At 39.5% G+C, this 1,153,433-nt stretch overlaps 5 protein-coding genes, 2 long non-coding RNA genes, 1 other non-coding gene and 6 pseudogenes across 18 annotated transcripts; 8 read left to right on the forward strand and 6 right to left on the reverse strand.

The window, feature by feature from the left end:
- Window positions 1–10,849: 10,849 nt before the first annotated feature.
- Window positions 10,850–510,194, forward strand: SPIDR (scaffold protein involved in DNA repair). Of its 4 annotated transcripts, none has more exons than XM_045049879.1 (20): window positions 10,850–11,001; window positions 40,075–40,230; window positions 40,880–40,946; window positions 44,817–45,002; window positions 55,182–55,345; window positions 187,974–188,218; window positions 204,290–204,390; window positions 236,244–236,457; window positions 368,905–369,100; window positions 370,542–370,789; window positions 439,409–439,549; window positions 474,908–474,995; window positions 476,403–476,546; window positions 476,639–476,698; window positions 484,532–484,718; window positions 485,423–485,575; window positions 501,817–501,910; window positions 502,967–503,081; window positions 503,355–503,480; window positions 508,589–510,194. In XM_045049879.1, exons 1-20 carry the CDS (start codon window positions 10,969–10,971, stop codon window positions 508,751–508,753), a joined length of 2,883 nt encoding a protein of 960 aa, XP_044905814.1. In that variant the 5' UTR covers window positions 10,850–10,968; the 3' UTR covers window positions 508,754–510,194. The 4 variants fall into 4 exon arrangements, with proteins under 4 accessions (XP_044905814.1, XP_019678187.2, XP_044905815.1 ...); XM_019822628.3 differs by having other exon boundaries at window positions 10,852–11,001; window positions 503,355–503,408; XM_045049880.1 differs by lacking the exon at window positions 10,850–11,001 and adding an exon at window positions 33,174–33,386.
- Window positions 22,612–23,372, reverse strand: LOC101088138 (annotated as a pseudogene).
- On the reverse strand, window positions 93,328–94,180 carry LOC102899452 (annotated as a pseudogene).
- Window positions 410,237–420,311, reverse strand: LOC123383110. 2 transcript variants are annotated; one of them, XR_006592492.1, is made up of 3 exons: window positions 420,142–420,311; window positions 415,658–415,772; window positions 410,237–410,756 (listed from the first exon to the last, which is right to left on the reverse strand). It is a non-coding gene; the product is annotated as an uncharacterized LOC123383110 (long non-coding RNA). The 2 variants fall into 2 exon arrangements; XR_006592491.1 differs by having other exon boundaries at window positions 410,237–410,798; window positions 420,142–420,309.
- LOC111558600 lies at window positions 426,373–426,476 on the forward strand. Its single transcript, XR_002739695.1, has one exon. It is a non-coding gene; the product is annotated as a U6 spliceosomal RNA (small nuclear RNA).
- Window positions 510,195–510,318: 124 nt separating the features above from the next.
- Window positions 510,319–511,365, reverse strand: CEBPD (CCAAT enhancer binding protein delta). The gene has a single exon (XM_023248495.2). It carries the CDS (start codon window positions 511,273–511,275, stop codon window positions 510,454–510,456), a length of 822 nt encoding a protein of 273 aa, XP_023104263.1. The 5' UTR covers window positions 511,276–511,365; the 3' UTR covers window positions 510,319–510,453.
- Window positions 511,366–562,763: 51,398 nt separating this feature from the next.
- Window positions 562,764–773,538, reverse strand: PRKDC (protein kinase, DNA-activated, catalytic subunit). Of its 4 annotated transcripts, XM_011291282.4 has the most exons (86): window positions 773,351–773,538; window positions 771,784–771,860; window positions 771,599–771,691; window positions 769,621–769,695; window positions 768,767–768,875; window positions 768,106–768,218; window positions 767,917–768,016; window positions 760,913–760,968; window positions 760,802–760,832; window positions 760,153–760,310; window positions 754,927–755,073; window positions 753,209–753,373; window positions 752,594–752,762; window positions 752,205–752,254; window positions 751,449–751,574; window positions 749,755–749,907; window positions 748,159–748,274; window positions 747,431–747,590; window positions 746,370–746,456; window positions 745,800–745,919; window positions 745,204–745,363; window positions 732,453–732,556; window positions 729,815–729,905; window positions 728,860–729,023; window positions 728,005–728,157; window positions 723,435–723,542; window positions 720,218–720,444; window positions 711,978–712,072; window positions 710,164–710,263; window positions 708,908–709,041; window positions 704,942–705,196; window positions 700,515–700,738; window positions 699,579–699,790; window positions 699,022–699,154; window positions 698,429–698,584; window positions 697,381–697,584; window positions 689,765–689,950; window positions 689,286–689,384; window positions 688,037–688,204; window positions 684,832–684,959; window positions 678,831–679,038; window positions 675,884–676,062; window positions 674,075–674,243; window positions 673,761–673,826; window positions 672,348–672,420; window positions 671,104–671,252; window positions 668,415–668,552; window positions 667,863–667,982; window positions 655,804–655,947; window positions 654,133–654,284; window positions 653,442–653,573; window positions 651,835–651,946; window positions 649,040–649,164; window positions 648,805–648,954; window positions 646,965–647,138; window positions 646,200–646,298; window positions 644,986–645,193; window positions 642,839–643,028; window positions 641,035–641,247; window positions 635,821–635,933; window positions 633,485–633,616; window positions 630,361–630,540; window positions 625,375–625,580; window positions 623,103–623,241; window positions 621,790–621,978; window positions 620,868–621,092; window positions 619,538–619,646; window positions 617,843–617,954; window positions 602,389–602,578; window positions 597,174–597,348; window positions 595,555–595,745; window positions 594,603–594,783; window positions 593,641–593,801; window positions 586,456–586,667; window positions 582,840–582,927; window positions 582,589–582,732; window positions 577,795–577,999; window positions 577,325–577,392; window positions 571,110–571,330; window positions 570,717–570,809; window positions 567,489–567,578; window positions 567,207–567,278; window positions 566,930–567,131; window positions 565,890–566,078; window positions 565,189–565,328; window positions 562,764–563,292 (listed from the first exon to the last, which is right to left on the reverse strand). In XM_011291282.4, the coding sequence occupies exons 1-86, from the start codon at window positions 773,502–773,504 to the stop codon at window positions 563,088–563,090; spliced, it is 12,393 nt and encodes a 4,130-aa protein (XP_011289584.2). In that variant the 5' UTR covers window positions 773,505–773,538; the 3' UTR covers window positions 562,764–563,087. The 4 variants fall into 4 exon arrangements, with proteins under 4 accessions (XP_011289584.2, XP_044906062.1, XP_044906064.1 ...); XM_045050127.1 differs by lacking the exon at window positions 646,965–647,138; XM_045050128.1 differs by lacking the exon at window positions 562,764–563,292 and having other exon boundaries at window positions 565,195–565,328; window positions 565,894–566,078.
- LOC109495876 lies at window positions 590,059–591,399 on the forward strand (annotated as a pseudogene).
- Window positions 773,539–773,633: 95 nt separating the features above from the next.
- Window positions 773,634–791,412, forward strand: MCM4 (minichromosome maintenance complex component 4). 3 transcript variants are annotated; one of them, XM_023248352.2, is made up of 17 exons: window positions 773,634–773,687; window positions 774,447–774,530; window positions 774,919–775,083; window positions 775,419–775,582; window positions 775,677–775,778; window positions 775,968–776,063; window positions 776,140–776,235; window positions 777,364–777,502; window positions 779,855–780,075; window positions 782,150–782,270; window positions 784,533–784,792; window positions 785,236–785,601; window positions 786,051–786,178; window positions 787,386–787,593; window positions 788,604–788,832; window positions 789,336–789,469; window positions 790,730–791,412. In XM_023248352.2, the coding sequence occupies exons 1-17, from the start codon at window positions 773,654–773,656 to the stop codon at window positions 790,820–790,822; spliced, it is 2,640 nt and encodes an 879-aa protein (XP_023104120.2). In that variant the 5' UTR covers window positions 773,634–773,653; the 3' UTR covers window positions 790,823–791,412. The 3 variants fall into 3 exon arrangements, with proteins under 3 accessions (XP_023104120.2, XP_006943270.2, XP_019678189.2); XM_006943208.5 differs by lacking the exon at window positions 773,634–773,687 and adding an exon at window positions 774,208–774,284; XM_019822630.3 differs by lacking the exon at window positions 773,634–773,687 and adding an exon at window positions 774,242–774,314.
- A 250-nt stretch (window positions 791,413–791,662) lies between these two features.
- LOC111558579 lies at window positions 791,663–793,960 on the reverse strand (annotated as a pseudogene).
- A 34,758-nt stretch (window positions 793,961–828,718) lies between these two features.
- On the forward strand, window positions 828,719–888,180 carry UBE2V2 (ubiquitin conjugating enzyme E2 V2). 2 transcript variants are annotated; one of them, XM_045049643.1, is made up of 4 exons: window positions 828,719–828,833; window positions 864,468–864,616; window positions 869,413–869,538; window positions 885,792–888,180. In XM_045049643.1, the coding sequence occupies exons 1-4, from the start codon at window positions 828,818–828,820 to the stop codon at window positions 885,936–885,938; spliced, it is 438 nt and encodes a 145-aa protein (XP_044905578.1). In that variant the 5' UTR covers window positions 828,719–828,817; the 3' UTR covers window positions 885,939–888,180. The 2 variants fall into 2 exon arrangements, with proteins under 2 accessions (XP_044905578.1, XP_019678191.1); XM_019822632.3 differs by lacking the exon at window positions 828,719–828,833 and adding an exon at window positions 829,200–829,221.
- A 16,856-nt stretch (window positions 888,181–905,036) lies between these two features.
- Window positions 905,037–912,084, forward strand: LOC101088811 (annotated as a pseudogene).
- A 46,879-nt stretch (window positions 912,085–958,963) lies between these two features.
- On the forward strand, window positions 958,964–960,158 carry LOC123383149. Its single transcript, XR_006592587.1, has 2 exons — window positions 958,964–959,366; window positions 959,841–960,158. It is a non-coding gene; the product is annotated as an uncharacterized LOC123383149 (long non-coding RNA).
- Window positions 960,159–1,036,220: 76,062 nt separating this feature from the next.
- Window positions 1,036,221–1,036,760, forward strand: LOC101090329 (annotated as a pseudogene).
- The last annotated feature ends 116,673 nt before the right edge of the window (window positions 1,036,761–1,153,433 follow it).

Here is a 1,153,433-nt window from a genome sequence, read left to right on the forward strand (position 1 = left end):
AAAGACAGATACCATATGGTTTCACTCATATGTGGATCCTGAGAAACTTAACAGAAGACCATGGGGGAGGGGAAGGGAAAAAAAAAGTTAGAGAGGGAGGGAGGCAAACCATAAGAGACTCTTAAAAACTGAGAATAAACTGAGGGTTGATGGGGGGTGGGAGAGAGGGGAAAGTGGGTGATTTGCATTGAGGAGGGCATCTGTTGGGATGAGCACTGGGTGTTGTATGGAAACCAATTTGATAATAAATTTCATATTAAAAAATAAATAAAATAAAGCTAAAGATTAGGATCAGGGTCAGTTTCAGGGTCAGAGTTCAGTAGATGAGTCAAGCTCAGGTATAAATCAGTGTCAGGATGAGGGTAGGTTTACTTGAGAGTTGAGTAATGATTAGGATTAGTGTTAAGAATAGCCAAATTATGGAAAGAGCCTAAATGTCCATCCACTGATGAATGGATAAAGAAGATGTGGTTTATAAATACAATGGAATACTACTTAGCAGTGAGAAAGAATGAAATCATGCCATTTGCAGCAATGTGGACGGAACTGGAAGGTATTATGCTAAGTGAAATAAGTCAGTCAGAGAAATCAAATACCATATGATTTCACTCATATATAGAATTTAAGAAACAAAGCAGATGAACATATGGGAAGTAAAATTAGCAAAATTGCAGTATTAAGTCCTATTTATGAATAAGTATTTTAAAGATAAATGGATTAAATTCTCCAATCAAGACATACAGAACAACTGAGTGAATTAAAAAAAAAAAAAAGACCCAATGATACATTGCTTACTACTTTAGCCTTAAACAGTGATAGGCTGGGGCGCCTGGGTGGCGCAGTCGGTTAAGCGTCCGACTTCAGCCAGGTCACGATCTCGCGCTCCGTGAGTTCGAGCCCCGCGTAGGGCTCTGGGCTGATGGCTCAGAGCCTGGAGCCTGTTTCCGATTCTGTGTCTCCCTCTCTCTCTGCCCTTCCCCCGTTCATGCTCTGTCTCTCTCTGTCCCAAAAATAAATTAAAAAAATGTTGAAAAAAACAAAACAAGTGATAGGCTGAGAATGAAACGATGGAAAAATATATTTTAGGCAAATGGCAGCAAAAAAAAAAAAAAAGCAGAGGTTGCTACACTTATATCAGACAAAATAGACTTTAAACTGAAAATTATAAAAAGAGAAAAAGAAGATCATTATATAATGAAAAAGAGGGTCAATCTATCAAGAAGATATAACAATTGTAAATATTTATGCACCCAATATTGAAGAACCCAAATATATAAGGTAAAAACTAATAAAGCAAAAAGGAGAAATAAATAGCAATACAATAAGAGTTGGCAACTTGATATCCCACTGTCAACAAGGGATAGAGCATCCAGACAGAGAATCAACAAAGGAACAGTTAATTTGAACAACATAGATCAATGGACCTAACAGACATATACAGATATTCTATCAAGTGCACATGGAGCATTTTCTAGGATAGATCACAGGTTATCCCACAAAAACATCCTAGCAAATTTAAGAATATTTTCCCTGACCACAATGATATGAGGTAGAAATCAGTAACAGGGGGAAAACTGGAATACTCACAAATACACTGATAAAAAAACAACACTATTAAAACAAACAAACAAAAAAACACCCCCACCATTATGACAACCATTGAATCAACGAAAAAGAGGAGATTAAAAGTATCTTTACACAAATCAAAATGGAAATAGAACATTAAACTTTTATAGCACAGCAAAAACAGTTCTAGGAGGCAATTTCACAACAATAAATGCCTACATTAAGAAATGAGAGAAATTGCCTACATTAAGAAATGCCTGGCTGGCTCAGTCAGAAAAGCACGTGACTCTTGATCTTGGGGTTGTGAATTCAAGCACCACATGGGGTGTAGAGATTACTTAAATAAAAAAAAAACTTAAAAAAATAAAGCCTTTAAAAATGAGAAAATCTCAAATAAATAACCTAATTCTGTGACCCAAGGAAGTAGAAAAAGAAAAAAACTGAGCACTAAGTTAGTAGAAAGAAATAATAAAGGCTAAAATGGAAATAAAGGAAATAAAGAACACATAGATATGTACAAACACACATATAAACAGAAAAGATAAACAAAACCAAGAGTTGATCCTTTGAAAAGATATATAGAATTCACAAAACTTTAGCTAAAATTGACAAAAGAGAGAGGAACCAAATCAACAAAATTATAATGAAAGAAGAGATATTACAACAGATCATACCAAAATGTAAAGATCATAAAATGCTACTCTGAACCATTATGTGCCAATGAACTGTACAGCCTAGAAGAAAGAGAAAAATTCTTAGAACATACAACCTGCAAGATTACCAACTTTGGTAAAACCTACCAAGAAATAGGAAATTGAAACAGACCAATTACTAGTAAGGAGATTGAATCAGCAATTAAAAATCTCTCAATGAAGAAAAGCATGGCTTCCCTGGTGAATTTTACCAAACATTTAAAGAATTAGCAGCAATCATTCTCAAATTCTTCCAAAAACTAGAAGAGGAGGGAACGCTCCCAAACTCATTTAATGAGGTCAGCATTACCCTCATACCAAAGCCAGAAAAGAACACTCTAAGAAAACTATCAGAAAATATCTCTGATAAATACACATGCAAAATTTCTCAGTAAAATACTAGCAATCTGAATTCAGCAGCACATTAAATGGATTATTCACTTTCATCAAGTGGGATTTATCTCTGGGATGCAAGAATGACCCAACATATGCAAATTAATAAATATATATCACATTAATAGAAAGAAAAAAATCATATAATCACTTTAATAGATGTAAGAAAAGTATTTGATAAAATTCAACATCCATTCATGATAAGGGCACCTGGATGACATTGTTGGTTAAGCATCTAATTTTTTTTTAATGTATATTTATTTTTGAGAGAGAGAGACAGAGAGTGAGTTGGAGAGGAATAGAGAGAGAGGGAGACATGGAATCCAAAGGAGGCTCCAGGCTCCAAGCTGTCAGCACAGAGCCTGACGTGGGACTCGAACTCATGAACCATGAGATCATGACCTGAGCTGAAGTTGGACATCCAACCAACTGAACCACTCAGGCACCCCAAGCATCCAATTCTTGATCTCAGCTCAGGTCTTGTACTCAGGGTCATGAGTTCAAGCCCTGTGCTGGGCATTAACCCTGCTAAAAAACAAAAAACACCCAACTCCTTTCATGATAAAAAAAACAAAACAAAACAGAAAACTTTTCACAAATTAGTTATAAAAGGAATGGACCTCAACATACCGAGGCTATAATACAACAAACCCACAGCTAACATCATACTCAATGGTGAAAGGCTAAAAGCTTTTCCTTATTCAACATACTACTGGATGTACTAGCCAGAGCAATCAGGCAAGAAAAATAAATAAAAGGCATCAAAATTGGAAAGGAAGAAATAAAATTGCCTCTATTTGCAGATGACATGATTTTATATGTAGAAAATCCTAAAGATGCTACCAAAAAACTGTCATATCTAATCAATATATTCAGTAAAGTCACAGGATACAAAATATAGCATACAAAAATCAGTAGCATTTCCATACACTAACAACAAATTATATGAAAAAGAAATAGATAAAAATTATCTCAATTATAATAGTAAGAACAATCCTATTTATAATACAGAAACAACAAAATACCTAGGAATGAATTTAATTAAGGATGTGAGAGAATACATGACACTAAGGAATACAAGATATCAATGAAAGACACTTTGAAGAAGACACAAATAAATGGAAAGGTATCCCCTGTTCATGGATTATAAGAATCTATGCACATAAAAGAATGAACTAGATCCCTATTGTACAATACTTACAAAAATAACTCAGAATAAATGAACAATTTAGATGCAAGACTGTAAACCATTAAACTTCTAGAAGAATACTTAGAGAAAAAACTCTTTGACATGGGTCTTGACAGTGATTTTTTTGTATCTGACATCTAAAGCACAAGCAACAAACTGAAAAGTAAACAAGTGGGACTACATCAAACTAAAAAGCTTCTGCAGAGCAAGAGAAAAAAGTCAACAAAATTAAAAGGCAACCTACAGAATAGGAGAAAATATGTTCAGATCATATATCTGATAAGGGATATCCAATATCCAAAATATATGGAGAACTCATTCAACAGCAAAATAACACAAACAATCCAATTTAAAATAGGCAAAGGATACAAACAGACATTTTTCCAAAGAAAATATGTGAATGGCCAGCAAATACATGAAATGTTACTCAGCATCACTAATCACCAGGGAAGTGAAACTAAAACTACAATGAGATATTATCTCATGCCTGTTAGAATGGCTATCACCAAAAAGTCAAGAGATAACAAGTGCTGGCAAGGATGTGAAGAAAAAAGAACCCTTGTGCACTATTGTGAGAGTGTAATTTGGTACAGCCACTGTGGAAAATAGTATGGAAGTGCCTCAAAAGATGGAAAATGGAAATACCACATGATCCAGCAATTTTACTACTGGGCATATAGAAAATGAAATCATTATGTCAAAGAGATATTTGCACTTCCATGTTCATTGCAGTGTTATTTACAATAGCCAAAAGTGGAAGCAACCTCAGGGCAGTGTACAATGACAGATGAATGGATAAAAAAGCTATGGTGGATATGGTATACACACACACACACACACAGACACACATATATGGTGTATATATAGACTATTGGAATATATATGGAATATATACTGTATATTACATGTGTGTGTATGTGTGTATATATGAAATAATATTCAGTCACATAAAAGGAGAAAATCTTGCCATTTGCAACAACATGGATGGATCTTGAGGGAATTATGCTAAGTGGAATAAGTCAGAAGAGAACGACCATACTGTATGATCTCACTTTTATATGTAATCTTAAAAAAAGGAACCCCAAACTCATAGAAATATAGATCAGATTTGTGGTTACAGAGGTAGGGGGTGGGAAGAGAGAGAATTGGATGAAGGTGGTCAAAAGATACAAATTTTCAGTTATAAGACAAATAAATACTGGAGATGCATTCTGAAAGCTTTCAAGAATGTAGACCCTAAGAGTTCTCACCATAAAGAAAAAAACAATTTTTTCTCTTTCTTTTTTCTTTTATATCTATATGAGATGATTGATATTAACTAAATTTATTATGGTAACCATTTTAGAATATATGTAAGTCAAATTAGTATGATATACACCTTAAACTTATACAGTTCTACATGTCAATTATATCTTAATAAAACTGGAAAAAGAGATGCTAAAATAGATCTAAGGCGAATAATAAATTATAAAATAATAATAATAAATCTTAGGTAAACAAATAGCTAACAGCTTTTGAGCACTTATCTGGTTATGTCCTAATGTAGGAGGTTAGACACTTATTTTCATTTCATGTAAAGAGATTAATAATACAGTGCCAGAGGTGCCTAGGTGGCGCAGTCGGTTAAGCGTCCAACTTCAGCCAGGTCACAATCTCGCGGTCCGTGAGTTCGAGCCCCGCGTCAGGCTCTGGGCGGATGGCTCGGAGCCTGGAGCCTGTTTCCGATTCTGTCTCCCTCTCTCTCTGTCCCTCCCCCATTCATGCTCTGTCTCTCTCTGTCCCAAAAATAAATAAAAAACGTTGAAAAAAATTAAAAAAAAATAATACAGTGCCTGCACAAATATGTTAGATATTATTATGATTATTGACATTATTGTTGTTCATGATTTTAAGAAGTTTGAGAAGGACTTCTCTTCCTATCCTGAGTGCATGGATGTAGTAGTAAGATGCTTTCAGATTACTATTGTGCAAGAACTTGTTACCTCTACCAACTGCCATCTAGTCAAGAGGTTTCAAAATTGAGCATGCTTCAGAATCACTTGGACGGCATGTCAGAATAGATTGCCAGGCTCCGGCTCCACCCATAAAATTTCTCATTTAGTCAGTCTAGGTCTAGGAGAGGGCCCCCAAATTTTCATTTCTAACAATTCCCCAGATGATGCTGATGCTGCCAGTCCCTGACCACATTTTAAAAAATAACTGTTTTATTGAGATATAAGACAAACAGCCTAAAATTCACCCTTTAAAGTGTACTATTCTGTGGTTTTCACTATATTTACAGTTGTGCAACCATCATCACTCCAGAACATAGTGCACATTTTTCTTAAATTTTCAATCTATATTTTTTGAATGAGTATATGTTCAGCTCAAAAGTCAAAATCATATAGGGGCACCTGGATGGCTCAGTCAGTTGAGCGTGCAACTTTCAGCTCAGGTCATGATCTCATGGTTCATGGGTTTGAGCTCTGCATTGGGCTCACTACTGTCAGTGCAGGGCCCCCTTCAGATCTTCTGGCGCCCCACCCCCCACCCCCCACCCCTTCCCTGATTGTGCTCTCTCTCTCAAAAATAAATAAATCTAAAAAAATCAAAATGCATAAGTCTTATTCCTTTCATGCCAATTACCTGGTTCCTCTCCTCTCTACAGAATAAAACTCCGTATCAAGTTCATTTTTTTTCTTTTATATTTCTAGTATTTCTTCATGCAGACACAAGCAACACAAATATATGTCTTCCTTTGCTTTCATACACTAAAAAGGCAACTCACTATGAACCTTAGTCTGTCCATTGCTTTTTTTAATTGAATATATCCTAGAGATCATTGTGAAGGTATACCATGGTTTATTTAACAGTCTACTTTATGTAAATGAGTATGTCAGTTATTTCTAGTCTTTTGCTATTGCAAATAATGCTGCAGTAGATATCCTTCTATACTTATCAGTTCATGTAGGTGCAGGTATATCTGTAGAAATAATTCCCAGCAGTGAGATTACTAGCTTAAAGGATAAATGCACTTGTAATTTTGAAAAAATATTACCAAATTCCCTTTGACAGGGATGCCATGATTTTGTACTTCCACTAGCAATTTATGAGAATGCCTTTACCCTAATGTGTTTTGTCAAGTATTTAGATTTCAGCCAATATTTTAGGTGTGCGGTTTTAATTTGCATTTCTCACTACTGAGGTGCCACATTTTTCATAGGTACAAAGGCCATTTGTGTCCCTTTTTCAGTGAACACTTTAAGTCTTTTGCCATGTTCTATTGGGTTGTTGGTAATTTTTTCCTGACTTCAAGGGCGATTTATACTTTAGGGGAGTAATCTTTTTATATGAGAGGAGTACCAAATAGTCTCCCTATTGTGTCATTTGTCTTTTACTAGCTTGTAGTTTTTGCCATGCATAAGTTAAGGCTTTTATGCAGTTGAATTTATCAATATTTTCTATTATGAGTAGTGAATTTTGAGTCATAGTTAGAACCCCCCCCAAAAAAAATTATAAATGAATTTTGATCAGGTTTATTCTAATACATTTACAGTTTCATTTTTTCACATTCAAATCTTGTCTTCACTTGCAGCCCACTGCACTCTTAACTACTAGGCTAGAAAAAGATATAGACTAGACTAGCGGATTTCAAACATTCTTTCCCCAAATTTATTATTTTTTTTTTTTAAATTTTTTTTTCAACGTTTATTTATTTTTGGGACAGAGAGAGACAGAGCATGAACGGGGGAGGGGCAGAGAGAGAGGGAGACACAGAATCGGAAACAGGCTCCAAGCTCTGAGCCATCAGCCCAGAGCCTGACGCGGGGCTCGAACTCACAGACCGCGAGATCGTGACCTGGCTGAAGCCGGACGCTTAACCGACTGCGCCACCCAGGCGCCCCAAATTTATTATTTTTTAAGTGAAATCTCACCCTATTTTTAAAACAGAGGAAAGAAAACCTCCCCTGGTGATATAGGAGAGATCCTGTTGTGACTCTTAACCTCAACAGACTCCATGTTCCTTTCATGGAATCCTTAGGATCCTTGTAAGCAGAGTGAAAACCACAAATATCTGCAAAACAAGAACTAGGGCAAAAATTTTGATGAGAAGAGTTAATAGAAAATTTTTCCCACTTGTTTTTATGTTTTGGCATTGAATATTTGTTGATAAGACAGGACTGGGTAGGAATCAAAAATCCATTCTAGCACAGGCTTATCTTTCTTATGGGTAATTCACTTTTGCTGAGTCTCTGTTCAACTGAAAATTCCTCATAATTATACTATGTTATGAATGATATAGTGGAGAAAACATGAACCTTGGTTTCACAACAGTTCTAATCCTAAACACTTTGTAGCTGTGAGACCTCAGACAAATTATTAGAAATAATTATTTCATAATTATTAGTTCATCACAGCAAATATTTATTTGAGTGCTTTGTACATGGAAGACATTGTGCTAAGTGCTGGGGATATGAATGTGAAGAAGAAAGAAATGTTACTACTTTACGGTTCAGAGGTGGAGCCAGATGATAATTATAATAATTGTTTAAATTATGCTTATTAGAACATCTTCAAAGTATCATAGGATATGTAAAAATGAACAGGGGGTTTTAGCTTTGGGAGTTCAAAGAAACTAAGATCAGATTCAGGGTTTTTTGTTTGTTTCTTTTTTTTTGGTTTTTGGTTTTTGAAAATCTCAACTTAAAATTTTATTTTTAAACATATGAATAGTAAGGAATAATATTATAAACCTCCTTGTATCCATCTGTCAGCATGAACAATTTTTAATAGCTGTGTATGAAGTGACATGGCAGAAGGAGGCCAAAGCCTTTCAGGCAAATGGAGTAGCAAATCCATATACCCTGAGGCCTCAGAGTACATTTGGCAACTGAAAGGAAGACTAATATGGACAGCATAGACATCATTAGAATGTTTACATGGAGAATGGATTCTATGTATGTGGTAGATGAGGGCAAGAGTAGATGAGGAAGTACTGATTAGAAGCTACTGGGTAGTTTGGGCAAAAGAAATTATGACCTGGAATATGGCAGTGGCAGCCGAGAATGAGTGGTTAGATGAGAAATTTACAAATGGAAAGTGGGACAGGCAGGACTGGGATAAGGGACACAAAAGTGTTCACGAAAATCCCAGGTTTCAGCATGAGCTATTGGGTGGATGTTAGTGCCACTACTGAGATGGAGAATTATCTTATCTGGGGAGGAGAAAAATTTAGGTTGAAGAGTTTCTCAGACATTCAAGTGGCGATTACAGACAGGTAGTATAATGAGGCTATAGCTGAGTGGCATAGAGAAGTCTGGTGGAGATATATAATAAAGATCCAAAGGATAGACACGATAAATGGTCAAACTGTGTCAGAAGGCCTAATTGAGGCAATAATGGCAAATGAATAGGGAAAATGGATAAATTGCAAAGCAATGTATTCTTACAAAGGCAAAAAAAAAAAAAAAAAAGTGCTTCTTTGAAGCAGAAGACCAAACTCCGCTTCCACTATACTTATGAGGGTACAATGAAGAATCTTTTTCTCTTTCCCTAGCTGATACTTTGTCAACTTACTGAAATCATTGTTTTAGTTTTTTCTACAACAGACGCTTTTATTTTGGAACATTCCTACCTGGTTAGACTTTGTGATCTAATTGGGTTTCTACTCAGTCTTGGCTCCCCTTCCCATTGTATTCCGTTTTAAATTTACTTCTCAAAGTGATGAGACACTTAAGTATACTCACTTGTGGGATCTAAGAAATGGCGGTTGTCTGTCGCTCTCAAGGTGAATTATGGGACCAACACCAACAATATTGATGTCTTCCATGCAAAAAGGTGGTTTTATTAAAGCACGGGGACAGAACCAGTGAGCAGAAAGAGCTGCACTGGGTTGTGAGGAGGAGTGACTGATTATATAATTTCAAGTTAGCAGGGGGCTAGGGATAGTTTAAATCTCTAAGGAATTTGGAAACAAGGTTTCCAGGACCTTAAGGGGCTAGCTGTTGTTAGGAAAAGATCACTTACTAACTATCTAATAAAACCTTAGTCATGAGACCCTTCAGATACGCATCAGTGGGCCATATGCTTGGAGGATGATTGCTAGCATGTGTCTTGGGGAGATAGAAAAAAGGAAGTTTCCAAAGGGAGTTTCATATGTTAACCAAAACTTACAGGATCCTGGAGGTCTGGCTAATGACAAGCTAAGGTTGCCTTTTGCCTCTAACAAAGAATTGACATAGAGGCAGCCAAGCTCCTTGAGGAAGGTCACTCTGCTTGTCTCAACTATTTGTCAATGGGCTGTAAATTTAAGGAATTTTTTCCCCCTATATTTCTTTTACCTTCGTTCTCCACATCAAATATCATCTGGGAACTTGTCAGAAACACACGTTCTCTGGCACCACCCTAGACCTACAGAATCTGAAATCCAGTCATGCCTCGTTACAATAAATCTTGGCGATTTTAATGTCTCCTATATTTGAGAATTTCTGCTCAGGATACCTAACCTATCCCTGGCCCCGCCCCAATACATAGGGAAAGAACACTCCTTTCTTGGGAGTTAGGCAGCTAGAACCATTCCTTAAGTATTGATTATTGAATTTGTAGCGTACTGCGAGTTTTCATGTAAGGTCAGTTGTTGCTTGACAAAACAGACCACATATGAGCTTCTTTTGAAAAAACACTTGGCGGCTGACCCCGCGAGAGGCACCCGCGTAGCAGCTCCCAACCAGGAACTCAAGGACAGCACTGTAGCCTGTCCAGAGTTCGCTCTGCACAACCTCTACCCCAACAAGGAAAGTGCGATAAACGGCGCTAACCCCTTCCCTTTCAGAGCCGGTGAGTAACCGACCACCCACGTTCACAGCCCAGCTTTATTAAACCCATTTGTGCCCAGAAAGCAAGGAGTGGCGGAGAAGCCCCGCCCCACCGCCGACAGCGCTCCAATCCCAACGCGCGCGTGGCGCGTGGCGCGCAGCGCGGGGAGGGCCTTGTGTCCGGAAAAGCCCCGCCCCTCCCCCGAGCACCCGCCAATTGTAGCGCACAGTGCGGCGCGCGGAGCGAGTTCGGTGGCGCGCTGCTTTCCGGCACCTTGAGGAGACAGCCAGCCTTTGCGAAGGCTCCGCGCGGGAGGTGGCTGAGCGTCTAGAGATGCCTGGCGGCGGTACCTCGTGTACCCGGAAGGTAAGTTGTAGACTGGGAACCAGTGCCACGCCAGGCCTGTTCTCTCTGCTTTGTCTTCAGCGGTCTCCCGGTAGCCCTCCAGCGCGTGTGTCCTACCCCCTCCAGTTCCCCATCGGCCAGGCCGGCGGGGCGCAGGGAGCGCTTGGGCTGGCCAGAGGCTATGAGGGGTGAGAGGCAGGCGCTGTGCTGGCTGGTGATCTCTGGCGAGGCTGCGGCTGGTTCTGTCGGTGAGCGTGGATGGAGCCTGCCTCGCAGTGTGCCTCTCCTGAGGTCGGTCTCGCCCAGGTGTGCGGAAACAGCCTCCCGCCGGCCGTCTGGCGCCTCGCCTTCCCGGTGAGATGCGGAGGGCAGGGGGAACCGCTGGAGGTGCGGCGCGGAGAGGTCGCAGCTGGCGAGGTGACGGAAGTGAGCGACAGGAGTTGAATCTGGAACTAGCGTGTGAGCTGTATTTACCCTCGCTAGCGTTTGGCATTGTTTGTCTCTTCTTGACTGTCGTAGAACACATGAAGACAGCGCTGGATGTTGGAATGGATGTGCCATCCGCCACCCCCCCCCCACCCCCCGTTATCTGTGTTGCCACACTTTTCCTTTCTATCCCAAACTGTTTCTGAATCTTTCTATTCCTGCCTCGGTGGGAGAGGAGTCCGAAGCCAACCGCTGCCAAACTGTGTATACCAAATTATACCACAGTATCTGGGCACGGAGTGCGTGTGTAGGAATATTACATTAATGATATGTAAATGATTGTACTTGCATTTGTGAGTACATCTTTTCCTTCCGAAAATTGTGTTTGCTGTGGCCTTTTTAAAGCTGTTTCTGGGGCGCCTCGGGGACTCAGTCCGTTAATCATCCGACTTTGCCTCGGGTCATGATCTCACGGTTGGTGGGTTCGAGCCCCGCATCGGGCTCTGTGCCGACAGCTGGGAGCCTGGATCCTGCTTCACATTCTGCGTCTCCCTCTCTGCACCTCCCCCACTTGTGTTCTGTCTCTCTCTCTGTCTTAAAAATAAATTGAAATATTAAAAAAAATTTTAAAAAAGCTGTTTCTAAGTTCCTTGCTTACAAACATGCTTGTCTCATCATACTAAAATTTAAAAAAGCAAACACAGGGCCTCCTTTTTTGACTTTTTCCTTTTACCAAAAACTTCTTGGCAAAAAAGAGTCCACATATACTGGTTCAGCTTCCTTATCATTGTTATGTTTTTTTGCTTCCGGAAAGCAGAGAAAGATTGTCAGTCTCAATTTTGTAACTGTGTGGAGTAAAAGAAACCTATGTCAAACATACCTATTGATTATGAGACATCCTGATTCCAGATATAGTCAAATGTAAAAAAAAAAAAAATCAAGGAAATATATGAATTTGTTAAATCATGGTCACTCTAGCATTTGACACATTTATCACGTGCTTTTATTGATTGGGGGGGGCGGGGGGAGGAGCATCCCTGTCTGTTGCTTATCCTGATTCCCTCCCTGTCTGGCATCTGCTCGTTTACTTCTCTTTACTCTGCTCCTGCCATGTTCTAAGTTTTGATCTTGTGCTTTTTCTTACTTTACACATTTATTCTTGGCAACCTCATACTTTGACGTTAGCTGTCACAGCTATACAGCTGACTTTCAGATGTGTATTTGACCTTTTCCTTGAGCTCCGTTTAAACTCAGTGTATCATGAAATTATCAATTTCTTACCCTTAATCCACTAAGCCCTGACAGTTTCTCCTGCAAGTTGTTGGCCTCAGTCTACTGACAGTGATGCTTGACTAGGAATGCCCGAGGCACTTGCCTGGGCCCCTGGTTTACTTGTACTGAGCCGTTTTCCCTGACCAGGGCCAGTGTTGTGGGTGGACCAGACCTTGTGGTTATTGTTACGATTGCAGGATGCGCTTCAGCAACAAACATCAGGGACGTTTGAGGAGCAAGATTTACAACTCCCAGGTCCTGGAGGGTACATTGCACACCCACGTGCTACCCAGTGAGGTGGACGGGGGCTAGGGGAAGAGGAGAGCAAGAAAACCTGAGGTCTGAGGGTGGGGTGTCTAGGGTTTTGGAGGTTCATTCTTTATTGGCTAATTTAAAGCCTAAGGGTGGGAATTAGAGTACCAGAAGGGAGAAGTGAAGTCACTCAGATAGTCAGTTATGTAGGTTACCGAGGGTTTTCTGAAAGAGGGACCTTCATGGGTAGGGGCAGCTTAATTCCTGATCTTGTTGCTTTGTGTCATATAACTGGTGCAACGTTTGTTCAAGATGGATGTCTTCTGAAATGGATGCCTTGGCAACCAAAAAATGTCAGGCATTCACAGTACATCCTTAGAAATCCTAGTGTTTGACTTGAGACTCAGTTCTGCCCTCTGATTCTATTAGTTTTCAAGAACTTACCAGTTTTTTTTGTCAATAATTATATTAGTGATCTATTGCTGTTTAACAGATTGTCTCAAAACTGAAGCGGCTTAAAATAAGTGCTTGTTTTTTCATATAGTTTCTGAAGGTCAGAAATCTGGGAATGGCTCAACTGGCTGGGTCCAGCTTAGTGTCTTCTACAAGGTACAGTCAAATAAAGGGTCCACTTCCAGACTCACCAATGTGTTTGTTGGCGAGTGTCAGTTCCTTGCCACTTTCGTAGGGCAGTTCTCACAACATGGCAACTGGCTTTCCGAAGAGAAAGAGACAGGGAGGGGCTAAGCCCTGGTGTCTTTTATAACAGTCTCAAAAGTGACATCCCACCTCTTCTGTCCTATTCTTTTTGTCACATAGATCAACCATGTACAGTGTGAGAGGGGCTACAGAGGATGTGAATGCCAAGAGGTAGGAATGATAGGAAGTGATCCTGGAGGCTAGCTCCCTCAATAGTTTTTTCCTTTTTCCTTTTCTTTTCTGTCACCCTAGGTCAGGCCCAAAGTACTTTGTGTTTGGAGTTTTTTTGTGGTACCAGCCATGTGGCTTCTGTTCCATCTTCAGAGATGACTTTCCCTTAGACACCACTTTAATTAATATTGTTGTTCTTCTGCTTAAGCATTGCACTTCTTATTGTCTACATAATCAATTATTTTGGACCTAACTTGTGCTAAAAGCCTTATAGATGTATTAATTCATTTATAGATGATTCTCTCTCTCTCTTTTTTTTAAGTAGGCTCCACACCCAGCACAGAGCTTGAACTCATGATTCTGAGATCAAGACCTGAACTGAGATCAAGAGTCAGACACTTAACCAACTAAGCCATCCAGGTGCCCCTACAGATGGCTCTCTCTTTTTTTTTTTTTTAACTCATTTAATTCAGCAATCCTATTAGGTACTATTATTAGTCTCATTTTATGGACAAGAAAATTGAGGCACAGTAGAGAGGTTAACTAATTTTTCCAAAGTCACACAGCAGTTAAGTGAAGAAACCAGGATTTGCACTCATGTAGTCACTTCCAGACCTTGCTTTTTTTGTTTAGGCTCTTATAGCCTTTTATTCACAGCTTCCATAATGTGGCCATACCTTATTCCTTAACTTTATAACTTCATTCATTATTTATCCTTTAGGTAAGTAAATGGCTGTTTTCATTTGCCTCTTGGTATTTGCTCATGTTCTTAGTTTGGAGTAATGCCATTTCTTCCATTTTTGCTTACTGGAATCTTAATTATCTGTCAAGTACCACCTCAAATCATCTATCTATACTCATCTATTATCTCTAATGATCCCAGTTGTAAATGAACTTTATTTTGTATTCCTGTGGAACTTTGTATTATTCTTAATAGCTTCATGTCTTATATTATTAGGTTTACTTGTACTTATCCTTATGATGTAGACATTTTAAGATTATGTTCACCCCATGTGCCCCAGAGCACCTGTCATAATACCTTGTACATATTAGGTACCTAATAAGTATCTGATGAAGGAATGAAAATGGTACTAGTTTAAAAGATTTGCAAGTATTCTAGATCTGAAGAAACATAAGGAAATACCTTATTCAGAAGACATGAGTACTAGCCTCAGCTTTGCAACTGAGTAATTTTGTAATTTTGGACAAGCCATATAGATCTTTCTGGACTCTTAAGATGAAAGCTGATATGGTCATGGACTAAAGTGGTAGAGTTGGGAATGGTATTAGGAGAGGACTGAGTTGATTAATTATAAAAAGAAGATGAGATTTGTGCACCTGACATTGAAAGATGAAAAGAGGAGAATCAGTGGTGACTCAGAAATTGAACTTCTGAAAAACGATAAAGTTGAGGGGAATTAGTTGCTTCTTACCTGATGTTAGGATATACAGATAGGTGAAAATTCAGCCCAAGGGAGAGATTGGGCTGTTGGAGAGCAGGCAGTTGCTTCAAAGACTGGCACTATTTTAGTTCTTTTCTTCCTCTTGCCTTAGGCCCCTCACTTCAAGTTCTTTTTTCTTTTATCCTTTGTTTCCTTTCCTTGCTAAATAGCCACGAATGACTGGCTAATACTCCCCTTTCCTAGTTGCTTACCTTTTGAGATTTCCCCATACACCCTCTCACTCCTTTTGCCTCCCCAGACTGAATTATAGCTCTCCTCCCTGAATCGTAGACCTCTTTTCCCACTGAAGGAAAAACCATGTCGGCAACATCCTAAAAAAGAGAAAAGGAAAATTACATCTTCCTGATGGCACCTTCCTTCCCTAATCCTTTGCGTTATCATCACAAAAACTTAATTTCTGGTGCTTCTTGCATAATGACGTGGGCATGATGATAGATATTAACTAAATATAATGTATATGTCAGTTTGAACTGAAGAGTACACAAGGCTCCATTTCAGGTGAAAGTGTTTCTCAAGAAAGGGAGACATTTGCTTCTTTGAAGCCAGAGGGATGGAGCCCGTGGAGAAAGTAAGGACCCTTTACTACAGAGATTGGATTCTGTTACAGAAGGTTAGTATGGAGAACAGGAACATGTTTCCTCCGAGACCATAGGGAAGGAGAGGTCAATAGATGGGAGGTTGGCTGATTTTTACAATGGCAGACTTTAACCTTGGGGAAGATATGATGGCTTGAGCTATGACAGTGACATGGAGAGGTAAAGGGAAGAGTGAGTATGGAATTCATGAATGTATGTGATTGTGTGTATGTGTGTACAGAAGAATGTGTGTAAGCAGAGGACTAGGGAATGATTAAGAGTATTTACCAGCAATGGCCAAGGACATGTAATAAGAAAATAGGAAGTTCTCATTTGTGGGTCTTTTTACGATAGCCCTGTGGATTGGTGATTGGTAAAGTGAGTTGGTGGAAGGAAAGGAATTTTAATGCTTGAAAGGCAACATTGGAGTCGTTGGGCATAGAGTGCAGACGTTATGATAAAATGAATGGACTTGAGACTTAAAGTCTCCGTGAATTCCCAGATATTCAGAGTATTGCCAGATTCACAGATACTCAGTCAGAAACTAGGCCAGGGTACCTTCTTTGTGTGGAAGGTGCACATGATAGTTATTGTCAGGCACTTTTGTTAAAATAAGACCATGCAGAGTTAGTGGCTAGAATATATTTCCTAGCATGAGGAAATACATGAGGAAAATCTTTTTTTTTTTAATTTTTTTTAACATTTATTTATTTTTGAGACAGAGAGAGACAGAGCATGAACAGGGGAGGGTCAGAGAGAGGGAGACACAGAATCTGAAACAGGCTCCAGGCTCTGAGCTGTCAGCACAGAGCCCGACGTGGGGCTCGAACTCACAGCCCTCACGGACCGCGAGATCACAACCTGAGCCGAAGTCGGCCGCTTAACCGACTGAGCCACCCAGGCGCCCCATGAGGAAAATCTTGACATGGTGCCCTTGACTATCTCTCTGACTAGGGCAATATACCTAACATTTCTAAGTTGTAGTTTGTCTATAAAATGGGGATAATACCTATATCTTCCAGCATTAGCATGGAGACTAAATGATGAGAATGCATGAAATGATGTACTGAATGTAAAAGCACTCAATTAATGTTAGTGGTGATGAAAGCAGTTAATAATAAAACCATGATCATGAAAGGATTTTTATATGACGGCAAATCTATTGCATATGCTCTACTACTTTGCCTCTAGATTTCCCTGGAATTACTCTTAGCTTGCTGAAGAAGGACTGGAAAGAGGGCTTTGTTTTAAAGTTGTTCAGTCATGGTGAGAGATTCTCTCATAGTTATCTTGGTAGGAATACCTTACGGTTCCAATTTTAGCCCTTGATAATCTCATCAGATGGCTTACTGGTGGCTCTACTCAGAATCAGGCTACTTAGTATTGACATCTTAGTCTGTCTACATTGTCTTGTTCTTCAAATGGAAGGGAAAGAGAGCTAACATTATCAAAGATGTTCTATATGTCAGGTATTTCACACATATACCTCATTTAAGGGAGAAGATATTCTTTCTTTTTAATCAATAATATATGCTTACAAATAAGATAAAATAGTACAAAATAGTTTCTCATGAAAACCAGCAATCACTGCCCTGTTCTTTCCTGTACTTAATTCTGTGCCTGAGAGGCATTTTTTTTTTTTAAATTGAGATAACTGTAGATTTATATTAAGTTCTAAGGAATAATAGAGATATTACGTATCCTTTACCCAGTTTGCTCCAGTAGTAACATTTTTCAAAACTGTAGTACAATATCCCACCAATATTTTGACATTAATACAATCTAATTATCTTATTCAGATTTCCCTGGAGGTATGTGTATTTACGTTGGTACATTTTTACACATGTATAGATTTATGTACCACCACCACTAGAGATACTGAACCTTCTGTTAGCTCAAGAATCCCTTTGATAATCCATCATACCTACTCGCTTCCCACTGCTAACCCCTGGCAGTTGCTAATCTGTTCACCATTTTAAACATTGCATCATTTCAAAAGTGTTACAGAGATGAAACCATGCAGTTTATAATATTTTGGGATCATTTTCTTTTTCTTTTTTTCTTTTTACTCAGCATAATACTCTGGAGATTAATACTAGTTGTTTTGTGTATTAGTAGTGTTCATTTTTATTGCTGAGTAGTATTCCATGGAATGCACGTACTACAGTTTGGCTCAACATTTTACTTGTTGAAGGACATCTGGGCTATTTCCAGTTTTGGTTATTATGAATAAAGCTGCTGTGCACACTTATGTGCAGATTTTTGTTTGAACATAGCTTTTCTTTTTCTAAGATAAATACCTAAGAATGTAACTGCTGGGTCATATGGTAATTGGATGTTTAGTTTTCTTTTTTTCTTTTTTTAAGATTTTATTCTTAAGTAATCTCCACACCCAACATGGGGCCCAAACTTGCAACCCAGAGATCAAGAGTCACATGCCCTGTCAACTGAGCCAGCCAGGCTCCCCTGGATGTTTAGTTTTATAGTAAACTAACTGTTTCTCATAGTGACTGTACAGTATTACAGTCACACTGGCAATGTATGAATGATTCAGTTTCATAGATAATAAATTTATCCTTTTAAAGTATAAGGTTCACTGATTTTTGGTGTATTCACAGAGTTGGGCAAATATTTCTAACTATAGAACATTTTCATCACCCTGAAAAGAAACCCCATGGCAACCAAAAGCTATTTTCTGTCTTCATGGATTTGCCTACTGTATATATTTCATATAAATGGAATAATATGTGGTCTTTATGACTGGCTTCTTTCACTTAGCGTAACGTTTTCAAGGTTCACCCATTGTTATTGCATGTATCAATACTTTATTTTTCTTTGAAGGTAAAATAATTTTCTATTGTATGGATATATCACCTTAAAAAAATCCATTAGTAGATAGAAATTTGGGTTATTTCCACTGTTTGGCTATTAAGAATACTACTATGATCCTTTGCGTACCAATTTTTGGATAGACATAAGTTTTCATTTCTCTTAGATATAAACCTACTATTATAATTGCTGGGTCATATGGTAATTCTATGATTAAATTTTAGGGAACTGCTAAGCTTTGTTGCAAAGAGGTTGCATCATTTTATAGTCTCACCAGCAAGGAATGAACATTCTAATTTCTCCATATCCTTGTTAACACTTGTCATTGCCTGTCTCTTGATTTTAGCCATCTTAATGGGTAAAATTGTTTTGGTTTTGGTTTACATTTCCATAATGACTAATGATTTTGAATGCCTTTTCAAGTGCTTCTTGGCCATTTTTATGTCTTCTTTGAAGAAATATCTATTCAAGCTATTTGCCCATGTTTTAGTTGGATTATTTATCTTTTTACTGTTGTTAGTGTTCTTTATAAGTTCTTATACCACTCCTATATGAGATATATGATTTGCAAATATTTTCTCCCATTCTGTGCACTTTCTGTTTTCTTGATGGTATCATTTGAAGCACAAGTGTTTAAAAATTTTGAAGTCCACAATCTATCTTTACTTTTGTTGCTTATGCTTTTGGTGTCATATCTAGGAAATCATTACCTAACCCAAGATCATGAAGATTTATTTCAGAGAGTTTTTTCCTAAGAGTTTTATTATTTAGCTTTTACATTTAAACCTGTGGTTCATTTTGAGTTAATTTTTGTGTGTGGTGTAAGGTGTCTAGCTTCATTCTTTTGCATGTGGATATCCAGTTGTCCCAGCACCATTTGTTGAAAAGATTATTCTTTCCCCACTAAATTGTATTGGTTTGTTTGTTTGTTTTTTTGAAATTCAATTGACCATAAATGTAAGAGTTTCTTTCTTTTAAAAAAAAAAGTAATGTTTATTTATTTTTGAGAGAGAGACAGAGCGTGAGCAGAGGAGGGGCAGAGAGAGGGAGACACAATCCGAAGCAGGCTTCAGGCTTCGAGTTATCAGCACAGAGCCCAATGCAGGGCTCGAACTCATGAACCATGAGATCATGACCTGAACTGAAGTCGGACACTTAACTGACTGAGCCACCCAGGCACCCCTAAGAGTTTATTTCTTAACTATAAATTCTCTTCCATTAATTTATGTGTTATCCTTTTGCCATTACCATAGTTTCCTAATTATGGTAGCTTGTGAAGTCTCTTTCTTTTTTATTTTTTTTTTTATTTTTTTTTTATTTCAAGATTGTTTAAATTGTTCTGGGTTCCTTGAATTTCCATGTGAATAATAGCATCAGCTTGTCAGATTCTATAACCAGCCACCTGGGATATTTATTGGATTAAGTCTGTAAATAAATTGCAGAGTATTGCCATCTTAATATTAAGTTTTCCAATTAATGAATGTGGGATGTCTTTCCATTTTATTTAGATCTTTAATTTCTTTCAACTGTATTTTATAGTTTTCACCGTGAAAATCTTGTACTTCTTTAGTTACATTTATTCCTTAAGTATTTTATTCTTTTTCATACTGTTAATGCAGTTTTTAAAAAAATTCATTTTTGTATTGTTCATTGTTAGTATATATAAATACAATTGATTTTTTATATTGAGATTGCATTTTGCAGCTTTGCTGAACTCAATTATTTTATTTTATTTTTGAGATTTATACTTATTCATTAAGCTAATATTTAGTAAGCAAATTCATTTGTATCAAACACAAACAAAAAAACCCCATACAATAACATGAGACAGTTTTAATATACATGGGGAATATAGCATTTGAAATAAAGTCTCCTTTTCAAAGATCAGTGCATCTAGATTGGTTAGCCTACAAAATTATAATCTTTGATTATCAAAACAAAACTAAACAAAAAATGACATTTTAAAAAGAAAGGAAAATAATAGTTTCAAAAGCATAGATTTTTTTTTCAAAAATGTCAAGTAGAAAAGTTAAATATTGCATACCCTAACTGAACAAACGTGAAGAAAATCTTTACATATAGACCTAAAATGAATCCATGCAGTTTTTAAAAACTTACTCTACCTTGTCTTTATTATTTTATATATTCCTAATATATATTTAACAAAAATGATAATGCTTTCAAGATACAGAATATGTAAAACAAGATCATTTTTATCAGTAATTTAAAGGAGAAAAACCCCTAAAGTATAACTCTATAGAGATGCAAGGCAAGCTCTGAAGCAAAGGGTGACCATGATGGTCTCAAAGTAGAAATGTGTGACTTTTATTTAAACTTTAAAATGGCAGGCTGCTGGGCTGCCTGACCTGCTCAGTTGGAAGAGCATGTGACTCTGCATCTCAAGGTCATGAGTTCAAACCCCACATTGGGTGTAGAGATTACTAAAAAAAAAAAAAAAAAAAAAAATAAAACTTAAAAAAAAAAATAGGCCACCTAATTAATCTAGACCCTAGGGAAAGCAGGATGGGACAGGAAGTAAGATCTGGGACAAAAGAGACTAAACTGCTAAGAAAATAATCTTCTTTGTCTTTAGTATCTCTTTTGACTTCTCACTGAGTACAAAGATAAAGAAAAACTACTCATTCCTAGTACAGGGTCAATAAAAAGTAAAATGGAAAAACTTATCTTTTGCTATGTTCCACTAATGTTTTACCTATAAAAATGGGAAGCAATTTAAGGAAATCTATACTTTCACCTTAAGTGAATTAAAGACAATTAAATTTTAAGCCAATCCTTTAACTATAGCAGTAATATTCTATTCTAAAAGAATTGTCTGAGAAGGGAGAAAGTAGGTAGCTATAGTAAGCTCCATGTGCATTGAATCTTTATACTCATTTGTCTTTTAAGGACAAACACATTTTTTTTTTTTAATTTTTTTTTCAACGTTTTTTATTTATTTTTGGGACAGAGAGAGACAGAGCATGAACGGGGGAGGGGCAGAGAGAGAGGGAGACACAGAATTGGAAACAGGCTCCAGGCTCCAAGCCATCAGCCCAGAGCCTGACGCGGGGCTCGAACTCACGGACCGCGAGATCGTGACCTGGCTGAAGTCGGACGCTCAACCGACTGCGCCACCCAGGCGCCCCAGGACAAAAACATTTTAAGTTATCATTTCCTCTTTAATCCTCTAAAATCCAATGCAAAAGAAGATGAATCTAGTCTCACCCATGCCACAGATGTAGAAACAAAAACAGAAAAAGATTAAATGACTCATAAGCTAGGTTATGCCATTACAAAATGGGAACAAAGTCTGACCTTTACTTATTAATGTGTTATAGACACATTAGTAAATATCAATGAAGTGATTAAATACTAAACTGGTCGTATCTTCCATATAACTTAAGATGGAAGGGGAAGCACTTAATGAAAAATATTTAAAATAAAACTTTATAACTCTTTTGTAGGGATTCCTTAAATTCCACTTTTCAACTTTTAATAGGTGTGCTAATTTACACAGGACACATTACCATTTACTATGTAACATTAAAGTTCCCAGTGAAGAAACTGGTCACTAGTGCAATAAGAAGCACCAGGAAAAAAACAAATAAATAAATAAAGGCCAGCCTGTTGAGAATAATGGAGGGGAGAGACAGAAGGAGACTGGGTCCTTTATGACAGAATTTAGCCTGTACTTACTTGGAACCATCTTCCTCCAGACTCTCTGTTGTGAAAGATAATTAAATGTCTTTATTTTTTTTAAGCAAAAAAGAAAAGAAACTGCTCATAAACTCTTATGTAGAATTCATCAAAAAAATTTTTTTTTCTTGGAGCAAAAATGGTAGAAATCCTGGGTTTTCTAGAGACTTGAATGAATATGAAGCTATGAAGGATACACAAAGCTGAAGTACCTGGAATCATTTGGTTGCCTGTAGTCTTCAGCAAGATCACAAAGTACTCAAAGATTCTTTGGCCTTTTCAACCATATTTGCCTTGAAAGTCTTCGTTAATATCCAGTGTTAAGATAGGGATTTCTTGTAGAAAATCAAAGTTGATTTTCAGTGTTCTATGCAGGACTCAGCTTTCATGCTTATAGTGAAGCTTCTGTATATATTCAAGAATGCCTTGGTCTTCATTTCTTTCCCATATTCTATTCAAGCATTTCTCTGCAGTGGCTCAAAGATAACTGATTCCATCCAGTTCAGAGCTTTGGCCAAACTTTAGATTCATCCAGTCATGCCAGTCTTGATAAATTGCCTACTCTGTTTCATTCATGTAGTCATACTGATACAAACTAGATGCAAAACTATGCCTATACCTATATAGAGGTTGTTCAAAAATTGATACAGGCTTTTCTGCATCTTTGAGCGTGCTATTGAGACAAGCAAGCTAGGCTCATATTCGACTGAGGCAGGCATATGATTGGAAGGTAAAAGACTGTCATTCAGGTTTCTCATATATCATCTGAAGAACATTCCCACCACTTTTTTTAAAATGTTAGTTCCTCAAAGTCGTCTTGAGTACTTTGAGCATTGCACCATCTGGCAGCAGGTTCAGGAATCACTTCCCAATCTTTGCAGACCTGTTTAAGAATATTCACAAATGTCTTCCCTGAAGCAATGTTCCTTTCGATGACAGTTTTCTTGGTGCAGGTCCCCTCAGAGCTAGTCATGGGAGATGGGCGTCTTGTCTTGGATGGGGTGGCCATTCTGGTCTTGTGGTAGCCTGAGCACATTGGGCAGGGAGGGGTGGGAAGTGGCCATAGATGTATGTACTGGGGCTCACGCCACCAAAGAACGTGATTTGACATGCAGGCTGAGCTCCCGCCTGCAGCAGCTGAACTCATTTATTTTAATAGTTGTGTGTGTGTATTCCTTAGAATTTTCTACATATAAGATCATGTCATCTCAGAATAGAGATAATTTTACATTTTCCTTTCCAATCTGCATGTCTTTTATTTTTTCTTGCCTAATTTCATTGGCTAGAACCTTTAGTACAATATTAAATATAAGTGGTAAGAGCTGACATACTTTTCTTGATCCTTAGGAAGAAAACTTTCAGTGTTTCACTATTATGTATGATGTTAGGTGAGTTTTTTGCAGATATTCTTTATCAGATTGAAGAAGTATTCTGTTGCTAGTATGTTGAGAATTATTATCATGGAAGGCTGTTGACTTTTGTTAGTTATTTTTTTTACAATTTAATTAGATAATCCTATTTTCCCCTTAATATAGTTTATTACATTGACTTTTGGATGTTACATAAATCTTGCATTCCTCGGGGAAAAACCCTAATGATTATGGTGTATAACCCGTAGTTTATGTTGCTAGATTCATTTTGCTAGTATTTTGTTGAGGATTTTTTTAAATCTATATTTGTAAGAGGTACTGGTCTATAGTTTTCTTGTGATGTCTTTGATTTTGTTATGAGGGCATTTGATTTCATAGTATGAATTAGATATTCCCTCTTCTATTTTTTGGAAGGATTTGTGAAAGATTGGTATTAATGCTTTTTTAAAATGTTTGGTATAAATAACCAGTGTAGCCATTGGAGCCTTGGATTTTCATTGTGGTAAATTTTTAAATTATGAATTCAAGCTATCATATTTATTCATACATGAGTATTTTTATTTCTACTTGAGTCTGTTTTGCTAGTTTGTGTCATTCATTTTATTTCAGTTATCTAGTTTGTTGGCATGCAGTTGTTCTTATAGTGTCCCTTGTAATCCTTTCTGTAACTTTGATAGGACTCCTCTCTATTTTTCGTTCTTGATTTTTGCAATTTGAATTTTTTCTCTTTTTTTCTTGGTTAGTCTACCTAAAGATTTGTTAATGTTGTTGATCTTTTCAAGGAACCAACTCTGGATTTTGTTTATTTTGTTTTAATTCTGTTTTACCTATTTCTGCATAATTGTTCTCATTTCCTTCCTTCTGCTTGCTTTGGATTTAGCTTGCTCTTTTCAAATTTTCCAAGATGAAAGATTTATTAAATTGAGATCTTTCTTTTAAAAAAAATAGGCATTTACAACTATAGATTTCCCTGTATGTAACTACAGCTTTCTTTGCCATGAGTTTTTTTTGTTTTTTTTAATGTTTATTTTTGAGAGAGAGAGTGAGCGAGCAGGGGAGGGGCAGAGAGAAAGGGAGACAGGAGACAGAGAATCCCAAGCAGGCCCCACACTGTCAGCGCAGAGCCTGATGCTGGCTCGAACTCACGAACCACTAGTGGATGACCTGAGCCAAAATCAAGAGTCAGTCATTTAACTGACTGAGTCACCCAGGTGCCCCTCCATGAGTTTTTTAAAGTAACTTGTTGAATTTACTTATGTGTTCTAAACATGTTCCCATTACATGTTGTGTATTTTAATACATTGCCTATTAATAACTAGGTTCTGTAATTTGTGATTTGAAATTTACTTTTTTTTTAATTTTATTTTTAATTTTTAAAAATTTACATCCAAGTTGGTAAGCATATAGTGCAACAATGATTTCAGGAGTAGATTCCTTAATGCCTCTTACCCGTTTAGCCCGTCCCCCCTCCCATAGCCCCTCCAGTAACCCTCAGTTTGTTCTCCATATTTATGAGTCTCTTCTGTTTTGTCCCCCTCCCTGTTTTTATAATATTTTTGTTTCCCTTCCCTTATGTTCATCTGTTTTGTCTCTTAAAGTCCTCATATGAATGAAGTCATATGATTTTTGTCTTTCTCTGACTAATTTCACTTAGCATAATACCCTCCAGTTCCATCTATGTAGTTGCAAATGGCAAGATTTCATTCTTTTTGATTGCCAAGTAATACTCCATTGTGTGTATGTGTGTGTGTGTGTATATATAAGTGGTAAGATATATATATATATATATCTCACATCTTCTTTATCCATTCATCCATCAATGGACATTTGGGCTCTTTCCATACTTTGGCTATTGTTGATAGTGCTGCTCTAAACATGGGGTGCATGTGTTCCTTTGAAACAGCACACCTGTATCCCGTGGATAAATGCCTAGTAGTGCAATTGCTGGGTCGTAGGGTAGTTCTATTTTCAGTTTTTTGAGCAACCTCCATACTGTTTTCCAGAGTGGCTGCACCAGCTTGCATTCCCACCAGCAATGCAAAAGAGATCCTCTTTCTCCTCATCCTCACCAACATCTGTTGTTGCCTGAGTTGTTAGGTCATAAGAGGAAAGTGTATAGCAATCCAGACCTTTTTAAAGAAGGAAGAAAGATCTCAGATACACAACCTAACCTTACGCCTTAAGGAGCTGGAAAAAGAACAGCAAATAAAACCCCAAATCAGCAGAGACAGGAAATAATAAAGATTAGAGCAGAAATTAATGCTATCGAAACCAAAAAAAACCAGAACAGATCAATGAAACCAGAAGCTGGTTCTTGGAAAGAATTAACAAAATTGTTAAATCACTAGCCAGTTTGATTAAAAAGAAAAAAGAAAGGACCCAAATAAATAAAATCAAGAATGAAAGAGGAGAGATCACAACCAACACAGCAGAAATAAAAACAATAATAAGAGAATATTATGAGCAATTGTATGCCAATAAAATGGGCAATCTGGAAGAAATGGACAAATTCCTAGAAACATATACACTACCAAAACTGAAACAGGAAGAAATAGAAAATTTGAACAGACCCATAACCAGTAAGGAAATGGAATTAGTAATCAAAAATCTGCCAAAAAGCAAGAGTCCAGGGCCAGATGGCTTTCCAGGGGAATTCTACCAAACATTTAAGGAAGAGTTAACACCCATTCTCTTGAAGCTGTTCCAAAAATAGATATGGAAGGAAAACTTCCAAACTCTTTCTATGAAGCCAGCATTACCTTGATTCCAAAACCAGAGACCCCAGTAAAAAGGACTATAGACCAATTTCTCTGATTAACAAGGATGCAAAAATACTCAACAAGATATTAGCCAACCAGCTCCAACAATATATTAAAACAATTATTCACCACGACCAAGTGGGATTTATACCTGGGATGCAGGGCTGGTTCAATATCCACAAAACAACGTGATTCATCACATCAGTAAAAGGAAGGATAAGAACCATATGATCCTCTCAATAGATGCAGCGAAAGAATTTACTTTTTTTTTTTTAAGACACATTTATTCAGCGTCATGATCAGACTGATTAATATTTAACAATCAACAGCATGGGTGCAAAAAAAAAAAAATCTACATTAAAACCCTTTGTTGGAATGCTTTAAACTTTCCAGAGAACAGAAACTAAAATAACCTGTTATACAATTAATCACAAATACAGTCCTCAGATTTTTTGTCAATGTACATTGTCTAAAACATGTCTTCTTTGTAGCAGCTAGACCCTGCCATCAGTGTGCTTGGCTGAGTTCACAAATCTGTTGTAACCTGTAGCTTCCCTGTCACTTCTCTGGCTCTCCTCTCCTGCTAAGCCTTGTTTCCTGGCAGTAAACATAGTAAAACCTTCTGCCACTGCCATAGCTACTGCTGCCGCTGGAACCACCAGGGTCACCTTGGTTTTGTGGTTTGGCAAAGTATTGGCCTCCACCACCACAGGGGCCAGAGCTTCTGTCTCCAAAATTTCCTCCTTTCATGGGTCCAAAATTTGAAGATTGATTGTTGTAATTTCCAAAATCATTATAGCTTCCACCATCTCCATAGTTGCTTCCATCATTACCAAATCCATTATAGCCATCCCCATATCCACCACCCTGTTGACTGCCACCAAAGCCACCTCACCCTCTGAAGTTTCCTCCACAACCAAAGTTGTCATTCCCACCAGAACCACCTCCATGACCACCACCAAAGTTTTCAGAACCACTTTGACCTCCTTGGTTGGATGAAGCACTAGCCATCTCTTGCTTAAATAGAGCTCTCCCTACTTCACAGTTGTGGCCATTCACAGTATGGTATTTCTGAATGACAGTCTTGTCTACAGAGTCATGATCATCAAACGTTACAAAAGCAAAAGGCTCTCTTTTTGTCACTGTCTTGATCAGTCATGATTTTAATCACTTCAGTTTTCCCATACTGTTCGAAATAATCTCTTAGATGATGTTTTTTAGTGTCTAATGCCCCTGACAAAAATCTTTTTCACCGTTAAGTGGGCACCAAGTCTTGAGAATCTTCTCTTGAGACAGCCCTCTTTGGTTCTATAACTCTTCCATCCATTTTGTGTGGCCTTGCATTCATGGCTGCATCCACCTTTTCCACAGTGGCAAACGTGACAGACCCAAAGCCTCTGGAGCGCTTGGTATTTGTGTCTGTCATTACCACACAGTCCATAAGTGTTCCCCATTGCTCAAAATGGGGACTCTCATCGGACTCTCAGACTCTCATCGGTTGTTTGAAAGCTCAGACCTCCTATGAAAAGCTTCCGCAGCTGTTCAGGCTCTTTGGGAGATTCTGACTTAGATATGACAGCAGTGGGAGGGGAGACTTTAACGATGCTTACTTGGCATTGTCTACGGGCAGAAAAAGGTGAAATTTACTTCTTTATAGTTTACAGGAATTTTATTTTCTTGTGCCTATTTATTATTTTTTATTTCTTATTTTAGAGAGCGAGTGTATGCGAGCAGGGGAGAGGGGCAGCTCCTGACATGGGGCTGGATCCCATGACCCTGGGATCAAGACTTGAGCCGAAATCAAGGTCTGACACTCCACTGACAGAGCTACCCATGCTCCCTATGCCTATTTGTTATTACACCTATGTGAACCACTATGGAACAACTTAAATTTTGTGCCATAAAAATATTTTTGTGGTAAGGTACTATTTTTTTCGCACTAGGAATATATCAGCAAAAATCCGCCTTACAATTTGAAAGACCTAATTTTATGTTGAATGAGCACAATTTATAAGCTGAAGCATTGCAAGGAGATAACCAGACAGCAGTTAGATGCTCTTGTTTTTTTCATTGTTAATTTATTGTCCTACATGGGTTTCAGATTTATAAAGGCATCACAGGCTCATTGCACTTAATACCTGCAGTGTTTGCTACCATACCACAACTCATTTTCAATACTTTATTACAGAGGATGAGAAATTGTAATGTTTTATTAACAATGCTTCTGGAAATGAATGCATTTTAAAGCAAATAAATCTTTTTGATAGACCTTTTTCAAAAAAGTTTTGGTATATTTTTGTTCTTTCCAAAGCATCTTCTAATTTTTCTTGTGATTTTTTTCTTTTATCTGTTATTATTTAGGAATGTGTTGTTTAATCTCTACATTGTGATTTTTCAGTTTTATTTCTTTTTAGTTTTTAATTTCATTGTGTTCTTGTTCAAGAATGTTATTAATCTCACTCTTTTTAAGTTTATTGAGGTTTGTTTTATGGCCTAAAATATGATCTGTCCAAAAGAATATTTCATGTTTATGTGGGAAGAATGTGTATTATGTTGTTTGAGGGCATCGTCATGATTTCTCATGGGAAGTCAGCTGTTAATTTTATTGAGGCTCGTTTTACATGATAATTCATTTATGTTTTTCTGCTTTTGTGATTTCTCTTTGTTTTTCACCAGTTGGCATGATGTGTCTGTGGTGAGTCTCTTTGAGTTTATCTTAGTTGAAGTTCTTTGAGCTTTTTGGATGTATGATATTTCATGAAATTTGAGGTTTTAGGGCTTTATTCAAGTAAAATTTCTGTTGCTTATTTCTCTCCTTTTCTTCTGAAATTCTTAATTTGCATATATTTGTATACCTGATAGTGTCCCACAGGTCTCAGAGGTTGTGTTCATTTGTCTTCAGCCTTTTTTCTTTCTATTCTTCAGTTCAGATAATCTGTTTTGTCCTGTCTAAAGTTTGCTGATTTTTCTGCCAGTTCAAATCTGTTGAGCCTATCTAGTGACTTCATTTTAGTTTTTGTATTAGTCAACTCCTAAACTTCTATTTGATTGTAATATTTGTGGCGTTTTTTTTTTTGTTGTTGTTGTTAAATAATTGCTACGTATTTATATTTTCTATTTGGTGAGGCATTTTTATAATTAAAGTATTTTAGACATAACTTCCATATTTTTAATTTTGAGCTTATTTGTAATAGTTGACTTAAAGCTTTGTATACTGATTCAAACTTCTGGGCTCCCTCAAGTACATTTTCTCTTGCTTGCTTTTTCCTTGTCATACTTTTCCTATTTATTCATTTGTCTTTCAATTTTTTTGTTGAAAAGTAAAGATTTAAATAATATAATGTGGACATTAAGTTCCCCCACTTCCTCCTCAGAGTGGTGTTTTTGTTGTTGTTGCAATTTGTTTTGTTTGTTTAATGACCTTTCTAGGCTAATTTTGTAAAGTTCGTATATCCTGTTGTGTGTAGTTACTAAAGACACTACATGGTTAGTTTACTTGCCTGTGAATTATTGCACAGCGATTTCTTTAAGTACCTAGAGCCAATAAGTCTTTCATCCTTTACTAAGGGATTCTGTGTTTTTGAGGCATGCGTTCTATACTCTGGCAGTATATAATCAGCTATTACTTTCTCCTTGTGCAGGGAGGGCTTCATGGTTATCCAGAGTTGACAGATTTGGGCTTTCTTAGTTTTTTTCCTCAGCATGGATACAGTTTTGTACATGCAAATAGCATTCTAGATCCCCAGGAATATGTCAGCTCTTTTCAAGCTGCCTATGGACAGCATTCTCCAGATCTTCCTTTTAGGTATATTTGGCCAGTCTTGGTTCCTTAAACCACTATTGCTGCTTCACACATCTGCAATAATAATTTGTTTAGCAATAATTAATTAATAATTAATTGCTGCTGACTCTTTTAGAGACATGCCCTGGGGATAGGACTTTTCCCATTGAATGAGCTGCTGAATCAAATTATAAATTCTGTTTATAAGTTTTTTCCTAAAAGCTGCCAGGCAGGTCAGATTATGATAGTACTCTGGGGATAGGGCCTTTTGAGGAGCTCTAAATGCAATTTCCTCTCTCCTGTGACTGCTAGGCTGCTGGTTTACACAGCTACTCTGGTTATGAGGCTACTGCTTTTCAAAGCTGCCATGAAACTAGAGAGGGGGGTATGAAACTAGGGCAAGTTAAAACACACGACGTTTATTTTTTATGTTGAGATTCAGTTGTTTTTTTGGGTAAATTCTATTCAGATTGTTACAAGTCTATAGTTGTGAAAAATTAGATGGACTATTTTTGCTACTCTTCTTATTCCTTTTATGAAGGAGTGGGTTATTAGAGGTCCTTACCTCTAATAAGAGATTATTCTGCAAGTTTGACCATCACATTTTTTATTTTAGTCACTCTGATAGGTGTGTGTTATTAACTAATTATTATTTTAATTTATATTTCCATGATGGCTAAGGATATTGAATCTGTTTTATGTGTTTATTTGCCAAATCTATCCTTTTTGGTGAAATATCCATTCATGTCTTTTACTTATTTTTTTAAATTGATGTATAATTAACAATATATAGGTTTCAGGTATATAGCATAATGGCTTGATATTTGCATATACTGCAGAATGATCACTGCAATAAATCTAGTTACCATTCATCCCGATACAAAATTACAAAAACTTTTTTTCTTGTGATTAAGATTTATTCTCTTGGCAACTTTCCAATGTGTAGTACATTATTGACTATGGTCACCATGCTGTACATTACACTTCCATGACTTATTTACTTTATAATTGGAAGTTTATAGCTTTTGACCCCCTTCACCAATTTTACCTACCCTCAACCCCTGTCCCCTCTGGTAACCACCGTTTTAGTCACCATATGTACAAGTTTTGTTTTGTTAATTTTTTTGAAAGATTCTATATATAAGTGAAATCATACAGTATTTGTTTTTGTCTTTGTCTGACTTATCTCATTTAGCATATTAGCATATTATATAATATTAGCATAAAGTCCATTCATGTTATCACAGATGGTGAGATTTTTATCTTTTTTATGGCAGACTAGTATTCCATGGTGTGTGTGTGTGAGATGTATATGGTGTATGTGATATTTATCCTTTCTCCATGTTTCTTCAAGTAGGGCATGTATCACTGTCAACTTTCCTTTTAGAGCTGCTTTTACTGCATCCTGTCTTTGGTGTGTAGTATTTCCATTTTCATTTGTCTCAAGTTATTTCTGATTTCGCATTTGATTTCTTCATTTACCCATCAATTGTTCAGTGGCATGTTTAAGCTCTACATATTTGTGAGTTTACCAGTTTTCTTCTTGTAATTGATACCTATTTTGTGTGAAAGAGCTCATACCATTTTGTTTGAAAAAGATGCTTGATGTGATTTTAATATTTCTAAATTTATTGAAACTTGTTTGTGTTCTGACATATGATTTATACTGGAGAGTGTTCGAGGTACACTGGAGAAGAATGTGTATTCTTTTGCTTTTGGCTGGAATGTTCTGTATTTATCCATTAGTCTTTCTGGTCTAATGTCTTTTTTAGGGCTGATGTTTCCTATTGATTTTCTGTCTGGACGATCTATCCATTGATTTAAGAGGACTATGAAAGTTCCTTACTATTATTGTATTGCTGGCAATTTTTCTCTTTAGATTCATTTATATTTAGGTGCTTCTTTGTTGGGTGCATAAGTATTTACAAATGTTATATCCTCTTGTTGGATTAGACACTTTTATCATTATGTAATATCCTTTTTTTTTTTGTCTTTTGTTACACTCTTTTAGAGTCTATTTTGTTTGGTATAACTAGTCGCCCCAGCTTTCTTTTGGTTTCCAATGCATGGAACATCTTTTTCTATCCATTCACTTTCAGTCTTTATGTCTCTTCACACTTAAGGTGAGTTTTTGTAGGTAGTACAGATTTTTTTTTTTTTTAAGTCAATTCAGCCATTCTGTGTCTTATGATAGAATTTAGTCCACTTGCCTTTGAAATAATCATCGATAGTTATGTATTTACTGCTCTTTTGTTACTTGTTTTCTGTTTTGTAGTTCCTCTCTGTTCCCTTTTTCTTGTCTTACTTTCTTCCCTATGGTTTGATGATTTTATTTACCGTTATGTTAAGTTCCTTTCTCATTATCTTTTGTGTATATACTATAGGTTTTTGCTTTGTGGTTATATATATATATATATATATATATATATATATATATATATGCCTGTGCATATATATAATATATGTATATGTGTGTGTGTGTCTATATATATATACATACATATATATATATTAGCCTGTGCATATAGCAGTCTATTTAAAGTTGATAGCAGCTTCAGTTTGAATGCATTTTAAAACTACATTTTTGGGTGCCTGCATGGCTCAGTTGGTTGAATGTCCAACTCTTGATCTTGGCTCAGGTCTTGATTTCATGGTTGTAAGTTCAGGCCCCGCATTGGGATCCCTGCTGGGTGTGAAGACTACTTAAAAAACAAACAAATCAATCTGCCTTTTTATTCCACACACATTCCCCCACCCTGGTTTTTTTTTTTTTTTTTTTTTTTTTTTTTTTTGATGTCATATTTTGCATATTTTTGTGTTTGCCTTACCTGTTTTAGTGATCTTGTTACTACTTTTGTTTTTTAATGTTCACACTAGCTTTATAAGTGATCAATCCACTGTTGTTATTACATATATACCTTTCCTAGTAGGATTTTACTTTTATGTTTTCTTGTTACTAATTATGCCTTTTCTTCTCAGCTTGGAGAAGTCTCTTAATATTACTTCTATTACTGGTTGCATGGCGATGGACTCCTTTAATTTTTTTTCCTGGGAACTCCTCATCTCCCCTACAATCCTGAGTGATAACCTTGCTGGCTAGAGTATTTTTGGTTGTAAGTGCTCCCCCCCCCCCCGCCCAGTTCTTTTAATATATTGTCTCTTTTATCATTTATTATATATATTACAGTGTAGTATAGTATCTTTTAATATATCATATCATTCCCTTTTCCTGGCTGAAAAATCTGCTGATTTCCCATGGGGGTTTCCTTGTACATAACAAGTTGTTTTTTACTTGCTGCCTTTGAGAGTCGTTGTCTTTAGCTTTTGACATTTTGTTTTTAATGTGTATTGGTGCAGCTCTTTTGGCTCATCTTTTTTTTTTTTTTTTTTTTTTTTTTTTTAAATTCTCTGGGTTTCCTGGATCTGGATGTCTTTCTTTACCCAAACTAGTGATATATTCAGCCATTATTTATTCAAACAGTTTTTTTTTTTTTTAATCTCTTTCATTCTCTTCCCCTTCTGAGACCCTTATGGTGCAAATGTTATACCACTTGATGTTGTCTTATAGGTAAGCTATCTTCATTTTTTCATTCATTTTTTTTTTTCCTGATGTGATTAGGTGAGTTCATTTGCTCTGTTTTCCAATTCACTAGTCTTTCTGCTTCATCTAGTCTGTCGAGCCCTTAGTGTATTTTTCAGTTCAGTTATTTCTTCAGCTCTGAGATTTCAATTTGGTACTTTTCTTACCCTTGTTTAAGCTCTTTTTTGAAGTTCTTACTCTGCTTAGTCCATTTTTCTTCCCAGATCAATGAGCTTCTTTATGACCATTACTTAGAATACTTTATCAGGTGAATTACTTTTTCCTGTTTCATTAAGTTTTTCCTAAAGTTTTATCTTCTTTCATTTGGTATATATTCCTCTGATTCCTCATTTTTCTTGACTCTGTTTTTGTGTTTATGTGATAGGCAAAAAGCTACTGCTACCATTATTGATAGAGTGTCCTGGTTTAGGAGATGAATCTTAGTACCATTCAAATTTGTTCCGTATTTTGAGTTAATTTTTGTATAAGACATTAGGTTGAAATCCTTCTCATTGTTGTTATTTTTTTGCTTATGGATATTCAGTTGTGTAGTACTGTATGTATACACACACACACACACACACACACACGTAAAGTTTTGTTTTTTTGTCAAAAAACAATTGAATACTTCTGTCAGTGTCTGTTTCTGGTTTTTGAAGTGTTCCACTCATCTGTGTTTCAGTTTCTTTTTGAAAATCACTGTTTTGATTATTGTAGCCATAAGATAGTCCTTAACATTGGGTAGAGTAACACTTCTCACTTTATTTTTTGTTAAGGTAGGTTGTTTTTTTTTTTTAATTCCAACTACAGTTAACATACAGTGTGTGTTAGTTTCAGGTGTATAATATTATGATTCAACAATTCTATATATTACTCATTGCTCATCATAGTAAATGTACTATTTAAGTCCTATCCACAATTTCCCCCATTCCCCAATTCACCTTCCCTCTGGTACCCATCAGTTTGTTCTCTTATAGTTAAGAGTCTGGTTCTTGTTTTGTCTCTCTTTTTTCCCCTTTGTTCATTAGTCTCTTTAATTCCACATGAGTGAAATTATATGGTATTTGTCTTTCTCTGACTTATTTCGCTTAGCATTATATCCTCTAGGTCCATCCATGTTGCTGCAAATGGCAAGATTTCATTCTTTTTGATGGGTAATAGTCCACATTACATATATGTGTACATATATATGTACACACACCCCTCACATCTTTTTTTTTATATTTAAATACAAGTTAGTAAACATAGTGTCATCTTGGTTTCATAAGTAGAGCCCAGGGATTTATCTATTATATATAACACCCAGTGTTCATCCCAGTAAGTGCCCTCTTTAATGCCTGTTACCCATTTAGTCCGTCCCCCCACTGACCTCCACTCCAGCAACCCTCATTTTGTTCTCTATATTTAAGAGTCTCTTATGGTTTGCTTCCCTCTCTGTTTTATTTTTCCTTCCCTTCCCCTATTTTCATCTGTTGTCTTTCTTAAATTTTACATATAAGTGAAATTATATTTGTCTTTCTCTGACATATTTTGCGTAGCATAATACACTCTAGTTTTATCCACGTTGTAGCACATGGCAAGATTTCATTCTTTTGGATCACTGAGTAGTGTTCCATTATATACATACATATGTATATGCATATGTATATACATGTGCGTATATGTATATATATGCATATGTGTATATGTATGTATATGTAGATACACACACACACACACACACACACACACACACACACACACTACATCTTCTTTATCCATTTGTCGATAGATATTTGGGCTCTTTCCATACTTTGGCTGTTTTTGATAGAGCTGCTGTAAACATTGGGAGGGCATGTGCCCCTCCGAATCAGCATTTTTGTATCCTTTGGATAAATTCCTAGTAGTGCAATTGTTGGGTTATAAGGTAGTTCTACTTTTAATTTTTTGAGGGACCTCCACACTGTTTTCCAGAGTGGCTACACCAGTTTGCCTTCCTGCCAACAGTGCAAAAGGTCGCATCCTTGCGAACATCTGTTGTTTCCTGACTTGTTAATTTTAGCCATTCTGACAGGTGTGAGGTAGTATCTCATTGTGGTTTTGATTTGTATTTCCCTGATGATGAGTGATACTGAGCATCTTTTCATGTGTGTTAGACATCTGGATGTCTTCTCTGGAAACGTGTCTATTGTCTTCTGCTGATTTCTTCACTGGATTATTTGTTTTTTGAGTGTTGAGTTTGATAAGTTCTTTATACATTTTAGATACTAACTCTTTATCCAATATGTCATTTGCACGTATCTTCTCCCGTTCCATCAGTTGTCTTTTAGTTTTGTTGATTGTTTCCTCACTATGCAGAATCTTTTTTTTTTTTTTTTTAATGTTTATTTTTATTTTTGCTAGAGAGAGGGAGACACAGAATCCGAAGCAGGCTCCAGGCTCTGAGCACAGAGCTGAACGCAGGGCTTGAACCAGTGAACTGCGATATCATGACCTGAGCCGAAGTCGGATGCTTAACTGACTGAGCCACCCAGGGGTCCCTGCAGAAGCTTTTTATCTTAATGAGGTCCCAATCGTTAAGTTTTGCTTTTCTTTCCCTTGCCTCCAGAGACTTGTCAAATAAGAAGTTGCTACAGCCAAGGTAAAAAAAAAAAAAAAAGGTTGCTGCTGTTTTCTCCTGTAGGATTTTGATGGTTTCCTGTCTCACATTTAGGTGTTTCATCTGTTTTGAATTTATTTTTGTGATGGTATAAGGAAGGGGTCCAGGTTCATTCTTCTGCATGTCACTGGCCCGTTTTCCCAGCACCATTTGCTGAAGAGACTATTTTTTCCAATGGATAGTCTTTCCTGCTTAGTTGAAGATTAGTTGGCCATACATTTGTGGGTCCATTTCTGGGTTCTTTGTTCTGTTTCTATTCTGTTCCAATGATCTACGTGTCTGTTTTTGTGCTAGTGCCATACTGTCTTGATAATTACAGCTTTGTAAAACAGCTTGAAGTCTGGAATTGTGATGCATCCAGCTTTGATTTTCTTTTTCAATATTACTTTGACTATTCGGGGCCTTTTCGTGTTCCATACACATTTTAGGATTGTTTGTTCTAGCTTTGTGAAGAATTCTGGTTTTAGTTTGATAGGGATTGTGTTGAATGTGTAGATTGCTTTGAGTAGTGTAGACATTTTTTAAAAAATATATTTTATTGTCAAGTTAGCTAACATACAGTGTATACAGTGTGCTCTTGATTTCGGGAGTAGATTCCCATGATTCATCACTTACATACAACACCCAGTGTTCATCCCAACAAATGCCCTCCTCAATGCCCATCACCTCTTTTTCCTCTCTTCCGCTCCCACCCCCAACCCTTAGTTTGTTCTCTGTGGGTAGTATAGACATTTTAACAATATTTGTTCTCCCAATCTGTGAGCTTGGAATCTTTTTCCATTTCTTTGTGTATTACTCAATTTCTTTGATAAGCTTTCTATAGTTTTCAGCATACAGATCTTTTACCTCTTTGGTTAAGTTTATTCCTAGCTATGTTCTGATTTTTGGTGTAATTATAAATGGGATTGATTCCTTGATTTCTCTTTCAGCTGCTTCATTATTGGTGTATAGAAATGCAACCAGTTTCTGTACTTTGATTTTGTATCCTGTGACTTTGCTGAATTCCTGTATCAGCTCTAGTAGTTTTTTGGTGGAATCTTTCAGGTTTTCCATATAGAGTATCATGTCATGTATAAAGAGTGAATGTTTGACTTCTTCTTTGCCAATTTGTATGCCTCTTATTTCTTTTTGTTGTCTGATTGCTGAGGCTAGGACTTCCAATACTATGTTGAACAACAGTGGTGATAGTGGACATGCTTGTCGTGTTCCTGACCTTAGGAGGAAAGCTCTGTTTTTCCCCATTGATGATGATATTAGTTGTGGGCCTTTCATTTATGGCTTTTATGATGTTGAGGTATGTTTCTTCTATCCCTACTTTCTTGAGGGTTTTTATCAAGAAAGCATGCTGTGTTTTGTCAAATGTTGTATCTGAGAGGATCATATGGTTCTTATCCTTTCTTTGATTAATGTGGAGTATCACCTTGAGTGATTTGTGAATATTGAAGCAGCTCTGAAGCCCAGGAATAAATCCCACTTGATCATGGTGAATAATTCTTTTAATGTACTGTTGAATTCGATTTGCTAATATCTTGTTGAGGATTTCTGCATCCAGGTTCATGAGGGATATAGGCCTATAATTCTTCTTAGTGGGGTCTTTGTCTGGTTTTGGAATCAGGGTAATGCTGGCTTCATAGATGGAGTTTGGATGCTTTCCTTCCATTTCTATTTTTTGGAACAGTTTGAGAAAATAGGTATTAAGTCTTTAAAAAAAATTGTTCTATCCCATTATCTTGGTTTTCTTCTTCAAGGATTGTTCTTATCTGTATGTTGGATCCTAAGAGAGATTTAATCACTCTTTCTCTTGAATCCTTTTATTTTCTTCATTGGAGGTGGGTGAAATTTAAAATTTCTACCTTATTACTTTCTATATCTCTTAAGATATTATCTGTGATAGCTACGTGTTCTTGGATTCCTTCCAGTTTAGTCTTTTTTTTTCCTGAGCGGATTTTTTTTTTCCATGTTAAGAGAATGTGTCACTTTATTTTTTGTTTTAAGCCTTTAGTTAATGTATAGTGTAATATTAATTTCAGGAGTAGAATTTAGTGAGTCATCACTTACATATAACACCCAGTGCTCATTACAAGTGCCCTCCTTAATCCCCATTATTTAACCCATCCCCCGCCCATCTCCTCCCTACCAACCCTCAACTTGTTCTCTATATTTAAGAGTCTGTTTGGTGTCCCTGCATGGCTCAGTCAGTTAAGTGTCTGACTTCAGCTTGGGTCATGATCTTGTAATTTGTGGTTTTGAGCCCTGCATTGGGCTCTGGAGCCTGCTTTGGATTCTATGTCTCCCTTTCTCTCTGCCCCTCCCCGACTCGCTCGTGTATGTGCTCTCTCTCTCAAAAATAAACATTAAAAAAAAAAGTCTGCTTAATGGTTTGTGTTTCTCTCTCTCCCCTCTCTCTGCCATGTTCATCTGTTTTGTTTCTTAAATTCTACATATGAGTGAAATCATATGGTATTTGTCTTTCTCTGAGTGACTTATTTCACTTAGCATAATACACTGTAGTTCCATCCATGTTGTTGCAAATGGCAAGATTTCATTCTTTTTTTATGGCTGAATAATAGTCCATTGTGTGTATATACAACGTCTTCTTTATCCACTTATCAGTCAGTGGACATTTGGGCTCTTTCCCTGAGCTGATTTTTAAACTTTGTTTTACCTCTTAGGTTTTGTTACTTCATTTCTGAATTTTTATAATCTGAATGTCTTATTTTCAAATAGTAGGTTACACTTTTTTCTGTTTTATGAATATGTCTTTGTTGTGCTTTCTTTGTGTTTTGGGATGTTATTCTACTCCTTTCTGTTTTTTGTAATAATAATTTTGTATGGGATTTGAACTTGATCTGTTTCTATTGCTTATTTTTATGTTACAGTTTTTGTGAATTTTTAGAAGGCGGCAGGATTCAAAATAACTTTTCTAATTTCTGTTGTTTTCTTGTAGTTTGCAAGTTATGGCCACTTGTTAATTTGTTATTTAGATATTTCCTGGCTCATTTCTTTTCCTCAACTCCACTTGGACCTTTTCTTTTTTGTCTGTACCATCCCTGTGCTGCTTAGCAGATTCCACTGCTAACAGTTTCCCCACAGTATGGGGTCCTGTCCAAGAACGTAGTCCTGGCTCACAAGTACTGAGTATCCTAGACTGCCCCCACTCCTTTGGATCTTCTTGAGTGGAACTCTTGCCCTCACCCTGTTTTAGGTACCATTTCATTCTCAGATCGCCTGCCCCACTTCCTAGTGAACACCACATGTCTCTGTGCTCAAAGTCTCCTTTGCTCCTTCACTTCTCACAGCTTTGCTCTCAGATAGGAGCATATGTAGGACTTTGCAGGGTCGAATGTTTGTCCTTACCCATTTGTATTTTGGAATTTATTCTCTAGTTGTACATGTTTCTGTGCTTTTTGTTTTGCTTTCTTGTTACTCTTTTTTACATGGGGATTCAGAGACATTTAAAAACTATGCCTTCACCATTGCCATTCCTATGTTTCCACATTGTTAATTGTCAAGTTAATATATATTTATGAAGGTGATTTCATTTTTGTTTTTTTTTGTTCTTCTTTAAAAACAATCTCCACAGAGAAAAAGAAATTGGGATATAGAATACCCATCCTTACCTGGAGGGAGTCCACTGAAGTTCAGAAGAGCAGGTCTCAGGACAGTGGGGGCAACTGCCTCTCTCTCTGAAGCATGGCTCAGGTGTGGAGAAGGATTTCAGGACACTTCTGGGACCCTGGTAAAGTAGTTGTAAAATTGTTTCCTTGAGTGCCAAATTTGAGATAAATCTTAGATTCCTGAGTGTTCAGGCCACTGTATTTATATTTCTTTGGAATTCCTTTCCTTATTTCAGGATACAGTAATTACTACATTCTTCTTTGCTCAACCTTGAATTCATTTTTGCCACTTCTTTATGCTAGGCACAACCTTTGTACTTTTTTGTAAATGAAGGTTACATACTGAGAAGTTTCTCAGAAGATAAAATCTTTGAGCATCCTGTTCTTCACAAGAAATATATTTATGAAATGCTTTTATATCCTTAGACTCTTTTGGCAACAAGATATTCTAGTTAATTTTTGTATATGTGCGGATTTTGAAATACTGATAATATAAATGTGTACAAAATGGAATACTATTATAAACTTTTAATGGTTCTCTGTTTAGATTCTGGAAAAATATAAAAATACATTTATATATATATGAGGAGTATGTGCTTTGGGAATACTTACTGGTAAATATAAATAAAACAGGGATATTTTAAGGAGGGTATAGTTTAAGGTTTTGAGTATTACAAAATAGTTTTGGTTTTAGCCCTTGTTATAAATTTCTTCTTCTTCTTCATCATCATCTTCTTCTTCTTCCTCCTCCTCCTCCTCCTCCTCCTGCAGTTGTTAATGGCTGAAAAGAAGATTGTTACAGAGAAGCACCTTGAATTATCTCTGAGACCCAAGGAAGGTAATATTTTTTGTTGATTTATTGACAGAAAAGGTATAAGACTAATATATCCTTCTTTGATTTATTTACTTTCTTTTAAAAAGTTATTTAACATAGTTTGGGTAGACTGTATATTTGTGTTTTCCAAAATGTAAAAAACATATTTTTGAGAAATCTCTTTCTAATCTTTGTTACCATCTATCACATTTTGTCTTTCTTCCTATAAGTAATTATTAAAATTTTTCATGTGTCCTTCCTGGATTTACTCTTAATGTGCAGAGCCTGGTAGGTTAGCTTAGGCTCACAGCCCCAGAATTTAAAATTTCTGATTTGGGAAATAAAGTTATGACCTATTATATAAGGACTGTACTATTTCAGGCAGTGGAATTCTTAACTTGGTGAATTAGTTAGGGAAAGCTTTCAGTTGCAGATACATAGAAACTGTTAGAGTGTGTGAAGAAATGGAGTTGAATTTATCTCCTGCAACAAGAAGTTCAGGGAGTCAGACTTGTTCTGAGTCCGGCAGCCTTAGTGTGGAGTTTGTTCTTGCCGTCATGAGGTGGAAGCTGAATTCTCCGGGCCCAATTCTCAGGAGGAGTGTGGGCTTTGTGGATTCTCTCCAGGTATACTTTTCGTCTGGAAAGGAATCCCCCCCCCCCCCCCCCCCCCCCCCAAGGACCTCAACCTTTGGCCAGAACTTGTTATATAGGGTCACTTCTACTAAAGGGACTTCAGTGAAATTAAATATTTTTAAATATGTATGTTGCTTCTCAAATAAAATTGGGGTTTTGTTAGTAAGGAAAAAAAGGGGATGGATATCAGGGAGGCTGCTGACTGCTGCCGTACTCAGTTACCCTGTGGGTGGGCAGGGAGAGTCAAGGCTTGGGACCTCAGGGATCTCCTTTGGCCCCTTGGTGTCCTGACTGTATCCTGTGAGGGCACTTGTCATATTAGAATAATTTGACACCTCTGTAAAGACCCTGTCTTCAAATAATCACATTCTGGGATGCTGGGATGTTGGAACTTAAACATATGAATGACCTTTGGAGCAACACAATTCAGTCCATAACACCACGTGCTAGCACAATGCCTGCATGCAATGGTTACCCAAAATGCTTACCTGTTGTAACTATTCTCAGTCTAGCTAATGTTCTTCCTAGAAGTCATTTTATCTGTAGTGATTTTATCTATATAAATTATATAAAGTACCTATAATTCAGGGGTTTATGAATTCCATAAATTCATTATAGAATCTGAAAATAGCAGTAGCTTTACTTCCTGTCTCAGTCTGTTCAAGCTGCTATAACAATAATACTACAGACTAGGTGGCTTATAAACACCAGAAATTTATTTCACACAGTTCTGGAGGTTGGAGGTCCAGTATATTCAGTGTCTGGTGAAGACTCACTTCAGGTTCATGACAGTATCATCTTGCTGTGGACTCAATGGAAGAAGGGGTCAGCAATCTCTCTGGGGGCTTCTTTTGTAGACTACTAATGCCATTCATGAGGGCTTCACCCTCATGACCTAATCACCCCCAAATCCCCACCTCTTAATCTCACACATTGGGGATTAAGTTTCAACAGGGTAAATTTTAAGAGATATAAGCATTCAGTCTATAGCATTCCACTCCTTCCTTTTCAGTTTACTCTTCCTGATGCATAATAATATAAGGGTTTGATAATGTTTTTTGCAATATATACACAGTTTAGTTTTTATTAGCTATTTAAATCTATATGGATGAAGTTTAGTTTATTTTTAATTTTGTATTTTGAAGGTAGACAACTTTAGTAATTCTGGGTGTTCATGGCACAAAGTAAGTGTCAATAAATGTATATAATTATTTTCTGGTTTTGTGCCTTTGTAAGTACTGTATTTTCAGACATCATCTTGTCAGCGAATCTCCTTTCCTGATCAACACAAAGTGGAGCAATTGCATTTTTTCATACCTTTCAGACCATGCATTACTTGAGGGAGGAGTTTTCTTATTTTTCTGTTTCCTCAAGGTTTACTATATTAGAGTTGTTATGTAAATATGTATTAAATGAAGCCATTTAACTTCTTTTTTTTAATGTTTATTTATTTTTGAGACAGAGAGAGACAGAGCATGAGCAGAGAAAGGATAGAGAGAGAGGGAGACACAGAATCTGAAGGAGGATCCAGGCTCTGAGCTGTCAGCCCAGAGCCCAACACGGGACTCGAACCCACAAGCTGTGAGATCATGACCTGAGCCGAAGTCGGAGGCTCAACTGACTGAGCCACCCAGGCGCCCGAAGCCATTTAATTTCTGAGCCTGTTTCCTCTTCTGTAAAACTTTAATTATAATATCTAATCTCTTAATCTCATTGTAATGTGTCTAAGGTACTTTTTTTAAGTTTAACATTATAACTCAATTAGATAAATATAAGTAGAAAAATTGATTTTTATGAAGTATATATTCCTTTTCTGATCACTATCAGAAAAATTTTCTGTGAACTTCCTATTACACCAAGATGGAGTAGCCCCATTCCTTCTAGGTTTTCCATCTATCAAAATGGCTAAAATAAAAAGTGGTGACAACATCAAATGTTGTAAGTGATATGGAGAAACTGATACATTGCTGATGGAACTGTAAAATGGTACAGCCACTCTGGAAAATAGTTTGGCAGTTTCTTAGAAGACTAAACATGCAATTACTGTACAATCCAGCAATTGCCTTTTGACATTTATCCTAGAGAATGAAATTGCATTCACATAAAACTCCATGTGCAATATTTATAGCAGCTTTATTCATAATAACCCCAAGTTAGAAACAACACAGATGCCCTTTAGTTATTGAATGGATAAACAAGCTCTGGTGCATCCAAATCATGGAATACTACTTAGTAATAGAAAGAAAGGGTTGCTACATAGAACAACTTGGATGAATGTGCAGGGAATTATGCCACATAAAAGCCAATCCTGAAGGGTCACATAGTATGATTCCATTTGTATATCATTCTTGAAATGACAAAATTACAAAAGTGTAAAAACTGATTCATTTGCAGAGGTTCAGAATTGGGGAAAGGAGGGTAGCTATGATGTGGCTTTAAGAAAGGTAATACAAGGGGCACCTGTGAAGCTCAGTTGCTTAAGTGTCTGACTCTTGATCTCAGCTCAGGTCTTGATCTCCGGGTCATGAGTTCAAACCCACATTGGGCTTTGCACTGGGCATGAAGCCTATTTGAAAAATAATAATAGATAAATAAAATGAAAAGGTAACACAAGATATCCTCATGGTGATGGGATTGTTCTCTGTCTTGAGTGTATCAGAATTAACATTCTGGTTGTGATGTTACGTTTTGCAAAATGTTACCATTGGAGGAACTGGGTAAAGCATACAAGGGCTCTCTTTATTGCTTCTTATGCCTATAGGTGAATCTATTATTACCTCAAAATAACAAATTTAGTTAAATAAAAGTTTGCTGTTAAGTGTTTTTAAGCACAGTACTGCTACCAGGGCTCCCAGTATGGCAAAGGAGGCACATAGAAGCATTTCTGTTGTACAGAAGTATTGGATTTATGGTTTGTCTTGTGTTTTTCTTTTGGTTCATAAAATATTCTAGGAAGTTATACTTCTGTAATTATTTCGCGGTTAATTTTTTGAGTTTCTCTTTGTGCCCCAATTTTCTTGTCTTTTATAACTTATCTCAATTTGTTCTACTTCTTTTTCTTCTTATAATTTGGTTTTAATTCAAAAAATCTTGTGCTGCACATAGAACTTCAGGCAGGAAGATTTGGCATAAGACATTGCTTTCATTATCATTAGAATTTTATTATTTGTGATTTCAGCAAAGTAACATGCATAAAATCTTATTCTGATAAAGAACTATCAGTTAATTGTGTTTATGTATTTTCTTTTCTCTTTAACAGAAACTGCTGCATCTAAGAGTACCAGTGGACTTACAGATATAACATGGAGTTCCAGTGGAAGTGATGTGTCAGATGAGGATAAAACACTTTTTAAATCACAAAGAGATAATGGACATAGTTCTAGGATAGACAGATTTTCTAATAGGAACAAGAATGTTTTATGTACAGAAGATGGGGCCAGTGAAGGTAAAATGAAATTTGTTTCTTACCTCTTTCTGTTATATATTGGGTTCAGTATTGGAAAAAACATCAGTCCTTTTATTAACATTTAGTATTAGTGATGACTATACTGAGTCTTGGCCTCTATGCTCAGCCCTTTAGAAACATTTTCTCATTTAGTATTTCTCACAACAACTCTAAGAGATAAGTATTACAAGTATTATTTTTACAGCTAACAACTTAAGTTTGAACATGTAGAGTTGATTGGGATTCCACTTAGGGTCTCTGACAGCAAAGCCAGGTCTTTCAACTACTGCATAGTGCTGCACCTGTATTGCCTCCTTGCTGACCTGATTTGGGTAAATACTGTGATAGCCAATGTGTGGTAGAAGTGTAATACAAGTTTCTGTTCTGATGGCATTTTATATTGTGGGTTTAAAAAATTTTTTTTTATTTATTAGAGAGAGAGTGAATGGGGGAGAGAGGCAGAAGGAGGGAGAGAATCTTAAGCAGGCTCCATGCTGAGCATGGACACGGGCCCAATCCCACAACCCTGGGATCGTGACCTGATCCAAAATTAAGAGTCAGATGTTCAACCAACTGAGCCATTCAGGGTGCCCCATATTGTATTATTATGTTTTTGACAATTTGAAGGAGAGTTTCTCAACCTTGGCACTAATGCCATTTGGGGCCAAAAAATTCTTTGTTGGGGAGAGAGGGACTTTCCTGTGTAGTGTAGGGTGTTTAATAGCATCTCTAGCCTTTTTTTTGCTAGATGACAGTAGTTCCCCCAGTCCCATTTGTGACAGCTGTGAATGTCTCCAGATGTTGTAAGATATCCCCAGAAGGACATCCCCAGTTGAGAACCACAGACTTTTAGAATTAGGAAAATCAGTCGTTTTACAATTTTTAAAATATAGCTTATCCAGAGTATTTAAAAGTCTTAATGCTTTCAAAATAAACTTTGACTTTTAACTCTTTGAAGTTCATATGAGTTAGGTACTTGGTCAAGGTTAAGTTTATGCAGACAAACTCTGTGGAAGGTCATTTTATTCCTTTGACCACTTTGTATGTCATCTTGGTAACTACCAATTGACATTCTAGTAATAAACAGGTGAAGTGGTATTTTAAGGTTATACATAAGCTGGCAGCTCTTATATTGTTAATTCAATCATATTAAATGATATTCATTGTTATGTAACTCTTGGTTTGTCTTTACACATCTCAGAACATAATTAAAAACTATGCTTTTTATGGGTGGATAGTATGGTATGTGAATTACATCTCATTAAAGCTGCTATTAAAAGAAATAAAAACTGTTTATGTCCTTTATTAAAAGAGATAGTAGTTTTCAAAACTATTTAAGACTAGAAAGGTATTTTGAGCTAATTATATTTGTCATTAGTTAATTTATATATTTGGGTGCTGTCCAGTTGGGGGCATAAATATTTACAATTGCTTGATCTTGGAGGATAGACCTCTTAATATGATATAGTGTCCATCTCTTGTTACAGTCTTTGTTTTAAAATGTAGTTTGTCTAATATAGGTATGGCTACTCCAGCTTTCTTCTGATGTCCATTAGCATAATAGATGCTTCTCCATCCCCTCACTTTCAATCGCAGGTGTCTTTAGGTCTAAAATGAGTCTCTTGTAGGCAGCATATAGATGGGTCTTTTTTAAATTTTTTAATTTTTTTATCCATTCTGATACCTATGTCTTTTGATTGGAGCATTTAGTCCTTTTACATACAGAGTGATTATTGATATGAATTTAGTGCCATTGTGTTACCCATAAAATTGGTGTTTCTGGTGATATTCTCTGGTCCTTTCCAGTGTTTATTGGTTTTGGTCTGTCTTTCTTACTCATAAAGTCCCCCTTAAAATTTCTTGCAGGGCTGGTTTAGTGATCATGAACTCTTAGTTTTTGTTTGAGAAATTTTCTGTCTCTTCTCCTATTCTGAATGACAACCTTGCTGGATGAAGAATTCTTGGCTGTATATTTTTCCTATACATGATGTACTTTGATCTGCTGTGAACCTGATTTGTCTTCCCTTGTAGTTTAAGAACTTATTTTCCCTTGCTGCCTTCAGGATTCTTTCCTTGTCTATGTATTTTGTGAACTTGACTATGATATTATGTCTTGTTGTGGGCTGGCTTTTGTTGAATTTAGTGGGAATTCTCTGTGCCTCTTGGATTTGGATGTCTGTGTTCTTCCTCAGATTAAGGAACTTTTTAGCTGTAATTTGCTCACATAAACCCTCTGCCTCTTTTTCTCTCTCTTCTTCTTCTGGAATTCCTATGATACAAATGTTATCACTCTTTATGGAGCCATTGATTTCCCTGAGTACAATCATGATCCAATACTTTCCCTCTTCTTTTCAGCTTTATTATTTTCCATGATTTTATCTTGTATATTACTGATTCATTTTTCTGCTTCGCCCATCCTCATTGTCATTGCATCCAGTCGGTTTTGTGTCTCAGTTCTAGCATTTTCTTTCAATAAATTTTTTCTGAAGTTTATTTATTTATTTAGAGAGAGCGAGAGGAGGGGGGCAGAGAAAGAGGAAGAGAGAGAGAATCTCAAGCAGGCTTCACACTGTCAGTGCAGAACCCAGCATGGGGCTTGAACCCACCAACCTTGAGATCATGACTCAGTTGAGCTGAAGTCAAGAATCGGAAGCTTAACCAAAGGAATCACATAGGTGCCCCTAGCATTTTTTATTTCATCCTGACTAGTTTTTAGTTCTTTTATCTCTGTAGCAAGGGATTATCTAGTATCTTCTATGCTTTATTCAAGCCCAGCTAGTACCCTTATGATTGTTGTTTTAAATTCTAATTCAGGCATCTTACTTATGTCAATCTTGATTAAATCCCTTGCCAGTACTTCTTCCTGTTCTTTCCTTTGGGGTGAATTCCTCCATCTTGTCATTTTGTCTAGGTTAATTTTTTTTTGTATGACTGTTAGGAAAGCCTTTTCTATTCCTGCTCCTAAGAGTAATGGCTATATTAAGAAGAGGTCCTATATTATCTTGGGCCTGGTGCTACAGGAAGTGTTTGCATGTGCACTTTGCTATTATATTTTGGCTGCACCTTTCCTGAGGTCAGTCTCCTGCATAGTTTCTCCTTGCCTGCAGTGCGGGGTTTTTGGACCTTGTCCACTGTATGGCATGTTTTAACTAGCTGTATTTTGGTCTGCTTGTTAAATGAAACTAGAGCCTATCTCCCTTAGAGCTGAAGCTTTGCAGCCTCTATGATCAGTAGACTAGGTGTGTGCGAGGGGTTTGTGCTGGTCTTCCGGGGGGGAGCAGTCTCCTGGGCTGATTCTCAGGCAGATTTGCTTAGTGGAGATGCCCCTGCAGGGCACAGGGGGCGGGGCTTGGTGTAAGTGGCTCTGGCCACCACTTAGTGGCACTGTTTTACTCACTGAAGTTGGTCAGTGCTGATGGGCAGAGGAAATGATGTCACCCCACCTTCTTATCCCTAGAGCAGAGAGTTCGTGCATACTACTCTTCAGGAAGTTCTCACTTCTCTTATGTCCCTGGTGTCTGTCAGATCCCTGACTTCACCCTGTCTGTGTCCAAGCATCTGTCTGTGCCTGCCAGTACCTCCTGTGTTTTATCTCAGGCATGCAGCTGGCTTTTAAATCTCCAGGTTTTACCGATCTACGTGGCATGGACCTGCACTGATCCTCTGGGGGAGGGTCTTAGCACGCTGTGGCTGGTGCAGGTTTGTCCCAGGAAAGCAGTCGCACAACCACACAGTGGTTTGGAGTTTATGGTAAAGCACAGCAAAGAAGCTGGCAACCAAGGTCTGCTGCCCTCAATAGATGTCTCTGTTCTATGCTAGTGTACAGGGCGGCATGTTGGCTCTTGTTAGCTCTCTTATCCCTTGAGAGGCTGTGCCACCTTTCTAACTGCACCCCAAGAAAGGGAACTGTTTCTCCCCTTGTGACCCAGGGAATCCTCAGACCACACTTCCTGCTCTCCAGCCTCTGCGTCCTTCCCCACAGGAGCACTGCTAGTCCTACCAGGCATGACCCCTGCAATGGTGGGGCTTTCTAAAACTTCTGCAGAATTCAGCCCCTCTCCTTTTCCCAGTTAGTGATTTTGGGGAAGAGTTTTTCTTGTGCAGTCCCCTGGGTGCTGCTTTCTCTCTCTTTCTTTTTTCTTTTGCTCCTTTCTCCATTATCATGGCTCCCTCCCTTTCATGGCATCTGCAGTTCTTTCCTCCTCCAAATCAACTCGTTGTAGCTCCTACCTTCCATGATGTGGCCATTTTTCCACCACTAGATGTATAGTTTGTTCTCTTAGTTCTCAGATCAATTTTTTGGGTGTTTGGAATGATTTGATATTTATCTCTATTCAAGGGAGGAGACAAGCATAGGGTCCCACTACTCCTCCACCATCTTAACTCTTCCTCCTTGAGTTAACTACTTTAAAATGAGTTCACATGGGGTGTCCGGGTGGCTCAGTCTGTTAAGCATCTGACTTTGGCTTAGGTGATAATCTTGCAGTGGGAGGGTTTGAGCCCCGAGTCTGGCTCTGTGCTGACAGATCAGAGCCTGAAGCCTGCTTCAGATTCTGTGTCTTCCTCTCTCTCTGCCCCTTCCCTGCTCATGCTCTGTCTCTTGCTCTCTCTTTCTCTCTCTTTCAAAAATAAATAAACATTCTACTAACGAATGAGTGGGTCAACCAGGCAATTAGAGAAGAAATTAAAAAATATATGGAAACAAATGAAAATGAAAATACAACAATCCAAATGATTTGGGACGCAGCGAAGGCAGTCCTGAGAGGAAAATACATTGCAATCCAGGCCTATCTCAAGAAACAAGAAAAATCCCAAATACAAAATCTAACAGCACACCTAAAGGAACTAGAAGCAGAAGAGCAAAGGCAGCCTAAACCCAGCAGAAGAAGAGAAATAATAAAGATCAGAGCAGAAATAAACAATATACAATCTCAAAAAACTGTAGAGCAGATCAACGAAACCAAGAGTTGGTTTTTTGAAAAAATAAACAAAATTGACAAACCTCTAGCCAGGCTTCTCAAAAAGAAAAGGGAGATGACCCAAATAGATAAAATCATGAATGAAAATGGAATTATGACAACCAATCCCTCAGAGATACAAGCAATTATCAGGGAATACTATGAAAAATTATATGCCAACAAACTGGACAACCTGGAAGAAATGGACAAATTCCTGAACACCCACACTCTTCCAAAACACAATCAGGAGGAAATAGAAAGCTTGAACAGACCCATAACCAGCGAAGAAATTGAATCAGCTATCAAAAATCTCCCAACAAATAAGAGTCCAGGACCAGATGGCTTCCCAGGGGAGTTCTACCAGATGTTTAAAGCAGAGATAATACCTATCCTTCTCAAGCTATTCCAAGAAATAGAAAGGGAAGGAAAACTTCCAGACTCATTCTGTGAAGCCAGTATTACTTTGATTCCTAAACCAGACAGAGACCCAGTAAAAAAAGAGAACTACAGGCCAATATCCCTGATGAATATGGATGCAAAAATTCTCAATAAGATCCTAGCAAATCGAATTCAATGGCATATAAAAAGAATTATTCACCATGATCAAGTGGGATTCATTCCTGGGATGCAGGGCTGGTTCAACATTCGCAAATCAATCAACATGATACATCACATTAACAAAAAATAAGAGAAGAACCATGTGATCCTGTCAATCGATGCAGAAAAGGCCTTTGACAAAATCCAGCACCCTTTCTTAATAAAAACGCTTGAGAAAGTCGGGATAGAAGGAACATACTTAAATATCATAAAAGCCATTTATGAAAAGCCCACAGCTAACATCATCCTCAACGGGGAAAAACTGAGCGCTTTCTTCCTGAGATCAGGAACACGACAGGGATGCCCACTCTCACCGCTGCTGTTTAACATAGTGCTGGAAGTTCTAGCATCAGCAATCAGACAACAAAAGGAAATCAAAGGCATCAAAATTGGCAAAGATGAAGTCAAGCTTTCCCTTTTTGCAGATGACATGATATTATACATGGAAAATCCAATAGACTCCACCAAAAGTCTGCTAGAACTGATACATGAAATCAGCAAAGTTGCAGGATACAAAATCAATGTACAGAAATCAGTTGCATTCTTATACACTAACAATGAAGCAACAGAAAGACAAAGAAACTGATCCCATTCACAATTGCACCAAGAAGCATAAAATACCTAGGAATAAATCTAACCAAAGATGTAAAGGATCTGTATGCTGAGAACTATAGAAAGCTTATGAAGGTAATTGAAGAAGATTTAAAGAAATGGAAAGACATTCCCTGCTCATGGATTGGAAGAATAAATATTGTCAAAATGTCAATACTACCCAAAGCTATCTACACATTCAATGCAATCCCAATCAAAATTGCACCAGCATTCTTCTCGAAACTAGAACAAGCGATCCTAAAATTCATATGGAACCACAAAAGGCCCCAAATAGCCAAAGTAATTTTGAAGAAGAAGACCAAAGCAGGAGGCATCACAATCCCAGACTTTAGCCTCTACTACAAAGCTGTCATCATCAAGACAGCATGGTATTGGCACAAAAACAGACACATAGACCAATGGAATAGAATAGAAACCCAAGAACTAGACCCACAAACGTATGGCCAACTCATCTTTGACAAAGCAGGAAAGAACATCCAATGGAAAAAAGACAGCCTCTTTAACAAATGGTGCTAGGAGAACTGGACAGCAACATGCAGAAGGTTGAAACTAGACCACTTTCTCACACCATCCACAAAAATAAACTCAAAATGGATAAAGGACCTGGATGTGAGACAGGAAACCATCAAAACCTTAGAGGAGAAAGCAGGAAAAGACCTCTCTGACCTCAGCCGTAGCAATCTCTTACTCGGCACATCCCCAAAGGCAAGGGAATTAAAAGCAAAAGTGAATTACTGGGACCTTAGGAAGATCAAAAGCTTCTGCACAGCAAAGGAAACAACCAACAAAACTAAAAGGCAACCAACGGAATGGGAAAAGATATTTGCAAATGACATATCGGACAAGGGCTAGTATCCAAAATCTATAAAGAGCTCACCAAACTCCACACCCGAAAAACAAATAACCCAGTGAAGAAATGGGCAGAAAACATGAATAGACACTTCTCTAAGAAGACATCCGGATGGCCAACAGGCACATGAAAAGGTGTTCAGCGTCGTTCCTTATCAGGGAAATACAAATCAAAACCACACTCAGGTATCACCTCACGCCAGTCAGAGTGGCCAAAATGAACAAATCAGGAGACTATAGATGCTGGAGAGGATGTGGAGACACGGGAACCCTCTTGCATTGTTGGTGGGAATGCAAATTGGTGCAGCCGCTCTGGAAAGCAGTGTGGAGGTTCCTCAGAAAATTAAAAATAGACCTACCCTATGACCCAGCAATAGCACTGCTAGGAATTTATCCAAGGGATACAGGAGTACTGATGCATAGGGGCACTTGTACCCCAATGTTCATAGCAGCACTCTCAACAATAGCCAAATTATGGAAAGAGCCTAAATGTCCATCCACTGATGAATGGATAAAGAAATTGTGGTTTATATACACAATGGAATACTACATGACAATGAGAAAGAATGAAATATGGCCTTTTGTAGCAACGTGGATGGAACTGGAGAGTGTGATGCTAAGTGATATAAGCCATACAGAGAAAGACAGATACCATATGGTTTCACTCTTATGTGGATCGTGAGAAACTTAACAGGAACCCATGGGGGAGGGGAAGGAAAAAAAAAAAAAAGAGGTTAGAGTGGGAGAGGGCCAAAGCGTAAGAGACTGTTAAAAACTGAGAACAAACTGAGGGTTGATGGGGGGTGGGAGGGAGGAGAGGGTGGGTGAGGGGTATTGAAGAGGGCACCTTTTGGGATGAGCACTGGGTGTTGTATGGAAACCAATTTGACAATAAATTTCATATATAAAATAAAAAAAAAACATTAAAAAAATTTTTTTTAAATAAGTTCACAAGTTGTTGACTTCTGTTAAGCAAGTTGACTGTTGGGTAAAAAATAAATGATCCCTTGGAGTGTATCTTATCATGTGTGTAAATGCTGGCTTATCTTTCTCTTCCTTTTCCTTCTCCTCCTCCCTCCCTCATTTTACCTTTAATTACCATTAATCAGTTTCTTATTTTACCCCAGACACTTGGGGCATATGTATATTATTTCCTTTTATATCAACTACATCCTGTAAGCGGAGTACCCTTATTTTATAGAAGGAAATTGGGACTCAGAGAAGTCAAATGGCTTGCCCAGAGTCACATATTTAACAAGTATGCCAATTGATATTATTGGTTGGGATGCGTAACTTGAATGCTGTATGCTTCAACACTGTTCTGGTGCTTACCAAACCTGGCTTCTTATCATAATTTCCAAGTGAACTTTTAAAACAGTATACCTAGGGCATCTGGGTGGCTCAGTTAAGTGTAAGCTCAGCGATCTCATGGTCGTGAGATTGAGCTATGCTGAGCGTGGATCCTGTCTGGGATTCTTTCTCTCCTTCTCCCTCTGCCTCTCTCTAAATAAATGAATGAATGAATGAATAAATTAATTAATTAATTACAAACAATATATTCAGACCTCCTTCCAGCTGTATTGGATTAGACTGTCTGGGCCTTAAGGCCAGAATTGGGATTGAGAGGGAAGAGCTCCTTGTTAAAATTGTCAAACTATTTCGTCTTTAAAAAATCTTTCCCCCTCCATTTGTCTTTTATATAACTTGGAGAAAACTTCTTAACTTTTTGAAGACTCAATTTCTTCATCTATAAAATGCAAATTTGAGTCTAACATTAATTGTCTTGACTGCTTCATAAAAACATTGTGAACAATGAAGTCTTATTAGTTTTGGTTGTGGTCTGTCATTTTCAGGGTAGGAACAGTGTTCTGTATTATCTCCTATATTTATTTGTTTGCTTGTTTTGGTATTGTGAGTGTCTAGAATGGTACAGTAGCCCCTCAGTAGGCACTGATTCTACTGAATAAATGAAGAATGATTGAACAAATGCTACAAAAGTACAGTAGCTTTGAGGACACTTGTGTTCCTCCTCTGCCTTTCTGTGGCTTTCTGCTGTGATGCTTCAGCAACCTGGAGAATTTCTTATGCATTCTAGTGCCTGGCTTCCATAGTAAATGTGTTGTTACATGTGGGAAATAATTGCCATTATGCACCTGCTTCTCTTAGACTGGTCTGACCTCTAGTCTTTTATAATTACTCTAGTGGACTTCTATTTTCTGGAACAACAGTGTTAGATAAAAGAAGACTTCCATTTTTGTTTACTTTATTCCATATTTTTAACTTTAGCTGAAATTTTTCTTTGTTGTTCTTGTTTTTATTTTGAATTTTCTTCAATTATTAAAGCTAGTAAGTTATTTTATTTTAATATGACTTCTATGTGGAAATAAGATTGTTGCTGTCAAACCTCTGAAATAGGGCTGAGATATCTTACTTCAGCAACCTCTGAGTTGCTGAAGTAGCTGTAGGGGGGAATCCTTGCGTTTTGTACTGTAGGAAAGGTTTATGTTATATTCCTCAGAGATACCTCAGAGATTAATTTATCCTTAGTCACTAATTTTATTTCTTTAAATACAGATTAAATTTTGTTATTTAATATATGAAAATAATTTAACTTCCAAATTAAATTTTGCAGAAGTACTACCTAGGTAAAAATGCTTATAAAGTAAACCAAAAAGTAAATTTACTTGTTTCTTTATTGATGAGAAATATATAGAAAAAGTTTTAGGTGAAAATCCTTGAATAAGTCTATTAGTAGAAGACTGATTAAATAAACTGTAGGTTAACTGTGTAATGGAATACTATGTTATTAAAAAGAATGAGGATGTTGCCTGTTAATTGATGTGGGAAAACCTCTGTTAAGTAAAAAGAAATCAAAGTGTATCAGAAAAGAGGAAAAAATAATAATATATTTTATTTGCTTGGATATGCTAGAGAAACTCTAGAAAGATACAAAAACAACTAATGAAAGTAGTTACCTGAGAATTGGAGTAGGGGCAGTAGGAGAAACAGGATGGCTAGAGATAAGAGTTAGGAATATAGTTTTCACAGTCTTTTAATATATTTTTAAAAAATGACTCAGCAATATGGATGTTTTTAACTACTGAGAATTAAATGGATTAATAAATATTAAGGATTTTAAATTGTTTAAAATTGTATTTTTTAGATGAACTACAGTTTATTGACTGGGAGATTGACAGTGACAGGGAAGATACTAGTGAGTATAATGAATTTGAAGACTGTGAGAGTGTTGTGGAAATATCAGACTGTGCTTCTTGTTCAAGCAATCATTCTTCGACTAGTGAAGAGGGGTTCTCTGAGCTCTTGAAGGTAAGAACGAGTTGTCTCAAAATTTTTCATTCTGTTTGTCACATTTGTCCATCATAGCTGTTTAGTGTTTGACTTTTAACTCTTTTTTCCAGGACACTTTTGATTCTTAGGGATTCTTTTATTCTTTACTTCCTTGTCTCTAAATAACATGCTTGTAATGTACTTATAAACACAGTAATTCTCCTCACCCACTCCTCCACCTGCACTTTTGCACTTTTCCCATTCCTCCATTCTCCCAGGACACATATGTCATGGTTTGCTTAGATTAGTATTCAGCATTACGTAATATTCATAGCCATGGCATATATTAATTATGATTATTTTTCCTTCAAAACTTTTCATTTTCCTTGGAGTTAATTACTTTGGGTTTTTGTTTGCCTAGCTTTATTTATTGATATTAAAACTCTAACTTTTTGTCCTCATTTGGCTCTCCTGTTAAGGTTTTCAGGCATAGCATTCTGTCAGTTTTGTTTTCTTGGAGAACTCATTCTCACGGCCTCCTAGCTGCTCTAATTTGTTCCACTGCTTTGTGGATGTAGCCACCCTTTGGTCACTCCTCACCATTTTCCAGTAATTCCCTTTACTTCTCTTCTGTGCAGAGCAACTTTATCCTGGATTCCATGTCTTCCTCTTTCTTGGTTTTTATTCTCAGTTTGATTAAGCACATCTTCTAGGAAAGGATTTATGGAAGATAAATGGCATGCCAGAGATGTATTTATCATACTTTGATAAGTGGCTAACCATTTATGTAGAATTGTAGTTTGGAAATCATTTTTCTTCAGTATTTTGAAGACATTGCTTCATTGTCTTCTAGTTCCAGATTTGCTGTCAAGAAGTGTGAAGCTATTCTCATTCTTGATTTTTAAGGATTTTCTCTTTGTCACTTCTTTTAGCAGCATGATTGTGATATGCCTATGTGTGGTTTTCTGCTTGGAGTTTATCAAGCTTTTTGGGTATGTGGGGAATCAGAGGTCCCCAAGCCCACCCCTAGGTTTGGTAATTCACTAGGAGGACACTCAGAACTTAGTATATGGTCATACTCATGACTATGATGTATTACAGTGAAATGATACAAAGCAAAATCTGCAATTTTTCAAGAATCCTAGTCTAGTGGAGTCACATAGGATACGCTTAATTGCTTCAACAATGAGTTTTGACAACATCTGTAAAGCATTAACCCTAGGGGAGCTCATTAGCGACTCAGTGCCCAGAGTTTTTATTGGGGGGCTGGTACCAAAATTTTAGTACCAAAAGCATGTACCAAAATTTTAGATTTCAAGAAGGAAAACAGGTATTCAAACTAAGCCATATTGTTAGCACGGTTTAGGCAGAGGGAGACACTTTCACCATTTAGGGGAGGTTGGGAACTCTATTGGTGTCTAAATAAGCAGAGGTAGACAAGGACCAACATTGCAAGCAGGCCTTTCTGAGTATACCCTCAGGTCAGCTATGTTAACTTTCTTCTTCGTATGGATTTAAAGTTTTCATCACATTTAGAAAGTTTTTTTGCTTTAATTTTTTTTCTGACTTCCCTTTTCCTTTCCTTTTGGACTACAATTATATGTATATTAATGAGGCTGCTCCATGTTATATCATGGAATCATTGATGCTATATTCATTTTCCCCCCTCTCTTTTTAATTTATGCTGGCTTTTATTGCTATATCTTCAAAGTTTAATATCTTTTTGCTCTCTGTGTCTGATTGTCTGTTAATACTATCCAGTGTATTTGTCATCTCTTAAAGTTTGATATGAATCTTTTTGTATTATCTTGTCTTAACCTCATCATATCTTTTCTATGTTTTGAAAATATAGAGTGTATTTATAATAGTTGTTTTAGTGACTTTTTCTATAACTCTATCATTTGTGTTATTTTTGTGTGTATTTCTATTGATTAATATTTCTCTTTATTGTGGATTGTATTTTTCTCCTTCTTTGCATGCCTAGACATTTTTCAGTGGATACCAAATATTGTGAATTCTATGTTGTTCGTTGCTGGATTTTAAAAAAATTCTTTAAATATTTTGTAACTTTGTTCTCAGGTGCCGTTATTTGGAAACAGTTTCATCCTTTTGGGTGTTGCTTTATGATTTATTAGGTGGGTCTGGGGAGTGTTATGTCACTACCCTCCTGAGCATTCTATGTAATACTAATTATGGGTTTTTCTGGTCTGGCTGGCAGGAGTAGCTGCCGTGGCCTGACACTGGTGTGGCATTGGGAACTGTTCTCTAGATGGTTCTTTCCCTGGTCTAGAGTAGTTTTATTTATATGCACATACTGATCAGTACTCAGCTGAATACTTGAGGTGGATTGCTGGAGTTTGTTGTGTAGCTCTGGTTTTTCTGTTACTCTGTCCTACGAACTCTAGCTACATTTGTCTGCCTGGACACTCAGCTCTGTCTCTTCAACTCAGGGAACCCACTGGACTCAACCTCAGTTCCTCTTTTCTGTTTGTGGTTTGGAAATTCTCTCAAGAAAGTAAGCTAGGGCAATTGTAGAGCTCAATTTTTTATTCCCTGACTTTCAGGCATTAGTGTTTTTGTCTGATGTTCAGTGCTTGAAAACCATTGTTTCATATATTTTGTCAGGATTATTTCCTTTCTTCCTACCTGCCTTCCTTCCCCCCCCCCCCTCTCTGTCTCTTGTTTTTTGTTTGTTTTTTTTCATTTTGTTGTTACTGTTTTTGGTGTTTTAGGTGGGAGGATAAATCCATTTGCTATTATTCCATCTTGGCCACCTTTCTGATCTTTTATGCAGTCCAGTACATGATAAGATGCTCATCATCATTAGTCACTAAGAAGTTGCAAATCCAAACCATGATGAGATACCACTTTACACCTATTAGGATGGCTGTTATCCCTAAATGGGAAAAAAACAACAACATTGAGATATTGGAACCCTTATACATTGCTGGTGGGAATGTAAAATGGTACAGCCACTGTGGAAGAGCTTGATGGTTTCTCAAAAAGTTAAACATGAAATTACCACATAATCCAGCAATTCTGCTTCTGAATATATATACACAGAAGAACTGAAAGTGGGGACTCAAATATATTTGTACATCAATGTTCATAGTATCATTATTCACAATGGTTGGATGGTGGAAACAATCCAAATGTCCATCAACAAGAATGGATAAGCAAAATGTTGTATATATGTACAGAGGATTATTATTCAGCCTTAAAAAAGAATGAAATTCTGGGGTGCCTGGGTGGCTCAGTTGGTTAAGTGTCTGACTCTTTGATTTGAACTCATATCATGATCCTAGGGTTGTGGGATCAAGTCCCCTGTCAGGTTCCATGCTGAGTGTGGAGCCTGCTTAAGATTCTTTTCTCTCTCCCTCTGCCCCTCTCCCTTGCTTGTGCACTCTCTCTAAAATATAAAAAAGAATTTCATTCCTTTTTCTAAAATGTTAAATGTTTATTTATTTATTTTGAGAGAGAGAGAGAGGCCATGAGAGCGGGGGAGGGGCAGAGAAAGAGGGAGAGAGAGAATCCTAAGCAGGCTTCCCATTGTCAGTGCAGAACCCAGCTTGGGGCTTGATCTCATGAACTGTGAGATAATGACCTGAGCCAAAATCAAGAGTCAGATGCTTAACCTACTGAGCCCACCCAGGCACCCTGGAATGAAATTCTGATACAAGTACAGTATGGATGAACTTTGAAAACATTATTGTAGATAAAATAAGCCAGACACAAAAGGACATGTGCTGTGTAATTCAACATATAGGCAGTACCTTGAATAAGCAAATTCATAGAAACAGAAAGTAGAATAGAGGTTACCAGGGGCTGAGGAGTAAGGGGAGTTAATTGTTTTTTTTTTTTTTTTTCAACGTTTATTTATTTTTGGGACAGAGAGAGACAGAGCATGAACGGGGGAGGGGCAGAGAGAGAGGGAGACACAGAATCGGAAACAGGCTCCAGGCTCTGAGCCATCAGCCCAGAGCCTGACGCGGGGCTCGAACTCCCGGACCGCGAAATCGTGACCTGGCTGAAGTCGGACGCTTAACCGACTGCGCCACCCAGGCGCCCCGGGAGTTATTGTTTAAATGTGAATAGTTTCTGATTGGGATGATGATGAAAGGTTCTAGATGGTTAGTGGTGCATTTATAAACATCATGAATGCATTTAATGCCACCGAGGTGTACATCTAAAAATGGTTAATATGGTAAATTTTTTGCTGTGTACATTTCACCACAATAAAAAAAAATAAAAAAAAAACTATAACATATCTTTACTTTAAAATATTTCTCTACTATTAAAATTTTTGTTTTTTAGAACTTTTTATTGTTGGTGTGGTAAAAATGTTTGTGGAGAAAATGCTAAATGATAAAGCAAAATACCAACCTGTATATACAGTACAATCTTAACTAAGGGATCACAAAGGATCATTGAGAGTCCCGAGACTGCCACCAAACTCCCCTTGGGATAAATCATATCTAACCAGACCAGGAAGTGTTGTGCCATGACCTAAAATTTTTTGTTAACCTTTCAGTTTACAGACCGGACTAGTAACCCTTTACTTCTATTAACTTCTACAGTGTGAAAGAAGGCCTTCTGTGATAGCATGATCTTATGTCACATTATACTAAAAACATACTCCGTAAAGTTTTTTCCTAATATTTACTTATTGTGGTAGTGGTTTCAGTCACTGAAATATCTGTTACCTCATGTGCCTGGCTTTTTAAAGCACCTCATTTCTGTTCAGAAAGATGGGATTTTTGTTCATAGCTTCATATCATAGGCTACCTGTTTTTATAATTTTAGAGTTTTATCTGATATTTGATGAGCACGTTCTGTATTGATAGGATACTAAAGCATTTAATATGATGGATTCATAAATTTTATTATAGATTATTGCCATCACCAAAATAAAAATCTGGTATTTTACTCTTATCAGAAACTTGAATTTTTTTATTAGGAAATAACAGTTTATTAGTATTTTTAATTTTTTTTGTTGGCTTTTTTTGGGAGAAATATTCTGTGAACTGAGGATATGTTTATCCTTTGAAAGCTGCTGTAAATAACCACGACTTTTAGAAAGACTACTGCCGCATTGATCGAGATGCTGGGTGATTGGTTGTGTTCACTACCTGAGAAACTCTTGCGCTCAGGTTTTGTGGTGCTTGCAGTTCATTTCATACCTTGTTAAAATTACAAATTACAGTATGACACAGGTTTTTCAGGGAAGCTCTTGAATAATAAAATATGTAGTTATAAGAAGTACATGTTAAGCATCCAGTAGTCCTTCAAAAGGTAAACAGCATATCTCTGGGTAGTAGAATTATTGGAGAAATTTATTTTCTTCTTTATTGGATTTATTTATTTCAGAATTAAAATATAAAACAAGCAAAATGGCAGTCAGTAGTTTCTTCCTCAAAGACAGAACAGGGAGGAACAGATCACATATATTGAACATACACTGAACCTTATATTTTACTAGTTTCTTTATGTACATGTATCAGCCTGTTTGAGCTGCTGTAACAAAAATACCATAGGCTGGGTGGCTGAATCAACAGAAATTTATTTCTCCCAGTTTTGGAGGCTGGAAAGTTCCATGATTTAGGTGCTGGCAGATAGGATGTATGTTGAGGGCCCACTTCCTAGTTTGTTGAAGGCTGACTTCTCACATGGTGAGAGAGAGAAAGACTCTCTGGGGCCTTTTTAAAGGCCCATTCATGAGGGCCGATCCAAAGGCACCAAATACCATTACATTAGGTATTAGGTTTCAATATATGATTAGGTTTCAATATTCAGTTTATAGCAGTACATTTTCTATTTGAGCCTTAAAGCACTTGTGAAGTAGATGTGGCTATGCCCAATTTTCAGACAAGGAAATTGTTAGAAAAGATAATGTAACTACAAACAAGTTACTCACGTAGTAAGGCAGCTGTGATTGAAAGCTTGCCATAGAAGTATTCAGGTGTTGGTTGAATGCCTCCAAATCTACATTGATTGCTTTCTTATATTGGAAGAAGCATGCAAATGGTCAGAACTTTGAAAGATATGGAAAAGGGAAGACTTTGGCTTGCTTTGTATGTAAAAAATTCAAGACTTCTTCCATGTAAGTCATCATGAAGTATGCTGTTTTTCTTAATAAACTTGTACATTAAAGCATAACATACTGCATTGTCATTGGAAATGAATGAATTGAATCCATTGACTCAAAAATGGATTTCTCCAAGTAGATATTGAGAAGCATTCCTACAATATAACAAAAATCCTTCTGGATTTGTGGTCTAAATACAGTGGTATTCTCTATGACCTTAATTCCTGTTCCTTTTCTTATTTGTTTGTTTGTTTGTTTATTTATGTACTTATTTATGAGAGAGAGAAAGAGTAAACAAGTGGAGGAGAGGGGCAGAGGGAGAGAGAGAGAATCTTAAGCAGGCTCCACACAGCATGGAGCCCAACGTGGGGCTTGATCCCACACCCTGGGATCATGACCTGAGCCAAAATCAAGCTCCAGACGTTCAGCCAACTGAGCCACCCACATGCCCCCCTGTCTCCTTTTCTTCCATTCTTTTTCTCACATGGGATTCAATTTTATTTTCTTCTCAAGCATCATTCTCTTCCAAATGCTGATAACTGTTAAATCTTCCTATAAACTGGTTACTATCCTGAACTCCATGTGGATTTCCTGCTGCCTACTGACATCTTTGCATGAATGTCCTAAAGTTACTCTAAGTCAAAAGGATCCCAAACCATATCTTTCTTTTCTTTTTAACCTAAGCTCATCTTCTTTGTGTGTTTTAGTCGTAGTTAATAACTTTCCTTTTTCATTGCCTGAGTCTATGCCATTACCATGTCATGGAGATTTGGCCTCTAAACTATAACATCCCTACAATTTCTGCCCTAAGTTGGGCCCTTTCACTAATTCTCTGTATTGTTTCAATTGCTTCATAATTGATTTCTTAGCGTATGTCTTTTTATTAGGTATATCTTAATAAAAATTATGACCTTATCACTCACTTACTGAAACACTTTTGATGGTTCCTTATTGCTTGAAAATCAAGGTCCATATAACTTAACATTCACAGTTTGGCCTCAGGTCCATCAAATGAATGAGACTTAGAAGAATATATGTACATGAATATTCATTGGTAGCATTGTTTATAAAAGAAAAGTCTTTGGGATGTAACCTAATTTTATATGAACATATGAAAATTGTTGTGTATATGATAATGAAGAAGTAAGCCAGTTTGCCAAAGGATATGTACAGTTTGATACATTATAAGAAGTGTATAAACATGCAAAACCATAGTATGTATTGGTAACGAACAGTCTTGGAGGAGAGGAAGTTTTTCTCTAGACACATTTTTCAAGTTGCTGAGATAATGTCACTTTACATCATCATTCCCTGCAGTGCATCTGTGGAAATGTGCACTTATATCTTCAGTTGCAAGGAACACAGTTGATTGAAAGCCCCACCTACCATCCTTCAGGATCCATCATTTTTTTTATATCGGGACCATACCACTAATGGGCTACTCTGTAGTCTGAAACTCTTCCTACCCTATCTTTCCTTCTTGTCCTCCTTTCATAGTTTTCAGACCTGCACTGCAAGCTCTCCTTGACCCCTTTATCCTTTGCAGGTGTTTCCTTCAGTAAGTCTCTTCTATAGCTGATGTTGTCTTGGCATCTGCCTCTCAGGAGACTAACTCATACTGTACACTCTGCCCAGCATCTTGCAGTCACACTAGCACTTCCTTCCTAATACTTAAACTAATACCTAAGCCTTTCTCTCCTGTTTATTCAACATTTCAGGTAGGTTGAAAAGAGTAAAATATGTGATGTGTGGTTTTTGTGGACTTGCCTCTCTCACAGTTTATTGTTTGCCTTTGAATTTGCATAGAAGCATGTCCTCAGAACACCTGCTCACCTAGTGGTGAGCGAGTGAACCTGGGAAGGGATAGCAGCTGATTAAGGGATCATTCACTAGCAGTTAACCATCATGGGCACCTGGAGTTTAGCACTGCTGGAAAACACTGGGAGACTGTGAATTATCTCATCAGAGGGATGAGGAAGGGGCAAGGTAGCTGGATTATTTATATGTAGATCCCTTCATTCGTTGGTTGTAGGCTGGTCCTTGGAGTTGGGGAATGGAGTATTTCCTAGTTCTTGCAGGCCACCGCACAAGTGGAAAAATGGCTTCCAGCACCAGAGAAATCCCTAAAGCAAAGAAATGGAAGTGCTGCAAATTGGAAATGGGGCCAGCAACACTGAAGATAGGGCAGAAGATATGAGTAGGGTGTCAGCAGCGTCTGCTATACTGTTAATTTTATTATTTTTTAAATTTTTTAAGTTTATTTTTTAGCATATATTAACTTTTTATGTTTTTAAATTTTAGTTAACATATAGTGCAATATTGGTTTCTGGAGTAGAATTTGGTGATTCATCACTTACATATAACACTCACTGCTCATCACAAGTGCCCTCTTTTAATACTCCTATCTAGCCTATCCCCCTCACCTCCCTCCACCAACCCTCAGTTTATTCTCTACTGTTAAGAGTCTCTTGGGGCGCCTGGGTGGCGCAGTCGGTTAAGCGTCCGACTTCAGCCAGGTCACGATCTCGCGGTCCGTGAGTTCGAGCCCCGCGTCAGGCTCTGGGCTGATGGCTCAGAGCCTGGAGCTTGTTTCTGATTCTGTGTCTCCCTCTCTCTCTGCCCCTCCCTCGTTCATGCTCTGTCTCTCTCTGTCCCAAAAATAAATAAATGTTGAAAAAAAAAAAATTAAAAAAAAAAAAAAAGAGTCTCTTATGGCTTGTTTCCCACTGTTCTTATTTTCTTTGACCCCTACCCATATGTTCATATGTTCTGTTTTCTTTCTTAAATTCCACATGTGGTGAGATCATATGGTATTTGCCTTTCTTTGGCTGACTTATTTCACTTAGCATAATACACTCTAGTTCCATACATGTCTTGCACATGGCAATATTTCATTTTCTTTTTGATCGCTGAGTAATATACCATATATCTTTATCTAGTCACCAGTCGATGAACATCTGGGCTCTCCCAATAGTTTGCTTGTTGTTGATAATGTTGCTATAAACATCGTGGTGCATGTACCTTTTCACATCTGTATTTTTGTATCCTTTGGGTAAATACCTAATAGGCCAGTTGCTGAATAGAGGATAGTTCTATTTTTAACTCTTTGAGGAACCTCCATACTGTTCTCCAGAGTGACTGTATAGGTTTGCATTCCCACCCACAGTGCAAGAGGGTTCCCCTTTCTCCGCATCCTGGCCAACACCTGTTTGTCTCTTGTGTTGTTAATCTTAGCCATTCTGAGATGTGTGAGGTATCTCATTGGGGTTTTGATTTGTAGTTTCCTGATTATGAGTGATATCGAACATCTTTTCATGGGTCTGTTAGTCATCTCAATGTCTTCTTTCTTTTGCCCATTTTTTTCCTGGATTATTTGTATTTTGGGTGTTGAGTTTGATAAGTTCTTTACAGATTTTTGGATACTAACCCTTTGTCAGGTATGTCGTTTGCAAATACCTTCTCCCATTCCATAACTGCCTTTTTATTTTGTTGATTGTTTCCTTTGCCATGCAGAGAATTTTTATCTTAATGAGGTCCCAATAGTTCATGTTTGCTTGCCTTGCCTCCAGAGACACGTCTAAGAAGAATTTGCTCCGGGTGAGGTCAATGAGGTTTCTACCTGTGTTCTCCTCCAGGATTTTGATGGTTTCCTATCTCACATTTAGGTCTTTCATCCATTTTGAATTTATTTTTGTATATGGTGTAAGAAAATGGTCCAGTTTCATTCTTCTGTTTGTGGCCGTCCAGTTTTCCCAACACCATTTGTTGAAGAGACTCTTTTTTCCCATTGGCTATTCTTTTCTGCTTTGTCAGAGATTCCTACTGTGTAGTGGTGGGTCCATTTCTCGGTTTTCTGTTCCATTCCATTGATCTGTGTGTCTGTTTTTGAGCCAATACCATACTGTCTTGATGATTACAGCTTTGTAGTTTAAATTGAAGTCTGGAATTGTGATGCCTCTAGTTTTGTTTTTCTTTTTCAGAATTGTTTTGGCTATTCAGGGTCCTATACAAATTTTAGGATTGTTTGTTCTAGCGTTGTGTAAAATGCTGGTGGTATTTTGATAGGGATTGTATTAGAAGTATAGATTGCTTTGGGTAATATAGACATTTTAACAAAGTTTGTTCTTTCAATCCATGAGCATGGAATGCTTTTCCATTTCTTTTTTGTTTTAATTTTTTTTTTTTAACATTTATTCATTTTTGAGAGACAGAGAGACAGAGCACAAGTGGGGGAGAGGCAGAGAGAGAGGGAGACACAGAATCCGTAACAGGTTCTAGGCTCTGAGCTGTCAGCACAGAGCCTGATGCAGGGCTCAAACTCACGAACTGTGAGATCATGACCTAAGCTGAAGTCGGACGCTCAGCCGACTGAACCACCCAGGCTCCCCTGCTTTTTCATTTCTTTGTGTCCTCTTCAATTTCTTTCACAAGTGTTCTGTAGTTTTTAGCATGCAGATCTTTTATCTCTTTAGTTAGGTTTATTCCTAGGTATCTTACTGTTTTTGGTGCAATTGCAAATGGGATCAATTTCTTGATTTTTCTGCAGCTTCATCATTGGTGTATAGAAATGTAACAGATTTCCCACACATTGATTTTATATCCTGCAACTTTGCTGAATTCATGTATTAATTTTAGCAGTTTTTTTGGTGGAGTCTTTCGGATTTTCTACATAGAGTATTGTGTAATCTGCATATAATGAAAGTTTGACTTCTTCCTCAACCAAATTATATGCCTTTTTTTCTCTTTGTTGTCTGATTGCTGAGGCTAAGACTTCCGGTACTATGTTAAATAGTAATGGTGAGAGTCGACCTCCTTGTCTTGTTCCTGGCAGTAGGGGAAAGCTCTTAGGTTTTCCTCATTAAGGATGATATAACCTGTGGGTCTTTCATATATGGCCTTTATGATGTTGAGGTATGTTCCATCTATCCCTACTTTCTTGAAGGTTTGTATCAAGAATGGATGCTGTATTTTGTCCAGTGTTTTCTCTGCATCTATGGAGAGGATCATATAGTTCTTACCCTTTCTTTTATTAATGTGGTGTATCACATTGACCGATTTGAGAGTATTGAACCAGCCCTGCAGCTCAGGAATAAATCCCACTTGATCATGTTAAATAATTCATTTAATGTAGCATTGAATTCAATTTGCTAGTATTTTACTGAGAATTTCTGCATCAGTGTTATTCGGGGATATTGGCCTGTAATTCTCCTTTTTTAGTGGGGTCTTTGGTTTTGGAATCAAGATAATGCTGTATCATAGAATGTGTTTGGAAGTTTTCCTTCCATTTCTCTCTTTTGGAACGTTTTGAGAAGAATAGATATTAACTCTTCTTTAAATGTCTGGCAAAATTCCCCAGGAAGCCATCTGACCCAGGGCTTCTGTTTGTTAAAGAGACTTTACTGATTGAATTTCTTTGCTGGGTTATGGGTCTATTCAAATTTTCTATGTCTTCCTGTTTCTGTTTTGGTAGTTTGTAGGTTTCTAGGAATTTGTCCATTTCTTCTAGATTGCCCAATTTGTTGGCACATAATTTTTCATAATATTCTCTTACAATTGTTTGTATTTCTTCAGTGGTGGTTGTAATCTCTCCTTGTTCATTTGTGATTTTATCTATTTGGGTCCTTTCTCTTTTCTTTATGATTAATCTGGCTGTGGGTTTATTAATTTTGTTAATCCTTTCAAAGAACCAGCTCCTAGTTTCGTTGATCTGTTCAACTGTTTTTTTGATTTCTATATAATTTATGTTTGCTCTGATCATTATTATTTCCCTTCTTCTGCAGACTTTTGGCTTTTTTGCTGTTACTTTTCTAGCTCCTTCAGGTGTAAGGTTAGGTTGTGTATTTGAGACCTTAGGATAGGCCTGTATTGCAGTATACTTCCCTGTTAGTACTGCCTTTGATGCATGACAAAGATTTTGGATAATCCTTTTTTCAGTTTCATTGGCTTCCATGTATTTTTTAATTTCTTTCATTTCTCGATTAGCCCATTAATTTCTTAGCAGGGTATTCTTTAACCTCCATATATTTGAGGGCTTTCCAGATTTTTTCTTGTGGTTGACATCAAGTTTATTCATAGAGTTGTGGTCTGAAAATAGGCATGGTATGATCTTGATCTTTTCGTACTGGTTGAGGCCTCATTTGTGACCCAATATGTGATCTATTCTGGAGAATGTTCCATGTGCGCTTGAAAAGAATGTGTATTCTGCTGCTTTAGGATGAAATCTTCCGAATATATCTGTTAAGTCCATCTGTCCAGTGTGTCATTCAAAGCCATTGTTTCCTTGTTGATTTTCTGCTTAGATGATCTGTCCATATCTGTAAGTGGCGTATTAATGTCTCCTACCATTAAGATATTAACAATGAGAGTCTTTGTGTTTATTATGTAATGATTTATATATTTGGGTGCTTTCAAGTTGAGGACATAAGTATTTATAATTGTTTGATCTTCTTGATGGATAGACCCTTAATTATGATATAATGCCCTTCTTCAGCTCTTGTTGCATTCTTTGTTTTAAAATCTAGTTTGTCTGATTTAAGTAAAAAAAATTCTTGCAGGACTGGTTTAGTGGGTATGAACCTCTTTAGTTTTTGTCTGTCTGGAAAACTCTTTATCTCTTTTCTGAATGACAGGTTAAGGAATTCTTCACTGGCTGTTTTTCCCATGCAGCATGCTGAATATTCCTGCCAGTCCTTTATGGCCTGCCAAGTTTCTGTGGACAGATCTGCTGCAAACCTGATTTGTCTTCCCTTGTAGATTAAGGACTTTTTTTTCCCTTGCTACTTTCAGGATTCTTTCCTCTTCTGGTGTGTGTGTGTGTGTGTGTGTGTGTGTGTGTGTGTGTGTGTGTGTGAATTTGTGACATGCCTTTGCAGTGGTTGACTTTTGTTGAATTTAATGGGAGTTGTCGTGCTTTTTGGATTTTGATGTCTGTGCCCTTCCCCTGATTAGGGAACTTTTCAACAATAATTTGTTTGAATAAACCTGCCTCTTTTTCTCTCTCTTCATCTTCTGGTACTTCTATGATACGAATGTTATTATGTTTCAGTGAGTCACTGCATTCCCTAAAATAAAGTGAAAATAAAGGAATAGAAATATATAAAGTATATATATATATATATATATATATATATATATATATATATATAAATAATTACTACAAAATTAAAAATTTTAAAAAGGGAATTGAAAAAATAAATGAAAAAAATAATAAAGTAAAGAATAAAAGCAAAAAGGGAGCTAGTCCCTCTTTATTCAGAGCTGAAACTTTGCAGCACTCTGAGCAATAGACTTGGCCAGCAAGGTGTTTGTGCTGGTTCTCTGGGGCAGCTCCTGCTGGGCTGACTCCTTTCAGTGGAAATGCACCTCTAGGGCGTGGGTGTTGGGTCGGGAGAGCTTGATGTAATCAGCTCCAGCTTCCACTAGGTGGCGCTGTTTTGCTGCCTTCAGTGCTGATGGACGCCATGAATATGGCCTTGGACTCTCTCTAGGCGAGGTGAGAGTTTGCGCGTCTTCCTCTCTCCCCCCACTCTTCATTGAGCCCTCACAGAAGAATCATCCGTCTCCCTTTTTGTGTCCCTGGTTCCCATCTTAACACTGTGTTCATCCTGCCCGTGTCTGAGGTTTTTTATCTCCGGTGTGCGACTGAGTTTCAAAACTCCAATTTTTAGAGACTCTCAGGAGTGGACCTGCATTTTTCCCCTGGGGGGGCGGGTTCCCCTGGGGGTCGCGAGGGGCAGAGTCCCCCTTTGCTGGCTGGTCGCAGGAGAACCGTTGCGCGAGTGCACAGCATTTCACGGTTTATGATAAAACAGAGCAGAAAGCCAGCACTGAGCTTCTCTCAGTCAGCTTCCCTGCACCTATGCTTGGTAACAGCGCAGCACGTTGGTGCCACCCATTTTTCTTGCCATCCAGGGGATCTTCAGACCATACTTTCACTCGTAGGATTCAACCCTGCTTCACCACCTGAGCACCTGTAAGCCAGGCATGCCCGCTAGGGTAGCAGACATAAAATTCAGATTTTGCACTCCACTGCTTATACTACTTTGTGGTATCCTCTGTAAGCATGCATCTCCCACCGCGGTAGCCATAGCTTCATCTTACCCAAGGAAACTTTCTGCAGCTCGTACCTTCCCAAAGGTGGTCACTTTTCTACTGGAAGACTTGCAGTTTTTGTTCTCTCAGACCTCTGATTGATTTCTTGGGTGTTCAGAATGATTTGATAACTAGCTGTGTTCAAGGGAGGAGACAAGGGTAGCATCCTCTTACTCTTTCACCATCTTCTGCTAAAATGTTTAAATGAGCCATGTACATTGAATAAAATGGAAGAGAGGAAGATTTATACTATAATTAGTAATTTTCTAACTATTACTTAGCTCTCCAGAAGCAAATTCTCCCTAATACTTCCACTATTGAGTAATTATTATTTTATGAATGAGAGGCCATTTGTCTCTCATTCACATTTGTAGAAATAGAAGATATATGGTGTGTAGATACTTACTCTATGGGAATACCATACTTCTTTTTAAAAAAATTTTTTTTCAACGTTTATTTATTTTTGGGACAGAGAGAGACAGAGCATGAACGGGGGAGGGGCAGAGAGAGAGGGAGACACAGAATCGGAAACAGGCTCCAGGCTCTGAGCTGTCAGCCCAGAGCCTGACGCGGGGCTCGAACTCACGGACCGTGAGATCGTGACCTGGCTGAAGTCGGACGCTTAACCGACTGCGCCACCCAGGCGCCCCGGGAATACCATACTTCTATTCAGTGGGAAGCATTGATTATAATTCAGGTCTTTCTTGAATCCCTTGCCCAGGATGGCATGAGGGATGCTGTTGATTTAGGAAATAGTCTTACTTGTGAGCATAATTCTGCCAGTTCTCTAGAGCAGAGTTCTTCTAGTGCTTATCTAATGGCAACTGAACTCATCATGATAGTAGCAGCTAACATTATGAGTTCTTCCTTGTGGTGCATTCTTCTGAGTGCTGTGCTATGTACATTAGCTTATTTAAATCTCAAAATAATTTTGTGAGGTGGGAGTTCTATATCCCTAATTTTCATAGGATTTTGAGGCACAGAGAGATTAAGGAATTTTTATATGGTCATAAAGTAGTATGTGACTCAGTTGGGATTTTAACTCAGGCACTCTGGCTTCTGAGCTGTGGTCCTGGCCATTTTGTTACTATCAATAATAGTAATAGCAACAATAACATTAACGACAACATGATAACCCTGTGTTCTTACTGTATGTCAGGCAGTTTGCTAAGTGCTGATCATGTGAGGTAGATGTTATTTTTAACCCCATTTTACAGATGAGAGAATGGAAATATAGCTAATAAATGGTAGAATAAGATTTTATCTCATATAGTCTGATTCCAAATTATCTTAATTGCTTCTCTTGTATTCCTTGGAGTATAACATGACTGCATGTTCAACCAATTGGAGGAAAAGCATGATGGAAATCAAAGACAATAAATAGCAATAACTTCTCTTTGTAATGTTGTCTTTTAGTATATTTAACAAATGTAGTTGATTATTGATGTGACTGTCCGTACTATTTAATATTGCTGTCTGGGTTTTCACAATTTATCAGTGTCTTCCAAGAACCCTTTATGTAGAGGGCAGCAGAGACACAGCAGTGATGTCTCCTCATAACCTACATTTTTCAGGAAGTATGAAGGAAGTTGGATTTAGATGACCTTTGTTAATTCTCGTGTATTTTCTGTAGTGACTCCTATGCAGATGCAGGTTAACAGGCGTAGTAAATATCAGTTGACCTAATTAAGACTCAGGCTTTTGTTGAAGCTATGTAACAGAAGTTGGCTGGCACAAAAGAAAGATCTCAAAGTAGTTCGTGAAGTTTTTAAAGAGAAAGCAAATGTGGTTTTCAAATTTGAAATGTGAAGTCATTGTTATGAAACATGTTTTCTTTGTATACTTAACAGTATTGGTAGAACAAATGATTCAATATCTCATAGAAGATGAAATACGGAAAAATTTCAACAAAGTAAGGATAAACAAAATTTTGTATCCCTACATAGGGTGATCTGTCAAACTTTGAAAATGTTTCTAAATTTAATGATCATGTTTGTTTTGTTTCATTCACTTATATTTATATAGAAATTTGAAAATAATACATCTTATTTTACTTTCAATCAGTTTTAATGGTGAATTGGAATGAAATGTTATGACTAAATATGTCCTAATTGTTAATGTGTGAGAACTGTCCATTGCATACATTGCATATGGACTTGAAATAATTTATTATGATGATCAAAAACACACATTTTGGAAACCAGCTCTCAAATATAATAATGTACATATAAAAACTGACAAAATTTAATGTTTATAAAGGAAAGCCTGGAGTTTTTTACTCTTGCATTTTCTTTGATTATATTTTAAAGATTTCACTATAGAAACATTGCACTTCAGAAGAAGTCCATATTCTAGTGTGTTCTCAGTAAAAAAAAGGAGGGATGTTAGAGCTTGTATTGAAGAGTGTGGGGTTTTTTGTTTGTTTATTTTATATTATAATTTGTGTGTATACAAGACAAACCTTGGAGTTATTTCAGGTTCTATTATAGATCACCACAGTAAAGCATGTATTGTAAGAAAGTGAGTCAAATGAATATTTTGGTTTCCCAAGCCATGTAGAAGTTGTATTTACACTATACTATAGTCTATTAAGTGTGCAATAGCATTATGTCTAACAAAACAATCTACTACCTGAGTTAAAAAATACTTTATTTCTGAAAAGTGCTAATCATCATCTGAGCTTTCACAACTTACAATTACTGATCACAGATCGCCATCACAAATACAATAATAATGAAAAAGTTTGAAATATTGTGAATTTTGAAAAATTACCAAAATGTGACCCAGAGACACAAAGTGAGCACGTACTATTGGAAAAATGGTACTGATAGACTTGCTTGATGCAGGCTTGTCACAGACCTTCAGTTAGCAAAAAAAAGTATAATATCTGTGACGCTCAGTAAGGTGAACTGCAATAAATGAGGTAATGCCTCAATATATGATCTACATCTATCTCTATATCTATGATAGATATCTGGTGTCTATTCCTGATCTCATGACAAAGTATATTTTGGTGTTGTTTCTTTTTATGAAAGTATGTGCTAATATCATTTGTAGCATCTGTTTCAGAATTTCATCCTTGTTTTTCCAAAATCTCCCTTCTTGTCTAAACTTTACCTAATGAGATGCCAGGACAGTAACTATCAATTTCTCTTAGTATAAATGTTTTTCCTCTTTCACTGTCACCCTATTATCCCAATTCCTCTCCTCTTTCTTCTCCTTCCTTTTGTTTGTCAGTAACTTATATTTTCTGATACAAGGAGTGGAATAGAAAAAGGAATCTCTAGGAAATATTATCACCACTATGTAATATTAAAAAGTAATGATATAGTGGTGGCTGGGTGGCTCAGTTGGTTAGGGCTCCGACTTTGGCTTAGGTCGTGATCTCAAGGTTTGTGAATTCAAGCCCCACTTTGGTATCTGCACTGACAGTGTAGAGCTTGCCTGAGATTCATTCTCTCTCCCTCTCTCTCTGCCCCGCCCCCATTCATGCTCATGTGTGCACTCTCTCTCAAAACAAATAAATAAACTTTAAAAAAGTAATGATATGTCATTACAAGCATGACTTTTAGAGTCCTCTAGTTTTCTAATATTAGAAACAATCTTTAGGAGTTCTGCTTTCATTAATCACAGAGTAGCATGTGTCAGACTACGTTTCTCACAAATAACAATGACAAATTTGGGACACAATTAAAAAGTAAAAATGAGGGGCGCCTGGGTGGCTCAGTCGGTTGGGCATCCGACTTCAGCTCAGGTCACGATCTCGTGGTCTGTGAGTTTGAGCCCCGCATCAGACTCTGAGCTGATGGCTCAGAGCCTGGAGCCTGCTTCCGATTCTGTGTCTCCCTCTCTCTCTGCCCCTCCCCGGTTCATGCTTTGTCTCTCTCTGTCTCAAAAATAAATAAACGTTAAAAAAAAAAAATTAAAAAAAAAAGTAAAAATGCAAATATAAAATATATAAATTATATTTTATAAGTATATAGAGAAATATAGAAAGGATATAAAACTATTTGGAAAAAAAAGAGGTTAGAGTGGGAGAGAGCCAAAGCATAAGAGACCCTTAAAAACTGAGAACAAACTGAGGGTTGATGGGGGGTGGGAGGGAGGGGAGGGTGGGTGATGGGTATTGAGGAGGGCACCTTTTGGGATGAGCACTGGGTGTTGCATGGAAACCAATTTGACAATAAATTTCATATATTAAAAAAAAAGAAAAAAAAGAAAACTATTTGGAGGTGCAGTGAAAGGACATAGGCAGAAACTGGAGGTTGTTGACATTTGGAACATTTCACAAGGTTGAGCTTTTCATTTTTCCCAGCTTTTTGCCTGAGGGTAGGGCTCCATCAATGTTGTACAAGGTGACTAAAAGTTGTATAGAAATCAACACAAAGTTTGGAGTGGCTTTAGGAGCTGGAAAGTTAATATAAAGTAGTACCAGAGGAACGTGCCCACAAATTCTGCATATAAATCATACAGGCTAAGAGAATTAAACAGGTTTCAGTTGCTATCTACCACAGGGGAGAGTTTGGAGAGTGTAAATACTCTTCAGAAGAGCGTAATAGAATCCAGAGTCTAAAGATGTATCATTTGTAGGGTTCAGGATACAATCCATATTTATTAGACATACACACACACACACATCCAGAGAAGTATGACTTAAATGAAAAAGCGATTAATTGAGATGGGCCCTGATATGACTCATATGTGCATTAGCATCTGTTGTAACTGCTTGGGGACATAAAGGAAAATGGGCATATAACAAATGAAAACACAACAACATTAACAGAAAAACAGAAACTACAAGAAAGGAGCCAAGTGAAATTTTGTATTTAAATGTACAATGCCTGAATTAAAAAAAAATCATTATATAGGATCAAAGAAGATTGAGAAAGAAGTCAATGAACTTGATATATGAATAGAAATTATTTAATCCAAAAAGTGAAAAAGAAGATTTTAGAAAAAGAAATTAGTCTTAGTGACTGATAGGATAGTATCAAAAGATCCAACAGCACATATTCAATGGGAGTCCTAGAAGTATAAGAAAGGAGAAATTGGAGCAAAAATTTTTGGAGAAATAATGGTCGAAAATTAACCCCAAATTGGTGAAAGGCATAAATTTACATGTTCAAGAAGCTCAGTGAACTCCAAACAAGCTAAGTTCAAGAAAATCACATACATCATAGTTAAGCAGTTGAAATGTCAGATGAAGAAAGAATCTTGAAAGTACCCTGAGAACTGATACAATAATAACAAATGATAGATGAATACTTAACAGAAACTGTGCTGGTCACCAGGCAAGGAACACCTTTATATTGCTGGAAAAACAAGTCAACCCAGAATTCTATTATCAGTGAAAATATCATTTAAAAATGAAGACAAAACAAAAACCTTTTCAGAGAAATAAAAATTAAAAGATTTCATTGCAGCAGGTATGCACTACAAGAATGATAAAGGAAGTTCTTCAGGCTGAAGGGAAGTAATACCAGATGAAAATTCAGATTTTCAGGATGCAGTAGAAGATACTGCAATTGATAAATATGTGGATAAATAAAAAGTCTCCTCCATACCAATTAAAAAAACCCTGTCAATTTAAAGCAAAATTTACTTTATGATATGGCATTTATGGCATACGTTGATGTAATATTACAACTGTAGAATAAGGGATTGAGCCAGGTAGGTGAAATTATGTGCCGTATTGGTTTCTTATTTTACGTGAAGTGGTAGAATAGTAGCTCTGAGTTCACTGTGAAATGTTAAAGGTGCATGTTATGATTCCTACAGCTAACCCCCCCAAAAGAAAAGTGTATACAAAGAAATACAGCTTGAAAACAACAGAGTAATCAAAATAGAATTAAAAGTGTATCCAGAGAATATGAAAGGAGATGTAAAGGTAGTAACAGATTAATATAAACAGATGAGATGAAAAGAAAACAAATAGCAAAATTATAGACCTAGATTAACCCTCTCAAGAATTATATTAAATGAAAACAGATAAAGTATTATATTGAAAAGTTAGAGATTGACACATTGGTAAAATGCAAGACCTTCACATATGCTGTCTACCAGAAATTCATTTCAAATGTAATGACATAGATAGATCAAAAGTAAATGCATGAGGAGGTGGAGTTAAAATGGCAGAGAAGTAGGGGGATCCTGGGCTTTTCTCATTTCTCTACCATGGCTGTAATGAAGTCCAGTCACTTGGGAGACCCAGGAAATTAACCTGCAGAGTGCCAGAAGGGTTTCCACAGCTAGAGGGAGACAACTTGGCAGGTGTGAGGTATGTGGAAGTGAAGTGGGAGAGAGAAAAACAGCAGTGCCCTGGAGAGGAGGGAACCCTTTCTGTGGAGAGACCAAGGGAGAGAAAGAGAGGGGTTGAAAAATGTGGCATTGAGTTCACACAAGAGGAAAACGTCTCTGAACCATGGACTGGGGAGCAAAAAGTACTGAGTGTCCCAGTTTTTTTGTTTGTTTGTTTGTTTGTTTGTTTGTTTGTTTTGCAAATAGCATTTGGAGCTCCAACTCTGAGGTTTTGGAAGTATGTGACTTTCTCCGCAGTAGAGCCATGGTGTGCACTCCTGGGGAGGAAGGAGCTGGCCCCAGAGTGCATAGGATGGTGTAGAGAGCTCCAGGGCACACTGGGAGAGAACATTCCCCTTCCTGGAGTACTTTTGAAGACGGTTTATTCCCTCCCCAAGGACAAAAAAAAAGTCCTGCATGTGCTATGGATGGAGGGTGGAGAGGGTCTACTCCAGAGAAGGGGAGCAGATCCACGCCATGCCAGGGCCTTTAAGACTTTGCATTTTGAATCCCAGCCATGCACCAAAGAAAAAACACAAGACAGATTTGGTGCAAGACAGGCTGACTTCCCTTGCTATTCTGTGAGGGCTGCCTGAACACTGTAGGTGTGAGATCCCCTGTCTGGGGACAAGAGATTGGGGTGGCGCTATTTTCTCTCCAACACCAACATGATAGGACTTCAGAGAGCAGCACAGCAGTTCCCAGTGGAGAACTCACACCAAGCTCTTAAACCAAGCTCTGCCCCCCGTGCCTGGCAACTGCTTATTTACTGAGGTGAGACTGAGTCTGAGCCAACACAGCAGGCCTCTCCTCCAGACCAGCATAGCCAGGACTTCCCTTGCACCAAGTGCACTGAAAATTGAGCACCTCAAAACAACACCATCAGGTCTCTTTTCTTTTCTTTCTTTCTTCTTTTTTTCTTTTGGAATCAGGCTCACAGTGTCTGTTCTTTTGATTTCCTTTTCTCTTTTTTTGGATCAGGCTTTTTCATTCTTTTCTTCCTTTTGTTCTCCTCCCCCACTCCCTTTCTTTAGAATCAGCCCTAAATTCTGGTTTTTTCGTTGTTGTTGTTCCCTTTCCTTTTCTCTTTTTGGGGATCAGGCTTCCTCCCTTCCCCTGTATTCCAGGGTTACTTTGAGAAACAAATCAAAGCACACCTAGTTAACAGTCCAAACACTCCACCACTGCAAGCAAGGATGAACACTGCAGAGGACTGACAAGTGGGAAAGAGTACCCAAAATATAACTGCACAGTACAGACAGCATATACCAGAAACACATCCTGAAGTGCCAGGCCCTGGACAGTGTATGACCCCTTTTTAATATAGCAGTACTCTCAGGTAAGGACACATATCAGGCTTTTAAAAAAAAAAAAAAAGGACAGAAACTTAACAAAAATGACAAGACAGAGGAATTCTCTCCAAAAGAAAGGTCAAGAAGAAATCATAGCCAGGGACTTGCTCAAAACAGATCTAAACAATATATCTGAAGAAGAATGTATAGCAACAGTCATAAGACTACTAGCTGGGCTTTAAAAAAAGCATAGAAGACACCAGAGTAACCCTTGCTGCTGAGATCAAAGACCTAAGAACTAGTCAGGATAAAATAAAAAGTGCTATAACTGAGATGGAAAACAAACTGGATAGAGTGACAATGATGACTGAATAGGCAGAGGAGAGAATAGGTGAAATAGAAGATTAAATTATGGGAAATAATGGATATGAAAAAAGAAGAGGGAAAGGAAATTATTAGGTCACGAGGGGAGACTTAGCTTAAGTGATTCCGTGAAACAAAACGATATCCATATCATAGGAGTCCCAGAAGAAAGAGTGGGTAAAAGGGGCAGAGGGTTTGTTTGAACAAATTATACCTGAGAACTTACCTAATATGGGGAAAGAAACAGGCATTCAAGTCCTAGACACACAGATCTCCACTCAAAATCAACAAAAACAGGTCAGAATCATGACACATCATAGTGAAACCTGCAAATACAAAGATAAGGAGAGAATTCTGACAGCAGCTAGGGACAAAAGGTCCTTAATCTATAGGGGCAGACACATGAGGTTAGCAGCAGATTTGTCCACTGAAGCTTGGCAGGGTACAAGGGAGTGGCAGGATATATTCAGTGTGCTGAATGGGGAAAAGTATGCAGCCAAGATTCCTTTATCCAGCAAGTCTGGCATTCAGAATAGAAGGAGAGGTAAAAGAGTTTCCCAGACAGAAATTAAAGAGGTTCATGACCAACAAACAAGCCCTGCAAGAAATTTTAAAGGGGGATTTTTTAAGTAGAGATAAAAAGACCAAAGCAACAAAGACTACAAAGAACCACAGGACATCACGGAAATACCAACTCTGCAGGAAACACAATGGCATTAAATTTATATCTTTCAGTAATCACTCTGAATGTAAATGGGATAAATGCTCCAATCAAAAGACGTGCGGTATCAGAATGGATAAAAAAAAAAACAACATCCATCTATATGTTGTCTGTAAGAGACTGGTTTTAGATCTGAGGACACAGGCAGATTGAAAGTGAGGGGATGGAGAACCATCTATCATGCTAATAGAAGTCAAAAGAAAGCTAAATAGTCATGCTTATATCAGACAAACTAGATTTTAAAACAAAGACTGTAACAAGAGATTCAAAAGGACATTGTATCATAATTAAGGGGCCTACCCATCCAGATGATAAAACAATTGTAAATATTTATGCCCCCAACTTGAAGCACCCATATGTAAACTAATTAATAACAAACATAAACTCATTGATAAAATCATCTGAGCAGAAAATCAAGGAAACAATGGCTTTGAATGACACACTGGACCAGATGGACTTAACAGATACATTCAGAACATTTCATCCTAAAGCAGCAGAAGACACATTCTCCTCAGGTGCACATGGAACATTATCCGGAATAGATCACATATTGGGTTACAAATCAGTTCTCAATAGGTACAAAAACTTTGAGATGATCCCATGCCTATTTTCAGATCACAATGCTATGAAACTTGAGGTCAACCAGAAGGAAAAAATTGCAAAGCCCTCAAATACACAGAGGTTAAAGAAAATCCTACTGAAGAATGAATGGGTTAACCAAGAAATTAGGAAATAAAAAAAAAAAAAAATACATGAAATCCAATGAAAATGAAAACATGACAGTCCAAAACCTTTGGGATGCAGCAAAGGCAGTCCTAAGAGGAAAGTACATTGTACTTCAGGCCTAACTCAAGAAGCAAGAACAGTCCCAAATACACAACCTAACCTTACTCCTATCAGACATAGAAAAGGAGCAGCATAAAAAGTCCAAAGATAGCTGAAGAAAGGAAAAAATAAAGGTTAGAGCAGAAATAAACTATACAGATACAAAACAAACAAACAAACAAACAAAAAACCAAAAAAACAATAGAACAGATCAATGAAACTAAGAGTTGGTTCTTTGAAAGAATAATCAAAATCGATAAACCCCTAGGCAGACTTATCAAAAAGAAAAGAGGACCCAAATATATAAAAATCACAAATGAAAGAGGAGAGGTCACAGCCAACACCACAGAAATACAAACAATTCTAAGAGAATACTATGAAAAATCATATGCCAACAAACTGGGCAATTGGGAAGAAATGGACAAGTTCCTAGAAATTTGCATACTACCAAAACTGAAACAGGAAGAAATGGAAAATATGAACAGATGCATATCAGCAAAGACATAGACTCACTTATCAAAATTCTCACAAAAAACAAGAGTCCTGGGCTAGATGGCTTCCAGGGTGAATTCTGACATTTAAAGAAGAATTAATACGTATTCTTCTCAAGCTGTTCAAAAAATAGAACTGGAAGGAAAACTTGCAGACCCATTCTATGAAGCCAGCATTACCTTTATTCCAAACCTGACAAAGACCCCACTCAAAAGGAGAATTACAGGCAATATCCTTGATGGACCCAGGTGCAAAAATTCTCAACAAGATACTAGCAAATTGAATTCAACAGTACATTAAAAGAGTTATTCACCATGATCAAGTGGGATTTATTCCTGGGCTTCAGGGCTGGTTCAGTATTTGCAAGTCAATCAATATGGTACATCATGTTAATATACAAAGGATAAGAACCATATGATCCTTCCGATAATTGCAGACAAAGCATTTGACAAAATATAACATCCTTTCTTGATAACCCTCAAGAATGTAGGTATAGAAGGAAGATACCTCAACATCATAAAGGCCATATGTAAAAGGCTCACAACTAATATCATCAAGGGGGAAAAACTGAGAACTTTCCCCTTAAGGTCAGGAATACGACAGGGATGCCCGCTCTCACCAGTGTTGTTCAACATAGTTTTGGAAGTCCTAGCTTCAGCATTCAGACAACAGAAAGAAATAAAACTTTCACTCTTCGCAGATGACATGACACTCTACATGGAAATCCCAAAGATTCGGCCAAAAAACTTCTAGAACTGATATTTGAATTCAGCAAAGTTGCAGGATACAAAGTCAATGTATAGAAATCGGTTGAATTTTTATATACCAATAATGAAGCAGCAGAAAAAAAAATCAAGGAATTGATCCCATTTACAATTACACCAAAAACCATAAGATATAATAAACCTAACCAAAGAGGTAAAATATCTGTATGCTGTAAAGTATAGAAAGCTTATGAACGAAATTGAAGACACAAAGAAGTGTAAAAATATTCCATGCTCATGGATTAGAAGAACAAATATTGTTAAAGTGTTGATACTACCCAAAGCAATCTACACATTCAGTGCATTCCCTACCAAAATAACACTAGCATTCTTCACAGAGCTAGAATAAACAATACTAAAATTTGTATGGAACTAGCAATGGCCCCGAATAGCCAAGGTTATGTTGAAAAGAAAAGCAAAGCTCAAGGCATCACAATTCCGGACTTCAGGACTTCAGGCTGTATTACAAAGCTGTAATCATGAGGACAGTGTGATACTGAAACAAAAACAAGACACATAGGTCATTGAAACAGAATAGAGAACCCAGAAATAGATCCACAAATGTATGGCCAACTAATCTTTGACAAAGCAGGGAAGAGTATCCATTGGAAAAAAGATAGTTTCTTTAGCAAATGGTGCTATGAAATCTGGATAGTGATATGCCAAAGAATGAAACTGGACCATTTTCTTATACAATACACAAAAATAAATTCAAAATGAAAGAAAGACCTAAATGTGAGACAGGAAATCATCAGAATCCTAAAGGAGAAAATAGGCAGCAACCTCTTTTACCTCGGTTGCAGCAACTTCTTACTAGATCTGTCTCTGGAGGGAAGGGAAATAAAATCAAAGTTGAAATATTGGTGGGCGGGGGAATGGGCTAAGTGGGTGATGGGCATTAAGGGATGGGCACTTGGGATTAGCACTGGATGTTAAATGTAAGTGATGAGTCACTGGGTTCTACTCCTGAACCAATATTACACTGTGTGTTAGCTAACTGGAATTGACAAAACACATTTCAAAAAAATAAAATAAATGTATGAAATAAGATGTAGCATGCAAATAGTAATTATGAGAATGCTAGAGTGGTTATGTTAATATTAGATGAAGTCGATTTCAACCAGTATTAATGGAGATAAAGAAGGGCGTTTCATAATGATAACACTTACCAGGAAGACATCAGCTACAAATTTGTAAGTGCTTAAGATCTGTAATCATAGGCAGAAATTTTAACACCATGCTGCCTATAAATTATAGAAAACCTAGAAAAAAGCTATCACTTTGAACATAGAAGATCTAAAAAATAGTATCAACCACTTTGACCTAATGACATTTTCAGAACATCACATGTAACTGGAATACAACAGATTGCACATTCCATTCAAGTGCACATGATATACATACCAAGGTAAATCATATATTGATCTATAAATCTTTTCAATAAATTTCAAAAGATTGAAGTTCTAGAGAATGTAATTTCTAACCCTGATAGAATCTAAAGTAGAAATCATTAACAATATGATATGCATGGAAAATCCAAATATTTGGAATTAAAACGATATAATTTTCCCTAGTTAATCTACAGATTTAATGCAATCAAAATCATTTTTTTCCCTAGAGCATTTTTAAAAGTGTGTGTGACTCTCTTCATTATATTACTTTAAGGCACTCTAAGCTTACATTAATTGTAAAAGATCAGGTCCATGTTTGTAATAATGATTTTTCTCCTATTTCAAGTTCTAGGAACACCACTTGATATAGCTTTAAATTTTTATTTATTTTTTATTTTTTATCTTTTATAGCATAGTTGTATATGCTTATGTAACTTTTTAAAATATAATTTATTGTCAAATTGGTTTCCATACAACACCCAGTGCTCATCCCAACAGCTGCCCTGCTCAATGCCCACCATTCACTCTCCCCTCTCTTCCACCCCACATCAACCCTCAGTTTGTTCTCCATATTTAAGACTCTCTTATGGTTTGCCTCCTTCTCTCTCTGTAACTTTTTTTTTTTATATGAGTGAAAACATATGGTAGCTGTTCTTCTCTGCCTCACTTATTTCACTTAGCGTAACACTCTCCAGTTCCATCCACATTGCTACAAATGGCCAGATTTCATTCTTTCTCATTGCCAAGTAGCATTCCATTGTATATATAAGCCACATCTTCTTTATCCATTCGTCGGTTGATGGACATGTAGGCTCTTTCCATAATTTGACTATGGTTGAAAGTGCCGCTATAAACATTGGGGTATAAGTGCCCCCATGCATCAGCACTCCTGTATCCCTTGGGTAAATTCCTAGCAGTGCTACTGCTGGGTCATAGGGTAGATCTATTTTTAATTTTTTGAGGACCCTCCACATTGTTTTCCAGAGTGGCTGCACCAGTTTGCATTCCCACCAACAGTGCAAGAGGGTTCCCATTTCTCCACATCCTCGCCAGCATCTATAGTCGCCTGATTTATTCATTTTAGCCATTCTCACTGGCATGAGGTGATATCTCAGTGTGGTTTGATTTGTATTTCCCTGATGAGGAGTGACGTTGAGCAGAATGCTGGTGCAATTTTGATTGGGGTTGCATTGAATGTGTAGATTGCTTTGGGTAGTATTGATATTTTAACTATATTTATTCTTCCAATCCATGAGCATGGTATGTTTTTCCATTTCGTTGTATCTTCCTCAATTTCCTTCATAAGCTTTCTATAGTTTTCAGCATACAGATCTTTTACATCTTTGGTTAGGTTTATTCCTAGGTATTTTATGATTCTTGGTGCAGTTGTGAATGGGATCAATTTCTTAATTTGTCTTCTGTTGCTTCATTGTTAGTGTATAAGAATGCAACTGATTTCTGTACATTGATTTTGTATCCTGCGACTTTGCTGAATTCACAGATCAGTTCTAGCAGACTTTTGGTGGAGTCTGTCGGGTTTTCCGTGTGTAATATCATGTCATCTGCAAAAAGTGAAAGCTTGACTTCATCTTTGCCAATTTTGATGCCTTTGATTTCCTTTTGTTGTCTGATTGCTGATGCTAGAACTTCCAGCACTATGTTAAACAGCAGCGGTGAGAGTGGGCATCCCTGTCGTGTTCCTGATCTCAGGGAAAAAGCTCTCAGTTTTTCCTCGTTGAGGATGATGTTAGCTGTAGGCTTTTCATAAATGGCTTTTATGATGTTTAAGTATGTTCCTTCTATCCAGACTTTCTCGAGAGTTTTTATTAAGAAAGGGTGCTGAATTTTGTCAAATGCTTTTTCTGCATTGATTGACAAGATCATAGGGTGCTTTTCTTTAATTAATGTGATGTATCATGTTGATTGATTTGCGAATGTTGAACCAGCCCTGCATCCCAGGAATGAATCCCACTTGATCATGGTGAAGAATTCTTTTTATATGCTGTTGAATTCAATTTGCTAGTATCTTGTTGAGAATTTTTGCATCCATATTCATCAGGAGTATTGGCCTGTAGTTCTCTTTTTTTGCTGGGTCTCTGTCTGGTTTGGGAATCAAAGTAATGCTGGCTTCATAGAATGAGTCTGGGAGTTTTCCTTCCCTTTCTACTTTTTGGAACAGCTTGAGAAGGATAGGTATTATCTCTGCTTTAATGTCTGGTAGAATTCCCCAGGGAAGCCATCTTGTCCTGGACTCTTATTTGTCGGGAGATTTTTGATGACTGATTCAATTTCTTCACTGGTTCTGGGTCTGTTCAAGTTTTCTGTTTCTTCCTATTTGAGTTTTGGAAGTGTGTGGGTACTTAGGAATTTGTCCATTTCTTCCAGGTTGTCCAGTTTGTTGGCATATAATTTTTCATAGTATTCCCTGATAATTGTTTGTGTTTATGAGGGATTGGTTGTAATAATTCCATTTTCATTCATGATTTTATCTATTTGGGTCATCTCCCTTTTCTTTTTGAGAAGCCTGGCTAGAGGTTTGTCAATTTTGTTTATTTTTTCAAAAAAACAAGTCTTGGTTTCATTGATCTGCTCTACTGTTTTTTTTAGATTCTACATTGTTTATTTTTCTCTGATCTTTGTTATTTCTCTTCTTCTGCTGGCTTTGGGGTGTCTTTGCTGTTCTGCTTGTAGTTCCTTTAGGTGTGCTGTTAGATTTTGTATTTGGGATTTTTCTTGTTTCTGGAGATAGGCCTGGATTGCAATGTATTTTCCTCTCAGGACTGCCTTTGCTGCATCCCAAAGCATTTGGATTGTTGTATTTTCATTTTCACTTGTTTCCTTACATTTTTAAATTTCTTCTCTAATTGCCTGGTTGACCCATTCATTCTTTCATAGGGTGTTCTTTAACCTCCATGCTTTTGGAGGTTTTCCAGACTTCTTCCTGTGGTTGATTTCAAGCTTCATAGCATTGTGGTCTGAAATTATGCATGGTATGATTTCAATTCTTGTATACTTATGAAGGGCTGTTTTGTGACCCAGTATGTGATCTATCTTGGAGAGTGTTCCATGTGCACTCGAGAAGAAAGTATATTCTGTTACTTTGGTTTGCAGAGTTTTAAATATATCTGTCAAGTGCATCTGATCCAATGTATCATTCAGGGCCCTCGTTTCTTTATTGATTCTGTGTCTAGATGATCTATCCATTGTTGTAAGTGGAGTATTAAAGTCCCCTGCAAGTAGCACATTCTTATCAATAAGGTTGCTTATGTTTGTGATTAATCGTTTTATGTATTTTGGGGCTGCCATATTCGGTGCATAGACATTTATAATTGTTAGCTCTTCCCGATGGATAGACCCTGTAATTATTATATAATGCCCTTCTTCATCTCTTGTTACGCCTTTAATTTAAAGTCTAGTTTGTCTGATAGAAGTATGGCTACTCCAGCTTTCTTTTGACATCCAGTAGCATGATAGATAGTTCTCCATCCCCTCACTTTCATCGGAAGGTGTCTTCAGGTCTAAAATGAGTCTCTTGTAGACAGCAAATAGATGGGTCTTGTTTTTTTATCCATTCCAATACCCTATGTCTTTTGGTTGGAGCATTTAGTCCGTTTACATTCAGTGTTATTATTGAAAGATATGGATTTAGAGTCACTGTGATATCTATAGGTTGCATGCTTGTAGTGATGTCTCTGGTACTTTGTGGTCCTTGCTACATTTCACTCACAGAGTCCCCCTTAGGATCTCTTGCAGGGCTGGTTTTGTGGTGATGAATTCCTTCAGTTTTTGTTTGTTTGGAAAAACCTTTCTCTCTCCTTCTATTCTGAATGACAGACTTGATGGGTAAAGGATTCTTGACTGCATATTTTTTTCTGTTCATCACATTGAAAATTTCCTGCCATTCCTTTCTGGCCTGCCAAGTTTCAGTAGATAGGTCTGCTACTACCCTTATATGTCTACTTTTGTATGTTAGGGCCCATTTATCCCTAGCTGCTTTCAGAATTCTCTCTTTATCCTTGTATTTTGCCAGTTTCACTATGATATGTCATGCAGAAGATTGATTCAAGTTACGTCTGAAGGGAGTTATCTGTGCTTCTTGGATTTCAATGCCTGTTTCCTTCCCCAGATCAGGGAAGTTCTCAGCTATGATTTGTTCAAGTACACCTTCAGCCCCTTTCTCTTCTTCTGGAATTCCTATGATACGGATACTGTTGTGTTTGATTGCATCACTTAATTCTCTAATTTTCTCCCCTCGTACTCCTGGATTTTTTTTTTATTTCTCTTTTTCTCAGCTTCCTCTTTTTCATGATTTTATCTTCTAATTCACCTGTTCTCCCCTCTGCCTCTTCAATCCGTGCTGTAGCCACCTTTTGTTTTGCACCTCATTTATAGCATTGTTCAATTCATCATGACTATTTGTTAGTCCCTTGATCTCTGTAGCAGTAGATTCTGTGCTTTCCTCTATGCTTTTTTCAAGCCCAGCGATTAATTTTATGACTATTTTATATTTCTTGAATTGGTTTTGATCAATTCATTAGCTGTCACTACTTCCTGGAATTTCTTTTGAGAAGAATTCTTCCGTTTCGTCATTTTGGGTAGTTTTCTGTCCCTTATGTGTTTTAAAAGCTTGTTGTGTGCTCTGCACCTGTGAGCACTGCTATATTAAAGGAGGGTCATGCACTGTCCAGGGCCTGGCCCCTCAGGAGGTGTTTTTTCAGAGATTGTTACTTGCTCTCTGTTGTTGTCACTTTGGTTATTTTATTGCCCTACATAGTGATATTTTGGACCCTACACCAGGTGTGCTTTGATTTGTTCCTTGGAGTAGTCCTGTAAAGGAAAACAGATAGACAATCACGAGACCAAAACACACAAACACACAAACAAATAACACAAATAAACAAAAACAAAAAACTAAAGATTAAAAACAAAAACCCAAAACCACTGACTGCAAGTAAAGAAGAGGGTGGAGGCGGTGCTGATGGAAGAGCACATATAAAGAGAGAAATGACAGGAGCTGGGCGGGAGGATAAACATTGATTAGGCAGAGAGACTAAAATGCTTAATCCAGAGAGAGAGAAAGGAAAATAAGGAAGGAGGCGGGGAAAACAAAATGAAGAAAAAGCTACCCAGACAGAGAAACCATATGGCTTGATTATTCCAGAGAGAGAGAAAGGAGTGTAAAGAAGGAGGTGTAGAACATGTGCAAGACAGTGGATTAAATATATCTGTTTAGACAGACAGTAACCAGAGTAACCAGCCTAGGGGAGGGAAGAGATAAGGAAGAGAATGGGGGGGTGGGGAGAATATATCTACATATCAAGAATTGATCTAGAGTCAATCCAGGCCATGCTGCAGAGTTTGTCGTGAGTAGCTGTCTGCAGGGTCTGTGCTGCTCAGGTGGATATGCAGTTACCCAGTGCGAAGGGGCGTGGTTTGGCGTAATCTGGACCCACCTCCACTATGGTCCCCGGGAGTGATCCCTGAGCCCCTCCTTGGTGGTGGTGGTGGTGGTGGTGGGTTGGGGGGTGGAGAATGGTGATTCCCCAGTCTCTTCTCATTGGAGCCAGACCCGGTGAGTCGTCCTCACTGTGCCAGGGGTGCAGACAGGGTGGTCCTTCTCTCTCCGCCAACTCCCTGACCCTGTACTTGGCTAGGATTCAAAGTCCTGCTCCGTGCGCTCAGACACTGGGGAAGCACCTCTCAGTACTGCCATATGTGGTCCACCCGGCTGGCTTTGTCTGTGCTGAGGCACTTCAGGGAGGACCGCCTTCTCCTACTGCAGACTGAGAGCCACTGCTCTTGCCGCCGCAAGCCCCTGGAGTGGCGGAGGCAGGCAGGCTTTGTCTTTTCCCACAGCACTTGAGGGAGACGGCAGCCTTTTCCTCTTGAAGACTGCACCCTTGGCCTAGCCACTGCACCCTGGGTGGCGGACGCAGGCGGGTTCTGTACTATTGTGCAGCCCTCCAGGGAGGGAACCACTTTTCCCAACTGCAGACTGAGCCCCTGACCTACCACCACACCCAGGCCCCTGGCTCCCCTCCTCCCCAGGTGCAGGAACAGGGAGCCGGCCCCAGTCCGAAGAAAGCCCCACAGTTAGAGATCGGATCCCTCTCAGTCTCAGTCCCACTCTTTCTCCTGTCTAGATAAGGTCCTGCACTTCCCTAGCCGCTCTTTCTCTTCCCTTTGTCTCTCTGCAGAAGGGGGTCCCTCCCCTCCATGCCCATGCAGCCTTTTTTTTTTTATATCCCCCAGTTCGCAGTCACCCACCTATCTTTTGTTAGCTTTCCCGTTTTCTTCCTAGTAGATTCAGTCCCTTTTCCTCTTTTCCACCAGGCTCTGGTGTTCAAAGTCCTTTGGCTTCTACACCTCTTTGTTTGAGAGGTGTGGGAAGAATGGATCCCCCTACTTGTCTGCCATGTTGGCCCCTGCTTATGTCTAAATTTTTATTAAGTTATAATTGACATATTCCATTATATAACTTTTAGGTGTGCAACATAATGATTCTAAATTTGTGTATATTGTGAAGTGATCACAACAATGTCTAGTTAACATCTGTCACCATGTATGTAGAAAAAACCTTTTTTTCTTGTGATAAGGACTTTGAAGATTTACTTTTAGCAACTTTCAAATATACAGTACAACATTACTAACTGTAGTCAACACATTATACATTACATCCCCATAATTCATTATTTTATACCTGAAAACTTAAACCTTTACTGCTTTTTCCCACCCAAAGTGCTGCCTGTGGCAACCACCAGCCTATTCTTTGTATCTGTGAGCTTGATGATGTTTTTTGTTTTTTAAAATTCCAGATATAAGACTTAGTATTTGTCTTTCTCTCTTTGTTTCACTTAACATAATGGCCTCACAGTCCATCCATGTTGTCACAAATAACAGGATTTCCTTTTTTTGTGAACACTATTCCATTGTATATACATACCACATCTTTATCCATTCATCTGTTGATGGACAGATTGCATCCATATTTTGTCTACTGAAAATAACGATGCAGTGAAAGTTGGGGTGGCATATATTTTTTCCAATTAGTGGTTTTTGTTTTCTTCACATAAATACCTAAGAGTGGAATTTCTGGACCATATGGTGATCTGTTTTTAATTTTTTGAGGAACTTCCATACTGTTTTCCATAGTGCCTGTACCAATTTGGATTCTCGCCAACAGTGCAAAGGGTTTCTTTCCTTTTTTTACACGTTCTTGACAATACTGTAAAACCTTGGGTTGCAAATAACTTGTTCTACGAGTGTTTTGCAAGATGATCAAACATTTCTAATAAATTTTAACTTGATAAACAAGCAAGTCTTGAAACATGAATAGTAGATGACACCGAATTTTACATGATCACAACTGAGCCAGTGGTTCTTCTCTCTTTCTCACTGAGGGATTGTGGGTGATTGTCTCCCATGCTCGGATGCTCAGTCTCAGGCTGCAGTGTTTGGCAGAAATCAGTGGTTTTTCAGAACGTTGGAAGGTACCCACAACTGGTACTAGTGTGTTTTTTGTCACTTCAAAGCACTTATGGGTAGTCCCTTACTTGTGTACAAGAGTAAGCTTAGGAATGCTCTGCTTCATTCTAGGTCAGGCTGCCTGCAGATGTAGACCCTTTCCTCTGCTGCCTTATTGCTAGTTACATTAAGTACAGTATATGACAAGAGTTTATTAATACTGCACTGTAGTCAACATGCGTGTGAGCATATACAATGGCCCCCATGCAGAAAAAGGTTGAAAAGAAAGGCAGAAGAAGGAGATGATTATGGTGGAAGTTAATAAGGAAATCATTGAGAAGTACAAATGATGTATGTGAGCAGCCAAAATTATAAGATTTTATAAGAAGTCTACGTCTGCATCTAGTCTACAGAAGAAGAAGAGCAGAAGGCAGACGAATCCCTCACTTCAAATGAGATTAGGGAGATGTATAAAATGTGGGAAACAGTGCAAAATTTTGTAGAAAAGCACCACCCAAATAAAGCTGTAGAAGTGTGAATGATGAATCTGTTTAATGACAATGCTATGTTACATTTACACGAAATCTTCAAAAGGAGGCAAAAGGAAGTATCATTGAATAGTTTCCTTGTTAAAGTTACATGAAAAGAAAAAGGTTCCATCAAGCCAATAGATAGCAGTGATTCTGTTAGTGAAAGTTGTCCTACACAATAACCCACCTCTTTTGTCTCCCTCACACCACCCACGAAAGTTTTTAAAGGTAAGTGCAGGGTAATTTGTGTATTTTCCTTTATATTTTATATTTTGTTTTTTATTTTGTATTACAGTATTGTAATCATTTTTATATGAATATTTTTGGGCTGTAGATTGAATCATCTGAGTTCTTATGGGGAAATTGCTTTGATATATAAGTGCTTTATTACAGGCATGTTTCTGGAACAAAGTATGCTTGCAAACCAAGATTTTACTGTACTTCTTATTGTTTGTATTGATTATAGCCATTCTAACAGGTGTGAGGTGATACCTCGTTGTGGTTTTGATGTGTATTTCCCTGATAATGAGTGATGATGAGCATCTTTTCATGTGTCTCTTGGCCATCAGTATGTTCTTTGGAAAAATGCTCAGTTTTTAGTCAGGTTGTTTTTCTACTATTGAGTTGTATGAATTCTTTATATGTTTGGATATTAACCTTTATGAAATACAGGATTTCCCACTTAGTGTATTGCCTTTTCATTTTATGGATGGTTTCCTTTGCTGTGCAGATGATTTTTAGCATGATACAGTTGTACCTGTTCATTTTTGCTTTTGTTGCCTTTACTCTTACAGTCAGATCCAAAAACTCAAAGGCCAAGACCAGTATTGAGTAGTGTACCATGTTTGTTTTCTTCTAGGAGTCTTACAGTTTCAGGTCTCACATTCAAGTTTTTAATCCATTTTGAGTTGATTTTTGTGTATGATGTAAGATTGTAGGTCTAATTTCATTCTTTTGCATGTGGTGGTCATTTCCCCACAATCATTTATTGAAGGGAATGTCTATCCTTTCCCTGTTCTATATTCTTGACATTTTTGTTGTAAGTTAATTGATTAGTTGACCACATATACCTGGGTCTAATTCTGGGCTCTCTCTGATGTGGTCTCTTCATCCATGTGTCTGTTTTTAAGTCAGCACTATACTGTTTTGATTATACCTTCAGCCCCTGGTCTCTCTTCTTCTAGAATTCCTATGATACAGATATTGTTCTGTTTGATTGCATCACTTAGTTCTCTAATTCTCCCCTCATACTCCTGGATTTTTTTATCTCTCTTTTTTCTCAGCTTCCTCTTTTTCCATGATTTTATCTTCTAATTCACCTATTCTCTCCTCTCCCTCTTCAATCCATGCTATGGCAGCCTCCATTTTATTTTGCATCTCATCTAGAGCATTTTTTAATTCTTCATCACTATTTTTTAGTCCCTTGATCTCTGTAGCAATAGATTCTCTGCTGTCTTCTATGCTTTTTTCAAGCCCAGCAATTAATTTTATGACTATTTAAAAAAAATTTTTTTTAACATTTATTTATTTTTGAGACAGGGAGAGACAGAGCATGAACAGGGGAGGGTCAGAGAGAGGGAGACACAGAATCTGAAACAGGCTCCAGGCTCTGAGCTGTCAGCACAGAGCCCAACGCGGGGCTTGAACTCACGGACTGCGAGATCATGGCCTGAGCCGAAGTCGGCCACTTAACCAACTGAGCCACTCAGGCGCCCCTCAGCTTTTCACTATTGAGTATGATGTTAGTAGGGCTTGTCATACGGCCTTCATTATGTTCAGGTACATAACATATACCCACTTTATTATTTTTATCATAAATGGATGTTGAATACTGTCATGTTATTTCTACATCTTTTGAGATGATCATAGGATTTTTGTTTTCTTTTGTTTATATGGTATATCACGTTGATTAATTAGTAAATGTTGAACCACCTTGCATCCCTGAAACAATACCCACTGGATTGTGGTGAATGAGGACTTTAATGTATTGTTGAATTTGGTTTGCTAATATTTTACTGAGAATTTTTGCATCTACATTCATTAGGGATGTTGTCCTATAACTGTCTTGTGGTATTCTTGTGTAGTGTTTGTATCAGGGTAATACTGACTGTGTAAAATGAGTTTGAAAGTGTACCTATCACTTCTATTTTTTTGAAAGAGTTTGAGAAATATTTGGTAGAATTTACCAGTGAAGGCATCTGGTCTTGGACTTTTGTTTGTTGGGAGATTTTTGATTACTGATTCAATCTCTTTACTAGTAATCAGTCTGTTAAAATTTTTTATTTCTTCATGATTCAGTCTTGGATGGTTGAATGTTTTTCTAGGAATTTATCCATTTCTTCTAGATTGTAAAATTTGTTGGCATATAATTGTTCCTTGTAGTAGTTTGTGCTTGTTTGTATTTAGTTGTAACTTCTGATTTTGAGTCCTTTTTTTTGTTGTTGTTGTTGCTGAGTTTTGCTAAAGGTTTGCCAATTTTATTTATCTTTTCACAGAACCAGCTCTTAGTTTCATTGATCATATCTATTTAACTTCTACTCACTCTGTTGTTTCCTTTCTTCTACTAACTTTGTACCTAACTTGTTCTTATTTTTCTGGTTCCATAAAGTGTAATGTTAGGTTGTTTATTTTAGATTTTTCATATTTCTTGAGATTAGTATTTATCTCTATGAACTTTCTTTGAACTACTTTTGCTGTATCCCATAAGTTTTGGTACGTTGTATTTTCATTTTCAGTTGTCTCGAGGTATCTGATTATTTCTCCTTTAATTTCTTCATTGACCCATTAGTTGTTCAGTAGCATGTTGTAATATCCACATATTTGTCAATTTTCCAGTTTTCTTTTTGTAATTGATTTTTAGTTTCATACTATTGTGGTTGGAAAAAAATGATTGATATAATTTCAATCTTCTTAAATTTAGTAGAACTTGTTTTGTGGCCTAAAATATGATCTATTCTGGAGGTTGTTCCAAATGCACTTGAGAAGAATGTGTATTCTGCTGCCCTGGATAGAATATTCTGTATATATCTGTTCAATTAATCTGGTAAATGTGTTGTGTAAGTCCAGTGTTTCCTTATTGATCTGTCTGGATGATCTGTTATAAAAATCAGGTATGAAAGTTCCATACTATTAATGAATTGCTGTCTGTTTCTCCCTTTAGGTCTATTAGTACTTTATATATTTAGATGCTTCTAGTTTGGGTGCACAAATATTTACAAATGTGACATCTTTTTTATGGATCGATCCCTCTCCCATTATCTAATGCCTTTTTGTTTATTTTTTTTATTATAATCTTTGCTTTAAAGTCTATTTTATCTAAGGATAGTTACTCCAGCTTTCATTTTGTTTCCATTTACATGGAATATCTTTTTAATCCCTTTACTTTCAGTCTGTGTATGTCCTTATCTGAAATGAGTCTCTTGTAGGCAGTATATAGAGGTGCCCCCCTCCCTGCTTGTAACCCATTTAGCCACTCTGTGTCTTTTGATTGTAGAATTTAGCCCATTTGTATTTAAAGTAATTATGATGGGTATGTGCTTATTGCCATTTTGTTCATTGTTTTCTAGCTGTTTTGTAGTTTCTCTTTTTCTGTTCCTTTCTTCTCTTGGTTTTTTCCTTTGTGGTTTGTGATTTTGTTAGTGGTATGCTTAGATTCTTTTCTCACAATCTTTTTTTTTTTTTTTTTGTAAACAGGCTTTAATTCACTTTATTTTCTTGTATAAAACTGTTTGGTTGCCACAGCTGGAGCCTTGGTCCTCTGCATGGAGACTGTAGTATGGGTCTTTACAAGCTGGTCAGTGAATTCCTTATTGATAGGGAGACTTGGTGAACACAGCCTCTTTCCAGAGGTCAGGATTGAGCTAGCAGTAGGTCTTGGAAATGGCATCAAAAGTGGCCTTGGTGAAGTTGCCCAGAGTGGCAGTGTAGCCTCTGGCCAAGATGTAGCAGTTGTCAATACCAGCCATCATCAGTAGCTTCTTGGGCATGGGCTGAGACAATACCAGTGCCTCTGGGGTCAGGGCTGAGGCGCACCAGCACAAAGTCACAGCGGCCAGTCACCTTGCATGGGATAGTGTGGGATTGCGGGTCTTGTTTCCCCAGTAGCCTTGCTGCATGAGGATGTTGGATCACTTGACCGGGATGATGGCCCTACAGATGGCAGTAGCTACCTCCTTAGAGCACTTAACATCCAGCTCAATGTGTTCATTATAATCTCTGATGGCAGCAAATGCCTAGAACCTAGTCTGCTTACCGGCAGGGGTCTGCTTTTGCATGGGCAGAATCTTCAAAATTTCAACCTTAAGGGATGTTCCCAGGAAGATAATGATCTCAGATTCCTTGATGGGCAGGGAGAAGAGATAGATCTCCTCCAGGGACTCAGTCTTCATGTTTGTGACCAGGTGGCCCAGGTTGGTGATGAGCAACCACTCCTCATCCTCTGTGAATTCCATGGCCTCGTCCCTGGTCCAGTTGCTGCAGCTGAAACTTCCATGGAAGCCACTGCGACCTCCCATTTCAGGGCCCCTAGCCCCTTTTAGAGCACTGACATCATCTGCCATTTGTTTGCTTGGAGAAGAATCTCCTTTCTCACAGTTTTTTGGAAATCAACTATAGATTTTTGTTTGGTGGTTCCCATGAGGCTTAGTATAGCAACCTCCATTTGTAACTGTATTTTAAGTTGATAACTTAAGTTTAAATGCATTTGAAAACTCCTCATTTTTACTTCCTCTACCCCATGTTTTATGGTTTTGATGTCACATTTTACATACTTTTATCTTGTGTATTCCTTAACTAATCATTATAGTTATACTTATTTTTAGTGCTTTTGTCTTTTAACCTTTATGTTAGCTTTATGAGTGATAAATCCACCATTTTTACCATATGTTTACCTTTACTAAGGAGAGTTATACTTTCATATCTTTTCTTTCTTTCTTTTTTTTTAAATTTATCAAAATAGTTTTCTTTTAAAAAGCTCCCACTGCTGACAGCCCCACTGGCTGGCTCTCCATCATCTCCCTCCCCAGCCTGGACATAGCTGGAGGGGTCCTGAGCGGCCCAAGTGCCTTTGCATCTTTCCTACCCAGGACATCTTGGAGGGCAGGAAGGAGAGTGCCCTGAGGTCCATAGTGGATGGATGCTTGTCTTCATGACTATTCCATGCCCAGGATGTGGTTGATGGCTACACCAGGCCAATGATGACAGGCTACCAGGCTACCAAGTATTGAAGCCAATCCAGCAGTTGCCCATACATGATGTGAGGCCTCTCCCAGTGGGTGCTGAACATCCTTTTGAGGTTCACCTTCTCTTTGCAGTGGGACATGTCTGCTTATTTCCCATAATGCACCAGCCAAGGATGCAGAACTCCTGGAATACGTGATTGCAAGACAGCTTATATATATATGTTCTTGATGACACATTCTTCACTGACATCCACAAAGATCTGCTGCCCACACACAGCACATACACTGTCAGAGAGGTGTTTATTTATTTATTTAAAAAAAATTTTTTTTTCAACGTTTATTTATTTTTGGGACAGAGAGAGACAGAGCATGAACGGGCGAGGGGCAGAGAGAGAGGGAGACACAGAATCGGAAACAGGCTCCAGGCTCTGAGCCATCAGCCCAGAGCCTGAGGCAGGGCTCGAACTCACGGACCACGAGATCGTGACCTGGCTGAAGTCAGATGCCCAACCGACTGCGCCACCCAGGCGCCCCAGTCAGAGAGGTGTTTAATAGGCATGCCCAACTCACTGTAGAACCCTACGGTAGATGCCATGTAATCTGAACATGTTTCTGCAGAGTCTTCTTCAAGTACCCCCATAGTAGTGGCCACTGAAGAGGAGAGAAATGCCAAAGTCCATGGCATCTTCTGATTTGATTTTGAATAATAAGTTGAGATCAAAGAGGGTAAACATGAAGCCACATAGCCAACAATGATGGTGGTATAGCTGCTTTTATAGATTAACAGGAACCACTTATAAACTAACCTTGGAGTTGTCTGTACGAGCAATGAAGATGGTGGCAGTGGTGGAGGTCGAGGTTGGAGGAGTGTTGCCGGGGAACGGGAGCTGGAAGAGGTTGATATGTCAGACCTCTCCCCAGAGGAGCAGTGGAGGATTGAGCACACATGTGTGTATACCGAGTACTGTGGCCATGAAGCCATGCACACTGAAATGATCCTCATCCTCATGGCTACTTTGGTGGTGGCCCAGCTGCTCCTGGTGCAGTGGAAACAAACACTTTTGCTCCTACTAAATGGTGACCCTTTTTCAGATGTGGGTTGTTCCCCTTCTGTTTCACAGTGAAACTGCATAGGTGGAGGTTCCTAATGATACGGATCTTGTTCTCTGCTGTCACAGCTTTTGTCACCTTCCAAGCCACCTGAGAACTGCTGGTACAGACAACCCCAAGGTTGATTTCATATATTTTCTTGTTTTGAATTTGCACTTTTTATTTTCAGCTTAAAGAAGTCCCATTAACATTTATTGTAATGCTGGTTTAGATTAAGTCTTTTAGGTTTTCTTTGTCTGGGAAACTCTTTATCTCTCCTTCAATTCTGAATGATGATTTTGCTGGTAGAGTGTTTTGCTTGGAAGTTTATTTCCTTTCAGCACTTTGAATATATCTGCTTGAATAGTTTCTGCTGAAAAATCTGCTTATAGTCTGGGTTGTGTTTTGTTTTTGTTTTAGTTTTTTTGTACTTATAGTTTTCTCTTGCTGCTTTTAAGATTATCTCTCTCCCTGTCTTTAGCTTTTGACATTTTTTTTCAACTTTTTTTTTTTTTTTTATTCATTTTTGGGACAGAGAGAGAGAGAGCATGAACGGGGGAGGGGCAGAGAGAGAGGGAGACACAGAATCGGAAGCAGGCTCCAGGCTCTGAGCCATCAGCCCAGAGCCTGACGCAGGGCTCGAACTCACAGACCGCGAGATCGTGACCTGGCTGAAGTCGGACGCTTAACCGACTGCGCCACCCAGGCGCCCCTAGCTTTTGACATTTTAATTATAAAGTGTCTTGGTGTGGATCTCTTTGGGTTCATCTTATTTGGAACTTTCTGGGCTTTCTGGACCAAGATGTCTCTTTCCTTCTCTGGGCTGGGGAAATTTTCAGCCATTATTTCTTCAAATAAGTTTTCTACCCTTTTCTCTGTCATCTCCTTCTGCAACAGATATAATGTGAATGTTAGTCTGTTTTCCAATTACTTCCTGAGGCTGTCTTCACTTTTTTTCATTCTCTTTTTGCTGCTCTGATTGGGTGATCTCCAGTGCCCTGTCTTGAGTTCAATTGATTCCTCTGCTTTATTCAGTCTGCTGCTGAACCCCTCTGGTGCATTTTTTTTGGTTCAGTTATTGCATTCTTCAGTTCTATGACTTTCGTTTGGTTCTTTCTTATATTTTCTAATGCTTTTTTTGACATTCTGACTTCAAAACAGTGTTTATTCTTCTCCCAAGTTCAGTAAGTATCTTTATGATTATTACTTTGAATTCTTTATTGGGTAAGTTACCTACCTCTGTTTCATAAGGATTCTTTTCTGAGGCTTTATCTTAATTTTTCACTTACAACACATTCCTGTTTCTTCATTTTGCTGTATATTAGCTGAAACAGTCACCTCTCCCAGTCTTGAAGGAATGGTCTCTTGTAGGAAATGAACTTTGACATTCAACCTTATCCTAGTCCTTTGTTGTCTCTTGATTTTTTATGATTGTCCAAGCAGCCTAATTTATTTTATTTATTTTTTAATTTTTTATTTTATTTATTTATTTTGTAAGTACGCTTCATGCCCAGCACAGAATCCAACACTAGGCTTGAACTCATGACGCTGAAATCAAGACCAGAGCTGAGATGCTCAAGAGTCAGATGCTCAACTGCCTGAGCCAACCAGGTGCCCCCAGCCTAACTTATTTTTAATAAGTTACTCAGGATGTGCCAAGACTGGTCAGTTCCCATAGGGGAATATCTCAGCTAGCATGAAATCCAGGCTGATTGGAAGCCAGATCTTTAGGCAGGAGCTTTTCAAGTATGCAAATATAGACAGTTCTGAGGGACCACAAGTGTAAGCCTTCCTGGCCACCAGAGCAGGAGATCTATAGTAGTCCTCTAGATAGCAGTTGTAAAACTCAGTACTCCAGGCTAGTGTATAAGCTTCCTTTGGGGAGATACTGGCAAGCTGTATTGAGGGAGAGGGAGGACCGAATGATGGTGTCCACCTACTTATGTTCTGTTTGAGTACCCATATCCTCTAGATGTATGCCAAACTTGAATTTGTTCATCAGTCTAAAGCACCAGGACAAGCAAATAGGTCTCTTTTAACAGACTGGGGGTTTCATTCTGTTGTTTATACAGTGCCCTGTGGGTTGGCACCCTGCCAAGAACTGCCCCTCAAATTGTTAAAAGTCCCATGAGACTTAGGAATAAAGGCCCCCCCCCGGCCAGAGTCAGAGCCTGACCAGAGCCAAGCATTCAAGGGCCCTGCCCTGTGTGGCAGCCATAAACACCAGGACACCAGATATAAGAAGTGGGACACAAATATGTAAGAGCTCCCTTCTAAGAGACTGTTGCTCTGGATTGCAACAGAAGGCGAGCATGAACATAGCACCTGCCTTCTGAGATATCTGGTAAGGTTTGCAGTCAGCCCTTAGATGTGTGTGTAATTAGCAGCCTGTCCCTCAGGCTGCAGCTATGATGATATGCTTATAGGCCTCTTTCATAGATGGACTTAGCTCCTGGGTCTGTTGCCTCTTGCTGTGCCCTGAGCTGTTTAAGAACTCTTTAACCATTGGTTATAGTCTTATGAAACCTGTGAACATAAGCCCCATTGGCCACTTGAAGCAGGTGATGTAGACATATTCCCAGGCAGCAGCTGTAAAGGTGCCAGACAAGAATATAAGCTTCTCTCTGAGAAGCTAGTATCTGAGAGATACCAGTAAGCTAGAGCAAGGCAGAGGGAGAATACAAAGATTGTACCCAATGGCTTTTGTTTTCTGAAAGCATGTCTATAGGGACCTACATGTATATTAGACCAGAAACCTGTCCCTCAAGCCAAAGCTCCTGGACAAGCAAATAGACCACTTTCTCAGAAACACTAGTGTGTGTTTTACTCTGCTATGTGTGCAGAGCCCTCAGGGTGGTATTCTGCCAAGAACTGCCTCCAATTGTAGAGTGCCTTGGGATCTAGGAACACAAATCTCCTTGACCATAAGAGCCAGGCTATCAAGGAGCACCCTGGGATGCAACTACAAAAACTGAGGCACCAGATGTGTGTAAAAACTCCCCTTCAGGAGATAGTAGTGCTGCAGAGAGTGGAAGAGTGAGGGTGCTAAGATGGTACCCTCTAAGGAAAAAGAAAAATGGCTCCTAATGGCTTTAGCAAGGCAGAGGGAGAGCACACAGATGGTACCTACTTGTTGGAGGATTAAAATGGCACTCACGGGGGCGCCTGGGTGGCACAGTCGGTTAAGCGTCCGACTTCAGCCAGGTCACGATCTCGCGGTCCATGAGTTCGAGCCCCGCGTCAGGCCCTGGGCTGATGGCTCGGAGCCTGGAGCCTGTTTCCGATTCTGTGTCTCCCTCTCTCTCTGCCCCTCGCCCGTTCATGCTCTGTCTCTCTCTGTCCCCAAAATAAATAAAAATGTTGAAAAAAAATTAAAAAATAAAATGGCACTCACCATGAACAAAAAAATTCTAGTGTTAAAAAAATAAGATAGGAACTTTGCTTTATAGCAAGGTTGAGGGAGTACTTAAAAATGGCACCCAGCAGCAGCACTTCCCTATTTTGAGAGTATCCCAGTAGGCCCCAGCCCCTCAGATGACACTCAAAGATTAGCAAATGTATTTCTTTGACAGCGGGTCTGGGTGCTTTTCAAACAGCTGTGTCTGGGCTGGGTGGTGGGGTGAGTGAGTCCGAGCATGACCACTTTAGGAGATGTTTCTCAGTTTGGTACAGCTCTGTCGGTCTTGTGGATCCAAGTCCAGTTGTTTGTCAAAGCCACGTTTTATCATCTCTCAGATGCAAGTCTGAAGAGTTGGGGTACCTGATGTGGGGTATGAACCACTGGCTCCTCAGGGAGAAGCTTTGGGTTTGTTAGTTCCCTCCCAATTATGGTTTGCTGCACCGGGGTCGGGTTTATGGCAAGACTGCATTACTGCCTCTCCCACCCACCTTGGTGTGGCTACGTCATTATTTTAGCAGGCCTTTTCTCTTCAGGGGGAAATTGACAAGTTGATTGTGAAACTTGTAGAGGAGTGTTGAAGAATTACAAAGTGGATGGCTTATACTACCTGAAGTAATCAAGATAGCGATAGTGTAAATGATATACAGATAGTGGATAAAGATATACAGATAGCTCAGTGGAACAGAATAGAGAGCTGAAAATTATTTTTGATGAAGAAAGCAATCCAATGGGGTAAAACAAAGGCTTTTAAATAAATAATGCCAGAGCAATTGAATATTCGTATAAATAAAGTCACCTTGACCCCCTATCTCATATACATAAAAGTTAAGATGGATCATAGATCAAAATGTAAAAGTTCAGCCATTAAACTTCTAGGAGAAAAAGTAGAGAATAGCAAAGCTTTCTTTGGTAGGCTACAAAAAGCACAAGTATTTTTTTTTTTTTAAAAAGCACTGTAAATTAAAATCCATCACAACAAAAAAAAATTTTTAGCACCATTAACAGATAGAGAAAATAATAAACATTTATCTGTAAAGTACTTGTATCCAGACTGTACAGAGAACCCCTACAACAATAAAAGGACTACTTAATCCACTGGAGAAATATTACAACAGATGCTTCATAAATGATGCTATGTGCATAGTCAGTGAGTATAATGGACTTCAACATATGAATTTTGGGGGAGACACATTTTAGCCCATAGCAGTTTTATAAAGAGAAATAAAAAAATAATATTATTTTTTAAGTTTGTATTTAAATTCTAGTTGTTAATATACAGTGTAATATTAGTTTTAGGTGTCCAATGTAGTGACTTACCACATACAGTACCCGGTACTCATCACAAGTACACTCCTTAATACCCATTCCCCTGCCCACCTCCCCTCAGGTAATCACCAGTTTGTTCTCTATAGTTAAGAGTCTGTTTCTTGGATTTTCTCTCTCTCTCTTTTTTTTTTCCTTTTGCTCATATTTTTTGTTTCTTAAATTCCACATTTGAGTGAAATCATATGGTATTTGTCTTTCTTTGACTCTCTTATTTTGCTTAGCATAATACTCTCTAGTTCCATCCATGTAGTTGCAAATGGCAAAATTTCATTTTTTTAAGGTTGAATAATCCGTGTGTGTGTGTGTGTGTGTGTGTGTGTGTGTGTGTGTGTATGTATGCACGTACATACTGCACCTTCTTTACCCATTCACCAGTCGATGGACACTTGGGCTGTTTCTATGATTTGGCTAATATAGATAGTGTTGCTGTAAACATTGGGGTGCATGTATCCCTTTGAATTAGTGTTTTTTCTATTCTTTGGGTAAATGCTAGTAGTGCAATTGCTGGATCATAGGGTAGTTCTATTTTTAACTTTTTGAGAAACCTCCATACTGTTTTCTAGAGTGGTGCACCAATTTGCATTCCCACCAACAGTGCAGGAATGTACTTCACATCCTCGCCAAAACCTGTTGTTACTTGTGTTGTTGATTTTAGCCCTTCTGATAGGTGTGAGGTGATATCTCATTGTAGTTTTGATAAACAGAGAACTGGTTATTCTTAAGTATATGAGTTTTCAGTTAGAGTGTTGGGTTGGGAATGTGCAGTGGAAGGATGCCTGGGTGGCTCAGTCAGTTAGCATCCAACTCTTGATTTCGGCTCAGGTCATGATCTCACAGTTTGTGAGATAAAACCCCACTTCGGGCTCTGTGCTGACAGCCTGCTTTTGGGATTCTCTCTCTCTGCCCCTCCCCCATTCATACCCTGTTCTCTCTAAACATAAAAAAAAAAAAACATTAAAAAAATGTACAGTGGGTTGTTGATGTCGCTTGGAGTGTTTGGGAAAGAACACAGCATTGGATGCTGATTTGGAGAGCAGTTGCTTAGAGGTACTGTATTAAAATGAAAAGAACATAACGGGGGACACCTGGGTGGCTCAGTCCATTAAGTGTGGGGCTCTTGACTTCGGCTGAGGTCATGATCTCATGGTTTGTGGGTTTGACCCCCCACGTCGGGGTCCCTGCTGACAGCACAAAGCCTGCTTGGGATTCTCTTTCCCTCTCTCTCTGCCCCTCCCCCACTAGTGTGCTCTGTCTCTCTCAAAATAAATAAACTTAAAGAATAAAGAACATAAGGAAATTTCTTTTTCTCTTCAGTCTGAATCTATATTTTTGGGAGCAAGAGGAAAAAATAGCATAAATAATGTAAAAATTCTTAGAATGTATGAAGAATTGAGCCCACAAGAGAAATTAGAATAATAAAATTTGTTATTCATGGATTTATTTCAGTAGTTTTTTCACAGTTTATTTTTCCTTTTTCAAATGCCAGCAATTTTTAAAACATTAACTATAATGAAAATGTTTTTCAGATTATAAATGTTCTGGGAAGGATTTACCTACTTCTGATTAAACAAACTTTTTGAGTACCAGAGCCAAAAAGACATCTTCTGTGGTGCTCCAGAAAAATCCCACCCCTCCCTTTTTCCCTTGCTGCTCTAGTTACGACAGCTATGACTGAGGCATCTGGGATTTGTGCTCTTTCCGTAAGACTGGAAGACTCTGCCAGTCTTGGGTCCCCTGATGTGCTGATGTAGGAGCACTGTCTTTTTCTGTTTTTCCTTAAACACCTCTGAGACCTCTAGGTTGTTGAACTTCCCATGGCTCTCAGCTCTATTTCAGAGGTTATCCAAGGAGAAGAAAGGCAGCTTCTTGTAGAACTAAAGTTGATAATAAGATGATGGTCAAATGACTTTACTATTTCTCTTCTTTTGACCATTTCTGTATCTTTGCACAAAAGAATTAAGCTACATCCACTCACTTTCTTTTATACAATAAAGTGCAAGTGTTTGCTTTCCATCTGAATGAACCCTTTTCCAGTAGTACAGCATTTAAATATAAATTTAAGAACTGGTCCCAGGTTCACCAAATTAAAGACTAACTTAGCTGACTGTTTATCCTTAGAACAATCACACTATGGATTTTATTTTCCTAAACATTCCAGGTTTTTCAGGTATTGCCTTCTGATAGGGCTGGAAAGGGCTGCCTGTTATGGTTTAAAAGAGGAGATTCCAGGGCTCTGCTGCTATGACTACAATTTAAAACTAGCCCTTCAGCAGACAGCTGGAGAAACTAATCACTGAGCGGAGTCAGCTGGAGCTGACAATAAGTGTCAAAGAAGTCAGGGTAGAACGAGTGGAGGCAATTACTAGTGATCTATGGGAGACTCATTAACACTAGTGCCACCTTCTGAATTTGAAATTATTATTCTACTTTTTGAAGTTCTTTTTATGAAATCCTATGTGTACCCCTTCATTCAGAAAGTTCTCTGATGTCAGGTCATTTAGTCTGATACAAGGCAATCAGTTTATTTCTAAAGGTTAGTACTTAATCTATATAAATGGTGAAAAACATTATTTTGTAATCATCAGTTTTAGTTGTTAGCACTCCAGTTGCTCCTGACTTTCTTTAAAAAATAAATAATATACTGGGGTCAATGAGATGATTATATTTTTTGTCTCAAGTAACAGTATGTTAGTTGTTTAATATCAAAATGATAAATATATAACACATATTAAAATAGTACTTTATTAAAGTTGCTTATCTCACCAAGGAGATGGTGCAGGTCACTGGCCATAAGTAGCCTTTCAGTTAAGAACAACAGTGTAAGACTTTATCCATTTCTTTTTTCTTATTTTGTAATATCAACTGTAATGTCTCCTCTTTCATTTCTAATTTTATTTATTTGAGTCTAGTTAAAGGTTTGCCAGTTATTTATATTTTAAGCAAATCAGCTTTTAATTTTATTGATCCTTTCTGTTGTTTTTCTGGTCCCTGTCTTATTTATTTCTGCTCTGATTTTTTATGATTTCCTTCTCCCAACTTTGGGCTTAATTTGTTGCTCTTTATTTAATTCCCTAATGTTTAAAGTTAGATTGTTTATTTGAGATCTGATTTTTTAATATATGAGTTTATTGCTATAAAATTTCCTCTCAGAACTGCTTTTGCTGATCCCACAAAATTTGATACATTGTATTTTAATTTTCATTTGTTTTGAGATAACTTTTTGTTTCCTTTTTGCTTTCTTCTTTGACTCATTGGTTGTTTAGAATTGTGCTGTTTGGTTTCCACATATTTGAAGATCTACTCACTTTCTTCTGGTTGATTTCTAATTTTATACCTTGTGGTCAGAGAAGACCACAACTGTCTTCTCTGATAGGTGGTATGATTTCAGTGTTCTTAAATTTGCTAAGATTAGTTTTGTGGCTTATTATTTGATGTATCCTGGAGAATGTTCCATGTTCAGTTGAGAAGAATATGTATTCTGCTCTGTTGAGTGGAATGTTCTACATGAGTCTGTTAAGTCTATTTATTCTAAAATATGGTTTAATTCCAGTGTTTCCTTGATTTTCTTTCTGGATGATCTATCCATGGTCAATAGTGGGGTCTTGAAGTCCCCTACTATTATTGTATTGTCTATTTCTCTCTTAAGATCCTGTTAGTATTTGCTTAAGTATTTTTTGTGCTTACACATTGGGAACATATATATTAATGGTTATTATATCTTCTTGATGTATTGATCCATTTATTATATACTGTCATTCTTTGTCTCTTGTTACCATTTTGGCTTGAAGTCTATTTTATGTGATATAAACATGGCTACAAATATGGCTACACCCACTTTTTTTGGTTATCATTTGCTTGGAGTACCATTTTTTAGCTCTTCACTTTGAGTGTTTGTCTTTTCAACTCAAATGAGTCTCCTGAAGGCATCATATATTTGGGCTGTTTTTTTTTGTTTTTTTTTTTTGTTTTTTTTCTTTTTTAAATCCATCCAACTATTCAGTGCCTTTTGATTGGTGACTTTAATCCATTTACACCTATGGTAATTATTGATGTATGAGAACTTACTGCTGTCATTTTATGTTTTGTGTTTGGTTGTTTCATATATTCATTCTTTCTTTTTCTTTGTGTTTCTGTTTACTTTTAAGTTGGTGGTTTTCTAAGATGATTTCTCAGAGTATCCCCTTTTTTTACATTTTGTGTCTTTGCTCTAGATATTTGTTTTGTGGTTACCATGAGGTTTGTATAAAATATCTCATAGGTAAAATAATCCTTTTTCTGATGATGACAATTTATCTTTCTTTTTATTTTTTTTTAATGTTTATTTTTGAGAGAGAGTAAGAGGGAGCAAGCGAGTGTGCATATGAGCAGGGAAGGGGTGGGGTGGCATCGGTAGGAAGAGGAGAAAGAATCCCAAGCAGACTCTGTGCTATCAGTGCAGTGCCTGATGCAGGGTTTGATCCAGTGAACTGTGAGATCATGACCTAAGCGGAAATTAAGAGTCGGCTTCTTAACTGACTGAGCCACCCAGACACCCCTCTTCATTTTTCTATACAAATTACATCACTTTTCTTCTCCTCTTTTAATTTTGTTGCTACAAATTATCCCTTTTTGTGCTTTTGAGTTTGTTACTAAATGTAGTAGCTATAATTATTGTTAATAATGTTTTCCCTTCAACATGTATGCTGTAATTGTTTAATGCCCTATTCTTTTTTTTTTTTTTTTTCAGCGTTTTTTTTATTTATTTTTGGGACAGAGAGAGACAGAGCATGAACGGGGGAGGGGCAGAGAGAGAGGGAGACACAGAATCGTAATGCCCTATTCTAAAACAGAGTTAAAATGTTCTGGTTCTGTCTGTTTATCACCTTTCTCAAATTTGGGGATCCTTTATCTTTTATTTCAGGTGAAAAGCTCCTTTCAGCATTTCTTGTAAGGCAAATTTAGTTGTGGTGAACTTCTGCAGTTTTTGTCTGGGAAGTCCTACATTTCTCCTTCGTATCTGAAGCATAACTTTGCTGGATAGAGTATTTTTGCCTGGCAGTTTTTATTTTTCAATACTTTGGAATATGTCACTCTACTTTCTCCTGGCCTCTAGGGTTTCTTTTTTTCTTTTTTCTTTTTTAATTTTTTTTTATTATTATTATTTAATATTTATTTTTGAGAGACAGAGTGTGAGCAGGGAGGGACAGAGAGAGAGGGAGACACAGAATCCGAAGCAGGCTTCAGGCTCTGAGCTGTAGGCACAGAGCCTGACATGGAGCTCGAACTCAAAAACTGTAAGATCATGACCTAAGCCGAAGTTGGACGCTCAACCAACGGAGCCACCCAGGCACCCCATGACCTGTAGAGTTTCTGATGAGAAATCTCATAATCTAGTGGGGGTTCGTTTGTAGGTTAATTTTTTTCCCCCTGGCTGCCTTTAAGATTCTTTGTTTATTATTGACTTTTTACAGTTTCATAATAATGTGTCTTGGAGAAGGTCTCTTATATTGAGATAGTAAGATGATCTTTTAGCTTTGTGGACTGTTTATTTCTACTTGTATTTTCTCAGGTTTAGTAAATTTTCAACTGTTTTAAAAATAACCTCTCTGGGGAGCCTGGGTATCTCAGTTGGTTAGGCGACCGACTTTAGCTCAGGTCATGATCTTGCAGTTCATGGGTTCAAACCCCGTGTCCGTCTCTGTGCTGACAGCTCAGAGCCTGGAGTCCGCTTCAAATTCTCTGTTTCTCTCTGTCTGTCTCTCCCCCACTAGTGCGCTCGCTCTCTCTCTCTCTCTCTCTCTCTCTTGAAAATGAACACTAAATTTCTTTTTTTAAATAGCCTCTCTTCCTCCTTCTAGTATACATTTTATTCTGTTTTTAATTTTAGAGAGAGAGAGCACAAACGGTGGAGAGGGCAAGAGGGAAAGAGAGATCTTAAGCAGGCTACGTGCTCAGCATAGAGCCTGACACAGGGATCAATGCCATGACTGTGGGATCATGACCTGAGCCAAAATCAAGAGTTGGATGCTCAACCAACTGAGCCACCTAGGCACCCCCATTTTATTCTAATGTTAGCTCTCCTAATGGAGTCTGATAGTTCTTCTAGGATTTCCTCATTAAAAAAAAATTTTAGTTCTCTTTCTTCTACCTGAATCATTTCTAGATTCCTGTCTTCCAGAGAGCTTAGTCTCTCTTCCATCTCATCTGCTCTATTACCAATGCTTTCTAATGCATTCTTCTCATTGATTGAATTCTTCATCTTAAGAATTTCTCTTGGTTCGTTTATAGGGTTTTAATCTCTTTGGTAAAGTACTTCTGTTTATTAATTTTATTGACATTTGAGTTCCATTATTGTCTTTCTGACTTTTCTTGTAGAAGATTGATTTCTTCATTATAGCTATTCTGAAATTTCTATTAGATCCCATTCTTACATGACTTTGTGTTTGGTTGTTGTGGAATTGGTGTTTTATGTTTGTGATACCATAGTGCTATGATTTTTCATTATGTTTCATAAAATGTGCCTCTCCCAGTGCATTTGAAATAGTGAACACCTTTTAAAAAAAATATTTATTTATTTTGAGAGGGAGAGAGCAAGTGAGCAGGGGAGATGCAGAGAGAGGGAGAGAGAATCCCAAGCAGGCTCCATGCTGTTCGTGCAGAGCCAGATGCAGGGCTTGAACCTCCAAACCCTGAGATCATGACCTGAGCTGAAATGAAACCAAGAGTTGGATGCTTAACCAACTGAGCCATCCAGGCACTCTAAAAGTAGTGAACACCTTTCTTATATAGGTAAAGTTTTGTTTTTGCTTTAATTTTTAACAATTTAACAGGTTGGCAGTCAGAAGCTTTTCTGCAGTCAGGGGGCACTATAGCACAAGTTTTTGTTTCTCTTACCTGGTGTGCCTTCTGGCTATATTTGGGAGCATGTTTTCCACCCCTATCCCCTCTGCCATAAGGTCACTAGCACCCTTCTCATTTCTTGTGCTGCTGGGGTCTCAAGGTTGCAGGCCCAGTCCCAATTCCAGGGTTGCTGGGGTCATGGGCATGGGGATAAGGGAGTCACTGGCCAGCTACCACTGCTAGGGATACCAGGGTCAAAGGCACTGCCATTCCTGGAATCACTGGGGTCACCAGGTGCTGCTTCTGCTCTTCTCCAAGTTCTGCTGCCTCCACAGGTCCAATCCACCCATATTCAGATGTACATGTGTATAGATCTCTCAATTCTGGCATGCTGTGCCAGGGATCCTTTGTTGGTCTATGGAGATACTACTGGTTGTATATTGAAGGAGGGAGACAAAGGGAAAGACTCATGGCACAATGATGCTGATGTTACTCAGAACCTTTTTATTTTCTTGATAACGTTCTTAGAAGCAAAAAAAATATATATATTTTAAGCCCAGTTTTTATCTATTTTTTCTCCTGTTGCTCACGCTTTTGGTGTCATATCTAAGAATTTGTTGCCAAATTCACAGTCTTGAAGATTTACAGCTGTGTTTTTTCCCTAAGAGTTTTATAGTTTTTTCTCATATAGTTAGGTAATTGGTCCATTTTGAGTTAATTTTTGTGTGTTGCGTGAGGCAGGGATCCACCTTCATTCTTCCCTGTGAAAATCCTACTGTCCAAGCACCATTTGTTGAAAAGACTATTCTTTTCATTGTTGAAAAGACTTTTCTTGCACTGAAAAGTCATGAACCCCTTGTTGATAAAATCATTTGGCATAGATGTGTTGGTTTGTTTTTGGACTCTCAGTTCTGTTTAATAAAACAATAAAACAGTCTGTATATCCTTATGCCAGAACCAGAATGTTTTGATTACTTGTACCTGTATAGTAAGTTTTGAAATTGAGAAGTATGAGTCCTCTAAGTTTGTTCTTCTTTTCAATATTATTTTGGTTATTCAGGGCCTCTAGCAATTCCATATGAATTTGAGAACTTTCCCATTTAGGTGAAAAAGGCTATTGGAAGTTTTAGGGATTGCATTTAATGTATATATGATTTTTGGTAATAGTGCCATTTTAACAGTATTAAATTATCCAATCCGTGAACATGGAGTGTCTTAACATTTATGTAGATCTCCTTGATTTTTTTCCAGCAATGTTTTTTTAATTTTTTTTTAATGTTTATTTATTTTTGAGAGAGAGCGCGAGCGCCCGTGCGCACAAGCTGGGGAGGGGCGGAGAGAGAGGGAGACACAGAATCCAACGCAGGCTGTAGACTCTGAGCTGTCAGCACACCAACTGTAAGATCATGACCTGAGCCAAAGTCGAATGCCTAACCAACTGAGTCACTCAGGCACCCCTCCAGCAATATTTTTTAATTTTCAAATGTATATATAGGCCTTTTACCTCGTTGTTTAAATTTATTTCTCATGTATTCTTTCTGATGCCCTTTTTTATGGATTTTTAGGATTTTCTGTATACAAGATTATGCCACCAGCAAATAAGAGAGTTCTGTTCTGTTTGCCATTTATTTCTCTATTCATGTTTGCTTTGATTAGAATATCCAGTACAACATTGAGTAGAAGTAGCAAAGTGGTCATTTTTACCTCATTCCTCACCCAAGGGGAAAGCTTTCAGTTTTTCTCTATTGGATATGATATTGCTTTTGAGTTTTTTATAAATATTCTGTATCTGGATGAGGAAGTTTCTTTCTTTTTTTTTTTTTTAACATACTCATTTTTTGAGAGATAGAGACAGAGTATGAGCAGGGGAGGGGCCAAGAGAGAGGGAGACACAGACCCAAAGCATGCTTCAGGCTCTGAGCTTTCAGCACAGAGCCCAACGTGGGGCTCAAACTCAAGAACCGTGACATCATGACCTGAGCCGAAGTCGGATGCTCAACCAACTGAGCCACCCAGGTACCCTGAGGAAGTTCCTTTGTATTCCTAGATTCTTTTTAATCATGAAAGGGTGTTGGATTTTGTAAAGTGCTTTTTCTACATTAATTGAAATGATCATGTTACTTTACCCCCTTCATTCCATTGATGTAGTGTATTACATTAATTGTTTTTCATATATATACCACTGTTTGATTGCTGGGATGGATCTCACTTGATCATGGTGCATATTCTTTCAGTATGGTGCTGGATTTATTTTTAAGGGATATTAATCTGTAGGTTTCTTTTTCTGTGATAGGGTCTCTGTATGGCCTTTGTATCAGGGTAGTTCTGGTCTTATAGAGTAAGTTAGGAAGTTTTCCTTCCTTTTCTGTTTTTTGAAGGGGTTTGGAAGGATTGGTGTTGTTAATTCTTCTTTAAGTGTTTGGTAGAAATAATAACCAGTGAAGCCATCTAGGCCTTGCATTTCTTAACAGGAGCACTTTTTGATTATTGATTTAACTTCTACTTGTTATAATTCTGCTTAGATTTTTCTGTTGAGTCAGTTTTCATTTGGTGGTGTGTATGTTTCTAGGAATTTGTCCATCTCTTATAGATTATCTAACTTGGTGTACAGCTTGTTCGTGGTATTCTTATTTTTTTTAAGTTGTTTTTTTTTTTTGTGGTTTTTTTTTTTTTTTTTTTTTTTGGAGAGACAGTGCAAGTAGGGGAGAAGGAAGGGCAGAGGGAGAGAGAATCCCAAGCAGGTTTCATGCTCAGCACAGAGCCTGATGCAGGGCTCTATCCCATGGCCCTGGGATCATGACCTGAAGCGAAATCAAGAGTCAGATGCTCTACTGACTGAGCTAACCAGGTGTCCTGATTCATGGTATTCTTTTATAATTCATTTTATTTCTTTGAGATTGGTAGTACTTCTCCCATTTTCATTTCTGATTTATTTGCTTTTTTGTCTTTATTTGATTTATTTAGGGTGATCTAGCTACATTTTGTCATTTTTAATCTTCTAAAGAATCAACTTTTGGTGTCATTAATTCTATTTTTTTTTCTATTTTAATTTCCTCTAATGTAATCTTTATTATTTTTCCTTCTGCTAACCTTGGGTTTTGTGTGCTCTTCTGTTTCTAGTTCCTTAAGATACAAAGTTAGATTATTTATTTCACATCTTTATTCTTCTTTTTCTTAAATGCAGACATTGCAGTGCTAAATCTCCCATGAAAACATCTTTCACCGAATCTTACAAGTTTCAGTATGTTGTGTTATTATTTTCATTTGTCTTGATGTGTGTTCTAATTTTCTTGTGATATCTTCTTTGACATGTAAGTTGGTTAAAAGTGTATAATTTCGGGGGTGGCTAGGTGGCTCAGTCGGTTGAGCGTCTGACTTCAGCTCAGGTCATGTTCTCATGGTTCGTGAGTTCGAGCCCTGCATTGAAATGCTTGCTGCTATCAGTGCAAAGCCTACTTTGGATCTTCTATCCCCGTCTCTCTCTCTCTGCCCCTGCCCCGCTGTGCTCTCTCTCTCTCTCAAAAATAAATAAAACATTTTTAAAAAATGTAATTTCTACATATATGAATTTTCTATTTTTTCTTCTGTTACAGATTTCTAGTAATTCTATTGTGGTTTGAGAAAATGCTTGGTATAATTTCAGTCTTTTTTAAAAGTATAGATCTGTTTTGTAATCCAAAATATGATATTAGTCCAAGATCAAGGTGTCAGCAGAGCCCTTTGAAGGTACTGTGGAAGATTTGTTTCCATCCTCTCTCCAAGCTTCTGGTAGTTCATTGGCTTGTGGCAGAAAATTCCAGTCTTCATATGACCTTCTCTCAGTGGGTGTATGTCCAAATTTCCTTGTTTTATAATGACATGAGTCATATTGGGTTATGAGCTTACCTTATTCCAGAATAACTTCATATTAACTTGATTAATTGCATCTGCAATGGCTCTGTTTCCAATTAAGGTCACATTTTGATGTACTGGGAGTTGGGATTTCAGTATATGTATTTTTGCAAGACAAAATCCAACCCACAACTGGAAGTGTTTCTCTTAAAATTTTGTAAGACTTTGTAATGAATTGGTATTTTCTGTAAATGGTAGTATTTACCCGAGAAGACAGGATATACTAGGGTTTTCTTTTTAGGAAGTTTTAAAATTATTTATTCAATCTATTTACTTCTTATAGTTCTATCCCAATTTTTTTATTTCCATTTGATTCAGTTTTGGTTGTTCATGTTTTCCTAGGAATTTGTCTTTTTCAAAGTTATCTAATTTGTTTGCATTCATGTCTTTATGCTATATCTTTTTAACTATTTCTGTAAGGTCATCATTGATATCTCAGCTTTCATTACTTATTTTTGCAATTTGACCTTTTTCTCTTTTTTTCTTCATCTGTCTAGCTAAAGGTTTGTCAATTGTATTCATCTTTCCCAAGAATCAACTTTTATCTTTGCTGACATGTAGTATTCTTGTCTTCACTATTTGATTAATTTTTGTATTAATCTTCTCTGTTTTTTTCTCTACTTAGTTTAGGTTTCATATGCTCTTAAAGTCAAAGGTTAGGTTATGGATTTGAGAACTTTCTTCTTTCTTCCTTCTTTCTTTCCTTCCTTCCTTGCTTCTAATTTTCTTCTTTTTCTTAATATATACATTTCTAGCTAGAAACTATAATTTCTGTTGGTTTATTGGGTTAGGTTAATTCTGATAAGGCTTGTTTTAGCTATATTCCTATAAGTTTTGGTATGTTGTGTCTTCATTTTGATTACTTTCTAATGATTTTCTACCTTCTCTTGTCATCTTTTCTTTGACCCATTTGTTATTTAGGACTGTGTTGTTTATTTTTTCTATACTGGCAATTTTTCCAGATTTCTAGTGGTTATTGTATTTTAACTTTATTCCATTCTTGTTTGAATAGCATACATAGATTTCAGTCCTTTTACCTTTATCAAGCTTTGTTTTGTGCTTAATATATAGTCTGTCCTAGAGAATGTTCTTTGTGCAAAAGAAAAGAATGTGTATACTGATGCTTTTGTGTAAAGAGTTGTATAGATGTATAGATATTATAATGCTGTTAAATTCTTCTGTTTTCTTGTTGATCTTGTGCCAAGTTTTCTAATCCATTACTCAAAGTAGAGAAGTTAAGTCTCCAACAATTATTGTACTATTTTCCCTTTTCAGTTGTCAGTTTTTGCTTCATATATATAAATTTAAAAAAAAATTTTTTTTTTCAACGTTTATTTATTTTTGGGACAGAGAGAGACAGAGCATGAACGGGGGAGGGGCAGAGAGAGAGGGAGACACAGAATCGGAAGCAGGCTCCAGGCTCTGAGCCATCAGCCCAGAGCCTGAGGCGGGGCTCGAACTCACGGACCGCGAGATCGTGACCTGGCTGAAGTCGGACGCTTAACTGACTGCGCCACCCAGGCGCCCCAGCTTCATATATTTTGATCCTTGTTGTTTGGTACAAAAATGTTTATAATTTTTATACCTTCTTGATGAACTACTTTGTATCATTATAAAATGTACCTCTATTTCTAGTAATATTCATTTATTTTTTAATGTCTTATTTTTGAGAGAGAGACAGAGCATGAATGGGGAGGGGCATAAAGAGAGGGAGACACAGAATCTGAATGAAGCAGGCTTCAGGCTCCCAGCTGAACCCGATGCGAGATCATTACCTGAGCCAAAGTCAGATGCCTACCCCAACTGAGCACCGAGGTGCCCCTCTAGTAATATTTTTTAAAAGTTATTCTTGTTTGATATTATTACAACCACTACAGCTTTCTTCTGGTTTATGTTTGCATGCTACATCCTCTTCTTATTACCTTATTAGTTTATTTCCATTTAGTTGGGTTTATTCCTATGTATATTACTGTTTTTGGTGCATTATAATTGGGATTGTTTTCTTAATTTCTCTTTGTGCTGCTTCCTTACTGGCGTATACAATTGCTTCAGATTTTTGTACATTGATTTTGTATCCTACAACTTTACTAAATTCATTTATCAATGTAGCAGTTTTTTTGGTGGAGTTGTTCAAATTTTCTAGATCGAGCATCATGCCATCTGCAAATAGTGAAAGTTTTACTTCTTCCTACCAATTTGGATGACTTTTGTTTCTTCTTGTCTGATTGCTGTGGCTAGGACTTCAGTAGTATGATAAAAATAACAGTGGTGAGAGGAGACATCCTTGCTTGTTCCTGATCTTAGGGGCAAAGCTCTTAGTTTTTCCCTGAGTATGATGTTTGCTGTGGGTTTTTCATGTAAGGCCTTTATTATGTTGAGGTATGTTCCCTCTAACCCTACTTCTTTGAGGGTATTTGTCATGAATGGATGTTGTATTTTTTCAAATACTTTTTCTGCATCTCTTGGAATGATCATTTGGTTCTTACTCTTTCTCTTATTGATGTGATGTATCACAGTGATTTATTTGCAAGTATTGAATCGCCTTTGTTTCCTGTAAATAAATCCCACTTGATTGTAGTGACTGATTTTTTGTAAAGTATTGTTGGATTTGGTTTGCTAATATTTTGTTGAGGATTTTTGCATCTATGTTCAACAAAGATAATGGCCTGTGGTGTCTTAACCTGGTTTTGATATCAGGGTAATACAGCCACCTTATAATGCATTTGGAAGTTTTCCTCCCCCTTCTATATTTCGGAATAGCTTGAGAAGTATATATATAAACTCTTCTTTAAATGTTTGGTAGAATTCACCTGTGAAACCGTCTTTTCCTGGACTTTTGTTTGTTGGATGTTTTTGATTACTCTTCAGTTTTATTGCTGGTAATTGGTCTGTTCAAATTTCCTATTTCTTCCTGATTCAGTTTTGGGAGGTAATGTGTTTCTAGGAATTTTTCCATTTCATTCATATTGTACAATTTCTTGGTGCATACTTTGCATCATAGTGTCTTATATCCTTTGTATTGTGGTGCCAATTATTTCTCGGTTTCCTTTTGATTTTTATTTGAGTCCTCTATTTTTTCTTTCTTTCTTTCTTTCTTTCTTTCTTTCTTTCTTTCTTTCTTTTCCTTTCTTTTCCTTTCTTCTCTTTTCTTCTCTTTTCTTTTCTTTTTTTTATTTTATTTTTTATTTTATTTTTTTATTTTTTGAGTCTGGCTACAGTTTTATCAATTTTGTTGATTTTTCCAAAGAACCAGCTCCTGGTTTCATTGATTTGTTCTATTCTTTTTTTAGTTTTTATTTTGTTCATGTCGATTTTAATTTTTATTATTTCCTTCCTTTTATTGGTGTTGAGTTTTGTTTGTTCTCTGTGTAGCTCCTTTATGTGTAAGGTTAGTTTGTTTACTCAAGCTTTTTTTTGCTTCTTGAGGTAGGCCTACATTGCTATAAACTTCCCTTTCAGAACAGCTTCTCTGCATCCCAAAGATTTTGGTCCATTGTGTTTTCATTTTGTCTCCATGTATTTTTTTATTTCCTCTTGATTTCTTGGTTCACCCATTCATTATTTTGTAGCATGTTATTTGACCTCCACGTATTTGTGGTCTTTCCAGATTTTTTTTCTTGTGATTGATTGATTGGTGTGCGGGACCTGTAGTCAGACCACTTGTATGCCTCCAGCCCACTGCTGGAGCCTTTTTCTGACTGGTGTGTGGTTATCTTTCCTTCTCTCCAGGGCAGGAGTCACTTTAGAGTTGTCTTGGCCACTGCAGGGGCTGTTTGCATACTTCCAGGCCTGTGGCACCACTCTACAGGCTCTCACCAAATGCATATTGGAGAGGGTTGATCCCAGGAAGCACAGACCTTGAGAGTGGGAGGGTGGGGGGTGAGGTGGAGGCAGTGGCATTGGGTTGGCTGGCAGTGCTAGGAAACTTTGTATGTTGTTGTTCCTTTGTAAGAGGGGGCCTGCCATGCCCAGAATGAAGCTGTCCAGAGGGGTAAATTGATGTAAGCACAGTAGGGGCTCTGGTAGGGGGGAAAAGGGGGAGTGGGGTGGTTGTGCTGACAAGTTATGTAGCAAGTCCCTTAGGTGACCATATGTTTAAGCCTACTGGAGGGTAGGGGAGAGAAGTGGCACCTACCTGTTCCTTTGTTCCTGGAGGAATTTCCCAGCAATTTTTGTCCCCTCCAGGTCAGGCTCTGAGATTAGTAAATAACTCTCACTTCATTTGCCCCAGGCACATTTCCAACTGCTGCTTCTAGGCTACATCTCCAGGGGACTGTTTGTTATGCTAATTAAGGACAGGGACCCAGCTTCTTCTAGTCCTCCTAGTTCTCCCGGAGCCAAGCTGGCTGATTTTTAAAGACTAGGTTTTAAGTCCCGCTGATTGTAAGAACTCCTGAAATTCCATGTCTCTGGTCTTCAAATCCAAATGGTATGGGATTTTGTCTCCCCCTGTGGGCACCCCAATATGAGAGTCTGTTTCTTTTCTTTTTCCATGCCCCAGGTGTTCCCCCAGCCCCAGTCCTGACTGCTCATTTAGCTTCCCACTTTGTCTCTGCCCTTCTTACCCTCTTTGATGTGGCCTCTTCTCTACACCTAGTTGTGGAGTTTATTCTGCCAGTCTTTGGGTTGTTTTCTGGGTTATGTACAGTGGTGTGAGTAGTCCCTAGTTGTATCTGTGGGCCGAGGTGAGCCTACTCCACCATCTTCCCTGGAAGCCCCTATACTCTTTTACTTTTTATTTTTTTTATGTTCTAGGGTTTTTTTTTTTTAATTCTTTCTCTGTTTTTTCTTGATTTCTTTTTTTGCATGAAAGTGATGTTTTCTATTGTAACATATTCCTTTAATGATTTTTTTCTCTAAGTGTTCTTACATTCTCAGAGATTGCTCTAATGTTTACCATATATATATTAGTTTAGCTGAATGTCCTTCAGATATATAATTTTATTCCAGTGAGACAGAAATACATATAGCTCTATTTCCTGTCACCCTTTGTTGTGCTGTTATTGTTACATATATTTGTCTGTGTTGCAAATCCATTAATACCTTTTTCCAATTATGAATTAATGTAGTTTTATGTATTTTATAGAAGTGGAGAGGAGAGCAAGAATATATTTATAGAGTGTAATATGATCTCTCTTATCATTTATTGTTCTCTTCATTTGTTTCCATGGAATCACCTTATCATGTGGTGAACATTTCCTTGGTTCAGTACAGCTTGTTTGTATCTACCATCTTCTTATTTTTGAAGCATCTGTTACATTTCTATATGTTACAGGTGCCGCAGTACAATTATATACAGACTATTTTATGCATTTGGTTTTCAAATCAGTGAAAAGAAAGAATAAACATTATATTTTTAAAAAATTACTTTCATTGACAATATTTTTTCATGTGGGTTTGTGTGTGTTCTGAGGTCGCTTGCTTTCAGCCTAAATATCTTCTATTAACATATCTTGTAATGTGAGTCTGCTACCATTGATCAGTTTATTTTTATCTGAGAATATTTTATTTTCCCTTTATTTGATAGCTACACTGTATATGAAAATTTTGGTTGATAGTTTTTTTGTTTTTGTTTTTAATTTAGCACTTTTAGTGTGTCATCACTCTTCCTTCTGGTCTTCTTTGTTTCTGATGAAAAGTCAGCTATTAATCATATGAGGGTTCACTTGATATGATAGTGATTCTTTTATTGTTTTTAGGATTTTTTTCTTTCTCTTTCACCATTTTTAGTATGATGCATCTGGATGTGTATGTCTTCATATTTATCCTGTTGGGATTTCTGGAGCTTCCTAGGTTTATATTTTGTATTAAATATTATTAAATATTTCCTATTCCTTCATCTCTTTTCTCTCTTTGTACTCCCATTACAGATATGCTGATGCATTTAAAAGAGTCCATAGTTTTCAGACTGTTTATTTTCATTTTTTAAATCTGTTCTTTATATTGCATAATGTATATTATTCAAGTTCATCAATTCTTTTTCCAGCGTATTTCTACTGTTAAGCCCTTCTGGTGAATTTTTCATTTTAGTTATTGTGTTTTTCAGCTATAGTATTTCTTTCTTTCTTTCTTTCTTTCTTTCTTTCTTTCTTTCTTTCTTTCTTTCTTTCTTTCTTTCTATGTGTGTGTTTATTTATTATTTTGAGAGAGAGAGCATGCATGAGCAGGGGAGGGGCAGAAAAAGAGAAAATCCAGAGTGGTTTCCACACTTGTGGGGCTCAATCTCACAACTGTGAGATTATGACCTGAGCCAAAATCAAGAGTCAGATGCTTAACCAACTGAGCCACCCAGGTGCCCTTCAGCTATAGGATTTCTATTTGGTTGTACTTTATAGTTTATCTTTAGTGATAGTTTTCATTTGATGAGACATTTTCACCATACCTACCTTTACATTTAAAACATTGAAATATAATTCCAACAACAACAAAAAAATTCCTTTTTAAAGTGTACAATTCAGAAGTGTTTAGTTATATTTATCAGGTAAGGTTGTGGAACTATCACTACTTTCTAATTCTAGAACATTTTTGTCAGCTGAGAAATAAACCCTATACTCATTACTAGTCAATCCCCATTCTTCCCTTTCTTTATTTGCAGAACTCTAATCTACACTCAGTCTCCATGAATTTGTCTATTCTAAAATTTTCATGTAAATGGAATTATAAAGTATGTGGTCTTTCATTAAGCATACTTTCAAGGTTCATCTATGTTGTAGCAGGTATTAGTACTTCATTCTTTTTGTGGCTGAAGAATACTCCATTGTATAGATGTACCACTTTTTTTTTTTTTTAAATTCTATTTTTCAGTTGATCTACATGTGGATTTTTTCTACTTTTTTGGTTGTTAGGAATACTGCTTCTCTGTAATTCAGGTACCAATTTTTCTATGACCATCTGTTTTATGTTCTGTAGAAGTGGAATTGCTGATTCATGTGGTTACTCTATGTTTAACCTTTTTTAGAGCCATCAGATTGCTTTCTGGAGTGGCTGCACCATGTTGCCTTCTCAGTAGCAATTTATGAATGTTCTGGTTTCTCCACATCCTTGACAAAGCAGCTATTCCCCACTTTCCAAGTTGTTTGTTTGTTTGTTTGTTTGTTTTTGTAAACAGCCCTCCTGGTGGGTGTGAAGTGTTACCTCATTTTGGTTTTGATTTATACTTCTCTAATGGCTAATGATGTTTAGCTTATTGTTTTACATATACTTTTTGACTACTTGTATGTCTGTTTTTGAGATATGTCTATTCACATCTTTCACTCACTTTTCACTTGGCTTATTTGTGGTTTTAGTGTTGAACTGTGTGAGTTCTGAATATATTGTGTATATAAATAAGCTTTACCAGATATGTGATTGGAAATATTTTCTCCCATATGCTAGAGTTGTCTTTTTACTTTTTGGTACTGTATTTTGTTGCACAGATGTTTTTATTTTAAACAGTTTATTTTATCTATTTTTCTTTGGTGGTTGTGTTTTTTGTGTTATATGTAAGAAACCGTTGTATAATATATGGTCATGAATATGTAATCTATATTTTCTTCTAAGGGTTTTGGAGTTTAGCTCTTTTTTTTTTTTGAAGTTCACTTATTTGGGAGGGAAGGCAAAGAGAGGAGAGGGGGAGAATCCCAAGCAGACTCCATGCTCACTCAGCATTGTGGGGCTCGATCCAACAACCGTGAGATCACGACCTGAGCCAAAATCAAGAGTTGGATGCTCAACTGACTGAGCCACCCAGGTACCCCTGGGTTAGCTCTTAAATGTGTGGTCCATTTTGAGTTGATTTTTCAGGTGGTGTTAGGTAGGTACAAATTTATTCTTTCGCATGTGGATATACAGTTGCCCCAGCATCGTGTGCTTAAAAGACTATTCTTTACCCATTTAAATCTTATAGCACACTTGTTAGAAATTAGGTTACCAAACATGTATAGCCTTATTTTGAGGTTTATTTCTAGGTTCTGTATTCCATTCTGTACGTGCATATGTATGTGCATCTTTATGCTCATTCCATAGTTTGTGGTAGTTTTTGAAATTGGGAAGTTAAGAGTTCTTCAGTTTGTGTTTTTGTTTGTTTGTTTGTTTGGTTTTTTTAAGATTGTTTTGGCTATCATAGGTTTCTTACATTTCTGTAAGTATTTTAGAATTAGCCTTTCAATTTCTGTCCTCTTGTCCCATATCCCTCCTGTGGGTGAGTAGACCCATGTCCTCCTCCTGGTGGTGATGTGTGAGAGGCAGACTTTCCACATTGAAAGAGGTCACATTCTAGTAATGGTGTCAAGAGTTTAAGAGTGGACGTGGTTAGAAGATGTGTTCTACTTTTATGCTATGAAATCCTGTTTACTGTTAGTAAATTTAACATGACCAGAAAGCAAGTTCTCATTCATACATTCTTGTATATTTAGTTAAGACTTGAGATTTTCAAATAAACAAAAATCTCACAAACTTTGACAGAGACAATGGAAATTAGTGTTCATAGACATTATAATGAAAGATAACAGTGTCCTTAGTAATGATGTAACCAACATTAAATAAATGGTATTAAGGAACTCAACAGATGTATGTTGTTTTAATGCTAACATGTCCTAAGAGTCATGGCATCCTGAGTAACAACAGTATTGTTACCTTTTTCTTGTGTGGGTGTTACAAAATTAATCAGGAATAGCATATAATAATGAAGGAACATGATAATGAAGAACACAGAGATGGTGTTTAGATGAATAAAGAATATTCATGGATATGATTAGACAATAAATAAGCAATAAGTATTTCCACCCAATATTTTAAAACTTCATTGATGAATCACTATAGCTCCCATGAGCCCATGGATTTTTAAAAATCAGATTATTTATTCAGACAGATAAAAATTATTTTCCCATGGCCTCCCCGTATCCTAAGGGTAACACTGCTTAAGGGTACATTTAATAGATATGATCCAAGTTGTTGGTGGGATATCAGCATTGGCGTGCTTTTAACCTAAATTGTAGCCAACTGAGAATAGGGAATGTTTGTAAAGGACAGAACTAATAAAATCAGTTGAGCTTGAATTGTTCTACTTTACATAAAAGTATTACTTACTTTGAATGAAGAGTGAACCTTCATGGGTGATTTGTTCACTGTGAGGAAGTAAAAATTTTCTTAAATATTTATTTATTTTTGAGAGAGAGACAGAGAGAGACAGAGCGTAAGAGGGGGAGGGGCAGAGAGAGAGGGAGACACAGAATCTGAAACAGGCTCTAAACTCCAGGCACCTTACTGTCAGCACAGAGCCGGATGCGACACTCGAATCCTCAAGCCGTGAGATCATGACCTGAGCCAAAGTCAGACACTTAACCCACTGAGCCACCCAGGAGCCCCTCAGAAGTAAAAATTTTCTTAACTAGATCTGTGAACGTTATCTCAGTGTGAGTGCCTGTGAGGGGTCCTGGACTATGGAGAAAAGGAACTATTATAGGATATTAATAATTACAACCTTCAATAGACTTACAGATTTAACACAGATGCTAAAATAATTTCAAATGTAGTATTTTGCTTATTTCTATTTTAAACATTTTGTAGGAGATTTACCACTCATAACTAATATTTGACATAATATCATGGGATTATATTTTAGAACTTTAGAAATTTTGTTACTACTACCCCCCTTTTTAAATTTTTTTTTTATGTTTATTCATGTTTGAAAGACTGAGAGAGACAGAGCACAAGCAGGGGTGGGGCGGAGAGAGAGGGGGACACAGAATACGAAGCACGCTCCAGGCACTGAACTGTCAGCGCAGAGCCCCATGCGGGGCTCAAACTAAGGAACTGCAAGATCATGACCTGAGCCGAAGTCTAACGTTCAAATGACTGGCCACCCAGGCGCCCCATTACTACCCCCTTTTTAAAAAAAATTTTTTTAATGTTTATTTAGTTTTGAGAGAGAGCTAGAGAGAGACAGAGCGTGAGTGGGGAAGGGGCAGAGATAGAGGGAGACAGAATCCAAATCAGACTCCAGACTCTGAGCTGTCAGCACAGAGGGGCTTGAACCCACGAACAATGAGGTCATGACCTGAGCTGAAGTCCGACGCTTAACCAGCAGAGCCACCCAGGTTCCCACCTCCCCCTTTTTTTTTTTAAATAAAAAAGAGGGGTGCCTGGGTGGCTCAGTCTGTTGAGCGTCGGACTTCAGCTCAGGTCATGATTTCTCACTCTGTGAGTTTGAGCCCCACGTCGGGCTCTGTGCTGACAGCTCAGAGCCTGGAGCCCGCTTCAGATTCTATGTCTCCCCCTCTCTCTGCCCCTCCCCTGCTCATGCTCTGTTTCTCTCTGTCTCAAAAATAAATAAAGACATTAAAAAAATTTTTTTTAATAAAATAAAAAAGAAACCAAAAATATTTCAGATTGTGCCTTGATAAGATTACTTCTTGTGTCTAATTTACCATATTCCTATCAAGAGCTTATTTACCATGATCCTATTTAGCATTAACTTATCTTTTTTTTTTATCGAGAACTAACTGGTCATGGTCTTATTGGGAACTGATAAACCATGTCTGTTGATAATTAGTTTACCCATGATGTTTCTATGATTTTAGCCAGAGAAAAACCAATATTTGAAGGTGACAGTTATCCATAATACTTTTTATGAAGTTAGCTTTTATTTTTCTTAATGATTTCCACATTTTTCTCATTCATCTGAAGATCATTAGATCTAATACTGAGGCCTATGAAAATGGATATTTATTTAAACAACCACAGTGGGGTGATACAAGCAATACCTCTTGAGTGTAACATAAGTATTTATATTCTTTTACTGTTGTTTTAATTTTTATCCATGAATAAATGTAGTCTTTGCATAATTATAATCTAGTTGTGGTATAATTTTGTGGGTTTTTTTCCCATTTTCATGTGTGTCATTTTTAGTGATGGTTAAAATTTTGTTATGCCTTCATTCTTTACTTTCCAACTGGATGAACAGTTTGTATCACAAAAGGGGACATGGGGCTTGACTAGTGAATGCATATATTTGGGGCATTGTCTTACATGGCTGGAAGTTCTGGAGGGATGATATGACCAAGTGTCTCAAGTTCAGTTTTTGGCTTATTCTAAATACTTGTTGTACATTAATAAGCCATTTTTAACTTAAGCATTATTCTCTCACTATAATTAAGAAATTATTTGTATAATATATTTTTCCCCTAGAGTATCAATTTCATAAGAGTGGGGAATTTGTCCATTTTTATTCAGTACTTTATTCCCAGCCCCAAGGTACTTAATAAATAATTGTTAAATTAATATTTGTTGGACTGAATTTTCCATTTTTAACTGTTATTAAAGATGTCTGCATAGAGGGGTGTGTGTGTGTGTGTGTGTGTGTGTGTATGTGTGCTTATCTCTCTTCTTGTTAATTATTTCCTTAGAGTAGAACCAGTGAGAATAGAGACAGGACTGTGAATGAACTTATACCTTAGGGTATCAGACACATCATAAGTATTTTTCTGTAACCTCTCCTTGTTTGTGTATTTTTTTTATCCTGTTATCCATCTATGTCTGTTACATATCTTATTTGGCATTTTTATTATACCAATAAGTATTATTTAGAAATGAATAATACACAGATGATTGTTAGGGGATTTATAGTCAAAGGAGAGATGTAGAAAAGTTGAGCAAAGAAAGCACTTCAATAGATTGAGAGTGACTAGAAAGGCATTCCAGAGAATGAGGCTTTGGATCCAAGTGAAAGGTAAATAGGTACTAACCGATTGAACATTTTGGGGAAAGAATGTTCTGTATGTTTGCCCAAAGGCAGTGGTCCTTTCATTTTGGGCTACTTTGATCAACTGGATATTAGAGAAGTCTATTTTTCATACCAAAATTTTGCATGAGGAGGAGGATTTTATATAGTTAAGGAGTGATTTCTGTATACTTATTTTTATATAGAATATTATGATTTTTAAAATAAAGTAGATCCACTAATGTATGCAACTCCAAATTTCATTAAATCTTAACCCATTCAGTGCCCTCAACAAAGGAAATCCCTGAAAGTATGTGGGTAAGACCAGAAAGCACCATAGATCAGCCGTATTCTTCTAGGTTGGAAGTGGCAGTGAAAATAATTTTCTTTCTTTTTTTCATTTAACAGACATAGAATGTAGCAATAGTTGTTTTGATAAGTATTTTTAAAAGTTTAGTGAACTTGAAATTTTTGTTTGCTTTTTGATTTCTCATTATGTTTTATATACTCATTTGGAGATATATATGGAGAATTATGACACATTTAGATAAATACTTTAAAATATAAATATCTTATAAAAGTATACACAGTGGCACAAAAAGTTGTAATATTACTATGGAAGGTTCTTTCATAATTTTTTTCATAGTTAAGGTAATTGCTGAGATAAATATTCTATTTTGTTAATCTTTTTTAGAATACTTGGATTTGAAAACATTTAAAATTCTTTGATATACTTGGGTTCAGGTGCATGTGCCCCCTTGAGTCAGCATTTTTGTATCCTTTTATGTGCCTGTTGGCCATCTGTATGTCTTCTTTGGAAATGTGTCTATTAAAGTCTTCTGACCATTTTTTTAAGTGGATTGTTTGTTTTATTTGGCATTGAGTTGTGTAAGTTCTTTATATATTTTGAATATTAACTCTTTAGTGAATATATCATTTGCACATATTTTCTCCCATTTCCTGGGGTGCCTTTTGGCTTTGTTGATGGTTGCCTTTACTGTGCAAAAGCTTTTTATTTTGGTGTAGTCTCAATAGTTTATTTCTGCTTTTATTTCCTGGCCTCAAGAGACTTATCTAGAAAAATGTTGCTAAGGTCAATGTCAGAAAAACTACTGTCTACTTTTTCTTCTAGGATTTTTATGTTTTCATGTCTCACATTTAGGTCTTTAGTACATTTTGAGTTTCTTTTTTCTGTATGGTATAAGAAAGTGGTCCAGTTTAATTGATTTACCTGTAGCTGACCAGTTTTTCCAGCACCATTTGTTTAAGAGCTTGTCTTTTCCCCATTTTATATATTCTTGCCTCCTTTGTCATAGATTAATTGTACTTGTAGGTTTGGGTTTATCTCTGGGCTATCTATTCTGTTCCATTGACTTATATGTCTGTTTTTGTACTAGTCCCACACTGTTTAGATTACTGTATCTTTGTAGTGTATCTTGGAATCTAATACAAGCCTTCTTCTCCAGCCTTGTTCTTTTTTTTAAGATTGCTTTGGCTATTAGGGGTCTTTTGTGTTTCCATACAAATTTTAGGATTGTTTGTTGTAGTTTGTGAAAAAAAACTATTACTAATTTGATAGTGATTGCATTGAATCTGTTGTTGCTTTGCATAGTATGGACATTTTAACAATATTTCTTCCAGTCTTTGAATGTGGTACACCTTTCCATTTGTTTGTGTTGTCTTCAATTCCTTTCATCAGTGTCATATAGTTTTAAAAGGATAGGTCTTCCACCTCCTTGGTCAAATTTGTTCCTGTGCATTTTATTCTTTTGGTGCAATCGTAAATGGGATTGTTTTCTTAATGTCTCTTTTTGCTACTTTGTTACTAGCATATAGAAACACATCAGATTCATGTGTATTAATTTTGTATTCTACAACATTATTAAATTCATTTATCAGTTCTCACAGTTTTTTTGTACAGTCTAATGTTTTCTTGTATGTAGTATCATGTCTTTTGCAAATATTGGCAGTTTTACTTCTTTCTTATCAATTTGCATGCATTTTGTTTTTTTTTTTTCCTTCTGATTGTTGCAACTACTTACAGTACTATGTTGAATAAAAGTGATAAGAGTTAACATCCTTGTCTTGTTCCTGACTTAGGGGAAAAGCTTTAAATTTTTACCATTGAGTATGATGTTAGCCATTATTGTATATGGCCTTTATTGTGTTGTGGTATGTTCCTTCTTTACCTACTTTTTTGAGAGTTCTTATCATGAATGGGCATTATATTTTGTCAAATGCTTTTTCTGCATCTATGTCGATGATCTTCTGTTTTTAATCCTTTCTCATTAATGTGACATTGATTGAATTGCAAATATTGACCCCCCCCCTTACATCCCTGGATAAATCTCATTTGATCATAGTGAATGATTTTTTTAATGTATTGTTGAATTTGGTTTGCTAATATATTGTTGAGGATTTTTGTATTTATGATTATCAGAGGTAACAACCTGTAGTTTTCTTGTTTCATAGTGTGTTTGTTTAATTTGGCATCAGGGTAATGCTGGCCTTTTAGAATGAATCTGAAAAGTTTTTTCTCCTCTTTTTGTTTGGTGGAATTCACCTGTGAAACCACCTGGTCCTGGACTTTGTTGACAATTTTTTTTTAATTATTACTAATTCAATTTTATTACTAATAATTAGTCTGTTTAAATTTTCTATTTCTTCCCAATTAATTTTTTTTAAGTTTATTTATTTGAGAGAAAGAGAGGGCACAAGTAAGGGAGAAACAGAGAGAGAGACATACACACACACACAAACACACGGAATCCAAAACAGGGTCCAGGCTATGAGCTGTCAGCACAAAGCCCAACATGGGGCTTGAACCCATGATCCATGAGATAAAACATGACCTGAGCTGAAGTTAGACATTTAACCAACTGAGCCACCCAGGTGCCCCTTCCTGATTTAGTTTTTGAGGATTGTTATGTTTTTATGAATTTATCCAGTTTTTTCCAGTTTGTCCACTTTTTTGGTATATACATTTTCATAATATTCTTTTATAATCCTTTGTATCTCTGTGGTGTTGGTTGTTATTTCTCCTACTTGATTTTATTTATTTGAGTCTTGTCTCATTCTTTTCTTGATGAATCTGACTAAAGGTTTATTAATTTTGTTTATCTTTGCATAGAAGTAGCTCTTGATTTTATTGATATTTTCTATTACTGGGTTTTTTAGTGTTTATTTAATTTATTTCTGTTCTAATCTTAATTATTTCCTTCCTTCTACTAGCTTTGGGCCTTGTTTGTTCTTCTGGGTCCTTTAGGTGGAGGGTTAGTCTATTGTGATTTTTCTTTTTTCTTGAGGTAGGCCGCTATCACTATAAACTTCCCTCTTAGAACTGCTTTTGTGTTCCAAAGATTTGGTCCATTGCATTTTCATTTTCGTTTGTCACCATGTACTTTTTAAAAAAATTTCTAATTATTTCTTGGCTGACCTGTTAGTTGTTAAGTTGCATGTTGTTTTGCCTCTCTATATTGTGTTGTTTCCAAGTTTTTCTTGTGATTTATTTCTAGTTTTATACCATTGCGGTCAGAAAAGATACTTGTTATAATTTCAGTCTTCTTGAATATTTTGACCTGTTTTGTGGAGTAATGTGATCTATTCTGGAGAATGAGTGTTCTTTGTACACTTGAAAACAACGTGTATTCTACTGTTTGGATGGAATGTTCTATATATATCTTTTAGGTTCATCTGGTCTAATGTGTTGTTCAAAGCCATTGTTTCCTTATTGATTTTCTGTCTGGATGATCTATTTATTGATGTAAGTAGCATGTTAAAAATCCCCTACTATTATTGTATTACTGTAATTTTCTCCCTTTGTTAATATTTACTTTACATATTTAGGTGTTTCTATGTTGGGTGCATAGATATTTATAATTGTTATATCCTCTTGTTGGATTGATCCCTATGTCATTATGTAGTGTCCTTATATGGCTCTTCCTATGAAGACTTTTTTTTTTTTAATGTTTACTTAGTTTTGAGAGAGTGAGTACGAACAGGGAGGGTCAGAGAGAAAGGGAGACAGAGGATCCAAAGCAGGCTCTGTGCTGACAGCAGAGAGCCTGATGCAGGGCTCATACTCACAAACCGTGAGATCATGAGTTGAGCCAAAGTTGCTCACTTAACCAACTCAGCCACCCAGGCACCCCTGGACTTTGTTTTCAAGTCTGTTTTGTCTGATACAAGTATTGCAACTCAGCTTTTTTTTTTTTTTTTTTTTTTTTTTTTTTTTCCTGTCTCCATTTGCCTGGTATGTTTTTCCATCCCTTCACTTTTAGTCGTATGTGTCTTTAGGTCTGAAGTGAATCTCTTGTCGTCAGTATGTAGATGGTCTTGTTTTTTTATGTATTCAGTTGCCCTGTGTCTTTTGATTGGAGCATCTAGTCCATTTACATTCAGAGTAATTATTGATAGGTATGCACGTATTGCCATATTTTGTTAGCTGTTTTCGGGTTATTTTTGTATTTCTTTGTTCCTTCTTTTGCTTTCTATTTTTGTGGTTTGATTGCTTCTTTTTTTAGTGTTATGCTTAGCTTCCTTTCTCTTTTGCTTATCTACTAAAGGTTTTTATTTGTTTTATTTTTTATTTATGGTTACCATTGTGTTCCTATACAATATGTATATTAGGTTAATGGTTGCTTAAGTTTGAACACATTCTAAAATCTGGGGAAATTTACTTTCCCCTTAATATTTTAAATCTTTTTGTGTATCTGATTTTTGTAGATATGATTGACTATTTTTCTGTTTTCTGCTGCATCCTGGCTTTATTTGTTTATTTTTTTTTAATTTTTTTTGATGTTTATTTCTGAGACAGAGACAGGGCATGAGTTGGGGAGGGGCAGAGAGAGAGGGAGACACAGAATCCGAAGCAGGTTTCAGGCTCTGTGCTATCAGCGGAGCTCGAACTCACAAACCCTGAAATCATGACCTGAGCTGAAGTCGGTCACTCAACTGACTGAGCCACCCAGGCGCCCCTCCATCCTGGTTTTATAAGTGACTAATTTACTACCTTTACTATATGTTTGCTTTTACATGTGAAATTTCTGTATTTTATAATTTTCTTATACTTAGGGCCTTTTCTTTACACTCAGAATTTCCTTTAACACTTCTTTTTTTTTTTTTTTTTAAGTTTATTTATTTATTTTGAGAAAGAGACAGAGTGCATGAGCCAGGAGGGACTGAGAGGGAGGGAGGGAGGGAGGGAGGGAGAGAGAAAGAGAGAGAGAGGGAGAGAGGGAGGGAGGGAGGGGGAGAGAGAGAGAGAATCCCAAGCAGGCCCCACTGTCAGCATGGAGCCCCATGCAGGGCTTGAACCCATGAACCGTGAGAACATGATCTGAGCTGAAACCAAGAGTCGATGCTTAACTGACTGAGCCACCCAGGTGCCCCTCCTTTAACATTTCTTGTAAGGCTGGTTTAGTTGTGATGCACTTTTATAACCTGTGTTTGTTTAGGAGACTCTTTCTCTCCTATTCTAAATGATAAATTTGGTAGTAAGAGTATTCTTAGATGCTGGGTTTTTCTTTTCAGCCCTCTGAATATATCATGCCACTCCTTTCCAGCTTGTAAAGTTTCTGCTGAAAAATCAGTGTATAGCCTTATGTGGTTTCCCTCGTATGTAATTGTTTTCATTTTCTAGCTGCTTTTGAAATTCTCTTATTTATCATTATTTTTTGACATTTTAATTATTATGTGTCTTGGTGTAGACCTCCTTGGGTTAATCTTGTTAGTGGCTTTCTGTGCTTCCTGGCCCTGGATATCTGTCCCCTCCACCCCAACCCGCCTCCCCCCCCCCCCCCCCCACCAGATTAGGATAATTTTCAGCTATTATTTCTTCAAAGAAGTGTTCTGCCTCCTTTCGTCTCTTCTTCTTGGACCCCTATAGTGCAAATGTTGTTTGATGATGTCTCTGAGTTTCTTTAACCTTTTCTTGTTTCTGTTATTATTTTTTATCTTTTTCATTCTTAAGCTTGGTTGCTTTTCACTATCCTGTTTTCCAGATTGCTGTTTTGGACTCCTACCTCTTCTAATCTGCTACTGATTCCCTCTAGGGTACTTTTTCTTTTAGTTTTTCAATTCTTTATCTCTGACTGGTTCTTTTTTATATTTTTGAACTCTTTGTTGAAGTTCTCACTGAGTTCATCCACTCTTTTGTCAATTCCAGTGAGCATCTTTATGAACATTATGTTAAATTCTTTATCAGGCATGTTGTTTATTTCCATTTCATTTAGCTTTTTTGTTGTGATTTTGTCTTATTCTTTCACTTGGGATATAGTCCTCTGTGTCCTCATTTTGTCTAACTCTCTGTCAGTTTCAATGTATTAGTGAGGTCAGCTACATATCCTGGTCTGGAAAGTAGTGCCTTTGTGTAAAATGAGTCTCATGTAGACAGCAAATAGATGGTTCTTGTTTTTTTATCCATTCTGATATCCTATGTCTTTTGGTTAGAAAATTTAGTCCATTTACATTCAGTGTTATTATAGAAAGATATGGGTTTAGAGTCATTGTGATGTCTGTAGGTTTCATGTTTGTAGTGATGTAGTAGTGCCTTTGTGTAGAAGTCCAATTGTGCTCTGTAGTGCAATCCCCTCTGGTCACTAGAACCTGGTGGTTATGGGTGTTTCCTGTGTTGGCTGCTTATGCCCTACTGTTGTGGCTAAGTTGCATTTGCCTTCAGCCCAGGCAGCTGCAGTGATCCACTCTGCCTGCTTTGGGTGTACTGGGTAGGGTTTGATCACTGTGCTGTTGGGAAGCCTGTCTAAAGCTACCACCGCCTTGATGTGTGGAGGGCCAGCAGTCAGATTAGGTGTCTGTATGCAGCCTCTCTGCCACAGTTTTGGGCTCACCAAATAGCAGGGCATAATCCCTGTGCACCCAGCTAAGAGGCTTGGCTGATGGAACCACAGGTATGTTGGTATGTGGAATTATCTTCCCTTCTTCCCAGGGCAAGAGTCACTTTGGAGTTACACTGGTCTCTGCCATAGCTGCTTACAAGGTATGGTGGGTAGAAGCCACTTTGGAGGAAGCCTACAGAATTCATCATGTTGGATGCAGTGGATCTGCAAGGTAAATGGAGAGTGTTCACTTTGGCCCCTGCAAGTGTTTAGCTATATAGACTGGGTGAGGGGAAGAGAAAGGGCACCTGCTAGCCCTTTTGTTCCTGGGGAGATCTGAAGATCCCTGCCTCTCTAGCTCATGTTCTGAGATTTCATAAACAGGTCTCCTTTGTATATACCCCAGGTCCTTTCCAAACTGTTGCTTCTGTGCTGTGTCTTGGGCCAAGTTATTTATTATGATAGCTGATTAAGATTGGGTACTCAGTTTCCTATCAACTTTTGGTTCTTCCATAGTTAAGCTCTAAGATTTTAAAGTACTTGGAGTTAAGCCCTGCTGATTTTATAAGCTCCCAAAATTAAGCCCCATTGTTTTTCAAAGCCAGATATTATGAGGACTTGTCTTTCCAGTGCCAGTCCCCAGTGCCTGGGGTCCCTGGTGTGGGGCCTAATCAGTTTGATTCTCTGTGCTTGTTGTGGCTCTCTCACTTTTGGTTAATCTCAGCAGAAGATTTGGTTCCCAACATTGTCTCTGCCCCTACTACCCTTTTCATTGTGGCCTCTTCTGTGTGATCAACTGTGGAAGGTCTGTTCTGCTAGTCTTTAGGTTGTTTTCAGAGTTAGTTGCATATATGTAGCTATTATCTTGTTTATTCTTGGGATGGGGTAAGCTCAGCCTCCTCATACTTTGCCATCTTACCTGAACTTCTCTATATGCTTAGTTTCATTTAGAATCATCTGAATATTAGGAAAGTAAACTCTAAAAGACCCAGGAGTTATCTGGACAAAGAGGAAGTCCAGCATTAGAAGTGGATTGGCTACCTCATGGATTTTTCTTTGTCCTCACTGCTTTCCTTTCTAGAGTTTCTTCTATATGTTACCTAGTCATAATGCAAGCATAAATTAGAATTTCTTTCTCATGTTCCTAATTTATCCTCTATTCTCTTTGAAATAAGTCTTGATTTTATATTTAAAAATTTTTTTTTCAATGTTTATTTTTGAGAGAGAGAGAGAGAGAGAGCACACAAACAGGGGAGGAGCAGAGAGAGGGGGAGACATGGAATCCAAAACAGGCTCCAGGCTTGAGCTGTCAGCACAGCAGGGCTTGAACTCATGAAGTGCAAGATCATGACCAGAGCTGAAGTTCAACACTTAACTGGCTGAGCCACCCAGGCGCCCCTTGATTTTGTATCTTTTAAAGATATTTTTGGGAATACATTGTAAATTCCCTTTCTTGTTATTGCCTTTTTAACGTTTATTTAATTATCTTGAGAGAGAGAGAGAAGAAGGGAGAGAGCACAAGTGGAGGAGGGTCAGAGAAGGAGAGCAAGAATCCCAAGCGAGAATCCCATACTGATAGCATGGAGCCTGATGTGGGGCTTGGTCTCATAAACCACGAGTTCATGACTTGAGCGGAAATCAAGAGTCGGATGCTTAACCGACTGAGCCTCCCAGGTGCCCCTGGGGCAATAACAGCCTTTCTTATGCCTCCTGGCTTTGCAGTATTTACTTATCTTTAGTGCACATGTCTCTCTTGCCTTCCTTTCCTTTCTACCATTAGGCAATAGTGTATTAACATAATATTGTGGGCCTAATCCTTTCATGTTCATAAAACCAGACTGGTCATACTTATGAACAGACATTTCAGAATGTATAGGTAAGTTGTAAAGAATACATTTATTGGTTTCATCTAGGGTTCCATTGATTGGAAATTGTTAAGGCATATGCACTCCAGGATCATTATCTAGCTATCCTAACTTTGTTATGCTAGTAATTTGATATTATGTCTAATTAAGTGGATGCTATGCTATCTATTGTTAATTCCTCAATTAGGAAATTTTTTAAAGATTGTAGCTTTGATTTGTTTTTTGTTAGGTTAGATCTTTGTTTTCTTCACTTTTTAAAACTGCTTTATAGTATTTGTGGATATAGTATCTTCACTGTACAGGTTTCCGTAAATAAATTATTTCCAATATAAAAATGTGATGATGGTATTAAAACTAAGAAATAAAGAGGAAAATAAAAGTGGTCTTATTATCTCCACTATTTTTGGCTTCCAGGTATTTGAGAGTTAGATTTTTTTGTATTCAGGAAGAGATTAAATCCCTTCATTAGTCTGACCCTTGTTTTATTTGTCATTCTTAATACCTAGCACAGAGATTGACATGTGGTAGACACTCAGCAAATGTTGACTGAATCAATGAATTGATGAAGTGGAGGGAAAATAAAATGCTTCTAGTACATTTATTACATATTTAATCTGTCTGTAGCAAACACTCTGCTAGGTCATTTCATGTATATTATTTGTTTTTTTTTTTTTACTAATAATCCAGGAACTTTGCTATTATTATCATCCCCATCTTAAAGAATGAAATTTGAATGAAGAGAGATTAAGTAAATTATAACAAAGAGAATTTACATATTCCCAAGAAGAAACTCTGAATGGAAATGGATTACTTGTGGAAATGTTTATAGTATAATGGCTAAGATTGGTGGTTCTAAACTACTTTTTAAATTTGATACATATGAAGGATAACAATATAATTTATGTATCATACTTTCAAAGTTATGTGCATTCCTGGTACTAGCTAATAATTCATGCCTGACTTTGTTACTCAAGAAAGCCTGTTGGAATGTAAGGGAGAATATGTGATGTGATTCTATTCTAATTTCTTAAATAAGGGGACAAATGTAAACCTTTGAACTATATTAATAATGGCTGTATCTTACATTACTTCACTGCTGTTGACCACATCCTACATCATATTATGGTTGAGGATTACTGGTTTAAGTGAAAGTTTAAATTTGAAAGCAATTGTATAACATTTGAGAAATAACGTTTTTAATAAATTGATTCTTATTAAGGTCCCAGCCATCAAAAGAAATGTGCAGAAACTAGGTGAATTCAGAGAGGAAATAGAGTTAGATTTGAAGACTGAGCAAGATTTCATAAAGTAGGAAATATGGGATTCAGAGGCATAAGAGTTAGGGATTGAGAAGTATATTTAAGTATCATTGCAAGCTAGAGTATAAGATTCTAGGATGGAGGTGTTACAAGATGAAATCATAAAAGTGGTTTGGGACAAGATTGTGAAAGGACCTAAGTATGTGGATTTAAGTTTTGGGGGTTTGGCTGGGTGTGGCACACTAGACTTCCACCAATACTTGTATGTGGGTCTCAAACTCAGGTGGCTATGCAGATCAGACAGATAACTTGAATATGTGAAGCAGACTGACATAGACAATTGGGAGTGGTAGGGTTGTGATATAATGGAAAGAATATGTTTATATAAAGGTAGCAGTAGTTCTAACTGGTTGTTGCCTTATAGGAATGCTGATACAGTGTTATCTGAACTTCTGATTCTCTAGGAGAAAATAAGATATAAGATTCATATATGTGATTTCGCATGTGTAAAATACACTTGCTACAACACATGTGTTAGAATGGCTGAAAAACCAATAAAAAACAGAAAAACTGGCAACACATAATGCTGATGAGACTGAGGAGTTACTGGAGTGCTCATACATTGCTTTTGGGAATACAAAGTCATACAGCTATATTGGAAAACACTATGGCAGTTTCTTACAAAGTTAAGGATATATTAATGAGTAATGTCAGCACCATGGGCATATGGGTCATTCTTCCTTACTTTTAACAAAATAATTTTAACAAATTATTTTAACAGGTAATTAGACATCCATTCACAAGCACAAGTGCCTCCAGCACCCATGCCCAGGGCCCTGGGAGATTTCTAGCCCACCTGTGCATCTGAAAATAAACAAGACCTCCATAAGGACTATGGATCTAAGATAGTGCATGTGCCCCATTCTGACTTGCTTGGCCAGGGAAAAAATCTGGAGACTGCTTACCTAGGCAGATACCCATGAGCAAAAAAAAATTTGTAGAAATTTTGTCTGCTTGAGAGGACATTCCAGCACAGTGTCAGAGCTGTATAGAGACAAGTTTGCATGCAAAGGACAGGTACTCTGCCAGAACCTCCTCTCTCCTCAAGGTGACACTGGTAAGCTGTCTGGAAGTGGAGACTTATGTAGAGGTGGTGTGAAATGGTGAGTGAATACACAGCTATCCCAGTTGTGTGTGTTGCAGCCAATTAAACCCATTTCTCTATACAGGCACCCTTACTTTGAGGCAGGACCTCCATGGTGAGGGGGGAGGGAGGAGAAAGAGAAGGAAGCAGGTAAGAATATCACAGAGTATTCAATGAATGTAGTTCTTGTTATTTGCTTCAGTACTTCAGTGGGAATTCCCCACCAGCTTTTATGAAGTATTCCACTTGAGGGTCTCCCCACCAGGCACACAGTCACCCCCAGTGCCCTAAGTGCTAAACCCACACCTTCCCCAACTATGCAGCCAACTCTTTAAAATGTACTTGTAAGTGTGGCAATAACAGCAGGTATCAGGGGCGCCTGGGGGGTCAGTCGGTTGAGCGTCCGACTTCAGCTCAGGTCATGATCTCACGGTTCGTGAGTTCAAGCCCCACATTGGGCTCTGTGCTGACAGCTCAGAGCCTGGAGCCTGCTTCAGATTCTGTCTCCCTTTCTCTCTGCCCCTCCCCCACTCATGCTCTGTCTCTCTCTTTCTGTCTCAAAAGTAAATAAACATTAAAAAAAAGAGAACAGGTATCAGAAAAATCAACCAGGGTTAGTGGGCAGGGGGGGAAACCGCAAATTTGGGCTATAGCACTGCCTTCTGAAAAATAAAGAGATTTCTTGCAGCCAGCCTGCTGAGTTATAAGAACTGGAGGAAACACAAAAGTTAGAAATTCTGCCACAAGAGGGAGCAAGAAGAGTGGAGTAGATCTATCCATGATAAATCCAGGAAACCCCAGTGAAGCCGCACCAAGAAACAGAAACCTAATCTAAAGATAACCAACAAAGACACTTTATTTTATTTATTTATTGAAAATTTTTTTCAGATTTTATTTTTTAGTAGTCTCTACACCCAACATGAAGCTCAAACTATCATCCCCAAGGTCAAGACTGAGCCAGCCAGGTACCTCCCCCAATAAAGATACTTAGAGTGTGAAAACAGCAACACAAAAATATAAAGTACTGAAAAAAAAAGGGGGGGGGATATATGTAATCACCAGATGTCATTAATTTTCTTTTTTCCAATGTATTTTATTTATTTATTTTTATATTTTTAAATTTTTAATTTTTAAAAATTTTATTTTTTTAATTTACATCCAAGTTAGTTAGCATATAGTGCTACAATGATTTCAGGGGTAGATTCCTTAATGCCCCTTACCCATTTAGCTCATCCCCCCTCCTACAACCTCTCCAGTAACCCTCTGTTTGTTCTCCGTATTTAAGAGTCTCTTATGTTTTGTCCCCTCCCTGTTTTTATATTATTTTTGCTTCTGTTCCCTTGTGTTCATCTGTTCTGTGTCTTAAAGTCCTCTTTGAGTGAAGTCATAAATTTGTCTTTCTCTGACTAATTTCACTCAGCATAATACCCTCTAGTTCTATCCACGTAGTTGCAAATGGCAAGATTTCATTCTTTTTGATTGCCAGATAATACTCCATTGTTTGTATATATGTGTGTGTGTGTGTGTGTGTGTGTGTGTGTGTGTGTATGTATGTAAATATATATATATATATATATATATATATATCATATTTTCTTTATCCATTCATCCATCGATAGACATTTGAGCTCTTTCCATATGTTGGCTATTGTTGTAGTGCTGCTATAAACATTGGGGTGCATGTGCCCCTTTGAAACAGCATACCTGTATCCCTTGGATAAATACCTGGTAGTGCAGTTGCTGTGTCGTAAGGTAGTTCTATTTTTAATTTTTTGAGGAACCTCCATACTGTTTTCCAGAGTGGCTGCACCAGTTTGCATTGCCACCAGCAGTGCAGAAGAGATCCTCTTTCTCCACATCCTCGCCAACATCTGTTGTTGCCTGAGTTGTTAATGTTAGTCATTCTGACAGGTGTGAGGTGGTATCTCATTGTGGTTTTGATTTGTTTTTCCCTGATAATGACTGAGGTTGAGCATTTTTTTTCTTTTATGTGTCGGTTGGCCATCTGGATGTCTTCTTTGGAGAAGTGTCTATTCATGTCTTTTGTCCATTTCTTCACTGGATTATTTGGTTTTTGGGTGTTGAGTTTGATAAGTTCTTCATAGATTTTAGATAGTAACCCTTTATCTGATAGGTTGTTTGCAAATATCTTCTCTCATTCCATCAGTTGCCTTTTAGTTTTGCTGATTGTTTCCTTTGCTGTGCAGAAGCCTTTTATTTTGATGAGGTCCCAGTAGTTCATTTTTGCTTTTGTTTCCCTTACTTCTGGAGACGTGTTGAATAAGAAGTTGCTGTGGCCAAGATCAAAGAGGTTTTTGCCTGCTTTCTCCTCAAGGATTTTGATGGCTTTTGTCTTACGTTGAGGTCTTTCATCCATTTTGAGTTTATTTTTGTGTATGATGTAAGAAAATGGTCCAGGTTCATTTTTCTGCATGTTGCTGTCCAGTTTTCCCAGCACTACTTGCTGAAGACTGTCTTTATTCCATTGGATATTCTTTCCTGCTTTGTCAAAGATTAGTTGGCCATACGTTTGTGGGTCCATTTGTGGGTTTTGTATTCTGTTCCATTGATCTGAGTGTCTGTTTTTGTGCCAGATATCAATAATTTTCTAACTGAACCCAAATATACAAAATACTATAACCTAGTTTATAAAGGATTAAAAATAATTGTATTGAAGAAATTCAACAAGGTACAAGAAAACTCAGAAAGACTGTTCAATGGCATTAGGAAGAAGAAATGAACTCATTACAAAAGAGGTAGAAACCATAAAGAAGAACCAATAGCCAATTCTGGAGCTGAAGAACTCTGTGAATGAGGTGGACAATACAATAACAAGTGTCTGTAATAAAGTAGAGCAAATGGAAAATTGAATAAAGGAATTATAGGGTAGGAATTTGGTAAGAACTAGTTAGAAGAGAACAAAGAGAAAAGAATGAAAATGAATGAAGAAAGCCTGTGTGATTTTATGGGACTCAATCAAAAGGCAAACATCAAAATAATTAGGATTCCAGAAGGAGATGAGAAGAAGGGGGTAGACATTTAATTAAGGAAATAATAGCTGAGAACTTCGCAAGCTTGGGGGAAGACTTGAACATCTAAGTTCAAGAAGCTAATAGATTATTAATGCCAAAAGACCTTCTCCAAGACATATCGTAATGAAACTACTAAAAATCAAAGATAAAGCCTACTAAAGCCAGCTGGGGAGAAGTAGGGGGAAAGAGTATAATCTACAAAGGAATCCCTGTTAGGTTATCAGTAGATATGTCAGCAGAAACCATGAAGGCCAAGAGAGAGGACTGACATATTCAAAGTGATGAAAGACAAAAATTCACAGCCACCAGTACTCTATCGAGTAAAGTTATCCTTCAGATATGAAAGATAAAGACTTTCTCAGAGAAACAAAAGCTGAGGGAGTTCATCACCACTAGAACTGCCTTAAAATAAAAGCTGAAAGGAGCTCTTCCAATGGAATAAAAAAGATACTACTCAACAAGAAAATATATGAAAGTATACAACATACTAGTAAAGATGAAAATATAGTCAGATTAGAAAATTCCAATTCTGTAATAGGTTAATGTATTAACAACTTAACTATAGTATAAGATTAAAGGCAAAGAGTCTTAAAAATAACTACAGTTAACTATAATTTGTTAACAAATGCACAGTATAAAAAGAGGTAAATTGTGACATCAAAAATATGAACGGGGAGGAATAAAAGGGTGAAGATTTTATGAGCAAGTGAAGATATGTTGCTTTCAGCATAAACTGGACTGTTTTATTTTGAGAGGTTCTATGTAAACCTCATGGTAACCACAAAGCAACAATCTAAGAGTGGATTCACAAAACATAAACCAAAAAAACAAACAAACAAAACCCACCAGAGGTGGGGGACAGAGCATGCCACCAATTTACAAAGTTACAGAGGGAGAAAGAACAAATGGACCTATAAGGCAACCAGAAAGGAAACAATTAGATGGTAGTAGTAATTCTTGATGTATCAGTAATCATTCTACATATAAATGGATTGAATTCACCAATCAAATGGAACAGAGTGGCTGGAAGAGTAAAAACAAAACAAAACAAAAAACAAGACCCAACCATTTGCTGCCTATAAGAGACTCTTTTCAGCTCTGAAGACACGCATAAGCTCAAAGTGAAGGAATGCAAGAAGATATTCCATGCAAGTGGAAATCAAAGAAAGTGGAGTAGCCAAACTTCTGTCAGACAAAATATATTTAAAGCCAAAAATGATAATGAGACAAAGAAGGACATTTTATCACAATAAAAGTTTCGTTACATAAGGTATAATTTTATATCCTCCCAGCATCAAAGCACCTAAATATATTAAGCAAATACTAACAGATTGGAGGGAGAAATAAACAACAATACAATAATAGTCGGGGCTTCACTAACTTTTAACAATGAATACATCATCCAGACAGAAAATCAACAAGAAAACATTGGAATTGAAACATACTTTAGACCAAATGGACTTAACAGGCATGTGAAGAACATTTCATCCAACAGCAACAGAATGCACAGTCCCCACAAGTGCACATAACATTCTCTAAGATCATAATGACAGGACACAAAACAAGTCTTAGAAAATTTAAGAAGACCGAAATCATACAAATTATTTTTTTAGACAACATTGGAAAGAAACTAGAAATTGACAAGAGAAAAGTTTGAAAGTCTATAAATATGTTGAAACTAAACACACTTTTGAACAACCAGTGAGTGAAAGAAGAAATCAAAAAAAATTATCTCAAAATAAATGAAAATAGAAACACAACCACCAATACCTGTAGGATGCTACAAAAGCAGTTCTGAAATGAAAGTTTATGGCAATGTGCATATGTTAAATATTAGAAGGATCTCAAATAAACAACCTAATTTTGTACCTCAAAGAACTAGATAAAAACAAATTAAGCCAAAGTTAGCAGAAGGAAGGAAATAATAGATAGCATGGCAGAAATAAATGAAATAAAGGTCAGAAAAATAATTGAAAGGACCAGTGAAACTAAGGAGCTGGTTCTGTGAAAAGATAAAATTGACAAAACTTAAGCTAGAGTAAGAAAAGGAGAAGACTGAAATAAAGATATACCTCAGAGGTATTGCAATGTTGGTTCTAGACCACCGCAATAAAACCAATATTGCCATTAAGTGAGTCAAATGAGTTTTCTGATTTCTCAAGACATTTATATAAACGTTATGTTTGCAGTATACCGCAGTCTAATGTGCAATAAATAGCATTATGTCTAAAATAACTGTACATACCTTAATTTAAAACTGCTTTATTGCTCAAAGTTGCTAATCATTATGTGAGCTTTCAGTGAGTCATAATCAGTATTATAGATCACTGTAAAAACTATAACTAATGAGAAAGGTTGAATTTGTGAGAATTACTAAAATGTGACACAAAGATATGAAGTGAGCAAATGCTTTTGGAAAAATGGTGCCAATAGATGCTTGACAGAGGATTGCCACAGACCTTCAATCTTTAAAAAATGCAGTATCTGTGAAGTGCAATAAAATGCAGTACAATATAATGAGGTATGCATGTAAATAAAATTAGAAGTGAAATTGGGAGCATTGTATAACTGATACTACGGAAATACTAAGGTCCTGGGGCACCTGGGTGGCTCAGTCAGTTGAGCAGTTGACTTCACCTCAGATCATGATCTCATGATTTGTGGGTTCAAGCCCCACGTCAGGCTCTGTGCTGATAGCTCAGAGCCTGGAGCCTGCTTTAGATTCTGTATCTCTCTCTCTCTCTCTCTCTCTCTCTCTCTCTGCCCCTCCCCCACTTGTGCTCTGTCTCTCCCTCTCTCAAAAATAAACAGTAAAAAAATGTTTTTAAATAAAAAAAGAAATAACTAAGGTTTTAAGAGACTACTATGAATGATTATATGACAGAAATCAGATAACCTAGAAGAAACTGATATGTCTCAGCAAACCTACCAAGACTGAATCAGGAAGAAATGGAAAATCTGAACAGATCAATAACAAATAAAGAGATTACAGCCATAATCAAAAATTTCACAACACAGAAAACCTTAGGGCCAGATAGCTTCACTGGCAAATTCTACCAAACATTTAAAAGAATTAATGCCAAACCTACTAAAACTTTAACATAAAATTGAAGAGGAAAGGATCCTTCCAACGTTATTCTGTGAGGACAAGCATTACCCTGACACTAAGCCAGATATGGACAATATAAAAAAGTTATGAACCAATATCCCTGATAAATGTAGATGTAAAAATTCTCAACAAAATACAGCAAACTAAATTCAGAAACACATTAAAAAGATTGTACATCTTGACAAAGTGGGATTTATCCCTAGGATGGAAGGATAGTTCAACATATGCAAATTAGTAAATCAATAACGAAATGAAAGACAAAAATCAGACAATCATCTCAGTACATGCAGAAAAAGCATTTCATAAAATACGACATCATTTATGATAAAAACTCCCAACAAAGTATGTATAAAGGGAACATACCTCAGTATAATAAAGGCCAGCAAGCCCACAACTAACATCATACTGAGTGGTGAAAAGCTCCAATGTTAGGATGAAGACAGCTCTTACCACTGTTATTCAGTATAGTACTGGAAGCCCTAGCTAGAGCAGTTAGGCAATACAAAGAAATAAACAGTATCCAAATTGAAAAGGAAGAAGTAAATTTGTCATTATTTGCAGATGACATTATTTTTATGTGTAGAAAATCCCAAAGACACAACCAAAAAACTGTTGGAACAAAACAATGAATTTAGTAATCTTGCAGAATACAAAATCAACATATAGAAATCTGTTGCATTTCTATATACTAATAATGAAACATTTGCAAAAGAAATAAAACTATCCCATCACAATAGCACCAAAACACATAATATATCTATGAATAATTGCACCAAGGAAATGAAAGATGAGACAAGAAAGCTGTTTAAAGAAATAAAAAAAAAAAAAAAGACAAAAACAGGTAGAAAGACATCTTGTGTTCCTAGATAGGAAGAATTAATATTGTGAAGATGTCCATACTCTCTAAGGTCATCTATAGATGCAACACAATTTCTATCAAAATTCAATGGAATTCTTAACAGAAAAATAATTTCCGAAAATTTGTATGGAGCAAGACCCTGAATGAATAGTCAAAGCAATCCTGAGAAAGAAGAACAAAGCCAGAAGCATCACACTTCCTGATCTCAAACTATACTAGAAACATTTAGTAATTAAAACACTATGGTATTAGCATAAATATAGGCACATACCAATGGAACAGAATGGAAAGGCCATAATTAGATAAGTCAACTAATATTCCATAAGGGAGCCAAGAATACCTAATGGTGAAAGGATAGTTTCTTTTACAGATTTGGGAAAACTGGATAGCCATATGCTGAAAAATGAAATTGAATCCCTGTCTTCTCACAAAAATTAACTTGAAATAGATCAAAGACTTACATATAAGACCTGATACCAGGGGCACCTGGGTGGCTCAGTTGGTTGAGCGTTGGACTTTGGCTCAGGTCATGATCTCTGTGAGTTCGAGCCCCGCATCGGGCTCTGTGCTGACAGCTTGGAGCCTGGAGCCTGCTTATGATTCTGTGTCTCCCTCTCTCTGCCCCTCCCCCACTCAGTCTCTGTCTCTCAAAAATGAATAAATATTAAAAAAAAAAAAAGACCTGATACCATAAAACTTTTTGAAGAAAATACAGGGAAGAAGCATTGGTTGGCGACAATTTTTTGGCTATATCACCAAAAGCACAAATAACGAGGGCAAAAATCAATAATTGGAACTACTTCAAACTTAAAAGTTTTAGCACAGCAAAAGAAATACTAAACATAATGAAAAGGCTACCTACAGAATGGGAGAAAATATTTGCAAATCACATCAGATAAGGGCCAATATCCAAAATATAAAAATAACTCCTACAGCTCAAGAATAACAACAGAAACCAATTAGATTTAAAAGATGGGCAGAGGAACTAAAGAGACATTTTTCCAAGGAAAGAAGACATTCAAATGGCTAACAAGTAATGAAAAGATGCCCAAGAATACTAATCATCAGGAAAATGCAAATCAAATAGCACAATGAGCTGTTGCCTCACACCTGTTAGAATAGCTGTCATCAAAAAGATGAGAGATAACAAGTGTTGGTGAGGATGTGTAGAAAAGGGAGCCATTGTACACTGTTGATGGGAATGTAAATTATTTCATCCACTGTGGAAAGCAGTGTGGAGATTCCTCAAAGAGTTAAAATTAATCTATAAGCGCCAATAATTCTACTTCTAGGTATACACCCAGAGGACATGAAAACAGAATATCAGAGAGATTTGCACTCCAGTGTTTACTTCAGGCATTCACAGCAGCCAGGATGGAAAACAACTTAACCCATGAAACAGTTTAATGGATAAAGAGGATGTGGTATCATATATGCAATGGAATATTATTCAACCACAAGAAATAAGGACATGTTGCCATTTGTCAAAACATGGATTGATCTTGAGGACATTGTGCCTGTGAGATGAGTCAGATAGAAAAATACAAATACTGCGTGATAGTACCTATATGTGGAATCTAAAAAACCTAAACTCATAAAAACAGAGTGAAATGGTAGTTACCAGGAGCTGGAGTATGGAGGAATAGGAGACATGTGTAAAGGTACAGACTTGTAACTAGATCAAAAATAAGGGCTGGAGATCTAATGCACAGTTTAGTGAATAGACAACCATATTGTATTATAATCATCAACTTACTAAGTGACTAAGATCTTGATTATTCCTATGACAAAAAGAAGAAATTATAAGTGTGGGATTTAGTAGAGGTACTAACTATTGCTACAATGACAGTTACATTACAGTACATAAATGTATCAAATTAACATGTATATCTTAAATTTAATGATGTTATATGTCAAACATTTCAAATAAACACATACACACATACATGTTAAGGACATACTCACCATATGACCCAGCAGTCTTTATTCTAAGCATTTACCCAGATGAACTGAAAACAGGTTCTCACAAAATCTTGAACATGAAAGTTCAGAGCAATTTTGCTCATAGCCTCCCCAAACTGGAATTAGCCCAGAAGTCCTTCAGCCAATGAGATATTCTCAGTTAAAAGAAAACAAAACCAAAAAAAAAAACAACAACAACAACAAAAAAACAAAACGTATTGATCCATGCAACAATGTGGATGAATCTTAAATGTATTTTGCTAAGTGAAAGAAGTCAGAACCAAGTATATTATAATTTTGTCATGATAGAAAACAGATCAGTGGTTGACAAAGGTTGGACTAAGGGATTGATGGCAAAGGGGCAACATGAGCTTTTAGGGAACTGTCCTTTATGTGCTGTAGCAGTGGACACATACTTTTGTTAAAACCTACAGAACTATGCACCCCAAAGAGTGAATTTTACTCTATGCACATTTAAATAAATCAACGAAATAAGGGGTATGTCAGGGGGAACTCAAGACAGATATGGACTGTAGTAGATGATATAACTTCACTGAAGGGTTTGAGGAAAAGGAAGCTTACCTAGGTAACTTTGTAAAGCAGTCTTGGGTGAAATTCTATAAGGCTAAAGACAAAAAACTATATACAAGCATGTTATTCTAGTTGGTAAATTTGTTTCTCATAGCTTCATGGCTTAGCAGTTTTGAAAGCACGTTGCATATGTACTGTTGTTTGAACAAATAAGTAAATATATATCACAATGTAGAAATTGAGAGCCAGGGAAGAATGAAGTTACAGATAAGCAATGGGAAATACTAAAATGAATTCTGTGGTGCTGTATTGGAGTTCAGTCTATCAGTGTGAACTTATGTGCTTTATATACACACACATATACATATATACGTACAGGTAGACATATTTAAGCAAGCAATGTACAAATAAATGTATGTTTACTTTCCTATGTCTGTCCACTGAGGGGGCGTAGAAGCAGTGAGCAACAAGCACACTTAGTGCCTAGCTCTTGGTTTCCAAAAGCACACTCCATTGAATCAAACGAGGGCTCCTTGGTAAAATGGAGCTGTGACCATGGCAGAGAAAATATAAAAAATGCCTGACACATCTTGTATTATCAGGAAATAAGGAAGTATTCAGAAAAGGTTGGGAGGGGAAGATCCAAAGGACCCATTTAATCTGAAAGTGTTTTGTGGAGCCAAAGCTGGAATGATTGGAGCAATAAAATAAAGAATGATAATATTAGATTATAACCCACAAAATAAAATAAATATCCATGAATACATATTGATACAGATACATGATTGAATAAATTAACAGTAAAAAACCCCAGCTTTTCCTTAGAGAAGAATTCCAACAAATGTAGAAGGAATGAAGGAAATAGAAAATCATCCTTTAGTTTATGACAGTAATAATTGCTGAAGGCAAGATCCATCAATGAGTTTTAAAATTAATGAGAAACAGGATATATTTGTATGACTTTGAAATATTTTCCCTCCAAATATGTGTTAATTACACAGGTCTGAGGCCTGTAGAAGTAGTAAAGAAGTAAGACTAAAAACTAAGTTGTTTAAGGGTGAAAAAAAACAAATGTTTGTCATTTTGTTAGTTACTTCATGTAGACTGCTGACAGTTTTGTGGTTTCAGTCTTGTTCACTCTGAACACAGTAGGACATGGGTAGCTTTCCCCCAAAGTATGAGGTGAGTGTGGACTGCTTTTAGCCAAAGGTGAGAGTCAACTATCCTAGTGGTATACTGGATGGCATTTTTGGAGAGCTGGATTTTGGAGCAGGAGAAAAGGAGGATGGCAAAAATTAAAGAAAAAGACTAATTTTTTTTCACAGAGAAAGTGTATAGACTCCCTGCCAAATTGTGTTTTAGTTGCATCTTACCTTTGCAGATGATTTAACATAACCTGTTTGGGAATGACGTAACTTTACTACTCTTACCTGTTTTGACTACATCGCGTGAGAAAAAGAACTGTGGCCCACATCTTTCTTCAGGGCTTTTTGCGGAAGTGACTCAATACATTGTTTCTGGATTTACTTGCTGTCCCTCCCTAATATGCCAGCTCAGTGTGCTTTGGAATTTTCCAGGTACGTTATTAGAGGATGAAGTGCAGGAGGAAAGCCAGAGCATGGGTTCGTTGTGGTTGGGGGAGGGTTCCAGTGATTGTCCAGGGAAACACTGAAAGTGACCCAAATGGAGTAAGGATAAAACAGTTACCTGAAATAAATACGTACCAAACACTGAAAATTACTAATCATATTTAAGTATCTTTTATGATTATATTTAAAAATTTATGAATTTAAAAATCATAATTTTATGATTATATTTAAAAATTAAATTATATTAAAAAATTATATTTAAAATGTGAGCTGAGGTTCTTTTTAGCATGCATGGATCTCAGCACCTTTTTTTGTGTGTGTGCCTGTGTCAGGAACACAGTGTTCTGTTAAGTCATTCAGTGATGAAAATTGCTGTCTTGCTGCCAGCCAGGGCCAAGTTCATTCAGATAAGTTTCAATGTAGGTTCTGAACAGAGTGAGGAATGCTCCTCTTGTCTTTGCATGTTAGGTGAATCTGGAGAATTGTTTTATTTTTCAGGGATATGGTTTTTTTGTTTTAAGACTTCATATTGCAAACAGTGCTTGATACTGATAGCACTGAAATACCACGACTCACCTAACCATGCCAGACTAGTATATACTACACACTATATGGACTCTGCTGTGGCATTTAAGGTATTCGGTTTTACCACCGAAGAAAACATATATTCAGAAAGTGCTTTTCTCAGTCACATATATGAATTAAAAATTAGGAAAGGTGGATTAAGAAGCAGGAAAAATGCAGTGCCTGATAACAGATATACATCTGTTTAATATATCTGTTAAGATATATATACATCTGTTTAATATATCTGTTAAGATATATTAAAAGTATTTTATTCATTTCTTCATTTATTGGAAGGAATGGTTCTTTCTCATTATTTTTCTCATTTACTATCTTTGTTTTCCAATCACAGAAATGCATTCACTCTGTTGTCTTCAGTATGCAGTAAGTATATAGGAAGCTAAAGATTAGAACAGTTTTGCACGAAAATTAGGAAAATTTTCCCCCAAATATTTAATTTTTCCCCAAATATTTAATTTGCATATGTGTAAATGAGTGAACAAACATATCTTGCCGTATAACTAGCTCATTAGATCATCAGAAGATAACTTTTTTCCTGTTCATTGCAACATGTAACCAAGGTGATTAGTTTGTGTGGATACTGATGAAGGTTTTAAAGAAGGCCTTAGTGTCTGTTGGAATATGTGATTTCTTCGCTAATGTCTGATAATGTTTCTTTTTTTTGTGATTAATCACTGTCTTTCTTATTCATTAATGCTTTTCTAAAATCTGGCAGGATGCCTGTCCTCAGCTGCTCACTGTGTACTCATCATAACCTGGCTAGTCAGTGGGTAATGGTCATAGGTCAGAGTTGTAATGATGGAACATTTAGGTCTGGGAACCTATTCTATAGTATAAAAAATACATAAAGCAAATAAATCATAAACATATACTTTTACAGACACATATTAAGTATTTAAAACCAAACATGTTATCAAAAAGCTATAAAATGAATATTTCTTTGGGGCATTGTTTTGCAATGGGTTATGTTGGCTGGGCTTGCAGTGAAGCTTGAATAGAAGAAATTTTTTTGCCCGTTAAGTCTTCCTTTGGCAAAAATAATCATTTATTGTACTTTTAAGTACCTCCGAACAACATTAAATATTTTTTATGTAGATTGAATATGCGCGAATTTCTCAGAAAATCTTAGAGTGGTAAATATTGGAAAGAGTATATTACTGCCTTCCCCTCCTTCCTGATGAGACACATTGTAGTTGTTAGTTGAGAGTTAGGATTTGGGTATTTCATCACTGTAGTACTCTTCCTGCTTCCACAGTGCACTTTGTCATAGCTTCCAGTGATCATTGCTCTACCTGCCTTTCTTCCCAGCTAGGCTGCAGGTTTCTTATGGCCTAGCATCGTCATGGATAAGTGAATAAATAAGTGAAGTAGAGGCAAGGCTTGCAGATCGATAGTGGCAGTGATTTTTTAAGACTTAAATACTCATGAGTTAAATACCTACATACATGGTGAAAGCATACATAACTAGATGTACCTAAATATTCAAGTCTTACGGAAATAGAATTGGTGATATTATATTTTTTATTCTATATTCCTTTAAATTTCTCTACTTTTATCATAATTTTATGCCTGTAATGAGGATGATCCCTTACTTTACAAAGTAAAGGGATTGGAGTTGCTATCATGGGCACATAATTTGTCATTCAGTGACAGCTTCTTCTGAGTGTCCATCAATACACAGTTGAGAATACTTAAAATATGCATCCTGATATAATAAGAATTTTCAGCCATGAGAAAAATTAACTGGAAAAAGATTCTGTACCCAATTAGGAAAAATAGTTAAAGAAATGAGTGTGTAATAAGCATGCATGATCACATGGCTCAGTGATTTGAAAACCTATTACAGGGTTTTATGTAATAATTAAATTTTAAGTAGACTGCTCATTAACAAAGCTAATGTATCCCATGGGTTGAATGTGTGATTATGATCTGTATAACTTATATTTCCAGAAAAAAAATTTTTGATGAAAAACATTACTGAACAAGCAACACATTTGTCGTGGGCAGCAGCATAAAGCCCTAGAAAATTTTGGATGCTAAACTTCAGTTTTAAAAACTTGTATTTTGTGTAAGGGTGCTGCAGAATCTATTTTACGTCTATTTTGTCATTCAGTTTTCACAGTGACCCTGTTGAGATGAGTATTACTGTCTTCATTTTGCCTCTTGGATAACATGGCTACATCCCAAGTTAAAAACTTGCCTGGCATATTACTCTGCTGGTAAGGGGCAGATGAGAACAACCGATGGAATCTTTGAATTAGATCATAAAAGAAGAAGCATCTCCTGTGTTCTACTAGTCAGTTTAAGTTGAGTGCTCATGTAAAAGGTTTTGAATTCTTAAATAAATAGGAAATTAAGGAATAGGGGGGAAAGTATGAATTTATCAACCAAGCTTCTAAGAGAACACATTAAATTTTCTATCTTCATCTTTTAGACTCTTCCATCCAAATTTCTGGCCCTTGGCACATTTTACTATTTGGATCTAAGGGAGGGAAAATCATCCACCATGGTTCCATGTCCTAACACCCATTCCCTCGCTATGTGTCAAAACTGGCTGTGCTTATCTTGCCTGTGTCGGAGACAGTGCTGTGTTCTGCTCAGTGTATATCTGGTAGTTTTTCAAGACATCCCACTTGGTTCTAGGGTATCTACCTGAAAGAATGACCGAAGTTGAGGGGTTTAGCAAGGTCAAGAGAAGGAGGAAATTTGCTTAAGTCCAATTTCTTTTATTTTTTCTTCATCATTTCACAGTGGTTATGGATTACATTCTTTCTGTAGTATCAAGATAGCATTTCTTTCTTACCATACAATTTCTGGTTCTTTTATTTTATTGAGCTGAACGTCTTAAGAAGGAATGCAAATTGAGCCTCAAACACATTTCCATGTATATGTGCTTTTATTTTGTTTTTCACTTATAAGAAGGAAATTTGCAGTCTGGAATTTGGAATTCTGAAAAAAATGGGGAAGGAAATGAGGAGGAAGTAAAGAGAAAGAAAAGAAAGATCTCTTATGTGTTGATACAGAGTTTTAAAGGTGCATGAAATGAGTAAATGACATTACAGAACATTCAATATAAATATGTTTATCTGTGGTTTAAGCAGATCTGTGTGTATTTAGTCACTAAAATACATGTGACTTACATGTGTTTTATTCTGATAATCTTTGTTCTCCAAAAGAAGTGACGAGTTGCCACCCTTATTTAACAAATCTGTTGACAAGTAAATTGGGCTTTTGCCAGACCTTTTTTATGTTTTTAATTTTAAAGACATAAATATTGAGAGATTATCTTACGTTTCCCCAAAATAATTGTATATCAAAAGTGATAGCTTTAAATTGAAAGCATTAAAATACAAAGTAGCTTTCCTAAAATGCTCCCCAGAAAAGTTGTAGCGGGTAGAAAGGTGGGTGAACTAGAGGTGAGGGAGTTGAATAAGCTGAAAATACGAAGTGGCAAAAATAGAAATAGAAGAGGCAGAGGTAAAAGATAGCTCCAGGCATGGGGGCTAAGGGATAGGGGATTCTTTTGAGGATCATATATTCACATCTTTGAATCTTTGCTTATGCTGAAATATCCATCCCAAACCCTCCAGTGTCATCTTTTTCTCACCCAAATTACTGTTCTCTCCCACTTGTTTCCACAGAATTGTTTTTATAGTTAATACATCTCTATAGTCCTTGATGGTGAAGTTGTGTGTTGTAAAGCTTTGTATTTTTGAGGACTTGGCAAATTGCCTACAGTGAGTGCACAATAAATATTAAAAAACGAAACAAATAAAATGATAGCTTTACAATGTGCAATTACTCCTGAGTTTGGCCCATTTTCCTGTGGTGGCAGGAGACAGGACCTAACACAGATGTTCTTAATTTAATCAATCAACATTAACATTTGAGGCTTAGAACTCCCTATACCCACCCCCAGCCCCAACAGTCTTATGAAATGAAAATGATTAAATAAAATAACTTTTTTTTTTTTCCTGTCTGTAGTTGTCTCTAAACATGGAGTGGCATTGGTTTAGACTGTCTGATAACAATTTCTCAGGTCAAGAGCACTCACATTTTGATCCTTATATTCAGTGGGAAAATTTTAAAGATTTTGTGTTCCTTTCTTTTTTGTGGGTTTTCGTCCTGCCCATAGATGTTTACATTTAGAAGTTATAATGTAGGATGCACACACCCATCTTATTGAATTTTTTCTGTATTGTTAATTCACAATCATAATAAGCTTTCTATAGTGTATAGCTGGAGATAATTAGCGGTAACATGTTTGTGTAATTTATTTTCATTTTAAGATGCTAAGTCTAGTATGATGGGGATTTCATAGATATCTGGTGATGAGAATTAGCCACAGACGTTTCAGACCTTCTATAAATTTTAGTGTGGTTCTATTTTATATTATTAACCATAGCACTGTCACTTCTGTCCCACTCTGTTGGGACATTCTATTAGTTCCAAACCTCAACAACTTCTCTTCTTTGAAAAGCACCACAGGTCAAGGCTGTTTAGGAGTCCCAAGTCCTAGTTTTGTGTACCAGAGTACTTTGTAAAGGAGCCTGAGAGAGCCTTTCTTTTTGGTTACACCTACGGGGGCAAAAATGAAAAGAGAGGTGATAAATACAGGATAGTGATTTTATGTCTACGTTTTCTGTAGTGATGAGGGTGGGGTATGCATTTGTTTTAATTATTTTTCCTATTTTCCTAGACCGTAACCACTGTAGGTGAACTTGAGATTTTGATCACTTAACATTGTGCCCTATAGAGTTTATAAATGTTCTGTTATTTAGGGTGGAGATCATCCCTTCTCTGAAGAAAATACAGTCATTGTGTTTTGCGTATATCTTTTGTGCCTCAAAAATGTGTCATGAATGGTGGTTCTCATTTTGGAATATACCACTAGCCTTATCCTCCCAGGTACCCTTCCTGCTCCAAAAAAATGGATCCTCAGTAACAAGCCATAACAGTGTGATCAGGATTGACTTTCATACCATATTGTATGTATACACGTATGCATATATGTAAAACTGTTTGAAAGAGGGTGGAGTGGTTCATCACTCTGTTTTACAGGAGTGGAGAGACTGGCTCTCCCAGAAGACAGGCAGTAAGAATCAGGTGCTCCATTTCATTGCTATGTGGCTAGTTATTTCTCAGTAGTCCATAGGCAACCAAGCCAGATATCACCCTCAAACTGTAATTCTGTAAGCCTGGAGAAGTTTATTCTGGTCACCTTGTTTGTTATTGATTCATTTTAACTACTTAAGAACAAGTTCCAGGGTAGGAAGCCTGTGAATGCCTGTGGACCCAGGTGGCTGGTACAAGCCAGGAGGGCCCAGAGGGCCTCCCTGGCTAAGCACAAGGACCATGAACAAGCTGCAGTCAGCTGTTGCTTTGTAAGAATGTGATTCCAGCTTTGCCACATCCTCTCAATTTCAAGAGAAGCTGTCAATCCAGATCTGTATGTGAAATCTCCCAATTTCTACATGTAACTAGTTCAAATGAAAAATAGAAACCACATGTGACACACTCTTTAGGGAAAAAACTAAAAACAAAGCCTTATCCACTGGTTGCTGGTTTGCATCTTGTGCTTTTTTAAAATTTATTTTTTTATTTTTTGAGAGAGAGAGAGAGAGAGAGAGAGAGAGAGAGCGTGCACAAGCACAAATGGGGGAAGGACAGAGAGAGAGAGAGAGAGAGAGAGAGGGAGAGAGAGGATCCCAAGTAGCCTCTGTGCTCAGCGTGGTCTGACACAGAGCTTGAACCCACCATTGTGAGATCATAACCTGAGCCGAAGTCAAGAGCCAGATGCCCAACCGACTGAGCCACCAAGGTGCCCTGTCTTGTGCTTTAAAATATCTTGTGGTGCCCATCAGCCTTGTTCTTGGTACTGTCAGATCATAAACATGGCTTTGGTGCTGTTTGCATTCATGGTAGGATAAGGCTGATTAGCCAGCATTTATTGTTTATGGTGAGGAGACATATATTTTTTTCACACCTTGCTTAAATGCCCTTGTGCTTTTTAATATTGAAAATAAGTGATGAATGGAGTGCCTGGGTGATTCAGTTGGTTAAGCTTCCAACTACAGCTCGCACGATCTCATGGTTTGTGAGTTCAAGCCCCGCATTGGGCTCTCTGTTGTCAGCACAGAGCCTGCTTTGGATCCTCTGCCTCCCTCTATCTCTGCCCCTCCCCTGCTCTCTCTTTCTCTCTCAAAAAAATAAATAAAAACGTTTAAGAACAACAAAAAAAAGGTGATGAGTGATACTGATGACACTAAAAAAAATACAACTGATAAATGAATGAAATGACCACAGTTACATAAAAGGAGGTATCTAAAGTACTAGTGCTGTGACCTTACACAGTTTCATAACCTCTCTGACTTCAGTTTTATCATCCCTAAAAGGGGCTAGTAATGTCTGCTATCAGAGCTCCTTGTCAACTTCAGGTGGGGCAACATAAGGATGAAAGTGCTTGTAAATGATGAAGTATTACATGAGTTTGTCATAGCAGTAAGTCATTTTATTAATAATTCAGTTTTTGTGGTGTAGCCACTATAGAAAACAGTAATGGAGGCTCTGTAGCCTGTAGCCTGACAGATGTGGAAGTGGAGTGCTGGGGGTGCAGTGTGGAGTGTATGTGTGCATACATGCCTGGATGAGTGTGCATGTACGTGCACACTCCTCTGATGTTGGCATAGTAGAGGCCTGCCTTGCTGGCTCAGAAAACAGCTTGTGATGTTGTGCCTGAGAGGCTGTGAAGTGAGTTGGCCTCCCTCTTTTGCATGGTACTGACAGAACTGCTTGCAGCGTTTTTAAAGACCAGCAGTGATTGTGATGTGCAGCAGGATCCAAAGCTCCCATTTCAAATGCTATTACAGCGTTAGTGGGAGTCTGACCAGTAGGTCTTCCTCTGTGCTCTGTAGATAGATACATGTTAGCCATATTAGATTCTTTTTTTAAGCTTTATTTTATTTATTTTGGGAAAGAGAGGGCAGGCATGCACACACAAGTTGGGGAGGAGGAGAGAGAGGGGGAGAGAATCCCAAGCAGTCTCCATGCTGTCAGTGTGGAGCCCGACTGGAGCTCAATTTCATGAACTGTTGGATCATGATCTGAGCTGAAATCGAGAGTTGGACACTTAATCGACTGAGCTACCAAGGTGCCCCCATGTCAGATTTATTCTATATACATTGGTATACAGAATATACATTGGTTTTTCCTTTTTTTTTTTTTTTTTAAGAAATGAAGTAGGTACACAAAAAATGTAAAAAGAAAAACACCCACAAATCTACTCAGCCTGAGAAATAAGACAATTGAGGGAAATTCAGGCTCTTTCCACCCATCTTTACCCATGTTCTTTTTTACTGGCGGGGATCGCCATTATAGACCAAATCCTGTCCCACCTTCAGGTGGTCGGCTCACATGTCTTCTTCTCTACCCAATGAGCTGACAAAGCAGTGAGTTTATTGGGGGTCATGTCACAGTAAGCCCTAGGGGAATCCTATAGGCTAATTCATGTGGCAAAAAAGTAACTGTAAAGGAATTACAAGACATAGAAGCTTCAGGTAGGATTTTTTGTTTATTTAGGTAGAAAAATATTTCGGACTCTTCACTTCTTGATTTCTCTTTTTTCCTTGTCCCCTGCCCTAGCCTCTGGCAGTGTCTCAAGAAGAACACTTGTTGGATGGCTATGTTCCATGTGTATGTTTGGAAGCATAATAGTTATTCACGTTATCCTGTAATATTTAAAAAGACACTCACTTTCTGATTTTGTTATTCAGAAGAGCAGAAACATGCTCTGTGTAGCAATTCCATGTGGGGGTCACAGAGCTCACATTTAGTCATGAGAATGTGGTGACAAGCTACCAGAATCTGGGTGATTTATTGTACTGTCTCTCTCAGTCCTCCCCACCTCCCTTTCTCTCTCCCTCTCTCTCTCATTGGGTTAAAGGAAAATCACTCTCTTCCAGCAAAGTTCTGCAAGCTATTCAGGGGACATAAAGAAAGGTGGCTGATGTGTCTGTGGAGTCTATGACATTCATTCAAAGGTAGGAATTTGTGTTCCAGGTATACTTGGATTACTATTTCGTGGAGAAGGGGGAAAGGGGGAATAAGCTCTCAGTGTCTGTTATTGCTCCTATAAAAGAATTGTTCTTCGGTTAATTATGAAATAAAACATTTGGTTTATGATAAGAGTATATTACATATTTTTCCTAGAACAGTAACCCTTGTAACTTAACCCTTGTAAACTACAACTGACCCTAGCTTCTCCCAAACTATTGCATGGCTTCTGCTTTTTTGGCCATCAAACCAAGGGTCCTGTGAGCTGAGTGTTCTTGTAGGTGCCTCTTGCTTCCTTGATCCAGACTCAGGAGCTTGAGCCTCCTGGCGGCTCTCAGTTGAAATTCACTTGAAGAGCCATTGCCATCATTGGAATAATCTGGGCTGGAGGTTATCAGAACAACCCTAGCTATTGTTCCAAGCAGTGTTCTGGTTTTACTCCTTGTTTTTCTTTTTTTTAATTGATGTATAATTGGCATATAATACTATATCACTTTCAGATACATAATGTAGTGATTTGATATTTGTATATATTACAAAATGATGACCACAATAAGTCCAGTTAATATCTGCCAGGCAGTGTGTTTGATCTTACAGATTCAAAGCAAGTTTTGTTTTTCTTACACTTAAGGTATAGAACCTACTCCTGGATGAGGGACTAATCCACTGGTTGGCTAGGTCCACTCAGTTGTTTAATTACCAATTGGCAGGTGCCACTTTCTCTTCAGTTCACGAATAGAATTCTCATTTGGAAAATAGCCAGTCTTCCTTTGATTTCTTTCAGTTCTGACAAATCTTACACTCTATGATTTGAATTTCCAAAATTCTGTATGTTTTTCTGCAAGTCTTTTTAGTGGCATTTCCAGTAAAGCAAACCTTATTATCCAAGAATGTTTATTAAAGTGCATCTTCATCTTTAATAAGGAAGTGAGTTTATTTTATGGTCAGAGCTTGTCTTGGATCCGTAAATACTTCAGAGCCTCAAGTGAGTTTCCAAGCTTTCCCTGCATGCACATAGGCAGGTAGCAAATGGATACTCTTATTAATTTGTTTTTAATTAAAAAAATATTTAATGTTTATTTTTGAGAGAGAGAGTGTGTGAGCGGGGAAGGGGCAGAGAGAGAGGGAGACACAGAATCCAAAGCAGGCCCCAGACCCTGAGCTGTCAGCACAGAACTTGATGCGGGGCTCGAACCCACAAACTGTGAGATCATGCCCTGAGCTGAAGTCAGACACTTAACTGACTGAGCCACCCAGGTGCCCCTTGTTTTTAATTTTTTTAATTGAAATATATTCTGAGAGCTGTTGGAGGGGAGGTGGGTGGGAAGATGGGCTAAATGGGTGATGGGTATTGAGGGCACTTGTTGAGATGAGCATTGGGTGTTGTATGTAAGTGCTGAATCACTGGGTTCTACTCCTGAAACCAATACTATGTTGTATGTTAACTAATTTGAATTTAAATAAGTAAATTAAAAAAATAGAAGATAAAATGTCATATAAATGTGTACAGAAAGCAAAATTGAAAAAAATTTAAAATCAATTTCAACCAAAAAATTGAAATACATTCAACATACAGCAGTGTGTAAATTTAAGGTGTACATGGTACTTTGATACATTACATATGTAATATGATTGCCATTGTAGCGATAGTTAGCATCTCTATAACCTTATATAATTCTCATTTCTTCTTAGAGGTTAGGATAGCTTCTAGTTTTTTAGCAAGTTTGGTGATTATAATACAATGTTGTTGTCTGTTTTCACTCTACTGTACATTTCAGTCTCTAGGACTTATTTGCTACTTGTAAGTTTGTACCCTTAGACAATATCTGCCTTGTCCCCCCTCATTCCCTGGGAACCCCCATTTAGTTCTCCATTTTTATGAGTTTACCATTTTTAGATTACACATATAAGTGACATCATTCAGTATTTGTTTTTCTCTGCCTGACTTATTTCACTTAGCATAATGTGCTTTAGATCTGTCCATGTGGTTGCAAATGGCAGGATTGGACAGTCTTTACAGTGAGGTGGGTGCCCTTTGTGTGTGGGTGCCACCTAGGCAGAGCCCCCTGCAAGCTTCCTCCTCTGCCCTCATGCACCTGTGGCTTGTTCTCTCGGCTTGTGTCTGTGCTGTGTACATACAGCACAGCACTTGTAACTAAAGAAGGAGTCCACAAATGTTTGGGGCGTATTCTTTGTATAGCTTGCTTTGTTCTGCCAGAAGACCTGTATCAGGAAAAGACATATATGCATATTTCTGGACGTATCAAGCTTCTTGTGGGCCATTGCTTTATGGACAAATTTGCCCCATTCCCACTTTGCAGAGGTAGGTTTGCCCCAGCCTCCTTAGGTATCAGGTTCATAAGGTCTGCATACCATAGGGACAGATGGCACTCCTCACTCCTGCACCATTTACCCAGTTTCCTTCCCCCATAGGCAAACAGTATTATGAAATTCTTCCAGAAATTTAAGTAGATGCATGTGAAGATTTATTCTCCAGCCCTTTTAGACAAATGGCAGCATGCTTGTCACTTGAAGTAGACGTGTAGTGTGCCCAAATCTTTTCATGGTGACACGGGAAGTCTCCCTTTTATCACCCTGGGGCAGCATTCTAGCATGTGGTGATACCCTCATCTATTTAGCCATTCTTCTGTGGGTGGACTTTCAGATCATTTCCCATCTTTTCTTAAATTTTTTTTTTTTCAACGTTTATTTATTTTTGGGACAGAGAGAGACAGAGCATGAACGGGGGAGGGGCAGAGAGAGAGGGAGACACAGAATGGGAAACAGGCTCCAGGCTCTGAGCCATCAGTCCAGAGCCTGACGCGGGGCTCAAACTCACGGACCGCGAGATCGTGACCTGGCTGAAGTCGGACGCTTAACCGACTGCGCCACCCAGGCGCCCCTCCCATCTTTTCTTAACGAAGCTGAGTTATTTACTCTTATGCACGTGCCATTCTGCATGTGAAGTGTTTTTCCAAGTACCATTCCTCTTCCTACTTTGAAATTTCCTTTACCCTGTGCCCTTTATGTCTAGAAGAAGTGGTTTATTTTCCTAGTCTGTTTTCCATATACTCCCATTACCTCCATTTAAACATTAGATAAATTGACTTGTATGCAACTCTGGACTGTTATGTGTGACTCATTCCTGTAGAGACCAGAGTGGATGGCCTACTTTATTAATCTCTATTTTAAAGACTGCTCTTCTAGGCAAGGGGAGAGAGATTATAAAAAGAGATGAAATTAGGAATGGAGATACAGATTGCAATGTGGGAGAAAACCACTGTTTGCTTAACTTCTTACGTGTGCTGCATAAGAAACTGAGGGATATGAAAAAGAATATACAGTTATCCCTTGAAGAACACAGGGGTTAGGGGCACTGAGCACCCCCCCTCCTCCTGCTCAGCTGAAAATCTGAATATAACTTTTGACTTGCTAGAACTTAACTATTAATAACCTGCTGTTGACTAGAAACCCCACTCATAACATAAGCAGTCAGTTAATACATATTTTGCATGTTATATCTATTATATATTGTATCATTACAAATTAAGCTAGAGGAAAATATATTAAAATCATGGGAAAAAGAAAATATATTGTACTATATTAATAAAATACATGTGGACTTGCACAGTTCAGACATGAGTCGGCTATATATGTATGTGTACTTTACACACACACAGGTCTTGATAATAGCAGGGAAGGTAAATGGCCCTACTTAACAGTGGTAGGAGTGGAGTGAGACAAAGAGAACACCAGATGGCAACAGGTGTGGAGGGCTTAAGGCAGACTGTGGGTGAGAGTAAGAAAAGCCTTTGTGGAGCTAACCCCCCAAGGCTAAGATGTGTCTTGCTGCGAGAGCCCTGAGCAGAGGCCTGTGGCTGGGATGAGAAAGGGAGGTGGCCAAGAGGTGGCTGTGTGCTGTGTAGTAGGATGATAGGGTTCCAAGGTGAGTATGGGGCCCAAGGAATGGCTGGGTGTTGGAATGAGGGGCCACTGTGGTTCTAGAGTGGATAACACTGAATGTAGGGTGCGGACTTTACTGGTAGGCCTGTTAAGATGGGGCGTGTGTGCATATGGACAAAAAGAATAGACAGTGTCAGGGAGGTCAGGTTAGGAGACCAGAGTTTTTAATGAACTTGTTCTAGACACAGTATACTTGAGAATGGAGGGAGGAGTGAATTGTTAAGTTTATTGATGAATTAGTTTCAGTTCAGTTTGATGTCAAAGAGATTATAGAGCAAAAGAATAATCACACTAAAGCTGAGATCCTGGAGCACTGGTTACTTGGTGGTAATGGAAATCTGAGAAAGGGGTAACTCTGAAGGGATTTATCAGTTCAGTTTTATCATATGACATTGACTGAGATACTCAAGCATAAATGTCTCTTTGGCATTTGCAAAGATGAGTGGATTAAGTGTAAAAGGGCTAGAGGCAGAAACTTTGAAAGTTGTCCTTAATTTTTGGATTTTGCACTATAAGGACTGAAAAATAAAATCCTTATATAAAGAGAACTCACATACCCTATTTCCAATCAGTGCTATAAAATTCTTGCTTCATTCCAAGAGTACGAGTGGGAGAGAGGGGCAGAAGGGGGGGGGGGGGTTGGCAGAAAGAGAGAGAGACAGAGAGAGAGACAGAGAGAGAGAGAGAGAGAATATCCCAAGCAGGCTCCATGCCCAGTATAGAGCCTGATGTAGGGCTTGATCCCACAATCCTGGAACCATGGCCTGAGCCCAAGTCAGGAGTTGGACACTCAACGGACTGAGCCACCCAGGGGCCCCTTGTGTTTTCTTTATAAACTGCAGTAGGTGGAATTCTAAAATGACTTCCAACATCCCCACTCCCTGTTGTGCCCTGCATAATCCCTGAGACTGTGTAGGATGGAGTTTACTCTCATGATTAGATTTTGTTGTGTGGCACAGTAGACATTAAGAAGAGAATCCTCAGTGGGTCTGACCTGATCCTATGAGCCATTTAAATCTGGGTCTAGAGGTCAGAGACAGAAAATCAGAGCAGGAGAGGGATTTATGTACTACTGTTGGTTTAAAGTTGGAAGGGGCCACAAGTCAAAGAATGTGGCAGCATCTGGGAGCTCAGTGTGTACCCTGGCTGACAGCCAGCACAGAAATAATCATAAAACCTCAAGGAGCTGAACTGTGCCAACAGAAGAGTGAGCTTGGGATTGGATTTTTCTCCAGAGCCTCCAAAGGAGACCTAATCCCACCCAACACCTTATTTTCAACTTGGTGATACCCTGAGCAGAGGATTCAGTTAGAACATGCAAGATTTCTGGCCTATAGAATGATGAGCTCGTAAATGAGTGTGGCTATAAGCCACTGAGTTTGTGGTAACTTGTCTACACAGTAGTAGAAAACTAATACAGTGTTTGTGAACAGCAGTTGATGGAGACAACATGTATACATCATTGTATAAACCCACATATTTAAGGGGCACCTGGGTGGCTCAGTCGGTTAAGCATCTGACTTTAGTTCAGGTCATGATTTCACAGTTTGTGAATTTAAGCCTTGCATCGGGCTCTCTGCTCCGAGAGCAGAGCTCGCTTCAGATCCTCTGTCTCCTTCTCTCTCTGCCCCTCCCCTGCTCACATGTGTGCACGTGTGTGCACTCTCTGTCAAAAATAAACAAACATTTATTTAAAAACCTACCTATTTAAGACAGGGGGAGTATGTCAATAAAAGGAAGTTAAATAGCTGACAAAAAAATTCTACCACCCTGGTGTGTCCTAGCATATTCACAGGTTCATCTCTACCACCCAAACCTCTTATTTGACCCCCTGGCTGATAAGTGCTGATATAGCACTTATTTGAGCCCCCTGGATCTGGCTTTGTGCCCTATGGCACTTAGTGCTCCTTCCTTTAATAGCACTTAATATACTATGTTGTAACAGATTATTCCTTGTCCATAACCAGCATGAGTTTCACTCAGTATTGTAGTAGGATCAACTAGCAGAGTACTTGGTGTTCAGGAAGCATTTATTAAATGAATGAAGGTAAGGAAGGAAATACTAGTTGGAGATAAAAGGGCAGCTGAAGAAAAATGGGAAGAAAGGAAGATAGAGATCATAAGAACACAGTGATCCAAAAGCCAAAGTAGAAACTGTAGGATGATGGATATCAGTGGTTATTACAGAGTCAGAAGGAATTGAGAAGTCAAAAAGATGATTTTGCTAGGGAGATTCTCAGTCCTGAATGCAGATTGTTCATAGTAGAATAGTGAATGCTAAAACAAGATTTGAGTGCTAATTAACCACAGACCCTCAGTGCCTCACAGTGTCTTGCAGAGGTGATTGTGGTGTGGTCTTGATGTAAAGAGAGAAGGTGGCATGGTGGATACACTTCACACTCACTTCCCTTACACAGGAAAGAAAGTCACATGGTCTTTTATGAAAAATTGTTAGCGGTTTCTTTCTTTTTAATATATGGAGGCTACTATTGACTAAAAGCAAACATGCCTATAATACTGTTTCTGCTTAATGGTAGAAAAGATCTGCTCTATGCATAATTTACAAGCATCAGAAAAAGAATTCTGGGCATGATAAAAAAAAATTAAAAGAGAGATAAGCAGCCAGGATATGAAGTCCCTATTGAGTTCCTAATATGTACCGATTATAGGGATAGAAACAACTCTCACTAAAGTTTCCTTAAGCCTTATTATGTGAAAGTTGTATTACAGTAAAAACGATAGCTTGGGCTATTTCATATAACACCAAACAACTGACTGGTAACGTGTCCTCTGTGATAGGGTACATTTTGTGGGCAAGTGGAAATAAACTTTAGGAGAAGTTAGCCATTTGGTATACAGAGACGAGAAGCTTATTATGGGATGGGCTTGTACATGAAGAGGACATTGCAGGACATCATAAAACAAAGAGAAATATGACTAAGATTCTTACAGTGTGTAGGAGCAGATGAATGCGTGTTCTTCCTCTGTTCCTTTCAGTCGGTATCATCATCAGACATCTTTCCAGAAGATCTTTCTGTAAGGAACAGAAGATACTGACAGATCCTAACAGAAAGACAGTTAATGTAGACATGATTTGGCTTTTGTGGGCGAACTTTGCCCCAGACTGCATTGGGAAAGCTTCATATTTACAATTAATGATAACTTGAATATACTTCTTAATGTTTTAGTGTGTTTGAGATCATAAGTAGTTTTTTCAGATTTTCTCAAGTTCTTGAGACACTTAATTTTCCCTCTTGACTTCCTCTTCATCTTAGAAACTGCAATTTCCTTTGTAGGAACAGCTTCCTGCTGGGTGCTGTTCTCTTTGGCCACTTCTGTCTTGGATGCCCTGTGTTTTTACCTAAACCCATAAATGCATTGCAACACTATTCCATTTCATCATCCTATGAATTGAGAAAGTCTAGCAGGAAATCACAAGTTGACTGTCTCCAACAAAAGCCTCATGTTTCTTGGTTGCTGTGTCATGGTAGGCAGTTGGTATTCTGAATGGCAGTTATTAAGAGGACACTTTGTAGAAAAAAACTTATTTTCTAAGGATATATTTAAGAGGCTAATCATCTGGGAAACAGAGTACATGTGGAAAGAAAATATTTTCACCAGTGTCTAAAAAAGATCCTATTTCCAGTGCTGTTTTCCCTTATGGACATATTAAATTCCTTAATTTACAACAGTGACTTTTGATTTGTCTATTTGTTTTTATTTTTACAGATGGTTTGTGTGTTTCCTCACCCTCCCAATTTTGAGTCTTTTTCTTTAACAGAGTGGAAAGAGATCTCCATTCATTTTATATTTCATCCTCTCTTGTGTTCTGCACACTCTGTTGTGTACTGTTAGTCTTTTCTGTGCAGGAGCTGATTTCATTATTATCTTTTGGAAAGGTAGTTTCCTAGATATAACAATGGGTCAGAACAGAAGTGGTCAACCTTTCAAATGAATAGTCTCTTAAAATTTTTGTTGTGGTCTCCTGGGGCCTCCTTTTGTGTGTATGACATCTAATGTAAAACGAAATCTGTCTCCTCACCCTCCAAAGCAGAAGGAACCTCTTTAGTTTCCTTCTCTATCAACTGCAGAAGTGGTGTAAAGTTTATTTCCCCTTTGTTGATATTCAGATGGAACAGTTGTCCCTAGGGCTCCCAACACATTAGGGAAAGGTATTTGTGAAAAAGAAACATATTTTTCTGCTGTTGTTATTCAGAGATCAGATAGAGAGAAGTTTTCAGTAAGTAATATGGCCAAAGTTAATTTATTTCACATTCTATCCTATAGTAAATTCCTCTAAGTTAATCTATATTCTTAGAGCCATGCAAACCAAGTTGGGGTTTCATGAAGCTAAAAGTCTCAAAGAAAGGACAGACATGTATACAGATACTTTTAGTACATAGAAAAGGGTGCAATGTATGGTGATTAAAAAAAAAAAAAAAAAAAAAAAGGATCTCTGTGGGTTAGGAAAAAACTCCATGGTAGATACATGCTAAAAGAAGTATAGAAAAATATCAGTGGTAGAATCTAGATGATAGATAGGTGGGTGCTTGCTATAAAATTTACTCATAGAATGTTGGGGTTGGAGAGAAAGGCTTTGATGAAGGATACTTGAACAAAATCTTCAACATTGAGTAGAAGTTGCCAAGTAGGCAAGAAGGAGGAAGTACATTCCAGATAAAAGAAATAGCATGAAGAAAAGAGAAGGGAGAGGAAGGGAGCGGAGGGGAAAGGGAAAGAGAAGGGGAAGGAAAGGAAGAGCATTCTGGGGAAATTCAGTATTTTGGTGCAACTGAGTTAGATTTTTTTATGGAAGAGCAGTACGAAATGAGATTAGAGAATTAATATCATGAAGGCCTTGAATGTCAAACTGTTTGCTTTTTATTTATGCCTGCAAAAGACAGAGTTCTTTCTCCATATTTAACAAAACAAAACTCACACCTTTCTTGACTATGCTTTTCCTGCAGGTTCTGCTTCATTCCCCAGACCCCATGTAACATAAAATTTCTTGAGACATGCCTCTAAGTTTGCTGTCTCTAATGTCTCTCTAATGTCTCTCCTCCGTCTCCTGTGTAGCTTTATTCCTTCCCCAATGGTGCTATTCCCCAAGGCCACCAAGGACCTACACAGGGTTCAATCCAAAGGCAAACTATCTATCATCATCCTACGTGGCTTATCAGCAGCATTGACACTACTGATCATTTGTTCTTCCTTAAAAAGTACAATTAGAGATTTTTTTTTTTAAGGGATGACAATGAAAACCATGAAAATATAATTGTTGCTTCATGAAACTGTTGTTTCAATTGTAGATGTATGTCTTGCCAGCTGAAATGTATACTGTGGTCAAAAGCAGTTTGAAAACATTAAAAAATATTTTTTTTTAGTGTTTATTTTTTAGAGAGAGAGAGAGAGAGAGAGAGAGAGAGAGACAGAGCGTGAGCAGGGGAGGGGCAGAGAGAGAGGGAGACACAGAATCCGAAGCAGGCTCCAGGCTGAGCTGTCAGCAGGGCTCGAACCCGATGCAGGGCTCGAACCCACGAACTGTGAGATCGTGACCTGAGCTGAAGTCGGATGCTTAACTGACTGAGCCACCCAGGTGCCCTGAAGACATTTTAAAACTGTAACAGAACATAAGAGTTAAGAGCATGGATGACATGGTTTCACGTGAGCCAGGTTGGAATCCCAGTTGTTGTTACTCTGTACCTGGAAGCAAATAACAACCTTTTTGGGCCTTCTCTGTAAAGTGTGTATAAAAAAAAAACAAACAAAAAAACCACCTATCTTATGGGACTATAGTAATGATCAAAATAGATCATGAAAATTAAGCCTCTGGCATATAGTAGGTTGCTTCCAAAGGGGGGTGGGAGTAGGCATCACTCATAAATGGCTAAATTCTACCAGGTGGTTAGAAATCTCTGCCTGGAACTTTCTGGGTTATGGTAATCACCTTTTATCCTAATTCCATATATCATTTGCCCTCTGGCTCTGCCATACTGATTATGTCACAGCTTCCCAAACCTGAGAGCCTCCTTATTCCTCCATATTTCTGCTGTTGCTGTTGTCTTTGCTTAGAGTGCTCTCTTCCTGCCAACCTCTGCATTACCTGTGAAAGATGGACGCATTTTTAAGTCACTTCTTCTGGGAAGACTTTCCCATCAAACTTCCCTTGCCCATAAACTTGATCTCTTGCTCCCTCCTCCCCTGCCCCATGTCTTCTGTAACACCTGTTACTCTTTATGCCACTGATATGTTTGCTTTTCCTTTCCTTCCTCAACATTGTAAGTTTCTTGAGGTCAAGCTTAACTGTCTCATTTATTTTTTGTCCCCAGCCTAGAACAATGCCTGGTATATAGTATACATGTAATTAAAGTTTGCTTGGCAGATAAGGATAGAAAGTCTTACAATTTGCATAACCAGTGCTCGGCATCAGGGATACTGTCCCTGTTCTTAAATACCTTACAGTGCTTTTGATGCTCTTTTAATCCTCATGATGACTTTGTGAAGTAGATATTATTGTTCTTCTTCTCTAATTTGAGACATTGAGGCTCAGAATGGTTAAAAATTTTGTCCAGGTTATACCACTAGTAGATACTGAAGCTAGAATTTACTACAAATTAAGTCAGAATTTACAGGTCTCTGACTCAAGTGGCAGTTCATTTTCCTCTGCATCAATATGAAGATGTCTTGTTCACTCGTATATTTCCCATATTGACTAGAGCATTTCTTTTTATGTACATGACAATGAATTAAAATTTCTTTTAAGTGAATCAGTGTCAAAAGTTGGTCATTTTCTGCCAGGAATAATACTTTTCCAAATAATATGTAATCTGAAAGAACTAACACAATGTCCAAAATTCTTAGCTGGAGTTAAGTACTGTGGTAGGTGTAAAGAAAATGAAAAGGAAGAGGTATTAGAATTAGAATAAGGTTCTTCAGGAATGCATTCCTTAATTATCAAGCTAGTGATATAATTGTGGGAAATGGGGGTAAACAGTAAAATATTCAGATCACTGCTTTGGAACATATTCCTGAAATGGAATTATAAAACTTGATTGAAAATCTGCAGTCATCAGAGAAGTAGTATTTCAAATAGTGCTGCTAGTTTTAATTAAAGATAAATCATGAAGATTACAACTTTCTCTTAATTGAAAGTCCTAATAAAAAAAAAAACATGTTTTTAAAAAATTCCATGGGCTAATCCCCTAAATTAACAGTTTTTATTTCAAAAGTTATAGAGACTATCATGTGTAACACTTATTTAGAGCACTCCACCAAAAGTCTGCTAGAACTGATCCATGAATTCAGCAAAGTCGCAGGATACAAAATCAACGTACAGAAATCAGTTGCATTCTTATACACTAATAATGAAGCAACAGAAAGACAAATAAAGAAACTGGTCTCATTTACAACTGCACCAAGGACCATAAAATACCTAGGAATAAACCTAACCAAAGATGTAAAAGTTCTGTATGCTGAAAACTATAGAAAGCTTATGAAGGAAATTGAAGAAGATACAAAGAAATGGAAAAACATTCCATGCTCATGGATTGGAAGAATAAATATTGTTAAAATGTCAATACTACCCAAAGCTATCTACACATGCAATGCAATTGCAATCAAAATTGCACCAGCATTCTTCTTGAAGCTAGAACAAGCAATCCTAAAATTTGTATGGAACTACAGAGGACCCCAAATAGCCAAAGTAATATTGACAAAGAAAACCAAAGCAGGAGGCATCACAATCCCAGACTTTAGCCTCTACTACAAAGCTGTCATCATCAAGACAGCATGGTATTGGCACAAAAACAGACACATAGACCAATGGAATAGAATAGAAACCCCAGAACTAGACCCACAAAAGTATGGCCAACTAATCTTTGACAAAGCAGGAAAGGCTATCCAATGGAAAAAAGACAGTCTCTTTAACAAATAGTGCTGGGAGAACTGGACAGCAACATGCAGAAGAGTGAAACTAGACCACTTTCTTACACCATTCACAAAAATAAATTCAAAATGGATAAAGGACCTGAATGTGAGACAGGAAACCATCAAAACCCTAGAGGAGAAAGCGGGAAAAAAACCTCTCTGGCCTCAGCCACAGCAATTTCTTACTTGACACATCTCCAAAGGCAAGGGAATTGAAAGCAAAAATGAACTATTGGGACCTCATCAAGCTAAAAAGCTTCTGCACTGCAAAGGAAACAATCAACAAAACTAGAAGGCAACCGATGGAATGGGAAAAGATATTTGCAAATGACATGTTGGATAAAGGGCTAGTATCCAAAATCTATAAAGAACTCACCAAACTCCACCCCCGGAAAAAAAAAAATCCAGTGAAGAAATGGGCAGAAGACATGAATAGACACTTTTCTAAAGAAGACATCCAGATGGCCAATAGGCACATGAAAAGATGCTCAATGTCGCTCCTCATCAGGGAAATACAAATCAAAACCACACTTAGATACCACCTCACGCCAGTCAGAATGGCTAAAATGAACAAATCAGGAGACTATAGATGCTGGAGAGGATGTGGAGAAACGGGAACCCTCTTGCACTGTTGGGAATGCAAACTGGTGCAGCCGCTCTGGAAAACAGTGTGGAGGTTCCTCAAAAAATTAAAAATAGATCTACCCTATGACCCAGCAATAGCACTGCTGGGAATTTACCCAAGGGACACAGGAGTGCTGATGCATAGGGGCACTTGTACCCCAATGTTTATAGCGGCACTTTCAACTGTAGCCAAATTATGAAAAGAGCCTAAATGTCCATCAACTGACGAATGGATAAAGAAGATGTGGTTTATATATACAATGGAATGTTACTTGGCAATGAGAAAGAATGAAATCTGGCCATTTGTAGCAATGTGGATGGAACTGGAGAGTGTTGTGCTAAGTGAAATAAGTCAGGCAGAGAAAGACAGATACATATGTTTTCACTCATATGTGGATCATGAGAAACTTAACAGAAGACCAGGGAGGAGGGGAAGAGGGTAAAAAAAAAAAAAATTACAGAGAGGGAAGGACGCAAACCATAAGAGAGTTTTAAATACTGAGAACAAACTGAGGGTTGATGGGGGGTGGGGGAGAGGGGAAAGTGGGTGATGGGCATTGAGGAGGGCACCTGTTGGGATGAGCTCTGGGTGTTGTATGGAAACCAATTTGACAATAAATTATATATATATATATACATATATATATATATACATATATATATATGTATATATATATATAAATTAAGTAAAAATGTAAAAAAAAGAATGAGAAGAAAGAAATAAACATATCTAATTAAATATAAGTTTTACCCTATAGTGTGGAGAAAAGTGAATATATGAGTTGGTATACTTTAGTAATTAGCCTGATTTTGGTTGTTTGTAGGGGAAAAGCATTCAAAGCATTTGAGATTTCCAGGTTTAAAATTTGACCGTAGTCTAGTTGAAAGTAATTGTTTGTTTATTTTTAGAAAAAAGTCAATGCTTTTCATTATGTAGGCTTTCCAAGTATTTGCTCCAAACCAGATCAATTCAGTGATTTTCAATAGATTCAAAATAAGTCAGTCATTTTATTGAATTTACAAATTAAGGAGGATTTTAATGGTAGGCCCAAGTTACCATTGTTTAAATTTCTACTGAACTCATGTTAATATTTGATTGTGTTGAAACATTTTCTGGCATAAGTTCCGTTTCTTGAAATTCCAATTTAAGAGAAATTGTGAAAGAGAATGACATTCTGATAACAATAGATGTTCAGGGGCATAGGCCTAGGAGAAATAAATTGTGGAAAGTGCTTACCCCTGAGGCTTACTTTTGAAGTGCTATTGTCAATCACGTTATTGTTTTTGATATTGTTTTTTTTTCTTTAATAAAAGTTGACCTGTTCTTGTTGTCATGTGCTCTTGTAGGTTAATTTGTTTGACTCATTTTAGGTGTGTTGGTACCTTCAACTGAGCCATCTTTTTCTTTTTTTAAAAATAGTATTGGGGCGCCTGGGTGGCGCAGTCCGTTAAGCGTCCGACTTCAGCCAGGTCACGATCTCGTGGTCCGTGAGTTCGAGCCCCGCGTCAGGCTCTGGGCTGATGGCTCAGAGCCTGGAGCCTGTTTCCAATTCTGTGTCTCCCTCTCTCTGCCCCTCCCCCGTTCATGCTCTGTCTCTCTCTGTCCCAAAAATAAATAAATGTTGAAAAAAAAATTAAAAAAAAAATAGTATTAAGGAGAGCCAAAGAGGATTTCCGAAGAAGAAAATAAAATAGATAAATATTTCTCTAGAAGTTAAAAATGGCATAATAGAAACCACTTCTATTATAAACAGCCACCTCATTTTTTTTGTGTGTGTATATCCTTTGTTGTCTATATAAACTTCTGAAGTAAACTATATTTACTCAAAAGCAATTAAACTTTATTACCTAGAAAACAATAAAAATATAAATTTCCCCATTTGGGTTATATTTCCAAATTGTTTGGGTTTAATTATTTTACAAGTCTTATTTATTTCAGTTTGAAGTCTAAGTATCTATCTAGGTTGACTTTTGTTCTTTTTTTTTTTTCTTTTTTTATTTTTATTTTTATGTGTGTCTAGCAGAAAGAGAGTATCTTCCTATTTTTCTCTACCCTGGTCCTTGTTGTGACAGTTTAGTTTTAGATGCTTTCCTAAAGAGCTGAATTTTAATCTTCTGATTTGTTCTGGACAAGTATGCTTTCAATTATACCTATTTTAATCAAGGAGGCAAAGCCATCCATTTCAAGAAAGCCATTTTAAAAATAGACAGTGTTGGGGCACCTGGTTGGCTCAGTCAGTTGGGCATCTGACTTCGGCTCAGGTCACAATCTCACAGTTCATGGGGTTTGAGCCCCGAGTCAGGCTCTGTGCTAACTAACGCTCAGCCAGGAGCCTGCTTCGAATTCTGTGTCTCCCCCTCTCTCTGCTCCTCCCCCACTCACACTCTGTCTGTCTCTCTATCAAAATAATAAATAAACAACAACAACAAAAATAGACAATTTAATTTTTAATAGATGAGGCCAGGTGGATTTGTAGCCAAAACTGGTAGGCAGTTCTCTAGGCATGTGATTCTCTTTGTCTAATGTGGATGGTCTTATTCCTTTATTTATTAATAGCCATTAAGAAAACAAAAAAAATTTTTTAAGCAGGGCCTCCAAGGAAATATCTCTAACAGTTTTACATTCTCAAGCTATTAAAAATTTCTTATTTTGTTCCATTTCTTTTATGACGGTTGTCATTAAATCAGTAAGATGTGGATGATGAAGGAAGGGATTGTATAAATTTTGGATTGTTACAAGTGTTATTAAGAGCCTACCATAATAAAAAGGCTTTTTCAGTTTGACTTTATTCAAAGTTACGTATTGCCTGCATGCTTAGATTCATATTAATGTTGGTCCAGTGTTCCAGAAAGTCTGTTTCAATCACAGGAAATCTATCATCTTAAATGTTCTTAAGATAGGATCCTTTCTAAGAAAAAGCTCATTTCAAAAATCTCTCACTAATTTTTTGGGGCTTTAATTTTATTAGGCATACTTTGAGATATTCATTGAGTAATAATCCAGTTATTGGGCAGATTAAATGTTTTAAAGTTTGATTATAAGAACCAGTTATAGGAAGCTATATGAGGATTCCAGAGGAAAAAGATTATCTCTTGTGGAAAGTAATATGAGCTGAGAGCTGCCCCCAGATGACTGCCATTAAGAAAGCAGGGACCTCAGTCTGACAACTACAAGGAATGCAAGGAACTGAGTCCTGCCTGCCACAACTACATGAGCTTGGAAGAGGATCCTGAGCTCCAGATGAGAAAGCAGCCAGCCAGCACCTTGTTTTTAGCCTTGGGAGACTGAGTAGAGAACTCACCATGCCATGCCTGAACTGTTTGTCCAGATAAAGGTTGAATAATAGAACAAAGCTAGTAAATGGGTGTTGTTTTAAGTGACTGAGTTCAGTGCTTTGGTAATTTGTTAATAAAATAATAGAAAACCAATATAGGAGAATGTCAATCAGTCTAGGGATATCCCAGTGCCAGTGACCAGTCTTATATTTGGGTTTTCCCTTCATAACTTATGTTGTGCTGAGGCCATAGTGGGTACAAGTAAATACTAAGTTGAACTTTAAAATTTATTTAGACTTCTGGGGTACCTGGGTGGATCTGTCGGTTAAGCCTCTGACTTCAGCTCGGGTCATGATCTTGCAGTTTGTGAGTTCGAGCCCAGTGCTGGGCTCTGTGCTGACAGCTTGGAGCCTGCTTCAGATTCTGTGTCTCCCTCTTTCTCCTGCTCCTCCTGTCACGCTCTGTCTCTCTCAAAAATAAGTAAACATTAAAAAAATAATAATAAAATTTCTTTAGACTTCTAATTTAGGCAATTTAGTTTATTGCAGTATATTAAGGTGCATTGAATGATGAGAAAAGAAATCTTGGTATTTTCCTTAGTTTCATTTCTCTTGTTGTTGTTGTCGTCATTTTATTATTTAATCTGTGGTTTCCCTTACCTAGAATAGAAATTGAGAAAAGTCATTTTTCTTGAAACACAATCATTCTGCAATGGGGTTGGCAAACTATAGCTTGCACGCCAAATCAAGCCCCTGCCTGTCTTTGCAAATTTTTATTGGAACTCAGCCACCCTCACTAGTGTAGGTGTTGTCTGTGGTTGCTCTCATGCTGCAATGTCAGAGTTCAGTATTTATAAAACACATTGTATGGCCCCAAAGTCTAAAATAGCCACTGTATGGTCCTTTACAGAAAATTTGTAGATGGTGATTTGCTTTAAAACCATATTCATTTAACCTTAAATGGCTTCCATGGATGGGGACTGATACCTTTCTAGGTCTTGAATATACTTTATTAAAAGAAATGTATCCAGCTATCCCTGATTACCTGGATTAGATTAGTTGGTACCCCTGACTCTACTCAAGTGATGGAAATGTGTTAAAATTAATAAAATCCTATAAACTATGTGTCTGGGATCCCTAAGACCATCCTCAGGCCTAGGGGTTTGCTGGAAGGAATCATAGGACTTGGAAGTCATTATTCTTAAGCCTGTGGTTTATTATAGCAAAGGACACAAAGAAGTTAGCAAAAGGATAAGGTACATCAGAAACAACACAAATGGAAAGCAGGCTCAAGTGTTCAAGAGTCCTCTTCTAGGGGAATTGCAGAGTACACACTTGACTCCTCTAGCAATGAATTTTGCAGCAACATGTGCAAAGTGTTGTCTACCAGGGAAGCTCACTTGGTTTCTGTTGGGGTTCCATCATGTAGGTAACTGTGCTTGTGTGACTGACTGCAATGACTGAAACTCCAGTCCCTCAGAAGGAAAGCAGATGTTCACCATAAATTACACTGTTTGCACAGACTGTCTAGACAAAATTGTACAATGTGGCCAAGGCACTGAGTGTGCAAAACATTTCTATCAGAATACTCCCAACAGATCAATTCACATGTGCCAGTCAAGGGCCAGGCAGGAAAATAGGCCCTTCTGAAAATGCACATGGTTGTACCAATTCAACCTACTGAGTTAACACTTCATGAACACCCCGTAATAAGTGTTCAAAAACACAAAATTTGTGTTCAGAAGCAAACACAAAATGGTTGCTAGTTGTAAATGTTCTGCTAGTTATAATTTCAAATATATTCTTTTAGTGATTTGATTATTTTAGTCAGCATTATCTTTTATTTTCAAGTAAGAAATTACCTACATGACTTCATAAAAACCCCAGGATAACTTTATAACATCATGGGTCTTTAAAGTTTCACCAAAATAAACATTGTTTTGTATGAATTTACAGTTTAAACCAAATATGTTCTCAAGACTGAGGTGTCCAGGACTACTTTTGCTCTTCCTCATTTTTACAGAGACTGAAACAATCTGGCACTCTTTTTCATAGTTCATGTTCTTGCATGAGTGTCAAGGAGTAATCGTTTTCAGAGATGACTTATCTCCATAATATTGTTTTAGCTCATCGTGGCCAATAAAATTCCCAACACTATATTAAATATTATCTCTTAGTTTTTGAAATAATGATGAAATAAGCATTATGAAACATTATACCTTTTAAATTCCTTTATTAAAATCCTTGATGTATCACCTTTATTGAACCTCATAGTTATGGGAAAGTACACAAGACAAATTTCTTCTTTAGAGATCATTAATTTTGCCTTTTTTGCTGAAGTTAAATGTATATACATGCATATGTATATATGAGTATGTGTGTGTGTGTGTGTGTGTATGAGTATAGCATTTTTCCCCTATTCTTTTGGCTGGCATTTTCTAGACAGAGCCTGGTATTATTTGTGTAGGATACTGTGTAGATAGTGGGGATTCCTGAGATTATTCCCTTAACTTGTGTAGCTCTGGGCATTAACAAATAAATCATTTAATCTTCCTCTGTTTCAGAGTGCCTATTTTGCCTTGCCTCACAAGAAGTCTTGTGAGGATTATTTGATCAGATTTGATTATTTTAAGGAAGCGTCTTCATGTAGGTATATGTTATGGTTAGAGTCATCTGACTGAAATCTGATTAGGGCCTATTCATGTAACCTTGGACTAGAAGGAGGCCCTGGGCCTCTGAAATAACTGATAGTTGATTTGCTTTGCAGTTAGTATTTTGGGCTATTAGTGGCTCAACTCAGTTGTGAAAAAGTAGCCAGATATAAATCTCTAAATGCAAAATCCGTATCTTATTAATTACAGTAGTCTTCTGATGTCCAACACTGAGCCTTGCTGTTTCCTGGTTTCTAAACCCCAGGCAAGCAAGAGTTCCATGAGTTTGATAGTCCATCAGAAAGGCTGCTAGGAGCAGACTTGGACCAGGTAGGGTTGAGGCCAGCCAAAAGCCTGTAGACAGAGGGAAGGAAACCCATCTGGCATATGCAGAAGCACATTACTTCACAGTCTAAAATAATGGTTATCCACAAGAATAATTGTGAGTTGTCGAGAAAATATTAAACTGTATTGATAGAAGTAGAATAAGTTATGGAAAACTCATTTCTGAGGTATTTCCATTAAAATGATTAAAGTATAAAAAGTGTTTAAAATTTTCAGTTTCACAAAATGCTCGGTGAAAAACTGGGCAAACAGTAGTCAGATATGTTTAGGAAACACTGCATATTACAGCCCCCTCTTAAAGTTCACAATGCTTAAAAGCTCTTGAGAAATCTTACAGCAATTCAATTTTATCCAGTCTAGTTTATTCAAACTGATTTGATAGCTATTAACATCTCATGGAACTTGTGTTTGGAGGTGCATATCCCGGTCCACTGTATAGGGCTGTGTCCTTGCAATTGTACTGTTTTTGCTTTTGTTTATGGCCTTTGTTCTCTCAGGACACTTAACCTGGCTTGTTTCTGTTGAAGCTTTCTGCCTTCTCTAGGCCCCTCTGAATCTCTTCCTTTTTTTTTCCCTCCCCAGTCCACCATTGTCTAAGATTTCAATTCTTTATCTTGAATAAAAACAGAGCCTCGCTTCTAACCAGAAACAACCCGTGTGTCCTGCCTCTGGTTCCATTCGCATAAATGAATTTTTTAGAACGTGCTGTGATTTGGGCTTCTCTTAATTTTGAGCCCCGGTTTTGAGGATCAGTTTTGAAGACCCTTCAGCCTCCAGCAGACCAGGAACAAGGTATGCTGCCAACTGCCCGGGTGTGCTGGATGGCAGTGTTGCAGAAAGACTCATGCTGTGTCTGTCTCTGAACATATTTTAAAACAGAGAATGGCCGAATAGGTTGTGTCACAGACCATTTCCATTTTCCACAGTTATACGCTGTCTTCCTTGGAGAAGGAGGTGCTTCTCTTGTCCTCTGTACTCACGGTAGCCGGGTTACGGCGGCCTTGTTCTGAGCAGGTCTCCACTTGTCTGCAGATTTCTGCCCTTTGGCCTATGCTCAGAGCTGCTGCTTGGTGAACTGTGACTGACCCAGCAGGTTCCTTCTAGAGCATTGTAATTTCTCTCTGTCTCCCTTTCTCGTAAAGTGCACCTTTGCCCTGCTGTTTCTGTTTCTCTTTGGGTTCCTAAGAGCAGACTCTTTGGACCTTAAGATGAGCTGGAATGGTGCTTTTGTGAACCAAGGTGATAGGACTTGAGTTCTGTTGTTCTCATCGGGCTGGAATTTGAGGTTGGAAACATATTTGAGGAAGGCAAGCCAAGTGGTTTACAGAGGCGTGACCATGGGTGTAGCTTGTTAAACCTGTTTACCTCAGAAAGGATTTGTTTTTTTTCTTCAGTGTGTGAGAAAACCTATAGGTCTTGTTTTTCCTCACTAGCTGGCTCCAGTTTTCATGGATAAAGTTTCAATCACAAATATATCAAGCAAGTGGCGAAAGTATATCTCCTATCAGTAGTTTAAGACCTTCTTGTGTAGAATTGTGCTGTGTTCATTGATTTTTAATCCCAATAGAAAATAAAATTCTATTAGCTGGGAGTCTGATATATATATAATCAATCCATTTTTGTTGGTTTTACTATCCTTTTCCACACAGCCGAGAAGTTCTTGATTAATAGCCAGAGAAGAGCCCAATTCAGGTGTGTGTGTGTGTGTGTGTGTGTGTGTGTGTGTGTGTGTGTGATTGCATTGAGATTTAAAGACCACTTGGATACAAATTTTGGTGCCCTCCCCCCCACCCATTATATCCATTGTACTCAGAATGATACACAGGAGGCACTCAATTAATTTGTTAAATGAATGAATCCCATTTTAGTCTTGGGAGGGGAAATGAAAGCATTTGCTAACTAATTTTGTTGGTTTATTAGCCACCAGTCATCTTTCATTCCCTTTAATTTTTAAGAGCTGTCTTAGTTTTTGTGATTTTATTTGCCACAGCTGCCGTGGCTTATTTTCTGTGGCGTTTTTGCTGTTGCCCTCACTGTCCACCTTTCATAACAACATTTAGTGGTTAGGGGCACCTTGGTGGCTCAGTGAGTTAAGTGTCCGACTCTTGATTTCACCTCAGATCATCATCCAGTTTGTGGGATTGAGGCCCGCATCTCGCTTTCTGCTGCAAGTGCAGATCCTGCTTGGGATTCTCTCTCTCCCTCTCTCTCTGCCCCTCCTCTGCTTGTGCTCTCCCTCTATCTATTTCTCAAAAATAAATAAATAAACATTTAAAAAAAACATTTCACGGTTATTATTAGATGTAAAAGCTTCTAGGCAGTCAGGGTCTTAGAATTCTTTTGTTCTTTCTTTAAAATGCCATTGACTGTTCTCATTTGTAGTGGTCTTTAAGAAAGGGAGTCTGAACCCAGGCTAAACATGGTGACTTTAGTATAGCCCGGCTCTTGGTGATCTCATGAGATCTTACAAGGGCAGGCCTGGACCTGGTCAGTAATTGAGTGAGAGTCCTCAGCAGAAACCATGACTACAGGATGTGGCATGGGGAACACGCCTGGCCCTGCGAGTCAGGGTGCAGCCAGCACCTGCCCCCTCACCTGCAGGTATACGAGGGGTCTTCCATGACCCCCACTCCCAGCCTGCTTCCCTTCCTCTCATGGACACCTTCTCACCTGGGCTGTGAAAACAAGGGCTTGGGACTTTTGTTTTGCATGAAATATGAGTCAGGTGAGCCGTTTAGACTTATAGTTGGTTATCTGAAAGAGTGATTTTAGTTCAGTTCCTATTGCCTTTTCTTTGTTTTACCAGCTGAGTGAGTAAGTAGCTATAAAGGTGTCATTTAAAAATAAAGAAGTAGTTATTTATTACCAGTATTGTGCTGTTGCTTTTGGTGAGTTCAGAAGTAAAAGCTTTAATTTTTAAATTTTAGAGAGCAGTGTTTTTTTACCTGGCTGATTTGTTTCATTTGTCATTGTAAATTTACCACGGAGGCACTACTTAGTCTGCTTATCTTCTGCTTTTTGATTTTGTTAGTAGACACAATTTTTATCTAAGAGGACCCTACTCATGTAGACATGCACTTAGATTTAGATTTGATTTACATCAAATCAAGAAATTGGGACACTTCAGTTCAGGGGTAGTTCTTTAATTATTCAGGGATATCACTAACAAGAATCTTTCCTGAGCATTCCATGAAGAAATTTGTAGATAGGATTAAGTTGGCTTCAAGGTTATCAGATGAATTGCAGAGAGCATTGTTTTAAATTTAAAATTTATTATAGTTACTTAAAATTTATATTTTTAAAGGAAAAAGACAGTAATTGTGGAATATCCACCTATTTAGAAAATTGTAGGATTTTTTTTATTACTATTCTTTAAATCAGTTTACCTAAGTATGTGTACATGCTTCTTATTTTATCCCAACTCTTCCTGTTGCCCAAATGTTGCTTGCATAACCAAATAACTGGCAGATTTTAAAGGAGAGAAACAATGGGGTCTTTTTTCTCTTCATTTGGCTGTACAGTATTAAAGAATATCAAAATAAAGAATCCCTGAAAGTAATGGAAGTCATGGAGTCATTGTGGTCCCTATCATGCAACCTGAGGGAGGTTGCCTCTATGATGAGGCTACAGTCACATAAATACACCTTCATGTTCAAGGAGCTCAGGAGGATGAATGCTGTGGCTGGTTTGTTCTCACCCATGTCCACAACACAGGTATTTTAAAGATCAGAGTCTTGGATCATTTCTTCTCCAGTGACTTTTTTGCTAAGCAGCTGCATTTCAGCCTCCTGCCAGATGGCTCTCTCTGTGCTAGTTCTGTGATCATTTTAAACTCCCTGTCTTGGAAATAATATTTTCTTTTTCCTTTCTTTGTTCCTGAACGTGTTCTCTATTTCAGTTAGTAGCACCACTATCCTTACTGGCAAGAAATTTGGCCTTTTGGTTCACTTGAACCAACTGACTCTTCCTCTATTGTATTTAATTAGCACTGTTTGGCTACCAAACAATTTTAGAATAGTGATTATTAAAGTAGTAGGCCAAAAAAGAATTAACACTTAGTGTATTGAATTACTTTCAGTACATGAAGATGTTGTCAAAACTTAATTTGTTAGAGCATTTCATTAGTGGGGTTGGGAATAGAAACAAGTCTGAATGCATGGACTTTACCACTCACTCAGATCAGTTACTGGTACCAAGAAGCCACATTCAAAGGATGTGAATGAATTTGTCCAAATTCATCATTATTCCAAGAAATAAATTTAGAGCGTGTTCCCATGGATGATGGATCTGTTGGTTTGTCTTTATGTAAGGGAACATGTGTGCTGTCTCTCTCTACACACACACACACACACACACACACACACACACACAATCTGTAGGATTATATTGTTCTTATTATCTTTTGCTTCCCAGTGTGAACTGCAAACTTTTGTTTGTCTAGACTTGTTTTTATATATCTTGAATATCCATTGTAGTTTCCTGCCTTATGTGCTTTCTTCTCTCTTCTCATCTTCGTCATTTAAGAATTTTCCAATGCTTTGAGACCTGGTGTAGGTTTTATCTCTTTCAGTATCTATGCTGGTTTCAGATCGGACAGAAATAGTTCTTCACCCATTTGGAACATTTAATGTGAGCCATGCTTATAATATCTCATTTATTTGATTTCAAGCTCTTTAAGAAACTGTGTTTCAAATTATATAATTATGTATAGCAGCACTATCAACAATAGCCAAATTATGGAAAGAGCCCAAATGTCCATCAACTGATGAATGGATAAAGAAGATGTGGTTTATATGTACAGTAGAATACTACTTGGCAATGAGAAAGAATGAAATCTTGCCATTTGCAACAACGTGGATGGAACTGGAGGGTATTATGCTAAGTGAAATAAGTCAGTCAGAGAAAGACAGACATCCTGTGTACAAAAACTAAAGGAGTTCGTGACTACTAAACTAGTCCTGCAAAAATATTAATGGGGACTCTTTGAGTGGAAAGGAGAGATCAGAAATGACAGTATGAAGGTAGGAAACACAAAAGCAGTAAAAATATGTCTGTAAAAAAATAAGTCAAGGAGCTCACAAAATAAGAGGATCTAAAATATGACAACATATACCAAAAACGTGGAGAGGAGAGACAGAAATAATTAGTTCAAAATTAAATGACCATCAACTTAATGCAGAGTGCTATATGCAGAAGAAGTTATATGCAAACCTAATCATAATCAAATACCAAAAACCACTAATAAATATCCAAAGAATAAGGGGAAAGGAATCCAAATATATCACTAAACAAAATCAGCAAACTATGAAAGACAAGAAAGGATCAGAGAAAATCTTCAGAAACAACCACAAAACAAAATCACAATGAATACATATTATCAATAATTACTTTGAATGTTGATGTACTAAACTCCCAATCAGAAGACTCATAGGGTGACAGAATAGATAAAAAAAAAAAAGACCCATCTGTATGCTGCCTACAGAAAACTCATTTTAGACCTAAAGACACCTGCAGATTGAAAGTGAAGGGACAAACATTTATCGTGCAAATGGATGTCAAAAGAAAGCAGGAGTAGAAATACTTATATTGAACAAAATAGAATTTAAAACAAAGTCTATAACAAGAGACAAGGATTTTATATAGTAATAAAGGGAACAATCTAACAAGAATATCTAACAATTGTATATATGCACCCCAACATAGCACCCAAATACATGGAACAGTTAATAACAAAAGAATTAATTGAAAATAATAGAATAATAGAGGAGGCTTTAACAGCCCACTCACATCAACAGGCAGATCATCTAAACAGGAAATCAACAAGAAAACAATGGCTTTAAATGACACACTGGGCCAGATGAATTAAACAGATATATTCAGAACATTCCATCCTAAAACAGCAGAATATACATCCTTTTCAAGTGCATATAGAACAGTCTCCAGAATAGGTAACATACTAGGCCACAAAACAAGCCTTAACAATGTCAAAAAGATCAAGGTCAACCATGCATTTTTTCTAAAAGACCACAATGCTATGAAACTGGAAATCAAACACAAGAGAAACTCCATAAAGACCATGAATGGGTCAACCGAGAAATCAAAGAAGTAAAAAGTACATGGGAAACAAATGCAAATGAAAACACAACCCTCCAAAACCTTTGGGCTGCAGTAAAAATGGTACTCAGAGGCAAGTTTATAGCAACCCAGGCTTAATTCACGAAGCAAAATAGATCTCAAACAAACAACCTAACCTTACACCTAAAGGAGCTAGAAAAAGAACAACAAACAAAACTTGAAACCAGTGGAAAGAAGAAAATATTATTAAAGATTGGAGCAGATATAAATGATATAGAAAATTTAAAAAAAGATAGACCAATGAAACCAGGAACTTTCCCATTTACAATTGCACCCAAAATAATAAGGTACCAAGAATAAACCTAACTAAAGAGATGAAAGACCTGTACTCTGAAAACTGTAAAACACTGATGAAAGAAATGGAAGATGACCCAAAGAAATGTGGACACGTTCCATGCTCATGGATTGGAAGATCAAATATTGTCAAAATGTCTATACTACCCAAAGCAATCTACACATGTAATGCAATCTCTATCAAAATGCCAACAGAATTTTTCATAGAACTACTACAAATAATTCTAAAAGTTTTATGGAAGCAGAAAAGACCCCAAATAGCCAAAGAAATCTTGAAAAAGAAAAGCAAACTTGGAGCCATCACAATTTCGGACTTCCAGTTACATTACGAGAATAGCATGGTCCTGGCACAAAAATAGACACATAGATCAATGTAACAGAATAAAGAACCCAGAAGTGAACCCTCAACTGTATGGTCAATTAATCAGTGGCCAATTGACAAAGCAGGAAAGAATATCTAATGGGAAAAAGTCTCTTCAACAAATGGTGTTGGGAGCACTGGACCGCTACATGCAAAAGAATGAAACTAAACCGCTTCCTTAGTCTATACACAAAAATAAATTCACAGTAGATTGGAGGCCTTAATATGAGACCTGAAACCATAAAAATCCTAGAAGAGAACACAGGCAGTAACCTCTTTGACATTGGCTGTAGCAACTTTTTCTAGCTATGTCTCCTGAGGCCAGGGAGGCAAAGGAAAAATTATTGGGACTTTATCAAATTAAAAAACTTTTGCACAGCAAAGGAAGCCAATCACAAGACTAAAACACAGTCTACAGAACAGGAGAAGATATTTGCAAATGACATATCTGGTAAAGGGTTAGTACCCAAAATATATAAAGAACTCAACTCCCCAAAACAAATAGTTCACTTATAAAATAGGCAGAAGACATGAACAGACATTTCTCTAAAGCAGACATCAAGATGGCCAACAGATGCATGAAAAGATGCTCAGCATCACTTATCATCAGGGAAATACAAGCAAAACTACAATGAGATAACACTTCACACCTGTTAGAATGGCTGAAATCAACAACACAAGAAACAATGATTGTGAGGATGTGGAGCAAAAGGAATCGTCTTGCACTATTGGTGGGAGTGGAAACTGGTGCAGCCACTGTAGAAAACAGTATGGACGTTCCTCAAAAAGTTAAGAATAGCTCTACCCTATGATTCAACAATCTCACTACTGGATTTTTACACAAAGAATATAAAGGCACTAATTCAAAGGGATACATGCACCCCTGTGTTTATAGAAGCATTATCTACAATAGCCAAGACATGGAAACAGTGCAAGTGTCCACTGATTGATGAATGGATAAAAAAAGATGTGGTGTGTATATACAATGGAATGTTAATTCAGCTATAAAAAATAATGAAGTCTTGCCATTTGCAGTGCCACGAGTGGAGCTACATAGTGTAATGCTAAGTGAAAAAAGTCAGTGAGAGGAAGAGAAATACTATATGATGTCACTCATATATGGAATTCAAGAAACATAACAAAGGGAAAATAGGGAGAGAGAGAGAGAAAAAAAAAAAAAGAAACCAAGAAGCAGACTCTTCATTAGAGGAGAAACTGGCATTTAACAGAGGAAAGGGTGGTGGAGAGATGGGTTAAATAGGTGATGTGGATGGCAGTTGTCGTGATAAGCACTAGGTAATATATGGAATTGTTGAATTACTATATTGTATACCTGAAAATAATATAGCACTGTTTGTTAACTATTTGGAATTAAAATAAAAACCTTAAAAAATGTGGAAGAAGATTGCTATGTCCTGAATTTTGTTCCCCTCCCCAAAATTCATATGTTGAAGCTCTCTCAGTGGGATAATATTTGGTGATGGGGTCCTCGTAAGACAGGAGGGAGATGCCTCTTTCTCTCTCTCTCTCTCTCTCTCTCTCTCTCTGGTCCTTGAGGACACCGCCAGAAAGTGGCCATCTGCAAGCTAGGAAGAGCTCCCTCATCAGCAACCAAATTGACTGTCACCTTGATCTAGACTCTCCAGCCTCACAGATATCAATGTTTTTTGTTTGTTTGTTTGTTTTTTTAAGCTACCTACTCTATGGTGTTGTGTTATGGCAGCCTGAGCTAAGACAGAAATTGGTACCAAGAGGGGGGATTCTGCCATAACAAATAGCTTGGAATGTGTCAGTGGCTTTCAAACTGTGTAATGAATAGAGACTGGAAGAGTTTTGAGGTACAGTGAGGGAGCTTCTAAATGTGATTCTGGTGAGAGCCCTGACAAGAAACAATAATCTTTTGATATATTTGGTTAAGTAAAAAGTATTATCACAATTAACTTCACCTGTTTCTTTGTATTTTCTTAATGTTGCTACTAGAAAACTTAAAATTACTTATGCTTCTTTAATTGGGTAGCACTGAAATAGAACTACATGTGTAAACATGGATAAATATAAAAAAACAGAATATTGATTCAAAAAAATATAGGTTATTCAGAGCTGTGTTCAGAAGACACCATTTTATATACAATTTAAAAACTTGAAAAAGAATACTAATCAGGGTGTGTGTGTGTGTGTGTGTGTGTGTGTGTGTGTGTGTGTGAAAGAGAGAGAGAGAGAGAGAGAGAGAGAGAAAGTAGAATGCTAATGAAATACCAAGTGCAGGAGAGAGAGATCTATAGGAAGGAAGAAAAGAGGAGCAGAAAGAGATACATAAAATTTCAGTTGCATCATTTAAAAGAAACTGTGAAGGTAAATTTGTATCCTTTTAATATTGACATAGGGTGATAGGGTGATTAGTGTATGTATTTTTATATCTTTTTAATACTTTTGTACATTTAGAGATTTGCCAGTGTCTTTTTTTTTTTTTTTAAGTTTATTTATTTTTGACAGAGATAGAGTGTGACCGTGAGCTGGGGAGGGCCAGAGAGACAGGGAGACACAGAATGCAAGCAAGCTCCAGGCTGCGAGCTGTCAGCACAGAGCCTGATGTGGGGCTTGAACTCACGAACTGTGAGATCATGACCTGGGCCGAAGTCAGACACTCAACCTACTGAGCCACCCAGGTACCCCATCAATAGCCATTATCATTAATTCTTTTAATATTTCTAAAAGAATTTTTCATTTTTGGAAGCTTAAACTGAGAAATGGGAGAGTCTATGAAGATACTTATCCAAAGTCACAAAACAAATAGCTGAGGTGCAATTCATAATCATCTTTCTTGTTCTAAAACTCATAGCTCTTCCTTCCCATTAATCCAATTCTGTAATATAAAGATGAAATGTAAACAAGCTTATGAACTGCAGGCTCTTCCGACCTAACTTTGTCTTTTCCCCTTTTCCCAGTGCATGCACACATACACCTCTGCACACATGTGCATGCACACACCCACATGCACATGTGTGTACATGCACACACCATCCTCTCTGAAAGAATATGTGTTCCTTACTGATAGGCTTGGGCCAAAACGGGTGGTGTCTGGGGCACTGTATTTCCTCTCTGTGTCCTTGTGAAGAGACTTTGTACACATTCTTCAGGGATTATCAGCTCAAGAGAGCTCAAAATATGATATGCTAAAGTTATAGTTTCTATTTATCTTTTCCTAAAGGTGTTATTCCTTTTTTGTTTTCTCTCAGAAATGCCCACATGAAGAATATATGAATTGTTCTGCTGGTTAAGGCATTGCTTGTGTGTTTGATTGGCTGCTAAAGACATTTGTTGTGTTCCTCATTGTCCTTTATATACAGATCCTCTTACAAATCAAGGAAAAAAACTTTATGTGAAAATAAATGCAAGCTTAAAAACATAAAATTTAAAACAAATTCTTGAATTAATTACTGGAAAGGTTAAAAATAATAGCTAACATTAACTAAATGCTTAATGTGTTAGGCATTATTATATCTCCAGCTTATGGATTAAGTACCTTGCCTAGGGTAATCAGCTAGTGAGGGACAGGGCTGAGGCAGAGACAGTGTTGGGGTCAAATCCTGCTTTTATTGGTTAAAGATTTTCTAAGCTGTGCTACCCCAAGTGATCTTTCTTTTCCACTCATATATCTGCTATATGCCCAATGAGTCTGGAATTATCCAAATATTGCTTTATAATTTTTAGTTTGGCTTTTACTTATTTCTGTTTTGAAATTGATTTGCAAATATGCAAAAGCAAGGACAGACTTGAAAATTTCCTTGAATTAGCTTTAGCAGCTTAGGGAGCATGTGGGTAGTAGGCTTTCAATGTATTCTTACATATTCGCTAGTTCTCATTAAATTTGTGACTGCCTAAACCAAAACTACTTAAAATTGATTGCCATGGATTGATGCCAAGAAATTCTAAAGTACTACCTAAACTTCTACTAAATCTTACCAATCTTACTGCTATTAAATTCTTCCTTGAGGAAATTCATTTAAATTTTGTGGCTGTGGTTGGAGGATAGACTAGAGTCTGGAGTACACTTTTATTTTAATTGTTTAACTTCAATTTTGTCATACAAGTTGTGCATACTTGAGCAAATGTGTCTTTTTATGCTGTCCTTTTTGAAAACAATTAAAATATGCATTTCCAAGCCTCCTGGAAGAATTTTCAGGTCTCCTATTTTCACCTGACCTTCCATTTATTCCTTTTTTTGTTGGTTTTTTGACTTACATTTTTAGAGCAGTTTTAGGTTTACATTAAAATTGAGAGGAAGGTTTAGAGATTTGCCATATACCTCTTGCCCTGACAGGTTTATAGCCTCCCCCATTATCAACATTGCTTACTGGAATGGTACATTTGTTACAATTGTTGAACCTGCATTGATGCATCATAATCACTTAAAGTCCATAGTTTACGTTAAAGTTTACTCTTGGTGTTGTCCATTCTGTGGGTTTGGACAAATGCATAATGACATATATCCATCATTATAATATCATACAGAGTATTTTCATTGTCTAAGATTACTCTTTGCTCTGCCTATTCATCTGCCCCTGCCCATAACCACTGGCAACCAATGATCTTTTTGTAGTCTCCATAGTTTTGTTTTTTCCAGAATGTAATATAGTTGGAATCATACACTATATAACATTTTTTGGTTGGCTTCTTTTACTTAGTCATATGCATTTAATGTTCTTCTGTGTTTTTTCATGGGTTGATAGCTTACTTACCTACAGTGCTGACTAATATTTCATTATGTGAATAAACCACAGTTTATTCATTCACTTACTGAAGTACATCTTAGTTGCTTCCATATTTTGGCAGTTATGAGTAATTAATTGCTCTAAATATCTGTGTGCAGGTGTTTACATGGACATAAGTTTACAGCTCCTGTGGATAAATGCCAAGGAGTGTGATTGTGGGGTTGTATGGTAAGAATATATTTAGTAAGAAATCTCCAACGGTCTTCCAAAGTGACTGGACCATTTTTCCCCATTTATTCTTCATAGCACACAATTTCCAAGGTCCCATAGGTTTCTTATATCTGTGCAATCACTTTTTTCTCAAATCCCAAACCCTTTTCTGTCTCTTTTCATCTGAATTCAGCTTAAATGTTGATAATATTCCCACAGTTCCAGCCTGGACCTTCTCTTCTCACTTTTACAGAATTTCCAGCGACAGTCTTTTCCAACTCACATACTTTCATTCAGTTTCCATTTTGATGATTCTTGAATCCCACATGACTTTATTAAAACTCCAGACCCTTAAAGACAACTGCCTATTGGTCAATTTTACCTCAGCTATTCCATAGACATCACAACCTTAACATATCAAAACCAAATTATATTAGCAGCTACCCCTCTCCAGATTATTTCCTCAAATCCCTTTCTGGGTGAGCACATTTTTTTTGTTGCCCAAACACATGCTTGGGGTCTTCTTTGAGTCTGCCTTCACTTTGATTTTTCACGGGTGAGAATCCTCAAGTATAGTTACATCTCTGCCCTCATTTTCTTTCAAGTGCACCTCTCCTGTTCTTACTCCCACTCACATCCTCCGTTTTCTGCTTTGATTATGAAGACCCTCTAGCTAGCTGCTTTCCCACTGGCAGGCTTTAGTACCTTCCCTCTCCCATGTTAGAGTCTGTTATTCCGAATGTGGTTTGGATAATCATTCCATATTAACATCTGATTTTGTTAGTCCTTGTGGAAACTGCCAGTGGTTCCCTCACGACCTCAGATTAAAGCCAGATGCCCTGCTATGGTTTGCACGGTTCTCGTGCAACCTTTTCTCTTACTGCTGCTTGTAGGTTTTCCTGCATGTGCTGTGTTCTCTCTGGCCTCCTATTAGTACTCCTCCTGTTCCTTTTCCCTGGAACATGCTTGCTCTTCTCTCTGCGTGATTAACTTACACTTAGCATTCAGCTTTAGGTGGTGGCTCTTCTTCCCTTCTCCCTGTGCCCTCCCTGGATTTTTTGTTACTCTTACATGTTCCCCATGGAGCCTGAGCAGTACTTTGGTTGCAATACTTCTAGCACGTTGTTTTATACCTATAGTAGTTCCTCTTGTCTGTGGTTTTATTTTCCGTCGTTGATTACCCATGGTCAACCACAGTCTGAAAACAGATGATACTCTTTCTGCCTTATCATCAGAAGGTCATTAGTAGCCTAATGCTACATTCACAGGCCAACATCGTTTACCTCACTTCACCTCATTAAGTAGTCATTTTATCATCTCACATCATCATAAGAGGAAAGGTGAGTACAGTACAATAAGAGTTTGAGAGAAAGACCACATTCACATAAATCTTATTATAATATATTATAATTGTATTTTATTACTGGTTATTGATCTCTTACTGTGCCCAATTTATAAATTAAGCTTTATTACTGGTATGCGTGTATGTGAAAAAGTATAGTCTGTGTACGATTCGGTACTATCCATGGTTTCAGGCATCCACTGAGGGTCTTGGAATGTTTCCCCACAGAGAAGGGGGTACTATTTCATTTCATTTTGACCCTCCCTCCCCGTGAATCGCCGTGTTGCCTTCACTTCTGCATGTGAGTCTCCAGCATAGACCAAATGTGGTTGGTTATTTGCTGACATTTTTCTAGGATAGTGGTTCATAATTGGGGGTGATTTTGTCTCCCAGGGGACATTGGTGATGTCTCGAGACATTTTTGATAGTTATGACTGGTGGGACCGTGCTGCTCTCATCTAGTGGGTAGAGGCTAGGGATGCTGCTAACCAGCTCTACAGGGGACAAAAGAGCCCCCACACATTATCCAGCCCAAAATGGCAGTAGTGCTGAGGTTGAGAAACCCTGCTCTAGGATGAAGTGTAAAACTTGAGGGTACTAAAAGACTTTTCATAGCAAAAAGATGAATTGAGTTTGGAGTTCTCAAGTAATGTATGCAAAGTTTTAGTGTAAAGCAACTTAATTTTCAGTCTAAACTGCTCTGGTTCTTTTTTGTAGCCTACTGTTAATATATATTCAGAATTTGTGTTGTTGGGAAAACATGTGACTAGTGCTTATTAATGGGTTATCAGCTACCTGCAGTAATTTAAGCATGCAACTGAGATTGTGAAAAGGATAGTGGAACTAAGCTCTATGTTTGAGAAGTTTTTTTCATTTACTTCTCTTATTTTAAATGTATCTAGGAACAGGTGACTACCCAGGCAGGTTTTTGGAGGTGTATGGATGAATGATATCCTTTTTAAGCTGTTAAATAAAGATTTAGGTATAAAATCTTCATGAAAGGCCAAATGTAATAAACTTTTTGTTTTACATAGATTAGCAAATGATGAACATTCTAGTGCCACCCTGCACACTCACACATGCATGCACTTGTAACCATCCATAGTAACCCTCATGTACTTGTATTCTCTTCACTCTCTTTAGCCAAGTGTCTCCTATAGTGCTAGGGACACAGTCCTTGTTGATCTGTCAAAATAGGGCTCCTCATGAGGGATCCTATGCCTACACTACAAACTGACCAGGTACAGAAGATCCATTCCAACTGAATGTACTGTTTACATTTAAGAAATTTAAAATTTTGTATGAGTATTCCATTAGAAAATGTTACTAATACACTGGAAAATTAGAATGTCAAAGGATAAGTTATTGCTATCATTAGAACAAAACAGGACTGACCTGTACAACCAAGTACTGGGAAAATAAAATACATACCACACTTAAATATTTTACTGTGTGTCTAGGCAAAGACAGAAGTCATCATAGAAAAAGTTTTGATTCTCTCCAGGATTGGCTATGTGGTCCGATCTACTGTTTTTTAATCCAGTTTTCCTTTCTTTTGGTGGGGGGTGGGGAGGGGTGGGGAGACACTGCAAAAGCATTTTATTTTTTTTTATAATCCAGTTTTCAAAAAAAATTGTAATTAGAATTCTGAGCAGGAGAAAATAAAAAACATTTTAGGAAATGGTAGGAAAAAGTGGCAATAACTCATATTCTTGAAAAGTACAGTTATTAGCCATTTCAAACTCATCTCTTGAAAATATTATAATGGAATTGTGCTGGAAAAATCAAGTTTCTGTCTTTATCCTTGGAGAATCCTTTGGTAAGCTTACACCTGAAGAGGCAATTTTCTTTGTATTTGGTTTGTTACAAATAGCATTATTTATCTCACATTAAATTTCAAAATCCAAAAAATACTTTATTCCAGTAGGTGTTAGATTACAGTGACTATCATCAGCCATTTACTAGTTCAGTTTTTGAGACTCACTGTATATGGGGCACATTTCTTTTAGTTTACCGAAGGAAGATTGAAATACTTGCACTGAATTTGGTGGATTTTATGAGATAATATCTGGCTTACAACTGGCTTAACACTCTCTTGTCTTTGTGTATATGGCTTTTTTTACTTTGGAACTCATGTCAAAATAAAAGTTTAACCTACAAATAACTGTATTTACAAAGTTATATCAATGAATATAAACAGAAGAGAATGGAATAACAGGTGTATGTAAATATGGACTTGAATAAAGACTTCTCCAAATGTAATTGCATTTCTCTTAATTTTTTTTCAGAGAAGTTCTACAGAAATTTTGGAATATTCATCAGATAGTGAAAAGGAAGATGACTCAGAGAATGCCTTGTTCATTGATTCAGAATCCTCTCCCCAAAACCACATGGATTTTGGAACTGATGTTAGAGAGGTGATGGAGAGACCAATAAGGCGGAAGGTGAAATCTGCAGAGACCATTTTGTACACGCCCCAGAAGCAGACGTTTCCCAGGACTCCAGGACCATCAGCAAAGATGAAGCTTCTAAGGTTAAATTACATCTCTTTAAATACTTGTTTAGAAAGTTGTTATATTTCTTTAAAAATCTAATCCCTGGGGCACTTGGGTAGCTTGGTTGGTTAAGGTCCAGCTCTTGGTTTCAGCTGAGGTCTTGGTTCATGGGCTTGATCCCTGCATCAGGCTCCATGCTGGTAGTGCAGAGCCTGCTTGGGATTCTCTCTCTCTTCCCTTCTCTCTCTGCCCCTCCCCTGCTCGCTCTCTCTCTCTCTCTCTCTCTCTCTCTCTCCCTCTCTTGCTCTCTCGCTGTCTCGCTCTTTCTCTCAAAATAAATAAATAAAATTTTTAAAAATCCAAATACCTAAAAGGTTAACTTAAAAATACTTAACTTGTTTACTTGGAGAGGAAAATTGGCAGAATAGAACTCTAAGTTCAATAAGCAATTATAGAAGTTCTAATTTCTGGAGATGAGTTAGGGAACTGTTTATCTAAGTCAAGCATTTACTGTTTCAGTCCTAACAGCTTACATGACTGCTTTCCTTAGTGGGATGGGTTGTTAGAGTTTATCAAATTTTATTGAGCATCAGTGTTCCAGATACTTAGACAATTAAGACAAGTAAACGACTATTTCTGTTTTTGAAAAAGTTATAAAGAGGAAAACAGAAATAAATATATTCAAATTACTTTTACAAGTACAGTTACAGAGATTATCCAAAGGAACACTTGCAAATGCAAAGATGTACAAGAGAGCAAAGATGCAGATAAGAAACCAGCTGGTATGTGTATGGAGAACCACAAAGGCCAGGCCATAGTGGGTGGAGCAGGGCATGGAAAGGGGCTCAGGATGTGCCTTATGAGAGCCATGTACCAACCGTGTGTAATACATGGTCTCTTTGTGTTTTAAATTAGAACAAAACAATGAAAGTAAAATTTCAATGAAAGTGAGAACTTGTGGGAAGCAGTGCCACAAAAGTAAACTTAGTAGAGAGATTCAAGGAAAAAGGAGTTTCGGTAGAAAGAGTAAACGTGGCAATGAAAAGCACAGGTTTTGGATATGTTTAGGAAATGTTTAAATAATGAGGCAGAGGATGTGATGCATATTGAGAACCCAATGGCATAGGAGTGGGGACAGTGCTGTGACTTCTAGGATGGGGACTTGAGGTGAGAGGTCAAATGTGGAGATTAGCTGCTAGTGGCTTGAAAGGGATCTTGGGTCCAAAGAGACATCAGATGAAAGGTGAGGCCTATTTAGAAAATAATGGGGAGGACCCAGTAGAGACAGAGTGGTTGGAAATAATTGCTCTGTCAGTGTCTAGGAAAAGGAAGTAGGGGAGGGAAGGCTGGGGAGGAGAGTCCTGTCTTAAGCATAGGAGTAGAGGGAGGAGCATAAGGATGTGACAGAGTCTACTGGGATGGATGTAACATGGTGAGTTTATTGATGCTTATTCACCATATATATTATGTTATGTTTATAACACAAAATAACTCAGAAGGTCTTATGCCCAGAGTGGGTGTGTTAAAGCCTCAAAAGAAAATGGTGGTGGTTTAATAGTCTCTGGAAAGAACAGGAAAGGAAGACAATTGGAGGGATTTGAATGTCCTTGTTTTTGAAGTTAATGCCATGTAATTACAGAAAGCCATGTCCCCAACCCTACTGAGGGCCTACTATGTGCTGAGCACTGTTGTGTGTCCTGTGTTAGGAGGATGTATGATGAGGGCCCAAGAAGTAAAGTGGAAGTAATGTCAAAAGGAGACAAATTTTATGTCAAAGAAAAGCAGAAAAGAAAGCAGAAAAGGATCAAGACTGGTCATGAGGTGTGGGGAAGGACATTTTGTGGAGCTGACATTGCCTGGGATGAGGCAAGAGGGTGATACAGGGGATCAGATGGTTTTGTTTTGTTTTGTTTTCTTGGTGAGAATATCTTGAGGCTCCCCCCCCCCTCCCCATCCCTGTGGGAGGGAATTGTTAGCCTCTTACTTTCTCTGTTGTAAATTGAGCATATACATTTTTTGTACAGTTGATATACTAGGGTCTGAGTTTTTATTATTGTTTTGCTTCTGTACTTTAAAACAAAACTTGAAGTTGTTTTTTCCACTTTTTGTTTGGCATTGAATTCTTTTATATGTGTGTAGATGTATTTGGCAAGAATGCATGAAGGTGTCTATTTTGTGTGGTTAGTTCTATCACTTGTTCATGTTGTGTCACCCATCCCCCATTACTTTTTTTTAAACAATTAAAAAAATTTTTTTTACATTTTATTTATTTTTGATAGAGAGAGACAGGGCACAAGTGGGGGAGGGGCAGAGAGAGACAGAGACACAGAATCCGAAGCAGGCTCCGGGCTCCGAGCTGTCAGCACAGAGCCCGACGCAGGGCTTGTGCTCACAAACCATGAGATCATGACCTGAGCTGAAGTTGGACACTTAATCGACTGAGCCACCCAGGCACCTCCCCCCCCATTACTTTTTAAAAGTAGAATGTTGGTCTGCATTTTAGTAGTAATAATTTTTTTTTACTTTTACATTTATTGTGTTTTTTTCTTTTAGTTTTATGAAAATATAAATGATATAAAGCACTGTTTAAGGTGTATAGCGTAATGTCTTGACTTACATATATTGTGAAATGACCATCATCACCTCATGCAGATACCAAGAAAAAAAGAAAAAAAAAAGGTTTTTTTCCTTGTGATAAGATCTTTTAGGATCTACTCTCTTACCAGTTTTCAGATATACCATACAGCAGTGTTAATTAACCATCGTCCTCCTTATGTTGTACATTACATGTCCATTACTTACTTTATAACTGAAATTTGTACTCTTTGACCACTTTCCTCCAGTTCCACCCCCCATTGCCACCTCTGGTTACCACAATTCTGATCTTTTTCTCTGTGAGCTTGTGTTGTTTTTGTTGTTGTTGTTGCTGTTTTTCAGAATCCCACATATAAGTGAGATCATACAGTGTCTTTCACTGTCTGACTTATTTAACTTAACATAATTCCCTCAAGGTCCACCTATGTTGTCACAAATGACAGGAGTCCCTTCTTTACAGTGGCTGAATAATATTCCTGTGTGTGTATGTGTGTATGTGTGTGTATGTATACAATACACACACATACACACATACACACACACCACATTTTCTTTACTCATTTGTCAGTGGACTCAGGTTGTTTTCATGTTTTGCCTATTGTAAATAATGATGCAATGAACATGGGGGTGTAGACCTCTTCAACATAGTGATTTCATTTCCTTCAGATATATATTCAGCAGTGGAATTGCTGGATCATACAGTAGTTCCATTTTTAATTTTTTGAGGAACCGCTGTACTGTTTTCTGTAGTGACTGAACTGACTCACATTCCCACCAGCAGTGCACAAGAGTTTCTTTTTCTCCATATCTTAACAAGAATTTGTTATCTCTTGGCTTTGTGATAATAGTCATTCTAACAAGTGTGAGGTGATACCTCATTGTGGTTTGATTTGCATTTTCATAAAGGTTAGTGATGTTGAACACTTTTTCTTATACCTGTTGATCATTTAAATATCTTCCTTAAAAAAATGTCTATTCAGGTTCTTTGCCCATTTTAAAAATTGGATTATTTGCACGTGTGTTTTGTTATTGAGTTGTACAAATTCCTTTGAATATTTTATATATTAACTGCTTATCAGGTATGTGATTTGCAAACATTTTCTCTTATTCTGTAGGCTGCCTTTTTATTTTGATTATTTCTTTTGCTGTGCAGAAGCTTTTAGTTTTTTGTAGTCCCACTTGTTTTTTTATTCCTTGTGGGTTAAGTGTCATATCCAAAAAAAATTATTGCCAACACCCATGTCAAGCCACTTTTTTCCTCTGTTTTCTTCTTAAGTTTTGTGGTTTTATGGGTTAAGTTTTTAATCCACTTTGAGTTAATTTTTGTGAGTATTATTAAGAATAGAGGTCTAGTTTCATTGTTTTACATGTAAATATCCAATTTTCCCAGCACCATTTATTGAAGATACTGTCTTTTCTTCTTTGGGTATCCTTGCTCCCTTATCAAATTTTAGTTGACTGTGTATACATGGGTTTATTTTTAGGCTTTGTATTCTGTTCCATTGGTCTATATGTTTGTTTTTACTTGATTGGTATAGCTTTATTGTATAGCTTGAAATCAGCATGTGTGATGTCTCCCACTTTGTTGTTCTTTCTCAGGATTGCTTTGGGTATTTGGGATTTTTGTGGTTCCATACAAATTATAGGATTGCTCTATTTCTGTGAAAATGCCATTGGAATCTTGATAGGGATTGCATTGAATCTATAGATGGCTTTAGGTAGTTGTGGACATTTAACAATATTAATTCTTCCAATCCATGAACATGGGATATCTTTTCATATATTTGTGTTGTCTGCAGCTTTTTTCATCATGATTCTATATATAGAAAACTCGAAAGACTCCCATCGAAAAACTCTTATATCTAATCAACGAATTCAGTAAATAGCAGGATATGAAATTAACATACAGAAATCAATAGCAGATCTGTATGTACAGTAGCAGCTAATTAGCAGAAAAATAAATTAAAAAGATGATCTCATTTACAATAGCATCAAAACAATTAGGGATGGGCTGTTCCTCTCCCTTTATGCATCACAGCTGTAGTAGAAGGGACAGTGTAAAATTGGAAGCCTCTGTAAAGAGCAAGACCATCCCTTCCTGGGATGTCTGTTGTGTGGACATCCCAGGAGACACAGGAGGGCAGGATGCCCTCCATGTCTGTTGTGTGGAAAGGAGAGGAGAGATGGCAGTTGCATTCAAGATCACAGCCAGGGAGCCCTCAGGGGAAGAGTAAGAAGATGAAAGGAGCATTCGGAGAAGTTGAGGACACAGAGTTTTTGCTAATGACTGAAGCAACTCCACAAATATGCAGACGATTGTTTTCTTCTTGTGATTTCTAAGTGATAACTAAATAAGGGATATACAGGGGCACCTGAGTGGCTCAGTCAGTTAAGTGTCTGACTCTTGATTTCAGCTTAGGTCATGATCTCATGTTCGTATGATTGAGCCCCACGTCAGGCTCCCACTATTCAGTGCAGAGCCTGCTCGAGATTCTCTCACCCTCTCTCTCTGCCCCTCCCTCGCTCTGGGGGCGTGTGCACATGTTTTCTTTCTCTCAAGAATAAATAAATAAACAAACATTAAGTGAGGGATGTCTGTTTTGTGGCCATTCCTTCCAAGTTAATAATGTGTTTAAATGTTAAAAATGATGGGGCGCCTGGGTGGCTCAGTCGTTTGAGCGTCCGACTTCAGCTCAGGTCACCATCTCGCGGTCCGCGAGTTCGAGCCCCGCGTCGGGCTCTGGGCTGATGGCTCAGAGCCTGGAGCCTGCTTCCGATTCTGTGTCTCCCTCTCTCTGCCCCTCCCCCGTTCATGCTGTGTCTCTCTCTGTCTCAAAAATAAATAAAAAAACGTTAAAAAAAAATTTAAAAATGAGTTTGATGTGATTAGGGTTGTCAGTCTCAGGCATTCAAACTGGAAGACTGTTGACAATAGGAGCCAGCTTTCTAAACTGACTAGGATAGCTTATGATTGCCCATGATGACAGTTTGTTGACTTCCTTCTGAAGGAGGGGAAAAGGTAATATATTTTGATTCATATGCTGTTTTGTAATGAAAGCACTAGAGCATCATGCTTAGAAAAATCTCTTAGCTAGTTATCTAATAAGGATCAAAGAAACAGTTTTGCATTAAGAAATTTGGTTTGTTGAAGTGAACTCCTATGAAAATGCTGAGAATACTGATGTCCTGATAATCCTCACAAAGATCACCAAACAAAACGAAATGAAACAAAACAAAACCCAGTTACTGACTTTTGTCAGACAGAGTACAGAAAAATACAGGTCTGGGCATCGGGGTGACTCAGCTGGTTGAGCGTCCGACTTTGGCTCAGGTCATGAACTTATGGTTCTTCATGATCTTCAAGGCCTGCATCAGGCTGCTCACTGCTTTAAGTGCAGAGCCTGCTTCAGATGCTCTGTCCCCCTTGCTCTTTGCCCCTCCCCCACATGCACTGTCTCTCTCAAATATAAATAAACATTAAAAAAAAGAAAAATACAGGTGTAAATAATAGATTTTCCTTATCTAGAATGACCATAGCTGTGATTAAAAGAATTGTTGCTTTTTTTGTTTGTTTTTAACCAGATTGTGGCTCATTAGCAAGGATCAAGTTAAGTAGTTGTTGGCATTTCAAGTTTGGAGAACATTGAACTTTTCCCTTGTGTTTGCCCCATAGAGAAATGTTACTCTTTGGGCTACCTGTTTTTTGTTTTAAGTTTATGTATTTATTTTGAGAGAGAGAAAGAAAGAGTGTGCGTGCACATGCACACTTGTGAGCAGGGGAGGGTCAAAGAGAGAGAGAGAGGGAGAGAGAGAATCCCAAGCAAGCTCTGCACTGTCAGCACGGAGCCCAGCATGGGGCTCGATCCCACAAACCATGAGATCATGACCTGATCCAAAATCAAAGAGTCGGATGCTCAATGGAGTGAGCCACCAAGGCGCCCCTTCCCTTTTAAAAAAAATTTTATCTTTTTGGTTCATGACTTTATTCTGTTTAAGTCATAACTAATGCAAGTCAATGCAAAATTGTTTTTATATTTAAGTATGTTGTCAATAATAAAGCCATATCTCCCTATTCTTATGATAAAGTTATTTTTCACAATGCCTATTATATCTAACAGAAAACAAAACTTAAATACATTATACTACATTTAAATTATTTTTCCTCACTTTATATAGCTTATTAAAAATATTTCAATGAAGGGCACCTGGGTGGCTCAGTCAGTTAAGCATCCAACTCTTGGTTTCAGCTTGGGTCATGATCTCATGGTTTGCGAGTTCAATCCCCACATGAGGCTCCACGCTGACAGTGCAGAGCCTGCTTGACATTCTCTCTCTCCCTCTCTCCCAGCCCTTCCCCACTCACTCTCTCTGTTTCTCTCTCAAAAATAAATAAACTGAAAAAAATACTTTAATGAGCTTTTTTGGGAAATGTTGGAATATTTTTGAATTGTTATTCTTTTTCCCTTCATATGGTTTTTGTAGCAATGTTTAGCCCTGTTGAACTCATGCCAGGAATCTTTTCAGATAGGTTATCCATCAATTTTTTTGTGTAAAAGATAATTAAAATATCTTAACTTTCTTAGTGAATTTTTTATTCTGCATTGGTGTTTTGGATTTTATCTGTGAATAACTTTGCTGACTATATTGACAAGAGTCATTTGGAGGCTCTCATCCAAGATGGCAAAATGAGAACCTCTTAGACTCACTTTTCCCTTGGACATGCCAAATCTGTAGCTACACATGAAACAATTACCCATGAAAGAAATCCAGAAACTGAGTGACTCCTATGCACTGGATGAATTAGAAATAGAAAATAGCCACAGTGAAACAGGTAGGAAAGGGTAAGACACAGTCTAGCCATAAATTTCACCCCAGGCATAGTGACATACAATAGGTAGGGATTCATAACTCCCAGGTTTTCCATAAGCAAAGAGTTTGAACCCAACATCTAACACCCCAGTTTTTAAGACTTTTACTCATCTTTAGATTAGCCTACAAAAAACACCTAGCTCTGAAAGCTAACAGGGCTTGTGTCCATAAGACCCGCAAGACTATAGCAAACAAAGAAATAGTTGTCAACCTGGCTTGGACTTGCTGTAGTTTTCCCTCTAGGGTTCAGCACAGAGGGAGTAGACAACACTCATCTTCCAGTCTTTTCTTAAACGCTGCCTATTTATGTACTTTAAAAGCTGCTGCTGCTGACTGAGGGTCAGGCTTCTAATTTAAAAGACATACCTAGGTGCTGACTGCCATCCTCCCCAGAGATCAGGGAGGTCAGCAGATGACATCTCCCTGTACACTCTAGATCTCCAGTGTCTCCCAGAGGGCACATCTCTTGATCTCCTGGCCCTAATGGCCAGGGGGACTTGTGATTTTTGGGTCCCACAGGACGGTGGCAAACAAGGAAGCAATTCTTATCTGATGGTCCCTTGAGGACTCAGAGCAGAGGGAGCAGAGAAAAATGCCCAACTTCCAGTCTTTCCATGAAAGAGGTCTGTCTGTTTGGATACTTTAAAAGTTGCTGACTTTAAAAGCAGTTTTTAACCAGCCTATATCTAGGTGCTGACTGAGATCCTACTCTTTGGCACACTGACAGGTATTGGCACCCACAACTACTGGGAGCTACTAAGAACAAAGAATGCAGCTTTGCCTTCCACAAGGTTTGGGAGACAACTAAGAGCTCAGGGCAGTCTGAACAATAAGGTTCATCACCTACACAAGACCACTCTATAAAGACTCGGAGAGGTGGCTATTTTACCTAATGCACAGAAATCAACACAGAGACTCCAAGATAATGAAGAAACAGGAATATGTTCTCCAAAAAGAATAAGAAAAACTCCAGAAACAGACCTTAGTGGAATGGAGAGAAGTGATTTGTCTGACAGAGTGTTCAAAATAATAGTCATAAAGATGTTCACCAAGGTCAGGAGAATAATGCATTACCAAAGTGAGAATTTTAAGAGATAAAAATATAAGCATGCACCAAACAGAAACAACAGACCTGAAAACAATATAGTGACTGTAGAAATTTCAAAAGCCTAGATCAGCTGGAAGAAAAGATCAGTGAATTCAGAGACAGGCAATGGAATTCATCTAAACATAGAAACAAAGAGAGAAAGGAATGAAAAAGCATGGAGATACTTTAAGGAACTTAAAGGATACCATGAAGTGGATGAATATTTGTGTTATAGTTGTCCCAGAAGGAGAAGAGAGAGAGAAAGGAACAGAAAGCTTGTTCAAAGAAATAATGGCTGGGGCGCCTGGGTGGCTCAGTCGGTTAAGCATCCGACTTTGGCTCAGGTCATGATCTCGCGGTCCGTGAGTTTGAGCCCCGTGTCAGGCTCTGTGCTGACAGCTCAGAGCCTGGAGCCTGTTTCAGATTCTGTGTCTCCCTCTCTCTCTGACCCTCCCCCGTTCATGCTGTCTCTCCCTGTCTCAAAAATAAAATAAACATTAAAAAACAACAACAACAACAACAAAGAAATAATGGCTGAAAACTTCCATAATCTGGGGAAAGAAACAGGCCTCTAGATCCAAGAAGTTTATAGAGTTCTAGATAAATGAATCCAAGAAACCCACATCAAGCAATGTAATTAAATTATCAAAAGCTAAAGAAGAGAATTTTAAAAGCAGCAAGAGAAAACCAACTTGATATGTGCAAGGTAACCTCCATGAGACTGGTAGTGGATTTTTAGCAGAAACTTGGCAGGCAAGAAGGAAGTGGCATGATACATCAGTGTTCTAAAAGTAAAAAATCTGCCAACCAAAAATATTCTACCCAGCAAGTTGTCTTTCTCAACTGAAAGAGAAATTAAGAGTTTTACATACTTGCAAAAGCTAACGGAGTTCATCAACCTTAGCCTAGCCTTAGAAGAAATGTTAAAGGGGCTTGTTCATGCTGAAACAAAAGGACAAAAGTAACAGGAAAGCATGAAAGTATAAATCTCACTGGTAATTATAAACATGTAGTTAATTTCAGAATACTCTAATGATGTGTAATGGTGGTGGGTAAATCACTTATAGTATGAAGATTAAAAGACAAAAGTATTAAAAAATCTGTAACTACAAAAATGTGTTAATGGCTAAACAAGGTGAAAAGTTGTAATTTGTGACATCAAAAACATAAAACATCATAACAAGATGAAATAGTTATATAGAGCTCTAGTATGCATTGGAACTTAAGTTGTTACAGCTTAAATAAATATAAGATGTCTTATAAGCCTCATGGTAACCACAAAGTAAAAACCTGTAATAGATATAAAAAAGATAAAGGGAATCAATACAAACAACTGTAGCAAATCATCAAATTAAAATGGAAGAGACAAAGAGAGGAAGAAAGGAACAAATGTATTACAAAAAGCCAGAAAACAATTAACAAAATGGCAACAGTAACTCCATACCTATCAATAATTACTTTTAAATGTAAATGGATTAAATTCTCCAATCAAAAGACGTAGAGTGGCTGAAGAGATAAAAGAACAAGACCCAATTATATACTGTCTGTAAGAAATTCACTCCTTACAGGATCATATAGACTGAAAGTAGAAAAATATAAAACCACATTCGATGAAAATGGAAATCCAAAGAAGGCAGGGCTTGCTATATTTATATCAGACAAAACAGACTTTGAGACACAAACTATAACGAAAACATGATCATTTTGTAGTCACAAAGGTATCAATTAATCAAGAAGATATAACAATTATAAATACGTACCCAACATAGGAGCACCTAAGTATATGAAGCAAATTTAACAGATATGAAAGAAGGCAGAAATACAATATTAGGAGACTACAGCACCGCACTTTCAACAATAGCTAGATCATCCAGACAAAATCATGAAGGATATATTGGACTTAGAGACGTTATATCAGATGGACTTAACAGACATTTATAGGACATTACATCTAAAAACAGCAAAGTACACATTCTTCTCAAGAGCACATGGAACATTTTTCAGGATAGATCATATGTTAGGCCACAAAGCAAGTCTTAACTACTTATGAAGATTAAAATCATATGATTTGGGGAAAAGATAAAAAAAAAGACAAAACCTTATCAAGACATACCAAGAAATGAAAAAAGATACAAATAAATAAAATTAGATATGCAAGAGGAAGCATTACAACTATACCACAGAAATTCAAAGGGTCATGAGAGACTACTGTGAACAATTATACACTGACAAATTGGACAGCCTAAGAGAAATAGAGAAGTTCTAGAAATACACAATCTGTTAAGACTGAAGCAGGAAGAAAATGAAAATATAAACAGATCAATTACTTGTAAGGAAATTGAATCAGTAATCAAAAACCTCTCAACACAGAAAAGTCCAGAAACAGGTACCTTCACTGGTGAATTCTACCTAACAATTAAAGAAGAACTAATACCAATCCTTCTCAAAATCTTTCAAAAAATAAAATAAGAAGGAACTTTTCCAAACTCATTTTACAAGGCCAGGATTACTCTGATACTAACATCAAAGACACCACAAGAAAATTACAGACTAATATCTCTGATCAACATAGACATAAACATCCCCAATAAAGTTTTAGCAAACCAAATTAAAAAAAGTTTCATACACCATGGTCAACTGGGGTTGATTCCAAGGATGTAAGAATGGTTCAACATACACAAATCAATCAACATGATATGCATACCACATTAACAAAATGAAGGAGAAAAATCATAGGGTATCTCAATAGATGCATAAAGTGCTTTTGACAAATATCAACATCAATTCATGAGAAACAGTGCCAATAATTTGAGTACAGAGAGAATGTACCTCAACATAAAAAAGCCACATATAGTAAGCCTACAGCTGACATGATACTTCTAAAATAAGGAAAAAGACAAGGATGCCAACTTTTGTCACTTTTATTCAACAGATACCTAGAAGTCCTAGCCACAGCAATTTGGCAAGAAAAAGAAATAAAAGGCATTCAAATTGTAGAGGAAAAAGTAAAACAGTCTCTATTTACAGATGGCATGATATTATATGTAGAAACCCTAAAGACCACCAATAAACTGTTAGAATTAGTAAATGAATTGAGTGAAGTTGCATGATACAAAATCCATATACAAAAATCAGTTGTATTTCTATATACTATCCAAAGGAGAAATGAAGAAAATAATCCCAATTACAGTTGTATCAAAAGATTAAAATACCTAGGTAGAAACTGCACCAAGGAAATAAAAGTACTGTACACTGAAAAGTATAAGACACTGATGAAAGAAATAGAGGAAGACAAAAATGAATGTGTTCGTTGGTTGAAAGAATTAATATTATTCCAATGTTATACTGCCCAAAGCAATCTACAGATTCAGCGCAACCCCTTTTGAAATTCCAATGGCTTTTTCCCCAGAAATAGAATAAACAATCCTAAAATTTTCATGAAACCACAAAAGGCTTGAAACAGCCAAAACAATCTGGAGAAAGAACAAAGCTGGAGGCATCACACTTCCTTATTTCAAACTATATTACAAGGGAGTAGCAATCAAAACAGCATGGTATTGGTATAAAAATAGACACATATTTCAATGATCATAATAGTCCTTTTGTATATATGGTCAATTTTTTTTTGTGACAAAGGAGCCAAGAACATACAATGGAGAAAGGACAATCTCTTCAATAAATGGTTTTGGGAAAACTGGGCAGCCACATACAAAAGAATGAAACTAGACTACAATCTTATGCCATACACAAAAACCAACTCAAAATGTGTTAAAGATTTGAATGTGAGACCAAAAACCATAAAGCCCTTAGATGAGGACATGGGGTAAGTTCCATGACATAGGTCTTGGCAATGATTTTTTTTTTTATTTGATGCCAAAAGCAAAGGCAACCAAAGCAAAATTAAACAAGTGGAATGCACCAAATTGAAAAACTTCAAAACCACAAAAGAAAACCATTAACACAATGATAAAGACATTCTTACAGAATGTCTCCCTTACAAGGAGAAAATATTTGTAAGTCATGTATCTCTTAAAAGATTGATATCCAAAATACATAATGAACACCTACAACTCAAAAACCAAACCAAAATCAATCCAACTAAAAATGAGCAGAGGAACTGAATGGATACTTATCCAAAGAAGACATACAAATGGCCAACAGGTACATGAAAAGGTGCTCAACATCACTGATCATCAGGGTAATGTAAGTCAAAACTCAGTGAGATATCACTCACACTTGTTAGAATGGTTATCCTCAAAAAAACCAGAGATACCAAGTGCTGGTGGGGATATGGAGAAAATAAAAACCATGTGCACTGTTAGTGGAAATGTAAATTGGCACAACCACTATGGAAAACAGTATGGAGGTCTCCAAAAAACAAAACAAAACAGAAAACAGAACTAACGTATGATCCACCAATTCTACTTTCAGTCATCCATAGGAAATGAAAACAGGATACCAAAGAGTTATTTGCACTCCTATGTTTATCATAGCATTAGTCAAAGTAGTTAATATGTGGAAACAACCTAAAGTCAGCCAGTGGATAAATTGATAAGAAGATGTGGTGCATGCACGCACACACACACACACACACACACACACACACAATGGAGTATTACATAGCCATTAGAAAGCTGAAAGTCCTGCCATTTGTGACAACATAGATGGGCCTCAAAGGCATTATGCTAAGTTAAATGAGCCAGACAGAGAAAGACAAGTATGGCATGGTATCACTTATAAGTGGAATCTAAAAACAAAAAAAGAAGTCAAACTCATAAAAACAGAGGGTGATTAAAGTGGTTGCCAGTGCCAGTTGTGGAGAATTTGGTAAAATGGTACCAGGTATAAGATGAATAAGTTCTGAAGATTTAAAGTAAAATACAGTAATAGCTACTACCTTTGAACTTTGATAAGCTGTAGTAGTTTTCAGATTGTTTGAAGAACAATAAAAATCTGGTATTAGTGTAAAAAGAAAATAAAGGAAAACACAATGATGACTGTTGATAACATTGTATTTTGTAGTTGAAATTTGCTAAGAGGCTGGAGCTTCAATGTTCTCATACACACAAAAGTTAAATATATATGGCAATGGATTTGTCAATTAACCAGATGGGAGGAATCCTTTCACAATGTATACATATATCAAATCCCCACAATGTACACTTTAAATATTTGTTTTATTTGTCAATTAGACTTCAATGGAACTGTTAACAAAAAAAAAAAAAAAAAGAAAAAGTAAACACAGAAAACAGAACATGTTTGTATACAAGCAGGGCCTTCTTGAACCTCCTGCATGACTTTTTTTTTTTTTTTTTAAATAATGTGAGATAGGTTTTCACTGAATTATGATTGTTAGTCAGAGGTCATGGTGCTTCCATTTCTAGTCTTTGGTCCATCTGATGATAATTTCTCTAGGCAGATGGAGCAGAGATGCTCTGTGAAGCACTACTACATCTCCGAATGACTAAAAACAAGCTCAAATGCTGATTCTATCTTATGGCTCCAGATACTTCTACATGCAGAGAACTGTTCCACATTTATTTTTACTCTTCCTTTTCATCTTATAATTCCTACAGTTTACTTGGGAGATTATACAGTTTACTTGGGGATGTGGCCTTAACCGTATACTGCTTTCAGATTGCATTTTGTCTTTTTTTCTTTTTTTGATAGCCCTAGGATTGAAAACCAACACTTGACAGGTAACTGTCTAGATCATTGTACAAAGAATAGTGTTTTGCTTTTTTTCTTGTGTTTATTAGGAGTTTTTTTTTAAGAGGCAGTAAGTATATCATTGACGCTGAGTTTAGGAACTCTGGAGACAGACTGCTAAGTATGCCTCCAGGTATGCCACTTATCACATGTGTCACCTTTCACAGGTGTTTGATTTCTCACTGCCTCCCTCACTTTATCATGTGTAAAGATGAGGATGACAATAGTACCTACTTTTATAGTGTTTAGAGAAGGAGTATAATGAGCTACTTTCTGTAAAGAGAATGATATGAAGAAGAGCTTACACATATATTAAGCAGAGGTAGACATGTATGTAAAGTTGAGGTTCTTTGGCATATTTGTGATTATGAGAATTTTAAAAAATTGTTATATGTCCCACACATTCAGAAACAATAGTGCCTATAGGAAAACAAGTGTCTATACAAAAACAATGATAATATACATAATATGTATGAAAATGAGATCTTTCAGTCATCTCAGTAGAAAGAGCTTGTAGGGCACAAGTAAAAATCATGACAAAATCATAATACCAATGACTCGTGTTTCTTGAAGGTTTAAATGCCAGGCACTATGCTAAGTCTTATCTGGTTTCAACAACTATATCCTCATCTGGCTAGTTACATAATATTAGAGAATTTCCTCTTTCTAAGCTCTGATTTTATCATCTGTGAGGTAGTTATTGATATCTGTTCTTAATAAAGGTATATTATTAGAATAAAATGAGATAATGTAATGAAATGATCAGTGAGCTGGTACGTAATTATATGAAATAATATATTGATAAATTATGTATAATATAATCATAATGGTGATTAACAGCTGATCCTGATTTTTCTTGACAGCACAGATGTTTTAGGAGCTGCTGACTTCTCTGACCCTAGGTAGTTTACTGAATCAAAAAAATATATATAATATATATGTTTATAATATACATATCAATGAATATACATATTATATATGATTTAATAATATATTAGCATAATATAAGCATTATATTATGTTAATATGCAACATACTTACATTATGTTTATTATATAAGGATATATAACAATGTAATTATATAATAATGTATAATTGTAACATGTATAATGTATATTATATATAATACATGAATATTAGTGTAATAATATAATTAATGTATTAGTGTAATAATATGTAATAATACTGTTGTATATATTATTCATTGATAGGTAAAGGTTTTTGTGAAGTGTGTCCATTTTAATCATCTTCCTGCCATACATGGAAGGTTTTGGGTTTTTTTAATTTTTTTTTATAATGTTGGTACCCTTGTGGTGTGCTTGTGGTTAATAGTCAGTTGTCTCTGTGGTCCCAATAATGATCCCATACCTAAATTCTCTTATTTGAGTGTTCTGCCTATCAACAGTTTGCAGGTTTTATTCTTGACTACAATTCTGACCATGCTTTAATTTATATGCTTTGTCCCTGTCTGCTGAGTAGATTGCGAGGCTCCCCTGTGGCATGGTTCATTGCCTTCTTTTGATTCCTGGCATCTAGCACTTTGCTAGGTAGAACAGGAAACAAGTGATCAGTATATATTCATGGAATAAGTAAATTAGGAAAGAATAGGAAGAAAGTCAAATTGACATGAGAGTAACCTGTATTTCTAAGAATCAGGAAACTGAGCTTCAAGAAATCTTAAAGAATATTGATCTAGGAGGATTCGGCCTCTAGGAAGATAACATGATGCCAAATAAGTTAGAATTGGCATGTTCTATTTGTTTCTGGCTGGAGGGTATAAAATAGAGAGTTCCAACTATTCTGAAGCTTTTCTTTTAACTAACTTAATACATTGTAATTCATTAAACAGAGGCGGGCTAGCAGAAAGACTAAATGGACTGCAAAATCGAGAGAGATCTGCCATTTCTTTATGGAGACATCAATGTGTTTCTTACCAAAAGACACTTTCAGGTAAGGTCTGCACTGACATCTGAGACTGTGGATAAAGAAGATGCTAGTCAAAATTATTTTTTGTTAAGATATATTAATTTAATCATTACTGTTTTCATGATGTTTTCTTTTTCTCCAGGTGTCCTATGGGTCTCAAAAGTTGTTCTGAAAGATGAGTCCATTCTTATAAGGTCTACTTATCCCTCCCTATAGAGCTTCTCACAGTTCAATAGAAGACATACTCTTGATCTGATTTGGAGAGCTCTGTGTTAGGCTTTTCTTTTGCTCTTAGCTTTTTGCTCATAGCTTTCAGACTTCTGTGACTGTGATCCCTAGTAAAAAATACACCTTATGTATTGAGGAGGGCACCTTTTGGGATGAGCACTGGGTGTTGTATGGAAACCAATTTGACAATAAACTTCATATATTGAGAAATAAAAAATAAAAAATAAAAAGAAATACACCTTATATAATCTCCCAGTGCACATATGATTTACATGCATGCACATACCCCTGAAACATTTTTTAAACAACACTAGCCTTAATATGTGTGATATACTCTGCATTGCCTTTTATTTTTCCCATAATCCTAATCTCACTAAATTGATATAGGTCCCTTCTAATAAATTACAGGATGTAGTTTGAAAGTTGCTACTACAAGCAAGTGACTGAAAACTTGTTTTTTAACAAATTGTTTGATATTAAGAATATTTCATATACCTGGAAAAGCTCCCTCTTCTGTGAGACTGTGGTTTTTTTCATGGTTTCTTCTTGAGTGGTCTTTCCATTAGGAGTGGGGGAAGAAGTAGGTGGGAATGGTCATCTATTAGTTTTCTCTCCAGGGGGTTCCTTGGAATATGCATCTTAATAGGCTCACAGTTTATTTTGGCACATGTTAGCATGCAAAATAGAACAGCAGTGCTAGATAAAATACTCAACCAGTATGTTGTCAACTGTTGCACTTTTCTCTGGAAGACTTTTTAATTTTGATCTCATTCATTATCTTTAAAATCCTTCCCAGCTGGCACCTGGCTAGCTCAGTCAGTGGAGCATTTGACTCTTGATCTCGGAGACGTGAGTTCGAGCACTGTGTTGGGTATAGAGATTACTTAAAATTTAAAAATCTTAAAAAATAAAATGAAGTAAAATTCTTCCCAGCTATCTTCTAGCAACTGCCTTCTCTCACATTCTTGTATTAGAGAGTATTATAATATGACATATGTTATCAGGATGACCTGATACATATGACCCAAGAATACTTTTTTTTTATTACAGGATGCTATGAATCAGCCCATTGTTACATTTATTACTTTGTATCTTATCTTTTTTATATATAAAAAATCATATTAAATAATCATCTTCACAACTCATTTGATTAGTCAGAAAACCAGGTATACATAAAGATTGACAATGAGTTTTATTACTCAGGGAAGTCAGTAATAAATACTCTGGCATAAGCACAAAAAGAATTTAATAGTACTTATACCTGAAAGCCACAGGGAGAAAATTTCACGTCAGGCATATTGGTTTGAAAAGATTGGTAGGTCTTTTCCACATGGTAATTCACAGCTTCACGTCTGATAAAAAGAATGCTTTCTTTTCTAATATTTTACCAATGATTTTCATTGATCTGCAGAGACATGTACCCCTCCTTGAACTAATCACTACTGAGGTGGAATATAATAAATAGCCCTATAATTAACTTGTGATCTTTTTCAAGACTTATGTAATAAAAATAAGAACGCTTTGTGATTTTAGAATATATTTTTTCATTTTAACCTTTCAGTAATCTTTCATATTCTATTTATAAATATTTACCTGTACGTACGTAACCTCTCAAATGTGAATGTCCTTGATTTGGAGTGATCATTTTCTCCTATAATCTATCCACTTCCACCTCTAACTAGTTTCTGTTTAACTTTGTGTCACTCATCATTTTGAATTTAATTTGGGGTTTTATGCATTATAAATTTCTTTTGTTCTGCTTCAACCAGAAAAATATGGCCATGCCACCTAAATTCTCAAACTTACCCTTCTTTCCTATTCTGCTTTTGCCTCCATTCTTTTGAAGTAATTATATAAGAGAATGGTAAGCTTGGATTTCTTTCTGACTTGATATAAATATTTGACTTGGTCGGGGCACCTGGGTGGCTCAGTCGGTTGAGCGTCCGACTTTGGCTCAGGCCATGATCTCACAGTTTGTGAGCTCGAGCCCTGCATCGGGCTCTGTGCTGACAGCTCAGAGCCTGGAGCCTGCTTCAGATTCTGTGTCTCCCTCTCTCTCTGCCCCTTCCCTGCTCATACTCTGTCTCTCTGTCTCTCAAAAATGAATAAACGTTAAAAAAAAATTAAAAAAAAATATTTGACTTGGTAAATTTCAATGCAGCAACTTTTATTTTAGTGATATAGGCCAACTTTGTATTGAGAGGTTGGGATGAGGTCATGAGCCACAGGATGGAAAAGACAGGATGGGAAGAATGGAGGACAGGAGGATAGCAAACAGAGTGACTGGAATACCTAGCTTTTCCTTGGAGTCTGGCCACTGCACACTTAAAAAGCCAGAACTTTGTGGGGCCCCTGGGTGGCTCAGTCGGTTGAGCGTCTGACTTCGGGCCAGGTCATGATCTCATGCTTCGTGAGTTTGAGCCCCACTTCGGGCTCTGTGCTGACAGCTTGGAGCCTGGAGCCTGCTTCGGATTCTGTGTCTCTCTGCCTCTCTCTGCTCATACTTTCTCTCTTTCGAGAATAAATAAACATTAAAAAAAAAAAATCTTTAAAAAAAAAAAAAACATTGAAAGTACCACCTATATGCTACATTAGTGTTCATGCCACATCCTATTTTCTTTTCCCTCATGAAAAGGTAGAATGGTAATTCTTGAGGGTTCTTAGAGATCTTCCAGTCTCAGCTCCTCTTTGGGGGATGGAGACAGTATGTGGCCTAGAAGAGGGAAGTGACTTGCTCTGATTATTCAATTAAAGGGAAGAAACAGGGCTAAAACCATAGCCACCTGACTGCCAGTGTCATGCTCTTTCCATGGTACCACATCCTGCCTCATGAAAATAATTTTTTTTCACTTCTCTACCAATTTGCTCTCTTTTTTTAATGTTTATTTATTTTGAGAGAGAGAGAGAGAGAGGGAAAGAGACTGAGTGCAAGCAGGGTAGGGGCAGAGAGAGAGGGAGTCACAGAATCTGAAGCAGGCTCCAGGCTCTGAGCTGTCAGAACAGAGCCTGATGCAAGGCTTGAATTCAGGAACCATGAGATCATGACCTGAGCTGAAGTCAGATGCTTAACCGACTGATCCACCCAGGAGACCCTCTACCAATTTGCTCTTGATATTACAATTGAAGAATAAACAAACATCCCAGGTTGAACTTTATGTGTCAAATAAGGTATCTATTTTGAATTTTTGTTGACTTTATAGTCTTGAAATATTGTAAATATGCTCAAAGTGAGAGGAAGACTTGAGCAAACTTGGTTCAAACTTTAATTTGAACCATAAATTCCTAAGAAATTATTGGGGGAAAATAGCTTCTGTCTTTTTTTCTCCTTTGACTTTGTCCTTATCACTGTTGTATCACATTTGGAGGTTTACTGTATGGCAGGTACAATGCTGAGGCTTACTACATATTAAACCATTTAGTATGCAAAATAATGCTCTAAGATTCAGTTTGCTTTTCTTATTTTCTAGATGAAAAATTTGTAGATTGAATATATGGTATAGATGCGTAAGCCCAGGTTTGATGTTATCCCTGTTGTCCATGTTCTTAATCACTAATCCATGTGGGCCTTCATTAGATTATCTGCTTGGGCTGGAGAAAGTTAGGATTAAGAAGGCAAGTGATTAAGGAACCAGCAAAATTAGAAATATTCATACAAATGTCATTTTTGTTTGGGAAAAGGTAGTCTTTCAACATGTAGTTAGTTCCATGTTGCATTCTTAAGATGACACTAAGCATAGGACATAAGTTTGAAGGTTATCTAAATAATGAATCTTTTGTAGGATACCCTCAAATCTTATTATTTTGATAGGGAGATGGCAGATTGTCTTCTTAATTATTCATGTTAACATATAATGGAAATCACTCTACATTGTTGTCCTACCTTCTCATAGTGAATTGACCACAAATTGTTAAGCACAGAATAGAAAGTATCTTCTAGAGGTTGAAATAGAAAAATACCAGGTCAAATAAGTGTGACTGGGTGCCTGGCATGAAGAGAGGGAATGTGATCTTTTATTTGGCTCATAAGCACCAAATACCTTATTTGGAATGTTCCTTATGATTTGCCTTCTTTTGTTTTTTTTTATTTTTATTTTTTTTACTGTTTATTTTGAGAGAGAGGGAGTGGGGGAGGGGAAGAGAGAATCCAAAGCAGGCCCTGTGCTATCAGCACAGAGCCCGAAGCAGGTCTCTATCTCACAAACCATGAGATCATGACCTGAGCCGAAATCAGGAGTCAGAGGTTTAACCGACTGAGCCACCCAGGTGCTCCATAATTTCCTTTTTGAATTTGGGGGTAGAGGTTATATAAATTATACCACAAATAAAAGACAAAAGCAAAAGAAAACAAAAACAAAGAGCTAAAAACTAATCCATTAATTTCATATATGGATGGCCCATCTCCAATAGATTTTTGTCTTAAAGTCTGAACATCTTTAGATTTGGATTTTATTTTTTGTTTCTTTCTCTTAGATGAATTTCTTACTTTTGAGATCTCTTAGATCCTCTGCTTGGTGTCTTGTAATACATTGTACCATTTTTTTCATTCTTTTTGATATAACTTCTATTGTATTAGGAAGAATATTTCACTGTTTACTTTGTGGCCTGGCAGAAGAAATTTTTTCTTTCAGTATACAAAATTATATTTTCTTATTTCTATATATTTATAGTAACTGGGTAAGTAAAAGAAAAACTTAAAAATATTAAATAGAAATAGCTCCCACTACCCCCAAATCCCAAGAAAAAAAAATTTTAGTAAACAGCTGAGATTCAGTGATGGATTTATTAAAATATCTATATTATTAAACTCTCTGAGCCTTTTAATTTCCTGATCATAAGTGAATGTAATAGTACGTCACCTAATGAGCTTGTGCTGACAATAAATCTGATTCTGCATGTAAGCACAAACAGCTGTGAGACAGAGTCAGCACTCAATAGGTGGTGAAAATAAGCAGACACTGAATTATTCTGAGGTCATTTTCATACCAGACTGGTAGTTCAGAAGCAACCAAAATCAGCCTCTCCTTGTCTTCCTTGGGATTTACATGTACCTTTGGGTTAACAAGGTACTGAAGTCACAGTTCCACTTTATTTCTTACACACAGAAGTGGCTTGTTCATCTTAGATTAATTTTGACTGAATACATTGGGCGTGGCTTTCCCTTCTTCTGATGGGTTTACTGAGAAACCTAGGAATTTTATGAATCAGGTCTTAATTTTTGGTTTAGAAATTAAATGTAGCATCTCTCTTAGTCTTTATTTCCTTCAGATATGAGAAATAATGGTTTATGAAATTAATATGTAGTTTGTAATTATTTAGCTTGTGGCCTTCTTACATTTGTTCCATTTGAGGAGTATCATCCAATTAATCCATAACAAGGAGGGGTGTGAACTTGCTTATTGATTTGAAATGTTTGAGTGAATGTCTCCAACATATCTGTCTGCCTTTAAAAAAAAAGCAAAACATTTTATTAGGAGATAGTTGTAGATTGACATGTAACTCATACATTTAAAAGAAATAATACAGAATGATTCTCTGTGTCCTTTGCCTGCTTTCCCCCAATGATGACATCTTTCCTAACTGTACTATGACAGCACAACCCAAATATTGTTCCAGGATACAATTCACTGACCTTATTCAAATTTTACCAGTTTTACATGTACTTGTCAGTTTGTGTATATATTTTGTTTATGTAATTTTATCATGTATAGATTCACATGCCCACCACTGTAGTCAGTTTACAGAAGCATCCGTCACCACAAGAATCCCTTCATGCTACCCAAGCCATCTCCTTCCCACCCTTCTAATACCTTAAAACCATGAATCTTACCATTTCCATAGTTTTGTCATTTCAAAACTGTTATGTAAATGGAATAATATGGGGGGGGGCGCCTGGGGGCCTCAGTTGGTTAAGCGTCTGACTTCAGGTCATGATCTCACAGTTTGTGTGTTCGAGCCCCATGTCGGGCTCTGTGCTGACAGCTCAGAGCCTGGAGCCTGTTTCAGATTCTGTGTCTCCCTCTCATTTTTTAATGGAATAATATGGTGTGTAACCTTTCAGGATTGGCTGTTTTCACTCAGCATAATTCCCTCAATATTTGATTGTGTATATATCAATAGTTAACTTCCTTTTATTAGTGAGTAATTTTCCATGATGTGGATATACCAGTTGTTTAACTGTGCACCTACTAAGGGACATTTTGATCATTTCCAGATTTGGGCTATTACAAATAAAGGTGCTATGAATGTCAGTGTACAAGTTTTTGAGTGAACATAGGCCTTTACTTTTCTGCTACAAATGATCAAGGGAGCAATTGCCAGGTGTTATAGTAAGGGCATGTCTAGTTTTATAAGACAGTGCATATTTCAAATATTCCAGTGAATATTTCTAAAATAATAAAAAAAAATTTAACACCTTTGCTTTGTGGATTTTAATTTTTTCTTTTCTTCCCTCTTGTATAGCTTACTTTTCTGGGCTATTTTATAACAACCACTTATACCATTTAATAATCAGTTTTGTTTTCCCTGTTTATTCCTCCAAGTACAGTTCAGTATAAAAGACATAGTTCAAGATTCTTCAAACTTGAATAAATTTTAAATGTGTGTCTATTTCCTTGGCTGTTTTTTTGTGATCACTAAGGCCGGATTGACCTAGCTGCTTAGAGAACAGAGAGAAACGTGTGCTGCACACGAAGGCTAGTGCAGATGGGCACGTGAGATGACAGGCAGAGAAGAGGGGGTGCAGGGGCCTGATCACTCAGCTCCTGGAGTCTGTGATTGGATGATCTTAAAATTTATTGAAGTGTAATTAACATATGTTGTATTAGTTTCAGGTGTACAACATACTGATTCAGCAATTCTGTACATTACTCAGTGCTCACCATAAGTGTAGTCACCATACGTTATTACCTTATATTTATTGTTGACTGTACTATCTATATTCCCTATGCTGTACTTTTTATTTCCAGGAATTATTTACATTATAACTGGAAGTTTGTACTCCTTAATCTCCTCTACTTTGCCCATCACCACCGCCTCCCATCTCGCCTTCCAGTGTGATGCCTTCGAAATATGTATTTTAAAAGGTGTCTGTGGAATAGGGAATGGAAGATCACAGAGTCAGAAGAAACATATTTCCTAGATTTCTTTTCAGGAACCATTCTATTTTCCTTCTTTTTGAAGGGAAACAGTTTTCCAACACTGCTTTGCCATGGCCAGTTTTTATTACGTGATATCCAAAGCATTTCGTGTGTTTATTGACCCATTAAATCCTCACAATAACCCTTCCAGTTGGATCTTCTATTTAGAGACAGACACAGCCCTGTGTGTTCGTGTCAGTCTGCCTCAGTGGCCTGTGATAATGGGCCATCTTGTTCTAGGTAGTTTGTTGGGAGGCAGATCCAGGCAGGCACTGAGAGCGTATGCTCATGGCATGACTGAGTTCTGGAGACATGAGCGTAGCAAAGTCTGTCTCCCAGTTCTCCTGTTCATCCTCTGTTCAGTAAGGGCATGACAAGAAGTTTCTCAATGTGGTATCTAAGTTTTTAAACTAAAAATTGTTAAGGATATTCTTAGATGGACAAAACCAGTGAGCTCCTTGTAATGTTTAAGAATACAGAGTAGGAGTACTGATGCATACGAGCACTTGTACCCCAGTGTTTATAGCAGCACTCTCAACAATAGCCAAATTATGGAAAGAGCCTAAATGTCCATCAACTGATGAATGGATAAAGAAATTGTGGTTTATATACACAATGGAGTACTATGTGGCAGTGAGAAAGAATGAAATATGGCCCTTTGTAGCAACGTGGATGGAACTGGAGAGTGTTATGCTAAGTGAAATAAGCCATACAGAGAAAGACAGATACCATATTTGTTCCCTCTTATGTGGATCCTGAGAAACTTAACAGGAACCCATGGGGGAGGGGAAGGAAAAAAAAAAAAGAGGTTAGAGTGGGAGAGAGCCAAAGCATAAGAGACTCTTAAAAACTGAGAACAAACTGAGGGCTAATGGGGGGGGGGGGAGGGAGGGGAGGGTGGGTGATGGGTATTGAGGAGGGCACCTTTTGGGATGAGCACTGGGTGTTGTATGGAAACCAATTTGACAATAAATTTCATATATTTAAAAAAATAAAATTAAAATAAAATTAAATAAAAAGAATACAGAGTAGGAGAAAAAAAAAGATAAGTGAAACCAAAAAAACCAAAAGATGGTCTTCAGATAAGTAATTTTTCACTGAGATTTTTGTTCTAAAAAATTCACTCTAAACTTGAGAAAGAAGAAGATGGGGGAGGGGCAGAGAAACAAGTAAAATTAATGAAGTACAGTAGCATTTACTGGCATCCAAAGCAGGATTCTCTCTCAATTTTCTTTTTCTTCAACTTGCTACTATATGTTGAGAGTTGTCACTAAGCACATGTGTGTGAGTTCTCATTTTAGAACACCCTTTGATATGCCTGTAAAGGTAAAAATGCTGTAAGTTTTCTGTGCACATGTATGTGTTTCAAAAGTAATAAATATGTTGTCTTGAACTTAGAATAGTATTATAAGAGCAAAGAGTGAACTTAGTTATTCATATTGGTATTAATATTTAATAGCTTTTGTACTAGAATTTTTTTATTTTTTTACTTTTTGCCAGTGGGTCATGAACAGCTGAAACTTTGTGACCTGTAAGCCACAAAAAACTATAACATCTGTCGATGCCTTTCTCCAACACTGCTTCGATAGCATCCTGATCTGCTGCCCGGGAAACCTTGTTTTCCACTTACACCACTAGCCAGCCTCTCCCCAACTAGTTGACAGAATGCCCAGGCTGGCTCACCTAGAAGGGGTACTGAGTCTCCTTAAAACAAATTCCCAAAGTTACTCAACTGCCAGACTTTATTAGATAACCTCACCATGCACTGTTAGCTTAGAGTAAATATGTTCAGATTTCAGGAGTTCTCATTTTTTCTTCTTTCTGTCATATTATTTTAATTTCCTAATATCTTCGCATTGAGAATAATTATTTCTTCATTTTCCCACCATGATTTTTGGAAAATTACATTCACTGCCTTATTATTTTTCCAGTGCCACATTTTATTTTTATTTTTATTAAAAAAAATTTTTTTTAATGTTTATTTATTTTTGAGAGAAGGAGACAGAGCATGAGGGGGGGAGGGACAGAGAGAAAGGGAGACACAGAATCCGAAGCAGGCTCCAGTCTCTGAGCTGTCAACACAGAGCCCAACGCGGGGGCTTGAACTCATGAACTGTGAGATCATGACCTGAGCTGAAGTTGGACGCTCAAGCGACTGAGCCACCCAGGCGTCCCTCCAGTGCCACATTTTATGATACATGTCCCCATCAAAGGTTTTGTTGTTGTTGTTTTTAATGTTTATTTATTTTTGAGAGAGAGCACACAAGTGGGAGAGTGACAGAGAGAGGGGGGTACAGAGGATGTGAAGTGGGCTCTGAGCTGACAGAAGAGAGCCCAGCCTGATTCAGGGCTCGAACTCATGAACTGCAAGATCACAATCAGCCAAAGTCAGATGCTTAACAGACTGAGCCACCCAGGCGCACCCCAGTTCTGTTATTTTTTTATGGGTTTTTTCCTTTCTCCTCCAAAAAATAGTCTCTGTATTTAGGGGGGGAAATCTGCCATTTATTATTTCTTCTTGGATTTCTGAATGTTAGACTTGGAAATTTTTCAGAGATGATGCAAATAAGTAAGACAGTTCAGACTGATGCAGATAATACAGATGATGGCTCCCGCTGAATGCTCCTCCCTTCCAGACACTGAGTGAGGCAGTACACACACACTTCATTCCACCAGAGCCGCACTGTGCCTCCTAGACCACAAAAGGAACCAGAATGTTCTGCTGTTAGTCCATAGAATTAGAAATTGTTTGTTAAATGAAGAAGCTGATTTGGGGGTGGGAGACAGGGCTGCTACTCTTCTAAATTCTGTTTTTCACTGCCTATTGTTAAACAAAAGGCCTTCTTTTTTTTTTTTTTTTAGATGTTTGAGGTCACTTCAGTTAGCTAATTAAAAAACATTGATTCTCCTTTAAGTTGTATTATAGAAAGTAAACAAGTAATATTTAGTGTCTTTTTCTTTTTAAAAAACATTTTTTTTAATGTTTATTTATGTTTAAGAGAGAGAGAGACAGAGTGGGAGTAGGGAGGGGTAGAGAGGGAGAGGGACACACAGAATCCAAAGCAGGCTCCAGGCTCTGAGCTGTCAGCCCAGAGCCCGATGTGGAGCTTGAACTCACAGATTGCGAGTTCATGACCTGAGCTGAAGTCAGACATTTAACCTACTGAAACCACCCAGGCACCCCCCTTTTTCTTTTATTTAAAATTTATTTATTTACTTTGAGAGACAGCAAGTGGAGGAGGGGCAGAGAGAGAGGAAGAGAGAGAATCCCAAGCAGTCTTGATGCTGGCAGCATGAGCCCGACTCAGGGCTTAATCCCACAAACCATGAGATCATGACCTGATGAGATCATGACCAGAGCTGAGATCAAGAGTCAGGCACTGAACCGACTAGGCCACCCAGGTGTCCCTATTTAGTGTCTTCTATAAAATTGTCATGTACATCGTTTATGCGGAGGAAAATTTTTTGTATGTCTATATTTCTGTGTTGATTTTAGTTATATGAAATATATGTCCTTTTCCCAAACTGCTGCTTTACTGGTGTTTAGAATCTGGTGGTGGAAACAGGATGGTGGCAAGAGAGGTCACGGATGAGGAGCTACACACGTAACTGTTTACTAATTCAATACCTGCTTATTAAGGACCTGCTGTGCACCACACACTGTGCACCATGAATAAGCAAAATCTGGTCACTGCAATTATGGAACTTCTATTTTACTAACTAGATAGATGATATGCAAAGAAAGAATATAGGTGCAGGTTGGCATACTGAAGGACTTGTGGAGGGTTTAGGGTGGGCACCACACTGGACAGGCCATGGAAGATAGCTTCAGATTTACAGGGGGTACCTATAGCCTCTGTCTAGGTTCTAGGACAGAATATCAAAGGAAGATAGCTAATGAGTTATGAAACATTGGAGGTTTTGTTATTCATTAATGTTTTCCAGAAAACTTATATTTTATTTAACGGAGATTTTTTTCTCAGCCCATTTTTTTTCCTGTTTCTATTTTTCCCCAGTTTTGAGAAAAGCACTGTATAAGTTTAAGGTATACTGCATAAATATTTGACATGCAGATATAAAGTGATTCCAAGATAAGTGTAGTTAACATCCATCATCTCATATAGATATAAAAAAAAAGAAAAGAAAAAGACTATTTTCTTCTTGTGATGAGAACTCTTAGGACTCCAGCATTAGCTATAGTCACCATGTTGTAGCTTACATCCCTACTACTAATTTATCTTATAACTGAAAGTTTATGCCTTTTGATAATCTTCGTCCAATTCTCTCCCCTCATCCCCCCACACTTGCTTCCCTCCACCTCTGGGAATCACATCTGATCTTCTTTTCTATAAATTTTGCAGGGGTGGTTGTTTTGTTTTGTTTTTTAATTCTACGTGTTAATGAGATCATACAGTATTTTTTCTTTCTTTGACTTATTTCACTTAGCATAATACCCTCAAGGTCCATCCATGTTGTCACAAATGACAAGGTATTTCCTTATTATAGCTGGATAGTATTCCATTGCATTTATATACATATATATGTATGTAATGCATAAATATACATATTAAATACTATATGTATACTATATATAAATATACATAAATGCATATATATGGTATATATTAAATGCTATATATACCGTATATAAAAATATATAGTTACTATAAATATATATTATATATAAATACATATAATTTATATAATATGATATGATATGATATAATATCAATAATATATATTTATATATGTATACCATATTTTCTTCATTCATCTGTTGATGGACCCTTTGGTAGTTTCCATATCTTGGCTATTGTAAATAATGCTGCTGTGAACATGGGGGTGCAGATACCTTTGAAATTAGTTTTTCACTTTCTTGAATAAACTCCCAGAAGTGGAATTGCTGGGTGGTATGGTAGTTCTGTTTTTAATTTTTTGAGGAACCTCCATACTGTTTTCCACAGTAGTTATACCAATTTGCATTCCCACCAACAGTACACAAAGTGTTCCTTTTCTCCACATCCTTGCCAGCGTTTGTTGGTTGTTATTCTTTTTGATGCTAGCCATTCAAAAAGGTGTAAAGTGATCTGTCACTGTGGTTTTGATTTTTATTTCCCGAGTGATTAGTGATGTTGTGCATGTTTTCATGTACCTGTTGGCCTGAATGCCCGTATTTTAAGTGTTTTTCCTTTTGTGCAAAATCATTATAATTAAAAAATTTTTTTAGATTATTACTGAAGTCCAATAAAAGGCAATTTATTTGCCATATATTATATTCAGGCAATTAAATATAAAAGTACAATTTAAACCTTTGTAAAATCCAGGATGCAACAGAATTTTTATTTAAATGCCTTTACTATGCGAATATTTGCTTTTCTGCAATTATATTTTGTGTTGAAATATAACACAAAGAAAAAAGAACAAAAAATGTAGATATGCAGCTTAACATGTACATATAAAGCAAGTACCACTGGGTTACCTAGGTGTCTCAGTCGGTTAAGCATCCGACATCAGCTCAGGTCATGATCTCACAGTTCATGGGTTTGAGCCCGTCACTGAGCTCTGTGATGACAGCTCAGAGCCTGAACCGTGCTTCCGATTCTGTGTCTCCTCTCTCTGCCCCTCTCCCACTCACACTCTGCATCTCTCTCAGACACAAATGAATAAACATTAAAAAAATTTTCTGAAAATGCAAGTACCACTATAACCACCATTACTCAGAGAATGGAAATTGATGGTTTTCTATTAATTCAAAAGTTTTTTTTTTTACTCACTAGAGAAATACAGTATAAATTGGTGCCTTATATCTTTTCATTTTTTTTATGGCAGGTAGTCATAATATTTGATGTTTTGTTTTACTTTGTCTCTTTTTTCTTTGATTCATTCAGACTTTTTAAGCAACAAATATGCTTCTGTCACTGACACAGCTATGTGACCCTGTCATTGCATTGTAATTAATTTTTTCTTGTTTCCTTACTTAACATAGTAAAGCTTTATTCTTTAGAAGGAAGAAAAACTAATTTTGCATTTGAAGATGTGTTAATAATGGCTGTAAAATTTTACTTACTGAAGTGCTTTTTGGAAAGTCAGACAAAAGAAACAAAACCAAAGGGAATAGTGTGTTACTCCTTAGGAATTGTAGTGGAGAATGATTACAATGAATTACTCCTTGAAGAATATTTATGTATACAATTTCAAGAGAAATTGAAAGAAACCATATATTATTCCTTATACTGATGATTATAATAAAGTACTCCAGATAGTGCTCTGAGGCAACCCTAACCCTAAAAAGGCTTTCTTCACATTGTATAACAGTTTGGAAGTATTAGTCAATATTATTAAATAAATTGTAGAAAACCATTAACAAAGGTTGACATTGGAAAAGATATTGGGCAGGGTTTCTTTCTTTTGTTTTTCTTGAAAATTTTTATGTTTGTTTATTTATTTTGAGAGAGAGCAAGCATGAGTGGGGGAGGGAAAGAGAGAGAGTTAGAGAATCAGAAGCAGGCTCCGTGCACTGTCAGCATGAAGTCCAACAGGGGGCTCCCTCTCATGAACCGTGAGATTATGACCTGAGCAGAAATCAAGAGTCTGCCACTTAACTGACTGAGCCACTCAGGCATCCCAGGACAAGGTTTCTTTTTAAATATTTCTTTTATAGAAGAAAAAAATTGTCAAAATCACATACATTGTTTTTATAATTAAAGAAGGGAGGGGACATCTGGGTGGTTCTGTCGAGGTGTCCGACTCCAGCTCAGGTCATGATCTTGCAGTTTGTGGGTTCAAGCCCCACATTGGGCTCTGTGCCGATGGCTCAGAGCCTGGAGCCTGTTTTGGGTTCTGTGTCCTTCTCTCTCTCTGCCCCTTCCCGGCTTGTGCGTGTGTGCGCTCGCTCTCTCTCTCTCTCTCTCACTCTCTCTCAAAAATAAATAAACGATAAAAAATTTTTTTTTAAAGAAGAAGGGAGAAAAATGTGAAGTAGCAAATAGCACCTTAGATTTTACTTATGAACTCCTAAAATGTGTATCATTGTGTCAGGAGGTGAACAATTCAATAATTTATTGAGACTGGTTTTTCCAGTGAGACAGTTTTTCAAAATGCAGAGTACAAGCTGTTCTTTGTCCTTGAGCATGATCAGCAGTGAACATTCTCAAAGGTTTGGTTTTGTAATCTCTGATGCCACCACAAGTTCCCATTAGGCACTCCCCCTGGAGCTCTCCTTGTTACCTGCACAAACCTCACATAGGCATTTCTGTGCTCCTGATGCAAAGGATGGCTGAGACTGGGAGAACACTGACCCTGAGGCCACGCATTGCCCCCAGGGTCCCTATAGCCAATCCCAGGAGTGGTGGCTGCATGACTTGAGAAGTGGGGTCCCATCGGCCTTGTTGGGAACAGGCAGCCAGAAATCTGGCCCCTGCCTCTTTATCATTGCTTTCAAGGGACCCTTCTGAGGCTGGGGAACCCCTGAAAATGAGGTCATTTTTCAGACTCACCCTTGAGTGGTCAAGAGAGGAAGAAGGAATGTCAGGGCCAATATCTTCTATTTGGAAATAGTGGTGTGAGCAGGAAGAAGAGCCAAGGTTCCTTTGTTGATATGTGTGTCCAAAAGGCTTATCTAATTGCTTTGATACAATATTTTCTCACAATTAAAGAAACTTGGGGTAGAAAATGTTAGGCTGATTATTTCTAGTATAGCAAATTGATTGGTAAACTAAGAGCCCTCTATTTGGATGAAAAATAATTGTTGGAAATACATGTGGTTTAATCTAAGTATCTTAGAGTTGTGTTTTTAAAGTTAGGAAAGAGAGCTATGGTGAGCTGTTACTTTAATTTGTCCGATTTGGAGCAGTATTTTATACCTTTTAAATGTTTTGTTTCTGTGGGGACATAAGAGATTTTTGGTATAATAGGACAGGTTTATAAAACACTGTATGTTTATTTAGATTTACAAGATGAAGGGTGCCTGGGTGGCTCAGTTGGTTGAGCATCCGACTTGCTGACAACTCAGAGCCTGGAGCCTGCTTGGGATTCTGTCTCCCTCTCTCTCTGCCCCTCCCCCACTCGAACTCTGTTCTTTTCTCTCTCTCAAAAGTAAACATTAAAAAAAATTTACAAGATGAGAACGACATGGATTGAAGAGTTGTTAGTTTTATAGTTCAGAGTCTTTAAAAAGTCCTTTGAGTTTTTTTCTTAAACTCCCGATCTACCTTATTTACCACCCTAGTTTCAATTGAAGGAACACTACTATGACCTACTCAGTATGGGTCAAGTCCAGTTTGGCTGGAGAGGGTTTGCTGCAGTTCCATTTCTTAACTTCCCCTTTCCTTTGGGGTCAAGGGAGCTGTCTCTGGATTATCTCCAGCTTCCCTCTAGCCAATAAAACCAGAAGGCCAATTACATGTTTAAGCTTTATTTTTTTCTTCTCTTTTCAATCCCTACCCACATTTTAGTGTAGTCGTGGTATTTAATATGGTTCTTTGCCATGATGTGCAAGAAGAATTCACAAGAATACTCTTTGCTGAGTTAGGTTAGGAAACAAACTATGATGTTAGTTTGTCCACTGTTAAAGCTGTGATTTCATGTCCTAAGTAACTATAATTTCCAATAATAATTTTAAGTGTAAGTTACCAGAGAAGTAAAGAGTTCATATTTAACTTTCATATTGTCAAGTTATTTCATAACTTTATTAAAAATAAATGATGGTATCTGAGAAATAGAGGAAGGAATGCTTAATACCAAATTCAGATTTCTGGCTAATGTATCTGTCACACCTTGGCTGCTTCTGCCACATCCATTTTTACCATATTTAATAGAAGTAAATAATTTTTTGTGACTTTTTATACATAAAAAATCTATAAAATGTGGTTTGGTGACACAGCAGAATTCAGTGATGCTTTTGGGTTCCCTGTAGATTTACTTAATCTCCACTTCTTTTTATATGAAAAGAAAAACAGTAGTTTACCGTTTTAAGATTGTTTACTCATTGGCCTGAGGTTTAAAAGAATCTTTATTTCTGTTTTCTGTTGTAAGTTATCCAAAAATAAGACTGCACAGTTAGCCCATTCTAAATGAATTATATAGTGTAAAACATGTTTCCTGTTGAATTCCATATGTGGTTCCATAAATAAAAATTAATTCATAGTGTTAAATTGGGACCTTGTCAATGAAGAACATTATGTACATCTTAAAAACCCTGATTTCAACCATTAGGAAAGTATTGTCATTGGCAAGGCAACATTTTCATTGGCTTGCTCGAACCAATTGTCATTTTTACCCTGTATCCTAGTTCAGTATCCCACTGGCATTTATCCATGCTGTGAAATCTTGTTTATGTCATCTTAACCTTTCTACCAATCTAGTTTTCCAAATTTCTTCAGCTCATTTTTATTTTCAAAGGGATTATAGGTTTTTCACTTAGGATCCTATTGCCTGGAGAAGCCTGTTTCAAAGTACAAGCCCAAACTTGACTTTTCCTCATCTTTCGGTAGAGACTGCCAAGGAGGAATAAGTTGGCAGGACAGGTGGCACTGCTCTTGGCAGCCCATGTGGTGTGAATCTTACTTAAAGAAGGTGCTCTAACAATGGGCTTATCACACAGTCCTATGTATCTTTCTGAACAGATGCAGTTGTAAATTTTTCTGTGACCAAATAAGAACCTTTTCAGCCTACAAACTGAATAAACAAGTTCTTGGATTAGTAAAATGCCTTGTAAAGTTGTAAAAATTGGAAGTTGTGCTTTTGTACTTTGATAGTGATTTAAAAGAGTAACCAGCAGGGGCACCTTGGGTGGCTCAGTAGGTTAAGTGTCCGACTCTCAATTGTAGCTCATGATCTCACAGTTCCTGGGATTGGGCCCTGTGTCGGGCTGTGCTCAGCATGGAGCCTGCTTGGGATCCTCTCTCCCTCTCTCTGCCCCTCCCCTGCTTGTGCACGCACGCACACACACACACACACACACACACACACATACTCTCTCTCAAAATAAATAAACATTAAAAGAAAAAAAAAGAGTAGTCAGGAGGCCTACTTTCACATCACTTTTCATCCCAGTGATGCTTCATTTCCATTAGTTGCTGTCTTCCTGCAGTGCTCACACAGTTGGTCACCCTTCCCTTAAGAAGAACAGTGCTCCCTCATGGATTGCCCCTTCCCGTGTTCATGTGCCTTCTTGGTTCTTTGCTGAACTCCTTTTTTGTGTGCAACTTCAGCCTCCTTAGGCTTCTGTCCTGGCCCTCTTCCTGTCCTATGTGCCTTTTGTGGGCAACCAAAGTTCTTCATGCTGTCTCCCCCAGGACTGCCTGGAGGTTTGGTAACTCTGTGTCCTGCTGCCTTTCTTGGCCCAGCCCTGGCTCTACCGGCACCTAGGAATCCTGCAGGTCCCATAGACCCAGCATGCCCTAGCACTTGCATTCCTGGTCCATTAATTGAACAGTCTTCACTTGGATTTTCTTATGCATGTTTTCAGTCCATCTCCACCCTAGATTCTGGTGATTCTGCCTCAGAACTATCTCTCAAGTCACATCTCTTCATTTATCCCATCTGCTACTATTCAGGCTCAAATTCCCTTGTGCCTGGATGATTGTGTCAGTCTCCTTCTGGTCTCCCTGCCACTGACCTTTCCTCATTTTCAGTCTATCCGGGTCATCATCCTAAAGAGGCAAATCTGATAATTTCACTCTTCTGCTTTAAAAGGTTTCTTTTGGAGGGCACCTTTTGGGATGAGCACTGGGTGTTGTATGGAAACCAATTTGACAATAAACTTCATATATTGAAAAAATAAATAAATAAAAAATAAAAGGTTTCTTTTCACTGCCACTTGTCCTTGGAATAAATGTTCGCCACCTTTAAGCTGTCTTGTGTGGTATTCTTGGTCATGTGCCCAGCCTACCCAATGGTAGACTCATTTCCCACTGTCCTGTTTATGTGCTACCCCACGCATGTGCACAACACTGAGTCCCTCCTTCAAAGGTCAGTTATATCCTTCATGAAATGTTTGGTAACTGGGCCTAATAAACTTTTCTGTCTTTGTGTGTAATTTTACCTCCAGTATCCTGTTATACTGTAATTATACAAAGTATAAGTAAATAGTAGCTGAGCAAAGTGCTGCAAAGATGTACAGGCCTTACCTACCCTCTCTGAGGAGTGCCTGCTATCTCAGGAAGTGTTGTAGATGTCAGTGGTGAATTTAAACACATTACATGACATCTGAGCGCAAACATGGTCCTAGTCGGGAGATGTTGCTTTTGGTCCCAGCTCTGCCAGAGCCAAAAGCATACGTGAGTCATGTGATCTGTGCCTCACTTTCTTTACTGATAAGAGTGGACTTTGCTAGACCTTACATTCTTTCTACTTTTAAAACTCTGTTTTGCTGTTTTACCTTGTCTTGTGTGGTGTTCCCATGTACAGACACTCCAGGCGTTTTTCGCTAAGTAGTCCCTTTAAGTGTTTTACTTCCCTCGCACTTTTTCTGTGATTAGAACTCCCTGGTCTCTTACTGCCTGCCTTTCAAGAGAGGCACTTTGCTGACATCATCTCATTTTATTCCTTAAGCTGATTTCCCTTCTTTCCTTCCCCCTTCCCTGTTAGTGTTTGTTACAATGTTGTTGAAAAGAGATAGCACACATGACTAAAATACCTACTTTTGTTTAGTAGTTGTGAATTTGCTGTACTCCTATTGGGACGTGCACAGCTCTGGCTAATTATAGATTTTGCCCATTTTGCTGTAACTTAAAGTGACTTGACTAATGAATTAGAAGTTGTTCATTAGAATATCTTTTATGAAGAGTTGTAACAACAGAAGGGGCGAGGGTTGAAGGTTGATATTGGAATAAATATCAAAAATAACATGGCAGTAGAGGCACCCTTGATTGTATTTTCAGCTCTTTGTGCCACACAGATTTATAGTATTTCCACATGCAGAGGGTGTGCTGTTCTGTGCAGATGCATGTGCCCTTCGGGCCTTCTTCAGGACTGTTTAGAGGAGGGTGGGTATGAATCCCTGAATCTCTGGAGCACTTTTCTAATCGTCCACAATTAGTAATTTACTATTTTTGTAATTTTAAAAATTTTTCTCAACACACTTATTTTTCAGTTGATGTTTCATTTATAAAAGAGATATTTAAATATTTCTGTACTTTCTCTTTAGCCTTATGATCTTTTAAAAGTTGTTTTCAGTGTGATTTTTGGACACCAGTTTAAACCTATCTTCCAAGCTAAAAATACTACCTACAGTGCTACAAAATAAGGTGGTTTAAATGAGGAAGTTTTTTTTAATAAAGAAGGCCTTGCTTTATGAGTACTCAGAGTGGAAGGAAGCAGTTATGTACATTCAGTGGTCCTATACACTTCACACCTTGGAAAGGCTAACCTATAATAGCCCCTGTCTCAGTCATCTCAGGTTGCCATAACAAAGTGCCACAGACTGGGCGGCTTAAATGACAGACATTGACTTTTCACAGTTTTCGAGCTGGAATTCTGAGATTAGGTTGTCAACCAACATGATCCAGTTCCAGTGAGAGCTCTCTTCCTGGCTTGAAGGCAGCTGCATCTAGCTGTATGCTCACATGACTTCTTTGTGCACAAGAAGAAAGACAGATTGCTGGTGTCTCTTCTTATAAGGATACTAACCCTAATGAATCAGCCCCCCCTATCTTTATGACCTCAGTTAACCTTAGTTTCTTCCTTAGAAGCACCATCTCTTATTATAGATACACTGGAGATTAGGGTTAGGGCTTCACATATCAATTTGGGGGGACATTCAGTCCAAAGCATTCTGCCCCAAGCCTCCTAAAATTCATGCCCTTCTCACATGCAAATGAATTCATTTCATCCCAACAGCCCTGAAAGTCTTAACTCATTCCTGCATCAATTCTAAAGTCTAGTGTCCAAAATCTCATCTATATATCATCTAAATCAGAGGTGGGTGGGAGACTAGGTACCATTCACCTTGTGGCATAATTCCTCAACAGCTATGAGCCTGTGAAACCAGACAAGTCAATGTGTTTCCAAATACAATGCTGGGACAGGTATAGGATAGACATTCCCATTCCAAAAGGAAGAAATAGGAAGGACGAAAGGGGTAATAAGTCTCAAATAAGTCCAAAAACAACCAAGGAAAATTCCATTAGATTATAAGGCTCAAGGAAAATTCCCTTTGGCTCAGTGATCTGTCTTCCAGGTCTGCTGAGATGTCAGTGTCACCCTCATGGCTCTGTGGGGCCTTTCACCCTTATGGCTTTCTGCAGAGACCTCCACCACTGAGGGAAGGAGGGGGCATTTTAGCCCACCTAAGCCAAAAAGGTAGACCCATCCTTTGAAACCCAGGAGAAATAATCAACCCTGCTCCCCAGGGCCTGTGGTGAATGGCAGCCCTGATGGTCCCCTAATCGCCTTTGGAGTCCTACCGTTTTTTCGATGGATGATGCACAGTCGCAAAAGAATACCTCTAGGGGCGCCTGTGTGCTTCAGTCCATTAAGCTTCCCACTTGGGGACTTGAGCTCCATTCATGGTCTAGCAGTTCGTGGGTCAGGGCCCTACCTCAGGTTCCCTGCTGTCAGCACGGAGCCAGAGAGCCTGCTTCAGATCCTCTGTTCTCTCTCTCTCTCTCTCTCTCTCTCTCTCTCTCTCTCTCTCTCAAAGATAAACACTAAAAGAAAAAGAATAGCTTTGTTGTCATGTCCTGCAGAATGAAAGAAGTCCAGCAGCCTTCCTTCATTCTCTCTGGTATCTTTCTCCTTTACTTCAAACTGGTATTGTGTTTGCTGGTCCATCCCACAATCTCTTTATCAAGTGGTAGTCTAGCCACACCCTTGGTGTTCTCTTAGAACATGCTTCCTCATATTTTGCAGTGTGGGCAAGCTGAGAATTTTCTAAGTATTGAAGTGCTGCTTCCTTTTTGCTTAACAATTCCTTCTTCAATTCGTCTCTCTCCCATATTTTACTCTTAAGAAGTCCAGAGAACCCAGACTCTGCCTTTTACATTTTGCTTACAAATTTCTGCTGAATATCCATAATCTTGTTGCTCACAAGTTCCATCTTCTACAAAACACCTAGAACACAATTGAGCCAAGTTGTTTGCCACTTAATAACAAAAATTGCTGTCTTAGTCAGTTTGGATTATTATAACAAAATATACTGGGTGGCTTAAACAACAGGTATTTCAGTCTCATAGTTCTAGAGGCTGGGAAGTCCGAGTTCAAGGTGCCAGTTGATTTGGTTCCTGGTGAAAACCAACTTCGTGGTTTGTAGATGGCCACCTTCTTGATGTATCCTCACATGGCGAAGAGAGAGAGAGAGATCATCTCTCTTGTGTCTCTCTTTGTAAGGGACTAATCCCATTCATAAAAACTCCATCCTCATGAGTTAATTATTTCCAAAAGCCCCACCTTCAAATGCCATCCCATTAGGGATTAGGACCTCAATATATGAATTTTGATGGGATACAAACATTCAGTTCATAGCAATTACCTTTCCTCCAGTTTCCAGTCATCTCTTCATTTCTGTTTGACACCTCACTAGAATTACCCTTAACATCCATATTTCTAGCATGTACCTCAGAACTCCAACCTCTACCCATTACCCAGCTCTAAAGCTACTTCCACATTTTTAGATATTTGTTAGAGCAGTACCCAGCTTGAACTATCATCACAAAATACCATAAACTGTCCGGTTTAAACAACAACAGAAGCTGGAAGTCCAAGATCAGGATACCGCCAAGTCCATTTCTTGTGACAGCTCTGCTTTTCCTTGTTTGTAGGCAGCAGCTATCTGGCTGTGTGCTGTTGTGGCCTTTTCTCTCTGCTCCCAGTGAGACGGGGATTTCTAGTGTCTCTTCTTACACGGACACTAATCCTATCAGATCTGAGCCCCAGCCTGTGGACTCCTTCAACCTTAATTACTTTCTTGGAGGTCCTATCTCTAAATACAGCAAAACTGAGAGTTAGGACTTCAACATATGAATTTGTAGGGGACACACATTCAGTTCGGAGTACCCCCTCTTGTCCAGTTTTGTATAAACTTTGCTTAGGAATCTCTTGTCTTCCTGGAACCTTTGTATACTTTTTTCTTACTTAGATTCTTTAAAAACTGGACCTTCTATTGGCTCTTCACCCTCTCCTAAACAGTTCAGACTACCTCTGCAGAACAAGTCACAGTGACATTCCTGGTGGTAGCACTGTGACACTGTGATCCCAGGTGGCCCGTGTGCCCTGCTAAATTCTGATTGTTCTCATCGCTATAGACTGTGGTGAATATTCCAATGGCCTGGTCAGTATTGTCTAGTCTTTTTTTTGTATTTTTTTTTTTTTTTAGAGTTGGGTTTCAGATTTCTGTTTCATGCTTAGGATTATTGTGGTTTTTGGCAAAGAATATTTTCAACTGGGTGAAAAGGCAAAAAAAAAATGTAGAATCAAGAAGTGAAAGCACAATTGTTTATGGTTCAGTAAGCACTTGTGGTTAAGAAATGTGTCTGTTCATCATTGCCAGATGACTTAAAATTTTATGGGAGAACATAAATTTTAAACAAAAAGTAATTGTACTGTTTACAGAATATAAAGATGTGAATTTCTTCAGAATTTAGTTTTTAGGTATTGTAACCTAGACTTCCTGCTTGGGGCTTTCTGAATTTTATTGTGAAATTATATATGAAATGAATCTGATGGCAGCTTATCAAAATATTTACTCAGAAACTAAAGTTTTGACTTAATAAACATTAATAATGATGCAATATTGCAATTAATAAGAGTCTCACTCATTGAATACTCACAGGAGCATAATATTGCTAGGTGTTTGGGAATCCTTGATAAAATTAGGCATAGTTATAATCTCTCAAAAGAAAAGACAGTATGATTATATACAAACAAATACAATTCATATTTCAGTGCATAAAAAAAGCATTTGTAAAATACAGTGAATAAAGTAGATCATTTGATTTTGATTTTGGAATGTATTGTTTGTTTATTTTTCTTCTTAGAGCATTACTTGAATCACAGTTAATTTGTATTCTCTAGGTGCAGATCATATCCAGTTGAGGTAAGGTGGATTAGTTAAAATCATCTTGGTCAGCAGTGAAATTAAGGCTAGTGAAACAGTCCCCAGAGTTCTTGACATCAGTTTGAATTAGGGTTCACTTAGCTCATATATATCTATTGGTACTGATCCTGATACAGCACTGAGTTTATGGTTTAATGGACAAAAGTATCCATTTTATGTGTGAAAGTGTTGGTAAGAGGAGCAGAATGACATAAAGGAGAGTAATAAACTCAGCTGGATGGAAAAAGAAAACTGTGTTCAGAAAGTTCAACTCTTTCTTAAAAGTATGGTCTAGTTTTTACCTTATTATAGAAATAATTTAAAGATATTAGAGTAAAGCTGGAGAATTTGAGGCTAGAGCAGTAAAAAATAACAGGTAACAAAGGTGTTTCTCTGTAATGGAAAGTAGTTTGGATTTTTTCTAGTGGATAGCCATTGAAAGCTTCAAGCATGGTGGCAGTTGATAAATTTACACTTAAAAAGAGCACCCTAGTGGGCCTTATGTACAATAGTTAGAATGGCCAGGTACTGGACTGGAGAGGTCAGTTAAGGTCAGGCTATTGTATTAGCTAAGAGGCATCTCAGTCTTAATATATCCAAAACTGGTGTCTTCATTACCATTAGTATCCCCTGTTAAGGCCACCCCCCTACACATACATACATACATACACACACACACACACACACACACACACACACACACACACAAAGATACCTAGTCATCTAGAAACCTTGCCTGTCTCAGTAGACATTGTGTACTTCCCCTTTCTTAAGCCAAAACAATGGAGTCCTTCTTGACTGCTTTCTCTCATTTCCCACTTGCAGTTCATCAATAAAATTTGGTGGCTCTACCTTCAAAATATGTCTAGTTTTCAACCATTTCTTATCACCTCTGTCCCCACTTCCCAGGTCCAAGCTACTATTACCTCTCCTGGATTGCCACAGTAGCCTTCTTTTTTTTTATTTTTTTATTTATTTTTTTTTTTTACGTGTATTTATTTTTGAGAGACAGAGTGAGACAAAGTGAGAGTGGGGGAGGGGCAGAGAGAAAGGGAGACACAGAATCCAAAGCAGACTCCAGGCTCTGAGCTGTCAGCACACAGCCTGACACGGGGTTCAAACTCACAAACTGTGAGATCATGACCTGAGCCGAAGTTGGACGCTTAACCGACTGAGCCACCCAGGCACGCCGCCACAGTAGCCTTCTAACTGGTTTCCCTACTTCTTCCCTTCTGCCCTCAGTCTGTTCTCAACAAAGCAAATTATGTTTCTTCCTCATTGGCTTCTTCTGATCACACTCACCGGAAATACCCCAAGTTCGCACAGTGGCCTTGACCTGTCTTCTTTCTGACCATTGTTCTTTAATCTCCTATCTGCTGCCATTCAGGGTCAAGCAGACTACTTTTAGTCCTAGCCAAAATAGGAGTGGACTCTTCTCTGAAATGGTGGAATGAACCTTTGGGGAGAGCTGAGACTTCTAATGGGGATATTAAAGCCAACAGAAAACCATCCTGTTTCTTTTGGCATTTCGAGGGCCTGAGCATAAGAAGTACTATAGCCGATCATTTGAACTTGAGGCTAGGGATATTCTAATTCAAATGTATTCCTAGGACTCTAGCCCTTCATTTTATAAGGCTGGGATTTCCTGGATAAATATCAGAAGTTGATAGAATAGGACATAGAATTAGTTAAAGGTATTATTTAAAATTTCACAGGTAACTAACAGACGCACCCACATAAGACCATTTTGGTACTGGAGGTATGTATCATTTTGGGGGGTGGGGGGGAAAAGCTGTAAAATACCTTTAATAAGAGTAAAATGTATGGGGCGCCTGGGTGGCGCAGTCGGTTAAGCGTCCGACTTCAGCCAGGTCACGATCTCGCGGTCCGTGAGTTCAAGCCCCGCGTCGGGCTCTGGGCTGATGGCTCAGAGCCTGGAGCCTGTTTCCGATTCTGTGTCTCCCTCTCTCTCTGCCCCTCCCCCGTTCATGCTCTGTCTCTCTCTGTCCCAAAAATAAATAAACGTTGAAAAAAAAAAAAAAAAAAAAAAAGAGTAAAATGTAAACTGATTATACCATGGTAATCCAGAGTGAGCAACAAGGAGAATTGTAATAATCATAGCCAGTGGTAACTGTATCAGAGTATCTGTTCAGGACAGAGGTCCTACCTGTATTGGAAGCAGGTGGACATTAAAATCTCCTGATGTCCATTCCTGAGCCTTGCTGTGCTATCCCCCCAACTTGTGTGTGTGTGTGTGTGTGTGTGTGTGTGTCTGTCTGCATGTGTCTGTGTGTGCATGTACATGATGGGTGAGGACAGGATGCTGTATAGATTGGGATATCTATGAAGATGAAGAGAGACAGGGTAATAATATAGGGGGAAATTCCAAATTACTGTGTAGCCAATGTTTGGATAATTAAATGGAGTGACTTAAAGTTAGTGCAACATTATATTATGTAAAGTATTTCTCTTAGAAAAACTTACAGATGCTTCTGTCTTCTATAGGAGGATCATTTCAGTATCTCCCCACATACTAATTTGTTTCACCTGGTACTTACTTATATAGTGTTGATTAATTTCTTATATAGTATTTCTTGTGTAAATATTTGTGAAAGTTATCATAGTATTTATTAACTTATCAACATAACCTACTTAAGAGGATTTGAGTTGACTTGTATATAAATGGACCCTGGCAACCTGTACATTTCAAATAAGTCCAGTAGTCTCAGATACATTTTGTTCTTATACCATTTACTTGATTCTTTTGTGGCCTCTTGGTCATTTAAAACCAAATACTTTTAAGAGCAGTTAGCTGATAAAATAACTCATTCTTTCACATATTCATTTGGCAAATGTTAGCCTTAAATATTTTCCATTTTTAACTAAGAACTGTTTTATCTGTTGTTCCTACACAGATAGAACTTACAAGACCCTGTAGTATACCTTCTGTATGAACCTGCTATTCCTGTTTCCTAATCATTTAGTCTTTGCTGTTTTATGTTAATATTTGTGCTCTCCAGTTGACCTCTGTGGTACTCTTCAATTTAGAACTATGACAAGTTACAGTGCAGCAATCAGTAATGACACTCTGACCATGTCCTGCCAAAGCGAGAGCAACCATCTCTCAGCTGGCTATGCTTTCTTTATATTTTAAATAAGTCTCATGTTTTAACATAATAAATTAGGAAAAAAGCATCACTCACAATTTCCTATCTTTAACCAGTATTTACCTGAGAGAAATTTTGGTCCATGTCTTGCAATAACACTCGATTTCTAGGATTCGACCTACCAGTAATTCTCTCTGACCTTAAGAAAGTCATGTGAGCAAGTAACTTTTTTAGTTTTCTTATCTGCCAAAAATGGAGATTAATATCTTCCTTACCTATTTCATAGGGTTGTTGTAGGTCAAGTATGATAATAGATTTGAAAATGCCTTGGAAAAAGTTAGTAACAATGACAGTGACCATGGTGACAGTGGCTGCTGTTGTTTCATGTGTGATGGACTAGGCCCTGCACTGTGGTCTTTCTGTGTTCCCTCTCTCAATATTTGCAGTGTTCTTGAGGATGGATAATACTGTCTCTATTTAAAAATGAAGATAGTGTTGGGTGTCTGACTTCGGCTCAGGTTGTGATCTCTTGGTTCATGGGTTCAAGCCCTGCATCGGGCTCTGTGCTGGCAGCGCAGAGCCTGCTTAGGATTCTCTGCCTCCCTTTCTCTGCCTCTCCTCCACTTGTGCGCTCTCTCTCTCTCTCTCTCTCTCTCTCTTAAAAATAAATAAATAAACATGAAAAAAAATGAGGACACTGTTAAAAAGAAGGTAGGTATAAATAAGGTATTTGAGGATTTCAAAAGGGAAGGAGTAGTTGCTTCTGGCTGGGATTCAGTAAACCCTTCCTGGACAAGGTTATATTTTGGCCGAGACTCACAAATTTTTGGAAAATTTTGCTTTGCCAGCACAGAAATGCCTTTTATGTATCATCCATTTAATTACAAAATAATCTTTGTTTGTAAAACCTGTATCTCTTATGCCCAGATTTAAAGCTTGTTCCAAATTCACCATTTGTCCTAGGTTGCTTTTTGCTTTTTTATCTCTCACACAAAGAGGAAATTACACTGCCTTGTTTTCTTGAGGGAGGGTAGGCTGCTGGTGTGTCCCTAAAACTGTATTGGACAGTGTTCCATATGAGAGACTTCAGAGTGCTTCTTGGAGAACGTTGGAGCCCCGTAGTACATCCAGGATGGCACTGATCACCATCTTCGCCAAGCCTGTATGTAAGTCACCAAGCCTGTTGGAGTGCACCAGGATTTGGGTGACAGTCAGTGCTGTTATGCTGCAGTGCACAAGAGTGATCGTCAGTAGCATCTGGCATGTTTGTTCTACATTGCAGTGCACCAGGGTTCTGTTGGTGGTCCCATAAGGCATGTTTTTTCTATTTTGTCTATACTGCAGTGTACCGTGGCTGTGGTAATAGTGATACCGTGCAACACGTTTTTATTCCATCCACAGTACACCAGGGCTGTGGTGGTAGTACCATTGAGTGTGTTTACTCTTGGGGTGGCTCAGTTGGTTGAGCATCCTGCTCTTGATTGTGGCTCAGGTCATGATACCAGGGTTGTAGGATTGAACCTTGCATCAGGCTGCACACTGAGCATGGAAGCTGCTTAATTCTCTCTCTCCCTCTGCCCCTCTCCTCCACTCATGCACTCTTTCTCTCTCTAAAATAAAAGTGTGTGTGTGTGTGTGTGTGTGTGTGTGTGTGTGTGTGTGTATATATATATATATATATATATATATATATATATATATATGTTTATTCTGTGCTGCAGCGCACGGGCTGTGGTGATAGCCAATACCGTGAAACATGTTTATTTTACAAGTCATTTAGTGCTCCAAATCTTCAGCAGAAATCATAGTTTTAGGAATATTGGCAGGATTTATCATAAAAATCTTCAAAGAGAGTGTGGTTAGTAGCAATATGATTCATCTCAGATATGTAAGTATCCCTGGGAGTAATAACTGTGTGTTTCTGTAATGTCTTGCCTTTATAAAATGTGTTGGAGGTTTATAGGGACTATAGAGTTTGGCAGACTACTGAAAACCTATCTCACTTTTAGAGCCACACAAGACAATAATTAGTGCCTGAGGAGAAAACTCAGGTTGCTCAGGCGAGCCACTGAGCGTGGCTGGACGGTGCCATGGCAGACACTCAGCCACACACAGCCAGGCCACCTGATCTCATGGGCCCTGGAGCTCCAAACAGCAACTGTTGTCAGTGGTTGATGGGGTAGGTGCCACGCGTGCTGCACAGTTTTGGGGGATGAGCTCTGAGCACAGGTCCAAGTTTTAAAAATTCTTAAAATATGTCCACAAATGCTCCTGTGGTTAATGCAGCCCCTAAACTTAGGGCATTTCCCTTTGCTGCTGAAGATCCTAATTCTCCAACCACTGATCTGGCTGCCCTGCATGGGAAAGATGGTGTGTGCACCAGAGCGATGTCTTACGTTATCCTGAATTGTTTTCCTGCTCACCAACTGAGGATGAGCTACGTTTTACTAAAGAAACAACTATCATGGTAGAGGAGGTGCAATGCTTACTTCCTACTTAGTGCCTTTCTGTAATACTTGTTTTCATTACTCCACTTCCCTCCCCCATAGTGACTAGTACCAGCCTGACATTGTGCTTGTTCACATCCTTCCCCCATTCTGTTTCCTTCCTTACCTTAAGAAATAGTAACAAGATAGGTACATACCTGAGGAAACAGTAGTTGAAGGCAGTGCTCTGGAGCAGTGATGTGGCCTTGCTTAATATGCGAACACATGTTACTGACACTTAGAGAAAGGAAGGAATGGAAAATTAGGGATGAGTGGAAAATGAAGAAAAATGAAGAGGAAAAAGAAATGGAAATGAAATTAAATTATATAGCTAAAACTTTGATGTTATTTAAATATTAATTTTCATTATTCACTGTTAACCAGTTGGCTAAAGTGGTAAAGAAACTAATATCAGTATCTATTATATAATTAGCAGGGAACTATGTTAGATACTTAGCTTTTGTTATTTCATTTAATTTTTTTAATTAAAAAACAGAAAATAGAAAAACATAAGTGTACTCGCCACCTAGAATTAATAACGTGTTTTAATCTTTGGTCTTTTTTTGATTCACATTAAAAAAAAATTTTTATGTTTTTATTTCATTTTTTTTTCAACGTTTTATTTTTTATTTTTTTATTTTTTAATTTTTGGGACAGAGAGAGAGAGAGAGAGAGAGAGAGAGAGAGAGAGAGAGAGAGAGCATGAACGGGGGAGGGGCAGAGAGAGGGAGACACAGAATCCGAAGCCGGCTCCAGGCTCTGAGCTGTCGGCACAGACCCTAACGCGGGGCTGGAACTCACGGACTGTGAGATCATTACCTGAGCCAAAGTCGGACGCTTAACCAACTGAGCCACCCAGGCACCCCCATATTTTTTAATAATAGAAACGATATGAAGAAACGAAATGCCCTTCTTTCTCCTTAGGTATGTGTTTCTATGTATCCTGCTGGCCATATTTATATACTCGTATTACATATATATCTACAACAATAATTTATTGTTTTCTAGGTTTCAAAAAATAATAACATTATGCGTATCATGCTCTGAATATCTTGTTTATCCCCTCTCGTTTATGAGATCTCTACATGCTGATACGTAGACATCTGGCCCACTAGTGTTAAGTTCTATATGGTGTTCTGTTGTATAAACACAGCATGGTTTACCCTTGCTCCTGTTGATTTGTGTTCGGTACACTTTTCTGCTCTTATAAATAGTCCTGAGGTATGCATCCTTGTTTAGGTCTCCTGGTGCTTGTGGCAGTTTCTGAGACACATCTGAGTTTTAGGTTACATACACTGTCAACCTCAGTTCTCTCGCTGAATTCTTAAAAATGTTCTTTGAGGGGCGCCTGGGTGGCTCAGTCGGTTGAGCGTCCGACTTCAGCTCAGGTCATGATCTCACGGTCCGTGAGTTCGAGCCCCGCGTCGGGCTCTGTCTAGGCTGATGGCTCGGAGCCTGGAGCCTGCTTCCGATTCTGTGTCTCCCTGTCTCTCTGCCCCTCCCCCGTTCATGCTCTGTCTCTCTCTGTCTCAAAAATAAATAAACATTAAAAAAATTTTTTTTAATAAAAAAAAATAAAAAATAAATGTTCTTTGAGGTACACGTGGGAAAACGGAAGGGTTGAAATGTTATCTAACTTGGCCAATTTAATTAAAAAAAATTTTTTTTAATGTTTTATTTATTTTTGAGACAGGGAGAGACAGAGCATGAACAGGGGAGGGTCAGAGAGAGGGAGACACAGAATCTGAAACAGGCTCCAGGCTCTGAGCTGTCAGCACAGAGCCCGACGTGGGGCTCAAACTCACAGACTGCGAGATCATGACCTGAGCTGAAGTCAGCTGCTTAACCGACTGAGCCACCCAGGCGCCCCTTGGCCACCTTAATTAATCAGTAGTTAAATTCAGATCAAATTCTACCCATTAAAAATTTTTTTTAATGTTTATTTATTTTTGAGAGAGAGAAAGAGAAAGAGAGAGCATGAGTGGGGGAGGTACACCTAGAGAGGGAGACACAGAAGCCAAAGCAGGCTCCAGGCTCTGAGCTGTCAGCACAGAACTGGATGCGGGACATGAACCCACAAACCACGGATCATGACCTGAGCCGAAGTCAGACACTTAATGGACTGAGCCACCCAGCCGCCCCTCCACCCATTTAAATCTCAAGCCCTAGCGTTCAACATTCCTCAGAAATCCTCCCCTTTAACCTTTATGATCATTAGAACAGTTGCAACCAGCCCGTCTCCTGCAGAGTCAAAGCAGGTAATGAGGTGGAGGGAGCATATAAGAAAGAAGAATCAATAAGTGCCCATACTTCCCTTGTTGTGGTTATCAGAAGAGTTCAAGATTTGGCGTAAAACCATGCTGTGTGAAATGATGGCTCTAAGTTTTCTGTGTGTACAAAAATGTTTCTTTATGATGGAAGACTATCTTTTATGTTGCTTAAAATAAAATTTTAATTAAAAGATGTTACAGTGAGTATGTTACTATCTGTTCTCTACTTTGCAAAGTATACAGACCATTTTCTATAGGTGGAGAAAGCTATCTTATTTATTTTTTTAATTTTTTAAAGTTTATTTATTTTAGAGAGAGAGAGAGTGGGGGAAGGGCAGAGAGAGACAGAGACACAAAAATCTTAAACAGGCCTCGGGCTCCAACTTGTCAGCATAGAACTTGACAAACTCTGTCAGTACAGAACCCGACGCAGGGCTCAAACTCACAAACTGTGAGATCATGACCTGAGCCAAAGCCGAACGCTTCACTGACTGAGCCACCTGGGTGCCCCTAAAGCTATCTTAATGTGATTCTTTTTTTCATGACATTTTATTCACAGTTGGACCTTATGTTTATTAGACTTCATTTTGCTTGTTTTTTTCTTCTTCACCTTCTAGGTAGAAAGTCTGGCATATTAGTTGTGAAAATTCTAGAGCTGCATGAGGAATGCACCATCCAAGTTGCTATGTGTGAGCAGTTAGCAGGGATGCAAGCCGACAGCTCTTCTCTAGGTCAGGCCCCCAGGACTGGACTGAAGGTGCTGTTCACCAAGGAGACTGCTTGCCATCTCAGGGGACATCCCCAAGACATCATCCATATTTACCCTCCCTGGTGAGTAGAAAGAACTGATTGTAGCAGTCACTAACTGAGTTTGTCTCAAAATGTATTTTTATCATGAACATTTTTGTCACCTTATTATGGAGAAATGCCAGGAGAAAGAAGCCAGGATTTGACATCGATTTTATGTAACAGAAGCACTGAACTGTCTTTGAATGCTTGTTTGTACTTTTGGCAGGAAATTTTTTACAATTTAAGGGCAGAGAGGCAAGGGAGAAACAATCATATCAATATTCCTCTCTAAGTGGTATATTAAGAAATATGGCTTTTTTTTCTTAGAAATTCAGTTTTAGTAAGAGGCATTAATGTAACCGTATGATAATACACATTAATTTAATATTTCTTTGCTAATCACTTTGAAAGGGATAAAAAGCATAGATTAAGACATAATAGGGTTTGAATCTTTAGGAGCATAAATGGTCATTAATGGGTCAGAAATATTTTTAAGGATACATGTTTGCTTTCTTTTCCATAGGGTGTTATTTTTTACTACAAGAAGAAGAAAATCATATTATTTTTGAGAGAATGTTTGAGCAGCCTTGTTTTAAGAACTAACTATTAATTTTGTTGGCACATTTTTAAGAGTTTCATTCATCTGTCAAATTCTTAGTTTGAAGTTGACTTACAGGTCTTTAAAGTAAAACTTCCTTCCCAGAGGAGGGATCTATTTTCACTGTGTCCATAGTGAGTTCTCAGTGTTTACTTAAATTCTTCCACAGTCTGTGGATATCATAGGGTAACCTACATTTTATTTTATTTCATTTTGCTTTGTTGTGTTTTTTTTAATCTATCTTTTATTGAACAGTATAAGACACCTACAGTGTCGTATACAAATTATAAGTATACATTTCTTCAAATAATCACAAAGTGACGATGTAATTGCTGTCCAGTCCAAGAAATAGAATACAGTGCACACCTGGGACCACCCCAATCCCCTCTCATTTCCCCCCTTTTCCTCCTACACCAGTTGACTATCATCCTGATTTATGATGCAGTAGACTCCTTTAGATGTTTGAGAACTTCATATAAATAGAACCATACAGTAATCACAAAATATGCATTCTCTTTTGCCTGACTACTTTCACTTAATATTATGCTTGTGAGATTCATCAGTTTCCTTGGCATTTAACGGTTTGTCCATTTTTATTGCTAGACAGTATTCCATTGTATTAATTTATGCAATTATATCCATCTGTTCTTCTGTTGACAGATAGTTAGGTGCCTTCAGTTTGAGGATATTGTGAATAACGTAATGGCCAACTGTCATTCTCTGTGGCTTACTCGAGAATATAATGCCCTTAATTCTCTTCTTTCTGAAATTTCTCATCATCCTAAAACCATGCCATTATTTTTCTACCATGTTAAAAAAAATTTAATTAATCTTGACGGTACTTCCTCTTCCCACTGTGGCCAAATTGCCCCCCATTCTCCACCCAGCACTCCCCACACCACACCTCTGGCATCTGCAGCCACCTCCGCGCTGCTCCTCTCGTGGTTACTTGTGTGGCCATCGTGTCTCCCAGTAGTACAGTGCTCACTCTTGCTCCTCCTCGTGCATTCCTCTGGCTTCTCAATACTAAAGTGCTACCAGGCTCGTCCTGGACCTCTTCTCTACCCTGTCTACCTCACTCACCCCTTTGGTCCTTCCATTTCATCTTTTGCTGTAAATACTAGCCGATCACTGATGCCTCTTAAAACTGTCTGCAGCCCACTCTCCACCTCCTCATCACAGCAGCATCCCACAGCCCCCTTACTGCCACAGCCACAGCTCTACTTGAGTACTGACGGCGTGGCAGAATCAAGCTCCTAACCCTCCCTCTTCTTCCTCGCCCTTCCCCATCTCAGGACATGCAAACCACCTTCTTGAGTACATGCACATGTCCTCAACTCTTCTTTTTCTCGTAACCTCCCTTCTGCAGCTCTACTTCCAAATGCACACGGGTCCAGGACTTCTTGCCACCTCTACTGTCAGGACGTTTCCAGGTACTCATTCTCCTCTGGGTTGTCGCAGTCTCTTAAGTCATCTCCCTGCTTCCTTCTTTGCCCTCCTTCTGTCTCTTTCAAGATGATTGAAGGAGCAAAGCTATGAATATGCAGGTTGTCATACTGCTTTTTGGCGCTCCATGCCCCAGTGTCTGCTCACCTCATGCACAAACCCATCCCGAGCTTTGAGGCCTCATCTCCCATCTCTGTCTCCTTCCGCAATTCCATCCTAGCCACAGTACACTCCACCCTGGTCCTCAGATACCATGCAACTCTCCCCCTGGGGCCTGGATTCTTGCCACGGCCTGTGCTGGGGTGCTCTGTCCCACCCCTCCCTGTGTCTGCATGGTCTGCAGTTTTCTTATCTTCTCTGGGCATTTACTCAGCTGTCACCTTCTCAAGAGTCTTTCCCTGGGTTCCATATCTGAAATTGGAAAGTATCCCCTTCCAGGCCCTTTATTGTCCTTTTCCTACTTTATTTGTCCTTTACTGTCCTAGACAGTGCTCCTCCTGTCTAGGGCCTTGTGCCTGTAATTTCTTGTGTTCTTTTGACTGTTTTATTGGAAGTTCTTTTTGGAAGCTTATAGTAAAACTTAGTGATATTGAGAGTATTTGATTTTTACGGTGAATTCTAGTTTTATCTTCTTTATCAATATACATCAGTTTTTGTTTTTATTTATTGTATTTCAACAAAAGTATATATATTGCAACTATGCTGAGTTTATTACAGTGAGACACAGAAGATTCCAACATAGTTATGTTTGGAACTAAATTTAGAAACATTAGTAGACTCTGGATCCTAGCTTTTGCCCTTATAGCTTTTCTTTATTTTATTTATATATCTATTATTATTTTTAAATTTAATTTTGTTTTTTTTTAATTCCAGTATAATTAACACACCATGTTATATTAGTTTCAGGTGTGCAATATTGTGAGTCAACAATTCGGTACATTACTCAGTGCTCATCACAATAAGAGTACTCTCAAACCTCTTCATCTATTTCACCCATCACCACACCAACCTCCCCTCAGGTAACCACCAGTTCTCTACATTTAAGCGTCTGTTTTTGTTTGTCTTCTCTTTTTCTTTGTTCATTTGTTTCATTTCTTAAATTCGACATATGAGTGAAATCCTATGGTATTTATTTGTCTTTCTCCAACTGACTTATTTGGCTTAACATTATACCCTCTAGATCCATCCATGTTGTTGCACATGGCAAGATTTTATCGTTTGTATGGCTGAATGATACTCCATTATAGATATACACCACATCTTCTTTATCCATTCATCTATCAGTGGATACTCAGGCTGCTTCCATAATTTGGCTATTGTAAATACTGCTGCAGTAAACATGGGGGTGGCATGTATCTTTTTGAATTAGTGTTTTCATATTCTTCGGGTAAACGCCCAGTAGTGGAATTACCTGATCCCATGGTAATTCTGTTTTAATTTTTTGAGGAATCTCCATATTGTTTTCCACTGTGGCTGCACTAGTTTGCATTCCCACCATCAGTCAAAGAGGGTTCCCTTTTCTCCACATCCTCACCGACATCTGTTACTTGTGTTGTTGATGTTAACCATTCTGACAGGTGAGACGATTTGCATTTCTCTGATGGTTACATGAGCAATCTGTTCAAGTGTCTGTAAGCCATCTGTGTGTCTTCTTTGGAGAAATGTCTGTTCATGTTCTCTGCCTGGTTTTTAATTGGATTATTTGTTTTTATGGTGTTGAGTTGAATAAGCTCTTTATATATTTTGGATACTAACCCTTTATCCAATATGTGATTTGCAAATATCTTCTCCCATTCAGTAGATTGCCTTTTAGTTTTTTGACTGGTTACTTTGCTGTGCAGAGGATTTTTATTTTGATACACTCCTAATAGTTTTATTTTTGCTTTTGTTTCCCTTGCTTTGGGAGACATATCTTGAAAAATGTTGCTATAGCTGATGTCAAAGAAATTATTCCCTGTGCTCTTTTCTAGGGTTTTTGTGAGTTCTAGTCTCACATTTAGTTCATTAATCCATTTGGAGTTTATTTTTGTGTATGTTGTAAGAAAGTGGTCTAGTTTCATTCTTCTGCATGTTGCTGTCCAGTTTTCCCAACACCATATCAGGAAAAAACTCTCTTTTTCCCATCGCATATTCTTGCCTCCTTTTTTTTGTAGACTAATTGACCACATAATCGTGGGTTCATTTTTGGGCTCTCTATTCTGTTTTATTCATTTATGTGTCTGTGTTTGTGCCAGTACCATACTGTTTTGATTTACTATAGTTTTATAGTATATCTTGAAATCTGGGATAGTGATACCTCCAGGTTGTTTTTTGTTTTTTGTTTTTTGTTTTTTCAAGATTGCTTTGGTTATTAAAGGTCTTTTGTGGTTCCATATAAATTTTAGGATTATTTGTTCTAGTGCTGTGAAAAATGCTGTTGATATTTTGATAGGGATTGCCTTAAATCTGTAGATTGCTTTGGGTAGTATGAACAGTTTAACAATATTTGTTCTTCCAATCCATGAGCACAGAATATTTTCCACTTCTTTGTGTCATTTCAGTTTCTTTCATCAGTTTTCAGAGTATAGGTCATTCACCTCTTGGGTTAAAGTTTATTCCCAGGTATTTTATTCTTCTGGGTGCAATTGTAAATGGGATTGTTTTCTTAATTTCTCTTTCTGCTACTTTATTATTAATGCATAGAAATAAGATAGATTTCTGTATATTGATTTTGTATCCTGCAAGCTTACTGAATTTACTTATCAATTCTGGTAGTTTTTGATGGAGTCTTTAAGGTTTTCCAAACATAGAATCATGCCATCTGCAAATAATGAATGTTTTAGTTCTTCTTTACCGATTTGGATGACCTTTACTTCTTTTTATTGTCTGATTACTGTGGCTAGGACTTCCAATACTATGTTGAATAAAAGTGGTGTGAGGACATCTTTCTTTTGATCCTGATCTTAAGGGAAATGCTTTCAGTTTTTCACCATTGAGTAGGATGTTAGCTCTGTGTTTTCAGATGACCTTTATTATGTTGAAATATATTCCCTCTAACCCTACTTTGTTGAGGATTTTTATCATGAATGGATGTTGTACTTTTTCTTTTTTTTCCTTTTTAATTTTTTAAAAATTTTTTTATTTTTGAGAGAGAGAGAGCAGAAGTGGGAGAGGGGAAGAGAGAGAGGGAGACAGAAAATCTGAAGCAGGCTCCAGGCTCTGAGCTGTCAGCACAGAGCCTGATGGGGGGCTTGAACTCACGAACCATGAAATCATGACCTGAGTCAAAGTCGGACATTTAACTGAGTGAGCCACCCAGGAGCCCTGGATGTTGTACTTTTTCAAATGGTTTTTCTGCATGTATTGAAATGAACATATGGTTTTTATCCTTTCTCTTGCTGATGTGATGCATCACGTTGATTTAGCTTTTCCTTAAATAAGCAGATAAACTCTTAGAATCATTATGTAGGTCCATAAAGCATCATCGTGCCTCCAAATCTCTGTGTCTTTAGTATGGATTTTTCCCCTCTCATTTCATTTAAAAAGCATTTAATTGGTTTTTCTAGTAGGTATTTATACATATGATACAGATTTCAAAAGGTATTGAAAGATACGCAGTGAACAGTGAGTCCTTCCCATATTTGTTTCCCAGCCATTCAGTTCTCATCACCCAAGGAACCACTGATACTAGGCCTTACACACCATCCAGAGATGGTGTTTGTGTATGTGTGTGCATATGCATATATAATATAAACTCATTTATGTATTTCCTGCCACTATTCTTTTTTTTTTTTTTCAAAAATGGTATTGTTATGCCCAGAATTCGTGATCCCCAAAGACCACCAGGGAGCCGCGTCCGATGCAAAAGCAAAAGAGCCTTTATTCGAGCTAGCTCAAGCTCAATCCCCTACCTGCACCGACGCAGCGGTGAGGTACCAGGGAGAGAGCGAGTTTCAAAAGCACAAAGGTTTTATAGGGGTCTAGGGGCAGCCGATTGGCTGGGGAAGGGTCAGAGTCCTGTTACGCAGGTCGCTGGGCGTGTTTTGATCAGGAAGCTTGAATGGGTGAGCGGGAGGTTACTCAAGGGGAGGAGGCGTGGTCTAGGTGAAGGACACAGAACAAGATGGAGTCAGCCGGCGTAGGCCCGCCCTTTCAGTATCCAACCGTAATACCCTTGTACCATGCTTTTCTATTTTAAAAATGCGTGTTGGAGAGTATTCAGTAACAATATGCTAGTATAGAAATAATTGTTACATTCGTTTTGCATGGACTTCTGAATTAAAGATACCATTATTATTCAATCAGCCCCTTTGGATGGACATATTTGTTGCTCCTCCTATTTGGTTATTGCAAACAGTACTGCATCATTACCAACATGTGTGAGGGAGAGCTATAAGATGAATTTCTGTAAGTATTATTGCTGGATCAGAGGTTATATACCTCTTTAACTTTAGGAAACATTGTCAGATGGTGCCATTTTACATTTCCACTAGCAGTGCATAAAGTGCCTATTTCCCTTTTATTAATCTACTGTATTGATCTTCACCAATTTAAAAACTAGAAAATGGAATTTATCATTTTAATTTTTTTTACATTTCTTTTTTTCTTTTACTGTAATATAAGCTTGGGCTTCATTCCCTGTGCTTAAGAACCATTTATGTATTATTTTCTATGAAATGCTTGTTGATGACTTTAGACCTTTCTTCTCTTGGATTGTTGGTCTTCATCTTATCGATTTGTATCAACTCTTCAGAAATGCTAAAAATAGCTCCTTGTCAATCGTATACATTACAGTGAGTTTTCTCCCCATTTGTCATTAGTCTTTCAGCTTTTAGGCAGGAGGTGTCCCTTTTTGTTTGTTTTTGAAAAGCAGGGTAGTGTGCTTTTCCATGGCTGAATTTATCCATCTTTTGTAGTTTCTGCATTTTGTATCATAGATAGTAAAGAAGTCAAAACTTTCTTGCTGTGAGATTAAAATTTTTTCTGTGTTTATTCTAATACTTTATGGATTAATTGCTTTCAAATTTTTTATATTTAAATCTTTGACTCCTGGAATTTATATTTATGTAATAGGTTAAGTAGGAAATGAATTTTTTTCAAATGACCGCTCAGCAGTCCCGTCAGCATTTATTGACATCATGTTAAATTTATGAATTTCTGGAATAGGACTTAAAAGCAGTCTCTGGGTAAGGCTCTGCTAGGATACTCCTCCCTTCCCCATGCTGATGCAATTAATGGCAGCATGTATCAGAGCACCAGGGTGCTAATTGGTTACCTTAAATCTGTCTTCCCTCAGAAATCTGTTCTCATTCAGCATCTTCTCCTTTCTCACTCTAGTTTTTGCTTTGTTGTATAATTTAGGTTTTGCTTTCAATAAAGTCTAAGTTCATTTCTGATGGGAAGGGCAAGTTGCTATTCTTTGTTTTTAATCTCCTCCCTCCTCAACTTCTAATATTTTTGTGCACCTCTATGTATTTCAAAACATACTTATTAAATGATACTTTTTTAATAAAAAAAATTAGTGTCTAAGTGTGAATGTTCTTTAGGAAAGATGTTTTAGAGTTATTGAAGTTGGGACACTTTCTTGGGCTCATGAGAAGTAAAATTAAATCAAGATTATCTGCAAAGATAATATATTTACAAAAAATTTTCAAATCCCACTGGCTCCTTAGACCTCATAAGTGGATGAGTTATTATCATTTGACTTTGGGAGGTTTTTAGTTTTGGGTTGTATTGAGGAAGCTGCTTTGGTGGTTGCTTCTTTCATTCTTTGAGGGGAAATTTTCTGTGTGAAATTGTATGGAATTTCCTGTGTGGTACTGTATGCAGAGATTATTAATTCTAACCTTGATTTGGATATTTTCTTTTTCTCTGTTATGTTTTTGGTTTTCATTCTTTGAGGAGTTTTGCTCTGTGAATGGAATGTAGATTATAGAATAAGAGTGAAATGAAATCCTGCATTTGCCCATTTTAATATATGAGACCTAACTGTTTTTATATGTTATACCATCCAATGGAAAATGAATTTTGATCTGTAGGAAGACAACTTAGAATGCTTGTGTTGTTATCCAAGCCAAATGGTACCAGATATTAATGCTGTGTAAGAATTTTATTACCTCTATAAAAGTGAAAATATCTGAAATAGATATAATTTGATATATTTCTCTGGAGTCATTGTGACCTTTCTCAAAATGACCATCTTAAAAGAAGGATATATATATATATATATATATATATATATATATATATATATACACACACACACACACACACACACATACATATATATATATATGTATGTGTGTGTGTATATATATATATGTCTGTATGTGTATATATATATATATGTATGTGTGTGTGTGTGTGTATATATGCGTGTATATATATATATATATATGTATATATATATAAAGTAAGATACCTTGATGAAAATTATAAAACACTGATAATTCCCAAATGTTGGTGGGACTGTAATTTGGTACTTTCTTTGGCAATATGTCACAAACGTTAATGTGAATACACTTTGATACAGAACTTTTGCCACTGGCACTTTATCCTATAAAAATACTCAAATATGTACAGAAAATATAGTCATAAATGTTTTGCTTTAAACCTTAAAATCTAAATCCAGCCTAAATAGCTATTAGGCTGAGGTGGATTAAATAAGGTTCTGCACATCTCTGCTATGGATGGTAATTTAACATAGTGATAGAGATTTTTATTTCCTCTCATAGAAAAATATCTGTATCACGGTGTTATTTTGCAGAGAGCAGGTCACAAGACAGCAATCAGGGTCACTGAGACAGGAGGAGCAGTCTGGGTCACTTGGGTAGGAGGACTATTACCACTTCTTCCTTGGCCACCTCATTACCCAGCAGACAAACTGATACACTATTGTTATTAGCTTCTAGGGCTCTCCTAAAAGCAAATACCACAGATTGGGTGGCTTAAACAACAGAAGCTTATTTTCTCATGGTTTTGGAGTCTGGAAATTTGATATCAAGGTACCAATGGTTGGTTTCCACTGAGGCCTCTCTCGCTAGCTTGTAGATGGCTACACTCTTGCTCTGTCCTCAAGTGGTTTTTCCTTTGTGTGGGCACATGCCCCTGATGTTTCTTTGTGTACCCAAATCTCCTCTCATTATAAGGATATTAGTTAGCTTAGGGTCCTTCCTAATGGTCTCATTTTAACTTAATTACCTTTTTAAAGTCCCTATCTCCAAGTAGTCACATTCTAAGCTACTAGAGGTTAGGACTTCAACATATGAATTTGGAAGGGACACAGTTCAGTCCATAACACTATCATAAATATTAACACTTTTCTGCTGGATATTTCAATTTTGTGAATTTGATCAACCGCCTGATTTCTCTGTTTCCATGTCTCCAAGAGGACTTGACAACCTTCCAAATAGCTTCCTGAATTGTATTATGTCTTGTTATATATAGATAGAGATTTTTCTCAAAAAAAAAAAGATACTTTTTTTAATTTAAAGAAAATGTAATAGTATTTTTTAGGTACTTTAGGAGGAGAGATGAATGGGAAGTGTTTTGAAAGATGAGTTTATTGATATGCATGTATAGGTGATTTAGGCCATCTATCTTAATAGTTTGGAAGTTTCTGCATTTTAATTAAGAATTTATTTCTTTTATCCAAATGTTAACTGAAGTTAGTCTAGATGTCACTTAAAAATAGCTCATAGTTAAAGAAAAAAAAGCCAAAATAACAAAAATGACTAGTCTTTTTTTAATATAATTTTTTTAAGATAGAGAGCGAGAGAATGCATTAGTGGGAGAGGGGCAGAGAGCGTGAGGGACAGAGGACCTAAAGTGGGCTCTACGCTGACAGGCTGACAACAGCGAGCCCAGTGTGAAGCTTGAACTCACAAACCATGAGATAATGACCTGAGCTGAAGTCAAATGCTCAACTGACTAAGTCACTGACTAAGCCACTGCCCCTAGTCTTTTTCTTTTAGTGGAAACTTTCCATTATAAATATTTTGTCCTTGGGGGCGCCTGGGTGGCTCAGTCGGTTAAATGTCTGCCTTCGGCACAGGCCATGAACTCACAATTTGTGATTTCGAGCCCCGCATCGGGCTCTTGCTGTTGGTTCAGAGCCTGGTGCCTGCTTCGGATTCTTTGTCTCCTTCTCTCTCCGCCCCTTCCCCACTCACACTCCATCTCTGTCTCAAAAAAAGAATAAGCGTTAAAAAATTTTTTAATTAAAAATAAATAAATAAATAAATTAATTAATTAGTTAATATTTTGTCCTTGTAGCCTGTTTGCTCTTTTTCCATTAAAAGTCTTTTGTGTTCATTCAAACTTGTTTTCAACATGGAAACAGTTTTTAAAAGAATCAGTAGAGGGGAGCCTGGGTGGCTCAGTTGGTTAAGTGTCTGACTCTTGATTTCAGCTCAGTTCATGATCTCATGGTTCATGGGCTTAAGCCTCACGTTGGACTCTGCTCTGACAGCGTGGGGCCTGCTTAGGATTCTCTCCCTCCCTCTCTCTTTGCCCCTCCCCTTGCTCGCAGGCATGCAAGCTCATTTGCTCTCTATTTCAAAATAAATAAATAAACTTAAAAAGAAAAATAAAAGCATAGAGTTTTAAAAAAAGAACTTATAAAAAGCAGAATCAGTAGACTTCTGACACTTCCATTTGTCCTTTAGCAATAAATGGAGTTTAGTTGAATAATGGTTACTTATCCAAAGGAGTTTAGAGCCCTCTCTATGTATTGAATTCCCATAAGATGTAATTGTTATCTTACCTCAGCAAATCTGGGAATGAAGGTAGAACTAAAATGCCTTGCCTAGGATTAATTGTATTATGATACAGTGATAGAATTGTATTACCAGAAGCAACCTCTAAAAAAAAGGTCATGAATGTATAAAATCTCAAACATATAAAAATATAGTAGTCTAATGAATCTCATGCCCCCACCACAGTTTTAAAGTTTATCAACTAATGAACAAACAGAATTTATTGCTAAAGGAAACTGAAAGGTTTCAATATGTTTCCAGAGAAACATTTTAGCAAATTGAACAGAATTTTTTTTTTTTTATGTGAAGAAAGGAGTTTTCTGTGATACTAGTTATAGAAAGAGGGAGGTAGAACTCATCTGGCTGATAGAATATGACCTACTACCAAATCTAAAGCCAGGATGAGCACCAGAAAAAGTTGAATATGTGATAGTGTATCAAGGGACAACCAGGACACCTCCTGGGACACCCACTCACTCACTCATTCAAAATATCTGTTAACGCACTGTGTGGCAGACAATTTTGTCCTTCCTTACAATATGCATCATAATCTGGGGAAGGAGTGAAATCCTACTTTCTGCATTATAATGAATACCTCTCTGTATCAGTAAATTCACATCATTGTCTCTTTCTTTTTAATTTTTTAATGTTTTTTATTTATTTTGAGAGAGAGCGTGTGTGCATGTGAGTGGCGGAGAGACGGAGAGAGAGGGAGAGAGAGTCCCAAGCAGAGTCCATGCTGTCAGCGCTGAGCCTGATGCAGGGCTACATCTCATGAACTGTGAGATCATGACCTGAGCCAAAACCAAGAGTCAGAGGCTCAACCGACTGAGCCACCCAGGTGCCCCTCACATCATCATTTTTAATGACTACTTTGTACTTCACTATATGTATATGTCATAATTTAAATAGTCTCTTCTATTGAGATTTTAAGGTTGCTTCCTATTTTGGGAAGTTGTTTCCCAGCTTGAAACCGTACCTGAATGAAAGTGCTTACACTCCATTCTCATTATATTCTTAGAGTATTTCTAAAAGTGGAAATTCTTGTTTAGAGAATATGGGTGGGTTTTGAGCTCTTCAATATATTGTCACCATAGTAACCTATGAAGGTTATAAATGTTCCCAATGCTGTCGGTTTCTCAGCAGTCACGTCAATACACACTCAACATTTTTAATGACTACAGGTTATATAATTTCTTTATTCTTTTCCATATTCTCAACATATAGTGTATATTCACTTCTTTTCTAACACAAATTAATTTTTAATAGACATACACACACATATATATATATATAATTTAGTATATATTTTATTTTATTTTAAAAAAAATTTTTTTCAACGTTTATTTATTTTTGGGACAGAGAGAGACAGAGCATGAACGGGGGAGGGGCAGAGAGAGAGGGAGACACAGAATCGGAAACAGGCTTCAGGCTCTGAGCCATCAGCCCAGAGCCTGACGCGGGGCTCGAACTCACAGACCGGGAGATCGTGACCTGGCTGAAGTCGGACGCTTAACCGACTGTGCCACCCAGGCGCCCCGTATGATTTAGTATATATTTTAGATTGCTTTTCAGAGTGGATTTTAGGAACTGTTTTAGTGGGTTAAAGGTATGCATTATTGCTGTCACTGCTATAATGTCTTGATACAGTTACTTATAAACTTCATAGAGTATCTGCAGCTGGTCATTGAATACTTTTTCTTATATTTTCTTATATATAAGAAATATAATCTTATATTTGCTTATATATATTATGACAGGTTATCTTTTGAAAGTTGGTTTTCTTAACTTTTACTCACATTTGTTGGGGTTCTGCAGACTTTCTTATCAATTTGATGCCTGTTTTGTATAATAAAATGTTTCTGTTTATAGTTATATCATTTATGATAATACTTTTGTTGTTTCCTTCCTAATAGTTATATCTCTTGTTTCTGTCTTATTACATTAGCTAAAACTTTTAAATCAGTCTTTTTTCCTACAGTATTTCCAATGACTAGAATAATGCTAGGCACATAGTTTTATGCTAGGTTTGTTATGCTAGCATAGTTTTATGCTAGAATGCTAGGACATTCAATATTTGATTAGTGTTGAGTATTAAATAATCATCAAGACATTGTCAGTTTTGTTATGCTCCCTATTTGTCTATTTTTTTTTTTTTTGAGAGAGAGGAAGAGCACAGGGGAGGAGCAGAGAGGGAGAGAGAGATTCCCAAGTAGGCTTCATGCTGTCAGGGCAGAGGCTGACACAGGGCTTGATCTCATAAACTGAGATCATGACCTGAGTTGAAATCAGGAGTCTGATTCTTAACCGACTGAGCCACTTAGATGCCCCACTCCCTATTTGGATGACAGGATGTATCAGTATATTTTGCTGATTTGTACATTCATTAGGAAGAATTTATTGAATGTTTACATATGCTATAATAAGCCTTGTGCTGGATGACGGGGTTACAGTATTCAAAATGACAAATCATCTCTGCCCTTGAGGAACTCAGTGGTGGAAGAGAAAGGTAATATAAACAAGTTATAAAGGACTTTAGAAAGTATACCAATAGGTCTCTGTACAAGGGATATGAGGACAGTGAGGAGGGCAATACAACTGATAGATCAGTAGAGGGGTGTGTGTGTGTGTGTGTGTGCGTGTGCGTGTGTGTGTGTGTGTGTGTGTGTGTGTGTGTGTATACCACATGCTGGGGAGAATATAGATTGAGAGTGTCAAGGGTAGCTTCCTGGAGTTGGTGATCCCCTATCCAAGCTATGGAGGCTAAGTTGGAAAGAATAAAGGAAAGGACTGTGAGGGCATTTGAAGTAGCAAATGACTGAGTGAGCAAAGTCCAAGAGGCCAGAATGGTATGGTGGTGTAGGGTGTGTGCGGGGATATATGCCTCAGGAAATTCTCAGGCAGAGGTAGCAGCAGGTGAGGTTGGAGAACCTGGATACAGTGTTAAAGAGGTGATACTGAATCCTTCCTTCGTCCTGGAAAGGAGCAATGTGATCTGGTTCACACTTCGAAGTTGGTGGAGACTGACTGTAGAAGGCTGGAGTAAAGGCATCTTGGAGGCTTTGGAAGTAGCTAAAGTGTGAGAAAGACGATGACTTGGACTGGGATGGTAAACAGCAGATGTGGGATCTGTTTTGGAGTCAGAGGCAACAGGATTTCCGGATGGGTTTGATGTGCTATATGAAAGTCAAGAAAGAAGGGAGACTCCTAAGTTTTTGGTTTGAGGAGGAGGTGAGTTATGGCACCATGTAGTAAAATGGGGAGACAGGGTTGATTTGGGGGGCACAGTCCATAGTACCTTCTTGACACCAGCAATAGCTAGAGCCCTGAGAGATTATGATGCCAAAAGAGAAACTCTGTCAGCTGGTCTGGGTTTTCAGTGTAACCTATGTTTGGTAAGTGCCAGAGGGCCAAGGTAGAGCCCATAGGCTTGTTCACGGCTGCTTTTTTCCTCTTTTATATTTGCTACCTGGGATTCTTTGAAATGAAGACATGGCTGACTCTTATTGCTAGGAGTAAAGCAAGGCCAAAGATGAAAGGTTTGTTTACTGAGTGGTACTGTCTTTTAGTTGTGACAGCCAGAAAGCCAATTTTTTCCCAACACAATTACAGGATGTCCTGAAAAGAAATAAATAGAAAACTAATGCAGTGATAAAAGGGAAAAAAAATGAACACCATGATGGTAATCTAGAAAATCTAAAACAGGAGAAGGAAATCAATCATTTATGCTTATATGAGGAAAGAAGTAAAGCAGTTATCAGCAGTGCACCACAGAACACTTTTCCATGGGATTCCATTATATTCCATTATATTCCACTTCGTAGGAATATAACCAAAAGGTTTTCATTCAAATAACTTTGGGAGAGGCTACTTAAATGTGGACTGGTTACTATACTGTTGGGCTCCTCAGAGACTAATGTGCAATAAGCAAATGTGCATTATGTTTTACAATAGAGGAAAACAAAACAGAGGGGATCATGTAAGCAACAAATGACCACATTCTTCCTAATCTAAGCAGGTGGGTCAAGAGAACAAGTAAGGGGAGTGATGTCTCAAAAAATGGTAGAGTAGGAAGCACACTTCTACCTAAACAACTAGTGTACTGGTAAGAACTGATTCTAGTTGAACGCTTGTAGCTCCAGGGAAGACTTTTATACAGAGTAAATTGGGGGGAATTTCAGCCTTTCAAGTGGTAGCACTACCATTCCACATTCTCAGCTTCACAAGCCTGGTGCAGAATGCTGGAGCCAGGGTGGACAATATATCAGGGCTGTGTATTGATTGCTGAGAACTGCTTTTGATTGCTGAGGAACTGGCAAAGAGGTTAGTAGATGTTTTTTTAACCTCCATAGGCTGACGTGGTTTCCAAGACACTTAAGGAGACAGTATTTGTCTACTTTCCCCCTTTTGGGAGCCAAACATTTAAGAAATCGTTATCAGTTCACTAGCTGACCACAGAGATAATGGAACAGAAATAACAGACACAACAAATGACAAGGAACACACATCTTGAAAAAATAATATTGAAAAGTCAAAACAGATTAATCCAGCCCTCGACAAATAAGGTTCAACAATCCCTGAAGAATAGGACAATTAAATTTCCACATTTACCACAAAATAATACTCAAATGTCCACTTCTCAACAAAAATTACAAAACGCACAAAGAAACAGGAAACAATGGCCTGTTAACAGAAAAAAAAATAATAATTTGGCAGAAACCATCAATGAGGAAACCCACTCATTGGAATTATTAGTCAAAGATGTGAAGTCAACTGTCTTAAATGTGTACAATGAATTAAAGGAAACCATTGATAGAAAACTAAAGGAAATAAGGAAAATATATGAACAAAATGAAAATTTCAGTGAACATATAGAAAATTTTTTTTCAAAAAAATTCTGGAACCGAAAGTACAATAACTTAAATTTTCAAACTCACTAGAGAACCTCCATAGCATGTTTAAACAGGTGACAGTTTAGATCAATGAACTTGCAGTTAAGACTGTTGAACTTATATAGTCCAAGGAACAGAAAGAAAAAAGAATGCAGAAAAATGAACAGAGCTTGAGGCACCTGAAGGACACCATCAAATGTAGAACATATGTATTATAAGAGTACCAGAAGGAAAACAGAAAGAGAAAACATGAAAAAAAAAATACTATCTGAAGAAATGATGGCCAATAATGTTCCAAATATGAGGAAAAACATAAATATACATATCTAAGAAACTAAACAGTCTCCCAAGATAGATAAACTGAAAGAGATCCATACCAAACCATATTCTAGTAAAATTGTTAAAATCCAAAGACAAAGAGAAACAAGAGAGAAAATACTTGTCAGGTACCAGGGATCCTCAAAAATATTAGGAGATAATTTCTCATTAAAAAAAAAATTGGTATCAGAAAGGAGTTGGATGACATATTTAAAATCCTGAAAGGAAAAAAACAAAACAAAACTGTCAACCAAAAATTATATGTCTTGCAAAAGTATCTTTCAAAAATGAAAGAGATATTAAGACGTTTATAGATAAACAGAATCCAAAGGTGTTGATTACCAATAGACCTGTCCTACAAGAAATAGTAAAGGCAGTCCTCCATGTTGAAATGTTTAGCAACTTGAACCTAAGAAAAATGTGAATGCTGGTGATGGTAACTACAGAAGGAAATATAAAAGCGTACTTTTGGTATTGTTTGTAATGTTCTCTATGATTTAATAGGAAAATGCATGCACCAAGAATTTAAAATTTATGTTAATGGGAATACAGTGTATAAAAATGTAATCTGTGACAATACAATGTAAAGAGGGAGGGAAGGAGATGTACTACAGGTACAAAGTATTTGTATACTATTGAAACTTAATTGGTCTTTTCCAAAATAGGTTGTTATAAGTTTAAGATTTTAACTGTAATTTGCAAAGTAAACATTAAGAAAATAAAAAAATAGAGACAAAGGAAAAGAAGAAAGGAATTAAAATGTTACACTACAAAAAAACCAACTAAATATTATATACATATTATTGACATTAATATTTAATTATTAATATTTTGATACAAAATTGTTGAAGGAACTGAAAAATAAAAACAATAAGGTATACAAAAACAATCCATAGATGGCCAAAATAAATCCTTCTTTATCAATAATCACATTAAATGTAAATGGATGGAAAAAACTATTAAAAAAACTTTTTTTTGGATTTCAAAAAAAACCAGGATCCATCTATATGTTGTCTACAAGAGACTCAATTTAAATATAAGGTCACAAAGTGGTTGAAAGTAAAAGGATAAAAAGTATATAAAATTCCATACAGGTTGTAACTAAAGAGAACAAGAGTGGATATATTATTGTCAGACAAAATGGACTTTAAATTTTAAAAAGCTGAGACAAAGACAGATATTATATATTGATAAAAGGTTCAATACAATAAGATGTAACAATTCTAAACATATACATACCTAATAGAGTAGCTCCAAAAATATATGAAGCAAAATTGAAAATTTTTGAAGGGAGAAAAAGGCCTAAAATACTTCAGTATCTCACTTCCAATAATGGACAGAACAGAAGATCAATAAGACACAAGAGGACTGGAACAACACAATAAACCAATTAGACCTAATATATAGAATACCACACCCAAACTGCAGAGTGCACACATTCTTCTTAAGTGCACATAGAACATTCTTCAACCTAGACAATATTGTTAGGCCACAAAGCAAGTTGTTATGGACTGAATTGTGTTCCTCCAAAATTCATAACCACTCCTGTGCAACTTAAAATTTGACAGTAGAGATAGGGCCTTTAAGAGCTAATAATAAGGTTAAATTAAGTCATGTGGTGGACCCCAGATCAATGTGATAGGTATGGTGTATTAAGACAGCCAGGAGTGATGGACGTACACAGAGAGAAAGTGTTATGAAGATGCAGTGAAAAGGTGACCATCTGCAAACCCAAGGAGAAAGGCCTCCAGAGAAACCAGACTTACTGGTACTTTGACCTTGGACTTACAGCATCCAGAAGTATGAGAATATAAATTTCTATTTTTTAAGCCACCCAGTCTATGATATTTTGTTATGGTAGCCCTAGGAAACTAATACACAAATCCAAATTTAAGGAGATTCAAGTTACAGAGTGTCTTTTATGTTCACAATGGAATAAAGCTAGGAATTACAAATGGAGAAATTAGAAGATGCCTTGAGACAAATGAAAATAAAAACAAAACATGCCTAAACTTACAATGTGAAAACACTGCATTAGAAATTCATAAGTGTAAACATACACATTAAAAAAAGAAATTTAGGGGTGCCTGGGTGGCTCAGTCAGTTAAGCATCCAACTTCGGCTCAGGTCATGATCTCATGGTTCCTGAGTTGGAGCCCCACATCAGTCCACTTTGCTGAAAGAAATTAAGAAAGACGTAAATAAATTGAAAACATCTCATGTTCATGAGTTGGAAGCCTTAATATCGTTAAATTGACAATACTCCCCAAAGAAATCTACAGATTTAGTATAATTTCTATCAAAATTCCAAAAGCAGTTTTTTTCTGGGAGGAGAAAACCTATCCTAAAATTCATATGGAATATCAAGGAATCCAAAACAGCCAAAACAATCTTGAAAAAGGAAAACAAAATTGAAGAACTCACACTTCCTCATTTGAAAACAATACAAAGCTACGGTAACTAAAACTGTATGGTATTGCATTAAGACAGAGATATAGAACAGTGGAATAGAATACAGACACCCAAAATAAACCCGTATATATATGGTGAAATTATTTCTAACAAGGGCACTAAATCCTTTCAACAAATGGTGATGGGAAACTGGATAGCCATATGCAAAAGAAGGAAGTTGGGCTGTACACAAAAATTAACTAACAGTTAATCAAAGACCTAAACTTAAGAGCTAAAACTATACAGGGGAAAATCTTCATAACATTGGATTTGGCAGTGATTCCATAGATATGACACCAAAAGCACAGGAAATTTTTTAAAAAATACATCAATTGAACTTCATCGAAAGCTAAAAACATTGTGCATCAAAGGACAGTATCAAGAAAGTGAAAAGACAACTGACAAAATGTGAGAAAAGATTTGCTAAGGGATTAGTATCTATAAGTAGAAAAGGGATTACCAAGAAGTAAGAGGAATGGAGAGTTACTGTTTAATAGGTACAGAGTTTATGTTTGGGATCTTGATAAAGTTCTTTTTTTTTTTTAATTTTTTTTTTAACGTTTATTTATTTTTGAGACAGAGAGACAGAGCATGAACGGGGGACGGGCAGAGAGAGAGGGAGACACAGAATCGGAAGCAGGCTCCAGGCTCTGAGCCATCAGCCCAGAGCCCGACGCGGGGCTCGAACTCACAGACCGTGAGATCGTGACCTGAGCTGAAAGTCGGACGCTTAACCGACTGAGCCACCCAGGCGCCCCAGGATCTTGATAAAGTTCTTGAAGTAGATAGTTGTGATGGTATATATTATGCACATATTTAGTGCCACTGAATTGTCCACCTAAAAATGGTTAAAATGGTAACATTCATGCGTGTTGTACCACAATAAAAATGAACTTAAAAAGAACTGCTAAATGAGTTAACTTATTCTCTAGTGTTTGTTTTAGTTCATAAATTAATTATTTTACATGTGGATGTGGAGGCACATTGTATCTAAAAATACATAAATCCAGGCGTGTCGGTGGCTCGGTTAGGCATCTGATTTCGGCTCAGGTCATGATCTCGTGGTCTGTGAGTATGCACCCCACATTTGGCTCTGTGCTGACAGCTCAGAGCCTGGAGCCTGCTTCAGATTCTGTATCTTCCTCTCTCTCTGCCCCTCCACCGCTCATACTCTATCTCTCTCTCTCAAAAACAAATAAACATTTACAAAATTTATATACATATATATATATATATATATATATATATATATACACACACACACACACACACATACCCAACTTAAGTAGAATAGTTAGTAAAACTTAATTTGATGTTAATATTAAGAATGTGTACATTGAGTTAAGGTCAATTAATCCCTTCATTGTAAAGTCTAAATATATAAGTTCATAGGATTCCAAATTCCAGTGATGTCCCAACAAATTCATCATTAACTTATAAATAGTACAAACATGATCATTGCTAACACTTATGTAAGTGGTCATTATATACCAGGTACAGTACTCAGTTCCTGAATCTTATGTAATTTCACAGTAGCCCTTCAGGATTGTTGCTCTTTTTCTTCCCCCATTTTCTATCCCAAAAAACCTAAGCATAAAGACTCAATGAGAAAAGCCCATGGTAAGACCTTTTTCTGTCTCACAAAGCAGAACTCTGCAAAACTGCTTGTACAAGTACTGTTTTAGGTACAAGTATCGAACAGGGCTTACCCCTCCCACCCCACTATCCCTCTCTGAGAAGAGACTGGAATAATGGTTGTCACCCTGCAGAGTCCCATCATGAGGCTCAAGAAGCTTTAATGAAGAGTTTGTAATTGATATGACCTGACAATAGACTGTGTTATTGATGAGGTGGCAGCAGAGAGAGGAGTGGTGACCAGGATCCAGGAGAATGTTGCTGAGTTGAGTGGCCTGTGGGAACAAAGAGATATGTCAGTTCCTTAGATTCAAGGAGTGCTGGTGGCAAGAGTACTGAGCTTGCACTTGCCAGAGTTTAAAGCCCAACATTACATTTCTGGTCATATCTTTGAGATGTCATCACGTTTGTTTGTAACATGAGACAGATGATATCATCTGTGCCTTTTCACAAGATGACTGAGGGTAAATGATAAATAGCCCATTATGAATCCCACTGTTTCCACTTAGGTTTCTTTGTGACACTACAGAAACCTTGAACAATGTTGACTCTTGAATTAGAGTTGGCCCTTGAACAATGAAGGGGTTAGGGGCGACTCCCCACACAGTCAAAAATCTGCATGCTTGACTCCCTGAGAACTTACGTAGTAATATCCTACTGTTAATCAAAAGCCTTACCAATAACTTAAACAACTAAAATGTTTGTTGTATTATTTACTGCATATTTTTATAATAAAGTAAGCTAGAGAAAAGTAAGTATTATTTTTTATTTTCTTAATGTTTATTTTTGAGAGACAGAGACAGAGACAGAGCGTGAGAGGGGGAGGGGTAGAGAGAGAGGGAGACACAGAATCTGAAGCAGGCTCCAGGCTCTGAACTGTCAGCACAGAGCCCGATTCAGGGCTTGAACCCACAGACCGCGAGATCATGACCTAAGCCGAAGTTGGACACTTAACCGACTGAGCCACCCAGGCACCCCGAGAAAAGAATATATTATTAAAAAATGATAAAGAAGAAAAATACATTTATAGTATTGTACTTATCAATACCATAAATTTAAGTCATCTTTTTACAAATGGGTCATCTGTCAGAACCTACATCAATATTGTCTTATATGATATAAAACATTGTAGATGTTATACATTTTACTAACACTAAACATCAAAAATGAAAAGACAATATGGAAAAAATTCACATTTATTACGGTTTTAACAATTCACATATTGATAACAAGCCACAGTACAATTGCAGTTTGGTGACCTACTATAATGGATAGGATTGCTTCATGTAGGCTAGCCTATATACACTAATGAGTGAATCCTTATAAAATCTTGATGGTGTACCATATTATAGTCATATTTATAATGCAGTATTAGAGACAGTGATCATTTATAAAAAAAAAACCTCACCTCTGATGATAGGCTAAAATGCAATCTCCAATTATTAGAGAAAGAGGCATACTGTACAGTAATAGAATTCTTTGAAAGAAAAGTTATAAAGCAGTATGAAAACTAGCACATTATTAATTTTATATTAAATATCATTCACTTTATGCCTATGTAAGAATAGGCTTTCCTCTTCCACATGAGTCTTGCAGGTTGATGTTCTACACAATGTGTATTTAGGCAGTAGTGATGATGACACAAAAATGTCTTGTATGCTTAATAGATTTTCATACAAAGATACACACATACACACCAGCTAAGGTTATTAACCATACAACATGATGAATATTTGTTATTCGGTAAGTGGAACTGGATCATCATAAAGTCTTCATTGTCATTCTCTTCACATTGAGTAGGCCAAGGAGGAAGAAGAGGGTTTGGTCTTACTGTCTCAGACGTTGCAGAGGCAAAGGAAGTGGAGGAGGTGGAAAGGAAAGAGAGAAGGGCAGGCATGCTTAGTGTAACTTTGTGGAAATAAATATACTATCCGTGTGGCATTTTTGCCTTTTCCTTCTCTAAAAATGTTTTCTACAGTACCAGTCCTTCTTCCGCCGTTTGCTTTAGTTTCAGTGACTGTATCATAGAAGGGTCCATGTTGTAAAAGTAGTCTTGAGTAATCAAAATCCTCTGCCAGATTGCGTGATGTCAATTTGTTTTTAGGCACTGCTGCTTCTATGTCTTCTTCCTTATCATCTGATGCTGATTAGGAATCATTCATTTCCATCAGGTCTTCTGTTAACTCCTCTGGTGTCATGTCTGTTAGCTCTTTAATTTCTCCAAGATCCAGTTTGAAACCCTTAACACTGCTCACCTTTTTTGCTATATTCACAATCTTTTTTTTTATGATTTCCTTGATTGGCTCTGTCATAAATCCTGTAAAGTCATACACAACATCTGAATACAGTTTTCTTCAGCAAGAATTAATTGTTTCAGCTTGATGGCTTTCATAGCTTTTTCTCTAACATTGATGGCATCTTCAATGGTGTCAACCTTCCAGGCTTTCGTGATGTTCTCTCTTTTGGGGTTCTCTTCCACTGTGTTGACAGTCCTTTCCATAGAGTACCCTGTGTAATGAGACTTAATGGACATGAGGACTTCATGGTCTAGAGACTGAATTAGAGATGTTATACGCGGACAAGTAGACTACCTCAGACCTTCATTGTTGAACTCATGAGGTTCTAGGTGGCCAGAGCCATTTTCCAATATGAAAAGAACTGTAAAAGGCAGTCCCTTATTGGCAAGGTCCTTCCTGACATCAGCATCAATGGAACCAATCCAGGAAACGAGTTCATTGTCCAGGCCTTCTTGGACAACCAAAAGACTGGCAGCTGGTGTTTATCTTTTCCCTTGAAAGATCAGGGGTTACTAGTTTTATACATAAGGGTAGTCCTGATTACAAACCTGACTGCATTTGCACAGAACAGTAGAATTAGCCTGCCCCTTCCTGTCTTAAATCCTGGTTTTCACTTCTCTTCCTTACTAATAAATGTCCTGGTGGCTTCCCCCCTCCTCCCCCCCCCCCCCATCAAGGATAGGGCACTTTTGTGTTAAAAACCTGTTCAGGCAGATATCCTTTCTCCTTGATAATTTTCTTAGTGGTATCTGAGAACTCATCTGCTGTCTTTTAGTCAGCAGAAGCTGCTTCTTTTGTGATCTTGACATTTTTTTAAGCCAAACCTCTTTCTAAAATTATCGAACCATTCTTTCCTGGCATTAAATTGTCCAGCTTTAGGTCGTTCACCTTCCTTTTGCTTTAAGTTGTCATATAATGACTTTTTCTCAAGTCATATTAGAATTTATAGGCATGCCTGTCTTGAAGCAATCCTGCACCCACATAAAAACTGCATTTTCAATATAAGGTAGAAAGGTATCTTGCAAAAAGTACAAGATTTTCATGCCTACTGGCATGGCTGCAGTGACAGCTTCATGAATTTCTTTTTTTTTTTTTTACAATAGTTCTTAAAATAGTGAGTAACCTCAGCTGTAGACCTCAGTCTGGGGTACATATCAAGCAATTCAGCTTCTTCTTATAATGTCATAACTTTTCTCTACTTTTTGGGAGCACTTCCAATATCACTAGTAGCACTTCCTATGGGTCTCCTAGTGTTATTTAAGGTTTACAATATTGCCCTAACCATGAAGAAAAATAAACGAGAACTGTGAGAGCTCACTTTTTACTGCCATCAGCAATTTACTGGAGATACCAGCTGCTCATGTGCAGGTAGTTAGCATCACACAGCCTTTTAAGTGGACACTCTTGAGCTCACCACGATAGCAACAGGAGGTGGCTGGGAAATTATTACAGTAGAACAGCATGTGTTAGTGTTAACTTTACGCAGTTATGACTTAATACTACACCTTTATGTCTGTTTACATTTCTTTCAACTACGAGTGGTACCATGTACAATCTGTAAAAGTGTGTGTGTTTTGATAAGTTTTAACTTTTTGTGATAGATTTGTATATATTTTACAGTAGCAAATGATAAAATAGGCTAATATTTACATATATTTTATGCATTCATGACATACCTTTTTAAGTTTTTAGATATTTCCAGGCTAGATGGTTTGTCTGGAAGTTGTTTCAAATTGTCACAAATCTCCAAAAAAATTTCAATGTATTTATTGAAAAGAGCCCATGGATAAGTGGACCATTGCAGTTCAAACCTGTGTTGTTCAGGAGTCAGCTGTTTAACTGTATGATTTGGAGGCTTCAACTTTCATGTGGTGATTGAATATGAAAATCATGTAAAACTCAGGTGAAAATTTCATAGAGAACTGTGAAATTATTTTGCAGAATATTATATAAGTATCAAAGGATCAACTACGGCACTGCTACTGAGAATATACATGTGGGGCAAACTACATGAAGTCCTAGAGATGAGATATACTATTGACTTGTTTCTGAAAATGTGTGATGCATTAAAGTCAGAGGATTCTGTACTTTTTTTTCTATGTAGAGCAAGGTTTATTTACTTCAGAGAGGCTTGACATCACTGATCTTAACATAAGTAACTTTGATGCAACCTGAGTGGCTACTTGCCCGAGACACAAGCCAAATTTGATCTAGCTTTGAAGCCCTGTTAAAAACATTACAGTTAAAGCAATCAACTTGTGGTTAAATATTAAACATTATTGAATGAATGGAATGTTTCATATCTAATGCAGTCTCCCAATTGGCCCATGAGTACTTTTTATCGCAAAAGTAAAGACTGGAAGAGCAAACAAAAAGTTTCACTGTTTAAAAAATTTCTGCTCTCTGGCCATGGTCTTTCAAAGATGGAGTGTTAGTGAGCATGGCCCCTGAGTTCCCTGCCACCAAGGTACACTCACCTGCGAGCTCCTGTGCAGAGAAGGGGTGATAGATGTCACTGCATTGCTCTCCTAGTGTGTGTCCCTCTTTAAGAACACTCCACTGAGCTCACTAATTCTTTCAGAATCACAAACACATTGGCAACCATCAGGTTAAATAATATATATGAACAAAAATGTATTTCACAGTTTACAGATTTCTTCTTGCTTAAAACATCTTGGATACACTCATGTTCTTCACCTTCTGGGTATTTACATTATAGAAGTATAACATGCTATACCCATACAGGCCTCAGCTAGAATAAAGAAGTTTTTCTTAATTTTTCTTTTTTATTATTTTCAACATAATAACCTAGAAGATAACACAAAGGTTAGAATAGAGGTGGCTTTTGGTCTTACTGTCTAAATGATAATGACTTATTGTGGTCACTCAGCATCTACACTGTTTCCTACTCTTTGTGGGCACTGTCCTTTCTGCCTGGAGTGTTTTTTCATACTCCCCTGGTACACGACAAAACATACTTCTCCTGCTCTTTTTCTTTGCACCTTCCTTGCCATCTTTTTCCCAACTCAAGGCAAACTTGGTTGCTCTCTCTTGTGTGCCGTCATGGTTCCTTCCATATGCCTCCATTATAGCACATTCAATAGAAAAACCACCTACAATGTACACCTGTCTTTCCTTCTTCACTGTGAGCGTCTTGAGTGCAAGGCTGGTGTTTATAGCCTAAGTGGAAATTGGCTTTACAAGACCTGTATGACCATACATGATCCCCGTGAAATTGGAAAACCAACTCATTTTTTGAGGAAGCAGAAGTGGGGGTGGGGATATGTACACTAGTATTTGCAGCTATGAAAGCACATAGTGCTTTCATAGTAGATCTTCATCCTCAGCTAAGATAAAAATTCTCGGGAAGTTTTCATCCTCTGTCCACAGCCTTATAGGACAGAGGGATTACATAGTATACAGCAGTAGTATGTAGTATGGTGTATAGAATAGTGGCAGAGACAGGTAGTTGTCACTTAAAAATAGAGCTCTCCTGCTAAATTATTGCCAAACAGACAAGGAAAGTAAGTACAAGCAGGCATGATCACCGGGCTTCCAGTTGATTTTACAGGAGACATTCTCTTGCACGGCCTTAGATGGTGACACTGTGAAAAGTCCCTTCAGCATCAGCATTCCTTATTGAGTGAAGAAAATTGATCGGAAGACCCACAAGCTTGTGGACAGAATTAATGGAGATGACTTATGTGGAATTTATATGAGCTGGTGCCACAGCTGGCCCTTAGCACTCAGTAAAAGAGGTTTACCTTCCACTCACTTGTCCAAGAAACAATTGCGTGTTTAGCCTAATACAGGCTTCATTACCTGAGCAGGTTCCCGGAGACCCCCACAAACTGGCCACTTGACCTTGTTTCATATGTGGCTACTGTAAAGTCTCTGCCGGTGCAGAGCAGTAGCTCTTATTTATTAAGCACCTGTGCAGACTAGGTTCTGTGCTGGTGCTTCAATCACACAAGTCCATTTAGTGCCCACTAACCTTGTGTGAGGCAAGACGACCTCATTTGCAGGGGAGGAAGCTGAGGCTGTGTCCTGCCTGTGGTCCCAGGTTGTGGTTCTGGGAGAAGAGCCAGGATTTGTGCCAGGTTGCACCCACTCCACCCTCCAGGTGCCTGTGACAAGGGCTGGATTCGGCAGCACAGGACCCTTCTCTTTAGTACAATGCTTGCAACTTGCAAAAGTGACTCATGCACATTTGCAAAGATGCCCACTCCTACAGAGCAGGGGAGAGGTCATTCCCCTCCTCTGAATTCACCTCTGGAGAGCAGCGTCCAGGCACAGAAGCTACCATCCTTAGGGATACAATCTTACAAGAATAATCCGAAGAGTGAAATAGTGGGAGTGTCAATGCCTAAAAGATTATGCCGACCCCAGTCACTTTATCACATTGCCAGTGCTGATTCTCAGCATTGAGCCTCTTTCCGATGGAACTGAAGGTCAGCTCTTTGCCTTTGGGAGATCTGTGAAATAGGTCAGGTTGCTATTTTGCATACTTTCTCTTTCAGACAAGTCAATAATTGTAAAAACAGAGTTCTAAATCTATATTCCCTTTGCAAAGTTTACCTTAGTCCCCTGGCAACAAAAAATATAAATGCCTATTTGATTTTGTTCTGGCATCTAGAATCCTAAGGATCTTAGAAATAATTGTTTTAATTTAAGAAATGAGAATCCGGTCCAACAGAGAATTAGTTTGTTACTTGCTCTCTTTTATGCGATGCGGGTAGAATTTTCACTTTCACTTTACAGATGAGAATGCAGAGTTTAAACAATTTAAGTATAGTTTGATGAAACCAACTGAGTCATCTGTGGCTGGCTTATAATTAAAATTCAAAATTCCTGGCTTTCAGATCTGTTTGAGTTGTATCTAGTATTGTTTTTACAGTAGTGTCATGGACACTTTTTTTTAAAGTTTATTTATTTATTTTTAGAGAGACAGAGTGAGAACATGCGTGCAAATGGGAGAGGGGCAGAGAGAGAGAATCCCAATCAGGCTTTGCACCGTCAGCACAGAGCCTGATATGGGCTCAAACCCATGAACCATGAGATTGTGACCTGAGCTGAGATTAAGAGTGGAAGCTTAACCAACTGAGCCACCCAGCTGCCCCTGTCACACACCTTTATAGAAAAGAAGTCTTTAATATTTGCTAAGTTACTTTAGATCTTTGAGGAAGCAACTTTATGTTCTGGAAGTGAAATCAAAACCACAGTGAGGTATCACCTCCCATCTATTAGAATGGTTATCATGAAAAAGACAAGAGATAACAAATTCTGGTGTGGATGTGAAGAAAGGGGACCCTTGAATAGTGATGCCCAGCACCTTTTTATACCTCTTGGCCATTTGGATGCCTTCATTGGAAAAATGTTTCTTTATTTCCTCTGCCCATTTTTTAATTGCTTTTTTGTTGTTGTTGTTATTGAGTTATAGGACTTTGTGATATATTTTGCATATTAACACCTTATCAGATGTGGGATTTGCTAATATTTTCTTCCACTCTGTAGCCTCCCTTTTCATTTTGTTAATGGTTTCCATTGCTGTGCAGGAGCTTTTTGGTTTGGTGTGGTCCCACTTACTCATTTTTGTGGTAGTTTTACGGTATCAGATCTTATATTCAAATCTTATTCTTCTAAGGGTTTTATGGTATTAGATCTTACATTCAAATTTTAAGTCATTTTCAGTTGATTTTTGAACATGGTGTAAGATAGGGGTCCAATTTTGGTTCATTTCTGGCCTTTCTATTCTGTTCCATTGATCTACTTGTCTTTTTATGCCAATACCATACTGTTTCCACTGTTGCTTTAATTTAGTTTGAAATCAGAGAGTGTGATGCCTCCAGCTTTGTTCTTTCTCCAGTTTTCCTTGGCTATTTGGAGTCTTTCATGGTTTCATACAAATTTTAGGATTTTTTTTTCTATTTCTGTGAAAAATGTCATTGGAATTTTGACATGGATTGTATTGAATCTATAGACTGCTTTGGCTAATATGGACATTTTAAAAATATTAATTATTCCAGTCCATGAGCATGGAATATCTTTGTATTTATTTGTATATTCCTCAATTTCTTTTAATGTCTCACAGTTTTCAGTTTAGAGAGTTTTCACCTCTTTCATTAAATTTCTTCCTAGGTATTTTATTCTTTTTGATACAATTATAAATGGGATTGTTTTCTTAATTTCTCTTTTGGAATGACTGTTGTTAATGTAAAACACTTAACTGATTTTTGTATAATGATTTGCATACTGCCACTTTACTGCATTTGTTTGTTAGTTCTAACAGTCTTTTTGGTGGAATCCTTTCTGTTTTCTATATATGAAATCATGTCATCTGCAGATAGAGACAGTTTTACTTTTTCCTTTCTGATTTGGATATCTTTTATTTCTTTTTCTTCCCTAATTGCTCTGATTAGGAATTCTAGTACATGTTGAATAAAATTAGTGAGAGTAGTTTCTGATCTTAGGGGGAAAGTTTGTAGCTTTTCTCTGTTAAGTATGATGTTAGCTATGGGCTTATTTATTATATATGGCCTTTATTTTGTTGAGGTACATTCCCTCTGTATCCAGTCTGTTGAGAGTTTTTGTCATGAATAGATTAGGAATTTTGTCAAATTCATTTTCTGCATCTACTAAGATGATCGTAAGAGTTTTTCACCTTCCTTTGTAAATGTGGTGCATCGTGTTGATTGATTTGTGGGTGTTCAGCCATCCTTGCGTTCCTGAAATCAGTCCCACTTGATCATGACATATGATCCTTTTAATGAATTATTGAACTGGGCTTGCCAATATTTATTGAGGATTTTGGCATCTATGATCATCAGTAATATTAGCCTATGATTCTCTTTTCTTGTAGTGTCCTTGTCTCATTTTGGTATCAGGATAATGCTGGCTGCATATACTGAATTTGGAGGTGTTCCCTCCACTTATATATTTTGGAAGAGTTTGAAAAGGATTAGTAGTGATTCTTTAAATATTTGGTAGCATTCACCCATGAAGCCATCTGGTCTTGGACTTTTGTTTTAGATGTTTTTAATTACTGATTCAATCTCCTTACTAGTAATTGGCCTATTCAGATTTTCTGTTTCTTTATGATTCAGTCTTGGTAGGTTGCACATTTCTAAAGTGTATCCATTTCTTTTATGTTGTTCTATTCATTGACATAAAATTGTTCACAGTAGTCTCTTACGATTCTTTGTATTTACATGGTATCAGTTGTATAACATCTCTGACTTTATTGTTTTGATTTTATTTAATTCCTTTCTCTCTGTTTCTTTTGAAAAATCTAGGTAAATCTTTTCAACAAAACAGCTCTTAGTTTCATTGATTTTTTTTTTCCATTGTCTTTTCAGTCTCTATTTCATTTATTTTTGCTGTAATCTCTGTTGTTTCCTTCCTCCTACTAATTTTGGGCTTAATTTGTTCTTTTCCTAATTCCTTGAGTTATAAAGTTAGGTTGTTTACTTGATTTTTTTTTTTTTCTCATGTAGGCATTTACACTCTGAACTTCCCTCTTAGAAGTGCTTTTTTGCTGCATTCTTAAGTTCTGGTGTTTTGTATTTTCATTTGTATCAAGATATTTTTCAAATTTCTCTTTTGGTATCTTTTTTGACCCATTGGTTATTCAGTAGCATGTTGTCCATAATTTCCACTTTTGTGAATTTTTCCAGCTTTCTTCCTCTAATTGATTTCTAGGATCATAAGATGCTATATATCATTTCATACTTAGTGGCCGAACATATGATCTGTCCTGGTGAATGTTTCACATGTACCTGAGAAGAATATGTGTTCTGCTGCTGTTGGATGGAATATCCTATATATACTGAGGTCCATCTAGTCTAACACGTCATTTAAGTGCAAAGTTTCCTTACTGATTTTCTGTCTGGATAATCTGTTAATGTTTATTTTGTTTTAATATTTTTTTTTTTAACGTTTATTTATTTTTGAGACAGAGAGAGACAGAGCATGAACGGGGGAGGGTCAGAGAGAGAGGGAGACACAGAATCTGAAACAGGCTCCAGGCTCTGAGCTGTCAGCACAGAGCCCAACGCGGGGCTCGAACTCACAGACTGTGAAACCATGACCTGAGCCGAAGTCGGACACTTAACCGACTGAGCCACCCAGGCGCCCAATCTGTTAATGTTTAATGTATGTTTACATTGTATTTGTAGGTGCTCATAAAAGTGCATAAATATTAACAATTATTTTATCCTCTTTTTGGATTGTCCTCTTTATCCTTATATAATGACCTTCTTTGTCTTTTGTTGCAGTTTCTGGTTTTAAGGTCTTTTTTGTCTGATATAAGTGTAGCTAGCCCTATTTCTTTTGCTTTCCATTTTTTATGGAGTATCATCTTATATCGCTTCATTAGTCTGTTTCCTACAGCTGAAGTGGGTCTCTTGTATACAACATGATGTTTGTTTTTCTTTGTTTGTTTTATCAGCTACTCTAGGTCTTTGGATTGGAGAATTTAGTCCACTTACATTCAAAGTTATTTTTGATTGGTTACTATTGCCTTTTTGGTTCACTGTTTTCAGGCTGCTTTTTTCTTTTCTACCTCTTTTTCTCCTGCTGTGTGATTTGATAATTTTCTGCAGTATTGTGTCCTGATCCCTTTCTGTTTACCTTTGGTTTAACAACTATAGGTTTTTGTTTTGTAGTTACCATGAAGCTTACATAAACATGTCATGGTTACAACAGTCCATTTTAAGTTGATAACTGCTTAGCTTGAACATATAGAAAAACAAAATGTTTACACTCCAGTTTTGCTTTTAATGTCACAGTTTGCATCTTCTTATATTGTGTATCCATTAACAAATTACTGTAGTTGTAGGTATTTTTAATACCTTTTTTTAATTTTTGTACTAGAATTCTAATTTATCTACAATAATTAGTTTTAGATTGTTTTGAACTAACTATATATTGACTTTTACCTCTGAATTCTATACTTTCATATGGTTTCATGTTACTAACTAGAGTGCTTTCATTTCAGTTTAAAGAATTCCTTTTATTATGTCTTACAAGGCCAGTCTAGTGGTGATGAACTGCTTCAGCTTTTGTTTGTCTGGGAAATTCTAAATATCCTTCAGTTCTGAAGGAGAACTTTGACAAGTAGAATATTATTGGTTGGCAATTGCTTTATTTCAACACTTTCAATATATCATTCACTCCCTTTTGACATACTAGGTTTCTGTTGAAAACTCCATTTATGGGTGATTTCCTTGCTATACTATGCTACTCTGGCTGTTCTTAAGATTCTCTTTGTCCTTAACATCTGACAGTTTAACTATAATGTGCCTCATTGTATGTCTCTTTTGATCATCCTGTTTTAATTTTTTTGGGCTTTGTTTATCTGGGTATTTGTTCCTTTCCCCAGGTTAGATGAGTTGTCAGCCATTATTTCTGTGAATATACTTTCTGTTCTTTCTTTCTTTTCTCCCTCTGGGACTACTCTTATGCATATGTTATCCACTTGATGGTATCCTAGAAGTTTCTTAAACTATCTTTACTCTTTTTCATTCTTTTTTCCTTTTTGTTTCTCTGTTTGTTTGTTTTAATGTTTATTTATTTTTGAGAGAGAGAAAGACATGACATAGCATGAGCGGAGAAGGGGCAGAGAGAAAGGAAGACAGAATCCAAAGTAGGCTCCAGGCTCTGAGCTGTCACCACAGAGCCTGACGCAGGGCTTCAACTCACAAACTGAGATCATGACCTGAGCTGAAGTCAGTTGCTCAACCGACTGAGCCACCCAGCTGCCCCTGTTCCTTTATTTGGATCAATGTTATTTTATTTGGATAAATTCCACTATTCTGGTTTTCCCCTCACCCCCACCCCAACTGCCCTGTTTTTTGTTTTTTTTTTTTTTAAGTTTATTTATCTTGAGAGAGAGAGAGGAATCCCAAGCAGGCTCTGCACTGCCAGCACAGAGCCTGATGCAAAGCTTGAACCCATGAACCGTGAGATCATGACATGAGCTAAAATCAAGTATTGGTTGCTCAACCAGCTAAGCCACCCAGGTACCCCCCACTGCTCTGTTTTTTAATTCACTGATCCTTTTTGCCACTTTAACTAGACTCTTTGAAACCCTTTAGTGAATTTTTTCAGTTTAGTGATTATATCCTTCAGCATTTTGTTGTCTGTTTGGTACTTTTAAGATATATTCTATCTCTTGTTGAAATTCTCAGTTCGTGCGTTGTTCTCAGTTAGTATCTATATACCCATTGTGTTGAACTCTCGTCAATAAGTCACTCATATCAATTTCATTAAGGTTAGTTTCTGGAGCATTATCTTGTTCTTTTGTTTTAGAATGTATCCTTCATTTCTTCATTTTTCTTGACTCTCTGTGTTGGGTTCTATGCAGTAGATAAAATAGCCACCCCTCCCAATCTTAACAAATTGGCCTCATGGAAATGTACTTTGCCAGTCAGCCTGGCCTGAGCTCCAAGTCATCTCTCAAATTTTTGTGATTTCTAAGCCACCATTGTTGGCTTTCAGTGGCTTTCATTATTTGAGGGTGTGCCAAAACCCATTAGTGTCCCAAAAGTGTGAGAAATGACCATATGCCTTTCAGACTCAGAAGACTATGAATTGCCTGCCCCATCAGCTCCCTAATGCAGGCTAATTGAAAGCCTAAATTTCAGACAGCAGCTGGAAAAGTCAGGACATTTCATGTGCATGGACAGGCTCTTTGATTGCCATGATTTTTCTTTTGCATAGCTGTGACACAGAGCATTAATAGCTATGTCACTAGCTTGTTCAAGGAGTTTATGAAAATGGCACCCAGAAGGATGCCGGTGAGTAGCAGAAGCTCAGCAAATAGTAACTGAAGTTGAACTACAGTTGTTAAGTTGGAAGCTCCATTCAGTGACATTCTGAGTTATTAAGTTTCCTACTTGCTGCCTTCTGTTTCTTCTGCCTGTCAGGCACTTTGCACCTCACTTAACTTGCCTGCCTAGGGACTTGTTACCCCTAGACCACCACCTCTGCCCAGTACTTCTCATTCTTCATGGACGTAAGTGAGCAAATCACATTTATTTGTTTATTTATATATCCTATCTTATTCCAAAATGGATTTTAGATGGCTTAAAAAATATAAAGTTTCAAGTATGGAAATCTACTTGGAAGAGAAGTAAGCAAACGGTGGTAAAGGAGGAAACAGTGTTAAGGCTCAAGGCTGTATATGCAAACGGATCCAGCACACTTGAAAAGCACTACGAGTATCTGCTAGTGATACCTTAGGACATTTTCCTTATAAGGACAAAGCTGTAATACAGAAATAAAATAATGTAGTATAACAAATATAACAACTGGGTTAGTAGGAATTATTCCTCTTAATATCTGTTGGTGCAAGCTGCCGGCATAAGGGCTCGAGGTTACTCCGAGAGATTGTGGATTTTATACTGTCCATTGGCTGTCTTAGCATGGGAATGTTTTGAGCATCTCTGAGCATAATTCCTGAGTGAAATGAAGATAAAAATATTTCAAGTATGTTAAATTTAATGAAAGAGTCAGTGTCTGTATAATAGATGTTTAATGAATTTTAACTATTTAATTATTCACATTAACTTATTTCACATTAAACTAATTCACATTAACCTGATTCTTTTTACATACAGATTAAAAAAAAAAAAAAAAGCCTGTGGTCTTCATATACTTAATCCAGGAGTACTCTTTAGGATATCTAGAGGAAAGTATAAAATAATAAAATCTTAAAGCTAATTCTCAACAGATATTTCTTTTAGCCTATCTCTTGGTAACTGTTAGGTGGCAGTGAGTTTAAAGTTGTTCTGCTTTCTTTTGTTTCATTCAACAGATGTTTTTTAGAGTGCCAAGTACAGGGGATACTCTCATGTCAGTACCTTAATGGAGCTGACAGTCCCGTAAGCAGCCAGCTAAAGCAGGATGGGTGGAGAGAGTACCTAGAACCACACAGGGAACCTGGGAAGGCAGAGAGAGCCCCTGACACAAGCAGCCTCAGGAGGGTGGAGCTGTGCTGATATGCAAAGAATGAGTTGAAGGATCCAGCCAGGATTGGGGACAGCAAGTAAAACTATTTGTAGCAAGATAACTCATTTGAGGAAAGTGAAAGAGGCTCAGTACAGAGAAGAGAGGGTGTGGCCATGGGTGAAGCTAGAACTGTCAACACCCAGAGTCTGAGGGGCCTGTGCTGTGTGCTAAGTCAAGACTCAGTCTGGGGGGCAGAGGGGACACAGATTACATTATTACGTCTGTGGTTTTGAAAATTCACTCAAAATGTGAAGAATGGGTTGGGAGCAGGATAGGGCATCAAGGCTAGAAACAAGCATAGCAGTGAAGAGGCTCTTACAGTGACCAGGTCAAGGGCAGTGAACATGCCAGCTAGTTGAGGCAATAGTGGTGGCAGAAGCAGCTGGGTCCTGAGAGCATCCAGGAGGATGAAGGATTAGAAGGGAGATTGAATTTTTTTAGCTTGGAAGTTTGGGGTTTTTATAACTGCATAGTTGGTTGCACCTTCACAAAGATAGAGAAGACATGAGGAACAGGTTCAAGATATTGTTTGTTTCTTGGTTAGGCAGAAATTGGCCATCTGTACTTTAAAAGCCAGCTGAACTGAGACTGGTGAAAGTGAGGAGTCTAAAAGTGATATGTGTCTAAATGGAGTGCCCAGTCGGCTCTGTACAGAAGAGTGCTTTCTTAGTCCATCCAGGCTTCTATAATAAGTTACCATAATCTGGGTGGTTTATAAAGAACAGAAATTTATGTCTCAGATTTCTGGAGCTTGGGAAGGCCAGGATCAAGACCTGGCATCTGGTGGGAGCCTGCTTCCTAGTTCACAGACAGTGCCTTTTCAGTGTCCTCATATGGCAAAGGGGAGAGGGAGTCCTTTGGGGTCCTTTATATAAGACCACTAATCCCACTTATGAGGGGTCCACCACTGTGACATAATGACCCCCAAAGATCTGACCTCCAAATACCATCACATTGGGCGTTAGGATGTGAAATGTGAATTTGAGGGGGACACAGACATTCAGTCTGTAGCAGGCATAGGGTCATACCTGCAGCAGAACCACAGTTGTCCTCAAAGAGATATATTTTGGGTTTACCCTGAACACATGGGCACTGTGAGTGAAGTCCTTAAGGTTCTATCCCATGAGGCTGTAATAAGAGATGAAGAAGGGCACTATTTCATAATCAAAAGGTCTATCCAACAAGAAGATCTAATAATTATAAATATTTATGCCCCCAACTTGGGAAAGCCAAATATAGAAGTCAATTAATAACAAAGAGGGGTGCCTGGGTGGCTCACTCAGTTAAGTGTCCTTATTCAGCTCAGGTCATGATCTCATAGTTCATGAGTTCGAGCCCTGCATTGGGCTTTGTGCTGACGGCTGAGAGCCTGGAGCCTGCTTCAGATTCTGTGTTTCCCTCACTGTCTGCCCTCCCCCGCTTTTGCTCTCTCTCATTCTCTCTCTGTCTCTCTCTCTCTCTCAAAAATAAATACATATTACAAAATTATTTTGAAATAACAAACTTAAAGAAACATTGATAATAATATAATAATAGTAAGTGACTTTAACATCCCACTTACAGCAATGGATAGATCTTCTAAGCCAAAGATCAACAAGGAAACAATGACTTTGAATGACACACTGGACCAGATGTACTAAACAGATATATTCAGAGCATTTCACCCTAAAGCAGCAGAATACACATTCTTTTTGAGTGCACATGCAACATTCTCTAGAATAGATCACATTCTGGGCCACAAATCAGGCCTCAACCAGTACAAAAAGATTGAGATGATACCATGCATATTTGCAGACTACAACACTATGAAACTTGAAGTCACCCACAAGAAAAAATTTGGAAAGACTAGCAATACACAGAGGTTAAAGAACATCCTGCTAAAAAATGAATGGATTAAGCAGGAAATTAAAGAAGTCCTAAGGAGGAGAAGAAGAAGAAGGAGGAGGAGGGGGATGGGGAGGAGAAGGAAGAGAAGAAGGGGAACAGGAGGAGAAAGCAGCAGCAGCAGCAGCCACCGCCAATGAAAATGAAAACATTACAGTCCAAAACCTTTTGGATCCAGCAAAAGCAGTCATAACGGGGAAGTATACAGCAAGTCAGGCCTATGTCACGAAGGAAGAAAAGTCTCAAATGTACAGCCTAACCTTACACCTAAAGGATCTGGAAAAAGAATAGCACATAAAGTCTAAGACCAAAGGAGAGGGATATCAAAATGATAGAAATAAATAATGTAGAGATTAAAAACAAAAACAGTAGGACAAATCAGTGAAACTAGGAGCTCGTTCCTTGAAAGAATTAAAATTGATAAAGCCCTAGCCAGACTTAACAAAAAGAAAAGAGAAAGGACGCAAATATGTAAAATCACAAATGAAGGAGGTGAGACCTCAACCAACACTGCAGAAATACAATTATAAGAGAATATTATGAGCAACTATATGCCAACAAAATGGATAATCTGGAAGAAATGTATAAATTCCTACAAACATATAAACTACCAAAATTGAAACAGGAAGAAATAGAAAATTTGAACAGACCCAAAACCAGTAAAGAAATTGAATGGTGATAAAAAATCTCCTAACAAATGAGTACAGGGTTGGATGGCTTCCCAGGGGAATTCTACCAGACATTTAAGAAGAATTAATACCTATTCTTTTGAAACTGTTCCAAAAAAAACAGAAACAGAGGGAATTGGAATGAAAAATTCCAAACTCATTCTGTGAAGCCAGCATTACCAAAACCAGACAGACTCCACTGAAAAGGAGAGTTACAGACCAATATCCCTGATGAGCATTGAGCAGAAATTCTCAATAAGATACTAGCAAATAGAATCCAACAGTGCATTAAAAGAATTATTCACCACAATCAAGTGGGATTTATTCTTGGGCTCAGGACTGGTTCAATATCTGAAAATTAATCAACCTGATATACCACATTAATAAAAGACAGGGTAAGAACCATGTAATTCTCTCAATAGATGCAGAAAAAGCATTTGTCAAAGTATAGCATCATTTCTTGAAAAAAGAAAACTCAAGAAAATAGGGATAGAGGGAACATATCTTAATATCATAAAAGCCATATATGAAAGGCCCAGAGCTAATATCCACAGTGAGGAAAAACAGAGAACTTGCCCCCTAAGGTCAGGAATACAACAGGAATGTCCACTCTCACCACTGTTGTTCAACATAGTACTAGATAGAAGTCCTAGTCTCATCAATCAGACAACAAAAAGAAGTAAAAAGCATATGAATTTGGCAAGGAAGAAATTAAACTTTCACTCTTTAGAGACAACATGGTACTCTACATGGAAAACTCAAAAGACTCCAAAAAAAATTGCTAGAACCAATACATGAATTCAGCAAAGTTGTAGGATAAAAAAAATCAACATACAGAAATCTATTGCATTTCTATAAACCAATAATGAAGCAGCAGAAAGTGAAATCAAGTAATCATTCCCCTGTATAATTGCACCAAAAACCATAAGATACCTAGGAATAAGCCTAACTAAAGAGGTAAAAAGATCTATACTCTTAATAGCTAACACACATGAAAAAATGCTCACCATCACTCATCATCAGGGAAATACAAATCAAGCAAAATGAGATACCACCTCACATATGTCATAATAGCTAAAATTAACTCAGGAAACAACAGATGTGGGTGAGGATGCGGAGAAAGGGGACCCCTCTTACATTGTTGGTGGAAATGCCACTCTGGAAAACTGTGGAGGTTCCTTTGAAAGTTAAAGATAGACGTACCCTATGACCCAGCAATTGCACTTCTAGGTATTTATCTAAAGGATACAAAAATACCAATTTGAAGAGGCATATGAACCCCGGTGTTTATTGCAGCACTATCAACAATAGCTAAATCTTGGAAAGAGCCCAAATGTGCATTGATTGATGAATGGATAAAGAAGATGTGGTATAGGGAGAAATGGAATATTACTCAGCGATGAAAAAGAATGAAATCTTTCCACTTGCAATAATGTGAATGGAACTAGAGTGTATTATGCTGAGCGAAATAAGTCAGTCAGGTATAAAAAAAAATACCATAAGATTTCAGTCATCTGTGGAATTTAAGAAACAAAAGAGATGAACATATGGGAAGGGAAGGAAAAATAAAATAAGGTAAAAACAGAGAGGGAAGGAAACCAGAAGAGACTTAACCAGAGAACAAACTGTGGGTTGCTGAGTTGGGGGGAAGGAGAGGGTACTTGTGATGTGCACTGGGTATTATATGTAAGTGATGAGTCACTAAATTTTAGTCTTGAAATTAATACTACATTATATTTTAATTCACTTGAATTTAAAAAAAATCTTAGAAGAAAAAACAATAGCTTGTGTTCAAGACTTGAACAGCATTTAATAAAACAGTTTAAGTCCATAGTGCTATGAGGACTGTGATAGTTTCTTTATTGTTTACTATTCTGTGTTTTTAAAATGATGCATGTTTTGACTACCTGGTGTAAAGGCATTTCAAATTCCAGACCATTGTGTCTCACTGTGCTTTGAACTGTAAAGTAAATCACAGTAAAAAATGAATTTGACACCAGCTTAAAAGGGTGAATTCCTTTCATTTGAGCCAAAGGGCAGAAGAAAAAATATCTTGAAGAATGTATCCCTTTGTTTTGCCACTAGTTGCCTGTTTTGCATCTATCTAAGGAATCAAAATACATCCATTCACTATTAATGAGAGCTGCTTGGTATTAGACACTGTGCTAGGCACAGAGGTGAATATGAAGAAAAGACAAGATGATTTTAATATCCAACGTAGAAAATGAGGAAGAAGGTGATTTAAGTGGTTATTTTATTTGTGTTATCAAGCAGTGTTTATAGAGTTGCTTAAATGTTGTATCTTACACACAAACATGTATCTCTTTCTGTGTGGGTTAAGTATTTGATTAAATAAGTATGTCCTCATTTAATTACCTAAGGTAGGAAATGTTGTATGTAACAGCACACATCATTTTATTAAAGTGAATGGTTTGTCCATGAATTCTGTGGCTCTTAAAAGGAAGAAATTCCAGCATTCTGCATGACAGACAGTGAATGTCTAGCTGGTGGATGACATCAAATGTTGAAATGGTGAACAGCTTCATTCACATAAACTGAAAACGTACAATCTTGCATCAATGTCCTAGCTGTTTCCACTGATTTGCAGGAAGCCTGTCTGTGCTTCCCCATGTGGTCTAGCTTGGATTTCAGTCTCTTGTTACTGATGCTTGCCGAATGAGCAGGAAAGGTCCAAATACCTGAGTCCTGAGTCATTTGAGAGGAGTCCTCTTCATTTCTTCACAGTGATTAATCCTTTTGTTGGGAATGGTGCAGGTTTGTCAGAAGAAAACTACTCAAGTGTTCACCAGATCATTTGATGTCCGAACTTTAGAGGCTTTAATACTGATTTTATTAAACTTGTCAGTACCTTTCTAATGGAATGCTGATAAATACAACCTATCTTTGTTATAACAGCAAAAGCTGGGGCGCATGGGTGGCTCAGTTGGTTAAGCGTCTGACTTCAGCTCACATCACGATCTCACAGCTTGTGAGTTCGAGCTCCGCGTCCGGCTCCGTGCTGACAGCTGGGAGCCTGGAGCCTGCTTCAGATTCTGTGACTCCCCCCCTTTCTCTCTCCCCCTACCCCTTTCATGCTATGTCTCTCTGTCTCTCAAAAATAAATAAACATTAAAAAAATTAAAAGCAAAAGTTAATTCAATATGACTGGCAATGATGGATCTGCAGCCACCTGCATTCATGGGATTATTGAACAGGATGCATGGTAATTGCAGAAAGACTTTACCACAAGAATCATCTGCACTGGAGCTATCTTGGAACATTGCTCTGTAATGTGTGCTGGGTGCTGTTATCTTCTGACTTCCCTTTTTTAAAAGAAAAGGTTACGTTTATCTTGAGAGGAAGAGAGAAGGAGAGAGAGAGAATCCCATGCAGGCTTCATGCTGTGAGTGCAGAACCCGAAATGGGGACATGGGGCTTGAACTCACGAACTGTAAATTCATGACATGAGCCAAAATCAGGAGTCCGACTGAGCCACCCAGGTGCCTATCACTTCCTTTTAACAACATCACGATGTTACGACTAATGTAAGATGTAGTGCTATTTTTGATCATTACATTTCATTTGGAGTTTTAGTTATGAGAGAGATCTGAGGAAATTGAGGAATCTGAGGAAACCGAATTTGATATTTGTTTCATATGCCAAGTGAAAAATAGAGAATTGTAATACAGCTCTGAGATTCCAAGATTACTGGTGAAAAGGAGGACTTAGAGCCTGATGGGCGTTTTCTGGGGATGGTGGAAATGTTCAGTACCTTGATAGGTGCGTGAAGAATGCAAGCATGTCCATGTGTTAAAACTCAGTGAAGTTTCATTTAAAATTTATGCATTGCATTGTAGTAAATTTTACCTTTAAAGAAACTTTAAACTATTGAATGTCATTAGTGATATGCAAGCTAAAGTATTTGAAACAGATATTTACTGATATCTGTAATTTATTTTGAAATGCATCAGAGGTAAGTTAACTGATGATGTGTTAAATATGGTAAAATGTTAATGGTGGAGTCTAAGCAGTGGGTACATAGATATTGCCTGTAAGATTATTTCAACTTTGCTCCATATTTGAAATTTTCCTAATAAAAGCAATAGAAGTGATTATTTTTTAACTGAGGATGTCCAGAAAACAGGAAGAGTAGAGATGTTTTATGGTCAGAGTTTTAGCTAGTAAGTAATGCTGGGAGACGGTTTTATCTACAAATGAAATTTGAAGCCATAAATCCCTGGGAGGTAGTGGAGGTCATCCATGTGGCTAAGGACAGGGCCCCAAGGAACACCAAAAGCTGGTGCTCAAGACAGTAAGCTCCTTTAGGGCATTATATTGTTTTTGTTTGCTTTTTATTTCAAGTTTTTATTTAAATTCCTGTTACTTAACAGGCAGTGTATTTTTTTTTTTTTTTTTTAAGAGAGAAAGAGCACGTTGAGTGGAGGGGAGAGGCAATGGGAGGGAGGGAGACAGAATATTTTTTTTTTAATATATGAAATTTATTGTCAAATTGGTTTCCATACAACACCCAGTGCTCATCCCAAAGGTGCCCTCCTCAATACCCATCACTCACCCTCCCGTCCCTCCCACCCCCCATCAACCCTCAGTTTGTTCTCAGTTTTTAACAGTCTCTTATGCTATGGCTCTCTCCCAATCTAACCTCTTTTTTTTTTTTTTTCTTCCTTCCTCTCCCCCATGGGTTTATGTTAAGTTTCTCAGGATCCACATAAGAGTGAAACCGTATGGTATCTGTCTTTCTCTGTATGGCTTATTTCATTTAGCATCACACTCTCCAGTTCCATCCATGTTGCTACAAAAGGCTGTATTTCATTTTTTCTCATTGCCATGTAGTATTCCATTGTGTATATAAACCACAATTTCTTTATCCATTCATCAGTTGATGGACATTTAGGCTCTTTCCATAATTGGGCTATTGTTGAGAGTGCTGCTATAAACATTGGGGTACAAGTGCCCCTATGCATCACTACTACTGTATCCCTTGGGTAAATTCCTAGCAGTGCTATTGCTGGGTCATAGGGTAGGTCTATTTTTAATTTTCTGAGGAACCTCCACACTGCTTTCCAGAGCGGCTGCACCAATTTGTATTCCCACCAACAGTGCAAGAGGGTTCCTGTTTCTCCACATCCTCTCCAGCATCTATAGTCTCCTGATTTGTTCATTTTGGCCACTCTGACTGGTGTGAGGTGATATCTGAGTGTGGTTTTGATTTGTATTTCCCTGATAAGGAGCGACGTTGAACATCTTTTCATGTGCCTGTTGGCCATCCGGATGTCTTCTTTAGAGAAGTGTCTATTCATGTTTTCTGCCCATTTCTTCACTGGGTTATTTGTTTTTCGGGTGTGGAGTTTGGTGAGCTCTTTATAGATTTTGGATACTAGCCCTTGTCCGATATGTCATTTGCAAATATCTTTTCCCATTCCGTTGGTTGCCTTTTAGTTTTGTTGGTTGTTTCCTTTGCTGTGCAGAAGCTTTTCATCTTCCTAAGGTCCCAGTAATTCACTTTTGCTTTTAATTCCCTTGCCTTTGGGGATGTATTGAGTAAGAGATTGCTACGGCTGAGGTCAGAGAGGTCTTTTCCTGCTTTCTCCTCTAAGGTTTTGATGGTTTCCTGTCTCACATTCAGGTCCTTTATCCATTTTGAGTTTATTTTTGTGAATGGTGTGAGAAAGTGGTCTAGTTTCAACCTTCTGCATGTTGCTGTCCAGTTCTCCCAGCACCATTTGTTAAAGAGGCTGTCTTTTTTCCATTGGATGTTCTTTCCTGCTTTGTCAAAGATGAGTTGGCCATACGTTTGTGGGTCTAGTTCTGGGGTTTCTATTCTATTCCATTGGTCTATGTGTCTGCTTTTGTGCCAATACCATGCTGTCTTGATGATTACAGCTTTGTAGTAGAGGCTAAAGTCTGGGATTGTGATGCCTCCTGCTTTGGTCTTCTTCTTCAAAATTACTTTGGCTAATCGGGGCCTTTTGTGGTTCCATATGAATTTTAGGATTCCTTGTTCTACTTTTGAAAAGAATGCTGGTGCCATTTTGATTGGGATTGCATTGAATGGGTAGATAGCTTTGGGTAGTAGTGACATTTTGACAATATTTATTCTTCTAATCCATGAGCAGGGAATGTCTTTCCATTTCTTTAAATCTTCTTCAATTACCTTCATAAGCTTTCTATAGTTTTCAACATACAGATCTTTTACATCTTTGGTTAGATTTATTCCTAGGTATTTTATGCTTCTTGGTGCAATTGTGAATGGGATCAGTTTCTTTATTTGTCTTTCTGTTGCTTCATTGTTAGTGTATAAGAATGCAACTGATTTCTGTACATTGATTTTGTATCCTGCAACTTTGCTGAATTCATGTATCAGTTCTAGCAGACTTTTGGTGGAGTCTATCGGATTTTCCATGTATAATATCATGTCATCTGCAAAAAGGGAAAGCTTGACTTCATCTTTGCCAATTTTGATGCCTTTGATTTCCTTTTGTTGTCTGATTGCTGATGCTAGAACCTCCAGCACTATGTTAAACAACAGTGGTGAGAGTGGGCATCCCTGTCGTGTTCCTGATCTCAGGGGTAAAGCTCTCAGTTTTTCCCCATTGAGGATGATGTTAGCTGTGGGCTTTTCATAAATGGCTTTTATGATGTTTAAGTATGTTCCTTCTATCCCGACTTTCTCAAGCGTTTTTATTAAGAAAGGGTGCTGGATTTTGTCAAAGGCCTTTTCTGCATCGATTGACAGGATCATATGATTCTTCTCTTTTTTTTTTGTTAATGTGATGTATGACGTTGATTGATTTGCGAATGTTGAACCAGCCCTGCATCCCAGGAATGAATCCCACTTGGTCATGGTGAATAATTCTTTTTATATGCCATTGAATTCGATTTGCTAGTATCTTTTTGAGAATTTTTGCATCCATATTCATCAGGGATATTGGCCTGTAGTTCTCTTTTTTTACTGGGTCTCTGTCTGGTTTAGGAATCAAAGTAATACTGGCTTCATAGAATGAGTCTGGAAGTTTTCCTTCCCCTTCTATTTCTTGGAATAGCTTGAGAAGGATAGGTATTATCTCTGCTTTAAACGTCTGGTAGAACTCCCCTGGGAAGCCATCTGGTCCTGGACTCTTATTTGTTGGGAGATTTTTGATAACCGATTCAATTTCTTCGCTGGTTATGGGTCTGTTCAAGCATTCTATTTCCTCCTGATTGAGGTTTGGAAGAGTGTGGGTGTTTAGGAATTTGTCCATTTCTTCCAGGTTGTCCAGTTTGTTGGCATATAATTTTTCATAGTATTCCCTGATAATTGGTTGTATCTCTGAGGGATTGGTTGTCATAATTCCATTTTCATTCATGATTTTATCTATTTGGGTCATCTCCCTTTTCTTTTTGAGAAGCCTGGCTAGAGGTTTGTCAATTTTGTTTATTTTTTCAAAAAACCAACTCTTGGTTTCGTTGATCTGCTCTGCAGTTTTTTTTAGATTCTATATTGTTTATTTCTCCTCTGATCTTTATTATTTCTCTTCTTCTGCTGGGTTTAGGCTGCCTTTGCTGTTCTGCTGCTATTTCCTTTAGGTGTGCTGTTAGATTTTGTATTTGGGATTTTTCTTGTTTCTTGAGATAGGCCTGGATTGCAATGTATTTTCCTCTCAGGACTGCCTTCGCTGCATCCCAAAGCGTCTGGATTGTTGTATTTTCATTTTCGTTTGTTTCCATATATTTTTTAATTTCTTCTCTAATTGCCTGGTTGACCCACTCATTCGTTAGTAGGGTGTTCTTTAACCTCCATGCTTTTGGAGGTTTTCCAGACTTTTTCCTGTGGTTGATTTCAAGCTTCATAGCATTGTGGTCTGAAAGTATGCATGGTATAATTTCAATTCTTGTAAACTTATGAAGGGCTGTTTGTGACCCAGTATATGATCTATCTTGGAGAATGTTCCATGTGCACTCGAGAAGAAAGTATATTCTGTTGCTTTGGGATGCAGAGTTCTAAATATATCTGTCAAGTCCATCTGATCCAATGTCTCATTCAGGGCCCTTGTTTCTTTATTGACCGTGTATCTAGATGATCTATCCATTTCTGTAAGTGGGGTGTTAAAGTCCCCTGCAATTACCACATTCTTCTCAATAAGGTTGCTTATGTTTGTGAGTAATTGTTTTATATATTTGGGGGCTCCGGTATTCGGCCGCCTAGACATTTATAATTGTTAGCTCTTCCTGATGGATAGACCCTGTAATTATTATATAATGCCCTTCTTCATCTCTTGTTACAGCCTTTAATTTAAAGTCTAGTTTGTCTGATATAAGTATGGCTACTCCAGCTTTCTTTTGGCTTCCAGTGGCATGATAAATAGTTCTCCATCCCCTCACTCTCAATCTAAAGGTGTCCTCAGGTCTAAAATGAGTCTCTTGTAGACAGCAAATAGATGGGTCTTGTTTTTTTATCCATTCTGATACCCTATGTCTTTTGGTTTGCACATTTAATCCATTTACATTCAGTGTTATTATAGAAAGATACAGGTTTAGAGTCATTGTGATGTCTGTATGTTTTACGCTTGTAGTGGTGTCTCTGGGACTTTGTCTCACAGGGTCCCCCTTAGGATCTCTTGTAGGGCTGGTTTAGTGGTGACAAATTCCTTCAGTTTTTGTTTGTTTGGGAAGACCTTTATCTCTCCTTCTATTCTAAATGACAGACTTGCTGGATAAAGGATTCTTGGCTGCATATTTTTTCTGTTTAGCACACTGAAGATCTCGTGCCAATTCTTTGTGGCCTGCCAAGTTTCAAAAGAGAGATCAGTCACGAGTCTTATAGGTCTCCCTTTATATGTGAGGGCACGTTTATCCCTTGCTGCTTTCAGAATTTTCTCTTTATCCTTGTATTTTGCAGTTTCACTATGATATGTCGTGCAGAAGATCGATTCAAGTTACGTCTGAAGGGAATTCTCTGTGCCTCTTGGATTTCAACGCCTTTTTCCTTCCCCAGTTCAGGGAAGTTCTCAGCTATAATTTCTTCAAGTACCCCTTCAGCACCTTTCCCTCTCTCTTCCTCCTCTGGGATACCAATTATGCGTATATTATTTCTTTTTAGTGTATCACTTCGTTCTCTAATTTTCCCCTCATAATCCTGGATTTTTTTGCCTCTCTTTCTCTCAGCTTCCTCTTTTTCCATAACTTTATCTTCTAGTTCACCTATTCTCTCCTCTGCCTCTTCAATCCGAGCTTTCGTCATTTCCATTTTGTTTTGTGTTTCGTTTAAAGCACTTTTCAGCTCCTCGTGACTGTTCCTTAGTCCCTTGATCTCTGTAGCAAGAGATTCTCTGCTGTCCTCTATACTGTTTTCAAGCCCAGCGATTAATTTTATGACTATTATTCTAAATTCACTTTCTGTTATATTATTTAAATCCTTTTTGATCAGTTCATTAGCTGTTGTTCTTTCCTGGAGATTCTTCTGAGGGGAATTCTTCCGCTTGGTCATTTTGGATAGTCCCTGGCGTGGTGAGGACCTGCAGGGCACTTCCCCTGTGCTGTGGTGTATAACTGGAGTTGGTGGGCGGGGCCGCAGTCCTACCTGATGTCTGCCCCCAGCCCACCGCTGGGGCCACAGTCAGACTGGTGTGTGCCTTCTCTTCCCCTCTCCTAGGGGCGGGATTCACTGTGGGGTGGCGTGGCCCGTCTGGGCTACTTGCACACTGCCAGGCTTGTGGTGCTGGGGATCTGGCGTCTTAGCTGGGGTGGGTAGGCAAGGTGCACGGGGGCAGGAGGGGCAGGCTTAGCTCGCTTCTCCTTAGGTGATCCACTTCAGGAGGGGCCCTGTGGCAGCGGGAGGGAGTCAGATCCGCTGCCAGAGGTTTGGCTCTGCAGAAGCACAGAGTTGGGTGTTTGCGGGGAGCGAGCAAGTCCCCTGGCAGGAACTGGTTCCCTTTGGGATTTTGGCTGGGGGATGGGTGGGGGACATGGCGCTGGCGAGCGCCTTTGTTCCCCACCAAACTGAGCTCTGTCTTCCGGGGGCTCAGCAGCTCTCCCTCCCTTTGTTCTCCAGCCTTCCCGCTTTCCGAGTAGAGCTGTTAACTTATGACCTCCCAGACGCTAAGTCGCGCTTGCTGTCGGAACACAGTCCGTCAGGCCCCTCCGCTTTTGCCAGCCAGACTCGGGGGCTCTGCTTGGCCGGCGAGCCGCCCCTCCACCCCGGATCCCTCCCGCCAGTCCGTGGAGCGCGCACCGCCTCGCCGCCCTTCCTACCCTCTTCCGTGGGCCTCTCGTCTGCGCTTGGCTCCGGAGACTCCGTTCTGCTAATCCTCTGGCGGTTTTCTGGGTTATTTAGGCAGGTGTAGGTGGAATCTAAGTGATCAGCAGGGTGCGCGGTGAGCCCAGCGTCCTCCTACGCCTCCATCTTCCCTCTCTCCAGTCTGGGGAGACAGAATCTTAAGCAGGCTCCACACTCAGTGCAGACATGGGTCTTGATCTCACAACCTTGAGATCATGATGACCCAAAATCAAGAGTTGGACACATAATCAACTAAGCCACCCAGATGTTAGTTTCAGGAGTAGAATTTAGAAATTCATCACTTACATATAATACCCAGTGCTCATCACAACAAGTGCCCTCTTTAATATCCATCCTCCATTCAACTCACTCCCCCACCACCTTCCTTCCAGCAACCCTGTTGTCGTCTATATTTTTATGCTTTATGGTTTATGTTCTCTGTAGTTTTCTATTTTATGGTTTACCTGCTTTTTCTTTGTCCCCCCCTAGGTTCATCTGTTTTGTTTTTTTAATTCCACATGTGAATGAAATCATATGGTATTTTTCTATCTCTGACTGACTTATTTTGCTTAGCATAATACACTCTAGTTCCATCCACATTGCTGCAAATGGCAAGATTTCTTTTGTTTTGATGGCTGAGTAATATTCCATTGTATGTATATGTATATATACACATACATTATATATTATATTCCATTGTGTGTGTGTATACACATACACACACAACCTCTTATTTATCCACTCATCCATGGATGGATATTTAGATTCTTTCCATAATTTGGCTATTGTTGATCTGCTGCTGTAAACATTGGGATGCATGTGTTCATTCGAATTATCTTTGATTAAGTACCTAGTAGTACAGATGCTGGATTGTAGGATAGTTCTATTTTTAACTTTTTGAAGAAGCTCCATACTGTTTTCCAGAGTGGCTGCACCAGTTTGCATTCCCACCAACAGTGTAAGAAGGTTTCCCTTTCTCCACATCCTCGCCAACATCTGTTGTTTCCGGTGTTGTTAATATTAGCCATTCTGACAGATATGAAGTGATATCTCATTGTCATCTTGATTTGTATTTCTGTGATGATGAGTGATGTTGAGCATCTTTTCATGTGTCTGTTAGGTATCTGGCTGTCTTTTTTGGAAGTGTCTATTCTTGTCCTATGCCCATTTCTTAACTTGTTTATTTGGCCTCAGGGTATTGAGTTGATAAGTTCTTTATACATCTTAGATACTAGCTCTTTATCATATGTCATTTGCAAATATCTTCTCCCATTCCATAGGCTGCCTTTTAGATTTGTTGATGGTTTCCTTCACTTGATGAAGTCCCAGTAGGTTCATTTTTATTGTGTTTCCCTTGTGTCCGGAGAAATATCTAGTAAGAAGTTGCTGTGGCTGAGGTCAAAGAGGTTGTTGCTGTTTTTTCTTCTAGGATTCTGATTGTTTCCTATCTTACATTTAGGTCTTTCATTCATTTTGAGTTGATTTTGTGTATGGTGTAAGAAAGTCGTCCAGGTTCATTCTTCTGCCTGTCGCTGTCCAGTTTTCTCAGCACCATTTGCTGAAGAGACGGTCTTTATTCCATTGGATATTCTTTCCTGCTTTGTCAAAGATTAGTTGGCCATAGGTTTGTGGGTCCATTTCTGGGTTCTCTATTCTGTTCCATTGATCTGAGTGTGTTTTTGTGCCAGTACCATACCGTCTTGGTGACTACAGCTTTGTAATACAGCTTGAAGTCTGGAATTGTGAGGCCTCCCGCGTTGCTTTTGTTTTTCAGCATTACTTTGGCTATTCGAGGTCTTTTCTGGTTCCATACAAATTTTAGGATTGTTTGTTCTAGCTCTGTGAAAAATGCTGGTGATATTTTAATAAGGATTGCATTAAAAGTGTAGATTGCTTTGGGTAGTATAGACATTTTAACAGCATTTGCTCTTCTAATCCATGAGCATAGAATGTTTTCCCATTTTTTTATGTCATCTTGAATTTCTTTCATCAGTGTTCTGTGGTTTTCAGAGTAAAAATCTTTTACCTCTTTGTTTAGGTTTACTCCTAGGTATCTTATGGGTTTTGGTGCATTTATAAATGGGATTGATATTTTTAATTTCTCTTTCTGCTGCTTCATTACTAGTGTATAGAAATGCAACAGATTTCTGGGGTGCCTGGGTGGCTCAGTGGTTGAGTGTCTGACCTCAGCTCAGGTCATGATCTCACGGTTTGTGGGTTCAAGCCCTGCATCGGGCTCTTTGCTATCAGCAGATAGTATCAACATCAGAACCTCTGTCTCCCTGCCTCTCTCTCTCTCTCTCTCTCTCAAAAATAGTAAATACTAAAAAAAAATTTTTTAAAGAAATGTGACAGATTTCTATGCATTGATATTTTATCCTACGACTTTGCTGAATCCATGTTCTAGCAATTTTTTGGTGTAGTCTTTCAAGTTTTCTATATAGAGTATGATGTCATCTGCAAATACTGAAAGTGTGACTTCTTTGTCAGTTGAACACCTTTTTTTTCTCTTTTTCCTGTATGATTACTGAGGTTAGGACTTCCAGTACTATGTTAAGTAACAATGGTGAGAGTGGACATTTTTATCTTGTTCCTGACTGCAGAGGAAAAGCTCATTTTTCTTAATTGGGGATGATACTACCTGTGGAACTTTCATATATGGCCTTTATGATGTTGAGGTGTGTTCCCTCTATCCCTAATTTGTTCAGGGTTTTCATCAAGAATGAATGCTGTACTTTGTCAGATGCTTTTTCTGCATTTATTGAGAGCATTATGTGGTTCTTACCCTTTCATTTATTAATGTGGTATATCACATTGATTGATTTGCAAATATTGAACTACCCTTGCAGCCCAGGAATAAGTCCCACTTGATTGTGATGAATGATTCTTTAATGTACTGTTGGATTCTATTTGCTAATATCTTATGGAGAATATTTGCTTCATTTTCATCAAGCATATTGACCTGTAATTCTTTTTTTTTTAGTAAAGTCTTTGTTTGGTTTTGGAATCAAGGTAATGCTGACCTCATAGAATGAGTTTGGAAGTTTTCCTTCCATTTCTATTTTTTGGAACAGTTTGAAAAGAATACATATTAATACATCTTAAAATGTTTAGTAAAATCTCCCTGGGAATCCATCTGGCCTTGGACTTTTGTTTGATGGGAGATTATTACAGATTCAATTGCTTTGCTGTTATCAGTCTATTCAAGTTTTTTATTTCTTCCTGTTTAAGTTTTGGTAGTTTATATGTTTCTAGGAATTTATCCATTTCTTCCAGATTGCTCAATTTGTTAGCATATAATTTTTCATAATATTTTCTTATAATAGTTTGTAATTCTGTGGTGTTGGTTGTGGTCTCCTCACTCATTTGTGATTTTGTTTAGGTTCTTTCTGTTTTCTTTTGGGTAAGTATTGCTAGAGTTTATCAATTTCATTAATTCTCTAAAAGAACCAACTTCTGGTTTCACTGATGTGTTTAGTTTTTTTCCCTATATTAATTTATTTCTGCTTTAATCTTTATTATTTCACTCCTTCTGGCTTTAGGCTTCATTTATTGTTCTTTTTCTAGCTCATTTAGGTGTAAGTTTAGATTGCATATTCAAGACTTTTCTTGCTTCTTGAGGTAGACCTGTATTGCTATATATTTCCCTTTTATAACTGCTTTTGCTGCCTCCCAAAGGTTTTGGATTGTGTGTGTTCATTTTCATTTGTTTCCATGTATTTTTTTTTTTGTTTCTTTTTTGATTTCCTGGTTGACCCATTCAGTGTGTAGTAGGGTATTCTTTAACCTTCATGTATTTTTGTCCGTCCCAAATTTTGTCTTGCAGTTGACTTCAAGTTTCATAGTAATGTGGTTTGAAAATATGCACGCTATGATCTCAGTCTTTTTGTACAGGTTGAGCCCTGATTTGTGACCCAGTATGTGATCTGTTCTGGAGAATGTCTCATATGCACTTGAATAGAATGTGTATTCTGCTGCGTTAGTATGAAATCTTTTGAATATATCTGTTAAGTCCATCTGGTCCAGATATCGTTCAACCCATTGTTACCTTGTTGATTTTTCTGCTTTAGATTATCTGTCCATTACTATAAGTGGGCTGTTAAAGCCCCCTACTTTTAATGCAAATTTACCAATTAATACCAATTATTACCAGCTATATTATTACCAGTTACTACCAATGAGCTTTTTTTAATCAATTTATTTGTTTTTGAGAGAGATTGGAGTGGGGGGTGGGGAGGCAGAGAGAGAGGGGGGGAGAGAATCCCAAGTAGGCTCCACGCTCAGCGTGGAGACCCACCTGCGACTTGATCTCATGAAATGTGAGATCATGACCTGAGTCAAAATCAAGAGTTGGATTCTTAACCAACTGAGCCACCCAGGTGCCCCACCAATGAGTTCCTTTATGATTGTTATTAATTGTTTTATACACATCAGTGCTTTCAGATTGGAGATAAATATTTACAATCATTAAATCTTGTTGGACAGATCCTTAGTGTTCTTCATCTGTTGTTACAATCTTTGGTTTAAAATATTGTTTGTCTGGAAGGGAGGGACCAAAACGGCAGAGCAGCATGGAAGTTCTTGGCTTCTCTTGTCTCTGAAATGCAGCTAGATCGGCACCAAACCATTTTGCACACCTAGAAAATTGATCTGAGGATTAACACAACAATCTCTGTAACTTGAGCCACAGAACTCAGCAGGTACATGGCGCAGAGAAATGAACTGGGGGAGAGAGAAACCACAGAGGATAGGGAGCTGAGTTTTCGGAGAGAGGACAGAGAAAGGGGGGAGAATAGAGGAAAAGCACTCCTCCCCAAAAGTAGCTGGAAAGAAAGAGAAAGAGTGTAAATACCCACAAGGAACTGAAAAAGAATGGAGAAAGGAGAGGGTTTCAATATCATTAATAGTCTATAAACAGGGGAGAGCAGAGTCAGAAATTCTGCAGCTCAATACCTGGTAGTGCTCTGGTGGAAGAGAAAATCCCCAGGAGCAGGCAACGAGGTCTGAGGGGTCCAAAGGCCACACGGGGAGAAGTGGTTTCCCTGATAAGAGGGCATTTGGTAGAGACTGTGCAGCCTCCCCACAGGCAAAGGTCCCAGGGGACCCCAGAGAACAGCACATTTGCTGGCATTAGAACAAAGATGCCACAGTGCAGTGAAACCTGTCGCTGCCTCTGTGTTGTGTTTTGCCATAATCTCTGAACCCCTGCTGCTGCATGATCGCATGAACTTTTCCTGGGGCAGGCAAGCACCTGGCCACAATCTCTGAACCTCTGCAACAGCGTGGCCGCTCAAATGTTCCTGGGGGCAAGCTGGCACCCAGCCGTTGCCTGGGATGACACTCCCTCAGCAAGTCAGAGTGGGTCCAAGCCACAGGGCTCTCAGAGTGGGGGGTTTGGAAACACAGCCCCATATGAGATATAACATAAGGAGAGAGGTGCCCCCTGACACGCTGACAACTTGGATGTGGACAGTCTAAAAGCAGGGAGTGGACAGAAACCAGAGACAAAGGAGGGATGCTTAATTGTTGATTGGTGAGAGCACAGAGTTCCAGTGCCAGAGACTGGAAAGCTGGGTGATGCTATTTTCATCTCTCCCGTTCATGTGCATACATGCACACATGAACACTGGTCCACCACAGTAAGCTAAGTAACGCCACCTAGCAGAGAATGGATCTGTTACACCAAGCCCGGTCCAACTGCGCCAACCAAGCTCAGGCCCTAGAGGACCAGCAAAAGTCTTTCTGATATTTAGTGTACAGATTATACAGTGTCTCATAGTTAGACTTCTAGGGAAACTGGCTGTAATTTCGTTCAGATTTCATTCTGTTCGCTGATCCATCTATTCATTTTTCTTTGTTTTTTGTTTTTTGTTTTTCTTCTTCCATACAGAAAGAGAAAAATTTATTTTTATTTTCCATTTTTTTTAAGTTTTTAAAACATTTTACTATATGTTTTGTAAGTTGTTTTATTCTATTTTCCTTTCCTCATTTCATTTTATTCTATTTTATTGTATACTTTTTTTAATGTTAAACATTTTTTACTTTCCTTTTTTTTTTCCTCTGTTCTATCAAATTTCTTTCAACAACCAGTCCAAACACACTTAGATCTAGCTCCCTTTATTTGATTTTTTGTTGTTTTTAATTTTTTAATTTATTTTTACTTTATTAATTTTTTCTTTCTCCAAAATGACAAAATGAAAGAATTCACCCAAAAAGAAAGAACAGGAAGAAATAATAGCCAGACGCTTAATAAACACAGATATAAGCAATATGTTTGAACTAGAATTTAGAATAATGATAATAATACTAGCTGGGGTTGAAAAAAAGCATAGAATCCCTTTCTGTGGAGATAAAAGAAGTAAAATCTAGTCAGAACAGAATTAAAAATGCTAAAACTAAGATGCAATCTTGAATGGATGCTACAGCAGCAAGGCTGGATGAAGTAGAGCAGCGAATTAGTGATATAGAAGACAAAATTATGGAGAATAATGAAGCAGAAAAAAAGAGGGAATCTAAGGAAAAAGAACACTATACAAGAATTAGAGAACTCAGTGACTCATTAAAAAGGAGTAACATCCAAATCATAGGAGTCCCAGAAGATGAAGAGAGAGAAAAAAGGGAAGAAAGTTTATATGAGTAAATCATAGCAGAAAACTTTCCTAACCTAGGGAAAGATACAGAATCAAAACCAGGATGCACAGAGAACTCCCATTAGATTCAACAAAACCAACCATCAACAAGGCATATCATAGTCAAATTCACAAAATACACAGAGAAGGAAAGAATTATAAAAGCAGCAAGGGAAAAAAGTCCTTAATCTATAAGGGAAGACAGATCAGGTTTGTGGCAGACCTATCCACAGAAATTGGCCAGGCCAGAAAGGAGTGGCAGGATATATTCAACATGCTGAATTGGAAAAATATGCAGCCAAAAATTCTTTATCCAGCAAGACTATTATTTAAAATAGAAGGAAAGATAAAGAGTTTCCTAAACAAAAACTGAAGGGTTTGTGACCACTAAACCAGCCTTGCAAGAAATTTTAAGGGGGACTCTCTGAGGAGAAAAAAGACAAAACAAAACAAAAAAGACCAAAAGCAACAAAGACTAGAAAGGGCCAGAGAACACCACCAGAAACTCCAACTCTACAGACAACATAATGGCAATAAATTCATATTTTTCAGTACTCACTCTAAAATGTCAATGGACTAAATGCTCCAATCAAAAGACATAAGCTATCAGAATGGATGAGAAAATAAGATCTATCTATATGTGGTTGCAAGAGACCCATTTTAGACCTAAAGACATCGTCAGTTTGAAAGTAAGGGGGTAGAGAGCCTTCTATCATGCCAGTGGTCACCAAAAGAAAGCTGGAGTAGCCATAGTAGATTTTAAAATAAAGACTGTAATAAAAATCTTGTTTGATATAAATCTGGCTACTCCCAGTTACTTTTGATGTCCATTAGTATGATAAATCGTTCTCCATCCCCTCACTTTCAATCTGCAGGTGTCTTTAGGTCCAAAATAAGTCTCTTGTAGGCAACAGATAGATGGGTCTTGTTTTTAGTTTTTAGTTTTTTGTTTGCTTGTTTTATCTATTCTGATACCCTATGTCTTTTGATTGAAGCATTTATTCCATTTACATTCAGGGCGATTATTGATATATATGAATTCAGTGCCATTATATTACTTGTTAAGTCGTTTCTGCAGATTTTCTCTGTTCCTTTCTAGTCTTCGCCTCTTTTAGCCTTTCTTTCCACTCAAAGAGTCCCCTTAATATTTCTTGCAGGGCTGGTTTAGTTAGGTCATGGAATCTTTTAGTTTTTGTTTGTCTGGGAAACTCTTTATCTGTCCTTCTATTTTGAATAACAACCATGCTGGAGAGTATTCTTGGTTGCATATTTTTCCCATTCAGCACATTGAATATATGCCACTCCCTTCTGGTCTGCCAAGTTTCTGTGGAGAAGATTGCTTCTAACCTTATTTGTCTTCCCTTGTAAGTTAAGGACTTCTTTTCTCTTGTTGCTTTTAGGATTATTTTCCTTATTTCTATATGTTGTAAATTTAACTATGGTATATCTTGGTGTTGACCTGCTTTTGTTAATTTTGGTGGGAGTTCTCTGTGCCTCCTAAATTTGGATTATGTGTTTCCTTCCTAAGATTAGGGAAGTTTTTAGCTATAATTTCCTCAGTAAACCTTCTGCCCTTTTCCCCCATCTCTTCTGGAACTCCTATGATATAAATGTTACTATGCTTTATGGAGTCCCTGAGTTCCCTGAGTCTATATTTGTGATCCAGTATTTTTCTTCTCCTCTTCTTTTCAACTTAATTATTTTCTATAATTTTATTTTCTATATCAGTGATTCATTCTTCTGCTTCTTCCATCCTTGTGGTCATTATACCAGCCATTTTCACATCTTGATTATAGCATTTTTTTTCAGTCTGACAAGTTTTTAGGTCTTTTATCTCTGTGGTAAGAGATTCCCTGGTGTCTTCTATGTTTTTCTCAAGGATAGCTAGTATTCTTATGATTGTTACTTTAAATTCTGTATCAGGCATATTACTTATATCTGTTTCGATTAGATCACTGGCCGTAACCTCTTTTTTTTGCGATGAATCCCTCCATCTTGGCATTTTGTGTAGGTCTCTGTCTTCTTTGTGTAGGAAAGCCTATTATGTTTCCTGCTCCTGAGAGTAATGGCTCTATGAAAAAAAGGTCATATACTGTCCAGGCCTGAGGCTTCAGGAAGTGTTTCTGGCGTATGCTGTGTACAGTCTGCTACTGTTGGTTTTGACTCCTCTTTCCCTCAAATCAGTCCTCTCAGAGTTTCTTCTTGCCTGTAGTGGGGAATGTTTGACCTTGGTCAGAGTGTGGCAAGTTTTAACTAGGTGTGCTCTAGTCTGCATGTTAAAAGAGACCTGATGCTGTTTCTACTGATGCTGAAGCTTTGCAGTACTCTATGGTCAGTAGTTGTAGTGTGTGGGGAATTTGTGCTGGTCTTCTGGGGGAGAGGCCCACTACTCTTGTTCTCATGCACACTAGCTCTAGGAAAGCAGCACCTGCAGAGCACAAGGAGGTGAGGCTTGGTATAAGTGGTTTAGGCCACCACTTTGGGCACTGTGTTGTTTATGCTGGGTGATGGGGAAGGGAAATGGCCCTCCCTCATCCCCAGAAAGGAGAATTTGTGCCTGCCGCTGTTGGGGAGTCTCTAATAGAAGAGCAAACAATCTCTGCTTATGTGTTCCAGGTGCCCCTCAGATCCCTGTCTTCACCTTGTCTGTGTCCAGGCTGTCTGTCTGCCTGCCTGCCTGCCTGCCTGCCTGCCTGCCTAGTCACACAGTGCAACCTGTGTTTTATCCCAGGCAGACCGACTTAGTTTTAAAACTCCAAACTTTAGGGAGCTGGCCTGGCATGGACCCACACTGGCCTTCTGGAGGAGGGTCTCATTGTGCTGGGGTGGGTGCAGGGTTTTCCCAGAAGTGCAGTTGCACCATGCACAGGAGCTTGCAGTTTGGAGTAAAGCACAGCAAATCACCGGTTACCAGGTTAGCCACCTTCAGCAGGTGTCTCTGCGCCTATGCTAAGGGGCGGGGGGGTGGGGGAATAATGACACCCACCCACTCTTTTGCCCCTTGAAAGGCAGTGCCCCCTCTGCCAGTTGAGCTCCATAAAGGGAGAATCATCTCTCCCGGTGACTCCTTCACAGGAGCACTGCAGCACAGGCAGGCTCCACACTGGCCACAGCATGGACCTAGAAAACTCTAGTCTTTAAGCCCTGCTCGTTGTAAAAATTCATGACAATCAGTCCCTCTCATTTTTCCACTCACTGGCTTTGGGGAAGTGTTTTTCTTGTGTGATCTGCTGTGTGTGCCTCTCTCTGTCTTGCCTCTCTCTGAGAGGGCTCCCTTCCTTCTGCAGCACCCGTGATTCTTTTCTCCCCAAAATCACACATCCGCAAGTCCTGACTTCCACGATGTGGCCTCTTCTCTCCCTCTAGTTGTGCAGTTTGTTCTGTCAGTGGCATAATTTTGTTTACCACTGAATTTCTGACCTTTAGCATATTTCCTGTTTTATAGTTTGTGCCCTACCTATATTTCACCTAAGGTGAAAAGGAACTGTTAGAGGCAAGAAAGCAGTTTGGGGAGACGAACATATGTGAATAACTGGGCTGAATATATGATCCACAGGGCTAACTATACATTATTGAGTTTTTAAAAAATGTATAAAAGGACCATTTGAAGTAGGTTAAGAGGAAGTCTCTGGAAATAGAGTTCTTAGTCCCTGTTTTTCATTCTTTTTTTATTGAAATATATTTATAAATTTAAGATGTACAGCATGTTGAGTTGATACATTTATATATTTGTATTATGATTATTGTTGGAATAGTTAGCACCTACATCACCTGACGTAATTATTCTTTCTTTTTCGTGGTTGCAATAATTAAGATTAGTCTCTTAGGAAATTTGATGATCATAATACAGTATTGTTGTCTATATTCACTTTACTCTTCAGTAGATCTCTAGGACTTATTTACTACTCATTGCAAGTTTGTACCCTTAAACACTGCCTCTCCTATCCCTCTACCCTCAAGCCCCTGGTAACCACTATTTTACTCTCTGCTTTTACAGAGTTTGGGTTTTTTTAGATTCCACGTATTATCATACAGTATTTGTCTTTCTCTGACTTATCTCTTTTAGCATAGTGTCCTCAATGTCCATCCATGGTTGTCACAAATGGCAGGATTTCCTTTCTCATGACTGAATAATAGTCCTCTGTGTGATTTAGAGAGAGAGGGTATGTACATATATATACACATACATACAGAAAGAGAGAGAGGGAGAGATTTGTGGGGGAGAGGTAGATATATATAGACATATCTAGATGCATATGTATTATTTTCATACATTGGCTTTTGTGAATGCTGTAATAAACATGGGCGTGCATATATTTCTGCAGTATGCTGTTTTTATTTCATTTGAGTATATACCTAGAAGTAGAATTGCTGGCTTACAAAGTGGAAGTATTTTTAATTTTTGAGGGACCTGCACATTGTATTCCATAGTGGCTGAGCCAATTTACATTTTCACCAGCAGTGTACAAGGGTTCCCTTTTCTCTAAATCCATTACTTGTTATCTTTTGTCTTAATGATAGTCATTCTAACAGGTATGAGGTGATATTTCATTTTAGTATTTTAGTTGCATTTCCCTGATGATTAGTGACATTGAGCATCTTTTTATGTAAATTTCTATTTAGTTCCTCTGTCATTTTATTTTATTTTATGTATTTATTTATTTACTTATCTATTTATTTTTGAGAGAGAGAGAGCTGGAGAGAGTATGTGCACGCAGGGGAGGGGCAGAGGGAGAGGGAGTGAGAGAGAATCTTAAGCAGGCTCCACACCCCAGCACAGAGCCCAACGCTTTATCTCACAACTGTATCGTAACCTGAGCACAACTTTATCTCACAACTGTATCGTAACCTGAGCCAAAATTGAGAGTTGTATGCTTAACCGACTAAGCCAACCAGGCGCTCCTCTCCTTTGTCCATTTTTAATCAGGTGTTTCTTGTTGTTGAGTTGTATGAGTTCTTTATGTATTTTGAATATTAACTTCTTATTCAGTATATGGTTTGCTAAAATTTTCTCCCATTATGTAGGTGTTGTCTTTTATTTTGTTGGTGTGCAGAAACTTTAAGTTTGGATAATCTCTTCAACAAATATTTTAGGAAAACTGCTAATGTGTTAATAACACATGCAGAAAAGTGAAATTGGACCCCTGTCATATGCTACTCACAAAAATTGACTCAAAATGTATCAAAGACCTGGTATCCTGAAACTCCTAGAAGAAAACATAGGGAAAAAGCATCTCAACATTGGTTTTACCAATGATTTTTTTATTATTTAAAAAAAAATTTTTTTTAAACGTTTATTCATTATTGAGAGACAGAGAGAGACAGAGCAGGAGCATGAGAGGGGCAGAGAGAGGAGGAGACACAGAATCTGAAGCAGACTCCAGGCTCTGAGCTGTCAGCACGGAGCCCAACGCAGGGCTCAAACTCACAAACCTTGAGACCATGACCTGAGCCGAAGTTGGACGCTTAACCAATTGAGCCACCCAGGCGCCCCAGCAATGATTTTTTTATGTAACACCAGAAGCACAAACAGCAAAAGCAAAAATCAACAAGTGGGACTACATCAAATTACTCTTCATTGTTAATATATCAAGTACATTTTAGGTATGGCAGTGATCTTCCTTCCTTTGAACAGTAATTGCAAATGGATGACAATGTCACTTTTAATGTAAGCGAAACCAACAATGATCATATTACTCTCCTCAGTGTAGATAAATATTTTGGGGTGATTCTTTATGTCCAATGTCTGTCACCTTTAATGTGAGTACTCAGTTTATAGTTTATGTAATGTACAAGGTGAATGTGGCACACAGATATTTGAATCTAAAGTATGCATTTTTCTTCTGTTGCTCATGCCCGTCCAGATTACTGTGGCACCTGAAATTTGCAGCTCCATCCCATGTTTACCTTTACGCTTGAAATTTTATTTTAGACATTTATTTGTTTCTAAGACCCAGATACCCTTTAATTGACTCTGCTGACCTCTCTCATTTTACCCTGTGGCAGTCTTATTCTCTTCAAGCTCCTGTAAGTCCTTAAATTTCTCATTACTTCTCATCCCCTGCTAGTGCCTTTGCTTTTCATTCTCATGTACAAGACCAGCAAACATTCATGGGTAACTGTTCTGTATAGGGTACATGGGTGTGCACCTTACTGACTAGTGAGGGAAAGAATAATGGAATAGGCAATTACAAGTGAAAGATGTTGTTAAGAGTGTTTTATGTTGGGCTCTACTGGAGCACTGATCCCAGATATAGACTTTAAAGATGCTTCCTAACAATGAAGAGATTAATAATCAAGAAAGGCTCAGCCCCTTGATTCCTCTGAACTTCCTATTCTGGAGTTGTTTGCCTCTTTGATCAGATGAGTCTTATGGGAAGCCATTTTTTAGGAAGTTTTTTTGCACCTTTTCTTCCTTAGTCCTATAAATCTTAGCATGTCATCTCTAACCCTATAAAACTTCCATTTGGTTGATGGTTTATTGGATAATAATTAATTCCTTTTTTTTAGAAAGCAGGCTGTAGATTGGGATGAATGTTGAAAACATAAAAAGAGAAGACAACTAAATGTATTTAAAAACAAATGCCATATGTGGCTTATGGTAACGTATGTGTGAATGTGAAAGCTGCTTCTTCTAGAGCTATTTTGCCAAGGATACAGACCTCAGGACCCCTTTGCAGTGGGACATTGTCCAGGGTCAGGGTAGCAAGTCCAGCTTTGCTGTTCTTTGGCTGCCTCAGCCTTAAAGATCTTACCTGTTCAAGAGGCCATACTACTTGATTTTTTTTTTAAATCACTGTTGCATTTGTGTGTGCTTTTTATTATATTCTTGGGTTTGTCTGTTTTTTTTTTTTTTTTTTTAGAAAGAGAGTGGGTGAGTCAAGGAGAGGGGGCAGAGGGAGAGATAAAGAGAATCTTTCTCTGGGATCATGACCAGAGCTGAAATCAAGAAGAAGACGCTCAACTGACTGAGCCACCCTGGCGCCCCAGGCTTGTCTTATTTTTGAACAGATTGTATTATATCTTTAGATCTTTGTTCAGTTATTTCTTTTAATGTTAGCTCCTTTTTTTTTTTCTTAAATCTATTAAAAATCCTCACAGTTTGGGGCACCTGGCTGGCTCAGTCAGTAGAGCTTGCAACTCTTGATCTTGGGGTTGTAACTTTGATCCTCAAGTTGGGTGGAGAGATTACTTAAAAATAAAATCTTTTTTAAAAAGTCCTTATAGTTTATATCATCTAGCTTATATTAACTTTATCCTTTTTACTTCCTGCCATTCAACAGAGTTCATAGGAAATGTCAGCATAACAGATAAGCTATGAAGCCAGTCCATACCCCAAACAGGCAGGCTAATTGCTTTTCTTGACACTAGTAAGTCCTGAATAATATTCTGTGTGGTACCAAGTGCTGATCCTTGGGAGTAACTGCCATCCCAAAAGCAGTCGGCCTGGAGGAATGAATAGACCAGTTAGGATAGCTGGTCACGTAGATGATGCCCAAAGGACATGAGTGAGAAGCTGAACTCCAAAGACAAGACAAGGAAATTGATGAACAGTACCACTCTTTTGTCTCTAAAACAATTTGTGAAATTCATGTGTATGTTACTTTTTCTAGGGAGAGGGTCCCTTTATCCAATTTTCACAATGGTCTGTGATCCAAAATTAAATCAATAACTGCTGCTGTAAGGCCAAGGCATATTATAATTATAGAGTTATGATCTAAAACTATTTGTCTCTTTCTGATCAATCAAGTGGCTCATTTGCATTCTTAGAAGTATGGTTAGGAGAGTGTTGGGATGGAGATAGGATAGAGTTGGAGTTTTATCTTGGGTATTTTGATAACCAAATTTGAATCTGGTAAATCACCATGTAGAGCCTCCCACTAAAAATACTGGCACTTCTTTGTGAAATTAGCAAACTATTTCTGTGATTGTCATGTGTAGAATAATTTGATTCAACTGGTTTTCAAGAATGAATTTCTATAGCTGGGGATTGCCTTGGGGAATCTGCTATTCTCTTCACCAAAGTCAGGAACCGAATAGAATTACAAAAGTAGCAACGATAATAACAATAGTCTGGCTCTACCCTGGTTGTTTTACTTTCTGTGGTTTCAGTTATTCACAGTCCACCCCCATCCAAAAGTAGACGATCCACTTTCTGACTTACTGTCAGAAGGGAATAGTAGCCTAACACTACTTCACAAAGCACTCCTCGTCACCTCACTTTAGCTCATCACAGAGGCATTTTATCATCTCTCATCATCATGAGCAAAAGGATGAATACAGCATAGGATATTTTGAGGGAAAGAGACCACATTTATATAACTTTTATTACAGTATATTCTTGTAATTGTTCTGTTTTATTATTAGTTATTATTGTTAATCTCTTACTATGCCTAATTTATAAATTAAATTTTATGATAATTACATATGTATGGGGGAAAACAGCAGATATAGAGTTTGGTACTATCCATGGTTTCAGGTGTCCTTTAGGGTCTTGGAAGATATACCCCGTGGATAAGGGGGACCTACTGTAGTAACTTTGAGGACAAATGAAGCAGTCCCTCAACAGCACTCAATATGGGGAGGTCTTTTGCTTTTATTGCTCTTTGGAACTGCTGTGAATTTGTTAGTAAGACTAAGTGAGGTGGTCCTGCTTACCTAGGATGGGCTTAGCTGCTCCTGGCTGTGGAGGATGAACCTCATAATCCTGTGTGCAGTGCTCCCATCAAGGCAAATCCAGCACCAGCACTGCCCTTTCCCTAGGGCAGAACATGGTGGAAGAAGACCAATGACATTGGCTCTTTGTTCTCCTTATGCAGTGCCTCTTGATGTCGAGTCACCTAAGGCTCAATCGTCCCAGACAGATGTGCGCTGGGAGAAAAAGCCTTACAGTTTTGAATGTATAAAAGATAAAGAGTCAACACTCAGTATCAAAATACTGCTACTAGCCACAGTTGTGATCGTAGATTAGAAAATAATTGCTCTAAAGGACATTATTGGGATACTTGGTGAAATTTGAATATGGACTGCATATTAGATTATAATAACAATGTCAAATGTCCTGAATGTGTTCATTGTACCATCGTTTTCTAAGGAATGACCTTGTTCTTAGGGAATACATTCAGAAGTATTTAAAATAAAATGATCATTCAACAAACTGATTCTAATGTTTATATGGAGAGACAAAAGACCCAAAATACCAAACATAATATTGAAGGAGAACAAAATTGGAGGACTAATGCTATCCAACTTGAAGACTTACTATAAAACTATCAAGCCAATATGGTAATAGTGAATTAACAGAAAAATAGATCCAATGGAATGGAATAGAGAGCCCAGAAATAGACACACATAAGTAAAATCAACTGATCTTTGTCAGAGGAGCAAAGGCAATATGATGCACCAAAGATAAACTCTTCAACAACCAGACATCCACAAGCAAAGTAGGTAAATAAATATATTTAGACATATGCCTTATACTTTTCACAAAATTAACTTAATGGTCAGAGACTTACATGTTCAATGTAAAATTATAAAAGTCCAAGAAGATAATATAGGGGAAACCCTAAATGGCCTTGAGTGTGACAGTGACTTTTTAGATAAAACATCCAAGGCATGATCCATGAAAGAAACAATTAATAAACTGGACTTCATTAAAAATAAAAACTTCTGGGGCGCCTGGGTGGCGCAGTCGGTTAAGCGCCCGACTTCAGCCAGGTCACGATCTTGCGGTCCGTGAGTTCGAGCCCCGCGTCAGGCTCTGGGCTGATGGCTCAGAGCCTGGAGCCTGTTTCCGATTCTGTGTCTCCCTCTCTCTCTGCCCCTCCCCCGTTCATGCTCTGTCTCTCTCTGTCCCAAAAATAAATAAACTTTGAAAACAAAAAACAAAAAAAAAAACTTCTGTTCTGCCTAAGACTATATCAAGAGAAGGAGAAGACAAGCCACAGATTGGAAGAAAATATTTACAAAAGATACATCTGGGGCACCTGGGTGGCTCAGTCGGTTAAGTGTCTGACTTTTGATTTCCGCTGAGGTCATGATCTCACGGTTTGTGAGTTTGAGCCCCATGTCGGGCTCCATGCTGGAGTGCAGAGACTGCTTGCTGTTTGGGACTCTCTCTCTCCATCTCTCTCTGTCTCTCTAAATACGTAAGTTAAAAAAAATAAAAGACACATCTGATAAAGGACTGTTATCTAAAATATACAACAAACACTTAAAACTCAACAAGAAAACCCAATTAAAAGATGGGCCAAAGACTTTAACAGACACCTCATCAGAAAAGATATACAGATGGCAGTCCACGTCATATGTCATCAGGAAAATGTAAATTAAAATCACAGTGGGACATCACTGCACACCTATTAGAATGGCCAAAATCTAGAACACCGATAACATGAAAGGCTGTGGAGCAACTCTTATTTGTTGCTGGTGGAAATGCAGAATGGTACAACCGCTGTGAACACTTTAATAATTTCTTATAAAAATTAAAATACTCTTACCATACAGTCCAGCAGTTGTGCTCCTTAGTATTTACCCAAAGTAATTGAAAACATACATCCACATATGAGGCCCTGGGTGGCTCAGACAGTTAAGTGTCTGACTCTTGACTTTGGCTCAGGTCATGATCTCACCGTTTGTGAGTTCAAGCCCCGCCTTGGGCTCTGGGCTGACAGGGCAGAGCATGCTTGGGATTCTGTCTCCTCCTCTCTGCCCCTCCCCCACTTGCTGTCTGTCTCTCAGAATAAAAATAAACTTAAAAAAAAAAAAAGAGGGGCACCTGGGTGGCTCAGTCGGTTAAGCGTCTGACTTTGGCTCAAGTCATGATCTCACAGTTCGTGGGTTCCAGCCCCACATCTTGCTTTATGCTGACAGCTCAGAGCCTGGAACCTGCTTCAGATTCTGTTTCCCTCTCTCTCTGCCCCTCCCCCACTCATGTTCTCTTTCTCTCTCTCTCTCTCTCCCCCTCTCTCTCTCTCCCTCAAGAATTAGTAAACATTAAAAAAAATTTAAGGGGCACCTGGGTGGCTCGTTCAGTTGGGTGTCCGACTTCAGGTCATGATCTCACACCTCATAAGTTTGAGCCCAACCTCAGGCTCTGTGCTCAAAGCCTGGAGCCTGCTTCGGATTCTGTGTCTCCTTCTCTCTCTGCCCTTTCCCCACTCACACTCTGTCTCTCTCTCCTTCAAAAATAAATAAACATATAAATAAATATTAAAATATGAAAACGTATGTCCACATAAACACCTGCTCATGGATGTTTATATCAGCTTTATTCATAATTCCCAAAACTTGGAAACAACCAAGATGTCCTTCAGTAAGTGAACAGATAAACTATAGTGCATCTAAAAAATGGAATATTATTCAACACTAAAAGAAAATGAGTTTTCAGGCCATAAAAAGATATGGAGGAACCTTAAATGCATATGACTAAGTAAAAGAAATCAATCTGACAAGGCCACACATTGTATGATTTTAGCTGTATGGTATTCTTGAGAAGACAAAACTAGGGACATAGTAAAAAGATCAGTGGTTGCCAAGGGTTATAAAAGGGAGGAAAAGCACAGATAATTTGTAGGCAGTGAAGATACTCTGTATAATAATACTGTAATGATGGGGTATGTATCACTCATTGTATGTTTGTCTAAACTCAGAGAATATACAACAGCAGGAGTGAACCATATTATAAGCTATGGACTCTGGCAATTATGATGTGTCATTGTGGGTTCATCAGTTGTAATAAATGTACCTGTTGGGGGAATGATGATAACAGGGGAAGCTATGCATGTGTGGAGGCAGGGCATATATGGAAAATCTCTGTACTTTTCCCTCAACTTTGCTATGACCTAACACTTTAAAAACATTTTTTTTTTAATTAAATGACCATGATGTCTGTAGTTTACTCTCTGTCATTCAGCAAAATGATGATAGTAACTAACAACCACAGTGGTAATATGTAGGTGCATATGTGTTTGGAAAAGGTGACAAAGCAAATGTGATGAAAGGTTCACCGTTCACAAATATAATCAATAGTACAAGAGTGTTCTTGCATATTTTCTGAAAGTCTGAGAATATTTCCAAATAAAACTTTGAAGCAGAGTGGCTATCTTGGGAAGTCACAGAACCTAGTTTCAGAGAGCAAAGAATGAGACTTAAATATAGTTCTTTGCTGTTTATATTAGTGTTCCCAGAAGGGTATGAGATGTGGGCATGCTGAGATTTCAGGTAGCCTATTATTGAGCGTTTTGTTTTTTAAAGTAATTCCATATCAAGGTCTCTTAGCACACAACCACCTGCAAAATGATTGAAAGAAACCAGACCACAGAAGGCCAGGAAGTTTAGGAGGTAGCAAGGTCTCCACCTTTAACCAGTCTGACTCCTTCCCTGGATAGTTCCAAGGATAGATCTCCAGGAGCCCTTGCTTCCTAACTTGATACATGAAGTCTGGGTAACTAAACCTGGATAACTAAAGAAACAGGACACGGTGTGGTAAGAGTGGCCCATGCTGCCCACACACCTAATTTTATTCTTCCCAAATTATAAAAACAAGTATCTTGCAAAATAAACAAACCAAGGAAAACCTTTACATAGGGGTTAGTTTTAAAAATCTGTCCGCTCTCTCATCTCTGAGAAATAGGTCAGCCATGGTGCATTTTAGCCCCAATGAATTTACTCCTTGTTCCTGGTGATTAGGAGAATCTGGTTAACATGGCATACCAAGTTATAAGGGACAAATAAGTGCCTAAGCTTTCATAGACTGTCCTTCCAGAATGGCTCTGTAGTTCTCTATTTCATTTTCACTGCTACCTTTTTACTCCTGTTTTCTTCAAACCATTTTGTATCTTACCAGTGACATTGCCATAGTCCTGATATAAATTTTGGAAACATAGCTTTGGCCATGCTGCCCATATACTCACAATCCTTAGGTAGTTCGTTGTAGTGTACAATAGACTATGCTTCTCAGTGCACAAGTTATGTTTCCCTCATAGAACTTTCCCAAAGTATATTTCTGTTGCTCTGTTACTTGTTCTGTGGCCCAGTTAATGAACCAACTCAATATTCCTGGCATTTCAACCCTCACTCTTCCTGGAATGTCTTAACTCTTCATTTAAGACATCTCAAATTCTACTTCCTCATGAAGTCTGTCTTGATTCTTTCCAGCTGGATGAGTTCTCCCCAGTGTTTGAACCCTTATAGTTTTGCGTTTTTTTTAATTTGTTTGCTTGTTTTTTTTTAAATTAGTGTCTCTCATTTAGCATCTGCCATATTCTCCTAATATAAGAGCTGTTACATAGGTTTCTCCTATCTTCTTGTTTTGTAGATTGTTAACTCCTTAGGAGCAGGAACTATGGGTATAGCATATTGCCATATACAGAACAAGTATTCAATTGTAGAAGTTGCTATAATTTGGAATGATATTGTAGAAAGACTCACTTATTCCATGTAGGTTGAAAGGTGTTTGTTACCTTTAAACCTATAACCAAAAAACAACAGCAACAACAACAACAAAAACAGAGTTAATGCACAAATGCCACAATTAGCTATTTTGAGATATAATTTAAATAGGTTTTAAAATTGTATTTCCTGGAAAACATTTAAGACAGAAAAGTAATGCTATGAGACTCCAAAAATAGATTGTTCTTAAAGTATTATACTTTATTTTTAACACTTCAGAATCAAATAGGGACGTGTTAAGTGTTAATTTTGAGACTTGCCTTTCTTTCTCTTCCCAACATTTCTCAGGCCTATTTATTTTTCAGCAGTACTACAAAATAAAAGCTGAAAACTCATACTAGCCCTGAGGACAGACCTGGGGCCTGATAGAGGCCAGCAGCCTGCCCAGTCGTAAGCATGCAGGGGACCCACTCACTGTGCTCAGATGGTGAGGAAATTGTATTTTTTCCCATTGTATCATTGGATTTAAAATGGCCCATCTACTGACAACTACTTAAAAACACTTTTCATCTAGGAATTGGTAGTTTTAAGATTCTGGTCTTTATTGTAAGATTTTGGTCCTTTAGTAGCTAGATATTTATTATCTGGAATTAAAAACAAAAGTCTGGGTTGTTTTTAAGTTAATATAAAGCTTCATTTGTTACTAAATAGACCATCCCTTTAAAAGAATGTAGTATTCCCTTCAAAAAGCAGAGAGGGAGGAGTAAATAACAGAACTGTTCTTTAAAATTTTATTTTGAGGGGGCACCTGGATGGCTCAGTTGGTTAAGTGTCCGACTTTGGCTCAGGTCATGATCTTGTGGTTTGTGAGTTCGAGCCCCGCATCAGGCTCACTGCTGTCAGCACGGAGCCTCTGTCCCCACTCTCTCTCTGTCCCTCCCCCACTGGTTCTCTCTGGTGTAGTGTGTGTGTGTGGGGGGGGGGCTTTAAAAAAAAAAACAAAAACTTCGTTTGGGAGCCAAAAAGAAAAAAAAAATTTTTCATTGTGTGTGAAGTGCATACATGTCTTGCAGTTAGCTCTTAGGTAACTCATACATATCAGCATCTTCAACTCTGAGAAGACTTTTTTCCAAATTCTCTTAGGCCAGCTGTAGCTTTCTCTCACTCCCGGCTGTTTCCTTGCACTGGAAACATGGTCCTCATAAGGCCCTCCATGGTTGAGCTCTGTGACACCAGGTGAATCAGGAGAATGGGATTCTGGACACATATGTTAGGGCTGTCTCTTGTACCAACTGCTTGGGTGTTGTGGTTCATTTTTAGATAGTATTTGCTGTTTTCATCAGTTGTTTATATATGTATGTATTTTTTTATGATTTTTTTTTTAATGAACTCAAATGACTCTGACTTTGGATATAACATTTTTGCTACACCTCCACAGTTCTGTTTTTTGGTGAAAAACTCTCCAAAGGGCTCTTATGAGAAAAAGAAAGGAATGATAAATCATTAAATATTTCTTTCTGTTTTCCTTTTTAAGTTCACATATCTATTTTGAGAGAGAGCATGCATGCAGGAGCAGGGGATGGGCAGAGAAAGGGAGAGACAGAATCCCAAGCAGGCTCTGAGCCACCAGCAGAGCCCATAGCCAGCTCGAACTCAACGAGCCTTGAGATCATGACTTGAGCCAAGATCATGACCTGAGCTGAGATCAAGGGTCATTTGCTTAACCAACTGAGCCACCCAGGCGCCCCTAAGATTTTTTTATGAAGAACTTAAATTTGGACCTCCTGGGTAGCCCAGTTAGTTAAGCATCCAACCCTTGATTTCAGCTCAGGTCATGATCTCACAGTTCATGGGCTCAAGCCCCACATCAGGCTCTATACTGATAGCGCAGAGCCTGCTTGGGATTCTCTCTCTCCCCCTCCCCCACTTTGCATGTTCACGCATGTGCTCGCTCTCTCTCTCTCTCTCTCTCTCTCTCTCAAAATAAACAAATAAACATTAAAAATAATTTAAATTTACTTTTTAAAGATTTTAAATTCTGCCATTTTAGTGAGAACTCCATTTTTTAAAAATACACTCCTTTTTTTTTTTATTAAATTTTTTTTTTCAACGTTTATTTATTTTTGGGACAGAGAGAGACAGAGCATGAACGGGGGAGGGGCAGAGAGAGAGGGAGACACAGAATCGGAAGCAGGCTCCAGGCTCTGAGCCATCAGCCCAGAGCCTGACGCGGGGGTCGAACTCATGGACCGCGAGATCGTGACCTGGCTGAAGTCAGACGCTTAACCGACTGCCCCACCCAGGCGCCCCTAGACTCCGTTTTTTAGAGCAGTTTAGGTTGCACAGAAAATTGATCTGAAGATACAGAGATTTCCTATATATCCTCTACTCTCACACATATGGCTTCTGTCATTCTCAGCATCACCAATAAAGTTCTGGGTTGCAGTAAATACCTTCAGTGTTTATAAATCTTTCCATGCAGTCTCTAGAAAGATTTCCTATTTTCTGTTCATAAAAATAATACCAAATTCTTTGAGTATCAGTCTTCATTTGGACAGGCATTCTAGGCCTGTCCTAGAAATTCTTTGCTGTTTTCTGGACTTTTCCTTTGCTGTCTAAGGGGGAGAGTATTGTATCTACCAGGTCAAGACTCATATGTTTGCCACACCAACTTAAACCTAACTGGTAGCATTTATTTTCAACCAACCCATAGCATGTGACTCTGCTCCATTATCTTTTCCATAAAAGACATAATAAGAATATCTTTTATAACTATACTTGAGTAATTATTGAGCCTTTACATAGATGGGTCATTCAGATCCCAAATTCAGTGTATCTTTATTTAGCATTTCGATGGATTAGATGAATTTAATATTTGTTTTTTGATAATACCTTCAATTGTGACATTTTTTCTAAAAATTCAAATCACAAAAATTACCCAAAATTCAGCTCATGGAGGACTCTTCAGTCTCATTATTAATCAGAAAAGTATAAAGTATCTTTGACAAATTATTATGTGCCAAGTATATCTGCAACTATTTGTGCATATACATATGAATACTGACAAAGTTACAAGTACAATGGATACAGGAAGCTTACAATTGTCTTATAATTGAGTATTGTTCTTTTGGAAATTAATGTGGCAGCATGTAGCTAATGCCATTGGAAATTTCATAATTTAGTTATCTATACCTGCAAATTTATTCTAAGGATATCATTTAGCAACAACTACAAAAGTTATGTGCAATTTTTTTTGTAATAGATACCCTCTCACCTCCCCAAGAAGCACTTTGTAGTTTTAAAATTTCATAAAGTATAGAAGATCATAATATTCCAGGGGGAAATGTATGATACAGTATATGCAGAAAGCAGAGTACAAAACATCATGTGTAATATATTTGTAAGTATGTTAAAATACACTTGTTGACAGAATTTAGGAAATTACAAATGAAAATTGTATGTAAGAGGATTATATTTGTATTTTCTTTAGACTATTTAAATCTTTCAGTTTGTATCTTATTTATCTTTAAAGAATATGTATCTACTACTTTCTTAATATGTCTAAAGTATCTTTCAACAGGACTTTGTTCTGTAAGGGGCTTTGGAAACCAGTTTGGGGGTTAACTGAGAAATGTCTACCAGTTGAAGCCCAGACTATTCTATTGTTCATCTTGCCCTGTCTACACACTAATGCCTAATGTGATCCGTCTGCTGACATTGATGTGAAATCATTTTTTCCTTGTTTTCTCCCCCAAGGAACAAATAAACAGTTTTGAAGATTAACAGTAAACGTGCCTTATAAAGCCAGCTCTGTTCTCTCTCCCTCCCTTCCTACTTCTGTGTGTGTCTTTCTCTCATTCTCTCTTTAACTGTCTATCTTTAAAGCAGAACATTAAGGAGTTTTTAGTATGATTTAGTGCAGGCCTCAGCTGTTATCTCATTTGAGGGATTTTGCTAGAGGCTGGAGTTTCCCGACAGCCCTAACCGCGGAGAGGTGGAATGTGGTGCTGACGTCACAGCCGCTCCTGGGAATGTTTTGCATTCCTCTTCCTGGCAGTGGTCAGGTGGCTTCCAGCAAGAATGAAGGACAACAGCTTCCAAAGAGGAAAAAAAGAGAGGAGGAAAAGAACAGTTTATAATCAAACTATTGTGGGGGAGGCGCTTTTATTCTGAGCCAAAATTGAAATTAGAACCAGATGTCTTGCATTCTGATGCTGCACGAATGTTAAATACATTTATTAATGACTGTAATAGCTGAGCTATTTGGCTTTTTACTGAACTTACATTTTGAAAACAACTTCTTGTAGCTGACATTTTAACTACGAAAGCAGCTTTCTGAGTGCAAAGTGAGGAAAAGACACGCTGGTGCATGAGCTTCATGTACAGGCTATCTTAGAGTCTGTCAATCTTCTAAACAGTCGCTTCTGAGACATAAAATCTCTGGAATCTGCTAATGTATTTTGTGCTAATTGAATAACTTCAAGCCATTATTTGAGGGGAGAGGTGTATCTGTTAAAGTATTTGCTGCAGAGGGTTTTTTTCTCAAAATAATTTACATTTCTATTGTTATTTCTGTATATCACATTACGGGCCAAGCCAGATTTTCAAAACAAAATTTAGCAGACTCTTAATATAATAAACATAGGTTTTGCCAGAGTCGTGCAACAGAAAATTGGACAGTAATTGAGTTAAATTTTAAACTTAATTTGTATTTTCCTGTCTTCTATCCACTTAAGTACCTTTGTTCAAATTCATTTTTCTGGTTTAGCAAATCAAAATTTGTGCCTTTGTATTTCCAGATTTACAAAAACTATTTTTTAAACGGATGCCTTTTTGTAGATTTTTAATTATTTTGACGTAACAGCAGTTATATTAACAACATCTCTCCGGTTTAGGTGAAATGTGTTTGAATACTTCCTGTTATACATTGAAATGGAAAGTTGGCTTCCTGTTGTGGGTTCCTGTTGCTGGTGAGGAATTTCCAGAAATGTGGAGAAGTGCTGACTCATAGTATACAATGGACTGATCCAGCTACAGTAGGGCTTGAGGGGGTTTTCTGAGCTCTTGGCTGAAGCAAGCAAACTATGCCGCTGTTATGTACTATTTTATTTTTAGACGTAGGAGTGGGGATGGAGGAGAGACTGTTGCTTGGAAGAAGATCCTCACTAATAGCTTTAAAATGACTAGAAGTTCTAGGGTTAGGTGTGTGTCTAAATCTGTGTTTCTACAGTCTGTTATTAGAATTTGGAAAACACGTTGTTTTTTGCTATAGTCACCTTCTGTTGTTCTCTTCTGCCTCATGCCCCGTGGGTGAGCCCTGTGGCACCACAGTCTGGGTTGGTGACTAACTGAGGGTCTATAATATGTAAGTCACAGTGGTGCTTGCAGCTAGTGGATCGGTCCAGATAAAGGCCCATAGTATGCATATACTTTGCATATGCCATATACTTTTATAAAAGTCTTTGGTTAGAAAACCCTAAATCTAATAGTAAAAATGTACCAAAAACTAAAAATATCATTTGGCAAGATTTAAGAGAAAAACTAGGATTTCTTGCCTTTAATGTGCCTGGGTCTGTCCTGGATATTTTACATTTGTTAAATTCCCTAAATCTAAAATTGCTGATTAAAATTTCTACTTCATTCATTTGGTATGGAAACGACTGCTAGATTTGGGGCAGAGGGGCTTTCTGTAACAAAAATTCACCTTCTATAGTGATCTCTGGTCTCATAGAGTTATTAATATATCCCAGATGTGTTCACCCATAAATTCTATAAATACTTACTGAGTAACTTGCTCCGTGTCAAGCCAGGGTGGGTGCTGAGTATGTAAAGATGATTTCCTTTTACTCTATTTGAGGGAGTATGTGTCCATAAATATGTATAGTATTTCTTTCCAGTTGCTGCAGTAGAAATCTAAGAGTACAATGAGGCATACAGGAGAAAGACATTCAAATCTATGCTAAATTCTGTGGGATCAGTTTCTTTTCATATGATTCCAAAGCTGTCAGAGTTGATGATTGAAAGTAATTTGAGTAGGCAATGCTAAGAAAACAATCTAATGAGGGAGATGAGGGAAATATAAATATGTGTATGACAGGGATATTCAGACTGCTTTAAAGGAAGAGTTAGTAAATACAAATATATATTGTAAACCATATCCTTTTGTGCGTGCATACAGCTTACAAAACAGCATGCCAAGTTTCTGACATTTACGACTGCTGTTCAGAGAAGCCATGATGCCCTTCATTTCTGAAGTCTACCTTTCTCTTACACTTCTGAAGAATTTAAATGGCTCTGCCTGCAAGCAGTAAGAGAATCAGAGAACACTATTTTCAAACACCGTTTTCCTGTATGTTTGCTTTAGAAGGTTGACCAAAGGAAGAACACATGTCCTCCTTTTGAACTGATCGCTGTGCAGCGAGGAGTGACGCAAAGCCACCACCTTTGTGGTGTCTGTCATTCTAGTGGGTTTTTGTCTTTTGTTCCCGATTACTTGATTCTATTCTAGGTACTAAGTTATCTAAACTATTTTTCAATGTATATCTCATAAATGTAGATATTTAATATGTTTGTTGACTGGTTTACCTGAAGTTGCTCTACGTTGAGGCAGAAATACATCCTTTACTCTGTAAACTCTCACGTATGTACACTTAGTCCATGATATGCTTTTTAAAATTGTGGTAAAATGTCCATAACATAAAATTTACCATTTTAATTTTTTAGGTAAATTTAGTGTCATTAAGTACATTAATCACATGATGCAACCGTTACCACTGTTCATGTTCAAAACTTTTACATCATCCCAAGCAGACACTCTGCCCCCATTAAACAATAACTCCCTGTTCTCCCACATCTCCTGCAACCCCAGCTCCTGATAATCACTGTTATACCTTCTATCTCTGTAAATTTGCCTCTTCTGAGTAACTCCAATAAGTAGAATCATACAGTATTTGTCCTTTTGTGTCTGCCTTGTTTCACTTAGCTTAATGTCCTCAAGGTTCATCCATGTTATAGCATGTATCAAAATTTCATTCCTTTTTAAGGCTAACTAATATGTCATTGTATGTATATACTACCACCTTTTGTTTATCCATTCATTTGCTCATGGATATTTGGGTCGTTTCCACCATCTGACAATTGTGAATAATGCTGCTATGAACATTTGTGTACAGGTATCTGTTTGAATCCCTGCTTTCAATCCTTTTGAATCTATATCTCGGAGTGAAAATTCTAGATCATATGGTAATTCTATGTTTAATTTTTTGAGAAGCCACCATACTGTTTTTCCATGGCAGCTGTATCATTTTATATTCCCATTGGCAATGCACAAGGGTTCCAATTTCTCAATTTCCTCACCAACACTTGTTATTGTTATTTATTTTTAATAGCCATCCTAATGGGTGTGAAGCAATATTTCATCATGGTTTGTTTGTTTCTTTGTTTGTTTATTTAAAGTTTATTTTTTATTTTTTAATGTTTATTTTTGAGACAGAGAGACAAAGTGTGAGCAGGGGAGGGGCAAGAGAGAGGGAGACCCAGAATTTGAAGGAGGCTCCAGGCTCTGAGTTGTCAGCACAGAGCCTGACGCAGGCTTGAACTCATGAACTTTGAGATCATGACCTGAGCCAAAGCCAGTGCTTAACTGACCAACCCAGGCAGGTGCCCCCATCAGGGCTTTGATTTGCATTTCCCTAATGACTAATGATGTTGAACACATAATATACTTTTAAATTCTGAAATATCCCTGGTAAACAGTTACTGTTACCTGCAAAATAAAAGTGTGGACAAACATACAAGAAGTTCCTCATGAAGCCTTCTTTCCTCCAATTCTAGGCCTCCCTTTGACCACAAACACCAGTTACTCGATGTGATGTGCACATCTGTGACCACAGGTCACCCTCGATGGCCACTGTTCTGTAAGGGTTCAGAGAGAGAGAGAGTGAGTTCTCCTCTAATTAGCTAATTTTGCTACAGCATAGTCTTTTACTATATTTATGTCAAATTCATAAGTATCTAAAATGATTATGTTTACTTTCACTGATTTTAGTTTTCTTGGATAAACCAAGCTTTTAATCTAAAGCTACAATGTGTAGACATTAAATAACTAGAAAAGAAAATTGAGGATATCTTGATATAGTGAAATCAACAAAATGCTCATTTCTCTACTAGTAATTTTATGGTCTCATTATTTATAGGTAACTCTAATATATCTACATTGTATATTGATGTATAAAATGAGGTAGGGATCAATTTTCATATTTATTTCCAAATTGTTTTATCAGCATCACTTTCTGAATAATCCCTCCCCATTTTAAATATCTCTCTTATCACATACTGTATTCCTATACATTGAAAGATTTATTTATTTGCTTTGTTTCATTGTGTTGATAGTCTGTAAACCTTGCCCTAAATTAGTGCCCTGTTTCTTGTGTATATGAATAATTTAAAAGTAAATGCTTGATTGTGGGACATGATCTTAAAAAATTAACCCCAAAGTATATGATCAGTTTCAAAGACAAAGACAACTAACCTAGTCAATAAGCACACAGTCTGACAGATTTTTTAACTTTGCCCTTTGCCATTGTATTAAACCCTTGCACCCTCAGTATAGCACAAATTCATTTCGAATTCTGGTGGAAGGAGGAGAGTTAGCTACCAAAGTATAACCTTTACTGCAGATAATACAGACTTATTGCATGGATTATGAATATGGAGTATCCTGTTACTTGATTTTTAGTTTGTTTTCTTTCTCAGTTTTCCTGAAATATTCTGAAAAGGAATTTTAAAGTGATATGCCTCACTATCATGGGGAGACAAATGTTTTATAAACATTCTAGTGATCACCTACCTCACTGATGAGTCCCTAGTTTGCTAATGGTTAGTTTAACCTGTGTGAGTGAGCCCCAGGGGTAGCAGGGACCTGTTTGGTTGATCTTTTACTTCTACTGAAACTGCTATACATTTTGAGTATTTGGTATAAACTGAACAAAACTTGAATTGTTTAATTTTATGCTTGTATCAGGCAAGTTTCAAGAAGTGTGGCTCGAGATTGTTTTGTTTGTTCATTTAAAATTTTAACCTTAAGAATCTTTGCACTCTGACTTTTTCCTTCTTGGTCTGAGAAGATTCCCGTCTCTCTCCATCTAATCTTTGGCAGCCCAACAGTGTGCTACAGATGGCATGAAAATTCTTAATGTGTTCCTTAAAAAATATGCTAGTCATATTTAATACTTTGTATAGGTTATTCGGTCTTTTAATCCCTAATACAGTGTAAGGGAGGCATTATTATCTTAAACCTGCAGATGAGGAAGCTGAAGTCAGATTAAATAATTTGCTAAATGTCCCACTACTAGTAGAGGTAACAGAGCTGTGTGGCACTGGCATATCAGACTTCAGAATGGTATTCTGGTTAACTGACTTCGGATGAACACCCCACTTTTATCTCAAACTTGCATTAGTGCTTAACACACAGGTAACCTACTCAAGTTTTCTTGAGTCTCCTGTAGTCTGTTAATGACAGGAGAGAGTATCAATGACCCTGAGAAAATGTAAACAAACGGGATGAGGCTCAAAAATTTTCAGGGTCATGCCTACAGAACTTTCCTTTTGAAAGGACAGCATTACCTTGTCTTGCAGTACAATGCAGCTTCCATATAAATGTGGATATGGCCTTGCTCTGAAGAAGAGTAAAAAGGCTTCGCTTCGTCAGAGGACAATGCATGTGTGTAGCATTTCAAGAGTGAGTGTTGGAACCAAGTCATCTACCACCAGGGAGGCTCCTGAGTGGGGTGTCAAATCAGAGGCAAATCACATAGAATCCACTTAGGCATCAAAACCTGACTTGTTTCTAGCGGGATGGTTCCAAAGTAAAAGTTGAAAATAACCTCATTCAGTTTTACCGTAGAAATTTGATTGAAGTTGCTTTGACTAATAAACTATCTTCCTTTCCTTACTACTTACTTCTTAAGAACAAATAATCAAAACCAGAAATTTCTTTCTTGGGTATTATGGAATGTGGTGGCTGTAGATAAAGAAAATACAGACAGAACCTGTGAGGAGGATACTGGAAAAAATGCTCAGACGTTTTTTGTTTTTCTAATAAAGGAGAGATGCATTTCCTATTTGGAAGCATTCCCGTTAGATTTCGTAGATGGAAATCTAATCTAATCAGCAAGATAGGGCAGTATTTTGTGTTAATGAAGGATGTTCCTAGTTCTTAGAAATGTATGAGCAGGAGAAAAAGAATTTTAGTACTAAAAGGATCATCCTGTTCCCGCCTGCTTCTTTGTTTTAGATTCAGTGTGTGCTTTGGCTCTCTGGTTCCGGCAGCATCCGTAATAATACGTGACTGTATTTACCCACATGTGTTTCTCCTTACATGGTTTCTTTCCCCAAATTTGTGAAGACAATAATCATTTTAAAATTCATTTATTTTCCCCATTTGGTTGTCAGCAGCAGGAAAAGCTACCAAAGGTTTGGTCAGAGCCAACTTGGAAATGCAAGGGCCTGTGAGCTCAAAGGGAAAGAGGAAGTTCTGCTGTTCTTGGCTGCTAGAGTGACCTTAGGCTGAACAGTGCCCCTTTCCCCACCCCACTTCTCCCTGTCCCCATTTGCAGAGGTTAGGTAGGGTACAAATGTGTCCATATCAGAAATCACAAAATATCATTGTGTTGTCTGTGCATATTCTATTGCTTTGCTCTTTTCAGAAAGACAGTTAAAAGTGGAGAGTATTAAATTTTTAAAACATGATTTGTCTTTATTTTTTAATTCTAAGAAGTGTTTTATTTACTGGATATCCTTGTTTTGGGATGGATTTTTTTTTTTCTCCTGGTACTAAAGCTACTTCTTTTCTTCCTTACTATTTTTTCTTTTTTTAAGTAAGCTCTACTCCCAACATGGGGCTTTAACTCATGACCCCAGTATCGAGAGTCATATGCTCTACCAACTGAGCCAGGCAGGTGCCCCTAGTATTACTATTTCTTTCTTTTTCTTTTTCTTTTTTTTTTAATGTTTATGTTGTTTTTGAGAGAGACAGAGTGTGAGCGGGGGAGGGGCAGAGAGAGAGGGAGACACAGAATCTTAAGCAGGCTCCATGCTCTGAGCTGTCAGCACAGAGCCCAACTCCGGGCTCGAACTCACAAACCAGGAGATCATGACCTGAACAGAAGTCGGATGTTTAAGCAACTGAGCCACCCAGGCTCCCCATATTACTATTTCTAACAAAACTCTTTAATATGTATTATGTGTGAAATCTACAATAACGTAATGATATTTTTGCCAATTGTTTTGAAAGCAACATTTAACATTAAGAATTAGGGGGTTTTTAAAGATTTTCTTTTTTTTTTTAATTCTTTTTTTTGTGTGTGTTTATTTTTGAGAGAAAGAGAGAGCGGGGGAGGGGCAGAGAGAGAGGGAGGCAGGATCTGTGCTGTCAGCACAGAGCTGGATGCAGGGCTCAAAGTCACAAGCTGTGAGATCATGACCCGAGCTGAAGTTGGACACTTAACTGACTGAGCCACCCAGGTGCCTTGAGATTTTTGTTTTAGAGTTTGAACCTGGGGCACCTGGGTGGCTCAGTCAGTTGAGCATCGAACTTGAGCTCAGGTCATGATCTCGCGGTTGTGAGTTCGAATCCCACATCAGGCTCGCTGCTGTCAGCGCAAAGCCTGTTTCAACTCCTTTGTGTCCGTCTCTCTGCCTCTCCCCTGCTTGTGCTCTCTTAAAAATAAATAAGCATTAAAAAAAAAAAGTTTTAGAATTTGAACTTAGTACTACTTTGGTGTATGTTCACCTAATTTCCTTTTTGTGAAGTTTCTTGGCATTTTACTGAAAACTTATTTTGTTCTGTTTGACCCTAACCAACTCAGTAAGATTGAGGCATCACACAGAGGTGGTCTTTAATAGGACTGTAGCCTGGAACGTCAGTTCTGTGGCCAAATACAGAACCAGTGTTGACTGAGAACTGATACAACAGAGCAAGTCACATTCCCGCTGTTCATGGAGGTTTGAAAACTGTGTGTGCTTTGGGAGAAAAAAACAACTGAATACAGAGGTTTAAAAGGTGTAACTTTAACACTTGAGCTGTCTAGAAATTCCTCCGTATAGCCACCAACTTCAGTAAATTATGTGGAGTCCAGAGCAGTACAGGCTGCAGTTCCAGGGGGCTGCTGCCCTCTTGACTTCAGTGCATATCTGTGTTCATGTTGGTTGGTAACACAGATGGCATTTGATCCCTGATTGAAAACACGTTGTGTCCGGGTTTGCCACTCTTTTCTCTTTATTACATACTGCTCTGTAGTCTGAGAATGCAAAAGAACGTGTTTTCTTTTAATAGTAATAACAGCACAACGAAGCCACAGCCTTCTCAATAAGAAGTGCTAACTTCCTCAAGAAAACAGAAGTGTGGTACACGCCATTACATAACCTAGTTTCTCTGGTGTTAAAATTTTAGTATTCAGGAGCTGTTGCAAAGTCTTTTTACAGAACTGTGGGCCCCTCTGTTTTCCTGTCTTTGGGTGAAGACATGCCATCTTTGTCCACATCCCCGGGAGAAAATCATTATAGCTGGACTGAATGCCATGAAGGCTCAGGTACAACTTGCTGGCATTGGTTTGATTCACAAACCAATGGGTCTAGAATCCTAGCACTCATTTTTTTATTTGTGTTTTGAGACACAAGTTATTTTAGGGATCAGTTCAGTAGAATTGACACCTGAGTAGGATTGCCAAATAAAATAGAGGGTACCCAGGTAAATGTGAATTTCAGTTAAGATAGGGGACATACTTACACTAAAAAGTTACTCATCATTTATCTAGAATTCACATTTAAGTGGCCACCCTATATTTTATTTGGTAAATCTGGCAACTCTACATCTGAGGCTACATCACATAAAATGTTTAAGAGTTCACATAAAATAATGCCGTTGTGGGGATGAGAAATATCCACCACCCCCCCCCACCCCCCACCCCCACACACACACAGCTTCTTGCTTCTTATTCCTCACTAAAACCTTTAAGTTTGCGAAGCTTTTATTTCGTACTTAATTTCTTCTGTTCTCTCCTCCTATACATCCAAATGAAAATGTTTGTAACTGGAATTTAGCTCACTGTTTCACGTGCCTGACAGCAATCCCTGTGGGCTCCTATAACCACAGTGTTGGTAAGGCCCCACCATGGATAACTGGGTGTGAAGTTGTGACCTCTCCTGATGCTCCCCCGCAGGAACTGCAGGCTCTTGGCATTTGCGTTTGTCCCTCCTGTCCCTCCCTCATCAGAGTGCTGTCCCCTCCAGCTAGAGGCATAAGAGACAGGCTTCTAAACCTCCTGACACATTTAAGGAGATGTTTGGGCCAAAGTATGTGACTGTCCTCATTCTCTCAGGATCTCAAAGAGTTCTCATATTCAGGTATCCAAGTGACCCAGAGAACAAGAGTGGAGTTGATAGTTACATGATGTAAGAGAGGGGTCAGAGGTCGGAAGGGAGTTGGGATAGTTAAGTAATCATTAATGTCTTCTAAGACTAACAATCAGTATCCAAAGGAGAGAGAGCACAGCTAACGTCTCTGCCAAGGGTGCGAGTTGTGGGAATGCAGACATTCCTGCACAGCATTTCTGATAACATTGAGTGAAATTTAGGCTTTTGTGTGGACCTTTCACAGAAGGAAGCATTTATTTCCAAAGGACTTCATTAAAGGTGTAAAGGCCATACTGTGAATTAAAAATGACACACCCTATTTTGAATTGGATTTCCTGCTAGTTCTGATCCGAGGCATTCTTCCCGGACTAGGGTGAATTCAGTTCCAGTGTTTGCTTGTAAAACTGAATCCAGTCATTGTATTTGCAGTTTGGCTTCCTGCCTGCTCTTAAAGTACAGAGCAAACTTCATCTAGTTCCTCCCTATGATTCTGTGTCCTCTATAAAGAGCAGGGAAAGAAGAGGGGAAAACCCAGAGGGTGACTGAGTTCATTTACATACTGTGCCAGAGGGCAGCTGTTTGCTGCCTTGTGTCACATGATTCTGTGGAGAATCCTGATATTCCATTTACCAGAATAGGAGAGAGCCTAAACCAAAACCAAACAACACAAAAGCTGGTCTTTTTCCTTATCATTGTAGCTTTCGCATTAGCTGAATCACCCACTTACCTCAGCTTTGCTAACAAGTGCAGTGAAAAAGTAGGAAGGAGATTTTATGTTTTCCCTCTCTTCAAAGTTTTGTGTATAAAGAAAGAACTTGTGTAAGGAGAGGTCACAAGGCAGGGCTGTGGCACTGCTGGCTCGTCCACCCCGAGTGCGCCCACTGAGTGGTGCTAGAGGGAACCCCAGTTCATGCAGGCTCCCCTCTGGATTGGTGGGTAGGATCTGTGGGGCTAATCATCCCTGGAGTAATAAAGAATATGACTCAGTGCACTCACTGTCACTTCAGGTACCTCCATGACGACACCTGACCAAACTTGGCAGAATGTGTATTAGAAAGGATAATTTCTTCACTGAATGTAAGGATGGATTTCCAGAAGGATACAAGGGCACCAGCCTGGGTGCCCCTAGGAATCCTATATTTGGAGTTATTCTCCTGAGTTACACTTAGAGCCTCCTAATTTGGAGAATGAGCAGAAAGGAAGGCTGGTCTGTCTGGTAGTTGCGCCCAAGGTCTGCTTCCTCCCACTGAGGTAGTGCCACATGGCACTGAAATAACGAGTGTGGAAATGATGCCTGAGGGTCAGTGGCACAGTCCTGCCCTGGTGACATTGCAGAATATCTGTTTCTTCTTGCCCTGATTCTATTATTCAATTCTGGTCTGGCCCAGTGAACTAGAGCCGGATTACCTTTTCTTTAGACTTAGTTTTATATAACTGGAAGAAATTTGAATGTTTAATTGAATAAATACCAATACATTTTGAGTTTACTAACAGAACCAACAATCCTGCTGCCTTGCTACTGCTTTGCTAGGTACTAAGGAAAGAATCAGAACATTTAAGGCACAGATTTTGGTCACAGGGATCCTTCTGTCTTCTTTTGAATAAAAGCCAGCCAGCTGTCATATAGCAGCAGAATATGAACAAAAAGAAAAAAAACAGGTTCCTGCCTGGATGTTTTATGGAAGTGGTACATTCAGCTGCCTGTTGTTCAGAGGAACCAAAAGCAAATAAAAAGAAAATGCCAGAAGTGCAAAACAACATAACAGAAATGAGGAATGCCTTTGATGGGCTCATCAATACACAGGACATGGACAAGGAAAGAATCAGTGAGCCTGAATAAATGTCAGTAGAAACTTCTAAAAATGAAATGCAAAAATCAAAAAAGAATGAAGGGAACTTAATATCTAAGAACTGTGGACCAGTTATGGTCCACAGAGGTATGACACACACATAATGGGAATACCAGAGAACAAAGACGGAAAGGATTGAAAGAAATATTTGAAGGACTATGTGTGATGACTGAGAATTTTCCAAAATTAATGATAGCCAACAGACTACAGATTCAGGGAGTTCAGAGAACATCAAGCAGGGTAAATAAAATCTGTTTCTAGGCATATCCTATTCAAATGCAGAAAATCAAATCAAAGAAAAAAAAAAAAACAAAAACCTTGAAACAAGCCAGAGGGGTGGGGAAAAACATTTTACCTACAGAGAAGCAAGGGTAAGAATTTCATCAGACTCTATTAAGAAATGATGCAAGCAAAAAGGGTGTAATGAAACATTTAAAGTATTGACAGGAAGAAAGACATCAGTGTAGGATCTTAATACAGCTAAAATATTCTTTAGAAGTAAACGAGAAATAGGGGCGTCTGGGTGGCTCAGTTGGTTGAATGTCCGACTTTGGCTCAGGTCATGGTCTCGTGGTTTGTAGGTTTGAGTCCCACATCAGGCTCTGCTGTGACAGTTCAGAGCCTGGAGCCTGCTTCAGAGTCTGTGTCTCCCCCTCTCTTTTCTCCCCTGCTTGTGCTCTCTCACTCTCTCTCTCTCTCTCTCTCTCAAAAATCAATAAATATTTTTTAAAAATTTTTTTAATTAAAAAAAAAGTAAAAGAGAAACAATAGATCAGACAAACAAAATAATAAGGAATTTGTCAACATAGACTGCCTTCTAAGAAATATTAAAAGAAATTCTTTAGAAATAAGGAAAGGTCAGAAATGAAGATCTATATAAAGAAAGGAAGAGCATTAGAGAAGGAATAAATAAAGGTAAAATTAAATACATTTCTTATTCTTAAATGATCTAAATAACCATTTGTTCAAAACAATAGCAACAATGTATCCAGTGATTTTAGCTTATATATATATATAAGCTAAAATCACTGGATACATTGGATATATCCAGTGTATATCCACTGGATATATATATATATATATTGGATTGGATATATCCAGTGTATATCCATTGGATATATATATATATATATATATATATATATATATATATATACATATGTAAAAATGAATGACGGCGATATTATAAGGGATGGGAGGGAGGAATTGGGAATACTTTGATATAAAGTGCATGCACTACCCATAAAGTGATATAGTGTTTTTTGAAAGTGAATTGAATTAGTTGGGAATATATATTGCAAGCTCAAGGGCAACCACTGAAAAGGTTTTAGAAGGAAGTATAATTGATATGTTAACAGAAGAGAAAAGAAAAACACTCATTTAAAACCACAGAAAGCAGAAAGTAGGTAAGACAATAATAGGAACAAAGAACAAGAGCAATAAATAGATTACAGTAACAAATATGGCAGACATTAATCCTGTTGTATCAGTATTCACTTTAAACATTGGTGGTTTAAATTCACCAATTACAAGGCAGTGACTGACAGTGGAAAAAGCAACCACGTTACCTGTTAGACACTCACTTTAAACATAAAAACACATTAAAGTAACAGGATGGCACTATTGGTGGGAGTGTAAATTGTTGTAGCTGCTGTGGAAAACTATGGAGGGTCCTCAAAAAATTATAAATAGGAGTTCCATGGGGCACCTGGGTGGCTCAGTTGGTTGAGCAACCAACTCATGATTTTAGCTCAGGTGATGATCTCAAGTTTCATGAGATCAAACCCCAAGGTGGGCTTTGCACTGACAGCATGGAGCGTGCTTGGGATTCTCTCTCTCTGCCCCTCCCTTGCTCATGCTCACACACAAACTCTCTCTCTCAAAATAAATAAACATTAAAAATAATGGGAATACCATATGACCCAGAAATTCCACTTCTGAGTATTTATCTGAAGGAAGCAAAAAACACTAATTCAAAAAGATGTATGCACCCCTATGTTCATTGCAACATTATTTACGATAGCCAAGATACAGAAACAACCTAAGTGTCCATCGATGGATGGATGGATGGATGGATACAAAAAAAGTATATGATGGAATATTATTCGGCCACAAAAAATGAAATCCTGCCATTTGTAACATGCATGAGACTTGTTATCCATGGAAGGCATTGTGCTAAGTGAAATTAGACAGAAAAAGACAAATGCCATATGATTTCATTTAAATGTGGAATATTAAAAAAAAAAAAAAAGCTAAGCTCATAGATACAGAGAACAGATTAGTGGTTGCTGGGGGACGAGGGGTGGTAGTTAGAAGGGTTGAGCAAAATGGGTGACCGGGGGTCCAAAGGTACAAACTTTGTATATAAGTAAGTCAGGAGTATATAATGTGTAGCATGATGAATATAGTTAATAATATTATATTGCATATTTGTAAGTTCCTAAGAGAGTAGATCTTAAAAGTCCTCATCACAAGAAAAAAAATTTTTTTTGCAACTATATATGATGACAGATGTTAACTAGACTCACTGTGGTGATCATTTTGCAATGCATGCAAATATCAAATCATTATGTTATATACTTGAAACTAATACAATGTTATATGTCAATTACACCTTAATTTTAAAAAAGTAAAGAGATCCAAAAAGCTATACCATGCTAATAGTGATCAAAAGAAAGCTGGAGTAGCTGTTTTAATTTCAGACAAAGCAGACTTCACAGCAAGGAAAATTATCAGGGATAAAGAGGAACATTTTGTAATGATCAATGGGCCACTTCTCCAAAAAAAGATCGACAGACCTTTGAAACATGTGAGGCAAAAACTGATAGAATTTCAAGAAGTAGGTGAATCCATTGTTGCAGACTTGCTGCAGCTTAAATACCTGAGTGATATTTCAACAGCAGGCTCTCTGACCCTTTGATGGAGGGAGCTTGGAACAGCGATGGAGTAAGAGGAGCACAGGTTTGTAAGTACAATAGGCATCTGGCAACAGCAAGAGGGAGTGAGAGGTAGGCAGAGTGGCCACTGAGAAGGCTGTTGTGAGAGAAGCCTTAGGAAGGTGATTAAAGTTGACAATACTCCCTTAGGGTTGTTTGGTTGGGGAAGAGGAAAGAGTCTAAAACAATTTCCAAATTCTGACTGAGACAGTTGCAAGTTGATGGGGGGTGTTAACCAAGACAGGTAATACTGAAGACAGTGAAAACGTCTAGTTCCATTTAGACAGGTTCACTTGTAATTTGTATGATACAATCAATTTTTGGACAGAGTAGAGGCCCGATGTCCAGGCCCAAGTTGCAGATCAGCAGGTAGGGATGGAGCCGAGAAGCAAATGGGGTTGACCATCGTGTGGAGTGAGGCTTGCAGGGCGCAAGCAAGAGAATTGTGCAGAAGGGGAAGAGGAAGGAAAGACCCTCAACATGAGCCACTGTTAGGGGGCAGCAGGAACCAGAGGGGATGATAGTCATCCAATGTCTCAGGAAAAGAAGGTGGTCGACAGAAAGACGAAACAAGAAAAGACGGTGCCCCTTTTAGGTAGCCACCATGGAGTCATCAGAGACTGGACTGCGAGGTGTCTTAATGGACTGGCTTGGGGGAAGCTATACTACTAAAGGTTGAGGCAAACAATTATTCTTTCAAGAAGCTTGACTAAGAAGAAACCTAACAAATGGGATGATGACTAGTGGAAATCACAGTAAAGAAGACCTTTTTCTTTTCTTCAACTTGGAGAACCATGGACATTTATTTCTCCCTGAAAGCAAGAAATTTTTGCATAAGAATAGATTGAACACGGAGAAGAGGCAGAGTTACAAGAGAAGGTCAGAGACAGAGGTACACTGAGGAATTTCATCTTGGGTAAGAACACCATCTCTTTTCCAAGTCAGGAGGAGGGAGGACAGGAGGGCTGGACTTTTTGAGAACACATCCTGTATTTTATTCATCTTTATATCTCTGGCAGCTGTTATAGAGCCTAGAACATGATTGCTGTAAGTGATATTTTTTCAGTGAATGGGCAGATTGGTTAGGTCCAGGTAAGCTTACAGGTGCTGGAGTATGGAAATTAAGCCTCACTTTTTCCAATACAAAATTGTGCACAATGCTCTTGCTGAGAGAAAGAAAGGGTTAGAGGTATGGGGTAAGAAGCTTAAGGGAAGTGGCAAAGCCTGGTAGAACCCACCTGTGGGATTTGCAGAGAGGACTAACTGGAGATGAAAGAAACAATTAAGATTAGAGATGGTAATTTTACTACATTACCAGCCTTGTCCATCATGTGACTTTTTTCCTAGCTGGACCCAGATATAAGGGCAAAAACAATAACAAGCTTGGGGGCTGTGGGCCTTTGTGGGAAGGATCAAGGGCTCAGGACATTGGCCAGAAGATAATAAGGGTGATCATGAAGCTGGGAAGAAAGATCGTGAAGTCCTGTCTTTAACCTCAGCCCTCTCTTTCTTTACTCCCTTCCCAGACTCTGTGTGATCTCGCCCCTTCATACCACACACACTCATCTCTTCTCCCCCTCCCCAGGAGGAAGGGTGTGATCATTAGACTATTAAACTTGTGAATCAACTGAAGAAACTTATGTATACTAAAGCATTACCTCAGCTGTATATTCTAGTAATTATGAAATAAGAAACTAATCATGAAAGGCAAGAGCCATGTTCTAGCTGAATTCCCTGCTTTTTAAAAAACTGATTCCTGGAAGTCTGAAGAGTCAGGTGCAATGACGGGTACATGGAACCTCCTTGGAGATTCCTATCCAGCAGTCCTGAGAAGTGGAGTTTGGTACTTAACAGACAGTCTACTTAAGAATCGCTTTTCCTGAGGCACCCGGTTGGCTCAGTCAGTTAAGTGTCCAGCTTCAGCTCAGGTCATGATCTCACGGTTCGTGAGTTCAAGCCCTGCGTTGGACTCTGTGCGGGCAGCTCGGAGCCTAGAGCTTGCCTCAGAATTTATGTCTCCCTCTCTCTCTGCCTCTGCCCTACTTGGACTCTGTCTCTCTCTCAAAAATAAATAAACTTTAAGAATCCCTTTTTCCTAAGGGAAGCTGTCTTTTAGTGGCTCAGACCTGAAGCCCAGTTAGGACTGCCTGTTAGCAGCTGCATTCTCTTTCCAGGGTAGGGACCCTGCCTGTGCCTAACTATGTACTGGACCAACTTTCTCCATATCCTAATCCAGGTTTTAAAGGAAGAAGTAAAAAATTCTATAGACGAGAAAGAGCGAGAATTAAGAAGGAGAGTGTCCAACAACTGATGAATGGATAAAGAAGATGTGTGTGCGTGTGTGCGTGTGCGTGTGTGTGTATGATAAAATATTACTCAGCATAAAAACATGAAATCTTGCCATTTGTACCAACATGGATGGGCCTGAGAGTATAATACTAAGCAAAATAAGTCAGAGAAATTTCACTTATATGTAGAATTTAAGAAATAAAACAAACAAAGAAACAAAAAAGATACAAACAAAAACCAGACTCTGAAATGCAGAGAACAAACAATTGGTAGCTAGAGGGGGTATTAAAGGACACTTATCGTGATGAACACTGAGGAATGATGTATAGAATTGCTGAGTCATTATATTATACACCTGAAACTCATATAATATTGTAGGTTACATTTGAATTAAAAAAATTATTTAAAAAATAAAATGAAAAAGAGTAAGTTTTTTTTTTTAAAAAAAGGGAGAATTGTTTATGGAATAAAGAATCGGGTAAGAAAAATTTTGCTGAATGTATCACTGTAAATTGACTGTTTTATTTCCCCCCCAAGTTAATGTTTGATAGGAGGTCATAACAAAAACAAAAACAAAAAATACCTTTGGAACCTGTTTGACTGAATGAGGGACTGTACTGAGATAATGTTTGAGTTTTAAACACTCTATGAAGAATATCATGAAAAAGTCATAAGACTCATTCATGACCATAATTTTCTTTTTTAAAAAAATTTTTAATGTTTATTTTTGAGAGAGAGAGAGAGAGAGAGAGAGAGAGACAGAATGCGAGCGGGAGAGGGGCAGAGAGAGAGGAAGACACCGAATCCAAAGCAGGCTCCAGGCTCTGAGCTGTCAGCACAGAGCCCAGCGTGGGGCTCAAACCCACAAACTGCAAGATCATGAGCTGAGCTGAAGTCAGATGCTTAACCAACTGAGCCACCCAGGTGCCCCAATGACCATAACTTTCTGATGGAACAGTCAATAAAACTGTTCTCTAGATTTTTCATTTGGTTGGGAATGGGTAAGCTGGCCTACAGCACAGAGGAAAGTAAGTGTTGACGTTATCCAAAACATAATATGCTTTTTACAGTCAAATAAGTGGAAAAGGCAAAGAAAACAGAAGAGTTATTTAAATTTATTTATTATTTATAAGATTTTTATTTTTAAGTAAACTCTGCACCCAATGTGGAGCGATTTTTATTTTTAAGTAAACTCTGCACCCAATGTGGAGCTTGAACTCACAACTCCAAGATCAGGAGTCACATGCTCCACCAACTGAGCCAGCCAAGTACCCCCTTTGTAATCTTCTTTTTTAAAAGTATCCCTAATTAGTATTTCTGTAACTATAGGATGACTTTTTTGAAAGCTCATATTATGAGGAAATGTACTTAAGAACTATAATTGTAAAAATATACTAAAGTATTTTGACTTCTTTTCAACAGTCCTCAGCACTCTTCTGCTCCAGTAGCCAGCCTACCATTCTAGTTTTTATTTCAAGGCTGAGGTCTGGCTTCACTTCTTTTGGTAACTTTCTCTAACTCCACTCTGCATTAAGACCAACAGTTCTTAGAACTTCTAAGACATACCTCTTACCTGCATGATTTACAAATATTACCCTATACCATTGGCCATACTCTATGGAAATTTTCTCCTCCCCCCGCCTTCCCCCGCCCCCACCTCCTTTACTGTCCCTGGAGAGTAGGCAACTTCATGTCAGGGATTGCCTTATGAAACTTTGTGTCTGGGAAATAGTAGGTACTCATGAAATCATTACGAAGTGAATTAATGAATAATGGAAAATTTTCAGATTTTAGTTAACAGTGCAAAACAAGAGTCAAAATTAAGATTTTTTTTTTTTCTCTGAGAGAGAGACAGAGCTCACACCAGCCTGAGCAGGGGCAGAGCAGAGAGAGAGAGAGAGAGAGAGAGAGAGAGAATCCCAAGTTTGCTCCACACTCAGCATAGAGCTGGACACGGGCTTGATCTCACAACCATGAGATCACGACCTGAGCCGATATCAAGAATCTGACGCTTAACCAACTGAGCCACCCAGGCGCCCCTAAATTAACACTTTTACTTTTTTTGTTTTAATTATTTTTATTTAGATGTTTTTATTTATTTCTGAGAGACAGAATGAGAGTGCCTGTGAGCAGGAGAGGGGCAGAAAGAGAGGGTAGCCCAGGATCTAAAGTGGGCTCTGCACTAAGAGCAGAGAGCCCCATGCAGGGCTCAAACTCATGAACCACGAGATCATCACCTGAGCCAAAGTTGGGCACCCAATGCACTGAGCCACCCAGGCGCCCCTAAATTAACACTTAAAAGAACATACCATAATTATGCCTTTGTACTGAATTCTTTGCATGAATGACCTCATTTAATCTTCCCAATAATCCTACATGTTAGAAACTGTGGCCACCCCTATTCCATAGGTTGGGAAACTTGCTCAAATGGACACTGCTGGTAAGTGGCCCAGTTGGCTTCAGCTCATTCAGATGCTTCTGCTCATCACCACGGGACTATACGTATCTTCTGATGGTGAAGGGAAATGTTTTTGAAACAATTTAAAATGTAGTAGTGAGTAGGAGAATTTTTTTAAATACTGTACTTAATCATTTTTCTTTATATTAATATTAGCAACATTCAGAATTAGGTATACGGCAGTATTGCACATTCAAATAAAGATTCTGAAACAGCAGTTTTATCTAATTTTCACAGTAATTAAAATTATTATAAAACATGCACACATATCACATACCTACATCTGATCTTTACTGAAAGAAACCAAGCACCCAATTCTGGGGAACTTTATCAAATGAAGGTCTAGAAAATCTTAACAGGAAATTGAAGCAAGTTTTCTTAATTTCTTAAGAAAGAAAACTTTTATAAACATTACTGTCTTACCTTTTTTTTTTGTTGTTTCTGTTTTCAATGTTTATTTATTTTTGAGAGAGAGAGAGAAACAGAGCATTAGCCAGGAAGGAGCAGAGAGAGAGGAAAACACAGAATGCAAAGCAGGCTCTAGGGTCTGAGCTGTCAGTAGAGAGCCTGGCATGGGGCTCAAACCCACTGGGCTTGAACCCACAGACTGCGAGATCATGACCCGAGCCGAAATTGGTTGCTTAACCAACTGAGCCACCGAGGTGTCCCCTTACCTGCTGTTTTTAAATGATCAAGACTGTTAAAGAGGAAATATGGGGGTGAGTAGATGAGTGCTCAGCCATTTGTGATCTTTTGGATACCTGGATTAAGAGTGCTAATGAATGCAAACAAGGAGATAAATCTGAAAAACATCAGGTATCATGTGAATGATAGTTGTTATTTCAAAATGTATGAGTTGTGGTCTTTTGTCTTTTTTCAAGGAATTGGTTCATTTCATGTCATGTGTCATATTTATGTGTGTAGAGTTATGTGCTACCCTTATTACTCTTTTGATGTCTATAGAGTCTGTAGTTATATGCCCTGTTGTATTTCTGATAATTGGTAATTTGTGTGTTCTGTTTCTTGGTCTTGCCAGAGGTTTGTCAGTCTTATTGATCTTCCCGTGAACCCGTTCTTTATTTCATTGATTTTCTCCATTTTTTTTTTAATTTTTAACTGTATTGATTTCTGTTCTTATCTAGATTATTTCCTTCTTTCTGCTTGCTTGGGTTTAGTTTGCTCTTATTTTTATGGGGTCATTGATGAGAGAGCTTAGGTTATTGATTTGAGACTTCCCTCAAATATGCATTTAATGCTATAAGATTTCTTCTCAGCACTGCATTAGCTGCATCCCACCAATTTTGATGTAGAGTTATTTTCATTTTCCTTTAGCAGAGCATATTTTTGAATTTCCTTTGAGACTTCCTCTTTGAGTCAGATTTTTCCTAAATCTATAATACTTATAAATAACAAGTGGTATAATCAGTTCCCTTTTTATTGTATCTTTTATCTACTCTTTGCTGTTGTTTTCTCCCAGTCTGCACTCAGGATCATTATTTCAGTGCCCTAAAAGCACAGATTTCAGAAGAGGTTGTATATATACTCTTAGGAAAAAGCAATCAGAAAACACGTTAGAAATGAATTCAGCCATAGCACTCCATTATGTAAAACCACAATTCCAGGATAATGACTTTCTGAAGGAACTGAGAAAAAATTATTCCGACGTGCATCTGTGGGTGCCAACTAGGACTCCAGCACTTACTACATACCTAAGACGTGAAAAAAACATAGGAGATGTGATTCCAGTCTCTCACATCACTAAAATCTCCTTGGGGAAATAGGCACACTGCACAGTGGGACCTGGGGAGATCAACACCTCCGTATAATGATGTGGTGTATTCACCTTTCATTTTGTCCACCAGCGATAATTCTCTGACAGTTGGAATATAATAGAGTCAGATTCCTTTCTGTGTACACTGCATTTTAATGGAGGTGACAATGGTTGGGAATGGGAGTCGGCACATTTATTCTTTGGACTATATGGTATGGTTTCCCTCATGAAGGGAAATCTGTGCTTTGCTATAAATAGTCTGTCTCCTCTCTTGTGGGATTGGGTATTCAAGGCACTCAGTGTATGTGAGCTTTTACTACATTTGCTAAAAATCACTGTAGCATGGAAAGCACATCACACTGTCACTGACAGCAAAACTGTTGTAGACAGTTCTCATCTATCAAGTAAGAATGTTAACAGTATCTTATCTACCTGACAAGACTGTTATGAAAACTGAATAAAATAGTAGAAGCCAAATTCTTAGACAAGTAGACATGGCTCAGGCATGTTAACGAGTTTTTATGTGACCTTATATAGGTCACATAAGGTCTTTGAAGCTCCTTGAAGCCTAAAGCTCCTTGAAGGCCACACCCACTTCTGTTACATTATCTTTTGTCAGTCAGGGATAACTTTCCATATCTGCTGGGCCAAAAAAGAGACAGCTAATGAAAACTAACCCATAAGCCTAGTGACCTCAAGTGTAGAGCCACAACTGTGATCTGAAGGCACGCTGACCTCAGATGGGCTCCTGGGGGCCAGGGAGGGGGGCTGTTTCTCTGAGTCACTGGTTTAACTCACCCTTATGATTGTCCTGCACTGATTCCCAGCTTGCCTCCACCCACTCCGCCCACTCGCTGGCCTCCTTCTCCAAGGGAGATGCTGGGTATGATCTCCTGCTCCAACTGCAGGGTGAGCCCTCCCTCCCCCCACCAGCTAGAACTGTCATCTGGGGCCTAGATATTTAGGCTGAAAAAATTCCTGCTTTTTGTTTTCTGGAACACATGTATATTATAGTAACATATCTGGCCTTCACATTACTCAAAGAATGAGATCCTCTGGATACACATATACAAATAATGCCCAAACTACATGTTGTAATTTAAGCCTCCAGGTTGGGGGGTGGGGTTCGGGTGCCTGGGTGGCTCAGTCAGTTGAGCATCCGACTTCAGCTCAGGTCACGATCTCACGGGTTTGAGTCCCGTGTTGGGCTCTGTGCTGACAGCTAGGAGCCTGGAGCCTGCTTTAGGTTCTGTCTCCCTCTCACTCTGCCCCGCCCCCCCTCCATGCTCTGTTTATCTCTATCTCTCAAAAATAAATAAACATTAAAAAAATAAAAATAAACCTGTAGTGAATGTTTAGGACTAAAAGTTCTCACAGGTAATTATAGTGATACAAAAGAAGATTAGTGAGTTTGTTTTTTAATTTTTTTAATGTTTATTTTTGAGAGAGAGAGAGAGAGACTGAGCACAAGTGGGGGAGGGGCAGAGAGAGAGGGAGACACAGAAACCAAAGCAGGCTCCAGACTCTGAGCTGTCAGCACAGAGCCTGATGTGGGGCTCAAACTCACAAACTGCAAGACCATGACCTGAGCCGAAGTCAGACACTTAACCGATGGAGCCACCTAGGTGCCCCAAGATTAGTTAAGTTTAGAGTGTCCTCATGTCCCTGACCTTTCTACTTTTTACTTCCTGACCCCAAAGTATATACCCATAAAGTATGAATGAGTTGCTTCCCAAAACTTCTTTTTTTGGAACTTAGACTGCATTTGCCCAAAGAACAGTAATAGAAATCATGGCTTCATTCCCAGGCCAGCTCCCAAAAGTCTGTTTCACACTAATGTATTGTAACATTTTACTGATAACAAAACTTCTTCTCTTCTTAACCACATTATAACATTATTTCTGTGAGAACAAGAATTTTGAATCCCAAGTTCAGATACTGTGGGCCTATGTCCCCCCATAGAATGGGAAGAATGAGAGAGACAGGGAAGAGAAGAGAACTCTGGGTATTTGGGGGCAGGAACATCTTAATAAATTGGAAAAATATCCCTGAACACCAAAAACTAAGCCTTTATGCCTTCTTAGAGCAGGCCAGCCACTGATCCTCTGCTATGAACTCGTAATAAAAAGGGCAGTCGCAGAGAAATTATGAATGGTAGAGAGTGAAGGATAATGTCTTTTTTGCTGATTGTCCACTGTGTTTGGTTATTTCCTAAACTGGAGGCAAGTCAGAAACTGGTTATACAGTCTTCAATGTATATATTTCTCATTGGTTAAATATCTTAACCTGCATTAGCACTACTATATTAAATTGCAAATAACCAGGAGAGCAGAAACCAGTATTGGCTTAACTCTTCCTAGATAAACTGAATGCTCCACTACACGGATACCATTTAAATTCTTAATTTCTGTTGTTGGCCAACATTGTGCATAGGTTCATCTCAGTTTGAAGTTGATGAATCTTTGATGTATTACTAAAGACACCTATCATCTTTTTATATATGTACCAAACTTCTAAGTTCTGTAATTGATTTAAGGAACCAGTTTTATACATTGATGCTTCTATTGCAGAAAAGTGCTGCTTTTACCTAGCTCCAGCTGAACACAAATTATTTTCCCCCCAAAGAGGAACAGTCCCATGCAATGTCTTAATTCCAGTAAGACACCAGTAGGTAATGGGCAAGTTAAGGTTACACTCAGAACTTACGGATGATTATTGTCATTACAAACTCAGTTCTAGATAATTAACAAACTTTGATGTTTTTAAAACACGAGGAAAAGTTTGAATTCCCCATTAGCCTTGTAACAATCCAGTGAATATGCACTGGTATATCTTGGGCAGTATCTGACCCTTATCATAGACCCTTATCGTAGACTTTAATATCCTTTGTGGTTGCTGGTGACGTGGTTTGTTTTAGTCTTTGAAGAATGTTTGCTCTTACTCATTTTTCTGGTTTGTCACTACTTTATCGTGGAGTGTTCCTTTAAACAATTTGCTGTGTAACACAAAAGGAAAATAAAGTTTGGGTGTAAAGAGTTGAAAAAGTCACTTACATAAATAGTGGACATTTTTATGTTACATAGTTTTTGGAACAATAACAATTCAGTACGGAGCAAATTTGTTTCTTTTAATTATCTCCACCTATATTCTAGTGTGCTAACTAAAACTACATGTATTTTTAAAAAGTAATTGGGGAGGCAGACCATAAGAGACTCTTAAATACTGCGAACAAACTGAGGGTTGATGGGGGGTGGGAGAGGGGGAAATGGGTGATGGGCATTGAGGAGGGCACTTGTTGGAACGAGCACCAGGTGTTGTATGGAAACCAATTTGACAATAAATCATATTTAATATAAAAAAAATAAAAAGAGTGTGGAGCACCAAAAACAAATAAATAAATAAGTAAAAAGTAATTGTACCCTGCCTACATGCGGTTGTCTCACTTAACTTCACACATACATTCCACTGGAAACAAATGCTTTGCACAGCCCCGCCAACCTGAGCCCGTCCCCTTCCACAGCTCTGGGACTCCTTGTGGGCCAGTCACCTGATCATTCCGTGCCTCTGCTTTCCCGCCTGTAAAATGTCCATGACAAGGTAGGGAAACAATTGCACGTTCTCCTAAGGAGGGCTGGTACTGCCAGTTGGTGAGGTCTTCCAGCTTTTACACAGTGGTTGGTATTCGAGCAGACAGGGGACACAGTACAGGCTGACACACCAGCATCCTCTGTGTGTGTCTGGAGCGCTGTAAAGATGGGGACTCGGGGCAGCAGCACATGCTGCCATGTTCACAGGATCTTGCTCTCCTTGTGAAGAAATGAAATGAAATAAATCATGAAGGATGTCTTAGTGGGAAAGACTCGGTATGGAAGCATCTTGTATCTTCTATGACCCAAATTCAGGTTTTCTCTTTTCAATCAGGTTGACTTTCCCAAATACAAACAGAAACTTTGGTGGTTGATTTTACTTTTATGTAATCTACCCCACCACCTTCTGATAAGAATAACATTTAATGCAATGCTATCTATTTAGAGTGAAATGCTTATTGCCTTTGGGGAAAATAGACACAGATACTAAGTCTTAAAGGGGTAAAGTTTCCTTGCTTATGTTATATTGATAGGCCATACCTGATTAAAATTTCAGATGATCTTATCAAAAGTGGTCATTTTGTTGACTGAACTAAAGAGATTTTGTAATTTTCCCGGGTATTAACTCTTTCTTAAACTATAAAATGCAAATGTCAATGTGAAACTTGACATTTACCCGACTCTCCTGATGGGAATTGCTATCCTTTTACCTTGTGAGACATTTTTATGGTCTTGACTGTTCTTTCCAAATATATCTTTTCACACATGGTACGGATGTGTCAAGGGGAAGGCTTCTCCCCACAGGTTGTACAGATTCTTAGGGTGCAGCATCTTTTTTAGAGGTCCTCAAGTTAGCCACTTAAGTTCTATTCTTGGGTCTTTAGGTGCCAGACAACTCAGCATGTCCTTCCTCTCTCGTCCAACTTGCAGCTGTCCTCTTGCGTCTGGCAGTCCCTTCTGGATTCTCAGTTCCCTGAAAAGCCTTCCAGAAGTTCAGACTATAGGGGCAGTTTGCCAAAAATCTCTTGGGTTTACTTAGGGACAAAAGTCCAAGAAGTCCAATGTAATTACTTCTGCATATTACACCAGAATTACAGCTTTGCACCAACATGTTCATTGTGGTTGGCTGCCTCCTGATTTTTTTTTCTTTCTACTTTTCCGATTTTCCCAAGTTATTTATAATGGCTATCGTGTGACTTTTTTGTGTGTGTGAGTTTGTTTTGCGAAAGAGGGATAGAGGATGTGTGAGCATGAGTGGGGGAGGGGCACAGAAAGGAGAGAGGATCCCAAGCAGGCTCCACACTGTCAGCCCGGAGCCTGACATGGGACTCGAACTTATGAAACATGAGAGCATGACCTGAGCCAAACCAAGAGTCAGAGGCTTAACTGACTGAGCCACCCAGAAGCCCGCTACCATATGACTTTTATAATCAGAAAAAACACTTATTTTTTTCTTACTGCTTTTCTGTTCTCCCTTTATATTTATCTTGGGGTGATCTGTCCGTTCTTAAGTCCACAGTGATTCTCATATTTTACCACTTTAAAAGCTAGTACCTGTGTTTGTTTTTCTCCAAAGAAATGAGCATTTCACGTTAAACAGTCTGTTTGGACTCGGCTGTAAAATAAAATGGAGTCAATTCTTTTGTGCCTGGAACGTGTCTCTTCTAGGTATAGTGTTCAATTGCTTAAAGCAGAGTTAATTCAAACCCAGCTTCTCTGTTCCTGTTTTTGCAGTCTTGGGAAATTAATCTGTCTCCACCTTAGTTTCCTCAACTTTAAACTTGTAATACTAACAACAACCACTTTGTAGGATGGGCGTAATGGTTCATTGAGGTAAAGCATGCAGAATGCCTGGCATGTAACAAGTGCTTCATAAGATCTTTGCTATGAATTTAATAATGACTTGAAAAGCACAAAAATTCATACCAAGCTCCTGACATGCACCCTGGTTACACTACCAAGATCTATGAAGTGTTGAACATATCTGCATGGCAGCATATCAGTGTTTCTCAATTGAAGTATTGCATTTATTTTGGAGTTTCCGTGTGCATCCAGGCAGAATTACTGAAACATCCTGACATTTAATCCCCAGACCTTCTTAGTGCCTGCTCCATCACTTACCTGGGGCCCTTCCCTCTCTCCATCTCCCGATGAGCCATATTCCCTCAAGCTGTGTCTCTTACCTCCCCTTCCCTTTGCAACTTGAAAAATCAGGCAGCAGCCTCTCTTACCATGTACGGAATTACATTCTGTTCTCAGCCCATTGCAACTGATCTTCAGTTGCACTTATCTTCTGAGATCGATTCCTCCATAGTAAATTCCTGACCAACTAATTTTTAGATTCATTGGCTTTTTCCGGATTGCTTTCTAGTTGCAGTGATCAACTTTGCCTCTCCCCTGCTTCATCCCTGCCTTTCCTGTGGGCCCCACACCCCATCTCTCTTTGTGAGTTCCTTACCCTGTCTGTCTGTCTGGCAGGCCCCTCAACTCATCTCTTCTGAAATCTGTTCACCTCCTGCTCATGCCACGTGGAAGGGATCCTGTAGGTCAGACTTATAAATAAATATTTCTGTAATAATATCAAGAGGTAGAATACTGATTTTTCTTTGTGAAGCATGATTAAAACTGTGTAACAATTCAAAGAAAGAGGAGAACCAATTATACTATGGTGTTCATTGCTGTCTGCCTAATGATTTTTTTTCTCCTTTCTAATTTTTTGATTTTTCCAACCTTCATTTAATGGTCATTTATCACTTTTATAACCAGAAAAAGATATTTATTTCCTCTCTTCTATTCTTTTTTTTTTTCAACTTTTATTTATTTTTGGGAAAGAGAGAGACAGAGCATGAACGGGGGAGGGGCAGAGAGAGACGGAGACACAGACTCGGGAACAGGCTCCAGGCTCTGAGCCATCAGCCCAGAGCCTGATGCGCGGCTCGAACTCACAGACCGCAAGATCGTGACCTGGCTGAAGTCGGACACTTAGCCGACTGCGCCACCCAGGCGCCCCTCTTCTATTCTTTTTTTTATATATCTTGGAATACTCACATCCATGAAAGTACTATTTACCTAGATTTTTAACTGCATCCTTAGACATAACTTTCTTCTCTTTCTTTTTGGCATTATATAAAATACATTTCTCCATTCTTCTGAGTTGTATTTGTGACCATTCTTATTGATGCCATAATATTCCATTGATTTAAAAAGATACTCAGGAACGCCTGGGTGGCTCAGTCGGTTAAGCATCTGACTTCAGCTCAGGTCATGATCTCGTGGTCCATGAGTTCTAGCCCCGTGTCAGGCCCTGTGCTGACAGCTCAGAGCCTGGAGCCTGCTATTCTGTGTCTCCCTCTCACGCTGCCCCCTCCCTGCTCATGCTCTGTCTCTCTCTCTCTGTCTCTCAAAAATAAATAAACGTTAAAAAATTTTTTGAAAAAAAAAAAAAGATACTCAGGGCACCTGGGTAGATCAGTCAGGTAAGCATCCAACTTGATTTTGGCTCAGGTTCTGATCTGACGGTCACTAGATCGAGCCTGCATCGGGCTCTGAGCTGGCAGCGTGGTGCTCGATTGGAATTCTCTCTTTCTGCCCCTCTCCTGCTTTCTCTCTTTTTCTCTCTCTCAAAATAAATAAACATTTAAAAGGATAGTCAATTTAAATAACTTTTGTTTATATTGATCCTACCTATGTAACAGATGATGGGCAAGGCTATGAATTCTCCATTTCAGCAGAGGCCAATTTCACACTTAATTTTCTTAAGGTGTAAAATGAGAACAGTTGACATGATCTGGAAATGTAGCCATGCCTAGAGAACTGACACAGTTTTCTCTCCACTCTCCACCCTCACCCCCCAGTTGAGACAGCTAGTTGGGACCAAATATAGAGGACCCTCCACATCAGTAGAAGGCCCTGGGGTCGGCAAAGAGAAAGCTAACCTGTGCCATTGTCATCTCAGGTGACTGCTAGGTGTCAGAAGGCTGCAGACAGCACGCAGTCCAGAATTGACTTGATGTTGTATTTGCCACTTTTTAATCTCAAAGGAGAAAGAACCCATTTTTCTATTTTTCCCCATACATGTATGTATAGAGATTTGTTTAAAGGGGAAAAAAAAGTTTTAAGACAAGTTGACGTTGTTGTTGTTTTAGTGTTTATGTTTGTTACAGAATATTCCTGTTTTTAGGATCGAGCTGCAGGAAACATTTGCACTCTTTTGTCACAGTCCCATCCATCGTCTGCTGCTTATAAACCATCCCTCCAGCTGTGCTCTGACCATCCAGTCTGAATGCACTTCACATCGAGTCTGTCCATTTTATCAGGAAAGTTTCTGACTGCAGTTGAGAGAGAATTTCTCAACTCTCTTTGGAATTATGACTTTTTTTTGTTTTGTTTTTAGCAAATATGCTTCCTGGTATTTAGAATCATTGAGCTAATTAGAAACAGTACTGGTATGCCGCCTTCATCAGTGAAGGAAAAAAATAAGTCGTCCTCATCAAAGACTATTACATCTTTTGTTCTTTTAAACGTGTTATTACATTAAATTCTCACAAAAGTCCAGGGAAAAATGGGTCAGGGTCACACAGGCCTTCTTGAAGCTCAAGTCTTTCTTATTCCAACACCCATATTCTCTCTACTAAAACACAGCACTTGTTATTCTGCCTTCGGGTTCCATGTGACCTTTGGGCTCCTGTCCACAGTAAATCAGGACAGTTACATGCTGGGGGTAATGGTACAAGAAAATAAGGTTTGGGATCTGGAAAGACCCAAATCTTTATCTGAAAACTTATCTGTCTTATAATAACACTCCTAAAACTGGGAAGCTCACTGTCTCTAAGTTGATCTAACTTTTTTCTCATTCTGTGAGAGACTGATCAAGTTTCCAAAAGTCAAGTCAGGTATTTCAATAGGGACATTTCTGGGTGGTTACTATTTGAAAATTTTTTTAGTTGCTCTTGTTGGAAATAAGAGGGAAGAATACCTATTTAATGCGGTCTAAGACTTAATCCTTTTAGGAAATCACATTCAAATATTTACTTGCTACAAATTTGGTAGTTAAGTATATTTTCATAATTCATTGCGTCCATGTGCTTTTCTTAAATACAAGGACTTAAAATCAAATAGTTTTGCACACATATAATGAATATATTATTTCATCGTTTCTCAGATAAATTTACTAAAAGTATTTCCTTGCTCAACTCAAGCTATTTATTTGTTTAGCAGTCCTTAATAGTCAGAATATTAAGTAAAATGGGGTACAAATTTCTTTTATTTTAGGTTTATTACCTTTGTGTAAAAGAAATCGAATGACCAAGGCTAATTTGCTCTTTGGGTGATTTGCATACATTGGGCAGTAAAAAGAAACATCCGGCTGCCTGGGTGGCTCAGTCACATTAATTGATTTGTAGATGTTGAACCATACTTGCATCCCTAGAATAAATCCCACTTGATCATGGTACATGATCCTTTTAATGTATTGTTGCATACAGTTTGCTAGTATTTTGTTGAGGATTTTTGTAAATATGTTCATTAGGGATATTGGCCTGTGATTTTCTTTTCTTGTGGCATCTTTGTCTGGTTTGGGGATCAAGATAATGTTGGCCTCATAAAGAAATATGGAAGTGTCTCCTCCTCTTCTAATTTTTGGAAGAGTTTAAGAACAACTGATATGAATTCTTTGAATGTTTGGTAAAATTTACCAGTAAAGCTCTCTGGTCCTGGACTTTTGTTTGTAGGGTTTTGGTTACTGATTCAATCTGTGTACTAGTAATTGGTTCGTTCAGATTACCTTATTTCATCATGGTTCAGTCTTGGTAGGTTGTATATGTCTAGGAATTGATCAATTTCTTATAGGTTGTCCAATTTGTTGACTGGTATTTTTAATAGATTCTTAAGACCATTTGTATTTCTGTGGTAGCATGTTGTCTAATCTCCACATGTTTGATTTTTTCCAGTTTTCTTGTAATTGATTTCTAGTTTCATATCATTGTGCTCAGAAAAGATGCTTGGTATGATTTCAGTCTTCATAAATTTATTAAGACTTGTTTGTCACCTAACATATGATCTGTTATGATGAATGTTCCATGTATGCTAAAGAACAATGTGTATTCTCTTGCCTTGGATGGAATATTCTGTATATATATCTGTTAAGTCCATTTGGTCTAAGTGTGGTTTAAAGCCAATATTGCCTTATTGATTTTCTCTCTTCATGACCTATCTATCCATTGATGAAGCTGAGGTGCTAAAGTCCCTTATTATTAATGTATGTTTCTGTTTCTCCCTTTGGGTCTGTTTATATGTGCTTTATATATTTAGGTGCTGCTATGTGGGGTGCATAAATATTTACAAATGTTATATCATCTTGTTGGACTGACCCCTTTATTATTATGGATGTCCTTCAATCTCTCTTATTACAGTCTTTTCTTTTTTTGAGTCCCTTTTGTCTGCTAGAAGTATAGTTACTCTAGCTTTCTTTTAGTTTCTATCTGCATTAGTATCTTTTCTCCATTCCTTCACTTTTAGTCTGTATGTTTCCTTACATCTGAAAAGAGTTTCTTGTAGGCAGCATATAAATTGGACTTTTCTTTTTTTTATCCATTAAGCTACTGTATGTCTTGTGATTGGAGGATTTCATTCATTTACATTTAAATTAATTAATAATAGGTATGTACTTATTGCAATTTTCTTAATTGTTTTGGTTATTTCATACTTCATTTGTTCCTTTTTTCTTCTCTTGCTCTCATTGTGATTTGATGATTTTATGTAATGGTATGCTTAGATTTATTTCTCTTTATTTTTTATATTTTTGTATATATAATAACTTACATTTTTGTAATAGAGTGTTTTAAGTTGATAAAAATTTTGAAGATGGGGCACCTGTGTGGCTCAGTTAGTTAAGTGTTGGACTTCAGCTCAGGTCATGATCTCATAGTTCATGAGTTCAAGCCCCACATCAGGCTCTGCAGTGACAGTGCAGAGGCTGCTTGAGACTTTCTCTCTCTCTCTCTCTCTCTCTGCCCCTCCCCTACTCATGCTCTCTCTCTGTCTCAAATAAACTTAAAAAAAAAAAAAGCCTTTGAAGACATTCTAAGGGTCCACACTTTTACTCTCCTTACCCCTGTTTTATGTTTTTGATATCACAATTTACATCTTTTATCTTGTGTATCCCTTAATAAATTATTTTATTTTATTTTTACTACTTTTGTCTTTTTAAAATATTTATTTACTTATTTTGAGAATGAGAGCATGCACACATGAGCAGGGGAGGGGCAGAAAGAGAGGAGAGTGATTCCCAGGCAGGCTCTGTGCTGTCAGAGCAGAGCCCAGTGTGGGGCTTGATCTCCACAAACCATTGAGTTCATGACCTGAGCTGAAATCAGGAGTCAGACACTTAACCCACTGAGCCACCCGGGTGTCCCTTACTACTTTTATCTTTTAACTTTCATACTAGCTTTATATATGATTAATCCTCCACTCTGTTGAATTTTTGGTACTATAGATATAACGCAGAAAAAATGATTTTGTACTTAAAATTGAAAAAGATACCTAATTATCCCACTATTATAATAAAACTATTTAGATTTTGTCATGTTTTCATCTAATCTTTACTAGTTTGTATTTTTTACTGTTGCAATTAACCATTCCATGAAACATTATTTTTTCATGTAATATTTTCTTAAATGTTTTATGTATGATTCTAATCTTTATATAAAGCTTTAATACTTGTATAATATTCTTTCACATTGCTTAATTATTGTTTAATATTTATTTTGTTAACAAGATATTGGTATAAAAGTTTAAAACATCATAAAATTTCATATGGGAAATGAGTGGCTAATATGCAATTTTAAGTGTATAGTCCTAGAATTGTAAGAGTAGACGGGACTTGTAGAGTCCAGCTTCTTGTCTCCAGACAGGGGTGACAGTCACCTGAGGCAGATATATGTCTTTTTTATCTTTGAAGATGTCCTGGGAAAGAGATTTCAAATGTCTCTGAAAACAGTTACAAATATTAAATCATTCTTTTGCTGTTTAGATATATTTTAAATCACATTTACTATAGTTTAAGCCTCTGTCACTTCATAACTAGTCATTAGGTACCTGCTATGTGCAAGGCACATTAGGTACTGAGAAATGTATGACTTAAAAGTTTCAGCTGTGAATACCATGGAAGCTACTATTGGAGACTGAATGGGCTCAAATACCACATTAAGGACTGTGGACTTTTATTCTGTGTATTGGAGCCTTCAAGGATATCTTAGTGTAGATGTGACATAACAGAAGTGGTATTTTAGGTAGATTTAATCTGTGGTCTTAGATACAAAGTTTTAATTGTTACTTATTCAGCAAATATTTGTTCTGACTATTTTATTTGTAAAGATGTGGAACAGATAAATAGAAAACACTTCTTTTTTCTTTAAAAGGTTTTAAACACATAAGTACATAAATAATTGTAGTATAAAGCAGTGATTTCCATGCAGGTAATATAGACAAAGTAGGGACTGCCTTTTTCTGGTTGCACTTAACTCATGAGAGCAGGTTTCCTGGAGCAAGTAAGGATCAAGCTGGTTTTGGAAGATAGGCAACATTTCTAAAGACAATTAATTCTAGACTCTACCATTGCTTATGGAGATCCTTCTACCTAGAAAAACATTTTCATTCACACTCCGAATGCCCAGGTGTTCAGAGAAATAACGATGTATACTAGAAAAAGGCTGGAAATTAGTAAGCCAAGTTATAATCATGCATTACCATTAATAGACTCTGTTTGACCTTTGGATAGTTCACTAACTTCCTTGAACTTTTCTTATTTACAAAATGAGTAACTCAGACTTAGGATTTTTAAGGCTCTGTTGAAGTTCTAGATGAAAAGTATAGCAGTTAAAAGCATGAATCTGATGATAAATTGCCTTGTGTACTGGATCAACCATTTCCCACCTCTCTGGGCTCTTTATTTGGCCCGGTTTCCTCATCTGCAAGATAGAAATGCTAACAATACGCTGAAATGAGGACGAAAAGTGTTTAGAGCACAGACAGCAGTACAGCATACAGTTACTACGGCATAATACTCAAAATATCCAACTCTCAATAAAAAGCTAAAAAACGTACAAAGAAATAGGAAAGTATGGCCTATTCAAAGGAAATAAGAATTTTAAAGAAACTATTCCTGATGAACTGCACAGATTGGAATTAGTGAAAATTATTAAATTAAATGTCTTAAATATGTTCAATGAGCTAAAGAAGACCATGACAAAGAAAGGGATTTAGGAAAACAATGTCTGAATAAAATGAGAATGTCAATAAATAGAAATTATAAAAAGGAACCAAGCAGAAATTCTAGAGCGGAAAAGTACAAAACTGAACTGAAAAACTCACTAGAGAAATTAAACAGCAGATTAGAGCTTATAGGACAACAGATCAGCAAACTTGAAGATAAGGCAAGTGAATTTATCCAGTCTTGAAGAACAGAAAGAAAAAAGAACAAAGGAAAATGAATTATAGAAATCTATGGAAAAGAATGAAAGGGGAGGGGCACCTGGGTGGCTCAGTCAGTTAAGCATCTGACTCTTGGTTTTGGTTCAGGTCACGATCTCACAGTTGGTGAGTTAAGCCCCACATTGGACCCTGCACTGAAAGCTCAGAGCCTGCTTGGGATCTCTCTCTTCTTCTCTCTCTGCCCCTCCCCTACTTGTGCTCTCTCTGTCTCTCTCTCTCTCTCTGTCTCTCTCTCTCATAAATAAATAAATGTATGTATGTATGTATGTTAAAAAGAATGAAAGGGACAAAAAATATATATATTTGAAGAAATCATTACCAAACTTCTCAAGTCTGAGGAACACAAACACATATTAAAGAGCTCAATGAACTCCAAGCAGGATAAACTCAGATATCCACACTGGGACACACGATAGTCAAATTGTCAAAAACCCAGTGGCAAAGAGAGGATTCTTAAAACAGCAAGAGAGAAGTTGCTTATCATGTAGGGGATCCTCAGTAAGACTGAGAGCTGATTTCATATCAGAAATCATTTGGCCAGAAAGCAGTGGGATAACATATTTTAAGTACTGAACAAAAAAAAAATGTTGAATAATATTGTATATCCAGCCAAATTATACCTTAAGAATGAACAAATTGAGACATTTTCAGATAAACAAAAGGTAAGGGAGTTCATTACCAGTTGACTTGCCCTATAAGAAATACCAAAGGTACTCCTTCAGCCTGAAATAAAGGATATTACACAGCAACTTGAAAAACCATAAGAGAAAATGAAGAACACTGATAAAGGTAACTACATAGGTAAATATAAAAGCCAGTGTTACTGTACTTTTGGTATTGTTTGTAATTTCTCTTTTTTTCCTATATTAGAAGCGAATGCATATACCAATAACTATAAATCTTTGTAAGTTGGCATATAATGTATGAAGATGTGATCTTTGACAATAGCTATATAAAGGGGAAAAGACGGAGATGTATAGGAGCAGAGTGTTTGTATAATATTGAAACTAAGTTGGTATTAGTTAAACTAGGTTGTTACAAGTTTAAACTCCAAATGAATCAAAGACCTAAATGTGTAAGAGCCAAAGTACAGAACTCTTTGGAGAAAAGATAGGACTATATCCTCATAAGTTTGGATTTCATAATGGAGTCTTAGATCTGTCACTGAAAGCGTAAGCAACAAAAGGAGAAAAAAGATAAATTGCACATCATCTAAATTAAGAAATTTGGTACTTCAGAAGACACTATCAGTAAAGTGAAAATTACATTATGTTAAGTGACATAAGGCAGACACACAAAGACAAATGCTATCTGATCTCATATGTGGAATCTAAAAATGTCAAACTCAAAAAACAGAGTAGAGGAGTGGTTACCAGGCGGTGGGGGTGGGGGAAATGGGGAGATATTGGTCAAAGGATTCAAACTTCCACTGTAAGATAAATAAATTCTGGAGACCTTATGTACAGCATGGTGACTACAGTTAATAGTATATCGTATACTAGAAATTTGCTAAGAGAGTATATCTTAAGTGTTCTTACCACCAAAAAGAAAACAAAATGGTAATTATGTGAGGTGATAGATATGCTAATTAGCTTGACCGTGATAATCATTTCACAATCTCATTTATACATCAGTAAAGCTGGGGGAGCAAAGAAGGTGAACCCACAGATGGGAGGTAATATTTGCAACTCATATCTGATCAGTGACTTGTAGGTGGAGTATACAAAAAGCTCTTACAATTCAATAATGAAAAAGACAATCCATTTTTTAACGCAAAGACCGTAAATTAGACATTTCTATAAAAAAGATATGCAAGTGCCAGTAAGCCTGATGATTAAGGTCATGGGTTGTCAAGTCACACTGCCTCTATTCAAATTTATTTATTTATTTATTTATTTATTTATTTATTTATTTATTTGCAAATATTTATTTATTAACAAATAAGAGTCCAGGACCAGATGGCTTCCCTGGGGAATTCTACCAGACATTTAAAGCAGAGATAATACCTATCCTTCTCAAGCTATTCCAGAAAATAGAAAGGGAAGGAAAACTTCGAGACTCATTCTATGAAGCCAGTATTACTTTGATTCCTAACCAGACAGAGACCCAGTAAAAAAAGAGAACTATATCTCTTTTTAGAACTGTATCATCAGGCCAATATCCCTGATGAATATGGATGCAAAAATTCTCAGTAAGATACTAGCAAATAGAATTCAACAGCATATAAAAAGAATTCTTCACCATGATCAAGTGGGATTCATTCCTGGGATGCAGGGCTGGTTCAACATTCGCAAATCAATCAATGTAATACATCACATTAATAAAAGAAAAGATAAGAACCATATGATCCTGTCAATCGATACAGAAAAAGCATTTGAGAAAATTCAGCATCCTTTCTTAATAGAAACGCTCGAGAAAGTCTAGATAGAAGGAACATACGTAAACATCATAAAAGCCATTTATGAAAAGCCCACAGCTAATATCATCCTCAATGGGGAAAAACTGAGAGCTTTACCCCTGAGATCAGGAACACGACAGCGATGTCCATTTCACCGCTGTTGTTTAACATAGTGTTGGAAGTTCTAGCATCAGCAATCAGACAACAAAAGGAAATCAAAGGCATCAAAACGGGCAAAGATGAAGTCAAGCTTTCACTTTTTGCAGATGACATGGTATTATACATGGAAAACCCAACAGACTCCACCAAAAGTCTGCTAGAACTGATACATGAATTCAGCAAAGTCTCAGGATACAAAATCAATGTACAGAAATCAGTTGCATTCTTATACACTAATAATAAAGCAACAGAAAGACAAATAAAGAAACTGATCCCATTCACAATTGCACCAAGAAGCATAAAATACCTAGGAATAAACTTAACCAAAGATGTAAAAGATCTGTATGCTGAAAACTATAGAAAGCTTATGAAGGAAATTGAAGAAGATATAAAGAAATGGAAAAACATTCCATGCTCATGGGTTGGAAGAATAAATATTATTAAAATGTCAATACTACCCAAAGCTATCTACACATTCAATGCAATCCCAATCAACACTGCACCAGCATTCTTCTCGAAGCTAGAACAAGCAATCCTAAAATTTGCATGGAACCACAAAAGACCCCGAATAGCCAAAATAATTTTGAAGAAGACCAAAGCAGGAGGCATCACAATCCCAGACTTTAGCCTCTACTACAAAGTTGTAATCATCAAGACAGCATGGTATTGGCCCAAAAACAGACACGTAGACCAATGGAATAGAATAGAAACCCCAGAATTAGATCCACAAAAGTATGACCAACTAATCTTTGACAAAGCAGGAAAGTATCCAATGGAAAAAAGACAGTCTCTTCAACAAATGGTGCTGGGAGAACTGGACAGCAACAGGCAGAAGAATTAAACTAGACCACTTTCTTACACCATTCACAAAAATAAATTCAAAATGGAAAAGGACCTGAATGTGAGACAGGAAACCATCAAAACCCTAGAGGAAAGAGCAGGAAAACACATCTCTGACCTCAGCCGCAACAGTTTCTTACTTGACACATCCCCAAAGGCAAAGAGGAATTAAAAGCAAAAGTGAACTATTGGGACCTCATGAAGGTAAAAAGCTTCTGCACTGCAAAGGAAACAATCAACAAAACTAAAAAGCAACCAACAGAATGGGAAAAGATATTTGCTAATGACATATCAGACAAAGGGCTAATATCCAAAATCTGTAAAGAACTCACCAAACTCCACCCCTGAAAAACAAATAATCCAGTGAAGAAATGGGCAGAAGACATAAATAGACACTTCTCTAAAGAAGACATCCAGATGGCCAACAGACACCTGAAAAGATGTCCAACATCGCTCCTCATCAGGGAAATACAAATCAAAACCACACTCAGATACCACCTCATGCCAGTCAGAGTGGCTAAAATGAACAAATCAGGAGACTATAGATGCTGGCGAAGACGTGGAGAAACAGGAACCCTCTTACACTGTTGGTGGGAATGCAAACTGGTGCAGCCACTCTGGAAAACAGTGTGGAGGTTCCTCAAAAAATTAAAAATATATCTACCCTATGACCCAGAAATAGCACTGCTAGGAATTTACCCAAGGGATACAGGAGTACTGATGCATAGGGGCACTTGCACCCCAATGTTTATAACAGCACTCTCAACAATAGCCAAATTATGGAAAGAGCCTAAATGTCCATCAACTGATGAATGGATAAAGAAATTGTGGTTTATATACACAATGGAGTACTATGTGGCAATGAGAAAAAATGAAATATCGCCCTTTGTAGCAACGTGGATGGAACTGGAGAGTGTTATGCTAAGTGAAATAAATCATACAGAGAAAGACAGATACCATGTTTTCATTCTTATGTGGATCCTGAGAAACTGAACAGAAGACCATGGGGGAGGGGAAGGGGAAAAAAAAGTTAGGGAGGGAGCTAAACCACAAGAGACTCTTAAAAACCAAGAACAAACTGAGGGTTGATGGGGGGTGGGAGGGAGGGGAATGTGGGTGATGGGAATTGAGGAGGGCACCTGTTGGGATGAGCACTGGGTGTTGTATGGAAACCAATTTGACAATAAATTTCATATTTAAATAAATAAATAAATAAATAAATAATAAAATTATAAATTAAAAAACAAATCTATATTTATTTATTTATTTTACTTAGATTTAAGTTAGTTAACATACAGTGTAGTCTTGGCTTCAGGAGTAAAACCCTGTCATTCATCTCTTACATATGACACCCAGTGCTCATCCCAAAAGGTGCCCTCCTTAATGCCCATCACCCATTTTCCCCACCCCCCACCCACTCCCTTCTTCAGCAGCCCTCAGTTTGTTGTCTGTATTTAAGAGTCTCTTATGGTTTGCCTCATGAATATTTTCATTTTTGGTCCCTGATCAGCCCTTTTTTAGCTGTGTGACCTGCAGAAAATACTGCATAGCTCTGGGTGACCATCCCCTTATCTTTATAGTGAGGATGACAGTAATCAATCTTTGGCTTCACATTTTTTTTTTTATTTACATCCAGATTAGCATATAGTGCAACAGTGATTTCAGGAGTAGATTCCTTAGTGCCCCTTACCCGCCTCTATTCAAATCTTGGTCCACTGCTTATTAGCTGTGTACTTTTAGGCAATTAACTTTACTTGTCTTTGCTCCAGAGGATCTTCTATGAGGCGTACAGGAGTTAATGAGTTGGAAGGTATCAGGGACATAGGAAGCATAGATTGTTAGCTGTGGTTGGCTCCCTTTAGTTGCCATCATAAGCTGTCATATCATAGTATCATCACTACCAGTTTAGGAATCTGAGACCTTAGTGTCAGTCCTGGGCCTTTACACTGATCTGCTATGCAAATCATGCCGTCTTCACTTCTAAAATGAAGATAGTTCTGTATAGTCAGCTTTCTCCCAGGGTAGTTATAAGAATCATATCAGGTCATTTAAGGAAAAGTAATTTATAAAGTGTTCATTTAAATTAATGTATAAAATATAAAGTGTAATAATAAACATAATTATTAAACAGGATTATGATAAACATAATAACAATCTACATTATTATGCTTTCCCTCTCCTAACAGACTAAATTTTTTATCAAGCTAATCCTATTATTTATAACTGTTGGTATACTAAGTAATTTCTTGTATATATGTGCTCAATAAATGTCCTTGAGAAGAATGTAATTGCAATAGTCTAAACTTTGAAATAATATAAAATACTTGGATATTACTTGGTTTTCATGAGAAATGCTACAGACTATTTAGAATATAGTATCAATAACCTATTTGATTTATTTTGACAAAAGTAACCTAGATAATCTTTACTGTTAAAAATTTCACGGGGCGCCTGGGTGGCGCAGTCGGTTAAGCGTCCGACTTCAGCCGGGTCACGATCTCGTGGTCCGTGAGTTCGAGCCCCACGTCAGGCTCTGGGCTGATGGCTCAGAGCCTGGAGCCTGTTTCCGATTCTGTGTCTCCCTCTCTCTCTGCCCCTCCCCCGTTCATGCTCTGTCTCTCTCTGTCCCAAAAATAAATAAACGTTGAAAAAAAAAAAAATTTCACCGAGCTGTAAGTACTATAGCTATATAGTGTATAGACATATACACCATATCACTATAGTGATAGTTTACAACCTTAACGCACATTTATCTTTATGTGTATATAAGTTTTATAAGGCCAAGAATTCAGTTAGTAGATATTATCAGTAATAAACTTGTAAAAGAAGGTATAAACACTTGTACAATTGATTCCTATATTGTTTTTCTTTGGAGATCTGCTTTACAAATGAGAACTATTTTAAAGACAAAAATTGAATAGGAAAAAGGCTTCCATTCAGCTGGGTCTGTTTCTCTCTCATATTCTCAACACACATTGACTCACTGTCTCTGATGGAGCTAGAGCTTTGCCATTACCTGCCCTCAAGGAAGCCCACTAAATAGCATCCGGAAAGAGAAAAGCATTAAATGATTGATACCCTATGAATAGAAGAAAATGACTCTATCATTGATGAAAACGAATTTTTATGGGCTTTGTCTTTGTATTAACAAACAACATTTCGTATTTGCTAAGCAGAAAGCCATTCACAGTAATTATTTAGATAAGTTTAGCACACATAAGCCTATAGTATAAAATGACTTGAAGTTCTTTTTTATTTTTTATTTTTATTTTTTGACATTTTTATTTATTGTTGAGAGACAGAGAGAGAGTGCAAGCAGGGGAGGAGCAGAGAGAGAGGGAGACACAGAGTCCGAAGCAAGCTCCAGGCTCTGAGCTGCCAGCACAGAGCCCGACACTGATCCCGAACCCACAAACCATAAGATCGTGACTTGAGCTGAAATCAGACACTTAACTGAGCCTCCCGGATGCCGCTGAAGTTCTATTTAAAATAAGGTACCTAAATTATGAAGTGAGGCTGCTTCTACATGATGAGCTTTTGAGAGCAGTCCGTCCAGTTGCTCCTTGTCCTGATTGTCCCCTAGAGGGCTCAGCACAGTTCTGAACAGTCTCACACCTGGGGAGACATGGAAGTGTGGGTGGATGCAGAGGCGGGTGATGGTAACTAAAAGTCTGTGTTGTAAGCTGACGTGACTAACCTTCAAGGTTGGAGAGTTGACAGTGTAATGGTGTAGTCACAGAGAAATCTCCTTCAGATATGGCATGGTTAGGAATCCTCCAGGGTAACCTGGGAGTGTCACAGTGTGTTGAGTCTGTCATGAGGGTGGTGTCTGCCCAAACAAGCCCCTGTTCTACACCCACATCTGTGGGGACCACATGACATCTGAGGCCAGAGCCAGGCCGCTCTCAGAAGGACATGTCAGAGGGGCCAACTCTGCTAGAAGCAAGTCAGGAGAAACTAAACTTGGGAGGTTTCTCCCTTCCCCCAGTCAGTCCTTACCAGGACTTGGAATAGTTGCAGAGTCTCAGAGAAAGTTTTCCTTTTCAGGGACACAGTCTCACTTTCTCAGGGTCAAAAATTGTTTTTCTGACTCTGGTTGGGGTAGTGTCTCTCTTACAGGTGGTTGAAGCTCACCTTGGGGTATTATTTTGCTTTTAGTGTATGACACACCTTGCTATGGTTTTGCTCTGGTTGCTGTGTGTCATGGTGAGGTGTCTGCTGTCCTTATTTGCCCTAATTTCTTTGTTTGTGTAAGCGAGCTATGCCATTCAAGAGAACTTATGCTTCCTCTGTAACACACAGTTTTGATCTCGAATTCTTATTCTTTGTATAATTTAAAGCAGTGTCCTTTAACCAGAGTTGCACATTTATCTAGTTTAACTGAGGTCTGTTTTGTTTGAACCTAGACTAAGCTTAGTAATTGCCTGTTTGTGGTAATTAAACCTAGGCTTCATGATTTTTGAGGACAATATTTCTTGGTCTTATTTTACTGATTCTTTTATTTTAGCAGTGTCAACCTCAGCTCTTGTGATCACTGTCTTCCCAGATTCCTTTTAATTGCCATTTACTGTGAATCCTTTTGTCTGAATTTCACATGTTTTCAACTGGAATTTCAATTTGGGACATTTTGTAGATCTTAGGAAAACAATTTTCCATCCATTTCATTTACTTTTATCCCTTTCTATTCTCAGTACACTATTCAAATCCTGTAGTATTTCTCCTTGTGAAATCAAAGATTGAACCATTAAAACCTTGTTTACCTATGAACATTGTCTCTTCTGTTGAGCTGATCTACGTTATATACGGTGACCATTACTAGAATTCCTTTTTAACACCTTTTAAAGTATGTTGTTACCTTGTTGCCTTTGTTGATTTTTAGTGATCTGACTCTATTTGCAGATTATTAAATTATTCATGTGAATAGTTACTATGTATGATGTTTATTGATAAAGTGGGTTTTTTTTTAATTTTTTAAATGTTTATTTTGAGAGAGAGAGAGAGAGAGAAAGAGAACACAAGCGGGGGTGGGGCAGAGAGAGAGGGAGAAACAGAATCCAAAGCGGGCTCCAGGCTCTGAGCTGTCAGCACAGAGCCCGACTTAGGGCTTGAACCCACAAACCATGAGATCATGACCTGAGCCAAAGTCGGACGCTTAACCACTGAGCCACCCAGGTGCCCTGATAAAGTGTTTTTTTAATCAACTTTTCATCTCAATTTGAGTTTAAAAACTAGAGAACTAGACAAACAACTGCCTAGCTGTTTTTACTGATGTGAAATCAATAAATGCTCAGCCTACCCTGAGCCATGTTCTTCCTCCCAGAGCTCTTCTAAAAATTAGTGTAAGTGAAAACTCAGTCGCCAACTCTGACCCCTTGCTTATCTTGGATATTGGCACTTCTTTTTGTTTCTAAGTTTCCGTGTTCCTTGAAGATGGTTCCCACAGTTGAGGTTTGTGGTTATTGACATCCTAGAGTTGATGTACCTGTGTGTTTAGAAATGTACATATTTCTGATTAAAAATGTTACACCAAAGGCTTCTCAATTTCAGTTAAAAAAAAAGGATCATTGTTTTGTTTAAATGACATTAAATTGTATTGAAATGATAGTTGTAAATGGTTTGTTATGGAGAAGATACTATTTTGAAAATTTTCTAGAATAACTTTTTTATAAATCCAAGGTCTTTGAAGAATAATAAATATCATTTTATATAAAGCATTTTAGTATATCAAATACTTTCGTATCCCTTATGCTCTAACATAAATGTTGCTATACTCGTATACAGGACAAAATGGATTCTATTATTTTAGGTGATATAATCAAGATCATTAGTCTCGTATGGGACAAAACTGAGACTTGAACCCAAATCTCTAGACTCATATTCTTTGTTCTCTCTGCTATCCCACCCTGCTGCTCTGAATAGACAGTTTATACCTAGAAAAAAAAATGTGAAATGGTGTATTGGATGTTTCTAAAAATGTGTATATTGTTGACTTGTATACTGCAGATGAGATGCATAGGAGGCTTCGTTAATCAAGTGAAGAAAAGTGTTTATCAGATTGCAGTTTTTTTCTGCAGTAATTGAGCTGCAGGCCCAGAACTTACCGTGTAATTTTTATCTCTTTATTCTTCGGCATAGAGTAAGATCTTTATTGTTAATTGGGGGATGAGAAAGCCAAGCTGTTCATGTCAACAAGTTAAAGCAGTAAAACACTATAGCTGTAATGATTGCAAAGCTCCACCAGATGTGATGGAACTCAAAGGAGGAAGTGCTACTTTCCTACAATACGGGCCAAACCAGAAAGCCTCCTCAGAAGGAGTGCTTAGAAGTGCTTCCTGTCACTCATGCCAAGTCCTAATAGCTGAGCAGGTGTTTTGTCAGGGTAAGCTTGAGGTGTATCATAGATACTTGTGTAAATGGTCGAGTGTGTTTTTCTACAGTAGTAATCCTCACCGTGTGGTTGTGGGACCAACAGCATCAGCACTACTTTGGAACTTGTCAAAAATGCCAGCTAAGAGGACCCACCCTAGACCTATTGAATCAGAAACTTTGGAAGTGTGGTTAACAATTTGTGTTTTAACAAGCTTATGGTTCTGATTCATGTTAAGGTTTGAAAACTTCTGTGCTAGAGTCACACTGAGAGATAAAGACCAAAAGATAAAGATTTAAGATTGGCCTGGGAGGAGTAGTGCTGACAAGCATGCAAATACATTCAGGTTTGTATTCAGAAGATGACTTACAGCGAGTGTCAGAACGATCCTTAAAGATAGAGACCACTCATAACTGAGACTAAGGTATCCAGTTTTCTTTCCAGACTGTGCTATGCACTCAATTCTTTTTTTTTTTTTAATTTTTTTAAACGTTTATTTATTTTTGAGACAGAGAGAGACAGAGCATGAACGGAGGAAGGGCAGAAAGAGAGGGAGACACAGAATCTGAAGCAGGCTCCAGGCTCTGAGCTGTCAGCACAGAGCCCGATACGGGGCTCGAACTCACGGACCGCGAGATCATGACCTGAGCCGAAGTCGGACGCTTAACCGACTGAGCCACCCAGGCGCCCCTTCAGTCTGTTTCCCTAATTCAAATGTATAACAAGAGCTTTACCCACGATTTCATTAAGTGTATTTTTTGAATTAGATTTTTTTTAAGTTTATGTATTTATTTTGAGATAGATAAAGAAAGAGCACGAGCAGGGGAGGGGCAGAGAGAGAGGATCCCAAGTAGGCTCCTTGCTGTCTTGCTGTCAGTGTGGAGCCCAGCGTGGGGCTCAAACCCCTGAACTATGAGATAAATCATGACCTGAGCCGCAGTCAAGAGTCAGACGCTTACCTGAATGAGCCACCCAAAGACACCCCTTTGAATTAGGAATTTTAATGTTATCATTTGTATCACTGTTTTCATGATTTTTCTACTTTTTATTAGAAATTTAGATTTTTTGTTATGTCTCTCCTATTGTAAATGAGTGTAATTAATATTTTATACATAAATGTTTTATTGTAAATTCTTTATAGTGACTTTATTGAGTAAAACTGTGTGAACATTTCTAAGACCTTTAATTACCCAGTTGTGTATAGAAATGGGTATGTTACAATAACTCAGAGAAAACTTAATTTTTCTAAGATATCCTGTCTTGTATTGGAAAAATTCGATTAGCTTCTAGAGCCTCTAGAAAATAGTCAGTTTCTAGTAATATGCTAGCTACAGTTTTAAAGAATAGCTAGTGTGTGTGTGCCAAGCACTGTATGTAAGTATCTGCATGTGTGCCTTGTATATATGAATATATGTACCTCATCTCACAGTAACACCATTGGGTATGTATGATCCCCATTTTAGATATGAAAAAGTTAAAGTTCAAGACATTGGAGTGATTTGATTAAGACAAAATAGGAAATAAGTGGCAGAGCTAGAATTAAAACCAAGCCAGTGTGACTTCAAACCAGGCTTTTCCCCCTGCTTTGTTCTTTGTATTTTCTGTCAAGTTCTGGCAGGATTTTCATGACCAATAAAAGTGCGGGATCTGTGCCTTGAACATAAAATTTATAGCCACTGCTAGAAACATGGTGGTTCTTTCTTTAAGTTGCCATTCCCAGTGACCCTGTGCCTCAAAAAAGGAAATGATACAAGATTTATGGGTTTGCCAAGAGAAGTAGACTTCTGGTTTACAAAGGAAGTTTATTCTCATATTTCATACCACCCTTGTATGAATTCATCTTTAATGTTATTTACGATACTATTCACTTTCAAACAAATAAATTGCTCCTCAATGTTGTGTATATTGGGATAAAAGGAGAATTAGACAAACTGTATTCTGGGAATTTAAAAACAGCACACACAATTATAAATATCAGTGTTCCACTTCAGCGTTTTTTTATCAGTTTCTTGGTCTGATTTGGGTAGGAAGCTAGAAGAAAGGGATTTGAACACAGGAGACAAATCTTGTCAAATAAAAAACTGGAAAATAAAGTATAAGCCTGAAATTTCTTATTCCTGAACTTGGCTTAATTCTTCAGCTTAGAGAAATTTCTTGCGACTTGTGTTTTTAAATTTTTCTTAAAGAAAATCTGATTTTTGGTGGAGAGAAAGAGTGCCCATTCACTCTTTAAATGAGTAAGAAGGTGGGCAGGATATTTTGCTATTTTAAAAAATTCATAATAAAGATAATTAACATTGTCTTGTCACTAACTTAGATTTAGTGCCCATGTGCTGGTGTAGGTGTCTACAGCAGGGAGCATGGGTGGTGCTTAAGCTGGTGAAGTTAGCCCTAGAAGTCACTGGGGCATAGTAGCCCCTTTCAAATCCAATTAATCAATCAATTGATCAAAAAGCATTTACTAATGACAGTATGTGGTTTATTGTTTATCCTGAAAATCAGAATTCTCACATAGCTTCGTGGAACTTTCTGCAGTAACAAAAGTGTTCTTTTTGATGCTGTCCGGTATGGTAGTCACTTGCCACACTGAAAATACTAGAAATGTGGCTCAGACAATTTAGGAATTGCATTTTAAAATTTATTTTATTTTATTTAAATTTGATTAGCTACAAGGGCCAGTGGCTTTATAGGCACAGGTGTAGAAAGTGGGTCTAAATGTTCTGTTATCACCAGACCTTTGTGCAGTTAAAGTCCTTCCATTGCAGCTTGTCACACTGCCCAACACTTGATAGCTGTGAACAGGAAGTATAATCTCCTACAGTCCCACCTAAATTTCATGCTTTTTTTTAAAGTTTATTTATTTATTTTTGAGAGAGAGAGCATGAGCTGGGGAAGGGCAGAGAGAGAGGGAGAGCCCAGACAGGCTCCTTGTTGTCAGCACGGAGCCAGCCAGAGCAGGGCTTGAACTCATGAACTGGGAGATCATGACCTGCGGCGAAACCAATATCGGAAGCTCAACCACCTGAGGCACCCTGGGGCCCCATTTCATGCTTTCTTGTCAGCCTGATCTAATCCTGTGGGCTAGGCTAACCAGCTCCTGTTGATACGGGTCACATCCCTTTCTTGTGCTTTGATTCCTCCAGGAATAATGGCAACACCTTTCTTGCCATTGTCGAAGTGGTGAGTCCCACTCTTGTTCCAGAGAGGTAGCTTCGTATCTTGGAAAAACAATAGACTAGCTTTAAAGCCAGTTTGTTTGTTTTTCAGCCCTGGAATGGACCAGTGGTATAGAAATGATTGTTACTTAGCCTCCTCTGAAGATTGGGGTAGTCGTATTTACCCTGTACAGTGAAGACTGAGAGACCTGAGGACTAAGTAAGAATTTAGGCTAGCGTTATAAGACCCAGCAGAATCTAAGCAGCGAGTATCAATAGCAAATAAGGCATTATGCAAATAAACATGTGAGCAGGTAACGGAGAAGTAATATTTGCTGCTAGTGGCCTGTAATTCTCATTAATCTTTAGGAAGAGAAAGAAAACAGGCCTTGGAAATGACACTTAATAACCCTAGTCTTGGCTGCACAGTAGACAGTGACTATGTGAAGTGACTGAAGATGAGACTCAGAGCCACAGAAGCAGCAGCAGCACTGACAGCCTCACCCACTGAGCCCTTATGGGTGTGAAGTTCATTCATTTCATTCTCACAAGAAATCTGTGGAGTACCTTTAGCTCCTGTTAATACTCTCATTTCATAGAAGCGGAGTCACAGATTGAATTTGTCCACAGTCACACAGCTAGTAAGTGGCAAAGCCAGGATTTAAATCTAAGATGTCTTAGATCCAAAACCTGTATCTTCCTTTCACATCACTCTGTGCCATGCACTGGACTTGCATGGGCCTGGATCCTTCCCCTTAGAGCTTTCATTTTTCCAAGCCCTTATTTTAAATTTGTACAGTTCCCAGAATCCCACTTTAAAGCTCATGGAACTCAGTTATATTAGGTCTGATTATCTATGTAAAAGGCACATTCACTTCCTTATATATACATCTGATAAATAGGAATAAAAAATATTTTTCCATTAGTTTAGAAAACATCTGTTGGGTTCCATGCAGATGTTAGGTACTTACTGTTTGGCACTAAAAAACAAAGATAAAAATGAAACAGCTGAGATATTCTAGTAGTTGAGGGTTTCATTGTAGAGACAGACACAAGCAAACCAGTGTGAAAAGCACTCTCAGAGCACAGAGAAAAGAACAGCTTCTCCTGTGAGAAGGATTGACATTCATTCAAAAAACATTGTTTTGTTTTCGTTATTGTTGAACCAGCCCATCAAGACTTCTCACAGAGACAGCATTTTAGAAGGGTCTTAATTAATATGGAGAAGTCTGTCCTCTGCCTCCGTGCAGAAGCCAGTGTTCCTTCTATTGTAGCACGAAGAGTGTTTTACTGCACTTACCGTTTCCTGGTGTATGGCCCTACATACACCCTTAAGCCCTCTTAACTCCTCATATCATGACCCGGCCTCTCCTCCAGGTGGTGGAAGAAAGACTGTACAGTGGCCAGGTTTGGGCCTGGGGCCGATAAGGCTTAGAGTTGAGACTAAACTGTAAACAAAATTGATTGGTTTATCCCAAGCATGTCTTCAGTAAAAAGAAAAATTAAATCTACGTTATGTTTTTCTGGCAACTATAGTTCCTAGTCCAACCTTGTTTGCTAGCTAGCCATTAAAATAAGGAGGGAAAGAAGAGGAAATTCTGTTTGTCTTTGTTTTCTTCGGGTCACTGCATTAATCCCATTAATCCACTTTGCTCCCACCACAGATTTGCATGAATTCTTCCTACATGGTAAACAAGCAAATTGATGTTATTTTATGGTTTGGAATAGAGAGTTTGCTTTTTAAGGGAATTGTGTGTCAATCACAATCATCCTTATCAGCATGTTCAGTGCAAAGCACAGTTTTTATGTAATCGGGTGCTAGAGGCAAAAAATCTGAGAACACATAACTAGTGGGAAAATAAAAAGAAACATTGCTCACAAACCTCAGACTTCCTGAAAAGTTGTTTACAGGGTATTTCACACTTTGTCAGTGTTGATATTGATAGAACTGTGAACCTTTGAAATTATAGAAAATGAAAAGATTTTTCATTTTATTTTCCTTCTCTGGTCCCAATGACATTTAAAAACAAAAGTATTGTTTCCTGTTTACTTGAGTTCTATATAGAACAATCTCAGGTGAGGAGAAGTGGAAATGGTTCTTAATGTAAAACATATGTGTTTGAGCAGCCATTTCTATTTTCAGAAAACATTTTGACAAATTGTCATTTTTATTATACATACAGTATTCTCTATTAAAAAGAAAAAGACATTTACACCAGAAACCTTAGTACTTGGACTCCACTGAAGACTGTTACTTTCTAGTTTTTGTGTGTTTCATTTGTGTGTGTAACTCTCCCATATTTTAGTCCATTCTGCCACTATTTCAGGGATGCTCTGAGAGTTTATTGGAAAGTAAATGCATATTCTTCAAATTCCTTAAACAGAAAAATCAGTGGGAGCCCAGTGTCATGATAATGTTCACTGGTGTCATTCATTGTATATGTGATTTATCAGGTGAGGTTTAACACTTAGGTTTGTTTTTATTTTCAGTTTGATATTTAGAAATACTAGTTAAATATAGTACAATATTCATCTCAATACATACATACTCTGTAAACCTTTTTTAGTTGTCACATAACATTTGTGGCAGACACACCAAGAGGTGATTGTAAGGTCTACAGCAGCTAATATTGGATTGCAGTATAAAACAAAATTGGGGGCACCTGGTGGCTCAGTCGATTCAGTGCAGGACTCTATTTTGGCTCAGGTCATGATCCCAGGGTCATGGAATCAAGCCCCAAGTCGGGCTTCATGCTAAGCATGGATCCTGCTTAGGATTCTCTCTCTCCCTCTGCTCCTCTCCCCCACTTGCTCACGTGCTCTCTCTCCCTTTCTCTCTCTCTCTCTCTCTCTCAAATTAAAAAAAAAAAAATTAAAAAACAAGTCAAGAGGTCATACTACCTAGAGAAATAATGATGGAATCATAGATATAGATACTGAGAAGTTCTAACTTCTTCCTACTAGTAAAGGAAATTGAACGTGTAAATTTTTTTACAGAGACTCAGTGATGTGGCAATGAGACATATTTGCTCACCACATTGAAATTAAATTGTGGTCATTGCCACTGGGCAGCCTCTGGGAGCCTCTGTGCCTCTTTTTGCACTTTTGCCCTCATTGACCCACGACGGCCCTTACCTGGCTCCCTCTCCTGGGAAGCCTTCCCTAACCCCAGTGGGCTTACTTAGTATCCTGTCTGAGTTGGCATGTCCTAACTCAGGAACACCCTTTTCCTTTGCAGTAAAACCATCCACTCAGCCTTCTTTCTTACCTCTGACTGGATTCCTAGCTCCCTAGCCTACTACCTGGCACATGAAATGTATTCAGTAAAAAGAGTGAAATGAACCAAATGGACCTAGATAAGAGTTTTAAGGTCTTTCCTATATCAACTAGCCTTCCAAATATATTTTACAAGGTGTGTTATTATTTGAATTAATTTCCCAGACCCTCAGAGTAACATCTGTAACTAAAATTTCAGACCTCCCATTTTATGGTAAATCATTTTAAACCTTATTCAGATTCCCTAATTCAGAAATTTTCATCCTATGGATCTAGTTAGATTATGCTTACCTGTATAGTTATTTTTGCAAGGTAAAGGGCACTTGTGAGTATATGAGAAATTTGAACAAGATTTCAAGTATGTTTACCTTAGAGAATCGATTATTTTCAAATCTTAGTACTATTTGTAAAGAAGCAAGTGATATGCTAGTAAAAAATTAGTCATGTCTGCTCATAGATGCAGAAAACAGATTGGTGGTTTCCGGAGGCAGGGTGGTAGGGGCAGGAAACATGAATGAAGGGGGTCAAAAGGCACAAATTTCCAGTAATAAAACAAGTCTTGGAGATGTAATGTACATCATGGTGACTATAGTTAATAATATTGTATATTTGAACGTTGCTAAGAGAGTTGACTTTAAAAGTTCTCATCACAAGAAAAACAATTTTGTAACTATATATGGTGAGGGATGTTAACTAGACTTACTGTGATGATCATTTCACAGTATGTACAAATCCTGACTCATTTTGTACACCTAAAACAATATAACACGATATATCAATTATACCCCAATAATGAAAAATAGTTCTATCTATTTCAGAAGACTTTCCAAAATTTTCTCTTTTCTAAGGACTATGGTTTTAATTTGTAATTTGAAGTAATGAACTAAATTTCCTTACAAATCCTTTCTCTCCTAGACTTAATTCAGTTTGACTAACTTGAATCAAGAAGAATTTTACTAAATGGGTACAGTCAACATTTTTGTTTTATGTATTATTAAATAAACATTTGTGTCATCATTAGTATAAATGCTCCCCCTATTTTCTTGCAGAAGATACAGGACTGGATGAGCTGGCCACGTGCTGTAATAGCATGGCCTGAGTTCTTGTCTCTCTCAGAGCCCCACAGCTGGGCCAAAGAACCTTTATTTCTGCCTTGGGTTTTCCTTCTTTTAAGCAAAGCTAACAATGTTTGAAATACATATGTAAGTGCTTTTTGAAAATATAAAATTACTCAGCCACATTTCAAAATAGAGTTTTGTTTTTTTTTTGCTAAATCTTTAGTGATTCGTTTAATTATAAAAGAAGTCCAGATTTATCGTTACCAGGTAAATCTTTTTTAATGATTTTAAAAAGTTCTTGAAACTTTTAAAAATCTGCCTGTTTAGTAGGACACTGCATATTATCATCTCCATCCCTGGGAATCTTGAAGATCTGACTTTGGGTCAGCCACCAAGGTAGAGGGCTGAGTGAGTAAACAGAAATGCTGTGATATTGCAAAATGATACACAATTAAGAACAATACCACTTTTTCCAACTGCATCACTTTAATGTTTATTTTTGTTAGTTGCATATCAGCAAACTCCATTTGAAACTAAAAGAGTTCTATTTTTTATTGCTAAAAAGGATTCCTCTCAAGTCAACCTTACTACGAATCACAAAATTTCAAAGTTAATTTTTTTATCAAGAATATGTTTTGAGGGGCACATAGGTGCCTTAGTCAGTAAAGTATCCAACTCTTGATTTTGGCTCAGGTCATGATCTCACGGTTCATGGGATCAAGCTCCGTGGCAGATTGTGTGCTGACAGCATGGAGTCTGCTTGGGATTCTCTCTCTCTCTCTCTCTCTCTCTCTCTGTCTCTCTGCCTTTCTCTCTCTGTTCCTTCCCCCATGCACTTGCACATACATGCGCACTCTCTCTCTCAGAATAAACTTTAAAAAAAAGAATATGTTTTGAATATTTTTATGTAGAACTGGATGTTAAATATTAAAATTAGGATAAGGGAACTATTAGCATTAAAGAGGCCTATGTTCCTATTAGGTAAATATTAAAATATGGAGTGTTAAACTAATAGCTAATAAAAATACTAGCTTTATAATAGTGATTAGCAAGGAATTTGAAACCTTTAAGAGGCCCTTAAATAAGGGCCTCTTCTATTTATGTGCCTATAAATAAGAAGGAAATGGAGTAAAGTAAGCAAAAACACCAAGAATGTAATGCTTGAGATCATGGGTATATTTGTACAGTTATCTAATGTAGTTGTATTGAGGGCAAGCCAAATACATTAATTGTTTTTATTCATTTTGATGCAATAATCCTGCATCTTGCATGAGTTTATTCACTTTGTCAACAAGAGATCAGAAAAATGGGTCCTTTTAGGGTTTGCATTGTGTGTGTGAATTATGCCACCTTGTAGATAAATTACTCATAATTAACCATGTGGTCCTACCCAGGAGACAAGGAATATCTAATGCTATCGAAATCAGTGAATTAACCTTCTTTTGAAATAGTGCTTATATTAAGTAAGGAAGATATCCTTTTTTGGGTTTGGGCTACATAGAAAAAATAGAAGGTTGAACTCATTAAAATAGCTTTGAAAATTGTAGTGATTATTGGTATCAGAGAAGAAAGGCTAAAGTAAGCTTTCACTTAGTTGGAGTGGTTTGCTGTTTTTAATTCAGTTTAACCTTAACGGCCTTAAACAAGACTGAATTGAGCAGAACATAGTTCTAATATTGGTAATGTTTTGTTTTTTAGAGAGAGAGTGCGCATGAGCTGGGGAGAGGGGCAGAGGGAGAAAGAGAGAATCTTAAGCAGGCTCCACACTCAGCACAGAGCCCTACGCAGGGCTTGATCCCATGGCCCTGGGATCATGACCTGAACTGAAATCGAGAATTGAACACTGAACCAACTGAACTACTCAGGCGCCCCTAATATTAGTAATGTTTACCTGTAAACTGAAAGGTTCTAAATAGAAAAACTTTATCTAGCACGTTCTTCTTCTTAACTTAGTTATTAAAATAATATTACTTTATCATATTTTTTTAAATTAACTTGAAAGCAAAAGCTGGAAGTTTGTGACATCTTTCATCCATCTGGCTGTGTGAATCATATTTGCATTTGTACCCAGACAGTGCAAGACACTGTACCCCACCCCCACCCTCTGATTTTCTTACAGCCTCTTACTGTCTCTGTCTCTGTTCCTCCCTTCCTCCTGTCTCTTTTTGCATGTATGTGTCTAGCTCTGTCTCTGTCTCTCCTTCTCTCACAATTTCTTCTTAACTTCTGAGTTACCATACCTATAGCCTATAGGCTTAAAACCTCACTATTACAAATTTATTTTTGGATAGAGTTTGTGGGAATATACTAGACCCCTAAACCTTAGCCAGCACCAGTGTCTTCTGTATTGCTTTAGGGATTGTTTTTCACTCAGCAGAATTCTTTGGAGATTTATCCATGTTGTCATGTGTATCAGTGGTTCCTTCCTTTTTATTGCTGAATAGTACTGTGGTATGGATGGATTAAACAGTTTGCTTAACCATTCATACCCATTGATGATATTTAGGTTTCCAGTCGGGGCTGTTATGAATACAACTGCTACAGACATGCCTACATAGGTTTTTATATAAACATAAGTTTGCATCTCTCTGCAATAAATGCCCAAGAGTGCACTGGGTTGTATGGTAATTGCAAGTTTAGCGTTTTTAAAAATTGCCAACCTTTCTCTGATTGGCTATATAATATAGCTTTACGTTCCCAGCAGCAATGTTTGAGCAATTCAGTTTCTCTATATTCTCATCTGCTTTCAATGGTGTCACTATGTTTTGTGTTAACCATTTTGATAGTATAGAGGTACTATATAAGTCTGGTTTTAATGTGTGTTTTCTTAATAGCTAATGACATTTAACATCTTTTGATGTGCTAATTTGCCATTCTTATATCTTCGGTGAATTGTCTGTTAGTGACAGCTGTCCATGTTTTATTTGATTGTTCATTTTTTCACTGTGGAGTTTTCAGATTTCTTTATATATTCTAGGTCATAGTCCTTCTTTGGATATGTGATTTGCAAATATTTTACCTCTGTAGGTTCTCTCTTTGTCCTCTTAAAAAGGTCTTGCTCAAAGCAAAAGATTTTAGCTTTGATGGAGTTCAGTTTTGTAATTTTTTTTTCTTTTTATGGGTAAATTTTTTTTTTTTTTTATCTCAAGTCTAAGTACACTTTGCCTAGCCTGGGTACTGAAGATTTTCTCCTATGTTTTTCTAAAAGTGTTATGGCTTTATTGTTTACATTTATGTTCATGATCCATGAACTCATGATCCAAATGAGTTAAATTTTATATAAAGTTTGAGACTTAGTTTGAAGCTCATACTTTTTTTGACTATGAATATCCAGAATCTACTTCTTTTATTGTATTGCTTTGGCACTTTTGTGAAAAATCAGCTGGGCAGATCTGTATATGTATCTGTATACTTACATATAGTATAGCGTGGAGTATACTTAATAGGTTCTCTATAATGTTTTATTGATCTATGTCTATTCCTCCAACAATATCATAGAGTAGTGATTATTGTAACTATATAGTAAGTCTTGAAAGTAAAGAGAGTAATTCCTCCCACTCTATTCTTCTTTTTCAAAATTGTTTTAGATGTCCTAGTTCCTTTGCCTTTCCATATAAATTTTTTTCCAACTTTGTTAAGGTGTATGGGTAATAAAAATTGTATATATTTAAGGTGTATACATGGTGATTTGATATACATTGTTAAATAACTACCACAATCAAACTAATTATATATCTTTTATCACACTCGGATGGCTACCAAATTATTGCTCTTAAGGGGAAACATGAGTAGTGATCTTCTATTCTGCCACCTTGCTAATGTCCTATGTAAATTTGAGAGTAAGCTAATGTACATCTGCAAAAAATCTTGCTGGAGTTTCAATGGGAATTGTTTTAAACCTATGTATCCTTTTGGGGAGAATTGGCATCTTTATGATATTAAGTCTTTCGAGCCACTAAATATGGTATGTCTCTATAAGATCCTTGATTTATTTTATCAGTGTTTTATAGCTTCACACAAGTAATATATATGTTTATTAGATTTACATGAAATGTTTTTTGTCATTATTTGCATTTTTAAATGAATTATATTTTCAATTTTGGTGTCCACGTGCTCATTGATAGTATATAGAAATACATTTTTTATATGCTGTAATCTTGCTGAACACACTTATTCTAGAGTTTTTCTGTCGATTGCTCTCTTGTAATTTTCTACACAAGCAATCATGTCATTTGCAAATAGGGAATGATTTATTTCTTCCTTTTTGTTCTGTATGTCATTCCCCTACCCCTGTCTTGCCTCATTGCACTGGCAAGAACTTCCAGCCCTCTGAATAAAAGTGGTGAGAGGAGGCGAGCCAGTGGCCCACTGCTGCACAGGAAAGTCAGCTGGTCCCTCTGGAAACTGTGTTCCAGGTACACTGCATGGGAGGCACACAGTGGAGTGCCATGGAAGGGTGAGGACCCCACTGGCGTGGGCTGCATGCAAGCCTGCCCTCCAGAACTGCCTGGACTCTCAGGTTCCCTAACATGGCCCCCTTCTCCAACACACTCTACTACTCTGCAGGAGCGGCAGTCTGCAGGTTGGCTCAGAATTCATACGCTAGGGTGAGAGTTGCCAGGTTGTGGTAGTAGTCATAGCCATGTAGCCAAACTGCATCCATTATCACCTGCCATGCCATCTTCTCTTCTGGGCCCTTCCAGTGTCCCAAGGCATAGGTAGGGAGGTGGAGGTAGATGATGGGCTCAGTGAGCAGCAAGGGGACAAACGTCAAGTGGGTCCTGGAGTCCTCAGGCCTTGGCCATCTGGGGGCCTGGGGGCACTTGAATTCTATGGGCGTAAGAGGATCTGCAATATTAACCCGGCACAGCAGAAGTCAGTGGAGTATAAATTTTGCTCCTTTACCTTTGGTAAAGGTGACCTCATATGCCCTTGGGAGTCTCCTTCCCTCAATTTGTAAAATGTAAATAATTGTCATGACCTCTTTTTTTTTCCATTTCCCTTATTCTTTGTGGAAAATGCTGTGAAAAGTATTCAATGGCCTATGTATGAAGAAAGAACATAGGCCCCTTTTTAACAACAAAAAAAAGAAAAGAAAAAATAGAATGAATATTCTTGCCTTGTTTCCCTTCTTAGATGGAAAGCATTCACTCCATCACTATTAATTATAATGCTAGCTGAGGGAGTACTCTATTTCTAGTTTTCTGACTTTTTGGTTATAAATCAGTGTTCAATGTTGTAAAATAGTTTTTCTGCTTCTACTGAAGAAATATAAGACTTTTTTTCATTTTTAATGTGGTCGAGGTGATTTTCAAATATCAAATGAGACTTGAATCCCTGGAGTTAACCCCTTTGTCATGTTGTATGATCCTTACATTTACTTCTGAATTCTATTTACTAGTATTTCATTAAGGATTTTTCATCTGTATTCCTGAGGTATGTTGGTCTGTGGTTTTTCTTTTTCCTTTTCCTCCTTTTCCTCTCCCTCCTCCTCTTCCTCATCCTTCTTCTTCTGTACTGTCTTTATCTGGTTTTCTTATTAGAGTAGTACTATTTTTATAAGGTGAATTGGGCAGTGTTTCCTCCTCTTCTGTGGTGTCTTCATAGTCTATAGTGATATCCTCTGTTTCATTCTTGATTTGGGGGATTATATCTTCTCTGTTCTTTCCTTTTGAAAAGATAGTATAAAATTGGTGTTAATTCTTCTTTGCACATTTGGTAAAATTCTCCAGTGAAACTGTCGGGACCTGGAGTTATCTTTCTGGGACTTTTTAAATTACATATTTATATATGTAATAAGATATATACATATCTTTATTATTTATAGGTCTGTTCAAATCATCTGTTTCATTTTGGTTGAGTTATGGTAGTTTGTGCTTTCGAGGAATTGGTCCATTTCATTTAAGTTATTGATAATTTCATATATATAGCAGTTAATAGTAATCTCATACTAGTTTTGTGATGTCTTCATAGTCTGTAGTGATATCCTCTGTTTCATTCTTGATTTTGGTGATTATATCTTCTCTGTTCTTTCCTTTGTCAGTTAATTTTATTAATCATATCAAAAAGTCAACTCTTCATTGCATTTTTTTCTATTATTCTTAATTTCATCTATTTCTGTTCTTTATTATTTATTTCCTTCTATCCACTCTGGGTTTATTTTGTCTTTTTTTTTTCATATAAGCTCATTTTTTTCAGAGCTTAGCTTACTGATTTGAGATTTTTCCTCTTCTCTAATGTAAGCTTTAAGTGCTATAAAAATTTCCTCTCAGTATTGCTTTAGTTGTTTCATACAAAATTTGGTATATTAAAGTTACATTTTCACTCAGTTAAATGTTTTATTTTATTATTTTTTAAAATTTTCCTTGGCACTTCCTCTTTGACCCATGGATGACTTAGAAGTGTGTTGTTTTTATTACTGTTTGTTATTTTATTTCTTTATTTCTTAGTTCTCTTTTCTTCCTGTTGATTTTTAGTTTACTGTGTTTCAGTTCTTTTAAATTCATTCAGGTTTGTCTTATGGCCTATAATATGGTTTTTCTTGGAATATGTTTTATGGGCTCAGTAAAAGAATGTGTATTTTCGCTGTTGTTGGGTGGAATGCTCTATAAATGTCTATCAGATCCTGTTGATTGATGGTATTTTTTACTCTTTGGTATCTTTACAGACATTCTGTCCAGTTGTTTTATCAGATGTTGAGAGACAGCTGTGTGGTCTGTATTTCTAATTGTGGATTTGTCATTTTTCCTTTCAGTTTTATCAGTTTTTACTTTATGTATTTTGAGTCTACATTGTTTGGTGCATATTAAGATGGCTGTGTCTTCTTGGCAGACTTACCTTTTTATTATTATGTAATGTTCCTCTGGTCGCATAATTTTCTTTGCTCTAAAACTGACTTCATCTGATACCCTGCTATATTTTCATATTTTTCTTAATGTTTATGTGATGTATTTTCCCCATCCTTCAACCTGTATCTTTATATTTGAAGTGAATTTTTTGTAGACAGCATATAGATGGATCATAATTTTTAATCCAGTTTGCTAATCCTTGTCTTTTACCTAGTTTATTTAGATCATTTATACTTAGTGTAAATATTGATATGTTAAGACATAGGTCTACCTTTTTACTTTTCGTATTCTTCATGTTGTTCTCTTTATTTTCATTTCTGGTTTTTTTTTTCTGGCTTCATATGGGTTATCTAAACGATTTTTAGAATTTTCTTTTGATCTATATATAATTTTTTTGTATGTATCTTTCTTACAGCTATTTTATTGATTGCTCTAGGCATTATATTTTATACATATAACTTACCACAGTCTACTGGGTCAACATTTTGCCAGTTTTTATGAAGTATACAATAAACCTTATCTCTTATATCCTTTTAACTCTTCTTAATTAGAATATAATTTTTTTTAAATATTGGTTTTGCATGCATTTAGAACTATATCAGACATTGTTATAATTTTTGCTTCAACTATAAATACAATTTTGAAAACCCTGCAGGAGTAGGAAAGCCTATTGTACTTACCTGTATCTTTCCATTTTTATTTCTTCCTTCCCACAGATCTTGAGGTTCTGTTCATTGTTTTTTAATTCTGGTTTTGTTATTATTATTATTGTTGTTGTCCACATTGTTTAATTTCTATTTTTATCTTCAAGTTCACTGATTTCTTTCTGTTTCCTCCATTCTGCCATTGAACCCACTGAGTTTTTATTTTCACTATTTTATTAATTGGTTCTAAAATTTCCATTCTAAAAATACCTATTTTTTGCTGAGACTTTCTATCTTTTCATTTGTCTCATGTGTGTTCATAATTGCTTACTGAAGCATGTTTATAATGGCTGCTTTAGAATCTTTGTCAGATAATTCTAAAACTGTTTCGGTGTCATTTCAGCATTGCCATGTATTATGTTTTTTTCTTTTGAGATTTTTTTCCTTGTTTTTAGTATAAGAAATAACTTTAGATGGTAACCTGTACATCAAGGTATTATGATATGAGAATCTGGATCTTATTTAAACCTGTTTTAGGGAAATTTTTCTGACACTGCTCTGAGAAGAAAAGTGGAGGGAGCTGGAGGTGGGGGGCTTATTTCTGCCAAGTGGAGGTAAAAGTCTAAATTCTCTTCTTGATCCCCATTGATACTTGAAGGGTGAAGAACTCATTGTTACTGCTGAGCAGATGTGAGTTCCAGCTTCCTGCTAGACCTCAGCTGACATAACCCTTGCTGGGAGGGCCAGGGGTGCTGCTTCCCACATGGTTTCCACTGATAACACTGGAGGAAAGTGTGAGGATAGAGGGTAGCTACAGTACTACTGGGTGGAGTTGAAAGTCCTGACACTCTGCTGGGCCTACTCTGACTGTACACCAGAGGGGCAGGGAAGGGTACTTGTTACTGATGTCAGGTGGGAGTGGAAGTCCAGACCCCCAGGTGGTCTCCACTGTCATAGTGTGTGTGTGTGTGTGTGTGTGTGTGTGTGTGTGTGTGTGTGTTGCAGGGGCGGGGATTGATCAGGGAAGGCTATTATAAGCCTGCAGGGATGGAAGTCCCAACACTCTATCCTGCCTTCTCTCACACTACCCCAACTGGGCTTTAGAGACTTTTTATTACAGCCTGATGAGGGTGCAAGTCAGGGCTCCCCACTCATCCTTTTCTCATGTGTGTGGTAGTGAGTCACAGGTCTTCTGTGATGTTTGCCTAGAATAGAACAGTCATTTTCTAAAAGTTTTTTGTCTCACCAGGCTGCCCCTTCCCTGACCTTTGGTTGGAGAGAATAAGCTTTTGCAGGGGCTTTTTTATCTGTATGCATCATTGTATTAGGTTGCCACCTTCTTCAGTTTGAAGTCTGGGATATAAGAGACAAACAGAAAACCCAGAAGCTCACCAGTATGTTGTTCCTTAGGTCCCAAGGTCTCTAGGGCCTAGCTGGCATGCCTTCCTCCCACCTCTCAGTATCTTCTTATGTTTAGTTGATATCTAATGTCGGGCATTTTAGTTGTGCTTAATGGGATAAATTAGAGAAAAAGATGTCTGCTCCTAAATGGAGTGGAAGTGGAAGTCCTAAATTTTCCTTGATGTGTAGCAGCATTACCTCTTTTGAGGAATGAGCGTTGACGAGTCTTCTCAAATCTGATATTTGAATGCAACCAGGAAAATTTTGTCTTTTATGTTCCCAGACTCCTTTTCTACTTAAACATGAGGCATTTCTGTGACTGTGCTCCATTTGATAGTGAAGGTGGAAGCTTCTTTGGGACTTGATGTCATGTTCTTTGAAAGATTAGAACCACCAAAATGTCTAAAGGTTTTATTTATAAATAACATTTCTTTTAATGTCTGGGCAATTCTTTGAGCCTGTTGATAGTCGTTGCTTACTCCCTTAATTTCTTCATGAAGCATCCTAAGGCCATCACCTACTAGACTAGGAGATCTGAGGAAGCTTTAACCTAGGTACTGACATGGTCTTCTTCCATTCCCCTTATCCCAACACAGGACTTACACTGGAAAAGTAGAATTCATTCCACTGACATTCATTCTTCAGTGTGTGAGGGTGGGTTTCACTTTTGTTTGTTTGTTTGTTTGTTTGTTTGTTTGTTTTATTGAAGTATAGTCAACATACAATATCCTGTTAGTTTCAGGCATGCAACATTGTGATTTGACAGTTCTGTACATTATACAGTGCTTACCATGATAGGATACCATCTGCCATCATACAAAGTTTTACAGTGTTATTGACTATGTTCCCCATGCTGTACTTCTTATCCCCATGGCTTATTCATTTTATAACTGCAGGTTTGTACCTCTGAATGCCCTTCACCCATTTTGCCCATCCCTGCAAGCCCATCCCCTCGGATGACCACTAGTTTGCTCTCTTTATTTATGAGACTGTTTCTGTTTTTGTTTGTTTTTGCTTTTAGATTCCATATATAAGTGAGATCATATGGTATTTGCCTATCTTTGTCTGACTTATTTCACTTAACCCTTTAAGTCTATGTCACAAATGGCAAGATCTCATTCTTTTTATGGCTAAGTAGTATTCCATTGTATATATGAACCACATCTTCTTTATCCATTCATCTGTTGCTGTCACTTAATGGGCTGGCTTAGTTTTGTCTTTCCATAGCAGGCGAGTCTTTGCCCTTTGTATTCCTGATTTAGCAAGAACATGAGGGGAATCCAACACGGTAAATAAACTGTTATATTTCTTTCTCTTTTCCAGGCAAAAGCTTGTTATCCCAAATGGAAGTTGCCCTGTTATTCTGAATACTTACTTTTGTCAGAAAATTGTCACCAAAGAAGATTCAAAAATAATACGTGAAGTGCACTGTTGGGACACACCCCTTCCAAGAAGAAGTATCACTTTGGCCCAGATGTTTATATTTAAGAACCTAACAATTAAATCTCCTGAAGGCCAGGTAAACTTTCATTGGTTTAGAGGTTTTATGCTTTGTAATAATATTGGGATTGAAAGTGAAGATGTTTACCTTTGGTTTCCCTTCAGATATTCAGCAAATATATATGCCCAAACAGCTTGTTATTATTGTTATGCCTGCTGTAGTTCAGTGTTTAGCTGTGAGCTTTCACAGTATTTCATCTAATTGTTCATTTTTAATCTTTCTCCTAATCTGTCAAAATAAATGAGTTTTCATTTTTTTTAATTCCCATTTTGTAATTGTCTAAGAATTTTGTTTAAGCTTTTAAGTTCTTAAATACGAAAAAAGTCACACATTTTTCTTTTTCTGAGTATCTATATCCCTTGGGACAAAAAGAACCACATAAACTTGAGATTATACACTGAGATTATACATTGCTTTTTGGAATTTTATTGGCTTTCCATCATGATCATTTATCAAGATGAATTTAGGGAGCCCCTGAATTTCCCTTACAGCAGGCATGAAGGGCACTCTGGGCACCATTCCAGCTCTAAGTGTCTGTGACTCCAGGTGCACCATCTCAGGTTCGCCTAGTTAGCTGAGTCAGCACCGAACAGAAGGCTGAGACTGACGGGTGGTGTGAGGGGACATAAGAAAGAGAAACGTACACAGACTTTCATGTTGTTTGTAAATGTCGTCAAGCATCCTCCCCCTTTGATAACCAAAAGAAGTGTACGAAGGGGATTATGGGAAAAGGAGGGCTCTCGAATCAATTTAATTTATGGCTCAAAGTGTATTACTGCTTTAACATATAGTTGTAAACAGCTACAGGATATTAAATGCATGAAATACTTAATTTTTCTGTGTCTCAATATTTTTATCTTTAAAATGGTAATAATGATAATCTACCTGCTTGGGTGGCTATGCGGTTAAATATGTTTGTTATATAAGTAAGCACAGTACATAAAGAAGAGTGCCTAGGATGTGTTCTAGAAGTGTTATCTTATTACAATATTTAATATTATTGTAAAGCGTTGTTGGGAGGCTACATGAGCCTATAAAGTACCCAGCATAGTACACTGCATATAAAAAGCACTTAATAATATGATTTATTTTTTAAACCCTAGTCATTTTTTGTTTTTCACTTTGTCCTGCTGCGATTGCTACCTCATACAAGAATTTTCTAGATTACCATGAAGTACTGTAATAGCAGGACTTTCTGCATGTTTTCAAAGACTCGGGACAACGTGTGCTTCCACTGACTGGAAACACTTTTTGCTGTTTCCATGTGATTTCTCACATTGCCCGCCTCAGCAGCACTAGTTACGGGGCAGACACAGAGACACACACCATATCTTTTATCTTCATCATTCCTTTGGTGTTGTACAGTTACATCAGAGAATTGCCTGAGAATATCATTACTTGGTGTGTGCCATGCTGTTATTAGTTAAACTGAGATTGTTCCTTTGCATGTCTTGGCCAGGTTATGTGTAGTGATCTCACTACCATGAGGACAGAATGCACCCGTGGACATGAGGAAACCAAGCAATGCTTCCCAGCTCAAGCTCCCCTGAGGGACTCTCTTCTGGATGCAGTGGAAAGCCAGGGAGCTGCCCCATGGTCAGGAGTCAAGGTCCGAGTGGTGGTACAAAGAGTTTACTCTCTTCCCTGCAGGTATCAGCAGGGAGGTGGCTCAGCTGTTCCACCGGGCCCAGACCCATCCAGAGCTCGGTGAGTGACAAGACACAGGCATGTGTGCTAGAGTCACTTAGAGAAAGTAGAGACCCTTCCTAGAGAAAGCAGAAATTCTTGGCTACATTCACCGTATACATGAGTTTTGGGTTTTTTGGGTTTTTTCTTGCATCAAAATTTGGGACATGTGGTGTAACAAAGGAATCCCCCTGTTTACTTAATATAAAAAGTCCTACTAAAAATTTAATTTGTTGCATTTACTTTTACCTTTAATGGTTCATATTACTGAAAGTGATACAAACAAGAAATACTGGTATTGTTCTAGAAAAGCCAAGATATGTGATCATGATACCTAAAAAGACCACTGCAATGTCTATCAAGTTTTATATATCTTAAAAACCTAATAAATGGCAGTTAGTAAATCCGTGGCTTTCAGAGAGTGCTATTCTAACCTATAGAACTTTCTACAGTGATGTAAATGTTGTATATCTGTACTATTCAGTGAGGTAGCCACTGACCACATATGGTTACTGAGTGTTTGAAATATGGCTAGTGGAACTGAAGAACTAAATTTTAAGTTTTATTTAATTTTAATTAACTTTAATAGCCCCCTGTGTCAAGTGGCTACCTTCGTATATAGTGTAGCTAGCTAGCTACATGAGCCAAACCTATAATTCAAAGTACTTTGTTTATACCAACTATGGGAATGACATCTTTCTACTCGTTTTTAGGTCCTTCCTGTGTTTTTTCAAATAGCTGTAGTCATGTCATTGACTGAAGAGTTTATGTCAGAGCCTTGGCATAACCTTTTCAGATTATATTTCTTTCTATGTGACATTGCCTTCAAAGCAGTGAGGTGGATTTACAACATAATAGAAATTAAAAGAATGGCTATCAATTTATCAATCATTCTTTTCTGTCTAATTTTAAAAGAAAACACATATTGAAGAAATAGTAACTACAACAATATCCTATTTTTATAATGCCTTCTGATGCCATTCAGACAGAGTAACAGGAAACAGTTCTTTGTTAATTATGAATCCTCCTCAGGTGGATGGGCACTTTATTTGAAAGTCCTACGGATTTCAAAGTCTCCTTCAGATGTAGTTAGAGAACATTTCTTTTGGATTTATAGGAAAAGATTTATTTTGTTTGCAATATGTGCGTGTGAAATGATTTTATCATTTTCAAGGTTTTTATCATGACTTATAGCTATAGACCAGTCTTATACTCTTTATCTGAGCCAGTTAGAGATCAGACATAGGTTTTGTTTTGTTTTGCTTTTTTCATGGAATGTATCCAGCGTTAGGCTTTGGAGAAGGAACTACTGAGTAAGCAAGGCAGTGATGATCTTGGTAAAGCTCCTCCAGCCCAGCACACAGACCACCCTCAGAGGAGACTGGGGACGGTTGAGACTGAGTCACAATGATGAGAAGTCAAGGTGAAAGTGACAGTGAGTTTGCTTTGCTTAATTATGAGTGGCACCTTGAAGTCTGTCCCTCCAGCTCCTTTGGTGGTACTTGTTTTACTTGCTGAGCATGAATATCAGAGAAGGATTGGAGACCAAAGTCTGGTGAATTGCTGCTGGTGGTTGGCATTATGAATGCTGTGGGTTGTGCCTGAGAACATACACTGGGACATGTCACATGACACTGGGCTCAGTTGTGGATTGAAAAAAGGCGAGGCATAAACCTCAAAAACAAGAAAATAGCCTTCAGTTATTCAGATGTCATTAATATGCATCGTATGCGCTGTGTTTCCTGCAGCACACTTGAGATCGTACAGTGCTGAGGGTACAGGGTATTAGTCGTATCACAAATGAGGAAACTGAGCTTCAGAAAGGTTCTTACTTGCTGACAGTTATACAGGTGGACAAAAATAATAACATCATGAGATCCAGAAGCCCAAAATGCCAGGGTTGCAGAGAGTATGGAGCTGAAAGAAAGAGGGTAAAATTGAGTTAGACCAAGCTCTGCTTAGTTTAAAGCTGACGGGGGGTGGGGGGGGGGGTGGTCAGGTCACCCTGGGCAGCAGGAGTGGTAAAAGTGCCCAGCCCTGAGGAGAATTGACTGGACTGTGTAGGAAAATGAACCTTTGGACAGAAAATCATGGCATCTGAGCTTGGGTTTGAGGACAAGACTTCTGAGATATCTTTGGGGTACAAAAAGGTATTATTGTATAATGATTATTAATGTTTTATAGATTCATAATGCTATAACAATGATCAATCTCCAGTTTACACATAAAATTAATATAGAAGTAAAATTATACTTAACATTGTACTAATTCTTTGCTAACGTATCTACTTAAAAAGCACATCAAAATATCTGCTTTGGAGAATCAGTTAGCAATATGTTTTCTAATGTAGAATTTTTAATTTATACACATGTAACATGTATATAAGAGAAAACATTATTTAAAAACTTAGGTTTAGGGGCTCCTGGGAAGCTCAGTCGGTTGAGCGTCCAACTTCGGCTCAGGTCATGATCTCGCGGTCTCTGGGTTTTAGCCCCGCGTTGGGCTGTGTGCTGACGGCTCGGAGCCTGGAGCTGGCGACGCCTGCTTTGGATTCTGGGTCTCCCTCTCTCTCTGCCCCTGCCCTGCTCATGCTCTCTCTCTCTCTCTCTGCCAAAAATAAATAAACATTAAAAAAAAATTTTTTTAAAGACTTAGAAATCTTCCAAGCTATAAACCTAAGTCTTTAAAAAAGTCTTTTCTACTTGCAACTTCTGCCTGTAACTTTGGGTGGACTCCTGTGCAACCCAGGGAGTCAGTTTGTCCAGAGGCATGACTGCAGCAGACAGGAAATTGCACAGTGGCACCTTACACTGAAGGCAGCCCCCGGTCTGCTCTCTCATCATAACCTATACTCCAGAGATCCAAAGATCTTTCTATCAGTGAACTGAAAGACAATCTTGGTCACTATGTGTTTTCTGTAAAGTGCCAGAAATTAAGGCCTGCAGAAAAAGAAATGACTGACATATAGTAGATATTTTGCCACAACAAGTTTCCCTTTTCTGCCCAAATGAGGTCAGATGAGTCTTCATGGAGCACTGTAATGAGTCTTATATCTGACTTTACTTAGCACCTCAATCATAGATGTCAGTCTCAGTCTGTTCCCTATACTTTAGCAGTATCACTTTTCTAAGATCAGTAACAACTTATCTTCTGATGGCAGACCCCCAGATTGTTGCCAACTTTGAAATTAAAGGAAATTTATTTGAAGGTAATCAGTCCTGAACAGAGTCACATAGATTCAGTCAAGAGGCTCATTTCCTCTGAGCTGTGAAACGTTATCAAATATATACTTTAGATTTCAGAAATATAACATCTAAGAGCCTCCTGTCCCTTGTTCCTCTAGATGACTTCCTTTAACTCAGGCTAATAAAAAAAACACTTCCACAAGATTTCTCAGAGTGTTACAGGTCAGAATAACCAATACAAACTTAAGTTTTATACATCACTAAAATCAATAGTAACGAAAACCCAACTTCAAAGGCACTCCCTAACCAATAATCTAGGCGGACTGTTCAGAGCCCAGATCCACCTTTATCTAGATCCACTGTATATTGAATGAATGTTACATAAATGCGTGACTAATAAAGTAACAGGCTTTTTTTTAGTGGAATGGGAGCACTGGTCTTGCAGATAACTTATAGTGGAGGAAACTGAGGAAAAGAAAAAGTAAGTGAATTCCCTAGTAACTGCCTACCTCATGGCAGAACAGAATCTGGACCATGTTACCTCACTCCCAGTCCATGTTGGCTGCCATTAAACATTGCCTTTCTTTTTCCCTTTCTGAAACATTGGCTTCCTTTCTCCTTCAGATATTTAACTTAGGGACAAGTAATTTAATTTTATCCTTTAAAGATGCACATTTTTACTTGCCTGTCATTACAGAAATATTGATAATGGGAGAGTTTTTTGTGAGGGTATTTAATTCAAACAACTTGCTCAATGGTCTGTGTTTGGACAAAAAGCTGGAAGGACAGAATCTCCCATTTACAGTTTTTTAACATCTGTTTTTTTTCTTTTTAATGTTATTTATTTATTTATTTATTTATTTATTTATTTATTTATTTTGAGAGAGAGACAGAGACAGAGTGCAAGGGAGGAAGAGGCAGAGAGAGAGGGAGGCACAGAATCCGAAGAGGCTTCAGGCTCTGAGCTGTCAGCACAGACCTGTCAGCTCACGACCTCAGCCAAAGTCAGGCACTTAAACAACTGAGCCACCCAGGCGCCCCTCCCATTTATAGTTTTAATAGCTATTGTGCATTATAGTTGTATGGAAATTCACTGAGCTGAAGTCAGGGAAAGAGCACATTTTTCTTTCTCTGTATCTTGGTATTTTATTTTCTCTTTTCATCTTTGACCTTTCCTTTCGTCTCTTGTCCTGCATTTCTTCCTCCTTTTCACTACAGGCGAAAAAAATCCACCATTGTCCTAGGACGGGTTCTAAGTCTGCAGTGATTAATAAAATCAAACATTGTCCTTATGCTCATGGAGCATATTGCCGTCAGGAAGTCCTGCACAGAACAATTAAAAACAAATACATTCATGATTATAAGTTGTGATAAGTGCTCTGGTGAGAAAAGTAGGACGCCATGAGGGAGGCCAGGGGAGGATTCAAGGATGGGTATTGTAAGGCAGTACTATTTCAGGTGGCACCTGAAAGGTAAGTGGATGTTAGATAAAAACCAGATGGAAGAGAATTACAGTGGAAGAGAGAATACCTTTGGAATCTCCTAGGCAGAAGAAGGAAGCGGATGTGGCCAAGGTGTGTGGGCCAGTGGGGGAGCCAGAGAGGCAAGCCAGCCATAGGCTGCACTCACAGTCCGCAGTGGTGTTGCCGTGGCTGCCCACTGACCCCAAATACAGTTCACAGGGTTTGAAGACGACTTTAGCTGCCAGGCGGAAAATGGTCAGGGCAGGGGAGGCACATGGAACACGCCCCAGTGGAAGCTGAGAGACCAGGAGGAGGCACGCTGCAGGAGTACAAGTGAGCCTAGGTTCCAGAGTCTCAGACTCCCACATGGCACACTGAGAAATGGAGACAAGGGTCACCTTCTGGAGGCATGTGATGACTTAGGGGTGGCTTGGGTGTGGGGCGAGTGAAGTAGAAGGCAATATTAAGAATGATCCCCAATTTGATTGCTTGATGGAATGATGAGCTATTTACTGAGGTGAGAAAAACTGGGATGAGAAGAGGTTTGGAGGGAAGCTTGAGAATTCAGTTCGGGACCTGTTTAGTTGGAGATTCCCGAGACATCTAAGAAAGGTGTCAGATGAGAAAATTGGATATAAAGATCTCCCATTCAGAGAAGGATTTTAGGTTGCAGATAAACATGTCAGCCTACAGCTGGTCAGTATGTATGTTTTGTGTGTATGCTTATTTTATTTGCTAACTTGAATAGGTTATATTTGTCCATGGTGCTGCGCTAAAGGCACTAGACGGCATACAGTGAAAGGCACATCCCCCCAGCCCTCATCCCAGGTGGTGCCCCCTGCTCTTCCTCCCCACACCTCTTCTAGGTATGTTGTGTCACAGCTAGTAAGTCTCTAAAGCCAGAGCAGTGGATAAGATCGCATTAAGGAAAAGGTAGACACAAAGAAAAGAAGAAGTGATAGCATGGACTTACGTGTCCTATAGCATTGGAGGACTGGTAAAAGAGGGGGCCAGCCAAGGGAGACTAAAGAGGAAGGGCTAATGATAGAAGAGTGAAACCCAGTGTACTGTGACAGGCACTTAGAATATAGGATTTCCCATATGTGCAAGTGGACAGCCAAGAGTGGTGGTGCAGAGAAGCCAATAAAATAAGGAGTGAAAACATGTAGTGCATTGCTGAGAGGCTCCTATGTAACTTTATGAACAGGAGATGCAGGGGAGTGAGGCTAGAAGCTAGCTGGGGGGAGATGAAGAGTGAATGGGGTGTGGGGAGGAGGGACGGATTTTGATAGCAAGTGCTTTCTGATGCATAAGGGAATGAGAAAGTCAAACATTCAGCAGAATAACAAAACCAGGGAGGGCATTCTGGCTATCACTTTCGACACAGGTACCATTTTTCTTTTGAAAATGCTTGGGGCGCCTGGGTGGCACAGTCGGTTGAGCGTCCGACTTCAGCCAGGTCACGATCTCGCGGTCCATGAGTTCGAGCCCCGCGTCAGGCTCTGGGCTGAAGGCTCAGAGCCTGGAGCCTGTTTCCGATTCTGTGTCTCCCTCTCTCTCTGCCCCTCCCCCGTTCATGCTCTGTCTCTCTCTGTCCCAAAAATAAATAAACGTTGAAAAAAAAATTAAAAAAAAAAAGAATAGTTAAATTGCTACATTGTTCACCTGTAACTAATATAACACTGTACATTAAATATATTGGAATTAAGATTTTTAAAACTGCATTGAGGTAGAGGCAGGCCATTAATGGGAAGAGCAGAAGACGGTCTGGAATCAGACTGGTGCTGGGTTCAAATGCTGATTCTGCCACTAAGTAGGGAGACTTGGGGCAAATTCTGTTTCCTTATTTGTGAAATTTGAATTATAATACTTTCCACAGTTCAGCTTCATGATAAAGATTAACTGAGGTCATGTATGTAATGTGTTTAGCATTACGTTGCAATCTGATGCTTCCAATATAATAAGCACTCAATGGAAAGTGGCTTGCTAGCTCTTTAAAAGCAAGTGCGGGGGCGCTTGGGTGGCTCAGTCAGTTGAACATCCAGCTCTTGAGTTCAGCTAGGGTCATAATCTCAAGGTTCATGGGATCAAGCCCTGCGTCAGGCTCTACACTGGGTGTGGAGCCTCCTTGGGATTCATTCTCTCTCTCTCTCTCTCTCTCTCTCTCTCTCTCTCTCTCTCTCTGCCCCTCCCCTGCTCGCATGTGTGCATGCTCTCTATCTCTCAAAATAAATAAACTTAAAAAAAAGTTTTAATAAAAAAATTTTAAAAAACAGGTGCAAATAAAGATCGTAAAATGCTGACAAATAATGTTGTTATAATTATAGAAACGTAAAATAAGCAAAGAAGATCCTATTACAAATCAGCATTCTTGTTAGCAGTGAGTCTGTTGCCTTGGCTATAGGGGAAGCTTGATTGAAGGTGGTTTTTACTTCTAACCTTTTGCACCCCACCTTGCCGCACCCCCTCATCAACAAGGAGCTGCTGCCCGTTTACTTGAGAAAACAAACATTTATGTAAATTCATACGTATGACATGTGACTACAGCCTTCTAAATGATGGAGGAATAAAAGTTCCTCTGTAATAAACACCTTGCAAAAAAACTGCTGTAATGCTGGGTCCAGTACTGGATAGTGCTGATAATTATGGTTGGTATATTTTTGTCTTTGTCTAAAGCATTTAAAAATATCGTATACTCCTGGAGCACCTGGGTAGCTCAGTCAATTAAGCATCCGACTCTTAATCTTGGCTCAGGTGATCTCATGCTTCCTGAGGTCAAGCCCTGCTCCCTCTCTCTCTGCCTCTCTCTCTGTCTCTCTGTCTCTCTCTCTCTCAAAAATAAATAAATAAACATTAAAAAGAAGTAAAAAATAAAAACATCCCAGATTCCTGATGGTGAAAATGATCCAGTATTAAAGCAGTGTGAGGGACACGAACTAATAGATACTGGATGAGATGATTTTATTTTTTTTTTTTTGTATTGTAGTTAGTTACAGATGTGTCATTCTTTACTGTAAGGTTGTAAATTCCTTGCCGGTAAGGATTATGTGTAGTAGTGTTAGTATTCGTCAGTGCATTTTCTGCATATGCTGTTCCTGCTCTATATGTTCCTAAGTATATTTCTGTTATACCCGTCTCTTTTTTTCACGTGGATAACTTTTGGCACCGTATTATGTCTGTGTGAGTGTCACTTCTCGCATTCTAGATGGCAGAAATGGACCCATTTTTCTATCCTTTATCTCATCTTTAAACTTTTATATTTTATTGATGGAGTGTCAGGTTTGTTAGCTGACTGAAATTTTAAATGCTTCTGAGTAGAATTAGAATTTTAGATGATTTGAAAACAGCATGTTTAAGTTCTTAACTATTTTCTAATACCAACCCATGTCATTTGATTCATCTTTATAACGGACATAGCTTGAATATGTATCCTTAATGAGTTTATTGATAACGTGAAATTGAAATGAAAGTTTCCATGTTCTTTTCTTATACATTAAATCATTGGTAGACTTGAAGAAAAAGATCAAAAGAAATGACAACAGCCTAGTGATATGAGTACAGACACTCATGAAAATAAAATTTTCATACAGGATGAAGATAGCTAAAGTAATTTTCCAGATTCATAGCCAGACATGGTATGTGCAACCATAGTTTGCATCTCAACCTGGCCTTAGTGATTTTCCAGTGCCTGTTATTCATCAAGATGGAGAATGATTTCAAAGTGACCCTATACAGAAGGCATGGAATTTTCTGCCTGTTCTTGACCTCCTTTCCCTGGAAATTTTTGTTGCTGAAAGAGGCTGGAGACCTCTAATGGTCTGCACCCCTGCGCTTCCGTGCCTGCAGCTGCAATCTGGAGCAGTACTGTGGCCGCACTAGAACTTTCCTATGAGCTAGATTGCAGTTCTGGAATGTACTTTTCTGAGGTGACAGCATAAAAAACTATGCGAGACGGAACACAGACTGGCGGAGTCTGTAGGGGCAGCCACGTGCAAGCACACAGCGGCACGTGGCTCTGTAGCCCAAAGCCAGACGAGGTGAGATTGGATGTAGTATCCAAGTTGGCTGTGGCTCTCGCTAGGCTCCTGCACTTCGCTGTCCCCTTTCCACCCTGTCTGGCTCTGTTGAGTGACCGGTTCCTGCCTTGTCTTCCAGCTGCTGCCAGGCCCAGGGCCCTTGGGGCAGCCAGCTGGCCATCTTGGCAAGCTCATCCTTGTGCTCGTTTCCTGGCTCTACAGTTCTAATTAGCTAGCGCCAAATCAACCCCATGCTCCATAGAAGACTGAGCGACAGAACCTCCACAGCAGTTCTTGGCAAGAGTGTCCTGCTTTACAGACATTGTGATATAGGAGCAGGTGCCCTTGTTTTGTTTTGTTTTGTTTTGTTTTGTTTTGTTTTGTTTTGTTTTCTGGACCTTTTTGCCTGGCAGTGATATCATAAATGTTCTGAACCTTCACATTTATTCGCATAGGTACAAAAAGAAAGCGACAGATAAAGATATCTGGACAGGTGCTTGATTACATCGTGACAGTAATGGTCAGGTATTGCACACTCCATGGGTGCTTGTCAGTGCCTTCAGAATAAGCTCGTACATATTTCCTTAAATTTTGCTTTTCCTGTTTAACCCTTTGGAATCAACCACTGTGACTCATCATCTTTTGGTACCAGACCATGAATGTAGTGGAGACTTAACAAGTACATGCAGATGGGGCAAAGTAGTAGCTGAGTGAGGAGCTGAGGGGGCGATGTGAAGTTGTGTGTTCTCCCCCTTTCCTTGGGATGTGCTGGTCCAGGGAGATGTACTACAATGCTGTTGTTTCTCTAAGGACACTGACAAAGAGGCTAGTGCAGTGAGAATTGCCAGAAATCCTCTGCTTTAGGAAAAAGGTGAAGTCTGGTCTGCACTAGTCTTATAGAAGATGAGACACTTGGACCAGAGGCCCCTGTACAGTGTTAAGTCAGTGTAAAAGAAGGAGGGAGGTGGAGGAGAAAAGAGGAGATAGCAAAGGAGGACTATTCGCAGCTCTTGACTGAGGATGTTTACAAAGAAAGGAGAAGAATCCAGCTGACAGTGATTTAAGAGTTTAAAGCATGTTACAATTAATGCAGAACTAAGAGAGGTCAAGAAAAAATTAAGCAGCCATGGGTAAAAGATGAAAGGATGAAAACATACCTTTTGACATTAAACAAAACTGAATTACCGGAAAAGGAAGGAACTGATGATTTGAATTAAACGAGAAAGAAGACTGAATCATCCAGCAGAAAACAGCAGGGATAGGTTTTTAGTACAGGTCTTCAGTAGCCTTAGATCTCACAGCTGCCGTGTGAGCTGTGTCCTGGGCTGCCATTTTGTTTCCTTTAAGTGCATGACTATCCTGGTATGGAATCTGATGCAGATGTACCAAGCTCTGGGGGGTGGAGGGTGGGGGGGTGAGGGAGGGAAGCGGGGGCAGGGAGGCAAAAAAAAAAAAAGACCAGACTTTACTTGTATGTTTGGGAGTGGGAAGAAGAATGGAATGGATGTCTTAATCTCCTGGATGTTCTACCATTTAAACACACTTTTGGAAAACTTAAAAGTTATTTTATTCAACTCTGTACCTCAAGTCTTTGCACCCAGATGACTTATAATGTAAGAACACTGGCTATCCAAGAAAACCACAGACACTGAATGGGGAAAATCCAAAGGTCTTGTGGGCCTGTCTTTATGTGAGCTATAGATAAGCAGAAAATTATGTTAACTAACCAGAATTTAAATAAAAACTTGAAACCAAAAAAAAAAAATAGTGGAAAACTGCAGTGACAGCAAGGACACTAGTAAGTCTTATCTCTACAACTTTTGGATGTAAGTAATCCAGTTTTTATTCTGCTCATTAAGGAATCTTCTTCAGAAAAGATTAGAATGACATACCCTGAAATGATATACTTTGCACAAAGGTTACTATATACAGGTATTCCTCGCTTTGCTTTGCTTTTACAAAAGACCTACTTTAGTGCCTGTTTTTACTAACCAAAAGAAATCCAAAAGAGGAATTTCGCTTTTACGGAAAAAAGTGAAAATGAAAAGCAAAAATAGCCTTCAGCGTTTGTACTACAGCTAGCTCTTCTAGACGTAGTACATGCCCCCCAAGAGGGGCACTGCACAGCGCCTTCCTCGGAACTACACCCAGCATCTCAACATCAAGCCACCATAGCCTCCAACTGGGTCTGTGAGCATCTGTGCTTTGTCGTGATGTATTTTGTGCATCCCTTAGCAAGGTGTCCAAAGTATCAAAAAACCTAATAGAGGTTATTTTGGGCGTGTGAGAACACTCAGAAATTTTTCATGTAAATTAATGGTGATTGCTTCTTCACTTGATGAAGGTTTTCATAGGAACATTCTACTTCCAGATAGCAGAGGAAACCTGTGTTTAGTAGCAAGTGTCATTCCTTACACTAGGCTCTCTGGCAGTTTCTTCCAGGTGGTTCTTTTTGTTGTTGTTGTTGTTAATTTTTTTTTAATGTTTATTTATTTTTGAGAGAGAGGGAGAGACAGAGCATGAGCAGGGGAGGGCCCGAGAGAGAGGGAGACAGAATCTGAAGCAGGCTTCATGGGGCTTGAACTCACGAACCAGGAGATCATGACCTGAGCTGAAGTTGGACGCTTAACCGACTGAGCCACTCAGGAGCCCCTCTTCCAGGTGCTTCTTAAAGAAGAGTATCTGGTGTCTGTCTTTTGGGTGGGTGGAAAGTGGGGGAGAGTACAGCCTGAGGAGTCAGGGTGGAGCAATGAAATCCCATCTGCGAGGGCTTTCTGACCCTGGGGTAGTGTGACTCCACCATCTCCTCTGTTTGGGGAAGCCTGCTCAGTTAACATTTAGTAAAAACACCAACTATGCTTATTTTCATATATATGTTCATACATGCCCCCTTATGAATGCTTAGAAGTTTACATAAGAAGAGACTGTTTGGGGAGCCTGGCTGGCTTAGTCAATAGAACATGTGACTCTTGATCTTGGGGTCATGAGTTCAAGCCCCATGTTGGGCATGGAGCCTACTTAAAAAATAAAAACAAAATAAAATAAAAAATAAAATGAAAAAGAAGAGACTATTTCTAGTCCCTGCCTCTTGAGGAGAAACTGGATGCTGTGGGACAGGCTCCCTAAATACCTGTTTAGAACATATGAATTTTGTGTGTGTGCACACATTGTCTTTTCTTTAAAATTGTTTAATTGAGATGAAATTCACATAACATAAAATTAACCTTTAAAGTATACGGTTGAATAAAGTGCCTGGGTGGCTCAGTCAGTTGAGCATCCCCCTTGATTTTGGCTCAGGTCATGATCCCAGGGTCATGGGACCAAGCCCCTCATCAGGCTCCACACTGAGTATGGAACTTGCTTAAGATTCTCTCCCTCCCTTCCTCTACTCCTCTCCCCACCCCCCCCCCAAATTAAAAATTAAAAAAAAAAAATTTAAGTATACATTTGAGTGGTATTTAGTACTTTCACAGTGCTGTGCAACTTCCATTTCTGTATAGTTCCAACACATTTTTATCATGCTGAAGAAAAGCCTGTACCCATTAAGCAGTCCCTCCCTATAAACCCTCTCCCAGCCCCTGACAACCACTAATCTGCTTTCTGTGTCTATGTATTTACCTTTCTGGATATTTCATTTAAATGGAATCTTACAATAGGTGGTCTTTTTGTGTCTGGTGTCTTTCAATTAGCATAGTGATTTCAAAGTTCATTCATGGGGTAGCACATATGAGTACTTCATGTCTTTTTATGGCTGAATAATATTTCATCATACAGATACATCAAATTTTGTTTGCCCATTTATCAGCTGGTGGATATTTGAGTTGTTTCTACTTTTTGGCTATTATGAATGATGCTGCTATGAACATCTGTCTTGAAGTTTTTCACTTCTCTTGGGTATATCCCTAAAAGTAGAATTGCTGGCTCATATGGTAATTCTATGTTAACTTTTTGAAGAACCAACACCATGTTCCCACTGTTATATCTGAGGGTTCCAGTTTCTCTACATCCTTGCGAACACTTATTATTTTCTTTCTTTTTTTTAAATAACAACTATCCTGATGGCTATGAAGAGATATTTTTACTTATTCCTTTCCAAATTATTTGCCATTTATTTCTTTTTCTTAACTAATTGCTCTGAGTAGAATTTCTAGTATAACACTGAATGGTAGTAGTAAACACTGCACCTTTTTTTATTCCCAACCTTAAGGGTGAAAAACTTTCAGTCTTTCACCATTGTGTAAATGTGTTTTTTATTTTTTATAAATGCCCTGTGTCAGGTTGAGGACGTTCCCTGTCCTACTTTGTTGTGTGTTTTTATCATGAAAGCACATTAGATTTTGTCAAATTCTTCTTCTGCATAGCCTAAAACATGTTTTTTGTATTATGCATTATATGGTTAAGAGTCAGAGAAGTTAGTTACATATGATGATTCTTAGTAGAGAGTGTGTTATAACCAAATTATTAAAAATAACTGTTTTGAGTCATCAGGTTATGGAACTCGTTCCATTCTGCTTGATCCTTCTTTGCAATAGTATTTTCTGTAATAGGAGTTTATAAATGTATCTTTGCTTTTGCATTTAATTAGATTTGATAAACTTTTTATTTTAGAGTGGTTTTAGATTCACAAAAGTAATAGAGAGTTCTCACATACCCCACACCCAGTTTCCCTATTGTTAACATCTTACATTAGTGTGTAAGACTAATAAGTCTTACGCTTATTAAACCAATATTGATATTATATTATTACCATACTATATTAAAGTACTTTATTATGCTATACTATATGCTATAATATTACTATACTATATTGATACCATATCAACCAAAATCCATACTATATTCCGATTTCTTTAGGTTTTCTCCACTGTTGTTTTAACGTTCCAGGATCCCATTCAGGACACCACATTACATGTTATTGTCATCTCTTCTTAGACTACTTTAGACTGTCAAGTTTATAGATAGTCTTTGTTTTTGATGACCTAGACAGCTTTGAGGATTTCTGCCCAGGTATTTTGTAGAATATCCCTTAATTTGTGTGTCTTTGATATTTACACCAGTGTAGGTTTGGGGGTAGAAGATCATGGAGGTAAAGTGCCATTTTCGTTGGATCATATGAAGAGTACATACAACATGATATCAACAGCATATCTCTGTTGTTGTTGACTTTGATTGTTAACGAGTTAGTGTTTGTTAGGTTTCTACACTGTGAAGTTATTTTTTAAAAAATTAATGTATGTTTTAACACCCATTTCATAAAGTCCTGGGAGCAAAGCTGGAGCATACATGGCTGCCTTCGTTGGTACCTAAGGGAGTCTGAATGAAGCAAGAGCGTCTGTGATTTTTACAGGATCAGAGAAGTAACATACAAGCCAAATTTCTGAGAAGTCTTTGAAGGTCATTTCTTATTCATGTTCATTTCTGTATTGAAAGTATAAGGTTGGGATTTCTTCCTTAAACATAAGTGTGTAGTGAGAAGAACGTTATTCTGGACATCAGAATACCCAACATCACCCTTTGGTAATGTCAAATGGGAATAATAAGGCCTATTTTTGCATGGGTTAAATAGCGTAATAGATAAGAGGTATTGTTCAATTAGCATACCTTTATCTAGTTCCTATTGTGGCAAATCACACTGCAGTGCAAAAATTAAAAAAAAAAAAATGGCATTTACAAGAAAGAGAATATGGAAACTGGAACTCCTGTCCTAATATAGTTGTTTTAGGACATATGAGCAGAAGTCACCTCCATATCAAGACGTGCCCTGGATGACACACTAACCTTAGATTACTTAATGCCATTTGAGAGATAGGAAATACTATGTTGGAATGAATGTCATGTCTCTGTTGGAGCAGCTGTGCGCACACTCCTGGAGCTACATTGCTGCTTTGTAGGCCTGCATGCCAGAGATGCACCTGAGTCTGCAGGGCAGCTGCCCTGAAAAATTGCCTTTAGGCCCCCTGGTGTATTTTTAGTCACCGAGTAGCAGTAAAAATTTAGTGTTGGATGAAAATCTCCAAAGTCAAGAGATCACTGCAGAGTTAATAGGCTTTTATATTTGTGGTTTGTGTTTCAATCAGAATCCCTCCCCTGTGTCATTTCTAGTTTATTTGTCCAGCTGTTTTTTTAATGTTTATTTATTTTTGACAGAGAGACAGAGCATGAGTGGGGGCGGGGGGAGCAGACAGAGAGGGAGACACAAAATCCGAAGCAGGCTCCAGGCTCTGAGCTGTCAGCACAGAGCCCGACGCGGAGCTCCAACTCATGGACCACAAGATCATGACCTGAGCTGAAGTCAGACGCCCAACGGACTGAACCATCCAGGCATCCCTGTTTTTTTCTTTTCTTTAATTAATGAACTAGCTTCCATTTCTTTATCTTTTGTAAGAAGCTGTATCTATCACTGTAAGACTTTTCCTTCATCCTATTCAAAACATTTTAGCGGCTTTTATTCAGTCTTGAAAGAAAACCAAACTAAATTTACTCGAAATTAGAATCATTTGAGTTATAAGTGTGTTGTTCCTTTTCAGGTGCATGCATTAACTCAAAATGAATAAAATACAATGTTTCCAAGGATGATAGGCTGCACACTGAACAGGAGTTAATTTTTTTTTTTAATTTTTTTTTTCAACGTTTATTTATTTTTGGGACAGAGAGAGACAGAGCATGAACGGGGGAGGGGCAGAGAGAGAGGGAGACACAGAATCGGAAACAGGCTCCAGGCTCTGAGCCTTCAGCCCAGAGCCTGACACGGGGCTCGAACTCACGGACCGCGAGATCGTGACCTGGCTGAAGTCAGACGCTTAACCGACTGCGCCACCCAGGCGCCCCAAGAGTTAATTTTTTTTTAACAGGAGTTAATTTTTCTTCATAGAGCTATATTTTTTCATGATTTAATTTTGTGACTAAACTTTCAAAAACATGTTTTACAAAAACAAGATAAACAAATGTGTTATTTTCCCATAATGAATTGGGAAGCAATTTATTACTCTATACAAGGCCTTATTTTTTAAAAGGCTGTAGATATTATTTTGTATAATTATAATTTTTTTTTTTAAAGATAGCTGTATGCTTTGAGGTAAGAACAAAATAACTGACTTTGATGGTAATAGTTACTGGAGCTGGAAGTCAGGTTGGACAGATTAGCCCCGGGGGTGGGGAAACGGAGGCCCAGGGTGAGGGGAAAGAAGGTGGAGGATCCTGGCTGCTGCTCTGAGTCGCTACCGACTATCTTAAACCCAGAGACACAGAGAAAGGGAAGGGTGTCTCACCCCCTTCTTCCCCTCCGCCCTCTCCTCAGTCTTAGTCATGGGGCCCGGCTGAGTGAGACCTTCACTGAGAGAACTGAGCCAGAGAGACAGAGAGAGGACAGGAGCCTAACCATCAAACTTCAGAAACAGAAGCCAGAGAAGATGGTAGAATGGACAAGTGACACTTGGACAACAAGCACATGGGGCGCCACCCATCAAAGGCTGCTGTCATTCATGAGAAACCTAGGCATTTGGTGTGAGCTCCATGGAGAGTGATGAGGAAGAGAAGGACTGTGGTCTTGCTGTGTGCAAGACCACAACAAAGGACAGTGTCGTAGAACCCCAGGACCAAGTCCCAGCACCCTCCCCAGCCTCCTGACCCCTCCCAGCCCCCTCCAGGGTCAATGCAGCACTAAATTCCTCTCTCCCCCACCATTCCTGTGTCTGTCTGGCCCTGAATGTATTCATGTGGCTACTTGGGGACTAAACCCGTGGTTTGACCCCTTCTCCTGCCCTCTCTTCTGCCTGATGGAGGGAAAAGGAAAGGGTACACAGAGATCCTGGAATTCTGACTTGCTCCTATGCCAGAACCCAGGCTCCTGGGTTCTCCCAGCCCTCGTTTCTCCTTCCAGTTCTCATCCTCTTCTCTCCAGGGATCCAGGCATCTTGAGTCTCTTCCCCTCGTTCTCACTGCCAAACTGCCTGTCCTGGTATCCAGTTATCTTGGCCCCTTGCATTCTCTGTTTGAGTCCAGACACTTAAGTTGGGTTTTCAACAGTCCCAGCTTTCACTGCCAGGGTCCCAGTCAGATTCTGGGCAATCTTGCCCCAGCTATGCTTGTTAATCCTGGCTTAGAGCTCTTCCAGTAATGTGTTTATATAATCCAAACTCTTAGTCCTTGCTGTGGGATGTGCAGCCTCATGGGAGACCTCAGGGCTTCCAGCCCTTCTCCTCTCCTGCCCTCTGCTCTCATGCCCTCCAGAGGAGTTGGGAGAGAGAGAGGTCTTTGTTTTCTCACCTTTCATAGAAAATGGAAAAGGAAATAGTCATGGCCTCTCCTCACCCTTCTCATATGATACAGGATCTCCAACAAAGCTGGCTTAGACACTGGCTCCTTAGAGCCAACTCTCTCCTCCATCTTTTGGCTTCAGAGACAGATCTAACATAATCCCAGGGTCCTGGGTCCGTGGGAGAGAAAGGAAAAGGGAGGAAGCAAAGAGACAGGGGTGCATCCCCTACCCTACACTCTTATTCCTTCCTTCCTAGGCTTTGATGTTTCTGCTAGCCCAGATGTCCAGCTCTCAGCCCTCCCCACTCCTTACTGGGATCTTGATATCATTTTCTAGGCCTCATGCCATGCTCAGTTGCAGAGCTGAGTCAAATCCATACCACCACTGAGATCTTAGTAATTGCCACAGGTGCACAAAATAAATAACCTAACATCACAAAACAAATTTTAAAAAATAAAAGTAATGGTTATTATTTAATTCCACTGGTCTTCAGCTTTATTCATGAGGAATTATAGTCTATTTTAGGAACCGTATCCATGTCAAAAATGAAATATTATACTGTCACTTAGAAATAAGGAATGTGAAAGCTCTTTATGTATTAATATGAAATGATTTTCAAGGATGTACTATTAAAACAAGTGAACAAAGTCCAAAACAATGTACAAAATATACTACCATTTAGTTGAAACAGCGGTTGGGCACAAAATGGATTTAAATGCTTTAGATGCATAAAATATCTCTGGAAGTATACACAAGAAGCTGGTAACTTTAGTTGTCCCATGGGAGGAGAACCAGGTGGTTGAGAAGAGGGAGAATAAGAACGTATTACCTATTTAAAAAAAAAAAAACTCTCATAATAAATGATCTAAAACAGAAGTCGATTGCCAGCTTTAAGTTTTGTTGATAGCGGAACCTCACTTTCAATGATTCTTAGTCCCGGAGTCAACTTTATGTGCTGTAAGGTACAGCTCAACACAATGAACCTCTGAATGTTTGTTTCCAGGTGGTAGGATTTTTCAGCCTTGGTTTGGTTTAATGTGGTGTTCTGGATTTAAATGTCTTTTAATGAAAATGTTGCAGAATCATGGAATCTTGGAGTTAGATTGGCCCTGAGATACCGGTTGCAAGTTACTGGTTTGATAGTTGAGTCTCGGCTGCAGCAGAGGATTGAACTCGTCGGTGCCAGACACCAGGCTCTGACACAGGCCACTCATCGTGTGTACAGTTCTCACTCCGAGAAATTTCTCTCCTGTCTTGAGGCTACATCTCTTTTCCTGGCTCTTCTGACCCTCGAAACCGACACTTCCTCTTTGGGTCATGTAGAATCTGTTTGCTTTTATTTATGCATGATGGCCCTAACTATGCTGCATATTACACACATGATACATGGTTCTCATTATAATCCTACTTCTTCCCCTGTATTAAAGCCTCTGAGGTTGCTGATGAGTGTCTCTATACTTGCCTTTGGAGTTACTGTTGGAGCACCTTATCTCTCTTAAATTTTGTTTTTGGAGATTCCGCCCATGAATCAGTTCATGTTTTCATCCTGATTCTAACATCTGACAATTACGTTATTCCTCCCCACTTTCTTTTTTAAGAATTACTGTTTTAGAGCAGCTTTAGGTTTACAGCAAAATTGAGGGGAAAGTACAGAGGGGTCTCATATACCTTCTTACTAACACTACTTGCCAGAATGGTACCTTTTTTTTTTTTTTTAACCAAGGATTAACTCTCACTGATGCATCATAATCACTTAAAGTTCATACCTTACATTAGGGTTCACCACTGGTATTTTATATTCTATGAGATTAGAGGGACATATAATGACCAATATGCATCATTATAATATCATGCAGAGTATTGTCACTGCTCTGAGAGTCCTCTATACTCTGCCTGTTCGTGTCCCCTGCCCTACCCACCAATCTTTTAACCATCTCCATGGTGTGGCCTTTTCAGATTGGCTTCTTTCACTTAGTCACAGGCATTTAAGTTTCTTCCGTGACTTTTCATAGCTTGATAGCTCATTTCTTTTTAGTGCTTCATTATATTCCATTGTCTGGATATACTACAGTTTGTTTACTTTACTCATTTACCTACTGAAGGATATCATGATTGCTTCCAAGTCTCAGTAATTATGAATAAAACTGCTGTAAATATTTGTAGGTTTTAGTGTAGACATAAGTTTTTACCTCATTTAGATAAATATCAAGCAGTGTGACTGCCAGATCTTATGGTCAGGGTAGGTTTACAAGAAACTGCCAAACTGGGAGTGCCTGGGTGGCTTAGTCGGTTAAACATCCAACTTCGGCTCAGGTCATGATCTCCCAGCTCATGGGTGTGAGACCCGTATTGGGCTCTGTGCAGATGGCTCAGAGCCTGGAGCCTGCTTTGGATTCTGTGTTTCCCTCTCTCTCTCTACCCCTCCCCTATTCATGCTCTGTCTCTCTCTGCCTCTCAAAAATAAATAAACATTAAAAAAAATTGTTTTTAAGAAACTGCCGAACTGTTTTCCAAAGTAGCTGTACTGGGGGATCCCAGGGTTGTGGGATCAAGCTCTGCATCAGGCTCTGCATTGAGCATGGTGTCTGCTTAAGATTCACTCTCTCTCCCTGCCCCTCTCCCCCACTTGTACTCTCCCTCTCTCTAAAATAAAATAATAATAATATTCAAATAAACATAGGTTATACCACATACAAAGAAAAACATCATCCAAACTGAATCAATCACCTGACACCACCTAGACGGGTGAAATATGTGTGCATAGACTACAGTAAGTTCTTACACAATGGAGTAAAATGTCCTACTGTAACAGCAATGTTATGTTTAATAGAAAAATATTTTTTGAAAAGTAACCGTACTATTTTACATTCCCACCAGCGATGAATGAGACCTCCTGTTGCTGCACACCCTCACTAGCGTTAAGTCAGTGTTCCTGATTTTAGCCATTCTAATAGTGTGTAGTGGTGTCTGATTTTATTTTATTTTATTTTATTTTATTTTATTTTATTTTATTTTATTTTATTTTATTTTATTTTATTTTATTTTTGTTTAGGGGTTTTATCTAAATTTTAGTTATTTAACATACAGTGCATTATTGTTTCAGGAATAGAATTCAGTGATTCATCACTGACATTCAACACTCAGCGCTCATCACAAGTGCCCTCCTTAATCCTCATCACCCATCCAGCCCGTCTTCCTCCCATGTCCCTCCATCACCCCTCAGTTTGTTCTCAATCCTTAAAGGAGTCTTTTGTGGTTTGTTTCCCTCTCTGCTCTTCTCCCCCCTTCCCATATGTTCATGTTTTCTTTTTTTTTTATTTTGTTTCATGTTTATTTTTGAGAGAGAGAGAGAGAGCGAGGGAGGGACAGAGAAGAGAGGAAGACACAGAATCTGAAGCAAGCTCCAGGCTCTGAGCTGTCAGCACAGAGTCCTACATGTGGCTTGATCCCACAGAGCCACAAGATAATGACCTGAGCTGAAGTCAAGACACTTAACTAACTGACTGAGCCACCCAGGCACCCCTCGTGTTTTGTTTCTTAAATTCTACATACGCATGAAATCATATGGTATTTGTCTTTCTCTGATTGACTTATTCGCTTCGCATAATACATTCTAGCTCCATCCACATCATTGCAAATGACAAGATTTCAGTCTTTTTGATGGCTGAGTGAAATATTCCATAATAAATAAATGTGTGTGTGTGTGTGTGTGTGTGTGTGTGTGTACACCACATCTTCTTTATCCATTCATCAGTCGATGGACATTTGGGCTATCTCTATAGTTTGGCTGTTGTTGATAATTCTTCTCTAAACTCTGGAGAGGTATATACCCCTTCGAGTCTGTATTTTTGTATCCTTTGGTTAAGTATCTAATAGTGCAATTGCTGGGTCATAGGGTAGTTCTATTTTTAGTTTTTTGAGGAACCTCCATACTGTTCCCCAAAGTGACTGCACCAGTTTGCATTCCCAACCACAGTGCAAGAGGGTTCCCCTTTCTCTGCATCCTCACAACACCTGTTTCTTGTGTTGTTAAGTGTAGCCATTCTTACAGGTGTGAGGTGGTATCTCATCATGGTTTTGATTTGTATTTCCTTGATGATGAGTGATGTTAGCATCATTCATGTGTTTGTTAGGCGTCTGGATGTCTTCTTTGGAAAAGTGTCTACCCATGTCTTCAGCCCATTTCTTAACTGAATTGTTTGTTTTTTGGATGTTGAAGTTGGAAGTTCTTTATAGATTTTGGATACTAACCCTTTCCTAGGTATGCCATTTGCAAATATCTTCTCCCATTCCGTAGGCTACCTTTTAGTTTTGTTGATTGTTTCCTTCACTGTACAGAAACTTTTTTTTATCTAAATGAAGTCCCAGTAGTTCATGTTTGCTTGTGTTTCCCTTGCCTTTGGTGACGTAAGAACTTGCTCCTGCTGAGGTCAAAGAGGTTGCTGCCTGTGTTCTCCTCTAGGCTTTTAATGGTTTTCTGCCCCACATCTAGGTCTTTCATCCATTTTGAATTTATTTTTCTGTATGGTATAAGAAACTGGTCCAGCTTCATTCTTCCACATATCACCATCCAGTTTTCTCAACACCATTTGTTGAAGAGATGGTCTTTTTTTCCATTGGATATTCTTTCCTGCTTTGTTGAAAATGAGTTAATCATATAGTTGTGGGTCCATTTCTCGGTTTTCTATTCTGTTCCATTGATCTATGTGTCTGTGTTTGTGCCAGTACCATACTGTCTTGATGACTACAGCTTTGTAATATAGCTTGAAATTCACAATCATGATACCTCCAGTTTTGTTTTTCTTTTTTGGGATTGCTTTGGGTATTCAGGGTCTTTTGTGGTTCCTCTTATCTCTGTTATAATTTGTATTTTCTTCATGACGTATGATGTGAAGCATCTTTTCATACGCTTATTTGCCATCTGTATGTGTGTGTGTTTATCCTGTGAGGTGTCTGTTAAGGTCTTTGGCCCATATTTTAATCAGGTTGTTTTTGTTCTTATTGTTGAGTTTGTAAGACAAGTCTGTGGCTTGTCTTCACATTTTCTTCATAAATTGTTTTTCACAGGTCAGAAGTTTTTTATCTTAATTAAGTCCAGCTTATAAATTATATCTTTCATGGATCATTTATTTGGTGTTGTATCTAAAAAGACATCACTGAACCCAAGATCATCTAGGTTTTCTTCTGTGTTATCTTCTAAGAGTTTTATAGTTTTGCATTTTGCATTTAGATCTGGATCCATTTTAACTTTTGTGAAGGATTTAAGGTCTGTTTTTAGATTCTGTTTTTGCATGTAGATGTTCAGTTGTTCAAGCATCATTTGTTGTAAAGACTGTCTGCTCCATTGTATTGCCTTTGTTCCTTTGTGAAAGAGAAGTTAACTATGTTTATAGGGGGTCTGTTTCTCAGCTGTCCATTCTGTTCTATTTATCTATTTGTCTGTTCTTTCAACAGTTCCACACTGTGTTGATTACTGTATCTTTATATTATAAAGTCTTGAAGTTGGCTACTGTCAGTCCTCCAACTTTGTTGTTCTTCAATATTGTGTTGGCTGTTCTAAGTCTTTTGCCTTTATATACAAACTTTAGAATCACGTTGTCAGTATCCATAAAATAACTTGTTGGGCTTTTGATTGGGATTGCTTTGAATCTATAGATCAGTTTGTGAAGAAATGATATCTTGACAATATTGAATTTCCCTACCCATGAATGTAGAATAAATTTCCATTTATTGTTCTTTGATTTCATTCATCATAGATTTGTAGTTTTTCTCATGTATATTTTGTGCATAATTAGTTACAATTACAACTAGGTATTTTCATTTGAGGGGGGTGCTAATGTAAATGGTATAATGTTTTTAATTTTAAATTACACTTGTTTGCTGTAGGTGTATAGGAAAGCAATTAATGTTTGTATATTAACCTTGTATCCATCCTGCAAGCTTGCTATAATCACTTCTTAATTCCCGGTGTCTTTTTGTTGATTCAGATTTTCTACATAGATGATCACGTCATCTATAAACAAAGGCAGTTTTATTTCCTTTTCTTTTTTTCTTTCTTTCTTCCTTCCTTCCTTTCTTTTTTTTTTTTTTTCATTATTTCATTAGCAAGAACTTCCAGTAAAATGTTAAAAAGGAGTGGTGACAGGGGGCGTCCTTGCCTTGTACCTGATCTTAGTGGGAAAGCTTCTAGTTTCTCACCATTGAGTATGATGTTAGCTGTAGGTTTTTTGTAGATACCCTTTTATCAAGTTGAGAAAACTCAACTCTATTCCTACTTTACGGAGAATTTTTATCATGAATGGGTGCTAGATTTTGTCAAATGCTAATTCTGCATCTATTGATATGATCACATTTTTCTTTTTTTAGTCCCTTGATGTAATGGATTGCATTAATTGATTTTCAAATGTTAAACTAGTCTTGCATAACTGGGGTAAAATCCCACTTGGTGGGATCATGGTATTTAACTCCTGCTCTACATTGTTGGATATGATTTGCTAATATTTTGATGGGGGTTTTTGCATCTATCTTAGAGAAATATATTGGTTTGTATTTTTTCTTTCTTGTAATATCTTTGTCCAGTTTTGGTATTAGAGTAATGCTGACCTCACAGAATGAGATAGGAAGTGTTCTCCCTGCTTCCGTCCTCTGAAAGAGATTATAGAGAATTGGTATAATATCTGCCTTAAATGTTTGAGCAGATTCACCAGTGAACCCAGCTGAGCCTGAATGCTTTCTGTTTTGAAAGATTATGAATTATTTATTCAGTTTCTTTTATACATACAGGCCCATTCAGATTATCTGTTTCTCCTTGTATGAGTTTTGGCAGATTGTATCTTTCAAGAAATTGGTCTTTTTTATCTAGGTTATTAAATTTGTGGCATAGAGTTGTTCACAGTATTCCTTTAGTACCCTTTTAATTTCCTTGGGATCTGTAATGATATCCCCTCTCTCATTTCTGATACTGTAATTTGTGTCCTCTCTCTTTTTTTCCTTAGTTAACCTGGTTAGAGGCTTATCAACTTTATTGATCTTTTCAAAGGATCAGTTTTTGTTTCCATTGATTTTGCTCTATTGATTGTTTTTTATTTCACTGATTTCTGCTCCCATCTGCATTATTTTCTTTCTTCTGCTTACTTTGTATTTAGTGTGCTCTTTTTCTAATTTGTTAAGGTAGAAACTTAGATTTTATATTATTCTTTTTTTCTAACGAATGCATTCAATGGCATAAATTTCCTCTAGGTACTGTTTTGGCAGCATCCCACATATTTTGGTAAGTTGTGTTTCCATTTTCATTTATTTAAAAATATTTTTTAATTTCTCTTGGGATTTCTTCTATGACCCATGTGTTACTTAGAAGTTTGTTCTTGAGGTGCCTGGGCGGCTCAGTCAGTTAAGCGTCTGATTTCAGCTCAGGTCATGATCTCATGGTTCGTGAGTCCCACATGGGGCTCTGTGCTGACAGCTCAGAGCCTGGAGCCTGCTTCGGATTCTGTGTCTTCCCCTGTCTCTGCCCCTCCCCTGCTCGCACTCTGTCTCTCTCAAAAATAAATACACATTTAAAAAAAAATTTTTTTTAAAGAAGTTTGTTCTTTAAGCTCCGTGTATTTGGTGTCTGACATTAATCTGCATGTGAGTGCCTCAGCAGAATGTAGAAATGGAGGTGATGACAGGACACCCTAGTGGGATGTCACACAGGCAGATGGAAGTACAGGACTGGAGTTCTGGGGAGGGGTGGTGATGACATATGAATTAGCATCTGCACTGCAGATTAATGCCTCTGGCACAAGCATCAGCCCTGCACATCCAAGGCAAAAACTCTTTTATCCAGCAGAATAGTTTATTGAATAACACTTTCAGCCTATTCAAGACCGTGAAGAAGTGCCAAGGAAACTCCCTAAATTTTCAGTTGACGTTGCAAATAACCTCATACATTAAAAGACTCAGGTCAAAACCCATGATGTTATGAAGTAAGCCAGGCTCTCTGTTCATTTTATTCTTGGCTATGTTCATTTAGCCACATGTAGCACAAGATGGAATAGAGAAACAGTTTGGGGTGCCAGGATATCCAGGTTTTTTATGCCACCAAGCAGTGTGGTCTAAGGCAGGTGGGCTAAGGATCCTCGGAGCCCCAGATGATCCCTTTGTGAGATGACAAGATGGGAGAAAATCACCATGATCCCTTCTTGCACTAACTAAAAGTCTGGACCTTTTAGCTTGTATAAAGAATTAAAATAGTGATAATTTCTTCATCAAAAGATTGCTTCCTCTTGGAAAGTAACTCACTTAATAAGAAATTATTTACATTTACTTAAGAATTTAGAATATCTGATAAGGCATCAGTTTATCTCAGCTTTAATGATATATTTTCATAACAAAAATCTAAGTATTCAAAGTGTGTATTTGTGTGTGTGTGTGTGTGTGTGTGTGTGTGTGTGTGTGTTTAAGAAATTGCTCAAAGTACTTTAGCCCTGCTGTTGAAAATTTTCTCTGCCCCCTGTTTATTATAGAACTAAATCCAAGATCATCTGGAAAGTTGGCTTTTTGCACTAATAGATCATGGGATTCCTGCCCTCCCCCACCTCAGTGCTCAGTGAGTCCTTGCACACACTGTTCAGTAAACAACTTCAGAAAACCAGGCCCAGCCAGTTCATTCACAGAGAATATTTGGAAAGGGTTGTCTTTGTGCAGGCTTGACGTCCTGGCTGAAGTGGAGTAGAGATTTAGTGTTTGTGTTTTCATTAGTTCTTTTTATAGCATTGAACCAGCTGTAGCTGGTTAATGTTAGCCTGGGCCGCCTATTAGTGTACAGGTCTCTTACGCAGGATAAAGGGCTTCTGATGGAAACAGATTTTGTTACTCATGATACCACTGACTGTGTTTACATGAACTCACTCAGTCTGTCATGGGATGTGATTTAGAATGGCTCTGTTAAAATACAGGAACTCCCTGAGGTCCATCCTTGAAAACAAACAAGGAACTCAAAAATATAGATAGCTTTCCCTATTAAACTAGCCATCCTGCACAGATTTTGCTTCCTTGGATGACACTTTTGAAGAGAGCTAGAATGTTTTCCCATCAGCATCTTAAAAATTGGGTGGAGAAGTTGTTTTTCCTCTAGTCACAGCAAGTAATCATCATCCTATAGGGGGTGGAAAATAATTTACCCAACCATTTCTGAATAAGTTAAATAGAACTGTTCATATTGCTTTAGCTTTTCACAAGTTGAACTTTGACTAAAGGCAAAATTTAACTTTTTAGGAATCATTAATAGCTAGATAGAAGTGAAAAAATATATATGTCTATCTATACATATTTCTATTTAAATGATTTCTAAAAAGTTAAATATAGAATTGTAGAAATAAAATAGAAATGAATATATATTATTTACATTATATTTATTAATTATATATTCATTTCTATCTAGAGATATGGAAATGGGAAATGGAAAACATTTGAATGGACAGTGTTTATTTGAATTCATGTGTACCTTGTTTGGGGATTAAAGTAAAAACCAATTTAGCCAGTATTCTAATACTGGCCGAGAATCTGTGGAGCTCACTACTTCCTAGATCAGTCTCATTAGAAAGTAGAAAATATATCCTCCTTTTAAACTTAATTTATATGCAAAAATGAGCTTAGACCTTTGAAAAGCACTGAATGATTAAGTCATGAAAATATGAAAGCTAAGATTTTTTTTTTTTAACGTTTATTTTTGAGAGAGAGAGAGAGAGACAGCACAAGCTGGGGAGGAGCAGAGATAGAGGGAGATACAGAATCTGAAGCAGGCTCCAGGGGCCAAGCTGTCAGCACAGAGCCCAACATGGGGCTTGAACCCATGAACCATGAGATAATGACCTCAACTCAGCCACTCAACTGACTGAGCCACCCAGGCGCCCTGAGGGCTAAGATTCTTTAAGTGAGCAGCTGTTTGAAGAGATACAGCCACCTCTCATAGGATCCCAGCCTGGATAGGTCTCCTAAGAAGAAATTGTCCTTGATTCTTCCCCTCTCTCCTTCCACTTTCTTTCTCCCCAGAAGAGAGTATGACAGTATTAGAGATTGAGTAATTACATGTGTTACTCTGATAATAGGTACTCAGCTATCACCTAACCCACAGGATTATTTAGGAAATTAAATGAGATAACAAAGATGAGATGCCTGCCACACAGTAGGTCTTAATTTTTTTTTTTCATTTATGTAGACCAGGAGTTGACAAACACAGTATTTTAGGCTTGATAGGCCATACCACAGTTTCTGTTACTCAACTCAGCTATTATAGTGTGAAAGCAGCCACAGACACACAATATGTAAACAGATGAACATCGCAGTGTTCCAATAAAATTTTATCTACAGAGATAGGTGACAGGCAGTATTTGTCCCATATGTCATAGTTTGCCAACCCATGACCTATACAAATAGATAATTTTTTATGTCTTGTATTTCCTTTGAAGGGTAAGAGAATTTTCAGCCACTGTTTACTACAGTTTCAACTTCCCACCCTACACATCAAAATAATACTTGAAGGTACAAGTATATGCTTATGTGTTTTCGAACTACATACAGAAAAGAATGTGTAAAATTACAGGACTTAATGTATTAATTTTCAGATAAAATAGCTACTGTCCCATATGGTAAAATTATGTGACATTTAGAAACATTGGGATTTCTCTGCATACTTTGTCTCTCAAATATGTTGAACTACAAAATGATACAGAGGGTATACCAAATTTGTGAACCAAAGTAAGGTAAAAATCACAACTTTTATACTGGGACTTCTGGTTTGCAAGTGAGAGAATGAACACACCAGGACAAATGGAAAGCACATGATGAAAAAGTGTAAATAGTATAAAAATATGGATGAAAGCATTTTAATGTACATCCTGAGAAAAGCAATAGAGAGGGGTGGGAAAGAATAGCATTTGTATTTAAAGTCCCTAAATTCCAGTGCCAGCTTTGGTACTCCACATGGTCTTATGACACGGGGCAGCTTAATTACTGCTTCTGAGCTTTAGTTTTCTCACTATTAAGCAGAGAGAACAATATTTTTATTACACATTTACACATTGTTTTATAGTGTTGAAGAGATGTGTAAAGTGCTTTGTGGGCTTTAGATTGCTGTGGAATATCATTATTGATTGTACATGTAACAATGTACTTACCAAGGGCAATTTGGAGCTGCCTTCTGATGAGTGTAGACCTGATCTTTCCAGAGGGGTAGAACTTGAGAGGAAATGTAGCTTCTCTTAGTTACCTACACGTGTCATCATGGCTCACATATCCAACCTTGAGAGGTACGTACGGGCTAAGTGTTCTACAGAAAAGATGACTAATTTCTTATTCAGCAAATGTCACTTGACCTGTAACCCCCTGCACTTGGGTGAACCTGTGTGGCCTATGTGGTTCTTATTCGTGTGGAGTATAGATTAAGTCCATTTATTAGCACTTCGGAGTGAAAAAATAGAAAACTGTAACCAGTGGAAGGAAGACACAGTGCCATAGTCTGAAATGAGACCTTAAAGGGAGACCTACAGACTAGTAAGAGCGAAAATGTGACCAACCCCAGGCATCCTCAGGGAAGGGGGAGGCAGGAGGAATGAGGGGCTCCATAGGAAGGGAGGGAGCCATAAAGAGACCAAGGCGCACCCCAGTGAGAGTGCCAAAATTTCCCAGCACTCAAACTGCTAAAGCTCATGTAGGTAGAGGGTAAGTATGAGCCCAAGTCTCTGCTCCTCCCTGGGGCAGACTCCAGACCAGAACCGCGACTGCCCCAGGGCCTGGTAATACTGGGAGAATGAAGGACACAGTCTTTGATTTAAGGCTTTGAACTTAGTTATAACAACAGATTTTAAGGAAAACCTGTATTAGGATTAATTTACAAGCAGCTCTTAAAATATAGGCGTTTCTTTATAATCACTTGGTTCTTACCTCCTAATATTGCATACTTCATGAATTAGTTAATGAATTTTAAAAGCACATAACTGTGACTGCATATTTTTAGAGTAAAAAGTAGCACAGAAGAATACTGGATTCACAAATCATCACAATAAATATATCAGGCAAATGGTGAAAAAGGAAATTTGTGTCTCGAAAACAGACTTAGATTTTATTTGCTTAGAATACATAAAAGGAATGAAGAATAGGGGCGTCTGGGTGGCTCAGTCGGTTAAGCCTCCGACTTCGGCTCAGGTCATGATATCACGGTTCATGGGTTCGAGCCCCGTATGGGTTCTGTGCTGACAGCTCAGAGCCTGGAGCCTGCTTCAGATTCTGTGTCTCCCTCTCTCTCTCCCCCTCTCCTGTTCACACTCTGTCTATCTCTCAAAAATAAATGTAAAAAAAATTTTTTTAATAAAAAAAAGGAATGAAGAATTGACAAATAATTTTTGTTTGATTTTTCAGAGTTCACAATTCATCAAAAATTCAGAGAATCAAAATGCAGTTTTCATTGATACTTGTAGCTTATTTTCTGGAAAGCCAGTGAAATACAGCTCCTTGGTTTATATGAAATTTACTCTGTGACAAACTAAGTCTTAATAATGAGACCAGAGGCCAGAATTCAGCCATTACCTTGGGATGATATGAGAAGACTAAAGGGCCAACAGTTTTTTTTTTGCTTTAGATTAGTTAAGTGATGATAACCATGAGCATTTATAATATTATTTTTAAATTGGCCCTGTGAGGTTTTAAGACACAGAACTGAATGTACTGCCAGATATTTTTGCAGGAGTCACAGATGTAAAAGAGAATTCTGCACACACATCCCCCTCCCCAACACCCAAATGGAACATATTTTGAGTTAAACCCTTTGGAATGGACTATTTTTAGAAAAATGGCAGGGGGTTAGGAAATGTTTTCTCACAACTTTTTTCATTACATACCATAACAGCTATTTACATTTTAATTCCATTTTGACATGTTCTGCAATGTGATTGACTCTACTGATAGTGAAATACCCAGTTGAACTACCATACCATCTTTTTCAAACGAACGACAAAGTTTTGCCTGCTCTGAAATTTGAGTTAACACATGGTACCCAAGCATAGGCTAGGCTTGGCAAAACTCAAAATACAAACGGCATTGCTCAACACTGCACTCTTTCACTGTTTGTGCATGAAGTAATAAGGCCATGCAAGTGACAGCCTGGTCCATTAATATTTTTAGTGTAACCTTAAATGATAAAAGCAATATAGTGACACTATAGAAAGTTTCAAATTTTGCACAAATAGAAAAATTGTTCTAATTCCACCATATGTATAATCATTTTGTATGTTATCTTCTGTTTATTTATTTATTTATTTTAATTTATTTACTTATTTTGAGAGAGACAAAGACAGCGTGAGTGGGAGACGGGCAGAGAGAGAGGGAGACCGTGAATCCCAAGCAGGCTCTGCACTGTCAGCTCAACGCCCAATGTGGGGCTCCAACTCACGAAACTGCAAGATCATAACCTGAGCCAGAACCAAGAGTCCGATGCTTAACCAGCTGAGTCACCCAGGCACCCTTCTTTTAGTCTCTTTTGAAAATTATTTATTTATTTAAGTAATCTCTGTACCCAGTGTGGGGCTCAAATTCATGACCAAGCTGAGCCAACCAGCCACCCCTCTTCTAGGCTTTTTTATACTACTTCTTTTAAGTTCAGGTCATGAAACATTTTGTTCCTAGCCCAAACAATGTCAGCAAACTATAATTGTCTTCATTCATTCTATGCAACATTTCAATTTGACTATGTACTGGATGGGGAGAAGATAATTTGGTTGGAAATTTACGATATGCCAAGTGCTTGTGTTTTTCTTTGTTTGTTGAGGAACTAATGAAAGAAAGCACATAAACTATCCGTGTAGTACCTGCTGGTGGCACTCAGCACTGCACTAATGGAAAAGGCTAGCAAGTTGGAGATGTGCGTGTGAGTGTACCCCTTGCTCAGTAGTCTGCTGAAAGGGCAAGAGGCTGAAGTCTCGTCTCAGGCTAAGGTAGAACTCAAAACCAGGTGCATTTGACTTTGAGCCTTTTTTTTTTTAATTTTTTTTTTTAATGTTTATTTTTGAGACAGAGAGAGAGCATGAATGGGGGAGGGTCAGAGAGAGGGAGACACAGAATCTGAAGCAGGCTTCAGGCTCCAAGCTGTCAGCACAGAGCCCGACACCAGGCTCGAACTCATGGACCGTGAGATCATGACTTGAGCTGAAGTTGGACACCCAACCGAGACACCCAGGCGCCCCGACTTTGAGCCTTTAAAGCAAATAAGGGCATAGAGTAATTTGATTTTATAAATATAGCAGCTAAGTTGTTTCACATTCTGTAGCTCCTTGAACAGTGATCATATAGAACCACTGGCTAGAGCATAAGAATGGTTATTCTTGTTCACTAGAATGGAAACCTGCACTGGTACAGGTAATAGAAAAAACAAAAGTTATGACTTTTTATTTGAAATACAAGTAATTTACTGTCAGCTCCACTTGTAAAGAACCTGGATGTTGAAACAGGTGTCTGAAACAGTCAGTCAGTCTGTAGTCACAGTCAGTCTGTGTTTGGAAAAATTAATATGAATAACACTGTCTTATGATGTCTAAAACATTTTTATTTATTTTTATTTTTTTAAGCTCCATGTCCAACACCGGACTTGAACTCATGACTCTGAGATCAAGAGTCACATGCTCTACTGAGTCAGCCATGCTCCCCTAAAACATTTTTTTTTTGAGAGAGAGAGAGTGGGGGAAGGGCAGAGAGAAAGAGGGAGAGAGAATCCGAGGCAGGCTCTGCACTCCCAGCGCAGAGCCCAACACAGGGCTCTAACCACAAACCATGAGATCATGACCCGAGTTGAAATCAAGAGTCAGACACTTAACTAACTGACCCACCCAGGTGCCCCTCCCCCAAAACATATTTTTGAACCAAAGTCATCTTTTCAATCAGAATGTTGCTCAGACCGCTTGATGAAGAAAAAAAGTAAACGTTACTGAACATTTCAGTGTCACACCTCTTGCTTTTCGTAGCTGTGTGAGTAGCAGTGAAAGGACTCAGATGGTTTTTCGTTGGGAAAGGAATGATAACAGAACCAATAGGGCCAAGTGTTACTACTTGCTGTTGTTAAGCCTTCATGCCATGCTACCTATTGTGCATGAGATGATGTAGAAAGTTTTTTTTTTCTTTGTAAGGTTAGACATGGAAGTGATAATTTAAAAAACAAAACAGGTATAAAGATGTGGAAAAGTAGATTTCAAATGTGAAGTAAAGAGGAAAAGTAAAAAAAGGAAAACGATGGAAGGAAATCACTTCTTGTCAGATATCACTGCATGGAACTATTACTCATATATTTTAAGAGTAAAGTGTTACCACTTGGGTCAAAACTGGAAGAGATGAGTCCACGTGTCCACATTCTACCTCAGGCATGGGGACACATCGCCTAGACCTTCCTGAGCCGTAAATGAAAGCAGCTCACGTAATACCACGGAGGGACATGACTGGGAAGGTTCCATCATGTCCTTTGTGAATAAGCATCTTGGGTTCTAAGTCTCTATAAATATTATAGATGCTTAAACCTGCTTTATTACCAAATCAAAGTTGTGGTAGAAAGATACTACTTGGACAGATGCTCACTTTGAATCTCACTATTTCTTGTGTCTTGTTGGTAGATGTGTGTATGATGGAAACAATAGTAATTTGAATTATTGCCTGACGCAGAGCCCGCAGGCATGTTTTGGTAGTGAAAGCTATAGAGGTGTTCAGTAAAGTTTTAACGCTGTGTTATTTTTGGTGTTTTTGTCTTTTTTATTATTTTTATTTTTATTTTTTGAAAGAATGTGATCAATTTTATTGTTGAGAGACTTAAATCAATAAATCTGAAAACTGTCACTAACATATTAAATATTTATTTTCTTTTTTTTTTTACCGTTTTATTTAATTTATTTTTTTAATTTACATCCAAGTTAGTTAGCATGTAGCGCAACAATGATTTCAGGAGTATATTTCTTAATGCCCCTACCCATTGAGCCCATTCCCCCCCTCCCAGAACCCCTCCAGTAACCCTCTGTTTATTCTCCATATTTAAGACTCTCTTATGTTTTGTCCCCGTCCCTGTTTTTATATTATTTTTGCTTCCCTTCCCTTATGTTCATCTGTTTTGTCTCTTAAAGCCCTCATATGAGTGAAGTCATATGATTTTTGTGTTTCTCTGACTGATTTCACTTAGCATAATATCCTCTAGTTCCATCCACATAGTTGCAGATGGCAAGATTTCATTCTTTTTGATTGCTGAGTAATGCTCCATTGTATATATAGACCACATCTTCTTTATCCATTCATCCATTGATGGACATTTGGGCTCTTTCCATACTTTGGCTATTGTTCATAATGCTGCTATAAACATTGGGATGCATGTGCCCCTTCGAAACAGCATACCTGTATCCCTTGGATCAATACCTAGTAGTGCAAATGCTGGGTCATAGGGTAGTTCTATTTTTAATTTTTTGAGGAACCTCCATACTGTTTTCCAGAGTGGCTGCACCAGTTTGCATTTCCTACCAGGAGTGCAAAAGAGATCCTCTTTCTCCACATGTTCCTCGCCAACATCTGTTGTTGCCTGAGTTATTAATGTTAGCTATTCTGACGGGTGTGAGGTGGTATCTCATTGTGGTTTTGATGTGTATTTCCCTGATGATGAGTGATGTTGAGCATTTTTTCATGTGTCGATTGACCATCTGGATGTCTTCTTTGGAGAAGTGTCTATTCATGTCTTTTGCCCATTTCTTCACTGGATTGTTTTTTGGGTGTTGAGTTTGATAAGTTCTTTATAGATTTTGCATACTAACCCTTTATCTGATATGTCATTTGCAAATATCTTCTCCCATTCCGTTGGTTACCTTTTAGTTTTGCTGATTGTTTCCTTCGCTGTGCAGAAGCTTTTTATGTTGATGAGGTCCCAGTAGTTCATTTTTGTTTTTGTTTGCCTTGCTTCCAGAGACGTGTTGAGTAAAGAGTTGCTGCAGCCAAGGTCAAAGAGGTGTTTGCCTACTTTCTCCTTGGGGATTTTGATGGCTTCCTGTCTTGCATTTAGGTCTTTCATCCGTTTTGAGTTTATTTTTGTGTATGGTGTAAGAAAGTGGTCCAGGTTCATTTTTTTGCAGGTCGCTGTCCAGTTTTCCCAGCACCACGTGCTGAAGAGACTGCCTTTATTCCATTGGATATTCTTTCCTGCTTTGTCAAAGATTAGTTGGCCATAGGTTTGTGAGTCCATTTCTGGGTTCTGTATTCTGTTCCATTGATCTCAGTGTCTATTTTTGTGCCAATGCCATACTGTCTTGATGCTTACAGCTTTGTAATACAACTTGAAGTCCATTTTTGTCTTTTTTAAATTAGAATTTTTATTGAGATAGTTGTAGAGTCACATATAGTTGTAAGAAATAATACAGAGAGACCCCATGCTTCCTTTACCTCATTTCCCCTGTAGTTAACATTTTGTGAAACTATAGTACGATGTCACAACCAGTATATTACATTGATATAATGTACTTGTCTTGTATGTGTGTTTGTATGTTTAGTTTTATGCAGTTTTATTACATGTATAAGTGCATGTATGGGCCACCACAATTGAGACACTAAACGTCTTCAATACTACAATGCTCTCTCCTGTTGCCTGTTTATAACCACATCCACTTCCCTCTTGTCCCACCTTCCTCCCAGTGTACTTCCTCATACCCTACCCTTCTGGCCACCACTAAGCTTGTTCTCCATTTCTCTAATTTTCTCCTTTCAAGAATATTGTATAAGTGCTATATAAATATACAGTACATAACCTTTTGGTATTGGCTTTTTTTCACCCAGCATAATTCCCTAGAGATTCATCCAAGTTGCTGCAAGTATGAATGATTTGTTTTTGTTTTTGTCTTTTGCTGAGTAGTGCTCCATGGTATAGACCTACTACAGTCTGATTTAACATTCCACTGTTGGAAGACAGCTGGACTGATTAAAGTGACTATGAACATTCCTGTACAGGTTTCTGTGTGAACCTGAGTTTTCGTTTCTCTGGGATAAAGGCCCAAAAGTGCAGTTGCTGACTCATGAGGTAGTTACACGTTTAGTTTAGTAAGAAGCTGCCAAAATGTTTCCAGAGTAGGAGGACCAGTTTACATTCCCAGCAGCAAAGTATGAGTGACCCAGTTGCTCTGCATCCTGAACAGTATTTGGTGTTTTGGTGTTTTGGTTTTTTTTTCAGTATTTTTTTATTTAACCATTCTGATTCATGTCTGTGTGTTGAATTTTAAACTAAAAGTTTTGGAATTTTTGGTATTTTTTTACTTTTCCCCACTTGGGGCATATCATATGAGCTACTTTAGAATAAAATCTGAGTTTATCTTTCTGTAGATCTCCCAGGACTACAAACTTCATCAGTATAAGAAATTTGTTTCATTGAGGTTTGCATCCCTAGCCTAGGAAGCAGGGCCTGGTGCATGGCAGACACTCACTAAATGTGGTTGAAAAGAGAGGGGAAGGAGACAGAGAGTGTGCTTTTGACTAACTGCATTCATCATTACTATCGCTTAATATGTATGAAACATATTCAGGATACATGGCACAATAGTATGATTTGAAAAAAAGCATAGTGAACTTAAGTTAAAAATAATCTCAAGTCTAGTCTAGATTCTCATCTAGATCCCAGATGCAGCTCTTAAAAGCAAAGAGAAAAGAATTTTTTTTTTAATAAATTTTTTTTTCAACGTTTTTATTTTATTTTTGGGACAGAGAGAGACAGAGCATGAACGGGGGAGGGGCAGAGAGAGAGGGAGACAGAATCGGAAACAGGCTCCAGGCTCCGAGCCATCAGCCCAGAGCCTGACGCGGGGCTCGAACTCACGGACCGCAAGATCGTGACCTGGCTGAAGTCGGACGCTTAACCGACTGCGCCACCCAGGCGCCCCAAGAATTTTTTTTTTCAAATAGAAAAGTAAGACAGAAGACTTCATATTCTGACTCACTGTGTCCCTAAGGGGAAAACCTGCACTCTTTATATACCCTGAAATCAGCAAAAATATTCATTAAAGACACTATTTCTCCTTGAGCATCATTCCCTAGCCTGAGCCAGAGGATAGCCTGACTGCTGGGCCTGGGCTTGACCAGCCCAAAGGAACTGCGCTCACCTGGCCCAGGACCTGTGCGGGTACCACACAGTCTATGCAACATTCACTGACTTACGTTTCACAAAACATTTGTCAACTAGATCACTGCTTCTGATTTCTGCTTGTAGTTCGTCAGTCCCACAGAAATAGAATAACGAAGTAGCAAACAGCTAGAGGAAAAGTTTTATCATCCATGAGGATAACTCAAGTTTCCTGTGAATCTCTTATATTTCTGGCTATAAAAGTTTGAACACCTTGACCCAGAAAGCATATACAGTATATCATCAGGTAACATGTTAGCTGAGAGTAGGACCCTGAGGTTTGCTCTATTCCCAGGTAAAAGAACTGTGGAAGAACTATAAGCAAGCATCAAATAAAAAAACAGATTACCTTTAAGAAGAAATCGTTTGGGCCAAGCTGCCTTGACCTCTGGGAGGGAATAGGAAGCTAACATGCTCACCTACTTCCCAGTGGGTAAAAATCAGACAGACATAGTTGGCGGTGGTCTGTGCTGCCTTGGGCAAGAAAACCCACCCACAAAGGGAATGATTTCCCTCTGTGTAGAGAAATTTAGCCAGAAATGCTTTCTAAGGAATTGATGAATGCTGTACTAAGAAATAAGATTGGGGTGGCTCAGTCGATTAAGCATCCAACTCTTTTTTTTTTTTAATTAATTTATTTGAGAGAGAGCACAAGCAGGGGAGGGGCAGAGAGAGAGAGAGAGAGGATCACAAGAAGCCTCCATGCAGTCAGCGCAAAGCTTGCTTGGGAATTCTCTTTCTCTGTCTCTCTCACAAAATAAATAAATAAACATTTTTAAAAAAGAAATAAGGGGCGCCTGGGTGGCTCAGTCAGTTGAGCATCCAACTTGGGCCCAGGTCACGATCTTGCAGTCCATGAGTTCGAGCTCCGTGTCAGGCTCTGTGCTGACAGCTCAGAGCCTGGAGCCTGCTTCAGATTCTGTGTCTCCCTCTCTCTCTCTCTCTGCCCCTCCCCCGCTCATGCCCTGTCTTTCTCTCTCTCAAAAATACATAAAGATTAAAAAAAATAAAAATAAAATAAAAATAAAGTAAAATAAAGAAATAAGATTGAATCTGAAATTGTAGCAGTTTGGAAACATATTAGTGACAAAATAGTAAAATAGTCATGCCAGTCAAGAAAAATATTATCCCATTATGCTGTACACTTTTAACTAATACACTTTTAACTAATACACTTTTAACTAATTGATATAATAATATCAATTATATCTCAATAAAACTGGAATATGATAGAATTATCCCTTCCCTGTGTACTGATCACCAAATGTCTACCAGAAGCCTCAGCTTTAGGGCTAATGTCTGACACAGACCTGGACTAGTTTTTGAACATATGTCAATGTGCTTTTTTTAATCATCTGAAATCCTTGCTTTTTTCACATTTTTTAGGTTTTTACCTATTGTTTTATTTATTATTCATTGTCCCAGGGTCCTGCCCAGAATAGTACATTACATGTAGTCATCAGTCATCAGTCTCCTGAGGCTCCTCTTGGCTGTGACAGTTTCTTAGACTTCTCTTGTTGTTTGATGACCTTGATAGTTGTGAGAAGCACTGGTCAAGTATTCTGTAGAATCCCCTTAATTGATATTTATCTGGTTTATTACTCATGATTACACTGGGGTTCTTGGAGGAAGATCACAGAGGTAAAGTGACGTTTTTATCACACCATGTCAATGGCATATATTGTCAGCATTAATAATTGTTGATATTGGCCTTGATCACTTAGCTGAGGTATTCTTGTCAGGTTTCTCCACTGTAAAGTTACACTTTTGTGCCCTTTCCATCATGAAGTCTTTGGAAGGAAGTCACTATGTGTAGCCCACACCTAAGAAGGGAAGGTTTCTGATCCCCCTCCATGTAGTAGAATGATTGTTTGGAATTCTTCTCCCCCACTTTTTTAACTACTTTTATCAGTATGGACTTGTGATGTTTATTTTGTACTTTGGGTGATGTTTCAATACTATTTGATTTATTTTGTTGCTCAAACTTCCATCTTTTGCCACTGAACCTCTTTCGGTCTACTCCCTTGTCTCTTTGCCTTAGCCCTGTCCTTGTGAGTTCTCAGCTTTGTTATGAGTACTTTCTTACTTCCTGGCACCACAGGATACTCAGGCTCATCTTGTACATTTCCTGTCTCAGTCCAAGAATCAACCATTTCTCCAAGGAGTTCAGGTTCCTTTTGTTGAAGAATGGCTTAAATACAAGTTCATTTTAAAGCATTATAGAATTGATACTAGCTTCAGTAATCATGGCCAGATAGAGACTTTGGAAGTAGGAATGCTCTGTTTTGGAACATTTGATATGTAGCTCTGACTACTGGCACGGATTGTCTATAGCCCAAGGAAAAGATCTTTCACTCAAAATTGTTCTATAGATAGAGCTTTTGAAAATTATTATACTCATTTATTATTTCTTTCCTGTCGCTCAGATAGTTTTCGGTATCACCACAACCATAAATGGCACTTTTACCAGTTACTGTCATCATGAACCATTTCGGGAGGAGTTGTGTACGAACTTCTGTCTGTGAGCCTCAGTGACTGTGCCATTCCTGATCCCCAGGGGGCCTCTCTTCTCCTTTATCTCTGTTAGTCTTCTTTACATGCCAGCGTTATCACATGCTCTAAATCATTTCAGGAGGTCATCTGCACGAAAAGTCCCTATTTGAAAGAAGGCTCCCCTGAATGGTTTACCATTTGTTTATGAGTCTCTGGTGCCTAGATGCTATAGTTTCTATGATCTGTGACTGTGATATTGGAAGAATGTGCATTCTCAAATACTTCTTAAAATATTGTTTGGTCAGGTAGGAACTAGGTATTCTTAGCTACTGGCTATCAAATACTGAGAGCATTTTTAACATCAGAAATTGTTTTTATGAAAATGTGGGATCCTTAGCTGAGGAGCATTTTAGTTGTGGTTGCCTAATCAAAACTGTACTAAACAATAAATAGAAACATAGAATTATCTGAGTGTACTCTTCCTTTCGTGTGTGTGTCACTCATTTTGGCATTTTTTTCAGGATGGATTCCCATGTAGAAATTCTTTAATTCTTGACACACATTTTAAATAATGTTTTCTTGCAGATTTTTTCTTACAAGTCATCAAAATTATATAGTAAGAGGCCCATGTCCAAAAAATTAATTAGGTGTCTGCTTTCTCGGCTAGATAAGTGAAGTCGTTCATTTCTGATTTCACCTGCCTCTCAAAGAGATACACTATTTCTACTAAAGTGAACACCAAGTTTATTTTGTTCCTGATTTTGTTCTTGCCTTTTCAGTTGTTGATGATTTACCAGAGAAGAATATATAGAGTTCCCTCACCCCCCAATTCCACTTTTCAGTAGAATGTGCATATCAGAGAAAAACAGGCTCAGTGACAAAGAAGTCTACTATATCCAACTCAAGCAGAAAGATATTTATTAAAGGATTCAGAAGGTGTGTAGAATCATTGGGGAAACTAAAGAAACAGATGATACTGGATTTTTAAGAAATACTGTCGGAGCAACACTGAAGAACAGGCCACCGTGGGAGCTGCGGTCTCTTCTACAACCAGGTACCTGGTGCTTCGCTTCTGTACCAGTTCCAGAGCCACTGCTAACAGTAGGCGGCTGTATTATCAGAAAACTCTCACTACCGCTTCCCACTCTAGAGCCACTCTGTGTGAGCTACAAGCTGAATCAGCAAGCCAGATGCCACATTCTTGCCTTTTACCCTCCAAAGCAATCCGTCAATCCCTGAGAGCTTTGTCACTGTTAGGCTTGCTGGCACAAGTGGCAGAATCGGGTGCTCGGACTTGGTATCACTTCTGACTTTGATTGACAGGCCCTGAGTCACACTGGGGACTTCAGCCACAGGGGAACCCCAGACACGAAGAGTTTGCTTCCCAGTCTCCGGAGTTTAGGGAGGCCCATAGAAGGCAACTGGAATCGTTCATATCCACCAAAAGAGTTAGAAAGAGCTCACTAGGAAGAGGGCAATAAAAATACATGAAAGAAGTATAGGAAAACAGCAAATCTCCACAGTCTTAAAATTTCATTTTAGAACGCCAGTGGCTACGGAATGCAGAATATGCAAGACTAGATTTCTATCTTTTAACTTAGTGTTCTGTCTTTTTAAAAGAATTCAAAGTCCCAAAATTACTGGATACATTACTTGGTAACAAGTGTTAAAACTATAAACTCATGCTGTAGACTACAGCTATTGAGCTGCGATTTAAAAGGGAAATTTAATTAATAGATGCTAAAAGTGGTTATGCACAGTTGAGGTGCACTTTAAGAATTTTTTTGAAATAAGCAAATCTTAGTGTGCATAGAAATTCCATATATTAACAAATGTGTCGAGACAAGCCGGGGCACCTGGGAGGCTCAGTCGGTTGAGCGCCCAACCCTTGATTCTACTTCAGGTCTATGTATGATCTCACAGTCGGGCTCCATCACAGAAGATGAGTACAGAGGGGAGGCAGGCAACTTAATGCCAAGTGTGATGAGGAAACTTTAAGGTTTTAAGTATGGGATTGGATTGATGTGATCTGATCTGTACTTTGGAAAGATTGCTTTGGCTGCTCTAGATCACATGGAATGTTGAGGCACAAGAGTAGGAACAGGAAACAAGTTAGGAGGCTGTGTCAGCAAATCAGACAGGTGGGACTGGTGGCTGGACCAGAGTGCTGGTGAGGGGGTGTTGACAGCTGAAAGGTTGGGATCTGTTTTAAAGATGGAGTGCATGTTATTTGCTGATGACTGGGTGTGGGGGTGGTAGAGGGAAAGAGGATGACTGTGAGGTTACTGGTTTGGTGGTTGTCAGTTAACTGAGGTGGTGGGCACTTGGGAGGCTCAGCAATGGGAGTCTAGAGTTCAGTATGGCTTTCTTGAAATAGAGGTGCCATTAAACACTGAGCTGAAAAAAGTAAATTGGCTATGAACTTGTAGTGGAAGAGAGACCAGAACATGAGAGTCCGGTGGGAAATAACTCCCAGGTAGGAGTTAATTCCTTTACTTTTCACAAAAACACATAAGATGGGTAACATCTGGCTATTAGAAGCAGAAATTCATGAAAGCCACTTCTTTTTAAATTTTTTTTTAATTTTTGAATTCTAATGTAGTTAACATTCATTTCATAGTATCGTGATTCAACAATCCCATATTGTACTCAGTGATCAACAAGATACGTGTACGTGTATTCTTAATCCCCTTTACCTATTTCCCCCACCCGCACCTCCTCTCTATTAACTATCAGTTTGTTCTCTATAGTTAAGAGTCTGTTTTTTGATTTGTCTACCTTTTTTTCCCTTTGCTTAATGAAAGCCACTTTTTTTTTTTAATTTTTTTTTCAACGTTTTTTTATTTATTTTTGGGACAGAGAGAGACAGAGCATGAACGGGGGAGGGGCAGAGAGAGAGGGAGACACAGAATCGGAAACAGGCTCCAGGCTCCGGGCCCAGAGCCCGACGCGGGGCTCGAACTCACGGACCGCGAGATCGTGACCTGGCTGAAGTCGGACGCTTAACCGACTGCGCCACCCAGGGGCCCCTGAAAGCCACTTTTTAAAATTAAAAGGTTTTTCTCCCTTCATGTAGTAGATAAACCAATGGAACAGAAAAGGAAAATCCCAGATATACGTAGGAATTCTGAAAATAATACAAGTATTTCAGAAAACTGGGAAAAGATTAACCAGTAAGTGGCATAAGGACAATAGATGAGTCATCTGGAAAAGTAAAATAAAATGGGCTCTGTGTCCCTTATCCCACACCTGGGTAAATTCCAAATGGATCAAAGATCTAAGGATAAAAACTAAAACATTCTAGAAGAAATCATAGGAGAGTTATCTTGAGGTGGAAGTTTTTCTAACTGTGGCTTAGCATCCAAAACCTCCAAAAGAAAATAATAATAAATTCTATTAAATTTGCATGGTAAAGTCAAAAGTATGGCAAATTGGGACCATATCTTTGCAATCCATATTACAAAGCCAATTTCTCTAATATGCAGAGTGCCCATAGAAATAGAGAAAAAGCCAATACCCAACATAAAAATGAGCAAAGGATATGAACACACAGTTCATAGATAAAAAGAAGCATATAAAAGAGACAGGGAGAGACTGACAGGGAAGGAAGGAGAGGGGGAGAGAGAGAAACTGGGGAAGGATACATGAAAACAAACAACAGTGAGTATCTGTGAGGGTATAGGGGGACTAGGGGAATGGGGGACAAGAATGGGACGGAAACTTTGCGTCACATGCCTCTGTAATAATTTAAACTTTTGAATTATATATATCATTTAGAAAAACTATAGGACTTTCTATACACAATTATTGCTCTTGTAATTTGTAAACATTACAAGTATTTTGGAGAGCAGGGCATAACGTATAACAATAATGATAAACTCTTTTACCCCAAAACTCCTAGAAATTTCATTCATGAAAAACAAAAAAATTCACACACAATGTTCTTCATGATAGCAGTGCCTTATAATGGGGGACAAAAAGAAGCAACGTAAACATCCGTTAGAAGGAGAATTATTTAATTATGACATACTACATGATAGAATAGTAAGCTACTGTGCAGTGTAACTAAGAAGACCAGGAGGAAATGTTCACTCGCCAAATATTTACTGTGTACCTATTCTGTGTCACACATCGTTCTGGATGTTAGGGATACAACGATAAATGAGACCAAGAAAAAAAAGAAAATCTATGAAATCTATGTGCTAAAGGAACTTATGTTACATTGGGGAAGACTGGTAGCAGGCAAAGAGATACAATATAAGAAAGTTGTAGTGGTTATGACTGTAAATAAAGTTGGATAAGGGGATAGTGAATGTCGAGGGGTTACTATTTTTACATAAGAATCAAGGAAAGCCTTGCTGAGAGGATACTAAGAGGATACTATTTGAGAAAAATCCCAAAGGAGGTGAGAGAACAAATCATGCAGGTGTTCAGGGGAAGAGAGGGCGAGTGCAAAAGGCTGAGAGGCAGGGGCATGCTTAGCATGTTTGCACAGCAGCAAGGAGGCCAGTGTGGCTTTCCATACGTTGTAAATGAAGGCAGACGGAATAGGGGTTCTGGTCAGGAGAAGGTCTGGAAAGCTATAGCAAAGACTTTGGAATTTTTTCTGAGTGTGATACAAAAGCTCCTGGAAGTTTTTGAACGGAAGTGGAAGTAGCCACAAATGCCTGTGTGAAAAGCGAGAAGTGTAACTCATCCGTTAAGACAAGCTGGTGGATAAAAAGACGGTGCACACCCGGAGATAGTCGAGAAATGGAAAAGGCAGGACTCCGTGAATGATTGGATGTGGAAGGTGGAGGCAAAGGAAGAACCTAGAAAGATTCTAAGGTTTGGGCATCAAGATAAATGGTATTAAATGAGATGGGAAATTAGGTGGGTGAACAGATTTGGAGAACTAGAAAAGTTATGTTTGGTTTTAGATGTGCTGAATTTGAGGTATCTCTGAGTTACAAATGTAGAAAAGGGGAAAACTAAAATGAACCTGGTTGTAGTATAAACTCATAGTTTTCAAGATGGATAAATGGATGAGTAAACAGAAGTAAATGTGTTTTACTTGTGTGTGTGTGTGTGTGTGTGTGTGTACATTCCCTAGCTCTCTCTACTAAGAGGTCCTGAGGCAGCAATACTCCAGTATCAATGAGCACATTTAGCACCCAGATATTAGCTTTTAAATATCTGAAAGAAACCTGGGCTCCTTGGTGAAATCACTGATTTCAGGTTTGGATGAGAGAAAATATAAGATGAGCTTTGAACATTTCATTAGGTCAGAAAGTGAGAACATTCTCACAGAATGATGGAGACATGGCAAAAGGACACAGGAGCTAGCTTGCAAGAGGCTGCCACCAGCAAAATCCGGCACAATTAGAACATCAAAATAAATGATAGTTACGGATTGCAGCCCAGAGTATACGGATCCACGAGTCCACACTGACATATAAAAATGAATGAGTGAAAATTTTGATAAGGAATAGGATATTTACTTCTTTTCAAAGTATCTCCCACATAATATTTTTTAATTCCAGAAGGAAAAGTAACCTATAGTTGAGAAGCCTGGCAGACATCATCTTAATCAAGTAGTAAGTGAACATTATCAGTACTGGAACAAATTGAAATCGTGTGCCAATGATTCAGAAGAACATAGCACCAATTTTGTGTTATCCTTACCAGTGATACATAGGCTAAATCTCCTCATGACAAAACATCAGGCAAACACAAATGGAAGGCTTCTGTACTATAAAATTACTGGCCTGTATCCTTCAAAAATGTCAAGGTCATGAAAGTCAAAGAAAGACTGAGAAACCCTTCCAGGTTGCAGAGGATTAAAGAGACGTGACAACTGAATGCAATACATGATTCTGAATTATCTCCTTTTGCTACAAAGAATATGATTGGAACAATGGGTGAATCATGAGTGGGGTTTGAGAATTAGGTGTAGGGATATGTCAATATTCATTTCCTCCCCTTGATGGTTGTATAATAGTTATGTAAGATATAGTCCTTGTTTGTACAAACTTACTCCCAAATGATTCGGGAAAAAACATGCTTTGTACTGTATTTAAAACTTTTAGTAAATTTGGGATTGTTTCAAAAAGCCTCTAAATTATCACAAAAGTGAATTAGAAGTGAGTAAATGGGAGTAAGTGAGGCACATCCATACTTTCTAGAAGGTTGACAGGAAAGAGGGCAGTGCAGGCTACCAGATGAGAGGAGACTGCTCCAAGTTTTCAAAGTGTGCTAGTCTGCTGGTCTACATGCAAAAGCTGGTGTTTGGAGAGCAAACAGATGTAGGATAGATGGTAGTCATTGCAAAATGAACACCTACCTGTAGGTGGTGGGTGTCCTGGGTGCCCAGGGAGGTGAGAAGTTGAAGCTGGTTTATAAGCTGGGAGGAATGTCAGCTGATGTGGCTTGCGGTCCTGTGGACTGAGGTAGGCGAGCTGGAAATGGAACAAATTCATGCGTGAGAACCTTCCTTCTCTCTGAGTAATAGAGTTGTCTTCTAAAAACGACCCCTTGTCTGTTCTCAAAATGGTAAACTAAATATGGTTCGGTCTTTGAAACTGAAATTACCTTATTATAAAATATCTTAAAACAACTTAATATTTTTCTCAGTGATATTGTTCCCAGAACAGGTATTCTTAAGACTGCAGAAAAAATTAGAAAGTTTCCTTTGATATTTAAAAAAATAATAAGCTTTATGTGTATGCCTTTGCGTAGGTAATTTGTGTTTTATTTGGTAGGGTCAGAGCAGGTAAAATATGTCCATGTACTTGATAAACACAGATGATTTATAAGCCATTGCATGGGACAAGACTGGTTTGTCAGCCAATTAGCAACCTAGAATGTGAAACCCTGACTCAGAAGCAGGTCATCTAAGAATGATGATTAAACTCTGTTCCCCATTGTTTCAACAGGCCCTATACAGTAGTGCTGTTTACTACCAGGTCCATTTACTCTAGACTGGCTCACTCATTGGGAGTACAGAACCCTGAAGCTTATTCAAATGACTGTCTTCTCATTTCGCCTAAGACTGCACATAACCAGTGCCATTGTAGATGCAATGAAGGGTCCTTATCTATTACTTGCAGTGCAGCCATAGAGTTTTAGGGTTTAATCCCCATTCAGAACGCTGGTTGAGAATATTATTTGGTGATCTGGAAGAAGCAATGGGATGCTATAACTTATCTATGGCACCACCAAAACTATGCCCTTTGCTTGGTGCCTTTTTCCTTACTCTATACTCAGTTACAGACCCTTGTCTCTTTAGGTTTCAGTGCTGAGTAGACATGAAAAGTGGGAATACCAAATGACCCCTCATTCGAGAGTGAATTGGGGAATTAATGAGAGAAAACAAAACCACAGTCTTCCCAGGGCTTGCTGGGTTAATTCGGTACGTTTTGAGTAATAAACTTTCTTAGCTAAGATCCCTCCTTCCCTTCCTCCCTCTCTCCTTTCCTTCATTTATCTTGTTCTAATTCAGTATTTCACTAGGATACTAATACTTCCCTTCCCACACCTTTACGTTAGAACAATGTAGAAGTCTCACCTTGTGAATTACCTGTATAAAGCATTTTAAATACCTGTTACTGTTCCTGAGGGTAGGAACTAAGTCTTATACCTTGTATCCCCAAAAGCCTGAATAAATACTCATCAATTAATTCAACTTGGTGTACCAAGCATAAGTTGATCACCTATAAAGTATAAAGCTCTGGGCTAAGAGTTGTTTTAGGCACATAGGGGATAAGAAATATGATCCCTGCCCTCAAGAAACTTCCAGGCATGGATGTCTGTTGGCCATCTGTTTGTCTTCTTTGGAGAAATGTCTGTGCCTGTATTCTGCCCATTTTTAAATTGGATTATTTGGTTTTTGGGTGTTAAGTTGTATGATTATATATTTGGGTACTAACCCTTTATCAGATATGTCATTTGCAAATATCTTCTCCCATTTAGTAGGTTGCCTTGTTGTTTTGTTGATTACTTCTTTTGTTGTGCAGAAGCTTTATATTGTGATGTAGTCTGCATAGTTTGTTTTTGCTTTTGTTTCCCTTGCCTCAGGAGACATACCTAGAAAAATGTTGCTACTGTTCATGTCAGAGAAATTACTGCCTGTGCTCTCTTCTGGGATTTTTATGGTTTCAGATCTCACATTTAGGTCTTTAACCATCTGGAGTTTATTTTTGTGTATGGCATAAGAAAGTGGACCAGTTTCATTCTTTTGCAGGTAACTGTCCAATTTTCCCAATACCATTTGTTAAAGAGACTCTCTTTCCCATTGTATATTCTTTCCTCCTTTCTCAAATATTAATTGACCATATAGTTGTGGGTTTATTTCTGTATAACCAGGGAAATGCACATCAAAACTACAGTGAGCTATCACCTCACACCTGTTAGAATGGCTAAAATAAAAAACCTAAGAAACAACAATTATTGGCAAGGGTATAGAGGACAAGGAAACCTTATGTACTGTTGGGATTGCAAACTGGGGTAGCCCCTATAGGAAAGTTGAAAATAGAACGTAAAAAGTTAAAAATAGTTGAGAAAGAAAATCCCAAGTAGGCCTCTCGCTGCCAGCACAGAGCCCAGCGTAGGGCTCAATTCCATGAACCCTGAGATCCTGACCTGTGTCAAATCAGTTGTTGGACACTCAACCCTTAAGTCACCAGGCACCTCTATCCATGTAACTTATACACAGATGTTCATAGCACCATTATTTCAGTAATGTAAAAAAAAAAAAAAAATAGAGACAACCCAAAAATGTGGTATATCCATATGATGGAATATTATTCCACAACAAAAATGAATGATGTACTGACACATGCTACCACGTGGATTATCCTCGAAAACATTATGCTAGGTGAAAGAAGCCAGTCACAAAAGGACACATATTGTGTGATTCCATTCATGTGAAGTATCCAAAATAGGCAAATCTATAGAGACAGAAAGGAGATTACGTGTCTCTGGGTACTTGGGGGAGGGGAGGATGAGGAGGCTGCTTAGTAGACTGAAATTTCCTTTTGGGGTGATGAAAATGTTCTGGAATAAGGTAGTGTTGATGGTTGCAGAACATTGTAAATATACCTAATGCCACTGAACTGCACACCTTAAAATGGTTAAAATGGTAAATTTTATGCTATATGTATTCTGCCCTGTTAATAAAAACAGGGTGAATTTTGTGGTATGTGAATTATGTCTCAAAACTGCTATAGAAATGAAAGGCATAATAGCTTGGATTAATCACCAGGAAACTGTGCCGAGGGAAAAAAAAATCCAATGCCAATGACTATGTACTGGACAATTCTGTTTTTATAACTTTTTGAAGTGGCAGAATTTTAGAAATGGAAGACAGATTAATAGCGTCTAGATGTTGGGATGGGGGTGGGGAGATAGTGGGAAGTGGGTTATTAAAGGCAGCATAAAGAATTCTTGTAGTGATAGAATTGGTCAGTGTCTTTGTTTTTTTAGTGTTTTTTTTTAATTTATTTAAGCAATCTCTATACCCAACATGGGGTTCAAACTCACAACCCCAAGATCAAGAGTCTCATGCTCTTCTAATTGAACTAGCCAGGTGCCCTGGAACTCTTCAGTGTCTTGACTGGTATTGGATATAGGACCCTACACATGTAGTAAAACTGTAGAGCACTGAACACACACATGAACACGTGCACACGAGCACAAGTGAAATGTGTTTTTCTGAAATCTGAATAAGACTGGTGGATTGTATCAATGTCAGTGTCCTAGCTGTGATGTTGTACTATTATTTGCTAGTATAGTACTACACTAGTGGGGGAGACTGGGCAAAGTGTACATCCGAGCTCGATAGCATACCTTATAGTTGTATGTGAATCCATGGTTACCTTGTTAGAAATTTGCAATACAGGTTAGAGTCTGGAACTGTGAGGCCTCCCGCTTTGCTTTTCTTTTTCAACATTACTTTGGCTATTCAAGGTCTTTCTTCTTCCATACAAATTTTAGGATTGTTTGTTCTAGCTCTGTGAAAAATGCTGGTGTTATTTTAACAGGGATTACTTCTTACTCTTGTCTTGGCCCAGTTATAGTCTTATCTCCACAAGCAATGCCCCAGATCATACTCTGGGATGGACCAAGCTTGCAGCAGGTTTTGTTTTAGTTTGGCTTGGTTAATTCCAGTAATGCAGTATTTTCCAAAAATAAATAGGATGTGCAAGTAAAGAAAAGGCCTTTCTCAGACTTTTTTGGCATCCTTTAGTTAAGTCACTTTTACCAAAGAGAGATTGTTATTCCTTCCCGTTCACTGATATTAGAAAGTTTGTATGTCACACTTGTATTTTAGCAAAGAGAAAATATCATTTTTTAAATGAATAAAAACCACATTTCTGTGCAGTAGAAATCATCCTGTTAACATCTCGTCATGTTACAAAGATAAACAACAGGATTAACTGTTTACTTTAGGAGCGCAGTCTGGTTGTTTTTCAGGAGAAGAACACAATGTCCTGCTGTATCTGGTTTCCCGTCTGTCGAGCGGGTTGGTGGAGCTGGGGAAAGGCCCTCCACCCACTCAGCCCTCTGCTGTCCCTCTCTCCTCCTTTTCTTCCTCTTCCCTCCCTCCTTGCTGTGACTTTTCCTCCCCCTGTTCATGTTCAAACACTTCTTCTCTCTCCTCCCTTCTCTTCCCTTTTCCCTCTCCCCCTTCCTTTCTCCTGCTTTTTTCCCCTCACTTCATCCTCCGATTTCTTTCATTTCTTCCTTAAAATAGAGGCTTAGCAAGAAATTATAATGTGGAGAGAAAGATCCTGTTGATCTTTAGAGGCTGCTTAAGTTGACACTGACCTGGAAGAAAGCGGCTGGACTGACTCTGATTCCGGGAATTCTTGGTGGACTGCTAAGAACTGCTCCCATAACCCGGGCAAACATCCCACATGTTCACGTAATCTCCCCTCTCACTGTCCATGCGTACACACACACACGCACGCACGCGCAGACACACACGAATCTACTGTTTCTGTCTCTTCTTCACTTGTGTTTCTGTGATACTGAGTCAGTGAGTGAAAAGAAAGGGAAAAATGAATATTTTTCCAAAGTGGGGGAGGGACATTTAAAACTTCAAAGAATAATTAAATTACAGTCTCTCTGAAACTCCCTCTACAACAGTTTTGCTTTCCTTATTACTAGTGCTTTGTTCTGTTGCTTTTGCAGATTGACAATATGTGAATTTTTAGAATTCTTAAAGTATTCCTCAATTGGCATGATGTGCCATTAAGCTGGTAAGAGAAGGAAAAGAAATTCTTAAAGATAAATATTAACTCCATAATGGACTTTTATACTTCCAACATGATGTGGATGGGATTGAACAGTGAACCTCTTATCTGTATTATTTTATGTTGCTGGGAATGCGCAGTGGAATGTAGTTTCATTTGGCACCCGTTTTAGTCAGTTCTTCCAACATGGTCCTGGCCTCACCCTCATGGCTCAGAAATGCATAGAATCAAAGTCCTGCTGAATGACTCCTGATGGCTGAAACGGGAGATTCTTGAACTACTTTTTGACTGTCTTATATTCCCAGCTGGGAGGGGTGGAGCGTGGCTGACGGGGGGCAGGAGCAAGCTGAAGACCATGGGCATTTTCACAATTGTTTCTTGCTGTCCCGTGGATGACCAGGGCAGCATCGCAAGGCCGGGCACAAGTTGGTTTCATGGGTAGCAACACCCTTTCTGTGTGGGATAATGCACCCCCGTGCTGCTCTCGTGCACTTTCCTCAAGCCCCTTCACCAAGGTGCACACGCCTACTACAGACTTAGGAGAGCAGGCACATGATAAGAGAAAAGAATCTTGTCCATGAAGTGCATTTGTAGTAGTGAATTTGCCTGGTGAGCAAAGGACACCAAGATTTTGAGGGCAGATTAGGTGCAAGCATTTACTAGGTGTGAAGCAGACTTCAGTTAATCTCCATTGTACCCGTGTGGAGCCGGGGGCCCACATCCAGCAACAGCAGAGCTCAAAAGAGAGCCCGTCTTCTCCAGACCTGCCGTTCCCCTGCCCCACGTGCTTCCAATCACGAAAATGAGAGGAAGGATCTCATGTGGGGTCAGGGTCTACATTTCAGGCATGAGTGGAACATTGATTTTAAGTAAGTGGCATCCACTTGCCAGACTTTTATTCCAAGAACTTTGAATGGCAAAGTCTGTCTCATGGAATGAATGCAGTTCTGAGGCACTTATTCAAACCACTAGCATCCTATTTCCTCCCTGTGACACATTTTCTCTCTGCTGTTGGAAGTTTATCGCTGCTAAGAATAGCAATGCCCCCCTCAGGCTCCGTGTATGGTACCCACCAGCAGTGCTCAGGGCTCAGTGATATGTGGGGTATGAAAAGTCACCTAGACCTGAGCCCTAGCTTGCACGGATTTGGGATTACTGATCGTGCACATCTTCCTTGCCCAGTGGGTATTCTGTGGCAGGAAAGCAAAAGGATGTACTCAACTTGCTTTTCCAAAGTGGAAGCCCAGTTTTATTAACACTGACCATCACATCACTTCAAAATGTCCGATCTCCTAATCTCCATGGGGCTTGGCTAGCAGCTGAGCTCACAGCATTTCAGACGTTACTAAGAACAGTGCGAGTGTCAGCTGGTTCTCCCTCTGAGCATGACCACATGCCGATACAGTGTCTGCTCAGATGCCTCCGATGCTGGTCTGATATACCTTAGACTGAAATAATTGAGAAGGCCACCAACGAGTAAGCAAGAGAGAGGTGCCTGGGTAGCTCAGTCAGTTAAGCATCCAAATCTTGATTTCGGCTCAGGTCACAGTCTCATGGTCATGATCTCACAGTCATGGTGTCGCAGTCGCGAGAGTGAGCCCCCAGTCAGGCTCTGAGCTGAGCATGGAGCCTACTTAAGATTTTCTCCCTCCCCTTCCCTTTCCCTCTGCCCCTCCCCCACTTGCGTGTGCTCTTGCTTACATGTGCGCACTCTCTCTGTCAATAAATTAAAAAATGAAAGGAAAAAGAAAAGGAAATCGTAGGCTAGTGTAGACCCTTCCCTGACCCTCACCCATCATCGTGACCATGTTCTTCTGTCTCCTCCCTGAAATGCTTTTCTAATGCATTCTCACATGCTGACAGAGGCCAAGAGAGAACAGCAGTCGTACAAGGGTTGGGGATCAAGGGTGAGGGCCAGGGCCCATGGGATGAGCTCACAAGCTGGTGCCTCATCCACGAGTGTTCACTCAGTGTTGCCAGACTCTAGGTTTCTTAAGACCACAGGAAATTTGAGGTTTGCATAAAATCTCCCTATTTTTGTTATCTGTTAACTAATTTAGAAATGTTTTAACACTGTATAAACCAAAGAAAACATATCAACCAGCTGGACTTGGCCCGTGAACACCACTTTGCAGCTTCACTATTTTCTGTGAGACAGTTGCCATTGATCAGAGCAGTGACCTCATGTTGGTCTAAGGAGACCCTCTGCAAAGTTCTCCGTTCAAGCCATCCTCCACCCTGTGCCAAGACTTCTGTTTCTGAAACAGTGATTTTATCAAACCCCGTCCGGTGTCACCCTGTTGTTGACTCATTGATGGCAGGAGGTAGGTGTGCTGCCTGGCACACATGCCCGTCATTTGTCACCCCTGGTTTCCTCTCAGGTCAGCCTCCACCAGGCCGTCATCACATGGCCGTTGCCTCCAGCCACTACTGGGCGTCACGGTACCAGCCACGTCCAACCACGAGACGCCTCCACTAGGTGAATGCCTCTCTTTCCTACCCCTACCTGGTCCTTTCCTTCCCGTCCCATTTTCTCCTCTCTTTACAAATGCTTGTCAACATTTTAATTTTATTATTAATATAACTTTGATTATAAATATAACTTAAATTTACAATAATGCATTGAAAAAAAAGAACAATGCAAATTGAAATCACAATTATTAGTCTTTACCCTTTTTACCACTTTACTAATCTCTTCTCTCTTTCTTTGTTTTTTTTTTTCTTCCTCTCTCTCTCTTTTTCTTTCTTGTTTTCTAGCTTTCTTTCAAATTCGTAGTCATGGAAAAGCTCTTTCCCATTACAGGATTTTGTATATGTTGTTTTCTATGTTTTAAGTCCTCTTCTCTCAAACTTTTGCATGATTGGCTTATCCTTCTTCAGGACTCAGCTCTTTTAAGAAACCTTCCCTGACCACCCTGGTTAGACCATCCCACCCTAAGTTGTATCTAAAGGCACTCTGCCTATTGCCTTGCTAGCACTCCCACAGTTTGTGATTGTATATTTATATGCATATTAGGTGTTTCCCGAAGGAGGCACAGAGGGCAGGGTCTATGTAGCTCATTGTCAGATTCCTAGTGCCTTGCAGGCAGCCTGAGCCAGCAGCAGTCCTGCTGTATTTAGCACATAAATAAGTGGATCATAGATTTACTAGATGCCACCCAAAAGCCAGAGCACTGTTTTGGTATACAGTGAAAAACCCACAAGTGCCATTGTTATTAAGAATCTTGTGACATTTATATCATGGCTCTGTGGACCTCTGTGCCTCACTGCATTTCTTTTGTCTGACATAGCAATTGTGTTCAAACAAATCAAGATGTCTTTTAAGAAAAAAGAACAACTCACACTCAAGTCTGCAAATTTAGGATGGAAACTTTCCAAATACTCTCAAAACTTATAAATAATGGCTAAAGAGCCATTATGCTTTCCTATATAGCACATGCAGAATATCCATGGGATCATAATTTCTCCTGGATGTAAATTGAAGAAAAAAATAGAAGACTGCCTTCAGAATAGCAGAGTGAGGACACAGTGAATTCTGTCCCTAACAAATATTTTAGCTGAAGAAAACTTTAAAAATCATTTAAAGCCTCAGGAAGTTTTCCTAAAGGCATACAGCAAATGGAGAAACATTCCATCAATAGAACCAAGAAAGTCTACTAAGTGTCAGAAAGAACAAGGAGTCCGTGGCCCTTGAGACATGATCCATGCCCCCACCAGCCCAAGTTGTCTTAAGAAGACTGTTCTGGGGTCCTGCTATAGTACTGCAGTCAAGAAGAAGCCCCCACTCCCCTCAGCTCACAGTCTAGGGTACAGTTTCACTGTGGGAGATCTCCTAGCCCACGTTGCAGCTCTACCCCAAGTGTGGTGGGCCAAGAATACTGGCCCAGTTGTCCTATCCCAGCTCACCCATAGGACAGAGGCACCAGAGCAGAGAAGCAGCCCCAGATCAGTGTCCCCACCCCCACCCCAACACGCACTCTGGATCCGAAGTGTAACTCCAGGAGAAGGGGACTCCATCCTCACCCCCGGGCCTGTGTAGTGGCACAGAGGTTCTGCCCAGAGGACAAGAGGTTATAAGGAAGAAGAGCCCTATGGCACTGCCTGAGAGAATTGACCTTTTTTGAAACAGAGTACAATCCTCTGCTCAAGGGTGTTGTTGAAAGTAATGGGGATCTTGGTGGAGAGCAATTCCAAGACTGCCTATAGCCCTGTGATACTGTGTCAATAAAGAGATGACCAAGCAATCGGCAGTTTTAACAGAGAGCGTCAGGGAAAAGACATAGCCAAGAAGAACCCTCCTAGTATCAGTAAAACTTTCAGACTCAAGAAGGGTGTGCTCAGCTGCCCCCACTCAGGAGCAATCAGAGCAACCCACAGGGAAGATTCGGAGTGCGAGTCTCACTGGCACCGCAGGCCTCAGCACCCCTGCAACCATACTAGGTGAACAGTAGGCTGCTCTGACCCAGAAGCAGCTCCTAGGAAGCTAGACTTTAAAATAAAGGAGACGCATCCCTGGCAGTTTGGCAGCCCAAGGCCATGCCCTCCCAGGAGTGACTCCGAAGGAGTAATACAAGCCCTGGCTGATGGAGAGGCAGGAGCACAAAATCCTACCTCCTTGAACCATGATAGCAACCTCCAAGGTGTATACACCCAACGGCAAAGAGTAAAAATCTAACTTCCAAGCGGGCTTAAGCACAACCTTTCAAAGTAGCTTATGCTGACCTATGGGCGACCCCTAGGTAACCATGTGAAAAGATTAAAACCAAACAAAAAAAAAAAATCGGAGCAGGAACATCACATACTGCAGCCTGCAGGAAAAAGTTCAGACAAGTCACTAAATAACTGATTAACAACAGTACCAACCCCCTGGGGTAGGCGGGTTATCCATATCTAGAGTTGCCACAATACACTGTCAAAAATGCTCAGTTGTCAACAAAAAATTACAAGATTTATGAAGAAACAAGGAAGTGTGACCTATACACAGGAGGAAAAAAGTGCAGGCAGCTGAAGGAGCCCACATGTTGGACTTAGCAGACAAAAATTTCTTTTTTTTTTTATTTTATTTTTTTTTACATTTTATTTATTTTTGAGAGAGAGAGAGAGCACAAGTGGAGGAGGGGAAGAGAGAGGGGGACATAGAATCTGAAGCAGGCTCCAGGCTCTGAGCTGTCAGCACAGAGCCTAACTCGGGGCTCAAACCCACGAACCGTGAGATCATGACCTGAGCCGAAGTCAGTTGCTTAACCAACTGAGCCACCCAGGCACCCCAGCAGACAAAAATTTCAAAGCAGCCATTATAAATATGTTTAGAGAATTCAAGGAAGCCATACCTCAGGAGTTAAAGGGTGGAATGTTGACGGTGTCTAATCAAATGGAAAAAATCAGTAAAAAGATATAACTCTAGGAACACTTGGATGGCTCAGTTGTTTAAGTGTCTGACTTCAGCTCAGGTCATGATCTTGCAATTCATGAGTTCGAGCCCCACATTGGACTCACTCCTGTCAGCGCAGAGCCTGCTTTGGATCCTCTCTCTCCCCCCCCCCCTCATTTTCTCTGCCTCTCCACCATTGGACTCACGTGCTCTCTCTCTCTCGCTCTCTCTCTCTCAAAATAGAAGAAAAAGATACAACCTATAAAAAAGAACCACATGGGAAATCTAAAGTTAGAAAGTGTAATAACCAAAATGAAAACTTCACTAGATAGACTCAGCAGTAGATTTGAGCTGACAGAAGAAAGGTTGTGAATATGAATCCAGAGTAATTGAGCTTGCACAATGTGAAGGAGAGAGGGGGAAAAATGTCGAGTGCTCACTTTGGCAGCACTTACACTAAAATTGGAATGGCGCAGAAACTGCTATAGCCTCTGCACAAAGATGACATGCAACTTTGTGAAACATTACATATCTTTTTATTTAAAAAAATTTTTTTAACGTTTATTTATTTTTCAGAGAGAGAGAGAGAGAGCGTGAGCAGGGGGAGGGCAGAGAGAGACAGAGAGAGGGAGACACAGAATCCAAAACAGGCTCCAGGCTTTGAGCTGTCAGCACAGAGCCCGACACGGGGCTCGAACTCGGGAACAGAGAGATCATGACCTGAGCTGAAGTCAGACACTCAACCGAGTGACCCACCCAGGCACCCTGAAACATTACATATTTTTAAGACTTTCATCAAATTTAAAATTCTTCCCAAAAAGAGTATGGTAATTTCAATAGGATGTTAAAACTCAATCTCAAATTTATGACTACAGAGTATTTTAGAGATTCAGAGTACTTGTGAAGACTTTTAAATAACTCAATCTTGGCTCAGTTGGTTAAGTGTCTGGCTCTTGATCTCTGCTCAGGCCATGATCTCACAGTTTATGAGTTTGAGCCCCACTCGATTCTGTCTCTCCCTCCCTCTACTCTTCCCCTCTGCTCTCACTTTCTCAAAATAAATACATTTTAAATTAATAAATACTCAATCTTTATGAAGAAAGAGGACACACCAAAATAAATCATTTCTGTACAATTATAGAAATCTCCCAAATAGCAAATATCCTTAGAGGGGAAATAAAAGAATGAAGAAAATGAGGGGTGCCTGGGTGGCTCAGTCGGTTAAGCATCCGACTTCAGCCCAGGTCATAATCTTGCAGTTCGTGAGTTTGAGCCCCACATCTGGCTCTGTGCTGACAGCTCAGAGCCTGGAACCTGCTTCCCATTCTGTGTCTCCCTCTCTCTCTGCCCCTCACCCACTCGCACTCTGTCTCTTTCTCTCAAAAAATAAACATTTAAAAGTATTTTTTTTAAGAATGAAGAAAATGAAACAGAACCTCATAGAGATGTGGGACACCATTAAGTGCACCGACATACATGTAATGGGAGTGGTAGAATGGCAGGAAAGTTGGGAGGAGGGTGCAGAAAAACCATCTGAGTAAATAGTAGCTGAAATGTTTCAGATTTGACTGGTAAACTTTACTCATCTGGAAGCAGCTCAAGTGTCCATTAATAGATGAATGGATAAAGATCTGAGGGGTGTGTGTATGTGTGTGTATTTATTAAATTTTTTCAAACTTTTGATAAATCATTCAAATCTCATACAGATTTTTCAAGGAAAAAAAAAAAGAATCCCTGTCAACTTATCATATGAAAATAATATAAATAGTCAATTGCTTTGAGAAATGAAATTAAATCTACTATGAAAAGTAAAATTAAAGGTCAGTATCACTCATGGACATAGAAAAATCCCAAACAAAACATAGCAAATAGGATCTTGGCTTTATCTCAGGAGTAAAAAAAAAAAAATTGCTTTAACTTAAAAAGCTATAATTGTCATTTACAACATTATCAGAGGAGATAAAATCATATAGTCATTCCAATTAATATGGAAAATGCATTTGATAAGATCCTATACCCAGGCATGATTTAAAAAATTTTTCAGCAAACTAGGAATGTTTAACCTGATGAACGATATCTACCAAACATCATTCTTAATTATAAATGTTTTTTTTTCACCGTTTATTTATTTTTGGGACAGAGAGAGACAGAGCATGAATGGGGGAGGGGCAGAGAGAGAGGGAGACACAGAATCGGAAACAGGCTCCAGGCTCTGAGCCATCAGCCCAGAGCCCGACGCGGGGCTCGAACTCACGGACGGCGAGATCGTGACTTGGCTGAAGTCGGACGCTTAACCGACTGCGCCACCCAGGCGCCCCTCATTCTTAATTATAAAACACTGAAGACATTTTATTCAAAATCAGGATAAGTATGCCCAATGTCACTAGCTTCTCTTCAGCACTGTGCTGAAGGTCCTAAAGTGCAGTCAGAAAATATAAATTAAAAAAAGAAAAAAAAAAACATAAGGGTTAGGAAGCCTGAAGCAAAGTTGTCATAATGCACAGAGGACATGATTACATAAAACTTCATAAAAAGTATCACAAATAATATTAGTAAGATTGAGGGATTAACAAAAATTTTCTGTATAAAACTCCAACTGTACTTGTTTACACCAGCAACATGGCAACAAACAAACAAACAAAAAAAACATTTAAAATAGCAAACGAAATTGCAAGTGATATAGACATAGATCTAACAAAAATGTTCAAGAACTGTATGGGGGAAAATCTTATTATAAAATTGGCCTAAGGACCCTGCCGAGGAAAAATTGATCTACGTGTGCCAGTCACTGTGCTAAGCCCTGTGTTACTGTTTTAATGCTCACAACAGCCTCTCAATTAGGATCCCTTATTCCCATGTTAAGATGAGTAAATTCAAGTTCATACAGTAAGTAACTTTTTTAAGGTCCCAGAGTTACTCACATGGTATTTCTTTCCTCCCTGGGAAGCCATTTGTGTTCCCTTAAAACATGATGTGCTTCATGGGGAACATCTCTGGTGAGTCCAGAAAAACAAGTTGATCAGGGAGGGGGCCCTTCTCTGCTCAGACCTATCACACTAGCACTGATTTTAGGAGATGGTATCTACTGAGCAGGAAGCAGCAACGAGTGGGTGGAATTTTTTGTATGCTGCTGATAAAGCTAACTCTGGTTTGGACTGTTGAATGCCACAGTTCCAATCCATTTGAACTAATGAGGACAGTGACTCCACCTCAGGCCTGAGCTGGTGAGCCCTGAGCTTCAGCTGAGTGAGCAGGGCAAGGCGGGAAAGCGTGTGTGGCCAGGCATGAAGAAAAAAGGGAGAAGGGAAATATTAATAGCTCTTCTCTAGGGCAGAAGAGTAAGAGCACCATTCCTTGGTTATTTGAGATAAAGGCAAATACCAGAACAGACTTAAGGAAAAGGTATTAGCTAATTCCTCTTCTCTCCTCAACACAAGAAAATCTCTCTAGTTTTATAAAGCAGATCCACGGAAGTTTTTATATTCATCTTGACTTTTGCATATATTATTAAGCAATAATGCTTACAAAACAGTGCAGGACACATCAGTATAGTCAAGCAGGCATTAAATGAACTCGTGCAGGACCACTCTTACAGGAAGTCTAGGACTTCCTCCTTAGGAAATGGAGCCTGATTCCCCAAGACTCTGCCTTAGCCTCCCTAATTAGACATGGAACAGAGAGGCAAGTTGGGTGATGGGGTAATTAAAGGTGAATAGACCTTTGAGGAAAAAAACAAAACAAAACAAAACATTAAAGCACTTACTCCCAAAGGTTATGATAGGAAATGGTCTGTGGACCAAAAAAGACATTATAAATTCAACACGAAAATGTATACTTTTGGGGCGCCTGGGTGGCGCAGTCGGTTAAGCATCCGACTTCAGCCAGGTCACGATCTCGCGGTCCGTGAGTTTGAGCCCCGCGTCAGGCTCTGGGCTGATGGCTCGGAGCCTGGAGCCTGTTTCCGATGCTGTGTCTCCCTCTCTCTCTGCCCCTCCCCCGTTCATGCTATGTCTCTCTCTGTCCCAAAAATAAATAAAAAACGTTGAAAAAAAAATTAAAAAAAAAAAAAAATGTATACTTTTATCCTTGCTTTCACATAGCATACTGTTTTAAATAGGATAATATTATGGAAGAGTAATCTTGTGTTCTTTCCCACTTGGGTCTTGGATTAAAGTCATACAGTATCAAACAGTTAATAAAATTATTTTCAAGTGATTTAAGAGTATTTCTTTTTCATTTTATTACACTAGCAGACTTAGAAAATAATTAGCATAAATTCCTTACATTCTGACCTTAATATTCTAATATAATTCTTGTCAAAACATTTAAAAGTATCTTTTGAAAGTTGTAGAGTGGATAAAGTTCTTCTAGATATGATTTACGTATATTTTAAATAGTTTGACTTAGCAGTAGGAAAAATCGTTGCCTCTCTATAAAGATTAGATTAAGATATTCTGGAGTGTCATCATGCAGTTTGCCGTGAGCTAATTCCTTGTTGCATTCTTGGTGCTTGCCTTGCAGACTAGAATGCTAGTTGCTCTCAGATGTTCTCTTCTGTTCCACTCCACAAAATTAATCACTCTTCTACATTCGTACAACTTGTTACTGTAACGTGATATTATGGCACAAAAATACCAAATCAAGTGCCTTGCATTTAAGACTTGGTTCAGTTATCTCCATACGGTCTTGGCTAGGTTTTTTAAAAACATTCTAAGCCTCACTTTACTCATCTGTCAACAATGCCTAGTTTCCTCAGGTGAAGGATTAAATAGACACTATGACAATGCTGTAATTAGCCATAATACATTATATTAGTGTTAGATGTTAACATTGCTCAAATCTTTTGATTTTCAAGTATATTTCTATTTGACTCCTTCCCTCCTTACATATCCTACAAAGTTTAAGCTCAGTGAGCTTTAAATGAACTCACTAGTGAGTGAATAAGTGATTGAATATTTCTGTGAACACTGTATACAGTTAAGTATTATGTGAGTTTGCTGTGTGTGTGTTCACAACACAGCCTCATTCAATCTCTCAAGCATGGAAAGAGTTTTTATTGAGAGCCTGCTCAGATAGAGAACACGGGAGCGTTTTCAACCCTAATGTTTTCAGGGTGGAATTAATAGTTAATTTGCTTGTGGTTCCTTGTAATGGAGATTTCATGAAAAAGGTAAGATTTTAAGTTTTGTTTCATGAAACACTAATAATGTATTTGTTTCCTTTTAAAAAATATCCAAATGTATTTATAATTTCATACTCTGAGAGTTGTCTCTAAAAGCAAGTGGTTTTCAGGGGCGCCTGAGTGGCTCAGTTGGTTAAGTGTTCGACTCTTGATCTTAGTTCAGGTCTTGATCTCAGGGTCGTGAGTTCAAGCCCCACGTTGGACTCCATGCTGGGCATGAAGCCTACTTTTAAAAAAAGTGCAGAGAGCAGTCGATTTAAATAAATGTTTGTATGTATGTATGAGATCATTTTCAGTATTTGTTGAAGATGCACAAGAAAACATGTGCTTAAGTTATATCAGTTTTCCTTTGAAAGTTCATAATGACAAGGGGAAACGCCTCTTTGCAAAGGATAATAGTTTTCTAATGGATTTTTAAGCATTTGATTCTTTCTCATTGTTTGCCTGTTGTTAGCACAATGAGTTTGAACTGTAGCAACTTCCATAGGTAACAATAAGTTTTCCAATCTCTTCTCCATAATTATCCTATGTTTCTCCAGTGGAATTTTCTTCAAGTTGTCTCCTCTACCCTTTTTTTTTTTCCTTTAAACAACTTTTTGAAGGTACAATTTATATGCAATACAGTTTACATACATACAATAGAGTGCACCCATTTAAGCATATAGTTCATTGGGTTTTGACAAATACATTTACCATGTAGAGTCACTTCATAGTGAAGTCATAGACTATTTCCGTCACCCCAAAAAGTTTCCATATGCCTTCTGCTGTCAATCCTGCCTGGCCCCAGTTCCAGGCAATGACAGATCTGTTTACTGTTACTGTAGAGTCATTTGCCTTTTCTATAATTTGATATAAACTGTTTATGTTTTTTCCACTCAGCACACTGTTTTCAAGATTCATCCCTGTGTCAGGTGTTTGTTTCTTTTCTCTACTGAGTAGTATTTCATTATAAAGATACATCACAATTTATTTATCCATTCATCTGTTGTCTTGTTACCAGTTTGGGGCTATTATTTAATGAAGCTACCATCAACACCTATCTGTAATTTTTTTGTGCAGATATATTATTTTATTTATTTTGGGAAAATCCTAGAGTAGAATGACTAGCCATGTGATTAGTATATATCTAACTTTATTAGAAACTGCCAAAGTTTTTTTCTAAAGTGGCTTTAACATACATATTTCCACCTAAAATCTGATTGTTTCAGTTCTTCCATGTCCTCAACAAAACATGATACCGTAAACCTTTTTTTATTTCCCTCTTTCCAGTATATATATACATACATATATATGTATGTATGTATGTATAGTGTATGTATAGTGGTATAGTGGTATCTCATTGTGGTTTTAAGTTGCATTTCCCTTATGAGTAATGGTGTTCTGCATCTTTTTGTGTGTTTACTGGCCACATGTGTTTATTGGCCATACTCTTTGATGAAGCATTTATTCACATATTTGTCCAGTTTGTTTTACACTGAAGTGCAATTCACCTGATATAAAACTTACAGTATTATACAGTTACCATTTCCTTCTGTTCGAAAACATTTTTATCAGTCCAAAAGGAAATCCCATACATATAAAACAGTTACTCCCTATTTCTGTCTCTTCCTACACCCTGGCTACCACCGTCCTCTGTTCTGTCTCTATGGATTTAACCGTTCTAGATATTTCATAGAAATGGAATTCATGATATTTTGTATTTTTGTAATGTTTATTTATTTGAGAGAGAGCATGAGCAACAGAGGAGCAGAGAAAGGGACAGAAGATCTGAAGCGGACTCTGTGTGCCCGATGTGGTACTCGAACTCACAAATGCAAGATCATGACCTGAGCCAAAGTCAGATATTTAACCAACTGAGCCAGCCAGGTGCCCCATGATATTTTGTATCTTTAACCCATTTTTTATTGGATTGTCTTCTTTTATTCCTCGTAATATAGAGTATTATTATATTATTATTATCAATAATAAGCTCTGTAGTTCTTAAAAATTTTTTTTTCAACGTTTATTTATTTTTGGGACAGAGAGAGACAGAGCATGAACAGGCGAGGGGCAGAGAGAGAGGGAGACACAGAATCGGAAACAGGCTCCAGGCTCTGAGCCATCAGCCCAGAGCCCGATGCGGGGCTCGAACTCACGGACCGCGAGATCGTGACCTGGCTGAAGTCGGACGCTTAACCGACTGCGCCGCCCAGGCGTCCCTAAATTTTTTTTTTTTTTTTTTTTTTTTAGAGAGAGACAGCGTGAATAGGGGAGGGGCACAGAGATAGGGGTACACAGAATCCGAAGCAGGCTCCAGGCTCCGAGCTGTCAGCACACAGAGCCTGAGGCGGGGCTCAAACCCACAAACCTTGAGATCGCGACCTGAGCCCAAGTCGGATGCTTAACCCGTTGAGCCACCAGGTGCCCCTAAGCTCTGTAGTTCTTTATGGAGTCTAGACACAAGCTCTTTGTCAGTTTAGCGCTTATGGTTTGCCTATTCATTTTCTTAATGGTGTCTTTTGAAGAGCAGAAGTTTTAATTTTGGTAATGTCAAAATAATTTTTTTTCTTTTATAATGTGTGCTTTTGTGTCTTAATTGAGAAGTATTTACCTACTCCAAGGTTAACAACAATTTTTTCTCCTGTGTTTTCTCAAGTTCTAGATTTTATATTTGGGTATATGATCCATTTTGAGTCAATTTTTGTGTATAATGTGACATAACAGTTAAGGATTATTTTTGTTTGCATATCCAATTTTCCTACTACCACTGTGGCAGATAAAAAGGACTAAAATTAGAAAAACAATTAGTTGCAAGTCTGTCCAGAAACCGATCATATCCTGTCCCCCTAGTCTACACTGTTGAGTGGTCGTTCCTGCCTTACCCTGGTATGTAGTGGGTATTAAACACAAGTCTTTTCTGAGGAATTTTCTCATCAACAGGAGATATAAAGATATTAACATCTGAGATTCCCCAACTATAAAATCACCCAGCTCATTCAACCCATGGTTGATGAGTTCCTCTTCCTACCCTTTGGGAGAATCCAGGAAGCTTGTTAGAGCTTGGTCTAAGATAGGAACAGATAGCAGAGGCCTGAAGAAAGCTTCTTAAATGAAGTTACGATATTGCAACCATAAAACAAAAAAGAACACTGTCAAGGGGCTAGAAAACATCTTTCAGAGCTTAAAAGAGAACTGTTAGAATTTAAACATATGAAAAGTAGAAATTATGAAAGATCTAATTAGAAGCATTGAAAGCCAAAGTTGAAGAAACTGCCAGAAAGAAATGGAAAATAAGAGAGAAAAGTTAAGAAAATTAAAGAACTTGTCCAGGATGCCCAATAACCAGAATGAGAGAAAAGAAAAAATAAGAATTATCAATGAAATGACTTAGAGTAGATGTGATTCCACTGTGAAGGGGCTCAGTAAGGATACCACTCACCCAGTGTACCGAGGAATTGTCACTATTCAGTGTCAGCACCCTGGGAACTAGAACAGAGCTCATCTCCCCTATAGAAAGGAGGAAGACAAGCAGTATTGGATTTGGAATGGAAAAATTATTTCCAATCTAGAAATCTATACTCAGCCAAACTACCTGTAAAGTTTGAGGATAGTTTAACAAAAATTTCATGAACGTTTAAAAAATTTTAGCTCCCTGGGGCGCCTCAGTGGCTCAGTCAGTTTAGCCTCCGACTTCGGCTCAGGTCATGATTTCCCAGTTCATGTGTTCAAGTCCCACATCAGGCTCTGTGCTGACAGCTCAGAGCCTGGAGCCTGCTTTGGATTCTATGTCTCCCTCTGTCTCTGCCCCTCCCCTGCTCTCTCTGTCTCTCTCTCTCTCTCTCTCTAAAAAAAAAATAAATATTTTTTAAAAATTAAAAAAAAAAATTTAGCTCCCAATCCCCCCTTTTCAGGAAGTTAGAAGATGTGACCTACTAACTTACAGTCAATTAAAAAAGGAAGATATGAGGGGTGCCTGGATGGCTCAGTCAGTTAAGCGTCCAACTTTGGCTCAGGTCATGATCTCATGGCTCGTGAGTTCGAGCCACAGAGCCCGGAGCCTTCTTCAGATTTTGTGTATCCCTCTCTCTCTCTGTCTCTCTCTGCCCCTTCTCCATTCTCACTCTGTCTCTCTCTCTCTTAAAAATAAATATTTAAAAAACGTTTAAAAAGGAAGGTATGAGATATGGAAAATACGACACTGAACATGCTAGAGCAGCAAAGGAAATCCCTCAGATTTTCTGACAAGCGATCCCAGGTTAACTACCATGCCACAGGTGGATGTTAACCAGTCTAGACTGGAGTCTAGAGGCTCCAGGAGCAGAGGCTCCAGGAGAGCCCTTTCAAGGCAGAGTACCTGTAAGGTTCAGCACCCTGAAGGAACACTTTGGTAGTTGACAGAGGTATATAACTTATGATAAGTACATAGAAAACTAATTCAAAGAGGCACCTGGGTGGCTCATTCAGTTAAACCTCTGACTTCGATCCAGGTCATAATCTTGCTGTCTGTGAGTTCGAGCCCCACATCAGGCTCTGTGCTGGCAGCTCAGAGTTTGGAGCCTGCTTCAGATTCTGTGTCTCCTTCTCTCTCTTCCCCTCCCCTGTTCACGCTCTGTCTCTCTCTCTCTGTCTCTCTCTCTCTGTCTCTCTCTCTCTCAAAAATAAATAAACATTAAAAAAGATTTTTTTGGCTCTGTGCTGACAGCTCAGAGCCTGGAACCTGCTTCACATTCTGTGTCTCCGTCTCTCTCTGCCTCTCCCCTGCTTGCACGTGTGTGTGTGTGTGTGTGTGTGTGTGTGTGTGTGTGTGTGTTTTCCTTCTCTCGCTCTCAAAATAAATAAACATTAAAAAAAAGATCTACATAGAAAAGGAGAAGTGATCATGTTTTATTGTATTTAAAGCTACAAATTCCCTAAAGCATCATTATACTCCATAAGTTTTGGCATGTCTGGTATTTTTATCCCGTAGTTCAAAATACTGTCTCTTTTCTACTGTGATTTCATATTTGACCTATGAGTTGAAAGGATGCTGTGAAATTTCCAAATGGAAGATTTTTAAAGATACCTATTTTCACTTGGTTTCTCTTTTAATTATATTGTAGGCAGACAATGTGTCCCATACAATACTGACTCTTTGAAATTCATTCAGACCTGTCTTCGGCCAATTGGTCACATTTTATAAATGTCCTGTGTGTGCTTGAGAATGCATTTTCTGTAATTGTGGGAAGTTTTTCTGATTGCCTATCCAACAAATCAAACTTTTTAGGTATATGCAAGTTTTCCAAATCTTTACTAATTTTTTCCTCAGATTGACTTAATACTTGGCAGAGGTATGTTGAACTCTCCCACAATGGTGTTGGGTTTGTTCACTTCTCTCTGTAGTTGTGTGACTTTATATATTTTGATGCTGAGAACATAAAGATTTAGAATTATATGCCTTCCTGGGAAATTAAACTTTTTTTGAAATCAATATTAGTGACCTCTCTATCCTTAATAATGCTTTCTGTCCTAGAATCTATTTAGTTAAGTCTCAGAACTACCTCCTCGGCTTTCTTTTGGTTAATATTTACCTGAAACATTTTTTTTTCACCCTTTAAACCTTTCTGTGTTTTAGAAGATTTCCTGTTAACATTTTTTTTCTTCAAACCGACCATGACAAACTGTGCCTTTTAATTGACAAGTTTAAATCATTTTTATTCCATTTCTAATATACATAGACTTATGTCTACCATTATACTTATTACCTTACATTTTCCTGCCCTTTTTTTATGTGTGCATTTATGTGTGCATTTTCTTGAGGTTGTATTGTTTCTCGTTTGTTTGTTTTGGGGGTTTTTTTTGGTCTATATTTCTCATTCCATTTTTTTTCCATCTAGTAATTTGGAATTTATACACCTATTTCTTTTCTTTTGGTGGTTATCCTTGAATTTTTACCAGATGTAAATATTTAATGAAATCTTGAGTTAGTATCTTAATCCTGCTGTGAGTGATATGAGCACTTGGAAACATTTGAACTTCATCACCCCATTTGACCTATTTGCTCTCCATTTCCAGTTTTTCAGCTCCCCCACATTAATTGATGTTGTTGATGGTGGTGTTATTTTATTCTACTGTGTTTGTTTTGTTTATATTGTTGGTCAGTAGTTCTTGTATCTTCGACCTTTTTTTCCAGAATAATGTCCTTCTTCCTAAATTACATAATTTAGAAATTATTTTAGTAATTATCTTAGTAACTAGTAAATATTTCAGGCTGTGTAGGTGGAAAATGTAGCTAGTGTTTATCTAAAAATGACTTTATTTTACCATCATTCTTGAAAGATAGTTTTGCAGGTACACAGTTTTGAGATGGCTTCCAGAATTCTTAAAATATTTCACTGTTACCTGGCTTCATTCATTGCTCTTGAGGAGGTTGGTGTAAATCAAATTTTTATTCCTTTGCAGATAGTCTGTCTTTTCATGCTTTTTGCTTTTAGAATCTTTTCATCGTGTTTGATATTCTCTAGTTTTATTACAGTGTGTGTCCTAGGATGGGTTTCCTTTTAGTTGTACTGCTTGGTATTTGTTTTTCTTCCTGGATCTTTGGATTCATTTCTTACATTAGATTTCCCAGTTACTAAATCTACAAACTATTGCTTCTTCTTCCTCTCTCTTGTTCTTCTGAAATTCCTATTAGACAAATGTTAGACTTTCTCATCCTATCCTCTGTACTTCTCTTTTCTCTCACATTTTTTATCTCAGCTCTCAACATACATTCTAGGTAATTTATTCAAATTTGTAACCCAATTCACATATCCATACTCTTCAGGTACGTGTAACCATTTGTTTACACCTATTTAATAACATTTTTATTTCAGTAAGTGGAGTGTTTCCTTTTTGAAAGTTCTAATTTTATTCTTCAAACCTGCCAAGTCATTTTGTACAGCTTTTTTTCTTGTATTACATCTTCATGAATTTCCTTTTTTTAAGATAGTTATTCCATACTTCATATCTTTAAATTCTAATATGTCAAGTTCTCAAGAGGTCTATTATTATTTTTTTTACTCTTCCCATGTAGTGGTTTGTTTCCTATGAGGTGATTTTTATTGGAGTGCATATTTATTTGATTTGGCTTTACTCCATGACAACTAATGATCAAATTAAAGGTGGTTTCCTTCACACAAGATTTCCATTTGCTTTTTTTGTGAACCAAGGGGGCCCTGTGGGCCTGAGAGGGGAGACTTAATCATGAAGCCTAGTTTCTAAGTATGTTTATAGTTCACTACTTCATATTTAGTGTTCCTTTGTTCATTTGTCATCTTCTCTTACCCAACATGCACTTTCCTGTACACCCTCATCTTTAAAATAGTTTTGTTCCTCACACTCTCTTTGGTGGTGTTATTTATTACCTAAATTTTCTTCAGGCTTCAGTAAATATTTTCTGAGAATGTTTCATATCATAATAAGTAAGACTTCATTTCCCTGAATTATGAAGTGAGAGGATTGGAAATTCAGTGATAAATAGGTTTTTATAGGGATGCCTGTGTGGCTCAGTCAGTTGAATATCTGACTCTTGATTTCAGCTCAGGTCATGATTCCAGGGTCATGGGATTGAGCTCCAGGTCAGGCTCTTTGCTGAGCATGGAACCTGCTTAAGATTCTCTCTTTCCCTCAGCCTCTGTCCCCTGCTTGTTCATCGAGAGAGAGAGAGAGAGAGAGAGAGAGATTTTTTTAAGAAAAAAGAAAAGAGGTGTTTATAAGTACTGCCCTTTGAACTTAAAAGTTGGGGGGAATCCCATCATGTCACTGGATATCCATCATGTCTCTGTTGCTGCCAGCAAGGATACTGGTTTTTATCCTACTGGGATATGCATGTCTGTGAATATGTACTTTCTCAGAGAAAGCCCCTTAATGTTCTCATCATAATGTTAACACTGAAGGTTTTTCAATGTTGAGCATCCATGCAAAATATAAATGTTTCCTGTTATAAAAGGCAAGATAAAAATGGGGAAGAAGGATACCCTTTTTGGGACAGTGGCAATATATTTTATTTGAAAGGATGATCTTCTTCGTGTGCTTTTAAACCACATTTGGCTTAGGGTTTAGTTTTATGCCAAAAGAGAATTCTGTTTCCTTCCATATGAGGTGGATACGGATCCAAACACTGGTAAGTACAAATCTAAAAGCGCATGTTTGAATTCAACTTCATTTACCCTGATTTATCCATTCAGGAAGATGATTTCAATGGATTCCTAGTGAAGAAGAAGGGAATCCTATTCTCTGTAGTGAATCAAATGCTATCTTCAAAAAAAAAATGTGAATATTCTTTTGTAGAGTCTGCCTTCTCGTGCAAGATGCCTATGGAATGTTCAGTGAAGTATACTCTGAGGGCGCCATCTTGAAAGACCAACAGTTGGAAGGGAAATCCTGCAGCCTGATGGGAATGAAGGTTCTACAGAAGGCCACCAGAGGAAGGTGAGGACCCTCTGTAATTGCTGCAATGACTGGCTCTTTAATTAGTGATTTATCTCTTAGTTTTAAGGGCAATAAACCAGATCCTAGTTTGTCTATAAAACTAGGTCAGAGTTGAATAAAGCCCATAAAGTACTTCTAGGGGAAAAAATTATAATTAGCAACAAAAACAGTTATACAGGTTTAGTGACTCCTAATTTTATTAAAAATTAAGAAAATACAAAATGTTATATATATGTGTTTTAATCATAAAGATTTATTTTCTGCATACTAATTAAGAAATAAAACAGCTTCGCATGAGCCAGTTTATATAAACGAAAATATAACTTAGTGTACAGGCAGTTTATAAGATTTAAATAAAACTCTTTAAGTTGTCACATCTTTTTGCTTTCCATAGTAAGAAAGTTTTGTTCTCTGTTAAGTTTCATGGTACCTTACCTTAAAATATGATTTTGGATAAGCAAGGTAGAATGGTACATAGATCTGGTCCAAACTGTGGCTATTATATCTCCAGTAATCATCTGAAATCTATGAATTAGGAAAAAGAAGGAACATTTTTAATCATTCTATTCAATCATATAGAGAATTAGTATAAACAGTAAATTTGGGATTTTCTCTATTTTATTATAATCTCTCCTTCCTTGAATAGTGTGTTATTTTAACTCTTTTGATGTTAATTTTTTGTCTAATTGTAGGAACATCTGAGCTTATACCAGTATCTGGGAAAGAGAGAAAAAAACCATTATGAGTATATGATATTCTGATTTTAAAGCAGTTATGGATAGCATCCATAACTGGTTTGCATAATGAACATTCTAGTCACAGTCATTCTAAATTGTGAGCGTTTGGGGCACCTGGGTGGCTCAGTTGGTTAAGTGCCCAATTCTTGATTTCAACTCAGGTCATGATCTCCCAGTTGTGAGATTAAGCCCCTTGTCAGGTTCTGCTCTGACAGTGTGGAGCCTGCTTGGGATTCTCTCTGTCCCTCTCTTTGCCCCTCCCTACTCATTTGCGTGCGTGCTATCTCTCTCAAAATAAATAAATAAACATTTTTTAAAAATAACTAAATTGTGAGCAGTCAGCATTCCCATTGGCCACGACTCTATGTACCATCTGGCTTTCATATGGTACTGTGCAGGTGAGAGATGGCTCTGCCTAAGAGCTTGTTTTTCTAAAAGACATGTATTTCATTGAAAGATCCCCTATAAGCCCTGGTTAGATAGATGCAAGAACATTTTATTGAAGCATGCAGATTTATCTTATAACAAATGCTTCCTTTTATTTATGAAAGGGTGGCTGTATTATCATGCAGTTTCCTTATGGGTGGGGGGCAGTGCTCATTTGGAAAGCATATCTGTGTGTGTGAAAAGTTTAATTGGATCACATGAACCTTGTCTTTATTAAGGCTGAACCTCATCTGAGTCCTAAGTCTGAGAACTGTAAACCCCTGACAGACTATGCAGTTACAGTAAGTGGTATCGCTGCCTTCACAGGTGGACCTGACAGCCTTAACGCTATCAGGACCATGTGGGAGCTAATCTTCCTTGATGTCAACTCTACACATGAGCCTCCCACCTGAGAACACCAGGATACAAGCGGGGTCCCCATCACAGGAAATCTTCCCTCCGAGGCAGCAGCCTTGCTCAGAGGCCGGGTTTCCTGTGTGCTACAGGCCAGACAGAGGCTGCTCTGGGAGGCTGACTTCTTGCCAGAGACCACATAGCACACAACTTCTCGTGGCATTCTACCGGAGAATGACAGAGCCAGGACTGCCATCCAGGAGTCTTTGGCTCTGTAACGTTCATGCTCTTTTATGACATACACTCTATATATGTGTTCCTAATATTTAATCTGCTTCTTTGAGGGTCACACTGGGAGCCTTACTACTACCTACAACATTCCCATAGAAAATGTTTGTTTGTTTGTTTTTTTCCCACAGGAAATACACTGAGTGTGGCAAATAATTCATTTACAAACTTTTGGAACCCATACCATTTTTCAGTTGGTGGCTAAATATTTGATTTTTTAGGTTGGAATTAAGTCCTTTACTTCTATATTTAATTTTATTTTGACGCACAGCTATCCAAATAAATGTTTAGATTGTCTTTTAGAAGCTATATTTCTTCAAAACAAATTATTAGATCATTTAGGAATGCTGGATGTTATAATTGCCTGTTGGTGATATCATCCATTGTCAGTCATCCATCCATGGCCCCGTCAACACAAATTATCTCTTTTATTTTCCCCCAAATTATTGTGTTTCATAGCAACTCTCGTAAACTCTAACAAAATATACTTCTCATAAATCTGAACAAAGTACTTTTTCCCAAAATTGAAGCTAAAATGATTAATTGTAATTATATAATTCCAGTACCTAATACAGAAAATAACTTTTTTGCCAGTTGGAAAATAGGGGTTTTTTTTGGGAAAAATCATGAAGTCTTTTCGATCTTGGCTACCAGAATTCATCTAATCCATACTTCCAGTGAGGGGGAAAATCACTACTCCCCTACAAGGCTGTGAAGGGGGACTGATGGCCTCAGAGCTGTCCAGTCACACAGACGTGTTTTGGACCAGTGTGGGGGGGACACTGCTCTGTCCACCTGCCTCGTTTGAGAAGACTTGCAAAAACAGAGCAATCATATATTTTGCGCTTCCCTGACATATTTTTGGAGTTGTGTGCCCATACTGACTGCTTAAAGCAAAAGACATCAGAAAAATAGCCTGAATTTAAAGGGAAAGAAACACTATTTTCAAAAAAAAGAAAAAAACCCCTGCTGAGGCATGCTCACTGAGCAGAATGTGGAGTTCTGCCTATGCTCTCCTCCCCTCCAGAGTTCTTCCTGCTCTTTCTCCAGTGACTTTCTTCTCCTAAGGCATGTCCCCTGACCTTTGTCTTCCCACGTGGCCTGTGCAACAGTTTAGTAGGTCAAATAAGCTGAAAAGTCACATGACTTTGATGTCATAATTCTATGTATGACCTTTATCTTTTTATTGTTGATTATTATCTGTTTTTATTTTTATATGACAGAGCAATACTGAAAAGGAAATTTTGTGAAATATATGTTAACCCTATAGGTATGGAAAATATAGCTAGCCAAATTTTTTGGGGGGAAGGGAAAGTTCTTTCAGTTCAAAATCCTGCTATATTTATGTCCCAACTTGTTAAAAACCCATTAAGCTCTCTGTGTCTAAAATGATTAACCTATAGGTGCTATTTGATTTAGATCTGTGGATTGGCCCTTTAAGAGAAAATTTTATATAAGAGCACTTAGTACTCACTATTTACAGAAGACTCTGCCTCAGTGCCCAGAATGACGAGGAAGCAGCTGGCATGATCTTTGACCTTGACTGGCATCCTACTGAACAGAAAACCAGACGGGCACAAGTATTGAAGCTGTTAATGTTTTAAGTGACTAGATCCTGACTGGCTGATGTCAGATTTCATGAAAGAAGGTAGTCAGAACAAATGCTTTAAACATTCTGACCTGCCAGGAAAAAAAAAAAAAAAAGCTGTCTTCAAATTGGTAACATGTTATCTGTAAGGACATATATATATATGTATATATATATATAGGATCAGGAAGGATGCTTGCAAAATAGGAAATGAGAGGGTTTATTGAAAAGATAATTCACTCATTTATTCGGTAACTATTTAGTGCCTCTTAGTGCTATGCCCCTGGCTAGTGGCTGTAGCCCATCATGAGCTCTGAGCTCATGTGCTCTGAGCCCAACACTGAGCTCTGTGTTAAATTTTTGGGATTTATCCTAAACCAGAATATACTAAGGCACAAAGTCAGCTAGATAAAGCCGTAGGTTCTATTATTAGGGATTCTGCATCAATCCAAGAGAAAATTAGGGCCTGTGTGAAATTTTGAGAGAAGAGGTCATAAAAATGAAAGTGGAGTTAAGATGATCCTGCTATTGTACCTCTAATGGATTTAAGATAGAAGGAGAGCTTGTGGCAGGGCTACACATTTAGAAACGTCTGTAGCAGTTGAGGGGAAAGAGAACAAAAAACTAGTTAGGAACTGATCTTGAATTTCTGGTACCTGCAGGCATCTTTACCAGGAGTATAAAAATAGACCATTCCTGGGGCGCCTGGGTGGCGCAGTCGGTTAAGCGTCCGACTTCAGCCAGGTCACGATCTGGCGGTCCGTGAGTTCGAGCCCCGCGTCAGGCTCTGGGCTGATGGCTCGGAGCCTGGAGCCTGTTTCCGATTCTGTGTCTCCCTCTCTCTCTGCCCCTCCCCCATTCATGCTCTGTCTCTCTCTGTCTCAAAAATAAATAAACGTTAAAAAAAAAAAAAAATAGACCATTCCCTCCAAGAGCTCATGGGCCAGCAAGAGAGCCAGGGGTAACCCAAGCAGGCACTAAATTGGCAAGTGCCTGATACAGAAAGCTGTGGGCTAATCGCTGCCACCTTTGAAGGGGGCTCAGAGGGCAGGTCAAGATTTCAGAACCCTGAAGACAACAGGAAAGGCCTGGGGCTAAGGACTAGAATGAGGAAGAGAGAAGACAGGCTCCATTGTCTAAATATCCATTTACCTCCTTTGGAAGCCAGACCGGAGATCAGGAAAGCACGGCTGTCCCGTCAGCTTTTGTGATAGAGTAAGGAGGTGGGCACTATGTGTGAGCAGGTGCGTTTCAGAAAATGATCCAATTAATAGTTATTGTTTTATAAGTTTTTGGTTTTTTGTTTTGTTTCGTTTTCTTTTGTTTTTGAGGGAGAGAGCATGCTCGTGTGGCAGAGCATGAGTAGGGCTGGGCTGGGGGGCAGGGGTGGGGACAGAGAGAATGAAAGAGAGAGAATCCCAAGCTCCAAGCTATCCACGCAAAGTCCCATGCGGGGCCTGATGCCACGAACCGTGAGATCATGACCTAAGCTGAAATGAAGAGTCCGACGCTTAACGGACTGAGCCACTCAGGTGACCCAATTAATAGTTATTGTTTAGATGTCAACTTTTGTTCTCAAAGTAACAGATTAATCACTGATAAATTTTATACCAGAAGCCAAGCCTAGTCAACATGCTCAAATACTAACCCCAGAGCCAGGATACCAACGCCTTTTACAAGCCCCCATGCTGGTCCCCAGCCAGCTGCATGTGTAGCCTTTTGTCCCACCACTCATGCATGCACCGTGTCCTATGCCTAGAATGCTTCGCTTTTCTCCTGGGCCTCATTGAAGACCTACCTTTCCCTCACAGGCCAGTCTTCAGGTGCTCCTTCATGAAGACTCCTGTCACTGTCACCCGCACCCAGCACTGCCTCCTTTGTCTCCTGCAGCAGTTACAGCTGGGTCACCTCCTGCAGCAAGGCACCCAGTGGTCATCATGATACTCACTTCGCTGCCCATGCCCAGGGCACTGTGGGATTCCTGCTGACCTGTGTCCCACCAGAGAGCATATGTATACTCTAACGTAAATAAGAGTGACATCATAGGCATAAGTTTGAAGGTGTCCATTTTTTTAGAAATGATATGCAAACATCAGCATTTATATGAGGAGTCTTAGATGGCTCTCCCAAGCTGGCCTGCACTATGTGCCTGGCTCTGAGTCACAGCAAGACATCAGACCTTGTCTTGGTCATTGTCACACTCCTTTGCATGGTATAGACATTGGTAAAAGTCGACATTGATTAAAATGCCTGGTAGCCGGTATTTCAGATTGGCCTGCCAACTGTTAGGCTTTATTAGGGCAGGTGCTATTTCTTGCTCATTTCAAGGAACATTGTAGGTTCAAAATATTTGTGAAATGGACATTAGTTGTTTGCTTGGGTTTCTCCTAGAATTTTCCTAAACAAGATTTGGATTTTTGCACATAATACGTGGTAATTATTGAAGCTCCATTTTAGCAGGAAAAATGCAGACCATTTGGTCCCAAGACTTGGCATCCAGTACAGGTGAGGATCATGCTCTCTGTGAGTCTCTGGACACAGACCTCTGGTCTCCTCACAAAGTCAAAGGAGACATGTGTGGGGTTGTGCTGTGAGAATACTTTATCAAGGATGGGGAGACTAGGAATGTCCATTACTTAATATTTCACAGAAAAAAGTTTTCCATGTATTGGAAAAGTGGAAAACTTCCATTTTCCTATCCTTTCTAGTCCTCACAAGAGTCAGTGAGGGAAAAAACTCTGTTCTCACTCCTGTCTTAGAGGTGAGGATGATTGGCTAGGGTTACACAGTGGGCCAGGGGTCAAGCTCCAGTGTGACGTGAGTCTGGGCAGTTGGCACCAGGGTGTTCAGTCTACTGTGGAGACCCTTCCCTCCAGCTGGGTGTGACCGAGAGTGCACAGAAGTGCAGTAGAAGGGAATCCTTAGGGATTATTCAATGCAAGTCAACTGGGTTGGGTTAGGTTATTACTGAAGAACCATTTCAGATGCTCCTTTAACAGGAAATATGTGGTGATGAGAGCTGTCTTTGGGGAAGAAACTTCAGTAGTAATTCCCTTCCTTTGATTTTCCCTCTTCAAAAAGGCCACCCTTTTAAAGAGCCACACACTTCCCTTGAGGTTTGTCCAGAATCTCTTTGTAATTGCTGTGGTTGGAAACCCTCCTCTAAAGGACATTCTTAATCATCCTTCCATGATTTTGAAAAATAAAATTGTTCCTGGAGGTCACTTAAGTTTCTGGAAGGAGAACAAAATGTCAGTGAAAGAGAATGTACTTGAAACCAGTGACGCTCAAAGAAGCAAAAGAAAGCTCCCCGTAAACGAAAAGCGTGCTTAGTTCAAGCCCTCAATCAGTTTATGGTATGTTTTGTGTTTTCCCGATAGACCTTATTGTTTTCTCTCTACCAGTGTTTCCTGACATGAGTATTTTAATTCAAAATTAAATGTTTCTATTGTCCTTTAAAGTGGGATTATTTTTGGTCTCCATTTAACAATTGGTACAGGGAAGCATAAGCAACAATAGAATAGTAAATAGAAGTTCAAGTAAGCAGATCTCTTCAAGATTATATCCCCACTTTGGGGCGCCTGGGTGGCTCAGTCAGTTAAGTGTCCGACTTCAGCTCAGGTCACGATCTCAGGTCTCTGAGTTCGAGCCCCGCGTCAGGCTCTGGGCTGATGGCTCAGAGCCTGGAGCCTGCTTCCGATTCTGTGTCTCTCTCTCTGTCCCTCCCCCATTTGTGCTCTGTCTCTCTCTGTCTCAAAAATAAATAAACGTTAAAAAAAATTAAAAAAAAAAGATTATATCCCCCTTCAACTTTTCTTGGTTGTTAATATTGTGTATGTGTTGTTTTTGCGTTCTGATGAATTTCTTTATGTTATTTCTTAAAGAATTTCTTGTATATCTGTGCTGCCAACACCCTCTTCTTTTGTCCCCATGGTGTTCTCTAATTTGAGTGTGCCCAAATGGACATTCTGCATAGACTGGAAAGAGTCTTAACTGGAAATTAGGACACCTGGATTGTGCTCCTGGCTATGCTACCAATACCAGTAGCCCTGGCCCCGATGCATCTGAAAATGAAATGACTACACCAAATAACCTTCAAGCCTCTTTAAGTTTGAGGTGATTGCTTTCCCTTTCAGGGTTAGGATGGGAGGCTTTTATTTTTAGCTTTGTACACAAAGATACTTTTTCTATTTGAACATCTTTTCCTTAAAGGAAATACTGAACCTGTTGTTTAAACAATCTTCTTACAGATTAATTTGCAAAGTTGCCATCTACTTGGTAGGTATGGAGCATACATCTTTGGCTGAGCATAATAAGCATAATGAACCTTGTAAGGTCTTCTACTGAAGTAAGGTTTCCAATCATCTAGATTGTGACTTTCAGTGTAGAGCATTTGGGAATGCAAAACAGGCTGTATAAAACCTTTCTCTGGAGTAGAAACATTGCAGGAAGATGAAGGCTCTTTTCCTAATTATTATTTGCTTTAATCACTTTATTTCTGAGTGTCTTTGTTACTGTGAACTGACAGTTATTTTTATTAGATTCTAATCAAAGATTAATAGAAATCATACCTTTTTATTTAGAGGAAAGGTATTTTTTGAAGTCTGAGTTTATAATCCCAAATGACACAAACCTAAATAATTAGATTTATGACTCCGACTTCCACTGTTGAATTGCTTCCTTATGTATTTGGTTGTTTTGCTGTAATCACATTAATTAATTCTGATACAAGGAGATCTTTATATACTTAATAACTTAATCTGTTAAAATAGTTTTGGTACAGTACATTTTGCATAATAACAGAAAAAATAGGAAAAGCTGAAAAGTTTAATCTTTAACTTATGAAGACCTACTTTCTCATTTTAGTATGAGAAGGAAATGTGTAGAAAAAGGTAACCCACAGGGCACCTGGGTGGCTCAGTCGATTGAGCATCCAGTTCTTGATTTCGTTCGGCTCAGGTCATGATCCCAGGGTCATGGGATTGAGCCCTGTGTCAGGCTCTATGCTGAACGTGGAGCCTTCTTAAGATTCTCTCTGTCTCCCACCCTCTGCCCCTCTCCCTGCTCACATGCTCTCTCTCTCTAAAGAAAAAGTTTAGAGACGCTTGGGTGGCTCAGTCAGTTAAGTGTCCAACTTCAGCTCAGGTCACGATCTCATGGTTCATGGGTTCCAGCCCCACGTTGTCGAGCCCCACCAACCTGGAGCCTCCTTCAGATTCTGTGTCTCCCTCTCTCTCTGCCCCTCCCCAGCTCATACTCTGTCTCTGTCTCTCAAAAATGACTATACATTAAAAAAAATTTTTTTAAGTTTAAAAAAGAAAGAAGGTAACTTGATCAGAGTATCATGCATCCAATCTTAGTGTATTTTTATCACCAGCTAAATAATCATGAGTAGGCAGTGGCTTAATTAAGAAAAATAAAAATAAAAGCAGGAAGGGATTTATTGGCCCAGGCCAGGAGAATACGGGGCATTGCACCAATAATAAAATTCCAAAGGATACAATTAAATGAAACTGAATGCATGAGGTATAGGAAGGGAGGATGAGCAAAGCAAGTGGTCAATATGTGGGCAAACCCAGTGTCCCCGAGGAACAGCGACTGTACAAAACATGTTTGCACTGTACACTGGAAGTTAGGAAAGGTTTCATGAGAACCTGTTTAAATAGTTTGGGGCAAGAATACTCCCTGAGGATGTTGTGTCCTTCGTTGCATCCCGTTGCATGAGGATGTTGCATCCCGTTAAGAGGCACACAGCATCTAGTCAGTGATGGCAAGGCTGGGTCTGGGTGGAACAGCCAAACTTCTCTATCTCAAAGTCCTAATTTTCTCACTCTGTGGGGTGAGACCCTAGCTGAAGAAACAAGTACAAAGTCTGTGAGACAGAAGTGTGTATGGTGTGTTTGAGAAATAGTAAGGAGAAAGATGTCTTGCAGTGCAGCCCTTGGCTTAAACCAGTATCTGAACAGTATATCTGCTGACAGTTCTTTTAAAACAAAAATCGATCAGAATCACTAAATGAATTATTTGTTTAATGACTGAGAATCATTTAATTAGAGTTAATAAATAAGTAGCAGACAGCTGTTATATTGAACCCAGATCCCCTTAAAGCCCTTCGGCCATTTCTTTTGTACCCACCCCACCCCCATCCCCAGCTTCTTTGTGCTTTTGCATCTGTGGGCCCACATCTGTCCCTGTCTTCAAAAGACTGCCCTCAGCCACAGACACCACTTTGCCTGCCTGTGCAAACAGCTGGGAGCATCTGAGAATTTGGGTCCCCCTTAGTTTAGTTTAGGTAACTCTTAGTGAGTGAGTACTTACGCAAGCCCAATTCCTGTCCAAGTTGGGACAAAATATCAGCTATAATTCACTCTCCAAAGCTCTCCTGTATTACCCAGCTAAGGCTAGAACTTTACCAGAAAGAAACAAACTGGATGTCATCCCCAAAACATTACCCCTGTGCAAACACAGAAGTTGAATCGCAAGCCTGTGTAATATTCCACTGTATGTATGTGTGTATATGTCTTCCTTATATATTCTCCTATTGATGGACCCTTAGATTGCTTAGATATCTTGGCTATTGTAAATAATGCTGCAGTAGACATAGGGATACATATATACTTTTTTTTTAATATATGAAATTTATTGACAAATTGGTTTCCATACAACACCCAGTGCTCATCCCAAAAGGTGCCGTCCTCAATACCCATCACCCACCCTCTCCTCCCTCCCACCCCCCATCAACCCTCAGTTTGTTCTCAGTTTTTAACAGTCTCTTATGCTTTGGCTCTCTCCCACTCTAACCTCTTTTTTTTTTTTTTCCTTCCCCTCCCCCATGGGTTCCTGTTAAGTTTCTCAGGATCCACATAAGAGTGAAACCATATGGTATCTGTCTTTCTCTGTATGGCTTATTTCACTTAGCATCACACTCTCCAGTTCCATCCACGTTGCTACAAAAGGCCATATTTCATTTTTTCTCATTGCCACGTAGTATTCCATTGTGTATATAAACCACAATTTCTTTATCCATTCATCAGTTGATGGACATTTAGGCTCTTTCCATAATTTGGCTATTGTTGAGAGTGCTGCTATGAACATTGGGGTACAAGTGGCCCTATGCATCAGTACTCCTGTATCCCTTGGATAAATTCCTAGCAGTGCTATTGCTGGGTCATAGGGTAGGTCTATTTTTAATTTTCTGAGGAACCTCCACACTGCTTTCCAGAGCGGCTGCACCAATTTGCATTCCCACCAACAGTGCAAGAGGGTTCCCGTGTCTCCACATCCTCTCCAGCATCTATAGTCTCCTGATTTGTTCATTTTGGCCACTCTGACTGGCGTGAGGTGATACCTGAGTGTGGTTTTGATCTGTATTTCCCTGATAAGGAGCGACGCTGAACATCTTTTCATGTGCCTGTTGGCCATCCGGATGTCTTCTTTAGAGAAGTGTCTATTCATGTTTTCTGCCCATTTCTTCACTGGGTTATTTGTTTTTCGGGTGTGGAGTTTGGTGAGCTCTTTATAGATTTTGGATACTAGCCCTTTGTCCGATATGTCATTTGCGAATATCTTTTCCCATTCCGTTGGTTACCTTTTAGTTTTGTTGGTTGTTTCCTTTGCTGTGCCATATATACTTTTTAGTGTTTATGTTTTCTTTAGGTAAATCCCCGGTAGTGGAATTATTGATTCATATGGTATTTCTATTTTTAATTTTGTGAGGAATCTCCACATTGTTTTCCACAGTGACTACACCCATTTATAGTTCTATCGGTGGTGCACAAGGATTTCTTTTTATCCACATCCTCGCCAACATGTTATTTCTTATCTTTTTGATTTTAGCCATTCTGACAGGTGTGATATCTCATTGTAGTTTTGATTTGAATTTCTTTGATGATTTGTGATGTTGAGCATTTTTGCATGTGTTTGTTGGCCATCTGGATGCCTTCCTTAGAAAAATGTCTTTTCAGGTCTTCTGCCCATTTTTTAATTGGACTGTTTGGTTTTTTTGGTGTTGAGTTGTATAACTTCTTTATATATTTTTGGATCTTAGCCTCTTATTGGACATGTCATTTCCAAATATCTTCTCCCATTCGGTATGTTGCCTTTTTGTTTTGTGGATAGTTCCCTTTGCTATGCAGAAGCTTTCTATTTTGATGTAGTCCCAATGGTTTTTCATTTTTGTTTCCCTTGCCTCGGGAGACATACCTAGAAAAGTGTTGGCTACAGCCAGTGTCAGAGAAATTACTGCCTGTTTCTTATCTAGGATTTTGATAGTTTCAAATCTTACATGTAGATCTTTAATCCATTTTGAGTTTATTTTTGTGTATGATGGTAGAAAGTGGTACAGTTTTATTCTTTTGAATGTAGCTGTCCAGCACCATTTATTGAAGAGACTATCTTTTCCCCCATTGTATAGTCTTGCCCCCTTTGTCATAGATTAATGGACCATATAAGCATGGGTTTATTTCTAGGCTCTCTGTTCTGTTCCATGGATCCATGTATCTGTTTTTGTGCTAGCACTGTGCTGTTTTGACTGCTAGCTTTGTAGTACACCTTAAAATCTGGGACTTTGATATTTCCAGCTTTGTTCTTCTTTCTCAATATTGCTTAAAGGGTGAAATCTTTTCATTCTTGACAACACGGATGGACCTATTATGCTAAGTGAAATAAGTCAGACACAGAAAGACAAATACCATATGATTTCACTCATATGTGGAATCTAAACAACAAAACAAATGAATAAACAGACTAACAGCAGAATCAGCCCTATAATATACAAAAAACAAACTGACAGTTGCCAGTGGGAAAAGGGGTGGGGAGATGGGTAAAATTGGTAAAGGGGAGTGGAGGTACAGGCTTCTAGTTATATAGTGAATAAGTCACAGGAATAAAGGCACAGCATGGGGGATATAGTCAATGAGACTGTAATAGTGTTGTGTGGTGACAGAAGGTAGCCACAACTGTGTTGAGCATCACATATAGAGAGATTGAATCACTGTGTTGTACACCTGAAACTAATACAATGTTGTATGTCAACTACACACAAAATTAAAAAATAAATAAATAAATGATCCCAGCCTTAAAAAAGAAAAGGAAATATAATTAGAAATAAAGGAAGGCATGTATTCCAAAGAAGGAATGAAGTGGCAAACAAAAAGGGTTTTTAGTGAGTCAGAAGTAAACTGAGTAAAAAGAATGAAATGTTGACACACGGTACAATATGGATGAACCTTGAAAACATGCTAGGTGAAAAAAAACCAGACACATACTATATGATTCCATTTATATGACATGCCCAGAAGAGACAAATCCCTGAAGACAAAAAGCAGACTGGTGACTGCCAGAGGTTGGGTAGAGGAGAGAATGAGAACGACTGTTCATGGGTATGGGGTGCTTTAGGGGTGGCGAAAATATTCTGGAACTAGATAGAGGTGATGGTGGCACCACATTGAGAATATAGTAAATGAATTGTGTAATTTAAAACGGTTAATTTTATGTTGTATGAATTTTACCTCAATTTTTTTTTGAGGGAGAGAAAAGGTGCAAGTGAGCAAGGAGCAGAGAGAGACACAGAGAGAGAGAGAACAAGGGCTCATCCAATGCAAGGCTCAAGCTCACCCAATGTGGTACTTGAACTCATGAGTAGTTCCACATCATGAACTGAGTCGAAGTCAGATGCTTAATGACTGAACCACCCAGGCGCCTACCTCAATTTTTAAAAAGGAAAAAAGAAAAATTAACTGATTGCCTAAAAAATGCTTATACTGAGTTATGAAAATGGGTACAAGGAGCACCTGGGTGGCTCTGTCAGTTAAACGTCTGACTCTTGATCACTAGTTCAAGCCCCATGTTGGGCTCCATGCTGGTCAAGAAGCCTACTTTAAAAGAAAAAAAGAAAAAAAAAGTTACAGATGTTTCCTAAGTCCAGTTGAAGAAGGTTTCTAAATGGAACCTCTGGGCATAATTTCACATATCTCAAAAAGACACAACTAGGGAGTAGGGGCTCAGAAAGGAATGCCAGTTATTTCTTAACTGTTATTTTGGGGAACTTAGGACAAAGATTTATTAAAATGGAAATTCCTCTAAATCATTAATTTCCTTTGTCTTTCAATGAAAGATCCTTAATGTAAGAAAGCTATTTTCTATCTCCTCTAATTTGTTTTTATTATCAGTGATAGTGAAAATCAAGACATTGATTAAAGCATACAAAGAGAAAAAAACAACAGATTGCATCGAGCCTTGGCAAGTTGATCACAGGAAGATGACAACCACAACCCACCTAAGAGATTCTCTTTGACTTATTTATTTCTTTATTTTTAGAGAGGAAGAGAGCGTGAGTGGGAGAGAGGGACAGATGGAGGGAATCTCAAGCAGTCTCCATGCTCAGTGTGGAACCCTACATGGGGGCTTGATCCCACAACTCTAGGATCATGACCTGAGCCAAAATCAAGAGTTGGGCACTCAACTGAACCACCCAGGTGCCCAGAGATTCTCTTTGAACTGCACAGGCCAAGCATTAACCATTGTTAAGATTATTACCCTAATAGTCTTTAGAAAACCTGTTCTAAATAACATAAATAATAAACAAAAATAACATGATTTATTAATAAACATAAATTCACAATGTTGTCCATTAGATATAGATTCTGTTTTGACTATATATTTTTACATGTTTCTTTCTCTTCCCTTATCCATCCATTAACACACCAGCTTACTGTGTATACATGGATAGTGTCCTAGTTCCAGTCTTCAAAGATATCCTATCAGGTAGAATGAAAATAAGTGATAACAGTATCATAAGGTTTTTGCTGGATTGGGTGGATATTCCCCTCATCTGCTTGGGTCAGTAGGAAGGCTTCAACCAAGAAGGCCTTCAGGGTGTGACTTGCAGGTTCATCAGGTTTCCAGGCAAACACCCATAAGAGAGCATTTTCTCAGCCATAAATTTATTTTCCCATTATCTTTTGACCAAAAGCAGACTACCATTCAGAAGCCAAGTGTTTTTTTTCCTTGTGTCCTCAGTAGCAGTTAACATAGTTTTCAATAAAAACCTGACAAATAAATGATAAAGTCAGAACCAAGACATTCACAAATATTTCTTGGCCATATAAAACAAAAATTTTAGTAGTACTCTCCAACCGGTCTTTGATCTTCGTCCTTCACTTCACTACCTGCTCCCCCATAACCAAGAGACAGAGTAGAACCAAGTTAACTTGGAATTGTTTAACGATGGCAGCCAGGCCTATGCCAGGGGACTTGCTTGTTAAAAACAAAACCCACACTTCCAAGAGCTTTGCTGGTCACTGAGTAGAGGCAATTGGCACTTTTTGGCAATTGTTAATTGGCAATTGGCAATTGTTAATAAAGGGCACTGGTCTCAGAATCAATATATCTGAGTTGTATATTAGCTCTTGGGTTTGCTGATTGATTGAAACTGATCCTAGCCTTAGTTATCAGTCAGGATAAATAACATTTACTTCCCAAGGTTGTTAGGTTAACTTTATGAAATAATACATAAAAGTACATGAAAATGTTTTGTACACTCTAAAACACTATATATAAACAGGGTCCTTTCCTTCTTCCTCTTACTTTATTTTTTCTTTTCTAATTAACTGAAAAGTACAAATCTGGCCTAAATTGATCTAAGACTTTGTTGTCTTGTTTTTACAAACACAATGGAAAGAGAAAGACAATAGAGTAATTTAGAAGAATGATAATTAGAAGTTGGAAGTGGTCCACTTTTTTCTAAGAAAGAAGAGAAATCCAGTTGGAAATTGCCAGGCCTTGTCAGTTGCTCCATCATAATGGGAAAGGATGGATAGTGAAACCAGTGGAATTAAAAGTACAGAGAGATTTAGTTAAAACAAGGATCAAAGAAACCAGAAGGAAGATCAGCCGATACATGAACATAAAAATAACTTGTACCTGTCCCTCCAGCTTAGCAGTTTATCTAGTTAATTTGCATTACAGCACAATAAGTCTAGAATTCAGTAAAGGGCAGGAGTTTTGTTTTGTTTTGTTTTGTTTTGTTTTGTTTATTCATTCCTTCTCATGGAAATCTCCACAGTTCCACTTTCTTCCCCCTGCTGTTCTTTTCCTCACGAAAATCATAATTCTCTATAGTGGGAGGCCAGTAGTTTTCAAACTTTTGAATTTTTTTAAAAAATAGAAATCTAAAGTAGTGTTAAAACAAATCTGTGTGGGAGCTGTTTTGTTAAAAACTGGGAAGTGGATGGATCAAGGCCACCAAGCCTCCACCCATCTCCTTAGGGCTCCAGCAGCATAGTTTCAAAGTAATTGTTGAGGATTCTTTGCTCCTATAAACATTTTACATATCAATATATATATTTACCCCCCTTTCTCAGGTTAATAGCTTGTGATAATAGTTATTATCATGAGGGTATGGGTAACAGTATGCTTGAGAAACTGAGTGGGAGTGTGTTCCTAAGTTAATCTCAAATGTGAAATAAAAATACTTAGTTTAAATATGCTGCCATTAACTGGTTTTTCAGATTTGGAAAATCTTTAGGTTTTAATTTTATTTATTTTTAAAATTTTTTAAGTTTTTTTTTAAGTAATCTCTACATCCATCATGGGGCTCACACTCATGACCCCAAGATCAAGAGTCACATGCTCTTCCGATGGAGCCAGCCAGGCGCCCCTTATAGGTTTTAATTTTAGATAGAATACTCTTAAATCTTTATGAATGTGCCAAGAAAATATCTGTCTGTTAATATGGGGCAAAGAAAGTGAAAAGGAAAGTTTCAGTGTCACTAAGGTCGCTCTTTCACTTAGCCCTCCAACTAGCTGCCAAATTAGGTGATATTATTCTGTTTTCAATGAAGATCCTGAAACTCACTGAAATTAAATAATTTGGCTCCAAGTATGTGAGCTGGGCCTCAAGCCAGTCCATCAGATTCCAAAGCCTGCATTTTTGGTACTGCAGCTGACATTTAATTACTTCCAGTTTTAGGGGAATTCATTTCTGTAAATTTCCCATTTGCTGTATGGTTATAATCCCTGGCCCTTAAATAAGAAATCTGATTACTTCTTGTCAGTGACGTTAGTATTAATTTAGATTCTTGGTGTTTTCCAGTGTTTTCTCTAAATGATAGCAATAAGCTATCTATGCTAGAATTATCTTGAGTAACCAGGAATAGTATCAGATCCATAGTAAATACACTGAATGCTTCAGGTTTAGTTACAGATTTTCTGTTTCAGGTACTTGGATATTTATTAATGAAAACGTCAATTCTGAGAAAGGTAATTTTCATTACCATTTTAGAAACAGGCAAGAGAATTTGCTTCTTTCCTAGAATTGCCAACAGTGGAATGGATCATCATGAAGGCCATTGAGCCTGGACCACACATTTATAAAAAGTCTCACATTAGGACTTTCAATATTATCTGTAGATGAGATAACAATATTAGCCACTGTTAGCTGTTGCTGTTCAAATAATTAATGTATAAAAGGTGTAAAGGATATTAATAATCTCCCTTTTCTCTTGTTATTCATTCCAGTGAGTGTGATCTTCCACACCTTTCTTCATGAATGTACACATATCTTTATTTTTTATTTTGTTTTTTTAAATGTTTATTTTTGAGAGAGAGAGAGAGAGTACAGGGGAGGGGGAGAGAGAGAGAAAGACAGAGGATCTGAAGCAGGCTCCAGGCTCCATGCTGTCAACGCAGGCCTCGAACCCACCAACTGTAAGATCATGACCTGAGCCAAAGTTGGATGCTTAACCGACTGAGCCACCCAGGCACCCCAACACATCTTTAAATAAGGAGATAGAACTTGCTTTTTTCACTTAATAATCTCATGAGGGTGTCCCTTTCCTTGTGGACATTCAGGCTGTTTCCAGTTTTTGCCACTTGAAAGCTATGCTGCAACAACAAACATCCTTGTATGTGTGCATGTCTCCTTTATTGATCTTTTTAAGTTTATTTATTTATTCTGAGAGAGAGAGAGAGAGCACATGCACATGTGTGAGCGGGGAAGGGGCAGAGAGAGAAGGAGACACAGAATCCGAAGCAGGCTCCACGCTCAGAGCTGTCAGCACAGAGCCCGATGCTGGGCTCGAACTCAGGAACCGTGAGGTCGTGACCTGTGAGATCACAACCTGAGCCGAAGTCGGACACTCAACCTACTGAGCCACCCAGGCGCCCCGAGTGTAGAGTGATTATAAAGCACACCCATGGGACACCTGAGCGGCTCAGTGGGTTAAGCTTCCAGCTTTTGATTTTCGCTCAGGTCATGATCTCACAAGTTGGTCACACTCTGCGCTGACAGTGTGGATTTGGCTTGGGATTCTCTCTCTCCCCCTCTCTCTCTCTCTGCCTCTTTATATCTCTCTCTCTCTCTCTCTCTCTCTCTCTCTGTCTCAAAATAAATAAATAAAACTTAAAAAAAAAAAAAAAAGCACAGCCATGAAGCCACTACCAAATTCAAGAACAAAACATGATCAGTGTCCAGAAGCCACCCCCAGGATGTGACATCCTGGTGACATCTCCTGTCCCTCCACTGGAGATCATTTCATTCTTCAGATTTCTTCTGTTTTTCTTTACAGTTTTGACGTTTTGAATACATTCTTAAAAATATGGTTAGCCTGGCCTATTTCTGACCTTTACAGAAATGTTACCATAATTGTATATTCTTAAGTTGTGCTTCTTTCACTCACCAAAGAGATGCCACAGGCCACAGCCATGTGCAGCAGCCATCAGACTCAGGGTGGTGTCCCTCACACTGAGCACCTGTGTGTTGTTGATACTTGGTTACACCAATAAACTTTGTAAGATGCATCCATTGATTGTAGGCAACTCTGGCTTGTTCATTTTCATTCTGAACGTATGCATTTACCACAGTCTCTTTGGCCACATAATCATTCTCAGCATTTCTGGACATTACAGACAGTGGCATGTGGCCCTCGTGCACAGGTGAGTGCCTATCCTGGTGAGGTAGAGGGGAGGAGGGTGCTTCTTCACCCTGCGTTCCAGTCTCCTCACCTGTTAGCATTGTGAAGTATTCCTGCTGCCCTACTTTCTTTCCATCATTTGGTGTCTTTAGATGTCTTTTCCCGATTTTTTTCAGACTTTGTTATTTTTCAGCTTGATGACTCTGTAGTGGAATGTGATTGTGGTTTAAATTGCAATTCCTTGATTACTTGCTGAGGCTGAGAAACTTTTGCTATGTTTATTGGTCCTTTCTGTTTCCTCTTTGGTCTTTTCCCGTCTGTTGCTTGTTTTCCCTTTGGAGTGTGGAGCTTTGTATATTCTGAATAGGAGTCTGTCAGTGGTTCTACATGACTTATGTGTCATATAGGTGGTATGTCTATTTGTTCTTTTTTATTAGCTGAATTACTTAATTTATCAAAGTCCTCAATCTTTTCTTTTATGGTTAGTGCTTTCTTTTACTTGTTTATGAAATCTTTTCACACCCCAAAGTCATGAATGACACTTCAATTTGGGATAGCTTTTCCAAAGCAGAACTGCTTAGGCCAAGAACACGTAACTAGACTTGTTTTCATGACCTTACAGGCCGGGCCACACGAAGCATCATAAGTGACTTTGGAATGACCCTTAGCTCTCCTGGGACCACCCCTAGCATAGTGGGAGGCTGGGTCTCCTTCCCCCAGGTCCAAGAAACCTGCTTATGGGTAATGAGATTAACCGAGACACCAAGGGAGACCATGAAATGTAAAGACGTCAAATGTGTGTTTAGAATTACAAGGGTTACCATTTATCGTATGTCACATATCATGCTGCATATGCACAGTGTGTATAATCCTCAAAATAACCCCTCAAAGCAAATATTATTTTATCCATTTCACAGATGAGGAACTTAAAGCTCATCAAGAGTAAATATTTTACCCTAAACCCACCTTTAAATGGCTCCAAGGCAAGTTCTGCTTCTGTTACAGCATCCTGAAGCATAGCTTGATTGTACTTGAGTTGCAGTTAGGGGTACAGGATGGTGTGGCCCATCACAATTACAGACAAACCACTGTCCCTACCCTCAGTTACTGTCTGTGATTGGATGCAATGGGGTGGAGGTAAGGCATTAGAGCCCCCCAGTGCAGGCTGCCTCTCCAATGACATATGCTCAGAAATGCCAGTTTCAGAACTGGGGGCTTACACTGCTTCCTGCCCCAGTAGTGTGGGGGAAAGGTCCTGCACCTCTGTGTTTCCAGCACCATAATTTTCTTCCTGAAACTGTGCACGCAGTAGTGCAGATTGATTTACCAACTAGGTTGGAGCCCACTCACTTGGTAAAGAGCATTTTGTTGTTTTCCTCTTCATTATTTGGCATGCCATTGTCAATTATTTCAATCTTATAAAGAGTATATGAAGGGAGACCACTTGATATGTAAAGTCATGGTAATAGATTGCTAAGGAAGCAAGTTTTTCATTTAAGTGTCAGCACACTTGTGATAATGTTTAGTAAAAAATGTGTATCTATCAAAAAATATGGGCTGACAGATTTTGTGTGGAAACGTGGGTGTTCCTGCCTCCACACTGGTGAATAAGTAGATGACATGACACTTTTGAAATACCACCTGGGACATGAGAAAGACCTAGAACTTGGCAGAGTTCTAGACAGCAACATGTTGGAGGAATTTTTTATTTCCCTTATAATGGTGTGTGTGCATGATTTCCTGCTAAGGTAGACCAGAAACATGCAAGAACTTGTTCTATACAAAACCGTGCTAGTTAATGTGTGTGTGTGTGTGTGTGTGTGTGTGTGTGTGTGTGTGTGTGTATTTTTTTTTTAAGTAGGCTCCACACCCAGTGTGGAGCCCAACACAGGGCTTGAACTCATAACCCTGAGATCAACACCTGAACTGAGGTCAAGAGTCAGACGCTTAACAAACTGAGCCACCCGGGCACCCCTGCATTAGTTAATATTTTTATAGCCCAAATCTTGAAGAAAGAATAGAGATTGAGAAGGACATTTTTTAATAAAATTAGATATCCTATAAACTAAGAGGCATTCCATATTTATAAATTTATCTTACATAATCATAGCAGTTTAATCAGTGATTGAAAGGAGTAGAGCAAAAGGCTTAATTTCAGGTGTGTATTTAATTTACTTTTTTCACTTTCTCCAACAATCTACAGTTTGAAAAGTACCTTCCTGAAATTCTGTGGACTAACCTTGGAAAATGTTATTCCCTACATCTATAAGGTATTTTGGGGATATTCTTAGTAGACAAATGTGTCTGGGGTCAAAGTGCCCCATTTGATGCCCTTGCTGGCTACTTGACCTTGGGAAAGGTATGTCCCTGCAGGAGACTAGCTAGAGGGCTACATAAGTATGTGTGTACAGGTGCTGAGGTCCAGGCCCAGCTAGTGGTACATCCACAGTAAATACAACCATCCCAGCGACATTACTAAAAAGCTGTTAAACAGTATGCATTGTTACTTTCAGTATCTTTCTCGTCACCAAAGAAGGTTTAAATCTGAAATTGCTTCTTGAAATTCAGCCATCAATCACAACAACCTTTTCTGAAAACTATCCGTGTCTTTTTACAGATGTGTATGTAAACTCAGATGAAAAATATGTCTTTTTCCTAATGTTAATGTTCTCCTTAGCCTCAGCACACTTACAGCTTCTGTCCCAGAGTTCAGGGTGGGCCTGTGCAGGGCCACGGACTCCCTCCCGTGGGTCAGCAGCATGCCTGGCTCACCTGGGACGTGGAGGCACCCATGTGGGGAAACATGGAGCTAGTGCCCCATGTCCTGCCTGTCTTGACTTAGAAAAGGAAGAGCGGGCATTGTAAAGGAAGGGCGTGAAGGATTGTCTAGCTTTCCCCAGTCTCTCTCCTCTTTCCTCCCAGCTCTCATACTGCCCAGTGGGTCCCATGTAAACTTTCCAGTGAAGACGACGGCATCACTATTTGATTACAAAAGTACTCAACCTTTTGTTTTCCAGAAGCTTTGGAATCAGCTCGGGTGAGAGCTTCTAGTAAAGGAAAGAAAGATGATATTTGTGGCAAAATAATTAAGCAGAGCCGAAGGGGGTGTGACACTGGACACATTTCAGGTCAGGGTTGAAGGTCTCTTTGCTAGAGATCCTTGTCTCAAGGTAGTTAGACTTTTCAAATAACAACTTTATTGAGATCCAGTTTACCCTCCATAAAACTTACCCTTCTAAAAGTAAACCATTCAGTGGGTTTTATAGTCACAAAGCTGTGTGAGCATCATCACTGTCAAAATTCAGAACATTTTTACACCCCAGAAAGAAACCCCGTACCCATTAGCAGTCACTTCCTGTTCCGTTCAGCCCCTGACAAACATCGTCTGCTTTCTGTCCGTATGGATTTGCATATACTGAACACCTCATACAAATGGAACCATGTGTACTGTGGCCTTTCATGCCTGGCTTTTTGCACTTAGTATAATGTTTTCGAGGGTCATCCACGTTGTGGCAGGTAGCAGTGCTTCTTTCCTTTCATGGTTGCTGGATACGCCATTACATGTATATACCGGACTTGCTTATGTTTTCACCAACTGATGGACATTGGGGTTGTTTCCACTTGCTAGCTATCGTGAATGATAATGACTTATCCTGTGAGCACCCATATACAGTTTTTGCACGGACACAGTCTATTTAGGGTAGATACCTAGGATCAGAATTGCTGGGTCACTGCCAAACTGTTTTCCAAAGTGACTTCCCCAATGTTACTATCTTACCAGCATTACATTTTAAATCACCGGTTACCTAACTTGTTAGGATCTCAAGGTTTCCATGGCTCCTATCGGTTTGTTAAGGATCTCCTGGGCCACCTAATAAGGTCTTCTCTAGTGGATCAAACCTTTTTCAAGGAAATGCACTTGAGTGTCATGACAAATGCTTGTTTAATTCATTCAAAGTTCTCTTTTGACTGTACGAAGGTGACATAAAAGGACATAAGCTGCCTTCTGGAAGACAGTCTTTTTTCTTCTTAAATTAGGTCAAAACTGTATTTATAATTAGCACAGAGTCTGACACTGGATTAATTAAATGAATAGGTGTGATTAGGCAAAAGAAAATCAGAAACCATAGGTTTCTTGAAAGTCAAGGGCTTATGAAAAATTCTCAAATGGAAGCATTGTGGGACAAGAAAGCCAGCCTCCTGAGAGTGGACCCGATGTGTCTGTCCTCTGTGGAATCCTCAGCAGCCAGATGGGGATGTGCCCAAGACACACTTAATGCCTGGATGGTGGTGTAAAGGCATGTGGTCTGGCCACCCCGTGCTCGCTGGAGCACCCAACTCCTCCCCAGTCACTTTCCAGTACTGCATAGGGAAGGCACACAGCACACTGGCACCTGTCACACACAGCGAGTTGCTTCAGTGCTTCCATTTGAGAATTGTTCATAAGCAAGCTGATTTCAGATGGCAGCAGGCCTTGGAAAAAAGAGGATGAGGTGGGGTTTAGGTGGGGTGGCGATGATGTGCTCTGGGCTCCTGGGCTCCGATCTGCTGCCCAGGTCAGTGCTCTGAGTGCCCCCAGTGCCACTCCAGCAGCAAGCTGTCCTCAGGCATAAACAGCGTATTAGACAACAAAGGCACATCTTTAAAGAGCCTTCTAATTGAACCTTGAAGATACTTGACGATCCCTCTACAGTCTGAGAAAGACAGAGAGCGAATCACTTTTTATGCTGTATTCACTTTGGGTGTAGGAGATACGTAGTGAAGGTTTAACATTTCCTTCTTCTCTTCAAGCATTTTCACTTGTACCAAATAAAAGCAGTCATGCCTAGAAAGATGGCCTGTGCAAGGTGACTTACACACTTGCCTTTATGGAGAGGGGCTGTGTTGTTCCCATCTCCTACCACCTGTAACATGACACATGACTAATTCTGTGGCTGCAGCAGGCATGTCAGCACACACCCCTCCTCCCAGCCTGTCCAGCACAGGTCTCCCAGGGCTCTCCTGTTACCATTCTCACTTCTTGGACCTCCTGGGGTGCAGTGATGCCCGTGTTTATGGAGCAAGAGGTAACTTTGACCCAGATCATACGTGTCATGGGAGAGTTTTAAATGTCACCAGATCCTGGTAGGTTGGTTTGATCTGGAGTTGGCTTCAGCCTCAGGCTGTTGGTGGTGGCGCCTGGAACTTTTGTGCTCTCCCCACGGAGTGGTTTGGCCATGGCGTGGGTGGTCTGCAGGGGGTGACATCCCGTGGAGTGTGGTGGGTGTGGTGTGGGTGCTCTGCAGGGGGTGACATCCCCTGGAGTTTGGTGGGCGTGGCGTGGGTGGTCTGCAGGGGGTGACATCCCGTGGAGTGTGGTGGGCGTAGCGTGGGTGATCTGCAGGGGGTGACCTCCTGTGGAGTGGCGTGGGCATGGCATGGGTAGTCTGCAGGGGGTGACATACCATGGAGTGGCGTGGGTGCTCTGCAGGGGGTGACATCCCCTGGAGTGTGGTGGATGTGGTGTGGATGCTCTGCAAGAGGTGACATCCCATGGAGTGGTGTGGGGATGTTGTGGATGCTCTGCAGGAGGTGGCATCCCATGGACTGGTGTGGGCTTAGCCTGGGTGCTGTGCAGGTGGTTTTAACACTGCAGGAAAAGGAGCCACCCCTGCAGACCACAGGCACCTGGACACAGGCAATGGAGGACACGTGGTGGCTATAAAACCTCTGTAAGAAATACTTTCTTTTTATCTAAGTTAAACTGCTGCATCTTACTAGAAAGGGTAACCTTAAGTAAGTCAATTAATTTGCTATGATTTTTTAAGCCTTTTTTTTCATGTTTATTTCTGTTGAGAGAGAGAGGGAGAGAGGGAGAGAGATAGCACGAGCAGGGGAGGGGCAGATAGATGGGGAGAGAGAAAATCCCAACCAGGCTCACACTGTCAGCACAGAGTCCGACGTGGGACCTGAACCCACTTAATGTGAGATCATGACCTGAGCCAAAACCAAGAGTCAGACTCAACCAGCTGAGTCACCCTAATTTGTGCCCCTAATTTGCTGTGATTTTTATCTGTACAAAGAAGGTTGTAAGTGAAACTTAATATATGTAAATATGTTTACATATTAAAACAGTCCTTGGCCCATAGTAAAATTACCAAGTAATTATTAGTAGCTGTTACTATTATGCTTATATCTGGATTTTCAAGAGGGAATATCTTTCCAAGAAAAGAGGATTTGGTGGCACCTGGGTGGCTCAGTTGTTGGAGCGTCCAACCTCGGCTTAGGTCATGATCTCAAGGTTCATGGTTCGGGCTCCACATCAGGCTCTGTGCTGACAGCTCGAATCCAGGACCCTACTTCGAATTCTGTGTCTCACTCTCTCACTCTGCCTCTCCCCCACTCATGCTCTGTCTGTCTCTGAAGAATGAATAACTGTTAAAAAAAATTTTTTTTTAAAAAGAGGATTTGTTGCCTTTCCAGGATTTCTAGAGTGGTTTTGAACACCTACAAGTGATATTCCCCTACCTATTCTCATACCTGTGTTCTTGCACAGACGTTAACAATGGTCCCTGCAGGAGTAGTCACGTTAAGACTGCTTCACCTTTGCTGTTCTCTTTGGCACGGACAAGATGTTCACAGTGTGGAGTGCAGGGCCTCCTCCCTTGGGTGAGCAGGTGTGCACCCACCCCCCAGGAAGACATCTTCCTCAGGATCCCCATAGGTCTGGCTCAACACTGCCAATTGGCCTGCTTCTAGAACTACCGTATTCTTTATTTTTTTATTTTATTTTTGAGAGAGAGAGACCAAGCACGAGTGGGTAAGAGGCAGAGAGAGAGGGAGACACAGAATCCCAAGCAGGCTCCAGGCTCTGAGCTGTCAGCACAGAGCCTGATGCAGGACTCAAACTCACAGACAATGTGATCATGACCTGAGCTGAAGTCGGACGCTTAACCGAATGAGCCACCCTTGCGCCCCTAGAACTACTATATTCTTGTTGGGTGTTGGGCCACAAGAAAGTATAAAGTGATAAGAATTGTTATATTATTTGCAAGTAACCAGATGCATTGATCTAATTTTATAAAGAGTGGAAAGTTATCTTTATAACTGAAAATAATATTCCTAAGTTGAGCACTATTAATAAGGATTCAGGAAAAAGGAAGAAATTATATCTTAGGCTGCACTGAAATTGTATCTAAACATACAACTGACCAGAAATGCCTGAAGCCTATTGTCAGGCACATAGAGCCAGTGCTATGAGGTGGAACATGTGTGGCCTGTGTCTTCTCATGGTGGGCAGCCATCGTCCAGCACACACAGGGAGACAGAGACATGCCAGGAAGGTAGTGGACTCAATCTTGAGCAACACTGAGGTTTAAAGAACAGTTGCAACTTCTTGGTCTCAGGAGCCCGTTATACTCTTCAAAATTAATGAGACCCCAAGGAGATTTTCTTTTAGTGTGGGTTATATTGATTAAAATTTACCGTATTTGAAATTAAAATGGAGAAAACTTAAATATTGATTACTTCACCTAAAAATCCCAATAAGCCCATTAAATAATAACATAAATAGTATTTTTATGAAAAATGTTTTCTAAAACAAAACCACTTTAGTGAGAAGAGTAGTATTGTTTTATGTTTTGCTGATCTCTTTAATGTCTAGACCAATGGAAAACAATGGAGTATAATTTCTGCTCTGCATTCAAACTGTTGTAGCATCATGCATCCTGTGGCCTCTGGAAAATTCCATTGTGCACACATGAGAAAGGAAAATAAGGTCTTAGAAAATAGTTCTGGCCATGTGGGCCACCTGAAAGGGTATCCCCAAGCCCCTCTTTGAGAAACATGGGTCTGAAGTATTCCATTTTTCAGATAATCTGTGTTGCAGAGTTTGAGTACTACTATAATAGTAGGTATGGAGAAATTACCAACCAATAGTAGGAATGGAAAAAATTGCCATTTCCAATGGCAAATTTCAGGAACATTTTATACCCAAAATATATGCTTGATTTAAAAAACAAACAAACAAACAAAAAAAAAACCCTAAGTATGAACTAACTCAGTGGACCAGGTTGCTTCCTTACATGTTGCCTTCCTATTATAGTTGATATCACCATTGTAGTTTAAATCTCCTGGAGCAAATTCCACTCTATCGGCACCCAAAAGAAAGTGGTTCAGGCAGTCTTAGATTACTCAGGGAACACTTGGGAGTAGTATGTAGATGAGACTATATAAGATGGGGAAAATAACTAAGAAAACAGGCCAAGCAGGCAGGTAGTATCAGTTAACAATCTGGTATGCAGAGGGGAAAACCTGCCCCCTTTGCCTTCTTCCAGTGGACTGGAGGCCATGAACGTCTTCGTTTCCCTTGCTTCAAGTGGTTGGTTTTCCAGATAGCATTAATTAACTACTAGTCAAAATAAAGAAGATTGGATATAATGAAACCAGAGGAAGTCAATCATTTGCTACAGCAAAACATCTATAAAATTTGTGTGGAACTATGTAAATTTAGCATTGTTTCAAATGCTAAGTCTGGAGGCTGGAACGCCAGTTCCAGTTGTACATGTTTCTGACATTCCTTTCTGATATCGTCCCCAGCCACCCTCCTTACTCTCGCAGCCTCCTTTTCAGTGCCAGGCATAGGGCCTGCTGTTGCTGCTACAGGACTAACCCCAGTACTCTTTAGCGCATCACATGACCCAGAGCACGGAGAGCTGCCTTTCTCAGCCACAAGTTCTCTAAGTGGATGTACCCACTGGTGTTCTCTGAGCATGCATAGCTTACTCAATTCCATGCACCGTTCTTGCACAAGGATGGGGTACGTTGGCTCTTACTAACCCCAGGAGAGACATCCGAGTGTGGACACCATTTCAGATTCTTATGCCAAATTTATGAGACTTTTTTCTGGAGATGCCCTCAAGTTGGTCCCCTCCCCCTAGAAACTCCTTTGTGTACTTCTACTTAGATTTTAACAGTTTCTAGAATATTCCCCAAATAACAAACTATAGGCAAGAAAATGAATTTTTTTTTCTTTCTGAGAAATAAGTGACTTTGCTTCTTAACCAATACCCAAAGCCCTTTGCAGCATGAGAAGAAGTCTTCAGTCAGCCAGGCTTATAGATCATTCTGCGGAAGGCATTTAGCATAGATGGTCGGCTATTTCTAGCTGCTCCATACTGTGGCACTTTCATAGAAAGGACATATATCTTGTTCCCACTCCTTTATCAGCCACTGCAAACTTCACCTTTACCTAACACTGGAGATTTGGGAATCACATTTCCTTCTCAAGCAGAGACACACGTCAGCAAGGAATGCTAGCATTATAAACTGGAGAACCACCAAATCCTAGAAGGGAGGAAAGTGAGTCCAAGAGAGATTTCAGGACTTGCCCACATTATGTATGAAAGGTGTCCTCTCTATACCCCATTCTGCCTCCAGCACTCCATCAAAGCAAATCCCATATCCAGCAGCATTGGTGGGATTGGAGATGTGTAGCCCAAGGCATGATGGGGCAGTATTCCCTTCTGAACAACCTTCACCTCTATTGCAATCCTAAGTTTCAATCAATCTCTGGGAACTTAATTAGATTTAAAAAGTGTGATACTCTTCATTCTATTGTATCTCTCCTAAGGAGTCACTCCAAGAACTTTTTCCTAAGTAATCTAAGAAGGCACATTTTATACTGTAACCAGTCCCAGTTAGGGCTGGTGCTTGCTTTAGAGAGAGTGGAAGAGTTGAAAACCATTTTAAAGGAAATCTCTGGTCCCACATCCTGCTTATGCTGTTGGTCATAGGAGTAAGTCTCTTCGAAAAGAGTATATACCTTGGGGGTGCCTGGGTAGCTCAGTTAAGCATCCAACTTCAGCTCAGGTCATGATCTCACAGTTGGTGAGTTCGAGCCCTGTGTCGGGCTCTGTGCTAACAGCTCAGAGCCTGGATCCTGCTTCAGATTCTGTCTCCATCTCTGCCCTTTCCACCCCCCACCCATGCTCTGTCTCTGTCTCTCTCACAAATATGAAAAATAAAACTTGAAAAAAAATTTTTTTAAAAAGGAAAAGAGTATACTTTGCAATTATGAATAGTTGTATCATTAGTTTATTCTATGCTAGTACTTTACACACCTAGACTATTTATAAGAAAGTGGGTGAAGGCCACACAGGATCTCTGTACTATCTTTGCTACTTTCTATGAGTCTATAATTAGTTCAAAATAAGGTTTTTTGAAAAATCAAATGAATTACTGATTAAATAGTTTAAATAGTAATAAGTAATGGTGAATTAAATTATATTACTTTTGGGGGACTTTATTTGAATGTACCTAAAAACACCAATAATAGCAATAGCAGTTACCATTTATGCCACAGTCAGGCACAAAGGATACATTCCATACAGAATGTATGGAAACATGGAAACATGTCCACAGTCCCGTGGCTGGGTGGATTACAGCTAGGCTCAGACCAGACCTGTGTGAGACTAAAGATGATGTGCTCTTCACTTTAAGATACTTCTCTCCATTGGTTACCACTGTTTTGTTGTTGTTGTTTTGTTTTGTTTTTTAATTTTACTTTTTATTTTTTAAAATTTACATTCAAATTAGTTAGCATATAGTGAAACAATGATTTCAGGAGGAGATTCCTTAATGCCCCTTACCCATTTAGCCCATCCCCCCTCCCATAACCCCTCCAGCAACCCTGATTGTTCTCCATATTTATGAGTCTCTTATGTTTTGTCCCCCTCCCTGTTTTTACATTATTTTTGTTTCCCTTCCCTTATGTTCATCTGTTTTGTCTCTTAAAGTCCTCATATGAGTGAAGTCATATGATTTTTGTCTTTCTCTGACTAATTTCACTTAGCATAATACCCTCCAGTCCCATCCATTGCAACATAGTTGCAAATGGCAAGATTTCATTCTTTGATTGCTGAGGAATACTCCATTATACATACGTACCACATCTTTATCCATTCATCCATCAATGGATATTTGGGCTCTTTCCATACTTTGGCTATTGTTGATAGTGCTGTTCTAAACATGGGGTGCATGTGTCCCTTCAAAACAGCACACCTGTATCCCGTGGATAAATGCCTAGTAGTGCAATTGCTGGGGGGGGTAGTTCTATTTTTAGTTTTTTGAGGAACCTCCATACTGTTTTCCAGAGTGACTGCACCAGCTTGCATTCCCACCAACAATGCAAAAGAGATCCTCTTTCTCCGCATCCTCCTCGCCAACATCTGTTGTTGCCTGAGTTGTTAATGTTAGCCATACTGACAGGTGTAAGGTGGTATCTCATTGTGGTTTTGACTTGTATTTCCCTGATGATGACTGATGTTGAGCATTTTCTCATGTGTCAGTTGGCCATCTGGATGTCTTCCTTGGGGAAGTGTCTATTCATGTCTTTCGCCCATTTCTTCACTGGATTATTTGTTTTTTGGGTGTTGAGTTTGATAAGTTCTTTATAGATTTTTGGATACTAACCCTTTATCTGATATGTCATTTGCAAATATCTTCTCCCATTCTGTCAGTTGCCTTTTAGTTTTGCTGATTGTTTCCTTTGCTGTGTAGAAGCTTTTTATTTTGATGAGGTCTCAGTAGTTCATTTTTGCTTTTGTTTCCCTTTCCTCTGGAGACATGCTGAGTAAGAAGTTGCTGCGGGCAAGATCAAAGAGGTTTTTGCCTACTTTCTCCTCGAGGATTTTGATGGCTTCCTGTCTTACATTGAGGTGTTTCATCCATTTTGAGTTTATTTTTGTGTCTGGTGTAAGAAAGTGGTCCAGGTTCATTCTTCTGCAGGTCGCTGTCCAGTTTTCCCAGCACCGCTTGCTGAAGAGACTGTCTTTATTCCATTGGATATTCTTTCCTGCTTTGTCAAAGATTAGTTGGCCATACGTTTGTGGGTCCATTTCTGGGTTCTCTATTCTGTCCCATTGATCTGAGTGTCTGTTCTTGTGCCATGGTTACCACTGTTTTAACAGAGCCCCAGCTTTTTGGTTTTCAAAATAGATTATAAAAGTGTTGTATATGTTCTGTTAAAATATCAAAGCATCCGAAAAGCATAAAAGTGAATATAGGATAAAAAAACCAAGTGTTCTTTTATAAGTCATTCCAGATATAAAATTTCATGTTTCCAAATTTTTTTAAATATGTGTAATAACTTACAAACAAAATTGGATTTATAACCCCACACATTGTTGGGATGTAAAATGGTGCAGTGCCAGCACTATGCACCACAGTTAGGTAGTTCCTCAAAAAGTTAAACACAGAATTACCATATGACCCAGCAAATTACTCCTAGGTTATCTGCGTAAGAGAATTGAAAACATGTGTCCACACAGAAACTTGTATATGGATGTTCATAGCAACAGTTTTCATAACAGCTGAGAAGTGGAAATAACCCAAATGTCCATGAACTGATGAATGGATAATAAAATGTCATTTATCCATACCATGGATTATTCAGCCAAAAAAGGAATATAGTACTGACACATGCTATAACATGGATGAACCTTAAACACATGATGCTGAGTAAAAGAAGCCAGACAAAAAAGACCACATTTAATATTATTCCATTTATATACAATGTCCATAAAAACAGCAAGTAGATCTGTAGCAAGAGTGACTGCTGACGGGCACAGCACAGGGTGTACCTGGGATGGTATTGGCATGAGGAAACATTCTGGAAGTAGTGGTGAAAGTTCCACAAGTCTATGAATACACTAAAAACCATGCACTGTACACTTTAAAAGGATGAATTTTTTGGTATGTGACATATCTCAGTTTTAAAAATTAGATTTAAGGGTACTTGGGAGGCTCAGTTGGTTAAGCGTCTGACTCTTGATTTCAGCTCTGGTCATGATCAGGCTTATGGGATCAAGCCCCAAGTTGGGCTCTGCACTGACAGCATGCAGCCTGCTTGGGATTCTCTCTCTCTTTCTCTCTCTGCCCCTCTCCCACCCACAAACACGCAGTGGGCACACGCTAAATAAATAAATAAACCAACAGTTTAAAAACTAAATTGAAAAATAAAATAAAAATTGTGTTCTGCTGTAAAGAATTTGGGATGCTCATATTATATCACATCTCACATAGAAGGGAGTATAACTCTTTCCATGAGCTGTCAACAATCCTCAGCCAAAATACTAGGTACTCATTTTCATGGTAAATATAACTTTTTTATGAAAAATGAGTATACATATATATATACATATGCATGTATATATATAACAGAATACAATTTTAACCATTTTAAGTGTGCATTTTGGTAAAATATAATTTTAATATGTGCATATATCTTTATGTCTTCCCATTTAAATACTACCCTGTTGCTATAAATAAAATATAGCTATGGAAGCTTTCTAGTTTTCTGAGATGTGACCCAAATTTTTCTGCAGATTCACTTTATGCAATCTATAAATTAAGATATATCCTAAGAAATTTATTCTGGAAAAATGATGTTTTCAGATTTTTTTTCATATTTTTTTACCATAAACTGGATGACTTTTTCTGTATGTCCTTTTCCCCCTCTATTTTAATTAAACATATATTTTACAACTTTAAAAAAAATGAAAATATAAACTTTTGGTGGCATCTACCCATCAGATAATTTGTTTGTTGTTTTATTTATTTATTTATTTTATTTTTTTTTCAACGTTTATTTATTTTTGGGACAGAGAGAGACAGAGCATGAACGGGGGAGGGGCAGAGAGAGAGGGAGACACAGAATCGGAAACAGGCTCCAGGCTCCGAGCCATCAGCCCAGAGCCTGACGCGGGGCTGGAACCCACGGACCGCGAGATCGTGACCTGGCTGAAGTCGGACGCTTAACCGACTGCGCCACCCAGGCGCCCCTGTTTGTTGTTTTAAACATATTTTAAAGGGATGGCTTTTTAGAAAGAATGAGTTTCCTATGCAACAAAGTGAAACCTGATACAAAAATGAATGGGAAGGACTGAAGTGAGAAGAACAATACACTGTAACTGTGCCAAAAGTTAGCTTCGGCACAAAGTCTGTCCCAGTCAGAGGCTGGAGTCATTTCGAGGGATGTGCGTGCTGCCTGAGACGAAAGCTCTAGTTCACAGAGCCATCTGAATCATATCTATTTTTCAAAACAGTAGAGAAGCTGATTTTTTGTAAGATTTTTTGATTTAATGCATTAAAGTATAAATGTGTAACCCGTCCAAACTTTTAAAATTAGCCACTAGCATCCTCTAAATAAGTAAGCATCATTAAATTCAAAAAGAACTTTTCTAAGGCTATATTCATAGTATAGCACTTGTCAAAGAAAATTCCAAGGGAACACTGCTTCCAAAAAGGACTTCATGGTTATAAATTGAAGAAACTTCCATTTGTCCAGATCTTACATGTATCTTTTACACCAGGTTTTCCAGAGTCTCCCACTCCAGTGTGTCTGGCTAAGCCACAGGTAGGCTGCATGTGACAACCCTAACCCACCATAGAACCTTGTCTTCTTGGAGTTTATGGACTCCACACAACAGAAACTCTAAAAATTTAGGAAAATCGATAAACACTTGGTCACTCTCTGGAAAGTGTTATTTTCCTGTTCTGTATAAAGAATCATCTTTTCATCATACCTTTAATTTGACTCTGTTCCTTCACAAAGAAGGTCACTCTGGGGTTAAAATCTTGTCTTCAGCTGGGAAATTTTTGAACAGAAAACAGCATAGAAGTTAATAGCCTAAGGGCACTTGGATGGCCTAGTCGGTTAAGTGCCTGACTCTTGATCTCGGCTCAAGATCTTGGGGTCGTGAGATCCAGCCCTATGTAGGGTTCAGCATGGAGCCTGCTTGGAATTCTCTCTCTCTCTCTCTCTCTCTCTCTCTCTCTCTCTCTCGCCCCTACCCCCCTCAAAAAATAAATAAATAAACTTTAAAAGAAAAGAAGCTAATAGCCTAAACAATTAGCAATATGAATAATTACAAGAGCATCAGATGCCCAACATGTTGAGTACTTATTCTGAGCATAGAAACCCTAGTAGATGCTGTACTCGCAGTATGTTTTTCACCCCTTGCAGTAACACAACAGGTGTGTACTGATCTCTCCCAACTTTACAGAAGAGGAGATGGAAGGTGCAGGAATTAAGCAAACTTTCTTAAGGTTTCACAGTATATAAAATGCAGAACTAGAACAAGAGACAGGTCTTGTTGCAAGGCCCATGCTGTACCCACTCCGTCGTAAACGAGGGGCTTGAGCAAAGTCTTAGCTTTGCCTTTGAAATGTAGTCAGGTCTAAGGTGAGAAATGGACATATTTATTGGTGTAGAAAATTACTGTTTGCCCGCCAACCTTGCATTTCTCCAGACTGCAAATAGGAAATGAGCATATCAAGTGTGTTAGGTCTGATTTCTTCAGTGAAGTATGTAGGTGTTTGTGATAGCTGGGTGTCAGTTCCTCATCCACCAAGTCTCTTGACCACTTTGTCTGGGCTGGCACTTCTCTGCAACCAGGACAAATTGATGCCCACCCACTGGGGAGCTCACATCAAACAGTGAGAGGATGGCAGAGGAACATGAGTCAGGTGGCATGCTCCGGGAAAAGAAAGGAGCCAAGCCAGGAGCAGGAAGTACTGGGCACGTGGCAGACAGAGAGCAAGAGGCAAGTCCGTGTCCCATGTCCTTCCTGCCACCCCACCCACCCCCGGGGAGAGACATCATGGGCCCACCCCATTCCTTAGTCTTGGGGAAGGGCAGTGAGAGGTCAAATGAGCTTACCTCTGCACCTTCCCTGACAGCTTTTCCTGACCTTAGGCAGCCCTGGGTCCCCCAGCCCTGTCCGTCACTCACACAGACAGCTGCAACAGGGTACTTCTCAGAATTAATCAAGAGAGGGAGAGAGTAAATTTTCACAGGCAATCCCTTTTTACCATGTGTTACCCACATTTTGCTTATTTGTTAGCTTGATTTTGACCCAAAACCTAAAAATTCACAGGAATGCTGTTGAGCTTGGTGTTTGTCACAGGCCATGCCCTACGATTCTATTGAAATTAATTTGAGGAACCCAAAGGGGGTGGGAAGGTGCTTGTGTTCTCTAGTGCAAGCTAAGACCCTCATCTTCAGGTTCTGAGTTGTTCAGTTTTGTTAGCTGCTAGATCCTAAGCACCTAAAACTTGCTGTTAAACATTGAAAGAAATAAGAATATATAGATATTTACTCACACATGCATTCTATCTTGTTGAGAGAGCAAAATCTAAGAAGGCTTTGTGAGATGTGTGTGTATGTGCACACGTGCGTGCATACCAACTAAAACGGGGGGGGGGGTTAGTGTGATAAAATGTAAATAACATAAATTTTCCACCTTAACCATTAGTAGTGTCATTGAGTACATTCACACTGTTCAACATCCATCACATCCCTCCAGCTCTAGAATGTTTCCATCTTCCCAAACTAAAACTCCATGACCATTCAACACTGACCGCCTGTTTCCCACCCCCTCAGCCCTTAGCAACCATCATTCCACTTTCTGTTTGTACAAGTTTGATTGCTCTAGGAACCTCATGAGTGGAATCATATAATATTTGTCCTTGTACGTCTGGCTATCTTTTTTACTTTAGATAGCTTATTGATAATTTTTCTTCTTATGAGTAATACATACCTATTTTGGAAAAAGATAGGAAACACATAAAAGCCAAAGGAAGAAACCACTCAACCACTAAAATCATTTGTATATCTTTCAGTATCCTTTTCTTCTGGCTTATTACATGTAGGTATGTGCATAGATACATACATAGAGAAAGACATTATAGTTTGTTGCCTGCTTTCCCATTAGCAAGGTATCAGAAACATTTTCCCATTTTCTTAAACACTTCTATGTAACCACTTCAATGGCTGTACAATACTTGATTGGGGAGCTGTATCACAATGTAATGGACAAACTCCTTCCTGTTCTTGCGTGATTTCAAAGGCCTGTTTGTGTGACAGTGTCTTCCCCATCCGAATCAGCACACATCCTGAATGGTGTCTCCTTGGCATTAGGGATAGTACCTGTTAAGCAAAACTGCACATGCCCAGATCATGAACAGGCACTTAAGTGATGAATACCATCAACAGCATCTTTTTTTTTCCCAGGACAGCAGGGCTTTTCAGCTTGATTGACACCATGTGGCCTCCAGCCATGCCTCTGAAAGCACCTGGCCGTGGCCAAGCCCATGAAGAGGTAAGCCAGCATCTGAGGGGCTTCCCCTGACTGACACCTGCACCATGCCAGGTGCTGAGTCAGGCCCCACCCACAGTTCACATCCCCGAGAAGCCGAGGTCCAGTGACTATCAGCCAGGAGGACAGAGATTCAGACTAGTTCACCTCAGTCTAAAGTCCAGCCTCTGGCTGCTTTCTTTGCTATGCCACACTCCATTCTTCTTGAGGTTAATTTATGACGATGTCTTAAAACCACAACCACTGCATGTCATTGTAACAATTAGGGTCTTAGCCTCATACTAAATAAGACACAGGGTGTTTTCCCCTCTGCCTCCCAGATACTGTTAGAACCAACATTCAGTTACCAATTAGAGCACAAACGCATATAACGTGGTAAATAAAGCCCATGGTATTGGTACAACTACCCGGTTAGCCAGGGATTTCCCTTCTACTGCATCAAATTGTTTATGGTAGTTGCTCACAGGTAGTAAAACTGACTGATTAAAATGTGTCCCTTCTTCACCATCCTCAAATATATCCACCAGACTGGCCAGCGGCTGCTTTGGGCCATAGCTCTGAAAGCTGAAAACTGGGGGCTGTCTTATTTGTGTGGTAGCTGAGTTCCTAGCAGACTGCTAAGACTATAACTCTGTACAGTGCTAGACCAGTAAACAGTTGTCAACAATACCCATTTTTTTTAAAAGGGAAGAAGTGTACTTATTTATTTATTTATTTTTAATGTGTATTCATTTTTTGAGAGAGAGAGAGAGAGAGAGAGCATAAGTGGGGCAGGGGCAGAGAGGGGTGGGGGAACACAGAATGTGAAGCAGGCTCCAGGCTCTGAGCTGTCAGTACGGAGCCCGATGCAGGGCTCGAGATCATGACCTGAGCTGAAGTCAGACACTTAACGGACTGAGCCACCCAGGCGCTCAAAGAGGAAGAAATTTCTAAATGGTGTTTTCAGATATACTCTGAAGAATGGTTTGTTTTTGTTTTTGTTATTTAATTTTTTTTAAGTTTATTTATTAGAGAGAGAGAGCTCGGGAGGGGCAGAGAGGGGGAGAGAGAGAATCCCAAGCAGGCTCCACATTACCAGCGTGGAACCTGATCCAGGGCTCGAACTCACAAACCATGAGATCATGACCTGAGCCAAAATTTAGAGTCAGATGCTTAACCACCTGAGCCACCCAGGTACTCCTGAAGAATTTTTGTTTTTAATGAAATCTTGAATCTGTAGTAAATTCAAAAAGTGTAAAAGTTCTTATGTTTGTTCCCAGAGATAAACAACATACCAATTTCTTATATAACCTTCCAGGGAGATAGAATGCATCTGTGAATAAATACCTATATATTAAAGAGTAGATTTTAATAATGTATTTGAATCTTTACCAGCACACTTATGTTTGCCTTTGCCTTCATTTTAAACAGGTAGAAACTCGTGTGCCTCCTCCTAGCTTCTGTTACATCCTCTCTGCTCATCCAAGTGTGGGACAGATTGATGTCATAGAAGAAGACCGCATTTCTAAGCTTTACCAACCTCCAGTTACCCGCTTCTTAAGAGAAATTCTTCAGGTATCGTCTGTGTTTCTAATAGGGTCTTTAACTACTTTTCCTGTATGTGTGTGTTTTGTGTCATGTTCTAATCATTTTCAATGCCTTTCCAGACCGATGACCACAGTACACGTTGCAGTTTCTATGCCAGAGTGATTTATCAAAGATCACAGGTAATCGATCCCTCTCCCTCTCTTTCCGATAAGGTGTTAAAAAGTTTACTAAAGGATAACCTCTCATAGAAATTAATGGAGTGCTAAAATGGAAAAGCGTTTTTAAAATCCAGTTATGCGTGCTCCTAGCCTAGGCAGCAGTATATCCATTTCTTGTGCGGGTGCAGCCTGCCAGCCAGTGTGGTATGTCCTGGGTGTGAAACAGCCTAGGCATAGCCTGCCTGAGGTCTCAGCCCCGCACTGTGCATTCCTTTCTGGCACACAGGCAGGTCGTAGGAAGGGGGTAAAAGGAGGACTCTCAGGACTGAGCTCGGCCCCTGCCAGAACTGTCCAAGAGCTCTGAGTTAGCGACAGGTGAAGGAAGCCCTGTGGCCCCTGGGAGGCTTTGGCAGTCCTGGGGAGATGCTCATTTGCTGCCTTGCCACTCAACAAATCAGCTAGGAGCAGAAAAGGGAAAGAGATGTTTTTGGTAAGCGGAACACCTGCCGTAAGTTCTGCCAGAAAAAAAAACCTCTGCTGGACCTTAACTGAGAGAGGAACATCCATGCAAATCTGTCACCGGAGGAATACAGACCATCCCGTTGTTCAATCCTCGTTTTCCTTTTCTCCGTTCACTTCTTAATCATTTGACAGTGAATTGATACCCCTCCTGAGGAATAAGAGAGTGACTGACATCAGTCATTCACAGTGCTTCCTATGAGCCACCCAGTATTTGGCTCAACAGGCAGGGCGACAGGCCCTCACTATATCCAGGCACCTGAGGTGCCTCTTACCTTCCAACCCTGAAGCAAACCGAAGGCTGACTGCAAATTCCCCCACCCACCGTCTGCAGGACACTTAGTATGTTAAGACATGCTTGGCACCTGGCACATTGCCTATTATTCTAACACACATTTCAGGTCATATGACTGTGTCATAGGCAGTGGTTCACTGTGCGGCTGCCATTTACTCTGCAGATAGACTGCTGTCCTCGGGGGCAATATAGCACACGTTGGTGCCCGTAGAGGCTCACCTGCCCACAGCCCCAGCTGACAGCAGAGGTGGGAAGTAAAGAGAGCAGGTGTCCGATATACCATAGCTAAGTCTCACTGCTAGCCCCAGTGGACAGAGAGAGACAAACTACAGGTCGTCTGCCTCACTGCATGAAGGAGCCTTGCCTTCTGGCCAATTGAGAACACTGATACCCTCCTGTCCTGAGTTTTCTGCCAAGAAATAGGCTTCCATTAGCACAGGTGCAGCCTGCCAGCAAGCGTGGGTTTCAGTGGGAGTATGTACCGAAGGATTGGTAGTACTTAGGTGACAGGGGCTTGGAACCCAAAGGAACAGATTCCTCAGTGCGTTATAATTCTCTGTACCTCCTGTGTTCTGCTTTTGTGGGGCAGAGAATCACCAGAAACCAACTTCCTCCGGGAGGAATTGAAATAAGCTAGGTCCTGGGGCCACAGTGTGGTCCAGCCAGTCACCTGTACATTACAGTGCTGGTTGACTTTAAGAAGGGCACTAGGAGTCGCTGCAAGAACCTGAGTTTTTAAAGAAGATTCTATTGTATCTCCATTATACAAATGGCCAAGTCATGCAGGTGAAAAAGATATTTACCTTTTTTTTAATGATTTTATCTTTAAGTAATCTCTACCCCTAACTTAGGCTCAAACTTACAACCCTGAGATCAAGAGTTGCATGCTCTACCCAACTTAGCCAGCCAGGTGCCCCCTTGACTTGTATTTTGAATAAAATTATTCTAACCTTTTAGATTAATAGTAATTATAGATTCATGTAGGCTGCAAAGAAATAGTGTCCTCCCATGTAGCCTGCCCTGTACTAACTTCTCATACCCAGAGTAGCCACCATTTAACACCCTAACCAAGAAAGTGACATCAGCCACTAATCTGGTGTCATCTTCATAATTAGGTCATTTCATGATAGTTACACAAATGAGACCACGCAATATATATCAGTGATGTCTCCTAGGCCAGCTGCACAAAGTACCAAAAGCTGGATCGCTGAAAACTACAGAAATATATCATTTCACACTTCTGGAGGCTAAAAGTCTGAAATCAAGGAAGGTATCAGCAGGGCCATGCTCTCTGTGACGGCTTCAGGGAAAATCTCCTTGCCTCTTCCAGCTTCTGGTGTTTGCTGGCAATCCTTGGCGCATACACGCATCACCCCAGGCACATGGCCGTCTGTGTCTTCACATGGCCTTCCCTCTGTGCCTATCAGAATCCAAATTTCCTTTTCTTTTAAGGACACCAGTCATATTGGATGAGGGCCTGCTGAAATGATCTCCTTTTAACTTGGTTACATTTATAAAGACTTTAGTTTCAAATTAGATCACATTCTGACATACTAGAGTTAGGACTTCAACCGATCTTTTTGGAGGGACACAATTCAACCTGTAACAGCTCCTTTGGGAGCTATTTGGTTGGGATTATTTTTCCCCCAATTAATAAAATTCTCTAGAGATTCATCCAGAGAACTAATAATGTTGAATATCTTTTCATGTGTTTATTTGCCATCTGTATAACTTCTTTGATGAAATGTCTATACATGTCTTTTGCCAATTTTCTGTTTGGATTATTTGTTTACTGCTGAATTTTTATTTATTTTTTCAATATGGCATTTTCTTTTATATTTATATTTTTATTTTTTATATTTTGGTTAGATAACATACACTGCAGTATTGGTTTCAGAAGTAGAATTCAGTGATTCATCACTTACATATAATACCCAGTGCTCATCACAAGTGCAGTCCTTAATGCCCATTACCCATTTAGCCCATCTCCCACCCATGTCCCTCCATCAATCCTCAGTTTGTTCTCTCGTTAAGAGTCTCTTGTGGTATGTTTCCCTTTCTTCTCTTCCCGTCCCTCCTTTTCATATGTTCATCTGTTTTGTTTCTTAAATTCCGAATATAACTGCTGAATTTTTTAAGTTCTTTATATAATCTCTATACAAAGCCTTTGTCAGATATGTGATTTGCCAATATTTCTCAGGGTCTATAATCTGTGTTTTCATCCTTTCAACAGGGGTTTTGCAGAGCAGAGTTTTTCAGTTTTATGTGGTCAAATGTATTAACTTTCCCTCTTATGGATCATGCCTTTGTCATTAAGTCTAAGACACGTCAAGTCTCTTTGCCTAGTCTTAGGTCCCAAAGTTTATCTTTTTTTTTTAAATGTTTACTTATTTTTAAGAGACAGAGAGCACGCGCTCAGCGCACGCACACACACACACACACACACACACACACACGTGAATGGGGGAGGGGCAGAGGCAGAGAGACAAAAAGAATCCCAAGCAGGCTTCTCACTGTCAGCACAGAGCCCAGGATGGGGCTGGATCTCACGAACTGTGAGATCATGACCTGAGCCCAAATCAAGAGTCAGATGCGCAACTGACTGAGCTACCCAGGTGCCCCCCAAATTTATGCTTTATGTTCTTTTCCAGAAGATTTATAATTTTACATTTGAGTATGCTGCATTTTTGAGTTGGTTTTTTAATAAAGTGTGTAGTTTAGGTCAAAGTTCATTTTTTTTTTTTGCCTAGAGATGTCCAGTGTTCCAGCATTATTTGTTAATAGGTTGTCCTTCCTCCATTGAATTGCTTTTGCAACTTTGTCAAAAATTAATGGGGCATTTTTGTGTGGAAGGGATCTTTTTTTGTTGTTGTTGTTCTTAAGTAGGCTTCACACCCAGCGTGGAACCCAACACGGGGCTTGAACTCACAACCATGAGATCAAGACTTGACTGAGGTCAGGAGTCGAACACTTAACTGTCTGAGCCACCCAGGCTCCCCAGAAGAGATCCATTTTTAATAAAATTTTAGTAATAATAATGGTAGTACAGCTTTCAATTAGTTGGTTATTTGTGTCTTTTTACAGAGGATATTATTTGTTACTGATTTTATTCATAACCCCAATGGTAACAATAAACTGATAGTTAATTTCAAAGGAAGTTAGACCATTTTGGCTCATCAAGAAATTAAAAAAGAGACAGTAAGCCAAATCCAGGGTATTTACAAAGAGTATCTAAAATCTTTGAATGCTGTCAGAAGAACTCCCAACTATAGATAATCTTATAGAAATCTTTGCCCTTCCTGAGATATCTACCATTTTTTAAAATGTGATTTTGCTAGTTGTTCCCCTAAAATCATTTATAATTCCATGGTCCAATACAGGATCTTGCATTGCACTTAGCTGTCATGTTTCTTTCCTCTTCAAATAGAACGTTTCTGCATCTTTGCTTATTTTTTAGGACCTTAACATTTTTGAAGAATAGAGATCAGTTACTTAGAATATCTCTCCCTTTGGATTTGCCTCGTGTTAGCTCATGACTAGATTCAAGCTATGCATTTTTGTCAGGAATACCACATAAAAATACTGTCTTCATATCAGAAAGCACACAGCTGATTTGTCCCAGTGCTGTAATATTTTATCAGTTGATTACAATGGTGTTACCTAAGATGCTCAAAATCACTCATCATCAGGGAAATACAAATCAGGACTACCATGAGATACCACCTCACACCTATCAAAATGGCTAAGAGTAACAACACAGGAAACAACAGGTGTTGGCAAGGATGTGGAGAAAGGGGAACCCTTTTGCACTGTTGGTGGGTGTGCAAACTGGTGAACTCTGGAGAACAGTGTGGAGGCTCCTCAAAAAGTTAAAAGTAGAACTACCCTACAATCCAGCAATTGCACTACTAGGTATTTATCCAAAGGATACAAAAATACAGATTTGAAGGGGCACATGCACCCCGATGTTTATAGCAGCATTATCAACAATAGCCAAATTATGAAAATAGCCCAATATCCACTGACTAATGAATGGATAAAGAAGAGGTGATTGATATATATAATATTAGTTGTGAAAAAGAAATCTTCCTGTTTGCAATGACATGGATGGAGCTAGTGAGTATTGTGCTAAGTGAAATAAGTCAGAGAAAGACAAAGACCATATGATTTCACTCATATATGAAACTTAAGAAACAAAACAAATGAGCAAAGGGGGAAAAAAAGAGAGAGGCAAACCAGAAAACAGACTCTTAACTATAGAGAACAAATAGGGTTGCTAGAGGGGAGGTGGACAGGGAATGGGCTTAATGGGTGATGGGTGTTAAGGAGGGCACTTTGATGATCACTGGGTGTTATATAGAAGTGATGAACCACTAAATTCTACACCTGAAACTAATAACATACACTGTATGTTAACTAACTGGAATTTAAAGAAAAACTTTTGAAAAAAAAATATGGTGTTTTCTAGTTTTCTCCACTCTAAAGTTAGTAACTATCTGATCCATATAAAGGAAGATATTTGGGTGGGACATGGGTGGGAAGATATTTGTATGTAGGAAGATACATTGAGACTATGTAAATATCCTATTTTCATCAAACTTTTACTCACTCATTTTAATATCCATATGATTCTTGGCCTGAATTATTACTCTGATAGTGACCTAATGGTAGTTTTCTAACTCTAGCTTACCTTCTATATTTATTAGTTGCATTCAGCTATACTTAGGAGCTTTTTATTTCCTTGATTTAATTATGTATTCACTTACTTATATCAGTATGGACCAGTGAATTCAGTTTTTATTCAATGAGTTATAATCTTACTGTTGTTTATTTGGATGTTCAAATTTACCAGATTCAGGCTGGCTCATGTGCCCTTTGGGCATGTTCCTGTATCCTTTGAAGTACTTGCTTGCTGTCTGACACAATAAGATGTTTCAGACTCACCTTGTGCTTTCTCTGCTCTGGAAACAGCCATCTCTTCAAGGAGCCCTGGTTGATTTTAATGGAAAACAGCATTTAAACAAAGGTCTGGTAACTAGATGGGCTCATTGCCACTGGCATGTTATTGCCTTCAGACCCTCTCAGTGAACAGAACAAGGAAGTATTACGTGTGTAAACCCATGCACACATACACATAAATCTGTATTTCTTTTCATCTCTCCATCTATATCTGAAATCTTAATTTTACACCAATATCTCCAACTGTAGATCATTACCACAGAATTGACTTTAGGTTTTCCCCATTTCCATATTTATAACTCCCTTATCTAATAGTGAGAAACCTGGCTCTCATTTTCCTCCATATAATTTACTCTAATTTCCTATGTGTAATCAGCATTTCAACCATGTGAGCTCCCCCTTGACCCAAACCCACAGCTCCTACCATGCAAGTCACTTTCTCTGCCCATTCCTGTCAACCAGCCAAATGGAACCCTCAAACTGACCATGCCATCAATCCACGCAAGCAACACCAACTGAACCTCAAGCGAGCCAGGTTGTCATGGTCCAGCCCTACTGACTACAAGGGTCTTCCCAGGCAAATCCTTGGCCTCACTGGATCTACTAAATCCTAAACTCTGACCAAGGGTAAAGGGCAGAATACCACTATAATGAACTTTAAAAGACATTACAACTTTTGCAGATGAAAGAAAATTATAGGGGTGCCTGGGTGACTAAGTTAGGCGTCTGAGTCTTGATTCCGGCTCAGGTCACAATCTCACAGTTGGTGAGTTGGAGCCCCATATTGGGCTCTGTGCTGATAGTGCAGAGCCTGCTTGGGATTCTCTCTCCCCCCTTCTCTCTCTGTCCTCTGGCTCGCTCTCTCTCTCTCTCTCTCTCTCTCTGAAAAATAAATGAACTTAAAAAAAAAGAAAATTGTTATCAGGTCCAATTGTTTGCTAGTGACCAAGACACGTAGATTCTATTATATACTTGAAAGAATAAAAAAGAAAAAGAAAAATTGTTGCAGATACAACAGTTATTTTATACCTGCTTTATACCACAGCCCTATGCAAAGTCTGAGGGTAGTAATAAATATTCCTGTCTTAGTCAGTTTGGGCTGCTATGGATTAAGCAGCAGCAGTTCATTTCTCACAGGTCTGAGTTCAAATTGCCAACATGGTCAGGTTCTTAGTGAGGCCCCTCCTGTTGATTTACAAAAGGATATGTCTTTGCATCCTCGCAATGTGGAAGGCAGGAGAGGAGACAAACTGCCTCATGTGTTACAAGGACCCTGATTCCACCATCAAGGTGACACCCTCATGACCTAATTACCTCCTGAATACCGCACCTACCATTATGATCACACTGGAGGTCAGGAATTCAACTTATGAATTGAGGATGTGGGAGTGGATGTGAACATTCAGTTTATAACAATCTCTGATCCCTAGGAAACCTACGTCTAACAGGAGAGAAGAATGTGTATGGACTAAATATAAGACAGTGTGGTAATTCACATTCTGGGTATGGGAACATGAGATCTGGACAAAAAGAGCAGTGAAATCTCCCTGAGTAGGTCAAGGACAATACATTAGTGCCAAGGAAGGGCAGACTGTATCCCAGCACAGGAGCCCTTTAAACAAGTACAGGGTTGGGGTTCCCAGGGCTCAGCCGTGTCAATCAGGTTGGATTGTTTGCTAGTGACCAAGACACGCAGACTCTATTGCATATTTGAAAACATTTGTGGGAATGATATCTAAAATAGTGTTGTAATAATCATCCAACATTATTGCTTTTAAAAGTTTGGATATTAGGGGCGCCTGGGTGGCTCTGTCGGTTTAGCGTTCAAATTCGGCTCAGGTCATAACCTCACAGTTCGTGAGTCCGAGCCCTACATCGGACTCACTGCTGTCAGCCTGTCGGCTCACTTCAGATCCTCTGTCCCCTCTCTCTCTGCCCCTCCCTTGCTTATGCTCTCTCTCTCAAAAAATAAATTAAAAACATTAATTTTCTTTTAAGTCTTGGATGTTAGAATAGCTATTAAAGTTAATAGACTTGACTATGTCTTTGAATTGTAACTAAATGATTTGCTTCTTCTGCAGCAAAGGGAGATTTGGCTGATGGTGACTGATGTCACCCTGCAGATGCAGGATGAGAATAACTCTGGCCTCCCCAAAACTGTACCAGTCTGTGTGGCCCCCTCATGTGTGCTGAGCCAGGAAGTCGTGGAAGCACTCGCCGAGGCTACCCCTCACAGCTTCCTCTTCAGGGACACTCTCCGAGCCCAGGGTATGCTTTCTTCTTCCCAGTTTTGACCCAGCAGACACTGATAGATGCCACAGAATGGCATTGTGGCTTGTCAGTGCCTCTGACTTACTTGGAACTGCGTCCCTTCATGAAGCCAACTGCGGACGTGGTGTGTGGAGTGGAAGAGACCCGTGGTACCAGCCTGGGGCTTCAAATGACCCCTGTCATGGCCACCTGGACAGAACTAGAACGCTTGCAGTGCTGACACCTCCTGTGAAAGATGCCATTGGTCACTCAAAGATGGTCTCTTGGTGGCACACTTTACAGGTGCAAAAGCCACCTGAAGCCATTGCCTGAAACATCACTTTTTAGAACAAACAAATGCCCGGAACATTATAAATATATGCTTAGATCAATCAGCTCTTTTTTTCCAGGAATCAAATTAGAATCCTGCCTAAACTACATATTTTTTATTTAATTGAGGTGTAATTTGCATACCACAAAATTCACCTTTCCAAATTGAATTTGAATCTAGTATTTGTGCGCTTTTCCAGCTTAGCACACTGGTGGCTTTAGGACTTCCTTTCTGCACAGTGCAGGTGTCGTAGGACACAAGGGAGGGGCCGCAAAACTGTGCCCTCTGCCCACACAGCCTGTAGGAGGCTGGCAAAGGACACTGTCCTCACTGGGAGGAAAACTCACTTTCTCTTCAGTGCTTCCATAATCCGAAGTGTCTTTGTCGGCAGGTCAGATTGTTTGTGTTGAACGAAGTGTCCTTTTGCTTCAAAAGCCCCTTTTGGGTATGGCCTCCGGTGCTCCCTCCTGTGAACTGACCAGCCCTGTGAAGCTCAATGAACTGGATTCTGTCACTCAGGTCAACTCCATTTGTAGCGTTCAAGGTGGGTAGTCAAGTCAATCCTGGTGGAAATGGAAATGGTATTTACATTTTGTTAAATATCATACTTCATATTCGTTTCCTCATTCATTAAGCAAGTATTTATTGTTGTCTCACATGTTCCAGACTTTGGATACATAAGGAACAAAATCAGAAGAAGTTCTTGCCTCTTCGACTCACAGTCTATATAGAAAGACATCAGTCAGCTATGCACACAATCAGACTTGGAACTGCAGAGTTCAGAGTGCTCCAAGTACTGATTGCTGGGACCTCACGTTGTTAGGGAGGTCACTGTAGCTGCCCCAAGGACAGGAGCTTTGTGCTGCAATCTGAAGCAGGAAGTAGCTAAGTAGGTGAAGGAGTAGAGGCAGGAAGAATGTCTGAAGGGAAAAAACCAGGACACGTAAAGGCTGCTGACAGGGCAGTGTCAGGGAGCACCAGAGTTTGGAAGGGGGCCGGAAAGGCATCTGGATGGAGGGAATGACTGGAGACTAGGCTGAGAGGCCAACACTGCCCGAGTGGGTGGCCCTGGCAGGAGTGTGCTCTGTCATTGACAGGAGGGTGATCCAGTGTTTGTCTCTGCAGAGCAGAGTGGAAGGGCCAGGGCCTTGGGTAATAGCCAGTGGGAGGGTAGGCAGCAGCACCAAGGCATGAGATAAGGGAAGAGGTGAAGTAAACATGGAAGAGGGTTTAGTTGGGAGAAACTGACAGGTTGGGTAGTGAATTCAGTACAGAGGAAGCAAGGCACAGATGAAGGCTGGGAACATACCTGGTGACGTCTGAGATCCCGGTTTAGGCCGCAAGGTGATAGTAGAGCTGTTGAAGGGAATCGGACATGGCAGAAGAGGCCAGCTTTGAGAGCACAATTTTAGCTATGTCTTGACGAGTTTAGATGTTTTGATCCATCTGAAAAGACATTTCGGTAGCTGATTGGATATGTGAGTCTGAGGCTCAACATAGCATTAATATTCTCCTTTTTAACTTTTTAAATTTTTTAGTGAAAAAAGTAGTGCCTGTCCAGTGGAACTAGTGAAAGATGAATAAAGAGAAAGAGAAATTATTTCCTACTGTGCACCTGCCATGCTGCACTCTGTACACTCTGGAGCACGTGCGTTTGCCCCCTTCGGAGGGAGTGTGTGCGACTGCACGACTTTGTAAAACACATTATCCTGGCGCTTGCTTTCCTCACTTAGGACTCTAGCAGGGATGTCCATCCAGATGGGTAGATAAAGATCTAACTCAAGATAGTAATTGTTGCATAATATTCCCTTCTATGAATAAACTGCCTCTCCACTGATGGACATCAAACATGTTCCCCTGTTTTTGCAATTATAAACAAGGCTGAAATAAACACGCTTTACATCAATCCCTACTGATTTCTTTGCAGGAAGATTTCAGGGTCTTAGGGTTCGTATATTTTTTAAACAACTTTACTGAGGTATAACTTACATCACTACAATTCATTCATTTAAAATGTTTTAGTATGTTCACAGATATGCAACTGTCACTACAATCTAATTTAAAACATTGTTGGGGCACCTGGCTGGCTCAGTCAGTAGAGCATGTAACTCCTGATCTCCAGGTTGTAAGTTTGAGACCCATATTTAAAAAAAAAAAAAAGGCACTGTCATCATTCCAAAATAAACCTCATGCCCATTGTCAGTGCCATTATGCTCTCCCACCCCAGCCACTTCCCCTGGTCTTAGGAAAACACTGATCTACTTTCCGTCTTTATAGGTTTGCTTTTTCTGGATATTTCACATACACAAAGTCATACGTTGTATGGTCTTTCATGATTGGCTTCTTTCATTTGGCATAACGTTTTCAAAGTTATCCATGATGTACTATGGGGTCAGCGCTTTGTTTCTTTTTATGACTGAATGTTTCATTGTATGGAGGCACCACATCTTGTTTTTTCCATTCATCAGTTGATGGACATTGGGTCATTTCCACTTTCTGGCTACTGTAAGTAGTGCCGCTATGAATATTTATGGTCAAGTTTTTTGTTTGAACCCCTGTTTTCAAATTTTGGGTATGTATCTAGGAATGGAATTGCTGGGTCATATGGGAAACCCTGTGCTTAGCCTTTTTGAAGAAATGCAAAAGTGTTTTCCAAAGTGGCCACACAATTGGCTTGTGTATTCTTAATATTAAAAGATATTAAGTTAATTTCCAAAAAATATACAGAAATTCATATTTCTAAAAGGCCTTCTAAGAGGACCTGTTCCCACCAGCCTTGCCCATCATAAGATTCCTGAGTCTTTTTATAATTTTTATAAACAGCAAAATCTCTGATCCCATTGTTGCTCTAATTCACATTCTCCTGCCTGCTTGTGAGGTTGAGCACTTATTCATTGTGTTCAGGCGATTTGGATCTCTTCTGTGCATTTTCTTTCAGTGTTAAGGCCAAAACATAACTAAAGTTGTGATTCAAAGTGAGGAATGAGAGCAGTATAGCCTGGTGGTCCCGAAGAAAGCAGACTCTTCCATTTTGTCACCTAACACAGGGCTAATAGAATCCACCTTAAAGCATTGTTGAGGGTTAAACGAGATAATGCACATGAGGCTTTGGGGGCTTGGAGTGCTCACCGACTAGTGGAGAAGGATGACCGCCCCTGACAAGGAGGGCTGGCTGACAGCAAAAGCCCATGAGGCAGTGGGTGGGTGGCCTTGGGACCGTCAGGATTTGTCAGGCAGAGTTGGGGAAGGCCTTCCAGACAGATGAAGGCCATATAGAAAACCCACGGAGATGCCAAGGGCAGTTGTAAAAGCTTTCTGTGCTGGAGGAGTCAGGGACCTCTTGGGATGGAGCTGTTTCTGTCTCATTCTGCTATTCCCAGTCATGCCAGCCACGGAGGCTGTGTGATCAGTTGTCTTAAATGAAGCAATTCTGTGAGCGCTGTAGATAGACTGTGGTACAGAGCCAGGGTTGGTTGCTGGCAGGCTGTTTGGAAGCATGCCGGTAAGGAAGGGCTGGGAGTCTGCAGAGGCTGACTGGACTGTTGGGGCATCTGAGCGCTGGCTGCGCTGGGCCCCTGGGCACACAGGCTGTGAGGACCGTGCACGCTGCAGATGTATGCCCCGGAGCAGATAGATGCGCTGCGCATTTGTCCTCGTCACTGTGCCCACAGCGTGCTACCGCTTGCACATCTCCTCCACCTCCAGAGGCCCCCCTTGCACCTTCATTCTCTCCAGCGGTTGCTCCTGTTCTCCCACCCCTCACCTCTCTCAGAGCCCAGGATTGGTCAGGGGCCCAGAGGAGAGAGAAGGGTGTGGGAGCGGTGTTCTCTGCCCCACATTTGAGGGGAACCACCATGCACCCACACTGCTTAAGCTGTTCAGGACCCTGTTATTGTAAGACCATAAGAATTGCTACCGCCTGTAGCACCGTTTCAGCTAGAACCGCAGTATAGAAGTGCACAGACATGGGGCCAGGGGGTTTCCTTGCTCTGTTCCTGATCTTAAGGGGAAAGCATCTACTTAGTCAACCAGCTGTAGGGGTTGTGTTTGTCATTCTTTCTGGTAAAGATAGTATCTCTTTATTCCATACTTTGCAAGAAAAAATATTAGCTCTTTTGTGCTTCTTTTACTCCACTCTTCCTTGCCACCTTCCTACAGTTGTTTCTGTACTTTATAGTATAAAGATTGGTGATATTCTCTTCTATAACCATAATTAAGCCTTGAACACTGTCTACAGATTGATTTTTTTTTTTATTTTCAAAGGTGAAAATCAATAAATGGTATTTTTAGTGTTATGATTATATAAATATTTTTCACTGAATAGGAAAATAGTATACTGTACTTCTGTTTCCTTGTTTGTTTCGGGGTTTTTTTGTTTGTTTAATTTACATACAAGTTAGTTAGCGTATAGCACAACAATGATTTCAGGAGTAGATTCCTTAGTCCCCCTTCCCTATTTAGCCCATCCCCCCTCCCACAACCCCTCCAGTAACCCTCAGTTTGTTCTCCATATTTATGAGTCTGTTCTCTTTTGTCCCCCTCCCTGTTTTTATATTATTTTTGTTTCCCTTCCTTTATGTTCATCTTTTTGTCTCTTAAAGTCCTCGTATGAGTGAAGTCATATGATATTTGTCTTTTTCTCACTGAGTAATTTTGCTTAGCATAATACCCTCTAATTCCATCCACGGAGTTGCAAATGGCAAGATTTCATTCTTTTTGATTGCCGAATAATACTCCATTGTATATATATATATATACCACATCTTTATCCATTCATCTGTTGATGGACATTGGGTCTCTTTCCATACTTTGGGTATTGTTAATGGCGCTGCTATAAACATTGGGGTGCATGAGTCCCTTCAAAACAGCACACCTGTATCCCGTGGATAAATGCCTAGTAGTGCGATTGCTGGGTCGTAGGGTAGTTCTATTTTTAATTTTTTGAGGAACCTCCATCCTTTTTTCCAGAGTGGCTGCACCAATTTGCATTCCCACCAACAATGCAAGAGAGATCCTCTTTCTCCACATCCTCGCCAACATCTGTTGTTGCCTGACTTGTTAATGTTAGCCATTCTGACAGGTGTGAGGTGGTATCTCATTGTGGTTTTGATTTGTATTTCTCTGATGATGAATGATGATTTTTCATGTGTCGGCCATCTGGATGTCTTCTTTGGAGAAGTGTCTATTCATGTCTTTTGCCCATTTCTTCACTGGATTATTTTTTTTTTGAGTGTTGAGTTTGAAAAGTTCTTTATAGATTTTGTACTAACCCTTATCTGATATGTCATTTGCCAATATCTTCTCCCATTACATTTGTTGCCTTTTAGTTTTGCTGATTGTTTCCTTCTCTGTGCAAAAGTTTTTATGTTGATGAGGTCCCAATAGTTCAATTTTGTTTTTGTTTCCCTTGACTCTGGAGACATGTTGAGTAAGAAATTGCTGTGGCCAAAGTCAAAGAGGTTTTTGCCTGCTTTCTCCTCTCAGATTTTGATGGCTTCCTGTCTTACGTTTAGGTCTTTCATCCATTTTGAGTTTATTTTTGTGTCTGGTGTAAGAAAGTGGTCCAGGTTCATTTTTCTGCATGTCACTGTCCAGTTTTCCCAGCACCATTTGCTGAAGAGACTGTCTTTATTCCACTGGATATTCGTTCCTGCTTTGTCAAAGATTAGTTGGCCATATGTTTATGGGTCCATTTCTGGGTTCTCTATTCTGTTCCATTGATCTGAGTGCCTTTTCTTGTGCCAGTATCATACCGTCTTGATGATTACAACTTTGTAATACATCTTGAAGTCCGGGATTGTGATGCCTCCAGCTTTGGTTTTTTCTTTCTTTTCTTTTCTTTCTGGTTCCATACAAAATTTAAGATTGTTTGTTCTAGTTCTGTGAAGAATGCTGATAGGGATTTTTTGATGGGGTTTGCCTCATGGAATTTTATATTGACTTTCATTTTCCTTGCATTGCCTGTACCACACTTTTTTTTTTTCAAATCTCCAAAAATTATGACAAATCATTGGAGTTATCCTTTTCCTTTATAATTTCCCTCCTAGAGCTTTCTCCCCCACCAAGACAGTCTTAACTATTTGCTTAACTACTGTCCTAGGACTCCCTCATATTAATCATTTAAGTTTGAGTCACTGTTTCCTACATATGACCTCTTTATTGGTTTCTTCCACCTGTAGGTTTTTGTAGGTGTTCTTTACCAAGTTAAGGAAGATCTTCTCTATTCCTGGATTGCTGAGAGTTTTTATCATGGTTGGGTGTTGGATATTGCCAAGTTATTTTTCTACATCTTTTGATATGACCATATGATTTTTCTTCTTTAGTCCATTAATATAACAGATTACATTAATTGATTTTTTAAAATATTGAACCAGCCTTGTATACCTGGAATAAATCCCACGTTTGGTTATGGTATATATTTTTTTATATAGATTAGATTTGCTAACATTTTGTTAAGGACTTTGCATTTATGTTCATGAGAGGTGTTATTCTGTATTTTTCTTTCATGTAATGTCTTTATCTGGTTTTATTTTAGGGTAATGCTGTCTTCATAGAATGAGTTTAGGAAATATTCCTTCTGCTTCTATTTTCTGAAGAGATTGTAGAGGATTGGTATGATTTCTTACTTACAAGTTTGGTAGAATTTGCCTGTGAACCTTCTGGTCCTGGTATTTTCTGTTTTGGAAGATTATGAATTATTTATTCAACTTCTTTAATAGAGATTAGCTTATTCAGATCATCTGTTTCCTCTCGTGTGAGTTTTGATAGACTGTGTATTTCAAGGAATTGATCCATTTCACGTAATTTAGCAAATTTGGGGGGTGGGTAGAGTTGTTCATAACATTATTTTATTATCCTTTTACTGTCCATGGGATCAGTAATGATGGCCCCTCTTTCATTTCTGGTAAAATTAATTTGTTTCTTCTGTCTCTGGTACTGTTGATTAGACTGTTAGAAGTTTATCAGATAATTTTTATTAATCTTTTGAAGGGATCAAATTTGGGTTTCTTGGGGCGCCTGGGTGGCGCAGTCGGTTAGGCGTCCGACTTCAGCCAGGTCACGATCTCGCGGTCCGTGAGTTCGAGCCCCGCGTCAGGCTGATGGCTCGGAGCCTGGAGCCTGTTTCCGATTCTGTGTCTCCCTCTCTCTCTGCCCCTCCCCCGTTCATGCTCTGTCTCTCTCTGTCCCAAAAATAAATAAAAAACATTGAAAAAAAAATTTTAGAAAATTTGGGTTTCTTGAATTTCTCTTCTTGATTCTGTGTTTTTAATTGTATTGATCTCTCTTCTAATTTTCATTATTGCTTATATTCCCTTTGCTTTGGTTGTAATTTGCTTCTCTTTTTATTTTTCCTAAGATGAAAGCTATATATTAGATATTTTCTTATATATGCATAGAGTGCTATAAATTTCTCTCTAAGCACTGGTTTTGCTACATCCCACAAGTTTTGATATGTTTTAATTTTCATTTAGTTGAAAATATTTTAAAACTTCTCTTGAGATTTCTTCTTTGACCCATGTGTTAGTTAGAAGTGTATTGTTTAATCTCCAGTTATTTGGGGGTTTTCAGCTATCTTTCTGTTATTGACTTCTGTTTAATTCCGTTGTGGTCTAAGAACATACTTAGTATGATTTCTTTCCTTTTTCGAGAGAGAGAGCACATAAGCAGGAGAGGAGACAGAGGAATAGAGAGAGAATCCTAAGCAGGCTCCACGCTCAGCCTAGAGCCCAATGTGGGGCTCAATCCCACGACCCTGGGATCATGACCTAAGCTGAAATCAATAGTTAGACACCCAACTGACTGAGCCACCCAGGTCCCCCTGATTTCTATATGATTTCCATACTTTTAAATGTGTTTCATGCCCCACTTTGTGGTCTGTCTTGATGGATATTCCATGTGAGCTTGAGAAGAATGTTTATTCTGCTGTCATTGGATTGAGTATTCTATAAATGTCAATTAGATCCAATTGATTGATGATGCTGTTCAGTTCAGCTGTCTTTATGATTGTCTGCCTTTGGACCTTTCAGTCATTGATAGAAGGGTATTGAAGTCTTGAAGAATAATAAATAAAATATAATAGTGGGTTTCTTTATCTCTCCTTGAAGTTTTATCAGTTTACTTCACATATTTTCACAGTCTGTTTTTAGGTGCATACACATTAAGAATTGTTATGTCTTCTTGGCGAATTGACCCCTTTATCATTATTTAATGCCTTTTCTGTCTTCTCTCTAATAATTTTCCTGGATCTGAAGTCTGCTCTGTCTAAAATTAATATACCTATTTTAACTTATTAGTGTTAGCAGGGTATATCTTTCTTCTATAATTTTACTTTAATCTCTATGTGTCTTTATAGTTGAAGTAGACAACAGAGTTAGCTCATGTTTTTTTGTCCACTCTGACAGTCTCTTTTAATTTATGTTTTTAGACCATTCACATATGAAGTGAATATTTGTATAATTGGATTAATATCTATCGTATTTATAATTGTTTTCTATTCAGGGAACTTGTCTTCCACCCTCCTGCTTTATCTCATTTTATTGTTTTATTTTTTTAACGTTAGAGTGTGAGCTGGGGAGAGGGGCAGAGGGAGAGTGACAGGGGATCTTAAGCAGGCTTCATGCTCAGTGGGAAACCCGATGTGGGGCTCAACATAGTGGCTCAGTCCCATGACCCTGGGATCATGACCTGAGCCAAAATCAAGCTGCTCAATGAACTGAGCCATCAGGCACCCCTGCATTTTCTTATTTTATTTATTTATTTTTTGTTAATTTTTTTTAACGTTTATTTACTTTTGAGACAGAGACAGAGCATGAACGGGGGAGGGTCAGAGAGAGGGAGACACAGAATCTGAAACAGGCTCCAGGCTCTGAGCTGTCAGCACAGAGCCCGACACAGGGCTCGAACTCACGGACCATGAGATCATGACCTGAGCCGAAGTCAGCCACTTAACCAACTGAGCCACCCAGGTGCCCCTGCATTTTCTCATTTTAATTGAGTATTTTATGACTCCATTTTTTCCTCTTTCTCAGCATATTGATTACACTTTTCTTAACATTTTTTTTAATGTTTATTTATTTATTTTGAGAGAGACAGAGACAGTGGGGGGGAAGGGCAGAGAGATAGGAGAGAGAGAATACCAAGCAGGCTCTGAGCTGACAGCACGGTGCAGAGGGGTTGATCTCACAGATCTCAGATCATGACCTGAGCTGAAATCAAGAGTTGGATGCTTAACTGACTGAGCCATCCAAGCGCTTGCTTTTTTTTTTTTTTTTTTAACATTCCTTAGTGGTTGCCCTAGATACTGCAATATATATTTATAACTAACCAAGTCCACTTTGAAATAACACTATCCTGCTTCAAGGGTAGTACAGGTATCTTGTAAGGATATTCTCAATTCCTCTCTCCCATTCCTTAGAACATTGCTGACATTCACTTATCCATAAGGTATAATCACTGAATACATTGTTGTTATTAATGACCTAAGCAAACTATTATGTTTTACATTAACTTTTATTATTCCTTATCTGATGCTCTTCCTTTAGTTTATGAAGATCCAGTTTCTGACTTTTATCCTTTTCTTCACATGCCACCACTTTAATGTAGAGTTCCCTGTGGATCTCTATCTGAAGGTATCCTGCAGGCCTCTGGGTGGTCAGGTGGATATGTAAACACTGTTATCACAGAGCTGCCAGATCCCCTGATAAGAACCAGTTAACTAGGGATTTAGAGAAAACAAAACCCCAGCTGCAAAATAGCAAAGATTGGCCCAGTCTCCCATGCAGGAACAGCCCAGGTAAGGTAGAGGCTGGGGCAGTGAACAGATCCCACTGATGGACAAAGGGCCACAGAGGCTTCCCTGCTTTCCAGCCAGCTGTGGTCTTGTCCAGATCTGACTCCAATCAAAGCCACACAAGCCTAGAGTCCTTACTACTCAGTGAGGTAACAATAGCAGACACCCCTTTCTCCGTAACTCAGCCTTGCTCTACTCTGCCCTTCCCTGTCCTGGAAAGTCCAGTGATGGCTTGTCCAAAGAGAGCTCCAAGCAGGCTCTTTCACCATCTGCAGGAGGTCAGTGCTGGGAGGTGGACAGCTCTCTGCAGCAGCTAAATCAGGTGGGCATCAGGGTCTCCAACAGTGGTGTGGACCTTGCAGAACATCGAGCATTTTCCCCAAGTAGAGCTTGAACAAAGTCAGAGTATGGCCCTGTGAGCTAGTCCTTCACTGAGAACAAACATCTCCACCTGCACAAGTGCTCCGTCTGTCTGCTCGAGTCCTCCATCTGCTCGAGTGCTCCAACTGTAGGAATGTTCCACATGCACGAGCGCTCTATCTGCATGAATCCTCCACCGGCACGAGTGCTCCACCTGCATGAGTGCTCGATCTGCACAAGTGCTCCTCCTGCACAAGCGCTCCATCTACTGTAGTGCTCCATCTATCTGCACGAGTGCTCCATCTGCGTAAGTGCTCCATCTATCTGCACGGGTGCTCCATCTGCACGAGTGCTCCATCTGCACAAGTGCTCCACCTGCACAAGCGCTCCATCTACTGTAATGCTCCATCTATCTGCACGAGTGCTCCATCTGCACAAGTGCTCCATCTATCTGCACAGGTGCTCCATCTGCACGAGTGCTCCATCTGCACAAGTGCTCCATCTATCTGCACGGGTTCTCCATCTGCACGAGTGCTCCATCTGCACAAGTGCTCCACCTGCACAAGCGCTCCATCTACTGTAGTGCTCCATCTGCTCGAGGGCTCCACCTGCACGAGTGCTCCATCTGCTTGAGTCCTCCATCTGCTCGAGTGCTCCATTTGCACGAGTGCTCCATCTGCTCAATCCTCCACCTGCACGAGTGCTCCATCTGCTCAAGTGCTCCATCTATCTGCTAGAGTCCTCCATCTGCTCGAGTGCTCCATTTGCACGAGTGCTCCATCTGCTCAATCCTCCACCTGCACGAGTGCTCCATCTGCTCAAGTGCTCCATCTATCTGCTAGAGTCCTCCATCTGCTCGAGTGCTCCATTTGCACGAGTGCTCCATCTGCTCAATCCTCCACCTGCACGAGTGCTCCATCTGCTGAAGTGCTCCATCTATCTGCACGGGTGCTCCATCTGCATGAGTGCTCCACCTGCACGAGTGCTCCATCTGCTCAAGTGCTCCATCTACACGAGTGCTCCATCTGCTCGAGTGCTCCACTAGCACGAGTGCTCCATCTGCGTAAGTGCTCCATCTATCTGCTAGAGTCCTCCATCTGCTTGAGTGCTCCACTAGCACGAGTACTCCATCTGCATAAGTGCTCCATCTATCTGCTAGAGTCCTCCATCTGCTGAAGTGCTCCACCTGCATAAGTGCTCCATCTGCTTGAGTCCTCCATCTGCTCGAGTGCTCCATTTGCACGAGTGCTCCATCTCAATCCTCCACCTGCACGAGTGCTCCATATGCTCAAGTGCTCCATCTATCTGCACGAGTGCTCCACCTGCACGAGTGCTCCATCTGCTTGAGTCCTCCATCTGCACAAATCCTCCATCTGCGGGAGTGCTCCATCTGCTCAAGTGTTCCTGGAAAATGGAGCCCCCGTGGGGGACAGTGCTCACTGACGCGCTTGGGTTGCCAGGCCTTCTGGTCTCATTTCCCAATCATCAGCATCCACACTATGCAAGGGCTCTTCCCAGTTCACTTTTTTTTAGGATAAAAAACTTTTGCAGCATTGATTTTTATCTCATTGCATTGCTCAGCACTTGTTTATATTCCCCTTGCTAGTGGGTGGTGGTCTCGCTCACTGCCAGGGGCACCAACACAGCAAGGGTAGATTTGTACTCTGCCTCCCTGGAAACGTGTGGCCAAGTCCTGTCTTCAGACCAGGCTTTGGCCTCACTTCTGAGCCCCAGCTTCTGTCCGTTAGAAAACAAGAGTGGAGAGGAGGGTGTGCCAGAGAGTTGAAAGTCACTGAAGAAAATACCGGAGCCTGTAGCTGCCCTGTCCCCTACTGGAAAGGAGCCTCTGCACTTCCCAGGAAGGAGCCTGTGAAAGAACCTTTTTGAAAACATGTTTTAATGGATCTGTGATACACCTTTCCCAAACCTGATTACAAGAGATTTCTGTAAATAAGACAGGGAAAGTAAAAAGTTTATTTTATTTTATGTTTTAAGTAAACTCCTTGCCCAGTGTCGAGCCCAATGCAGGGTTTGAACTCAGGGCTGTGAGATCAAGACCTGAGCTGGAATCAAGAGTCCATGCTTAACTAGCTGAGCCACCCAGGCACCCCAAAAAGTAAAAGCTTCTAATAGTGCATTGCAGCCAAACAATGAGTATGGTTACAACCCTCAAACTCTAACAAAAATGGGGTTTTTTTTCCCTTTTGTTTTCATTTAAGCAAATGTTCTAGATGCTAACAGTTTAATAGTACACTTCCCAGCCATCCCTTGGAATTTATTTCGAGTTACTGGAAGGCATCTCCAGTGGTGTGTACCCCAGATGAAATATATTTCTTCAACTGTCTCTTGTTCCCTGCTGGAAGGAAATTGCTTAATCCCATCTAAATGTAAGTGCAGTTAACACCCAAAGATATCTTAGGATACAAAGGAACTTTAGTTGGTAGCAGTCTTCTTTTAATTAGTTCATGTAGCATACACTTAGCAAGTACTGCTGTGAACCAGCTAGCACTGGGCACACACACCCGTGGCATGGGAACCCCTCATCCCGCTTGGCCCTACTTATGCCTCTGCCTCTTGTGAATTGGTCAACACTCCTTTCCGGCTGTATTATAAGCCATTATTGACTTTACTTTTTAATCCCTTTGACTCAATCTTGATTAGATTTGCAAGGACAATGAAATTAGCTGGGACAGCCTTTTCAAAATCAAGATCTATTATTTTCATTTTTAAAAAGTCATTCAAGTAGGCTTGCATGAATTCATTTTAATAAATCAAGCCTACTTAGTTGTAACAATTGTTTTATCCCCTACAGATACGTTTCTCCTAATGCTTGTTCTAGTAGAGAATGAAAATCTTTGTTCCAGGACTAGGAGGGATGATTCTTCTATTTTTCTGGAAACTTAGGTCACACCTTTTCTAATGTCTAATCTCACCACTTTTCAACAAGAATGGTCTATGGTTTGCTAATGTATCTAGGTGATATGTATAATGCTTCACATTTCAAGACAATTAGAGCATCTCAGTCTCCTGTTTAAAATTCCTCACTGACTTCTCATGCCTTCCAAGTCTAACATCCCTAGCAAGACCCTGAGTGACTTGGGTTCCCAACCTCTCAGCCATATCATTTGCCTTTCCTTCATGCCTGTTTGGCCTCCAGCCCCACCAGCACCTGTCACCCACCTACAACCACACCTCGTGTCTCTTCTTTTGGGAAACCTTCCCTGACCTCAAGCTAGCTAGAGAGCCTCTCTTCTCTACCTCCAAGGGTCTTTTCCATTTCTCAATTTAGCATTTATTTTATGATAATACTTAATAGACTATTTTTATTTATTTATGAATGTACTATATATTTGTTTATTTATTTTAAGTAGGCTCTGTGCCCAATGTGCGGCTTGAACTCACCACCCTGAGAGCAAGAGTCATACTGAGCCAGCCAGGCACCCCCTTAATAGACTATTTTTAGAGCAGTTTTAGGTTTACAGCACAGTTGAGCAGAAGTTACAGAGATTCCCCATACCTCCTGCCCCTGCACATGCACTGCCTCCCCCATTATCAACATCCCCCACCAGGGTGATAAATTTGTCGCAGTTGATGAGCCTACATTGTCACATCATAATCACCCAAAGTCCAGAGTTGACATTAGAGTTCCTTCTTGGTATTGTACTTCCATGGGTTCAGACAAATGTACAACATGTATCCATTATCACAGTATCAGACTGAGTAGTTTCACTGACATAAAAATCCTCTGCTCCACCTATTCACCCTCCCTCCCCTTTAACACATGGCAGCCGTTGATCTTTTTACTGTCTGTGTAGTTTTGCTTTTTCCAGAATGTTGTATAGTTAGAATCATGCAGTATGTGGCTTTTTCAAACTGGCTTCTTTCACTAAGCAATATGAATTCAGTTTCCATGTATGCTTTCATGGTATTATAGCTCATTTCTTTTTAGTGCTGAATAATATCCCATTGTCTGGATGTACCACAGTTTATCCATTCACCTGCTGAAGGACATCTTGGTTGCTTCCAAGTTGTGGCAATTAAGAATAAAGCTGCTGGGGCGCCTGGGTGGCTCAGTTGGTTAAGTGTCCAACTCTTGGTTTCGGTTCGGGTCATGATCTCATGGTTCGTGAGTTCAAGCCCCGCATAGGGCTCTGTGCTGACATTGCGGAGCCTGCTTAGGATTCTCTCTCCCTCTCTCTCAAAATAAATAAATAAAAACTTAAAAAAAAAAAAGAAAGCTGCTGTAAACATCTGTATACAGGTATTTGTGTGGACATAAAAATTTTCAACTCCTTTGGATGAATACCACCAAGCACAATTGCTGGGTCATATGGTAAGACTATGTTTGGTTTTACAAGAAATTGCCAAAACTGTCTTCTGAAGTAGCTGTACCATTTTGCATGCCCACCGACCATGACTGCGAGTTCCTATTGTTCCATATCCTCACCAGAATTTGGTGGGGTCAGTGTTCTGGATTTTGGCCCTTCTAATAGGTGCGTAGTGTTATCTCATTGTTGGGTATTTTGTTTTGTTTTACTTATTGAAGTGTAGTTGACTCACAGTGTTACAGGAGTTTCAAGTGTACAACATCGTGATTTGACAACTTTATCCATTGTGCTGTGCTCACTGCAAGGGTAGCTACCATCTGTCACCATACAGCTCTATTATCGTCTCCTCATAACATTTATTCCATGACTGGAAGCCTGTAACACTTCACCCATTTTGCCCATCCCCCACCCCTCTCTCCGCTGGCAACTACCACTTTGTTCTCTGTATTTATGGGTTTGTTTCTACTTTGTGTTTGGTTGGTTGTTTCGGTTTTTAGATTCCACATATAAGCAAAATCATATGGTATTTCTCTTTCTCTGACTGACTTATTTCACTTAGCATAATACCCTCTAGGTCCATCCTTTTTATTGCACATGGCAAGATCTCATTCTTGTTTATGATTGAATAATATTCCCCTGTGTGTGTGTATGTGTATCACATCTGTTTTTATCCATTCATCCATAGAAGGACACTTGGACTGCTTCCATAAATTGGTTATTGTAAATAATGCTACTATAAGCATCAGAGTGTATATATCTTCCAATTAGTGTTTTTGTATTCTTTGGTTAAACACCCAATAGGGGAATTACTGGATTATATGGTATTTTTATTTTCAATTTTTTGAGGAACCTCCATACTGTTTTTGGGCCACCTCCATACAGTGGCTGCCCTCGTTGGCATCCCCACCAACTGTACATGAGGGCTCCCCTTTCTCCACATGCTTGCCAACACTTGTTATTTCTTGTCTTTCGGAGTTTAGCGATCCCAACAGGTATGAGGTGATATCTCGTTGTTCTGATTTGTATTTCACTTTTAGTCAATGATGTTGAGCATCTTTTCATGTGTCTGTTGGCCATCTTGATGTCTTCTTTGGAAAAATATCTAGTCAGGTCCTCAGCCCGTTTTTAATTGGATTATTTGGAATTTTGTGTATGTGTGTTTGTGTTCTCCTTGTTTTAATTTGCATTTCCCTGGTCATATGATGTTTGACATCTTTCATATACTTATTTGCCATCTTATATTATCTTTGGTGAGGTATCTATGAAGGTGTTAGGCCCATTTTTTAATTGGGTTGTCTGTGTTATTGTTGAGTTGTAAGAGTTCTTTGTATATTTTGGATAACAGTCCTTTATCTGGTATGTTTTTGTGAATGTTTTCTCCCATATTCATATTTTTCTCATTATTTGTTCATCTCTCTTCTTAACCAGACTGCAGAGTCCACAAGAGTGGGGATTGTAGTATTCATCATTATATATTTCATGCTACATGTATATCCCACACTAAGTAGCATTGTATACACATTTGTTTGTTGAATAAATAAATCACAAATATTGGGTTACAAAAGAAATAAGGAAACCAAAGAAATCACATAAGAGGTTAACAAACCAATAAGAATACTTCTCTTTCCTTACCAAAGAAGTGGAAATGAACATAAGGAATTCCGTTATACTTACCAAGGAAGCAAATACTGAGGTGAGGCTAACACTCTGTGAATGGATGGTGACAGTGTGAATCACCGTGAACCTCCTTGTGGGAGACAGCTTCTAACAGGGTGTTTCTGTATCTCCAACACTCATACTCTTGACAGAGTGATTCTGCTTCCATGAATCTAGCCTGAGGAAGAGATCTCAGTACAATAAGGACCTTACGTGGAAAGATTTCCACTGCCTCAGACCTGTATGTCCAATATGGAGGGAACCGTGACTTAAATGGAATATCAAATAAGACAGTCCTTGCAACGGCTCTATAGCAACCTACAAAGTAGTGTGAGACACTGCCCCGACAGCTTGCTTGTAATGATTTCAGTATGTACACATCTGGAAAAAAACTGAAAACAATGAGGCAGAATGGAAATATTTGGTTAGGTAGTAATATGGGCAAGTTTTAAACAACTTACTTTTTATTGTTGTAGTTTTGTTTGTGCAGTACATGGAAATTATAAAAAGCTTGGGAACATTTGTATAAACGCACAAGGGAGAGAACAACCTGAGGAATCTCACACTAGCATCTAGGGCCTGAGGGACAGAGAGAAGTTGGGAGGGCGGACACTGCCCCTGAGACTCCATCTTTGTTTCACGTGGGCCCAGGCACTGTGGTCGGTGTGGATGAGAGCACGGCTTTCTCATGGCCCACCTGTGACCTGTGTGGCAACGAGAGACTGGAGCAGAGCCCGGGAGACAGGTAAGCATGCAGCAGCTGTCCTGAAAGACCCCAGGGCAGCCGCAGCCAGTCCTAGGGCCCCAGTGCCACGCTGCCTCGGGCCAGCTTCCCCTGCCAGGGCCCAGGCATGACTCCCACCCGGAAGCCAAGTAGCGGCACAGCAGCTAGAAGGCCGTGGTGCAAGGTGAGCTTGCTTCCTCATGGCAGGGCGTGTTGCTGGTCCTTGCAGTTCACCAAAGAGAAAAGAGCCTGGTTTTGTACTCAGCTCCTTTATCTTCGGTCAGGAGTAAAAAGAAAAACTCAGGGCAAATGTGAATGAATGAGACAAACTTGGTGACTCTACAGCTTGTCCTCTGCGGGGGTACAGACTTTTCCAGAGACCAGTGAACATCTGTGTAAACAGACATTCCTTCTCTGGACCAGCGTTACTGCATACCCTCCCTTGGGCCCCAGGGGGTTGGGTATCAATGTAGTTCTCTGAGCCGGTTCCCCAGCCTCCCAAGGTGACTTTGTCACCTGACAGGAGGAGGCCCGATTGTTACTTTTCTGCTTCTTAATAAGTAAAGGACAGCTGTCTCCTTGACCCCTCCTGGGCCGGTGGCCTTAGGTGTAAACAAGTCATTACTGGATCGTATTTAAGAGACAAGAAGAGTTTGAGTCACAGACTTACTTGGTGGCAGTAAGGAGCATAGCTACTGGTGACAAGGAAGAGGTTGTCCTGTTGAGGCAGAAGGGAAGCCCTGACCTCTGCTTGCTGAGCCCAGGGCCCCCACTTGGCTTCGTGGGATGTTGGCTGTCCCCCCTCTCCCAGCTCGAATGAGACTGCCCTGCCAGTGTCCCTTCCGTCCCTTGGGGCATCAGTTACCTATGCAGCCCTTAGCGGGAGGCTGACACTGGTCCCTCAGAACAGGCTGAGCCTGGAGCTTTTTCTGGCCTATTTCAGGAATTTCGTTTCTGAGGGTAAATCCCCTTTTCTGTCTCAGCAAACACTCGTGTTTAGAAAAAATTGTCTACCACTAGACTCTTCTGATTTGTGCTTTCCAAGTCCTATCTTCCCTGTGTGTTTCCAAACAACAGAGGCGCCTTTTCCTGTGGGGACTGCTCCCGCGTGGTCATCTCTCCTCTTCTCAGAAGGCACTTGCAGGTGTTCCTGGACTGCCCATCTCACCCCCAGTGCACAGTGAGGGTCAAGGTAGGAGGCGGGCGGTGCTCGCATGCGTCCCACTCTATGTCACAGAGCCCCTCTGCCGCACCGCCAGCTGGGAGGGCGGCCTCTGTTTTTCCTTCCCTGGGGGAGGGGAGGGAAGGGCTCCCCCTCAGGAACACTGTCTTCCCATGTCTGTGACTTACAGTCACGTTGGACTTAAGACTCAGAGAGATGAAGACTCGACATGAACCCTGGGCGCGGGCCTGAGCACTGGCACCCGTCCTGGGGTTTAACCCGCCTGCCCCGCTATCGTTGCAGCTGTCCCAGGCCAGTATTTCTTCGCTCCTGAGGTTCGCCGCCTGCGAAGATGGGGTAAGTCCAGGGACACGCAACCCAGGTGTCCAGCCCTGTGCGCTTCAGCCTGAGTCAGTGGATCATCCCCAGGTGCAGACCCCCGCCTCCTGCACTCTCGGTTACAGCGGAGTGCCGCAGTATAATCGTGCGCGTCCTCGGTGTTTGGAGTAGGCCAAGACGTGGGCACGCCACACCGCTGTCTCTTCCTGACAAGGGCCGTGTCTGTTCACGAGACCTTTCCCTTGTGGGATTGAGGCTCTTTCCTAACCAGTCTTGCAGTAGATCCGTGAATCTATCTCCCTGGCTTTGATTTTAGTAAGACAGTTGACACTTCAAGGCCTGCCATGGTTTTACATTAATAGAACGGGAATATCTGAGGCACACATCTTGTGTTTGTTAATTGCTGGGTATTCCAGAGTCTGAGTAACTGGAACATTACCGTTATTTCTCAGAACCGTTTTGCCTGCCCTGAGAGTTGCTGTGGTGTGAGGCTTAGTAAAGCGGTGTGCTCCTTCAAGAAAACCACCACCTAAACATACATAACTTACGGCCTAGAGACAGTTTCTTCCTTGTAAAATTTGGCCCTCATAAACAGGAAAGGTCTGTCCTTGACATGTCTGGTCAAAACCATCTGCTAGCACCACAAGTGGCCCGTGGAATCACTGAACCCCAGAGAAGAGCACGGGGGACTGACCACTGCAATGGTGCCAGGGCACAGTTCCCAGGTCACAAAAGGTATCTGTGGCCAGTGGTGGGGTCCACATGCAAGTAGCAGACTTGGGCCAGCTGGGCAGATTGTGGCGAAAAGCGGGCTGGTCATCTGCAGAACTTTCTGATGGGATCCCATGGCCAAATTCCAGCTCTGATTGCAGCCAGAATGTGGGGCTCCTCTGGAGGTGCGAGGGGCTTCTGCCTCCGGCAGCTGCCAGCCCCTCCTGAAAGGCAGAGGTCGGCAGCACAGGAGGTGGAGCAGCCATTCACACTCCTCCCTCAAAACCATGGCTCTCAAAGTTTGGACTAAACTGGGACATGGATAAATCCATGAATAGGATCCTAGCAGATCACTGGTCCGACCAGGTTTCAGGGCGGAACTGCCCGTGGAGCCCTAAAAAGAGTTTCTGGCTCTCTCCCTGGGATACAGCGCACCGGCGGGGGCATAGCTCCCTAGCGCAGCATGGGGACACCTCCAGCCCCACGCCAAACCTGTATCCCAAAGGCTGCTTCACGTGTAGGGACTGATGGGAGGGCTCATGAGCAAGTACTCCCTGACTGTGTCCAAGTAAAATGTGAGTCGGTAACTACAGTGGGCCGCCAACTGTGCTCACCGTTTTTCTTACACCTTTGCCTTATTTAATGTCCCCAACATCTCGGTAGTGCAGAATCCACATTTTACCACTAAAGAAACGAGAGTGCAGGGCCCGCAGCCACAGTCTTCGTTGGGTACATTGTTATCCCCAGAAGTGACTACCTAGCAGAGTGTGGGAGGGTGACAGGGATCCTTGTGTGTATGTTTCTGTCCCCCCTGAAGTTTCTGGGTGACAAGACAGCAGTACCTGCTGACTGATTCCTCGTCACCTTATCTCTCGGTCTCCGGGGTGGGTGAGGCGGAAGAAAGAAGGGCGTGATCCTGGGTAAGGCTGATGGGATTGGAGGGGGCTTTAAACAGGTGTAAACGTGGCAGATCTAGGTTATCTGGGCAAAAAGTTGGGAAGTGTTGGGAAAACTTCTGCTTAAGGAGAACACATAGCGAATGAACCCAAACCCACAGCCTCAGCAAACAAGAACCAGCACTTGGGATGGTGCACGGCTCCCCACAGGCCCACATGGGCGCAGAGGCCCAGCACCTGCCCCGCAGTTCCTCAGGCGGCCCTGGCTGGGCCCTACCAGGCTCAGGCCTGTTCTCCCTCCGGTTCCCCACAGGCTCCTCCAGAGAGCAGCCTGGTGCTCCCCCTGGGAAGCCTCCAGCCACGGACTGCTCTTGACTCCCCAACCTCTCTGTAGGGACCTGGGGATCAGGAGGAGGCCCTGGCAGAACTGTCTCTTCACTTGATTTCCTTCTGAGTGAGGCTGACTTGTACCTCTTACACATCACACCTCTCAACTACGGGGCACCTGTAGGCAAAACCCTACTTATAAAGAGCTCAAGGGTGTGTGTGCAAACGTGTGTGTATCTGAGCGTGGGTGCGTTTGCCGGTGGGTTTGCCTGTGGGTGTGCTTGAGCGTGTGTACCCACCTGTGTGTGCCTACGTGTGCACATTTGCACTGGGTGAGGGGCACAGGGTGGCAACAGTCCTGGGTGTCACCTTTCTGGGTGCTCTGTTATCAGAGCTGACGCCAGTAAAATTAGGGTAAATTGCAAGCCTGGAGGTACATTTTAGTCAGCTCCTTCCGCCTCCCCCAGCTTTACCCACAGTGGATAATCAGGGCTTTACATCTGACCTGCAAGGAGCTGATAGAAGATGGGTGTAAGAAGGTCCTCTGTGGAGACATGAGCATGAGTTTTGCAGTCTGGATTCTGTCCATTTTCTGGGTGAGAATGCACATTTGCCAAAATCCAAAGAATCAAATTAGTCTTTCCATGAGAACCATAGCTCCACTCCCTGGAACAGATGTACTGTTTCTGGTTAGGACACCGGAGTGTGAAGTTTTATACCGAAACTTTGACGTGTTCAAGCTACAGAGGTGAGAAATGGAGCGGCTGCTGTTGTACATGTTAGTTGTCAAAGGTCACATTATAGTGATACGAAATTTGGAGTTTGTTTCCTAGCTTTCAGAAAAATAAAAGTTGAAGGGAAATGTAGTGCGCCTTTTAAAAACAGACACATTTTACACATATGTACATTCAGTCCGTTCATACGAGCAGTGCACTTGCGTTTGCTAGTGTGACTGTTCTGTACCTTTCCATCTTAATTCCCCCCAAACATAATTATCATTTGATTTCCACTTATCAGTGACATAGTTATTATTGACTATGATGTGGTTATTATAATCTATCACTGCCAAATCTGACGTGGTAAGAAGGAATGATCTGTTCCTGACTTTGTTTACAAGCCAGAATTCTCCACCTAAGTGAGTGTAGGAGTGCCTGGGCCTCCTACTTCCCCACGCACGAATGTACAAGTAGTGAGAGACAGCAAAGAAGTACCCAGCCGGCCTACCTCAGTCCTCCCAGCCGGGGATGGCGACCCCTTACTCTGCACGGCCCTATGGGCGCCCTCCACACCCCACAGTCCTGCGGCTGTCTGGTTCTCTGCCATCTCTCCAGGATCAGACCCCTCTTGGTTTATAGCAAGTCCTTGACGAATGATCAAGGCAGTGGGCCACGAACCTGACATCAATGGCACAGATGAGCTGGGGCTGAGGAAGGCCTCAGCCACGGTTGTCCAGTGAGAGACTTTAGTTCCGCCTCTTCATCTGTCTTTTTTTGTTTGTGTTTGTGTTTTAGAGAGGGAGAGAGTGCACAAGCGGGAGAGGGGCAGGGAGGGAGAGAGAGAGAGAGAGAGAGAGAGAGAGAGAATCTCAAGCAGGCTCCACACTCAGCACAGAGCCTGTTGCGGGGCTCAATCCATGACCTTGGGGCCACGACCTGAGCTGAAATCAAGAGTTGGGACACTTGACTAACTGAGCTGCCCTTTGACCCCTCTTCACCTGTCTTGACTGCAACTCTTACTCCCCCATCCCTCCATTAAGCCACTGAAGAAACCAAAACTACTGATCACATTGAATAGGCTGGGTGTGTTGCAATATGCCTTACTTCAAAGATGGGAAAGCAGAACGATCTTGTGGACTGGCGGTAGAGCAGTGTTCACATCCCAGGTTGATCCCAGGTTGAACATCATGTTACTGCTTCAAAACCAACCACCCCAAAGTTTAGGTGGCCTCCATACTTACTCTGCATACAGACCTGCAGTTTGGATAGGGCTCTGCCAGGACAGCTCTGCGGGCCATCAGTTGGTGCCCCAAAGCCTAGGCTGGACTCACAAAACGCCCTTCAGTCCCCAAGTGACTGCTGTGCTCCTTTGCCTGGGACCTTCTCGGGCTCTGGCCACACAGTCTAGCTTCTCTCACGATATGTGTCTGGATCCCAAGAGATGTAGGCAGAAGCTGGGCTCCTTCCTGACCAAGCTGGGGATGCCACTCAGTGTCCTTTCCACCATACTTTCCGTGAGAGGTAGTCACTAAGTCCAGCCCAGGAGCCAGGGTAAGGGCAGTGAGGTGCCCACCTTCGATGGGAGGGCACCAGGGAGCCACAGACATGTGCCTACTTTTGCCACGTTGTCAGAGCCCTCCAGCCTCCATCTCCTTCGCGAAGACACATTAACGATGGAAGGAGTGAGCTAAAACATACAGACCTGAGCTACTGTAGAGTTGTGTGAGGGGTCTTGCGCAGAGGAGGGGTGATGCACCTCAGATAGCATTCTGCAAGTGGCAGCAAAGGAGCCTCTGAAAGAACCTGTTACCTTCCAGGGCTTCCGTCTCTGCCGAAGCCAGAGATGGGATTCATCCCAGCGAGTTTGAGCCGCTCTTTATTTTCAGTCCCACTTCCCCCCAACCCCTGGAAGCAAGTGTTCTGAGGTTTGAAACCTGCCACACCTTCCTAGCACAGTCATCTGGTTCCCATGCTGTCCAGTGCTCTGAGTTCTCATCTAGAGATGAAACCTGCCTGTAAGATACTCCTCAAACAGTGTGAAGAAAAAGCTTTCTGCATGTTTGGCCTGAGAAGAGTTACTCTAGAAAAAACGGGATCCTGTTAAGGAGGGAAGTTTGGGGCAAAGTACCAGGCAATCCTTTGACCAGAAGTGTTGCTAGATTGGGGAAGTGTCCCAAAGGAAGTGGAAGACAGCTGCAAGCATCATGCGTGCCCTGCCCCCAGCCTTCCCACTAGAGACCAGGGCACATCCCTTTGTATGTCAGTCCCCAGTTCCTCTCCGAGGACAGCCAGCTGGGACGTCCTTGTCGTTGCATCCACTAACAAAGATCAGAAAACAGGAGCTCCTTCATTTGCCATAATCAACAGGGCTTTTATCTAGCCTGTCACTTTTTTTCTTCCTCACCCTGTTCTCACCATTTGAAAAGTGGAAGGTCACAGACTAAGGGAAGGACCTTCTGCTCTGCTCTTTGGTGTTCTGTGTTGTTGGGAACAGGACGTCCAGGGCTAGCTCTATTTGCTTTAACCAGCATGCTTTCTGTCACTGCAGAGTTATGAAGTGAAGAGTGTCCTCGGAAAGGAGGTGGGGCTGTTGAATTGTTTTGTCCGGTCCGTAACCACCCACCCGGCTAGCTGCGTTGGATTGGAGGAAATTGAGCTCCTGACTGCAGGAAGAGCCTCTTCCCGACACTGCCCGTCGCCACAGGAGCTGTGAACTTTGTGATGCAGCGGAGGTGGTGGTTGGGATAGTTATTTGTTAACTACGGGCAGAGTGAGTGTACTGTATGATCTTGAAATGGAACTTAGATTTTTCTAGGGCAAATGTTAGCAAGATAATTTTGTAAACTATACCTCAAAATGCTTTTTTCTACAGTTATATTTTACGACCTTTGTGCAAATTCAGGAACATGTTACATTAAAACTTAACTAAGCTTGAGGCCTTCATTTTGTACTTCATCTTAGGCAGTATTAAAACAGCAAGAAAAAAATTCTGCTCACTTGTAATTTTTAAGTGTTTAAAACTGTTACTCCTAAAGTATAGATAAGTTACCTGCTGTGATTCTCGCTATACAGATAGGCCTGTTTAATCATGCTGGGTACTGTGCACAGAGAGCCGAGATTACAGACTCAAGAGGAGTGATTGGTTATTGTTGGCTTTGTTGGCAGAGATTTCAATTAACACGAAATGATGAATAAATTGTCTTTAGACAATAAAGATTTTGTTTCCTCCTTTATAACAAGACAATCATGATAGGCCACGGTTAAATTACATAAGATAGACCTAGCAGCCCAGAGCAAGAAAGGGCGCCGAGTACCCGCTTTAACTGGGGGAAAGGTGAACGGCTTGATTTGTCCTGATGAAGCTTGGAAACATTTCAACGACCGGCAGGACTGCTGCTTTTGAGGAGCTTTTTGACCGTCTTTTGCATCTACCACAGAACTATCTTATGTTTACACCCACTCGGAAAACCTACTGGAAGCTGTAAGACTGAGGAAAGTGAAAGCAAAGTCCCATGGAAGCCATGGAAGCCAAAGACTCAGACATGCTGTGCGGAGAGCCGGATCCCTCCCCTCACCCCTCACCCCTGCAGCAGCCAACTGAAGTTAGGGAGCCCTGGGGGGCTCTTGCCTACAGAGGAGCCCCTAAGTCAACTGCAGGACCGGTCATCCCGCCAGCCTCCTCCCCAAGGCCCGGAACTTCTCTGGGAGCACCTTCCACCGGAAAGCTACTAGTCTAGCGCGAGTTCCTTTATTCATGCTTCCTCGATCTTAAGCAAACAAAACATCTGGAGGTGGACTCTGGCAGGTTTCAAAGAGCAAAGCAGATCCCCTCTTCTAGGGAGCTCAGGTCCCCCCTCAGGGACACACACCTGAGTCCCGCGGCCTCCCCGGTGCCTTGCTGCACGCCTGGCACTGGAACGTGCCCTTCCCCAGCGAGGTCCTGGGGCCACCAGCATTCAGGAGTCACTGTGAATACGGGAATCGGGGGTGGTTTTAAATGCTTCTTTATTCTTACAAATGCTGTAAAAATTAATATAAAAAAGTGAGCATGCTCAGTCTTTTCCTCTTATCTACAATACAAAGGGTTTGTCTGAAAAGTTTGTTTCCTTTTTTTTTTTTTTTTTTTTTTTTTTACAAATGTACCTTAGCTGCATCAACAGGAGTAAGATGTAGAAAAGCTACCATTATAAAAATAATTTAAGGGGAAAGAAACACGTATAGCTTCTCTCGAAGTTCAGTGGTGGTTCAGTCCAGGCCGTAGGTTCCTCCGTGGGCGCGTCCCAAAGACACTGCGGCCGGCGCCCAGCGGCTCTCGCGGCGTCCGGGCGGGGCGCGCTCCGCTCCCGGGCCCGTCGGGTCTGAGGTATCGGTCGTTGGTGAGTCTCTCCCGCCCCCCCCACCCCGGGCCGCGCGTTACCGGCAGTCGGCGGCCCCGGCGGCCGGCAGGAAGGGCGGGCTGGGCAGCTGCTTGAAGAACTGCCGGAGGCCGGCCAGGTCCCGCGTGAGCTGCTCCACGCGCTGGTGCAGTTTCTCGTTTTCGGCCGACAGCTCCACCAGCTTCTGCTGCATCTCCTGGTTGCGCCGCTTGGCCTTGTCGCGGCTCTTGCGCACGGCGATGTTGTTGCGCTCGCGCCGCTGCCGGTACTCCGGGCTGCCGCGGTCCGGACCCCTCTTGCCCGCGCTCTTCTCCCGCGCCGGGCCCGGGGCGGGGCTCGGTCCGGGGCTGCCGCGCGGCGGCTCGGGCGACGTGGGCGGCGTGGGCTGCGCCGCGGCCGCCAGGCTCACCACCGTCTGCGCGCACGCGGCCACCTGCGCCGGCAGCAGCGAGCCGGGCGCGTCGCCGTCGCCCCAGTCGGGCTCGCGCTTGAGCGGACGCGGGGCGGCGGTGCCCGGGCCGTGGGGGCGCGCGAGGCCGCCGGGCAGCAGCTCCAGGGCTCCCGCGGCGGCACCCGCCGCGCCCGCCTTGTGGTTGCTGTTGAAGAGGTCGGCGAAGAGCTCGTCGTGGCACAGCTCTAGGGTGGGCACGGCGGCCATGGAGTCGATGTAGGCGCTGAAGTCGATGGCGCTCTCGTCGTCGTACATGGCGGGGGCTACGGCGCCCGGCTCGCCCAGGCTCCCCGGCTCGCTCCCGCGGCCTGGCTTGCCCGCCCGGCCCGGCTCGTAAAAGGGCGCGGGCTCCGCGGGCCAGGGCGCGCCGCGCGCCGGGCCGTCCAGGCTGAAGAGCGCGGCGCTCATGGCGGCGTCGGGCCGGCCTCCGTGTCCGAGCGCGGCTGTCACCTCGCTGGGCCGGGCCCCGCCGCCTTTTCTAGCTCGAGCTGACGCGCACGCCCCGCCCCGGCTCCAGAACCGCGGGGGCGCCCCGGGGCCGCGGGGAAGGGGAGGAGGAGGGGGGCGGCGGGCGGCGGCGCCCAGGGAGACCCCGCCCCGAGCACCCCGCCCGGCCCCGGAGCCGCCCCCGAGCCCCCCCCCCCCCCGCCGCCCCCGGCCGCTGTCCTCTCGCTGCCCCCACCCCCACCCCCACGCCCCGGCCCGCGCGGGAGGGGAAGGGGCGCCACTTCCTCCCCGTCCGCGGCCCGGCCCGAGCGCCTCTGCTGGGAATGGCCCTCCCTCTGCCCGCACTCCGGCTCCTTCTCTCCTTCCTGTTTGTTGGGTTTGGAGCCTCTTTGCTCTTCGGAGCGGCAGTGAAATCAAAACCAGGACTTGGCTGCGGCGCGCGCGTCCCGGGCCGGTTCCCGTCGTCAGAGGGAGCGCAAGCTGGGGGAGGGCGACTGCGGGACCGAGGACAGAGCGCTGGGGCGTTCTCCAGCCACGGCTCCGGCCCTGGGGACCCCGGTCCGCGCCACGAGCGGCAAGGAGGGCGCAGTGGCGGGAGGGGGGGGGGCTCCGCACGTTTCCGGAAACCCGGGGCCCAATTTGGCCCTTCTCCCCCGGGTTCCCGGGGCCCAGTCGGCCCTAGGGGTCGAGGCTCGGCGTCGCGGCTGGAGCTTCAGGCCGCAGGGACCGCGGGGCACAGCAGACGGGAGACGAGGAGTCCCGACGCACGTTGGAGCCGCCGGCCGCGCTAAATGCCGGGGGCTGCCGCGCTCGCAGGCCCCGCCGGGCCCGACGGCCGGCTCGACCTCCGCAAAGTCCCGCGGCCCCGCGCTCCCCGCGAGCTCCCCGCGCCCTGGCGTTCGCGCTCGGCCTGCTAAAGCAGTGCCATCTGGCGGTGGCGTCTTGCTCCAGTCCTGTGTTTAGTTCCGGGCTCTTTTCTCTGTGCCCGGTATTCCAAGAAGTCCTTCTGAGTCTAAAGCGGGTGGGTCCTCTTTAGGAGAAAGAGATTTACACGAGCAGCTCTGACAGCGTATTACGTTGCTGGCTCTTCATACTGTAAAATGCATGAAGAGACGGTATGGATTGATTTTGTTCGTTGTTTCCTGCAATTTGGGGCAGGCGTTTCTGGGCAAGTGCACTTATTAAATCACTGACCTTATTCCAACATGGCCTCGTTCTCACATCTGTGCTTGGCTTCGGCTTCTCACTCACCAGACTTTTAACGCTCCAAAAACTGCACCGGAGTTAATGCAGGCAATTCCAGAGGTAATTTCTAATGATATACTATGGATGTTTTATAGGTTTTCTACAAGGACAAACATGTTGCTTTAGAATTACTTGGACAGGCCACATGATGTTACACTATTGATTAATTTCCTATGAAGGGTAAAACCCAGGGACACATGTAGTGTGGGCTCATGCCTAACCGAAGAAAAAGCTGACGACATATGTCTCGGTTCTTATTTAGGAACCTATAGAAACACTATCGAAGCTCTCTCCAATCAGAGAAGGTAAAATGAATATATGGAGGAACCATATTCGTATGAAAATGATTCAGTGAGGTGATTAGTTGATTCACATATCAGATTAGGATTGAGCTTGAAAGGGATGGGAGGCCAACATTTTTTTAGTGTATTATGCACTAATGATAACTTTTGGATTTAAATTTTTTTCTTCCCTTTTCCAGAAGAAGGGAGAAGGGGAGAGATCATAGACCAGCAAGCTATGGATTTGTTGTGACATTTGAGGGAAAATTGAAGGCTTTTTAAAAAATAATAGAGCAGTTGAAGGTTGAGGGGCTGTCAAAAAGACAGTTGTTCGTAGTCCTTTCTTAAATGCCTCCACTTTCTGCCCTTTCCCAGCTCTACTATGAATTTATTCACGATAAATACCGATCTGTTCATTTCTCGTCGTTAGGGATCTGTTTCAAGTAATTACTTGAGCCTTCTCGAGTCTTCAGTATTCTGAGCAGAAGGGGCCAAATGAAGGCGTCAAGTAAGAAAGCACACCTTCAAAACGTGGAGGCTTTGGGTACCCCGTGTTTATGAAAGTGCTCCTATGTTGTGCATAGTTGAGACTTTCCGATGAAGTCCCCTCCCTGTGGACTTTCTAAACACATCAGCCTTTTAGAAAAGCCAGGAGGCTGAAAATGCTTAAAATATGCTCGAGTATTGTTGAGCACTGTCAGAATTAGAAAGTCCTCCTGCACATCCATAACAGAGTGACCGTAACTCGGTTCTGATGAGACATCATTTTGGGGTGCTTCGTATGGCACAAGATGTGAGCCAAGAACAGGTCTCCTCCAAATTAAAGTCTGGAACAGTGCAAATGTTCTGGGAGCGGTGCTATCAAAAATGTAAAAATGAAGTTTCGAGAGAGAGACTGTTGACTTCAGCGCCCTCTTTAGATTATTATTCTCAACCGTCACATTAGATATTTTGTTGACCTGCCTTAGGACTAATTTTAACTTCTTGGTCTATTTTCATGTGTTTCATCTCAGTCAACGGTGAGGTTACAAATAGACTTTTTTGGGTAAAACTTATTCAAATATATATTAGTTTGAAAAGGCAAGACGGGTTAAAGTAATGAAAACACAAGGTCCGTGGGAATTGGAGTCACATCCTTGGTGCTGTTAAGTCCTGTATATTTATTAAAAACCGACCCCGATTGGTAAACATTTCTGCATTCAGCCTCTGGAGACTGAGCCCCCAGATCACACAGTAGCCAGAGCTGAAAACGGGTATTTGGTTATGTCAGATTGTGTTGCTCATTTGTCCAACCTGCCATATATTTGCTCACGTTCCCAGTAATAAAAACACAGAGGAGAGGCGGTTTGCCTTCCCAGCCTGTTTTCTTGTGGACTTATCCCGCCGTCAGCCCACACCTGTCTGTCCTCCCTGCCACGACCCAGCTCCTCAGCCACCCCCTTGGTGGCGCTTGCCCACCCCAAATCAATCCGTTTTGCACATGGCCTCCAAGAGGGCTTCGAAGAGGAAGACATCATCACATTGCTGTGTTCCTCAGAATCTCCTGAAAAGTTCTTTGCTACAATAGTGTGTCACTTTCTGAGTGTGAGCCCTCCACAGCCCACTCTTTTCAATCCATTTCCTACCACGAGCAACTGACCCGTGACTCAACTCTGAATATCCTCCAGACCCGCCTGGTCCCCTGCGGGTGATGCCGACGGTTCTGCTGACGGGGCTTTTCCTCTACTGCTTGGCTGGCTGCGTCCTTCCATCAACTCTCTAGCCCTCCCGAACGGCACCTCTCTGTTGCCTTCTGTGACTTACTTTAGCCAAATTAATCAGTTCCTCATCTGGTTTCCCGGAAAAGTACATCCCAGATAGTGCCAATTGTTACACGTATTTTTTTTTTATTTTATTGAAATTGGGATTCACGTGACAATCAGCATTGGCCAACGAGTCAGTTAGGGGGTTCGTCATTGCTTGTACCTGGGTGTCAGGCTGGGAGTGAAGTCCCGGGGATGACAGTGGAGCTTTCAAGGAATTCCACGTCCCAACTCTCACGGCGGGACAGACAGCAGTGTCGTGTAAAAAGCCCAAGCGTCAGTGACTGAATTGAAAAGTGATTCAGAGGAGGAAAACAGTGAACGTGAAGTGTAGAAATGTCCTAAGCAATGTACCCGGCTTGTATTTTCCTGTTCACCCATGCATTTGTGCCACAGATTGAAATCAATGTCTGTAGGAGACTAAGTTCTTCGTAGGACTACAACCTGGTAATGTTAAGAAAAGGAGAGGAGCCAAGTGTCTAAAAGTCGTGGAGTAGGGAGCACCAGGGCTCTGTCCCTTCACAATAACAGCTGGTACACTGTCCGAATCAACTAGCGTGGAAGTCTAAAATCTGGCCCAAAACCTGTACAGGAGGAAAGCGCAGTGAAGAAGCCGCTCCGCTGCCACTAAGCGAGCGTGGTGGCATTTTGCATTTCCCGCGTGCTGTCCCCCACCCTCCGGACCGCTGGCGGTCGTGAAGACGGCGGTGGGAGCTCCTGGTGCAGGCTGCTGGTGCCGGAGGAGCGATGCAGACTCTGTTAGGGAACTGACGAGCTGTGGATCTGTCCAGTGACCCCCTGAGGGACTGGGGCGAGGGGTGGCCTCTGGGCATTTGCCAAAAGCACGTAGGAGCAAAGCTACTGGCTGTAGCAGCCTAAGACGAGCCGAGCGAAAGAGAGACCAAACCCCTGGGGAAAGAAGACTTTGGGAAAGGAGATAGGTGGGGGGAAAGGGCTTTTAAAAGCCCCTGCATATTCCAGGAAATCAGGAAGTCCACAGGCGTGCCCCGGACGGGCTGCATACGCAGGACCGAAGAATGCCCCCGTCTTTCACTTCTGGCTGAACTTCATGCTCCACTCATTCAGGAAGTGAAAGCTGGGGCAGAATTCATTTTAAAAAGCCTAGCTAAGCATTGAAGGAGTATCCCAACACACAAACCAATCTGCAAAAACTACAAGTGTATTTTTTTCGTGTGTGTGTGTGTGTGTGTGTACATATACAGAGATACTTTTGGCTTCAGGCATTTAAGGTAACCATTAAAACAGACTATATTCACGAATCAACATGATACATCAGGAACAGGATAAAAACCTTGTGATCATGTCAATAGATGCAAAAAAAAAAAAGCATTTTCAAAGTACATCCATTTATGATTTAAAAAAAAAACCCTCAACAAAGTAGATTTAGGGGGAACATAACATAATGTCTTACATGAAAAACTCCACAATGAACATCATACAGTGGGGAGAAACTGAGAGTTTTTCCCTTAAGGCCAGCAATAAGACAGGGATGTCCACTCTCACCATTATTATTTAACATAGTGCTGGAAGTCCTAAGCCACAGTAATCAATGAAAACAAAAACCATCTGAATCACTAAGAAGTCAAACTTTCACTACTTGCCGATGACAGGATACTATATATAAAAAACCCAAAAGACTCTACCCAAAAATTGCTAGAATTGACAAATGAATTCAGGAAGTCACAGGATATAAAATCAGCATACAGAAATCTGTTGAATTTCTATATTCCAATAATGAAGAAAGAGAAATTAATAAAATAATCCCAGCTACAAATTGCACTGAAAAGAATAAGATACCTGGGAATAAACCTAACTAAAGAGGTGAAAGACTTGTACTCCAAAAACCAGGAAACACTGATGAAAGAAATTGAAGATGGCACAAAGAAATGGAAAGACATTCCATGCGCATGAATTGGAAGAACACATTGAAAGGGCGGGCCTACGCCGGCCGACTCCATCTCGTTCTGTGTCCTCCACCTTGAGTGACTATGTCCCCGGCATGACCCCTTTTCCGGGAAAATTGCAGAAACCTCAGACCGCGCCTCCTCCCCTTGAGTAACCTCCCACTCACCCGTTCAAACTTCCTGATCAAAACACGCCCAGCGACCTGCATAACAGGACTCCGACCCTTCCCCAGCCAATCAGCTGAGGCCACAGCCATTACCTCACCAACTGCCCCTAGGCCCCAATAAAACCTTTGTCCTTTTGAAACTCGCTCTCTCTCCCTGGTATCTCACCGCTGCCTCGGTACAGGTAGGGGATTGAGCTCGAGCTAGCTCGAATAAAGGCTCTTTTGCTTTTGCATCGGACTCGGCTCCCTGGCGGTATTTGGGGATCACGAATTCTGGGCATAACACAAATATAGTTAAAATGCCAGTACTACCTCAAGCCATCTACACATTTAATGCAATCCCTATCAAAATACCAACAGCATTTTTCACAGAACTGTAACAAACAGTTCTATAATCTGTATGGAACCACAAAAGATCCTGAATAGCCAAAGCAATCTTGAAAGAGAAAAACAAAACCAGAGGTATCACAATTCCAGACTTCAAGTTATATGACAAAGCTGTAGTGACCAAAATAGGATGGTACTGGCACAAAAATCAACACACAGTTCAATGAAACAAAATAGTAAGCCCAGAAATAAACTGACAATTGTATGGTCAATCTTCAAAAAAGGAAAGACTATCTAATGGGAAAGTCTCTTCAACAAATCGTGCTAAGAAAACCGGACAGTAACGTGCAAAAGAACGAAACTGGGCCACCTTCTTATACCATACACAAAAGTACATTCACAATGGATGAAAGACCTTATGTGAGACCTGAAAACATAAAAATCTAGAAGAGAACACAAGCAATAATGTCTCTGACATCAGCTGTAGCGACATTTTTCTAGATACGTCTCCTGAGGCAAGGGAAATAAAGGCAAAAACTATTGGAACTACACCAAAATACAAAGCTTTTGCACAGCAAAGGAAGCAGTCAACAAAACTAAAAGGTGGCTCAGTCGGTAAAGCATCACACTTCAGGTAATCAGCTGGTGAGTTCAAGTCCCGCCTTGGGCTCTTTGCTGTCAGCACAGAACCTGCTTCAGACTCTCTGTCTCCCTCTCTCTCGGCCCCTCCCTCCCCCACTCATGCTTGCTTGCTCTTGCTCTCTTAAAAATAAATATTTAAAATAAAATTTATAAAAAAAATAACAAAAAGGTAACCTCTTGAATGGGAAAAGATATTTGCAAATGAAATATCTAATAAAGGGTTAGTATCTAAAATATGTAAAGAATTTATACAGTTCAACACCCATAAAACAGCCCAATTTGAAAAAATGGGCAGAAGACATGAACAGACATTTCTCCAAAGAAGACATACAAATGGCCAACAGACACATGCAAAGATGCTCAACATCACAAATCATCAGGGAAATGCAAATCAAAACTACAATGTGATATCACCTCACTCCTGTAAGAATGGGTAAAATAAAAAGCTTAAGAAACAAGTGTTGGTGAAGATGTGGAGTAAAAGGATCCTTTGTACACTGTTGGTAGAAATGCAAAGAGGTGTAGCCACTCTGGAAAACAGTATGGAGGTTCCTCAAAAAGTTGAAACCAGAAGCACCCTATGATCCAGCAATTGTGCTACTGTGCCATCCACCCAAAAGAACACAAAAACATTAATTCAGACAGATACCTACACCCTTATGTTTATAGCAGCATTATTTACAATAGCCAAATTATGAAAGTAGCCATGTCCATCAGATAAATGGATAAAGAAGATGTGGTATATATACACAATGGAATATTATTCAGCCATTAAAAAAAAAGAATGAAATCTTTCCATTTGCAAGGACATTGATGGAGCTAGAGAGTATAATGCTAAGTGAACTAAGGAAGGCAAATACCATATAATTTCACTCAGGTGGAATTTAAGAAACAAAACAAACAAGCAAAGGAAAAAGAGAAAGAGACAAACCAAGAAACAGACACTTAACTGTAGAGAACAAAATGATGGTTACCAGAGCGGAGGTGGGAGAGGGGATGGGTGAAACAGGTGATGGGGATTCAGGAGGACACTTGCTGTGATGAGCACTGGACGATGTATGGAAGTGTTGAATCACTATATTGTATACCTGAAACTAATATAAGCACTATATGTTAACTATACTGGAATTAGAATAAAAACTTAATTTTAAAAAAAAAGGTCTACCGAGGGGCATCTAGCTGGCTCAGTTGGTAGAGTATGCAATTCTTGATCTAGGGGTCATGAGTTCATGCCCCATGCTGGGTGTAGAGCCTACTTAAATTTTTTTTTATTTTTATTTATTTTTTTAATTTTATTTTTTATTTTTTAAAATTTACATCCAAGTTAGTTAGCATATAGTGAAACAATGATTTCAAGAGTAGATTCCTTAGTGCCCCTAACCCATTTAGCCCATCACCCCTCCCACAATCCCTCCAGTTTGTTCTCCATATTTATGAGTCTCTTCTGTTTTGTCCCCCTCCCTGTTTTTATATTATTTTTGTTTCCCTTCCCTTATGTTCATCTGTTTTGTCTCTTAAAAACCTCATCTGAGTGAAGTCATATGATTTTTGTCTTTCTTTGACTAATTTCACTTAGCATAATACCCTCCAGTTCCATCCACATAGTTGCAAATGGCAAGATTTCATTCTTTTTGATTGCCAAGCAATACTCTATTGTGTGTGTGTGTGTGTGTGTGTGTGTGTGTATACACAACATCTTTATCCATTCATCCGTCGATGGACATTTGGGCTCTTTCCATACTTTGGCTATTGTTGATACTGCTGCTCTAAACATGGGGGTGCATATGTCCCTTCGAAACAGCACACCTGTATCCCGTGGATAAATGCCTAGTAGTGCAATTGCTGGGTTAGGGTAGTTCTATTTTCAGTTTTTTGAGGAACCTCCATACTTTTTTCCAAGGTGTCTGCACCAGCTTGCATTCCCATACTTAAATTTTTTTTAAAAAGGGACTAAATGGGAGAGCATGCAAATAATATATCCAGTAGGGGGTTAATATCTAAAATATATAAAGAACTCATACCAATCAACACCAAAGAAACAATCTGATTAAAAGATGGGCATAAGACTCAGACATTTTTCCAAAAAAAGCCCATACAGATGGCCAACATACACATAAAAAGATGCTCAACATCATTCATCGTCAGAGAAATGCAAATCAAAACCACAAGATATCACCTCATATCTGGCAGAATGGCTAAAATCAAAAAAGACGAGAAATAAAAGGGTTGGCAAGGATATGGAGGAAAGGGAACCCTTGTACTGATGGTGGGAATGTAAAACTGGTACAAACAGTATGGAGGTTGTTCAAAAGTTAAAAATAGAACTGCAGTATGATCCAGCAATCCCACCTATGAGTACTTATCCAAAGAAAAACACTAATTTGGAAAAATTAATGTACCCCTATGTTCACTGCAGCATTAGTGAGCAGAGCCAAGATATGGAAGTGATTTAAAATTGCCCATCACTAGGGCACCTGGGTGGCTCAGTCGGTTAAGCTTACAACTCTTGGTTTCTGCTCAGGTCATGATCTCATGGTTTCGTGAGTTCAAGCCCCACATCAGGATCTGTGCTGGCAGCACAGAGCCTGCTTGGGATTCTCTTTCCTTTTCTTTCTGCCCCTCCCCCACTCATGCTGTCTCTGTCTCTCTCAAAATAATAAACAAAAAAATTTTAAAGTGCCCATCAACAGATGAATGGATAAAGAAAATGTAGTATGTGTGTGTGTGTGTGTGTGTGTGTGTGTGTATTCCACATGGAATGGAATGTTACTCAGTCATGAAGGAGAATGGCATCTTGCCATCTGTGACAACATGGATGGAACTTGAGGGAATTATGCTAAGTGAAGTAAGTTAGACAAAGGTAAATACCATAAGATTTCACACATATGTGGAATCTTAAAAACAAAACAAATGTACAAACAACACAGGAGCAGAGTCATAAATACAAACTGATGTTTGCCAAAAGGGGATGTGGGGGAATAGGTGAAATAAGTGAAGGGGATTAATGGGTATAAAATTCCAGTTATAAAATGAATAAGTCCTAGGGATATAAAGCATAGGGAATACAGTCAATAATACAGTAGTAACTTTGTTGGTGACAGATGTTAAATAGATTAATGGTGATCATTTCATAATGTATAAAAATATCAAACCACTGTTGGACCCCCGAAACTAATATAATATTGTACATCAACTATACTTCAATCATAATCATAAATCACCTGTATTAAAAATGTTTAAAGAGCTAAGAGAAACCATGGACAAAGATCTAAAGTAAACCAGGAGAATAACGTATCACCAAATAGAGACTATCAAGAGATTCAGAAGTGATCAAAAAGGAACTAAATCCTGAAGCTGAAATTCAGTGAAAATTTTACTAGAGGGTTACAATAGAACTGAACAAGCAGAAGAAAAGACTCAGCAAATTTGAATATGGGACAATTGAAACTATCTGATCAGGGAATCATAAAAATAAAAGAATGAAGAGAAGTGAACAGAACCTGAGGGGCCTTGGCACACCATCAAGAACACCAGCAGGTGCACAGTGGAAGTCCCAGAAGAAGAGGGAGAGGCAGGGGTAGAAAGATTATCTGAAGAAACAAGGACCAGCAATTTCCCACATTTTGTGAAAGATCTGAGTCTACACAACAAGCCCAACAAATGCCAAGTAGAAACTCAAAGAGATCCACATCAAGAAAGACTGTCATCAAATTGTGGAAAGCCAAACACAAAGAGGATCTTGAAACCAGCAAGAGTAAAGTGACTCATCACAAGCAAGTGATTCTCAATAAGGTTCATAGTCAATGAAACCATGGAAGCCAGAGCATCATGATAAAAGAAGTATATGCCAATAAAGAATATGTCCAGCACAGATGAAGGAGAAATTAAGACATTCCCAAGTAAACAAAAAGCACTTTGGTGGTCTTTTGGGACTTAGTACCTTACTCCCAAGGAACCCAAGAAGCATCTCACCATCACAGCCTTACTAGAACCAGACAAACCTCCAAACAGGCTGAACAAGCTAAGCAAGCAAAGCAGCCTGGACTCTTCCCATCACTGTCAGACAAAAATTGGGTGAGTGCTGACTTACGCAGGCACTCACTCATGAGACAGAAATTGCAGAACACCAGCCTTCCTAAAGGGAGACTCCAGCACATTATTGGAGGGAAAAATACAAATATGGTTGCAGTGGAAGCACTAGGAGAAACTTTCCCAACACTATCCCTCCCCTAAGGAAACACTGAATATGGCTGATTTGTCTGGTGGAGACACCCTCTCCCATGGGAGAAATGGAAGGTAGTGAATAAATGCCTCGTTACCTTAGGCAGACAGGAACCCTTTTGTCTCCAACAGTACCTGGAGTAGTAATGTGGGAGCTCTACCACTGGGGAGAGGGAGGATATTGGGAAAGAGGCAGATTAATTTCAAAGGCCTTAGAGGGACTCTACATAGAAGTAAGTTCACTCAGTAACCTCTGGGAGTACCACCCCCTGGAGATGTCCCTATAGGATACAAGGCCACCTCCAACATGCCAAGTGCTAACACCACACCTCCCCCCACTCTCCTGCTGGTTTCTTGTGCACACTCCACAGTATGACTTGAGAGCAAGCTCTGGTAGACAGGGGAGCACACTCAGAAAGCAAGCCACAGTCAATGGGCAAGGTAGAAACTATAAACTTGAGCTATAACTATAGCGCCACCTTCTAGAAAAAAAGGAGAGGTTTCCAATAGCCAGCTTGGTGACTGGTAAGAACCAAAGAAGACATAAAAGTTTAAAAATTTGGCAAGATAGAAGAGTGGAACAGGTTTACTTTCACAAACACCGAGGAAAACTCAGATAACAGTAATACCAGAGAACATAACACCTCATCTGCTAAAGGCAATCACCACAGAGTTAAGGAGGTGTCTGCTACTTTAAATGTGAAAGCATCAATGCATAGCCACAAGAAATATAAAAAAATCAAAGAAATATGGCGTCTAAAAAAGAAAACAACAGTTGTCTAGCAACGAAGCTCAAAGGCATGGAATTTTGCAATCTAATGTATAAATAATTCAAAATAGTGATTATAAAGAAACTCAACAAATTATAACAAAATTATGAAAGGCAATTCAATAAAATCAGGAATGAAATATATAATCAAAATGAATTATTTTCCAAGGAGATTGAAATTATAAAAAAAGAACCAGCCGAGCTGAAGAATTCAATGAAGGAGATGAAGAATGCAATAGAAAGCCTCTGAAGCAGAGCAGACCAGATGGAAGAAAGAATAAGTGACTTCAATGATAGGAATTTTGAAATAACACAGAAGAGATGAAAGAACAGATTTAAGGGAGTGAAGAAAGTCTACATGAACCATAGGATTCCATCAAAAAGATAAATATCAGAATAATCAGGATGCCAGAAGGAGAAGTGAGGGAGAAGGGGCAGAGTTTACTTAGAGAAATAATAGCTGAGAACTTCCAAAATCTGAGTAGAACTGAACATACAACTCCACAAAGTGAATAGATCATCTTGTTACCTCAATGCACAAGGACCTTCTCCAAAATACATTGTAAAGAAACTGTCAAAAATCAATGGTATAGAAAGAATCTTAAAGGCAGCGAGAGAAAAAAAAAATGAATGTAACCTACAGGGATGCCTGGGAGGCTCAGTCTGTTAAGCGTCAACTCTTGGTTTTGGCTCAGGTCATTATCTCATGGTTAATGGGTTTGAGCCCTGTGTTGGACTCTGCTGACAGTGCTGAGCCTGCTTGGGATTCTTTCTCTCCTTCTCTGTCTCTCTGCCTCTCTAGGATACATGCTCATTCTCTCTCTCTCTCTCTCAAAAATAAACATTTAGAAAAAAAAAAAAAAAGAATGTAACCTACAAAAGAACTTCCAGTAGGCTTCCAGCAGAATCTTACAGGCCAGGGGAGAGTGAAATAACGTATGCAAAGTGCAGAAACATAAAAAGTGCCCACCAAGAATGCTTTCTCTGCCAAGTTATCATTCAGATATGGAGCAATAACAGCTTTCCCAGAAAAAACAAAAGCTGAGGGGAGTTCATCACCACTATACCTTCTTTGCAAGAAATATTGAAAGGAGTTCTTCAAGCCAAAATGAAAAGACATTAATCAGTGACATGAAAACATATGAAAGTACATAACACACTATGAAAGGTGGGATCATAAATATATATGCATCCAACATGGGAGCACTTGAATATATTAAGCAAATACAGAAATAAAGGGGAAAACAGACAAGAATACAATAATCATAAGGGACTTTAATACCACACTTTCAACAAATGGATAGATCACCCAGAAAGAAAATTGACAAGGAAGCACAGACTTGAACCAAACCTTAGACTAAATGGACCTAACAGACATCTATAGAACATTCCATTCAACAGCAGAATATTATTCTCAAGCACACAGAGAATACTCTTGAAGATAGATCATGTGATAGGACACAAAACAAGTCTTTGGAAACTTAAGATTGAAATCATACCAAGTACCTTTTCTAACCACAATGATATGAGATGAGAAGTCAACAACGTGAAGAAATCTGGAAAACCCACAAACACATTAAAACTGAACAGTATGCTCCTGAACAACCAATTGATCAAAGAATAAATCAAAATGCAAATCAAAGAATATCTGAAAACAAATGAAAATGGAAACACAACAAACCATAACTTATGAGATGCTGCAAAAGCAGTTCTGAGAGACATGTGTATATATTAAGAAATTTTAAAGACTGAAAATAAACACTCTAACTTCACACCTCAAAGGATCAGAAAAAGAACAAATGAAGCCTAAAATTAGCAGAAGAAAGGAAATAATAAAGATCACAATGAAAATAAGTGAAATAGAAACCAGAAAAACAATAGAAGAAGATCAACAAAAATAAGAGTTGGTTTTTCAAAAAGATAAACAAAATTCGCAAATCTTTAATGGAACTAAGAAAAAAGAGAAGAAATAAAGAAGAAATAAATGAAATCAGAAATATAACCAGTAGACACTACAATAGACACTGAATTCCAATAGACACTACAGAAATACATAGGATCATAGCTGATCACTATAAGCAAGTATATGCCAACAAATTTGATAGCCTAGAAGAAATGGATTAAGTATCTAGAATCATACTATCTACCAATACTGAACCAGGAAAAAATAGAAATTCTGAACAGACCAATAATGAGTAAAAAGAGTGAATCAATAATAAAAATTGTTCCAACATAGAAAACTTCAGAACCAGATGACTCCACTGGTGAATTCAACCAAACATTTAAGTAATTAACACAAATTTTTTTTTTTACATTTTATTTTTTCTAATATAATTTGTTGTCAAATTAGCTAACATACAGTGTGTACAGTGTTCTCTTGGTTTTGGGGTAGATTCCCATGATTCATCGCTTACATACAACACCCAGTGCTCATCCCAACAAGTGCCCTCCTCAATGCCTATCATTTTCAAACTCTTCCAAAAAATTGAAAAGGAGGGCATAGTTCCAAACTTGTTCTGTAATAACAGTAATACACAGTAATAACTTTTTTTTAATGTTTATTTATTTTTTGAGAGAGACAGAGACAGATGCAAGTGGGTTAGGGGCAGAGAGAGAGACACACACAGAATCTGAAGCAGGCTCCAGGCCCTGAGCTGTCAGCACAGAGCCCAATCCGGGGCTCGAACCCACGAACTGTGAGATCATGACCTGAGCTGAAGTCGGACGCTCAACTGACTGAGCCACCCAGGCGCCCCCACAGTAATAACTTGATACCAAAGCCAGATAAGGACACTACAAGACAACTACAGGCCAATATCCCTGATAAACATAAGTGAAAAACCCTCAAGAACTCATTAAAATGATTTACTACATGACCAAGCAGTATTTACCTCTGGGATGCAGGAGTGGTTTAACATATGCAAATCAATAAATGTGATATACCACAATAATAAAATGAACAATAAAAGTCATACTATTATCTCAATTGATGGAGATAAAACATATGACAAAATACATCATTTTATAATTAAAACACTCAACAGACTCAACAAACCAACAGCTAACATTGTACCCAATGGTAAAAAATGTAAAGCTTTTCCTCTAAGATCAGGAACAAGACAAGGGTATCCACTCGTACCATGTATTCAACATAGTACTGGAAGTCCTAGCTGGAGCAATCAGGCAAGGCAAAGAAAAGGCATCCAAATTGCAAAGGAATAAACAAAATGGCCATTTGCAGATGATATGATCTTATATCTTGAAAATCCCAGACTCAATTTAAAAACTGCTGTATATAGGGGCGCCTGGGTGGAGCAGTCGGTTAAGCCTCTGACTTCAGCCAGGTCACGATCTCGCGGTCCGTGAGTTCGAGCCCCGCGTGGGGCTCTGGGCTGATGGCTCAGAGCCTGGGGCCTGTTTCCGATTCTGTGTCTCCCTCTCTCTCTGCCCCTCCCCCATTCATGCTCTGTCTCTCTCTGTCCAAAAAATAAATAAACGTTGAAAAATAAATAAATAAATAAAAATAAAAACTGCTGTATACAATCCATGAATTCCATAAAGTTGAAAAATATAAAATCAATACACAGAAATCAATTGCATTTCTATACACTATGAAATATCTAAAGAAATAAAAAATAAAACTATGCCACTTGCAATAGCATCAAAAACAACAAAACGCCTAGGAATAAATTTAACCAAGGAAGTGAAACATGTATACAATGAAAACGATAAGATTTGCTGAAAGAAATTAAAGAAGACACAAACGGAGGGACAGCCCATGTTCATGGACTGGAAGAGTTAATATTGTTAAAATTTCCATGATACTCAAAGCCATCTATACACTCAATGCAATGCTTATCAAAATCCCAGTAGCTTTTGGTACTGGCACAAAAATAAGACACATAGATCAATGGAACAGAAAAGCGAGCCCAGAAATAAACCTATGCTTATATGATCAACTAATCTATGACAAAGGAGGCAAGAATATACAATGGGGGAAAAGACAATCTCTTCAACAAATAGTGTTGTAAAAACTTGACAGCTACATACAAAAGAATGAAACTGGACCACTTTCTCACACCATACATAAAAATAAACCCAAAACGGATTAAAGATCTAAGCGTGAGACCTGAAGCCATAAAACTCCTAGAAGAAAATATGGGCAGTAATTTCTTTGACATTCACCATAGAAATGTTTTTCTACATGTCTCCTAAGGCAAGGGAAACAAAAGCAAAAATAAATTATTGGGACTCCATCAAAATAAAAGCTTTTGCATAGCAAAGGAAACCATCCACAAAGCAAAAAGTCAACCTACTGAATGGAATATATTAGAAATGATATATACAATAAGGGGTTAATATCCAAAATATATAAAGAAATTATACAACTCAACACCTCCCCCCCCCAAAAAAAAACCCCAAAAATCTGATTAAAAATTGGCAGAAGACGTGAATAGACATTTTTCCACAGAAGATGGATGGATGGTCAACAGACACATGAAAAGATGCTCAACATCACTAATCAGGGAAATGCAAATATCACCTTACACCTGTCAGGGTGGCTAGAATCAAAAAGACAAGAAATAACAAGTGTTGGTGAGGATCTGGAGAAAAAAGAACCCCTGTGCACTGTTCATGGGAATGTAAATTGGTGTAGCTATTGTGTAAAACAGTATGTAGCTTCCTCAAAAATTAAAAAGAGAGATACCATTTGATCCAGTCATTCCACCACTGGGTATTTACTGAAAGAAAACAAAAACACTAATTTGAAAAGATATATGCATCTTTATGTTTATTGCAGCATTATTTTCAGTAGCCAAGATATGGAAGTAATCCAAGTGTCCACTGATCGATAAATGAATAAAGAAGATACGATGTGTACCCACACGCTCGTGTGCACACACCACACACAGTGCAATATTACTCAGCGATAAAAACGAATGAGACGTTGCCACACTTGTAACAACATGATTTACCCATTAGTGAAGCAAGTTGGAGAAAGACAAATACCATATAATTTCACTTATATGTGGATTCTAAACAATCGAACAAACAAATGAAAAGCAGAAACAGACACATAAATACAGAGAACAAACGAATAATTGTCGGGGGGGGGGGGAAGGGTGGAGAGATGGGCAGAATGGGTGAAGGGCAGTGAGTGATACAGTCTTCCAGTTATGGAATGAATAAGCCATGGGGATAAAAGGCACAGCATAGGGAATATGACATTGTAGCTACACTTGTGGTTTACAGAGTTGTTAAATCACTATGCTATACACCTGAAACTCATGTAATATTGTATGTTAACTATACTTCAGTTAAAAAAATACAATGTAGGGCACCTGGGTGGCTCAGGCGGTTGAGTGTCTGACTCTTAATTTCAGCTTAGGCCATTATCTCATGGTCATGAGTTCAAGCCCCCTGTCAGGCTCTGCACTTGGGATTCTCTCCCTCTCTCTTTTCTCCCACTGTGCTTGTGCACACAATTGTTTTCTCTCCCTCTCTCTCTCTTTCTCTCTCTCTCAGAATACATAAAAATTTAAAAATACGATTTAAAATGTTTTAATTCTGGATAGATCTTAAAATAATGACAATGATAAAGTTAATATATCCAACTTTATACATACCATATGATCAGTATTAAAATTCCAATGGCATTCTGTATGGCAAAGACCCCAAAGAGCTAAAGCAATCATGAGGGGAAATAAAAACCCAAAAGGATCACACTTCCTGATTTAAACTATACTAGTAAGCTATACTAATTAAAACAGTATGGTACTGTAATAAAAATAGACACATGGGCCAATGGAACAGGATAAAGACCCCAGAATTAAACCCCTGCATAAATGGCCAACTAATGTTTATAAGAAAGCCAAGAATGTCCAATGGAGAAAGGATTGTCTCTTCAACAGTGTTGGGAAACTGAATCAACATATGCAGAAAGAAAGAAAGAAAGAAAGAAAGAAAGAAGAAAGAAAGAAAGAAACGGGACCCCCATCTTACACCACTCATAATAATTAACTTGAAATGGATCAAAGACTGAAACATAAGACCTGAAACCATAAAACTCCTACAAGAAAACATAAAGAAGCCCCTCAACATTAGTCTTGACAATGTTTTTGTGGACATGACACCAAAAGCACACAAAAAAATAAAGGAAAATTTTCATAAGTGAATTACATCAAACTTAAAAGCTTCTGTACTGAAAAAGGAACAGTGGACAAAATGAAAAGGCAACTCTGGAATTGGAGACACTTTTTTGCAAACCATATATCAGATAAGGGGGTTAATATCCAAAATTCAAAAAGATCTCATACAACTTGATAATGTTAAAATCTGATTAAAACGGAGAACAGAAACCATAGTCAAATTTTTTTCAAAGAAGACATCCAAATGGTCAACAGGTATATTAAAAGGTGTTCCACATCACTACTCATCAGATAAATGCAAATTACGACTAAAATGAGATATCACCTCACACCTGTCAAAATGGCTGTCATCAAGAAGACAAGAGATACAAGTGTTGGCAAGGATGTGGAAAAAAAAGGGAACACTGTGCATTGTTGGTGGGATCATATACTGGCTCAGCTATCATGGAGAACAGTATGTATCTTCCTGAAAAATTAAAAATAGAAGTACTACTGTGTATATATCCAAAGGAAATGAAAGCAGGTTATCAAAGAGATGTACACACCATCATGTTTATTGCAGCATTATTCACAATAGCCAAGATAGGACACAACCTAAGTGTCCTTTAACAGATGAGTGGATGAAGAAGACGTAGTTGATATAGACAATGGAGCACTATTCAGCCATGAGATAAAAGGAAAGCTGGCCCTCGCAACAACATGGATAGACCTCAAGGACATTATGCCAAGTGAGATAAGTCAGACACAGAAAGACAAATACCGTATGACATCTCCTACAGGTGCAGTCTGAAAAGCACTGAACACACACACACACACCAGAAAATGGAATTATGGTTATCAGGGAGAAGGGGATGAGGGAATAGAAGAGATGTTGTTTTAGGGTATAAATAAGTCTGGAGATCTAATACATAGAACAGGAATTACACACAACAAAACTGTATTATAAACATTAAACTTGGTAAGAGACTACATCTCAATTTTTCCTACCATAAGAAGAAATGATAGTTTGTAATTTGACAGAGGTGCTAGCCAATGCTACAATGGAAATCATGTTGCAGGATGAATGTATCAAATTGGTATGTGGCACGTGTTAAAACCTACACAATGTTATAGATCAGTTAGATCTCAATTTTTAAAAAATTGTATATTGCAAATAAGTAAAAGAATAATTAAAATCTGTGTTAACAGGCACCAATTATGTAAAGATGCAATTTGTGATATTATGACATATTATGAAATAAAGGGAGGGACAACAGAGTTTTAAAGTAACAGAGTTCTTATATACTACTGAAACTTCATTGGTATTAATTAAAACTTGGTCATTATAAAGTTAAATATTAATAGTAATCCCCCAGGGTAACCACTAAGAAAAAAACCTTAAAAATATACGGAAATAGAAACAAGAAAATCAAAATCCTATTTAGAAGATGTCTTTTACATAGATAAATAAACTGGTACACCCATGCAATGGAATACTATTCAACACTAAAAAGAAATGAGCTTCTGTCTGTTCAGAAGACAATCTGAAAAGGGTACAGCTTGCTGTATGATTCCAACTATATGACATTCTGGAAAATATAAAACTATGGAGACAATAAAAAGGTCAGTGGTTGCCAGGCAACAGTGGGAAAGAGAGAGGGATTAATAGGCAGACTACAGAGGATTTGATAGGATTCTATATGATACTGCAATGGTGGATACATTTGTCTAAACCCAGAGAAGGCAGAACACAAGAACAAACCCTAACGTAAACCATAACGTTTGGTCAATAATGTGTCAGTGTTTGTCCATAGATTGTAAAAAATGGGGGCACCTGGGTGGCTTAGATGGTTGAGCGTCCCAACTCTTGGTTTCGGCTCAGGTGCCAGGGTTGCTCAAACCCTGCATCAGGCTCCACGTGGAGCCTATTTAAGATTCTCTCTCTTTCTCTCTCTCTCTCTCTCTGCCCCTCCCACACTCACATGCACTTTTTCTCTCTCTTAAAAAAATAAAATAAAACAGGCAGCTGAGGGCCCAGTCAGTTAAGCATCTGACTCTTGGTTTTGGCTCAGGCCACGTTCTCATGGTGTGTGAGTTTGAGCCACTCATCCAGCTCTGTGCTGACAGCAGATTGGGACTCTCTCTCTCCCTCTCTGCCTCTCCCCTGCTCACTCTCTCTCTCTCTCTCAAAATAAATAAACATAAAAATAAAATAAAAATAAAATAAAATAAAATAAAATAAAATAAAATAAAATAAGATTGTACAAAATGTACCATACTGGTACAGGTTATAGTGGGGGGAGATTGTGAGGGGGTGGAGAGAAGAGAGGGAATATATGAGAATTCTGTATTTTCCACTTACTATATCTGTGAACCTAAAGCCATTAAAAATTGAAGTGTATTAATTTTAAAATATAAAATAAAAAGAGGAAGGCAGCAGGTAAACCTTGAGATTTAAATACAGAAGAAAACTTGGTCTCCTTTAATACATGCAAACATTAGGAGTTAAGGACTATGAGACTTTTTCCTTTAGTATCTCTAACTCTTCTGGTTACATATCTTGTACTCAATAAGATTTTCTGAAATAAAGAGAATTTTGTGTGACCTTAGGCAAATCATTTCACTTTTTGTACCTTATAACTTTTTAATGTAACAAATAAAGATGACACATGGGGTGGGGGGAATGGTACATTAGAAAAAGATCATTTGAGGAAAAGAAGGCAGTGTTGAAAGAATTCAGTAACAACAAAGATATGAAACTTATAGAAAAAAATAGCAAAATAACAGAAATGCTTCCTAATCAATAATTATGCAAATAATAACAAAAGCTGGGGTATTTATTCTAATATCAAACAAGACAGACTGTCAAAACTTGTTATAGGAGACAAAGAAATACATTAAATTTAAATGTGGATCAAAAAGATCGATCCATCAGAAAAAAAATATACCAATTTTATTTTTTAAGTTTATTTATTTATTTATTTTGAAAGAGAGAGAGATTGAAGGAGGGACAGAGACAGAGAGGGAGAGAGAGATAATCCCAAGCAGACTCTGCACTGCCAGCCCAGAGCCCAACGCAGGGTTCGAACTCACAGTGAGATCATGGCTTGAGCCAAGATCAAGAGTTGGACTCTTAACCAAGTGAGCCACCCATGCACCCCCAAAATACACCAGTTTTAAAGATGCATAAACAAAGCAATACAGCCCCAAAATATAGCAAGCAAATATTGACAGAAGTGAAGGGAGAAATCAACAACTTTGCAATAATAATTGGATACCAAATGCCTTATCTTTAATAATGAGTAGAAATATAGAATGAAGATCAATAAGCAAATAGTTACTTGAGGGACATATATACCAACTAGACCTAAAGAGCATCTACAGAACACTCCACCCAACAACAGCATTCTTATCAAGTACTAATGAAACACTCTTGAGGACAAATATGTCAGGTCATAAAAATACTTCAATATTTCAAAGACTGAAATAATAATGTCTTCTCTGAGCATAGTGAATCGAAGCTAGAAATCATAACAACAACAACACCCTGGGATATTCACAAATACGTGGAAATTAAACAACATTCTGTTAAAGCATCAACGGGTAAAAGAAGAAATTATAGTAACAATTGGAAAATACTTAGACATAAATCAACACAACACAGGATGCTCAGACTTACAGGATATAGTGAAAGCAGTGTTCAGAGGTAAATTTATAGCCATAAATGTGTACATTAAAAATGAATGAAGAAAGATCTGAAATCAATGACTTCACACCTTAGGAAACTTAAAAAAGAAGAGTAAGCTAAACCCAAAGCTGGAAGAAGCCAGGAAATAGTAAAATTAGAGCCAAATATAAACAAAATATAGAACAGAAAAGCACTTGAGAAAATTAAAAAATCCAAAACTTGGTTCTTTAAAAAGATTAACCAAAAATGATAAACATTTAGCTAATATTACCAGAAAAGGAAGAAAAAAATATGACTCAAATTACTAAAATCAGAAAGAAAGTGAAGGATTTTGGACATAAGCAAGATGGCAGAGTAGGAAACCTTGGACCCTTCTTCCTTCCAGAAATACACTGATTCAGCAAAATTCATAGACAATTCATGGAGAAATTATGTGAAAATGTGAAAACTCATGTGAAAAATCGGAAAATAATGTTCCAGGTGCTCCTGCATCGTGAAACAACACAAAACCAAGCTTACAATAGCCTGCAGGGAGATTTTAAACAACCTTGCTGGAAATCCTGCCCCTAACACACCATATAATCAAGAAGAGATCTTCTCACTCCCAGCTTCATCCAGAGAGTTGGTTCACCCAAGGGAGTAGTTAGTTCATGTATCCAGTGCCCAAACTCTACTGATAGGCTCTCCATTCGACTGGCTTCTGTCTTGCCAATCTTGGATTTCTGACAGGTCCAGCACAGTCTAGCCTGAGGAGAACAGATGGTGTGGGCTGGTAGATGCCATCCATCCTCTTCCCTGCTCAGCACAGAGTGTACAGATTAAAAAAAAAAAAAAAACCCTAGCTCTGAGTTTCCTCCTAGAGAGAAAAAGAAATCCTTGCATCCGGAACCCAACTTTTCTTTGGCTGCCCAAAGAACTGACATCTTACTCGCCAGTCCTGGAGTTCTGAAGGGTCTGGCACAGTCTACCCAAATAGTAGAGAATGGCAGTGGCAGCTTGGGCTGGTAAACACCCTAGTTCCCTACTCCTGGCTCAGCAAAGAGAGAGCAGTCAACAAATACAGCTGCCTCAGAGAAAGCAGGCAAATTTCCCACCTCTCAGTTCTTCCTGGAAGATGCTGAACTACATATTTTCCTAGCTGTTGCCTGAGGATCCAGCTTCTAATCAGGGTGCATAATATAGGTGCTGACTGCAATCCTCCCCATTTTCTCGCCGGCAGATCTTGGCACATCCTCAAATACTGGGACCACTAAGAAAAAGGAGGAGGCTTGGACAATCACAAAAGTTTGAAAGACAATTAGTAGCTCATGGTGGCCTGACCACTAAGGTTCATCTCCTTCATGAAATCATTCTATTTAAATGATGAGTGGGAATGCAAGCTGGTGCAGCCACTCTGGAAAACAGGATGGAGGTTCCTCAAAAAACTAAAAATAGAACTACCCTACGACCCAGCAATTGCACTACTAGGCTTTTATCCACGGGATACAGGTGTGCTGTTTCGAAGGAACACGTGCACCCCCATGTTTATAGCAGCACTATCAACAATAGCCAAAGTATGGAAGGAGCCCAAATGTCCATCGATGGATGAATGGATAAAGAAGGTGTGGTATATATCTACAATGGAGTATTACATGTCATTCAAAAAGAATGAAATCTTGCCATTTGCAACTACGTGGATGGAATTAGAGGGTATTATGCTAAGTGAAATTAGAGAAAGACAAAAATCCTAAGACTTCACTCATATGAGGACTTTAAGAGACAAAACAGATGAACATAAGGGAAGGGAAACAAAAATAATATAAAAACAGGGAGGGGGACAAAACAGAAGAGACTCATAAATATGGAAAACAAACTGAGGGTTACTGGAGGGGTTGTGGGAGGGGGGATAAGCTAAATGGGTAAGGGGCATTAAGGAATCTACTCCTGAAATCTTTCTTTCACTATATGCTAACTAATTTGGATTTAAATTTTAAAAAATAAAAAATAAAATTAAAAAAAACACTATAAGAAAAAAAAAGATGATGAGAAGTGGTATTTTTTTCTAATGAACAGAAACCAACCAACAGAGAGTCAAGGAAAATGAAGGAACAGAGGAATATGTTCCAAACAAAAGAACAAGATAAATATCCAGAAATGTAGCTGAATTAAATGGAAATAACTTTCCTAATAGAGAATTCAAAATAATGACCATAAAGATGCTCATTGAGGTCAGGAGATCAATACATGAACAAAGCGAGAATTTCAACAAGAAGAAAAAAAACTTAAAGTACCAAACAGAAATCACAGAGGTGAAGAATAACTGAACTGAAAAATTGCATAGAGGGGTTCAACAGAAGACTACATCAAGCAGCAAAAGGATCAGTGAACTTGAAGACAGGGTAGTAGAATTTATCCAACCAGAGGAGTAAAAAGAAAAAAAGAATGAAAGAGTAAAGACAGCTTTAGGGTCCATCAAACAAACCATATTATTCTCTATATGAATAATAGAGATAGAGGAAGAAGAAGAAGAAGAAGAAGAAGAAGAAGAAGAAGAAGAAAACTTATTCAAAGAAAGAATGGCTGAAAACTTCCCTAACCTGGGGAAAGAAACAGACATTCAGGTGCAGAAAGCTCAGAGAGTTTCAAATAAGGTAAATCCAAAGAAACCTGCACCAAAATATAATTGTCAAAAATTAAGGACAAAGGAACCCCTATAAGACCATCAGCAGATTTTTCAGGATAAACCTTGCAGGCCAGAAGGGAGAGGCACGATATATTTAAAGTGCCAAAAGAAAGAGACTGCCAACCAAAAATACTCAACCCAGCAAAGCTGTCTTTCAGAACTGAAGGAGAGATAAAGAGTTTTTCAGTCAAACAAAAGCTGAGGAGTTCATCACTGATCCAGCCTTACCAGAAATGTGAAAGGGAGGGCACTTGGGCAGCTCAGTTGGTTAAGCATCTGACTTTGGCTCAGGTCATGATTTCATGATTCGTTAGAGTCCCACATCAAGTGAACTCAAGCCCCGCTTCCAGTGAGTTTGTGCCCTGCTTTTCTCTCTTTCTCTCTCTCTCTCTCCCTCCCTCCCTCTCTCTCTCTCTCTCTTTCTCTCTCTCCCCCTCACTCACTTGAGGACTCTCTCAAAAAAAAAAAAAAAAAAAAGAAATGTGAAAGAGAGTTCTTCAGACTGAAACAAAAGGACACTAAATTATTAACAGGAAAACATATAAAGCTCATCTGTAAAGGTAAATATATAGTTAAATTCAAAATACTCTAATGCTGTAATAAGAATAGGTAAATCATTTATGACTCTAGTATAAAGGTTAAGGGACAAAAGTATTAAACAATAACTCAAATACAATAAATTTAATGGATATACAATGTAAAAAGATGCAAATTGTGACACCAAATCATAAAATTTGGGGGTGGGGAAGTTTTGTGTGTTTTCAAAGCTATTGCCAGCTTAAAATAAACTATTAAAAATGTTTTATGTAAGCCTCATAGTAACCAGAAAGCAAAAGCCTACAGTATATCTCAAACAATTTAACTTTACACCTCAAAGCACTAAAAAAAGCATAACGAACTGAGCCCAAATTTGGCAGAAGGAAGGAAATAAAGATCAGAGCAGAGATAAATGGAATAGAGACTAAAAACACAATAGAAAAGAGCAATGAAACTAAAGCTTGTTTTTTGAAAACACAAATGACATAGACATATTGTTAGCTAGACTTAATTGCCAAGAAGAAACGAGAGAGGACTCAGGTAAAATAACCATAAATGGAAGAAACGGACATTATGACTATGAACAACGATATGCTAACAAACTGGAGAACCTACAAGAAATGGATTAATTCCTAGAAGTGTAAAACCTACCGAGACTGAGTCAATAAACAGAAAATCTGAAGAGACCAGGTTACTAGCAAGGAGATTGGATCGCTAATCAAAATCCTCCCAACAAACAAAAGTCCAGGACTAGACTGTTTCCCTGGTGAGCTTTCCCAAAACATCTAAAGAAGGATTACTACCAATCCTTCTTTAGCTTCCAAAAAATGTAAGAGGGGATACTTCTGTACACATTTTACAAGGCCAGCTTTATTGCCCTATATGAAAACCAAAGATACCTTAAGAAAATTACAAGTCAATATCCCTGATGAACATAGACACAAAACGCTCACCAAGGTATTAGCAATCGAAATTCAACAATACATTTTAAGGATCGTATACCATGACCATGTGGGACCTATTCCAGCGATGCAAGGATGGTTTAACATCCACAAATCAATTAATGCGATATGCTACATGAAAGATAAAAATCGTACAATCATCTTAATAGATGAAGATAAAGACAAAATTTAACATCTTTTCATTATAAAAACTCTCAACAAACTAGGTATACAGGCAATGTACTTCAACATAATAAAGACATATATGACGTGCCTACAGCTAACATCACACTGAACAGTGAAATCCTGTAAACCTTTCCTGTAAGATCAGGAATAAGACAAGGATGCCCACCCATTCCTGCCTCTTTTATTCAATATAGTAGTAGAATTCCTAGTTAGAGCAATTGAACAATTATTCAAGAAAAAGAAATAAAAAGTATCCAAATTGTAAAGGAAGAATGTTCCTGTTTGCAGACAACTTGGTGTTATATATAGAAAATCCTAAACACTCCAACAAAAAACCTATTTGAACGATTCAATGAACTCAGTAAAGTTGCAGGATACAAAATCATCTTACAAAATCATTGCATGTCTATATACTAACAATGAACACTCTTAAAAGGAAATTAGAAAACAATCCCATATATGAAAGCACCCAAAAAAAAATACTCACACATAAATGTAACTAAGAAGATGAAAGACTTATATACTGACAACTACAACACATTGACAAAAGAAATTAAAGAGGACACAAATGGAAAATCCTGTGATCATGGATTAGTAGCTCATGCTGGCCTGACCACTAAGGTTCATCTCCTTCATGAAATTTAAATGCTGCTATTTAATGATTTAATGCTATTAATGCTATTTAATGATAATAGCATTTAAATGCATGCTATTTAAATGATGAGTGGGAATGCAAGCTGGTGCAGCCACTCTGGAAAACAGGATGGAGGTTCCTCAAAAAACTAAAAATAGAACTACCCTACGACCCAGCAATTGCACTACTAGGCTTTTATCCACGGGGTACAGGTGTGCTGTTTTGAAGGGACACGTGCACCCCCATGTTTATAGCAGAGGCTATAAACATTTATAGCAGAGGCCAAAACTAAGTTCAGAAGAAAATATGTGGGAAAAACCTTCATGGCCTTGGATTTGGCAATGGATTTTATATCAGAAGTATAAGTAATAAAAGAAAAAAATAGGGGCACCGGGGTAGCTCCGTTGGTTGGACATCCGTCATGATCTCACGATTTGTGGCATCAAGTCCTGAGTTGGGCTCTATGCAGTGAGCGTGGAGCCTGCTTAGGATTCTCTCTCTCCCTCTCTCTCCACCCCTCCCCCACGCATGCTCTCTCTCAAAATAAATGATAAACTTAAAAAAAAAAAAAAAGATGTTTTCTGGAGCGCCTGAGTAGCACAGTCAGTTAAGTGTCTTGACTCTTGATCTTGGCTCAGGTCATGATCTTGTGTTTTGAGCTCAAGCCCTACATGGGGCTCTGAGCTGACAGTGCAGAGCCTGCTTGGGGTTCTGTCTCTCCTTCTCTCTACCCCTCCCCCCACTCATGCCTTCTCTCTCAAAATAAACTTAAAAAATAAAGAGATATTTTCCTATATATAAAAAAACAAAACTAAAGTGAACTTTCTCAAAATTCAAAACTTTTGTGCTTCAAAGGACACCATTGAAAAACAGTGAAAAGAGAAGCCAGAAAATGGGAGAAAACATTTGTAAATCATATAACTGATAAAGGTCTAGCATCTAGAATATACAAACAGCTGTTACTCTCTCTCTCTCTCTCTCTCTCCCTCTCTGTCCCTTGCTCACTTGTGCCCTCTCTCTCTCTCTCAAATATAAAATAAAATAAAATAAAATAAAATAAAATAAAATAAAATAAAATAAAAGTATGAGCCCCACTTTGGGTGAGCTCTAGCCCCACTTTGAGTGAGCCCCCTTCTCTCTCTCTCCTTCTCTCTCTGCCCTTTGTGGGATTCTCTCTCCCTCCCTCTCTCTGCCCCTCACTCGTGCTCTCTCTCCCCACCCCCCAAAAAAGCTGAAAACCTGGTTTTGAAAATGGGCAAAAAAATTGAGTAGACATTTCTCCAAAGAAGAATATAAATGGCCAACAGGTTTATGCCAACAAAACAAAACAAAACAAAAAACCTCAGTGTTATTAAGTGAAATGCAAATCAAAACCACAATGAGATATCATTTCACACTTACCAGGATGTCTACTGAGTAAAAAAGGAAAATAAGTGTTTATAAGGATGTGGGGAAACGAGAACATCACACATTGCTGGTGGGAACGTAAAATAGTGCAGGAACTGCAGAGAACAGTTTTGGCAACTCCTTAGAAAGTAAAACATGATCCACCAACCCCACTACTGGTTGTATGCACCCAAGGAATTATAAACAGGCATTCACACCTAAACTGATACACAAATGTTCACTATTCACAATATCCCAAAGATGACAACCCAAGCAGCTGTCAATAGATGAATGAATACACAGAATCTGATGTATCAGCACAGTGGGATCTTATTCAGCCACAAAAAGGAACAAAGTACTGATGAACCTTGAAGACATTATGCTCAGTGGAAAAACAGCCAGACCCCAGAAGTCACATATGGGATGATCCGTGTATTTGAAATGTCCAGAGGAGGCAAATCCATAGTCACAGGAGGCCCATTAGTGGTTGTTAGGGCTTGGCGGAGGGCAAGATGGGGAGTGGCTGCTTACTGGAAAGAGGTTTCCTTTTGGTGTGTTGAGAACTTAGAACTAGGTATAATGATTTCATAACATTGTGAATGTACTATATACCTCTGAATTATACACTTTAAAATGGTTAAAATGGTGAGTTTAATGTTACATGGATTCTTTCTCAATAAAAATGTAAATACACATAAGTACACACAAGGCTTATAATTCAGCCATTAACGTAACAACGGAGAGCACGAGTCTTTAGGAAACAAACATAGTCATTTTTTTTTAAGGATTTTATTACTAAGTAATCTCTACACCCAATGTGGAACTTGAGTTCACAACTCTGAGATCAAGAGTTGCACGATCCATCACTGACTGAACCAGTAAAGCGTCCCAACATAATCAATTTTTTAAAAAGAAAATTGAAAGCTTCAGGTTACTGTTTAATTGGAAACCTGTTTTTCTTAGAGTATATAAAATTTTGATGCATCTCATAATCAGTTTCATCTTAGATCAAGTGTGATACCTCAATTATAGAACATATTTTTGTATTATTATTTATTGACATACATAGCTTTTACTAGGTGAATGCTCTGAGATTATATTGTATTGAGGTATTGCCCTCCTAAAGAGCCATGCCCCTCTGAGTTAAGTCTGAATGTCTTTTTCTCTCTCGTGTAAAGTACGTCCAGAGATAGGTCATTCGGGGCTGTTTTGTGCTACACGGTAAGGGAGCCATCACTGTTGTTCCTCTTCCACCTTTGGCACCCTCTCACCCTGATGCATGCTGTGACTCTGTATGACAGCCTGCAGGAAGGAGGCACGAGGATAAAGCCTCTCCCCGCCAGGATGCTTCCTCAAACTTGCAAATGATGCTGGGAAATAGACTTTATTCCATGTGCAGCTTCCAATCAGTGTTTCTTAGGAACAATAGGAACAATGAGCGTACCCCCAATGCAGATCTTGGTTTCTAATAACAGAAACTAGGGCTCCTTGGAGAAACGGGAAACACAAGAGGCTGGAACATCTTGTAGTGACAGAAAGAAAGTGAATTTGAACAATCAAATGACACGGTATCAGATTATACACCAAAGTACATAATACATACAGTAAATCTACACCGATATAGATTATCCCATATAAAAATAAATAAAGGAAGAGGGATAAATTTTCCTCATTGTGATTGTCAGTTTTGTTTAAACTTGGCTAGGCTATATTTCATGATTATTCAAACACTATCTGGGTGTTGCTGTGAAGGTATTTTATAGATGAGATTAATAACTACAATAATTTTTTTTTAATTCCAAATCATCCAAATTAGCTTCAATTTACTTACTAGTTTTAAGTTAAATTTGTTTAAATGTTTATTTTTGAGAGAGAGGGAGACTGAGCACAAGAGAGATGGAGACACGGCATCCAAAGCAGGGTCCAGGCTCCGAGCTGTCAGCACAGAGTCCCAGGCAGGGCTTGAACCCACAAACTATGAGATCATGACCTAAGCCAAAGTCGGATGCTTAACTGACCAAGCCACCTAGGTGCCCCTATTTTTTTTAATGTTTATTTATTTTTGAGAGAGAGAGAGAGAGAGGCTGAGCACGAGTGGGGGAGGGGCAGAGAGGGAGACACAGAATCTGAAGCAGGTTCCAGGCTCTGAGTTGTTAGCACAGAGCCTGATGCAGGGCTCGAACTCACAAATGGTGAGATCATGACCTGAGCTGAAGTCAAACAATTTAACCGACTGAGCCACCCAGGCACCACTACAATCAATTGATTTTAAATAAAGGAGAGTATCCTTGGTAATCTGGGTGGGCTTGATGTAATCAGCTGAAAGGATTAAGAGGTATCCCTGAAGAAGAGATTGTCCATGGGGACTGCTTCATTGCAAGCCTGAGAGTTCCAGCTGTCCTTCCAGACTGCTGCCCTACAGATTTCAGACTTGCCCAGCTGAACCACAGCATCACATAAGGCAATTCCTTGCAGTAAATCTCTCTCTCTCCATATATGTGTATACGTACGTGTGTACGTGTGCCTGTATGTGTATCTTACCGGTTGTGTTTTTCGGCTTGAACCTTGAATGATGCACTGAAGAATTTGAAATATTATCTATAGATTGTCCCCTCACCAGGAGCTTCCCCTTGAGCATGAGCTGGACTTAATGCTTCCCTTCCAAAGAATAATGGAGTATGGAAAGGGAAACATATTAACTCTATGGTAGAGGAAGCTGGTAGCACCACTTACCAGGTGATCAGGACCAATATCACCAGTGATGTCAAGTGATGTCACATAGCCCTGATATACTAGGATGAGAAGGGCACATCACCTCCATTGTTGTCTTCTCCAAAACCCATATCCCAATGCAACTATGAGAAAAACATCAGAGAGCACAAATTGAAGGACTTTTAAAAAAACTGCCTGACAAGTACTAGTCAAAACGGGCAAGGTCATGAAAACAAGTCTGAGAAACTGTCACAGATCATAATAGACTAGGCATGACAACTATATGTAATGTACATTTCGTTCTCAAATGAAACCCAAATAAAGTCTTTAGGTTGTATTTTCTTTAATTGGAGTTTGTGTTTTCTTAAGCTAGGAGGATTGAAACTGTGTCCATCCAGAGCTACCAGGCTCTGCCCCTGAGATAAGGGCCAGCTGCATAGCCAGGAGTCTGTAGAGCCCTGGGGGCACAGGGTGAGGCAAGGAGCTCGTCTTCAAGCACAAGGAGCACTGTGGCGTCTGTAAGCCTCCCACAAGGAGACACAACGGAGCCATCTCTAGCCACTGGAGGCAGGGATAGGGTAGGGTCCACACTCCTGAGAGCCAGCTGACTGTGGAAGGAGCAGACCTTCCTCTTCCTCTGAACTTGGTTCCCTGTGGTGTCCTTTCTGCAAAAGCTTCAGGCAGTCTGAGGTATGCTTGGAGATGGAGGAGGTTATGGTGGGGTCGGGGTGATGGCACCTGCAGCGCGGGGAGAACACCCTGTGAGGAGGGACGACCCCGGGGCCTTCCCACTAGCACTGCTACGACCGTCCTGCCCCGGTTTACTCCAAATGCTTCTGGTCTTTTTGCCCAGAAGACCCCGCCAAGGCAGGGGGGCCAAGAACAATTTCTGTCCTCAGGTGGAGGGAGGACCTTCAGAGACTCTGACTCTCAGGGGGCCGGGCCAGCACGCCCACGGGTGGTTCTGGATTTCTGAGGCAAGTGTGTTGGTGCTGGCTGCAAGTTCTGTCCCTCCTCTCATTTATATAACCTTTCCAATTTACTAAATCTGCCATAATTTATAACATTTCCTTCAGGCTTCATTTTAGTTACTTTATTTCCCACCGTTGCATCTGATTTCCCTCATAATGAAATAGGACACACCCAAATGGTTTACTCCTTTGGCCTTCTGTTGTCTACATCTTTCTACACAAGATTTTCATTTTTGATCAGTTCAACCCATTGTTTTCTTCTTCACCTCAAAGAAGAAAAAACACAATAATATTTTTCATTCACTACTTTGTGTGTCAATAGAATTTAAGCAAATTCAGTTTATTGTTATGAAGTTAATGTATGAATTAATCCCACAGTTAATTAGAAACAATATTTTATCCATAATATAAGCAATTAATACATCTTCCACATGAAGGAATAAAATCAGCTGAAGGCAAAACCTTGGCTTCTCTGACTGACTAGGGCCTGGCAAGTGCAGGACAACTGACTGACTAGGGCCTGGCAGGTACAAGATGGAACTGAGGATCTGACTATTCACATTTAAAATTCTCCATCAAGGAGTGCCTGTGTGGCTCAGTTGGTTGAGTGTTCGACTTCGGCTCAGGTCATGATCTCACAGTTTATGAGTTCGAGCCCCGCGTCAGGCTCTGTGCAGACAGCTCAGACAAAGCCTGGAGCTGCTTCGGATGATGTGTCTCCCTCTCTCTCTCTGCCTCTCCCCAACTTGCACTGTCTCTCCCTCTCTCAAAAATAAATAAACATTAAAAAAAATTTTTTTTTAAATAAAATTCTCCAACAAGAGACCAAGCTGTAACTGAGCAGAGGAAAACTGCCAGGTTATCTCAGGGAAGATTCAGTATCAAACTGCCTTTTTACCTTAAAAAAATTTATTTTGCACCTGATTACTGAAGGATACCATCACATTTTAGAGGTTTAAGAAAAATTAAGAACAAGAATTTAATAACGTAGAAGATGATTCTTAAAAGTACAAAAACCAATTTTTAATAAAGCAAAATAGAGGCTTCTAAGTGGCTTAAAAATCCCAGCAAAAAGTAACTTAAGCTTGACTGGGTGTCATCTGCCTTATCCTAAAAATGCACAATCCAAGCTTATCCTCCTGTTCGTCCTTACCACTGGAATGACTGCGGCTTACTTCTCTTTCCCAGCTCCCAGAGACTAGCTTTCCACTTTCTGCACTCATCAGCAGTACCTCTTTCCAAGAAAGATGCCTCTTGAAACTTTCCAGCTGATGTTAAGAAAAATAACTGTTTGGTATTTAGAAAGAAAGAGAGAAAAAGAGAATGAGAAAGACTCCTTCTTATTTTGCAAATAGGGAGGTAGCTGGCTTTAGCCTGAGAAATGGTAGGTTCATCATAGCCTGAGAATGGTAGGTAGGTATGGATTGTTGACAATGCAACTTTGATACACATAAAAGTGATTCATTTACACAACTGTGGTCATGAAGTCAAAGGGAATTATTTGAATGATACAGAGGAATTAAAATCATGTCTTCCGCAAAGTGTCAGCATTGTGCTTGTAAAAGTTTCTAGCTCCAGCAGCTTCCATAGTATTTTGTGCGCCCTCTTGCCCACTCAAGAAAAATCTGTGGCAGCATTTGAAGTGACACTCTCACTTCTTTTAACTGACTAGCTGGGGAATGTGACAACGCAGACTAAAAGTTGAGGGTGTAGAGTAGAACTCCAATGAGTTCTTTCAAAGTCATAGCCAGAGATTAATTTTATACCTAGTGACTTTTGCTTATCATATCACAATAAGGAAGTAAGGATCATGAAACTGGCATAAATCTTAGTTTTACAGTTAGAATTTCAAAGGGTTATTCTATCTAATTTTTAAAAAAATTTTTGAAGTTTATTTATTTATACTGAGAGAGACAGAGACTGCATGAGTGGGGGAGGGGCAGTGAGGAAGACAGAATTCCAAGCAGGCTCTGTACTGTCAGCACAGAACCCAACATGGGGCTTGAACTCTTGAAACCATGAGATCATGTCCTGAACCAAAACCAAGAGTTGGATGCTTAACTGACTGAGCCACCCAGGTGCCCCTCTATCTCATTTCTTAAGTAAAATACATCCATTCCTAACAATCGTAATTGAAACAATCATAATCAAATTCTATTTTTGCTAACAGAGTCACACAATATAAGAAACTAAATACAGTTTAATCAAGAAATAACCCAAAAGGGTAAAGAAAAGGAACCTAAATGGGTGAAACAAGAAAACCAAGAGAACACCCTAGTTTATACCTAATGTTCCCTCAAATGCCTGACAAACACCTCAAAGACAAAGTTATACTAATACCTGGATTCAGTAAAATCAGTAAGTTCAGAGCCTTATTGACCTACTACTCATTTTCAACCTTTAAGAACCAGCCAGTCATAAAGAGTGTCTATCATATATCATATACAATATATGATATATATAATCTACCGGTGGCCAAACAGAATTTTTTTCCAGAACTGTTCTTAAGCTTCAGTGAATACAAATACAAGGAGATGAGGTACCTGTCATGGGAAATATTGTAGAGAACATGCCAGAATAGTAGCCACTAGCCACATACGGCTATTTAAATTAACAATACTTGATCCTCATTATTTGCAGGTTCTGTGTTTGCAAAAATTCACCTACGTGCTAAAATTCATGTTTAATCCCCAAATTGATATTCACAATGCTTTGTAGTCATTATGGACATGTATGGAGCAGCAAAAAAATGTGAGATGGAATGTTCCCGGTGGAGGTTGGGTAAGGCACAGTTCTGCCCTCTTGTTATTGTCTCATACTGTAAACAAGTTCCTTTTGACATCTATTTAGTGTGATGTTTTTAGAATTTTTGTTGGTGCTTTTTCTGTTTAAAATGACCTGCAAGCATAGTACTGAAGTGCAGTAAAGCTGTGATGTGCTTTGAGAAAATAAGTGTGGTAAATCAGTTTTGTTCAAGCACAGTGAAAGTACTGTTGGCTAGGAGTTCAAGGTTAATGAATAAAAATATATATATTAAACAGGGTGTCTTTATCAGAGTTGAAACAGATGAAACAGAGGCTGAAAAGATAATAGAAAAGATAAAAGAAACTGAGAACTGAGTTTTAAAAAGATAAATAGACAAACCATTAGCAAGATTCACCAGTAAAACCTGAGAGAACTCAAATAAACTCAGAAATGAAAGAAATGTTACAATTGATACCACAGAAATACAAAGGATCATGAGACCACTATGAAAAATTATATTCTGGTAGACTAGACAAGAAGAAATGAATTCCTAAAAAGGTACAACCTGCCAAAACTGAATCATAAGAAACAGAAAATCTGAACGGATCACTTACTAGTAAGGAGAAGGAATCACTAATCAAAAATCTCCTAACAAATAGAAGTCCAAGACCAGATGGCTTCACTAGTGAATCCTATCAAATATTTGAAAAGAACTAATACCATTACTTCTTGAACTCTTCCAAAACATAGAGAAGAGGAGGGAACTCATTTTATGAAACCAGCGTTACCCTGATACCAAAGCTAGACAATGACACCAAAAGAAAAGAAAATTACGGGCCAATATCCCATAATATTCACAAAATATTAGCAAACCAAATTAAACAACAGAGGAAAAGGATCATATACCATGATCAAGTGGGACATATTCCAGGGTTGCAAGGATAGTTCAACATCCACAAATCAATCAATGTGATATACCCCCTTAACAAAACAAGGGATAAAAGTCATACAGTCATCTCAGGAAATACAGAAAAGGTATTTGACCAAATTAAATATCCACTTATCAAAAAAAAAAGCACACTATCATAAACTGGCTATAAAAGGAACATATCTCAACATAATAAAGGCATTTACGACAAGCCCACAGCTACCATCCTCCTCAATGGTGAAAAGTTGAAAGCTTTTCCTGGAAGATCAGGAAAAAACAAGGATGCCCACTCTTGCCACTTTTATTCAACATAGTATTGGAAATCCTAGCCAGAGCAAATAGGCAAGAAAAAAAAAAAAAAGGCATCCAAATCAGAAAGAGAAAAGTAAAACTGCTATTATTTGCAGATGCCTTATCATACACAGAAAACCCGAAAGATTCCAGGGAAAAACTCTTAGAACTAATCAATAAGTTCAGTAAAGTTGCAAAATACAAAATCAATATACAAAAATCAGTTGTGTTTCTATGGGCAAATAGTGAATATCAAAAAAAGAAATTTAGTAAATAATCCTATTAACCAATGCATGAAAAAGGGTAAAGTGGCTAGGAATAAATTTAACCAAGGAGGTGAAAGACCTGTGCACTGACAACTGTAAAACATTGATGAAAGATAGTGAAGAAGACACAACCAAATGGAAAGATATTCTGTGCTCATGGATTATAAGAATTGATATTGTTAAAATGTCCATACTTCCCAAGGCAATCTACAGATTCAATGTAAGTCCTACCAAAATTCTAATGGTATTTTCCACAGAAATAGAACAAACAATCCTCAAATCTGCATGGAACCACAAAAGATCCTGATTGCCCAAAGCCATCTTAAGAAAGAACAAAGCTGGAGGCATCACACTTTCTGATTTCAAACTATATTACAAAGCTATAGTAATCAAAAAAATGGTATTGGCATAAAAACAGATACATAAATCAATAAAATAATAGCTCAAAAAATAAACCCATGCAAATATGGTCAATTAATTTATGACAAAGGAGCAAAGAATATGCAGTGGGGAAAGGATAGTCTTTTTAATAAATAGTGGGAATACTGAACAGCTACATGCAAAAGAACGAAACCAGACCCGACATTACACCATACGTAAGAACCAACTCAAAATGTACTGAAGACTTGAACATAAGACATAAGGCCATAAAACTCCTAGAAGAAGACAAAGCAACCATCACTCTTGGCAATGATTTCTTGGATTTGACAACAAAACAAAGGTAATAAAAACAAAATTAAACAAGTGAGATTACATTAAACTAAAAAGCTTCTGCACAGCATAGGAAACCATGCAAATGAAATGAAATGAAACTATGGAAATGAAAAGGTAAGGCACAGAAGAGGAGAAAAAATTTGCAAATGATATATCTAATAAGGCGTTAGTATATAAAGAACAGGAAAAAAATTAGAAAACATGACTTATAAATGAGCAGAGGAACTGAATAGACATTTTTCCAAAGAAGAGGTACAGATGGCCAACAGACACATGAAAAAAAGGTGCTCAACATCCATTCATCATCAGGGAAATGCAAGTCAAAACCAAAATGAGTTATCATTTCACACCTCTCTGAAGGGCTAGCATCAAAAAGATGGGAGAAAACAAGTGTTGGTGAAGACATGAAGAAAAAAGAACCATTGTGTACTTTCGGTGGGAATGTAAATTGCTATAGCAACTATGAAAAACAACTAAATAGAACTACCATATAATCTGGCAATTCCACTTCCAGGTATTTATCCAAAGGAAATAAAACACCAACTTGAAAAGATATGAACACCCCCGTGTTCACTGCAGAATTATTTACAATGGCCAAGACATGGAAGCAATCTAAGTGTCCACTGATGGACAAATGGATAAAGAAAAAGTGGTGTGTACGCACACACACACACACACACACACACACACACACACACACACACTGGAATATTATTCAGTCATAAAACAGAATGGAAGCTTGCCATATGTAACAACATGGATGGACCTTGAGGGCATTGTACTAAGTGAAATCTGTCAGAGACAAATATCCTATGATCTCACTTATATGTGGAATCTAAAGAGTAAAACAAAATAAAACAAATAAATTCACAGATACGTAGAACAGAAGATTGGTGGTAGCCAGAAGCGGGGTAAAGGGTGCACAAAAGAGATGAAGGTGGTCAAAAGGTACAAATTTCTAGTTAAGTCAGTCCTGGGGACATAATGTACAGCATGATGATGAATAAATAGTAAAGTGCTTTAAATACAAACACACATAAAGCAAGTTGTATACTAATCATTTGATGAAAATGTTCTGACCAGTGGCTTACAGAAACCTAATCCTATTTATGTCCCCTGGGAACAATGGTTCCATATTCACTAATCAGTGTTTGTGGTGACTTTAGAGAACATTAATCACTGTGAATAACAAGACTTGACTATACTTTAAATTAAATGATTTAAAATTCAGGTATTAGTTACAACAGTCACATATAAAGGGCTCAAGAGCCACATGTTGGCTAGTGGCTAACATACTAGATATAGAAGATTTCCATCAGTGCACAAAATAAGTATTGAACAGTGCTGTTTTATAGTTATTCTAGAGAATTACTAGAGGGCTAGCAAGTATTCAGAGAACAAATCCTGATCCTCTAGGCCTGGTCACAGGCCACTTCTCCTAGTGGCAGTAACTTCTGGACTACCCTTGATGTAGTGTTTTCTCACTGTACATTATGGATCTTTGTATACAAATATTACCTTCATTTCCTGAGCTCTGAACACCTGTGGTTTGGCCTCTCCTATAATACATCTTCATTCCTCACCTAGTGGTCTTCAAAAACAGATGCGTATAAGAACTCAACTGCAGAAATTCTCAATAACCAGGAGCAAAAAAAAGATAATCCAAGTTACGACATGGAAAATAAATAAGAATTCTCCAAGAATCAGTAGCAACTGATTGCTCCACTGAAGCAACCAGTAAACTAAAAAAAAAAAAAAAAAAAAAAAAGGCAGAAACAATGGCTTTTGGAACTCTGGATTCTAATCAAGTACTTACTGAAATCAGGGTAGGACTCATTGAAGAGACTGAAAGTTGGATGGAAGTGTCGTACTGCTTTGTTTACCTGCCCACCACCCTCCACTTCCCAGGTTTCAGCAGTGACCATAGGGGCAGGAGGCCATGTTCTTGATGTGGCTTGCTGGTGCTGGGGCCAGGGGTGGGGGGTGGCAACACGGACCTTGTTCTAAAACAATTGTAGTTGCGCATTTGACCTGTCTGGTGATGACCTGAGGGACCATCACAGACACTTCCCTTTGTTTTGCACCCTCAGCAGCGTTGCAAGAGGTGTCAGACAAATTTAAAGACATACTACCCATGGGTACCTGCAGCCAGGGAGGGTAATGGGGCAGTTAGCAGAAAGAAACAACAGTCTGGAGGCTGGGAAGGATCATCCTTGGAGGAATAAGGGCTTTGAAGAGCTCCTGAGTGCACTGTGCTTGCCAAGCCCTGACATATGCTCAGAAAAGACCTGAGAGAACCTAAGACATATACCTCTAGCCAGAGGGTCACCTGGGTGGCTCAGTCAGTTGAGTGTCCCACTTGTGATTTCAGCTCAGGTCATGATCTCGGAATTCATAGGATTGAGCCCCATGTTGGGTTCTGCACTGACAGCTCAGAGACTGCTTGGGATTCTCTCTCTCTTCTCTCTCTCTGGGCACTTGGGTGGCTCAGTCAGTTAAGCGTCCAACTTCTGCTCAGGTCATGATCTCGTGGTTCATGGGTTCAAGCCTGGAGTCTGCTTTGGATTCTGTGTCTCCCTCTCTCTGCCCCTCCCCAACTCGTGCTCCGCCTCTCTCTTGAAAATACATAAACATTAAAGAAAAAAAACCCAAAAAACTTATACCTCTAGCCAGTCCTTGGGTTCCACACAATCAGGAGGTGAAGGCTAAGGGAGAGTTGCAGGTAGCCTGGTTGAACATTCAAGAGTACCCCAGGTCAAAACCAACCTGCAAAGTATGGGAGAGGGTTTTTTCCTTTATTTTATTTATTTATTTATTTATTTATTTATTTATTTATTTATTTATTTATTTATTTATTTTTGGTGACATATTTAAGAAAATCTCTGTCATTGGCTCACTGCTGAAATAGTATAACAGTTTGATGATCACACATGACAAGGAATATAAATCTCTGCAAAACAACAAAAAAAAGGTGTTTGGAAAAGTCACTTTAAAAATAGACTGCTGGTACGGGTGTGTGGGTGGCTCAGTCAGTTAAGCGTCCAACTCTTGATTTCACAGTTCGTGAATTTGAGCCCTGCATCAGGCTCTGTGCTGACAGCGTGGAGCTGGAGACTGCTTGGGATTCTCTCTCCCTCCTTTCTCTACCCCTCCCTCACTCATGCTCTCTTTCTCTCTCACTCAAAAAAAAAATAAAATTTTTAAAAAATTAGACAACTTCAGCTTTCAGGAAACAAAAACAGTAAACCTTGGGGAGAGAGAAAAAAGAGTTTTCCAGCATTATGATATTCGAAATATCCAGTTTTGAAAAAAAAAATAGATCATAAAGCTTACCAAGAAACACTGGTAAAGATAACTATATACATAAATATTGGTTTGTAAATCCAGTTTGTGTTTATATAATTTAAAAGACAAATTCCTAAAATAATACTAACAAAAGTAAATTAATGGAGATATGAGATACAAAGATGTAAATTGTAACAACAACACAAAGTGGGAGAGAGGATGGAGATTTCCTGGAGCAAAGTTTTTGTACACTATTAAAACTAAGTATTAAGTCAAACCGTGTTGTTATAAAATTAGGATGCTAATTATAATCACCAGAATAACCTCAAAGAAAAAACTTGAAAACAGACAGAAAAGGAAACAAGGAGGGAATTCGGATAGTACATTACCAGAATTCGTCAAACACAAAAGAAAACAGTGCTGGAAGAATTCAGGGGAAAAAGATGATACTTGTAGAAATCAAATAGAAAAACGACAGAAGTGCTTCTTAATCACTTGAAATGTGAATGAATTACACTCATTAATTAAAAGAAAGAAACTGGCACAATGGATTATAAAAACATGATCCAATTATATACTATATACAACTGAATCGTTTTATTTTTATCTTTTAAATATGAAATTTATTGTCAAATTGGTTTCCATACAACACCCAGTGCTCATCCCAACAGTGCCCTCCTCAATGCCCATCACCCACTGTCCCCTCCCTCCCACCCCCCCATCAACCCTCAGTTTATTCTCAGTTTTTAAGAGTCTCTTATGGTTTGTCTCCCTCCCGCTCTAGTTTTTTTTTTCCCTTTATGTTTCTCAGGATCCACATATGAGTGAAAACATATGTTATCTGTCTTTCTCTGTATGACTTCTTTTACTTAGCATAACACTCTCCAGTTCCATCCACGTTGCTACCAAAGGCCATATTTCATTCTTTCTCATTGACAAATAGTATTCCATCGTATATATAAACCACAACTTCTTGGGGCACCTGGGTGGCTCAGCCAGTTAAGCATCTAACTTTGGTTCAGGTCATGATCTCACGGTCTGTGAGTTTGAGCCCTGTGTCGGGCTCTGTGCTGACAGCTAGGAGCCTGGAGCCTGCTTCAGGTTCTGTGTCTCCCTCTCTCTTCCCCTCTCCTGTTCATGTTCTGTCTCTGTCTCAAAAATAAACATTAAAAAAAAATGTATAAACCACAACTTCTTTATCCATTCACCAGTTGATGGACACAGGCTCTTTCCATAATTTGGCTATTGTTGAAAGTGCTATAAACATTGGGGTACAAGTGCCCCTATGAATCAGTACTCCTGTATCCCTTGGGTAAATTCCTAGCAGTGCTACTGCTGGGTCAGAGGGTACATCTATTTTTTCCTTTTTTGAGGAACCTCCACACTGTTTTCCAGAGTGGCCACACCAGTTTGCATCCCACCAACAGTGCAAGAGTGTTCCCGTTTCTCCATATCCTTTCCATCTATAGCCTCCTGATTTGTTCATTTTAGCCACTGTGACTGGCATGAGGTGATATCTCAGTGTGGTTTTGATTTGTATTTCTCTGATGAGGAGTGACATTGAGCATCTTTTCATGTGCCTGTTGACCATCTGGATGTCTTCTTTAGAGAAGTGTCTATTCATGTCTTCTGCCCATTTCCTCCCTGGATTATTTGTTTTTCAGGTGTGGGGTTTGGTGAGTTCTTTATAGATTTTGGATACTAGCCCTTTGTCTGATATGTCATTTGCAAATTATCTTTTCCCATTCTGTTGGTTGCCTTTTAGTTTTGTTGATTGTTTCCTTTGCAGTGCGGAAGTTTTATCTTGATGAGGTCCCAATAATCACTTTTGCTCTTAATTCCCTTGCCTTTGGAGATGTGTCAAGTAAGACTGCTGTGGCTGAGGTCAGAGAAGTGTTTTTCTGCTTTCTCCTCTAGGGTTTTGATGGTTTCCTATCTCACATTCAGGACCTTCATCCATTTTGAGTTTATTTTTGTGAATGGTGTGAGAAAGTGGTCTAGTTTCAACCTTCTGCATGTTGCTGTCCAGTTCTCCCAGCACCATTTGTTGAAGAGACTGTTTTTTTCCCATTGGATATTCTTTCCTGCTTTGTCAAAGATTAGTTGGCCATACATTTGTGGGTCCAATTCTGGAGTCTCTATTCTATTCCATTGGTCTACGTGTCTGCTTTTGTGCCAATACCATGCTGTCTTGATGATTACAGCTTTGTAGTAGAAGCTAAATTCTGGGGTTGTGATGCCTCCCGCTTTGGTCTTCTTCTTCAAAATTACTTTGGCTATTCGGGGTCTTTTGTGGTTCCATACAAATTTTAGGATTGCTTGTTCTAGCTTCAAGAAGAATGTTGGTGCAATTTTGATTGGAATGCATTGAATGTGTAGATAGCTTTGGGTAGTATTGACATTTTGACAATATTTATTCTTCCAATCCATGAGCACGGAATGTTTTTCCATTTCTTTGTATCTTCTTCAATTTCCTTCATAAGCTTTCTATAGTTTTCAGCATACAGATCTTGTACATCTTTGGTTAGATTTATCCCTAGGTATTTTATGCTTCTTGGTGCAATTGTGAATGGGATCAGTTTCTTTGTCATTCTGTTGCTTCATTATTAGTGTATAAGAATGCAACTGATTTCCGTACATTAATTTTGTATCCTGCGACTTTGCTGAATTCATGTATCAGTTCTAGCAGACTTCTGGTGGAGTCTATCAAATTTTCCATGTATAATATATCATCTGCAAAAAGTGAAAGCTTAACTTTATCTTTGCCAATTTTGATGCCTTTGATTTCCTTTTGTTGTCTGATTGCTGATGCTAGAAATTCCAACACTATGTTAAACAACAACGGTGAGAGTGGACATCCCTGTCGTGTTCCTGGTCTCAGGGAAAAAGCTCTCAGTTTTTCCCCATTGTGGATGATATTAGCTGTGGGCTTTTCATAAATGGCTTTTATGATGTTTAAGTATGTTCCTTCTATCCCGACTTTCTCGAGGGTTTTTATTAAGAAAGGATGCTGAATTTTGTCAAATGTTTTTTCTGCATCGAGTAACAGGATCATAGGGTTCTTATCTTTTATTAATGTGATGTATCACATTGATTGATTTGTGAATGTTGAACCAGCCCTGCAGCCCAGGAATGAATCCCACTTGGTCATGGTAAATAATTCTTTTTATATGCTGTTGAATTCGATTTGGCAGTATCTTATTGAGAATTTTTGCATCCATATTCATCAGGGATATTGGCCTGTAGTTCTCTCTCTCTCTTTTTTTTTTTTTTTTTTTTTTTTTTTTTTTTTTTTTTTTTTTTTTTTTTTTTTTGCTGGGTCTCTGTCTGGTTTAGGAATCAAAGTAATACTGGCTTCATAGAATGACCGGAAAGTTTTCCTTCCCTTTCATTTTTTGGAACTGCTTGAGAAGGATAGGTATTAGCTCAGCCTAAATGTCTGGTAGAATTCCCCAGGGAAGCCATCTGGTCCTGGACTCTTATTTGTTGGGAGATTTTTGATGACTGAATTTCTTCGCTGGTTATGGGTCTGTTCAAGCTTTCTATTTCTTCCTGTTTGAGTTTTGGAAGTGTGTGGGTGCTTAGGAATTTGTCCATTTCTTCCAGGTTGTCCAGATTGTTGGCATATAATTTTTCATAGTATTCCCTGATAATTGCTTGTATTTCTGAGGGATTGGTTGTAACAATTCCATTTTCATTCATGATTTTATCTATTTGGGTCATCTCCCTTTTCTTTTTGAGAAGCCTGGCTAGAGGTTTATCAATTTTGTTTATTTTTTCAAAAAACCAACTCTTGGTTTCATTGATCTGCTCTACGGGTTTTTCTAGATTCTGTATTGTTTATTTCTGCTCTGATCTTTATTATTTTTCTTCTTCTGCTGGGTTTGGGGTGTCTTTGCTGTGCTGCTTCTATTTCCTTTAGGTGTGCTGTTAGATTTTGTATTTGGGATTTTTCTTGTTTCTTGAGATAGGCCTGGACTGCAATGTATTTTCCTCTCAGGACTGCCTTTGCTGCATCCCAAAGCATTTGGATTGCTGTATTTTCATTTTCATTTGTTTCCATACATTTTTAAATTTCTTCTCTAATTGCCTGGTTGACCCATTCATTCTTTAGTAGGGTGTTCTTTAACCTCCATGCTTTTGGAGGTTTTCCAGACTTTTTCCTGTGGTTGATTTCAAGTTTCATAGCATTGTGGTCAGAAAGTGTGCATGGTATGATCTCAATCCTTTTATACTTATGAAGGGCTGTTTTGTGACCCAGTATGTGATCTATCTTGGAGAATGTTCCATGTGCACTAGAAAAGAAAGTATATTCTGTTGCTTTGGGATGCAGACTTTTAAATATATCTGTCAAATCCATCTGTTCCAATGTATCATTCAGGGCCCTTGTTTCTTTATTGATTCTGTGTCTAGATGATCTATCCATTGTTGTAAGTGGGGTATTTTTTTTTTTTATTTAAAAAAAATTTTTTTCAACGTTTATTTATTTTTGGGACTGAGAGAGACAGAGCATGAACAGGGGAGGGGCAGAGAGAGAGGGAGACACAGATTCGGAAACAGGCTCCAGGCTCTGAGCCATCAGCCCAGAGCCCGACGCAGGGCTCAAACTCCCGGACCGCGAGATTGTGACCTGGCTGAAGTCGGACGCTTAACCGACTGCGCCACCCAGGCGCCCCTGTAAGTGGGGTATTAAAGTCCCCTGCAGTTATCACATTCTTATCAATAAGGCTGCTTATGTTTGTGATTGTTTTATATATTTGGGGGCTCCCATATTTGGCACATAGACATTTATAATTGTTAGCTCTTCCTGATGAATAGACCTGGTAATTATTATACAATGCCCTTCTTCATCTCTTATAGCCTTTAATATAAAGTCTAGTTTGTCTGTAGAAGTATGGCTACTCCAGCTTTCTTTTGACTTCCAGTAGCATGATAGATAGTTCTCCGTCCCCTCACTTTCAGATCTGAAGGTGTCCTCAGGTCTAAAATGAGTCTCTTGTAGACAGCAAATAATTGGGTCTTGTTTTTTCATCCATTCGAATACTCTGTGTCTTTTGGTTGGAGCATTTAGTCCATTTACATTCAGTGTTATTATTGAAAGATAAGGGTTTAGAGTCATTGTGATGTCTGTAGGTTTCATGCTTATAGTGATGTCTCTGGTACTTTGTGGTCCTTGCAACATTTCACTCACAGAATCCCCCTTAGGATCTCTTGTAGGGCTGGTTTAGTGGTGATGAACTCCTTCAGTTTTTGTTTGTTTGGGAAGACCTTTATCTCTCTTTCTATTCTGAATGACAGACTTGCTGGATAAAAGATTCTCAGCTGATATTTTTTTCTGTTCATCACATTGAAGATTTCCTGCCATTCCTTTCTGGCCTCCCAAGTTTCAGTAGATAGGTCTGTCTTATGGGTCTCCCTTTATATGTTAGAGTAGTTTATCCCTAGCTGCTTTCAGAATTCTCTCTTTATCCTTGTATTTTGCCAGTTTCACTATGATATGTCACGCAAAGATAGATTCAAGTTACGTCTGAAGGGAGTTATCTGTGCCTCTTGGATTTCAATGCCTGTTTCCTTCCCCAGATCAGGGAAGTTCTCAGCTATGATTTGTTCAAGTACACCTTCAGCCCCTTTCTCTCTTTTTCTTCTGGAATTTCTATGATACGGATATTGTTCTGTTTGCATCACTTAGTTCTCTAATTCGCCCCTCATACTCCTGGATTTTTCTTATTTTTTTCACAGGTTCCTCTTTTTCCATGATTTTGTCTTCTAATTCACCTATTCTCTCCTCTGCCTCTTCAATCCAAGCCGTGGTTGTCTCCATTATATTTTGCAGCTCATTTATAGCATTTTTTAGTTCCTCCTGTTTCTTAGTCCCTTGATCTCTGTAGCAATAGATTCTCTGCTGTCCTCTATACTTTTTTCAAGCCCAGTGATTAATTTTATGACCATTATTCTAAATTCTTGTTCCATTATATTGCTTAAATTGGTTTTGATCAATTCGTTAGCTGTCGCTACTTCCTGGAGTTTCTTTTGAGAATTCTTCTGTTTTGTCATTTTGGGTAGTCCCTGAGGTGACTCCAAACTGCAGGCACTTCCCCTGTGCTGTTCGGAGTAACTTGTGTTGGTGGGTGGGGCCACAGACCCAATGTCTGTCCCCAGCTCACTGCTGGGGCTATAGTCAGACTGATGTGTACCTTACCTTCCCCTCTCCATGGGGCAGGACTCACTATGGAGTGGTGTGGCCCCTGTCTGGGCTACTTGCACACTACCAGGCTTGCGGTGATGCTTCAGTGGGATCTGGCGTATTAGCCAGGGTGGATCTGCAAGGTGCATGGGGTGGGAGGGGCAGACCTAACTAGCTTTGCTATAGGTGGTCCTCTGCGGGAGGGGCCCTGCAGCACAGGGAGGGAGGCAGGCCTGTTGGAGGGATGGATCCATAGAAGCACAGCATTGGGTGTTTGCATGGTGCAAGCAAGTTCAGTGAGGGGAACTGGTTCCCTTTGGAATTCCGGCTGGGGGATGGGAGGAGATTGTGCTTGCCAGCGCCTTTGTTCCCCTGCCAAGCTGATCTCTGTATCCCAGGGCTCAATAACTCTCCCTCCTGGAATCCCCTCTCCCTCCCCACTCACGGAGGGCAGTGCTGTTGACTTTTAACATTCCAGATGTTAAGTCCCACTGGCTGTCATAACACACGCAGTCTGGCCCCTCCACCTTTGCAAGTCAGACTTAGGGGCTCTGCCTTGCCAGGTGGGCTGCCCCTCTACCACCCCGGCTCCCTCCCGCCAGTCTGAGTAGCACACACCACCTCTCCGCCCTTCCTACCCTCTTCCGTGGGCCTCTTGTCTACGCTTGGCTCTGCAGAGTCTGTTCTGCTAGTCTTCTGGCGGTTTTCTGGGTTATTTAGATAGATGTGGGTGGAATCTAAGCAATTAGCAGGACGAAGTGAGCCCAGTGTCTTCCTCCGCCACCATCTTCCCAGAACCCCCAATCCAACTGAATCATTTGAAAGCCAAAGTCACAAACAGACTGAAAGTGAAAGAATGGAAAAATATGTTCCATGCACTAGTAACCAACAGAAAGCTGACATGGCTACTAATATCGGAAAATAGACTTGAAGTCAAAACCTGTGAGAAGAGACCCAAAAAAGCATACTATATGTCAGTAAAAAGGTCAATCCATCAAAATCATTAAGACACACACACCAAAAAGCAATCCCCCTCCCCCAATATGAAGCAAACACTGAGAGAACTGAAGGGAGTAACAGACCTACAATAACAGTTGGTGACCTCAAGACCCCAATTTCAACAATGGAGAGACAGAACATCTAGGCAGAATAAGGAAATTGAAGACTTGAACAGCAATATAAACCAACTAGACCTAACAGACATATAGAACACTCCACCCATAAAAAGAAGAATGCACGTTCCTCTAAGCAGGCATGGAGTATTCTCTAGGACAGACCACATGTTAGGCACCAAAGAAATCTAAGTAAACTGAAAAAGATGGAAATCTTACAAAGTATCTTCTCTGACAAAAATGCAATGAAGCTAGAAATCAATAAATAAGGAAGAAAATTCCGAATATTTGGAAATTAACACACTCTTAAAACAGTGAGTTAAAAAGGAAATCACAAGGGAAATTAGAAAATAGCTCGAGACAAATGAAAACAAAAACACAATACACCAAAACACAATAGTCACGTTTCACACCTAGGTTAAAAAAGAAAGATTGCAAATGAATAACCAAAGTCCACACCTTAAGGAACTTAAAAAAAAAAAAAAAAAAGCAAACAAAACCCAAAGCTACTAAATGAAGGAAATAATAAAGATTAAAGCACAGATAGAGTATAGAAAAATAACAAAGAACCAACAAAACCAAAAGCTGGGGCTTTGAAGATATCAAAGAAATTCATACACCCTTTAGACTAAGGGAAAACATACATAAATAACTAAAATCAGAAATGGAGAAAGTTGAGGATACTATGAATCTTACAAATATAAAAATACTAACATGTCAGATAATGTAATTCAAAAGGGCACATTCCTAGAAACATATAAATTATCAAAATTGACTCAAGAAGAAATAGAAAATCTGAACAGACCTATTATCTGACAGGATTGCACTAGCATAAAAAACCTCCCAACAGACATGAAACCATAAAACTCCCAGAAAAAAATAGGCAGTAATCTCTTTGACATGTCACAGAAAATTTTTCTAAATGTCTCCGGAGGCAAGGAAAACAAAAGCAAAAATAAACTGTTGGGAAAACATCAAAATAAAAAGCTTTGCACAGCAAAGGAAACAATCAACATAAGGAAAAGGCAACCTACTGAATGGGAGAAGATATTTGCAAATGATATACCCAATAAGGGGTTAATATCCAAAATATATAAAGAACTCCTACAACTCAACACCAAAAAACCCCAAGTAATCCAATTAAAAATGGGCAGGGATGCCTACGTGGCTCAGTTGGTTAAGTGTCTGACTCTTGATTTCAGTTCAGGTCATATCTCACGGTTCCTGAGTTTGCCCAATGTCGGGCTCTGTGCTGACACTGTGGAGCCTGCTTAGGATTCTCGCCTTCTCCTTCTCTCTCTCTCAGTCTCTCTCTCTCTCTCTCTCTCTCTCTCTGCCCCTCCCCAACTCACGCATACTCTCTTTCTCGAAATAATAAACATTTTTAAAAAATGGGCAGAGGACCTGAATAGACATTTTTCCAAAAAAGACTTAAGTATGGAAAACAGACACATGAAAAGATGCTCAACATCACTAATCATCATGGAAAGCAAATCAAAACCACAATGAGATATCACCTCACACCTGTCAGGACAGCGAAAATAAAAACACAAGAAACAAGTGTTGGCGAGGATGTAGAGGAAAAGGATCCTTTGTGTACTGTTGGTGGGAGTGCAAACTGGTCTAGCCACTGTGGAAAACAGTATGGAGTTTCCTCAAAAATTTAAAAATAGAACTACCCTATGATCCTGTAATTCCACTACTTGTATGTACCTAAAGAAGACAAAAACATTAATTTGGAAGTATATATGCACCCCTATGTTTATTGCAGCATTACTTACAATAGCCAAGATATGGAAGCAGCCCAAGTGTCCATAGATTGATGAATGGATAAAGAAGACGTGGTGTATATACAGTGGAATATTACTCAGTTGTAAAAAAAGAACAAAATCTTGCCATTTGCAACAACATGGATGGACCTAGAGGGTAAAATGCTAAGTGAAGTCAGTCAGAGAAAGAGAAATACCATATGATTTCACTCATACGTGGAATTTAAGAAAACAAAGAAAAAAGGCAAATAAAAAACCAGACTCTTAAATACAGAGAACTGGTGGTTGCCAGAGGGGATGGGATTGGGGGGAGGGTAAAATAGACAAAGGGGATCAAGAATACACTTATCTTAATGAGCACTCAGAAAGTACAGAATTGTACACCTGAAACTAATATAACGTATTGTATTCAATTAAAAAAAAAAAAAGAAAGAAAGAAAACCAAGACAAAAATAAATACAAAAAAAAATCTCCCAACAAAGAGAAGGCCAGCACCTAGATGACTTCACTGGTGAATTCTACAAAACACGTACAGAAGAATTAACACCAACCCTGCTCAAACTCTTCTAGGAGATATCACAGAAGGGAAAACTTCCTAACTCATTCATCAGAGACCAGTATCTCTTATGAACTCTGATGCAAAAATCCTCAACAAATTACCAGCAAACAGAACCCAACAGCATATCAAAAGGCTTACTCACCATGGCCAAGAAGGACTTATCCCAGCAATGCTGAGATGTTTTAACATCTAAATATCAATCATTCTAATACACATTCATAGACAAGAAAAAACAGGTCCAACTACATTAATGCAAAAAACAAACAAAAAAAAACACCGACAAAACAACACTATTTGATGATGAAAACCTCAGCAAACTAAGAACAGAAAGGAACTTTGTCAATATGATAAAGGGACATTTATGTAAATGTCCCACAGCTAACACAGTATTCAATGGTGAAAGATGAAAATGTTCCCCTTAAGATCAGGAACAAGAGAAGGATGCTCATTATTCAACATTATACTGGATGTTCTAGCCAGAGTAATTAGGCAAGAAAAAAGAAATAAAAACACTCAAATTGCAAAAGAAGTTAAACTATACCTATTATCAGAGCACATGATCCTATGTAGAGAAAATCCCCCAAATGTTCATATTGATATTATTCATATTTCCTTATAATAGCACAGATGTCTTCTTTTATTTCCTGGTTTCCAAACCAAATATCTTTATTCAGCAAAAACCATAGGGTTGAAGTTTGGAGATGAGGTATGGGTTAGACATGTAGTCTCCTGTGTGTAATGAGGTCTTTAACATCCTCAGTGGTTGTGCAAGTGTCTCTGAATACTACACACAGTAACTTTTTACCACATTCTCATGGGTTCAGATATAATTTGAAGCAGACAGCTATGAAACTGGACTCATCTTGCAACAATGAACTTTTACTGATATGAAAGCAGTCCTTAAAAAACAGAATTTCTCATAACATGGGAATCTAGTTAATGAGTATATCTCACATCATCAGGACTCAAGCAAATATTATGGTTAATTAGTTGTTACAGAAAACAATATATTAGAATCAACTCAACACCAAGGTAGGTTTTGGTTGTTTTTGTGCTTAGCAAAAAATATTTAACTAGATCAGGTGTATACTGGATTTTTCACACACGTGATCACTTATTTTTCTTTAGAGATGAAATTTCTTCAGTTGAACCTGACACCATTTGTTGAAAACATAATGGTTTATTAAAAAAAATTTTTTTAAAATGTTTATTTATTTTTGAGACAGGCAGAGACAGAGCGTGAGCAGGGGAGGGGAAGAGAGACAGGGAGACAGAATCCAAAGCAGGCTCCAGGCTCTGAGCTGTCAGCGCAGAGCCCTACGTGGGGCTCAAACTCACAAACCGAGAGATCATGCCCTGAGCCGAAGTTGGACGCTCAACTGACTGAGCCACCCAGGTGCCCCCATAATGGTTTATTTTTAATGATGTAATGCATTCAACCTGTATTTATCAGAATGACTTTGTCAAGTACATTTTATACATGAACATGTTGTTTTTGAAACTGCCTGAGAGCTATATATATATAGCTATATAACAAGAGTTTCGATATATAAATGTTTAAAGAAATAGTAACAAAAAGCTCAGAGCCAACCTGAAAACAGTTCAGGGGTTTGCCGGATTAGAGGAGGGGCAGTGATTCTATGAAGGAAAGAAAGCCATTTTTGTTTCAAATTTGATCTTGCTGTTTTAAAATGCATGTTCCCTGGGGTGCCTGGGTGGCTCAGTCGGTTGAGCGTCCAACTTCAGCTCGAGTCATGATCTCACGGTCCGTGAGTTCAAGGCCCGAATCGGGCTCTGTGCTGACAGCTCAGAGCCTAGAGCTGCTTTGGATTCTGTGTCTCCCTCTCTCCCTGCCCCTCCCCTGCTCATACTCTCTCTCTCTCTCAAAAATAAATAAACATTAAAAAATTTTTTTAAAAATAAATAAAATGCATGTTTTCTCTCCAAATAAGGAATTCATTTCCAATAGGGATTTCTTTTTTCCCCTACAACTGAAATGCTCTGTGCTACCCCATCATCACACTTGCAATTTCTGAAGCTACTGGATGCAAAGCACATTCATCTATCTTCCTGTTGTGGATCAGCGTAGCAAAAGTGAGTGCTAAGACCAATGTTTTTCTCTCTCCTAAATACTTTCTCTTCTAGAGAACAATTCTATCATAAAATGTCTAAGAAGAGAATAAAATGAGAAAAAAAACTAGAAAAATATCGTAAAATACCAAATGAAATCATTTCTAAATATTATAAGCCATACCATTCCTTATTATTCCTGTATTGCTAATATAATGTAACATCGTATCATAAAATCTTAGTGATGAAGTCTTCTAGGTGTTACTTCCAATGTGCCAAATTACTAACAACAACACTGCATGGGATGTTCATACTTAAACCATTTATTAAGATAGCTGGTTTATCTAAGTCATAGCACTTGTAATATGCTATATTCTTGATTTAATACTTATACAAGCTTAGATATATTTTTCTATTATAATTCTAATCGTTGTTTATAATCTAATCATTCATTTATACCAATATTCACTTATTCATCATGATCTTGATTAAACTCCTGCTACGAGACTTTACCACTAAATAGATTTCTTTAGTGCATCAGGAAAATCAGCACATTGATTGCTGTAGGTGAGAGTTGAGATTCTTTAAACACTTTCATGCTTTTTATCCACTGACTCCCATAGTCTTCACATCCAGGGCTCCCATCCTATCCAAGTTCTGCCAAGGATATTGGGGTCTGTTGCTTGGTCAATCAAGCACTTCACTTGAGCCTCTTCTGACAGTCCACTCTCTGGTTGCTGGGCACGGATGTTGTGATCTTTGTTCCCTCGTGCTACAGCCACATAATCTGCAAAGGCAAGTACGTTCTCATGGCCCAGGAGGAGCTCATCACTGGAAAAAAGATTAAACAAACTCAAAATCATGAACCATGCATTATTTTTCCTTTGTTGCCTGCTTTCCTAGCTATCCTATCCAAATGTTTCCTCTCATCACTTATAGAACATTTTCTGTGGTTTATGATCTTGAAATCAAGAGACTGGATTTGTAGGAACACAGAACACAAATAATGTTGCTATTAACATTTGTCTACAGGTGCCTGGCTGGCTCAGTTGGTAGGGCACGTGACTCTTGATCTCAGGGTCATGAGTTTGAGTCCCATGTTGGGCACAGAGATTATTTAAAAAAAAAATAAAGCTCATCTACTAAAAAATCCTAAAAGAAATAAATATATATCTATATATGTAAACATTTGACTGCAAGTTTCTGTGTAAATGTATACTTTCATTTCTCTTTGGTGTGTGCATAAGACTGGACTGGAATTACAAGCCCAAATGGTGATTCTATATTTAACTTTCTGAGGAAATGCTAGACTGTTCATAGCAGCTGCACCGTTTACCATTCCCATCAGCAACACACAAGGGCTCCAAATTCTCCACGTTTCCCAACACAGGTTATATTCCACTTTTTTATTAGAGCCATTCTAGTTGGTCTGAAGTGGTACCTCACCTGCATTTCCCTCATAACTAATAATGTCAGGCATCGTTTCATATGCTTATTGGCCATTTGTACACCTTCTTTACAGAAATGCCTGCTCAAATCCTTTGGTCATTTTTTAAAGGGGGTTGTTTGTCTTTTTATTAAGTTGTAAGAGTTTTTTTTAATGTATTCTAGATACAAGTCCTGTATCAGCTGTGACTTTCAAATACTTCCTCCCATTCTGTGGGTTGTCTTTTTACTTTACTTTCTTGATGGTATCCTGTGAAGCACAAAACTTAAATTCTGATATGAATTTACCTATTTTTTTTCTTTTTTTGCTGTGCTTTTTGGTGTTATACTTAAGAATGACAAAAGTCATTGCCAAATCAGGTCATGAAGATCTACCCCTGTGCTTCTGAGTCTTTTATAGTTTTAGCTCTTACATTTAGGTCTCTGATCTATTCTGCATTAATTTTTGTGTATCGTGTGGGATAGGGATCAACTTTTGTTCCTCTGCCAGAACCATTTGTTGGAAAGACCACTGGTACCCCTGTCAAAAAAACAACTGACCACAGATTGCCAGCTACTATTACTTAATTGTAAAGTCCAACTTTTATCCCTCTTGTGAAACATCTCTATAAATTTCTATTTGCTTTAGACCTCAATAAGAAAAATTTTCTTTTACGTTTATTTGAGACAGAGAGAGAGAGAGAGAGAGAGAGAGAGGGAGGGAGAGCACGCACGCACGTGTGACTGGGGAGGGGCAGAGAGGAGAGAATCCCAAACAGGCTTCGAGCTGTCAGTGCAGAGCCTGATGCACTCACGAACCATGAGATCATGACTGGAGACAAAATCAAGAGTCGGATGCTTAAGTGAGCCACCCAGGCGTCCCAACAAGAAAATTTTTGAAGCTAACCTAAAGGCTAACTCAATTTGGATTTTTGCCAACAATGTGGATTCTCCACATCTGTGTGCTGTGCCAACCCAGATCATATTTTCTCCTAAAAAGGACAAAAGCAATTTTAAAATCTAAATCTCCTATTACATGCCAATATTATTGTAATTGCCTAAAAATGCTCCTGCTGTTCTTCACATTGGTACTGGTTATTCCAGGCACCGACTTGAAGCCTGAAGACTGTGCCAAGAGGGCAGAGGCCAAGTACACAGGCTTCAGAGATACAGACCCTGCCCAGCCTTGCAGAAGTTCACCTCCTTAAGCCATGCTTTTTTCATAAAGCCATGCTTTATATGTTAGTCATTCTTTAGTAAATAGTAGCATGTTGGTGTTTTGTTCACAAATAACCATCTTACCAAGTAATAACTGCCGGATTAGCACCTGCTAACTTTCGCTTAGCATAATGTATTTTCTGGCGGGGATACCAATTCTTTTCAGTTACGTTTACTTCTTGAATCCATGATCCTCCTTTTTTTAGCATTTTCTGTTCAAAATTCTAAAGGAAAAGAACATGATGTTCTCTGCTTATTATAACAGTATATATGATCACATTAAAAGACTGAACCAGTAATGATTTTAAAATAAATATCTATAACTAGGGGGAGCTTTATAACTTTTTATACACATTCTAATAGTAGTAATACACATAACAGGGACAATGACATCCCTATCAAGGATGCCATCACTAAGCTTCATTCTTTTGGGGCTTACTATTTATGAAAGCATCATGTATCTTTATAATCAAGGAAGACTTCACATGAAACAGATTTTAAGCTAAAAGTTGTCTCAGAAATCAGACCTAAATCACCAATAGGTCTACATTAACTCCTCATTAGAAATATACTCATTTGAAACAACAGTTTTCTCCAAATGACGATTATGTCTCTTATCTGGTTTACAGGTCAACTGACCCCAAATGTTAACTTTAAGAAATACTGCACAAAACAATGTAAATATTTTAATAAACAAAATTTGATACATTTCCAACATATGACAGGAGATGCCAGATCAGTCACTGGTATGTTGTAACGAAAGTAAAAAGAACAAATAACCCTACTTTCCAGTCGAAGGAAGGTTCCTTTACAAACACGTCCATGGTGTTGATAAGCAGGTCTGAGTGTGAGCGGAAGGCTCTCAGTGCATGCACCATGACACTGCACATAACACCTGCTTCTTTCATTGGTAACATCAGATTGATAAATTGGCGAGTCAGACGAAAAGGCATCAACTCAGGGACAGGCAGAAACTAAGGAGGGAAAAACATGGACAAGAAGGAGGACATATGAACTAGAAACCTCAGGGAAAAGGCACAGAGCATCTTCGCATAGTTATTGTTCACAGTGAGTGAGAAATGATATCGGCTGCACAGATGTGAACCCACTGCGCCCAAGAGTACCCAACACAATCATCTTTGCACAAACCTGTGTGTGTGTGTAGGACCACACAGCCTGCAGAGATTTATAAGTGCAGCTGAAAATATTCAGGGTTTAATGTCAGAGAAAAGATTTGTATCACATCTTGTGCAAGACATTTTGATTATGGGGCTTCATAAAACCTTATAGTCTTCCCTTTTAATAGGAACACATTTTATTCTTGGCTCTAGTTATATAACTCATCACACCTCTTTTTGTTGTTTATATTCTTTTTTCAAATTTTTATTTAAATTCTAGTTGGTTAATATAGAGTACAATATTGGTTTCAGGAGTAGAATTTAGTGATTCATCACTTATATACAACACCCAATGCTCATAACAAATGCCCTCCCATCTAGCCCATCTCTCACCCACCTCCTTCCATCAACCCTCAATTTGTTCTGTCTTTTAGAGTCTCTTATGGTTTGCTCCCCTCTTTATTTTCCCCCTCGCATATGTTCATCTGTTTTATTTCTTAAATTCCACAAATGAGCATCATCATACCTTCTATAACCTGTCTGAACAAGGCCAAAACAAAGTTGAGATTATCCTTTATCCTGCAAGAATGTCAAATTTAATGACCATGACAAATCAATCTAATTGATTTAAAATCTACCCATTTCCAGAAGGTCCTAGGACTATGGTTCTAAATCAGGCAAGAACAATGAGAGCAAAGTGAGCATACCTGAGTAGCTGATCCAAATGCATGTCCAAAGTCGATTCCAATCATTTCGCCTGTCTCCATGCTTACCATGAAATTGTTCAGATGTCTGTCTCCAATGCCCAGAATCCAGTGGCTAATGCACAGAAGAGCATGAGAGCTGGCAAAGTGGGAGCGGAGTGCCAGGAAGGCCTCAGGGCCTGTGCTCATCTTCAGAAAGGCCCGCCTGGGGGAGGGAGACATGATCTCTGTAGTCTCTGCTACACCACCAGCTGGTTTGTAAAGTCAGAAGGATACTCACTTTAAGAGATCAGCTGGCACTTTACTTTCCCTTCTTCTAAAAGATGTGACTGTTTCAGTACGACTAGCTGCCCTATGATTTAATAATAGGAAATACCTAATTAGAACAAATTCCTATGACTTGAAATTTAAAATTTGAAATAATTTACACGGAAGCTCAAATATCAAACAGCTAGATTTTGATGATCTCTCGGAAGCAAAACGTTCTAAGAAACAAAAGTAAATGCACAACTTTGAGAAGAATGAACTAGTCAGTAAAAAGGAAAATCAAAGCAAAACTTACTTAAACATTGACACGTAAGCGCCCACATCATGTTTCCCAGACATCTTTGCCAGCCATTCTCTGTATTCATGTGGTGGTGCTCTGGGATCACTAACAAGTAGGAAAAAGGGAACCAGCGGCAGGAAGATATTTAGCATTGTAAATTCAGAGGCAAAGATCACCAAGAATTAATTGAAAAATAGTGAAAAGGCAGGGAAATAAATATGAGTTTCAATCACATTTAATATTAACACTGAACCCATGTTACTCTGGATCTAGAATCTCAATATATTGTCATTTATTCTTAGTTACTCTGAAAGAGACAAAAGCTATTTCCTATGCAAAAATTCAGGCACAGAGTGATCAGATACAATAAACTTCCCACCTCACATAGAGAGGAACAAGATGAATTAAATGTAAGTGCTAATGATCCAGGCATACAGTTCTAAAAATCTGGTAGTGGAAGAGAGCCTTAACAATAAGGCTCTTTTTGGCTTGCCACACTCTTTTGTCGCCATTTCCAGTATGCAGATACAAACAAAATCAATATTAAATACAATAAGGTATTTTCTTTTTTTATTATTATTGTTTTTTTTAAATGTTTATTTATTTTTAAGAGACAGAGAGAGTGCGAGCGGGGAAGAGGCAGAGAGAGAGAGGGAGATACAGAATCTGAAGCAGGCTCCAAGCTCTGACCTGTCAGCACAGAGCCCGATGCGGGGCTCGAACTCACCAGCTGTGAGATCATGACCTGAGCCAAAGTCGGACGCTTAACCGACTGAGCCACCCAGGTGCCCCCCCTCTTTTTTAATGTTTATTTTTGAGAGAGAAAGAGAGAAAGACAGAGTGTGAGCTGGGGAGGGGCAAAGAGAGACAGAGACACAGAATCTGAAGCAGGCTCCAGGCTCTGCCCTGTCAGCACAGAGCCGGACATGGACCTCAAACCCATGAACTGTGAGATCATGACCTGAGTCAAAGTCGGATACTTTACCGACTGAGCCACCCAGGTGCCCCAATACAGTATTTTGTTAAATGACAATGGTTTTGAATTGAATTTACAAAGCTGTTTTCAGTGATGTTTCACAGGCAAAACGCAGTATTGGGCTGTTGGAAACATGTTTTTTGCACGTTTAGTCACTTTGGGGTTGTGTCAAAAGCTTTAAGTTTTCCTAAAAAGAAATCTGAAGACAGAACTATATCATATGTTACTTAGAAGTTCAATCACTTAAGGTGAATCTTTTCTGAGTTACTACTAAGTTAATTTCACAACAGAGCTCTCCATTTCAATCTAAATTCTCTCCTAGTTTCAAATGGGATGTTTAGGCCAGGAAACGGCAACATATAAATTAAGAAAAAAAATAGCAACGATTTTACTAGTAGAGGGCGGAAGCGCCTTGTTTTACAAAGGCAGTGGGAGGCGCGCCTGGGTGGCTCAGTCAGTTAAGCATCCAACTTCGGCTCAGGTCATGATCTCATGGTCTGTGGGTTTGAGTCCTGCGTCGGGTTCTGTGCAGACAGCTCAGAGCCTGGAGCCTGCTTCAGACTCTGTATCTCCCTTTCTCTGCTCGTCCCTTGCTTGTGCTCTTTCAAAAATAAACATCAAAAACATTTTTTTAAAAGGTAGCAGGAAGGAATTTTATATACTTCTTTATATATACTTCTTTATATATATACTTTTATATACTTCTAAAGTATACTTTATATACTTCAAATATATATATATACTTTATATACTTCAATATATATATACTTTATATACTTCAAATATATATATATACTTTATATACTTCAAATATATATATATGTATATATATATACACACATATATATATATATATACATATATATATATACTTTAAACTCCATTGATACCTATGTTTACCTTATGTATTTTACATTACTATCCCATCTTAGAAATGGAGGCATGGGACCAAGGGAAAGGCAAGTCACTTTTTCAAGAGTCCTACTACGTGTTAGGACCACTGTCAGTTGGCAATGGAGTGAGATGTGGGCTGCCTGACCCCGGAAAGTCCTGTCCATCAGTTTCCCTGTCTCCCAGGGAAGGCAGAAACAACTATGGGCAAAGGACTCAAATGACTGGAATTAAAAGTTCGTGAACAAAGCCTATGTAACAACAGCAAGAGTATGAATAAGAATATGCTTAATTGCACAGAAATCATTTCTGACTGATGAGAATATTGCTCCTATGTAAATACTTTCAGGACAGAAAAGGGTATAATGAAGAGAAATGGCCCAGATTTATGGCTGTTTCCTCTTCCTTCATCATACAGCTAGTCACCAAAACTTGTCAACTCCTTCAAAATGTCTTTCAATGTGGTCCTTTTTATTCTTCACAGAAATAAAAACACCCAATCCTTTGTGATTAAAAAACATGTGTTCATTGTAGGCAATTTGGAAAATATGAAAGGATAAAGAAAAATAAAAAGCACCAGTATCATAACCTAGAGTTACTCACTAATAATTCTAGCTAGCCCACTTGCATGCTGGGCAGCCTAGGACTAGTTACATAACCTCTCTGGGCCTCAACATCCTTATCTGAACAGAGGTGTTAACAAAAACTTGTAGGTTTTTGTAAGAAAGAAATGACTTCATTCACATTAAGAACTTAGAATACTGCCTAGAATGCAGAAAATTTTTAATTAAATGTTAGCTGCTAATCTTATTATTTACTTTATTTCCTTCGAGTTTTTTGTTGTTGTTTGCAAAGCTAATACTTCAGTTCACTGTGGTAAAACGCACACAACTACTGTTTGGAACCCTCTACTCCCTTTAGTTTATTCACCCAGCCAGAGGCAGAGTAAACAACTGGCCAAGGTATGGCTCAGAGGCCCAGTTGAAAAGGTGCCCAGGGGCACCTGGGTGGCTCAGTGGGTTAAGTGTCTGACTCTTGATTTTGGTTCAGGTCATGATCTCACAGTTTGTGAGCTCAAGCCCTGCACTGGGCTCTGTGCTGACAGAGCAGAGCCTGCTTGGGATTCTCTCTCTCCCTCTCTCTCTCTGCCCCTCCCCTGCTCTCACTCTATCTCTCTCTCAAAAAATTAATTAAACAAACAAAAAAAATCAAATAAATAAATAAGGGGGCCCAGAAATGACACTGAAAACACGAGGTAGAGGAAACGTGGTCTAAAACAACGTTACTCCGAGGTATTATGACTGGGGAGTAACAGGCTTGCAGGACATAAGTACCCAGGGAAGGGCTGAAGAAGGAGTATTGGGGCTCTAAGTCACCTTGTATAAGCTGCTTTCTCCTCTTGTGACATGTGACTCAAAAGAAGGTCCTTCAAGGTAAAAGTATTTTCAATCCACTCAATTAGTCCTAATCTGAAAAGGAGAACGAACAGTTTATGAACACAAACCCAAACTGTTCTTTCTAGTCCTGCAGAAGCAGAAGCAGATTTCTTCATGTCAGCTCTTCACTTACCGTCTCCACATTAAGTCTGAAAAGCAGAGGTTTACAAGTGCTTATTATTCTGTTTAGCTCTTTGTGAACGCTAAATAAAACACTGAATTGTCAGGTGACTTTCAAGCCCAGCTCTGTAACCTTAAATGGGGATTGGGCTGAGTGCCAGAATTTCCATTCATGTAAGTCTGTTCTAGAATGACCATGTGCACTGGTCTCACCTGGAGGTCATGGGTATGACACGGTAGGTCTTCAGCTGCATGTTTCTCTGGCTACAGGCGGCATCCCGAGAAAGGAGGACATTCATGACCTCGAAGAGCTGCTCAATACGCTGGTCCTGGCGCAGGTCTTCACCCCCCTTGACAAGGAAGGGGTACTCTTTCTCATCATGGCCTCGGATGATGATGCGCTTCGGTTTTCTGATAGAAGCCATTACTTTTACCTTTAAGATTTATTAAAATATTTTAGGTGCAGTCTAAAAAACTGACAAAAAAACGATCATATTATCAAAAGAGGAAAAGTAAGGCTGGTTGGTACTCATTCCTCAAAGAGAGACCTCTCTTTGAAGACAGAGTCAAGCGACAGAAAAATAACAGAATCTAGGACCAGCAAAAGATGTGTTACCTGTTCAAGCCCTACTGCTGTGCCTCCGGAAACTTCATATTCCTTGCTACATTTAATTGCTTATAAATGTGGATATCCTTAATAATGAGCAACATATATACATGTTAACTTCCTAAAATTACTTAACCTAACCCCACATATATTTTATAGAAGATATATACATACACATGCATACACACAGTTTACGTTTTGAGTTTGTTACATTCTTAAATATGACAGATGTTGACACATCAAAACATTATATTAAGAAATTCAGTAGACTGTTGGGAAGGCGAGGAGAGAATATGGCGGCATAGGAGGACGCTGGGCTCACTGCGTCCTGCTGATCACTTAGATTCCACCCACATCTGCCTAAATAACGCAGAAAACCACCAGAAGACTAGCAGAGCGGAGTCTCCAGAGCCAGGCACAGACGAGAGGCCCACGGAAGAGGGTAGGAAGGGCGGAGAGGCGGTGCGCGCTGCACGGACTGGCGGGAGGGAGCCGGGGCGGAGGGGCGGCCCCCCGGCCAAGCAGAGACCCGGAGTCTGGCTGGCAAAAGTGGAAGGGCCGGATGGAGTGTGTTCTGACAGCAAGAGGGACTTGACATCTGGAAGGTTATAAGTTAACAGCTCTGCTCGGAGAACGGGAGGGCTGGAGGACAACGGGAGGGAAAGTTGTTGAGCTCCGGATGACAGAGCTCATTCTGGCGGGGAACAAAGGCGCTCACCAGCGCCATCTCCCCCCCCATCCCCCAGCCAAAATCCCAAAGGGAACCAGTTCCCGCCAGGGAACTTGCTTGCACCGCGCAAACACCCAACACTGTGCTTCTGCAGATCCATCCCTCTGGTGGCAGGTCTGACTCCCTCCCAGGGCCTCAAGGCCCCTCCTGAAGCGGATCTCTGAAGGAAAAGCGAGCTGAGCCTCCCCCTCCCGCCCCTGTGCACCTTGCCGATCCACCCCAGCTAATACACCAGATCCCCAGCACCACAAGCCTGGCAGTGTGCAAGTAGCCCAGACGGGCCACGCCACCCCACAGTGAATCCCGCCCCTAGGAGAGGGGAAGAGAAGGTACACACCAGTCTGACTGTGGCCCCATTGGTGGGCTGGGGACAGACATCAGGTCTGACTATGGCCCCGCCCACCAACGCAAGGTATTCAAGACAGCACAGGGGAAGTGCCCCGCAGTCCCACACCACTCCAAGGACTATCCAAAATGAGGAAACGGAAGAATTCCCCTCAAAAGAATCTCCAGTAAATAACGACAGCTAACGAACTGATCAAAAAGGATTTAAACAATATAACTGAAAGTGAATTTAGAATAATAGTCATAAAATTAATCACTGGGCTTGAAAACAGTATAAAGGACAGCACAGAATCTATTGCTACGGAGATCAAGGGACTAAGAAACAGCCAGGAGGAGCTAAAAAATGCTATAAATGAGCTGCAAAATAAAATGGAGACCACCACGTCTCAGACTGAAGAGGCAGAGGAGAGAATAGGGGAACTAGAAGATAAAATTATGGAAAAAGAAGAAGCTGAGAAAAAGAAATAAAAAAAATCCAGGGGTATGAAGGGAATATTAGAGAACTAAGTGATGCACTAAAGAGAAATAATCTATGCATAATTGGTACCCCAGAGGAGGAAGAGAGAGAGAAAGGTGCTGAAGGGGTACTTGAAGAAATAATAGCTGAGAACTTCCCTGATCTGGGGAAGAAAAAAGGCATTGAAATCCAAGAGGCACAGAGAACTCCCTTCAGACGTCACTTGAATCAATCTTCAGCACGACATATCATAGGGAAACTGGCAAAATACAGGGATAAAGAGAAAATTCTGAAAGCAGCAAGGAGTAAACGTGCTCTAACATATAAAGGGAGACCGATAAGACTCATGACGGATCTCTCTACTGAAACTTGGCAGGCCAGAAAGGAATGGCAGGAAATCTTCAATGTGATGAACAGAAAAAATGTGCAGCCGAGAATCCTTTATCCAGTAAGTCTGTCATTTAGAATAGAAGGAGAGATAAAGGTCTTCCCAAACAAACAAAAACTGAAGGAATTCATTACCACTAAACCAGCCCTACAAGAGATTCTAAGGGGGATCCTGTGAGACAAAGTAACAGAGACGTCGCTACAAGCATGAAACCTACAGACATCACAATGACTCTAAACCCATATCTTTCTATAGTAACACTGAACGTAAATGGACTAAATGCGCCAACCAAAAGACACAGGGTATCAGAATGGATAAAAAAACAAGACCCATCTATTTGCTGTCTACAAGAGACTCATTTTAGACCTGAGGACACCTTCAGATTGAGAGTGAGGGGATGGAGGACTATTTATCATGCCACTGGAAGTCAAAAGAAAGCTGGAGTAGCCATACTTATATCAGACAAACTAGACTTTAAATTAAAGGCTGTAACAAGAGATGAAGAAGGGCATTATATAATAATTACAGGGTCTATCCATCAGGAAGAGCTAACAATTATAAATGTCTATGCGCCGAATATGGGAGCCCCCAAATATATAAACCAATTACTCACAAACATAAGCAACCTTATTGATAAGAATGTGGTAATTGCAGGGACTTTAACACTCCACTTACAAAAATGGATAAATCATCTGGACACACGGTCAATAAAGAAACAAGGGCCCTGAATGATACATTGGATCAGATGGACTTGACAGATATATTTAGAACTCTGCAAACCAAAGCAACAGAATATACTTTCTTCTCGAGTGCACATGGAACATTCTCCAAGATACATCACATACTGGGTCACAAAACAGTCCTTCATAAGTATAAGAACTGAGATAATACCATGCATACTTTCAGACCACAATGCTATGAGGCTTGAAATCAACCACAGGAAAAGGTCTGGAAAACCTCCAAAAGCATGGAGGTTAAAGAACACCCTACTAAAGAATGAGGGGGTCAACCAGGCGAATAGAGAAGGAATTAAAAAATATATGGAAACAAACGAAAATGAAAATACAACAATCCAATCGCTTTGGGATGCAGCAAAGGCAGTCCTGAGAGGAAAATACATTGCAGTCCAGGCCTATCTCAAGAAACAAGAAAAATCCCAAATACAAAATCTAACAGCACACCTAAAGGAACTAGAAGCAGAACAGCAAAGGCAGCCTAAACCCAGCAGCAGAAGAAAAATAATAAAGATCAGAGCAGAAATAAGCAATATAGAATCTAAAAAAAACTGTAGAGTAGAGCAACGAAACCAAGAGTTGGTTTTTTGAAAAAATAAACAAAATTGATAAACCTCTAGCCAGGCTTCTCAAAAAGAAAAGGGAGATGACCCAAATAGATAAAATCATGAATGAAAATGGAATTATTTCAACCAATCCCTCAGACATACAAGCAATTATCAGGAAATACTATGAAAAATTATGTGCCAACAAACTGGACAACCTGGAAGAAATGGACAAATTCCTAAGCACCCACACACTTCCAAAACTCAATCAGGAGGAAATAGAAAGCTTGAACAGATCCATAACCTGAGAAGAAATTGAACCAGTCATCAAAAATCTCCCAACAAATAAGAGTCCAAGACCAGATGGCTTCCCAGGGGAGTTCTACCAGACGTTTAAAGCAGAGATAATACCTATCCTTCTCAAGCTATTCCAAAAAATAGAAAGGGAAGGAAAATTTCCAGACTCATTCTATGAAGCCAGTATTACTTTGATTCCTAAACCAGACAGAGACCCAGCAAAAAAAAAAAAGAGAACTACAGGCCAATATCCCTGATGAATATGGATGCAAAAATTCTCAATAAGCTACTAGCAAATCGAATTCAACAACATACAAAAAGAATTATTCACCATGATCAAGTGGGATTCATTCCTGGGCTGCAGGGCTGGTTCAACATTCGCAAATCAATCAATGTGATACATCACATTAATAAAAGAAAAGATAAGAACTATATGATCATGTCAATCGATGCAGAAAAAGCATTTGACAAAATTCAGCATCCTTTCTTAATAAAAACCCTTGAGGAAGTCAGGATGGAAGGAACATACTTAAACATCATAAAAGTCATTTATGAAAAGCCCACAGTTAATATCATCCTCAATGGGGAAAAACTGAGAGCTTTTTCCCTGAGACCAGGAACACGACAGGGATGTCCACTCTCACCACTGTTGTTTAACATAGTGCTGCAAGTTCTAGCATCAGCAATCAGACAACAAAAGGAAATCAAAGGCATCAAAATTGGCAGAGATAAAGTTAAGCTTTCACTTTTTGCAGATGATATGATATTATACATGAAAATCTGATAGACTCCACCAAAAGTCTGCTAGAACTGATACATGAATTCAGCAAAGTTGCAGGATACGAAATCAATGTACAGAAATCAGTTTCATTCTTATACACTAATAATGAAGCAACAGAAAGACAAAGAAACTGATCCCATTCACAACTGCATTGCACCAAGAAGCATAAAATACCTAGGGATAAATCTAACCAAAGATGTAAAAGATCGGTATGCTGAAAACTATAGAAAGCTTATGAAGGAAATTGAAGAAGATACAAAGAAATGGAAAAACATTCTGTGCTCATGGATTGGAAGAATAAATATTGTCAAAATGTCAATACTACCCAAAGCTACACATCCAATGCAATCACAATCAAAATTGCACCAGCATTCTTCTTGAGACTAGAACAAGCAATCCTAAAATTCATATGGAACCACAAAAGGCCCCGAATAGCCAAAGTAATTTTGGAGAAGACCAAAGCGGGAGGCATCACAATCCCAGACTTTAGCCTCTACTACGAAGCTGTAATCATCAAGACAGCATGGTATTGGCACGAAAACAGACACACAGACCAATGGAATAGAATAGAAACCCCAGAACTAGACCCACAAACGTATGTCCAACTAAACTTTGACAAAGCAGGAAGAACATCCAATGGAAAAATGACAGTCTCTTCAATAAATGGTGCTGGCGCCAGTCAGAGTGGCCAAAATGAACAAATCAGGAGACTATAGATGCTGGAGAGGATGTGGAGAAATGGGAACCCTCTTGCATTGTTGGTGGGAATGCAAACTGGTGCAGCCTCTCTGGAAAACAGTGTGGAGGTTACTCAAAAAATTAAAAATAGACCTACCCTATGATCCAGCAGTAGCACTGCTAGGAATTTACCCAAGGGATACAGGAGCACTGATGCATAGGGGCACTTGTACCCCAATGTTTATAGCAGCACTCTCAACAATAGCCAAATTGTGGAAAGAGCCTAAATGTCCATCCACTGATGAATGGATAAAGAAATTGTGGTTTATATACACAATGGAGTACTACGTGGCAATAAGAAAGAATGAAATATGGCCCTTTGTAGCAACATGGATGGAACTGGAGAGTGTTATGCTAAGTGAAATAAGCCATACAGAGAAAGACAGATACCATATGTTTTCACTCTTATGTGGATCCTGAGAAACTTAACAGAAACCCATGGGGGAGGGGAAGGAAAAAAAAAAAAGAGGTTAGAGTGGGAGAGAGCCAAAGGATAAGAGACTCTTAAAAACAGAACAAACTGAGGGGTGATGGGGGGTGGGAGGGAGGGGAGGGTGGGTGATGGGTATTGAGAAGGGCACCTTTTGGGATGAGCACTGGGTGTTGTATGGAAACCAATTTGACAATAAATTTCATATATTGAAAAAAAAAAAAGAAATTCAGCAAATAATAGGATCAATAATAGGATCAGAAAACTGCATTCGAAACCAAGGTGGGAAACTGTCTTTGTTTGGTAAAGACAAATACATCATTCCCATACCTGAAGAACTAAATACCACACTTGCAATCCACACACTGGTACCTACCCGCTCATCAAACCCGGTGATTCGTGCATGGTATTCTGGCACTGGCTTTCCTTTGCCATCATACTGACCTAAGACAAACCATAGAAGCTTTCTTTAGGTACAGTTTGTTACAGAACCCTGTATTTTAACACATACCTGTTGATCTAATTTTAAAAAGTTATACAATAAAATTTTTTACTGAAAGTTGTCATTTAAAAAAATCTTTTTAAAAATAATGCTATTATTTTTCAATTTGACTAATGGAAGTTAGCTTCCTAATTAATGGAGTAGACTCCTAATTCAAAGTAATTATAGATTCTCCTAATGACAAAAAAGTATGGCAAAATTTTAAATTCTTAATAAATTTATTAAATTCTTAAAAAAAAAGGTAACTATCAAGATCCCAATATTACTATTTTAGAAATCAAAAGTCCTTGCTACCCCACTATTCTCCTTAGAGTCCAGTTTTGTCACCCTAAGGGTTAACTCACCAGGAATCTCCAGCTCATTTCTCAAGAATTCTACTTTGAAATCACTCATCCAGGGTGAACATTCTTTCAGATTCCCAGGTGGCTTTGAGTCTCTGCACATTTTAGATAGTAGTGAGTTGGTAATGTCGGTGAAGTCACGGAGTTTCATTCCAGGTAGCTTAGAACCTCCTTTTCCAAAGTGTTTATCAAATTCTTTTCCAAAAGCCTGAAATTAATAATAATTTACCTTAAATATTAATGTTTAGTTTAAACTTTGAGGAAGGTTCTAGGCTTATGTTTATAACAAGTATCCAATTATTTAGGCTTTTTTTGTTTTTAAGGTTTATAGTTTTGCTTTCCTTGAATGTTTCAATACTCTAAACATGAGAAGCCTGTCTTTTGTTTGTTTCTTTGTGTTCCTTTGAAAAGACAGAAAGGCGTCAGTGGGGGCTTACAGTCATAAATTCTAATCATAAATTCTAATAAGGGCTTAAAAACCTTTCAACCTCTTTGTGTTCATTATCTAGTTACTGGTCTACATTGTTATGACAAGAAGAATACTTAGGAATGAGGTACTGAGGTGCCTGGGTGGCTCATTGGTTAAGCGCCAGACTTCAGCTCAGATCACGATCTCACAGCTCATGAGTTTGAGCCCCGCATCAGGCTATGTGCTGACAGCTCAGAGCCTGGAGCCTGCTTCCAATTCTGTCTCCCTCTCCCACTGTCCCTCCCCCACCCACACTCTGTCTCTCTCTCTCAAAAATAAATAAGTATTTTTAAAAATGAAGGAATGAGGTACTAAATAGAGTAATTCAATCAAAATGAAAAGCCCATGATTCTTCATCACAGTTGAAGAACAAAATATAAAAATACTCCTTTCCTTAATAAGGGTTTTTCAAGCCATTATTCTGGATCATAAACCAGTACAAACATTTAGATAATTTATATTTCTGAAAGCAATAATTGTAAGTCCTTTATCTTGGAACCTAACAAATATTTCTTTGTATTAGTCTCTAACTGTATAGTCTCTATATTTTTGATATAAAATAAAACAAAAACAAAACTCAAGAGTATCATTAATAGTGACTTAATAATAGTCATCAAAATTTACCTACTCATCTTTAATTAGAAATTTTTTACAAAATTTCAAACTCACCCCAAAACACAAATCGGTATAAATGAAATATTTGCTCTATTTGAAGACAATCCATTATAGTAAAATTGACATCTATAAAACAAACTTATTCTTTAATCTGTAAATAGATTAAAAGTATAGAAACAATCTGCAATTCTTAGAATACATGGAAAGATTATCTATTTCCCAAACATAATCAGTACCAGCAACATATGTGAATGGCATAATGCCCTCTGAAGTGAAATTCTGTTTTGACAGATCATTATTTTAATCAACTAATGCAAATCGTATGCTGATTTGGTATGAAGCATAAAGTTCTAGACTGGTTTTCCAAGGTACTAGAAATCAACCTCAAAACAAGTATCATGCCTGGTAGGAATGATCGAGGTTCGTTTCTGCCGCTATGACACACTCCCTCGGTTAGAGTTGGCAGAAGCTGTGCTCAGCAGCAGCTGGGAAGAAGTGGTCCACCCTAACAGATTTCCAGGGTAAAGCCTTCCCAGCACGCAGGGAAAAGTGGCCATGAATTCAAGGGATAACACACAGTCTTCACTGGGGACACAGGTGATAAACAGGGTCAGACATTCTCACACTGAGGAGACAGACAGGCAGCAAACGGGGGTGAGGGCAGGGGTCACAGCACCCTGAGAGCAGGGCAGATGGGGGAAGGCTGCAGAAGAACGGTACTGCTGAAACGAAGTCTTGTCCCAGGTGATGGATTGGTTCCACTACGCTGGGGGACCTGGTGTCAGTTGCCATTCTGCCATTCTCTCCATTTGACACTGGGCGAGTCTCTGTTTTTCAGATCTAGCTTCTCTGTGTAGAACAAGGCATGAAAAACTACAGTCTGCAAGTCAAAGCCCACTGCCTATTTTCGTAAACAAAATTTTATTGGGATCCTGTCAACGATATCCATTCACTTACACACCGTCTAGGGCTGCTTTTGTACTAGGGTGGCAGATCTGAGTACTTGGAACATGAGTCTGGAATGGCCTGAAAGTGGAAAATCTGGACCTTTACAGAAAATGCATGCAGACTACTGGTTTAAGACAAAACCAACACAAATACTTTTCCAAATCTAGGATTCTACAATTCTATAAATTTCATTAATGCTAGTACACTGATTTTAAGTAAAGTATGTATACTTTCTGTTATGAGGCCCTTGCATATTCAGTACTGTGAGACAGACTTCATACAATGTGGAGCCTAATATATGTCATAACATGGAATATAGAGAAGTTAGGGTTTTACCTTCACTTTCAGGATACATCCCTGGTCACATTCAGGCAACAGATAGTCCTGTACGTTCCCACATTCAGACCATTAACTAAAACTACCCTAAGTAGGAAGTACCCACCAAAATCTATCTCTACTTACCAAAACTATATTAATTATTCATCTAATTCAAGATGCCAGTTTCATGTCAGGCAGTATTTAGTAGGCAGAAAGAAAAATCCCTGTCCACAAGTCTAAATCAGGAGGCATAAATTAAAGAAAGAATTAAATATGGTTTCCCACTCCTGAGGATCTCCCCAGAAGAACCCATACACAGATACTCACGGCAGCAGTATTTATAACAGCTAAGACGTGGAAATACTCCAAATGTGCATCAGCTGACAAAAGGATAAAGAAAATGTGGCAGGCCCTAACAGTGGAATAGCATACAGCAATAAAAAGGAATGAAGTCCTGACACATGCTGTAGCACGGATGAACTCTGAACACATTACGCTGAGTGAAGGAAGCCAGTCACATACTGTAAGATTCCATTTATACAAAATGTCCAAAAGAGGCAATCCACAGAAACAGAAGGCACTTCGGTGGTTGCCTGGGAGTGGAAGCAGCGGGTGGGGGTGGGGGTGGGGGATTGGGAGCACCTGCTAACAGGTATGGGCTTTCTTTTTGGGGTGATGAAAATGTTCAAAAATGTGGTGATATTTACACAATTCTGAGTATAACAAAACTACAGTATTGTACCCTTTTGCTTTTTAAAGTTTATTTATTTATTTTGAGAGTGCGTGCATGAGAGTTGGGGAGGGGCAGAGAGAGAGAGAGGGAGAAAGAGAGAACCTCAGGCAATCTCCACAACGTCAGCGTGGAGCCTGATGGGGGGCTCGAACTCACAAACCATGAGATCATGACCGGAGTTGAAGTCAGATGCTTAACCGACCGAACCACCTAGGCGCCCCTTCAGTATTATACACTTTAAATAGATGGATTATAGGGTGTGTGAATTATATCTTAATAAAGCAGTTACTTAAAAAAACACTAGGGGTGCCTCAGTTGGTTAAACGTCTGGCTCTTGGTTTCAGCTCAGGTCGTGATCTTGCAGTTTCATGGGTTCGAGTCCCTCATTGGGCTATATGCTGACAGTGCGGAGCCTGCTTATGATATTCTCTCTCTCTCTCTCTCTCTCTCTCTCTCTCTCTCTCTCTCTGTCCCTTACCCACTAATGCTGTCTCTCTCTCAAAATAAACTTTTAAAAAAATGTCCTAAATAAATAAATAAATAAATAAATAAATAAATAAATAAATAAATAAATAATAAAAAGATTCTCCTTTGCACTAGAGACTGAAACTGAGAACTCTGGCAGTATGAGTCCCAGGACTTCTCCACATGCTTTTAAAGTTTACTAAACAAAGGTAATTTGACCAAAGTTACAACAATAATCAGTGTGATTAATGCTAACAAAGGTGTACATAAGGTGTGTTACACAACAGAGAAGGAATATCTAATTCTTGTCCGGGAAGGAGGTTCAGGGAAGGCTCTACAGAAGAAATGATGCATACGTCAAGTCTCAAAAGTGAGTTCTCCAGATGGACAAGGGAGAGAAGGTAAACACACTTAGAGGGAACAACAAGCACAAGGCATGGCAGTATGAAATCTGGACATTTCAAGTTTCATTTTGATCTCCATTGGCTCCCAGGAGCTTTTCCTGAACTGAAGGGCAACTTTATTTTTATAAATTTTTTTTTTTCAACGTTTATTTATTTTTGGGACAGAGAGAGACAGAGCATGAACGGGGGAGGGGCAGAGAGAGAGGGAGACACAGAATCGGAAACAGGCTCCAGGCTCTGAGTCATCAGCCCAGAGCCTGACGCGGGGCTCGAACTCCCAGACCGCGAGATCGTGACCTGGCTGAAGTCGGACGCTTAACCGACTGCGCCACCCAGGCGCCCCTGAAGGGCAACTTTAGAAACAGCTTTCATGTATCCACACTTGTCCTCAAGCCACAGTTCTTTATATACTGTATTTGTCAGCCAATCCCTTTGAATTCAGGAACTGGGCCTGTCTTCTCTTTGTATGTCCTTAGCACTCAGGAGTATGCCTTGGACAGATATTAAGTGCTCAAAATGGTTATCAACTATAAAATGCAAATATTTTCTTGATCCAACATACACATCATTATGAAAATTATAATTACTAAACTACACACAACCTTCAAATCTAAAAATCTGAGCATGAAGAAAATAATGGAATAAAAACTCCATGGTTTTTCTATTGCCTCACCTGCCACCATCTGACATAAATACATGTATCACTATCTCACAGAAAGTATCAGATCTAAAGAAAAGGTTACAAACTCAACAGACATTTTAAAACCAGAATTATTAACAAGCCAGCAAATGTACAAACTAATCTTCACAATGGTTCCATTATCATAAAAGCAGACTACCCATACCTGAATGAACCTCTTTCTGAAAGCTCCAAGGCCTGGAACCTCTGGGTCTCCCAAGGCTGCATACATTCTTTCATACATCTTTTCAATGTGTTTTTTATTAACAGGGGTTTTTGCTAGTTCAACCTTGATATCATCAGTCCAGTCCTGTGCAGGGAAAAAAAAAAAAAAAAAAAAAAAGGGAAAAATCAAGTTGACTACAAGCAGATTTTATCCAAATTCTATGTTTTATGAACTGGAAGCTATTACATTACCTTAAAGAGCATTTCAGGATTAGAGAGCTGCTCTAGGGCACTAATAAAATCTTGAATCACTCCTCCTTGATCCAACTTAATTTTAATCCTATAAAACAATTACCAAGTTTAGGTAATCAAACATCTTCCAAAGATCAAAGCCTATGGTTTTTGTATATGACAATTACTTATATTTACATATAAAACTACACACACACACACAAAGACACACACACACACACACACACACACACACAAATAGTCTAGGGAAGGAGCAATTTTAAAATTCTGTTCAATATTAGATGAAGAACAAAGTATGTATTCTATCAAGAAGTGAGGTTCTTTTTCTTTTTTTTTAAATTTTCTTTTTTTTAATTTACATCCAAATTAGTTAGCATATAGTGCCAACAATGATTTCAGGAGATTTCTTAATGCCCCTTACCCATTTAGCCTATCCACCCTCCCACAACCCCTCCAGTAACCCTCTGTTTGTTCTCCATATTTAAGGGACTCTTATGTTTTGTCCCCCTCCCTGTTTTTATATTAGTTTTGCTTCCCTTGCCTTATGTTCATCTGTTTTGCATCTTAAAGTCCTCATTTGAGTGAAGTCATGTGATATGTCTTTTGCTGAGTAATTTCGCTTAGCATAATACCCACTAATTCCATCCATGTAGTTGCAAATGGCAAGATTTCATTCATTTTGATTGCCGAGTAATACTCCATTGTATATATACACCACATCTTCTTTATCCATTCATCCATCAATGGACATCTGGGCTCTTTCCATGCTTTGGCTATTGTTGACAGAGCTTCTATAAACATGGGGGTGCATCTGCCCCTTTGAAACAGCACACCTGTATCCCTTGGATAAATATCTAGTAGTGCAATTGCTGGGTCACAGGGTAGTTCTATTTTTAATTTTTTGAGGAACCAACATACTGTTTTCCAGAGTTGGCTGCACCAATTTGCATTCCCACCAACAAAGGAAAAGAGATCCTCTTTCTCCGCATCTTCCTTGCCAGCATCTGTTGTTGCCTGAGTTGTTCATGTTAGCCATTCTGACAGGTGTGAGGTGGTATCTCATTGTGGTTTTGGTGTGTATTTCCCTGATGATGAGTGATGTTGAGCATTTTTTCATGTGTCGGTTGGCCATCTGGATGATTTCTTTGGAGAAGTGTCTATTCACGTCTTTTGTCCATTTCTGCACTGGATTATTTGTTTTTTGAGTGTTGAGTCTGAAAAGTTCTTTATAGATTTTGGATACTAACCCTTATCTGATACATCATTTGCAAATATCTTCTCCCATTATGTCGGCTGCCTTTTAGTTTTGCTGATTGTTTCCTTCACTGAGCAGAAGCTTTTTTTGTTGACGAGGTCCCAGTAGTTCATTTTTGCTTTTGTTTCCCTTGCCTCTGGAGATGTATTAAGATGTTGCTGCGGCCAAGATCCAAGAGGTTTTAGCCTGCTTTCTCCTTGAGGATTTTGATGGCTTCCTGTCTTACATTGATGTGTTTCATCCATTTTGAGTTTACTTTTGTGTATGGTGTAAGAAAGTGGTCCAGGTTCATTCTTCTGCATGTCGCTGTCCAGTTATCCCAGCACCACTTGCTGAAGAGACTGTCTTTATTCCACTGGATATTCTTTTCTGCTTTGTCAAAGATTAGCTGGACATACGTTTTGTGGGTCCATTTCTGGGTTCTCTATTCTGTCCCATTGATCTGAGTGTCTGTTTTTGTGCCAAGAAATGAGGTTCTTAGATAAGGTAAAAGCAAATATCCTTGCCAATGATGCTGACATTTTGATGCACATAATTTGATACATATAGTTTCTGAAGTTATATTATAAAAGAAAAGACCACATTCTCAACGCACTTTCAAACCTTTCTCTTTTCTTTCTTTCAAAAAAAAAGAATTATGTTGCAGTAGACTGTGTTGAGAGACAGGTAGGGGGGTGGTAGGCAGGGCACCAGCAGTGGCAAATGGGATATGCACAGCCAACCCATCCACAAATCATGACAAAAGCTGTATCTTACTCTTGTCTTCTCAGAAACAAACACTCTAAATAATGAAACAAATGAGGTCATGACAAAAAAAAAAGCTCGTAACAGAGAATGTCAACTAGAACACCATTCCTTTTCCAAGTTTCCCTGTAAAAGTAATACACTATTGCTAGTTATATCAACAGTGTCCACTTATAAATCAAATGGAAAAATGAAAAGGATGACACTTCAGGCAGTCTACTGAATCTTCGAATTAAAGAATAATTTCAATAACTGATTTCAAAAAGTATCTCATCTAGTCTCAACCAACAAATTACTGTCAACTATTACCATTATAAGGACAGAATGTCTCATGAATAAAATTCTAAGATGAAGCATATATATTTTTTTAAGTTTATTTATTTTGAGAGACAGTGTATGTACATGCACAGGAGGGGTAGAGAGAGAGAGACAGAGTCCCAAACAGGCTCTGAATTATTGGTGCAGAGCCCAATGCAGGGCTTGAACTCATGAAACATGAGATCAGACCCGAGCTGCAATCAAGAGTCGGATGCTTAACTGACTGAGCCAGCTAAGGTACCCCAAAGATGAAATTGATTTTAAAAAAGGAAAGGGGCACCTGGGTGGCTCAGTTGGTTAGGTGTCTGACTTTGGCTCAGGTCATGATCTCACAGTTCGTGGGTTCAAGCCCTGTGTCAGGCTCAGTGCAGACAGCTCAGAGCCTGAAGCCTACTTCAGATTCTGTGTCTCCCACTCTCTCTGTCCTACCCCACTGACGCTCTGTCTCCCTCTCTCTCAAAAATAAATAAACATTAAAAGAAAGGAATTTGGGGGCACCTGGCTGACTCAGTCAGTAGAGCATGTGACTGTGCATTGTAAATTTGAACCCCATACTGGGCATAGAGTGCACTTTAAAAAAGGAAAGAGGGACGCCTGAGTGGCTCAGTTGGTTAAGCTTCTGACTCTTGATTTTGGCTCAGGTCATGATCCCATGGGTTCATGAGTTTAATCCCACATTGGGCTCTACTTTGACAACGTGGAGCCTGCTTGGGATTCTCTCTCTCCCTCTCTCTGCCATCCCACCACCTCTACCCCTGACTCAAGCACGCTGTCTCTCAAAAGAAATAAATAAAAATTGGGGCGCCTGGGTGGCTCAGTCGGTTAAGTGTCTGACTTCAGCTCAGGTCATGATCCCACAGTTTGTGGGTTCGAGCCCCTCATCGGGCTCTGTGTTCACAGCTCAGAGCCTGGAGCCTGCTTCGGATTCTGTGTCTCCCTCTCTCTGCCCCTCCCCACTCATGCTCTGTCTCTGTCTCTCAAAAATAAATAAATATTGAAAAAAAATTAAAAAAAAAAGAAAATAAAAAAAAAAACGAAAGAAATTCTGTAACAACATACCAGGAGTAGGTACATTCAACAAATAGATGTCTAAGATTTTCTATTCTCCAAGATGGCTCTAATTAATTTGAAGACAAACATAAGCTTCCATGTGTTCGCTTTTTTTTTTTTTTTTTACATAAGCTGTACACCCAAGATCAAGAGTCACATGCTCCCCTGACTGAGCCAGCTAGGAGGCCCCCACGTGTTTGCTTTTACCATACACTTTTTAAAATAACCTATCATATTTAACCAACCCACCTTGCCACAAACTCCTTATTCTTATGACCAGCAGAAGTATCTTTGAAGGAATAGCTTTCACTACTTATTATAAATGGGTAGATAATCGCCTGTGGATAGTTATCAGCAATTTCTTCCACAGTGTGCTGGACAGCAACAGCTTCCTCTTTGTCCAATAAGGCCACCATATGGCTGATCCAGCCAATGAACTGCCAGCAAGGAATGGAAGACATCTAAAACACAGAGAAGTGTAACTTAATGATGAATAAAATATTTAATAGTTTTATTATAAAAGTATTATGTGTTCATATAAAAAAATATGTATCTATATACAGAAGTATAAAAACAGGCATAAGTCTAACACAAAACATCTTCTCTCCCTCAGTCCTCTCAGTTCTTATTCCAGTGAGGCAACCATTCCACTGTTTTGGATGTTTTGCCTGCAAGTGCACCCATATTCTTTCTTTACTTGAATGGAATCAGACTCCATATACTGTCTGACAGAGATTCACCCCATTCCTTTTAACAGCTATATAGTATTCCATTTTGCTTAACTACTGCTATATAATCAATTTTTACGTTATTTTCCAAGTTTTTCTATTATAGATAATGCTATAATGGAAATCCCTACACATTTATCACTTGTGCTATGTGTGCCCACTGGATAAATTCCTACAGGTAAAACTACTGTATGAACATTAATAATTGTAAAAAACATTGCTAGATTTCCCTCCAAAAAAGATTTTTCAAATTTTCATTTTTAAAAGTGTAATGAAAACTCCTATAACTCAATACCAAAAACCCAAATAATCTGATTAAAAAATGGGCAGCACAGCTCAGAAAACCGAGACTCTCCCCCTAAGGTCAGAAACACGACAGGGATGTCCACTCTCACCACCGTTGTTCAACACAGTCCTGGATGTCCTAGCCTCAGCAATCGGACAACAAAAAGAAATAAAAAAGCATACAAATTGGCAAACTTTCATTCTTTGACAAAGAATGTCAAAGATAAAGACATACAAAGCATACAAAGCAGACATACAAAGGAGACATACAAAGCAGACAAAGCACACAAAGACAAACTTTCATTCTTGACAAAGAAGTCAAACTTTCATTCTTTGCAGATGACATGATACTCTATGTGGAAAACCCGAAAGACTCCACCAAAAAACTACTAGAACTCATCCATGATTCAGCAAGTCACAGGATATAAAATCAATGTATAGAAATCCATGGTGGTGGTTGCATTTCTACACACCAATACACACCAATAATGAAGCAGCAGAAAGAATCGATCCCATTTACAATTGCACCAAAAAACTGTAAGATACCTAGGAATAAACCTAACCAAAGAGGTAAAAGAGATGTATGCTGAAAACTATAGAAAGCTTATGAAAAAAACTTAAGAAGACACAAAGAAATGGAAAAGCATTCCATGCTCATAGATTGGAAGAAGAAATATTGTTAAAATGTCTATACTACCCAAAGCAATCTATATATTCAGTGCAATCCCTATCAAAGTAACACCAGCATTTTTCACAGAGCTAGAACTAACAACCCTAAAATTTGTATGGAGCCAGAAAAGACCCTTAATAGCCCAAGTAATGTTGAAGAAGAAAAGCAGAGTGGGAGGCATTACAATTCCAGACTTTAAGCTGTATTGCAAAGTTGTAATCATCAAGACAATATGGTAGTAGCACAAAAACAGACACATAGATCAATGGAACAGAACAGAGAATGCAGAAATGGCCCACAAACGAATGACCAACTAATCTTAGACAAAGCAGGAAAGAATCTCCAACAGAAAAAAGGCAGTCTCTTCAGCAAACAGTGCTGAAAACTGGGCAGTGACATGCAGAAGAATGAACTTGGACCACCTTCTTACACCATTCACAAAAATAAATTCAAAATGGATGAAAGACCTAAATGTGAGACAGGAAACCATCAAAATCCTAGAGAAGAACACAGGCAACAACCTTTTTGACTTCAGCTACAGCAACTTCTTACTAGACACATCTCCAGCAGCAAGGGAAACAAAAGGAAAAATGAACTATTGGGACCTCATCAAGATAAAAAGCTTTTGCAAAGCAAAGGAAACAATCAACAAAAATAAAAGGCAAGAAATGGGAGAAGATATTTGCAAATGACATATTAGATAAAGGGATTAGTATCCCAAAATCTACAAAGAACTTATCAAACTCAAACCCCACCCCCCCAAAAAAAATCCAGTGCAGAAATGGGCAAAAGGCATGAATAGACACTTAGCCAAAGAAGACACCCAAATGGCTAACAGACACATAAAAAGATGCTCAACAATACTCATCACCAGAGAAATACAAATTAAAACCACAATGAGATTCCACCCCACTCCTGTCAGAATGGCTAAAATTAACAACTCAGGAAACAACAGATTTTGGCAGGATGTAGAGGATGTTTTGCACTACTGGTGGGAATGCAAACTGGCGCAGCCACTCTGGAAAACAATATCGAGATTCCTCAAAAAATTAAAAATAGAACTACACTATGACTCAGCAATTGCACTACTAGGTATTTTTCCAAAGGATACAAAAATGTTGATTCAAAGGGGCACATGCACCCCAATGTTTATAGCAGCACTATCAACAATGGACAAATTATGGAAAAAGCCCAAATGTTCACTGACTGATGAATGGATAAAGATGTGGTACATGTATAAAATGGAGTATTACTTGGGATCAAAATGGCGATGAAATCTTGCCATTTGCAACAATGTGGATGGAACTAGAGTGTATTATGCTGAGCGAAATATGTTGGAGAAACAAATATCATAGGATTTCACTCATGTGGAATTAAAAAAAACCAAAACATGAGAATATGGGAAGGGAAGTAAAAAACAGAGAAAAACAAAGTGGGAGGCAAACCATAAGAGACTAAATACAGACAACAAACTGAGGGTTGCTGGAGGGGTGGTAGGTGAGGGGATAGGGTAAATGGGCAATGGGCATTAAGGACGGCATTTGTTGGGATGAACACTGGGTATTACATTTAAGTGATGAATCACTGGGTTCTTCCCCTGAAACCACTACAACTGTATGTGAACTAACTTGAATCTAAATAAATACATTTTTAAAAATAGGAAGGAGAGCTGAATAGATATTTTTCCAAAGAAAACATACAGATGATCAACAGACACGTGAAAAGATGTTCAACATCACTAATCAACAGGGAAACAGAAATCAAAACCACAATGAAATCTCACCTCACTAGCTAGTCAGAATAGCTAGTATCAAAAAAACAAGAAACAAGTGTTGGCGAGCATGTAGAAAAAAGGGAACCCTCCTGCATGTTGGTGGGAATGTAAATTCCGCTATGTAAATTTGGTGGGAATGTAAATTTCCACTATGGAAAACAGTAGGGAGGTCCTCAAAAAGTTAAAATTAGAAACACCACACAATCCAATAGTTCTACTTGTAGGATATTAACTCAAAGAAAACAAAAACACTAATTCAAAATGATATCTGCACCCTCATGTTTATTGCAGCATTATTTACAATAGCTAAAATACAGAAGCAACCCAAGTGTCCCCTGATAGATGAATGGATAATGGAGATGTGATATATGCATTTAATGGGTTATCATTCAGCCATGAAGAATGAATTCTCACCATTTGCAACAACAAAGATGAACCCAGTAGGTATAAAGCTGAGTGAAGTAAGCCAGACAAAGATTTTACTTACATGATTTTTACTTATACGTGGAAACTAAAAAACAACATAAATGAACAAACAAAAAACAGAAACAGACTCATAAATACAGAGAACTAGTGGTTGCCAAAGGGGAGAGGTGTGGCAGGATGAGCAAAATAGTTGAAGGAGATTAAGAGGTACAAATTTCCAGTTATAAAATGAGATCCCCAGCCCCGTGAGGCCCACTCTGGATGCCTGCCCCTCACTGACCCGAGTCCGAGGACGTGGTGAACCAGGTTATCAAGTGCAAGACTGCAGTTGCCTGGGAGGCAGAAAAGCCTGTCTATAGCAGACGTAGAGGTGTCACCCCCAAAGGCTCATGAAGTTCAAATTAAGATTATCACCACTGCAGTTGGCCACACCAATGCCTATGAGTGGGGCTGATCCTTAGGGGAATTTTCCAGGGATCTTGGGACATGAACGTGCTGCAATCGTGGAAAGTGTTGGCGAAGGAGTGATGAAGCTGAAGGCCGATGATACTGTCATCCCACTTACATCGCACAGTGTGGAGAATGCAAATTTTGTCTAAACCCTAAAACAAACCTTTGCCAGAAGACAAGAGTTACTCAAGGAAAAGGATTAATGCCAGGTGCTACCAGCCGATTTACTTGCAAAGGAAAGACAACTTTACATTACATGGGAACCAGCAAGTTTTCTGAAAATACAGTTGTGGCTGGTATCTCTGTTACTAAAATGGACCCTTCGACAACTTTGGATGACGTCTGCCTTCTGAGTTATTGCATTTCAACTGGTTATGGTGCTGCTATGAACAGTGCCATCTTGGCCTAGGAGGAGTTGGATCGGCGGTTATCGTGAGATTCACAAGGGCCAAGGAGTCTAGACCCCCAGGACTTCGGGAAACCCATCCAAGAAGTGTTCACTGAAATGACTGGCAGAGGAGTGAACTATGCCTTTGGGTGTACGGGTAACCCGGAAGTCACAAGAGCAGCACTGGAGGCGTGCCACACAGGTTGGGGCATCGGCGTAGCAGTTGGAGTAGCCGCTTTGGGTGAAGAAATCGCCACGCACCCATTTCAGCTGGTAAGAGGTCGCACGTGGAAAGGCACTGCCTTTGCAAGATGGAAGGGTGTGGAAAGTGTCCCAAAGTTGGTGTGAATATATGTCCAAAAAGGTAAAAGTTGATGAATTTGTGACTCACAATTTGTCGTTTGACCAAATTAACAAAGCCTTTGAACTGATAGATGCAGAAAAGAGCATTCAAACTATTGTAAAGCTTTAATATTTATTTTTTTAATGTTTACTTACTTTTGAGAGAGAGACAGAGCATAGCGGGGGAGGGGCAGAGAGAGAGGGAGACACAGAATCTGGGGCAGGCTCCAGGCTCTGAGCTGTCAGCACAGAGACTGACCCAGGGCTCGAACTCTCGAACCGTGAGATCACGACCTGAGCCGAAGTCGGATGCTTAACTGACTGAGCCACCCAAGCACCCCAAACTGTTGTAAGCTTTAAATTCAACAGAGAAAAATACGTCCATCCTTGCACCTAAGTCTGCTGGTCCATCTGGAACAGCAAGACAAGCAGGGAGAAGCTCTTCCAAGTTTAGTCTCTTAGACCTTCTCTACTACTACTTCTAGAGTAACCTACTCTGGGGAACACTATGTTGTATATAATTCATAAATCTCTATTCAAGGGCAAAGCTAATACAGTCACGAATTTATTTTCTGAACTCTCTTTTACATGAATAATTGCTAGCTCATTAAGGAATATTCTAACATAATAAAAGTAATTTCTTCATATGTGAAATAAATATGTCATGGGATAGTAAAGTATAGCATAGGGAATACAGTCAATAATACTGTAATAACACTGTATAGTGACATACGGGAATTACACTTATCGTGATAAGCACTGAATAATGCACAGAATTATTGAATCATTATGCTGTATGCCTAAAACTAATATCACATTGTTATGTCAACTTAAACTTCAATTAAAAAAAAATGTATTAGATTGACTAGTCTCCAAAATCTTTTCCAATTCTGGAGACAATCAGTTTTTTAAATTTATTGTCAATTTGAGAGGTGAAAAATACCTAATTTTAATTTTCACATTTCATTATTAGTGAGGGTACACAGTCTGTTTATTTTCCTTACATATTTAATCATACATGTGTTTCCTCTGACCATTTTCTAGTGTCTATTTATTTTATAGAGGCAGACATCAGCTCTTTTTTTGTTTGTTCCCCTGGATAGAAGTGTTGATTATTTTCCTTTATAGCTTCTGGTTTTTGTATAGCTTCACTCCAAGGCCATTTTTAAATTTGCTCATGTTCCCCACCGCCCCTGCCCCTGCCCCATGCTTTTTAATGTGCTAGTTTTAAGACAAAATCTGATGCACTTGGAATGTTGGTGTAAGAGTGAACTTGGCAAGCTTCCTCCTTTCAACTATTAAATGAGAAAAGAGCAAAGTGTGTGGGGATAAAAGGCATCAGTCCATATAGCCACAGGGAGTGCTCAATAACGGTTAGCTCCTCATCCCTGGTGCCATAACAACATTCCATTTATTTCCTCACAAATTCGAAATGCTATTTTTATCATATGTAAATAAAATATTATTTTGGAAAAACTAAAATCATAACTTATTTAATGATTTCTTCATTTGTCTTTAAGGAAAACACATACACATATATATACACACTACATTTCTGAAGTTACTTTCATCTCCTTTTTAGGATCTTTTGGAAAAATCCCTACTCTTCCACAACCACAAGAGGGTCAGAGGGTGTAATATAAAGCCCTGCCAGGCTCGGAGTCTCCACAGCTCAGATACCAGCATTGTTTAAAAATATACGATGTAAAGCTAATAGAGTACTATGCTACCCTTTTTAAACTATCATATTATTAACTCAAAGCCTGGCCCTATTTTCTAGTTAAACATCTAGAAAAGTCATTAAGGAGTCTTTCAGATGGCCCCTATGACAGGAAGGCAGCAGGCTGATGCAGACCTGTGGGGGAGGCGTTCATGGGACACACGAATGGTGAGCAGACCGTGTGGGGGAGTGCCCGCGCACCCTGGTTGTTCGCCGCGCGCTCAGAGGACTCAGAATCCTGTGAACACGGTGCTGCCAGAAGGCACTACGGTCACGGGGGTGGGAAGCCAGCTGAAATGTACTCCCTCTCCCTGAGATAAATAATAAACTGAGCATAAGGAACCAACAGATGTTCCAGACTACAGCTTACTCGTTATGGGCAGCAAATTGTGTTCCAGAAAGTTTCCGCCTCTGTCCCAAACATAACTCCTCCTCTTCCTGGGGTCCTTGTTCAGACACAGTGTTCTTATCAACACCCACAAAGGAAAACTGGTAAATGTGAACACTCTTTTATATAGCTGTATACAACTTTAAGTTCTGTATGTTTTTGGAATGTAGTAAAATTCAATCTGGTTAGGAAAAAGTGTAACTTGTGCACCACACATACTAACATGTTTAAATATAAACAGAAACATGTCTTCAAATACTAACCTCTTTTGTCATTAGGCTCAGGGTCTCCTCAGGATATAGCTCTATAATCTGCAGCAGTCTGGGAAACTTCAGCCTGGCTTCACTGGAATGCAATTTTAAAGCTTTCAACATTTTGTCCACCACAAGGGCTGGATACATCTGCAGTTCTACAGACTCAATAACTACCAAGGACAAGAGAGAAGAAAAAATGGTCAATATATCCACTTATATAAACTGTAAAATTTAACAAATGACTATATTTCCCTTTTTGGTTTATATTTTGTATTATGTCACTGTTCTCTTTTTCACACGTATTTAGATCAACCAACACCAGACGTAGTTTTGGGCCATATGTGAAAGCGTCCATCTTGAACCTGACTCTTCTGTTAGATCATGCATTCTGCATGAAGCGCAGTTTGCTTCCTGGGCTGGGTGGGAACACAGGGCAGCTTCTGGTCACTGAATTTATTTCAGGAGCAAGAGGCAGGCCACGTAGCCAATATTACCAAAGCAACAAGCAAAATGTAGAAAGTATAAACTAAACAAACGGAAAGACAAATGATAGCTAGACTCTGTGTTGTCTGAAGATGTCACTGCCTCTTAAAAAGACAAGACCTTGGGGCACCTGGGTGGCTCAGTTTAATGTTCAACCTTGGTTCAGGTCATGATCTCAAGGCCTGTGGGTTTGAGCCCCACGTCAGGCTCTCTGCTGTCAGCGCAGAACCCACTTCAGATCCTCTGTCCCCCTCTTTCTCTGCCCCTCCCCCACTCGTGTGTGTGTGTGTGTGTGTGTGTGTGTGTGTGTGTGTGTGCGCACTCTCTCTCAAAAATAAATCAACATGAAAAAAAAGGGCAAGACTTTTCTCAGAATAACTGCCACTTAAAAACAAACAAGCAAACTGGAAACCTAAAATATCCACAAAAGTCTTAAGACTGGTTAACACAGTGTGACAAACTTAATGGCTTTTCCTTCTGTGGTTCACCTGAGGCACTCTCCTCCTCCTTGCGAAGCTGCTGGTCACAGAAATCCACCAGTGTCATGTAAGCCTCTGTCATGCTGGCTACAGGCCCCTGGCCCTTGAGGGAAGGCTGGGCCTCCTCTTCAGCTGTCCGTACGGCCTCAGAAAGGTGATGGAATGCTCTCTGGTATAGACCTGCAATCACCTAGAATTCACAGAGGTCTGTGAGTACGGCTGAAGTTTTCTCGAAGAACTCTACTTTCTACTTGTGGTGATACAGAAAGATTACTTGTGATTTCTGAGTCATGAGATATCACAGAAAGCTGGTTAAATGGAAAAGGGAGTTTGTCTGCCCTGATTGTGAAACAGTAAGTGATTCCAGCACGATCCTCAGTACTTTTAAAAATCAGATGGTCCACTAATCATGCAGAACTGGCACCAAAGGTCACTGGGGGTCATATAGCCTGTCCGAAGAAGAGACAGAAGATGGTGCTTTCACCTCACCACCCTGCACAGATATTGCTAACACTGTGGAGGAAGAAGGCAAGGCTAACAACTGAAGTGAGATGGGCACAGTGAGATGAGAAGCTGCTAACTATGGAAAATAAAAATTCATTTTAAAAAAGCTAAGCAAAGCAGACACTACATAAAAAAGGGCAGAAAAGCCTGGTTTGCCCCACAAGCTAGTGGGATGTCTGAATGGCGGCTGGTGGTGAAATTTCACTAAAAAAATCCATGGAAGAACTGTTCCCATCAATCTGACACAAATTTCTGATTTTTAATACTAAAACAGTCTGTATTGTTCAAATAAACAGGAAACACATGGAGCATGTCAGTTTTCCACATAAGAAAATGGCTGTGCATAACTGTCAAATATATTTCCAAACACAAAGCAATCATCATTCTTCATTATTTCTTTCATGTAGCCAGAAGGCTGCACATTATAGACACACAACACACTTCCTGTGTTCATTACCTTGTCTGTATTCTCTGAACTGGATCCAGAAAGGTCCAAGATTCTTCTAGCCTTGCTTTCCTCGATTTCAGCAAGGCAGGTTGGTTCCCTGCTGAGAGCATCAGCTATGATTCTGTAAGTTGTACCCAAGAGAATGTTCTGGTCATGGAAAGCCAAAACATTTTTGCTTAAGTAACTTGATATGCTCTCACCTGTTGGATGAAAAACATACAACACACATGATTTTCTCAGAAATAAATGAATGCCATAAATAAAAAAAAAAAGATATTCATAGAGTACAAAAGTTGTTTTCTATGAAAAAAGTAAAATAAATCTTGAAGGGATAAGAAACTGACTTCAAACATTGGTTAGGGAATTTCTTGAATTCACATTAATGAAAAATGTTCTTTGTAAGCAGTGGCTGTATCAACGCCTACAGAAGCTAAGCAATTAAAACGCTGAATAAACTTTTATTCAAGCACCATCGTTCTGCATTTTGTCAAAGCACCAAATTCTCTAATCATGCAGAACTGGCACCAAATTCTCTTATAAAGAAAATGGCTCTTTTTAATGTGATTTGTGCGTGTATCTTAATAGCGCAGAGTACATTTTTAAGTTGATAATGTGGCCTATAGCTGATAACACCACAGATGCTACTACATTCAAAGGTCTAGTTCTACGTCTTACTGTGTGGTTCTAGGAAAGGAACTTATTAGCCCTGGTCAAGCCTGCAGCTTGCACAGGTGTGAGAAGGGACGCAAGCAAAAGAGAAAGGGCCATCACCTAGCAAGTCCCGTCAACTACACTGCCATGTTCATCTGTCCATGAAAATTCTCTGCCAGATTTCCCTCAGATACATAATCAAAATTACTGGCCCTGTTATTTCACAAGACTGTTACAAACCACCGCCATACTAGGACACTAAAACTGGGTCATTTTTATGAGCACTAATGTTTTCTCAAGATCAGCAAACTCCTCCTCCTCTCCCCTATTCCCCCCACCAAAAAACCCTAAAAATATTTAAGCAATCATAAGGGTGATGTTCTAACCCTGATCAAATGGAAGTCCTGTTTCCCCTATTTGCATTTTGACTGAGACTGATATCTGATATAACACCCTGTCCTACTGAAGAGTCAGATTTGGGAATAGGATTGTAAACACTGTCAATAACAGTGCCATGTACCCTTGGACACAGGGCAGCAGAGCAGGTGGAGTGGATCCAAAACTCTCAAAGAGAAAGGTTTTCTCCCCTCAGCCTTAAAGGCTATGTTATTATAAAAAGAGAAGAGCTGAGAGAAAAAAAGGCAGTTCATGTTCAACTTTTTACAAGGCAATTCTTATAAGTAAATGAGGTTTTCAAAATAATTAAGCTATTAGATTCATAATTTGCATAAGTATTAAAGAAAAAAATTTTAATTTCAATTTTATTTGATCGATAAAGAAATAAAATCTCCAAATACCACATTCAGTAGCATTACTAAGATAAAAACTACCTTGGCTCCAAAGTGTTAGTAAAATTATCACAAGATTTAATTCGCAAATATAAGATAAAGCAGCAAAAGAAGAGTTCTCATAGACACAGAGACATAAGATAAAACAGTGCTGCTGCGCGTATTTAGGTAGGAAGAGCATCCTGGTACCCAGCAAGGAGACTGTTTTCAGCGCCGTGAGGACCTGCTCCGGGCAGCTCTGGGCCCGGCTCCGGCTGTGGCTGAGCCGGGAGTAGCTGTGCACCCACTTCACCTGCCAGCCATCTCTTGTTTTGGAGTCTCTATGCAGCTCCTTCAGTAGCTTCATGGCAAGTGAGAAATTGTTCTACAGAAGAGAGAAAGAGATACGATGACATACAGGTGGTAACTTAGAAATTATACCATTTAATGTAAGTTTTTAACTGGCCTGCTTTCCTTTTTGCATGACACAACTCACCTTAGAGCAGCGAACCCCTCCTCCACTTAAATTATGTAGATGTGTTCTTATTTATCGTGGGGATAGATTCATCACATTTAAAGTGTACAATTCTGTGTCTCTTAGTATATTCACAAAGTTGGGCGACCATCACCACTATCCAGTTCCAGAACGTCTGATCAACTCAAAAAGAAACCCTTTGTCCATGAGCATTTGCTCCCCATTCCCCCTGGCCATGGCCAAACCACTAATCTACTTCTGTCTCTGTGGATTTACCTATTCTGGACATTTCATGTCAGTGAAATCAGAAAACACGTGGTGATTTTTACCTGTCTCCTTTCACTTAGCATAGTATTTTCTGGGTTCATCCATGTTACAGTTTGCATCAGTACTTTATTCCTTCACATGGCTGAATAACATGTACTGCATGAATATAACACAGTTTATTTACCCATTCATCTACCGACAGATTCTTGGGCTGTTTACACCTTTTGGCTATCTTGAATACAGATACATACAGATTTCTGTGCATACAGATTTCTGTGTGGACACACACTCTCTTTTCTCCTGGGAGTGGAACTGCTGGGTCACATGCTAACTCTACGTTTAACTTTTCAAGGAACTATCAGACTGTTCTCCACAGCGGCCGCACCATTTTACGCTGTCATCAGCGTATGAGGGTTCCAATTTCTCCACATCTTCACCAACAATTGTTACTGTCTCTTTGATTACAGTGGGTGTGAAGTGGTGTCTTTTGTGGTTTTGATTTGCATTTTCCTAATAACTAATAATGTTGAACATCTTCTCATGTGCTTGTTGACCATCTGTGGATCTACTTTGGAGAAATGTCGATTTAGATCCTTTGCCCTTTTTTTTGTTGGGTTGTTTGAGTTTTTGTTGTTCAGTTATAAAGAGTCCGTTAGGTGTTCTGCATAGTGGATCCACAGCAAATATATGATTTCCCAGTATTTTCTCACATTGTAGGAGTTGTCTCATCACTCTTTGTAGTGTGTTATTTACGGCACAGTTTTTAAATTTTGGTGTATAAATGTTGGTTGTTGTGTGGACGTCTTTTAAATCTTCCCTATCAAGGTTCAAAGACATTTTCCTCAAACTGGTGCCTTCGTAACTACCCCCCCTTCCAACTGCAAAGGCTAAAATTCCGAGGCATCCTCAGCTGCACCTTCTCCATCATTCCCAGCATCTCTGGGCTTCTTCTATCACTAACAGAGCATCTCGCACGCTGTCTGCATTCCCACCACCACCTCCCTACATTGAGACTTCACAGTCTCTTGCCTTTTCCCTGAGCAGCCAATCTTCCAAACAGCTTCTGACGTAGTCAACATGTTCAGAGCAGACTTCAATTCCCAGTTTCTCACCTCCATGATTTTGTTTGAATTTATCTTGTATCTATAACATCTTTCTCTTTTCTTCACGTGCAAACCCTGCTGTTTCCATAAAGCCTTGCCCAAATGCCTCCTTCTCCAGGAAGCCCTCTTACCAGGCAGAATCTCTCTTGTTCCCTAGGCTCTCCTAGCATGGTGACCTCTCTTTTCTTTGCCCACCTTGAACTTTTGTTGGGTCAAAGTGCAGCTCTTGTTCTCTTGCCAGACAGTGACCATGAGAGAAGGAGACATTGCTGGGTACAGTTTCTGAGCCGCACCGTGCTACTCATCACTACTCACAACTTCCTCCCCACCAAATTCCTAACCTCAAATCACCCCATTATGACCACAAACCCAGTCTATTCACCAAACTCCTGTTATGTCTGCTTTATAATCTTAAGACCTCTGGTAACTTTACCTGCCTTCTTTCCACTTCTGCTTCCTTCCATGTGCAATTAAGCCAGCCACCACTTTCTTAGCAAGATCATCAGCTGTTGTCCCTGTGTTACACCCACCTGGCAAAACCACACTCTGGGTATATCGAGGGCATGCCTCGTCCGTTCCTACATACTTACAGATGCACCAGAGACACGGTAGCCATGCTCTCTGTGTGCCCCAACAGTCCTTCCGTGGCTTTCCAGGCCCTCCACCACAGTCCACAATAGCCCACCACTCTCTCACTGTCCTCAGCTCTCCTCGGCTCAACCTCTGCAGAGGGCCTCACTGCCAGTTCTCAGAGAGAACAGACGAGCTCTCCCACTCACCTTTGCCTGAATCCTGTCCCCGCAAACTCCACAAGAAATCCGATTTCCCCAGTGACGTCCTCTCTCTCCCTAGCATTAGGCTTTAAACACCCTCAGGCACCTCCACCCTAAAGACCAAACTCCTCCCTGAACCCACTGGCTCCTCTGCATCTTGGCCTCCTTAGGGACAGCCTGAGCTCACTGTCCCTGAATCTCTACCTTCATCTCTTCTTCCACCCATTATGATCTGACTTCTCTCGTGAAATGATTCTCACCAAAGTCAACACAAGCCTCCCCTCAATGCAAGGGCACTTTGGTCTTTGCACACCTTTGCTCTCCCAGGTAATGACTTCTGCCCCTTCCTGTGGGCTCAGCCCCTCGGGGTCATCATCTAATGTCACCGTTTGGTTTCAGCTCCTTTGTGGGCACCTCTCCCTTTGCTCCTCCCAGAGCCATAGGTCTGTTTTGGCAACTGGTCTTGGTCGCCACATCCACTCCAGACAGTCCACATGCCAGTCACACATCATACCTCTATCGGAAGCATAATTCTTTTTCTCCAGAACTTTAGATTTCCTACGTATAAATTATCGCATAGAAATCACAACTTGCTTGTCTTAAACGCCTCAAATATTCAGGATGTCTTGAAATGAATGCACCATCGGCCACACAAAACACTCCTCCTCCTGCACCCCATCCACCAAATGACACAGGTGGAAGCAGAACCAGTCACACTGCCTCATCCACGCCTCCTCCTTTTTCTTGGAGGAGAACCTAGACTGGCTACCCGTATCAATCACGTGGATTGATACTGGGCAAGCCTTTGCTCTTCCTCCAATCTTTCTCCTCACTATAATCAGAATACTGTTTTAAAACTGCATATCTGGTCACCTCGATCCCAGGGCTTCCTGCACAAAGAAGCACGGCCTTTAAGTAGGGGCTAAAGTTCAACCGTTGCTCCACTCAAAACACCAACTGTCCCGAGCCACTTCTGGGTCTTATATGTTATTCCCTCCACCCATCTCACCTCTCAATTCCCAACTTAGCTATGACCTCCTACTCCAGGAAGCTTTCTCTGTTTCCATAAGGCTGGGTCAGGTGTCCTTCCCATGTGACTGTCCTTTAGTATTATTGTACTATAACTGCTCGTCTGTATGTCTATATTTTATTCAATTTAGTATCTCCAGCACATAATGGTGTGCTTGGTAATGAAAAAAAGGCAAAACTCAAATTTCAGTTCTGCTACTTTTGGAGAGTTTCAAAGAGCATGGGCAGGTAAACTGAAATGCACTGAAGGCTTTATGTGATCTTCAGACTAGAACTATTTTTCTCTCTTCACGTCTAATATTGCTGGTACTGGTACTACCTCTCTCTAGCCCTTATTTATATGGGAACATTTTGTTGACAACTTGCTAAGAAAAGCCAGCGTGCCACATGGAAGGGTTTTAGCCATCTTAGTAATTCTTACACATTTCTAAGTAATGCACTTGCAGCTCACTTCCTTCCCCTCTCTCACCAGAACCTTCTCCCAGTTTGGAGAAGTCTGAGCAGTAGTAGGGAGCACACATGTCTCTCCATCTGGCCCAAGCACCCTAACTTCCTGCTGAGAAGCCACATGCACTCCTCTTTAGCCATGTGCCTTAGAAGATGGCCCCAGCTGCAAGTAGAGCTAATGAAAAGAATCTTCCTTTTTTCTGCAAGAAATAGAAACTGTTTCTAATTCCAAGAAGATGTAGTATGGAGGAAGGAAGATATGAAACATCCACAGCCATTTCCAACTACAAAGGATGAGCCTGGGGCTGCTAGACAGACTTACTACCTAAGAATCTGAGAACAGGGGTGCCTGGGTGGCTCAGTTAGTTAAGCACCCAACTCTTGATTTCAGCTCTGATCATGATCTCACAGTTTGTGGGATTGAGCCCTGCATCGGACTCTGTGCTGACAGTGAGGAGCCTGCTTGGGATTAGCTCTCTCTCCTCTCTCTCTGACCCTTCCCCACTCATGCACACTCTCATCCTCCTTCCCTTCCTCTCTCTCTCTCAAAATAAACAAACTTAAAAAAAAAGAATCTGACCACAAAATCAGTATGGTATAAGAGAGAACTGAGGGAGAGAAAGCAGGCCCTTGCTGACAATATATTTCAGAGTATCTGAAAGCCAGATCTTCTAGACTTTACTCATAGGAACTAACAGATTTCTTGTATTCACCTAGACTGCTCTGGGTTGGGTTTTCTGTTATTTGAAATATACAAATCCCTATCTGATAAAATACCCATCTCAAAGAAAAACAGAGAAACTAGCACTTAAACTTACAGAAATATAAATTATTTCTACTAGAATAACATTCTTTGCTTTATAATAGCAATCTATCAATATAGGGTCATTAAAAGAGTAAGCTCCCCTAGTATATTCAAATATGATTTAAGTACATGAAAAATATGATTTAATATTTTATATACAAAAAATAAACCTAAATATATTTTATATTTTATTTTATACATAAATAAATACTTTATCTCCATGAAATAAGCCTAAATATAATTTGTAACTAACTGGCAAACATTCATTTTGTTAAACAGGATCCAATCTGATATTGGGTTTATTTTCTTTTTTTAATAACAGAAAATAATTATTTTCTAATGATTAACAAGTATGCAATAAACTTTAGAACTTCCTGGATAATTTTAAGTGTTTCTTCAAGTTTACTTTCTTTTAAAGAGAACAAAAATACTAAGTACTCAATTATCTTTGGGCTTCAGATTTTAAGGAGAAGTTTAAAAACCAGCTAATTTAAAGAAATAGAGGACTACAAACATGAGTACTCACCTGCTTTCTTGCACTTTCTACCATCTTCATTTTCATAGAAAACACACAGTTCTTAATCAAAGAACAGACCTCTTCTCCCTGTTCCTGGACTTCCATCCCATCACTGGGATCTCCATCACCATCCATGGACATACTATGATCATCTGGAGGAAGAAGAAGTTTCTCCTCGATTTTGCTGAGAAAGAAACAGCTACAAAAAACAAAGAAAAGTGAGAGTTAATGCCATAGATTCATGAAAGAAATCTTGGACATACAGTAAGCTACTGGATGGTATTAATAGGAATTCTACAGCTATTAAATTTTTGGTCATTTTTTAGACTGTAAATGTACACTCTAGGCACCAGATTTAATATCTATTTTTAATTAACCAACTCTTTAAAAGATATTTTTCTAGATATCATTTACTGCATATACCTCCACAAAATAAAGCATTTAAATGCACAATGTTCTCTCCATGAATGGGTGACATGACTATGTTGGCTCAGAAGCCATTTATTTCCCTTTTCATATCTCCCAATCTAAGGTCCTACCCCAAAGATGAAAATTGTAAAGCAGCAAACAGGTTATAATCACTGGGAATATGAAAAGATAATGCTATATTGCTACAAAATTATTTTTATTTGTATTATAATTTACATATCTGACTCTGTTCCAGTGATTTCATTTTCATTATTTTCATGTTAATAAACACTGACAAAGGCCCTTAACATATCCAACCCATCCCTGATCAATATTGTGGTAGGGTCCCCTCCCTAAGAACAAACAAACAAAAAACAAACCACAAGGCAACCTGGTTATATGTGTACATGACAACATCCCTCACGACCTTGTAACATGAGACCACTTAATCTAATCAGACTACATGTTTGTGTGTTACCATATATGGGAGACAATAAAGTAGAAAATATATAAAAAACTACACCACGTGGCACTCTGGGCTCAGTTCTTTGGGTAGGAACCCAACTGAGCTGTGCCAGCACGAATAAAGTTGCTTCCTGGAAAGATAAGCCTCGGTGTCACGACTCCCTGTGTGAGAATCCCGTGACATTACTTGGAGGCTCATCCGGGATTTGGAGATGGTGTGTTTCCACCTCCTTTGCCGCTGGGGATACGAACCTCAGAGTGCTGGGGGAGGCAGCCTCACCAGGGGCTAGCAGACCGCTAGATCCACAGGAGGCTAGCCCTCCTGGTATGTCAGGACGAGGATGCCGTGTACACCAACGGAACCCGTGAGTCCTAAGAACCAGCTCAGGGAGTGCCGCCCATCAGACTGGTAAGAACCTGGGTTCGTTCTGGCAGACCTCCGCTAAGAGGCAGAAGGGGAGCCTGACCACCTCCCAGAGTTGCCCTAATCATTCCATAGGGATGAGGAACAAAGCCACAACTCTTAAGGCGCTGAATGTAGGGTGGTGGGTTGGAGTTGCTGTGTGACTGTATGTGGGGACTTGTCTCTCATTCATTTCCTGGGTCAATGACTATGATAATTAGAGCCAACTGTCTCTGGTTATTCTACCTCAGAACAGGGACTTTAAGGAATATTCCCAAAGAGCTGCTGAAACTCCCTTTGTTTTGGAGAAATTCCTTGTCTCCTCCAAACTGACATGGACTGCCTAACTCCACTAGTGGAAAAGAGAACAAAAGAAACCTGGAGTCTGCTCCTTTGTCCGAGCTGACAAGATTTAAAACTGGGAATTCTCTTTCTCTTCCTTCTGCTGGCACCTCGTCTCTTCTCCCTTTCCTTACCACCCCCCCCCCCATTTCTGCGCCACCTAGGGTGAGGCCTACATAATTGGCTCCTCCTCCCACTCTAGAGATAGAAGTTGTGGAGCAAAGACCACCCATTTCAGATTTCCCCACCAGTTCTCTAGGTAAAAATTAACCATGGGGAACAAACTGTCTTACATGGACCCAAGTAAAACGTATTCAGTGTTTACGCTAATTTAAGTTTATTGGTTTCAGACAATTTTATCAACATTAATTAAAAAATTTTTTTTTCTACCTAGATTTGCTGAAGGTCAAATAAGCTCGTTATCTCTGTTCCAATTTATCAGCTAAAGAATGACTTAAAGTAATGGTTAACTTTATCTGTCTCATAGTTTTCATAGGTAATTGTTAAGATAGCTTTCAAAGTCTTTAGTAACCTAAAATGTTAAAGTTTTTGCTTGCATGATAAATTAGGATTACATTCACTGGATATCATGCGAGATAAGAGACTAAAGCACTAATTACCAGATGTAGGTTTGTGGTTCTGACTTGTTGCAGTGAAACTAAGGATATTGAGATCTCTTGGAAAATATGCCTCATGCTTAACTGATTCATAAGTTTGCCATCTAAGAAATTCTAATGTAACTGTTATAAAAATTATACCCAATAAAACTGCCAGAGCTCTTAACTTACTAGCCAAGCAGCAAACCAAAATGCGCAAAGCTATCTATCAAAATCTCTTGGCTTTAGATTATCTGCTTGCTTCTGAGAAGAGTATAGAAAGTTTAGCCTGAGCAACTACTGCCTACAGATAGATAATGAGTAAAAAATCATAGAGAAGATCACAAATCAAATAAAAAGGATTGCTCATGTCCCCATCCAGACCTAGAACGGTTAAAACCCCGGGGAGTTATTTGGAGGATGATTTTCAACTTTTGGGGGACTCAAAACTCTCATAAAAATTATCCTCCTAATTCTGGGAGGTTACTTAATCCTACCCTGCCTAGCTCCCCTGGTTACATGGTCTGTCTCCAGTCTCATTGAGGCCATGATTGAAACAAAAAACATAGCCACTTATGTAATGATGTTATGAAAATATAAACCTCTAAACAAAGATGATACTCTTTGACCCAAAATAATAGAGGGGTCCAAGCATCAGAGGTGGGAATGTGATAGGGTCCCCTCCCTAAGGGAAAAAAACAAAAATCAGGGGTGCCTGGGTGGTTCAGTCAGTTAAGCGTCCGACTTCAGCTCAGGTCACGATCTCATGGTTCATGAGTCCAAGCCCCGTGTCAGGCTCTTTGCTGGCAGCTCAGAGCTTGGAACCTGCCTTGGATTCTGTGTCTCCCATTCTCTATGCTCCTCCCCCACTCGCACTCTGTCTCTCTCTCTCTCAAAAATTAATAAACATTAAAAAAAAATAAAAACAAAAAACCACAAGGCAACCTGGTTATATGCGTGCATCCCTCATGACCTTGTAACATGAGACCACTTAATCAGATTGCATGTTTGTGTGTTACCATATATGGGAGACAAAGAAGTAGAAAATACATAAAAAAACTACACTATGTGGCACTCGGGGCTCAGTTCTTTGGGTAGGAACCCAACTGAGCAGTGCTGGCAGATATAAAGTTGCTTTCTGGAAAGAAAAGCCTCAGTGTCACGACTCTGCGAGAATCCTGCTACAATATCAATTAAGTTTTTGTTCATCTAGCGATTAATATCAATTTTCTTTTTTTTTTTTTTCCTTAATGGTTATTTATTTTTGGGAGAGAGACAGAGCACAAGTGGGGGAGGGGCAGAGAGAGAGGGAGACACAGAATAATCTAAAGCAGTCTCCAGGCTCTGAGCTTTCAGCACAGAGCCCCGACACAGGGCTTGAATTTAGGAACTGCAAGATTGTGACCTGGGCCAGAGCTGGATGTCTAAACGACTGAGCCACCTAGGCACTCCTAATTTCAATTTTCTTAGAAACACTGTAGCCAGAGAGACTAGCGTGTCCCACACATCTTTCTTTTGTTTTGTTGTTATTGTTATTCCCAACGTACAGGTCTTTCTAGTCATCTGCTTCTGCATTCCTGGCTCCCTACCTAATCTACAAGGGTCTCTGCCCTCCCAAGAGCTGCTACAGTTTAAAAAAAATTTTTTTTTAATTAAAAAAAATTGTTTTAATTTATTTTTGAGAGACAGAATGCAAGCGGGGGAGGGGCAGAGAGAGGGAGGGAGACACAGAATCTGAAGCAGGCTCCAGGCTCTGAGCTGTCAGCACAGAGCCTGATGTGGGGCTCTAACTCATGACCTGCAAGATCATGACCTGGGCTGGAGTCGGATGCTTAACTGACTGAGCCACCCAGGCTCCCCTAGTTGCTACTGCTTTTTAAGCTTTCACTGGTTTTAGTTGAAAGAATAAACAAGCAAAAGTTGTATAAGTACTTGATAAACATTTGAGGAAATAATTTATGAATGAAACATGAATGTTACACTATTAGTATGAGTCAAGTGCTCTGGCTCTCAGAAATGGAGGAGTGAGGTGGCAAAAAGGGGAGGTGGATACGTTTTCACAAAGTGAGATGGACTTTTTCCTGGGCTTTGAAAAATAGCCAGGTATTTTTCGATTTCGATTTCAGGTATTAGAGGAGGTAAGGAAGTTCCGACAGAGGAAACAAATTAAAAAAGGCAGACAAGTGCTGTGGTGTATGACATGTTGTTCTATCAGACTGGGGAGGATAGAACCAGGGAGAGAACCATCTTTCCACAAGTAACAAGAGTCCCCCTCTTATATGGCAATGTAAACATCTTACAGACCACCTTTCTGCTGATAATTAAAGCTCTAGATAAAATACCAAATACAACCACCTGAAGCCATGGAAAGTAAATACAGCATGGGCAGGGAAGTCAAAGCTAGGAGAAGGTGCTGCCATTTGGATGAGTTTCTGGTTTTCTCTTTCTTTTTCCGGTTTTGCTTTGAGGATAACCTTAGCTGCTGAGGGCTATGGTAGCCTGAGTGACTAAGATTCTGACAGGAACCCTGCTGTATTGTGCCCAGAGAAACCTAGAAGGGAGCCTAGGCAGACCAAAGGCTGCAGTGAGAATCCTCTAATTCTGTATATGAAGCCATACAAGTTTCAGTCTGCCTCCTGAAGTATGCATGTTCAACACTGACTGGAGACAGTGAAGAAAAGACTTGAGTACTCAACTGAGATGTGAATCAAGAAGGCAAGACAGAGTCCACTGTCCAAATCTAACTGCACTGATTGCTCGCTAAAGCAGTTATTCCTGGGAATTATGAAAGGGATTAGAGTATACACAAGATAATATTAACAATTTCTATATCCAAAATTAGTTGATATACAAAGAACCAGGAAAATGTATCCATTGTCAGTGAAAAAGACAGACAACAGATGTCAACTCTGAGATGACCCATACGCTGGAATTATCAAGCAGCTATTTTAATGATGCTCCAAGAGAGCAAAACAAAACCATGAATAATGAAAAGGCAGCTATCTCAGTAGAAAGTATGAAAAAAAGACAAATGTAAATTTTACAACCAAAAAATCCACTACTTAATGAAAGATTCACTACACTGACTTAGAGAGGAATTAAGAAAATACAGGAAAATGACAGTGACTTTGAAAACAGTTCAACAGAAATGATTTAATCTGAAGAATAAAGAGAAAAAAGATTGAATAAAAAATGAATGGAGCTTCAGGGACATGTGGGACAATGTCAAAAAGTATAATATATGTGTAATGGGCACCCTACAAAGACAGAAAAATTATAGCAGAAGTATCTGAAGAAACAATAACCAAAAAGCCTCCACATTTAGTGACAAAAATGTAGATTTGAGCAGCTCAGTGAACCTTAAATAGGTAACTTCAAAGGAAACTACACCTAAACATATCATAATCAAACTGTTGATTACCAATGATAATGAACAAAAATCTTGAAACCAGTCAAAAAGTATGATAGATTAAACACAGGGGAACAATAATTTGATTAATCATGACTTTCTTTTCAGAAACATGAAGGCCAAATGATACTGCTGAGGAGGAAGGAGGGATCCACCCAGAATTTCATATCCACAGAAAATAAAAAAAGTGAAATAAAGGTATCCTCAGATAGAGGAAAACAATAAAAGGAAAATAATAAAGCTATAATGAATGACAATAAAGATATGGAGATCTATGAACCATCAGGAAAAGAATTCAAAATACTTTTATAGAAATTTAGTGAACCAGAAGAACACAGACACAGACAACTAAACGAAATTAGGAAAACAAATGTATGAATAAGAAGTTCAACAACGACAAAAAAATAGAAACCATAAAACAAAACAAAAAACCAGTAATCCTAGAACCGAAGAATTCTATGACTGAATTGAAGAATTCAATAGAAATCTTCAAAGGCAGACTCAACTGGGCAGAAGAAATAATCAGTGAAATGATCCAGTGAGAGGACCAAAAATAAATGAATAAATAATAAATAAATAAAAATAAGTAAAAATAAAATAAAATAAATAAAAAACAGAATGAGTGAAGAGAGTCTATGGGACAACATAAATGAAACAATAATACCCACTACGGGAATCCTAGGAGAAAATATTATTTAAAATAATAATCGTGGATGGAACTAGAGAGCGTGATGCTAAGTGAAATAAGCCATACAGAGAAAGACAGATACCATATGGTTTCACTCTTATGTGGATCCTAAGAAACTTAACAGAAACCCATGGGGGAAGGGAAGGAAAAAAAAAGAGGTTAGAGTGGGAGAGAGCCAAAACATAAGAGACTGTTAAAAACTGAGAACAAACTGAGGGTTGATGGGGGGTGGGAGGGAGGGGAGGGTGGGTGATGGGTATTGAGGAGGGCACCTTTTGGGATGAGCAATGGGTGTGGTATGGAAACCAATTTGACAATAAATTTCATATATTAAAAAAAAATAAATAAAAATAAAAAAAATAATAATAATGGCTGAAAACTTCTCAAAACTGGGCAGAGAAATGGATTTCCAGATTAATGAGGCCCAAAGCACCCTAAACAGGTTGAATCCAAACCAAGCCACACAAGACACATTATAATTCAATTGTCAAAAGTCAAAGACAAAGACTTTTGAAAGCAACAAAAGTGGCACATCACATACAAAGTAACCTCCATGAGACTAGAGGTGGAGTTCTCAAAATAAACTTTTCAGGCCAGAAGAGAATGAGATGATATATTCAAAATAGTGAAAGAAAAACATGTCAGGGCACCTGGGTGGCTCAGTTGGTTAAGTGTCTGACTTTGGCTCATGCCATGATCTTGCGGTTTATGAGTTCAAGCCCCAGTTGGGCTCTGTGCTGTCAGCTCAGAGCCTGGAGTCTGCTTCGAATTCTATGTCTCCCCCTCTCTCTGCCCCTCCCTGCTCACACTCTGTCTCTCTCTTTCTCTCTCTCAAAAATGAATAAACATTTTTAAAAAATTTAAAAAGCAAAGAAACAAAAACTGTCACCAAAGATTACTATACCTGGCAAAACTGTCCTTCAGAAATAAAAGAGAAATAAAGACTTCCTGAACCATCAAAAGTTAAGGGAGTTCATCACCACTAGATCTTGCTTATAAGAAATGATAAAGGGAGTTTTCAAGCAGCAATAAACCACTGCTAATTAATATGAGAACATATGAAGTTAGTACAAAGCTCACCGTTAATGGTAAATATGTAGCCCAAGTCAGTTTCTCTAATATGGTAATGACAGTGCATAATTCACTTACAATGCTAGTTTAAAAGTTAAAAAACAAATGTATTAAGAATAACCTTGACTACAAGAATCTGCTATTAGATACACAACATAAAAAAACATAAATTGTAACATCAGCAATCTAATATGTGAGGGGCATGGGGAAGTAAAAGCATAAAGTTAAAAATGCTATTGCAGTAAAGTTGTTATCAGCTTATACTAAGGTGTTATAAGATATTTTATGTAAGCCTCATAGTAACCACAAAGGAAAGGCCTTAGTAAGTACATAAAAGATCATGATAAAGAAGTCAAAGTATATCAGTACAAACAGTCATCAAATCAGAAAAGACAGCAAGAAGCAAGGAACAATAGATCTACAAAACTGCCAGACAACAAAATGGCAAAAATAAGTCCTTACCTATCAATAATTGCTTTAAATGTAAATGGATAAAATTCTCCAATCAAAAGACAGAACAGCTGAATGGATAAAATAAACAAAAATCCAATATGTGACTAAGAGATTTACATTAGCTTTAAAGACAACACTGAGAATGGCTAACATTAACAACTCAAGCAACGACAGATGTTGGCGAGGATGTGGAGAAAAAGGATCTCTTCTGCGCTGCTGGTGGCAATGCAGACTGGTGCAGCCACTCTGGAAAACAGTATGAAGGTTCCTCAAAAAATTAAAAATAGAACTACCCTATGACCCAGCAATTGCACTACTAGGTATTGATCCAAGGGATACAAGTATGCTGTTTCAAAGGGGCACATGCACCCCAATGTTTATAGCAGCTCTGTCAACATTAGCCAAAGTATGGAAAGAGCCCAAATGTCCATCGATGGATGAATGGATAAAGAAGATGTGGTCTCTATATACAATGGAGTGTTACTTGGCAATCAAAAAGAATAAAATCTTGCCATTTGCAACTATGTGGATGGAATTAGAGGGTATTATGCTAAGCGAAATTACTCAGTGAGAGAAAGACAAATATCATATGACTTCACTCATATGAGGAATTTAAGATACAAAACAGATGAACATAAGGGAAGGAAAGCAAAAACAATATAAAAACAGGGAGGGGGACAAAACATAAGAGACTCTTAAATATAGAGAACAAACAGAGGGTTACTAGAGGGGTTATGGAAGGGAGGAAGGGGTAAATGGGAAAGGGGCATTAAGGAATCTACTCCTGAAATCATTGTTCCACTGTATGGTAACTAACTTGGATATAAGTTTAAAAAAAGGTTAATTAATTAATTAAAAAAAATAAAGACAACACTGACTGAGAGTGAGGGCATGGAAAAAGATTTCAAGCAAATGGTAGCAATAAACAAACAAATAATAAATAATAAATAAATAAATAAATAAATAAATAATAAAAATACACCTTAAGCTAAAAATGTTAAAAAGGTCATTATATAATGATAAAGTGGTCAATCCTATAAGAAGATGTAATAATTATAAATATTTGTGCACCTAACATTGAAGCATCTAAGTATATAAAGCAAATACTAAATGGAAAAATTAGACAGCAAGACAATAATAGTTGAAGACTTTAGTGTCTCACATTCAAAAATGGACAGATCATCCAGACAGAGAATCAATAAGTAACCAGTGGATGTGAACAAAACTGTAGACTACATACCTAAGGCACATGATCAAACAGATGCAGGAAAAAGCATTTGACAAAATTCAACACCCATGCATGCTAAAACAAAATAAAACTTTCAGAAAATATGAACAGCAAATAATTGGAAGGGTACTGAAAAACATAAAATACCTAGGAATGAATGTAACAAGACACCCAACACATCCATAAAAAAAAAGTCATTGCAATTAAAGTAGTAAAACTTTCACTATTTGCAGAAGACATGACACATATATAGAAAACCATAAAGATGCCATCAAAAAAACCCTCTTAGCAGTATTAAAAAAATTCAGTAAAGCTGTAGGAAACAAAATTAATATACAGAAACCTGTTGTGTTTCTATACACTAATAATAAGTAGTAGAAAGAGAAGTTACAGAAACAATCCTGTTTACAATTGCATCAAAAGGAGTAAAATACCTAGGAATAAACTTAACCAAAACAGTGAAAGATCTTTACTCGGAAAACTGTAAAACACTGATTAAAAAACATGAATATGACACAAACTAATGGAAGATATTCCATGTTCATGGATTAGAAGAAACAAAATTGTTATAACCCCCATACTACCCAAAGCAATCTACAGATTTAATGCAATTCCTATCTAAATACCAACATGTTTCACAGAACTAGGAAAATAACACTAAAATGTGTTGTAGAACCACAAAAGACCCCAAATATTCAAAACCTTGAGAAAGAACAAAGGTGGAGTTATCACAATCCCAGATTTCAAGCCATACTACAAAGCTGTAGTAATCAAAGCAATATCATACTGACACAAAAACAGACACACAGATCAATGGAACAGAACAGTAAGTCCAGAAATAAACTCACACTTATCATATGGTCAATTAGCCTATGACAAAGGAGGCAAGAATATACAATGGGTTAAAGACAGTCTCTTCAACAAATGGTGCTGAGAAAACTGGTCAGCTACATCAAAAGAATGAAACTGGACCACTTTCTAATACCATACACAAAAATCGATTAAAGACCTAAACGTGAAACCTGAAACCATAAAACTCCCAGAAGAAAACATAGGCAGTAATATCTCCTACAACAGCCACAGAAACATTTTTCTAGATATGTCTCCTCTGGCAAGGGAAACAAAAGAAAAAATAAACTGCTGGAACTACACCAAAATAAAAAGGTTTCGCATAGCAAAGGAAACAATCAATAAAACTAAGAGGCAGCCTACTGAATGGGAGAATATGTTTGCAAATGATATATCCAATAAGGAGTTAATACTCAAAATATATAAGAGCTTATACAATTCAACACCAAAACAGCAAATGATCTGATTTTTAAAATGGGAGTAGGACCTGAATAGACATTTTTCCAAAGAAGACACACAGATGGCCAACATATGAAAAGATGCTCAATATCACTCATCATCAGGGAAATGCAAATCAAAACCACGAGAGGGGTACCTGAGTGGCTCACTCAGTTAAGCATCTGACTTCGGGTCAGGTCATGATCTCACAGCTCATGAGTTTGAGCTCCGCGTCAGGCTCTGGGCTGACAGCTTGGAGCCTGGAGCCTGCTTTGGATTCCGTGTCTCCCTCTCTCTGTGCCTCCCCTGCTCACGCTTTCTCTCTCTCTCTCTCTCTCTCTCTCTCTCTCTCTCTCTCTCTCAAAAGTAAACATTAAAAAAAACACACACACAATGAGATATTACCTTATACCTGTTAGAATGGCTAAAATAAAAAAGACAAGAAATAACAAGCATTGGTGATAATGTGGAGAAAAAGAAACCCTCATGTATTGTTGGTGGGAATGTAAATTGGTGCAGTCACTGTGGAAAACAGTATGGAGGTTCCTCAAAAAATTAAAAATACAGCTTCCATGTGATCCAGCAACTTCACTACTGGGTATGTATCTGAAGAAAATGAAAACACTAATTTGAAAAGATATATGCACCTCTATGTTTATTGTAGCATTATTTATAATAGCCAAGCTATGGAAGCAACCCAAGTGTCCACTGATAGATGAATGGATAAAGATGTGGTGTTTGTTTGTGTGTGTGTGTGTGTGTGTGTGTGTGTGTGCACACGCACACACATACACACACAATGGAATGAATATTATTCAGCCATAAAAAAGAATGAGATCTTGCCATTTGCAACAAAAGGGATGGACCTAGAGAGTATAATGCTAAGTGAAATAAACAGAGAAAGACAAATACCATATGATTTTACTCATATGTGGAATTTAAGGAACAAAACAAATGAACAAAGGAAAAACCAGACCAAAAACAGACTCTTAAATACAGAGAACAAACTGGTGGTTGCCAAAGGGGAGGCAGGTGGGGGCATGAGTGAAACAGATAAAGGGAATTTAAAAGTACACTTTTAAATTCATGATGGGCACTAAAAAAAAAAAAAAAGAAAGAAAAGAAAAAGAGAGAGAAAAGAAACCTAAATAAATAAACCTAGATAAATGGAAGAACTATATACATATTAGAGAACTCTACACTGTCCAGATGGCAACTCCCAAACTTGCTCTATAGTGAAAACAAAATCCCAAACTCTGAGTTTTTGTTTTTGGCAGCAATGGACAAGCAGAGGGGCACCTGAGTGGCTCAGTAGGTTAAGTGTCTGACTCTTGATTTCGGCTCAGGTCATGATCTCATGGTTCAGGAGTTTGAGCCCTGCACTGAGCTCTGCGCTGACAGCATGGAGCTTGCTTTGGATCCTGTCTCTCCCCGTCTCTGTTCCTCTACTGCGCATGCTCGCTTTTGTTCTCTCTCAAAATAAATAAAATTGACAAGCAGATTCTAAAAATGTACATATAAATACAAAGAACCTAAAATAGACAAAGCAATTTTCATAAAGAAAAAATTGGAGTACACACCCTATCTGATTCAAGACTATTTTAAAGCAACAGTAATGAGGACAGTTTGATATATGAAAAAAATATATAGGTATATATAAATAAGGAATAGCACAGAGCATTCAAAACCAGACCCACACATATATGGTCATTGATTTTCAAAAAAGGTGCCGAGGCAATTCAATTATGAAAAGACTTTTGAACAAATGGGACTGAACAACCAGACAGCCATACAAAAAAGCCATCAGAATATGTACCCCCACATCATACCATCTACAAATATTATCTTCCTTTAGATCATAGACCTAATGTAAGAACTAAGACTATATATACATAGTCTTATATATAACATATATATATATATGTTATATATAAGACTATAACATTGCTAGAAAAAATGCAGAATAATTTTGCAAGATGTGCCTGTACTGTCTGTTTGAAGGGGCTCCTGCTGGGCAAATCTGAGACAATTTGAACATGAAATAAATAAGAATAGCAACAGATTACATTCCATTAAATAAAACTGGAATCCATGATTCTGTATTGATAGCTAAAATTCAAGTAAATGAATAAACAAATAGATGGAGAAGGGAAGGCTTTTCCTTACACTAAGATGTATTCTGATAAATATGGAACAAGGGCTGGAGTTAGAAAATCATCACCTTGCAACTATCATTGTTAAGACTGGTTTGGGCTAAAAGTCATCCACAGATACAAAACACAGAGGGCTAAGTCTTAGGAGAAGCAGGATACATGCATGTTTCAAAGCTTCTCCCACCCTTTTTATTAGTTGCAAAGAAAAAAAAAAACAGGCTTAAAACAAAAACAGGCATTATACACTGAACACCAGATAATATTTTTTCTGAGTTCGCATTTTTTATTATGTATGTATGTACGTATGTATGTATTTTAAGTTTGTACTTTAATTCTAGTTAGTTAACATACAGTGTTATGTTAGTGTCAGGTGCACAATATAGTGATTCAACACCTCCATACAACACCCCATGCTCATCAAGCCAGGTGCCCTCCTCAATCCTCATCACCTATTTCACCCATGCCCTGCTCCCCCCACCACCCCCTCTGGTAATTCAGTTTGTTCTCAATAGTTAAGATTCTGTTTCTTGGTTTGCCTCTCTTTTTTTTCCCCTTTGATCATTTGTTTTGTTTCTTAAATTTCATGTATGAGTGAAATCATTTGTATTTGTATTTCTCTGACTGACTTCTTTAGCTTAGCATAATAATACCCTCTAGCTCCATCCATATTGTTGCAAATTTCATTCTTATTATGGCTGAGTCTATTGTGTATATATATACGACATCTTCTTTATCCATTCATCAGTTGATGGATACTTGAGCTGTTTCCATAATTTGGCTATTATTGATAGTGCTGCTATAAACACTGAGGTGCATGTGCCCCATCGAATCACCATTTTTGTATCCTTTTGGTAAATACTAGTAGTGCAACTGCTGGGTTGTAGGACAGTTCTATTTTTATTATTTAATTAATTTATTAAATAATTTTTTTGATGTTTTATTTTTGAGAGAGAGAGACAGAGAGACACAGCACGAGCGGGATGGGACAGAGAGTGAGGGAGACACAGAATATGAAACAGGCTCCAGGCTCTTGAGTTGTCAGCACAGAGCTCGCTGGGGGACTTGAACCCATGAACCGTGAGATTATGACCTGAGCCGAAGTTGGACACTCAACCAATGAGCCACCCAGGTGCCCCTATTTTTAACTTTTTTAGGAACCTTCATACTGCCTTCCAGAGTGGCTGCACCAGTTTGCAGTGTATTACCTACAGTGCAATAGAGTTCCCCTTTCTCCACATCCTCACTAGTCCCTGTTGTTTCTTGCATTGTTGACTTTGGTCATTCTGACAAGTGTGAGGTAGGATCTCATTGTAGTTTTGATTTGTATTTTCCTGATGATCACTAACATTGAGCATCTTTTCGTGTGAAAGACCAGGCAATATTTTAACCAGGCAATCAAAATTACTATTACCAGTAAAAAGCACATGTACATCCTGCTTCTAGATGTAATACCCCGAAAATATTTCACTTAAGTAGTATTTTAACTATGGATGCACCACCTGAACCTAACCGTGAGAATATACAAACGCAAACTGAGGAACATTTCTCTAAAATGTCAATATCATAAAAGATGGCTAGGAAAGTGTTCCAGATTAAGAGGCCAGAAAGACATATCGATTAAATGCAATATGAGATTATGGGCTGGATATCGTCTTAGAAGGGGAGAAAATGCTTTAAAGGACACTAATGGGACAACTGACAAAACTGAAATTGGGGCTGTACTAAAAAAGAAAACAGTGAAGTTATTATTGTACTGGTGTTATATAAAACAATACTCTCTTAGGAAATGCACACTGATAAAGAGACACATATATGTACTTTAACTTCAAATGGTTCAGAACATAATTATGTATGTGTCGGGAGAGAAAATAAAAAAGCTAATGTGGCAACATGTTAAAAATGTTTGAAAACATTGGACTGCGTAAAAGGTACGCAGTTCATGGGAGTTCTACTTTTCTTTCAACTTTTCTATAGATAAGAACTTACCTCAAAATAAAGAGTAAAAAAAAAAAAGTACAAAAAATAAAAAGTAAAAACAAAACAAAACCAAACAAAACACCTGTAGGAGCAGAGGAAATAGGATATAATGGCAAGAACACCACACGGGGCCACAGTCCTTGAGTCCCACTTCCTGTGCATACTTGCACAAAATAATTCACGACCTCTCTGATTCTGGTGCCTTATCTCTGAAATACATGGTTAGTATCTGCCTCAGGGATTACCTGGGTTTCCACAGGGCAAGGAAAAGCTGAGTGTATGAAAATGATCTCAAATCTGGTAAAGTGATACATACAGTTATGAAATAAGAGTCAGGAGGTAGGAGGCACGAGTGTCAAAAATCCAAATTATAATAGAATAGTAACAAATCACGAAGCAGTGTTTTCTTTGCTGCCATTTCAGTTGCTAACATTTGGCCCTGAGACAGAAGCAGGTGGACCACTGCCCCCGCTGCTCCCCTGCTTTCTCTCACTGCCAACAGTGTGTTCGCAATCAACCTCCCAGCACACGATGAATTCAATGTCAGTGGGCAGCAATTCCCTGGCAGGGGATAAGCTGGGACAAAGGACACACTGCTGACATGGAGAGCTGTATGAGAACAACTTACACGAGAAATCAGCAAGATGAGCCTGATCTATACACACTAGGCTCAAACCCCACATTTTCCTAAACACCCATTTTGGAGACAAACCATTCTGGCAATTTCGTAAAAATCCACATTCAGTTCAAAAAGATCACATCTTGGGGCTCCTGGGTGGCTCAGTGGGTTAAGCATTCGACTTCGGCTCAGGTCATGATCTCATGGTTTGTGGGTTCGAGCCCCGCATCAGGCTCTGTGCTGACAGCTCAGAGCCTGGAGCCTGCGTCAGACACTCTGTCTCCCTTTCTCTCTGCCCTCCCCCACTCGCACTCTGTCTCTCTCTCAAAAATAAATATCAAAAAAAAAAAAGATCACATCTTACCGATTTGTGATGATGTCATCCCAGATGTTCATTGGATCCATTGTAGCATCAGGGTATCTGTTCGTCCAGGTTTTTAGAAGTCTCCTAAGGGGAGCTTGAGATGATAAATTACCTAAAAATATTAGAAGATGGCTATATCCACAGCTCAATGATAAAAGCAACTTACAAAGTAGGGCTGATATTAGTAAAAAAAAAAAAAAATTCAAATTTCTTGACCAAATTAAAAATTTTTGTTTTGTCTTTCACAACAGGAATACAAAGTTACCATAGTAAACCTAATACAGTTTGTCATTACAACTCAATTTCTTAAGACACAGAGTAAAAATGGGGAAATAAACATACACAATTTTTGCATTTAGCACAGATCCACAGTCTTTCATCTACAATTCCAAAATCTATAAAGGATCGAAACCTGAAAAGCTTTCATAGGGCTGCAGCCAATTTTCTTGTTGGCAAAATCTGATCTGAATCAGCATAGGGATACTTATATTATAGTCTTAGTTTATGCAATTTTTGTGAATTTTCATCACTTAAGCCGGAGACGCATCATTGTGTTGAATGACGAAATACTGCCTCCGACCTTGGTACCTGTACAAGGTTACATGGTAATAATAATAACCAAAGCAATCGGGACTCAAGAGATTCATGACAACCCTCAGGAAATTTAAATTTCACATTGATAATGCTTAAAGCTTTAGTTTCTGTTGGTGGGAAAGTAGTGGTTAAGAGCATAAGCTTAAATCAGACAGTCTTGGGTTCAAAATCTGAATCTTTCACATATTAGCTTAGGTAAGTTATTTATAAAATGAAAAAGCAAGGAATCTACCTCTCTTAAGGCTGTCATAAAAACTATGCATTATAGAAAAAAAAGATTAACATACGTCCTAGAAAGTAGAAAACATTTAATGAATGATCTGTCATTAATAATATGCGCTTGAAAAAGAATTCTCCAAATTTAAAGCAGAGAATGATTAATTGCAGATATATACAAATATCAATTTTTATCAGTACTCTGAGAGGGTCTTTCACAATTATTTTAAATTATTTAGGACACAAGTTGAAATTCCAGTTTATGACTAAGACATATTACCATTGCAAAGATGTACTCTTTCCCTTTGACTTTGGGTGGCCTCTCACAGGTGCCAGGATAAAATCCACTTGTTTGTAGCAGAAAGACCTTCAGGGTCTGCACACTGCCACCAGGAGCTTCACCTCCCCTCAGGCCAGGGTATGTGGTACCCAGTCACTGAACTTTTAGCCCCTCTGAGACACTGCAGGCTTGCGATAAGAAAGGTCCTCTGTGAGCCCCTCTGTTTCTCCACCATCAACTCAGGCCGTTTCTCCAGGAGCCTCCTGCACCGTTCAGTCCAGGGCAGATTCTGTTTTACATATTTGACATGGGAAATCCCTCTGCCTCAGTATGGGTCATATCGTGTGGGGATTACCCCACTCTTCTGAAAGCTTCTTCAAGCTAGGCAATATGTTTTATTTGGCTTTGCATCCCCAGTGCCTAGAATAGTGCTTGTCCATCTTAAACATTTATTTCAATGACCTCAAAATATGTATTTGCAGCATGAACTCAAAGTATTTTCTAACCCACACATTCAGTACATGTTTCACTTTCACTAAGCAAAATAATCATACCAAAACCTTTCCATAAGTATAAAAGAAAAAAAGGTAGTCTAAAAAAATTACCTTGTTTGCTTATAAAACTGATGAACTCCTGAATTTCTATAATAGTTTGTACAGACTGCACTTTGGTGAGTCTACTTCTGTGTAAGAGAACGTCAATACTTGAATAATTCTAGAAAAAAGATATTTAACATTGTTTATAAATCAATTTCCTACTTTAAATTTTAATACAGTTCCCTAAAACATGAAATACAGCAACTACCTTACATCAATTACAAAAATGTGTCTCAGAATAGTTAATAATTAGCTCACAGAAGCAATTAACAGTTTAAAATTTTTTAAATAATTCAGGTTTTTAATCACATTTTGGCTCAATGAAGTCAATAAAATCAATACAACTGGGCTACTGTTGCCTCTATTGACCACCAGTTTTTAAAAATCACAACATCCTATAAAGTAAAACTGCCAACTACAGAAGCCAACTCCTTCTTCGCCAATAAACTTCCTCTACTAAACAAATTCAAAAATTTTTAAAAATAACGATAACGAATGAATATGCTTCTATGATCAATATCAGCCAACGATAAATGTTAATTAATAGGCTCTATAAAGACACTGACTTTAAAACCAAATATCAGAAGATTCTCATAAAAGCAAAAAGGAAAGAAGGTATAATGGTGGAAAATGATCAGGGAAGATTAGTTCATACCCTCCACAAAGCAACCAAACTTCCATTCAGCCACTCTAGATGAAAAGTCTACTCTCAAGTGTTCTTTAACAGCACAACCCTATGTGTCAAGTAACTTGAATTTAAACAAAATCTTGGAAGAAAAAAATAAAACCCAAGGAAAAGCAAAAAACAAAAAAACAAAAAAAGAACTTCTTAAACAGAAAAACAAAATGCAAATGCATTAAGCCATTTGCAACTACGTGGATGGAACTAGAGGGTATTATGCTAAGTGAAATTAGCCAGAGAAAGACAAAAATCATGTGACTTCACTCATATGAGGACTTTAAGAGACAAAACAGATGCACATAAGGGAAGGGAAACAAAAATACTATAATAACAGGGAGGGGGACAAAACAGAAGAGACTCATAAATAATGGAGAACAAACTGAGGGTTACTAGAGGGGTTGTGGGAGGGGGATGGGCTAAATGGGTAAGGGGCTTAAGGAATCTACTCCTGAAATCATTGTTGCACTAGATGCTACCTAATTTAGATGTAAATTTAAAAAAAATAAAAAATAAAATTTAAAAAATGCATTAAGACAAAGGACAAAGTGAAAAGATTTTAGAAGAAACTTTTTGTGTGTTGATTTTTTTTGTTCATGAGTTTATGGACTTAAAAGTATCATAGAAATGGTACATTTCAGATGGGTGTATCTGTATTACCTGCATAAAAATCTGAATGCAATTTTCAATATAATATTTGGCTCTATCAACATCGTCTTGTAAGATGTAAAGAAGACTCAATTCCTGACTATAATGCAGCTCAATAAGAGCCTTCTGAACCTCCTTGTTCACAGCCTCATCAATAAATGTCAGCAGGGACTGGTCAGCCTCCCCTTGAAGCAGTAACTTCAGCTTGCTGCGGATCATGTAAGGTAGATAGGTCTCCTAAAGAAGAGAAGACTACTTTAACTTCAGAAAACCAATATGAGTATTTTAGTACTACAATATCCATTGGTATAATTTTGTAGGTCCAGATTTAGATCCAAAGTGACAATGTTTGATGTTTCAAACCTAAAACTACAATTCTTAGGACACATTCACTTAAAATTATTGATTTTTGTAACCACAAAATACACAGAAACATGTTCTATGGAAAATGGGAGCTACTTTTAGCTGAAAGATCTTTGGATGTTACACACAAGTGAGGAATCTACAAGCACAGCCAAGACAGTTGCTTTGTGGGGACCAGGTGAGTCATTTCCCTCCAAGAGTTGGGGTGATCCCATGAGAGGGGAACCATGTCACCCCAGGGGTAAGGGCTACCCCATGTGTATCCTGTGTCTCAGGGCAGAGACACCAAGGAATATTCTTCCATGTAGTTATACTATGGATATTAATGTTTATTTTAAATGCATCCCATATACTTGGAAAGGAGTGGCCAAAAGTGGCTAAAAAAGAGATAAAAAGAATGGCTAAAGAGATTTGACAATACTATGGAGTTGTTGGGGGGAGTCAGGTTATACAAATGTTCTATGCTTTATAACTACTACCTTGTTTTTGAAAAGTTTTAAACAATTTCATTAATTAGAAAACAGCTATCTATAATATTTATCTCAGTGACTTCAAATGTAATTCTACTCACCTGATAAAATGGTTCACTCCACATTTTATTTAGATCTGGAGGGTTTTCATTGTCAACGCTGACTATAGAACAGTATGCCAATGATTTCCACTCAGCAAGCTGGTTGTAACAGTCAAGGGATGCAAGTTCCCAAAAATCCTTCTCAGCTTCAGTAGGCTCACCATCTACCCATTCTTGTTTATTGAGAGCCTCATGAAGAAAAGTTCATACATTTATTTTAAAAGTTGGAAGGAATATAAATGAAAACATTTGTATTATAGGTAGTAAACTATTCATGCTAAGGACAATAATTTTCAGATTTATGACAAGGGGAGAGAAAAGAGAAAACAGAGTAACACTAAATGGAAGAAAAAAAACCAAAAGAAATCTCTCAGGAACAAATCAACGTAAAAACCAAGAGGAAACGATTTCTCTGAGAAACTTACCAATGAAGCCAATTAATAAACTGAAGATTCTGAATGACCCAAAATTTGATCTGAATCAATACTGTGGATTATTTACTACTTAAAGAGCTCTTAGATTGAAAATTAGAAAATAGGACATTTACAGAAAATTGCAAAGGACTTTACAATCTGGACTGCTCATTCAAGAATCTCATAAGTCATGGGGCGCCTGGGTGGCTCAGTCAGTTAGGCGGCTGACTTCGGCTCAGGTCATGATCTCGCGGTCCGTGAGTTCGAGCCCCACGTCGGGCTCTGTGCTGACAGCTCAGAGCCTGGAGCCTGTTTCGGATTCTGTGTCTCCCTCTCTCTGACCCTCCCCCGTTCATGCTGTGTCTCTCTCTGTCTCAAAAATAAATAAACGTTAAAAAAAAAAAATTTAAAAAAAGAAAAAAAAAAAAGAATCTCATAGGTCATGGACTCTGAATTTAAACTGCTTAGTAGATATCTATACCTAGGTAGCCACTGGCAACTCAAAATACAAACTGTACAAAGCTGAACTTAGTCATCTCCAAACCAATTTTTACCTATCTCTTTATAAAGTTTCTACTTACTGTAGGAAAACAATTTACCCTAAGAGAAATTATATAATAACAGCAGATACTGAAATAACATGTTAACAGTTTTACAGCATTTGGTATGAAATGCTTTCTCCTTTATTCAATGATGTTTTCTTAAAAAGAGTAAAAGATAAAGCAATAGTTATTTCACATTTTGTTATTATGAAACTATTCTCTGCTACTAATTTTTGTGTAAAAACCAAGGAATAAAGTTGAAACATTACAAAACTCTAAATTCTAAAGGTAACAGTTTTTCCAATCAGAAAACAAAAGTGCTTAAACAACTGGCATATTTGCTAGTGATCAGTTTTACCTCATTATACTGTTTAGCAGCTTCAGAGTAATCGCTTCTTGCCTCTGCTAATACCGCATTCTGAGTGATTTGCTTTGTTCCTATCTCACTACTAAAAATACCACGGAGGACGTCATATTCTCCAATTGATCTATACAGTCTAAAAACAAGCCAAAAAGAAAGTCCAAATCAATGACTACGTCAATATTTTTAAAGTTTTTATTCTAATGAAATGATATTAAATCCAGATGTGACATTATCTTAGCCAAAAAGGATATATGTTATTTTTGTTCTATAAATATAAAATCTTACACCCTATGAAGTTACCATTAGGTTTTACTACTTTAGTCATACAGGAAGCAGAGATTATTCTAAAGTGCATTTAAAGTGAAATCTGAAAATATTGTAAGTTTACAATGGATAAATTGTATCATTAAATAAGACCATCCTGTGTTAATCCATTACAGTAATAATGCACATACCAGTGGGTGACCTATTTGAAATCCTGTCTAGACCTAAAATTTGGAACGTAGCCAAGAGTCCAGAGTGAGTAAAAATTAATCCTGGTTCTAATAAAGCCATGTTTTAATCCACATTCTATGGGCCATCTTGATTCTACTGACAAGTAATTTTCTTACAGCCTTACTATATGCTTGAGCACCCATTCTTCTCTTCACATTAACAAAAATCTACTTTACCCCTTCAACCAAACTTGCTCTGTTAAGACATTCTCAAGTAAATTTTTAATAAGTTTGTTCCCTTCCCCTACAACTTTTTTCCCCCTCTTTTAAGTTTCAACACAAATGTTATCTCTTCCTGATGCTGCAGTCACCTGGCCAGCCAGTGAGGACTGCTTCCTCCTTGGCTTTCCTGCAGTTTGGTCCTTTCGCAGGTATGAAATCTCATGTACTTATTACATCAAAAAAGCCCCACGGGCTCTCTCAGAGCCTAAGAATTCCAAATTTAGATAAAAATCTAGTAGACATGGCCCTCTCTTTGCCCTGCTCATAGAGGCTTATGGGTAACAAGTCAGAGGCAGAGGTGGGGAGATGGGAGGTAGGGCAACAGCTCACAGTCCAAGAGCTCAAGAGGAGATGAGAATTACAAACATTTTTCAGTAGCTGGAAAAGAGATCAGTCTCACATCCACCTTGCACTGGCCCCATGGTCCCAGGATGATACGCACTATAACATGGTCAAAATGATGACCCAAATCATCAACAGGCAAAATTATGTTCTCACTACTCTGTTTGAAAGGAATGTAAAATATTATATGTAAACTATGAAGAAGTATTAAATAAAGTTAGAAAACAGTGTTTAAAGTTTAGGCTCTAAAAGTTGTGTGCTTCATTTACCCAGAAAATACACACGAGTTTCTCATTCTCTGAAAATATTAAATATACAAACTGTTACTGACTGTTCACCTACACATCTGGAACCACAGGATAACAACAGCTCCTTAGACAGAAGCAGTGTTAGCCAAGACGCACCCTCTGAACTGCCCTCTGTCTTGCCTCTCAGAGATCTCACCACCTCCCATTTCATGTTATGGTTAGTTATACAGGAAAGTACATATATTTCCTACTGGTTGGCTACTTTTGTGAGTCTGGGAGATATGTTTAATTCTTCTTAGCACCTGACCTAATGTCTTGTTCACACATAATGCTCAGTTAAGATATGAATAGTACAAGGATTCCTCACGTTTACTTTTATTCTCTTTTTTCCTAGAACCTGAAGATCTAAAAATCAGCACTAAAAAATATAAGTTCAAATTTAATTTTAACCTAATCTAACATCCTTCTCAGAATTAGACACTGGCTTTTTTATAATGAAACCACAAGTAAGGAAAAAAACACACATAATGCAAAATGGCATAGAATGACAAAATGGAACTTGTTTTTCCTAAATAAAGTAATTGGATTAAATTGTCTATAAGAGTTTGAGTCCTGCTGAAAATAAATTATTCTCAATTCCGTTTAAGTAAAGCAGTAAAAACATACAAAACTAAATAACGGCCACACTTTTCAGGAAACTAAACTTGGTAGTTAACACCCTGAGTCCTTTTAAAAGGACTGTGTATGTTTAATTAATTAATCTTTCCTGGAGCAAGACATTCCTTGTTGTGACAACTATTCTTAACTCATGGAATGGTACTTAGCCAGAGATTTTTCAAAAAATTTCACAGAAGTGTTACGATCAACTTTATTTGCTCATTTTCTGCCAAAATGAAACGATTTTTGTGTATTACTTTAGCCAAATTCACTGTTCTCCCAACAGTGGATCAAAAAGCTTACTTAGCAAGTTCCATCCATCTGACGACATCAGGTGAGAGGTGAGTCCTCCCCTGAAACCGCTTGGCAGGTGGCTCTGGTGGTAGCAGCTGGAGCAGGGCCTCTTCAAGGAGGCGGATGCCCACGGGCTGCTGCAGGCTGGCCAGGCAGCCAGCACTGACAGAAGCTGGGTTGAGGCTCAGCAAGTCTGTGTGTTGGCAACTGATTTCCTATGAAACCACAAACACATGCAGCTATTTAGGCTGTGATACTTTGACCGTATCTTCACAAGTGAGTAACTCATTTTACTAAACATGAAAGAACATTTTGATGTAAGTAGTGATAGAACCAGAAAATTTCTCTGTGTAATTCTATTAACAAAATTTCCTCAACATTCAGCTTGCTCAAAGGAGGAAATGACCTTGGATTTTTACACTATCAATTTAGACATTACTTTAAAGAAAAGTACTAGCAAATTATGAAAAATTATATACTCTGTATATCTAGGCATCAATTGCAGTTTCCAGGAATATTTAGCCTGAACGGGTGAGAAAAGCAGCTGAAACACAGATTTCATATCCAAACACCAGAAAGTAGGTACTTATTTCCATTACTCTAATTAACATCTTTTTTTCCATCTCCTTCCACCCAGGGGCTAACCAATTCACAATAATATTGAATAAGAGGATTTCAGGAATTATATTGGCCTTTACTTTGTAACTCTCAATTTGAGAGTCCTATATACACCAATAAAAAATAAACTACAAATCAATATGCAGAACAATATAAATAGTATGGCAGGGTCACCTGGGTGGCTCAGTCATTTGAGCAGCCAACTTTCAATTTCAGCTCAGGTCATGATCTCCCAGTTCGTGGGATTGAGCTTCCCATTCTACTCTGTGCTGACACCATGGAGCCTGCTTGGGATGCTCTCTTTCCCTCTCTCTCTACCCCTCCCCCACTCACATGCACATGCACACACACTCTCTCAAAATTAAATAAACTTAAAAAAATACATTTGATTAAAAAAAACAGTATGGCAGCATCTTCATTAAAACACAGCTGAATGTATGCATATAGTTCTTGTGTGGTTGTGTACGTCTGTGTATGCACATATACGCAGGTATCTGGAAAAGTCAGTGAAGACAGTCCCCACTAAGCCACATCCACACCACCTTCCTCCCAGCTGTGCCATGCATGGACTACTTACTAAGTCTAACTAAGCCAACTTAAATTCTACATTAGAGGTCTTGAAAGAATACAGATTCTCCAAAGCAAGCTAGCAAACAAAAATGTCTATTAGAAGGAACTAGTGGTACAGGAAAAAAATCCAAATAAAATTAATTAATAACACAGCGAAGCCTCAGTCGTAGTTGAGGTGTCAGATTTTGAGACAACATCTACTAATTTAGAGAGAGAAACCCTGAGTTACACAAGACTATTTTAAAATAAATATACTTTTAAGTTTCAAGGAATCATTTCATTCTATAAATATTTATTGAATGCCTTCTATATTCTAGACACTGTAGTAAACAATGTTGCCCCTGACATTAAGATTTATTCCCATTGCCAATAGAAGTCTTTTGTGAAATAGTTGTAAATAAGTAAACAATTATTACTGGGATATTACTCCTCTATATGTAAATGCATTCTCACAATTTAAGTTGAGTTCTGCGAGTATATTTTCAAGAAGACTGACTCTTCTGTATGATCTTGTTGCCAGTATCATTTTACTTTATAAAGAGTGATTTGCTAAGCCAAAAAAACTTCAGCTGACTGATTACACTTCTTATAAATTCCAAAAGAGAATAAAGTAATGAAGTCTAATTTGTAAAATGATGACTGCCTAATAGAATTAATAACAATATTTTTTGTTTGGACTCTTATCTCGCTGTAGTAGGGGAAGGCAAGGGCCATTTCTTCATTTCAAATATTCCATAGTTGTTAAATAAAGATTTACACATAAAATATCCTCATTAGGTGTTTTGTAAAGAAAGCCAAGGGGCGCCTGGGTGGCTCAGTCGGTTGAGCTTCCGACTTCAGCTCAGGTCGTGATCTCACACTCCATGAGTTCGAGCCCCGTGTCAGGCTCTGTGCTGACGGCTCAGAGCCTAGAGCCCGCTTCCGCTTCCGCTTCTGTGTCTCCCTCTCTCTTTGACCCTCCCCCCATTCATGCTCTGTCTCTGTCTCAAAAATAAATAAACATTAAAAAAAAAATTTAAGAAAGCCAAAAAAAGTTTTTTAAAGTTTATTTATTTTGAGAGACAGAGAAAACAAGCAGGAGAGAGGCAGAAAAAGGGAAAGAAAGAAAATCCCAAGCAGGGTCCACACTGTCCGTGCAGAGCCCAATGTGGGGCTCAAACTCACAAACCAGGAGATCATGACCTGAGCCAAAGTTAGATGCCCAACCAACTGAGCCACACAGGCGCCCCAAGAAAGTTAAAATTTTATATGAATTTCAAACAAGCGATGAATAGCATAAATGTATTTAACATCTGTTAAATTAAACCAAATTAACATCTGTTTGCCAGTCACTGACTGGGATACAATCAGGATAGTCTGACAAATACAGGATATGCAGCAGACAAGAAACTCATTCGGAGATGTCATGGTGGGGCAGTGGCATCTCAAAGAGACCCTACCCCTTGCTAGAACAAGAAGTCACATAAATGCCATGCCAAATGTGCTAAGACGTCATGGAGAGAGGGAAAATAATCATAGATTCAGAAATGAACCACAAAGTCGTAACAGCAAATGCTGCAAACTGCAGGCACTAACTTGCAATCATGTTGCTTTTTCCAAAGGCAATGCCAAATTGCAAGCTCTAGAGCGAGTAGAAGTAATTTATTTACTTAATGACGGTTAATGACTCTCTTAAAAAACAATGGAAAAAAAAGCTTTTAAAAAGAAATATAGGGACAAAACTAGGAATTCAGATTTTAAAAAATCACTTCAGAATACAGTGTAAAGAGAATCTTCTTTTGAAATACTGACTGATTCAATGCAATTTCTCAAATCTTATCTTTAGTGTAGCCAGGAGGAAAATAATGAAGGAATTCTACTTGTAAATTATAAACCAATAAAAATAGAATATATAAAAAGAAACTATATTAATAGTTTCATGCTACATCAGAAAGAATAAAACAGGAAAACCAAGTGTTTCATCTCAGGGAATTATTACCCAATTAGTTTGCAAACCAAAGCTACTGATAAATAATATTAAATAACGTTATTTTATTTTAAAGTTTATTTGTTTACTTTGAGAGAGAGAGCATACAAGCTGGGAAGGGGCAGAGAGAGAAGGAGGGAGAATCCCCAGCAGGTTCCGTGCCTTCAGTGCAGAGCCTGACACAGGGCTCAATCTCATGAACCATCAGACTATATCCTGAGCTGAAATCAAGAGTCAGATGCTTAACCGACTGAACCACCCAGGCGCCCCAAGAATATATATGTATTTTAAATTACCCCATGGAGGTTACTAGTTATAAAAATACTAAAATGAATTGAAAAGGTTTTCCGTTAGGGGTACCTACGTGGCTCAGTCGGTTGAGCGTCCAACTCTTGATTTCGCTCAGGTCATGATCTCAAGGATTATGAGTCTGAGCCCCACATTGGGCTCTGTGCTCTCAGTGCAGAGCCTGCTTGAGAGTCTGTCTCCCTCTCTCTCTGCCCCTCCCTGCTCTCTCCCTCTCTCTCTCAAAATAAATAAATAAACTTAAAAAAATAAAAAATAAAAAAAGGCTTTCCATTAGGGAATTTGTAATGATCGTGTTTTGAACGGCAAAGGAAACATTTCTTATATGAAAAAGTAACCTTCCAAAGGCATGTTTAAGTAGTAACTCAAAGTATGCCTCTATTAACATCTGCTCAAACTGTATTACCTTAGCATGACTTCTCTGACCACTCGGTCTAAGTACACAGCCCCCACCCTGATCAAGAGGCTGTCTCCCTCCCTGCTTCATTACTACCCTGCATTACTTTAGTACTCCCGTAGTACTCAAGTTCGATGACACTACTATGTTATGTTATCTTCTGTTTTTGTTTATTGTTTGTCACCCACTGTAATTCTAGGAGGGCAGAAATTTGTGCTTCTTCCATCACTCACTGTTCCCACAACTTACAACAAAGTCAGGAATGTGCTCAGTCCACATTTCTTAAAGGCACTCAGGAGGCAGGAAATAATTTGGAGAAATAGTACCTAAGGAAAAACTACTAACAACATACAGGGTTTAACCAAAACACTAAAGGGACTGGCATATTAAAAATCAGAACATTGTTGGGGCGCCTGGGTGGCGCAGTCGGTTAAGCGTCCGACTTCAGCCAGGTCACGATCTCGCTGTCCGTGAGTTTGAGCCCCGCGTCAGGCTCTGGGCTGATGGCTCAGAGCCTGGAGCCTGTTTCTGATTCTGTGTCTCCCTCTCTCTCTGCCTCTCCCCTGTTCATGCTCTGTCTCTCTCTGTCCCAAAAATAAATAAACGTTGAAAAAAAAAATTAAAAAAAAAAATCAGAACATTGTACACCAAGGCTGATTTCTAATTATCCTGCCATATATAAGTTGTTTTTTTTTTTATTTTTTTAATGTTTATTTTTTTGAGAGGGGGAGAAAGAGAGAGAGAGAGAGAGAGAGAAAAAGAGAGACAGAGACAGAGCGTGAGCAGGGGAGGAGCAGAGAGAAAGGGAGACACAGAATCTGAAGCAGGCTCCAGGCTCTGAGCTGTCAGCACAGACCTTGACGCGGGGCTCGAACCCACAGACTGCGAGACCATGACCCAAACAGAAGTCGGACACTTAACCGACTGAGCCACCCAGGTGCCCATATAAGTTTGTTTAAAAAACAAAAAAAAAACGAATAAATTACACCTCATCAGGGAAGAGGTAACCATACAGAATACACCTAAATTGTTAAACACCTTGTGCTTTGGCCTGTGGAACAAATGAAGTTATTGTGACACAGTCAGGTCATGGCAAAGTAGATAATGCAGTTTATGAAGCACATGTGTAGATGCTCACCTGGATACAAGAAACAAAAGGTGGAAAGAAAGAGAACGTGGTGTTAAGAAAATGATTGAAGTCCTGGAGCAACTTTTGAGTAATGATGTTTTTCTCAGACACGGTCTTGTGTTTATCCATCTCTTTTATAATTCCAGAAAACAAGCTGCCAAAGAGCTGTTTTGCAATTATTGGGTCTCTCTGTAAAATATTCAAAACAGACAAATTAGGATCTGAAGTAAAAATGCTATAGAAATTACTGCTACCATCAGAGCTTATTTGAAAACACAAACTCCTGCAAACATATCTAATTTACATCTCAGTTTTGTTTAGAAAGTTTTATCAGGCACTGACGTGGGGAGTATTTGAAATTTAACCAAATACATCTGTGGTACCATGGATTTGGGGCCCACAAGTATATAAGCTGACTTAATCACATACGGAGACATAGCTTAACTCACGAGTGGGTCTGGACCTTTGGATTCCTTATCTTTAACGTGGGCATAACACAACACATCTCAGGGTTGTAGTGAGGATTAGCCAAGATGATACACATCAAGCGATCAGTGTCGTAATTGGGAAGGTCTTTCAGAGAGGTTAAGTGAGGTTTTTAGGTACTATCCTCACATCAGCATTACTGCAAAGCTTAAGAGAACTAAGCGATAAGCTTAAATAAAATGCCAACTTAAAATTTCAAAGTCCCATCATTATGACAATTTAAACTGTTAAAAACCATCAGTAGCCATTTTTGTGCTTTTCATGTTTGGTGGCTTCAGCCCTAAAAGCATGCTACCTTTAAAGGCATCTTTTATGGCATTAACCCTCACACTCCATGACCACAGGAACATTATCCTGTATCTGTGCCTATGATACCAGTATTAAGAACAGTCCTGGCATGCAGGGTCTATATTTTTTAAATGAAGGCACGAATGCATGAATAAAATTTAAAAATTATTTTGCTTGATAAAACTGTCTGAATAAAAAGTACAATTTGATCTGTTCTTTGTTATTTATTTTAAGTAATGTATTTGTCTTACAGAAAGTTGTATGGTTGCAATGTAAAATTTCAGAAAATATAGATTAGGAAAAAAGAAAGTAAGTATCACTCATAATTCTACTACATGAAGACAGCCACCGCACAGGTTGGTCTCTTATGGACATGCACACGTCTGCTGTTTGCTAACTTGCTTTTTTCACCTAACCTGTGGCAGACAGGCTCCCAGGTCTACAACCCCAATTCTTGAGTCTTATGCAAAAATTCTCTCATTTCCCAGGGAGTCCCAGATGCTCCTGCTGTTACAGTAATGCAGTGATGATTAAGATAAATAACATCTTCAGAGAACAGAATGCTGCTGCTGGACATGTGCCATCCCGGCTGGTTTACAGGCTCCCCTTTAGTTCTCTCACATGCAAGGCTCATGATGAAGAAGGGGAGCCCCCGGACAGCAGAGGAAGCCTCATCTGTTTTGTCCACAGCTGCACCTCAGTGCTTAGATGAGTCCCTGGCATCCAGAAGGATGCTCCATACAGAACATGTGTTGAATAAATAAAGTATTGGAATTTGAGAAATATAGGAAACACGTTCCTCCTCAAAGAACAGAAAAAATGGAGTCCTTTTTTTGAAACACTATTCAGCATCTTAATTTTTTCCAAGCACCAATGAGGTGAGCTGACTTGGACATGGGTCTCTACGCAGCATCAGGCTTTTAACCCGCTCCCATGCGTACACACCACATACCTCTCCAACATGGGCAGGTGCAAACCATGCCAAGGAGAGCAGGTGGCAGGACCGCTTCTGAGACAGTGATGTGAATGCATGTGTGCAAGGCACGAGAAAAACTGGGAAATGGTGGCGGGGAGAAAAACACGGGGCCGGGAATCAGAACACAGGGCTGGGGTTTGTCTTAGTTTCACACCCAGCAAGACATGTTGCTTTAAATCATAACATCCATTCTTTGCTAACTTCAATTCTTCATCTGTAAATGTGTCTAACAACTGCCTTTATGTCACAAAATTACTGAGAGGATCTAATGAGAGAAATGTGAAAGCACTCTGTAACAAACAAGGGTTCTTTCTTCTGTGACAGTAGTTACATGAATCAGCGTGTATAATACAATGGCATAGACTCCCTCTGTCTCTCTACACACATGCGCGCACACGCACACACAAATGCAGGGAAAAATGCAGTCCAGTCAATACTCTTGTTCCTACGTCAGTTTCTAGATCGAAATAACGTATTACAGTTATATAAGATACCACCCATGAGGGTGAAGGCTACATGGGAATATGTACTATTTTTGCAAATTCCTGTCAATCTATAATTATTTAGGTTAAATAAAAAGCTTAAAAAAGAATAAAAGGTGATGCAGACATACCTACTATATGCAACATTAGTTCTGAAAATTTAATTACAATAAAATTTATGGCATTATATTTCAGCACCTAGCATAATGCCACATATATATTATAGTACTCTTCAACTTTAAAAATTATTTTGATAAAAGTCAAAAGAATCTTAATTGGCCTTTTGGGGAATATATACCTGTTTTTTTCAGAGAACTCAGCTAGAAACTTCATTCACTCTCAATACTTTTATACCCTAATGACTTAGAAAAATATTTCCAATCCTCTACTATTAAGAAAATTAACAGAGAAGGAAGAATACTAATCCCGCCCATAAACTGATACTCCCTGGATTCCCGCCCCCCCATACCAAAAGGATCTCATATAAGCCATTGCTGATTTAAGTGGCTTAGCACTTTAAAGTTTATAGTAATTTTTTTATACATTATTTCATTGACCAACATTATTGGTAAGAAGAACAGATTTTGCTCCCTGGTTTTACAGATGAAGACACTGTGGCTCAGAGCATTAAGTGTCTTGACAAGTGCCCCTTGTCCTTGACAAGGACCCCAAGTGCAGGCTATCTTCTGGATGAGTTGAAGTAAGTTGCACCAGCGAGAAGAAGGTTTAGAGCCAAGACTTGGACCAATGTCTTTTAACCAAATCCACTGTTTAAGACAAATCAACACCTCAGTTATGTTACAGAGTAGCATCAGCCATTTTTTCTTACACCTAGTAGATCCGTGGAACTGTTAAATAGTTTTTATCTGTCAAAGGAAGAATGCAGCATTCAAGGACCAACCTGGGCCACAGCTTGCAAGGGGGTGATCAGGCTACTGTATTTAATCTGAATGTCAGGAAGGTCTCCTTGACGGTAACTTCTATACAAAATGACTTGGGCATCGTGCTTCATTTTTAACTCACTCTTGATCTCCTATAATCATTAGAACCAAAAAAGGAAGATTAGAATTCTTATTTTAAAAAATCAGTAGTGCATGAAATATGATCCTTAACATAAAGGTGAACTTGATGACAATTTTTATCCAAAACAGTATGGTCACTATGCTTTACCAATCTATGGTAGACAATAAATCCAAAATAAAAATCACTGGTAAATGAACAGCAAAAAGATTAATTAAATATGCATCACAGAGTAATGGGAATATCTAAAATCAGAGAACTTGAATTAAAACTTTTTAAAGCTATCTCAGGGGGCTGTATTTCCTTTTTTTAAAAAAAAAATGTTTATTTCTGAGAAAGAGAGAGAGAGAGGCAGGGAGAGGGTCCGAAGCAGGCCCTGTGCTGAGAGCAGAGAGCTCGATGTAGGGCTCAAACTCACGAGCGGTGAGATCATGACCTGAGCCAAAGATGGACACTTAACTGACAGAGCCACCCAGGAGCTCGTTTTTCCTTTTAATTCTTCTTAGAAAAATCTTGGGCTCCAAGGCCCAGTGAGATCACCACAGCCTCCAACGCCTGTTCACCTGCTCAGGCCAGGCTGTCCTTGCACCTGCTCTTGAGTCACCCCCACTCCCCACCACACAGGGCTGTGGGACCTGCTCATCTCTGCCTAAAATGTCTTTCCACAGCTTTTCACTCTTGGTTCCCACTGCAGACATCATCTGCAAAGAGGCTTCCCTTCCCACTTCCTCTTAATAGTCTCCCCTACCTGCTCATTACATTGGTTAATTTCCAACACCGCACCTGTTATAATCTTAACTCATTCTGGGCTTGTTCTGTTTTACACGCTGGGCTGTAGCTCCGCGAGCACTTACATCATATTTACCTCTGTACCCCTAGCATTCAGAGTCGGGCCGGACACTGAGCACAATGCTCCCAACAAATGAAGTGCATGGCCTTCCGATGCCTGATCACCACCACGCATCCTTACTGAGAGGTCAGCCCCTTCAGATGAGAACACGTGCATCACAGGGCATGAACAGCCCCACACAGCAGGCCGTTCCACATTTATTGATTATTAAAAGGACCTTCTTTGTGTCAGACCAAACTATCTCCCTGTGATTTCTGCCCAATGATCCTGGTTTTCTCTCTTCCCTCTGCTCAGAGTCTGCCTCTTACTTCCTTCAGGCAAGCCCAGCTGGGTTTCAGGTTTAATTAGGGGCAGTGGCTACCTCTCTGAGTGGACGAAGCAGAATGCCCTGCAGGTGGGGAGGGGCCGCTGACAGGATCCCAGGGCACTGATATTTTGAACCCTCTTCTTCAAGAGAATCGCTGTACTTACAGAGGCAAGAGAAAGAAGCAAAGTGCATTTTCTTACCACAGACAATATAGTGGAACCATTCGGCCACTTCATACTCAGATGTGGAAGTTAATTAAGTGATTGAGGATTTAAACTGAATTAATACAAAGCCAGTTTTTTTTGTTAACTCACAATTTCATCTTTCTTGAAAATTCTGTCTTAATTACTGATTTATAAGTAATACTGAAGCTATGGCTAAACAACCTCTTTCATTATTTCCACATTTTGAGAAATGTTTAATTCATGCCACACAAGGTCCTCAAGTTCCTGCTTTCAGCAGATTGCCCTGAACCATCCACCAACCTGCCCACCCCTTTCTCTGGGCTCACCATTCCCTCTTCATCCAGGCACCCCCATGACAGGGGCTGGTTGTAATGTGGCCTCACCCCTCTCACTACAGCTTATTGATTCCACAGTAGCCCCAGACCAAAGGTGGGTCAAGGCTCTGGCCAATCCCTCCCAGAGGCTAAAGCTGTAAGGTGATTCAGGAATGAGTGGGGGCTGCGTCCGTCTCCACCACATGGAGAAAGCCAGTCTGTACACAGAGAAGAACAAAGCCAGACTGCAGTGAGAGTCCGAGATAAAGGGCAGAGGTGAGGTCGCGGCAGTGCCTGTGAGCCACACCATACCGCAGACTCATGGGACTACCCACACAGGTCCCATTCCAAGATTCCCGCGACTTCATCAGTGAGTCATGACTGTCCTTTGCATCTACATTAGAGGACTAATCTTTGGTTCAGAGGAACTTTAATTCATGTGGTGGCTGCTTCTGTAATTTTGTTTTGGAACAAATATCTGATGGGAAGCTTATTTCCTTAGTATATATCCTTTGATATAAAATAAGTATTTCTGACCAAATTCTCAAAACAGATACAAACCTTCTCTCGTTTTTGTTCAGCAACACCTTTTCTGGCATAAATCAAACTGAGCTTTTCTTGGTCCTTTATAAATCGCCTGCGTAATCTTAATATTTCTGCCCGACTGTCTGTACCTGAAGAATATAAAGCAGGTTTGTTACAGATGGCCAATTCGCAGTTGGCTTTACCTCCTTTCTAGAATCTTCTAAAAGTGGAATTGTTTGCTTATCTCCATTTTTTTACTTTCATCCAGTTGTTCTGTTTTGTTTGTTTTAATGACAGAGAACAGCACAGGAGACCACTAATCAGTTTTGGAAGCTAGAGAATAGAAAGTTATAACTACGCAGCCGAACCCACTGCCACCATGCAGAGAACGAGGGACAAAGCAATGACAGTGGAGAAGACCTGGAAGGCTCAAGGTCTGGCAGCACCCGGCACCTCCAGGGGAAGGGAGGAAAGTGAAGCTACAGCAGGAGGTGTGGTTAGAAAGCAATGCCCTCACCCCCTGCCCACCATGCTGCAGGTAGATAGCCTGGGAGAGGACACAGGGCCCATGGGTGCCCAGGGCGGCATGGCTGCAGGCAGAGCAACTACTCCACCAGCGACCACAAGGGCTTCCGGAACCTGCAGTGCCTCCCCCTTCTTGGCCTCCAAGAGTGCTGGCACCCTGGCCTAAAGCCTGCAGGCAAGAGACTGGAGATTTTGCCTCTGGGTAATCCACCAGCACAAAAGCACAGACCAAAGTATCAACACATCAGGGGGTTCCACGTCCTGGTCTAGGCTGACCTCCACACGCCCAACATGCAGCTATTCCAAATGCCTTTTGAGTGCCCCTTCTGGGAATATAAGCGAAAAGCCAAGTCACCAGACATTGTGAGGAAACCTTCAAACATGAAAGACAGAAATGAAAATAAATAATAGGCAAAGAGCAACCGTTGAAAGCAGCCCATCCGGGAAAAAAAATTTTTCAAAAACTTATCATTTATCAAAAAGAGTAGAAATTGCAACAGTGGATCAAGGACTGGAAGGGCATTCAGGGAACATAAAAAACTCATGGAAACTAAAAATATGGTATCATAACTTAAAAGCAAGAATTACAAGGTAAGGTTGAAGTGATTTCCCAGAATACAAAGCAAAATGAAAAAAATGAGAAATTTACCAAGGTAATCCAGAAGGTCTGCTATCCAAGCAAAAGGATTACAAATATAAAACTGGGATGAGGAAATCATCAACAAAATTATCCAAGAAAAAATATTCCAAAACTGGAAAATGAGTTAGCAATGTGACAAGACCCTCCTTGTGCCCAGAAAACTGGACTGAAACAGACCTGCATGCACCAAAGGACACTTTCATGAAATTTCCTAAAACTCTTAAGATCTACTGCAGAGAAAGGATACAATTCTTACAAAGGATCAACACAAAGAATGCCACCAGGTTTCCCTACCCAACCCTGGGGACTAGGAAACCCTGACTACATGTTCACACTCAGAATTCTATGGCTAAATTACCCAGCAGGGGTGAGTGTGATCAAAAGCAACGTAAGGCATCAAGGCTTCAAAAACAGCTTGGGGCGGGGGGGGGGGTGGGGGGGTGGGGGGGTGGTGCCTGGGTGGCTCAATCAGTTGAGCATCCCACTCTTGACTTCGGCTCAGGACAGATCTCACAGTTTAGTGAGTTTGAGCCCCCCAGGCTCTGCACTGACAATACAGAGATTTTCCCTCTCTCTTGCCCCTGCCCTGCTCACACTCTGTCTCTCTCAAAATAAATAAATAAACTTTAAAAAAAAAAAACCCAAAAGACCCAACAGCTTACTGTTTCTGACCCTTTTTCTCAGGAAGCTACTCAGGGAGGTGATCCACTAGAAAGAAGGAACACACCAAGGAAGGAGAATCAGATCCAGGAGAGGTGAAGAGACCCTCAGGATGAGCAGGGTGTTCAGACCATGGCTGAACAGACTCCGAGAGCAAGCAGCCTGGAACAGGGCAACCCAAAAGCTCCAGGAAGATTTTTTTTTTTTTTTAAGATAAAACATTTATACGTTGGGACACATTAAAAGGTAATTCAGAGGAAAACAAGTGATAAATACGTAGGAATCTAAACCAAAATAATTATTAATGCCCAGAAAAAATTATTGTACAAGAAAAATAGTCATAGTACCACTACAGCTTGAACACAAATAATATTTACGTAGCCAAAATAAGAGGAAAATATGATGAAACCAAGACCAAGACATAACCCTTTCCAGGAGGAAAGCACAGGACGAATTCACTGTCGTGTGTGTGGTGGACGGGGGTAACAGACAAGCTGGAGCCAAGACCTTGATGTTCATAATGCAAAAGCCAAAAGAGAACGACTCATACTGGACGGGAGGAAAAAGGCAGGGTGGTAATATACAAATAAGTGTTCGGAGCTATGGAAGGGTGTAAGTGGTTGTGTCTGGAATTGGGGAAACGGGTATGGTTACTGTTTCTTCTTCTCCTTCTTCCTTTTTTTAATTAATTAATTAATTTTTCAATTTACATCCAAGTTAGTTAGCATATAGCACAACGATGATTTCAGGAGTGAATGGGTTACTGTTTCTTCTAACAAGCTTTGGCAAAGTATTTGGCTCTTTAAACTACATGCATGTATTACTCTAATACAAATAACTAAAGGAAACTGAAATAAAGAATTACAATAATGGTTGAAAATGATGGTATTTTAATTAGGTTACAATTTCAAATTTTTAAGTTTTAAGGATAATAAATAGTATCACAATAAGGATTAATTTACCATTTTTTTTTTAAATTTCTTTATTTATTTTGAGAGAGTGTGTGAGCAGGGGAGGGGCAGAGAAAGAGAGGGAGACAGAATCCCAAGCAGTCTCCTCGCTGTCAGTGCAAAGCCCAATGCAGGGTTTGATCTCACAACAGTGAGATCATGACCTGAGCGAATATCAAGAGTCCAGTGCTTTACCGACTGAACCATCCAGGTGCCCCCACCATATTTTAATGAATTTCAAATATTCCTCTCTAGGCAAGAAAATACATAAACCCCAAAGAAGACAGTGTGCAAAACATTTTACATCAACAAAGGTACAAGGAGAGATTCAAATACATTAATCAAATTAAAATGGATAGCGAATAGTACTCATTTTACCTACTCAGTTCCAACTTTTTCAAATTCATATATAAAACTTTTAAGGAAAATGGTTTAAAAGTTAGGTTTCACCTCTTACCGCCTTAATTTCTATACAAAGTCAGTGAAGACAGGGAAGCACTGCTCAACAGCTTGAGTTGTGGACTATGCATCCTCAGCATTTCCCTGTTCCTAAGCCTCCTGCCCGTTCAGCAGAGTTGGCCACAGGCAGTCACCATGCATTAGCAGGACTGGAGGCTGCCCCAGATGCACACCTATCTCTTCGACAATCCTATGGGAAGGGGCATGGCCATGGGTTTGGGGTGAGCAAGTACAAAGGGTGTGAAAGACAATTCACGAACTGTGGGAAGGTGACAGTCACTCTGGAACTTCATTTTAACTTCGGGGCTTTCATTGTCAAAGTTACAGAAGGACAGAGAGCCATGCACTCTGGCTGGAAGACAGTTTGGCAAAGAAACAGCAGAGGAAGAAGATATAAAAGAAAGAAGACTGGTGGAAGGCAGACGAGCAGGGTCAGGGCATACCAGGAATGCGCTCATGAGCTCCCTTCAAACCCAGAGTGCTAAGCAAAAGAAGGCTGGATTTAGCTCTCCTACAATCCAGAGAGTTGTGTATGGCTACAGATTTGCGACTAAATGCAAAACACAGTGGTTGGAAGCGAGGAAAGCATTTCATGCATGTGTTCAGTTCCTATGATTCCATTAAAAGGAATTTACCCTTATTTAAAATAAAGCATACCAGTGGCACTTGGCTGGCTCAGTCACTAGGGCATGCAACTCTTAATCTTGGGGTTGTGAGTTTGGGTGAGGTGGGTGTAGAGATTACTTAAAAATAAATCTTAAATAAAAGAAAGCATATCAGAGGGGAGGTGGGGAGAATGGGTGAAACAGGAGAAGGGGATTAAGAGTACTTAAAACATCACGAGCACTGGGTAATGATGTACAGAATTGCTGAATCACTAGAGTAGACACCTGAAATTAATACAGCACTGTATGTCAACTACACTGGAATAAAATAAAAAATTTAATAAAAACATTTTTAAAAATAAAAGGAATTTACCCTTCTTTATACCTGAATTCATAAGGTTGGCATTTGCCCAAGGTTCTATGTTGGGACCTTTTGTCTCTCCACCTTCTTCCTCTGGGCTTTCACTCAGTCCCAGAGCTGCCCTTCTCCCAAAGAGCTGACTTGAACCCTGGCCCTCAGCATGGGGTCTGCGTGTTCTGCCAGCACTTCCCTGCAGCCCCCATGGCGCATCTCCCCTCATCTTCCCCACTGGGACCCTGGGTGTATGCAGGAGGTTGCCTGTGACCTCAACCTCCCGGGCCCCCTTGGGCAACCCACATGCTGCTCCATGCGGGCCCCTTAAGGAGTCATCCAGAGACCCCTGCTGTCTGTCTGGGTCACTACAGACAGCTGTGGTTGCCTCCATATCCCCAGCTGTCTGCTCTATGCTCCCAGTGGGCATGTCCCACACCACCACTTTGGTCAGACTGCCACAGGGCCTGCCAGTCAGTACATGTTCTCGAGCTGACCTGGGTCCCTTCCACTTCCCAAACATGCTCCATACTTCCTGCCTTGGTCCTTGTTCACCCTCCCTCTTCCCACACCCAAGTCCACAAGGCTAGTCCCAAAGGTGGCCTCTTCCTCAGGTCCTTTCTGGTGCTCTCTCACTCTCTCTCTGAGACTTGCTAATTCTGCCTCATCTCAGCATCACCTACCTGTTGCCTTACCAAGCCCTGATGTTCAGAGAGTCACCACATGAACGGACTGAGTCCAGTTTATTCTATAGCTTTTTCTGGTCCACCTAAAATTAGGCTTTCAACATGGCAAATGCCCATTTATTAAATTAAATTTTACTATTACTATTATTACTTTTTTTTAAAGTAAACTCTACCCCCAACATGGGGCTCAAACTCACAACACCCAAGATTAAGAGTCACATGCTGTACTCGCTGACCCAGCCAGATGCCCCTAAATTAAATTTTAATGGTTTTATTTACAGGTTACAAGGAAATGTGAATGCAGTCAGAAACGCACTTTATCTAAGCCTCCGCATTAACTTATTTTAAATACATTTCAGCAAGCTTACTTTACCTTTTGCTTTGTTATCCACCTCGTCCCCTGGAAGTCCCAGTCTTTTTTTCCCAAAATCAGGGCCCACTAACTTCAAGGGTGATCTCTGTGCCTTTTCACTCTTCTTGTGGGCAAACAGCAAGGAGGAAGATGAGGAATCCGAGGATGAGACTGTATAATCCATCAGCGGGTCAATACTGCTCCCAGTCAGCCAATTAAAGGAGCTTCTGCCATCTGCAAATGTCACAGCATGCTCAGCTCTGCACAACCTGCCATGCCCACACCGCACCACTGCACCTGCCACACTGGGAGCCACACTGTGGGACACGAGGTGTGCCTCATCCTGGGCATGACACCTGGGGCCTCTGTGTGCTCACCTGCCACAGGAATGGGGACAGCCCCTCCAGGGAGACAGCCATGTCAGGGCAGAGACACTGGGCAGAAGTTCTATCAGTTACTAGTGAGCGACCCGAGGCAGCTCAGGTGTCTGGGCCTCAGGGTCCTCATTTGTGAAGCAGGAAAATACTCCACCTGCTCCTTCAAGCAGTAACACCTTTTCTGTGTTATAAGGTACTAAGATCCATGTCTTCCAACATCAATATCATAAAATATCCATGGTAATTATTCAAATCAATCCTACTTCCAGAACCAACAGACATGAAAAAAATGATACAAAGGAAAAATGTTTGAAATATTTATATGAAATGATTTACGGGGCGCCTGGGTGGCTCGGTCGTTTGAGCGTCCGACATCGGCTCAGGTCATGATCTCATGGTCCGTGGGTTCGAGCCCCGCGTCGGGCTCTGTGCTGACAGCTCAGAGCCCGGAGCCTGTTTCCGATTCTGTGTCTCCCTCTCTCTCTGCCCCTCCCCTGTTCATGCTCTGTCTCTCTCTGTCTCAAAAATAAATAAATGTTAAAAATAAAAAATAAAAAATAAATTGAAATGATTTATGTGTTTTACTCTACAACTTGTACTTTGCTGATCAAAGGAAACAGGTGAACAATTTAAGAAAGAAAAATTTAATACTATAAACACAGTAAATGATTTTGGTTTAGCTCTTCAGTACTTGCTTTTGAGATAAAGGATTTTAACTTTGTTGCATTAAACAGACTTTTCTGGACAAAACCAAAGCAAAACATAAATGTACTGTAACTTTTGCTTTTTCCAGTCAAAAATAATCCTTTTCAACTTTTTTTATTGTGGTAAAATTTAGAGAACACCAAATTAACTATTTTAACCATTTTGAAGTGTACATTTCTATGGCATCAGGTATATTCACACAGTTGGGCAACCATCTCCACAATTTACCTCCAGAGCATTTCCACCTTCTCAAACAAAATTCCGTTTTTTTTTTGTTTTTTTTTTTGTTTTTTGAGAGAGAGAGAGAGAGAAGAGAATGCATGTGCATGTACTCACAAGCCTGCACGGGGGAAATACAGAGGCAGACGGAGAGAGAATCTTAAGCTGGAGCCCGATGGGGGGCTCGATCTCACAACCATGAACCTGACCCAAAATCAAGGGTTGGACGCTTAACTGACTGAGCCACCCAGATGCCCTAAAATCCATATCCTTTAAATACTAGCTCCCTATTGCCTCTCACCCAACCCCTAGAGGCCCCCTTCCACTTTCTAACTCTAAGAATTTGACACCTCTAGGAACTTCAATCCTTTTCTCCTTTGACTGACATGACTTTTCTGTGGTTCTTAACACTTTTTTCTATTACTGTTTCACTACTCTTACAGCCAATGTTCTTGCAGTGGAGGCTGCTTCCATAGATCATACTGCTTGGTGCAAAGCAGGCATGTGTTCAGGCTGACAGGTACCTGCAGTTTGTGTAGGTGTGAAGTCATACTGCTGTTGGGTGGCCCGTATCTGCTTAGCCATCGCTCCTTGAACTGGGAGGGATCCCTCCTGGGTCCGGGTCTGGAGAACACTTTGGGTGGCCTGAGTCTCAATAAACATTGGAGTGAGGACAGTACTTCGGAAACGCCAGTCAGAATCAATGGTATATTCCTGCAGGTAAGAGAGTTCCGAATTAAATCATGGTCCTTCTTTAGCAACACTGAAATAATTTTATTTAAAATCCAATGGTGCCATTAGCAGACAGGTATATAATTTCATATATCTGTGTGGGAAACAGCTGAAGAAGAACCCCTTCAAATTTAAAAATTTTAAATAAATTATTTGCCAATTAGAATATACTAATTAGTATTGGGGGAGGAAAACCATTTTTCTCCTCCATCACATTCTGCATGAAATGGCTTAATGCCACACCCAATAATGGCACCACAGCTGCAACAAGCTGAGAAGTCAGGCTATGCTGCCCGGCTCGGCATAGACGAACTGAGCACAACTGTTATTATTTCAATCATCACAGGCCATTAAGGCTGCCGAGAGATAGCACAACCTTAGCACCTACCAAATGGATTGGGGGGTGCTGATGGGGAAGGGGGATGGTATTATGGCGAAAGGAAAATCCAAGTGGAGGCTGAAAGGGGGACAAGTGTGAGCATGTGAAGAGAGTGTGAGCAGATGAGGTTAAAGCAAATAGAAGTGTTTCAGAAAGGATGTGTGAGTATTCCAAATAAACTAAGAAGTCCAGTATCACTAATCACCAGGGAAACACAAATCAAAACCACAATAAGTCATCACTTCACATCTGTCAGGATGGCTATGCTCAAAAACGCAGGGGATAGCAAGTGTTGGCAAGGATGTAGAGAAGAGGGAATCCTCATGCACTGCTGGTGGGACTGTAAATTGGTGCAACCACTATGGAAAACAGTATAGAAGTCCTCAAAAAATTAAAAATAGAAATACCATAAGGTCCAACTATTCTATTTCTGGGTAAAAAAACCACTAACTTGAAAAGATATACGCATCTCTAGGCTAGCTTATTAGTAATAACCAAGACATGGAAGCAACTTTTGTGTTGTGGTCTATCAATGGATGAATGGATAAAGACGTGATGTGTGTGTGTGTGTGTGTGTGTGTGTGTGTATGTATACATACATAGATACATATATGTGCGTGTGTACGTACGTATATATATATGTACGTACGTATATATATATATACGTACGTACACACATACACACAATGGAATATTATTGAGCCATAAAAAAGAAGGAAATCTTGCCATCTGTAACAACATGAATGGACCTTGAGGGCATTATGCAAAGTAAAATACATCAAAAAGAGCAAGACAGATACCACATGAATCTCACTTACATGTGGAATCCAAAAAACAACAATAACAAAACAAAAAGCCTGAACTGATACATATAGAGAACAGACTGGGGACTGCCAGAGGCAGAGGATGGGGGAAAGGGACATGGGTGAAGGGAGCCAAAAGGTACACACTTCCAGTTAAAAAAACAAATGAGTCATGGGATATAACGTGTAGTTACAATAATGTAATTAATAATAATAATAATAATAATAATAATAATAATAATGTATTGTATATTTGAAAGTTGCTAAAAGAGAAGATGTTAAAAGTTCTGGTCACAAGGAAAGAAAGTCTGTAACTCCATGGTGATGGATGTTAGCTAAGCTTATCGTGGTGATCACATCACAGTACACACCAATATTAAAATCAGTATGTTGTATACCTGAAACTAACACGTCACTTATATCTCAATAAAACAAAGACAGCCAGTTTAACTCTATTAGAAAATGTTTGCTGACTAACAGATAGGAAAAGCTTATAATATTTATTATTATTATTATTATTATTTTAACATTTATTTATTTTTGAGACAGAGAGAGAGCATGAACAGGGGAGGGGCAGAGAGAGGGAGACACAGAATCTGAAACAGGCTCTAGGCTCTGAGCTGTCAGCACAGAGCCCGACGCGGGGCTCGAACTCACGGACCGTGAGATCATGACCTGAGCCGAAGTCGGACACTTAACCGACCAACCCACCCAGGCGCCCCTATAATATTTATTATTGTAGAGACAAATACTTCACCTGAAATTCACATTCTGACAGAGGATGTTCAAACACAGGGTTTGGATAATCTGGGCTCATGCTGGTCATTTCAAGCAGAAAATCTGTTGCTAAACTTAAAAAATGCACTTCTATCTTTGGAGAATATAAGGAATTTAGTGCCAACAATCGGTCCAACGTATTTGAAGGTAATCTAGTTTCATGGCTCCAGAAATTTCGAATAATTAACCTGAAAAGCAGAGAGGAAAGATTTTTCAGATATTGTCAAATGAGAAAGAATGCCCTACATATGGTGTCATGTCGAGAAGATAGTCTTTCACCCCTATAAACCTTAACATGAGGAAAACCACATTCAAAATTGTATCAAGAGTGTAACATGAGTTATGAACACTAATATGCACTGAGGGAAGGGAATATTCCAAACTTCAGCATCAGTGAAAAACTAGATGATTTTATTCTTATCTCTATTATCTGGGAAGTTTTCAATGATGAGTATACAATATTAGCTATTTTGAAACTGAGAAAACACCTTAAGAAATTATATAAAATCCTTCACTGCCTTGCTAAAACAATTCACTCCAAAAATTAGTGCCATAAAATATTCAAAACTTAAACTAGTTAAGAGCCAGGTTAGGCTTTACAATTTATGAATGCTTATGAAATCCAAATGTAATTTGAAAAGCAAAAATGAGTTTAAAATTGTGACAGAATGGAAAATTAATTGATATACAGAATCATACAAAAAGCTTATGACCCTTCTTTTATAATTAGTACTTAACAAAACACTCATAAAATTTAGAATAGACATTTTAGAGAAAAACAATCGTCATTTGTATTTTCCTATATAATCATTATAGTTTCCTCCTACTTCTGAAGTTTCAAACATTTCATTCAATATTAATATGTATAGTGTGATCTCAACCATGAGTTAAATGAGAAACATAATAATCAGCATTACAGATTTTTTTATTTTGAAACACTTTAATTCACTGTGTGAGCAGAGAGAGCTTTACCCACAGTTTTTCAAGAATTTTTTATTAAAATCACTTGTCAGAATTTTTAAGTCTTAATGTAATTCAAAATACATTTTTATTAAACATCATGAATGCAGAAAGCATAGAAAATGCTAATACTATAAATATAATTCTAAAACTGTGGACAAATACTCAATGCTAGTCTAGAAAGAAACATCCCTAATTTATTTGTCTTGGCCTTATTATTCGAGGAACACATACTGAAGCCCAACGTTCTCATCGATCAACCCTTGAATCAACACATCTTTCGCCAACTTAAATATTTCCCTGGAGTCCTCATCTGCTTGACTTTCTGGATCTCTGAGAAAAATAACAAAATGACAAAACATTAATATTGTCTTCTTATCACTTTTGTTCAACCGTCATAACACCAACCAGATTAAAGTAAAATAATCTGGCTTTTCCCGTGGAACTTTAACTTCCCAAACCATAGCAGAACCTACCCTCATACGGACATACCCTGACACCTTCCTTTGGTGCCTCTGCAAGCCCATCCAGGTGACTGTCATCACCCTTCCTACAGTGTGACAGGGCTCACGTGCACAGGACAGCGTGGGGGGGGGGGGGTAATGGGAGTAGGGCTGCAGGGGTTCCCTGGGAACGCTAAGAGGTCCTAGGATGGACTCAGACCCCATGGGAAGTGCTGTGGTGGCAGTCCTACAGGATGAAGACATCCCACAGAGTTCATTTTCTTAATTTTGTCAGATCTTAAAAGGAGAACTGTAAAAACAAATTACAGTATTAACTCAACCAAAAACTGCACATTCTGAATATTTCTCACGAATACATGAAATGAATTAAAATAAGGATACATGTCAATATACTAAAATAAACTCACTGTAATGAATAATCCTATGTTTAAAAATGTTTAAACATTTTATTATTTATTATAATCTACTCCAGATGGCTATTGGCACCCAAATGCTCCCTTGAAAAAAGTAATATAAAAATTAATGTAGAGCTTACCGGTAATTGTCATGAACCCACATAAGAATATTATACATTTGTTCCCTACACACTGGAGAAGGATGAGAAATGAATTCTACAACAGGATTCAGAAGTTCTCGGAGTTCTACTGGTTTCAATTTTGCCATCATCTTATAAATTATGTCCAAACACACTTTCTGTCTTTCATCATCTCTACAGTAAGAGAGGGTTTTAAAAACATACCAATTTAATAATTTTTATTATACTTTCAGATGTGACAGGTAACTTTTTCTTCTTTGTGCTGTTCTGTATTTCAAAATTTGTTACAATGGAAATATAAAAATTACATCTTAAAAAATTATCATGAGCTACAGTATTAAAAATAAACAAATTAATTCAATATGGTACCCTGTATTGGATCCTAGAATAGAAAAAGGACATTAGTGGGAAAACTGATAAAATCCAAATAAAATCTAGTTTAGTAAATGTACTAATGTTAATTTCTTAGTTTTGACAAATATGCCACAATTATGTGACATGGAAAAAGTGGGTTAAGGGTATATGGGAATTTTCTGTATTGTCTTTCAACTTTTCTGTAAATATTAAGTCATTCCAAAATAAAAGTTCATTTTTTAAAAATCCGAAATGTCAAACAACATAAACTAAATATAAAGGATTTCATGATTTTAGGGGCGCCTGGGTGGCGCAGTCGGTTAAGCGTCCGACTTCAGCCAGGTCACGATCTCGCGGTCCGTGAGTTCGAGCCCCGCGTCAGGCTCTGGGCTGATGGCTCAGAGCCTGGAGCCTGTTTCTGATTCTGTGTCTCCCTCTCTCTCTCTGCCCCTCCCCCGTTCATGCTCTGTCTCTCTCTGTCCCAAAAATAAATAAACATTGAAAAAAAAAAAAAAAAAGGATTTCATGATTTTAAAACAATGATTTCAAGTGCTATTCAGGCTACCTGGCAGGTCATACAACGAGTCAAGGGTAGTCTGAGCCCCCAGTAAGGTGCACGTCTATTTCCTTATTTTATGTATCTTTTCCTCCTACAGCTCCCAGCTTAATGCTTCACATGCAGTTGATATTCAGTAAATGTCTAATGAAGGATATCACGGCACCATAACATACATTCTTTGTTACTGGCACACTCTATATTTATCAATAATTTATCCCCATGTAAAAAAATACGTCCACAGACAAGCTGGAAAACAGTACAGAGAAATAAAAATATTGTGAGCAACAGCATCTCTTTTCATACCTATTTTAATAGTATAATATGGGGGGCACCTGGGTGGCTCAGTCGGTTGGGTGTCCAACTCTTGATTTTGGCTCAGGTCCTGATCTCACAGTTCATGGGTTCGAGCCCTGCATGGAGCCCCACATCAGGCTCTGTGCTGACAGTATGGAGCCTGCTTGGGATTTTCTCTCTCCCTCTCTCTGCCTCTCCCCTACTCCCTCTCTCAAAACGGATGAATAGGCTTTAAAAAAAATATTAAAAACTAGTATATGTGATTTTGAAAATAAATGAACAATTTTAACAAATAATGGATGCCTCCTAGCTGGAAAAAATGGTACACAACTCAAAATCATGCATTTTAAATCTGAGAAGAGCCTTAGGTAACACTTGAGATGTGGCTTCCCCAAGGTGCCAGGTTAAAGAAGGCAGGAGCAGCAGGCCCCACCACTTTTAATTCTGATTAAAATTTAACAAGTACATATTTTTAAGTTTATCTATCTTGAGATGTACACATACACATAGTCGTATATAACGAATACATATTTTATGAAAACCTACAAGTTCTGAGTTGAAGGAGACAGTTGAACAAATCAAAATTTTATGTGCCCGCTGCATCTGAGAACACAGGGCTGGCTTTGCACTCACCTATATCTCATAACTTGAATGAAATCCTTGCTCTTTAACTGTAAGTAGAGATCTGTTATTTCCTCTGCACGACACAGCACCACCTCCAGACAGAGAGTCTTCATCACCCCATGAAATTTGGGCAGCAGGAAGAACACAGTGTTCATGAACCTAACCAGTGGACATGGCCAATGAGGGAGAGGGCCGTCGCAGACCCTCTCCCACAACAGGACGTCCACCATGACTGATATCCTACCTATCGGCAAGAGGAGGAAAGTTCTTCACAGCTTTGTTCAAGCACACAATAAATTTGTCCTCCATCGTATTTTGATGCTGCTTCAACTGTTTTACAATCAGTTCATACACCAAATCTTCCAGTATCTGAAAAATTAAGTTTCTTGTCAAATACACAAATGCGAAACTTACGTTAGTTGCTGAAAACAGGTTTGTCTTAAATAGTTAATTGAACCCACGGAAGATGTCCAATGCTATCACCTACAAGGTAAAGGTGTTCACAAGGTACAGTGCCAGGAGTGTGCACATTAACCACTGGACACAAGAGGCTCTGGGGCTGTGAGTTCAGGCAGGCCAGGCCACAGCCATGACTGCTCTGTGCTGTCACCACTGGTGGCATCTAGCTCTTGTCAGATGGAAGGCTGATAAAGATTGGTGCTTCCTTTTCACACCCAAAATACTGCTAAAAAGTCATTTGAGAAGCTGAACTAAAATCAGTGATCAAACACTGTGTAAATACATTTTATGATGCCAGTGTTCACATACCTGGTCAAATATTCACACAAACCAGAATTTTCAGGCAACTTTATCTAAAAAGCCACCTCCACCATTGTCTACCTCCCTATATCCTGTTTTCTCTTCATCATGTACTACTATCAATGATGACAGATTTGTCTATGTATTGTCTGCTTCTCTTCATCAAATGTTAGCTTCCTGAGAAGGGGGGGGGCAGGACTGCTCTGGCTACACCCCCAGAGCCCAGAACCAGCCAATAAGATAACCAACATATGTAACTGACCAACATACATAACCAACATTATAATACAGGTAACCAACAGAAGACAAACGCATGCACATATATACTGACAACTGGAGACTACCCCTCAGGTGCCAAGAGCAATTCAGTGGTTGGAATAGGACTGATTCTCACCAGCTTCTTTATATTTTACTCTGTTCTTCTAATTTCTACACTAAATCAATACCATTTTATATTCAGAAAAGAACAATGTAAAACCAAAGTGTTTATCATTACTACTAACTTGAAATTTAAGTGAAGAGACATTAAACTTGGGATCTACTGTAATTTGTTCCATCTGTGCTGAAAACTTAGCATACTATGTAAATTGAAACCCAACATCTAAGGATATTAGAATCATGTAAAAATAAGGTAATTCGGAATTTAAAATTTTTAAGCGTGCCTGGGTGGCTCAGTCAGTTAAGTGTACAACTCTTGATTTTGGCTCAGGTCATGATCTCAGGGTCGCTGAGATTGAACCCTGCATGTCAGGCTCTGCACTGACAGTGTAGAGCCTGCTTAAGATTCTCTCTCTCTGCCCCTCCCCACTTGTGCACACTCTCTCTCAAAAAAAAATTATTTTACAAAAACAGCTGGTAATTCCTAAAATAAATTATAAGCGAAGACTGACCTCCCCAAGTGGGTCTATTTCCCTTCATTTAATTTTCTTTTAAACCCAAATAGATACCTGAGGTGCCTGGGTGGCTCAGCTGGTTGAGCGTCCAACTTCAGCTCAGGTGGTGATCTCACAGTTCGTGAGATCGAGCCACGCGTCAGACTCTGTGCTGAGAGCTCGGAGCCTAGAGCGGGCTTCGGATTCTGTTTCTCCCTCTCTCTCTGCCCCTAACCCATGAACATTTTGCCTCCATCTTTCTCAAAAATAAATAAATAAGCATTAGAAAAAAAAATTAAAACCCAACTAGATACCTAATTGTCAAAATGGGCAGGGGCCCAATACACTGTGTTGGGGTACTCTGGGTGCCCTCGGGACCTCCCAACTTCCCTAATCCTTTACTCCTCATCCACTCAGACAGTGAAAGTAGCCCACTCTCCACTCTCCACCTTTTCTTTCAGGAGAGGATGTGGACTGGAGATAGGAAGTTGGGAATCATGAACACATAGGCAGTTTTCAAAGCCAGGAGGCTAGATGGTTGGCAGGGGAGCAAGGAAAAAGAGGACCAACATCAGAGCTGGAGAGGTAGCCGGGAAACATGAAGCTAAGGAAGGGAAACAGCCAGGAAAATAGGAAGAGAGCCAAGAGAGTGTCCTAGAAGCAGTGACAAAGGGAATCAGGAGGAATGATCAACTGTGTCACTGCAACGAGACCTGGCAAGAAGGGATCATCACAATGAGTGACAGCGGTTTTGGAGGCTCCAAAACACACAGCCCCTCACTAACCAACCACAGGAGAACAGCAGTGTAGCAGGAAGCATCACTCCACTACCCTACTTTCAAGTAAGTTAGAACATGTAATTTACATACATCTGTAATAATTACATTCTATGGAGACCTGTAGTACTCTGAACGTACACTGCACTGAAAGATTCAGTTGGGTTCTTCTAACAATCCTGGAAAGTGGGCAGGGCTCCCAAGACTGAGAAAGGCTCCCACAAGTGCCCTGTCCTGTCTGATAACTATATTACGTCCCAGATTGGAAGTGGAGTATTTTATTAGTTAACATAGCCCTAACCATAGCAAGTATCCACCAGAATAATTTGCTCCAAAAGAAACCCTGACACTACTTTCAGAGGAATGAAAGCTGGTTAAATAATCCTTTCCTGGCTTTCACAATATAAGTAAGTTACCCATCTTTAAATGTTTACCAAGTTTCCAAGTGTTTTAAAAATCCTATGTCCTCTTTAAAAAAATTGAGCACTACATACGCTAGGAAAAAGCCAAGTATTAATAAATGCAGAATGCCCACTCTGGTTTGTTACAGCATAGAGGATATAAATAACAAGTGTTAGAAAAAATCAAAACTGAAAAAGCACTATTTATTTAAAATTGTATAACACACTTACATTTTCTTTCTTGGTAACATATTGAAGAATAAGTCCTAGAACTTCTGCGGCTGCTGCATACACCTCTTTATATTTTACAAAAGACATGTTAGTGACCAAAGCTTGAAAGTATCTGTAACAAATACAGAAAATATGCATCAAATAATACATTCTGTTGACATAAAAATATAACAACTTTGCTCCTCGTGCCATATTAAGAGCATAAATTGAGAAAATACTAAACATAGAACATGATCCAAATTATTTGTGTGAAAACATATATCAAGATGTACTTAAGGCTCTGACATCATGACCAGGAAGGCACATGAAAGTCCACAGTTCAATCACACAGGACCTGCTGTAGTCAAAGCAAAACACGATGCTGGATACTATAAAAAACACTGCAGTGAAAAAAAAGCTACTAACCAAGATCATGACTTACTGACACCCCTTGAAAGCCTCATGACTTCCTGACACCTCTTGACTGCTGTGACAAGAGGAGGACAATAAATGAGAAGGAGAGTGAGCACCAGTCCACGCTTCCAGGCTCTGTAGGCCACAGAACGTTAGCCTACAGTTCCAGAGAAGCTCTATACGCTTGTCACTGGGGGAATCCAAGCTCAAAAAAAGTAACTCATCTAAAAGCAAACTATTTCCCATGGACTCTTTATGGAGCCACCTGTTTGTCTATGATAGCAGGCAAATGGAGGAACTGGTGCCAGGAGGCTAACACAGGAGGACCGACCAGACGGAGTGAGACACTTCCAAAGAAACGGGGAAAGCTCGGAAGGGACATGCTGAAATCTACAGTCACCATAATGTGAATGCTGACTTTTCAGAACTCCTAACACAGTAGGACAATGAAGTACCGGTCAGTGATGGTAAGATGATTAGCTCACTAGCGCCCTCCCTCCAGACGCCGGGCTGTGTTCACCCCCACCCACAAAAGGCCCCGACGGAGGGAGCAGGGGCTGCAGCTGAGGCAAAAAGCACAGCGACAGGGCAGCACCAGGGCCCAGGCATCCATCCATGATCCTGTCATGAATGGTCCCACAGAGCTCATGCTGGTTTGGGGGCAAATGCTGAAAATGCAGTTGTAGAAAATAAGAAAGAAAATACCTAACACTTATTTGGTGAAACACAATTGAAAAAAAAATACTAATTTTGAAAAACTTAACTTCCCTCATTCATTCCATTAACATATTTCTTCTCCCAAAAGACCTCTAAGCCCAACTTACTAAATTCTGGTAGAAATATTTTTAACATGGGTCTAGGTCTTTAAATTTATAAAAACTAGGGGCACCTGGGTGGCTCAGTTGGTTAAACGTCGGACTCTTGGTTCCAGCTCAGGTCACAATCTCACGGTTTGTGGGTTTGAGCCCCACATCGGGCTCATGGTTCACGGGTTTTAGTCCCACATCAGGCTCTGCACTGACAGTGTGGAGCCTGGAGCCTGTTTGGGATTCTCTCTCTCTTTCCTTATCTCTTTGCCCCTCTCATACTCGCACATGCACTCTCTCAAAACGAATAAACTTATGAAAAAATTAGACCATACTCCAGTCCATCAATCCAATTCACATATACTTTAATCTAAAAAAGAAGCAAAGCAAAACTCCCTTGATACTCACTTTACGCTCTCTATGCCACATTTTGGGTCATAGGGGGGCAAGTTATTGGCCATTATAATGCCTAATAATTGAATTCCTACTGAATTGTCTTTGGAATTAGGATCTTTACTGGAAAACTTTTCAAATATTAACCTGAAACATAAGCATAAAGGACAAGTACAGATTATCATATGATAAAATAAGCACAGCAAGAAGATAATTTGCAGGGTGAGAAATACTTTATCTTTCCCCACGACTAACACCCTTCTTGCTAATACCCTGTTTGTATACATTCAAGTTATTCTAGCAAGTCTGTATTTCTTATGATCTAACTATTTGCCCCAATTCTCTGTTAGTTGATTCTGAAACCTTTGGAAAGTTATAGCTTGCCTCAGGCTGCGTAGTCCGACAGTTTACCCCTGTGCTGGGACGATGAAGCGCAGAGTGTACCCCATATGCCCAGTGTCTGCTGGGCCAGAGGTGAGCTGGGAGACGGAGCAGGCCACCTGGAGGCAATGACCCGCACAGAGGTGCTTCGTCAAACTTTGGAGGCTAGGATTGTACTAGCAGCAATATTGTACCCTTACAAATGATTCAATTTCAAATTATATTCCTTCTATCATTTCAAGTAAACTTCACTGTAATCACCATTTACAACATGCTACATTTTAAAAATGTCTAAGCAATACTGCAAAATGTAGTAAATTTGTACCTGTAAGGGATAGATAAACAATCCTTCCAGCATTCAACAAGGGTTTTTATAATTTCAAGGTTATGTCTAAACACAGCTCTTTTTTGATGAAAAACATGTTTCATTAGGAAATGAAGCAATCGATTTGCTAACACTTCATCTTTAGGGACCCCCTAAAAAGGTATAGAAATTCTGCATTAATATGTAGCATTCCACTCTGGAAAAGCATTTTTTTAATCCAACAGTCCATTTATAAAAGAAACCTGCCAGTATACTGAATCTTCTGGTGTAAAACCTATGTGTGATTTTTCAAGGACAACCACAAGCAATGACAAAGGCTTTGCTGGCAGGCCTTATGAGCAAGCTGCCCTCTGGCACCAGGCTGGAACACAGCCAGGGCTCTGCAGTCTCCAAGGGCAGATAGAGTCACCCTTAGCCATCCACCCTCCTCCACCCCCCAGACTGGTCATGCTTGTCACATATTTGCACTTGTAACCCCGGCACCTTCATTTCTCTTCATCTTCTGCAGGCGTCTCTGCTGAGAGAGCTCCTTATAAGAGGAAGGGCGACTGTGAAAACACTTTTCTTCTGACTCCTTTTATGGTCCCATAAAACTGCTGGAGCCTTTAATTCAGGGGTCCCTCAAAAGTGAGATGACCCCCCAGATCTGTGCTAAACCACCTGACCCTCGACCAGACTAAGCTGCAATGTTCCATGGGGGAAATGGACAAGGGGAGTCCACTTCCTCTGGCTTTAGCCTCTACCGCAAGTGACAAAAGTCTTCACTTGATTCTTACTTTGACTCACTGCTTTATGCAGCTATTCTGACACCTAGCAGTTCGGCTCTCTCAAACTCAGCCATGCACTGGACATTTAACTCAATCTTTCCCAATGGTTCCTAAGTTAAACTAAATACTAAAATAATTTTACTCTGCTTAATAACATGAAAACATTTATCACCTTAAAGCTAAGAAATCTAAATTTGGTTTACTGTGAAATAAGACAGGCACATCCAGATATAAACGCATGTAAAAGCTCTATGTCCATATATTATGTTTAGTAAGGAATGTTCTCAGAATATTACTACATGAAAACTCTTATACCTTATTAGTGCTAATGTTTTTATGTGAATGGCAAAGCTCCAGAGCACACAAATCTGTACTGCTGGAAGCCACGAGACTGCCTCATGGTGACACAGTATCATTCACCTGGTGGTTACTTTTTTGGCAATTTCAACCATTAATGGGCCCATGTCAATACCAGGGAAATAAGTAAGCTGGCAAAACAAATGCCAAAACATCCATGGACTTTAGTTACAACAGAAGTTTTCAAGACCTAATATTCAGGGTCTACTGACATTTATTTCACACTTATTTTTAAAAAATCATTAGTCTAGTTTCCAAGGTCCTAGCAAATAAAAGCAACAAACAAAATAAATACCTGATAGCTTAAAAATAAAAGCAAAGTCAGAGGCATTATCGAAAGAAATCTAAGAAATCAGAAATCTAAGAAAACAGACCTGAAGCAGTATGAAGCCATTTAGTATAACAGCACCACAGCAATATGACGATTAATGTTAAAAATGGTGACTCTTAAGTCATTAAGAGGAGCTTGGATTATCTGTCATCAATTAGTTTATGATATCAGCAAGAGACTGACATAGCACTCCATAAAAGACATGTCCATTCTTACCACAGGAGTAGCTATTCCTGTCCACGAAAGAAGAGTCACCACTATCTCGACCACCATGTAGTGAATTCCTTCTCCTCCATTGTTTTCAGAAACCACCAGCTGCAGCAAGGGGCTGAGCCAATACTTCGCGTAAGGGCGAAAGACCTGGAAGAGAATTTAAAAGTCAAACAGCAAAACAATTATTTTGAATAACCAAATTATTAATTTAGGAACATATCCTCCATCAGCTAAAATTTAATATTATGATTTGACCTAAATCCAAAACAGATGTAAATTCCAACAATTACCCCGCTTCATCAGATCAGATTCTCTGTTGAATTCTCTCCTTATGGGTCCTTGAAACCACAATTCAAGGGAAATGGACTTCTGATCTTTTCTTTGTTGAAAACCTGATATAACTATGCTCTTAAAAATCAAAATGAAAGCACTCTTTATCAATCTTATCCCATCTGAATAATATGCAGCTCTAGAGAACTGTTATTTTATGCAAATGCATAGAGTATATGAAAAACGAGAATATAAAAATTAGGTAGATGCATGTGGCTGATGTTCTTTCATTTCTTATATTATAGAAGTCATTGTGTTATTGACTTCATTTTCTCAAGACCTCTGAAATCTAAAGAAAATGTACCCATATTCTAAATTCAATTTAGTTTATTTTAGAAATTACACGATAATGCTATTTTGATGCAAACGAACAGATTAAGATATAATTCAAGCTACCTATCTTCTTAACTTTCGCCACTTTGTTTTTACTAAATATGTTTCCTCAGGGACTACTCTCACAGCTTAAATCTGTGCGGTCTCAAATCTTTGTTTATACACCCCATAAGTAAAAAAAAGTTCGAATGCTCTCCATGTATGTATTGATTTATTTATAAATTACAAACAAAAATTCGTTATTTTTTTTGTTGTTGTTGTATAGTTTTATTTTTCTTCTTTAATTTTTTTTATTTTTTATTTTTTATTTTTTTTCAATATATGAAATTTATTGTCAAATTGGTTTCCATACAACACCCAGTACTCATCCCAAAAGGTGCCCTCCTCAATACCCATCACTCACCCACCCTCTCCTCCCTCCCACCCCCCATCACCCCTCAGTTTGTTCTCAGTTTTTAAGAGTCTCTTATGCTTTGGCTCTCTCCCACTCTAACCTCTTTTTTTTTTCCTTCCCCTCCCCCATGGTCTTCTGTTAAGTTTCTCAGAATCCACATAAGAGTGAAAATATATGGTATCTGTCTTTCTCTGTATGGCTTATTTCCCTTAGCCTAACACTCTCCAGTCCCATCCATGTTGCTACAAAGGGCCATATTTCATTCTTTCTCATTGCCACGTAGTACTCCATTCTGTATATAAACCACAATTTCTTTATCCATTCATCAGTGGATGGACATTTAGGCTCTTTCCACAATTTGGCTATTGTTGACAGTGCTGCTATAAACATTGGGGTACAAGTGCCCCTATGCATCAGTACTCCTGTATCCCTTGGGTAAATTTCTAAGCAGTGCTATTGCTGGGTCATAGGGTAGATCTATTTTTAATTTTTTGAGGAACCTCCACACTGTTTTCCAGAGTGGCTGCACCAATTTGCATTCCCACCAACAGTGCAAGAGGGTTCCCGTTTCTCCACATCCTCTCCAGCATCTATAGTCTCCTGATTTCTTCATTTTGGCCACTCTGACTGGCATGAGGTGATATCTGAGTGTGGTTTTGATTTGTATTTCCCTGATGAGGAGCGACACTGAGCATCCTTTCATGTGCCTGTTGGCCATCCAGATGTCTTCTTTAGAGAAGTGTCTATTCACGTTTTCTGCCCATTTCTTCACTGGGTTATTTGTTTTTCGGGTGTGGAGTTGGGTGAGCTCTTTATAGATTTTGGATACTAGCCTTGTGTCCGATATGTCATTTGCAACTATTTTTTCCCATTCCATTGGTTGCCTTTTAGTTTTGTTGGTTGTTTTTTTTGTGTGCAGAAGCTTTTTATCTTCATAAGGTCCCAGTAGTTCATTTTTGCTTTTAATTCCCTTGCCTTTCGGGATGTGTCAAGTAAGAAATTGCTACAGCTGAGGTCAGAGAGGTCTTTTCCTGCTTTCTCCTCTAGGGTTTTGATGGTTTCCTATCTCACATTCAGGTCCTTTATCCATTTTGAGTTTATTTTTGTGAATGGTGTGAGAAAGTGGTCTAGTTTCAACCTTCTGCATGTTGCTGTCCAGTTCTCCCAGCGCCATTTGTTAAAGAGACTGTCTTTTTTCCATTGGATGTTCTTTCCTGCTTTGTCAAAGATGAGTTGGCCATAAGTTTGTGGGTCTAGTTCTGGGATTTCTATTCTATTCCATTGGTCTATGTGTCTGTTTTTGTGCCAATACCATGCTGTCTTGATGATGACAGCTTTGTAGTAGAGGCTAAAGTCTGGGATTGTGATGCCTCCTGCTTTGGTCTTCTTCTTCAAAATTACTTTGGCTATTCAGGGCCTTTTGTGGTTCCATATGAATTTTAGGATTGCTTGTTCTAGTTTCGAGAAGAATGCTGGTACAACTTTGATTGGGATTGCATTGAATGTGTAGAGAGCTTTGGGTAGTATTGACATTTTGACAATATTTATTCTTCCAATCCATGAGCACGGAATGTTTTTCCATTTCTTTATATCTTCTTCAATTTCCTTCATAAGCTTTCTATAGTTTTCAGCATACAGATCTTGTACATCTTTGGTTAGATTTATTCCTAGGTATTTTATGCTTCTTAGTGCAATTGTGAATGGGATCAGTTTCTTTGTCTTTCTGTTGCTTCATTATTAGTGTATAAGAATGCAACTGATCTCTGTACATTGATTTTGTATCCTGCAACTTTGCTAAATTCATGTATCAGTTCTAGCAGACTTCTGGTGGAGTCTATCAAATTTTCCATGTATAATATGTCATCTGCAAAAAGTGAACGCTTGATTTTATCTTTGCCAATTTTGATGCCTTTGATTTCCTTTTGTTGTCTGATTGCTGATGCTAGAACTTCCAACACTATGTTAAACAACAGTGGTGAGAGTGGACATCCCTGTCGTGTTCCTGATCTCAGGGAAAAAGCTCTCAGTTTTCCCCATTGAGGACGATGTTAGCTGTGGGCTTTTCATAAATGGCTTTTATGATCTTTAAGTATGTTCCTTCTATCCCTACTTTCTCGAGGGTTTTTATTAAGAAAGGTTGCTGAATTTTGTCAAAGGACTTTCCCGCATCGACTGACAGGATCATATGGTTCTTATCTTTTCTTTTATTAATGTATCACATTGATTGATTTGCGAATGTTGAACCAGCCCTGCAGCCTGGGAATGAATCCCACTTGATCATGGTGAATAATTCTTTTTATATGCTGTTGAATTTGATTTGCTAGTATCTTATTGAGAATTTTTGCATCCATATTCATCAGGGATATTGGCCTGTAGTTCTCTTTTTTTTTTTTGCTGGGTCTCTGTCTGGTTTAGGAATCAAAGTAATACTGTCTTCATAGAATGAGTCTGGAAGTTTTCCTTCCCTTTCTATTTTTTGGAATAGCTTGAGAAGGATAGGTATTATCTCTGCTTTAAACGTCTGGTAGAACTCCCCTGGGAAGCCATCTGGTCCTGGACTCTTATTTGTTGGGAGATTTTTGATGACTGATTCAATATCTTCGCTGGTTATGGGTCTGTTCAAGCTTTCTATTTCCTCCTGATTGAGTTTTGGAAGTGTGTGGGTGTTTAGGAATTTGTCCATTTCTTCCAGGTTGTCCAGTTTGTTGGCATATGATTTTTCATAGTATTCCCTGATAATTGCTTGTATGTCTGAGGGATTGGTTGAAATAATTCCATTTTCATTCATGATTTTATCTATTTGGGTCATCTCCCTTTTCTTTTTGAGAAGCCTGGCTAGAGGTTTGTCAATTTTGTTTATTTTTTCAAAAAACCAACTCTTGGTTTCGTTGATCTACTCTAGTTTTTTTAGATTCTATATTGCTTATTTCTGCTCTGATCTTTATTATTTCTCTTCTTCTGCTGGGTTTAGGCTGCCTTTGCTGTTCTGCTGCTATTTCCTTTAGGTGTGCTGTTAGATTTTGTATTTGGGATTTTTCTTGTTTCTTGAGATAGGCCTGGATTGCAATGTAGTTTCCTCTCAGGACTGCTTCGCTGCATCCCAAAGCGTTTGGATTGTTGTATTTTCATTTTCATTTGTTGCCATATATTTTTTAATTTCTTCTCTAATTGCCTGGTTGACCCACTCATTCTTTAGTAGGGTGTTCTTTAACCTCCATGCTTTTGGAGGTTTTCCAGACTTTTTCCTGTGGTTGATTTCAAGCTTCATAGCATTGTGGTCTGAAAGTATGCATGGTATAATTTCAATTCTTGTAAACTTATGAAGGGCTGTTTTGTGACCCAGTATATGATCTTGGAGAATGTTCCATGTGCACTCGAGAAGAAAGTATATTCTGTTGCTTTGGGATGCAGAGTTCTAAATATATCTGTCAAGTCCATCTGATCCAATGTATCATTCAGGGCCCTTGTTTCTTTATTGACCGTGTGTCCAGATGATCTGTCCATTTCTGTAAGTGGAGTGTTAAAGTCCCCTGCAATTACCACATCCTTATCAATAAGGTTGCTTATGTTTGTGAGTAATTGGTTTATATTATTTGGGGGCTCCTGTATTCGGCGCATAGACGTTTATAATTGTTAGCTCCTCCTGATGGATAGACCCTGTAATTATTATATAATGCCCTTCTTCATCTCTTGTTACAGCCTTTAATTTAAAGTCTAGTTTGCCGGATATAAGTATGGCTACTCCAGCTTTCTTCTGACTTCCAGTGGCACGATAAATAGTCCTCCATCCCCTCACTCTCAATCTGAAGGTGTCCTCAGGTCTAAAATGAGTCTCTTGTAGACAGCAAATAGATGGGTCTTGTTTTTTTATCCATTCTGATACCCTATGTCTCTTCGTTGGTGCATTGAATCCATTTACATTCAGTGTTATTATAGAAAGATACGGGTTTAGAGTCATTGTGATGTCTGTAGGTTTCATGCTTGTAGTGATGTCTCTGGTACTTTGTCTCACAGGATCCCCCTTAGGATCTCTTGTAGGGCTGGTTTAGTGGTGACAAATTCCTTCAGTTTTTGTTTGTTTGGGAAGACCTTTATCTCTCCTTCTATTCTAAATGACAGACTTGCTGGATAGAGGATTCTTAGCTGCATATTTTTTCTGTTCATCACATTGAAGATTTCCTGCCATTCCTTTCTGGCCTGCCAAGTTTCAGTAGAGAGATCGGTCACGAGTCTTATCGGTCTCCCTTTATATGTTAGAGCACATTTATCCCTAGCTCCTTTCAGAATTTTCTCTTTATCCTTGTATGTTGCCAGTTTCCCTATGATATGTCATGCAGAAGATCGATTCAAATTACGTCTGAAGGGAGTTCTCTGTGCCTCTTGGATTTCAATGCCTTTTTCCTTCCCCAGATCAGGGAAGTTCTCAGCTATTATTTTTTCAAGTACACCTTCAGCACCTTTCCCTCTCTCTTCCTCCTCTGGGATACCAATTATGCGTAAATTATTTCTCTTTAGTGCATCACTTAGTTCTCTAATTTTCCCCTCATACTCCTGGATTTTTTAATCTTTTTCTCAGCTTCTTCTTTTTCCGTAAATTTATCTTCTAGTTCCCCTATGCTCTCCTCTGCCTCTTCCATCTGAGCCGTGGTGGTCTCCATTTTATTTTGCAGCTCATTTATAGCATTTTTTAGCTCCTCCTGGCTGTTCCTTAGTCCCTTGATCTCCATAGCAATAGATTCTCTGCTGTCCTTTATACTGTTTTCAAGCCCAGCGATTAATTTTATGACTATTATTCTAAATTCACTTTGTTATATTGTTTAAATCGTTTTTGATCAGTTCGTTAGCTGTCGTTATTTACTGGAGGTTCTTTTGAGGGGAATTCTTCCGTTTCGTCATTTTGGATAGTCCTTGGAGTGGTGCAGAACTGTGGGGCACTTCCCCTGTGCGATCTTGAATAACTTGCGTTGGTGGGTGGGGCCGCAGTCAGACCCAATGTCTGTCCCCAGCCCACCAATGGGGCCACAGTCAGACTGGTGTGTGCCTTCTCTTCCCCTCTCCTAGGGGCGGGATTCACTGTGGGGTGGCGTGGCCCGTCTGGGCTACTTGCACACTGCCAGGCTTGTGGTGCTGGGGATCTGGCGTATTAGCTGGGGTGGATCGGCAAGGTGCACAGGGGCAGAAGGGGCAGGCTCAGCTCACTTTTCCTTCGGAGATCCGTTTCGGGAGGGGCCCTGCGGCACCGGGAGGGAGTCAGACCCTCCGGAGGGATGGATCCGCAGAAGCACAGCGTTGGGTGTTTGCACGGTGCCAGCAAGTTCCCTGGCAGGAACTGGTTCCCTTTGGGATTTTGGCTGGGGGATGGGCAAGGGGGATGGGCGAGGGAGATGGCGCTGGCAAGCGCCTTTGTTCCCCGCCAAACTGAGCTCTGTCGTCCCGGGGCTCAGTCACTCTCCCTTCTGTTGTTCTCCAACCTTTCTGCTCTCCTAGCAGAGCTGTTAGCTTATAACCTTCCAGATGTCAAGTCCCTCTTGCTGTCGGAACACACTCCATCCGGCCCTTCCACTTTTGCCAGCCAGACTCAGGGTCTCTGCTTGGCCGGTGGGCCGCCCCTCCGCCCCGGCTCCCTTCCGTCAGTCCGTGGAGCATGCACTGCCTCTCCGCCCTTCCTACCCTCTTCCATGGGCCTCTCGTCTGTGCCTGGCTCTGGAGACTCCGTTCTGCTAGTCTTCTGGCGGTTTTCTGGGTTATTTAGGCAAGTGTGGGTGGAATCTAAGTGATCAGCAGGACGCAGTGAGCCCAGAGTCCTCCTATGCCGCCATCTTCCCCCAATCTCCACAAACTTCTTTATTATTAAACTACAGACAGTACCTGACTTCCAATGGTTCAACTTAAGATTTTTGGACTTAATCATGCTGTGAAAGCCACACACTTTCAGTAGAAACTGTACTTTGAACTTTTACCTTCTGGGCCAGCAGTGTGTGGGATGATAGCCCCAAGACGCTGAGCAGGGGCAGCAGCACCTGCACCATAGCTCCCCGTCAGCTATGCTATCACGAGGGTGACCAACTGATACACTTAAAACCATCCTGTACCCATACATCCACTCTGGCTTTCACTTTTAGCACAGCACTGAATAAATTACATGAGATATTCAGCACCTCATTAAAAAATGGGCTTTTGTTAGACGATATTACCCAACTACAGATGGACATAAACACTCTGAGCATGTTTAAGGTAGGTGAGTCTAAGCTATGATGTTCATTCAGCAAGGCAGGTGTACTACATGCATTTTCGACTTATGATAGCTTCAACTTATGCTGGGTTTATTGGGATATAACTTCATCATAAGTCAAGGAAGATCTGTATGATAAATGAATAAGTTTAAAAGTTGAAATTTTTAACTGAAACCAGAAAAAGATTCCATTAAAATAGAGAACTAAAAGGCAATACCCTGATAAACATGGATGCAAAAATACTCAATAAAGTATCAGGAAACTGAATCCAACAATACAATAAAATTGTGATTCATCACAATCAAATGAAATTTATAACTGGGCTGCAAGGGTGGTTCAATTTTCACAACTCAATCAATGTAATACAACACATTAATGAAGGGAAGGATAAGAACCATATGATCCTTTGAATAGATGCAGAAAAGCACTGGACAAAGTACAACATCCATTCATGACAAAAACTCAAGAAAGTAGAGTTAGAGGAAACATACATCAACATAATAAAGGCCATACATGAAAAACCCACAGCTAATATTATCCTCAATGGGTAAAAACTGAGAGCTTTTCCTCTATGTTCAGGAAAAAGATAGTGATGTCTACTCTGACCACTGTTATTTAACATAGTACTGAATGTCCTAACCATAGCACTCAAACAACACAAACAAATAAAAGGCATCCAAATCAGCCAAGGAAGAAGCCAAACTTTCACTATTTGCAGATGACATGATACTCTACATAGAAAACACAAAAGACTCCACCAAAAAAACTGCTAGAACTGATAAATGAATTCAGTAAAGTCACAGGATACAAAGTCAATGTGCAGAAACCGGTTACGTTTCTATACACCAATAATGAACTTGCAGAAAGAGAATCAAGCAATTGACCCCACTCACAATTGTACCAAAACCCACAAGATACCCAGGAATAAACCTAACCAAAGAGGGAAAAGATCTGTACTCTGAAAACTATAAAACTTAATGAAAGAAATTGAGGAAGACACAAAGAAATGGAAAAACATTCCATCCATGCTCATGGATAGGAAGAACAAATAGTGTTAAAATACTGTTACTACCCAAAGCGATCTATACATTCAATGCAATCCCTAACAAAATAACACCAGCGTTCTTCACAGAGCTAGAACAAATAATCCTAAAATCTGTATGGAACTACAAAAGTCCCTGAATAGCCAAAACAATCTGGAAAAAAGAAAAGCAAAGCTAGAGGCATCATAATTTTGGACTTCAAGTTGTATTGCAAAGAAAGAGTGATTAACACAGTATGGTACTGGCACAAAAACAGACACAAAGATCAATGGAACAGAATAGAAAACCCAGAAATGAACCCACAAGTATATGGCGAACTAATCTTTGACAAAGGAGGCAAGAATATTCAATAGGAAAAAGACTGTCTCTTAAAAAAATCGTGCTGGGAAAACTGGACAGCAACATGCAGAAGAATGAAACTGGACCACTTTCTTACACCATACACAAAAATGGAACTCAAAATGGATATAAGACATAAATGTGAGACAGGAAACCATTAAAATCCTGGAGGAGAACATAGGCAGTAACCTCTGACATCGGCCATTGGAACCTCTTACTAGGTATTATCTCCAGAGGCAAGGGAAACAAAAGCAAAAATATACAGGGACTTCATTGAAATAAAAAGCTGAGGCACGGTGAAGGTAACAATCGACAGAACTAAAAAGCCTTTTGGATGTCTTCTTTGGAAAAGTGTCTATTCATGTCTTCTGCCCACTTCTTAAATGGGTTGTTTTTTGAGAAGTTCTTTATAGATTTTAGATACCAGCTATGTCATTTACAATTATCTCCCATTCCAAAGGTTGCCTTTTAGCTTTGTTGAGGCAACCTATGCCTAAAAGGCAACCTCCAGAATGGAGGTTTGCAAATGACTTATCTGATAAAGGGCTAGAATCCAAAGTCTATAAGAACTTCTCAAATTCACCCAAAAAAACAATAAGCCAGTTAAAAAATAGAAGACATGAATAGGCTTTTTTTCCAAAGGAAATCTACAGAAGACCAGCAGACACATGAAAAGATGCTCAACATCACTCATCAATCAGGGAAGTACAAGTCAAAACTACAATGACATATCACCTCACACCAGTCATAATGGCTAAAGTTAACAACACAGAGGGGTGCCTGGGTGGCTCTGTTGGTTAAGAGTCTGACTCTTGGTTCCAGCTCAGATCATGATCTCACGGTTCGTGGGATCGAGTCCCATGTCTGCCTCTGAGCTGACAGCACAAAGCCTGCTTAGGATTCCCTCTCCCCAGCTCACACATGCTCTCTCTCTCTCAAATAAATAAATAAATAAACATTAAAAAACAACAACAAGGAAACAAATGTTGGAGAGGATGGGGAGCAAGGGGAACTCTCTTACACTTTTGGTGGGAATGCAAACTGGTGCAGCCACTCTGGAAAACAGTATGAAGGCTCCTCAAAATATTAAAAATAGAACTAACTACCCCTATGATCCAGCAATTGCACTACTGGGTATTTAACTAAAGAATATGAAAACACTAAATCAAAGGGATATATGCAGGTGCTCCTGGGTGGCTCAGTTGGTTAAGCATCTGACTTTTGATCTTGGTTCAAGTCTTGACCCTCAGGGTCATGAGTTCAAGCCCCGCACTGGGCTCCACACTGGGTTTGAAGCCTACTTAAGACAACAAAACGAAAAACAAAAAAAAAAAACCCCAAACAAAGGGATACGTGCACGCTGATGTTTCTAGCAGCATTATCTGCAACAGCCAAGAAATACATGCAGCTCAAGTGTCCATCAATTGATGAATGGGTAAAGAAGATGGGGTGTGTGTGTGTGTGTGTGTGTGTGTATAAAATTCACCTATAAAAAAGAATGAAATCTTGCCATTTACAACAATGGGGATGGAGCTAGAGAGTAATATGCTAAGTGAAATAATTTAGTCAGAGAAAGATATATGCCATATGATTTCACTCATGTGTGGAATTTAAGAAAAAAAAAACACACAAAACTTGGGGGGTGGAAAAGGGAAGAAACCAAGAAATAGACTCTTAACTATAGAGAACTGAGGGTTACCAGAGGGGAGGTGGGGGGGCAGGGGAGGATGGGTTAAATAGGTGAAGGGTATTAAGAAGGGCCCTTGTGATGAGCACTGGGTGCTGTATTTAAGTGCTGAATCACTAAATTCTACACTTGAAACTAATATTACACTGTATGCTAATTGGAATCTAAATAAAAACTTAAAAATATATCAATAAAGAAAATAAATGTTGAAATTTTAATAATAAATGTAAATGCAAGTTCTAATCTTTTCTTCTGTAAGACAACAGAGCCTCTGGAACATCTTTTGCAAACCATTCCCCTAGTCACTCCTGAGCCCCCGACACGCACAAAAACCCCAGGAAATCTCTCAGTGATGTCTCAGAGGCAACTCACATCCACATGTGTGAACAAGTTCAGCATGCTTCCTTGTCAACCTGCTTACCCACTCCCAGGCAACCAAGAAATGACCCAGAAATAAAGACACCAGCTCCCTTTCTGGTAGCCATAAAGTCAGCACTCAGGAACATGAGCTAGAAATCACGTGTGACCCCAAGCGTTATGGGTTGTTCTGTGTCTTCCAAAAGGATACTGAAGTACTAATTCTCAACATCTATAAATGTGACCTGATTTAGAAATAGGGTCTCTGAAGATTATCAAGTTATGAGAGGTCATTAGGATGGGCTCTAATCCAATGACAATGTCCTTATTAAAAGGGAAAATTTGTACATACTGAGACAGATGCAAAGAGGAAAGCCAATGTGAAGACTCAAGAAAAACAGCATCTATGTGCTGAAAAAAAAAAAAAAATGCCTGGGGCCACCATAAACTGGAAGAGAGGCCTGGAACAGGTTCTCAATCCCAGCCCTCAAAAGGAACCATCCCCACCAACACCTTGATCTCAGGCTTCTGGCTTTCAGAACCACGAGGCAATCAGTTTCTGTGGTTTAAGCAACCCGGTCTGTGGTTCCACTGTTACAGCAGCCCTGGGAGCTAGAAATCAGGTGTGACCCTGGGGAACACGGGCCCTGCTGCAGCCCCTCAATTTGCAGTGCTGCCTAAAAGGACTTTGTATGGAGCAACGTGGATCACATCATTCCACCTGGCACCCATCAGTGGCTCCTTACTGCTCAACAAATGAGCTGCACCCTCTACATGAATCCTGATGACCTGGCCTAGCTCACCCGCCCAAGCCATGTGGCCACACTTCTCTGGACCATGTGCCCATGGTCTGTGCTGTCAATGGAGACATGCCTGGCTCTGTCAGATGCCGTCTCTGTCCACAGTGTTCTTTCTACACAGAATATAAATTCCCACTGCACTTTTCACGTCACTCAAGGGCTCTCTTCCCTAACTGCCACCGGTGGAAGAGGTCTCCCCTGATGTGGTGCTATACATAAACCAACTGATAAATTCAGCAATTATCTAAAAGTCAGGTCTTTTTCAAATGTCATTAATAGGAATATTTTCACCATTTTTGCTCCTATAAACTATTAGGCTGGAACCCATTAGAAAGTGCCAACACATGTGCTTTATAAAAAGATCATTTCCAACACAATAAAATTTAATTTTCAAGTTGAAAAAATGATTAAAAGATTGATGTTGAACAAATTTGTTCAGAGAACAAAAATGTCATGCTCTGTTCCTTTACATCATTTCTTTATTAGGAGTTTTAAGTACATACATAAAACTGCAAAGAATTTTTAAAGAAATAATAAATTACTTACCTCTTCTGTATTAATAACAAGCTTGGCTAAGAAGAGACGGATATTTAATGATACTGATGGATTTCCTAGTTTGTCATGAAGAAATTTCATCCAAGGGGGAAGACTGCTTGGCACTGAACCCTGAAATAATCCATTCAAAGTTACCTTAAAAAGTGGAATTAAATAACTTCACACGTTGATATCATGAGATGACAAAATAAAAGACGAGTAACAAAAGGCTCCTGAGCGGCTCAGTCAGTCAAGCATCTGACTCTTGACTTCAGCTCAGGTCATGATCTCAGCGTTCGTTAGATCAAGCCCCATGTCTGGCTCTGTGCTGACAGCATGGAGCCTGCTTAGGATTCTCTCTCTCCCTCTCTCTCTCTGCCCCTCCCCTGGTCTCTCTCAAAATAAATAAATAAACATTAAAATTGTTTAAAAAATTTAAGACACAAGCAACAAAAATCACGTTTATTAGATACAGAATTTGGTATTTGATATTAAGTGTTCATTCTTACTGTGATAGCAATAAACAGTATTAAATGAGACACCATCAGATTAGCAAAAACAAACCTCTTCTCTTTTAGGTAGGATCTGATTTCTTTGCATGTGCTTAATCAGGGCTGTCATGGTTGCCATACATTCGTGCTGATTAAGCTCATCCATTTCTAACTCCAGGACAGCATCTTGGATCACGGGATCTTTATAATCCTAGGAAAAGGGAAGAATCTGATGATGCAGAGTACACTGTTAGATTTTTAGTATACAGGGGCCTCTGGGTCGGTGGGCCAGTCGGTTGAGCATCCAACTCTTGATTTCAGCTCAGGTCATGATCCCAGGGTCATGGGATCAAGCCCTCTGTCAGGCTCCACACTGAGTGTGGAACCTGTTTGGGATTCTATCGCTCTCTCCCTCTGCCCCTCTCCCCCACTTGTGCTCTGTCTCTCTCTCTAAAATAAATAAAAATTTAAAAATAATAAAATTTCAGTGCATGTGATATTCTGACTTTGGGGGCAATATCACAAAACACACACTTAGGTAACAACGATACTTGGGTAATAATATCAAATATACTTATTAGGTTTTCTTATTAAACAACTTAGAAAAAATTACAGGACCTCATATCTTCCTTAAGCTATAGATACATAATTCTCCTCTGATCTCCTCATGGAGAGAGATCTCCTTGGGGGTCATACTCAGGTTATAGCATCCATGCAGACATGTGTTGCTTTGTACAAACACAAAGATCTTTTGAAATGTTTCTGTCTAGGAGGCCCAAGAATGCTCAATATCTTGAGAACAATGGTCTCCATGATTCTTAGTTGCCATGTTATGGAGAAAGTGGAGCTACTGACATATAATTTTAAGATCAACTTTTACCAACATTTCTTTTCTCAGTAAACTGAAAATGAGTTTTTCTCTGAAAAACTTCATAAAGTCCTTAATTTGCTTTGATACTTTAATAAAAGAACAAAATTTTTAAACCATTGTTGACCCTAAAATTCTCTTAGAAATTATAGCATTATATACATTATTTTATAATGTATAGCAGTATATATATTAAAATATAGCATTATATACATTATTTTATAAATGTAATGAATTGAGGTTTTATATACATAGTAAATTTTACACACACACACACACACACACACACACACACACACACACAGAGCTGAACAATTTATCTGGATATTTCCCAGGAAGATAATTTTCAGAAAAGAAAGATTTGAGAAATCCCAAGAAGAAATTTTTAGACAGTGCTTACAGAAACTGAGTAGAAAGAGGAATAAAATGGCCCTACATAATTCTGTAATTCTGTCTGCCCTGGTAGAAAGAACTATTTCAGAACATCACTTCCCAAAGATGTACAGTATTTGGAAAAGGAGTCTTCTTATAACCATTGTGGGTATGGTCTCTTTCCTCCCAAAGACAATGGATAATTTCTATAAACTGGGGGTTTTAGAAATGACAGGAAGTGATATTATGTTCTACTAGGAACAGTACTAAATGAGCACTGAAACAGTAAATTTTACACACTATCAGGTTTATAAGAGACAAGAAAAAACCACATTCAATCAGCCACAAAAATCAATTAGAATAATCTTAATGTCCCTTTTTCCATATACTTGGTAAGGTGTCAAAGGAGTTACAATATTTGACTGCATTCAGATCTACTCAACAGGTTTTTCAGTAAAAATTATTGTATATCAAGATGCTGCTCACAAGGACTAGATACATCTGAACTAGGACTCAGTCATGTGATCAAACTGAAGGCACGAGGATTGAACCCAAGATGCCTCTTTTGTTCACAAAAGAGGAGTCTCACTAGCCAGTGTAGCCATAACAGAACAAAGTCACACTCTTTTATTGCCCAGCAGAGATGTATGACATAATCTAGGGGAAAGAACTAATGAATGGCTCCTCTTTGAAACAGTCATTAAAAAAGAGAGAAGCCAACCCAAGAGGCAACGTAAGGTACAGACAAACTCAACTTCAAAAACGCTGCACTGCTCCCACCCTCCTCGGGCAAAAAGCCGCTGGGCAGACCAGAGGGGGCAAGAGCTGCCTGGCAATGTCTGGGGATGGAGAAGGAGAGAGTGAGGTGCCCGCCTGTGGGTCAGGACCCACTCCGGGAGGACATCAGTATGGAGGAAAGAAAAGGGGTTGAGAGAAAGAAGTTAGTGCATATCAAAGAAACTGGAAAGGGAAAAAACTTGAATGAACCCTGGACAGGAATCAGATGTATCTGTGGAACTCATGCTTTTACACATATGTACACATGTGTGTGTCTGTGTAGGTGCACAGGTGTCTGTCTACCTACAAGTTTCCTGTCTGTTTATGAGGTCAAGCTATTATTTGTGAATACAGATGCATTCAGTTATCTCAGTTAGATAACATCAAATATTCAAACAGCTTCTTCGTTTTCTGTAGAGAGAGAATGCAACAGTCATATGAGCAAGACCTCTGAGCATGGTAGTCGTCTTTCTCACTGGAAACCCTTAAAGGCAGTTCTGATTTAAAACAGTAATCTCATGAAGATTGGTTACTGTGAATCAGCCCTTGCAGACAGCTTTCTTTCCTGTACTGACAAAATCCAATTGCTGAGTCTAGAGGATGGAAAGCTGGGACTCAGATCTTGGAAAATTCTCTGCACGCTATTCTCTGAGGACTACTGACACAGAACTAGTTTCCCCTAAGTATGAAGCCCCATTCCTTTATAAATGCCAACAATATTTTTTAATATGTGACATGTGATCACCCGTCTCCGAAAATGACCAGTGGTAGATTTAGGGTCTTGGGAACCGTATGAATAGCTCTGAACTCCAGTTGAGAAATCAAATTGACTCATTTCCTCACTCAGGCTGCTGTCTGCCAAATACGACAAGGAAGATATATAATGAGGGCCACCTAAGATATAAAGAACAAAATACATTTATTCAAATTAGTAAAAAATGTATTTCTCTAAGCTCAAATGATATTAATAAAATTAAAAGACTGTGTTAACTAAGGCTTTTATCAATCCTGTGATTCCCCACTGATAATCCAGATTAACAAAGCAAAAAGGAAATGGGGAAAAGACACCTCCTCCTGCTTTTGTCATTAGTGAGCGGTTATTCTATACTGTCATGGACAAAGAAATTAAGTTAAACCACATACAATTTTTGAATATGATGTTAACAGAATTTCTTTGCAGTTAAAATTTTGACGGGGTACATTCTGCATAAAAAGTCTAACATAAATGTGGGAAAAGATACTATTGAAAAACAACCAATTCACAAATGTAAAGAATTGACAAAACTGGTCCAAAATTTATCCTCAAGTCAGGAAAAAAAAAAAAAGGTATGAAGAAAAATTAAGCAAAAAAATGAAACAAGGAGCATGTGGAGCAAGAGACAGATAATTTTATAACAGGAAGCCAGGACAACTTCCTTCAAAGGCTGGCATTAAACAAAACGCTGATATCTGGGACCAAGATTATTCTAGGCTGAGGAAACATCATGTGCAAATGCCCTGGGGCCAAAAGGCGCCTGGTGCCTATAGGTACAGGCAGGGGGGCAGTGCTACTGGAGCAGAGTGAGCAGGAGAGTAGCAGGGGGGCAGCAGGTGGGTCAGGGGTCTTAGGCAGCTCTGTCTTCAGGGAAGTGGGAGTTGACAGAGGTTTGGAGCAGAGGAATGGCAGGATGAGATCTGTATTTTAACACAGATTCTTGAATGTATTTAAACAACATACAGACATAATCCATATACAAACATAGATAACTATCAACCAATCTTGCACTTTTAAGAAAAAGCATACCATTTCTCAGCCCTCTTTGGCCATTCTGAGATCTTTCTACATAGGTAAAAGTTTAGCTGATTAAATTTCTTTCAAAGTAAAATTCTACTTGCCACGTAAAACCTTTTCAAACTCGATTTCAATGTTTTGGTGTACTTAAAATATTTTTTATTTACGTAACAAATACCAACTATTAGAATCTTTCTCATCTTTTAAAAACAACCTACCTGAATCCCCATTTCCTGCTTCCCTGGCTTCTTTCCTAATTTCAATGTACTTTTTCCTTCTTTCCATAGGAACCTATCAGGCAAAACAAATACACCACTTAAAACTTTGTAAAATCCTGATCACGATTTTCTAGTTTAGTAGCAATTGCCTCAGTGGGGTTCTGTGAGAATCTGTGGGAAAAGCATTCCTTAAGGGCACTCACCTGTATTTCTTTGTGGATATTTTTTAATGCTTTTAAATTTGATAAAAGTCTTGTTTAAAAATTAATTTTTTGAGGCACCTGGATGCTCAGCTGGTTAAGCATCCAACTCAATTTTAGCTGAGGTCATTATCTTGCGGTTCCTGAGATCAAGCCCCGAGTCGGGCTCTGTGCTGATAGCGCAGAGCCTGCTTGGGACTCTCTCTCTGTGCCCCTGCTCGTGCTCCCTCTCTCTCTCAAAATGAATAAATAAGCATTTAAAAATAAATAAAACTTTGCCAACCTGCAAAAATAATTTTTTTGCCAAATTGCTTGGGGACCCAGGGTGGGCTAAGATGTGGCAGCCACAGGCCCAAATTACTAACAGTCTGTACTTTACTTACGAGCTCAGTTTCCTCAACTGCATGGTTATGGTATATCATAGCACCTCACAGTGCTGTTGCAAAGTTTAGAAGTGACATATACCAAGTGTCTGAATGCTTAATACACTAGTGCTATTATTTTTTGGATTTTTAGTTCTTTGAACAGTGTTACACCTTGAGAAAAGTTCCCAGTCTTGTTCCAAAAGGGCATAAGGCAGGAAGCAACCATTTACACGAACTCATGAACGACTTAGATGTGGTCGAGGTCAGCAGCTAGGCAGGTGAACATGAATGATAGTTCCTGACCCAGACAACCCAGAGCTCTGGCACTCTGCCCGCCCAATTCCCATTTCCAATGGGCTGTGAAAAGCTGCAGTGACAATCTCCTACCAATCGCTGAGGTTGGCGTGTCAAACTCAGCTTGGCTAAAATCAAGCTTGTCACGTTTGCCACAGCAAGTTTTCCACTTATCCACATGACGTCAGCTCACAGCACCCCCATTATCCTGCCAAATCACCCAAGCAGGGCCAGAGCGTTATAATTCTGTATCTGGATGGATCTCAATTTCACAGAACAGATAAATTAACTCAGCAAAACACTGCTGGCATATGTCCTCCCAGCTCCTTTTATTGCCATTTTCTATCCTTTACTAGCTAAAAGAGCAAAAAGTCGAGTTATGATCATGTTTTTATAGGTGCCTGAGAGGCTGAACTACATTAAACTACCAGATTTTATAGTTCAAAGCAGACTTGATACTGGGAGTTTTTGTTCATCATAACATATTGCTTTTTCTTCTATAAGCTCTTGGTAAATTTTTTAAACTTAGGAACACCATTAAAAATTTGACTCACCTCAACTTCTACAGGAAATGTGTAGCAGCGTTTCAGGTCAATCAGATTTTCAAAAATAAGCAAGTTCTGTAAATCCAAAAAGTTGTAATAAAAATATCTGAATAGTGGAAATTGTTATTGCTGATGCTACTATAGAGTTAATGCTACTTATAATTCATGGGGAAGCATTTTGGCTTTAAAATATATACATACAGAACTCAAAGAACTACATCTTTAATATTATAAGAAGGTGCAAATTATGATACAATTTTAATTCATATAATCTAACTTGCAATCCTACAATGGCAGCAACAGTGAAAATTTCAGAAGCCTACCTTTTCAGGTTTTTCACTCAACAGAAAACCTTGGTAAAATTTTAATTCGGTGAAGACACAGCAGATAACAGAAATGGCACAGTTGTACGCAGCACAATGGTACAGTCTTCTCCTCTCTAGCAACTGATTCTCACCCGCCATGTTCTCTGTAAACGCATCATAGCACAATCTGCAGAGTAGATCCAGGTGAAAAATCAATTCACCTAACAGGGAAATCATCGCTAGAGCCCAACAATGCCCGACAACAGGATCTCAATTCAGTTTAGCCTTTTCCGAGTGTCAGGTTTGTGCCCAGCACAGTACCAGGTACCAAAAATAAAAGTCAAGCAAGTCACTATATTCACGCACACCTCGAGGGAAGACAGTGCCTAGGGATTTCACCACACTGTGGTATGCACAGCAACAGCAACAAGCACGGTAAGTTAAGACATGGAAACAAGGAAGATGGACAGTAACCCAGGCGAAGGAGCCAACGAAGTTTTAAGAGAAATTATCGGAACCGAATTTTGATTTCTAAGTTATGTGAAGATTATGAGCAGAGAGAAGAGTGTCACTTCCAGCAAGGCATAAGCCACACTGCGCGTTCAGAAGATGAGGTGGGAACTGGCAGTGCCTGGCAGTGAGCCGAAGGTGGAGAGGCGGGCGTTCCCGGAAGAGCTCGCCTGCCATGCTAAGGAGCCCGGAGTGCATTCTGCACAATGCGATCTCCAAACAATGCCCAGGTGGCCAACTACTTTTGAAAACAGTGTTGTCAGAACACAGCCATGCCCCTTCGTTTCCACATTGTTTATGACTGCTTTCCCAGTACACTGCAGTAGTTGCAAGAGACCATATAGCCTGCAAACCTGAAAATAGTTACTATCGAGTGGGACGTTTACAGGAAAAGTTTGCTGGCCCCTGTTACTGAAGATGAGGTTCTTTTGAAGTGTTTCATCAGGTAGGAGGATGAAACAATCAGGTTCACATTGCAGAGGTATTATCAGACTAGCAGCAGCACAGACAAAACTGATAGAGACAAGCCCAGGAGCAGGGAGAATAACGGAGAAGACTACACTGCAGTGGTTCCCCAAAGAACACCAGACGCTACAACGCTAGGTGAAGGAAGGAGGATGAGAAAAGGGCACCAGTCTTGGGAGTGCTGAGGAGATAACCCCCGCCAGATGTGATGACTGACAGGGTGGACATGCAGGCCGGAGAGATGAAGATGAAGGGAAATAAAACAGGACGCCCAAGTCTCTTGTTAGTGCAGATGAATGGATGCCGGGCACATCATTCCCCGAGGAGGTAAAAGAAGGGTGAGGGTAAGAGGACAGTACGGAACAGCTTGCTTGGGAAAGGCAAATGAGGCCTGGCAATGTCTGTGTCAATATTAACGAAGAGGGAACTTCATGAGAAGGCCACTTTTAGAGAAAATGTATTGGACTGCTTTGTATTTTACAGAAAACCTGCTTAAACATGCAATATTCCTTTAATTTCACATGGAGGTCAGGAAAAATATAATACATAAATCCCTTCGTGCTGTAAATCATGCCACTAAAAATATATCAACCTATAAGGGAGGAAAATGGTAGAAAAAAACAATAAAAGAAGTTTTATTCCTTATAAAAGATGAGTATAGGAAAAAACACGTTACCCATAACCTGCTAAATTAAAGTACACCTAAGTAGTTTGTGCACAAGAAAAAAAACAAGAAAACCATAAAAACTCATATTTAAATAAACATTTATTCACATTATATACATGCATAAAATACATGCATCAAAAATATTAACGAATCAAATACAACCCCAAATTAACTAAAAATCTTACTTAATAAGTGTCTTTGTAAGTTCACTTCCTTCTGTAACACATGAGCCATGGAAAACCTGATTAATTTTAGACTCCTTCGAGTGAACATCATCTTTTGGAAGACGAGAATACATCACATCTAGGATCTTGTAACAGCCCATCTTCTTGGTGATTTGAGTATCAAAGGTAGATTCATTTAGCTAAGGAAAAGTAACAAGTAATTGTCTTTGGTCTCATCAAACAAGAAAAATAGTTTTTTAATATATCAAATGCTCAATTTAATACTCAATGCTCTTTACATAGAAAATAATTTTAACAAACATGTTGAATCACTTCAATAGGAGACTGCCAAGGGTCAGAAACATGGGTATATTGATGTGTTACGTTGAATGTGGCAGGAAATAACACATAATATCCAAATAGAGAACTTAGGGCATCAATATAGGACTTTTACACAAAATCTTATCAAAGTCATGATGACAACAGGTGAAACTTCAATATCAAGATTTTCAACTATTTATGGTATTTCCTAAAGGTATCCAAGTCCTAACTCCCAGAACCTATGAGTTCTCATAAGGCAAAAAAAGGACTTTGCAAATGTGATTAAGTTAAGGATCTTGAGATTGGGCGACAATTTTGGATTGGTCATGTGGGCCCTAGATGAAATCATATGTAACCGTATAAGAGGATACATAAAGGGATGAGACAGAAAGGAAAAGGCAATGTGATGACAGAATTAGAGGTCGGAGTGACACAGCCACATACAAGGAATGCCAGCAGCCACCAGAAGCTGGAGGAGACAGGAAGTAGACACTCAGAGCCACAGGGGCAAGCGTGGCCATGACAACACCATAAATTTAGGTCAGTAAAACTAATTTTGGACTTCTGGCCTCCAAAACTGGGAGAGAATAAATCTCTGTTGTTCTAAGCCACCAAGCTTATGGTAATTTATTACTTGAAGATTCAGGAAATAACACACATTTTGGCATTAAGAGTTTAATCTCCTGTAACAAATGCCAAAAATATGAAAGTGACTTTGGAATTGGATGATGGGTAGAGGCTGAAATTTGCCATGCATGACAGAAAAAGCCTAAACTGCCTGCAGAGACTGCTGGTAGAAATACCAGCACTGAAGGCACTGCTGGTGAGGGCTCAGAAGGAAGTGAAAAAGCATGCTAGCAAAACCAAATTGTCTTAGGGAACATCTCAATCATCATAAACACATCTTTGGTATAAATATGGATGTTAAAGTAGCTGCCGGTGAGGTCTCAGAAGGAAATAAAGAACATATTTTTTGACACTGAAGGAAAGGAGATCCTTGTAATTCAGTGGCAGAAAACTTAGCTAAATAGTGTTCTATGGCTGCACATACAGCAGAACTTACAAGCCATGCACTTGAATATTTAACTAAAAATTTCCAAGCAAATTTTTAGAAGGTGCTACCCCCTTTCTTCTTTGCTGCTTAAAATAAAATGTGAGGGGCAAGAGATAAGTTGAGTTAGGAACTGCTGGGCAAAAAGAACCAAAACTTGATTTGAGAAATTCTCAGCTTATCCAGACTGTAAAAGATGCTAACATTAGGAGATTCACTGTTAAAAAAGTGGCTCCAAAGACAACAAGGGTGTAGCTGGACAATCTTGGACTACTGCTAAAGAAATTAAGCATGGGACTCATGGATGCCCTCAATTATTTCATCAGAACCAGGAACAGAGATGGAATTATCCAGCAAAGATCTGTGGAGGACTCTCCTGTTAGTAAACCTCTAAGGCATACATAGGAGAGCTACAGAGTTTTTGAGAATGTCATACCAGAAGAAACACCACCAGCTTGGACTGAAAGGGACAGAGACAAAATGAAATGAAAAAAGGCTGCTATAATCCCTGAATTCTACAGGCAAGAAAAACAAATAATTTGTTTTCTAGTTTCTCAGGTCCACAAATGGAAAGAATTTTGCCCCATGATGGATCACACCCAGAATCCCACCCATACCTGATTCATATGATTTGAGTGATGAAAAAGGACTCTGAGCTGATGATATTCAGATGCAACCTTGGACTTAAAAGTTGACGCTATAATGCATTTAGACTTTGGGGGATGTTGGGATGGGATAAATGTATTTTGCAAGAGGGAACATTTGGTGCAGGTGGACTGTATTCGGCTGAATAATATCCACATACAAATACCCACATTTTAATCACTGAAACCATGAATGTTACCTTATATGACAAAAAAGAACTATACAGATGAAATCAAGTAAAGGATCTTGAGATGGGGAGATCATCCAAGTGGGCCCTCAATACAACACATGCAGAGAGAAATTAGACAGAAAAGGAGGAGGTAATGTGACCACAGAAGGAGGGAGAGGAGTGATGTGGCCACAAGCCACGGAATGCTGGCAGCTGCCAGAAGCTGGAAGAGGCAAAGAACGGATTTTCCCTTAGGGCCTCCGGAGCCTTGCAACACCTTGATTTCAGCCCGAGGAAACTGATTTCTGGCCTGCAGAACTATGAGAGAATAAGTTTTTGTTGTTCTACACCATGGTGGCGGTAATTTGTTATAGCACCCTCAGGAAACTAACGCAGATCCCATGTAACTACAAGTTGTTACCAAACTGTTGAAGTAATGCTCCTTGAGCAACAGAGATCTTCTGACTGAACATATGGAGGTTTTTAAGAACACCAGCCAAGGAGATTTATCAATTCTTACTAATAGTCAATTTAAGGGGCGCCTGGGTGGCTCAGTTGGTTAAGTGTCCAACTTCAGCTTAGGACACGATCTCACGGTTCATAAGTTTGAGCCCCACATCAGGCTCTGTACTGACAGCTCAGAGAACAGAGCCTGCTTCAGATTCTGTGCCTCCCTCTCTTTCTCTCTCCCTCCCCTGCTCACACTCTGTCTTACTCTCAAGAATAATAAATGAAACACTAAAAAAAATTTAATAGTACATTTAATAACAGATGTACAATACCTTTGTAAATCTAGACTTCAACACATCAATGGCATCCACCACAATTTTGCTAAAGAATTCTATCAAGGCATTCGGGCTACAGTGCCACAGCAGAGTGAGAAGGCAGCGATCTACAAATGCTTGGCGAGTGACATTTGAAAGTAGGTCATCCCTCTTGAACATTCTGTACACACTTTCCAAAAGGGCTAATTGTGTGACACATGAACTCCTAAGAAAAAAAGAAAATTATATGAACATCCCTGCTTTGAACAAATATTTTGAGTGCCCACACATAAAACAAGCAAAATAAATACCAATGACTACAAATTAAAAAAATAACTTTAAAGATTATATATATATGTATATATATGTATATATATATATGTGTATATGTACATATATATGTGTATATGTATATATATATACATATACACACCATGAAAAACAAGAAACATCTGTACATAAATCATATTATTATACTCATCCCCAGAAATCTTCATGCCAAATTTAGGCATTAAGAACAGTTTTCATTTACTTTCAAATCTGATGTTGTTTAGAGAACAGCTGAGGCTATGGGAGAGTCTCAGGCCTGAAGATGATCACAATTCCAGAATTTGAATCTCATGGATCATAATTTACAAATTCTAGTCTCTTCCTAGTAACAAACTGCCATTCGTATTTCCTATACAGAGATACATTCATCTGGCCCTTTATGTTCTTATCTGGAATGAAAGATACTTGAATGATCATCTGTAAGATTCTGTCTATAAATCTATAAACTAAGAATACAGTTAGTTTCTTCACCTATAAAAATGTGAGGTTAGGACTAAATGATTATTAAAATCTTTTTCCGGTTCTAAAATCCTGATACTCCGAAGTTAAATAGGAACCAGAGTAAAAATATTAGATGAAGGTAATTCAGTCACAAAACTGTAAGGCTGCAGGACAGATGCTACATGGGCTTCTGTAACATTTATTTGGGCACGGTCTTAGATTTAAATTCTTCTGAAGAGCTTCCTGATACTGAGCACAACAGAGATGCACAGCCCTAAAACTATTACACAGAAAGTTAAAAAGAGGAGCAGGGAAAGAAAAGGAAAAAGAGCAAAAATCTGGTAACAAAAAATGGGCCAGCAGATAGTTTACTTAAAATAAATGCAAATGAGCTCTAAATATATGAGTATATGCTCTATTTCACTCATAATAAGAGAAATATAAACTAAAACAACACTGAGAGATCCCCTCTCACCTATATAATTGGAAAAAAATCCAAGTGTTTGACAATATACTCTGTTGGCAAGACTGTGATGAGACAGACACTCTCATACATTGTTGAGGGAATGTAAATAATCACAGCCTCAAAATAAGGGATGTGGTAAAAGCTAGCAAGATTACAAATGCATTTAATTTTTGAATTATGTATAGGAATCCACTCCAAAGACATACTGGCAAAATACAAAATGACATATACACATGGCTATTCACTGTGACATTATTTTTAACAGCAAAAGACTGAGCCCAAGGGGGCTGCTTCAAAATAGTATGCTATAGTGAATAATTATACAGTTATTTAAATAAAAAAGGATTGAAGAAGATCTCTTGGTACCAACATGTAGTGATCTGTAGAAGACATGAGATGGAAAAAAAGGGAGGTGAAAAGGAATAAGAGAGGGGACAGAGACAGAAATAAGACTCCTGAATATAGTTCGTTATACAGATATGACCTTCAAATCATGTAAATGTTTTACATGTTCAAAAAGAAAATTAAATCAAAAGAAAAAACATAAACATTTCTAAAATCTGATAATTAAAATAAGCATACCTAACTAATTGGTATAACAGCTACGTATTGAAGAAAACTTTACCAAATGATTTTGGAACACAAAACTCACAGAGAGTATATTCTAAGTAAATTATAATTAAAATGAAAATTTTAAATTGCACACACACACACACAAAAGTCTTGCTGGAATTTTGACAGCGTTCACATTAAATTTATATATCAACTTAACAGAATTGCCATGTTAACAAATGTTGAATCTTCAAATTCATGAACATGGGATGTCTCTCCATTTATTTAAATCTTTATTTTTTTATTTCCTTCAGCAGTGGACTATAATTTTTAGTGCACAGGTCTTGCGCTTTTGTTAAATTTATTACTAAATTTATTACTTTGTTTTTATGATGCTATTAAGAAAACAATTATATTCCTAGTTATAGTTTTGAAATGTTCTCAGCTCATATACAGAAAAGTTGATTTTTGAACATTGATCCGGTATCCTACAAACTTCCTATAATTGCTTATTAGTTCTGAAAGCTTTTTGTAGATCTTAGGATTCTCTCCCTCATGCCATCTGTGAATAAGGACAGTTTTGCTTCTTTCTTTCCAATCTAGTTGCCTTTTATTTCTTTCTCTTTCCTGACTGCACTGGCCAGAACCTCCAGTACTGTGTTGAACTGAAAAGAGTACACATCCTTGCCTTGTTCTCAGACTTAGGGGGAAAGCATTCAGTCTTTTACTATTAAATATTCTGTTGGCTGTTGGTTTTTCATAGATGACCTTTTGTCCTTTTCATCATGAATGGATGTTGGGCTTTGTCACAAATTTATCTGCATCCACTAAAATGGGAATGTGATTTCTGTCCTTTATTCTTTTAATATACTATATACTATTCATTGATTCTCAGATGTTAAATTAGTTTTGCATTCCTAGGACAAATCCCAATTAGCAACAGTGTGTAATATTTATATGTTGTTGAATGTGTTTTGTTTTGTTTTTTTAAATTTTTGAAAGACAGAATCTGATGGGGACAGGGTAGAGAGAGAGAGGGAGACACAGAATCCGAAGCAGGCTCCAGGCTCTGAGCTGTCAGCACAGAGCCCAACATGGGGCTCGAACTCACAAACAGTGAGATCATGACCTGAGCCTAAGTCAGATGCTTAACCGACTGTGCCACCCAGGTGGTTCCCTTGGCTGGATGTGTTTTTCTAATACATTTTTGAAAATTTGTGTGTCTATATTCACAAAGGATTCTGGTCTATAGGTTTCTTGCAATGTTTCTTTCTGGCTTTATCTGTGTGATACTAGCCTCATAGGATAAGGTGAGAAGGATTCCTTTCTTCTGTATTTTCTGAGGAGTTTATCAAGTGTTGATATTTTTTCTTTAAATATTTGATGAAAATTCACCAGTGAAGCTATCTGGGTCTGGGCTTTCCCTTGTGAGATTTTATTCTTTTCTTTTTGTGAGAAGATTTTAATTCTATTTATTTACTTACTAAAGGTTATACTCAGATTTTCTATTTCTTCTTGAGTCACTTTGGTATTTTGTGACTTTTTAGGAATTTGTCCATTTTAGTTAAGTTGAATTTGTTAGCATAATGTTATTCATATTTCCCTATAATCTTTTTAACTTCTGAGAGGTCAGTGGTAACACTCCCTCTTTCCTTCCTAATTTTCATGAACTGTACCTTCTTTGTTACTCCTAGTTTGTCTAGCTAACAGTTCTTCATTTACCTTTTCAAAGAACAAATTTCAGTTTCACTGATTTTTCTCCACCATTTTTCTAATTTCAATTTCATTAATTTTCACTCTAATCTTTATTATTTCTTCCTTCTGCTTCTCTTCAGTTTAGTTTTCTTTTTCTTGATTTTAAGGTACAGGTTTATATTACTGATTTAGGATATTTCTTATTTTCTCTTTTTTTAATTATTAAATATAATTTATTATCAAATTGGTTTCCATACAACACCCAGTGCTCATCCCAACAAGTGCCCTCCTCCCTACCCATCACCCACTTTCTCCTCTCCCCCACCCCCCCGTCAATCCTCAGTTTGTTCTCAGTATTTAAGAGTCTCTTATGGTTTGCCTCCTTCCCTCTCTGTAACTTTTTCTTATTTTCTAATACAGGTATTAAAAAATACAAATTCCTCTCTAGGCACTGTTTTAGTTCTATCTCATACATTTGGATATGCTTTATTCGTATTTCATTCAGATCAAATTCTGATTTGATCAAATATCAGATCAAATATCTGATTTCACTCGTAATTTCTTCTCTGACCCAAGGGCTACTTACAAATGTATTAATTAGTTGGTTATTTAGAAGTGTTTTCTTCCATTATTAACATATAAATAACTTCATTATGGATGGAGAACATATTTTTTAAGATTTCATTCCTTTTAAATTTATTACGACTTGTTTTATGGCTTCCATATGTGCTCAAAAGAATGTGTATTCTCCCATTGTATAGAATGTTCTATAGTTGGTTAATTATGGTTTTTTTAAATGTCAATAAAAAGGAATGAATTATTGATTCACGCTACATCATGAACCTCAAAAACTTGCTAGAAAAAAAAAAGCCAGACATAAGAGATCACATATTCTATGATTCTATTTATATGAAATGTCCAGAAAAGGCAAAGTTATAAAGACTGAAAGTAGATTAGTGATTGCCTGGGGCTGGGAATGGGAATGTGAGTTAATATAGGATGTTATCAAGAGGATGAAATTATTCTATAGTGATGGCTGTACCACTCAGTAAAGTTAACTAAAAATCACTGAATTCTATACTTAAAATAGGTGAATTTTATGATATGTAAAATACAACTCAGTAAGATAAAATATCATGGATGTTTACAAATCAATATAAATAATGTTGATAAAAAAACAAAACAAAACAAAACAGGGCACCTGGGTGGTTCAGTCAGTTAAGGGTCCGACCTCATTTCAGGACATGATCTTGCGGTTCATGAGTTCAAGCCCTGCATCGGGCTCTGTGCTGACAGCTCAGAGCCTGGAGCCTGCTTCAGATTCTGTGTCTCCCTCTCTCTCTCTCTCTGCCCCTCCCCTGTTCACACTATCTCTGTCTCTCAGAAATAAACAAACAAACAGTAAAAAAAAAATTTTTTAAAAAAAGACTCACTGGCCACAATTAGAAGTAGCCACAGCGTCAAGCCCTAACTTTAAAAATTAATTAAAAAATTAATGATCAAATTTGTTCCCTTTTGTCCACTGTGATTTCCTACAACACTAAAACTATATTTGGGTAACCAAATAGTCCCAGTAATAAAGGCAAGTTCATTACAACATAATTCTAGCTCTTAAATTTAGAAGGAATAAAAGGATTTTTTAAATGACCATTTGCAACTCCTGATAAAATAAATGATTTGGGGCAACTATCATAAATGGATGCTAGAACCTCAGGAAAAGCCCACGCCAAACATAACTGATTAATCTTAGCATCGTTAAAATTAAGACCACTTCACACCATGTGCCAAATGCCATGAACACGAAATACAGAGCATCCACTATTAAGTAATCTTGCCAAAACTTGAACCTGAATCTAACTAAGCTTTTAGACCTAACTTTCCACTTACAGGAAACTGGGGTTAGAGGAACGAGTTAAATGAAAAGAACAGACAAAAATCAGGTAAATCGAGGATGTAACTAACCGTGTAGGCCAAGTGTCCAGGTTTCTTTAACAACAACAAAAAAATAAGAGGGTAGGGGACTGTTCTAGATGAAGACAGACTGAGATACAACAGTGAAATGCCATGTAAAAAGATAATCCAACAGTCTAGAGCATTTAAGACAACTGGAGAAATCTGAAAACAGAATTACTGATAATTTTTCTCCGTTGATAACAGTACTATATAGCAACCCAAGAATAATAGTATAATTTTAAATATACATGCAGAAGTTATTAGAGGTGAAATGACATCAGGGATCTGCTTTGTTACAATAACTACAGCACAAGAGAAAAGAGGCTAAAACAGGGGTGATGAGGCCGGAAAATGCTGGAGTGTGTTTGATTTGGATGCTCAGTTACAGTCTTACCCTTTAGCTTTGTGCTTAAAATTCTCACAATAAGTTCTTTTTTCCTCCAAGAAAAACAAAATAAAATTTAGTTGTAAGAGTTGACTGCAATTGCCACTCAACCTTTTTTTGGAACAGAGAAGATAATTTCCCAAAGAAATAAAATGTATATGGTTCCTGGGGTCCCAGACTAGAATACTATGACTTACTTTCCAGCAATCTTTTTGAAAGTAGATTGAAATAATTCTTCCATAACATGTTGCTGTTCCCGACAAAGAATTTCTGTCATTAACTGCAACAATATAGGACTTTGAGATAATTCCAATGCATCTAGGAACTAGAAGAAACAACAATAATAATAATTTCCTTGGGTTTTTATTTTTGTTTTGAACAGTTCTAACAAAATTAAAACAGGCTTTCACAGAGAATTAACAAATGCTAATACTTCCACCATTTCTGCAGCTATAACGAATACCTGGCACATAATAAATGTTTGCTAAATATTTGAGTTTTGATCCTTTTAAGGTTTTGTAGATATGTTTCCCTCTTCGAGCAGTCAGGATCTTCTAAAGATCTGAACCCAGATTCTGAAACTCCACGATGATGTGCCTTCACTGAGGACTTTGTCTTCACCATTCCAGGTACTCTGGGGCTTTTTCAGTTTGGAGACCTGTGTCTTTTCCACATGACCTTCATCGCACAGGAAGCTGTTCTAGCTACTCACCCAATGTTCTCATCTCTACTCTCCCATCTTCCATCTTGACATCCGTTTGTTCTACTTTCTGGGAAATGTCCTCAATTTTATCTTCTGTTTTGCAAAGTTTTTTTTTTTTAATTTTGCTTTTATATATTTAATTTCCAAGAGCACTTACTTGTTCTACTTCATGGACACAATACCTTCTCTCCTCTCTGAAGTTACTCTTACAGTTCCTTTTATATGTTCTCATCTCCCATCTCCCTTTGTTGACTCAGTTCCCTCTCAGTTCCTTCTTCCTGTTGGTTTACATCTTTTTAGGCTGGAAGTTTTCTTCAAATGTTTAGTGACTGCACTTATATTTATATTAGAGCATTTACATTAAGAGAAAGTAATATGGATGCAATAATCATTAGGTAACAGACTGCTTGGGAACAGGATACTTAGATGGTATCACTACATCAATGATCTGCTAATTGCAGAAATGCACCATTCAAGAGAGATGAGGCAGTCACCACTTTAACCAGGCCTCCAGATTTGAGGCCACTACCAGTGGGACAATGACAGTATTTGCCTCCTGATACGCTACTGTTGCCAAAAAGATTAGCCTGAATCTCATGACCACGGATTAAGCCTAACTTCTAGTTCAGAGGAAATACAGGGGATAGTGGACAAGTTAAAGAACATCTCATGGAAATAATCAAACAGGGGACAACATCCAAGAGAAGTATTCAAGAGAAGATCTGGAAGTTTCCTCCAAAAACACAATGTCATGGAAAAATAAAAGGGATGGGGTGAACTAGTTCTAGATTAAAAGATATTAGAGACATGACAATTTGATGCAATCATTAATTAGGTACTGGTTTGAAAAAAAACAGCTAAACATGGGAACATTTAAAGAAATGTGAATATGCACTACATAACACATAGTGTCAGAGGAGGGCTAATTTTCTTAGGTATAAAAACATTATTGTGCCTTATTATTATTATTCTTAGAACATGTATGCTGAGGTATTTAGGGGTGAAGTATCTTGATATCTGAAACTAACCTGCAAATATTTCAGTAACTAACATACCACATGCATACATATACAGATAAAGCAAGTATGACAAAATGACAAAAGATGGTTATACAGATGCTTGACTGTTCTTTCCATTTTTCTGTATGTTTGGGGAAAATTATATAAAACAGACCCATCTGGGTGGATGGATGGTGTTTGTAAAATAGCCTTTCCATGTAGCTACTTTGCTTCCATACAGGATGGTGATGGGTCCCACAGATAAGAAATCCAAGAAAGACAGAGTCAAGAGAAAAGTATTAAGCCTTTTGTGACTAGCCTTGGAAGTCACATAGCAACACTTCCACTGCATTTTTGTTTGTTTTGTTCTAAGTGAGTCTTCAAGGCCAACCCATATCCACAGGGGGAAAATTAGACTTTGTCTCTCAATGGAAGAGTCACACCGTAAAAAGAACATGTGGGACAAAATATATTGGTACAGTCATCTTTGGAAAATATAATCTGCCACACCTATACCCTACGTTTATCTCTACCTTAGCATTAGTGTATTTGAATCATCTGTTTCTTTCAGTTTCTTCCTTGTTTTACTCTAAGATAATATCTTCATCATTTTTGAGTATTCAGACATTAGCCCAGGGCTCAATCCATCACAAGTATGGCAGACCACTATCCACCCTCCAATGGTCATTCTCTTAATTTTTTATGGGTTGAATCCAAGTTCCAGTCAAGTACCCATATCATCTGCTTTTCAAAAGTATGCGATATACCACCTTGCTCTTATGAAAGACCTATATTAGAACCTATTTTCACTAACTGAAGAAATCCAGAGGATTTTTGCTTTTATGAAAAAAAAAAAAGCAAAAATAGCATTCTGCATTTGTTTTGCAGTAAGCTGTTATACAGGCAGCATATACCCTGAGTAACGAGAGCAGCACCACCAAGCTCTTTCCCCAAGAACTATGCTAGCATCTCAGTCAGCATCAAACTGCCATAGCTGTGAAGTAACTGTGTCTGTAAGCATCTGTGCTTTATTTCAATTTATTCTACACAAGATGTGTCCTTTGGTATGAGAAGCACCTAAGAGACGATATTTTTGGGGTCTAGGAATGCTCAAAAAATTTCCATATAAGTTAATGGCAAATGCTTCTTTGCTTTATGCCATTCAGGCTTATAAAAAGGTTTCACAGAAATGCTCTACTTTTGGATAGCAAGGGAAACCTGTATCTAGTTGCTGAAAAAAACAACAATCTAGTACTATACAGGAGAAACAAATAATCCACCACCTTGTTTAAGCCACTGATATTTTAGAGACCTTCAGCTGTACATTAAATAATATAGGTGATAATCACTAACTAATTAAATTTTCAAATAATCACTACTTAATTAAATTTTAGAAATTGAACCATATTGGTAATATTCCATTTCTTAGCTCTTTGGCATTATTTTTCTAAAAGTATATATTATGCATAAAATACTTCACAATATTTTTCTGCATAAAATATTTCAAATTAAAATGGGAGGAGGATGAATTCTGAAAGATTTGGATATGCACCTGCTTCCACAGCTACCCAGCTTTCAAAATGAACTGAACTGAATTCTTACAGTTAGAATACTTCTCTGACTCAGAATATTTCACTTTTCATCAAGAAATGTAACAGAAAAGCATTGTTTTAATTTTACTTAGTACTACTAAACACTAACCTTTTTCATGCAATCTACATAATTATTGTAACGCAGAGTTCCCGGGGGAAATTCTTCAGACTTCATGGGGAAATTAGAAACAATAAGCTTTTCCAGAACATGCTTAAGGTCCTCAAGACTGCTTCCAGTAAGATTGGTAAAGAATGGAAGAAGAATTACAGCTTGACCCTGTGGGAGCAACGCAGACATATGAAACTGCACCAGTTGGTGCTTACGAATCCTACAGAATAAATAAAATTACTGCTTTCTAAAGGTTTTGCAAATAAAGCACTGTGTGGATTCAATGAATGACTTCAGAATACCTTCTAGATTACATTGAAGACCAACCTGAAGGCGATGCTGTATCTCAGCTTCTACTCTAGAGGCCAGTGGGCCAACTCAGGCCAATGTTAATTTAATTAATGTGTAATTAAACAGGATACTGTATATGACTCTGTGTGTGATTTTTCCTTCTACAAATATAGACTCTAGTAGAGATAAACTGGAAAAGTTTGGTGTGGAAAGTACATCCCGAACACCTATGAGGTAATTTATAAGTATTCCTTCACAGGACTAATTCAGAACTTCATAATAAAAGTAAAAGAAACTAGAAGAAACTAGATGCTGTTTTCTATCTCCCTTGTGTGGAAAGTAAGTTCTCAGACTCTCATATTGAGAAATGAGAAATCTGATTAATCATGAAACAGAAAATTCCAAAGAAACATCTTCATGACCTAGTAAAAAGATGGCTTTCATTAAGGCCACATTTTATTAGAGCATAAAATCTAATTATTATAGGACTTCAAAATTATAATATTAAGTTTTTGACCCTAAAAATTACAAGATATATTTATTAATAGAAAAATAATTGAGTAATAGTTTAAATTCTGTCATTTGCTAATACAGCAATTCTCAAAAAAGCCAATTTAAATCATACATATGCAAAGATAAATGTTAATTTTTCTAAGTATGGTAAGCTCATTGTGATTATATTTATCTTTTAGAGACATATAAAAGTATGCACAGATCAGATAAAATGGTACCAGGGGTTTCCTTCAAGGATGGGAGTGACTGCATAGTTGAAGAGAGATGGCCATAAACAGACAGCTATTGAGGCTGAATGACCGGTATGTAGGGGTTATTCTCTGCTTTTGAGTATGTTTGAAATTTGCCATAATAAAAAACAGAAAATATCACAGATATGCAAAAATATAAAATGGGAAAATAATGGAGAATGTAATCTAAAAGAAAAATCTTTTTCACCACTTACCTTTAAATGTAAACCCAACTTTGAATCACCAAGTAGACTAGCATATGTTGTAAAAACTTCAGGGAATGCACTGTGATTTGTATTAAAAGATGAATCAATCTAAAGGAGGGTAAATAAAAACATGATACATTTCTATATTATGCCTCTAATCTCTTTTAACACGTTTTCCAAGTTTTTTAACTTCAGAAATAACCTATAAATTTGTTCTTGGGCTTCAATAATATTTTAACAATTCTTATCCTGAAATATTTTGAATCTATCTGGCAAGATGACATATGCAAAAACACTGAAAAGATAACGTATAAGATAAAGTATCAGAAAGGGAAAAAGTATAAAATGTAATCAGCAACTATCCAATAAAAATACTTTTTATTTATCAAACCAATGAGCTCTTAAGAAACCTCCATCAAATTTTTAAAGATACAACTTAGAGATTCCAAAACAACTGAACTGCATTTTTAATAGGTTTCTCAAGATACCTGCAAAATTTTTGCCAGTAAGGTCAGCACTGCCGTTTTACTTTCAGGAGCAGAATCTTTGGCCCACCACGAGTCCCACTTCTTCCAGTTATGCAGAATTGTACTCGCAAGTTTCAGTCCTTGGTGTCTCTGGCTGGCTCGATCCCTGAAGCTCTGATCTAACATACCATTCAAAATGGCGCTCACCTGAAACAAGCGCATGGTGCTTGAAGAAAAATCCTCAACATCAAGACTGGCAGGTATAGAACAAAATTTACTTTCAGTTCAAAGCTATTCTTGGGAAATAAAGATACTATTTCTATAACAGCTGTTTATTTCACAACTCCTCAGATTTGAGAAGAGCAACTTAGCATGTAAATTTTCCCACAAAAGCATCAGGTGGTCTCCTTTATGAAATCATGCTCATCCTGTCTCTTGTTTTCTTAGCTGGGGGCATTCTCGATGAGAGGAAGAATTAGCGCTCTTCTGTTGCATATGCACATGCACGGAAGCATACACAACAGGCTTGCACGCACACATTTCCTGTCCCACCACCTTTCCAATAGTGACATCCTAATTTTGGTTAGATTACTATTCAATATTCTTATCATTACGACAATGTAAACATTTTGCACAACATTTTGATCTCCGTGAAGTTAATATTTCCCTGCTTTCTTTTCTGTTTTCAATGTGCCTATCATTATTTGTCATCAAATTCTCCCAAATTAATGAAACCTCCTCAAGACACCTACACACAACAAGAAGTCTATCAGCTCCATCTCAGTGGCAGCACAGCTCCCACTCTGGAATGTCTAAGGTCACTGTTCTTTGGGTGTCACCTCAGCATCCTCCAAGAGACTGGTCCCCTTCTCTGTGTTTGAGCCAACTTCCCAGATCCAACATCCTCCTCTTTCTTGACTGACTGATGAGAGTAAAGGGGAGAGAAGATTCCTTTGAGATCTGGCACATCTGAAACATCTGCATTCAACTCTCACATATGACTGATGGTTTGGCCAGATTCCAGGCCAGAACTCCAGGTTGGAATCTTCTTCGCTGAGTTGTGAAAGAACTTTGGCTTACAGTCTTCCAGTGTCCTCTTTGCAGTTGGAAAGACAAACGGCATCTGATCTCTTGATCCCTTTAAATGCAATCAGGTTGTCTCCTGCAGAAACTTTTTAGAATCTTTTCTCGTGGTGAACCCCTGGGTTCTGAATTTTCAAGAAATTTACTCCATGTAGAGCTGCTTTCATACACTGTGCTGGATATTCAATGGCCCTTTCCCATCTGGAGACTCAAGGCCTTCAATTTGGGCACATTCTCCTGAGCTGTGTTATGCATAAAGGCCTTTCCTTGGGCCTGTCTTCCCTCTGGGGTGGAGGTCCTGGTGTTACACCTTATCAATGGATCCCAACATTCTCTCTACTATTTTCTGTTTTGCCTTTTTACTTTATTCTCTCTGAGAGTTCCTAAATTTTATCTTCCAAACCCATTTCATTTTTAATTTCTGATGCCTATGCTTAATTCCCAAAAGTTTTTTTTGTATGGTGTTCTTTTCAGTACCAATTCTTATTTTGTCAATGCACTGTCTCCTTTCATCTTTCTGAGGTTCTTTTCTCTTTACATTTCTATCTCACTGAATAGTCTCTGTGTCAAGTGGCTTTTTAGTTGCCTCTCCCTTTTAAAATCCATTTCCTCAAAGGCTGGTGCTCCTTGGCTGTCGACACATATTGAGGAACTGACTACAGGTACTGTGCAGTGGGCAGGGTTCACTGGCAGTAAAGATCTCTGTAGGTTGATCTGGCTGGGCAATCTTTATTTTCTCTTAGGCTTGTCAAAATATTCTGATACCCTGCCTGAAGGTATATACCTAATTGACCATATTCTGGGAGCTAAACTGGGGGGAAAGAGCTAATAGCCTCAAAATTCAGACTTCAAGGAGGTTTTCACTCAACTTCCTTGTTTCAAGAAGGTATTCCTACACCAAAGATATACAAAGCATCATAAAAGACCACTATGAACAATCACCAACAAATGGGACAACCTAGAAGAAATGGATACCCTAGAAACATACAACTTTCCAGGATTGAATCATGGGAAGATAATCTGAACAAACCAATTAATAGTAAGGAGGTAGGATTAATAATCAAAAACCTCCCAACAAACAAATGTCTAGAGCAGAATGGCTTTACTGGTATATTCTACCAAACATTTAAGGAGGAACTAACACCAATCCTTTTCGAACTCTTCTAAAAAAGCTAGAAGATAAGACAACACTTCCATACTTATTCTTTGAGGCCAGCATGACCCTGGTACCAAAACCAGATAAGGAAACTACGAGAAAAGAAAATTACAGGAGAGTATCCCTGATGAACATAGATGTAAAATTCCTTAACAAAATATCAGCAAATCAAATTCAACGATACTTTAAAAGGATCATATACCATGATCAAGCGGGGTTTATTTCAGGGATGCCAGAATGTTCAACATCCACAAATCAATTGGTGTGATAAGCTACATTAACAAAATAAAGAATGAAAAGCATATACTCATCTTAATAGATGCAGAAAAAACATTTGATAAAATTCAACAACTACTCATGATTAAAACTCAACAAATTGGGGGCACCTGGGTGGCTCAGTCAGTTAAGAGTCTGATTTCAGCTCAGGTCATGATCTCATGGCTTGTGAGTTCAAGCCCTGTGTTGGGGTCTATGCTGACGGCTCAGAGCCTGGAGCCTGCTTCAGATTCTGTGTCTCCCCCTCTCTCTGTCCCTCCCCAGCTCATGTGCGCACGCTCTCTCTCTCTCTCTCAAAAATAAATAAAAACACTAAAAAATTTTTAAAAAAAACTCAACAATTGGGTACGGAGAGAACATGCTTCAACATAATAAAGACCATATATGACAAATGTACAGCTGACATCATAGTCAATAGTGAAAAACTGAAGAGCTTTTTCCCTACAATCAGGAACAAGAAAAGATGTCTACTCTCACTTTTATTCACCACAGTACTGGAAGTCCTACCCACAGCTATCAGACAAGAAAATGGAATAAAAGGCATCAAAAACAGAAAGGAAGTAGTAATACTATGTCTATTTGCAGATGGCATGATACTATATATAGGAAACCCTAAAGACTCCACCAAAAAACCTGTTAAAACTACTCAACAAATTCAGTAGAGTTACAGGATACAAAACCAATATACAAAAATCTGCTGCGTTTCTATACACTAATAACCAACTCTCAGAAAGTGAAATTTAGAAAACAATCCCATTTACAATTGCATCACAAAGAATAAAATACCTTGGGGTGCCTGGGTGGCTCAGTCCGTTAAGAGTCTGACTCTTGATTTCAGCTCACGTCACGATCTCATGGTTTGCAAGATCAAGCCCCGTGTTGGGCTCTGCACTGACAATGCAAAGCCTGCTTGGGATTCTCTCTCCCCCTCTCTGTCTTCCCCTCTCCCACCTGCAGATGCACACATGTGCTCTGTCTCTCAAAAATGAATATATAAGCATTTACTAAAACAATGAAATACTTAGGAATAAATTAAAAAAAATTTTTTTTTCAACGTTTATTTATTTTTGGGACAGAGAGAGACAGAGCATGAATGGGCGAGGGGCAGAGAGAGAGGGAGACACAGAATCGGAAACAGGCTCCAGGCTCTGAGCCATCAGCCCAGAGCCCGACACGGGGTTCGAACTCACGGACCGCGAGATCGTGACCTGGCTGAAGTCGGATGCTTAACCGACTGTGCCACCCAGGCGCCCGGAATAAATTTAACCAAGGAGGTTGAAAACCTATACGATGAAAACTAGAACACATTGATTAAAAAAAACTGAAGATACAAATAAATGGAAGGATATTCATGCTCATGGAATAAAATAATATTGATAAAATGTTGATGCCATTCAAAGCAATCTACAGACTCGGGGCGCCTGGGTGGCACAGTCGGTTATGCGTCCGACTTCAGCTCAGGTCACGATCTCGCGGTCCGTGAGTTCGAGCCCCGCGTCGGGCTCTGGGCTGATGGCTCGGAGCCTGGAGCCTGCTTCCGGTTCTGTGTCTCCTTCTCTCTCTGCCCCTCCCCCCTTCATGCTCTGTCTCCCTCTGTCTCAAAAATAAATAAATGTTAAAAAAAAAAAAAATTTTTCAAAGCAATCTACAGACTCAATACAATCCCTATCAAAATTCCAATGGCATTTTTCACAAAAATAAAACAATCCTAACATTTGTATGGAAGCACAAAAGACCCTGAATAACCAAAGCAATCTTGAGAAAGAACAACAATGCTGGAGGCACTATGCTGTAATCAAAACAGTATAGTATTGGCATAAAAACATAGGTCAATGGAACAGAATAGAGAGGCCAGGAACCAACATGTGCAAGGAGCCACACGATGATGACGGACAAAGGAGCTAAGAAGATACAATGGAAAAAGGATACTCTCTTCAATAAATGGTGATGGGAAAACTAAACAGCAACATGTAAAAGAATGAAACTTGCCACACACTTTACACCATACATAAAAATCAAGACAAAATGTGTTAAAGACGTGAACTTAAGATATGAAGCCATAAAATTCCTGGAAGAAAATTTAGGGCATAAGCTATTTGACTTTGGTCTTGGCAATGATTTTTTTTGGATCTGACATGAAAAGCAAAGGCAACAATAGCAAAAATAAACAAGTGGAACTACATTCAAACTATAAAGCTTCTGCACACAAAAGAAATCATCAACAAAATGAAAAGGCAAGCTATAAAATGGGAGGAAATATCTGTAAATCATGCATCTGATAAGGGTTAATATTCAAAATACATGAAGGATTCCTACAACTAAACAGCAAAAAATTAAACAATCTGATTTAAAAATGGGCAGAGGAACTGAATTAGACATTTCTCCAAACAAGACAGATAGTCAAAAGGTATATGAAAAGGTGCTCAGCATCAAAATCACCAGGAAAATGTAAATGAAATATCATCTCATCCCTGTAAGAACACCTAGCATCAAAAAGACAAAAGTGTTGGCGAGGATATGAAGAAAAACTCTTGCGCACTGTTGTTGGGAATGCAAACTGGTGCAGCTGCTATGGAATACAGTGTGACAGTCCTTCCAAAAATTAAAAATAGAAGTATGATTTGATCCAGCAATTCTACTTCTGGGTATACATCTGAAGAAAAGGAAACCACAACCTAGAAAACATATCTGCACCCCCATGTTCAGTGCAGCATTATGTACAATAGCCAAAGACATGGACACAATCTAAGTGTCCATCAACAGATGAATAAAGAAGATGTGGCATATACATACACAATGGAATATTATTCAGCCACTAAAAAAAAGAAAATTCTGCCAATTGTCACAACATGGGATGGACCCTGATGACATTACGCTAAGTGAAATAGGTCCTACAGAGAAAGATAAAAAAAAAATTAAAAAAAAAAAAGATTAAAAAAAAAGAAAAAAAAGATATCACTTATACGTGGAATCTACAAAATAGAACTCAAAGATACACAGAACAGACTGGTGCTTTTCAGAAAAGAAGATTAATAAATTTAATTATAATAAATTAAATACTTCTGTAGAGAACAAACACTCCAAGTAAGATTGAAAGATTAATGGCCAGTAGGAAAAAGGACTTTTGCGAAAAGGTATACTATCCTTCATATACAAAAACCCCTTAAAAACTAATAAGAAGGTTCACCCCAACAGAAAAATGAGCAAAATACAAAACATCAGCACACACCAGAAACATTTTGGTTGTTCAAAAATACTAGTGGGAGGGGCACCTGGGTGGCTCAGTCAGTTAAGCATCCAACTTTGGCTCAAGTCATGATATTGTGGTTCATGAGTTCAAGCCCCACATTGGGCTCTCCACTGCCAGCAAGGAGCCTGCTTCGGATCCTCTGTCTCCCTCTCCCTCTGCCCCTCCCTGTTTGTCCTTTCTCTCTCTTTCAAAAATAAGTGAATGTTAAAAAAAAAAAATACTAGTGGGAGACAAAGGTCAGAAGAGTTCGAGAACTGAAATTAAACTTGAGAGATTAAAATACAAAACAGAGTTTTCACTTGTGGAATAATAAAATGTTTTTCGTATGGTGCCAAGTATCTCAAACTTTACCTCATTACTCTAATACTGGTGTTACATACAGAACATGACTCTACTCTTAATTACAGGTCTTTCCCTAATAAACAACAAAAAAGACATCCTCCACTCAGCTCTGCCTAGGGTGCCCCAGCACAGAGATACCTATCCCTTGTAGAAATCTGGCTGCCCTGAGTGTCCTCAAGTGGGGAAGGATCAATCCCCTGAGGACAAGGCAAGGCCAAGTAACCTGGCAGGGGGGCAGGGGACAGCTACATTTCACACAGTCCTCCCCTCTTTGGCCTCTCCTTCACATCCTGCTCTTGGTACTCTGGAGGCCTGGGACTCTATTGCCAGACCCAAGAAAGCCTAGGCTCTACAGCACAGATCAGCTGTCTGTCTCCCCACTGCTATGTCATACTGCAGCTTTCTTGGATCCCAAAGTCTGTTACGACTTGCCCTTTTGCTAGAAATAGCTTCCAAAGTGTTGTCTCTCTTCTCTTTTCTCCTTTAATCTGTGTCTTTTAAGACTGTGTTTAAAAAAAAAAAAAAAAAAAACACCACAAACCCATTTCTGTCACTTTAGAGGGAGCTGAGGAGGAAGTGGAGATAAATGTGTATGGCTTTTATCCATCACCTTCACCAGAAGCCTCAATAGCTTCAGAGATCAAAATGTTCTACTTATTAAAAGTTCATTTCTAACTTTAAAAAACATAAATACCTAGTACAATCTGACACAAAGTACTCTCCTACAATAGACAAACACTGTTTGGAATAAAAGCTTAATTCAATAGGAAATTATGTACTCTCCCTTAAAATGGCCATTCCCAATAGTTCCCAGTTCCTGACTGTCTACAGAGTGGGTTAAATTTAAAAATTTTACAAGTTTAACAAACCAAAGTCAACATATACTAAACACTGAGCTCCAAGGTTCAATGTGAGGGAGCCTAGTGGGCTACAGTAGGATCGCACAGGAAATTATGGCTCTCTGTACCAACCTGTGAAAGGACCATAACTATAGAAAGGAGACTGAATGTACAGGACCAACTGGCGGCTGGTGCAAACACAAAGGCGGGCTCAGGCCTCATGACGGGCTTAGGAGCTCCAATGCCATTTCTTCACAAAAGTCAACATCCTACATAGCTATGCCTTGTAATATTAGGCCTAGAAATTCTGGGGGAATGAGAGATTAGAAACAATAATCCACGTTTCAACATCCATTTAACATTATTAACTGTTCATAAAAGCTGTGTTTTCTTCCCTTTGATTTTGTTTTCAAACACTGGCAAAAGTTTTAAACCTTCCAGGAAGAGATCCTGTTTTGTTCTAATGACATTTTTCAAGAACATGGCAATCTTTTTATAAGCATTATATAAGAAAATATACTTCATTTAAATAAAAATTCCACAAAGAACTCACAAGTGCAGGTAGTGTGCTACAGGAGCAAGTCTTTAACACCACAAGGGTCTCTGGACCAATGTGTGGAGTTTGATGGTAATTCTTGCTACAAGAAAAAACAGTAAAAATAATAAAGATAAAAAATAAAAATTTCATTACCATTTTGGGATTATCCACAGACGATTTCAGGAGTTCTAATACTGCAAGATCTAGATTTTTCAACAATTCAGTGTTGACTGTCTCTGAGAACAAGCTATAAAAATACTCCCCGTGACAGAAGCTGGCCATGTTTCTCTGGAACGCTCCTGAGGGTGGCAGAGACAACACTGCTGTATCCAGGAGAAGATTCACAAGGTGCTCACACTGTGAAGAAGCAAGGAAAGGTACGATGATAAGAGTATGTATCTTACCTGCTATAGAAAGACTCCTAGGAAGCTGCTAACTTTGAGAGTGGAAAATCACACGGTAAGGTCCAAAGAGAACCTCATATTTGAAGGTCTAGGTTCAAGTCTGAATTATATGCATTTCAATGACCCTGTACTTTCTAGGTTTCATTTTGGGAAAGAAATCTTCCCTGACTCATGTTTCCCCCAAATTCCCAGAGAATCTTGTTGTTTCTTTGAGGAGACAGGATAGTAAGAGTACTTTTAGACGATTTAAATACGTAACTTGTTGACATTAAGTGAACAAAGGGGCAAAGAAGAGCTTTCTGCTACAGGAGAAGGGAGGACGATTGGAAGGAATGAACACATAGGACTGGTCAACAGATCTCAGCTACAGCAGAGACTGTTTGAGGCCAGCCCTATATGGTTCAAAAAGCCATGAAGATATCTTTCTGTGGTGCCTCTGGAATTATCCTCCAGGGGTGCTCCCAAATCAGCCATCTGAAGATCACTACGGACAGGGGAAGAGGAAGCCACTGTGTTAACAGTCCAGCTTTATAGACACAAAATGTTCTCTGCCCTCTAAAGTCTTTTTGGAAACAAAGTGGGATAGACAAAACCCCAGTTTAAGAAGAATCTTATCCTATTTCTTTTATCTAAAAAACCTTTTAGAAAGTAAGTCAGATCATGTAAATCTATTAAAGTACTTATGGAGCTAAGAACTTAACTAAATTCCAACTAAATTCCTGTTTTTAGAAACATGTTACGAATGAGCTATATATTTCCATCAGCAGGATAGCACAGCGTGCAGCTGCTGTTCCTACCTGTACTCCAAAAGCAAAGGCCAACTCCAGAAGTCCGCTGGCTAGTCGCTTACAACTGGGGTCTAGTGAAGGAAGGCACTGTCGTTCGTCCCCAGGTGCAATGCTTTTATAAACCAGGGAAAGAAGTTTTGTGCCAACAGAATACTGATCTGCAGACTAAAATAAAGTCAATACTAAAACATCCAGCACTAAGATATTTTATAAAAGCACACAATTTCATACCTTTCATTAATTAAAAATATCCATGGTCATTAACAGTGACAACTACCTTCTAATTGTCAGGAAAATTTTCACTCAACTTTGCTTTGCATGTTATATTTTTTCATTTATATTGCCTAGCCACAGGGCACAATAGCAGTCGCCAAAGTTCTTCAGAAGGCTGTGGGAAATATACATGTCCTTATTTTCATTTTACACTTATAAATTTGTATGTCTGTAGTCTAAGTCAGCACGTCTGGAACAAGTCATTATGTAATTCCCATTTCAGCATATCCCATACATACAGGATGTGTGAAACACACATATATACAAGGAAATGGACTGCTTATGTTAATCAACTAAGAGAAACGTAAAAACGCATTGGCTCTGTTTACCTGAAATGGTAAGACAACATGCAAAAAACCAGCTCTGTGAAGTTGTTTACAAGCCGACACGACAGAAGCCAGCTTGGCCCTATCCACAGAAGCATCAGGGCCATATAGGTCAACGGCACAAAGCTCCTCAATGCTGCCATGTGAGAAAAACAAAAAGAAACTAGATGAGTGCTAGCTCACCAAATTAGCAGGATACACCAAAAAACCGTGTGTGTCCTGTTATAAATGTGTTAACTGCCTGACACTCAAATTCATTACGTGACCTGGGAAAGCAAACACAGGTTAACACTGAACAAGGGGCCCAGGCACTAATCCAGCCATGGAAATCAACATGGGGCTGAGCCACACCTGAGACTTGCTTACCATAAGGCGCAGGGGAGGCATTTGTCAAATAGATGATTTTCAAACAACTAATGAGATTCTCTGCATCAAACACCCCACTGATGAGATCCTTTACTCTAGGAAATGGGACTACAGCAGCCACACGTGTGGCTGCCAGAATACGCTGCAACCTTAAAGTGCACAACACTGATCCCAAGCACGATCTGAATGCCCACCTCTGTGCTGTTAGTTCTTCCTTGAGGTGCATCTCCAGGATGTCTTTGTACGGGGACTTCTTTAGTGCCTTCATCAGGTCCACACAAACATCAGGAAGACGATTCATAACTAGGACATCACCGATATTAAAACCTATGCTTGAGGGCTCACATAGAGTTTTCACCAAGAGTTTCATAAGGTTTGTGTTATTACGTAAATCCTTCTCAAGGAGCTGCAAAAGATGATTTGAATAAAAACACATCCATGAGTCAGCATTTAGATTTTCACTAGTGTAAGGTCCATGAAGCTGGGAATTTTTGCCTGGCTGAAGCAGGGGTTGTCAAACTTTCTCTGTAAAGGTCAGACAATAAATGTTTTAGGATTTGTGGACCCAATGGTCTCCACCGCAACTACTTAACGAACTGCCATTATAATATGAAAGCAGCCATGGACAATACATGGACAAATGGACTCGGATGTGTTCCAATAAAACCTTCCTTACAAAAGCAGGCAGCAAGTGGGAAGTGGGCTGTGGACCATAGTTCTATGGCTCCTGGTTTAGGGCAATGCTGTACCTTGCATACAGTAGACACTCAGCCTTGCATACAGTAGGCACTCAGTATGTATTAACTGGATGGACTGACTGGACTTTGTTTATATAATAAGCTTCACAGATACATTTACAAATATTTGCTAATGTACATTTCCTAAGGCAAATGTTTGATCGATCATAGCATAAAATGCAATATCCAATAGAACATTTAGAGAAACTATTTTGTACTTTATTCACACAGTAAGATAAAAACGCTGCATTTTATTACTTTCGAGAACACATAACTCCTACAGCAATGGGAACTTCTAAGGAAGCCAAAATCACTCTTAATAGGTACCGGAAAGTATTCTTCCAGTGCCAGGTGCTGACCTCAAACTAAAAGACCAGCAGCCAGTGACCCTACCTTCCAGCCTTCTGGGGAGATGCTGAGCAGTGTTGTGGTGAATTCCATAATCCGGACCACAATTGTGCATTTGCTGTAATTGTATCTTTCTCCCTCTTGGGGGCTGGGTCTGTGACCTACTGCCCCAGTGCCAAAGCACTTTTCTGCTGCCGTAATATCGTGCATAGCAATGCTTTCTAGAAAGAAAGTCACTGCTTTCCAAAGCGAAGACTGTGTTTCAGTACCTAGAAATAAAAATTACACTCAAATATTAACATATGCTTCCTTCGAAATCCACTAAAATTAACGTAAAATTCCTTCTTTAAGTATAGGCATGATATACATTTAGTCAAAATTCAAACTTACAAAGCTTTTAGAAGATTATGACAATTTCTATCAAATGTTTAAAAAGCTCATATGCTTTGATCCAGCATCAAAATTTTATCCTAATGAAATAATGGCAGAATTATAAAGATGTGCTTGTAAGGATTTTCATTTTAGCAGCTTTTAATAATGAGACAACAGAAACAACCTAAATATCCTTCAAAGGGGCAAGAGAGACAAATCATGGCAGTGGTCTTTTTATGGAAACAACTGCATGAACTCCCAAATGGACTTTTTCATAAAAGTCGCCGTTCTGAAAACACAAAGGTGCTGGCTCTCCTCTCCCATCTCCACTCCTTTTATGATCACCCCAGTCTTGCTTACAGGAAGGAAGATAAAACACCTTTCTCCTCTCCTCAGTCCCACTGTAGTTTTTAATTAATTTTTTTTTCAACGTTTATTTATTTTTGGGACAGAGAGAGACAAAGCATGAACGGGGGAGGGGCAGCGAGAGAGGGAGACACAGAATCGGAAACAGGCTCCAGGCTCTGAGCCATCAGCCCAGAGCCCGACACGGGGCTCGAACTCACGGACCGCGAGATCGTGACCTGGCTGAAGTCGGACGCTTAACCGACTGCGCCACCCAGGCGCCCCCCACTGTAGTTTTTATACCAGGTGTAAAGACCTCCCAAACAAAGGGACAATTTTAAAAAGTGGTGTACATGTTGAAAGAGAGAGCAAAGACAAGGACGAGTAAGAAATCCTTTTATAAGTCTAAGGGTTTCCAATTCTTTGTTTTCATAAAATTTTAGTTCATCAAATTGCCAACTTGACAGATCATTAAAAATAATTCTGATGACAGGTCACTATCTATTCAAAAGAACTGAGAGAAAATATATTAAGAATTTCATTCTCAAACACCAAATATCCTTAAATTCAACGAACAATGTGCTGTATGACACATTCTAATTAACAGGTATGTTAAATGTGAAAAAAAAATGAACATTTTAGCATTATTCAAATATGGCACTCATTTAGGTAAGTTTTTCTTAGTAAAACCTATACAAAACAAAAACAAAGTTCTAACCATATAATTTTACTTCTTATATATAATAATTATTTATCAAAATATTATATTTATATTGTTATGGTGGTAATACACAAAATGTGCCCTAATAACAAAGGCCACGATAACCCAACACAGAAGAAACTTGTAACAGGTAGACGGTTTTGTTGCAAAGACATAGAGTTATAAGTAAATAAAAACATAAGCATAATAACATGATACTTAGGATAAAAAAATGTGAAGGGTATGGAACAGTAATAATAATTCAGAAGCTTTGCAAAATTGCCATAAAAAACTATTTTAAAGCAATTAAATAAAAATAAAGATGTTAAACAAAAAATCTCTACAGTAGTTAGCCTCCAATGAATACATTTTTTAAGTAATGTTAACAATTTTATGTTAAATGCCCACATTTACGACACATACCAGAAATTAATTTTTTCAATTACTTAAAGCAAAGAGGATTTTTTTTGGTCAAGTTTGAAAGAAGGTACGTTGTTTTCAATGTCTCCCACTCCTCACAAGGTAAATAAATAAAACAGTTTGAAGACTGCTTAATTGTGACACATTTGCATTATTTAGTATTACACGGTCATTTAAATTAGTTCAAGGTATATACACTGCCATAAAAAGACATCCAGTATGTTAACTTTCTGTTTAAAAGTTAAGTTTCAGGGCACCTGGGTGGCTCAGTCGGTTGAGCGTCCAACTTCAGCTCAGGTCATAATCTCACAGCAAGTGAGTTCGAGCCCTGCATCGGGCTCAAACCTGGAGCCTGCTTCAGATTCTGTGTCTCCCTGTCTCTCTCCTCCTAACCCACTCACATTCTGTCTCTGTCTCTCTCAAAAATAAACATTTAAAAAAACTTTTTTTAAAGTTAAGTTTCATTTTAAAAATCAAATTATAGCAAAGCATGCATATGACCCATTATGTTAAAAAATAAAAATAATTTTAAATATATATATTATACGCATAGAAAAAGTTTTAAAAAGTAGACACTAAACTGTCTTAGTGTCTGTCACTAGGGAATATGCAATTAGGTTTTACATATTTCCTATACTTTTTTTTGTTTTCTTAAATTTTCAAAATGATATATGAGATCTCTTAAAACAAATTTAGGGGGCGCCTGGGTGGCTCAGTCAGTTGAGCGTCCGACTTCGGCTCAGGTCATGATCTCACAGTCCGTGAGTTCGAGCCCCACGTCGGGCTCTGGGCTGATGGCTCAGAGCCTGGAGACTGCTTCCGATTCTGTGTCTCCCTCTCCTTCTGACCCTCCCCCGTTCATGCTCTGTCTCTGTCTCAAAAGTAAAATAAACGTTAAAAAAAAAAAATTAAAAAAAAAAACACAACAAATTGAAGGTACTATTTGCAACTGAATAGCTACTATTGCTATTTTTATTTTATTTTATTTAAAAAAAATTTTTTTTTCAACGTTTATTTATTTTTGGGACAGAGAGAGACAGAGCAAGAACAGGGGAGGGGCAGAGAGAGAGGGAGACACAGAATCGGAAACAGGCTCCAGGCTCTGAGCCATCAGCCCAGAGCCCGACGCGGGGCTCGAACTCCCGGACCGCGAGATCGTGACCTGAGCTGAAGTCGGACGCTTAACCGACTGCGCCACCCAGGTGCCCCACTATTGCTATTTTTAAAGTTTCAGAACTTTTCTGACCTATCCCTCTGAGATTCCCATACTAGAATCATGCAGAATCCCATACTAGAGAGTCAGATCTTCTCAAAATGGTATAAAATCTGTTTTCCGGAACCCCAGTGTGTGTGCGTGCACACACATTACACACACCCCACCATGTTTGGTTCCAACTTTCTCAAGCTAAAAGAAAGACAACAAGACAACCTGGTTCTTTTTCCCAAATCCCCAAGACACAGACCTCACCTCTGACAGAATTAAAGAGAGACTGGTAGTTCCTTTAGCCAACCAGCACCACTACCAGAATGGATGCTCTGTCTACACTGAAAATCATTGAAATAACATATCATGTTCTGAGTGGCAAGCTGGATATTTAGCCCACGAGAGAGGATTTCGGTGGACACCCCAAACAGCCTGCTCAGAGAACCTCGAAGCCTAGAGCGCACTTGTCAGCTACAGTTGGCTGCAGATGCTGTATTCTCAGAGATGCACCTCCCAGGAACCACCCCCTGCTTTCCCAGGTCCCGTTTAGATCACGTGAAGGACGGAGGCTGCCATCTCCTTCTTCCCGGCACGGGCCAAGGAGCACACCAAACACTCCACCCTGCATTCTATCCTTTGCAAACAACACTGTTATCATCATACTACAGTAAAAACACTAAGGAATAGGAAAATGCAAGAAAAATGAAGACATGCCACTCAGAAACATAAGATCACAGAGCCTCATGTTAGGAGGAACTCTTTTATTTTATCAACACTTTTTTTTTTTAATGTTTTTATTTATTTTTGAGACAGACTGAGACAGAGCATGAGCAGGGGAGGGCAGAGGGAGGGAGAGACACAGAATCTGAAGCAGGCTCCAAGCTCTGAGCTGTCAGCACAGAGCCTGATGTGGGGCTCGAACTCACAGACAGTGAGATCATGACCAGAGCTGAAGTCAGACGCTTAACCGACTGAGCCACCCAGGTGCCCCGATAAACGCTTTTTTTAAAATATTTTATTTTTAAGTAATCTCTACACCCAAAAGGGGCTCAAACCTACAACCCCGGGACGAAGAGTCACATGCTCTGTTGACTGAGCCAGCCAGGTGCCCAGGAAGAACTCCTGTAATGTGCTAAAGCAAACGACAGCCTCAAAAGGCCACTTGGCAAGAGGGCCATCAAGAACCTGTTCAGGACACAAAAGAAGTAGAGACGCCAGACAGGCGTCCACGGCCTCAGTCGTGTGCACCAGACTCTCGCCCTCACGTGAGCTTAAAGGATAACGCAGCGACTGAATAAACGCTCCTCTTATCGCCCTTGTTAACTATGATGCTGACAGGGGCATCTGTCTAGTCAAAGACCCCGCTGCACTTTTGCCCGGAATGGCTCCAGGCAGCACTGGACCACAGCAACGTGCGCAGGTGTTACCCACCCAGGACCTCAGGTGCCGTGAGGGTTTTCTTCTCAGTGAAGGTGTTGTAGCACTCCAGCGCCGCCAGAAGCATGTCCATCCACTGCAGGGCAGCTCGCAGGCTGAACGGCCCTTGCAGATGGAAGAGGGTGGGCTGAGCAAGGATGCCTGACGGCCGACCACAGCCTCCTCCACCACCCTCAAACATGTTTATGAGAAAGGAAGGATCTTTGCTCTTGAGAATCTCTTTCAGCCACAAAGAAGGTGATTTGTTGCCTTAAAAAAGAAACAAGATTAAAACACACATACAAATGACTTTCGCATGATTAAAATTAATCACTGTAATAAATAATAATAATAAAAAACAATAATAAAGCTAGAATTAAGTAGGATATGTTAACAAAAAGAACCAGAGCAGAACCAGGCTGGCAATATCAGAGTACTTCAAATATAGTTTCCATAAAAGTCCCATCTGAAGCATCTACCAGAGCAGTAACATTTCAGAATGATAAGGGATAATCTTTTTTTTTTTAACCATAGGAATCATAACTTGGTTCACTGTAATTACTGCCAAGGTCTTTCCACCAAAGCCATTCTCTTCAGTTACTTTAACCATTATAAAAATGGCTGGATACCATTTGCACAGCTATAAATGTCCTATCCTTTCCCTTGCCTTTTTTCTTGAAAACTATTGTCCCTTTTCTCAGGATCAATTTAAAGAATAAACACAAAAAGAGCACTGCCACTCTCAAGTTCCTATCCTACTTCCTGGCTGTGTGGACCTTGCCTCTCTTGTGTCTCGGTTTTCTCATCTTAACAATATTTACCTTTGAGGTTCCTTCAAAGATTAATGAAGTAGTTAATATTTGAAAAAGTGCTTATAATATCACACAGGGCAGTTTTTGCTAAATAAAAGACTCAAATTATTTGTTTTAAAAGACATCTTTTCTTTCAGGTATCAATCATTTTCTAAACTGAAAATGAAAAATATTAAATTTTATTTTGCATGCTCTGAAATCAGGGACTCTCAAAAGGTCAAATCATCCTGATTCTAATGAAGTTAAAGAAGAATGCAAAACAATAAAGTATTTCTGATGTAGTAAGAAACAGTTTCCCTATTGTGTTAAAAAAAATACCTATTAGCTATACAAGCAAAGATTCAATATCATGTTTTCAGGGTTTGTTTTAGACAGAAACATCAAACTTTCCATTATTTTCACTAAAAACTGACAAAGAAAATAAAACTAATAATGGGTAAAAATAATATTTAAGTTCTCTCTCACACGCTAGCTAAGAGTCATAGAAGAGAAAGTACAGGAAGGACAGAGAAAGACAGGCATAGAGAAAGGAGAGGACAAGGGAACACAGAGAACGGATGGGCCTGGGAAAGCATATCCCGACTGCTGGGAATTGTCCCAGATCCCTACCTCCTCAGTCTCCTCCTCAAAACTATAGCTGCTGTGACCCTGGCTTTCCATCCAACATGAACATCAGAAGTCAGAAGCCCCTGACACATGTCATAGGGACATGCCTGCACATGTCATTACCTAGCACACCTGGTGACAGTGTACTCCTGTAGGGCACTAAAGAGTGGCTCAGCTGACTCTTGATTTTGTCTCAGATCATGCATGATCTGACGGTCATGGGATCGAGCCCCGCATCGGGCTCCACACTGAGTGTGAAGCCTGTTTGAGATTCTCTCTCCCTCTGCTCCGCCCCCACTGCATCGCTCTCTCAGTCAATCAACCAACCAATCAATCAATAAAGAGACACTTAACACTGTCCCTTAAAAATCACTGGAGGCGGCTTTACTGACAACAGCCAAGATATGGAAGCAGCCCAAGTGTCCACTGGTTGATGAATGGATAAGGAAGCAATGTGGTATCAATATTATTCAGTCACAAAAAAGAATGAAATCTTGCCATTTACAATGACATGGACGCAGCTAGAGACTATTAATGCCAAGTGAAGTAAGTCAGAGAAAGATAAATACCGTATGATCTCCCTCAAGTGTCGAATTTAAGAACAAAACAAATAAACACAGGGGAGAAAAAAAGAGAAGCAAACCAAGAAACAGACTCTTAACTACAGAGAACAAACTGATGGTTACCAGACAGAAGTGGGGAGGGAGGATCAGTTAAACAGGTGGCGGGTAAGGAGTATACTTGGCTTGCTGAGCACCAGGTAATATATGGAAGTGTTGAATCCCTATATTACTCACCTGAAACTAATACAACACTGTATGTTAACTAACTGGAATTTTAAAAAACCTTCACAAAAACCCAAAACACCACTAGGAGTTAAATATAGCAGAGAGAGAGGTGGAAGCACAACTGGAGGGCACAGAGGAGATAAGCCAAGGAATGCTCATCCCTTTTATGCAAAGTATATGTCAGCAATAGGCCAAGGTTCACCTACTACTTGGCATGCTTTGTGTAACGGAAACAATTCTGAGAGGCAGAGCTCCACTTACTTCAGTGAAAATATGTGAGGTCCCTATTGTAGGCAGTTAAGAACAACAGAAATGTATGGGATCAGTCAAGCTGATGTCACTGGAAATTGTGTGGGCTACAGGAGAGCCAGAGACCCAACCTGGAGGGAGGACGGGTCTGCCAACTAGTTCCACTGACATAGTATCTGGGCCGAAGTTTCCTTTACAAATAAGGAAAACATGCCCCACCTCTCCACCTCATCCAATCTTCATGGACTTTACAGGACTGTTGCGACAATGACAACGTAAGAAAACTAACTTTGCAGGGGCACCTGGGTGGCCAACTCTTGGTTTCGGTTCAGGTCAAGATCTTGCAGTTTGTGAGTTCAAGCCCCACATCAGGATCTGCACTGATAGCATGGAGCCTGCTTGGGATTCTCTCTCTCCCTCTCTCTCTGCCCCTCCTCTAGTCATGCTCTCTCTCTCTCTCTCTCAAAATAAACTTAAAAAAAAAAAGAAACTAACTTTGTTAACTAGAGGCAATAAGCAAATATATACTACATGTTTGTATACCAAATAGTATATGTAGTACAAATAGAATTGTAATATATGCTATATAATCTATAGTATATAACATAATATATTCCATAGTATAAAAAATGTATAATCTTCTACGTTTTAGAACTATACCAAGTAATTTTCACCTCTTCTTCCATGAGGAAAAAGCCCCAAAGTAGTACTCTACCCCATTTTCTAAAAAGACTGGCTCTTTCTCATGATTTGTAGTGCACTGTCACTTTTCTTATCCAGACACACACACCACAGAACATCTTGGTTCTGGACTCGTGCACAGTGCACTCTACAGGGGGAAGCCAGGGCCTGGGTCTGTCCTGAGGCACAGCTTCCCTAGACCCACGCTCCCAAACCTCGGTTTGGACTTACTGGAGAAAACAGAACAATACATTTATTCCTAAGAAATTTAGTAATTATTTCAAGACTGTAAGTACAATTTAATGACTGAGTGTAATAGTTATTTAATAAGCACAAGCTCATTGCTTTCCTTTAATCTCACAGTAATCTGAGATCATTCAGATTTAGGAGTCTAACAATTTCTCATTAATCACATGGTGAAATAAAAACATTGCAGTATTTCATTAACTATAAATACAATTTCTAAATCTTAACTGAGTATCATGTTGACAACCGCAATGGTTATCCAACTCTTCTTCATTTCTTTTAAATGAGATAGAAAAGCAAAAATGTAGTAGAATAAAAAAGATACTGGGATATTCTAAATTTATTTCCTTTATATCATTCGACATCAAATTAGCATTTTTTTCTTTCTTTCTGTAAATCTTTGTGAAACGTACAGCCCATAGTTTACCCTTTGCCATGCAAACGATCCATAATGGTTATTAAACATACTTATCTTTTTATTAGGAACATTTGTTACATTCATCTGAATAATGGAAAGCTTACATTTTAAATAAGTACACATCTCTAAACTACTGGTAAAAGCAAAACCCATAATTTATAAGACTTAAAGATCACAATACCTGGCAGTAAAGGAACAAATTTATAAAACAGTTCTATGGATTTGTGTCGACATTCCGTCTGGGGCCTCCCACAGTGGGCTAACAGCCAGTGGACCACATCTAGTAAACACAATGATGCCGCGGGTGGAAATCCTCTATGTGGAGACGACACAATATATTTAATGCACGCCCCAACATTTAACATTTAGCTAACCCAAGAATCTAGAAATCATATACTCAATTTTGCCATACTAATACATGTAGAAACCTCATCAAAAGGCATTCAATTTATTTTTAATGTATTATCATTAGCATACAATCAAAATGGCACAGGTTAAATAGGTCCTAAATGCTGCTTATCTTCAATTTTTTTTGAGGAAAAAATTTAAAAACATTTCTTAAAACAACAGCACCAATATTTTCATGTTTCCTTTTCAATGTACCTTAAAACAAAAAGGGATCTGAGACCTAAAGTAGTGCGTCTCAAATTGTGGCCCCTGACCTGGCAGCATCAATATATCTGTAAACTTGGCAGAAATGCAAATTACTGGCCCTGTTCTGGACCTGCTGGAAGATTCTGGGGCCAGGGCCCAGCAACTTGTGTTTTAACAAAACATTCAAGTAATTCTGATCACTGCTTCAGATTGAGAACCAATGATCTAGAGAGGTCAAAAGTTAACAACAGGATCTGAAAGAATCAATTTTAAAACAACAGAGGAAATACTAATATCCAATTTACATGTGCCAATACTTCTACACAGTGGTAGCAGCCAGTGGACATCCCGGACACCCCACACAGATCCACAGATCTAGAGGGGCTGATGCATGGCACATCCCATCCTGATGGGAGACCTTGCTAGAATGGAAAGAGAGAAGACTGGCGACCACTGGTTAATAAGCCAGTCTTAGCTTTAGGTAGCTTCATTTCATAATTCTAAATTTCCATGACTGTTAAAATGCTACCATTTCAATATTTCAGTTCTTATATTTCAAATTTACTCTACAATAGTTCATGCATTTTCTAGTCAAGTTAATTCCACACCAAATCTGTACTCAAAATAAATGTTTCAGTTACAAGTTTATACCTTAAACCAAGCATTTTCAAACACAAAGTTTTTAGTGTCCTAGAAATTGACTACGCCTATTTCCACACATTCCACATTTCCACATTCCTTAAATTCTCTATGCTTCCACACATTCCTTCCAGATTTTCTTTCGTTAACTGAGAATTAGTTTTATGCTGGAAAAAAATTTAAAAAGGAAGCAATATCACCTACCGTGGCCTACGTCTTTTTTTAACTTTGTTTAAAGATACATGCTTCTTTTCAATGATACGCCTCAGGTGATCAATGGCATCACAACACTGCTGAATTGTACCTGTTCTCGAGTATAAAAATACATTTCCAAAGGAGTTATATAGCTGGTTATTGTTAACAAATTGGTATTATACATTTATCAACCTAATTTTTTTAACTAAAAAGGTAATTTTACAATAGAGTTAATATCGTTTCATCCCTCAGAAAACAAAATTTAAATAAACGATTTACACTGTCCCAAAACAAAACCGAAACCCACATTTAAGACTGCAGGAGAGTATAGTGCACATGCACAAACACACAAACACACTCACACACAGCAACACTGTACCTACTAAGAAACTGTTCCAGCAGCCCTCAGCCAGTCAAAGCACAGACTCACATAATGGATCTGAGGTGGAGGACTGTACAGGCATTACAAAACCCGCATGCCAGGCCAGATCCTGTGTACCTCAATTTAAGGCTATTATTTAGGGGTTATAAATTCCTTGACCTTGCCTTCTTTGTATGTAGGTTAAACCATATTATAGCTTAGGGGCACCTGGGTGGCTCAGTTGGTTAGGCATCCAGCTTCGGCTCAGGTCATGATCTCACGTGGGTTCGAGCCCCGTGTCGGGCTCTGTGCTGACAGCTCAGAGCCTGGAGACTGCTTTGGATTCTGTGTCTCCCTCTCTCTCTGACCCTCCCCCACTCACACTCTCTCCCTCAGAAGTAAACATTAAAAAAAATTTTTTTTTAAATAAAAAAAAAAAAAAAACCCACTTGTATTATAGCTTAATACAGGCGCTGAAGGAGAATCAAAGCAAATGAGTAAAACCATTCACAAACATCTTGGGTTATTTAGGAAAGGAGCCTTACCCAACCTGAGTTCTATTACTAAGAAAAAGTTTTCTTTCTATGCTTTGAAAACATGGCAGTGATTTTTAAGAGTCAAGTTTCACTTGTTGACAAATACACCTATATAAGATGTCAAGATAAACAGAGCAATTTTAAGCTCTTTGATCGCAAGGATCAAATTTTAAGCATTTTTACCCACAGCAGGCTATCTACATGAAAGATAATAGAGCTCAACCTGTCTTTCAAAAAAAACAGAAAACAACAGAAAATAAAATCTGAGTAAGTCAAAGAGAAGTTCTGTCACACACAGCTATGTAAGCTACAGCAGTCACTTACGTTCTCTGGTAAGATGTCTAAGAAGCCTTCCAGCCCAGAAATTCCACAATACTCATACTGACTACAGGACAGAATATAATTGTAAAAACGACCATCTATTACTCTCATAGTAAGTCTATTTCTGACTATTTTACATTATTTCTTAATTATGGTAGAAATAGCTTTATCACATTCTTGTAATGAGATCTATATTCCCCTTTTCAGTGGCTATTACAACCAGCTTTCTTTACATGGTGCAATCGTATATTCTCACATTTTGTGTCATCATAGTAACTGGTTGGCTTCGTTGGAGCTGCACAATAAAACTGTCCCACCTGCCCTGGGTGGGATCTCTGACCAGCCAGGGGTGAAGCTCAGTGGCCACCAAGGGCACAAGGTGAGTCTTAGAGGAGGTGAGCATTGAAGACTTACACAAACTGCATTAGAGGTACTGGAGGGGCATATCCCCCCTTCACACTTATCATCCTAAATGAGGAGATGGGAGGAAAAAAAGCATCATCTTATGAAGAACTACCTGAGGCTTAACTCCTGAATGGAAAAGCTCTTGAAAACTTGTCAGGTTAACAAGTGGCATGCAACCAAAAAGCTCAGGTAAGACCTACCTAAGGATTTCTCATCTGTGTGTGCTAAGGCCAGACTTTCCAGATATATAACCAATGCTTCGAACACAAACTGTTCTACTAGAGATTCTTCTTCCCTGTAAAATAAAGAGTACTGAACTTCAATATTCTAGGAAAAACAATAAAGCAGAAGTGACAAAGGAAAAAAGTTATCAAAAAAATACACAAATTAAATTTGTCTTTAAAAAATGGCTCAAATGTTTTAAAACCTGTGACAACAAATGCTTTTCAAAAAAGAAAACTTCCTCAAGAGCAGATCAAAAACTACATAAACCAAAAGACGCGGTACTGGCTTTTTCTCTGCATACAAGTACCCTTCCATCTGTGGAACTGCTCATAGCACATAACCTTGGAACCACTGTTCTGACCACACTTCCACACACCTCATTAAAATTAATAGAAAAGAAGATCTCATACCATATCCACATTCTTTCAAAATCAAAGAATTTCAAAAGCTCTCATCCAATCCAAAAGTAAGTTAACATCAACAGTAAACACTAAGCCTTTTAGAACCACGTCAGGCAAATGGAAATAATTAATTCAGTCAATAGTGTCTGTGGACCATCTTCTTATAAAGGGTAAACTCATGGGTGGGTGAAAGGCAGAGGCCAGATCTCTCCCTGGAAATTTTGTCCCTTAATAACACAGGACAGTAAATGATTCAGTATAAAGTGACAGGGCTAGGCACTAAATCTTAGAGGAGTTCAGAGAAAAGTATGAATTGCAAGTTCTACTTGTGTGATGAAGTGCTGGGTCACTGTACCGCCCACTGGGAAGAAGCGCGTTCCTGGAGCAAACGAACTGGAGCGAGGTGCTAGAAGATGGAACCCTTACAGTAAGAATTACTAACTGGTGTTTGGTTTGGCAGGAGTACTGAACTCGTTCCTTCCTTCCTTCCTTCCTTCCTTCCTTCCTTCCTTCCTTCCTTCCTTCCTCCCTCCCTCCCTCCCTCCCTCCCTCCCTTCCTTCCTTCCTTCCTTCCTTAAGTTTGAATCCTAGGAGGGGCAGGGCCCGTCAGAACTCTACAAGCTCCACATCTCCCAGTGTCGCACACCCAGACCTGACACTGAAAATAAAGGACAGTACCAATAAATGTATGCTATGGGGCAAAGATGTAGAAGCAAGATGGAAAACACAGGAAACAGCAAGCAAATGAGCAGAACTATAAGTAAAGAGGTTCATTTGGAACAGCAGTTTGGGGATGACACTGAAAAAGTTGGAGAGGTCTTGGAAGGCCGGGCTGAGTTCAATAGCTTTGATCTTAGGTATCAACACGAGGTAAAAGTAGGTAAGTAGAGAAATGGCATGACAAAATGATAACTCAGAACTGTGCTTCCAAAGAAAGGTGTGCAAAACAGTTTACCAGCATGCAGAAAGGAGACAGAACTTGTTTTTATATTACTCAACATGCAAGGTCTCAAAAAATTTGTCTCTCATGTACCTCTCTCAAAAAGCCTCTTGGAATGTGATCCAACAAATGAGAATATCCAAAAAAGAAGACAACAGAGGAAAAGAAAACAAAGGATCAAACACAGGAAAGAAGTAAAGGGGATATTCAAGAGGAGACACAAGTTGATTCAGACACGAGACCCAAGAAAGAGACTGGTTAACGGCCATCTCCACCAAAACACCATTATTCTGGGTTTTTCTTTTTTTTTTTTAATTTTTTTTTAACGTTTATTTATTATTGAGAGACAGAGAGACACAGAGCATGAGCAGGAAAGGGGCAGAGAGAGGGGGAGACACAGAATCTGAAGCAGGCTCCAGGCTCTGAGCTGTCAGCACAGAGCCCGGTGCGGGGCTCAAACTCACAAACCGCGCGATCACGACCTGAGCTGAAGTCGGAAGCTTAACTGACTGAGCCACCCAGGCGCCCCTATGGGTTTTTCAACCTGGAAGGAATATGGCCCAAATTCCACTCTTAACCTGGCCTGCCATGATCAGGTGAAGTTCTTCTGTCCAATTTCAGCCTGGATCAGTTGACAGTGCTCATTTATCCCACAAGAGAATTTTGCTTTGACATGCTCCTGACATATGGGGGATGGACTCCTGGGAAGTGAGATGCTGCAATTCAAGGGCAGTCCACACCCTCAGACGATATTTCTCCCTGATGTCAGCTAGCAGTCTACTTCACACCATTCTGGAGAGCTGTGCTTTCTAAAACCGACATGAACCTTGTCACTCTGTTTCCTTGGAATGGGCTCCTGTAATCGCTCATGGAGCAACAGCCAACTAGTCTCCACGGAGCGGATTATCCCAGGATACTTCACCTAACAATGAAAACACTGACCTTCACAGCTTTTCAAAATGCAAGAGTATATCCGTTAGGGCACATACACACAAAATGAAACAAAAAAGAAAGGGGAATAAGTAATATAAAGGAAGAATGATTAGTTCAGTGCAGAGGAGGGTATAAAATGCTGAAAATACTCTATTTCTTAACCTAGGTAGGAGTATACAAGAACTTGCTTTATTATTATTCGACAAACTTTACACAGTTTTTTTAAGTAAGGCATAACTGACATACAACATTATATTACTTCTAGGAGCACAACATAATGACTCCAGATTTGTGTATATTACAATATGATCACCACAGTAAGTCTAGTTAACATCCATAACATACAAAGTCTTTTTCCTTGTGACGTGCACAGTTAAAATCTACTCTCCTAGCAACTTTGAAATATGCAATACAGTATTAACTATGGTCACCATACTCTACAGTATGGCACCTCAGAGGTATTATGAGTTTGATTCCAGGCAACCAAAAGAAAGCAATGATCTCAATAAAGGGAGTAAAGTGAATTTTTTGGTTCGCCAGGGCATATGAACTTATGTTCATACTGTACTATATATTAAGAGCACAATAGTGTTGTGTCTAAAAAATTGTACATAACTTAATTAAAAATACTTTATTGCTAAAAAATGCTAACCATCTTCTGAGTTTTCAGCAAGTCATAATTACTTTGCTGGTAGAGGGTCTTGTCTCAGTGTTGACTGCTACAGTCAGGGTCATGGTCACGGCTGCTCATGGCTGGGTGACTGTGACAATTTCTTCACCTAAGACAACAATGAAGTTTGCTGCATTGATTAACTCTTCATTTCAGACACAATTTCTCTGTAGCATGTGATGCTGTTTGGTAGCATTTTACCCATAGTTGGACCTCTTTCAAAACTGGAACCAATCCTCTCAAAGCCTGTTATTTTATCAACTAAGTGTATGTAATATTCTAAATCCTTTGTTGTCATTTCAACAATCTTCACAGCATCTTCACCAGGAAGAGATTCCATCTCAAGAAACCATTTTCTTTGCTCATCCCTAAGATGCAACTCCTCATCCATTCAAGTTTGATCATGAGATTGCAACAATTCAGTCACATCTTCTGGCTCCACTTCTAATTCTAGTTCTCTTGCTATTTCTATCACATCCAGTTACTTCTTCCAGTGAAGTCCTGAACCCCTCAAACTCATCCATGAGGGCTGGAACCAACTTTTTCCAAACTCCTATGAGTGTTGATATTTTCACCTCTTCCCAAGAATTGCGAATGTTCTTCAACGTTTATTTATTTTTTGGGACAGAGAGAGACAGAGAATGAACAGGGGAGGGGCAGAGAGAGAGGGAGACACAGAATCGGAAACAGGCTCCAGGCTCTGAGCCATCAGCCCAGAGCCTGACGCGGGGCTCGAACTCACGGACCGCGAGATCGTGACCTGGCTGAAGTCGGACGCTTAACCGACTGCGCCACCCAGGCGCCCCGCGAATGTTCTTAATAAAGAAATGTGAATTCACTAATACAGTGAATTCTTTCCAGGCTTTCAATTTACTTTGCCCAGATTCATCAGACAAATCACTCTCTATGGCATCTATAGCCTTATGAAATATATTTCTTAAATAAAAAGTCAGGACACCTGGCTGGCTCAATGGAGCATGTGACTCTTGATCTCAGGGTTGTGAGTTCAAGCCCCACACTGGGCATAAAGCTTATTAAAAAAAAAAAAAAAAAAAAAAAGACTTGAAAGTCAAAATTACTCTTTGATCCATTAACTGCAGAATGGATATTGTGTGGCTGTCATGAAAACATATAATCTCATGGTGCCTCTCCATCAGAGCTCTTGGGTGACCAGGTGCATGGTCACTGAGCAGTAATATTTTGAAAGGAATCTGTTTCTGAGCAGTAGGTCTCAACAGTGGACTTGAAACATTCAGTAGCCAGATTGTGAACAGATGTGTTGGCATCCAGGTTTTGCTGTTCCATTTAGAGAGCACAGGTAAGAGTAGATTTAGCCTAACTCTGCAAGGCCCTATGATTTTTGGAATGGTAAACAGCACTGGCTCTAACTTAGTCACCAGCTAGGTTAGCCCCTAACAGGAGATGTTGTTTGAAGCCAGGCATTGACTCCTCTCTAGCTACAGAAGTCCTAGATGGCACCTTCTTCCAATAGAAGGCTGTTTCATCTTCACTGAAAATCTGTTGTTTAGCATGGGCATCTTCATTATCTTAGCCAGATCTTCTGCATAACTTATCAGCACTTGCTGCTTCATCTGGCACTTTAATGTTATGAAGATTTATTCTTTCCTTAAACCTCACAAACGCTCTGCTAGCTTAGACTTTTCTTCTGAAGCTTCCTCACCTCTCTTAGCCTTCACAGAACTGAAGACAGTGTGCCTTGCTCTGGATTAGGCTTTGGCTTAAGGGAGTTTTGTGGCTGGTTTGATCTTCTATCCAGACCACTAAACCTTCTCCATATCAGCAATAACCCGGGTTCGCTTTCTTATCATCCAAGTGTTCACAGAAGTGGCAGCTTTAATTTCCTTCAAGAACATTTCCTTGGCATTCACTACTTGTCTAACAGGTGTAAGAGGCCTAGCTGTCAGCCTATCTTGACTTTTGATAGGCCTTCCTCACTAGGCTTAATGATTTCTAACTTTTGAGTTAAATCAAGGGACACGCAACTCTTCCTTTCACTTGAACACTTAGAGGCCATTATAGAGTTATTAAGTGGCCTAATTTCAATATTGTTGTGTCACAGGGAATACAGAGGCCCAAGGAGGGGGAGAGAAATGGGGGAACAGCCAGTTGGTGAAGCTGTCAGAACACAGACAACTTTATCAATTAAGTTGTCTTATATGGCAGTTCTTGCTACCCCAAAACAATTACAATAGTTACATCAAAGATCATCAATCAGAGATCACCATGCCAAATACAGGAAAAATGACAAAGTTTGAATAACATGAGAATTTCTAAAACATGACTTAGAGACACAAAATAAATAAATGTTGTTGGAAAAATAGAGCCAATAGTTAAACTCAATTTCTAAAAAATGCAGTATCTGTAAAGAGCAATAAAACAAAGCACAATAAAATGAGGTATGCCTCTATAACTGAAGTTTGTACCTTTTGACCTCTATCATCCATTTTGCCTACCCCTCTTCCTGGCCTGTGGCAACCACCAACCGCATGAGCTTGTCCTTTTTTTTTTTTTTTTTAGATTTTACAAATAAGTAAGATCATATGGTATTTGTCTTTCTCTGTCTGACTTATTTCACTTAACATAATGCCCTCAAGGTCCATCCATGTTTTCACAGATGGCAAGAATTCATTCTTCTTTATGGCTGAATAATACTCCATCATATCCATTTACCACATTTTCTTTATCCATTCATCCATGTTGGTCACTTAGGCTGTTTTCATATCTCGGCTAATTTAAATAATGCTGCAATAATCATAGGAGTGCATATATCTTTTTGAATTTGTGTTTCATTTCCTTTGGATAAATACCCAAAAGTGGAATTGTTGGATCATATGGTACTTCTATTCTTATTGAGGAACCTCCATACTATTTTCCATAGTCGTTACGCTAATTTACATTCCTACCAGCAGTGCACAAGAGTTCCCCTTTCTCTACATCCTTCCTAACACTTGTTACTTGTCTTTTTCATAGTAGCCATTTTAACAGGTGTAAAGTGATATCTCATTGGGGTTTTAATTTGCATTCCCTGATGATTAGTGATACGGAGCACATTTTGTTGCCTTTTAATTTTATTGATGGTTTCCTGTCAAGAGCTTACTTGATGTAGTCCCACATGTTTATTTTTGCACTTGTTGCATTTGCTTTTGGAGTCAGAGCCAAAACTGGCGTCAAACAGCTTACCCACCTATGTTTTCTTCCAGGAATTTTATGGTTTCAGGTCTTACATTCAAGTCTTTAATCCATTTTGAGTTAATTTTTGTGTATGGTGTAAGATAACAGTCTAGTTTCATTCTTTTGCATGCAGTTGTCCTGTTTCCCCAACACCAACATACACTGAAGAGACTCTCCTTTTCCCACTGTTTATTCGTGGCTCCTGTGTCAAAATTAATTGACCATGATTACCTGTGTTTATTTCTAGGCTCTCTATTCTGTTGCATTGATCTTCCTGTTTTATGCCAATACCACACTGCTTTGATTACTACAGCTTTTGTAGTATAGTCTGAAACCAGGCAGCATGACGCCTCCAGCTTTGTTTTTTCTCAAGGGTGCTTTGGCTCCTCAATGTATTTTGTGGTTCCACACAAATTTTAGGATCATTTGTTTGGTTTCTGTGAAAAATGACACTAGAATTTTGATAGGGATTGCACTAAATATTGATTGCTTTGGGGAGTATGAACATTTTAACAATATAAATCCTTCCAATCCATGAACATGCTATCTCTTTCCATTTATTTGTGTGTTCTTCAGTTGCTGCCACCAATGTCTTACGGTTCTCTGTGGTCTTACATTTCCTTGGTTAAATTTATGCCTGGGTATTTTATTCTTTTTGATGCAATTATAAACGGGATTGTTTTCTTAATTTCACTTCCTGCTAAGTGGTTACTGAAGTATAGAAATGCAACAGATTTTTGTATCCTGCAACTTTACTGAATTCATTTATTAGCTCTAATAGTTTTTTGGTGGTCTTTAGGGTTTTCTATATAGAGTATCATGTCATCTGAAAATAGTGATAGATTCACACTTATTTTTAAACGCTCTTCTATACCTATAGACTTCACAGTTTAAAATGATAAAAATAACCTAGTGGCTTCAAACTCTAGTCAATTTTCATATAAGTGTGCATGTGCACATAAACACAAACAGAGATTCCTATTCATCCATCTATATCCATCATGTCTCTACCTCTATCATCTATCTTATTTTTACAATTGCTTCCCTCATATCTTAACTGCCATTTCCTGAGAGAAGCAATCCGGACCAAACAAAGCTAGGTTCTTCATTATAAGATTATGTAGTAATCATCTACCACTACTTAAAAGAACTGACTTCAGCAACAAGTTTATAATTATGTGATTAATTATTATCTACCTCTTTTTTCAAATGCAACCCTCATGAATGGCTATATCTTTATATTACTAGCATAGCATATCACTAGCTATGTCTTTACATCACTAGCATACGATATTCGTAGTAAGTAATAATAGATGAATGAATAAACGCTACTACAACCTTAGGTCAGGGACGAATGATCTTTTTCTTGGACTTCTTGAAACATCCCCTTCTCTGGTGTCCTGGCCCCATTTTATGTCACTTAGATCCACTCTCCATATAGCTATGGGCAGGTGAATTTTAGAAGGAAATTTAACCATGCAGCTCTCTGCTCCAAGGACTTGTTGTCACTAGAAGCGACCTACGTTTTTTAACTCTACAAACCAAGGCTCCTGGCCAGTCTCACTATATTCCTTTCCAAACTTCAAACTCCACAGTTGAGAAATATAAAATGTCTTCATCTCCTTATATACCACCCTATTTCTTCTCTCTACCCCATCCCTTTGATATGAAATGCTCTGGCTGGTTCCCATTTATCCTTTAAGTTTCATCTAAGTATAAATGCTATAGGAAGACTTCTTTAAGCTACTCAAGTTGGATTAGATACTCCTCTTCTGTGCTCCAAAAGACCCTGGATTGTCTTCTTTTGCATTTACAAGACTGCTGTTTGCATGTATTTCTGTATGTACGTATTGCTGTATGTATGTATTTGTATGTATTTCTCAGTAGTTTCTGAGCTTCCTGAATGCAAACTGCATTTCATTTTTTAATCCCCAGAAAACAGCACAGCATCTGACACATAATTAACTAAATGTTTGATATATGAATACATTGATACATAAACACCAGTCACTTTTCAAAATCACTACTAAAAATTTAAAGAACTTTTTTATACTCTTCCCTGTCACATGGCTTACTTACCTGAATTCTCTGTAGATATTATTAAAGGCAAGTGATGCTCCTAGCCTCTTGAAAGCATTGGGGTGAAGTGCAAAGCTGTACAGTCGCTTGAAAAGTGACTTGGTGTTTACTGGACTTTTTTCCTGCTGCTGCGGTGTTGTCTGCTTAATGGACCATTTGAGGAATTCACGAATACACCGGCCACAAAAATCTCTTAAAGTACTGTCAACAGGGTCTACAATTCCATCCTACAACAAAACGTATACAACAACTGAACACTCTGGTCTGCTCTGGGTGAAAATTCATTTAGAGCACTACTCAAGAAAAAATAAGCACTAGAAAACCAATCTGTCTAGAATCTAGACTCTAATAACAATGTCTTTTGGACGAAATGAAAACACTTTCCTTTAAACAAACTGATAAATCCATGAAAAAAGGAGACAATATTTTAATTATGTAGCAACAAAACAGTCTCTACTTTCCCTGAAGAAACCCAAAGGCTACATCCTAAGAGTTTTTGTTGCTGACTTTGCCTCATAACAGTATCTGTGATGCTTTACAGAGGTTAAAGAAAATAAGATCCCTCTAGGTTTCAAGGGAATTGTAATGCTACATAAAAATCAGATGGAGATGTGGTCTGAAAATATAACTTTCTGTAAAAGCAGTCTCCATAAAAGGCATAGTCTCTAAATACCTGAAAAAAACAGCTAAGGAAATTTGAATATTTTTATTTCCCTCTAGACATAATTCCCTCTTAGATATATATAGGAAAGATCTAACTTGAAAAACTACATTGAACACTGAAATAAGGGAGTTCTTCTACCTAACACCCCCAGTTATTTGCTACATGCAAAATCTCTGATTACAGTGCTTATTAGAATTCAAGAAGCAATTAACTGTGGAAATGTGAAGAGGTGATATTTATTGCTTCTCAGAGCAGTGGTGAGTAATGCATGTGCTGATATCAGGGAATTAGCAATTCTTACCGGGAAACCTATAGACATGCTTTCACTTGAGTGCTATACCAACTTCACATTTCCTCCTTTACCTTTCCTTTTCTCACCTATCTTACTTTACATTATCATGACCTTATCTGATTTCTTTCTGAAACCCTTACTTAAGCCGCCTTCGATGATCAAGAGGGGAAGAGAAACAACTAAGAAAGAAACTTCAGAATGGAAACATTAGAATAAATCCATCTGAATTGCAAATAAGCCACAAGTTAAATTTACCTAAACGTATTTATTCTAGGCAGGATTCTCTGGTAGACACTGTAGGGAATTAAACCACAGACATCAGGTCACTATCCTAATTCAAAATGTTCAGGGGCGCCTGGGTGGCGCAGTCGGTTAAGCGTCCGACTTCAGCCAGGTCACGATTTCACGGTCCGTGAGTTGGAGCCCCGCGTCGGGCTCTGGGCTGATGGCTCAGGGCCTGGAGCCTGTTTCTGACTCTGTGGCTCCCTCTCTCTCTGCCCCTCGCCCGTTCATGCTCTGTCTCTCTCTGTCCCAAAAATAAATAAACGTTGAAAAAAAAAAAACTTTTTTAAAAATGTTCAGTAACTCCACTACCACAACACAGCACCCACATAGGGTAACTCTAAGAGTGGGAAGAGCCCTATTGTAATTACACACACAACAGGACTGTCATCAGGACGGTACCATCAGGACTGTCCTGGGGGATCTGGAGCATGTGTTCTGCTGCTCTGCGCAGCGTGTCTTCCCAGGCCGCCTCACAACATGCTCCCGTGCAAGGAACACACAACGTCTGTTTGGACAAACTTGCTATGCATTTAACTGGGGCTTCTGATTCCAGAGTCAGTATACAACGAGACCAAATCAGGGATGAAGTAACAGGTAAAAATCAAGTAAAATGACATTTAAAGGAATCAAAGTAAACTTATTTGCAAAAACTCAGAAAACTGTAATAAAATCAGTGTCGAATGACACTAAGGCTTTAAGCTGACCTCCCTGCTTCTGTCCTCAGTGAACCAGTGATCAATCCTAATGATTCTACCTCTACAATCTCAGGACAGTTGTTGGAAATGGCCACTGTTTCTAAGGTTCCTCACTTGTTGAATCTGAATGCAGGAGAAAACTGGATAAGCTCAAACAAATTACTTTTACTCTTAATTACTGTACTATAGATATTTTTTTAAAAAGAGCGTTCTGCAACTCTAATAAAAGTCCAAGCACATTCTTATTCACTCCTACTCTACACACACATACACACACACACATACACACAGCCTTAATCTAGATGAACTTTGTCAATTTATAACTATTCTCCAAAAAAAGAGGACAGAACAAAAAAATGTGCACACTGCTTGCAAATATTTAAAAGTAACACTTCAGTAGGGGCGCCTGGGTGGCTCAGTTGGTTAAGCGTACAACTTTGGCTCGGGTCATGATCTCACGGTCCATGAGTTTGAGCCCCACGTGGGGTTATATGCTGACAGCTCCGAGCCTGGATCCCACTTCGGATTCTGTGTTTCCCTCTCTGCCCCTCCTCCTCTACTCACTCTCTCTCAAAAATAAATAAACATTGGGGCGCCTGGGTGGTGCAGTCGGTTAAGCGTCCGACTTCAGCCAGGTCACGATCTCGCGGTCCGGGAGTTCAAGCCCCGCGTCAGGCTCTGGGCTGATGGCTCAGAGCCTGGAGCCTGTTTCCGATTCTGTGTCTCCCTCTCTCTCTGCCCCTCCCCCGTTCATGCTCTGTCTCTCTCTGTCCCAAAAATAAATAAACGTTGAAAAAAAAATTAAAAAAAAAAAATAAATAAACATTAAAAAAAAAACTTTAAAAAAAATAAATAAATAAAATAAAAGCAACACTTCAGTAAATAATTACAGCATCCTGTCTGTTAAAATGTCATTTCACCTATTCACTAAAACAAAAGAAAAAAGACAATATGACCTAACTATTTGCTACATTTTGATATTTGGACAGGTAACTTTTCTTAAAGTTCTAAATATAGATCAAGTAAGGGTGCCTGGGTAGCTCAGTTGGTTAAGCGCCCAACTTCAGCTCAGGTCATGATCTCAACAGTTCATGAGATCAAGTCCCATGTCAGGCTCCACACTGATAGTGCAGAGCCTGCTTGGGATTCTCTCTCCCCTCCCCCCTACACTCACTCATTCTCTATCTCTCTATCAAAATAAATAAATAAATAAAACTATAAACATAGATCACATATAACTAGACAATGCAAACATCAGGAAAAGAATCAACCATTACTCACCAATATTGTTTCTAATAAGGCGACAGTATCCTGACTTTCAAATTTCTTATTGTTAGTGAACCAGTGAATCAGTTGCATAACTAGTGGCTCATATAGTTGCCTCGTCACCTGAAGAAACAATACCATTAGAGTTTACTTTCTTCATGTTAAAGTAATTTTACATTGGATAGAGTTCTGTTTAAATGACAGGAAAAATTAAGTGATAATACTCCTATGGTTTTTTATTAGTTTTCTTGTTAAAATTCAATGAGGAACATGCTCTTTCTAGCTCCTTTTTCTCTTTTTCCTAGAATACAGCAGAGAAAAATATGCATATTAAAACTTACTGTTCTTCTAATATGGAGGCAGATATTGTTGTTTTTTTAATATTTATCTTTATTTGATCCTAAACATGCATACAAGGTATTCTGGATCACAGACATTATCATTATTCAGCTACAAAGCAAATAATGATCATGTTATTCCCTACATCCTGATTCACACCCTTGTGGTGACAAAAGGAAATCAGATCAATGCCCTACACAGACAAACTTCAAAACCTATTTCACAGAAGAGATACGGGAGAAAAAAGCACCTCTCCCATCCTGCCAAAAAAGAAGGAGTAAAATCTTTACTACTTGGAGCTGGGATGGAAAGGATCCTGGGTTCTTACTCCAACGTTCTAGAATATAAACAGAGTTTCTCCAGGGGCAGAGAGACTTGTGGGTCCCTGGCTTTTACAATCCAAGGCCTGGACTCCTTCCTTCTGAAGGGAAATAACCAGGGAGACAGTACTTATCTTCCTGGAACCTGGGGAACTTAACCCAGTGGCCTCATCTGGTGTGACCATGTGAACATCTTGGGGAGATAAAAGAAGTATTCTTATCTTTTTGGAACACAGCAATTACCTAGACAAACGGTTACACATCAGATCCTCATTATACATGAAAAGTAAAAAGTTTATAGCAGAAGTGAAGGCAAACATTCCCTATCTTTATATCCTCAACATTTCTGTGTCTCAAAATAGTAAGGCTCCTACAGAATACCAAGAAATCTAGGGGAGTTTTATCTCCCCCACTGACAATGAGCTCAAGAATGAAGCACACTGGTGTGTATACCAGGCCAAAAATCAGGTGAAATGTCTTGGGATTCAGACTAAACACAGAGTCCTCTTGCACTTGGATACTTTTCCCCAAAAGAATAGCTTTCTAACCTTTGAAGCCATTTTAAGGATTAATCAAAGTAAAAGCTCTTACCTTTCTTTCAGTTTGAAAGTTTAACTGGTCTTAAAGCATTATTTTTTTTCCCCAAAAGAATTATACACTCTTATTCATACTACATGTGAATTCACACAATTATTCACAAAATCATATATATGTGTCTGTGTGTACATATATATGCGTAGACACATGCATACAACACATATGTACACACACCTTACACAAATTATAGAAAATATAGAAAACTATCCATCTGCAACCCTATATCCCAAAGGTAACCACTGTGAACATTCAGTATCACTGTTAACTTTCAAAATAATTTTTTAAACACATTTAAATATATGTATATGCACACTTAAAAATAATACACATTTTATAACCACTTTTCCTCTTAATGTTGAATATTTTTGTATAAATATATAAGCTATAACAGCATTTTTACTAGCTATCTGGTATCTTTTATATAGACATACCATGACCAGTTGCCCAAATCCTATTATTAGAAATGCAGGTATTTTTCTTTTTCTTTTTTTTTTTAACGTTTATTTATTTTGAGAGAGAGAAAGTGCGAGCAGGGAAGGGGCAGAAAGAGAGGGAGACACAGAATCCAGAGCAGATTCAGGCTCTGAGCTGTCAGCACAGAGCCCGACACAGAGCTCGAACTCAAACCACAAGACCATGACCTGAGCCGAAGTCGGACGCGCAACTGACTGAGCCATCAAGGTGCCCCTAGAGATGCAGGCATTTCTAATTTGTGACTGTTCTGAAGAAATCATGGCAAAGTCCAATATACACTGGTCTGAGCACATCTCTAGTCAGGAAAGTGCTGGACCAGGGCTGCAGGTCACCCAGCGTTTTGTTCTACTCACAGAGAACCTGTGCCCACCCACATTCTCTCCAGCCACAACTCCCGAGGTCCTTTCCATCATGCTTGGCAACACTTACCATTGTCAATTTTTAAAATATTTTACAACAGCTGAAGATAATAGCATTTTAATTTTAATTTCCTTATTTACTAAAAAGATCGAATATTTTAAAATATATTTCATTGGCCATATGTATCTCTTCATTTATAAGCTGCCTATTTTTGTTCTTTATCTATTTGCTCATTTTTAAATCTTTTGTATCTTCAGTAGAATGTTACAAAAAAATTCCCCACATTATGTATACATTACAATTGTGAGTTTTGTGCCATTCAGTATTTTTAAACATTTATAAAGTCAAAACTATCAAGACATTAACATTTTTTTCTATATATCTGCTTTCTGTATTTTGTCAGAAAATCTCCACTTCTACGCAAAACTTTAGGGAAAGGCATGGAAGGCTGTCTACACTGTAACGATAATAAAATCTATCCGAGTAGCAGAAATCACATCCTGTACATAAAGAGTTTCTGAATGCTATGATCCTTTTTATAAGTAAAGCATATATGCACATTTGTAAAAACGTATTTTCACAAAGATCTGGGCATATATTCATGAAATTTTCAATAGAGGATAAAGTAGATTTTCCAGGGAAATAAGACTGGGAAAGGGGTGATGAGATGGAGGTTCACTTTTAGTTTCATGTGTTTCTATATTAAAAAACATATTTTACCATGAAAAAGACCATTCCATTCCAAAGATACACACGGACAGACAGCATGCTGTAACTAATTACATTTTTCTGTAATATATTCATAGTTTGTTTATCCTTCTCTTAATTTGAATTAATTTTTCAGGTTAGTTGACTGGCCTAAGATTATTAAATGATCCACTTCTAACTTAAAAGCCTCTTCTACCATATATACAATTTTGATGTACATACATGAACCCACTTGGCAGCCACAAGACCCTCCCACTGGTCTATCTCTGCCTAGCTCAACCCTATTATAAATAACATGGCTTTAGCATCTGCTAAAGCAAGACTTCCTTCACTACTCTACCCTTTCAAAATTGTTCTTGGTGAGGCTCAAGCAATTATTCTTTCAGATTACTTTTTAGGTTCAAAATGAAATTAATTATGAGCTTTCTGCTGGAATGGTACCGAACTTACTGATCAGGGAACAGCTGGTGTTTTTTCAATATTGATTCTTCTATCTCAGATACAGAGCATGCTCATTTTGTATTCATAAAACATATATTTACCTGATATATTAAAGTTCATTTATAGACATTTTATATATATTTTTGATGCTGCTATGAGTAAGATACTGTAGGCCTATTTTCAAAGTGATCAATCCTAATATTTAAGATAAATGAGAACACTGATATATGAGAATTTTGTTTTGTAATTCGTCAGTTTCTTCCTTTGTTAATTCCTACAGTTTATCGGTTGACACTCTTGGGCTTTCCAGGTTTAAAAAAAATTACATTCAAAATAATAATCTCTTCTTCCTTTCTAATGCCCTTGCCCTCAGGGAACTCATGGCCTGGTGAGAGGCCCAAATACTAACCACTGCAAATAACTAACTGAATGCACATGAAGCAATACTGAGCAACCACTCCATACTGCAGGCACTGCCCCTCAACAGGCCAACTCACTTCTCACCTTGGGCTTCTATCCTGGCCCGGGCACAAGGCGGCATTAGAGCTTCATGCCTGGGGATGATTCAACTCTAGAATTCAGGGAGACATTCTTTTCATATTAAAGAGAACACTAAACTACTAATAGTTTCAGCAGGACAAACACCTTTGAGGGTTCTATGGAGGGAATTACTGCTTCTGAAATCCGTTTCTATGGTAAATTTCCAATTTTAACCAAACATCCTATTTAATCACAGCACATTTGAATACATTGCTGGATTGTATTCATTCATATATGTTGAAGAATTTTCCATTATATTTAGAAATGAGTTTTCTTGTTTTTAATAAATGATCTTTCATTTAGCTTCCTCTTTTGTGTGTGCATCCTGGTACCGAAGATATCGTAGCTTCATGAAATGAACTGAGAATTCTACTTTTTCCTGCTTCATGCAGCAATGGAGAATTTGCCACAAAGTCATCAGAAAGAGGCCACTTGTCATTATTTCCACTCTTGTACATGGTTACTTGTCTCTTCTTCATTCCTAGAGACTGTTAAGTCCCTCCATGAGGGCAGACTGCAAATTCAGCTTTAGATGCCTATACTATCAGCAACTATTAACTAGATCAGTGATTCATTCCCAAACTGTGGCACAGTAAAAATCACCAGGAGAGCTTTTAAAAGTCCTGATCCCCAGGTCATACCCCTGAAGAATTAAATCACAGTTACAAGGGGCAGCGGCCAGGCAGCGGCATTTATGTTAAGATCCCCAGGGTATTCCAACCCACAGCAAGCTTTGATGATCACTGAACAAGATCCAACTTTTTTGAGCTTTGCCAACTGTGCCAGATTCAATGTCACTCACTTACCTGGTCTACATCACATGCAAGTTGAAGTAGCACAGGGAAAGTTCGCTTGTAGAGCTGGTACATGGGTGGGAAACCCTGACCACTTTCAGGCATCTGAGTGGCTTTTCCCAACATAAACATAACTATGCTGTGTAAAAGTTCACAAGCTGCAACCTAAAACAAGCCAGGAGTTCAACAAGTTTAAGTTTCCAGGTTTACAAGAGAAGAATATTTTGAAATGTGACTCAACTTGGCCCTTTAAAAAGAAAAACTTCTGTAGCAGGTAACTATCATTCCCAAATATAAATTAACTGGAAGCAGCACTTCTTGCATAAAACTAATGCTTCTGTGCACTTTGATCTGCATCCAAGAGGTAAGAATGAAAACTTAAACGATTTAGACAAACTGAGAATGGTACCTTCAAAGAAATATGTTTCATTGCTACCATTATCACAGAACTTCATTTGTCAGCACATTTTTAACCTTCACTTTTAGTAAATATATTTTTAAAACATTTTTTGGAAATTTACAAATGAATTTCATAAAAACTTGAGATTATCTGTTTCTAACCTCCCAAGTTAAGGTGATAATAATGGTGCACAAATTGGAAATAAGTTTTAAGTACCCTTTGTACTGCATTTTCTATTCTGGACAGTTTTTTGGTATATTAGTGTTTTGCCAGGTTATTATCTACTAAGATTTACGTCTGCTTTTTATTAGCAACATCTACTTCTGATAATTAAGTCACTAATTGCTATATTACAGAATATACAGAATTAATAATATTGGAATGTCTGAAATATGTTATCTATTTCCAAACAAATACAGGTCTTAAAAAGCATAGATTATAAGTAAAATAATAAAAAATGAAAGTACTTTAGTTTGTCTGTCACTAGCTGAAAGAGCTAACTCTGTGACCCGAGGCAAGAACACATCCAGATAAACGACAGGCTTCATCTCTATAAATGGTACTGCAAAACTGAGTCTTTTTTCTCTGTCCCATGCCACATATTTCTTCATCATTTCATCTGAGGATGTGGCTGTTAAAAAAAATCAGGAAGAGCATGTTTTCATTCAAGATCTTTCTAACATCAATTGCTCTACAATTCATTAGTGAAAGTAGAATGCTTTTATACTTTTAACACATCATTCATCTTTCCTTTTTCGTTTTTACTTCAGACATGTACATGCCATTACATTATCACTGACATACTATTTTTAACTTTGATTTAAAGTAAAATTATTTTTAAGCAAGTTTAATAGTCCGGAATGTTTAGTTTCCATTTTCAGTAAGAATTATTTTAGGTGTTATGTGGAAAAATGATAAATGAACAATAAAAATCTCCCCTTTGTAAACATTAATTTTCCCAATGTAGGTTCTAACTTCCTAAATAACCGAAAGTCATTAGTATATTTAATATGAAAGATCAAAACTAAAAATACAGATGAATTTTTAGTAATCTAAAATGCTGATTCTGATAGAAAAAAAAACACTCTAATATCCAAATATTAAGAACATCAGAATTTTCAAAGATTAACTTTGAATTCCTGACACAAAGTATAATATTAAAAGTGTCACATTAGATTCTGTTTCGAAATGGAAAATGTGTTTAACAAACCAGACTAGAACATCTTGTCAACGAGTATTGAGTTATCCAGATTGCATGGGTATTGTCAAAACATTTCATTTGGCAAAATATTATTCTTTGTAATCTCACTTGAAAATATATAAATCACATATAGGAACAAATACTACAATATACCATGATCTGTATATACTCAAAGTACAAATACATCTACAGAGATAAATTTATTTTAAAGGAAAGTTTACCTGTTAGGAGATTTTTGTTTATTTGTCCTCCCAGAAAGCCAAGCATTTGTACTACTCTAATCCTTATTTCTTCTAAGGACAGTACTTCATTCTGCAAATTTGAACAATAATACACATGTGATGATAACGGAATTAAAGATTAAGAGAATTATGAGAAGAAAAAAAACGATTTTATGACCCTCTCTGTTATTAATTTCTTTCAATGGTTCATTATATCCTATACAGTACTGCTGTAAATATTACTGCAAATTCATGGAAAGAAGTCACATCTTTTCCAGTTTTGCAGTCAGATGTCCATTTCCAAGGCCAGTGGTCACAAAGTTTTGGCAGGATCCTTTACACCCTTAAAAAATACTGAGGATCCCCAAAGAACTTTTGTTTAAGTGGGTCACGTTTACTGATAATTTCTCCTACTAGAAGTTAAAACCTTGAAATTATTTATTGTTTTATTTAAAAATACGAAACCCAGGGGTGCCTGGGTGGCTCAGCTGTTTGAAAGTCTGACTCCTGATTTCAGCTCAGGTCATGATCTCAGTTCGTGAGATCCAGCCCCACGTTGGGCTCTGTGCTGACAGCGTGGAGCCTGCTGGTGATGCTCTCTCTCCCTCTCTGTGCCCCTCCCCTGCTCGCATCCTCTCTCTCTGTCTCAAAGTAAATAAACAAAACAAATAAACAACAACAAAAAAAACCCCACTGAAACCCATTACATGTTAACAAATGACATAATTTTAGGAAAAGTAATTACATTTTCCAAATAAAACAAAAAACCTCAGGAAGGTGACACTGTTTCACACTTGTGCAAATCTCTTTACTGTGTGTCTCACTAGGAAACAACTATAGTGATATGTTGTTAGGCTACACTTGGAGGAGTGTTTTCATAGTCTTTTTAGATAACAGCTTGATACAAATTGAACAAATCAAAATTTCTCCTTTTTTTTAAATTCTCTTAAGCTTATTTATTTTGAAAGAGGGAGAGAATGAGCAGAGGAGGGGCAGAGAGGGAGGGAAAGAGAGAGAGAGAATCCCAAGCAGTCTCTGCATGGTCAGCACAGAGCCTGATGCGAGGCTGGAAGTCATGAACCGTGAGATCATGACCTAGGCTGAAACCAAGAATCAGACGCTCAATTGACTGAGCCACCCAGACGGCCCCCCCCACCCCCCGCCCCGGTTATTTCTTAGTTACAATGTGGAATCTGAAACCTTACCAATGAATTTGATGTAGTCTGTTATATTAAAATCCACTGGTCTATCCTGCATTTCGAGTGGATTTTTTTACCTATGCATGACTTGGTAACATAATGTACTGGTGATGTGAAAATACTGGTTTACTGGGTTATGCAGATCTTACAAATGTTGACACATTTCATTATATATGCAAAAAAATCACATTGGTTAATATCAACAATATTATCAGAAAACTCTTTAAGTATTAAAAAGCTGTCAAGTTCACGGTGACGGTTGCAAGTTTTCCAAAATTTAATTTTTGTTTAAAACCTTACAATTTTATCATTGGCAACAAATACTCTCAGATGTTTTCTTTGAAGTGACAGTCTCACTCTATTTTAGATAAAATCTCTGCCAAATACCGAACAGCCACAGTTTGTCAGTTGTTCTTTCAAGTAAAAATGGTGTTCCTGAAAAAGTGCCTACTTTAGCTCACAGCTCAAAACATCACAAAGTGCTTTCCCTAAAGACAACCGCCACACTGCACTATGCAACAGACTGCTTTATGCACACTTCCTGTTTCATCACACAGAACATTAAGAAGACATGTGTTCAAGGGTCAAGATTTAATAAAGTGCTTAGGAATGAACAGTGTTACCCGTCATTACACCATAGTGCAAATGTCAATGAGTAAAAATAGCTTTGGCCTTGCACCCTGGAACCCACAGAGTCCTCACATCAAGAACCACTCTCCTAATGAGAAATTGTATATCTGTAAAGAAGTTTTATTTGTAAAACCAGAAATATGCTCAAGTAATTTTATTTTGTTTTATTTATATGTGATAAAAGAATTTAAATATTTTAGACAGCCATCTCCAGTTCTACGCAGTGTCTCAATCAAAAGCTGTCAAAAATAACGAGGTGGAGGAATTTACCCTAGAGCTTACATTATCAGTTCTAGACATTAAAAGTTTTTCAAATTTTAATTTTCACTCCATACCTAAAATAGGTATTTTCTCTATAGTCCCTCTTCTCTCTTTATTCTTTGTTTCCTATTACATCATAAGCCACATCTCAAAAACCTAATCTCAAGAAATCATCACCAAAAAAACATAAACCCTGGCATCAATTAAACTTGACAAAATAATATATTTAAGGCCTAAATGAATCAATCTTACATATCCTTAATATCAATATTATGATTGCTTACTGAAGATGATCCATATTACTTTCTTTCAGCCACTAAATATATTTGAAGGTAAAGAAAACAAGAAAACACGATCAAGACAATAAACCAGATAGCTAATATTTCTTACATTTTTATGGCTAAAAATACACTGAAACTATTTCTATACTGTTCTCTAGTTTATAGATAAGAATAACTAACATTTTAAACAAAGATTTTTACTCTTCATAAGTTTAGAATCTGATCTCTCCATTGTTTAAGGTAAAGAATATACAAAGGATATCTTACCAATGAAATGTTCTTTGTCTTTTTCAGATGCTTTAACACAACTTTATTAAATCCTTTCTGGGCAGCCCGAGAAAGTGCTGACACTTCCCAGTTCTTGGTCTCATCTATCAACAGTAAACAAAAATAAATTTCAAATAGCATCCACTCATTTATTTGATGCACACTAAGGAGTACACAGAATACTGCCAAATAGAGACATTAAAATCCTAATTTTAATTATGATTAAAATATTAAGTTTCTACAACAAAAATAATTAATAATGGTTGTCTTGGTTTTAAATATCATTGTCTACTAAAAGAAACATGGTTCCTTGAAGAAGTGGCTAACTCCAGACATTGGGTAGACCTATATTTATAAGAGGAGCCTGAATCACCTTTTTGGTTCTAGGAAGGAGCTGCTTGAAGCAGCCAATTCCCACTCCTTATATGGAAGCCAAATCTGGAACAATCTGAGCATAAAAATGAAAAACAAAGATAAAAGACTAGAGCCACTGGAAAAATAAGAATCCACAAGTTCCTACTAATATAAAGAAGTGAGAAAATGAAGTAGCTTCTTACAATAGAATGCCAACTAGTATGATGGAATGATGGAGTCAGAAAATCACTATTTTACAACCATCACAGTAGTAAGAGATTCAGGAAAAATAATCAAGGGGTACTCGTGAGGAGCAAGAATATTTACAGTTGTGAAGTATCTCTCCATAAATTTTTTTTAAAATGATTACAAACTTAGAGAAAATTTTGAAGTATGGAAAAAGCATACTTTTCTTTCCTGAACCATTTAAGAGTAAGTTACCAGCCTGATGCCCCACCACTCCTCAATACTTTAGCTATGTTTGCTACAAGGACATTCTCCTACATGACAGTCATTGCAACTACCCAAATTAGGACATTCATCTTGAGACATGACCCACAATTAACTTTCAGCCCCACTCAGGTTCCAGCATTGAGCTTAATAATGTCTTTATTCAAAACCACATATCATATTTAGCTGTCCTGTCTTTTTAGTAACCTTTAAACTGAAACAATTTAGTCTTCCTTTGAATTTAATGAACACTCAAAAAATTATATGCCAGGAATTTTGTATACTGTTCCTTTATTTGGATTTGTCTAATGTTTTCTCGTGATTCGATTCAGGGTATAGAAGCCAGTTATAACATTTTACCAATGCCTTTATTAACTACTGAGTTAAATAAATTCTTTGACACATGTACACTTTATTACCAGTGTAGAGTCCTAATTGTAAAGCTATAAAGTTATTTTTCATGAGTTCTGCAGATGCCCAGAAGATTGGCTGACAGAGCCAAGTAAGCTATCTTCGTTGGAAGACACCTCACAGGTGATTTAATCCCAGCACGTCTTTTCTTGGCTCCAGAAATGAAACCTAAACGACAACAGAACCTTACCTCTGCTTTGTCTGGTTTCCCTCTCTATAATTTTGTGCTTTTGGTTTGCTTATTCCCAAGAAGCAAGTCTCCATGGGTGGCAGCAATAACTAAGAATTTGTTTGCTGACCATTTGGTGACCTTTTGTGTACAGATGTTAGAGATCTACTCTCTGATGGGCCAGAGATGAAAAGAGGGATTTGTTTGTTTTTTGAGCTCAGACTAATTCAGAATTTTGTACAATGGGAACAAGAGCTCTTTGATATCTGAATTGGTCAATGTTTTACCTTACTATTGTGTCTCTGGAGCTAGGACTCAAATTGCAGATCTAAAGCACTATGCTCTCCATCTGTTGTTGTAGCGATGTGCCTGAACTGACAAAGGCCTTTACTTCTCCTAAAGTGCATAATATTCTCCTGTATCTGAAAGGTATTAATACATTAGATTATAAATTATCTTCAAGGAGCTCTGTTGGGCCTCGTACATATAAAATATAAAATGAATGTTCCTATAATTCTCTGAAAATGCTTTCAATGTTTACTATAATGCTTTAGATGCACCATACTAAAAAAAAAATCTTAGAGAAACTAACGCAGAAACATTTCAGGAATCCATATTACATAACTAAGGCATATCTTTGTTAAATGAGACAAGTTTAATAATTTTAAGTTTAATTTTATTTTTAACTTTTTTTTTTTTTTTATTTGAGAGCGCATGCGAGAGTGGGGAAGGGGCAGAGGGAGAATCTCAAGCAGGATCCATGCGGGGCTCAATCCCACAATCCTAGGATTATGGCGTGAGTCAAAATCAAGACTTGGATGCTTGGTTTAAATTTTAAACATGTCTTTTTATCTATTAGTGTTAATTACAATACAAGTGTACATTACTGTACTTGGGCTTATTATTCCCTATACTTATTCAGGCTTACTAAGCCAATGTGCTAACATACTTCTCATAACATTTTTTATTGCCATATAAGACACATAACATAAAATGTATTCTTTCAACCATTTTTATGTGTACATTTAAGTGGCACTAACTACATTCACAATGTTGCCTAATCATCACCACCATCTACCTCGAGAACTTTCTCATTATCACAAACAGTCCTATGTAAATTTTAAGTTATGAAAAACAGTATAAATTTATGTACAACTAAACCTGAACCATGATTTGGACAAACTTTTTATTTCCCTAATACTTATGTTCTGTAGCATGACGGCAGCTGGAAGATAACTTCTAAGCTCTTTAGGCAACTTGAAACCTTGGACTGAATTAATAGAAAATCACTATACATGCAGATAATTACTCAGTAAAATAAAATCTGAAACGATGATCAGTCAGCATCACTTTTAAGTTTGTGTGCTTTTGTTTGTGTTTATAGGATATAACAAGAAAGGACCTTGGGGTCATGTTAATGAATGTGTATATACTGCCAATTGGAGTTGTACAGGGATGGACATGGCTGAAGACAATGGTGTCATGTGTGCTCACAAACTGAGTTTGAGAAGTCCGTGAGTATGGAAGACAATTCTCAATTATCCACTCTGAGTTTTCTTGGTAAAAACGAAATTTGTTTGGTAGTAAGTTATATTCGATAAGCTGTTGAAGCTACTGTAGAAGCAATACTGCAGAAATATAATTTGCGGTATGCTTCTCTCTTAAGGACAGTTTTCTCACAAAGCACAGTCTTGGGCTTTTTGGTGTCTAGAACACGTTTCACAACTGGGTCTTAGTAAGACCCCATATATCTTTGCTTATGTGGGTTTGAACTAGTAATAGTTACCGTAGTAAAAGCAAATACTATTTTTTTAAGACTTACTGAATTAAAGATATGTTAACATGCATACCACCTAAGATGTTAGTGTTACTTTGAAAAGTGATTTTATGAACTCCCTGAGACAGAACTGCTTCTTTAAGGTTGTGCTTATTTTTTTGTCCTTGCCTGAGGGCACAGAAAAAAAGTGTTTAATCCAAGAATTTACTATATATGTTTACTTCTTAGGCATTTTATGAATTCAGGTCTACATTCAGGTCTTTAATTGATTTTATTTTTGTGTATGGTGTAAGAAAATGATCCAGTTTCATTCTTTTACATGCAGTTCTCCAATTTTCCCAATAACATTTATCAAACAGATTGTCCTTTCCCCATTATATATTCTACCTCGAGCTTTGTCCTTCTTTCTCAAGATGGCTTTGGCCATTTGTGGTCTTTTGTGGTTCATACAAATTTTAGGATTATTTGTTCTAGCTCTGTGAAAGTGCCATTGGTATTTTGATAGGGATTGCACTGAATCTATAGATTGCTTTTAATAGTATGGACATTTTAACAATACTAATTTTTCCAAACCATAAGCAGGGTACATCTTTCCATTTGCTTGTGTCATCTTTAATTTCTTTCATCAACGTCATATAGTTTTCAGAGTACAGGTCTTTCACCTCTGTGGTTAAGTTTACTCCAAAATATTTTACTCTTTTTGATTCAATTGTAAATGGAATTTTCTTAATTCCTCTGACAGTTCATTATTAGTATACAGAAATGCAACAGATTTCCATATATTAGTTTTAATCCTGCAACTTTAATGAATTTATTGATTTTTAAAAAAAATTTTTAATGTTTATTTATTTTTGAGAGAGACAGAGACAGAATGTGAATGGGTTAGGGGCAGAGAGAGAGGGAGACACAGAAGCCGAAGCAGGCTTCAGGCTCTGAGCTGTCAGCACAGAGCCCGACGCGGTGCTTGAACTCACAAACTGTGACGTCGTGACCTGAGCCAAAGTCGGATGCTCAACCGACTGAGCCACCAGGGGCCCCAGAATTTATTTTTGTTTCTAGTGGCATCTTTAGGATTTTCTATCACATCATCTACAAATAGTGAGTTTTGATTTACTTCTTACCAATTTGGATGCCTTTTATTTTTAGATCTAATTGTTCTAGTTAGGACTTCAGTACTATGTTGAATAAAAGTGGTAAGAGTTGACATCCTCCTTGTCTTGTTGCTGATCTTAGAGGAAAAGCTTTCAGCTTTTCACCATTGAGTATATTAGCTGTGACTTTGTCATACGCAGACTTTATTATGTTGATATGTCTCTATGCCCACTTTCTTGAGATTTTTTTTATCAAAAACAGATAAATTGTGTCCAATGTTTTTTCTATTATCTATTAAGATGATCTTATGATTTTTATCCTTCGTTTGGTTAATGGAGTGTATCACATTGATCTGTGGATGGTGAACCATCCTTGCATCCCTGGAATAAATCCCATTTGATCCCTGTGTATGATCCTTTTAATGTATTTTGAATTCAGTTTGTTAGTATTTTGATGAGGGTTTTGGTGTCTATGTTCATCACGGACACTGACCTGTAATTTCCTTCTTTTGTAGTGTCTTTGGTTGTGGTATCAGAGCAATGCTGGCCTTACAGAATTAATCTCAAAGCATTCCTTCTTCTTCTTCAATTTTTGAAACAGTTTGAGGATAGGTATTAACTTTTCTTTAAAAGTGAGGTAGAATTCACCTGTGAAGCCATCTGGTCCCAGACATTTGTTTGTGAGGGGGGTTTTTGATTACCGATTCAATTTCATTACTAGTAATAGGTCTGTTCAGGTTTTCTAGGTTTTCCTAATTCAGTCCTGGATGATTGCAGGTTTCTAGAATTTTTAAAAAAAATTTTTTTAACGTTTATTTATTTTGGAGAGAGAGAGAGACAGAGAGAGACAGAATGCAAGCAGGGGAGGGGCAGAGAGAGGACACGCAGAATCCAAAGCAGGCTCCAGGCTCTGAGCTGTGAGCACAGAGCCCGATGCAGGGCTCGAACCCACAGACCGTGACATCATGGCCTGAGCTGAAGTCGGACACTCAACCGACTGAGCCACCCAGGCACCTCAACATGTTTCTAGAATTTATCTATTTCTACTAGGTTGTCCAGTTATTGGCATATAATTATTTGTAGTAGTCTCTCATAATCTGTTGTAAAATTTTTGTGGTATTAGTTATAGCTTCTCTTTTATTATGGATTTGATTTGGGCTCTTAATGAGTCTAACTAAAGATTTCTCTTTTTTCTTTTTTTTTTTAAGTGTCCAAAGAACCAGCTCTGTTTCATTGATTTTTTTTTTTTTTTTTTTTTAGTCTGTTTCAATTATTTCTGGTCTGATCCTTATCCCTTTCGCTAACTTTGTGCTTTGCTTTTCTCTTTCTAGTTCCTTTAGGTATAGGTTAGATTGTTTGAGATTATCCTTGTATTCTGAGGCTGGCCTATGTTGCTATAACTTTCCCTCTTAGAACTGTTTTTATTGTGTCCCATAGACTTTGGAATGTTGTATTTCCATTTTCATTTGTCTCAAAGTATATTTTTTAATTTTCTCTTTGCTTTCTTTATGGACTCATTAATTGTTTAGGAGCATGTTGTTTAGCCTCCACGTGTTTGTCTATTCCAATTCTTTTTCCTTGCAATTGAGTTCTAGTTTTGTACTATTGTGGTAAGAAAAGATGCTTGATACAACTTCAGTCTTCTTACCTTTACTGAGATTTGTTTTGTGGCCTAACACATGATCTGTCCTAAAGAATGTCTTAGAGAATACTCCACATGCACTTGAAAAGAACACATATTCTGCTGGTTTTGGATGGAATGTTCTGTACATATCTGTTAAGTCCATCTGGCCCAGTGTGTCACTGAAGGCCACTGTTTCCTTTCTGATTTTCTATCTAAACGATTTATCTATTGATGTAAGTAGGGTGTTAAAGTAAATCCCCTAGTATTATTTCTCCTTTTGTCTGTAAATATTTGCTTTACGTATTTAGGTGCTCATATACTGAGTGCACAGATACTTTCAACTACTATGTGCCCTTATTGAATTGATCCCTTTATCATTATCCAGTTAGCCTGTCTCTTGTTATAGTCTTTAAGACTATTGTGCCTCACATAAAAGAGACAAAAAGTAAAAATTTTTAAAAATATAATTAAAACAAAGTTTATTTTGTCTGAAATAAGTACTGCTACCCTGGCTTTTTTTCTTCTTCATTTCCATTTGCATAGAATATCTTCCATTCCTTCACTTTCAGTCTGTATGTGTCTTTTTGTCTTCTGGTCTGACATGAGTCATTACCGGCAGCATATTAATGGGTCTTAATTTAGTTTTTTAATCCATTCACCCTTTGTCTGTTGATTGGAGCATTTAGTCCATTTACATTTAATTATTGATAGGTATGCACTTATTGCCATTTTGTTCATTGTTTTCTAGTTGTGTTTTAGTTCTTCTTGTTCCATTCCTCTTCTCTTGTTCTCCTCCCTTGTGATTTGATGACTTTCTTTAGTGTTATATTTGGATTCTTTTCTCTTTATTTTTTACATTAGTTGCTTTTCTTTTGCTGCTTTTAGATTTTATCTTTATTTTTTGCCATTCTAATTATGTGGCTTGATATGGACCTCTTTGGGTTCATGTTGTTTGGAACTCTCTGTGCTTCCTGTACCTGGATATCCGTTTCCTTCCCCCGGTTAGGAGAGTACTCAGCCATTATTTATTCAAGTAAAATTTCTGCCCTTTTGTCTACTTCTTCTGGACTCCCATAATGCCAATGATAGTATGCATGATGTTGTCCCAAAGGGCCCTTAATCTATACTAATTGTAAAAATTCATTTTTCTTTTTCCTGTTTCATTTGGGTAACTTCCACCACTCCGTCTTCCAGTCACTGATCCATTCTTCTGTATCATCTAATCTGCTGGCTCTGAAGCCCAGCTGTGATTGTTCTAGGTACACTGGTGGTGGGGCTGCCCCCACAGGGCAGAAGCTGATGGGTGGGGGGCAGTCCTGGCTGAGGCTGCCCACAGGATGTGGTGGAGTTGCATCTGTTTAGGGTGGGATCAAGGCCACCAGCCAGTACAGCAGGGTGGGAGCCATTTTGGAATGGTGCCTGCTGAGGTGGGTAGGTCGCACAAAGGTGGTTTGCAGGGAACACCGGGGTGGCATGAGTGTTGCAAGACAGACAAGGTGTCAGCCTCGCATCCATCAACACTTCTATTCCCATAGAAAGTTACTAACAGCACTGCCCCTCTGGCACACTCTAAAATCAGTCAATAAATCTCCCTCATATGTGGCCCAGGTGCTTTTCAAACTGTTGCCTCCTTGTTTAGTCTCAGAGTGAGTAAGTTTCTGCACAGGCCCTTTAAGAGTACAGTCTTGGGGTACCTGGGTGGCTCAGTCAGCTAAGCGCCCAACTTTGGCTCAGGTCATGATCTTATGGTTTGTGGTTGGACGCCCACGTTGGACTCTGCTGACAGCTCAGGGCCTGGAGCCTGCTTCAGATTCTGTCTCTGCCCCTCCCCTGTTCACGCTCTTTCTCTCCCTCTCAAAAATAAAAATAAACATTAAGAAAAAAAAAAAAGAGAGAAAGCAGGCAAAAACCTCTTTGATCTTGCCCGCAGCAATTTCTTACTCAACATGTCTCTGGAGGCAAGGGAAACAAAAGCAAAAATGAACTACTGGGACCTCATCAAAATAAAAAGCTTCTGCACAGCAAAGGAAACAATCAGCAAAACTAAAAGGCAACTGATGGAATGGGAGAAGATAACTGCAAATGACATATCAGATATCCAAAATCTAAAAAGAACTTATCAAACTCAACACCCATAAAACAAGTAATCCAGTGAAGAAATGGGCAAAAGACATAAATAGACACTTCTCCAAAGAAGACATCCAGATGGCCAACCGACACATGAAAAAAGGCTCCACATCACTCATCATCAGGGAAATACAAATCAAAACCACAATGAGATACCACCTTACGCCTGTCAGAATGGCTAACATTAACTCAGGGAACAACAGAGGTTGGCGAAGATGCGGAGAAAGAGGATCTCTTTTGCATTGTTGGTGGGATGCAAGCTGGTGCAGCCACTCTGGAAAACAGTATGGAGGGCCTTCAAAAAAACTAAAAATAGAACTACCCTACGACCCAGCAATTGCACTACTAGGCATTTATCCAAGGGATACAGGTGTGCTGTTTCGAAGGGACACATGCACCCCCAAGTTTATAGCAGCCCTATTGACAATAGCCAAAGTATGGAAAGAGCCCAAATGTCCATCGATGGATGAATGGATAAAGAAGCTGTGGTCTATATATACAATGGAGTATTACTCAGCAATCAAAAAGAATGAAATCTTGCCACTTGCAACTACGTGGATGGAACTGGAGGATATTATGCTAAGTGAAATTAGTCAGAGAAAAACATAATCATATGACTTCACTCATATGAGGACTTTAAGATACAAAACCGATGAACATAAGGGAAGGGAAACAAAAATAATATAAAAACAGGGAGGGGGACAGAACAAGAGACTCATAAATATGGAGAACAAACTGAGGATTGCTGGAGGGATTGTGGGGGGGGATGGGCTAAATGGGTAAGGGGCATTAAGGAATCTACTGAAATCATTGCTTCACTGTATACTAACTAATCTGGATGTAAATTTTAAAAAATAAAAAATAGGGGCGCCTGGGTGGCGCAGTCGGTTAAGTGTCCGACTTCAGCCAGGTCACGATCTCGCGGTCTGTGAGTTCGAACCCCGCGTCGGGCTCTGGGCTGATGGCTCGGAGCCTGGAGCCTGTTTCCGATTCTGTGTCTCCCTCTCTCTCTGCCCCTCCTCCGTTCATGATCTGTCTCTCTCTGTCCCAAAAATAAATAAACGTTGAAAAAAAATTTTTTTTAATAAAAAATAAAATTAAATCAAAAAAAAAAAAAAGAATGCAGTCTTGGTTTCCCATAGCCCTCCAGCTCTTCCAGAATTAAGTCTCACTGGTTTTCAAAGCCATATGTTATGGGGCTCATCTTCCTGATACAGGTCCCCAATGTGGCCTGAATCCTTCACTCCTCCATGCCTGTGATAACCCTCCTGCTGTGGGTCACTGCACTAGGGGTAAGGGTCTCAACAGTCTGCATCTCTGCCCTTTCTATGTGTCTCAATGTGGCTTTTTCTTGATCTTTAGCCATAAAAGAGCTCTTTTGTTAGTCTCAGGTCATTGTGAGCGAGAGTTGCTCTATATGTAGTTGTAGCCTTCGTGTGTTCACAGAAGGAGGTGTGCTCAGGATTCTCCTACTCTACTGTCTTGATCCTCCCATGATTATCTTTTTTTGCTGATCCAAATTATCCCCAATTTTGCCTGTAACATTTCTCTATCATTCTTTGAACATCTTCTTAATTTCCTGATGTCTCAGAAAATATAACATTCTAGGTTCATCTTGTATTTTCCCTGTCCCAGGCTGGAGCCAGTCATCTCTCCAAGGAGTTCTGGCTCCTTTCAATGTAAAATGACATTTAGAAACCATGATCTGGGCACTAGGTTTGTTCATTCCTATTAGGTTTGTTCATCACTATTCCAAAGCAGGCCCTTTCAATGGACTGATTTGGAATACATGCGTGCGTGCGCGCGCGCGCACACACACACACACACACACACACACACACTCTGTCATCTCTATTTTTACCCAACTCTTGACTCACTCTGTCGTCTCTATTTTTACCTTAATTTACCCATATGTATGTATATATGTAAGTGTCTGTGTGTGTGAGCGAGAGAGACAGAGAGGAAGAAAGGCAGAGAAAAAGACGGGGAGAGGGAAAGAGGAAGTACCATGATCTCACACCAATACATCCATTTGCTATCCAATACCATAGGGTTCACTTTAGTTTTCTCTTTCTCTATTTGTAACTCCCTTCTCTAACAAAGAGAAATCTAGCTTCCATTAACCTTCATTTATTTATTTGATCAATCACCCATATGTCACCTTCCCCATCCCGCCTTGACCTCCACACCCTATGAAGCCCAACATGCGGGAACCCCCCACCCTGCTCCAGCTCCATGCCAGGCTGCCCCTCCAAGTTGCCCCCCTTATGTTCCTGGGGACGACCACTGCTACCCTAACACCTAACTTGCTCTGTGCTGCCTAAAGGCCTTAGGACTGAATACTTTAGGAGAAGAAAGGAAGAGGATTTCAAACGACTAACTCCCACAAAGGTAAAACTATAACTTTAGGGTTACATAAAGGTGGAGCAGAAACTCACTAACCAAACTGTCAAAATGAACATAACTGGTAATGGAACGAATTACTATCATGATGCTATGAGGAGACCATGGCATCAGTTCTGGGTGTTTCTGCCAAAATAGCATCCCTGAACCTCATCATGAGAAAACAGACAAGCCCACACATGAGAACTAAGACAGGCTAAAGAGCTACCCACATTAAAGAAAGCTAAGGCATTATGATAATTAAATCCAACACATAGTCCTAGATTGAATGCTGTATCAGGAAAAGTATAGCTATAAAAGAAATTAATGGGACAACTGAGAAATCTACATATGGATTATAGATTAGAAAAAAATACTGTATCTGTGTTATTCTTCCTGATTTTGATAATGATACCATGGTTGTATGAAATAATGTCCTCACTCTTAAGAAAGACACATTGCAACATTTAGGCATAAACATCCATGATGTCTGCAACTTATAAAGGGTTCAGAAAAAAATGTCATGTATAAATACACACACATATTATCACCTAATATAAGGAGAATACATGCAACAATAAAACAGGGAACAAAACCTTACTTGTGGAATCTGCGTAGAGTATACAGGAGTTCCTTTCACTATTAGTGCAACTGTCCTGAAAGTCTGATATAATTTCAAATAAAACATTACTAAAAATAGGAGTTGTCTTTAAGTTTATGGATTTTCTTTTATTATTTGCTTTACCTACTCTCTGTTTTTCCCTATCTTCTAATTGTCTAAAGTACACATATTTATGAGTAGCAATATCCTTTTGCTTAAAAGAATCACAGTATCAAGGTGCATTGGTGGCTCAGTTAAGTGTCCAACTCCTGATTTCAGCTCAGGTCATGATCTCGTGGTCGTGAGCTTCAGGCTCTGTGGTAGGCGTGGAACCTGTTTAATATTCTCTCTCTCCCCCCTCTCCCCTGCTTGCATGCCTGTGTGCACACATGCTCTCTCTCAAAACAATTTAAAAAAATAATCACAGTATTTTCCCTTATAATTTTTTAAAAAACATAAATCTTTTCTTTTATTCTTTAAAAAAATTTTATTTACTTTTGAGAGAGAGACACACACAGAGGCATGAGTGGAAGAGGGGCAGAGAGAGAAAGGGAGACACACAATCCAAAGCAGGCTCCAGGCTCTGAGCTGTCAGCACAGAGCTCGACACAGGGCTCGAACTCACAGACCACAAGATCATGACCTGAGCTTAAGCTGGATGCTTAACCAACTGAGCCACCCAGGAGCCCCGACATAAATCTTTTCAATGAGCTAATTGACAGAACTAAATTCTAGAAAACAAAAAGTACCAACAAGGTATTTGCTATTAGATATCTTCATTTTTTTTAACTAAGTCCATGTTTTTGAGTAGTGATCTACTCAAATACAGCAATCCTTATATGATGTGAATTTTAAAAGCCTAAGTAACCTATAAACATTAACTTACTTTTTTTTTGTCTCTAAATAAGCTTGTTATTGCTAACATTTACAGAAAAATCTCCCAAACTTGTGACTCTTCTTGAACTCTGAATATACATCAAGGGTGTCAGAAAAACCGACTCAGTGAACAAAATGTGTCACACAACTTTCACTTACTATTTCTAAATCAACAATACTTAAGTTGAATAATAAAACAGTTCATGTAGATAAAATTTTACAAATTTAATACTTAATTCACTTAATTTTTCATGTCACTAACTTGTAAAGTCTTAGCAATGTTTCACTTTCTCCAGTCTGAATCTTTCTTTTTGCTCCATCTAAGAACAGTGTCCATGTTCATTCTGGTTCAAGTAAATCTGTTCCCCTGAACTCTAATTACTACTTTTCTTGACTGGTCACACTTTTGCTTGGCCCAATCATTTTTTTCCTTTGAATCTTTTCCCAAACCGACTATGGCAATTCTTCTTAACTGGCTAACATTAGTGTTTCATCAATTATATTTGGAAAACCAATAAAAATTAACAAAATATAAAATTACTGTTAAATTTTCATAGTTTTAATCCCTACTTATTTAACTATTTATTTATTTGCAAGGCAGTGTATTAGGATTTATAAGGAGTTCAATATATTAGAGTTTTGCCCTTGAAGATTTTATAAATCTTGGTAGGATATAAGTGAATAAAATGAAAACAAGGTTTAATATCAAGTATTTTCTTATGTCCCAATTATATTGACTAAATTGGGAATATTACAAAAATCTCAATCAAACATATTTTGAATACGTTAGGCTCAAATTACAGAAGTTGCAGAAATACAAATAGTCCTACTAAAGTTATTACATTGCCATTTTATTTAAGATACAAATCACAATTCTTCCAAACCTTACCTGATAAGGCTGAAATTTTCAGATATCCATCAAGGCTGGGTAAAATGTCTTTATAATAGGGCTGAATTACATGTTTGCAGATGTAAACCGACCATTCTTCTAGGGCATTCAGGCCTACTTCTGCCAGTGGGGGATAGCTCAGGCCCAGTTTAAAAGCCATCTACATATCAATACAAACAAGGTAAACTGAAATACAGGGAATTTAACATTTAAAGAAAAAAACACCAATTAGTTGTGGTTTCTAGTGAATAAGCCTTTCTACTGACAGATACTGCTGGAGGTAAGTAGGGGCATCCAAGGTCATTCCTGGGAAAAGGAGCACCACCAGTCTATGTAGCTGGTGTTCTACTGCAAACTTTCAACACAAGGAAAGTTTAATCTTCACATCCACCGGTCAGGGAAGTTCTGAGAGGCCAAGCCAAGTGTCCCAAGTCCCAAGGCTACTAAGTGGCAGAAGCAGAACTTGAACCAGGGGTGTCTGATGGGTAAGCACCTGCTATAACTATAGTGGCAAGACCTTGACAGTTTCATGTTTTCTAGAAAACATAACATTATGTGGGGAAAAAAAATGGATTTGCTTAAGACAGTGTATTTACCTGCAATGCAGGAACATAGGCTCTAATATCAAGTTCAATGATGTCATGTGGCAGGGACAGAATAAAGGTCAAACAGGAGGCCAAAAGTTCATCTTTGTATTGCTTCATTTTAACTGAAACCTTAGCAAAAAAGAAAAAGAAAAAGACGGAGCTGTGTACCTGAATAGAGCCTATAATCTGAGAATCAACCAAAAAATATTTACCCTTATTCTCAAACACAAAAATTGATCACGCCACTTTTATATGACATGGCTACTGTCATTTACAAAGTAAGCACTGATCTCCAGGAAAAATTCATCTGTTGAAGTACTTAATTCTCATTATATGGAGAGCTAAAGAATCCATTAGTTTTGAGTTGACATCATACAAACTATTTAATGAAAACTCAAGGGACTTTTGAAATACAATGATTTCCTCTGTTAGTGCTTCCTAATCCCTTAATCCCAATCTGGATTAAGCAAACCAATTTTTAAGTCATTAGATAATTTATGATCACTAAGACTTTTTTATCAACATACTTTCATTTTTAAATAGCCCATGAAAACACTGGATAAATCATTTAAAAATTACCTCTTTACCAAATTTTGCAAACAAAGCAAAGCAAGAATACTTTTCTGGGTCCTCAGGAGACTGTGTCTGACTCTTTAGCCCAACTCCCTGTTGAATAAAGCAGTAAATTAGTAAAGTGAACAACATCATGTAATTCTGTGTCCTAATCTAGCAGTTCCCAGTCTTACTTCTTTTTTTTTTTTTTTAATGTTTATTTATTTTTGAGAGAGAGGGAGAAAGAGAGAGACCACAAGCCAGGGAAGGGCAGAGAGGGAGACACAGAATCAGAACCAGGCTCCAGGCTCTGAGCTGTCAGCACATGGCTCGACGCAGGGCTCGAACTCATGAACCGTGAGATCATGACCTGAGCCCAAGTGGAACACTCAGCCGACTGAGCCACCCAGGGGCCCCTCAGTCTTACTTCTAAGGAGTGAATCCATTTTCACTTTGCCAACGTCTTGCGCGGAGGGGGAAAAAACCCCAGCTCTGATAACACTTTAGGCAGAGGCCAGAAAGAAACAAAACGTTAAGGTAATAGGTGAATGACTAGTCAAAAGCCAGAGGCCTGGGTAAGTCCACTTCCCCTTTCCCTTTCCTGTCTTCCAGTACATACACCTACGAACCGAGAGACCCTGCCCACCCTGTGATCAACCGATTGGACTGCTCGGGATAAACTGGAGCATTAGGTGCACTAACCTAGTTATTCTCAAATGTCACTAGCCACCAGATCACCTGGGTGGTCTACTAGCACAGACTGTGTGGCCTTGCCCCCAGAGTTTCTGATTAGCTAAGTCTGGAGAGGGCACAGATTTCTCAGGTAATGCTGATGCTGCTGGTCCTAGGACCACACTTTGAGAACCTCTGGTAATCTAACCTTCAGCCAGATGCTTGTAAAGCAGAGCAGAAAATACCATTAACTTTTTTTACAGTGTCATCCAATTGCCACTCACACTATTTTTAAAAGCACAGAGAATCAGACTTTAAAACTGCAATATACTATACTATTTTATAATGCACTTATACACACTCGTGCAACCTAAAAAACACAGGAATATTCATTTCCGCACAAAAAAAACACTCACCTTAAAATATTTTATTTTCTTGGCATTTCTCACAGCAACAGAAAGCAATTTGTAAAAACCACTGATGAGAGGCAACCGTGTAGACTGCAAAATTAATTCATATGCAAATGAATATACCCATGGCTCAAAAAATTCTACATGTTTCTCAGGAAGAATCTCTCTGTAAAAACAAATTAAAAGCTTAATGTAGAAGTTTTTATCATATAATATTTTTATTTTGCTTCAAAATTATAAGGGATGTAATCAAAAAGGTATATGATTCCATTATGTAAACATTTTCATGTTCCTCTTTTCCCGAGGATATCTTTTTTATTTAGGTTTATTTATTTATTTTGAGAGAGACAGAGAGAGAGCATGTGCACAAGCAAGCACAGAGTAGGGGCAGCAAGAGAGGGAGAAAGAATCCCAAGCAGGCTCCACGCTTTTAGTGCACAGCCCAGCATGGGACTTGATCCCAGGAACCATGAGATCATGACCCGAGCCGAAATCAAATGTCAGATGCTTAACTGACTGAGCCACCCAGACACCCCTCCCTACCTGAGGATCTTTTAAACAGAAAACGACAATAATTCTAAGCTGGTACATTTAGATATAAAGATTCATATAAGCAATTTTAGATTTTAAGTCTTTTACTTTTTCATCTCACACATCCATAGAAGTGTTTTTCCTATATTATAGCCAATAGCTGGTGATTTCCACCGTTAAATAATTAGAATTTTTTTAAATACCTGCAAATTTCCACCAGGTTAATGAAAGCTGAAAAATCTTTGGGTTTAGCAGGATGCAAGTTAGCAGCTGGATCGGAGGTCGGGATCACCCAAACACCAGTAGCTTCGTTTTCATCCTTGAAAGTAGATGTATCCAAAGACTTATCAAAGTGAGAAAGGCATATATGGGTCCTCAATTACAAGTAATACAATTTAATAAAGTTTACAATTTAATAAAGATGACAAAGCTCAAAAACATTAAAGAAAAAGACAAAGGAAGTGACAAAGTGAAGTGATAAAAGAATAGTACGAATACAAAAATATGAAGAGGGAGGGCTATACCTTCTTGAAGGAACTAGCAATGATGCCTTGACAGAGGTACAAGTTCAGAACATTAGAACGTGTCCATAAGGACTTTGAGGTTTCAAACTGAGAAACAGGAATCATTAAAAGTATTAAGTAACAGCAACTCACTATGAACAGACTATGTGTCATCAAACTCAGGTGGAAATGTAAAACAAGCAGTCAGAAATACACACTGGAAGCTATAAAGGAGGATATGGGTGGATTCTAGGTTTACATGGGAAATGGTCGCAGAGGTGACCACTGCCCTGCTGGAGGTGAAGTAAAAAGGGCAGGAAACAGAAGAGAGAAAACAAGAAGAGAAAGGAAGTACAAGGGAAGCCACTGAAGACAACAAAAGTGACAAAGATGCAAGTCCTAAAAAGCAGGTTTGTTGGGAGGACACAGTTCTAGAAGTCCCTGTTGGCAAGTTTTTCAATGAAATTATTTTAGACACACGCAAAGCATGAAAAATACTGCTGTTCCCATCAACCAGCATAAAAAACAGAACAATGCAAATGCAATACAGTTACTGCTTCCTTTATCTATCCTCTGCATAATCACTCCACTATTTTTTGTCTAACTTCATGGTATTACAGTGCAAGTACATATGCACTAGCAAGCAGAATCTAGTCTCAGAAAAAAATCCCTGGGCTGAAAAGCAAATTAGTATTTTCCACTGGAACTCAAGTCCTTTGACACTAGTGTCATTCCCATCGTGCTTTCCTAAAACACACCCTCAGATAAGAGCACAGTGGCTTCTAGCTGGCAACCTTAAACCATGACTTATTTTTCACACAGGCCAGGAAATCTGAGTACAGAAAAAAGAGAGGGTATATTTTCCTTTTCTCCCTATTGCCTATATTCTACTATCTCAAGAACACATTTAACCTTGAACCCAGAGTTCAGCATTTCCTTAGCTATAAACAAGAGGAATCCCAGGTTTCCCTATCCTGCTATAGTAAGTCACCCCTACACAAAGTAAGATCTGACTCTTTACTATTGCTAAGAAATGAGTAACAAGCCCAGGAAACAAATTTTTTAAAATAAATGGTTTTGAAATATTAAACATATAAATTACTTTTTGAACAATCTAGAGATAACATTTTCTACACACTGAGCTATTCAGTTAGCAAAGCATCAATGACACACATGAATGTTGTAGAAATCAATTTCCTACAATATTCTACAAAAGTGCTATTTTCCCCTGGATGTTTACATACAAAGAGCTGCTATAAAAATGATGCAAAATTATTACTGACAAAAACTTCTAACCTCATGTCCCCCAACATTCTGTTTTTCTAGTGTAAGATCCAGTTTCTCAATAATCTTCAAAACTGATTTGACAAATTCATCATATAGTAAACGATTCAGACTTTGAAGGGAGGAATTCACAAAGAGAAATACTTCATCTGCTAAAAGAAAATCCTTTAAAATAAAGAAAATAAGCTTCAAAATTTTATGCAAAAAGCTAGCAGTATCCATATTAAATTACAATGCACATGTGTACTTGCATATTCAGATATTATAGCAACTTCTGTGTAAACTGGAGGAGATTTACCTGGAAGTTTTCAGGTGCAAAATGTAGACACTTTCCTAAATTATTAGGACAGTATCATTTCAGTCAGATAGGACTTAACCCATACATGTAACAGATACTTACTAAGTACAAAGTGGCAAATGAGAAGATTTAGACCAATCCTCATCAAAGCATTTATCCCACCTAATGCGTGTGTGTAAAAACACTTAGGTATATATACACACACACATATATTACATACACGTTTGTACAAATACACATGCATATACATTTATATATATGTGTGTAAATAAGCATGCTTACACACATATCTGTATATACACACATACAAGCATACATACACGTGGATAAATACACACCTATCCTCAGAATGGACTTTATAATTTATCATTTCTTTAAAAGTGAAACTATTCTGGTGCACCTGGGTGGCTCAGTTGGTTGAGCATCCGACTCTTGGTCTCGGCTCAGGTCACAATCTCACAATTCATTGGTTCAAGCCCCATGTCAGCTCTGCACTGGCAGACAAAGGCTGCTTGGGAATTCTCTCTCTCTCCATCTCTTTGCCTCTTACCTGCTTTCTCTCTCTCTCTCTCTCTCTCAAAATAAATAAGTAAACATTTTTTTTTAGTGAAACTATTCTACTATTCCAAAAAATAGGCCAATGACTCTGCCTTTACTCAGGCAAATATTCTATGGAACTTAACCACAAAACATCATATATAAAAAAGAACATTGTATATAAAAGAACATCATATATAAAAAAGAAATATTGTAAGTAAAAGTACTAACACTGCTATACTATTTTACTTCAGTAAGAAAACAACTAAAAACTCCTAAGATAGGAGAACAGAAATTATCTATGGACACAAATTGTTTTTCCTAGGGTATAATGCTTTGTCAAAGTCTATGCTGAAATGGTGGCCAGAACCTGGCTTAAAGGAGACATTAGAGAAACATCTATCAGAAACATTAAGCAGGAGGCATTATTCTAATCATAAATGACGTAAAAAACCATATACCAATCGCCTTCACACTACTGAGTCAGTGACATTTCTCTTCATCTTTTTTTTTAATCTTCATCTTTAACAAATAAAAAGAGAATAGCTCTTCCATGGTGATAATACTGTTATACTTTTGCTACCTGAGAGGCTGATCTGTCAGGAAAAATAATTTAGCATCAAACATACTACACTGGCTACTCACAGATGAAATAAGGACTCAGCTATGGCAATTATTAAGTTTATATGAGTTCTATGATTTTGTTCCTGATACCACTTTAATTTTTTATTACATGAAGTACTTTAGCAATAAAACAACTGAATAGTTAATAAAATATAATTCTGAAATTAGCAAGTCCTAAGGGTAAAAGTATGGAAACTAATAAAGAGGAATTAGAGTACTTTCATGGCTTTAAACGAGTCATTTTTACCATCATCTGGTCACAACTCAGGAGACTTCTAAAAAGATCCAAATAATCTTTATATGTGGGCACTTTCCATTTGCCAGTTCTAACTTCCCCTGATGCACGATAGTCTTCAGATTCAGACTCAACACCCTGGGCAGGAAGACAACAAACCAGTATTTACTGGTGGATTCACAAAATAAGCATGGCTGCCAGAATGTTCTGATTTTCACAACTGCCTAAGCTAAAACATTCACTAGTCAGATACTAATTTGATTGAGAAAGATAGTATAGCATGAAAGCATAATAAGAAAGCAAGCTTAAAAAAAAAAAAAATCATGATTTTTCTAACTGGGACTAAAATAGCGATGAATTAAAAAATATCTCAAAACAATGCCCAAGGAATCTGCAAGGGGTCATTTGTCTCATTTTCCTACTCAGGTCCATCTCCCACCTCCTCCTATTTCCTACAACTTCAAGCAACTAAGATATGTCTCCCATGATACGCCTAAGCATTCTGTCTCAGAGTTTCAAGAGAAGCCACTCCCTTCTTGTAAAAATGTGTATATAACAGTAAAGTTACATTTAAGGATGTCCCATAACTTAGGAATTTATTCACCTGAAAAACTATAGAGGCATTATGTCCTACACTTTTCACAATGCAAGGCATGGCTTATAACTAAAAAGGCCATTTTTGTATATTTACAGACTAAAAATCTCAGCATCACTTCTAACTTTCAGTGACAAAAGACTAATTTTCAAAACATTAGATTCAGACTTTACCTTTTGAAGGATCACAGGCTTAGAACATATTCTAATTAAACCCTGATGCACTGAAAAAAACAAAATGAAAACAAAAATGAAGGAAACATCAAAAAGTACACCCACTCAGTGAAAATGACAGCCACTATTTTACTAAACATAACCACACCTCTCAATTTTCCCTCTCAAGTCTATTAATATCCGCAGTGTAAAATTTTAGACCATTAAGATTCAGGAGCAAAAGGGAGAAAAAAAAGATTCAAAAAAAAAGGATGAGAAAGGAGATTTTGATCCACCAAAGCATTAGTTCCCCAACAGGCATCCAAAGATACAAAAGATATCTACATCAAACAACATGCTAGGTATTCATCATTCATCATCATAAAAACAAGGGTGAGTTCCAAACTCACCCACAGTACTGATGCAATTCCAGAGAACTGGTCCTTTCCCCACCAAGGCCAGGAAAACTTTTACTATGGCTTTACAACACACTGACTGCATTTTCGGACTATATTGTGGGAAACTGTCTATTTGTGCCACAATGAGATGTTCCAGAACTGGAGTATACACCTCAGGAACCTAGCAGAAATGGAAAGCAAACTAAAAGTTAGAGAAGGAAATAAATAAATACAGGAATGATATAAATATCTAAAATAATTACAACTCAAGTAGACACATATTAGATAAATGAAAAACCTGGTTTATACCTAATCTAATAAGCTCAACACTGTGACTGCCTAAAAAAATCAAGAGTAAAAACTGTCTGATACTTACGGTGCAAACTACCCCAAGCAGCAATCTTAATCTTTTTATAAAAATGGAACAAATAACAAATAAGTTTCCCTGCTTTGGATAACAAAAAGTCAAGCTTCATGACAGTAATTAACACAAAATACTAATTAAAAATGTCTTGATCACAACAGTGCCTATACTGAATGCATACAATTCCTATGACACCATCAAATTATCTGAAGAACTGAGATTAACTAATTAAAATAGTGCTCAGTTTAATTAATTTCACTTACTGTATCAAGGTAAAGCAAAACACTTCCAACAGACTGGAGGAAACTTGGCATGTGGTAAATGTGGTCATCAACAGTGTCTGTCTGGGTGAGGAACAGCTGTTTGCACCGCTGAATGAGCTCTACATACATGAAGTCAACATCTTTTGCATTTATAACCTTGCAAGGCTTTCAGAAAGGTAAACAAAAGTCTATCAATCTCGTCAATGTCAAAATAATAAGATTTAAAGTATCATGTTAAACCATGTGATATAAACTGAATATCAACAAACTTTTTAATGGAGATGAAACACAGTTATAAAATATATCTCATAAAGATGCTTTTAAAAATAATCTGTCACTCTAAATATTTATTTATACACAAAACATCTACTGATTGTCGACTATCCTAGATATTGCTTAGATGGCAGCTACCAAAGACCAGTAAGATGTGGTCTCTGCACCGTGAGGCCGGTCACCTAGAAGGAGAGACTGAGAAGTAAACACAAAGCTGGAATTCACTACTACACCGTGCTGCACACTACATCCGGAGGCACCTGTGTCACTCACAAATCTGATAATGCTACTATCGAGCTTCAGATTTTTCAAAGGCTTCTTTGGACTTCAGACCTAATCTAGCTTCCCTGAGGATCTGACTGGTTCATCTTTGTGGAGTCCCTCTCCCTTCATTCTTGACTATCACGCTCCAGCTACACTGTGAACATATCTAACCACAGTGAACAAGTTGAAGTTGGCCAGACCACAGTGTATAAAGTTGAAAATTCCATGTTCTTGGCGTGCCTGGGTGGCTCAGTCGGGACTGAGCACCGAACTCTCGATTTTGGCTCAGGTCATGATCCCACAGTGCTGGGATCGAGCCCTGAGTCACGCTCTGCACTGGGCATAGAGCCTGCTTAACATTCTCTCTCTTTCTCCCTCTTCCCCTGCCCTGCTCACGCATGTGCACGCATGCAAAACTCTCTCAAAAAAAAAAAAAAAAAAATTCCTTGTTTTCATTTACATCTGAGCCTCTTCACATACAGGTTCTTCTGCCCTAAATATATTTAAAGGACCCAACAGAGACAAATGGAAATGAAGATTTAAACAAAGCAAGAGGAGGAAAGATGATTTGGAAGCAAGTGAGGAAATTATCAGAAATGGAATGAGTATTAAGAGTAGAAAGCTGGGAAGAGGCACTCTCCTTCCCTGAAAAAGAGAGTAGACACTGATTGAACAGATCTGTAGAAAGAGAGGTAGCAAGCCATTTTCTCTATAAAGTAGAAGTCCTAGAGATCCATTAAGAGGAAAATAACTATAGTTACCATCAGTATTCTTAAATACACTCCTGTCATAAGAACCTTTCTAAAACACTGTGTAACAGCAATTAAAATTTTACTTCATAAATAACAGGCAGCATAGCGTAACTGAAAAAATGACTTCAATTTATATCATAGCTCTGTCAATTACTATGTCCTTTGACAAGTTACCTAATTCCTGTGGGTCTGTTTCCTCATCTGTAAAGTGGAATGATACTCCTAAAAGCTTATAGGAGAGTTATGAGAGTTTGAGGTAATATGTGCACAAAATCCTAGTACATAGTTGGCACTGAAAAATCAAGTTAACAACAAAGCAAGTAACAATACTGTCACAAGTGTGAGATGCTGTTCAAAAACACAATAAATTATATTCCTTTAGACACTCAAATGAAAATAAAAAGATCAGAGTAAATTAATGGGCCATACTCCTGCAAAAAGTCCATATCCACGAATTGCAATGGATAAATCCTTGCTGTTTGAATCTGTGTTCCTGATGATTCCATAGAATTGCTCCATAAAGTACTGCAGTTTATCCTTATGCATTTCTGCATCTTTTGCCACCATAAAAGAAATCTGCAACGGCATAATATTTACTTTTTAGGAATATTTAACAGCAAAACAAAAGAATAAGAATCTACAAAAATGTAAAAAGGGTAGATTGTTGAACTAGATATTATCAATATGTTGTTGTAATTCTACACAATTGCTTTTACTGACAAAGAACTACTGCTCTAATCTGCTTAGTCTGCATCAAGTTCAGAAAAGACACTCTCTTTAAATAAGGCTTTATTATACAGGATACATTGTTCCTACAGAAAGGGACTGAAGATGATAAGGCAAATGTAGAAAGCCACATGCACAAAAACAAGGTTTTGCATTTAGGTCTCCCAATGTAGCAGGAGGCCTAGTTAGACCTCATGTGTAACTCACAGTGTGTTACACTGTGTTACACATGTGTAACTCACCTTTCAAAAAAAATAAGCTATACACTGAAGCTTGAATTGGGTGAGGCAAGGGGAAAAAGTACTCTGAGAAGCAAGTAGATCTCTACCTACCAAGGGACAGTAACCTAAATGCAAGAACTAACACAGGTATTCAAGAAAGCATTCCTAATTTCAACACAAAGACTGTCCAAGACAAGAACAGAGAGAATCTAGATAATTATCAGAAGCAGAAAACAGGTATCCACACTTCCATTGCCAAACTACCAACACACACCCCAATCCCACACAAAACCATTTATTTTAGAAGAATGGGATATCACATATACTGCCTCAGAATTTCCTTCTTCATGCACATCAAGAACATGTTCCTCTGATCTCATGGTGTGGGAGTTCAAACCCTGGATCAGGCTCTATGTGCACAGCTCAGAGCCTGGAGCCTACTTCCGATTCTGTGTCTCCCTTTCTCTCTGCCCCATCCCCCCACTCACGTTCTATCAAAAATAAACATTAAAAAAAATTTTTTTTTAAAAGAACATTCCTTCAAGAAGTAAACAAATACTTTTTTACTTTATGAATATATTTTAATGTTTTCACATTTATACACTGTTTCTACAAAAGCAAAAATGAACTATTGAGACTTCATCAAGATAAAAAGCTTCTGCACCATAAAGAATCAACAAAACTAAAAGGCAGCCGATGGAATGGGAGAAGATATTTGCCACTGGCATATCTGATACAGGCCGAGTATCCAAAATCTATGAAGAACTTATCAAATTCAACATCCAAAAAACAAACAATCCAGTAAAAAATGGGTGGAAGACATAGACTTTTTTCCAATGACATCTAGATGGCTAACAGATACATGAAAAGATGCTCCACATCACTCATCATCAGGGAAATACAAATCAAATCAAAACCACAATGAGATACCACCTCACACCTGTCAGAATGGCTAACAACACAGGAAACAACAGATGTTAGCAAGGATGTCGAGAAAGGGGAAACCTCTTACACCATGGATGGGAATGAAAACTGGTACAGCCATTTTGGAAAACAGTATGGAGGCTCTTCAAAAAGTTAAAAATAGAACCCTACAATCCAGCAATTGCACTACCAGGTATTGGCCAAAAGATACAAAAATACAGATTCAGAGGGGTACATGCACCCCGACGGTTACAGCAGCACTATCAACAATAGCCGAACTATGGAAAAAGCCCAAATGTCCACCAACTGACGAATAAAGATGATGTGGGGCACCTGGGTGGCGCAGTCGGTTAAGCGTCTGACTTCAGCCAGGTCACGATCTCGCAGTCCGTGAGTTCGAGCCCCACGTCAGGCTCTGGGCTGATGGCTCAGAGCCTGGAGCCTGTTTCCGATTCTGTGTCTCCCTCTCTCTCTGCCCCTCCCCCGTTCATGCTCTGTCTCTCTCTGTCCCAAAAATAAATAAACGTTGAAAAAAAAAAAATTAAAAAAAAAAAGATGATGTGGTGTATATATACTGTGGAATATTACTCAGTCATCAAAAAGAATAAAATCTTGCCATTTGCAACACCGTGGATGAAGTTAGAGTATCTTATGCTATGCAAAATAAGTGAGAAAAACAAATAGCATATGATTTCACTCATGTGGACAATTTGAGAAACAAAACCTATGAACATATGGGAAAGGAAAAAAAAAGATTAAAAAAAATAGGGAAGCAAACCATAAGAGACTCAACCATAGAGAACAAACTGAGGGTTGATGGAGGGAGGTGGATGGGGGAGGGGCTAAGGAGGTCACTTGTGATGAGTACTGGGTGTTACACATAAGTGATTAATCACTGAATTCTACTCCTGAAACCATCATTATACTATATATTAACTAATTAGAATTTAAATAAAAATTTTTTTAAAACTTTCTAATTTATTATTATGCTTTCAGCAAACATCCTTTTTATACATTATTATCCAATTATTTTCTGATACAGTAGCAAAAAGTTGCAAACAATTGTCCAACAGTAGAGGATAAACGGAACTCTAACTTAAACATAAATACAATTATATATATCAACTATGTTGCCATTATAAGTTAATCATGTAGATTTCATTGTGCTATCAGGGAAACACACACAACATAGCAGAAAACCTTAAGGTCACAGAAATTATGAATATTCCTTTTGGCCAAGATATCTCTCTTCTTTTATCCCCCTACCTTCCCCCTGGGAAGAAGGGGAATGAAAGAAGGTTAAGGGAGAAGAAAGAGAAGGAGAGAGTGAGGGACAGAGAAAGGGAGGGGAAGGTTTAGAAGCAGTGCCACTGAAATCGTGATTTTTTTCTTAACGGTAGGATTTCAGGATATTTTAAATGTTGTTTGTACCCTTCTACATTTTTTTTATACTTATATGCTACTACCTTATAATGTTTTTCATAAAAACTTTACATAAAGCTATTGAAAAATTTCTTTCCCTCAGAAGTAATGTTTAAATTAAAAAATGTAGGGGCACCTGGGTGGCTCAGTTGGTCAAGCACCCAACTTTGGCTCAGGTCATGATCTAACAGTTCATGAGTTCAAACCCTGCATCAGGCTCTGTGCTGACAGCTCAGAGTCTGGAGCCTGCTTCAACAACTTCTCCTTCTCTCTCTACCCCTCCCCTGCTCACACTCTGTCTCTCTGCCTCTCTCTCTCCCCCCCTAAAAAAATGAATAAACATTAAAAATAATTTTTTTAATAAAAAAATTGGAAAACTGGTAAACTGGATGTAAACTTTAAAACATTTGCTCTTTCAAAGATGCTAAGAAAATGAAAAGCCAAGCCACAGAAATTATTTGCAATACTTTTAGAAAAGGACTTGTACCAAATGATGTAGAGAACTCTTACAACTCATTTATAAAAAGACATACAATCTAATTTTAAAATGAGGGAAATAATCTGAGTATCTCATAAGATATAAGAATGGCTGCAATCCCTATCAAAATAACACCAGCATTCTTCCGGCAATCAAAAAGAATGAAATCTTGCCATTTGCAACTATGTGGATGGAACTAGAGGGTATTATGCTAAGTGAAATTAGTGAAAGATAAATAGCATAATGACTTCACTCATATGAGGAATTTAAGATACAAAACAGACAAACAGAAGAGAAAGGAAGCAAAAATAATATAAAAACAGGGAGGGGGACAAAACATAAAAGACCCTTAAATATAGAGAACAAACAGAGGGTAGCTGGAGGGGTTGTAGGAGGGGAGATGGGCTAAATGGGTAAGGGGCTTAAAGAATCTACTCCTGAAATCATTGTTGCACTATATGCTAACTTGGCTGTGTATTAAAAAAATTTAAAAATTAAAAAAAAAAAGAATGGCTAGTAACTACAGGAAAAAAAGATCATTATCAACAGTCACCATAGAAACTCAAATTTGTAACCACAGTAAGGCAATATCATACACCCATGAGAAGTGCTAAAATTGAAAAGACCACCAAAACCCTGTGTTGATTAGGATATGGGCTGACAGGAACTCCCAAGCATTGCTGCTGGGAATATAAAATGGCACAACCAGTTTGAAAAGTTTAGCAGTTTCTTACTGTTTCATATCTACCTCCCACACGACCCAGCAATCTTGCTTCTAGGTTTTCACTCAAGAGAAGTGAAAGCGTATGTCCACAAAAACACTTGGTCACAAATGTTCTTAACTGTTTTATTTAAAAGGACCCCTAGGGGCGCCTGGGTGGCGCAGTCGGTTAAGCATCCGACTTCAGCCAGGTCAAGATCTCGCGGTCCGTGAGTTCGAGCCCCGCGTCAGGCTCTGGGCTGATGGCTCAGAGCCTGGAGCCTGTTTCTGATTCTGTGTGTCTCCCTCTCTCTCTGCCCCTCCCCCGTCATGCTCTGTCTCTCTCTGTCCCAAAAATAAATAAACATTGAAAAAAAAAAAATTTAAAAAAATAAATAAATAAATAAAATAAAATAAATAAATAAATAAATAAATAAATAAATAAAAGGACCCCTAAATGGAAACAACCAGAGTGTCTGTAAACAGACTGTTATATCCCTACAACAGGATACTGTCTGTGCCACATTTCAGGTAGGTCTTCATGGACTAGCTTGCAAATTTAACTACCATTTACAACATTGCTCCAAAGAAAACTTTTGGTGAATCTTCAGAGTTTTCCATCACAGCCCACTCAAGCAGTCTAAATCTGTAACACCTGGCCTGAACAGCAGGTATTTCTAGACACCTCTGGATGCTGAGAGCCATAGCACATTCTCCCTAGCCAACATGTTTCCAAATTTGCAGGCTCAATTCTACAATCAATCCTATCTAGACAGAAAATACATAAGGGCAAATGGACTCTCCTTGTTCTTGAAGTAATGTGAAACAAACACAAACATCTTAACATTGACAGCTGGCCCTCACCTCTAAGGAAATATGTTTTCTCACCCCAACCTGACTCAGAGGATCCGTGACCTTCCAGTCCTTCTTCCTTCTACCTCCTCTTTGCCACTTTTATGTCCATTAGGCCTCCCAGTCTTCGCTCTGAGGCTGTGATCAGATCTGGTATCTTCCTATCTCTCAGTCCTGCTGCCACCCATGCAGCTGACTAATAACCAGGCTTTTTTATTTAAATACTACAGGAGCTAAAAAATAACCTGTATTCATTTTTCAAATGTGCATGCACAAGATTGGAATTTAATTTTTTGCATGGAAGAAAATATTTTTAAACAAAAGTTGAATACCTGTTTCAGAAAAGATTCCAGAGCTGAATGTGCAGCTTTTTTTATTTCTCCATTCGTATGGCTACACCATTTTGACAATACTTCAAATACAGAAATGTAGTTGTCCAGGAGGCAGGTGCTAAACTGAGATGCATGCAGGGTAAACAAGCATAAGCCAGCTGCAATTGCAAAAACCATTATGTTTAAAAAAAGAACAACAAAGGCAGAACAAAAAAACTAAGAAAGCTTCAGGTATATGTCAAAACTAAAACTGTTCATGAAGATCCACTATCTTTATAATAACCTACAGATCCTAATCAGAGTTCTAATGCTGCCAACGTCCATTTGAATCAACAGGCCAATGACCCTCCGCCCGCCCCCAAATAAAGTTCAGAAGTAGGATCAAGGTTTATTTAGATAAAGTCAGAACCAAACAATCTGGATCCTCTGAAAGGTGTTCTAAAGCAATTTTTTTTTAAATCATGTAATCTAAGTGTGACCATCTAACTGGAGTTTGTGTGCTAAAAACAAAGTCACCAAAAGCCTCCCTGTAAGTAACTGCATGTGAAACATCACATACTTACTTTCATGCACAGTTTAAGCAAAAGTTTACTCAAGACATTAACTTAATCATCTCTAATATTCCACGTTATTAATTACACAATCTTACCTAAGGGTACAGCATATCTCTTCAGATCAATCTATTAAAAAAAAAATTACCATCAATGTTTAACAATCACAAGTCTCAGTTATGGAAGAATTGGAGTAATATTAATCCTACCTGAGGACGGATTGCCTTTAATGTAAAATCAAAAATCTCCCTTGAAGTCTGGGGGTCTGGGTAAAAACAGAAAGAAGCCTGTTACAAATCCCAACAGCATCATCTAACAAACCTGGAAACACTTCACAACCAACAGCTTTGTTTCAGACAGCCTGAATTAAGGAATCGTGTCTGCTATCATTCATTGCAGCTGGTGAGCTGTAAGCTACGGCTGCAACAGTTATTACTGCAGTGAAATATGAAGAAAATGTGGACTCTCGACACGGGTTTCAATTCCAACTCATCACTTGCAAGCTCTGTTAGGTAATCTCTCAGAGCCTCAGTTTTCTTATCTATAAAAAGGGACACTGTATAGCTTCTTTGAGAGTTGTATGGAGGATTACATAAGGCCACACACGCTCATCCTCCCAGTACTCCCAGGCACTCATTCAGCACGTTGTATACATTACAAATATGAATAAAATATGACCTTTGACCTTAGCAAACTTATCACCTAAAAGAGACGACAAAACAGGTGCCCAAGTATAACCCAAAGCTCTTATCCTGACCTAATGGACGTCACAATTATTTAACTGTCTCCCACCAGTATTCACCGCAGCTGTCCAGATACCATGCTTTTCTCATCACTAAGTTCTCTGCCTTTGTAACAGTGACGTGCAAACCAGAGACGCTCAAAAAGTGTTTGCTTTGATGGACAGGACTGATACATTTGAAAACAGAGCCCAACTGTGACAGAAAATAGACGGAGAAGGGGTCAGAGAGGGTTTAAGAGGACAGAAACATCATATCTGTAGGATAATGCCAGAAAAGAGATATTTAAAAAGTTCCTTTGGAATTCAGTACAAGAAGAGATTTCTTCTGGGTGTGAGGATTCAAGACAGGGTTTACAGACAAGGCAGCACTTGAGCTGGGCCTAAAAGAATGGAAACTCATGGTAAAAAAGGTCATTCTAATAGAAAGTAACCGTGTAAACAGAGATGTGCAGATTCAAGATACCAGACACTTGTCAGCGCACAGTTGGTGTAGAATGTATAGACTCAGGTGAACACAGTGAGGCCCAGGGATGGAAGGGCCTAAGCTCTAAGGAGCGGGAATGGACACCACCTCCAGGCTCTGCCTCCCACAGTCCACTCTCCTGTGTCCACCTCTGCTTTTTTTTTTTTAAGTTTATTTATTTATTTATTTTGAGAAGGAGCAACCGAGTACAGAAGAAGGGCAGAGAGAGAGGGAGACACAGAATCCCAAGCAAGCTCCACGCCGTTAGCGCAGTTTCCCACTCGGGGCTCGAACTTACAAACCGTTGAGATCATGACCTGAGCAGGTATCAAGAGTCAGACACTCAACTGACTGAGCCACTCAAATGCCCCTCCATCTCTGCTTTCTGGCAGACCACTCCCTCTACAAGCATGCTCTTATATTTATGTTTTTGTTGTAGTCAAATATATGTAACAGTACTTACCATGTTAACTATGTGTAAGTGTACCATTCAGGGGCATCAAATACATTCGCATTGATGTGTACTCACCACCATTATCTACACCCAAAATGTTTTCATCATCCCCTACAGAAAGGATGTACCTGTTAGAGACTGACTCCCCTGCCCCCAGCCCCTGGTAACCTCAATTCTACTTTATGAACGTCCCTGTCCCTGCTACCTCATACAGTATTTATACCTTCATGAGTGGCTTACCTCACCTAATGTAATGTCAAGTTCACATGCTGTAGTATGGGATAGTATTTCTTTTTTTTAATTTTTTTATACATTTAATTATTTTTGAAAGACAGAGTGCGAGTGGGGAGGGGCAGAAAGAGAGGGAGACACAGAATCTGAAGCAGGCTCCAGGCTCTGAACTGTCAACCCAGATCCCGACGCGGGGCTCAAACCCACAAACCGTGAGATCGTGACCTGAGCCGAAGTCAGACACTCAGCCAACTGAGCCACCCAGGAGTCCCAATTTCCTTTTTTTAAAGGCTGACTGATATTCTGTTGTGTGCATATGCCACATTTGTTTATCCATTCATGTGTTGATGAACACGTGTTGTTTCTCCCTTTTCTGCTAGAATGTAAGTGTATACACTCTGGCATCTATTTCTAAAAACCCTCTCTTACCACCATGTCTCCCATCAGCTGTACCACATTTCTTTGGTCTCTGTTGTTAAGATTTTGCTAAAGGGTTTTCTGCAGATAGCCTCCACTTCCTCCCTTCCATTCCAACCTTGTCTTTACCCTATTAACCCTCACACTGCTCTGTCTGGCCTGTCCGGACACTCAACTGAAGCTGCCCTTGTTGAGCTGGGTCCACTCTGCAGCTCTTAGCATTCAGACTCCTCCCAGGGCAAAGCACCTTACATCTGTGACCTGCACCCACTCCCTAGGTGATCTGGCCCACACTCACAGCCTCACATATTACCTCTAAGCTGAAGACTTCCAAATTTATATATCGATGTCTAATTTCTCCTACAAGATTCAGTCTTACAACTGCACACTTAACATCTGAGATGTGCCATAACATGTCACACATGTCCCAAACAAGCCAGATTTTTGCCTGAAAACCATCCTCTCCCATCCCGCCCAGCTTAGTCACCACTGCAGCGACTTCAGTTGCTCACAGCTACACTCAAGAGCAAAGTCTGTTAATCCTACACTAAAACAAATCTCACATACAATGGCAGCAGTCAAGTAGACCTTTCTAAAACACCAACTAGCTCATACCTATTCACTAGAGAAAAAACATGGCTTCCCATTCCATCTGGAATGAAATTCCAGCTCAGGAGGCCTCATCCACTGACCTTACGTCCTGTGCCACCTTTCCCCCAGGCACTCTTTGTGTGCCACTGAGCTACAGACACGCCAACTCTCTTGAGCCCCTCTGACCACTGTGCGCTGGCCAGACTGGAGGCCTGGTTACCTGCTGGTCCCTCTGCCTGGAATGCTCTTTTGAGCTCTTTCCCAGCTGGCTCCTTGCCACAGTTTAGCTTGGCCTTAGGCCCTAGCTTCTGGTTGTCTCCTCAGAAAGAACCAGCAAGTTGGGTACATCTTCCACCCTCTCCACACTCTGATATTCCTATTCACTGTACCCAACCTGTTTGCATGATTAAACCCTGAAATCTGTAATAGCTTTTTCAGCTGTTTAAGGTCTGTTTCCTCTACTTGACTGAGCTAATGATGGAAGGAACCTGGTAATTCTGATCACTACATCCAACACATCTAATTCATTACTCTTTAGATAGAAGGCACCCAGGAAACACATACTATATGAATGAAAACATCAGTATTAGCATTTAGTGCTTGAAGTCACATGATCATGGCATGACAGAAAAACTATAAATTACAGCCTCAGACCAAGGCTTAAATCACAGTGTTGCCACTTATTGGTTATATACTCTATTGCTGCTGCAACAAACTATCACAGAGTGGCTTTAAAAATACAAATTGGTTACTGTACAGTTCTGGAGATGAGAAATCTGAAACAGGTCTCACTGAGGTAAAATCAGGGTGTCAGCCTCCTTTCTAGAGGCTTCAGGGGTTCAGAATGAGGACATCTTTGGGAGCCATTACTCTGTTATTGCATCAGTTGTGTTACTCTGGGCGAGTAACCTGTCTTAGTTCTAGCTTCCTAATTTAGAAAACAGAATATGACTGTCTATCTTAGAGAGTTATTACCGGAATTTTCCTTGCAACTATTCTAGCATATGGTAAATGAGCAATAAGCACTGTTATTTTTCTTAACCTGCATGTGTTCACTGAATATCAATCAATATACCAATCAAGTACAAAGACAATTCAGCAACATTACCTGCCAGTATCAAGTGGCAAAAACAAACATATAACCTGGTAAGTTAAAAATACCTCATAAGGGGCACCTGGGTGGCTTAGGGCATGATCTTGCAGTCTGTGGGTTCGAGCCCCGCATCAGGCTCTGTGCTGACAGCTCAGAGCCTGGCACCTGCTTCAGATTCTGTGTCCCCCTCTCTCTCTCTGCCCCGGCCCCACTCATGCCTGTCTCTCTCCATCTCTCAAAGATGAATAAACGTTAAAAAAAAAATTAAAAATTCCTCACAGGAAGTGCTATAATAGGAGAATATAGAAAAACATAGAGGAATATTCTATAGAGAATACAGAAGCCAGAGGAAGTGACTCATCTCAGGGGCATCATAAGGGCTTCAAATGGGTGACTTGTGAGCAAGAATCTGATGAATGGGAAGCTGGCAACAGAATATGGGACAGAAAAGTGAGAAAATAAAGGAAGAGAAATATCATAGAGCTACTACAACATCCCTGGTAAGAAGCAAGAAAGGGGAAAGTAAAAATATTACATTAAAACATGAAATTGCTGTTTTTGTAGATCAAAACTCATTAGATACTGAAATATAAAAATATTGGAGACAACCAGAATTTCATGTTCCAACCTAATAAAAGCAACGCACAGGAGATAGAAGAATTTGGTAATTGTTCTTAGCGTTAAAAGTTTCATTTGCTTTCTGGGGCGCCTGGGTGGTGCAGTCGGTTAAGCGTCCGACTTCAGCCAGGTCACGATCTCGCGGTGAGTTCGAGCCCCGCCGTCAGGCTCTGGGCTGATGGCTCAGAGCCTGGAGCCTGCTTCCGATTCTGTGTCTCCCTCTCTCTCTGCCCCTCCCCCGTTCATGCTCTCTCTCTCTCTCTCTCTCTCTCTCTCTCTCTCTGTCCCAAAAATAAATAAAAGTTGAAAAAAAAATTAAAAAAAAAAGTTTCATTTGCTTTTTAAAAAGAAATGAATTTCGGGGCGCCTGGGTGGTGCAGTCGGTTAAGCGTCCGACTTCAGCCAGGTCACGATCTCGCGGTCTGTGAGTTGGAGCCCCGCGTCAGGCTCTGGGCTGATGGCTCAGAGCCTGGAGCCTGTTTCCGATTCTGTGTCTCCCTCTCTCTCTGCCCCTCCCCCGTTCATGCTCTGTCTCTCTCTGTCCCAAAAATAAATAAACGTTGAAAAAAAAAAAAAAAAAGAAATGAATTTCGTAGTGCACATAATGCTATCCAAGATAGATTACCCTCCAAACCTTTCATGTTGATACTACAAGGAAACATTATCGATAGCTGTAAAGAAAAATATATTAAACAGACTTTAAAATTGATAAGGAAGTATCTGCATCCCAAGAATTACAAAATGCTGATGGAAGAAATCAAAGACCTAAAATAAATGGAGAGAGAAATTATGTTCATGGATTGGAAAATTCAACATAGCAAAGATGTCAATTCTCTCCAGATTAATATACAGATTGAATGCAATGACCATCAAAATCCAAGCAAATCCAATCCACACACTTATTCCAGAATTTACATGGAAAAGCACAGCACTTAAAATACTAAAATGATTTTGAAAAAGAAGAATAAAATGAGAAGACTTTACATTAAGGCTTACTATAGAGTCACAGTCAAAAGGACAGCGTGGGGGCACCTCGGTGGCTCAGCTGGGTGAGAGTCCAAATTTTCGGCCCAGGTCTTGATCTTATGGTTTGTGAGATGCAGCCCCACGTCAGGCTCTGCACTGACAGCACAGAGACTGCTTGGGATTTTCTCTCTCTCTCCTGTCTTGCTGCCCCTCACCCCTATGCCAGGCTCTGAATGAATGAACGAATGAATGAACGACAGCGTGGTTTTGGCAGAAGGATACGTACATAGACCAGTGGAACAGACTCGCACATATGTGCCCAAGGACTTTTTATGAAGGCACAAAAACAATTCAACAGTGAATATGGCAATTTCATGGACATGATAAAAGCACAAGCAACAAAACTAAAAACAGATAAACTGGACTTCATCAAAATAAAAAACTTTTACACATCAAAGGACACAGGGCAACCCATAAAATGGGAGAAAATACGTGCAAATCATGTATTTGGTAAGGACTTGATACATATACATAAAGAACTTCAACAATTCAACAACAAAAAGTCAAACGACCCAACTAAAAAACAGGCAGAGAACTTAAATGCACATCTCTTCAAAGAAAATATATAAATAGCCAAGAAGCACATGAAAAGCCATTCAACATTGCCAGTCATAAGGGAAATGCAAATGAATACCACAATGCTACCGCTTCACATTTTGAAGGCTATTATCAAAAACAGAAAATATCTGGGGCGCCTGAGTGGCGCAGTCGGTTAAGCGTCCGACTTCAGCCAGGTCACGATCTCGCGGTCCGTGAGTTCGAGCCCCGTGTCAGGCTCTGGGCTGATGGCTCAGAGCCTGGAGCCTGTTTCCGATTCTGTGTCTCCCTCTCTCTCTGCCCCTCCCCCGTTCATGCTCTGTCTCTCTCTGTCCCAAAAATAAATAAATGTTGAAGAAAAAAAAAAATTAAAAAAAAACAACAGAAAATATCAAGTACTGGCAAAGATAAGGAGTAACTGGAACCCTTATGCATTGCTGGTGGGAATACAAAACAGTTGCAGCTGCTGTGGAAAACCGTATGACAAAAAATTAAACATAGAATTACAATATGATCCAGAAATTCCAAAAAAAATGAAAGCAGGGACTCCAACAGATATTGGCATACCCATTTTCCGGCAGCATTAATCACAATAGTCAAAAAGTTGTGGTTTTGGGGTGGAGGTGGGGAAGAGAGGTAGCTATGGCGATGAAAAGGTAGCAGAAAGGCTCCTTATGGTGAGCCTGTTCAGTACCTTGCCCGTGGTGGTGCATACACAAATGTATACATGATAAAACTGCCTAGAATGGAATACACACATGCAAAGGTGTGCACCTAAAACTAGTGAAATGTGAATAAGGCTGGTAGATTTATCAATGTCAATATCCTGGTTGTGTTTATTTGTACTAGTTATAAAAGAGGTCATCACTAGTTATAAAAGTAGAAAGTGGGTAAGGAACAAATGGAACTTCTCTGTATTATTTCTCCAAACTGCATGTGAATCCACAATTGGTTTAAAGGTTCCAAAAACGAAACACGCAATCCATTTTAGAATTATAGTTTTTGAACTAAGGAAGAAAATCAAGTGAAGTCAATCAATACCTTCCTCCATGGATTTGGTAAAGTTACACATGAGTGAAGACAATCCCTTCAGACACCCTGCCAGAACAGGCAGTTTGGGCTCTCTTAGTGCTGATGTCATCTAGAAGGAGAGTTTTAAAAAAAGATACCATTAAAAGAGAAAAACACAATCAAATCTATGGAATCAGAATAGCATAAAGTTTGTCATACCTGGGTCTTAAGTTCACCCAGAAAAGCCCGGAACAGGTTTTCCGAATTATTTATCATCTCACTAGGATGAACTTCCCCTAATACTCCTAGGAGCTCATATATTTTTTCTAAAACTAAAAAATAAATTTTAGATAAATGAAGACCTAAAATTACATTTACATAAATTAAACAAAAATGTATGAATAACAAAAGAAGACGTTTAGTTCAAAAGTAATTTTATAATAAGACATAAAAAAATAGTTTTATGTACTAGAACCTTCCCTGATAATTTTATGCCAAGCTACTATTATAAGTCACATTTGACACGTGTTGTGAGTTTTCTATTTTAAAGAAATTATTTCATGGAGTGCCTAGCTGGCTCAGTCAATACATGACTCTTGACCTCAGGGTCTGACTGAGGTGTGACTCTTAACCTCAGGGTCACGAGTTCAAGCCCCATATCGGGTGTGGAATCTGCTTAAGAAATCATTTTGTAAAGATTAAACTTTTATAAGCAGAAGACTTCACATGTTTGTTTGCTTTCATTTGGGTTTGTCTTCAACAAAAAGGATTCACCTGTGAAACATATAAGTGCTTTCGTTGAGAAATCCTAGTTTTTACACTGATTTTTTTAACATCAATTTGTCAAAATACTTAAAAATAACATTTAAATGCACCTCACCTGTATCCTGTATTTTTGTTTTTGATGCAAGTTCTCCATAGAATTTGCTAAATAACTCTCCAATTCCAAATTCATCCATGAGTCTCGAACTTCTTAAAGTCCGAAGTAACTAAAATGATACAAACCAGCATTATCTAAACAGGAAAATAATGACAAAGCTTCCTGTACTGCACTGTTTCTACACAACAAAGCTCCAAAGTCACGTGCCTCTAGGGGACTTCCTTGGCCTCTCAGGACACCTATGTAGCCTGATTATTTAAGAAGAGGTGGGTGGTAGAAGAACACAAGGATTACCAAGGGGAAGAGGGTGTAGACTTTATTTTACCTTCCCAAGAAACCAATACTATGGTTAGAACCATTCTCTCTGAGGCACTTAAGGGAAGGACTAACAAGACCCAAATTCTCAAATAGAGATGCAAAACAAGAGATGCATCTGAGAGAGAAACAGGTGAGAGTAAGCCCCAAGAAGCACTTAAATACAACGTATACACCCATTTTCAAGGTAAGGTTTAGGAAAGAACTCAGAACGACAAATGATGCAAATTCCAGCAACTTTTTGTAACATTAAGTTTTAAGAGGCAGGGTGATGAGAGTTAACAGAGGAGCAGTAAACTCCTTGCTTACTTGTCCTCTTAATTCCCCTCACAACCCAGTCCTTCCTCTACTTTCCAGAAGAGTCTGAGAGCAAAAGGCCAAGGAATTACCAGGTGACAGTTGGAAAATCTTGTCCATACATCAATGTGACCAAAGCCTAACCTCCAACATCTCTCACCCAAACACAATTTAAAACTCTAATTTTCTGCTTTTTAAGTTATATAATACAAAACATACATACCTAGAAATAATAAAATTACCTTAATGAGAAGATCCAGGGCTGGGATTCTACATTTAGCAGCTTTATCTTTTGTGTAAACACTGGTACAAGTATTCTAGGTGTTAAAAAGAGACATACCAAAGTCATCAATAAGATTCTATTTCTTAGAAAACCTCCCAAGAGTTAAAACTACACTTCTGAGAGGAGCAATACCAACATGACATACTATAATTTAGCATTCAGTTATTTAAAATATATTAGAGTATATAAACATATAGACTAAAAATTACTGAAGAGGGAGCCTGGGTGGCTCAGTCGGTTAAGCGTCCGACTTCAGCTCAGGTCATGATCTCACAGTCTGTGAGTTCGAGCCCCATGTCGGGTTCTGTGCTGATGGCTCAGAGCCTGGAGCCTGCTTCAGATTCTGTGTCTCCCTCTCTCTCTGCCCCTCCCCTGCTCATGCTCTGTCTCTTTCTGTCTCAAAAATAAATAAAAACATTAAAAAAAATTTTTTTAATTACTGAAGGTATTTATGCAGTATGCAATGGTAATGATGTCAACAATCACAAAAACACAAAGTGAATGAACACCTCAGCAAGATCAAAAACAAAAAAAAAGTTACACTTTCTTGCACACCTCCCATTGCACTTGTCGTATGTCAAGAAAGCAAGCATGAAAAATTTAAAAAGGTAACTAAAGCAATCCAGAGAAGAATGGTTGGGACTCCATAGGAGGACAGCTCAGTCTCACAAAACCAGCAGGCACTCTGGACAGAGGCCTTCTGGCTCCAAGTTTTGGGTGAGTTTCTCAACTTCTAAGTCTCATTTGTAAGCTAGAGTGATTAAAAATACCTACCTCATAGAGTTTTGGTAAAATTAAGTAAGACAAACTGTACATTAAAGAACTTTGTAAACTATGAAGCACACTACAAACGTTGGTTATTCCTATACTGAGGTAATTTTTTTAAAACACAGTGACTCTTAAACAACACAGGCTTGAACTGTGTAGTGTGTAGGTCCATTTAAACCCAGATTTTCTTTGATAGGGTATAGTACTGTAAATATATTTTCTCTTATAATTTTTCAGTAATATTTTTTCTCTTTATTACTCAATTATAAGAATATAACATACAAAATTCGTGTTAATCAACTATTTATGTTTATCAGTAAAGCTTCCAGTCAACAGTACGCTAGCTAGCGGTAGTTAAGTTTTGGGGGAGTCAAAAGTCAATCACATGGATTTTCAACTGCATGCAGGAGGATGGGGGAGGGGTCAATGCCCGGAAGCCCCCAGGTTCACGGGTCAACTGTGTTAGGATTCTAAACCAGCAAGACTAGAAATCAAAAGAGAATAAAATTAAAACCTATTAAAAAAAAAAAGACTGATGATTATTACTTTATATATTAGACTCAACTATAATTAATAAAATAACTTCTTATAAATTACCTCCAGATTGAATACTTCGAATCTTAGAATATCCAAGAACTAAAGGCAATTCAGGACCAACTAAAAACAACTTACCTTGGCACTTGTTGAAAGTGCAAACAAGTCTGAGAAAGAAAATTAACAACTTAATTTATGATTACTAGCTCCATAGTAAATCACTAGGAAACCTGAGGAAGGCAGGTTGGAAGAAAATCGGAGGCAAAAGGCAAACTTTTCAGACTATGGCCAAAGGGAACACACGAACTACATGAAATATGAATCTTACCCAGAGGGAGAATTCTTTAAAATTGTTTTTTAAAGTGTTTTGAAATCTACCCACCATTCAAAAAACCAAATTTATTATGTATGACTTTTTATAAAAGACATTATTTACCTTATATGCCACAAATCAAAGTAGTTTTTGATTAGGGTCTTAGCTTATTAAATCTAAAAAGAATAACCCGCTTCATTTCTAACACAATCATGCACAATAAGTAAACTCCTCGATGAGAAAGACAAGAATAAAATACAAACTCAAGTTTAACTTACACCATAAATTACAATCAATATTGACATATGTTTTTTCTCCTTACCTTAATATCAAGAGAATAAGGTGTGATCTTCTGGCCAATTTTTTCTAAGAAAACACATAAAAATTTTAGGACTTCTTCTCTACAATCACGAAACTGTAAAAAATATAGTAAATATGGGTAAGAAGAAGAGTCACTCCAACATTTAGGAATACACACGAAAAGGAAAATAAAGATCTTCAACTTACTTCATCAATGCTAAGTGATTTCCGAACAAATACAAGCAAACCGAAATCTTTGGAAAAAACTAAGGAAGTCTGTAATGCTGGACAAAAAAAAAAAAAAAAAAACAAGTAAGGTAAGAGAGTTGCCAAAAAGCACTCCATAAACCCACCCTAAGTGGGTTGCATATTTCTCAATTCAGCCTTATAAACAATTAAACACTAACTTAAGGATGCTGTATTTAAATAAAGAAAACAGGAAATTCTAGATGATATTCCATTGAGATGACACAGGCAGAATAATGGCTCCAAAGATACTTGAGCCCTAATCCCAACGTCACACCTGTGAATACGCTAACTTTACATGGCCAAAGGAAATTAAGGTTGCAAATGGAATTAAAGTTGCTCATCGCTGACTTTAAAGAGGGGAAATTATCCGTGGATAATTATCCGTGGATTATCCGTGGGCCCAGTATTATCACATGGGCCCTTAACAGTGGAGGAGAGAGAAAGAAGAGTGTTGGAAAGAGGGGGGCAGGAGAGAAGAGAGATTTCAAGCACAGGGGTTCCTGGAGCCATGGTTGCTGGCTTTGAAGATGGAAGCCATGATCCAAGAAATATGGGTGGTTTCTACAAGCAGGGAACATCAGGCAGGAAAAAGGGACCTTAGCCCTGCAATTGCAAGAACAGAATTGTGCCAACCTGAATGAAAAAGGAAATGAATTCCACATGACCCTGCCTGATGCCTGGGTTTTAATTTGGTGAACCCATGTTAGGCTTCCAACTACAGAATTGTAAGATTAACAAACTCAAACCACTAAGCTTGTAGTATTTGTTACCGCAACAAGAGAAAACTAATACACTCCCCTATAGTCTCTCACGTGAAAGAACACATACTAAATATTCAGAATAAACTTGGAACGGCTTTATCAACAAGTTAACTAAAGGAAGGAAAAAGGAATTCTAACTTAGAAACGCTGAGACTAGAAAACATTTACAGGTTAGTTTTTAAAATTTACTTTCCCGCTGATAATACACCCTTGGCAATAGATAGGTATTAGATAGCATCGCAAGTTTTCAAGCAATGATATATTTTTAAAGTGCTGAAAAGAAGCACTTTTACTACAAAGGAACAAAAAGTTCTCAGAGATTGCTCACAAAGATGTGACTTTTCGGTTACATTTCTGCAATGCTTCTCAAAAGTAGGAACCTTCCTTCTGAGGTTTCAAACCTGAGGGTATGAGAAAGGTACTGGAGGGTTTAGGCGCGTTTAAGGTGAAGGAAAATACTTTCCTTTGGTTCTCTCTGCCCACTTTGCATAGTAAGGATTGCTAAACTTAAGGCATTTTCACCAACTTTACTTTTAAAACATCTTTCCTAACAACAACAACAACAAAAAAAGCCGCATAATAAGTCACTTTTTTTTCCACAAAAATTTCCACAGAAATTCCGACAATCCAGAATCAAAAGGCTGGACTTCAAAATACCGCTAGATGCACCCAAGGCGGGAGAAACGCTAGGCTGTCGGGCTCCAGCAACCCCAAACGCGCACGCGCGTCTGCGCCCCCCTCGGCACGGCCGGGACAGTACCCACCCAGCACTGAGGGGCCGGAGCTCAGCACGCACTCCTGCCCCAGGCCCCGGATCAGCTGGTAACTGGCCATCGCGGCGCTGCAGCGGTCCCCGGCAGACAAGGACTTCTGCAGCTGCAGTAGGGAGCCCTGCACACCTAACCCGGAGTCAGCCATGATGCCCAAACCCGGCACCGCGCGTGCGCAACCTCTGCCGGGATCCCGAGATGCCACGGGGCTCGGAGGCGGGGCTCACGGGTTCGGGGCTGGGGTTTCCGGGGCAGGGGCGGGGCTCGCGGTGTCTGGGCTCTTGCGGGAGACCTTGAATGGAGACTTCTCTGGAAGAAGAGCCGCTTAGATGTGAGTTAAGATATTAGAAGGCCAACGAATGTGTTACACACAATACACTTAGGACGCTTACATCGAAGCCTAGGGAGAAACAGGACTTCAACAATTTGGCCTCGAAATAAATGGGGCGGAATGTTGGTGACTTGGGGTCAATCAAAGGCAGGAAAAAGAAAAACAAGCTAGAGGCTTGGGTCAAGATCGACAAAGTTGTCCCTTGATAAAGAGTGAAAAATGCATGTGTAATGTCTTTAAAAATGAAGTGCCTAACGGATACAGAAAAACATTCTTAGCCAACACCACAGTGTAGAAAAACCCCTCCGTAAACCTGGTCTGGCCGGACACCCCAGTTTTCCCGCGAAAACGCCGTCTCGTAGGGGGTCAGACCACCTAAACGGAGGGGGCGGCACCGAGCGAGGCTTGAGTCTGTTGCCGTGAGGCGCCGAGGGAGGCTGCTCAATCTCCCCTGTAGGTGCGCAGTGGCGTCTCCCGGAGGCGGGGCCATACATGGGCGCCTCTGTGATTGGTGGCGCACCGCCGAGGGCGTGGACGACAGTGCCGCTGGCGGGAAATCTAGGCCCAGCCCCGCGGTTTCGGGACACTAGCCTCCGGGTGCGTCTGGGACTCCTGCGCGCCTCTAAGGTGGCCGCGCTTCCCCAGCAGCAGCTAGAGGGCGGGGGCGGTGCGGCGCGGTGTCCAGCGCGGTTGTCTGTGCGGTGGGGAAGGGGAAAACCGGAGGCGGACGCGGCGTGAACCTCCCTTTTCGTTGCGCAGGTACCCCGAGCACCATGTCGTCTCCGGCGTCCACCCCGAGCCGCCGCGGCAGCCGGCGCGGGCGAATCACTCCCGCGCAGACGCGTAAGTCCCTTCCCGTGGGTCGGGCTCGCCGCATTACCCTGGCCTCTCTTTTGGCCTTTTCCCGCCACCCTGGTCTGTGCGCAGGGCCCCGCGGGTTTCAGTTTCGGAGCGGTGTCTTTAAGTCTTGGCATGGAGTAAGATGGGCGGACTGCGAGCCCTTTGCCCGGTGTTCTGCCAGTTCTAGTGTGCAGGCACTTTGTTTGTGAGGCAGGCAGCGCTGGGCCTTCATTTCCACCCTTGCCAAGCTGTTTTTTATTTGTAAATATGTCCATGCCCATTTGTCTCCTTTTTGTTTGGTTTGTTGCTTGTTCCCAAAAGATTTGATGGAACTCGAGGAAGACCAAACGTGAGAATTAATGGCCATCTTTTCTGTTTTGTATGTCACAAGCTCGAAGTGAGGATGCCAGGTCATCACCGTATCAGAGACGTAGAGGCGAAGATTCTACCTCTACAGGAGAGCTGCAGCCTATGCCGACCTCGCCCGGAGCTGACCTACAGAGCCCTGCCGCTCAGGACACGTTATTTTCCAGCCCTGCTCAGATACATTCTTCAAGTGTGTTTCTGGCGTTCTAAGTTATACTGTGGTTAATATATGATGATGCTTCTGCTGGTCAGATGTGCTGGTTTGTTAACGGGTGGTTAATGTAACTGTATGTTCAGCAAGAGTACAAGATAGTAGGTGTAAGGGCTTCGTGAGCAGAGAAAGAAAGTTTTGGTGCTTTTTTACTAGAAGGTTTAATAGTCCTGGGATCTTCATCACTTCAGGTTGCAAGGAACGTTATTTGCTGTTGTGTTTAGATGACTTAGATCAACCAATAACATGCTCTAGTTTTTGATTTGATAGGCTACCAGAATTTTATTGTAGACTGTCAAACTTTGTTTTTGTAGCAATCCCCCTTGACTTTGACGTTAGTTCACCACTGACATATGGCACTCCCAGCTCTCGGGTAGAGGGAACCCCAAGGAGTGCTATTAGAGGCACGCCTGTGAGGCAGAGGCCTGACCTGGGGTCTGCTCGGAAAGGCCTGCAGGTGGATTTGCAGTCCGATGTGGTGAGTACACAGTACGGTTTTCTGATAGAGGTTTTGGGGGACATGGGATGGGTAATTCCCCATTAACATTGTTCTATCGTGTTTTTGTGTATAGCCAGCAACAGAAGATATAGTGGCGAGTGAGCAGTCTCTAGGCCAAAAGCTTGTGATTTGGGGAACAGATGTAAATGTAGCAACATGCAAAGAAAGTTTTCAGGTAAGCTGTACTTTAATATGGCTCTGAAAGTGCTGGGAGAAAGAGTTTATGAACTATAAGTAGCCATAACACTTGGCTGTATAAGAATACATATGCCTCCAAATAGTGATGGGCTTATAATTTTTTGCATTTTGAGTAGTTGCTTATTCCTAAATGCATCAGATTTCATGTTTTTCTCTCTACATCAAGAGGTTCCTTCAGCGTTTTATTGACCCTCTGGCTAAAGAAGAAGAAAATATTGGCATAGATATTACGGAACCTCTGTACATGCAGCGACTTGGAGAGGTAATCAAATAGTCTTATAAATTCAAATTATGTATTTTAAAACAGTTAGCAGAACATAACTTGTCTTCTTTTCTAGATTAATGTCATTGGGGAGCCATTTTTAAATGTAAACTGTGAACACATAAAATCGTTTGACAAAAATCTATACAGACAGCTCATCTGCTACCCACAGGTAAGAATTTGATTTTGACCTTGATGAACTACAGTAAACATCCAGAATATCTAGAGGATTTTTTAATAGCTGAATTTCATTGGTCTCCAAAATGGGCTTCCAGAGCACAAAAACTTAAGAAAATCATGTTTCTTCTCCTTTAAGATGAACATTTTTCTCATACTTTTACCTTTCCAAAATAGGGATATGTATTATTGTTAGTGGCATGTCATAGTTTAATTGGCAATATTTAACAGTATATAAAATAATGGTGAATCTTAAAATTGATAGCTCCTTGGGTTGGATGAAATAAATGATCTTAAGTGGAAATATTTTATAAATAAATGCATTACGTATTTGTGCCATCTGTAACAGATTATGTTAACTTTTTTTTAAGCTTTCGGTCAGATTTTATTGAAGTATCAGCTATGTTGATTTTTTCTTTTTAACGTTTATTTATTATTGAGAGAGCACGAGCATGAGGGGCGGAAAGGGGGGGGAGACACAGAATCCAAAGCAGGCTCCGAGCCATCAGCACAGAGCCTGATGCAGGGCTCAACTCATAAACCGCGAGATCATGACCTGAGCCAAAGTTGAACGCTTAACCAGCTGAGCTGCCCAGGCGCCCCTGAGCTATATTGATTATGATTGTAGGTTTGGGGCAAGCTGACTTGGTTTTATATCTTGATCTTGCTACATAATAGCTGTGTGACTTTGGTCAAGTTCTCTAGCCTCTCAGAGGCTGATTTTTCACCTGTAAAATGGAAAACAAATGTTAACAAATTTGCAGTAATTATGATTTATTTATTCTGGTATCATTATGGGGAAAAAAATAAGACACAAAAGTTTAAAATCCTTTTGTTACTAATTAAAAGCCTAAGACGAGGCAATACATTGTGAAGATTTCATATGCGTGGTCACTCTTAACCCAAATGAGAATATGCAAAGGTGAGATAGCTCAGTCTCAATGTACCCAAGGTTTTGTAAAATGCATGTTATGATTATATTCAGGTGATATATGATATTCAGATTATGCTGTGTGTTTGTTTTTATATTGCCAATATGAAATGGTCTATTTTTTGTATTTAATTCTAAGATGGAAATATAAACATACCTTTGTTTCTATGTATTTTTTTCTATGTATTACAGGAAGTTATCCCAACCTTTGACATGGCTGTCAATGAGATCTTCTTTGACCGTTACCCTGATTCAATCTTAGAACATCAGATTCAAGTAAGACCATTCAACGCACTGAAGACAAAAAATATGAGAAACCTGAATCCAGAAGGTAATGTTTTTAATAAGAAAATACAGAAACAAAATCTTATTTCATTATCAAGGAACTTTAAAAGAGTTGGTGTATGTGATAGTGATGATAATGGATTATAACTTGACTATATGGCAAATTCATTTACCTTACACACCTTTGAACCCACTGTACCTTTTTTAACTTAACTGAAATTATATTAAAAATGTTATAATTCTTGACAACTATCTTAAGAAGAACTTGCCCAAATTACACACCTTTGAACCCACTGTACCTTTTTTTAACTTAACTGAAATTACATAAAAAATGTTATAACTCTTGACAACTGTCTATCTTAAGAAGAACTTGCTCAAATATAATAATTTCACAGTTACTAAGTAAGCACTTTTTTCAAAATCACTGTAGAAAACAAATGCAAAATATGATCCCTGCCTTGGAGCTTAAGAAAGAACTCTAGTTCGGAAAGTAATAAAAGAAAAATGTAGAACAGGAGATCAGTGCAGGAGATGTCTCAGCTGAGGGAGGGCAGGAGTTCTAGGCCCAGGTGGAAAGAGTTCATGTTGAGAGAGAAATTTGGGTTATAGTAAGGATTTGGAAAGCAAGCATGAAGGAATCATGATACAGCACAAAGGGGGATGTAGGCAGAAGTGAACCAGAGCTGAGCATGAATAGCAAATGCTGGCTGAAGCAGGGAGTTAATGTTTGTGTGAGGGCTGGAAAGCCTGGGTCCTGAAGAACTTGGAATTCCAATTTAATACAGATTTTTACTCCAAAGTCAATAGGGAGCCATTGATACTTTTTCAGGAGAAGGCAAGAAGGCTTTTGCACTCTTGAGAAGTTTATGGTGGGTCGGTCTGGTGTGCAAGGTATGTTGAAATTCAGTTAGGAGATGTTAACAGTAGCTCCAGTGTGGAACAGCAGGGTCCTAAGCTGGACAGTGGCCATGGGAGTGAAAATACAGGACAAATATAGTATTTGCCATGTGTGAAAATTGAGGTGTATAAAGTATGGAGAATGAGTAAATACCCCTGTAGGTGAACATGCAAAAGACACAAATATCGGTAAAAGAAAACACAACGGCCAATAAGCAAGCAAGTGTTGGAGTTCACTGTTGATTAAAGGAATATATATACATATATGTGTGTATCATGAAATTTGTTCCTGACCTCACTGCTATGATCGGCCATTCAGTGGTGACGCAGAAGGAAGTAGGAGACTGTTTGAGTAAGAGTGCTACAGTTAAGTTTCCAGAGGCAGAGCGCTGGTACATGAAGAATTCGGGGTAAGATAGAAGATTATCACAGTTTTGGAGGAAGAGGAATTGCCAGATACTCAACTAATTTCAAAAGTGTTCTAACTTCTACGTTTATTTGTGTAACTAGTTACAGAGGTTACTTGTTAAGGTAAAAGGATTGGTGGGGAGACAAGAAAGGAAGATTTGTAAGTAGGTGGAAGGGAGGACTGGGCCAAGTGCGAAAGACCTCATGAATCATCAGTAAGTACTGGAAGGCTAAAACAATCTACACAGCCAGCAGTGGCTGACTATAGGCTGAGTTCTATTGACTACAGATAACAGTGTAACTCATTTGGAACCACCAGTGGGAATTAGTCGGGTAAAAGTTTTGCCAGGGAAGGCCCAAATTGTAGAGGAACCAGGAACAAGAGTGAAAAATATTCTGTATAAGAGCTTTCTTGTATAAATGGCAGTAAAGATTGCCTAAGTTTTATAGTGCTTATTACTGCAACGTACTGTTCTTATTAAGCTTGATGTATGCAGGCTGTTAATCTTCAACAACTTCATAAGGTAGGTGCCATCCTCACTGCCATGTGTAGATAGGCACAGAGTGGCTAAGGATATCCTCAAGGTCACACAGGTTCTCAGTCCTGATCATCTGGCTCCAGGGCCCATGCTTTTCACATAAAATGACACAGCAGGACTTCTACAGATACAGTGAGTGAGGGGGGGGGCCGTGGCACAAAGGAGGCAAAAGTGTAAACCTTCTAATCCAAAACCGGAAGGTGGACAGAACAAGAGGCAGACGAGCAGGGACGTGGTAGAGGCCTGTTGGAGACGGGGCCCTGGGACATAGGGCCAGAGGTCCATCAGAGCAGAGAAGAAGGAAGACAACACAGGAAGGGCATCTCAAGCCAGACCTGAGGGTACCCAGTGAAACATTTGTGCCCTGGCCACAGCACCTGTCTGCGACCCCAGCCATCCCCAGCTACCTCTGCATCTCCCAGTAGCATTCTCCTGGGCTTCACAGCGTGCCCAGACCTGCCCTGGCAGGCGTATAGCTCAGGGAAGACCACACCTGGCTGGGCTGTGGACAGTGGCTGATGGACAAGCTGATCTCTCTCCCCAACCCCTTGCAGACATCGACCAGCTCATCGCCATCAGTGGCATGGTAATCAGGACATCCCAGCTGATTCCAGAGATGCAAGAAGCTTTCTTCCAGTGCCAAGTGTGCGCCCACACAACCCGGGTGGAGATTGACCGTGGTCGCATCGCTGAGCCCTCCGTCTGTGAGCGTTGCCACACCACCCACAGCATGGCACTGATCCATAATCGCTCTGTGTTCTCCGACAAGCAGATGGTGTGTGCTTTCTTGGGGCCCTGGGAGGCCCCTTTGGCATGTTTGTTCTACATCTCTGGATCCTCAAAAAGCCAAATTTAACACGTCCGTTAGTAAGGCTCTAAAACCTGGCTTCCTAAATGGAATCCAGCTATTTCATTCCTTCTTTGACACTAGATTTTGTTACAGGGTTTTGGGCTGGGTACTTGAAACTTAAGCCTTCAGCTTTGGGATGGCAGTGTTCCAAGATCAGTAAAAACCGAGCTTGTGGCTGGCTCAGTCAGTAGAGCATGTGACTCTTGATCTCAGTGTTGTAAGTTTGAGCCCCACGTTGAGTGTACAGGTTACTTAAAAAATCTTTTTTAAAAGATTGATAAACATTATTCGGTTTGATTTTGTCATTTTTCGGCTGTGCCAGTGGTACAGAATGAATTGACAGGTTTTCTAAAGTTTTTCTCACAGATTTTATTATAAAGGAAGTTTGGCCTTTTGCGTCTTTAATCCTAGACATTTTAGGGTGAAGTTATTAAGATGACTTACAAATAAGTAGGAAAAAGCAAAATAATTTATTTGCTACGATTATGATGGTGTAAAGGCACACACAGGGTCAAGGACTGTTTTTTTGTTGTTGTTACAATATTTAAACAACTTTTAAAAATTTAAGTAGAGAATGTGTTCAAAATACTACAAAAGGTAATTTCCTGTATGGGGAGTCAGTGAGAAAAATATTAGCAAATGTGAAAAAGTGTTCAACTTTTTACTAACCAAAGAATTGAAAATTAAGATAGAAATGTTTAATGTTGGTGAATATTGGTAAATTTTTATCTAATATAAGCAAATATACCTCAACTCAATGCCAGCGTGGTGCTGAGTTGGAGATAAAAATTTGGCAACCCTGCTCCCTAGGTGCTTTAGTATAGTATTTTTAGAATTCCCAAACTGACTTGAAATAAAACCTTTAATGTCTTAGAGTAGCCTCTAAACTATGTGGCCCCACATCACCACAACACACTTTGTGTACCCACAGACCTCAATGACAGCGTCTCAACCATTTCCTTATACAACCATTTCCTTCCTCAGCCAAGCATAAGTTTGCCTCAGGACCTTTGCAGTGAATGTTCTTACCATTCAGAACACGTGGCTTCCTCTCTAACATCCTTACACCTCTGCCTAGAGGTTGCTTGATCTGAGAAAGGCCTTCCCTAGCCTTGCTTTACAAAAAGCATCTCTTCACCCCCACCACCTGTGCTCCTTACTCTGTATTTTCTTCTGTCTGTTGGATTTGTCACTGTCAGATGTTACGTACTCACTTGTGTGTTTGTGTATTGTCTGTCCTCCACTCTGAGGGAGGGAACTTCATTCACTGCAGTCTCCAGTACCTAGAACCAGGGTCCAGCACATGGCAGGTACTCAGCCAATACCTCTTAGATGAGTAAATAGGCAGGTATTTGTGACTAGGAGAGATGCACAGAAGTGCTTAACCATGAATCTGAAAAGTGTACTTCTCCACCTAGGAAATCTATTAGAAGTAATTTCTCAAAACATAACTAGAAATATAGGCAGACATTTAAACCAAGAAATACCGACTACAACCTTGAAATGGCAAAAAAAAAAAAAAAAAAAAAATGGTGACAAGTCACCAGACACTTCCCCCAATTAGGGTAATGTGTAAATAAACAATATCCTTCCAAAAATGTGATCGTGTCACATGAAAAGCTTTTAAGAAAATGTTAGCTATCTGGAGATAAAAGCAAAGAATGGTGTTTTAAAAACAAACACGGGGGGCGCCTGGGTGGCTCAGTCGGTTAAGCGTCCGACTTCAGCTCAGGTCACGATCTCGCGGTCCGTGAGTTCGAGCCCCGCATCGGGCTCTGGGCTGATGGCTGAGCGCCTGGAGCCTGCTTCCGATTCTGTGTCTCCCTCTCTCTCTGCCCCTCCCCCATTCATGCTCTGTCTCAAAAATAAACGTTAAAAAAAATTAAAAAAAAAACAAACAGGGTAAACATCAAAAGTAGTTATCTGTAAGTAAGACTGGCAGTTTTGTGCAAATTATGCTTGTCATTTGTTGAGATTTTGGTTTCCACTGCTCTTTCAGATCAAACTTCAAGAGTCTCCTGAAGATATGCCTGCAGGGCAGACGCCTCACACTGTCATCCTTTTTGCTCACAATGATCTTGTTGACACGGTTCAGCCTGGAGACAGAGTGAACGTTACAGGTAAGAACGTAAATTGTATTAATGAGAGAAGTCTGTCTTGTTTTTTGTTTTTGTTTTTGTTTTTTTGACACTTTTTAGTCCTCTGGCTTGGTCCTGCCTGCAGGAGTCATTCGAGTCTTGAGGAAATGAGTCCTGCTTTAATCACCTTTCTACCTAGCAGGATAGAACCTTTCCAGTCATTGTCCTTGCAGTTGCTTGCTTTTGACATCTCTGTGTTCCAGAGCTGTGAGTGTATTTTGACTTGATAGTGTTGGTATCTTGAGAAAACGGCTCAGACAAGGCTGGTGTTGCTAAGATTGAAATCATACGAGCAGGTCCAGGAAGCAGCACTCACCAACTCAGGAATTTTAAGTAATTTGCTACTTATTTCCCAAATGCACAGCCAAGGGTTAACACTCACCTGTCATAGAGAAGAATGGGTCAGAGCACTTTGCTTCCACGCACGAGTCACGTGATAGTTTTGGAGGGAGTGGACACTGAGACTTGCAGATCACTGTAGCTGAGGTTCTAATTTGTGGCACAGGGCTCCTCCCCTCCTCTGGCCACGAGAGTGCTATGTCACTGCGCCACGCACACATGCCAGTTTTTCTCTGCTTTGAGCAGCATGAGCACCTGGTTTCTCAAAGGGGGTGTGTTTGGACAGCAAGCACAGTTCTTCATTGAGGGCAGTGAGGGGACTAAGTCCAGGGAGTGGCCGTGGCTCCCGGGGCAGCCTCTTGGTTGTGTTCAGTGAGTTAGGACTTCTCATCCCGTGTCTCCCGGTATGAAGCCCAGCATTGTCCCTGGCAACCTGATAACAATGTGGACGACTAGTTCTGCCCCTACTGTTTTGAAATCTTTGGTAAAGTATTTAGTCTGCTATTTTAATTTCCTCAACCTCCAAGTGGAATTAATGTGATGATACAGGTGAACGTATTGGGGGGGGGGGTGCTGTGGAAAGCACCGTATGAATGTAAAGTAAGTATTGTTTGTGCTGTTCTAAGGCAGTGAATCCCTGCAAGCACCAGTAGAGATAACTAGACCACTTTAAATCATCATCCATCCCTAATCTGGCTTGCCTGAAGAAGGGTGTGTAGTCTCAGAATACTGCATTTAAATTGGTTTTTACGTCTTGAAAAAGAATTACGTGACCTGCTAATAAACAGAAGGACCAGCAATCTATGGAGGCTTGTCGTGAAGGCTGTTGGTAGAGGGCACAGATGCTTGCTCCTCAAGCAGCAGGAAAGTGGATTGTCCCGGAGTCCAGGCCTTCCAGCTTGAAAGTCAGGAAACATAAACAGACCTATCAGGTTGGGAAACACTTCTTTTTTTTTTTTTTTTTTATACGTTTATTTATTTTTGATAGAGACAGAGCACAAGTGAGGGAGGGGCAGAGAGAGGGAGTCACAGAATCCGAAGCAGGTTCCAGGCTCTGAGCTGTCAGCACAGAGCCTGACACGGGGCTCAAACTCACAAACCGTGAGAGGGGCTCAAACTCACAAACCATGAGATCATGACCTGAGCTGTAGTTGGATGCTTAACCAACTGAGCCACCCAGGCACCCCGGGAAACACTTCTTAAAGAACAAATGAGTTGGTACGTTTGAAGCGCTGATTGTTCATTTACCTCTAATGTTCTTAAATTATATTTAAGAAGCACACTGGGGCATGGCCATTCACCTAGAAACACTTTTATTTTTCCTGTATCATATCTTCACCTTTGACTCCGTAGGCTGTCATGTCTAAGTAATTTTTGAGTAATTTGTAAAAGAGCTTTTAGGATTTCCTTTCTTTCCAAATTTTTGGTACAGGATTTTAGGACTTTGTTCTAAATAATAGTACTTTGTCAAATAATTATTAAGCAGATTCAGTACACTAAGCTTAAGAGAAGTGAAAATAACTATTTCAGAATACTGTTTACAGAACACAGCCATCAGCCAGCATTGTGTTAAAAGCAAAATAATTTCATTTAATCTCAGGATGATTGTATGCAGTGGTTATACTCAGATAGGTGCTCAAGGTCATAGAGCTAACAGTCACAGATGAACACATTTTTGGGTCTGCTTTTTTCAAAAACCTGTGTTCTTCCCAACTTGCCCCCTTCAGTGGGGAGCTTTGTAGCAAAGGCCTGAGCCCTTGATTCTAGGAGGGCCGCGAAGGCAGTGTGCGTGGAGGCTCACTTCCCCTGCCAGCCGTCAGATCTCTGCGGTGCTCCCTGTTGTCCATGCTGGTTTATGATCCATTGAGGAGAAGATAAAAGCAGGTGTCTTGGTTGTGTCCTCAGGCATCTATCGAGCTGTTCCTATTCGAGTCAACTCACGTGTGAGTAATGTGAAGTCTGTCTACAAAACCCACATTGATGTCATTCACTATCGGAAAACTGATGCAAAACGTCTACATGGCCTTGATGAAGAAGCAGAGCAGAAACTGTTTTCAGAGAAGCGTGTGGAGTTGCTTAAGGAACTTTCCAGAAAACCAGACATTTATGAGAGACTTGCTTCAGCCTTGGCTCCAAGCATTTATGAACACGAAGATATAAAGAAGGTAACAATGGATTTTTAACTTTGATCAGGATTTGTAGTTCTTTGAGATCAAAAGGTATAAACATCCCCCCTGCCCCCCAGCCCATAAAGGATAAGAGTTGTTGCCTGTTCCATAGAGCAGGTGCTCACAGTCTGATTTAGTTATTGGTCAACAAGAATCACAGCATCATTGTCCATTTCCTCATGTCTACGTTGAACTTGGATGTTTCTCAACATAACCAGATGGGGTCAGAATAGGGATTTGCATGGCCACTATTCTGGCATAGTGGTGTGTGCTTCTATACAAATTGGTTAGTGATCATTTAAAGCACTGTTGTGTCATTTCCACCTTCCTTTAATTTCTTAATTGTAATTTTTGTATTCACAGAGTAAGAAAATCCCACTAACGCTTATACTGGATCTCAGTTACTATGTAGTAATTGAATGTTTAACATGTTTGTTTAGGGAATCTTGCTTCAGCTCTTTGGTGGAACAAGAAAGGATTTTAGTCACACAGGCAGAGGCAAATTTCGTGCTGAGATCAACATCCTGCTGTGTGGTGACCCTGGTACCAGCAAGTCTCAGCTGCTGCAGTATGTGTACAATCTGGTCCCCAGGGGCCAGTACACGTCTGGGAAAGGCTCCAGTGCAGTTGGCCTCACCGCATACGTGATGAAAGACCCTGAGACAAGGCAGCTTGTCTTGCAGACTGGTGCCCTTGTTCTGAGTGACAATGGTATCTGCTGTATTGATGAGTTTGACAAGATGAATGAAAGTACGAGATCAGTACTGCACGAAGTCATGGAACAGCAGACTCTTTCCATTGCAAAGGTGAGGCCCGTTCTGCATGCTTAACGTGGGTACACTTAGAAATCTAGAACTTTGGGAAACTCGTGAATACTTTCCAGTACTTCTCCTGCTAGGTGTCAGCTAAATGCTTTTGAAAAAGTATTTTCCGCAAGATCATCTTTTGTTTGCTGTACTGGCTCACTAATGTGTGGAATTCGTAGAACTTGAGTTTGTCCAAAATGTCCTGCAAGGGGTTTAGTTTGTGACAAAAATGCAGTTACGGCTTGCATTTATCTAAAACTCTGTTCTTGGCATGAATCTGAGGATGGGATTGTCCCAGGTGGATCTGCTGACGTCACCCTTACAAGGTGCTGTTGCATGGCTGCTGTTGACAGTGGATACATGGCAGAGGGCGTGCCAGCGGAAGATCGCTCACACTGTTCCTGCCAGCGTTAGGGTAAAGCTTCTAACTGCACTGTTTTCTCTGACAGGCTGGGATCATTTGCCAGCTCAATGCACGCACGTCTATCCTGGCAGCAGCAAATCCTATTGAGTCTCAATGGAATCCTAAAAAAACTACCATTGAAAATATCCAGCTGCCTCACACATTATTATCAAGGTATGAGAACATAAAAGAGATGTTCTTACTTTGCTCATTTGTAGAATTTTCAGGGTGAGATAAAATAATAGGGGCCCCTGGGTGGCTCAGTCGGTGAAGCGTCCAACTCTTGATTTCAGTTCAGGTCATGATCCCAGGGTCATGGGATCGAGCCCTGCATTGGGCTCTACACTGAGCATGGAGCCTGCTTAGGATTCTCTTTCCTGTCCCTCTGCCCCTCTCCCCACCTTTGTGTATACTCTCTCTCTCTAAATAAATAATAATAACAGTAATAATAATAATAGCATTCAGCAGCTACTAGTATCAAATTCTTCATTCTAATGCAAAGTTTTCTAATATGGTTGGTCAGGGTTTTCGTGGCAAGGACTGTGCTTCTCTACTCAGCTGTGAGTGGCATCTTAACATTGAAACTATTGGGACATTTCACCTTGACATCACTCAAGATACTGTCCATCAGTCACTGCTCATCTCAGTCTTAAAGCCACTATAGAATATTAAGTACAGGGAATGGCTTCACATGACAGATAAGGTTCTGAAAAATTAAATTTGTGAAAGTGGAGTTCTGTGGTCCATGCTTTTTCTCAGCCCCATTACTACAAGTATTGATGTATTTCATAAATGGATTTTGAGATTTTAATTACTCAACTTTTTTTTTTTAAGTTTATTTATTTGGGGGAAGGGTACAAGAGGAGAGAAAATCCCAAGCAAGCCCTGTACTGTCAGTGCAGAGCCCGATGTGGGGCTTGAACCCACAAATTGTGAGATTATGACCTCAGCCAAAATCAGGAGTCGGACACTTAACCGACTGAGCCACCCAGGTGCCCCTAGACTTTTTTTTCTAACCAAAGTTGTTTTGTTCTGTTTGTTTGTTTTGCATTTTCCTTTAAATCTTCCAGTCTTCCAAATTACCATAACATTTCCCTTGGAGGAATCGTACTTCTTTGACTCGGCTATTTGGTGACAAGCCTTTTCCTGGGCAGAGCTAAGGGCCAGAAGAACAGGCACCTGCTGGGGCCAGAACAGGGAGAAGGGGTTGAACTGAAGGCTCACCGGACCACGGGACAGCAGACCCTTAATTGTCCCTTGGCAACCCTGACTACATGTGCACACGCTCTGCGTGTCTATGTGGCTCAGGAGCAAATTTAAATTTGTGGGTACGTTGGTGTCCCGAGCAGGAAAACAGGTTTTTTTCACAATATTTTCTCAGGTTTGATTTGATCTTCCTCATGCTGGACCCTCAGGACGAAGCATACGACAGGCGTCTGGCTCACCATCTTGTGTCTCTGTACTACCAGAGTGAGGAACAAGTGGAAGAGGAGTTCATGGACATGGCAGTGCTGAAGGACTACATCGCTTACGCCCACGGCGCGGTCGTGCCTCGGCTGAGCCAGGAAGCCAGCCAGGCTCTCATCGAGGTAACACAGGTCCCTATTAAAACCCTGAAAATGTGTCTGTTGAGCTGGTAGCTGGTTGCATCAATGGAATTGACTGGTCATCCCCTTTAAAACAGTAATTTAGTTTATGACATACTATTTTCTATAACTCATTTTTTTCTCCTGTGTTGCAAAATTAACTTTTCTAAAGGTAAAAGGGGGGAAAGGATTCATTTGTATATGTTGTAAAACCTTTCTGTAATTAAATATTTGTAAGCACAGTGAATTTAAGATCAGAATACCTGATTTGAAGTACAAGAGATACTGCTTACTAACTTTGTAACTCTGGAGAAGTCATCTAATTTCTCTGAGCTTCCATTTGCTTGTTTCTAAAACATAAAATGAATTGCAAGTATCTGATGTTCACTTTTCAGTGTCCTTTCACATGTATACAATGCATAATGATAAGTTATTTATGATATTAGGAAGGTTCCTCGTGCTTTGATGGGCTATATATCCTAAACCCCCGAAAAATGCTTCAATGAAAGTTGTAAGTGATGCATAATTTTCCATTTGTATCATATACTTGAGGGTTGCTCAAAAAGAAATAAAATTATGTCATAAAAATGTGAGTTTAATACAACTCACCTTTGTAACATTATCCCAGTAGTCTGCCCACCTTGCTCATTAAATGAACCCTCAGCAGGGGCATAAATCAGAGACGGTGCCTTGAGCATCTTTTTCAGACAGGCACCCTGATTAGTCCTCTGCTGTAATTGTGGCCTGCGCTTTACCCCCAGTACACTGTGTCCCCTGAGTGCCAACCCTTAGGCACCCCACTGCCCGCTCCCATTCTTCACAGCTACATCAGATACCACCTTCTTGCTGAGCTAGCTTCAAGGGCCATGGCTAGATCTGACTTTAATTCCCCTCGGTGCTGCACCTGGCAGCTGGTAGTTTATTTAACAGAATATTAACTGTTCAAAGTTCAACCACGAAAGTAAGGTTATTGTTAAAAGGAGTTTTGGGGTTTTTTTTCCTGTCTACACTAGGCTTATGTAGACATGAGAAAGATTGGCAGCAGCCGAGGAATGGTTTCCGCATACCCTCGACAGCTGGAATCATTAATTCGGTTAGCAGAAGCCCATGCTAAAGTACGATTTTCAAACAAAGTTGAAGCAATTGATGTTGAAGAAGCAAAGCGCCTCCATCGGGAAGCTCTAAAGCAGTCTGCCACCGACCCCCGGACGGGCATTGTGGACATCTCCATTCTAACTACAGGTCTGTGTGCACTGAGCGTACACGTAATTAGTATTTCACATTTGAGCTAACAAATCGCTTGAAGCAGCAGGGGTTCTTACTTAACCTTTTTCAGATCAGGTCCTCTTTGAGAATATGTTAGAAATTGTGAGAAAAATATGCTAACTTCCGAGAAAAAAATGCACTAGCACATGTGCATGCACACAGTGTTGTATCTAATTTCACAGGGATTCTGTTCTGTAGGCACCTGTGTTAGCCCATTTTAAAGAAGTAATTCATTTCTTAATGAGCACTGCTTGCCTTTCAGATTATATGGACTGTGTTTTAGTGGAAACTAGTGGCTACTCACTTATAGAAAATTGGAAACAACAGAGAATTCAGAACTCACAATGTTGAATATATTTTGGCATTCACCCAACTGTCCCCTAACCTTTTTGTGGCAATACTACTAAAATACTTATGGAAATTTGAAATATTTCACTTCCCTGTAGCAGAAATATTTTCATTAATTTCTTTTAAATCAGGAATGAGTGCCACCTCTCGTAAACGGAAAGAAGAATTAGCTGAAGCATTGAAAAGACTTATTTTATCTAAGGGCAAAACACCAGCTCTAAAATATCAGCAACTTTTTGAAGATATCCGTGGACAATCTGACATAGTAAGTGTTTAATTTTTTGCTTAATAGAGTTTTTCTTTTTTTTTCTTTAATACTGCTTTTAGGGTTTTTTTTTTTAACTTTTTTTCTTAAATGTAGATACGATATTTTAAAAAGTAAAACCATCCATAAACCCATCAAGAAATAATCATAAAATTTATGCCTATTCCATCGTTTACTTAACCAGTTGTCGGACATTTAGGATGTTTGCAGTGTTTTGCTATTGTACATAGTGTTGTCTTGCATCTTAATTTAATGATGAAATGCTCAGGTTCCCTGATGTAAGTAGAGTTGAGTTGTCCAGTGAAAAGAACTCCAGGGTCCAAGTCCAGCCCTTTGCCTGCTTTCATCATGCTTCTTCACTTGTGTATCTTCAGTTACATTGGCACCACAGGGGCAGAGTTGAGTAATTTCTACATCATATGGGCAGATGTCAAGCCTGTGTATTGCCGTCTGTTCCTCTACGGGAAATAGTTGCCCGTCCTGAGTTAGAACCTAAGGAATGTAGGGGCACCTGGGTGGCTCAGTTGGTTAAGCATCAGACTCTTGGTTTTGGCTCAGGTCATGATCTCATGGTTCGTGGAGCCTGCTTGGGATTCTCTCCCTCTCTCTGCCCCTTCCCTGCTCGCTCTGTCTCTCAAAAAGTAAAATTTTTTTTTAAATTAAAAGAAAAGAAAAAAGAACCTAAGGAATGTATACAGCCATCAGAAAGGAAAGAGACTAGTATTTCTTCAACATTGAATTCATTGTAGGGGTTCCTGGTGGCTCAATCAGATAAGCGTCCAACTTTGATTCAGGTCATGATCTCAGGGCTCAAGAGTTCAAGCCCTGCCTAAAGCTCTATGCTGACAGTTTAGAGCCTGGAGCCCGCTTTGGACTCTGGGTCTCCCTCTCTGCCCCTCCCCACTCAATCTCTCCCTCTCTCTCAAAAATAAACATTTAAGGGGCACCTGGGTGGCTCAGTCGGTTGAGCGTCCGACTTCGGCTCAGGTCATGATCTCATGGCTTGTGAGTTCGAGCCCCACGTCGGGCTCTGTGCTGACAGCTCAGAGCCTGGAGCCTGCTTCGGATTCTGTGTTTCCCTCTCTCTCTGCTCCTAAGCCACTCGCATTCTGTCTTTGTCTCCCTCAAAAATAAATAAACATTAAAAATAAATAAATGAATGAATAAATAAAAGACATTTAAAAAAATTGAAATCATTGTATCTCTACAGGTAAGGAGTACTTGACATGTAAAATAATTGTTTTCATCTCTTCCCCAAAGGCGATTACCAAAGATATGTTTGAAGAAGCCCTGCGTGCCTTGGCTGATGACGACTTCTTGACAGTAACTGGCAAAACCGTCCGCTTGCTCTGAAGCTCTCCGGGACAGCGCTGTTTGTGGCTTGTCTGCACTTGGTCGTTGCACTTGCTTGCATATGTGTACAGCATGGGGCCAGTCAGCTGCCACTGCTGCCGTCAGTGGAAATAGATTCCTTAAAGTCATCTTTTTGGCTCCATAAAAATTTTCTAACCTGGATTCAGTTTTCATAGTGAAGTGTGTGTTTTCGCTTGTTTAACATTATAAGTAAAATTTCTGTGCTAATTGACAAACGTACAGTAAAAGTTATTGTAAGTGCCATTATTATAGCACCAGGATTTTTAATCTGTATTTATATATATCACAGGATGTCAGTGCTGGATTTCCTAAGGGAATCAGGGAATATGCTTGAGGTTTTTGCAATATGAGATAAAACTTAGCCAGAGCATATCATTCAGTGTAAGGTAATGAAGGACCAGAGCCTTTCTCCCTGTTAAAACTCTCAAGTGTCATTCCTTCCAGAGGCTTGTTCTCATGGCTCCCATAAGACAAAAAAAAATAAGATGGTTGGAAATGGTTAGGTTCTAGGTTAATTTCTACTTTATCCTAATCTGTAAACTTTTTCCTAAATAAATGATTAAGTAATACTGGGTTACCTGGTATAATTTTTCATCAAGAAAAAAAGCTTTAATAAACACTCTATTCATGGAAATTCATGATAGTGCTTTAGAAGTCATAAAAGAGGGGCGCCTGGGTGGCGCAGTCGGTTAAGCGTCCGACTTCAGCCAGGTCACGATCTCGCGGTCCGGGAGTTCAAGCCCCACGTCAGGCTCTGGGCTGATGGCTCAGAGCCTGGAGCCTGTTTCCCATTCTGTGTCTCCCTCTCTCTCTGCCCCTCCCCTGTTCATGCTCTGTCTCTCTCTGTCCTAAAAATAAATAAACGTTGACAAAAAAAAAAAAAAAAATTTAAAATTTATTTCAATCCTCACAGGCATTCTTACAAAACCACCATGAGCTGAAGTCTTATATGGAAATAGGATTATAATAAATAATCCATGAAAAACCTAAATTGTTGTACGAGTAGGCCTTCTTTTTATAATGTAGGGTCAACATTCATTAATACAGAATGCAAAGAAAATGATAGGTCCAAATGAATGGCTAAATAGCATTAAAATGTTAACCTTGGAATGATATTTAGAGGCCTTTTTTTTTTGCAGGGTCTACAAATAATCTTATTGAAACTAAACAACACAACAGGCTTCTTAGAGTGGGGGCCACCCTTCTCAAGCCATTTCCCACACTCTTAAAAGCACAGAGCTTGCACAGTTAGGGATTAAAAAAAATCATTTAGAAGTAGAAATCAGACTCTGCCCCAACGTCATGGACTAGACTATTTACAAACTTTCACCTTTTAAGTATTCTTTTATGGTTGATCTCTCCCTTCTGTCCCTACCCAGGGGCTCCAGTACCTTCCCTTGACCGATCTTGAAGGGATGGGTATACTTAGGGGAAGGGGTGGTGGGCTCCTTACAGCTTTTGGCACCAGCCCTTGGGGGGAGGGGGGACGGGGCTCCGGGGGGAAAGACTTAGTTGCAGTGGGGAGGAATCAGCCCAACCCTGGGTGGAGGGAGAATTCTACACCAGTCCCATCTTCTACAAACAGCTGGCCAACTGCCCATCCATCTGGGAGTGGGAACAGATGAGCAGGTAGGCAGGAAGAATCAGGCTTGCCCTGCCCCCAACCTCTGTCCAACACAGGAGTCGCCAAGGTAGCAAACACGGCAGTAAGGGAAATGAGGGCAAGAAGTTCCCACTTGAATACAATTCCCACAGCCCAGGGGCTGGAGGAAGGCAGATCTTGCTTGTAAAGTGCAGTAGCCCCTAGCAGGGCTGGTCTCTGGGCCAGCTTGGAAGAAAGCAGACCAGGCAAGGGTGCAGGAATGAGGCGTCACTGACCCGGCATATGTCACTGACCAGCATATGCCCTGCTGTGCTCCTTGTAGGGATTGCTGGGGAAGGTGGGCTGGTAACTCTGCCTTTAGCCCTCGCCAGACACCAGCCACCTCTTGTCCACTTACAAACCAACACCCAACCAACATTGCAGGACCGCCCGGCGCACAACTGAAGGTTCCCGGCCACTGCGGTTTATTCGGGGTCGTGGCACCAGCTTCCGTTCCTTAATGGAAGCCACTCCTCGAGCCTGGGGGTTTCTTCCTGGGGCAGGGAGTGCTTGCGCCTGCCACTCCCCAGGCTCACACCTCATAGAGGATCCCAGGAAAATCCACGTGGACGCGGGGAGGATCCAGCTTCACGAGGCCCTGAGGAAGCAGGTTCTTAGGTACCCGCCTCGGCTTGGCCCGCTTCTGCCCGTTCCTGGTGACGACTGTCTCCTCGTGAGCCGTTCCCCTTCCTCATCGCAGAACTTGGAGCCGTGGCGCCTAAATGCGAAGGGGGACCGGACGCGGCCTCGCGGCCGCACCAAAGCTTGCTCAGCGACTGCCGACCCCGGGGCTCCGCCCTCCACCCCCGGCCGCCGAGGCGAGGGGCCTCAGGCCCCCGGGCTTTGGAGCCGCCGGTGCCCAGCCAGGGCAGGGCCGTCGCATGGCGAACCCCGCGGCCGCTTCCCTCCCGTGGCCGCGGCCTGTCCCGCCGCCGCTTCCCTCCCACGGCCGGCCGCGGCCTCGGCTCCAGGTGCTTTCGCGCGCCGCCTTCCGCCTGGAGGCCATTTTCATCAAACTTTTTTTTGTGAGTCGGCGTTCTTATTTGTGCTGTTCTTGCCAGGTTTGCAAAACACCTCATATGTTGAAGGAGGCAGTGGTTAGGTTGGGGCGTCACCGCAGGATCCAGGTCAACCGCCCGCCAAGTGACCTTACTAGTGAGGTTTCCTCAAGAATTCACCTGTGTAGGACACCCTTTTGTATGTAATCCTCATCCACTCCGTAGGCTCAATCTTTTATAGATGAAGGAAGCAAGAAGCCTTATCTCTCGCCTGAAGACACAAAGCAAGAGATGAAGCTGGAATTACAGTCAAGGCTTCAGACTTTCCAAATTTCACTTTATGTAACTATGCCACACTCTGGCTATTATTGCTCAGGTTTGGAACGGTTCAGGGCTTTTGGACATGCTGCTTACTCTTCTCAAACCAGGCGGAGAAGCTTCCCCCGCGCCCGTCACGTGATACGTACGTCTTAAACGTTTTACTGAGAAGCTTGAATCTGTTAAACTGTGTTCTTGTCACCACGTGTTATTCAGACTAGAAGTGCTTTATTCACATCCCTTGAGTTACTCAGAGATAACTGGTTCTTAGGCTGTATTTGAGCTCGCCACTGACATGCTGTAAATAGCATACATCATCATTATGGAAACTGCATTATGTAGAGTTTTGTGAGGCAGTTACCTGAAAGCAGTAGCAAACTGTCCCATGGCCGCTGAGAAAGAGCTCTTGACTTTTTCCCTAAATTGCATACAGAATAAAGTCACAAAGAAATGAGTCCCTTGCACAAATATAAACTAATTAAAAACATTGCATTGCTGCCACTACGTAGCTAGAAATCAAGGTTCATAAAGTTCCAGAGCTGATTCCTTTATTCATTTCTGTAGAGTTAGAATTGGTATAGGAAATGAAGGCAGGTTCTTTCTCCAAATTCTTAGTCTACAGCAATGACTAGAATACTGGAAGCCATATTTGAAATTGAATAATGTGTATTTGTAGTACCTGAAATTGCTTGGGAAATAATGTATACTCAAATAGTTGTTGACTTAACGTTTTTCTCCCTGGAGTTTATACACTAGTGATTTTTTTTCTAAACCTTGTCATTCAATACCAAGATGGAAATTATATGCAATGTAAATGAAATATATACATAGTTTGATTTTAAGGGAATTTTAGCTGAACGAAAATGTGGATATCCTGTTGCTGGCTGGTTCCATCATAGTTAATTTAAGTTTATTTCAGTGAATTTCTTATTCGCATCTATGACTTTCCAATGGTCTGTAGGTCTCTGAAAGCAGGAATGGCGACAACCTCTGTGCAATGCTTACCAGAGGACATTCTCGAAATCCGTGAACTCTTAGGATGTAGAGTGGAAGAATAAAAGGATGTGCTAAATTAGAGCTCCGCCCCCCTGAATTCTGACAGGTGCTCCTGGGAGGTGTGCCTCATGACTCAGCTGCAGCACATCATACCCCTCAGGAGTATGGGGAAGGAAAGGTCGAGAAACGCTGCCTTGGACTGAAGAGCGTCTTCTTTTTATATCAGATGGTTTAAGAGAGCACAGGCTGCCAGGCTCAAATCCTGGCCCATGGCTTACTGCCAACGTGCAGTGCATAGGACACTAGCGCCATAAATGCTCAGTACTGTTACTGTGAACAAAATAAGGACAATGTGGGTTTTTCTAACTAGGACAATACAGTTTCAGCTTAATTCCTATGAATGTGTATGTTTTGTTTTTGTTTTTTTTTTTTTAAACATGACAGTACAATATATTCCACTTGAATTCTCTCTGATTTTGACCCTGGAAGATATCCAAACTTGCTGGTTACAGTGGCTTTATTTGATTTATGCAAATATACACATGCCATTCTCCTTCCATTATACATCATAAATATAACAATTCCATCCAAAGGAGTCAAAATTTAATAAGAATGAAGAAATCAGAACTTAATGACTCTTAGCACACAGGTCAGGACATATGTCCTTTAAGAGAGTGCTGTTACTTACTAAATCTAAGATAATTTCTTAAAATGCCTCTGCAATCCAATTTTTAAAACTTCTTGAAATATATTTCAGATTTACACAAAAGTTGTAAGAATAGTAAAAATAATTCCTATATATTCTTCACTCAAATTCCTTTAATGTTAACATATTCTCACGTCTGCTTTTATCATTCTCTATAAATGTTTTTTTAATCATTTGAGAGTAAGTTACAGAGAGGATGCCTCTTTACCTCTAAAAACCTCCTAAAAACCACATATAGCCTAAAAACAATGACATTGCCTCATGTAACCTCAGAACAATTTCATAACATAATTTTAAAAATGAATACTGTAGGGGCACCTGGGTGGCTCAGTCAGTTAAGCATCTGACTCTCCATCTCGGCTCAGGTCCTGACCTCACAGGAGCTCGAACCCTGCATTAGGCTCTGCGCTGGCAGCACGGAGCCTGCTTGGGATCTTCTCTCTCTCTCTCTCTCTCTCTCTCTCTCTCTCTCCGTCTCTCCTGCTTGCTCGCTTTCTGTCTCTCAAAGTAAATAAACTTTAAAAATAAATAAATAATAAACATGAACACTATTACCTAATCTACAAATGTTTAAATTTCATCAGTTGTCACAATCATGTTTTTCGGAGTAAAAGTAAAAAATACCTATTTCTGTTACAGGTTCATAAGTTGTATTTCCTTTTAATGTCTCATCTCCTTCAGTCTGGAGTATTCCTTGGTTATTTCTCTTTTCAAAACCTTGACATTTTTAAAGAGTACAAACCAGTTCTTTTTAAAATGCCCCTCAATTTGTGTTTGTCTGACGTCTTTGTGATTAGATTCTGGGTATCCATTTCTGGCAGGAACCACAGAAGAGACGTAGTGACCTCAGTGCATCATATCAGGAGGGTAGTAAGCCTGATCCTTTACTGATGGTTAGCCTTGATCACTTGAATAAAGTGGTGTCCGCTAGGTTTCTTCATTGTAAATTACTATTTTTTTCCCCCTAGTAATTCTAAGTATCCTGTGGGGAGATAATCTGGGGTATCTAAGTGTTGTTTCCTATCAAATGTTGTGAGTAAGCTGCACACATGATCCCATTTACCCTTTAATACTGGAATTGATCTTTTTAAAACAAATCACATTACTGTGCCATACAAATTGGCATCTCATTTCTTAAAACCTTTCAAAGGTTTCTGATTCTAATTAAAACAGAAACTCCTAATCATTCATAATTAATACACTACTGGATCTGACCCCTCTCTGCTTCTGGGAGCCTATGGCTCATTCAGCGATTTATGAAATCTCCTGGGTCCCCTGCTCATAGCATTACCTACAATAGCCAAGACATCGAAACAACCTAGCATCTATCGACATATTCATGGATAAAGAAGATGTCTGGTACGCATACAATGGAATGTTACTCAGCTGTAAAAATAAGGAAATTCTGCCATTTGCAGCCACATGGATGGACTGGAGGGCATAAAGTTAAGTGAAGCAGAGAAAGACAAATATTGTATGATCTCACTTACGTGCGGAATTTTTAAAAAGGAAAGGGGGGCGCCTGAGTGGCTCAGTTGGTTGGGCATCTCACTCTTGGTTTCGGCTCAGGTCCTGATCTCACAGCTCTGGAGTTCGACCACCCTCTACACTTAACGTGCAGCACCTGCTTAGGATTCTCTCTCCCTCTCTCTGCCCCTCCCCTGCTCACACTCTGTCTCTCTCCCTTTCTCAAAATAAATAAACTTTTAAAAAAAATTAAAAAGGAAAGAAAAGAAAAATCATGGGTGTTTATCCTTTGAACTCTGTATGTTGACCTAATTCTTCGGATAGTGATGCCTGCATTTTCAGAACAAAATGTTTTAAACATGTACTTCTGTGCAACAGAATATACCTTTATTTTAATATTATTTGAGAGACTGAATATACAGAGGGACAACAGCTAGACTATATATAAAAGTACAACTTTGACCCATAACCTGCAAGAACCTGTCCAGGAAACCAGTCCTTCATCTACAATAAACAGCCCAGGAAGCCCGAGTGCTGTAAGACCTGCAGAATGTCAGATTTCTATCTCTAGTGACAATCTAGGTGGCTAAGCTTCCCTAACAGTCCAAAATGGCCAGCTTCCCTAGTATCTGTCCCTACAGAGGATCTACAGGAGAAAGTCAAATACATTCCTTTAACCCATCACAGCCCTGTTACAGTGTCCTATCACCAATAATCAGGGCATAGGAACCTTCACTTTTTTCCACTATAAAACTTGCCCACTCCTTTACCTGGCTTTGAGTCTCTGACAAAAAAAAGTATTGAAAGTGACAGCAGCTGACTCCCTTGCAACATACCAAGCTATGAATAAATAGCCCTAGCTTTTCTCATTCGGGTGGCCTTCATTTATTTCCACATATTAATTAGAGGCTCACATAATTTGCTCTTTGAAAAAAAGTTAAGGGGCACCTGGGTGGCTCAGTCAGTCGAGCATCCGACTCTTGGTTTTGGCTCAGGTCATGATCCCGAGGTTTGTGAGTTCTAGCCGCACATCAGTCTCTGTGCTGACAGTGCAGAGTGATGGGCTTTTGGGGTGATGGTGGGGTGGTCTGGAGCTGATGGACAAGAAACAATTCTTGAAAACATCTTTGGCGCAAAAAGGTGATTTTATTAAAGTACAGGGACAGGACCTGTGGGCGAAAAGAGCTGCACTGGGCTTGTGATGCGTAACTGATTATATATACTCAGGTTTAGAGAGGATTAGGGATAGAATAAGTCTCTAAGGAATTTTGGAAGCAAGGTTTCCAGGACTTTGAGAGGCTAGGTGCTGTTAGAAACATGCCATTTATTATTGTTTAGTAAAACCTCAGTCATGAGACCCTTTAGATGTCTATCGGGGACCATAAGCTTGGGGTATGATTGCCTGCATATATCTTGGGGGAGTTGAGATAAAGGAAGTTTCCAAAGGAATTTTTATATGTTAAAGTAGACTTACAGGATCCTGGGTGGGGGAAGGGTCAGGATAATGTTAAGCCAAGATTCCCTTTTGCCCCCAGCGAAGTGTCATCATTGAGGCAGGTGAGCTCCTAGGAGGTTACTCTGCTGGGTTTCAAGGACTTGTCAATGGGTTGTTAGGCAGTAAGGGAATTTAATTTTTCATTTGCCTTTGTTTCCCACATCACTATGGCAAGCACTTGAACCCCTTTCCTTTGCTCTTGGGCAGCTAGGAGTGGCCAGGGAATATCACACGGATCCCACCTGGGGTGGGGAGTGGGGGCTGTTAGCCTGCACTGTGCCCTCCCCACGTTCTCTCATCACTTGGGATTCTCTCTCTCTCTCTCTCTCTCTCTCCTCTCTCTCTCTCTCTCTCTCTCTCTCTCTCCTCTCTCTGCCCCTCCCCTGCTAGTGTGCTCTGTCTCTCTCTCCAAATGAATAAACTTGAAAAAAAAAAAAAGTTAAACTATGCTATTCATCTCTTACTACCCGTATAATTTTAATGGGTTCATTTTTATTTTTTTATTACAAAACCACAAAGGCAAAAGAGAGTGGTACGCATATTCTGGGGGTTGAGAGTTACATGAAAATATTGTGTTTTTGGATTATAATTTAAAAACAAATATACATATATTTGCACTCACCTGTACATATATTTAACCAGTATACATGTTCATATACATTGATGCAGTTATTTTATGTAGTAATAATGTGTAATTCAAAAATATTTCATAAAACAGGGCTATTTGTAGTGAACCCAGACTCTTCAAAGGGTCAGGCTGTTCCCTCCTGGCCATTTTCTGTGCGTGACCTTGAAGTGTGAGCTTGCACACAGTGGCAGGTTATTCTTGGCAAGCCCCTGGGTGCAGGCTCAGTGCTGCCCCCCGGGGGCGCTCTTTTGGCTCCTCGGCGCCCTTTTGGCTCCTCGGCGCCCTTTCTGCCCGTTCCTTGCTGCCTTTTACCCCCCTTTGCTTTTCCTCCTGTCTCTATAAGCCTCAAGTGCTATCCCCCCTTTCACAGCAGTGCATGGCTGGTTGCCCCCCACCTTTTCTTCTTTGTAGTCTCCTCACCTTAACTTTACAATAGCGGGCTATTTTCTAAAAAGGGTAAGAAGTCGTTTATAGGGAAGGCCCCAGACTTCAGTAGCGTTTGCTATGTTACCACCTGAGAGCAGTTAGACTAGATGGGCCCCCCTCCTTTGCCTCAATAAAATAGCATCAGCCTTTAGATTGAAATTTCTAATTATGCTGCTGATAAAATTCAAGTCTCAGATGCCTTCAGATGCCCTGTTACTTCTCCTAGCACGGACTCCCTGCTCTTTTAATGGGATTTCAAAAGGAAAGTGTGCCTTCTGATGTCTTTCAGCGCTAAGAAACTTGAATGCACCATCTTAAAAAACGAAAACAGTCCTTAGTTGGAAGAGTATACTGTAATATCATAGTTAATTAAAAATTTTTAAATCAGTTTGAAAATTGCATATAGCATCTGTCATGACAATGTCTGTAAGCTATCTGATGTGATTATTAAAAACAGGGTTACAGCAAAAGATTTCCTGAACATTATAGTTAGTTTACTTCTTTGTTATCAGAGACATTCCGAACATTTGAGAGACCACATGGTCAACTTAAGCTCAGCAAAGCTGTATTTTAAAGTCCCTTCCTTCATGGGGCGCCTGGGTGGCGCAGTCGGTTAAGCGTCCGACTTCAGCCAGGTCACGATCTCGCGGTGAGTTCGAGCCCCGCCGTCAGGCTCTGGGCTGATGGCTTGGAGCCTGGAGCCTGTTTCCAATTCTGTGTCTCCCTCTCTCTCTGCCCCTCCCCCGTTCATGCTCTGTCTCTCTCTGTCCCAAAAATAAAAATAAACGCGGGGAAAAAAAAAATAATAATAAAAAATAAAGTCTTTTCCAGGGCGCCTGGGTGGCTCAGTCGGTTAAGTGTCCGACTTCGGCTCAAGTCATGATCTCACGGTCTGTGAGTTGGAGCCCTGCGTCGGGCTCTGTGCTGACAGCTCAGAGCCTGGAGCCTGCTTCCGATTCTGGGTCTCCCTCTCTCTCTGACCCTCCCCCGTTCATGCTCTGTCTCTCTCTGTCTCAAAAATAAATAAACGTTAAAAAAAAAATTTAAAGTCTCTTCCCCGCTGAATCATATAACTTTGAAAAGGGCTAAAAGCTCTAGAGAATTAAATAACTAATTAGCAAACACTCCTCCTCACAGCTTTTGGTACTATTACAGCAAAGCCATATTTGACTGAAGATTAAAATTTAATGTCTGTTTCTCATGAGACTCTTGGAAATTAAAAAAAAAAGGATAAAATAAAGGTAGGTAAAGAAATAAAAATTATGGACAAACATAGAAAAATAAGCTTTAGAACCAGATGTAGTATATACTTGTTTGCTTATTCAATAAACATCTACAAACATTTATAACAATTTTGCCTTATGACCCAAATAATTCTCTCCGTGGCTTTGTCACAGATCCTAACATTACGAAATCATTCATGCCTAGAGTTTAACATTGAAGTTTGCTGTCAAAATGCAAAATATTTCCAAAGGGTTATACATCAAACCACTATCAAATGTGAAATTTTACTTTGTATGAGTTTATAAGTTAGTAAGGCTTCAGAAGAAAAAATGCCGGGTGAGCCAATTTTCAAGTATGTTAAACAACTTGCTTACTAATTCTCAATATCTGATTTCCAGATTGTAGATAATCATATACAAACTCTAGTTCTTATGGGCAAAGAACAGACAGTTTAATGAAATAGGCTATGAACGTGGAGTTCTAGGTACTTTTCAAACTGATTTTACATATTAGTGATTCTCTTAGGATGAAAAATTTACTGTCATGTTAAATTATTCTATTGCTTAATTAGTAGCTGTTATGAAAAAAACAATAGAACTTTATCCACCAGGAAAAGACTAATTCGTGGTGTTGATAAGCATGTTTGATTAAAATAATATTTCATTTTTACATCTTGTGTCTCCTGCATACGAAGACATGAAAGCTCTCAGATAAACTTAAAATGAAACATATGTCAAGAAACGGCAAAACAGGGGCGCCTGGGTGGCGCAGTTGGTTAGGCCTCCGACTTCAGCCAGGTCACGATCTCGCGGTCCGTGAGTTCGAGCCCCGCGTCAGGCTCTGGGCTGATGGCTCAGAGCCTGGAGCCTGTTTCCGATTCTGTGTCTCCCTCTCTCTCTGCCCCTCCCCCGTTCATGCTCTGTCTCTCTCTGTCCCAAAAATAAATAAACGTTGAAAAAAAAATTTTTTTTAAAAAGAAACGGCAAAACAGAATTTTTTCCCCCACTGTGTCCAACTCTAACGCCACTTTGAGGCAGTGCCCTGTGCCTCTGAATTGTCAGACTACTCTGGAAGGCGGAAATCGCAGCTTGAGCAGTCTGAGAGAGGTGAGGCATCTAGGCAGACGTACAGGGCTTCCTGGTCAGCCGCACACTCCTTCTCCTACCTCTGAGGAAAAGGCGTCATCCCTGGCCTGCAGAAACATCTTTTTGTGTATGTGACTAGCTCACCTACAGTCCTTCAACAGTTCTCACAACCTTGTTAATAAAATCCGAATTCCCTGGGATGGCTGAGGTCCTCATCCAACTCTTCAACGGCTGTGTTTAGAATATTTATTTCCTCCTCAAATTCCTATGTTGAAAATGTAATGCCCAAAGTGATGATTCTAGTGCTTGTGGTATTTGTTGAGACCTACTGCTCAGAAACTAAGATTCCTTTCAAAATATGATGGCTCAGTGACAATGCACCTGGTCACCCAAGAGCTCTGATGGAGAGGTACCATGACATTGTGTGTTTTCATGCCTGTTAACGCAACATCCGTTCTTCAGTTAATGGATCAAAGAGTAAATTTGACTTTCAAGTCTTTTTTTTAAAAAAAAAAAAAAAAGCTTTATTCCCAATGTGGGGCTTGAACTCACGACCTTGAGATCAAGAGTCACATGCTCCATGGAACCAGCCGGGTGCCTTGACTTTCAAGTCTTTTTATTTAAGAAATACATTTCATAAAGCTATGGATGCCACAGAGAATGATTCCTCCGATGAATCTGGGCAAAGTAAATTGAAAACCCGGAAAAAATTCACCATTCTAGATGCCACTAAGAACATTCAGGATTCACGGAAGAGTCCAAAATATCAACATGAGCAGGATTTTGGAAAAAGTTGATTCCAACCCTCATGGATGACTTTGAGGGGTTCAAGTGGAGGAAGAAATTGCAGGTGAGGTATAAACAGCAAGAGGACTAGAATTGGAAGTGGAGCCTGAAGATGTGACTGAATGGCTGCAATCTCCTGGCAAAACTTTCACGGATGAGGGGTTGCTTCTTAGGGATGAGCAAAGCAACTGGTTTCTTGCAGTGGAAACTACTCCTGGTGAAGATGCTGTATGCTGTTAAGATTGCTGAAACAACAAGAAATGTTTTAGAATATTACATGAACTTACTTGATAAAGAAGCAGTAGGGTTTGAGAGGATTCACTCCAATTTTGAAAGGAGTTCTACTGTGGGTAAAATGCTATCAAATAGCATCACATGCTACAGAGAAATTTTTCTTAGACATAATGCTGTTGTACACTTAATAGACTATAGTAGAGTGTAAACGTAACTTTTATATGCACCAAGAAACAGAAAAACTATTTGACTTGCTTTATTGTGGTGATCTGGAATCAAACCTGCAATGTCTCTGAGGTATGCTTGTATTTCTGCTTTCAAGATTCTCTCTTGTCTTTGTCTATGTCTTTTGACAGTCTTTTTCTCCCTTCAGTTCTGTCAGTATTTGGTTCATGTATTTGTGAACTTTAGTGTTTGGTGAATGCTATACACTGAATGTTTGTGTTCCTCCCAAATCTGCATGTTGAAACCTAACCCCCAATGTGATGGTAGAAGGAGACGGGGCAATGTGGTAAGTGCCCTTATGAAAAATGACCCAGAGAGTTCCCTTGACCTTTCCGTCACATGAAGACACAGGAACAAGATGGTCATATATGAACCAGGAAGCAAGATTTTGCTATGCATCAAATTTGCCAACATCTTGATCTTGGACTCTCCAGCCTCCAGAACTCTGAGAAATAAATTTCTGTTGTATATCAGCCATCCATTCTGTGATATACTGTTATAGTAACCTGAAGAAACTAAGACAGTGCATATATGTCTGTAATTGTTATATCTTTTGGTGAATTTATCTTTTTATCAATATATTATATCCATTGTCTCTTGTAACAGCTTTTGACTTAAAATCAATTTTGTCTGGGGCGCCTGGGTGGCTCATTTGGTCAAAGCGTCTAACTTTGGCTCAGGTCATGATCTCACTGCCTGTGAGTTGGAGCTCCACATCAGACTCCGTGCTGACAGCTCAGAGCCTGGATTCTGCTTTGGATTCTGTGTGTGTGTCTCTCTCTGCCCTTCCCCTGCTTGCGCTCTCTCTCTCTTTCTCTCTCTTTCAAAAATAAATAAATATTTTTAAAAATTTTAATCAATTTTGTCTGATATTACTATAGCTATCCCAGTTCTTTTGGTTACTATTTGCATGGAATATCTTTTCCATCCTTCTGCTTCCAACTTATTAATGTATTCTGTATGTACGTATACATGTATGTATGCATGTATTTTAAAGATTTATTTTCAAGTAACTCTACAGCTCACATGGAGCTCAAACTTAAAATCCTGAGATCGAGAGGCACACGTACTACTGACTGAGCCAGACAAGCGCCCCTTATTTGTATCTTTAGACCTCAAATAAGGCTGTTGTGTTTTTAAAAATCCATTCTTCGGATCTCTGCCTTTTGATTGGAGAATTTAATCTAAATTTAAAGTAATTCCTTTTTTAAATTTATTTTTTAAAAAGATTTTATTTTTAAATAATCTCTACACCCAAAGTGGCACTCAAACTCATGACCCTGAGATGAAGAGTTGCACATTCCACTGGCTGAGCCAGCCAGGCGCCCCTAAAGTAATTTGTGATGAGGAAGAACTTACTTCTGCCATTTGCTATTTGTTTTTTTTATGTCTTACAGCTTTTGCCTCTCATTTCCTCTATTACTTCCTTCTTTTGAGTTTAGTTAATTTTGTTGTTGTTGTTGTTGTTGTTCTCATTTTCTTTTGTGTATATTATATAGATATATTTTGTTTGGGTTATAATGGGCTTACATATATCATCCTAAAGTTGTAACAGTCTACTTTAAATCAATTCCAACTTTGTTCACATACGGAAACTCTACATGTCTCCATTCCCTCCTCTATGTTATTGATGTCACAAATTCTATTTTCATACACTGCGTGCCCAATGACGTAGATATGTAATTTGTAAGCGTTTCTCTTTAAAATCCTGTAGAAAATAAAAAGTGAAGTTACAGACTAAAATTTCAATATTACTGGCTTTTATATTTGCCTATGAAGTCACTTTTACTAAACATTCTCTTTTTTTTTTTTTAACGTTTATTTATTTTTGAGAGACAGAGAGACACAGGGTATGAGCAGGAGGGGGCAGAGAGAGGGGGAGATGCAGAATCTGAAGCAGGCTCCAGGCTCTGAGCTGTCGGCACAGAGCCCGACGCGGGGCTGAAACCCACAAACCGCGAGATCATGACCTGAGCCGAAGTCGGACGCTTAACCGACTGAGCCACCCAGGCACGCCCACTTCAATTTCATTATTAAGAGAGTTCCAGTCTTCTGTCCTTTGGTGCTGGTAAAACCTAGAAAACACACTCTATATCTTAAAACTTGCGTTTGGTTTTATAAAGAATGTGGTGTTCTAGCTGTGATTATTTAGAAAGTGTTCTTGTATTACTGCATTATTTTGTGGAAGAAGTAGTCTTATTGATTTGCTCTGGGAAAATGTGTCTAAATGAGGTCACCTGCACAGAACAGGTGAGAAAATCTGCTCATTTATACAGAGCCACTTAAATTGCCTTTCCACAAAGCAATGAAACCTGTTTGTATCTTATGAACGGAGGCACTGGTAGGTACACTTGTTCACGATATAGTATATTGCTTTAAACATTCAGGTAGTCAGGCCCAGGTTTAAGTCTGGCTTTATTACCTGAAAGCTGTATGGTCTTGGGCAAATTCCTTGACCCCTCCATGCCCCAGTTTTCTCATATGTAGAATAGAGGTAATGCTACCAAATTAGTTGGCAAAGGAAAAAACCTGGCATAAATTGGCTTAAAAAAAGGAAATATGTGGCTTGCATAACTAGAATGTTTATGGGCGTATGGGTTTAGTCTTGGCCAGGTGTAGAGGCCTACTGATGTGGTTGGCTTCTGTCTCTACTGCACAGCTTTGCTTTCTGTGGTCTCCTCTGTTCAGGGAGGTTCGCTGGGGGTGGAGGCTAGGTGGCTACCATAGAAGTCATCAACCCCAAAGACAGACTTCCTTTCACAGTTAGAACTTTCTGTACCCATTCACAGTGGGTGGCTGGAATATGCGGGTGCCCCAGCTTCAGTCCCTTGTCTACCTAAGTCTTGGTGAAGTAGGCACAGCCTTGCCTGCAAATCAGACTGAGAGCGGGGCAGAGGTCTTTCTCCAGAGGAAAGGCAGGGTGCTGTGACCGGAACGGAGATGGATGCTTGAAGGAAAACAAGAGGTATCCACTGCCAGTACCCACCTAGCCCACCAGCAGATCGGAAAATTTACCTGCACAGGTAGAAATGATGATGTATATAAAGTACTGATTGGTACCGAGTAAGAGTTTGATAAGTGATTGCTCTTCACCATCATGTCAGGAAGACAATCTCCCAGGACACTTATTTGCACGTGATGAAACTTATGCATCTTAGGGGTACCTGGGTGGATCATTTGGTTAAGTGTCTAACTCTTTTGTTTTTTTCCTTTTTGAGAGCAGCGGGGAGGGGCTCAGGGAGAGATGGCAGTGTGGAGAATCCCAAGCAGGTTCCAATATGGGGCTCACGACCGTGAGATCATGACCTGAGCCGAAATCAAGAGTCTGATGCTTAACCAACTTAAGCCACCCAGGTACCCCAAGCGCCCAACTCTTGATCTCAGTTCTGGCCTTGATCTCAGGGTCATGAGTTCAGGCCCCACATTGGGCTCCATGCTGCACATGCACATACACACAGAGAAAAATACTGAAAAGGACGCATCTAAAAATGATACAGGGTGGTCTCTGGAATTATAGGTAATTTTACTTTTCCTCTTTATTCGTATTACCTTTTAAAGATACTTAAACTATATTTTTGATTAGGGAATGCATGCACATAGTGAAACACACTAAGGATATAAAATGACGCACAGTGGAAAGTCTTTCTCTTATTCTTGTCCCTCCGGCTCCCTTCCTAGGAGCTGAGCAAGGTTGCCATATTTTTATGTATTCTTCCAGACATATTTTATACAATTTTACTTATTTTTAACCTTTCTACAATTAATTTTCTACAATTAATTTTCTACAATTAATTTTCTACAATTAATTTTACTTTTCTATTAAGAAAAAGTCATAGGGGCATCTGGGTGGCTCAATCAGTTGAGCGTCTGACTCTCGATTTTCAGCTTAGGCCATGATCTCATGGTTTGTGGGTTTGAGCCCTGCATTGGGCTCTGAACTGAGCGTGTGGAGCCTGCTTGGGATTCTCTCTCCCTCTGTCTCTCTGCCACTCCTCCGCTTGCTTGCACTCTCTCTCTCTCTAAATAAATAGATAAAACTTAAAAAAAAAGAAAATTTAAAAAAAGAAAGAAAAAGATTATAAAATAATGAATACATGCCATTGTGGGTTGGTTTGTGTCCAAATTCTAATTCCCAGTATTGGTGCACGTGACCTTATTTAGAATAGATTTTTTTTTGGAAAGGAAATCAAAAGACTTTGGGGATTAAACAGGAGATTCAAAAAGGATTTTCCATATCCTGCTGAATAACAAACATCATGTATACAGATGGTAAGTAGTGGGGGAGGAGTTTGAAAGTGGCCATGTGTGATTAGTTGGAAATACTTCCTGGGATAACTGTAGTTTAAAGAAAAGATTTTGGGAGCAATTTTATTTGCCTATTAAAATTATTTTTTGTAAGTACAAGATAGGGGCACCTGGGGGCTCAGTTGGTTAAGTGTCCGACTTTGGCTCAGGTCATGATCTCACAGTTCATGGGTTCGAAGCCCACATCGGGCTCTGTGTTGACAGCTCAGAGCCTGGAGCCTGCTTCGGATTCTGTGTCTCCCTCTCTCTCTGCCCCTTCCTCACTCCTGCTCTGTCTCTTTCTCTTTCAAAAGTAAAATTGACAGCATTTGAAAAGAAAAGAAAAGAGAACAGAACAAGGTAATATCTGGTTTAAAATTTCAAACATTACCAAAGGATATATTGCAAAAACATGTTTTGGGTTTTTTTCCCCCACACTCTTCCCCAGAGTGTTCTTCCTACAGGGTAACCAGTTTAACAGAAGGTTTGAAAATAAAGAGGAATTAAAATTTTGTGTAAGAGAGCAGTTGAAAAGCATAGAATGTGCAAAATTTGAAACATGAAGATATTGCCAAGATTTCTTGTCTGATTAGATTCTGAAAACATAATCCTTCCATCACTAGACTTGATGAGGCTTCCAGGCTTAACTGGAAAGGATTTCTGAGTGATGGGACACAAACGGAAATCGCCTTCCATAACAAGGAATTCAGACATTGGAATCAGGAGGTGGTGACTGGGCTGTAGAACTGCTCAGCATCCTAGGGAGACACCTTGACTTCTCAGAATCTTATTTTCCTCCTTCTTAAAATATTTTACTAACTGCTTGTCCTGAGACCTGAAGCAACTATTAGTGGTCAATAATTGTTACGGTGTAACTTGCCATAATGTATCACTGTGACTGCACAAAACTATTTTGTCTAAATACTTGCAGACATAAGAAAGGACTTATATATAAGATAATTGTATATCGCTTACAACTGCAAAAAAATTAACAACAACCCAAATACACACTAGTAGAAACTGATTAAATAAATTATACATATCCATACAATGGAACATTATGTGAATAATATTATAAAAAAGAATGAGGCAGCTCTCAATGTACTTACATGGAAAGACCTCTAGGAAATATTGCTAAGAAGAAAAAGCAAGGTCTAACATAATGTATTTAATTATCCTTCCTGTGTATAAAAAACGCTGGGGAGGAGTAAGAATCTACATTCTAATTTGCTACAATGCATAAGAAATCTCTGGAAGGATATATAAAAACCTAATAAAAGTGGTTACTTGGAGAGTTGATGGGGCAGATGGTACACAGATGGAAGTAAGACTTTTTGCTATAGTTTCTTATAGTTCAATTATGAACACTGGGAAAGTATTAGCCATTCAAAAATAAAAGAGATAATTTAACTGGACATACACTATGATTTTCGTTGGTGATGTAGCTATTCTTGCCATTATAGAGTCACTTGAATATTTAAATTTACTTATAAATGCAACCAAACTTACAAAGAGGATGCAAGGGTCTAGATATATTGACAGTGACAAATGCTTATGTGAGATTTTGGAATATCATTTCTTGTACTTCTGGCCCACCAAAAGATCTTTTTTACAATACTACCCTTGCAACACCACATTTCAGGGTGATGTCATGTTGCAGTGTTCTTAGTGTATGGTCATTATTGCTGCTGGAGGTGACTCCGTGGAAGATGACTTAACGATCTACCATAAAGCTGAAAACACCAAGGTGTGATCAGCACTAAGCATGCCTTGTCTTTTGACGAGTGACTAGGACTATACAAAAAGGGTTGTTGCAGACTACCAGTGTTCAAACACCACCTCTGACACCAACTGTGGGTGTCCCACAATTCAATTCAACTCTGACACTAACTACCCAGAGTTAACACAGACCTCACAACAAGACCGCTTCCATTTCAGACGTCGTTTGCAACCTGTGGGTGTCCCCAAGCCTCTCACACTTCTGCCCACCTTGCTACAAATTCCGAAATGCTATGCTTCCACTCCATCTGGGGGGACTGCAGTGCAGTTCTGGTACTAACTACCAGACTTAGCACAGATCCCACAGGTGAAAGACAAAGCCTGTGACAAGACTGTCTCCACTTGAGACGCCGCCACCTTCGAGCCTTGGAGGCCACCTGCACTTCCTACAAGCAGTTATAAATGTGGGTTTTCCTTCAATCCTTTCAGGCTTTATGATTCACCAGAGCTGCTCACAGAACTCACGAAAAGTGTTATTCTTATGATTGCAGGTTCATTACCAAGAATACCATGAGAGTTAATATTATGTTATCAACTTGACTAAGCCATGGGTGTTCAGATATTTAGTTACACGTTATTGAGGATGTGTCTGTGAGGGTGTTTCTGGATAAGATTAATGATTAATGTATTCATTGTTAGACTGAGTAAAGCAGGTTGCTCTCCCTACTGTGAGTAGGCTCTGTAGGGAAGGAATATTTTTCCTCCTATCCTTCTTATTAATTTTTTTAATATGTTTTTTTGGGAGAGAAAAAGAGAGGGAGAGACAGTGGGGGAGCAGCAGAGAGAGAAAGGGAGACACGGAATCTGAAGCAGGCTTCAGGCTCTGAGCTGTCAGCACAGAGCCTGACATGCGACTTGAACCCACAAACCGTGAGATCGTGACCTGAGCTGAGAGGTCAGATGCTTAACCGACTGAGCCACCCAGGCACCCCTCCTTCTACCCTTCTATGTTCTTTGGCTGCTCTAATAATTGAATCGACATAGGACGGTTTAATAGGAGAAAACCAGATTTAATTTCATACATTTGGGAAATCCATAGCAATATGAAACTCAAGGGCAGGTTGAGGAGTTGAGGCTTCTATACCATCCTGAGCGAAGGGATGAGATAGGGGCCCGGAGCTTCAAAGAAGAGGAGGTGATTCACAGGCTGATAAGAAGAACAGGTGTATAATAATTACATGCGTGATTTGCCATAGGCACAAGTCATTCAGATTAAAGTTATCTGATAATAGCTCTCTTCCTGAGCCAGCCCCCCTATCTGAAATCTTTTAGGTAGTTAATAGAGAGGTGAATGTGTTTCTTAAGTCGACTGGGTCCTCATTGCCTTCAGCTCAAAATTATTCACATGCCAAATTGGCATATTTTGGGGTCATGTCTTCTGTTCTCCCTCAGCCACATCCAATCAGTTGAAGGCCTGAACAGAACTCACGGGTGGACCTCCCATGAGTAAGAGGGAGCTCCTTCTTCCAGATTGCTTTGAACTGGGACATTGGTCTTTTCCAGCCTGCAGACTTGAACTGAAACATCAGTTCTTTTTGGGTCTGCTAGCCCTCGCACTGGAACTTACATCATTGGCTCTCCTGTGCCTCCAGCTTGCTGACTCAGACCTTGGACTTCTTAGCCTCCATAACCGTGTAAGCCAATTCTTTATAACGAATATCTTTCTCCCTGTATATACATCCTATTGGTTCTGTTTCCCTGGAGAACTCTGGCAAATGATACAGATAGTAACAGTCGAATGAAGAGACACAGACGGCAAGGTCTGGGGAGGTGGCAGAGCAGAGCTTCCATGTCCTCCCCTCATGGAGTCTAGGCATCGTATCCTCCATTACACCAATGTGTTCACCAACTAGGAGTTTCCATGGAATCTCATGTCCAGAGATTTTTATCAAGGTTCCATTATATTGGCATAATTGATTAAGCAATTGGACTTAAGATTGAACTCCGTCTCCAGCCTCCCTTCCCTCCCCAGAGGTTGGGCTGTCCCAAAGTTCCAGTCTTTGAGTCATGTAGTTGGTCTTTCTGTCGACTCTTCCCCATCCCTAAGGTATCTTAATGAGTAACCTCATTAACATAGCAAAGGCACTCCTAACGTGCTGGAAATTCCAAGAATGTTTGAAGCTCTGGGCCAGGAACTGGAAACAAAGACCAGATGTAGCCTTTATTCTATCACACTAACAGGCTCGCTGTTTCCACTGAGGAGCCCTACCATGCTGAGAGCTTTTGATGATGTCATATAATAGTACATTCTGAAGGAATTTGCCAGGAAGGGGGAAAGTATCATTATATACTTCAGGTCTATGCACCTAAAATTATGTACCTTAGGTTTGAGTGCTAATATTTTTGAATGGTATTATTGTTATGCCCAGAATTCGTGATCTCCAAAGACCGCCAGGGAGCCGAGTCCGATGCAAAAGCAAAAGAGCCTTGATTCGAGCTAGCTCGAGCTCAATCCCCTACCTGCACCGAGGCAGCGGTGAGATACCGGGGAGAGAGAGTGAGTTTCAAAAGGACAAAGGTTTTATTGGGGCCTAGGGGCAGTTGGTGAGGTAATGGCTATGGCCTCAGCCGATTCGCTGGGGAAGGGTCCGAGTCCTGTTAGGCAGGTGGGGGGGGGGCGTTACTCAAGGGGAGGAAGTGTGGTCAAGGTGGAGGACACAGAACAAGATGGAGTTGGCCAGCGTAGGCCCACCCTTTCATTCTTAGTATGTGAAAATTGTTTTCTAATATCTTTATTTTCACATGTCGTCTGTTCTTATCTCAGAACTGGGAACTCCTCAGGCAAAAAAATTTTTTTAATTTTCTTATTCTTTTATTTTCTTTCCTACAATATTATTTATTAATAAAAATAGTAAGAACTCAATAAATACTTGTAGAGAAAATATTAAATTAGTAATCTTCACACTTTATTAATAGTACAATGGTCTTTCTAGTATAGACTGTGAGAAGTGAGATGATTCATTTTCAGAAATACCAAATAAAAGCTGTGTGGTCTAGTTAACAATAGATTTACAACCTATTGGAAATGTGTATAACACCCCACCCCCACCCCAACAATGGAGAATGAGTGTCCCAAACCCTTAGACAGTTCACTTGCTGGTTCTTCTTCCCCTCTCCATTTTGTGGGCTTATTTTTGCGGGCTTTGAAATGAGCATGCACCAAAGAGCTGAAGTCCCTGTGTCACCTCAAGGAATGTATATTTGTTCCAATCAGATTACTTTTTACCTTACATGGGTTTAGGGGACTTCTGGGTAAGGCTGTAACCTCTGTAGTGCTCAGCCAATGAGGAACCAGGGGAGGGACTTGCCTCTGTAGTGCTCAGCCAATGAGGAACCAGGGGAGGGACTTGCCTCTGTAGTACTTAGCCAATGAGGAATCAGGGGGAGGGACTTGCCTCTGTAGTGCTCAGCCAATGAGGAATGGGGGGGGGGGACTTGCATTCTAAGAGATAAATTGCCTGCTGTAACTGTCCCCAGTGTGCCTGTCCATCACATGCTCTCCGCAAGAATGTTGATTAAAGCCTCACTTCACTGTGTTCCTAGTCTCCACATCCCTTATTTTATTGGGTCAGTGGACTTATTTCTCACATAGACCTAGACTAATTTACTCATAAGTGGCTTGGATTAACACTTGTATAATTATTTTTCTAAATTTTTAAAAAACTTTGTTTTAGAGATAGGGCACGATTTTGAGCAGGGGAGAGGGGCAGAGAGAGAGGGACAGAATCATAAGGAGGCTCCATGCTCAGTGCAGAGCCCAACACAGGGCTCGATCTCACAACCCTGGGATCATGATCTGAGCTGAAATCAGGAGTCAGACACTCAACCAACTGAACCACCCAGGCGTCCCTTTAATTTTTTATGCCCAACATGGAGCTCAAACTCACGACCCTGAGATCAAGAGTTGGATGCTCTACTGACTGAACCAGCTGGGTGCCCCAACCAACAATTGTCTAATTAAAGGCAAGATAATCTTATGGCCAGAAGGCACCAAAGGTCCATTTAAAAAATCTTGTTAGGGGCGCCTGGGTGGCTCAGTCGGTTAAGCGGCCGACTTCGGCTCAGGTCATGATCTTGTGGTCCGTGAGTTCGAGCCCCGCGTCAGACTCTGTGCTGACAGCTCAGAGCCTGAAGCCTGTTTCGGATTCTGTGTCTCCCTCTCTCTGACCCTCCCCTGTTCATGCTCTGTCTCTCCCTGTCTCAAAAATAAATAAAAAAATGTTAAAAAAAATAAAATAAAAAATCATGTTATTGGAAAATTATTTACAAATAGTAGACTTATTTTATGTTTCTGGACACACTGCTAAGCATTCTCTGAGTGTTCACAGTGCACCCGAAGTGATACCACTTAGATACTGTATGAGAAGTGTCACTATAATCATCTGCTATGTAGCACACTTTGTTTTCTACTAAAATTCTAGGGAGGTTTTCCCTTGTGAAACACAGCCAACCAGTCCTCTGATTTCCCTGATCATGACCTAGTACACAATCCTTTGATTTGCTCAACCAGGTAGAAGTGGAAGGAGCGCCCATGTTTGTGGTAATTAGAAGTTAATAAATGTACTGGGTCCTCAGGATGCATTTTGGTGATAAGACTTTTCTGAAAAGGGTCCTATATGTAAAATCTTGTTGTCAGGTCTGGATTTCAAGTATGTTCTGCTGGTTAAAATAAATAATTTTAAAGGAGGAAATAAAAACCTAACATAATTCAGAGAGATGGAAAACTTGATAGGAATGACTGAGTCATCTTCAATCAGTCAGGTTACTTTCCAAACCAAGATCTCCAACTATAGATTTTATCAGCTTAATTTAAATGAGAGAAGCATAGAAGCCTTGTTTATTGAAAATATTGAGGCATTCTAGTCACTTAAAATTTTGACTTATAATCAAATTAATAATTTAAAGTATTTCTTCTTTATAACACACTCAGAAATTTGAGAATTTGTGGAGAATAAAAATCTTAGAATGTACTATGTGTTGTTAAGCTCACTGAATTATTTTATGATGACTATATTGGCACAGACTGCCATACCGCAGCTCTTTGTAGCAACATACAATTAAAATTTTAATATCTAATGTCAATTATATAGGCAGAGCTATGTAGGTTGTATTATCTGATCCAACTATTACATTCCTAAAAATGTATCCTGTTGTAATGGTTCAAAATAAGCAAAATGTGCTGACTAAAGGCTTGTCAACAATAGTGAATATTGGAAGCAGCTGACAAATCTGAAACATTAAGAGAATGGCTTGATAGTGTGATATGTATTTTAAAGCTTTTAGACTTGTATCTATGAAGACTGAATGGAAAAATATTTTTATTGGAAGTAGCAAATAATCTATGGCAATAAGAAAACATGTTCATGTGAAAGACATACAAGAACCAAAAGTGTATGTGTTAAAGTGATAAAGTTATAAATAAGTTATTACACTAGAATTATTAATAAATATTTAATGTCGTTGTCTCTTTTCTTAAAAAAAATGGAATTTGGATATCTAGGAAATGGTTTTTTTGTCAGACCCTCCCTCTCAGTGAATTCTGTGTAGCCTTAACTGAGTCAGCTCCCTACTTTTAGCATACAGAGTTCGTGTTATTTCAGTAGCCATCCATTCTTCCCAGCTAAGGAACTGAAAACTTCAAAAATTACTTCTATTCCTAAGAATTCCCTTACATAGTGAGAAAACAACAACAACAAAAACAACAACAAGAGAGTAACAACAAAATCTGTATTATCTTGGGTTTCATCATCTCTTGTTTATTTAGGTTTAAGAATACTTCAGATGCTGAATATGAGGAGGAAGAAGAATGGACCACTGAATTTGTACTTAACACTGTGACGATCAATCAGTATTCTATCAGATGAGAGAAGGAGAATTGAGAGTGCTATGCAGTTTAACATTGGCATTGTGGTGAAAATGCTTATTTTCAGGGTTCTGGGTTTGAATAATCACCTCTCAGTAGATGGTCAAGAATGACTCTACTTTCCCCTAACAGCTTTGTCATGTGTGGACTCTTCAGAAAAAAACCACAACATCCAAGTGTGTTTAGAATGAGCAGCAAAAATGCGTAGACTTTCCTGTGGGAGTTTCCCTTAATGGAACATAGTCAGCAATAATCCCTGTCCAGATCCCAGGTGATGGATCTGATCATTGTGACTGATAATGGGTGAACATTTATGGACTTTGGCCAGAGGTACTGCCAAGAGACAATGGGCAGGACTGATACCCAGCTGATAAGGACAGGGAGAAAAGAGGTCCAAGTGGACTCAATGGCCAGTGAAAAGACCCTGGAATCTATGTTGTTTTAGGGACAGTGAGGAAGCCCTCACTGGGTTGGATATAAAAGAGCAAACAGGAGAGGAGTAGATGAGGGTGGGAGATAATGGGTTAGGCATGGGAACAGACCATATAGAGCTTTCTAGGCCCACTTCAAGAATGCTGGCAGTGCAAGAACATGAGTAAAATGGAAGCCACCAGAGGACTTTTTAAAAAATAGACCCTTTTTTTAATTCCCCCAGAATAAGTTCACAGCAAAATTGAGTTTCCCATATACTTCCCTGCCCCTAAACACACCTAGCCTCTCCCATTATCAACATCCCCCACCAGACTGGTACATTTTTTTACAATTGATAAACCCACACTGTTACATCATGATCACCCAAAATCCATAGTTTACATTAGGGTTTACTATTGGTGTACCTTCTATAGATTTGGGCAAATATGTAAATGACATGTATCCACCATTATAGTATCATACAAAGTATTTTCACTGTCTTAAAAATCCTCTGTACTCTGTCTATTTATCCCTCCTCTTCCGTAATCTCTGGCAACCACTGATCTTTTTACTGTCTCCGTGATTTTGACTTTTCCAGAATGTCATACAACATGTAGCCTCTTCAGATTGGTTTCTTTTATTTAGTATTTAAATTTTCTCCATGTCTTTTCATGATTTGATAGCTCATTTCTTTTTTAGTGCTGGACAATATTCCATTGTCTGGATGTATCATAGTTCATCCAATTCTCTACTAAAGCACTTCTTGGTTGCATCCAAGTTTTGGCAACTATGAACAAAATTGCTGTAAATATTCACATGCAGGTCTTTGTGTGGATGTAAGTTTTCAACTCCTTTGGGTAAGTAGCAAGAAGCACAGCTGCCTATTATATGGTAAGAATATGCTTAGTTTTGTAAGAAACCACCAAATTGACTTCCACAGGGTCTTGCTGTTTGGCATTCCCACCAGCCATGAATGAGAGCCATTTTGTTCTACATCCTCATCAGTATTTGGTATTGTCAGTGTTCCAGATTTTTTTTTTTACCACTCTAATAGGTATATAGTGATATCTTATCATTGTTTTAATTTGCATTTCCCTGAGGGCATGTGATGTGGAGTATCTTTTCATATGCTTATTTGCTATCTGTATATCTTTTATGGTAAGATATCTGTTAAGGTCTTTGACCCATTTTTAAATTGGGTCGGCTGTTTTCTTTTTGTAGAGTTCTAGAAATTCTTTTTATATTTTGAATAACAGTCCTTAACAGATGTGTCTTTTGCAAGTATATCTCACAGTAGGTGGCTTGTCTTTTCATTCTCTTGATGGTGTCTTTCAAACAGCAGAACATTTTAATGTTAATGAACTCCAGCTTGTTATTTGTTTCTTTAATGGATCATTCCTTCTGTGTCATATCTAAAAAGTCATTGCCAAACCCAAGGTCATCTAAATTTTCTCCTGTTATCTTCTAGGAGTTTTATAGTGTTGCATTTTATATTTTAGTCTATGATCCATACTGGGTTAATTTCCGTGAAGGATGTACTTATGTGTCTAGATTCTTTTTCTTTTTTTTGCATGTGGATATGAATTGTTCAAGTATCATTTGTTGAAAAAACTATCTTTGTTCCAGTGTATTGCCTCTGCTATTTATCAAAGACAGTTGCCTATATTTATATAGATCTATTTCTGGGTTCTCTAGTATGTTCTATTGATGTATTTATTTATTCTTTCACCAATACAACACTATCCTGATTACTGTAGCTTAGTAGTAAGTCTTGAAGTTGAGTAGTGTCAGTTTTCCAACTGTTTTTCTCCTTGAATTTTTTGCTTTTAAATAATTAAAATTTTAATTAATTTATTTTTTTAAATATTTATTTATTTTGAGGAAGAGCATAAAAGTAGGGGAGGAGCAGAGAGAGAGAGAGAGAGAGGAGACACAGAATTCGAAGCAGGCTCTACTCTGTCAGAGTGGAGCCTGACTTGGGGCTTGAACTCACAAACTACGAGATTATTACCTGAGCCAAGATCAAGAGTTGGATGCTTAACTGACTGAGCCACACAGATGCCCCTGCTTTTATTTTTTCTTAAAGTTTATTTATTTTGAGAGAAAGAGAGTGGGAGAGAGAGAGAGAGAGAGAGAGAGAGAGCGAGAGAGCAGGGAGGGGCAGATAGAAAGGGAGAGGGAGAATCCCAAGCAGGTTCCACACCATCAGCACAGAGCCTGATGTGGGGCTCTATTCCATGAATTGTGAGATCATGACCTGAGCCAAAATCAAGAGCTGAACCCTTAACTGACAGCCACCCAGGTGCCCTGTTTTTCCCCTTTAATATTGTGTTGGCTATTCTGTTTTTTTTTTTTTTGTCTTTCCACATAAACTTTATTTTTTAAAAATGTTTATTTATTTATTTTCAGAGAGAGAGAGGCAAAGAGAAAGGGGGAGAGAGAAACCCAAGCAGGCTCTGTGCTGTCAGTGCAGAGTCTGACATGGGGCTGGATCTCACAAACCATGAGATCATGACCTGAGCCAAAACCAAGAGTTGAATGCTCAACCAACTGAGTGACCCAGGTGCCCCTTTCCACATAAACTTTAGAATCAGCTTATCCATATCCATAAAGTAACTTACTGGGATTTTGACTGAGATTGCATTAAATCTATACATGAAGTTGGGAAGAACTGACATCTTCACAATATTGAGTTTTCCTACCCTTGAACATGGAATATCTCTCCATTTATTCAGTTCTTCTTTGATTTTGTTCATCAGAGTTTTTTAAATTTACTCATATAGATCTTATACACAGTTTGTTAGATTTATACTTGATTTAATTTTTAGGGTGCTTATGTAAATGGTATTGTGTTTTTAATTTCAAGTTCCACTTGATCATTGCTGATATTTAGGAAAATGATTGACCTCTGTACATTAACCTTTTATCCTGCAACCTTGTTAGCTTCATTTTTTTGTTGTTGTTTTTTCAGATTTTCTACATAAACAATTATGTCTTTGGCAAACAGTTTGTTTCTTTCTTCTCCAGTACAATGTTGAGGAGGAGTGGTGAGGAAGGGATCCTTGTCTTATTCTTGATCTTAGTAGAAAATCTTACAGCTGGTCACCATTAAGTATCAGGTCAGCTGTTGGTTTTTTGTAGATATTCTTTATCAAGTCAAGGAAATTCCCCTCTATTCCTATTTTATTTAGAGTTTTTGTCATGAATGATTGTTGAATTTTATCAAATGCTTTTCTGCATCTATTGATATGATCATATGCTTTTCCTTTTAGCCTGTTCATGTGATTGATTACTTTCATTGAATTTTGAATATTGAAATAGCTTTGCATTCCTGGGATAAATCCCACTTAGTTATTGTGTAATTCTTTTTATACATGGTTGGATTCTATTTGCTAAAATTTTGCATTTATGTTAAAGAGACATATTGGTTTGTAGTTTTCTTCTCTTGTAATGTCTTTATCTGGTTTTGGTATTAGGATAATGCTGGCCTCATAGAATGAAATAAGAAGTATTCCCTCCATTCTATCTTCTGAAAGAGATTGTAGAGAATTGGTATAAATTGTTTCTTAAATTTTTTATTTTTATTTTTTAATGTTTATTTATTTTTGAGACAGAGAAAGACAGAGCATGAGCAGGGCAGGGGCAGAGAGAGAGGGAAACACAGAATCCGAAGCAGGCTCCAGGCTTCAAGCTGTCAGCACAGGGCCTGATGTGGGACTCGAACCCACAAACCATGAGATCACAACCTGAGCCAAAGTTGGATGCTGAGCTGACTGAGCCACCCAGGTACCCCCTGTTTCTTAAAAGTTTGATCGAATTTACCATTGAACCCATCTGGACTTGGTGCTTTCTGTTTTGGAAGATAGATCTAGACCTCTTTATATTGTCTATTTCTTCTTCTGTGAGTTTGGCAGACTGTGTCTTTCAGGGAATTAGTTGTTGAATTTGGGGCATAGATTTAATCTTAGTATTTTTTTTATTATACTTTTAATGTCCATTTCTGATAATAGTGATTTGTGTTCTCTTTCTCTTTTTGTATTAGCTAGTCTGGCTAGAGGCTTATTGATTTTATTGATCTTTTCAAAGAACCAGCTTTTGGGTTTGTTGATTTTGTCTATTGATTTCTTATTTTCAATTTCATTGGTTTATACTCTAATTTTTATTTTTACTTCTTCTGCTTACTTTGGATTTAATTTGCTCTTCTTTTTCTGGTTTCATAAGATGAGAGCTTAGGTTACTGAGTTTAGGTCTCTTCTTCTCTAATACATTTTTCAATGCTATAAATTTACCTCCAAGCACTGCTTTTACTGTATCCCACAAATTTTAATAAGTTGTGTTTTCATTTATTTCAAATTATTTATAGGGTTATGTTGAGATTACTTCTTTGACTTGTGTTATTTAGAAGTATGTTGTTCAGTCTCCACAGATTTTGGGAATCAGTGGACACTTTTGAGCAGAGGAATAATTTAATCTGATTTATACTTTAAAATGATAACTAGCTGCTATGGTAAGAATGAGCTATTTGGAGTAAGGGTAGGTAGCAGCACAGAGGCTCTTGGAATAAACAGGTGAGAGATAATGGAGGCTTATAGCAGGGCAGGAAAAGTGGACACCATTAAGAGTGTAGCATTTCAGGGGCGCCTGGGTGGCGCAGTCGGTTAAGCGTCCGACTTCAGCCAGGTCACGATCTCGCGGTCCATGAGTTCGAGCCCGCGTCAGGCTCTGGGCTGATGGCTCCGAGCCTGGAGCCTGTTTCCGATTCTGTGTCTCCCTCTCTCTCTGCCCCTCCCCCGTTCATGCTCTGTCTCTCTCTGTCCCAAAAATAAATAAAAAAAGTTGAAAAAATTAAAAAAAAAAAGAGTGTAGCATTTCAGATATATTTGGAAGGCAAGGCCAGCAGATCTTCCAGATGGACTGAATACATGATGTAAGAGAAGGAGAAATGAAAGACTTTTTGGAGTCAGAGCATATAGACACCACTTAAAATCATGAGCTTAGATGTGATCACTAAGTGAATGTGGAGAGAAAAAAACTTCCAAGGACTGAGAACTAGCCCTCAATGCTCTGATTCATACAGAAAAGGAAAAATCAGAAAAGGAGACTCAGAAGGAATGGCCAGTGATGAAGGAGGAAGATGAGGAGTATTAACCATGTCTTATTTTCTGTATTTTTAATGTTTTTTTAAATGTTTATTCATTTTTTTATTAAAAAATTTTTTTAATGTTTTTATTTATTTTTGAGACAGAGAGAGACACAGTATGAACAGGGGATGGGCAGACAGAGAGGGAGACACAGAATCTGAAGCGAGCTCTAGGCTCTGAGCTGTCAGCACAGAGCTCAATGCGGGGCTCAAACTCACGGACTGTGAGATCACGACCTGAGCTGAAGTCAGATGCTTAACCGACAGAGCCACCCAAGCACACCGTAATGTTTATTCATTTTTGAAAGAGACAGAGAGACAGAGAGAGACAGAGACAGAGCATGAATGGGAAGGGGCAGAGAGACAGGGAGACCCAGAATCCAAAGCAGGCTCCAGGCTCTGAACTGTCAGCACAGAACCCAATGTGGGGCTTGAACTCACGAACCATGATATCATGACCTGAGCCGAAGTTGGATGCTTAACCAACTGAGCCACCCAGGTGCTCCTATTTTCTGTATTTTGATGCTTTGATATCCTTTGTCTTTGCTAGGACCTGAGGTATAGCTCCTACAGGGTTAGCCAATTCCTAAAAATGGTAAATGCCTCTCTGGAGATTGTGCCTTTCAAAAGCAAACCAAGCCATCCAGAGTTTACACCTCCATCACCTCCTTTATCATGCTCTCACACTCTGGATCACTATTCCTTGACTTAGTCACTCCTGAGCGAGGGATTAATGTCCTGGAACCCACTGTTATTTAGATTAGCCAATCCTCAGCCTGCTTATCCTGCCTTTTCCATTCTTTCTTGTGGAATCCACAGTAAAGATTCTTTCCTACACTACCCCCTCAGCTACTCTGCCTCCTAACTGACCCTGGTGCTTCCCCAAGTGGCCCAAAATGGTATACCATGCCTACTTTTCCTAGGGAACTTTGAGTATAACAGATTTCTTCCTTCACGAGAGTCATTTCTGTATCTATGTGTCTTACCATATCTGATTAAAACGAATCACAGTTACCCTTAAAATACCAGGAAAGTGTGGTGAGTTTGAAGCCAAATGAAAAAATTAATCCCCAGATAACATAATAGTCAATTATGCTATCATCTACATACAGGTCAAGTAGGATGAGCGCTGGGAGTTGACCATCAAATTCCATAATTGGACAGCATTTCAATATTGGAAGGCCTTTAAGGGAAAAGATAACAACAGTGGAGAAAGGTAAGCTTTGGAGCAAAGACTTTAAGGGGTTGAAATTTGTGGGGCACCTGGGTGGCTCAGTCAGTTCAGTGTCTGACTTCAGCTCAGGTCATGATCTCATAGTCCATGGGTTTGAGAGCCACGTTGGGCTCTGTGCTGACAGCTCAGAGCCTGGAGCCTGTTTCTGATTCTGTGTCTCTGTCTGTCTCTGTCCCTCCCTCCCCCCATTCATGCTGTTTCTCTCTCTCAAACATAAACATCAAAAAAGATTTTTTTAAATAAATGGTTGAAATTTGTCCCAAACAAGGGGGAAAAAAAGCCCAGCTACAAAAGGGCAACACAGAGGAGATAGCATTACAATGTTGAGAAGAAAGAAATACTCCCAGAATGAATAATGAGGTTTTACATGTATATATGTGCATAAGTGTGTTTCAGTCACAGGTACTGAGCTTCCTACTTGTGATAAAGTCTATGAATGTATTGGTTTTTGAGGCCTTATAACTTCCTGAATCAACAAGTTAGTTGGCTTCAATTGGATCTTTTATGTTGCAGACAGAACATGTCTGCATTTTCCTTTACTGCCTCCCTAGTACAGACGAAAAGAGGCAGAGCAGTTTAATGAAGGGACAAGAAAAATTAATCAGGAAAGGATTCAGGAAAGTAGAATTTGAATTTGGCCTAAGGAAGGACAAGAAATTGAAAGGTAGAGGAGAGAGGGGAAACCTAAGGTAGAGATACAACCATGAAAGTGGCCATTAGCACATAGCAGTAGCATACCTGAGAGATGGTTTGATTAAAGTGCAAGGTGTCCATTGGAGAGCGATGAGAAATAATTTAGGAGACGTCAGTGGAGGCTGGATTTTGGAAGTTTGTGAAGGCCAGGCAATGGTATTTGGGCTTGATATCCTTGGCCTGGTTGTTAAGTGGACAGTTGTTTGCTGTAACTTCCTAAGGCAGACTTCCAGCTTTGATGACAGCACTTCTTTTTCTGCTAGGCTTAGAATTCTCCAAATAGCTCTTCAGGTAGCCATTATGAATTTATTAGAATTGACAATAAATATGAAACTCATTGCCAGCCCAGTGGGAAGCAAAAGGGGGCAAATGTAGATTTTCTCCACTAGAAAGGATAGAATAAAAGCAATGCTTAAGAAATATTGACATTTAGGATAGTTCAGCTGAGAGGCTGTTGCAATCTAGGTATGAAATATAATGCTAAGGTTGGTAGAAATTAAGAAAACAAGCTTGGGGAAAGTGTATTTAATAATTTGATGATATTAGGTTTTTTTTTTTTCCCTCCACAGTGGTAAGAAATTCCAGTTGGGTTATTATGTCAGGCTCCTTTCAAAAAAAAAAAAAAAAGACTCCCTCAGGCTTTGTCAAATCATGGGGACTTTATATAAAGATACGGTATTAGTTTTTATTGCTGTATAACTAATTATCACAAATTTGGTGGCTTAAACACACATATTTATTTTTTCACAGCTGGGGCATGGCCCAACTAGGTGCTCTGCATAGCTTCAATCTATGTGTCAGTTCGGGGTCTGTGGTCTCATTTCATGGCTTGACTGGGGAGGGAGCTGCCTCCAGGTGTATGTGGTTGTTAGCAGCATTCAGTTTCTTGCACGCCATCAGACTGAGGGCCTCAGTTTATTGGTGGCTATAAGCCAGAGGTGGCCCTCAGTTTCTTGACACATGGCCCTCTCAAAAGTGAAGCTTGCTTTCTCGAATCTAGCAAAGGAAAAAGCTTCCTTGTAAGATGATCATCACAATTGTAGGTATCATAATTGCATAGGTAACATCCCATCATTTCACCATATTCTCTAACGATTAAAGACAAGTTCCAGTGCAGCCACTATAGAAAACAATATACAGGTTGTTCAAAAAATTAAAAATAGAACTACCATATGATTCAGCAGTCCCACTTCTGGGTACATACCCAAAGGAAATAAAATGACCGTCTTAAATAATATCTGCACTTCCACGTTCGCTGCAGCATTATTACCAGTAGCCAGTACATGTGAACAATCTAAGCGTTCATTAACAAACAAAGAAAATGCGGTGTGTATACCTACAGTGGAATACTTCTCCTCTTCAAAAAAAAAGAGGAAAATCCTGCGTTTTCTGATAACACTGATGAACCTAAGGGACGTTACGCTAAATGGAATAAACCAGACACAGAAAAACATTTTGTATGATCTCAATTCTGTGTGGAGTATTGACAAAAATCACAGTAACAGAGAGTAAATGGTGATTGGCAGGGGCTGGGATGGAGGGGTAGTGGGGAAATGCTCATCAAAGGTTACAGACTTTCAGTAATAGGATGAGTAAGTTCTGTAGACCCGGTGTGCAGCACGATGACTATAGTTAATAGTAATGTATCATACACCTGAAATTTGCTAAAAAGAGTTCATCTTAAGTGTTCTCACCACACACACACACACACACACACACACACACACACACACAAAGGGGAACTATGTGGGTGATGGATTGTGGCAATCATTTCACATACATAAATATATCAAAACATCATGTACACTTTAAATGTACACATTTTTAATTTATCAGTAACACCTCAATAAAGCTTGAAAAAAGGAAGCCATAGGTCCTGTTTAAGCTCAAGGGGATGGGATAACACTAAGGAATGAACACCAGAAGGTGGGATCATGGGTTGTCTCAGACTACCCACCACAGACACTAAGGGAGGCAGAAACCTCATGGGAGTTGTACCTCTACTGTTGGAAGAAGAGGAACAGTTATTTTGGCAACTAGAGGGACCCAGCATGGATCTAAGGACCTGTCACCCTAATGCTTTCAAATTGCCATTAAAGGGATTCTGTGACTTTGTGTCTATGTGTCTTCTCGTATGTCATTCGTTTCTTTCTGCTTCCATCCATGGCTGTGTTTTCTGCATGTTCTTGGACAGATGGGGAGAGAGATAGCGATAGGAAGAGAGAGAGAGAGAGAGGGGGGGAGGTGCCTGGGTGGCTCAGTTGGTTCAGAGTTTGACTCTTGATTTCAGCTCAGGTTGTGATCTTGTGGTTCATGAGGTTGAGCCCTGCATTGGGATCTGAACTAACTGTGCAGAACTTGCTTGGGATTCTGTCTCTCCCTCTCTCTGCTCCTCCCCTGCTCATGTGTGGGTGCACTCATGTGCATGCACTCTCTCTCTTAAAATAAATACATAAACTTAAAAAAAATAGAGACAGAGAGAGATGTTCATGTTTGACAAAGATGTTTGTTGTGACAGATCATCACATAGGCCAGTCTACAGAATGGACACCCTTGATTCATATATTACCCCTAGCTGGAAGGAGGTGGTTTAACTGTTGTAGCTGAACCACTTTTGTTCAAGGAACAGTTTAGGGTGTCTTTCACTAGAGCACATGATTGGGCATTTTAAGGAGGGATTAGGAAACGACACATACCAGTGATCCAGTGGTTATATAGAAATCAAAAGCCTATAAATAGCTAACTTATCATTTATTAATACCGTCCTTCTTTCTAAAGAATGAGAATTTGTGGTAGCTTACAGAGATATATTAAATACCACGATAAGGAATCAAATAAGTGTGAAGTGTGATAAGGGAGAAATAAGAACGCAAAGTGAATTGATTGGTGAGGTCAGTGCATACATTTTATACCATAAACATTTATTAAAGATGTGCTACAGATTTGGTTTTGAGTTTCTTCACAGCCAGAGCCAGAGGAAAACACAAAATGCCTATAAAAATGATTCGCCTGGGGTGCCTGGGTGGCTCAGTCGGTTGAGCGTCCGACTTCAGCTCAGGTCATGATCTCACGGTTCATGGGTTTGAGCCCCGCGTCGAGCTCTGTGCTGACAGCTCAGAGCCTGGAGCCTGCTTCGGATTCTGTGTCTCCCTCTCTCTGCCCCTCCCCTACTCATGCTCTGTCTCTTTCTGTCTCAAAAATAAATAAACATTAAAATTTTTTTTTTCAAAAAAATGATTTGCCTACTAGTAAAAAGAATAATTTTCTCTGATGGTGTCATCATCATAATGGCAACCATTTGTTGTGCACATTGAATGGGGCCAGACACTATGTTTAATATGTTAAGTATAAATTCTAACATTACCTCCATTTCACTGGTGGGAAATTGGAGATTACAAGATTAAATGTATCTTCTAAGGTCACAAGGTGAACAAGAGGTTGGACTGAGATCTCTCTGGTTCCAAATCCATCATTTCTCCATTGCACATTGCGGGGCTGAGTGAGCTGTGGTGGGTAGGTGATGGGGAAAACTGCACCCGTTGCTTTCCTTGGCCTTTCCTGCCTCTCCTCTGCCCTTGAGCCCTTCATGCTGCTTCCTGCCTCATGCTGGTACCCCACAAGTGCCAGACTTTGCTTGCACAGCTGTTCTTTGACTGTTTCTAACACTCCAGACTACCTTTTGATTTGCTTCTTCCTTCAATTTCATTTCCATATTGATCAATGTTCTATTCGATGAGTCCATTTTTAAAAATTTGATTTTATTCTTCTTTCATTTATTTTTCTTTTCTATTTTCTTCCATTTTGGTTCCTAAGAAATTTGAGGTAATTTTTTCCCCTTCTTTTTCCTGGTTGTCATTGAGGCTTGTTGCTTTATACACTATTGCGAATAGGCAAAAATTGAGCATTTTTGTTTTCAAGTTACACAATATCTGACTTCCTCCCATGTATTGTAATTTATTCTTCAATTAACAATAGAGACGGCAGGACTGCTATTGGCTTTGCAAGTCTTGTTTACAAAATGTGAAGCAATATTTACATATTTTAAGAGTTAAACATTTCCTGAGTAAATATTTATAATTGGTCAAGTAGAATTGAATTTGGTCAATGTTTTGCTAGCTGTTAATTTTGATTCTGTTGTGAGGAGGACTATTTAATCTTGCCATTATCCATCTCTGGCCTAATAAGATGGTAAATACATGTCAGCAGAAGTTCATCAACATCCAAATGTAAGTGGACATTTGTGAAAAATGTATGGTAACGGTTATTCAAACAATGTTTGTAAGAATAGTTAACAGAATAAGTAGGGTGAATGTTATTAGTTTCCTATTGCCGCATAACAAATTGTCCCAAAACGTGGTGGCTTAAAACAGCAAATATTTGTTATCTTATTTTCTGTGGGTCAGGAATCTGGGCATGCCTTAGCAGAGAGGCAATGAAGGTGCTGGCCAGGACTACCGTATCATCTAAAGACTTGACCAGGGCAAAGTCTGCTTTCAAGTTCACCCCCATGTTTGTCGACAGAATTCAGTTTTTCACGGCTGTTGAACTGTGGGCCTTACTTCCTCCAAGGCTGTTTGCCAGAAGCTGATATCAGTTCCTTGGTACCTGGGCTTCTCTGTAGGGTGGTCCTCTGTGTGGGAGCTGGCTACCTTTGGGGGAAGCAAGAATGAGTGCTGCAGTTGGAATCTAGTCTTTCTAAAACATAATCTCCAAAGTGATATCCCAGCACTTCCGTCTTATCTTATTCTTTGAAAGCCAGTTAGTAAACCCACAAAAGGCAAGGGGATTATAAAAAACAAGGGCATGAACACCAGGAGGGGATCATTGGGAGCCATCCTGGAGGTTTGCCTACCACAGAGAGTGAAACTAACACTAACTTAATGCTGCCTAGCATCACTTCATATTAGAGGACAGAACTGGGACTGACGAGGAAGAAAGAGCAGCTGGCACTCCAAGTTCAAAAACTAAGAATAGGGTCTTTCTCTTCCCAAAGTTTCAGAACATGTAATAGATGGGGTAAACAAGTATGTGGGATGGAAAGAACTAAGGACCACTAAAAGTAAAAACTTCAGACACCCACTACTATAGCAGAATCAGCATTTACTCTTAGGCCCAGCATTTTAAGGGCAACCAGGAATGAAAAGAACATTGACTTGGCAATCAGACTTCATCAGAATTCCAGCTTTCTTGTAACTACTGGTAGATTCACATTCTTAGGAAAGTCATTTAAGTTCTTTGGGGTTTATTTTCATTTCCTATAAAATGGGGATGATAGTATGAAATATTACTACCTATATTTGTGAGGCAGGTATTTAGAGCCATGATAGGTACACAATACTAGATGGCAACATAGTTCTACTGTGCCGCTATACTGAAAACTAAGGATGCAAAATCTTTGTTTTTTGAAACACATGGTGCTAACTACTTACAAATTTTATTTTATACGCTTTTGAAATAACTTTTCAGACTTAGATAAATATTTTAATGTTTCACTACCATGCATTATCTCAAAAGTATGAATGATATAAATTCATTTAATTCCAAGGGGTTCTTTTGATTTTTTTTGTCCAACCCCTCTGAATCATTTTTAAACAGAGAATTGCCAATGCCCTATTTAGTTATGACTTAATTTTTTTTTTTTACACTTATTTTTGAGAGACAGGGGTAGGGGGAGTGGGGTTTGAACTCACAAAACGTGAGACCATGTCCTGAGCCGAAGTTGGAGGCTTAACCAACTGAGCCATCCAGGCGCCCCTAGTTATGACTTTTAATAGTATACTTCACTTAATTCAATATCAAAATAAATAGTTTCAATATTTAGTCAATATAAAACATTGTTTATGTTCTCTCTCTCTCTATATATATTGGCTAACATATTAAGGTTTTGCAAACCTGCGCGGTCTTCCTTACAGCACATCACCTACGAACTATTAGGACACATGCCTGCCGTATTTGGGACTGAAGCCTCGCTGCACACGACTTTTAATAAATTATTTAAAAAAAAAATTTTTTTTCCCCCTCCCTTCACAGAACATGCCTTAAAAAAAAATATTTCCCGTTGTCTTTTTGCTCTACATTATGGTGACCGCCACAACTCTGTCTCCTAATGAACTTTAAGTATTTTGCTTTGAATCCACGTATAATCTTAGGAAGACATCCAGACCACAGCAAGGCCCTGTACGCCCTTGGGGCTAGGCGGCTAGAGCGTTTGCCGACGGGGGCGGAGCCTATGGTGACGTAGGACGGGAAGCCGCGGGACGGGGGGCGGGGCGGCGCGCTCCCGGAAGTGGCGCGTTACGTCGCTGTGCGTGCAGGCGGCTGCGTCGGGCTGCAGGAGAAGATGGCGGTCTCCACAGGTCGGTTCCCGGGCTGGGCTGCCTGCTTTCCCACTCCAACCCGGCTCTGCCCCTCCGCCTGCTGCTGGCGGCCGGGCACTGATCGTGTGGGAGAATCCAGAGTGCGCCTTCTCGGACACCGTGCTACCCGTGGAGCGAAGCCCGGGAGCTGGGAGGGTCCGGGCGGGTCGGGCGCCGGCGCCGAGGGCCCGGGGCGGCCGTCGGGGGTGGCGGGTCGTGCTTGCGCGTCGGCCGCGCGCCCGCGAGCTGGGGGCGGGGTGGCTCCGGCGCGGGCGCACACGCAGGGGCTAGCGGGTGCGGGTCAGATCGCTGAGCTGAGGGCAGTGTGGGAGGGAGGAGAGGAGGCCCAAGGTGGGCAGTGTCAACCTCGGGCACGGAAGGGTTTCGGGTAAGGGGCGTCCTGGATCGAGGGGGGTCCCGTTCTGTTGGACTTGCCTTTATATGGGTGGAGGAGGAGAGGACTAAGAAGAGGACTGTTGCTGTTTGTAATAAGGGAGAAATGATGATCATTCTTACTTGGCTGAATACGTGTTATTTTTATTCATTTAAGGGCAAAAGTGTAGTGCAAGAAAAATGAAACCATAGAGCAAGAAAACGCCAATTTAAGAAGTGGTTTGTTTCTTAGACTGTTCAACTCCTCTCTTCGTACTGAGTACAGTGTTTGGTGTCCAACGAGCACAGACTTTGAAGTTAAATATTAATACTGAGATTTTCGAAACTTGACCATTTTACAATATGTTAAAATGAAAATGTTAAGTTTTACTACTTAACGTCTGATTTTTCATTTCTCCTAATTACAATTGAAACCAGGCTGTAGAACAGTGTGATTTAATATTTCATGCCATCATTGCATAATAAAACAAAATTTTAAATGTATATGTGCTAAAAAGTGGAAGGTTGCAGTATATGTTATTGGAATTTGTAAGGTTATATCTTGGGATACATTCAATATACATTTTAATGGAAAGTTATGTCTTTTAAGTCTAATCTTTAATGTGTACAGGTGTCATAGGTGATAGGATCTTTACCAGTTTTAGCGTTGGGGAGTATTTCGGCATACTTGAGGTATTAGCGAACTAGTAAAAGCAAGGATTATTTTAAAAATGAGATTTTAGTGTTAGAACTTTATTGTACTTGCTGTCGGAAATCCAGCGTGCTTGCAAATGGGGCCATATCCCTCTTGTTGTGCTTGGTACTATGGGTTCTTGAAAATTTAGTAATAAAATGGTACATTTTAATTTGATAGTTTTCATTTTGTGGATTGCATTGTTTATTTAAACATGTCCCCCCCCCCCCCCCCCCAACATTATACATATGAGAGTGTGGAAATATTTTGAAAAGAACAAATATTAGTTGTTACTGGTGGCAGATACTTTTCGTTATCCACTTTCAGTTATCTTTTACAGAAGTCGAATATAAGTTATAAAGATGTTGCTGATTGTTGGCACATTTCCTTATACATTGGAAGCCTGTATTTTCTAGTTTATATTTCATCATCACAATTGTTATATTTTCATCCTGTTTTCAGATTTATGAAATATGATACCTTAGCATAACTAATAAGGATGTATTTTAGGCATTTGAGGTTTTTTCAATGAAATTTATTTTGAAACTATTGCTAAAAACTTGTCTTGGTCAATTTCAGTATTCTGTTTATTCATTTTGTATGCCTTACATAATTCACAGTATTGTTGAACTGAGAGGAAGACGAGTGCAGAAGCAGCTTTGGACTTTTTAAATTATACTTTCTGTTAGCTATACTTTTGTATTCTTTGTGGGGAAATAGTACTGTATATTTGTGAAATAAATATAGCTTAAAATTTAAAATGAGATGAGCTAGGTCATATAATAATGTACATGTTTTGGGGTGCTTGGCTGGCTCATTCTGAGGAGCATGGGATTCTTGATCTAGGGGTTGTGGGTTCGAGCCCAATTTTGGGCATAGAGATTATAAGAAAAAAATAAACTTTGAAAAAAAATCATTAAAGAATAATATACATGGTTTTTATTTAAGACAAAATAATCTTGATAAAAATAGTTATTTGCTAGGCTAAAAAGAAGAGATAGCTGACAAATATTTTTGATCCTTATTAAGGCATTATATTTTAATGTACATTATCTAAGTCATATACTTTTATCCTTCCTCTTACTAGAAGAAAAATTGGGGAGAAAAAATTCCAGCTAGCCTGAGATTTTTAAGCCGAAACATACTTTGCCATACCATTTGATCCTCTTTTATTTAAGAGGGGAGGGCACAGAGGAGAAGAGAGAGATTCTTTCTTTTTAAGTTTTATTAAAACATATTTTTTTTAAAGTTTATTTATTTATGAGAGATAGAGACAGCATGAGTGGGAGAGGGACAGAGAGAGAGGGAGATACAGAATCCTAAGGAGGCTCCAGGCTCTGAGCTGTCAGCACAGCTGACATGAGATCATGGCCTGAGCTGAAGTTGGACGCTTAACCGACTGAACCACCCAGGTGCCCTGGAAGAGAGAGAGAATCTTAAGCAGGCTCCATGCTCTGTGCAGAGCCCGATGGGGGCTCAATCCTGGGACCCTGGGATCATAACCTGAGCCAAAATCAAGAGTTGGACGCTCAACTGACTGATCCACCCAGGTGCCCTTGGTCTTCTTATTTTGCAGACGAGAAAAATGATGGCTAAAATATTACAAGATTTTATACAGTTGGTTAGTGATGGATTCAAAGTTAAAATTTGCGTTTTTGTTTTTATTTTGTTCTCAGTCTTGTGTTCTTTCTGTTATGAGGAACTGTGCAGTTTGAAATATTCCTCAATCATGAATCTTACTCCCTTTTAGGCTTGAGAGTGGCTTTCACACTTCTCTTTCTAGCAGAATTTTTGTTTCACACTTAGATGTTTCTTGTGGATGGAAGTTGGGCTGTGGTGGAGACCCACTGGCTAGCTCCCCCCGTTTCCAAGAGGCAGAGTCACCTTTGGAGGTCAAGAGGATTTCATTGGACATGGCTTAAGAACCACTACTTTAAGCGATAGAAATTTATTAGTACATTTAGTACCTTTGATTCAGAAATTTAATTAGATCCCACTACTAATAAAAGAGTTACTGTTAGATGAAAAAGCGCGTGCCACACTTTCTTAAAAAATAAATTTAAAATTTTAGGATAATTTTAATTTTGCAGTAAAGTTGTGAAGATAGTACAGAGAAGATTGTACATGGGAGTACCTGATGTTCATTTTCTGTCTCAGGATCCCATCCAGGATACATTGTTAAATGAAAATTTAAAATTTCTTATCACTTAAAGAAGTTGTGGTTTATATATACAATGGAATACCACTTGGTAACGAGAAAGAATGAAATCCTGCCATTTGCAACAACGTGGATGGAACTGGAGGGTATTATGTTAAGTGAAATAAGTCACAGAAAGATATATGTTTTCGCTCATATGTGGAACTTGAGAAACTTAAGACCAATGGGAGAAGGGAAGGGGAAAAATAGTTTCAAACAGAGAGGGAGACAAACCCATAAGAGACTCTTAAATACAGAGAACAAACTGAGGGTTGATGGGGGCGTAGGAGAGGGGGAAATGGGTTGAGCACTGGGTGTTGTGTAAGTGATGAATCTTGGGAATCTGTCCCCGAAACCAAGAGCACACTGTATGTTAGCTAACTTGACAATAAATTATATTAAAAAGATAAATAAAAAATAAAAAAAAATAAAATTTTTCATCGCTTGAGTTACACTAGTGGGGTTCTAATCTCTGAATGCAGATGATTGTAAAATTAAATAACGAGAGACTCAGAAAAGAACGGAATATTTTTGTCTTTGATAGTAGGTCTGTGTAAGCCATAAGGTTGAAAAACGAAACGATAAGTAAAACTTACTACCTTCTTCAGAAGTGGGCAGCATTGTGTATACTGGAACAAGAACTGGATTAGCAGTGCTTTAATTCCACTGCTGCCTCTGACAGATTAGTGTGGCATGCTAGGCATGCCACTGAATCTCTTAAACCTTGCTTTCCCCATCCCTTCTGTGAAAGGTTGGACCACATGATTTTGTTTTCCCTATCTTCAAGATGATGATATGCAGGCAGAACTTGGGAGTAGCATCAGAAGAGGTGTGCATGGTGTGTAAATCATAACATAGAACCTGGGACCTGGACAATATAAGAGCCAAATTGTAGTAGTCTAGTACATTTTCCCTCTTGAGACTTTAATAACTGGCTTGATAGATTTTTCTGTGTCTGTTAGCAACCTGGATCCTCTTGATACATGTTTGTTTTTGACAATATGATTAAATCGTACCGGCTTTGCTGTACGTGCATTCATCCCTTTGCACAATACTGCAGGATGGTAAAAATGACCATGCAGACTGAGACTGTTCAAAGCAATCTTACTAAGAAAAACTGTTAGTCCGTGACCTTTGAAAATGTTTGCTTAGATATGAAAAACTCTTTGTGGTTATAAGTATTTAGGAAAATGAAAAAAAATAGTAAAACTAATATTTGTTCAGTACTGTAATTTAAAAACGAGACGTTAAGAATTGGAATGTTTTATTTGTAAAAAATTTGTCAAGAGTAGTTTGAACAATGCTTGACTTTTTCTTCTCATCGTACACTTACGATGTGGAGCAAGCATCTTTTCTGTGCTTTGATAATTGTCATACTCCTCAGTTTGAATCACTTCCAGTATTTTATCCTTTGTGCTTTCGATGTTGGAAATAATCTCAGATTTCCTTTATTGTGAAGTTTTTCACTTTCTGTGGAACATTGCCATCCTTTTCTTGTAACTGCCTTCCTCATTTACATCCATAAGCCCCCATTCACACAGTTTGGGTGTTTGCTCATCTAGAGTCTTCCCAACACTTCCAGTTGCGTGTTTTTTTCTATAACTGCATTTACGTTTGATTCACATTTCACATCAGTGTTACCAGTTTTTTCTTTGCTGCACTTTGATCTTTGTTGGCTAATTTCTTTTTCTGGCTATTTTTATAGAATGTCACATGGGTTTACTACTGGCACACTACTGTGAGCTTTGCTGTCTGTATGTGACTCACAAATGTGCAGGGACCCATCACCAACTGACTTTGACAGATGTGAAGCGATTGGCCACTGGTTAGGATGCTCACCTATTATTTACATAGTGATTTGTGGACTGGGGAGCTTGCAACAGAATTTGTACTTAATGTGATTACTCATGGTTAGGGGACTGTGCTAACTGAAGCTTCATCCGTGATGTTGGGGGACTGGTAGTATTTAAACCATGCTGACTGAAAGCCATACAAATGGAAACTATGAAAAGGAAAGATCCTTAGTGGAAACATCCACTTGACCGATTACTTGGGGAGCTGTTTGACACAAAACTTCAAAGTGGATATGTGAGGCTTGTAGACTAGAATAAATGGAATAAAGTTCAGTGTTCAAAAGTTTATTTCAAGTGTATTTGACTTTTTTAAAAGGAATGAATGTTTTATATAAATAGTTTCTATGTTTTATATTAGAGAGAGAGAGAGAGAGAGAGAGAGAGAGAGAGAGACAGAGACAGAGCATGAGTGGGGGAGGGGCAGAGAGAGAGGGAGACACAGAATCCGAAGCAGGCTCCAGGCTCCGAGCGGTCAGCACAGAGCCCATTGCGGAGCTCTAACTCATGAACAGCGAGATCATAACCGGAGCCAAAGTCGGACGTTTAACCGACTGAGCCACCCAGGCGCCCCAAGATGTTTTTATAAATAAATCTTTGAGATAATATGGTAAGACAGTCCTACAGTTGTAGGACTGGGTTTGGGAGTGATTTATTCTTCTTTACAAAGTCGTAGCTGATTTGTATAAAAGCAAATGTTATATTCAGTTTAAGTTAGAACTCAGCAAAGTTTCGGATCACAGGAGAGGAAGCCTGTGTAGGTCTTTACATATGTTGAAATAATAATTGTAATGGAAAGCACATTATGGATCATCTAGGCTTCACTTTATAGATGAGCTATGGAAATTTAGATAGGAAATGACTTTCTCAAGATTACTTAGCTAGATGTTGAGTCCAGAGGTAGTTTCTTGATTTCAGGTTCTTTGATAACTGGTTCTGTATTGCACTGTATAAACGTTGTTTGCTTTCATTTTGTGGGAACCTAACAAGGTGATTTCATAAATAAATACCATTAGGGTGAAGAGAAGACAGTTGATAGGGTCTAATGACATTGTAAGTATTTAACGCTACATGTTTTAAGATGTAAATGATTGTGTTGAAAGAATAACAAAAAATTTAAGAACACTGATATGTGTGTTTTTTAAATGTTTATTTTTGAGAGAGTGTGAGCATGAGAGGAGTGGGGGAGGGACAGAGAGAGAGGACAGAGATTCTGAAGTAGACTGTGTGCTGACAGCAGAGAGGCAATGCAGGCCTTCAACTCTTGAACCTTTAAGATCATGACCTGGGCCAAAGTCATATGCTTAACCAACTGAGCCACCAAGGCGCCTCAAGAAAATTGATATTAATACCTAAATCTCATTATACGTTTACACAGATTTTTTTGTGAGCACAAATTTGGTGTTGCAGGCAAATGATTCTTAATGATTCTTTTATTGATTAATGATTCCCTTAATGATTCTTTTATTTTTTTCCCCCCTTCTCCCATGGTCTTCTCTTAAGTTTCTCAAGATCCACATAGGAGTGAAAACATGGTCTCTGTCTTTCTCTGACTGGACTTATTTCAGTTAGGATAATACCTTCTAGTTCCATCCACGTTGCTGCAAATGGCATGATTTCATTTTTCTCGTTGCCAAGTAGTATTCAATTGTATATATAAACCACGTCTTCTTTATCTGTTGTTCAGTTGATGAGCTTTAAGGCTCCTTCCTAATTTGGCTATTGTTGAAAGTGCTGCTATAAACATTGGGGTACAAGTGCCCCTATGCATCCTGTATCTCTTGGGTAAATTCCTAGCAGTGCTATTGCTAGGTCATAGGGTAGATCTAGTTTTAATTTTTTGAGGAACCACCACACTGTTTTCCAGAGTGGCTGCACCAGTTTGCATTCCCACCAACAGTGCAAGAGGGTTCCTGTTTCTCCACATCCTTGCCAGCATCTGTTGTTTCCTGATTAGTTCATTTTAGCCAGCCTGACTGGTGTGAGGTTGTATCTCAGTGTGGTTTTGATTTGTATTTCCCTCATGATGAGTGACGTTGAGCATCTTTTCATGTGTCTGTTGGCCGTCTGCATGTCTTTTTTAGAAAAGTGTCTATTCATGTCTTCTGCCCATTTCTTCACTGGATTATTTGTTTTTTGGGTGTAGAGTTTGGTAAGTTCTTTATAGATTTTGGATAGTAACCCTTTATCTGATATGTCATTTGCAAATATCTTCTCTCATTCCGTTGGTTGCCTTTTAGTTTTGGTGATTGTTTCCTTTGCAGTGTAGAAGCTTTTTATCTTGATGAGGTCCCAATAGTTGATTTTTGCTTTTAATTCCCTTACCTTTGGAGATGTGTTGAGCAAGAAATTGCTGCAACTGAGGTCAAAGAGGTTGTTGCCTGTTTTCTCCTCTAGGGTTTTGATGGTTTCCTGTCTCACATTTAGGTCTTTCATCCATTTTGAGTTTATTTTTGTGAATGGTGTAAGAAAATGGTCTAAATTCATTCTTCTGCAGGTTGATGGCCAGTTCTCCCAGTACCATTTGTTAAAGAGACTGTCTTTTTTCCATTGGCTACCCTTTCCTGCTTTGTCAAAGATTAGTTGGCCATACATTTGTGTATCCAATTCTGGGTTCTCTATTCTAGTCCATTGGCCTATGTGTCAGTTTTTGTGGCAGTACCATACTGTCTTGATGATTGTAGCTTCGTAGTAGAGGCTAAACTCTGGGATTGTGATGCCTCCCTCTTTGGTTTTCTTTTCCAATAGTACTTTTTCTTTTTCAGTAGTACCCCAATAATTAATTTGGGGTCTTTTGTGGTTCCATGCAAATTTTAGGATTGTTTGTTCTAGCTCTGAGTAGAATGCTGGTGCAATTTTGATTGGGATTGCATTGAATGTGTAGATTGCTTTGGGTAGTATTGACATTTTAATGATATTTATTCTTCCAATCCATGAATATAAAATGTTTTTCCATTTCTTTGTGTCTTCTTCAATTTCCTTCATACATTTTCTGTAGTTTTCAGCATATAGATCTTTTACATCTTTGGTTAGGTTTATTCCTTGGTATTTTATGGTTCTTGGTGCAATTGTAAATGGGATCACTTTGTTGATTTTTCTTTCTGTTGCTTCATTATTAGTGTATAAGAATGCAACTGATTTCTGTACATTGACTTTGTATGCTGCAACTTTGCTGAATTCATGTATCAGTTTTAGCAGCCTTCTGATGGAGTTGTTTGGGTTTTCCACGTAGAGTATCATGTCTTCTGTGAAAAATGAAAGCTTGACTTCATCTTTGCCAATTTTGATGCCTTTGATTTCCTTTTGTTGTCTGATTGCTGATGCTAGGACTTCTGACACTATGTTAAACAGTAGCGGTGAGAGTGGACATCGCTGTTGTATTCCTGATCTCAGGGGGAAAGCTCTCAGTTTTTTCCCATTGAAGACGACGTCAGCTCTGGGCTTTCTGTATATGGCTTTTTTGATTTTTAGGTGTGTTCCTTCTATTCCAGCTTTCTTGAGGGTTTTTATTAAGAAAGGATGCTGTATTTTTCAAATGCTTTTTCTGCATCTATTGACAGGGTCATGTGGTTCTTATCCTTTCTTTTATTAATGTGATGTATCACATTGATTGATTTGCGAATATTGAACCAGCCCTGCAGCCCAGGAATGAATCCCACTTGATCATGGTGAATAATTCATTTTATATGCTGTTGAATTATATATATTGGGATGTTGGCCTGTAATTCCCCTTTTTTGTGGGGTCTCTGTCTGGTTTGGGAATCAAGGTAATGCTGGCTTCATAGAATGATGCTGGAAGTTTTCCTTCTGTTTCTGTTTTTTGGAACGGCTTGAGAAGGATAGGTATTAATTCTGCTTTAAACATCTGGTAGAATTCCCCTGGAAAGCCATCTGGCCCAGGAGTCTTATTTGTTGGGAGATTTTTGATTACTGATTAAATTTCTTTACTAGTTATGGGTCTGTTCAAATTTTCTATTTCTTCCTGTTTGAGTTTCGGTAGTGTCTTAAGAATTTGTCCATTTCTTCCAAGTTGCCCTGTTTGGCATGCAGTTTTTCATAGTAGTCTCTGATAATTGTTTGTATCTCTGAGGGATTGGTTGTAATAAGACCATTTTCATTTGTGATTTTATCTATTTGGGTTCTCTCTCTCTCTCTCTCTCTCTCTCTTTTAATGTTTATTTTTGAGAGAGAGATGGAGTGCAGGCAGGGGAGGGGCAGGGAGAGAAGGAGACACAGAATGCCAAACAGGCTCCAGGCTCCGAGCTGTCAGCACAGAGCCCAATGTGGGGCTTAAACCCATGAACCGCGAGATCATGACCTGAGCCAGAGTCATGGCTAAGATGCTTAACCGACTGAACCACCCAGGTACCCTGGTCCTCTCTTTTTTGTTTTTGAGAAGTCTGGCTAGGGGCTTATCATTTTTTTTTTTTTTTTTCAAAAAACCAGCTCTAAGTTTCATCAATCTGTTCTGTTTTTTTTTGATTCTATATTGTTTATTACTGCTCTGATCTTTATATTTCTCGTCTACCTCCGGTCTTGGGGTTCCTTTGTTGTTCTGCTTCTTGTTAGGTGTACTGTTAGATTTTGTATTTGGGATATTTCTTGTTTCTTAAGATAGGCCTGGATTGCAATGCATTTTCCCCTTAGGACTGCCTTTGCTGCATCCCAAAGGGTTTGGACTGTCATGTTTTCATATTCATTTGTTTCCATATATTTTTTAATTTTTTCAATTGCCTGGTTGACCCATTCATTCTTTAGTAGGATGTTCTTTAACCTCCATGCATTTGGAGGTTTTCCAAACTTTTTCCTGTGGTTGATTTCAAGTTTCATAGCATTGTGATCTGAGAGTGTGCATGGTATGATCTCATTTCTTGTATATTTATTGAGGGCTGTTTTGTGACCCAGTATGTGATCTATCTTGGAGAATGGTCCACATGCACTCGAGAAGAATGTGTACTCTGCTTTAAGATGAAAAGTTCTGAATATATCTGTCAAGTCTATTTGGTCCAGTGTATCCTTCAGGGCCATTGTTTCTTTTTTGAATTTTCTGTCTAGATGGTCTGTCCATTGTTGTAAGTGGAGTATTAAAGTCTCCTGCAATTACCACATTCTTACCAATAAGATTGCTTACGTTTGTGAGTAGTTGTTTTATATATTTGGGTGCTTCCGAATTCATTGCATAGACATTTAAAATTGTTAGCTCTTCTTGATAGATAGACCCCATAATTATTATCTAATGCCCTTCTTCATCTCTTGTTATGGCATTTAGTTTAAAATCTAGTTTGTCTGGGGGCGCCTGGGTGGCTCAGTCGGTTAAGCATACGACTTCGGCTCAGGTCACGATCTCACAGTCCGTGAGTTTGAGCCCCGTGTCGGGCTCTGGACTGATGGCTCAGAGCCTGGAGCCTGCTTCTGATTCTGTGTCTCCTTCTCTCTCTGCCCCTCCCCCATTCATGCTCTGTCTCTCTCTGTCTCAAAAATAAATAAAAACGTTAAAAAAAATTAAAAAAAAAATCTAGTTTGTCTGATACAAGTATGGCTACTCCAGTTTTCTTTTGACTTCCAGTAGCATGATAGATCTCCATCCCCTCACTTGCAATCTGAAGGTGTCTTCAGGTCTAAAATGGGTCTCTTGTAGACAGCAAATAGATGGGTCTTGTTTTTTTTATCCATTCTGATACCCTATGTCTTTTGATTGGAGCATTTAGTCCGTTTACATTCAGTGTTATTATTGAAAGATAGGGATTTGGAGTCGTTGTGCTATCTGTAGCTTTCATCCCTGTAGTGAGGTCCCTGGTCCTTTGTGGTCTTTGCAACATTCCACTCACAGAGTCCTCCTTAGGATCTCTTGTAGGGCTGGTTTAGTGGTGGTGAACTCCTTCAGTTTTGTTTGGGAAAACCTTTATCTCTCTGTCTATTCTGAATGACAGGCTTGCTGGATAAAAGATTCTTGGCTGCATATTTTTCCTACTTAGTACATTGAAAATTTCCTGCCACTCCTTTCTGGCCTGCCAAGTTTCAGTAGATAGGTCTGCTACTACCTTTATGTGTCTGTCCTTGTAGGTTAAGGCCCATTTGTCCCTAGCTGCTTTCAGAATCCTCTGTTTGTGTTTTGCCAGTTTCACTGTGATGTGTCATGCAGAAGATCAATTCCTGTTATGCCTGAAGGGAGTTCTCTGTGCCTCCTGGATTTCAATGTCTGTTTCCTTCTCCAGATTGGGGAAGTTCTCAGCTGTCATTTCTTTAAGTACACCTTTTGCCCCTTTTTCTCTCTCGTCTTCTGAAACTTGTATGATACAGACATTATTACGTTTCATTGAATCCCTTAGTTCTCTTAATTCTCCCTTCGTGGTCCAGAAGTTTTTTATCTCTTTTTCTCAGCTTCATATTTTTCCATAATTTTATCTTCCATATCACTTATTTTCCCCTCTGCCTTTTCAGTCCTCGCTGTCACTGCCTCTAGTTCACTTTGCTCATTTACAGCATTTTTTAATTCATCATGACTATTTTTTAGTTTCTTGATCTCTGCAGCAGTGGATTCTCTGCTGTCTTGTATGCTTTTTTCAAGCCCAGTAATTAATCTTATGACTAGTATTCTAAATTCTTGTTCAGTTATATTGTTTATATCTGTTTTGGTCATTCTTTAGCTGTCATTTCTTCCTGGAATTTCTTTTGAGGAGAATTCTTCCGTTTTGTCATTTTGGCTAGTTTTCTGTCCCTTATGTGTTTTAAAAGCTTGTTACATGTCCTTCTCCTGCAAACACTACTATATTAAAGAGGGGTCGTAACACTGTCCAGGGCCTGGACCTTCAGGAGCTGTTTTTTAGAGTGTGTTACTTGCTCTCTGTTGTTTTGACTCTGGCTGCTTTATCTCCCTACTCTTAGTGATGGTTTGGGCCCTCCACCAGGTGTGCTTTGAGTTGTTCGTGGAAGTAGTCCTGGAAAAGAAAACAAACAAAACAGAAAAAAACCCAAAACACCAGCTATAGCAGAACAACAGGGTGAGGCTGTTCTTGATAGAAGAGGACTTATCCCTTGCAAAGAGAGACATGACAGGGGCAGGGAAAAAGAAAGGAAAACAAAATTGACCAGGCAGAGAAACTAAACGGCTTTATGCAGAGAGAGAGAAAGGGGGAGGGGAGGGAGAGGGGAAATAAAGAAGGAGGTGTAGAACAGGCCTAAAGCGATAGATTGAAGGTGTCTGCTCAAACAAACCAACAACCAGAATAACCAGACTAGAGAAGGGAAGAAATAAGAAGGAGAAAAGGAAGGAAATATATATATATATATATATATATATATATATATATATATATATATATATATAATATTAATTGTCCAATAATTAAATGAATAAATGTAAAACCACTGGGTGCCTTGGAAGCGGTGGCAGTGCTGGTTTGGAGGAGGGGCTGTCTGGTTCATCAGCGTCAATATAGCTCCAGGAGAACCACAGTTAGCTTAGCACACGTGGAGGGGTGTGCGGAGGGGCGTGGTTTGGTGTGGCGGGTCCCGCTGTCCCTTCCCTGAGGCCCCAGCTTGGTGATGGGGGGAAAAAATGGCGACTGCTCCACGGACTGGGTGTCCCACACCACTCTGTTCAAGCCATCGTCGCAGTGCCGCGGGCGCCGTCCAGGCGGTTTATCCCGCTCGGACGACTCCCGTGCCTCCCTGGTGCTCGGCTGGGATTCACATCCCGATGTCTTCAAGGAGCCCGCTCTCTGCGCCCGGCTTTTGGCCTGGTACATGGCCTGATACATGGCTTCTGGCTGGCGGTCGCAGGCAGAGCTGCTTGCCTTTGAACGGCTAAGCCCCTTCTTCCCACGGCACTCCAGGGCAGGGGACCGCTCTCTCCCACCGCGGGCTGGGCCTCCGAACTAGTTCCCGAGCCCCGGGCTGGCCCCCCTTCTCCCCAGGTGCAGGAACAGGGCAGGGCGGCCAGCCCCAGTCCGGAGGAGGCCCCGCAGTCAGGGGTTGGGTCTTTGTCGCTGGGTCGGTGGTTTTTCTCTCCCCCAGATACAGTCCTGTGCTTCCCCAGCCTCCGTTCCTCTTCCTTTGTCTCTCTGCAGAAGGGGATCCTGCCCCTCCGTGCCTACGCAGCTCGGTTTATCTCTCTCAACTCGCAATCACGCACCTATGGCCCACCAGGTTGTCCCCGTGGGTGCCCAGAGACGTCTCTGTCACTCTGGAGCCCGGACTCTTGGAATTCAAAGTCCTTTGGCCTCAACACTGCTGTGTTTGAGGGACGAGGGGACTTCGGGTCCCCCTGCTGCTCCGCCTTGTTGGATCTCCACTTAGTTTATTCTAAAGAAAATGTCCTTTTCTACTTCTGGAATAAACATTGTTAGCTGCTTTCCTGGAGAATATTAAGTAACTAATATATTCTCCCTTGGTTTACCTATCTTACTGAGCTATCTATAGTGTATCTGAGCAAAGACTTCTCTAATAACTCACTGCATTGTATTTGCATCTTGAATGTATCTGCTTTCATGGTTGTCTTCACTGACAGAGTCTGTATTCCAGAAGTTTTCCCACCTGTATTTGAAGGTATGGTAGAGATGCTTCAGATGTATAATATCTGATTTGAAATTTTTTCAGATGTTTTTATTTACCGTGTTTCATCACTTCTAAGACACATTTTAATGTCCGAAATAGATATATGTCATATAGTTTAATGGTAGTATTTTTTAATTAAAGAAAAATGATTTATCAGGACACCTGGGTAGTTCAGTCAGTGAAGCGTCAGACTCTTGATTCGGCTCAGGTCACGATCTCACGGTTTGTGAGATCACACTCCTTGTTGGGCTCTGCGCTGACAGCATGGAGCCTACTTGGGAATCTTCCTCTCCCTCTCTCTCTGTCCCTTCCCTGTTTGCCTGCCCCCTTTCTCTGAAAGTGAAGAAATGAACTTTTAAGAAAAATTTATTTTTTGAGAGAGAGGGTGAGTACAAGTGGGAGAGGAGCAGAGGGAAAGGGAGAGAGGTTTTTTTTTTTAAGTTTTATTTATTTGTTTTAGAGAGAGAGGCTTGATCTCACAACTGTGAAATCACGATTGTGAAATCAAGAGTCACTCATTTAACCACCTGAGCCATCCAGTCTCACCTTTAGTTTCTTAATAATGGTTCATCATATAGTTTATGCTATCTTAGATTTGATGAAAGAAAATATTTAAAGTCTATTATAAAACATTTAGTGAGGTGAATATATACCAGATTTTAAAGTACAAGGTCCTACAAATATGTTAACATGTGTTCTCATTTCTTTAAAAAAAAATTAAAAAAAATTTTTTAAAATGTGTATTTATATTAGAGAGAGAGAACAAGAGCACACGAGCAGGGGAAGAGCAGAGAGGAAGATACAGAATCTGAAGCTCGATCCAGGCTCTGAGCTGTCAGCACACAGGCTGATGCGGGCCTCCAACTCACAAACCATGAGATCATGACCTGAGCTGAAGTCTGATGTTTACCAACTGAGCCACCAAGGTGCCCTGAAAGGAATTTTTTTTAATGTTTATTTATTAAAAAAGTTTTTTTTAAATGTTTATTTTCTTTTTGAGACAGACACAGAGCATGAGAAGGGGAGGGGCAGAGAGAGAGGGAGACACAGAATCTGAAGCAGGCTCTAGGCTCTGAACTGTCAACATAGAGCCTGACGCAAGAGCTCGAACTCATGGACTGCAAGATCATGACCTGAGCCGAAGTCAGACACTGAATCAACTGAGCCATCGAGGCGCCCCAATATGTTCTCATTTCTTAATTGGATATTGAGAAATTGTTATAAATTTAAACTTAAGTATATTTTAGTGAAGTAATTTTTTAAAATTAAATTTATTATTTTTTTAAATTTATATCCACATTAGCATATAGTGCAACAATGATTTCACGAGTAGATTCCTTAATGCCCCTTACCCATTTAGCCCATCTCACTTCCCACAGTCCCTCCAGTAACCCTCTGTTTGTTCTCCATATTTAAGAGTCTCTTATGTTTTGTCCCCCTCCCTGTTTTTATAATATTTTTGTTTCCCTTCCCTTATGTTCATCTGTTTTGTATCTTAAAGTCCTTATATGAGTGAAGTCATATGATATTTGTCTTTCTCTGACTGACAAATTTTGCTTAGCATAATACCCTCCGTCCAGGTAGTTGCAAATGGCAAGATTTCATTCTTTTTGACTGCTGAGTGATACGCCATTGTATATATATACACCACTTCTTCTTTAGCCATTTATCCATTGATGGGAATTTGGGCTCTTTCCATACGTTGGCTATTGTTGATAGTGCTACAGTAAACATTGGGATGCATGTGTTCCTTTGAAACAGCATACCTGTATCCCTTGGATAAATACCTAATAATGCAATTGCTGTGTCGTAGGGTAGGTAGTTCTGTTTTTAATTTTTTGAGGAACCTCCGTACTATTTTCCAGAGTGGCTGCACCAGTTTGCATATCCCACCAGGAGTGCAAGAGATCCTCTTTCTCCGCATCCTCCTCGCCAGCATCTGTTGCCTGACTTGTTAATGTTAGCCATTCTGACAGGTGTGAGGTGGTATCTCAGTGTGGTTTTGATTTGTATTTCTCTGATGATGAATGATGTGGAGCATTTTTTCATGTGTCGGTTGGCCATCTGGATGTCTTCTTTGGAGAAGTGTCTCTTCATGTCTTTCACCCATTTCTTCACTGGATTATTTGTTTTTTGGGTGTTGAGTTTGATAAGTTCTTTATAGATTTTGGAAAGTTACTCTTTATCTGATATGTCATTTGCATATATCTTCTCCTATTCCATTGGTTGCCTTTTAGTTTTGCTGATTGTTTTCTTTGCTGTGCAGAAGTTTCATAGTTCATTTTTACTTTTGTTTCCCTTGCCTCCGGAGATGTGTTGAGGAAGAAGTTGCTGCAGCCAAGGTCAGAGAGGTTTTTGCCTGCTTTTTCCTCGAGGATTTTGATGGCTTCCTGTCTTATCTTACGTTTAGGTCTTTCATCCATTTTGAGTTTATTTTTGTGTATGGTGTAAGAAAGTGGTCCAGGTTCATTTTTCTGCATGTCACTGACCAGTTTTCCCAGCACCACTTGCTGAAGAGACTGTCTTTATTCCACTGGATATTCTTTCCTGCTTTGTCAAAGATTAGTTGGCCATACGTTTGTGGGTCCATTTCTGGGTTCTGTATTCTTTTCCATTGATCTGTTCTTGTGCCAGTACCATACTGTCTTGATAATTACAGCTTTGTAATACAGCTTGAAGTCCAGGATTGTGATGCCTCCTGCTTTGGTTTTCTTTTTCAAGATTGCTTTGGCTATTCAGGGTCTTTTCTGGTTCCATACAAATTTTAGGATTGTTTGTTCTAGCTCTGTAAAGAATGCTGGTGTTATTTTGATAGATATTGCATTGAATATGTAGATTGTTTTGGGTAGTATTGACATTTTAATATTTGTTCTTCCTATCCAGGAGCATGGAATATTTTTCCTTTTTTTGTGTCTTCAATTTCTTTCATAAGCTTTCTATAGTTTTCAGTGTATAGATTTTTCACCTCTTTGGTTAGATTTATTCCTACGTATTTTATGGTTTTGGTACAATTGTAAATGGGATCGAATCCTTGATTTCCCTTTCTGTTGCTTCTTTTTTTTTTTTAAATTAAAAAAAATTTTTTTTAATGTTTTATTTATTTTTGAGAGAGAGACAGAGTACGAGCGGGGGAGAGGCAGAGAGAGCAGGAGACAGAATCCACAAAGCAGGCTCCAGGCTCTGAGCTGTCAGCACAGAGCCCAACGCAGGGCTTGAACTCACAAACTGTGAGATCATGACCTGAGCCAAAGTCGGATGCTTAACCGACTGAGCCACCCAGGCGCCCCTCTCTTGCTTCATTTTTGATGTATAGGAATGCCATTGATTTCTGTGCATTGATTTTATATCCTGCGACATTGCTGAATTCATGAATTGGTTCTAGTAGTTTTTTTGGTGGAATCTTTTGGGTTTTCCATATAGAGTATCATGTCATCTGTGAAGAGTGAAAGTTTGACCTCTTCCTGGCTGATTTGGATGTCTTTTATTCCTTTGTGTTGTCTGAGGCTAATACTTTGGATACTATGTTGAATAACAGTGGCGAGAGTGGACATCCCCGTCTTGTTCCTGACCTTAGGGGGAAAGCTTTCAGTTTTTCCCCATTGAGGATGATATTAGCACTGGGTCCTTCATATGGCTTTTATGATCTCGAGGTATGATCCTTCTCTCCGTACTTTCTTAAGGTTTTTTTTTTTTTTTTCAAGAAAGGATGCTGTATTTTGTCAAATGCTTTCTCTGCATCTATTGAGAAGATCTTGTGGTTCTTGTCCTTTCTTTTATTGATGTGATGTATCACATTGATTGTTTTGCGGATATTGAACCAGCCCTAGATATCAGGTATAAATCCCAGTTGCTTGTGGTGAGTAATTTTTTTTAATGTATTGGTGGATACCATTGGCTAATATCTTGTTGAGGATTTTTACGTCCATGTTCATCAGGGAAATTGCTCTGTAGTTCTCCTTTTTAGTGGGTCTTTGCCTGGTTTTGGAATCAAGCTCATGTTGCCTTCATAGAATTTGGAAGTTTTCTTTCCATTTCTATTTTTTGGAACAGCTTCAAGTGAATAGGTGTTAACTCTTCCTTAAATGTTTGGTAGAATTCGCCTGGAACACCATCTGGCTTTGACTCTTGTTTTTGGGGTCATTTTTGATTACTGATTTGAATTTTTTCCTGGTTGTGGGTCTCTTCAAATTTTCTATTTCTTTCTTAGTTTTGGTAGTTTATATGTTTCTAGGAATTTGTCCGTATCTTCCGGACTGCCCATTTTATTGGCGTATAATTGGTCACAATATTCTCTTACTGATTTTATTTCTACTCTGTTGGTTGTGATCTCTCCTTTTTCATTCTTGATTTTATTTATTTGGGTCCTTTCATTTTTCTTTTTGATCAGACTCACTTGGAGTTTATCAGTTTTGTTAATTCTTGAAAGAACCAGCTTCTGGTTTCATTGATCTATTCTACAGTTTTTTTGGTTTCAATAGCATTGCTTTCTGCTCTAATCTTTATTATTTCCTGTCTTCTGCTGGTTTTGGGTTTCATTTGCTGTTCTTCCAGCTCTTTAAAGTGTAAGGTTAGGTTGTGTATCTGAGACTTTTGTTCCTTCTTTAGGAAGGCCTGGATTGCTATATATTTATCTCTTATGACTGCCTTTGCTGTGTCCCAGAGGTTTTGGGCTGTGGTGTTATTATTTTCATTGGCTTCCATGTGCTTTTTTTTTTTTTTTTTAATGTTTGTTTATTTTTGACAGGCAGAGCATGAGTGGGGGAGGGGCAAACAGAGAGGGAGACACAGAATCCGATGCAGGCTCCACGCCCTGAGCTGTCCCAGCACAGAGCCCGACACGGGGCTTGAACTCAGACTGCGAGATCATGACCTGAGCCAAAGTCAGAAGCTCAACAGACTGAGCCACCCAGGCGACCCCCATGTGCTTTTTAATTTCCTCTTTAACTTCTTGGTTAGCCCAATCATTCTTTAGTAAGATGGTCTTTAGTCTCCAAATATTTGTTATCTTTCCAAATTTTTTCTTGTAGTTGATTTTGAGTTTCTTAGTGTTGTGGTCTGAAAATATGCATGGTGTGATCTTGATCTTTTGTACTTGTTGAGGGCTGATTTGTGTACCAGTATATGATCTTTTCTGGAGAATGTTCCATGTGCACTTGAGAAGAATGTGTATTCCATTGCTTTAGGGTGAAATGTTCTGTATATATCTGTTAAGTCCATCTGGTCCGTGTGTCATTCAAAGCCATTGTTTCCTTGTTGATTTTCTGTTCACATGATCTGTCCATTGTTGTAAATGGGGTATTGAGGTCCCCTACTATTATGGTATTATTATCAATGGGTTTCTTTGTGTTTGTGATTGATTTGTGTATTTGTGTGCTTTCACATTTGGAGCATAAATGTTTACAATTGTTGGGTCTTCTTGGTGGATAGACCTCTTAATTATGATGTAATGCCCTTCTTCATCTCTTTATTTTTAAGAGTGATAGAAGTACGGCTACTCTAGCTTTCTTTTGTCGACCATTAGCATGATAGATGGTTCTTGATCCCCTTACTTTCAATCTGAAGGTGTCTTTTGGTCTAAAATGGGTCTCTCGTAAGCAGCATATAGATGGATCTTACTTTATTATCCATTGTGTTATTATCCATTGTTTTGATTGGAGCATTTTGTCCATTGACGTTTAGAGTGAGTACCTAAAGATACGAGTTTATTGCCATTATGTTTCTTGTAGAGTTGGAGTTTCTGGTGGTGTTCTGTTCCTTTCTGGTCTTTGTTTCTTTTGGTCTCTTTCTGTCTCTCTCTTTTTTTCCCCATCTTTTCTCCTCTCAGAGAATCTCCTTTAAAATTTCTTGCAGGGCTGGTTTAGTGGTCACCAATTGCTTTAACTTTTGTTTGTCTGGTAGACTTTTAATTTCTCCTTCTATTTTGAATGACAGCCTTGCTAGATAAAAAATTCTTGGCTGCATATTTTTCCGATTCAGCACATTTAATATAACCTGCTACTCCTTTCTGGCCTGCCAAGTTTCTTTGGATAGGTCTGCTGCAAACCTGATCTGTCTTCCCTTGTAGGTTAAGGACTGTTTTTCCCTTGTTGCTTTCATGATTCTTTCCTTACCTGAGTATTTTGTGAATTTGACTGTGATATGCCTTGCTGATGGTTGGTTTTTGTTGAATCTAATGGGAGTCCTCTGTGCTTCCTGGATTTTCATGTCTGTGTCGTTCCCTGGGTTAGGAAAGTTTTCCGCTATGATTTGCTCACATAACCCTTCTAACCCTTTTTCTCTCTCTTCATCTTCTGGGACCCCTATGATTCTGATGTTCCTTTTTAATGAGTCACTGATTTCTCTAATTCTTTTTTTCTTTAAAATTTTTTTTTAATCTTTATTTTTGAGAGAGAGAGAGAGAGAGAGAGAGAGAGAGAGAGAGAGAGAGAAACAGAGAGAGGAGCACACAGAATCCGAAGCAGGCTCCAGGCTCCTAGCCGTCAGCGCAGAGCCCGACACGGGGCTCAAACTTACGAACCATGAGATCATGACCTGAGCCAAAGTCGGACACCCAACTGACTGAGCCACCCTGGCACCCCTGATTTCTCTAATTCTTAAATTATGCTCTTTTGCCTTAGTCTCCCTCTTTTTTTCTGCTTCAGTATTCTCCATAAGTTTGTCCTCCATATCGCTGATTCAGTGCTCTGCCACATCCATCCTTGCTGCCGTGGCATCCATTTGAGATTGCAGCTAAGTTATATCAGTTTTTATTTCATCTTGACTAGCTTTTATTTCTTTTATCTCCGCAGAGAGGGATTCTAATCTATTTTCGACCCCCGCTAGTATTCTTATTATTGTGATTCTAAATTCTGGTTCAGATATCTTGCTTGTAGCTGTGTTGGTTAAGTCCCTGGCTGTTGTTTTTTCCTGCTCTTTCTTTTGGGGTGAATTCCTTCATTTCGTCATTTTGAAGGAAGAAAAGGAAGTAATGACAAAAATATTAAAATTAAAAAATTAAAAACAACATGCATACACACAAAAATCAAGTAAATTATGCTAGATCCTAGGTGTGGTCCTTTGGTCTGGTGGTTGAAAGATCTGGTGGTTGAAAGGAGCTTGATAGATTAGAGAAAAAAGGGAAAAAAAGGGAAAAAAAGGAAAATGTTGAAAATTTGAAAAATGAATACAATGAAATAGAATAAAGTGAAATGATGGAAGCAAAATAGAATTCGGGAAAATTGCCAAAAAGTAAACGGTATAGTAGAAAAAAATATTTTTAATAAAAATTGAAAATAAAAATAAATTTTGTCTCTTTCTATATTTAAGAAAAAGAAGAAATGAGAGAGAGAAAAAAGAAAATTTAATAGATGGACAAATGAAATAAGATTGAAATTACACCGTTTTCCCTTAGAAGTCAAACCATGAAGCAATTTATAGTCTGTAAACTAAGCAGGCAGAGAGACTTCTGTTGTTCCTGAAGAGTGATGTTGGTCTAGTTGGGCCACCTTAGTGAAACGGCTCTGTTCTCCACTAGATGGCGCTGCTTAGCTTACTGAGGTGTATAGTGCCGCTTTGTAGGTGTTTTTGTGCATGCGTGGGAGGGGTGAAAATGGCGTCACCCAGCTACCTAGTCTCTAGTATCTGAATGCTGTTCTCCGTGATCAGCAGTCAGGCACGCGTCCTTTGTTTCCAGCGTTTGTCTACTCCCTGCTTTTAAATTGTCCGTGACCAAGCTCTCAGGTTGCTAGGTGGCACCTCCCTCCTGAATTTTACGTCTGAGTAGGCTGTGTTTCCCGACCCCTCACTTCTGAGGGACTGTGGCTTTGTGCTGCTCAAACTTTCTGGGGGCGGGTCTCACTGAGCAATGGCCGGGTGCTGGCCACACCCAGGAACGTTCTCTGGACTGTGCTGCTGCTGATGCCCAGAGACTGCGGCTGGGTGCCTGCCTGCCCCAGGAAATGTTCACGTGATCGTGTAGTGGTAGCGTTTCAGGGATTGTGACAAATCTCAACACACATCTGGCACCTGGCTTCACTCTTACTGACCTTGTTTCAGCACCAGCGAATGTGGTTGTTCTCCGGAGTCTGCTGGCACCTTTGCCTGTTCAGGGGTTGTAAAGCCTCTACCAAATGTCTTCCCAGCAGGGGAACTGCCTCTCCCTGTGTGGCCCGAAGACTCTTGGACCTCACTCTGCTTCTGGGGATTTCCCCTTCCCACCAGAGCATTGGCACGTATGGAGCTGCAGAGTTTCAGACTCTGCGCTCTCTCTGTTTATATAGCCTTAGTGGAATTTAAACCCTCTCCTTTCTCTGTTCTCCCATTTTAGTTCATTCCCTGTGGCTGTTTTTCCAATTTTCCACTTTCTCTCCAGCTGCTTTTGGGGGGAGGGGTGCTTTTCCCGTACTCTCTGCCCGTCTCTGTCCTTTCTCCACAAGCAAAAACAGCTCCCTGCCCTCCATGGCTTCTCTCTCCCCCAGTTCACTTCTGCACCGCATACTTGCTGAGTTCTGTGGTTCAGGTTGTGCAGATTGTTGTGTTAATCCTGAAATCAGTTTTCTAAGTGTACAGGATGGTTTCATGTTGATCTGGCTGTATTTCATGGATGTGAGACGCAAAAAAAACTTCCATGGTGCTCTGCCATCTTGGTTCCTCCCCTTTAGTGAAATCATTTTTAATCTCCTGCAGTTTCTTGAAATAGAGACAAAAGTTAAAATTACTGTACATGTTAAGTCTTTATTTCAACAAAAGAATATTCTTATTTTTGGGTCGCCTGGGTGGCTCAGTAGGTTAAGCATCTAACTTTTGATTTCGGCTCAGGTCATGATCTCATGGTTCGTGAGTTCTAGCCCTGCTCGGACTCTGTGCTGGCAGTGTGGAGACTGCTTGGGATGATTTCTCTCCCTCCCTCTCTCTCTCTCAAAAACTAAACAGAATATTTTGATTATTTCTGAGACTTATCTGTAAATATTTTTAATATTAAATCAGTATTTGTGTCAGCTCATACTGTCTGATGAATATTCAGTTCTGAAGTGTTCTAAATGTAATTTATATGCCTTGATGTCAGTAATTCTGTATTCTTGATCTTTTTGACATCATTCTTGTTGATAGTAGTTATAGTGGGTTGTGATTGTTGGTTTTGAAAAGCTAGTGGGGTTTATAGGCCCATTTACAATTGTGGGATGGGTTTTCCTGAGCAAAGAAGTGTGAATAAGGATTAATGATTCAGTCAGATTTGTTCCTTTGCTGAATGGATGGTCAGAGATAATGAATGGTGAGGCCTATGCAGCTAGGAATTCCACTGATGGTTGCCTGGAAGAGACAGTAAGTATACCTCGTACAAAATACAGGTTAGTAAAGTGATCACACTGGATGATTTCATTTACTTTTCTAAAGTATTTTGCTGTTAATAACATTGTAAGGTAAAAAGGCCTAGTGAATTTAAAGCCCCAGTTGTAGCCTATCTTTGGGTCCATATTGATGAACATATGAAAGTTTCTGTTAAATATTAGCAATGTGTATGTGTTACTAGATTTGTTTTTTCGTTTATACAGTTAATATAATTCATGTACTTTATTTTTTTTAAGTTTTTGTTTTAATTCCAGTTAGTAAACGTACGGTGTTGTATTAGCTTCAGGTGTACAATGTAGTGATTCAGCAATTCCAAATGTCACTTGGTGCTCATCACTTATTTCACCCATCCCACACCCACCTCCCATCTGGTAACCATCAGTTTGTTCTCTATAGTTAAGAGAACTTGATTCTCTTGTTTCTTGGTTTCTCTCTCCTTTTTACTTCCCATTTGCTTGTTTCTTGTTTTTAAAAAAAAATATTTATTTTTGAGAGAGAGGGAGAGAAGAGAGGGGGGAGGGGCAGAGAGAGAGAGAGAGAGGGAGACACAGACTCTGAAGCAGGCTCTAGGCTCTGAGCTGCCAGCACAGAGCCCGACTCGGGGCTCAGACCCACGAACCATGAGATCATGACCTGAGCCAAAGCCGGAGGCTTAACCGACTGAGCTACCCAGGCTCCCCTGCTTGTTTGCCTCTTAATTCCACATAATAAGTGAAATCATATGTTATTTGTCTTTCTTTGACTTGTTTTGCTTAGCATAATACTCTCTGGCTCCACGTTTTTGCAAATGGCAAGACTTCTTTTTTATGTCTGGATAATATCACATTACCTCTCTCTGTCTTTTACATTTTCTTTATCCATTTATCAATCGATGGATACTTGGGCTCCCTTCTGTATCGCAGCTGTTATAAATAATGATGCCATAAACATAGGGGTGCGTGTATCCCTTTGAATTAGTGTTTTTGTATTCTTTGGGTAAATACCCAGTAGTGCAATTGCGGATCATAGCGTAGTTCTATTTTTAACTTTTAGAGGAACATCTGTACTGTTTTCCAGAGTGGCTGCAGCAGTCTGTATTCCCACCAACAGTGCAAGAGAGTTTTTCACCATATCCTTATCAACACGTGTTTCTTTTGTTGCCAATTTTGGCCATTCTGACAGGTGTGAGGTGATATCTAATTGTACTTCTGATTTGTATTTTCCTGATGGTAAGTGATTTTTGAGCATCTTTTCATGTATCTGTTGCCCATCTGTATGTTTTCTTTGGAGAAATATCTCTTCATGTCTTCTATCCATTTTTGTCTAAGTTTATTTATTTTGAGAGAGAGTGTGGGGGAAGGGCAGAGAGAGAATCTCAAGCAGGCTCTGCACTGTCAGTGCGGAGCCCGACTTGGTCTCCGTCCCACCAACCGCAGGATCATGATCTGAGCCGAAATCAAGAGTCGTAAGCTTAACTGACTGAGCCATTCAGGCACCCTCTTCTGTCCATTTTTAAATTGGATTACAGAAAAGTCTTGGTTTACAAGCATAATTCCTTCTGGAAAGATGCTTGTAATCCAAAGTCTTCATATATCAAAGCAAATTTCAAGAACCATTGGCTCAGTTGTGATTGATTATGTGACGTTCAGTGTCATGTACTACTTGTATTGCAAGACATTGCTCATTTATCAAATTAAAATTTATTAGAAATGTTTTCTTGTCTTGCAAAACACTTTACAGAACAAGTTACTCGCATTCCAAGATTTACTGTATTTGTTTTTTGGGTGTTGAGTTTTGTAAGTTATTTTGTATATTTTGGGTCCTAACATTGGTTACGCCATTTGCACATATTTTCTCCCATTCCATAGGTTGCCTTTAATTTTGTTGATTGTTTCCTTTGTGCATGGAAGGTTTTTATTTTGATGTTGTCCCAATAGTTTTTGCTTTTATTTCCCTTGCCTGAGGAGACATATGTAGAAAAAAGTTGCTACAGCCGATGTCAAAGAAGTTACTACCTGTGTTCTCTTTTAGGATTTTTATAGGTTCAGGTGTCACATTTAGGTCTTGAATCTATTTTGAAATTATTTTTGTGTATGGTGTAAGAAAGTGGTCTAATATCTTTCTTATGCATGTTGCTGTCTAGTTTTCCCAGCACCATTTCTGGAAGGGACTTTTTTTCATTGGATATTCTTTCCTGCTTTGTCAAAGATGAAATGACCATATAGTTGTGGGTTTATTTCTGTTTTTCTAATTTTGTTGGATTAATCTATGTCTATTTTTGTGCCAGTACCATACTGTTTTTGATTAGTATAGTTTTGTAATATAACTTGAAAACTGAAATTGTGATTCCTCCAGTTTTGTTTCTCTTTTTCAAGATTGCTTTGGCTATTCAGGGTCTTTTGTGGTTCCATACACATTTCAGAATTGTTTGTTCTAATTCCATGAAAAATGCTGTTGGTATTTTGATAGCGATTGCACGTGGACTGCTTTGGGTAGTATGGACATTTTAACAGTGTTTGTTCTTCCAATCCATGAGCATGGGATGTCTTTCTGTTTCTTTGTGCCATCTTCAATTTCTTTCATCAGTGTTTTATAGTTTTCAGAGTACGGGTCTTTCACCTCTGTGGTTAGGTTTATTCTTAGGTATCTTATTTTTGGTGCAGTTGTAAATGGGATTGTTTTCTTAATTTCTGTTTCTGCCACTTCATTATTGGTGTATAGAAATGCAACAGATTTCTGTACGTTGATTTTGTTTCTTGTGACATTACTAAATTCATGTATTGGTTCTAGCAGTTTTTTGGTGGAGTCTTTCGGGTTGTCTCGATAGAGTATCATGTCATCTGCAGATAATGAAAGTTTTATTTCTTCCTTTCCAATTTGGTTGCCTTTCATTTCTTTTTGTTGTCTGAATGCTGTGGTTAGGACTTCCAGTACTATGTTAAATAACAGTGGTGAGAGTGGGCATCCTTGTCTTGTTCCTGACCTCAGGGGGAAAGCTCTCAGTTTTTCCCCATTAAAGATGATGTTCGCTGTGGGATATAGTTCATGAATTTGAAAATGATTTTATATAATATTTTAAATGTATGATGTAGTTACCTGAATATATGCCAATTTGAGTTTTTGCACTTCTAAACTACTTTTCCACCTGCCCTTCTCATCTTTGTCCTTAAGCAGCAAATCACTTCAAAGGTTAGTGGCTTCAAACAGTGATTCGTTCTTTCTCATGATTTCTCATTGACGAGGTGGTTCTGCTGGTCTCATATGATGATGGGCTGGGCCTGTTGCCCAGGTGCCTTGATTCAATTAGGAGTGTCCATTCTCTGGCCTGGTTGACTTCTTCATATCCTAGTAGTGTCGTAATTGGTGGTTGGCTCCCAAGACAGCTAAACAGAAGCTCCCAGGCCTCCCACAACTGCACCAGCATCACTTCTACCATATTCTGTCAAAATAAGTGGCAAGGCCATACCAGATTCAAGGGGATGGGAGATAGTCTCTATCCCTTGATGGGGTAGGGGGCTGTGCCTGGAGGGAGAAAAATTGTTCATAGCTGTTTGGAGGCAGTCCACACTCCTTGAGGGTGAATTTCACAAAGTGGAATTTGAAGTCAGAACATATGAATAAAAAATTCTTGTTATATTTTATCAGATTACCTCTTGAGCAATATGGAATTGATTTCCAGGAATGTATAATTATGTATAAATGAAAATTTCCCATAATTCTACCAGCATTGTGTTTAGCATGTTTTAAGTTAAATTTTGAGGAGTGTATAATTTCATCATTTTTCAGTGTGCATTTTTTTTTTTTTTACAAATTTTCTTATTTTTTTGCTTGTTTTATCATTTGTATTTCATGTCTAAATATGTATAATTCATTTATTGTCATAAATATGTGTGTGGCCATTTACTGCTTGTTCAAGGAACTGGTTATTGATATTAGCAGGTTTAATAATAATTTTGTTTTTTTATTTTTTTCAAATTTTTATTTAAATTCTTATTTAGTTTATATACAGTGCAGTATATTGGTTTCAGGAGTAGAATTCAGTGATTCATCACTACATACAACACCCCGTGCTCATCACAAGTACACCCTCCTTAACACCCATCACCCATCTACCCAATCAATCCACAATTTGTTCTCTATCATTAAGAATCTTTTATGACCTGAGCCAAAGTTGGATCCTTAACTGACTGAACCACTAAGAGATTCTTAATGATAGAGAACAAACTGTGGGCATCGGGCTCTGCTGACAGCTCAGAGCCTTGTTTGCTGCCCCCCCCCCTTGTTTCCTGCCCCCTCTTTCCTTCTAGCCTTTCTGTTCATCTGTTTTGTTTCTTAAATTCCACATGAGTGAAATCATATATTTCCCTTTCTCTGACTGACTTATTTCCCTTAGCATGATTCATTCTAGCTCCATCCACATCATTGCAAATGGCAAGATTTCACTTTTTTTGATAGCAGAGTAATATTCCCTTGTATATATTTATACCACATTTTCTTTATCCATTCATCAGTTGTTGGAGTTTTGGGCTCTTTCCATAGTTTGGCTATTGTCGATAGTGCTGCTATAAACACAGGGGTGCAGTACCTCTCTGAATCTGTATTTTTGTATCTTTTGGGTAAATACCTAGTAGTGCCATTGCTGGATTGTAGGGTAGTTCTATTTTTGACTTTTTGAGGAATATCCATACTGTTTTCCAGAGTGGCTGCACCACTTTGCATTCCCACCAACAGTGGAAGAGGGTTCCCCTTTCTCCGCATCCTCACTAACATCTGTTGTTTCCTTTGTTGTTGATTTTAGCCATTCTGACAGGCAGGGGGTGGTATCTCATCTTGGTATTGATTTATATTTCCCTGATGATGAATGATGTTGAGCATGCTTTCATGTGTCTGTTGCCATCTGGTTGTCTTCTTTGGAAAAATGTCTATTCATCTCTTCTGCCCATTTCTTAACTGGGTTTTTTGGGTGTTGAGTTTCATAAGTTTTTTATAGATTTTGGATACTAACCCTTTATGAGATATGCCATTCGCAAGTATCTCCCATTCCATAGGCTGCCTTTTAGTTTTGTTGATTGTTACCTTTGCTGTGCAGAAGTTTTTTATCCTGAAGTCCCAATAGTTCAGTGTTGCTTTTGTTTCCCTTGCCTTTGATGATGTGTCTAGTAAGAAGTTGCTGCAACTGAGGTCAAAGAGGTTGCCGCCTGTGTTCTGTAGAATTTTGATGGTTTCCTGTTTCACGTTTAGTTCCTTCATCCATTTTGAATTTATTTTTGTGTATGGTGTGTAAGAAAGTGGTCCAGGTTCATTTTTCTGCATGTTGCTGTACAGTTTTCCCAACACCATTTGTTGAAGAGATGGTCTTTTTTCCATTGGATGTCCTTTCCTGCTTTGTCAAAGATGAGTCGACCATATAGTTGTGGGTCCATTTCTGGGTTTTCTCTTCTGTTCCATTGATCTATGTGTCTGTTTTTGTGACGGTACCATACTATCTTGATGACTACAGCTTTGTAATACAGCTTGGAATTTGGAATTGTGATGCTTCCAGCTTTGTTTTGCTTTTTCAGGATTGCTTTGGCTATTTGGGGTCTTTTGTGGTTTCATACAAATTTTAGGATTGTTCTAGTTCTGTGAAAAATGCTGGTGTTATTTTGATAGAGATTGCATTAAATGTGTAGATTGCTTTGGGTAGTATAGGCATTTTAACAGTGTTCATTTTTTCAGCCCATGAGCCTGGAATGCTTTTCCACTGTTTTGTGCCCTCTTCAATTTCTCTCATAAGTCTTCTGTAGTTTTCAGAGTATATATATCCTGTTCATATGTGCATGTATCTGTTTTGGGGCTCCTCCCCATTAGTCTGTTAGTCTAATTTCACATTATGTTAGTTTCTTTGGCTGATGAGAAAATCTTAATATCTAGGGAAATTATTCCTTCTGTTTTCTTTAAAAATTTTCTCTAAACTCTTGCCAGAAGAATATTAGGACTGTTTGTCAAGTTCCAGGAACAATGCTATTTGAATTTCAGTTTACATGGAAAGAATCTCTAGATTAATTTGAGTACTTAACCTTTGCAATAAGTTTGTCATGTAGGCTGATTGCTTTATTTATTCAGGTTTTTGATGTTCTTTACTTATATTTTGTAATTTTTCTCCACTGACGTCTTACATATTTTCACCCGTTCTTCACCCTGGATGGTTTCTGTTCTTTATGGTGCATCTGGTGAGTTTCTTCTTTTAGGAGACTTTCCTTGTCCCTTCTTTTGGGGTAAGTTGTCCTTTCTAGATAATTCCAGAGGATTTTTCACATTGTATTGTGCTGTCTCTTTAATCATCTTCCTGTCCTAGTTCGTAAAGTTCTTGAGAGGAAACTAAGCTTTTAGTCTCCTGGTTTCAAGCGTCTATTATAGTAACTGCATCTGGTAGCAGTCAGATGATTATTGAGTGAAGGCATGAATTAATACAATAGTGAATGGATGACAGAATATAGGTCTCCTGATACTTTGCTGTTTTATGCGTGTTTCTCTACATGGTGTTTTCATAATTTTTTGTCCCATTAAGATAGATAAAAATGTTAAAACTCAACAAATATCTGACTCTTAAATTTCTGGAAAATTGTGAAGTGTTATTCAGAGAGCTTTTATAAATGTTTTTATTAATATATGATTTTAAGCACTGCAAAACCATAAATTTCTTGGACTTAAATTTTAACACTTCCTTTACAATATTTTTGCTTATGGCAAATTTCAACAACGAGTTGTGTTTGGAAAATGTGTATTTTATTTTAAGTTGTACATATTCTGTAATCTCCCTACATTTTTTTTTAATCCATGGGGCTTTAATTTTAATTTTTTTTTTTTTTTAATTTTAGAAAGGGAGAGAGAGCACAAGTAGGGAGAGGGGAAGAAGGAGAGAGGGGATCTCCACACTCAGTGCTGAGCTGGATGCAGGGCTTGATCCCACGACCCCCTGGGATCATGACCCGAGCCAAAACCAAGAGTCAGACATTCAACTGACTGATGCCCTCAACCCAGGCACCCCTTGCTTTGTTTTTTGTTTTCTGGATTCTGGGGTGCCTGGTGGCTCAGTTGGTAGAGGATGTGACTCCTGATCTCGGGGTCGTGAGTTCAAGCCCCACATTGGGCTCACTTTAAAAGAATAAAAATGAAGAAAGTTTTATGGCTTTTGAGATGCAGTATACGGTGACAGTTTGTACCTGTGTTGGGAAAGCTGAATTTTAGTTTTGAGTAAGCTACTAGCTTGCAGTGGTCTTGAATAAGTTACTTTATGTCTTTGGTCTTTGTAAAATGTGGGTATAGCTGCCCATCGTACCTCAAAAAGACTTTTTTTATATTCAGATAGGTGGCAGTATGAGAAAGTAATTTGAAAAATATAAAGTGCTGTGTTATTTCCCTGGATAGGAGTATTTTGCTTTGAGCATGCCTAGTATGTGACATACAGAGAGATTTTTTTTTTTCTGTAATGTGTATTTATTTTGAGAGAGAGAGAGAGAGAAGGAGCGAGCAGGAGCCCCAGCCCTGCGTGAGCGGAGGAGGGGCAGAGAGAGAGGGAGAGAATCCTAGGCAGGCCCCGTGCTGTCAGCGCAGAACTGGAAGTGGGGCTCAATCTCAGGAACCATGAGATCAATACCTGAGCCCAAATCAAGAATTGGGTGCTTACCCGGTTGAGATACCCGGCACCCCTGGGAAGAGTCCTTTTAATGGAGTTCAGAACAGCATGTATTTGATCAGAGTTGCTTACATATTTGGTCAAGATGTGTCCCTCATCCCTATTAGATTTGCATGGATTGGGGACAAATTAGCAGGAGGTAGGGAAAGGAGCTCCATTCGGGCCTGGTAGGTTCCATGAGTAGGCAGTGGAGAATACTGGCTAAGAGCTTCAACCCTGACTTACTCGCCATGTAATTAGATTGAATTTTATGAGATTTCTCTTTCTTTTGGTTAAAAAGATGCCTGAATAACTGTACTTTGATTTTATAAGGTTCAGCCTAATAATTTAAGCCTTAATTTTCTTATCTAGTGAAATGGTGATGTTATATCAGCTTACGAGGTGATTTAATGAAGGACTTCTGCCTGTAAAGCTTTTAGCAAATGTTTGTCTCATGGGAGGTGCTCAGTAAATATGTTATTTTTAATCAAGTCAGCTTGTTGGGGGTTGAGAACTCAGAACTCCCAGGGTGGGGCAGAATCAGAGAACTAAAATCAAAGGTGGGGCTTTTCATGAATTCCATCTTAACAGTGTGTCCACTCATGTTTGTTGAAATCCATGCCCAAGGACTCTGCAGGGGACACGTAAGCAGCCTTGGCCACATCCCGCAGCACACATGCCCCATACACTCTCTTCCTTAACCTTGTAGACCCTCTGGGTAGTGGGGTGAGGGGAAGGGACCCATAGCCAACCTGGGACCTGGGTGTTTGTGAGGATCAGCTAGAGGAGGGTTGAAAAGCACATAAAACAGAAAACGTTTATTCCATTTCTACAGATATTTTCCTTTAATTAAAAAAATTTTTTTTGTAATGTTTATTTTTGAGAGAGACCGAGACAGAGCTTGAGTGGGGAGGGGTAGAGAGAGAGGGAGACAGAATCTAAAGCATGCAACGGGCTCCGAGCTTTCAGCACAGAGCCCGATGTAGGGCTTAAACCCATGGACGGTGAGATCATGACCTGAGCCGAAGTCGGATGCCCAACCGACCGAGCCACCCAGGCACCCCTCCTTTAAGTTTTGAGTAGGTGATGATTCCCCTAGTCAAGTCTTCCTATTCCTGCCCCCCAAGCAAGACTAATATTATTCATTGGGGCATTTTAAGATGGCACCTGATTATGTTTGCCACAGAAATAAGTTCGTAGGTAGGGGGAAAAGGAAGTTACAAAACTTTGAGGCATGAACTCATTTTGGGGAAAAAAGCATGGAAGCCATATATTTTGTATGGAAAATAATCTGAAGAGAAATACACTAAAATGGTAACAATAATTATTTTTTGAATTTAAGGGCCTTTTGTACATCTTAGAATGTTCACCATCAGGTAGAACTGGAATTTATACTGCCCTCTCTAAAACTATACCACCTCTTGTCTTTTTTTTGTGGTAGAACTTACTTAATTTAGATGATTAATTGCAAACTGATAGTAAATTTGCTTTGCTGTTGTTTCTCATGTTTGTATGGCTGGTTGGATAGATTTATTACTATTCAAGTTCTTAGCCTTTTTTTCCTTGTAACTTGAAAAAGGTCAAAATGTATGAGTTAAAGTTGGGAAATCTTTTTTCTTAATAAACATTGCATGACAAGATTCATTCTGGGCTTTATTTGGCAGTCTTTATGCCTTTATTTTTGGTATCATGGGAATTAAAGGCAAGTGATGTGCAATTTGATATCTTTCACATTTAAAACCGGAAGCATTTTTCTAGAATGCATTTGTTTGCATTCAGGGTTTTGGTTATGAATGTCATTATTTTTGGTCTTATTTCCCAGGAGTATAGGTTCATTGTAATGTACTAAAGAAGAAACTAGATTAGTGGAGAAGCCTAGAGGTTTTTGACTTGGTTTGTCAATTAATAGTTAAGTGAATTTAGGATTATCACTCCACTTTTACTGGTGATAATTTTATTTCCTCTAAAGTATTAGGTTTTGGACTGGATGATCTTTGGTATTCTTCTGGACCAAAAATTGACATCATTTTAAAAGCTTCAGCTAGGAAGGGTGGCTTTATGGGTGACTTTTTTTTTTTTTCTTTTAATGAAGATTCAAGACTAACAGAACAAAATAGTTTAAACTTAATAACACACACAGACATACAGGAAAAAGACAAGTAGAACTATAGAAAAAGGCTCATATATGGCAAGAGATCCAGAGGGCAGTCTACGTAAATACTTCAATTTTCATGGAGTAACATCCCCACCTTGTGGCTTTTATTTCCTCACAGATATTAGTGGTTGGTTGAAATAAAACCAGAGTACTCTAACCCTGAATTTGAAAATATGACTCAGTGTTAATCTTGTATTTTTTTGTCTTATACTTTAAAAGCAAAATCGTCTTAGCTGCTATAATTTTTCAAATGTTAGTACTATCAGTAATTATGTATTAATCTTACAATTATTTTCCTAAAATGCAATATAAAGAAATGGTGAAAAGTTTAGTAGTAACTATCTTTATCACTTTTATGGCACTTATATAAGAAGAAACCTTAATTTTCTAGTTCCCTTTGTAGTTTTGGATGCTCATAAAGGTCACTTGATTGAATTGTTTATAAATCAGCAACAGAATTCAATGCAAATTTAGAATAATTCTTGGGGAGGGGCGTGTGGGTGGCTCAGTTCGGTTAAATGTCCGACTTCAGCTCAGGGCATGATCTTGAGGTTCCTGAGTTCAAGCACCGCCTCGGGCTCTGTGCTGACAGCTAGGAGCCTGGAGCCTGCTTCAGATTCTGTGTCTCCCTCTCTCTCTGCCCCTCCCCTGCTCATGCTCTGTCTCTCTCTGTGTCAAAAATAAATAAAAACATCAAAAAAAATTTTTTAGAATAATTCTTGGGGAATGGCTTTAAATGGTAAGGATAATCAAGCTGATTTAAGGTTATTTTAAAAAGGAATTCAGTAGCAATGCATTGTGGAGGTCATGACTGTATAAGCTACAGGAAAATAGCAGCTGTCCCGATGTTAGGTGAATAGAAACTAACAGCTTAGGGTAAAATTTCTAGGGACCACCCTACAGTTTTTAGAGCTTTTATAGAGTATATATATCATTTCATAAAGTATATTCTAATACATAGAATATATTCTCATATATAGAATATTATTCTTTTAAAGAATAAAGAGCTTTTATTCTCACGTAGCATAGATGGAGGCTAATGGAAGTTTTATGTAATTCCATCTAATACAAACACTAAAATGGTCATCATAGTCAACATTTATTGTGTTTAAGGTGGATTACCTTGTTTAATTTTCACAGTGATTCTGTGAGGTAGGAACTATTGTTACCTCAGTTTTACGGGTGAGAAAGTAGGGCTGGGAGTCACATGTTAAGTGGTTAGCAGATCTGGACCTGGGCAGTCTGATTTCTAGATCTGTGACAGGATATGCCACTTGTGTAGTTTGTACTGCTGTGTGACTTGATGTAAAAATGACTTTGGTCTAGAAAACTGGACTTCAGTACTGGATCTGCCTCTTACAGCTGTGTGACATAACTTCTTCATAGCCCAGTTTCCACAGCTATAAAATGGGTGCTTTTAGGATTAAAGGGGATGATTTATTTAAAATAGAACACAATATATGCTCAACAAATGGTTTTAATAATCATAGTAGTTGTAATAATGGCTATTTTGGTGTTTTTTTTTTTTTTTGTGATTTGTAAAAGCTCTGTATTTCTGTGGCCCAAGATTTTCAAGCATTTTTTCATGAAGCACAAAATGGCTAGTGTTCTTTTAATTTACAGTATTTTTATTGCTTTTTCGTTACATGTCCAGAAGGGTTACTGTCAATTAGTAAGTGAAAGATGTTTTGGTTTCACCAAGAGAGAAGTTATACAAAATGATGGCCACTTTAGAAGAGATGTCATCCCCCCCCCCCCCCAAAAAAAATCATAATCGTGTGTGTGCATGCATGAGAGAGAGAGTGCACGGCCACATGTGCACAAGCTCTAGAGCCAAAGAGAGGCTTCTGAGGGCATTTACCTAATTTTTTCAAGACTTGTGTGGTGGGGCTGGGGGATGTTTCAATCTAGATGCTTTTGAGAACATGAAAGACCACAAGGTCCGTTCTTTGGAGACGTGAGACCAGTAATTGTAAGAAAGGTTGTGGTCAGTTGGAAGAATCATGGTTGGATTCCAGGGGTTGGAAGTCACAGTGGTGGCAAAGACCAGGTCTGTTGAGGACGAAGGAGTGAGAACTGTGAAATGCTAGGTTCTGGGCAGAGAGGCAAACTTCTGTGTTAAGATTTTAGAAATAAAGTAGGGGTGATGAAGTCTAAAGAGGGGGAGGTATGAGAAGGGCTAGTGGATCGTGCAAAATTTGCTGGGTTGGGCCCAGAGGTGAAGGGTGGGTCCTAGGAAACTGCTATATCCATAAGGAGAGTTATTCTCAAATCAAGGAGCTCCCCAAGGGATGATGACACCCCATGCTGACATGGGGAGAGGTAAGACCCTCTAGTTAGGGATGAGGACAAGAAAGGAGACTGACTGGGGGCCATGGATGGGGCTGCTTCAGCATTCTTGAAAAAAATTGTGCCCTCTAGTGCTTTTTTAAAGATGGAACATAATTCTGTTCTTTAAAAAGCATTAGAGAGGACATGTTAATGAATTTGAACTTTCTGGTCCTGCCTATTTACTTGATGAAGTGTTCTAGGCTTGGAACAGAAATCTCAGTTATGGAAAATATTCATTTTATAATGATTTCCTTATGACTGATTTATGCCAGGATAACATTGATTTGTTAGGAATTTATCTACATGTTCTATGCTGCAGCTAATATTGGTTACGGTGTTTTCTTCAGGGTTTTCATTTTGAGTGGTTTTAGATTGAGCGTTTTCTGGGGGAGAATGCTTAAAGGGAATTTGACATTTTTGGAAATAATTTGTAAAGTTTAAACTGGAAAAAGCTCAATTTGAATATATGCAACTCTTGTAATTATGGGCTTTTTACATTTACATTCTTTTGTATAGGAGTTAAAGTTCCTCGTAATTTTCGCTTGTTGGAAGAACTTGAAGAAGGACAAAAAGGAGTAGGCGATGGTACGGTTAGCTGGGGCCTTGAAGATGATGAAGATATGACACTTACAAGGTGGACAGGCATGATTATTGGGCCACCAAGGGTCAGTGCTATAAATTATATTTTTTTCTATTAATATTATTGTCATTTTAGAGTAAGCATTTTATTTAATATTGATATTAAAGTAATTATCACTTTTAACTGAAACAATTCCTCCCTTTTAATTCATTTTGTATACATTTATCGAGATGCTTCCTGTGTGTAGGGTATAATGCTTGATTTTGTGGAGGACTGGGGGGAAAATATTGATACGGTCATTGCCGTCAAGGTGTTTGCAGTTGAGTAGAGAAGAAAAAATAATTACAAATGACAGATTCTAAATATGGCAGAGAAAGTTCACTACGGGACTTTAGAATATGTTTCTTCTAGCTGGAATAATTGAGGAAGGCTGAACAGTGGAGGAAGTTGCCTTTGGAATGAGCCTTAAAGGACTGACTGGTAGGATTTCAGAAGGTGGTGATGGGGATGGAGAACATTCCAGATAGAGAGGAGAAAAGGTGAGGAAATGGAGGGGTTACTTGGGAAGAGCAAACAGTATATTTTGACATAACCTGTTACTAACCCGCTCGCTATGTGTGTAACCAAGGTGTAACCAAGGGTTTCTAAATTGGTTTGTATTGAATGCACACTGCTGTTTGCCCTCTTGACATGTGACTTGTCTTGTATATACTATAGGCCTCAATTTTTTCATTTATAAAATACAGAGAAAAGTCTATGATTTTTGTATATTTTCTAGCATTGTTGGCAACAGACCCATTGTGTTTCATTTTATTTAGGTATTTCTCAAGCTTAAGAAGTTTTATTTTTACTCAAAATCTTTTCCAGACTGGGAAATATTTTTCCACGTTGCATTCCTTACTCAAAGATCCCATTTACTGCACTCCTGGCAGTGAGTCTTTGAAATATGTATTCCATAATGTTTTTGACTTCTGCAAAGAGCACCAGTTTGAAGGTTTTCTTTTTTAGTCTTTGGTTTTATATACTATTGGCTACCTGATGAGAGCATTTCAATTGTTTTGCTTTTGGGTGGAGTTTAGATTGCCTCTTGATTTTTACAAAAGAAAAATGAATCAAGTAATCAGCAATGTTAACTTTAGAGAGTGAATCACCATCTGTTTTATATTTTCTGGTATTTCTTTGCAGAATTTGAGCACACTACTAACCTGACAAACTCCTATTTCCTTCTTCTGCTTTGGTTTTCCCGTAAGATATTTGAGGAAGGAAATGTAATTTGATGGTTAAGATTCTTGATGTGTTTTTTTATAACTTAGTATTTGTAATGAGAACCTTGATTTTCACTGCTTGTGAACATTATTAACATGGTCTGGTTAAAAAAGAAAGGACTTTAGTTTATGAACTTTTTTTTTTTTTAATTAAGTTTTTATGTATTTACTTTGGGAAAGACAGAGAGTGTGAGTGGGGGAGGGAGTGAGGGAGGAGGGAGAGAGAGAATCCTAAGCAGGCCCTGTGCTGCCAGCACGGAGCCCGACATTGGGCTTGAAACTGTGAGATCATGACCTGAGACAAAACCAAGAGTTAGGTGCTTAACCAACTGAGCCACCCAGGCGCCCCCTAATTTATGAACAACATTCTTAATGAATAGTTTGAAGATTTGACAGTCTGAACTTGAGTATACTAGAGTATAAATTTATATTTGTATATACTAGATATTTACTGTATTTAATATATTTATTTACTAGATATCTAGTATATTTATTTATACTAGAGTATAAGTTTGAAATTATTTAGATTGTTTTTCTCCAGCCACTACCTCCAATGGACTTTAAACTTTAGGAATGTTTTAGAGCTTGTGTGTGAGTTTCCTCAGTGATTTTGTGGACCGGCCTGGAGCATAGCTCCCGAATATGGAAGAGCAGCTCCCAGTTGATCTCACATGCAGACTAGCTGCCTTTCCTGGTGTCACCGAATTACAGGAAGCCTCTCTGTGTCCAGGCTGTGTTCAGTGCATAGTGAAGCCTGCTCTAGCTTGCGGGGGTGGGTTTGGTTTGCTCAAAAGAGCTGTGTAGACACAATGCTGCCATTGGGCCACTGGACATGCTGGACGGCTGGTCACTGGGCCTTCCCCTCCCTCCCTCCCGCCTTCCCTCTCTTCCTTCCTTCCTTCCTTCCTTCCTTCCTTCCTTCCTTCCTTCCTTCCTTCCTTTCTTTTCTTTTTTTTTTTTTTTAATTTTTTGAACTTTTATTTGTTTTTGAGAGAGAGAGAGAGAGAGAGAGAGAGACACACATTACAAGCAGGGGAGGTACAGAGAGAGAGGGAAACACAGAATCCAAAGCAGGCTCCCTGCTCTGGGCTCTCAGCACAGAGCCCCATGCAAGGCTCAGACTTACCTCAAGATCATGACCTGAGCTGAAGTCAGGCATTTAACCAACTGAGCCACCCAGGCACCCTGGGCCTTCCCCTTTCTCAGGGTAGTGGTGTTGGAGCCTCTTCTTACTTCCTTTGGAAGCCAGGAAGGGGCAGGAGGGGAGCACCTTACAAAGGCACAGCATCTTTCTGGCCAGCCAATGATTTTTCTGCCTTCTGTCACCATCTCCCGACTTCCTCCTTCACTGAGACCCAGTGAGGGTGAGTACTTGTGCACTCATTCAGTTGCCTTGTAATAAAACCTGCAGGAGTTACTGTCTCCCCTTAGTTGTTTTCTCTTTAGGAGGTGCCATATTTAGAGCAGTTTGTCCCCAGCTTCAGGTATCCACATCTAACCAGCATAATGGGAAAATTTTGCCTTACCATACTGTTACTTGGTTAGGGGTGTTTAATTTTTTAATGCATTGTTAACATCCCTGATTTTTTTAATGTTATTCTAGTACTTTGGATTTATATAATCAGCAATTTTGTTTTTCCATATATGTTTGTGTTTTAAATTTTCTGAAGCAATATTTTTTTAGCATTAGAGATTTAGTAACTTTTCCAAGTTTTCCTTATGTGTAAATGGGTCTGCTTTGCCCATTTAGTTTGGAGAATTAAATGACTTAATAATTAGACAATAGGAAGGTACCTGACTATAGTACATATTTTGTAAATATTCCTTTTTTCCCCCTTTTTGTATTTTGCTATTGATTGGATGACAGAAAGATGTGGCTGTTTTTTTTTGTTTTTGTTTTTGTTTTTGTTTTTTTTTTTTTTTTTTTTATAATGTTAAAATTTTTTTTCAACGTTTTTTATTTATTTTTGGGACAGAGAGAGACAGAGCATGAACGGGGGAGGGGCAGAGAGAGAGGGAGACACAGAATCGGAAACAGGCTCCAGGCTCCAAGCCATCAGCCCAGAGCCTGATGCGGGGCTCGAACTCACGGACCGCGAGATCGTGACCTGGCTGAAGTCGGGCGCTTAACCGACTGCGCCACCCAGGCGCCCCTGTTTTTGTTTTTTTTAATTGGAGTGATAAAATTAGACCTTGGTCCAAAGTTAAGATGATGTTTACTCTAAAAGGCTGGTTTAGAGTTTTTTAATTTAATTTTAAAAAGTTGGGTATAATTTATATACAATGAAATGCACAAATCTCACCACGAGTTTCCACAAATACACCTTGTTGCCTGTGCTCCTGTCTAGATATAGAACAGTTCAGTCACGTGTGCCCTTTTTCACCCCCACCCAGCCTGGAGCAGTTTTGCTGTGGTAGAATTTCGTGTAAGTGGAATCATGCAGTGTGTGTATTTACTGGTCTGCTTATTTCGACTCAGCACGATTTCTCAGAGATTTAGTTGTGTTGTTCCACACGGTAGTGGTAGCGGTTCTTTTTATTTATTTATGGTTTTTAATATTTATGTTACTGAGTAGTATTTTATTGTATGGATTTGTACCATAATGTATTTATCACTGTGTTCATGGTATTTGGATTTTATCTACTTTGTGGCTATTTGAAATAAAGCTGCTATGAACAGTCTTTTAAAAGTCTTTTGTGAACATGCTTGTTTCCATTTTTTTGGATAAAATGTCTAGGAATGGAATTGTTACATCATAGGGTAGGTAGGTACACACTTATTTATCTTTATAAGAAAATGCCAGTTTGTTTCCTAAATGGTTATACCACCCTCTACTCCCAGTAAAGTGTGAGAGTTCTGGTTGTTCCCATATACGTTGAGTATATTTAACATTATAGAGTTTGTTGGGGGCTATTACTATTATTTTTGTTATTTATTTATTAATGTTTATTTTTTTTATTTTGAGAGAGACAGAGTGAGCAGGGAGGGGCAGAGAGAGAAGGAGAGAGAGAGAGAATTCCAAGCAGGTTCTGCTCTGGCAGCATGGGGCCTGACCTGGGCCTCAAACCCACAAACTGTGAGATCATGACCTGAGCCAAAACCAGAGTTGGACGCTTAAGCAACTGAGCCACCCAGGCGGCCCTATTATTCTTACTTGTTAATGTAAGTCTTGTAGATAGGTTACTGTTCATCCAGATTGAGTACCACAGACTGGATGATTTCCTTGCGATCTCCGTGATGTTAGTCCTTACTGTACACATCCAAACTGCTGGGCGTGTTCATGGATGTGTGCGGTTAACCTTGGTTGACTTTTATACAGGTGTTTCTTTTCAAAGTGTTGAAATAATTAGTAATATATATACAAGATTGTTGCATACATTTTAAATTACAGTAGTTTAATATCCCAGCTCTGACCTCCACTTGGGAATAGTTCTTACTTAAGGGAAAGGAAGTTGTGGATCGGTTTGGGTAAGTGAAATCTATAGCTGGTTAGCTTATCACATAAATGTGAATGTACAAAAATATAAATTATTGATCATAAAGTAATATCAAATACATTAATATTGTACTTTTCCTCTTCATTAGCAGTTGAATATTATTATTTTTGCCTTCCAGACAAATTATGAAAACAGAATATATAGCCTGAAAGTAGAATGTGGACCTAAATACCCAGAAGCTCCTCCATCAGTTAGATTTGTAACCAAAATTAATATGAATGGAATTAATAATTCCAGTGGAATGGTAAGTTAAAATAGTCATTTTATTTTTATAAAATAATACATAGTCAGAAGAAAGTTAAAATATAAAACAGACCTTTGTTTAGTTGGAAGTCTAAAAGAAATATGTCTTTTCTCTTATAAATCAATCTGTCCTTAAAAAACCTGTATGTACCAGCCTAGATAGATGTGATGACAACAGTTCTCTCAGGGTTTATTAATTGCTTCAGTAGTCATATTTAAGTTGAATCCTTATTTGGTAAAAAGATAACATTCTCTTTGTTATTTTTCTTTAAGGTTAAGGTACATTTGGTGAGATTAAAAAAAATGAATATTCATGAAGGGGAGGCTTTGAGGAACAAGTGTGTCTGTATTAGAACAAATAGTCATGGTTGAGCATTGTTGTGTGTTTAAAGCAAATAAACCAAAATGACATGCTCTACCTGGAAGTTAGTGGGAAGGCTGAATTCCCATTATGATTAGGTTGTTAGGGCTCATGTTAAGACTTCTAAATCCAGGCTCTTGATATGCCGTGTTGAGAGTACACTCACATGCAAAATACATGTTAGGAAGTGTAATAACACAATAATAATAAAATGAACATCATCCATCTTAGGAAATAGAATGTTATCAATGTCCTTAACTTCTTGTGTGCTCCTTCTCATCCTATTCCTATATTCCTTTTCCTCACTAGTAGTAATTAACATCTTAAAAATATTCTTTTATATACTGTCTTTTTTTTTTATCTTACCCAATGTATCATGTGTGTATACCTAGCCTCCCTCCCTCTTTCCTTCCTATTTATCTATTTATATACCTGCCTTACCTATCATCTATTAAAAACTGTGAGTTTATACCAACACACTATTCCATCACAGTAGGATTTATTCCATATTTCATCTGTTTCACATTTGTAATTCCCTCTGGTAACAAATTGAACCCTGGACACACAGAACTATCCCTCTAGCCCCCAACTCAGTCTAGTATGCAGACCCACAGCTAGGCCCCACAATGGCAAGTGCTTCCCTGCTGGATGTGCTAGAAGAAAGCATGACCCTGACAGGAAGAAGGTGGACAGGTCATTGGAAGTCTCAGCCCTGAACCTGCTGGTCACTTACAAATCTACCTACCTGATGCATGCCACCTAAAAGCTGGGTTCTGAGAGTCCTTCCTGTCAGTCTGTCAGTCTTTGTAATTTATTGGGACTATTTAGTCCCTTTACATTTAATATAATATTGATATGTTTAGGTTTAATAAATCATTTTATTTTGTGGTTTCTCATTTTCCATGTGGTTTTTGCTTCTTTTCTGCTTTTGAAATGGTTCTCAAAATTTTTCATTCTATTTTTGTTTTTTCAGTGGTTATTCTAGAAATTACAGTGTGCATACTTAAGTATTTCTATGATAAATAATATTAAGAGATGTGATAGAAGCAGGATTATAAAACATTTTGAACATACAGAAGGATATTGTTTAGGGAGTTTCTTTTTTTTTATTTCTTTTTTATTTTTAAAAATTTACATCCAAATTAGTTAGCATATAGTGCAACAATGATTCCTTAATGCCCCTTACCCATTTAGCCCATCCCCCCCTCCCACAACCCCTCCAGTAATCCTCAGTTTGTTTCCATATTTATGAATCTCATCTGTTTTGTCCCCCTCCCTGTTTTTATATTATTTTTGTTTCCCTTCCCTTATGTTCATCTGTTTTGTCTCTTAAAGTCCTCATCTGAAATCTGAGTGAAGTCATATGATTTTGTCTTTCTCTGACTAATTTCACTTAGCATAATACCCTCCAGTTCTATCCTCATAGTTGCAAATGGCAAGATTTCCTTCTTTTTGATTGCCGAGTAATACTCCATTGTATATATAGACCACATCTTCTTTATTCATTCATCCATCGATGGACATTTGGGCTCTTTCCATACTTTGGGTATTGTTGATAGTGCTGCTGTAAACATTGGGGTGCATGTATCCCAGAAGGATCTTTCTAAAATACAAATTGTGTTATGTCACTTCTGTGCTTTAAGATCCTTTAAGGACTTCAACCACAATGTGCATGCTTTTTGCCATGGTTCATTGGGACTCACAGGGTCCACACTGCCCTGCATGCCTTTCATTTTGCCTCAGGATCAGTGCACTGTTCTTCCTGTCTGGACATCTCCCCCACTCTGGCTAATCCTTACAGATCCTTCCCTTTTCTGTGTAAAAGTCACTTTCTTCAAAAAGTCTTTTCTTGAATTCTGTCCCTTTTTTTACTCTGATAATCTTTTCCTTTGTAGCAGTTTCTATAAATTTATTACTACTTTTCTCTTTGTTTTCATTTTTGGTGTTTTTAAAAGAAATATTTTTGATACATAGACAAATTTTAGAAAAGTGATATAACCAACATCGTCCATTTTCCCTTGTCACATCTTAGCATTTTGGTCTTGTTTGTAATAGCCTTTTTTAAAAGAAAGACTACATTATAAGTAGTTAACTCTGTGTACCTTTCCCCAGTTTCCCCTTCTACTTTCCTCCGAAGTAATCTCATCTTGAATTTGATGTTTATCATTTCCATGCATGATTGTTATTCTTTAACTATGCACGTGTGTGTATACCTCTATATTGTATTACTTTTGTGTGGAATCACGTCAGTGAATTTTGAGTTTCATCCGTGTTGAGTCATTTAAATTAGATTGTTCCTTTTAATACTCTTTTTTTCACTTGCTGGGCATTTAGGCCGTTTTCAGTTTTCACTGAAAAGATTGCTACAATGGACATTCTTATATAAGTATTCTTCTACCCTAGGGCAGTGTTTCTTAAGACTTGGGTGTTTAATGGTTGGTTTGTTGGTATCCGATATGTTGTAGATCAGTACTTGTGTAAAATACAATAAAAATTACTAAGAAAATGAAATAAAAAAGAAAATACAGTAAAACCTTGGATTGTGAGTAACTTGTTCTGCAAGTGTTCTGCAAGACGAGCAAACATTTCTAATAAATCATAACGTGATAAATGATTGATGTCTTGCAATACGAGTATTATGTGACATTGAACGTCATATGATCACCACTGAGCCATGGTTCTTTTCTCTCTTTCTCTTCTCTTCTCTTCTCTTCTCTTCTCTTCTCTTCTCTTCTCTTCTCTTCTCTTCTCTTCTCTTCTCTTCTCTTTCACTCTCACTCTCACTCTCACTCTCACTCTCACTCTCACTCTCACTCTCACTCTCACTCTCTCTCTCTCTCTCTGCGGGATTGTGGGTGATCATCTCCCATGCTCAGATGCTTGGTCTCAGGCCGCGGTGTTTGGCAGAAATCAGTGATTTTTCAGAATGTTGGAAGGTGCCCACAATTGGCACTAGTGTCTTTTTGTCACTTTAGCACCTGTGGACAGTCCTTTGCTTTTCCAGACAAGAGTGAGCTTAGGAATGCGTTGCTTCATTCTAGGTCAGGCTGCCTGCAGATGCAGACCCTTTCCTCTGCTGCCTTTTTGCCAGTTACATTAAATACAGTAAATGATAAGAGTTTATTAATACTGTACTATAGTCAACATCAGTTAGTGATAGTGAAAGTTGTCCTACACAGTAACCCTCCTCTCTTGTCTCCCTCACATCAGCCACGAAGGTTTTCAAAGGTAAGTGCAGGTTAATTTGTTTATTTTCATTTAAATTTTGTATTTTCTTTATTCTTTCATATTATATTGTTGTAATCATTTTTATGTGAATATTTTTAGATTGTGGAATGAATCATCTGAGTTTCCATTATTTCTTATGGGAACTTTGCTTTGATATACAATTGCTTTGGATTACAAGCATGTTTCCGGAACGATTTAGGCTCAAAAGCCAAGGTTTTACTGTATAAGCTCAGGTTTTTTAAACAAGAATTTCTCTGTCAAATTACCATAGAAATCTTGAAACACATTTCTATGTCTGTCTTGTGGTGGACCAGTAAAAAATTAGCTCAAGGCATGGCGTCATTCCATGGAACATACTCTGTTCCATGGAACATAGCACTGCTCCAGGACATCCACCTAGAAGTGGAATGTGTGCTGAAGTGTAGGGCTTGCCTTCAACTTGATTGAAAATTGCCAGCTACTCTCCACAGGGTTGTATCTGCATCTGTCCTGCTAGCTGTGTGTAACAGTATCCTGTGATCGTACGTTCTCACCAATGCTCATATGGCCAACCTGGGATGGCGATTTGAAAAGAAAAAGAAATAATGATTTTAATTATTAGAGCATAGGTTGTGTATAGAAGGTTAGAAATAGGGTGAGTACACTGGACATCAGTTTTTCTCTTGATGGATATTTAAGAATTTAAAATACTACATTCATAACTAGTAGATAGATGCCCAGAACCTCACACTGACCATTGGTCATGTGCCAGAATAATTTTATATCATTTTGAGGTTAAGTACCTGATGAATTTTGAGTGTTGCTTTAGTAATTTTGGTTTATATTTATGTAATACAACAAGGCAAAATTATTCCTTACGGGTGGTTAGCACAGGAAAGCACAAATTGTAGCGCTTTATGCTGTGAAGTCTCAAGTTTTGGAAGTTATTGTATATTATAGAATGATAAGATGCAGATTTGTTCTGACATGATATTTATTTTTCCATGTTCTTTTCTTCCTCCTCTCTCTTCTTCATCTTCTTTTCCCCATTGTGTGTGTGTGTGTGTGTGTGTGTGTGTGTGTGTGTGTACGTACCCTGTTGGTATTTCACAGGAGTTGCAATCGCTTATGTTTATTTAACTATCATGTAACTTTACAGCTAGAAGTGTTTGTTTCTGTTTTGGAAAAAGCTTGGTATTCTCTCCACTTGAAAACTCTTATTTGCTAGTGGAGTCTATTTAAAACAGGCTAAGGGGCTTGCTACTGCTGAAGTTAAATCATTAGAGGAAGCCCTTTAAGTACATCTTAACTTTATAACATTCTTCTTATTGCTTCAGTTACTTGTAAGAGAATTATTTGAAAATTATTTTCCTCTTCTATTTTAAGCAGTTTATTGTGATATAATTTGCATACCGTACAGTTCATTCAAAGTGTATATAATTAAGTGGTGTTTTAGTTTTCATTGGGTTGTGGACCCATTACCACAGTCGAGTTTTAGAATATTTTTGTCCCTCTCAAAGGAAACCCCCTACCCATTGGTTGTCACTTCCTATTCCACCGTCCCATACCCTAAACAACCATTAATCTTTCTGTCTTTATAGATTTGCCTATTCTGGACTTTTCATATAAATGAAATCATAATATGTGTTTTTTAGCAACTAGCTTCTTTCACTTAACATGTTTTCAAGGTTCATCCATATTATAGCATGTATCAGTACTTTATAACTTTTTATAACTTATAACATTTTATTGCTGAATAATAATTCCATATATAAATCTGTCTATACATTTTGTTAATCCATTCATCGCCTGATAGACATTTGGGTTTTTCTACTTTTTGCTGTCATGAATAATGCTGCAGCAAAAATTTGTGTACAAGGTTGTATGGTTAAAACTTTCATTTCTATTTGGATGTATACCTAGGATTGTAATTGCTGGGTCATATGGTGGCTCTATGTTTAACTTTTTGAGGTATGGCCAGACTGTGTTTCTTTCTTTCTTTTTTTAAAAGTTAATTAATTAATTTTTAAATTTACATCCAAATTAGCATATAGTGCAACAATGATTTCACAGAGTAGATTCCTTAATGCCCCTTATGCATTTAGCCCATCCCCTTCCCACAACCCCTCCAGCAACCCTGTGTTTGTTCTCTATATTTAAGAGTCTCCTATGTTTTATCCCCCTCCCTGTTCTTATATTTTTGCTTCCCTTCCCTTATGTTCATCTGTTTTCTATCTTAAATTTCTTCATATGAGTGAAGTCATATGATACTTGTCTTTCTCTGACTAATTACGCTTAGCATAATACCCTCTAGTTCCATCCAATGTAGTTGCAGATAGCAAGATTTCATTCTTTTTGATTGCTGAATAATACTCCATTGTATGTATGTATGTATGTATACATACCTATATATATATATATATATATATATATATATATACACACACACACACACACACATACATACATATATATATATATGTATACACACACACACACACCACATCTTCTTTACCCATTCATCTGTTGATGGACATTTGGGCTCTTTCCATACTTTGGGTATTGTTGATAGTGCTGCTATGTATACATTTGGGTGCATGTGCCCCTTTGAAACAGTATACCTGTATCCCTTGGATAAATAACTAGTTCTGCAATTGCTGGGTTGTAGGGTAGTTCTATTTTTAATTTTTGGAAGAACCTCCATACTGTTTTCCAGAGTGGCTGCACCAGTTTGCATTGCTACCAGCAGTGCAAAAGAGATCCTCTTTCTCCATCCTCGCCAGCATCTGTTGTTGCCTGAGTTGTTAATGTTAGCCATTATGATTGGTGTGAGGTGATATCTCATTATGGTTTTGATTTGTATTTCCCTGATGATGAGTGATGTTGAACATTTTTTCATGTGTTGGTTGGCCATCTGGATATCTTTGGAGAATGCCTATTCGTGTCTTTTGCCCATTTCTTCACTGGGTTGTTTTCTGGGCATTGAGTTTGATAAAGTTCTTTACAGATTTTGGATACTAACCTTTTATCTGATATGTCATTTGCAAATATCTTCTCCCATTCCATTGGAAGCCTTTTAGACGTGTTGCCTCTGGAACTATGTTGAGTAAGAAGTTGCTGCGGCCAAGGTCAGAGAGGTTTTTGCCTGCTTTCTCCTTGAGGATCTTGATGGCTTCCTGTCTTATGTTTAGGTCCTTCATCCATTTTGACTTTTTGTGTATGGTGTAAGAAAGTGGTCCAGGTTCATTTTTCTTCATGTTGCTGGCCAGTTTTCTAAGTACCATTTGCTGAAGAGACTTTATTCCATTGGATATTTGTTCCTGCTTTGTCAGAGATTAGTTGGCCATATGTTTGTTGGCCCATTTCTGAGTTTTCTCTTATGTTCCATTGATATGAGTATCTGTTTTTGTGCCAGAACCATACTGTCTTGATGATTACAGCTTTGTAATACATTGTGAAGCCCAGGATTGTGATGCCTCCAGCTTCGGTTTTCTTTTTCAAGATTGCTTTGGCTATTTGGGTTTTTTTTCTGGTTCCATACAAGTTTTAGGATTGTTTGTTCTAGCTCTGTGAAGAATGCTGGTATTATTTGATAGGGATTGCATTGAATATGTAGATTGCTTTGGGTAGTATTAACATTTTACATATATTCTTGCAATCCAGGAGCATGGAATATTTTTCCTTTTTTCGTGTCTTCTTCAGTTTGTTTCATAAGCTTTCTATAATTTTCAGTGTATAGAGTTTTCACCTCTTTGGTTAGATTTATTCCTGTGTATTTTATGGTTTTGGTGCAATTGTAAATGGGATCGAATCCTTGATTTCCCTTTCCGTTGCTTCATTTTTGATGTATAGGAATGCCATCGATTTCTGTGCATTGATTTTGTATCCTGTGATGTTGCTGAATTCATGGATCAGTTGTAGCAGTTTTTTGGTGGAATCTTTTGGGTTTTCCATATAGAGTATCATGTCATCTGTGAAGAGTGAAAGTTTGACCTCCTCCTGGCTGATTTGGATGTCTTTTATTCCTTTGTGTTGTCTGATTGCCGAGGCTAAGACTTTGGATACTATGTTGAATAACATTGGTGAGAGTGGACATCCCCGTCTTGTTCCTGACCTTAGGGGGAAAGCTCTCAGTTTTTCCCCATTGAGGATGATATTAGCACTGGGTCTTTCATATATGGCTTTTATGATCTCGAGGTATGATCCTTCTGTCCGTACTTTCTTAAGGGTTTTTATCAAGAAAGGATGCTGTATTTTGTCAAATGCTTTCTCTGCGTTTGAGAGGTTTATGTGTTCTTGTCCTTTCTTTTATTAATATGGTGTATCACATTGATTGATTTGCAGATACTGAGCCAGCTCTGAATCCCAGGTATAAATCCCACTTGGTCATGGTGAATAATTTTTTTTAATGTATTGGTGGATACCGTTGGCTAATATCTTGTTGAGGTCTTTGGTTTTGGAATCAAGGTAATGCTGGCTTCATAGAATGAGTTTGGAAGTTTTCCTTTCTTTTTTCTGGAACAGCTTTAAATGAATAGGTGTTAACTCTTCTTTAAATGTTTGGTAGAATTCCCCTGGTAGCCAGTCGCCCCTGAATCTTGCTTTTCGGGGAGATTTTTGATTACTAATTCAGTTTCTTTACTGGTTATGGGTCTGTTCAGATTTTCTATTTCTTCCTGTTTTAGTTTTGGTAGTTTATATGTTTTTATGAATTTGTCTATTTCTTCCTGATTGCCTATTTATTTGCATATAATTGCTCATAATCTATTATTGTTTGTGTTTCTGCCATGTTCGTTGTGATCTCTCCTCCTTCAATCTTGTTTTTATTTATTTGGGTCCTTTCCTTTTTCTTTTTGATCAGACTCACCTGGGGTTTATCAATTTTGTTAATTCTTTCAAAGAACCAGCTTCTGGTTTCATTGATCTGTTATGCTGTTTTTTTGTGTCAATAGCATTGCTTTCTTCTCTAATCTTTATTATTTCTTGTCTTCTGCTGGTTTTGGGTTTTATTTGCTGTTCTTTTTCCAGCTCTTTACGGTATAGGGTTAGGTTGTATATCTGAGAACAAAGGTCTCAGATGGACTTTAGGAAAGCCTGGATTGCTATATACTTATCTCTTATGACCGCCTTTGCTGTGTCCCAGAGGTTTTGGGCTGTGTTGTTATCATTTTCATTGGCTTCCATGTGCTTTTTAATTTCCTCTTTAACTTTTTGGTTAACTTCATTCTTTAGTAGGATGGTCTTTAGTCTTCAAGTATTTGTTATCTTTCCAAATTTTTTTTGTGGTTGATACCAAGTTTCATAGTGTTGTGGTCTGAAAATACGCACAGTATGATCTTGATCTTTTTGTAATTGTTGAAGGCCGATTTATGTCCCAGTATGATCTGTTTTGTAGAATGTTCCATGTGCAATGGAGAAGAATGTATTTTCTGCTGCTTTAGGATGAAATGTTCTGTATAAATCTGTTAAGTCCATCTGGTCCAGTGTGTCATTCAAAGCCATTGTTTCAATGTTGATTTTCTGTTTAGATGATCTGCCCATTGCTGTATGTGGGGTGTTGATGTCTCCTACTATTATGGTATTATTATCAATGAGTTTATGTTTGTGACTAATTAATTTACATATTTGAGTGCCTCCATGTTTGGAGCATAAATGTTTATAATTGTTAGATCTTCTTGGTGGATAGACACCTTAATTATCATATAATGCTCTTCATCCCTTGTTACACTCTTTATTTTAAAATCTAGATTGTCTGAAATAAGTATAGAGACTCTGATTTTCTTCTGGCGACCATTAGCATGATAGATGCTTCTCCATCCCCTTGTTTTCAATCTAAAGGTGTCATAGGTCTAAAATGCGTCGCTTGTCTCTGTCTCTCAATAATAAATAATAAATAAATTAAAAAATAAATAAAATGGGTCTCTTGTAAACCACATATAGATGGATCTTATTTTTTTATCCATTCTGTTACCCTGTGTGTTTTGATTGGAGTGTTTAGTCAGTTGGCGTTTAGAGTGAGTACTGAAAGATATGAATTTATTGCCATTATGTTGCCTGTAGAATTGTAATTTCTGGTGGTGTGTTCTGGTCCTTTCTAGTCTTTGTTGCTTTTGGTCTTTTGGTTTTTTTCTTTTTCTTTTTCTCTTTTTTATCTTTTCTCCCCTCAGAGAGTCCTCCTTAAAATTTCTCGCAGGGCTGGTTTAGTTGTCATGAACTCCTTTAATTTTTGTTTGGGAAACTTTTAATCTCTACTTCTATTTTGAATGACAGTCTTCCTGTATAAAGAATTCTTGGCTGCATTTTTTTCCGATTCAGCACATTGAATATATCCTGCCACTCCTTTCTGCCCTGCCATGTTTCTGTGGATAGGTCTGCTGCAAACCTGATCTGTCTTCCCTTGTAGGTTATGAACTCTTTTTCCCTTGCTGTTTTCATGATTCTTTCCTTGCCTATTTTGTGAATTTGACTATGATTGTTGATGGTCCGTTTTTATTGGATCTAATGGGAGTTCTCTGTGCTTCCTGGATTTTCATGTCTGTATCTTTCCCCGGGTTAGGAAAGTTTTCTGCTATGATTTGGTTACAAAACCCGTCTACCCTTTTCTCTCTCTCTTCATCTTCTGGGGTCCCTATGATTCTGATGTTAGTCCTTTGTAATGAGTGAGTTCTCTTAATTCTTATATCATGCTTTTGCCTTCGTCTCCCTCTTTTTTTCTGCTTCACTATTCTAAGTTTGTCCTTTATTGCTTATTCGCTGCTCTGCCTCATCCATCCTTGCTGCCGTGGTATCCATTCAAGATTGCAGCTCAGATGCAACATTTTTTATTTCACCCTGACTAGCTTTTATTTCTTTTATCTCCACAGAAATGGATTCTAATCTGTTTTCAACCCCAGGTAGTATTCTTATTATCATGATTCTAAATTCTGATTCAGACGTCTTGCTTGTATCTGTGTTGATTACATCCCTGGCGATCATTTTCCTGTTCTTTCTTTTGGGGTGAATTCCTTCATTTTGTCCTCTTGAAGAAAGAAAAGGAATAAAGTAAAAAAAAAAATTAAAACAACACAAAAAAATCAAATAAAGGATGCTAGATCCTAGACGTGTTTTGTTCTGGTTGTTGAAAGAAATTTGATAGATTAGAGGAAAAAGGGAAACATAAGAAAAGGGAAAAGAAAAAAGGAAAACGTTTGAAAATTTGAAAAAATGAATACAATAAAATAGAATAAAATGAAATGATGGAAGGAAATAGATTGTAAAGATTTTACAGGACAGTAAAAAATACAGTGGATAAAAATTAAAGAAAAATCTTTTAATAAAAATGGAAAATACAAGTAAATTTTTTCTCTCTCTATGCCCAAGAATAAGAAAAGGAAAAAAAAAATTGAATGATGGCCCAGTGAACAGAATCAAATATGATTGAAATTACATCTAGTTTCCCCTAGAAGTCAAACTGTGAAGCACTTTATAGTGTGTAAGCCAAGCAGATGGAGGGACTTGTGGTCCTCAAGAGCGAGGTTGTCCCAGTTGGGTGGGGCTTAGTGTAACAGCTCCATTTTCCACTAGGTGGCACTGCTTAGCTTACTGCATTGATTTTTGTGGCATGTATAGGCATGTATGTGCCTGCATGGGACGGACAAAAATGGTGTCACCTAGCTACCCATGCTCTAGTATCAGAGCTCTGTGGTCTCCCCGACTGGCAATCAAGCACCCCTCCTTTGTTTCTTGCTTCCATCCACTCTTTGCTTTTACACTGTCTGTGACCAAGCTTTCAGGCTGCCAGGTGGCACCTTCCTCCTGAGTTGTATCTCAGGTGCGTCTTTGTTTCCCAACCCTTCACTTCTGAGAGACTGTAGCTTTTACCTGTTCTGACTCTCTAAGGGAGGGTCTCATGGAGATGTGGCTGGGTGCCAGCCCGCCTCCAGGAATGTTCGCAAGACTGTGTTGCTGCCGATGCCCAGAGACTGTGGCGGTGCACCAGTCCACCCCAGAAGTAGTGTGATTGTGTAGCAGCAGCATTTCAGGGATTATGGCAAATCACAACATACATCTAGTGCCAGGCTTCACCCTTAACATCCTCGCTCCAACACCAGTGAATGTGGCTGTTCTTCAGGGTCTGCTGGGACCTTTGCCTGTGGCGGGTTGGAGGTGGGGGGCACACTGCCTCCACCAAATGCCCTCCCAGCAGGGGAAATGTCTCCCTCCATGTGGCCTGAGGACCCCGAGGACCTTGCTCTCTGCTCCCAGGGATTTGCCTTTCCCACCAGAGCACTGCCAGGTATCAATCTGTGGAATTTCAGACTCTACACCACCCCCCCTGTTTATAGTGTCTTAATGGAATTTAAACTCTCTTCTTTCTCCTTTCTTCCTTTTTTGTTCAGTCCCTGTGGCTGTTTCCACTCTTCCTTTTTCTCTCCAGCTGCTTTGCCAGGGGAGGAGTGCTTTTCCTGTACTCTCTCCCCTGTCTCCTTCCTCTCTCTGCAGGCAAAAACAGCTCTCTGCCCTCCACGGCTTCTCTCTCTCCCAGTTCACCTCTCTGTGCCATGTTCCTGCCGAGTTCTGTCATTCAGGTTGTGCAGGTTGTTGTGTTAATCCTCAAATCAGTTTTCTAGGTGTTTAGTGTTGATCTGCCTGCATTTCAGGGAGGAGAGATTTAAAAAAACCTTCCATGCTGTTCCTGTTCCGCCATGTTGGCCCTTCTCCCAAACTGGTTTTCAAAATGGACATAACATTTTGCATTCTTTCCAACAGGGTGTGTGGGTTTCAACTTTTCCACATCCTTGTCAACACTTGTTACTGTGTCTTTTTGATGATAGCCATCCAAAGTGGGCGTGGAGTGGTATTTCATTGTGGTTTTGATTTGTAATTCCTGGATTAAGCTAATGATGTTGAGCATCTTTTCACATATTTATTGGTAATTTGCATATCTTCTTTGGAGAAATGTCTATTCAGGGCCTTTTTTTTTTTTTTTCTTTAAATTAAAGTGGTTTAAAACAACAAAGATTAATTATCTCATAGTTTCTGTGGGCTAAGAATGTAGGTACAGCTTTGCTGGGTCCTATGGCTCAGGGACTCTCCCAGGGTTGCAATCAAGATGTCAGCCTGTGCCATGGTCTCATGTGAAGATCAACTAAGGAAGCATCCAGTCTAACCTCACTTATGTGGTTGTTGGCAGGATTCATTTCTTTTTGGGTTTTTGTACTGAGGGCCTCAGTTTCTTGCATACTGTTTCCCAGACACCACCCTCAGTTCCTTGCCAGGGTGGAACAGAGCAGTTTGGAACATGGCAGCTGACTTCTGTCTGTGAAGCAAGTGAGTGAAAGCAAGAAAGAGCAAGGTGAAATCACTGTATTTTTGTAACTTAATATCGGAAATAAACATCCCAACATTCTCTTCATAAAGCAAGTCATAAAGTCTGGTCCACCATACTCAAAGGAAAGGATTATATAGGACATGAATATTGGGAATTGGAAGATTTTTGGCAGTTTGGGTTGACATAACAAAAATACCATAGACTGGGTGGTTTCAATAACAGAAATTTATTTCTTAACAGTTCTGGAGGCCGAGAAACCTGAGATCAGTATTGTCAGCAAGGTTGGGTTCTGGTGAGGACCTTCATGCTGAATTGTAGATGACTAACATCTTACTGTCCCTTTCTTGAAGGAGAGAGCAAGCTCTAGTTTTTCTCTTCTTAAAAAGGACACTAATCCCATCATGGAGCTCTACCCTTATGATGTCATCTAAACCTAATTACTTCCCAAAGATCTCAGCTCCTAATATCATCCCTATGGTCTTAGAGTTTCAACGTATGGATTTGGGGAGAACACAGTTTGTAACAGCTGTCTGCCACAAACATGCTTTTGTTCACATTTTAATTGAGAGATATTTGGCGTTTCATTACTGAGTTGTATGAGTTCTTTATATATAGAATGAGAGCCCCTTATGAAATATATGATTTGTAAGTTTTTTCTCTCATTCTGTGGATTGTCTATGCTTTCTTGATGGTTATGTTTTGCAATTCAGAATTTTAAGTTTTGATGTAGCCAATTTATCTTTTTGTTGAATGTGTTTATGGCAGTAGATATTAAAGAAACCATTACCAAATCCAATGTAATGAAGATTTACTCCTGTTTTCTTCTAGGAGGTTTTTTTTTTTTTTTTTTTAAATAGGTTTAGCTCTTAATTTATGTGTATGAGTTCATTTTTGTGTGTGATGTGAGTTAAGGGCTCAACTTCATTCATTTGCTTGTCGGATATCTATTTGTCCCAACACCATTTATTGAGGAGGCTATCCTTTTCCCATTGTATATGTATTCCTCGCACTCTTGTCAAAAGATTACTTGACTTTTCTGCTCTCCATTGTATTCCATTGATGTGATGTTCATCCTTATGTAAGTAAGCACCACCCTTTTTGATAACTGCCTTGGTAGTAAGTTTTAACATTGGAAAAACTTTGTTATTTTTTTTGTTTTAGCTATTCTGTGTTCCTTACATTTCCACATGAATTTTAGAATAATCTTGTTCATTTCTACAAAAACACAAAACAAACAAAAAAAACTCATGTAGTTGAAATTTTGATAGGGCCTTTATTAAATCTGTAGACTACATTAAAGAGTATTGTCATCTTAGCAATATTAGGTCTTCTGATCCATGTATGGGGGATGTCTTTCCATTTATTTAGGTCTTTGATTTTTTTTTTAACAGTAATTTATAGTTTTCGTTATATGAGTCTTACGCTTCTTTTGTTAAATTTATACCTATGTATTTTATTCTTACCCAATTATAAATGGCATCGTTGTCTTAATTTTATTTCCAGATTGTTTATTGCAAGTATGCATACATGGGTTTTTTAAAATTAATTGATTTATTTTTTATTTTAAAAAGAGAGAGAGACTGGGTGAGAGGGGCCGAGGGAGAATCTCAAGCAGGTTCCAGACTCAGCATGGAGCCGGTGTGGGCTTGATCCCTTGACCCTGAGATCATGATCTGAGCCTAAATCAAGAGTCAGACACTCAACCGATTGAGTCACCCAGGCGCCCCTACAAACATGGTTTTATAAATTGATCATGTATCCTGTAGCTTTGCTGTATTTGTTTATTAGCTCTACTAGTTTCTTTAATGGATACCTTAGGATTTTCTGTATACAAGATCATGTCATCTGCAAATGGAGATTGATTTAGTCATTCTTTTCAATCTGATGTCTCATTTCATTTTCTTGCTTGATTGCCTGGCTGAAACCTCCAGTACAATCTTGAGTAGCGGTGATGATTAAATATGTTAACTAGAGGTTTTTAGAGATGCCCTTTATGAAGTTGAGGAAGTTCCCTTCTGTTCCTGGTTTGTTGAGTGTTTTTTATCAGAAAAGTTGTTGGATTTTTATCAGATGCTTTCTTATGCTTATTGAAATAATTATGATTTTTGTTCTCTATTCTGTTAATATCGTTTATTATGTTGACTGGCTTTTTAAAATCCTGAGCCAACTTACAGTTCTGGGATAAATCCTACTTTGTAATCTTTATTATGTGTTGCTCAAGGTCAGCCACAGGTGAGAGCATATCAATTCTTCTGTTGAGCCTTTGTACAATTCTGTACATGTGTGGTCTTCTAGATTCACAGGCATATGTTGGAACTTTTCAAAGCCCCTGTGGACATCTCATTTCCCAATTATTCCTATGAAATGTTTTGAACACCTTCCTGTTTGACCTGTTATTGTCTTCCCAGGCAGCGGAGATGTTAAAACAATTGACACTGATTATTTTTGAAAAATGCCTGGGGTAGGTGTGGATGTGGGTGGAAGGAGGAATATGCAGTACTCAGTGGGTGACTTTTGAGGTCAGATAAAGAAAAAACCCTGAGGGGCCCCTGGGCGGCTCAGTCAGTTAAGCATCCGACTCTTGGGACTCTTGGTTTCGGCTCAGGTCGTGATCTCATGGTCTCCTTAGTTCAAGCCCCATGTTGGGCTCTGTGCTGACAGCATGGAGCCCATTTGGGATTCATATTCCCCCCCACCCCCTCTGTCTCTCTGCCCCTCTCCCACTCATGCTGTCTCTGTTTCTCTCAAAATACATAAATAAACTTAAACAAACAAACAAACAAACATGCCTGTGAGTGGGGTTTTCCGGGGAATGGCCAGCCAGGTCATGTGATGTCAGTTACCTGGGAATTAGGCTTTGAAGTTGCTCCAGCCCCATTCTGTCAGTCTTCTACAGTGGAAGGTTAATTTAGTATAGTGCAGAGAAGACATTGATAAGAAAAATCCAAAAGCAGAGATCAGTTTAACAGCTCTTTTCTAAATTCTAGTGGAGATAATTACCCAGATTCTGGGTAGTGGCATTGGAAATGGAGAGGAACCTTCAGACGTTGTCTCATCAAGAAGGATTTGGCAACTATGTTTACAGTGTAGTTATTTAATGTAACATTTGTTTATGTCTGTTGTCCAAAGTTCACTACATGTTTAGTGTAAGATATAAAAAAGCATACACACAAAAAAGGCAGATTTTTAGGAAATACCTGTTACAAAAGGATTATTTTTCCTGTATTATGAACTTGTAGTGTCATAGTGTTTCTTTTGTGAAAGTAGAGCCAGGCTATGAATTTTAAAAGCACTTCTTATTGAAGTATGTATAGTAAGTCGGTGCCATAGTACTTTAAATTTTGTAGTTAATTTTGCTCTTTTCCCCCCATTTCAGGTGGATGCACGGAGCATACCAGTGTTAGCAAAATGGCAAAACTCATATAGCATTAAAGTTGTACTTCAAGAGCTAAGACGTCTAATGATGTCCAAAGAAAATATGAAGCTTCCACAGCCACCAGAAGGACAAACATACAACAATTAATTTTAGTGGATCTCAAACTTGTCTTAAATCAACAGCCTTCTACTCATGTTAATGTCTTGATTAAATATCACAATGCAAAATACCCACACATTAAGTAAAAGAATTCCAGCTGGTAAACATGACCTGGACATTTGTAAGAATATATTTAATATATGTACACCATTATGTTTTCAGCTTACAGGAGGAAAAATGCAGCACCATTTTTTTTCTCTTGTTAAGGCACTGTCATTTAAGCATAAACCTGGAGTACTCAAAATAGAATTCAGGTTTACAAGATGAAAGCATGGAGAGAAGAGTCAGATGCTGTGGAAGCATGTGTGTTTCTGAAAAGTAAAAAAATCTCAAGAAGGAAAAACAGAAATGGCATGCTTTATCCATCTTGCTTAGCGAAAGAGCTTCAAGTTGAAATTGTCTAAAGTAGCAGGTACAATGAATCTTGTCACAAATTGTGTTAATTTTTGAAGCGGTGTGGGTGCTGACTACTAGTAGTATCAAAAATATGTTCAGGATTGTTTTGATACCTGTATTTATGATAAAAAAATGTCGTGGGGGAGGCCGATGAGTATCTGTTAAAAGCCGTTCCTGTGTGTTACATGTAACAGACATGGTAAATATTTGTTTACAGTCTTTGTTTGACAAACCATGCATTTAAGTGAAATCAACAAAAAAAGGAAATAGGTGTATGGATATGTGATTTTGAGATTAAAGTTAGTCTTAAAATGTAAATAAAATGTGGAACGTGTCCTCAGAAACCGTGCCATTTCTATTATATTGATGTGGTATATGTACAGTACCTTGCTGAGGTAGCAAAAATTGGAATTATTGTAGCTATTCATCTATAAACACCTTTTATTATTACTCTATTTTGTATACTTCTTGTGAATTGGAATTTGCAGAGTATCTCAGAGAACAAATTACCGAATTAGTTTAATTTCTTCTTTGGAGAAGGAGGAATCCTGGGTATTAATTATATTTTGAATTTGAGTTTGCCAGAAATACTAGTTAAAAATGTTTGAATTCTAGCAATTCTTACAGAATTATAGACTACAGATGATCCAAGTACACATTCCATTTTTAATTCTTTAGTTTTCTGTGACATGTCTTCCCCTAGTGCTTTTAATACTTACTAATTGGGATTAATTGTATCCAGTTTCACTTAATCTCCACTTTGGCAGACGCTAATTTTGACCTGAAAGTTCATTTGTGTTCTGCCTTTACCGAAATAGGCTTTACGTCACTTTTTCATTTCAAAGCACTGGGTATACTACTTTGTTAAAAATACTCCCTTCTTATGAATTCACTGCAGAAAATAGAAAGGTGGTCAGGTAGCAAGGACAAATTTCTCAAAGGTGTTCTGACATGTTTTTATCAGTTCATTCAAAGTTAAAGATCTGGGCTACTTTTTCTTGATCAATAATACATAAAAGTCAGTGACAGTTTGTCTAAAGTTACTAATTTCAACATGGCTATTCTTTTTCATTATCAAAAGAGGTTTAAAATGCTTTCAAATGACAGATAGAAAATATATACACACAAATTAGTGCATGTGTAATTTATTAAAGTAGGTTTGAAATGAATTCTTACCTTGGAATACATTCTTAAAAATTTTAAATGGTTGAAGATGAACCTGAATTACAATGGCATCATATGCAAGACCATTGCCAATGGTCTGAATCAGTTTAACTCCTTTTCCACTTTGAGAATGTGTCTTGTCACACATGGGGGCTAATAACCATTTGAATGCTGTTAAATTTATATAGTGGTGGGCTGAGAGTCTGAGTACTTGGTCACTTGTCCTTTTCCCTTTTCCCATATCCACTATTGTGAAGGGTTTCTTCTCTCAAGTATATGTTGTGTGAGTCAGCCCTAGAATGTTTATTTCCTCTGTTTTGTCTTTGGGACTGTGGATCTCTGCAGAAATCTGCATGCCAATTAGCCAGTTCCCAAAGCAGAACCCATTTTGCATGTCACAATCAAGATATACATGGCAATCTAAGACACACTGGTTGATTATGGAAGGAGCTAATGTAGAGCTGCTCTTAATTACAGTAACATTTCTAAGGCTGCATTTTTGAAGCAATTTTTCCTTTGTTTTCTAAAGTGGCTAAGGTTGTAGGAATGTGTGGTATTAAATGAACTGTAAAATTGCCTTTGAAACTTGTTTAAAAGGCTAGCAGTTGTGACCCTAGGGGGATGATCATATATTAATAAAGATTACAAAAATAAAATTCTTGTCCTGTTAGGTCAGTGTTATGCTTTAATGGTTTTAATTACTAGTTTTCAGAATTGCTGGTTGTAACATTTTACTAATATTTTAAAGTAATGGCATTTATTAGGGGTTTTCAGAATTTTGACACAAACATTTGTAAGGATAGTCAGTAGTATTTGAGTCTTCTGGGTGTAATGCATAAGAAATTTATAATTTCAGATTATCCTTTTAAAAGAATTTATCACTTCAGTTTGAGTGCTTGGAGAGTATATTAGTTTCACTACATATGGTTAATTAGTCTGGATAACTTAATGCCAACTCATTGATTTAAATATTTCCCACTGAAAAATATTATTGATAAATATATGTAAAATTAATATTGTATTGAAAATTTCGAGGAGACAGATGGAAACTATTAGCACATTATCCTTAATAGATTTGGTGTGTATGGCTTTGGGTGGTTCTGGTAGGTGCATCATGGAATTACTTTGGTCAGAATGAGGTTAACGTTTTTAGTGAGCACATGACCATGTTCTTACGTGCATTTTAAAGACTATAGGTACTAATGATAAAGTCATGAATAATGGGATTTGGGAGGTATTTAAGGTTATTTTTCCCCTGATTTCTTTTTAGAAGTATATTTTTTAGACGTGTAGAATCATAGTATCATTTATTGCTGGGGAGGATCTGAAAGGCACTGATTTTACTTTTCTGATAACTATCAATATAATTTTCCAGTACCAACTTGATTGATTTTTGGTTATTTTCACAAAAAGTTTCCAATTTCCACAACTCTGGACAGTATATGTATTTTGAATATAAAATAGAAACATAAAAAGGAACGGATGCAGTGCATTACAGAATTGGTAAGAGCATTAGCTGTTAATTCCCACCCAGTACCTTGTTTACTAAAAAGCAGGAAATGTATGGAAATAAAGTATCTTTTATGCTAAAGTTAGTATGTCTTATAGAAGTTACAAAGAGTGGATGGAAATCTTACCATAGTTCACACTGAAAATGTTATTTTAAAATTATAGTGGAGCATTGAAAATAAAAGATACACCCTGAGCATTTTCTGAAGAGAAAATTTTGAAGGTATTTGATGATACAGAAAGTGACACCAGAACCATCGTTTTGTGAAATAAGGGAGTTTTGGAAACTCCTGGGGTGAGTACATGATTAAAAAAATAATAATTGGATAGGAAGAGGTTGCCATGGTGTTTACATCCTTAGTAGGATATTCTCACCAAAAAAAAAAAAAAAAAAAAAAAAAAAAAATTCCTAAGGGTCTGTTTCATTTCATTTTACATATAGTCTGTAAGAACAACCCACAAGTTTTTTTGGCCAGTTCATTTAGGAAATCAACGATGAAAGCCAGATAGATCTCACTTTCTTAACTTAGATTTCAGTAATCATTTTTCTCTGAAGTAACTGACCAAATACCATGTAAGGTTTGTGCAGCGATCCATCTGCCAAAAGTAGACTTCTGTGAATTATTTTGTCTCGTCCTTGTTCAATAATTAGCTGTGTAAGTGTATCTAGAAGTTTTGGCAGCCAAGAAATTCTGCAAAAGTGAAGTTAATATTCTGCCCCCAAAGGAAGGCTAACAGTCGGCACTAAGAATCCCAGTAGTAATGAGAAACCTGTGGTCAGTGAAGAGGCAAATTATTGAGTTGAGAGTAAACACTTTTAGTTGTTCAGTGCAGTAGTTGAGTAATTTTTAAAAATATTTTTTTCAAAAATTATAAGGAATCACTATTAGCACTTGAGTGTATATTTTTCATGCCATATAATTGCCTTGTTTTAAAACATTAGATAACAAGGTAATCTGGAAAATTTACAATGTAATGTGAAGTGAGGTTTTAACAGGATATCCTCATATTGTAGTAAAATTAGTTACAATCAACACGTATGGTAATTGTAAATGCTTTATTACAGGGTGGTATTTTGCAGCCTTTGTGGTTTAGCAGCCTTTACTTTAATAGAGGACCGAAAGTAGATTTTCTTCACAGTTTATAACTGACAAAGAGAAATGTATTGTTTTACTCCTTTTCAAGCCAAGTAAGTAATAATGATTGTCAGATGTCCAGATTATATCTGTTATCATAAATTATCTTTCTATTGCTATAATTTAAAAAATCTAGATAAAGTGGGCAATAGACTTCTTCAGTAATTGCAATACTCAAGTGAAAATAATTGAGTACACAAGAAAAGTTAAAATACTTAGTTGCCTGGGTTTCTTAGTCTTTAGTAATGTATGGACTTCTTTAAGGAGAAAAATAATACTTGTGGACTCAGCATTGTTTTGAATTATTTTTGTTAAAACATTGTTTAATGTATACAACTGTACTAATGCAAATGTTGTATATGCTCTTGGGCCTTTATAAAATTATAAAGTAAATTGCATACAACTACAGAGTAATTAAAATGTAAAATAATTTAGAATTGAGGATGTTTTATTTAATCTGCTTGAAATGTATATATTGGTGTTATCTCTTGCCTTTTTCTGTCTTTTTTTTCTTTTCTGTTTTCTTCTTTCTTCCATGTCTATACTGTGGTGTGCTGCTCGACCTCAAATTTTCTTACCTTTTTTTCTCTTGCCAGATTGCCACAGAAACATCCTTGCTATGTGATCTGACCTTCATTTGATGTAAATACAGTTCTGTACTAAGTCTATTATTCTTTTCTATTAGCCAGACAGTTTGAAAAGAACTAAAACTCCTGAGTGTACTTTGAGACCCACAGTTGTCTTAAACCTTTGATTATGAAGTATTAGAGTGATATTCACTTTGCTGTCAGTGTGGTCCTGCCATAGGAAGGAAAATTATTTATGATCGGTGATGATAGATAACTTGATATATTGATAACATTTTAATTTAGGGTAACACATTTTAATCAAGGTGTCTTCAAGCTAAATGGTGCGATCCCCAAGCTCAGTTATAAGGGGTGCTGAATATGTTTATTGGTTTAGAATATAAACTGCAGTTAAAAGAGGTCCCTCCCTTTCTGTTTTGACTACTCTACCATCATTCTCTGGGGAATCTTCCTTTTCACAGTCCATGGTCACGTTTGTTCTTCTTGTGACCAGTTTTGTTCTGTCCTGTTGACTGGGTGTTTCCTTTCAGCTGCTTTAGGCACTTTCAGTTTTCCCCATCATCCTGGTTGTGATCCCTTCCATCTTCTTCCTTTGACGTCAAAACTAACCATGAATTTGAAGAATAGTCTTGGGAGATTGCTTCACCAGCTTGAACCACTTGTTATGGCCTCCTTCCTACCACGTGCCCTTTGTTTATCACCTCTGTTAATGTTTGTAATCCTGTTTCCTTCACCTGAATCCTCTCCTAACTTCTTTACCACTCTGATTTGTAGGTCTTTTTCTCAACCTATCACTGTTGTTCTCCTTTGTCCTCATGTGTTGAGCTTTTTGGCTTTACTTCTGAGGCTTGATGTCCAAGCATCCAAATATGGTGGTCATGATCATCACAATAATAAATGTGTAAAGTTATTTATAAATCTATTCTAATAATTAAATTATTTGAGTTTTAAATGACATACCTCCAAAGTATATTTTTTGAAACTAAAAATAAAGAATTGGATGTTTTCTTATTTGAGATACTTAAGATCATTAAAAATACCACCTTTTGAAAACAAATGAATTGGGCTGCAAAGAAATGTTAGAATTATTTATTTGGATTACAAATTGTTGGAATCATGACTGCCAGAAATGAGGTAACGTTTTATGTGATGAAAACTTTATTGAGTTCTGTTTACCAAACACATTAGGGAAGTTACTTTCAAGACTTCCCTGTGTTAAATCCTTGTGAAATGCTACTTACTAAGTACATGGATCCAGATGATAATATTGAGGTGACACATACATTTAAATTATGGTCAACTATTGGTTTTTGAGTGAATGATCACATCTGCATGGAGAGAGCCTAAGTGCCCATTAGCAATAAGGTTCTAAGGGGAACAGAATAGTAATATTGATAACAAAGAACAGTAGAGAGGAAGCTAGTACAAGTCCTGGGGCAAATACCATTTTGCCATATGCCCTATGACTTTGGGCCAGTCAGCCTCTTTAACTACCTTCAGTTTCTTCTGTAAAGTCCATGTTTACCCAGAGTTGTGGTTTCATCAAATAATATGAATGTTTTAATTACAGTCTGATATAGAGTGATCAATAAATGCTAGCTAGCATTTAATAATGTTATTAATCTAAGAGCGTTAAATCTTAAATGATGTTAAAATATGCATTTGCATCAAGTCTCTACTATGTAAAGTGTGGGCTGATTTTTCAAGATGTTATATGAGGTTATGTAGACTTCATTTAACCTGCTTGTGCATTCTGGATGAGTTTATTTTTAATTTTATTTTAGTTTAATTATTTTGAGAGAGAGACAGGGCGAGTGGGGGAAGGGGCAGAGAGAGAGGGAGAGAGAGAGAGAATGCCAAGCAGGCTCCATGCTGCCGGTGCAGAGATCGACTCGGGGCTCGAACGCATGAAACTGCTAGATCATAACCTCAGCTGGAACCAAGAGTCAGGCATGCCTGGCACCCCTAACACTTCCCTCTTCTGCATTTGGGTGTAGTAGGCCTGGTGGATCCACCTCTGGATGGGCACAGTTGCTTCGGCCCCAGCAACAGGTCTCCATGATGACATCCATTGGAAAGAGGTAACTTACCTGTAGCTCAAAAGAAAGCTTGCATAACTTGGGCTGAAAGCCCCACTATTTCGACTGCATTCCAGTAGAAAATTTCATATATGCAACCTACCATAAAACCTATGTATGTGCTAAGGAATGGGATTAAAGGAAAATGAAACTATATTTTGAATTTACCTCTTCCACTAATCATCTTCACTTGTGAATATAATCACAGTGAAGTCCCTTGAGTTGTGGACTCCACCTACCCCCTGCAGAAAAGTCTACTTGTAGTAAATGTCATTATGTGGTGTGTTGAAGCAAATCTCAAGAGTAGGGCTTTCCTTTTACTAAACCTTGCCTTCTGCGGTTGTATATAATATAATCCTGGAAAGGTTAGAACCTTAGTAAATGATTATTCAATTGGTTTTTATGAAGCAAAGTTAAAATGTGGATTAAGTTAATATTTGCTCCTAATTCCCCTGGTAGGTGTTAAAAGACTGGCTTTTAATACTGGCTTTACCAGTAACAGTTGTCTGATTTTGATCAGTTGATTTTATTTGGTTAGTTATATTCATTAATTCAACAGAAGTGTATTAGGTTCCTACAGTCCACCCGGCATGTATACGGTGGTGAGCGTCACACAGTGTCTTATGGTTACAATCTACTAGGGCTTAGCGGTTGGCAAATAGGCAACTTGTCTAGTGGCAAATACCAAGAGAAGTGGTGAAGTGTTGTCATTTGGGAGACGTTCATAAAAAGCACCTATCCTTGGGACTCCTAAGGTTCTTGAACATCTATGTATATTATGATTGATAGCATATCCTTTAAAGAGAATAGAAACCATACCTAAGTATTGGTTTGCTCATCCTGGTGTTTGACAACCTGTGAATTGTTAAAGGGTTGTATTGTCATTTAAAAATAACATAGACTTTAGACAGCCTGCATGTTCTGGAGTAGTTTCCTCACCCATGAAAAGGAAGTTGGAGTAGGGAAGTTCTGAGATGTTTTCAGAGCCAAGTTCATTGATTTTTCAGTCATTTACAGTGTGTGCTCTAAGTATCATAGAATGCTTTACAATGTGTTAAGTCTTGCTGGTCCTGTGGGGGCACACAGAATAATAGTTTTATTTGCATATAGTGTGCAGTCTGGAAAGGATTTAATTTAGTAGTGTTAGACCAAAACTCAGATTTTAATGGCATTTTGGGGGGGGGGTTATTAACAAAATACAGAATTTAGTTCAGTACCTTTGAGATAGGGCCTAAGGTTCAGTATTTCTTAACTCCCACTCATGTCCTTTCATTGGTGGACCAAACTTTCAGTACCAAAGGGTCTAATATACAGTAATCTGGGGAAAAGTAACGGAAGTGTCTTTAGCATATAGCAGACGTTATTGAATAGGAAATGTAAACTATGTTTGGGTGCTTAAGCTCATTCTCTTGCTCTCTACAGAGGAGCACACTACAGAGTGTGCTGATTCTCTTTCTGAATTCTCCCTTCTTGCTTACTTTTCTGGCCCTCTGCTGTTAAATTCCTCTGGTGTTCTTCTCCAGCCCCATACTTGAGCTCTGCAGACTGTCAAAGCATGTGTGTTTGTATGTGTTTGGGGGTGGTGGTGTAGGGGTGATTCCACCCCAGATTTTTGTTTTTGCAAAACAAAGGAGATTTCTTTCTAGTAGGTTTAAGAACTTTAAGTTACTATTATTATTTTTTAATGTTTATCTTTGAGAGGGACAGAGAGACAGAGCATGAGCTGGGGAGGGGCAGAGAAAGAGGGAGACAGGATCTGAAGCAGGCTCCAGGCTCTGAGCTATCCAGTGCAGAGCCCTACATGAGGCTTGAACTCATGAGCCTTCTTGAGATCAGGAGCTGAGCTGAAGTCAGATGCTCAACCGACTGAGCCATTCAAGCACCCCTTGGATGATCTTTATTTTAATTTCTTTCTCTCTAGTTCTGAACTTCAACACATAATGTGGGGTTAGGTGGAATGCCTCTTAAAACATTCCAAGCACTACAGACATTTCTCTTCCTGAGGTTGTATTGTTATTTTATTTGTGGCCTTCCTGTCCACACTCATGGATGAATATGACTGTTCTCTAATTTTGAGACCATTTCTTTTGAGAATCATTTATCATGTAATAATGATGGTTCTAAGTATTCGATTACCAATGCGTTTAGATGTGTTCCCTGGTCAAGGAAGAACTCAGCTACTTATCAAGAGTCAGCTATGTTGAAGGTGTATCTTGCTAGAATCACAGATGGGGAGTAGTGATATCATGAGTCGCCTTCATGTCAGAAAATATTTTAGCCACTGAAAATTACCTGTTGTTACCAAATATACTAGTTTTCTGAATTGTCTCTGAACAAAGAGTAAAAGGCAAATAAAAACCCCACAGTGACTTCCAGAACTTTGCTATCAGCTCACTTTCTAAATAATTGTGTTCTAGCCTGGATTGAAGATTTTGTTTTATTTTGTTTTTAAATTAATTTTTTGTGTATAAGCTTTTGCATGGACATATGTTTTCATTTCTCTTGGGTTGACACCTAGGAGTAGAATTGCTGAGTCTTATGGTAGCCGTGTTTAATCATTTGAAGAACTGCCTGGGTGTTTTCTGAAGTGGTGTCATTTTACATCTCTACCAGCAGAGTGTGAGGGTTCTGATTTCTCCACATCCTTGTCAACACTTATGTTAGGTATGTGCTTAGAATGAAGGATGTTTATTACTGTACAAAGGGCATAATCAATTTTGTCATATATATTATGACAATTTGTCATATATGACATATTATCATATATATATACATATATACATATATACACATATATACATATATATACACATATATATACATATATACATATATACATATATACACATATATACATATACACACACACACACACAAACACACATACATATTTCCAGACTTGCAATTCTATTGCATTGATCTGTAAGTCTAGCCTTAATGCCAACACTTCACTGTCTTGATTGCTGTAACGTTGCAGTAAGTATTGAAATCAAGAAGTATGAATCCTCCAATGTTCTTGTTTTTTTAGATTGGGCTATTCTGGGTCCTTTGCATTTCCATATGATTTTTAACATCAACTTGTTCTGACGAACAAAAAGAAAGTTGAAACTGTGATAGAGATTGCATGGAATTTGTGGATTGCTTTGGGAAGTATCCCCATTTTAATAATATTGAATCTTCCAACCCATGAACATGGGATGACTTTATTTATCTTCATCTTCTTTAATTTCTTTCAACAATGTTTCATAGTTTTTCTTTTCTTTGTAGCGTACAAGTCTTGCACTTCTCTTTAACTTTATTACCTAGGTACGTTACTGTTTTTGAGGCTATTGTAAACGGAATTGTTCTCTCTTAAAAAAAAAATTACTGTTTATTTATTTTTGAGAGAGAGCAGGGGAAGGGCAGACAGAGAGGAAAACAGAGGATCTAAAGTGGGCCTTGGGCTGACAGCAGAGAGCCCTGTGTGGGGCTCAAACCCATGAATTGTGAGCTCATGACCTGACTGGAAGTCGGATGCTCAACCGACTGAGCCACCCAGGTGCCCCAGGAATTGGTCTCTTAATTTCATAGATGATTCATTGCTACAACTGATTTTTGTGTATTGATCATATGTCCGCAATATTTTTTTTCTTTGCTATAAGCTCCCTGAAGAGAACAAATGTGTACTCTGTAGGTCTAATGTATTTGTGTCTTAATGAGGTTGATTTTATATCCCCAAGAATCTAAGCCTTTACTGCTTTTCATTAGTAGCCTTTACATTATTCCCAGTGACCAGCACTGTCAGCCACAGCAATTGATAAAATCATATGATGAGACTAGTTGTTAGGCATTAACTGAAGTTTAATTCCTCTCTCCCAAACATTGATCTTTGCTTCCTTATTTGTTAGGTATGTGCTTAGAATGAAGGATGTTTATTACTGTACAAAGGGCATAATTTCCATGGAGGGTATGAAAGTGAAGCACATGCAATAAAGACAACAGTATGAAAACCAACATTCCATGTTGTCTGAGTTGTGATTATTCTGGAATAGTTTGTTATAATTTCAGATCTTCGAATCCCTGTCTCTAGTGATTCTGAACATTGGTATAACAAACCTAAAAGTGCCTCTAAAATTATATGAGGGGGTCATTTAAAGTTGACACTTTAGAGAAATTTTTATTTAGCATTTTGTGTGTGTGGGAGTGCGGCAGTGAAAGGGAGGCCTCTTGAGATTAAAGCTTCTCATCCATGCAACTTCTTGTCCAGTTAAACATAATTCTTGACATTGAAGAATGATTTTTGAAAATTGAGCCATTTATTAAACTCACATTTTTACAACTATTTTTGTAACTGATCTTCCTGTTTTTCAAAACTATGTTTATATTGAAGTATTTTAAAGCAAGATGTAGACATTTTAACATTTACCTCTAAATACTTCTTAAAAATAACATGGGTCCTGCATAGCCAAAGTATTATCAAAATTAACATAATAATAACTTTTTATAATGAGATATAATGGACATGTAACAATTTCAGGTGTACAACATAATGATTCAATATATGTGTATATTGTACTTGTTATCTCTTGTCTTCTTAATTATAGCCATTTTAACAGGTGGGAGGTGGTATCTCATTGTGGTTTTGATTTGCATTTCCCTCATGATCAGTAATGTTGAACATCTTTTCATGTTCATTCTGTTGGTCATCTGGATGTCTTCTTTGGAAAAATTTCTATTCAGATCCTCTGCCCCTCTGTTGAGTTATATGAGTTTATGTTTTTAGGATATTAACCCTTACCAGATATGTGATTTGCAAGTATTTTCTCTCATTCCATGGGTTGCCTTTTCATTTTGATGATGGGTTCCTGTGCTCTGGGAAAACTTTTTATAGTTCCAATTGTTTATTTTTCTTTGGTTGCCCTTGTCTGAAATGATCCAAAAAATATTGCTAGGACAAATGTCTAAGAGTTTACTGCCTATATTTTCTTTTAGGAGTTTTATGATTTCAGGTGTTACATTTAGGGTCTTTAATCCATTTTTTATTTATTTTTGTGTACAGTGTAAGAAAGCATTTCAGTTTCATTCTTTTGCATGTAGCTGTCCAGTTTTCCCAGCACCATTTATTGAAGAGATTGCCCTTTCCCTACTGTATATTTGTGCCTCCTTTGTCATAGATTAATTGACCATATAAACATGAGTTTACTTCTGGGCCCTCTGTTCTGTTTCATTGATCTCTGCATCTGTTTCTGTGCCAGTACCATAATGATTTGATTACTATAGTTTTGTGGTATAGTTTGAAATTTGGGACTATGATATGATACCTCTAGCTTTGTTCTTTTTTCTGAAGTTTGCTTTGGTTTTCATTTTGTTTTGTGTGGGGTGTGTGTGTGGGTGGGTGGGTGTTTCCATACAAATTTTAGGATTATTCCAATTCTGTGAAAAATACCTTCGGTGTTTTGATAGGGATTGTATTCAAGCTCTAGATTGCTTTGGCCAATATGGACATTTTAGCAATAATAATTCTTCCAATCCATGAAGCATGGTATAGCTTTCCATTGATTTATGTTGTCTTCAGTTTCTTTCATGAATGTCTTATAGTTTTCAGTGTACAGGTCTTTCACATCCTTGGCTAAGTTAATTCCTAGTTTTTGGTTTTTTTTATGCAATTGTAAATGGGATTGTTACTTAATTTCCCTTGCTGTTGCTAGTTTGTTATTAGTATATAGAAATGCAACATATTTCTGTATATTAATTTTGTTTCCTACAACTTTACTAAGTCATTGATTAGTTTTAATAGCATTTTGGTGGAGTTTTTAGAATTTTCTATACATACTATCATGTCATCTGCAAGCAGTGACAGTTTTGTTTCTTCCTTACCAATTTTTTTTTTCAACGTTTTTTATTTATTTTTGGGACAGAGAGAGACAGAGCATGAACGGGGGAGGGGCAGAGAGAGAGGGAGACACAGAATCGGAAACAGGCTCCAGGCTCTGAGCCATCAGCCCAGAGCCTGACGCGGGGCTCGAACTCACGGACCACGAGATCGTGACCTGACTGAAGTCGGACGTTTAACCGACTGCACCACCCAGGCGCCCCACTTCCTTACCAATTTGAATACATTTTATTTCTTTTTGTTGTCTGATTGTTCTGGCTGGGACTTCCAGTAATATGTTGGATAAAACTGGTGAGAGTGGACATCTTTGTCTTGTTCCTGATCTTAGAGGAAAAGCTTTCAGCTTTTCACCACTTAATATCTTGTTAGCTGTGGGTTTATCTCATATGACTTTTATTGTGTTGAGGTATATTTCCTTGTAACCGCTTTGCTGAGAATCTTGTGTCTTCAATTTTGAACTTCTTTATTAGCTCTATTAGGTTTTAGGTGTAAATTATTTAGGGTTTTCTATACATAAAATCATGCCATCTGCAAATAGAAATAGTTATACTCTTTTCCAACGTGGATGTGTTCCCTTTCTTTTTCTTGCCTAATTGCTCTGTCATTATCTTTTGCAGTCATAATTTCTGTCAAGTCCAAATTCCTAAATCCTTTTTTCTTTTTTTTTAATAAGAAAATTTTATTTTGCAGATCTAAATTCCCTCATGAGAAGTTTACAGTTTATAGTCATGGTCAGGTTTTGTATCAGTTATTTCTAGAAATAACATTCATTGTGTATTGGGTAAAAGAGTGATAGTTGTATTTATATCTTAACTAATCCAAATGGGGTGTATTCTTGAATTACTTTATCATCTGGAATTGGTCTCTGTGATTTTGTTCCTTTAGTTCCTCATCATTCTAATGAGCAGTGTGTATTACCAGCCATGTACTTGGGAGAGCAAACAGACTGTGGAGATCAAATTGTTCTAGAGAGCCCAAACAGTGAGATCAGCCAACTCTTCATTAGTAGTAATTTGTCTGAAGACCCAGACTGCATTTCGTCATTGTGTTTCTGTCAATTCTTGCAAATTGTATTTTTACTTTTTAAATTTAAGTTAGTTAACATACTGTGTAATAATAATTTCAGGAGTAGAATTTAGTGATTCATCACTTAACATATCACACCCAGGACTCATTCCAACAAGTTTCTTTCTTAATGTACCTCACCGTTTGGCCCTTCCCCTGATCCAACACCCTGCCAACTACCCTCAATTTGTTCTCTGTATTTAAGAGTCTCATAGTTTTTTCCTCTCTCTGTTTTATATTACTTTTGCTTCCCTTCCCCTTATGTTCATTTAATATTATTTGTCTTTCTCTATTTCGCTTAGGATAATACACTCTAGTTCCATCCATGTTGTTGCAAATGGCAAGATTTCATTCTTTTTGATCAGTGAGTAATATTCCATTGTGCATATATATCACATCTTTATCCATTCATCAGTTGATGGACATTTGGACTCTCCATACTTTGGCTATTGTCAATAGTGCTGCTATAATTGGGGTGCATGTGCCCCTTTGAAACAGCACTCCTATATCCTTTGGATAAAGATGTAGTAGTGTAATTGCTGGGTTGTAGGGTAGTTCTATTTTTAATTTTGGGGGAACTTACATACTGTTTTCCAGAGTGGTTGCACCAGTTTACATTCCCACCAACAATGCAAGAGAGATCTTCTTTCTCCACATCCTCGCCAACATCTGTTGCCTGAGTTGTTAATTTTAGCCATTCTGACAGGTGTGAAGTGGCATCTCATTGTGGTTTTGATTTGCATTTCCCTGATGATGAGTGATGCTGAGTATTTTTCATGTGTCTGTTAGTCATTGGATGTCTTTGGGAAATTGTCTGTTCATGTCTTTTGCCACTTCTTCACTGGATTATTTGTTTTTTTGGGTGTTGAGTTTGATAAATTCTTTATAGATTTTGGATACCAACCCTTTATCTGATATGCCGTTTGCAAATATTTTCTCCCATTCCATCAGTTGCCTTTTAGTTTTGCTGATTGTTTCCTTTGCTCTGCAGAAGATTTTTATGTTGATGGGGTCCCAATAGTTCATTTTTGCTTTTGTTTCCCTTGCCTCTGGAAACATGGCAAGTAAGAAGTTGCTGCGGCTGAGGCTCAAAGAGGTTGTTGCCTGTTTTCTCTGGGATTTGGATGGATTCCTGTCTTATGGTTAGGTGTTTCATCCATTTTGAGTTTTTTTTTTTTTTATATGGTGTAAGAAAATGGTCCAAGTAAGTTCTTCGCCATGTGGTTGTCCCGTTTTCCCAGCACCATGTGCTGCAGAGACTGTCTTCATTCCATTGGATATTCTTTCCTGCTTCATCAAAGATTAGTTGGCCATACATTTGTGGGTGTATTTCTGGGCTCTCTGTTCCGTTCCATTGATCTGAGTGTCTGTTTTTTATGCCAGTACCATACTGTCTTGATGATTGTAGCTTTGTAATAACAGCTTGGAGTCCAGAATTATGATGCCTCCAGCGTTGGTTTTATTTTTCAAGATTGCTTTGGCTATTCGGGGTCTTTTCTGGTTCCATACAAGTTTTAGCATTGTTTGCTCTAGCTCTGTAAAGAATGCTGGTGTTATTTGATAGGGATTGCATTGAATATGTAGATTGCTTTGGGTAGTATTGCCATTTTAACAATATTTTTTCTTCCTATCCAGGAGCATGGAGTGTGTTTCCATTTTTTTGTGTCTTCTTTAATTTCTTTCATAAACTCTGTATAGTTTTCAGTGTATAGATTTTTTACCTCTTAAGTTAGATTTATTCCTAGGTATTTTATGGTTTTTGGTGCAATTGTAAATGGGATCCATTCCTTGATTTCTCTTTCTGTTGCTTCATTATTGGTGTATAAAATCAACCGATTTCTGTACATTGATTTTATATCTCATGGCTGCTGAATTCATGGATCAGTTCTAGCAGTTTTTGGGTGGAATCTTTTGGGTTCTCCACATACAGTATCATGTTGTCTGTGAAGAGTGAAAGTTTGACTTCCTCCTTGTGGATGTGGATGCCTTCTATTTTTTTGTGTTGTCTGATTGCTGAGGCTGGGACTTCCAATACAATGTTGAATAACAGTGGTGAAAAGTGGATATCTTTGTTGTGTTCCAACCTTATGGGGAAAGCTCTCAGTTTTTCCCTATTGAGTATGACATTAGCGGTGGGTCTTTCATATATGGCTTCTAAGATCTTGAGGTATGATCCTTCTATCCCTACTTTCTTGAGGGTTTTTATCAAGAAAAGATGCTGTATTTTGTCAAATGCTTTGTCTACATTTATTAGGAGGTTTATGTGGTTCTTACCCTTTCTTTTATTAATACGATGTATCACATTGATTAATTTGCAGATACTGAGCCAGCCCTGCATCCCAGGTATAAATCGCACTTGGTTGTGGTGAATAATTCCTTTAATGTATTGTTGGATTTGGTTGGTGAGTATCTTGTTGAGGATTTTTACATCCATGTTCATCAGGGAAATTGGTCTGTACTTCTCCTTTTTAGTGGGGTCTTTGTTTTTGGAATCAAGGTAATGCCTTGTAGAATGAGTTTGGAAGTTTTCCTTCCATTTTCATTTTTTTGGAACAGCTTCAAAAGAATAGGTGTTAATTCTTTTTTATATGTTGGGTAGAATTCCTCTGGAAAGCCCTGGACTCTTGGTTGTTGAGAGATTTTTGATTACTCATTCAATTTTACTGGTTAAGAGGTGTTCAAATTTTCTGTTTCTTCCTGTTTCAGTTTTGGTAGTATATATGTTTCTAGGAATTTGTCAATTTCTTCCAGATTGCCCAATTTGTTATATACTTGCTCATAATATTCTCTTATTGTTTGTGTTTCTGGGGTGTTGGTTGTGATCTCTCCTCCTTCATTTATGATTTTATTTATTTGGTCCTTTCCTTTTTCTTTTTGATCAATCTGTTTAGAGGTTTATCTGTTTTGTTAATTCTTTCAAAGAACCAGCTCCTGGTTTCATTGTTTTGGTCTACTCCTGTTTTGTTTGTTTTTTATTAATTTCAATATCATTGATTTCTGCTTTAATCTTTATTGTTTTCCCATCTTCTGCTGGTTTTGGGTTTTATTTGCTGTTCTTTTTCCGTTTCTTTTAGGCGTAAGTTTAGGTTGTGTGTCTGGGACCTTTCTTCCTTCTTTAGGATGGCCTGGATTGCTATATACTTCCCTCTTATGACTGCCTTTGTTGCATCCCAGAAGTTTGGGGCTGTTGTGTTTTCATTTTCGTTGGCTTCCATGTACTTTTTAATTTTCTTTTTACTTTCTTGGTTAACCCATTTTTTCTTTAGTAGAATGTTCTTTAATCTCCAAGTATTCATGGTCTTTCCAAATTTTTTCTTGTGGTTGATTTCAAGTTTCATAGCATTGTGATCTGAATATATGCAAGGTATGCTCTTGATCTCTTTGTGCTTGTTGAGTACTGATTTGTGACCTACTATGTGATCTGTTCTGGAGAATGTTCCATGTGCGGTTGAAAAGAATGTGTATTCTGCTGCTTTAGGATGACATGTTCTGAATATATCTGTTAAGTACATCTGGTCCAGTGTATCATTCAAAGTCATTGTTTCCTTGTTGATTTTCTGTTCAGATGATCTGTCCATTTTTGTGAGTGGGGTGTTGAAGTCCCCCACTATTATGGTATTAATATCAATGAGTTTCTTTCTGTTATTAATTGACTTATACATTTGGGTGTTCCACGTTGGGGGCATAAAGGTTTACAATTGTTAGATCTTGGTGGATAGACCCCTTAATTGTAATATAATGCCCTTCTTCATTTCTTGTTACAGTTTTAATTTTAAAATCTATTTTGTCTATTGTAAGTATGGCTACTCCAGCTTTCTTCTGATGACTGTTAGCATGACAGATGATTTTCTATCCCCTTACTTTCTTTCTGTCTGTGTCTTTAGGTCAAAATGCGTCTCTTACAAATGGCATATAGATGGGTCTTGTTTTCTTATCCAATCTGGTACCCTATGTCTTTTGATTGGAGTGTTTGTCCATTGACATTTCGAGTGAGTACTGAAATTGATGAATTTATTGCCATTGTATTGCCTGTTGAATTGTTTCTGGTGATGTTCTCTGGTCCTTTCTAGTCTTTGTTGCTTTTGGTCTTTTTTTTTTTTTTTGGCTTTTCTCCACTCAAAATTTCTTGCAGGGCTGGTTTAGTGGTCACAAACTCCTTTAGTTTTTGTTTGGGAAACTCTTTATCTCTCCTATTTTGAATGACAGCCTTGCTGGATAAAGAATTCTTGGGTGCATATTTTTCCAAATCAACATGTTGAATATATCCTGCTACTCCTTTTGGCCTGCCAAATTTCTGTGAATAGGTCTGCTGTGAATGTGGTCTGTCTTCCCTTACAGGTTAAGGACTTTTTTTTCCTTTGCTGTTTTCATAACCTTTCTTTGTCTATTTTGTGAATTGACTATGCTATGCCATGGTAGTGGTTTTTTTGTTTTTTGTTTTAAATCTAATGGAGTTTTCTGTGCCTCTTGAATTTTGATGTCTGTGTCCTTCCCCAGATTAAGAAAGTGTTCTGCTATAATTTGCTCACATAAACCTTCTGCCCCTTTTTATCTCTCTTCATCTTCTGGGACTCCTATGATTTGGATGTTATTCCTTTTGAATAAGTCACTGAGTTCTCTGAGTCTTGTATTGTGATCTTTTGCCTTTGTTTACCTCTTTATTTTTATGTTTCATTATTCTCTATAATTTTATCTTGTATATCGCTGATTTGCTGCTCTGCTTCATCCATCCTTGCTGTCGTGGCATCCATTTGTGATTGCATCTTGGTTTTATAGCATTTTTAATTTTGTCCTGACTAGATTTTATTTCTTTTATCTGCACAGAAAGGAATTCTGCGCTGTTTTCAACCCTAGCTAGTATTCCTATTTTTGTGGTTCTAAATTCTAGTTCAGACAGCTTGCTTATATCTGTGTTGATTAAGCCCTTGGCTGTCATTTGTTCCTGTTCTTTCTTTTGGGACAAATTCCTTTGTTTTGTCATTTTGGAGGAAGAATAAAATTAATAAAGTAAAAGATGAAAATTAAAAATTAAAAACAAAACAAAAAGTCAAATAAAGGAAGGTAGATCCTAGAGGTGCTTTGGTTTTTGAAAGAAGCTTGAAAGAACAGAGGAAAAAGGGGAGAGAAAGAAAAAAAAAAGATAAGGAAGCATTTAAAAATTTTTTAAACTTATATAATAAAATATAAAATAAAAGAAAATGAAATAGAATAATTTAAAAAATAAAGTAAAAAAATAAAAATAAAAACAAATTTTCTCTTTCTGTATCCAAGAATGAGGAAGAAAAGAAAAGAAAAAGAAAAAAAAAAAACAAGCAAAAACAGAAGCAAAGAAAATGAGTAAATAAATGAACCAGCAAACAGAATGAAACTCGAATGAAGTTACATCCAGTTTCCCCTCGACCTGAAACTATGAAGCCTTCTATAGTCTGTACACGAAGGAGGTGGAGTGACTTTGGTCGTCTTCTAGGGGATATGGTTGGAGGGTGCAGTTGGGTGGAGCTTGGTGTAAGGGCTCCATTCTCCACTAGGTGGCGCTGCTTAGCTTTTTGGGGTGGATCAGTGTGCACATGCACATGCGTGGGAGAGGTGGAAATGGCTTCATCCAGCTCTAGGGAGCAGGAAATTTGCACTCTCACTGACCTGTGATCAAGCACCTCTCCTTTGTCTCAGGCCTCCCTCTACTCCTGCCTCTACTTTGTCTGTATCCAAGCTGTCTTCCTGCCAATGGTTTTGGGGAAACAGAATTCTTGTTCAGTCCCCTGTGAATGTTTTCACTCTTCCTCTCTCTCTCTACCTTTTGGGGGAGTGCTTTTCTTGCATGATCCCGATGCACCACACTCTCCCTCTTTCTCTTTCTCTGTTCTCTCTCTGCACTAACAGTTCCCTACCCTCCACAACTTTTCTCTCCCTCAGTTCACCTCTCCACACCATGTACCTGCCAAGTTCTGTGGCTCAAGTTTTGCAGTTTGTTGTGTTAATCCTCAGATCAATTTCCTAGGTGTTCAAAATGGTTTGGTGTTGATTTAGCTGTGTTTCAGGAATGTGACAGGTTCGGGGTCTCCTGCTGCTCTGCCATCTTAACTCCCTCCCTCAGTTCTCACAAATTCTTAACTCTTTTCTTAGGTCTCACTCCTCAGGATCCTTAATCTAGTGAGAAATCAAGTTGCTGAAAAAGGAACTTCTACTTCTCTGGGGTGATGGAGTGAAGAAGTAGTCATTCCTGGACAGAATTTTCCCTTGCTTTTACTCTGGTCCCTATTAAGTATACATTGATTTCATAATATGGAAGTTAAACATTAAGCTGTAAATGATCTGGACTAGTCTTATTTTCCATTATCTAAGTAGTTATTGCAACCCCATGATAAATTTCCATATTTAAGTAATCTCTACACCCAATGTGGGCTTAAAGTCACGCCTCCAAGATCAAGAGTTGCATGCTTTTCAGACTGAGCCAGGTACCCTAAATGTACATATTTAGATTGGAGAATGATGCCTTAGGCAAAGGATACCTGCCACTGGCTAAGAGGGTGAGAAGGTTGAGGTGTATCAGATTCTTCTCCCAGAGGTGCCCGCAGAAGAAAAGTATTAGCCATGTCATCTTTGATCAGAAGGATGATCAGTGCAGCAAAAGTCCCAGCACCATTGGTCCCTACAGTGAAGCTCTTTTAGTCTACAGGACCATTTATATTTAGGACAGCTAGGCTTGGGACCTTCAATTGGAGCTTTCCAGGAGGGGTGGTGGAAGAAGCTAAACAAGTTCTTGCAAACACGGGTGAAATTCTGAAATTTGCAGGCTGTAACTCTACTAATGAGTTAAAAATCAACTGTTTTGCTGGCTGATAAATGACTTCGATATCAGTATTTTAGGAGTAGGTTTCCTGCTAGGTTTGCCTACCAGGTTGTTGCGTTGCCCAAAGGAGGTGGTGTTGAGATTGATGTAGTAGCTCTCCAAGGACTTCTCACAACAGCATGACTATAAGTAGGGCCAGTGCTAGTCAGTCTGGAAGTTTTATAAGCTTGTAAAATTAATATCTTACTTTTTATAATTGATGTTGGAAAGTATTGTTTTGGTTAAGATATCTGAAATTTTTATGGAAATACTATATAATAGGGCAGTTGAATGTGAATTGAAGATTAGATGATGAACCTAGTTACTATCACCAATTTTACACATTGATATTGCTGAATGTAGGTAAGAAGATACTCATTACATAGTTACTCAAGTAAAAGTAAGAGGGTTTAACATGTAGGAAAGAGGAGCTACTCTTCCTGAGAAATAATAAAGAGCACACCTAATTCAATTATATATAATTGTATATTCAGTATAGCTCTGTGAATTAATAAAACAAGATTCATCTCTGAAAAAAATATAGTAGACACTTTTACATGAAGCAGTATATTACAGTGGTTAAGGGCAGGGACCCTAGAGCAAGACTACCTGAGCTTAAATCCTATTGTAGACTCGGGCAAATTACTTAAGCTATCTGCCCTGTTTCCTCTGTGAAATATTTCCTCTGTTTTATCTGTAAAATGGGGATATTTCTAGTACCCATCTTATAAAGTTGTTGAAAGGATTAATGCATATAAAGCACTTAGGATAATGCCTGGCATATAGCAATGATGATGAAGAAGGAGGAGGAGGGAGAAGAAATAGATGCCTTCTCAGGAATGGAACATTATTCCTCAATAAAAAGAAATGAGCTATCAAGCCATAAAAAGACATGGAGGAACCTTAAATGTATGTTGTTAAGTCAAAGAAGTCAGTTTGAAAAGACTACATAATGTATGATTGCAACTATACGATATCTGGAAGAGGCAAAGAGTAAAAAGATTAGTGGTTGCCAGGAGCCTGGGGAGTGGTGGGGAGGTAGGAGAGGGATGAATAGGTGGAGCACAGGACATTGTTAGGGCAGCACGCTACGGTAATGATGGGTACATGCGTTATGCATTTGTCATAACCCATGGAATGTTCACACACAGTGAACCCTAACGTAAACTAAAGAGTGTAGTTAATGATATTGGTTCGTCAGGTGTACCACACTAGTGCAAGGTGCTAATTAGGGAAAGTATACCACAGGGCAGAGGGAACATATGGGTATTCTCTGTACATAAAAAAAAAAAAATTCTCTAAATTTATTTTTAAATTTATTTTTATTGTTAAAAAAGATTGGAGAAAAAAATGCTTATTAGATAGAAACATGAAAAGCAATAATTTTAAGAAAGCATCTTTTGGGGTTTTTGCTGAATGTGCATAACATAGTGTGTTTGATGACTGGTATGGCTGGAACTTTGCAGGTAAATTAAACAGTGATAGAGACGTGATCTTTTTTTTCTGTGTATTTTAATTTTTATATGAATGGAGTGAATTTTCTGAGTCACAGAGTGGAGCATATCTGCATTTTGGCCATCCTGGTGACTCCTAGGCAGAGAGCCAGTCAAGTTGGCGTAATCTGAGGCAACAGGGATGAGAGGTCCGCCTCCCACTTCCCAAGTTCGTGTCACCAACTGGTCCAAGTCAGAAGCCCAAGTAACTGGCCTTTGTTGGCAGGATGCAAAGAAAGAGTATGAGGTTACTGCTAAAACTGGATTCTGGAATTGGAAAATGGCAAGCTAAAATTTCAGCTAAATAAAATATGAATAAGGTAGTGTTTTATAATATTCCGTTATTGTAACAGGCTGGGCAATTATGAGAAAACAGTATTATCCTGAGTAAAGAATGACTTGGCAGTGCTCAGGATAAACGATTACTTACAAAAGTCCTCTCTGTTTCTTCTGTTCTGTTGGCAAAAGTAATGGCTGAAAATGACCAGACTGACTTGAAAATAAGCAGGCTCAGCAGCACAGCCATTTGGGGAAATGCATCAGGGCTGACACAAGGCTCAGAAAGAAAGGATCTTGACATAACCCATTTTCATGTATTGCTTTCCAGAAAAGCTTTCTCTGCTATTTATAGGCACATGTGTTATCTTGGCCCTCTGGGAGCAAAAATTTATATATTTGACCAGAAGAGTTTTGCTAGTAGGCAGTTTCCTGAGAGAAATAGGACATTTGTTTATTTGTTTTACTTTGGGCTTAGCTAAATAAAAGCTGAAATTTTGCAAAAGCAGACCAGAGTTGTTTAGTATCAGGCAATTTGTAGATGTAAAAATGTGTGGATGTGTTTTGATGCAATTGTGTGTCATTATGTAACACGATAGAAATGAGGGCAGCCCACAGGGTTGAGTGCTGCATCCAGCACTCAAGGGAAGGGAATCTGGATTGGGTGAAGTGAATGTGTGGAAAAGAAAACACAATGTCCTGCAAAGAGACTAATTAGGAGCCAAATGCATGTTCTCAGATCATCCAGGTGTTTTTCCTTTTTGCCTCTTCTGAAGGATTTATTTTTTATATCATGTTGGAAAGACATAAGTGAAACCTAGATACTTCTGAAGCTCTTTTCCTCCCTGGCTCTTAACAATGTAGGTTACTTGACTCACTTCCTGTCTCCTGAGTTTGCAGGCAGAAGATCTGTGGTGATAGAGCCAGTCTGGCTATGCGTGTTGGGAAAGGGATGCTCAGAAATCGAAAAGGGAGCTTTGTCTACTCCTTTTACTGAAATACTACTAATGCATGTGGCTCCCATGTTCCAAAGAAACTATAGATGGTGTTTTCTCAATTGATCCTGGCAGTTTTAAAAATAAGACCCAGTATAAACAGACATTGATCTTTTGATGAGCAAACAAGAATGTAAAGAATTCTGGAGGGAAATAAAAGTTGTTTACTGTTAGGATATTGATTGAGAAAACTAAATGCCACTAGGGCTCTTATCTACTCTCTGATTGAATTGCCAGTATTTCTACTATTGAATTTGAACAATTATTTTCTCTAGGGCCCCAAGTTATTATTTTATCACTTTTGGCACATTATTTTGTTATGTTTCAATATGGACTTGTCCATGGTCTTCATATGTACAGGCTGTTTTTTTTTTAAATATATAAAAATCATTTAATCAAGTGTGATAAAATAATAATTACAGTAAATTTAATTGCTGGATACCTCAATTTGGTAAGCTGAATAGAGATCTAGATTAATATGAAGTTTTAAATATGGCATCTGTAAAAATTCAAATTCAAGGAAGACATGTTAGAGTCACTGTCTTGTTTCAGGTGCTTTAAATAGCCTTATATGACTTCAAGGGCTTGTTTTTAGTTTTGGTAATTTCTGGCTTTTGTGGCAGAAAAAAATACCTCTGAGAGAAGAAACAGAAAGAGAAGGGAGAAAAAAGAGGGTGTAGGAGCTAAATTTCGATATCTCTTTGGCCAGAGTTGGCAATTTTCTATTATAGAACAATATTTAAATTTTCACAGGATTCACTGAAGGCATTGCTAGACAACAAACAACTACTGCAGATATATTATAGCTTTAATCTGGTTTATTAAGCTTCTCTCTAGACAATTCATTTTTCTGAATCAGAAGACCAGTATTCTCATATTTGCTATCATGTTGAAGCTGTTCTGTTTGTTTACAAATTTCACACAGGGCATATTTTTTCGTATGATAATATTTAACACAAGTTATATTGTTGTACCTGTGACTGCAAACATGACCCTTTTTATTTTTAGTGTATTAGTCAGTTTAACAATACTCTGCTTGTTCTCTTTTGAAATCCCAATTTTCTAACTCAGAAGCCCAGACCCTGGATGCACCTTCAAGGCTATCAACACTGGATCTCTTTTTGGAAACTCGGAAATCAGAATTAGCAGTTTTATCATTGAGAACTTCCTGTTAGAATGTGCCTATTAGTCCTAGATTGGATCAGCAATGGATAGTATATAGGAGAGGGCCCTTTATACACTTTGGCCTAGGCTGGTATTTTTGTCTCTAGCCTTGTCCTCTACTGTAAGCAGGTTCGCCAGGATGTACACTCTGAGATGGAGCCTTTTGTACATTAGGTTTATTGAGAAGTGTTTTTAGAATCAATACCTGTGGGAGTAGAGTGGTCTTGGCAGAGGAAGAACCTGAGTTGTGCTACAGTTACAACAAAGGCCTCATCTGCTCCTTGAGGGGGTGCTCTGGGGCTGGAGTGACCATTCAGAGTTGTCCTAATTTGGGGCAAGAGGAGTGGGCCTTACATCTTTGTGCTGATAGTCATGGTCCAGGCTGCCCCAGGAACAGAGCATGAGGCTCTGTGGGTAGGAAAGGCAAACCCATCGACAGAATACGTCTATTACAGACAAGGTTAAACCACCCTTCTCCAGGATGGACAGGGTCCAATAGACTCAACTTGCCCTAATGTGTCTGGTTGATTGTCTCAGGGATGGTGTTGTATCGGGCTCAGTGTGGGTTGCTGTCACTGGCAGGTTGGACACTCACTCAGAAGCAGCAGTTGACAGACTGGTCTTGGTGACCTCCACTCCTTACCACCACTGATTCTCTTCATGTACCTATTGTGCCAGCCCTGAGGTGGCAGTGAGAGACCAGTTGATGCCAGCTGGTTGAGTCATTCTGTCTACTTTGGGTTTGCTCTTTTGTGGTGGATGTTCTCTGGTGGCATCAACCTCTGATTCAGTGATCTTCACACACTTTGTACTCATTCCATAAGTGCATCCACATGTCTCTTCCTCTGACCTCCCAATTGTTTTCCTGCTAGGCTCTTCCTCAACCAGCTGAAGGTTTTGTCACCTACCATGAGTCCATGTGTATTCTGACTTTAGGCTTCCTCCTTCCTCACAAAGTGGGTGGTGAGGAGTGGTGCCCAAGGCTGTGTCCATGAGAAGGATGTCATTCCCTGCTGCCTCTCAGGGCTGCCTCACATAGGGCTGTGATGTGGCAGCAGTCTCTTCCGGGCTTTGTATTGATAACTAAACTGATCAACATGAAAATGAGGCTTTGTTTCTCCTTAGTAGGATGGTCTCAAATACCCCTTGGCCCCAATGTGGCTACAGGTGTGAGCTGAAGAAGAGGCATTGATGCCACAATGGGGATGACATGATGTTCAGGCCACTCGCTTGTGAAGTTCACATGTTCTCTCTGGCCCTGCTCATGCCTGATCCCTTAGTACCATTTCCTTTTATAGTGGATTGCTGATGGCTCCACTTGGCCTCATGACTTGGTTGGTCTGACAAAGCCAGCTCATCATAGGCAGTTTTGGCTGTCTGGTCAGCTGATTGGCTACGATCAGACACTCCATCTCTGACAGGGCCAGTAGTATGCCAAGAGCTGTCTTTCAAAAGACATAACTGTCTGCCATAAAAGGCAAGGCTTTGCTTTAGAACCTTAGCAGTATAATCTCTTGTATGGTTTTGCCACAAATACCACAGGTGTCTTTTTTTTTTTTTTTTTTTTTTTTTTTTTTTAATACCACAAATACCTCCAATAGCATAGAGTTTCTTGAGTTGTATAGCATACCTGGCAGGGCCACTGCACCACAATATTGAGCTGAGAGGCAGCCACAGCAAAGGCCCCAGCCAATCCCATGGGAGCTCTGGAGTGGGGAGGCTCCTCAGAGTTGTTACAAATCAAGTCGAGGGGACTAGGTCCTTAGATTTCTGCACTGACCAGCCATTGCATGTGGGCTGCCTTCAGAAAGGGGGCATAATATCAGGTAAGGTGATTCACATTAGCTGTGGCTAATCCCCAGAGTGAGTCTCTTTTGAAAGTCGTCAGCTGCCTCTTGTACTCTCCTTTCTCCTCTCCATTTATTATTATTATTTCTTCATTGCCATTATTTATAACATTTATATTATTCTTTAATCACAGTTGCCATGATTGTTTCAATCTCTGTCCTATACATGCCACTCTTTTTTTTAATATATAATAATTTTTGCTCTTATGTTTGATTGGCTGACATTTATCCTTTGGTAATTTTTAAAGATAAACTTATGGGAGGTAGGAGGCTGAGGCTTTTCAATCTTTTGCCTTAGTCCTTGAAAGACAGTTTGGTTGTATTTAAAGTTCTTGAGTTATTCTTTCTTTGAGCTAATTTAGACATTACTGTCTTCTAGCATTGACCCAGGCTGTGGAGAAACTTAGAGTCAGCCTAATCTGCCCACTGATGCTTCCACTTATAAGTGACAATTTTTTTTTTTTTTTGAGAGAGAGGGCACAAATGAGTGAGGGGCAGAGAGAAAGAGAGTGAGAAGGAGAGAGTGAGAGAGACTGAGAGAAAGAAGAGGGGCTCAACTGAAGTGGGGCACAAGCTCATCCGATGTGGGACTTGAACTCACGAACCGTGAGATCATGACCTGAGCTGAAGTTAGATGCTTAACCGACTGAGCCACCCAAGCACCCATAAGTGACAAACTTTTTATCTGGATGTACAAATATTTTTTGGAATATGCCTTGGTGTTAAATGTTTTGTGTGAATTTTTCCTGGGACAGATGGATCCTTTTCAACCTATAGAGTCATATCTTCTTTTATTTCTGTAAAACTTTCTTGAATTATATCTTTAAATATTTAGTCTGTCCTATTGTTTTTGTTTTCATCTGCATAAATTGGGCCTCCGTTGCCATCCTTCCACAGCAGTTACTTTCTCTGATCCTCTTAACATTCTTTATTTCTATTTCCATTTCCCTGCTTTTTTAATTCTTTCCTTCTATGTCTCTTACTGTTTTGACAGTATCCTTGTGTTGCTTCCAATTTTGCCTTTATCTTTTATGATTTTTTTCTTTTAATTTTCTGAGATCTGCCAGCCTATTTAAAAAACAGAAAAACATCTTCTCTTGTCACATATTTCCTGTGCACTTGTATTTCTGCTCTTTAGTGGCTTGAATCTCCTGAATCATATTGACAATTGCTTTAAAAAGATGACAAAGTTAATGATGAAATACTTGTTCAAAATTTTCATTTGTTATGAAAAAGGATGCACACTATAAGTGAGCATAAACATTAAAAGAATGGTAAAAAGGCATATAATTTTGGGGGGCACCTCGCTGGCGCCGTTAGAGGAGTGTGCGACTTGATCGTGGAGTTGTGAGTTTGAACCCCGTATTGAGTGTAGAGATAACTAAAAAAAAAAAATAAACTCAAAAGAGCATATGATTTCTTATCTAATGGGGGGAGAAATGGAATAATAAAAAATCCAAAAGAAGGCAAGAAGTAAGGGAACAGGAATATAGAAGAAGTAACAGTAGCTTGTTAAGATGGTATATCTGAACTTAAATATATCAATAATTATGGTAAATGTAAATGGCAAGATGTTTTAATAAAAGACAAATATTGTCAGATTGGAAACAAAATACCTAATCATACGACATCTAACATGATGTACAGCTAAAACATAAAGATACAAATTTCTGTTTATAAAAAGATGGAAAAACAGGGACCATATTTACCCTCCCTCCTGAAACAACTGAAAATTCAGTCAAAATATATGAAGTCATGGTCCTGAAGCATTTAACATCAGCCAATGGAGACAGGAAACAAATGAATGAAACTCTCTGATTACCCCAGTTTACTGCCTGGAGAAAGTTTCCTAAGATACAGGGATTGGGGGAAGCCAGGAAGAGCCCAGCAGTCTCCCTGATATGAACTAGGAACCTGAGGAAGCCGAGTTGGCTACATTTTGCAGGGCAGAGTACTGGGAAAGAGGGAGCCACACAGAAAGAGACTATATTTACAGAGCCTCTCCTTTTAGTATTTAGCTCAGTACAGATCAGCCTGTGTGTAAGAGAAAAGTACCTGAGGCTGAGGAAAGAGAACTACCTGAAAAGGATTAGAGGGAACACTCATAGGACTTGTAACAGTGCCTCATAAGCAAAGTGGAATACCTCATACCTCACAAAGTAGTAGATACTCAGAATGGCCTTGTCTCAGTAATGAGGCTAACTTAACCCTAGACCTACATGCTGTTATGGTCCTAACTCAAGCAAGACCTAAAGGGATCAAATTGTTTCTAAGAAATTAAACTGTGTCTTATAACAAAGCACAAAATGTTTATAGGAATACAAAAATGCCTAGCACTCAACAATCACATTGTCTGGCCTCTGGTCAAAAATTGTCCAGCATTCAAAGAAGAACACAATCCATAATTAGGAAAAAAAAAAGTCAATCCAATCAATCATTCAGTTAAAACTGATTCAGAAATAGTAGAGATGATAGAATGAGCAAAGAACATTAAAATAGTTATTATAACTGTATTTGATATTTTTAAGAATCTAGAGGAAAGACTGAACATGTTAAGTAGAGACATGAAAGCTATAAAAGACTCAAACTGAACTTTTAGAAATAAAAACCATAATGTCTGAGATGAAAAATAAGATTGACAGGATTAGTAATTAATAGGAATCAATCCGGGGTGACTGGGTGGCTCAGTCAATTAAGTGCCTATCTTAAGCCAAGGTCATGATCACATGGTTTGTGAGTTCAAGCACCACATCCGGCTCTCTGTTGTCAGCCAGAGCCTGCTTTGGATCTTCTGTACGGTCCTCTCTCTGCCCCTCCCCTGCTCACGTTCTCTCTGTCTCTCTCAAAAACAAACAAACAAACAAAAAAAAGGAATCAATCCTAATCAAGTAGGATTAATAACAGATTACATTGCAGAATAAGAGAGAAGTGAATTTAGAGACCTAGCAATAGAAAGTGTTCAAAAAGAAACACAGGGAGGAAAAGACCGTGGGGGTGAGGGGTGGGGGATGGGGAAGGGGACTCTCTGAGGAGCCAGGGTGTGGGAAGAAATAATGACTGAATATCTTCCAATATTTGGTGTGATGACAACTATAAACCCACACATTCAAAAATATCAATAAACTCCAAGCATAAGAAACATGAAGAAACTACATTAAGTCTAATCATTTGCTTAAAACCAGTGACACAGATACCTTAAGAGCAGCAGAAAAAAGGTTCATCATGTGCAGAGAAACAATAATATGGATGACAGTGTATTTCTTATAGTTCTTATACTCTAGTTATGCAAGCTACAATGCAGTGGAACAACAGCTTTGAAGTACTGGAAAGGGGAAATAAACCTAAAATTCTTTGCCCATTGAAAATATCTTTGGAAAACAAAGGTGATATAAGAACATTTTTAAGTATATTGAATGTAAATTTTTTTTTCAATGTATTTATTTTATTTTTGGGACAGAGAGAGACAGAGCATGAATGGGGGAGGGGCAGCGAGAGAGGGAGACACAGAATCGGAAACAGGCTCCAGGCTCTGAGCCATCAGCCCAGAGCCTGACGCGGGGCTCGAACTCACGGACCGCGAGATCGTGACCTGGTTGAAGTCGGGCGCTTAACCGACTGCGCCACCCAGGCGCCCCAAGTATATTGAATTTAAAAGAATTAGTCACCAGAAGACATGCACTATAAGAAATATAAAAGGAAATCTTTAAAGCAGAGGAAAAGTAATACCAGAAAAAATATGGATCTGTAAAAGGAATGAAGAACACTAAAAAATTATATATATAGATACAAATACACAATTTTTCTTAATTAAATCTTAAAAAGATATACTATATAAAGCAATAACAATATTGATATATTGTAGGGTTTATAGTATATGTAGAAGTAAAATGTATGGTAATAGCACAAAGTCTTGGAGGAGAGAAATAGTATTATACTGTTATAATGTTGATATCATTTGAAGGTACGTTGTGATAAGTTAAATATGTATACTGTATATCTTAATGCAACTACTAAAATAACATGACAGAGTTACAGCTAATAAGCCAATAAAATGTATAAAATGGAATAATAAAAAATCACCAAATCCGAAAAATAACAGAAAAGAGGAGAAGGGGAAAAGAGAAAATATTGGACAAATAGAAAGCAAATAGTAAGATCTTAGATTTATACCCAATGATATTAATTATATAAATCATATCAGTTAAATGTAAATGCTATACATACCTCAATTAAAAGGCAGAGATTATCAGATTGGATTAAAAAAACTAGACCCAAAAATATGTTGTGTATAGGAATTAAAATTTTATTTTATTTTTATATGTTTATTTATTTTTGAGAGAGAGAGAGAGAGAGAGAGCACACGAGCAGGGGAGGAGCAGAAAGAGAGGGAGACATGGGGCATCTGGGTGGCTCAGTTAGTTGAGTGTCTGACTTCGGCTCAGGTCATGATCTCACTGTTCATGAGTTTGAGCCCTATGTCTGGCTCTGTGCTGATAACTAAGAGCCTGGGGCCTGCTTTGGATTCTGTGTATTCCTCTCTCTCTGCCCCTCCCCTGCTTGTGCTCTCTCTCTCTCTCTCAAAAGAAACATAAAAAAAAAAAATTTAAAAAAAATAATAGAGAGGGGGACATAGGATGTGAAGTGGGCTCTGTGTTTACGGCAGACAGCCCGATGCGGGGGTCAAACTCATGAACCACAAGATCATAACCTGAACTATAGTTGGATGTTTAACCAACCTAGCCACCCAACCAGTTCTTGTGCCCCAAGAATTCTAATTTTAATAAAAAGACCTGGGGAACCTGGGTGGCTTGGTTGGTTAAGCCTCTGGCTCTTTATTTTGGCTCAGGTCATGATCTTGAGGATCGTGAGACTGAGCCCTGCTTTGGGCTCTGTTCTAACAGTGTGGAGGCTGCTTGGGATTCTCTCTCTCCCTCTGTACCCGCCACCCCGCCACCCGACCTCTTGCACTCTCTCTCTCTCTCAAAAATAAATAAATAAACTTAAAAAAAGAGACTCAAATAGGTTAAAAGTAAAAGAAAGGAAAAAATATACCATGAAAACTCTAATGAAAAGAAGTCTGGAGTAGCTATATTGTCAGGCAAAATTGATTTCACAGGGAAGAATATTATGAAGGATAAAGAAGGTCATTTAATAATTATAAAATTAACAATTTCTCATAGAGACATAATGATCTTATACATTTCTTTGCCAAATAATATAGCTTCAAAAATGAAGGAAAAACTGATAGAACTTCAAGGAGAATTAGACAAATCCACAAATATAGTCAGCAATTTCAACAATTGGATAGGATAAGAAGACAGAAAATAAGAACATAGAAGTCTCAAACACTATCAAACAACTTGACCTAATTGACATTTATAGAATACTTAACACAGAATATACATTTTCACATGGAATACTTATCAAACTATATTTTAAGTCACAAAACAATAAAATGGTTCAAATCCTGCATCCATTCTTGATACAAACCTCAACAAAGTATGACTAGAGTATGGCTCAACATCATCCTCAATATAATCCTCAATGTGGAAAAACTGAGAGCTTTTCTTTTAAGATTATAAACCAGACAGGGATGTCCACTCTCACCATTGTTATTTAACATAGTACTTTAAGTTCTAACCTTACAAATCAGACAATAAAAAGAAATAAAAGGCATACAAATCAGCAATAAAAGTCAAACTTTTATTATTCGCAGATAACATGATACTCTATGTAGAAACCTTGAAAAATTCCACCAAAAAATTTGCTAGAATTAATACATGAATTCAGCAAAGTCACAGGATATAAAATCAACATGCAGAAATCTGTTGCATTTCTATACACCAAAAACAAAGCAGTAGAAAAAGAAATCAAGGAATTTGTCCCATTTGCAATTGCACCAAGAAAACAATGATACCTGGGAATAAAGATAACAAAAGAAGTAAAAGATCTATACTCTAGAAACTATAGAACACTTATGAAAGAAATTGAAGAGGACACAAAGAAGTGCAAAAGCATCCCATGCTCATGGATTGCAAGAACAAATATTGTTAAAATGTCTATACTTAACCAAAGCAATCTACACATTTAATGCAATCCCTATCAAAATAACATCAGCATTTTTCACAGAGCTAGAACAAATAATCCTAAAATATCTGTGGAGCCACAAAAGACCCTGAATAGCCAAAGGAATCCTGAAAAAGAAAAGCAATGCTGGAGGCATCACAATTCTGGATTTCAAGCTTTATTACAAAGCTGTAGTCATCACGATAGTATGGTACTGGCACAAAAACAGACACAGAAATCAATGGACAGAATAGAAAATCCAGAAATGAACCCACAACTATATGGTTGACTCATCTTGAGCAAAGCAGGAAAGAATATCCAATGGAAAAAAAGGCTGTCTCTTCAACAAATGGTGTTGGGAAAACTGAACAACAACCTGCAGAACAAAACTGGACCACTTTCTTATGCTAGACACAAAAATAAATTCAAAATGGATGAAGGACCTAAATATGAGACCCGTCACCATCAAAATAATAGAGGAGAACACAGGTAGAAACCTCTCTGATTTCAGCTGGAGCAACTTCTTACTAGACACATCTCCTGAGGCAAGGGAAACAAGCAAACGTGAAATATTGGGACTTCCTCAAGACAAAAAGCTTCTGCGTAGTGAAGGAAACAATCATAAAACTAAAAGGCAACCTATTGAATGGGCAAGATATTTGGCAATGCATATCTGATAAAGGGTTAGTATCCAAAATCTATAAAGAACTTATCAAACTCAACATTCAAAAAACAATCTAGTTAAGAAATGGGCAGAAGACATGAATAGACATTTTTACAATGAAGACATAAAGATGGCCAACAGACATGTGAAACTATGCACAACATCACTCATCATCAGGGAAATACAAATCAAAACTACAATGAGATACCACTTCACACCTGTCAGAATGGCTAAAGTTAACACAGGAAATGACAGATGTTGGTGAGGATGAGAAAGGGGAACTCTTACGCTGTTGGTGGGAATGCAAACTGGTCCAGCCACTCTGGAAAACAGTATGGAGGTTCCTCAAAAAGTTAAAAATGGAACTACACTATGACTCAGCAATTGCCCTACAAGGTATTTAACTCAAAGATAGAAAAATACTGATTTGAAGGGGCACATGCACCTCAATGAGTATAACAGTATTATCAACAATATGCAAATTATGGAAAGAGCCTAAATATCCATCAACTGATGAATGAATAAAGAATATATATATATATATATATATATATATATATATATATATATATATGGAATGCTACTCAGCCATCAAAAAGAATGAAATCTTGCAATTTGCAGTGATGTGAATGGAGGTAGAGTGTATTATGTTAAGCAAAATAAGTCAGAGAAAGACAAATACCATACGATTTCACTCATGTGGAATTTAAGAGATAAAACAGTTGAATGTAGAGAAAAAAGAAGAGGGAGGCAAACCATTAGACACTCTTAATGACAGAGAACAAACTGAGGGTTGATGGAAGGAGGTGTGTAGGGGATGGGCTAGATGAGTGATGGGCATTAAGGAGGGCACTTGTGATGGGCACTGAGTGTTGTATGTAAGTGGTGAGTCACTAAATTCTACTCCTGAAACCAATATTACACTATATATTAAATAACTAGAATTAAAAAAAATTAATGTTTATTTTTGAAGGAGAGAGACAGGACACGAGCAGGGGAGAGGCAGAGAGAGAGGGAGACAGAATCTGAAGCAGGCTCCTGGCTCTGAGCTGTCAGCACAGAGCCCAACGTGGAGATCAAACTCCCAAGCCATGGGATCATGACCTGAGTGGAAGTCAGAGGCTTAACTGACTGAGCCACCCAGGCACCCCCAGGCTCTCAGTTTTTCCACATTGAGGATTATATTGAGGATGATGTTGAGATTCAAATCCTATCAAGCTGTGATTTATAATGGTAATTGTATTAAAGTAGGAGTCGACACAAGGATATCTGGAATTACCTAAAATATATTGAAACTGAATACTACACTTCTAAATAACCCATGGGTCAAAAAAAGATATCATAAGGGAAATTAGACGTCTTTTGGAAGTAATAAAATGTAAATCTGATGATGTCCCATCCATGCTTAGCACTCTACAGTGTTTTCCCACTTCCTTTAGTGCCAACTCCCAGCTGGTCTAAAAGCTCTGCGTGATTTCTCCCTACTTTCTTCTGTAGCCTCACTCTGCCACTTTCCAATTTGCTTTCTTCTTTTCGTTTATTAACATATCATGTTTCTTCCTGCTGCAGGGGTGTCATACATCCTCTGCTTGGAGAGTGAAATTCTCTCTCCCTCTCTTGCCTGCCTCCTATCTAACATTCACGTTTCCTGGATTAAAAGTCACTTCTTTGAGACATCCAGATGGCTAACAGACACATGAAAAATGTTCAACATCACTCATCACCAGGGAAATACAGAAAAAATTCATGATGAGATTCCACCTCACACCTGTCAGCATGACTAAATTTAACAAACACAGGAAACAACAGGTGTTGGCGAGGATGTGGCGAAAGAGGAACACTTTTGTGCTCTTGGTCAGAATGCAAACTGGTGTAGCCACCCAAGAACAGTATGGAGGTTCCTCAAAAGGTCAAAAATAGAATTATCATATGATCCAGCAATCGCACTATTAGGTATTTACCCAAAGGATACAAAAATGTAGACTCAAAGGGGTACATACACCCCAATGTTTATAGCAGCAATTATCCACAATGGCCAAACTATGGAGAGAGCCCAAGTGTCCATCAACTGATGAATGGATAAAGAAGAGGTGGTTTATATGTATATGATGGAATATTACTCAACCATCAAAAAGAATTAAATCTTGGGGCACCTGTGTGGTTCAGTCAGTTAAGCATCTGACTTTGGTTCAGGTCATGATCTCATGGTCCTTGAGTTTGAGCCCCACATCGGGCTCTGTGCTGACAGTTCAGAGTTTGGCGCCTGCTTCAGATTCTGTGTCTCCCTCTGTCTCAGCCCCTCCCCTGCTCACGCTCTGTCTCTTTCTGTCTCAGAAATAAAGAAACATAAAAAAATAAGATCTTGCCATTTGCAATGACATTGATAGAGCTAGAATGTACTATGCTAAGCAAAAGAAATTAATTAGAGAAAGACAAATACCATATGATTTCACTCGTGTGGAATTTAAGAAACAAAACAGATGAACATATGGGAAAGGGAAAAAGAAAAGAGGGAAACAAACCACAAGAGACTCTAATGATAGAAAACAGAGTTGATAGAAGGAGGTGGGTGGGGGATGGGCTAGATGGGTGATGGTACTAAGGAGGACACTTGTGATAAGCGCTGTGTAAGTATTGTATGTAAGTGATGAATCACTGAATCTAATTATGAAACAAATATTACACTATATGCTAACCAACTAAAATTTATATTTAAAAAAAGGTCACTTCTTTGGATATTGCTGGAGTTTTGATTAGGGTTGCATTGAATCTATAGATCAAGTTGGGAAGAACTGAACATTTTGAGAATATTTGAGTCTTCCTACCCATGAACACGGGTTTTATAAGTTTCTGTATATAGATTTGCCTATATTTTGTTAGATTTATACAGAAGTGTTTTCATTTTTGGAGCGTTGATTGTAAATGATATAGTGTTTTAAATTTTAAATTCCACTTGTTCGTTGTTGATATATAGGAAAACAAGTGACTTTTGTATATTAACCTTGGATCCTGCAACCTTACTATAATTGCTTATTAGTTCCAGGAATTTTTTCTTCTGAATTCTTTGGTATTTTCTGCAGAGACAAATATGTCACTGGTAAACAGACAGTTTTATTTGTTTCTGTCTCAAGCTATATACCTTTCACTTCCTTTTCTTGTCATATTGCATTAGCTAAGACTTTCAGTACAATGTTGGATAGGCCTGGTGAGAAGGAGAATTCTTGCCTCGTTCTTGGTGTTACAGGGAAAGCCTCTAGTTTCTCATCATTTAAGTATAATGTTAGCTGTAGGATTTTTGTAAATGCTCTTTATCAGGTTGAGAAAGTTCCCTGTAATTCCTAGCTTGCTGAAAGTTTTTATCATAAATGGACACTGGACTTTTTCAATGACTCTTTCTGCATCTACTGATATAGTTAAGTGACTTTTCTTCATTAGCCTGTTTGCATGATGATTATATTAGTTGATTTTTGAATGTTTAACTGACCTTGTATACTTGGGATAAATCCCACTTGGTTGCAGTATATAATTCTTTTATAATTGTTGGATTAAATTCGCTAATATTTTGTTAAAGATTTTTGCTTCTATGTTCATGACAGTTATTGGTCTGTAGTTTTCTTATAAGATCTATTTATTTATTTAGAGTTTGAGGGGGGAGGGGTGGAGGGAAAGGGAGAGAGAATCTTAATCAGGCTCCATGCCCAGCATGGAGCCTGATGTAGGGGTCCATCTCATGACCATGAGATTAGACCTGAGCCCAAATCAGGGCTTGACTGATTGGGCTTGCCCAAATCAGTCACTTGACTGACTGTGCCACTCAGGTGCCCTTCTTATAAGGTCTCTATCTGGTGTTGGTATTAGGGTGATGTTGGCCTTACCATTATAGAACAAGTTAAGTGTTCCCTCTGCTTCCATTTTCTGAAAAGATTATAGAGAACTGGCATAATTTTCCCTTAAATATCTGATAGAATTTACCAGTAAAACTCTCTGGGTAGATCTAGTGTTTTGTTTTTTGGAAGGTCATTAAGTATTGATTCAATTTCTTTAATAAATATAGGCCTAATTAGATTACATATTTCTCCTTGTGTGAGTTTTGATCAGTTGTGTCTTTCAAGGAATTGGGTTAATTTCATCTAAGTTATCAAATGGAGTTGTTTACAGTATTAGTGTATTAACCTTTTATGTACATGGGATCATTAGTGATGACCCTTCCTTAATTTCTGATACTTGTAATTTGTGTCTTCTCTCTCTCTTCCCTTGGTTAGCCTGGCTTGTGGCTTATCAATCTTATTGATCTTTTGAAAGAGACGGTTTTGGGTTTTATTGATAGTTTCTGTTAATTTCCTGTTTTAAATTTCATTGATAGCTGCTCGAATTTTTACTGTTTTTTTCTTCTGCTTTCTTTATGTTCATATTGTTCTTCTGTTACTAGTCTTTGTCTTATATTTAGTGTTTTGAAGTTTGTCCTCAACCAGAAAGTAAGGCAGAAAGTACATTTAGTCTCCTATTAGGTGGGTTAAGTAAACACATATGCTTCTAATTATTGTTTTAATTCCCTCCTCTAAGTGTCCTAGGCTTCTGTGGAATCTCATAGGACAGTCATGAAACTTTAACAAGAGCTTGGGAAGAGATCTGGGAGCTTAATTTTTATGTATCAGAATGAAACAATGCTTGTATACCATTTATTTAAAAAAGAAGGCAGTTTCAGCTTTGATATTTAGTATGCCTGATTTTATCACAAGGCAAAATTAGGTGGAAGAAGAAAATACTGTAGTGATTCCACTTAAGGGCCAACATAGACGGGAGAAGTCACTTCTTTCTTTTGCTTGCTGTTATTATTTGTCAACGTAAAATCCCCGATTAAAAAAAGCAAGTGTTTACCTGGAGTTGCAGGTTTAGGAATTGTTAACAGATTTTTCTCATTGTTCACTTACCCCCCCCAGCTTGGGCACCCCCAGTCTCTGAGTCCCTGGTTTCTCGTTGTTCCCCAACCCCCAGCTCGGGGCACCCCCAGTCTCTGAGGCCCTGGTGCTGCAGAGCTCCTGGTGCTGCATCTTAAATGTTAGGGCAAACTGAGGAAGAGTGGTTGCAGATATCTTACCAATAATGTTATGAGATGCACCTATTTTTAATGTAATTTGGGGAAGAAATGTCAACCAACTTAAAGGGAAAAATTTGGAAGTACTGCTATGTTAAGGGACATAAACAATGGGGACAAACTCCTGTGGGAATATGAACATCATTAAGAGAGAAAAACAGAGCAGAAATAAACTGATTCAAGAAATTTTTCAAAGCTTCTACGATTGATCTGAAGCTACCATTTGATTCTCTAGAATGGCAAACACTTCAGGTGTAGACTCCACTGCAAAGATGGAGATTGAGGAAGGTAGAGGAGCCTTTGATCCAGGGTCTCAGATACTGTTTCTAAGTTTCTGACCATGGGTCAGGTTGGCCTGAGGTCCTAGAGGCTTAGGCAGGCACACTTGAGTTAAGCCTTTGATCTGGCTTTGCTCAATTTGCTACCTGTGCCTCTCCTTGCTCAGCTATCCTATGCTGTAGAGTCTGTTGGGCTAATACTTGTGTGTTTAAGCCAAGAGTAACCTCATAGGTTCTTAGGAGGATTACGTTAGATCACATGTGTACAAAAATGATAGACTGTCAAATTTGACTTGGATAATCAAAGTTGCTGCATCAGTCAGATTCCAAGGCACACTTGGATGAGGATAGTTCAAAGAGAGTTGAATGCTGGTCCTGATTACCGAGGCTAGGAACCCTCAGCACTGGTGCAGTAGCCCAGGCAGGTGAAGATAGGTCTGGGGCATGCAAGAAGAAATGGCTATCAGCCAGAAGAGGGCAGAGAGGCCTCTAGGGGACTGCCCTGCTCTCAGGACCCAAGATCTCAAGGTGGGGCCACACTCAGCACCCTCAGGTCCCTGGCACCCTTAGCACCCCAGGCTACCTCCTGGCTGAACTCACGGGATGGCTAGGGGGAGGCTGCTGATGAAGAGCATGATACCATACCCCTTGCTGAAATGGTCCATGCTCATATGGTCCAGGCATTCAGCCTCCCAGGGTGGGAAGCAAGATGGAGACATTGAGGGTGAATCTGGAGGTACAGTTGGAGAACACCGAGCACAATCACTAAGGATCTACTGGTGATTTTGTGGTACCATACATGAGCTAAAATACCATGTAGAGAGCCATCAGTGAAATAATACAACTTCTACATTTTGTTATTTTGTTATTTTGGAGTAATGATAAACCATAATCTAGCCAATGGTTTTTCAATATATTGTTAGCTGAGGAACCCAGTGTAAAAACAAGACAAAAGTGGCTTGGATCCCACTGCAGTTGGGGAAAGGAGTGGAACAGCTTGGAGTCCTTCCCTGACTCCTTCTGAATGCTTCGTTTTCCTGAAGCAGTGAGGAATTGGGATCAGTTGATTTGAAAACTACTGTTCTAAGACTCTTGAAATCAGACATTTGTTATTTTTTTTTCAATATGTTGAATATTCTTCTAATAAGAAGCCATTTATAGACTTCCATGGTAAATTTTACTTGTCTCTCCTAATAAAGATGAATGGGGTGCCTGGGTGGCTCAGTAGATTAAGTGTCTGATTCTTTATTTCAGCTTAGGTCATGGTGATGAGTTCAAGCCCTGAGTTGGGCTCTGTGCTGGCAGCACAGAACCTGCTTGAGATTTTCTCTCTCCCTGTCTCCCTGCCCCTCCACAGTTTGTGCTCTCTTTCTCTCTCTTTCAAACTAAATAAAAACTTTAAAAATGGCTTTAAAAAAGAAAATTAAAAAGATCAATAAAAGTGATCCTACAGATGGTAGCCATTGGAAAATTTTGCTATAAAAATATACGTGCTATGAAAAATGCATCTGGGCAATTTTTGTCATGTTAGCATGTCTCATAACTGGGAGACATAATTTTAACTCTAAGTATTTCCTGCTAGATTATGTAATTATTGTGGGTGTCCATCAGCATTTAGAATGAGAAAAAGTGGAATATAGGACAATAGCCTCAGTTTATATTCTCATCCTTCTTTGCTATGTCCTGGCCTTTTTAATATCAGAGCCACCACACACACCACACACACACACACACACCCCACATGGTGTGTATTCCTGTGAAGCCGATATTGTTCCACAAATTGTTCCACAAATCTGTAGAAACTCAGGTATATGGGGCTCTGTGAAGACCCATCTTTTCAATTGATTGTCCTTTGCCCACTCATTTATTTCTGCTAGGTCAGGGGGAGCTCTCTACTATCCTGGTGGTCACATCTAGCAAGGTCGTGTTTCCCTGATCCAGCTACAACTACTCTTTTCTTTTAGTTTCTTGCTTATTTTGTTACTGTTTAAATTTGACAGTCAATTTGATAGATTCTTCATCTACAATTAATTGAAAAACTTTCAATCCTCCATTGGCCTACAGAATGTTAATTGCTTTTCTATATCTTTCCTTCTTTCATTATAGGATCATGGCTAGCTTAAGTGTAGGTGCATAGTGCTTTCCTGCTTTTCTGCTTTCTTGTTGTCAATGTTGATGGATGAGATTAGCTTTGGGATCTGAGGGAAAGACTGCAGAGAATGTGAGTGGCTGGAGTAGAACCTCATTCTTTTCTGGGCCAAAGTGGTGTTACTGGATGAGCCTCATTTCCAGCTAACCTCATCCACATTAATCTTTGAGTTCTCACATCTCTTCTTTCACTTTCTCTTTATTTTGGGATTGTTTCAGATGGGGTGTGTGTATGTGTGTGAGTGTGTATACGTGTGCATGAGCACGAATGTGAATTTTAAGGACAGTAGTTGTGAAAACAACTCCACTGGCATCATTATTTACTTCTTGTCTGAGTTGCCATGGATGGTAGGACTTATGTCCAACTCTTGTCACGTGTTTATTACACCCTGCAAGTGTGGGCTGCCCCTTCTCCGCACAGGTGCAACTTCAGGAGGCCACAGTGGTGAGGCAGATACATAAGGCCTTCAGTGGATGACCCTCTCTTCCTACTAGAAATGGGACCATTCAGGTTTCAGGTTCTAAAAGTTTCATACTTGGGTCACTTGATTTGCAGACTGGATAAATAATGTTAGTTAACTGAGGGAAAATGACTTCAAAGTAAGCTGATCTGGGTTGCTGACTTACATTTACTAATGATACTATGTATCTTCTCTCATTGTTCTGTCTGTTTTAATGTTTCTAAAAGGGGTCAAATGACAATTATTTATCTTCAACACTTGCCAAGTTTATGTAAACTTGTAGAAATGAAGTTATGCAGAACAGTCCTATAGGGTCAGTTTTAGTGCTGAATGCCACTGAGGGGAAGGGGGATAGAGTGTAGCTCTGGAGAGTGTACCGGGTAAGCAGGGTGTTCAGGGTGAGCTTCCATTATACATGCACAGCAGAACCCAAATGTTACCTGGGAGCTCCTGACATCTTGTGTTCTGTATAAAATTAAGTCTGCACATGAACAAAATTGAAAAACCTTTAGCCAGACTGACAAAGAAAAATGGAATGAATACTCAAATTGATAAAATCAGGAATGAAGTCAGGGACATTATTACTTACCTTAGAGAAATATAAGGGATTATACTTGACTCCTATGCCAACATGTTAGATAACTTAGAGAAATTCCTAGAGAGACTTGAACTACCAAAACTGACTCAAGAAGAAATGGAATATCTAAATAGGCTCATAAACAAATAAAGAGATCAAATTAGTAAAACAAAAACAAAAACCAAAAAAAAAAAAAAAAACTTCCTACAAAGAAAAACCTAGGCCCAGGTGGCTTCACTAATGAATTCTACCAAACATTTCAGAAAGATTCATACCAGTTCTTCACAAAGTCTTCCAAAAAATAAAAGAGAACACTTCTCACTCATTTTATGAAGCCGTTATTACCCTGATACCAAAACCAAACAAAAACATAAGAAAAGAAAGCTACAGAGTGATATCTCTTATGAATATGGATGAAGAATCTTTAGCTCAGAGCTGAGCGTGGAAAGTGCTTAAGATTCTCTCTCTTCCCTCTACCCCTCTCCCCTGCTTGCACTCTCTCTCTCTCTCTCTCTTTCTCTAAAAAAAAAAAAAAAAAAAAAAAAAAAAAATAAGCAATCCATGATACTCAAAACTATTAGAGCTATTAAATGAGTTCAGCAAAAGTTAATTATGCATAACTAATTGACTTATGTTCCCCCATGTTCTCCCTGGAACACAAACTTGTGAAAATTCCCAGGTCCTTGTGTATTTCTGGTCACTTCCGCTCTGGGGCCTGCTTTCAGAAGAGCTGTCTCTGTTCCAAATACCACTGAGCTAGATACTTCACTAATAACTCTCTTGATCAGTTTCTATTCTACACGTCACTTACACAAAGACATCCTTAAGCAAGTAGGTTTTTGTTTTTGGAGGGGGAGGAAAATTGAAGGGGTTAATAAAAGAACCTATGGTGCAGCAATGCAAAAGAGCTGAATGTTAGATGTGCTCTTTCTAAAAATGTCTCTTGGCTGCTCTTTATCAGGCTGCTCACTTATCCCTATATTCTCCTCAGCTTCCTCCTCTCCCCGCCCTCTCCCAGGGGAAAACAGAAACCAAACCAAGAATCCAAAAAATCCAAAAATCCAAAAATCCAAACCAAGAATCCCCCCCCCCCCAAAAAAAAAAAAAAAAAAAGGTTAAAGAAACTTAACCAGCTTTGGTGATTGATCGAGCTACTGATGATACACCAGCTTAAAGCTCTCATCTTTGTCTCCAAAGGGCTTATAACAGAACAGAATTCCAAGAAAAATTCTGGTGCCAAAGATTGTTGTTATGATTCCCACTTCATGACATCTGATTTCAAAGTAGACTGCTTTACATTGTAGTTTGCTAGAGTTAGCACATTCATCTGTTTGAAGGCTCAAGTATTTGGTAGAGGATCATTGATTTGACCGTGAAAACATAAGTTTTTATGCCATTCAGTGCACACATGCCTACACATTACTACCCTTAAACATTGTACACATAACGGTAAGTATGCATTTTTTGGTGGGTGAATGATAATATATAGGTTACTGAAAGACTTTTTGGAGGATGTGAGGTGAATGGAGTTTGAGTGTGGGGAGGAAGATTAGTAGGTGGGGAACTTGGAGGGACATGTGGTGATGAGGATGGCAATGAGGGGGCAGTGGGAATTGCAGGGCCAAGATAGAAATGTGTCCATTCATTGTCTCATTTATTTATTCAACAGATATTTATTAAGTGGTTACTAAATACAAAGCAATACTGTAAGTCCTGAGTGAGGGGAGAGAGAGTTGAAGGTAAGAAAGAAAATCTGATCCTTGTAAGGTCTTGGGCATTTCTGGTCACAGATTCTTTTGGCAAATTTATTGTACAGCCAAGGCAAGCACAAGCAAGAAGATATAGGCACAAGTCAGGGCTATGCTAAAGCTGTTGTTCTAGAAAGACCTATCAGATGATGGAAGGTCAGCTGCCTGGATGCCCGTTGATGTGGAGAACAAAGGCAAAAGAAATGTAGAAAACAAAAATAGACTTCCTTACAACTTACAGCCCATTGACAAGTACTTGAGACAGGCAGGCTGAGTGACCTTCCTCCAGGAACTCAACTGCCTTGACGTTAATACTTTGCTAGGGTCAAAAGGCAACCTTAACCTGACATTAGCCTGGCCTCCTGGATCCTATAAGTCTTCTTTAACATATAAAAATCCTTTGGAAACTTCCTTTATCTCTATCCCCTTGTCCCCCCCCCCCCCCCCACCAAGGTACATGTTAGCTAGCAATCATCATGAAGCATATGGGCTACTGGTATACATCTGAAGGGTCTCACGACCAAGGTTTTACTAGACAGTAGTAAATGACCCCTCAAGGTCCTGGAAGCCTTGTTTCCAAATTCCTCAGAGACTTAGGTTATCCCCAACTCCCTCCCAATTTAAAAGCGTGTGATCAATCACTCCTCATAATCCCGGTGCAGCTCTTTCTGTCCTATCCCCATGCTTTAATAAACCACCTTTTTGCACTGAAGACGTCTCAAGATTCTTTCTTGACAGTTTGCTTCCAAACCCCAACATTATGCCACATCACCCGTGACCTGAAGTTTAACCGACGTGAAGCCGATCAAGGTGAATCTGCACGATTTAGACCAGTAGCCAGGAGAAACCGCTTTGTGACCAACTCAGGTTGGCGACAGGAGTGGAATAAAGCTGGTTCACAGGGCGCCAGTGGGGCCCTGGGTGTTGTGTCGATACTCACGAGACCTGAAGGAGTTGAACTGCTTCCCCAAAGGCTTTTGTTTTTTGGCTGCCTGCTGAGAAGTTTTATTTCTTTTAAATAGGGACCAACACCAAGTGGAATAAATAATTCTGGATGTGGGAGTGAGGAGGATACAGATAATTAAATGCAGAACAAGGATTGCTACATCTATTAAATTCTATGGCTTAAAGGGATTTCAAAAAATAAAAGGTTTTTTTTTTTTTTTTTCAGTACTATTTTTCCAAGGAAAGAACTGGTAGTAATTTAATCATGTTCTGAAATCTCAATTTTAACCCAATCAGACATCAGACTCATTTTAACAAATCCATTTCTTAAATATTAGCAAATGGTTTCTAAACACCATTCTATACTTAAAAAACCAAAACTCAAACATGGGCTCCTTAGGGACTTGGGGACGTGTTTATACGCTTTTAAAACAACATAAACGGATTTATTCTAAATGTAATTTCTGTCCTGTTTTTTCTTTAACCTAATAAAGCGTGTTATTGACCTTTCCATTGTCAGTACATATAGGCGCACCCCATCTATAGGTGGCTGCATTGTAATTGCTTTGAGCCCTCAAGGTATTGATTCACCTTTAAGCCAATTTTTTGTGTGCACAATTGCTAACAAGGCTGCAAAGAATGCATTTGGACATATATCTTCATGCATATGTGTGGAGGACACTTCTTTTTGTCTGAGTGACGCGGGCAAGCCATTACAGGGTGCTGAGCTGAAGAGGACGCGCATATTTTAATCAAATTTGAATGTGATCCCTCTGGCTGCAGTGTGGAGAAAAGACGGCGCTAAAGGGTGAGGACTGAGGTTCTCCGTGCAGGGAGTCGACCTTGTGCTCACACGTGTGAGGATGGGTGCCTCTTCCTAAATTCCAAATCGTGCAGGACTCGGGCTGTGTAATTTTCTGTCTAGTTCAGCATTTCATTTCCTTGAAGATTAGGGGCCTAGGGTGCTATAAACAGAACGCTGGAACAGAACGCTGGAAGGCCGCAGACAGTTCTGGAAACTCGCAAGTGGCTTTTCCTCTCGACCGTGGAAAAATGATTCCATTCTGGATTTGGGGCTGAAGATTAGTTTGAACAGCAGCTGGCTTTTCCTTGTTAATGTCGTCGAGCTGTAGGGCGGCTCCCTGCCCGAGCAATTCCCGCGGAGGCCTAAGCTTCCGGCACCCACACCGACACCTTTCCCACGGCCCTGCCAGCGGCACGTGCCTCCTGTGCATCGCTGATGTCGCTTTGTGGAGCCCTGCGCCCCCAGTGCTGTATATTTTATAAACAGGGTGGTAGTTTTTTTAGAATTCATAAATACCGTGTTGTCTTTTTGCTTCTTCATGGGCGTCACAAGAAATCTGTGGCCTCAAAATGTCAGGACACAAGGTTAACTGTGACAAGGAAACAGCACTGGCCCCTGGAAGCTAAGACCTCCTGTGAGAAGTGACGCCGAAGGCGGCAGCGGGCCGAGGGCTGCTGGAGCTGTTATTTACAGTGTCGAGCATGTGCACAAACCTGAAATGCCATCTGCCAAATGAACTCTCGCTCAGAAGTGTTTTTATAAGCGGAAGGCCCAAGCCAGGACGGCGCGTACCACTTAATACAGAGAATTTACAGGCGGGATGCGAAGTGGTGGGTGGTCTCCGTGGAGGAGAGTCTTTGCCACATTTATTTGAAGGCCGGTGGGGTCCCATCCTTCCCACTGCGGACACTTAAACGTTCAATGAGCGTGACCTTGGAAAACCTCATTTTTTATTTCCCCCAGTTTAGTCACTAGGAGGAGCATGAACATAGCAAATCCATGTTTTCTGAAACCCTCATCAATTTCAGGAATTATACTTGTAAGTTTTAAGTCGAGTAAATTCTCCGCTCCAGTTTTTTCCCCCCATCCTTGGGTGACCATTTCATTTGCTTTGAGCACTTACCGAGGCTAGAATAAAGAGTGTGTTGAAATCACAGAGGACAGTTTTAGAGATTTTGCTTTCTGCTCCCGTGGGCAGTGAGGACACGAGTCATCTTTTAAAATTTGGATCCGTTTCAGATGCCTTCAGGGCACCTGTCTCCCACATCCGGAATATTTCTGCAGTTTTCCTTGAGCATGTTAGGAAACACACAAGTCTCCGGAACAGGTTTCAACATATGTGAATGGAATATGCCTTGTTCTGATTAATAGCTTTCTTCATTCTTGTAACTGTAAATATTTTAGGGTATGGTTTTTTTAAACTGAGTTTTATCAAATCTGGAAGTGCATTTTTCCCATGTGCTTGCCATCAGCTCATGGGGGTTTTTAGCATGGAACTGTTTTGGAGAATGTGGAGAATAAAAGTGGCTTGTTAGGGTGGTGGGATGGTTAAGTGAATAAAAACTTACTGTCATTAATGTTGGTATGGTTTTAATAGGGCAATATTAATAATACCAATGGCTTGAGAAATTTGGTTTTTCTTCAATTTTAAAATCAAGTGCTTTTTCATGGCTCTATCAGGTAAGAATGCAAATCATTTCTCCATATTCTCCCTAACTCTCATTCTCCACAGCATCTGTAACATTTTTTATTTCTTAGCCAAAAATATCTAAATAGAAAAATGTTACTTTCATTACATAACAAAGTAACATGAGATTTTTTTCTATTGAGCTACATTTGGTATTAATGAATATTAAGTTCTGATTGTCCTTAATATGAAGTTCTGTTGTATTGCAGTTATGTTTGATAGAGAGAGGAGATATAATTTTGAACAATAAATTTAATCATTTTTTCTTTTCTTAGAAGTTTTTATTTATTTATTTTGAGGGGGGGGGAGAGAGAGAGAGAGAGAGAGAGAGAGAGAGTGTGAACAGGGGAGGGGTAGAGAGAGAGGGAGAACGAATCACAAGCAGGCTCTGCACTGTCAGCATAGAGCCCGATGCCAGGCTCACACCCACAAACCAGGAGATCACGACCTGAACCGAAACCAATAGTTGGGCGCTTAACCAACTGAGCCACCCAGGCGCCCCTCATTTTTTCAAGTCTTATATGATCTTGCATTCACTCACAGATGCATTTTTGTATTAGAAAAGTGACAATATTCTTATACATTTAAAGTATTTTATGTGTGATTAAAAAGTAAAAGTTGTTGGGGGCGCCTGGGTGGCTCAGTTGGTTAAGCGTCTGACTCTTGATTTCAGCTCAGGTCATGATCTCATGGTTCGTGGGTTCGAGCCCTGCATCGGGCTCTGTGCTGACAGTGCTGGAGCCTGCTTGGGATTCTCTCTCTCCCTCTCTCTCTGCCTCTCCCCTGCTTGCATGTACTCTCTCTCTCTCTCTCTCTCTTTCAAAATAAATAAACATTAAAAAATAAACTTACTATTTTCCAAATTACCCTAAAATATAACGCTGATTTCATAGGATTCAAATACATAGGACTTTCTGTGTACAGGGACTTCTTTTATGAGTTGGATTAGAGGTATTTGTGTTCTGTTGCACTTGACATTCTTCTGAAATATTTTACAGTATCTGACAAGCTCTTACATTTGAGAGGTATCTATCCTCTGCAAATATCAAAATTTCCCCCAAGACTTTTACTAAGGTGTCTCCATTCTTAACGTGCTGGTGTGTGGAAAGGAGAAGAGCAGAGAGAGTCTCATACCAGAGGTGTTTTAAAATGTTTGACTTCGGAAAGTCACAGCTCTCCTCTGTGACAACGAGTCCCCCACACCACAGTTTGCTGCTTTGATGCCACAGGGCAGGATAGAGCCCTGGCGAATGGGACACGTGTCCAGCTCTGTTTGCTGGTTTGCCTTCCCTGGACTAGAAAAGAAAATGGAATATACAGACCGTCATTTTGCGGCAAACTGAAGGGGGAGACTTTACCAACTGGGAAGGAATTGTAGGGCCTTGCAGACTGTCTGTAGAACAGCTACCCTGCTAACCTGGGTGTAGAGGAGAAGGTGACTTAGTCATTTGCACAGTGAGTCGGAACTGTGACGTGGCCATTTCCTCAGGACCTGGCAGCTTGGCAAGGAGCCCCTCGGAGTCTCTTCTTCCTACCAGTGCCCTTGGCCAGGAGTCCCCCCCTGGCTTCCACATAACTGGAATGGAGTCAGAGAACAAACTGAGGGTGGATGGGGGGGGGTGGAGGGAGAGGGGCAAATGGGTGATGGGCATTGAGGAGGGCACTTGTTGGGGTGAGCCCTGGGTGTTGTATCGAAGCGATGAACCACGGGAATCTACCCCCAAAAGCAAAGAGCACACTTTACACACTGTATGTTAGCCAATTGGACACTAAATTATATTAAAAAAAAAAAAAAACCCAAACTAACCTTAATCTGTTTGAAGCTTCTGAAACTGAGCATTAAGTTCTTAGGTGAAAATGATCGCGACTTTCCAACATGAAAATCCGTTTATACACCACAGGCAGGCAGCAGTGACAGAGTCGTGAGTCTGTATCCTGTTGATTCACCTCTGGGTCATTTGACTTGATCACTTTGGACCATAAACAACACTCACATGTTTAAGAAAATGTTTATTTTTGAGCGAGAGCACGAACGGGGAAGGGGGCAGGGAAAGGGGAAAGGGGCCGAGAGAGGGGGAGAGAGGCTGGGAAGTGGGCTCTGTGCTAACAGCAGTGGGACCCATGTGGAGCTCGAATTCACGATCTCACGAACTTCCAGATCGTGACCTGGGGTGATGTCAGATGCTCAACTGACTGAGCCACCCAGGCCCCAGCACTCACATTTTTCAGACGACGATAAGACAGTTCTGTGATTGGCAGATAAAATGTTTTAAGTTAATGATTCCCTTTTAGTGAAATGTCATGTGGGATACAGAGTTTATGTTTTTCTTAAGGTGGTCTCTTTTGCTCTCACGTGAATCTATGTGTGTTCCTGTCCTGACCTTTCTGCTTTCTGCCATTTCCTCTGCTACCCTCTCCTTAGCAGAGTCTTTGTTCTCACAAGTATTTCTTCCTTCTGTTCTCATTTCTAAGACCTTACATTCTATATTCCGATTTTTCATCCACTAATACATTATGATCACACTGACAAGTCATTAGGAACCCCAGCAGTCTAGAAGAAAGATAGCTTTTTTTGAACAGTAGGGTGTTAAAAAATTGAATCCTCAAAGATCAAGCATTTCTAGACACTAAGTATGCTGTGAGAGTTTCTGGTCTGTGGGTTTGGAACCCAAGGCTGTAGGCACTGTGGTAAGTGCTTATAGACTCCTGGAGATCCCACTTCAGCCCAAATGGTCTGGCCTAGATTTAGACCATGAAACAACCAGTAATCTTCTCTAAATCCCAGATTTCAGATTCTTCTATAAATCCCAAATTTCAGATCCCAGGAAACAGGTTCTTATGACCTGGGTTCATTCTAGATCAAGTCAAATCCCAACCAGAGGCTTTTGGAAGATGCCTTGGGTGTTTACTTACATCTGGAGGTATTTGTTTTTTTGTTCAAGTGACTATTCCTCTGAAATATTTACTACAGCAGGCAAACCCACACCTTGGGCCCATTACTCCATGGCGTACTGGTGGCATGGGCTAGGGCTTCTGCTGACTACCGTGGTAGCTCAGGGAGACTTGGTTGTTAGACTGTGAGACTTAAGCTCCACTTTTGCTGGAATGGGATTGTGGAAGGCTGAAGCCCCTTCTCAATGCCTCTCTGACTTATGAACCGTGATCTCCAGGCCAGGGAGAGTGGGAGCTTTAGGCCATTATTTGGATGCCTGAGTGAACCCCAAAGCCCCAGAAGCGCTTTTGGCTGAATTGCTTGGATGATTTACTTTAGCTTTGTTGGTGACTCCAGGAGGTACACTCAGACCTGCCTTTTAAAATTAATTAATTAATTAATTGATATTTATGTTTAAATATAATTTACTGTCATATTGGTTTCCATACAACACCCAGTGCTCATCCCAACAAGTGCCCTCCTCCCTGCCCATCACCCACTTTCCCCTCTCCCCCATGCCCCATATACCCTTAGTTTGTTCTCAGTCCTTACAAGTCTCTTATGGTTTGCCTCCCTCCCTCTCTGTAACTTATTTCCCCCTTCCCCTCCCACATGGTCTTCTGTTATGTTTCTCAAGATCCACATATGAGTGAAAACATGGTATCGTCTTTCTCTGCCTGACTTATTTCACTTAGCATAATACCCTCCAGTTCTATCCATGTTGCTGCAAATGACATGACTTCATTCTTTCTCATTGCCAAGTAGTATTCTACTGTATATATAAACTACATCTTCTTTCTCCATTCGTCAGGTGATGGACATTTAGGCTCTTTCCATAATTTGGCAATTGTTGAAAGTGCTACTGTATACATTGGGGTACATGTGCCCCTATGCATCAGCACTCCTGTATCCCTCGGGTAAATTCCTAGCAGTGCTACTGCTGGGTCATAGGGTAGATCTAGTTTTAATTTTTTGAGAAAGCTCCACACTGTTTCCCAGAGAAGCTGCACCAGTTTGCATTCCCACCAACAGTGCAAGAGGGTCTCCATTTCTCCACATCCTCGCCAGCATCTACAGTCTCCTGATTTGTTCATTTTGGCCACTCTGACCGGTGTGAGGTGATATCTCATTGTAGTTTTGATTCGTATTTCCCTGATGATGAGTGACGTTGAACATCTTTTCATGTGTCTGTTGGCCATCTGGATGTCAGACCTGCCTTTTTAAATGAGTTTGGTGAGTGCCCTCCTTCAGCTGACTACACAGCACAGGGAGGATGAATAAGTTAATGTTTGCAAAGTGTTCTGACATTCCCAGGTGAAAGATGCTGTATAAGTACAAAGTGTTTGAATTATTGTTTAATGCCTCCGGAGACAACAGCAGGTAGAGTTACCATGAACAAGCTTTTGGCCTGAGATCCTCAGAGTTCGACCATCCAGCTATTCCGGGAACCAGAGATGTCTTCCCTGCAGTGCTGATCTGACTCCAGGGAGCAGCACGCCTTTCATGTTTTGTGAATTCACCTAGTGAGTTTACATTAAATAAATGCATATGGAAAGTTCGTGGGTGGTTTTTTTTTTTTTTGATGTTTATTTATTTTTGACAGAGAGAGAGAGAGAGACAGAGAGAGACAGAGAGAGACAGAAAGACGGGGCAGGAGTGGGGGAGGGGCAGAGAGAGAGGGAGACACAGAATCTGAAGCAGGATCCAGGCGCTGAGCGGTCAGCACAGAGCCCGACGCGGGGCTCGAACTCAGGGACCGAGACATCATGACCTGAGCCAAAGTTCGGCTCTTAACCCACTGAGCCACCCAGGTGCCCCTCGTGGGTGGTGTTTCTTAAGAAAAATATACATGTTTTCTTTTAGTTTTGCTCTATTGAGTCTAATGTTTTGGAGGATTTGACGCTGTCCAGTTAGTTCTAAGGAGCTGGTTGAAAGAGAACTAGGCGTTTAAAGGTGGGTTGAGTTTTTTGTTTGTTTATGCAACTGGCTAATTTTAGCATCCAGATTCAGCCATTTTTGATTCTGGTTTCAGACTGCTTCCGGGTGGTTACTAAAGGAGATTTCAGCAAATGGTGTGACTATAAGGAAATGAAGGACCCTTTCTCTGCTTCGTCTTCCTTTTGCAGAAGTCAAGATACACTGTTTATTATGCCGTTTTTACTCAAGAAGAGCTGCTCGGTTTAAAGTCCGTCCACGTTCCTTGCAGCTTTTAGCTGGGGTGTCCCTCACACTACACAGCCACGTTGGCCCGAGGGCTGGGGGGTTACTCGCGGCCAGTGGCCCTGGTACCTGGGAGGGAGAGAGACTCTTGCTCTCACAAAAACAAGTATCTTTCTCCCCCATTTTTGAGTAATCAGCAGAGGGCAGTACCCACCCTTGTAAAAGAATGAAGGACCCTCTTCTCTGAGAAAAGATGCCCATCCCATGTGGCCACAGATGTATCTAGATAGAGCTGGTGGCGTGGCTCTTCCTGCCTTCTCAGAAAAAGAATCTGCAGTTGAATTTACGTATGCCTGCCTATACCGATGTAGTATGGACTCTTCCTCTCTAAACCCACTTGAAATCTCTGGCAAGACGTTGCTGTTTCTCTAAGTATAAACATGGATAAAGTACAGAGGGATCATATGAATGTATTTCCGAGGACAGTCTTCAAGAAAAATAGGCGAGATCTGGGAAGTTGTATGCTTCCGATAAGTGAAGAGTCTTATTTTCTTGGTTTGGGAACAGCTCGTAATCAACGTGGGAGACTCAGACATGCAAAGACCTGGGCTGGCGTCCGACTGCCTCCTGCACAGGCCTGCTGATGTCAGGGGTCTAAATCAACGTGGGCAAGGGGGGGAGGGGGCAGCCCATGACACAAGGGACCACCGCAGACTTCAGCCTGTTCTGTACGTGCTTGTATTTTGCCTTCTTGCACGGTTTAGGTGCAGTTCACACCCTCCTTTCCTCATGGTGTCCTGGGGTGAGAGGCAACATCCACTGGGAGAGAGGCAGAGGGTGGCTCCGTGTGTCCCCACCTTCCTCACAACTGCCCGATGACAGCTCTCACTTCCGGTGGGCCGTAAGGCTCACTTCTGTTCTTAACAACATTCTTCACCTGGTTTCTCACTTCTTCACGTTTGAAAGAGGCACAAAACGCGAAAAAGAGGAAACGTTTCTGATATGTCCAGAACCTTTACTTGCACCGTCCAGTAGCTTCATCAGGGTGGCAGTCGGGAACGTTTCCTTTTTGCCCCCTTAACTGTTACAGGAAACAGCAGAAGCTGCCGCTCCTCCTGTCCCTGCAGTCAGTCTCCGTAGCATCTGACACGGGGGTCAAGAGCACGCGGTTCTGCACCTTGCGGGGCTTTGAGCCAGGTAAGGTCGGGGAGGCGGGCTGCTGGAGAAGCCGCTGAAGGAGAGGCCACCCCCGGGACAGGACAGATGCCATCCTTGCTGCGCCCAATGCCCAACCAGAAGTTGCTCCAGAGGGTGGCGGCGCCCGCCCGTCCTGGCTCAGGGTCCCAGCCCCCGCGGCTCCAGGGCTGAGAGTGGGAGGATGCTGGGAGGATGTTCACCACTCTGTGGTTCTTTCCTATGAACTGGGAGAGGAGGGGGCTGGACTTTTCCATGGGATGAGCTATGAAGGGAGAGAATTAGAGGTGAGAATGTTCTAAGATATTAACACAGGTATAAATTAGGAAGAACTTACTTAAATTATATTATTTAGTCATCATATAATCTTATATATTATATAATAATAAATACATGATTTAAATACATTATCGATGTAATTATTGACACATTTTTTTCTTGGCCATACATTTATGTCTTATCTGAAGCTCAGATAGGCTAAAGCCTTTCATTACCGTATCATGAAATTGACTATTTCCCACTGTCTCCTGCAAATGCCTTTTCAGCTCCATCTTGTGTTAATTTAATCTCCACCTGCTTAAGCTCTTTATCGTACAGACATAATAGTAATTTGTGTTGAGGATTTTGTGTGTTGGCATTTCTCCCAGAGTGCCCGCACGGCTCTGCTGGCCCAGATGACTTGGTCTCTTGGGTCCACGGCCCTCCCTCCCCCTTTTCTCCTCGTGCCTCTGCATGGTATCCACACTGTTTCCTTAGCACTTAGCTTTTATTCTTTTCACATGGAAAAAATAATGAATCTGTCTTCAATCTTTGTCTTCAGTCAATCAAAAATGCACAAGTTTCTTGGCGATTGACACCTCCTCTCGGCCTCAGAGTTTTTATGTGTAAATAAGAACGTGGGCTTCATGTCCTCCTCGGAGCCTTAAGGATTCATTGGCTTCCCTTTCGGGGCTTCTGGGACACAGAGGTGGGCGTTGAGGGCCCAGAGCCTCACCGACCTCTGTTGCAGCCCGAGAAGTTCCATGTTTGTCTCTTTACACTTTAGCATGCCAGTATGTTTCATTTGAAGAAAAGATTCTATGGCTAAAAAAAAATTGCTAGACAACTTCCGACACTCCATCAAAATGCAGTTAAAAACACTTTTTTACAATGGAGGTGAAACTATATAACGTAAACTTAGCCATTTCAGAGTGTATGATTCAGCGGCATTTAGCACATTCTGCTGGGCACCTCTATCTAGTCCTAAAATACGTGTACCACCTGTCTATCACCCTGAAAGAAAACTCTGCAGCCACCAGCGGTCATTCTGTATTCTCCTTTTTCTCCTGCCCCTGGCAACCACCAGTCTACTTTCTGCCTCGATGAATTTACCTATTCTGGATATTTTATAGAGATGGAATCATGCAATATGAGGCCTTTGGTGTCTGATGTTTCACTTAGCATAATGTTTTCGGGGTTCATCCATGGTATAATATGTATCAGCGCTTCATTCCTTTTTATGGCCAAGCAATATTCCACTGTGTGGATAAACCACATTTTGCTACCCATTTGTCTGCCGACGAACATTTATTTGGCTTGCTTCCCCCTTTTGGTTATTGCGATTAATGCTGCTCTGAGCGTGTGTGTACAAATATTTCTCTGAGGGCCTGTTTTCAATTCTTTTGGATATCAGAATTGTAATTTTAACATAAGTTCCTTAAATAAGGGGATAGTGAATTGTGCCCATTGGGTTACCTGTGGAATTAAACTCCACGGTGTGGTATAAGCTTTTAATCACTTAGTCGGTGCATACTTTGTTCTTGCCCTTTTATCCACATCTGCTTCAGTTTCCTTACTTTATTAGCTCCTTCCTGAAAGGGTTCTTTTTTATTTGAGGTTGACAAAATTTGCTGTCTTGTAGAAGTGACACAGTTATTCGTATATTTTCCCCAAGTGCCATACATTCCTAATCTCATTTGGGGCCATTTTATCACAATGATGTCATTGGAGTATAGTTGGTTGGCCCTGCTCTGACCAGAGTGTTATAAATACACACAGAACACAATTCCATTCTGGCTTTTCACACCTCTGTCCTGCTTTCTTCTGATTGCTTGACTTCACTGGCCTTCTAAAATAATGGAAAAAAAAGTGCCTCAACACATTTGGTGAATATTTGGACACTGAATTTCAAGGATTCAGCAGCTTCCTTGGTTTCCTGTTTGGTCAACTTTGAAGCCACTTGGGGAGAATAGAAGTGATTGTTACAAACTCTCTTTTTACATATTTATGGACAATTTTTCTTAGAAAAACACTAAACCTCTCGGATGCAGTCATGTAAACTGGATTTACTGTGTCCCACCCCCACCCCCCTTTTTTTTCATCTTAAGGGAGAGGCAGGATAAAAGAGAGAAAGACCGTGTGGGCATCTGGAGCTGAATGCTGTCCTCCTAAGAACTGTCCTTCCTTGAAATTCTAGCTCAGATTTGCACATCAGCAGAATGTTCCCCAGGCCCCAAAGGCACAGAGCACTCATTGGCAGAGTTAGCTGGACTTTATCAAGCCCAGAGCTTCAACTGGAGAGCTTTGAAGATTTGAACAAGACATAAAGAGTATTTTACAGTCTGTCTGTTAAAAGTGCTATGCTGTAATTCTGTAATTTTCCATCAGACAAGAAAGGAGCCCAGCAGTTACTTTCCCAAAGGTCAGAGGGCAAATGGACAGTTTCCCTTCACTCGGCCAGGAAGTGTTGCCTGAGAAGACACGTCATTCTTGTGCCTACACAGAAGAGATAAAGAGAGGTCTGGAGAGGCCTGCCTCTTCAGCTGGGATCCCCTAAGATGAGAGAGGAATTTTCCTGCTAGAGATTCCTGGCACCAGGGACAGTAATAGGTGAGAGGAGTTTAGGACCCAAAGACACAAGTGATTCTAACTGACCTTAGCTCCTAATGATCTTAGTATGGGAGGGGTGATGGACAGGATACCCAAGACGAAGCATTCATTGCGAACATTTGAAGACGAGATACTGGGAGGAACCCAGAGACACATTGCCTGGGCCCAAGGTGTGGGTGGTGGCTGTAAACTAATTTCAGAGTCTCTTCACTGCCACCGAACCTTGTCGTTCCAGACTCGTCCCTATACCGTGCCCTTCTCCCTCCTTACTCACATTCCTGAACATTTTCACCTGGACCACATGAAAAGGAATTACAGTGGAATGGTGAATACAGGGGGGTCAGTTTCTGCATCAGGATATAGCACGAAAGAGAGAACAATGTGGAAGGAGAAGGAGAGAGGCATGGGGTTGAAGAGATTGGGAGCTGGAGCTTGAATTCAGGACAGCCTCCCTCCCCTCCCTTTCTCCCCCTCCCCGTAATGCAGACTCGAGTAGGAAGTAGATGGCTAGCAGACAGATGTGCTCTGGTCCCGGGCCCGGTCTTCTAAGCAGCACACGCCAGGGGAAAGCGAGGAAGTCCTGCGGCTGCAGACAAAGGTGAGGCTCATTCTCCTCTCCTCCGGCCACTCCTTCCCAGCGCCTCTCCTCGTGATGGAAAGCCATGCTCCTTCATCCAGCTCTTTCCAAGTTTAGGTAATAGGGTCGCTCACTGGGGGAAACAGAAGCTACCTGAGTAGGTGGTGTCAGTTGTGGCACGTGGTGCAAGCTCTGCTTCCTTCTCCCTTCGTCAACTCTAATGAGCCTTCCTAGAGGCTTTCAGTTTCTCTTTTCTTTATTTTTGTAATCTTGAAAACATGTGTAATTGTACGCAACTGAGCAAACTTGGACCACCTTTGATATCCGTGTCCCCTCCTGAGTCATCTCCTCTTCTGTCCCAAGTACTAATATTTAAAATTTGTGTTTATCCCCCGTTGGTACTCATTATAGTTTTACCACACGTTGGTTGTCCTAAACAGTATTTTTTTTTCTTATTTACAAACTTGAAATAAATGAAATCCTGCTTTATATATTCTTCTGCGATTTTCCATTTTTATTGATTTTTGTGTGCCCCTAACTTTATCCATATTGTTTTGTTTAATTGTAAATCATTGATTTTCACTGCCATATACATGTCAGTTGAAGGAATATACCATTTTCTGTCGATGGACATGTGATTCGTATCTAGTTTTCTGCTATTACAAAAAAAGCTGCTGTAAACATTCTCTTATATCTCCTTGTGCACAAATGCAACAGCTCTTCAAGGTGCTTATTTACCTAGGAGCTGAGTTGTAGAGTCATAGAGTATATGCATTCTTCACACTTTCTAGATTCTGCTAAGTGGGTTTCCAAATTGGTTGTGGCAATTAACACTCCACCAAGGAACACACAACTACACAGATGTTTTACATCCTTCCCAAGAGTTAATATCATCATACTTGATAATCTTTGCTGATCTAGTAAGTATGAAATGGTTTCTCATTGGGGTTGCTAATGAGGTCGAGTATGTTTTGTTATGTTTATGAGCCATATTGTATTTTTCTGTGTGGAGCGTTGTTCAAGCTTTTTGTCCATTTTCATGTTGGAATTGTTTGTCACTTACTTACTTATACAGTTCTTTATACATACGTTCCAGGCATTATTCCACTGTCATTTACAAGTCGAACAAATATTGTCTCCCAGAGATTTTCTTTGTTTTCCATTCCCTTTATAAGGTTTTTGTATAGAACAGAGTAAGAAATTTTTAAAATTTAGTCAAAAATCCATATTTTCCTTTATCCTTTTGTGTTTTAAGAAATCCTTTACTGGCTCGACACGCTCAGATTTTGTTTTCTAAAATTTTATAGTTTTTTTATTTCTTGTTTGTCTTTGATACTCTAGGATTGATTTTTGTGTAATATGTGTGCTAAAGGTCCAGTTTCATTTTTTTTCTGTTTTCATAATCAATGTCCCAGCATCATTCATTGAATAACCCATCTTTTTCCATTTGTCTGCAATGCCAGAAAGTTTCTGTTCATGTGCTGGTCTAGGTCTAGACTCTATTCTGTTCTTTTTTTTTTTTTTCTTCTGACATTTATTCATCTTAGAGAGACAGAGTACAAGTAGGGGAGGGGCAGAGAGAGAGAGGGAGACAGAATCCCAAGCAGGCTCCAGGCTAGCCTCTGAGCTGCCAACACAGATCTCAACGTGGGGCTTGAACTCACAAACCGTGAGATCATGACTTGAGCCGAAGTCGGATGTTTAACCGACTGAGCCACCCAGGTGCCCCGCCTCTATTCTGTTCTAATAATCAATTTGTTTATCTTTACAGCAATACCTTGTTCTAATTGCTGTAGTGTTACAATAATTCTTGGTATCCGTGAGGCAATTGCTGCTACCTTAGAAGTATCTTGGCTGTTCTTTGTCTTTTGCTTTTCATATAAAATTTATAGTCAGCTTCTCCAGTTTTAAGAAAAAAGAATGTCTTGGGATGCAAATGAAATTGCGTTGAATCTATAGATCCGTGAAGGGGGAACTAATATCTTTGTTACATCCATTTTTTTAATTCACAAAATGGTGGCCTATTTCTCCATTTACTTATATTCTTTTAAAAGTCTTATAATGAAATTTTATATTTTTTCTCATAAGAATCTTATCTTTTGTCAGATTTAATGCTAGGATTTTTTAAAAATATTTTTTTCTGTGTTTCTTTTAAAGAACACATTTTCAAACTATTTGATGCAGGTAAATAAAAATGCAATTGATTTTTAAAAACTTTATTTTGAAACAGTTACAGATCCGCGGAAGTTATGAAGATAGTACAGAGAGGTTCCATATCGTACATCTTAGGTAAATAGAACACTCTATCAAAACTAGGAAATTGACACTGGTACAATATATGTGTATAATTCTGTTATTTTATCACAGGGGTTGATTTGGATAAACTGCACTGCAAACAAGATACAGAGCTGTTCCATCCCAAGAAGCTCTCCCTGGTGCTACCTCTTAATGGCTCTCCACCAGCCTCCTCCAACCCCATCAGTACTCATTCTTGGGCACTGATCTGCTCCCCATTTCTATACTTCTGTCATTGCAAGGACTTTATATAGAGGAACCATACAGCATGTAACTTTTTGATATGAGATATTTTCACTTAGAATAATGACCCTAATATTCATCCAAGTTTTGACATGTATCAATAGTTCATTCTTTTTATTGCTGAGTAGTGTTCCAGGATACAAAAATACCACATTTGTTTAAACCTTTACCTATTGCAGGACATTTGGTTGTTTACAGCTATTGGCTATTACAGGTAAGGTTGTTATGAACAACTGATACAAGTTTTCATTTCTCTGGGATAAATGCCCAAGTGCACAATTGCTGAGTAGTATGGCAAGAGTATCTTTCATTGTTTAATGAATGCCAACTATTCACCAGAGTGGCTTGGTAAAATATCCTTATGATGAAATGTCTCTTTATATCTTTTGCCCATTTTCTAATTGAATTGTTTGACTTTTTACTGTTGATATTATTTTTTATTGAGCTTTATGGACATATAATGGAATATAACATTGTTTAAGGTACACAATGTGATGATTTGAAACACATATATATTGTGAAATGAAGTGTGATAAGGTTAACACCCCCCCCCCCCCACCTCACATAATTACCACTTCATTGTTGTTGTGGGGCGAACATTTAACATTTAACATCTACTCTCTTAGCAACTTTCAAGCATACATTATGATATTGTTAACTATGGTCACCATACTCTACATTAGATTCCCCAGGACTTGTTCATCTTGTAACTGGAAGTTTGTAACGTTTGACAAACATCTCCTCATTTTACCCACACCTCAATCCCTGGAATCCACCAATCTGCTCTCTGTTTCTATGAATTTGGCTATTTTAGACCTCACATATAAGTGAGATCATACAATATGTAACTTTCTCTATTTGACTTATTTCATTTTGCCTAATGCCCTCAGAGTGCATCCATGTTATTGCAAATAGCAAGATTTCCTTCCATTTTATGACTGAACAATATGCTGTGTATGTGCGTGTGTGTGTGTGTGTGTGTAATGGATAAAGGATAACATATATATGAACATTTGTATATATCACATTTCCTTTATCTGTCATCTGTTGATTGACACTTAGGGCTTTTCCATAATGACTTATGAATTTACATTCCCACCAACAGTGCACGAGGGTTTCCTTTTTTCACCTCTTCTCCAACACTTGTTATCTTTTGTCTTTTTGGTATTGGCCATTCTAACAGTGTGAGATGATAACTCATTGTGGTTTTGATTTGTATTTTCTTGATGATGAGTGATATTGAGCACCTTGCATGAACTTGTTGGCCATTTCTATGTCTTCTTTGGAAAAATTTCTATTCAAATCCTTTGTGCATTTTTAACTGGATTATTTGTTTTTCTGCTATTGTTATTCTGCTAGTTGTATATGAGTTCCTTATATATTTTGAATCTCACAAATCGTGAGGTCATGACCTAAGCCAAAGTCAGATACTCAATTGACAGCCACCCAGGCACCCCTTATTTCAGAAATTTTGATAGAGATTGCATGGAATCTGTAGATTGTTTTGGGCAATATGGAGATTAAAACAATATTGACACTTCTGACCCACGAACATGGGATATCTATCTATTTGTGGCTTCTTCAATATCTTTCATCAATGTCTAATAATTTTCAGCATATAGATCTTTCACCTCTTTGGTTACATTTATTTTTGAGTATTTTATTTCTTTTGATGTTATTAAAAATAAAATTGTTTTCCTTATGTCTTTTTCAGATAGTTCACTATTAGTGTATAGAAATGCAGCTGATTTTTGTATGTTAATTTTGTATCCTGTTTATTTTGTTGTTTAGTTCAGCTTAGTTTATTCTTCTTCTAGTTCCTTGAAGTGTAAAATCAGGTTGTTTCATCTTTCTTTTTTCTTAATTTTCTTTTTTTTAATAATTTTTTTAACGTTTATTTATTTTTGAGAGAGACAGACTGTGAGTGGGGTAGGGGCAAAGAGAGAGGGAGACACAGAATCTGAAGCAGGTTTGAGGCTCCGAGCTGTCAGCACAGAGCCTATGCAGGGCTTGAACTCACAAACTCGGGAGATCGTGACCTGAACCGAAGTCAGAACTGACTGAGCCACCCAGGCGCTCCTTAATTTTCTTAATTTGTTATATTTATGTCTATAAGCTTCCCTCTTTGAAGTGCTTTAACTGCCTCCCATAAGTTTTGGTATATTGTATTTCCGTTTTCATTTGTCTTAAGATATGTTTGATTTCACTTTTGACTTCTTCCTTGACTCATTGATTGTTCAGAACTGTGTTGTTTAATGTCCACATGTTTATGAATTTTCCAGTTTCCCTCTTTTTATTGATATCATTTTATGCCATTGTGTTTAGGAAATATACTTGATATGTTTTTAGTCTTTTTAAGTTTAAGACTTATTTTGTGGCTTAACATACAACCTATCCTGCAAAATGTTCCAAGTGCAATTGAAAAGAATATGTGCTCTGTTAATGTTGGATGGAATGATCTGTATATACCTGTTAGGTCTATTTGGTCTACAGTGTTGTTCAAGTCCACTGTTACATTGCTGACTTTCTGTCAGGATAATCTATCCATTGTTGAAAATGGGGTATTGAACTGCTACTTCTCTATTCAGTTTTGTTAATATTTACTTATTTAGATGCCTGTAATGTTGGTTGCATATATATTTACAACTCTTATATTCTCTTGATGAATTGACCCCTTTATCATTTATATAGTGACCTTGTCTCTTGACATTCTTTGACCTCAAGTCTCTTTTGTCTGGTATAAGTATAGACACCTGCTCTCTTTTGGTTAACATTCACATGGATCATCTTTTTGCATCCATTCCCTTTTAGATTGTGTGTGCCCTTACAGTTAAAGTGATTCTCTTGTAGGCAACATATAGTTGGCTCTTTTTTTTTTTTTTTAAATCCATTCAGCCAGTCTTTGGTTTTGGAGAACTTAATCCATTCATATTTAAGGTAATTATTGGTAGGTAAGGATTTACTATTGCTATTTTGTTAATTGTCGTATGATTTTTTTGTATTTCTTTTCTCCCTGCCATTTTGTGATTTGATATTTTATTAAATAGTATGCTTTGATTATTTTAATTTTTTTGTATCTACCAGTTTTTCTACTTGTTATCATGAAGTTTACATAAAACATGTTGTAAATATAATAGTCTATTTTAAATTCATAATAACTTAACTTCGACCACATACAAAAACTATACTTTAACTTCTCTATGCTCACATTTTATGTTATTGGTGTCACAATTTACATCTTTTGTATATGGAATATCCATGAACACATTATTGTAACTATTTTTAATACTTTTGTCTGTTATGTATTAATAGATACATATAATAACTATTTTAATAACTATTTTAACTATTTTTAATACTTTTGTCTTTTTTGTATTATTTTTAATACTTCTGTCTTTTAACTTTTGTATCATAGTTAAAAGTGATTTATATACCAGCAGTGGAATTTTATAGTATTCTGAATTTGACCATATTCTTACCTTCACAGTGAGTTTTATACTTTGATATGTTCTTATGTTGTTAGCCTACTTTTGTTTCAACTTGAACAACTCTATTTAGCATTGCTTGCAAGGCAGGTCTAGTGGTGATAAACTTCCACAGCTTTTGATTTTCTGGGAAAGTGTTTACCTTTCCTTCATTTTTGAAGTACACCTTTGCCTGATAAAGTATATTTGAGTGGTAGTTTTTTCCCCCCAGCACTTTGACTATATCTCATCATCTCACTATCTCCTGACATGCAAGGACTTCAGCTGAGAAATCTATTGATAGCCTTAAAGGGTTCCCTTGTATATGAATTTTTTTCTTCTCTTGCTGCTTTTATTATTTACATTTATTTTTAGAGAGAGAGATCGAGCGAGCATGCATGACAGGGGATGCGGAGGGGCAGAGGGAGAGACAGAATCTTAAGCAGGCTCCAAACTGAGTGTGGGGCTCAATCCCACCACCCTGGGATCATGGCCTGAGCCAAAATCGAGTCAGACACTTAACTGACTGAGCCACCCAGGCACTCCTCTTTTGCTGCTTTTAAAATTCCCACTTTGTCTTTGATTTTGTACAGTTTTATTGTAATGTATCTTGGAGAAGATCTTTTTGGATTGAAATTTTTGGGGACCTATGAGCTTCATATACTTGGATGTCCAAATCTTTCCTATGATTGAGAAGTTCTCAGCCATTAATTCTTTAAGTAAGCTGTCTGCCCCTATCTCCCCGTCTTCTTCTGAAACTCCAATAATTTGTAAATTGCTTCTCAATGTTCTTTAATAATTCATGCTTGTTTTCTTCATTCTTTTTCCTCTTTTGGCTGGATAATTTCAAATGTCCTGTCTTTGAGCTCACCAATTCTTTCTTCTGCTGCTGAAACTCTCTATTGAATTTTTTAGTACATCAGTGTATTCTTCAACTCTAGGATTTCTGTTTGTTGAAATTATCATTTTATTATTTTTTTAAAATGTTTATTTATTTTTGAGAGAGAGAGAGAGAGACAGAGAGTGAGTGCAGGAAGGGCAGAGAGAGATGGAGACAGAATCTGAAGCAGGCTCCAGGCTCTGAGCTGTCAGCACAGAGCCCGATGGGGGGGCTTGAACTCATGAACTGTGAGATCATGACCTGAGCCGAAGTCAGACACTTAACTGACTGAGCCACCCAGGAGCCCCTGAAATTCTCATTTTAGTTTGCCTGGGAAGATGGTGGAGTAGGAGAACCCTAGCTTGCCTTGTCCTAGAGATAAAAAAAATAACACTCACATTAATATAAATAACTCAGAAAAAGATCCAAAGACTGGCAGAACAAACTCCACATCCCAGAAGATAGGAGGGATGAAGATACAGTCTTGGAGTGAAATGGATGGTGGCTATCCATGGTGGGGAGGGAGCTGGTGGTGCAGAGAAGGGTGAAAAACAGATTTTCACAGCAGGGAGCCTACAAATCGGGAGGATGCATCCCCATAACATTTGCCTTTGAAAGTGAGAGGGGCCAAATTTCATGAGTTCTTAGACCAGTGAGAATTTTAAAAACCAGCAGGCTTAACTTTGGGAAAGCCTTGATGGCATTCGGAAGTGAAGTCCCTGTCTTTAAAGAGATAGAATAATAAATAGCCGATGCAGATACACTGTAGAACCGGCAGTTTGAAAAATGCCAGGGGTAGACAAGAGACAGTGTGCTCATCGTGGAGCATGGACTGGAGAGACAGTGGTTGCAGGGAGATCCCTCCAGGAACAAAGATGTTGGTAGGTGCCACTTCCCCTCCTGGTCCGCTAGCATAAAATATGGCCACCTGTGGGAAACAGTCCAGTGCTGACTCTTCTTACTTAACTTGCTTACACCAAGCCCTGCCCCCTATTGTACTTTGGCAGAGTGGTTCTTCCCAGTCAGGCTCACCTTAGTCCCAATACTACAGACTCCCTACCACAGAAGACCAGTGTATACCTTGCCAGCACTGTATCTCCTGACACATTTTGCTGGATCTCAGTTCTGGTGGAAGCAGAGGAAGATGTTATTTTTCAAACAGATCACTCCACACCCTGTTAAAACATGCTTCTTCCCTGCTGGGGACCAAACACTGCTCATGACAGGCAGAGAGAGGCCCTGCAGACAACTGGACTGAAGGAAAAAGAGGCCAAGCTCAAGAGGACAGCACACATAACAAGCATAGGAGATAGTTCATGAAGCGCCAGGCCTTGGGGAACAGGGAACACTGCACTTCAAGGCACTACAGGACATCTTCATAAAGGTATTATCATTAAGAGCAAGAGAAGTAGCTGACTTTCCTAACATAAAGAAACAGACACAGAAAGTGAGGCAAAACGAGGATACAGAGAAATATCTCCCAAATGAAAGAACAGGACCAAACCACATCAAGAGACCTAAGCAAAACAGACATAAGTTATACGCCTGATAGAGAATTTAAAGTAATGATCATAAAGATCATTGAACAAGTTCACTCACTGAACTTCAGAAAAGAGTGGAGGACATCACTGAGACACTTAACAAAGACATAGAAGAAAAAACAATAAGATATCAAGAACACAATAAATAAAATTAAAAATACACTTCATGGAATAAATAGCAGGCTAGATGAAGCAGAGAAATGAATTAACAACCCAGAAGACAGAGTAATGGAAAGTAACAAGGCTGAGCAAAGGAATGAAAAGAAAATTATGCTAAGTGAGAATACTTTTAGGGAACTCAGTGACTCCATCAAATGTAATAACATTCACATTATAAAGATCCCAGAAGGAGAAGAAAGAGAAAAGGGGGCAGAAAATTTATTTTAAGAAAATAATAGCTGAAAACTTCCCTAATCTGGTGAAGAAAAGAAATATCCAGGTCCAGAAAGCAGAGATCCCCCTAAAAATTCAACCCAAGAAGGTACACACCAAGATATATAGTTATTAAAATGGCAAAAAGTAGCAATAAAGAAAAAAAGTTTTAAGCAGCAAGAGAGAAGAAAACAGTTACATACAAGGGGAAACCCCCTAAGACTATCAGCAGATTTTTCAGCAGAAACTTGCAGGCCAGGAGGGAGTGGCATGATATTTTTAGAGTACTGAAAGGGAAAAATCTCATCTCCAAGTATTCATTGTCCAATTTTTTTCATGTGATTTCAAGGTTCACAGCGTTGTGGTCTGAAAATATGCATGGTATGATCTCAATCATTTTGTACTTGTATGTGATCTATTCTGGAGAATGTTTCATGTGCACTCAAGAAGATGTGTATTCTGCTGCTTTCGGATGAAATGTTCTGAATGTATCTGTTAAGTCCATCAAGTCCAGTGTGTTATTCAAAGCTATTGTATCCTTATATCCTTGTTGATTTTCTGTATAGATGATCTGTCCATTGTTGTAAGTGGGGTGTTGAAGTCCCCTACTATTATGGTATTATTATCAATGAGTTTCTTTCTATTATTATTAATTGACTTATATATTTGGGTGTTCCATGTTGTTAACATGTGTTAACATGTTCCATGTTAAATGTTTACAATTGTTAGATCTTTGTGGATAGACCCCATAATTATGATATAATGTTCTTCTTCATCTTTTGTTACAGTCTTTATTTTAAAATCTAGATTGTTTGATGTAAATATGGCTACTCCAGCTTAGTCTTGGTGACTATTAGCATGATAGATAGTTAGATAGTTCTCACTCCCCTTACTTTCAATCTGAAGGTATCTTCATGTCTAAAATGGGTCTCTTTTAAACAGCATATAGATGGATCTTGTTTTCTTATCTATTCTGTTACCCTGTGTCTTTTGATTGGAGTGTTTAGTCCATTGACATTTAGAGTGAGTACTGAAAGATATGAATTTATTGCCATTGTGTGCTTGTAGACTTGAAGTTTCTGGTGATTTTCTCTGGTCCTTTCTATGTTGCTTTCAGTCTTTTTTGTTTTCTTTTGTCTTTTATCCTCTCAGAGAGTCCCCCTTAGAATTTCTTGCAGGGCTGGTTTAGTGATCATGAACTCTTAGTTTTTGTTTGGGAAACTTTTTCTCCTTCTATTTTGAATGATAGCTTTGCTGGATAAAAAACTCTTGGCTGCATATTTTTCTGATTCAGCACATTGAATAGGTCCTGCCACTCCTTTCTGGCCTGCCAAGTGTCTGTGGATAGGTCTGCTGCAAACCTGATCTGTCTTCCCTTATAGGTTAAGGACTCCCCCCCCCCCCTTTCTGCTTTCATAATTCTTTCCGTCTGTGTATTTTGTGAATTTGACTATTATATGTCTTGTAGATAGCCAGTTTTTGTTGAATCTAATGGTAGTTCTATGTGCTTCTTGAATTTTGATGTCTATGTCCTTCTCCAGCTTAGGAAAGTTTTCTGCTATGATTTGCTCACATAACCTTCTACACCTTTTCTCTCTCCATCTCCTGGGACTCCTATGATCCCTTTTTAGTGAGTCACTGAGTTCTCTAATTCTTATATTGTGATCTTTTGCCTTAGTTTCCCTCTTTTTTTCTGCTTCATTATTCTCTATAATTTTGCTGATTTGCTGTTCTGTTTCATCCATTCTTGCTGCTGTGGCTTTGATTTTAGATTACATCTCAGTTATAGCATTTTTAATTGTGTCCTGACTATATTTTACTTGTTTTATTTCTGAAGAAAGGGATTCTATGCTTTTTTCAAACACAGCTAGTATTCTTATTATCATGATTCTAAATTCTAGCTCAGGCATCTTGCTTATATCTGTGTTTATTAAGTCCCTGACTGTCATTTCTTCCTGTTATTTCTTTTGGGGTGAATTCCTTTGTTTTGTCATTTTGGAGGAAGAGACAGAATTAATAAAATAGAAAATGAAAACTAAAAAGATTAAAAAACAATACAACAAAATCAAATAAAGGAAGCTAGATCATAGTATGTTTTGATCTGGTTGTTGAAAGAAGCTTGATTGAATAGAGAAAAAAGGGAAAGAAAAGAAAAAAGTAAGAAGACATTTTAAAATTAAGAAAATGTATACAATAAAGTAGAATAAAATGAATTGGAGAAGGTAAAATAGATTGAAAAATATAAATTTCCAAAAAAATATAGAAAAAAGATTCAAGAACATTTTCTGTAAAAATGGAAAATAAAAATAATTTTTTCTCTTCCTGTATACAAGAATAAGAAAATAAAATTAAAAAATAGAAAACACACAAAAAACAAACCCTGAATAGATGGACCAATAAGCAGAATGAAATCCAAATGAAATCACATCCGGTTTCCCCTAGAAGTCAAACTATGAAACACTTTATAGTCCATACACTAAGCAGGTGGAGAGACTTGTAGTCCTCTGGGCCTTGGTTGGTGTGGTTGGACAGGGCTTGGTGTAGTGGCTATGTTCTCCACTAGGTGGCGCTGCTCAGCTTATTGGAGTGGATCAGTGTGGTGCACGTGTGCGTGTGTGCATGCATGTGTGAGAGTGGTGAAAATGGCATCACCCAGTTTCCCAGTCTCTGGCATCAGAACTCTGTGCTCTACCCCACCAGCAATCAAGCACCCCTCCTTTGTCTCCAGCTTCCTTCCATTCCCTGCATCTACATTGTCCGTGTCTAAGCTGTCAGCCTGCTAGGTGGCACTTCCCTCCTGAATTTTATTTCAGATGGGGCTGTTTCCAAACCCCTCACTTCTGAGGGCTCTGTGGCTTGGACACACTCCGACCCTCTGGGGAAGCATCTTGCTGAGTAATGGCCAGATGCCAGCTTGCCCCTGGGAACATTCCTGCAGTCATGCTGCTGTAGAGGCTCAGAGATTGTGACTGGATGCCGGCTTGCCCCAGAATAAGTTCGTGTGATCTGATAGCGGTAACATTTCAGGGATTATGGTAAATCACAACACAACCTGCATCAGGTTTCACTGCACCCTGGTGATTTGTCCCAGTACCAGCAATTGTGTTCTCCCGGGTCTGCTGGGATCTTTGGCTGTGGGGAGGCTATGCAACCTCTACCAAATGCCCTCCTAACAGGGTAGCAAGGGAACCGCTTCTTGCCATGTGGCCCACAGACCCCTCAGGCCTCACTTCCAGCTCCTAGGTATTCACCCTTTCCACCAGAGTTCCTCCAGGTATTGGGCTGTGGAATTTCCGATGCTTCTCTGCCCTGTTTATAGAGTCCTAATGATATTGCAACCCTCTCCTTTCTCCCTTCCCCTTTCTTGTTCAGGCGATTGTATGTGCCTCCACCCTTTCTCTTTCTTTCCAGCTACCTGCATGGGAAGTGCTTTTCCTGTACTCTCCCCTCTTTCTCTGTCCTCTCTCCGCAAATACCACTCCTTACCCTCCATGGCTTCTCTCTTCCCCAGTTCACCTCTCCGTGCTGTGTACCTGACGAGTTCTGTGGCTCAAGTTATGTATATTGTTGTATTAATCCTCAGATCAATTTTCTAGGTGTGTGAAATGTTTTGATGATGATCTAGCTGCATTTCAGGGATGAGAGAAGCAGAGAACATCCATGCTTCTCCGCCATCTTGGTCCCTTCTCAAAATATCCAAACTTACTTTTTAAATAGACTATTTTAGAATATATCTAGACTTAAGAAAAGTCATGACGATAGTGTAGAAGGTTCCCATGTATCCCTAGTATTAATATTTTACATCAATATGGTCTATTTGTTGCCATGAACGAGCCAATATTGATACACTAACTGAAGTCCATACTTTATATACTTTCTTAGTTTTAACCTAAATGTTCGTTTTATGTTCCTGAACCCCATTCCATGATCCCACACTATCTTTAGTCACCATGTCTCCTCAAGCTCCTTTGTGACATTTTCTTGGACTTCCCTCATTTTTGATGACCTTGACAGTTTTGAGGAGTACTTGTCAGATGTTTTGTATATTGTTCCTTAACTGAGACTTGTCTGGTGTTTTTCTTATGAGTAGACTGGGATTGCAAGTTTTGGGGAGGAAGGTCACAGACGTAAAATGCCATTTTAATCATATCTTATTAAAGTACATACTATCAATATGCTATCAACGTGAGTGCTGATGTTAGTCTTGATTACCTGGCTGAGGTGGTGTTTGTCACCTATCTCTACTGTAAAGTTCCTCTGTCCCCTCTAGTTCATCCTGTACCCTTTGGAATAAAGTTACTATATGCAGCCAGTACTTAAGGAAGTGAGAAGATGGGAGTTATGGCATATCCCCTTGAACACAGAGTGTTTACATAAATCATTAGAAATGTTTCTCCACAAGAGAGTTCTTTCTTTCTTTCTTTCTTTCTTTCTTTCTTTCTTTCTTTCCTCTCTTTTATCATCTGTCATCAATCTGTCTATCTAACAATAATCTATTCATTTACCTATATTAGTATGTATCATTAAGGTTTATTTTATACATTGTATTCTAATCCAATACTATGTTACTTATTTTGTTGCTCAAATTGTTCCAGCTTTGGCCATTGAGAGTCCTTTCAAGTGGTTCCATGTCCCTTTGACAAACCCCCATCAGTGTGTGTGTGTGTATTATTATTATTATTATTATTATTATTATTATTATTATCTAGCACTTCTTTACTTTCTGGCACTACATGATTTTGGCTTATCCTGTATATATCCTATCTCAGTCCTAGAATCAGCCATGTTACTGTGGAGTCCTGATTCCTTTCATCAGAGAAGAGTATTAGGCATATCTGAGTGCTAGCTATGCTTGATGCTACTAGGGATTTATTGCTTCTGTCCCTCTAAACTGACAGAACAAGGAAATGCAAGTGTGTATATTAACCTGTGTATATATGCAAATCTATCAACTTTTCTCCATATAATCATATATGCCTATATTAAACTAAGATGGGTTCATACTGATGCCTCAAATTCTAATCCATTTCCACATGACTATTCTAGTCTCTTCCCATTACTTCTCTGTAATCTCCTTAGTCAGTGATGCAAAACCCACCTCTCTTCATATGCCATAGATTTACATAATTGTTCAATTATTGTATACATTTATTGTGACTTCAAAATTTGTAATCCATACCCCTAATGGGAAAAAACTTTATCAACTAGAGTGTGGTGCTTATGTTCAGTTCCTTTTATTTTTAGCTTTACAGACTGTGCTGATCTGCAAAAATAAGCTAGGTCATCATTTTACCCACTCCTATCCCTACTCACTAAGGTTATTTCATACATTGATAATACAGTTGAATTCTTTTGTCATAGTTTGCTTTCCATCTTGAGATTCCTCTCAATATGCTAAATTATTTTTTAGAAATTTATATACATTAAGATTTATTCTTTGTGTTGTGAAGTTGTATGGATTAAATATTACAGTATCATACAGAATAGTTTCATTGCTTCAAAAAATCACCTGCGCTTCACTTATCCAGCGCCCGTCCCGCTGAATCCTGGGCAATGGTAATGTCTATAACATCTGTATAGTTTTGTCTTTTCCAGAATATTATATAAGTGGAGTCATAAAGTATGTAGTCTTTTTAGACTGGGTTTTTCTTTTCATGTAGCACTATGCATTTAAGATTCATTCATATCTTTGCATGGCTTTATAATTCATTCCTTTTTATAGAAGATAATAGTATTTTATTGTATGAGTGTATCTCAGTTTGTTTTTCATTTACCTATTGGAGGACATCTTGGTTGCTTCCACAGTTTTGTGAATAAATTGTGCTATAAATATTTACATGAAGGATTTTATATGGACATGTTTTAAAATCTACTGGATAAACACCTAGAAGGGTCATGTTGATTTATATGATAAGACTATGTCTAGCTTTATAAGAAGTTGCCAAAATTTCTTCCAAAATTTGCATTCCCTCCAGCAGTGACTGATAGTTCCTGTTGCTCTACACTCTCACCAGTAATTGGTGTACATTCATTGGGTGTTAAAATTTTGTTTATTGTAATTGCTAGCTCTAAAATCTCCATTTGGTTCTTCTTTATATCTTCTCCTTATTTGCTGAGACTTACTATGTTTTCATTTGTTTTTCACCCCCTCTTGGTCTCTCTGACTGCACCTCATCAAAGGGGTTGGGATGCCTCATCACTGCTATAGTGAGGGTTCAGGCTCACCAAGTGCAGGCTCAGCCTTTGCTGCCAGAGGTAGAGATGGGGGCTTGAATGGAGCGGTTATCATCTAAAAGTTTTTGTCTTGTTAGGCTGCCTCATTCCTGGTTCTTTGACTACAGACAGCAGGATTTTCTTGGTGCCTTTTGTGTGTCTGTGCCCATTGGCATTTCCATGTTGCTAGCTTCTCCAGCATATATCCAGTCTGTGATACATGAGGCAAAAAGAAAACCCAAGGAGCTCAGTATCACATTGTTTATTGGATCCGGGCTTTCTTACTTGGTTTGCATTTGTCTTTACACTTTGCAGAGTCTTATTTTGCTTGATTTATATATAACATCCGGGATTTTTAGCTGCACTAATGAGAGGAATAAGAATAAGTATGTCTACTCTATCTTTCTGAAAGCGAAAGTCTTCAGAATAGATTTTTTAAAAATTGAATTTGTACCCAAAAGTCTTACTGATTTCTACCATTAATTATATTTATTTATTTGTAGATTTTTTTATGTATACAGTTTCATTTGAACATGTAGAAAATAATTGTTCGATCTTTTCTACTTCTTTTACCTTTTTCTTTTTCTAGCTTTGCTGTAGTTTCTAAGAGCTCTAGTATAGTGTGGCAGAAAGTAGGTGGATCTTATTTCTGATTTTCAATTAAGCATCAATTAAATATCTTGTATGCTATACATTTTTTGAAGAGACTGTTTTTTGGATTAAGGAAGTTTCCAGCATGTCAAAAATTTTATTTTGTTTTAAAACCACGAATGGATATAGTTTCATAAAAAATTTTTGCTACATTTATGCAGATGACCATATGTTATTTGTTTTTATTGGTCAATGTGGCAAATTACATCAATTGACTTTCTGATAATATATCAACCCTATGTAATAGTTATAAACCAATAGCATCTTTTATCTAAAATAGTTTGTGTAACATTTGAATTATTTATTCCTTCAATATGTGCTAGAGCTTGCTGGTAAAATCTTGTAGCTCTGGTGTTTTTATTACAAGAAGATTGTAAACTACCATTTCAATTTATTTAATGCTAACAGGACTATCAGGTTTTAATTTTCTGTTGAATCAATTTTGATGGCAATAATTTCTAAGATTTCACTATACAAATCCCATAAAAAATCAAAATTGCAAATGTTTATATCATTTTAACTTGTGCTCAGAGACAAATGGACACTTAGCTTAGATGCCAGATGTTTATATTATCTGTTATATTATATTAATATATAATATTAGATTAATATATTATATTAATATATATTAGATTAATATATTATATATTATCTGTTATATTATATACTTCTTTTATAAAGGTGTGGTCATGTATGTTGTAACCACTATGGCCATACCTGAATTACCTCAGAAAATCACTAAATATTTGCTCATGTGGCTATTATTCTGAGAATAAAGATCTGAATATTTTGCTCAGAATTATTTTTATTTTTCAGTGAAGTAAGAAAAATAACACTGTAGATTTTTCGGTTGAAATCTAACATAGAATTAAATAGATAGGGCATCTTCCTTGGATTCTAAAATGGCTATAGAAATTTGAAGATTTACTTATTAATTTTTATAACATTTACAAGATTTCTCCAAGGCAAGTACTTTCTTATATGGAGGCTTCATCTTTGCTTAAGACCTTGCTTATAGGAAGAAACCAAGCAACCAACCAGCCAAGTAACTCACTTTTTTCTTCTTTCTGCTATGAATTTTCTGGTGTATGATAATTGTCATTTCATCATCTCACCTGCAGACTCCGTATCTCCAACTTGTGTAAGTATGTTGATTGACATTTTTACCAGAAGAACTTCTCATTATAATTCCAAAAAGTGGCCCACTGTATTTTGGTAAAATAGAACTTTGAACCTCTGGGATTTTTTTTTTATTATCATCATTATCATTATTATTATTACTAGTACTTTTAAAAGAAAATAACAAAGTTTTGAATTTTCTTGGGAAGAGATATCCAATGATTTTAAGTGTACCTGATTGGTAGTCATTGTATTGGTGGCATATGTATTTTATTTTTCATCTCTGCTCCAGAGTTTAGAATTCAGTCACATATAATTATTGGTGTCTTTAAAAGATAGTTTTGTCACAATTTTTCCAGAAACCAAAATATAGTTTATTTTAGGTGGAGATTTAGAAGATCTCTCTATAATTCTCACTGTAGTTTTTCAGTGACAGCTCTTCCTGCCACTTTCCCTAATGGCATCTTTGTCTTTTTTTTTTTTCTTTTTTTTAAAGAATCTGGGGACTTACTCTTTGAGAAAAATAGAAGATCCTGTCAGTTTTCCTTGCCAATTCCACTGGAAGAAGGAATCCAAGGGAAAAAGATAAAGTGAAAGGAGTTGCAACAGAAACTTACTTGATAAGTATTCTCTGACATCAGCATCCACTGAGATTCATGTAAGATGAGAGCTGGTTTCAGGAACCTTATGAAAATGAATTTATCGTAATGAATTATTTTTTGGTTCTGCGAAATAATTACTTTCTTATTGGAAGTAATTGATTGGGAGCACTTTGCTCTACAGGTTAACTGTGATAAATCTAAGTTGAGATGAAGTGATTATGTTCTGCTTATCTACCCCACTTCACTTCAAATGTCCAACTCCTGAGAGAAAATCTACCTATACTCCCAAACCACTTACGAAAACATAAAATTATACATGCAAAATAATCCAAGTGTTGAGAAATTAAGGAGTTATTCCTGCATGAAAACTCTTCCCTACTGAGTGTAGAATGGTTTCCACCTTCAGAGAAGTTAGGGGTTATCTCCTTTTGACATTCAACTTCTATAATCTAGAAATGAGTTCTAACTGTGCTTTTGTTCTAAGATAATTCTACTACAGCAGAAAAGTTTTAATTCTCAATAATATAATTTCCTTTTTATTTCAGTGGTTCCTAACTTTTTTCAAACACAGAATTTTTTTTGAGATTTTCATCAGTTATCATTGCTTCCTTAGAAAAATGCACACATATATACAACATTTTGCCTAATAGGGTTTGATAATTGCTAGAGATTCATGGCTGTCGGTTGCTGTGCAATTCCTATTTTCCTCCTTTCCCAATGGGAGTGAGCTTTTATTATAGTTATGCCCATTAGATGTGTTAATGGGGAATATAGTTTTTTAGGTCATACATTCATAGCTCATGGGGTCTTGAGAAGTCACATCCAGACATGATGATGAGGATGTCACTCAGAGGTCCTAGACTTCAAGCTGGATGAAGTAATAGGGTGAGTCCTCAGGGTTGATCTCCTATGGGGAAAGGCTGAGGTAGTCTCTGTATTGGAACAAGGGTAGGTGTGGATGCTGGATAGCCAAAGGTAGATGATGGTAGACTGCTGTTTGCTTATCCATATCCACTGATCCCTTTTATGTCACATTGTATTTCTGTCTGTTAGATATTCCAGTTTCCCTCCTTATGATGCCTTTCACAGTGGGTAATTTTACATCACCACATATTTAATAAGCCAAGACTGGCCATTTGGTGTGCTTTAGCCATTGAAATGTAGAGAGTTAATGTGTGCCATTTCCAGACAGATTCTTCTGCCGCTGACACTAGATTACTTCCTTTATTCTTTCTACAAGATTGGACACACATCAGATGGTTCTATTGGCCTCAGTTCTGGAGGGAAGATGACACGGAGCAGAGTAGCAGCTGGTCCTGGATGAACATGTGACCATTATTGAAAGACATGGGGATTTGTGGTCATTTGTTGCTGTAGCAAAACTTAGTTTGTTATGACTAATAATACATCCTTCTTCCTTGGTATCAAAGGCACCATATTTCCAAGTTTGTCACCATGCTCTGTACTCTGGGGAGCTGATCTCTGTTGACTGTATCCTCTAGGCTTCCTTTTATTCTGGCTCTGGTTGGGTTCAACTGACAGAGGCACCAGTAGGATATTGGAGAGGGGAGGAGAGAAAGCTCAGAGTATTTACCCCCTGGTTTCTTCCTTTCTAGGCTGTAGGTTGGAGATGTCTGTGTTCCTCTACCTAAGAACTCAGTGATCTGTTAGCCACTCCCTCCTCTTGCTCTTCAGACCCAGAGGTACTGGCCTTCTGAGGTTAAGTGTCTGCTCAAGTCTTATCATTTCCCTTTAAGCTCTTCTTAGTAATCCCCAAACCTTGACTGGTATAATGGGCATTGTTGCAGGGTGGAGGAAGTAAGTGAGAAAGAGCAAATGTCCTCCTAGGAAGGACATTCAGAACATAGCTCCTTTCATTGGGAAGAGCAGGGGGATCAATAGCATTGTCTTTGTGTATTATGGACGCACAGTATATTATACCTGCTGACGATATTTGCTACAGCAGTGAAATATTTGCAAACAAATGTTTGGCCTGAATTTATAATCATTCTCATGGTGTACTGAGTCCTGAAAAATGGTCATTATCCCAAATTCTCAGGAAAGGAAACTACCAATTTGGGAACTTAATGATACACAACGAGGCCACCTAGAATACCAGCAAGCAAGCAGTGTTTATAGCTGTGGTAGGCAGAATTTCTGAAGTGCCACCTCCCCCCACAAGCTGTCCTAGACTGCTCCCCAGGACTTGTGAATGTGATGAGATGCCACTCCCTTGATTGTCTTATGTTAAATGGCACAGTTGAGTTTAAGGAGATTAACTGGATTATCTGGGTGGGTCCAGTGTACTTGCAGTAGACTTTAAAAGCAGAGAGCTTGCTTTGGCTGGTGGCAGAAGTCAGAGACTTGAAGCCTAAGGGAGATTTGATGAGCTCTTGCTGTCACTGCCTAGAGAAAGTTCGTCACCTCATCCTGTATAGTAAACTGGCCTGGTGACTAGGAAATCTACACAAACAAATTTAGGGCAGATGCAGGAAGTTGGAGGCTATCCTTTTGGCTCAAAACAGCCTGAAGGAAATGACAGCTGCTGTCCTTTTGGACTATGGAATCTCTACCATGGACCGTGTTCCTGGAAGGTACTTGTACTGCTCGTGACTCTTAGACTCCGGCTTGGAGATGTGCTGGTGTGCCACATTGTGTGGCAGCAATGCTGTGCTGTCACCCTTTGTCCAGTCTGTCTTTCTCTCAGGACTTGTACTTTTCACCTAACACAACAGCACTAATCTGTGTCTGAGCCCAGCCCACATATCACTGACTTCAGGGTTCTGGCCTAGACTCTGCAGCCTGCTCTGAGCTCATGAGTTAGCAGACCTGGGACAAGTCTGGATTGGAATTTTCACAAGCTACCCCAGTGAGGACTTGTGCTGTGAATTTTGAAAACAACTGGCCTAGAAAGAGGATCTTGAAAAAATATTCTTAAGGACACATATGTGTCACTACAGTCTATCGCACCCTACTTTTGTTAAAAAGTAGAATTGAGTGAATCATATTCTTAGAGATTGTAGCTTATCCCAAATCTTTGAATTGAACAGGGACTCGTCTCCCCCTGGGCTCTGATGTCAACTGAACTCTGAGCTACTTTATTCAGCTGGTTAGAGAAAGTTCCTGTGTTAATGAAAAGATGCACAAGCCACCTTGGCATAGAGACAAACTCTGCTCCACATGGGAAGAGCCTAACTCCTTATTTCAACCGCAACAGAGATAAAGGGATCACCATTAATACTAGAAAAATCATCCAGAAGTGTGTATTCTACACATGGTGGGTTGGTAGGTTAGAATCTGGAACTTAACGTTTGTAACCATTTTGGCTTAATAGAAATTTAAACCGTTTACGCATGTGGCCTATTTTGGCAATTTGTGCTATCTCCAAGGTCTGAAATGCAACTGCTCATTTTGAATCACTTATTCGAATTCTTGTGTGTTATCTGGTTGATGGCAGGTCTCCTAAAGATGGTATAATTAAAAAACTGCTCATACACACGAGGAGATCTTGGATAGCATGGATCATGGATTTGAGGAATTAAAAAATTTACAATAAAAATAAACAGAAGTATATCCATATCAACTATATCAATGAGATTTGAAACAAAGTTATTTGCATACTCAGTGAACGAACATTTGATCTGTTCCTGTGAGAAGGAAACTTGGCCAGGTGGCAGTCATGCATTAAGGACAATTACAAAACAGAAATGAACCACAGCACTTTGGTTTGATCTACCCAAATCAGTTCACGGTAATAAAATATTTTCTTTACTTTTGAAATAATGATGAAAGCCATGTCACCTCTAGAATACTATGATTTGGCTAATCTCTCCCAACTCTCTTGACTATTATTGAGAAGAAAGGCTTTTTGTCTTGAAACACTCTTTTTCTTACATTAAGCCCTGATAACTTGCAAACATCAGTGAAAGAACAAAAGGACTTTACAGAGAAGCTGCCTCAGAGAAGAATTGGTGGGGACGTGGTACTTTCACGGGGCCTTTCCTTGGGGCTGTCACCATGCCAGAGGTCCCTGAGCCTCTCCACTGTGGAAGGCAGCAGTTTCTAAGGCAGCCAGGTCTGGTTAATGTGGCAATTAACCCATCTTCCTCCGGCTGGGCTTTTCTAGTGGAGAAGAAGGAGGTTTGAGACTTCATGGAAGTTGATGGAGACTGGAAGCCATTGGTGAATTTCTAGGAAGACTTAGATGTATTTGTATCTTGAAAAAGTTTGTGTTTACCAAATTTTTTTTCAAAATGGTGTGGCTATGCACCTGTAATTGGACATAGGGAAATCGGTTCCTGGGAATATATGGGATAGGGGAGGAGGGTAAGCAATGAGTAATAGAGGTAAGATAGACCATTCAATAAAGGCCTTGGGACAATTGCCTATCCGATGGGGAAAAGATTAGAGTCCTGCCTTTCACCAAACACAAAAGTAAATTCTAGGTAAAATACATTTCTAAAATGGAAACCCTAAAACTTTAAAAGGTGCTAAAAGAAAACCTACAAGGGATCTTGTCATAACCTGGGGATCGTGAGAAGTTTACTAAGCAAGACACAACTTCTGAACACCATCAAAGAAGTGACTGACAGATTTGACCGACAAAAACAAAAACAAAAGAAGAAACTCAAACCACTTCTGATTAGTTAAAGACACCATAAACAAGGTTAAAATGCAAGCCAAAGATCAGAAGAAAATATTTGCTGCACCTAGAACAGAATAACAGTTATAGTCATAATAAGTAAAGTGTTCACACAAATCAATAAGAAAAAGGCAAATAGCAGAAGTAGGGGCAAAGGTCCCAGAAAAACAGCAACAACAATGATCCATAAGTACTAAAAAGATACTCAACATCCCTAATAATGAGGAGAACATAAACAAAAACATCAGCAAGATGCCATATTTCACTGGTTAGATTGGCAACAGTTAAGAAGATAGAGATCATATCTGAGGTTGGTAGGGACACAGGGAAACATGCATTTATATCCTGTGGTGCATATTATTGGAGCCGTTTTGATGGTATTTTTGAAATAGCTCTCAAAAGCTGGCAAGATGTAGAAAAATTGAAAATGCACATTTTGACCCAGCAATTTGAATTTTGGAATACAGCTTACATAAATACTTGTGTATGGACACAAGATAAATAAACATTAAATACACCCTGCATTGCAAGACATAAGTTAGGTATATGCATACAGATGTAGAAAATTCTCTAATATATATTCAGTGAGACAGTACCAAAAACTCTGTAAACAGAAAGGATCCGGCAGATAGGAGGCACTAAATATTTGCTTAATGAAACATATGTAAACGTATAGGAAAAGTTCTGGAAGGACACTGTGGCAAAGTGCAAAGCAGTCACCCGGAGGGAAAGCAGAGGGATCTGGGATTTGGGACTGAAGCAAAGGGGCGCTTACACGTTATACTGCGTACATCTTTCCGTTGTTTGCGTGTTTATTTTGTGATAACTTTAAAGAAGTTAGTTATGCCCTCTCAAAAGGAAGTGATCCCACTGACATCTATACAGTGAAAATGATTGCTCAGATGTGGCAATATTAAATTGTCTTTTTGATGGCTTCTTAATGTGATGATTTCTGAGCAAATATATTCCCCATACGATTGGTGGGAAGCGGGCCTCAGAGATGTAAGGACTGGGGTTAAGAATGCTGATTCCTATTGAATTTCGGAAAGGGGGTTGTCTCTACGTCCACATCTCTTCAAACCCCTGCAATCTGAGTTTTGCTCTCACCATCTCCTGAAACTGTTTTGCTAAGATCGCCGACAGCTTGGCTACCAAATCAAACGGGCACTTGTCAGTTCTCGTGTCACTTGACTCTAAAGCAGTATCATTGTCTGCCATTCTCTCCTTTTTGAAACATTCTCTAAACTTCCATGAAACTACATCTCTGCTACCTTTTGTCTCTTTGCTGTTGCTCTCCCTGTTCCTCAGATGTTAGTTTTCTTTAGGCTTTGTCTTCAGACTTCTTTTCCTGCTTTCCATGTTCTTCAGTCTTCTTGCATGACCCCGTCCACTCTTGTGGTTTGAATCCAATCTATATGCCCTCCAGCCCAAACTGTGCTTTTAAAGAGCTCCAAACTAATACCTCCAGCTGTAACTGGCCATCATCATGTGGTGTCATAAGTATCTAAAATTCAGCATGTTCAGAATCAGACTCCTCTTCCCCAAATGTGGATCAGTCCTGTCTTCATGATTGGCAACATCCTCTATCCATTCAGAAAACAGGGAGTTGTCCTCAATTTGTATTTCACACCCAGTGGGAGATGAAGCCCTGAAAATTCTTCGTTACAAATGTCTTATGAACCCAATCTATTCTGTGTTGTCTAATTGAAAAGTCACTGCCTTGATTTGGGCCACATTTCTTGGCCTTGGCTGGTGAAATAGTTTTCTACACAATCTCTCTGCCTCCAGTCTTGTTTCTCTTGAATACATTATATGGTGGTGTATTATGCTTCTTATTAAAATAAGTAGCTTTTCATTACTTTTAAGATAAAACACAAGTCTCTTAACCACCTAGCATTTATCATTAATTCCATCCTGTTCTCTCTGTTATACCCTTGTCACCCCTGTCACCATTGCACACAGCAATACATGTGGTTCTTTAATCTGCCATGTTCTGATGCCACATTTTATTCATTCCAAAGATATTTATTGAATAATTGTGACACCAGGCTCTAATATGCATGCTGTCTAATGCACGAGACCATATTCCTATCCTCATGGAGCTTACATTCTGGCAGAGGAGCAGAAAATAAACATGTAGACAAATATATAATATAATTTAATGGGAAATGCCATGGATAAAGAAAAGAGGGAAATAAAACTGAAAAAGTCTGGGGTAAGAAGGAGGGTGCTACTTCAACAAGGGGGTCAGGGAGGTCCCATTGACTAGGTGGTACTTGAGCTAAGACTAGTGTAGTGAATATTCTGGGACAGAGCACTCCAAGCAGAAACAAGCAGCACAGAAGTCCAGCGGTGGAAATAAGTTTGCTATGTTCTAGAGATGGAAAGAAGGCCAGTGGTTCTGAGTGTGATGAAGGAAGGGGTAACTTCATGTTGCCCTTGAGTGCTTGTAAAAGGAACTCCAACTCAGATGGACTTAAACCATAAGGAAATTTATGATTTACTATTTTAGGAAGTCTAGAAATAGGGGGGCTCTGAAACCATGTGACTGAGACTCAACAACATCAACAAGGATCCAGAACCTTTCCATCTTTCTGCAATTTGCTTCTATCCTTGGTGATTGCTTCATTCCATGACAAGAAGCAAGATGAGTGTCCCAGGAACCCAGAGTCAAATCCAGGCATGACAATATGCAGAGTAAAAGAGAGGACTTATCTTCTTGGGACACCTCTCCTGAGGAAAACATTCCTCAAAGCCCCAGCAGACTTTCTCACAAATCTCATTTGCTGTATGTCTTGGTCTAAATGTGTTTGTATTTCACCACATGTGCATATTGAAATGCTAATGTCCAGGGTGATGGTTTTAGAAGGCGGGGCCTTTGACAGGTGATTAGGTCATGAGGGTGAAGCCTTCATGAATGTGATTAGTGCCCCTATAGAAGACCCCAGAGAGTTCCCTCACTCTGTGTACCATATGAGCATACAACAAGAAATCTGTGACCTGGGAAAAGGCATCTAGATCTTGGACTTCCAGCCTCCAGAACTGTGAGAAATAAATTTCTGATGCTTATAAGGCACCTAGTCTGCAGTATTTTGTTATAGCAGCCTCAACAGACTAAGGCACTGTACCAGGATCTGTGCTCCTTCCTGAGCTGGCGGGAAGGGAATTGGCACCAACCAGTACCTGTGTGGGCTAGACGTTCTGTCGGCAACCCATGCTTACGGTAGGAAATGAGTGGTAGACAAGGTGTGGCTTGCATGGGCATGTAAACGTTTTTAGTGACTGCAATGCAAGCATTTGTAGTTTTGAACAGACGAAAGATAGATAGAGGTGAGACTGGCCCTGAGGACCTCTTAGGTTAGGTGTTAAGAGGATGGTGCAATAGATGTGAGGAAGAGTTCTACCTAAGATATTTTTTGGGTGGAGTACACAGGACTTGCTGATGTAGGAATAGTGAGGTGGGGAAAAGGAAGAACCAAGAAAAACTCCCAGAGTTGTGGCCTGAGCAACTGGGTGATGGTGTTCACTGAGATATGGAGGACCTGCAGAGCCATGCGTTTTGGGGAGCAGAGGTCTAGTTTCGGTTTTAGCTCATTGGTTTAATCCCTATTAGACATCACACTGGATGTGAAGAAAGCCCCAGATATGAGTAGGAGATCAGGTGAAGGATGGGGATGGGAGATGTTGTCTGGCCCTGGAAGCCATGACATTTATACAGGGAAAGGATCAGAACCAGTGTCTAAGTCCTAGGGCACTCAAAAAATTAGAGGTAAGGAAGAGGGAGATGGGACCAAAAATCATATACGAGGGAAGAAGCCAGGAGAGAAAGAGAGAAAAACCATCTTTCACAAAGGGGGGCAGTCATCGGTGGTTTCCGATGCTACTGGGGCAGCAAGTTCTATGCAAACAAACAATAGGCCACAGGGTTGGGAATTTGAGGCTGCAGGTGACCTTCAAAAGCTTTTCCAGGCAGATATGGAGGCAAAATTCTTACTGGGGTGCATTGGGTAGGAAGTGGGAGGTGAGAGAGTATATACAATTGCTATCAGTCAGAGCTTGATCAAAGAAGCAACCTCACTAAGTATGATGTGGAATAAAAGATTCATTGTAAGGAGTGCCTTGTGCAACTGGGGAAGAAGCTGGAGGCAAAGGCCCAGCGGGTCTTGGAAGATGGGAGAAAAGTCAGTACCCAGGGGTTGCTGCTGGAAGTAGCTGAGAGGTCCGAGTGGCCGTCTCTGGGTCTAGTGGTAGGCCAGCAGTCAGCAGAAGTGCTCCATCCATTGAAGTTTCCACCTCCCTTTCCCCTCACTGGACTGTTTTTTAATCATCCTTTGAAATTCCACTCAGACAGGGCCTCCCCCCAGAAGCCCTTCTGGACCCTCCCAGTGCACCTTGTCTGGTTCTGTTGACTGTTTCTATGTGCTTTCATCGTCCCAGCGCTAACCTCTGTCACAGCACCTCTTCTGTGGGCATTCCCTGGTACAGCTCCTGGAAGTTACTAGGTGCCCCAAAGTGTTTGTACAACTGACTGGAGCCCTGTTTCTCCTGAGATCTGACTCCCTGAGGGGAGGGACTGTGCTCCCTCCATAAGTATTCGCTGAGTCAACAGAAGGAGGGACAGATGAATGGGAGGATGGGCAGGACCAGCAGTCTGAACCCACTCCTTTTACTTATGTTAAACGACCCCCTTGGTGTGCACAGTGTGTGTCTCAGCCCGGGCATTCTGGAACTTGGTGAACACGTTCGCATTTGGCTCCTATTACCCTTTGTGATATTACAAACTTTAGTTGTGCTCTGTCATCATTTTCCCAAATTACTGGCATATGAAAGTCCCTCCTGACACTTTAATTGACCTCCTTGGGATATTTCAAGTTTGGATATGCCTTGCTTAATGTGTAGTGATAAGAGATGACATGGTATTAGAGATGCAAATGTATGATAATATCATGCGAGCTTGAGGTTTTGCTTTGCATAAACTATGGAGAGACTTGTCAAAGAAGTAACTTGTATACTAATCACGCTGCACGTATATACTTAAATAAGGCAACCTTATTGGTTGGTGCAGCCTGCCTCATGCCCCTGTCACCCCACAGAGAGCAGCGGGGCATCCTCAGGCCCCTAAAATAGGAATAGCCTCTCTGCTCGTCTCAGATTCCCTGGCGGTTGCTCTTTGCACCCAGAGCGTCCCGATGCCATGGAGGAAACAAAGGCCTCCTCTGTGATCCCGAGGTGCCAGTTTGGCTGGGCAAAGACAAAGGGACATTTTAAATAAAGTCTCCAGACATTTACTTAGCCTCAAAATTACTTCTCCAAATTTGCACATTGTGCAACACTGCAGATCTTCAAATGTATTTCTGTAACTGGCTCCAATATGCCTTATGTTGTAACTTTTCTTTTTGTCATGGGGAGGGAGTAGGGAAGGGATTAGTTGTCTTTTTTTCCCCTTCCAGAGAACTGCCAAAATAATTCTGACTCTCCCGGATGAAGTAAGTTTTAAAATTGTGGTTCTCCTGAGGTTCGTTTGGAAGAAGACACGGCAATTCTGAGAAACCAGCGGTGGGGCCTGCCAAGACGCTACGCTTCCCTGGCTGCGGCTTCTGCTTCCTTGCGTGGAGGTCAGCGTGAGAACAAAACCACGGTCTTCAAGGGCCGGAGAGGCTTGTTCGAACACTTGTCCTTGCCCACCTGAAAGCCTCCTGTCTTCCTCAGCACGGTGGCTTCACTCCCAGACTTGAGAGTTCGCCGCGAGGCTGCATTCTCTTTCCCAGGCCTGGCCGTTGCTCTTGGCTGGCTGGCGCCTGAGGAAACTGGGGCGCACGCTTGGCTCAGACTGTCTCTGAGGTGTGCGGTTTCCAGAAGACTGGGGATTGCCATCCCGTACCGCCGGGTCTCTGCATCCCGGGGTTCGAGGCAGAACGGGAAGGGGGGCAAAGGGCAGAATCAGAACGAGTCAGGGGTTTTATAAGAGCCGTAGAATTTCAGAGCTGCAAGGCCCTTTCTGACAGAGTTGCAGAGAGGAAGGGCAGAAGTCACCGAATCGGACTGACGTGGGGGGCGGTGGGGGGCTTTGAGGGAGGAGATGGGTAAAGCAGCAGTTCTGAAATGGAACTTTGTCGATGTTCGGAGAGGAGGGCTGAGGCGGGGCACCATGGGCTTTACCAGCACCACGTGGCACGAATGTGTAGCCTCCAGGTCTCGCTTCAGTTGTTTGAAAAACGGGGTTGTGTGTGGGTCAGAGGTCGGGTGTTGAACAAAGCCTAAGATGTGACAGGTGGCCATAGTGAGCACAAGCATCGCTACCACCAGCTGGTGCCGTCCTTCTGTTGGAAACACAAATGCACCGACACCCAAAGCAGTGAGGTGGTTTGCCCAACAACACTCAGCATTTAATGGCAGAACTCAAGAACGGACCCATTTCTCCTGCCCTTCAGAGGGGTACTTTTCCCCATTTCACTGCTCTTCAGTCTAAGTCTGTTAGGTAAGTCCTCATGAAAAAGTAAAGTGAAATGTTTTGATTAAAAGTGTTTCATGATTGTCTTTTGACACCAACATAATTTTAATGTGAAAACGAAAGATTTCACGGGTGAGCTTTCTCTAGGCTGGAGGCAGAGGGAGGGGCCTTCCCGCCTGCCTGGGCTCCCGCCTCGTCTGGCCACTGTCCCTGTGAAACCATTTATGAGCCTTGCCCTGTGCAAGCTTGCTGCTGGGAACCAAGCCTGAAAATCACCGTCCCTGCCCCCAAGTTGTTCGTTGCTTCCTGGGGAAGGCCGACCAGGAAGTAGATCATTGATACACAGCTTAGTGAATGCTGTGATTGATGTTAGCACAGAGGAGGGCCATTTGGTCAAGGTGAGGAGCCATCAGCCCTGCACTGAGCCTGGAAGGCTGGGGAAAAGTTAGGCAGGTAAAGAAGGGGTAGGGGCCAGGGGGTGACTTTGGGCAGAGGAGAGGGAGGGGGAGGAGACAGAGGGGAAAGACCAAGGGCTAGAGACCAGGAGGGAGTGAAGTGTGCTGAGGAATATGGATTGAACCCTAGAGGAGACGGTGGGTTTCCATGGGTGTGTATGTGTTTGTGACAACAATTCCCGTTTTAGGAAGATCGCTGGCTGGGCAGACAGCAGGAGTGGAACTTGAGGCCCTGAAAGTTATAGGGCCTCCAAAAAACTAGAGGCAATAAAGGAGGGAAGAAGAGAGGAGTCACTTCTGGCAAGCTTTGCTTGGGTTCCTGTGTGGTCAGAAGTCAGACAGAGGAGGGGTCAGGTGACCCTCAGGTTGGTGGCTCCTGGGGTCGGTGCTGCCCCTCACCGAAACATAGAAGTCAGGGTAGCTACATGGCCCGTCTTTCAGAAGGAGCTCGGGCTCCAAGCTACCACTGTCCTGAAATTCATAACTTCTCATCGATGGGATGATGGCATGTGCTTGTGAGCAAAGGAGTCTGGGGTTGTTCCTTGCTACCCCATTGGCATACAGTGTTTGAGATGCCCCATGAGTACAGAATCTCAGTGGGCCCACCCAATGTGAGGACATGATAAGCACGTTATGTCTATGGCCAATGGCCCCAGAAGCCATACTTGCCGATCAAATCAGAACTTGCTGACAATGCAGGAAGAAGGTAATGACATGCCAGGAAACACAAATGACCAAGAAACTCTATCCTACCCTTGCTGTGCTCTTTCCTGTATTTGCTGAAAATGAGGACATCAAAGGAAAGGGAAAGCCCTTCCTTACTCATGGCTAAACAGAAGGCAGAGGGGTGATAGAATATGCACATATCAAGGAGCACAATTGAAAACAGTTCAGTTTGTTTTGTGTAGTGTTGCCTCAGTTTTGGCAAGAATAAAATGTGTGTGTATGTACAAGTTACACAATGAAAATTGTGTATTTTCTGTGATTCCACACGAGTTAAATGCTCCTGTATTTGCATTTAAAACTGGCATTCCATAACATAAAGATGATGGGTAAAATTCATTCTAATAATTAAAAATTGTGATTTTTGTTAACCCAGAACAACTTTAGATAGGAAATAATGAACCCCATGACAAGTTGAGAGGGAAACAGGAGAAAAGAAGACAACTGTGTATTTTCTTTCCTTTAATGGCACTTCCCTCTACACTTTCATCTTTCACTGGGTGCCGCAGATTATGTAAGCTGGCTTGAAGTAAACAGGTTTGGGGAAGAAAGGATGAGGCATTTATATTTTGCTTGTGGACATGTGGATTTTGAATTGAAATGGTTTAGATTTGGGGGCCATCTGCAATGTACTTGGCAGTTGGGATCATGGGCTGGAATTCTCCAGACACAATGTACAGGGTGTGAAGCCCAAGCCAGGATCCCAGAGACATTGGTGCTGAGGGTGGGGGGAAAGCACTGCAATGGGTGTGTTTGCTGACTGAACAGACAGCAGAGGAACTGGAGAGTAAGCCCACGGAGCCTACGGGAAGCTAGCTTGGTTCTCAGTAATCAACATGCCATCTACTGAAGGTCCAAGATTGGAGTTCCTTTCTTTTCTTTTCTGAATTTCAGAAGGGTAAGGAGTCCCAAGTTTCCATGTCCTGAGAAAAGATTGCCCTGCATACTCCAGGTGAGGAAGAAATTTCCTTCAGTCACTTGGAAGTGACCAGAGAGTAAAACATAATCAGTTGTTCACATGTTACTGGACACTTAGGCTATTTTCATATCTTGGCTATTATGAATAATGCTGCAGTGAACAGGGGTGTGCAGATGTCTCTTTGAGATACAGATGCCCAGAAGTGTGATTGTTGGATCATAGTTTTATTTTTGATTTTTTGAGAAACATTCTTATTGTTTCCCATAGTGGCTGCACCAGCGTGCATTTCCACCAACAGGGCCCAATGGAGTCTTTTTTCCCACATCTTTGCTAGTACTTATATCTTGTCTTTTTGATGATAGCCATTTCCCTGATGATTAATGATGCTGAGCACCTTTTCATGTACATATTGGCTATCAGTATATCTTCTTTGGAAAAATGTCTGTTCAGACCTTTGCCCATTTTAAAATTAGGTTATTTAAACTTTTATGTATTTATTTTTTCGGCAGTTGAGTTGTATGAATAAAACTCATTTGGGGTATTAAGTCGTTATCAGAAATTTGGTTTGGTAATATTTTCTACCATTCTGTAGGCTGTCTTTTCATTTTGTAGATTTCCTTCAAAGCTTTTTAGTTTGATGTAGTCCCAACTTGTTTATTTTTGCTTTTGTTGTTGTGCTTTGGTGTGATATCCAAAAAAATCATTATCAAAACCAGTGTCAAGATTTTTACCTATGTTTTCTTCTAAGAGTTTTGTGGTATCAGGTCTTATATTTAAGTCTTTAACCCATTTTGAGTAGTTTTTTTCATTCTTTTTCATTTGACATGGATATTTATTTTCCCCAACACTATTTGTTAGAGAGGCTATTCTTTCTCAATTGTGTCTTCTTGGAAACTTTGTCAAAGATTAATACCATACTATTTTGATCACTGTAGCTTTAAAAAATAAATGGATAAAGAAAACATGGTATATACACACTATTGTTCAGCCATAAGAGAGAAGGAAATCTTGCTCTTTGCAAGAACACAGATGAACTTGGAGGACATTATGCTAAGTGATATAGGCCAGACACAGAAAGACAAATACTATTTAATTTCACTTGTATGTAGAATAAGGTCTAGCTCATACAAGCAGAGAGTAGAATGCTGGTTGCCGGGGCTGGGAGATGAGGGAAATTTGTGCCAACTTTCAGTTATAAGATAAATAAGTTTTGAGAATCTAATGTACAGCATGGTGACTATACTTAATAATACTGTTGTATCCTTGAAATTTGCTAAAAGTTGATCTTAAGTGTTCTCACTATACACAAAAAAGATAATTGTGAGGTGTTAGATGTGTTCATTAGCTTGACTATGGTAATCATTTCACAATACAGATGTATATCAAGTCACACACGAACACCTTAAATATATACAATTCTGTTTGTCAGTTACACCTCAATAAAGCTGGAAAATATATGAGAATACTTAAAATACACAAATAAGCCACAAAATTTTATAAATCTACAATCATGTCAGACTATAGAACAATTAAAAAGTGATGTTATGGGGCGCCTGGGTGGCGCAGTCAGTTAAGCGTCCGACTTCAGCCAGGTCACGATCTCGCAGTCTGTGAGTTCGAGCCCCGCGTCAGGCTCTGGGCTGATGGCTCGGAGCCTGGAGCCTGTTTCCGATTCTGTGTCTCCCTCTCTCTCTGCCCCTCCCCCGTTCATGCTCTGTCTCTCTCTGTCCCAAAAAAAAAAAAAAAAAAAAAAAAGTTGAAAAAAAAATAAAAAAAAATAAAAAAAAGTGATGTTATGCTTCTGAAAAATATTACTATAAAGAACAAATAGTATATTTGACAGAAACTTCCTTCCCCGTCCCTTGATTGATGAGGAGTTTGAGCCCCGTCATCAATTGGTCTGTTCCTAAAAGATTCAGTTGTGAAACTAGTGCTGTAAGTTATTCCGTGAAAAATTGGTATGGGCAAATAATTTGGGAAATAGAGCTAGAAGATTCTGATTTGGAAATTCTATCAACGCATATTAGTATACCCTAGGTTGAAAGTCAGGCAGAATTTCACTAAACCTGGGATTTCTCTGAGTTATTTGTCCATAGGACTCTATTTCACTTTACATTTGTGTTATCCTGCTAAACTAGTGCTGAGTGGTGTGCACCTTGGGACAAACTGTAAGCCTGATTTACCTCACGTGCTGGAGCCCAGCTGTTCATGTTAACCCATTAATTAATTAATTCATTCATTCATTCAGTGAGTAGTAATGGAATATCTACCCTGTGTCAGGCCCTGTACTTGGCACTGGGAATGCTACAGTCAGTGATGCAGGCATATTCTGCTGGTATGACACTTACAGCGTAGTGGGCTCTCTAGGCGTTAGTAAATAATCAAACAAAGTAAATGTACAATAAAAAACTTAGATAACTATGAAGAAAACTGTTCTATAGTAATGTTCAACAAAGGAAATCAATGTGTATGGAAGAGCGAGGAGGAGGTATTGCAGGGAGAGAGAGCCTCCTGGGGCAAGAGAAGAGTGTGTGCAGAGGCTGTGGATGGGAGGGAGCCCAGTGCAGGGCAGTGTGACAGGAGGAGAGAGGACAAGGGCAGTGGCACCTGGGATGTGGCTAGAAGGGCAGACAGGGGGCCAGGCCCATGGATCCTTATATGCCTGTTAGAAATTTTGCCCTCTAAGAATCATGGGAAGCTAGTGAACTGGTCAGGGCTGGCATCATGGGGAAAGGCACTTGCTTCGACACAAAATTTAAGGGGTATCAAAAGTAAGTATTCAATATCAATAATGCAATATTTAAAAAAATCAATATTGATGTGACAAGAATTCCTGGATGAACAAACCATGAAAAGTCTAAATAAAGACAGGATCTCACAGTGCCATGCTAAGCTGCCATATTGGAGCCTATGGCAAAGAGAAAGGTGTGTACCCTTATGTACATGTTTGTATGTATTTTAAATAGTTTCATCTAGAACATTAAAGTAGAAGTAGATTTTGGAACCATTATTGGCGAGTTAACTTTATTTTAAAATTTTTTTAATTCATTTTTTTAAAACTATGAGAAGTATACTCCTTAATTCCCATCACCTATTTAATGCATACCCCCACCCGCATCCCCTCTGGCAACCATCATATTGTTCTCTACAGTTAAGAGTCTGTTTCTTGGCTTGTATCTCTCTCTTTCTTTTCCCTTTGCTTGTTGGTTTTGTTTCTTAAATTCCACATACAAGTGAGATCATATGGTATTTGTCTTTCTCTGACTGACTTATTTCGCTTAGCATTATACTCTCTAGCTCTGTCCATGTTGCTGCAAATGGCAAGATTTCATTCTTTTTATGGCTGAATAATATTCCATTTTATATATATATATATATATATATATATATATATACCACTTCTTTATATCCATTCATCTATCAATAGACACTTGAGTTGCTTCCAGAGTTGGGCTGTTGTAAATAATGCTGCTATAGACATTGGAGTGCATGTATCCTTTTGAATTAGTGCTTTTGTACTTTTTGGGTAAATACTAGTAGCGTGATTACTGGATCATAGGGTAGTTCTAGTTTTAATTTTTTGAGGAATATCCGTACTGTTTTCCACAGTGACTGCACCAGTTTGCATTCCTACCAACAGTGCATAAGGGTTCCCTTTTCCCCTCATCCCCACCAACACTTGTTGTTTCTTGTGTTGTTGATTTTAGCCATTCTGACATGTGTGAGGTGATACCTCATTGCAGTTTTGATTTGTATTTCCCTGATGATGAGTGATGATGGGTTAGCTTTCATTAAAGTTAGGAAAGTAAAACTATATTCAATTCTGTTGTGGTATAAATAAAAAAAATTAAACTTAAAATACTGTTATGAGTTTTAATAACCTGCCTTTTTTAATTTTATTTTTTTAAGTTTATTTATTTTGAGAGAGAGAGAGCACACGTGTGCATGAGTGGGGGAGGGGCAGAGAAGGGGTGGGGGAGAGAGAGAATCCCAAGAAGGCTCCACACTCTCAGCACAGAGCCCGATGTGGGACTTGATCTCATGAACCATGAGATCATGACCTGAACCAAGGTCAAGAGTTGGATGCTTAACTGACTGAGCCACTCACGCATCCCTTAATAACTTGCCTTTTAAGTTTTCAACATTTTTTCACTACTTTAATGTTCTGGGATAAAGTTAACCGTGAAAAAATACAAAAATCATCTATATTGAAACACACATTTTTCCTTTTGCACCACACTCCAGCGTTGCTTGGTATGTCACTGAATAGGGGCCTGATGGATCTGATACGAGGTTCTCTTATTGCGCCATAAGGAAAAGCCATGACCAAATGGACAGCGCTGAGGTGGGGAAGGCTGGTGGAGGAGTGGATGTTTTGGGGTTGGGGGTGCAGATAGTTATTTTGTTCTTTAGTGTATTGAGTTCTGAGGTAGCTTTGAGCCTCAACTGTCTGGTATTCTAAATTTCTCAGGGAAGACTTGTCAAGTAGGCAGCTGGACGTATAGGTATATAGCTCAGAGGGAAAGCGTGGGTAAAAGGTTTAACTTGGGAGTTATACACTGGCCTGTAGATGACAATTGTGAGAGGTGAAGCCATCCGTCTATGGTGAGTCTTGGCTGCGGGTGCACATTGGAGTTATCTGGAAAGCTTTTAAAGTTCTTAATGTGCAGGCACCATTCCAGACTAATTAAATCAGTCTTCAGAGAGGGGTTTGGGCATAGGTATTTTTTCTTTTTTTGCTGTTGTTTATTTATTTATTTAAATGTAATTTATTGTCAAGGTAGCCAGCATAAAGTGTACACATGTGCTCTTGGTTTCAGGAGTAGATTCCCATTATTATTATTATTTTTAATATAATTTATTGTCAAATTGGCTCACATACAGTGTGTACAGTGTGCTCTTGGTTTTGGGGGTAGATTCTCCTGATTCCTTGCTTACATACATCCAGTGCTCATCCCAGCAAGTGCCCATGATTAGTTTTGAAAAGCCTCCCAGGAATTTCTGCTTCCAGAGAAATGGAGAAGATGTACTTTCTCCTATTCTTCCTGCTAGCTGCAACTAAAAGTCTTGAATATTATATGTAAAACAAACATAAGAAGACTCTGAAAGGTAGAGCGAAGACTGCCTGGATAGGGGCCTCAAAAGCCAAGGAACAGCATGATAGTGAGTTCCCTCGATTTTCTTTTTTCCCGCCCTTGTCCCAGACTTGGAGTTGAAGAGGACAGCAACCTGGAAATAGCAATGGGTGGAGACAAACTAAAAGCCCCAATGAAACCCTACCATCTCTAGTCAAAGGGGGACCTTAGCAAGACAAAATCACTCTTAGGAAACATTCACTCTACTATGGCCAAAGAGGACAGAAAAAATTGTGGCTCCATGCACACCCATGCCAGAAGAGGCTGAGTGGGGAGCCAAGACATCCACCTTCATGAACTCTAGTGAGACATTCTATCCGGCTGATAGGGAGCTCTTCTAGCCCTGCACTGTCAGTGGAGGCCAGGTGGAGAAACTGAGTTCCACCTCTGCTTGGCAGTAACTAGTGTCCCTTCTTCTTCCTGATGGGCATTGTCAAAGGAGCCCTAGTAAAGAGTCGGGACTTTACCCATCACCCACTGATAATGAGGCCACTCTCCAGTAGTGTAAGTGGAGTTGGTGATCTGGAGCCTCCACCCAGCAGTAATAGGGAACCACCGCTCCTCACCGTGGGTGTCAATGGTGACCAAGTGGGGACCCTGGACTTCCTTTTAAAACATTTTTTATTAAAATTTTTTAATGTTTGTTTATTATTTTTGAGAGACAGAGACAGAGTGTGAGTGGGGAGGGGAAGAAAGAGAGAGAGGGAGACACAGAATCCGAAGCAGGCTCCAGGCTCTGAGCTCAGCACAGAGCCCATCGTGGGGTTTGAATGCACAAACCATGAGATCATAACCTCAGCCGAAGTCAATGACTGACTGAGCCGCCTAGGTGCCCTGGGACCTGGACTTCTAACTCTATCTTCTAGTAATGACACAGTATCATCTCTACTTTCCTTTGCTGGATTGGTGTCAGAGACACCCAGCTAAAATAGAACTTCAGTAGTTCTAACTACTACTACTGATATAAAAGTGGTCTGGTGTTCAATTGAAAAATCATTTATCATGGGCGTGATCTCAAATTGGATGAAAAAAGACAATCAATATATGGCAAAACCAAGATGATAAAGATGTTGGAATTATCTAAAAAAGGGATGATGTCATCAAGATGGTGAAATAAGGATCCCTGGGCCCTTCCCCCCCTCACCCCTCACTCACTAGTTCAACAACAATCCATGGAGAAATTACTTCTGTGACAAATCCAGAAACTAGTTGAATAGCTTGTGCACTCTGGGCAAGTATGAAATCAAAGCTGGTAAGAATATTTGAGACATCCTCTTGCCATACTCCCTACCCCTGTCACAGAGCCATGGATAGGAAGGAATTCTTCAGTTCTGCTTCTTCCTTCAGGGGGAAAGAGTTGGATGACACATTCAGTGTTCCAACTTTTCCAGGGATGCCTGAGGGACTGGTTTCTGTCTTACCCATCTTGGAGTGCTGATCGGCAGGCATGCTCTAGATGCCCAGGACCCACGAGAACAAAGACAGCAGTCTGAACTAGCACAAAAACAGTTGCCAAAGCCCCTCTCCAATTCCCCTGTATACGGGGTTGCTGGGAAGATCAGGAGAAGTAGCTGTTTTTTTTAATGTGCAGATACCAGTAAAAAGGGTCAAGGAAAATGAAGAGACACAGAAATGTGTCCCAGACAAAGGAACAAAATAAATCTTTAGAAACGGACCCTAATGAAATGGAGATGTATAATTTTTCTGGCAAATTATTCTAAATAACCATCATAAAGATAATGAGGGCAGGAGAACACTATGTGAACGAAATGAGGATTTCAACAAAGAAAATATAAAAAAATGTACTGAATAGAAACCTTGGACTGGAAGAACACATAACTGAACTGAATAATTCACTAGAAGCGTTCAGTAATAGACTAGATCAAGCAGAAGAAAGGATCAGCAAACTGGAAGCAAGACCACAGGACATTTTCCAGTCAGAGAAGCAAAAAGAAAAGAAGAGTGAAAAAGAGTGCATAAAGTTTAAGAGGTCACTGAGAGCAGATCAATATATGCACTACAAGGGTCTTTCTGAAGAAAATGTTGGGCAAGGAGGTTGGGGATCATATCCTGGCCTTGAGGTTCCCGAGGATGCAGGGAGAAGAGCTGAGCAAGCCAGCTTGGAGACCCAGGCAACTTGTCTGTGCTCCTGGACGGACATCCAGGGGTGCGACGCTGGCTTCAGGGAAGCAGCCCAGGGGCACATGGAGGCTGTGTGGGAATGGGGGTAGGGCACGGCCCGGGACCAACTGAATGGGCTGAATGGGCTGCAGGCCTCCAGGGACAAGACTGGGAGCTCCATGGTCCCAGACAAGTAGCCAGTGAGCCAGGCTGACCCAGTTTTCCAAGGGCACCAGGAGATTGCAGTCACTCTGTGCTTGCGTCTCGGTCTGCACCACTGCTCACGCCTGCACATGTGTGTGTATGGGGGCGAAGGTGGGTGTGCATACATTCTCATCGCCATGGCCCTGGCTTTCCCATGCCCCAGCAGGCAGGATCATGGGTTCCTCAGGAGGGCTGCAAGAGCAGCCCTTTGGTGAGGATAACTGTTAAAACACGTGTGGAGAAATATATGGTAATCCAGTTAAAACAACCTCCCTGAATGTAGAAATGGCCCCAGTGGGTCAAGGAACATGCCTGTTCCACAGTTATATATCCCACCTGCGCACACAGCAAGAGGTCATTTATTTCTGATTTCAAAAACAAAAAATACACAGTGAAAGGAAAAACAGAAAAGGAAAAAGTTGCAGGAAATAAACCCATTATCCCATTCCCACAAAACAGCCAGGGTGGACATCTCCACATAGTTTCTTTAAAAAAAAAAATCAGCTTTATTGAGGTATAATTGATAGACAAAAACCCTGCACATATTTAATGTATACAATTTGATGAGTTCGGACATATGCATCCACCATAAAAGCTTGACCACAATTAAAGTAATGAACATATCCATCACCTCAAAAAGTTTCTTTGTTGGCATCCTATTTTTGGTTCTCTTTTCTGGATGCATGTAACAAAATGAAGATGATATTTACAAAAGGCTTTTGTACCTTACATTTTTACTAATCTTATTGAAAATCTCTCAGGGTCTTAAAAGTGTGTGTGGACAATTATTTTAACAATGCATTAATAGTCTGTGAAGATTCTGTACTGATGTTACCAGTTTCCAATGGTTCAGTTCTCTTGGATTCTTCACTATTATAATTGCACTAGGACAGAGCACAGATGGACAGAGGCTTAGTTCCTAGGAGAACATACTCTAGACCCAGGGGGCCTGGGTTCAAATCTTGTTCTCATCTATAGGTCCTTGGGCAAATTAACTAACTCCCTTGTGCCTGAGATTCCTCATTTACAAAATGGGGGTAGGGGCAGCTCAGTGGCTCAGTCGGTTGAGCATCTGACTTTGGCTCAGGTCATGATCTCACGGTTCATGAGTTTAAGTCCCGTGTTGGGCTCTGTGCTGACAGCTCAGAGCCTGGAGTCTCCTTCAGATTCTGTGTCTCTCTGTCTCTCTGCCCCTCCCCCACTCACGCTCTTTCTCTCTCTCTCTCTCAAGAATAAATACACATTAAAAAAATTTAAAAAGCAAACAACCCCCCCCCCCCGCAAATGGAGGTAATAATAGTTATGTTCCAATGGTGAAATGAATGTGATGGATTAATATTTTAAAGCCTGATACATAATGAGAACTATATGTGTTTCTTAAATTAAAAAAATCCAATAATCTCTTCTACAGTTTAGATTAGTTCTTTAGATTGGATTCCTGGAAGTGGAATTCCTATGGCAAGGGCTGTAAATGTTTTAAAGGTCCATCTGGGCCGGTTGCTTTCTCTGAAGTTTGTCCTCATGCCCCCTCCCCCTGGCAACCTCTTAGTGAATTGTGTTCGCTTTCGTTTCTTGCTCCTTGGACAGCATCAGCATTGGGTCTGGGGCTCATAATACTTTTTGCAAGTTTGATCTGTCAAATATACTTTCCTCATTAATTAGGGACGTTGAACATTTCCTAAGCATTATTAATTATTTGTGTTTGACCTTTCGTGAATTGTCTGCTGCCGTCCTTTGCCCACTTAAAAAAAAATTGAGTTCCCAAGGGCTTTTCTGATCAATTTACGTGAGGCTTTATATGTGAAGGCTCTTAGCCTATACATGTAGGGTTTCTTTTTTCATTTTGAATGCTCTTGTCTCTGTATTCTAGTTGATGTGTATTTCTGTCCTTTCTTACCCATCGCGTCAAACACAGGGCTGCTTCAGTTCTCTTTAATCTAACACGTGCATTTTACCTTCGTCATTATCCCGGCTCCTAGGGGGCATAGGTCTTCCACTCTTGGGTTCCTACATGGTTGCTATTCAAAAGAGGGAATGAAGGAAGGGTCTGCAAAATGGCAGTAGGGGACAACATACTCCTGCACAGAAAAGTTGCTGTACATACTGTTTATTGCATTCACTCCAAAGATGCCAGAGTTTCCAAGTACCATCTCTAGGGCAAAGCAAATTAGTCCTGAGCAGCTGAGACTGAAAACAAAATTCAAAAAAGGAAATGAGAAAGCATCAGAGAAATGCCCAAGCTGGGGCTGCAGTAAGCCCCCAGTTCCCCTAGATGTCACGATGTAACTCCGATGCATTTGCTTTCACATGGGAGACAGGTTTCAATTTCCACCCATCCAAAGTAAACAGCTACATTGCTTAAGGAAATATTAATTTTTAAGAAGAAAAAAATGTCTCGGGTATGATAACATAAAAACACAGTTAAAAGTTTGGTCCCTCGCTTATAAACTGCAGAGACTTTTCCTATATTGTTTGATAGGTTCAGAAAGAATTCAAAATGTTTGTCTTGGCATTTCATAGCACCTTCCATTTGGAAACACTTATGAATGTGAACAGGTTGGTAAAACGCTTTTTTCTTTTTGTGGCCAACCACTGGGGTGTCCACCTGTCTCTTTGCTTTAGGTTGTCCTTCCCACTCTTCTCTCTGCTCTGGCCAAGCAGCTGGCCTAATAGGTCTTTTGTCTTAGATGCTGGCCAAGCTTTGGGGAGGGGTCCTGTTCCTGGCATTCTATTCTGGTCCAAACTCACTCATTAAATGCCTCATTGGAGTTTATTTAAGTTAGAAAAATTGTTTGAGGCTCTGGCCTCAACTAGCAGCTGATTGCTCCTGGGGCTCCCTCTGCAAAGGGATCTCTGGGATGGTCGCCTATTGTCTGGCTCTCATCTTCCAGTCTCTGCTGCTTCTCCACCCCTTGAAGCATTTTGACGTCTCCCTCTGGGAGATGCTTGTTGATGCTTGTTGAGTGAAGGACATGCACAGAAGATCTGTGGGGCTGGGCTCACCGCTCTTCTTTCCTTGTCTTTGTCAGGGAAGTCTGGGCCTGCTAAATAGCTCTGGGGCAGGAGGAACCTTTCTAGCTTTACAGAAGCTCACCAACAACACATCTAGCTTTACAGAAAAGCTGGTGGAAGGATTGGAATCATAGGAGCAGGTGTGTGTGTGTGTGTGTGTGTGTGTGTGTGTGTAATCCAGGGATATCCAGGGGTGACATAGCCTGTCTTCCTTCAGGCTATTAGAATACTGTAGACTGGTGGCTTAACAACAGAAATGTATTTCTCACAGATCTGGAAGCTGGGAAGTCCCAGATCAAGAAGGTGCCAACACTGTAGGGTTCCCATGAGAGCCCTCTTTCTGGTTTGCGGATGGCCACCTTCGTGCTGCGTCCTCACATGGCAGAGAGCAGAGGGGCGTAGGGAGAGAGGGAAGAAGGAAGAGATGGGGGGGGGGTACAGAGGAAGTGGACTCTCTTGTGTCTCTTTATAAAAAGATTTTTAAATTTGAGTGTAGTTGACACAATGTTACGTTAGTTTCAGGTGTTCGGCATAGTGATTCAATATCTCTATATGTTTTGTAGGCTTACACGTGCAGCTACCCTCTGTCACCAGAGGGTGAGTGGTATTGCAATACCACTGATTATGTTCCTTATGCTGTACCTTTAATCCCCATGGCTTATTCATTCCACTTCTCTGACTGATTTATTTCATTTAGCATAATACCCTCAAGGTCTATCCATGTTGTCACAAATGACATGATCTCATCCTTTTTTATGGCTGGGTAATATTACATTGTGTGTGTGTGTGTGTGTGTGTGTGTGTGTGTATGTGTATGTGCCATATCTGCTTTAACCATCCATTTATTAATGGACACTTAGGTTGTCTCCATATGTTGGCTATGTAAATAAGGCTGCGATAAACACGGGGATGCATATATCTTTTTGAATTAGTGTTTTTGTTTTCCTTGGGTAAGTACAAGTAGTGGACTTCTTGGATCATATGGTATATCTATTTTTATTTTTTTAATTTTATTAAAAAAATTTTTTTTTAAGTTTATTTATTCTTGAGAGATAGAAACAGAGCACAAGCAGGGGTGGGGGGGAGAGAGGGGGAGACAGAATCTGAAGCAGGCTCCAGGCTCTGAGCTGTCAGCACAGAGCCGGATGTGGGGCTCGAACCCGTGAACCACGAGATCATGACCTGAGCCGAAGCGGGGCGCTTAACCGACTGAGCCACCCAGGCACCCCTGGTATTTCTATTTTTAATTTTTTGAGGAACTTCCATACTGTTTTCCATAGTGACTATACCAGTTCACATTCTCACCGCTAATCATTAGGGAAATGCAAAGCAAAACCACAATGAGATATCATCTTGTGTCTTTTCCTGTAAGGGCAATAATCCCATTCATGAAGTGTCCAACCTCATGACCTAATTACCTCCCAAAGTCCCCACCTCTTAATATTAAATTATGAACTTGGATTTCAACATACGAATTTTGGGAGACACAAACATGCAATCCATAACATAACCATAGCCAGAATTTATTTCCATAAAGCAATCCTACAGTGTCTCCTCCCCAATCCCTGCCAAGTTTTAAAAGTGATTTTGAGTAACTGATGGAAAATGAGTATGTAGTCAAAGTATTTATGGTAAATGGATCAGTTAACCTGTCTTTACTCATCCTGACAGTTTTTAATAGCAAGCTTTTGCTTAGTTTAATGAATAAGATTATTAACTTAATTAATTATGTAGATTCTCATTCAAAGAATCACTTTTGGAAATGGGAGAAATTTATTTTTACCATGAAGTGGATAAATATGGATGCCAACTTCTGGAATTATTTTGGATTTTTTTTTTTAACGGCAACGTTCACATGAATTACATTTTTGTTTTAAGGTACAAAAGGAAAGATTTATGGATATATACAGGAAATAGCCTTGATCTAAGTTGGCTATGGCTCGATTCCTTCCTCAACTCCACTCTGAGCTTCTGCTTATGAATCTGAAAAATGGAAATTATAATACTTATTCTATGTAGAGTACAGAACTGTTGTGAAGGTCAAATGAGATGAAGTGTTTTATAAACTGCATATAAGCTATAAAAATCATCTGAATAGTCTTTGGCAATATCACACCCCAAAACAGCCAATTTGGCAAAATCATATACAAATTTACATTATAAATTTTTTTATGTTTATTCATTTTTGAGAGAGAGAGAGAGACAGACAGAGTGCGAGCCAGGGAGGGGCAGAGAGAGAGGGAGCCACTGGATCCGAAGCAGGCTCCAGGCTCCAGGTTCCGAGCTTTCAGCACAGAGCCCGACATGGGGCACGAACCCACGAACCGTGAGATCATGACCTGAACCGAAGTCGGACGCTTAACCAACTGAGCCACCCAGGCGCCCCAACACCAATTTACATTATAAGTTTCCTTTTGTGTTACTTATTTTCAAAGAATGTGTCAGGAAATGTATCTGTGAAAGAATGTGAGTGGTTTCTGAAAGCCCTGATGCATTTATTTCTTCATCAGTGAGACAAATTGACTTTGATTCTTCACTTTTATTGAGATATCACTAAAAAGATGCTGCTCATTTTGTGGCTGTTTTCTCCTCAAAACTAGGAAGCAACTTCAATGAGTTGTGCAATGAATAACCAGCATGTAGCAGCAGCTGAGGAGTGATGGGCATAGACCCAGCCCTCAAGGACTTTGAGAGCTGTTGGGAATTTAGTGCAGAAGTGTGTTGGGTTACATGGAATAAGGGAGGAGGCAAGGTGAGTTTTTTGGGGGTGTGTGTATTATGTGTGTACATATGTGAGTGTGCACGAATGGTGTGTGTGTGCATATGAGTATCTACGTGTGGAGGGTGTTACTGGCAGAAACGATCTTACAAGTTTACTGAGCATTGATGCTGAGCACTAGGCACCTGGATTCATGACTAGAAGAGTCTCCATGGAGGCCCAAGCCTCTGCCACCTGTAGCACAAGGCTGTGGCAAACTTTGTTCTATCGCTAACTACAGTAGAGTGTCAGGTGCCTTACAAGAACCAGGTGGCCAGGAAAAGATGCCGGGTCTCTGGGGGAATCAGGAAGGCTGCTCCAAGCGGCACCCTCTCTGCCCCTGGTGTGGGAGCTGGCCCCCTGGGGGTGGGGCGGGTGACCAGACAGCTGTGGCATGTGAGGGGCACCAGGGAGTGCAGAACATTCAAGGCTGGTCAGGTGATGGCGGGGAGCATGCGGTGCACCTGGTGGTGGGCCTTGCGCTAGGCCGAGGCTGTGCAATGCTGCTGAGGTGCTCCTGGAGAGCTGAGGCCAGGTCTGAAGGGGGAGAGGGCAGCTATAGTGAGGGTCACCGCCCTGGCGGCTCTGGGTTCTGTGGAGGGAGGGAAGGAGGGGAGAGTGGAGCGGTGGTGGGAGCTGCCAGCCCACTGGGTTGTTTAGTGCACTTGGGACAGTGGAGGCCAGTGAAGGCTGGTTCTGTGACTTCAAGGTTAAGCCAAGGTCATATACTAGCTTAGATGGCGCATTATCAAAACACGCTTACGTTGCCTAACTATTTAATTTATATTTGTTAATCCATGTTCTAAATCTCTCTCTTCTTCATTGGTAAGCTTCTAGCAGACAGAAACCATTTGTTCGATTCATTTTGTGTAGCACTGAATAGACAGCCCTGTGTCGGATCTCAACCTAATTTTTCTTCTGACTTGAACACTCATTTGAGTAAATGCCACATGTTGATTTCTGAAATGTTTGGTAAAACACTGTGGTTGGTTGGGTAATTTTTCTGTAGCTGAAAAGATCATCTCTTTAGGCTCCATCTAGGTTACTACTTTCCTTATGAAAATGCATGAGAATTTACTGTACAGCTGTTAATTTATTAATCAAAATACTTTGTCTGTTTTTTATTTTGTTATTTAAAATTGAAAAAGCAATTAGACCCTGTTGTGGCCTAATTGTTTGCCAAATGTAACTTGTTCCCAAACTAAAATGGTCTTGGAGTTGTACTACCACAAACAGTGTTTGGAACCAGTAAGCTGTATTTATTTTTAGCTTTTAAAACAGCCAAATAGTTTGCCCTCAATTTTCAGAGGAAAAAAAAATCCCTCTGGGCTAAAGCCTTGTATACTGAGTATCTTTATGCTTGACTATTCCCATCCAAACTCCAAATTGTGGAAAACAAAGGTTTCTAGTGATTCAGTCTTAATAACAGTTTGGCTAGTGTTGGTGCTTATTAAATACCGGTTTCTTAAATTATAACGGAGGAGGTAGTTATAGACTGAGGTAGGTTTAGTCAAGCACGTGGAGCCACAAGCACTTGCCACATGTGAGTATGGAGGGGCAGGATTTAGCGGCCCCAGGTTAGAGCAGTCTCAGGGTTCCATGCTGGCAGGCTGCTTTTACGTTGATGTTAGGTGAGTGGACTTGAGCCAGACGCACGGTCTGTCCAATTTCAGGTTGGGTGAGCAGAAGCAAAGGAGCACATATGTCCCGAGCACTGTGGGCTAGACACACCCATCGGTGTCATCTCCTTCAGTCTCGTTTTCACTGGCAGGTGTTATCCATTTTCTTGCTGGAACAGGGGGACTGGCAGGCTGGGTGAGGTAAGTACCCTGAGCGTCACAGGATGGGTGGGCAGCAGCTCTGGGACTCAAAGTAGACCTGACCGACAGCAAAGCTCATGCTCGCTCGCTGCTTCTCGCTGTCTACAGGAAGAGATAGCTTCACAAGTTTTATCATGTTTTGAATGTATTTGGATTTAATACCGGTGGACTAAAGAATTAGCAAACTAAGTATATGTTTGTAAGAAATGCAAAACTTAGCTTTGTACAGCTAAGTGAAAACTGACATTGACCTCTGAGCTGTGGGTCAGAGTGCCCTGCTCTAATTTCACATTCACATTACATTAGGTCATGGGCCACATCTCCCTGGTTCCATCCAGCATAGGCTTTTATTGTCCTCAAGGATGCATTTTGCTTCTGGGACTCAGAACTTGACCTCTGATGCTCAGGCAGATCACAGGGACAGGCTCCTCTCCCTTCTCGTTCTGGGGCGGCATTGCTTTCAATCTGTACCAGGAAATCTCCAGTGCACAACTGTGGTCAGCACCAAAGAGTAAATAGCCATATTTGGGTTGAGTTGGGTGGTGGATGAGTCTGCATTCATGAGTGGGCTATGAGAATCAGGGGTGGGTTTGAGCAGACAGCCTCGATATCTTCCTTCCTCGTGCTTCTTGGCGTAATTTTTCATTAGTAAAGTGTTTAGTCTTATTCACCTACATGGAAATTCCAGGGAAGAGGCCATCATCCTACATTCTGGCAGAGTAAAGCCATGGGCTCAGCTATTCCCTACTCCTGGATCTGAGCTTTAACTCTGTGTGGCTTCCTGCTGTATGATCTTGGGCAAGTTACCCCATTCTCTCAGCCTTGGCTTCCTCAACTGTAAAAGTAATAATACCTGCCTCATAATGTCATTGTGTGAAATAAAATGTGTGTAAGTCTCTCAGGATAACATCCAGCACATATAATTATATGCAATTATAAAGTATTTGCTATTTTTATTTTTGTTATATTTTATATCCTTTAGGTCAGGCTAGTATGTTTATTTCTTGAAGCCATCATATACAGATGACAAGGAATGTCATTCTTTTGAGTTTTAATGTGACTGCTGGCTTCTTCCATGACTTAAAAGAATCTCTTTTTCAATACCCCTGGTTTAGCTGTAGCACTTGCCACATTCATCTTGTTTGGAATCTGGATCTGTGAGAGTGAGTCAGTATCCTGAGAGCTGCCTTGCAGGGATGCTTCATCTTTTCTTAAATCTAGCACTAGGGTTTTGGTGCCAAGCAGGTGGCATGTCCTCAGAGACACCAGAAGGAGAAGTAGCTGAGAGGTTCTCATCAAATGCAGAAGAGCCGGGACTCTGCAGAGCTATGAGGATATTTGTGGTCACTTCCTGCTGTGACAAGAGACCTCGGAAACCCAGCAGTGCTCACCGAGAGTGTCAGAGTACTCACGTGTCCTGTGGGAAATGCAAGGGCTGAGCAGTATGGGAGGGCAAGACCAGGACCCAAGTTCACTGTTCTCCTGGGGCTCGTGTGACTACGGAGGGCTCTGCCCATGTGGCTTGATAGCTGAGGACTCAGTATTTGTACCTGGCCCACAGTTCTAGGGGTATGAATGCTTGTGGTCCTTGATGCTGCTGAAGTTGGGCTCCCTAGAGTGGCAGAAACTTGGAGGAAGGGCAGAGGCAGTTACTGAAGGACATCTATCTCTTCCTCACATGCAGAGCATTTAACTAAGAATGCTTTGGGGGGCTATTACTACTGTGTTGCTATGGCTGGCTAACCTTCTTTAAGCACTGACAATGCTCAGTGTGTTAACTGCCTTACATGCACACAGACAGCGGTGGTGTGGCCAAACCAAGTTGCACAGCCAATGGTTGATGAAGCCATACCTCCAGGTATGCCTTACCCAAAGCTTGAGCTCGCAACGTGGTGCCAGATTGTCCAGATCTTCTAGCAAAGGGATTAGAGACAGAGATCAGAACAATCTGCCTGGTAGGAAGCATTGTCTCTTGTTTTTGTGTTCTTGGTTTTAGAGCTTTCCAACCTTGGTGTTCTAAGAGGCTGTCTGTCAAGAGGATTTCCTTCATATTTCAATTGTATAGATTAGCCTTGCTGTACATTTATCACTTACAAAACTCTGGCTTTCCTTACTTGTTTTCTTTTTCCACTTTTGAAAATAAGGGTAAAAAATGTCTGAAGAGAAGGATTTCATGCTGGCAGGGTCCACTGAGATTACTTGAGATCTGTATTATAGATGAGAAATTGAAGCTAGTTTTCAAAGTCAACAGAGATGTGTGGTGTGTGTGTGTGTGTGTGTGTGTGTGTGTAATGTAATATTTGAATTGTTGCCTTGTTCCTTTTATGAGTCACATTTACTGAGGTTGTTAAAAAATGTGTAAATATTTGTCATGTAATGAAGCTGAACTCAAATGCATGAAACAAAAGTGTTGTAATATAGCGAAGTCTGGGATAGAAAAACAGTCAATAAGAAAGAAAATAACTATAGTTCAATGTTATAAAACAAATACACAACAGAAGAATAACTTTTGAAGCAGTGTGGGAGAAGCCATTTTGAAAAACATTGTGGTACTCCTGGATCACATCCCAAAACTTTGTCTCCTTGCAAAATCTCTATTCAGCACATGTACATCTGTGTGCAAAAAAGTATATATGCATAATGTTCTCCAACACTTTTTGTCATAAATTGTAGTAAATCTCATCATATTCTAGATCTTTCACAGGCATACTTACATCTTTTTCTTAAAATTCTTGAAAACTTATTGTGTATGTTCAAGGACATCTTTGATGAGGCTGTGAATCTGTTAGGATCTCACATATGAAAGCCAAAACTTCATCTGAAGAAGACAGATTTGGATAAAAGGTGAGGTGGGGGCCATTTCCACCTTACCATTCATGTTTTACGACATCTGCGGTCTTATTTTGCAAATGCAAAACTTGTGTTGTCTCAGAAACCTCAAGGGAGGGAATGTAATTAGGTTTCAACTTCTGGTTAAGACCCTCCAAAGCCTGAAAACCAAGACAAGTTCCTGAGAACACTACAGAAAAATGTGCTGTTCTCTCAGAAATGTGCCCCTCCCTTGGCCTGCATCTTGCTTTTCCCTCTCTGGACTTCTTCCTGCTTTCACTCCTCTTACTGCTTTATTGTAGGGTTGGTTTGCGTTGCTAGCCAGGGAGCTTTGTCTCCTCCTGCCCACCCCATGTTCCTTCTCTGAAGGATTGTCTTACTATGGCTTTAATTCTCGCTTACAAGATTTCCATATCGATATCACATAGAGTTGGAACCTCTTGTCTTCATTCACAAATGCCGATTGAACGTTTCTCTTCCAATTCTTTTCTGGGCTTCAAATTGAACACCTTTAAATTCTAACATCATTGTTCCTGCCAAGCGTTTTAGACTTGAGGATTTGTCCGGATGTTTCAAACACTCCTTGTTGCTCAACCATGTCCATCCTGCTTTTCCATCCCCTGGGCTGTCTCCTGCCCTCCCAGCCAGCCTTCACTGCCTGCCTTCACTTGCTCAGGCCTGCTGATCACTTGCTCCTCCCCCAGTAAGTGATCCCATTCACCTGGGCACCAACCCTAACGGAGCCAGGGCTACAGCAGTGGGTTGTTCCTGCCCAGTCATGGAACTTGCTCCTGTAGGACCATTCCCCTGTAGTCTCCTCTCAGACTGACCCCCAGTGACACTGCTGTACCAACCAAGGTGACACATCCCACATGCTAGTCGAACCCTGCAGTGTGTGAAATGACAGTGTATCCATTGTTTATTTTCTTGGTCATGGAAAAATGATTATGTTTTTTTCAGGAAGGCCTTGACATTTTTTTTTTTTTTTGGCTGGATGAGCAAGTTAATTTTTATTTTTTATGCCCAAGACTATATTTTTGTTTTAAGTAAAGGCTTGAACCAGAGATGATAGTTTGGATTTTTGCTCTGACATTTGAGACTTGAGAAGTATATGCACATTTTTCAAGGACATAACCAGGATTAGAAGTCTTTAGCTAAATGCACAATTAATTCTGGGAAGAAAAAAAAAATGGAGACAAAAACATTTTATACATTTGCTAATTGTTTTGGTGACATGTGTCTAATGAACTTTTATTTTTTAGCCTTGACTTATTTTATTACATTTGACTTGCTTAAGGTTGAGTTCTTAGCCTAACCAAAACTAAAAAACAAAGACAATATAAAAACCCCAAAGGTCTCACTGCAAAGCACAGGATAAAGAAAATCATTTTTTAAAAAATGGGCTTGAAAAATTTTTTTCATTTAGAGAAATTTTATGCATAAGAATTTGTGTTTTGCTTTGATCCAAAATCTATTAACAATTAAAAAAAAAGAAAGTGGTTATTACATTGTATGTTCACAATATAGAATTCAGAGGCTACCAATGAATAGAGAATTAACTAGGTCAAACCAAAAAAGCGGTCACATGGTTCTGCTTCCCAAGGTCCAGGAAATTTGAGAGAACCGCTTATAACAGCTTTCCATTTTGTGGTCTTTCAACTTAACCTTAAATTACAACTCACAATAGCATGGAAACTAAAGCAGGAGAGGGCTAGGAGAAGGGTATGGGGAAATAAAGAAAAAAACCCCAACAACTATATTCTTACATTCATATCACCGAAAGTGGTTTCATTAATGATTTGGAAAACCAAGAGAAAATTTGAAAAAATATTATTTTTTACTATTTCTGAAAATAAGTTTCACCTTAAGGATTTAATTACCATGGTTTATAAGTTTCCTGTTGCTGCTGTGACAAATTGTCACAAACTTAGTGGTCTAAAACAACACAAATTTATGTTGCATTTCCATATGTCAGAAGTCTAATGATGGTCTTACTAGGCTAAAATCAAGGTGTCAGCAGCACTGTACTCCTTTCTGAAGAGCCCTGTCTTCTCCAGCCCTGAAAGGCTGCCTGTACTCCTTGGCTCATGGACCTCGTCCTCTATCTTCTAAGCCGGTGGCAGGACAAGTCTTCCTCATGCTGCCTCGCTCTTGCATTGGTACTCTTGCTTCCATCTTTCATATTTAAAGACCTTTGTGATTGTGTTGGGACCACTGAGATAATCCAGGATAATCTCCCTACTTTACGGTCAGCTGACCAGCAACCTTAATTCCATCTGTTACCTCAATTACCCATTGCCACGTAACATAGCATACTCATAGGTTCTGAAAATTGGGATGTAGACATCTTTGGGAGCTATTGTTCAGGCTCTCAATGTGATCTGTAATTAAGACTAGAACTACAAAGGGTAAAAAATGTGTTTCTAAAAACTTAAGTATTTTTCTTTTTTCAAGATTCTAGATGCCATATGTGTTTATGATGTTTCGGTAGAAAGAAAGAAAATATTTATTTTTAAGAAGTTTCAGAATTAAATGAACACTTTTTTCATTTGATTGGGATGATTAGGAAAACAGACATTATTAGGTTCTGGAGAAACTCATCCAATAAAAAGATGCATTGAGGACTCCTATCCAGGGAGATAAAGCAGAAAAGAGTTGTAGTCCAAGATTAGGAGACCCCCCCCCCCAAACTTAGAGAATCACTGAAAAATATATACCTGGGACTCTGGAAGAAGCTAGCAGAATGTGCAGTGCTGCATTAGACTTACTTTCTTTCTCTCCTGAATTCATCATGGATTAAATATCTAATAGTAAAACTATTAGAGAAATGTCATTATATTAAAATCATGGGAAGATATTTGTATGTGTTGAAGAAAAGAGAATTTCATATCCTAATTCTACCTGAGTAGCCTCCATTCATCAGTAAGACAATTAAGTTCCCATAAAAAAGTCTGAGTTCTGCTATGAAATCTATTTGAGCTAAGATGGGAATAGTGATTCATTTTTACCCTGCCATCATTTAAGTTTTGTTTATTTTTAAAATTCAAATTTTACTTTTTTTAGAACATAGTCCAAGATGTAGAAGTTACAAAAGGCATAGACTGAAAATATGCCCTTCTGTCTCTATCAAACACCTAGTTTCCCTTCCTACATGTGGTCTGTTTCTTGTATAACTTTCTAGAAGTATTTTATGCATTTACATGCACGTATGTATAAATAATTCCAACACCTACCACTTTATTTTTACATGGTAGCATATTTTATATACTCTTCTGCATCTTTCTCCTGTCACTTAAGAATATATTTTTGATGTGCCTGTTGGCCATCTGAATGTCTTCTTTAGAGAAGTGTCTATTCATGTTTTCTGCCCATTTCTTCACTGGATTATTTGTTTTTCAGGTGTGGAGTTTGGTGAGTTCTTTATAGATTTTGGATACTAGCCCTTTGTCTGATATGTCATTTGGAAATATCTTTTCCCATTCCATCGGTTGCCTTTTAGTTTTGTTGATTGTTTCCTTTGCTGTGCAGAAGCTTTTTATTTTCATGAGTTCCCAGTAGTTCATTTTTGCTTTTAATTCCCTTGCCTTTATGTGTCAAGGCAGAGATGTGTCAAGAGATGTGTCAAGTAAGACATTGTTGTGGCTGAGGTCAGAGAGGTCTTTTCCTGCTTTCTCCTCTAGGGTTTTGATGGTTTTCTGTCTCACATTCAGGTCCTTTATTTATTTTGAGTTTATTTTTGTGAATGGTGTGAGAAAGTGGTCTAGTTTCATCCTTCTGCATGTTGCTGTCCAGTTTTCCCAGCACCATTTATTAAAGAGACTGTCTTTTTTCCATTGGCTATTCTTTCCTGCTTTGTCAAAGATTAGTTGGCCATACGTTTGTGGGTCCAATTCTGGAGTCTCTATTCTATTCCATTGGTCTCTGTGTCTGTTTTTGTGCCAATACCATGCTGTCTTGATGGTTACAGCTTTGTAGTAGAGGCTAAAGTCTGGGATTGTGATGCCTCCTGCTTTGGTCTTCTTCTTCAAAATTACTTTGGCTATTCGGGGCCTTTTGTGGTTCCATATGAATTTTAGGATTGCTTGTTCTAGTTTCGAGAAGAATGCTGGTGCAATTTTGATTGGGATTGCATTGAATGTGTAGATAGCTTTGGGTAGTATTGACATTTTAACTATATTTATTCTTCCAATCCATGAGCACGGAATGCTTTTCCATTTCTTTGTATCTTCTTCAATTTCCTTCATAAGATTTCTATAGTTTTCAGCATACAGATCTTTTACATCTTTGGTTAGGTTTATTCCTAGGTATTTTATGCTTCTTGGTGCAATGCAATTGTGAATGGGATCAGTTTCTTTATTTGTCATCCTGTTGCTTCATTATTAGTGTATAAGAATGCAACTGATTTCTGTACATTAATTTTGTAATCTCTGACTTTGCTGAATTCATGTGTCAGTTCTAGCAGACTTTTGGTGGAGTCTATCGGATTTTCCATGTATAATATCCTGTCATCTGCCAAAAGTGAAAGCTTGACTTCATCTTTGCCAATTTTGATGCCTTTGATTTCCTTTTGTTGTCTGATTGCTGATTCTAGCACTTCCAACACTATGTTAAACAACAGCAGTGAGAGTGGACATCCGTGTCATGTTCCTGGTCTCAGGCGGAAAGCTCTCAGTTTTTCCTCATTGAGGATGATATTAGCTGTGGGTTTTCATAAATGACTTTTATGGTGTTTAAGTATATTCCTTCTATCCCTACTTTCTCGAGGGTTTTTATTAAGAAACAATGCTGAATTTTGTCAAATGCTTTTTCTGCATCAATTGATAGGGTCATGATTCTTTTCTTTTCTTTTATTAATGTGATGTATCACATTGACTGATTTGTGAATGTTGAACCAGCCCTGCAGTCAAGGAATGAATCCCACTTGATCATGGTGAATAATTCTTTTTATATGCTGTTGAATTCGATTTGCTAGAATCTTATTGAGAATTTTTGCACCATATTAATCAGGAAAGATGCTCAACGTTACTCCTCATCAGGGAAATACAAATCAAAACCACACTGAGATACCACCTCATGCTGGTCAGAGTGGCTAAAATGAACAAATCAGGATACTGTAGACGCTGGAGAAGATGTGGAGAAATGGGAACCCTCTTGCACTGTTGGTGGGAATGCAAACTGGTGCAGCCACTCTGGAAAACAGTGTGGAAGTTCCTCAAAAAATTAAAAATAGAACTACCCTATAACCCAGCAATAGCACTGCTAGGAATTTACCCAAGGGATACAAGAGTGCTGATGCATAGGGGCACTTGTACCCCAACGTTTATAGCAGCACTTTCAACCATAGCCAAATTATGCAAAGAGCCTAAATGTCCATCAAGTGATGAATGGATAAAGAAATTGTGGTTTATATACACAATGGAATACTACGTGGCAATGAGAAAGAATGAAATCGGGCCTTTTGTAGCAATGTGGATGGAACTGGAGAGAGTTATGCTAAGTGAAATAAGTCATACAGAGAAAGACAGATATCATCTGTTTTCACTCTTATGTGTATCCTGAGAAACTTAACAGAAGACCATGGGGGAGGGGAAGGAAAAAAAAAGTTAGGGAGGGAGAGAAACTGAGAATAAACTGAGGGTTGATGGGGGGTAGGAAGGAGGGGAGAGTGGGTGATGAGCATTGAGGAGGGCACCTGTTGGGATGAGCACTGGGTGTTGTATGGAAACCAATTTGACAATAAAGTTCATTAAAAAAATAAATAAATGAAATAAAAAATGAAATAAAGATATATCTGTATATATGGAGAGAGAAAAAAATATATTTTAGAAATGGTTACTTATCAGTAAAATGCTTCCTCATTCTTGTACTCTAAAGAAATTTGAGATAGTTTTAGATTTGCATAAGAGTTGAGAAAAAGAATAAAAAAGTCTCATGTGCCCTCCACAAACCTCTCATATGTCTTAAAATTTTCTTGGTTTATTTATTTTTGAGAGAGAGAGAGAGAGAGAGAGAGAGAGAGAGAGAGAGAATCTGAAGCATGCTCTGTGCTGAGAGCAGAGAGCCAGATGTGGGGTTCAGACTCACGAACCATGAGATCATGACCAGAGCCAATGTCCCTCTCATATGCCTTGTATATTTGACTTCACAAATTTTTCTACTGATGACCTTTTCTTCCTCAGAATTCAATCCAAAATCCCACATTGTATTAACCTTCACGTCTCATTTTTTTCTTCCTTTCTATCATAGTTTCTTAGTCTTTCCTTGGTTTTCATGATCTTGAGGAAGCCTGGTTAGTTATTTTGAGGAATATTTCTAAATCTTGTTTTTTTTTGGAATAGTTTAAAGTTATGCATTATTGAAAAGCCTACAACAGAGGTGATGTGACCTTTCCAGTGCATCATATTGGGGAACATGATGTTGATTTGTACTAATGATAATGCTAAAGAAGTATCTACTGGAAATCTCCATTGTACAGTTACTATATCCCACTTTTAACTACAAATATTTTGGTATAAATAGTTCGAGATTATACAAATATCCATTTCTTATAAATTTTAGCATTCATAGGTGTATCTTGCCTGTGTAATCATTATTGTGATGTTCCAGTGATGATCTTTTATTTTTCTCACTTCTGTGTTCATTCACTGAAGTTATTTTTGTAAAGAAGAGTTTTCCCTTTCCCTCTATTTGTTTATTTAGTTATTTGTTTATATATGTGTTAGCTTATGGATACTTATTTAATTCTTTGGATTATAATCCAATAGTATTGTTTACTTTGTTGTTCAAGTTGACTTTTGTCTTTGGGATCCCCTTCAGGTTGACTCCTGTGAATTGTTTTTTTGTTTGTTTCTTTTTTGTTTTTGTTTTTGTTGTTTCTTTGAGAAACAAGGTGCAAGTGAGTGAGGGGCAGAGACAGAGAGAGAGAGAGAAAGAATTCCATGAGGGACAGAGAGAGGTGGGAGGAGGGAGGGAGAGAGAGAGAGAGAGAGAGAGAGAGAGAGAGAAGCGGGGCTCATGTCAAGCAGGGCTTGAGCTCACCCAAAGAGTGGCTAGTGCTCACCTGTTGTGGGACTCAAACTCATGAACTGTGAGATCATGACCTGAGCTAAGTCAGATGCTTAATGAATGAGTCATCCAGGCACCCAACTCCTGTGACTCTCTGACTTTCTTTTTTTCCCTGTTCATTCTTCATTCTTGTTCTTTTCTTATTCATCATATCTTTGTTTTTGCACATCTTTACTTGCTCTCATCATAAGATGGCAGAGACTCGCTCATCTTTTATTTTTCCTGTCCCAGCCCTAGAATTGACCAGTTTTATCTGATTTCTTTATTGGAGAAAGTATTTAGAAACCAAGATATGGGTGCTAGATGTGAGGTGTTACTCTTCTAAGCCTTCTCAATAACAGAGCTATAAATATATACTTATGCATACATATATTAATATTTCTCTCTATTTTTACATATTAAAAATACACACTTATTTTGATACTTCTAACTCCAATCCAATACCATAGGGGTATTCTAGTCTTTATTCTTTCCTCATTTGTTCAAATGAGCCTGATACAGGTCAGGCAACATTCTTTCATCTGGCTCTGGTGGCCTGAAAGGTTGCCATGGTTGGGGAAAAGAGAGGTGGAAGAGGCATGCTGGGTCTTCACTGCCTTGGCTTGGAGTTGACACATGTCACTTCTAGTCCCAGTAGTTTGACTAGAACTGGTCACACAGTTCCAACCAAACTTTGAGTGGAAGTATTAGATAAGGAATAAGTGAAAGTAAATAAATATTTTATTTACCTTATTCTTAGTTGACTTAATAGATAACAGTTTGTATAAATTAATAGTAAGAATGTATTGGGTGATTATATATTATGAGTAAGTGAAATGAGTGACAGCAATGTAATATGTAATTGGAGGGAGGAATTGGAATACTTGTTATAAGGTACCTGAATTAACCCATGAAATGTTGTAGTGTTATTTGATAGTGAACCTAGTTTAATTGTAAATGTCTATTGTAAATTCTAAGCAACTGCTATTTTTAAAAAAATATATTTATTTTTGAGAGAAAGCGCCAGAGCGGGGAGGGCAGGGAGAGGAGGATAGAGGATCAGAAGCAGACTGGGCTTACAGCAGCAAGCCCAATCAATGCAAGGCTTAAACCCACAAACTGTGAGATCATGACCTGAGCCAAATCTGGATGCTCAGTTGACTGAACCACCCAGGTGCACCAATGCTAATTTTTAAAAAAGTGTACTTGATATACTAAGAGCGTAGAGAAGATAGAACCATATAAAATACTGAATTAAAACTTGAGAGGCAGAAAATTGAGTGAAAGGCAAAGATCCAACAAGGACAAGTAGAAAATAGTAAAATATGGTAGCTGTTAAACCAAATATATCAATAATCATTTTAAATGCGAATGGTCTAAATACACCAATTAAAAAATAAAAACTATCAGAGTGGATAAAACTAAGACCCAAGTATGTGTCGTCTACAAGAAGCCCTCTTTGAATATAATGACACTAGTAGATAAAAAGTAAAAGGATAAAGAAAGACATACTAACACTAATCAAAAGAAAGCTGCGGCGTTATATTAATTTCAGAGAAAGCAGTTTTCAGAGCAAGGAAAAATAACAGGTAAAGAGGGCACTACATAATGATAAAAGGGCCAACCCTCCAAAAATTCACAATAATCCCTAATGTATATATGCATTTAACAACAACACATCAAAATAAATGAGGCAGAAATTGGTGAAAATGCAAACTTTCTCTCTGAAAAATGGACAGATCCACAGGCAGAAAACCAGTAAGTGCATAGTTAAACTGAACTGAACTATCAATCAACTGAGTCTGTTTGGCATTTAGAGTATACTTCACCTGACAGCAGGATGCACATTATTTCCAAGTTCACAAGGAACACTTACCATTATAGACCACATTCTGGACCATAAAAACAAATTTGAAAGAAGAGAAATTATACAAAGTATATTCTGACACCACTATGAAAATTATGTAGAAATAAGTAATGGAGAGAGACCTGGAAAGTGACAAATATTTGGAGATTAAACAACATACTTCTAAATAACACAAAGTCAAAGAGGAAATCTCAAGAGAAATTGAAAAATATTTTGAACTAAAGTAAAATGAAAATACAAATATCAAAATTTGTGGGATGCAGCAAAATCAGAGGGAAATTTATAGCGTTGAATGCATATATTATAAAAAAGAAATATCTAAAATTAGTAGTCTCATATTCCAGCTTAGAAAACTAGGAAAAGGGGAGCAAAGTAATACCAAAGTAAGTGGAAGAAAAGAAACAATAAAAATTAAAGCAGAAATCAATGATATTGAAAATAGGAAAATATTAGGAAAAAAGCCCAAATCTGGTTCTTTGAAAAGATCAATACATTTGATAAACTCCTAGCTAGTCTAACCAAGAAAAAAAGAGGATATAAATTACTATATATTGGAAATGAAAGAAGTCATCTCTACTGTTTCTATGGGCAGTAAAAGGATAATAAGGGAATATCATGAACAACTCTAGGCCCACACATTTTATAAGCTAGATGAAATGGACCAATTCCTTGACTTCCTTGAATGAATAATTAATAATCATCTATATAGAAAGCAGCAGGCCTACATGGTTTCACTAGTGATTTCTACTGAACATGTAAGAAAGAAATTACATAAATTATCTGCACTGTCTTCCAGAAAACAGAAACAGAGGGAATACTTCCTAACTCATTCTGTTAGGCCAAAATTACCCCAATTAAAACCAGATGAAGATATTACAAGAAAGAAAAACTACAGACCAATATCTCTCATGAACATAGATACATTTCTCAACAAAATATTGGCAAATTGAAACAAATAATGTATTTTTTAAAAAGTTTTTATTTAAATTCCAGTTAGTTTAACATACAGCGTAATATTAGTTTTAGGTGTACAATACAGTGATTCAACACTTCCATACAACACCTGGTGTTCATCACAAGTGCACTCCTTAATCCTCATTACCCATTTAACCCACTCCCCACCCAATGGTTTAGTTAAGAGTCTGTGAAACAAGTAATGTATTAAAAAGAATTATAGAGCATGACCACATGGGATTTATTCCAGGTATGCAAAGATGGTTCAACATGAAAAAAATCAACTGATGCAATCCATAACTTCAATAGACTAAAGAAGAAAAATCATGTTATTGTATTCATAGATGTAGAAAAAGCATTTGACAAAATCCAATACCCATTCATGATGAAACTATGAATAGAGATGAATTTCCTCAACTTGATAAAAAAAAACAGCCTATAAAAATCCTTCAGGTAACATCTTGCTTAAAGGTGGGAAACTAGAAGCTTTCCTTCTAAGATCAGGAGCAAGGCAAAGGTGTATTTTGGCACATTCCTATTCAACACAGTATTAGAAGTCCTAGATAATGCAATGAGAGAAGAAAAGGAAATAAAAGGAATATGGATTGAAAAAGAAGAAATAAATTGTCTTTGCTTTCAGATAACGTGATTATCTTTGTAGGAAATTCCAAAGAATTGACCAAAGAATTCCTGGAATTAATAAGTGATTACACTTATTAGTTGACCAAAGAATTCCTGGAATTAATAAGTGATTACACTTATTAGTTGACCAAAGAATTCCTGGAAGTAAGGTTACAAGATAAAATATTAACAAACAAAAGTCAATTGCTTTCCTACAGGAAAATTCGCCAGCAGTGAATAATTAAAATTTGAAATTGAAAACGCAATTTGATTTACATTAGTAACAAGAAAAAAAGTAAATCTAACAAAATATGTACAAAGTCTATGTGAGGGAAACTATAAAACTTTGATGAAAGAAATAAAAGATCCAAATAAACAGAGAAATATTATTGCATGTTCATGGACAGGGAGACATTATTGTCAGGATGCCAGTTCTTCTCAACTGATCTGTAGATTCAACACAATCCTAAATAAAATCTCAAAAAGTTATTTTGTGCATATTGAGAAACTCATTCGAGTCTGTAGGGAAGAGTAAAAGATCTAGAATAGTCAATACAATACTGAAAAAAAGGAAAAGATTGAAAGTATTGAAGAAAAAGAACAGAACTGGAGGACTGACACTTCACAATGTCGGGACATAATATAAAGATACAGAAATCAAATCTGTGTGGTATGGCAAAAGAATAAGTAAATAGATAAATGGAACAGGATAGAAAGCCCCATAGTAGACTCACACAAATTTAATGAACTGATCTTTGACAAAGGAGCAAAGGCAATTCGTTGGAGAAAGGATAATCTTTTTGACAAGTGGTGCTGGAATAACTGTACATCAGTATGCAATAAAATTAATCTAGGCACCTTTTACCATTCACCTTACACCTCTACATAGCTTATACCTTTCATAAAAATTAACTAAAAATAATCATAGTCTTCAATCTAAGATACAAAACCTAAAACTTATAGTAGAAAGCATAGGAGAAAATTTAGGTGACCTTGTGTTTGGCAATGATCTTTCAGATTCAACACCAAAAGTACAATCTTTGAATTTCATTGATAGTTATGACTATTCAGAATTACTATTTCTTCTCAAGTAAGTTTTAGTATCTGTTCTAGTTCCTGCATAACAAATTACCCCCCCCCAAAATGACAATAGTCATTTTTTTTAAAAAAGTTTATTTATTTATTTTGAGAGAGAGAGAGAGAGAGCACAAATTGGGGAGGGGAAGAGAGAGAGTTGGAGAGAGAGAGAATCCCAACCAGCTCTGCACTCCTAGTGTGGGACTTAAACTCATGAACCATGAGATCAAGACCAGAGCTGATATCAAGTTGGTTTCTTAACCGACTGAGCCACCCAGGGGCCCCCTCTCCCTTTTAACAGTAGTCATTTTGATCAAACTTATCGATTCTGGCAGATTAGGCTTCTGGCAAGTCACAGTGAGAATGGCTCATCTCTGTTTCCTGACGTATGGGGCTGTATCTGTGCAGATTCAGACTCATGGTCAGAGACTGAAGTCATCTAGAGGTATCGTTACTCACTTATCTGGTGATTGATGCTGGCTGTCAGCTGAGATTTCCAGCCTGGACTTCCATACGGTGTACTGACCACAGGATGGGCAGACGTTTTAAAAGGTAACTCAGGGCTCCAGAAACAAGGGTCCCAGTGAACAAAAATGAAAGCTTCGCTATCTTTTATGACATAGCTTTGGAAGTTGCACAATATCAATTCTCATGAATTATATAATTACATACATCATTAAAATCAGCTGAGATTCAGGGGGAGGGGTTATGATCCTTAACTCCGAATGGGAAGGAGGTTTAAAGGATTTGTGGACATGTTTTAAAACTGCCATAGCTGCTTATATTTTTCCACACATTTGTCCATTTTATCTACACTTTCTCTTTTTTTTCTTTTTTCTTTTTTAACGTTTATTCATTTTTGAGACAGAGAGAGACAGAGCATGAATGCGGGAAGGTCAGAGAGAGAGGGAGACACAGAATCCTAAACAGGCTCCAGGCTCTGAGCTGTCAGCACAGAGCCCAAAGCGGGGCTCGAACTCATGGACTGCGAGATCATGACCTGAGCCGAAGTCAGACGCCCAACCGACTGAGCCACCCAGGCGCCCCCCCGATCCTTTCTTTTAATTCCTTTGGGTTCATTTTGGCTTCATTATGTTTTTCCTTTTTTTTTTTTTTTTGCAATGTATTTAATTCTGGGTTGACTAATTCTTCATCCTAACACTTTATAGTTATCATTCCACTTATCTGGTCTCCATTATTGTTGAAAAGTCTGCCTTTACTTAGCTATTCCTTTTAAGTGATATATTCCCTCTCTATACATTCATTATGTTCTCTTTGATTTGGTGTTCTCTAGTTTGACTATGTATGATCTCTTTTTATTAATATTTCTTAGGATATATAGTGGTTCCTGGGTCTACGGATTCATAATTGACATAATTTCTGGAAAATTTGCAGCTATTATCTCTTTACCTTTTGCCTCTTTAACATTCCATCAAAATCTCTTTCTGGGACTCCATTTAGGTGGATATCCTCTCATTACATCTTCCATATTTCTTCAACTCTATTTCATGCTTTTCATCTCCTTGTCTCTTTCTGTATACTTTCTAAATTATTTGAATATCTTTCAGTTCAGTAACTGTTTGTCAACTGTGTCTAATTTCTCTAATGTTTAATGCAATCATTTGAGATTTCAATCCAACCATTATACATTTTATTCCTGAAGTTAATGTGTTAAAATTATATTTTTGTTATTAATATTTTTTTTTGCATACTCATCTTTGTAATTTCATCCTTTTATTCATTTGAACATTCATATAAGTTTCTTTAATATGCTGTATCTCTCACCAGGTGGTTAAACTTCTGGTGTGTGTGGTAATCTTTGTGAGGCCATGTTTGAATTGAGTCTATGAGAGACATGCAGTTCCAAACTGGGGAAGTGTTCTAAAGAGGGTAAATAGAAGCTTTCTACTTTTATCAATAGTGTGAAGGCACCTCCATTCAAAGTTTACTCAGCCCTTCCTGAAGGTTGTGTCTTAGTGTGGGTATCTCAAACTCAGCTTCCCTCTCAATGGCTGTTCTATTGGTCAATTCCTGTAACCCTTTGGCGATGTGACGCAGAACTCAGAAAGCCTGTCCCTTCTGTTGGTCCACACTGCTTAGTTTGGACAATTTATTGCCACATCTTAGTTTCTGTGGCACCCCTAATGGTCCCTGGTATTCTTGCCTTGACATTGCTCAACTACCAAATCCTTTACTCTTGCTTTCTCTAATCCTATCCTCTCTGCTCCCCCTCACAACAAGATCTGGCCTTTTTCTCATTGGTTGCTTTTTTGTTTGGGGTTGTCCCTGGAGACCTCTCCTACCTGTTGTGAGGCCAAAAACTCTCAAAGAGTGTGTCATATTTGTCTCTGTGAGCCAGTTGTGGACAGGGAGTTTCCTCAGTGTTCCTAGCTAACTCATGAGACCAGAAATGCAAGCCTATTTTTATTGTTAGGTTTCTGTTTTTCTGAACAAGAATTTCCACTTACCAATAAATTTCAAAGCTACGTAGTTAAACATTTGTTTTTTCCAAAGTAAAAAGAAAGGAACTTAGTGATCCATTATGGAACATAGATTTCATCTTTTATGGACGCTTCAGTAGATTGGTCTTGGCCCCATGTAATGCTCGTTGAGAAAAATTCTAAGGCCATGTCCAGGCATAGTGGAAACTATGATTGATTAGCAATGTCCTCTAAAGATATAGAACAGTGGAATGGCGGCACATGAGCTTCATCTTTGAATATCATTTAGTCTGAACTACGCCTTTCACAAGCGAGAGCAATGAAATCCAGTTTAATTAATTGACTTGCCCCAAGCTATACAGTGAAATAATGGCCACTAAGCTAATATGGGGATTTTTAAGCCCCTTGTCCTGTGCATGTTCTGCTATACTATACACACCACATAAAAGCTCTCTTTCCTGTTTCCCTATTTTTGTCAGTGATACTGTTGATTACCCAGGAATCTCTGGTGAAAACCTGGAAATTGCCTTATTCATTTCAGTCTTTCATCTTCCTATAGATACGTCAGTCTTTTAAGTAAATGTCAATTTCCCTTTCGTCTTCTATCTCTTTGCATCTCTGTAGTCCAGGACATCATCAGCTTGTACTTAGATTTCCAGAAACATCTTATTGTTGGTCTCACTGTCTCCAAGTTTCTCTTTCTACCCCTCACAAAACATGCAGAGTTTTATGTTATTGTTAAGTTTTAAAAGCTGTGTGCCATGTTTTTTGGACATTGGGTGTGTTAAGTGAAACATACCTCAAGAGCAGCTCACTTAAGCCGTAAGTCTTGCCATTATTGGATTCTACCACCCAGAAACTTGGACCTTGCTCTTATAGGTTTTCTTTCCTTGCTCATGATCACTGTCATGTTTTTCTGCCAACAGGTCTGGGGTTAGAAATTGGTTATGCCAGTGCTCTGGAGGCATAAGAAAGATGGGCAGGATCTATGGAGAGGGAAGCAGGGCAACTTGTGGGTATCAGACTGATTATAGGCTGAAGTAATATAATCTACTACTTATTTGTAGAAAGGGGTTAGGGTCTAGAATTAAATTTACAGTCCATTTTTTTTTTATATGAGCAGATTTTCGTAAATTTATCAGTTCAAATGAACTACCCACATATTTTGAATAGGAACAGGAAATGTGTGATTTCAGTTATTTTACTCTCATTCTTTTCCTTGTCTTTCTGGGAGAAAAATGCTTCAGACTGCATAGCAGTATTCTTCTAAACAAGACAGAAGATAAGGTTAATAATGTAGGAATGAATGATATATTTACTCTTAAAAATAACCAAAAAGTTACATAGTTGAGTTGTTTGCAAAGGGAAAAAAAAGTAAGGTAAGCATGTAGTTAATTTCTGAGCATTGTTTTATATAGAAATATAAATATATGTGTAATTATATATATAATATATATTTAATATTTATTTATTTTTGAGAGAGAGACAGAGCGTGAGCAGGGGAGGAGCAGAGAGAGAGGGAGACACAAAATCTGAAGCAGGTTCCAGGTTTTGAGTAATCAGCACAGAGACCAATGCAGGGCTTTAACCCAGGAACCATGAGATCATAACCTGAGCTGAAGTTGGATGCTTAACCTACTGAGCCACCCAGGTGCCCTGAGGGAGCGTTCTTTTAACTGAAACTCAAGTGGATTTACGAATCAGATGTGAAGATTGATTGGCTTGGAATTGCTGGCTTGGAAGAATGATAGTTTTGCTTACAACTAAAAGTGCTTTACTGGATGTCTCCTGTCATGTGTGACTTGAAAATATATTTCCAGGGGCGCCTGGGTGGCGCAGTCGGTTAAGCGTCCGACTTCAGCCAGGTCACGATCTCGCGGTCCGGGAGTTCGAGCCCCGAATCAGGCTCTGGGCTGATGGCTCAGAGCCTGGAGCCTGTTTCCGATTCTGTGTCTCCCTCTCTCTCTGCCCCTCCCCTGTTCATGCTCTGTCTCTCTCTGTCCCAAAAATAAAATAAACGTTGAAAAAAAAAATTAAAAAAAAAAAAAGAAAATATATTTCCAGTCTCAGTCTCTCATGACTACGTCTGTTCAGGTCTAAGATATGGTGACATCCTTTCAACTGCAACTCAAGGAGGGATGTCCCGGGGGATTATTCCTTTTTCTACCTTTTGGAGTCCCAGCATCACTTCTTGGTCCAGAAAACACCAGGACCACTCATCCACCTCCTGGCTATGCATCACTGTGCCCTCCATCTCCCCCTCCATTTCCTCTTAAACCACAAAGCCTCATATCTACTCCTGTGGTAAAGTGTAGCTCAACTCTTTCCCAAGGTATGAGCTATTCTTGATTTAATGGTGGGTTCGTGGAGCAGCTCAGTGTTGCTTTTTCAGTTACTGTCTTGCCTGAGATGGCTGTCAACACACAGTGGACTATAGTGCTGGGTGCTGTGGTACCATGTGGCTCCAAACTCTACTTCATCCCACTATAAACACCCACCTCCCATGTGAAGTCAGTTAAAGTCTTCAGTTGCTAGGGAGTGCTTTTTAATGAGGGTAAAGTGTACTTGAACACATCTACAACTTGGCAGCCTGTCTGCTGCTTAGAAGCTACTATGCGCGTTGCAGAAATAAGTCTTTCAAAGCCTTTTTTGAAATAAATGGGACGCATTTACTTAAGAACTGGGAGATGGTGCCAGCAGTCTTGTTTTGTTCCCAGTCCTTATTAGCCTTGTCAAAGGTCTTATAAAGTCTCCTGGATATTTCTGATTACATACCACATAAAGCTCTTTTAGGGGGCCAAGAATTTTGGCTAGAGTGTACAGAGGGATCATTCTATGGGCATGTGTGTAAGCGTGTGTTTGTTTTTAAGCTTTAGAGGTAGCCCTACAAAAAGGCCACACAATAATGATGAAGTTCTTGTTTAAAAAATTTTTTTTTTATTGTTGATGAAATTCGTTAATTACCTTGCTGGTGGAAGGGCAGACTCTTACTTGTTTGAATGTCTTGTGAAGCTTGTGTTGGAGAAAAATTGGACTCACATTACACTCAATACCATTTTGATTAATATATGTCTGTTGGCTACAATAGGCAATATGGATCTAAAGTGGATTAAAAAATTATTTTTCTTGTGTTACATTTCAGAAGAGACTGTGCCTTTTATTTTATTTTATTTATTTTTTAAATTTTTTATGTTTTTATTTCTGAGACAGAGAGAGACAGAGCATGAGCGGGGGAGGGGCATGAGAGGGGGAGACACAGGATCTGAAACGGGATCCAGGCTCTGAGCTGTCAGCACAGAGCCCGACGCGGGGCTCGAACTCACGGACTGCGAGATCATGACCTGAGCCGAAGTCGGTCGCTCCACCCACTGAGCCACCCAGGCGCCCCGACACTGTGCCTTTTAAATGAATGCCTGTTAACTGGACAACTCTCCCAGGAATCCTTGAAGGTGCTAGGAAGTTATATGCAGAGGCCTAACTTTTTGAATACTCTTCATAAAATAAAGAAGTCACAGGTCTGCTGCTCTCTTTTTGAGAATGGGTGTGGCTTGTGAGCATTAGTGACTGCAAGGATTGTACCCAGAGTGGGCCCTGAGACCCACTGCCTCACTCTAGTGAGGCCCATGTTTAAGCCCATGTTGTGATGCATTTTCACTATTTTTACATGGAGGTGTGTATTTTATGGTCCTTTGTCTTTCGTACATGACAGCACGGCCAGTCTTTCATGTCCTGGACTTTGCAGGTCTCTCAAGTCTTGGTGTGACAAATGGTTCCTGAAAAAATCAGAGTGGTGGGTGATGAAGGGAGCTGGTGTAGGACATCCATTTAGAATTATGAGCACTTATAAAATAGTTCATGCTTTAGGTGAAACAACTCTTCTCGAAGACTGTGAGTCTTAGTGCGTGTTCTCTAGCTGCATTTTACCATGCCACTAGGATCTGTTCTCATAAAACTCTTGAATTCCTTTTGTACAGGTTTATTTCTCGAATCTATCGAAAGCATGGGATGGCATTCTGACTATGCACATTTATTAGAAAATGAATCTTTAAAAAAATTTACAAAAGATGGGGCGCCTGGGTGGCGCAGTCGGTTAAGCGTCCGACTTCAGCCAGGTCACGATCTCGCGGTCCGGGAGTTCGAGCCCCGCGTCAGGCTCTGGGCTGATGGCTCAGAGCCTGGAGCCTGTTTCCGATTCTGTGTCTCCCTCTCTCTCTGCCCCTCCCCCGTTCATGCTCTGTCTCTCTCTGTCCCAAAAATAAATAAACGTTGAAAAAAAAAATTTTTTTTTAAAAATTTACAAAAGAGAATCAACAAGTAACTAACAAATAATTTTACTCAAAAGTTTTTCTGGAAATGTTTAGAATGTCCCTTAAGATAGGAGATACTTCAAAGAGGAAGAGTGGCCAAATCAGGACCTGAAACTACTCATTGAATCATTAAATTGAGGGGTGAGGATTACCTACTTCTCAGAGATATTTGAAGGTGAAAATGAATAGCAGATAGAGGGGCTGTGAACTCTTTAGAAGAAAGATACCAAGTAATCATCAGCATCACTGATGTTAACTGTCCAACCTTCTGCCTTCAGCCCTGACCTCTTCAAAGCTCCGTACATAGGCCAACCTCCTTATTCACCTTTCTTATTGCAGGTCCAGTAAACATCTCAAATTCAGCTTGGCCAAAACAGAACTCTTGATTTGTGCACCCACACCTGGGTGTATTCTAGTATCACTCATATCAATAAATGGTACCACCATTCATCCAAACATATCTTTATTTTATATCCCTTTCCTTACCCCTCCCCATCACCAAAACCAATGGTAAAGCTTGCTGATCTTTCCTTCAAAATATATCTTTGATCTGTCCACTTTTGTCTGTCCTCACCACCATCACACCGGCCAGCCCACTTTTATTCTTTCACGTCTCAGCTTGTCTTCCTTTTGCTCTACCTTCATCCAGTTTTCACACAGAACCCGGAGAGACCTTAGATGGAGATCAGGTCATGTCACTCCAGGGTGTGAAACTCTTTTTTGGTTTTCCATCATGGTCAGGATTTGTGAATGATAAGCTCTTTGTGGTCAATAATTGTCTACTTGTTTGATCTTATTTTTTACTATTGTTACTTTCTTGCTCCCTGAACTTGTCAGGCTGGCTCCAGTTCTGGAGGCTTTGTGCTAGTTTTTCTTTCCACTGAGAATAGTTGTCTCCCTTCATCCTCACCTGGCAAACTCCTTGTGACTCACAGGGCAGCTTGAATGCGACCTAGATGGAGAGGCTTCCCTGACCATGTAGCCACTTGCTATCTCAACACCTGACTTTGATGCTTCACACAGTATTTACCATTATCTGATATTTATCTCTGTTTTTCTCTATTATGTATCAGTCTATCATGTTGAACCTATGAAAACAAGCATTTCTCCCCCCCCCATCTTCTTTATTGCTTAAAACATATGGTAACACTTAATGTTTTTCAGATAGATGAATTTGTTGAATAGAAAATATTTTTAGACAGAGTGGTCATAAATCTAACTGGGTGTTTTGTCATTTCAAGTATTTATAATTCAAGATTGAATTTATATGAATGAGCTCCAAAGTTCTTTTAATTGCAGTTTAAATAATAGTTATGATAGTGAAACTAATTTTACTTATGACAGCAATGTAAAAAATGAATGATGTAATATCTCATTAATTTTCAAGGACTGGCTGGGTACCTTGCAATGTCCTAAAACAGGTAAATAACATTACTGGAAATGGAGAAAGTTGATAAGATTAATTTTCTCCCCCTGAATCTCTCAAATCACTTTTTATATGTTGTCAAACATGGTTGATTTACATAATCAAGGATTTTCTAGAAATATTGAACAAACTGGTTTCTCACATGAAGCAAACATGGTAATTAGGGTTACTGGAGTTGTAGTGAGTGGTTTACACTGTAAAAGAAAAAAATATTTTGACACTTGTTAAAATGGTAAGGAAGACTTACCATTTTAAAAGAAGTAGTTTTATTTAAAACTACTGCAATATGGGAGAGAGACTGAATTCAACTCTAAACAGAGCAAAGACAGCTGGGAGAATTATAGCCAGGAAGCAGAGTGAGGGGGTCAGTGGATGGAAAATTACTAAGAGGAACTTGATTAGGTATCAAGATTAGATAGATTCTTGCTAAATTGTATCCTTGCTAAAGGTAGGAAAATGTGATCAGGTGTCAAGGGTGTGTGTAGTTTCTTAATAAACTGGCTTGGCTGGATTCTTTCCTAATAGTGTGCTCAGCAGGAAAAAGTTGAGGCTTCATTGAGAAGTGAGCCCAGAGGAATCTGACTAAAGCTTGAATAAGGAGGGAGTCTTTGCACATTTAGAGTGAATTAAAATCCTTCGGTTACCAAAATTTTTTTACTAAAATTATTCTGACTTACTTTCCTGTCTCGTTTTATCTGTCTTGGGTTTCCATGTTGCTGAAAATGGTTCCATGCCTCCCTGTACCTAAAAACAAAATATCCAAACTCCTTTACCTGACATTCTTTTTTCCTCCCTCATCTTTATTGAGGTATAATTGACAAACTGTAAGGTATTTAAAGTGTACAACATGATGATATATATACATATACTTTGTGAAAGGATTCCCCTCCATCAAGTTAACACATCTATCACCTTAAATATTCACATATTTAATTTTCTTGTGTGAGAACATGTAACTTCTAATTTCTTAGCAAATTTCAGTTACACAATACAGTGTTACCCACCATAGTCATGTTATACATTAGATCTTCAGAACCTTATCATATTACTGAGAGTTTGTACCTTTTGCCAACCTATCCTTTCCCCCTTCCCTAGCAATCACCAATCTACTCTGTTTCTATGAATTTAACTTTTCAAAAAAAATATTAGTTATTATTATTATTATTATCATCAATTTTTAGATTCCACATGTAAGTTGTGCCATGCAGTATTTGTCTTTCTCTGTCTGGCATATATCACTTACTATAATGCCCTCCTTGTTGTTCAGGATTTATTTCTCATAAATAAATTTTATATGTAAATAATGTATGCATATATACACATACATACCACGTTTTCTTTATTCCTTCATCCATTGATGGACATTTAGGGTGTTTCCATACCTTGGGTATTGTGAATGTTGCAATGAATATTGGAACAATATGATGGTTTCATTTCCTTTGGATATATACCTAGAAGTAGTACAGCTGGGTCATATGGTAATTCTATTTTTAATTTCTTGAGGAAAATCCACACTGTTTTCCATAGTGACTGTACAAATTTACATTTTCATTAACAATGTACAGATTCCCTTTTCTTTATACCCACATTTGCATTTGTTATTTTGAATCTTTTTGATAATAGACATTCTAATAGGTGGTGTCTCATTTTTCTTTTCATTTGCATTTCCCTGATTATTGGTGATGTTTGAGCACTTTTTCATATACCTGTTGGCCATTTGTATGTCTTCTTTGGAAAAATGTCTATTCAAGGCCTTTGTGCATGTAATCAGGTTGTGTTTTGCTATTGAGTGGTACGCATTCCTTATATATTTTGAGTATTAGTCCTTATAAAATATGTGGTTGGCACATACTTTGTCTTACTCCATGTGTTGTCTTTCTATTTTGTTGATGATTTATTTTGCTATGCAGATGCTTTTTATTATTTTTATTTAAAACTTTTTTTTATGTGGATGCTTTTTACTTTGATGTAGTCCTACTCATTTATTTTTTGCTTTTGTTGCCTTTGTTTTTGGTGTCAAATCCAATAAATCATTACCAATACTGATGTCATGGAGCTTACCCACTATGTTTTCTTTTAGGAGTTTTATTTATTTATTTAATTTATTTATTTTTTAAATATGAAATTTATTGTCAAATTTGTTTCCATACAACACCCAGTGCTCATCCCAAAAGGTGCCCTCCTCAATACCCATCACCCACTCTCCCCTTCCTCCCAACCCCCATCAACCCTCAGTTTGTTCTCAGTTTTTAAGAGTCTCTTATGGTTTGGCTCCCTCCCTCTCTCTCTTTTTTTTTTCCTTCCCTTCCCCCATGGACTTCTGTTAAGTTTCTCAGGATCCACATAAGAGTGAAAACATATGGTATCTGTCTTTCTCTGTATGACTTATTTCACTTAGCATAACACTCTCCAGTTCCATCCACGTTGTTACAAAAGACCCGATTTCATTCTTTCTCGTTGCCACGTAGTATTCCATTGTGTATATAAACCACAATTTCTTTATCCATTCATCACTTGATGGACATTTAGGCTCTTTCCATAATTTGGCTATGGTTGAAAGTGCTGCTATAAACATTTGGGTACAAGTGCCCCTATGTGTCAGCACTCCTGTATCCCTTGGGTAAATTCCTAGCAGTGCTATTGCTGGCTCATAGGATAGATTTATTTTTAATTTTTTGAGGAACCTCCACACTGTTTTCCAGAGTGGCTGCACCAGTTTGCATTCCCACCAACAGTGCAAGAGGATTCCCATTTCTCCACATCCTCGCCAGCATCTATAGTCTCCTGATTTGTTCATTTTAGCCACTCTGACTGGCTTGAGGTGGTATCTCAGTGTGGTTTTGATTTGTATTTCCCTGATGAGGAGCGACGTTGAGCCTCTTTTCATGTGCCTGTTGGCCATCCGGATGTCTTCTTTAGAGAAGTGTCTATTCATGTTTTCTGCCCATTTCTTCACTGGGTTATTTGTTTTTCGGGTGTGGAGTTTGGTGAGTTCTTTATAGATTTTGGATACTAGCCCTTTGTCTGATATGTCATTTGCAAATATCTTTTCCCATTCCGTCAGTTGCCTTTTAGTTTTGTTGATTGTTTCCTTTGCTGTGCAGAAGCTTTTTATCTTCATGAGTTCCCAGTAGTTCATTTTTGCTTTTAATTCCCTTGCCTTTGGGGATGTGTCAAGTAAGACATTGTTGTGGCTGAGGTCAGGGAGGTTTTCTCCTGCTTTCTCCTCTAGGGTTTTGATGGTTTCCTGTTTCACATTCAGGTCCTTTATTTATTTTGAGTTTATTTTTGTGAATGGTGTAAGAAAGTGGTCTAGTTTCATCCTTCTGCATGTTGCTGTCCAGTTCTCCCAGCACCCTTTGTTAAAGAGACTGTCTTTTTTCCATTGGCTATTCTTTCCTGCTTTGTCAAAGATGAGTTGGCCATACGTTTGTGGGTCTAGTTCTGGGGTTTCTATTCTATTCCATTGGTCTCTGTGTCTGTTTTTGTGCCAATACCATGCTGTCTTGATGGTTACAGCTTTGTAGTAGAGGCTAAAGTCTGGGATTGTGATGCCTCCTGCTTTGGTCTTCTTCTTCTTCAAAATTACTTTGGCTATTCGGGGTCTTTTGTGGTTCCATACAAATTTTAGGATTGCTTGTTCTAGCTTTGAGAAGAATGCTGGTGCAATTTTGATTGGAATGCATTGAATGTGTAGATAGCTTTGGGTAGTATTGACATTTTAACTATATTTATTCTTCCAATCCATGAGCACAGAATGTTTTTCCATTTCTTTGTATCTTCTTCAAGTTCCTTCATAAGCTTTCTATAGTTTTCAGCATACAGATCTTGTACATCTTTGGTTAGATTTATTCCTAGGTATTTTATGCTTCTTGGTGCAATGCAATTGTGAATGGGATCAGTTTCTTTATTTGTCTTTCTGTTGCTTCATTATTAGTGTATAAGAATGCAACTGATTTCTGTACATTGATTTTGTAATCTGTGACTTTGCTGAATTCATGTATCAGTTCTAGCAGACTTTTGGTGGAGTCTATCGGATTTTCCATGTATAATATCCTGTCATCTGCAAAAAGTGAAAGCTTGACTTCATTGACAATTTTGATGCCTTTGATTTCCTTTTGTTGTCTGCTGATGCTAGCACTTCCAACACTATGTTAAGCAACAACGGTGAGAGCGGACATCGCTGTTGTGTTCCTGATCTCAGGGGGAAAACTCTCAGTTTTTCTCCATTGAGGATGATACTAGCTGTGGGCTTTTCATAAATGGCTTTTATGATGTTTAAGTATGTTCCTTCTATCCTGACTTTCTCGAGAGTTTTTATTAAGAAACAATGCTGAATTTTGTCAAATGCTTTTTCTGCATTGATTGACAGGATCATATGGTTCTTATCTTTTCTTTTATTAATGTGATGTATCATATTGATTCCCTGCAGCCCAAAAATGAAACCCACTTGATCATGGTGAATAATTCTTTTTATATGCTGTTGAATTCGATTTGCTAGTATCTTGTTGAGAATTTTTGCATCCATAGTCATCAGGGATATTGGCCTGTAGTTCTCTTTTGTTACAGGGTCTCTGTCTGGTTTAGGAATCAAAGTAATGCTGGCTTCATAGAATGAGTCTGGAAGTATTCCTTCCCTTTCTATTTTTTGCAATATCTTGAAAAGGATAGGTATCATCTCTGCTTTAAATGTATGGTAGAATCCCCCTGGGAAGCCATCTGGTCCTGGACTTATTTGTTGGGAGATTTTTGATAACTGATTCAATTTCTTCACTGGTTATGGGTCTATTCAATTTTTCTATTTCTTCCTGTTTGAGTTTTGGAAGTGTGTGGGTGCTTAGGAATTTGTCCATTTCTTCCAGGTTGTCCAGTTTGTTGGCAGATAATTTTTCATAGTATTCCCTGATAATTGCTTGTATTTCTGGGGGATTGGTTGTAACAATTCCATTTTCATTCATGATTTTATCTATTTGGGTCCTCTCCCTTTTCTTTTTGAGAAGCCTGGCTAGAGGTTTATCAATTTTGTTCATTTTTTCAAAAAACCAACTCTTGGTTTCATTGATCTGCTCTATAGTTTTTTAGATTCTATATTGTTTATTTCTGCTCTGATCTTTATTATTTCTCTTCTTCTGCTGGGTTTGGGGTGTATTTGCTGTTCTGCTTCTAGTTCCTTTAGGTGTGCTGTTAGATTTTGTATTTGGGATTTTTCTTGTTTCTTGAGATAGGCTTGGATTGCAATGTAATTTCCTCTCAGGACTGCCTTCGCTGCATCCCAAAGCGTTTAGATTGTTGTATTTTCATTTTCATTTGTTTCCGTATATTTTTTAATTTCTACTCTAATTGCCTGGTTGACCCATTCATTGTTTAGTAGGGTGTTCTTTAACCTCCATGCTTTTGGAGGTTTTCTAGACTGTTTCCTGTGATTGATTTCAAGCTTCATAGCATTGTGGTCTGAAAGTATGCATGGTATGATCTCAACTCTTTTATACTTATGAAGGGATGTTTTGTGACCCAATATGTGATTGGAGAATGTTCCATGTGCACTAGAAAAGAAAGTATATTCTGTTGCTTTGGGATGCAGAGTTTTAAATATATCTGTCAAGTCCATCTGATCCAATGTATCATTCAGGGCCCTTGTTTCTTTATTTATCCTGTGTCTAGATGATCTATCCATTGTTATAAGTGGAGTATTAAAGTCCCCTGCAATTACCACATTCTTATCAATAAGGTTGCTTATGTATGTAATTGTTTTATATATTTGGGGGCTCCCATATTCAGCGCATAGACATTTATAATTTTTAGCTCTTCCCGTTGGATAGACCCTGTAATTATTATATAATGCCTTTCTTCATCTCTTGTTACAGCCTTTAATTTAAAGTCTAGTTTGTCTGATAGAAGTTTGGCTACTCCAGCTTTCTTTTGACTTCCAGTAGCATGATAAATAGTTCTCCATCCTCTCACTTTCAATCTGAAGGTGTCCTCAGGTCTAAAATGAGTCTCTTGTAGACAGCAAATAGATGAGTCTTGTCTTTTTTATCCATTCTGATACCCTATTTCTTTTGGTTGGAGCATTTAGTCCATTTACATTCAGTGTTATTATAGAAAGATATGGGTTTAGAGTCATTGTGATGTCCGTAGGTTTCATGCTTATAGTGATGTCTCTGGTATTTTGTCTCACAGGATCCCCCTTAGGATCTCTTGTAGGGCTGGTTTAGTGGTGGTGAATTCCTTCAGAGTTTGTTTGTTTGGGAAGACTTTTATCTCTCCTTTTCTAAATGACAGACTTGCTGGATAAAGGATTCTCGGCTGCATATTTTTTCTGTTCATCACATTGAAGATTTCCTGCCATTCCTTTCTGGCCTGCCAAGTTTCAGTAGATAGATCTGTCACTAGTCTTATTGGTCTCCCTTTACATGTTAGAGTGTGTTTATCCCTAGCTGCTTTCAGAATTTTCTCTTTATCCTTGTATTTTGCCAGTTTCACTATGATACATTGTGCAGAAGATCGATTCAAATTATGTCTGAAGGGAGTTCTCTGTGCCTCTTGGATTTCAATGCCTTTTTTCTTCCTCAGATCAGGGAAGTTCTCAGCTATGAGTTGTTCAAGTACACCTTCAGCCCGTTTCTCTCTCTCTTCCTCCTCTGGAATCCCTATTATACGGATATTATTACATTTCATCACATCATTTAGTTCTCTAATTCTCCCCTCATACTCCTGGATTTTTTTTATCTCTCTTTTTCTCAGCTTCCTCTTTTTCCATAATTTTATCTTCTAATTTACCTATTCTCTTCTCTGCCTCTTCAATTCGAGCTGTGGTCGCTCCCATTTTATTTTGCACCTCATTTATAGCATTTTTTAGCTCCTCCTGACTGTTTCTTAGACCCTTGATTTCTGTAGCAATAGATTCTCTGCTGTCCTCTATACTTTTTTCAAGCCCAGTGATTAATTTTATGACTATTTTTTAAATTCATTTTCTGTTACATTGCTTAAATCTTTTTTGATCGATGCGTTAGTTGTCGCTACTTCCTGGAGTTTCTTTTGAGGGGAATTCCTCTGTTTCATCATTTTGGATAGTCCCTGGAGTGGCGAGGAACTGCCGGGCTCTTCCTCTGTGTTGTCTGGAGTAACTTGCGTTGGTGGGTGGGGCTGCAGTCAGACCTGATGTCTGCCCCCAGCGCACCGCTGGGGCCACAGTCAGACTGGTGTGTACCTTATCTTCTCCTCTCCCAGAGGCAGGACTCACTGTGGAGTGGTGTTACCCCTGTCTGGGCTACTTGCACACTGCCAGTGTGCTTGCACACTTGTGGTGCTGCTTCAGCCAGGGTGTATCCGCAAGGTGCACAGGGGCAGGAGGGGCAGGTTCAGCTCGCTTTGACATTGGTGGTCCCCTGTGGGAGGGGCCCTGCAGCACAGGAGGGAGGGATGGATCCACAGAAGCACAGTGTTGGGTGTTTGCTCAGTGCAAGCAAGTTCCCTGATGGGAACTGGTTCCCTTTGGGATTTTGGCTGGGGGATGGTCAAGGGAGATGGCGCTGGCGAGCGCCTTTGTTCCCCGCCAAGCTGAGCTCTGTCCTTTGGGCTCAGCACCTCTCCCTCCCATTGTCCTCTACCCCTCCCTCTCTCTGAGCAGAGCTGTTGACTTATAACATTCCAGATGTTAAGTCCTGCTGGCTGTCAGAACTCACACAGTCCGGCCCCTCTGCTTTTGCAAGCCAGACTCAGGGGTTCTGCCTTGCCAGGAGCGCTGCCCCTCCACCACCCCGGCTCCCTCCCGCCTGTCTGTGTAGCGTGCACCGTCTCTCTGCCCTTCCTACCCTCTTCTGTGGGCCTCTCGTCTGCGCTTGGCTCCAGAGAATCCATTGTGCTAGTCTTCTGGCGGTTTTCTGGGTTATTTAGGCAGATGTGGGTGGAATCTAAGTGATCAGCAGGATGCGGTGAGCCCAGCGTCCTCCTACACCGCTGTCTTTTAGGAGTTTTAAGATTTTAGGTCTTATGTTCAAGTCTAATCTAGTTTGAATCAATTTTTGTGTATGGTGGAAGACAGGGGTCAAGTCTCATTCATTTGCATGTGGCTGTCCAGTTTTCCTGGTGCTATTCATTTATTTATTTTTGATTTTTTTTAATTAAAATTTTAGTTAACATAAAGTGCAATATGGGTTTCAGGAATAGAATTCATTGATTCTTCACTTACATACAACACTCAGTGCTCATCACAAGTGCCCTCCTTAGTACCCATCACCCATCCAGCCCATCTCCCACCACCTCCCTCCAACAACCCTCTCTTGTTGTTATTTGTTTCCCTCTCTTCTCTTTTTTCCTCCCTTCCCATTTGTTCATCTGTTTTTGTTTCTTAAATTCCATATATGTGTGAAATCAAGGTATTTGTCTTTTTCTGACTTATTTTGCTTAGTATAATTCTAGCTTCATCCATGTCATTGCAAATCCCAAAATTTTATTCTTTTTGATGGCTGAGTAATATTACATTATATCTATCTATCTATATATCTATACACACACACACACACACCACATCTTTATCCATTCATCGGTGATATATATAATATAATGATGTATATATAATATATATGATATATACATTATATATGTATATGTGTGTATATGTGTGTATATGTGAATATATCACATCTTCTTTATTCCTTCATCAGCGATGTATATAATATAATGATGTATATATATAATGTATATAATACATGTATATAATGTATATAATACATGTATATAATATATACATTATAAGAGTGTGTGTGTGTGTGTGTGTGTGTGTGTGTGTGTTTGCATATACCACATCTTCTGTATCCATTCATCAGTCAGTGGACATTTGGGCTCTTTCCATAGTTTGGTTATTGTTGCTAATTCTGCTCTAAACATTGGGGTGCATGTACTCCTTTGAGTTTATATTTTTGTATCGTTTGGGTAAATACCTAATAATGCAATTGCTAGTTGGTAGCTTATTTTTAGTTTCTTGAGGAACCTTCATACTGTTCTTCATAGTGACTGCACCAGTTTGCATTCCCACCAACAATGCAAGAAGGTTCCCCTTTCTCCACATTTTCACCAACACCTGTTGTTTCTTGTGTTGTTAAGTGTAGCCATTCTGACGGGTGTGAGGTGGTATCTCATTGTGGTTTTGTTTTGTATTTTCCAGATGACAAGTGATGTTGAGCATGTTTTCATGTGTCTGTTAGCCATCTGGATGTCTTCTTTGGAAAAGTATCTATTTATGTCTTCTGCCCATTTCTTAACTGGGTTATTTGTTTTTTGGGTGTTGAGTTTGATAAGTTCTTTATAGATTTTGGATACTAACTCTCTCCTAGATATGTCATTTGCAAATATCTTCTCCTATTTTTTAGGCTGACTTTTAGTTTTGTTGATTGTTTCCTTCACTATGCAGAAGCTTTTTATCTTGATGAAGTCTAAATAGTTCATGTTTGTTTTTGTTCCCCTTGCCTTCAGTGATATGTCTAGTAAGAAGTTGCTCCAGCACAGGTCAAAGAGATTGCTGCCTGTGTTTTTCTCTAAGATTTTGATGGTTTTTGGTCTCATGTTTAGGTCTTTCATCTATTTTAAGTTTATTTTTGTGTATGGTGTAAAGAAGTAGTCTAGTTTCATTCTTCTGCATGTCAGTCTCCAGTTTTCCCAACACCGTTTGTTGAAGAGACATTCTTTTTCTCCACTGGGTATTCTTTCCTGCTTTATCGAAGATGAGTTGACCATACAGCTGTGGGTTCATTTCTGGGTTTTCTATTCTGTTACATTGACCTGTGTCTGCTTTTGTGCCAGTACCTTACTGTCTTGATGATTACATCTTTGTAATATAGCTTGAATCTGTAATTGTGATGCCTCCAGTTTGATTCTCTTTTTCAGGATTGCTTTGGCTATTTGGGGTCTTTTGTGGTTACAAACAAATTTTAGGACTGTTTTTTCTAGCTCTGTGAAGAATGTTGGTGTTATTTTGATAGGGATTGCACTAAATATGTAGGTTGCTTTGGGCAGTATAGACATTTTAACAACGTTTGTTCTCCCAATCCATGATAATGGAATGCTTTTGTATTTCTTTGTGTCCTCTTCAATTTTTTCCATAAGTGTTCTATAGTTTTCAGAGTATAAATCTCTTACCTCTTTTGTTATGTTTATTCCAAGGTATCTTTTTTTTTGTGCAATGCAAATGGGATCAATTCCTTGATTTCTTTTTCTACTGCTTTGTTATTGGTGTATAGAAATGTAACAGATTTATGCATGTTGATTTTATATCCTGTGACTTTGCTGAATTCATTTATTAATTCTAGCAATTTTTTGGTGGAGTCTTTTAGGTTTTTTACATACAGTATCATGCCATCTGCAAATTGTGAAAGTTTGACTTCTTCCTTGCTGATTTGGATGCCTTTTATTTCTTTTTGATTGCTGAGGCTAAGACTTTCAGTGATATGTTAAATAGTAATGGTGAGAGTGGGCATTCTTGTCTTGTTCCTGACCGTAGGGGAAATGTTCTCAGTTTTTCACTATTAATGATCATGTTAGCTGTGGGTTTTCCATATATGGCCTTTATGATACTGAGGTATGTTCCATCTAATCTTTTGTTGAGGGTTTTTATCAAGAATGGATTTTGAATTTTGTCAAATGCTTTTTCTTCTTTTATTGACAGGATCATATGGTTCTTATCTTTTCTTTTATTAATGTGGTGTGTCATATTGATTGATTTGTAAATATTGAACAAGCCCTGCAGCCGGGGAATAAATCCCACTTGATCATGGTGAACAATTCTTTTAATGTACTGTTGAATTTGATTTGCTATACCTTGTTGAGAATTTTTACATACATGTTTATCAGGAATATTGGTCTGTAGTTCTTTTTAGTGGGATCTTTGGTTCTGGAATCAAGATAATGCTGGTTTTGTAGAATAAGTTTGGAAGTTTTTCTTCTATTTTTTGGAACACTTTGAGAAGAGTAGGTATTAACTCTTCTTTAAATGTCTGGTAGAATTCCCCTGGCAAGCCATCTAGCCCAGGACTCTTGTTCGTTGGGAGATTTTTGGTTACTGATTCAATTCCTTTGCTGGTTATAGGTCTGTTCAAATTTTTTTATTTCTTCCTTTTTCAATTTTGGTAGTTTGTGATTTTCTAGGAATTTTTCCACTTCTTCTAGATTGCCCAATTTGTTGGCATATTTTTTTTATAGTATTCTGTTATGATTGTTTGTATTTCTGTGGTATTGGTTGTGATCTCCCCTCTTTCATTTGTGATTTTATCTATTTGGGGCCTTTGTCTTTTTGAGAAGTCTGGCTAGGGGCTTATAAATTTTATTAATTCTTTCAAAGAGCCAGCTCTTAATTTTATTTATCTGTTCTACTGTTTTTTTGTTTGTTTCTAAATAATTTATTTCTGCTCTAATCTTTATTATTTCCCCTCTTCTGCCTTTAGGCCTTATTTACTGTTTATTTTCTAGCTCATTTAAGTGTAAGGTTAGATGTGTATTTGGGACCTTTCTTGCTTCTTGAGATAGGTCTGAATTGCAATATACTTCCCTCTTAGGACTGCTTTTGCTGCATCCCAGAGGTTTTGGACTGTTGTGCTTTCATTTTCATTACTTACATGTATTTAAAAAAGTTTCTTCTTTAAATTCCTGCTTATCTCATTCATTCTTTAGTAGGATTTTTTTAAAAATTAAAAAAAAATGTTTATTTATTATTTGAGAGAGTGAGAGAGAAAGACAAAGACAGAGCATGAATAAGGAAGGGGTAGAGAGAGAGGAAAACACAGAATCTGAAGCCGGCTCCAGGCTCTGAGCTGTCAGCACAGAGCCTGACATGGGGCTTGAACCCACAAGCTGTGAGATCATGATCTGAGCTGAAGTCGGGCACTCAACCGACTGAGCCACCCAGGCATCCCTTTAGTAGGATGTTCTTTAACTTCCATGTGTTTTAGGGCTTTCAAAATTTTTTCTTGAGGTTGACTTCAAGTTTCATAGCATTGTGATCTGAAAATATGTAAGGTATGATCTCAGTCTTTTTGTATTTGTTCAGGGCTGATTTGTAACCCAGTATGTGATCTATTCTGGAGAATGTTCCATGTGCACTTGAAAAGAAAGTGTACTCTGCTGCTTTAGGATGAAATGTTCTGAATGTATCTGTTAAATCCATCCAGTCCAGTGTGTCATTCAAAGCCATTTGTTGTTGTTGTTGATGATGTTGATTTTTGCTTTATTTTTGATGATGTTGATGTTTGATTTTGTCCATTGCTGTAAGTGGGTGTTAAAGTCCCACACGATTGTTGTATTATTATCAATGAATATTCTTATGTTTGTTATTAATTGATTTATATATTTGGGGGTTTTCACATTGGGGGCATAAATATTTACAATTGTTAGATCTTCTTGGTAGATAGACCCCTTAATTATGATATAATGCCCTTCTTTTTCTCTAGTTACCATCTTAATTTTAAAATCTGGTTTGTCTGCTGTAAGTATGGCTACTCCAGCTCTCTTTTAACATCCATTAGCATGATAGACAGTTCTTACCCCCTTGCTTTCAATGTGCAGGTATCTTTAGGTCTAAAATGAGTCTCTTATAAGCAGCATGTAGATGGGTCTTATTTTCTTATCCATTCTGATACTCTATATGTTTTGATTAGACTGTTTAGTCCATTGACATTTAGAGAGAGTACTGAAAGATATGAGTTTAGTGCCATTGTGTTGCCTGTTGAATTATGTTTCTGGTGATGTTCTCTGGTCCTTTCTAGTCTTTGTTGCTTTTGGTCTTTTTTTTTTTTTTCCTCCACTCAAAGAGTCCCCCTTAAAATTTCTTTTAGGTCTTGAGGCATCTGAGTGGCTCAGTTGGTTAAGTGTCTGGCTTCAGCTCAGGTCATGATCTCATGGTTTGTGAGTTCAAGCCCTGTGTTGGACTCTGTGTTGACAGCTCAGAGCCTGGAGCCTGCTTCAGATTCTGTGTCTTCGTCTCTCTCTGTCCTTCCCCTGCTCATGCTCTGTCTTTCTCTCTCTCTCTCAAAAATAAATAAACATTAAAAAAAATTTCTTTTAGGCCTGATTTAGTGGTCACAAACTCCTTTAGTTTTGTTTGTCTGGGAAACTCTTTATCTCTCCTATTTTGAATGACAGCCTTGTTGGATAAAGGATTCTTGACTGCATATTTTTCCCAGTCAGTATGTTGAATATATCTTGCCACTCCCTTCTGGCCTACCAAGTTTCTATGGACAGATCTACTGTAAACCTGATCTGTCTTCCCTTGTGGCTTAAAGACTGTTTTCCCCCTTGCTGCTTTCAGGATTCTTTCCTCGTCTGCGTATTTTGTGATTTTGACTATGACATGTCTTGGAGATGGCCGGCTTTTGTTGAATTTAATGGGAGTTCATTGTACTTCTTGGATTTTGATGTCTGTGTCCTTCCCCAGATTAAGGAAGTTTTCAGCTATAATTTTCTCACATAAATGTTCTGTCCCTTTTTCTCTCTTTTCATCTTCTGGGACTCATATGATATGAATGTTGTTATGTTTCAGTAAGTCACTGAGTCTGCCTTTGTGATCTCTGACCTTTGTTTCCCTCTCCTTTTAAGCTTCATTATTCTCCATAATTTTATCTTCTATATCACTAATTTATTCTTGTGCCTCATCCACCATTGTTTTTATGGCCTCCATTTAGGTTTGCATCTCGGTATAGAATTTTAAATTTTAGCCTGACTAGATTTTAGTTCTTTTATCTTTGCAGAAAGGGGTTCTCTTGTGTCTTCTACACTTTTTTTTTCAGGCCCAATTAGTAACTTTTTAATCGTTTTAAATTCTGGTTCAGAATCTTACTCATGCCTGCATTGAAGAAATTCTTGGCCGTCATTTCTTCCTGTTCTTTCTTTTGAGCTGAATTCCTCCATTTTGTGATTTTGGTGGAAGAAGAAACAACAACAACAACAACAGAATGAAATAAAAATTAAAAATTAAAAAAAATCATATAAAGGAAGCTAGATCCTAAGTGTGTTTTGGTCTGCTTGTTAGAAGGAAGCTTTATAGAAGAAAGAGAAGAGAAAAAAAGAGAAAAAATTAAAAAAATTGCTCTTTCTGTATCCAAGAAACAAAAGAAAAGAAAAAAAACAACAAATAAAAAAGCAACAACAAAAATGAACAAGAAAACCCAAATGAAGCTAGGTCCAGTTTCCCCTAGAACTGAAACTTTACAGCAGTCTGCAGGCAGTAGACTAAGTTTGTGGAAGGGATTTGTGCTGATCTTCTGGAGGAGGGGCCTGCTGCTCTTATTCTCAGACCTGACTTGCCCCAGTGGAGTTGTGCCTGGAGGACACAGGGAGGGTGCAGCTTGGTGTAATGTCTCTGTTCTCCACTTGGTGGCACTGTTTAGCTCACTGGGGTCAATCAGTGTTGGTGGACTAATGGTGCAAATGACATCACCCTGCTCTCTAGTTGCCAGAGTGGGAAGTTCCTGCCCTCACAAACACTGTATTAACCAACGGTCCTGTGTCTCTAGTTTCCATATGTTCCCTGTCTTCCTCCTGCCAGGGAGTGCCTCCCTCCAGAGTCTTATCTCAGGCATGGCTGTGTCTCAAAACCCCACACCTCAGAGACCTCCACAGTTTGGACCCACAGTGAACTTCTGGGGGGTGGTTCTCGCTGAGCTGTGGCCATGACTAGCTTGTCCCAGGAAATGGTAATGCCTCTGTGCAGGGGCAGCAGCTGATTTTATGGTAAATCACAACATGCAGCCAGTGCCAGGATTTGCTGCCCTCAGCCAACATCTTTGTTTCTATATGGGTGAACATGGTGGCTTGGTGGCAACTGCCATGTCTTTTGCCCATGGAAAGGCTGCATCACCTCTACCAAATGCACTCTGTGAAGGGGACCTGCTTCTCCCCATGCAACCCAGGGGATCCTCAGACCACACTGTCCACTCCTGGGGCTCTGCCTTTCTTCCTCACTAGAGCACCACCAGGGGCTGATGTCTGAAACTTGAGACTCTGTGCTCCACTGTTTATAAAAAAAAAAAACAAAACTGCTGATATTGAAACCCTCTCCTTTTCCCCTGTCAGTGGTTTTGGGGAACAGTTTTCTTGTACGGTTCCTTATGTGTGTTTCCACTCTTTCTCTCTAGCTGCTTTCAGGGGGAGTGCTTTCTTGCACAGATCTGATGTGCTGCTCTCTCTCTTTTCCTCTGTCTTTATCTTCTCCATGAAAAGGGCTCCTTCCCCTCTGGCCCCACAGCGTTTCCTTCTCTCAATTCACCTCTCTGCACCTTGTACATGTTGTGTTCTCTCCCTCAAATTATGCAGATTGTTCTGTTAACCCTCCAACCAATTTTCTAGGTGTTCAAAATGGTTTGATGTTTCTCTAGCTGTGTTCAAGGGGCAAGAGAAGTTGAGGGTCCCCTTACTATTCCACCATCTTAACTCTTCCCTCCAGCACAATTTATTAAAGAGATTCCCCATTGTATATTCTTGGCTTTTTTGTCATAAATTAATTGGCCGTAGGGCGCTTTATTCTGTTCCATTGATCTCTGTCTGTTTTCGTGCCAATACTATACTATTTAGATTACTGTAGCTTTGTAATATCAGAGAGTGTGATGCCTCTAGTTTCGTTCTTCGTTTTCAAAGTTGTTTTGACTATTTTGGGTCTTTTGTGGTTCCATAAGCATTTTAGGATTTTTTTCTATGTCTGTGAAAAATGCCCTTGGACTTTTGATCAGGATTGCTTGAATCCTGCTTTGGGTAGTATGGATAGTTTAACATTGGTTTTGTAACCTGAAATTTTACTGAATTTGTTTATGTCATAATTTTTTATGATGATATCTTTAGAGTTTTCTATATATAATATCTCATCTGCAAGCAGATAATTTTACTTCTTTTTTTTTTTTTAATCATTTGGATGCCTTTTATTTCTTTTTGCTTGCCTAGCTGTTTTGGCTGGGACTCCCAGTAGTATGTTGAATAACAGTGGCAAGGGTGGGCATCATTGTCTTTTTACTGATCTTAAAGGAAAAGCTTTTAATTTTTCACCATCGAGTATGGTGTTAGTTGTGGGCTTATCATATAGTGCCTTTATTATGTTGAGGTACATTTCCTCTGTACCCAATTTGTTGAGAATTTTTATCATAAAATGATGCCAAATTTTGTTAAGTGCTTTCAGTGCATCTATTGAGATGATCATATGATTTTTATCTTTTAATTTGTAAATATGGTATATTACCTTTGTTGATTTGAGTATGTTGAACCATCCTTGCATCTCAGAAATAAATCCCTGTCGATCATGGTGTATGATTCTTTTATATATCTTTTAACAATATGAGCTGTTGAATTGGGTTTATTAATATTTTGTTGAGGATTTTGCATCTATGTTTATCAAAGATAATGGCCTTCAAATTTATTTTCTTATAGTGGGACAAAATCAGTTTTAGTTTTTGTACTTCTTATTGATTAATGAATTCACCCAAAATTTATTGGACATGTACTGTGTGCCAGGCATTATGTTACCATTGGTACTAGGGGCACAAAAATAAATGGAAAGAGGCCTTTTCTTCACATTAGGAATATTGTTTATTGATGGGGAAGGAAGGGGTAGGCATGTAAACACATTTATCCCTTCAATCATGCAATAAATATTTATTAAACCCTATTATATGCTAAGCACTTTTAGGTGTTTGGGATACAGCAGACAACAAAACACTTTACTTTTGCTTTCATAGAACTTACATTCTACGCAGTCATTGCAATATGATGCCATAAGGCATCACTAGGTTTCCTGCTTCTGTCATGAAAGGTTTCACAGAGGAGGAGACATCTCAATTGCTTTTTAAATGACTAATAGACCTACTTTCCATTTCTCTATATTGGGCCATTCTGAACATTTTATGTAAATAGAATTCTATCATATGTGGTGTTCTCTGACTGGCTTCTTACATGGAACATAATGCTTTTGATGTTGTGGTATGTATCAATACTTCATTCTTTTTTATGGCTGAATAATATTATACAGATACACTACAATTTTGTTTTCTATTCATTAGTTAATGAGCATTTGCGTTGGTTCCACATTTTGGCTATTATGACCACTGTCGCTATAAATATTCCTGTACAAGTTTTTGTGTGTATATGTATTTTCAATTCTTGTTGGTAAACACCAAGGAGTGGAATTGCTGGGTCATATGGTAGCTCTATGTTTAACATGTTGCAGAATTGCTAGACTGTTTTCCAAAGTGACTGCACCATTTTACATTCCTACCAGTAACACATCCTAACACTTGTTACTGTTTATCTTTTTTATAGCCCTTCTAGTATGTGTGAAGTGATATCTCACTGTGGTTTTGTTTTGCATTTTCTTAATGACATATGATGTTGGACATATTTTTGTGTGCTGATTGCCCATTTGCATAACTACTTTAGAGAGTATTCTATCTGAATCTTTTGCCATTTTTAAATTGAGTTATCTATCATTTTTTACCGATATATACAAAATTTTATATAATTTATATAATATGTTATATATAACATATATAATATAATTATATATAATATATAATATATAATATATTATTTATACGAGTGGGGGAGGGGCAGAGAGGGAGACACAGAATCTGAAGCAGGCTTCAGGCTCTGAGCTATCAGCACAGAGTTCGATGTGGGACTCAAACCCGCCAATCGCGGGATCGTGACCTGGGCCGAAGTCAGACGCCTAACTGACTGAGCCACCCAGGCGCCCCTGTCTTTTCACTTTCTTGATGGTGTCTTTGAAACACACAATTTGTTGATTTTGATGAAGTCAAGCTTATCTATTTTTCTTTTATCGTTGTGCTTTTGATGTTATACCTAAGAAATTACTGCCTGATCCAAGATTATGAAGATCTTCTCCTCTGTTTTCTTTTAACAGTTTTATGGTATAAGCTCTTATATTTAAGTCTATGGCTCACCTGAGTTAATCTTTGGCATATAGAATGAGATATGTCTTATTATTTTATACTTAGAACTTTTTCACCTTCTAAAATACTACTTAATTTACTTGACTGTCATATTTATTGTGTATTTACCTGCTTGAATATAGGCCTTACAAGAGTAAGTGCTTTTTTACATTTTGTTAATATTAAATATCTAGAACATTGCTTAAAGTGTGTACTCAGTAAGCATATATTTAATGACTAGTGGAGATCCTACCGTAGTTTCCAAAATGGTATTTTATTTTATTTATTTATTTATTTTTAAACAAAAAAAATTTTTTTTTCAACGTTTATTTATTTTTTGGACAGAGAGAGACAGAGCATGAACGGGGGAGGGGCAGAGAGAGAGGGAGACACAGAATCGGAAACAGGCTCCAGGCTCTGAGCCATCAGCCCAGAGCCCGACGCGGGGCTCGAACTCACGGACCCCGAAATCGTGACCTGGCTGAAGTCGGACGCTTAACCGACTGCGCCACCCAGGCGCCCCCAAAATGGTATTTTAGAAGAAGGGCTGGTAATTGTGCCAGAAGGATAGCCTGGCTGTAGTAAAAGGTTCATATTAACACCATTTGTTGCATATTGAAAGGATTTGCCTCATCCTAGAAATCACAACAGACAAAGCCCCAGTGGAAGCCCAGATTTCTGGTGGGTAATATTGCGTGGGGCACAGGGTTTAGGGTTATGGATTCTTTGTACCATATTTGTTTAAATTTTTTGTTACTTGTTTGAAGTTTTATGGATTCATTGATAAACAGATATGGGTGGAAAGAGTAAGAATATATACGTTACAATTTTCTGGAAATTCTAGTGACTGGCAACAACTTTAACTATAATTGACAACCCTAGAAGCTTGAAAAATGTAACTAGGTGCTTTCCAAAAGCCTAGGGGATGATGTGCAAATTTTCAGTTGTCCAAAGATGAAGGGTAATTAACAATGAATGGTTAATCAATCAGTGACATTCGAAGATTGTTTCTCCTGTAGGAAGATGTTGAGCTAGAGGTTTCTTGGGAGACGGAGGTGAGTGATCTATGTTCTCAGCCCTCAAAGAGCTCACAATCTCTGGAGACAAATATGTAACTACTGCGGTACGGTGCAGAGTTTGGTTTTGCCACAGAGGAGACATAAAGCCTTTGTGGGATTCATAAGAGAAAGAAATATCGTCTGGAGAGGAAGCTGAGAAAGCTTTATGGAAAGTTTTCACTTGAGATGAACTTTGAAGAAGTTGGAAGAACTTGGAAGAAGTGGTGAGACAGGACATCTCCTGAGCCAGGGTGCAGAGCAGAAGAACACGGCCAGTGCCGAGAGCTGCGAGCTGTGCTGAGGAGTGGTGACAGAGGACTGGAGGAAAAGAGGTTATGGGGGTGAGCAAATGTGTCGAGTGAACAAATACTGAAACTCTGGCCTAAGCGCAACATCAAATATCAGCAGCAACAGGGAATTTCAACAGCGAGAAAAGCTGAAAACAGAGGTAATTAAGTCACTGCTCATTAGTTGGATTGGCTGGCTTGTTGGAATCTGCATATGGTACCCCTGGAGACGCTTGAATTATTGGAGATACGGTCGTAGTCTGGGATTCCTATACAGTGGCTGAAGCTGCAGCCAGAGAAATTCAGTTTTGTAGCTTTAACCTAGGTTCTCATAGTGCACAGAATTGTTGAAGTAGTTGTGTACCTGTGTATGTTTGAGATGTGCGTCTGTGTGTGATTGCTAGACAGATAGACACTGCAACCTGCTAGTAATAACCTTAAATCCTTAGCAGAAGGTTAAGGTTTTCTAAGAAGCTGGTATTTCTTAGAGAAGTGACTTTGGATCTTGTTAGAAAACTGTTTGAAGGAATATGTTGTGAGGGACCTTCAAGACGTCTCTTGACAAGGAACCTTGGCCTGCCCTTTGGGGAGAAGGAAATCAAGGTCTGGCTTAAGACACCACATTTCGAGAGAGGAAGTCTGTGACCCCTGATCTTCGTGTCTACAGGGCCTTCTGGATCCCTCTGGACAGGACCTCATCACCCGTGTGTGTTGTGCAGAAAGCAGTGACCCTTGAAAAGTGTGTGGGGTGGGCGTCAATACAATTTAAATCACTGTTTCATGCCCACTTTAACTCTTAAAAATCCTTCCTCCTCCATCTGTGGGAGATTTCTTTTTCTTGTCATAAGAAATAGGACAAATCTAGGGACAGAAGGAATAAAAGGAAGATTTCTGATAGTAACGGAGGTAGAAAGCTCAACTCGGAGAGATGACAGGATGGAAAGGGAGAACCCGCGGCAGGAGGGCAGAGGGCTCCAAGTTCAGGTGAGGGCCTGGAAGGAGACTGCCGGGAGGAGACAGGACTGTTGCCCAGGATAGGGCTATGGGAGGCATCTACGGAGACCCTGGGGAGACCACAGGAGACCTGAGAGAGGGCCCCTCCTCCAACCACACTGTCCTGTTTCCTTGCCTCCAAGATGAATGAATTGGGTTGTGTAATTTTTCATCCCCCAATAGTCTCGAATTCTGTAATTACACCCTGTGTTGAGATTCAAGACAAGTAGAACACATCTCTGTCCTCGCTAGCAGGGCAGACACAGCGTGCGAGCCCTAAAAATGCACACAGTGGTTAGGCTGCATTGTGGTGGCATCTCCAACTCTGAGCAGAGAATGAGCCTTTCTCTGCATGGGGGTGGCTCTTAGTTTAACAATCTTCTCCCAGATTCCCTAACTTCTCTCCCAAGGACTCCCTGCATTTTCCAGTAACTTCATTTCTAAAGGACATCTAACAGGAAAGATTCTCTTAGCTAAATAATCTTGAATTGCTTTAAAACTACCTTGTATATTGTGATTACATCAGAACTAGGTTAGAAGAATTACTGTAAATGGCATATAAATATGTGATTAATAAGAATTCAAACTGAGGACTGAGGGCACCAGGGAGTTCCAGGTAAAGTAATAATTTCTTTTTTGGTGGAATATCATATGAATTTCTATAGCCAGCTTCAAGAAGCTATCTCAACCCTGCATTCTCCCTCCAAAGACAGTAATTTCCACTTAGCACTGCAGTAATTAAAAATATATGGGGTGCCTGGGTGGCTCAGTCTGTTAAGCGTCCGACTTCAGCTCAGGTCATGATCTCACCATTCATGAGTCCGAGCCCCGCATCGGGCTCTGTGCTGACGGCTCAGAGCCTGGAACCTGCTTCAGATTCTGTGTCTCCCTCTCTCTCTGCCCCTCCCCTGCTTGCACTCTGCCTGTCTCTGTCTTTCAAAAATAAATAAACATTAAAAATTATAAAATATGGTATATAAATAAGTCACAAAGGTAGACCGAAATGACTGGTTAAAATGCATCTTTCTTTAAGAAAATGTACCAGAAAAATTTTAACAAAATATCTGACAATCTTTGTAACATTGAAATTATTGGTTTGGTGGCAACTTCATTTTTATCAGACCGAAATTAGTCGTTAAAAAAATGGCGCCAGGGCTCTAACTGAATGCTGGCCAGTGCATGTTTCCAGGGGCACCGCCTGAAGGGGCAAAGCTTCAGTGTGGTTGCCATGATGCCCTTGCTTCAGGTTTGTCTGCGGTTTGAGGGATGTTACAGGATTGTTTCTATTTTAGGTTTTCTCTTCTCTCCCTTGCTCCCTCCCTTCCTCCACCTGTGCTCCCTCCCTTTTTCCCTCCTCTTCTTCCGTCTTTTGCATTCCCTCTCTACATTCACTCTTCCTCTCTTCCTTTTCCCCCTCTCTCACATGTTCATCGAGTACCTAATATGTACCAGAGCGAGACGGGAAAGCCCCTGCTTCCTGGAGCTTATCTTCTAGCAGGTAGGAGAGAAAATAAGCCCGTAAAAAAATAAATCACATGATTAGAGGGAGTGATTGGTGCTTGGATGAAAACGGGATGTAGAGAGAGTAATGGGGGCCTCCTTTAGGTAAGGTGGTTAGGGAGGGCATTCCACTGGAAAGTCCTGGAAGGGTTCAAAGGTTATCCAGAGCCCCCCCCCCCCCCAAATGGATACCATGAATAACTGCCCACATGATCTACATGAGGGCACCCAAAGGCTCCCCAGCCTCCCAGACTTCTCTGCCCTTCCTACCAGACAGCCTTATTGTAGCTTCAGGTACATATGATGTATGTGCCTTCTTTCCCCTTTGACGGAGGCCTCTATACATTTCTCATTTTAAGCATTAACTGTATATTAACACATTTAATCCTTAGCACAACTTTGTGGGGTGGGCACAGTTATTATCCCCATTTACCTTTGGGGAGATTGAGGCACAAGAAGCCTGACTCAGCCCTAGACTGCCTGGCCCTGGAGGCAGACTCTCCAGTGCCTCCTGCTACCTGCCCGTCTCATTCCCCCTTCCGCCTCCTGCAGGGCTCACATTGCATCCACGCCTGTAGTCGTGCCAGCCATGGCCACTTAACTCTTTAAGGGACAGTCACAAGCAATCTCTCTGAACTGCAAAATCCTCTCAGCTTCCATTTATGCAGTGCTAATATGGGTGTGACCATACAGGATGGAGTGGGAATAATCAGAAAGTCCCCAAATATAAAACCACGTCTAAGAGTCTACAGATGTTCTAATACCCATTACTCATCCCAGAAATGCATTTTGGTGCAGCTGGAACCTGATGGGTTGGAGGGGGTGGATGATGGAAAGCTTTCATTTCAAAGGGAGATGCAGAGGGAAATCATATGGTGTCGTTTTCCATTTTGGAAGTCTGTTCATCTCTGAGTCAGCTGCAGCTGTATAGCTCTGCCCCATGTGTTCAGAATATGTGCTGGTAGACAGGCTGTGCAAGCCTCCCGTGGCATGACTGCATCAGATGCTGTATGCTCTGGACATTGGAGGGCGGGCACAGGAAGGTTCTGTGAGGTCTCAGTGTATCTCTGTTAGGTTTAGGTTTGGCTCCTCTTGCATCATGAAAACAGTTTGGGGAATCAGGATGATTAAGCTCTCGAGGGACCAGCCTTTTAACACACCAGGGTGCCCTTGGTCTCTGTTTGCACCTGGAAGTCAGCTGTCAAGTCCTTTGCCACCCATTAAGAAATGTATGGTTCATGTTATCTCTGGAATAACACACACTGAGGGCCACGCCACAATCTGCATAATAGTAAAAAAAAATCTGGCCTTTAGTGAGTGCTTATTCTATGCCAGATATTCACTAAGTGCTTTATATACGTTATTTCATTTATTCCCATAATGGACTTTTGAGGTAGGTGCTGTTATTAAACATAGTTTTTATAAGAGAGGAACCCAAGGCGATTTATCCAAAGGTTATAGTAAACATTCCCCAAAGAAGATTGAGGTGAGACAGGAAGTCAGCTGATTTGGGCGTCCTGGTCTTATAGCTGCTGCTCTGAGTTGAGCACAATAAAATTATTTTTAAAGGCATTTTTACCTAAAAATAAGAAACATATGGGAGAGTCATCCACAACCTGGACCTGCTGCCATAGCTCTCCCCTCCCCCACCTGGGTTCCGAGTGAATTCCTGTTCATGTTCAGGATGTGCATGCCCAGTGGACAGCATCTGATCTGCAGTTCTCTTTGTGGGTGGAGGTCTAAATCCCTCGGGGTGCCTTTTGTCCCACAGGTATAATGATTTTACTAAGGGGAGCCTTGGAAATTACCCAGTGGGAGCACTGAATCTCAGCATGTTTTGACCAAAATTAGTGGGTCTTAGAGAAATCACTCTGATGTCAGCTCTTACTTATTTATTAAAACCCTGAGAAGGTAGGATGCTTCATTCACTTTTTTATCAATTCAATAATTATTTACTCTGTTCTTCATGTGTCAAATCCTGGGTATAGAAAAGTGAGCAAATTTTGGGGCACCTGGCTGGCTCAGTTGGCTATAGTATGCAACTCTTGATCTTGGGTTCGTGAGTTAGAGCCCCATGTTGGGTGTAGACTTTACTTACTAAAAAAAATATTTTAAAATATTTTTTAAAAAGTGAGAAAATTTTATTATTACCTGTTGTATAGGAGAATTTTTTAATTGATGTGAGAGATTTCCAGGTTTGTTTGCATTTCAGAGCTTTTGCTTTGTTTACTTGATTTTTTATTAGGAAAGCACAGAAAATCTTTGGCCAGTCTTAACATTTTTTTTTAAATTTTTTTTTCAACATTTATTTATTTTTGGGACAGAGAGAGACAGAGCATGAACGGGGGAGGGGCAGAGAGAGAGGGAGACACAGAATCGGAAACAGGTTCCAGGCTCTGAGCCATCAGCCCAGAGCCCGACGCGGGGCTCGAACTCACCGCGAGATCGTGACCTGGCTGAAGTCGGACGCTTAACCGACTGCGCCACCCAGGCGCCCCCAGTCTTAACATTTTAAGTAAAGAAACTTTCCCATCTTGTCGTGGAGAATGTAGGAGAGCCTAAATGCCTTTTAAAACAGCTTCCCAATATTATATGAAAACATGTGATCTCTTTCAGTAAAGGTCCTAATTTGGCTTCTCCAAATTAATAATTTCAAACAAAGATAAGTAAATTTATTTTTTGAACTTTGGGATATGCAGCCTACTGTTAAGTATTCCAGTGATCTAAATCAGGGTCCTTAGGCTCTCAAGAAAGAACAACGTGCTGGCATATGCCTATTTATGACACAGCTTCAAGGAGGACACAGGCTGGTGCAGACAGGAAGGCAGGAAGTTTTCAGGTCCCAGTCACCATACACAGGACAGGCAGAGGGCTGGGGCCTGCCTTTGCTGCTGGCTGGCTGGAGACAGGATGGTAACAACTGCTCTATCTGCCTTCTTTGGCTCAGAACAACACTGAGGTGTCCAAATATGGCAGTTACTCACTGGCACCTGGGGGAAGACCCAGTACTTTTGGGGTTTCCCTTGGGTTATTCAGTTCCAGACTTTTTTTTGTTTTGTTTTGGTTTGGCTTGAACTTTTTAAATTCTATTTTTATTACAACTAATAATGCTTTTTATTAATTTTAGGTTTTGTATTCACATTTAAGAAATAATTTTATGTCTTACAGATTTTTTTACTGTGGTGAAGAACTCATAACATTAAATTTACCATCTGAATCATTTTGAAGTGTATTGTTCAGTAGTGCTAAGTATATTCACATAACTGTGCAACAGATCTCTAGAACGTTTTCATCTTGCAACACTGAAGCTCTAAATCCATTAAACACTCACCCCCCTCGCCACAACCTTGGCTATCACTTTTCTACTTCTTGTTCCTATGAATTAGCAACTTTAATTTTGTTTAACGTTTTTCATTTTTGAGAGAGAGAGAGAGAGAGACAGAGCGTGAGTGGGGGAGGGGCAGAGAGGGAGGGAGACACAGAATCTGAAGCAGGCTCCAGGCTCTGAGCTGTCAGCGCAGAGCCCGATGGGAGGCTCAAACCCACGAACTGCCAGATCGTGACCTGAGCCGAAGTTGGATGCTTAATGGATAGAGCCATGTAGGCGCCCCTGAATTAGCAACTTTAGATACCTCATATAAATGGAATCATACAGTAATTGTCCTTTTGTGTCTTTTCACTTAGCATAATGTCTTCAAGGTTTCCTCACGTTGTACCAAAAGTGAGAATTTTGGGAAGTGTCACTGTTTGTAGTGGACATCATGGCTTCAAGTTTACTTTGTGGAGTTGGAGCACTGGCTGTGCCAGCCCTTAGGGCCTGTGGTCCCAATGAAGTTGCCGCAGTGCACTCCATGGCATCTGGAGGTGGTGTATCTACTGAAGACCAGCAGATGACTGGGCTGGAGAGGGAGGTCATGATGGCTGCATGGAAGGGACTGGACCCATATAATATACTAGGCCCAATGGCAGCTTCAGGCACCAAGGAAGACCCTAATTTAGTCCCATCTATTACCAATAAGTGAGCAATGGACCGCATCTGTGAAGAGGACAGTAGTGCAGTCATCTGGTTTTGGCTGCACAAAGGCAAGTCTCAGTCATGCCCTCACTGTGGAACCCATTACAAGCTGGTGCCCCACCAGTTGGCCCACTGACCTTCTGCTCTAACTTACTCAAAATGTTCTGTAAAGTTTCTTCTTTCCAGTAAAGACTAGCTATTGCATTAGTTCCTTCTCCCATTAAAAAAAAAGTGAGAATTTCCTTCCTTTTTAAGGCTGAATGATATTGCATGCACACACCACATTTTCCTTATCAATCTGTAAAAGGACATTTGGGTTGCTTCCACCATCTCTTGGAAGCGGTGAGCAATGCTGTGATGAACATAGGTGTGCAAATATCTCCTTGAGATACTGTTTTGAGTTCTTTTGGATTTATACCCAAGTGGGAATCACTGGATCATAAGGTAATTTTAGTTTTAATTTTGGGGAAGAAAGTTTTTTGTTATTCAACAAAACAGTTTTCTTTTTCCACAGTTGGTTTAGATTTCTAAGTTTGCACTACTATTTTAAAAATCTTCCATTTTGGATGTTCTTTCTTTTGGCCTTTATCTTATCATTTTGAACTTTATCTATTACTTAAAGAAACACCTGCTTCTGGATACAATTCCTCCGCTAGATCTCCAGTTTTCTTTGTTTCTACTTCTGACATTATACTTGTTCACTTTTCTGTAATTTGCTACTGTACCAATTCTCCATCTTCATTTGTTTTGACTGCTTTCTTCTTAATAAATGTCTGCAACTCTTTATTCTGTAAAAACTGTATCTTAGGGCTGACCAGCAACTTGTGTCTGCTAAAATGGTGTTTACATGGCTCAATATTTTCCCCTCCAAAGTGAGGGAAACTCAAGCTGATGAATCAATTGGCAGTATGCTCAGTAAATTGTGTATTAGAAAATTCTGTTAGTTATTTGAGGCTAATAGTTTCTATCTTTGAGGTCTAGATAAGACTCCAAGTCACCCTGGGCTCTGACATTTACAGGGCTTGTTTTAATGTTACCTCCATCACATTTAGGGACCTGAAGATCCATGCAGAAGTTTAAAGTTTCTAGGTCCCTCCCATCTTGCTCTTCTAGTGGCTTTTGGGAATGTCCAGGCAGAATGGAGTCTGAAGATACCTCCTTTGAGAGTGGAGTATTTCCTGGATATTGTTAGGATGCAGTGACTTGTCAGATTTGAGATCTTATAACCAACAGCTTGCATGGTTTATCTCAATACTGAAGAGGCTTAAAGCTTCAGGTTGCCCAAGGATCCAGAAAGCTAGTATGAGGCCAGTATCCTTGAAGGTAACTATCTTTCTTATAAGTGATTCTACTAATTGTTGGTATATATTGGAATCCACTCTCAAATTACACTTGTCAGTCTATGCCTTTCATTGTCCTTCTCAATTTTATGCTCGGTCTCATCTAGTATTTGATTTGATCTGGAAATGCCTGGCAGAATATATGGAGCATTATACCTGCCACAGTGTGGGAACAGGGTTTGTCTTGTGGCCGTAAGCCCTGTTCAGAGATCACTAGGATGGGGTACTAGGTGAGGCATGCCTCTGAGCCTGCCTGATGACAGAGTTGCTTCCCTGAATACTGAGTGACACTTTTTTTTTTCCCCACGGGGACTGGAATCTTCTGTGATGCCCAGCCCACTGGACTGCACCCTGATCACCTTGTCAGCTCCTCCACCTGCCCACACTGTGTACCCCTAGGTCTATAGCCCTTATGTCTCAGAGCTCCCATGTCAAACCCATGGCTTTTCTTGTTAACACCTGCCCTACTAGAAATATTGCCACTGCATGGAGACCTGCTACCATCTGTTCAGCAAAGATGGTTCTTAGCTGCTGACATTGGCCTGGCTAGATCCCAGCTCCCCAGTCAGCTCTCCAACATGCCAAAACTCTTGCTATGGGGGACATATCTAGTTACTGCTCTAGCCAAATTCCCACCTCTTCCTCTTTCCCACACAATGGGTGGTTAAGTTCTGTCCTGTCTCATCAATGACCTTACTTCCACAGCCTCTGGGCCAAATCTGGCCACTACTTCCTGTTTTTGTGTGGCCTTCAGGCTATGTCAATTCCTAATTGATTCTACAATTTGATGATTCTAACATCTTTTGAAGTTTAAAAAAATGAAAGAAGAAAACCATTTTGTGATACATGAAAGTTAAATTATAATTTCAGTGTCTATAAATCAAAGTTTTATTGGTATACAGCCATACTCATTTGTTTATGTTCCATCTATGGTGCTTTCTCTGTGAGCAGTTGTAGCAGAGACTGAATGGCCTTTAAGCCTCACGTATTTACAGTATAGCTCTTTACAAAAAAACTGATCAAATCCTGGTCTCAACAATAATAATGTTTGTAAGAATTATGGTGGCTTCATTTTCCTCCACTTTTTGTTGCCACTGTGTCTCTATCCTCCTCAAGTCTTTTGTTATTCCAAATGGTTAGGAAGAAAACCTCCAAACCGGCCAGATTCTGTCATCTGTAACTTTATACTCCAATTTAACAGAATTTTTATTCCTGTGAAATATTTGCTTTCTCCCAGATTATACTCTCTCCAGTCCCTCCCTTCATCCTTTCATCCTTTTCTCCCTTCTTTCTTGTTACATATTTCTGCATATTAATTTAGCACCCTTTTAAGCTTCAGATTTTAGCTAATATCCTATGAAAGTAGTCTGTGAATGGTCTCTATGGTTGCTAAGCTTCAAGGATTTGTTTAAAAATCATACGGGGCACCTGGGGGGCTCAGTTGGTTAGGCATCCAACTCCTGATCTCAGCTCAGGTCTTGATCTCAGGGTTGTGAGTTCAAGCTCCACACTGAGCTCTTCACTGGGTGTGGAGTTTACTTAAAACATTAAAAAAAAAAAAAAAACCCTCTTAGCTCCAAAGTCAGAAAAGTCATAAAAAGGCAACTTTCTGAATTCATTAGGAAAACTAAACACCCAGATGTGAAGATAAAACATTTGTCCATAAAATTACAATCACCAAATTATTTGCAGTTGCCCATGTTTTCCATGCTCTGGAAAAAATGAAGCAGTCAGAATTCTGAGGGCATCATCTGTCTGTAGGAAGGAGAGAACTGTGGACGCCACAACGTGCACTCTTCTCACTTTTGTCTACTGACAATTTTAGCGGCACTTAACATCTTGTTCACAAAAAAATGGATTCCTGGAGAACATTTTGTACTTCACACAATATTTCCTGGTCACCGTAGGTCATCTAGAACACTTTCCCCCAAACAAATCAAATCAATGTGTGCAAAGCAAAAAGAGCTAAAGGACAACTGGGGGACTGAATTTTCAGTGATTAGTAATGTGGAGTGATGGCATGGCCTTCAAAAGCTGTAGGCTCCTAAAAAGCAAGCTGCAGAAGAACACAGGGAGACAGCCCTGTGCTCTTTTTCCTTCCTGGCTTTGCCTTTGTCCTGTGAGCTGCCATCAAAGCAACAGATCCCTTGCTGTGGTGAGAATGTTTGCCAGTCCACTACCCACAGGATGTCTTGCTTTGGATACCATTGGATTTTACTTGGGCATCCTGTAACAGATTGTTTTGTTATCCCTCACAGCTATTGGGTCTTACATAAACAATTTTCAGGGGTTTACTCTGAGTTTGCTTTGTATTTGGAATGACCAATCACCTTCCAGATGATGAAGATGATGTGTTGACACGTAATTTGGTTGCATATACTGCCAGGACCCCAAGAGCTTTAGTAATTTTTTTTTTTGCCTTTTCTGGCTTATGTTTATAGCTTCCTTTCTTGCAGTTTGTGTGGCTCAGCTGAGTTGGTGTTTTAGTGGGTTTCTTTCTGTGGTTATCTGAATACTAGGTTGCTTATTACAGCAGAAGTAAGATATGTCTAAATGTTTGCAAAGCACATTATTCTGGAAGTTTGGGGTAGGAGATGGACTTTGCTGTTTCTTTATCTAGATCAAGATTTTTCAGACTAAATGGTCTTTGGGTAGAAATAAGTCACAGAGAAGCTCAAGAATATTTTCTTGTGTATATTTCCACACACAATTGACACACTCTAGCTTATCATTATTTCTCCCAGCTGTTTTTGGGAATCCTTAGAGGTTGTCTCCCATGCACTAGGGTACAACTCTCTGAGCTAGCTGATGGCTGCGATTTTCCAATTTTCTGCCCTGGCTTTCAGAGAAATTTCTCCTGTCACTGTCAGAGCTGTGTGAGCTCTGATGTCTTGGGGTTTAGGAGTCTCTGGGTTCCTGCATGCAGGCTGCTGTAACAATCGTAGCTCACATATGACATGTGTAATATTTAAAGTTATAAATCTAATAAACAGTTAACAAATATACATATCCTATCATTCTATCTTCATAAATGTCTTCATAATGACAAAATAAAAATATATGTAAAGCCACAATTTTTATATAACTGGAAGCAAAATATCAAAGATGTATTTAATTATTATTCCACACATCTGGGTGTTGTGTAGATGTCGTAATAGATAATAAAATAAAATATACACAATTAATATGTACTCAGCACATAAAATTTATTTTTTCTTGTTTAACTTAGCAAAATCACTAATTGTATAGTTGTAATAAAGATTTTTATGTAGTTTGTGTTCAACTGACAGTAATGATCTAAATTATAAAATGGAAATCTTTTTATAAAAATATAAATAAAAACAAATGTGAATTCTTGAAAACTAACAGTACTTTCATGTTTTTGAAAAATTAGTTTTCTTTCAAAATATGAAAAATTTAAGTTAGGATATAAAATGCAAATTTCAGAAAAAAATGAATATCCAATTTCAAATCAAAATTATTGAAATAAAGCTAAAATTTAAATTTAACTTAAAAATCTTATCTAACTTTCATTATATTCACATATTTTATAAACATGAAACAACTCAGTGTCCACGTAGTTGCCAATGTAAAGAATTAACATTGTGCTTTATGTCTAGACCAACATGTATAGGTTTAAGAGTAATATAAATTTAATATTGCAAAATATTTCTCAGTCACCATGTGGTTTCTCAGTCACCATGGTGGATACTGTGCTGATATGTGGATCCCGTAGGAACCGCGAATGGGCACGAGAAGAAAAGCAAGAGCAATGGACCGTCAGCAATATGGAGTGCCCCTGGGAACTGAGATTGCTATTCAAGAATATGTTGTATTTATGCTAATGAAGGATTGAAAAGTGAACTTTCAATATATGTTCTTTATCATACCTAAGCATTCTCCTTATTAATTTCCCCCCTGCATGCAAAGGCAGTGCTGGACCCAGCTGTGGGTAGTAGTACAACCCAAAAATCTTCCCAGCATTTGGACACAGCCACCTTTTGTGTGGAGGGTGATGGGTAGGAGATGGAGAAAAGTGTGCCTACGCCTTGGTGGAGCCACATCATGAAGGGGTCATGCCCTCCAGAAAGGCACCAGATATCAGGGGAAAGGTGTGCCTTTGGGCATTGTGTTTTTTTATAGTTTATTGTTTGGTGTTTGTGATAGGCAGGATCCAGTGCAGGTGCCCCTCTTGTTCAGGTCTAGTTCCTAAGCTGCCAGGCTTATATTGTGACAAAGTGGGGCAGAATTTCTCTCCTTAACTTGCATTTCGTTTGTTAAAACTCAAGTATAAAATAGAGTTGACCTGGGCCCTTGGTGTCATCAAGTGAAATAGCTCTTATTTCTATTTGTCTTTTATTTCATTCCTCTCTCTCTAAGAGTCAGGGAGCTGGGCGGAGGACAACCTGAGTAGGGTATATCATTTTGCTACACTCAAAGAAACCCTTACCCTCTGACTTGTACTCATTAAAATTGGGCCGCATCTTTAGTTATTGATTCCCTCTTCCCTTATGAAGAAATCTTTCTTAGGAAACTTCTTTACCCTTCATGCAAATGTCCTCCTAGTGGGTTTCCCCATCCATCTTCCAAAAATACCTTAGACATTCACCCTACAACTGCCTGATATATCACATCATCACATTTATGTGATGTTACAGCATATGGAAATGAGAAAGCAGTATAAACCAACCTCTTTAATACATTAGTTAGAATTAGTAGCTTTGGGGAAAAGGTTGATAGTCTAGGTTATATTCTTTTTTTTTTCCTAACGAAGGGAACTTTTACTCAGTATTAGGATTTGATATGTCCTCTTTTATTTAATGTTCATGGTATCCCTGCAAGGCAGTTGTTACTTTCTCCATTTTTCTCAGATGAGGAAACAGAGTTTAATAGAAGTTGAGTAATTTGCTTAATTTGTAAGTGGTAACATCAATATTTGAATATTGGTCTGTTTTATTTGAAAGCCTTTGCTTTTTCTGATAAACCGTCTCCTGGTTTTCACTGCCACAAATAAAATTCCACTTAAAACATTAAATGGGAACCAAAATTCTTCCTCATAAAGAATTTGGGGAATGAACGAGTGTATGTCACTTAAAAAGCCATCAGTAATTATTTTCTTTGACTTTTAAAGCTTCTAGCATCTGCAAGACATCTGTCAAATGCACTCCCTGGGGAGATTTCACGGCTTGGGAACTTTAATTTATGATTTATTAAAAGCCAAGTAGCTATAATACAGGGTTTTGATCCTTGGATAAATGCTGGTGAGAACATTAAGAGGATGGAGAGAGATGGGAGAACACTGTGATTGATTGATTAATTAAGAGAGCAAGAGCATGTGAGCAAGGAAGGCACAGAAAGAGGGAGAGAATGAATCTTAAGCAGGTTCTGTGCTCAGCACAGAGCCCAACACGGTGCTCATTCCTATGATTGCGAGACCATGACCTGAACCAAAATCAAGAGTCAGTTGCTCAACTGACCGAGCCACTGAGGTACCCTGATTATGCTATTCTTTTCATTTCATTTTATTTTATTTATTTTATTTTTAACCTTTATTTTTAGAGAGACAGAGTGTGAGCAGGGGAGGGGCAGAGAGAGAGGGAGACACAGACTTTGAAGCAGGGTCCAGGCTCTGAGCTGTCAGTGCAGAACCCAACATGAGGCCCAAACTCACGAACCCCGAGATCATGACCTGAGTCGAAGTAGGATGTTTAACTGAGTCACCCAGGTGCCCCATCTTTTAAAACTTTAAATAGAGAAGTGAAGAACAATGAAAGGTTTTATTGGATTGTCGATGACAGGAAGCTGGTGTGGATATAAAGCATGTTGGATGATATCATCTGAAAGCTAGAGTGATGAAAATCCAATAAACTAAAATAATATAAATAAATTGGCAAATTTCTATACTTAGTTTCAAAAGATCACCGCACTAGAAGTTTAAGAAATGTGAATGAAAGCTGTAAAATTTAAAAAGAATTGGGAGAAGGACTGATATTAACAAAATGGTGAGCAAGGAAGCTCCAAACTCTTATTCCCCCATAGAAATATTGAAACAAACGAAAACTCTCTCAACCAACTTTGTCAGAGCCCTGGAATTTAGCCACTTTTACAGCCACCAGGCAAACCCTAATCAAGAAAAAGCCATATTCCAAATTTTTGACATTCTTACCTACTCCTACACACAGCCTTCCCCAGCATGGTGGCAGTCTTGGTTTTGAAGCAGCAGCAGCAGCCCAGTTCCCGGTTCCTTCCCTTAAACTGGAGGGAACAGAGCAGACTTTATTAGCAAATTATTGTGTATGTCTTTTCTAAACTATTTGGGGGATATTCAAAAGACTAATGCAAGGTGCTCATCTCTGTTTTGCCTAACTCAGAACTCAGGAGAACAACTGTGGGCAGTGCTCCTAATAATGAAAAGGTGACTACAGATGCACAGGTTTACTCTAAGGGCAAGAGATTATGGGGGCAAGGAAGAGACATACAATACATAATTTAAGGCATGGAGGAGAGACTAGGGTGAGACTCTAGAAATTAGGCATTTAAAAAGAGCTGTGTATACAAGGAAAACTAGAAATTCAAATGCATGCTTAGGTAAGACACAGACTCAGAAAAGACACAAAAAGACTTTAAACTTTCATCTTGGGTTAATCTTTAAAAAATGTTTATTTATTTATTTTGAGAAAGAGAGAGAGAGAGAGAGAGAGCAGGGGAGGGACAGAGAGAAAGGGAGAGAGAGAGACTCTCAAGCAGGGCTGTCAGCAAAGAACCTGATGGGGGGCTTGATCCCACAAACCATGAGAGCATGGCTTTAGCTGAAATCAAGAGTCAGACGCTTAACTGACTGAGCCACCCAGGCACCCCACCTTGGGCCAATTCTTATGCTCAAAGCAGCCTAAGTGTTGAAGAGGTTCCTCATGACAGAACCAACTGTCAAAGACTGAGAGAGCTCTTGACATTCAGGGAAGTCTTTGTCACAACACTAGCTGAGCACAGCTAAAAGGACAGAGACTTCAATGATCACATGGGACAAGGACTGCTCTTTGCTACAATAGTTTGGAAAAGTCTCAAAACTAATGGGCTAATATAGTTTTTAACAATCACAAACAACCCTTGGAGGAGGACAATTATATTCAAAGACTCAATTTTCAAGAAATAAATCACAAGGCATACAAAGAAACAGGAAAACATGTCACATTCAAAGAAATGGACAGAAACTGTGAAGAAGCCAAAATTAGACTTACTGGACAAAGACTTTAAGACAACTGTCTTAAGTGTCTCAAAGACCTAAAGGAAAACACGAGCAAATGATTGAAAGAAATCAGGAAAATTATGTATGAACAAAATGAGAATATTAACAAAGGGAATTTATAAAAAGAGAATTATAAAAAGAACCAAACAGAAATACTGGAGGTAAAAAAATACTATAACTGGGATGCCTGGGTGGCTCAGTTGGTTGAACATCCAACTTTGGCTCAGGTCTTGATCTCACAGTACATGGGTTTAAGCCCCGCATTGAGCTTGCTGCTGTCAGCCTGTCAGCACGAGGCCTGCTTCAGACCCTCTGTCCTCCTCTCTCTGCCCCTCCCTCGCTCAAGCTCTCTCTCTCAAAAAATAAATAAAACATCAAAAAAGAAATTAAAAAAAAATCGCTAGAGGAGTTCAACAGGAGATTTTAGCAGGCAGAAAAATCAGTGAACTTGAAGATAAGACACTAAAATTACTGAGTATGAGGAAGAGAAAAAAAATAAAGTGAATAGAATCTAAGGTACCATTAAGCTGACTGATGTTGGCATTATGGGAGTCTCAAAAAAGAGAGTGAGAAAAAGACAGAGATTATTTGAAGAGATAATGGTCAAACTCCCCAAATGTAATGAAATACATGAATCTACAAATAAAAGAAGCTCAATAATTCTAAGTAATAGAAGTTCAAAGAGACCCACACGGAGGTACATTATAACCAGACTGTCTGAAATGCAAGGACAAAAAGAGAGTATTGAAAGCAGTGCGAAAAAAACTGAGTCATCATGTATAATGTGTCCTGCATAAAATTAGCAGTCTATTTCTCAGCAGAAACTTTGGAGGTCAGGGGCAATGGGATGATATATTTAGAGTGTTAAAAACTGTCGACCAAGAATTCTCATATGCGATAAAACTATACTTCAGAAATGAGAGAGAAATTAAGATATTCCAGATAAACAAAAGCTGGGGCGCATTACTGCAACTAGGCCAGGCCTACAAGAAATGCTAAAAGGAGGCACTCAGTTTGAAATGCAAGTATGCTTGCCGGTCAACGGTCACATGAAGATAAAAAGGTCTCTGCTGTAGGTAGATACATGGCAGATCTGAATAATAAATATTATTGTAATTGTAAATTACAACTCCACCTTTTATTTTCTATGAGATTTAAAAGACAAATACATAAAATAATTAATAATCTGTGTTAATTGTGCACACAATGTGTAAAGATGCATTTTGTGACACCAATAATGTGAAACTGTATAGGAGTAGAGTTTTTGTATGTGATTGACATTAAATTGATATGAATTCTGGGGCATCTGGGTGGCTCAGTCAGTTGAGCGTCTGACTCTTGATTTGGCTTCAGTTTATGATCTCACTGTTTGTGAGACTGAGCTCCACATGGGGCTCTGTGCTGACAGTGCAGAGCCTGCTTGGGATTCTCTCTCTCCCTCTCTTTGCCCCTCCCCTACTCACACTCTCTCTCAAAAAATAAATAAATAAACATTAAAAAAATTGATGTGAATTCAAATTTGATTGTCATAACTTTAGGATATTATATGTAATCCCCATGGTAACTGCAAACAAAATATATATAAAATATACACAAAAGGAAGTGAGAAAAGATCGAAACATATCACTACAAAAAATCAACTAAACCCAGAAGGCAAAAATGGAGGAAGTGGGGGACAAAAAATGATATGAGACATATAGAAAAAATAGTAAAATGACAGAAGTAAGTCCTTTTTTTTTTTTTTAAATAACTACTTTAAATTTAAGTGGACTAAACTCTTCAACCAAAAAGGAAAGATTGGCAGAATGGATTAAAAAACCATGGTCCAACTATACTATACAAGAGATTCGTTTTAGATTTAAGGACACACATAGGTTGAAAGTGAGAGACTAGAGGAATGACATCAGCATCATGGCAGTGTGGGGCATTTCTTTGGTCTCTCTCTTTTGAAGTACAATGAATGGGACATCCCCAAGGAAACAGTACCTCTGCAGAGTATACCAGGGCATCTGGGAGTCTTTCTCACCTATGCATCTGAAAGCAGGCAGATAGGGCTCCGTGGGGGCCTTGGATCCCAGGGAGTTGGTGAGCCTGCCCTATCCCCACTTGCCGCTATGGGGGAAAAGGGAGCCTAGAGAGTATAAAAGTGGGCAGATACCCATGGCCTCTAGACAGCTGTGAGGTCCAGACTGCCTAACAAGGGAATCTGGAGTCAGAGCAGGATAGAGGTGAGTTTTGAGGCAGAGGAGACGGAGGAGCTCACTGGGCTGGCTCCCCTTCAGAGCAGCACGGCCAGGTGCTGGACTTACTTGTCCAGGGGTGCCTGGGTGACCCAGTTATTACCTGTCTGACTCTTAATTTCAGCTCAGGTCATGATCTTATGGTTCTTGAGATTGAGCTCCAAGTTGGGCTCTGTGCTGACAGTGTGGAGCCTGCTTGGGATTCTCTTTCTCCCTCTCTCTCTGCCCCTCCCCCCTCTAAAAATAAATAAATAAACTTAAGAAAAAAAAAAAGAAGTGATCTCTCCAGGAGGGGAGGTGGAAAGTGAGAGTGGTGAATGACCCCGTGGCTAGCCAGTTGTACAGGTTGCAGCTGGAGGGACCTGTGTGTCTCCAACAGCACCTGAATTCCTGAGGAGGGACATCTGACTGCAGAAAGGGAGAGGAAAGAGGAGAAGGCAGACAGAATATCAAAGGGCCTCAGAGGAAATCATTTCCTACTGTTTGTATGAGATTTCAGCAGGAGGTCCACACATGGACCTCTGGGAGTGCTCTACTGGAGGATCCCCTATTGGGCCCATGGGCATCTCCCAAAGCCAGAGTTGCTGCTAGGTCCACACCTTCAACCCCCCCTCCCCCCAGCCCTGCCCCACTCTATTGCCAGCTCCTTGTGTAGGCCTCTAAATTCATCTGGGAGAGCCAGCTCCCTTAGGAGAAACCACAAACTTGAGCGATAGTGCCACCTTCTGGAATACAAAAGAAAGTTTTCTAATTGCCAGCCTGTTGAACTCTAAGAAACAAAGTACACATAAATTCTTTTTTTTTTATATGAAATTTATTGTCAAGTTGGTTTCCATACAACACGCAGGGCTCATCCCAACAGGTGCCCTCCTCAATGCCCATCACCCACTTTCCCCTCCCTCCCACTCCCCATGAACCCTCAGTTTATTCTCAGTTTTTAAGAGTCTGTTATGGTTTGGCTCCTTCCTTCTCTTTTTTTTTTTTCCTTCCCCTCCCCCATGGTCTTCTTTTAAGTTTCTCAGGATCCACATAAGAGTGAAAACATATGGTATCTGTCTTTCTCTGTATGACTTATTTCACTTAGCGTAACACTCTCCAGTTCCACCTGCATTGCTACAAAAGGCCAGATTTCATTCTTTCTCATGGCCAAGTAGTATTCTATTGTATACATAAACCACAATTTCTTTATCCATTCATCAGTTGATGGACATTTAAGCTCTTTCCATAATTTGGCTATTGTTGAACGTGCTGCTTTAAACATTGGGGTACAAATGCCCCTATGCATCAGCACTCCCTTGGGTGAATTCCTAGCAGTGCTACTGCTGGGTCATAGGGTAGATCTATTTTTAATTTTTTGAGGCACCTCCACACTGTTTTCCAGAGGGACTGCACCAGTTTGCATTCCCACCAACAGTGCAAGAGGGTTCCCGTTTCTCTGCATCCTCGCCAGCATCTAGAGTCTCCTGGTTTGTTCATTTTAGCCACTCTGACTGGCGTGAGGTGATATCTGAGTGTGGTTTTGATTTATATTTCCCTGATGAGGAGCGACGTTGAGCCTCTTTTCATGTGCCTGTTGGCCATCTGGATGTCTTCTTTAGAGAAGTGTCTATTCATGTTTTCTGCCCATTTCTTCACTGGGTTATTTGTTTTTCGGGTGTGGAGTTTGGTGAATTCTTTATAGATTTTGGATACCAGCCCTTTGTCTGATATGTCATTTGCAAATATCTTTTCCCATTCCGTTGGTTGCCTTTTAATTTTGTTGATTGTTTCCTTTGCTGTGCAGAAGCTTTTTATCTTCATGAGTTCCCAGTAGCTCATTTTTGCTTTTAATTCCCTTGCCTTTAGGGATGTGTCAAGTAAGACATTGTTGCGGCTGAGGTCAGGGAGGTTTTTTCCTGTTTTCTCCTCTAGGGTTTTGATGGTTTCCTCTCTCACATTCAGGTCTTTTGTCCATTTTGAGTTTATTTTTGTGAATGGTGTAAGAAAGTGGTCTAGTTTCATTCTTCTGCCTGTTGCTGTCCAGTTCTCCCAGAACCATTTATTAAAGAGACTGTCTTTTTTCCATTGCCCTGCTTTTTCTTTCCTGCTTTGTCAAAGATTAGTTGGCCATAGTTTTGTGGGTCTAATTCTGGGGTTTCTATTCTATTCCATTGGTCTCTGTGTCTGTTTTTGTGCCAATACCATGCTGCCTTGATGATTACAGCTTTGTAGTAGAGGCTAAAGGAAAAGTATCTGCTACTTCAAATGCAAAAGTAGAAGCACATGTTGTCAAACACTATGGAAAACCAAGGGAATACAGTATCACAAAAAGAAAATAATTCTTTAGCAACCAAACTCTAGGGCATGGAATATTGTGATCCAAGTGATAAAAAATTCAAAATAGCTATTAGGAAAAAATTCAACAAGCTACAAGAAGACTCAGAAAGGCAATTCAATGAACTCAGGATATAATTAATGAACAGAAAAGTTCTTTACTGAAGAGAATGAGATGACAAAATGGAACCAAAGAAATTCTGGAGCTGAAGAATTCAGTGAAGGAGACAAAGAATGTATTACAGAGCATCAGTAGAAGGGCAGAACAAATTAAGGAAAGATAAAATGACTTGGAGGATAGGAATAGAGAAATAATTCGGAAGAAGATAGAAATTTTAGACTTAAAGAAGTGAAGAAGCCCTTACGAAAGCTATAAGATTTGATCAGAAAGGCAAATACAATAATTGATATAGCAGAAGGAGAAAAGAGAGAGAGAGGAGAGAGAGAGAGAAAGAGAGAGAGAGAGAGAGAGAGAGAGAGAGAAGGGGGCAGAAAGTTTATTTAAAAAAATAGTATTTGAAAATTTTCCAAACCTGGAGAGGGACTTGGACAGACAAGTCCATGAAGCAAATAGATCACCCTAGTATCTCAAGGTAAAAAGACACATTATAATGAAACTTAAAAATCAGTGACAAGAAAAAAGTCTTAAAGGCAGCTGGGGGCAAAAGGAAGAAACTTATGAAGGAACTCCCATTAGGCTATTGCTAGATTTCTTGGCAGAAACTCTACAGGCCAGGAGAGAATGGAATAATTTATTTGAAGTGTTGAAACATGAAAATTACCAGCCGAGAATACTTTTCTGGTAAGGTTCTCCTTCATATATGAAGGAGAACTGAAGGTTTATCTAAACAAACAAAGGCTGAGGGAGTTCACCACCACCAGACCTGCCTTGCAAGAAATGCTGGAAGCAGCTCTTTAAGATGAAATGGAAATGTGTTAATCAGTGACATAAAAACATGAAAGTATACAACATTCTGGTAAAAGTAATAAGCGGATGGAACTGAAAAACTGTAACTATATCAGAATGGCATGTTAACCACTTAACTGTTGTATGAAGGTTAAAGAAAGCATAAAAATAACTATGGCTATTATAATTTGTCGATGAATTCACAGCATAAAAAAGAGGCGAAGTGTGACATCAAAAATATAAACAAGATGGGGTGCCTGGGTGGCTCAGTTGGTTGAGCATCCTACTCTTGACTTCCCAGGGTCACAGGATTGAGCCCCACACTGGGCTTTGCACGGAGCGTGGAGCCTGTTTAATATCCTCTCTCTCCTTCTGCCCCTCTCCTTTGTCACCTCTCTCTCTCCTCTCTCTCTCTTTCAAAGAAAAAAAATGTAAAAGAGGAGGAGTAAAAGGGTGGAGCATTTATAGGCAATTGAGATAAGTTGTTACCAGCATAAAATGGAGTGTTTTATCTTTGAGATGTTTTATATAACACAAAGCAAAAATCTAGAGTAGATTCACAAACACACACGCACCCCCAAGAAAATCTATGGTTGACTTATTAGAATTAATAATAGTTAAGCAGGGTCGATGGATGTAAGATCAATACACAGTAATTCATTATATTCTTATACCTCACTTAGAAACACTTAAAAATGAAATGTAAGGGATACTTTATGAAAAATTGCAATAATAGATTAAGCACACAGCGATAGATCCCAACAGGGTTTATCGTTGTGATCTTAAAAATCAGCTTCTAAAATTTACATGAAAGAGTAGAGATTCAATGAAGCTGCAGTTGGTTGATTTCCCACATGACCTCAATCCTCATCCCTCTTCCTCCATGCCCTTTACAATGTCAGCTGGGAACTCCTCACACCAGGAAGCATCCCTTTCCCCAGCCTTTGAATCTGGGCTGGCCTCCTGACTGGCTTTGCCCAGTAGAGTATGACCTTAGGTGTGTGTGTTGTATTTACTCTCTTGCTTACCTGCCCCTGTGTGAACATACATTGGGGCTGACCAACTGGGTGATGAGAGACATGTGACTTAGTTGGTCACCGTTTTTGCCCTAGCCAGCTGCCAGATATGTGAGCGACCCCAGTCTAGAGCAGAAAAACCATCCAGTTGAGGGCTGCCTAAATAGCTAACTCACGGATTTGGAAAATGAAATAAATGCTTATTGCCTTAGCTGTCTGAGTTTGAGGATGGTTTGCTATGAAGCAATAGCTTGCTGAAAAAATAGACAAGATAATTTTAAAGCAAGAGAGCAAAATGGAAGGACTCACTGCCAGATATTAAGATTTGTCATTGAGCTTTATAATGAAGACACTATGGAGAGATGCAGACAAATTGGTGGGTAAGACTACAGCGTTCAGAAAAAGATGTATACGGAAAAGAGAACTTGATACATAAAACAGGGGCATTACAAATAAAACGTGGTACTAGAAGAATTGGTTATAAAAATGAGAAATTTAAATTCCTGCTCCATACTATTCTCAAAAGTCAGTTTACAATTTCTAAAAGAAAATAATGGATGAACATCGTTATGACTTCAGAGCAGGGTCATATTTTTAAGACACATAAATAAAGGACTGTAAAAGAAAAGACTGGTAAATTTTATGACAGGAAAAATGAAAGAAACCTTTTGTACATCAAAAGATGAAATGAAAAGTCAAAGTCTGGGAGAAAATATTTGCAATGCATAAACCAAACAGATTTTTGATCCAAAAGGTACAGAGAATTAGACCAACATCCCAACAAAAAATTGAATCAAGTGTATAAATAGAACCCAAATGTCCACTAAGCACATGAACGTTTGCTTAAAGTCAAGATTAAGCAGGAGACAATGGCAAGTTGAGAGAAATCGGCTGATTCTGGGTTCACATCCCACCCAGGAACGCTGTCTCACAGGGTGTGCGAAGCTGCTTCCCAAAGCCAAGTAAAATGGAAGAGAGTATGACTGTGAACATGGTAAACCATTTATGGTCAAACCCACTTGTATTTAGCAAGTGCCCACTGTGTGCAATGTACCTTGAGCTATGTCGGTTACGTCAGCCCATCATCCTCAGGAGAGCTGCAAAGGGCTGTGATGGGAAGTGGAGAAAAGCGCAAACAGAGAAGGATGGAGCTCTTTGTTTCCCATTCCTGCTGCGACTCAACGATTTCAACTTTTACATCAGCTCTTGTTAAAAGTCAGTGTTCTAGTCTGGAAAAGGGCTGCCGTGGGGGTGCGTGGGCACCTGCATGCTGGGAGCTTGGACCAAGGCAGGGGCTGCGAGGCCCCACAGTCTGGATGATGATGGACAGCCCCTCCTCCCAAGTGTCTGAGGGCATCTCCCTGCAGAGGTGGGATGGGCACCTGGAACTGGGGCTGGGGCACTTCACCAGCTTGACGTGAACAGTCCATCAGGCCCGGGATATGAGCATCTGAGCAGCATCCTGAGCAGTAGAGCCAACACTCGCCACATAGGCCCACACCTGTGGACACACCTCCCCAGTCTGGAGGCCTACAGAAAATGCCCATCAGAGAGGTCCCCAAGCCCAGTGGCAATGTCCTCTGAGAACCCACTGCACAAGGCAATTTCATATCCAATATTTCCTATAATCAAGAATTTGGAGAGATTGCTGAGGTTTGCATCCTGGCTCCTGATTCATTAGCTAGATGACCCTGGGTGATGTGCTACAGTTTCTTCATCTGTGGGGCAGAATTAATAGTGGTGCCCGTCTTAAAGTAATGCTACGGCAATTCAATGAAATCATACATTTACAACACTTAGAACTGCCTGGCACAGAGTGGGCACACAATGCATTTTAGTGATCATAACGATAAATTAAGTCCAACTTGCTCATGTATGTCTAAACCTGCCTGGAGATCCTTTGTGGCAAAAGTGCCAAGAGTCTACTTTTTTCATGAAGGATCTAAAAACCATTCATTTACTCATCCATTTAACGAATGTCTATCAAGTGCTTCCTGCACGCCAGAGACTGTTCTAGGCTCTGGGAAATGGTAGGGAGGAAAAGACGCGAAGCTTCTGTCCCTGTGGAGCTTCGATTCTAGCCAGGGAATGTGGGGGACTGATTAAAAGTAAACAAACAGATACGTGTTGTAGTATGTAGGTGTATGTTAGTGCGTTAGGTGGCGATGTGGAGAGAAAGCAGGGTACATGAAGCTTCTCTGGGGTGGTCTCACTTTAGGGTAAGAGGGACCAGCATTCACCACAGAAGCCCCCAACCCAGACTAGAGTCTGGGGAGAACCGGGCTTCCAATCCTGGCTCCACTGTGCAATATGTGCCTGAAGCTGTTAGAATTTGGAAAATGTGACCTGTAGCCAGTCCAGTGTTGTCATTCCATTGTCTGATTAAACTCTTAGCACTTACAGATGGGATTTGAGCTGCCAGCGTGGAGCAAACCAGCAGTTTCTCCTCTCGGCAAGACCAGCCCTTGGAGAGGAACGGCTGTTCCAGGGCCTACGCCGACGTCTGGGCTGGGCTTGCATGCGAAACAGCAGTTCTGGACATAAACACTTTCTGGTTGTGAGGAAACAACTGTTATTCCTTTTAAAAACACACTCAAAGTTCCTGTGGTAAGAATTCACTGTTAACACCAAGTTGTATATTTTTCTTGAAAATGTTGTAGATGTTTGGTTTTTATCATGTGAGACCAGACCTCCGATCAGCAGGTGTGCAGTGGCCAGCAGGTGATGCCCACAGGAGTTCTGCCTCATGTTTGGTCCTATTCATGACTTCCTTCTCTGGTTCCGTGATGAGAATTTGTAGCAAAATGGAAAGTAAATAAGAACTGGGCAGTCAACCTCTAGTTGACATGTCCGAAGCAGAAAGAATCCATTTTGCCACCAAAGGATGTTCATTTTCCTTTAAATATGTGTCAGGGAAGTGACAGCGTTATCAGGCAGCACCGGGAAAAGATTGGTCCTAGAGTTTTCCCTTGCTCTTGGCAGAGGGGAAAGCACACAGGATTGACAATGAGCATTAGCTGTGTGATTTGGGGGCCATGACAACCTTGTGGGGCTTCAGTGTCCTCTTCTGTGAAATGTAGCTTTCACATTCTGCCTCGAAGCCTTCAGCCTTGGTGACTGATTCCTCCTTGTTTCAGAAGACTGGTTTGTATGCTTCACTGGCACAGTTAGATAGCCCAGTTGAAAGCCGTGCACATGGGGAAGGGCTGGAGAAGGTTGTCGAGCCTGATCCCGCCGAGGGTCAGAGGTTGGTAGTGAAAGCCGTGTACTCCACATCTGACGAAGTGGAATTCTCAAATTTTGTTGAAACTGAGATGATGCTTTTGGAGAAAACATACAACAACGTGGTGTCTGTGTAAACAGGGACTGTGAGTTAACCTAGCTCTGGCCAGAGGTCCCGGTGGGGGCTCCCGGTAGAAGCTGTTTCTCTCTGGAAGAGGTGCCTTCCTTCCTGCGAGTGGCCGAGTTGCGTTGATGTGTCTTCAAAGACCATTGTCGGGGGGAGTTTCCTTCATTCGATCCTGACTTCCACCACTTAGAAAGTGCTGTGTTCCAGTAGTTTTACCTAATTTATTTCAAATGATCACACGTGATTTGTCTGGATCCAGTAAGAAATGTAAACAAATTCCCCAACATAATACACCAAAACCAAAGCAATCATTTCCACATTCCTTAAAGTGTACGGGGTTGAGAGCAGTAGAAAGAGGGAGATCTTCACATGCAAGAGTCAGTTGGCTTTTCTTCCAGGAGAGGCACTTCTGGGGGTGCATCCCAGGCCAGTCCACAGGAAGGTGGCCTCCAAGATGGGAAGCCTTGTGGGCTCGTTAGTGGCTTTTACGATCCCCACTGCGGGAGATGGAACCACACATCTGGTTGAGTTTGTAGTGTGTGTTGTTAGCATTAGTTTGTGAGGGGACACATACAACGCATGCTCACACACACAGGGTAAGAAGCAATTTGGTAGCCATTGAAAAACACTTGGTGAAGAAAACAGATTGATTTTCAGCTTGAAGTAATTCACTGGCACTTAACACATGTATTAAATGCCAGCTCGGGAGAGTTTGTTTCGTTTTCTGTTTGCTGAATGGCCTTTGGCTCTCTGTTGCGTATCTCAGAGTTAAACCAGGATGGTCTTTGCCAGAGATGTTGTGGGGCCTTGTGTGTGGGAGCCCAAGACAGAGCCCTTTGCTGCTCAGACCCTGCTGAGCAGGTACTGCTGGAGCTGAGTCCAGGAGTCCTTGGTGGGCAGCCTCTAGGCTGTGGGTAACCAGGCAAGCACCCACGCCGAAAGGATGCCTTTCCACGCTACTGGGAGGGGATGCAGAGACACAGGGCACAAAGGTGATGCAAACACATCTGAGTGCTGTGAGTCTGGGGCCATGTATTACATGGCTGAGATGTGTAATCACTGAAATTGACAAAAATGTCTTCAGTCTTTGGGGATCAACCTCCAAAGAGAGGTTGGAGCTTTGGAGATGAGAAGCTACTTCTCATCTTTGGTATTGGTCTGGGCTTGTAGATCAACTAGTCTAGAGGCCCCAGAGTTTTGACCAGCTTGTCTACAATTGAAGCTACCATTTTGAAAGTTACCTTTTGTAAAATTTTTATTTCCTAAATGATGGACACTGGGTGCCAGTCCTCAGATCACTCTTGTTTCACTGGCAAAGAACACGGCTTCTGTTTCACTCACCCAAGCAATTGTTCACATTGGCCACATCCAAATGGGAAGACCTGAGGAAACAGGGCAAGGTGGGCCATTTCCTCTCATTTTGTTACTTTGAGTCAACAAAGCCAGCTGCCTCATTGGTTCACCTGGATTTCCAAATGATCCTTTCTCCTTTGGCTTTGGCTCCTGCACCAGGCTCATTCCTGGTGTGGGGTGGGGGTGGGCAGTGGGGGCAGTGTCCTCCTTTCCTCTCAGTTGACAAACCGGCTTAGAACATTTGCAGAGAATTTTTTCCCAGATGGTTATATTTCTGGTCTTCGTGATTTGTGGATGACACTTTCTTAACATTTTGGCAGCCCCGTCCCCTCTTTTTTAAACCAGGAGTACCTTCCAATCCAATGAGCTAGTTGGCTCATTGTTGAAGAGCAGCACTGAATAGTTTCCTCAGCACCGTGCCCAAGCACAGGTAGTGGCAAAGGTCAGGCTTTCATGGCTCTTGGTGAACCGTTTTCATTCCTTCGCTGCTCCTGGGGAAATGTACTTGTTTAACTTTTGCAAAGCCACCTTTGGGAAATAGGTTTATTCTGTGAATGGGAGACTTGTACTAGGCTAGGTGCCATCCAAGCACTATAGCAGTTGGCCTCAGGCCCAGTCTCCCCGGTTGCCTCTGCAGATAGTGAGTCCTTCGAGCACTCTGAATCTGTCAATGGGGTCACCAGCCACTGAATCCAGGGACGGAGCCCATCTTGTGGTTCAGCTGGCAGCAACCGACCCAGCACAAGGCAGCTGCTGCAGTGAGGGGCTGTGCTCTCACCCTCCCCCCACCACTACCAGCTGGGGCCAGAGGAAGTGGGTCAGGGACATTCTGGAAGCTTGGAGGAAGCCAGGCACCACTGCACTGGGGCAGTGAGTAAGGCAGACCCAGGGGCAGAGAAGACAGTGGTGGCCATAAGCTGGCAGTGGAGACATACTGACATTGCTGAGGTAGAGGCTGTTTGTCTACACTGGGCTTCTTAGTCACCCCCTAGACACAGACAACACTATCCTTTCACATGCCCCGGGGGACTCCACATGTAGAGGTCAGGAGTATGGATGCAAGCCTTGGCTCTAATACAGAGGAACACATAACTTTGGACAAGTGACTTTAGTGCTACGAGTTTCTGTTTCATCGCCTGTAAAGGAGGGACAATAGGAATGTGGTGAGAAGCAAAGGAGAAAACCAGCAAAGCCCTGAGTCATTGGCTGCAATGCCTAACAAACGGTGTAAGCGATCACTGTTACCTTTCCCGATGCGGGAGTCAGCACTGCGCAGCTGACTTAGGGGTCAGCCAATAGTGAGGAAAGGAATCATGGAGTCGTGTTTTTACAGAGCATTAAAAACTGCTGAGTGAGCAGTCTATAGTTTCTATTAGGTGGATAATTGCTCATATCTGCAAAAGCACCATAGTTAATAGGGTTCATAATTAATAGAGTTCACTTTGACCATCCATGGGCTGGAAAGCAGCGGCTGCTTGGAATAAGAGGAAAACAGTGGTCCACTGATGTGCCTCTTCAAGAGTTGAGGCAAGATGAGCTCCAAGCGTGTGACGCGCAGAGACGAGTCATTGAGAGGACACTTGGGTGGACTCGGGCTTCTAGATGTTGGGCCTCCACGCGTGGTCACTTGTCTCACCATGGCTGCCTCCCTTCCCTCCCTCCTTGGATGCTTTTCTCTCCCCAAAAAAAGTCGGTGGCCATTCTCTTACTTTTTTGAACTATGGATGACCTGTAACCTTTCTGACTACTTTTGCAGGAACGTTATGCCTTGGACCTGGCCTGTAAGGCTGGCCGTTTTTCCTTTCTTTCTCTCAAAACATCCTGTGGGGGGAGGGTGGCAGCCATAGAAACTAAGATCACACACTGAGGAAGCCTAAGCTAGCCACGTGGAGAGGCCACGTGGCGGGTGTCATGCTCCCAGCCCTCAGCTATTCCAGGGGTCCCAAATCAGGCACTGGACACCCTGCGAGAGAACCATCTGGAACGTGCCTGCTCCCTCAGACAACAGGCGGAGAGGAACAAAATCCTGTCCATAGGGCTCAGGTCAGGATGTCCACCGGCTCGAGCTGACTGGGCTGCCTCTCAGGCTCCCCACAGAGGCCAGCCCCTCCAGGTAGCCCTCCCAACCTCCCCCCCTACAGAGCCTCAGGCATGGTGAAATGGCTGCTGTACCTGCCACCAAGGTGTGGAGCGACAGCCGGACCACCACGTGAACGCTTCCTGCCCTGCTAGTCTTTCCCTGGCCGGTGTGAGAAGCATCTCCAGTGCCGTGGCCTCACAAGACAGGATGCTGGCGGGTAAGCCAGCAGTGCCAGCCTCTAGGTCTGGGCTCCACCCTGCTCCATGAACAAGTGGTTCTGCTAGGACAGGACAGTCCCCGTTAGCTGTGCGAGTCGCCCCACCCACTTCTGAATATTTCCAACACACACAGAGCAGTCCTGAAAGCATCCAACTTCCATCTTCATTCTTTCTCATATGCTTCTTTCTGCTCACCCCTCTTGGTTCCAGGTGGTAGGCTCCTTGCCAGGCCGGCACCAGTGTGTTATTGGCCACGGGAAACGACCAGTCCCAAGACCAAGACCTGAAGCCGTCAAGGCAACCAGGAGCCATACATTTGGACTTACCACCTCTGAGCGACTCTTAACTCATGATTTTTCTTTTACTCACTGTTTGCATATTTAGCATGATTTTGTGAGGAAAATATGGATCACAGATGCTTAGGATAAGTAATTTCAGTATCCCTTGCTAACAAATGCATGTACATACACACGATGTACGCTTACACATCCACGTGTGTGCGCACACGCACACGGCCATGAGGGCATCATGTGAATAGACTTCAGTGTGGATCGAAGCAGTGTGGACCCCCTTGCTGCAGGGGCTGTTGGCAGATGTGGTCCCAGAGCCCCCCGAGCCCTCCTCAGTGTGGCCTGCTCCAAATACCCACCATTACTATGTAGTGTATCTGCACCACAAAGTCTGTTTGCTTATATGTGTCGAAGCACGCAATCTTTCTGGCAAGCGGGACGCGTGTGCATTAAAGACTCGGGGGGCTGGGGCACCTGAGTGGCTCAGTCGGTTGAGCATCCGGCTTTGGCTCAGGTCATGATCTCACCATCCGTGGGTTTGATCCCCGCGTCTGGCTCTGTGCTGACAGCTGGGAGCCTGGAGCCTGCTTGGGATTCTGGGTCTCCCTCTCCCTCTGCCCCTCTCCTGCTCACACTCCATCATTGTCTCTCTCAAAAAGAAATAAACATTGAAAAAAAAAAGACTTGGGGGGTTAAGTCAGTTGGTTTTCCACCTAGGTATTTGACTCCACCTGAGGATTTAGGAGCAGGCTTTCAGAGCAAGCTTCACTGGCAACTGGGCTTATGGGAGGCCCCTGGGAATGAATGAAGAAAGATATTCACAAGCAGAAAGGCCGCGTAAGAGAGGTTACCGCTCTTCTTCCATAGTAAGAGAATCCTAGACATCAACGCTGAATGTAGATTGTGAAATTTGACAAATATAAATGATTTCTAGAGCTTGTATAGATTCCAGGGTTTGGCTAATGAAGTATCGAAACAGGACAGGTTTTCTCAATCAGTTTGAATTGTATTAGGTTGAATAAACAATCGTGCTGGAATAGCAACCTTTTTTTTTTTTTTTCCTTTTCTCAAGATGTCCAGAGAGAGGCAGGCTGTGGCTGGTGTTGATGCTATGAGTCCTTTGCTCCTTTGGTCCTCCTGTTCCACCCTCATCAGCTTGCGGTTTTTGACCATATTCAGACATCACTTTTGCATTTTAGTCAGGAAGAAAAAGAGCAAAGGGCAAAAGGTATCTATCAGTTGAGTCTTCTCTTGTCACAAAATAATGTCAGAAACAATCTCAGAAACGTTGTCAGAAACCAATGGTTTTTTTAGAAGTGCCACTCAGTAGAATTCCATTTCATCCCACTGGCCAGGTCACGGTGGTCCCAGCTACCAAATTTGTTTCTGTTAGTAAGGATGGAAAGAAAGGAAATTGTGACAGATTCCAGGGGGATGTAATGCCACATTTTGGTTTAAATAAGGAAGCTAACATAGGAAGTGGTGATCTATATCATTTTATAGATCAATTATATAAACAAATTATATTTGTATAATTATACAAGCATATCTATATCTATCCATCTATCTATAGAGAGAATCTTCTATTAAGTGCTAGTGACTGAAAATCTTTGCCAGACCTCAGTAGGCCAGACTGGAGCCTTCCACCCAGGGGAGGAATGGCAGGAAATGCACACTGAGAGGCCCGGCTCTCACAAGGAACAAGCAGTGTTTGCAGAGACATACGTGAGGTATGTCCCTGGTCTACGGAGAAAGGGAAATGGGTCATGACTAACTGAACTGGTGAATTATTCACAAGGCTCTAAAAAATGCAAAATACAGCTATAAAGTAATTAATTTTCTTTTTTCAGCACAACACGTAGGTGGAGATGATATCATTTAAAATGGTCATCTGGCAGGGCCTTAACATTTGCCAGATGGTACTGGGTTGATATCTCCGTTTTATGGCTCCAAAGACTGAGGTTTGGGAAGTTTGTCATTCTTAGTCACACAGCAACCAGGTCAGATTTTGAACTCAGGTCTTTGGACTCTAAGTTCATGCCCCGCGTCCACCACGGCTGCCTCTTATTTTAACTTAATCTCTTCTTGTCCTTGATCTTTATTCAATCCTTCAGGATGGAGAACCTGAAGCAGTTTCTGTTTTCAGTTGAGAGAAAAGTGCAGAAAGAATGGCATTTCTTAACTTCTCACAGTTCATTCACAGGGGAAGTCATGAGAACAAGGCAGACCCTTCCCTGCATACCTGCAGCTCTTCCTGTGGGAGCTTCCATCCTGGCTGGGCGTTGTGCCGCTCTCCTGGGAGCCCCGCTTCCTCTGGGCCCCAGGGTCTTCTCCCCTGCTGGGCTGTGTGGTGTCCCTGTGAGCCCTGTCCTGTCTGCCTGAGCTGCTGTCACTCACTGCCTTTGTCTTTCCATGCTTCTTCCCTTTGGAAAAAGTATTCATTGTTTTAAAAATGATACCTGTTTATTACAAAATTGATATATTTTCTGTGTATTACATATTTTTAGATCTATCTAAAGAGAACTTCAAATAAGAAATCAAAGGTAGATAAGATCTCATTGTTTAGAAATAATCACTGTTAATTTGTTGGTTTAACACTATTCTAGAATCTTCCTATGTATATATACAAATCAGCAAATGTAAGTAGGTAGATATTTATCATTTTATATAAATAGGACTATATTTTATATGTGGTCTTGTTACCTGATTTTCCAAACAACAATATGGCATAGACTTCTATCCATGCCAATAAAACTAACTTGCATCATTATTTCTTAATGGTTGTGTACGCATTCCATAATTTACTTAATCGGTTTCTCGTTAATGGACTTGTATTGTTTCCTATGAAAAGGAAAGGAAAGGGAAGGGAAGGGAAAGGAAGGAAAGAAAAAAGAAAAAAGAAAAGAAAAGAAAAGAAAAGAAAAGAAAAGGAAAGGAAAGGAAAGGAAAGGAAAGGAAAGAAAAGGAAAACTAAGGTCTGTGAGCAGGCCATGCCCAGCCCAGTGGGCGGTGGGCCACATGCCAGGGGTCTCCTTATGGAAGGTGCTGACACAGAGCCTGGAATGCTGAGCCTTTTCTTATCTTGTAAGTGCCTTGTGCAATGCTTCAGGCTGTAGCTGAGTCTGATAAGAGCCAGGATGGAGAGCATCGAAGGACCCGGACATCTGGAGCCCATTTCCGCGGGGAATAAATGGTCCTCCAGGCAGGCTTATCTCTTGCCCATGCTCAGAAACCCACAAAGAGATAATTAACATGCCTCTGGGTAATTCTTCTCTGCCCAGGACACTCTCCTCGTGGGAATACCAAGCATCTGCACAGTAGGGCTAGTGCAGGAAAAAGTTCAAAGCCCTGATGACCCTCCTTTGACATTTATTGATTGCCCGCAGTGTTCAGGTGTGGCATTGCTCCTTCGGGGTCCCATCTGAGTGCAGAGGGCACAAGAGGTCTGGCAAGACCACTGCTACCCAGTGCAGCCTGGTCTCCTTGCCTGATGAGCCACGATGCCTAATGCTCAGCACTGGCTGTCCTTGTACTTGATTCTGGCTCACTTGGGAGTGGATCCCACAGATGCTGGTCTGTCTTATAGCTGGTCTTTTATTCCAGAGGCATAGATCCACCTTGCTTGCTCATAAACTGGGGCAGCGAATCGTGGTTCACGAGGGGAGGAGGGCAGAGCAGCTGTTACCAGTAACAGTAACGACAGGAGTGCCGAGACAAACATTTTCATGGTGATGCATGGGAACACTAAATCCAAACCACATTGTTTAGCTTTCAGTCCAGTAAAGGGGAATGCCACATCCCCTAAAGTAAATGGAAGAGATCATAGTTTAGAAAATATGACAGAGTTGAAAACTTAAAGCTGTATCACACAGTGACATCCTTCAGAAGAAAACAATTGATACAAGGGAGTGTATATATATTTCCATGTCAGTTTATTACTTTGGAGTCTTCCCTAGTCCAAAAATGGAACTTAGTGGCCGTGAGTCAGGAGTGCCTCAGGCAGGCAGTTAAAAGGAGGCGGGAACACTTTAACAGTCACTGTTGGGAAAGGGACGCACGTCCACAGACTTGAGGAATGCATCAGACCATGAGAACCCGTTTTCATGTGTCTGCTTCCGCTCAATGTTTGTCTCAGACCGACATCGAGTGCCGTACATGGAGCTGTGCGACCCTGATATTTACATGCTCCGGTTCCCTGTTTTTCTTGTGGATTGAAAAGTCCCCAGGAGTCTGTAAACACTGTGCTCTAGAGTTTGATTTTGCAGAGGCCAGAGCAGGCTCTGGGGGAAGGGCAGGGGTCAGCTGATGCTCAGGAAGGGGCGAAGGTGCAGCTTCCACTCTCCCCTAGCAGCGAGCACAGAGCTGACGAATCTCAGGCTCGGGGCCTCCTTGTGTGGGCTTGCCGAGAGATGCTGGGAGCCGTGATCCAGGCAGGAGAGGAAGCCAGGTCAGCAAGCATTTCTATGTGAGCATTTCTGATAAAGTGCTTTCAGAAGGAACGATCTGAATCCCCAAAGCTCACTTGATCTGTTGTGATTTCTTCTTTCATTCTGGTAAAATTTCATATTTGCAATTGTGTATTCTTTTTCATTTTCTTCCTTCCTTCCTTCCTTCCTTCCTTTCCTGCTTTCTTTCTTTTAAGTTGATTATTTGTTTTGAGAGAGAGTAGGACAGGGGCAGAGAGAGAGGGAGACGGAGAATCCCAAGCAGTCTCCGTACTGTTGGTGCAGAGCCTGATGTGGGGCTGAACCGCATGAACTGCAAGATCCTGACCCGAGCCCAAGTCAGACACTTAACCGACTGAGCCACCCAGGTGCCCCTGTGTATTCTTTTTCTTAAAGAAGTGCCCAACTTGCACAGGATTCTGATCCCACACAATCCAGAGCCTCGCACTATGATTTTTGGCTATCACCCTTGAAATGCGTATATTCAGGTGAGATGGTCCCAGACAGCCCTTATCCCCCCACATGGCACTGTCACCTGCCCCCCAGCAGAGCACTTTCTCCGGGGTGCCTGCACACGGTAGGTGGCAGTGAATGTGAACTCCCAGAACCCTCCTCCTAAGCCATGCAAGGTGGTGAAGCATTTGCTTAGGAAAGGAAAGCAGGAAGTAAAGATGTGGAATGCCCATGACCTCACACTCGAGCTGCAGGGAGCAGCTCAGAGGCCACTTGGACTCCCCATTCGGGACCAGCCACGGCACCTGCTGATGAGGGAAGCCTGAGGATGGGCAAAGGGAAGTGACTGCCCACCAGTGAGAATTTGAGGAACCCAAGACAGCGTCCAGATCGGTGTCTCATTTCACAGATCAGAAAACAGATCTGGAGAGATCCACAACTGGCCCCAGGCAGAAGTGTCTGTGAGCATGAACGTGACTTTGGGGACCGGTGGGGGGCCACACGCTGGCCAATGCCGGTCAACACCACCTGCTCCTTCAAGGACAGGGTGCACGTGAGAGCAAGCCACATGCCACTTGTTATGGATTTAAGAATTTTATCCGACCTCCAGAGGATGGGACACCTTTTTGCACTCCGACCGTGGAAACCCCAGGTGGGGCAAGCACGTGCTGAGGCAGAGCTGGCTGCTGGGTGTGCTGTCGGATGGCCGGCGGAGGCTGGGAGGCCTGGCTGCCTGGGGTCTGTCCCTGCTTCCGCCACGTCAGCACCCAGAAGGCTCGAGTGGTAACCCCCGTCCTGCCTCCCTCTGCATCCGGCGCCGGGCACCGGCGGGTGCAGGCGGGAAACCCAGGAGCAAGGACTCTGTGCTGCCAGCGTTGGGCCTGGAAGGCCGCTTGGCAGGACCCTCCTGACACCCCGGGATCTGGCTGCTCAGGTGGCTTATGCTTCTTCCACTTTAGCCATCGGCAAGTGAAAAAACGCCTGCACCCGGCTCCCTGGTGGGGCCAGACAGCAGGCAGCACAGCTCTCCCAGAAAGAGGATATGTGGGCTTTTGTTTTATGTCATAACCCTCGGTCCCTGTTCCAGGTTTTAGCGCACTAGGAAAAGCTGGCAGGGAGGCAGTGTCTCTGCCGGAAGTGGCCCTGTGAGATCCTCCCTCTGGGCCCGCGCTGGCCGCCCCCCCGCCCCGGGTGCGGGTCCCTGCTCAAGTCGCAGCTGAAGAGGTGCTGTCCCTTGCTCTGACTTGCGTGAGGAGCAAGAAGACGTCCTCCGCCAGTCGTGCCCTGTTGCGTCTCAGAACGGTGCTCACGGCAGAGCGCTTGTCTGAGGATGTGTCCTCTACAGACAGGTCATTGTCACACACCTGTGACCCACCACGGAGCTCATGCATTCACCTAGGCCCTTCCGGGTCATCGTCAGACATCTGGGATCCACCACGGAGCTCATGCATTCACCTGGGCCCTTCCGGGTCATTGTCACACACCTGTGACCCACCACGGAGCTCATGCACTCACCTGGGCCCTTCCGGGTCATCGTCACACACCTGTGACCCACCACGGAGCTCATGCACTCACCTGGGCCCTTCCCGGTCATCGTCACACACCTGTGACCCACCACGGAGCTCATGCACTCACCTGGGCCCTTCCCGGTCATCGTCACACACCTGTGACCCACCACGGAGCTCATGCATTCACCTGGGCCCTTCTGGGTCATCGTCACACACCTGTGACCCACCACGGAGCTCATGCATTCACTTGGGCCCTTCCGGGTCATCGTCACACACCTGTGACCCACCACAGAGCTCATGCACTCACTTGGGCCCTTCCGGGTCATCGTCACACACCTGTGACCCACCACGGAGCTCATGCATTCACTTGGGCCCTTCCGGGTCATCGTCACACACCTGTGACCCACCACGGAGCTCATGCACTCACTTGGGCCCTTCCGGGTCATTGTCACACACCTGGGACCCACCACGGAGCTCATGCATTCACCTGGGCCCTTCCGGGTCTGGCACTGTGGCACCTTGGGGGTTTCGGCTCATGGATTTCAAGAACGCTGGCAGAGCCCCCCTCTGGCCACCCGGGACCCACGGGGATGTGTTAAAATAAGGGTGCTGGGCTCCTCCCGCACAGGTTCCGACTTCATAGGTTTGAGTGAGTCCTGGAGAGCGGGAGTTTTAAAACTGCCTCCAGCTGTATCTCCGCCTCTGACCAGATCTTTGCCTGGGACTGGATCACTGCCTCAGGCTGGATCGTTCCTTCACACGGGATTACTACGTGGGACCTGACCGCTGCTTCAGACTGGATCGCTGTTGCAGCATAGATCTCTGCCTCAGGGTGGATCATAGCCTCCGACTGGATCTCTGCCTCCGGTTGGGCCGCCGCCACAGCCTAGGTCAGTGATTCTCAACCCTGGCACCGCAATGCAGTCACCCAGGGAACGTCCTCAACTCCGGGCTATTAGACTGGGAAGAAGAAAATGAAGAGGTCAGAACACCGGGTCTTCCTCACCGGAAATGAAGTCCACTGCGTTCCACGGGAAGCACCAATTTCCTGCGTAAACAGTAACCCGTTGTTACACGTGTCCTCCCATCACGCCGCAGAAGGACCTTCCAAAATCATCAGCAGAGTGAAGCCGAAGTTTGTACCAGTGCCTTATCAAATCACTGTGTTTTTCAGAGTCGTCACACAGATATTTAAAATCAAAGTTAAGATCTGAAACAAATCAAGCAGTTGTCTCTTGGACCGTGGCTAGAAATGGAAAGCACTGGAAGCTTCCCGGCCCCTTCTGCGTGGAGCACCCTGGAGGATGAACTGCCCATTGTTGACCCTGCTTGGGCACCTGTTGTTTGAGACAGGTCTGCACAACGTAGTACCCAAGCACACACACACTTCGGTCGCTCTGGGAATGGTCGAGTGACTAATTTGGGGGCAAGAAACAGTCTGAGTGGCATTTTGTGCCGCAAACATTTCAAGCATGTGCTTAACATGCAAAACATAGGTTTTTTAAAAGAGAGAAAATTCATTTTCGAGATGAGGTTCGCTGCAGACCCCTGTCATGCTCCAAGAGTGACTCATGTCCTGAGTGAATTGCTCCAGTTTGAAAAAAGCCACGCCAGTGTTTCAGACTCTCCTCCTCCGGACCTCGGTCAGACTCCCAACACGTGGGCTTTTTAGTTTCCTGAGCTAGTGTACTTTTCGGACTAAAAAAAAAAAAAAAGATGCTGTTGAATCCTTGCCATTCCTGATTACCACACTCCGTGGGGCAGATGCCTGTGGGCTGGGGCTGTGTCATCCTCGGGTACGAGGGTCTCCGAACGGCTTGTCTGTATGGACCGCATACCAGGGCTGCCCTGCCCGGGCAACCCTGAAACGAAATCGTGACTCAAGGGTTTTGTCAACCTCCGGAAGTAAATACAGAGCCAGGGAGCGGGCCCGGCCTCTGAAATCGCAGTGCAACCTTCCTGCTTCGCCTGGAGGAGAGGCCTGGTGCCTCCACCTGCCTCCCAGGGTCTGGTGACTGTGAGAGGCAGGAAGGAAGCAGGCAACATCAAAGGAGGCTGGCTTGGAACCTCTCCGTGACACAAGGTTTCACAAGTCTGCGTTTTTATCAGCTGCAGGCTAACAGCTTCCTTCCCTCTGTGTGTTGACCGCCTTTCTGAATTGCCAGATTTTTCTCACACATCTCCAATCCGCCCTAAGAGATTCTGCTGGCTGGAGCTCGGAGCTAGACAGATCCGCTCCCAGAGGCTAAATCCAGGCCAGCCCAGACCCAGACCGGGAGGCGCTCAGGAATGGGAAGTAGGGACAGGCTTCCTTGGCTCCCCTCTGGGCGACCCGGCCTGCCCTCCCTCCCCCACTCTCCCTCGGCTCCTCTGAAGTCTCAGGGGCCCTGCCAGCGACTGCTGGAGCCCCGGTTGCCTTCCTGCCCCATGGGCTCAGAGGGGCAGGCTGGAGAAAGGATTCCTCCCGCATCCGGAAACGTCTCCCTGGCAGGGCACTGGAGGGGTGGCGCAATCCACAGGTGGCACTTTAGGCGCACAGAAGACAATGCTCCAGGGCTTCTCAAACTGAGATGACGGGCCACCTTTTCCCCTCCGATTTTCAGCGTATCGCGGTTATGTTTTTATACATTACGGTAACGCGAATTGCTGAGAAACAAAATAAAACCCAAAGGTCCGCAAAGTACGGCTGCGGTTGTTTATGGCGTCCTTCACCAGAACGTCAAGCTACTCTGTCAATTGCTGCCAGTTTCTATGGGTTTAATGACTTCCGATTTCTGTGCTTACCTTGCTGCAGCCACCAACAGTCAAGAGCACGGCCCTGCGAGGTACCACACCTTGACTAGCTCAGTGAGTCCTGGAGAGGGAGAGAGGGAGAGGGAGAGGGAGAGGGGCAGAGAGAAGGGGAGGGAGAGGGGGAGAGGGGGAGAGAGGGAGAAGGAGAAGGAGAAGGAGAAGGAGAAGGAGAAGGAGAAGGAGAAGGAGACAGAGTTTGTGTGTGTGTCGAGGGCGAGAGTGTTGGTATGTGTTCATGAGTGTGTGTGCATGTTTGAAGGTGTGTGTGGGGGGTGGGGCACAGGACAAGGAGGGAAGGGATTTAGGCGGACATGATGAGAAGCCTCTAGGCGGCTCAGAGGTGACTACCGTGCACAGGCTCTATTTAATTGGTGCCTGAGGGGCGAGAGCTCGGGCACCTAAGACCAGCACCCAAACAAAGGGGTGGGGGGACCGGGAAAGGCCTTTCCACAGAACAGACGAGATGGCCAGTTCGAAGTGGGCATGACTGTTGGGGCTTCTATAACCCCGCTTTGAGCACAGCACCTGGGCCACAGTTGCATGCAGTGTGGACCCGCTGTGTGTGGGCACAGGCCACATATCTGTGCTCCTTAGCCTTTCCAGCCTCCCTGGCCCCATGAAGAGTTCCTGTCAGCCCCGTTTTACTGATGAGACCCTGAGGCTCAAAGTCCTAGCAACTGGCTCCAGCGGCAGGTCTAGAAGCCTGAAAATTCACAACATGTACCACCAGCTCTGGGTTTCGTTGACAGCAGCCGCTAGGCGTGTCCCTTCCTTGGAGATGGTAATGTTGTTGCCGACTCTTGTCAGAAGAGGGGTCAGCTGAAGGAGAACTCTCATGTGCCCACTTTCCAGAAGCACTGGCTTCCAAGAAGGGGCCTGGCCAGTTTGGACTGAGGAACCTGTGATCAGAAATACGTAACACAGTGTTTATAGTATTTAATAACATGTATCATAAAATAAATCGTTTTGGGTAAGTGTTTTATAACTAGTCAGGGTTATGCAGGCATCTCCTTCTTTGCAAGAATCGGCAGGGGGAAGGGGCACAGAGGTGTTTTCCTTTCTATTCAAAAGAAGTTACAAAGTGTTTTCTGAAATTCTTCACTTGGGGCCAAGAAATAAGTGTCGCTGTGGTGGAAGTCTTCCCTCTGGTCAAGTCGACAGGCGGCGCCTTGAGAAGAGGGTTCCCGGGACTCCAGGAGCACTCAGCCTACCGCACACCCACCCCTGGTAGGGGCCAGGAAGGAGCAGCCAGCGTGCAGCCCCCTCCCCTCGCTGGGCTCCGCACTGGTGGGGAGATGTACACGGGGGTCTCGGCGGAGCGTGGGCACCGTGTCTGATTTATGTGAGGTTGAAGATTCTTCGGTGAAGATGATGATATATTTTGAGCCACAGTCCTTAGCTTTTGCTTGAATGGCCCGTGCCTTTCTCAGGACAGTGACCTGGAGCAGGCGAAGGCTGTGCTCGGCTGCCTGGAACCCTCTGCACTGTGCTGTGCTCTCTTAGACCTCTGGGGGGGTGGGGGGGGGGCTGGTGCAAGATCCAGATAAAGGATGTTTGAAACCTTCTTAGGAACTTCACTTTCACTGCAGGTCGACATCAGGCGAGCCAATAAATCCTGGTCCTTGGGGGGAAGATACAGACTCTCTGCTGGGCGGGTGGGCATCGGGGGGAGAGGGAGATATGTCAGATGATGCTGGCTGCTACAGAGCACAATACCAGGAGTGGCCTCTCCAGATGGGTGGCTGCCCCCCCCCCCCCCCCCAGCCTCCTGCTTCCCTGGCATGGTGTTGGGACATCTGGTACCCTCCCTGAAGAAGAGATAGACAGAGCTGGTCGACATTTCTGAGATTTTAACCTGTTGAGTAATCCATCCTCTGGAACCACGGTTCATCTTGATCCAGTTTGATTTTCTTACTCAGGAAACAGGAGTTTGTAACATCTGAACGAGGAGAAGTTTTGTGCTGATAGGTTCTTTTGGCCACTGTAGCCCCTCTATGCCACTTATCTATATTTGACTTTCCAAAGCAGTAATTTCGGGCTCGTTTTCTGTGGTTCTATAGCACTAGGCATGAATGTCTGTGATGAATGTCTGTGTGGTTCTATAGCACTAGGCATGAATGTCTAAGTAAGTGGTCACAGACAAGGAGTCATTCGTGGGGATACGGTGGAAAGCGCCCAGAGGGCTTGGGCTCATGTCCTGAGATGCAACAGCTCTGAATAAACTGCTCTGTGTCTGTTCCCTCTTGTGTAAAATGAGGGGCTTGAAGCATCTTCTGGATTCACTTCTGATTTAGTCTCTGGGTTTGACTGAGTGCCCTGTTCCAGGAGCTTTTTCCTCAGCGTGATCTGCAGAAAAGCAATAGCTTGTTAAATATTCTCTATGTGTCATAGGGCCAGGATATTTTTCTGGAATCAAGTTGATATAATTAGATTGAGAGTCAAGAAGTCAGAATCAATGTGCCAGCATTGCCTGGAATTGGCTGGGGGCTCGGAATCTCTTACCGAAGGGGGAGGGTGCAGGGATGAGATAGGCCTCTGAGACCTACGCCAAGTCCCAAAGAGTTCAGTTTCACACACAGCACTTCGGTGAAATACAATCCCGCTGATTCTCTTCCTTAGTCTTATATGATCATGCCGCATTGCATCATTTCTAACACGTGGTAGTTCATTCTCAGACTCCAGCAGCGGGAGTTTAAAGTTCTTCCCACTGCTTGATGGGTTAGAACAGTTACAGTAAATGCGGAGCCCAGAGGACAGGCACAGGTTGTGAGGCAAAGCCAGGCTGTGTCCGTAACCCCAGAGTAGATGGAGCCTTCAAGAGAAGTTCAGGACTGGCCCTGTGAAGGAGCCACAATGGTCTTGTGGCTCTGTCCTCCTTTTCTGTGCCTTGCCTGCTTTAGACATTCTCCATCAGTCTGCATCCGCCTATTTAATATAGGCTTCCTAGGACAAATCTGTTTTTCTAGGAAGCGATTTGATAAATTAATTCACGTGAAGTTATACATATATTTTGTCACTCTTACTTTATGCATATAAAGGCACAAAAGCTGTCTAACTTCGCTTCCAAGTTAATGATGTCGCGAGTTTTTGAGAATTTTCTTTTCTTCAGGGCCCAGTACTGGGCTACAGAAATGAGTAAAACTTCTGCAGCATGTTGTTTTGCTGTGCTCTGTTGGTATTATTAACCCTGTAGGATGTTATCTCTGACATGTTCATAGCATCACCACGACCCACAGGAGGTATGTCTCCCGTTTTTCAGCTCCAGAGAAGTCTTGGAGAGAATGCTCAGTAGATCTGATTTTCAGAGATCTTATCAAGTTGTGTGCTAAATGAGCCAAGCCCCTTATCTTCCTTCAGAAGGAGCTTAAAACTAAGGCTGCATTAGGAAGGAATGAGAGAATATATTTCCTCATGGCTTCAAGTTCAAACACTTGAACTTCTGAGAAGAGACTTGACATGTTCATCCTTTTCCCTCTGCCTGGAGGAGTCAAGACTGAAGGTGAACGTATGAAATCAGTTCTTTCTAGGTAGGTCTCTTTGAAAATAAAAATTGTTTGCACATGTGTTTTCTATTGTAGCAACACAAGCTTTCTTCTCTGTTCTTTCAGCATGGTACAGTTTAGAATTTTCCTGTGAAAGACATAGAGAAACAGTTTCCTACTTTTCCTGTGCCAGCTTCAAGATTCTAGGCTTTTACTAGTACTGTCATTAATAGTTACCAATCTTCCTTTCCCCACCTTTTTATTTTTTAATTAAAGATTTAGAGGCTTCATCCATCCATCCACCCATCTATCCATCCATCCATCCATCCATCCACTAATCTACCCATCCACTCATTGGTGCTGGATCTTTTGTCAGTTCTAGAAATCCCAATATAAACAAGTCTGTTACCCTCCTGTGCTCTTTAGTCATGTTCTAGATGAGGAGGGCTAAATGGCATGATCTGGTTAAAGGGTGCTCAAGGACCAGGAAACATTGTGAACATTAAAAATGGAGCTGGTGACTATCTTTAGGGAGGTTTTTCTGACACTTTGTCATGTGGATGCTGATAAAGTGATTCTGATAACTTATTAGCTGTGATAAATGCCTAACTGTATACCTGGGATACTGCCTTTTTCACACACACTTGAACAGTTGATGCACAGACACTCTTATGAAGCTTCCTGGTGAAAAGTGTGCAAATAAAATGATAAATGTTAGCAGAACTTTTGATTCAAGGCAAAATGGTTCGGTGGACGCTTTTGTGGTTTCAATGTTAGTGATATGATACTATTTCATCATTTTTAAGGGTGCGGCACAGAAAGAATTCATCTTCTAAATGGCAGAGTACTGTTACTACAAATAGGTGTTGGGTGAAATGGGCCTTTCGCCTCCTTTGTGCCCCAAATAGGCAGTATTTTTTGAGGGAGAAAGATTCTCTATTCCAGAAATGTGGTATCATCACAGCCTTACTCTAGATGCCGAAAAATACCCTGTGGCTACTATTTCAACCCCTGGGAAGGAGGTGTGATTTCTTTTATAAAACAGAGTGATTTCCAGAGCTAATTATTTCCTTCTGTCAAACAAAGCAATAGCAAATGGTCATCCAACTCTTTCTTTGCGACCCAATATAACCAGCTCACCCTCTTCCTGACTCCCACTTCCTGCATCATTACAGAGAAGGTCTGTGGATTTCGGTACAACTTCCTTTAGAAAGCATGGCCAAAGGTTCTTGCTGTCTCCCCAGGAGGAGAGGAAGAGGGTGGAGCTGACCCAACAGTTTTAGGTGTAAATAGAAATCTCATTGATGAAAATGCACTGCTTTCTGCACAGGATATCTGCAGGAATATTAACAATTTGGTGTTACTTGCTGTTGACCTTGATAGATATTTTACAAGCTGGGGTTGTAACAGTCTCAGGAATTTCCCTGAATCGTTTTCCTCCTTATCATTAGAAACAGCACCAGTGGCACTGAACTGCCTTTGGTCATGATCCTGCCCCATGGAGACTGACCCCTACATCTGACTGTAACTGTTCGGCACTTTGGCTGCTGTGGGAAGGGCTTCTTGCCTGGTGAACACCCAGAGGACGGTCACCATCTGCCTACCCCCTCCTCCATTCTACACATCTATGAAAAGTGACCATCCTTTCTTAGTTTTTGTCCCCTAGATTCTGGATTGAAGGCAGGGACTTCATACATAGGGAGAATAAGGGGACAGTAAATGGGTAAAAACCTGGGAAAGCAGACGAAGAGTGAGAGGCAGTGTGTTGGCCGCTTACTCTGGATGCCACGAAGAGTTATGGCATCTGGACAATGTCTGAAAGGCCCAGAACAATGGTTACTGGTCAATGAAATGCTCTTAGAGTGATCTAACCTTAAAAATCACTTGGCATACTCCGTCTGAAGAACCGGTGTTGTGACCAGCATTGACCTTCGGCTCTAACTTTTGCATGTACTTTCCCACTCTCGGATTTCTTTCCAACATCCGTTTATTCATCTACTTGTCTGTGGACCAAATGCTCATGGGATGTCTGCTCTGTGCCCTGCAGTGCACTGCGTCCATAGAGGCAAAGGTGCAGGCAGCGAGGAAGGCGGGGTGGACAGGTGGTTTTCATGTAGTAGGATGGAACAGTCACAGGAACACTCGTGTGAAGAAGTTTCGGACTCTTGCAGGCCTGCTGGATGCATGACATTGGAACGGCATTTGCATAGTTGAGAGTCAGGACTCCCAGAGGCGTGATGGCAATGTCATGTTCAATCTCACAGCAGCTTGAGTTCTGTACTTCAGAAGATCAGGTCACTGCCCACTCAGTGGGATTTTAGGCATTTCAGTACAACCCTCTGGAGCTGTGTCCTCCTCCAACCAGAGTAGATAACTGAAATTTTGCCATTAGGCATTCATTCATTAGGTATCATAGTTTTGGTTCACTCCTTGGTTAGAATACAATTTAATTTATGGAGGAGCCATTTTAACTTGACAGTTCATGTGGATATCACCTTGCTGTTCAAGAAAGGAGTTCGGATGAGAAGTGGGTGGAGAGCGGAGGGAACAGATTTACGCTGACTTGACTTTATGCCTTCAAATAGAAACTTGAAGTCCTTCACAGCGACCTCTAGGACAGCACTGCTCGGTAGCTCTGATGACCACAGGGGACAGGCCTGGGTCATTTACATGTACAATCTATTCTCACATTGCCTATTGCCCTTCAGAAGGGCTAAACCTATGGAGCCTGGAGGACGAATCCTTGCCTCTTACATTTATTGGCGCAGTCAGGGGCGCGTGGTGATGGTGTGAGGAAGGCAAAGGTCAGCACTAAAGGGATGGTGTAAGGGTGATGTGAGACATGCTACCTCAGGGGTAAGAATGCGCCCCCAGAACTCTTCTCACCTGTCACCTTTGTCGGCGGATAAATTGGAGATCCTGAGAAGGTTAATGGGTCACTTGCCAAATTCAGGGAGAGACCATACTCGAGACTCCTGACTTCTAGTCCATTAGCCCACAGTGACTGAGCGTGCTATCCTGTCCTGGTGGGAGCTCCTTTCACCTCGTACCCAAGGTACTGGAGTACCTTGCCAAAAGGTACCAACATTCCCCCCTACCTTGTCAAGAGCAGGGAAAGGCCGTCTGTGGCGGGCTGGAAGGTACTCACACACCATTTGTGGTGGCTGGACCTCTCTGTCCTGGCCAACCGCAGAAACAGCCAGGGAATGAACTTGAGGGGGGAAGGATGAAGACTTCTCGAAGGTGGAGAATTTGCTGCAATGTGAACTTAGATCAAGGCCTGAGCTCTATCTACATGGTGGTGTTGGGAGGGTCTGATTTGTGGAGGTGGCCAGTCCAGGCCAGCTGTCAGGCAGGACTGTGAGCGCTTCGAGGGAGTAGATTTCGGCTGATTCCGCTGGACACCCGGGGCCCGTGTTCAGAGTGGGGCTGTCCAGCCAGGGGGCGGATGCTTATGGAATAAATGCGATGTGTTATGTGTTCAGCTTAGTCTCTGTTGTGCTGTGGGGTGGGGTGGCCGTGGAGCAAGACAAGGCAGCCTCAGCTCGCGTCCTTTCACGGCTCTGTGCCGTGGCGCGATTTGTGCGAACTGCCGTCTGTTTCCCGTCTCCCTGTGGAGGACTCACAGGCTTCTTTCTGGCCTTGTGCTCGTGGAAACTATGCTGCTATGAACAACTCTGCCCTGGGTATGTGTGTTGGCACACGTGTGTGATTCTTTCCGCACGGTCCTTATTTTCTGAATGAGAATTAGGACCTGGGGTCGGAAGGGCCTGGCTGAAACCTTCTGCATTCTACGAGCCGTGTGGCGACGTGTGACTGGTGGAGCCCCGGGGCTGGAGCACACCCCGTGGCACCACTCCGTGTCCAGACCATGTAGCTAGTCAGGCTTCAGCTGGTGAACCTCAGCCACTTCCCCGGCGGGCCCGGAGCGAGGCGGTGGGGGGGGGGGGCCCGTGCTGCCAGCGGCCGCAGGACGCGAGGCCTCGCCTGGCCCGCTGGGGGAGGCGGTCTGGGGGCCGAGCAGCGCAGATCTGCAATATCAGCAAGTCTTTGTCGATCTGCTGAGACCGAAGCCAAGTCTCAAAACAAACATTTCCTGCGTGAACAATGTGTTTGTTATATTTTCCTCATTTGTTTATGATGGCTGTGTCAGCCACACTGATTTACATAAACACTGCCAATCTTGGGATGTTACGCTCTCAACAAAAGTAGCTGAGTGCAAACAGCATGCCTCAGTTTTAACTCATATTGTCTAAACATAGCAGATGTTGATAAAATGAGCCAACGAGAAGACACAACCGAGGAGACCGTTTCGGGGGAGGGGGGGCTTTTGATTAAAATGCATTCCAGATTGACAAAATGTTACAATATTAATGGAATGGATCATTTAAACGTCCTATTTGGCTCCTACAGAGCCACAGGCCAGCTTTGCTCGAACTTCTGCAGCTTCCAGACGTAAACGCACGGGATGACTGCATATGCATCTGTGATTGAGCCAGGTCTACGGCTCTGGCTGCCCGGTTAGTTATGTAGCTGTTTGTTTCTCTACGCGCTGTACTGCCGCTGTGTTGCAGCCTCAGTCTGCACATGCTGGAGGTCCCTAATGTGCCAGAGATGCTCTTAGCCTTTCCGGTGAGCCGTGGCAGACCATGCTGGACCCAGAGTTTCCAGGGCCCAGTGCCGGGACACCGTCTTGCCCCCGGGGGCCAAACGACTGACTCGGAACCTCTCAGTAATGTGATTCTGGGAAGCAGGTGTTACAACCCAAGGGGGTATGATTATAAGTAAGAAGACGATTCTCGGTGAGGATCTGATAAATTCCTCACACTTTATATTGGCTACCAGGGAATGGCATTCGAAGGCTATCGGCAAAATCCTGCTGTTGAATAATTTAAAATCAGACTGGAGTGAGCGGTGGGGTTCAAGCCTCTCATAGTCAGGGCTGACATCATCGACCTTGAATGTCCACAGCGAGCCTTTGCTTGTTATGGTTCTCAGAGAGAAATAAAATGGAATACTGCATCTTTGCCTTTTAACGAGCACTTGGACTCAAAGAAAGAGTCCTTGGAATTGGCTGTGGATGTCACGGGGCCCACGGTGACGGGGCTGGTGCCCCTTGGTGGGTGGGAGGCCCACCCAGCACAGTTCCTTCCTAGGCCCCCGTGTCCCTGGGATGCTTTGGTGGGGGAGCTCGCTGTAATTGGAGCAGGGGCTGGAGTGTGGTGCGGGCGCAGTACGTGGGGCTCAGCAGCCTTCAGCGAGCGTGGGCAGGTGTGGAGGACGACCTCTGGCCCTGGCATTGCTACATCCGTGGGCAGACATGGCTTCCCACTGGAAGGGGGCTCCCACTTCGGGAATGTACGGTCAGGTTTGAAGTGGGGCTTTTAGCACTCATTGCATGGGGTTGCTTTCAACAATTAAACTCTGTAAAGCTTCTAAGATGGAGCTTGTTACATAGTAAATACCCTGTAATGGGTAGCTATTATTGTTGCTGCGATTGTTTCTGCTTTGAGCTCATCAGCCCGATTCTCACCAAAGGTCATTTACATCAGGTTTTGTCACGGTGTGGATCAGCACATCAGGGTGTTGGAATCAGTCCGCACATACGGCTGAAGTCCTTCCAGCTGACGGTTGGGGCAGGGCTCAGTCTAGGGGCAGAGACTGTCCCTTAGACATGGAAACTTTGACATAGGAGAAGGGAAAGGAAATAGAATTAATGACTTCTTTGACTAATGACTCATTAAGAAGGAGGCACAGTTCACCACAGTATTTCTTTGTAGTGGCATAATCTTGTTGTTTCCATAGAATTTGGCGTTTTAGACAATGGCAATATTCAGGTTTCTTTTGTAGATGGAGAAATAAAAGACCGAAGAAACCAAGTGGCTTTTCCAAGGTCACCCAGACTTTGGAGGCATCTCTAAACTCGGGCTAATGTTTCACTCTTGTCTATAGTGTCTTTTTCTATAAGACTTTATATGGTTTCTAAATCAAGGAGTCCGTTCTACTGCGAGAGGAAAGAATATGTCATTTATTGCCCAAGTAAATAATTTGCTCAATAGCCTTGCAGAATGTTCATGAAGGATGAACACTTTCCAGCTGCAGGAAACGGTAGATAAGAAACAGTAAAAATGACAAAAATTCTGTTTCTGTATTCCCATCAGGCTTTGAGTACCAATGCATTGTCCTTATTTTTTTTAAATTAAGACTTTTCATTTTGAATTAATTCATGGTAGGTTCACATGCTGTTGTAAAAAAATAATACAAAAAATCCTATGTAACTCTTACCCCGTTTCCCCGCATGGTACCATCTTACAAAATTGTTGCAACTAAGATATTGACATAGATGCAAAGTACAGTGTTTCCATCACCACAAATATCCTTCTGTTTTCCCTTTTGAGGCACCTGGGTGGCTCAGTTGATTGGGCGTCCGACTTCGGCTCAGGTCATGATCTTGCGGTTTCTGGATTTGAGCCCTACATTGGGCTCTCTGCTCTCAGCTCAGAGCCTGCTTCAGATCCTCTGTCCCCCTCTCTCTGTTCCTCCCCTGCTCTCTCTCTCTCTTTCAAAGGTAAACTTTTTTTTTTTTTAAAAGAAAGAATTATAGCCGTACCTACCAACTTTTCCTCTGTACCCACCTGAAAGGGGGCAAACACTAATCAGCTCTTCATTTCTATAATTTTGCTACTTCAAGAATGTTATATAAATGGGATGATATGGTGTATAATTTTTTTTTTCACTCAAGAGTAACTCTCTGGAGATGTATACAGCTTGTGTGTATCAATAGCTCATTGCTTTTTATCACTGAGTAGCATTACGCGGTGTGAACATACCGTTGTTTGTGAATCATTCACCCAATGAAGCATATCTGGGGTATTTCCCATTTTGGGCTATTATAAATAAGGTTGTACATTTATGGACAGGTTTCTTTTTGTGTGAATGTAAATCCTCATTGTTCTAGAATAACTGCCCAGGAGAGCAATCGCTGAGTTGCATAGCAGGTTCATATTTATTTATTTTATTGTCAAGCTGTTTTGCAGAGTGACTATCATCTTATATTCTCACCAGCAATGTGTGAGTGATCCGGTTTCTTGGCATCCTTGCCAGCATTTAGTGTTATTATGGTTTTTGATTTTCTTTTAATTTAGCCATCTTGATTAAGTGTGTAATAATATCTCATTTTAATTTGCATTCCCGTACTGGCTAATGATGTTGGACATTTTTCTCATGTGCTTATTTGTCATCTGTAGATCTTTTTCAGTGGAGAGTCTCTTCATGACTTTTGCCCATGTTCTTATGGATTTTTTTCTTTTTTACTGCTAAGTTTTGAGAGTTCTTTAGTACTCTCTTTCTATTTCTTAAATATCCTTTGTCAGATAGGTGGCCTGCAAATATTTCCTCCCAGTCTGTAGCTTGTCTTTTCATCCTTTATCAGTGCCTTTCACAGAGGAAAAGCTTTTAATTTTGTTGAAGTTCAATTTATCATTTTTTCTTTTTCTGATTGTGCTTTTCCTGTCAAGTTTAACAACTCTTGGCTGAATATTAGATCATGAAAACTTTCTCTTATGTTTTTCCTAAATGTTTTGTTTTTAAGTCCATGACATATTTTTTTATTAATTTTTTAATGTTTGTTTATTTATTTATTTATTTATTTATTTATTTATTTGAAAGAGAGAGAGGCAGAATGTGAGTGAGCAAGGGGCAGAGACAGACGGAGACACAGAATCCGAAGCAGGCTCCAGGCTCTGAGCTGTAGCACAGAGCCCCATGCAGGGCTCGAACTCACGAACCATGAGATCGTGACCTGAGCTGAAGCTGGAAGCTCAACCGACTGAGGCACCCAGGCGCCCCAAGTCCATGATGTATTTTGAGCTAAGTTTTGTAGAAGATGTGACACTTAGGTTTAGGATAATTTTTTTGGCCTATGGACCAAAATTGTTCTGGCTCCATTTGTTGATCAGCTATTTTTAGGTCATTCATTTGCTTTTGCAACTTTGTCAGGTATCAGTTGGACATACTGGTTGGGTCTACTTCTGGGTTGTCTATTCTGTCTCATAGATCTGTGTGTTTATCCCTCCACCAGCACCAGACTGCCTTGATTGCTGTAGTTACAGAAGTCTTGACATTGGACTACCTCCACCTCCTTCTTCTTTTTCAAAATTGTAGCTGTCTTTTGCCTTTTCGTATACATTTAAGTGATCTTGTTTATATCTGCAGTCTTGCAGGGATTATGATAGGAAGTATGTTAATCCTGTATATCAATTTTGGTATTGTTCAAATTATCTTTGCTTTCTTTTATCAGCATTTTATAATTTCTGCCATGCAAGTCCTGCACATATTTTTCTTGCATTTACACTTAGGCATTTCTCTTTTTTAGACTGAGAAATTTGAAGGTCTGTGTACTTAATGCTAGTATACAGAAAGACTATCCATTTCTCTATTTTGTATCCAGTGACATTGCAGCACTCACTTACTAGTTCTAGAAGTTCACCTTTTTCTTTTCTTCAGACTCTTTGGGGTTTTCTGTGTAGACCACTGTGTCATTTGCAAAAAGCGACACTTGCTTTTTCTTCTCTGATCTGTGTGCCTTTTATTTCCTTTTCTTGCCTGGTTGCACTGGCTAGAACTTTACCACTATGTTGAATAGGACTGTTAGGGTGCATGTCTTTGCATTGTCCTTAGTCTTAGCAAGAAAGCACTCGGTCATTCACTACTTGGTATAATATTAACTGCAAGGTTTTTCTGATGTTTCTGAATTAACTAGAGGAAGTTTCTCTCTATTCCTATTTTTCTGAGCTTTTAAAAAAATCATGAACAGGTACTTGAATTGAATTTTATCAGCTGCTTTTTGTTTTTTGTTTTTTAATTTTTTTTAATATTTATTTTTGAGAGGCAGAGCGTGAGCGGGAGAGGGGCAGAGAGAGAGAGAGGGAGACACAGAATTCGAAGCAGGCTCCAGGCTCTGAGCTGACAGTAGAGAGCCTGACGCGGGGCTTGAACTCACGGACTGTGAGATCATGAGCTGAGCTGAAGTCAGACGCCCAACTGACTGAGCCACCCAGGCGCCCCTTGTTTTTGTTTTTGCATTAATTGATACAATCAGGGGATTTTTCTTGTTTAGTCTGTTAATATGGTGGATTGCAATGATTGATTTCATATACTGAAGCAGTTTTGGATCCTTGAGGTAAGGCCCATGTGGCCATTGTATATAATTCTTTTTCCATATTACAGAATTCTATTTGATAATATTTTGTTAAGGATTTTCACACCTATATTCATGAAAGATATTAGTTTGTAGTCTCCCAGGCCCTCCCCCTTTTTGAACTGTGTTTGTCTAATTTTGAATTCAGAAGTATTCCCTTCTCTTTGATTTTTTGGAATGATTCTTTAGAATTGGTAGTCATTCTTATGTCTACGTTTGGTAGAATTCTTGTGTGACACCATCTGGACCTGCAGATTTTTTTTTTTTTTCCTGAGAGCTGTTAATTATGAATTCAATTTTTAAAATACTTATAGGACTATTCAAATTATCTATTTCACATTGAGTGCATTGTCGTAGTTTTGTATTTTCTGAGGAATCCTTCCATTTCACCTAATTTGCCAAATTTATGTGTGCACAACTACTGACAGTATTCCCTTCTTATCCCTTGATGTCTGCAGGGAAAATGTCCTTCCTGAAACCGATGTTTTGTGTTTTCTCTTTTTAAAATGAGTTTGCTAGAGGTTTGCCAGCTTTACTGATCTTTTCAAAATACCAACTCTTTTTCACTGATATTCCCCATTATTTTTGTTTTCAGTTTTAGTGATTTCTGCTCTATTATTGCCTTCTTTCTATTGCTTTTAGTTTCTGTTGTTCTTTTTCTAGGTTCTTGAGGTGAGAGATTAAATTACTGATTTCAAACTTTTCTTTTTTCTAAGGTATGCATTTTGTGGTATAAGTTTCCCTTCTGCACGGCTTTAGCTCAGTCCCACAAATTTTGATATGTTATAGTTTCAATTTCACTGGATTCAATGTATATTTTAATGCCCTCCCTCCCTCCCGCTCTGTCTCTCCCCTTCCTTCCTTCCCGCTTCCTCCCCCCCCCCCCTTCCTTTCTTTCTCTTGAGTTTTTATAGGTGTTTCAGAGGGTTTTTAGTTTCCAAATGGTTGGATATTTTGTTGTTGTTGATTTCTGGTTTGTTAACATTGTGGTCAAAGAATGTTTGATTTTGATTCTTTAAATTTTGTAGAGTTTTAATTTAATTTAATTTTTTAATGCCACAGGATGTGGTCTATTTTGGTGTGTTTTCTTTGGGTTCTTGAAAAAAAAAATTGTATTCTGCTGTTGTTGGGAGGAGTATTCTACAAATGTTGATCAGAATCTGTTTACTAAGAGTGTTGTTGATTTAGTACACATTCTGGCTGATTTTCTGTCTAATTTTAACAATTTTTGAGAGAAAGGTGTTGAAGTCTCCTACTATAACTATGGATTAGTTTATTTCCCCTTCCAATGCTGTCAGTTTTTGCTTCACATATTTTGTGGTGGTGTTCGGTGCACACACATTTAGAGTTTCTATGTTTACTTGGTGGAAGACCCTTTACCATTATATAATATCCCTTTTTGTCTCTGGTAATTTTCTTTATTCTGAAGCCCACTTTATTAGATATTAATATATTCTTTCCTACAATCTTTTGGCCATTGTTTGAATGGTGTGTCTTTTCTATACTTTTACTTTCAACTTGCCTAAATCACTATGTTTGAAGTGAATTTCTTGGAGATAGCACAGAGTTGATTTGTATTGTATTATATTATATTTATATATTATTAAAATATTATATTATACATTTATATTTAATGTACCTTAGTATGTTATATGTCATTATAGCTTGTCGTTTATATTTTTTTGGTTTCTGTTTGTTCTTTCTGGTTTTTAGTTCTCTATTTTCCTTTTCCTTCCTTCCTGTGGTTGAGCAATTTTTTTAGAATTCAATTTTAATGTCTAGAGAATTTGGAGGGTATCTCCTTATATAGCACCTTCAGTGTTTTGCTCTAGGTGTTACACTATATATCTTATCACAACGTACTGGTGCTGTCATTTCACCAGTTGGAAAGACTTGTAGAAACTTTACTTCCAACCCCTTTACCTTCCCATTTTTATAATACAATTATCTTAAACATTTCATCAGATTGTTGTAATTTTTGCCTCAACTCTGCACTGTATTATAATATAGTATAATGTAATGTAATATAATATAATGTAATATAATACTCAAGAGGAAAAGTTTATTTTTTTACTTACATTTGTTCTGACTGTGTTCTTTCTTCCTTTCTGATGTCTCAAGATTCCTTGTTTTTTGGGGGTGCCTCTGTGGCTTGGTCAGTTAAGTGTCCAAATCTTGGTTTCAGCTCAGGTCATGGTCTCACTGTTTGTGGGATCAAGCCCGCCATCAGGTTTTGCGCTGACAGCATAGAGCCTGTTTGGGATTCTCTATCTCCCTCTCTTTCTGTCCCTCTCCTTGTTTGTGTGCTCACTTTCTCTCTCAAAAAAAAAAATTCACTTCTTTTTTTAAGTCATTTCCTGTCTGTTTAGAAAAATTTCTTTTGCCATTCCTTTAGGGTAGGTCTACTGGTGATGAATTCTCTCAGTTTTCCTTCTTCTGAGGATCTTTTGATCTCTCATTCCTCAAGGACATTTTCACTGGATATAGAATTCTAGTCTGGCAGTTACTTTTTTTTTTTTTTTAAACTGTTTTTTTTTTAAATTTTTTTTTCAACGTTTATTTATTTTTGGGACAGAGAAAGACAGAACATGAGCGGGGGAGGGGCAGAGAGAGAGGGAGACACAGAATTGGAAGCAGGCTCCAGGCTCTGAGCCATCAGCCCAGAGCCCGACGCGGGGCTCGAACTCACGGACCGCGAGATCGTGACCTGGCTGAAGTCGGACGCTTAACCGACTGCGCCACCCAGGCGCCCCTTAAAAACTCTTTTAAGCAATTTCCTCTGGTTTCCATGGTTTGTGATGAGAAATCTATGGTCATTTGAATTGCATTCCCCATATAAGTGAGGTGTTAGTTTTCCTCTGGATTCTTTCAAAAATTGCTTGGCTTTGCTTTAGTTTTCATAAGTTTAGTTATGATGTGCCTTGGTGTTGATTTCTTTGCATTTATCTTGTTTGGAGTTCACTTAGCCTTTTGAATCTATAGGCTATATCTTTTGCTAAACTTAGGAAGTTTCCAACCATTTGTTCCTTGGGTACCTTTCAGGCTCACACATATTCTCCTCTCCTTCTGAGAGTCCAGGGACACAAATGTTAGATTTTTTGTTATAGCCCACAAGTCTCTTGAGGTTCTATTTGTTATTATCTTTTTGGTCTATTTTTTTCTGCTACTCAGATTGGGTAAATTCTGTTGGTCTGTCCTCCAATTCACTGTTTCTTCCCTCTTTCCTTTTCATTCTGCTCTTGAACCCATTCACTGAGTTTTTTTTTTTTAATTTTAGTTATATATATTTTCAGTTTTCAATTTTCCATTTGGTTCTTCTTTCTTCTATTTCTTGCTGAGATGTTCATGTTTTTGCTGAGATCATTTTTTCCCATTGTTTCAAGTATGTTTTTCTGGCTGCTTTAAAATCTTTTTCAGATAAACTGTGTCATCTCACTGTTGACAACTTGTGCCTGTTTATATTCAGTTTGAGATCCTTCTTGTTCTTGGAATGATGAGCGACTTTACATTGATACCTGAACTTAAAGTATTATGTAATGAGACCTTTGGTTTTAGTCGGCTTCTTCTGACTCTGCTCCAGTGGGAAGCAGGAAGGTGCTGCCAGTTGGGGATGAAGTCCGGGTTCCCCAGTCAGTCTCCCTCTACATGCAGGGGAATCTTTTCATTGCTCAGGGTGGAGGTGTTGGGAGTTCTGATTCCCAGTAGACCTCTGTGGATCTGCCCTGGCTGTGAGGAGTAGAACTACTTCCCTCGCGGCTGCACTGACATCATGGCAGGGGGTGGCGAAAGTGTTGAGTCTCCCCTAGGCCATTTCACGATGGTGAAAGTGTTGAGTCTCCCCTAGGCCTCCTCTGACGCCAGAGAGAGGGGTGCTGCATTTCTGCTAGGTGATCTCCACTAACACCAACTTATGGGAGTGGGCTGGGGTCACAGGGTACTTCCTTACTGCCCGGAGAGGATAGGATTCTAGGCTCCTGACTTGGCCTTTGCTAGTGTGGGAGAGGGACCATAGATTTTCCTGTAGTGTTTGGCTGGAGGACAGTGGTTATTTTTTAAAAGTTTTTTTTTTTGTCTTGCTCGGATACCCCTTTCCTGGATCTTTGCCTAGAGAGAGTAAGCTTCAGTTACGACTTTTCTTGTCTGTGCCCATTGGCATTTCCAGGTTGCTGGCTTCTTTAGCTCCAAGTCTGTGACATATGAGGCACAAAACAAAACAAAACAAAAAACAAAAACACCCCCAAAAGACAAAAACCAGGGAACTCAATTACATGTCATTCTTCAGGTTCTGAGGTCTCTAGCTGGTCTGGCTTCCTCTCTCCAACCTTTCAGGGATTTATTTTATTATTATTTTTTAATGTTTATTTATTTATTTTGAGAGAGAGAGATAGAGAGGGCAGGGGAGGGGCAGAGAGAGAGAGAAAGAGAGAGGCAGAATCCCAAGCAGGCTCTGCATTGTCAGCATAGAGCCTGATGTGGGGCTCGAACCCATGAACTGTGAGATCATGACCTGAGCCGACACCAAGAGTTGGACACTTAACCGACTGAGCCACCCAAGCACCGTTTTTCAGTGCTTTATGTATAAAATGTCCGGTGTTCTTAGTGATACTTAGTAGGAGGAGTAGAGCACACCCACTCTCAGAAGTCCTGTCATTAACTTGTAAATGTCTTTGCCAAATAGCATAAACAGCGAGTGGAAAGCTGAAAGTCTGGGACTTTGTATGCAAATGCATCATCATGATCCAATAATATTCAACTTCAGAGAGGACTTCGAATTTCTAGTTGCTGTCGGTGCTGACATTCTCTTGGTGTAGGTGTCAGTTAATTTCCACAAACTTAATTTATGTTTGGTTATTCTGGGACTCTTGCATTGAATTTCCTAAGGAAAGCCAAAGTGGATAAGTGTAAATTTGCTTAGCGGCAATCACTTCAGAGTGAATATAAATGCGGCTGCAGATGATGGCTAAGTTTCTGGGGTGGGGAGCTCAGATCATCAAGGCTCTGGGAGGGGCAGTGTCTGCATTTTGAACACAGAGACTTCATAGTTCACATCACTAAGCAGTGATGGATTTAAGCGACTGTTGCTGGACAAGACACATTAGTAGATTTCCTGTGGCACTTCATAATGAGCAGTTAATTTTAGCTTGCTCAAAGGAGAAAGGAGTCCTTGCTGGCTGACCAGCTCAGTTTTCAGGGAATCACTATAGTGACAAATACTGTTATAAAGTATACAGAGGAAAGCGATTAATAAATGCCCGCTGATGATGAAGTGTTGCCAGATTTCCTGTGAAATGGAGGCCATCTATTGACGTCTCTTGTAATTAGTGCTTAACGTGCTTTTGAACCCAACTTTTCCATTTGTGTGTTGTTTCTAACCGGGGGTAGAAATGGAAACTATTTATTTTTGGATCCAAACCCCAGACACGTTTAGGAGTTCAGAATTCATAAAAGGAAGACTAAGAAGTGATTAAAGTAACTTTAGAAATGCAGATGTTTTAGAAGTCACCCATTTATCTGACCAAGGACAGAACACCCTGCTTCACATCATAAGCTGCTGTAACAGCAGTTGATTCTCACGACCTCCTCCACCATTATACTTTACCAATTAAAAAAAAAATAAAGAAAACTTACTCGGCACATAAATTTCCCGAATGCCACGGTCCAAGCTAGCTGTACTAATTTGTGACATGGAATAAGGTTTTCTGGAACTAAAGGTTATTCTGATATTCCAGGGCTTGGTCCAGTGTCTGGCCTAGAATAGATGCTCAGCAAATATTTACTAAGTGAGTTGACTATGGCAAATGTGTATGCTCCATATCCCTAAACCAGAAGGAAGGTTACAGTCTATTTCAACTTGGCTCTTGAAACTGGGTTGGTCTTCAGAGGAACATTTATTAATAATTAATAAATAGAAGACATTTATTTAAGGTCAAGGTTTCAGGTCCACTTTGTGAATAAAGATCTGAGCTTTGGAAATGACCTTGAATTAGTAGGAGATGTTATGGCTTGCTCCTAGAAGAAAATCTTACTATTAAAAACCCAATATATATATAATTAGAGTTTCTTTCTCAACTTCTGGGTGTGTGTCATTGTTTATGGTGGCACAATAATAAATGCTTCAGTAATATTTTAGCATCTCGTATAATAGTGCCAAATGTTTTAGGCTGGGCTGTACATATAGAGATAAATGGCCCATTGTCTGTGTCATTTGGAACGGGGTTCTGTTGTAGACAAGAGAGCCAGTGAATCTCAGTGATTTTACCACACAGAGCTTTGTGTTTGTAAACAGTGTCACACAGCTATTCCTGGCTATACGAGAGCCTGGGAACAGTGAGTGTTTTCAACAGGGCATGTTCCTGCTCCCAATAAAATTGGGATTATGTTGATAGAATAGAAAAGGGAATGATATACTCCACACTCCATCTCAGATATCCCTGTAAAAGTTCTGCCAGTACAAACCACATCCAGTCCCGTGTTCTTCCATAATGAAACTTTGCTATGTCGCCAACCGTCCTCCATCTCCAACTAGGCTTCCTTCATTTTACTGTGCTTCACTTTAGCGTGCTTCTTGGATATTGTGTTTCATTTTATTTTATTTTTTAGATTGAAGGTTTGTGGCAATCCCGCATTAAGCAAGTCTCCTGACATCATTTTTCCAACAGCATTTCGTGCTTCTGTGTCACACTTTGGTAATTTTTGTAATATTTCAAACTTTTTCATTATGATCATATTTGTTACGGTCATCTGTGGCCAGTGACTACGACCTGCTGAAATCTCAGATGGTTAGCATTTTTTAGCAACAGAGTATTTAAAAATTTTTTTTTAATGTTTATTTTTGACAGAAAGAGAGAGCATGAGCGGGGAAGGGGCAGAGAGAAAGGGAGACACAATCCAAAGCAGCCTCCAGGGTCTGAGCTGTCAGTACAGAGTCGGACGTGGGGTGCGAACCCACGAACCACGAGATCATGACCCGAGCCGAAGTCGGACGCTTAACTGACCAAGTCAGCTTAACTGACCAAGGTGTCCCTGCAACAGAGTATTTTTAAATTAAAGTATGTACTCTGTTTTTTTTAGACATAATGCTGTTGCACACTTAACAGACTACAGTGCAGTATAAAGGCAACTTTTATGCGCACTGGGAAACAACAAAGAAATTCATTTACTTGCTTTATTGCAATGTTCACTTTATTGTGGTGGTCTGGAGCCGAACCATCGATATGTTTGAGGTGTGCCTGTACTGCATCTTCCAAATGAAATAACGTGGCTTAAGAGACCTGCCAGAGTTGAGACCATTAACAATTCATGGATTGAAAACATTTGTTAAAGTTGGCTATTTTAAAAAGATGATTTGATCTCCTTTTTACAGGGCATGTGAAAACAAGGCCACTGTGCTTTTGTCGACTTCATATTCGTATATTAGAGAAGAATCTTTTTTAATTGCTATGATGGGCAATAGTAATTGCTAATATTTATTGAGCACTTCAAATATGCCAGTTTCAAGCTTTGCATGTGATATCGGTTAGGCTTGGCTGGCCAGTTAACAAACCACTTTAAAACTTACTGGCTTAAGCCAGGGGCCATTTATTCTCATGAACGATGAGATTCATTTATGCTCATCAATCTCCGGGTGAATAGGGCTGGTTTTGCTGATGTTGGCTTGGCTGCTCCTACATCTAGGTTCAGCTGGTGGGTTGACTGGGGCTGGCTGGCCTACGAGGGCTTCACCCAGATATCTAGCAGTTGGCCGTCTGCTGTGTAGGGCCAGGAGGTAACTGGGCCGGCCATCTGTCTCTTCCTTCAGCAGCCTAGCCTAGCCACAGTATGTCCGCAGGGTAGCAGCATGGTTTCTAGAAGGAAGATGACAGAATGTGTAACCTCTTGAGGTCCAGCTCGGAAGTGGCATGATTCTACTCCCATCGCGTTCATTCTATTGGCTAAACCGGCACAGGGACAGCCCAGAGTCAAAGAATAGCCTCCACTCACCTCTTGTCGGGAAGAGCTGCGAAACCACATTGCAAAGGGGAGACCCAGAGAAAGGCGGAGAAGCGTGACCATTTTGGCAAGCTACTTCACGTGTGCTAGCTGCTTTAATGCAACAGTCCTGTGAAGCAATGCTACTCTCATTCGCATTTTTATACATGAGGAGACTGAAGCTCAGAGGGGCTGAGTAACTTCATTCCCAATCGTACCAGTCAAAAATGGCAGAAGTAGGACTGAAGGCATTCTTGTTCCAGTTCCTGTTCTCTTGGCCATTCTCCCGCAACTTTAAACTAGGTATAAGGGCAACTCAGGGTGGTTTGACCACCACAGAGAGAAATTCCAGGTGGTAGAACAGAAATCTAGCAAGTGTTAATGCCTAACCATTTAAAAGGGTTTTGAAGAAGCTCAATAAAGTAAATTGTGCATGGCTCACTCAGACAGAAGCAGATTACACAGGTTCCTGACTATGCTATTTTCCCTCCCACACCTTCTTCAGAAGTAGCACTAAACATTTCTGAACATGTTTGTGTTCTGAGATGCAATGCAGCTATTTAAAGCCCCAAGGATCCGGAATGTGTGTTTCTGTGGTCGTACCTCACATACATGTTCCCAGGTTGTTCTGTGTGTTGGTGATCTAATTATGGTGACACCCGTGGACACAGATGGGATTCAAGACGTTAGTTCTCGATAGTAGCCAGGTCGAGACTCCACGGGCAAAGCAGACCGTCTGAGAAAATGTGAGGTGAGAGGATGTGTGTGTCATAGGAAGTGAATCACTTACCATCGGATGCATCCAGTCATGGTCGGTGAGGCTTCTGGGCTGCCACCTTGTTTCACAAAGGTCACCAACCCCAGGATCCTGACTCTTCAAGAAGTACAAGAATACAGAATCCACTGCTGACCCCAGGGAAAACAAGCAGAAAAAAGTGGATCTGCGTTTAGGATGACCGTAAGGCCGACATAACCCAGTCAGTGACGTGCGGCAGAGTGGAAGGCAGTGTCTGTCCAGAACCCCAACTCTGCGTTGGTCCTGAAGAGTTAAAGAAGTCCCTAAACTGTCCCTCTCTGCCTCTGGCCCTGGTACCCTGTGAGGAAGTAGCTGCGGGGGAGAGTGATGAGGCGGGCCTGGAGAGCCTTATCTGTGCGCCGAGGCTGAAGAAGTTGGAGAAAAAGAGCCGCAATCATGCAGAAGGGCTCCCAGCATGTGGCGTCCTGTCTGTGAGCAGTGCAATCCCACACATCCTGAAAAGAACAGATGTTCTCTAGAATAAGCAATCACCTTTCCAGGACAATGACTAATGGAGAGCCAGAGTCCTCCAGAGCGAGTCTCTGCGTCACGGTGAGATCGAGAACATCCTGACCACAAGTTACGGATGGGCAGAAGACTTTCCTTCTGCACTCAGTAGGTGGAAAATCACTACGATTTCAAATGCATCTCCTGGAGAGTATAGTTGAAATGCCAAGGGAAAATTCAGCAATGCTGAGAAGAATGTAGACAGTGCCTGTGAATATAGAGGGACCACATGAGATGGCTGGGGAGCTGCCTTCAGGAAGGGACAGAGCAGCCTCTGTGCTTCGGTCCTCGCCAAACGCACGTTACCTGCCCTCATCCTGGAATAGCTTTGGAGTGAGTGACTCTTTCATAGTCCTTTAGACTCAAATGAAAACAACCTCTCCCCAGTTATGTGCTTTGCAAAACAAGCAGCCCAAGAGTTGCACCAGGGCAGCAAATGACCCAGAAAGGCAGTGATGGTTACACTTGTGGACAAGAAACATTCACAGAACATGGGGAAATGGAGACAGGCTGCCAAGTTGGATTCTCAGACGTCAGGTCAGGAGCACGGAGGAAGAAGGCTCTGGTGTGTGAGTCACGAGCAGGCCGCGCCGGTAGGGGATGCTGCGCCCTCTTTCTTTGCCAAAGGGCCCAGACCTGCCTAAATATTGTAGTGCCTTTCCCCCACCCTTCCCAAGGAATATCTGGGAGCACACACTGTTCTCTACTTTCCTAACAACTAGGTAAGTATTCTCGTATAATTCTTTAAAAAATTGGACTCAGCAGTGTTAGTGTCACTTTAATGTTGTCTCACCCACACTCATTTCTTCAATGTCCAAACACTCTCGCTTACAGAAGTCTTAGAAGCGGACAAGATGCCAGCCAGCCAGGCCAGCCCCTCCTGCCCTCCACACAGAGCTCCCGTTGGCTGCAATCCTATCGTAAGTCGGGGCCAATGCACACGGGGCCGAGAGGGCAGCACCGTGAGATCCTAAACCTTGCCAGAGTGAACCTATGAGATGAGAGCAACGGTTCTCCAAGGAAAAGGAACGTACTTGCCATGAATGTCGCTGTAGAGTCGCAGGACAAAGTATGTCACTGAGGGCAAATAAACGGGTGGAGTGCCGTGTACGTGGACCTCAAAGGTGCTCCCTGCAGGCGTCAGAGAGAAAAGCTTTGGAGTGATGCGAGTTTGGGAAATGTTGGGTCCAACAGGTTAAATGTGTCACTTTCCTGAAAGATTCCTCAGAATATTCTCACGCTAATGTGCATCGTGAGTCTCCAGGAAGGGTGTATGGTACATAGTGCTTCCCAAACAGGCAACGGGGCCCCGTTTCTCCCTCTCCCACGGCAAGTGGCTCAGCAGAGTGGAGAAGCATGTGGGCTCTGAGATCAGCTTGTCTGCTTTCGTCCAGGCTCTCTCACCTATCAGCTCTGTGGCCTCAGACAAGTCATTTAATGGCTCCCAGCCCCAGCCTCCTCATCTCTAAGGTTGTGGGAAATAAACGAAATAACTCATAGAAGACATTGCATCTATTCCATGGCCTCGGGGATGGTGACAGCTTCCTAAGTTACCAACGTAGAGCATCCTGCAGGGTGAGTTTTGCATGGTGTAAGCTTCTCAGAATGTTAGCGTAGTGAACCCGGGAGCTGCGGCTCAGCACAGGGGATCCCTGGCCAAAATAATGTGTTTAACTGTTCTAGTGAGAAGGATGCTCAAAAAACATCCCTTGATGGTCTTGGGGCAAGATCGCCCCTTGAATCTGAGTGATAAGTGTGTGGTTGTGGGACGTGGACTGCGGAGGGGTGTTTTATTATCACGAGGGGAGTGAGCCCGAGGAGGAAGCAGACGTCCACAGGACGGCAAGACCCAGGTGGCACCTTCATCAAACGTCACTTGAACTGACCCTTCCCTGGGCTTTTCGGTCAGAAGAGCCTGTAAATTCTTTGAAGCTTAAGTAAGTCTGAGTAAACCTTTCTGGTACTGGCTGGCTAAGCCTCTCAGCTGATAGAGGGGTGAGTTCCAGTGCACAAGAGAGCACTGGAAACAGTTCCAGAACACAAATGCAGCCCCAGCCTTCTAGCGATGGGCTTCGCGGTCTCCATCTATCACCTGACCGTTCTACTTCTTCGTTTCCTCCAGGACAAAAGGGGAAAATCAATATCTTTTCCACTCGAGCTTCATGGTTAAAGCAAGGTACAAAGGAGAGAAGGTGTGTGAAAACACTGGAGACAGTCAAGTGTTCTATAAATGCAACAGAAATATTTATAGCAATAGTGGGAACTTGACCACGTCTTGATTTAAAGCTGTTACACTGTGGTGGTACGAGACTTTTGGCTAATGCTAAAATAAGAACATAAAAGCCAGCTGTCAAAATATTATAATTGGTCTCTGCATAACCCTCAGGCTTTAACTTCTGTGATGCTATAAGTTTAAGGGCTTATCTGCGATTTCTGCCATTCTGTAATACTCTATCCCATTTAAAATTCTATAGCCCTGAATATTTCAAAAGAGGCTCTGAAAGCATTCATGTATAAACAAGGAAAATCACCTCTGGTAATTTTATTCTATTTAAAAAATGTTCCAAGTTTTATAAAATATTAGTTCTCATTTATAGTTTGGGCCAAACAGACCAAGCACTCTTTGATAAAAGGTAGTGAAGTTTTTAATTTTAGTTTTAGAAAGAAATAGAAGTTTTAGGTAACAGCATGGTAGAAAGTTGAAAAGGAAAGCATCTACAAAAAACAAGAAGAAAGAAATTCTGCAAGGACTTGAATGAAATCGAAACGTTAAATTATTAGCAATAGTAATTATCTGGTCTTTATTGGGAAAGAAAGTTCTCTGTGGGTTTTTGAACTTCTGCAAGTCTTGCTGGGAATTCTAAGAACACAAGGCCCCGACTGCCCTTTGGCTGGGTCATTTCTTAAGGTTGTGTTTGTAGCGGGTAGCTCTGAGCGATGGGATAAAGTCTCCCTCCAAGACCAAGAGTGGGCTTGCTTACTGTTCATTGTATCAAAAGTGCATCTCCCAAACTCAGATATGACGCAACTCCACTGTGTGTCAAACATCTATCCAGTCCCTCCATGTCAGCACCGTGGGACTTGGGGACAAGTGGAAGTGATATTTACACTCTGAAGTCCTTGGTGCTCGCTGTGTCCTCAATAATGAAGCCCTGTGCCTCCGACCCGGGGGTCTCATGTCTTCTGCCAGCATTCATGAAACAGAAACAGGCAATTTTATTAGTTTGTAAGGAAAGCAAAGCGTATCCAAGACTCTTCACAGCCTTGACACTTTTGGTGATGTGTTTGGTTGATTTTCATGAAAAATTCCTATAGTTGAGTGATGTTCTTTGTGGGCTCCTGCCATCTTCATTAACCAGCAGAGGGAGCCCATGCTAATTAATTAGCTGAGGCTGGCTTCCCTCATCCACATGTGATGGCATCTCACAGATAAAATCCACTTAAAACTATCCTGTTGCTGGCGATATGTAGGGGAAAATGTAGGACATGAAACAGTACCATCATTGACTTGGCCTTCAGGGTATCAAAAATAAAAATATTACACTTCCCCCAGGAAGGAGGAATTTAAGGAATGTGCATTACTAACCCAGAAGAAGTTGAAAGTAGTATTTTCTCAATAAAGAATTATTCTTGGGGCGCCTGGGTGGCTCAGTTGGTTAAGTGTCCGACTTCAGCTCAGGTCATGATCTCGTGGTTCGTGAGTTTGAGCCCCGCGTCGGGCTCTGTGCTGACAGCTCAGAGCCTGGAGCCTGCCTCAGATTCTGTGTCTCCCCCTCTCTCTGCCTCTCCCCCACTCATGTGTGTGTGTGCTCTCTCTCTCTCTCTCTCGCTCAAAAATAAACATTTAAAAAACTATTCTCAAGTTGATGGCCCTGGATTTTATGAAAGGAGAGGTTCTGAATACAATTAAACAGTTACCTTTGGAGAACTGTCTCTTTCCTTTATACCATGTATGTAACTAAAAAATGGGGAGCTAACTTGAGCTTTCTCTTTCTTGGACACCAGGTATACTAATAAGAAATGAGGTCCGAACTTGGAAATTGCTTAAAAACTATTCATAAGCAAAGCATGCAAATACGTGTACACGCAGGTCTCATGCACTTTGCTTTGGTATCTTCACGTCTGTACCTTTACCCAGGAAAATTTCAGGTGTGCGGGGCAAGTCCGGAGCTGACCATCTGCCCGGGGCGAGGCTGAGTTCCCTGAGCAAGTTCCAGCATCGTACTTGACAATCTCAGAACCTTCTGTTTGTTTACAAAATAAAGCTCTCTGGGTGGAAGTGTGCGCGCATTCACACACACACAGACACACAGACACACACACACACACACGCACATTCATTAAAATAAGGGAGAAAACTTAACAGGAATTTAAAATTGCACCTAAAACTTGCCATACGGAAGGAGACAAAACAGAATAGTATCAATGATAAGGGCAGTGACAATGAAAACTGTGGAAATATTATCTGTCGTTACTTGAATTTTATTCTGAACCTCGGACATTGTTCAACCTCCAAATCCAGCTTCTTCCTTCTATTTCACAGTAATCTAACTCGGTGGATTTGACCAAGCAGTCTCTTTACCTGTGTGTGTTTTCATTTTGTCATTAGCTTTAATTTTTAATTGTTTTCTTTTACTTATCATTATCACCATCTTGCTTGGAAATACCTTAGAGAACTAAGGTGGCAGGAGATTAAGAATAAGGAGGCAGAGAAAGTGGCTGTTTTTCAATTATAGTCAGTCTTTAGGGCAGGCTACGCTCTTGAAGATTTGTAAGAGGAAGTGATGTAAGTAAATGTAATTTTCTCATACAAAAAATAATATGAGGAAAAGGTTATTTTCATAAATAAGGACTTATGCCTAAAATTGAAAGGAATATTTTAAATACCCTGTTGAGTTAGCTGCAGGTATTAGCTGTAGAGTTTTTTTTTTTAATTTTTGATGTTTATTTTTGAGAGAGAGAGAGAGAGAGCGAGAGAGAGAGAGAGAGAGACAGAGCATAAGCCAGGCGAGGGGCAGAGAAAGAGGGAGACACAGAATCCGAAGCAGGCTCCAGGCTCTGAGCTGTCAGCCCAGAGCCTGATGCAGGACTCAAACTCACGGACAATGTGATAGTGATCTGAGCCGAAGTCGGACGTCTAACCTACTGAGCTGCCCAGGCACCCAGCTGTAGAGTTTTCTGAGGCACACTGCAAATCAGTTAGGGAGGGCGATTCCGAAGCTGGCTGCACATTGTTTATGATTTAATTTGTGCAGGTAAGGCACAAATTGAGGATCCCTGGGAGAGCAGCTGGTTTCCGTCTAGGAGCCTTAGGAATGCTGGGGAGGCTGAGGGCCCAGTCAAGGGCTGGGCAGTGGGGCCACAGAGGAGAAGAGTGAGGTGCGTGGTCCCAGGACTGCTTGACGGTGGGCAGGATTAAGAAGGAGTCACGGTGAGGCTCGAGGAGGTGGATATTGGCTGCCTGGGGAGCACCGAGAGCGAGTGGGGTGGCTCAGATGTGGAAGGCCAGCGCTTGGGAATCCTCTCAAGAACCCTTGACTGGGACAGGGAGGCGGGGAACGAAGCGTTCGACAAACACATGAAGTAACCACCACGTTGACGGGGCCGTACTAGGCGCTCTTCCACTTGAGGTTGAGGAGGAAAGGTGTGGCCGCTCTCCCCGACTTGCAGGCCGGGAGACACAGCTCAGCCCAACCACCTCGAGCTGCCCGCTTCCTCGTGGGCACGCCTGCAAGTGAGTTAAGGTCGAGATGAGAGTTTGTCCCTCTCCACCTCTCTGCCCCAGCAAGTTCTGACATTTTTCATTCGGCCCTCTCGTTTTGTGACCCAAACGATGTTTCCTTGAAAGTGGAAACTGCATCAGAAATCCGGCGTCTGTGTTTTCATCCCCAGCTCCTTTCCACGGAACACACACACGGAAGGCCGAGAGCAAAATGAAATCACTTTAAGTCACAGACACAATCAGGGAGAGAGGGGACTTTTTTCTCCCGGAGCAGAGACCAGTTCTGGGGGCGGCTAGACGGCTCGCTGTGGCAAGTCTGAATTTCAACTCTGGCACTTTGAGTCTGGATTGGGGTAGTTCAGAGGCAAGAGGGCTCCCCGGCTATCGCGACGGCTGCTCGGAGGGTCTCGCAAAGCCCCTCGCCACGGGCTCGGCGACCACGGCTGTGCTGACCCATAAACGATATGTCAGGCACCACAGAGCCCTATTCATGAGCTTGTGTTTTTGGAAGAAAGGTCCAGAGACTCTAAAAATGAGCAGTGAGACAGTGACATCATAATGGTATTTATTATTTCAGGTTAGACTGGCACCTACTAAATCACTAAGGCCACAGGTAGGTTTTTCCACTTGAGGGAAGTCTTCTTTTTCCCTCTAAAGCTGGATTACCGGGAGGCGTGAAGCACGCACGTTCCCCAGGAGTGCCAGTGTGGGTGAAATAAAGACTTAAATAATTCCCACTTCATTTCATTTTCACACGTTCCCCTCCCTAGAAGCTGAGTGGATTAATTTTTATAGGGCACAGACCGGGGCGGCTCACACACAGGCTCTCCCGGCTGCCGCCTCTAAGGCGTGACGGTGAACATCTCGGGACGCACTGCTCGTTGGGGCCAGAAATTCCCATTCGACCTAACTGAGCCTCTGGGCATGGTTTCAAACTTGAATTTTTATCAATTTATTCGAGAGATATGATGCAGTTATTAACATTTTAGCAGAGATTCATTTATCACATGAGCCTGTTAATATTTTAACAGGCCGGGCAAATTTCAGGCCGACAGGACGGGCAAATTTCAGAGGGGAAGTTGGGGAGAGAAAAGAGTGAGTGAATGGGGGGGGTTTCCCCCTAAAGAAGCATCCTGGGAATATGCGGGCACGTGTGTGCGTGTGTATGCGTGTGTGTGTGTGTGTGTGTGTGTGTGTACAGAGTCGTCGAGGTGGTCTGGGAATGCTGGGGAGTACAAAATGGTCGAGATGCGGATGCGGACAGATGGCGACTACACTCACCGTGATGAGCACTGAGCAACGGGGGGACCGTCAGATCGCCAAGGTGTGCACCCGAAACCGACACGACAACGTCAGGTTGATACTCCGATGGGAAATTAGGAAGCAATGGCTGAGATGTATGATGCATGTTAGGACTCGGGGAATGAAAACAACACGAGATGATATACATAGTTTGTGATACACACCTAGGGTTTTAAACAACATTCAGCAAGTAATATGGAGGTTAAGAATAATCGTAGTGGTCACCTGATCACCCAGGTTCACTTCAGCCGCATGACAACCCCAAGGGCTTGGGCACTTGAGGAAACTTAATGTTTCTCCCCACAGAGTGAAGGCTGGTCTCGGCGTGGGGGAGGCCAGAGGAGCACAGCTTCCCGCGGCTCCGTGAACCCGCCCAGCGCCTGCCTGGGGGAGTCTCTGTCTGTTTCCCTGCGCTCATCCCTTCTTTCCGGGCCTCACAGCAGCTGCATCCTTAAAGTAGCCCGGCGCCCGAAAAGAAGGATACATCCACGGCGAGACTGATGATCATGCACCTGAAGGTCCATCGCACGTCAAGCCCAGAAGGATCCCGAAGTACCACGCGAGCCTCCCGGAGGTGCCGGGATGCAGAGGCTTTTCCTCCAAGGCTCACGGAGTGGGCAGGTGGAACGGGGAGGGTGGGACCCATGTGGTGGCCTCGGCGGCCACGGCGGGACCACTCCAGCTGGACTGTGAAGAGACACAAGACGCCTGACGGGCTTGCCCGCGGTGGCAAGGCCTTGGCAGGACCGCAGCCCGGTGACTTGGATGGGATTGTGTTCCCTCCACTTTGCAGATAAGGATTGGAAGCCTGACGGGATGAGACGCCTGCCGTCCGCAGCAGGAGACCACAGATGTTTAGAGGCAGGAGGGTGGCAGCCTGGCCATTCGCTGGCTGCTCTGAGCTGCTGCACAGCTGCGGGGCGGGGAGGAGGGGCTGGCCGGGACCCAGCTCGCCGCCCCCCCTTCCTTGCTCCCCTGCTTTGGGCACATGGCCTTTTTTTTTTTTTTTTTTTTTTGCTGTTTTTCTAACTCTGCAATGGCTCTGGCCCCAGGGCTCGCTCCCGCACATCACTCAGGTCACCGGCCAAGTGTTAGCATGAGAGGGAGTCCTCGGGCCCAGTGTCTGCCCCCTGCACCGATCACCACCCCCTTACCTGTGTCCATCCCACAAAGCAGGGACCCACAGGGAGGTGCGTGCTGCTTTCACTGCTACTGTTTACTGTCTGTCTCCCCAACTAGAACGTGGGCTCCCTGACTCGGGGCTTTTGTAGCATCCCTGCATTCCTAGTGCCTGGAGCAGGGCCGGAGACAGGGTAAGTGCTGGGCAGACCCCCTGGGACTCGGAATGCGTGGGGTGATTGCAGCCCTTCCATCGTCCCTCCTCAGACTGGGTGGGGAGCGCCAGGAATGTGTCCAGATGTGGCCTCAGGGCACGGAGGCCAGCGCCTTGTGCACGGGGGACATTTGGTTGAATTAAATAGAATTTGTCTTGGAGAGAGGCTTCTGCTTAATGTAGGACATTTTTGATGTTGGACGGTCGGAGGATTGAAGCTTTCCTTTCCTTTTTCCCATCGAGAGGCGTTTTTTAAATTTTCATTTTTTTTTAATGTGTCTAGCCTAGGGAGACTAAAACACCTGGGTCTCTCTGACTTTTTCCATGGGAAGAAGGTGGGGAGTTCATTGTATTGGGTCTACCCTGTTTGAAACTCGCTCTTCCAAATGGAATCAGAACTATACAGAACAATGGCTACCTCTGTCTCTAAGAATCCCAGGACCTTTGGACAAAAGATCCAACAATCAGAGGACACAGCATAACCACGTGTGAGACGTCCAATGTGGCTGTGCAAAAGGAGGGTCTTGGGAGGGCAGGATTTTCGGTGAAGGGGGAGAAGCCCCAGGGCTTCTGGGGAAGGGGAAGGGGCACTCCAGGCAGGAGAACAGGGAGAGCAGGCCCAGCGATCCAATCGCATGTGGGCGAGGATGGGGAGGAGCTAAGGGCCCCCGCAGCTAGGTGGTGATATGGATCCACACCCTGGGATATGATCTCATTAGCTAAGCAGGACCAGGCCTGGCCAGGATTTATAAGGAAGACCTCCCAGGAAAGCCCTGGGTACTGCATAGATTGATGCTGGTGATTCATTCGGTGGCAAATCTTTCTTCTGAGTCAGTCTTGAATCAATGTTCCAGGACGCAGTGTGTGAGGTTGTGTGTAAGTATGTGATTGTGTGTGTGTTTATACGTGAAAGGGGACAGATCCCTCTTAGACAAGTAGAGACTCTCTTACACCCCCTGAGGGGGTCTAAGGATGACGCTCCCCTGAACTCTGGGGGAGCCGGGCTTCCCTTCTGCTGATCGCCTCCCACTGGCAAGATTATTTCAGTTGCCTGTTTCCCCAGAAGTGATCTCTTGGACCCCTATGTTCTGAGATGATTCTGGCTGCTTTTGTACCAAGGGAAAATGCACATGCAGATATTTCCCTGCCCTGGGATACCTTTCAGGGTGTTAGGTCAAGGGGGATGCTCGTCTACAAACCCGAACAAACTGAGGATGTCCAGCTGTCCATGGGATGGTGTGATGGACCAGGGATCCTGGCGAGGCTCACCCTGAGAGGGTGGGCTGTCCCCAAGGAAGAAGTCACTTGGACAAGAGGCAGGGGGCAGTGTGCCCTGATAAAGGTCACTGTGTAAGGTGTGCCTGTCCACTCCAAAGCATCCTTTTGTCTCCTCTACTAATTCTGCCCGGGTTAACCCCAGATCTGTGCTCAAGCACGCTGTCGCAGCGTATCCCTCTTCTGAAATAAAGGTATTTCTTAATCACTTTGCCGAACGTGATAATTTGGCACGTATGCATGGCACACCTCCTTTGCTTGCTGTATGGCAGGGCAGGGGCACTCACTGCCCACTTGGGGACAGGCATGCTTGCGGTTTGTTCTCTGCACTGGAGTGACTGGTGGGGGTGGGAGAGCTGGTCTGAAAGCTGTAAAAAGTTGGTCAAGAAGGCGTGGGTAGAGAAGCCTGGGTGGCTCCGTCGGCTAAGCATCCGACTTTGGCTTCAGGTCATGATCTCATGGTTAGTGAGTTTGAGCCCCGTGTCCGGCTCTGTGCTGACAGTGCAGAGCCTGCTTCAGATTCTCTGTCTCCCTCTCTCTGTCTCTGCGCCTCCCCAGCTCACACACACACTCTCTCTCAAAAATAAATAAACTTAAAAAAAAAAAAGAAGGCAATGGGTAGACTTTGTTCTCTTTCCCCACTGATAATCTCAGGGAAGGGATTTAAATGAAAAAATTTTTTTATTGGTCCGGTCTTCAGCCAGCCATGTCTTCCTGAGTAATTTTTGTTTCTTTTTCTCCCTTAGCTAAGGACATATTCTTAATATTTTATTTTGAAATAGTTTGATGTGTTCATTACTGCTGGGTTTGTAACGAAGTTTCATAGGCTAGTGGCACTTTTTAGGAGAGTTTTAAAAATGATTCTTGGTAGCTGGATGTAGGATGCTGCAGGCCATGGAATAAATATGGGAATGTGGCATGCTTTCCACGGTGACTCTTTCCTTCCTTCAGATCAACAGCCCTCAAAACCAAGATCAAGAAAACCCCAGGCTTCAGAGCACCATTTAGACTCCAGCATAAATAGGTCAGTTCATAGATGCAAGCTTTCCCCATGACATTACTTAGCTATGTATGGATACAAGAATTTCATGGTCACTGCATGATCTTCCCTCTCATTGCCAAGTATACATAACCCGCATTAGTGAGTTGGTAGTAAAAAAATGAGTTTTCTACACTTCTTGACTGTTGTATGTTTGAATTGTAAACTATGTAATGAATATTCTTATCCATATGGAGAAATATCAAGAATTCTCTTTGTGGTAGCTGGGCATATGTATCTAAACTTTCTGGCACACCCGAGTAATAAATCTTTCTGGAAATCTAGACTGCATGAAGCTTGCTTGTACTCAAGGTTCCAATTCTATTTCTTCATTTTTATTCATTATTGTGTCGCTGTCCTGGGTTGAAGGTACACCCTCCTTATCTTTGCCAGATTCCTGGCAATTGCAATTACACTTGGAAATGCTGGTCAGTAAGGGGAGGGGTCCCCTTAATTACAGAACGCAGAGCTTGTCATCTGAGAAAAATGAAGCACCCGTGAACCCGATGAGTGATCTGTAATCATCCCCTATCTGTGCTTTATTCCTTCCTGTGTGGTTGTCTCTGACATGCCCATTCCTGTGCACTGACTCTCACCCCTGGGACCTGCTCCGGAGCTGACACCCACCTGCTGTAGTGCAAGGAAGGTTCCCTGCCTCCAGCGAAGTATTTTAACAAGCAAGGAGTTGTAGGAAAATGCCAAGCCAAACCAGGTTCTTCGGCCCGAAAGGAAAAGGGCAAACACAGTTACGGCCTATCGGCGCCTTCTTCTTAATACGCTCAGTTTGCTGAGGTTCCGTGCAACGTGCTTTATTAAGTTCCTCCCCTCACCCCTGCCCACCCCTCCCGCCTGCCGTATGTACCTTCACACACACATTTATGAAGTCAGATACCACGTAGAGCCACTAGATGTCGCTGCCTCCAATCTGTTCCGCTTCCGGCCCACGTCGCTAAGGAGTTTAGGAGCCCGGAGGGCATTGCAGTGAGAGAAGAGCCCTAATCTCAAGGGTTGTAGAGGACTGCGAAGGAGTGCGTGGGGCTGGAGGCACTTTCGGGGATCCTTTGCCAGAATCCTTGGTGAAGCGAACGTGAAGGGCGCAGGGAAAGGGCGGTCGCGCTTGGGGCCAGAGGGCGACGCGCAGGTGCATGCCTTGAGTCCCTGCACGGGCTGGTGCTGGGGTGCTGGTGCCGGTCCCCAGGGATGCGTGCTGGTGGAGCAGGGGGGCCACGGAATCTAATGTGGCCCAGCGGCAGAGGCGCATGACGCACAAGGGTAGCCTTAGAAGTGACATCTGGAAAGGTGGCATCGGCTGGGGCTTGGATTTGATTTTTCTTTATTTTTTTAAATAATTTTTTTTATATTTTGGGACGCCTGGGTGGCGCAGTCGGTTAAGCGTCCGACTTCAGCCAGGTCACGATCTCTCGGTCCGTGAGTTCGAGCCCCGCGTCGGGCTCTGGGCTGATGGCTCAGAGCCTGGAGCCTGTTTCCGATTCTGTGTCTCCCTCTCTCTCTGCCCCTCCCCCGTTCATGCTCTGTCTCTCTCTGTCCCAAAAATAAATAATAAACGTTGAAAAAAAAATTAAAAAAAATAATTTTTTTTATATTTACTTAGTTTTGGAGGAGAGAGAGAGACAGAGCATGAGCGGGGGAGGAGCAGAGAGACGAGGAGACGCAGAATCCGAAGCAGGCTCCGGGCTCCGAGCTGTCAGCACAGAGCCCGATGTGGGACTCGAACCCACCAACCATGAGATCATGACCTGAGCCGAAGTCTGGCGCTTCACCGACTGAGCCACCCAGGCGCCCCTTGAATTTTTTTTCTGATAATGTTTTTATATTATAGGGTTAGGGTTAGGGTTATTCATCCTCTATTGGCAGTGTTACACAGTTTTAATGTGTATTCTTATTGTGTATAAACATCTCATCTGCAGCTAATTTGCATCAAGGGGGCAGCAAACCAAGTTAGTCCGTCTATTACAATCCAACTGCAGTTAGAAGGCTTAGAGCATTCTGGAATGTCTAGAAGAAAGAGGAGAGCAATAAAATGCCGGCTTCTGCATATCTATTCCCACACATAAATTCAGGAACACTTGTTCCTGAGAGAGACCTCTCCCTGTGCTAGGGAGCTGAGGGTGTCAACTTCCTGTTTCTGAACTCAGAATGGTGAGGAAAAGCCTGTCAGCATGGTACCGGGTGCAATGAGCTATTTCCCTTGTAAACAAACTTTTTTGCTAAGGAGGGAGGTGATCATTTTCTCCTGCCAGCCCAGCTAGAAATAGAAGGCCTCTGGGCTAAGGAGAGTTCTATCTCTGATGGACACGTTTGGACTGATGGCGTTTTTTTCCCACTTGGAGGAATTAGTTGGATGACAGAATTCGCAGGTTTTTTCTACAGCTGGCGTTCGGGCTGTGGTTCGGACGATTCTGAGTGAGGATCGCAGAGGTGCAAACGCAGGAAAAGGAAAAGCATTGCTTACCAGACGCTCAAATCAAACCGGGGCTCGTTGATTAACAAGTGTGGAGCCCTGACCATGTGCCAGGTGCTGCTTTAGGCTGGGGATACATCAGCGAGCGGACAAAAATCACACGGCTCTCTGGAGTGTGTCTTTTAGTGGGAAGAGACAAAACCAATGAAACAAAACAAGTATGTATATATGAATACGACGAGAAATGCCAAGGAGAAAATACAGCAGAGAAGGAGGATGGGGAGTACAGGGTGAGATGGCTGGGGAAGGTCTCCCTGGGAAGGTGACAGTTGAGCAAAAGCGCGGAGGACGAGAGGCAGTTAGTCGTAGAGATGCCAGGGGGGTGGCATCTAGGCCCGGTCAGATATTCAAGAATTCTGCCACCCCGTGCTTCAGCTGTTGGAGACTTGGACTCGGATGTGGTGGGAGTATTTACACCAGGGGAATTAGCAAGCGCTACAAGGCTCTTGCATCTGGACAGCTGACTTCTCCGCGTGTCATGGTGGGGGCAGTTACTAGAGGAATAAGGTTGTGCTGGCTGACGGGCTTGGGGACTGCTGCTACTTGGCTATTTGTAGGTAGTCCTTTGCTGGATAGTCGATCTTTCTCTTCGAGTTGATGACATCTCTTCAGAAGAAGATAGGCATGGAAAGTGCCCTGTACTTAACAGATTTCAGGACGATTCTTCTTTTTTTTTAAATTTTTAAATTAAAAAATGTTTAATGTTTATTCGTTTTTGAGAGAGAAAGAGCATGAGCGGGACAAGGGCAGAGAGAGAGAGGGAGACACAGAACCCGAAGCAGGCTCCAGGCTCTGAGCTGTCGGCACAGAGCCCGACGTGGGGCTTGAACTCGTGAACCACGAGATCATGACCTGAGCCGAAGTGGGGTGCTTAACCGACTGAGCCCCCCAGGCGCCCCCATTCTTCCTTCTTGATTCAGCATTTTTTTATAGTCAGGCCAGAGGAGCCTAAGCCCACTTTGCTGACTGGGGGTATGCCTCTAAGCTGTTTTGGATAAAAACGTGCCCTTGTGAGGCTTCCTCCCCTCGCACATTCTCAGGCTGCCTCCTCCTCCACCCTAAATCTGCGCCTCCTCAGGATGTCAGTGAACTGAACGCTGTGTTCCCCAACATTTTGAAAAATATATGGCACACCTCAGAGTTCAATAAGAATTATTTTGGCATCATCTATGATTTTGACATTGATACATTTGGTTTTATCAGTTTGCCCCCCTTGTTATCATAAACACCCGGGGCTAAATTTTAGGAAGAGTTTAGCCCTGACCCGGGTTACGTGGTTATATATGGTGGGCACTCTCTGGAACCAGGGAATGGGCTGCTGCTCTTTAGAATGGGCAGAGCCAGAGCAATTCAGAGCACACAGTTCTCTTTTGGGGCTAACAAAAACACACTGGAAATTTTATAAGAGCTGACTTTTCTGTGAAGTTTCCAGAACTTTCACCTACTACGTGGTCTGGCACCGACAACCCACATCCATCAGCATGGCCCGTTCCAGCTTGGAGCAGGGAGCTCAGAGGTGCAAATCTGCAGCGAGGGGTTGAGGCGGCCAGGCGGCCAAGCCCTGGAGCCGTGAAGTCCAGGCACCGTCCCCGTCTGGCCTTGACTCACTCTCTTGGACAGGAAAAGCCGCGGTGGACTCAGTCTCTGAGGATTTGGTGGGGGTCTCCTACTGAGGACCCGTACACTGCCTTTTCGGGGCGCCGTGGCCAGGAGGAGTGTGTGGGGATGTGCGGGGGTGGGGGGCATTCTCGGTTGTCCTCAAGTCTGCAGAGTGCTACTGTCATGGTGGGTGGGGGCGGGGGGAAACGTGCCCTGCCCCAAACCCCAGTATGCCCCGGTGCGGGGTGGTGGGGTGCAGGTAGTGCCTGCCGCTGGAGTCAGCAGGAGTCAGGGCTGGAGGAGGGTGCAGAAGAGGCAGAATCCCTGATTGGCGCTCCAAACACGGCTGTGAGCCCACTGCAGAGGAATGAAGGCTGAAGGGGCTCGGAAGCTTCACGAGGGTCTGCAGAGGTGCTGCTATGGACAGAGCCTTGGAGGGGGTGTGAAGGAGTGTGTTCAGCTCGGGGCTCGTGAGCTCTCTGAGCATCCTGGTCAAGGCGCCCACCTCTCTGGGCCTCAGTGACTTTTGTAAAAACCAGAAGGCAGAACCAGATGATCCTGAGGCCCTGCCCTTCGTGGTTTCTGCGCGGAGACCGAACAGAATGCCCAGAGTTCCTGTCAGTGGGACCGGTGAGCAGGTGTGGTTTCCTGAGGAGCCGACTCCGAACGAGTCTCGAGGGGACGGCACGTCCCAGGCAGGGATGAGCCAGGAGAGTGGCGATGGCTCTGCCCTGTGGTCAGCAGGGGACTGGCCCTCAGAAGGTGTTGACCCCGCATTTGGAGGCAGTGATTCCCAGCTCGTGTGAGTGGAGATTGGGGCCCTGTAAGGAAATCTACTGGTAGGCCTCACTGGCCTGGCCTCTGTCATGGCTGTTGATTCCTCTGATGGTTTGTGGAAGGGCTGAGAACACTGGATCCCGCCAAAGGAGAGACAGATGCTCACGAACTGTGCCGTGTCCTTCCCCGTGATCCTTCCGAGTGCTCCTTTGCTTTATGGGCATGCGTAGTGTGATGGTTAATTTTATGTATTGATGTGGCTAGATAATTGGCCAAACATTACTGTGGGTATTTCTGTGAGAGTGTTTTTGGATGAAACTAACATTTGAATCCTTTGAGTAAAGCAGATTGCCCCCAGTCCATATTAAGGGTGGGCCTCATCCAAAGAGTAGAAGCCCTGAATAGAACAAAAAGCTGTTGTCCATTGAGTAAGAGAGCATTCTCCTGCCTGGTGGTCTTTGGACTAGGATACCACCTCCGCCTGCTTCCACATCAGTTTCTGGCCTTTGGACTTGAACTGGAACATCACCTCTTCCTGCTTTTACATCAGTCTCTGGCCTTTGGACTTGAACTCGGACATCAACTGTTGACTCTGCAGGTTTTGGACTTGCTAGCTTCTATAATTACATGAGCCAGTTCCCTATAATAAACCTCTCTCTCTCTCTCTATTGATATATGTCTATGTTGATATTGATATATACAGATATGTAGATGTAGGTGTACATTCATTGGCCCTATTTCTCTGGGCAATCTTGATTAATACGCAAAACATTTGATTATCCCACATGCTCGAGTTAGCACTGTTTGGAGGACGGAAAGCAGACTCGTTGTGTCCCCGAAGCAGTGTGTTCAGAAGACACGGGACATGTTTGCAGGCTTCCATGGAGAAATACGTGCCCAGGAGAGCCCCAGAGTTGGAAATACAAGGTAGAGGTGTTGCTGGATGCAAAGTCGTCCCTCCTTCAGAGAGATGAGGGGAGAGTAAACAGAAGGCCAGCCCTCACACTTCTCCTTCCTCTTGTCCACACTGATGAACAAGTCCAGGGATATTGGAGGACAAGCAAGCGAATCTATGGATACATTCACAGGGTTTTCGAAAGAAAGGTGCTGGATGCTGGGGAAATATTGAGTATTATTGCCAGTATTATTTCTGGGTTTCGTTCTACCTATATTTAAAGAAAATGAGGAATAAGTTTCAACGATCTATGTGTTTTGGCAAAAAGGTTAAAATTTCTCCCTGGTTCAAACCGAAAAAAACCTCTCATAATTCTCAGGTCAGACATATAAATATTCTAAACAAAACCTCATTAGTGCTGCCCACTCCACCATCTATTGAGTTAAGACTGGCTAATCCGAAGGTTGACACAGTTAAATGAAAAGGTTCATTTGGAACTGTTAACACCTTGCAATAACACCTTGCACTTCTACAGAACCCTTCATGCTGAAGGATCGCAAAGTGCCCTGCAGACGGTGTATAAATAGAAACCCTCCCTCCAAGCAGAGGCAGCCTCCTTACAGGCACGATGCCACCAAACACACCCCACGGTCTTTTTGTTGAAAGAGAAAAGTGAAAACTGTTTTCTCTATTGCAAACCGAGAGAGTTTTCCCCTCAGGCCAATCAATTTTTGGATTCTCTGACCAAACCGGTGTCCAACTGATCAACTGGGTATCTAACAATTCAATTCTGGGACGAATTCCTGGGGTTCACACGGACCCCACAGGGCAAGGGCTCAGTTCCATGACACTGCCCCCACATCAGACACCAGCTTTATTTTATTATTATTTTTAAATTTTTTAAATATGTATTTATTTTTGAGAGAGAGAGAGAGAGAGAGAGAGAGAGAGAGAGAGAGAGAGAGAGAGAGACAGAGTGCAAGCCAGGGAGGGGCAGAGAGAGAGGGAGACACAGAATCCGAAGCAGGCTCCAGGCTCCGAGCTGTCAGCACAGAGCCCGACACGGTGCTTGAACCCATGAACTGTGAGATTATGACCTGAGCCGAAGTCGGACACTTCACCGACTGAGCCACCCAGGTGCCCCTCAGACACCAGTTTTAAATGTCGTGCCCAGCTACCCATACTTCTGTCTAGCTGAGTACAAATTTGGGGTATCCACAACCCCCTCTCAGGTTCAATAATTCATGAGAGTGAATCTCAGAACCCAGGAAAGCACTTTACTTACTATTACCGGTTTATTACAAAGGATACAGTTTAGGAACAGCCAAATGGAAGAGACGCATGGGGCGGTGTACTGGGGGTGAGGGGTGCCCAGGGAGCTTCCATGCTTTTTCTCGGGGTGCACTCTCCCAGCAGCTCCACGCGTTCACCAACCTGGAGGCTTCTGAAACCTGTCCTTTAGAGATTTTTATGGTTTCATTACAGAGGATGATTGATTAAATCACTGGCCATTGGTGATTGGACTCGTTTCAGTCCTTCTCCCCTCCCCAGAGGTTAAGGGGAGAGTGGGACTGAAAATTCCAACCTTCCAATTGTGTTTTGGACCAGTCCCTGTCTGAAGCTCTTTAGGAATTCACATTAGCATAAACTCAGGTATAGTCTAAAGGGGCTGGTTACGAACAACAAGACAGTCCTATCACTCAGGGAATGCCAAGGGTTTTAGGAGATTGATGCCAGGAACCAGGGACAAAGTCCAAATATATATTCCCCACGATATTGCACCAACAACAGGGTATTTCAGTTGAGGGTAGTGGTCACACTGGAGTGAGACCAGTACTGATGTATCTCGTGGAAGGAGCTCTGGAGCATCTTAAATGACTCGCTCGTGTTTTCTCGTCTCATAGCACCCTACCTTTGTTATCAGCACTGACTAATAAAATTTCTGTGGTGATGAAATGCTCCAGTATGGTGGCCACTAACCACACGTGGCTATTGAGCACTTGACATGTGGCTGGTGTACTGCAGTGTTCTTATTTTATTAGGATGGTTATTTAATTGTGTTGTGCGAAGCTCTATAGTACAGATCATCTGGAAACAACGGGTGACCTCGTGTGGAGGGGACGGCTCCTGCTGGGTTAGGAGCTGCCCTATGCCCCTCTTTTTTTTTTAATTTTTTTTTTAACATTTATTTATTTTTGAGACACAGAGAGACAGAGCATGAATGAGGGAGGGTCAGAGAGAGAGAGAAAGAGGGAGACACAGAATCTGAAACAGGCTCCAGGCTCTGAGCGGTCAGCACAGAGCCCGACGCGGAGCTCGAATTCATGAGCCGCGAGATCATGACCTGGGCCGAAGTCGGACGCTCAACCGACTGAGCCCCCCAGGCACCCCATATGCCCCTCGTTTCTCACCTCCCTCCTTGGAACTGTAGCCCAAGGTGAGGAGATATTGACATCTCCAGAAGTGTTTAGTGGTGGATCCATCCATCCATCCATCCATTTACCCTTTGAACAAACATTTCTTGAGGATATTCAACATTTGGTCATATTCAGTGATTTTCCAGGTAAACAGAGGTTTTTAATTTCTTAGTAGAGACGTAGAATCAAATTTTGGAAGAGTACAAGGTTAATCATAAAATTATACTTAAATGTACTCTTTCCCGAAGTGACGGCAGATTGAGGGGTGATTGCAAGTGGGACAAGAAGGAGGTGGGAAGTGGAACGAGGTGGTGACTCTAAGCATTAAATATGTGAAGGGTCCCCCCTGAACAAGATGATGGCTGCCTGCCACATGGAGATGTACCTATCACATAAATTTAGTGCTCCTTAAGTAGAGTAACTGGTGATTCTTGTAATAAAGAGGGCATTGGTGATGGAGGGAAGGTGACTAGTGTGGAGGTCAGCATTTTGAGGAACTCAGTTATTTTCCCCCACCTGGAATCATGGGATAAGAAGGGGGGAAAGAAAGCGGGAGGCTTTAAAGTGGAGTTTGGGAGGCTGAATGAAATGACATTCCAAGGAAATTGTAGGAGCAATGATAGAGACAGAAGCAGTTGGAGTAGAACTGGGCTAGAGGAAAGAGCACAAAAGGAAGCGGGTTTTCAGTGCAGCTCACAAAGCCCGTGTCCCCAAGCAACAGAAGCTGGCAAAACCGAGCACCGGGCAAGGGTCTGGAGGGCCTGGAGGGAACATTTGCAGGAACAGCCGGACCTGAGGACAGAGCCCCAGGCAGGCAGGCTCCACGGAAAAGGTGTTGCCCCAGGTCTTGGCTGGAAGAGGGCCTTCCTTTGATCCTGAGCTGGGTAAGTGAGCCCAAGGCGGTAGGCATGTGCTCTCCCCTACCCGGTGGTGACATTGGACTTCTGTTGGGGCAATGCGTGGGGGCAGGGCAGTTTTTTCCAAGAGGAGAGAGAGGAAAGCCAGACAGAAGCTACATCAGGCAAAATTTTGGATGCATATTAGCATGCGGGGACTGCATTGGCTTGCTTCCCTCTTGCGCTTGTTAAATATTTCATGAGAAGTTCCTTGGCTAAGGCCCTTTGTGCGTGTCTTAGTCGGTTAGTGCCGCTATAACAAATTACCGTAGACTGGGTGCCTTATAAACACCAAATTCGATTTCTCACAATTCTGGAGCCTGGAAGTCTGATCTAATATGCTGACATGTTCAGGTGAGGGCCTGTTCCAGGTCGCAGGTTTCACTGTGTCCTGTGACGGGATGGAAGGGGTGAGGGAGTTCTGTGTGTTTCTTTTATAGGGGCACTAACTCTGTTTATGAGGGCTCCATGACGTAAGCACACCCCAAATGTCCCACCTCCAGATACCGTCACATTGGGCATTAAGACTTAAACATATATGAATTTTGGGGGCCCACAACCGTTCAGTCCGTGCCAATCTGAAATGGTTTGCTTGGTCCCCAGTGGGTTGGGATCTCACCCCTACTCACTGTGGTGTTTTGACCCACAGAACTGGACAAAGTGATCCTTGTGACATTTCTTAAACTCTCTCTTTCTAAGAGAATGGTTTTTTTTCCCCCTCATAAAGGACGCTTGCTTTTCTGCCTGCCATGGCTGGGCCGTAGCCCTCTTTGTTATTTCTGTACTGTGAGGTGCAGCTGTATGAACTTGACAGGTCCTGGGAGCTAGTTTGTGTGCCTAACATATCCCGGAACTGTGGCTTCGCTTTTATAAAGTTTAGTTAATTGTGGTCAATTTATATCTGTATCTTGGCATAAAGGGCTCAATTTAATGTCTTTCTCTTTCTCTACACACACACACACACACACACACACACACACACACATATATATACGTACACATATAGAAGAGGTTAGGATATATATCTATATATAGGTTTAGAAAAATCAGACCAAGTAATTGGTGATCTTTTTAAATATTAGGATTCACGACTTCCATTCCAAATAAATCCTTTCCAAACAAAATGCATTAATATATGTAATATATATTATGTTACAGTAAATTATATTAAATATCTGTGAATATATATTTATAAGTATATATAAAATTAATATATAATATATATTCTATTCCAAACAAATCCTTTCCAAGCAAAATGTGTTTATATATATATATATATATATATATATATATATATATATATATATAAAAGAGCCAGACGTATGGGTGATTCTGCGGGTCTGCATTTTGCTTGGAAAGGATTTGCTTGGAATAGATTTCATGAATTCTTATATTTACATAGATCATCAATCACTTGGTCCAATTTTTCCAAATCTTTACAAGCTTTCATAAGTATTTTTAATCTAATTACTTTGAAGTTGTGCAGTTATCAGAATTCCCATTGCTCAGAGCTCCTCACTCCAGGGTTGAGATAACTGTGCCTTTGAAATGTTAAGGTGAGACCGTCAGCCCGGGGATCTGCTCCTTCCTTGGCTGTGTGCCCGGTGATCTGTCAAGCTCACGCAGGTGGGGGACCTGGTGCTGATGCCAGCCTCAGGGGCAGGGACGCGTTGGTGGTCCTGGCCACAGAGATGAGGAATTAGCTGGTAGCAGCAGGATAGCCCAGCTTAAGTTCTGCAACCTGGATGTAGACTGAAGGCTGTGCGAGACAGGTCAGCTGAGAGCAGACGCTGACCGGGACGTGCTCAGAGGACATACAGGTGGGCGGCAGGTGCTGGGGTCACTGCTCCCGGCTTGTGCTGGGGCCCCACTCTTGGGGGATGAATGGCGTACTGTGGTGAATCTTCCAGGAGGAGTCTGCAAGGTGGCTGCACAGTCCTGGGGTGTTAGCTTTCCAACCTAGCAGATTCCTGACTCTGTTTCAAAAGCATGCTTCTTCTCTCGTAACAAAACCTTTACAATTTGACTTTTATCCAAGAGCGCATGAAGGCAATTGACGGTAATTTTTTCAAGTGTTTAATTTAACATATAGAAGTTGAATTTTCATGCCAGAGTTCCACATTGTGTTTCTGTGGGTGTTTGACTCTGGCCGTCCCTCTAGACACATGCGGTTCTGACCAGCACATAGGTGTTCTCAGAATGAAATTTATACCCCGTTAATATTAATTGGGTGAAAAATGCATTGCTCTTCGGGAAAAGTTTATTCGCAGGTCACCTTGACTCTTTTCCAGCGAGCGGGGAAATGGCGGGATGCGGTATGGCAAGGCACGCCCTGCACGCAGGCTCAGGAGGCCAAGATGCAGGTGAGCTGTGTGAGGTTAGGTTCCAGGCCCTCTGCCAGCACGGGGGTGGTGCTCCGCAGGCTCTCAATGAAATGGCTCAAGCTTCTTTATCAGCACCTGCTTCTGCACAGCTATTGATTATGGTGCCGTCTACGTGTGTGGCCCTCCCACTGGAAGACCGTCCCATCCACGGTCAGGGCCAGCGTGTGGGTATAATATGACTCCAATGTGGGCGTAAGAAGCCCGGCTGCAGAGGAGACCGAAGGGCCTCCAGGGCCTGCCGTGTGGTCGGGAAAGCCCCTGGGGTCCCTGTTCCACAACACGGAGACCCATGGCTTCCTGTGGGGGGGGCGGGGGTGGCAGGGCGGGTCTTACCCTGTGCCTGGCGTGAGCGTGTGCTTCAGGAGAGCCTTGCGAGGAGGCCATGCTGAGGCTTCTGCTTGCGCCGAGACTGCTGTGCCCTCTAGAGGTGGTCCCAGCGGGCTGGGGGGCAGCCAGGCACATGGTGAGTGGGCAGCTCTGTGGGAAGGGGCTTCGCGTTTGAGCTCACGCTCCCACTTGCTCATTGTGGCTAGAAACTCCTTGACCAGGGGGAAGAATTCTTCCGGAAGAGCCAGGTTTCAGGTCCTCGTACTTCTTTCGGCAGTTTATGAGAAATGTGTCACTGGATCTGGCCTCAAGGGCTTTGAGTGTCGATGAAGAGATTTTATTGTCAGTCTTAAAATTATATAAAAAAAAGCCCTAATTATGTTTTAAGAAACGCATAAGTTTTAGGATGAAGAGACTGATCTAGCTGTGACCTTGAGCAAGTTGTAATCTTCCTAGACCCCAAATGACCGTTCTTTAAAAGGAAGCAGTTGTACCACATGGTTGCTTAGATCTAGTCTAGTTCAAAATGGGATGATTCCCCAAGGAGGTTCTTCAGTGTGATGATTTTCATGATTAGAAAAACAACGCATATGGTATGGGCTCAGGTGGTGACGCTGGTTAAAAATCACACTGAAATATGAACGGTAATACCCGATCCTTTCCTGAGGTCAATATCGATAAAGGGCAGGAATATTGAGAGGCGGGGAGACAAGAAGAACTCGAAAGCAAAACAAAAACAAAACAATGTCGGAAACACGCTGCACTGGCCAGATAACACTCCAGTGTTGGTTTGGCAGGTTAGTCTCTGTGACCTCAGGCACCTTGCGTGACCTCTCTGTGCTCTTTGCTAGTGTCTGAGGTGGGGGGGGGGCCCAGGGTGGAGGGGTCGTGAGGCTCGCGGCGGCTGGAAGAGTGACCGGCTCGCACTGGGCCACCTCGGGGGCTGTGATTCGTCAGGGGTGCTCGTCCCCAAGCCACATTCGGGTTAGCAGTCGTTTGGAGTGGTTCTTCCCTTAGTTCAAGCTCAATTCCAATTCTGGGAGTGGAAAGAAGTCGAGGGAGGAATGGAAGTTTCAGTCTTGGCTGTAAACAATCGGTGACACAGTGGGAAGTGGCACCTCGGTTTTATGGATCTCAGTCTGAGGAGCTCTATAAAACCATGACTGGCATAACGCTCTGAAAAACGACTTCGTTTTCTTCTTTTGGCTCTGCAGTTTGTGGACTCTGAAAAAGCACTAAATTGAAAAAAAAGGCATATTATGTATTTTCGGGTTTTAATGATTTCTACAAATTTTTTTAAGGTTTAAAAAAGATTCTGTTTTAGAGTGACCTCAGTTGGCTTCAGAGCCTTAAACGTTTCTGGTCTGAGTGGTGTTTGACAACACAATACAGTCTGTGAAATCTTTCTGTCTCCTTTCAATGATTTCGTCACCCGGTGTGAGAATCACAGAGGACACTGTGCCTTCCCTCCCTTTATGCCACCACGCCAGCTGGCCTTGAGCCTTCCTAAAGGCCAGGGCTCCCTTGGGGCTCCTGGCTTCTCCTTGCAGGCCAGTGACTGCCACTCAGGGGTCTGCGGTGCTGCTGTCCTCCCTGGGCCCTGGGAAGTCTCGGGGGTCACAGAAGGGTGGAGTAAACACTGGCCATGATTTCCCTCTCCTGCTCTCTTCTCTACCTCTACTTTCCGTAAGTTGATCCTTTGAAAGTGTACAAAATAATTTAATTATTATATAGCGCTTATTTTAAAATAAAGATTTGAAGTCGCCTAGGCTGAGTCACATACAATAGAACTATGAAAATAAGTCCTTCCTTCCTTCCTTCCTTCCTTCCTTCCTTCCTTCCTTCCTCTTTCTTTCTTTCTTTCTTTCTTTCTTTCTTTCTTTCTTTCTTTCTTTCTTTCTTCTTTCTTTCTTTCTTTCTTTCTTCTCTCTTTCCTCTTATGTATTTTTTTTAATCCATCCAAATTGCTAGGGAAGAAGTAAAACTTTCAGTATTTGCATATGGCACAATACTATACATAGAAACCCCTAAAGACTCCACCCAAAACTGCTAGAACTGATAGCTGAATTCATTTTGGTGTTTCACTTAAGAGCGATGGAAAGCCATTGCAGGTTTTATTTTTGTTTCATTTTGTTGTTGTTATTTTTAGCAACGGGAGACACATGCTAGGTTTGAATTTTGAAAATAGCGCTCTATGTGTGTTGCGCGGAGGGAGCAGAGCAAGGGTGTGTGAGGCAGCCCACAGAGGAAGCCAACACAACAGGTTGGGTGACAAATGAAGGGCTTGGATCCAGGTAGGGTGGTGGCGGTGGGAATGGAGAGAAGTGTGTGGCCTTGTGGTAGTTTGGGTGTGGACGGGGTGATGAGAGAGACGAACATGCCAACGACAACGCACAGATTCTGGAATGCAGTGTGGAATGCCAGTAGTGAAGAGGCTGTAGAAGGAGGATGATGAGTTTGGTCTTGGGTATGTATGTCTGTGGGTCCCCAGGAGGGGACCACAGCTGGTGTGAGTTTGTATGTACATGTCTGGATTCAGGGGTGTCTCGGATGACAATTTTAAACTGGGAGCCCCCTGCATGTCCCTGGTAACTGAGAGTGGGCGACAGTCCACGGCAAGAAGGGCCATCGGCTGGGAACCAAGAACAGAGGGGCCCCAGTGCCCGTGTGTCAGGGAAAGGAGGAGCCAGCCAAGGAGACTTGGCGGGAGGAATTGGGGAGGAAGGCCTGGAGAGTGTGGTGTCCCAGGACTCCAGGGAGGAGAGTGACTCCAGAAGGGGGAAGGGCGAAGCCAAGTGCTATTAGGAGGGCACCCATTGGGCGACTGCGGAGAGGCAGTTGAATGTCGTGAGAGCCGTCTCGGGCGGTGGTGAGGGTACCAGCCAGGCAGACATGCTGAAGAGGACATAGAAGATGAGAAAATGGAAAAGGCACGTGTGAGTAAGTCTTTCAAGAAGTCAGATGATGAGGGAGAAGAAAAGGATAGAGCCCTAGGGTGGAGGAGCATTCCAACGGATTTTTCAGTGTGTTGGGGAGGGCGGTGAGGTGGCGAAGAGTTAAGTTCAAAAGCCTACGCTGCTTCAAATATCTTGGATCATTGACCCGATCACGTGTACAGGGTGCAGGATTCTGCCTATTGTCGCCACGCTCGACTACCTTGCGAGATACCTCACATGTGGAAGTGTAACTTAAACATAAGTGATCCTACAGAGACCGCCATCGTGGTGACAGGGAGCGGCTCCCTTGAAAAACGAGAATAAAAACGAGAACGAAGTCTACAAGAGGACAAGACACAGAAGTTAGAGAAGAAAGAGAGGCGCCTTAAGTCTCCCCGCCAGCTAGGTGTAATACACACTGGCGTGTCCAAGATTCTTAAATCTATTCCCTGACGTGTAAAAATAGCCCCCGCCCTCCTCTGTGTCCGGTGCTGTCTGCTTCATCGCTTAATAGAGCGCATTTCGGGATCAGCTTATACCTCTGAGCACAGGTCCCGTTTCTGTCTTAGAACATAGCTGGTGCCATAATAGTCTGAGCTCCCCCCCTTTCCTTCTCCAAATAATCCCCAGAAGTGCAACCCGTCCCACTACACCTCCGTTGCTGGACCCGACCGGCACCCAGGCAGCCAGGAGCCCGACGGTGCCAGCTCTGGACGGCAGGCTCTGCCTTCGCAAAGGGAAAAGGAAGAAGCCGAGAAACGCAGGCGTGGGAAGAGTTTGTGCCTGGGAAAGGGATAAAGTACAAGGCGTCCGCTTGCCAAACACCCCACTTAGCCATGTTTTCCAGGGCGAGTGCCTACTGGAGATGGGATGAGGAAACACTCAGAGGGTTCCTCTGTCCAAGAATGAAGAAGGCTCACTTTCTCAAAAAACCTGTGCTACACGAGAATCCAGATTTCAGTCGTTAACTGTGCTGTTGTGGATCCAAATATAATGCGTTTATTTTTTTCGTACGACAAAAAAATCCCCTATTTCCTTAAGGATCCAGCCATCAGATCCAGGCAAACAAATAGTCCGTTCAGAAGAATGAAAAAAAAAAAAAACAAACCTATGTGACATGAGTGTGGGTATAGGGATGGAGATAGCCGTCTCCTACCTCCCTGTGGCTAACTGTTCGTCTCCAGCCCTCTTTCAGTAATCGAGCACATGGGGGTAGACAGCACACGTCAACCCCGTGTAGACTGATTCACACCTGTGGATGATCCTGCCTGACTGCTCTTACCCAGTACACGAATTGGGTTCAGAGCTGTCAAACTCGGGGCAGGAAAGATATGCTCTGTGGAAACATCTCTGCCTTAGTAAGGTAGTGAAGTGGTAATTATTATTATTTTTTTAAATTTTTTTAACGTTTATTTATTTTTGAGACAGAGAGAGACAGAGCATGAACGGGGGAGGGGCAGAGAGAGAGGGAGACACAGAATCGGAAGCAGGCTCCAGGCCCTGAGCCATCAGCCCAGAGCCTGACGCGGGGCTCCAACTCGCGGACCGTGAGATCGTGACCTGAGCTGAAGTTGGACGCTTAACCAACTGAGCCACTCAGGCGCCCCGTACATACACTCTTTTAAAAGAATTAATTTTTCAGCCTTTTGAGCTATAATTGACACAACATGGTATAAGCTTCAGGTATACAGTGTGATTGTTTATATACATATACTGCAAACTGATCATCACAATAACGTTAGGTAACACCTTCGTCACCTTACATAATTATCTTTTATTTTCTGCAGTGAGAACGTTTAAAACCTACTGTCAGCAACTTTCTTTTGTTTTCTTTTTACTTATTTGCAAACGCGTAAATAAATAAAGTTTATTTATTTTGAGAGAGCGTGAGTGGGGGAGGGGCAGAGAGAGGGAGAGAGAATCCCCAAAAGGCTCCATGCTGTCATCGCAGAGCCTGACAAGGGGCTCAAACTCATGAACCGTGAGACCATGACTTGCGCTGAAATCAAGAGTCAGACGCTTAACTGACTGAGTCCCCCAGGCACCCCAACAACTTTCAAGTGTATAATCACCAATATGTACAATAGATCCTCAGAACTTATTCATCTTATAACTGGAAGTCTGTACATTTTACATTCTTCTACCTCCCAACCCCTGGCAACCAACCACTCTACCCTGTTTTTACAGGTTCAGCTTTTTTGATTCCAAATAAAGAAGCGATATCATACAGTCTTTATCTTTCTCTGGATTATTTCAATTAGCAGAATGTCTTCAATATCCATTCATGTTGTAGCAAATGGTAGGCTTTCCTTCTTTCTCATGGCTGATAATATTCCATTCCTTTGTACATGGACTCCAAGGTTGTGTCTGTGTCTTAGCTAGTATGAATAATGCTGCCATGAATGTAAAAGTTTTAACATCTCGTTGAGATTCTGGTTTCATTTCTTATGGATATATATACAGCAGTGGGATTGCTGGATCATATCTAGGTTCTGCTTTTAATTTTGAGGAACCTCCATACTTTACACAAGGAACCCCACTTTACATAGTGGCTGTACCATTTTATGCTCTTACCAACAGTGCCCCAGGGTTCCCTTTTCTCACATCTTCACCAACAGTGTTATCGCTTGTCTTTTTGATGATCGCTGTTGTAACAGGTTTGAGGCAACAGCTCATTCTGGTTTTGATTTGCATTTTCCTAATGATTAGTGATGTCGAGCATCTTTTCTTGTACCTATTGGTCATTTGTGTTTCTTCTTTGGAAAAAAGTCTATTCAAGTCCTTGGCCTATTTTTTTTTTAATTTTTTTTTCAATGTTTATTTATTTTTGGGACAGAGAGAGACAGAGCATGAACGGGGGAGGGGCAGAGAGAGAGGGAGACACAGAATCGGAAACAGGCTCCAGGCTCTGAGCCATCAGCCCAGAGCCCGACGCGGGGCTCGAACTCACGGACCGCGAGATCGTGACCTGGCTGAAGTCGGATGCTTAACCGACTGCGCCACCCAGGCGCCCCGTCCTTGGCCTATTTTTTACTTGAATTGTTTGTGTATTTGCTATTGAGTTGTATGAGTTCTTTTGGATATTAACCTCTTATCAGATATGTGTTTACAAATATTTTCTTCTGTTCTTTACTTTGCTTTTCATTTTGTTGCTTTTCTTCTTAAGTAAATACGTTGTTTATTCCAGTTCCTTTCCATATTTGCTTTCAATAGTAATTTCTTTTAAGAGAAAACAACGTACAAAATCAGGTTGATTGAAGCTTACATGTGCTGATAATGAGAACCAACTGACAAACATTCCTCACTGTCCAAAATGCCATCCCGGCCATTTTTCCCACAGGACCCAACCCACATGCAGTCAGCCTGAGATGTCTGTCCAAACTGTTCACAAATTTATTTATTTATAAATAAAATAAATATTTTTTAGAGAATATTTGCCAGAACTGTTTACAAATTTATTTATTTATTTATTAGAAATTTAAATTCAAGTTGGTTGACATGCATTGTAGACTTGGTTTTGGGAGTAGAACCCAGTGATTCTTATATACAACACCCAGTGCTCATCCCCAACCAGTGCCCTCCTTAATACCCATCACCCATTTAATTCATCCCCTCACCCACCTCCCCTCCAGCAGCCCTCAGTTTGTTCTCTGTTTAAGAGCCTCTCATGGTGTGCCTCCCTCTCTGTTTTTATCTTATTTTTCCTTCCCTTCCCCTATGTTTATCTGTTGTGTTTCTCCAATTCCACATATAAGTGAAATCATATGCTGTCTTTCTCTGACTCACTTCTTTTGCCCTCTAGTTCCATCCACGTTGTTGCAAATGGCCAGATTTCATTCTTTTTCATTGCCAAGTAGTATTCCATTGTATATATGTACCACATCTTCTTTACCCATTCGTCAGTTGATGGGCATTTGGACTGGTGCAGCCACTCTGTGAAACAGTTTGGAGGCTCCTTGAAAATTAAAAGTAGAGCTACCCTGCGACCCAGCCATTGCACTACTAGGTATTTATCCAAGGCTACAAAAAATGCTGATTCGAAGGAGCACATGCACCCCAATGTTTATAGCAGCACTATGAACAATAGCCAAGCTATGGGAACAGCCCAAATGTCATTTTGTTACTTTCTTATTTTGCTCTGCAGAAGCTTTTCAGTGTCATGTACACTCATTTATTTTTTTATTTTGTTTGTGCTTTTTGTGCCATATCTAAAAAAATTGTTGCCAAGACCAATGTCAAGATTTTTCCCTATGTCTTTTTCTAGAAGTTTTACAGTTTTAGGTCTTATATTTAAATTTCAAGTTAATGTTTTGAGTAGTGGAAGATAGGAGTCCAGTTTCATTCTTCTGCATATGATTATCCAGTTTTCCCAACAGCATTTATTAAAGAGACTATCCTTTCCCCCTTGAATATTCTTGACTCCCCTGTCAAATATGTGTTGACTGTGTATGTAGTAATTTACTTCTGGGCTCTTGATCGTGTTCCATTGGCCCATGTCTCTATTTTTCTGTTAGCACCATACTGTTTGATTACCTATAGCTTTGTAGCATAGTTTTAAATTAGGAAGTATGATGTCTTCAGCTTTGTTCCTCTTTTTCTGTTTTGTTTTGGTTATATGTGGTCTTTTGTGGTTTCACACAAATTTTAAGATTGTTTTTTCTATTTCTGTGAAAACTATTCCTATTTTTGTTATTCTAAACTTTTTCTACTTCTGTGAAAATTCCATTGGAATTTTCATAAGCATTGCTTGAATGATGGTTTTGTGTAGTTTGGACATTTTAGCAATATGGTCTCCTGATCCATGAACATGGGATATCTTTCCATTTATTTGTGTCTTCTTCAATTTCATTCTCCAGTCTTATAGTTTTCACTGTATAGACTTTTAATCTCCTTGGTTAAATTTATTCCTAAGTTTTCATTTATTTTTTAATTGTATACTTGACACACAATATTATATTAGTTTCAGGCATATGACATAGTGATTGAACATTTGTGTTCATTGCAGAATGATTACCACAATAAATCTAGTTCCCATCTGTCACCACACAAAATTAGTACAATATTATTGACTATATTCTTCATGTTGTATATTACATCCTCATGACTTATTTATTTTATAACTGAAAGTTTGTACTTCTTAATCTCTTTCACCCATTTCACCCTGTCCAACTCCCTGCCCCTCTTGCAACCACTAATCTAGTCTCTGTATCTACAAGTCTGGGTTTTGTTTTGTCTTTTGTTTGCATGTTTGTTTTGTTTTTTAGATTCCACATATAAGTGAAATCTCACAGTATTTATTTTTCTCTCATTTATTTCACTTAGCATAATACCTTCAAAGTCCATCCATTTTGTCACAAAAGGAAAGTTTTCATTCTGATTATATGGTTGTGTAGTATTCCATTGTGTGTGTGTGTGTGTGTGTGTGTGTGTGTGTGATACCTTCTTTATCCGTGCATCCATCAATGGACACTTAAGTTGTTTCCATATCTATCGTAAATAATACTGCAGTGAACACAAATGTGCATATATTATTTTTGTTTTTTGTTTCTGCATGTATCTTTTTTTTTTTTGAGAGAGAGAGAGACAAACCCAGGGAGAGGCAGAGGGAGACAGACAGAGAGAATCCCAGGCAGACTTCACAGCCAGTGCCCAATGGAGAGCCCAATACAGGGCTCGATCCCAAAACAGTAAGATCATGACTAGAGCTGAAATCAAGAGCAGACTTAGCCACCCAGGCACCCCTGCATATATCTTTTTGAATTAGTGTTTTCACTTTCCTCAAATAGATACCCAGTAGTGCGATTGCTGGATTATTGGGAAGCTCTATTTTTAATTTTTTGAGGAACCTCCATACTGTACCAAATTTCATCTCCACCAAGAGTGTATGAGCGGTCCCTCTTCTTCTCCACATCCTTACCAATTCTTGTTATTTGATGTCTTTTTTTTTTTTTGAGAGAGAGAGAGTGGGGGGGGGGGGGAGAGAAAGCATATGGGGGAAAGGAGCAGAAGGAGAGAGAGAGAATCCTAATCAGGTGCCACTCTCAGCACAGAGTTTGATGCAGGGCTCAGTCCTATGACACGGAGATCATGACCTAAGCTGAAATCAAGAGTAAAACTGCTCAACTGACTGAGCCACCTAGGAGTCCCTATTTCTTATCTTTTTGATAATAGTAATTCTGACATGTGTAAGGTGATATCTCATTGTGGTTTAAATTTTCATTTCCCTGACAATCAATACTGTTGAGCATCTTTTCATGTGCCTGTTGGCTACCTGTGTGTCTTCTTTGGAAAAATGTCTATTCAGATTCTCTACAAATTTATTAGATTTTTTTATTGTCATTATTGAGTTGTATGGTTCTTTATACATTCTTGATATTAAACCCTTATTGGATGTGTGATTGGATTTAATAGGTTACCTTTTTGTTTTGTTGATAGTTTCCTTCACTGTGTAGAAGCTTTTAGTTTGATGTAGTCCCATTTGTTTATTTTTGCTTTTGTTTCTCTTATCTTTGAAGTCAGATCCACAAACACATTGCTAAGACTGCTAAGCTTACTGCTTGTGTTTTCTTCTAAAAGTTTTATGGTTTCAGGTCTTACATTCAGATGTTAAGTCTATTTTGAGTTAGTTTTTATATATGGTATAAGATAGTGGTCTAGTTTCCTTTTGGATGTAGCTGTCCTGTTCCCCAACATTATTTTTTGAGGAGACTATCCCTTCTCCATTGTATATTTTTGCCCTTTTTTTTGTGAATTAATTGAACATATATGTGTGGGTTTATTTCTGGGCTCTTTAATTTGTTTTACTGATGTATCTGTTTTTATTTCAATATTGTACCTTTTTTTGATTATTGTAGCTTTGTAGTATAGTGTGAAATCAAGGTGCATGATACTTCTGAACTTGTTATTCTTTCTCAAGATTTTTTGGTTATTTGGGTTCTTTTGTGGTTCCATATTCATTTTAGAATTATTTTTTTCTAAGTCTGCAAAAAATGCCATTGGAATTTTAATAGGGGTTGCCTTGAGCCTGCAGATTGCTTTGTGTGTATGGACATCTTAACAATGTTAATTCTCCCAATCCATGATGTATCTTTTCATTTATTTGCATCTTCTTCAATTTCTTTCACCAATATCTTATAGTGTTTAGTATATGGATCTTTCACCTTCTTGGTCACATTCCTTCTTAGATATTTTATTCTTTTTGATACAGTTGTAAATGGTATTGTTTTCTTGATCTCTCTTTCTGATAGTTTGTAATTAGTGTATAGAAACTCAACATATTTTGTATATTAATTTTGTATTCTGCCACTTTCACTGAGTTCATTGACTAGTTCTAACAGGTGTTTTTTTTTTTTTTTGGTGGACTCTAGGTTTTCTACTTATGGCATTGTGTCATCTGGAAATAGTAACAGTTTTACTGCTTCTTTTCCAATTTGTATGCCTTTTATTTGTTTTTATTGCCTAATTGCTATGGCTAGAACTGATAACATGTTGAATAAAACTGGGAAGAGTGGGCATCATGTCTTGTTTTTGATCTTAGAGGAAAAGCTACCAGCTTTTCACTATCGATGAATGGTGAGTATGATATTAGCTGTGAATTTTTCTTATATAGTGTTTATTATATTGACGTAAGTTCCTTATGTACTCACTTGGTTGTATGTTTTTACCAAATGGATGTTGAATTTTGTCAAATGCTTTTTCCTGCATCTTTTGGGATTATCATATGATTTTAATCTTTTAGTAATATGGAGTATCACATTGATATATTTATAAATGTTGAACCATCCTTGCATTCCTAGAATAAATCCCACCTAATCATGGTGTATTATCCCTTTAATGTATTTCTGACTTTGGTTTCTTAATATTTTGTCAAGGATTTTTGCATCTATGTTCATCAGGGATATTGGCCTGTAATAATAATAATAATAACAATAATAAAATATTTATAACATAATAATAATAATTATTAATATTTATTGTGTGTGGTGGTCTTTCTGGTTTGGGTATCAGGGTAATGATTCATAAATAAATGATTCAAAAATGAAAAAATGATTCATAAACTCATTCAAAAAATGAGTTTGTAAGCATTACCTTCTCTTCAAATTTTTGGAAGAGTTTGAGAAGGATAGGTATTGAACGTTTGAATGTTTGGTAGAATTCACCAGTAATGACTTCTGGTCCTGGATTTTTGTTAGAAATTTTTGAGTGCTGATTTAATCTCCAGATTTTCTGTTTCTTCATGATTCAGTCTTGGAAGATTGTAAGTTTCTAGGAATTTGTACATTTCTTCTAGGTTGTCCAATTTGTTGGCATTTAATTGCTCATAGTAGTCTCTTATGAACCTTTGTATTTCTGTGGTATCAGTTGTAACTACTCTCTCATTTCTGATTCTATTTATTGGAACCCTGTCTCTTTTTTTCGTGGTAGGTATAGCTAAAGGTTTGTCAATTTTGTTCATCTTTTCAAAGAACAAGATTGTTGTTTTATTTGTCTTTACTATTGTCTTTTTAGTCTCTATTTCATTTATTGCCACTCTGATATTTATTATTTTCTTTCTTCTACTGACTTTGGTCTTCATTTGTTCTTTTTCTAGTTCCTTGTTAAGTTAAATTGTTTGTTTGAGATTCCTTTTGTTTCTTGAGTTAGTCCTGTATTGCTATGAACTTACCTATTAGAATAGCTGTTTGCTATAGTCCATAGTTTTGGCACTTTTGTTTCCATTTTCATTTGTCTCTAGGTGTTTTTTGATTTCCCTTTGATTTCTTCTATGACCCAGCAGTTGTGCAGTAACAGTTGTTTAATCTCCATGTATTGGTAGATTTTTCCAGCTTTTCTTGTAACTAATTTCTAATTTCATACAATTGTGGTTGAAAAGATTCATGATATGATTTCAATTTTCTTGAATTGGAGACTTGCTTTGTAGTCTAACATGTTATCTATCCAGGAGAATGTTCTATATGCACGTGAGAAGAATGTATATTCTGCTGTTTTGGGGTAGTATGTTCTGTTAATTTCATCTGGTCTAATATGTCTTTTAAGGTCTGTGCTTCCTTACTTATTTTCTGTTTGGATGATCTACCCATTGATGGAAGTGGAGTGTTGACGTCTCCTACTATCATTGTATTGATTTCCATTTCTCCCTTTAGGTGTGTTAATATTTGCTTTATATATTTTGGTGCTTTATGTTAGGTATATATATATATATATATATATATATATATATATATATATACTGGTTTGATCTCTTTATCATTATGTAATGCCCCTTTTTGTCTTCTATTACAGTCTTCATTTTAAAGAGTATTTTGTCTGATATGAATATAGCTACATCAGCTTTATATTCCTATTTGCATGGATATCTTTTTCCACCTTGTACTTTCAATTTATCTGTATCTTTACTTTTGAAGTGGGTCTCCTGTAAGCAGTATATAGATGTATCTTTAAAAAAAATCCATTCACCTGTTCTGTGTTTTTGATTTGACAATTTAGTCCATTTAATTTAAGGTAATTTTTGCTAAATATGTACTTATTGCCATTTTGTTAATTGCTTTCTGGTTGTTTTTGTAGTTCTTCTCTATTCATTTCTTCTTTTTTTCTCTTCCCTTGTGATTTGATGACTTTTTAAGCTTTATGTTTAGATTTCTTTCTCTTTTTGTGTGTATTTACTATAATTTTTTCTTTGTGGTTACCATGAGGTTCACACATACAATCCTATGTACATAACAATCTATTTTTAGTCGATAGCAACATACATTTGAACACATTCCAAATTACATTTTTACTTTCCTCCCCCATGTTCTATGTTCTTGATGTCAAATTTTACATCTTTTTATTTTATGTATCTCTTAGCTAATTATTGTAACTTCAGTTAACTTTACTACTTATGTCTTTTAACCATCATAGTACCTTTATAAGTGCTCAATCTACCATTTTTACTATATAGTTAACTTTTCCAATGACATTTTTACTTTTGTATGTTTACTTGTTATTAGTGCCATTTCTTCAGCTTAAAGAAGAGTCTTTAACATTTCTTATAAGACCAGTTTGGTAGTGATGAACTCCTTTAGCTTTTGCTTGTCTGGAACACTTTTTATCTCTTCTCCAATTGTGAAAGATGACTTTGCTGGGTTTTCTTGGAAGTGTTTTCCTTTCAGCACTTTGAATATGTCATGCCACTCCCTTCTGGCCTGCAGAGTTTCTGCTAACAAACCTGATAGGCTTATGGGGTTTCTCTTGTACATTTTTTCTTGGACCTGGATGTCTGTTTCCCTTCCTAGGTTAGGGAAGTTTTCAGTTCTTATTTCTTCAATTAATCTTTCTGTCCTTTTATTTCTCTCTTCTTCTGGGGCACCTACAATGTGAATGCTTCATGCTCTCTTGTCCTATAGGTCTCTTTAGTTATCTTCATTTTCAAAAACTATTTCTTGTTTTATTTCTTTTCTGTCTGGTTAAGTTCCATTGCTTTGTCTTCCAGCTTACTGACTTGTTCTTCTGCTTCATCCAGCCTGCTGTTGAACCCCTCTAATGCATTTTTCAGCTCTGTGACTTAATGTTTGGTACTCTCTTATGTTTCCTATCCTTTTGTTGAAGTTTTCATTGTGTTCATCCATTCTTCTGAGTTCAGTGAGCATCTATTTTTTTTAAGTTTATTTATTCATTGGGAGAGAGAGAGAGAGCATGAGAGGGGCAGAGAGAAAGGGAGAGAGAGAGAATCCTAAGCAGGCTCTGCAGTGGCAATATGGAGCCCAATGCAGGGCTCAAACTCATGAACCCTGAGATCATGACCTAAGCCGAAGTCAAGAGTCGGATGCTTAACTGACTGAGCCACCCAGACACCCCCAGTGAGCATCTTTATGGCCATTATTTTGAATTTTTCATCAGGTAGATTACTTATCTTTATATTATTAAGGTATTTGAAGTTTTGTTTCATTCTTTTGTTAAGAACGTGTTTCTCTGTTTCCTCATTTTACTTGACTCTGTGTTCTGTTTCTGTGTATTAGGGTGAAACAGCTACTTACCTCAGTCTTGAAGGAGTGGCCTCACATAGGTGATGAAGCTTCTCCTTTAATCTTGCCTTAAGCCTCGGTTGCCTCTCAAACCTTTGAGATTGTCTGAACCCCTTGGTTTATTCTTTGTGTGTCCCCATTAGTGAGAGTGTGTTCAGACCTGTCAGTGTTCCAAAGGAAGGAATTTCACATAGTGCCTCGTTTCAGGCTCATTGGGAGCTAGGTCCTCAGGCCTCAGTGTTTATAGTATGCAAATATATACAGTGCTGTGGGGCTGCAATGGTAATCCTTGCTGGCTTCCAGACCGGGAGATCTGGAGGTGTCCCCTGGGTAAAAGTTGTAAAAATCTCCATAAAGGCTCTTTTCTGGGAGCGCTTGTCAAGCTGTAGTCGGGCCAGGCAGGCATGCAAATATGGTGTCCACCTTCTTATATTCCTTGGGAGCGTCTCTTTAGCCTCTAGATGTGAGGAAAGCTTGAAGCCTTTCCCGTGGGCTGAAGCTCCAGGCCAATAAGCCTTTTTCATGGGAAAATGGGGTGGTTTTTTGTCTGTCTGTGCAGGGCCCTGGGGACGCTGGCCTGCCAAGAGTGCTTTGTTCCTGATTGTTACCTGCTTGTGGAGCTCAGGAACACCGACCTTCTTGGCCACCAAGGCCAGGAAATCAAGGGGCATCGTCTGAGTGGATTGTGCCCTTCCGTGGCTTTGGCGAGGCGGCTGGAGAACGTGGGAGGTGGGCACACCTGCCAGCTTTAGAAAGGCAGCGGGAAAGCGTCTTGACCGTGTGCCCCCGGAGGTGCCAAGAATGTAGTGGGAGCAACAGGAGGCCACCGCCGCTCCTGTCCACCAGTCCCAGTCGGGGAGGGGAGGAGGGCCGCACCTGTCTGTGCGCTCCAGCACGGCAAGACGAGGGTTAGCGCCATGACCGCTTGTCCCTGCCCGTCTCAACAAGGGCGCCACACTCGAGCTCACCAACTTGTGCTGGCAGGGTCGGGAGAGAGTGCAAAGACTGTCCCTTGCCTTTCCAGCAGGTGCTTTTTGGTCAGAAAGTGTATCTCCTTCACATACAGTCCTCTTGCTTCTCACACGGCTGTTTCTTTGCTAGGTCTCGGGGCAAGTGAGACCGCATGTGAGCTCTTTGAAAGGGGAATCTCAGTTCCTCATAGCGCTTCGGGTCCCTCGGATGCCAGCCCTGTTGGTTTTCTAAGCCACACACTTTCAGAACTCGTCTCTTCAGGGTAGATCCCCAGGACTTGGGTACCTTTTTGAAGCACCAACCCCTCACTTCAGAGAGAAGTGCTGGGCTAGTGAGATGCCCTCTCTCTATTGTCCATTGCCATGCCAGGGATGGGGTTTCTGGTGAGGCCGTGTCTCTCTTACCTGTCTCAATGCGGTCTTTTTACCATTTTTTGTGGAGAAGCAATATATCCAGTTTTCAGATATTTTTCGGAGGCAGATGGTCCACTTGTAGTTGTAGATTTGGCGCATCTCTGGAAGGATGTGGGTCCAGGATCTTCCTGCACCGCCACCTTTCAGAAGTCCCCCCAAATAGGCATTCTTTTTTTTTTAATTTTTTTTTTAATGTTTATTCATTTTTGAGACAGAGACAGAGCATGAACGGGGGAGGGGCAGAGAGAGGGAGACACAGAATCCGAAACAGGGTCCAGGCTCCAAGCTGTCAGCACAGAGCCCGACGTGGGGCTCGAACTCACAGACTGTGAGATCATGACCTGAGCCGAAGTCGGCCGCTCAACCGACTGAGCCACCCAGGTGCCCCTGAATATGCATTCTTAAGTGTGCCTGTAACATTCTCCAGGAGAATCCACATGCTAGGCCAGAAAATACAGCTCAGTAAAAGTAAAAGGATTGAACTTTTACAAAGTGTACTCTTTTGTCACAACGGAGTGGAGTATGGAATTAATAACAGAAAGAAATTTGGGAAATTTAAAAATATGTGGAAATTAAACAATATGCCAGTAAATAACCCGTGGATCAAAGGAGAAATCAGAGGGAAATGAAAAAAATACTTAAGGATGAATGGAAATGAAGACACAACACGTCAAACCTTATGGAATGCAGCTAAGGCAGTGCTTCGCATAAATTCTTACATTCAAAAAGAAGAAAGATCTCAAACCAACAACTTAAGACACACAAAAGAAGAGAGAACGAAATCCAAGGTAAGAGCATCGACACGTTCAATTAGGGCAAGAAGCCAAACCGAAAGTAACAAACCTTTATTCACTTATTGTGACAGTTCAGGCAAGAGGCAAAAGAGAAAGGTCCTGGCCTTCCAGAGTTCCAATATGCTCCAAGGAGCTTATTAAATGAAGGTGAAGTGACAGATGGGAGGAATGGTCTCACGGCCTAGGAGCTCCCCGCTCCTTGCCAAAGATGCCTGAACTTTTATGACCCTGATGAGACCAGAGGGATAAAGAAGGAGAAGGTCTAGGAGTGAAAAAGTACAAGTCAGCATGGAGAAAATGCTTCAGCCTACTCTGTCCCCACCCCCAAAAGAAGGCCTCGTCACAGAGGCACGGGGCTAGGAATGCAGAGATCCATGTGAGCATAGTTGGCTCAAGTAGCCTAACTCCTTCACTGCAAGTCCTTCCAGAGACTGCAACATCTTGGCTGTGCCCCAAGTCTGGTGTGGGGAGGCAGCTTCCGCCATGACCATGCAGGTAAAGCTTTGTCAGGCTTCAAAAATGGCACACAAGATTTTGGCCTGAACTCCTCAGGAGAAAGGAAATAATATGGATTACAGTGCCAATTAATGACATGGAGAACAGAAAAATAAGAGAAAAAAGCAACAAAACCCAATGTTGGCTCTTTGGAAGATTCACAAAATTGACATACCAGTAGCTAGATTCACCCAGAAAAGAGGAAAACTAAAATCATTAAAGCTGTGGTTATGTGTGCCTGCAACCAAAGATGGGCTATTTGGGCCTAACATGATCTCTGGTATCCTCTCCTGGGTCTTTTTTTTTTTTTTTTGCTATTTTATAGACTTAGTTTATTGTGAAAAGAATACTTAACATGAAACCAATCCTCTTAACATAATTTTAACTGTACAATGTGTTATTGAATATAAGTAGAATGTTTTACAGCAGATTTATAGAGCTTAGTATCTTGCTTAAATGAAACCTTGGGTTTCCATGGCCTTGGTGTCATATCTATAAAATAATTTCCAAGGTCGAGGTCAAATTCAAAAGATTTTGCCCTGTTTTCCTCTAGGAGATTTATGATTTCTGGTGTTTCGTGTAAATCTTTAAAAGTTTTTTTTTTTTTTTTTGATTTATATCCACATTAGTTAGCATATAGTGCAAAAATGATTTTAGGAGTAGATTCCTTAGTGACCCTTACCCATTTAGCCCATCCCCCCCCCCACAGCCCCTCCAGTAACCCTCAGTTTGTTCTCCATATTTATGAGTCTCTTCTGAATTGTCCCCCTCTGTTTTTATATTTTTGTTTCTTTTCCCTTATGTTCATCTGTTTTGTCTCTTAAAGTCCTCATATGAGTGAAGTCATATGATTTTTGTCTTTCTCTGACTGACTAATTTCACTTAGAATAATATCTTCCGTTCCATCCACGTAGTTGCAAATGACAAGATTTCATTCTTTTTGATTGCTGAGTAATACTCCATTGTATATATATAGACCACATCATCCATTCATCCATCGATGGACATTTGGGCTCTTTCCATACTTTGGCTATCGTTGATAGTCCTGCTATAACCATTGGGATGCATGTGTCCCTTCGAAACAGCACACCTGTATGTATCCCTTGGATAAATACCTAGTAGTGCAATTGCTGGGTTGTAGAGTAGTTCTATTTTTAGTTTTTTGAGGATCCTCCATACTGTTTTCCAGAGTGGCTGCACCAGCTTTCATTCCCAGTGTCTTGGGTCTTAATCTCCCTGTGGGAGGAAGGCTCTCCCCTTTCAGGCCCTTCTTTTGAGCTTTGGGAGGCCATCTATCTCTTACCTTACAGAATCATTTTCTTCTGATTGATTTTATGGCTTTGGATCCTGGAGAACTTGTTTCTCTGTGGTCTGTTTCTATTCACCTAGAATTGATTTCCTAATCAGTTATAAGGGGTTAATTTTATCCTTGGGGTATAGGTTACTTCTGCCCCCAGATAGTCTCACTATTGGTCTGCTGACCTTCATGACAATCACTTTTATTCCAGAAGACTGTCTTGCACATAAGGCCCTGTTAAAGTTCACAGAGGATTTCTGAGTTTTGCTATTCTAACTCTCTGCTCCTTTGAAACCCTAAAAAGTTTGTGGTTCCAGTAAGATGATGGTGGCTGGGGGCCTGTAGTTCATAGCTCATCAGCTAAGCAGAGATGAGTAGTATACTCTGAGCCTCATGAAATCTCAGACTTGTCCAACTCAGTTTGTAGTTTTAGCCCCTTCTCTAGGTTATTTTAGCTGACTCATTTCAACTTTCTCTTTCTCAATTTACAGAGTCATCCATAACTTGTAGCTACTGAGTGAAAACATGCCTCAACAACAAAAATATTTTCCATCAATAGAAAGATATTGAGCACTCCCTCAGAGAAGGTATTCTAGGCCAAGTGAGGTAGCAGGCCATGAATGAAAGGAAGTTAGGTGGAGAACCTTGTTTCTATATCTATACCTACATACAAAATTTTGATGTCAGTAGACTGTAATAAATTATGTGTTTATAATAAAATAGAGATGTATGTATAAGTTATATAGATATAATGCAATACCTAGAACAGCAACTAAAAGAATTAAATAAACAAATATACCCCAAACTACTAAAGATAAATCAGAATAGAATACTAAAAATCAAGTAACCTATAGGAAGGCAAGCAAATAAAACCAAGAAACAAAACAAAGAGAACAAATAGAAAAAAATAATAAATGGCACATTTAAGCTCTATCATATCAACAACTTAAGTCTAAAAGGTCTAAGTATATGAATAAACACACAGAAATTGTCATAGTGGATAAAAATATCCTGGCCCTTGGCCAGGATATGCTATGTATAAGAAACTAACTTTCAATTCAGTGACATAAGTATGTTAAAGTAAAATGATTTTTTTTTACTTTACATGTATGGCATGCCAACATTAACAAAAGAAAACAGAAATGTTCTGTAATGTATACTTTGGGACAAAAAAATTTATCATGGAAAAAGAGGGACATTACAGGATAAAACAATTAATCCGTAATGAAGACATGGCAATCCTGAATGCATCCAACAGCACAGCTGAAAGAATTTGCTGCAAAAACTGTCACATAGAACTCTTCAGATTATAGTTGTAGACTACAACGTTAAATACTCAACAATTGGTAGAACCACTAGACAGAAAAGCAACAAGATATAGAACTCAGTATTTCAAACAACAGGATCTAATTGACATTTATAGAATGCTCTATCCAACCACAGTAGAATACACATTCTTTTCATGTATCCATGAAACATTCACGCAAACAGACCATATTCTGGGTCATAAAAGAAATCTTAACGAATTTAAAAACAATTGAAATCTGAACACAGTGGAATCAAACTAAAAATGAAAAAAAGAAAACTGGAAGTTTCCAACTATCTATAAACTAATGAACACACTTGAAATAATCCAGAGGTCAATGAGGAAGTCTCAATGGCAATCAAATAATATATTGAACTGAATAAAATGAAAGTAAAATTTAGCAAAATTGGGATGATGCAGCTAAAGTAGTGCTGGGAGGCAACTTCACAGCATTAAAGTGCTTACATTAAAAAAGAAGAAAATTCCAAATTAACAATCTAAGCTCCCTCCTCAAGAGCCTAGGAAAGGAAGAGCACAGAAAACCCAAAGCAAGTGTAAGAAAAGAAATAACAAAGGGGTGCCTGGGTGGCTGGGTCGGTTAAGTGCCCGACTTTGGCTCAGGTCATGATCTCGCTGTCCGTGAGTTCGAGCCCCACGTCGGGCTCTGTGCTGACAGCTCAGAGCCTGGAGCCTGCTTCAGATTCTGTGTCTCCCTCTCTCTCTGACCCTCCCCCATTCATACTCTGCCTCTCTGTGTCTCAAAAATAAATAAACGTTAAAAAGTTTTTTTGAAAAAAAAAGAAAAGAAATAACAAAGATAAAGGATGTCAATGAAGTTGAAAACAGAAAAACAATAGAGAAAATCCATGAAACAAAATGTTGGTTTTCTGGAAAAAAAAATCAGTGAAATTGATTAACCAAGACTGAGAAAGACACAAAGAAGAAAAGATACAAATTTCTAATGTAAGAAATGAAGCAGAGGATAATAGTACAGAATCTGAAGACATAAAAAAAATTAATAAGGAAACTCAAATAACAATTCTACACATCTAAATCCAACAATTTAGATGACATAGACCAATTCCTTGAAAAAGACAACTCATTCAACTTGAAATAGGTAATTTGAATAACCCCATAACTGTTAAGGAAATTGCACAAAGAAGTCTTTAACTACATGTAGTTTCACTGGAGAGTTACACTAAACATTTAGAGAAGATTTAACATCATTCTACATAATCTCCTCTGGAAATATAAAAGGAGAGGGAACACTTGCCAACGTATTCTATGAGATCTGTGTCATTATCATACCCAAACCAACCACAGTACAAGAAAAGAAAACTACAGACTAATAGCCCTTGTGGACACAGATGTCACAATTCTGAGCAAAATATTAGCAACATATCAAACGAATTATACACAGTGAGTGAATGTGGCATATCCCAAAGATGAAAAGTTGATTCAACATTAAAAATCAACCAATGTAATCTACCATATCAACAGATTAAAGAAGAAAAATAATGTGATTATTCCAATTGATCAGAAAAACATTCAATAGAATTCAATACCAATTCATTATAGAAAAAAAAAACTCTCAGAAAAATAGAAATAGAGGGGAACTTCCTCTACTTGATAAAAAACATCTAAAAAAACCCCCACAGCTTAAATTACACTTAGTGGTGAAAGAGTAATTGCTTTCCCCTTAAGATCAGGAGAAAGGCAAGAGTGTGCATTTTAGCCAGTGATATTCAGCATAATTCTGGATGTTCTAGCCAATGCAGTAAGGTGAGAAAATGTTATAAAAGCATTGAGGTATGAAAGGAAGAAATAAAACTTCATATGCTGACAGCATGTTTGGCTACACAGAATAACCTAGAACTAACAGGTAGTTGAGGAAAGTTACAGGATACAAGATACACCTCTATCCAAATTAAAATATACAATATCAATTATAGTTGTTCCAAAGAAGGTGAAATATATAGTAATTAATAAAACACACAATGTTTGCATTCTGAAAACTACAAAATTCTGAAGAAATTGAAGACCCAAATTAGAAGAAGTTAGGGATCTGAATAATGGAGATGTATACCATGTTCAAGGATTGGAAGGGTCAGCATTGTAACAATGTTGGTTCTTCCTAAGTTCAAATACAGGTTTAGTGCAACTCCTATTAAAATATCCACAATATTTTTGTAGATGTAAGCATGATTATCCTAAAATTTACATGTAAAGGCAGAAGAGCTAGAATAGTAAAACCGTTTGGGAAGGTAAAAATACAGCGTGAGGTGTTAGTCTACCTGCTTTCAAGACTAATATTCCAGTAATTAATACTGAGTGGTGTTGACAGATGGGTATAGAAGTAAATCGAACAGAATAGAGAATCCAGAGAGAAAACTCACAAGAGCAAGGCCAGCTGATTTTTGATGAAGATACAAACACAGTTCAGTAGAAGGATGAATAGTGCTAGGGTATTCGATAACCATTGGCAAAAAACATAAACTTTGATTTAAACCTCACATGTTATACGAAAATCAACACAAGATGGATCACAGATTTAAAAGTGTAGACACTTTAGAAGATAAAATAGGGTAAAAATTTCAAGCTATAGGCTTTGAAGAAATCTTAGATATGGCATCAAAATCATGAACAATAAAATTTTTAAAATGATACATGGGACTCAAATTAAAATCCTTTACTTTGCAGAAGAACTTGTTGAGAGGATTAAAAAAAGCTAAAGCCTAGAGAAAACATTTGAAAACCACATATCTGACAAAGATCTCATATCTAGAATTTATGAAGTACTTTCGAAATTCAATAGTAGAAAAATAATCCATTTGGCAAGTTGGCAAAATACATAGGCATTCACAGAAAATGACATACAGGTGTCAAAGGAGCACATGAAAAGATATTCAACATCTCTAGCTATTAAGGAGACACAAGATAAGATATCACTTTATACCTATTAGAACAACTAAGATTAAAAAAATTACTGACAATACTAAATGCTGTTGTAGATGTAGAGAAATTGATTCTTTCATATATTGCTGGTGGGAATGTAAAATGGTACAGATACTCTAGGAAGTAATTTGGTACTTTGTTAAACAAACAGACACATCATATACTTACCATGTAACCCATCAATTACACTGCTGGGCATTTATCTCAGAGACATAAAAACCGTCAACACCAAAACCTGTACGTGATTGTACTTAGTAACCGTATTTGTAATAGCCCCGAACCAAAAATACTGAAAATATCCCTAATAGATGATGGCTAAGTAAACTGCAGTATATCCATACCATGGAATGCAATTCAACAATAAAATGGAATGAATTGATGATACCGACAACATTCTGGGTCAATCTTCAGAGAATTATACGTGAGAATATAGAATATAGAATGCTGTTGGAATATAGACTATAGAATTATATTATTATGAATAATAAGAGCAAATATCAAAGGTACACATGCTGCATAATTCCACTCATAGAGCATTCTCAAAATGACAAAATTACAGTAATAGGAAATGGATTAGTGGCTGCCAGGGATTAAGGATGGTGAGGGGAGGAGTAGGTATGATTATCAAGTGTAACCCAAAGGAGGCCTTTACAGTGATGGCGCAGTTCTGCCTCTTGCCTGAGGTGGTGGTTGCTAGAATCCGCACCTCTGACAAAATAGCAGAAAACTAGCAAACCCATTGCACCAATGCTGCTTTTCTGGCTTTGATTTCATGCTATGCTTCTGTAGGATGTAACCACTGGGGATAGCCGGGTGAAGGGTTCACGGGACCTCTTTATACTATCCCTGCAACTTCTTACAAATCTATAATTATTTCAAATAAAATGTTTTTTTTTCAGTGTACTTGGTAGTCTCTAAAACAGCCTCCTAATCTCTGCCTCCTGCTTTCATACCCTTTGTAATTTCCTCCCTTTGAATGTAGGCTGGATTTAGTGGTTTACTTCTAATCAACAACATACAGCAGAAATGATGGGATGCCTTTCCTGATATTAGGTTATAGAAAGGTGGCTGCCTTTCTGGGGACCCATTGTTATTCTCTCTTTCTCCCTTTGGGGAACAAACTGCCTTATTGTGAGCAATTCTGTGGAGAGATCCACGTGGCAAGGGAATGACATCTCTAACAACCAAAAAGGACCTGTGGTCTTCCAATGGCCACAAGAGGCAATCTTGAGATTCAATCCCCCAGGTAACCCGTGACTTGGCTGTAGCTATGGCAACACCTTGGTGACCTTGTGAGGGGCTCCGAGCCTGAGGCGTTCAGGAGTACTTTGTTTCCTAACTCACAGAAACTGTAAGACGTTACATGTCTGTTGTTTTAAGCTACCAAAAAAGATAAAACTAAAAATAAAGGTGGTGAGGTGAACATTTTCATACAATGTTTCTTCTTTGACTGTTGATATGGTAGATTACATTGGCCGGTGTTTGAATACTGAACCAGCCTTGCAGTCCTGAAATAAACTTGACTTGGGACATGTATAGATCTAGATCTATCTGAATTTTATTTGCTAATATCTGATTAAGAATTTTTGCATCTAGGAGCGTCTGGGTGCCTCAGGCGGTTAAGCGTCCTACTTCCGCTCAGGTCATGATCTCATGGTTTCTGAGTTTGAGCCCCGCGTCGAGCTCTACGCTGACAGCTCAGAGCCTGGAGCCTGCTTCCGATTCGGTCTCATTCTCTCTCTGCCCCTCCCCCACTCGTGCTGTCATCTCTGTCTCTTGAAAACAAATACATGTAAAACGAAAAATAAAAAAAAAAAAAGGAATTTTTGCATCTATATTCATGAGTGATATCGGTCAATGTTTTTCTTTTTTGTACTGTATCTGGTTTTGTTATCAGGATTATACTACCTTTATAAATGAGTTGGGAAGTGTTCTCTATTTTCAATTTTCTGGAACAGATTATGTATACTGGTGTTAAACTTTAAACATTTGTTATAATTCTTTGGGGAAAACATTTGCTAAAAAATGTCATTTTTGGAAGTTATAAATTATGAATTCAAATCTCCACATGTAGAGTTGATGAAATGATCTATTTCATACTGAGTGAATTGTGATATTTACTTTTTAAGAAATTGGTACATTTTATCTGTGTTGTCAATTTTACACTTGCAGAGGTGTTCATAGCAAGACATTTCATGCTCATGGATTGGAAGAACACATATTGTTAAAATGTGTTCACTACCCAGGGATGCCTGGGCTGCTCAGTTGGTTAAACATCTGACTGGCTTAGGTCATGATCTCATGGTTTGTGGGTTCAAGCCCCGTGTCGGGCCCGGTGCTGACAGCTCAGAGCCTGGAGCCTGCTTTGGATTCTGTGTCTCCCTCACTCTCTGACCCTCCCCCCACTCATGCTCTGTCTCTCTCTGTTCTCAAAAATAAACATTAAAAAATTTAAAAAAATGTGTATACTATCCAAAGCAATCTACAGATTTTAATGCAAACCCTATCAAATACCAACAGCATTTTTCACACAGCTAAAATTCGTGTGGAACAACAAAAGACCCCACGGTCTTTTGCCAAGCAACCACGGAAAAGAAGAACAAAGCTGGAGGCATCACAATTCCAGATTTTAAGTTATCATACAAAGCAGTAGTAAATAAAACAGTATAGTACTGGCAGAAGAATAGACACATAGATCAATGGAATAGATTAAAAAAACCATACGTAAACTCACAATTACATGGTCAATTAATCTTTGACAAAGGAGGAGAGAATGTACAATGGGGAAAAGTAAGTATCTGTAACAAATGGCTTTGGGAAAACTGGACAGCCCCATGCAAAAGTATGAAACTGGACCACTTTCTTCCACATGCACAAAAAATAAACTGAAAATGGATTAAAGACCTAAATGTGAGACCTGAAACCATAACAATCTTTAAGAAGAGCACAGGCAGTAAAGTCTCTGACATTGGCCACAGCAACATTTTTCTAGATATGTCTCCTGAGGCAAGGGAAATAAAAGCAAAAATAAACAATTGGGATTACATCAAAATAAAAGGTTTCTGCACAGTGAGGGAAACAATCAACAAAATTGAAATCCAACCTACTGAATGGGAGAAGATATTTGCAAATAACACATTTAATAAAGGATTAGTATCCAAAATATATAAAAAACTTAAACAACTTAACACCTAAAAAACAAAAAATCCAATTTAAAAATGGGCAGAAGACATAAACAGACATTTCTCCAGAGAAGACATTCAGACGGCCAACAGACACATGAAAAGATACTCAGCATCACTCATCATCAGGGAGATGCAAATCAAAACTACAGTGAGATATTTATTACCTCATAACCTGTCAGAATGGCTAAAATAAAAAATACAAGAAACAACAGGTGTCAGTGAAGATGTGGAGAAAGAGAAACCCTCTTGCACTGTTGGTGGGAATGCAAACTGGTGCAGCCACTCTGGAAAAGAGTATGGAGATTCCTCATAAAGTTAAAAATAGAACTATCTTATGAACCAGGAATCCGGCTACTGAGTATTTACCCAAAGAATACAAAAGCACGAATTCAACAGGTTACATGCACTCCTATGTTTATAGTAGTATTATTTAGAATAGCCAAATTGTGGAAGCAGCCTAAGGATACATCGACAGATGAACGGATAAAGAAGATAATATTCCACACAATGGAATATTATTCAAGCATTAAAAAGAATGAAATCTTGCCATTTACAATGACACAGATATAGCTAGAGAGTATAAGGCTAAGTGAAACAAATTAGTCAGAGAAAGACAAATACTATATGATTTCACTCCCGTGTGGAATTTAAGAAACAAAACAAATGAGCAAGGAAAAGAAAAGAGATAATCCAAGAAATCGGCTCTTAACACTAGAGAACAAACTGATGGTTACCAGAGGGGAAGTGAGGTGGGGGGGATGAGGAATAGGGGGTGGGGTTAAAAGAGTATATGTATCATGATGAACATAAAATATAAAATACACATAAATATATATAAAATACAAGGAACATAAAATATGATAAAGAGAAATGCCCAATAAACCTGTCTTAGCCCAAAACAACAACAACAACAAACCAAAAAACAAGAACAAAAACAAGAACAAACACAAACACACACACAAAATAGAGTTCTTCATAGCGTTACTTGGGAAGTGTTCCCTCTCTTCTAAATTTTCTGTAAGTCTATGGTAAAATTGATCTCTTAATGACCTAGGCCTGGAATTACCTTTTTTAGAGATTTAAATTACATATTCAGTTTATCTCATAGTTGTACAATTATTTAAGTTCTCTGCTTGGTAGTTTGTGTTTCCCAGGAATTTCTTATACGTTTAATTTACAAGTATAAAGTTGTTAGCAGTATTGCCTTAACATCCTACAAAATGTTTGGTGATTTCACCTGATTTTTTCTTAATGTTGGTGACTTGTGTCTTCTGCCTTTCTACCATTGTCAACTTGCTTATAAATTTGTCAATTTCACTGACCCCCCCCCAAATAACCAACTTTCCCCCCATGAATTGTTTTTTTGTTTTCAATTTCATTGACTTCAGTCTTTATTATTTCCTTTGTTTTGCTTGCTTTTAGTTTCTTTTGCTTTGCTTTTCCTTCTTTGTGAAGTTGAAAATTAGATTTTTGATTTGAGATCTATCTTATTAATATTTTAGCTGCATCCCATAAATTTTGATGTTATACCTTCATTTTTATTCATTGGCTCTTTTAAAGAATGTGCATTCTGTTGCCATTGGATGGAGGGTTCTATAAATGTCAATTAGATCTTATTGGTTGATGGTGGTGTTGGGTTGCTTTATATCCTTGTTGATTTTCTGTCTAGGAGTTCTATCAATTTCTGAGAGTGGGTGTTGTGGTCCTCAAGTTTAATTTGTTTATTTCTCCTTTCACCTGTGCTAGTTGGAGCTCTGGTATTTCACGTGTACAAAATTAGAATTGCTATATATTCTTGAAGGATTGATGAATGTCCCCCTTGTGCCCTAGTAATTGTCTTTGCCAGGAAATCTACTTTATTGGATATTAATATATCCACTGCTGCTTTTTAAAAATTCATGTTCCATAATGTACCTTTTCCTATCCTTTTACTTTAAATCTAGCTATGTGTTATGTTTCTGGTGAGTTTGTTGTAGACAACATATATTGGGGTCTTGTATTTTTTTTTTTAATTAAACCACTGTGTTAACCTGTGTGCTTTTATTGGTATACTTGGATCATTTACATTTAAAGTAATTATTGTCATGGTAGGGTTTAGGCCTGATTTTTAAAAAATTTCTTTCCTGTTTATTCTGTTTCATATTTTTTCTTTTTATTTCTTTCTTTCCTGTGTTTAACCTGAACAGATTTTTAGAATTCCATTTTGATTTCTTCCTAATAGTTTGAGGATATTACTTTGTAGAGTGCCCTTTCTGATTGTTCTATGTATCATCATATATATGTAACATCACAGTTTACTGCTGTTAATATTTCTCACTTTAAATGAAGTGTTGACCATGCTTTGAGCTAGGTCCCTTTTCTCTCCCTCATTTTTAAATATAATTGTCTTAAGTATTTCCTTTACATATATTAGCATCATATCAAATGGTGTTATAAATTTTGCTTCAACCATAAAATATGATTCATGTAACTCATCACAGAAGAGCCCATTATGCTTACTTGTATTTTTACTGTTTTCATTGCTCTTTTTGTTCTGAAATTTTTAACTTTCTCTTATTATGACTTTCTTATGTTTCTAGAACTTCATGTGCCAGTCTTTTAGGATAGGTCTGCTGTAACAAATTGTCTTAGTTTTCCTTTGTCTGAGACTCTCTCTATTTCCTCTTCATTCCTCAAGGCTGGCTTGTTCAGATATAGGATTCACAACGGAGAGTTCTTTCCTCTTAGCGCTTGAAAATTGTGCTACTTCTTTCTGGCCCCCATGGTTTCAAATGAGAAACCTGCTGTCATATGAATGTTCTTTCGTAAGTAATGTGTCATTTTACATTTTTTTCTTCGCCTTTAACTTTCATAAATTCAGTTATGATGTGCCTTGGTGTGGATTTCTTTGGGTGTATCCCATTAGATTTCTTTCAGTCTCTTGTAGGTTTATGTATTTTATCAAGTTTGGGAAGTTTTTAGTCCTATACTCTTTTCTCCTCTCCTTTGGGACTTTGAAAATGTGAATATTCGATCTTTTATCATCCCACAGATTCTTCATACTCTGTTCATTTTTAAGTCTATTTCCTCCCTGCTGTTCAGATTGAGTCAGTTCTATCGGTCTGTCTTCAAGTTCACTGAGTGTATCATCTATTGTCACTGCTCAACTATTGAGTTCATGAAGTAGTTTAAGAATTTTAGCTATTGTGGTTTTCCATTTTGTTCTTTTTTTCACTTAATTTCCATTCTGTTCTTTTTCTTTTTTAAAACGTTTTTATTTATCTATTCTGAGAGAGTGTGCGCTCACATGAATGGGGGAGGGGCAGAGAGAGAGAGAGGGAGAGAGAGAATTCTAAGCTGTCTGCCCTCACTCAAGGCTCACCTGAGCTGAAATCAGGAGGAAGATGCTTAACAGACCTCTGGGCGCCCATTTCGTTCTTTCTCATTTCTTTACTGAGATTTTCTGTTGTTGCATTTGTTTTGAAATAACGTTGAAACATTTTTATGGTACGTGGATTAAAATATATATCTAACAATTCCAACTTTTAATTCAGCTCTGTTTTTGTGTCAGCTAATTATCTTTTTCATTGAAGTTTTAGTTCTATCAGCTCTTATGATGATGAGTAATTTTTTATTGTATCCTGGACATTTTTTTTATTATATTAAGAGACTCTTAACCTATTTAAATCTTCTGCTTTAGCAGATCATTACTTTATTTATTTAATGTTTATTTTTGAGGGAGAGAGATAGAGTATGAGCAGGGGAGGGGCAGAGAGAGAGGGAGACACAGAATCTGAAGCAGCTCCAGGCTCTGAGCTGTCAGCACAGAGCCCGACGTGGGGCTTAAACCCCTCAACCGAGAGATCATGATGTGAGTTGAAGTCGGACGCTTGACTGACTGAGCCACCCATTATCCTATTTCAATTTAGCCCATAGATGCTCTTTTGTTGAGTCTAGTTCCAATATTAATTTGGTTTTCAGACTTTTGCAGTGCTGTTCTGATCTGATGAATTCTCCCGACACTTCTGGGGCTTCCTTTCCACCTCAGTGGGTGTTGCTTACGGGAATGGACAGAATGTCTCGGGTTGCCTCGTGTTGCCTCGTGTTGCCTCGTGTTGCCTCATGTTGCCTCGTGTTGCCTCGTGTTGCCTCGTGTTGCCGGCCCACATTCTGTCACTGGGGGGCAGAAGCTCAGAAGCCAGGAGACCGAGGTGTCCTACGCAGTTGTCGGAGGGCAGGGCAATGGAGGGCTCTGCTCAGCGGGGCCTGCAGGTAGACTAGCCTGGCTGCTAGTGCCCAGGTCACAGAGAGGAAGTTGGGGCTTCCCTCCAGGACTCTGCTGGGTTTCCTCTTTCCCATCCCTTTGGCTAGAAAGTAAAGGTTAGAAAAGGTTTGTTGTTGTTTAGGCCTGCTGGCAGTTCTGATCGGCAGGCTCCTCAGACCCCTTAGTCTGAGGTCTACGTGGACAGAAACCCAGCAAACCACGCTGCTTTGCCTCGGGTCTTGAAGTCTCTAGTCAGCTCATCTCCTTCTTTCCAGGCTTTTGAGATTGTTTTCATTCATTGTCTGTTTGTCATGTCCAGAGTTATTTAGCTGTACTCAGAGGAGCTAAGCAGAGAAAAGTGGGTATACACCAGCTTGTTCCAGACCCAGGAGGCTTAAGTGGAGTTCGAAATGTGGACGTTTCCTTTGTGCTTGTGACGAAGTGCAAGAACTGCAGCTACAACTATAGTCTGAGCTCAAAAATACACACCTGCTGCGCCTTGGGTGGGGGTGGAATCTCTCGTCTGCTGTTTTAAATTTTAACAGCACAGAAAGTGTATGAAGAATCCTGACATTACTTGTGATGCAGACAATGTTAGCTGCCCATGAAAGGACTTGATCACATTGTAAATATTGTGTATAAGCACTGTTTCTGTCCTACAAGTTTCGCTTGAATTTATTAAGAAATATTCTCAAATCTGTAGCGCGTGCCAATTTCCAGAGCTAGTTAGCGCTTGATTATAGTGGTCGGGGATGGTTCTTCCAACCATTTGAAACCACAGACACACAAAAACATTCTTAGCTTGAGCCATCAGAAAATAGGCAGAAGGCCTCCGTTTGTCTCTTTCTGCTGCATAACTTTTCCCGGTGGTATGCTGGTAAATGTTTCACAGTTAGATCTCTGGAGACCAGAAGCCTGGAGACCAGGTTTATAGAGTTTGCTGGGTGTTGTGGTGGAAACGCTCCCACCATGGCTGATTTCAAGTACCAGTGTGATGTCACTCAATGAGTTGTTCTGAAAACGTGTGCTTAACAGGCTCTCTCGAGCTGGGGCTGGCAGACTGCAGCAACCCATTGATGGAAGAGACCTTCAGAGACCCACTAAGGAGACCTTAGCTTCTATGCCACACACACTGAATACCTGCAGCGGGCATCATATTTTGATACTTGTTCTCTTAGAGTCGCTCTCACCTTTATAAAACATGCAACATGCAGAAAAGTGGCTTTCTGCACAATATCATTGTGACAGAACAGAACAGAGGAAGAAATAAATCAGATTTTTACTTTCCTGCACTGGGCCTGAAAAACTGGTTTAACCAATCCCACTATTTTCCTCATAAGCAAATGTTTACTTTTGCAATGACAAACCCTGCACCCAGGTAGTTGTTAATGCCACACGTTAAGCAATGTTTCTTTACGTTATTTACAGAGGCATTACCCTGGCTTGGGTTTCTGAAAACAAATGGCAAGTCTGGTTTTAGATGTCTTTGTGGCGGCATCTGTCGATACATCAAAGTGATAAAGAAATCCGCTTCTTTGAAAGTTAGCTACTCGGTCGGCTGCTGGCTTCCTTGCCCACGAATGGATACTTTTCCAACTGCATGGGCACCGGGGCCATGTCTCACGGAACATGCTGACTACAGCTGGCTCTTGTCCACTTTCTGGCCTCCACTGCCCTCTGCCTCATGTGGTACTGCAGCCTTTTGTCTACGGTTCTGGCCACTTTGTAGCTCTGTGTTCTGTGGCCTCTGCTGTGTCCCCTCTGCCCCGGCCTACCCTCGGGGGTATGGAACACCACCAGGACCCATGCCTCCCTACCCGAATCAAAACAGTGGCTGGTATCTCCTGCCATCGGAACCACCATGGCAAAGAAATGAAACCAGAGTGAGGGGTCGCTTTTACCTTGAGACCAGTTCCAGTGGGGGAGGGGTGTTTCCCTGCACCAACAAGCAGTTCTCAGACAGGAATTCAGCTTAATTCTGACACTTTCTACCTGGGGACAGCATCAGATTCCACAGGTTAAGGACTCAGTCCTTCAAGACTGCCCCCTACCCACTACTTCAGATGCCAGCCACAAGCCCCACGTTGTTACCCGGGCTACGATTGACCAACAGGCTGTAAGTCGGAGGTTTCCAGGTCATCCTGCCTAGATTTGAGTAATGTGCTGGAGCGGCTCACAGAACTCCGAGAAACATCTTACTAGATCATTTGTTTATTACAAAAAGATACAACTCAGGAAGAGCCCGATGGAGGGGGACAAGGTATGGGGAAGGGGTGTGGCGCTCCCTCTCACCTCCACGTGTTCACCAGCCCCAGAGCGCTCCGAATCCAGGCCTCTTAGGCTTTACGGAGGCTTCATTAAGTAGGCAGAATTGATTAGATCATTAGCTGCTGGCATATGATTCCAATGTCCAGCCCCTCTCCTCCCCCTGGACACGGTGGGGGGTGGGGGTGGGGGTGTAGGACTGAGGGTCCCAACCTGCTAATCACGTAATTGGCTTTACCTGAAACCAGCCCACATCCTTAGATGCTTTCCAGAAGCCGCCTCATTAATGTAACAAAAACACCTTTATCACTCTCAACACTTAGGAAATTCTCAGTATTTTGGGAGCTGGGAGCCAGGAACTGTGGATGAAGCCCAAATATATTTTCTCATATATATCTGAATGATCAAACATATATTTCTTATAAATCAGAGTATCGCAGGGCCAAAGACCTGATGGGCACTCGGCTTCAAATGCAGCTGCATTGTTAATCGAGAGCTCTTGTCTCCTCGGGTAATCTTGGGATGGTAGAATTTCTGGGAACAAGCAGGGCAGTGGGACAGTCAGGGTCCTCAGGGCAACTGCTGACCTCTGTCGCTCACAAGGCCTACCTGAAGTTTGGCATGAAGTCGGTAAAGTTGTCTCCTTTGCCTCATTTGTGGAGCTGTCAGTCACATGGGGTCAAAACACAGCTTAGTCCTGGAAACAAGGGGCTTGCACTTCTCCCCTGGGCCTACCACTGACTCCGGAGTCTGTCCGCTCTTCTATTTTGGGGAATGGGACCCAACCCCATCTGTGGGAGAGGCGTTTAAAAGCATTCTGCTGAATCCCTTTATCACTCTTCATAAAGCCGAGGGACTATGCGTGGTGTAGGTGGAAGGGCACGGACAATGGCAGAGCAGGACCAGGGTCGCCGGGGTAGGTGGTGCGTGATCCCATCCCATTCAGAGTCACCGTGCTCTTCCCGGGGGTTGGTGATTGAAATTTATGATTGGAGGCTCCTTTTTTTTTTTTTTTAAGTTTCAAAAGTTTTATTTTTTTTTAATTTAATTTTTTATTTTTTAAAATTTACATCCAAATTAGTTAGCATCTAGTGCCACAATGATTTCAGGAGTAGATTCCTTAAGCCCCTTACCCATTTAGCCCATCCCCCCTCCCACAACCCCTCCAGTGACCCTCAGTTTGTTCTCCATATTTATGAGTCTCTTCTGTTTTGTCTCCTCCCTGTTTTTATATTATTTTTGTCTCCCTTCCCTTATGCTCATCCGTTTTGTCTCTTCAAGTCCTCATCTGAGTGAAGTCATGTGATTTTTGTCTTTCTCTCACTGACTAATTTCACTTAGCCTAATACTCTCCAGTTCCATCCACGTAGTTGCAAATGGCAAGATTTCATTCTTTTTGATTGCCGAGTTAATACTCCATTGTATATATAGACCACATCTTCTTTATCCATTCATCCATCGATGGACATTTGGGCTCTTTCCATTCTTTGACTATTGTTGATAGTGCTGTTCTAAACAGGGGGGTGCATGTGTTCCTTCGAAACAGCACACCTGTATCGCGTGGATAAATGCCTAGTAGTGCGATTGCTGGGTCGTAGGGTAGTTCTATTTTTAATTTTTTGAGGAACCTCCATCCTTTTTTCCAGAGTGGCTGCACCAGTTTGCATTCCCACCAGCAGTGCAAAAGAGATCCTCTTTCTCCACATCCTCACCAACATCTGCTGTTGCCTGAATAGTTAATGTTAGCCATTCTGACAAGTGGGAGGTGGCATCTCATTGTGGTTTTGATTTGTATTTCCCTGACGATGAGTGATGTGGAGCATTTTTTCATGTGTCGGTTGGCCATCTGAATGTCTTCTTTGGAGAAGTGTCTATTCATGTCTTTTGCCCATTTCTGTACTGGATTGTTTTTTGGGTGTTGAGTTTGATAAGTTCTTTATAGATTTTAGATACTAACCCTTTATCTGATATGTCATTTGCAATTATCTTCTCCCATTCTGTTGGCTGCCTTTTAGTTTTTCTGATTGCTTCCTCCTTTTTTGTTTCTTAAGGATGCATTCCTTGTGGAAACAGAACCTTCCCAGAGGGAAGTGCAAAACTCCTTAAGAAGTTACCAGTGATTTAAATGCTTAATTGTGGTTGGTTCATCATGTCCTTTTCAGAAGACTAGGGGCCAGCAATAATTTTATAAGAGGACTACATGATGCTCAGGACATTCACTGGGAGGACGTAGATGTGCCCATGGGATCCTTGTTTTCAAAGAATGTAGTTTTTATTCTAATTGAAACATATCCCGACTCAGTCGGGTCACAACCTCTCTCTAAAGCACAAAAGCAGAATGGGACTTGGCTGGCAAAAGAAAGAGAAATTTGCTTTCTGAGAGATGTCCAATCACCAGTGTCTTCAACACCTTCTATAGTTTCTTTCATATTACTGGATGTGGAGATTTCTGACTCAGAACAACATTCCAGGGCATTATATGATCTTATGTTATCAAAGGGAGATCGTCCTCAGTGCGAGCTTGGGGAGAGACAGCTAGCTTCTGCTGAGCACCTACTTTGAAGTGGGAACTTGTCTAAAGTTCTGTTAAACCTCATTCTCTTAGTCAGCTTGGGCTGCTCTAACAAATACCACAGACTGGGTGGCTTACACAACAAATATTTATGTTTCAGTTCTGGAGGCCGGAAGTCCAAGATCAAGGTTCTGGCTAACTGCATTTGCAGTGAGGGCCCACTTCTGGCTTGCACACAGCCACCTTCTCCCTGTGTCCTCACGCAGCCTCTCCTTGGTTCACAGGGAAGCAGAGATCCTCTCTCTTCCTTTTCTTAGAAGCCAGCAATCCTACCGGATTGGAACCCACCTTTATGACTTCATTTAACCTCAGTATCTCTAAAAGTCCTTTCTCCAAACACAGTCGCTTTGGGAGTTAGGGCTTTAACATATGAATTTTGGAGGACATGATTCAGTTCATAGCACCCACTTTGACTCAAGGTAGAGTGTGTTTAAGATAATGAAATAGTTGAGGAAGAGGAAACTGAGGCCACAGAGGTGAAGCAACCAACAAAGAAGCGGCTCGTAGACTCTGGAGTGCTGGCTGGCAGGATTCAGATGCACTCTCTTGGTGAGGATGCCGAGGCCCAGACGCTGGGCTCTTTTTGGAGGATGGGCACGGTGAGGGCTGCATCCTGTCTGTCTGGGCTGAGCCCGAAAGCTTCCTGGAGAAGGGCAGGCATGTAGTGCTTCTCCTCTGTAGGTGTTTGGCAACTTGAAAAGCAAAATTCTGAAAACACTGAGAGTTCCCTCTGAAATTCATGGCCCCGTTGTGCGCTCCATGGTCCTGAGAGAGGAACAGAGGCTCTAACAAGTGAACGATGCGGGCGAACTCCTGAGAACTTGTGACGGAACCACGGTGCCCGCTCAGGTGACCAGTCGCACCCTTGTCACCTGCGCTAAGTTATTCTCTATTCTACCTGTTCTCAGGGGAGTCGGAGCAGAGCTGTCAAAACCTCGCCGAGGCCGATGAAGCCTTTCCTTTCAGTCACCCATTCAGCATTTGCTCATTAAATATTTGTTAATACCTACAGGGTGTGGGGCCTGCGGGTGCTGGAGGTAAGGAGAGGAGCAGAACAAAGCTGCAAGCCGATTGCCAGCGCTCGGTCTTCTTCCCAGGAGGCAGGACGTGCAGGGGCCTGGTTACCTGAGGCTTTTGGACAGCCCTGCTGTTGTTTATCCTTACTTGGTCTTCTTTTACTCTTATTTAATGTACCTCATTTCATTTTACTTCATTTAGTTTAGGACAAATGCGGAAGGCCGTGCTGCCAGGGCAGGTAGTGCCACAGAAGAAGCGAATTACAAGGCCCAAGTGGTCCTACGATGGCAGACGAAACACGGTTAATCGGGCATGCATGTCAGGACGCCCGTAGTCATCCCTGTGCTGTATGATAATCAGGCATAAATGGTCAGCAGGGAACCAAAGTAACTGTGATCAGCACGACTTTTATACAGACACGTGTTTTATTTTATTAGGCCTCTAGCACTCAGCTCTGGTGTCGCTCTAGCTTTCCCGGTAGTGTGTGTGGGGGACAGAGCTCTTCATCCAGTGTGTTCCATCTGCGGGGCCTTCCTGCACCCATGGCCCTGCTCCAGGTCCCTTTGGCACCTGCTTACATTCACCAGGATTCCCACGTTCTCCCCCTCCTCCCTCCAGGTACCTTTGCCCCAGTCCTGAGACCCACGCTCTCCCCCTCCTCCCTCCAGGTACCTTTGTCCCTGTCCTGAGACCCACGCTCTCCCCCTCCTCCCTCCAGACACCTTTGCCCCTGTCCTGAGACCAGTGCTGTAGGAAGAGACTGGGATCTGCAGGGCGTGGGGTCCGTCTCCCAGCGGGAGAAACCAAGTCGGAGAGGAGTGAGATGGCAAATCCACATCCCCTGGACAGCCCTGGGTGCAGGGATGGGAGGGTGGCCGCGAGCTAGGGTGAGGGCTGGATGGTGAGGGCAGGCAGAGAGGAGCGCAGTCCCTGAGCCTGTGCCTCTTTCGTATCCGGGCTCCCCTCTGCCGTCCTCCTTAGCACAGTGGTGGGTATCCCCGCCGTCATATCTGGGCTCCAGGAGCTCTTGATGTGATTGGACGTATAAGGAGGATTTATCCCAAATCCTACACCCCCCCCCAACCAGACATTTCTTCAACAAGACACAAAGCTGCCCTTTAATGACTGGAGATGACAATCTGAAACGCAAATGCTGGGAGAATTGCCCCTCTGGCTTGAAAGGGTTGGTTTCAGGATAAATACGCTGCTTTAATTCAGAAAGGGGTTAGGAAGCCAGAGCCCTGGGAGACAAAAGAGGGCAGGACGGACATGCCTTTCAAGAGGGAAGGAGGAAAATGTGATTGGCTCCTGAATTCGGTTCCCGATTGGGCCTCAGGCCTCTGCTTTTCTAGATCTGTTCTAGGCCAGTGGGGGTTGTGGGTTATGTGACATTGGGCTACCTGCACGCCTCAGGTCACGGACCAGTGTGGCTTCCCTGCCAGGAGGAGTGGCTCTTGGTAGAAACAGATGACTCACATTAATAAAGCGAGGGAATGGCGGGGAAGCGGTCGAACGCATCAGGCACTACATTTCAGGGCAATTGGTGCTCTGGGTGGAGTTACAGGCATAAGGCCAAAGGTTGAATGCCTTGAAGCCACCCAAGTAGAATGATTCTTGCTGAGAAAAGGGTGGCCTGAAGTGTGGGGGGTTGGGTGGCCGGTGGGCTGGGAGTGAGTGGGGGCGGCTCGTCTGTCAAGAGGATCTGGTGGGTGGCAATGCACGCTTTGTAGGGAAGGCTTCCATGGAAGGATTGGGGGAACGCAGGAAGGAGCCCAGGACAAGAGTAGACATTGCGTTCCCTGTATCTGGCTGTGGACACACGGTCCCCATCCCACTGGGGCCGGGGCAAAGCCTGCACCCCAGCCAGGGCGCCCCGCACAACCTGTGCGGAACATGCGAGGAAGACAGGAGAGATGCGGGCCAAACTACAAATTTCTAAGGAGCCTGGGGAGGCAAAGAGGCTCCCGATTCACATTCCTCTAACCAGGGTCCTATCAGTACAACAGAATTACTGATTTCGAGCTAACACTCCTTACTGATGGAGGCAATGCACCCGAAAAGAAACGAAAGACACATGGCTTGCTCTGAATCATATTTTTTATCGGATAATATTTAAGGTCAAAGGAAGTAGAAGAAAAAGATTAGAACCCAGAGTAGCCTGATGTAGCACATTCTCTTGTCATGATTGTGTCGACTTCTTGGATCTCACTTGGGAGGTTGCTCTTACTTGGGACAGGGATCTAACTGTTGTCATTTAAGACGCATTTCCCAAGGAAACACTGTTCTTGATGTCAAGGAAAAACACTGGTCTCTCTGAAAATCTTAAATTCTCAGAGTCATCTTACCCACTTTCTCCCACCATGGAGAATAACATGTGTTTCTCATAAAGTTGTACTTGTTTATCAAATATGTAAATTAACAAATACCATAGCCTTTTTTTGTATTATAAAATATATAAAAAATGTTTTATAGCTGATAGAGAAATTTTCTCCATCAGAAAGGGGGTGGAGGTTGGTCCATGCACCATAACCTTCTGTCTGGAGTGAATTCCATTCCTGGCCCCAATCCAAACTGTAGGCAGTTGGCCCACCTCTTCCTGACTCCCTGTCTCAGTCAGCAGAGGAAGCGGAAATAAATGCCCTGCGGTCACAGGAGCCCTGAGACTCATCTCATCCATGTTTCTTCCATGCGGTCCTTGAGTAGTTGGGACGTGCAGAGATTTAGGATATCAGACCCCGGGGTGGGGGGGGGCACGTGTTCTCAAAGAAGCCCCCATTCCCACCCCCAGGATAAATGCACTTTTACCTATTCACAGAGCTAGTTAGACTTGTTGGGAAGGTTGAAGATATTGCTTGAAGTGAATTACCTTTTGATTTAGCTATGAGTTAGGATCGTTGGATCTGTTGTAAATTCATAAATAAGCACAGAATGGTGTCCTTCCTGTCATCTTTGCACATCTGATCAGTTCCGCTCCCAGATGGTCACTGAGGGTCTTTCTTCCCACAAGGAATGTGACCCTGCCCCACCAGGCCTCGGTCAAGGCTCTTTTCGTGAAAACTTCCCTGATGGACTCTCCCAGTGTGACTTTCCTTAGCCATCGAATCAGAGCTACGGCATCTAACTTACATCTCAAAGCAAAATAGTAATTAATTCCTGTTTAGCACTCACAACGTGCCGCTTACTGTTCCAAGTGCTTTTCAAATGTTAACTCATTCCACGTGCCTAAAACTACAAGACAGATGCCATCATTATCCTCTGTGTGCAGGCGAAGAAAGTGAAGGCCTGAATGTTTACCTGGTTTCTTCAGGTCCCATCACTTGTCAGAGCTGTGAGGCAAAGCCGTGCTTGTGGGCATCGGGTCCAGCCCCTTTCCATGGGCATGACTACTCTCCTGGGGAGGCATGGATATGAGAACACACCCTGCCAGTGGTTCCTGGCTGCATATCAGAGTGATCTGGGGAGTCTTTACAAATTAAAAGTTCCTGGGCTTCCCACTCAGAGTCTGCGATTCAGTGAATCAGGGAATGTCTGCAACATTCCTTCAGTGCTTTGAGGGCGAAGCCAAGTTTGGGGACCTTCTTTCCTGCAGCAGGATCCTAAAGGCACAGTAGGTGTAAAATGTGTGTGTGTGTGTGTGTGTGTGTGTGTGTTGCCTAGCAGAACCCTCAACATCAGAGTTCTCAGATGAATGTGAGTCTGTAGATCAGATGAGAAGCCACAGACACAGGAGAGCTGTCACTGATCCTATCAGATATAGGAAATTTTGACAATGGTGGGCAACTAATTTTAGGGAAATTTATTGTCATTTTAAATCAACACTTCTAGTGGGAAGGCAGATTCCTCCCAAAGTGTGAGCTCCCAGCCTGGTCACTCAGTAACTACGGCGTCCACCAGGTCAGAGTGTGCCCGGCCACGCTCTTGGGTGATGCTGATGTCTACTCTCCAGAAGGACGAGGGCGAGCCAGCCGCGGAGCTCGGACAAAGGAGCCGGTCACTCTCGGTGGAGATGTGGCCTCAAATTGCATTAAGTTAGTTGTCTCGCCGTGTTCCGAAGCCAGATCCAAACACCTTTTTAAAAGTATAGCACCTTGTTCATGGCACTGTGTCCACCGAGGGACGTTTCGTTTGGTTCAGAAGATGAACACTCTCTCAGCAGGACTGGCCTCCCCAGCGGGTGAGCGGCTGTCTCACTGCCCTTCCCAACTGCTTCCCTTCCACCAGCGCCCGAAGAAAGACATTTTAATATGAATTCCTGCTCCCTGCAAGCTTCCAAAGTTCACATCTTTCTCTCTTACATCAGAGCAAAACACAAAAAGCAAAAAATCCCAGGGCAGTAACTATCCAGGATTAATTTCCCCTTCCTTTTGGCCCTTCTCTCCTCCTCTAAGGGTTAAGTATGTGGAGGAAAGAATTGCTAGACTTTGTGTCTGTGCTTGGTGGGAACTATTAAATTACCGCTGGATGTTTTTGATTATACCACACATCAGTGCCTGAGCTCCGCGGTCCTGGGAGCCACATGTGCCTTGCCGGCCTGGCCCCCGGCGCCCGGCCCCACGCTCGCTCGCGGGGGCCTCTCCGTGGCACCGAAACACTGCAAGGATGGGAGCTGGTCCTGGCAAAGCGAAAGGAAGCAGGCAATAAAACCGAGAGCTGAGCGGCTTAGTGGAGCCAGGACGCTGGGGTCTGCTTAATTGCTCCGAAATGAAAAAGATTCGGGGGTTTGCATGAAATCCCCTAGGTACACTTGCCAAGCCTCAAATATTAGATTGAATTACAGTTTCTAATCTCTCCCCTCTCCCGCAGCCATGTGTCTTATTTCTTCTGGAGGTTTGTCCACAGCTTCTGGCCGGGAGGAGAAAGGTTAACCTGAGGGGTGGCCAGGCTCCCCCAGGTCTCGGCAGGCACAAAGGCGCGCCCTCATCTCTGGGCATCCGCCGTCCATTGGTGCCAGTGCCCCAGAAACATCAACAACAAAGGCGCCCCCCCACCCCCCCCTGCCCCAAGCCCAGGAGGGGCCATGCCCTGAGGCTGGCCAGGATCAAAGTGTACCGGTCACTTCTCTGGGTAGGATCGGTGTCTTTTATCAGAGTCTCAAGGAATCTTGCAAAAATTAAGAAGCACTAATAGAGAAAACAGAAGTATGAGAACACAGGGATTCTCCCGGGAGAGGAGATGATTTTTAAGGACTGACGGAAGGAGGGATGGGAAGAGTGGCCGAGGCCGCTGAAGCCTGAAGGGTGGTAGACAGCCGGTATCCAAATGACAGCGAGGGGAGGGGGCACCGCATTCTCCATCTGACCTCACCAGTGGGAAGTGGCTCACTGAGCAATTGAGGGCAGGAAGCCTGGCTGGGGTAGAGAGGATGTAGCACGCAAAGCAGCCCGATGAGTCATGCGAGATGAACACTGGCCTATAATAAGCGCGCAGAATTGTTAGAGGGGAGAAGCCGAGAGCACAGGGGGGCTAGGTGGGGCGGCGGGAGACGGGGCTGGCTACGCGGCAGGGC

Source organism: Felis catus, chromosome F2 (assembly GCF_018350175.1).
Source record: "Felis catus isolate Fca126 chromosome F2, F.catus_Fca126_mat1.0, whole genome shotgun sequence".
NCBI lineage: Eukaryota > Metazoa > Chordata > Mammalia > Carnivora > Felidae > Felis > Felis catus.

What these genes read in the sequence shown, in the direction of transcription:
- MCM4 (XM_023248352.2), top strand. Translation starts at nt 773,654, where the DNA reads ATGGAGACTTCTCTGGAAGAAGAGCCGCTTAGAT. An exon ending in AGCTCATCTGCTACCCACAG is followed by an intron (nt 776,236 to 777,363) that starts GTAAGAATTTGA and finishes TATGTATTACAG; the next exon opens with GAAGTTATCCCAACCTTTGA. An exon ending in AGACTCTTTCCATTGCAAAG is followed by an intron (nt 785,602 to 786,050) that starts GTGAGGCCCGTT and finishes TTTCTCTGACAG; the next exon opens with GCTGGGATCATTTGCCAGCT.
- CEBPD (XM_023248495.2), bottom strand. Translation starts at nt 511,275, where the DNA reads ATGAGCGCCGCGCTCTTCAGCCTGGACGGCCCGGCGCGCGGCGCGCCC.
- UBE2V2 (XM_045049643.1), top strand. An exon ending in TGATTATTGGGCCACCAAGG is followed by an intron (nt 864,617 to 869,412) that starts GTCAGTGCTATA and finishes TTTGCCTTCCAG; the next exon opens with ACAAATTATGAAAACAGAAT. An exon ending in TTAATAATTCCAGTGGAATG is followed by an intron (nt 869,539 to 885,791) that starts GTAAGTTAAAAT and finishes CCCCCATTTCAG; the next exon opens with GTGGATGCACGGAGCATACC.
- SPIDR (XM_045049879.1), top strand. Translation starts at nt 10,969, where the DNA reads ATGCCTGGCGGCGGTACCTCGTGTACCCGGAAG. An exon ending in TGATTTATCAAAGATCACAG is followed by an intron (nt 476,699 to 484,531) that starts GTAATCGATCCC and finishes CTTCTTCTGCAG; the next exon opens with CAAAGGGAGATTTGGCTGAT. An exon ending in GAGCAGAGCCCGGGAGACAG is followed by an intron (nt 501,911 to 502,966) that starts GTAAGCATGCAG and finishes TCCAAACAACAG; the next exon opens with AGGCGCCTTTTCCTGTGGGG.
- PRKDC (XM_011291282.4), bottom strand. Translation starts at nt 773,504, where the DNA reads ATGGCTGACTCCGGGTTAGGTGTGCAGGGCTCCCTACTGCAGCTGCAG. An exon ending in TGGGTGAACTTAAGACCCAG is followed by an intron (nt 768,017 to 768,105) that starts GTATGACAAACT and finishes CTCTCCTTCTAG; the next exon opens with ATGACATCAGCACTAAGAGA. An exon ending in AACCTTCCTTCGACTGGAAA is followed by an intron (nt 565,329 to 565,889) that starts GTAGGGTTATTT and finishes CTTTTCCTTTAG; the next exon opens with AATTTTGAACAGAAAATGCT.